This window comes from Lasioglossum baleicum, chromosome 9 (genome assembly GCF_051020765.1).
Source record: "Lasioglossum baleicum chromosome 9, iyLasBale1, whole genome shotgun sequence".
NCBI lineage: Eukaryota > Metazoa > Arthropoda > Insecta > Hymenoptera > Halictidae > Lasioglossum > Lasioglossum baleicum.
Window position 1 is genome coordinate 1544788 of NC_134937.1, and position 969666 is coordinate 2514453.

Genomic DNA, 969666 nt, shown 5'->3' on the forward strand with positions numbered 1-969666 from the left:
ACATCCTGGAGAAAGCAATATACATGTCACGCATAAATACTTCTGTAAATAATAAATATATGTAATCTTGATATACTCTCCAACGCGTGTTTTTATTTATGGCGGCCATATTAAAAAAAGAATACAAATATTAGATAAAGTATGCGCCTCACTTGTTATATATTATACGTATGAAACATAGACATATAGGTTTTTACGTGGTTTTTACATGAACTGCACGAAAATCGCGCCGTCTCAAATTCAATCTTACCAACCATAAAATTGATCGCACTAGCAAAGACTACTACCTCTCTGCTGATTATATTTATATGGAGTAAATATATGATACATTTATAAATTGTTTAAATGTTTATGCAATTCCACATACGTTATTTCACTTACACAAGCTTAAACTATTTTTCTTTCATGGCTTTTCCCTCTTTTTCGCAAATTTTCCAGCCAGAAATACCCTACGTAAATCTGCACATTATTGGTGAATTGCAGGAAAATCGTTTTCTTGACACTGTGTTGACGTTGACACTCTTTACAGATATTTGAATTAAATCTGTCCGTATTAGTTACATATATTTTTTAATTAAGTTATTTGATATAATATCGATGTTAATAATATTTCCATGAAACTAAGTAGAAATATTTCATTATATTTTATTAAATTATTGTTATATAAATACATAATGTGTTACACTTATCCCATGTGCGTGATTATAAGTATATGTATGTACATATTGTACATATATTAAAATCTTGAAATGCTTGAAATAAAATTGCTATTAATTGAATCATACTGTCAACGTGGCAGTTACTAAGAAGCTTTAGTTCCATCGACTTAACTGATAACAATCTTTTTCATCAAAGTCAATAAACTACAGATTAACTGCAAGATAAGGTCTTAATAAATAGTCCTCTGTCTCAGAAATAAGTTAGTTCACGTTAACTGTTACATCAAATCAGAACTAGGCTTATGAACGTCGCAAAATTTAATATAATAATCGTTTGAATTAAGTGAGTTAAACATTTTACAAACATGGTGAAGAATTACGAAAAATTAAAGTATGTAAGCAAAAATTTCACAGAGGAGAAGTTACAAGAAATCCTGCTTAATGTACACAAAGGGCAAAAAGCAGAAGTTATAGATTGGTATTTTGACGAAGCAAATGCAAAGGGTGATAGCTATTTGTCAACTGTTGATAGAGTTAAAGTTATCGGCAATGTTGATGGCAAAGAAGTAGAAGTTAAACTAGTGGTCAAATCTTTGCCACAAAATATAGGCAGAAGGACCACGTACAGAAGCACAGACTTTTTCCGAAATGAAATTCTCATGTATACAAAGGTAATTACTGCATCACCTTTTTAAAAAATAAAATTGCACAGCAATTTTCTTGTTTAAGGTACTAAAAGAATTTGAAGAATTTCTTAATGTTAAAGAGCATAATGAATTATTATGCGTTCCACGTCACTTAGCTTCTACTTTGGATGGTAGTACTGATTACATAGTTTTGGAAGATGTTAGTCCTTTGGGATATAAACCTGTATGTAGACAGAATTGTATAAATCTAGATCAGTGTATAATGATTTTAATAGCTATAGCAAGATTTCATGCAATTTCTTTTGCATATAAAGATCAGAAAAAGGAAAAATTCAATGAGCTTGTGGATAACTTGAAGGAAACATATGTCAGTGATGAGCAATGGAATTGGTATAAACGATTTCACGTAAGATAAATGTTACTACTACATTGTAATGATTTGCAACACTAATTATGGTACACAAGATTCGGTTATTCACAATTATATTGTTATCCATTTGTTTTATAGAAAAGAATAGTAAACATTGCTAGAAATGCATTGGAAATGGAATATCCTGGTAGCGAGGCAGAAAAACGATTTAAGTCTTATGAAATCGGTGCTCTGTATAAAATAGCTTCTGAATTTTGCAATCGTACAAATGTGCCAACATCTGTAATAAGCCATGGTGACTGTTGGGTTCCAAACTTTTTAACTCAAGACACAGAAGAAAACAAAGCATTGATGCTTGACTTTCAATTGGCAAGATGTAGTAGTCCAGTCTTGGACATATCAATGTGTATTTATGGTTGTACAGATAAAAGCCTTTGGGATGTACAATTTGATAATTTGTTGAAGATCTATTACAATGAACTTTCAAACAGCATTAGCTTACTTGGATCAGATCCTGAAAAACTGTATTCGTGGGATACATTTATGAAAGAAGTAGAGTATAATTATATTTTTTATGAATTTTGATACAGTACTTGTCAGAAACCAATTAAAATGATAAATAAAATTCTTACAGGTAAAAGAACAGTTTATGTTTGGTGCAATGTTTGCATTGGAAATGATTCCATTCTCTCTATTAGATGAATCTGAAGCATTTGACCTAGATGCAATCATAAAAGATGATTCTGCAGTAGACATTGACGATGTATGGACATTATCGAACATCAAAACAAAAGAAGGCAGGCTTAGGCTAGCCAACATCTTTGTCCATGCAGTTAAAAATAATTTCTTGTAACCATTTGCACAATTAATAATTATGTACATCATAAAAAAAGTATTTAGACAGATGTGTTTTTTACATAATGTTTATTAAATGTGTAGCGTTAAATAAAATAGAGACAATCTGTATTTGTATAATTTCAATTATAACAACATAGTCTAATCAAAATACAATATTTATATAAGAATTATAGACCGCCATCATTTATTTATTTATAAACAACGGTTGCTTCAAGTTTTCCTTTATCACTTACTTATATTAAGGAATTTGAGATATTTCATAAAAAAATATCTCAGTTTTTCTCTGACAAGTACACCTATTGCTGGAAAGCATAATTCGTAAAGATAAGTGCACTGTTCAATGCATCTTTTATATTAGAATTTGTATTATGCAAGCAAGCAATTTTATATGAAAAAATATTATAAAATGTTTCTCTGTGCCAAATCTTTACGATACACAATTTGAACTTCTGTGTTACACCATATTCACAAGAAAACGTATTTCATTTAAATAAGAATTTATACTGTAGTATACCCAACATACTTTATGTTGATTACTTTTATAAATTCTGATGTTGAATGTTATTCGAGTGAATATTACTGGCATCAAAGACAGTAGTATCCTCGTCATCCTCCTCGTCCAATGGTAATGGTCGCATTTCTACATCTTGTCTGTTTGCAAGGACTCCATACTTTCTGACCATTTGGGCACGTGTTTTACTTAACCTATTAAATAATTATAGTTTGTACATGAAGATTTACAGTAGTCATTCTTTGTTTGTCTACTATAGTATTCGATATATTCATATTTCATAAGCAATTCGTTTATTAAAAATTTAAAGCTTTTAACGGATGTTATGTACCTAAAATTACGGAACATGATATAGGCCATGACAAGAACACTTAGGCCAATAAACACATAAAGACCACGCTTCAAAGCTCCAGTATTTAAAGTTGTCAAATGTCCTATTTCGTCATGCTGTTAACAAAAATGTCATTATTAATAATCAGTAGAGCAATTGTAAACAATATGATTTTGTGTAAATTCTAGATAGATTAAGAAAGCATGTTTTATTGGGGATACTCGATTCCTCAAACAAGATTACAATCAAATGAAGCAGTTACTTCGTAAAATGAATCAAGTTCAAGTTCAGGTACTAACCTCTTTTCCTGGCTCTGTTGCGTTAACAGTTTTGTTATCTGTCGACGATTTTGAGGTTATACTATTCAGCGTTTTATTATTCTCGAGATTTGTCGTTGTGTCGCCAAGTGATACTGAATTTTGGTGCTCCTTTTTTTGTCCGTTCAACGGAGTGTGCGTGTTAACATTCTTGGCAGTACTATAAACACTTTTTTCTTTTGACGGTTCAGGTACATCCCTGTTTATCCTAAGTCTTCCATCGCATACTGTGCTCTGTGGGGCTAAGAAGATCGATAGAAATACAAAAAATTTTATCATCTGGATCTTCGAGCGCGTCATTCTCTTGTGACATTTGTGAAACAAAATTCGAAGGAGGAAAACAGCACGGCACTATGCTACGTTGACATTTTATCGCGGCTCCATGTTGACCCGGCTTATGCCACTAACGCATATTTTAAATCGTTTTGACTTTAACAGCTGTTTCGCGGTATCCTCGCGAGCACCAAACGAACGTACGGACGAAAAGATTTTTGCATGACGGTTAAAAATAGATCGCAGAACATCAACAATGTGGAATTATATATATGTATATATAATCTCTATATATGTATATATGCGTTTAAATTTATTTCGTGCTCCACTTGAAAGATACGCCTCGGTATTTGCAGCGTTTTCGATCGTAGCGAACAAGCGCGTCAATATTTTTTAGAACACTAACACAATACACTAATAAAACGAATGTCGTATCTGTCCTGTAACAATTCACGTATTAGTGTCATTTAAGGACGTTACAAACGAAACCGCTTATCAGAAACATGACTCATTATTGTACATTTATGAATAATAAACTCATGGTGTCAACTATATATATATATATATATATTTTTTTTTTTTGAACTCGCTAGCGTTAATTATCATCTATAAATGACGTTGATATATAATGCTGTAGGACCTATTATTCTGTCCTCAGATCATAACAATAAGCAATCTCTCAGTTTTGGTTATGTCAGAGAGGAAGTTGAGTACCTATACAGTCGAGGGCAAAATTAAATGGACAGCCCAAACAACTCGAGTGTTCTGTACCTATGTTTGATGGGTGTAAACATATTGTTTTGAAATTGCTATTGCTCGGAATTTCGAAGAAAAAAGGGGAGGTCACAATTATTAACTTTTATTATCTGTTCTTATAACGAACGTGTTTAAAATATACCTTTTGTTCATCTATATAAGTTGTATAGATATTGAAAGATATATATAATTAAGAAGCAATTTTTTTTTCTCACCATTTTTGCCACTTTTAATTATTTATAGCTCATAGCGACCTTAATCGATTTTGATGAAACTTATTTGTGCATGAATTATGAATAAAAGGCATGTTTAAAATTTTTCTTTACTCACGATTTTTTTAAATACTTTGTCGGGTAAACTAATCCTTCTAACATCTAAAACAAAGCTCGTTTGGTCGAATTTTAAACAATTTTAAGTTATTAGTTTTTGGAGGGTGTTCGCTTAATTTTCTCACCGACTGTATATCGATCAATTTATTCTCTTTGTTCAGAGTTTATTTTCTTGCTGAATTGAATAAAGATTTATTTGAATAAAAATATAGTTTTGCGCCGCTGAACGTGTATTCCAGTGTATTCTCACTGTGGCGTAGATCTTTGTGTCTCTGTGTGTACATTGGTGTACATTGTCGGGAAACGTTGCTGCGAGATACACACAGAGAACCAACATACATGCATATATGGACGTAGGCATGTAACCAATGGGAGAGAAGCGTTTGACACGTACCATGCGTATAAGCGTACGCGAACGACAGTTGGAGTGGTTGGACGTTACGAGTTGGGCGCAATACACAGTCGAGGCTCTTATTTTGATTCGCAGAGGAGGCTCGCCTCGAAGAAAACGGGTGGCCGAGGCTCGAAGGATTTGCGGGGAAAGTTCAAGATATAGGTCACCAGACACTGGTAAAAACCATGCTACGCGTTATAAATGGGGGTGTTATATATCTGGAAGAGTTAAAAAATTCGGTGGAGAGTGATGCGACAGAGAAGGCAACGTCAAGAAAGTGCGAGGGGCAGCTGTCTTCGACGAAGGCAAACAGCTGTTCGTCCTACAAAGGTGCAAATCGTACGACAGAAATGGCGCAAGAGGACAATAATCCGTGCTGGAATAACCTGCCCAGTATCATCCTGCAGGAGATATTCTCATATTTACCACACAGCAGCCGGTTAAGAGCCTCTCAGGTATTCTGATAATTTTTTTTTCGTCTCCGTCAAGGCCGTTTATACTTCGACCTGACACAGTGGGTAATCAAACTGCCATGTCCAGATTCCGTTCTACGCTTTTCAAATACTTATTTCCTTTACCGTTTACTCGAATCGTTGTTATTTTACACGCGATATCTTGTATTTGTTCTTTGTTTACCTCTCGAATGTCTATTTTAATCAGTGTCATGCTTAATGCGATTTTCGAGACGAAGCAGGGTTAACGGATAAAAATAATTCGTTCTAATGTAATTTGCGCAGGTTTGTAAAAATTGGAGGTATGCTTTGTTTCATCCTAGTTTCTGGAAAAAAATCACATTTGCCCTTGGACACGAGGACAGTATTTTATGGGCTCGGTATGTAAAGTTGCTTTTTTGCTCAGTATTGTGACTACTGGAAAATTCTACAAGCTTCTATCTTCTATCTGCTTTTTGTTTTCGATAGATTTCTGGCAGACAGTTTTGGGTTCAGCGTACACGAAGCTACGATTCGTTGCGACACACCAAATCATTGTGCCGACGAGACTGTAGCCATTCTGAAGAAATTAAGTTGTAACAGACAGCTCCGTAAATTATTTCTGGAATCTAGCAGTAGCTCCTTCGAATATGAAGATGACGATGACATTAACGGATATGTTACCCCACTGATAAAGCCCATTATAAAAATTATCGAAACAGCCAATCATTTGGAAGCTTTGAGTTTAGGATGCATAGAGGAATTAATAGCCAGTGCTGGAGTACTTCTACAACCGCTTCGTATAAACCATGGCAAGCATTTGACAACGCTCAGTCTGGCATCAGTTAGAGACGATCCTGATTATAATTTCTGTGAACTTGGGTTTGATTACGAACTCTGTTTTAACTCATTCGTCAGATTATCTATTTTGACATTGGATTATGAGTTTGTAAGTGATCAACTGCTGAAGGCATTAGATAACGGGGTCATGGAGAGGCTTGTAATTCATGTGCATGGTTGGAACGACAGTTACGCAGGGACAAGCGAAGTTGCGTGGCAAACCTTCGTGCAGAAAAAGTAAGTAGTAATACATTTCCATTATTACTGTTTTCTAAGTATGCATTTAAAAAGTAATCGAAAATTTGTTTCAGTCCAAAATGTGAATTACGCCTAAACCTTATACACTCTTACGAGGGCATCGACGTTTTGCATTCTGATATACTTCGTCATTCTATGCCTCTCACGCATCTGAAAGTTCTGTTCTGTGAAAGCGTCAACTCCAGAGCATTGCTGGTGCTATCCAGCTGGTATCATCTTACTTTAAAATCTTTAATATGGATCGATTCCATGGACCCTCAAAGAATTAAACCCGCAACTTGTGATCCAAGCGAGCCCGACAGGTAAATCAAGTTGTTTTTATCATGTTGTTATCTTTAATCTATTTGATTAATCAATGTACTTATTATCTTGCTGTAGCCCCGATCCGTTAGTATTTATTGCATGGAAATGTACCAAACTTGTGGAGATTGTGTTCATCGGTCACAAATATGATCAAGAAAACTTGCTAGCTATCGCACGCCTACGAGGAAGTTCCCTTAAATCATTAGTATTTGCACAAAGAGACATTGCATCCTACAATGAGTCTTGGCACAAGGCTGAAAGCATCACACATGTAAGCTTTCTAGTTTTATATTGAGATTTACGAATGGTGATTTATTTAAAGGAATCCGTTTTATTCTGTATAATATTTTTGACTGTTTCACGTGTACATAGGAAATACAAGAAATCATAGGTCAACCTTGGGAACAATTAAGTGATGCCGATTTACCAGCAGTTGTTAAAAATCCATTTCATGGCGATAGCAGAGACGTGATCATGCCATTGGTCCTCCGTGACCAAAAGTAATACTGAACACAAATTAAGGAAAGATTACTCCCCAGTACCAATCATCGACATCTCCACCTATTTCTGGGCGAGCCACAATCTCAGAAGTAAAGTTACAATGTTATATTCGTTATTTTTCTATACGATTTGTTTTTTTTTATGGGAACTACAGATGAAACATCATACAGCGAACGTGTGTAGATTTGTAACACAAATTCGTGAACTAAATGGTTAGAATATCTGGAAGGATCACACAGTTCCAGTGTGTAAATAGCGAGGCTATAAAACGCACACAAGTTCTCCTGTTTTACAAAGATGTTACCAATTCATTTATGAATATGATAAGCCATAGTTGACTATGTCTTTCTTGAGTCTGTGAGGGAGTACCTAAATTAAGTATGAAACACCCTTATGAATGAGAAGATCTCCCCGTTTATCAAATTGGAGAACAAAATGATGTATGATGATTTTTCTTGCGGGAAACCTTTTGTAACGGAGTGTATTGCTGATAGTGGTGGTCTCAAAGTGGTCAAGAGCAAAGTATATTTGTTAACGATTGTTCCTCTCGCCAATGAATACTAAAGGAAAGAACATATATATATTATATAAAGATATAACAGTATTCTTGGTAGATACACTAAGAATCAAGCATTACGAGACGATCGAGGTCTTCCTATACAGACCTTTTGTGTGACGTTATCCTGTTAATATCACAGGAAAAGTGAATATGTACGAGAGAAATGAAGGGAACACACACCACAATGAGAGGTTATCATCGTGCACGAAGCAAATGAAGAGTGAAACTACAAATATGAACAAAAAACAGGAAGAGCAGGAAACGGGCCGATTTCATGATGTTCCACTGGGAAGCGTAACGAAATTCCACATGTATGTAAGTAGAAACTTGTTTAACAAATATTTTTCCAAGTCTATGGGAATTTAGATCAAGCGAGCGCCAAGAGCATGCAGTGAGAATGAATAACTAAAAAAAAAAGAAAGAAATAAACGACTTCGAAAGAAAGAACTTGATATAGAGTTGCGCAGATGTTAAACGAACGATGGCACTCGGCAAGAAGTCGTGAACAGCGATCCGAGGTTATTTTTAATACCAAAACCAATCGGACGCTCTTGTACAAATAGAAAAATGAATGTGTGCCGAGAAGAGTGCGGTTGATTTGGTGGTACGATGAAAAACATATAGTTTGCACAATAGAGAATTAGTTATTTTGCGTTAGGGGAGGCAAACGAAGTGTGATACATCGAGAATTCTAAAACCTCCGCAAAGTATGTACCGTCTCTTCACCGTGCTCTTAGCGACTGCTAATACGAACACAAAAGTATAGTTATCTATTCAAGAAGAAAAAAAAAATGAGTCGGAGGAATTAGCTGCTAATCGTGTATGTGTATATGTATGTATATCTGTATTATCTGTCGAACTATAAACGTTAAATATTCGGATGCCGCGTGCATCTATTTCTGTCGTGCGATTAATAATGACGATTTTCGAACATTTAAAAAAAAACAAAAGGATGATCCACAAACACAAAGAAAAAATACCAAAACAACAACAAGAACACAAGCGTATACAGTTTATTATTCTGAGAAGTTATTTACTTTTTTTCGAGCCCTTGTATAATTATTATATTACATCGTCGTGTATCGTACATGTAGTCACACGTATACCATTGTTTTTTATATGTGGTTCTGTACATACATTCATGCGTTTAATGAGAGAGCGAGCGAGCGAGCGAGCGAGAGAGAGAGAGAGAGAGAGAGAGAGGGAGAGAGAGAGAGAGAGAGAGAGAGAGAGAGAGAGAGAGAGAGAGAGAGAGAGAGAGAGAATGCAAGTGAGAAAGAATGAGGAAAAGCGTAAGATGAGATGAGAAAAAGATATTGGACATGCGCAAAAAAATCGCGAAGTTGCACCCGAATTTAATGATGAGCAAAAGAAAAGAGAAAGATATAAGGAATAGATGAAAGATGAAGAGCGAAGTAATATATAGCTGTTTAATTTGAACGAAAAAGAGGGAAACAGATGTAATAGGGAGATTCGATTGAGAGCTAGGCACAAATACGAGGATAACTATTTCTTTTTAAACAATTTATGCTGTTATACAAGATGAACGGGCCTTAATATGTACCTGAGTCGCGGTAAGAATAAATTTATCGAGAGCGAGCGAGAGAGAAAGAGCGAGCGCGAGATAGGAAGAACGAGAGCGAGAGAGTTAGAGAAAAGAAATGGAAATCTGACACGCGACAGCCACCGTTAAACAAATATAATCGTAGACACCTTAATAACCATTTTTTCGGCGATTCGCTAGAAACACCTGCCGGTTTCTCGCCAAAAAATGACTGACGGGTTAAGGTATTCTCGGCGCCCTTTCATTTCGTATTCCGTGCACGCGTATTGTTTCAGGGTCAGGAAATTCTGTAACGAAGGAGACCGTCGTTCATTGTTCCTTGTTATCACGAACAGATTTTTTTCGCGAACAAACTGAAGCAGAACGATACCACAGTTATTGTTGTTCGTTGACCATATTGACGTTGCGTGGACGGGCCAGATTTTATTTACTAAGAATCTTTTATATTATTATTATTATTATTAATATTATTATTATTTTTCTTCGTGCGTTTTTTTTGTTTTTTTATTTTTTATCGAACGAAGGTCCCGCATAAACAGATTACTCGCGGGCGCGGTGCCCGGCGTGAGTCTGAGGAGAGAGAGAGCGAGAGAGAGAGAGAAAGAATTAGCAAAAAATAGAGTAAAAGAGAACAGTGTGAAAGAACATATGTACGTGACGTTGCGAAACGATAGCGTACAAGAGAGACAGAGAGAGAGAGAGAGAGAGAGAGAACGGATTATTACAGAAAAAAAACGAGAAAAACGATATGCGATTGGGATATACAATATATATAGATATCCAGCGGGTAATAGAAGCAGAACAAAACGAGTTTAAGAAAAAAAAAAGTAATGATGAATCGTTAAATGTTAATCAGGTGATACGTAGTACCATCTCTGCGAATCCTCTGTACAAAATCGTAGAATGGAGCGAGAATAAAACATAAAAGAGAGAATGAAAGGCAAGCCGTGCAGCCGCCGCCTAAACCGTACGGGCACAAGCCAACACTACTACACGTATAATATCGAATTAAACGCGATGACAAACCAAGCATAAGACTGAACCTGCCGAGAAAGGTATATACACCAGGTTGGGGCGGTTTGCTGCACGCGCCCCTGTCCGACCGTCATATTCATAAAGCACAGGACGATCCCGACTAAACGGAAAGCATCAATCGTTCGCGATAATCGTGGCAAATCAAGGTTCCAATCGTTGTCTTGCGTCGACGTGACAGACACACACACACACACGTACAAACACACACGACGCAACCGTCGTCGATTTGAGAAAACAAAGGAAAAAGAACAACAACAACAACAACAACAAAAAACTGGAAGAAATGTATAAAGTAGCGCTTCGTTTCGTCAGTCGGACCTCGTGTCGCCGACGGTGTCTCTCCTTCTCTTCAACCATTGTTTTCCAGCTTTCCGTGTTAGCTCGGCGGCCCTCGTCGATTCGCCGCCCGATTATGCGCCACGCGAATACCCAATTTATGAATATGCGTGTCGTTCACTTCAAACTAAACAAACGAAAATAATAAGATTAAATAAGGAAGGGATGGTGCACACCAACTAGTGTTTTTAGATTGGACTCAACGCCCCCGTTTCACGGAGAAACAAAAAACAATAAAAGAAAAAAAATACTACAAAGTAAAAAAGAACGCTCGCTCGACGGCGATTCTCGTAGCCGATTAATAACTAACCTGTAAGCCAGCCTGCCAAGAATCAAAATACTGTATAATATCAAACGAACGCTAGCCAGTACAGAATGCTAAGATCTATTTTTTAAGAAGCGAATGTATATTTTTGTACTAAGGCAGGCCTTAGTGTGAGTCGTGTTGTAATTGTGCGTGCGCGCGCGCGCTCGCGATGGCAAGAGACCGAGAAAGAAGATCGTGCTGTGAAGATCCGTGATATCGCGTCGGCGTTCAACGAGAAATCGAGAAATATCTGCGAGACGAGGTGAAAGAGAGACAGAGAGAGAGAGAGAGAGAGAGAGAGAGAAAAGGAAGAATACAAGCATCTTCGCTAAAGTAATCGACAGAAAAAAACAGCGTCGTGTGACGCACGCGTGCGTGCGTGCGTTCGTTCGTTCGTTCGCGCGGGAAACAACAGGGAGAAAAACATTATTTAAGAGCGTCCCTGCTTGAATCTAGAACGGGTGGGCTGTATTAGGTACAACGGGCGACGATAAATCGAGAACAAAACATCTGTGATAAAATGTGAAATCTTAGAATGGGTGCTCGAGGAAAGGTGGCCGAAACAGAGGGGGATGAACAAAAAGGGAACAAGCGTGCGTTTATAGAGAGAACAAAATAAAATCTAAAGAACGGGTGGGGGTTAAGATACGGAGAAGACGGAAAATCCTGCGTACGCATTAGGGGGAAACGATATAAGGCGAGACACGTAATTCCTACGAAAAAAAAGATAAATCGTTTAGAGGCGCTTTTAGAAGATCTATCATGCGAAAATATTCGTCATGCATGTTGACTAATTGACGACGGATGGAGACTGTCTTTCGACGAGATAGCCCGGTCTAACTATCGTAGTGGATGCCTGTCCCGACGTCCTTCTTCCGATAACCGTGTTTCCGTGCTCGTGGGTCCCGATGAGAACGATTCGATCCGTAACGATAAGCATGCACGAACGAGAATGATCCGCGAAAAATCGTTTCGAACGACGAGCACGTCACACACACACACACACACACACTTGGAACGATCGAGGAATATGGGTGAAACTCGAAAAACGTTGCTGAAGTGAATTTCTGACATTCCACTCGAAACCACGCGAAACACAGGGGGTTGCGTGCATGATCTCGCCGGCGTCGTAAACGCCAACACGTTCTAAACCAGTACCTCGACGGAATAGTTTCGAGCGAAGAATAGTCGCGCTCGCCAGTTGGCCCTCCGGCCCGCAGAAAAGAGCTCTTGCGGGGCGCCCGGCGATTTATTCGACCCATATTCCTTTTGATCGATTTTGAGGATCGCGCGCGAATAGCCGGGAATCCCCTGATCGGACCCACGTGTCACCGCTCGGGACAGAGTCAGGACCCGGGCACGCCACGAGTAGTATTTATAAGTTCCTAAAGAAACGAGGAAAGAAAAATATTTTACACGGTTTTAAGTACGAAATAGAACGAAGAACCGACATTACGAATAAGCAAACCACTCACGAGGGATGTCGTTTAAGTGACAACTATTCTGTGCGAGCCGACGACGCGAGAGGTGAAAAACTGTTTTTTCGACGCATGCTTCTTTAACATCCACGCTTTGGGGGAAAGAAGGTTCGACGCTCCTCGGTGCCCGAGCTGTACGAGCACGTTGATCCTGATAACTCGGAAGCTTGTTCGATGTAGAGACGGGAAAGAAACTGTTCTCGACAACAACCACGCGTTTAACAGATAAATTCGGGGTTCGTGTGTTACTTCGTTGTGTATTGATTCGTTGGGACAGCGTATTAAAAATGAATCACTTTTTGTGCTGTTATTTTCGTTCGTAGGATGGATTGCCGATAAAGGATAAATGTCGAATGTTTCTCGAATAACACGAGACAGAAATGAGAAATAAGATTTCATCGAAATCAACACGTGTCATTTAAAGTGCATGGCCCTCGTTAGACGAACCAGAGAGTGTTCGGTTTAGTGTGTAGTTCGTTGATTCGTCTTGTTTGCGGGATTGTACATTCATGCAGAGACACGACAGCACCAGCAACGTTCTTCTTCATTTTGTTTCTTTGTTCTTTTTTTATATACACATCTCTCTCTCTATATATATATATATACATCTATATATCTATATCTATATATACATATATAATTTACAAATACGCGTATAATCCATTCCAATCGAAAGGGGCGGGCGTAAAAAACGTGGCGGGAAATAAGCGCGAATTACAAACCGTCGGTTGCGCGAAGCTTAATATCAGAAACCGGATGATCTTTCACGAATGGGAACAAGTTTCTGAATACGTTTCGACGGTTAGAGGGTTTCAAATATTGAACAACAACGCGCAGACTCGATGAAATCGCTATAAGTAAAAACACGGGTGATAGTTGTGACGTTCGTATGTTCTCGATTATTCTTATTACACCGCCGTGTAACGATTGTACAGGGTGTTCCATCGACGAACCGATCGAGGGTACGGGTTGTTTCACGGCTCGAACATTGTATGCATTCCAGGTCTGTTTTCGTTTGTTCGTCGGACACGCGTTTTGCGTGTTGAACATGGCGGAAACTTGTTCCTGTACAAACTCTATCGAAAATTTCCAGCCAGTTTAACGCGCTTAGAATTTTACCCATCCGCGTATGTGTACCGATCGACGCGAATAGACTCGTGGTACAATGGTGTGCGGGTTCATCACCTTGTCAGTGACCTTCAGCAGTTCATTGATTTCCAACCTGCTATAGTTGCTGATGGAAATACCGAGCCTCTGTACCATTTATTTATCTCACGAGTTTTGGCAGCTAACTTTTATCCTTACAACGACAACTAGGATCATGTTTCGTAAGCGGAGAACAAAGTGGGGAAAACAAGAAAAAACTGGTTGATTTATCGTGCGACAATGTACGTGCTACACATTCGCGTATGCCGCGTAAAACCATCGAACTCGCAGCCTACGAGACGTGCAACGATGAAAATAAACCTGAAATGCATGAACCCGGTACCGAAATAAAAATGGTGGGAAGGTTAATCGATCGCGCGATACCGCCCTGTATGTCTCGAAGTTCTCGTTTGAAACCGCATTGTCCACGCCGCCGGGGATACATGGGCAGAGAACGATATTCCGATAGTCCGCGAACTCCTCGATCGATACGTAACAATATACTGTAATGATATATCACCGAAACGGCGTTTAGATGTATATAAGCTTAGGGGTCGAGAGGTATAGCCAACACGCGAGCAAGCTACTATTTAATTGTTGAATCGCCGGATAAGACGGAACGAAATCCACCGAGGCACTTTTTCCAACGCGAGAAGAAAAGAGGAACCTATCACGAACGAGCAAACAAAGAGGGGAAATTCGTCGAGGTCGATGTGACAAAAACCGGGCCCAAAAAGAAACAGATAGATCTTGTTGTCAATCATTCCGTTTATGGTTTTAACACGAGACGTACGTTCCATCTCTGCGAATGGGATTGTCAAACGAGTCGCGATCGGTTGAAAGCGGGAATACGACGCGCCGGATGACTATCAACGGCAGAAACTGGATCGTTCGGATCGACGGGAAAAATCGTGATATAAACCGGCGATCGAGCCTCCGCTTCTTCGTTGGTCCGCGTTAGCGAAAAAGGGAAGGTATAATGCAAATATATCGGATCGTTCCATAAGACTGCGTGTGTTTTGGCGAGGATGATCTTTCTAGCCTTCCGACGACCGAGGTCGCGTTAGGAAAGCTTTATTGTACCAGACGGCGGACAAGATGTTTATCCAACTAAAAGATTTCCAGCTTGTCGACTGTCGGAGCAAAATGTCTCGAACGTTGCGAGGACCAACCGCCATCTTTCGTTCGGATAGAATTGCCCGTTTCTGCGCGGACTACGGACACCGCTTCGACGATTCACAAGTTTCGGTTCACCAGGTGAACCATTTCGTTGATAGTACAATAATAATTGTCGTTGCGAACTACTGCTTCGAGCCGTCTTATAGATCGCTTCTCCACATTCGCGGTTAAAACCATAACCGGCGCCGCGATCGTCGATGTGCTCCGTACTGTTGAAATCGTCGTTGAACGCCGCGGCTATCGGCGTTCGAACGATCACGGTCGGTGAGCGTAAACCAAAGCACTCCCGCGCACAACAACATTTGCTAGTCTGACTGTTCGAAACCCGAAGGGTGAATAGTGCAACGATCAACCTCGCGGCACGCGTTCAAGCGTTAAATGTCAACGTTCTCTCGTTCGTTCAGAGAAAGAAAAAGAAAGAGAGGGAGGCGTGAACGCGATGTTACCACGAATCAATGGTTATGCACGTGGTTTCGCGTTTTGCACACCAACACATACATACACACACGCGCAAACAAACATACACACACGGCACACAAGTACAGACACCTGTAGGCATAGTGACGCAACGTGTTTCAACCCATTTAGAGCACTCCGAGAACTTTTCCTCTCCTAGGATTCAACACTTGCGATAACGCACGTGTTCTCAATTTTAATCGAATGAATGGGGAAAATAACAAGTAATTTACGTGTTCTATTCAACGGCCGGTGGATCGTTGCTCGAAGCACGAGCGATCCTCTCGGCGATCGATAGTCGTAGCACGAGGAACCGCGTAACCGTGTAGGTGTATTACAGTGGGTTAAACGTTGTTAAACGAGATTATAACGATGTTGCAATGCGTCCGCCGCACAAAACACCGCGTCTCGAGCTTGTTGCGCCGTTCACAGACGAAACGCGCGCGCCCGCGTGATTTCTAAGCGCATCAAACGAGTTGCTGCACCCGGGCTCGTCGACTTTCACGCGCGGTAGTTTGATGCATTCGACGGGCAACCCGTTGTCATCGGTTTTGTCCCTCCGCTGCGTTGCTTCCTCGATATTCCGTTCTTTTTTTACATCGATTTCTCCGTTGCATCCGGCCGTTCCGCCGGTAAAACCTCTTACAGTATTATTAGCTTCGAAACAATTACTTGCCGAATTAAATTCAAGCTAACTCGTTCATTCAGCGCAATTCACATTTTCAAAAGCTTCCAGTCTCGATCTTCATATTTCACACCGTAACAATTCCTTTACAACAACCGCATTGTGCATTTTGCATTTGAACTCGATGAATGAGAGTTACCTACAGCTTCGTGCATTACGTATTTCCGGTATTCGATGCAACTACGACAGTGTCGAGAACTTCAGATATTCGAAATGCCTCGCCGCTGAATGTAATTAACGCAGAATAATAATGCGTCAGCATACAATCAGGAGAAACAATAATCCGTCATCGATTAACTGTCGCTCCGCGTTTTACTTTGCAATGTCCCCAGGCTGTTCATTAAAAAAAAAGAAAAGACACCAGCGTTACTCACGGAACGATTAAATATTCCAAGCGAGTATTTAAATCCGCCGTCTGACTTCGCTTACAGCGCGCCGGTTGCTTTCTTTTCTGCAGCCGCGGGTTTTTCTCGCGAGACAGATTTAGAAACGGAATTGGGTAATCTCTCTCAGGTAGCGAAGATTCGACGGAACCGGCACGGCTGCTGAAGAAGCGTTGTCGGCGTCGAGCGATTCGCTCGGCAAACAGAAATCGAGGACGGAAACGCAGTGCGGGGGTTAAAGGGAGAAAAAAATGAGATGCAAGGGAGAAAGAGAGTGAGTGAGAGAGCGTGAGACAGAGAGCGAGAGAGAGAGAGAAATGAATGGAAAATCTTGTTTGTTAATCTCGTCTGGAACAAACGGAGCCAGTCTCCGCCAGTATCTCTTCGTATTGTGCGTGTAATATACATACATCTATATCGCGTTGTTTTCCATGTTGTTTTACTTAACGATGGCAAGACTAACTGAATGAATATACATATTATATATACGGTGTGTATATATATATATATATATATATATATAATATTATACGTATGCGTGCGTGTGTGAACGACGCTTAAGGGACGCTTTTTCCGGGTCCCCTCGGGGTCGTTGCTCGGATTTGTTTGCCGAATCGATCGTAGAAACACCATTTTGCAACTACGTTCGCTGGACTCGCGATGTTCCCGTTGCGTCGGAGCCGCTTCGTTGCAAATCTCGATGCCAATGGACACCTGTTCGAAATTCGCGAATGAGACAACATGAGTGAGTGAGTAAGAGAGAGAGAGAGAGAGAGAGAGACAGGTCGCCTTGCCTCCGCTAGGAGATACTTTTTTTTCGTGGCCTATCGAAACGGAGTTCCATCTGGTTCTTTCCCGGACATCGAGTCGCAGATCAGTCGCGAAAACGTAGCGAGCTGCCGAAACTAAATGGAACACCGTGAAAATTGTATCGATTTTGCCAACGAACGATTGACGAAGCGAGCGTCATTCGAAACGGACCTCGATCCGGTCAAGATGGGATGGATAGTGGGTTGAACTTATTAGCTAACAAGATCAGCATAAATTAGATCATCGGTGTAATATAATCGTAGTCGATAGGACACCAATTGATCATATTGAGAGCAAGATTTCCCAAATATTTCACGAGAATTGGAGATTGAGGATTCCAGAATCTCGAATCCCAAAACTCATAGCTATTTCGCCGTATCGACTTCTCAAGGTTAGTGGGCGGGGTAGCTTCCACCAGTGCCGTCGATATCGACGTTCCGCCCCCGTCGCTTTGCTCCTTGCATTATGCTCCAGAGTCAAGGCCGAATAGGCGACCACCAGCGTTAATAATTTTTCCTGTCCATAATCAATAGACAGCGGATCTTTATGCAAAATAAAAAATGTTTGCATTGTTTGCAGGACACAGGAGCCAAACAGAAATTTCTTTCTTCTTTTAATTGTCTTATTCAGCTGAAATTAACACACTGATGTCCTTAAATCTTCTTAATTCGTCCACTGTTTTAAATTGTACGTGCCCATTTTTGTCATAAATGCATAAAATCCGCAGTCTAATAATCAATGTCGTGCAAGCCTTTGCCGATGCGAGAAAAATTCCCGTTGAAATTGGTGAAACCTTAATGCGACGGTGTCCTAAGCTTTTTCTCGTTATATAGACGAGGTATGTTCAACGCACTATTCATCTACGAAAATCGTTTTGAACACCTGCAGATGGACAACCGAGGCAATCGCTAGCTTGCGCTTGAGAACATATTTAAAGAAAAATTTCGCTCTCGAGTCGGTTGTCCATGTATCGGCCGATTCAGTGCTGTCTACGACGGAGAGTCTCTTGTGCACCCCCATTCGCTACTTCCGCGAGAAGATGACCCCATTAATACGAGGCTGTACAGAAGTCCACGCTCGGTAAATGCAGATTTCAAGTTGTTTCCTTTGGCTCAGTGAGACACATTCGAGTAAAACGACACCGTGAGAATCAAGAAAAATGGCGTCTACCTGGCGAGAACTATTGTACCATCAAGATTTTCTCGCGGACAGAAATAGACCTCGAATAAAGAGTGGATAGCACCGAGTCCAGCGATGCAGAGTGGGCCGAGTATGTCCAAGCGGCGTAGTATGTTACGTTCCTTTTAAAAGTACGATTTTTCTACTCAGCCTGCAGTCTCTTACAACGATTGCGTATTTTCAAAGTCTCTCGTGTTCTGCGCCAGCTGTCCTTCCGGGCAGTGGCGCGGGATTTTCCTATCGTTCGTGGCAGAAACTTTCGTTCGAACGTTCGGAACATTCTCGTCAGAGTATGGAAACACTTCCGATAAATGCTTATCGTACCGATGATAAAAATTATAATGAGGTTCGCCCGCGGACTCGATCTTCGCCTTTGTCCGAGACTCACGAAAACACGAATTAGGTCGTTTTGACCGATTCACGAAAATCTGAACTGGTTCGAACATCCGAAAATTTGTTACGTCGCGACGGCTACACCGCAATAAAAAATTGTTGTGACGTTTTTACGGCGCGTTTACGAAACGACGCAATAGCGAAGATCAGTCCGTAGCGTCGACAGAGTACAGCGGAGCTTACGTCGCAGAAATCAAGCATACGAATTACGGGACTCGATGAAAGAATTCTCTCGAGTTATGTTGATCGTGGAGTCGCACCGACATTGCGAAATTGTTTCACGCATTTCGATAGTGTTAAAACCGTTCGGAGGACGCCGTGCCAACTCACGAGGTTGATCGTGTGTAGCCCGGAGTCAACAATCATTGCCAACTTGTCACGAACGATAGAGATCGGTTTAATCGTGTAACCTGTAACGCGACTATCGTAATTGTCCAAGAATTGTTTTCCAACGATCGTCCACCTGCTTCCGCGTGGACACGGACAAGCATTTTTACGTGCGAAATCGTTGATACTGTCGAGCAAATCAGTATTCTTTCGAACTCCAACATCCCGTAGAATTGTACGCCGGTCTATGATTTTTACGTCACTTCCTTGATTATAGAAGTCAAATGTTTTCGCAAGTATCAGTCGATTTTTAAAGATGTATCAATGGATTAATAAATCGTACATGGCATAACGTTTTCGTCTCTATCGTTGCACCTGTCCTTATCTGCTGCTTATCGAAAGGTAAGGATGATCTATTTCATTAAGTATTTACTTCGTTCATTCGTTTATTTATCGAACAGTTTTCGCTGGAATGTTTCAAGCACTATGATAAGGGTACTTATTAATAACATGGTTTACAAGAAGAGCGGTGTTCAAGTATAAGAAAAGATTAAGTACAGGAAAGTAGTGTTTATTGTATAGAAAAAAATATATGGTACAATAATCCAATCTGTAATCGTAGCCATAGAGTTACCAGAACTCTATAGAACTGCCTATAAAAATATTCCCCTACTATCAGTGTTAAGTAAACTCGTCTGTTCTCAGGAATGCAAAGAAATGTTTATTTACGTTTGTCTTTGATGAATATCACGCATATTTACGTTCCGTTTATTTTTATAACTCGTGTGCAATATCACATGGAATAGAAACTCATTCGATTGAGATTATGCGAATTCCATGTGCGTGGAGAGATACTTTTGTAAGCAACTGTAGGTTATTTTTGACCGAAGAGATGGTTTCGTGGAAGAGGTCAATTGAACGTCTGAAATCATTGGGAGCACGATGAATTCAACTTATTGGACTGGAATCGGCGAAGGTAGATCAATTCGATAAAAGAATAGTCCAAGAGCCCTTCCGAGAACACCGTTCCCAAGAGATTGATCACCAAGCAACAAAGCATTTAAATTTAGCTGTCGAATGTTATCTCTTAATCTGCTCGCCCGTCAACATTCATTCGATTATCACATAAGTGATCGGTAAAAAATTAGAAGTTCGTCACGTGTTTGGACTCGAGTCACGAATCGGGCGACATTCCCTATCGAGTTCAAAGTATTCACCTATGTATTGCAATACCAGATATTCATGATAATGAAGCGTATCTCCTATTTGCGGACAAGATAAGAAGTAACCACGATTGCCCAGATGCTTGTGCCTACTATCGGAAAATACAAATTGTGATAGTATCATTGAAAACCAACAGAGATATTCCGAGTCGAATTCGTGGATATATTATGTATTTATAAAAAGCTGATAAGAAAAATCGTGAATCACGATATTTCTTCATATAAGAGAGAGGGAGAGGGAGAGAGAGATCATTGTACCCTTACAATTTCGTTTTCGAACTGATCTCATTTCAAACGAAATGATCAAACATTTTTTGCGGTAAAGTCAAGTTCACATTCGAAAAGTACTACAACATTCATAATTGATCTGTTGCTAATTCAGAGTTAAATTCAACGAACCATAATACCAAGACCTTAAAATGGAACTCGTGAAAATAATAAATCTATTCAAGGTCATAATGTGAAATCATTCGAAGCACGATTACTTTGAACTTTAATTCTATAACACTGTCCAACAAATTTCATATTTTTTTATGTTCCCTAATTACTGTTGGGTCCTTCTTATAGAGTTTTTCGCGCTGATTCCGAATCTGTACTTAGACGTACAGTTTTTGAGAAAATTGAGCTTTAAAAAAGACATATTTTTCAACTTTGAACAAATATTGTGATGTTATTATAAAAGATATTGGATTGTTCTTTGCAGCAAAAGATTCTGTAGACTTTCCGGAATAGAGTGATATCCAATATTAATACATTATGAATGTTTAAAGGTGTTTAAACAATCGTTAAAGATGGAGAGACACCACTTTTGCACCAATTGTTGAGGATATTTTTCAATTTATCTCAAAAATAAGGGTCCAGCGGAAAATTGAACTACACCACTCGGTAGAGCAGACTTTTATCTTGAGAAGCCACCCTGTGAAGTTTGGATCGTCGACGTTTTTTTCGAACTAGAAAGCAAAATATCTTCGCCCGACATGTGTTGCCGCCAGTGCAATGGCGCTCGGGCGATCTCGGGAATGTCGGGCGAAGATATTTTGCTTCCTGCTTCGAAAAAAACGTCGACGTTTCAAACTTCAAAGGGGGGTTTCTCAAGATAAAGGTCTGCTCTATCGCGTGGTACAGTTCGATTTTCCGCTGGACCCTTATTTTTTCAGATAAATTCAAAAATATCCTGAAAAATTGGTGCAAAAGCGGTGTCTCTCCGCCTTTAGTGATTGTTTAAACATGTTTAAACAATCATAATGTATTAATATTGGATATCGCTGTACTCGGAAAAGTCTACAGAATCTTTTGCTATAAAGAACAATTCAATATCTTTTATAACAACACCATAATATTTGTTTAAAGTTGAAAAATGTGTTTTTTTTCAAAGTCATGTTTCTCAAAAGCTGTGCGCATAGGAAAAAAATTAAAAACAGATTCGGAATCAGCGTGATAAACTCTATAAGAACCACCCAACAGTAGTTGTGGAATAAATTTGGTGTTGGACAGTGTAATCGAAAGTGTCTGTTAGAAAGAATTTCGGTCGAATTAAAACTTTCTCATTGAAAACGAAATTTCGCAGTCGGGAAGAATGAAGATCTACGGGAACCGTTACGACGAATACATGTAAGTATACAATACTGTTTACTTGAATATGTAAAAGAATTTATAGAAAATATAGATAGTAAAATTCGTGTGTTGAATGTTCTGAAAAATTTAAATACGCACGTATTGCACGAACTTCGGAAACTTTCAAAAATCCAAGCAAGTATTTTAAATCGATAAGAACTGTTTCGATAGTTCCTGATAAGGCCAAAATAGGAATAGATAACATGCGCATAGATCATATGGCACAATTCGGAGAGCAAATTTTGCAAACGACAAATTCGTATTTATGTACTATGTAATTCGAACATTTATCGCTTATGTCAATAATCAATAATTCTCAGAACGTCATTAATAACAGACATTTCATTGACAAACAGCAAAGTTATCATAGATTTGCATGTTCTTCGATGATCTCAAATTAATTTACATATTTGAGACATAGAAATATAAAGTGCAACATCATTGAATATCGTGGAAAATTTTAGTTATCGACATACGGATTAACCCTTCTCGGACGAGGAATTTTTTGATAACATTAAGTACACTTTTCTTGGAGAACTAGATCGTGTGCATCAAAGTCCTTAAATTCTGGGACAGTGATCGATATGAACTGATATTTTGTTACGCACGCAATTAAGTGATTTTGTGGCAAATTCGGAAGTTGGATGTTTGCCACTGGCGTCGTCGACATTCGTCTTCGAATGGTTAAATTTGCGTATGACTAATGAGAACGTTCGCGGAGCCACCGCACCGCACCGTGCCGAATACTGATCCGATTTGAAATGCCCTCCAATACGCGGTGGCCGTTGCCCGATTGGCGGTTACCGGTGCAGGTTCGAAAGAGAAGGGAATGCGCAGAAGCACGTGGATTTGTTTAGACGACTGTCAAGCCCCTTTCGTAGCGCATTTACAAAGTCCGTGGGGTGCTTCCGGTAAGCCCCGTAGCTGGCGGCGGCGCGGCGCTTTCCCGACAAACGATACCGGGGGCCAACGGGGGCGACAAGATCCACTGTCTACCTCCCCCCTCCCTCTCTCCCTTTTTCCCGCCTCGTTCCCCTCCTACCATCGAATCCCTGCCCCTCCCTCCAGCCCTTCTGTACCACACGGCATTACACCTCCGATGCGGAGACAGAGACAGGGACAGAAACAGAGACAGAGACAGCGACAGAGTCTGGGACAGGGGCAGGGGAGGAGTGACGACGGCGACGATGCCCGGCGAAACGAGCGATGGAGGAGGGGAAGACATCAACGGCGGACAAGGCCGCCATATTGAATCACTCTCGTTAATTTTTGCGCAGAGGCGGCGTGAATTTTTTCTCCTTGCGCGGAAGGTAGCGGCTCAAGGTTGTGTCTGGGTCTCGGGATCGTGACGATCGTTTCGCGGTTACCGCTGCCACGCGTCACCCCGCGGGAATACCGTGTGTGTTTGTTGTTCCCTGTGGAGACGTTTGTGTCTGTTTGTCTTTTCCCCAGCAAAAAAAGTCAATGGTCAACGCGATGAACGGATACAAGGCACGGGAATGGTTCGCGGAAACATGCGGAAATCGTGGCTCCAGAATCGCCAGGCGGTGAAGTGTGCTCGCGATAGGGAGGGACACTCGAGGGAAGCGAAGTGTACGCGTACACTGACTGCGGTATGTCGTGTGCGCCATGTCATTGTACGTAAGCGATAGTATAGAGTGTAATATATATCGTGGAGTGGAGTGAAGTGGAGTGGAAAGCGACCGGCTACCTTGCCTGCCTAACTGTCTGCCTAACTGCGTGTCTCTGCCTGCCTGCCTGCCTGCTTGCCCGATTCTGCCTGACCGCCCATCTGCCCGTTTCGCTCGACCGCCTTTGTGTAATTGATTCGTATGACCGAACGATTTACACAAATTCGGACCAACCTTTTCCATTGACCGAAAACCCGCTGCACGGCTGGCTCAGGTACGTGTACTTTTTCGCGTGAACGCGGCTGTGGCAGACGTTGGCGTGTGGGGGTCAAAACACTCGGTCGCGTTCGTTCCAGAGAACGCGGGATTATCAATGTACATAGTAGGAAATACGTTGTGCACGCGGAAACATAAAGAGAGTCGCGTGTCGCTGTCGCGCGAGCTGGCGTCGCACGTCACCAGCGGAGCCGAGCCGAGGCGAACGTTCGCGTGTGCTCACTCGACACCGAGCCACAATATTTTGAATTGCTCGACCGATTAATTGCAACCGAACTCGATCTCGATTCTTTTTATTGACATAACCGAGCCACCGGCCTGCGACCGAACGATTCGCAGCGATTGACGGCGTTTTGTTCGCGCCCGCGGCTCTTCCTTCGATAACCGCGAGAAAACGAGAAAGAGATGAGAAGCCCGAATTGATACGAATTGATGTTACGCGATTTCGGCACACTCGGTAGCTTTTCTTTCGTTCTTTTTTCCCCTTCTTCTGCCTCTTCTTTCCGCGATGATAACGCGTTGTTCTACACACGCTCGTTTTTCGTAATCCGTAAACCGATGAAATATTACTTTTTATATAAACTTATTATAAACTATTTACTTGGCGATAAGATTAGCTCGACGTGCCGTTGTAATGGTCGTATACGTTTATTAGGTTAGGAAGAAAGTACGAGATTACCGTAGGTCGCTTTAGGGATCATTTACCGGTTTGGGGACTTTAGGCTGTTTGCTTGCCGTGCAATTTCATGTTGACTTCATGGAGTAGTGAAAATTTCGTGGTGCAAAGAACTTTAGGTTTGGAAGAAGTTTTTCTCGTCGTATAAACATTATTACATATTTATTATATTTCTTTTTTGTTAGAGAAACGTACAATTAAATACACATATACGGAGAAGCTGTTTCGTACAGGACGCGAGCCATTGAACGTAACGAGCGTCGCTTATGTTTATTCGTCGTTTTCCGCGGAGTCGTGAATTAAAGTAACGAAACTGGTATGAAAAAGTCTGTGACATCAATTCTAGAGTTTACAGACCCTACTCTGTCACGTGATCTGGAAAGTGTGCAAGGCGGGAGATCCGAGAGAAACTCCGTGAACTAGTTAATTCTTACGCGGGAGATCGTAATAAGTAAATGACGATGGGGAAAAAACGGAAAACGTTTACTACGAAACTGCTGTAGTTACAGGTCACCTTCTGCATAGTAAATACACTATGAACAGTTTTTTGAAAGAAGAAGTACGAAGTACACGACGGTCATAATTACCGTCCGCCCCACTCCGATAATTCCCGGTCCATAACATATGAGCAACAAGAGTGGGGTGGACGGCTATTACGACCATCGGTGTACCTCAGGTCTACCGTTTCGAGGAGCATGCTATAATATGTTATCTCTCGGTTTTCTTTATCTGTTACACTTTGTATATCCAGCGAGCGTAATAAAGCCATTATTTAGCGGCAACGATGTTTACAGTAATATGCTCGGATATCGCCAGCTACATCGGCACAATGTTCTCGGGCACGAGAAAAAGAGTAGCAAATAGTGTCGTATTACCTAGAGGTCTCTCTCGCGCTCGGTTTCCCCGATACAATAGTAATTACGAGATGCGTGTGGACGATATCAAATACGTTGCGAAAACATTGTAACTCCTTGGTCCCTGCGGCCGGGGATGCCGGCAGTGGGGACTCCGTCGAAAAATCGATTTCCCGTAGGGCATAAGGGCGCGGGAGGAGCGAGGGCAAGGGAGAAGTTAACGGAGACGAAATTCGGGAAAATCCGCAGAGAGAGAGAGGGAGAGAGAGAGAGAGTGATAGTCAGTGAGAGAGAAAGAGAGCGAGCGAGCAAGCGAATGAGAGATAGAGAAACAGGGACAGAGATGGGAGGGAAAGAGAAAGAGATTGGTTTCTAGCCCGTTTCGATGCCGCTCGTGTGGGTGAGTGGCTGACGGTTTGTGGTAGGGGGTAGACCGACGACGGGGTGAGGGGAGAAATAATTAATGTGCGACCGTACCTCTCCCCTCGCGGTACAGGGCACCCTCTCTCCCCCCTTCCCTCCCCCGTCCCCCCCCCTGCAACAGTCTTGTACCGCTACGCTTAGCTGCCATTGTGCCGAGACGCCACTTCCGAAGCATCAAATTCAATTCTTCGATTTCGTGCCGCCACTTCTTCGCGGAAAATTCAGCCGCTGGAGAGGAAAACGAAAACGGGCACGCGGCGTGTGTCCGTGGTGCCGGCGGGCCAGCAAAGCGCGCCAATATCCTCGCGCGCGATCTCGGGAATACTGTGTATTCTTCCTGCTGAACGTCTTTCGAATCTCGCGGAGGTTAGGTTAGGACATTGCTTCCGTGGATATCGGCCGATCGCCCGCCTCGCGGAGCCAGCATACCGAATCTTTTTTATCGCGTGTTGTAGTACTCTCTCGCGCGACTCTTGATCGCGTTCTTGCCGGCGGTGTGTCTAGACGTGGTGTGTGTTGTGATCATAGCGTTTGCGGTCGGGACTCCGGGACGTTTGCTCTATCAGAGTGAGAAAGAGTGTGAGAGAGAGAGAGAGAGAGAGAGAGAGAGAGATCGCGACGGAGAGAACGAGAAAGAGTGAGAGAGGAGGAGAGACAGAAAAAAAGAGGGAACTACGATGCCCCGGTGCATGTGAACCACGGGATGATTGGACGGAGATTTTGGTAACCCAGTTAATTTTATTCCGGTGTATCTTTTCTATCGCTTTCGAATTACGGTGTTGCGAAACGTCGCACGTTCCCTACCGTTGGCTTCTTTGTAGTGTTTTTTTCTTTATTCTTTTTTCGTCTCGCCGCTTCCCCTCTTGCGATCGTCTCCACCGTATCGTTATTATTATTATTGAAATCAATCGAATCGAATCCCGCATCAGATGAATCGTGGTTATCAATAAATACTTGTGTTTTTATTATTGTAGAATCGCCGCGTTTGAGAGAATGGAAGCCATGGATTTAGACGGGGATGCAGTGGTGGACCTGAGTGTTAGGTAAGTTCAAAAAGAACTCGATTATTTGGTCGTTTTCTTTGAGCTTCAGGCCGATCTTCTACAATGTTGAATGAAAACAGGCTGTTCCATAGCTTGTCAATTTGCAACTGCCATTGTTTACTTACATCGCTCTGATTATGAAATGGGGCTATTGTTACATGTTATGGTTATCAAGAATGAAAGCGCATAATGCATTATACTACCCTATGATAATTTAGCTTTTAAAATACTGGCCTGTTATCAGTGATATTAAATGGAAGGTCTTCTACATACACAAGGATTATATTCTGTTTGTACTAAATCATATTGATATATGCTTTACTTATATTATTATGTACTGTGTGGATTTCAGCAGCAGTGGCAGAAGGAATTCTCCATCGATCGCTGTTAACTCTGATGTAGGAGTTCCATTAGATTTAGGTCTTCATTTTTCTTCAAGCCCTAATCTGGACAACAGTATGCCAGAACCACGTAACATTCAAAATGCAGCGAGGGGCATTCTGGCCCCAAAATCTGCAGACGATAGAAAAACACGCCGTAATCTTAGACCTAGAATTGAAATAAGTTATGCGGAGACTCCGGATGAACGTAGAATAAATGGCTATGTGAATGGAAATGCAGATAGCGACGAAGGTTAATTCAGAAATGATATATTTATTTATAATTTCGATATTACAATGTATTGTTACATTTAGAGGTATTTTATAGCATTGTAACTAATATTGTTGGAATATCCATTTACTAGGTGATATGCCACCTTTGCCTCCGATCAAGGAACTATCGTCGGATGAGCTAGCTGAACGTGAAAGAACACTTAGGAAATTAAGGGAGGAACTTAGATCTGAAGAAATGAAATTGGTGCTGCTGAAAAAGTTACGGCAGTCGCAACAATTGAAAGAAAACATTGCTGCCGTACCGAAAGTACCCAGCAAGTTACCGCCACCGGTTCCAGTACAACAGGCTCCCCTTAGGTAAACAAATTTTATTTTTTAAACGCATAAAGCGACATACAATTAGTGAAACAAGATTGTGTCTTTTAGTCATAGAACTGGGAAAGCACCTCCATCTCTACTTAGGGGGCAACCCGCACCAAGCAGGAGTAGTATACATGTTCCTCCACCTGGAATGTTACTACCGCCTACAGCTGCCCGAAGTTCTACTTCTAGTACTGGAATACCACCAAACATGATTATACCACAACCACCACACCCTAGGAGCAGGCCACCTAGTGCAACACCAAATGTATCGAATTATCATGCACCGGCAGACCGGACAGAGAGATCCACGAAAGATCCAACTCCCACTCCGGCACATCAAGTAAGTAAGGTATAACGTCAGATATTTTTCAATACATATTTGTATAATTGGTAACAGTTCTATTTGTTACAATTTTGAGAGAATATTTACACCACTTGTCATTTGTAAATTATGTAAATAACCGTAATTGTGTTTTTGTAAACACAAAGCTGCTTGTTGGATCTCAAGAAAATAAAACCACCGCATCCTTAAGCACACCTGTGATTTCAGAACAGGTATATCCACTAAGTCAGAATATATTTAGTCTTTTACCGCACTAACTTTGAATTAAATTTTATACCAATCTTCTGACCCCCCCTAATAATCATATAATTTCTTTTGCTATGTTTAACTCTGTTGTTCTTCCACCTTCTTCTTCCTGCCACTTTTCATGTTTATGATCATTTTATTTTAGCGCTTTATTTTATAGAGAATATAAAAACAAAACCACGATATACTTTTATGTGCGTATCTAACGTCTGTTTTTGAAACAGGAGAGACAGCCAAGGGATGATAATCAGACACCTGCGCAACGTCAAGCGGCTGCTAAACTGGCTCTGAGAAAACAACTTGAGAAGACGTTGTTACAAATACCGCCTCCGAAACCACCGCCACCGGAGATGCATTTTGTACCCAATCCTTCGAATACAGAGTTCATTTATCTGGTAGGACTCGAACACGTAGTCGATTTTATTACTAAGGAGCCTGCTATACCACCACCACCAGAGCCATTCGAGTGTACACAATGCAAAACGGACTTTACGCCTGTGTGGAAGTGGGAGAAGCCGATCACTGGTGGTAAGAAGGAAGGTCCGAGAGGACAACACGCAACTTTCCAGAGACCTCCGGCAGGTCGTGATCCTAGGGTTATATGTGAACATTGTGTAACGACAAATGTTAAAAAAGCTCTAAAAGCTGAGCACACTAATCGGTGAGTAGAAATAATTCATATAATACCTGGCAAATCTTCTTCCTCGGTGTTTACAACGTTTCTCACATATACTGTAATGAATATGTAAATGTGTACAGGTTAAAGACAGCGTTTGTAAAAGCACTGCAGCAGGAACAAGAAATAGAACAAAGGTTGGCACAGGCAGCATGTCCGAGTCCTGATCCACCAGCTCCAAAACCAGTTCCTAAAGCAGCTACTCCCACGAGAAGAGTAGCAACGCCACCAGCCCCTCCGCCACAGGTACCTCCAGCACCTACGTTGGCACCAACTCCTCCTGCACCCAAGCTGCAAGAACATCCTCTGGTTAAATTGGCTGAAAGTGGGAAATTCAATCCGCACCATGCTGCTGCTGCAGCCGCTTTACAGCAACAGTTGCTCAGAGGTAATGTCCAAAAGCATTAGGGGTCATTCCATACCAAATCGATCACTTTTTGCAGGCACCATCGTCGATTTTGTTCTAAATGAAATATGTTGTAGTCCATGCGAAATCAAGGGGGGTTTAAGTCATCATTTTGCCGGTTTCGAATTTTTTTAGAAACGGCAGGCCTTTAAAGTTTTCAATTTTAGCCCATTTCGGCGAAAACGGGCCTCGCTTACGAATTTTTATCTCGGGAACTGTTTGTCCGATTGAGCTACATTTTTTTTGTTTTATTCGGAAAGGATTGGGCTATTACAAAATAATTTTTTCAACCTCGAAAATAAACTTTACAATGTCGAAAAATTTAAACAAATTCCTTTTTTCACGTTTTTTTTCGATGAGGGGCCGGAGTGATTTAAATTTTGAAAAAATATAGTTATATTCCTTGAAGTTTTCCCTTTAAAATGAGCCCTCGAAAAAGATGGTATCATTAAAATTGGCGTCACAATGAGCTAGTAAAGTACGCCGTGTACCCCGTTGTCTATTCCGCTGGTCTTGAGAAAATACCAGCAGACTGCATTCGAGTAAATAACCCTATTTATACCTCGAGAACAATACTAGTAACCTTTTTAATCATGACTTCATTTATAGATATTAGTTTTTATACGAATTGCATATGTCTACAAAGAAGGACGTTGCTCAATGGAAACCACGAGAAGGTGGTGGTGCTCTTCCATCGGGAAGGGATAAGGTGGGTTAATGGTAAGAAGTATGGATAGGATCATTGTGTAGGATGGACTTAAGGATTATGAAGAAAAATATAAGAAAAACTATTTCATTACACTAAAAACAGAGCCATCATTATCGCATGAGCAAGTTCTGCATAGCAGTTCTTTATTCGATAATGCGGTAAAGCTATGAAAGCTTCTAGTGCCTGTAATTGGTAATGCTGTTGCAAAGCAAGCTTGTAAACAATCAGCATATTTGTTATTGTAACCAGGAGTGGTTCCTAATATTGTTCTCGAGGTATAAATAGGGTTATTTAGTCGAATACAGTCTGCTGATATTTTCTCAAGACCAGCGGAATAGACAACGGATCATTGGCGGTGCGCTCGACTCGCCTCTACGTGAAACGGGGTATACGGCGTACTTTACCAACTCATTGTGACGCCAATTTTAATGATACCATCTTCTTCAAGGGCTCATTTTAAAGTGGAAACTTCAGGAATATAACAATGTTTTTTTCAAAATTTAAATCACTCCGGCCCCTCACCGAAAAAAACGTAAAAAAAGAATTCGTTTCCATTTTTCGACATTATAAAGTTGATTTTCGAGGTTGCAAAAATTATTTTATTATTATTCCCGAGATAAAAATTCGTAAGCGAGGCCCGTTTTCGCCGAAATGGGCAAAAATTGAAAACTTTGAAGGCCTGTCATTTCTAAAAAATTCGAAACCGGCAAAATGATGACATAAACCCCCTCCCCCTAATTTCGCAAGGACTATAACATATTTCACTCAGAACAAAATCGACGATGGTGCCTGCAGAAAATGATCGATTTGGCATGGAATGACCCTTAGACAAGCTCTCGATAAAGAAACGCATAATATAATTTGTTTAACTGTTTGCTGTTTGTTCAGAGTTGGCGAAGAATCCTGTACCAGGTCTGCCACCCCATCAACCTCTTCCTGCTCATATGATGCCACCGTTTACCTCGTTATTGTACCCGTACCAGATAGCAATGGCGCAGGCTGGTGGCAAGGGTCTCGCCGAGTTACAACGACAAGCGGCCGATCTGCAACGCCAATACTTGCTTGATATGATTCCGTCGCAAGCGTCTCAAGCACAAGGCAATCAGGCTCCGCCACGGGCCCATCCACACAATTGGAAGACGTAACCAGACGCATTTAAAGATCAGACAGTAATTGCGAATAAATGAAACTGCAGAGCTGTGTTAGAGAATATCGAGGAGCAAGAGACTCGTATTCTTTTTTTCCACGACATCGTACTAAAGGGATCTACATAAGGGAGTGTGACCTGTCGCATTTTCATGCACTTAGGATAATATACCGATCGCTGGAACGGTATCTTTATTACAAAGTGAAGCTCAAACCGGATTAATGGACGACAAATACTTCTTATATTATTGTGAACAAAAGGAAAACTATCGACCATCGTTTGTGAATATTGCATTATCGTGTGAGTGTGAGTTTATTGTTACCCGGAAGGTTCGAGGTTTTAATTGCTGCAACAAAAAAAAAAAGGAACGAAAAAATGAAACGAAGAATTTTTGGTTGTCCCGAACAAGAGATCACCATGAAAAGAAAAAAGAGAGCTGTGGTAGAAAAATCTTTTTTTATTCTCAAAGATCGGTAGACAGAAAGAAAGGAGTTGATTGAATTTTCAAAGAGCAATATCTGTTTCTTTTCTGATTGTCTTGTGTTGGTATCAATAGTACCAAAAGAGAAGGTAGAAAAACCATATAGGTGAATATGTCAATCAATCAGGTTCGAGTAAGTGCATAATAACTTGGACGCACATGAATGAATATAATTGCTTCAATTATTACATTATATATATATATAAAGAACCAAATGGACATTTGTATGGCACTAAGGACAGTAGTAAGTGTTAACGTGATTAATACGAATTGGTTGATCTAATGATAGTAGTGATAATCGAAGAGAAACACGTGGAGAACGAAGCAAAACAAGGTTTCAAACAAAGTAAAAGAAACGGAAGGGTAGAATCTTTTTTAAGACCCTTATAATTAAGCCGACCTTTGTCGGTGGTTCGAATAATTTTTTCCAACCATCGGCGGTACCTGTACTCTGTGTATATCTCTTTATTTTCTTCAAACTGTGAGTATTTTTAAGACGATTATAAAATGTGAGAGAGTGAGACAGACAGAGAGCGAGAGAGAGAGAGAGAAAGAGAGCAAACGAGAGTGAGAGAGGAGAGAGAAAGAGTAGTAGTTACGCAAAAATTGATCACTGTAAGAGAAACTGTGTGTGTCGGTGATAGTCAGCAAAAATGAATGTGGGAGTGATAGTAATTTTTCTCTTTTTTTTTTCTTCGTCGAGATACAAGACAGAGAATGAGCATTCAGCATGTTTTTAAATTAGAGTGACACGAGGTGTCATTCGCGCACAAATCGTTGTTAGGGAAATTCGTAATAATAATGGTGTAAGACTTTGGTTCACATGGATGGCAGGATGCGTCAGGACATGGAAACAAAAATAAATCTTCGACGATCGAACGGTTCAAATATCTCTCTCTCTATATATATATATATATATATATATATATATATATATATATATATATATATATATATATTATATATATATTATATATATAAATAACGAACGAACGAAGAAAAAAAGAAATATTATGGATATAATAAATTAATGGCTAGCGCGATTGATTTCATGTGTCACGTCGATGTAAAAGTATTTAAAGAAAAAAAAAAAGAAATCTTAACTGGACATACATATGTATCCAAAAAGTTTTACCGAACCGCTTCTAAGTGGCAAGATGGCCGAATTTTTACAAAAAGAATATTCCTCTCTAACCAAAATGATAAAAAGGAAAAAAAGATACGAACGAAAATTTGCACTTGAAAGAGTTACAAATCTCCGGCACACAATCCAAACAAATATTTATCACATACACACACACACACACACCACTATCCACCACTAATAATCCGATGATTTTACATTGATTCCGGCTAACTGATCTTGGTCCACAACAATCTTTCCGAATCACTAAATAATATAGCTAACTGTAGTCTTGATATTTCTCTCGGTATATGATACAAGTTAATAAACTAAAAATAGCATAATCATCTCTCTTTGTACTACGTGATAGATTTTCAACTCAATACTTGATATAAACGAATGTACACCGTAAACGTAAACGTCTTACGATCGCATAATAGATCAAGATCTGTGTTTTTTGTGTAAGGGGAAAAATGGAAATCGAAGTAATATCATTGTCTACACGTTTATCATCGTTGCCAGGGCGCTACCGCTGTAATTATCCTCCCGTCGTATTCAAGAGAAATTGATAAGAAGAAAACGATTATTTTATTAATATTTATTTGCGTGGACGCACGAGGACGAGGGGGAAACCGTGCGCGGATCAACGAAATGTAAAACTCTCTGCGTTCAGCGTTTTAGTTTGTATTATAAAATTTATTATCTACGGTTCGAAATCAAGTACCACAGAACCTTTATTAAATATTTTGTACAGTGTGTCTCATACATCGATAGGTTGGCCACTTTTATAAAATATTGATAAGGAAACAAGTTTCAGCAAATAACACGTTGTTATTTTTATTTTTAGAAGTGCTTTTAGAGTTACGTATATTTTTAAGTGACTCCTTTTAAGTATATCATTTCAAAGAGTCAAGGTAACGCGAGAAGTTACAGTAACGACTTGAACCGATTTCCAAAAAGGCTCTGAGAGCTTATTGGTTCGATGTTCGTTCATACACGATGTTGACTATTAATGTTTCCTACATCCTAATATTTATATACTCATTTTCCAAAAAAGGTTGACCTCGACATCACCTTCGATAAAGGATAAAAAATGTTTATTTCTTTTTTTTTAACTTTGATGAGAGTGCACGTAAGCATCTGTACTCTAAAAAGTTGATTGTGTTGTACTGCATCTAGGAATACATGTGTGATACTCTATATGAGGGTGAATCGTGAGAAACAAAACTCCCAGACACCTCTACTGAAATTGGAATACTTAGAAAGTTGTCTAAGGGAAAAATGTGGCGATATCAGCAATTTTGTTTTTGATTGATGTTATTTTTAAGGTTGTGCGAAGGTCATGTCAATAAAATGTTTCATCTTTGTAAGGTCGTCAGCATCCTTTGTTCAATATATTGCTGTGGTAGAAAACAAGCAAATTATGTACTCTAATGTTTTTGTCGACCGACCACAGATATTTCCGAAACCGATGTCACCTCAAGGTCGTGGTGGACTAGTTTGTTGAATTTGTCTTGAGATTTAACCCTTACGAGCCGAATACTTTTAACAATTTCATGGCAGCCACGGCTAGATCGATTCAAATTCTTATGCAACAACTTTTTTTTTACATATCTTTAATCTATTTTCTTAGAGATCAAGACTGATCCTTTTACTGGACCTAGTATAAATAATCATTTAAATCGGCTGTCATAAAATTAGAAGTTAAATGGAACGTTTGTAACGGTGATCAAAATGGATCCAAACTCTCCATCTGAGGCTCGAGTATGTTATGGGTGACCTTTAAATGACCTTTCGAATAGAGTCAAACGAAAACTTCATTTATATATCATTGCACTAGTTCTCCGAGCAGTATATTAATTAAGAAAGCCTATTAGTAGACTTGTTAATGACTGCTATGCTTAAAAGGGACTTATTATTCTTTCGAAATAATAATCTCGAAGGAGATAACTAATGTTTATGAATGAAAATACTGTCGGTATTGAACGATTTGATAAAAAAATCGTTTATCGTTGATTTTTCAAAGGACCGTTAAGTATAACTACCGATAGGTAAATCATCAATGGAGATATCTGATTGTCTTGTTCCTCCTGCGATTCACTCGTGTTTGTTGACCTATTACGATGTAGACACATGCGTAGATGACATTTAGTGGGTTGTTTTTCGCGTTCGTTGAACGGTCTCCCTCGCCTCGTGTTGTATACGGCGTTCATCAATGTAACAAGATGGTGTGTCACGCACCACCCTCACGACTGCCGAATAACGTTTCGCTTAAGTTCTTTCGCGTGATCCGTTCGCGACCGTGGCGAATCGTCGATTTTGTTTTCGCGCGCGCACGATCTCTCGTGACGGTTCAAACTGCATTTTCTCGTGGACGAACGGAAACTACTGGAAAAAAAATATAACGGATAAAAGAAACCGAAAAAACCGAACAGGTGAACACAAATAAGTTTCTTCCTATCTTCCTTTCTAGTCTTGTCTTTCACCTCTGCGTGGTGCTATTTAAGAGCTAAAGCACTTTTTGAGTGCGAACGTAATTTTATATTCTAAAAATAGAGAGAAAGAGAGAGAGAGAGAGAGTATGCATGCGAGAAAGAGAGAGAGAGAGAGAGAGAGAGAGAAAAACGTACGAAAAGAAAAGAAACAGTGTTTTTTCGCTAAACGAGAGGAGTGAAACTTTTTGGTGAAATTTTCGCGCGGGGCGGTAGTGTGTGTGGAGAAAAGAGAACAAAAGATAAGGGGGTTAATAAATGGGGATTGAAGTTTGAAGACACGATAGCTAAAGCAATACAGAACTTCGAACATGGCGGATTAGTATTCTTAAGGTACTTGGGAAGCTGTGTGAACGAACCACGTGGTCCGATATATCGTGGGGACACGAGATAAGAATGAAAAAAAAAGAAAGAAGCAAAAACGAATTAATAAAAATACGCACGCAATATTGTCCGCAGGAAAGGGGAAAACAGTGTTTATAGGCGTCGTGGAAATAATTGAACGTCCAAGAAATTCATACCGTTGTATCTTAAGTCTGACTACCTGACCCGAGAATCTCTCTGCCCCACAATTTATAGGATTAGTAGTTAAACAAACAAAAAAAAAGTACAGTTTACCGAATACTCTGGAGACTACACGAATAAAGCTTATCAATGATTGTATTTCGAGTGATGTTTATTGTCATTATTTGTATTCCGAAGTGTCGGCAGTCGGTGGCGAAACGCTTTCGAGCGAGCGAAACGCCTTTCTCGAGTGAGAGAGGACGCGCAACGTACGATCAGCGAACGTTAATGTGAAAACTGTGTTTAAATAGAATGCTCGATCGTAGGATCGTCGATGAATATTGTAAATTATTGAAATCGGAAATGCGTGTGTTTCAAGCGGCTGTCGCGGTTGTACAGTTCGTTTAGAAAATTTTCCTTAGGTAATCCGATATGATATAAGGTGTGAGCGGGGTAAGTCTAGGTGTCTGCGACTGTTAGCCTGTAGGAGGTATTAATTTTTTACTAATTTTGTAAAACTGCCTGAGAACGCTCAAGAATTCGTGATTATAAAATCTATGACTTTCTTTTGTTCTTATTCTTGTTTCTTTTTCTTTTTTTATCTAATTTTATGCATCCGCATATAAGGAGGATATACATATTAATGAATCGACGAAGGTTTTCTTTCATATTGCGGATTATTAGGTAGACTCGCGACAAAACCAGGGGTAACTCTTACAGGGACGTCACGCCGTGTTCGCTAAAGAAAAATGCCTGACCATTTTGTACCTGAAATTATCCTCATCCAAATTAGCCTGATCGTTAAATTACTGGTTGGACAAGAATTAACCAAGTGTCTAGAGATAGCAGGAGTTGGTATATGTCTGGATAGAAAATTAATTATTGTAACTGGAGACGTCCCTGTCCAGTTCAAAATGGACCAATATGTCGTTAAGTCATTGACCACTAAAAATCGATATCGAGCCTTATTTCGAGTAGGATAGTAGGCATTCACAGGTTGTGACACAAACTAAAATAAGTTGTCCGGGTTTACGGAAACCTGATGCACAAACGCATGTGCGGTGACAAAGTTTTATTTACACAACAATCGTTTCGTTCAAGGATTTCTCACTGTTAATTTTTGCGGATTTGACTGTGTATCACACGAGAAAATAAACAATTAGACGTAGAAGTAGCCTGGACCGTACAGTGGGAGTATGTATATGTATATAGTTTCCTCGGTGACCTTCGGCGGTCAGTCAATCTTCTTCCGATTACAAGTACTTCGAAACGGAAAAGAACTTCGACCAATTCTGTTACCGTCGCAGGACACCTCACACGACTTCTCGAACAAAAGAGCACCTGTACGCCGAATAGTCCAGTCAACGAAAAGTTGTAGAGGGAAATGGAAGGAACACTATTTTTAACTTTGGGTCTTCGTTTGGACTAGTTAGGAGGTAAACATATTAAAAGTCCCCACTTCTGGGAGGTGAGCGGGATGCAGGAGAGGACGTAGAAGGTCCCCCTTTTCGGTTTTCCGCTTATATCTCGGAAACTATATGTCCTAGCGATAAGACCATTCTATACAAAAAATTAAAGCTGACAAAATGTGCCACAAGATTGATTCGATTCAGTTTCTCGCTATCTCGCATAGTTTCCGAGATATCCGCGCTCAAAGTTCACTAATTGTGCTGAAGAGTTACCTAGTCAAATAAGGCAAAAATTTTTTTCTTTTTCACAATTCGTGATCTTTGAGCGCAGATATCTCGGAAACTATGCGTCCTAGCGATAAGACCATTCCATACAAAATTAAAGCTGACGATATATGCCACAAGATTGATTCGATTCAGTTTTTCGCTATCTCGCATAGTTTCTGAAATATCCGCGCTCAAAGTTCACTAATTGTGCTAAAGAGTTAGCTAGTCAAATAAGGCAAAAATTTCTTTTTCACAATTAGTGAACTTTGAGCGCGGATATCTCGGAAACTATGCGTCCTAGCGATAAGACCATTCCATACAAAATTAAAGCTGACAAAATGTGCCACAAGATTGATTCGGTTCAGTTTTTCGCTATCTCGCATAGTTTCCGAGATATCTGCGCTCAAAGTTCACTAATTGTGCTGAAGAGTTAGCTAGTCAAATAAGGCAAAACACGCGCGCGTGAGGCAAAAATTTATTTTTCACAATTAGTGAAGTTTGAGCGTGGATATCTCGGAAACTATGCGAGATGGCGAAAAACTGAATAGAATCAATCTTATGGAACGTTTTGTCAGCTTTAATTTTGTATAGAATGGTCTTATCGCTAGGACACATAGTTTCCGAGATATAAGCGGAAAACCGAAAAAAGGGACCTTCTACGTGCCCCCCTGTACACCGCTCACCTAATAGAAGTAGGGACTTTTAGTATGTTTACTTCCTAACTAGTCTAAACAAAGGCTCAAAGTTAAAAATTTTGTTCCTTCCATTTCCCTCTACGCCCCCCTTATGAGCATTCATTGACCGGACTAGAAGACAGAAGCAAGGAACAATTGTTTCCGTTAAACATTTTTACGGGCCGGTTTACCATTTATCCCGCTACATCTCAGTTCCTGCCCCGCGCAACGTCCACGGCAAAAAGTCACATGGAGACCAGTTGAACGAGTCGAATGATAAACACTATATTTAGAAACCCGACGTAAAACTTTCAACTTATGCAAGGCACCGATCGACTCCGGGGTATTTCAAGTAAATCGTGCCTGTTCACCGTGTGTACCTCAAACAGTTTTTCGTGTTTATCGTAAAAAACAACACAGAAAAACAGTAGCATCGTCGTCGTCGGGAATCCGCGAAATTCGTCGGTCGTAGAGCGCCGTCCTCGTCGGTTCGCGTATCGAATGGCGCCGCCATTTTGTTTCGATCTCGTTAACCCCTTAACCGCGAAGAGTTTCATACAAAACTGACGGTTATTTTATAAAATCACAATTTTCTGTCTTTCGGACGTATTCCGTACGCTTTCGATGAATCACCAAAAGAATGTAGAAATTAGTTCATTGACGTTCATTTCGTCCTTTTTGACCCACGCGGTTACAAACGCGCCCCAACTAAATTCTGAGTTTATAGCAGCCAGCGTAAACTGTTAGTTGTTTATAGATAGATCTAATAAGAGAGTCAACGATGATCTCGAAGCTGTAGAGCCAAATTATGTGAAACAAAATGAAGTTGAGGAAGCGTTTGTCTCCCAACGCGGAGTACTTCGGATACTTGTTCATCCGAGATGTTCATTGGAGATCCGGTCTCCAAGGATCTATGACGTTCCATGAAAATCTAACGAAAGGAAATAAAAATTGTTGCTGGTGTGACTCACGCCAGACATCGTCAGACGATCGTTCTGTTTCCTTTTCATGGTCAGTCAAGCGTGAAAACAACCGAGATCCATCTATGACGTCCGCGGGCGCTGATAAGGGCCCGTTCAAACACGGCGGAATCCGCGCGATTTGAATCGCGTCAAAATTGACAGTCGTTTAGGATGAGGCGGTAACCGCGCGGACATGCAGGAGAGGGGCAAAGTTTTAGCTCAGTACGAAGATGAAAATCGCTCGGAAACAGCGCGGATTTGATTTCCTGCGGGTCAGAGGTGGCAGCCGCGCGGATCTTTACGTGTGAACGCATCCATTTACGCCAATGTAAATAAGGTCCGCGCGGTTTCCGTCGTGTTTGAACGGGCTCTTAATCTCCGCAGTTAAGGGGTTAAATGGCATTTTTTCGAATTAAAGGGACGATGATCGACGCAGATATCAGTCCTGTTTCTTCTCGTCGTACTCGGCGAGGCATTTCTTGAAGTGTTTCGAACAAAACGGGTACAACGTCGGGTGGTCGCAGGTCCGACAGGCGGCCGCGAGATGTGAACAGCACCGCAGGCTTTCGCGGCAACAAGAGGCCCACAATTCGGGGCCTGCTGCGGCGCAATTGTAGCAGTAGCAGTCGCCTGGAAAAGAAGAGTTACGAGCAGGTGAAACGTGAGCGCTTGTACATCGCGATCGATCTTTCGTCATGCCAGCTATTTGGTACCTGGAACGTACCGCATCGTTCGCGAGTTTCGCGCGTTATCCAAGCGCAAGGCGGGTCACGCGTGGATTGCAGAAAAATGAGAAAGTACTTTAAACGGAGGAGTTCGTAGACATAGGGAATTCTAGAAAAAAGGTATTGACCAGTATATCAGGGTCTCTCATGATAGCAACACAATTTCTGTACTCTAACTTCCGCTACTGTATTGTACGATGCTTACAAATTAGTCCAGTCGACGAAAAGTTGTAGAGCGAAATGGAAGAAACACAATTTTTAACTTTGGGTCTTTGTTTGGACTAGTTAGGAGGTAAACATTCTAAAAGTGAGGGCTCCTAGGAAGTAAGCGGGCTACAGAGGGGCACGTAGAAGTCACCTTTTTCGGTTTTCCTCTTATATCTCGGAAACTAGGCGAGATAGCGATAAGATCATTCCATATAAAATTAAAGATGACGAAATGTGCCACAAGATTGATTGGATTCAGTTTTTCGCTATCACGTATAGTTTCCGAGATATCCGCGCTCAAAGTTCACTATCTCTTCAGCACAATTAGTGAACTTTGAGCGCGGATATCTCGGAAACTATGCGAGATAGCGAAAAACTAAATCGAATCAATCTTGTGGCACATTTTGTCAGCTTGAATTTTGTATGGAATGGTCTTATCGCTAGGACGCATAGTTTCAGAGATATCCGCGCTCAAAGTTCACTAATTGTGCTGAAGAGTTAGAGAACATTGAGCGTGGATATTTCGGAAACTATGCGGGATAGCGATAAGATCATTCTATACAAAATTGAAGCTGACAAAATGTGCCACAAGATTGATTGGATTCAGTTTTTCGCTATCTCGCATAGTTTCCGAGATATTCGCGCTTAAACTTCACTAACTGTGCTGAAGAGTTAGTGAACTTTGAGCGTGGATATCTCGGAAACTATGCGAGATAGCGAAAAACTGAATGGAATCAATCTTACGGCACATTTTGTCAGCTTTAATTTAGTATGGAATGGTCTTATCGCTAGGACAAATAGTTTCCAAGATATAAGCGGAAAACCGAAAAAGAGGACCTTCTACGTGCGCCTCTGTATCCCGCTCACCACCAAGGAGTAGGGTAGACTTTTAGTATGTTTACCTCCTAACTAGTCCAAACAAAGTCCCAAAGTTAAAAATTGTGTTCCTTCCATTTCCCTCTACGTCCCCCTTATGAGCATTCATTGACTGGACTAAAATATGGAGTTTCAAATTAGTTTTACATTATACAGGGTGAGGCAAAACTATGTCCACTTTAAATATTGCTGTTATTTGTAATAATATGAAAAAATGTTATATACAAAACTTACACGGTATGGAGGGGGGCATATTGTGACATAAACATTTTCTGCGTGGATGGAGGCATAGAGGAGATTTCAAGGTGACCTTGATTTTTTTGAAAGGAAAGACCTACTTTCTGTATCATCAATCGATAGACTATCGAATTCTGGGTAAATATGTATTGACCTCCATATGTCCTAAATGTAATAGTTAACGAGATATTATCGAAATCATTTTCTTTCTACTTTGGATAATATCTCGTTAACTATTAGGTTTAGGATATATGAAGGTCAACACTTTTATACTCGGAATTTGATACTCTATCGATGGTATAAAAAATAGGACGTTCCATTTCAAAAAATCAAGCTAACCTTGGAATGTCCTCTATGCCTCCATCCACGCAGAAAATGTTTATGTCACAATATGTCCCTCTCTATACCGCGTAAGTTTTGTATACAATATTTTTTCATATTACATATTACAAATAACGGCAATATTCAAAGCGGTCATAGTTATTGCCCCACCCTGTATAGGGCGAGTCTGTGATCTGGGACAAGTTACTGCTCTTTCGTAAGTAAAAATAGAAAATACGGCCTAAGTTTCTAAATACGATCTTATTTTTATGTGGATGCACCGATGCACCCGCTAGGTGCAATTGCACTTTATTCTTTAATGCAACCCAATTTTCTTGTTAAACCAATCGATCCCTTTTATTACCCTACGTATAAAAGTATTAACCCAAGGTCATCGAAATGTCAATACTTCGCGAGATATTTGTGTCAGAAACGTACTTTTACTACAAGAAGTATCCAACTTACTCTGACGTAACTCTGAAGTATTGACATTTCGATGACCTTGGGTTAGTATACTCTTATACGTAGGGTAATAAAAGGGATCGATTTGTTTAACAAAAAAAGCGGGTTGCATTGAAGAATAAAGTGCAATTGCATCTGACGGTGCATCAGTGCATCCACATAAAAAATAACTTCTTTGTCGTTCTTCACGAAAAAGAAAATTTGTATTTGTGTGCAATGGCTATTATACAATCGACAACGACAACATTTTATTTCGGTTCACAGGGAAATAATAACTAGACTGTGGATCTTTATGCATTTATGGCTTGTGAAAATGTTCAAGAGAGGCCCGAATATAAAACTCGATAGAATTTTGTACAATTTTTAATTGTTTTAGATCTGCAAAGGCTGTTTCCATCAAAAATAGGATTTCATTTCATTCCACTTTCTTAAAATTTGTCTACAAAAATGGGAAAATGCATAGAGATCCGCAGTCTATTAATAACACATATGTATATTTAGTGGCTTGATGAACGACCTTCGACGCGGCCGCCATTACACTTGATGGAACGATCCAAGTACTCCATAACAGATGTAAAAAGATCATGTTTCTTTCTGTGTTACTAATATTCTTTTTCTGTATTTTTGCAGTTTGATCATAACATCTCCGACCGTTCTACACCCTGAACAGATCTTTCTCCTCGAATGTTAATCGCGACTCCGTTACTCGCGCACGCTTGCATCACTGACGAGACACTTGACTCCTTCACGTTAAACAAGCGTAATGCGAATGGAGAAGAGAAAGAACAGCACCGTATCGCGTGTCACGTACGCCGCACGTGCGGATTTTTCAGCGGAGAACTGGTCTAGAATCGAGTTGATATTTTCAAAGCGAAGGTGGAACGATTTTCTCCGGTAACGGTAGTTTACTATCAGATGCAAGTTTGCATTGGAACTGCATCGCTCTGCTGCGTCATTCTCTCGTGAAGGACATGCTCCTTGGTCGGAAATTGAAAAACGTATCCAGCTTTATCTAACAGAATTTTCATATTCAAGAAATCTTACTCGTAATAAATATAGATCAAATCGTATAAGTCCGCGAGGTGTAGGAGAATCGGAAAAATGAAAACTGTGACAAATGTTATTAGTTATTGGACTGCGGATTTTATGCATTTATGGCAGAAACCAGTTGGCGCAATTTCACACAGCAAAGAAATTGAAATATTTTATTTTCAATGTATTATGATGATCATTAAGGGAAAAGATTTATATTTTGCTTCTTGCAATTGATCCAAACAGTCTTTATTTTACATGAAGATCCGCAGTCTATTAATTATTTATATGGCTATTGTTTCAAAGAGAAGCTCAGGGATCGAAGGATGTATAATAAACATTGACATAGTTCAAGCACGTCAATATGTTATTTTCAATGTATTAAAATCATTAAGGGAGAAAAAGAAATTTTAATTTACTTTTTGCTTATTGCAATTGATCCAAACGGTTTTTATTTTGCATAAAGATCTGCAGTCTATTAATTATACCGCCTTCCTATCAAAGAGAAGGTCAAGGATCGAAGGGAGTATGACCAAAAATTGAAACAGTTTAAGCACATCAATATTTTACTTTCAATGTATTAGGATCATTAATGGAAAAAAATAAATTTTAATTTATCTTTTGCTTCTTGCAATTGATCCAAACAGTTTTTATTTTGCATAAAGATCCGCGGTCTATTAATTATGTAGCTTTTCGAAGGATGTATAATAAAAATCGAACTGAAAGTTAGAACCTTGTATTTAGCTATCGAGGAGACCTCGCCGGGTCATCCAAGATGCCTGAAGAAAGCGGCGGATGCGTTGTCATCTATTGTAGTTCGCAACCATCACCGGATGAATAAAAAATTAGGAAGAACGTGCCGTAAAATCCAGTAATCTGGTCATGACTTTCACAGTTACGTTTCCGACGAGATAAGTGCCATGTTTCTGCAAGATTGCAGGCATCTCGGCTGCGTTATGACAACCGAGACGGTGAATCTTTCCTGGCTGCCTTGAATGGTGAAAGCAGGGACTAGACTGATACAAATTCTCACATGCCTAGGCATTAATCGTAACTGGCTGTAAATTTGGAAATTTTCGGTATTGAGGATACATTTCCTCAAGGTTGTTCCAGTTTCGAAGCAGCTCAAATTACACCAGTCGTCGGACAGCCGCGTATTTTAGCAACTTTCTGTGGAAAGCATGATTTAAACCCGCTTTAACACTAAGCGCAGCACGACCGGTCAAATGACCCGTTTCATATTTTTTATTTTTCAATTACACTTTCCAACAAATTTCAACTTTTTAAAAGTATTTCGATTCCCACTATGCGATTCTTATAGTTTTCCGCGCTGATTCCGAATCTGGTTTTAATTTTTTTCCTATACGTCCAGTTTTAACAAATATTTTTAACAACTTTAAACAAATATGGCGATGTTATTATAAGAGATATTGAATTGTTCTTTACAGCAAAAGATTCTGTAGACTTTCCCGAATAGAGTGATATCCAATATTAATACATTATGAATATTTAAAGCTGTTTAAACAATCGTTAAAGATGGAGAGACACCACTTTTGCACCAATTGTTGAGGATATTTTTCAATTTATCTCAAAAATAAGGGTCCAGCGAAAAATTGAACTATACCACGCGAAAGAGCAGACTTTTATCTTGAGAAACCCCCCTGTGAAGTTTGCATGGTCGACGTTTTCTTCGAACCAGAAAGCAAAATATCTTCGCCCGAAATGAGTTGTCACCAGTGGCGCTCACCACCAGAACGGTCGTTCGCCGCTCCGTATCCCGTCCGAGCGCCACTGGCGGAAACTCATGTCGGGCGAAGATATTTTGCTTTCTGGTTCGAAAAAAACGTCGACCATGCCAACTTCACAGGGGGGTTTCTCAAGATAAAAGTCTGCTTTATCGCGTGGTATAGTTCGATTTTCCGCTGGGCCCTAATTTTTTGAGATAAATTGAAAAATATCCTCAAAAATTGGTGCGAAAGTGGCGTCTCTCCGTCTTTAATCATTGTTTAAACATGTTTAAACAATCATAATGTATTAATATTGGATATCACTGTATTCGGGAAGTCTACAGAATCTTTTGCTGCAAAGAACAATCCGATATCTTTTATAATAACATCACAATATTTGTTTCAAGTTGAAAAATATGTTTTTTTTTTTTAAATCAAGTTTCTCAAAAACTGTGCGTCTAGGGAAAAATTAAGGGCAGCTTCGGAATCAGTGCAAAAAAACTCTATAAGAATCATCCAACAGTAATCGTTGAACAATTTTGGTGTTGGACCGTGTAAATCGAATCGGAAACTTTTTTCCGTGTAATATTTTGTTTATTTTCTCGTTTCTTTGTTATAATAAACGGAAGCTTATGTTATTTTGTTGTTTTTCATTCTTCAATAAGCCCCTTTTCATTTCCCATCAGTTTTAACTCCATAAAGTAATATTTTACACTTCTAAATTGTGAATGTTTTCTCTAAAATCCGTATCAATGCCTCCGATCGGAAACATTCTGCCACGGGGTGTATTATTTTCAAGCCATTGAACATATTACGAGGGAAAATGAATTGCTATGTCACTCCGGTTTGTTGCAATACAGGCGGAAAATTTATATTTTGCATACAGATCCGCAGTCTATTCATAAGATAATGAAATAGAATGCTCGGAAGATTATGCTCTAGATTATGCTTGACAAAGAAGTGCATGTCATAACCAGAGGCTGTAATTGATATCAATAAGAGAAGGCTAACAACATCCGCGTTCTTGATGATAGTTATTAAATAATGATCGGTCTATATCGCAATTTAAATATGTTAAACATCGTGTCCATGATACTTGTAACAATTTCAGTGATTGTAGCGACTTTGGTAATCATGGTAATCGCGATAATTACAACGATTACGGCGACTGTAATGATTACAGCGGCCACTGCGATCCTTTGACAGGTGTAATGAGTATAATAGCCGTAATAATTTCGAATAAACAAATGAAAAATTTTAGCGGCACTCCGTAGAAGGTTCAAACTCGCCGGAATACAGTCACGTCTCTGTGCGCATATGATTACATCTCCGTAACGCGGCATTAGCACTCCGATTCCTGTTGTTATGGAAAAGCAACACTTTCCGCGGCGAACAATAGGAGATCTAACCTTGACATAGCCACTCCCAGACATTGTTTGCCCACGTTAAATGCGCGGCTCGCACTGCGGCGCGCGAGAGTGTCGATCTATGAATTAGATGCGCCGACCGGTCGCGTTAGATCCCGGACGGAACGATCGATGGATCGCGTCGAGCAATTCAGCGCGACGTGATAAATCACTTTTCCCGGAACACGGTGCTCCGACGACACGGAGAAACGTGTCCGCTTTCGCTTCGAGAGCACACGCTCGTTGTATCGCTTGGGATCCACGATTCGTGGATTGTCAGGCATCATATGATATTCGGAGCAACTAAAATATCGTATAATTAATGGTCAGTTCTGAAAGCGTATTCCACATTTAAAACGTGGAAAAGAAAGTTCCAGCGAGCATGGTCGTTGAAATTTCGAAGTGGCGATCGCTTGCGGTCGTACCACGAGTTTTTCAAATACTATGCGAAAGTTGACTCAAAATTAAATTTATTTGGTTGAGAAACATCGAAGAAAATTTGGTTTCACATTATTGTATTATAATCGTATAAGTTCGTTTCCGATTTGAAAATAACATTCAATGGTTGAATGTTAAAGAATACAGCTGTATGAATGAATTATATAGTCACCATTCTTTTCAACAATTAGAAGAGAATTCTACAATTACAAAAGAATGGTGACTATATAATTTTTCGTTTTTTACACTCACTTTTACATTACACACACGTATATGAAAATAGGGTACGATCTTATACAATCATCTGATATTTTCAATCATTCCCGAATACGGAGAAGCGTTTAGGCCAGCATTTCACAGAGACTGATCGCATACGAGAATTTAACTAAAATGCTTTTTACCTTCTGGACAGTCGACGGACCGTCGTGCTTCGGCTCTCCTGCACTCGAGGCCCTCCTCACCTTTCGGACAAGACGTGTAAGACTCCTCGATCGAATTTTCACCAAGTATTGCGTTAATCTGAAAGTAAGACGCGCAGGGTAGTTTCATAGCAGCCATCGACCGTGCAGGATCTACACAACAGATCCCGCACGCAATTAAACGCTCTTAATTGGCCAAACGTCATAATCGATTTTGTTAACGATTCTTTCGTATTTCCTCGATTTTCTTTTTCGTCCTAAAGAGTACCGTGAGTCTTTAAAACTTCTATGAAATTCTACAATTTTATCAGAAACGTCTGGTCGGTGGATTAGTCCTTATTTGCGAGTCTCGGTAGACCGGTAATTACGACAGTCTCGTGATCATTACACTCCTGGAACGACTACGCGTTCTAGAATCGTGCGTGCACGGACGTTCTTCGGTTACAATTTTTGTTACGCAATGACCACCGGTGCTTTTAGCGGGAGAACGATTCATAGTCCTTTGCAAATCGATCCTGCGCCTGTACCCGTTTCAACGCGAAACCGGAAATCTCGGATAACAATACGAACAATAGACTTGCAGTCGGTGAAACGATTAATAAATTTCAATTCTCTATTATATTGGGTTGGAACGAAAGTTATTCGTTGCGTTTTTAAATTAAAACTCAAAGATAAAATTAAGATATTTATACATAGATTTGTTCAATAATATATTTTCCATTCTCTTCACTTTTTGCCATTTTTTAGCTGACTGTTATTCAGTAATGTTATTCAATAATTGCAAGAATTTGGATTTAAAAATGCTACGAACTTTCGTTCCAAATAGAAATTGTCAAAGTCGAGTGTACGAAACAGCATTTTAACTAAGATGCATTTTTTAATAACTTTAATAAGTCAAAAGAAATAGAATTTTACTAATCCATTTTTGTCATAAATGCACAAAATCTGCATCTGGATCTTTATGCAAAATAAAAATGTTTTGCATTGATTGTGGGAAGCAGAAGTAACATAAGAATTGATTTCATCCCTTAACGACTTTGTTACATTAAATGCAACATTACAACATTCTTGAAATTTTTCAATCTTTTACTGTTTTATATTTCGTGCAGCTAATTTCTTCGTAAATGCATAAAGATCCGCAGTCTATTAATAATTATACGTAAATTACAATCATATATTGTTTGATATTCGTATTGTCTGCTTCAAAAAGAAACCCAGAATTTCTACAGAATAATTTGATTCGAATCATTCTTCGCATTTTGCTGCTGCAGTACTAACAGTGGCAAGCAAAAGTCGGTCCATGAATGCAGTTTTCTCTCGATGCATTTCATTATGACTGACTCATGAGAGGATACTGTGTACGGCGTATCATTTCCATTGGAAAAGTTATACAACCATTAATTGCCTTTGTGTCCATCACAAAATCTGATCTCGCTGTGCATCGAATATAATCGTTGCACATTGTTTAAACTTACGTATTAGCAACTCCGTAATAATATTTATATTATATACGTAATAAGTAATAATACATTCTCCGAACATTTATATTTTCCATCCTAAAGGTAAAAAGACATATCACCGAGCAGGATCAATTTTACAGAGGTTATTTAAACTTTCCCAGACGAAACGGACTTTTGCATTTGCTTTTTGCCTTTGTTGTTATAAAAGATATGCACGAGTTCTCTTTCATAGAATACTAGAAAGTTTTTATATAAAATTTAAAATTGAGGGAAATTTTAAGTTTAACGCTAAACCTACCACGAGGGGTCAAACGACCCATTTTAGATTTTTTATTCGACAATTATTGAGATTCTAAGGGTGTTTTCATGGGAATTGATTGAATACAGTACATAAGTAAAAATCGCACAAAATATAAGTAAATTGAATCTTGTTATTTTTATAATACCATACACATATAAGTCACTTTTGATGGTCGGTTTAGTATTAAATTTTGAAAAATTCAGTGAAATTCTTATAAAAATTTGCCCAATTTTGTTAATAAACCCGTTTCGGCTTTTCCTTTTAAATTTTAAGTGACAAGAACGTAGCGCGAAGGCCAAACGATCTGAAATTTTGTGGGAAAAATCTTGAACGAGGTCACGATTTCTTATGGGAACATATTAGCGCTCAAATTCTCACTCGTTTGAAAGCTCCCGGTTTCGAAAACATTTTCACCAATCTCGCCAGCGCGTTTTCCTCCGTGGTGACAGTAGTGGTGGTGTTTTCTTCGCACCGATGACCGGCGAACACCAAGAACGAGCAAAGTAGCAGCAACGCATCACGGGAACACATCACCATGCGTCCTGGACAACACGCGACGATAAGGAGAGTAAAAAGCTCGCGACACCTCGTCCCGGATAATTTGAAATCGCGACTGGTGGTCAGGTGGAGGCGAACCTCGCCGACAGTTTGACTCCTCCGACGTTTTACTTTCTGGTGGGGATATCCTACATTGCGACACCGACACACGGGACACGCTTGTTTGAATCGGAGAGCGCGATACATCGAATCTTTCCCAGTGAAATTTAGTCATCGGTGGAGCAAAGCCGGGCAAACTTTTCTAATGCTTTGAATATCATTTAGCCATTGTTATTCTTGTTTTATTACTACACTGCGGATCTTTATGCATTTATGAAGAAATTGGTTGGTTGAAATGTAAAACAGTAAGAAATTTAAAAAATTCAAGAATGTGTTGTAATGTTGCTTTTAATATAAGAAAGTCGTTAAAAGATGAAATTAATGTTTATGTTGTCCCTGCTTCCCACAATCAATGCGAAACATTTTTATTTTGCATAAAGGTCCGCAGTCTATTTATTACAAACACACTCGTTCTTGTAACTTGCAATGTGGAAGCGCTGTATGAAACTAGATTTTTCAAGAAAAACCTCTTATAGGCCTGCATACACTTTGTAAATTGAGATAAATAAGAAACAATAGAAAGTGAATTGTATATGGGTCAACAACTGTGCATTCACAACTGAAAAGAGCTGCTGAAGATGGGCCAAGGTAAATGAAGGAAGCATTTTAAAGGACCATTGGCATACCCCGAGCTGTCTCAAGGATCATCTATGGGGGTAGTCTCGTTCAGGATTACCATATTCTGGACTCGCCAGGCCCCAACCGTACGCCGTACGCGTATCGTACGCGTCAGCGTTAGTGGGAAGAGTGGGGGAAGCAAAGGTGGGTTCGCTGCGCAGCTGTGCGAGGGGCGGAAGGGTAAGGGGCCTGGCGAGACTCGCATATGGCAACCCTAGGCTCTTTTCCAAGATTGCAAGGGTGCGGGGATGCGCCTTCTCATTTTTCGATAATACAAAGATGAGATTTTTCAGCAGTCAAAAGCGCTAGAGAAATAAAAATCAATCTAGGCCGCAATCGCCCTCAAAAGTCCTATTTTTATGTTTACGAGGCGTAATTTGCATTACTCAGAAGCATAAAGCTGCGACAGCTACATGCCACATGATTTTAGGGTTTAGGGCGACTGCGGCCTAGATTGGTCTTTTATCCAGCGCATTTGACTACTGAAAAACTCCATCTTAGCATTATCGAAAAATGAGAAGGCACAGGCACATTCCGCACCCTTGCAATCCTAGAAACGAGTCTACCCCCTAAGCTAGCTAAAGGTAGCTCTGGAGGACCCCTGGTCAACTCCAAGATCGTCTAAAGTAGCTCGATATCATCATGCTCCCGCAACCCATTCATTGTACCCGGAGTGTCCCGGAGTCCTTGACTCGACCGACTGATAGAGTACGCCCGCCGAGCGCATCAAGCGCTTCCCCAACTAATTTCTGCAGATCTCGATCGCCGCGACATTGTAATTAATGATTGATAGATTTATTATTTTTGTCAACGATATTGACAAACACTCCCTTGGCTACCTTACTGTCTATTTTTTCAAGAAATATATCTTAAAGCATGAATGTTTTGGTTATGTTTTAATCTTTATATCAATCGCTTGAGTATGCACGTCATTTATTGTCTCCAAATCTCATTAAACGCCCATAGTAGAAATGAAGTATACAGAATACTGACTAACAAATCTGAATGTATTTAAGTTTAGGTATATACGAAAACGGCAATTGAGCAATGGGTCTCTATAAAATACATTGGATGAAGTCTACTCCACGACACTTGTATTATAGTCTTCTGCTATACCTCTCGTTAGTACTCGAAGCAAGCACGTTTTCTAGTCCATGCTAACATGGGTTCTAGTTCATGCTATGGAGGAACCGAACATGAGCAATGAGCACGCTGTTTCTCTCTCATTATAAGAGAGAATATCCTCTGTTATTATACTGTTATACAGAATCACAGATCAGTACAATAGTACCAGATACAGTGGGTAACGAAAGTATTCGAACGCCCTTTAAAACAAAATAACTTTTTTATAATTGTACCAAACAACCTGATTTTTTATAATCAATTAGGAGCATTGGTTTATGAAATGATATACAAAAAACATTTTCCAAAAAATTATAATTTACAAGGTTACATGCAAAAATAAAAAGACATTTTTTAAACTTTTTTATTAGGGCCCTTAATGAAAATTTAAAATATATGTTTTGTAGATCTATGTTAGTTATACACATGCTTAAAATTTCATCGAAATCGATTAACATACACACGAGCTACAAGCGATTAAAAATGTTGAAAATCGTAGTTTTACACGACTTTTGATCAGTTTCTGCATAAAATCCACAAAATCGTACATCTTTCGACGCGTGTCGTTTTTTCTTGCGTCAACCGATTTAGATGACATTTTCAGCATGTGTATAACCAACAGGTGTAGATCTACAAAACATATATTTTAAATTTTCATTAAGGGCCCTAATAAAAAAGTTTTAAAAACGCCTTTTTTATTTTTGCATGTAATCTTGTAAATTTATAATTTTTTGGAAAATCTTTTTTGCATATTATTGCATAAACCAATGCTTCTAATTGATTATAAAAAATCAGGTCGTTTGGTACAATTGTAAAAAAGTTATTTTGTTTTAAAGGGCGTTCGAATACTTTCGTTACCTACTGTATATCTTTACTTGTTTCAGCGTTTTGCCACGGACATTCTTGCCGTTCTTTGCATTGCACATTCAGCCAATACAAGAATATAAAGTAGTGAAATACATTTTAAATTACTTTATTACATCGATTGTACAAAGTATGTCACATTTCATTCTCAAAGAGAATAAAATTACCATTTTTCGGGTGTGGCACCTCCCCAGCTCTGGGTTGTCGCAGTCGGTGCAGCAGTCCATTCTTCAGACGGCTATATAAATAAAAGAATAATAAGTAATTCTATCTGCTGGAAATTTATTGCTAATTAGGTGAAGAGCTTTTTGTTTACCTGAGCAGCCCAATCTCCACTGGCCGGGAGAGCTTGTGCAGCACCTGCAGTTGGAAGTGCAGCTGCAGTTGGTGCTGCAACATCGTCGGCCCAGTTCTCTGTTGGGACTGTACCTGTCGTTTCAATGTCATTTACCCAACCAGGTTCAGTGGTGGGTGGAACTTCAACAGGCCCTGTAAATTCTTTAGGCGGAGCAATCTCCTTAGCTGCTTGTTCTTCCTTCTCAGCCTAAAGTGACATTATAAGAAGTTCTATTATTAATCAGATTTTGATCTGCTAAAGAAGATAAGATTGAGAAATCTATGCAGGAAAGAATGAGGGGGTAGACTCTCTCGTTAGGAGTCTAAAGATAGGATTTTTCAGCAGTCAAAACAGAGTTGGGCAAAATGTAATTTCAATTACAGTTACAATTACTTGCCAATTACTGTAATTTGGAATTGCAGAAATACAATTACAATTACATGTAATTGTAATTGGAATTGCAATTACTTGACGAATCACTGTAATTGTAATTGTGGTCCGCAATTACAATTACTGGTTGAGCGAAAGTAATTGCAATTCCAATTCCAATTACATGTAATTGTAACTGTAATTGTTAGTAGCAGTTACAAGACTTACAAGTAATTGTAGCTGGTACGTGAACATTCACACGCGACGCGCGAGCGTCGTCTGTTTGGAGTTTGGAAAGGAATTGCAGCTACCAGCCACAATTGCTTGTAACTGCTACTAACAATTACAGTTACAATTACATGTCATTGGAATTGGAATTGCAGAAATACAATTACAATTACGTGTAATTGTAATTGGAATTGCAATTACTTTCGCTGAACCAGTAATTGTAATTGTGGTCCGCAATTACAATTACTGGTTGAGCACAATTAATTGCAATTACAATTACAGTTACATGTAATTGTAATTGAAGATGTAATTAATTACGCATGTAATTAATTCCTGCCCAACTCTGAGTCAAAAGCGCTAAATAAAAATCAATCTAGGCCGCAGTCGTCCTCAAAAGTTCAGTTTTACGTTTACGAGGCGTAATTTGCATTATTCGGAAGTATAAAGCTGCGCATGTAGCTATAATATAATACTTTCATAAAGCTGTGACAGCTACATGCTGACAAATAATGCAAATTACGTCTCGTAAACGTAAAAGTAGGACTTTGAGGACGATTGCGGCCTAGATTGATTTTTATCTAGCTTTTGACTACTGAAAAACCCCATCTTTGCATTATCTAGAAATTATAAGGCGCATCCCGCACCCTTGCAAACCTAGAAACGAGTCTACCTTCTTAAGTCATAATTAATCGATATCAACAACTATTCTCCTGGCAACTAGTGTCTCATCGGCTTGAATAAAGAATGACTTAAGAATGGAAAATGATGCTTCACAACTATCGAACCAACCTCTTCCGGATCTCTGTAGAAGAACAGATCGACGACTACATCCCATTTACTTTCGCGTGCGATAGAGCCCCTCAGTCTAAGAACTTCTCTAGCCAGTAACCACCACATAAGACCAACACAGTGCAAACTCTTCGTGTTACAAGGAATGGCGATATCGACGAAACGAAGAGGGGAATCTGTGTTGCAGAAAGCAATGACCGGAATGTTCACGTAACTGGCTTCTGTGATGGGCTGATGGTCGGTGGATGGATCGGTAACAATCAGCAAACGTGGCTCGCGGAAGGCGGACTGTAAACAAATATTATAAGTTATATATATGGCGAATTTATATAGTAATTAGGTTTGTTGGGTTTATTGATTGCAGTCAGAAAAGATTAAGCCAATATAAACCAACATGTAAAAACTATGGATATGTTGTTCATCATTTAGGTGAATATCAAATGTAATAATTAGACAGCGGATTTGATGCATTTATGACAAAAATGCTCATTAGCAGGTGCAATTTAAAGCGGTAAAAACATTACGTATGTTTCAATTCAGGTAGGAAATTTTTATTTTGCATAAACATCCGCTGTCTAGTAATAATATTGGGTTGGAAAGAAAGTTCGTGGCGTCTTCAAATTAAGAATCAAAGATAAAATTAAGGTATTTATTCAATAACACGAGAAGTTACCTCGAAAATAGCAAAAAGTAATAGAACAGAATGGAAAATATGTTATTGAATAAATTTATGAATAAATATTGGAACTTTAGCTTTCAATTTTAATTTACAAATGCTACGAACGTTCGTTCCAACTCAACATCTCGTAGAAATAACTGAAATGAAAAGATAAATAACCTGAATCTGATTGGTGAAAGCACCAGGAGTGAAACGACCGGCAATAGGTGTAGCTCCAGTATGTTGGGCAAACTTCAGAACTGCTCTTTGACCAGTTTGTCTGCAACTGATGACGAACACTTCGCTGGGATGTTCGATGGCAACAATGGCGCGTGCAGCCAACAGCAATTTCTCCCAAGTATGACAGAGATTGATAATACTAACTCCTAAAGTAAAAGTAAATATTAGCATGTATACTTTCAAGCAGGAATTTATTAATCTTATTTGATATAGAATTTACCGTCGTTCTTCTTCTTGTAGACGTATTGTTCCATCTGGAAGTTGACATTTTCTGCACCTAGATGGGTGAATGCAGCTAGCATTTTAGTAACATCATCCTCTTTGAGAGACAATACATCTAAACCTCCTGACATCTTAACGTTGTGGTTAACTTACGATTAACCTAAACAAAAGAGAAATATACAGATGATTGCGATGTAGATTGAATTATTAAATTATTACAGTACACTCTGTATAGCAACAGCTTTGAATCAACTTTCACAGGAAGATAACCTCACTTTCTAACCTCAACTAAATAGCGTGCTCCATTTAAAACATAATTAGTATATGAAAAAATAAATATAGCGAAGTTTAAATTATCAATCACATAATATAAAGTCTCGTGGTATTATGTTATAAAATTATTACTCTTAAAATGTAAGGCAACAATGCCACGTGCACTAACCTACACTTGAATATTTATTTACGTATATACTGTAACTACTCGGTATTCGTACTTATATTTATATAAATATTTATCCTCGTACTTCTACTACTCAGTAAATAACATCTTTGTGCTGTTTAAATGAATATGATTGTTATAAATAGTTATAATATTACGGAATACTTACGTTATCAATGCCACTAGGAGACTTCCAATCGGAAAGGAAGTTGTGAAGCTTACACAAAGTACAACTCGATCAAAACATGAACAGTAAATTACAAAATACTAAGTAAAATAATCGGTGGGCACAATGAGAATATAATAATAATTTTAAAAATAATACATCTAAAATTATAAAAACGAATTGATCGTAAATGATAAAACATATAAATAACTTTGAATTAGCAAAATCACGGAAGTACACTCGGATTATACTGGGAAATTTGAACCGTTCACAGACGTGTATAAATACATAAATTGTATGAGATATGAATTTATGATTCTAGTTCAGTATATATGATGTCTCATTGCAAATAAAAATTGTATTTTTCTTTTAATTAATAGATTTACAATAATGTACCTGGAATGGACATTTTATACACATTTCGAATATCTAAAGAGCAGAAAAATAATAATCTTTAGAGACATATATTATAAAAATATACCATTTTTATTTGTGGCTTTCAGAAATAAAAATTAAATTGTATTTAATATTACCTTTATACACTATTACATTACATAAATGAAATGTACGTGTCTACTTCTGCAATCCTGTCTTTTATTAGATTAAATAATTATTTTTTGCAGTTATTTTAATACACGATATTTCCTTCACTTCGTGAAAGAATCTTAATTACATATTTTATATAAAACGATATAAACTGTTCGTTCTGATCAAGGCCACCGACGAGATTCATGGCCAAAGATGATGTAGGTTATTGTCCGGACTAAGTGTCGAGACGGATTCTTGTCCGGACTAAGTCTCGAGACGGAGTCTTGTCCGGACTAAGTGTCGAGACGGGTTCTTGTCCGGACTAAAAGAGATGATGGCAGCCAAAAGCACCGACGAGATACTATTAAAGACTGCCAGCCCCTGTGCTATTCAGCGAGCCCGGTAACCGGGCGCAACGGGCGCGGGGATAACGCGAAAGTTACAGTGATCTGATATACCACGTCGCTAAAAATTCGAAATAGTGCCACAATAATGCCAAAACATCGTCTGAAATATGGCGGAGAATGTAACATTTAATAATAATCGATATAGTTTCGTGATAATTCGCATTCTCGCCGATGCATCGCGACGAGAATCTCCTCAGTGGTCTTCTTCACCGACAAAATGCCGTCGTTGGCCTTCTGTTTCTCTGGATGGAGCCAGAATATATCCTAGAGGGCGTAAGAAACACCGAAAAATTCGGGCTCGCCAACTCCCATAAGGCTGGCAGTCTTTAATAGTATCTCGTTGGTTTATACTTTTATATCATACAATATAACACGAATATAAAAATGAAATGAAAAAATTTGTACAAAATATATTTTGGTAGAAATAAATTATTTGTCACGAGTAAATTAAAATTTTCTCTTTGAATATTATATTAATTAACACATTGATGTCCTTAAATTTTTCCTTGCTACTGCTTTAAATTGTACGTAAATACCCATTTTTATCATAAATGCATAAAATCTGACTATATACTATATAGGGCGTTTTCTACAGAGTCGGTAATTCAGTTCCGTACACGGAAAATTGCATTGCATACAATTTCTATGACAGAATTAAGGCGAGTGCACAACTGTCTATAAAACTAAAGCACAGCTCACAAAATACATTCTGAAGCGAAACCTCGCAAGTGAAATAATAATAATTGCAGTTTCATCATATGCGCATAAATGTGCGACAAGTAGTTTATTTAAAACAGTTGATATGGCAATGTCTAGCATTTTATTAATGCGGAAGAGGTTGTCGATAAATGGTAAGCGAAATTTTTAATTGATATACATATACCAATCCCGATTCATGCACACATCAACTTTGGTCCTGACGTTTGTATCATTGTAATTTTGCAAAATAAATTATCGTGTCGTATAAATGATTCAATTTCTTTATACGCATCTTGTCAACTATAATTGTGAATAGTATACCACGTATAGATGTGAGATGATGAAATATGTTGTCAAAAATTTTGGCAATACCGTAACATGCTTTAATTTATCGTTACTTTTTCTTAATTTAATACCGCGGTTTTCTATGTTTGTTAATCTGCAACCAATTCAAGAGCGCAAATCGTGACAGTTGATAATGTCACTGTGAAGTCTATTTAATGCGAAATCTATTCAATTTGAAGGTTATATCTTTGTTACATTGAATGATAATTATAAAAGAGAACCTGCACCGAGAGAATTGATAACGATTATTTAATTAAAAACCACTGACTCATTGAGGAGTATAAAGAAAGTGAACAAGAAGAAAATCAACGATGTTCAATCGCAATTTGAAAGATTACCTGAAGGAAAACAAAGCTAAAGAAGCATTAGATTTATTTAAAAACACTAGTGATGACATTATTCGAGATTCTTCATGGCCAACTATACACACTGTATCATCCTATATTACTGATGAAAATGCAGAACATAATAGAGAAATGTTCGACTGTTGTAAAATGATATTATATGATATAGCAGAGAGATTTGATCCATCGGATACATTGCATTCTTTCTTAGAAGAAATGGAAGATGATATAAGGTTTTGTACGATTCTAGAAATAATTAGTAAAAATGTTTTGAAAGTGAAAGATAAATTGAAAATCTGGTGTATTAATACAATAAAATCTTATATCGAGGAACTATCGGCAGTTTGGGAAGAAACCGAACAAGTCACAACTGCAACAAATAGGATTTTAAAAGTTCACAATTCGATGATACTGTTTCTTGAAATAATAGTACAGGAAGCAGCATTGCAGAATGCAAAATCGGAAAGTTATGCTGAATTAAGGGATCAACTTCTAAGCGCTCTCATTTGTTTAATGGGAGAACCACTGTGTTATTTGCCAGATCATATATTAGAATCTCGATCGGAACAACCGTTACCAGAAAAGATTGTAATACTCATGAATCATATTACGGGGGATCTGCTTCAGTTCCTAAATATTATGAGCATAAGAAGTAAAAAACATTGCCCTAAGAAGAAAACTATGGACGAAGAAAGTTATAACATTAAAAAGATCCTCTTCGAATCGGATGAAAATGTATCGGACTTGGCGTACGCTAATTTGTATTTTTATATTTTAACAAAACCGCATTTATGGGAGAAAGTACCGCAAATCTACAATTGGCAATATATTTTTGAAGCATGTATATATCTCATTATTAAATTGCTTCAAGAAAAGGAAAAAGTTACCGTTGAGAAAGGATTAAATCTTATGGATCACCTGTTAAATAGATTAACAAAGCACTGTCTAATATCAGAGTTGTTGGAACTTAATATTTATTCGAACCTGTTTGACGCTATTGTGAACGTGATGATTTATTATGACAGCGACAAAGAACGTAGAAAAGCTTTAGAATTATTTCAGAAATATGTTGAGATGTTTGATGTCCAAGCTAGGTATCACGTTGTTCTGCGTTTATACCAAACTAGTGAACATTCAGGTTTACTTAGTTTGACATCTAGCATACTCAAAGATTCCATTATCGAATGTCTTCAAACAACACCTCCTATACCTTATTTTCTTGGGGATAACTTGAAAACTTTGTTGAAGTTGATTTGCAAATTATCACATGGCAGCGGGACAGATCTGGTAGAAATATCTGATGAAATAATCAGTAGTTTAAATCTTTTAAGATTTCTAGTTATCAGAGACAGGCACAATCAAACTGGAATTTGGAACGTGATAGATGATCTTAGAAATGACTTTCTAAAACCTTTGAGAGAAGCAATAAATTTATGTAAAGCACATTGGAAAGTAAAAATAAAGGATTTGGAAGAACAGAAGAAAATTATTGGAACAAGTGATATGGGATTTGAGAAAAGCGATGCTGAAATAGCATTGATCGTGGGCGGAGAAAAGTTGCCTCCATTGCCATTATCAGAAAAAATTTTATTTTGTCATAAGGCAGTGAATGGTCTTGATGTAATGGAGAGCATTTTGATCAGGGTCAATGAATGTATTTCTGAAACATCATTCACCAAAACTAACGATAATGCTGTAACATCAAAATAACAATGTACATTTATTGTGAAATAAAATGACTTCTTAATTTCGTTTATATCTAATAGTTTATTGTTTTGTACAAGTCCTAATGATTGTCATCGATTAATATATAATTAGCTTTTTGAAGTAAAGAAGGAGTAAATTTATATCGAGTTTTCGTTTTAATAGGTTTTAGAAGTATATGGACTTGTAGGGTATTACTCGCAGAACAAACCAACAATGCTACTACAAATGCACAACATTCGAGTCAAGACCATAACAAGGAAAGCGACGAGGACTATGAGAAAAATATCAAGTCAAAGATTCTTTATGCATCTTTAAAGTTTGTACATGATCTGGGGTGGAGCCAGCAAGCCATCAGTGCTGGTAATTTGTACAATATTAATTTTTCAGTTAAGTAGACGAGTTTTGGAAAGAATTCCTAACAATTATGAATGGTTGCGAATTCAAGAATTAAAAAGATTTAATTCACATTTTAACATATTTAATAATATTTATTATAGACTTTTAGTTTTGATTTCATGCACTTAGCACCTAACTGATTAATAAATAAGTATATTTAATGAAAAGTCATATATCAAAGGTGCTGAATCTATCGGATATCCTGGTGTAATTCATGGATTATTTCCGAATCATGGAGCAGATTTAGTTCAGTATTTTTACTTGACATGTAACAACCAGTTGAATAAAATGCTTAAGGAACAAGCTCTTGCTATTCAAGAAAATTCCACTAAAGAGAAAAAAACATTGGAGTCTCAAGTACAGGATGCTGTCCAGACAAGACTTAGAATGGTGATTCCGTACAAGAAAACTTGGCCTCAAGCTTTAGCTCTTATGACACTTCCCCCCAATGTTCCAATGTCGTTGGCTAATTTACTTACTTTAGTTGATGATATTTGTTATTATGCTGGTGACAGATCAGTTGATGTAAGAGTACTTTCATACAATTTTAATTGTCTTTTATATTTCAAATAACTCACAGAACAAATCTGCCCGATTAGATTAATTGGTATACTAGAAGAATAGTACTGGCAGGTATTTATAAGACTACCGAGTTGTATATGCTACAAGATAATAGCGAAGACCATAAACAAACTTGGAATTTCTTGGATAGGCGAATAAAAGAGGCAACACAAATTCATTCTATTCTTACAACAACTTCTGATATGGCTTTGCCAGAACAAGCTCTAAATCGTGCTACCGAAGCAGCCAGTGCTGCTTTTATTACAGTAAGTGGTTCCACAAGTATTTCAGTTTCATAATATATTTAATTTGTAGATTTTATGCATTTATAATTTTAGTATAATATTTACTCTAGAGCTTTTATTTTCTTCGAACTACAGAACTTGGAACTTTTGTAACAGAGTAAACAAATTTTTATCAACTTTAAACTAGTCCACAAAATTGTATTTGCATAAACATCCACAATCTAATTATTATAGTATAATAATATCTCAACTTAATACCTTTTTTATTTGTCAGGCACGTAATATACTTGGATTGAATTGGAATAGGTAAACCAATGTTAAGATAGAAAAAAATAAATTTTAGAAAAAAAGTCAATTGCAGTGTTTTTCCTGATTGTATTTATCGAAAGTAGATAAGTAATTCAAGAGCTACATGCACGTATTTTGACTTTATATGGTGAAATAAATGTTCAAGAGACACACAATTTAAGGCTGAATGAGCCATTACTGCTAATTTATTTCAGTAATATAGATTAACAAGATCTGTACATTTGAAGTCGAATTCAATAAATCTGAACTATTTTCCATGCAAGATATAAAGATAAAAATTGTTAGAAATATAAATTTAACAGTATATAACTTTTACCCTGCAATATTGTCGCGATTAAGTAAGGCAACATAGTTCCGTCTTTATATAAAATTATTTGATCTCTCTATAGAATGAGATCAATTTCCTTCCTTAACATTCAATTGAGCAGAAGATTAGTTCGTAATAAAAAGTATGTTTACACAGCCAGTGCCTAACGAGTTAACATTACGTTCCAAAATATAACGTATTTTACAATGAAATAATTCAGACAATACTACAAAATTATCTATTGTTATCATTTATAGGAGCCTCATTACCAATATCAATAACTCTGATATGATTCTATCCATTTTTATAATATCAATAATTCTGATACTGTTCTATCAATTTTTATAAAAAGAACAATAATATGTCGCAGACCTAACAATGAGCATTACAGTCTTTCTAAAAAATACTTGTATTAAATCTTTCATTACTTCTATGAATGAAACTTTTCTGCAAGAAACATTCGAACACCTTTCTATTTATATCGCTAATTTTACAGTAAGATTTGCACTGTATGCGTTTCATAAGAAATCAGGTTTAATTTTTGCCCTTTATTATTAATAATGAGCTTCTTCTATGTAGCCTTTGATAGTTTTTGGTAAAGGTAATTTGTGGATATTATCCAGTCTAGTATTCTGACGTATAACAAACCGACAGAGGTACTGTAAACTTCGAACTTGCGTAAATCTGCTTACTGGTTTTGTTAATCTAACTGGAAATGCTGGCTGACCCGGATACCTAGGTCGTGAATAACAAAATGGAGCCGACTGGCTAGAATTCATTGAATATGCAATTAAATCAGCTACAGAGCTGAATCCTGCACTTGCACTTTGGTTACAGAAAGAAAATAAACCACCGCTATGTTCCATACGAGCATGGAGTAACTTACCAGAGGATTTAAAACTAAGTGTCAAGACGTATCTAGAAAAACAAAATTGGTGTCAGCAATACTAACTACATTACATAGGTTACTATTACCAATGCATTTGGAAAACAAACCTGACATCTGATGAGTCTCTAACTAAAAATGCACCGTCTGGTTCAGATATTAGTTTGGCGTCAGCTTCATTGCCCGATATAGGTCCCCAATACCATCCGTAGTTACTTAATTTAAGCAATTCCTCTGTGAGACTTGCTTTCACTTTATTATCATGATTTAATGTCTCGTCAATGTTCACGGGATCTAAAATATTTTCAATCGGATGATCTGTTACTTTATTTTCTACTGCAAGGGGATATCCCAATCGTTCCTGGTTAACAGAACAAGACTGAAAAGGACTAGGAACGTTTTCATATCTATTGTCTGCTTGGAGTTCAAAAATGGCTTCTAAATCAAGCAAATCCAGTTTTCTGTCGACGTCAAAGTAGTTTTCTAAGGTTTCATTGAAACTTTTTGAAACTTCTTCATCTTGGAGAGATGAATCATAAATGATCGGAGTTTCGTTACTATTCAGGTCATCGGAAGATTCAATGATACTTTCCGATTGTATTTCCGATACGTTACTCTCGTTACTCTCCTCTGTACAAAACCTGGATTTGTCATCTTGAACTGTCAACAAATCTGGATTTGTTTTATCTTCCGATACCGAGCTGGATACTTGAATCTCATTCCCCTGTAAAAATATCTCTTACAATTAGATCAAAAACACAGCTGTCATTGTTGTGTACTTACTTTTTGCTTCGACTTGCACTCTGACAGCTTCTTGGTTTGCATATGATCTTTAATGTTTTTGAAGAAACTAAACGACGTTTTTCTTGGAACAGTATTGTTAATATTGCACTCGACAATTCTAATGTCTACATCCTCCCGTTTTATTACGCTAGCACGTCGTGACTTACGTCTCCAAAGAAAATCGAACGTTCTCGTAATTAGTTTCCGTGGTTTCAAAACTTGCTTTGGTGTTTTCTCTGCACCAGGAGGAGCAGCAACGATCTGTTCCTCCGACGTCTGATTCAACATATTCAAATGTTGAGTGACCTTTCAAACTGGCTCCGAATCGGGGAAAGGATATGATTCCACTATCTTATCGGGAATTATTTCACACGCCATCTATTTCTTATCCAGTCTTCTTCCCGCAAATACAATTTTTTTTCTGGTATTCGAGAATTTTCATTGCAGTACACTGCTTCACGAACGTCCATCCGAATTACTCTCGCACTGACTAAACACAACGATGTTTTTGTGGACAATGTCTCTCAATGCTGCGGCTGCGTATCTTCGTATTCTTCATATCTAACTAACAAGCTGTGTATAGTATAGTTGACAATAGTTGAGTATAGTCAAGTATAGTCCGTGAGTATAGTTGTGTCTTGTGTGATTGTGTCCATTTATATACAAGTTTGCCGAGTCTGCGCTCTGCGCTTGCGGATCACCGATCAGCGTTGCCAATTGTTATATATAAATTATAAATAATTATATATCATTATATATATTTAGACTTAGACCCGGCTTCCAGTGGATAACATGCCATGTTCTAAGATTACTTCATCTATCAGATAACGGATATGGGCAAAGGGTTATAGCCTGTTGAGGATAATTACAACTTTATTCAAAGTAATGAATAAAGATGTATAAAAATAATGAATAAATTATCAATGAACACAGACATTTGACGAATTATATATGATTTCTAATGTCACTATTGTTGCATTAGAAACACTAGATTTTTGCAAATTTTGCTTACTGGAAAATTTCCGTACACAAAATTCAATTCTACTCGTTTCATGTAAACACTGCAACTTGGAACCATACATATACATATATGTACAATGTACATTCCAGTACATTCTACTCTACGTAAATACGTGGTAAATACAGTGTCACCAAACATAAACTATCGAAATGTGCAGCTTGTCAAAACTAGATTCCATATCTATAGTACGATAAAATGTGGGAATGATTATTTGCCACTTGTAATGAAAATAACATTTCCAATTACAAGTTTAATTATTTTAAATGCAATTTAATGGGTTAAATCAGAATGGCCCCACTTACGGATTTACTTTCCTGTAGTATAATCGGTAATCTCTTATTTTAAATATCTCTATGCATAATTAAGTCATTTAAATATTTATTACCTTTTTATTGTATTTCAGAAAAGGATTCCAATGGAGATGTGTTATGGACATGGTCCTATCCATTCATTTCAGAATTACAGAAAGCAGTTGTTTATAGGAAATGTAACTTAGAATCGGAATATAATTCTTCACAAGTATTTGTATTTTCAAGACATAAGCACGATTGGTTTTATATACATTCCAGCGAAGTATTTGATTCTGATAAATTACCAAAAGTAAGTTAAAATAGTTTTCACAAATAAAATAGATATGGAACGATATTCATGTTCTCTTCTATTAATAGGTAAAACAATTCGCTTTAGTTCTATTTGCAAAAGATTTTAATCCACGAAAATATGAAGTTCTTTCACGAGTCCTTAGCAAAATGTACTGTAAAACTGGGAAACCAACAGAAATCTTACAGCTATACCTTTCTGTATTTACAAAAGGATCTTGTTCTACCCAAGAAAATGGAACATTTGTATCGGATGATTTCAATAGTCATCGTTTTACAGTGAATACCAACATCAGAGAATTAATTAAAGCTTTTGAGTTGGAAACTATATTAATATATACAGCTTTATTATTGAAAAAAAGGATAGTGGTTTATCATCACAGTTTAGAACAACTTTTGAAATGGACTGGCTTATTTCCAGCATTGATGAAACATCGAAAAGTTAGCGATTACTTATTTCCTTGGGTTGATTTAGTTGACGACGAACTGGCAGAATTAAAGGTACAATATATTAATATATTGCACTGTTTATAATTACAATAAGTCCTAAGTTAACAAACTTTTTGTAGAGACATTCCCATTATGTTGCTGGTTGTAGAAACAGCTCGATATCATCCAGAACAGATTTGTTTGATCTACTTGTGAACATTCCAGCTAGAGAAATTACAGTAGCTTCGCATGCAAAAGGTAAAAAGAAAATTTGAAAAATTTTCCTCTGGTGAATACACTGTCTTTGCAACACATCTTTTCGTTCTAGAGAGCCTGACAATGACAAAAACACATAAGGAAATAGCTCTCTTTATGGTTCAGTTATGCGAAAATCAAACCTACACCGAAGCCCAAATAATATCTGAGATTAATGATAAAACTCAGGATCTACTGAATCAACTAACATCTTTGGCTGTAGTTCAAGGACCTGATGGTAGAAAGATGGTGTCTGCACAAACACTAAAGGAAAAGAATTTACCAGCGGCAGTGGAGAATTTCTTAATCAATTTGGCTGTTGTAGAAAATTTATTCCTATTATAACACATTATATATTTTTGTAAATAAATGCATTTACTCGAGATGTTTCAGTATTGTATATTGTAAGACAAAGACGATACAGTGAAAATTTAATAAATGAAATGATAGGTATAAATAGATGCATTTTTATGTACACCCAATACAATTTCTTAAATAAATATAATTCATATACATGGAATATACTTATTCAATATTATTTTTACCATATCATAATGAAAGAAATCTTGCGTAACGGACCTTACAATTAGACCAAATATATGTACTTAAATACAGACCCGGTTTTGGATAACATGCCATGTTCTGAGATTACTTGGATTACTTCATTTATCAGATGACGGATGTAGGCAAAGTGCTTGAAAGTGTTGAAAGTCCCAGTACCCGAAGCTAAAATGTACCTACATATTAGAGATCCCCGTTTCACGTGTATGTAAATACACGTGGTACGTGAACCGTGTAGTGCGAATTTAAGGATCCGTGAATACGGATCCGTGAATGCGGATCCGTGTAGCACGGGTCCGTGTTACACGGGGCTGCGAACACGGATCCGTATATTACACGGATCCGTATTCACGGATCCGTTCGTCGGCACGTTCGAGTCCGACAACTGAGGCGTTATTGTTTTTAGATCGAATTCTTTTCTACTGTTGACGTTAGAAGTGAGACAATAATAAAGTTGCGGTAAATTGTTCGACGTTAAATGACCGTATATTAAAATGCATATGTAAAATAAAAATACGAACATTTGTGAAATTAAAATACACGGGTACCCGTGTACTTAGTATTATATTACGTGCATTAAAATTCGGATTCGTTTATTGCACGTGAAATAGGGACCTCAATTAGATGTGATTCTGGAAGCGGGTAGCGCAGATGGAAAGAGATACTGAATAAATTAGCGGAAATAGCGCACGAAATAAAACAGGTGTTAGAAGAGCGATGCGTTCATTACGAAATAGAGAGCGATACTGACGTGAAAGAGAACAATACAAAGAAAAAGAAAGGATTACATAGACAGACATAAGTATGGATTTAAAGACGGCAGCATTGGTGACGCGTAAATATAAACAGAAAACGTATTTGTGTAACGCCCGCGTTACTTGAGGCGTGAGCGTGAACAACGACTGTCCAGAGCTAACACACATTTTGAAAAACAAATTTTTGGATTACAGGTAACAAAAAATAATTAACAAAAGTTTACGCAATAAAATTTAATGAATTATTTTTTTATTTTGATATAAAAAAACCAAAATGTTTACATTTTCAGGTAAAACGCGTTTTTTTCGCGTTACAATATTTCCCACAGTTGAAAACAACGTTCGGAACTATATCCGACAAATACTTAATTGCAAGTCTTGCAATTGTCGGATATTTTCTCATACGGACATAAATCAAACCGTAACTGTGGTTTCGCAATATATTTTTCGTATTCTCCGTGTATGTCGGACATGTCAACAATGTCGTCATTATATAAAAATTGTAAGGTAATTGTGCATAAAAGGTCCCACCCCACCGACTTCGATGATTTTTTAATATGTTGTCAGGGTGAAGATTCTATGTGTGTGGACAACTTTTTCCTATACATGTAACCGCCGCTCAGTCTTAATTTTTGAGATATTTGCGAAAAACTGCAGCTATTACTATACATTTAATTTTGTCTATACATGCACGCCCGTGCTGTGCGTATGCGTCAGCATGATGCGACCGCTCGTCAACTGTTTCTACAGATATACAATGTATATCACTACGATCGTTGAACGATATTCTACATATATACGGTGATACATATGTATGTATATAAGGTGAGCTTTTAATTTTGAAAAACTGCCTGAGAATGTAAACATTTTGGTTTTTTTGTACCAAAATAGAAAATTAATTGAATAAATTGTATTTCGTAAAATTGTGTTAATTATTTTTTGTTACCTGTAGCTCAAAAATTTGTTTTTCAAAATGTGTGTTAGCTCTGGACAGTCGTTGTTCACGCTCACGCCTCAAGTAACGCGGGCGTTACACAAATACGTTTTCTGTTTATATTTACGCGTCACCAATGCTGCCGTCTTTAAATCCATACTTATGTCGGTCTATGTAATCCTTTCTTTTTCTTTGTATTGTTCTCTTTCACGTCAGTATCGCTCTCTATTTCGTAATAAACGCATCGCTCTTCTAACACCTGTTTTATTTCGTGCGCTATTTCCGCTAATTTATTCAGTATCTCTTTCCATCTGCGCTACCCGCTTCCAGAATCACATCTAATTGAGGTCCCTATTTCACGTGCAATAAACGAATCCGAATTTTAATGCACGTAATATAATACTAAGTACACGGGTACCCGTGTATTTTAATTTCACAAATGTTCGTATTTTTATTTTACATATGCATTTTAATATACGGTCATTTAACGTCGAACAATTTACCGCAACTTTATTATTGTCTCACTTCTAACGTCAACAGTAGAAAAGAATTCGATCTAAAAACAATAACGCCTCAGTTGTCGGCCTCGAACGTGCCGACGAACGGATCCGTGAATACGGATCCGTGTAATATACGGATCCGTGTTCGCAGCCCCGTGTAACACGGACCCGTGCTACACGGATCCGTATTCACGTGTTCGTGGATCCGTGTACACGGATCCGCATTCACGGATCCGTATGCACGGATCCTTAAATTCGTACTACACGGTTCACGTACCACGTGTACACCAGTGTACACGTGTATTTTAGTACACGTCCAAAACCGCGATCTCTACTACATATATAGAAGGGAAAGGGGAAATGTCGCCAAATCACATTCTGTATAAATATTTATAAAAACTGTAACTGTAATAAGTAATATATATATACATATATATATATATATATATATACAGGGTGTCCCAAAATTCGTGAAAATCCCGAAAGGGGGTGGTTCCTGAGACCATTCTAAGAGACATTTTCCTTTGCACCAATGTCAACTGCGGCTTTGTTTAGGAGTTATTAACGAAAAACACGGACCAATCAGAGCGCGCCCTGGCCCGGCGCGCCACGCCGCGCCGGCAAGCGAGTGTCGGTGGTACGCCGCGACATCGCAACGAACAAGAGTTTCTCGATAATGTGAACTCTCTCCGATTTTGATGAGCTTTGGATATGTTGTCAAGACCATAATTCTGAACAACATTTCTCTTTAGACTTTTTGGCGATCGGCTTTAGTTTACGAGATAAGTAACTTGTAATTGTAAATCGATCGATGTACTATCTGAACTATCTCCTCTCCGATTTCGATGCGCTTTGGATACGTTGTCAAGACCATGATTCTGAACAACATTTCTCTTTAGACTTTTTGGCAATCGGCTTTAGTTTACGAGATAATCGTAAAAAAAGAGAAGAAGCAGAAACTGATTGAATTAAAAACTCACGTATTCAGCCGTAAATCCATTTGCTGCTTCGAAATGTATGTCACTGGGTCACTCGGTGACGAACTGCACAGATGTCTTCAGGTACACGGCAGTACCGAAAGCCAAGGGACGTACGGCCAGGTCGACGAGCTGCACAGCCGGTGGTAGAAGGCCTAAGGGATGCGCGGTCAAGTCGACGATCCAGAATTTAACTTTCACTTTCGAATCGATAAATAATTCGTATGTTTATTTTACACAGATGCCTTGAAATTTTTCCACACTCACAATCACTGTTCACATTTGTCAACACATAGTTATGCACTAATAATAATTGCCATATCCCTTGTACTGCTGCACAAATCACAACAATCAGGTAATGCAATCACTAGACTGCGGATTTCATGCATTTGTAGCAAATATGAGTAGGTGCATTTTAATACAGTAGAGAGATTAAAATAATTTCAAAGCACCATAGTATTATTTTCAACTTCTTAAAATGATCACAGTAAGAATCAAATATCTATCTGGCTCCCCTGTCCCTTGTAATAGCGGCAGCCAACATTCATTTTGCATAAAGATTCGCAGTCTAGTGATTAGTTTAAATATCACTATCAAAAACACAGCTAATAGCAACCGTTAGCTTTGAATTGACAAGTCTTTGGAGATGTTCTCTCTACCGCGGCTCGAACGACACTAATTTTCCTCAAGATTTTTCTAAAGAATTTAGGAAGGGCATTTAGAGTGTCGAAATTCGAAATGCACGCTGTAGCACGAGAACGACGGGACGGTTAGACGAAAAACAGAATGCGAGAAGGACCGCTGTAAGCTTTGTGGCAAACACATGTTTAGTTTTTCCTGCAGGTTGGTACGTAGAGTCGATGGGTAACTGTTCGAAAACGTCATCCGTCCTTTTACCCAGCAGGGGGTAAAAATGTCAGGTCAGCGTAGCATCCCTATTGTCCTATACCTTCCTTAAGAAACTTTCTAAAAGAAGGACAGACGACGTTTTCGAACGGTTACCCATCGACTCTGCGTACCAATCTACAGGAAAACCTAAACATGTGATTGCCATAAGTCTTAAAGGGGTCCTTCTCGTATCCTGTTTTTCGTCCAACCGTCCCGTCGTTCTCGTGCTACAGCGTGCATTTCGAATTTCGACACTCTAAATGCCCTTCCTAAATTCTTTAGAAAAATCTTGCGGAAAATCAGTGTCGTTCGAGCCGCGGTAGAGAGAACATCTCCAAAGACTTGTAAATTCAAAGCTAACGGTTGCTATGTATTAGCTGTTTTTTTGACTGTGATATTTAAACTAATCACTAGACTGCGAATCTTTATGCAAAATGAATGTTGGCTGCCGCTATTACAAGGGGCAGGAGCCAGACAGATATTTGATTCTTACTGTGATCATTTTAAGAATTTGAAAATAATACATTGGTGTTTTGAAATTATTTTAATCTCTCTACTGTATTAAAATGCACCTACTCATGTTTGCTACTAGTGCATGAAATCCGCAGTTTAGTGATTGCATTACCTGATTGTTGTGATTTGTGCAGCAGTACAAGGGATATGGCAATTATTATTAGTGCATAACTATGTGTTGACAAATGTGAACAGTGATTGTGAGTGTGGAAAAATTTCAAGGCATCTGTGTAAAATAAACATACGAATTATTTATCGATTCGAAAGTGAAAGTTAAATTCTGGATCGTCGACTTGACCGCGCATCCCTTAGGCCTTCTACCACCGGCTGTGCAGTTCGTCGACCTGGCCGTACGTCCCTTGGCTTTCGGTACTGCCGTGTACCTGAAGACATCTGTGCAGTTCGTCACCGAGTGACCCAGTGACACACATTTCGAAGCAGCAAATGGATTTACGGCTGAATACGTGAGTTTTTAATTCAATCAGTTTCTGCTTCTTCTCTTTTTTTACGATTATCTCGTAAACTACAGCCGATCGCCAAAAAGTCTAAAGAGAAATGTTGTTCAGAATCATGGTCTGGACAACGTATCCAAAGCTCATCGAAATCGGAGAGGATTCACATTATCGAGAAACTCTTGTTCGTTGCGATGTCACGGCGTACCACCGACACTCGCTTGCCGGCGCGGCGCGGCGCGGCGGGCCAGGACGCGCTCTGATTGGTCCGTGTTTTTCGTTAATAACTCCTAAACAAAGCCGCAGTTGACATTGGTGCAAAGGAAAATGTCTCTTAGAATGGTCTCAGGGACCACCCCCTTTCGGGATTTTCACGAATTTTGGGACACCATATATATATATATATATATATATATATATATATATATATATATATATATATATTATATTTTTATTTTATTAAAAGTTAAATTTTAATGTGAATGTTGGTAATATGAAATCTGTATTTATTTCCTTATCCTTATAAGTTACTTTATTTGAAAAAAGAATAGTAATATATTTGTGTTGAGGATTATTGAGGATAATGCATTACTATTGCGGATTCGCCTTTAGGCATGTGTAAGCGCCAGGATAGGATCAAAGAGGATAGGATAGCGTCACTTCGGCAAGTGTAGCATGGTGAAAGGTTGTTCTAATGTTATTGTTATACAGACAGTTCAGTGTAAAGTAAGAGTGAGACTGATTATATTAAATATAGCCTACACGTTAATCGCTATAATAAATACTATTACATAGAAAGTATAACCACAGTTATTTTCCACTTCATCCAGTCTTCCACAAATAACAATTTGTATCACGGTTGTGTTGTTCAAATAACATCGATAGTAAACTAAAACTAAATCATATTTTTTCTTGGATAATTCGATGAATATATGACAATATATGTGAACTTTATGTTATATATTACGAAATCAGGTTGTTTAAATTGACTCCATGAATTACTTCATGATTGACTCACATATTACGGAAAGCCATTTTTCACTCAAGCCAGTGCTTGAGTGCTGCGATAATTGCAATTGCAATATAGTGCAAATTTCCACGCGCATGCGCGGCCAAACAGTGACGTATCTATGTATATTGTATATGTATTAGCGGTTAGGTTAGGTTATATTGGCGGGAATGTACCGAAACCATCTGTTCCGGACAAAAAGACTTCCTACGAGTTACAAAATATACACAAATACACATGTTATACATTCATTTTTCACAATCAAATCATAACAATTCTTAAAAATTTTACGAGGTGATCAAGGTACCCAATGTTATCGAGAATTTTACCTTACTGAGGCTAAAATAGTCGCGTATGCGCGAGAAATCCTGCACAATATCTCACTGTCTCAGCACTCAGCACTCAGCACTCAGCACTCGAGCCAATCTCATTGCCTCACTCAGTACTTATTGTTAGTACTGGTCGGAGTCGGAATCCGTCGTGACAAAACGTCGCGTCGTTAGAAAACGGACATTCTAGATTATCTACGCAGGTTTACTGGATATATTTGTGGGAGAAAATGCCGCGATACGGAAACAGACGTGAAAATGCTCTCAATCGAGCGGATGGTATGTATGAGTAGCCACACAGAAGAATGTGGCCGATGGATATTTTATCTAGAGTAGCGGTTTCCAACCTTCATCCTACTACGCCTCATCTCTAAAAAAATTTTTTATAGACAAGTTTTAAATGATAATAACTTTATTACAAGAAAATACCGGCGCAAAAAATATTTTGGCGTCTCCCCTGGCAATAGTCTGCGCCTCCCCTGGGAACCGCTCCTCCCAGGTTGGAAACCGTTGATCTAGAGTCCAAAAATTTTTACGCCCCATCAATACCGATTTTCGATTACCCATATTGCCCAACTTGACCGTGTGTCTTCCCAGTAATGGTTAATTATTGCAAACATTAATCTTACTTGTCACATAACATTCGAACTGCCTATAGTCACGTTTGTCCAATTCTTTTTCCGAAAAATATTACTTTTGGACAACCATATGCACCTGCGATAGAAATTCTGCAAGCGGTCAAGAAACAGTACGATGCTATTAATTGCAATCGCAACATTCGCGATTCTGTTCTTTATGTATATCTTTTCTCGAATGAGAAGATTTATACCCAATCAGCCAGACCGGCCTCGAGTAGATATCGAGCACAGCCTGCAAGCGTACGATGCCAGCAGATGGCGAGCATTACGCGGGCAGAACGCTGCTCGAAGCTGAGAATGTTCGGAATCTGCTCGATTTTGGACAGCGCACCCGACGATACTTATTGTTGCGCCGATGTCTAGCATTCTGCTGGTAGGGTCTGCCCGGTAAAAGCTGCGGGCAGTACGCAGGCAACTCGGTCCTGGATTCTGCCCGCTTTTAAGAGGGCAGCACGGTTGCACTAATTTTTTTGTTTGATTGTTTTACGTCGCTTCTTCAACTGCTATGGTTATTAAGCGACGGAATCTACGGGTGGGTTCCGAACCACGATGGACACCACACTATTTAATGTGGCGAATGCCGTTATACAGGGCAGGACGCACTAATATTAGTGCCACCGATGAGAATACCTTGTCTGTGTAATGCGACGGAGGCAGAATTCAGGACCGAGCTGCTTTCGTTTTGCTCGAGCACTTATGCCGGGCAGACGCCAGCTCTTTCTGCCAGCAGAAAGCGATACTCCTGCTGACGCAGATGCCTGTCCAAAATCGAGCATTCTACTTTCTGGCTATATGGAAATTGTCTCTAAATAATTGACTATGAATAAAAATTGCACAGAATCTAAATAAACAGAACCTTATCGTTTTTATAAGCAAGAACATATGAATCGCTTTTAGTGCTCGGTAGGTTTAGTATTAAGAAAGAAAAGAAATGTCTAATTGTAAGTAACTCCAGATTGTTGCACTTCAGGTACAAAATTTTTATTTTGCATAAAGATCCGCTGTATAATTATATGCATTAAATATAAATCTTGGTAATACATGAGTGTTTATTCTTTTTAACAGTATTCATTGATGCAGGGGAACCTGCTCGGGCATTAGATACTTTGCAAGAAATCTTCCGGAATAAAAATTGGATGTTCCAATGGTCAGAGTCTGTTTTGGAACCCATAATGTTCAAATATTTGTACCTATGCGTGGAACTAAAACAGTCGTACATAGCGAAGGAGGGTCTATTTCAGTATCGAAAAAGGTTCCAACCAGTCGATGGTGGAAGTTTAGAAAACGTCATACGTGGGTATCTCGGCACGGCGGAGGAAAAAACGAATCAAGCGAGGAAACAAAGTCAGCAAGCTGTTATAGATATAGATGATCTCGAGAACTTAGCTACGCCGGAAAGTATTCTGTTGTCTGCGGTAAGCGGTGACGATGCTCAAGATAGAAGTGACCGTACAATCCTAACACCTTGGGTAAAATTTTTATGGGAATCCTATAGTCAATGTTTGGAAATGTTAAGAACTAATGTACATGTAGAAACACTGTATCATGACATTGCACGTATGGCCTTCCAATTTTGTCTTGAATATAATCGTAAGACTGAATTTCGTAAGTTATGTGAAAAGTTGAGAAAACATCTAAATGAAATTTGTAAATTACCAGCACTGGTATCGAATGTTTCTATGAATAGAGCCGAAACTCAACAACTGAACTTGGAAACACGATTGAATCAGCTTGATTCTGCAATTCAAATGGAGTTATGGCAAGAGGCTTTAAAGTCTTCTGAAGATGTACACGGAATGATGAACTTGTCTAAAAAGCTTCCAGTACCAAAAACTATGGCCAATTATTATCAGAAGTTGGCCATGATGTTTTGGAAAGCCAGAAATTATCTTTTCCATGCTGCCGTGTTATTCGAATTGCTGCAACTATCTCGTGAAATGAAGAAGGACATGTCGTTGGAAGAACAACAGAGAATGGCCAATCGTGTCTTATTAGCTACATTATCTATTCCACTGCCATCGGCTCATCCGGAATTTGATCATCTTATCGAAACAGATAAGAGTCCATTGGAGAAAGCTCAGAAGCTTGCAACACTTTTAGGTCTCACTCAACCACCAACTAGAGTCTCTCTGCTTAAAGATATCGTTCGTTTGAATATTGTGAATTTAGCATCTCCGCAATTACAAGATTTGTATTCATGGCTAGAAGTTGAATTTCATCCTTTGGAGCTATGTACTCGAGTAGATTCTGTTATTCAAACTCTGCAAACTGACGAGAATAGTCCTTTGATTCAGTATATTCCAGCCTTACAGGACATAACGCTTGTTCGTTTTATTCATCAAATATCACAAGAGTATCAAACTATACAGTTTGCCAGGCTTCTGGAGCTTGCTAAATTTACAACGGAATTTCATTTAGAGCGTCTCTTAGTTGACTGTGTAAGATACAATGATATGCAAATAAGAATTAACCATGGCAAGAAATGCGTGAACTTCGGAGTCGATTTGTCCGAGGCTCAGAGGGAAGATCATCCTGACGGTCCGGTTCTGCAAGCTATGCCTTCTGAACAAATCCGTTGTCAACTTGTAAATATGGCTACTGTGTTGCATAGAGCAATCCATATTATCAATCCAAATAAAAAGAAAATGGAACGCGAGAAGTTGCGCAACGCTATGGTAGGTCATTACCATGAAACTAAATTGAAGGAGCATCAAAGAATTCTAGGAAGACATAAGATTATCGAAGAAAGGAAAGAGTACATTGAACACATTAACACGGTTCGCGAAGAAGAGGAAATGCGTAGACAAGAAGAATTGCAGAGACAGCAAATGTTGGCTGAACAGAAGAGATTGGAGCAAGAAAGAGAGGAGCGTGAAAGAAAGCGGCAGCAGAGCGAGATTCAACAAATTAAGGACCGTCATCTCAAAGAGAAAATGCAACAAATTTCTCAGACTAGTCACGGCCAGAAAGTACTGAAGAAACTGGACGAGGACGAGATTGAGAAGTTAGATGCGAAACGAATTGCAGCTCGGGAAGGTGAAGAGTTGCAGGAAGAACGCAGAGAAATGCAACAGAAGTTGAAGTCTCAGGAGAAGAAGATCGATTACTTGGAGCGTGCCAAACGGATAGAGGAAATACCATTGTTAGAGAAAGCAGTCGAGGAGAAGATGGAGCAAGCCAAGTTACAATGGGAGCAAGCCAAGTTACGATGGGAGCAGCAAGAGACAGAATGGATTGCTGCAGCCAAAGAAGAAAGACAGCAAGCTGTCGCAACGAGAGAACGCATGGCTAGAATGAAGGAGGACCATGATAGTTTCTTGTCGAAGATACTGGCCGAACGTAAGAGCATTTATCTCAAGAAGCTCAAAGAGTTTGAAACAGTACTAAACGAGGAGAGAGCTAGTAGATTATTGAAGCGTAAGGTAGAGCGTAAAGCTGAACGCAAAGCGAGATGGGAACATGAACGTGCCGAGGCTCTGGAAAGAAGACGACAAGGGGAAGTGCATGTCAAACAGAAAGAGGAGAAACGACGAACGAAGGAGGAGAAAGCAAGGAGAGAAAGAAGAGAGATTAATACGTGCCTAAGAACAAGTAAGCGTTTGGCTAAGATTGAGGAAGCTAAAATTGAACGGGAATTGGAAGAGGAGAGACAAAAGGAAAAAGAAATGGGCGACACATGCAGACGTCATTGCACAGCAGAAAATCCAGGTATGCTATTTCATATATACAAAGAAGAATAGATACAATTTTGAACCCCGATTAGAATAACACATTTCTATGATTACAGTGGAAACAATGTCTTCGCGTCGCAATACTGATGCGAAAGTGGACGGTAACAAGGAAGAGTTCAATCGTCGGAAGAGACGCAAGACAACAGACAACAAGTGGCGAAAAGACGAATTGGAAAGACCGAAAAAACAGAATTCTTCAGATACATGGCGACGAGGCGATTACGAGAAGGATGATGCTCGAGATAGAGATAGGGAGAGGGACCGGGATAGAATAGTAGATAGAGACCGTGGGAGGGATGTGCGTCCCGTAAGTACATAACGAAAAATAAAAGACAAATTTTCATGGTAACGCATAATGTATATTCGCTTTTACAGCCGCGAGATATTCCTACACGTGAGCCCATAACGGATGGTTTTCGTGGCCGTGGTAGAATCATGGGTAGAATGCCCGAACGTCGTGGACCTCCCCCTGTTGGCGGTACCGGCCCTCATCGTGATGACACAATGCGTAGCACCAATCAGAATTGGCGCGATAAACTCGACTCCTAAACCCGAGGAAAAGTCAGAGTTGGGCAAAATGTAATTTCAATTACATTTACAATTACAATTACAACATTGATTAGACACCTACTCAATGGAAATGTCTAAATAGAACAAACAAAAAGCATATGTTAGGAAACATTTATTATTTATTAAATATTTATTTGTAGCTAATTATTTGATATTACACAAAAACGATTACCATTACTTTTCAAAATGACCCTCATTTCAAAGTTGGAGTCAGATAATATATAACATATGCTTTTTTGTTTGTTCTTTTTAGACATTTCCATTGAATAGGTATCTTATTTAGTGCCATTTTGACGTTAAGTAATTGCAGACCACAATTACAATTACAGTAATTCAGAAAGGAGTGATTGCAATTGAGTCTAACAATTACTTCAGTGTAATTGTTCTTTTAAAGCACTAATTTTTATGTTTTAGACCATTTAACCGTTTTTTTATTGTAATTATAGTCCACTTTTGCACATTTAATTGACGATGTAATTAAATACACATGTAATTAGTTACTGCCTAACTCTGGGAAAAGTAAACTTGCTCTCTTTTTTGTAATCATTATGAAAATTACCATTTCTGTTTTTCACACTTGTTTTTTTGGAAATAAAAATAAATTCCTTGTAACAAAAATATAAATGCGTTCAACAAAAAAAAACTATAATAGAATTCTATTTTTTCCCGTAATTACTCTTCCGATCAACAATCGTAATGTTACTCGATTACCCTTCCGATCTACGTATATAGATTCTACCGCTGACTCTACCGTGATTCTACCGTGAGAGTCTACCGCTATTACTGTCCTCTCTCTTTTCTCGGGAAAAACTCTTGCGAGAGAGAGAGAGAGGTGCCTGTTCGGGCGCCAATTTGTCACGTCGCGTCGTCTAGGTGTCGCGCAAAGGATGGTTTGAGGAATTACGTATCGCGAACGAGAACTTCGAATCTACGAAAACCGCACAATACACACTGGTCCACGCGTTCGATCTAGTAGTCCAGTCGCCAGGTAATGGCCAATATGGCCTATGGGTCCTACAAACTTCTCCTTTTCATTTTTGAAAACAGCATTAAATTTCCTTCAAATTTCACTGTTCCAACGTATTGTTTGACCCAATAGGTACCGAGAGACGGGTGTTCAAAATTAGGAAATGTTTCTCAAAATGACATTTTGAGCCTTACAATGTAAGGGGTATACATAGTATGTAGATGTGTTGAAAAACTAAAATTATGAGCCAAAAACTTGCAATTTCCTGCTAAATGTCACAATGTGTGTGCTAAAAGTCACAACGTTAGACCAGTGAAATTTGAAGGAAATTTAATGCTCTTTTCAAAAATATAAAGAAAAAGTTCGTAGGATTCATAGTTTTTGAGTTATAGACGAAATACCAAAAACAGGTAACAAAAATCGTGGTTTTTTCCCCCTCCCCAAGTTAGTATGTACAGGGTCCTCGAGGTCGAAAACTCAGATTCGACTCCCCAGTACTCCCGAAATGACGTGCCACGTTAAGTTCGGAATACTTTCCAGGTAGACGCCCTTTTTTCGACCTGGCGACTGGACTATAGCTGTTCATTTGGTAAAAAAGTAACTTGCCCAAATAGATGTTTATTGAATGTATGTATATTGCTTCCTAAATGTCCATGACATTCGAAAACGACGAAATTAATGAGATTTATTAAAAATTGTGATCAGAACAAGCATTTAAAAATCTACATTTTATGAATCCTATTTGCCAGTGAAAATTACCTCTTTTCTTATCGATACCCTGGAGAATCTATTTAATATTATGTGTCCATTTTTTTTGCAAATGAATAGTATTTGTCTGTATTTAGAGTATACTCTTGTACTAAGATTTAATATTTATAATTTATTGAAATAACAATGCTCAATAAACTAAAGAGAATCTTCGAAGTTTCCAATCTTTGGTGAAGGATATCTTTCGAGTCCCCCATGGGCCCTAATTGTATCGAAGTGCATTACTATCAGCGTTCATTTCTCTATGAAATCGTGCAAGAATCACATCCTGTTCGGTCCCGGTACACAAGTTATTATTGTTTAAAGCGTATGTGTCGCCTGAATTGCGGCCGAACCTCTGGCATTTTTATGATGCAGTCGAACAATTAATATTGAAAGGTGTTGAAGAAAAAAGTGATGACAATAATGATTTGTCAATATAATATAGTATAATGTCAATTGTCATTGTTGTTTATACAATAAAAATTATATTTTTATTTTTTATAATTAATATTATGCTTTCCCACAGTTTTAAATAAAATATTTTTAATTATGTTTATAAAATCCATTACTTCAAAAATGATTGATTATTGTGTTTATTTAAAACCTGAACCTGATTTATCAGACACTTCCGATAATCTGAGAAAAAAATGTTTTAAACAAAACTTGATCAACATTCAGCAGTCTACAAATTTCAATCCAAAAAATTGAAAAAGAAATTTTTAATGCATAAATAATTAAAGTCACCTCGAATTTTTAAATACCAATATGTATTTTTGACTTCATAATATTGTAGCTGATATCAAAACGAATCCAACGACCTAAATTACTATACCTTTAAACTTTCAAATAGTGCTAAAATATTAATGAACAGCTAGATCGAGCGCGTGAAACAGTGTGCGATATTCTGAACAGCTCGCGAACAGGTACAGGGTTCTACGTGGGGAAAAGCACGAGGCAAATGATACAAGAGAGATTAGCTTTACGTCGTTTATTTAACGAATGGTCATCTAATAGCTGTCAGTGGAAACTGACAGCGGTCAAATACAAGCCGGCGCGATTACAATTTTGTAGCGACGAATGTACGGTCGCTCGCGCTTATTTCTCTCTTCTTCTCGCGTCGAACACGACAGTTACAAGATCTTACAATTAGACGGGATTCCACGTACCAGGGTTTCGGAGCCGGTAGACAAAATTCTTAACTCCAACTCTGACTCCAATTCCTCTTTTTTTCCTCCTCTGACTCCGAATCCGACTCCGATTCCGAGTCCGACTCTCCAAATTGAAAAAATATGTACTCCAAATAATTAAGAGTTGTCATAAAACTGAATAAATACTTGAAATATTGTATTAAAGTCTAAGAATATGGAACAGATAACTCTAATACAACACAACACGACTGTTACTTTCTCACTTTCAGGAAATAGTTAGAAAATACTACTACCATAACTCTAACTGTTTCTCCTCTACATAGTGCCGAGGTATATACATTATACATACATATACAATACGTCTATACCGTAGATCGAATATTAGCAAGTTATTTATGTATACATAAATCTATTAATGATTTATAAACAAAAGAGCCAGAGTTGAAGTCGGAGTCGATATATTTTTTTCGCGACTCTGACTCCGACTCCGGGTGTCGATATATAAATAGCTTTTTCTTACTCCGGCTCCGACTCCAGTGATCAGCATGCTATTACTCCCAAACTCCGACTGCGACTCCACGACTCCGACTCCGACTCCGAAGCCCTGCCACGTACTATATTTACGATACCGATGTGCCGCGCTCAGGTGGAATACGCGACACTATTCTGTCTTGCCTGTAGCACCGACCAGATACTATTAAAAACTGCTAGCCTTATGGAAGATCGTGTCACTCGAATACTACGGTGTTTTCTTACACCCTCTAAAAAACAGAAGGCCATCGACATGATCTCGTCGGAGCAGAAGGCTACTGAGAAGATTATCGTCGGTGAGAAGGCAAATCGTCACGGAACCATATTGATCATCATGAATTGTCACATTCTGTACCGAGCAGATGTTTCAGACGATGTTGGTTTCAATATTAAAAGTAAAACTCATGGACAAAAAATTCCTAGAAATATTGAAGCTGTAGGATGCGACATAATAGTAGGAACGGGTTCTCTCTCTCATATCGCAAGGAATAGGAATTGGGATTTCTCTCTGAACAAAGAATATATTTTCCAATTAGTTTCATACATCGAAAGTTTTCGTAAATTTTACAATAAACCTTTGAAGAAGGTTAGCAACGAAAGATTAAAATAATTTTACTAATAAAAGGTTTTCCCATCAGGCGTCCGGTTTATCTCAACCGTACTCTCCTATTGGGAAAACGACGACGACTCGGATTCACCCGGTGTAATCTATAACCTCGGCGGCCGGCCTTCATGGCCGTCCTCTCCAAGACGTACAGAGAAACCTGGTGAACCTACTTTCAGGCGGCCAGGAAGCTACCCTGTTCTTTCCTCTCGGCGGGCGGCCGGCCTTCATGGCCGTCCTCTCCCATTTATCCAGAGAGGCGTCCAGGTGCAACCCCTGTCCTCTCCTGAGCTGCCGGGCGTCCGATAGCATTGCTTCGTACTCTCCCTAACCTATGGGCGGTCGTGGTCTTACCTCGTCCTCTCCCACAGGCTCAGCAAAAGTGATTTCTCCGCGATCGTCTAAGTACCGGTATTTATACTAGTCGTTGCTAACCCTTGTTAGGGCGTTGTTAGGGATTTTAGAAGTTTCTCGAACATGCGGCCTTCTAGAACATTCGGTGGCGGCGCGATTCTTTTCTTCATCTCAGGGTAGTGCCGGGGCGGATTGGCGCCCCTGGGGTTGTTTCGTTCCTCGTCGCGTTACAAAGCATAATTTTAGGAAAATCAACAATTCCTATTTCAAATTTTATATGAGATACCCCAATTTGTAATTTCAAAATATTTCATAAACGGGAATTATTACTTTACACTTTTTTATACACAAATGTTCCAAGAATTGATCTATGAGAACAGAAATATGTTGAAAAGACTTTACTGTAAAAAATTAGATGGCAAGGTGGTCAAGGGAGTGCTTGTCCACATCGTTGGCAAAAGGAATTATTATAAACATTAAACAGCTAGAATTCATAAATGTCTCATAGTATTATGTTGAATAAATTAATGCGTGCAAATGTTCATGGTTTAAAAGTTATTCTATATCTCGAGTTTTATTGTCTATTTTTACGAAAAATTTAGATGGCAAGGTGGTCAAGGGAGTGCTCGTCATTAGCAAAAGGAATTGTTATAAACATTAAACAGCCAGAAATAATAAATTTATCTGTGAATTGTATTGAATAAATTAATGCGTGCGAATGTTCATGCTTTAAAATTTATTCCGTATCTCGAATACTATTGTGGTGTCGGATGTCGGGCGTCGGGACCGTGTCGAAACGTCGAGACGAAAACGACACCCCGTCGAGTGATTTCGGCGCCGTCGAGGACCGATACTCTTCGGCTGTTTAGGTTAAGATACAGCATTGGACTGTTTAGCTTTAAGGAACTGTATGTGTGTGTGTGTGTTTGTGTGTATGTGCGTGTATGCGTAGAGTGCGAGCTTGACGCGTTTTCTTAAAACGACGAGGCAGTCGAGAGAAAAGCGCACGTGAGACAACGTCGGCCTGCTAGTTGCGGTCAGAGTTAAGAGTAACGAGTATTACGTTGAGTTTTGACCTGCGAGGTGCGGTCAATCGCGTTGTGTGTGACTGTTTTGTCTTTTCTTTAGTTTTAAATATATATATATACTGTTTTATTTATTTCCCTGCACGTAGTCAGTTATTTTTATCCCACACTATTAGCCACTTTTACTAAAAAATTAGGTGGTCAGATAGCCAAGGAATTGCTTGTGGACATCGCTGTAAAATGGAATTGTTATAAACATTAACCAGCTAGAAATAATAAATTTATCAATAATTGTCAGGGCGATCGACATCGATCGATATTCGGTGGGGTGGGGGGTGCCGCTCGAGCGCGGCGTGAGCTCTCCGTCAGTCAGTCAGTCGGGCCGGGGGGAGCAGTCCGGCTACTCCGACTCCGGGACCAGGAGGACCAGAATTCACCAGAAGGATCAGAAGGACCAGGGACTTACCAGAGCTGGACCAGAGGTGGACAAGGGGTCATCCACAGCTACCCTGGCCTACCTTCAACTGTTCATTCAACGAACAACGGTAAGTTTTATTACTAATATTATTCAATGCTTCCTTTGTCTACCCTTGGCCCAATTTCAACAAACCTGTCCTTCAACTATTCAATTATTATCTCTAATATACTAATTGAAATTTTCATCGAGACATTCGGTATTGTGTGTGTGTGTGTGTGTGTGTATGTGACTCTTCTTCAAATTTATATTTCTTTATTAAAATTGTATTCCTCCGATCGGAGGTCCCTCAGGGGCTCACTCACGGATGGGGCCGTGAGTACGGGGTGTAGCGTCCCCGGGGCTACACGAAGCACATATAGGCTACATTCGTGTGAGCAGTTAGCATAACTCTCGTGAGTTGGTCGTATTCGCACTCTTGTGTAGAAGGTAATTACCTGTGTAATAGGTAATAAGGTAATAAATGTAATAAGGTAATTACTTATGTGCTGGTCGTATTTGCGTTCGTGTGCGGGGCTATAATTGCTCTTGTGAGCTGCTTCGCTGGTTGTTCTCGCACTCGTGTGCGGGGTTATAATTATTCTCACGAGCTGGATCGCTGGTTGTATTCGCACTTATATGCAGGATTATAATTGCTCTTGTGACTTGCTTCGCTGGTTGTTTTCGCACTCACAGGGCCGCCGCGTGCGGTTGTGCGCCGCACACGGGCGCTTCGTCGAAGGGGCGCCAAAACATGAACGGGAAGAGCGCCCGTCGCTGTCAGTGCAACGACATTCTAGAAGCTAGCAACCCGGTTGTTGATTAAAAAAAAAGGTCATTCATTGTATTTTATTATGTAACAGACCTGCACCGGGCAGGCCTGTCACTAGTAGAACCGAGTATCAAGGCGCGCCGAATAGAACCGAACCGAGCTGAACTAAACCGAACCGAACCGTCGCGCACCACCGATACGCACCCCGCGCCGCGCGATCACCGCGCCACGAATCGAACACCGACGGGAACAAGTCAACGGTTTTTCCCACGAGGGTGGGAAACACCGTGAGAACATTCGCGAGGTTCCGCACCGCACCGTCGCCCGAACCACCGACTGAACAGCTATAAAAGCCGCTACGCAACCGCGGGCTTCCTTCTTAGCTGAGACGAGACTCTGATCGGATCGTTCCTGTTAGTATCCCTGTACGTATCCCTTCCGGTGAAGAACTACGTTCCACCGCAGTAGAGTAAGGCGTACCGCCATTTTGTTAACCAGTATTCCTGTTCCATGGGAGCATTCCACCGGTGACGAACTACGTTCCACCGCAGTAGAGTAAGGCGTACCGCCACTCTGAAAGGCCAAGGTGTACCACTAGCCTTCTCGTCAAGGCGTACCGTCCACGAGAACGACCGACGAGCACGATGAACCATCACTCGTCGCCGTAGAACCACCTGAGAGGATTTAGACGCACGGTGAACCACCACGTTGAAATCCGACCGACACGACTCAGGCAGGGAACCCTCCTTCCTTCCTGAAAACGTCCCATTCCTGCACTACACCCAGAGCACGACGTACCGTCACTCTCTTTCGCCAAGGTGTACCACCAGCGATCTTGTTAAGGCGTACCGTCGACAAGAACGAACGACGAGCACGATGAACCATCACTCGTCGCCGTAGAACCGCCCGAGAGGATTATGGCGTATGGCGAACCGCCACGTTGAATATCCGACCGACCTGACTCGGGCAGGGATTTCCCTACCGTCCTAGTTATCCGTTTACCTGTCTCGAAATACGTTCGTGCCGCGTTCGCGAAAGTTACACGTATCCGTACCTGAAGACTGCGATCTCCGCGTCCGAGAAAGTTACGCGTCACCATACCTGAAAGTCGCGATCACCGAGTGAACATTCGCGAAGACCGAAGCCCGAAAACCGCGTTCGCGAACTCGCCGGCAGCGAGCATGTCAGTGAAACCGCCTGTGTCGTTATTTCGAAACCCGCGTATCACGTCCAGTTCCCCATCGACATTCTTCCTCTCGTTGAACGTCGAACTCTGGATCGGCGAGCTATAAGAACGAAGAGGGAGTCGCCGACAAGACAAGGACGATGCCGGAGGAAACCAGGTTGTTACAATTATCATGCTCGGAAAAGGGCGCTTTTCTTTCGCACACAGGCGCCTCTTACCCACGCGGCGGCCCTGCGCACTCATGTGCAGGATTATAATTGTTCTTGTGAACTGGTTCGCTGGTCGTATTCGCACTTCTGTGCGGGGTTACAATTGCTCTCATGAGCTGGTTCTCTCTGGTTGTATTCGCACTCATGTGCATGGTTAGGTTTGCGCTTACGTGCGGGTTTATACATATTTGCTCCCGTGAGTTGGTTACATTCGCACTCGTGTGCGTGATTTAATTCTGTATTCAACTGTATTGTTTCTAAATACGATTAGTCTGTTTCAGCTAGATTACAACAGCCGGCTGCTAACGAAGACGACACACCAAATGAAGAGGACACACCAACGAAGAGGAAGAAGACTACAGTGTAATTTTAAGTTAGTTATTATATTTCGTCTACATATTAAGATTGTAGCATGTATAGAATATTCTAGAAGAAATTTAGAATCGACAAGCTTCTAAAAGCTTCTAGAAGCATAGTTTGTAGACGCCCGACGTGAGGTAGCGACGTAAGGGGAGCGCGCGAAAAAGACGTATCGCGCTTAACGACCGCTGTTGATTTCACGTACGCGGATAGTAACGGATTTATATAAATAGAGGGTTCACGGAGGGACTCGGCCTATTTTGCTATTCCGAGAGAGAGGACGAGGTAAGGACCACGGCCGCTCTTGGTTAGCAGTAGCGCCCCGGCAGGAGAGTACGGCGATAATACCTGGACGCCTGCCGGGAGAACGGGACGCCTGTCGAAAGAAAGAGAACGGGTCAACTCCTGGCCGCCCAGGCCTCGGCAGGAGAGTACGGCGACAATACCTGGACGCCTGCCGAGAGGGAACGAGAGAGTATTCCTGGCCGCTCGTCTCGACAATGAGAGTACGGCGATAATACCTGGACGCCTTGTCGAGCGAGAGAGGACAGAGTACCTTTTAGGCGTTTGAGCGAGAGAGGTTGAGAGAGTGTTCCTGGCCGCTCGTCTCGACAAGGAGAGTACGGCGATAATACCTGGACGCCTTGTCGAGCGAGAGACAGAGCACCTTATAGTCGTTTGAGAGAGAGAGAGTTTACATATTCTGTAATTCGAGCAATTGAATTATTTTATATACTGCACCTTCCTGTATCTATATTCCTAATCCAAAATAAATTCATTTGTCCAGCATATCCTGTTATTCCCTACCGTAATGGCTACAAGATTGTATACCATCGTTGTAAATATGTCGAGTAGTTATTTGCCGTAACTTCACTTTGTTCGTTTTCTTGCTCGTATGTAGTTTGTACCAGACCGGTTGGTACGGGAGTTCGCGGTAGATAATATTAATGGGGGGGGGGGGGGGAGGCTTTGAGAGATGTGGTTCGCTCATGTAAAACCTCTCTACTGTAAATTCCACCCATGTCCGTCTCTGGCAGCAGGTGGTTGGGCGTGTTGTGAGAAATGGGTATTGCAGCTTGAACTCCTCTTGGCCATTCGCGTCACCCTTGCACCAGGGCCTTCTGCCCTGGTTCACTTTAGTTTGTCTCTTTGAAAGAATCAGAGCCTTCTGTCTGATTCGCCTTTGATCCCCCGTGGACCGGAGAATTCTTCTCCGATTCACACCTTTTGCTCCGCGATAATTACTCGACATATCTGCGTAATTTAGTATAAGTCCGTCGTTGTAAGAAAGGGAGCCAGAAGGAATATTGCATTCGTTCTGACTGCCTTTTGGGTCTCTTGTGCAGCAACCTCCTAGTGGTGACACCTGGACGATCGGTATTATCTTCTATTTGTAAGAACTTCTAGTCTCTTATGAATAAAGGATAATATCGAGCTAATAGCTGCACATTTAATAAATATGTTGATTTTCAATAAATTCTATTCCTATATCTATTGTGTGTGTGTGTCTTCCATAACATTTTGCAATTTCACCTTCCTTCAGAACAAAATATATGTATTATTCAAGCTGGTTCGCCCCGGGCGTGAACAATATCATATATCGTCTGTTTCTATTTAGGTAAAGAGACGAGATAGCATCTCGTCGGTCATAGTATTATAAGGCAATTACAGAATGGGTAATGTGAGCATTCTATACTATATCATTCTTCTTCTACTTGACGAGTATCTCGTCGGTGGTATTACTAATTACTAGATTGCGAATGTTTATGCATTTATGAAGAAATTGGTTGAATAAAATATAGAACAGTAAAAGATCAGAAACATTTCAGAATATTGTAATGTTGTTTTCAATGTGACAAAGTAATTAAGGGATGAAATAAATTTTGATTTTATTCCTGAATCCCACAATCAATGCAGAACATTTTTATTTTGCATAAAGATCTGCAGTCTACTAATTACTATTCCCGGTCCCCGGCAACGCTACGAATTCGTCGTTACGCGACACGATCGCGGTCTCACCAAATGCTCCCCGAGCCGATACGAATTTATCACAAATGTAGGAAAGCCTCAGATTCAACAAATTAAGTACCGTCATCTTAAAATGAAAATGCAACAAATCTCCCAGATTAGTCACGGCCAGAAAGTACTGAAGAGACTGGACGAGGACGAGATTAAGAAGTTAGATGCCGGATTTACTTTCCTGTAGTATAATCGATAATCTCTTATTTTAAATATTTCTATGCATAATTAAGTCATTTAAATATTTATTACCTTTTTATTGTATTTCAGAAAAGGATTCCAATGGAGATGTGTTATGGACATGGTCCTATCCATTCATTTCAGAATTACAGAAAGCAGTTATTTATAGGAAATGTAACTTAGAATCGGAATATAATTCTTCACAAGTATTTGTATTTTCAAGACATATAAGCACGATTGGTTTTGTATACATTCCAGCGAAGTATTTGATTCTGATAAATTACCAAAAGTAAGTTAAAATAGTTTTTACAAATAAAATAGATATGGAACAATATTCATGTTCTCTTCTATTAATAGGTAAAATAATTCGCTTTAGTTCTATTCGCAAAAGATTTTAATCCACGAAAATATGAAGTTCTTTCACGAGTCCTTAGCAAAATGTACTGTAAAACTGGGAAACCAACAGAAACCTTACAGCTATACCTTTCTGTATATTTACAAAAGGAATATAAATATAAATACTCTATAAATATAATTCATATACATAGAATACTTATTCAATATTATTTTTACCATATCATATAATGAAAGACTGTGGATCTTTATGCAAAACAAAAATTGTCTATGTCGATTGCAAGAAATAGAAACCAAATAGAATACTATTTCCTCTCTTAATAATTTTGATAGATGAGAAATCATATATTGATATCTTTAATTTTCAAAATTTTCCTACAATTTCGAATTTCATGTACTCAATTTTCCTATAAATAAATGCATAAAGATCCGCAGTCTTTAGTTATGACACTTACCAAATTCGTCTTGAAATCCTCTAACAGTTATAGGTGTATTTGCAAAAAATTGAAGGTGACCTTGAAAAATCATGAAAAACAAAAGAGTTGACAAAAAATTTGCTATAATCACGCGAAAGCTTTCTTGAAACCATGCTATATCTGATAAACAGAGTAATCTCTACTGGTCACGATTTGTGGTTCAACCAGAGAGTATACCCAAGTAGCCACGTACGTCCCTAAACCGTACGGTTCACGTCCAAACGTCCTACGTCCATTCTGCGTACGTTTTAGGGACGTACGTGGCTACTTGTGGCTACTTGGGTATGAGAGTGCTCACGCCCGGGTTATGGCCGTGCCACTTTTGGCTGCCATCATCTCTTTTAGTCCGGACAAGAACCCGTCTCGACACTTACAATTAGTCCGGACAAGACTCCGTCTCGACACTTAGTCCGGACAAGAATCCGTCTCGACACTTAGTCCGGACAATAACCTACATCATCTTTGGCCATGAATCTCGTCGGTGGCCTTGATCAGAACGAACAGTTTATATCGTTTTATATAAAATATGTAACTAAGATTCTTTCACGAAGTGAAGGAAATATCGTGTATTAAAATAACTGCAAAAAATAATTATTTAATCTAATAAAAGACAGGATTGCAGAAGTAGACACGTTGTACGGAATAACTAATTTAATTTTTTATTTAAACAAAAAAGATCGAACAACATTTAAGCTCTACTTCCAACAAACTAGAAAATGTATGTACAAGGTACTATTTACTTAGGACTTTTAGAAATTATATTTAGTTTGAAAGTCGGAATTTAACTATGGACTGGAAAATAAAAGAAAGGCGAAACAAAACAATTAATCGAAAATCAAAAAATCATTTATTATCACAAATTAATATCATTTATTACACACACACTCAAAAAACACAAATATTATAATACATAGACAAATATAATCCAAATAATATAAAACAAATAAATAATTATTATAATACATAACAACTATATATTGATAGGGATGCAATAACAATTAACTAGGTGAAAGCCGATGGTGGAAGTATTGACCTTTTGGCAGGCAGCGATGACCGCGATGATTCTGCATATAGGAAAATGCAATTATTCAAATCTGAAGGTTTTTTTTTACTCTATTTAAATATGTATTATAATCTACTTAAACCTATTTAAAAAATAATACAGATTGTTTACGTGTTCAAAAAATTATATTTCTTGAAACAATTTAATTTACCTAGACAATTCTGTTTATAAAAGGATGTTTATACGAAAACTTTTATCTGAGCAAAAGTATACTTTGTTTAGACAATTTTTCTTGCAAGATTCTGTTACAAAAAGATGTTAACTAATAAAAAAATATTTGTTTCAAACTTGATTTGTTTCAAAACGATTCTTGCAAAATTTAACATATTTAAAAACTGTACTTGCTTAAATAGATTGTATAGTTAGAAAAATTGAATTTATGAAATATTTGATTATCTAATACATTTAAATAAAAAACATATTTGATTGAATTGTAAATGATTAATTAAACTTACATTAGCGGATCTTGATCATTTCCATCGTTGACTCAGCTTCTCCCGACTCGCGTTTCAGCTACTCGGTCCACCGAAACGCGAGCTCGGAGAAGCGTGGAAAAATTAGCGACGATGGTCTGTATCTAATTCAAAGATCCTTTCGGATCCTTCAAGATCCTTTTGACAAGCTCGAGGCTTGAATGAACACGTTCCGAGGCCCGAGGGTCGGGCCCCCTAGACCTGAGCCCAGAACACAATAGCAGTACAATAAACACGGCCGGGGGATTGCCCGGCCGTGTTTGTAGCACCACTCGGCCAAGGCGCCCGAGGCACCAATGATGGGCAAAAATATTGAATTAGATACTTTTTCTAAGATATCTTCACGAGTAAAAGCAGTAAGTACTGGCCGAATTCTAACGAGTTTAGACTTTTCTTAATCGGAAGAACGCCACGAACTGGCTCGTGGCACTTCCGTGAGGGCATCACGGAAAGATAAACAAGTTCAGGATTCACTTGTCAGGGGTTTCATGCCGAGCTACCTGGCTGGCCGGGGGATCGCCCGGCCGTGTTTATTGCACCACTCGGCCTAGGCGACCGAGGCACCGATGATGGGCAAAAATATTGAATTAGATACTTTTTCCATGATATCTTCACGACTCGTGAAGCCAGGTAGCTCGGCATGAAACCCCTGACAAGTGAATCCTGAACATGTTTATTTTTCCGTGATGCCCTCACGAAAGTGCCACGAGACAGTTCGTAGCGTTCTTCCGATTAAGAAAAGTCTAAACTCGTTAGAATTCGGCCAGTACTTACTGATTTTACTCGTGAAGATATCTTGGAAAAAGTATCCAATTAAATATTTTTGCCCATCATCGGTGCCTCGATCGCCTAGGCCAAGTGGTGCAATGAACACGGCCGAGCAATCCCCCGGCCCTCGGGCCACGGAACGTGTTCATTCAAGCCTCGACCTGATCAAAAGGATCTTGAAGGATCCGAAAGGATCTTTGAATTAGATACAGAAACTAGTTACAAATGTATCCGTAGCTTCGGATCCTTCTGCTTCGGATACAAGTTACTTTTGTATCTATATCTTCGAGAGTAACTAATTACAAATTTTGTATCTATTATTCGTGATCCGAAATTTGTATCTAATTTCATATTTTGCCCAATTCTGTTTAGAAGGCTTATCTTAAATTTTCATTATAGGCACAGATAAAAAAGTTAAAAACCGTAACCTGTACATTTATCTTCGAAATTCCAAGCAATAGTAATTTTAAAAAAATTTCTTATACATTATCTAGTAAAGTGACTTTTGTAACATCTTAAAAAAAATCCATTTTTCGTAAATCCATTCCAATATGTCCACCATGGAGATAGAAGAAAGGTCAAAGAGTCACTGCACACGGTGTGCGAGTTGATGGGAAAACCCGAAGATGAATTGCTGCAGCTCTCAACTGACCGTGGAGGTCTGCAAAGTATACAATAACACATCATTGCTATTGCGGCATAGAAAGATGTCCGAGTCATTCTTGGTGGCACCGACAATAAAGTAATAAAGAACCATTCTTGACACAGTGCGCTGGTAAAGAACGATTTCATTCCATTCAAACCGATGCACAGTGGGCCCAAACGCCAATCTAGCTGATAAAAAGTCGTATTTTCAATCACATAATACTATTACTTACTTTTTTATTTGTTTCCATTCTTAAATCCCTGTAGATCTTTAAATTATATTCTGTTTTGTTCTGAAAACTTTTTATATGTATAGGGTAATATTTAGGCAAAAGTCTATAGTCGCTGCGGCCTTTAAGAGTCCCCAGTGCTTCTGCTACTGGTAAACGTTAATATTAAATGCGAATATTTTGCCTTTCATGGGTTTTGTAGAAGAAAGTACGTACTTTCATTCTGCAATTACAGAATTTGCAAAAGTTAATGAATTTTCCAAATACCCGTGTTCAAAGGTAGACAATTTTTTACTTCATGCATTTCAGTTTTTCGAATGTAAGTAACCAAATTTACGCGTATTCGTCGAATTCCCTGTTTGATTTCGTAATGTAGACTCTGTTCTTTAATTCTTGTAAAAATCAGCTGCCAGAATTTGCCAGAAATTGTTTAATGTAACTTTAAAGTTTGTGAACAGTTTGCGATCACTCATAAAGAGGGTTTAAGATTTTTGTGGCTCATAGTACTGACTGAGAGGAGTAAAAAGTGTTTAATCAATGTAGGTCATAAAATTAATACTTCTAGTGTACAACGGAATTTTATGTTTTCTTGTGACAGCACATAAACGAATAGGATAGCTGTATAAGATTTAAAAGACTGATACCTTATAGTACTTATTTAATTGTATCTGATATAAAGAATGTTTTGTGAAAGATTTTTTTTAATATTCTGAAAATTGACTGGATTAGAGTAAAAATTGCACGAGTAAATATGACAAGCATTGATAACTGTGTGTCCACGCGGCGATAGACGAACACTCAGTAATCGATGAAAACTCTGAACAGGATTCTGGTTATTATAAATGTTTTTAGAATCGAAGACTTTCGGTTTTCTGTGCAAGTCAAGTAACTGGTGATTACCTGTCTATCATAAAATAAGGACCGCGACCGGGCGCGACCGGGCGCGACCGCGGGGCCTCGGCTGCGGCCGGGAAGTCTCAATCATGGTTGGGAGGAATAGGCCTCGGTCGTAAGGTTTTTCCCGTAACAAACACGAATTTTTGGGAAAAATGGCTATATTTCCCTGTCCAGAGATCGTCAGTATCTCTCCTATAGTGTAGGTGTGTATTCAGTGCATGGATGTGTGTACAAAACTAATCAAGTGTGTATGTTTGTAAATATATATGAGGTTTTTATTTTAGTGTCCGTTTCAGTTCATTTTGTGACTAAAAACGCTAGTAACTTTAATTTCCGCGGAAATGCTCCTTCTCTCTAAAATTACATTAATGTAAATGACTATAAAATGTTAAAAAAAATTTTTTGTGGTCCAAATTACCATAAATTTAAAGATTGAAGTGTCCCGGTTACAACGACTCCATACAAGTTGCAATAGGAAGCTGCGTTTGATCACTATGATTTTTTATCAGCTAGATTGGCATTTGGGCCCACTGTGCGATGAGGGTTTCGGGGTTTTTACCTCTTCATTAAAAAGGTATCGATGGCCAAGAGTGGTTACTAATATTGTTCTCGAGGTATAAATAGGGTCATTTAGTCGTATACAGTCTGCTGGTAAAAATACCAATTCGAGACCAGCGGTATAGACAACGGCTCATAATAGCGGTCCGCTCGACTCGTCTCTACCTGAAACGGGGGGTACGTAATATATTTATCGATATAAGTCCTCAACACGGGTCTGCCGAGGGTCATTTATACGCCAGGGATACTATTCTTTGAGTTGTTCCGAACGCCGAGAAGTGTAAACATATTTTTATGGAACTTTCACCAACATATCATGGCATTTTTCTTGAGATTTACATAATGGTAGTTTGAATATTGAATATTGAATATTGAATATTGAATATTGAATATTGAATATTGAATACACTTTGAATATTGAATATCGATTTTCTTGGCTTGTTTCATGTTTAGCGAGCTAAAAAAAATAAGACGTTTTTTTTCTATCATATAATTCTGGTTCAGAGACGATATCGGCACATCCACTGAAGGTGTACGTCAAATTTGAAGTCAATCAATCGACTAGACTCTAGTCACTAGAGTTTGAGATATCATGTCAGCCATGTAAAAAAACTTTGTTTCGAGAAAAACGCGTGTTTAAAGTTTCTCATACCCGTTATATGAGAATGGCATACTTACGACTAGTCTGCTAACCCAGGTCCACACAATGATCCTTCCTCGTGTTCAAAAAGTCCTGTTTACTTTCAGAAAATGCAAAAAATAAAAAATCAATTTTTTTAGTGATGTAGACTAGAATACCTACTTAATAATAACTGTGCAGCTAAAAATATGAAAAAATCGGAGGGAGTGTTGATGACAATACCTCATTATTAAATTAATAATGTTCAAGATGGTCGCATTTACGCCTCGATATGAAATCTGTATTTCTTCGAATTCTTCCGGGTTTTTTATTTTTTACAACTAGAGTTTGCAACTAAAAGATTGGAAAAAATTAAAATACTTCTATCATTATAATTAATGTTATATTTAATTTATATTGATTAGAGATTTGTATATTAGATCTATATCTTAGTTACATACACTGACTCCCATTAATATTCGAACGCTCTAAAAAACGCGATAATCTTTTTAATATTGGACTATACGATTCTAACTTTTTTCGAAAGCTAGAGCACTTAGTTCACTACAGGATGTGAAAAGAAATTTTTGTCGAAAATTGCAATTGGTCGGAATTGTAGAGAAAATACTAAAAGATCCATTTTACAACTTTTTTATGTGGGCCTATATTTAAAATTTAGAAAATACGTTTTGTAGATCTGTGTCAATTAAACATATCCTGAAAATTTCGTCAAAATCGGTCGATGTTGCAATGAGCTACAAGCGTTTAAAGATGGTAAAAAATTGCAGATTTTCACGATTTTCGGCCTATAACAGCAGTAAATCTAAGAATTCTTACATCTTTCGATGACTGTCATTTTTCCCCGCATCAACCGATTTCGATGAAACTTTCACAATGCATATAACCCGCACAGATCTACAAAACATATTTTTCAAAACTTCAATATAGGCCCGCATAAAAAAGTTGTAAAATGCAACATTTAGTATTTCCTCTACAATTCCGGTTAAATGCAATTTTTGAAAAAATTTCTTTTCACATCCGGTAGTAAACTAATTGCTCTAGCGTCCGAGTGTCCGAATATTAGTGGGAGTCACTGTATTTTATATAAAACGATATAAACTTTTCGTTCTGATCAAGGCCAAAGATGATGTAGGTTATTGTCCGGACTAAGTGTCGAGACGGATTCTTGTCCGGACTAACAAGGAGAGCGCAAGGCCTTCGGGTCACCGATTTAGTTGAGGTTTCGTATACTTATAGATTACGATCTCCCTTTCACGAATATATACCATTATAGGGGCAAACACTCAATAATTGTTGAGATATTTATAAACAAAGTTTTTTCATAACCAGTAGTAGAAATATGCTATTGTAGAGAAAGTGTATAACAAGTAATATCCTGGTGTAGTGGCACAGACTTAAGATTTGTACAGACTGTGCATGCTATTGTTCAGTCGCGCCGGGATCCTGAATTAGGGTGCGTTTATAGTTCCTGACTCGCGAGACGTTGTCTCACGAGCTTTTGGTCTCGCGAGACAGCAGGTCAAAAATTTCGAGCGGGGTCGACGGGCCCACTGTGCGAGGCACGAAAGAAGGTCTCTACGGCTTCACGGTTCGTTTAGGTAAACTACCGATAGCTTTCCTTTAAGGCGGTAGGATATCTTCGGAGACCCTTTTTTGTGCCACGCACAGCGGGGGGCACAGTGGGCCCGTCGACCCGCTCGAAATTTATGACCCGCTTGTCTCGCGAGACCAAAAGCTCGTGAGACAGGAACTATAAACGCACCCTTAGGCTGCGTTTATAGTTCCTGACTCGCGTGCTTTTCGTCTCGCGTGCTTTTGGTCTCGCGAGACAAGCGGGTCATAAATTTCGAGCGGGTCGACGGGCCCACTGTGCGAGGCACGAAAAAAGGTCTCTACGGCTTCACGGTTCGTTTAGGTAAACTACCGATAGCTTTCCTTTAAGGCGGTAGGATATCTTCGGAGACCTTTTTTTGTGCCACGCACAGCGGGGGGCACAGTGGGCCCGTCGACCCCGCTCGAAATTTCTGACCCGCTGTCTCGCGAGACCAAAAGCACGCGAGACGAAAAGCACGCGAGTCAGGAACTATAAACGCAGCCTTACCGACCCTGTAGAAAATGCCCTAGCACGACAGCGGACTCTATCGAAATGGAACGGTCAGCTAGTGAACTACATGACTTTACAACGCGAAAGGTGTTTGGCTCAGAACGCTAGATTTTACAGCGTTGTCAGCTTTAAAAGTGCAATGTTGCCGGAATATATTCGTACAGTAACCGTCGACCGTCGCGCGTCGATGCCCGCCTGCCCGCATCGAAAGCGTTTGAGCGGCTTCTTGTCTGCTTTCCGGAGCTGTCGAAATTCAGAGTCATATTGCTCCTGAATTTAAAGTACAGAATTTTCATTCGTTAATAATTTTATTAAACGATTATCTAAATATTCGTTGACTTGTTAAAAAATCTTTTTAATGTTTTTAATTGTTTATGTAAATATAAAATTTTTTAATTTTTTGATTGTTTTAATTCGTAGATTGTTTAATGCATTCACGTAAACCTAATTATATATATACGACGTTCACTTAAGTAATCTACAGAATAAAAGTATAGTTTTAAAAATTATGTTTTGTTCATATTGGTAACAAATGTTAACGTATCAAACTAATTAATTTAAATTTGCATACGAAAGGTATTATTTTCCGATACGGAAGTATTAAGAAAAGTGTAATCAATCATGCACGGCATGTGTAGGCTGATATTTGTATATTAAAAATGACGCGCTTTCCTTTCTGAACGGATGCAATTTTAGGTGTATACAAGCTATTTAAGAGGAAAAGTTAGAGGAAAGAAGCTGGTTGCGAGGAAAAGCGCCGCATGTCACAATTTCAAAAATTTGAGTTTATGCATTCATTGAGCTTCGTAGGATTGACGTATTTACCAGAGAAAAGTCATGAAAAGCAAATTCGAATGGCTCGAAAAAATAATACAATTAAACGGCTATATCTCGAAAGTGAAAGTTTGTGTCATGCGGCGTTCTTCCTGACAACCACAGATATTACACACACACACTTAAGAAGTCCTTATTGAACATTATTGTATTTCATATTTAAACATTATAAGATGAAGAAAAATGTGAAAACTTGGTATAATAATAAACACTCTTTATATAACGAAATAATAATTAAATAACAACTTTTTTTTGTTAGAAAATTCACATGTTTGACAACATATCGTGGCGCCCGTTCTCAATGTGCTCAGTGTGAGTAAACTAAATGTTAACGCTTATTATTCCATTCGGATCTGCATAGTTCATTGTTACAACATTGCTTCTTCTAAGTATTTGTATAACTTTAATAGTTTTACAAAAAAACGATTCGATGTTCACAATCCTTAGTGACTAAACTGATGTATGTAACAAATATTCGAATTAGCAGTGCTAACAGGGTAGGCCACGTGAAGGCATGAAAGAGGACTTTTCTACCCCGGAGTTTTTTCAATATAAACCCATACCCTAGAAGTTGATATTGAATAAACTCACAAGCATAAAATATATATAAAATAATATATAATATATAAAATATAACATATAATATATACAGGGTGTCCCACGCAACTGGAACAGGCTGTACCTCCTAAACGGTCGGGGATAGAGGGAAATGTATTAAGAAAAAGTTGGATGGCATCAGACGGTGCATACTACGCAACTAATTTTATGCACTTTTGTGCATCGGTGCATCAAAAAAATGCAAGTGCACTTTTTTTTTAATGGAAACCTACATTTTTGACTGAACTAATCGATGCAGGTTGTTGTGCTCCACATAAAAATACGAACATACTTATGCCCTAAACTTCTTCGTTAAGAAGTTATCGAAGCTAAAAGTTCACTGAATTATTTCTCGTCTCGGCAAGTGTTCCAGAGTACATACATACCTACGTTATATGTATAAATCAGAGAACTTCCTAACGAATAAGTTTAGGGCATAAGTATGTAGGATGGGTTATCACAAAAGTGCATAAAATTAGTCGCGTAGTATGCACCGTCTGATGCCATTCAACTTTTTCTTATAACATTTCCCTTTATCCCCGACCGTTTAGAAGGTACAGCCTGTTCCAGTTGCGTGGGACACCCTCTCTGTATATAATATAAAATAAAATAATACATACATAAAAATAATTTTTTTTAATTTTTTTGATACGTATTTTTTTTATGCATATATAAAAATAATTTAATTTAGTAACTCACACAAATAAAATACGGAAATAAAAAATATTTACGCGAGTAAATGCCAGATATACTGTTATGCGGTATCATCCTTCCCGATAAGATTCCAAACTAACATTATCTTCGCCCTTTTTGCCCAAAGCTGACTCAAATGTTTGGCTGGACTAAGAACGGCGGAGTTACATGTCCGGTGACACATTTGAGTGCAGACCAAAGGTCCTAATAGAGAATCTACAGGGTGTCCCAAAACTCGTGAAAATCCCGAAAGGGGGTGGTTCCTGAGACCATTCTAAGAGACATTTTCCTTTGCACCAATGTCAACTGCGGCTTTGTTTAGGAGTTATTAACGAAAAACACGGACCAATCAGAGCGCGCCCTGGCCCGGCGCGCCACGCCGCGCCGGCAAGCGAGTGTCAGTGGTACGCCGCGACATCGCAACGAACAAGAGTTTCTCGATAATGTGAACCCTCTCCGATTTCGATGAGCTTTGGATATGTTGTCAAGACCATGATTCTGAACAACATTTCTCTTTAGACTTTTTGGCGATCGGCTTTAGTTTACGAGATAAGTAACTTGTAATTGTAAATCGATCGATGTACTATCTGAACTATCTCCTCTACGATTTCGATGAGCTTTGGATACGTTGTCAAGACCATGATTCTGAACAACATTTCTCTTTAGACTTTTTGGCGATCGGCTTTAGTTTACGAGATAATCGTAAAAAAAGAGAAGAAGCAGAAACTGATTGAATTAAAAACTCACGTATTCAGCTGTAAATCCATTTGCTGCTTCGAAATGTGTGTCACTGGGTCACTCGGTGACGAACTGCACAGATGTCTTCAGGTATACGGCAGTACCAAAAGTCAAGGGACGTACGGCCAGGTCGACGAACTGCACAGCCGGTAGTAGAAGGCCTAAGGGATGCGCGGTCAAGTCGACGATCCAGAATTTCACTTTCACTTTCGAATCGATAAATAATTCGTATGTTTATTTCAAACAGATGCCTTGAAATTTTTCCACACTCACAATCACTGTTCACATTTGTCAACACATAGTTATGCACTAATAATAATTGCCATATCCCTTGTACTGCTGCACAAATCACAACAATCAGGTAATGCAATCACTAGACTGCGGATTTCATGCGTTTGTAGCAAACATGAGTATAGGTGCATTTTAAGACAGTAGAGAGATTAAAATAATTTCAAAGCACCAATGTATTATTTTCAAATTCTTAAAATGATCACAGTAAGAATCAAATATCTGTCTGGCTCCCCTGTCCCTTGTAATAGCGGCAGTCAACATTCATTTTGCATAAAGATTCGCAGTCTAGTGATTAGTTTAAATATCACTATCAAAAACACAGCTAATAGCAACCGTTAGCTTTGAATTGACAAGTCTTTGGAGATGTTCTCTCTACCGCGGCTCGAACGACACTGATTTTCCGCAAGATTTTTCTAAAGAATTTAGGAAGGGCATTTAGAGTGTCGAAATTCGAAATGCACGCTGTAGCACGAGAACGACGGGACGGTTGGACGAAAAACAGAATGCGAGAAGGACCGCTTTAAGACGCTTCTCGCATTCTGTTTTTCGTCCAAGCTGCATTACGTGTAGAAGAAATTACTGCTTTGGATGTATATATACAAAATCTTAATGATACGCTTACTAAAGACGTTCAGTACATGAAACCAGATTCACTACGTGAAGCCCAACAGATAGCATATGAACAACAACGCCGTAACGAGTTAAGAAATATATCACAAAGACAAACAGTTACCGATACTTCATATCGCCGTAATCCAGATTTTGCGCGTCAACCTACCACTGCAGGAACCCCTTTTCGCCAATTCATTCCAGCGAGAGGCCTAAATTATTCAGAATCTGGAATCCCTACTCGCCAATTATCTTCAGCGAAACGTTTAGACAACTCAGAAATCGGAATCCCTACGTGTTTTAAATGTAATAAACCTGGACACATATCCAGAGATTGTACGCGAAATTTTCAGTCAAGACCACAAAATTCGAGACCCCCAGACGTCAAATTTTTAACCTCAACGGAACCAGTAATTCAGGAGGACGATCAACAACCGGAAATAGCGTCTTTCAACAAAGAGTTAGAAATAGAGGAAAACTTACAATCAGTATCAGAATGGGAAACAGCTCTTCAAACGGAATATTCCTACTCGACACGGGAGCCGGACTTAGTTTAATAAAACAATCAGCATCTGTAGTTTTACCGACGCGAGCTAAAGCCAACGCATTCTACGGAATAAATAACGAAGAAATACGTACCGAAAGAGAAGCTGAGTTAACAATAGGAGGCAGAACACATGTATTAGCAATAGTACCGGATAGTTTTCCTATAGAAGAAGACGGTTTATTAGGCATGCCGTTCCTTGAGGGGGAGGAAGCCAAGATAGACACCAAACATAGGACGATAGAACTTACAGGTACTTTGCATAGGATCCTACATTTTAATAATAAATCAGTTGAGGATCGAGAGAAACGTCTAAAATTACACTGTCCAACAAATTTCAACTTTTTTTGTGATTTCAATATACTGTTGGGTCCTTCTTATAGAGTTTTTTGCGCTGATTCCGAATCTGGTTTTAATTTTTTTCCTATACGTCCAGTTTTTGAAAATCATGGCTTTGAAAAAAAAACATATTTTTCAACTTTAAACAAATATTGTGATGTTATTATAAAAGATATTGAATTGTTGTTTACAGCAAACGATTCTGTAGACTTTCCCGAATACAGTGATATCCAATATTAATACATTATGATTGTTTAAACATGTTTAAACAATGATTAAAGACGGAGATGCACCACTTTTGCACCAATTTTTGCGGATATTTTCGAATTTATCTCAAAAAATAAGGGTCCAGCGAAAAATTGAACTATACCACGCGAAAGAGCAGACTTTTATCTTGAGAAACCCCCCTGTGAAGTTTGCATGGTCGACGTTTTTACCGAACCAGAAAGCAAAATATCTTCGCCCGACATGCGTTGACGCCAGTGGTGCTCTTCCACTAGCGCGGTCGTTCGTCGGGATACGGCGCGGCGCGCAGCGGTGAAACGGCGCGTGGCTATAAGCGCGCAATTATGTCAGCTTACTTAAATGTAATATTTTATTAAATGTTATACTATTGTTATTTATTATTTATTAGTATATTTATTCTGTATAAATTATTTTATGTATTTTTTAATGTTAGTCTCCCGTTTATAGTATATTTAATACAAAAAATACCTTTTGTAACAAAAAAATAATTTATTCACACACTACACTATTACCCCATTTACAATGCTAATATATATGTGTACACTATTCAGATATAATACACTATATCGATTTAATATGGAGCAAACTATTTTAATTATGTATTTAAGCCAATAAAAATAGTCCCGTTTATATTGTGTTTGGACTTATTTTACTCGGAAGAATCTCGAGTGTTCATTGGCACTATAATTACAATACATAGATAAGACGACAATTACTGAAAATAAAATTTTTCACTCACCGCATTGCAGACTTTCCTTACATTGTATGTATTCCGTTGTCCGTAGACTGTCATTTATTTCAAAATATCGTGTTGGTTCTTAAGAAAACTGATGCCAGAGTTCAGTTTCGGCTTTGTGTTTGTTGAAATCAGTCGTGTCAAGCATTTCAAATCTACATTGCTACGTATAAAACTTCATAAAAAACATTTATAGTTATTTATAGTATTTTAGTTGGTGTAGTTATTTTAGTAGTGTATTATATCTGAATAGTGTATACATATATATTAGCATTGTAAATGGGGTAATAGTGTAGTGTGTGAATAAATTATTTTTTTGTTACAAAAGGTATTTTTTGTATTAAATATACTATAAACGGGAGACTAACATTAAAAAATACATAAAATAATTTATACAGAATAAATATACTAATAAATAATAAATAACAATAGTATAACATTTAATAAAATATTACATTTAAGTAAGCTGACATAATTGCGCGCTTATAGCCACGCGCCGTTTCACCGCTGCGCGCCGCGCCGTATCCCGACGAACGACCGCGCTAGTGGAAGAGCACCACTGGCGTCAACGCATGTCGGGCGAAGATATTTTGCTTTCTGGTTCGGTAAAAACGTCGACCATGCAAACTTCACAGGGGGGTTTCTCAAGATAAAAGTCTGCTCTTTCGCGTGGTATAGTTCAATTTTTCGCTGGACCCTTATTTTTTGAGATAAATTCGAAAATATCCGCAAAAATTGGTGCAAAAGTGGTGCATCTCCGTCTTTAATCATTGTTTAAACATGTTTAAACAATCATAATGTATTAATATTGGATATCACTGTATTCGGGAAAGTCTACAGAAGCTTTTGCTGTAAACAACAATTCAATATCTTTTATAATAACATCGCAATATTTGTTTAAAGTTGAAAAATATGTCTTTTTTTAAAACTCCATTTTCTCAAAAACTGGACGTATAGGGAAAAAATTAAAACCAGATTCGGAATCAGCGCAAAAAACTCTATAAGAAGGACCCAACAGTATATTGAAATCAAATTTGGTGTTGGACAGTGTAATCAAAGTAAACACCATAAACTTGTGGAAGTTTGTTAAAAAAATTAACAATGCAAGAAACAAATTTGCATAACTATATTGAATAACTGCGTAGAATTATCAGATATTATTGCATATATCAAATTTTATTGTAATTTTGTAATTAACAGAAACGGGATCACATTCTTAACAATCATATAAATGTACGCAAAGATATTAATGCTCATGAATCTATTACTTTACATTACTTGTATGTAGTACTTCATAATTATCCTACTACATAATTTTTACCATTCAAATACACGCGCCATATACATTTGTAATCTTCAAATCATATTAAGTATCCGTAGTAGAAATTGGGTATACAGAATATCCGGTACTTGCTAATACGTTGCTATCGGTAACATTGGGCGCGACACCGAAGTGGTATTGGGGCCGCTTTGGCCCCAGTAAATCCGGCGTGACAGAACAATAGCATGAGACATCTGTACAAATCTTAAGTCTGTGGTAGTGGCAACGTACTAGACTTACTACCCGGTGGGCTAGGGTTCGATTCCCGCCCGGGAAAAATATTTCTTTTGCTTATTTATTTATATTATCTATTAGCTGTGTAACATTGACTTGTTCATATGAGATTACACATTTATTACAAATCAAAGAACAAAAGTTTTAATAAATTATAAACAAATTAACCGCGAAATGAACAAAATAGTGAATTACCCTCTCGTGCCTGGAAAGAGAAGAAATAAAGTAAATATAGGAAGAGAAAATATGGTACACGATACATTTAATAATATTGTACTTACAATTATATATATTTTTAATTATAATAGTAGTGCATGTCGTAAAAGCATACGAAACATAATACGCAGAAACAGCTTGCACATCGAATAAGTGCAGTATTATTGCATTGGCACCTGCTTCTTTGTACATTTATGGGAAAACAGATTTGATTGATGTTTTTAAAAATTTATCTTTCTGCTGTAAATCCGGCTACATACCATGCATGTTCCAGCACAGATTGAAAAATTAGTGCACATAATTGTTTGTATTTTATTAATTTCGGTTAATTTATTTATAATGTATTAAAACTTTTGCCAATGCAATGATATTGCACTTATTTTATGTGCAAGCTGTTTCTGCGTATTATGTTTCGTATTTTCTTACGGCATGCACCACTATTATAATTAAAAATATGTAATTGTAGGTACAATATTATTAAATGTATCATGTACCATATTTTCTCTTCCTATATTTACTTTATTTCTTCTCTTTCCAGGCACGAGAGGGTAATTCACTATTTTGTTCATTTCACGGTTAATTTGTTTATAATTTATTAAAACTTTTGTTCTTTGATTTGTAATAAATGTGTAATCTCATATGAACAAGTCAATGTTACACAGCTAATAGATAATATAAATAAATAAGCAAAAGAAATATTTTTCCCGGGCGGGTATCGAACCCTAGCCCACCGGGTAGTAAGTCTAGTACGTTGCCACTACACTAGGATATTACTTGTTATACACTTTTTTTACAATAGCATATTTCTACTACAGGTTATGAAAAAACTTTGTTTATAAATATCTCAACAATTATTGAGTGTTTGCCCCTATAATGGTATATATTCGTGAAAGGGAGATCGTAATCTATAAGTATACGAAATCTCAACTAAATGGGTGACCCAAAGGCCTTGCACTCTCCTTGTAAGTGTCGAGACGGAGTCTTGTCCGGACTAAGTGTCGAGACGGGAGCTGATCCAGGCTAAGCACTATAGTAGGGGGCAGCACTATAATGGGCACGGCCAAAACCCGGGCGTGAGCACTCTCATATACTCTCTGGTAACGGACAGTAGAATTGAAAATAGACCTGTACGACATCTAGTGCCAAGCCCATTTCCTATCCCCATTCAGTTACAATTTACAATCAACACAATTATAATAATAACAGCTACAAGAAATTTTCATGGGTACACCTTCAATAGTAAATTAAATCGTAATTTTTCTTGGATAATTCTATGAATATATGTGAACTTTATGTTATATATTACGAAATTAGGTTGTTTAATTTGACTCGCATATTACGGGAAGCCATTTTTCTGTAGCGGCCGCCTTTCATCCGGTACACGCGGTCGGAGTCCGTCGTGACAAACGTCGTGTCGTTAGAAAACGGAAATTCTAGATTTTCTACGCAAGTTTACCGGATTCTGCGATATCTTGTATGGTGTGAAATTAACTATATTTGTGGGAGAAAATGGCGCGATACGGACAGAGACCTGAGAATGCTCTCAAACGAGCGAATGGTATGTATGCCTAGCCACACAGAAGAATGTGACATGGCCGATGGATATTTTATCTAGAGTCCAAAAATTTTTACGCCCCATCAATACCGATTTTCGGTCACCCATATTGCCCAACTTGACCGTGTGTCTTCCAAGTAATGGTTAATTATTGCAAACGTTAATTTTACTTGTCACATAACATTCGAACTGCCTATAGTCACGTCTGTCCAATTCTTTTTCCGAAAAATATTACTTTTGCACAACCATATGCACCTGCGATAGAAATTATGCAAGCGGTCAAGAAACTGTACGATGCTAGTAATTACAATCGCAACATTCGCGATTCTGTTCTTTATGTATAACTTTTCTCGAATGAGAAGATTATATGTTCGTATCGAATAAATTCGTATGGTAAATATGTATCTTTTTCTTACATCAATCAAAATGAATTTTGATCATCCCAATGCGTTGCTCTGTAGGATATTCTCCGAGTATTTTTTGTTAAAACTGTTTCACATTGTTATCATTGAACTGACTTTGACACTACAGATGTCCATTTGTTTACTGTGTTACATAAACTGTAGGTACCATTTCGGAATATAACCATTCTTAAGACATGTAACGAATTTACAGTATATCGAAATCATTAAATGGATTCAATTATACGTACACAGCAGATCTTTATGCATTTATGACAAAAATGATTAGGTGTAATTTAAAACAGTGAAAACATTAGAAGAATTTCTAAAAATACTGTTATATTATTTTCAACTTATTAAACATATTAACAATAAACCTACCACTGCCAGTCAAATGACTGGTTTTATATTTTTCATCTTACAATTATTGAAATTATGAAGTTGCTTACATGGAAATTGACTCGATAAATTTCTGCGCAAATTGCACGGACTCCAAATAAACAGAGCCTTATCATTTTTATGAGCTAAAACATATTAATCGCTTTTAGTGCTCGGTATGTTTAGTGTTAAGAAAGAAAAGAAACGTCTACGTCACTCCAGATTGTTGCAATTCAGATAGAAAATCTTTATTTTGCATAAAGATCCGCTGTCTAATTATATGCTTTAAATATAAATCTTAACAATACATGAGTTTTTATTCTTTTTAACAGAATTCATCGAAGTAGGGAAACCTGCTCGGGCATTAGATACTTTGCAAGAAGTCTTCCGGAATAAAAAATGGACGTACAACTGGTCAGAGTCTGTTTTGGAACCGATAATGTTCAAATATTTGGACCTGTGTGTGGAACTAAAAAAGTCGCACATAGCGAAGGAGGGTCTATTTCAGTATCGAAACATGTTCCAATCAGTCAACGTTGGAAGTTTAGAAAACGTCATACGTGGGTATCTGCGCATGGCGGAGGAAAAAACGAATCAAGCGAGGAAACAAAGTCAGCAAGCTGTTATAGACATAGATGATCTCGACAACTTAGCTACGCCGGAAAGTATTCTGTTGTCTGCGGTAAGCGGTGAAGATGCTCAAGATAGAAGTGACCGTACAATCCTAACACCTTGGGTAAAATTTTTATGGGAATCCTATTGTCAATGTTTGGAACTGTTAAGAACTAATGCGCATGTAGAAACACTGTATCATGACATTGCACGTATGGCCTTCCAATTTTGTCTTGAATATAACCGTAAGACTGAATTTCGTAAGTTATGTGAAAAGTTGAGAAAACATCTAGAAGAAATTTGTAAATTACCAGCACTGGTATCGAATGTTTCTATGAATAGAGCCGAAACTCAACAACTGAACTTGGAAACACGATTGAATCAGCTTGATTCTGCAATTCAAATGGAGTTATGGCAAGAGGCTTTCAAGTCTTCTGAAGATGTACACGGAATGATGAACTTGTCTAAAAAGCTTCCAGTACCAAAAACTATGGCCAATTATTATCAGAAGTTGGCCATGGTATTTTGGAAAGCAGGAAATTATCTTTTCCATGCTGCCGCGTTATTCAAATTGCTGCAACTATCTCGTGAAATGAAGAAGAACATGTCGTTGGAAGAACAACAGAGAATGGCCAATCGTGTCTTATTAGCTACATTATCTATTCCACTGCCATCGGCTCATCCGGAATTTGATCGTTTTATCGAAACAGATAAGAGTCCATTGGAGAAAGCTCAGAAGCTTGCAACACTTTTAGGTCTCACTCAACCACCAACGAGAGTCTCTCTGCTTAAAGATATCGTTCGTTTGAATATTGTGAATTTAGCATCTCCGCAATTACAAGATTTGTATTCATGGCTAGAAGTTGAATTTCATCCTTTGGAGCTATGTACTCGAGTAGATTCTGTTATTCAAACTCTGCAAACTGACGAGAATAGTCCTTTGATTCAGTATATTCCAGCCTTACAAGACGTAACGCTTGTTCGTTTGATTCATCAAATATCACAAGTGTATCAAACTATACAGTTTGCCAGGCTTCTGGAGCTTGCTAAATTTACAACAGATTTTCATTTAGAGCGTCTCTTAGTTGACTGTGTAAGATACAATGATATGCAAATAAGAATTAACCATGGCAAGAAATGCGTGAACTTCGGAGTCGATTTGTCCGAGGCTCAGAGGGAAGATCATCCTGACGGTCCGGTTCTGCAAGCTATGCCTTCTGAACAAATCCGTTGTCAACTTGTAAATATGGCTACTGTGTTGCATAGAGCAATCCATATTATCAATCCAAATAAAAAGAAAATGGAACGCGAGAAGTTGCGCAACGCTATGGTAGGTCATTACCATGAAACTAAATTGAAGGAGCATCAAAGAATTCTAGGAAGACATAAGATTATCGAAGAAAGGAAAGAGTACATTGAACACATTAACACGGTTCGCGAAGAAGAGGAAATGCGTAGACAAGAAGAATTGCAGAGACAGCAAATGTTGGCTGAACAGAAGAGATTGGAGCAAGAAAGAGAGGAGCGTGAAAGAAAGCGGCAGCAGAGCGAGATTCAACAAATTAAGGACCGTCATCTCAAAGAGAAAATGCAACAAATCTCTCAGACTAGTCACGGCCAGAAAGTACTGAAGAAACTGGACGAGGACGAGATTAAGAAGTTAGATGCAGAACAAATTGCAGCTCGGGAAGCGGAAGAGTTGCAGAAAGAACGCAGAGAAATGCAACAGAAGTTGAAGTCTCAGGAGAAGAAGATCGATTACTTGGAGCGTGCCAAACGGATAGAGGAAATACCATTGTTAGAGAAAGCAGTCGAGGAGAAGATGGAGCAAGCCAAGTTACGATGGGAGCAGCAAGAGGCAGAAAGGATTGCTGCTGCCAAAGAAGAAAGACAGCAAGCTGTCGCAACGAGAGAACGCATGGCTAGAATGAAGGAGGACCATGATAGTTTCTTGTCGAAGATACTGGCCGAACGTAAGAGCATTTATCTCGAGAAGCTGAAAGAATTTGAAACGGTACTAAACGAGGAGAGAGCCAGTAGATTATTGAAGCGCAAGGTAGAGCGTAAAGCTGAACGCAAAGCGAGATGGGAACATGAACGTGCCGAGGCTCTGGAAAGAAGACGGCAAGAGGAATTACGTGTCAAACAGGAAGAGGAGAAACGACGAGTGGAGGAGGAGAAAGCAAAGAGGGAGGAAGAAGAGAGGTTAAAACGTGCCGAAGAAGAAGCGAAGGAAGCCGAGCGTTTGGCTAAGATTGAGAAACAAGCTGAAATCACTAGAGCTAGGGAAGCTGAAATTGAACGGAAATTGGAAGAGGAGAGACAAAAGGAAAAAGAAATGGGCGATACATGGAGACGTCAACGCGCAGCAGAAAAACCAGGTATGCAATTTCATATATACAGAGAAGAATAGATACAATTTTGAACTCCAATTATAATAACACATTTCTATGATTACAGTGGAAACAATGTCTTGGCGTCGCAATACTGATGCGAAAGAGGACGGTAACAAGGAAGAGTTCAATCGTTGGAAGAGACGCGAGACAACAGACAACAAGTGGCGAAAAGACGAATTGGAAAGACCGAAAAAACAGAATTCTTCAGATACATGGCGACGAGACGATTACGAGAAGGATGATGCTCGAGATAGAGATAGGGAGAGGGACCGGGATAGAATAGTAGATAGAGACCGTGGGAGGGATGTGCGTCCCGTAAGTACATAACGAAAAATAAAAGACAAATTTTCATGGTAACGCATAATGTATATTCGCTTTTACAGCCGCGTGATATTCCTACACGTGAGTCCATAACGGATGGTTTTCGTGCCCGTGGTAGAATGCCGGAACGTCGTGGACCTCCTCCTGTTGGCGGTACCGGCCCTCGTCGTGATGACACAATGCGTAGCACCAACCAGAATTGGCGCGATAAAGTTACGCCCGACTCGATACAGAATTCTCCTCGAGATCCACCTAGGCGCGAGGAAAAGTAAGCTTGCTCTTTTTTTTGTAATCATTATGGAAATTAGCATTTATGCAAATGTTTTTCATACTAGAATTCTTTCTTTTCCCGTAATTACCCTTCCGATCAAGATAAAGAGTTGAAATTTGTTATATTATCTATGTGGTTAAAGTTTGATGTACTCTATGTATTAAAAATACGATGTTAATGATTAGGCGAGATGATCCGAAAGAAGGACTCCCACCAAAAAACGAGGAGAGAAGACGACCACCAGAGGACGACGGATGGTCGCAGGTTGGCAGCCGACGTTAAAATACATTTTGTCAAAAACCAAGACATCTTAAATAGAACACACAAATTTTTAATTTTCGTCAAAATTTATTTTATCGCCTTCAATTAGACCCCTTCCGAGGCAATACACTTCTGACAGCGTAAAATCCAATCATCGAAGCACTTCTTCTAAGCGTTTTCTGGTATGGCCTTCAGTTCCTTCAGAAAATTTTGTGTCCGAAAATTTGGCCTCCGCGAACTCGAAACGGCGACCTGGAAGGGGGTAATTTGAGTTTGGGGAATAAGAAAAAGTCACAGGGGGCCATATCTGGCGAATACGGTGCTTGGTCGATGACAGTTGTCGAATGTTTGGCCAAAAATTCGGTTATAACGGTCGCTTTGTGAGATGGCGCGTTGTCGTGGTGCAAAATCCACGATTTGAACGCATTGTACCACTCACATGCTCGTGCTGCCGATATAACCGAATCACCGAAGGCCTTATTCAACATTTTCAACGAACCGGTACAAGAAATTTAGTTGGGAACACAAAATTTCAAACTCTTTGTTCAATTTTTTCGTGGGGTAGGGACATTCTTGGGGTAGATTGATAAACTCGGCAGCTGTAAACAAACTGGGACAGATCGAGCTCAAAACCTGCGTCGTAATAGTTTACAGTCCTGCTAACTTCTAGAAACAACAAACTTTTTAATACTTCTTACGCGAGCAGTTAAAATGAGGATGTCTCGGTACTTTTTTGACACAATGTAGGACTTCGGAGCTACCTATAGAAGCAACGTTTACTATTCTTCAAGAACAGTGCATAATACGCAGTTAGACTTTTTGCAAGAAACTACACGGCTGTTTTGTGCACCGTTGCGTTCCTTCTCCGACATACTTGTTGTAATTTAAAGAAAGCACAAAGGCGACCGTTTGTAGGCTAATTTGTCGCTTCGGACAAAAAGGGAAACCGATGGAAAAAGCAAAATGTAAACTAACACTGACAAACAGCGATAGGTTCGAGATTTTTTTTATGGTTTTTCTAAAAGGAAGAATCCACAACTGAGTTTTTTAAAAATGTCGACAACATACTGCGTTACGTGCATTAGGCTTGTTAAGAAACAAGAACACTCGGGCAGTATACATAATTACGCGCATCACGACTGTATGTGAAATATGAATTATTGTACAGAGCAGAAGAGATGATGGTGGACTGTATGCGTGCGGAAGAATTGAATCGGCTATATAAGACTCGTCGCAGAGTGGTGGAAAGTCTCAAAACATCAATAAAGTTCTCTTGTATCCTAACACTAATGCTAATATTTTTTTTATGAACTCGAATACGCCGTATCATACCTCTGTCCCCAGAAAGAAAGAAGAAATATATTCCTCTTCCGTGCATATTCGTGGCAACGATGTTTTTAACTTTTATAATACAGTCAGGTTTTGAGACCAACGTAAGAGCCGCCCTCGATATTATATATGGTATAAATATAGTAAATGAAGATCGATGCATCTTGTCCGTATATTGTCTTTTTAATTGTTTTATTACATTTATGATATCGTTAAGAATTTACGATGCTACGTAATAAATAAATCACTGCAGAGTATCAAACCCCGTTTCTATTTACATATACCTACTCGATTAAATAACTGGATTAATCTATACAAAAGATTTCAGAGAGAAAGACATCAGAGCAGCCGACACGTAAGAAGATAAACACGAGCCAACTGTTCCGCGAAACGTATATGTATGAAAAATGTAAAATTGATCAGGGTATTGAATGTTGCAGTAGACATGAAAATTGTACAAACGTCCATGATTAGGTACTAACTGATTTTATTATTCGAAATTGTGATGCAATTCGGCGACACGTAATGTACATTTGGTTTTAATCGCACAGTGTTACGACGTTTGTAATAGAAGCATTTATAAATTACACGGCGGTCAGATTTTTCACTTGTACTAAAAAGTTCTTCCGGTATTCGCAGTCGATTTCATAAACTGCACGAAACCTTATAAAGAGTACTATTAAATCTTAACAGAATCATGTTTTTAGACGAATGCGTGGCTAGGGGGTCACAAATATTAAGTACATTGTCAGAAGCGATTCCGGTTAACGAATGATTTAAACATTATGCTAAACAAAAACGCCAGAGAATTCATACACGCGTGCTTGCACATGCTTTGCTTTATCATGGGCCCCGCAGAGATCGATATCGTTCGTTCGCGTCCCCGCGTTACAGAAAGATCCTCGAGATTTCACGTGAAGAATTCTTCACAATTCTGCGTTGCTTTCGCCGTCGTGTTTGTTTGAAATGGAACGATCTAACAAACATCTAGGAACTTTACGAAATTCGTTCTCGGACAACGGAAACGCACTGCTCTCTGTATAATCGACTCCCACGTTGGCTCGACACACGAGCGCTGTTTAATTTCTGTAATGGATCTCTTCTATTTGAGTCTTCGCCCGGAGAATCCTCGGATTCAATACAGCATTATTGCCGCGGCGGTCTTCTCTTCCAATGCCGGAATTGCTTCCAGACGTTCAATTTTGTCTCGTCCGGAGCCCCAGCCGACCAATGCTATGCTGATTAAATGCACCACACCGGCGCACACGACCAGCCTGCAACAGCAACAACAAAACTTAACATAGACGTCGCCCGAACTTCTGCGGTTGACACCAGGCCTGCCGCATGGTCGACAAGATTAATAAAAGAGACTACAGAAATTTGAAAGTGAAGGTATTTTACGTTCCTGTATTGTTATGGAGAACGGAAGTGGTGTTAGATACAAGAGGGGCTAGAATCTGTATGAATGTAATGTTGACTTGGGGGTGTGCTGGAAAAAATACAAAAGTATTTAGGTTCTACTAGACTGCAACTCTTTTGCATTTATGGTATACGTACACTTTTAGAATACAAGAAAACGTATAGAAACAAACATTAACGACATCTCTACTTCTTACGCTTATCACAAGGAATTTTCTAATTAATACATTCAACTTGTTACTGGTTTTCATAAAATCAGCCATGGAATTTAATATTTGTATAAAGATTAGAAGACCAGTTATTACGATATTGCAGATCTGAAACGTTTAATTGCAGTTTCGTCAATGACAGTGGATAAACGGGGACGATTTCTCAGTTGGAATAGTACAAACTGGAAATATACAAGGTTTGTCCGGAAAGTAATGCAACCACATTTTTAAAAAAATCTATTAAACATATGGGTACAAACCTTTAAATTTCTTCAAAGTAGGATCCTTGGGCGTCGACACATTTTTTCCAGCGCGATTTCCATGCTTCGTATGCTCCCTGGAAGGCGTTTTTTGGAACCTCTCGTAGTACCCTCGTCACTGCCTCTTTGACGCGTTCCACGCTTTCAAAGTGGCATCCTTTTAGGAGATTTTTAGTTTTTGGAAACAAGAAGACGTCGGCGGGTGACAAGTCAGGACTGTACGGGGGTTGAGGAAGTGTCGTGATCCAACTAAGAAGTACCGTTTACCGTTTTCCCCGTAATCTACGGAAAAGTTTTGGTTGAAAGTGCTTGACGAGGCTGCGACGAGGGTACTACGAGAGGCTCCAGATAACGCCTTCCAGGGAGCATACGAAGCATGGAAATCGCGCTGGAAAAAATGTGTCGACGCCCAAGGGTCCTACTTTGAAGAATTTTAAAGGTTTGTACTCATATGTTAATAGATCTAAAAAAAAAATGTGGTCGCATTACTTTCCGGACAGACCCTGTAGATAGAGCTGGAGTAATAGTTCAAAAATGATGGAGAAGAGAAGGAATCGCGTATTCTTTGGTATCGGCGAGGCATAAACGACGCCCTTTTCTCACGCCGACTGTGCCAGATCGTTCTGAAGAGCGTCGTGTCTCGCGGAGACTCGAGAAACATTTATCGTATTGAACTGCGGAGCTTTAGAATCCGCGAACGATGAGGCATGGAGTCGTGGAGCGCAGTTTGTCCGAGGCTTCGTGCCCGCGATACTACATCGCCATTGAGCGGAGAATAAAAGGTCTCTTACCAAAATGAATAACCGAGCTCAGCAGAACCCTCGCTGGTCCACATATTGTCGATGTCCTCCTTCGGAAGCACGTTGAAGTACAGCTTTGTGTAGTACTGTGCCAGCCAGGTGCTCGTGCTAGCGAGGCACATTAACACTGAAACGGGACCCAATTAAACCAATATTGAATACGTGTTCTCACGTTCGCCTTCTTCGACACCGAACCACCGCACAGTGGGATATTTCGCTGTAAAACGGGAATAAAATATTGTAGCGTTATTTATGGGCTCAGGCTCATAAATAAGTAGGTCGTTGTATTCGTCTTGACTCCAGCTATAAGATTATGAAATAAAAATTGTACTTTGACATTTATAAAATCAAAATAATTCTTATTTTTGTCGAAAAAAATCTTTTTTCGAAATTTTAAATATTCAATTTTGTACATGTCTAAATACAGTTCAACTTTTATTTCAAACATTTTGCCGTCAGATTATCCGAACTCTTGAAAAGTAGTGATAATTGAATGCTTTGATTACGATGTACTGAGTTGATATAGGTCTACAAACTCTTCACAGATTTCATTCTGTTATCATCTAAATTAGTATTGTTCTTAATATTCCAACATTACCAATCATTCTGTAAGTTTTTATTCGATTTCAAAACTTTTTGGTAAAACATTCCGCTGTATTCCGCATTCTTTCTTGTACCATTACGTTCGATAAAGGTTTACGATCATAGTCCAAACAGAATTGGTTCCGGATCGTTCTGAATGGGAGAGTTATAACTAATTTAAGTAGAAATGAGCGTCGAAAGTGGCGACTTTCGTTTCGAAATCGAAAAAAAACTTACAAAATGATCGGTAATGTTCAAATATGAATAACAATATTAATTTAGATGATAACAGAATAAAATCTGTGAGTGCCCTGTAGTACATCTACCTGAATTCTGTACATCGTACTCAAAGCATTTCATTATCACTACTTTTCAAGAGTTTCGGATAATCTGACGACAAAATGTTTCGAATAAAAGTTGAACAGTACTTAAACATGTACAAAATTCTATATTTAAAATTCCGAAAAAAAATTTTTTCTACAAAAAATAAAAAATATTTTGATTTTTTAAACGTTAAAATACATTTTTATTTCATAATGTTATAGCTGGCGTCAAGGCGAATCCAACGACCTACTTATTTATGAGCCTGAGCCCATAAATAACGCTACAATATTTTATTCCCGTTTTTCAGCGAAATACCCCACTGTGCACCGTTGCGTGGCTACTCATTTTTTTAATGAAACATGCGAACTGGGTGCGTGTCGGTGATACGCCAATACTTCGATATAATTAACCCCCTCGTGCACCTCAGCCTAGCATAGTTGCACAATTTAGGCGAACTCGCTCTCACGTTAATTTGGTAGATCTGGTTGAATGAAAAGTTCATTTTGTAATACTCTGAAAAATGATTCCGAGCAAAAATAGTTGCAATTATTCCAATGTAAATGATCTACCAGGATTTCGAAAATAGAAAGAAATTTTTCATCAAACATTCAACAATATCTAGAAACAATAAATGCGTTTTTTCATACGAGGTGAGCATAAGGGTTAATTATGCCAGTGAAGTATAACTCCGTATTTTTAATCGTTACTTAACATATTACCGACCGGTGATTATTGCATAATTTTGAAAAATCTATGATACATGACTGAACGCTTTTTAATATAACCGTCAACAGCAACAGCAATTTTCTTTGTGAACTAACAAGTCATCCTCAATAACTTCATCTAATGGTTTCATTTAAGATTGCAATGTAAAAAAATGTTTCTATGCTTTCTTTTGGTACAGTACAATTATTGAAAATCCTATTAATAGGCTTCCGGTAGGTAAAGTGTTAAGAAATATGTTGTGCTCATTGTTGTATATCTTATTTTCATTGGATCTAATTTTTGTATACATATACAAAGAACAACTTCGAGATTTAAATGGATGTTGGTAGCCTCGTGTCAGTTTCAGATGAAAAGTTGGAAGAGGAGAGACAAAAGGAAAAAGAAATGGGCGATACATGGAGACGTCAACGCGCAGCAGAAAAACCAGGTATGCAATTTGAAATTCCTATGCAATTGAAAATCCTATTAATAGGCTTCCGGTAGGTAAAGTGTTAAGAAATATGTTGTGCTCATTGTTGTATATCTTATTTTCATTGGATCTAATTTTTGTATACATATACAAAGAACAACTTCGAGATTTAAATGGATGTTGGTAGCCTCGTGTCAGTTTCAGATGAAAAGCGCACACGGGGTGTGAAACAGTACAGAGTCCGGAAGTTTAACGAGTTATTTTCTGGATTTGCGAGCACGAGTGATCCGTTGAACAAAGCGAGCTCCCGGGACAGCGCGACGGAAGTTTATATGGGCAATTTGGAAGACTCACGCGTTAAAATATTTATGAAGTACACGCCGGGATCGGAGAGGATTTTGGATCTCGGCGAAGTGGCAGTGTTCAAAACGGCGAGCAGCGCGGCCAATCCTGCGGTGACGAGGGCCGCCGAGGTCGTCGTCAAGGTGCTGATCCACAGACCCCATGACATCACCGTTGGATCTTGTCGGATCATCTGAGGCACTGGAACAGTCGGAACAGACAACGATCAACTTCTTTCCACAAAAGAAATCTGATCTTCTTAAAAATCTTGTTGAGAACACTGTGTACACCTAGGTTGGCTCTATCGACACAAAAGATAGGGAGGAAACTAATTCGCGTGTAATTCGGTCAATAGCAGAAATGCCAGGGAAGGTATTCAGGTGGCCGGTTCTCCATCGGTCAACCCTCTGCGCTGCACATCGGAAGGATTGAAAATTCTATTTGAAATTAGCGGAGGATCATCTGAGGCACTGGAACAGTCGCAGACAACGATCAACTTCTGTCCATAAAAGAAAAATCTGATCTTTTTAAAAAACTTGTAAAGAGCACTGTGTACACCCAGGTTGGCTCTATCGTCGCAAAATAGGGAAGAATATATGATAATATCAGAAATGCCACGGAAGATATTCAGGTGGTTGGTTCTCCATCGGACAACCCTCTGTGCTGCGCATCGGAAGGATTGAAATCAGCGGAGCGAGATCGTTTCTGTTTTCCCAGGACCGTGTTTAAAATTCTACGACACGCTCTCGCAGCAGAATGCAACATTTTTGTTGAGCTCAAAGGACACTTCGTCCCCGTAGTCGTTACTAATCTAGACTGCTATCGGTACGGTGGAACTTCGCCCCTTTGAAGTCCACCGTTTTTCCAGTCACCGGGGAGAGCGCCGAATCGCAGCGGACAGCCACGCAAATGGAAATTATCGTGGCGCGTAATGAATAATTAAACGAGCGGTAAATAGTCCTGCTTTGACCGGACCAAGTTATATTGCTCCGCAAATAACGGACTATTTAATTAGGCCCGAGGGCGAGGTTCTCAGCCGGTCGCAAAGTTGGCAGCGCCCGTCTACCCGAGGACATCCCTGGAATTTCTCGAGTGAAACTTTTCTTTGGTATCGACTTCACGTGCCCTCGCGTCGTCACACGTGAACTATTCGTCTTCGTCGCTGAAACGAACCGGCGATCCTCCAGAGCTACACACACATCGACCCCTTTCGCTGCTTCAGTTTGTAATTACGAAAATTATGAAGTAACTTCGCTGAGAAATTAATCAATTCTATGGACAATTCTGTGCAAACTACTTTGACCGCTTCACAGTTTCAACGCGAACACAATGAATTTGTTACACCCACGACCTGATCTTTGTACAATATAAAAATATTCTGCAAAAATAGTCTGCGATGTAAATTCTCTTCTCTCAACGTCAATGGGCGTGGACACGAAATTTAGAATACGAGATGTGTAAGAAAGTTGTTCCACTTCGAGACTTGGACGAGATGGCCTCTGCTGAAGTTTATCATTAGCCTGCCACCGGATGTTTATGCAAATTCGCGATTTTAGACACTAATCTATGGAAAAGCGAACTAGTTAGCATTTTATTTCTTGCACGAGGGGTTCCATTGTGTTCTTCGTAATGTATTCATAATGTTACTCTTTATTAAAATCTTAATTTCGGAATGATATAGGAGCTGTATTTCCTCACGACATTGCTTTTGCATAAATGCAACGGTTCACTTAAAAATACAGAAGTACCTTTTTTTAAAGATAGAACTGCACGTGTTGTTTTTCAAGTGGGCCGATTTTGTGACACACGACGTTAAAAAGAATCGAGAACTTCCTTTATTAAAGTGTGCCTTTTTAAAGAAGATGTACGAGCAAAATCTCGTAGACATTTCATAAATCGTTTTGTTATATTTTTCAACAATGGTTAAATATTAAGAAATCTCGTCATTCGTCGAGCCGATTGTATTAACGTTTCCGTTTTACGGAAAATGTTTACCGCGGTTCTTGCCTCGGTATCTAGCCTGTTCCACAAGATTTTAATGGGAGTAAAACCCGGCAACTGAAATTTAGATTACGTATAACTGCGACCATTCTAAAAACACTGTTCGTTGTTCTCGCTGTCCATTATAAAGAGTCATTTACGCCGACAATATCTCGGTACATTGTTGCTTACCTCGGTAAGCGGAGTACGGTAGAAAATTTGCGTCGTTCGAATAATTATGAGAGGTGCCTGTATGTGTTCAATGACTTCCGACCGGGCGCTCTATAAACTCGGAAGCGCTGTAATGAGATTGCTGCTAATGTCTCCTTGGAATTTCATGGGGAAAAATCGGATAGTGTTGGCCGACTCCCACGCAGTGCTCGGTCATGTATAGCGGGATAAAGCGAGGCTGCTCGAGGGAGAGATTCCGTCTGCGAGAGCAGCCGGCTGTTGTAACAATAGGAACAGAAACTGGTTTCCGAGCGCGCAAAAATCAGCAGCCGTGCCTCGTGGTCGACTTTCACGTGCGCTACTCGCCGCGCCGCGCCGGCTACTCGTATCATCGATATGCCGCTGATGCTGACCACGGGGAACGTTTCAGTTCCTTTTTCATGAAAAGTTCTTGTCGCCAAGGAAAGTCGAGCACTGCGGCTCCCTTTGTCTCCCGTCCCAACGTACCCATTCGACGACTACTCTGCTCCAGAAGTTCGAAAACATGCTTCCAGCGTTCTGAATGTCGAATGCGGATGAATACTTTCTATTTGTTTATTAATACTAGAACTACCGGACGAGTCAAAATGACTTGCTTCTGATTTGTTCTTCTAGAAATATCAAAATTATAAATATTAAGTCATCCCATAAGTTCGTGCCGTTTTTCGAGCGCTTGGGTATGTTCATTTTGTAAACATACCTTCAAGTTTGTCTCAGGTATTTTCAGAACATCTGACATCTCCTCAACCGATAAACTTCGCGATTTCTGTAGAAGGTCTCGAATTTTATCTTCGTCTGTCTGAGGAGGACGCCCGGAACGTTCCTCGTCTTCTAACCAAAAATGCCCACTTTTAAAACGTCGCAACCACTTCCTACTTGTGCGAGATGAAAGCGCACTTTCTCCGTAAACAGCACATACGTTGTTTGTGGCGATTGCTACTGAACTTGCTTTCCGAAATTCATATAACATGAGATGTCGGAAATGGATACGCATTTCGCTCATGAATTTTCACTGCTAGGAATCGCTGTGTTCACTATTTCACGATCTTATACCCACGAAAACCTTCTCTGGACCGTTCCCGAACAGCTACGTTTAAGTGCATTGGCCCCTTATTGCCCAAAATTTTATAAATCGACGCATGAAATGTATACAGTTGGGAGCATAACTGATCACACGCACTTTAAATCAGAATAACTTTTTTTGTGAATGGACCAAACGACTTCAATTTCTCTATAAGGCTAGAAGAATTAGTTTAGTAAATGACTTCTAAAAATAACGAAAATTTAAAAGATGTGTTTGGTCAACTTGTATAAATTATATACGCTCCGAAAATTTCATTGAAATTGGTTAATTGGTTTATGAGATATAAACGATCAAAAGCGGTGAAAGTCCGAAAATTTTGAAAAATTACAATTTTACCACTTTTGATCGTTTATAGCTCGTAAACCAATTAATCAATTTCAATGAAACTTTCAGAACGTATATAATTCATACGTGTTTACAAAACAAATTTTTTAAATTATCGTTATTTTCCCAGCTAAAAAATAATAAATAAAAATTAATTTTTACTATTGTTTTTCACAATTCCGACCAAATGCATTTTTTCAACATATTTTTAGACGTCATTTACTAAACTAATTCTTCTAGCCTTACAGAGAAATTGAAGTCGTGTAGTCCAGTCATAAAAAAGTTATACTGATTTACAGTGTGCGTGATCAATTATGCTCCCAACTGTATTGTACAGTCCTCGACAAAATAATAAGACACCTAGCATATTTTTAAATTTCTTGTATTTAAAGGTGGAAAGTGTACACTCTGTTATATCCTGAATACTACATACTATCTCCAAAGTAAACAAGCAAAATCTTAGGATTGTATCGCATACCATACCAAAATTAGAGAGAGATATGTAAACACGGACTGACATTGCTTCGACAAAAGTACATATAAGACACTAACACGAAAATGTATGATTAAGCAAATAAAAATACAAAATTAATACTTTGTGATACCTCTCTTGAATTGTACTACGTCTAGTAATCGCTTTCAAATAGTTTTATGTAACTTTTTGATTCGTTTTTGTTCTAAATGTGTCCACAATTGTGATTTATACTTTCTTTTAATTCATTTACGTTATTATATTGTCTCCCATTCGCGTAGACTCGCCTTGACAAATCTCCCCACACATTTTCTATAATATTTAAGTCGGGAGAACGAGCGGGCCATTCCAAAATATTAATATTTATTGAAGAAAATAATTGTTTCACAGATTTTGCAGTATGGATTGCTGCATTATCCTGTTGAAAAATATAGAGTCAAAGCGCGTGATACGACCTGCAGGCTTGTTTAACTGATCTGTTATTAGTTCAATTCATCCGATTAGTATTCATCCGATCTGATAAAAAGTTTATTTCTGTTTTTCCATAGTAACCTATAGTGGCCCATATCATAACACTGCCACCACCCATTTGACGGCAACGTAAATGGAGTTCTTCCTTTCTGCAATCATGAAAGTAGTAGGCCCAGCCGTCAGGGCCATCTGGATTGAATTTTTTCTCGACACTAAAAATGACTTTTTTCCAGTTTTTCATCCAGTGGACGTGTTCACAAGTGAACTTTAGTCGTGCTGCTTCGTGTTTATCCATTAAGGGTGGCCGTTGTTTTAATTTCTTCCGTTTAATGTGTTTGCTTCCTTGTAAAATGCGATGTACATTTCATAACTTTGTTTTCACACCTGCTTCTTCGGCTATTTGTCTTGTTGTGTCATTAAAATTCGACGCAACACGCAAAATTGCATGTTTATCGAGTTCGGAAGTAACACTAGGTCTTCCACTTCCTTTCATTTTTCTATAAGCATTTGGGGTTTTTAACACATTACATATCGCGCACCTACTTCTGTTTAATAATTTCGCAATTTTATTAATGCTGTACTTTTCCGAGCGCAACAGAACGATTCGATCGACCTCACTTTTATCTAACTGCTTTCCTCGACCCATTATTTATTTTTCATTGTAATAAATATACTTATACTGTAAGAAAATCACAAGATTCAACGTCTGAATACGTTCGCAGTAGAACATTTAATGGTAGAAGTCACATGAGTGGAAAATAAGCCAAATGTCTTAGGACTTTTGTTGGACGTCCGTGTTCACATATCTTTCTCTAATATTGCTATAGTATGCGATACAATTCTAAGATTTTGCGTGTTTACTTTGGAGATAGTATGTAGTATTCAGGATATAACGGAGTGTACACTTTCCACCTTCAAATACAAGAAATTTAAAAATATGCTAGGTGTCTTATTATTTTGTCGAGGACTGTATGTAGACAATTTTGTCATTATTATAAGGCAGTGTATGCTAATTGCGTTTATTGTAAAACTAAAGAAATTAGAAATTAGAACACATAGTTTACCGCATGACGTGTTAAAATAAATTTTGAGAGAATTGCAATTGGTCGGAGTTGTATTTTACAACTTTTTTGAAAATTTTGGTCCCGAAGGATCTTCATTTGAGCCTTCCCGTGATAAGTTATCAGGAAAGTTACAAATTTTGAAGGGTAAACGTTCCTCGGAACTATTGCTCAGTTCTGTTCGAGCCCCGGCAACGTACGGAGGAAACGTACGCGCGCTTCTACGGCCCTTCCACCACCGTCTGAAATTTCGATTCTTTTTTGCAAAAGTTTCGCGCTCGATATTCAATCTACAAAACCAATTTCCTTGTGGCGTTTCCCTGTACCGAGATATTCGCTTCTTCTACCGAGTCCTCTGTATTAGACCGCTCGTACAGCAAGACAATTTTTCTTTCCAAAGCGAAGAGGAAAGGAAGTGATCATTCTTATTCCCTTCGGAATCTTCGTTTTTAATAGGGATTTCGTATTACGATCTCGGTTGATTTAAAAACGCCAGACATCCCGCTCGCAGGATGATAACAATCGTTATTCTGAACCGCACTCGCTGAACGTCTTCCTCAGTGCGGGTTACATTTGATACAACGTAAACGTTTGCCTAACAGCTGCTCGTTCATCTGAACAATGGGACCTGCTTGAAATCGTCTAGCTTCGATTGATTTGCCATAATCGTGGGAAATATTCTATGATCTTTTATGTTGCCATTTTTGCTGCCAAAAAACAGGTTTACGTTTATCAAAAAAGAATTAAATTTTTTAAAAGTTAAAAATCATGAACATTTTTTTAAATTCATTTATCTTATAAATGATCTAGTATATTAATCCTTCTATCATCTGAAGAAAACTCAAGCTGTTTCAGCCAATTTGATAAAAGTTATTCGTTTTTAAAGGCTGGACTCTCTTACGAAAATATGTATAAATCAATCGAAAAGATTAAGGAGGTATTTTTCGCGATCGTACTTTTTTGAAAATGGTAATTAATTTTCGATCAATTTCTACATTAAATAAATATACCTGAGTGCGGCATGAAACGTTATGATTCGGGTTTGAAACAAATAACGTTTCCGATTCGGATTTGAATCTGTAAAATGCCAAGTGCTATTTTATTGGAGGAAAACAAAGGTGGAGTGTTTCGTCCTAGACCCGCTAGAGGACTCATCAGTAAGGCTATTCTAGCGGGTCCTGCCTTAGACACAAATGTCATGAGGAAAGTTCTTAATATACTAATGGGTGGGGTATTTCAGTAACTTGTAATTTCAGTAACGTGTAAACAAATTTTAAAAAAAATTTTTTTTTGTACCTTACGATGATGTTTCCGCTTACAATAATCGAAAATTATCCCAATGCAAGAGTGAGTCAATCATCTCTACTCCCGAGAATACATTTTCAAAGAATATCGATGAAAGTACAAAAAAAAATTTATATTACAATTTAAAAAAAAACAATCAGTTCAAAACGAATTATTAACTGAGATTAAATTGAAAATTAATATAAACTATATGATAATATTATTAATAACATTGATGTTGAAAACGGATTGGTTAATGGAGCACACACACATGCGGAATATTAAAATTTATTACTTTTCAAGAAAATACTAAAATTCCGTCTATATTGTGGTTAGATTTTCAATTGGCCAGAGTAGGAGTGAAAGTAAGAACTCGTTATCGTGATTATATGAAAAATGCAAATATTCATCAAAATTTTACACCAATAATAAAAATATCGAATCAAGTAAATATGTCGAGAGAGGAAAAATATCAAATCACACGTAGTCAATTTCCAGTGGTTCCTGCTGAAGCGATTACGATTCATAAAAGTCAGGGACAAACATACGAGAAAGTATGTTTGGATTTTAAAAAATCAGAAAGGCGAACTTTACAAATGTTGTATGTAGCACTGAGCAGAGTTTCAAAATTGAGCGCGATTTATATATTTTGGGACAATTTAAATTAACAGTATCGAAGAAAACCAAGATCAATACTGCAAACCCGGATAATGAGGAGTTGTATCGTTTGCGAAAAACTAATTAAGACGATTTATTTTGCAACATTAGTATGCTATAACAAGGAACCAAGCGAGCAACGAGCATGCGGTGTTGGTTTAATGCGACGCCATATAGCAAACATTTTGATAAGTAGAAAACTATTATGTTGTATTGTAATCATCTTAAAACATACACTTAATAATGATAATAATATACTGCAACTAACGAATCAGGAAGTTCTTTGTGTGGCTCGTGGAGAGTCACACACCAAATAAAAAAAAACATTAATAGCTATAGGTACTACTAGCCATGCGTACCACTAACCCTTTCGCGAGCTCGCAAAGCGAGCGAGCAAAAACAACCCTACTCGCGAGCGAGCGAAGCGAGCGAGCAACATTAACCGTCTAGTTAACTTCCCGATTTTATAGGGAAGTTATTGTAATGACCCCGAAAATCTAAAATCGATTTTTTAGCAGATCTACACGTTTCAAGGTCATTGCAGACATATTAAACTATTTTCAGTAAAATGTTCGTATGTGTGTGTGTGTGTGCGTATGGCCGTTTCTATGTAATCAAATTTTTCGTTAACGTTTTCAGAAAAAGTAACAACGCGATCAGGATGATGAATGATGCAATCGATGTGCCCCGCTGTAACTTAGAGCTGATTAGATTTTGTAGTAAAACTATTGAATTTCCCTGAAAACGTATAATCTTCTTAAAACGTACACTTAATAATGATAATAATATACTGCAACTAACGAATCGGGAAGTTCTTTGTGTGGCTCGTGGAGAGTCACACACCAAATAACATCCGTACCACTAACCCTCTCGCGAGCTCGCAAAGCGAGCGAGCTACGACAACCCTACTTGCGAAGCTCGCGAAGCGAGCGAGCAACAACACCCCTCTTGTTTAATGTAGAAATTGATCGAAACTGTGCGCCGCGAAAAATTAATTACCATAATCGAAAAGATTGTTCTGTAAAAAATGTTGATGTTTTTCTTTGCGAAAGACATAGGAATGCGCGCCGTGTTCTCAGTGGAATGCTCCGTTAAAAATGATTGTTCGATCGGGGTCCCGTATAACGGAGAGCGGCAGCATGGATATCGAATAACAGAAATTAGAGAATCTGTTCGTGAAGATAATGAGGCTGTCGGTGGGCCGAGGAGGATTGACCTAGTCCCGAGCGGCGTGTTAGGTATCCGGCCGCATTAAGATTCCAATTGCGAACGATTTGCATCGCGAATCCGAGCACAAAGAATCCGTTCGGCTTCCCAAGGCGCTATCCGCGTGTGAAAGCATCGGGTCCCTCTCGATAAGAACAATGGGATTGTTGGCACGCGTCATGAGAAACGTTTCTCTTTCGATGAGCCGGCCAATGGCACCAAACATTAAGGACACGTACCGATGATCACGTATGTAACGACGGTCGCGTGCACACACGGCTGACAATACACGCCGCATCGCCAGACGTGAGGTCAACAACGACCTCGTTGTACAACGTGTTCCGATATTTCGTATCTGTTAGGCAACGTACCGTTCGCTTATCCGCGGCAACAATTGTTCCGTTCCATAGCAGGCTCGAATGATTCTTGCCGCTCGCGGCTGCGCATAGTGAGCGAAAATTCCAATCTAGCGGCTCAAAACTACAGTGACCGAAATAATGATAGGTTCATAGCCCGAACTAGCGTGTTTACTGTTGTCATTCTCATCTGTATCGCGGAGAAGTCTTGTTCTTACCACTGTAGATGCATTTAGTTTAGTTTCGACAGCGCAAGTGTATGGACGTAATTGATTGTGAAATTTGCTAAAAATTATTCTGGTAATAGAGCGAAATAATCTTGGGTTCACAATAACACTGTCCAACACCAAATTTGTTCCCTAATTACTGTTGGGTCCTCCTTATAGAGTTTTTTGCGCCGATTCCGAATCTGTCCTTCATTTTTCTCCTATACGGACAGTTTTTGAGGAACATGGCTTTGAAAAAAAACATATTTTTCAACGTTAAACAAATATTCTGATGTTATTATAAATGATATTGAATTGTTCTTTGCAGCAAAAGATTCTGTAGACTTTCCCGAATACAGTGATATCCAATATTAATACATTATGAATGTTTAAACATGTTTAAACAATGATTAAAGACGGAGAGACACCACTTTGCACCAATTTTTGAGAATATTTTTGAATTTATCTCAAAATATATAAGGGTCCAGCGGAAAATTGAACTACATCACCCGATAGAGCAGACTTTTATGTTGAGAAATCACTCTTTGAAATTTGCAACTATGACGTTTTTTTCGAACCACAAAACAACATATCTTCGTTCGGCATAAGTTGCCGCCAGTGGCGCTCACCACTAGCGCGGTGTCAACATAAATTGACCAACTCATGTCGGGCGAAAATATTTTGCTTTGTGGTTCGAAAAAAACCTTATAGTAGTCCAGTCAACGAAAAGTTGTAGAGGGAAATGGAAGGAACACAATTTTTAACTTTGGATCTTTGTTTGGACTGGTGAGGAGGTAAACATACTAAAAGTCCCCACTCCTAGAAGGTATATGTCGGAAACTATGCGTCCTAGCGAGTAGACCATTCCATACAAAATTAAAGCTGACAAAATGTGCCACAAGATTGATTCAAATCAGTTTTTTGCTATCTCGCATAGTTTCCGAGATATCCGCGCTCAAAGTTCACTAATTGTGCTGAAAAGTTAGTGAACTTTGAGCGCGGATATCTCGGAAAATATGCGAGACAGCTAAAAACTGAATGGAATCAATCTTATAGCACATTTTGTCAGCTTTAATTTTGTATGGAATGGTATTATCGCTAGGACATATAGTTTCCGAGATATAAGCGGAAAACCGAAAAAGGGGACCTTCTATATGCCGCATGCACCCCGCTCACCTCCTGGGAGTGGGGACTTTTAGTATGTTTACCTCCTAACTAGTCCAAACAAAGTCCCAAAGTTAAAAATTGTGTTCCTTTCATTTCCCTCTAAGCCCCCCTTATGAGCATTCATTGACCGGACTAATACATAGATGCAAACTTCAAAGGGTGGTTTCTCAACATAAAAGTCTGCTCTATCGGGTGATATATGATAGTTCGATTTTCCGCTGGACCCTTATTTTTTGTGATAAATTGAAAAATATGTATCTTCGATAGTGGAAGGTAACAATACATTTGTTTTAAATAACATTGTTAAATACGGTACTACGCAATTAAAGAGAATTTGGAAGCCACAATACAGGACCACAAGATATCATTATTATACTGCGGATCTTTATGCAAGATAAAAATTGTCTGCATCGATTGCAAGACATAGACACCAAACTGAATGTTATTTCTTCCCTTAACGATTTTAATAGAGGAGAAATCATACATTGACATCTTCAATTTTGAAAATTTTCCAACAATTTTGACTTTCATCTACTCAATTTTCCTATAAATGCATCAAGATCCGCAGTCTAATCATTATAGATTATATTTTGCAATAATTTGTATAGTTCCTGGCTAAACGGACATTCTACTATCGAATTCTAATGGAAATAGCCCACTGTGCGGTGCGCGGCGCCACGTACGAACCGAACGGCAAGGAATCATCTGGGCAACGGATACCGGCATTCAACACATTCGTATGCGTGTCGCAATCGAATCGATGTAATTGCTTATTAATCCTCTCCCTCTCGACATCGTTGACCGATAAACACCGGGAAAAAGTTAATCGCGCCGATACACGCGAGTGTTGCTCATTCCAATCGTTCCTCGCGTATCGATCCCTCTCATCGCGCTGCTCCGAGAATGTTTAATTGCACCGATGAAACGGAATCGAATCGAAGATACGCGTTGCCTCTCGACGAGACTCTGCAAGTTCGCACACATTCGCTGAAGTCCCGACGCGACGATTCGTTTATTATTCATTCCGTTTGCTTTTGACATTGAACCCGCCGATAGCTTGACGTGAACGGTAAATTTTATTAGACCTCAGACTGGAAGGACGGTACAAAAATAACGAATAACATTTTTCGATTGACGCTTCGTTTTCGAGAAAATCGTATCCCAGCATTCGTACGAAGTAGTATTGGTTGGTCACGACCAGACGCGTCAGACGATTCCTGTTCGACAGAATTAATTCGAGGGTTAACCACCAAGTACCTAGTTACCAATGATCGATATACATAGAAAATGCCTGGTGTCTCGGGGTTCGTGTCGTGGAAGGTGTTAAATCGTCCGAGACCGCAGGCGCCAGCACGGTGAATGATTCAGAAGAAAGTCTGGGGCGTCTCGGGGCCGGTAAATAATTAATATTTCGTTCGTCCACGGTCAAAGGAGTCGGAATAAATAACGACGACTGCACCGTCGTAACTCGGGTGGACGAGCACGGTGTTGCTCGCGATTATTATCAACATGTGTTCGCTACTGGCCTCGCAAACCGGCGCAGTGTTCCAGAACGATTTCCTTATTCGCGTGGGCCTGGCCGGCCGTTGTGTTTTTCTTTTCTTTTCTTTTCTTTTAGCGCAACAAGGACCCGTTACAATGTGCGTCCGTAAAATGTTATTCAAATGTTCGCGTGGCGGCAAGCCCGCGCGGATTAACAGAGCAGCCTCTAGGGTAAGATGATGCTACGGGGAGCGGATGTTTTCGCTCGAGTGCCCTGACCGCCATTGTACCAGCGGTTATGGCACGATAACAGTTTCCTACGGCGGTAACGATTCCAGTATCAACCTGACGGGACACGCGAGCATTATAAACGGTCTTGTTACCGCTCCGACGAAGCTTCGAAAAATTCGTTACCGGATCAACAGAATCCCGATGATAGCCACTCCATCTTCAGCGTCGCGGATTTCCACTCGTTACCGATGCAACACGCGGCTTCTAGCCCACAAGATATTCCGATTGTATAATTTAGTTGCTATTTAATAGCGTCGCACAACGGGCTCAGGGTCTCTTCGACCCAAATGTGGATGCAGCCTATCTATTTAGGTCACCGTTTCTCAATGAGGACCATGAGCGAGCAAGATCCCAGTTTCTGCTCGTTTTATTTTGCTTTCATTCCAATTTTTTCATAGAGATGCATATGTAATATATGTTGTTGAAAAATTATTCATCGAATTTTATGCTCCATTTCTTATCGAATCCTTCGTGCGATAGAAATTCTACTTTGCGTCTAAATGGCTCTGCGTGTGTCTCGGATCATTCACCAGCCAAGGATTCAACAACAAAACATATTTTTCATTACAAAAATTACGTGCAAGATAAAAGAGTGACACAATTTATTAATGGTAAGTAGGTTTCATAAAATCCTTCATAAATCCTTGATTGTTAAAATATTATATTAAGTAGTCGATATTGTTAATATTTTGTAATATCACTGATAATTGCAGTCTTAGAAGCTGTACTAAAAGAAAAATAGTACGTGGAGATATTCGCTCAAGGTTTCATCCTCGCATGCAAATATAGGAGGGCAGGAATAAAGTGGAACTCCTTTCTCCAGTGTTAGCTGTTCGAGCAGGTTGAGACGGTCTTCGTTGAGATTCTACTAAAGCTTCAGTCTCATTGTTTTTTGGCAAGTTTTATAAGCTACAAACGCATAAAGATCCGGAGTCTGCTTATCAAGAATACGGTAGAATCTTGATCCCGGGGAGACGTAACTTAACAACTCGTAAAATCTGTTTGTGCGGCACAAAAACTTTCGCAGACTGCGATGTCTTTCTTTATAGAAATTCTCTGGAATCTTTTTATCTGAAGCGTGTTGACAATTCCGATAATCCGGTGATCATCATTTGCCTCGAACTGGCTGAGCCTAATTTTATTGTGAATTAATAAAATTCAAAATACTACAAAAACAATTCATAAAATGATTAAAAACAAGATTTAACTAAAACGCAATTTAGGAATTATATTGACATGTAACGTAAATCTTCAATATACATATTCTTTAATTCATAAACAAAGTACACTCACTCATTACATTCACTCAGTTCTATATTTTCTGACTAACAATCACTCAATAAGTCCCCGGTCTGACACATATATGGCAACATTGTTGACAGACCTACGTGATTTCCGGGTAGTACTAATCTTCAAACAGTACGTGTCAAAATTTCATGGCATTCTGACCGTTAGTTTAGAGGTTACAGTGGTTTTAGTGACCCCAGTTTTGTAATTTTCAAGACAATGGATAGAAAGGAATTTCGTGTGTTGATTAAACACTGTTTTTTGATGGGGAAAAATACTGTTGAAGCCAAACAGTGGCTTGATAAACATTATGGGGATTCTGCACCAGGGAAATCAACTATTATTGACTGGTATTCTGAATTTAAACGCGATCGTACAAGCACCGATGATGCTGAACGCTCTGGTCGCCCAAAATCGGCAGTTGTTCCGGAAAACATAAAAAATGTCCACAAAATAGTTTTGAAAGACCGTGAAATGAAGTTGCGTGAGATAGATTACAATTTTACATGAAAATTTGGGCATGCGCAAGTTGCTTTCGAAGTGGGTGCCGCGTTTGCTCACACCGGACCAGAAACAACAACGCGTCGACGATTCAGAGCGCTGTTTGGAGCTGTTCAAGCGAAATAAAAAGGATTTCTTGTGTCGGTATGTGACAATGGATGAAACATGGATCCACCACTACACGCCTGAATCAAAAAGATCGTCAGCTGAGTGGACAGCAGCCGGTGAAAGTCGTCCAAAGCGACCAAAAACTCAAAAGTCGGCTGGCAAGATTATGGCATCCGTATTTTGGGACGCGCATTGAATTTTGTTCATCGACTATCTTAAGAAAGGCAAAACTATCAATAGTGAATATTACATGGCATTATTGGATCGATTGAGTGCAGAAATCAAGAAAAAACGGCCCCACATGCAAAAGTAAAAAGTGCTGTTTCACCAGGAGAATGCCCCGTGTCACAGTCACAAGTCGATGAAAACTGGTTAAATTGGACGAATTACGCTTTCAATTGCTTCCCCATCCACCGTACTCTCCAAACTTGGCCCCCAGCGACTACTGGCTTTTTGCAGACATGAAAAAGATGCTCCAGGGAAAGATATTTTGCTCAAATGAAGAAGTGATTGCCGAAACTGAAGCTTATTTTGAAAGCAAAGACAAATCGTTTTACATAAAGGGCATCGAAAAGTTAGAGGAGCGTTGGAATGAATGCATCACTTTTGAAGGAGAGTATGTTGATGAATAAAGTGGAATTTCTAAAAAAAATTTGTTTTTCTTAGTTAGACCGGAGACTTTATGAGTGATGTGTGATGTTACAATTGGCTGCTTGCTGCTTGATCACAATTAAAATCCTGTTATTTGTTACGATATTTACACTGCGGAATTTATGCATTTATGACAAAAATGAGTAGGTACAATCTAAAATAGTGAAAAGAAGAGAATTCAGCAACATCGATGTATTACATATTCTCAAGTTATTAAAATTATTAAAGGAAGAAAGAACTTCGTACTTGGCTCCTGCCTCTTACAATGCACAGAATTTTTAGTCTGCATAAACAATGTACAGCAACAATATAAAATTGATCTGCAAATGTTTCAGATGTCTAGGATTGTAGAAAATAAATGTTCGATTCAGATCGCGTAGGTCGAATAGAGGCGGCGCGAATGCTCCAATTAATTTGATCGTCGATTATGCTAACATTCTCACTTTCAATGTCATTACGTAAAGGATATTGACTCGAGTTCCAGAGCGATAACGGGTTCTCGTTTAGACTTCCAGTTCAAGGTAGACTCGCGAGTTTCAAGATACGTCGAATGCGGGCGTCTATCTCACGGAGCCACGGTGCTTTGCTAACCCGCGAAGATTCTCAAAAACTGCTGGTATTGCTAAACTCGGATCGAGTCGTGATCCAATCTCGTAAGTTAGAACACTGTTCACGTACATTTTCACTGCGGTTGTGTAACACGGCACGGCGGAGCTGCGATTTGTTCTGCCTGTTCCATCCCTATCGTGCTCGAACTTCCTGCGAGAGAGTCCTCATCGATGTAATTTTGCACAAGTGTCTCGTACGGGAACAACGACGCCGTACGCGCGAATCGCCACCTTTTAGAAAATACGCTCCGCCGAATAACGAAACAGGAAAACAAAGAGAATCCTCTGATCTAATCGGTGAAGCTGTGTCCACACTGAAGCAACGTCGAGCAACTTTCCGTCGCCCTCCTCTTCTTCTTTTATTCGGCAACGAGAGGCGACAAAAATGTTGCTCAGTGTGTACGTAGGTTAACGTTTCCTCCAACAAAGAAATAGGAGGTCGATTTCTTCGAGAAGAATCGCCCCCTCCACTCTCCCAACATTCGCACCTGCGAGAATTCGCTTCGGTAATGTTTCTTTCTCCCATCAGTGAAAGTTTTTATGTCACGAAAGTGAAAATTGATGTCGTGTTCTTGAACCCAACGCTGCGGCACAGCGATTAACAAATTTCTACGTCGAAATGAACGTAATCAATCTTACTTTCGACATGAATAAAATGCTCCATAAAAAGTAAAAACTACCAATTTTAATTTGCGTAAAGAGTTGATGACGAGTAATAGAGAAGCTAGAGAAAGACTTTTCGAGCTCGATAAATTCGAGATATCGACGTCGATTCGATCACATACGAAACCGAGAATTAATTGGAGGCTATAAATGATAAATGAATGGAGAAAACGATTTAACCTTCGCCTAATCGATCGACCCTGGTCATACGCCGCTGTGCCCGTTCTGATCAAGGCGTAAAGCGTGGAAACGTCTATGAACTGCTCGAAGTTAAAAGATTAATATACATACACCATCGCTCAAAAGTATCCTGACACTTGCGAAATGTGTAATAGCAACGCATAAAAGTTACTTAACCCCTTGCCCTGTGTCAGACTCGTGTTGAAAATTTTGGACACAGTTTAATAAATATGTATGTTATTAGTAGACTGTGGATTTGATGCATTCATGACAAAAATGAGTATTTGTAATTTAATGTAATGGACATTTTTTAAATATTTAAAGACACCAATGTATTAGTTTCAGCTTAATAGGATAATTAAAAGAAGAATACAATTTTTATTTGGCTCCTGTGTCAGTGCAAACATTTTATATTTCGCATAAAGATCCGCGGTCTAGTTATTAATCTCCTTTAAACCGAGATGATATTCTATTTTGGTTTTGTTAATGTATAGTTATTGAAGAACATGTAGGCGTACACTAAATATCAATTCTCTTCTTTTTTAGGAAATCACGAACTATGAAGAAAGTTCTAATCATTGGAAACGTAAAATAAATCGTGGGAGAACTAGGTCAAGGAGTTAAGCATCTAAAATAGTGATTAAAATCGATCTTTATCACTTCCTCATGGAGCATCTAACGTTTTAAGTTAAAAACTACCTATGTGTGGAAACTTACCAATATTAGACTAATTATGTTTCTTCTATCGATCGTATTTGCTGTTAATAAATTTTTTAATGTTTTCGGCGCAACGGTTCGATCGTTTATTAACGATTAATAACGATTAATAAACGATCGAACCGTTGCGCCGAAAACATTTAAAAATTTATTATTAGACTAATTGTAAGATTAAATACGAGATTCGTCGACGTATTCACCGCGATTAGATATTACAGCTTGCACTAATCGCGGCAATCTTTGATTCGTATCGAAAAATTCCTTGAATTCGCTCTGCACCTTGGAAATGAAACAAAGTGAAACTTGAAATCCTTTCAAGCACCGAGACCGTTCCACTAGATTTTGTATTTGTGGATAAAAACTATATTATTGCATTTTCATTACATAATTTGTACATAAAAATTATATATAATTCTATTGTGCTATGATATCACAATATACATAATAATAGTAATTACAAGAGAAAAATCTTTTTTGTTCTAAATATTTTTCCTACCAACTTAAACTTTTACTCTTGAGAATGATCCACATCGGGATCGAAACGTTGAGTTTTTGAATTAATTTGCAAAATTGCTTGTGTTTATATCACTGATCGAACCTGTGCGCCGATACCATCACACATTTGTTATCAAAACTACGATCGAAAAACATATTGAATTTACAACTTAAACTACGTTCTGTAGAGAAAAAGGAAATGTCCGGATACTTTGGAACTCGGAAAAAATGACAAAGGAAGACGAAACGAGTCCTCGTGGACATAGTTGTCCGCGGAGTTGTTAGAGTTCAGAGAAGGAATAAGGTGTCGGAGCTTGCTGATCGACTTAATGCTTTAATTAAGGGCGGACTTACCGGAAATTTGATATGTCCTCCAACCGTAGGCGACGTTCAGCTCCTTCTTGCCGTGCAGGAGTCCAAAGTGAACCCTGCCGGCGCTGTCCTGCGGATTCGGTGTCCTGAGGGGTCGCGCCTCGACCCAATGTTGCGTTACGAGGGCAGCGCAGACGAGTCCTCCGCCGAGCAACGACAGGAAGAAGGTGGCGAAGATTGTGCCTCTGCGGAACATGGACGTCATTCTTGGGTCACGCGATGTCGGCCCAACCTTCGGATAGTTCGCGATCACTAGAGAGAGAGAAGAGAAAGATGATCGTACCGGATACCTTCGAGCTCCGCATTCCTTTCGTTCGGAGAATATATATCTTTTGCGATCAAGCGTGTATTTCCCAAGAGGGAACCCGTTTGTCTCACACATGTTTCTTTAGTTATTCAGCGAGCTATGCGCTACTCTCCAGCGGAAATACATTTCAAAATAATATGACAATGTTGGCTATAGGATTCTGGGCCACAGCACCCTCAAGGTTTTCTTTGGAAAGGATCAATGTTGGAAATACACTAGATATCTTTCAGCCTCCAAAGACTGTCGAACGTGGTTAGAGGATCCTGGACCACAGGATCTTTCGATTTTTTCGACTTTCTGTAGGAAAGATCACTGTTGGAAATACTAGATTGCTAAAGACTGTTGAACTCTAAACACTCTGAGCTCAGGGTCTCCAAAAGGACTAGGCTAACAGGTACCTATGAAACTCTTGGACCCTGGGGATCGCAAAGTACTAGAGACCTCTGGGACTGTGCAGCATATTAGAGGAGTTCGAGAACTCTGGGATCCCTGAAATCTTAATGGTAATTGGAATCCTACAGGTTCTAAATCGTCGAGACCGCCTCGACTTTACACCCTCGGGACTCCACGTCACCCAAATCCTCCGGGACTCCGAAATACGGACGTTAAAACCCTGAATCCTGGCGATTCCTGCGGAATCGATTAACCTTACATGACTAAGCTATGACGCGTCGAAACTACGACGTCAAATAACACGAATGCGATTCAATCCCTTCTATTTAACAACAAAAATATATGTATAATAGGTTGTTACGAAGGTATCCGATGAATGTTAACGTCCGTAATAAATTACATTCTATAAAATCCTACAGTTCGTTTACCTTACAAAGGTACAAACTGAATCTATTAATTGGAAAATTTCTAAGACCATTTGCCATGATACTTATCCAGAGTTAAATAATAGTTGTTTACCGATGGAGTTTGCGTGAAGCGTGAAGTATCATTTTGTCTGACCGGAGCGCGAACCGATAGCTATTAAAGGGATCGGAATTGTTCGGCATACGTGTAGAAATGTTGTTACACTTCTGTTTGCCTCGCAACATGCGCGCTCGTTACAGCTCCCAAGAATCCCGTTTCTTTTCGCGTTAAAGTTAAAACACGCGACCCGGTCGATGCATGCACACGCGTTATCTAAACGATCGATGTTTTTCTTCGTCAAGCCTTCGAAATGACACCTCATATTTGGAGAATGTTCCTTTCTCCAGATGTGGTTTCTCTTTTCAGCAATCCGGTGGGCACGTTGTGCACGCGGTTCGCTTCTATACACGGGGAACAGGACGCTCTCCGGCGTAGGCATCGGTAGTCTACTTGACGACAGCAACTATTTAAATTATGCCACAGAAACTATGCCGCTTTCGCAACAATTATCCGGTCTGCTAGAAAAATCCACGGGCGTGAAAGCGCCTCGAAAGCGAACTGCTCGACATTTCGACAATCGTTTTCCTTTGTATTTTCCAAATCCCCTTTTTCCTAATCTAAAAATCAACGACCGTGGCGCTGAATTGCTTCCATTGTTCCGACCACACAGACTTTCGTTCGGTAAATATTGATTTTCTCAAGCTCCACATATGTAAATACGTATAATAAAAATGTTAACAATGCGATTTTACGAAGCTGAAAATTTTCAAAATGTATTCAGCGTGAAGCGTTTCTATGAAGCTTAATATTTTATGTAATCTTGTAGTTCAACAATTGACCCACTATTATATAAAATGCTTTCTTCAAATATAATTTTCTTTCATCAGTCTTCGTGTAAACGTGCCTTATTTCAGCCCTTACCCAATAGTCACACTTTTAATGAGCACAATCAATTTATTCCTTACTTCCGATACCTCCATGTGCTCGTAAAAAAATGGAGAAAATACCATATTACTAATAACGAGGCTTATGATGGGCGACTACTGTGAGATATAAAGAATTTCATAGGAATGGCCGGTGTATGCACCCTGAATCATTCGCGATAAAGGATGGAAATGAAGGAATGTAGGGAATAAAAAGATGAAATAGCTGATCACATACCTTGCCCCTGGCTCTCGACGAAGTGCACCTGGCTGAGACTCCTCGAGAACTCGCCCTGCTTGACCTTCTGCGAGAAGTCGGCGTTGCCGAGCCTCTTGGAGAACTTGACGCGGCAGTTGCTGCTGCGAGGAGGTTTGCCCGGCCTCAGCAACGACGACGGCCTGGGTCTCCTCGCGAACGTGTACGGGATAGTATAGGGCTGGGCTACGTAAAAGTAAATCGGCCGGTAGTCCTCATGGAGATGATGTTGGACGAACCCGCCGTTCGCCGGATAGCTGCTGTACACGCTCGGCGCCCCGTTGCTGTACGCGTACGAGCCCGTATAGTGGACACCGTAGTGGTTCGCCGTTTTTCGTGACTTGCTTTCCACCGTTTTGAAAGATAAAAAGAGAGGACTCGTTCCTCCCGACAGCTTGTTTTCACTCAAACGAACGTCTCCCACCTCGCGACGACGCGCGTCCTCTCTTCCTCCGAATCCTCGGATCGACTTGCTCCGATTTTATCGGGGATCGTTTTCCGATCGCGGAACTTTCCGAGTTTCGGGCACGTGTGTGTCTGTTTGTAAAATTGTTAAACTTTCGACTCCACGCGAATCCGTTCGATTGACAAGTATCTCTCGATTGTGTGAACGCGTGCGCCGGTACGCTATATCCCCCGATTCTCGAGTAGAATTCAATTTTCCGACGAGCTCTCAAATTCTTCGGTCGACTTTGAGCTTCCGTAACACCGGATTACCGCCGATTAACATAATCTATGCGCCCTGTTCCCGACAAAGTGACGTAACGGATGTGCGAACGGTCCACCGGTTCTTTCTGAAAATTTAAGCTCTACTTCCCATTAGCTATGCGCGCTCGTCGGGCCAACGTCGACGATTTACCGCGGCGAGTTTCCTTTCACCGATCTTTTTCGCGAAAATACGCAAAAACTCCGCACCGATGATTTACCGGGTTTCTTGCACGCGATCCTTTCGGGAATCAATTCTCTCTGCGAGATTATTAATCGAAACAGTTGCTCCGATATGATCGAGGGCTTGCTCGCTGCCCCGCGTGTGCCGGCGAACAAAGACGATCGTATCGTTTTCTGCACAGTGTTTATTTATCCCCGTCACCGAATCGTTCATCCGTCGATTTCCGGCTTCAAAGAGAATGAACGTGTGTACTGTGTACGTACGCGCGCGAGTTTCTCTCGGACAAGAGAAAAGTCCCCTTTCCCGCGGCACCAACGTCTAATGGTTAATTAGTCGTGGCTCGCGCACGTGTCGAAAAGTTTTCCAGGCTTTCTCGAGAACGCCGGCCTTAGCTTAGCTCGAGAGACAACGTATTTTGCATGTAGGAGAGCGAGGCGACAGTAGCGCGCCGCTCGTTCCCTCAGCGTTTCTTTCGCGCTGTTTTGAATGAGAAAGGCGATCCTTTAGGGCGCAAGCTTTCCACTGTTTTTTTCATGAATATTCTTAACGCCACCGCCTCCTCCACCTCCTCTACGTCATGCCAGGATACGTCCTCCTCGATCTCTTCGTTCCCCTTCGTTTTTCTTCCGTTTAATTACCGGTATCTCGGGGGCCGGCTGCTGTTCAACTGCTCGCGATAAAAGGGGGCTCCTCTCTTTTATCGAATGAAAATTTGAATACAGCGCGTCGTGCTCCACCCCCCGGCGGCGCGTAATAGACGCGGCCAATTAAACCGCGTTTAGCCGTAACGAAATTTCTATATACCGCGATCGCGATTACGATCCTTTCGGAAGCTAATTCGAGTGGGCAACCGTGTTCCAGCGGGTGAGGGACAAGTATATTGGCTCAGCGGAGCTGAAAAGGGGGCCAGGACTGCCAGTAAATGGGAGAGGGAGCACTGGTCGCCCTCTTCGTTCTTCGATTTGTAATAAACTGCAGAATCTGCGGCTAGCGAACAGCACACGTACGCGCCGGAAATTGTGTCACGACATGTATCCTCCTCCTCCTCCTCCTCCTCCTCCTCCTCCACCGCTGTCTCTTTTTCCTCCGCCACGACCACCTTCTCCTTCTCGTCCTTCGCCTCTTCCTCTTCCTCTTCCTTTTCTTCCGTCTCTGTCTTCGTCACGACACCGGTCTCCCTCAACCGGGCGTCGCTGGAAGTTATTGTGTCGGACGTCCCGAGATTTTGTATCTACGATGCTTCGGGATTCTCCTCGAGTACCGCTCGGAGTCCAGATTTCGCGGTAGCGGCGTCGCAGCGTACTCTTTTCGTCCTCTCGCCGTTTCACGTTTTGTCAACTGTGAACAATGCGGCGCACGTAAGTCGCGCGGCCCTCGAAAATGAGATCTAAGGACAATAGGAGCGCGACCGATACGCCCGGGAAAAAGGCGCGGAATCGGTCTTCGGTTTCTCACGTTTTCGGGACGCGTCGCTCGGAAATTGGCAACGCCGCGGATTTTCAGTTTGATACGTCCGGTCGTATCGTTGACAAATAATGACTGCAAGTCATCACACATAAGGGAAACAATCTAAAGCTAATTATAGCAAGCACTTAGCTATGCAGGTATAAAATTTTTGATTTTGGACGTGTGCTGAAGGGACAACGTGTACACGGAATCCGTGATAGTGTATTCGCAAATTAAGTAAATCTTTAATACACCCGTGATTATGAATTTTCCTGTCTGTGTATACGAATATCCGGGTATTTTGTACATCCGTTCGGCACGTTCGAGTCCGGGTTACATATAGCAACGGCAACTAATGCGTTTGTGTTCTCCGATCAGATCTTTTTCGATTGCCGATGCTAGAAGTAAGACCCAAGCGAGACATCAATAAATTCACGCTGAAAGGTCGATTTATACTATCCGCGCAGACAAGGAACAGTTCCGTTCAGTGGCGAGCAAACATTCTTTAATGTATCCGAATATGGGAGGTTATACCATTCGATCGTACCAGCACAGACACGTATCGGAACCTAAACAAAAAAAGTACTATTATAAAATACACACTCGTGTATCTAGGCGCACGGTAGTGCACCAGCCAAGTTCTCGCACTACCTCCTTTTACACGAAACAACTTAGCCGTTTTTTAGAGGCTTATAACTCGCCACTGGAGGCAGATGGAGAGATGTAATTTCGTACACTTGTTAAATGCTATCATGTCTCAATATTGACAAAACATTAATCTTCCAACATTAGTAGGTTCCGAAATATAGGACCTCAAAAATTGCTAAATTTGTCACTGTCTGACTTACAGATCATCAAAACCTTTTGGGTACTTCCCATTGACCTACAAGTATGAAATTTGGTACATAGGTCCACCATAACAAACACTCAAAGGAATAATTTTCAAAGTTTGAAATTTTACACCTTAAAGGGGTTGTATTGAAAGAAAACATTACGAAATAGGTGAGTAGGATAGAACATAGCAGCATAACATTATAGGTACATAAGTATACTAGTCCAGTCAACGAAAAGTTATAGAGGGAAATGAAAGGAACACAATTTTTAACTTTGGGTCTTTGTTTGGACTAGTGAGAAGGTAAACATACTAAAAGTGCCCACTCCTAGAAGGTGAGCGGGGTGCAGGGGGAGGGCACGTAGAAGGTCCCTTTTTTCGGTTTTCCGCGTATATCTCGGGAACTATGCGTCCTAGCGATAAGACCATTCCATACAAAATTAAAGCTGACAAAATGTGCCACAAGATTGATCGAATTCAGTTATTCGCTATCCCGCATAGTTTCCGAGATATCCGCGCTCAAAGTTCACTACTTGTGCTGAAGCTAGTCAAGTAAGGTAAAAAACGTGAGGCAAAAATTTGTTTTTCACAATCAGTGAACTATTGGTCGTATTTTGTTTGATCCCACAACTTTTTACGGCCATAGGAACTTGGCTCCTGTTTACAGGATGTTTTTGTTGGGTTCAATATTACACGAATTAACACATTACCGACCGGTGATTATTGCATAATTTTGAAAAATCTATGGTGCATGGCTGAACACTTTTTGCTGGAATGTTCAATAGCAATAGCCATTTTCATTGTGAACTAACAAGTCACCCTCAATAAAGTCATCTAATAGTTTCATTCAAGATTGCAATGTAGAAGAAAATTTCTCTGCTTTCTTTCGGTACAGCACAATTATTGAAAATCCTATTAATAGGTGTGCGGTAGGTAAAATGTTAAGATACCGATCGATTAATTACACTGCAGTGTAGTGTAGAATACTGTAGAATAATAATAAAAAATATAAAGTGTGGAACGATAAAAAACTAATTTTTTAACATATTGTTTTAGCATAACTTCGTGCAATTGACCCCTCAATTATTCCCCGATAATTAGAGAGTATCGAAGAGCCTCGGTCGAATCCCGGAGATCGGGAACCCCACGTTTTCGTTGAAAGAGCCACCGGAGTTGAAGAGGCGGCTTTGCCAACGCGTCCCTCTGTATTACGAGATTTCTAAAGATCGTTCTCTCCCTCTCCCTCTCCCCCCCCCCCTCTTCTCTCTCACAAAAGTGCACAAGCAAAAATAACAGATTTCTCGAAGAACGCGGCGCATATAAATAAAGCCGCTGCGGAGCTCGGCTCGGAAGATGAAGATATTTCGCGACAAAGGGAACAGTCTCGTTTAATGACGCTTAACAGCGATGAAGAAGAAAGGAATTTACCGTGAATTATTCAACGTTAATGAATAATACATTCGAACAATTATTCATTCTTTTGGTAAACGTGTTTTTTACGGTAACAAAAGCGAGATCGCGCCTTTCTACTCCGTTCCGCGGCCTCATCCAGCGTTCTGTACACGTCGGTGACAACCGCATTTAAAGTATAATGTTTTCGCTAAAATTGCGGACTACTTATCGGCGCACTTAATTTACTTTCAGAAACGAACGGCGCACAGTGGTGTATTTATACGAAAAAGCTGGCCAAAAGTCGATTTAAAAAATTTTGCGCAAGCTGTACAAATTTTGTTGTTCGAGATAGTTGAGATCGAGAATGTCTGAGGAACAATGTATCAGCATTCTTTTTTAATTTAAAAATTCATGCAGCAGCATATTTCTTCGAGAGTTAAGAGATTTTATAGCAGAATTTTCGCTCTTAACCATTCTCTGAAACATCGTTCGCTTATTACTACTGATTATCAGGTGTTTTAGGGAAGTCGTGTAAATGTTTTCGTTGTAGAAATATTTCTGCTGGGTATGTACAGCATTTTCGAACAGCTTGTAGTTTTTCATTATCTAAATTAGTATAGTTACTAATATTTGAAAATAACCAATAATTTGGAAACATTATTTTCACCTATAATACTTCGTTAACGGTTTTGTTATTCTCCCGGATGAGCCCCGATGTTTTTCCTCGTCTCGTTACATTTGGGAAAGGTTTGTGATCACAGTGCAAAAAGAATTGATTCCGGATTCGTCCGGTTTGAAATTTTATAGCTGATTTAAGTAAAAATGATACTCCAGAGATGCTGCGTCCTATTGTGTCTGCGCGGCCCACAGTGGAGTATGTATTTGGCCGGAAAATTACAATAAAATAATATAAACAAAAATATATTTATACAATATAAATTTGTTTGCGAAGTTTTCATCTTACGCATTTTTTTGATTTGCAGAATATAATGGCATTATCTCATTCGCAAGTTCTTTTAACCTAATATATATAATAAATAAAGCAATTTTGTTTAAAAAAATTTTTGAAACAAAAGTTAAACAGTGTTCAGACATCTACACGCTGCGATACATAAAATTTCGACAATATGTTTTTTACGACAAATAATCAAGATCATTTTGATTTTTTAAATGTTAAAATGTATTTTTTATATTATGACCTTGAGACCATAAATAACGTTGGAATAGTTTTGGCCAGCTTTCCGCGCCAAATACTCCACTGTGCGGCGGTGTGTTCCAAGAATGCGAATTTGTAAAACGTTTAGAGTACGTGCGATACAAATTTAATAATATATTGTACTTTAAAACACTTGCTTTAATTCCGGAATAAAGTGTCCTATGCAAATGGGAATTTGCATCTCCCCAGTTTAATTGTAAATTACCATCCCACGCTAACTTTGTGAAAATATATGAGACATCAGTTTCACGAAGACGTTATCCCTGTTGATGGTTCGAATACTCAGAAAGCATCAGCTGCATCTTTTAATATTGAAATGAGATTTCAGCTAATCCTTCAAGGGTGAATAAATTATTAAATACGCGCTCTTTCCTTGGGAAAGTGGAAAGTACTAATGCCAATGTTAATCAATCCTCTTATTTCTCCCCTCCCGGAGGTATTCGTCAATGTTTCCGAAATGAGCTCGCGTTGGTATTCATGAATAACGCGGTCGAGTAGCATTCTTGACGTAACTGGAACGGCAATTGCACCGCCGTAATATATTGCATTCACGCGTCCGCGTGTTACGCGGCCGCCGAGCTTTTTATAAATCGTTTAAATTATTCCTCGGTTACCGTCCATTTCCATTTCCCCGTGGGATTACATCGGCCGGAAAGCGATTTCTACCAAAGGAGCCCATGCACGTTGCGATTTATACGGCGAGTTCTTGCAGAGGATCACATCCCTCTCCATCGCCCTGGAACCAGATCAGGGGAGGGAATACGAATTTGTATGAATTCTCCGGTACTCTGGCGGTCACGTGACATCGTGACACATGCACGGCGGAAACGAAACGCGTCACGTGACCGATAGCGTTGTAGAAGAGGAAAGTAGAGTGGGGACACAAGTCTCAATCTGGCGACTTTTCCTGGAACTGATAATCCGATCAACAACGAACCTAATTCTGTAATTAAAACTCTGAAATTCTCTGCGCGAAACAACAGGAAATTTATTATTTACAATGTACCGATTAACCATTAAGTGTTAACATAGTGTTTACTCAGATTACAAAGCATCATATTGGCAACTAAGTTCAAAACAAAGTCATTTATGCAGGGTGTCCCGAATTTAAATGGCAAAACTTCAGGAGCGTGTAGGGGACCGAAAAACTAAGACAAACAGTCTTTTAGAGATTTGCTCGTTTTTGCTTCGTTTTTGGAGAAAACCGCAAAAAAAGAAACAAAACAAGTTTTCATTTTTGTACTTATTTATTTACATTTTATTTACGTTATCATCTACTTAATGTAGATATTGTTCAAAATGTTTCCCTCTTGCTAATGATATTTGGTGCACTGCACCAGAACAATGTTTAGCTGCAATTTATCAAGTCAGTGCTAGATGTAATGCTTGCATTGCTGCAAGAGGGCAACATTTTGAACAATATCTACATTAAATAGATGATAACGTAAATAAAATGTAAATAAATAAGTACAAGAATGAAAACTTGTTTTGTTTTTTCTTTTGCGATTCTCTCCAAAACGAAGCAAAAACGAGCAAATCTCTAAAAGATTGTTTGTCTTAGTTTTTCGGTCCCCTACACGCTCCTGAAGTTTTGCCATTTAAATTCGGGACACCCTGTATACATATATTTTTTAAGCACGAGTATTTTATATCAAATTAATCGAGAAATTCATACGAAAAATATACAGTTCAAAAGGAATGGTCACTGAATGAGGTTACAATGATACAATAAAAGAATTACGAAACAAAAGTTCGCGAATTTAGTTGCCAACCCAATATGTACCAGGATCTCTCTAAAATTTTGAATAAATTATCTCTGATACTTTTAAATATATCATTTAGAGAATAATCGAAAAGTTCTAAAGAAGTTAAAGAAATATTTGTAATTGTGTCTGGGTCGAGACAGACCCCAGTACACCAGTTAAGGGTTGATTCGTTTGACTCGTTGCAGATCAATTTCTGCTACGTCTCCCGGCTGTGAAAATGTAATTCCTGACTCGGGAGTGTTTCCTTGCAGCCTGAGATACGTGTAAATGTTAGCAGCTAGTGATGTCGAAAGAATTAACCACTTCACTGCACTCTGTGCTTCCAGAGGCTTTCCGAGGCTTTCAGACTCTTTTGTCTCGCAGAAAGGGTGGTTCCAGTCTTGGATTATTTTAATTTCTTTAAAATAGCGACAGGTTTTAGCAGTTCGAAATCAACACTCGTAAAAACTGTACAATTGAAAAAGATAAAGAGCAAGATTTATTATAGAACTAACTGGACTGCGATGTTTCATGCAAATTCCTTGGCTTCGTATACTATTTTGTAAAAATCAAGGCAAGGGAAACATTAATTCCACCGACTGCAAAGCCCTTGTGACGAGAATAAAGTGGAAATCTGATTATAACAATATTTTTTTGCAGTTGGAGATAAATGCAAAAATAGTTGCGATCCTTTCAATTTCTCGTATCTTGCAGAATCTAATTCGAGCTGTATAAAAATTAATCTTCTTTTATTATTTGTTAAATGTTGCTTTCCTGAAACTAATCGCACATCTTTTTCGCGATTGAATCGAACATAGCCGAAAAAGGCAGAGACAGCACCGAATTCTGGAAATGTTCCAAGTAATAGCTAAATCATTTCCCGTATTAAAAAAGGGGGAAGACATTTTCCCGAAAGTTGTAAAGCCTCTATATTGTAGTATGACAAGTAGTTCCGCGACCGTGCACGTTCCATTTCGTCGTAAATTCAACCTGCAGACCTAACGCAAACCTACAGTACAACAGATTTTATGACAGAGACGTACTGCGGTGAAACACGATCGTGTCACACAACAAGCCCACACACGTTGCGATGATCGTTCAAACAGTCGTATCATGGCTGTACAACTCGTCGTACGATAAATCGTAACGCGTGCCGACCCCTTAACAAGCGGCGAAAAAATTCGGTCAGCCGCACGGAGCTCACCGAAAAACTGTTGACGAGTAACCGACGCGTAGTGGTCGATACCGCGAAGCTGGATTTACGGAAAAGTAAATCCAGCCATGTTTGTCATTTGCTTTATGGTCGTCCGCAAACAATTAAACACTCGTATACCAAAATTTCATATTAACTCTTGATCCTGCGCAAAATTCATTCGAAGTGGTGCTCTCTCTCTCTTTCTGTCTGCCACTTTTGCTAATTTTGTGTTTGTATTATACACGGTGAATCCAAAAAGTATATCAACATCCCCGATTCGCGAGAAACTGTCAATGTCGATAATTTTGTTAAAAACAGATAGTACAATAATAACAAATTTGGACTCGTCGTTTACGGGTCACTTTTTTAGTCGAAAATACTACAAATTACATCATAAGTAAAAGCATTGAAAAATTCTTTTTCTGAAGGAATCTATTACAGATTTGAAGATAAGATCTTCCACTTTACAATGACTGCTTAAAACCAGGGACCATAACTGTTATAACCAAAAAGAAAAAAAGTCATGGAATAACAAGTATTTTAACGACTAAAATCGTGTTGGTTACAAAATTTTTTCTCTTGTTGGTAAATATTATCATTGAGAGAAATTCATTTCGATCACTTATAACTAGACTGCGGATCTTTATGCAAAATAAAAATTTTTTAAATCTACCCCAATGATGTGCCAGAACCTCTCGTGGTCCTTCAACATGTTCACCCTTCACAATCTTGCTTATTTTTAATAATACATTAAAGTGTACATTTCGTTTTAATACAGATTCCGTTTTATGTGTAACCTTTTCTCCATAATCACCGAGTATAATTTTTAAATTTTCTATAACTGTAGTTACCAAATCTATAGATTCCGTTAGAGGTAATCCTATTGTTTCAAATTTCTTCATGGTCTCAGGTAACATTTGGAAATGGCTCTGAATAAATGTTAAATTTTGTTGTAAACACTTACATCGTAATGCTTCTTTCGCCGATTTAATTGACCAAGCCTCCTTTTCATCGAACGATTCTATTATGACGTCTTTTATTCCTTCTAAATGCGTTGCATAAAAAAACGCTGCTTCCAACCAGGTTCCCCATCTCGTTATTACAGATTCTGATGGCAATGGCATATTTTGTAATTTATTTTTATAAATATCGACGCGTAGTGGAGCTTTTAAAAATAATTTTTTAACAGTAGATATTAATTTATTAACAGAAGGGACATCTTGTAGGGGCACATCTATCTTATTTATTCTGGCGTAGCATTAAATAGTCGAATATTTATGCAAAATTTATGCATTTATAGCAAAATTTATGCAAGAAATATATGTACACTTATGCAAAACATATGCAATATGCAAAATAAAATGTATATTTTTAAAATCCTCTATTGACAAAACAAATTTCTGTTTAGGTCCCAGTTTTTTTTATCTATTTTCGATAAAAATATGCATTTGCATAAACATCCGCAGTCTAGTCATGAGTGATCGAAATTAACTTCTTTCATCTGTAACTGCTTTGAGCAATCGATACCGTTTTTCTTCATCGATAACAGTTATCGAGGAGGATCCATTTTTTGGACACTAATAACTGTTATTTGTAACCAAAAAGTATAAAAATCGATATTTCTTAATCATTTTGTTCTTCCAATTTTTTTCTTTATATCTTGTGTACAATTTAAGAAAATTTCAATAATAATCAACTTTTTATTAATGATTTTTATCGTAGAAAATGTTAGAATGACTGTTATACAATTTGGTCCCTGCTTAAAACTTAATATAGGTACGAGTCTTTTGGCTGTTTTATATTTATTATTAATTTGTATTTACTTTTTTCAGGATCAATTCCTGGATACCTTCGTGCATGTAATTGAACAGGTACCGAATGAAATGACTACAAGTTGAGTATACATATTGTGTAGTTGGATTGCGAAAGGAAAGCACTTTTTTACTGTTCGATTCGTTCTGGTGGAAGGGTTGACCTTTCCGGGGGAACCTTGATACGGGAAAATTCGGTAACTGAATTTCGTTCACCCAGATTCGCAAAATCGATCGCTTTACGACAGACAGCGCCTAGCCAACCGAAACAACGTTGTTTCGTCGCGAAATGGTTCAGCGAGTTACGCGATGATGGAAAGCAACCGGTCACGACGATCGTCGCATCGATTTTCGTAATCGAAACCTTGGCGGCGCGGCGTGGTGCGGTGCGGCGTCGCATTAATACCAGTTATGTTAATGGCGATTGATAACGGTCGCCAAAAGGATTTATCTCGGAACGGTGTAATACGTGATACGGACTCGGATGAATTAATTGCCGGCGTAGCCGTTTCCCTTTTCATTCATAGGAAAAAAAGAGGAAAGGACGTCTACTTCGGAACGAGTCACCGGAGAAACTAGAAATAGTCGATTCGTGTAATGCATAATATACTTATCTCGATTAGTGTATCCTTGATTGCGTGTCGGTAATCGTAAAGTTATCGAGTTTCTCCGCGAGGAAATGCCAGGTGACGTATACGAAAACACTATTCGTTATGCAATCGTGTATCTTTCTTAAATTTTAAAAGTTTAGTCACAAGCTGAACAACTTTGAAACGTCTGAGGAATGTTAGTTAAACAAATTCAGAGAATTCAAGTGATATAGAAAGTATGCAGCTCATTCCAAAAGGCGGCGATTTCAGACTGTAATCGACTTACTAGAATAGATGGGGGAAATTAAATTACATACGGTCCAAGAAATTCAAATTTGCCTACACGTCACCGAGGAGGACAAATTAGCTCGAAGCAATCAGTAGGATCTCTTGATCTAAATTGAACTAATCTAGGCTTCTCATAAGATTCGAATTGGTCCAATCTTGGGCCAAATCATTGTAATCGGATCAAGCCAGGTTCGCGAGAGACTTAAAATAGACACAGCCTGATGATCTTAAGACGTATGAACTTGTTAAATCGAAATACTATGCTTTCTGAAGCTAAATTTAAGATTTAACAAGTTGAACTCAAGAGTCTCTTCGTTCTTACACAATTTTTTATGTACCACGATACAGTTAATGCTTGATCATTTTTAAGCTAACATTATTTTGTGCTCTCTTTTTCATACTTTTACAGATTTACGTACGCTTTACATACACCGCGGACTCTCTTAAACTCTATTTAATAGCAAATGCAATTTTTTAGACAAACAAATGCCATCATAGCGAGTATACTCGACAGAAGGATTTAACAGATTAACATGGATCGAAACAGGGTGTTTACTGCAGAACTGTGAAACTTACTATTTCAAGAAATGAACTTGATGCGGATAGGTTAGTAAAGTGCTGTAATTACGAAGCAGAATCCACGCTGGGTACTTTTTTCAGAGGCGGCGCGCGAGATCATGGGCAGAGCATCATAGAAAAACGAAACCGAGCGAGACGAATGGACGGAAGGGTAAAGAGCGAGGAAGCATGAGAACGGGGAACAGAACGATAAGAGAAAACAGTGGAAGGTAAGAGCAAGGAGCAGACAGGAATGTGCGTAACCGTGGGGGAAACGGGATGACGAGGTCGAGCGAATGCCGTTATACCGTGTCACGATGCGACTGTGCACATAACCGATGTTCGCGAGAAGCGTGGTCGAATCCCAGCAGAGAAAGAGCGAGCGAACGGATGCCAGAAAAATGGAGAAACAGGGCCGCGGATTGACAAAGAGAGAGTCGTCGCTGATCCAAATCTGCCTGCTCATCGCGGTTCTTGCATGGGACGGAACGTATCCGAGGGTAATTCTATTGTCACGTTGCCCGCGTGCCCTCCATCAAAGCGAGGATCGTTCGCTTTGATCGTACCGCTCGAAACAAAGCGCGAACAGACAAAAAAACTGCAATTTCTAAAAAAGCATTATGCTCGGAGTTCCGCGCGATTTTCATCTGCACGGCTGCAGCTTTTTGACGGCCGTGTTAATCGCAGTGACAAGACGAGCGGATTTTCGAGGGAAGTGAACGGGATAACTCGATCTCTCGCGACCAGCTCGCGCGTGCTTGCGAAATAACTGGAGCAGGGGCGAAAGTGCGGAGGATGCGATTTTTGAGAAAAAAAGGACACCGGTGCTCGTCAGCTGTGAACTGCGTTCGACCTTTCGCCCTGAAAATAGGACTGTCAAAGATACGCAACGCACCGACCCTGTTTCGGCATACTTCGGAGTTAAAAAGTCAGCGCGTTCGCTGTCCAGAGTAGTCCAGACTCCAGACTCCAGACGCGTAAACTTGCAGCCACAGAGGGACAATGAGTGTTTTGTGGCCGAGAAAAATTGTGTCCTTTTAGAGGCTCCATAATGCTTCCACTGTTCCCAAAATAGCTTCTAGGTTAATTGCACGTATGCACAGTATGCGTACTGGTGTATTCAGTTACCTGGATCCAATTTAATGTACTCGATACAATAAACTAAAAATTTACGGAATTCCTTCTAGCGGACGGAATGCGAATGCTATAGAAAAAGTTCAAGCACCGTGGAAAAGTATTCAACGGCTGTAAAATAAACGAACACTTTCCAAGATATCATGCGTTTTCCTTACACCGTACTCTGCAGTAGAGCCAAGGATATTACATTCTTATATTACTTCACCGTTAATTAAAGATTTTCTACGTTCAACGCGTAAATAATGTTTATAGCAGGTGCTTAGATTATACGATCTTTGTAATTCCCGTAATTCTCAAGGTAGCTCAGGAATTCTTCCGCATAATTTCTCGAAAAATATGCTTCGAGTCATAACGCTACTACCTCGAATACTTTTAAACGTGACTAGTATTATAGCTGCGTGTGACCCTGCGTTCACGGTGGATGGATACCATAAATGAGGTAACAGTGGTATGCTAGGCTGTTACCTCCTATCAGAAATTTCGATTTGAAGCTCTTGCTGTTGTGTCAACAAATTTCGAAGAAATAAGAAGATACACCAAAACCTTCACCAGGGTATTTACAAGGTTCCCTTAGCTCTAACTTAATGAACACTGTAGAAAGTTCCAACCATTTCTATGGGAAAAAAGATAGAAAGTGACCAGTTCATGTTTCTCAATGATCAACAGTAGATACTTTAGATGCCTCGTTGTGAATCTCAAGTTGATCCCAAGGAAGTAGATTAGAAAATACCAGGGACTAACTGTGTGGTAGCCATAAAATCATTAAAGATACATATATGTATTTCAAAAGATCTAAAGAATGTCCCAGAATGACTAGGAATGACCCACAATTTCAGAGGTTCTATGTAAGTTCCGATTGCCTGGAAGCCAATTAAAATTGCTATCTTCTAAATCCAGTGAGACGATCACGGTTGGCCTGAACGAAGTAGGTTCACAGATATGTAAAAGAGAAATGATGCGCAAAAGGGGATTGAACCGGATCCAGCGACGGGTGCCACGAAATGGTCAAAGATCTTTCCCAAGCAGATCTTCAATATAATCTTGGACCGACTCGTTGGAGGGATCGTGGTCCTCTTTCGATCGGAGAATTTCTCCTCTCGCCGAGGTTGTTCGAGGTCTTACGTGTGACTGTGAGGTAACGCGATGCCATCTCGCGCACGATATCTCGGCGATTTTTTCTCGTCGTTCGACGGATTGACTCGTCGTTACAACCGGTTCGGTACGCGGATTTTTCTGCTGGTCGGCGGCCACGGCGACTGACGCAATTCTTTCGACACAGATACGTATACAGTATACAGAGACGGGGCTGAGTACATATAGCGTTGTCGGTTGAGCACGCATACAAGGCGACGCGACGCGACGCGAAGCGCTGAGGCTGGGCCAACCGCTTCAGGGCATCGGAACAAAGATGCATCGTGGTCCACCGTGGCGAGCGAAACTAGGCCACGTAACCGTCCCCCACCGACCACGGAACCGGCCTCTGTTCGCTTGTTCCTGTCCACTAGACTCGCGTAACCACGACTTCGGAGGTAACGAAGTTGCGGGCGTCGGCTGATTCACGCCTCCGAATTCACGTCTCGCACCGATTTCCACGTTACGCCCCGGATTAGGGACGATTGTGCCGACCCAGCCCCTGTTCTGGGTCGCGATCACGCAAGCACGTACATGCCTTGCAAGAACGTGCGACCACCGCCGGGCCATACATTTTCTTATCTTCCACCCGCCGCGCTGAGATACAGGGCTTCTTTTGATCATGCTCCGGTTTTCCAAAGAAAAGATCCAAGATACACGGATAGTCGCAATAGCTAGCCATATGTCGTCATTACGCAGGATTGTTCCTTCAACCTTACCCACCCTTACACAGTTTCAGAAAACTCTGCTCGCTCCCTTTTGTGTAGGATTCTACAAAATATATCTATGGTCAATGATTTTGCTTTGTACGATTCCATTACTCTTGCTTTTCTCAATTAAAAATTATTGGGGTGCTACATTTCTACCCAGAATATTTGCAATCTGCAACTGTACCGATGGACTTCCGTGAAAGGTCGGATTACAGAATGATACAGCTTGTTAAACCGTGCGGAACTTTCCCCTATAATTTTTTGTCATCTTCAACAAAAACAGAATTATGATTCTGCCCAATCATTCGACACATCCTGTATTTTCGATCTGTTAAACATATTCAGCACGAATTGTTGCAATTCGCGATCGATAGTGATCAAGAAAGTTCGTGCTGCTTTAATCAAATGATACGCAAAGTGGATAAAGCAATACCTTGTTTAGAAAGGTAGTCACCTTCGGCTCCTATTATCTTTTCTCAACGCGCTAACAACTTCTCTGCTCCTTTTTCGTAAAAGTTTTCGCTTCTGGTAGCAAGAAAGTGTTTTAACTCCCTTTCAATGGCTTAATCTTTTCAGAATAGTTGCTAGTCGAGTTCTTTGTTAAATAAGATTTCGTTGTACATAAATACATTCGCATTGTGTGTATATGTGTATACAGTTTCATAATGGCGAGACCTGGAAGTGGCATGAGCATAATTGGACCTGCTCATTGCAATATTGTGTTGAAAATGAGGAATTTCTTGTGAAAGTGATGGAAACTCTCAGAAATCGTAGCGGACCTCAAGAAACATGAAACGTTACATTGAATTATTATTAATTTATTCGAAGCAAAGACTAGACTTGAAAGGAAATGAAAAAAACGCTAATAAACAAGGCTGTAAACGGGTCCCGAGTGCTGTGGAATGATTATTTCTCAATAAGGTCCGTTATCCAGGTGTTAAGTGGCAATTACAATCGTTATTAAACTTTATTAATGTCCCCGTTGCGAGTTTGACGAGCATTTAGAAAGCAATACGAGTTCAATGGGTTTCGATAAGGGAAGTTTGACTGTATTGGCAAAATGTCACTAAATTCTTCGATCCGGGCTGGTCTGTGTGCCCGTTTCGTTCTTATCGCGGCCGGATGAGATCGATTTGTCGGAGGACAACCATCTTGAGAGGATGAAAATAAAGGATGGAGGGGGTACCGTGAGGTAAGAGAAAGGTAGGAAGAGCCTTGCACGCGGCAAGAAATGTATTATTTTCTTGCCGCTCGTTCAGGAGTAATTGGATTATAAAATTTTTTCTCACGAGACGCTTCCGCGCCCGTGTGAAACCCGCTACGGTATATTATTAACGCGGGCTACCAGGAGCGTTTTTCGCTAGACGGGGAATATTCAATTAGCGAGAGCGCAACACGGTGATCGCTCGCTATTTCGATCAAGCCCTGCGGAGAATCAAACGTTCAGCGGTTTCATCACACCTCGAACTGCTGGACGCTTGAATCCGCGCCACGGTGCAACAATGACCTCATGAATAATTTAACGCGCGCCATTGTCTCATCGGTATGTACTAATAACATCACGTCAGTTGTAGCGTATCTGACACTGATTCACTTCATGCATGCACTTCTTTATTTTCTATTCGGTCATCCGTGGCCGGCCGCCTTTTTTCCTTTCGCGAAACCGCTCAACCCGGATGCGGCGCGATTTTTATCGATCCCGCGATACCCGTGAAACAATATGCACCCGTTCCTATGCTTTAACGACACCCCAATCATTCCAGATCGAAAGGGGACTATAGTCACGGTTGCTTTGTCGCGTTGCATTCGGAGAAATTTGCAACGAATTCTGCAAAGTTGAACGCGACGTTGTATTTGCACCGTGTGACGAGATCGATGGACGGAGACAGGCTAAAAAGATACAGAGAACTTATCTTAGATCGGTACGATTAAGTAATTTAACGTACTTCCGTTTCGTTCCGAGAAATTAGCACCGGATCGAGCTTGTGTAATCTACGATTATAGATCTTGCGCCTCAAGAAAGAACGTTCCTCATCTCCTGACTCGCGTGACTCGCGGAATAATTTATTGACCGTTAAGACGATATCTCTAATTGACGAAATATATTGCCAATGGAGAAAAAGAACGATTAAGTGGTAATAATATATATTGCCTGCATTGCTTTGGCATCGTTTGCGTCCCGTTCCGCTTCTCTCCCACGCCGCAGAGGTCCCCTTGTTTCTCGATTCAAACTTGAACCCAATGACCTTCAGCATCCACGGTCGAAGAACCGATTCTCGATGCCCGCGATTTGATCTCAGGCACAACACTTTTATCGTCACCGTTTTACACCACCAATGTACCAACAATGTCCGCGGATAATCGCGTCGAGACGTATCTGCGCGTTCTAGAGCGTCTCTTGAACTGAATTTCTGACTAAGGCCCTGACTCTTTATGCCCACCTGGCTCCGGCAGGTGTTGCAGGTGGCAGCACCTCTCGGCAATCCGCAGGTCTTTCTCTTTTTTAGCGGTCCCTTCCATACACCCCAATCTAGGACGTATTTGCCGGGAAGTACCAGCGATGTGACAATTCGAATCTTCGAAACATTTTAAATACGAATTTATTGTCCGAATTACTCGATATTATTTGACACAATTTAACCCATCGTATACTGGGGTTACCATGGGTTCGTCGACAACTCATTTGACCGACACTATGTTTTCATAGACACGGTCAAATTGTCGACGTCTGCTGCTTTCATCGATAGTCCGTGTTTAGCGACAGGTTTGATTCGTATTTGCTAATGTTGACTAATCGTCATTATCACTGTTATGTTCTAGACGCATTTAGAGGCTTGTATAATAAAAAATAAAGAGAAGTACTTCTTCAGCATTTCTTCAAATAAACAAACTTTATTAATAGGTACACATAAATGAACAATTTGACAAATACGATTTTACCGTGTCTATGAAAACATAGTGTCGGTCAAATCATTTGTCGACGAAAACATAGTGTCGGTCAAATTATTTGTCGACGAACCCATGATAACCCCGTATACTGTGCCGGAGTCTATTTTAAGGATGTTCTGGAGGTATACAAAAACGCAACAAAATTTTTGAAAATTTGACAAGATATAATTCTTACTAAATTAATGCAATTACCAAAGTTTGGGTTCGATTCACTGCACCGTTTAAGAATTATAGCAACTTAAAGTTTGCACATTTTAACACGTCTTCTTATGGAGAATTCATAAAATTCCACTTGAAACCCTATTTAAACCTTGAAAAAAGGCAACTAGAAACTCCAGTTTTTTTTATATGTAGTAAAAATTATGTAATTAATTATGTTCAAAATCTATTAGGATTCACTAAACAGTTACAAAGCAAAAAAATTATAAACTGTTACAAAACGTGGACTAGCAAACGTGCTAAACGTGTCTAGCATGGAAACGCGACAAGTGTAGACCACTGAATATAGCTACAGAGGGTAAAAATGAATGGCTTTCATTGCCATGTATTGATGGATTTCGAATTTCTTGTACTTTTGTCTCCCATTGTACCTCCAGAACATCCTTAACCGGGAACATCAAAATTGGCATTCGAGTATTCAATTTGTGGCAATTAAACTAACTGAATAGCTGTTTCATTGAGGATATCGAAAAGACTAATGTGTCCACACGAGATATCGTCAAAAGTAAATTTAAAAAAAATTAATTAGAGCTGTGAACGGTCCTAAGCATTGCCAATTATACATATAGCTATAAAAATCGTCCGTTGTCTGGTTTCAGTTTTATTTACAGAACCAATCCAAGCTCATGATAAAAAATTAGTAATGTTTTCTTTTTCCTGATTTTATATTTTGAGTATGCGAGGTATGTCAAAACGTCGTTCTGTTCAAGCCATAACAACCATAAAAGAGTGACAAACAGAAAATTGATTAGGAATTTATTTAAAAGTTATGTACATATACACACATTTAGTAATTGGCTACAAATCTTTTCTCAGCTTCACTGGACCTGACAAGTATTAGGAATGCTGGAGTTCCTCCACGTACAATAAATCTGAAAATTATTTTTTCAACACAGATAATAATAACAATCATTCATGATTTTCTTTTAATGTTTCAAAATTTACACGTACCTTTCATTCTGTAATATTTTTCTTAGAGGATGATTAATGTTTACTTTATGCAAAGTACATTTATTTTTCCCCTCAAAATATACATTTATGTTCTGAAGGTTGTAACGCTTCTCTCTATCCCACTCTAGTGGTTCGCTAAACAGTTGTTCCAGTTGTTCTATTAGCCTAAAGAAAACAATTAATTTATGAATATGTTCCTTTAAATTTCGTGTTTTTAAAGACTATACCAAGCAATAAAATCATACAATGTATCTTCGTGGAAATTTTGTATAAAATCTGTTTGGTGTGTTTCCGGATACAAGATCATTACTGGCCAAACAAGTTTCTTATCTGTGCCCAAATGAACTCTGCTCTGAGCAATTTGTGGAATTTGAGGCTCTAAATCTTTTAAATCTGGTTTCTTCTTCTGATCAACCAACTCCAAGTTAACACCTTTACTCTTGATTATATTGATTAACTCCTCTTCTTCTTTCTCTAATTTCTTTTCCAATTTCTCTTGTTTTCTTTTATCTCTTTTTAAATGTTTCTACAGACACAAAGTGCAATTTCTCTTAACATTATGATGTGTTGAACATTTTCATATAGTTGTATAAACGTATTCATACCCCTGCCATAACTGCGTCTGTTTTCAAACTCAAAATTGCCTTGTCAGTTGGAGAATGATCAAGAAGTTTATCACATAGTTCAATACATTGATCGTAATCTTTAACATGAAAGCAACATGTAGCAGCCCTATGCAATGCCTTCGGATAATTTGGTTTCAACTTTAAAGCATGTTTCGAGTCGTTCAGGCTTGACCTATAATTTTGATCGTATTACAATAAGTTTAACGTAGTATAGAGTTTAATAATATGATATATATCCAATTGTATGCATGTACCGATAATTCTTTAATATAAAATGCGATGCAGCTCTATTATTATAAAGGTGAGCCATTAAATCATTATCCTTACATTTAGTCCTTATACCCTCTGTGAAACTTAATATAGCTAATCGGTAGTTCTTATATTTATAATTGAAGTTGCCATCGTCTTTATAATTCTTTGCTAATTCTATGAAAGAAGTATGATTCTAAAAATACAACTGTTTAAACAGATTACAATGTGACAAAGAAGTAAACGATAATCAATTAATTCGAACCCTCTGGTGTGTTTTCATCTTCGCTGTACTTCAATTGCTGTAATCCTTCCATTAGAGGTGAAAGCTCCTCGCCAGGTTTTGGTGGTTCTTTCATGAAAAAAGGATGTTTCGCCATTTCTTCTTCCCACCGATCTTCTGGCCATCCTTCTGTGTATCTTTTCTTCTCCAAACTGTTTATATATTCATCTAATTCGACATCCAATTTCGATGCGAGCTCTAACCTTTCCTTGTCGGTCCAAGTTTTCCGTTCTTTTTCGCTCTTTTCTTCCATTGTCAAGCAATTCTCGAGAAACTTAAAGACGATTAAAAACTAATTCAATTCGATCACCGATGCAAGACTACTTTGGAGTGTCTATAATATTTAAAGGAACAGTGTTAAAAGTAACTCGAGCTACAGATCATAACCTCAAAAGTTTCGCGTGAAACAACGCGCCTTGTCAGTTCTTACTTTTCTTTACCGGCGGAGTGCATTTCTGTCAGCGTCCAAACGATGGCGTTATTTGTATTATCATAAAGAATTTCGAATGATCATTGCATTTTTTAAATAAATAATCAGCAATTCGTTTCTAGTAGTAGTATTCTCCAAATACAATGCGAAGAAGTGTGTGACTACATAGTGTGGTGACAAAGATTCATACAAAATAATAAATATAATATTTGTGACATGTTCTCTAACAACAAATCATAAAATTTGTATAAAACTAAACTAATTCTATAAAAATACAATATGTATGTGGTCGGTAACTACTACTTTCGAGAATAATTTTGAATTTCGACGAATATATTAAATTAATTTAAAACGGCATAACTATTGCGAATTTCGATTTGGGATATCGAAGGAATCATTAACAATTTATATCCCCTATTATTCCTTTATTAAAAGTATTAAATACTATTGGCATATAGTATAAATTTACTGTTGAGAATGTAATTTGTAGTTTCGAATTAGTCTCTGTATGGGTTAGGAAAAAATAGGGTACGGGGGTAATCCCACAATAAAATCTGTATTGAAACTTAGGGATGAGAAAAGCCAGAGGAGGATACGTCGATCGGGTAGGGGTGGCTAAGGTTCGGACGTTTACGCAAACATTCGGGTTTTGGCCCCTTTGTGCGTCGGCTAGGCAAGATGGCGCTCGGTGAAAGCTGGTCCACGATTGGTCGATGAGACCGCACCGCGAATCTCCCGAGAACAGTCGCTTCCACGGCCTCGTAGCGGGCGAGTTGCTGGTCCCCTTGGAAAAAAGGAAAACACGCTCTCTCGTCGCGGCGACGAGTGTAATGGCCACCGTGGGCCTAGGATAGCGGTGGAGGCGGTTTCGGGTTGTTTGATCGAGACGCTTGAGGATCACGGGACGATTTATCGGCCGGCTACGACTCAGTGAAAATTTGATTCGCGCGTGTTGAACTGCCGCTCCGCCGTCGAGTAATCGTGGCTTCTATCCCTCGCAGTGAGGAAGAGTGCGTGTACATCAACTAGTGCATCAGTGTACTTGAATGTGTGCCACAACAGCCATTGTCGAGCGTGTATCGTAGTGTGCCGGTCATCGGATTGTCGTCTACTCTGGATATATCGGTTGTTCGTCTTACCTTTTTGGATTCTACCCTGCTGATTAACGAACTTGGCAATCGGTGAGTACGCTACAATCCGTATCGCATTCGGTGATGACCACTGTACGTACAGCTGTGCTTAACGTCTCTGCTGTCCGTGTATGTGTGTGTACATTGTGGTCCTTCCCCTAACCGATTATCTATCGCTAGACGCACCCTATACGCGTAGAAAAACAAAACGAGCGATGTCATCTCGTGCGCCGAACACGCGACCACTTTTCTTTTTGAAATTCTTACAACCTGCACGATAGGTGTCAGTGATGGGCTTTTGCTCTCTCGCTCGCTCGCTCGCTCTCTCGGCGACCTTTCCGCACATGTACAACTATCCCATGAGGGAAAAGTCCATTTATTGTCATATGCAGGTAGTAATGAGAGTATGCGCGTTGCGAAGCACGATCAATTTCGGAAGATCTACCACCACGCTGCAAAAGATGTCGCACCACCCTTTCCCAGCTAGTTTATTGTTGCTAAATGTTCTCGAGTGCTGCTCTGCGCCCCGCATTCGCACAATCCACTCCCCTATTTTTTTCGCCGCCGGTGCATTTCCAGCGTCACGCGGCGTTACCCAGCGAATGATAAATTACAGTTTCTATGGAGACCGAAGCGCGTTCCTCGACCGAAGCCCGACTATATTCCTCTTCTTATACGCATTGTTGCCTTCGTTTCCTTATTATCCCCCGATTCTACGACGAACCTGGCAGCCCATCGAACGCTTGTCAGCTCACGACCGTCGAATCGGCCAAGTTTTTCAACAAGGGTTGCATAGCTTATCTTTACCGTGCATGGGCGTATTCTTTGCAACCCGTCGACGATTTCTGATAAAATAAATATAAACTTTTCTGTTAAGTCTAAGCCGATAGCGATGTTAATACGTGAAAAAATACGTCGCGATAGGCTAACAGGTGTCACTTCAATTTCCCCACTTTTATTCGAAATACATAATTTTTGTTCTGTTGTATAATACTTGAAAGTTTAATATTCTTGAATTTATACGTAGAACTTTGCAAAGAGGTTTCCTCGGATAGCACACAGTTTTTCCATTACGAACAGAGATAGATTTATTGTCGGTTTCGAGCGTTATGAATGCGTACCGATTGGAGGGTTAATCGCGTTGTAAACATCTGTTGTTTAAACGCCCGGCATTGGCCGCCAGCCACTGACTAAATGTTTATTACTAGAGCACTGTTCCGAATGGGGAAAATATAACGGGATAATCATTCCGCCCGCCGCGATCTGATTCCGCGTGGATATTTTGCTGTAATGTGCTACACTCATAACGGTCCGAAAGTAGAGCGTTTGCACGTGTTGCTGACAAAACGTGCATCTTCGCAACCCCGCCATTAACGTTTTAACGTGCAGCTTTATGGCGTCCATTATCGTGTTTGATAAACACGGTATGTATATTTCATTTTCAGTTACAGATAATTTACAGTTCCCGTGAATGTCATTCTTATGATTTTGTGTACTTATGCACTATGTGCCTGATAATATTATCGAAGACTGAAAGAAATTGTAAAGTGGTTCCCATTTGTTCTGTATAGAATTTTGCAGTCCAACAACAATAATTACAGGACAGCGGATTTTATGCATTTATGGCAAAAACGAGTAGGCGTAATTTAAAACGGTAAAACCATTAGACGAATTTCAAAATACTGTTACAACAGGGTGAGTCCGAAGAAACAGAACACCTAAATATCTCTGTTACTTTTCGTTGTACAAGAAAACTTCTTAGGACAAAGTTACACTGTTTGAAGGGCCACATGTAACGGTGTAGGGGAAAAAATTTTCAAGGTCATTTTTTTTACAAGATTTCAAGGTCGTCGATATTATTTTTAATGGAATGAGGTATTTTTTAATACATGAATCGACGCAGCTGGACATTTGTTATAAAAGAGTACTAACCTATGTATGTATGTCGAAAAGTTAGTATTTCACGAGATATTTCGGTTTAAATAACTCTAAAACACCATTTACTTGTGTAACGTTTTAGTACGACATGGTGTTTTAGAGTTATTTAAACCGAAATATCTCGTGAACTACTAACTTTTCGACATACATAGGTTAGTACTTTTTTCAGAACGAATGTGCAGCTGCATCGATTCATGTATTAAAAAATACCTCATTCCGTTAAAAAAATATCGATGACCTTGAAATCTTGTAAAAAAAAATGACATTGAAAATTTTTTCCCTTACACCGGTACATGTGGCCCTTCAAACAGTGTAACTTTGTCCTAAGAAGTTTTTTTGTACAACGAAAAGTAACGCAGATATGTACATATTTAGGTGTTCTGTTTCTTCGGACTCACCCTGTATTATTTTCAACCTATTAAACATGTTATGAAAGGAAATAAATTTCTGTTTCCCTCCAGTTTGTTGTAGTACACGTAGAACTTTTTTATTTTGCATAAAGATTAGTTTAATAATTATATAAATTGCTATTTAGCGTGTCTTGCAATTGGTTCAGTCTTGAGTCTAATAATAATGGATATTATCACGTCGCCATCGAAAGTGTACTAATTTGCTGTAATAAATAATATGTACAAAGAAGTACGATATAATTGTACGTATTGCGAGTAGTGATACAGTAATTATCGTATCTATTGTTAGATACAGGATAGTCGGGTAAATTGGTGTATCCTTTTTCTTCTTCCGGCGAAGTCGTAAAGTTTGCAATTCGATTACGTAGCAATTAACCGGGCGCATGCAACAATCGTTAACTGAAATTCCGGTTGCGTGCCGCGAGCTCGAGGCCCGTTTTGTCAGAAACCGAGGATAATTCCCACTTTGTGCAGAGCACCTCTGTCAATTCACACTACTCAACTTACTGTGGGAGAATTTTTTTGTCTGCCCGCAATCCCAGCAGCCTCGAATTGAAAAGGTTCAGCGTTAGTCGAATTACACGAGTGTTCCCAGCAAATGGTCCAGGTTAAAATCCCATTTAGAGCGGAAACTGCTGAATATACATACAGTAGGATCCCGTTAAATGCTCGAGAGTCGTTCAAGGTCACCTAGAAAAATACATTTCTTCAAATTCACCTCCGTTAATTCACGCGTATACAAATATGTATGTCCGCATAGTTTCGGCGTATTCATCCCGTTGGCAAGGATGTTGGACTCGTGTACTGAAAGATCGTCCATGACCTATACGAAAGTTTTATTTGTTAGCATCTTTTTTGCAAATATATATATATATATATATATATATAACTGTGCATTTCTTGTTGTACGTTAGTCCTTTGAAAAATTCTTGGTTCGTGCGTCGTTTATGAACATCTGAACGGAATTCATTGGTTAAAAATCGATTTTATTATAGCAATATCGTTTTTAGTGTCTTGTTCTTGCTCGTTACCTTGAAAATAATGTAGACGATAAATGCTCCAGCGGTTCTTGGAGGAGTGGATTCGCCAGTGCATTATTTTCCGATCGCGGTAGGGCGAGTCTAAAATAAATATTGGCCGAAAAGCTGCTAATGAAAAGACCAGCGGTTATCGATCGGTGTAGACGAAGCACTTTGTTCGGGGTGACGAAACGAGCTGGAGATGACGGTCCAACTATATTTGACGATCCTCTCGTAAAATTCTTCTGACGTTGATTGCATGTACTCTCGCCGCGCTGCGCCGCGCCGACGTGAATCGTTCCGGGGCAGCTAGGGCTCTTTTCAAAAAACCTCCTGTATCCGCGTGCTTTTCGGTACTCTTTATTAATCCGGCGCGATTCGTGTACCACACGCCCCCGATTAAAAGGCAGACGCGCTTAGCGGATACGTGGAAATAAGTCGCGCGATGATTGTTCGACCGTTAAGTTGTGGATTGCGTTTCCCCCTCGTGAACTTTTTAATCTAAAATACTGATTAGCCGAGTACGCCGTTCCACCATCCCGACCTTTATCCGGTATACCATAAATATCATTAAGAGGCTACATGAATTTTTCATCCGCCACCGATATTATTCATTGGGTGCACCGGCGGCAGCTTCCGTAGAAAATTTTTACTCTCTGAAACTCTCTTTCCTCGCCGTTGACAAAATAAATATGTTGTACACGTGTGTGGTGAATCTTCCCGACGATATCGAGAATTTTAGGCTAATTGTATTTTAGTGTGGCAAAGGGGGGAATGGGAAAATCGGTATGCGAACGACGACGCAACATCATGCAGCAATGGGGACGTGAATATTAACGATCTTTTTTCTACGCGGAGGCACAGCCAATAATAACAGTAATGGAGCCGGTGGCCACCCGTTCGTTATAGTGTCGTAAATGTCACGCGGGGCGATAAAAATTTCTAACGAGACACATCGTGCCTTCGCTCGAAGGAGTCATTGGCATCGTTTCGATCGTTTGTTTATAGTTCCCGCGGTAAATAAACACTTCGACTGTGTATAAAGCGGGGACGATGAATAGACAATGGCGTTCTTTCAGTGATCGCATGAAGCAATAATGCGCGCTACTGGAAATATGAATATTAACGAACAAAGGAAGGTCACCGGGTGAGTCGCTGCATTTCGATACTCGGGGGCTGATATTTATAACTAGACTGTAGAACATTTATCGTGTTCGATCATCTCCAAATCGTCGGATGAGTTTGAACTTTCACTAATAGATAAAGAGAAACCATTAAAAAAATCGAAAGTGCGGAGTAATTCTTATGAGACCAAATCAATCTATTAAAAACTTTGAAACACGCCATTTCCGTTCAGTTACGTGCACAAATTATTCAACTGTTCTCCAGATCGTAATGCATTACTGTACAATCTTTGTTTTTTTCTGTTTATGATAAGCGGCGCGTTCAAGGAATCGTAGTTCCTCGAAGTTGTATAAAGGTGTAACTGTAATGAATGCGTCGCAGCCCACGCTTGTGGGATCAGCGATGCACCTGCCACGGATACGTGACACGGTGGCTTGTGAAGAATTCACGAGCATCGAATGCGTTACGGGGTTATTCTGGTCTGGACCGTCATTTTGTAGATGACTTGTTTGATGATTCATTCATGATGAAAGGTGCAAAGATTCTTCAGGCATGAAAAGGTGGTACATATTGTTTGTATAACGACGAGTATACTCGTCACGTAGGAAAAAATTGCGTTTGCTATTAAATAAAATTTAAGAGTAATGACAACTTTGATGTTCCGGGTGAAACAGACCCACGCTCCTCCGTCGAAGGTTCAAACGTCCGGATCGCGCGACAAATCGGTGCGACGTTATCCACGAATTACAGAAATGGGTTTCGCCCGTCGAAACGATGCTAGTCCCGGCTGGTATCGCCGGGGGCTGATGGGGGTGGTGGAGCAGCCCGCCGTTTAACTCGTTGAAACCCGACGATGTTTAATGAGACGTCAAGAATTTGATGCGAGTTTTCGAGGCGGGTTGCATAGGCACCGGCGGTCTGTATAAAGACGGCCTTTATATTTGACCGGTCGGAAATTCAGTGAGCATGTGGCAACGCCGGATCCTTCTGTTTCTTTCTCCCTCGAGGGCTCGCTCGATTCGTCGGCCGCATCTTTTTCCAACGGCCGCGCCGCTCCGGCCATCGGGGCCCCATCGTGTTCCCGTAGCAGAAAGTTTCTTCTACCTTTGCCACGCCACCACCTTACACCCCGTCCACCGTACTCTTTTATTTTATTATTCGACCCGACCTCGGCGAGTTAGGCTCCCTCGGCTTCGCCGTATACACTACCTTTTCTCCGTCTCTATCCCCCTTCTGTCCCTTCTCGCCCTTTTTCCCCTCTCACGGCTTCTAACGTCTCACCGTCTTGCTCTTTCTCTTCTTCTTCTTCTTCTTCTTCTCTCTCGCCCCCCCTGCTCCGAACCATACAGCCAGCCGAACAGACTGAAATATTCGTGCGGTAAGAATGTGGAGGCCCAAGGAACCATCGGTTTCTGTGTTAACAATCGTATTTAACCTTTAGCGCTCGAGTGGTGACGCGGAGTCTTACCACTAAAAATTGCTGTACCATTATTCAAAATATTGCTCACATTATTAAATATGTTGGTGTCTAATCAACTTCTAAACATTTATATCGTGTATGCGGTATTATATCATAATGCACAAACATTTTACTTACCCGCAGTCACTCAATACATAGTCCTGAAAAATCAGAGATAAATGATTTCCTTTTCAAGAAGCAGAAAATAAAATTGTCTTTAGTAATATAATCTAATAACTTAAAATAATAATGGTAAATTCAAGATTCTATTAACACTGAACTACCACACACTGCCGGTTAAATAACCGGTCTTAGATTTTTAATTTTATAATTATAAATAAAAATTGGACAATATCTAAATAAACAGAGCTTAGTCATTTTTATCAGGTGAAACACACACATTTTAAGCGCTTTCAGTGCTCGGTAGGTTTAGTGTAAATAGAGCATTCGCAGTTAGATTGTTAGAGAACAGGTGTGGTAAACGTACACGTGGATTTCCGTAGCCGGCCGCAGTTATCAAAAATCAATACGCTCGAAGACTTCCACGATATGGAATGAAATTGGTTTGATAAGGGTTCACGCCATACGTCTCTTTTTCTTTCATTTTTTCTTCTTATAATTTATCGGCACACTTCGCATTACGGCTTCCCTCGTTTAACGCTAGAACTACCGACTGGTTCATGACTTCTTTTATGAATATCACCAGAATTTAAGACTGTGCATTTTCTTCTGCGGTCTTTTCATCGCTTTTATGGCCGCCGCGCCGTGCAGGTGAATAGACCCGCAAGTTTAAATTATCTTTTTCTGTTCGCTGGTCGGAAACAAATCTGAGAAATTAGTAAAGCGACGCTTTTCGAAGAGAATCGTGGGAACGTGTGCTTGCTCTGCACTCGTCAGCGGTCCCAAGCGGCCAGCAATTATCGAGGCAGTGTTCTGTTAATGTCTCCGTACTGCTTCGAAGTCGTGCTCGTAATATCAATTATTTTGTTTAAACAAATTGTGATAGTACAGCGAATATAATGAAACACATTCTCACGTGGAGATTTTTTACTTGTACTGGAACATTCAACAAAATGTGTTTCGTTCAACGTTTCCACAATTGTTTGTTCGCCTTTCAACGGCGGCGCCTATTCTGACCCAGAGTATTAAAGTCATCGTTCAATTACACAACTTCGGTAATCTCTTCTTTTTCCAAAAAACTTTCAAAAAAGAAAAAGAAAAAAACGAAAATAAAAGAATCCCGGGTTCACACATTGATTTCGAGGTGAGCAAACAGCTAACGCGTTCAAACGGTAAAATAAACACGGGCATACGCTTTATCGTTCAGCTGATAACGCACGGATGCGTGACTCACGCGTGCACGCGTGGGAACGGTCGTTCAAAGACTGAAAAATAAACCAGAAAAAAAGCAGCCACAATGCGCTGTCACCAGATACGAATGTCACCGAACGTGCAGGTGTATTTTGATCATCGGGAACAATAACCGATCCCGAACCGTACAAAAATCAATTCATTTCCACGATGAACCGTGTCGAGTCTTTACTTCCGCAGTGAAGCACATCCAATATGGCCGTTCGCGGCGTTAACCACGCGCGCAGTGTCTATAAAACTCTAAATTTTCATAAACGCCGCCGTCTGGGGGATAATAATACGACTTTTATCGCGCGTACATAATCATAGAAAATGCAAAGCTTAAAGGAAACCATCGCGGTATCTATAAAAATCCATGGCGGGTTACGGCCAAGAAGGGCGCGCGTTTCCCGACGCTGAAGCTGCGTTCTCGCTGGAGCAAGAAACTGTTTGCCATCCTGCTACACTTTCCGAAACATTTTTAACATAATTCATAGAAAGAATTCGAAGAATTTTTCAGTTTTGTTTCGGTCGTATGGCTGCACTTGTTGCTAGCAAGAACGTGGACCAAACACGTTTTTACTGAAGAAGAATTACTTCTTGCAGCTACAGCATTTATATCCTCATCGACTGCGGATTTCTATGCAAAATAAACATTGTTTGTATTAATTGCCAGGTACAGGGGCTGCATATAGACATCTATTACTCTTCTTGATCATTTTATAGAGTTTAAAATCGGTACACCAGTACTTTTAAATCATTTCAATGTCGTCATTGGTGTAAGTTTTTGCAGTCGGAGCTATTTTAACTTGAAAATGAAACATTTCTTCTGACCTAGATTAATTTCATTGTTTACGTATGTCTTTTTTCATTTTATGAATATGAAATAGGTACGCCACCTCATATTCAATACTTAATGAATAATGGTGCAGCAATTTTTAGCGGTGAGTCTGTCAAGGGAAGGACTTCAAGTGTGTCCGACTTCGATTTTGATAATCTTTTGTGAGACGTAGGTATGTATATGAATCCCTAATGATGTCTGCAAAATATTAGGTGTAGTTACTCAATAGTTTTAAATATATAAACAATTAAACTTCGAACGCTTGAGCCGCAAATCATGGTATACCATGATCATATACCAAATCATATACCAACAAGGTATGAAAGTTTAATTGTTTATATCTTTAAAACTATTGAGTAACTGCACCTAATATTTTGCAGACATCATTAGGGATCCATATACCATCGTCTCACAAAAAATTATCAAAATCGAAGTAGTCGGACACCTGGGGTCCTTCCCTTGTGAGTCACCCCTCGACTGCTAAGGGTTAAATATGTTTTCGGCTTTTAGCATGATGGAAGAGTGAGAAAAACAATTACGGGTTTTAGGAATTTTGGTTTGTGCGATAACACAGGGTATGTGCTAAAGGTTCTCCCAACATTCCAAGTCATTCCAAGTCAGAAGTGGTTTCGACCGAGAAGAAGAGAGTTGCATTCTTTAAACGCCTACAACTGCGTTGATTTTACGAATCCAAAGAGATTTGCTTAAAGAAAATGAAATGTCGAAGATGGAGAAATGAAATACCTCGTTAACGCCGTTTCGAAACCGAATCCCGTAGAATTGGTGTGCGCGCCGTGGTGTCCGTAGGAATCCGGCGGGATTTAATAGGGGAAATAGCTCGATAAAAATGCGACAGTGCGCAAAGGGTTAACCGGGGCTGAGAGTTTCGGTATTATTCCGCGTGATGCGAGTACGTGGAATAACCGGTGGAGGACGCGTGGAATGCAAAGTTCACGATACCGTCGGTGCGGGAGGGAGGGGGTGGAGGTTTGCTGGCATGATTGAAAAATTTCTAAACGGAGCCAGCATATCCCCTACATTATGAAAAGTTTCCACACGGTTCCCCGTGTGTAGGTACGTGTGCGCGCCGCCGTACGATTGCCCGGTTTCCCTCCTCGCCTCCTTCCCGGATTCCTGGCAAGCCTCGTGAACTTTTAATATGCGCAAGCCCCCGGCCTCCCGAGCATCGATAACGCGTCCAAGATAAATAGAAAATGGCGGGGAAATGCTCGTCGGCCCCGGCCCAAGTCCGGACAAACTAATTGTACACGTTAGGAGGACCCTGACCGAGAAGCGAACCCGAGAGAGACCCGAACCGGGGAAACCGTACCACAGAACGAGATAGAACGCGACCCGGAACGTCGAGGAGCAGAGGGGAAGATTCTCCTCCTCGTATCCACGCAACGAGATTCCAGTTTCTCCGTTAGTTGTGAACCGAAGCTTCGTAGGGAAAGAGAAAGGCGCAGGCTGCTGGCCTCCTCGCGAGTATTCCCCAGGAATATACCCGTGGAAATAAAGATGCTTCGGCTTTTTCTCCAGCCACGGTTTCACGTTCTTCGGGCTTCAAAATGTGCCCGCAAACGTCTAGATGATTTCTACGAAATGACGATATTTTTGAAATTTATTGTTAAACGTGTATGATGCAAGCGAAAGTCTATACTGATCCCAGTGAACAGCTTCTTTTTACTTGAAGGAATCTTCCAGTAGACGAAAGAAATTCTGTCTTCTATAAAAACAGACCATGAAATAGGAATTTACCTAGTCACAAGAAATTTAGTATACTTCAACATACCCCTTGGTATCTATGTACTACACTTCTGTACTACAATTCTCTCTCTAATTTCTTTCGAATTCGTTTAAAATGTATCTAGTGTATGCAAACTTCCGCGCCTGGGTGTACAATTAACGCTCTTAGCGACCTGGGAAATGCGGTATTTTGTAGGCAAATTAGAAACTCAATTAACTCCAACAGCTTCAACATTATCCTCGAAAACGGTAAAAATTTCGAGGCCGAAATGAAAATTGCGTTCACGCAAAACACTAAAACGGAACATACTGTTAATCAAAAGTTCAAGTAAACTCATCAACGGGAATTGAAAAATTTTTAGAAGCAGTCGCCACAGAACTTTCGATTCTCCGGTGTCGCATCGTTGAAATCTTAATCAGGTTAATTATAATATTTTCCGCATCGGAACACGAGATAACCGTACCAGAAATATTCATGACTATGCCGACTATAATTTGTAATGTGTATTAATAATCACATGATTCGCGCCATTGGCCCATGAAACACGGACTACGAACGCGGTTAATTAAACCGTTTAACTTAACAGCGCAAAGCTGGGTTTCATTACGGCTGGGCGTTGTTTAAAATTTAAGAAGCTCGCTCGTAATCCCGGAATTCTTCTGCGAACTCCCTTTAAAAGTTCCCGGAGCGTAACGTTTAACCCCGCGTTGAATTTTTCACGGCGTCTCGTATCCGTTTTTCGCCGGCCTGTTCCTTAATATCGAACAACCGGTAATACACCGGACCTCCGGTGATTTTTATTAAAAAACGCGGCCGGAGAAAAGCCTCTTGGGCAACGAAAAGGTACTTTGCGTGAGGTGGTGTTCTGGTTTTCATCTTCAAAAAATCGACTTCTTGCATTTTATTTAAGCACAAGTGTTGCAGAGTGTGTGTGCAAAAGGATTTTCTTGAATTCGTAAAATTGACGCGGATAAACTAATTTTTTTAGTCGTTTTCAAGTCGGACTAATTTTTAAAAATCAGTAGTTTGATTTCCGAATGCCATAATTTTATAAATAATCAAGATTTCAAATTTATTCTCAACAACTTGAGAAAAATAGCTTATGTGCTTCAAGTACGTATGCCAACACAAAAAGTTTGATAGTTCTTCCAAAAAAATGTCCTAAAAATTGTTTTGAAACCCAGAACACCCTTTTGAAAGAAATGCGGACGTTCTTAAAATGTGTTTGAGAACAATATTCGGCGAAAATTCAGCTCTATGCACCCGTTAAAATAATGTCGCTTTGTTCGAACCCATTTGTCTATAAAGTCGAAAACAATGGAGACAATTGACACGTCCAGTTGTTGTCCTAACACGTTCCGCTGTGCCGAGATGACACGGCCCGGAACGAAAAGTTCTTTTAACGTTGTTCGGCGTGTATAAATCGCGAATTGCAATAAGCCGGGCCCCCGGTAATTGAATACGTGTGCACCGTGGCAATTACGAATGATAACAGAAGTTGCAAATATTTTTATGGACAGCGGCCGGAGGCGAGGCTATTTTCAAAATCAATCACGTCCACGCTAGCGGAGAGAATCGCTTTACCAATACAACGAGAAGGCGCGACGTGACTCGCGGACCTGGCCCGATGCCACGTTTTCCTCCGGAATTCCCGCGATCAGTTAAATGTTAATTGATACTCCGAAATGAACCATACCGATCATTCTTGAATATTATTTTCCGATAATCGTTAATTCCTACCCGACGAGCCCCGGTAATCGTTAATATTTCAAAACTCCGCCCAATGATATTACATATGTGACACGTTGCTCGCTCTCCTTTTGTCTCCGTTCCCTCATTTCGTCCATTTTTCGTTCGCTTCGTATTGTATGTACTGCTTCTCCCGTTTAACATATTCTCACCGGATGGGAATCTCACTTAAAGGGAGAATCGATGAAAAATTGAAGACGAGTTCAGTTACCAAAATAAGAATTTTCGATTTTCTTGAATTCTTCTGATATTTTCATTGTTCTGTCTCTCGCAATCAGATTAGAATTTGCTCGGAATGGCACGTAATTTCTTTTGCGAATGCAGAATTTAAAACGATGCATTTCCTGCGGTTTTTAAATGACATTTATCCGTCCCGGCAATGTCACCGGACACGTATATTAATTTTCCTCTATCCCTCTATCTCTCCGTATTCGTTTTTCGAAAATAAATTTCAGATATTAGTGGAACGATGCTTTTAAAAAATGAACCATGACAGCGTGTTCTCTGAACTGTCGCGGCTCGTCGCCGCGCCGCGCCGCGCCGGTCCCAAGCGGCGAGCAATTATCGAGGCAACGTTGCTGCGGATGTCACCGTGTAACTTCGGAGTCACGTATTTTCAGATCTGTTATTTAAACAAATACAATTGTTTCTTCTGTCTATGCAACGTTTGCGGTTCCAATTCTATTTTCTAATTGACGGCAGCGTGCGATACCAGAGGTAGATGAAATCGGGCTGCACCGGTTTAACCAGCAGTGAAACAAAGTTATAAAAATTTACAACCCGCGCAAGGAACGTTGTTCTCGCTATCGCAGACACGCTCGCGTCCTGTCCATAAAAGTTTCGCCTATCCATACCGTGCTCAAATGTTTGCACAATAGGTCGGGCTCTGCTCCAATTAAAAAGAGATTAGAGGAGCGGGCTGATCCGCGGCTGTGTTTTCTTACGTTCGATTCACGTTCTGGAAAAGACAATGCGGCTCTATGGACTCTGGTTTATGAGACTGTCGTCCTGCCCCATTTCCTTGGATACATATTATTCATCGATTTTAGTATTACGCTGAAACATTTGTTCCCAATTATTTTTACTAGGAAAAGCCGAATACAGTGCCCGAAATTTCCATAAAGCCACCACGTTTTTTGGTAATGTCTTATAATTATTCTGTACTTATGATAAATTTGAGTATGATTTCATTTTAGGCATATTAAAAACACATACATGTATCGATTGAAATAATAGACATAATATTTATTTAAAAAAATATACGTAAATATATAATTTTATATAAAATAAACTGCGAAATTTTTTAAATAAGTATGTTCAAAATTAACAATAGGTTCTTTTGCCATTTCTTCGAATAACTTCGAAAATACGATGGGGCATTGACGAAATCGAACTTTGAAGTGTGTCTTCTTGAATAGATGCCCGTGCTTCGTTCACCGCTTTCCATAATTCATTAACAGTACTCTATTGCTTGCAATTGCCATAAACTTTCCTTGCGAATATCCCCCAACGATTTTCTATTGGGTTTAAATCTGGAGAATGAGCTGGCCATGTCAAAACCCTGATATTTTTTTGACCTAACCACTGCTTCGTGTAATTTGATATATGGATCGCAGCGTTATCGTGTTGATAAATGAAGCTATCGTGTCCAATATCTTCAATAAGTGGTATTAAAATTGTGTCGAATAATTCTGTATATTTTTCTGAATTCATTTTAGGAGTAATGCGACAGATTGGTGTCTTGGCGTCAGCTCTAAATGCAGCCCAGATCATTAATGTACCACCAAAGTTGCGACTCATTGTTATGTCTTTTTCTTTCCTTAAATCGTGCCAGTAATATTTAAAACCATCTGGCCCGTCTAAATTGAATTTCTTTTCATCAGAACAAATAACAAATTCCCATTCTTTGGACCACGACATGTGTATTTTTGCAAAATCAAGACGAGCCTGTTTATGTTCTGCTTTGAATGCTGGTTTCTGCGCCATTTTTGTCCAGTGAAATCGGTTGCACGCGTCTCGTAGTTACTGACAAATCTAATTCAACGCGAACTTGTGCTGCACTTCTAAATTCTTTTAATGCAGATCTCGTGAACAATGAATGCTGTCTCTTGCTCAGCTTTTGATTTCCTCCTTTGGGGTGGTTTTTGCCATAATCTTTTCCCAAATTGACGTAATTATTTACAACGGTACGTGATCGATTAATTTTTTTTGCAATTCTGCGATTAGAGCATTCCATATCCCCCTATAAGCATCAATGGATGCCTTTTCTCACTGGTCAACAATTGTCCTCGTGACATTTACTGATGAGAAATTAAAATATATAACATATTATGCAAATCCTTACTTTTCAATTGCAGTTACACTTCTTTTATTGTACCTAGCTGGACTTATTCACTCAGAGTCTAACAATAAGCACAAACTAAGCGGCTTTATAGAAATTTCGCACTTATATTTGGCTTCGTGCAGCAAAGAATGTAAACACACCCAAGAGGTGAACATTTCCGAGCAGATACTCGTAGATTTATGATTAGTTTCAACTAAATATAATTGTAGATGAGAAAAAGTAGTAAACTTGACAATATTATTTTTAAAATAATACGTCAAAATATAGGTGACTTTATGGAAATTTCGAGCGCTGTATTATATTGAAATAAAAAAAAAGTTTAAAAAGATAAACTAATAAAAATCATCGAAAATTGATATCAATGCAAAAGTATCAGATGCGTCCGAAGCCTGTTTTAAATACCGCGAAATATCCCACGATTACATTACAATCGAATATAATTCAATCAAATGTACAACAAAAATGCATCGCTCGAGGGCGAACGAAATTACTACGAGCTTTCCCCAAGTGTTTGGAAGCGTGTACGGCCTAAAAGAAGATGAAGTCTTTATTAAAATCGTAATACCCCTTTCGTGTCTAATCGAGCCGAACAAAGTAGGAGGATTAGGAGAGCACAAAGGGGCGAGAAAGGGGTGAACACACGTTTCGATGATCCCGAGCGTTTTCAGCAATTCCCGCGTAATGGTGCCCGGGGTCTCGATCGAATAGTTTGGTTACTCATCGCGAATGAATAGTCCGAATGGAAATTCGCGCGGCACGTAAAAATCGGTTCTCGGAGGGCTAGAGATTGCGGAGGTTTCTCCCGGCCGGTGATCGTTTCCCGATTCTCACGATGCGCTTGTATCGGCTCCATTCAGCTTCCTTCTGCCGGCAATTAGAAAACACGTAAACAAGTTTTCGGTACGTTAATCCCGAAGAGCGTAATTCCAGCGCGGCGTATCCTCCTGGCCTCGGTCTCCCCACTGGTTGGATGACCCCGTGGACTTTCAGCCGCGCTCGCACACGCACACACCTGCTGCACACGCATTCGCGCGACCATACCTGCACCGGTCCACCTGTACAGGATTGTATATGCGTCCGTGTGCATACTGGCCTCGTCCGATAGAAAGAGAGAGAGAGAGAGAGAGAGAGAGAGAGAGAAAGAGAGAGAGAGAGAGAGAGAGAGAGAGAGAGAGAGCAGAGCGGTCGTTAGAAGTTTGAAACGTTGTCGGAGGGGAAGCGTCGATCGTTGTTTCAGCGTTGCTCTTCGCGTTTTTTCGTTTTCCTCCCCCTCGGCGTTTGTGTCGGATCACGAATTCGGCGCATCGACGGGAATGCGGAATCATTGTGCAAGCATGTTGTTTATGAGCGTCATGCGTCAGATTTTATCGACCATTTTTGCGACGATTTCGGGTTTATCGCTCTTGTTCACGGTACCATACGATTTGGGCGTTTAATTGCCGCTACGCGTGGCGGACTTTGGGCGAACATCTTTTTGATGGGCTTGTAAAAGAATTAAATTATTTAACACATTGTCTACCGGTGATCAATTTAGCTACCGGATTTTTTAATAGCAATGGCAGTTTCAATCGTCAACGTACAAGTTCCCGATGGATAAAGCGTTATGATCTAATAAAGCCATTTTCATTTCAGCATTATCGTTCATCTCTTCGCAACGGAGATTGAAGGTTTCCCATTAAAGTCAGACTTTTGCGTGAAATTTATATTTTATATTGAGGAGATTTTAGTAGAATGTGGTTGTGTGAAATGTATAATATGAACGTTGATATCTCGCTACTCCTACCTTTGCTAATGGATTAATGCGAGATAATCTCGCTGCGAAATGGACGTATTTCGTTTTTGGGGTTTTGCGATGATAAAGCGCGGACTATTCGACCTGTCGATTATTAACCAATGGCTAATTATTGGTTGAGCGTATGATGAGAGATTAATCACCTGCCTTGTTACTGTGTGTAATAGTGTTCGAGGCGGATGATATTAGCTCGTCCTCCATTAATATACTGAATCGTGTAACACTGGCACGCATAAACGTTGCGACCCGAGGAGAATATGAATTCACGAAGTCCAAGCACAGTGAGTCGTAACTGGGTATTAACCTTTAGAGGACCGATAAATGGAATAGCATAAGTGAGCAGATTTGTTCCACGAACTGATGTGGTGCCACCTTCAACAGAAATGATTCGATCGGACAAATCAAGCCATTGCAATCATTCATATTTTCAATGTGGGAACTATGTTTTTTTATAATGCACAGGATGAGCAAATTGGACACTGATTTTAGGAGGGGTTTATTAACCGCTTGCCTCACAATATCGTGTCGGACTCGTGATAAAGATTTTGAACAGAGTCTAATAAATATGTATATGTTATTAATCTCCTTTAAACCGAGATGAAATTCTATTTTGGTTTTGTTAATGTATAGTTATCGAAGAACATGCAGGCATACAATAAATATAAATTTTCTCCTTTTTTAAGGAAATTACGAACTACATACAAAGAAAGTTCTAATCACTGAAACCGTAAAATAAATCGTAGGGCAAGGGATTAAACTGTTCTAATGCTTTGCCATGCTACATACTTAATTTCATTATAATTTTGACATAGAAGGAGACAGTTCATTATTTTATATTCATTAAAAAGGCAAAAAACCCCGTCGTTTCATTAATATTTTTCTTTGACCACATTTGTAAAATATATGTGCAGCATTATTTTTTGTATTTAATATACGCACACATAATTCGCTCAACAATTACATTCACGTTCATTTGTATATATTTATACAAATTTGTAAGAACTTAAAGAGAAGTCAATACGTGTTGCCTGAAGCCAATTATAATAGATGTCGTCCCGGCCCTCTAAACGTTAAACGTCTGCGAAAGGACTGGCTCGGAAGATCCACCTTTTGTGATCGCGGTCCTTTCATCGTACACGCGTGCACGCCGGGAGAAATTCATAGCAGTTTTTATCCGGAGCGATGTAATTATAAATCAGCGTTTGCCGCGAAGGCGTTCCGCCACGGTCTCGTGCGGATATCTCGGGGGCCGCAATTTGAAATTCGAGACGAGACCTCAGAAATATCGGAGTTTGTTAAATATTGAACGTACCTTCTTCTGGACGGATAGCTCCGTAGAACCGGGGGTTCGAATAACCTGGTATTAAGCACCGTGTTCCTGTACTAATATGTTGGTATATTCCCAGAACGTTTCCCGGATAATTTGCAATTCCGTGTATTATAATTTATGAATTAATATCCGAGGTCATCCGTGCAAGTTCGCAGACATCGCTTTGCCGACAATTTGATGGGGCGGTAATTCCCCCTGCATACTCACTGTCCCGAGAAAATACCACAATTTTGCCATAAACTGCTCGCCTTTAATTTAAAATTAAGATTTCCAGACAAGCTGAACACTAAACCTACCACCACCGGTCGAAATGACCGGTTACAGATTTATTATTTTACAATTATTGAAATAATAAAAATGATTTCGTAAGAAATGATTGTATAGATATCTTCAGTAGAGCATGCATTAAAATAGAAGCCGCGCAAAGTCTAAATAAAATCAATCTTGTCGTTGTTATAAGGGAACATGTGTGTGTGTTCCAGTAGAAGCGAAGTAAAACTTTCTTGGAATATTGTTCAGATGTTCTAAACATTCCGCGTTTCACAAATTGGGCAATTCGATCAAGATTCTCCAGCGAAATCGTTTTCGTTTCGTCCCTGTACATTCAATTTCGCGAACTCGCGGAGACAATATCCGTCCACCAAGAAACGATTCTTACCGAGAAACTAGACTAGTTCCTCAAACGAGATAATTCGACGGAAACCTATCGAGCCCGAAACCAGTGTCCTCGTTCCTGATGCATCCTGTATGCACCTGATTCGGAGTACTTGGGCACACAATTGCAACAGTACACCAAGAAACAATTCCCTTCCTGGAACATTGATTAGGTGCCTCCACAAACATTTCAGTTAGCTCTTGTCTCACCGCCGAGACAATCTCGAATTAACATTTTCCACTGGTAGCGACGAGAGGTTGTTACCGTTCAATCTCGGCTCTCGCCTATGGAGCTCCGCGTGCATCAATTGCGCGTGCTATGAGATAAGTGAAATCGCTCGGGAGCCATCTATAGCGGTTGGCAGAAATATCGAGCGAGAAATACACAGTCCGTTACAATGCATCCCGCCAAATGTATCAAGAAATTCCTAACACTTGTGCAACGGTGCATTCACCCTCGGAACAGTTCAATCGCCGGATACTGCAACGCCGAGCATCGTTTTTATTTTATCGATCACTGCTCTGCCTTCGAATTATTTTATTACGCAATTATCGAAAGGATCGTTCGCCAGCTCGATATGAAATAGACTCGTACTGCCGTTCGTGGGTCAAGACTGCCAATCTTTTTACAGTTAGGATCCGAGCACATTTTTCAAATATTGGGTCAGTGCACACAGTCGAGTTTAGTGTGCAGAGAAGGTTTTAGCATTTTGGTTACTGGAAACATTTGTTAGATCGTTCTACAAGTTCGAGTATAATTCTAATACTTTTAATGCATCTATGAGCATTTATTCAAAAACATACGCGTGGAAAACCACGCGCGGCAGAAGTGAAATTCCTTGCAGTCTAGTAATGTTTACAAGTAAATTAAGATTGGGAGTGGTAAATATCTCGTGGGTAAATATCTTATAAATCTTTCAGTCGGAACAACATCCGATGAGAAACTGCATGTGAAAGTAGCTGGAGGTTGATTCTATGTTATCCAATTGCACATGTTCACAAATTAACTCTGGTTAATTAGTTATTAACAGTTGTTGCGCGGGCTGATTTGTTTCGGAAGTTTCCGTAATGCGTAAAGGTGGATTTATAGTGGAGCTGCGAGCATCGATGATAGCGGCGCGGTGAAAAGAAACCAACATTCGTGACAACATTTCGACACATACTAATGAAAAAGTACATATGCATTTTCTTTGTTTTTCTTTTTTTTCACCGCACAGCTCACCTCGCTGCTCCAGTATAAATCCACAAGAAGGGTCGAACTGTGCGACAAGGGCAGACATACATAACATACCACTTCTCCAAAAGTTACAACAATTTACTTTACTAACAACACTATATTAACTAACAATTTAAGCATCAAACCTGAATAAAACTGAAATGGGAATGTTGTCAAGGCTTCATTTTACATTCTACAATCTTAAAAGTTCACCAATGAAGTCTTTAAAGTTAGTAAATTAATTATGAAAATGCTACTTGTCAAACTATTCGAGGTTATTCGCGAAATTTCGTCACTTCCGTAACACTAGAAAATTGTAGCCCCCTCAGCAAAGAAGTTTCACTTGAAAAAATTTCTTTGGACGTGTAAAAAAAATTGCTAGAAATTTGGTTACACGTATTCTCGTCAGTTTCATAAAGTTATGTAAAATGGCCAGTCTTAGTGTTCCGTAAACCAAATGTTAAAAACGGCATTGGAGAGTATCGCGAAGGAATTCAGCAAGTAACTGCGAGCAATATTCATTATTTAAATGAGTTAACAATTGAAGTATCGGCTCACAAAGAACGTAGTTGTTTTGCAACGAAGAATACAAACAGGTTTACACGAATTCGGTTGGGAAACGTCAGCGCGGGATCCGTAGAACGAGAAGCGGGAAAGTGCAGCAATGAAAATCTCGCCAAGTTTTATAGCGACTGCATAATGCCGGGAAGGTGGGAAAGAGGAGGTTGAACGGTATAGGAGGATTTCTCACGAAAATATTTTTCTAATTTCGAGTCGTCCGAGAGAGTAGTCGTCGGTGTTCCGGTTCTCGGTAAGTGATCTACGAAAATTGGAGTTTGCATAAAGATCCACGGTCTAGCTATTACGCATTGAAATTCCTTTCACGCGATCCACTGTTGCAGAAGGTCTTTCGGTCGCGGGCCGGTGGTTTTGCGCGGGACTGTACGGTATTCATGCATTCACCTTTTCCCAGCAATTCCAATCCCGAGCCTCTCCGACGAATCGTAAAAGAGTCGCACGGAGTTCGAAGGAAAGCCGCGAGAAATCGCGGGGCCAACGTCTCTCATCGCTGACGTGTCGTTGGAAGCGAAACGATCGATACACGACGAAGCGATCCAGAAGGGGTGGGGAGTGTAGGAGGGATCGAGAGGGGGTTTTCGCGTGCTGAAAAATCCATCGGATCTAGCGGAGTTCCACGACTGTCGGTCGCTCTTTCGCTCGCTCGCCTAGCGCCGCGCCGCGGTTGTATTATGGAAATCAGTGGAATCGGAGTGCCGAGTATGCAAGACACGTGAATTAAACACGTAATACACCGACTCCGCAGTGCACCTGTCGCGCATGCAAATCACTTAAGCCGCTGAGCCTGCTCCTGGCCGGTTTCCGAGCTTTTTCGGCCGCGCGCGATGCATATCGGCTCGAGCGTGCTCGAGCGAGTGCGTTGCACGCAATGCGCCTCCGTGAGCGGGGCGAGGCATCTCTCTCTCTCTCTCTTTCTCTCTCCCTCTCACTCTCTGTTACACTCTCGCGTTCGCACGCGTGCCGACGGTTTCCGGTGTCTTTTTTGCCGGTCGGTCGCGCGTGTCCCTTTGAACGCGAAAATTATGTGCGGGGTGACCCACTGCCGGGTCAGGCTTCTGACACCGATTCCGAGACGCTTTGCTCGGTGACCCAGTGGTCGACCGTGCCCTGGTTTCCCTATCTCTATTAATCGCGAGAGGAGCTGCGAATTTTCTTCTTGTTTTTTCTTTATTTAACGCCCCTCGTGTGGTGCTCGGTTCCTCAAAATTCTAGCATTTTCCTTCCTAGACTACAGGGTACCCAAACATTATTTAAAAAGTGTACGTGCATCTTCTGTGGCGGGAAGTGTATTTCGTAAATAATTGTTTGTACATTTACAGTAGATCCAGAGAGCTAGAACTCAGATTTTTACAACATTTACAACATCGTGTTGTAAGGGTGACTACTGCATTAACCTTTAACAATTCACTTAATTGCGATTTCACAATTGCTGAAATTATTAGAAATCATTTCATCAGGAATTTTTACGTACATATTACATACATATTCTTTCAAAGATCCACAGTCTATTCACTACACAGGTTACGCGCCTTTCAAATCCATGCAGGTGCAACAAAAGTGAGCCGCGAGCCACTATCTAAATGCGCATCGAAGGGTCTAAATGGCGAACATAACGGCGCGATAACTGGCACAATGAAGGCTGGAGGATTCGGTAGAACCGTGAATTTCGCTGTATCATCTTACCGAGTGCGGCTTTGAACGAGAGAGAAAGAGAGAGACCGAGTAGTCCCGGAGGAAAATAATTTCCGGTAAACACGGGGACGACCCACGCGGGCGCAGAAGTCGTTAAAATGCATCCGGAGCCGGTAGCCTGCTATCGGAATTAAGCAACCGATGATTCACGTTCCACTATGAAATACAAACAATGGGTATCAGGATAACGACGCGTCCCACCTCCTGGACGGGTATCTTGACCAAGCCTATTTGCATACCCGACCCGACGGGTCTGTTTGGAAACGAGGGGTTGGCGAGGACGGGTCGCGGAGGAATTTACACTTGAAAAGCCGGTCAAATGATCGTTCGACAAATTTCTTAGAAAATTCTCTCGCGGATATCGGGTCAGCAGGCTCGGTTTAGCTCGGCTCGGCTCGGGAATTGTTAATTTATACAGAACGGAAGCATCGTTGCAGGACGCGCGTACCAACCACCCGCATATCTATGGGCGCGTGTGGCAACCGGACCGTGCCGAGGCTTGACGTATTTACAAAAGACGGGGATTAGGCGGGTTTAGGGACGTAATTCACTGGCAAACACAATCGCTATTCACGGGAATGCTGGTTTTTAAAGTTTCATAGCCATGGAATTCGGAATTCAACGCGTATACCGATTCGCATTTGATGAGGCAACCGGAATTAGCCGATGCTAATTGCGCGTTGCTCGTGCCATTACTAAAACCGATTCATAAGTTGGATACGCGGGATTAACTGGATAAATTTTTTATTTGCAATTGGTGGGATTGTAATGATGCGTTTATAGGAAATCTACTCGGTACGTTTATTCCTTGGAACAAATATCATAGAAGAACAATTTCTTTTGTCCGGTTATATTTTTTCATAGTTCTTTCAAGGTTATCGTTATTTTCTTAGGGTTACCCCATGGGTTTGTCCGACTCATTTGACCGACAATAACTTTCGTCGACACTATGTTTTCCTCGACATTGTGAAATGGTCGACGAATAATTTGACCGACACTATGTTTTCATAGACACGGTCAAATTGTCGACGTCTGCTGCTTTCATCGACAGTCCGTGTTTAGCGACAGGTTTGATTCGTATTTGCTAATGTTGACTAATCGTTATTATCACTGTTATGTTCTAGACGCATTTAGTTGCTTGTATAATAAAAAATAAAGAGAAGTACTTCTTCAGCATTTCTTCAAATAAACAAACTTTATTAATAGGTACACACAAATGAACAAAAATCATAATATTTCATTTAATTTCGAACATAATTGTGTAAATACATATACATAATTTGAATGAAAAGAACGAATGCTACGCATATACATGTATACAGATTACAAAACATAACAAAATTGAACAATAATTACATGAACGTCAAGTAATGAAATCAAAGCGATATACTTATTTTGTGCTAAAGCCTTTAAAAGATCCATGTCACTGTACATTTCTCGGCTCTCTAGTATTTCTTTCTAATACGTCGACGAAAACATAGTAGTGTCGGTCAAATTATTTGTCGACCATTTCACAATGTCGAGGAAAACATGGTCTCGACAGAAGTTATTGTCGGTCAAATGAGTTGTCGACGAACCCATGGTAACCCATTTTCTTATCGGGAAAACTTATTTTGTTTTATTCCATCTTATAGCGGCTGAAAAAATACATTTGAATATGCTTAAGTCATTAACAAGATGGAATAAAAAAGAAATGATAAATCCCGATAAAAAATAACGATGACCTCGAAAAAACTTTGAAAAAGTAACCGGACAAAAAGAAATTGTTCTTCTATGATATTCCTCCTTCTATACCATTTAAATTGTGCCATGACTATTTTTTCGTGCCATTAAAAATAAAGGAGATATTTAGGTGGCCTCCTTCAACTGAGACACCCTGTATTATGGTGAAAGCTGCTAAAAATTTGACTAAATATATTTTTGTTATTTTTGTAAAACTTCAGAATACATTTGTTCCAATGATATTTATCATTTTTTAAAAATTGGGAACTAAATTAAAAATTGATGGCACTACAGGCACCTATGCATAATCGCTAAAACAATACAATCAAGAAAATTGGAACGAGTTCGACAGTAAATGATGGCACTTTGAATTTACATTGTCGATTTTTCAAGAAACCATCGGTAGTTGCGAAGAGGTTGATCCTCCTTAAATCGACGAGGCACATAAAAAATGTCAACATAAAAGTCAGACCTTCTGAACGTTATGGTTCCTGCGACGAAATTTATTTCACAAATTGAGCTAACCCGAACCTCAATATTTCCTCCGGTTTGTCCACTTTTGAACGTTTTTTTACGTCTGGCCAGCGCTGTTGGAACTCTTCACGTGGGATCTAGCGTTCATCCTGTGTTTAAGAATTCATCGAGGTTAGAAACGGTTCGAATTAGGTTAAACCGATTCACCCCCGGGCTAGAATATACACACTCAACTAACTACCTAGCAACTGGAAGAGCAGATGACAGACGAAAGTAAACGGAGCTCGACGCATTATTTATCAACCGGGAAGATCTCCTGGGTTCCCTTCGCACCCCATTACGCTAACGATCGTATTGTACAGAAAAATTCAGCTTCGGGGTTACCCACAAAAAAGCCTACCGGTGGTGTCATAATGTTAGCGATTGGGGTTATTCACGACATTCCATAGAACGTTGGAGGTTCCGAAAACATTAACAAATGATGGTATTTTAAGCTGATTAACCATAGAATCGTAGCTTTTGTATTCACAAAGGAATGTGCGCTCTTATTGTTAGAAAATTCGAAGCAGAATTATCGAAGCTATAACCGGGTATGAGTTGGGTATAGAATATTTAATAGCGGAATAAATATAATTTGCATTGATAAGAGAAGTTGATAAATAATCAAGGTAAAGGAACATCTATTAAACTCGGCGCTGTAAACCATCGCGACCCCACGCACGGGTCACGCAACAATAAAACATCATTATCGTTGATCTAGAAAAATCTTTGCATTACATCTGCGCATAAACTTTCTAATGAACGTGGGACCATGTACCGATGCTTGTCATCGCCCGTAAAACTTTCTATCTTCCATAGGAATATTTTATTCACAATTCCACCGTGTATTTATAGGACATGTAAGCTTGTAGCAAAATATTGTTCCAAGCAGAAAGTCTTTGGAAGCTTAAAAATAAAATATCTGGTTCGCCGCGGTGAGCTTTTAAACCTCCATTGAAAAATTATTTTCGTTCGAAGGATATCGAAAGTATCCAGAGTTTATATTGAAATAATTTTGTTTAGCTTCGCTGGCTCAATTTTATCCTCCCCGGAAAATACACTTTGTCACAGGGGGAATAGTACTCGGATCCAAAATATATTCCGGTTTCGCTACGAAGTTTCGCTTCACAGCCAAGAAATATTTAAAATACACATTCGAAATTTCTCCATTTAATACCTGCGAATCCTTTGTAGATGGTTCGGGCGATTGTTACATTTACATTTTCTGAATGACCCGTACCGAGGTTGGCATTTAATTAACGGAGAAATTTTAACTTTGATGTTGGCGGATCGGTGGACTTCGGAAATGAAAGAAACGAGAAAGTCTTGATACACAAGAGAACAAAGTTTATTCAATTTAATTATACCTGTCCTTTGATTAAAGTAAAATTCTTAATTATCTAATTGAGACTAAGAATTTTCATGAAGTGTGATCACGTTGCGCAGAAATGCCGTTGAAAAATTAGTGGAATAAAATTTTTAATACTTCTCCCGACAAGGAGTCTACGATTTATATATTTATTGGAACCTGTTTGTTCATAATTTACACATACAAAATATCGCTTTCCATTTCGATAATATTATCTCCGAACGGTGCAGCATCCGCAGATATTTCAAATTGCATTTGGACGTTTCTTATCGAGCGGATCTCCTAAAAAGACCGCGGCAAACCGCGAATCTCGGGGCTCGCATTTTATGAACGTCGCTGGAACAGGGGGTTGGCGATCTTGTTGAACATCAGTATGGGTCGAGAGAAGGTAGAAAGGTAGAGATACACGGCGAATCGTTGCCAGCCGCATTAAGGCTCGCAGTCCGTGCGCAACCCTCTTTTACGGGAGCGACCTCTCCACCGCGTATTTATTATGGGCGAAATTGTATAGCACGCGCTACTTCTCACGCGGAATTTATAACGACTCCTGCGGCCAGCCGCGGCGGCCTTCGAATAATTAAAGCGGCCCCGGCACGCTGAAAATTCCCGAAATACGAAATCATCGTGTCGCCCCTCTTTCCCGGCGGAACAGCCGCCCGTGGAAAAGAAGGGAAAATCGCCGAGCGTTCCAGGAATTTATATTAATCAATAATCGCGCTTCGTCTCCGCTGCGAACTGTATCATAGCTACCCTTACAATATCGATTTTTGAATATGTTGTTTCCATGGATATTTTCGACAATTTATTGAAGAAGAAAAATCTACCACAACTGTATATGCGGAACTGCAAGACATGTTTGTTATAACTCAATTAAAAGTGACTGTATTGGTCTGGGCTAAATCTTTTAATCCGGCCTCCGCAAGGCAGCTGGCAATGCTTGCCTGAAATAATTATAATTGGACTGCGGACTCGTATGCTTTTATGTGAAAATTGGCTGAGTGAAATATAAAGCAGGATTAGAAAAACCTCGGAGTTGCGTTTTCAATGTATCAAAATCATTGAGGGATGAAATCAATCGATTTCGAACTCCTGCTTCTCACTATCGACGCAGTACATTTTTGATTGTAATTATAACAGACAGTTCTTGCAGCTCTTACTTCAACGCGTGCACAGACACACGAGTATAGAACACGCAAAGGGAAAAGTTGGTTAACGTGTTGAAGATTGATAACATGGCTAAAAATCATCGGAGGGTGTCCTGCAGTTTCAGCGTAGAGGAAATATCGCGGAGCGTTCCTCGAATTTCAATTAATCGATAATCGGAGCTCCGCCTCGGCGAGCGATTCCACGGTACAATTAATTTCCCCCGGAGCGGGAGGGCGGCTCAGGAAAACAGGGGGCCAACCGAGGAACGCAACTGTGCAGTTTCGAGATTTCTTTTATGTCCCCGACGATCCTTTAATTCCAAGGCGAGAAGAGAGCCGCGGCTCCCTCTCCGAGCTTGTCGAGCGTTTAATTAATGAACCCCCTCCTCTCGCCCGCGACTCGGGTACCGACGTTATTCTTGCGCCGCTTAATTTCGTCGGCACCGCGCGCTTTTTCTTTTTAATTGAACCCGCGTCTTTTTGTCGCACGGTTTCCACGGTCCCTCTGCACGAGCGCGTTCCGACACCGGCGAAGTGCACTCCTCGTTGCCGAGTGCAGTTGAATGTTCAGCGAAACTGTCGCCGGGATCGCTCCTGCATTTTTCTCTGCATGTGTGTGTTTCTCGAAAACCGTCCACCAGTCGCGTCTGAGAAACTCGAGTACAAGGGCCGATGGTTTTCTACGAAAATCGCTTCTAACGCACTGAACGCGCCGCGCCGGGAAGCCCTGAGAACTAAGTCGCGCTTCTGCTTTAATGTTCTCTCACGGTGTTGTGTAGATGCAACCGTGTAAAATGCTGGAAATGGAAATGGAGATTCGAAACTTTCAGTAGACGGTAATTTAACAGCATATTTTTCCGGTGTTTCATTCTACGCGTACTTTCACCCCAATTTAATATTCGTCTATCTAATCCGCAAGATAAATAGAACGCATAACTAGTAATTAGGATCCTTGTGCGAAATAAAAACTTTCCAAGTCGATTCTATGGAACCGTAGTTAATTGGAGATGTACTTCTTCTGTTGATCGTTGTAATAAGTCTGAAATAATGTACCTAATGAGACTAGACGGCGGATCTTTATGCATTTGTGGCTTCTGAAAATGTTCCAAAGATGCTAGAGTCTCAAATTTGACCTGCAAAGGCTACTGCTACTGAAAATAAGATTCTATTGGATTCCACTTTCTTAAAATTCGTCCACAAAAATCGCAAATCGCATAAACATCCGCAGTCTAGTAATAGACACAGTTTTCTATTTCTATTCTTAATTTTTGTCGTAAATGCTTATAGGAGGAGCCGTGTAAAAACAGAATGTACAAATCTCCCGGAGGCTAATGCCATTGAGCAAGATAATTTAGACGAGATCCTCCCAAATCCATTTTGGAGCACACTCAAGGTGGCTTAGCGCCGAGCAAACGGGCCCCTGGCTGCGTTTGTCCCACGATTAGCCACACTCAAGGTGGCGTCGATATTCTTTCTTCCCGCGGATTTCGAGGCTCTCGCAATGGTCCCCTTCGGCGTGCGAAGGGACGACTGGTTTGATGTATCATTCCGTTTCGACACGTTCGAAACGTTGCCGGAATACTGGAACGGGTCCTCCGGTTCTCGTCCGGCCGTCGAAAAATCCACAATGTGCGGGCCGGTGTGCACGTGTACGCGTCGAGGAGACGACCGTTTCGTCTTCACCTGCCGGCCATTTGTCACGTCCGAAATTGCATTACGCGACACGTCGAATTTCTGTATAAAACGGCCCCTAAGTTGCCCCATTGACTGCGCTGTCGTCGTTCCGCACAGCTTGTCCCTTTCTCTCTCTTTTCCGCCTCGTTCCTCCGGGTAATCTCGCCTCGACCTTCTCTCCATCTCTCTTTCTCTCTTCGGCAACCTAACTCTGGGCACCTTCGCCGACCATATGGTTAACACGGACGTAACTCTCTCTTTTTCTCGCTTGCCCGTTCATTCATAATACATACGCACGTCCCTAAAAGTTGAGTGCGTTAGATCGTGTGCACGAAACTCGGACAGCCGGCCTCGAAAGTCCGACTCGTGAAAATTTCAAAAATGCTTCGCCGACCGTTTTACGCCCTCGCTTCGGGGACTAATTTGCGGACGCGCCAGTAAAAGCCCACGGATGACTTATCTCGTGAAACATGCACGCGGAACGATATGAGAAATCGCGAACGCGCTAGTCTCCCGACACCTCGAGAGTAATGGCCGCTTCGAAATGAATTTTTGGCCGACCTCTGATCAATGGACTGTGGACGTCCGCGCGTACGTGTCCCCTCGACTTCGCCGCTCTTCAATTTGCCAGGCTCCAATTTCATTTTCCTGATTCTTCCGCCTTGTAAATCTGCAAACTACAGTCGAACGGCAATTTCTTCCTTCCTCCCATTAATTAGGCAATTTCGTCAATTAATGCTAGGATTAACAATTAGTAAACGGTTGAACGAAGATTACTGTTTATTGTTCTAGGCTTTTGGAAGATCTAATAAAATTTTGGAACGCGTATCGATGTCCCTATTTCAATATAAAATTGTTGGAACCGTCAAATGTCTAAAGCGTTAATGAGCAGATATTAATATTGGCAAGAGAGAAATTCAAGATATCTCGATCTGGATATAAACGACCCAGTTGCTCACGGAGGGTTATTATCAGACTGCGGATCTTTATGCAAAATGAAGCTTCTGTATGTCAATTATAAATAAGAGACGGGTGAAAAGTTCTTTATTTCTTTAATAATTTTAGCAAGTTGAGAATAGTGCATTGACATTTCTTTAACTTTTCTCTATTTTAAATTGTACCAATTTCTCTGCATAAAGAAGTTTATTAAAAGAACTTCGGAAGAATATTTTTAATTTGCTGTTTTATATACATTTCACACACACAATCGAATAATATAAGTAAAATTTACTATGTTTCTGCGGCGTGTTCAGAATGGTTTAACTCGATTTAACTTCATTCGGTCTAATTGTTCGAATGAAATTGTGGTTTAGTTTAACGTGTTCGTATCATTTCGGTACGAGTTCCCAGTGAGAGCCACGAATTTAATTTTCTACACGGAAATAAACATTTTATAGATCTTGTCCGTCATACGACTCGCGACCGAAGAATGAAATTTAATTAGACTTTGTGCTATATTTTGTCGAGATTCGTTATAAATTGGTATATATTTACGTTCCCGTCGCCCGGAAAACGGACCAATTAGGCGTCCATTGTTGTCACCCGTTCCGTTCTAGTGTTAAACGGACAATAGATTGTTATGAACTAATTTACGGAAACCGGAGTCAACAGGACATTTCCATTTCCCGTTAAGGATTCCATTAGCGTCCGGGTCAAACGAAAATATGACTCCAGTTTAATCGAGTTTAATTGCACGACATTTTAGAACATGTTTCCTCTCACGATTGTTCACTGCGGATTTGTCTGCAAAATAAAAGTTGCCCTTACTTCGTTTCTTCATTTAAAACAATATTTATACATTGTTTAAATGTTTTTATCGCTTTCCTTTGGACCCACTCGTTTTCGTCATAAACGATACCAGATAGTTTCATTAATTTCTCCGAGGGTGGATTAACTTTTTTGTTTGACCCTAGTTTTCCGAAAATGGCCCGTGAAATTCGGAACTTGTACAAACATCCGGTGCTCATTCACCGGGCTCCATAATTAGGATAATTTTCCGATCCCTTCGTCTGGAAGTTATTAGTTCTGGTTTTTTTCTAACATGGGGTGGTCGTGAAACTGGACGAGCGGCTTTGGGGTGAGTCTTCCACACGTGTAGGGGTTGCTGTGGCAAAGCAAACCCTGGAATATTAGCCGCCGACGCGCAGCTGCTTCTATGAAACAATTATTATTAGACTGCGGATCTTTATGTGTTTGTAGTGTTTACTTATTTTTAAAATACAAGAACGCATGTTTGGTTACAAATATGAATGACATCTTTACTCTATGCTTACCATAAGAAAAATTTGTTAGTTTCGATAATCTCAATAGATTGTTCGTTAACCTGATTTTTGTACAATAATCCATGAAAGTTGGAATACGCACAAAGATCCGCAGTCTAATTATTATACATCGGCTTTATAATTGTCGTTTTTATAACAATTTTTATCTCTCGATGGAAGAGGAATAAAACTGTACGAAATATATAAAATGTTCATCCAAATATAAAAATATTCAGAGTCAATCGCTCGCTTCACAATATGGAGCTGGCCACGCGACACAAACTGAATATTAAAAATACACGAAAAATGAACACGAACGCCGATCACAGGCATCACAGCTGCGAAATAAATCATAAAACAAAGGGTTAACAACGAGGCACAAAAAGTCCGGCACCCGTTCGCAACGACTAACAGGCGGTCCATTTTTGTCCTATTCATCTCGTCCCTGTGGCAAACATGGTTACGAATGAAATTGAGTTTCCATTAAAAAGAGGCGAAATTGTATAAACTTACAGGCGACGCGTGCGTATGTTATAGGCAAACAATAATGACGTAAATCATCCAATATTGCCCCATAAACTTTTGTTCGTTTTCGAGCCGTTTCGAAGATACACAGCGGGCCCTTTTCCCCTCGAATCCCTTCGTCCTGGTCCCGTGGAGAAGCCAGTACACGCCGAACGTTGCCGTTTGTTTGGATCGTAACGCTGTTACCGGGTCCCCGCTGCCCATTGTATTCGCAAAGTAGAGAAATAGTAACGTTCCCACGACTCCATTGTACTCGCTCAAACAAGCGTATTAAAATTCACTAGGAATTTACGTTAAACAAGCAAGATGGTACGGTCTCGCGTGGTGCCATTTTCACCTCCCCCGCACATCCCTCGGCGAGTTCCGACAAGCGAGCTCTCCCGAGAGAAACATTTCGAATATTGTTTTAAACAGCGGCGGCTGTGCACGAAATTCGTATAAAATGACGGTTTAAACGGGTCCACGGCAAGCCAAATATTTTCGTTTTAATAACCCGAACAGTCGGGGACGATATTTTATGTTTTCGGTTTAAAGAAGCCCTTTGAACATGTCGCGGTCCAGCTAGAATTTGCTGAAGAAACATTTGTCGCAGTGCCTGATCCTCGGATGGTGTACACCGGACTCGATGAAATAATATTTTTAAGAGGAAATCGCAGCCACAAGCAAAGGGTTTCCGTTTAAGTCGCGCGAAACGCGAAGTATGTAAAATGTTCCATGGGCTTTATCTTGAACGCGCAGTTTCGCTTCGAGTGCGCCTCTCTGCGCAGATCCAGTCTTTGATACGAGAACCATAAAGGTTGCTGGGACGTTCCAACCCCCCGTATACCTGAAATTTTCACACCGGTTGCCGCCGTTGTCTGTCTTGGAAATGATTTTCACAGCTACTGCAGATTTCAAAATGCTGTGCGTTCTCTTCACAGAGCGTTAACGCTAAAGCTGTGTTCACACTGATGCGACGTAGTTTTTTCGTCGCCTCTTCTTGCCTTCGTCTTCTTTTGGTGAAATTGTGATATGTTTCCGTGAGGAGTGATTAAATAGATTACTCGACCGAGTATTACAGTAAAATCTGTAGAATTTATAATTAAATTATTATAAGGCAACTAATTTTTCTTACCGATTTAAACATGTAGTGTTAATACACGTATTAACGTTTGAATGATAATTTCGAAGAACTGAGGGAAATTCGTTTTTTAAAAATGCTTCGCTCTCCGAAAGGTGGGACGTAAATACAGTTCCAGGTTTTCTGTGCGTCCATTCGTTCGCAGAACTTATTCAAACCGAATTCGGTCGGTTGCTTAATACTTTCGCAGCTGGTAATTTCTTCGCTAACTCAAAACTAAAAGCGGCTTGAAGGGGAGAACTCCAAAGCCGGCTTGCGTCGCGAATAGAAAGACACGAAACATAAAATTTCTTTGCGAACATCGAATTTAGAGCTGCTTTTTATGTTAAGTGGCAAGAGGATACGTCCGAGTAGTGTTTTTAAATTCTCTACAATTTCAAAGTCTTTCACTCTCTTCTTACATTACAAGACCTTTCATGTCGGTGGGGAAGGGAGGGAACTAAAAATTTTACGAAATTAAATCAGGGTTGTGAACATTTCATCTAAATTGTAGCTTTTTAGCTTGAATTATTCTACACTGCGGATTTTATGCATTCATGGCAAAAACGTGTAGTAGATCGAATATAAAACAGTGAAAACATTTAGAGAATTTAAAAACGCTATTCTATTACTGTCAACTCTTTAAGAAAGTTAGAAAAAGAAATTAAGTTTATGCAGCCCTTGTATCCTACAATTATAACAATTATAGACAATTTTCATTTTTCATAAAAATCCGCAGACCAATTTGTATTACGTCCAACAATAGAATCAGTATTGATTTGCAAAAGTGCAGAAGTTGATATAAGAAGTGTCCAGGGCCGTCCAAGTTACTTGAAGCTTAGCTGAGACGACATCGTCGCGCGATTTTGGCAGAGCGGTATACGGGGAGGGCATAATTTCCGCTGAACGTCTGCGAGCGTGTTAAGTGTTAAAGATCGCGTCTATGGGCGGGGATGTAACAGTAGAAGAAAGAGAAAGGGGGTGGGCGTTGGATACATTAAACATCAGCCTTCCATTACCAGGGACACGGTAGCGCGAGCTATCCTCCGACTATGTAAATGTTATCTGGGTGTTGTGTTGAGAGGCGGCGGGGGCGGGTCGCGAGTCGAGGTAGCCAGGAAGCGGTGCGGCAGTAAGTCATAAATTTGCTGGGAACTCGCTCGAAAATCTGTGTCACGAGTTAAGAACTAATCCCGGCCGCCTTGAGAGCGAAGTAACACGGGATATACGGGAGCCAGAAGCGTTTCACACCGGAGCGGGGGAGAGGGGTTGGGAACGGTGAACAGGATGGAAAGAGAGATAGACAGGGTCCCCGTAGATGGTGGAAGCCAGGCCTGGTCACAGATTATGTCGTCACGCGGGTGTCTGTTGCCGACGGCTCACAAAAGTGAAAATACCCTCTCGCCCCGTAGACCGGGACCGTCAAAAACGGAAAATTCTTCGGGAGACGCTTACCTGCCGAAGGAAATTGTGAACGGGGGCCTCTGCGAGCCGAGTAAACACTCCGGAACGCCGTGCGCTGGCGAAAGGAAGCACGTTCCATTGTGATTAGCTCCGAGCCCTCGTCCATCTGCGGCATCTGGTCTGTTCGAATGACCAGAAGCGGATCCGGCCCCGGCATACCTACCGACCGACCTCGATGGGAATCGGAAAAGCTGATCTTCCAAGGTAAATCATCGCTACAGGCTTGCATTATTAACCTTCTGAATTGAGACTTTTACGAGACGACCCAATGCTCTCGGGATCCTTCCGGGTCCCGTCACGTGCTCGAGGGTGCCACCTCTCTGTTTGCACACGGAGACGAATTTGTTGCGATATACTACTGCTAATTCCGCTTTAGGCTGTTCAGCGGTCACCCGCGTGGGTGGGAACCGAGGCTAGGCAGCGATTAACGCTTTGGCAGCACATTTATTTTATGAATCGTCGCCTGTCACTGCCGGTTTCTGAGAAGCCTTGTACCCTGGTCTGCTGAAGCAGGAATATGTACTTAGAAGCTGGTATTTAGTAGGTGTTAATCTTTCTCCGAATTTTATTAGCAGTCAGAATGTGACAGGATTGAATTTTCTAGTTGACGTTGATTAGTTTAATTTGATATTGTGGATTGTGTATGCTGGATTCATGTAAGAAAGCGAAGGGAAGTATGCTAATGCAGCGACCATTTTGTAAGCAATCCACAAGTGAATAACAAAAGAATCAACTGACAATAGAGTGCATGGAAAAGAGCGAAAAGATCAACAAAAATGTTGAGAATAACGCGAAAATGGAACAGGGAAATATGAACAATCGAGCCGATTGGAAAAGAAGCTGAAATGAAAGGAATGTAAACGCAACAGAAACAATAGTTGCTGATGCACGCCCGCCGACAATAGCTACGAAACAATTAAGCTCGTGTAAGGAATAATACAAATAAAATTCAATGTAACTTTTCGTCGTTCGAGTATGGAAACAGATATGCAAAATTGTCCATGAATTATGTATATAGATCTTCTTGTATTTCTTAAGTTTCGCGGGTTACAATGGTAGATGAACAGATAAGAGAGCCAAGAGAAAGTTATTTAGGAACATGAATAAAATCTAAGAGCCAAGATAGAGATGGATATACATACATTAAGTATAATCCCATTTGAATGCAACTGAAAGCACGGCAGACTGTGGATTTAAACGATGCCAAATATCCGCAGGAAAAGTCAATGTTATCTTCGTAGGAACCCGCCATATTGCAAATTCCGTGACTCGGGTCTGAATTGCTAAATCTGCGGATGTAGAAGTGGAGAACGGTGGGAACATCTGTGCTGTGTGTGTGTCTGGCGGGGATGCTGAACTTAACATGGCGAAAGAATGTCAGACTTGCTCTTATAACCGCTTTCGATTGCGTAAAAAGTTTTCGAGCCGGCGGCAACCCCTGCAACATCCTCGCGAGATCATTTATTCTCTAACAGTTTAGAAATGGGTCGAACAAATTTATTCTAAATTCATCAGTTTGCAATACCTGAAAGCCTCGAGATGTTTAAATTCTTTTTAAGCATTTCAGAAAAAGATCGTTTGAAACTGTTGAATCTATGTATTCGTTAAATCTTAACGGAAGCATCCTTGCAATGTTTATATGAAATACAAGAGCAACCCACACATGAGAGATGATAAAAAAAATTGAACAGAGAGATTAAATAATAACGTGCGCCAAATATTTACTTTCAATCAGTCTTAAAAATTTCTTGTGCGTTAGCAGATGTAAAGGAAACTATGAACGACTATATAACGTAGAAAATTTCGGACATCGACATGAGGGTTGAGTGGAATATCGTTAGCGTAACGTCAACAGTCGGCCGAGAGCCGCGGAAAATAGTTTCCCGTGGGAAAAACGAAGCTTCGAGTCGATTTAATTGCAGGATCATTAAGCAACGGGGCTGAATAACGACGCGAGAGCGAAAAATACGTCGTCCGACGATCAGTTGTCTCCGCGGACAGCGGGAAATCACCCCTGCGAGCCCTTCGTGAGTTATTCAGAGCCGCTAATCTATCCCCGGCGAATTATTAATCGCGGAGCGTGGAAAAGTCACGGTGTCATGCGCGTTTTAAAGACACGTGGGCAGTCGTCGACGCGGGGGTGGTGCTCGCCGTCGTTTCCGGCTTCATTAACTCGTAAATTCACCGGGTGAAGTTCCGCGGCGTTCATAGACCGTGGATAGATGCTTCAATATTAATACCGTAATTGGCTCGGAACACCGGGGTAGTTACAGTTCTCGGGGGGTGTCTCTGCAGCCCGGCCGTCGATAGCCATTACACATTTACACAGCAATTGAAAAGTCCGGGAAAGTTACTTTTGCGCGCGCGTACGCACGGTCGACGACCAGGGCGGTCTCTCTTCCTCTCTCTTCCTCTTGTCTTCATCGACGAGACAATCGCCGGCGATAGATTCCCAACGTGACCGGCCGTCCTTCTTTTTCTCTCCGTTTGCCCCCCAATCCGGCGACTTGTATTCGACGAAATAGGAGCTCTGGCAGCGCACCAAGAACGTAGCAATGGAGAACGAGATATTAAGTACGAGCAACGCGAGTGCATTGAAATCTGAATGCGAATCTGAAAAGAGGACGGGCGGGGGGGGGGCTCCGATTCCGAATCTCGCGAAAATATCCCAGTCGATAAACAGCAGACCGAAACTCTCCCCACCTCCTGCTAGATTTCCCGCCATCCACCCTCGCGAACAGTCCAGACCTCCTCTCCCACGGCCGTGTTGCTCGTAATCGATTTCTTACATGTTCCGCCGGTTTTTCTGTAATGGCAATTGCGGGACGGTTTAGATTCCTTTTACGTGATCGTTGCCCGGCCGCCCGTGTTACGACTCCGCGTTAATGTTAGGCCTTTACACCGACCGAGCGTAGCATTATTCGACGACCAGAGGCCTGGGATACCAGTAAGAATTAAAGAGGCCGCGGGAAGCAATTAAGATTGTGCAGTTCGCCGAACTGTTTTTCTTTATCGATCGCGTTTCTTCGACCGCACAGCAGCGACGCGGGCCGTTGATGTTTTACTTTTCAGCCGCCACGGCAGCCCGGGGAAATTCGATCTCGGCGAGGATTCGACGCGCGACTCTTCCTTGCGTTTACGGTATCCGCGAATTCGTAAAATCCGAGGAATTCGCGTAAAGATCTGTTATTAGGAAGTTAATGCTTCTCGAGAAAACGGAACTGATTCCACTGGAGATTCTATGCTGGAACATCGACTGCGTTTCTTTAACACGAGTTCTACGGAGCACTAAGTGTCTATCCAGATTTTTTTCAAACATTTTTTAAAAATAATATATGTATACCCGAATAAATGTGCCGAATAAAAATATTGACGCGTCCCTAACCGTAGTGTAAGCGCAGTAGATTACACAGTTTCTTTTCTCGGAATTACTGAAGAAAAACGATCAGCATTAACATAAGGCCAAAGTAAAAATAACGAAACGGGTTTCAAGTCCCTGGTTCTAGGTGGCCCGCTGTACCGAACTGTCCGCGTCTCTCGGAGACAATCGAATGACGAACGTCATCATGCATCACCGTCCGTCGTGACTCCACGGAATACACTCGGAGGCTCACGAAACGAGGAACGGCCGGGTCGGGCCGGGCGAGCGCGATTCAGAGCCGCCGCCGCCGCCGCAGCCGCCGGCCCGACATTTATCAAGACGTGATTTCGGCCGGCATTCCTAATGAATCCGAGGCATGCCTACCTGGATCGCGCGTAACAGTGATGGATGGGTTATCCGATCGATTCACTGGATTAGATGGAAATAATGTAACGTAATCCAAGAGGCCGAGCCGGCAGTCGTCGGTGCGTACGAGGGGGTGAAGAGCCAAGGGCAGGGGGTCGAGGGAGGGCATCAGCAACTGGTTACTATGCATAAGGGATGTCGAATTCTATTCGACCCCTCCGGCTACGGAACACGCTAATGAGCATATAATGCGCGTAGAATTGTGATCGCTGTGGCCGTTGACGATCCACACGCACCGATCAATCTTTCAGGTTCGTGACCCCCGAGCAACAAATCATCGAGAACAAGTTGTACGACCGAGGCAGGTATTCCACGACTTTTGGATACAGTCGAATTTTAGTTGCTGCAAACTGCAACGCGGTTTCCTTTGATAATTTTATAGCAGACATTCTGTTAATGTTAATGGACTCTCCGCGGCAGCTGTGGCACAGTTGAAAAGTGTCCTAAATATATGATATGAACATCAAAGGGTTAACCCAAATTTGTTAAACCTGCGTAATCGCATTGAGCGCATTTCCCGCACGTTAATGAAAGTAGAGTAAATTAAACATGAACAACATTCTACCCGTGTCATCTAGCAGGTCAAAGGTGTCACCACTGTAACTCTCTTTATACACTTTCTTTATATTGTAGACACTTTCTAGCACGGTCGTTCCATTTTCGAATAGCATTCGCGATCGACGAGCTAAATAAGAGGCAATTCCGAGCGTGGCGGGCCACGAGAGTGGAGGAGATTTCGTTCGCCGTGGAAAAAGAGAAACGCAATCAGCGAGAGCCATTCGTCGAGAGTCGAAATCGCGGCGAAGAAAAAGAACAATGAAACGGGTGCATTTCGTCGATCGTGCCCGGACAAAGGTACCGGGAGTAGCTCCGAACTTCAGTGGTCTGGATCTGGATGCGAGGACGACAGACAGGGCGACTCATTGAGAGACACTGGCTGCTACTCCCTCCAACACTCATATCAGTGATTGCACCTAGCGCAGTCTACGATCGAATGCTAGCCTCGCAGACGTCCGTGGAAAATACGTGCCGACGTTCACCGTCGGCCGAGTCCATTTAGGGTATACTGTCGCTGCTAAGGATGAAGTAATGCCTCCATGCTCTTTCTTTCGACGTGTTTCTCTCTCTCGGCGTATTCGTAGTTCACCTTTCCTTTTCTCTGCCTTTCACCCTCTCCCTTCCACTCTCTCACGGCGCGCGGCGCACAGATCCAGTCCCCCTCGAGCACAGGTCTTCTTCCTTGGCTGCGCTTTGATCCTCCCCGGGTATCTCGCATGCATCGGAATCTTTTCTCTGCACATCAGACGCATTCTGCTTAGCGTCTGTGAATTTCAAAGCGCAGCATTGTGCCCGGCTAATGGTGTTTCATCTCCGTATTACGGATACTAGTCGTCGTTTCCACTGTGTTCGATTCACGGGGACACGAGGCGGGGAAGGGTGCGCGGGGGTGGACCGAACGACGAGGATCGACGGAACGCAGGAAAACGCGCGATTCCGAGCGACCTGTGGACGGAGGGATCATCCCGTACCTTTTATGGCTCGTGGAAAAGAGACCGGGGAAGATAGATGGTTGAAATGGATCGTCGTAAACAAATATTTGGATCTGCTCGGACGAGGATCTCGTAGATAAAATGGTTTCGACATGGCAGCCAATCAAGGCGGCCGGGCCTCTAGTACAAATACAGTCTGCTGGGAAAACATTCGGACGATACTGCCTAGCTCTTCGGACGAACACTATGGGCTATTTAAATGCTTCTGTTGCTCGGAAATGTTTGGGTTCGCAGAAAAATAATAACAATACAGATCATTTGCAAGACTGCGGGTAACTGTGCAACATCGGGAACGAGTTTAATAGTCTCGATGGAAGTCATTAGATTACCAGTAACAATTTGTCGGTGTACAATAGCAATAATTGTTACCACTAACAAATTTATCACGAGATTCCTGAGCCGATGGTCACAAATTTTGCGGAATTGCTGAACAACCGCAGGACTAAAAAGTGCATGCACTATCTTGAGGGTATCGCGTAGTGTCCGCAGAGGTGGAAATCCGGAAAAAATTTGAGGAAGGTGGAGTGCGGCGCACGGAGATAAATACTTCCCGGGGAAACATGAGATACGAGCGTCGGCAAAGCGCAGGAAAAAAGCATGATCGGTTGCACTTTAGAAGAGCGGTGCGCGCGATGCATTCGGCGGCGTCGGCTGCAGAGGGGCTGAACGGGTCGAGTGTAGGCGAAGTAGGGGGTTGCGCGGCAAAGAAAGAGAACTCGGCTCGCGGTGGAATGTATTTCGATTGCATTCACAGGCATTTTTTCTTCTAGCCGTTAACCATCCGGGAATTTAATGATAAATGATAAGCCGCGCGCGCACACGCCGCGCCGAAAGAAACCCTCGGGTTCGAGTTGCCGAGAAATATTACGGCGTTGAGTCACGTCTTGGGATCTTCGTCGGGCTTGAAAGCCCCCTCCGGATTAGGTCGGGCAATGTATGCGCGCCTACGTGTTTTACGCGTGTTTCTCCGTGTGCGAGTGTGGCGTCGAGTGGCCGAGAGGTTCGCTCTGGTCGCTTCACCGAGCCGGAGCCGAGCGCAAATGTCGAAGAGTCGAGGGTAATGAGTGAAAAAAGATGAACCGTACGTGTACAGATACCTGTGTCTGCCGTTTCTGTATACAGTGTGTCCCGAAAATGTTGTACTCCTTTGCATGGGGTGATCCCTGAGGTTATTTGAAGTAACCTTCTCCTTCGCGAGCATGTTCTCCGCGGTTTTGTTACGGAGTTATTAACACGTTCCGTGCCACGTGTACCACTGATGGTACACGTTAAACTTCAGACCGCGTATGCACACTGACATATTTATTTAATGCGCTAAAAAAATATATTTTATAACAAGTTTAACACTGTAAAATACATTCCCACCAAAAAGAATGAGGCATTATAAAAACTTTAGTATAAAACAAAGCAAATGGCATGTATGCAAAATCGGGGCAAAACGGCTTGGCACGGAACGTGTCCACGAAAAACATGGAACAATCACAGCGCGGCTACAGCCGACGGATTTCAGCTTGGCCAATGCCAGTGCCAGACACGCTCTGATTGGTCCGTGTTTTTCGGTAATAACTTTTTCAAACAAGTAAAACATTTTTGGGTAATTATTTACTTTCAGGGCTTCCTCACCGATTTTGATGAAATTTAAATATGTTGTCAAATTCATCATTCTGAACAACTTTTTCCTATACATGTTAGCGCCGCTTGAATTTAGTTTTCGAGATATTTGCGAAAAACTATCGCTAATACTGTATTGAATTTCCCGTATTTCTGCACGCTCTGCGGCAACGTAAGCTTGTCCCGGCCCACCATTTGTTTACATTTTGCTTGTAAACGCGCTGCGGAGATGGGAGAAAAAAACAGGGTCTCACTCTGACCATACATATATATAGGGTGAGTTTTCAGTTTTGAAAGACTACTCCTACATTTTCGTATGCGTGGTCGCTCTCCGCCCCCCACCATCTAACCCTAACTAATTCTGATCGCATAATCTTTTCACTTTATATAGCCGTCATACAGAATTTGAACCAGTAATGGAAAAATCATGAGATCAGAATTAGTTAGGGTTAGGTGGTGGGGGGCGGAGAGCGACCAGGCATACGAAAATGTGGGAGTAGTCTTTCAAAACTGAAAGTTCACCCTATACATTATGTATGGTCAGAGTGAGACCCTGCTTTTTCTCTCATCTCCGCAGCGTGTTTACAAGCAAAATGTAAACAAATGGTGGGCCGGGACAGGCTTACGTTGCCGTAGAGCGCGTGCGCGTACAGGAATACAGAAAATTCAATAGATTATTGGCGATAGTTTTTCGCAAATATCTTGAAAACTAAAATCGAGCGACGTTAACATGTATAGGAAAAAGTTGTTCAAAATGTAGAAATCTATAACATATTTAAATTTCATCAAAATCGGTGAGGAAGACCTGAAAGTAAATAATTACCCATTTTTGGGACACTCCGTATGTATATGAATATTTCTATGTGTATTGTGTATATGTATGTATACACAATCTACGCGACGGCCAAGGGAGCGCGTTCACTCCCCATTGTGCAACGCGAAGCCGACACGGCGCGGCGGGAATCGTGAAAGAATCGTGAAAGATCCTCGAAAATCGACTCTCTCTCGCCGTCTCTCCTCTCTCTCCACGGTCTTCGAGGTACGAGAAGTGCCCGGCAAGTGCTCCGCGACGATTTCAATCGGAGGCGCGACGTCGATACGGTTACAGTAGCGAACCGGCCTTTCAGCCCGAAATATCATTTATGAGACCCTCCATTGAAATCCGGCCGTTTTTCGTCGCCCGTAACGCCCCGTTTCGGGAGGACTCATTCCGTTCGACGGACGAGGACGAGTTAACCCTTTCGAGACTGACGGGACAATGGGCCCTGTCTCCGCGGTGCATATTTTAAGCCTTTTTTCCTGTCGACGAGCTGACGGCCCGGGCTCGATTGTCCGACTATCATTTCGACGAGCTTTCGCGAGGTGCTTGTACACTGTACACGGGCTCTTAATGATTGGGCCGAGCGTTTCGATTCAACGATATTTCCTTTCGGCTTGAAGAATGTTTGTCGAGGCGGTCAGCTTCCAATTACTGTTTTTGAAATCTTGATTCGCAGAGCTCGCTGTCTACTAATCATTGCGTAACGTTAACTCCTTACACTGTAATTTATTTTATGGTTGCTGTGGTTATACCTTGTCTCTCATAGTTTCTTAAAAGAATATGGATGGAATTCAGTTCTATTTTGTTAAATTATGAAGCAACCAAATTAAATATTTCGTATGCAGCGTTGGACATCCGGATATTATCATCTCGCAAAAACTCATTAAAATCGGAGTAGGATAATCGAGGTTCTTCCTCGTGAGACTTGTTGGATCGTGTAATCTCATTGTGAGGGACACATGGGTATTTTGAAATTACAATTTTATTCCATTTAAAGTGCTGCGTGTTTTAATGCAGAGGAACGATGATAGAATTATGTCATATTTTATGTTCCCTTAATTTCCAACGATTGTATTGCACATTGTCGTTAATTGGGAGAGTTTCTGTACGTCTTTGAGGTGTGTAGAAATTGTTTGTGAAGTAGAAAGTCCATTCGTGGAAAAAAAACTAGAGGTGCATAGCGCTGCTGGCGAAGCTGCAGCCTGGTCAAATAGGTCCGAGGCCGTGGAGGGGTTGAACTAACAAAACGACAGCCAAAAGACAAATATTAGTTGTACCAACAAGTAATGTGCCATTTTTTCCTTCACTTCAATATTTGTTTTCGAGTTTAATCGAGAGGTTACCCTGCTCCAATAATATTCATTTCCATTTCCAAACATCGTCCTGTATCGTGTTTCCAAGGGCAAACAATTGGAAGATATATACTTCAAATTTAAACCGTACTACAGACTCGCTCATAAAAAAAGTGTAATCGATCACTATAGAATTAAACACAAATTAACTCGGTGGAAATAAGACACCTCAAGGGTTGAAACAATCCCTAAAATTTAATTTCCTATTTCCAACAGTAATAGCACAGAATACAAATTGATTGAGTGGAAGAAACACGAAAAATCACAGTTCGGGGGATGGAGGCTCCCCCGAAATTTCGCTCCCTTTCTCGAACAGACTTTCCACTAATGGAATATAACACAGTATAGACCGCGAGCGATGTAGAATATACAATTCGAGAACAATATTCTGTGTTTTTCCGTTCAACGCCATCGAATTCGGTTTGTTAATTAAAAAGAATAATTGTGTGCGCCGGCGAGCCCCGGTTCATCCTTCTCTGTCGAAGTTGGCAGTTATCCTGTTCGTCGAACCTTCTGTTCCAGTCTTTTTTATCTCATCAGCGTTGTGCCGTGTAAACAAAACTGACACTGGAAATGGTTCCGATGAATTCCTCCTCCGCGCGTGCGAATCCGTTGAAAGCACCTTGTCGGCAGAGAATATATATGTACTCTCTCTCTCTTTCTCTCTCTGTGTGTATCGGCGCCGGCGCGTTCGTCGCACGAGTAAAAACGGGGGCGAGACTGAACGGAATAAAATAAACGATACGGTTAGGCGGGCTGCTCGGGTGCAACGAAATTTTACAAACAAAAATTTATGTCGCAGCAACTGCGCCTCGCGGAGAAATAAAACTCGCTTCGGAGCAGTTTGTTCGTGGTCCCGGCTGCAGGCTAAATTAGATCCGATCTGCGGGAACAATTAATTGGCCCGCGAGCTATTAGATTGGCTGTATCGATTCCATCGGCCACCGCAACTGCTTGTTCTCCGGCTGCTCCACCACCGAAAAATGCGAATTGTTCGGCCGGCCGTTAATACGAATCCCACTGAATGAATAATGAAAGGCCGCATTGTCTACGACGGTGATCGAATATCGAAAATATTCAGCCCCTCTGAAGGCTCCGCTCGTTACTACCCCCGCCCCCCCCCCCCCACCCGCAACAAAAAAGTCGGCCGAAAGCTGGACTCTGTGTGTGCTCCTCGTGACGCCATGTTCGTTTCGCACTTTTCCGCGCTTTGTTCGGACCGTGTTCGAGTTAAACGAGTTTCTCGCTCTCTTTCACTCTCTGTCTGTGTCCCTCTCCTCCTCTCCCCCTTTTTCTATCGCGCGCGAATCACAATCGGGAATTGTCAGGGACGCTTGAATTTTCAAACGATTTCGAGTATGCGAATCGAACGCGCTTTTTCAGTATTTAACTGTTTCGACTTTTTCCGATCTTGATACTTTTCGAGTTTTTTGCTGGCTCGTCGAGGATTTGATTGCTTCTTGCTAATTCGATACTGTTTCGCCGCCTTTCAGGACCTCGGTGTCTTTTTCGGAATTTGCGAGCAGTGTATTCGTCTCGTTGAACGTTCGACTGAACCGAGTTGCCGTAAACATTTTAAAACTTCGATAGGTTAAGTAATTCAGTTGCGAACACTAATTCAGATATTTATTATTTCGTCAGAGTTCATTAATTCAAACGTTCGAGATTTCATATTTTTACGCCGTTGTTCGTTGTCGTGCGAATAATTGATGGCGTAACTTACGAAAAAATGGAGACTTTAATGAAGTTTCGTACTATTTATGCGCGATCATTAGCCTGCAGAGGCCGATGCATTTATAGTAGCTCGTAACCCGCGAATGATTTTAATAAAGCTCAACTCTCGGCATGCATTACCGCCAGATTACGGATCTTAATGAATATTTACGACACGTGTGGAAATTTGTAAAACACGAGAAGAGACGTGTGCATCGATAAGAATCGACAACAAAACCGTTTTATGTTTAAACAACGGATTCGCGTAAAACCGCGCGGTTCGATAATCGGGAACGGAATAAAACTGCCGTTACTGCAAATGGAACGACATCTAATTTCTCTTCGCGCGAATTATAGTTTCTACGATTGCGAGTTTGCGCGTGCAGTCCACTGATTATCGACGTAATTAAATTTCCCGGTGAACGAAGTAAATTCCCGTTGAAGTTTGTCGACGGTAAACTGACAATGGCGGCGCGATGTTGTATAAATTCGTAATGTAACGGTTTCGCGGCGGAATATAATGGATTAAATGGATCGACTGGAATCGGACGGTTTTTCAGCGGGACGCGACGACGTGCTCGCTGGAACTTATGACCGATCGAACCTGTAAAGCGGCCGAACAGTTCAATTCTCGTAAAAGGTGGCAAACTGTTTACCGCTCCGATCCATCATAACTTCCACCGGACACATTATGTATTGAAAAATTGCCCGAATGGACGCGTCGGATGGCTCGCTATCTTCCACGCCCCTTGCAAATCCGTGTCGCCAGCGAAATCGCTCGAGACGCCTCGTTGCTCCGAGACTTAATCCTGCAACGGTGCTCTCGGATTTTCTCTGCTAACAAATAAATGGATTATTTGATAAGCTCGCGCTTTAACTACTTCCACATTTATAAAAAACAAATTAATGTGATTGCCGTAGCTGAGACATCCAATTTGTTACTTTTAAATTATATTTAGAGGATTTTATGCATTTACGTAACAGCATTCTTAATTAATATCTCCATTATTTAGTATTTCAGCTAGTCATTTTTATCATAAATGCATTAAATCGTTAAATGTAATTTAACAAGTAACAAGTAGCCGAAGAAACGTTTTAGTTTAATTTGTTTCATACAATCGATGTGGATCATCATGTGGCTTGGCAAATTTTTGCAGAATTTTGTGTACATTGCGAACACATGGAAATTACGTCTAACAAATTCCGCGTCATGTTTCGTAGAGTGAAAAACCCTGTGCCATTCAGGGGCTAATATTTCGCCGAGGCCCGACGACTGACCCGAATTAAGTAAAAGCCGCGATTCATCTTGTAATCTTAGCAATCGGACCGCCGCGGCTAAAAGGTTCGTGAATCAGCAACAAAGGCGTTCCGCGACAACAAAAAAGAACAGAACTGAAAGGAAGAACAGTTTACTGATTTTGCTTTTGTCCTCGGGAATTATTCGTTCTGTCCAAGATATTTGGAATAATCAAGATAAGTGAAACAGCCTGTACGACGAAGCCCAACTATGTCGGTTGTTAAAGTTTGTCGCTGTTAAATTAGAAGAAAAAGGTTTACAAAACCGCCACGTGTTTCTCGCACACAACTATCTTCTAACGACTCGTTTCTTTTTGTTTAAGAAACAATCGCTTACGATAACAGGTTGATCGTAATAGCACCTACAAGTAGGAACTGGCAAGTTGGAGGAACTATGATATATTTAAGAAAGTACGCGAAGAACCACGTGAAACCGAGTCGTTGTACTGTTGGCTGACGTGGCAGTGCTAAATAAGCGTTCCATTGGAAGTTCCCGAGGGGATAAGTTCTCTTTTCGATCGTCTAATCGAATTGTACAATATTAATCTGATCGCACAACTAGGTTCGCCGGTGTATCTTTGAATACGTTAAATATTTCACGCGTTTTCCCTGCTATCAATCACAGTCAGGAGTCTCGGCCGTATAAACGGTTGATACATTATACATGTTCCTCTCCAAGTTAGCGGTGTCAGTCACCGACGTGACCGACGGCGGCCCGCGAATGTATTAATACCGCGCCAGGGCTCGCTCGCGCAACCACCAATCAAATATACGATTCCAGCATTCTTACGCGTACACGTATCGCCTCGGCAATTCCCATCTACGCCACGAAAGTCGCCAATTATACGGGCCCGGCGTAATGAACGCCGAGTGATTGACGTCCGTTGCATGAAAACGCAATTGTCCTCGGCCAAGGACGCGCGCGCGTCCACCATTAATGGGTTAAGGGTTACTAACGAGCTCGTGAAATTGGGGACGACGCCGGAATCCAAGAAACATCGGACACTGAAATCCCGAAACTTCGAACAAAACCGATTACACCGGATCGGAGCAATCATTTTGCTCCGGTAATATCGAACTGGGAATCTAGCAACCTTTCAAAATCAGATTTGTCATTTTAACACCCCATTCTCTGCTATGTATTTATGTTGCTGTGCAATTTAATCTCATCGCTTCGGTTTAACATACAAATTGTATGAATTAATATTATAATATTCGCTTTTAGAATTCAATGTGCAATGATTGGGTTGCGATGAAATATGTTAGTTTACGACGGAAAGTTCAGAATAACAATTTAATTCCACGACCCCTTTCTCTGTTACTTGCTAAACAAGAAATCATTATACTAATATCTTTTTGATTTCGTCAATAAATCACATATATGTACCTTATTATTTCATTTGTATAAATTGTATGAATTAATCGTGCAATGGTTGGCTTGCGTTTAAATATGTTAGTTTACGACGGAAAGTTCAGAATAACGATTTAATTCCACGACCCCTTTCTCTGTTACTTGCTAAACAAGAAATCATTGTACTAATATCTTTTTGACTTCATCAATAAATCACATATTTGTTTACGATCATCGACTGGTGCTCTGAATTAAACATCCAGTAGTCGTTTTATCGATCTGCAATCGCCTTTTTGCAAGGTTTCCTGTATAGATCGTAAAAATAATTATAGTCGTTGAATGGTGCTCACTTATACATTCTTATAGTGGAGAACACCTACTAAAACTTTCAATACAGCTCATCTCAGAGTCTCGAGCAGAGTTCATTAGCTTCAATAAAGTTCCCCTCAAAGTGGCGAAAAGAGTTCACTTTTAGATAATTAATTGATTTAAGCGGCACAGTAGGAGACTGTCTTATAGCTCTGTACAGAACTACGTACTTCTTAATTGAAGATCTGTAATGTACTCTTTCAAAGCTGTACTTTTTGTATAACCGACCACTTACCATATTAGAACGTTAATTCTATCGTTTAATCTGCTTTAGAAAATTTAATGGAACCAGCAATGCTGCCAAGATTTTATTATTTACGATTTACGGAGTGCCAGAGTCATTATCTTGGGCTTTCTCATGATCTCAGTACAAATATGAAATTTCTTTAACTTCGTTTGAACATTTCGGTTTTGTAATCTTAAACTATATATCTTACGAAGATCCCAGTGGCACTTCTTAGCTGGAGGAAAGAGTTCAACCACTTGAGGGTTGATACAGCAGGACACTTAATTTTTACTAGGCTTCCGTGAACAAACTGTTGTATTTCATTTTTCGTACGCTTTGATTTGGAAGAAAGCTTGATTTGGTCGGTTTAGAACATACATTTCCCGATATGTAACCACCTGTAGCTTCCCGACAGAGCTCGAAGGCCCTAAATAGCGTTTCAAGTATCGGGCTGCATCGACTCGCAGCACTCGAAAAACAAGTCGATGCCAACATCCGTGCAGAAAGACGAGCAAAGTCGACACGGGACTTACAAAGCGGCTAAAGGCAATCTAATTTCTCCGTGCGATGTTTCGTTCGGGTTGGAGCAACAGTCTTGAGGATACACAAAGTACAATGGGGCTGCGATTCCCTCGATTAATCCGATTTTCACACGACGAGCAAGAGCTCGCATGATTCGTGCCGATCGAGAGAGAATCATCCGATAGAGAGGAGAGGAGAGGAGAGGAGAGGAGAGCGACAGAACGGCGAGGTAAATTCGATTTCATCGAATCACGGGGCTGAGTCACGCCGGCTGCCATTCCTCCTGGTACAAAAGGCGCGGCACAAGTGCGCGCCTTCTTCGTCGAGAGTCGAGTGCAAATGTCGAGGAGTCGAAGGTAACGAGGGTGAGAAAAAAAGGTTCGAGCAGAGGCAACACTGAGAGAGAGAGAGGGAGAGGCCTTCCCGCAAAGAACACAGTTCTCTCGATGATGCGCTCTCCTCCGCGTCATCAGCTGCATACTTGCCCCAAGGAACAGTGAAAGCGCCGCCGCTGCAACCAGCATTGCACTTTGCGGCCCCGCGAATCATTATTATTCAAATTTCCCGCGCCTACGAACGCTGCGAGGGCCGCGAACTTTGTTCACTAGATACATAGGGCCGCTCGGTAATGATTAGACTGCGGGTTTTATGCACTTATAACTAGATTGCGGATCTTCATGCAAATTTTCTCTTGTTATATAAAAACCAGGATGAGGAGTTAGCTCGACCATTCGAAAATGATCGTTGACCAACAATTTTTACATCGTTCAACTTATTCATACAGTAGATTCCTGTATATTTTTTGATCGTGCTACGCGAGAGTCTACTGTATCCAATAAATTGCTTAAGATACAGGATGTTCCTGGAATCGTAGTACAAGCGACCGTGTCGCGAATCTATAATACATGCAAAGGCAAGTCGAAAAAGAGGAATAACATTTTTCTGTTTGGCGTACCGGATTCTCGAGTAAATCGAGTGTGAAAATTCAAAAAATATCTGCGGATTTTCGAACTTATTCTTGTACTATAATAATTTTTTAAACACATCAAAACATGTGTGCCATTTATTGTCTGATGATGAGTGTAAATACCTTTGGTGAAGGGAAAAAATGTGCATTTGCTATGAAATTAAATTTAAGAAAGCACAAAAATAATGCTAACTTGAAAATCACAGAGCACACAAGTGCACGTTCTTGAAATGAAGCAATTATGAAACAGACTGACCCTTTGACGGGAAATGTCGACATGTTAATGACATTAGGATAAATTCCTACACACGTGTAATTTAGTAACGTAATTAATTAACGTAAGTAATTATTTAAGACTTCGATAGTCTCCGAGGAAGATATTCCAAGTGCATATTTCAAACAATCGTCCTTGACGCGATCAAGAACGAAGGGGTTAATGCAGTGATAGAAGCGCGGGAATATAGTCGCGATTTAACGAATCCGGCGGAGCAAAAAAGGGGGAAAATGGGTTTTTGATGATTTTCGAGGATGAATGGTAAATAGTCGGCGAGATCGTCTCCGGCAGTGGCAATCAGTCAGAGAGAACGGTCGGGGAATGCAAGGAGAAAACGGTGTAGCGAAAAGGAACGGGCGATCTCGTCGATCTTTTATTCTTTTTTTTCGCCTGCGACCTCGCGCGTGCGTCCTTCTCCACGCCTCGGTTAATTCACGACTTTATTACAGTCTCAGTCATCAGGTCTCGCGACACGGGTGGCGTCCATAAAAAAGTCAGGCGTGGGTCACGCGTCACGAGTAATCGTCGCCGCGAATCACCGCCGGCGATATTATTGCGTGTGTCGTCTCGTTGCGCAACCGAAAGGTCACCGATGGGTCGGCCCTGAGGACCAAACGATGCTGCAATAAGCAGACACCGTCCGAGTCGTTTTGTGTATTCATTTATTAGCCCCCTGCCTTACGGCCCCTTTCGCAACTCGCGCCCATCGAAGCCCGCTCGAGTCCTCGATGATCGCTGGGAATTTTAATGCATTTACGGTGTCTGCCATTGCCCAACGCCCGGCGATGTTGAACATTCAAGAAGCTTTTGTTATGGTTTACCTTTTCCCTTCGAAACAGGAATCTTTGCAAGAAAAATCAAGGATCACAAAGAAGTTCTTACAGCAATGCATTTAGAGCATTTGTTCTGGAAAATAATTTCTACTGGCAACCGCCTATTGCAGTCGGACCTGTTCTAACTTGAAAATTAAACATTTCTTTCGACCTAGAATAATTCCATTGTATATAATCTTTTTCATTTTGTGGGTATGAAATTGATATAATATGTACCTCGTATTATCTTAACTATCTTAAGTATTAATACAATACTTAAATGTGTAGTAATTGATTAGATCCGAACATATTTAATAATGTAAACAATATTGTGAATAATAGTAATGCAATTTTTAGTGGCGACTCTTAGCCTCGACTGGTTAGGGTTAAAATTTCAAGGGTTACATTTAATAGGAACTGTCTTTTTTTTACCACACTTATATTAGCTTATCGTGTCGATGTAGTCGTTGTTGTATGCGTCAAATCTTGTCATCGAATTTTAAACCACTTCCCGATGGATTATCGACTTGAAACTTTAAATATAGCTCAGAACTGGATGACGATGCAATATTAAAAAACAAATTTTAAAAAAAACTGTGCGTCTAGGAGAAAAAACTTTTTTAAATATTAACCGTCACACCTCGGAGTACGTCATCGCGTTCAGCGATCCCCACTCCGCGCGCCAGCGCTCCCTATTCCACTACGCGTTCCCACTCCACTGACCCAGTTCGGACCGAATGAGCGCATTGTGGTGTTCCGTTCATTCAATTCCATTTCGTACCATTTTGGACTCATTCTATCTTGCGTATTTCCTTATCTTGCGTTTCTATGTATATCTTACTATTTGATACCAGTCTTACTATACCTTGCGTTCCATTAAAAAAAAAGAAAAGTAGAAAGTAAAAAAGTATATAAAAAAAACTTTCTAAAAACTTTTTAACTTTTGGTTCTCCCCAAAAATGTAATATAAGTTTGAATAAAATCATGACATTAGTGACTATAAAAATAAAAGCGTGGAGCACTGAACTATATTGACGTAATCTTCATGGGCGCGCCACGCTTTTATTTTTATAGTCACTAATGCCATGACTGTATTTAAATTAATATTAAATTTTCGGGGAGAACCAGGAAAAAAATTTTCTCCTTTCTAAGCGTGGTTTTAGAAAAATATTTGTTTTATATTTTTTTCAAATAGTTTACGCAACGTCCACGTCTACGTTGATTAGAACAAGAGTGAGTTAGAATTGACATTGATATTGATGTCTTCTGTCAATAATTTTACTAGTAAACAATGCGGAACATTAATTAGCCGAGCCAATCAGAGAAACACAGGATCCTGTGTCCTCATAATAGAACAATTATTACTTGTTCGCAGTACTGTACATTAACAACTTATTAATTCGTGTAATAACTTGTACTATGAAACATTTTCGAACAATAGATAATTCATAGGGGGCTCGAATGATCGATATATCCCACAGTAATATCAAATTCTTCCGTTGTTACCACAATTCCCGCCGACCACAAAAATAATATTTAACATAAAATTGCTCCCTCGATTGATCATCCACCGCGTCAAAAAGGAATTTCACATGCACCGTACGACTCCATATCTGCCCCGAAGATTAAATATTGATAAGAAAAGTTCTAAAATCGTTTCCACGAGCTCGACGCAATAACTTTTATTGTTCTTCGGATATCGAAGTCAAAGTTCCGCCGCGGTATCGACAGACACGGGCATATTGAAACTGGCGCGCGAACGTATATGGAACGGCGAGGATCCAATAAAAATCGCGAATATGAATATTAATGAATCCGCGAGCCGGCCGGTAATCTACGAGAGCTTCTGCCGGAAATTAGTAAATTTTAATTCCGATGTATACCGGCCGGTCGGGAATAGTAACTCTGATATTTCGCAAAGCGCCGAATAATGGAATGACAACGTTGATGGAGAGCATTAACCGAAGTACTGGTTTCATTTACCGAACACGCCGCAACGCGCGGCGGTTTCTCGATAAAACGATGCGGATTCGTTCGAGTGTCGTTATCATTTATTCCGGTCGGACGGCTCGGTAATTCGATCGAGAGCCTTCGTTATCGTATATGTATACGTTTGCGCGTGGAGGCACACACGGGGTTTCGAACTACCGAGTTTCGACAACAGGTATTTTCTTCGGCCCCGCAGGGGTGGGGAAACTTGTTAAGTAAGTCCTAGGCATCCCTATGCCTGGAATTTCATTGTATTTACACGGATATCGAATCGACTCGACGCTGGAACTCTCGGATTATGTGGAAAACTTAGAGAAACTTAGCGAAAAGAGAACGTTGATCCATTTAAAATAAATTTGAAACCAGTAAATATGATATTTGGAACCACAGTCGCGAGGGGAGGGAGCACGAATCGAGGGGAAAAAGAAAAACACGGAAATAGTATCGTAAAAGGGGAAGGTAGAGTGGGGACACAAGTCTTGGCGACTCTGAAGCTCGTGCAAATTAGTCATAATTATTGTACCAAGGTTTTCATTATATGTTGGCAATATCATAAGAAAATTATTCAGACCTTAGAATTCGTTGTTTATCCCACTGTTTTGTTATTGCAATTAGGGATGGGATCAAGTACCTCGCAAACAGGTTCGAACTTTGATTGATTGCATTCGAACTCTCTATGTATAAGTACTTCGAAAAACAGAAATGGGACTCCTAAGTATACTCGAACGTATGCCAGACAGTTTCGAACCTTTTCCAAGTACTTTGGTAAACGGAAATAATACTTGCAAGTATATTTGAATCTTGGTTGAACAGATTCGAAACTTTTATGTGAATATCGTACCGGAAATTCTCTGATCTTTCTAATCATTATCTTTTTTACCTTTAAAATCAATTATGTTGTCCCTGGATAAAGAAGAAATAGGACAAAACCAAGTATTGTAAATGAAATATTATTCTTAAATAGTTACGAACTTAATAAAGAAAGTGCTTAAAACCCCTACTATGTATGCAGTTCTGATTTCCAAGATTCGTGTACTACTTGTGAAAGATTCGATTACTTTCAACATCGAATTACTTACAAGTATCTTTTCGAAACTTGTAAGTACTCATTCCGAGGTTCGATATCAGTTTGTATAAAATGAATACATTTCATTATTATTTTAAGTAGTAATCGAAACCCATGAAATGAAACTTGATTATTGAAATTGACTCGGATATATTGAACTTGATCCCATCCCTAATTGCAATCGAAGAAAAGTACCTTGACAACGATGAATGACGTTTCGATTACAATTTTGATCAAATTAGAAGGGAAATGGAGAAAGAGAGAGTCATTTGAATTCCGATTGATTTTGATGAAACATGAAAATTGGAAGGAAGATGGAGGAAGTCCACTTGCTGTCCGACCCACCCAACGCACTATGAAAACCAGTTATAAGCAAACGATGCCCGCAAGACATTCAATTACCACCCAGATTGGAATAAATTCGTAAAATCGAGCCGGCTCCCGGTTGAAAGAACTGCTTCCGTTGGCAGCTCGTCGTGGCTCGACACGGAAAAGTCGTTTCGGGCGAACGTTCGTCCCGTTCTCATCAAAATTTCCCGATGTCACGGCTCCTTGGTTCCCGGTGTCCGCCATGCTTGTCGGCATCGAACTCATTCCCGGCGCGTTTTCCTCGATATTCGCCGGGCGAGCGAACGGGTTCTCGTGCCCGGCCGATTTATTATTAAAAACGAACCCCGAGGGGAAAAAATTGTATGCGTACGCGGGCGCACAATAGGAGGTTCTAATTGGAGACGCAAAATATATTCGGGCTCGGAAGTAGAAAAAAATCTGGCTGCGCGCTCGTTTGTAGTTTTAGCGACGAAAAATGGCGACGGGAACGGTGACGTCGGGCGTCGTCGTTGGTGAAACGCGGGGGTGGAGGACGCGAGGGGGGGATGAATCGGCCGCGGTTCGGTCTTGAAAATAGCGTAGCACGCTTCAACTGATGCGCAAACAACGCAGAAAGAAAAGCAAGACAAAAGGGATCCCGTTGATAAAAAGAACAAGCCGGAGCCCGATAGCCAGCCACTCGCGAGGAACATTCGATCGTTGATGGTATCTCTCTTTCTCTGCCTCTGTCTCTCTGTTTTTTCTGTATGCTCGGCCGGGGGAGAACCACGCAGTGGACGGTTTGCGTGAGAGAACGGCGTGGTTTCTCTCTCTCTCTCTCTCTCTCTCTCTCTCTCTCTCTCTCTCTCTCTCTCTCTCTCTCTGTTTCTTCTTCTCTCTTTCTCCCTCGCTTCGCTCTCCAAACGAAAAACGAAATACGATTCTAGCAGTGACGGTGGTGATGCATTGTCGGGAGAGCCTCGTCAAGGTAACACGAACTCCGCGAGCTCTCTGCCGCTCTCCACGTGAAATCCATAGACCTCGAGCTAATGCTCCGAAAGCCTTCGCGGTAGTAATGGCGCCGAGCCGCGGTCGTTTCAGGCTCGAGGGCTCTGCCATAAGCGGTGCTGCCCGAGCCGATGGAAATTATCATCCCCCTTCGAAGGACAATGGTAGAACTGGGCCAATTTTCAACCGGACTGGACGTGAAAATTTCTTGACATGATCCTGCAGGTCTTACAAAACTCGAAATGCGTATTTATTTACCCTGGAAACAATGGGAAGAATTTAAAAAATAAGCTTAAAACGCATCTTACTAATCGTCATTGTCTTCTTCTGATTAAGCAGATTCGGAATGATCGTTAAAAATCATTGTTCTTTATACTTTATGTATAAAGTAAAGCTAATAATTATCCAACGAAGCATTTTTATGCAAAAAAGTAAAAAATATTTGAGGTACATAAATAGTCAGATGCTGACGTAAGGGTTAACCTTTGGCATACTAAGGTGAAGGTCAATCTTACACTGAGATTTGTTTATTCTCTTCCAAAAGAGCCCAAGTTGATTTTGCATACATAGCACGTTATGAAAACTGCTAGAATAGTGGCAGCAATTTTAATTTATCGTGTGCATAAAATCAGTGAGAATTATTAATATTTTTATAAGCGTTTCACGGTGAAAATTGACCCGGATTAAAACATTGCACCGCAATCGAAAATATCCGGTTTATGTTCTACGTGCTTTCTGTGTCCCGATAAATGAAATTATTTTTATAATGCTCGATGCAAATATATCCCGAATAAAAAAGAACGAAACGGTCGGATATCCAATGAAGCTAAAATTACCCGCGTTAAATATAATAAGACTGACGTCAATAAACGAGTATTCCCCGAACAAAAAAATTCTCCCGTTCCGGTGAAATGAATATTATAAAATATACAGTCGCTCCTTTGCGCGATGCGAACAAAAAACATTAAATCGTACGCAAACGACCTAAATGAAATACTGCGAAATAAATGTGACATGCGAGGGCGAGGCTCGGCGAATAAACGCTGTTATTAAACGTAACCCAGAAGTCCTACGATTCCGTAGCAACAACGAACGTCCGTTTGTTGCCGCGTGCACGGTGAAACAGAAAAAAAGTTTTATTGGAGCAAATTCAGCGAAGGACGTGTCATTATTTGTAACTTTTACGGACACAATACATACATTGTGCCCTGCGAAAAGGTAGTTCCTTCATCGATCACTATATTTACGTCTTTAGCTCACTTTGTTTTAGTGCACTTTGTGCTCTTTCTACGACGGACGGTTTATTAGAAACGAGGTAAACTCCAACAGACTATGTATTAGCATACACGCTCACTATTTCAACACGACATATACCTCGATTATATTTTCCATGATTCACCTACTTTACTTAGTACAATTTAACCTTCGCCGACCAATACCGATACTCATATTATTCTCAAATAATATCGCACAAATTTTGATCAAAAACTTGCTACATATACCGTTTAATCCTTGAGAACATTTGAAGTAACTTTTTCCCTAGCGAAGATGTTCTCCGCTCTTTGTTAAGGAGTTTTTAACGGAAAAAGACGGACCAATCACAGCGTGGCTATAGCGGACGGACCTCGGCTTCGATTGGTCCGTGTTTTTCGTTAATAACTCTTCGACAAAGCCTCGGAGAACATTATTATAAGGAAAAAGTTAAGGTGGAGTGGGGTAAGTGCGCACTAGTTTTTGCAAAAGTTGGACTTTAAACTGATGTATTTCCAGTCTGGTACATATGTAAAAACTTAACGCTCTTGGTGTCAAACTCTTGCCATAGTTATTACTGATGAATTAGTATTATGTAGGATTCTAATTTTGCTTGAAAATTATCATTTAGATAGGATATTGTACAAAGAGTCAACTACTACGCACTTGCCCCGAAAATGGGGCAAGAGCGTCTCTGAGAGTTAAAAATGCTTTTGAATCTTGTTTCAAGTGGTACGGGGCAAGAAAAGAATGATTAACAAGCCTGCTATAAAATGCTTCTTAGTGCATTAAATTATATTGTTTAGTGTTATAGTTATTCATACAGTATGGACTTACCCCACCGTGATAGTACGCACTTGCCCCGTGTAGTAATATTTACGGGGCAAGATCATCTTAGTGTTTTTCTCAATAAATTTTAAAAAATACAATAAAAACGGTTTATTTAATGTAAACCTACATCGATATTTGTTGTACTTGCCTAAAATAACAACACAGAATATATTAATAACTTGTACAGTATTGCACGTTCAGGGTAACCTCAAAGTTGTACGTGTATTCTTCTTGGGGCGATATCTATGTAGAATAGTTCATACTAACTTATACTACATTAATAAATACAAGCTAGCGAAATTTCGTTCATATTATAATAAAAATAACCAATTAACGCACTTACCCCACTCCACCTTACTTGAAATAACCTGAGGAATCGCCCCCTTCGAGGTAGTACATTTTTGAGACACCCTGTACAGTAGCACAAGGCGTCCCGAAGGTCTCTGGGAACCCAGAGAATTCCGCGGTCTCTCTGAAATATTTTCTCCAGATAATTCCCGATCAAAGCAATAGAATCCGACGGGCTTTTTACGCGCGATCAACCACGAGGGACGCGCGTAGACATACAGAGCTCAGTGCGCCGACGAGAACGAAAAACGAGGAATAATAATCGATTAGTAACGGCAAGTTAATTTCCACTTAATCCGCACGCCTCTCGCTCGATTAAAATACATCGTGTATATTAACTTTGTACAAGAAGGCAGCCGCCTGGTTGCGTTTCATTAAATCAGGGGCTCGTTAGCGTAATAAGAACAAGCGAGACGGTTGGCGGCGTCGACTCTCGTGCACGAAAGAGCAGCGGATCGGGAATGAAATTGATGCCGATCTTTCGGTTCACTTAACTCTCGCAAAAGTTCCAAGTTACACGTTCGTACATATACACGGGAAGTGGTGGGGGGGGGGGGTGGAAAGGGTATGGTCGCGTTCATCAAGCGGTGCAACTGGCAGGTCGCAATCGTCGTGTTTTCTCTTTGCCGAGGAACATATTGGTTCCACGCGCGTGTTCTTATGCTGCCATTTTGCGCGGCCTTCCTAGGACTTACGCAATTGTCCCCAGAAAAGCTGCTCAGCTTATTATCTTCCGGGGTGGATTGTTTTATTCACCCTTTAAGCCGATGCTGGGTTCCAATTTTCGTGTTTTATCAAAATCCATAAATGTATTCCTCCGTTTCCCTTCCAATTTGCATGTTTGATCGAAATCGCGACAGAAATGCTATTCATCTTTGTCAAGGTACTTTTCTAGAGGTACTTTTTGGTACTTTCTTTAAAACATAAATCATAACACATAAGACATAAACAATCAAAAACATTTCTGTGGAACTTGAAAGGCGTTATAGTACTAAACATAGCTTGTAAAAATTAAATTAATCGAGCAAACATTCCGCAAGTAACTTTCAGGAAAAGTATCGAGTGTTATATTCGATATCACGCTTCACTTTTAACAATAAATTCATATATTTAGCGCAAATTGTGGGCAGTGTTGAACAAACTACATTATATAAATTTTACGATCAAAATTTGTTCAAACATCATACTTCAAAAATAAGTGTATAATAAACGAAATATTCTCAGTATACACTGGACAAACGTGGTCCCCGAAGGGTTAACATAAAAGGTAGTGGTGTGAAAATTGCATAAAAATGCGGGGTCTGTAACAGGATAAGCAGACCGGAAGCTATTAGGGGGTGGTGTATCTAATGGATTGCTCCATAGAAAATCCACGGCAACAAGCGGGTCTGAACGGTGGATCTGTGAAATAAAGCCGACAGCCGGAAGGTTGCCGTTGAGAGCGACAATTCGCGAAGAGATCCGTCGGGTATTTAACGTGTCGCGGTTTTCTTTCCGTCGCAGCGACGATTGATTTACCTGAGATAAGGACAGTGTCGCTTGATATACAGAATCCGCTCTGCTTCGCTCTGCTTCGCTCTGCTCGGCTCGGCACGGAAACACGCAGCGCCGCGTTCTAATTGAAGCCACCCGTCTAATTGAGCGCGCGAGACCGAGGGGAAAACTGGATCTGCGATCTTGTCTGTTTATTTATCGTTGCGACTACGGAGCATCGATTACGCTGTATCATTAGCGACCCGCAAAAAACGCGCTGATGTAACATTGATTTAACGTAATCTGTTCGCTCGGGTTGCGTACAAAGTGATCGAACCCGCTGATTGATACATCGCATAAAACATTCGGTTTACGCTTCTCGCTGTATACCTACCACATGTCTTAGATGACGAGCCCTCTCGCGGTTTTTGCACCTCGGATCGCGAATTAAATTCGCAGGAATTCTTTTGATCTCCCACTCGAGCACCGGAGGAGCTTGTTTAACCCTCGCACGATCCCCAGGCATACTTGCATAAAGCATTCTAAGAAATGCTTCACCTGTTTTTGCTGTACAGTTTATATTCGACGAATTGTTTCATTTATATTATCAGGAAACTTCATCGTAAAGACTGAAAGAAATGTTTGACTCTATGTAGAAATGAAAATTAGTGGATTTTCATCCCGAGGTTCGTGTGTGAATTGAAGACATTTATATAAGACGTCATCGTTTTGGTAATTGTCTAGTTTCGTCGGTTTCCTTGCTCACCTGTTTCGTGATTTTTCAAACAATTTGTCAGAATAAAGTCATAGATGCTCTGAATATCTTCGGAGGACAAAGTATACGAAATTAATTTAACTATCTTCAATCAAACCTCGAGATTGTGAACGTCGAAGATCATCTAAAATTGTCTGTATCATTTAAAAAAAAAAACCCCTAACAAGCTACGAGAATTATTAACAATCATCTGGAAGAATCCAGTTCGCTCGTGCAAATCCAGACAGTACGGTTTCTCCCGGTGTTGCCAGGCGGCGGTTTGCGAAGGCGTCTAAAAGGCTGGCCAAAGAACAACCACGTACCGTGGCGAACTTCAATCATGCTTCAACGGGTGGCTTCCTTTGTTTAAAATCATCCCGTTTGCCCGCTCGTGAGATTATATCTGCTTGAGCGATCAAGCATCTGGGAATCATCTTGGAACAAATGCCTGGCCGTCGATGTGAATCTCTTGCCTTTCTCCTAAGTCCCCCCGTCCGCCCTCGCCTGCCCCCTCGGAGAGCCCCAAGGTGTAGCATGGTATATCTCCTACCATGGTGGATATTCTACCGTAGGTACCCACCTAGCCATCTAGAACCGACTTCCCCACCATCGATCCCCCGACGGACTAAACACACGTGGAAAATGCTTTATCTCGAAGCGCATCCCGTGGAATTCCACGCGGTCGGATGATCTGTGATCCGTGACCACCCCCTTCGCAACCCCTCACCGCCCCACGCCGTATCCCGCAGGAAATCGTCGTCGATTACTTTTAATTTCTTCCTTCGCCGGGAATGAGAGCCGTCGGACTCATCGCCCTCGGGATATAAATAAACTATTTAGCTCGCCACGGTCGAATTTCTATTTTGCAATTATTGAATCTATCAAAACGCTTCCCTGGGAAATGTACGGGATCAATATGTTGAATCTTCTCGCTTTTATAAGACTTTTACTAAATGTAATTGTCACGTTACTGTCAAATGAGCACACTTTATTTGCTGTCTGAATCGTGCACTGTAAAATACACACTGCGCGGATTAACGAGGTTATACTGTGCTTGTTGCGCGTGAGGTTCCGGCAGCCCAGTCAAATGGGCTGTCGCCACGGCGGTTTCCCCCCATAAGAGCGCGTGCTGTTCTACGAGCTACATATAGCTCGGCGGAGTAAACGACGATAAACTGTGAACGACAAAGAAGTTCTAATTATTGTAATTGTAAAGTACAAGTAAGTGTACAAGTACAAATGAATCGTTGCCGCTGGTAGATATTTTTATGAATTCATGGATGGTTCGTTTCATTAATATTTTCTTCCTGGTCAATTTGTTTCTATGAATCATAGTGCCGGTCAAATGACCGATTTTATATTTTTCATTTTACAATTATTAAAATTACGAAGCTGCTTACATGGAAATTGATTCGATAAATGAATTTGTCCAAGCACATATTGTAATAAAAACCGCACAAAATATAAATAAACAGGGCCTTGTCATTTTTATAAGCTAAAACATGTTTCAGTAAATCCTCGATAAACGCTTAAACGCTGTGGCAGATAAACGCAGAAAAAATATCCCCTCCACTGTAGTAATCTGATCTCGGCTCGGGTATGTCGGTGTGAACCACTACTAAAGGTCTAGTTAGTTTGGGACAGCCTCCGTCCGGCACCAATGCTTAATGACAAGAAAGATAGTGACAAAATTGTAACGTTGGTATTTGATGAATAATTTCTTTTCATATATTCCGCCCGCCTTTCTTAAGGATAGGGCGCCCGGCATCTCCGGCGCAGCCGTTCGCAGTGCGTCCTCTCTTAATGTAACACCAATATTTAATCTTTTATATTATTACTTATTTTTTTATGAAACTTTCGTCAATATATTCGTGACATTTTTCTGATTAAAAAAAGACAAAACACGATATAATTTCAACTGTATTTAGTGGTTTAATTGACGATGAAAGTTTCGGGCGCAAGGAAGGATAGCGTAATGGCGATAAATTATGAACGACAAAGAGAAGTTCTAATTGTTCTAGTAAGAAGTTCTTGTAATTGTACAGTACAAGTAAATGTATAAGTACAAATGAATCATAGTGCAGGGGGTAGATACAAGCTCGTCGTTTGAATTGAGCGTTTATAGGGCCGCTTGTAAATATTTTTAGGAATTCATAGATGGTTCGTTTCATTAATATTTTCTGCCTGATCGATTTGTTTCTATGAATCAGATAGTGAAGAAACGAAACCTCCCGCGAAACAAGAGTTGAATGTAAATACATAATACATACGTACAATACAAATAAAGCATGTCATACTACAACAGTTCAATAAATTCAAGCACCGGATGACTCCCCGTTGAACCTGACTCACATAGTCTCACCGAGCCCGTGTCCCCAAACATTAGTCAGCAGTGTAAGTAACGACGACTCGAAAATATCTCGGTTCGAGTCACGAATTCCTTGAACATTAGTCCGAGGCTGTTACGACCACCATTCGATTGTTCTATAAATAAAGAAAAGTATAGAGACGGTTACACAGCCTGTTTATTCCAACTGTCCACCTATTCAGAGGTATAAATTCGCCGCGCTGGTGAAAGCGGCGACCACAACCTTTGTTACTCTCTGTACCCTTTATCCGAGAGAACGAGAGAAGCGTGGAAACCAAATTTGAACTACACATTCCCCGTGGTTGGAGGAAACAATAGACGCCGCCGGGTTTTCCGTGCGCCTCCGTTCGCGGCTGACAAAATGTTTCCTCATTCTAAACGAAAGAAGAAAAAAAGCGAAATTTGCACACTTTCGAAACGAGTTACACGAGGACGAATCCGAATTCCTGCAACTAGAATCAACACAGGCGCGTACGCATTTGAATGGATTACATCGTCGAGCGAGCCACATACACGCCTGGTAGATAAAGCGAATGAATCGAAATTAGTTGTTCCAGCGACGGGATGTTCAGAGTTATGAAAAGTTAACCATAATATTAGCTCCCTCTAGTCCTTGGAAAATCTCTCTCCCCCGGCGACTAAACGTAACGCATACACTGGGAGCGGTCTGGTTAATCGGGCCACCTTGTAGAACAGACTCTCGAATCCTAATCAGAATTAGGTTATAGAATTATAATCCCTGCTTTGATACATAATCCGATTAGCGAGAGAACCGTGATTTACAATTCCCGGGTTACAAGAGAGAAATAATGCCAAGTGCTACTCGATAGGTACACATACATGGTGAGCGAGTAAGTAACCGTATACTGCATGAAATTAGATTGTACCAAAAACTTTTTAATTATGTAGCAATTTAAGGGATGCTTATTATAGATAATTTTTCTATATCTTATTTTTTCTGACATATCAAGGTGACCTTGAGTTTGTTACTGATAGAAGGACCTTTAGAAAACCTTTGGAAATACTCAAGGTCGAATTGACATCTCGGAAAAAATTAAATTGTACTGATCCAAATTAAAAAAGTTTTTTCATGCAACCAATAGAGTTATCTGAGATAGTAATACTGACCGACTCACCCAGTATATACGGCTGTTACGCTAACCAGAGTTAGCGACTCGCAACGGGTAATCTGTTCAGACGAAAGGAAAGAAAATAAAAGAGTATCCGCGCGTGTGTCGCTCCCGGTCGTGCTGTGTCATGTATGTCCCGGATGTAAAAAATGGAGACGCGATAATCTATCGAAGGCTGGCAACCATTAGCGATTCCGACGCGCATCGGTATGGGGCACGAGCGTAAACACGCGGGATACGCGAGGATTCGAAAGCGGCGATCGTAAGATGAATATTGGCCGGTCGCGCGGATTCCTAGCCTGTTTGCTTTCAAAACCGACGAGCCCGCATTATCATCGTTGAACGTGTACAACCGATATGTTACATGCACGCCGTGAAACACGATATATTTGCGTATCTCGTTCAAAAGGCATTCGCGGATACTGTTTGCTTATTCAGCGGTGAAAACGAGTCGAAGTAGCTGTCTCGTTCGTTTCAGAGACACGGGTGTTTGTTGCCGCCGCTTATGGAGAGGGACCTCGACCGCCTTTAACATCCCGTTTTTCCTCTTTTTTTCTCTTTCTCTCTCTCTCGCTCTCTGCACCGATCCGATTCGCACGTGCGGTCGATCTCTCCACCCCCGCGCGGTCTTTTTTCCTCCCCCGGTTTTCAGTCGTTTGTTACGCCGTTTCGTTTACCACCGATGGCGGTTTAATTTTCAGCGCGGGCACCGGTGCCCCGATAAACGCTCGCTTTCGGGGATCGAAATTTATTCGCCGTTGTCCCCATCGATTCTGCTAATTGCTTCCCCCGATAGAAATAAAACGGACGCGAAAAATGAAATAGAATTGGTTTCTCAGGGACTCGTTCGACGAAATTTCGTGTATGGGTACATTCGCGACACTTTTCTGATCGAAACGACTTCAAACACGACGCCGCGCCGTACGGATCTTTTTTACTACGCTTCAGCTTGCTGAGTTGTTGTTGTATGCGTCAAATCTTGTAATCGAATTTTAAACCACTTCCCAATGAGCTATAGACTTTAAACTTTAAACATAGCTCACGGAACTGGATGACAATGCAATATTAAAAACCAAATTTAAAAATAAAACTGCGTTCAGGACAAAAATTTTAATATTAACCGTCACACCTCGTCGCGCGGCGCTCGGTAGTACGTGATCGCGTTCAGCGACCCCCACTCCGCGCGCCAGCACTCCCTACTTCACTACGCGTTCCCACTCCGACTCATCCCCACTCCACTGACCCATTTCGCACCGCAAGAGATCAGTCAGTGTGGTGTTCCGTTCATTCTGTTCCATTTCGGACAATTTCGGACTCCATCAAAAGACATCGTCTCTCGGAGTCATCCCCTCATTCTATCTCGCATTTTCATACCCAGTATTACTATATCTTGCGTTCCATTTAAAACAGACTAAAAAGTAGAAAATAAATAAATATATAAAAAAAACTTTTAGAAACCACGCTTATGTTAAAATGCACTAAAAAGGATAAAATAACTTTCACTATGAATGAACGCGTGGAGCGCCCACGAAGATTACGTCAATATATAATAGTTTAGCGCTCCACGCTTTTATTTATAGTCACTAATGTTTAAAAAAAATTAGTTTCTCCATTTTAGTGCATTTTAATATAAGCGTGGTTTTCAAAAAGTGTTTTTACTGGTTTGATTCGTGGCACGATGGAACCTCGATTATCCGAACTAATCTGTGGAACGTGTTTGATCAGATAATGGGAAAGTTACCTAGCAATCTTGTACAATTAATTCAGATTAAACTGTTTTGTAAATTCAGGTATCATCGGTTTGGATAATAGAGGTTCTACAAAATTGTGTCACGTTTGGTCTCATTTTAATCAGAAAAGTGTCACAAATACGTTGCTAAAAGTATCATAAAAATAATTATAGATAAAAATGTCTTGCCATAAATTTTCCACATCTATCGAGACATAAACTGTGCCTCAATAAACTGTGTTCGAGTTAGAAATCCCGATAATTTTAATAATCTCCTCTTTCGATGCAAGTACAGTGTCAGTATTATCGTCAGCAATTTTGAGATATTGCTCACAACTCCATCGATCTCCAGTTTCACCGGTTGTAAGAGAAATGTAATAGGGCGAGATAGTTTGGCAAACAATCACATAGTTTCGAGATCGATTGCGCAATAACTGTCAAATTATAATACATACCAACCATGCTTCGATAAATTCTCTCGCTTCTAGGAACCGAAATTAGTTCATCCTCTCATCGATTTAGCGACCTCTCGATTGGAAATAAAATTGCAACATCAAAAATAAAATCGAGAGCTCCTTTGAAAAACGCTGCAACCTAAATCATTGAAAACAATTTCAAAGTATTTCCTACAATTCATAATTTCTCGCTTAGACAGCTCAGTGTGAAACAGTTTGCCAACCAAACACGTGGTATCGATATCGATTCTGCAAATACAGTCAAGCTATGTATATGCAAACGGTGCTGCAGTAAATGCATCTGGGAATCGAAACTAATTCATCGTTACTCTGATCGAGTCTAACGAACTACGTTCGTTGCACGAAACCGGACTGGAAATGCGATCGTAGTGTCGATCCTCTTTTTTATTTCTACCTAGCCAGTACAATCCCCACCACGTGATCGGGCGCCAGCGTGGGGGAGAATAGCGTCGTGGAAGGGGAACGTGGAGCCACTTCGCTCGTGGAGGGGATCGCTGGGTGTGCAATAAACAAGGCTGCAACGAGCGAGGTTCTTCTGTACTCATTTACTCGAAAGAAATAAAACAGCAATAATAATAAATAAAACTACTTTTCGACCAATATACGACGAAAAACATCGCGAGAAACACTGTAATTCGAGGTATCTCTGTAACGACATCGTTTCCGCAATTTTAAGCGGGATCTAGTTTTCCTGCAGTATCTCGCCGCGTCCTCGGACTAGTTTGGTAAACAAACACTTAGTTTTGCGATCGATTATGCAAATGATTGTCAAGTTATATAGGAGCCGTGCTCCGGCGGAGCCACCGGCGCGTTGGATTTAATTAAGTCGGGACAAATATATTTGTTTGCAATCACACCGGCAGTTAATACGCGCACGGAGGGCTAGTAACGCGATCCGCAGGACTGTGGTCAGGGTGTGTTCCACTAACCGGGGCAACATTTATGCGTTCGCCGCACAGCATGCCAACTGCCCTGCAACCTTAATTCTCTTAATCGAATAAGACTGGTCGGTATAATCACGGCACTCTATCCAATCTTCAGCCTCACGGTCGATAGAATTACGTCGACGTGTCGTCGACCTGTCGCGAAACGTTATAGACGTTGCAGTTACTCACGTTTCTTCGGTTTCTAACGTTGATTAGACCACTTTTTTATCTCTGTTTATGATGTTCTCTGAAAGATGTCGATTTGTTCTCTGGAAAATGTCTTCATTGTAAACAGTATCGTTGATTGTAGTTGTCACATAAGATTGAGACCTTAAAAATTGCATAATGGCAATTGCATCGTGGGAAGTTGACGATTTTGTAGAAATTATTTATTTCAGACCGATTTTTACCTCTGTTTGTGAACTGATATTCCCTGAAAAAATGTCGATTTTAACCCTCATTCGTCCCTCGTGTCAATTTGACACAGTTTTCCCGGAATAAGTTATACTGTTCATTTATTTATAGGAAAATTTTCACGAAACTTCGCGTCGTTTATTTTTTTAATGCGAAACGCATACCGAGAATGTTCACACATCAATTTGAATTAAAAAACACCGAAAAATAACTGTTTACCTTGTTATTTCAACGATCTTTTATCACCGTGTCAATTTGACACCGAGGGACAGATTTAGTTCGTGAAACGAGGGACGGATGAGGGTTGAAAACTCACGCGAAAAGGAAAATAGCCTTTATTAATTGTGAACAATATCGTCGATGGTAGCTGTCACAAAAGATCAAGATCTTAACAATTGAATCGGGGGAAAAGTCGTTCGGTAATTGCATCGTGGTAAGTTTTCCCAATTATTTGGAGCAACCGGTGTTAAGCTGTTTATCCACCGCAATATTTTCGATACAGTCTGTCATTATTTTTCCCGACCCCATTTAGCCGAGCTCTCGCACGCGCCGCGCCGCTATCGTTGTCATACTAATTACTTAATTACACCGAGTTGGCCCGTTCTCTCTGTCTCCCTTTCGCCCACTTCATCACACAAACGAGATGGCCGTGTGCGAGCTCGTCGCCGCTCGCTCTCCCGACCGTTTTTCCACCAGCTAGATGATGAACAAGAGTCGAAAACATTTTCGATAACGATACCAGCTAATTTTCCTGATAGAGATAATAATTTTCCTGCAGGGACTCGTTAAGTGCTCCCGAGTTGTTCGTATCGCTTTATGGCACGCTGCGGATGTTTCGCGTATAAACCAATTTACGTGGAATGGAATCGAACGGAAATTGATTTACCCCTTTAATTATTGAATTTCCCAGAATTTTTAACCGCGCGTCGCGTTTTAGATAATAGCGCAAGCGCGTTATAAATGTATAGGGGCTGCAACGTAGTTACGCGAGAATTTATCAAAATGTGTTTCACCCCATCGAATATTCCGGTCGCGTTCGGTCAACGATTCGCTTAGGATCCGGAAATTTCATGCTTAGCGAAGTTGAACATTTTAAATTCAACATTAAAAATGTAATCCCCGGGTGTTTTGACATTTTCGAAGAATTCCCTCGAAACGGAGAGTTCTTCGCACACTTTAAAACGACACCTGAAATTTTAAACACGTTCCCCGTCGGTACGGGGTTTTCGAAACTCGACGGCAAAAACAATTTCGTTAATCTTCGAGCAGCCAACTTCTTTCCGAAGGTTGCCAATCGGATTAGTTTTAGTGTGGAATTTCCGGTTGAATATTCTTTTTATTACGTGGAGCACATCGATTTTTCCCGAGAGTTTGCCGCAAACCTTTTCAACCTGCGCGTACTGAATTTCCTTTGGCAATTTCTATCATCATATCCATCGATCGAAGGATTTTTTGAAATATTCTTTTGAATTTTGATTGAAGTTTGTTAGGGAACGAATGTAAATTGAAGAAATTAAATAAACTCCATGCTCCTATGAGAATACTTTTTCTTTTTTCACCGCATGCATGCACATTTATTCGATTTTCATTTTCCACGTTTAATAGACATACATATATCGGAACAGTTCTTCATCACTCACGTTCACAGATACGATTAAATATATTCTGTCTCGTCACAGTTCCAATTCTGATTTCTCTGGCTAGTACGACCGATCATGCTTCCCACAGAGTCCCGTATGAAGGAAATGCCGCTTCGATCGTTGAATCACGAGATCTCTCATTAACGGTGGGTCGGTGGCCACCGTGAGCACACAATTGCCGTTGCAAGCTTGTCAAGAGGGCGCGGGCACGAGACGCCACGTCGATTATAATTATTTTGATTCGGAATTATGCGCTTAGCGGACCGGTTCTGGCCGGGCCCGGTCGGGCCGAGCGAGCGGGTTACTATTCCTGCGCGCTCATTCGCCGTTAATTGAATTTAAATCAACCCACACACGACAAACAACGTTTCGGCCGCTCAGTTCGGCTGGACAGCGCGTATCATGGTTCGAAGCGTGTCGATTACGCGTGTATGCTCCAACGCGGTCGCGATCGCTCGCGGGTTCCGGTTGTTCGTTCGCCACTCCTCGCCTATTTCTCCCCGAAGAGGCTTCCCTATATTTTCCCCGGGATTTATACACGCCACTTTACCGGGAATAAATTATGCAGAAGTCGAACGTACGTGCCCAGATTCCGGAATCGAATATCAGGAAATAATCAAGAATGAATTATTTATTGGGTCGCGATCGCGCGCTCGCTCCGCCCGTCTCGAATCCACGGGCACAGTCGGCCAGGTATAGCTCTGTCTCTCTTTCTCACTCTTTCTCTCTCTCTCTCAGCTGGAGGAAATAAAGACGAAACGGGTGACGCATGGCCAGGATCGGTAACGAGGAGAAAATCCGATGAAAAGAGTCGGGGGGAGAGCACGAGAATTGGAACGGGCTCTCGGGCTCGATCGTACACGGCCGTACTACGCGACGAAACTGACAACGAAGCCCCGCGAAACCGAGAACTCTGGTTTGATGAGACTCTGCGGGCTTGCGCCGTTGCCAAATGTAATAGATACGTATTTTTATTAGCCTCGGTAACTAAGATTTAGGGGAACCGGTCTCCCGCGAACTTCCGCCCCTCCCAGAAGGCTTACCGGGATACGCTAGGAAACATAAGGAAATGTTTTTTCTTTACCCTCCCGCGGTCCTCCATTCAGCTACACATCTAAAATGGTATTTGGGAAGGGGACAAGTTAGCTAAGAATTTTATAAAATTCTCTGAAACGTACTTCGACTAAATATGGACTTGACTAGATCAATAAAGTACTATTATGACTGGACTGTGGCTCTTTATGCAAAATAAAAATCGTGTTCATTAATTGCAAGACGTAAGCCAAACAGAAATTTGTTTTTCTCTTTAGCGGCTTTATTAAGTTCTTCGTTAAGAAACTACGCCCATCCACCTTTGCCATAAACCCGCTGTCCAATCACGACGGTGGTGTAAAAATAAAAATGCGGAACAGTGAAAAAAGACCCCAAGAATACAGCAATCTAAAAATTCCATTTAGAAGTTAAAATGCATAGCACCGACAACGAGTACGATTTCATTTTTTTCGCATTGTACAGATCCAAACCAGATTCTTCAAAAATTCATTTCTAAATCTGGGAAAATACATACACGTATGTATGTCATTTATACATACAGATTACACGTCACTCGCAACCTGTTCAACGTACAGTGTACATAAAAGTGTGTAAGCGAATATGGATTAGAACGCATTAGTAATTGAAGAGAGTCTATGAGAGAATATGTACATAGTTTATGACATATAAATCCTGTGGCACTTTATCATAGAAAAAAGTATAAGATTTTGTTTAATGTTTAAATTAACGCCCGAAGCCTGCTACAACGTCGAATAAAATTGAGTCCCTTGTATTCATCAAGAATATACAAGTACATTTAAATAATTGTAATAAATTGAACGTATGTGTGCTTAGGTGTAGACATAAGGGTTATAAAGGGTGCAGTTGCATTTTTTAACGAATCGATGCATAAGGTTACATTCAAATTGACTCTCTATTGTGTTTCCATTGTGCCTGACACCATTCTTCGTCATGTGACTTTTCAAAAAGAATTGACACCTCGCCAGAACATTAACTAAAGCCACGCATAGTTCCGTCACGGAACACAGACGCGTTTCCCCTGACACCGTGTCATCCTTCGAACCTTTTTCTCCGAACGAAGGATCCAGTGGCCCGGGGCGTCGGCCATAGAAAAGTCGAGGGATCTAATTCCGTCTATCCAGGAAATTAGAAAGGGTAGTTCGTTCGTCTCTGGTTAGGCGTGTTACCCTGACCCCGGTTAGTCTGTTCCCGCGTCATCTTTTCCTAGCCTTTCTTTTACCGTGTCACGTCCAACTGTGTGAAGCGTGACCGTGGAAAAGCGGAGGCGAGCTAATTCTCTCTATCCGGAAAATTAGAACGGATAGCCACGCTTCTCCCCGGTTATGTGTCACTCTAACTCCGGTTGGCGTTCTGCTCGACCATACCGGATTCCTTCTTTTTCGGTGGTATGGACTCTCTCTCGGTGCTGGCTAGCGCCGTCACGCCGATGTAGAGCGACCCAATTCTTTTTTTCGCCAGAGCTTTCCCGAAAAGCTACGAGTAGCTAACAATAATTCTCTAAGAAGCTTATCCCACTCGGGCCATATGTATTAGCCTGGCGGTGTTTAATCCTTCGGCGTGCGAAAAACGATTTTCAAACAATTTTTGTTTCGCTTTTCGGGTATTATTCTTTTCATTGATTCTAGTAGATGAGATACGACTTTTATTATTTCTGACCAAGACGTCGAAGAACACGTTCAAACTTTTATACATATAATAATTGATCGAGACTGAAAGGGAAATTATTCATTATTCCATTCTCATGCATTGTAAAAATATGTAACCTGCATTTCCTTTTTATTGCCTCCGATCGCCAATCAATTTCTTAGGATAAATTATAATTAAACATCGAGTTCTTGTGTAGGCAATCAAACTGTATAAACGAGCTTAAAACTTCATAAATAATAAACGTAGCAGAGCAAGAGGAATAAGAATTATGTGCAACTTTTTCCACATAAAAATTAACACGAGAACAGGACTATAACAGGACTGAATTTATCCAAATTTCGTAGAATTTTTATACTAACGTGTACTCGAGTGAAGAGGCACTTATGCTAAAAAATTTCTCAAGAAAATATTCTCACAACTTCACGAGCTGTGAAAGAAAAGATCCCTTTGACGTATGGTCGTGGAAATGGACACTCGGATATCCCGTACAAGGGTTAAAGTAGTTCACATAAAAATCTGCGAAAGCGCATGGCCCAGTGAGCCACATTAAAAAGCTCGTTCCAGGTGTAGACCTCGAGTGATCCAATTAACACGACGAGCGAGGGGGGCAAGAGTGAACGTCATTCCAGTCGTCGCTCAAACAGAAATTCCGCAAAGGGTTCGCAGTGGTTCGTTCGCCGTGACTCGAGTGTTTATAATTTAACGCGGCCAGGACCTTAAACTCGGCAGCAGCGAAAAGAGAACGCGTCGTTTCGACAGTAGATTTTCCGTGGAACGTGTCGAATGAAAACGCGCGCGATCGACTCCCTCTCCGCAGAGCACAATTCAGGATATCTCGAGGAATCCTCGAGTTCCGCTCCAAGCCCTGCAATCGATAAGTTCGTCAAGTGTCGGTGGCCGCCGTTGCCTCGTTATACTCTGCTCGGTGTTAGAGTGGATGTTAACGAATACTCCTTGCCGGTGGACCGTTTAATCCTGCGACGACAGATTTCGCGGTCGTCGATCTTTCTCGCCGCACAATCGACCGAATCTACCGCGAAACTGCCGTTTTCGCTCCCTCGGAAAGCGTTTCGTCGATTATGCACTTGGTTGCGCACCTTTAGCGACGACAATAACCGGCCAGAAACACCATGATGTGTCTGAAAATAAAAATCGTGGAATGTATAAAGTGAATTGTCGGACGTGGGCGATTCAAATTAATTTTTGTCGGCGAATCGGTAAGAAACTTTATGCACTTGTGAATTGACTTTATGCGTTTATGATCACGATGACTTGATGAAATATAAAAAATTACTACATCATATTTCTTTGGATATATTGAAGTTCTTAAGAGAAAAAATCAATTTTTTTCTGTTTGCAGTCTAGTGATGCAAAATTATTTTATGAAAGTTTCGAAAGGTCTCAATTAAGTGGATGAGGGAGTGGGATGATTTTTGAAAGTTTAAGGGTTGATTTGAAATATTCAAAAAGCGAGTTAAAAGGAAATGGTTACCAATGAATTATTTAGACTTTTACAAACCTAATCTTTATAGTTTTCCTCAATATTTCAAACATGTACACCTGTCTCTTATACTGTTTTAAAAAAGTATATGTTGCTCCACATTAATGGAATATCGAACATAAACGACTGCAGTCTACATGAACTGCCCAGGCTTCTTTGGTAACCCCAATCTTCAGCTAGATTGAAACCTACAGGTTTAGTTCTGAGAATAGGGGTAGGTTCCTCTAGCTGATCAATACAACATATTAAAAATCTGGACTTCTCTTGAATATCTAAAAACAGACATTGTATATCGCTTCGTTCAGTTTGGTGAGGCTATAAATTTTCAAAGGGAGCATTGCAAATAAATAATATACAGAAATGAATGACAAAATAAATTTTCCCCCGGTGACGGACAAACAAAATCTCATCAATTGTGTACCCTGTTAAAATTGTAACGTATTAGCCCTGTACAACTAAATTCTTTTGAAAAACGTGGGTTATAAAACTCAATTTCTATTTGATTTCAGAGTGTGCAGAAATTGAAATATTTACAGCACTGTGATAAATTTTAAGTTTTGGTAAAATATAAGTTATCGTTTTTATCTTCACATATATTTACATAACCGACAAATTGTTTCGCAGCATTTAGATGTTTTCCTGCACACTTCGAGGAATGTTAAAAACACGTGTACGTAAAAATCGAGTTATCGTGTGGAACATGAGGGGTTTTTTTTCTGGAGGTCAGTGCTGCGGTGTGAAGTCAGCCGGTGCGACGTCAGTCAGGTGGTGAAAAAGGTCTGAACAAACGGTGGCAACGAATTTCCTCCGTCTGGATTTCGAGCGGTCACCGGGGAAAATCGCCGAGACGTTTCCGCTTATACTCGCCGGGTCCGATAGGAGACTTATGTAACTCGATATCGACGGGGATATTACTTTCAGGCGGAGTCGTTCCCGATGATTAAACGGAAGCGAGGCAGAGCGATGCCCGGTTGGTCGGTCTCGGGGGTAAGGGAAAATGCCGAGGAGACAACCGACCGAGAGAGGAAGCGAAACGAAGCCTTGGCTTGTCTTGTCTTGGGAAAGGTAAAGACAGGGACAGACCGTTGTCGTCGACGTTGCCGCGGAGCAATTGGAAATAATGGGATTCACGGAATGAGAATGAAATATCTGCGAAACCCGGCGGCGGGAATGTTGCGATTTAAAGGAAGAGATTGCTGCGTAATAAGCACCGAACGCCGGCCTGATCCTCGCCTTCTTTCCGCGTAGATTTCCTCGTCTCGGACCGACCGAATGATAACACAACCGAGCAATTTTCACGGATGACTATTTTACCACCGCACTTTGACACTTCACCGTCGCGTCAATGGTTTATCGGTGACACAACTTTCACAACACTTGTTAGGATCTCGTACCTCAGAAACCTCGTACAAATATTAACCCTTTGCAGTCGGAGCTAATTTAACACGAAAATTAAACATTTCTTCCAGTCTAGAGTAATTATTAGCTTGGCAACTAACACAGTCCGCGACCTCCACATTTTCTCAAACAAAATAATTTATATATATTTTTTAAGCACGAGTATTTTCCAATGATATATACAGTTGAAAAGGAATGGTCACTGAATGCGATTATAATGATTCAATAAAAGAATTATGAAACAAAAGGTCGCGAATTTAGTTGCCAAACTAATATGTACGTTGCATATAATCTTTTTCATTTTTCGGATATGAAGTTGATGCAATACCTCATACAATACTTAAATGTGTAGTCGTTGATTAGTACGAATGTATTTAATAACGTAAACAATATTGTGCATAATGATACAGCAATTTTTATCGGTGACTCTGAGTCAGACACAAAACAAGGATCAATTACAGGTACAGAAAGTGTAATAAACTATGAGAAAAATGAGTTTAATGCTTCAGAACATCCTCGTCCGGTTGATGAAGAATCGACCCGCGCATATCGCAGAAAATTCCATCTGGTCAAAATAACACATTTAAAAACGGTAATCTTGTGTACAAAGTATGCGAAACTTCTTTCATACCAACAGTCTCAAGTTTGTACGACGTTGAAGAGCAGCGAAATTGGTGGAAAAAGTCTGAAGATAATCTCTCGGTCGAAGAAAACGTAGCTCGGGGGTCTGTAAATCATTCATTGCGAGGCGGCTCGTAAATAGAAGATCGAACGGCTGTATAATGCAAATGACGAGAAAACTCGTGTACCTCGATTACCAGGACCTAAAGATAATCTCGGGCTGTTTGGTGCTCGTCAAGGACAAGAAATGAGCGACCGTAGAGTAGGAAGAAATTTCGAGCTCGCGTCTTCGTTGTTCTCGAGTATATTACCTTTATAAGATAATTATAGTAGCATCAATCTTCGAGCCTGCTTTAAACGCGAAAAACTTGTATATTCGTTCTTGCTTGTAGAATCGTTTCGTTTCTACGAATAACCGAGGCGCCCCGCCATTGCCTCCCCCGCTTAGTTCGCATCAGTACCATCAATTACCCCCGCTAAAGTTCGATCTTCCGTCGCGTTTCCTTCCGGCGTTCTCGGCTCATACAGTTCCATTACCATTACTCGACTCAGTCGAATGAAAAATGTAAAAAGGGGAAATAAAGCGGCAGAAGGGAGAGAGAGTAAACTGCTCGCTTGTTTCATCATCGTCCTCCGCGATGCTTTGTAATTACGGCCGGTGGTATCCGACAATCGGAACCGGGATCATCGCGAGCCAATCTCCGAGAAAAGGAACTTTCATCGGCTCATTAAAACGATGGTATTTCGCGTTCCGCGGTTCAAGGCGGCCGCGCATTAAGGCGATAAGAATGCGCTCCCGTTACGCCGATTCCCCCGGCCCGTTACAGTTTTTGCGCGGCTCTTGTAAATCGAAAACGGCCGAGACGCGCGGAACGTTAAGGCCGATTCCCATTAACGCTCGCTGGACGCAACACTCGTGAAACGATTACGCCCGATAAAAAAGGAATTTAAGAGAACCCGCGATGCCTTCCAGCCCGCGGCCCTCCGGAAACCGGAATTTCGTGGCTGGAACCGGATTTTTTCACTCCCGATCCCGGCTGCCTACAAATTTTTCACTAACTTTCCGCTCGGAGATTTTGAACTTCAAAAATTATAGACATTCCTTACTCGTTCAGGATTTTATCCAATTACCGTAACAAAATTAATAATCTTCAAACCGCAGTATCCTTGCTTTTAACGCGCAAATGCTTTTAACGCGGCTGCTACCAAACGTTGATTTTACTCCATTGTAAAAGTTTGAATAAATACATTTTTGTCCATTTTGTAAGTCGCTTTTAATGTTTTATAGATCTAATTCTAATTCTTCTTGCCGAAATACGTAAATTAACCCTTCGAGGACCAATGGGACCCTTGAGAGCTAACGTGTCTACTCATAAAAGATTTCAATATCCCAGCCTATATCTTTATTTTAATTCACCATACAGAACTCGTTTTTTAATGTTTTAGGAAATCTTCGTTCCCAAAGGGTGAAGTGAACATTGCGTACAAGTTCACAATTAAATGCTTTCCAGAATCGAGTGTTTTTCGTTGACCCACTTCAATTCCTCAAGTATAAATGTCCAAATTCCCTCAACATCGCAAAAAACATGTTTAATGCATTAAATGCAACGTTAATTTCTATAAAAAATATAAATGAACCTTCTAATTTATGCTATCGAGTCAGGTCCGCGGGTTTGAAATAAGGTAAACACGAAGCTCGTTAACCTTTGGCAAATCGAAACAAAATATTTCCTTTTTATCGGTGTTAACATCAACAGCAAATATCATTAATGCAAAGCTGCGCATCACTGACTAAACGTACGTGAACATTGCGCACCGCTCTGTTTAATTACCGACGTATTTACACCGTACAAAATGAGCTTCGCACATTTCTTTAGCACACTGACAAAATAAATCTGTTACAGCAATATATTAACACATTACCGATCGGTGATTATTGCATAATTTTGAAAAATCTATGATTCATGGCTAAACACTTTTCTGTGGAACCTTCAATAGCCACAGCAATTTTCATTGTGAACTATCAAGTCACCCTGTATAATGGTGATCAATAATATGCTTCCTTTTGGTACAGCACAATTATTGAAAATTCTATTAATAGGCTTCCGGCAGGTGACGTGTTGAAATGATACATGCGATATATTAAAATGATTTGTTACGGCAATATTTAAAAGGAGTACGCTCACGACCGTTTCCGAAGCAGTCCGGTTGTTCGGCTGATTCGTTTGGATAAATCCAGCGTGTAACGGAGCCGGTGGCTTAATTACACATCGCGTCTACATTTAATTTGAAATTCGAACGTCTTCTTTTCTCGGCTGCTGCCCGAAGCGATCGATTGAACGCGGGACAATCCATCTTCTGCGCGAGAGCGAGCGTCGAGCCATCACGGCGGAATAAAGGGAACGAGTTTCTGTAATTACAAGAAACAGCTTCGCGACTCTCGCGCCCGGCTGCTTCTGTATTTCCGGAATTTCTCTCTGGTTTGATATGCCGCCGGAAGAGAGGCCGAGAAGCACGAAAAGCGGGAGGAGTGGGCAATCGATAATTTCAGCAGAGTTTCTTTTAATGGAGGAAAAGGAGCAAGAGAGATATATATATATATATATATATATATATATATATACATATAGAGGGGCCGAGAAAGATGAAAAAACTTTCTCGCCCGGGTGGTCTTTCGAGCATCGGAATAAAAAGGAACGACCAGAAAAAAACACTCGGCAGCTAACGACGCGAGCGTGAGTGGAATTTTAATATTCGGACACGGGGCGAAAACCGGAAGCTGAGGAACGGCGTCGCGCGCCGCACTTTCTTCCCGCGGGATTCTGACCGACGCTCCCGAAAAACCAGAAATCAGCTGTGTTCTACAAGTACGGTAGTGCTCGGTTACATGTACATACATCGGTTGCGAAGCCGACAGTGAAATTCTCGCGAGTAGTGCATACATCTTTTTTATTGAATCATTTATAGTTTATTTTCTGTTTCATTGGCGGCCACATGAAAATAAAAATTGTCCAGGTCAATTGTAAGAAACTGAAGTTAAATGAAAATGTATGTTCTTTTTAAATCATAGTAAAAAGTCGGGAATAAAATAAAATTATTCGTTTTTACCGTAAGTGAATAAAATCCGCAGTCTACCGATGATTGACTACAATATAATTAAATTAACATATAATTTCTTCCTTTACATTGTATTCGCATACAATATGGCGTGTGGGTAGAACCAGGCTGACGCTACAGGAAATCCTAGGGGATGAGATGTCAGAAATCTTGATTGATTAGCTAAGATGGATAAGAAGATGGAGAAAGGAAGAAATTAAGAAGGACATCAAAGAAAGTCACAAGTCGTCAGATCGGGGGAATTGACTCGAGAGATGCAACACGAATTAATGCGATATTTCATAAGCTAGCTCAAGGGACTAACTAGTGAATGGTGAGGAGGGGAGTGGAGATGACTCGTGTAAATTTAACCGTGCACTACTGTATGACGAGGCAGTACGCGATGACCAGAGCAATTATTCGCCTCGCGGGCCATTTTCTTGTTCGATCCAGCGGGTTAAATAATATTGACAGACGTTTCCGGTACGCGCAACGGTAAAGAGACCGCTGCGAAATGGAACGCAATTGTCGCCTGACAGAACAAAGCCCTCGAAATCATTAGTGTGAAATGATTCAAGCGGTTTCTTCGCTGGTTTCGCGGGAAAGTGCTGTCGCAGCCCGAGAAGTTGATTAACCGACTGAAAGATTCCGTCAGGAGTAAGTTTCCGCGCTGGAACTTTCCAGCGCGGCGCCGCTTATGGATTTATCAATATCCATAATCGTAAAGTGCCCCGGAGGAAACGGTTTTGTAACCAGGAGTGACAAGATGCTCTTCTTTCCTAGCACGCTCGCCATCATCTAGTAATACATATACTGGGTTCCACGTTGTCGTAAATTTTCTTTCGAGGAGAAGGTGGCCGATCAATCTCTTTTAATCTTCCGCTCGCGGTATTTAGTAAGAAAGAATGCTGCTCACCCCCTCGTCTTGCCCACGTTACATTACACGATTGCAATGCCGATTATTATGGTAATGTGGAGAATGTTTATAGAAAATCAAAGAGATTATTTTTTAGTTATTTATGTTGGCTTTGGTCGACACCAACAGATCGCGGATTTTGCGGTTTCGTGTGAAAATGATTAATTTAAAACAGTAGAAAAATTCAAACACCGTAGATCTCCATTTATTTGAACCTGTCGGGAGATAAATTGGTTCGTACAATTGTGTGATTCATATGTATAATACGAGTCCACTGATAATAATTTCTCTCTGCTCGAATTCAGTGCGCATAGTATCAACTTCAAATCGTGAAAGGAGGAATGAAAATTTTTGCGCAAACATCCGGAGCCCAGATAGGACAATAGGAGTACGTGTTCTAGTCTGGCTAGCCTATAGTTTCGAAAGTTTGTATTGAGTGCACGTTTTATATGGACGCGGGTAAATACAGGCGTGCGATCAATGTCCCTAAATCCGGCGTTAATGCCGCTGTCAATGAACACAGGTGTCGGTCGCAGCTGGTTTCGGTGAATCCCTGTCGACGACAACGGTGTTTGCGAAGCCAGCGGTGTATCGGCGATTTCAATGTAATCCGCACGGACGTTTTTTCCCCCATTGGTTTTCTCGGCCGGTGTTGTTCTTCCGGTTCGCGGCGGCGTCGATGCGTGCTCCAGTTACGCGTTTCCGGCCTGCCGGCGCGGCGCGGCGCGGCGGAGAAGAGTATCAAACGCACCACAGCCAAGAATAGCTGGCGTAATCACGTGCCACGGCGCGCCGCTTCTGCTACGGAACAGTTTTAACTCGGCCTGGGCTGAATGGCGAGGAGACGATGGGAGGCGTCGCCCCTCTGTACACGTCGTCCCGCACGTGCACCGCCGTCTGCTCATTGAACGCCGTATTTCAGCCGTGTAATGATTCACGTGAACGCGGTGTCGCGTCGTCCCGGTATTTCGAGACGCGACGAGACGCGACGCGCGTCGGGAATCGAGCGGGGAATCTGCTCTCGAAACGGCAGGATCTTCCCCTTTGAGGAAATCATGCATCATGCCGACGTCGACAGCCAGATTAACACGCGCCGCAACTAAACCGGGGAGAAATTTTAACAGCGAGGGAGATGTCCCCACAGGTTCTTCCTTTTCTATGGGAAAAGGATCAAATAGAACACTGCTACATAACATATAGCGTCACCAGTTTATTAACTGATCTGTCGGCCCCCAGTTCTTATGCGAAAACTGCCACGGGCCGATTTGATCCCTTCGTGAAAACGATAGGCAACAATTCCCAGGTTTTGCGTGCCCTGAGCCCTCTATCAAACTCCATTTTCTGGTAATTCATCATCGATGCAATCCGAATCTACTCTATCTAATCCAGACTACGGAACCACAGAACTCGGCCACGAGACGTACACTCTAGAATACTCTGGCCTCTAGGTGGTTCAGACCCAAATACCATGTTTTATAGGATCCTTCAGAATTAATACCCTCCGAAACCTGGATTTCCAAGCTGAAGATTCGGAAGACAAGTCGCATCCAACAAGTCCATGGTACCCTGATGCGAGGCTCTAAGCCTAAGATCCTCTAAACTTGCAGGCCCAAGGCAAAGCCCTCCTCAACTCGTAACTTCAAGACCTCCTAAATTCAAGGACACAAACTGATGACCCATTTGGACCCGGTAATGCGAGTCCAAGGGTCTCTTGCGTTCAGCAATTATGCACGAGGTTCCCGGAATCTGTACATATAAATTCCGACAAGACAATATATGTATGTATGTATATGGTTGATGCCTATATGCATTTTCGCGTGTGGCTTCGTACCTCCAAGGGACCTCTAAGTAGCTGGAGTTAGGCTAGACAAGCTCAATATGTGTCTTATTATGTACTGGATTGCGGATTGCATGCATTTACAACAGTAAAAACATTTAAAGAATTTAGATATGCTGTTGCACGATTTCCAGCTTACTATAATTATTAAGAAAAGCAATATAGCTACTGTAGTTTGAAATGAATGCAGACAATTTTTATTTTGCACAAGAGTCCGCAGTCTACTTATTAGTTATCAGTAGACTGTTGCGAGTAGATGATATTCAAAATTGTAGGAAAATTTTAAAAATTGAAGATGTATATTATTATAACATTAAGGGAAGAAATAGCATTCAACTTGGTTTCGATTTCTTGCAACCGACACAGACAATTTTTATTTTGCATGAAGATCCGCAGTCTAGTTGTCACAGATTCTAGTTATCTAATCACAAACAAATTATTTTTTACAAAAAGCAATTGGTAAGCATTCTACAGTCAGCGGCAATACATAATAAGTGGACACCCTTAAAAATCGCATAACTTTTTAGAAATTGTTCCAAAGGACTTGAATTTTTTTAAGATGTTAGACCGGCTAGTTCGCTGGAGAATAGGTAAACAAAAATTTATTACGATTGCAATTGGTAGAAATTATAAAAAATTTTAAAAAATGGTGTATGGTCAACTTTTTTATCTGGGCTTGTAACGATAATTTAAAGATGAGAGCTTAAGGGTGAAAGTCACAGATTTTCGTTTGTAGCTCATTGCAATGTTGACCGATTTCGATGAAATTTTCAGTGTGCATATAAGTTACCGTAATCTATAAAACGCATTTTTTAAATTATCGTTACCGGCCCAGATAAAAAAGTTGTGAAACCATCAATTTTAAAAATTTTGTATAATTACCACCAATTGCAATCGTAATAAATTTGTTTACTTATTCTCTAATGAACTAGCCGGTCTAACATCTTAAAAAAATTCAAGTCCTTTGGACCAATTTCTAAAAAGTTATGCGATTTTTAAGAGTGTCCACTTATTATTGCCGCTGACTGTATACATTTGCTTACATATTTCAGTCTATATTCCAACAGGACCATTTTCCTTCCGATCATTATCCCCGAAATCCTCCACTCTCGCCCGTCCACTTTCTCCCGAATGAATTTGCGCCTTCCCGAATAAAGAGCCCGTAAACTGGAAGTTCGAATCCTGTAATCGCGTTAGGAGACGCGCTGCGAAGCCACAAGTATCCATTAAATTTCTCCCCCGAAACGTTTCGTTGCTTGAAGAGATATCATTTCCTGTGCTTCAATTATTTCCGTAATTCCTCCCGCCATCAATCCTCGGACAATTCACACGGCCCCGGAGCCGTACACCTAACCACCCACTTTACGATACCCATAGCTCACAGTTACCGTAGTTCAAACATCTTACGAAGTTTGCCGGTTGTAAACTGGATGGCCCGTGACGACCGCAGTTCGCCAGAGTTCGCCGCTCCAGAGATTATGATTTCAGATACGAATGACCTATGGCACCTTAGCATGTAGCGCCGGTCTCGGCCTCGCACTGTGTCTAATGTTTGCCGGTACAGTTCAACGTAATCTGCAGAACTCCTGCGCCATTACCATCATAATCCGATATCGAGCTTGCCGGCCATTCAGCGTCCTACGGCTCCCTCCAATCGGATCGATCGGAATTGGAGGACTCTATTCCGCCAATGTTAACAAGATATTCTCCAGTCGCAAACTATAGGGTCTCGGAAACGAGTGCCTACAAGCGTGTCTTCAAATTGACAAGGTCTCGCTTTAAATAGGTGTGCAGCTCGTGGCTCTCAATTCCACCCTCGGTCTCAGTTCAAACGTCTCGGCGAGCACTTCGGGGCTGCCAACCCTCGGGATGAAGAGAGCGTCATCAGTAGACTGCGGATCTTTATGAGAAATAAACATTGTCTGCATCGATTGCAAGAAATAGAAACCAAACAAAATGTCATTTCTTCCCTTATAGGTTGGCAACTAAATTCGCGGCCTTTTGTTTCGTAATTCTTTTATTGCATCGTTATAACCTCATTCAATGACCATTCCTTTTGAACTGTATATCATTGGAAAGTTCTGAATTTTGCAATTAATTTGATATAAAATACTCGTGCTTAAAAAATATATAAGTTTCCGCCCTTTTAACAGATGTCGTTGTACGTAAGTACCGATCGTGTATTTGACGGAACGTATGTACATGTTTTTGAAAGGTGTGTGTCTAATTGTAAGCTTCGAAACGCAGTTAGTGGCAATTGTTTGAAGCATGAACAGCAGTCAATTTTTCGCGTGAAAAATGTCGACTTTTGTTCCAAGCAAGCAGCATTTGCGGGAAGTCATGTTGCATTATTTTGTTTTAGAGAAAGGTGTTATATATTTACTTTATTATATTCATTATACATATATTTACGGGGACGATGCTCCTTTGAAAACCATGATCTCGACCTAAGGGCAAAGATTGCGATGGTGTGCCAAAAAATTCGAAGATACAGATTTGCCAGCATTATGTCCTTGGTGGAAATCCACGTCAAACATTTAAAGAACTGTCAAATGAATTAAACGTCGATCGATCTACTGTTGGAAAACGTTTACACGTTATGGGTATGGTTTATACGCTTCTTTTCAACAAGAAAGGGCGGAAACTTATTCCCATACCCAATATTTATAAATGACTTTGTTTGAGACAATGTGGAGGTCGCGAACTTACAAGGTCTGACTTCGATTTGGATAATTTTTTGTGAGACGATGGTATATGGATCCCTAATTATGTGTGCAAAATATTAGGTGTAGTTACTCAATAGTTTTAAAGATATAAACAATTAAAGTTTCATACCTTGGTGATATACGTTGCGTGATTCACAGGTATGAAAGTTTAATTGTTTATATATTTAAAACTATTGAGTATAACTGCACGTAATATTTTGCACACATAATTAGGGATCCATATACCATCGTCTCACAGAAAAATTATCAAAATCGAAGTCGGACATTTGGGGTCCTTCCATTGTTATTTGACAACCTATTTTAATAGATGAGAAATCATAAATACGCATCTTCAATTTGTAAAATTTTCCTACAATTCTGAATTTCATCTACTCAATTTTACTTTAAATGCGTAAAGATCCGCAGTCTAATCATCAGTGAATATTAGCAGACAGTAATGTATTTTGTAAAAAGCACTCGATCAATTTTGACATGATAAATCACGAACAAAAGTGTCCATGGCAACAAAGGCTTCAGTAGTTCTCCAGGAAAAAATCGTAAAGCTAGACCGGATACGCTATAGTATAGGACCTATAGCGCAGGTTCGAGTCATGACCCGTGGTCGAAATCGGCAGCGTAGGATCAGGAATCCTTTCCTGATGATAGGATAGCCCCGCGGCGCTGTTATAAAGGGTACGGCACTATTTTCAGTTCAGAGACATAATAGCACTGATCGCGTAAACGTTTCGCAGAGATATCCGGGAGCGGCATTAAAATCGTTCAGGATGGATCCGAGCGGTGCTACACACCGTTTCTTTGCGGTTTAAGCGAAATTAGGATAATGGACGTTTTCGATACCGGTCCGTAGCCGTCTTTCTCCCTTTCCGCGATTCACAGGCTAGAAGAGAGAGAGAGAGGAGCCTCGGCCGTATAATTACTAGCGTCGAGGCAATTTCCAATGTTTCCCTCAAGAAGCGAGACGCGCAGCCTCGGGGGCTGATTCCTCGAAATTGATTCCCCGGCTCGAACCTACCATCTGTTCGCGGCATCCCCAAACGAAATAGTCGAGAAGATTAAGGCTTTGCGAAGACGGGTGGCCGACAAACGATTCGCTGCCCCCTTTCGCCTCTACTCGATACTATTCCCTCCTTCGTCTTATTATTATCCGATTCCACTTTGTTCCTGTTGGGAATTTAAGTTTGCGTTATTCGCGAGACCATTTGTACCCGATTGTTACGGTATCGGGCACCCGGTGATTAACAATCAAGCTGCTCAACATCTACTTTACATCTGTCAGCCTAAAGCTGTGTCCGCGCTGAAACAATATTGAACTTTCTGTTGCCAGGTATGTATTGCCTTCTTCTGCTTTTATCCGGTACCAGAAGGAGAAGGGTACTTCAAGGAGCGACTAAAAGTTGATGTTGCTTCAGCGTGGACATAGTCTACATTGTCTCCATAATGCAAGGTGATTTTCATTCTTAGTCTCTTGGGAACTTGGGAACTAATCATTAATCGAGTAAAACAGCCTCAGGTTGGTTCCCATTTATGCAACTTATTTCTGTGTACTTTATTAATACGATCTTATGAAGTACACACTCCGACAATACATTCGATGAGGACGTAGATCATATGTGAAATTGAAACTCAACATCCTTTTCGACAAGTATATCGAGTGTCTTGCTCGACACCCTTGGAGAAATGATAAAAGTCTGAGACAATGGAATTAAAAACATAAAAACTGTGAAAATGTGCAAACCGAACGAAGCTGTCGATTGTTAAGAATCGATCGCACCACGTACGACTTGATATTAGATGATCGAGACGTATTGGTGCGAGTGCGCCATTGGTGGCACCCTTGGGTGCAGCGGATCGCCGAGGCCGCTATTGGCGATAAAGTGGCATTCTGTACCGGAAGTAGCGATCCTTGGATCTCGGTTACGAAGGAGACCTCGCGCGCCGTCCATCTATCACGCGATGTACAAAGCAGATCGTGGAAAACCGTCGGGACGGATATGGGAACGCTCGGTTCCGATGATTTGTCCGCATTATTCATTCCGTGGTGCACGCGCGCACGATCCTCCCGGACGGTCGTTGATAAACGAGGCCACTCGAATATCATATCCGATCGGCGCCCCGGTGAAATTTGAAAAATACACGACACCGGCCAAATTGGATTTCCCGGAGGGAGCTGATTAACGGCGCGATCCGGAAGTGTCTCTCTCCCCGACCGATACCGGTATCGTTTGCGTTCCGTCCTTTGTGTGTGCTCTGTGTGCACGGAACCTATGCGCCAGGCGCCGTGTGTATTAATCCGTATTGATCACCGGAAGAACATTAATTAGCCGGGGAAACGGTCGAACGGTTGCGCGCGGGTGGGTCAAATCGTCGTCGTTAAAAGTGGAGAAGACCGGTGTTTGTTTGTCTTTTTATCAGAGCGAGCTCGCCGGACGACTCCGCTCGGCAGATCAGTGTTTGTCAAAAGTGTAATCCAATGCGTGTTTACCGGTCGGAAATTTAACGATCGGCCGTAGGTAAATAACGCGGACGATACATTTTGCGCGAACGAAACACCAGAAACTGTAATCGCGAGGAGCGTAATTCGAAACAATACCGCGCTTATAATCATAAATTACTTAAGATGGGAACATTCGCGTATTAATCGTCGGCGAACGCAATTAACGCCGATTCGGACCAGAAACATGAACGTTCTGCGAGAATTCGTTACGCGGTTCTCCGTGTTTTCCAATCAAAGTTGTCTGTTTCAATTTCACTCGTAAAGTACAACACCTTCGTGCACTTATAGCAAAATGAATGCGTTATTATTACATATCGAACGAGATTTTACAGAAAGACCCAGGCCGTAGTGATTACAGAATTACAAGCATACAGAAATGTTTACATTTTCGCATTTTATTTCAATATAAAACGAATTGTGTTTCATTTTATAACTCGCCCGTTACACGGAGCCCAGCCGCACTCAAATAACAACGAAATCAGAGAGGAATCAAACATTTGGCAGACCGTAGAAACGGGAAATAAATGAATTTTCCTTGGGGGTGAACATGTGTAAACCCCGAGCAACATTTCCATTAATACCGAGTAAAAATTTACAGTTCGAGTAAACCGAGAGCGCCCAAGGCCATCGAGTAACTGGCCACCACCAGAGGGTCCGGTGTATCCGAGCATACTATTTCCATTATTTACAGGATGCATAAAGGATCGATCGAGCGCGTGTCCGTTTGAATATTGCACGGTATAATGTACTGATATCGAACGTCATTATACTTGCATACGATTAGCTTTAACGCCGTACACCGGACGGTTATGAATAAAAATCGGCTCTGTCCTGAATGCGTTGCCGAATGGAGCCACATTATACATTCATCCGACAAAGAGTGGAACTAATGCGTGGACAGACGATGGCCGAAACGTGACTCGCGGCTGCAGATTCGCTCGCGCGAGTTGCAATAATTGATTAAATTTGCGAGATCCGTTTCCTCCGGCTCCCTAGCCGGGTCTTGCCCGTCCGCGCCGCCTGCCGGAAGAACAATGGCTGTCAGCGCGGCTCGAATAAAGCGATTTACCCCTCGTGTCAATACCAACGATCCTCCGCAAGGTTCGGTAACATCTAGACTCGGTAATATCAGCGCACATATTTTCCCCAAACTGTAAAGTAATGTACAATTATTCAAATTAAAAGCACATTGTAGCGCCAGTATCGGAGTGCGCACGTGGCATTCAGACGAAACGCGTCACGTGGCCGGGCGTCGTAGAAGGGAAAGGTCTGGAGACACGTATCTTTTTTACTACAGGATTTTTTAACGGCGAAACCATAGAATCTTCTACTATTCGACTTCCCTGTACGCTTTTGTACACGTTCGAACGATATCCATACATTTTCGAACAAAGCATACACTCAGTAAAATAAGTCTCCGTACAGCCTTTAAAACAGAATAACTTTTTTATAATTATACCAAATGTGTGGCCTGTGATGTTTTGTAAGCAATTAGAAGCTGTTTACTGAATGATGTGCAAAAAATATTTTCTAAAAATAACAGTTTACTAGGTTGCATGCAAAAATAAAAAAAGGCACTTTTTAAAACCTTTTTATTTGGGCCTTCAATATAAAAATTTAAAATATATGTTTTGTAGATCTGTAGTAGTTACACACCTGCTGAAAATTTCAATCGAAGTCGAGTGACATACACACGAGCTACAAGCGGTTAAAAATGATGAAAATACGACTTTTGATCCGTTTCTGCTTAAAATCCACAGAATCGTACATCTTTCGATGCGTGTCGTTTTATTCCTGCGTCAACTGATTTCGATGAAATTTTCAGCATGTGTGTATAACTAACACAGATCTACGAAACATATATTTTAAATTTTCATTAGGGACCCAAATAAGAAAGTTTTAAAAAATGCTTCGTTTATTTTTGCATGTAACCTGATCAATTGTAATTTTTGGAAAATCTTCTTGGACACCATCTAGTAAACCAATGCTTCTAATTGCTTACAAATAATTAGATCGTTTAGTATAATTATGAAAAAGTTATTCTGTTTTAAAGGGTATACGGAGACTTATTTTACTGAGTGTAGATCAACATTGAGCTTGCTGTGCTTAACCCTTTGCACTCCGAATTATTTTTCAATTTTTGTTGCCGGCAAGTCCCTACTATTTAAAGTGTTTTAAACAATTTTGTTTACTAATTATATTAAATATAGCTCTCAAACTTTGTTGTAATTTATAATAAGACGATTAAATAAATAAAGGAAGAACAAAACACATATAAGAACTCGTTTTATTAGGTCAATCGGAAAGTTCCGTCCGTTTAGCGTCCAGTAGCCGTAGCTCGAACTGTCGTTAACTATAACGTCTAAAGTAAGGTTAACTTTTTAGTTTGGACATCTTTCAATAAAATTCAGTACATAACAATATACGCTTGCATGAATAACATCGTTTTTTTCTACATTGAAAATGTCGGAATTTGAGCCGCGAATAAGCGTCATTTGCGCGAAGTGTTAATCTTTTTCTTCAATTGGAAGAAAACTGCAGCTGAAGCTCATCGAATGATTGTAGACGTTTATGGCGATAAAGGTTTCGACGCTTTAAAAATGGTGATTTTACCGTGAAGGACAAAGAGCGTTCTTGACGGCCTCGAGTATTCGAAGACGAAGAATTGCAGGCATTGGTGGATGAAGATCCATGTCAAACGCAAAAACAAATTGAAGAAGCGTTAAATTGTGCTCAATCTGTCATTTCCGATCGTTTAAAAGCCTTGGGGAAGGTCTACGAGGAAGGAAAGAGGGTCCCATATAAACTCAAGCCAAGAGACATTGAAAAGCGAAAAACCATCTGCGAAATTCTGCTTGCGAAACGTCACAAAAGTTGTCAAAGAAACGTTAGAAGCACTTCGCTGGGAAATGCTACCCCATGCGGCTTATTCGCCAGACTGTGCCCCTTCTGACTGTATCACTTGTTTCGGTCGATGGTACACGCACTTGCTGAGGAACGATTTAATTCTTACGAAGGTGTCGAAAAATGGATCCCTGACTGGATAACCTCCAAAGATGACTAATTCTTTCGTCGCGGAATTCGCTTGCTGCCCGAAAGATGGGAAAAAGTAATTGCCAACGATGGACAATATTTTGATTCATGTACTCTTTCATTTTGTTTCTTAAATAAAGCTCTACTTTTTGTGAAAAAACTGACGGAACTTTCCGATTGACCTAATATTTACATTTTTCTTCCTCTGATGTTGAATCACGCTCGACAAATGAGTGCAAAGGATTAAAAGTAAAAAGTTCCGCAATGCCCGAGGCGATCATTCAGGATGTATCCGATCGATTGACTTCAAACTTCGCCTTCAGCACAGTGTGCCTGTAGTTCGCGCCATACTCGAGAAAGAACAGTGAAAAATTGGCAGACCAGTGACGCTTTGAATTATCGATTTCCTCGAGCCTGTTTTCAAACTGTCGCGAGCGATAAAGCTGTTAGGAAACACTGTTTTGACTTCACTATTCCCGAAAAAAATCGATTTTCCTGGAACCCACGCGACTCGACTGACAAATCACGCGAGAGTGCGTTAGCCTAATCTTCCCTGCAGGATGGACGACTCACCTCGCACAGTGTCCCCTTTGTTCCCGGCGCGCGGCGCCGCCTGTTGAAGATTCGCGTGACGCAAACGGGACTGGCGAATATATAAATATCCACGGGCCGAAACGTCGTTTCCGAAACTAATTTCGTCGGGGCGGCTCTCGGCGAAGAAATATGGCCACGGCACGCGGCACATAAAGTCTCCACGCAGGAATGTATCGTGACAAAAACTTATCTCTCTTGTTTTCTGACAAAAAATAGGGTTAGCTAACCCGTAATAACACTCCCTTTACGCATAATTCTTTCGGGTGTTATCCGGCCCCGATCTTCCAGAAGCTTGTCCGAGGGGTTACGAACTATTTTTTCGTCTTTCCTGACGCGTGACCGACGCGCGAGTTCATTATGGTGGGGATAATCAGTGGATGTTCTTAAAAGTATGTTATCATCCTCCGGTATAATACAGTCTTGCTCCCTAATGCGTTTGCCACCTGAATTTACAACGACAGCGGCCCTCGTTAGATTCTCTGTGTTAACGTGTCGTTCATTCATATATTTCTAAAAAAATATTATAATAAATATATAAATTGTGGCGTAATTTATAACTAGACTGCGGATGCTTATGCAATTTGCGATTTTTGTAGACGAATTTTCAGAGAGAGAAACCCGAATCAAATAGAATCTTATTTTCCCTGGTACATAGCAGCCTTTTCAGATCTGAATTAAATTAAAGTCGTTCTAAATTCTGTCGTGTTTTGTGTCCTAGCATTTTTTGAAAATTTCTGAAAGCCATAATTGCATAAAGATCCGCAGGCTATTTATAACTAACGTACATAACAATTAACCCAATATCGAAATTACAACAAATTATTTTACATTTCTGAGTTGGTGATCCATATACGATAAAAAAGATTGACAATTTCAAGTAATTTTCAAATGGCTCTGCTGTAAAATTTCCTCTGAACGATGTATGTTATACGTAGACTGCGGATCTTTATGCAGAATAAAAAATATTTGCATTGATTGCACGACACAGGAGCGAAATTTCTTTCTTTTTTTAATTATCTAATTAAGCTGAAGGCGATCCGTTGATGTCTTCAAATCTTTTTAATATGACCACTGCTCTAAATTGCGCTTACCCATTTTTATGATAAATTTGATTTTTATTATATAGATGCATAAAATTCGCAGTCTAGTTATAAGATACGACAAAATATATTGCCAATGAATTCTTAATTTAATTATAACCAATTTTACGAACACCCGGTAAGTAGATGTTTCGTGACACGAAAAATTCAGGCTATCCACAAGCATCCTGCGTGATTATAAATGAGTATAAGTTCGTAACGGCGGGCATTGCGCACTTCATTCTGGTGTCACGAAAACAAGCGGCTCATGGAATTGCTATTGTGGCTATCATAGCATGTTTCATTGCGGTAAAATGGCGGTGGTCCCGCAACAGCCTAGCTGGTGCGTTGTGGAATTTCCGAAACCCGATGGTATCGCGAGGGTGTTGCAAAAACAAATGGCATTACAAGTTTCGTTGTCAGCGGTTCCATATCTGTCCATTATCACGTAGGATATTATTACGCAACTGTTCATTCCAGCTCGAAGAAATTCGGGGCCATTCAATTTTCTCCTTCCGAGTTAATACATTACTGCTGAGACTACAATAGCTAAGAATATTGTTATCCCAAATGAAGTCGTTTATTGCCAGAACAATAAAACATATCAGATTCTTCTGTAATAAACTAGAGGGTTAGTTGATCACATTTTTTTAACGGAAGCGGTTTTCAAATTGATTTTTGTATCTATTATATGTATACACATATTTTGCTTTCGAAAGTTAGTACATAACTGTATTATAAAAAAACGTATTTAAAAGAACTTTTTAAAAACCACGCTTATATTAAAATGCACTAAAAAGGAGAAAATAATTTTTTCCTGGTCCTCCCAAAAATTTAATATCAATTTAAATGAAACCATGACATTAGTGACTATAAAAATAAAAGCGTGGAGCGCCCACGAAGATTACGTCAATATACACTCCTCAAAAGAATTAAGAAAAATCCATTTTTGTGAGCTATGTTTAAAGTTTCAACTCTCTAGCTCTAGTTCATCGGGAAGTGGTTTAAAATTCGATTACAAGATTTGACGCATATAACAATGTTAGGCAAGCTAATATAAGCGTGGTAATGAATGCGAATTAATCCTGCGAGTGCTGTGCCGCAGTCATTTTTGACCGGGAACATTCAAATTGTCATTCAAGTACTCAATTTCTGGCAGTTAAACTAACTGAATATCTGTTTCATTGAGGATATCGAAAAGACTAAGGTGTCTACTCGAGAAATCATCAAAACTAAACTTTTAAAAATTCTTAATTAGAGCTGTGAACGGTCCTAAGCATTGTCAATTATATAGCTATAAAAATCTTCTGTTGTCCGAGGGTTAAAATGCGGATATGTTAATACACGTGTACCCGTGTACTTAAAATGGCATGTCCTTGAAGGAATCGGTAATTTTGGAGGTTCCTTTTCATGCGGCACAATTATTGAAAAACTGATAGGCTTCCGGTAGATAAAATGTTAAAATAAGACTCGAGGATACCGAACAGGTCGCAGTACTTGCGTAGGAACGGTGAAGTGTTGGGTGCGCATAAGGTCGGATAAGGATTAAAGAGGGGCAGCGAGCCAAGAGAGGTTTGGAGACCATGCTGTGCGGCAAGTTCGAAGAAAGTGGAGGTCTGTTCGAGGGCGACACGGACGATGTACATATTACCTACAGGGCGTTTCATTTCTCGCGGAGTACCGTAGAGTCGGCAGACGGTGAGGATCTCGGTTTCCCCGAAAAGGCGATCGCTCGCCATACGGTCACGGGCTACAGACGCCTGTCGCGGAAGCTTGTTCTTTTTTCTATCTTTTTTTTCTCCATTGCTCGACTACTGGGTTGGCGGTAATTGGAGGCAGCGAATTGCTACGTTCGACTTTTCTCGGTTTCCGGGAGCTCTAACCGCCCGTTCGGCCACGAGTGGCGGAGGCCTAGCACTTAACCGTCTGCTTCGTTTCACCGATTCACTCGAGCGATGCACTCGACCGATGCGGCACGTTCACTCTTTCTCCCTTCCTCTCGTTCTCTCTCCCTCTCTTTCTCTCCCGTCCTGCTATTTCCCGGTGACTTTTATTTTTTTCCAATTGGGTCGACGACTCTCCTAGCTCTCGATTGCTGTTCAGTTTTATATTGATCACACGCGGGACAGAGCTCGAAAAAAATATGCGAATTCGCGGTAGCAGAGATTGTATGTATTCAGTAACGAGTGAAAGAGGTGTCGGTGCAAGCGCAAGCCCGTTCGCAAGGATTCTTCGCTTTGATTGGAATGGAGATTTCGTGTTGCGATTTTTTCTTTCCTTTTTGTGTTCTCCCCTTTTGTTTTGTTTTTGCTTCTCGCCTCTTTTTTCGTCGCGGACGACGATGATTCTCTGTTTAGTGGCGTGTCCTTTGAAAGGCAGTCGCGAGAACCGGTGTCCAGGATTCATAACCGGTGAATAGGCTGTCATTAAAACGTACAGCCGCGTGCAAGCATCCTTTAGTATGATAATAAACGTAACGGTAAAAAACTCTTCTGAAAATTCCATTTCTCTATGAGCACGACGACCGTACTTTGCGAACGTAGTTTCATTCCGTGCTTTTCGGGTTGTATTGTGTACACGGTTTTCGATCAGCGACGAACTTGGTCGAGTTATGTGCCCCGTCTCCGATAGCGACGCATTTACTCGTCGTAACCGACTGGTGTCTTGTTCACGGCGAGTCGTAAACGTAGTCGTACCTCCCGATCGAGCACCGAAATACAAACAAGATGTACGGCGCTGAAATTGTCCGTGGAAATTGTTTAAAACTCGTTACGGAACGAGTCTATAGAACATGGATTATCAATGAACGTGTAGGTCCGAGGACTTTCGTGATACTATTGATAGAAAGGTCTGTCTAAATTATGGTTATTCTAACGCTAAATTATCACCTATCAATGAAATTTAAATAGACTGAATATATTTATCAGATGCTTGATGAAGATGCTTGATTGAAATAAAATTCAATGGTCAAATTTTAAAGAATATGTACAGCTTTATTAATCAATTGTATAGTCACCATTCTTTTCTAATTATAGAAAAATTATTAATCAATTATGTAGTAACCATTCTTTTTCAACTGTAGGAAAGAATCGTGACTATATAATTAATTAATGCAGCTGTATTCTTTAAAGTTTAACCATTGAATTTTATTTTCAAATCGGGCACGAACTTACGCAATCATTTGATACTTCGGTCGTTATAATTATATCAATGTGGTCACGAGCCGTGCGTCCTGGCTGATCTATTTTATTTACAAGTTCACGTGTTGTTAACAACGGTATTTATTTAGACACCACAGTCCCCGTGCGAATATCCACTTTTCCCTTTTTTTTCAATTTGGAAGCTTTTTCATTAACCTTCTCTCTAATAGTTAATGGGCTGCACATGCACCTCGGGCTGGCAAAACGGAAGTTGACGAATGGAAAATTTCCGAAGATATTTTGCAAAAAGTGTAGCATACTTTTTAAAATCAATAAAACTTCACAGACTTTTTGCTCCAAAAATGTGCGGGGTAAAATGTATTTGATCGTGCTGCATCCGAGCAAACGAATAAATCAGCCACGAAGGGGTTAACCTTGAAAATGTCGAGGACCATGACCATGAAAAAGATCGTTCGCCCTCCGAAAAACGAAATTGATCTCGGACATTCCTCCGCACGATGAAAAACGGGATGTCTAAAGCGTTGAGGGTAGGAATACACCGTGTGGACACGAAGGTGGCGACCGAACCGAGCGATACAAAGAGAAAGAGTTCTTTTGAAGCCGCGACGGCTGAAGGTGGCAGGCAGAACGGCACCGTGTAAACATAATATTTATTTACCGTCGATATCGTTGGCCGTAGGGCGATTCTTTCGCAGAATGAAGTTGCAGGCGGCACGAGAACAGCAACGGGAAAGAAAACGAAAAAGGGTGCGCCTCGGCGCGCGGCGTGCCGCGCCAGCATCGAAACGAAATCGAATCGACCGTGTGCGGAGCACGGGGCCCGGCTGATTGACACGCGCGTTATGAAAGGAGAAGATTACACAACTCGCTCGCCGCGAACAAAGAGGTCGATTCAACTGGAAAAGTAACGTGTCCATTTGAATGACGCGCCATCGAAAAATCTGTCAGTCAAGGCGTGCCCCCCGCGCTCTCCCGGCCCGCGCGATCCCGTAGGCATTTAAAAGCCCGGCAACACGTCCATCGCGGAGGAGCGCGCGCGCGAAAATAGCGAACGAGGTGCGGGAGCGAGGAAAAGAAACAATCGTGCGAGCGGAATTTAATTAAACATCATACGCGCGTCCGTCCGCGGAATAGACACTGAAAAACGAATCGCTCCCTTCCCCCTTCCCTCCACGTGTACCCCCGTCACGAAATAACGGATCGTTAGCGTTGCGACCGCACCGAGAACAATCCATTTTCTTCCTGCCGACGATACACGAGTCCGAATGATTGGGCGCGAACGTTTTCCAGAGATTTTCCATTTGCCGCACCAATTTCGTCATGGCCCGGTCCGGCCCCCCACGATCACTCGACGAATATTCGCCGGTGACGAACAAAAGAACGGCATAGCGGTCGAAAAAAAACAAAATAGATCGGCGAAAAAGGAATTTCGTTTGCGCGATACCGAGCCCCATAGTTTATCGCGAAACTAGTTTTCACCCACGGCAGATTTTATAACTAACTACCGCAACACCATCTGCCGGTGAAATTGAGCCCGGCTTTCTAGCGGCCGGGCCAACCTGCCCGCGGAAATTCGTTGTTTCGAGTATGGCCGGCTCCCCTTTCAATTTATTTGTCGCTCGACTCCGGCTCCCTGCTAATGGTACTATCGCGACAACGATTTCCGATTTTTTCCCAAATTAACTCGCAGCTGTTTTTCGCGCGAATCTTAAACGAAGTTGCGTTTTTTTTCTCACCAACGAGGAAAGTTCAAACAAATTTCAAACTTTCCACTGAAAAATGTAGTTCGCGCGGTGCTGGCAACTATTTTTTTCCTGCTGATATACTGCTCGGGGGATGAGAAACACTCCCTGAAGAAACCTTAACTTTTCGTATTACCGTAAGCATTTAGGAAACGGAACAACGGTGAGAAAGTTGAATCTTGATTTTCTTCCTTTTATCGTCGCTTTGTGCGTTTATGAGAGGGAATAGATGAAATACAGAACTGTAAAGGCGTTCAAGAAATAAGATCAGAATCATTCGAACTTTATGTGGTTGTTTATTTAATCATTTACTAATCTGTTGTATGAAATAAAAAATCTGGCACCGGTCATTTGACCGGTGGTGGAAGGTTTAGCGTTACAAATTGTACAGTAAAGATACGCGATCACTGTCATGCTGTCCTTCTCTACGTTCCTTTTTTTTATCGATCGTATAATTGTTAATAAAACTCTTTTTCTACTTGAAATTCGTATACCTAAAATTTTTGAAAATTTTCGTTTGTACAATTTTCAGTCGAATATTGTCATTGCATTATTTTCTAAGTTTTTTTTTACCTGCAATGCCATAATGATATTATCACACATATATATATATATATATATATTTATATATATATGTATTGATTTGGCGTGGCACTTTTATAGCACATTTATATTTAAGGATAAGACTTTTTCGTTAAATCTCGAGTCGCTTCGTACTGCTTCGTACGTTCGTAACTTCGGTTCCGGACCGTTCGGTTTGATGATCCAACAACACTCGATAAGAGTATATTTGAAATTCTGCTTTTTTAATCAAGATGTATATATAAAAATGGCAGATATTATGGTCTCGGAACACATACAGTCGCGGTCGACACAGTCATAAAAGAATGATGTCGTTATGCGATCACTGTCCGTGCAGAACACAGGCTGTTGGACAGTAAACGCGACCTCACTGTGATTTTAATTTTTCCAGAAATTTCTTACGAACTCGAATCCACCGCGACTCTTTTCAACTAATGATTAATGCAACGTTATTTTGATGGTTTTCACAAACCGTTGAAACTCGACCGAAATGCGAGAGCGCACCACGAATGTCCCGCAGCCATCGAAAAAGAATTCAAAACGCGTTCCATCCGCCACGGTTAAACATTTCCGGGCAGGGCGGAAGTTCGATGCAGTTCCGTTTATCGCTCGAGTATTGTTTATTCAGTCAATCTTACGGAAGAAGCGAGCCAGACGCACCACCTTTTTTCCGGCGTCTCCATGAATGATTCATGGCCGCGAGGAAACCGGCCACGAGTTTCTCGGTAATTTTCCCGTCGTTTTTCTCCTCGGGCCGGAAAACTGCGAAAAAGTTTGCCGCCGCGCCCGTGCTGGTCGCAGCGTTGTATGTATTTCCATAATAAAATCGGCGTCGCGCAACGATTTCGCGGGACGAGGACGGTCTCTGCGGCCGCGCGCGATAACCGGACAAGAACTTCGCTCTTTAGAGTGAGCTCCGCGCGTGTACCTGCAATTTATTTACTGGCAACAATCCTCGGACACGCTGTTGCATTCTTCTGTGTCCCGTCGAGCACTGGTTCCCGGAAAAATTCGCTCGAAATAAAAATTGTTTGCACCGGTTGCGAGAAACCACTCGGGAATTTCTTCCTTTCTTGATTTTAGAAGGGTAAACAGACTTTGATCCTTTTAATCTTCTCTCACTGTTCATCTTCATACTGTTATTGTTTCTAATAATGTCTACAAATCATTCACACAGCAAAATTTAAAGACATCGCATTAGAACGCAAGATTAGATATGATATTCGATAAAAGAATTAACATTTTTCATGGACGTTTCACCCAGATCATTATCTGCTTCTTCTAATCTATTCTCCAAACTGCGGAAAATGATTTCCACACATTTCCGCATTTTTCAAAATATAAAAAGAAAGCTGAAACTCTGCTCTGATGCTCGTAAGAAAATATGTTTCTCTTTTTGTAACCCAGATAATAAAAATAATTGATGGAATTAATTAAAGCACCGAGTATCTTCGCCGTCAGATCCCATCATAAAAAATCGGGTCTTTATGTCCAATAATTCTTTTAAATTCTGCATAAGCGAGCCAGGTTGCTCACTCGGGGTTAAGATATAAAAAAGTAAATACAACACTTATTTCAATAATATGGGTTGGTATACATTTCAAATGGGTCCCATGGAAATCATCGACATAGATTTCTCCGACACGGTTTTCACCGACAACATTTCATTAATTTTTTATTTATTAATTGATTAATTCAAGAACACTCGGTTTCATATTTCGTTTTCCCACTGATTTACATTCAATCCGCATTAATTGCGATGTCGATGATTTCCATGGGACCCTTTCAAATAAGCTTGCAAGATCTGCGTTAAAGAATTTAACAAAATGTTGATTTAAATTGGACTTCATACGATGAGCATCTACTTCTTACGAAATTAATTGACGAGTTCTGACCGGCTGGAAATGGTTCAGACGCTGTAAGAGGAACGTACACAGTGGCAAATTTGTACCTATAATAAAGGCATTAGGCGAGGGAAGAAATAACCGGACGAGATCCATCGAGGAACCGATTATCGCGCTCGAATAGCTCGCGGTCCGGAAAAACCGAGCCCTCTCTCTTGTTCCTCTCTCGTTTTTCCGCGCGTAGCCCGTTCCTTTCCATTTTCACGCGTTGCCGGGAGTTGGCCGGGGGTTAAATGGGTCGTCGGGGTGCGAAGGGGTGTCGGAGATCGTTGCACGAGCAATGGGTTTTCGCGCAGACGAAGCCGGGAATTTACGATATCGAACGTAATGGCGCTTGCTGCGACCAGAAGGGGCGAGATACACCTTCTCTCGTGTTTCCCGCTGACCTACCTGTCAGCCACCGGCGACCCGAGAACACCTGTTGTATCATTTTTCCTCGATTGGCCTGGAACTGTCATTCGCGTAATGATATCAGAGAGCCGGGGAACAACGGCTGCTGTTCCCTTATTCGGTGCGCGCCACTGCCGCGCCGCGCCGCGAACGTGACTGCGCCTCTCTTTTCTCTTCAACGTTCAGCCTTCACCCTTGGTTCGCCTCTCGCGCTATATTGCGTTTCAGCGACGTTAGCAGGGGTATTAACCAGCCCGGCGATCCGGTGCTTTCTTATAAGCCGGCCGTCGAAAATGCTTGTCGTCCCCTCGCGAAGCTACATCGCCATTTTTATGTCCTGCCGGCGGGATACCGCTCAAAGATCTAATCTGGTACCCGGGTATATGTATAGAACGAATGTGGGATGAATGGAGGAGTTTATGCGTTTATGGGAATCAGCGGTGTGCGGTAGAAAATATTTCGAAAGAATTCAACGCTGGACCTACCGGTCTGAAATTCGTATTTTACAATTCTCCCATCAAATCCTGTTCTCCTGCGAAATGTGCGCTGTGTTTCACCCAAACTTGTTCGTTATTGTTCATTTATTTATTGAATTGTTGGCTGCAACAACTTTGGATGATACAAAGTGTGAATTCTGCAGGATTTGATGGGAGAACAATAAAAGCTAATTGAATTATAAAGATGCTCTTGCAATCGTTTCACTTTTGTAAGCTACTGCAAGTTTAATTACAATGATTGATTTGCTTTCATACGGTTGTTGGGAATGATTGTTCGCCAGTCGACGCGTTAACGGAATGCTATACACAAAAGATTATCCAGGGAATACATTGCGCATCTAATTGGCGTATAATAGTCGCACCGTTCCCATCCCTGTCCAGTCTAATGGCGGCCCTATCTCTCTATTTCTGTTATGGGTCGAAACAGTCGCCTCTGCGAATTGAATTGCGCGACAGAGGAAGCAATCGTGGCTGTAAAAATGCCAAAGGCAGGTCTTTGTGTAATACCGGCTGCGTGAAAAAATACTTCAAACAAAAGTTACGACCCAGTGCAGGTAGTCAAGAGTCACAATGGTTATCGGTACCTCAGGCCCGCTCAAGCGTGGTCAAACAGCTGTAAACTGGGGTTCCCGGGCATCTGCGCATCACGTGCAAGCGAATTTCACTCTTATTATTCAAGCTGTCCATGTCCAGGAATTCGAGAACAATGCCGGCCAGTGTATTATTGGAACATCCTTTCTTCTGTACGTGTCGTACTCCCGCACCTCCGCCGACATCAGCATACAATATATAGCTTTGATTAATTTATATTCTTGAAATGATTCAGAGTAATATTCGGACACCTTCTGGGTTTATTTCGTTTTACAGGAATAATATAAGTGAATACAATAATATAGAATACAGTAACAATACAATAAGAATGCAATAATACAATAATAATACAGGTGAATGTCCGTTAACTCTAAATATGTAAAAGATCAAAATTTATCAAGCAATTACAGAAACTACATCTATTTCTTCCGCTCTCATGTCATGTCCTACTCTCCAAATCTACGGTGGAAATAGTTAAGGATTTAAGAAAACACAGTACATCAATTAATTAATTAATTATTTATTTATTGATTGATGCCATAAACCTTATTTGGTTTATATAGCATACATTACTATAACACTTTACAAAAAAATAGAGAAGTATATAATGAATATGTATAAAGTGGAATTATGTACATAGTATAAACGGTAGGCGCTAAATCCTAATCTTACATTTTTTGATAAAGATATAAATAAACATTAACGCTGTAATGTCTCGTACGCTTAGAAAAAATTAATAGTGTAGGGAGGATAGTGTTTACGATTGAGGAGCAGTTCAAACAGGTGTTCTCGTTCTGAATCATATTCTGGACATTGCCAGATGATATGATTGAGATCCTGAGCCTCCGCTCCGCATTCGCAGGAACCATCCGAAATGAAGCGTACTCTCGCCAGGGAGGCATTTAAATTATAGTGATTCGAACGGCTTCTATTGACAAATGTAACAAAATCTCTCGGTAAATTGAGATCCGAAAACCAAGGTATTCTTGAATCGCTAAAGATATGTTGACAAAAATATATACCTTTGTGTAAGGCTTCAGTCTTAATTTTATCATTCGATGACATTCTCATTTGATATTTAAAATCGCTAAAGAAATCGATAAACGGTATTTTGACGTTTGATACGGTTCCCGATTCTGTAGCTTCTTTGGCTAACGAGTCAGCCTTTTCATTTCCTACTAAGCCAATGTGCGCTGGGATCCAGATAAATTTGACAAATTTTGTATTACTAGTGCAGGATATAAAATTAAAATATTTGTCCTTAATTTCTAAGAGCAGTTTGTTACATCGGAAATTGAATAAAGGTTTTTGTAAAGCTTTCGCTACAACTTTGCGAATCTGTGAGAACGAGAAGGTTTGAATCGGTGTGGGAGCTAACCACATCTAAAGCTTGATTAATCGCAAAACATTCTGCTGTAAATATGGACGCTTGTCAAAACAGTACATCTTTAAAACTGCTTGTGTAGTGGCCTACAGTTGTTTATAATCTACATATATTGTATTATATGTATAAAGTAGCATAACGTATCGAAACGTCTGTACAGTACTGCAAAATAATCTCTACCTTGAGATTCAAATTGCATTAAATAAAAAAAAAGACTGTCTTTGAAAAGAGTTGAAATAGTAAATAGCAAAATAGTTCGACTACGTGAACTCAACAATGTCGGACAGCTACCGAACCTCTAGTATTTTGATTTGTGGATCATTATGAAAAATTACATTTTCGTCAGCTTGGATCCAAGACAAAATAGAACTTCATTTCCCGCATTAATTGCTTAGATTGGCGAAAAACGAAACAACGAGTACAGCGAATCTGATCAAAGGACTATGTACATAGTGTTTCCGGATGCACAAAGACGCAAATCAGAAACATAAATTAGCTCCCCGAGGTATCTAGAGAGAGAAATCAAAAGAAACATTCCCGGGCCGCTAAATTCAATCTCAAGTTTCTCAGGCCTGTCCGGTGCAGCATCACAACTCAAGCCGAGAAAGAGACCGTTGTTTCCCGCGGCGATAATTCCGATAAACGAAAGGAACCCCGGGAGCCCGCCTAAATCCCCGGGAACCTTGTATTTCACCGTGATTCGATAACTCGTAGGAGTCCGGGACGCATAAACGTCCGTGGTCGAGGCATTCACGATATAATTCAATTTTCACGAGGCCGTTACACGACACGTTCGCCCTGTAAAGCGTTCAATTCGTGGTGGAGATATATCCGGTGCGTCGCGTCGGTTGGCGGCGCCTTGGCCGTTATCAGTGTCGGACTGACGTGTGGACGATTATCCTGAGCGAAAGGATGGTCGTGGCCGGTGGCCGGCCACACAGCCGTCTTCTTTCATATTGAAAAAAATTGCGTCCACGTTAGCGGTCGTAACGCGGCTCGTAAAAAGGCCAGAGGCCGGAGGAGACGATAAGATTCCTTCGGTCCCGGGGACAGACGATTCGTTATTCCGGGTCCGGACGAAACGCGAGTAGAGTTTACGGTTTTGTGCGACGATAGCGGCCGATAAAACCACTGCCGGCGATGCAGCTCGGCTTGCCGAGCAGCGGAGAGGAGAGGAGAGGAGAGGAGACGGGAGAGGCCGGAGGACTGTTGAGTAGGCTCCTTTTTCGGAGAACCGTTTAACTTGAAACAGGAGGGAAGCCTGTGTACGGCGATGCGCCAGCATGCGAAGCTCGTACGGGCTTCGAACGCGACTGTGTAGGTGCCCTTCTGTGTACAGACGTACACCTGTGTACGTGCATAGGTGTGCGCACGTTTGCGTGGAGACCCGTAGAACACGCGCGCACCAACGACGCTGACCATCGAGCCACTCGTATGCACCACTGACCTTTCGAGCCCGCTACAGCCCTTTCATTGGCCGGGTTGCATTCTTGGTTGCGAGCAACACGTGTGGGAGACCACGGCGACTCGATCTAGTGATTTTTGTCGTTTCGACGTCACTCGTGCGTCGAAATGATAGGAAAACCACTCGACGAGCAAGCTTCCATGAAACTCTTTGAACGGGACGCCCGCGCCGCCGCCGGCCAGACTCACGCTGAATAGTCACTCCATGCGCGACCCGCTCGGTTTTGATGTTGTTAAAAAATGGAAGACTTGCTACACACTTTGATCGACCACTCGCCACTCGCACTCTCCTGCCCGTGCACCCTCCTGTCTTTCGCAGGTGGCGCGTCCGCTGGCGAACGCGAAATTGCGTCCGCGATGTCGTAAAGGAAAAACGACTTTATTAACCCTTCCGCGGGACGACATCTGTGCAATGTGCTGGCTCTAAGAAACGCTTTAACGTTGATTACTCGACTGCGGATTTTATGCATTCGCGATGAAAATGAGTAAGGTGCGATTTAAAATTAATTAAGATTCACTGTCTATTAATTGCACGAGATAATTTGTTTTCTAAAATTTCGGGATACATATAACATTTATAACACGTCGTACCCCAGAAGGGAGACCTCAAAATTTGACTTTGTGATTTTTTAAAGAGAAACTAAGGAATGATTCTATCTGAACTTTTTAGGATACTTCCTCCCACGTTCTGTTCAAGCAGAGGATGGATTTGTCAATGTTTATAAACGAAGCATCATCACATGTAACACAAACGATGTTCAATCAACGACTGACAAATTTTCCAAACAACGCTCTCTCATTTTTCTTTGTCTCGTTCCACCAAATTCTCTTCATACATTTTGCCTCTCACTCATTACGTTTCTTCTTCATTCTCCACACATACTCACACATATTTGAGGGACACGTGCGAATTCTGTCATCAAAGAATAATTTTGTCGAAACGGGTACTCAAAAATTTACTTCTTTCATCAATGTTTCAGTTTCACCGTCGACAGTTAGTTACCGTTTAGTTGTCAATTGGTTGAATAGCTTTTCCTCTATCTACTCCGACACTTTCAAATGAACGGTTTCGACAAAACCACGTTTGAAGTTTACAGCTGGTGTGTATCTATCTGTACGGTGCGCTACCGTTTCATGAGTTGTATCTGCATGACTACTTTGAATCCGTGATTGGAACTTCGGGAGATACAATCTCTCTACGCGTTACCATCGATGAAACCAATAAAATCGACGTTTTTGAAGTAAAAACCAGTACAAACCAGGCCCTCTCTTCTCTAAAATAACCTATCCAGACGTGATTTATAGATGTCGATTTTGTGCATTTATTACAGAACGAGTTTTCAAACGTGAATTGTTACGAACATGTCGTGGAGGCAAGTAGAATTAGGATGACGATATTTTTACCAATTTGAATACTATGATACATTTATGTGTAAATATACATTCAGCAAGAATATATTCAATCAAATTTTTAGCCATTTTTTAAATAGTATACACACAAAGAAACAAATTTGAATAATTCCTCATGAATGCATGTTTAAAGATAAAAGTTTATCAAGGATAATAGTGACCTACTAAAATGAAGAAAGAAATTCCTAAGTGACGCCTGTTTCTTGGTCAGACAGCTTTTACTTCGCATAAAGATCCGCAGTGATTTAGTTACAATAAAAGGAAAATGGACGACGATTAAAATGTAAAAAAGTTGTCCGGAGATCTTGAACCGCACAATGGGCTATTGTGACAGGAATAACGAAATGATTAAGCCGTCGAGCCTCGGTCTTCACAGTCAACAATACCGGAACCCTTCTGGAAACGTTAGCATTCTTACCGTTTACAAGAAAGAGGTCCTATTAATTTTTATTCATTACGTGTCGCGCGTCAGCATGCGAAGAAGTCGAGGGGTCCGCAACAGAAATTTAAATATTTTCCTATTCGTCCGGTTACTCTCGATTTCCCTCTTAAACATTTAGATGTGTAAACATACTGTGTGCGGTAACACAGGCGTTCTCCATTCCCCACACGTGTTGCTATTAACTAAACCAACAAAATTTCCTCTGAAATAACCTATCAAAATTAGTTGCAACGAAATAGACCACGATTAAAATGTAAAAAAGCTGTCAGGAGATCTCGAAGAGCACAATGGGCCATTGTGACGGGAATAATGAAATGATTAAGACGCTAGCGTTTTCATGGTTAACAATACCCCTGGAAGACCCCTGGAAATGTTACCATTCTTATCGTTTACATGAAAGGGATCCCATTAATTTTTATTCATTAAGCGTTGCGCGTTTGCATGCGGTGAAATTTAAATTTTTCTATTCGTCTGGTTACTCTCGATTTCTTTTAAACATTTCGATATGTAAACATACTGTGTGCCGTAACACAGGCGTTATCTAATACCTACACGTGTTGCTATTTATTAAACCAACAAAATCTGCTCTGTAATGACTAGACTGTGGATCTCTATGCAAAATAAAAATCGCCTCCATCGATTGCAAGAGATGGAAACCAAATTGGATGCTATTTCTTCCCTTAATGATTTTAATAGAGGAGAAATCATGCATTGACATCTTCGATTTTTAAAATTTTCCAACAATTTTGAATTTCATCCACATAATTCTCATTTAAATGCATGAAGATCCGCAGTCTAGTAATGACCTATCCAAATTAATTGCAACAAAATAGACGACGATTGAAATGTAAAAAAAGAAGAGCAGAATGGGCCATTGTGACGGGAACAATGAATTGATTAAGACGCTGGCGTTTTCATGGTTAACAATACCCCTGGAAGACCCCTGGAAACGTTACCATTCCTATCGTTTACACGAAAGGGATCCCATTGATTTTTATTCATTAAGCGTTGCGCGCTAGCGTGCGGTGGAAGAAGTCGAAGGGCCCGCAACAGAAGTTTAAATATTTTCCTGTTCGTCTGGTTGCTCTCGATTTCTCTTAAACATTTAGATGTGTGAACATACTGTGTGCGGTAACACAGGCGTTCTCCATTCCCCATACGTGTTGCTATTAACTAAACCAACAAAATTTCCTCTGAAATAACCTATCAAAATTAGTTGCAACGAAATAGACGACGATTAAAATGTAAAAAAGCTGTCAGGAGATCTCGAAGAGCAGAATGGGCCATTGTGACGGGAATAATGAAATGATTAAGACGCTAGCATTTTCATGGTTAACAATACCCCTGGAAGGCCCCTGGAAACGTTACCATTTCTATCGTTTACACGAAAGGGGTCCCCATTAATTTTTATTCATTAAGCGTTGCGCGATAGCGTGCGGTGGAAGAATTCGAAGGGCCCGCAACAGAAGTTTCAATTTTCTCATTCGTCTGGGTCACTCTCGATTTCTTTTAATCATCTCGAGCGCATCTAGATATGTAAATACACCTGTGTGCTCGCCGTAACACGGGCTACCGGGTGGAGGCCGTGTGCGTCGCTCGGCTGAATTATACAACGGGCCGGAGGTGTAACATGTTCATCGGGGCAAGTGTTCGTTCACGTAGCTCGTTTATATTTAAATGAACCGCGTTGATTCGATATTGTATAAGGACACGCTCGTCTTTTCTTGTGCTAACCGGGACGTGCGGCGGCCGTTGCGACGACGCGGTGAATACGAATCGGGGATATACGACGTTTTTGGAACCACCTACGCGATGGGAAACTTACCGTACACCCTCCCACCACTGTCGAATGCACGGTGTACTTGAAAATTCCACTGCGCCCTCTTCTACAACGAAACAGTCTCCGGTAGATTTTCGGAGTGGATCCCAACGAGCGGTAAAAAAAATTGTTTCCACACGCGGCTCGGAATGTCAATCCTTCAGAGGTGAGAAAATAGGAACGGGTCTACTAGTATACATACACACAGCTTCTCTCGAAAGCATTCTTCTCTCCAGGAGAGAATAGAAACGGTTCTGGGATAGGTTTACCTAAAACGCGGGTTAAGCGAGTGAAAATCGAATCATTTATTGGAAGCGGGAGTTTTGGAGATTTTTGAAATTGTATCGGCACAGTAATCGCGCGTTTATTGTCAGGGGTCGTCTGTGCGATCACTCGTCAGCTCGGGTATATCGGTGTGAACACCACATCATTGACTCGAATGAATCGAATGTTCAAACTTCTTAATTTTCATTATTTTTTTATGGGACTTTCACTAACTTATTTCTGGAATTTTTCTGATTAAAATGACACCAAACACGATATCATTTCGATTGTATTTAGTGGATTAATCGAGGGTGAAAGTTTCGTTGTGAACTGTGCCGACAACGGCGATTGTCCGCGTCTCTTTCTTTCCCATACGCTATTCTTCGTTGCGTTCGAAATTTTCATCGTCGATTAAACCACTAAATACAGTTGAAATGATATCGTGTTTGGTGTCATTTTAATCAGAAAAATGCCAGAAATAAGTTTGCGAAAGTCCCATAAAAAATATGTAATGAAAAAAAAGTATTTTTAACTGGCGTTACATTGTAAGAACACGCGGGCCTTTAAACTGTGCCGGCGACATTAAGAAATACTTCAAAAAATTTCCATATATTATACTTGCTAACTAAATTATGTTTTCACACGTTGACTGGCATATTACCCATATTTGGGTGACTATTTGAGTGACTTAACATGTCTGCCGAGCCCGCGTTAATGCGGGACTCCGCATACATTAAATGTTGGTAGGTAAATGTTATCGCATTTCACGCTTCTATTACATGTACATAATAAATGCATAAAAATGTGTTACAAAATGTACGATATAAACGCACAACGCTGCTGAGCGGGCGATCAGCATGCTAATCTTTATCTACTAACTCACTAAAGTGTCCTTCACGACATTATTGCGGATATTTATGCAAAATAAAAATTGTCTGTATAAAATGTACATACTGCATAAATTCTTTGACGATTTTAGTCAAACCAGCGGAGCAATATTTTGAAATTCCCTTAACCTGTCCACTGCATTAAACTGCACATACCCATTTTCGACGTAAATGGATCAAATCCCGCGGTCTATAAAAAATGAGGATGGAAGAAGTAAAAGTCTGCCTAACACTCTACCCGGTAAATTATGGTCCGAAATTGTGAATTTGCGTGAACACCAGCAATCCAATTAGTCTTTCAGAGCACGGAAGACCCTTCATTCTTTCGTTATTGCTCGAGACCATGCCTTCTTGTCCCTTCGTGTCTACACACTTACGAGCCGCTATTAGCCCTCGATTAATCCATTACTAATCGAGTCAAAATAACTTAATATCTCTGACAAAATTTCGCGTATAATGTTGTACAAATAATCGACTAGGTTGCGGTAACATGAACTGCCGTCGACATTAACACCGGTTTAACAGCGGGATTTAGCGGCTTTTAATGTATATGTTCCAAGGAGTAAATGTAAATTAAAAAATTTAGACTCCGTCATTTTGACGGGTCCCGTCAATCTACTGTTAAATCAGCTACCATAAATGTAGAATGAAACAAGATTATCCCTTAACGCTGCTCAGAAGCAGTAGTACGAAATATACTATGGGGTTGTCGGAAAAGTCACGACATATTTTTGGTATCCATAAAAAATGCGTCATGACTTTTCCGACTGCCCAATACAGTAGAACCTCGATTAACCGGCTTGATCGGGGGACAAACAGCCCGATTAATTAAAATTAAAATTAAGGCCCGATGGATAATCGAGACCCGAGGGACATAATTAAAAAATGTACATTATATTCCAAAATAAATCTTTTATTTTACCACGCTTATATTAGCTTGCCGAGTTGTCGATGTTGTCGTTGTATGCGTCAAATCTTGTAATCGAATTTTAAATCACTTCCCGATGAGCTAGAGACTTTAAACTTTAAACATAGCTCAGAACGGGATGACAATGCAATATTAAAAAACAAATTTAAAAGAAAAACTGTGCGTCTAGGAGAAAAAGAAAATTTTAATATTAACCGTCACACCTCGCCGCGCGGCGCTCGGTTGTACGTGATCGCGTTCAGCGACCCCCACTCCGCGCGCCGGCGCGCCCTACTCCACTACGCGGTCCCACTCCGACTCCTCACCACTCCACTGACCCATTTCGCACCGAAGGAGCTCAGTCAGTGTAGTGTTCCGTTCACTTAGTTCCATTTGGACAATTTCGGACTCCATCAAGAGACGTCGTCTCTCGGAATCATCCCCTCATTCTATCTCGCGTATTTCCATATCTTACGTTTCTATATATATCTTACTATTTCATACCAGTACTAGTATATCTTGCGTTCCATTAAAAAAGACTAAAAAGTAAAAAAAAAGACATGTTAAAAACCACGCCTATATCAAAGTGCACTAAAAAGGAGAAAATCATTTTTGTTAGGCATTAGTGACTATAAATAAAAGCGTAGATCGTTAAGCTATATAGACGTAATCTTCGTGAGCGCTCCACGCTTTTATTTGTAGTGACTAATGCCTAAAAAATTATTTTCTCCTTTTTAGTGCATTTTAATATCAGCGTGGTTTTTAAAAAGTTTTTCACATATTTTTTTGAAAATTTAATTTTCTTCATAATATAATCATTAGACTGCGGATCTTTATGCAAAATATAATTTTTATACATCAATTGCAAACTATAGGAGCTAACTAAAAATTTATTTTCCTCATTAAAAATAGTATATCGGCATTGTTAAACTCTTTTAATCTTTATCCTGTTTTGAATGACGTCTACTCATTTTTGTCATAAATGCATAAAATCCGCAGTCTAATATAATCATACTTAAACGCATATTTGTTTATAATCGGAATCCGATTAATCGAGGTCCTACTGTATTTATAGTTTTGTTTATGATTTCGCAAATGTTACAGCACGGCCGGGAAGAGATTAAACATTTTACGGCGTCTGAAAGCCGAAGGTGAACTTTCACTTGTGCGAGCGTGCGAGGGTTGAAATTTATGTTTTCCTCGATCGAAGTGTTTGAAGTCTTCATTTTTCCGCGGGCCGGGTGTAATTCGCCGTACAATTACAGTGAAACACGAGTCGGGGAGTCGCCGGCGTCCAGTGATAAAAACGTGGAAGATACTAATCCCGTCGCGATCATTTCGTGCGGATGCGCCCGTCGCATACGGAAGGATCGCTCGTCTGTCGTTAGCATCGCGTAAAGCCGCGTTTACAAGAATCCGCGTGTCCGGTGTCGTCGGGAGCCGATCCGTACGACGCCGTAAACCCGCGGCACCGGTTGTTTTTTGCGCCGGGAATTACGCGAACGTCGGGAATGATATACTAACAATAATCAAGCGGACGTAAAATTCAGCGATCGTTAATTTGCATAAACGTCCGCCGTACCCTGCGACAGTCGTACGCACACGTATCTATACACGTACACTACCGCTCAAAAGTATATGTAATGTGGACACTTCCTTTTTTTCCTACAAAACGTAGTTTCAGTTAGTAGAAAAAATATTTAGAACATTTTTGTCACTTGTAACTATCGTCCCTTTGCACTCGGAGCTGTTTTAACTCGAAACATTTCTTCTGACCTAAAATATTTCCATTTTTTATGAGTTTTTAAACTTGGTGGATATGAAATCGATATAAAACCTCGGACAATCCTTAAATGTTTAGTAATTGATGAGATGCCAACACATATCTAATAATAAAATAAAATATTTTCAATAATGGTACAGCAATTTTCAATGGCGCCTCAGAGTCGCCACTCGAGAGTGCCAAGGGTTTATTATTATTATGTATATTGCGGTACCATAGCACACAATAGAAAGTATTTTTATGTACAAATTTCTATCCACAAATACGAAATCTAGTGGAACGGTCTCGGTGCTTGAAAGGATTTCAAGTTTCACTTTGTTTCATTTCTAAGAGGCAGAGCGAATTCAGAGAATTTTTCGATACAAATACTAATAATAAAATACTGATACTGTAGAATAAAAAAAACTAATAGGAAGATTGCCGCGAGTAGTGCAAGCGGTAATATAGTAATATCTAATCGCGGTGGATACGTCGACCAATCTCGTATTTAATCTTAGTCAAATATTGGAAAGTTTCCACATACACAGATAGTTTTTAACTTAAAACGTTAGATATTCCATAAGAAAGTAATATAATAATAATAATTTGCTTTATTTCAGCCTTACAGCTAAGGAATGTGACTTGGTTTACATATTAACCTATCTGTACAATACCTGTACATACTTTCTCTCATCCATTTCTATGTCTCACACATTCCTACCCTGTCCTACTCTTTTATTATCCTAATTAGCACTAACCAACGTAATTCCTTACTTATTGCTTCTCTCCCCATTCTCTAACTTTTGCATTTTTGGTTTGGTATTCTCTTTGGCTTATTTATGTTCTCTCTTTTCTCTTTTTTTCCTCAATTTCCCCAACCACTCTTCAACCTTTCTATCTTTTTTCCCGCTCACTAGCTTGATCATTTGCCCCATTACATATTCTGCAATCCCTTGTCAAATGCTCTAGGTTACCATACTTGTCCCCACAAAGGTCGCATCCTCTTGCCTCTTCCTCCAGCCAGTATCTGTTCCAATTCTCTGCATTTCCGCATCTTACCCGCGCTATGAGCTTATGACTGTCCCCTCTACCCTCCTTGCTCAGATAATCTGGTAACATTCCTATTCTTATGTGTTTGTATCTCTTTCATTGTATTTAGACTGCTCTATCCTCGTATGCTGTCATAAGAAAGTAATATACATAGATCGATTTTACTCACACTATTGTAGATGCCTAAGTAACTTTTAGGCGTTGCTATTACACATTTCGCAAGTGTCCACATACTTTTGAGCAGTAGTGTATGTACCTACATATGTACACATATGTATACAGTGAGCCATGAAGGATTCGAACGTCCATTAAAACCGAATAACTTTTTTATAATTGTACGAACTGACCTGATTGTTTACAATCAATTAGAAGCATTGGTTTACGAAATGATATGCAAAACAGATTTTCGAAAAATTATAATTTACAAGGTTACATGCAAAAATAAAATGGGCATTTTTTAAAACTATTTTATTTGGGCCCTTAATGAAAATTTAAAATATATGTTTTGTAGATCTATGTTAGTTATACACATGCTGAAAATTTCATCGAAATCGTTTAAGCAAAAACTGATCAAAAGTCGTACAAAACTGCGATTTTCACCATTTTGAACCACTACTTGGTCGTGTGTATGTTAATCGATATCGATGAAATTTTCAGCATGTGTGTAACTACTATACTACAAAACATATATTTTAAATTTCCATTAAGGGCCCAAATAAAGAAGTTGTAAAAAATGCCTTTTTTTAAAAAATCTTTCTTGTATATCATTTTGTAAGTCATTGCTGCTATAATTATAAAAAAGTTATTCTATTTAAAGGCCGTTCGAATACTTTCGTGGCTCACTGTACACGTTCACGCACACGCGTCAGCCTTTTCGAACGCGACCACAGTTTAAATATTTTACGTTTCCAACGAGCCAAGCCCCGCGACGAGGATAATTACACCTGTTATTTACGGCGCATCTGTCGACGGGCCCGCATCATTCGGCAAACGCATCCAAATATGCATCTAACGTCGCGGAGGTCACTCCAGCCGACCGTTTCATTTATTTTCCAAGTCACGGTACTTCTCTGTAATTACGGCCCGTCCACCTGCCCTATCTCTCGCTCATCGATGCGTTTATACATATCAGCCAGTCCGTAGAAACAGGATTCGGCACGTTTTTCCAAAATAACAAGACTGCCGGGGACGCGAACGCATCCTCAATAAAATGTGTAACCGAGGTTTATGACACGAACCACCGAAACACGCCGCTTTTTACGGACTTTAGTACACATATTTTCAACCTTCTCTTTAACCGGAGGCTCCTATTTCACGTGCAATAAACGAATCCGGATTCTAATCCGTGAATGTTAAATACACGGGTAGCAACTTTAACAAATATTAATCCCTTGCCGTACCTTTCTCTTTACACAGTTACAGTGATTAAAACGTGCCCAGTTACAAAAATGTCGTAGAAGGGAAAAGAAAATTTATATCTTTTGTACGGCTACATTTATTTTAATGCTTAAATATTGGTTACAAACGAATCACATTTTATTTAATCTAAAAGTAACATTCATATCATATTTGTTAGACTTTGTTAAAAACCTTCGTCACGAGTCTGGCTCGTCAAAATGCGGCGAGGGGTAGACAACAATAGTGACACAACTCAAAAAAAATAGATTTTCCAGGACAGCCATTTAAAAATTTCTCGTTTCCTGCAAGGCTTGTCATGATCTTGGATTTGGGAAGAACGACACAACCGCATTCCAGCGGTCATTGTCGGAAGCAGCGATATGTCGTTCTTTCACATAAAAATATGAGGATTTTGCTATACATTTTTACAATAAACTCGAAATTGGAAATTTTTGAGCTGTGTCACTCTTCACGATATGAAAGAGTGTGTGAATTCATATACGACACAATGCTCTTCAACCTCACTCAAAGGTCACAACTGAAAATCTGCATTTTGCATAGAAATCCATACTCTAGTAAGTTACCACATGTAACTCGTTTGTTCTTTGTTAATTAAATTACCAGTTACCATCGTGTCCAGCTATCCGTTATTCATTCACCTCGCAGAAAGTTTACAGCGTGTTGCGGAGTGTGTACTTAACATTTTGGTTCGTAAACGAGGCGAAAGTTGAAATTGCTGATTAAAATTTCTTCCGTGGAATTTATGAAGACCGGCATTAAACAGAATAATATTTCCAACAATATTGAAGTTTCGTTTCACGTTTTACCGTGTCCGCTGCATTCGAACGCGTAAAATCCACGGTTTGATAATTACGCGGGTGAAAATAACGAATAAGTTTACTGGAAAATACAAGACTGCGATATCAAAGTAACAGTGGTAGTTGTATTTACGTTCTATATTTTCCTGACGCGATAATTATTTGTCAAAATGCCTCTCGTGATTTTCTGCGCAAATTACATTTTTAACGTGACTTTTATCGTACATAGAAAATTGTATGCGTCTGGTAATTTCGCTGCACAGTTTATTTATCGTGAAATTGAATATGATAAAATATGATTAATGATGTCATCAATTGCTGCGCAGATATCTGTGTGAATTCGGAGTGTAATTTCATGATGTCAGTTCAATTTCATTATTATTAATGAAAGCATTTATTGTTACAGGTGGAATGGTTTAAAACTTTATGGGACGACCTATAAGCGCGCCATCGAGAAACAGTGAGTAGGTTTCACTTTTTATTCTGCTTTATGGTTCATTCCGTCGCTATACTAACGGGACTTCCGCAAATTGCTCGTAACGTTCGACACACGATGCGCGACATAAAACTAAAATTGTCGAACAGTCAAGGTGACTCAATTCTAACCTTCCATCGAAATAATAAATTTATTAAGGCCCGTTACTATAATCAGTGTTGGGCAAATTTTATTTTGAATAATAAATAGACGTGTGATTTTGCAAATAATATTTGCAAATAATAACTAATTGTTTTGGGTATGGGAATAAGTTTGCGCCCCTTTTTGTTGAAAAGAAGCGTATAAACAATTCCCATAGCGTGAAAACGTTTTCCAACAGTAGATCGATCGACGTTTAATTCAATTGATAGTTCTGCAAGTTTGACGTGGATTTCCATCAAGTTTATTGCTGGGAAATCTGTATCTTCGAATTATTTGGCACACCATCGCAATCTTTGCCCTTACGTCGAAATCATGGTTTTTAAAGGAGCATCGTCCCCGTAAATATATAATGAATATAATAAAGTAAATATATAACACCTTTCTTTAAAACAAAATAATGCAACATGACTTCCCGCAAATGCTGCTTACTTGCAACAAAAGTCGCCATTTTTCACGCGACAAATTGACTGCTGTTCTTGCTCGAAACAATTGCCGCTAACTGCGTTTCGAAGCTTACAATTAGACACATACCTTTCAAAAACATGTAACTACTACGTTCCATCAAATACGCGATCGGTACTCAAGTACATGCAACGACATCTCCAAAAGGGCGGAAACTTATTCCCATACCTAATATTTGTAAATAACAATTAACTGTATTATTTTAAATAATTCATTTAGACTTGCTCAAATAATAAATAATTTATTTAAATAAATTTATTTATTGCCCAACACACTGACTATAATCCTCATGCACTACAACAAGAAGACCAAAATCTTCGTTCGTGCCGGTTCGTTAAAATAAAATCGGCATTGCTGTGGAATAATTTTTTAAAGAAATTCTGTTTCTCTGACTTTGCATCGTAAACTAAAAAGCTGAAGTGGGTCATATTTACTTGGACGGTTTGTAGCGTTAAATGGAGCAATGTGTCTGAAAAACGTGCGTGCACGAGTCGTTAATATATTGCAATATTTCCCGGATTATTTAGTTAGATTACGTTCCTGACGAAACGGTAGTCGGACGCTTTGTTACCGTTCGCGAAAGTGAACAGGCTGTTTATATGCTCTTTACCGTTCCCGGCCGACTGTTTATCAATCACGCATAAAAGCACGACCCGTCGAAATTAGTCGTTCCCCCGGAAAGAGGTGAACAAACGCTTGTATCGTTAAAACCGATCGGTTGACGTTCGTAATTGCCGCCTTTCAGCGCCGGGATCGCTAATTTATTACCGCCGGTTACGGAGTTCAAATCACAATGAAGATTTGTCCTCCCGCTACTGCCATTATCCGTTCGATTTACGAGGGTGTAACCTTTCGCCCTCTCCCTCCATGGTGCACCTTGCCCTCGCCATCCCTTTGGCCGACCTCTAACGTTTTACGTTCCCGTCAAGTCCTATTCCGTACAATAAAATCACGAGGAACGCGATAGCCCGAGTGCGAACGGATCATCGATGCGATTAACGATCGCGAGGATCGATACCGGGCCACTTTTGTAACCCATATTCCGTTTCATCCCTTTCAACCAGCGCTGCCAACGTTTCTCCCTTAATTGCGCACTAAAATCGATCATATCCTCGCGGCTTTTATATTTTCCTAACACGTACCAAACCGGTACACACAGTGAATCACAGTAATATTCCCACACTTTTAAGGGGACTATAACTTTTTCCGAATTCGACCATACGACTTGGATTTTTTTTAGAAGGTAAAATTAATTTACAAAAAATCCCAATTGGTCGGAATTACAGAGAAAATATTTTTTGTTTTATCAATTATACATATTCTGAAAATGTTCCGAAAGAAACGACAAGCAGTAAAAGATGTAAGAAGCCTTAGATTTATTTTATAAATTATTTAGATCATTTTATATAGATTATTACACCTTAGATTTATAGTCTCGACCGAATTCGATGAGATTTTCAGAATATGTATACTCGACAGATCTACAAAACGTATTTTTAAAATTTTCATTATGATTAACACATTACCGACCGGTGATTATTGCATAATTTTGAAAAATCTATGGCAACAGCAATTTTCATTGTGAACTAACCAGTCACCCTCAATAACGTCATCAGATACTTTCATTGAAGATTGCAATGTAAAAGAACATTTCTATGCTTTCTTTTGGTACAGCACAATTATTGAAAATCCTGTTAATAGGCTTCCGGTAGGTAAAGTGTTGAAATACAACTTTTAGTATTTTTTCACGTCATTTAGTAAACTAATTCCAACTTCCCAGAACAATCCAAGCCGTATATGCCTCGCTATTTAAAAAATTATCCTTTCAAAAGTGTCCGAATATTACTGTGATTCGCTGTACAAGAATGCTACAAAATAGAAGTACAGTAGAACCCCGCTCGTTGCACGAAACGGGAAAATGCGTGCAGGATTGGAGTTCTGCACGAAAGAGATAACCAACCACGCGATCTGTAGCGTCAATCTTCTTTCATTTCTGCGAAGCCACAACAATTCCCACGAGTTGCAGAACTTGAAGCAACTTGTGGTGAGAGTTGCTAGTATACATTGAACAAGGATTTCGTACAACACGCCAGATTGCGCAAACAGTGAGGTTATACTGTAACTGATTGGACGAAATAGAAATCAATTATGGTCTGTCGCAGACTGGGAAACTATACCAAAATTGTCAGAAGATTTTAAGATACAGAATTCAAAAACAATGTGATATTTTATCGTTAACACATTATTGAAAGCCTATGTAGTACAATTCCCGATTGTGACGACAATTTGAGATTAATAATGTCGACGAAAATTGACATTGTCGTCGAATAATTTTTCCAAAAATTCAATTCCAGTAAGTAATATGTTAATTTATGTGAAGAGATAAATCTCCTTAAATTACTCTTCCAACAAAATCGCCCAACTCAATATGTCACCATAGAAAATTAATGATTAAAACCGGACAAAAAGATTTTCCGTTGCCCTTGCATGTCTGCCACCGCAATCATCCCGTTAATTAAATTTTAAACGCGCGCCCATCGCGGGGCTCGAATACCTGTGAAATTTTCAACAAATTTTCGAAATCTCTCCCGTACATTCGTGTTGATAAACAGCGATAATGTTTCGCTTTACCTTCGTTATGTCAACATAGACGTCACTTTCGACAATCCGCCGAATAACGTAACTGTGGAATAACACTTTTATTTTGCGTATTATTAATATTTATCGGGCAGTTGCTATCGCTTATTGGTACAAACATGAAGGTAATTAGCTGCTTGCGTGCTCGACACAGAACGCGAAGTTGAATGAAATAGTGCAGTCGTCTCGGTTTTAAAATTCTGCCCCAATTTTGCTTCCCGAACAGAGGCTCGATTTTTTAGCGAGCGCCGAACTTCTCCCGCTGGTGTTCGACGATTCTAATATTCAGACGCGAAATTAACTTTTCTGATTTCTTGGTTGAAATTATTTTCTATGGTTCTCGTCGCAATCAACCATCCGGGCACAATTAACTATCCTCGTGAGGACCTCGTTTTTATTTTCATAATTTCCCAACAGTTGCCTTACCGTGTCTTGGGTATCTAAAACGTTTAGAATGTCTTTCACGTTTACAGTTTCTCATAAATTACCATCAGCAACAGAAAGTACAATTTTATTTGGAAACAAAATGAGCGGCATCCACATTTACTGGATTTTCTTCGAAGTCGGGGAACTTTTCTGATATCTTGGTAGAAATTATTTTCTATCATTCTCATCACTAGACTGCAGATTTTATGCATTTATGACAAAAATGGAAAAGCACTATTTAAAGCAGTAGACATATTAAAAAGATTTAAAGACATCAGCGTATTGGTTTCAGTTTAATTAGATAAATAAACGAAGAAAGAAATGTTTATTTCGCTCTTGTGTCTTGCAATCAATGGAAACAATTTTTATTTTGCATGATGATCCGCAGTCTACTCGTCACAATTAACCATCTGGGCACAATTAACTATCCTCGTGAGGACCTCGTTTTTATTTTCATAATTTCCCAACTCTTGCCTTACGATGTCTTGGGTGTCGAGAACGTTTAGAACGTCTTTGTCGTCAACAGTTTCTCATAAATTACTATCAGCAACAGAAAGTACAATTTTATTTGGAAACAAAATGAGTGACATCCACATTTAGTGGATTTTCTTCGAAGTCGGGGAACTTTCCTGATTTCTTGGTAGAAATTATGTTATTTTCTACCATTTTCATCACAACCAATAATTAACTATCCTCGTGAGGACTTCGCTTTTATTTTCATAATTTCCCAACTCTTGCCTTACGATGTCTTGGGTGTCGAGAACGTTTAGAACGTCTTTGTCGTTGACAGTTTCTCATAAATTACCATCAGCAACGGGAAGTACAATTTTATTTGGAAACAAAATCAGTGGCATCCACATTTAGTGGATTTTCTTTGAAATCGGTTGGTGCCTCCACTAAGAACCTCCACTGGAAAGTGTCACCACTAAAAATTTCTATACAATAATTCAAAATACTGTTTAGATTATTAAATATGTTGGTATCTAATCAATTACTAGACATCTAGGTCAAAGGGTTAATTATACATTGTTCGTTGCATGTTTTCATAGGTGAAGGTCCATCCCCAAGCTTTTCGTAGGTTCTAAGAAGCACGATGAACTGTCCCGGCGATTTCTATTTATTCGAATTAGTTCTGTTGATATTATGTCTTGATCCCAAGCTTCGATCTTCGTATAGTAGACACGGTGGTTAAACCGCTTATGGGGTAGAAGATCGTATAAAACGACCCTTCTCGCGATCAGTCGTGCCCAACGCATGGTCGCACGATGAATTTTGATCCGCCCCGTGTCCACGGTCGGTTCGGTAATCCAAACACGTCTATATTATTTCTTCCCGGAGCACGGTGACTCTTTATTGGCCAAACATTCCTCGGCGAAACCACAGTATCGCCCATTAGCCCCCATAATGCCGGGCGAATGGTACCGGGAACCCATTGTAGCCGCGGGAATCGAACGAGCACACCTTGGTACGTCCGAGTTTCTTCTCCAAACACGGTTCCACGTCTAACCGCGAGCGAGGAGTCTCCTGTGGGGGCGGAATGTCGTTCGAAAAATCGAAATGTCATCCCGTAGTCGGGATAAAAATCGATCCGAAACCCGCGGTCGAACGTCGCGTCGAATCAGTGAGCCATTCGCCAGCGACCCGCACGAAGACCCGCTCGCTCCGGTACCCGCTCCTTTGTAAACGGTGCGTCATCCTTCACCGATTCCTTCTGTATTTTTTCCGATTATCATTCCGCTCTGCCCTCCCTCTCGCTCCCTTCTCCACCTTTAATCTTCAGGCTGCATGGTGAATATCAAACGGAGAGGGCACACAGGTGAAAGTATAGGCGGTCGTTGCGCCTTAGTCATCCTAGACGTATTGTCGGCTCCGTCGAGTAGGAAGAACAATGCGGCGATGCGTCACGACGGCTAGCGTCTGCCTCGGACGCCGGTTAGGAGAATAATTATCGTTGTTTGCACTTCGTTTTCCACGTCCGTTCGCTCGCCGGCACGCTCACATTTTTCGGTCCTAATTGACACGCCGATAATGGCCGCTGCGCACCCGACGCAACTCCTGACGCACGCTGCGCGTTTCCTCGGGCTGCCACTTCTCGAAAAGACATGGTCCTACGAATGCAGTCTTCTTCCAGCCATTCGTCTTCCTTCTTTGACAGTTTTCTGAAACTGTACTTGGAACGGAGGCGTAATAATTTGTGTGCATGATGGACCGCCATTGTTAGTTTCGTTATTAGTGGACAGATCAACTTTCTTTCTGGCGTGCCGTTTCGAAGGACCTTCGAGGAGATGACTAGATTAGGGATTTTATGCGTTAACCCCTTGCCGTGTTTTAACGAGTTACGGTCTTCATGGAGAATTTAAACGAAGTCTACCAAATATGAGTTTCTTTTTTTTCAGATATGAAGCCTTTCTTGTTAAATGAAATAAGATTTGACTCGTTTATAATCAATAGACAGCGGATTTTATGCATCTGTGACTAAAATGAGTAGGTGTAATACAAAATAATAAAAAGATTAAAAGAGTTTAACAATGGCGATATACTATTTTGACCATATTAAAATTATTAATGAGGAAAATAAATGTTTACTCAGCTTCTATAGATTGTGATTGATGTGTAAAAATTTTATTTTGCATGAAGATCCGCTGTCTAATAATCAATATTTAAGCATTAAAATAAATGTAACCATACAATGAATATATACATTTTCTTTTCTCTTCTACAACATTTTTTATGATAAAGACGTTTTAATAACTGTAACTGTAGAGGAAATGGTACGGCATGGGGTTAGTGACGACAACGATTTAATGCAACTTGAAATCGTGCAAAGATCGAATAAAATTAATAACGTCTATGTACTATTTATCTTCAACTCGTTAAAGCTATTAAAAGAAATTTCTAGCAATCCTTGCAGACAGTTACTTTTATTCCTGTATCTCTGCATTCAATTTTTAACACGTTCCGTGCCGAACCGTTTGTGCTCGACAATTAAACAAACTTATGTGCTTCGTTCTATACTGCATTTTTTATAATGCCTCAATCTGTTGGTGGAAATGCATTCTACAGTGTTCAGCTTGTTATAAAATATATGCTTCTAGCGTATTAAATAAATATGTCAGTGTGTGCCACCAGTGATACACGCGGCTTGAATGAATAGTTAACGTATATCATCGGTGATACACGTGGCGCGGAACGTGTTAAAAAATGATTGTGCTTGAGCTCGTTGAATTCACCTTGATGCGTGCCAACCGATAGACTAAAAAGAATTAAAGAGTTTTAGAAAAGACACACAGGGGGTATGTATATTAAATGTTAACTGGATTATTTCCGAGCCTATATAAATTGAATTTAAAAAAAAAAACGTATTGATCCTGAACGGGTAAATTCTGGTTTGAGATGATCGTGCGCCAAGTAGCTCGAAGCTGGAGCCCCGCACTCGACGCGGCCAGAGATGAGCCGCACAATAGAAATTATAATATAAATTTGATTGCTTCGCATACGCTGCCGGTCATAAGTCGCCGCGCACCTGGCCGCTCGCAGGAAATTGCGAATCGTAAATAGACTGGCGCGCGGTGAGTTTATGAAGCTATCTCCGCAGATTGTTTTACGATCGAACCATCGCCTAGCCGAATTAATTGGAAAACGGAGAGGGCGCAAGAATTTTCTGGTAATGGAACGCTCAGCCGTTTTGATATTGGTAGGGAAACTGCAAGGGCTATGGAACATCGGAAAATCTGGTTGATGTAACGAACCCCGGACGTAATCGGGTATATCAGGTGCCCAGGCATCGCGAATAGTCGCATTCAACGAGATTGAGCGTTGGAAAGAAGGAAGAAAGAAGCAAAAAGTCAAATATTGTGTCCACTCCAAAATAAATGGAAGATCAATTATTTTCTCGGTAAAATTTCAATGGCACCATTGTTAGTTATTTCGAAATAGGTGACAGAATGCACATAGAAAAAATACAGGAGGAAATGAATAAAAGAGTTTCAGCATTTATTGATTCTAGAGAGAAAAAGCTTGACAAAGTTGCAATTGTTTAGCGCCATCGTAATTTTTCCGCAGTGCGAATCGCTGAAACAAGTTAAGGAACTTTCACTTCCCTATTGTTTCCAAGACAAAGGTTTATTAAAATATCTACGCTTTCACGAACGCCCATACAGCCAAAACGTGTTACGTTCGCGCCGACAAAGAGAGATTCGGTTGAAATGTCAAAATTAGCGGAAACCCGTTTGCGAATCTCGCGTCGCAAATATTGTTCCATGCATACTTTCTAACGAACCTCGACGAAGGTATATGTATTTTCAAACGAGTCTATTTTTGCGGCAGTATAAAAAAACAGTCCGCAAATATAGTTTCAAATATTTCCCCATGGTACGTATATTGGAACTCTGATAACAATTGAATTATTCTGTCGTTTGTGTTGAAACGTTTTTAGTTTGATCCACATTAGGATTGATCCATCCATTTGAGTGACTGTTTTAGTTGAATGGAGGAATTAATACCTCGGTTATAATTATCGAAATTTCGTTTTATCCTGGAGACAATTGTGAAGAAAGGAAACGTATTTTTATCGCACTTAAAAAATAGAACACGTCCGCCGCGGGCGTAATTAAATTGGTAACAGCCAATTTTTTTAGAGTCTAGCTCGCACGATGCAGGATGTTTCATAATTATCGGAAATACATTTCATCCGAGAGACAAGCGTGAAGAAAGAAACGTATTTTTTATAGCACTTAAAAAATAGAACGGCACGCTCGCTGCGACGCCAATGCTCAGATATAATCGACGATAATGCATTCTCTAGACAGGCTCGCTTCTTTTGTCGCGAATGCAAGACGAATGAATTTTAAACGAGGATCGGCATGTGTTATCTTCTTTTCTTTTTATCCGCTTTGTTATTGGTACCATTAGGCCTTGGAGCTCGGATCAAACTTTTCGCCGGTCATTCGATAGGCAGGATACATTGACAGTGTGGTAGATGTTATCTGCCGTGACGTCTCCGAACGATGAAAAAGGATTCGGGACTTAAAAATACACGATAAACATTTCTAATTAATAGCGACACATTTCAAAACGCTTAATCCCCTGTCGGTGTTGCGTGATATAATATATTTCTTCATAAAATGTGAAACTCCGAATGGAACGTAATTTATTCGAGAAGAGAGAATGGATGGCATATTATCCGATAAACTTGGTCGTCACCCTGTATACGACTAACTAATTAAACCCCGTTCCTGCGAGCTAACGTTGTGTATCTAGAATGTGCTGAAGTCCAAAATTAGGGGACAGTAATGGGATCAGGTGAGGTGTGCTCGAGTTCCTCTGCTTGATAAAGGAGATTGGCTGGCGCATGGTCTGTTGGGCATGATCCAGCGATATCTGCTTTTTCGTAGAAAAATCGAAACACCATAGTGGAACCAACAGTAGATGGAAAGTCGAAGGAATTACCGCAGAACATATAACAATGTGAACGGTAACAATTAAACCACTGGACTCTTCTCGCAAAGTAGCCTCTCACTGACCGACCGAAATTATACAAAATTATATTTCATTCGCGAGCTCGATAAATTCGCAATAACACGAAACGTTATTCGCGAACCATTCAATAAGGTTTCAAAGCCACGTACTAAAATTCTACAATCTGATAAGAATAAAGGTGCGATCGTTTCTATTGGGCGCAACGAACTAGGGTAAGGAAAGCAAAAAGATAAATCAATCAAGAGATAGGGGAAGAATAGGGAGTCCGAGCACCAAGGTGCAAAACAAGAGAAAACTTTCGAACAAAGTAAACAGAGATACGGCGAGCGAATAAAGCATCAAGAAAATAAGTATGGCGCGGCCCGGAGAATCGGTTTAAAAGGCGCATTTACCGAAACTGCATAGTTCCAAAGCGTAATCCAGTTTCATTCCCGCTCATTTCTGTGCCGGCGCATTGCTGTGCTCACGCGTTACACCGTTAAAATACAAATTCTCCCAGTTCCACCGAGAAAATGATTAATCGCCGAGACGGGTCATCAGCCACGGTTGCCTAGTACAAATGGAGAAAGCAACGGGAACCGAAAGAAGAGCGGCGACGAGAAGGGGCCACCGGGGGGAGAAAAAAAAGAGAAACGTCGAGGAATATCGTACCGCCGCCGTAAATAAATCGTTCCCGGACAAGAACCGCTTTTCGAGGGACGGCTTAGTTAAGGGACCGAACTCTCGTGTTGGGCTGGACACTAACCCAACCGTGTATTTACATCGGAGATTTACGGTACGCTGCTACTAGTGATGGAGCCAAGTACATCACAAGCACGGCCCTGGCTTAGCTACTTTTCACAGTCTCAACCCGTTCCCCGGCGTTCGATCTTCATGAGAACCGCTGTCCGCTCGGACTTTTACAAATCGAATCAATAATTTCCGAGACATTCCGGCTAACCCGTTTGTCACCCCCGAGTTCGGCGCTGGGGGCAGACAAGTTAGCTGTACTTTATTTTGGCCGAGGTCGACCTGGAAGACTCCTCCTTGTATGAAGTTCGCGAAAATGATTCGAGCGCTGTAGAGCTTCGTATTTTACATAAACCCCAGGAATTTCGGCTCTACCTGCACTTTGCGAGTGTCCAATTTCTAAGTCCAGCGAAAATTGTTTACGAACATGGCCCCAGTGGGAGAGTGCGAACGAGTACGAACGAATTATAATTGTGACTGGACTGTGAGCCTTTTTGGGAAATAGAAATGGTCCAAGTTCATTGTACGAAGCAGAAGTTAAATGAAATTTTTCTGTCTTTACATTGTTGTATTTGACCATTCCATTTTACAATCTAGGATACGTACGTACGAAAAGTTCATTTTACACACCGTAAAATTTGTTCCTCCGGTGACGACTGAAACACGATCGCTGGAATCGATGTGAAAATAGACGAAGTTGCCCAAGGATCTTGTGTCCAGTTAAATTTTCCAGTACGATCGCATTGGTTCTACATATAATTCAAGATTTGCAAGCCCGCGAAGGTGCAGCGATTAAAGTCAATTTATTGGAACGATCGAGATCGATCACCATCGATCGAGCGTCCGATCGAATCTCCTCTGGTAAGACGTAGAAACAAAGATGTCAGCGGAACTGAGCAAAGCACACTGGCGAGTACCGTGGCATTTACAGTTTAACGAGTCCCTTGGCAGACGGAATAAATTCTCGCTTGATTCCACAGTTTCATCCGAAACGGATGACGACAGTCGGGATTCGCATAAAGATCCGCGGCCCGGTAGTAACTGTAAATCCATCGGGTTGTGGTGCATATACGTGTTGCACTTGGTCCCATCGCTAGCGGCTACCGAACCCTACTGCTATATCCAGTATTCTCGGTGCATTAACGCTGCAGCGGCTGGAGAACGTCGCCCAGCAGAAGCGACTAGCTTGACCTTTGGTCCCCCGTTCCTTTCCCTGGGAGCTATCCGCCCCCTCTTCGCTTCTCCAGCCCCCGAGGGGCCCCTCGTGATTACGTTTTCTTTCGTTTTTCATCAATCCGACGAACATGGCGACCTCCCGTTCGCGATCCCAGTCCGACGCGATCCTTCGTCGCACGGTTTGCCGTTTCTGTAAAATAGGTGGAATTCACTCAAAATTGTAAGTCGATTCCTTGGTATTTTGAGGTGGTTCAATTATCCCACGATAAGTTTTTTTTTGATAATTACCATTCACTGCGGTACATCTTTTTATTCGATAGAAATTGATGTTCATTGGTCATTTGCCAGGTTTCTTAAATTTTATAGGAGCGCGATTTTCAACTCAAACGTGAATTGCAATAACAAACACCAGCTGAAAATGACGTAGGACTTTCTTCCATTGAAAAGAGACCGCAAACTGAAAGACTTTTCTCACGGTTTGTTTTATTAAATGTTAAAGAGCAAAATAAGTTCATAGATTCTGAATTACAACCATGAGGTATTGTTAGAATTGTGTTCTGGACACAGCTAAAGTGTCCATTCATTGAACAGGTCACCCTACCAGTTTTCTTCGGGATATTTTCTTGTCAAATTTTTATAGTCCAGCCATTTATCTGTTGCCTTTCGATTTGTTTTGTCTAAAATTGCCACTCAAGACCAATGACGCGGTGAATCGCAAGACTCCCTTAACCGGTAAATGCATTTCCGGTGTACGCTTCGGTCTCGAACACTCCGATCCAGATGTTATCCTTCTAATAAAATGAGTCGTCTGGCTGTCCATTATTTCATTAGCTCGATAAACCGGTTCCGCGCCTAAACGGGGATTTAATTTAATAAGGGGAATATCGCACTTGCGGTACGAAATTAATATTATTAGGGCTGGTATTACCCGTAGCTGTATTTTCAGATTACCTGGCCGGATGTGTAGGATTACTATACATATACAGTTAAAATGCAGTTACGTGTAGTTCATTTTATATAAGGAAATTTCACCGTGCTTGAATCTCGCGTGATTCGGGATGTACTAATTAGATTACCGATCCTTATAGGTTCGTAGCTAATTAAACAATTTTGAGAAACGACGTGGCACGAAATTCAATAGAATATTGTCTCTGGTTGCTTTCTGTTCGTTGAATTATCATTGCAATACCTAACTCGTATCGGTCTCACACATGATCTGATAATAATCAGAATATTGTATTGCTATCGTACGATTTAGACTGCGGATCTTTATGCATTTCAAGGAAAGTTGAGTGGATGAAATTCAAAATTGTAGGAAAATTTTGAAAATTGAAGATGCCAATACATGATATGTCATCTATTAAAATAATTAGGAAATAGCATTCTGTTTGGTTTCTATTTCTTGGAATCGTCACAGACAAGTTTTATTTTGCATAAAGATCTAATAATTATGCTTAGTTCACAGTACTAATTAATAATTTAAAAAGATTCGCGCTTTTCATGATATTTCGTGTAGACATATTAGTCTTTCCGATATCCTCAATGCAACTGCTATTTGTTTAGTTTTGTTGTCACAAATTAAGTACTTAAATGTCAATTTCGATATTCCGAGACAAAATAAAGCCAGACGTTTATTACATATTAATATGCATTATTCACATTACGGTCGCGCAAGTCTAAAAGTGTTACTGTAATTATTGATTTCGTATTCGGTTGTTTTATTCATTATACCTTACAGAGAAATGTCGCCGCATATCAAGTATAATATGAAATACCTTTCTCACATTGGTAGAGGAAACCGAACGAAAATGGCGAGACCTTGTTAATTTGATTTAATTATATCATCTCGTGTCGCGCACGGGTGCCAGAACTTCGAATAATTAAAATTGAAAATACTTGATTATGGAAGACGATCGGTTAACCCGTTCAACGTATGCTGAAAAAGATACAACGTACGTTTCCATCGAACATTACTGGCGGCATTAAATCGTATTCCCCCTCGAAGCCATTAACTGTATTCGAAATATTCCGTCATTAAAAGCTTCGAAGGTAATTGTAGCCAGACTGTGGCTCTTTATGCAGATTCAGATTCTCGGGCACTTAAACTTTATTTAAAGGTTCCTGACCGTCGGGATTTATACTGAAACTTGTTGTTTGGATATTATGTACCACGTATTTTTTGGCAAAGTAAAATTTTTATTCGTATTCGTAGAGGATAATTGGACTAAACAGGGTACCTACAATTTTTAATGACTTGAGAAAATTAAAAACATAAATATTATTAGTTTCTTTAGCTTCACTGTTCTCTCTTTACAAGATTTAGTCACAGTAAAAAAGCCAGGCTGGACGCATCACGTTCACTCTGCTTTATCAGACTTTATGCTACCCCTCAAGATAAGGTCATAAAACGTCGCTCTATCCATTCAGCGAATTGTACATACATATATGATTACGACTGACTACATTTTAACATTTCACTGACAGTAATTCTTCACTTATTCGAAAGATAACAGCTCCTGATCAACTTAAACAATTAGGTACTGCAGCTTGCCGATTCCCTGCACCCACTAAATTGGAGTCGGACAGTTCCCAGTCTTCTTCGAATATTTTCTAGATTATTATCGCGCGAGCTCGCCGGACGCTGGAAACCCTAACCGGTAAATGGGAATAATTTCGCTTAATAGCGCGGAAGAAAAACCGGCGCACCGTTAATTACGAGAACGCGCGATTACGTGGACACGCGCGATACGTTTTCAAAGGGACCAATTTCCCACAGATTCCGGCCCCCTTTGGACCCTTCCGTTCATTAGTCACGGGGCAGTCTTTTTTCCTTTTCCCATCGAGTAGCTATGATTTTTAATGCGGAACGCTCGATGACTGACCGGTACGGTTTCCGCATGGCATGGCGCGCCGTTGCCCTGAATGCAAAGGATCTATCAACACTAATAACGATACGGGGCCATCAAAGCAGTCAGATCGCCGGACCCGAGCCGTCGAATAGCAAAAAGGAAATAAAGTAAAAGCGAGCAATTAAAAGCCGGCGGCGGTTCGGTCCTCTTCTAGTTTCTCACGTGTCCCTACATCGTACCCTCCTTTCTCCCTCTTCTCTCTCTCTCTCTCCCTCTCTCTTTCTCTCCTCCTTTCAAACCCTTTTGCATCATCGTCCAATCAAGGTAGCCGCGTTTTCTCTACGTTCGACGTGTGTGACAAGTGCGTGATCCCCCGTACACACATCGACGGCAGAACCTCTTTCATGTGTGCGAGCTCGATCAGCGACGGGTCGCCGTTTGTGTACACAAACCGTCCGGATCCTTCCCTTGTTAGGAATCATTTCAAACATTTGCCATATCACGATCGTTCCAGGCATTTCTTACCGGCCATACCGTTAAGGAACTAGTTCTTGCACTAATTTTTCATCAATCCTTGAGATAAATCGTCCTTGCAAGCTTACGCCAACAGAGAGTGATTCGAAATCATTTTAGAAATACAGACTAACCATTGAAGGGGTGGATGGATAAAGGTGTCAAGTAACAAATTCTTTGTTTTCTGTAAAAGAGTTTTTAGCGAGATATGTTTTCTTCTTTTGATGAATGAAGATAATAACACAAATCAATTATCTTCATTTATCAAAAAAGGACAACATATTTTGTCAAAAACTCTACTACAGAAAACAAACTTGACACTTTCATCCATCCACCGCTTCAATTCACAAATTACGTGACAGTAGTTGATATTGTTGAGTTTTCACAATTTTATCTGAACCATCAATTTTATTATTATACGTATAATTTAGTTCCAATTTTTCCTTGTGTAACTTACTTTTTGATCACCTGCATAAGAAATCGATGTGGATATCTCGTAAAAGAATAAAATTTATACTATAATATTAAAAATTATTAAAAATGAATTAACTGTTACAATGAAAAGATGAAGACTCAGGCTGACAGCGAACAAATAAACCTTTCCTCTTGCACAAAACGTATATTTGCAATAGAAGTATATACGGATTTGTTGTACATCATTGCCGAGCACAATCATAGATTTAATCATTACAATTAAAATGAAGGCCAGGCTGTCGGTGAACAAATAAATCTTGCTTCCTACACTTTACGTATATTTGCGGTAGAAGTGTACGGATTTATTCGTACAACATTGCAAGTACAATAATAGAAGAATAGAATCCTTTCTCTCTCACTAGTATGGCACAGGGTTGAGAAATAATTAGAAAATCGTATAAGATCATAAAAAGTATGATCGCTAGAGACACACAACGGTCTGAAAAATATATTTTGAAAATGTCGGGATGTTAACCCCTTGCCGTACCTTTTCTTTTACAGTTACGGTGATTAGAACGTCTTTATGCACAAAAATGTCGTAAAAGAGAAACGAACATGTATATTTTTTTGTATGGCTACATTTATTTTAATGCTTAAATACAGTTACTCGAATTAATATTCGGACGCCCAAAAAAAACGATAACTTTTTAAATATTGTACTATACTATTGAGAAGCTAGAGCAATTTGTTTACTACAGCATGTGAAAAGAAATATTTTCAAAAATCGCAATTGGTCCGAATTGTATAGAAAATACTAAAAGTTGCATTTCACAACTTTTTTATGTGGGCCTATATCGAAAATTTAAAATATACGTTTTGTAGATATGTGTCAATTAAACATATGTATTCTGAAAATTTCGTCAAACTCGGTCGACGTTGCAAATGAGCTGCAAACGTGTAAAGATGGTGAAAATTGCAAATTTTCACGATTTTCGGCCTATATCTAAGAATTCTCAAAATACATCTTTCAATGCCTGTCGTTTTCTCCCGCACCAATCGATTTGGCTGAAACTTTCACAGTTCATATAATTGACACAGACCTACAAAACATACTTTTTAAATTTTCAATATAGGCCCACATAAAAAAAGTTGTAAAATGCAACCTTTTGTATTTTTTCTACAATTCCGTTCAATTGCCATTTTTTAAAAAAAAAATTCACATCCTGTAGTAAACTAATTGCTCTAGCTTCCCAAAAAAGTTCAAATCGCACAGTACAATATTAAAAAAGTTATCGTCTTTTTTAGAGCGTCCGAATATTAATTCAAATAACTCTGTATTGATTACAAAGCTATCAAATTTTATTTCATCTAAAATGAAACGCGTGACATTCATTTTCGTTAGACTTCGTTAATAACCTTCATCACGAGTCTGGCTCGTCAAAGTACGGCAAGGTGTCACATAAAAGATACGGATAAATTCTAAATTACGTAAAAACCAGTTGAGACGTTTTGGATTCGCATGTTGTTCTCCTTTAGATCGAAGACGATACGGGTGCCACACAGTGGGACCTTTCGTCCAAATCGGAGACAAAATCAAAGAACTTCCGATAGAAATGAGATAGAGCGCTGAAATTTTGTTTAATTACAGCTGAAACTTGACAGGATATGTGTGTGGGAAAAATAGGGAGATTATGGTACGAACGTTTTTTAACATTGAAAAAATTCGTCAAACTTGCACAATGTCAAGAAAATTGCGGTTTTTTCAATACCCCGTGCGGGAAAGATTTTTTTTTAACATACTACACATCATTTCCTGTAGATTTTTTTCACGCTGATTTCAAATCTGGTCTCAAAATTTGTCGACGACTTCAGGATTTTTCAAAAACTCGATTTTGTGACAAAAAACTTTGATAACTCACTAGTTTGAACGTGTATCGTATTCTCATATATGGATCACAATAAAAATAATAATGATGAAGTATTTAAACGTTTTGTGTTGCTTACGAAGCATCAAGCACTTCACAGCGCTGTCATTGCTACTGGCACTTTCTGCAGACTCTGTGCCGCTGTAATGTAATATAAATTAGATATCTATTGTCCATAATTATAATTTCATTTACAGAGAGAGTAAGGTAAGTATTTAAGCATTTTAACTTACGTATTAACGTATTACGTATTAGGTATATTAGATTAAATACTTACTTTACTCCCTGTGTAAATGAAATTATAATTATGGACAATAGATATCTAATTTATATTACATTACAGCGGCACAGAGTCTGCAGAAAGTGCCAGTAGCAATGACAGCGCTGTGAAGTGCTTGATGCTTCGTAAGCAACACAAAACGTTTAAATACTTCATCATTATTATTTTTATTGTGATCCATACAATGTGAATACGATACACGTTCAAACTAGTGAGTTATCAAATCATTTCAACGAAGAAACGATTTCATTAGTTTTTTGTCACAAAATCGAGTTCTTGAAAAATCCTGAAGTCGTCGACAAATTTTGGGACCAGATTTGAAATCAGCGTGAAAAAATCTACAGGAAATGATGTGTAGCATGTTAAAAAAAACAAGACAAGGTTAAAAAACGTTCGTGCCATAATCTCCTTATTTTTCCCATATCCTGTCAAGTTTCAGTTGTAATTAAAAAAAATTTCAGCGCTCTATCTCATTTCTATCGGAAGTTTTTTGATTTTGTCTCCGATTTGGACGAAAGGTCCCACTGTGCGCCATAGGCGGCGGAAGTGTAAATATTCGCCAGGCTCACATGGCAAACAGTAGTAAACACCGTTCTGTCAAGATTCCATGCGAACGGTGGCAGAGCGTCGGACGAATTACATTGTCGAATCGCGTACGGGACGGGTCCGGGGGCCGAGTTAAGAAAATTTAGTGGCTGCCAACTTTATTAGGCGCGATTATATTAGGCCCGTTCGCCGTGGCCGTGATTTATATACACAGCCGGCCGAGCAAGAATCAGCGTTGTGTGTTCGTGCGTCGCCATATGGCAGCCGGCGTGGTAAATCATTCCTCGTTAACCGCGCGTGGTCTTAAGCTCGTTATAAAGCGAAGTTTAAACTTTTTAACGGTGGCGGGATCCACGCACTCGGATCGCGATGGGAACGAAAAACAACGAAGAGAAAAATACGCTGCAGGAGCAGACGGCTACCGATGCGCGTGCATGTGTATCTTTGTTTATGGGCCACGTGTCGTTTGTTTGTCCCCGAATTAAATCGATGCAAATCCACCCGATGAAAATTAACATCGGCGACCAGGCCCGCAGAGACCCGTGTTTGCCGCGAGTCAAGAAACTGTTTTGTTTGCAATCGTTTTCATTCAAACTTGTCAAAATAGAAATTTTCAAAAATTATATTTGTCTCTATACATCGAGATAAGGAGAATAATTATGCAGTTCGCGGCCGAGATTTAGCGTGAGCGCTGCCTTTAAATCTAACCTTGAACAAATAACACGTTGATAGAATCTGGACTTGTTTAGCACACGATTATGCAAGGGAATGATTTATTCGTTCGCAGATTAGCTGGAGATTTCGCGGTCCGAATGTATTCGCTCTCTGCGGAATAGTAATTGTTAGGTTGTGGATTTTTCGCGAAGAATGTGATCTCGAAAATGTTACAAACAAATGTCTAGCACGTGAGAAAACAGTATTTGCTTCCTGGAATGTATTCTTTCTGAACGATTTCATTAGATAGAAGTGTCCGTGGCAGGTGAGACGGCCAGCGCACGTTCGCAGTCAAAGGATCAAGAAACAGGGTGTATAAACGAGTTAACATCCGTACACTTCTCGGGGACACAAAGGGGAGAGAGCGTTCGAGTTTGTCGAGACAATTGCTCCTCGATAAGTAATAATGAAAAGGAAGGAGAGAACAAAAAAAGAAGAAGTAAGACGACGATCAAACGGGGAGAGAATGACTTTTGAGCTCCCTCCGCGCGTTTCAAGTGCCGTTCACAGAGCTCTCGCGAACGCTGAAGCGACAATTAATGACGAAAACGAGTACGGCAATTGAAACCGAACGGGTGGAGCGTTATTGAAGTATCGATATTCGACCGATTCGAACGAGAGAGGCAAAAAGAGAGAGAGCGAGAGGGACTGCTACTCGGGAGGGGTCGCGCGGACTTCTGATAAAGGGAAATTAATTTGCCGGGCTCGTTCGAGCGTTCCGGATGGGAATGTCTCATCTCGTTTTGTAAGTAATAAGGGGCGATAGGCGAGAGGGGAATAAAGATACTCGTGCGACGGCTAATCGATCATTTCGATAAACATTAAGCATCCTGGGAACTGAAAGGCCATTCTCGCAACCCCTGTATTCATAAATTACTCACATCGGTAAATCGCCAACGCCTCCGGTTAAAAATAATTAATGTACGAAATCCTTTCGACGAGGGAAATTATCAATTTGCGAATTTGTCGGTGAATTCGAGGGGTTTCGACAAGTGAGGTAATTCAGTATGCTTTCATCTCGATTCACGCTGATTCACGCTGATAGCTTCATTTTCTTGTTTGACCATCATTGAAATTGTGAGGGTACTCTCGGTTTATTGAAATTTCATTCGTCCATGATTTTTGTAGGATTGCTGTTAAAGTCTCGTTTATGTTTCTGTTTGAAAGTTGTTGAAGGCAATGTTTGCCTCGGATTAATTGAATATCGTACCGAATGTTGATTGTTGCTATTAAAGCCAACTTTCAGGTGCTTTCCGGCCGATTTGAGCCAAACGAGTCGTAAATTTCAATCGTATTTCACTATATAATCTGTGTTTAAGTCCGAAATTTAAGTTAATTAAATACTATCCATCATTCCCGTCACTACCGCAACACAATTGTGCATTGCAGTCACGCTTGAAACCAACTGCAGCAGATCCGTGTGCAACGTTTATTTTCGAAACATCATTAATACTTCTGTTAACAAATATTAAAATTAGTGTGAACTTTTATGTTCTTGGACGATCGCAGATTAATTTACATGTATGTAAATCGTAAAAATATGCGATGCAATTATAAAATGCAACTTTGTGCGATGTCGTAACCAAAGAAAACTTTGGTTATTGATATAAGCGTTGAAGAGACTATACAATGCACCTATCTTATGCAACAGTGAAAGTATAATACATACACATAAAATTACTGCAACACAAAAGGCATCTATACACACATATGTAAATCTGCTGCGTTCTTGGCAGAGCTGGGGAAATATAATAGTATTTTATAAATAGTACATAATAAATAATCCTATTTATCTTCAAGTATGTGTACAACTTTGAAAATAAAATATTTTATTTGATGTAGTAATTTTTGAAAATAAAATAGGTAATTTATTTGAGGCAGTCATTTTTGAAAATAGTATTTTATTTGAAGAATATATTGTGGAAATATTTGTATTTTGTCTTTATTTTTAATTTTAATTTTAAATATTATCGCTGAAAATAATGGCTCGGATTCAGTACATTTACGAGTGTAATCGTTAACATTAACGAGTAAATCTTAACGAGTAAAACATGCTTATGCGGTTTCTCAGAGTATTATAACAATGCAAAAAGTTCTTATCAAAATCTTATTTTGTGTTTCAGATTGTTAAAATAGGAATATTTCATTTTCTGGATCAAATTGTTGAAATAGAAATATCTTATTTTGAGGTTCAGATTGTTAAAATAGAAATATTTTATTTTCGAAATTGTATATCTTACTTAAAATTCTTTGGGTAAAATAAAATCTAAAATATTAAATAGCATTTGAAATATTTGTTTCGCCAAATAACGTCCACCTCTGGTTCATGGCTCGATTGATCGGCGCGTCGCGCAATTTCTCCGCGTCAACCGTGATATAATAAATAAAATCCGATGGCGTCGTGTCGCGATGAATCGGTCGAAGGCGAACGGTCAGAGAACATTTTGCGAGCAAGAACCTAATAAAAACCGTTTCGGCCTTTGAAATCAAAGGAGGAAAAGCGGCTCTTTCGTAGGAGGCGACGTTACTACAAAACCTAACGACCATTCACCCAGTCCGGTCGCCACCCGAACAACCCCTTCTACTCGACTTCTCCTCATCTTTCTTTCCTTCCCTTTGTTTAATACCAATTACACGGATTTGTCTCGAGCCCGCGGAGTCCCGCGTTTGCAGACTATACAATCCCGGAGTCTCTCTCTCCCGGAGTCCACCTTGCTTTCAGCGGTTCGCGACGCGCTGGTAGGAGAAGGATGGTTAATTGGTGGCGGTGGTCGGGTCCCGGAGATGCGCCCTCGACTTTACTTGCCCCCCCTGTGTCCCGTCCACCCCCGCTTCACGCGTTCTCTCTTCCTCTCGTTCTCACCACCTCTCGTTTTCCCCCTTTCGGAGAAGCGACCGGGGATCCAAAGAGAATAAGAGACGCGGAGAGAAAGAGAGAGAAACAGACAGAGAGAGAGAGAGAGAGAGAGAGCCAGTGAGTGAGGGAGAGGGGAAGGGGGAAGAAGACGAAGAGAGCCATGTGGATGGAGCTGCAGAAATAATGAGCGGCGAAAGGAAGAGAATGTCGATTGCAAATGTCGTCGATGCTGAATAATCGGGATCCACGATTCACCTTTCCCGTCCTTCTTCCACCCGCGCGAGAATTTCTCGTTCTTCGGGTTTGCCTTCTCTTGTTCTCTCCCTCTCCGTCTCCCTCCTCTCTCTTTCTCTTTTACGCTCTCCCGGTGTCTAGGCTCTCCGCTCTTTGTCTTGCTGTCGAGGTCTACCATCGCCGGTCCGTGCTAACTTGCTTTCTGCGGATCCGCTCAGTGAGGGATTGGAGCATTTGCAGGAACAGGCAAATTTTTCGGCGTCGCCGCTGTTCGACTACCATTGTCAGTCGCTCCCATTGACCGCCGAAAACACCGAACAAATTATCAGGGAGAACGCGCCGTGGAAAAATGGCCGGGTCCCCTAACCCTGCTCAACAATAAAATTCTCGATGCGTGGTTTCGACTGGTGCTGCCGGTGCGAATGGTTCGATAAAGAATATTCGATTGTCAAGTTAACACCGGTGGCCCAGTTCTTTGCTCTGGCTGGGAAATTCTACCGCTGCGAAATGCACGTTCGAAATAATGATACGAACAAAGAACTTGCTTGCTGACAATTTTCTTGTTCTCTCAAAAATAAGCGTGCCAACGCAATGCACTAAGTCATCCTGTTTGTATTTTTCTCCGACTAGCTGTATTACTTTGTGGTATATTGTATTTTTTTACTGATTACTAGACTGCGGATTTTATGCATTTATGACAAAAATGGATACATATCATTTAAAACAGTGGACATAAAAACATTTACGGACATCGATGTAATAGTTTCAGATTAATTGCATAATTAAAAGAAGAATGCAGTTTTCATTTCGCTCCTGTGTCCTGCAATCAATGCGAAACATTTTTTATTTTGCATAATGATCCGCAGTCTACTGATCACCATCTCTTTATTTAACGACTTACAAGTTAGCTTTTAACACGTGTCGTTACGCCACAACCAGAGTTGGGCAATAATTTTTATTCGCATAAAATGTTTGCCCAACTCTGGCCACAACCAACTTTACACACACACGTGAGGCTCTCACACACATAGCCCGTAATTATCACACCAACGACAAGTATAAAATAATAGATATTCGACGAAAAATCGCAAAAAAAATGTAAACTCCTGCGATATTAGTTTAAGTGTCCCCCGATATTCCATGTGCCATTTAAACTGTGGTGCCCAAGGTGGTTCGGAACCCACCTTATAAAAACTGTAGGTCCCGTCGCGAAAAAACCCTGGCAGTTAAGAGCGACGTAAAATAACCAATTTTTAAAAAAAGTGTCCCCCGCAACCCCCCGCTTCTCTAAAACCCGAGAGAGGTGTCCAGAATTCTCTTCCGGAAAAATCTCTGCACCTCGCATTTCCGGTGGAGATAGTACTCGTTAATAGTTCTCGATGAAGCGAGGTCACCAATGACAAGCACGTCGGATCGGCGCGGCGCGGCGCGGCGCCAGGGTGGTGACCGACAACTGTCGGGTCGGTTGAACGGCACCGGCCCGCGAACTTTTCCGCGTCGCTAATGGCTGGGCGTGCAGTATCAATTTCCTGATACGTCGTCCGGCGGACATCTTGCGGCGTCGACGCAGGGGCATTTTAATTAGCGTGCGAGTAAAAGGGGCGGAGAGAGGGCTAATCCGTGGGCCAATAAGGGGAGGTGCACACGGCGCGTAACGCCGGTTTTTACGAGTGACTGGGCCGGTAAATTGTGTATTTTAAACAGCGGGGAACAGAGGGGTTCGCTCCGAAAACCGTTGAAAAGATGTCGGTAAATATAGAAGGGAAAGCCTCTCGGGCCCGTAAAATCATAAGGTTTGTACGGTGGGGACGGTGATGCTTCTGGCATTAAAAACGAGCCGCCTACGGGCGATAGGCCAAGGTATGCAACCGACCGGTCGCGGCCGGCAGGTGAATATCGACGGGAATCCAGCGAGAGAGAGAGAGGAGGAGAGTGAAGCGCGGGTGAGGTTACCCATTCACCGATAGAGATGCACAGATATGGGAGAGGATAAAAGCGACTCGGGACAGAGAGCGAGCCGACCGATGATGGGAAGACAGGGACGGTGCACAGCAGAGTGCACATCGATGGACGAAAGTGATCGTGCAATGGCGCAACAAGGGGATCGATTTGAAAAGGTCGAAATTGTTCGACAGTCCGCAATTTGCTCGGCTCACGGTGCCCGGGAAACGTATCCGCACTGCATCTTCGAGCATGATGCGCTTTGCTAGCTCCAAATGGCACGCGCTCGTTACCGGCTCTCCGTATTTTTTTACTCGTGCTGCCTAATCCGAATGCACTTACCGGGCTCGATTACCCTGGCCTGTTGGATGCGCATCGCGTTGTCCGACATTTTTACCCTGGGCGTTACAGAAACGATTGTCACGGAGAGGTTCTTCAGCCTGACAGATATCTGAATCACGTTCTACCTGGCTCCTGTTCATTGTACTCGATCCAAAAAATTTTTATTCTGTGCAACAATCCGCAGGCAATCATCAGGCATCAGCTGCTAGACGTCGAGACGAACTTGACGAGCTCAAAAAAGAGCGAGATACATTTAGGATTATCGAAGAAAATGCTTCGGACGACAGAGCTAAATCTTCCCAATCCAATGTTCGTCTCCCGGATGAAATTCTTACGATTCTGAGTCGCGTTCTGGACGTTCATTTTGGATCGTTCGATCGTCGTCGTCGGAGACTCGGGACTGATAATATAACCGCGACCGAACGCAGAAATGAATTTTGACCGGGTCCGGCCCTTTACGTGTTTGAACAAATTACCCGCGTTACTTGCCGACGGAGCGGAACGGGTTTTCACTTTGCCCAGGCCGGATATCCCGGTCTTTTTCCAGCCGAGCCCCACGGCATCGTTAATTCCACGGTCGTCAAAGCAGCCCGCCATCCTGTTCGCGGTGATAATTAATTTTGCAGCGCGGGCGGGCACGCGCGGAAAAAGCGAATTCTTGTAATTGAATTTTAGACGGAGAATTGCGGCCGTGACTGCGCCAGTAACATGCAGTCTTTGATAATCAGGGGGTCCACCGTGTTCCTCCGGTTGTCCGCGTTAACGCGAACGAACGTGCAGTCGGTGACGTGGAGTCGTTAGCCTCTGTGCTAGTCACCGCCTCGGAAATCTCTTTGGGAATCCCGGTTCCGAAGGTGACAGATTTTTCAGGCGAACCTTCTTTGTTCCGGGCTCGAACAATCCCCCGGTCTCTTTTGTCATCGAGAACGTTAGCAATTAAATTCCTAATCTCGTTTCTTCCGACGGTACAGCACGAGGACGGTGAACTTGAGCGAGGAGACGATATCAGCTGGAGGGTCCCGGTTTTACGCTGGCCCACATCCCCCGTAGGATCCTAGGATCTAGTTACTTTCTGGAAAGTAATTATGCAAAATTTCGCCCAGATCCCTTCGAGCCATAACTTTTCAAGTATGCAGATAAGAGAAAACTCGGGGTTCCATTGCAAAATATGGCGAGATAGCTACCTCGGAACCCCGGAACCCTAAATCTCGACTAGATCCCCGTACGACATAACTCCTCGAGCGTGCTGATCATACTATACACTCGAATTAAACGTTATTCATACTAGAACTACCGGATGAGTCGAAATGACTTGCTCCTGATTTCTTCTATTAGAAATATTAACGTTATAAATATGTTTTTCTGAGAAATTTTTTTAGTCAACTTCTCTATTGAAGTACATATTTAAAGCAAACTGGTAGAAAATCTAAACAAATGCAATCTTGTCATTATTATAAGGCAATGTATGCCAATTGCGTTTCAATTACACCAATAATATCAAATCAATGGAGAACCAAGATTTGCTATAAAAAAGGGTTTCCCATTGAAGATTTTGAAATAATTCCCACACCCACCCTCAGGAGGTGGGGGTGGGGGGTCAATTATGGTGTTATTGAATAGCATTTTTAAAAATATCAAATACGAATACTTTTATTTTTCTGATCTGGTATTTATTTCTCGAGTTATCCCCAATTTTCAATGATTTTTTACCCATTTTGATTTTTGTCCATTACAGCGCCATGTGTGAACCAAAATGCAAAAACTCCTAGGTCAAATTCGTGTATTTATTCTGGAGAATCCAAATCTGCAACGAAAAATGGGGGTTCCCATTTAAGTTTTTTATCTTCCCGAGGTCGAATTTGGTACCATTGGATGTCCCCCTTCGCGACGAACAACTTTCATTACCCACTTGTCTTGATCCGATGCATATAGTTCTCGAGATATTTCAATGTCTTCAGATAAGTCGTCCACCCTGTATATTTCACGATATAATTTGAAGCAGAATATCACTGAGAAGATTCTCGTCGTGACGCATTGGTGATAATGCGAATCATCACGAAACCATATCGATTATTATACATAAATGTTTTCGCAAACGCGACACATTCACATAACTTGAAGTAAGCAGTTAGCGTTGTAGCCGCTGGAAAAAGTCGTCAAAACTCTTGAACGAATGGACTTTTTCGCATGCTGAGTTCGCATAAACCTTCTCGAAGAAACGCTGCGTCTAATGGCTCAAACCCCAGCTTTCTACGTTCAGCCGTTACAGAGATGTTCGATTACAAACAAACGGACATTTACATTTTTATTTATACATATAGATAGATAGATAAAGATCCGCAGTCTACTGATAAACCACAGTCGTAGAGAGATGAAGACTTGCGAGATGAGGAGGGCAGGGGTGTTAGAGCCGCCATTTTGAGGACCGCTTTGGAGATCGAGTTCTCGAAGGGAACGCAAAAAATCGCTGTTTCCCGTAGTTTTCGACTAGAATATCCGAAAGGGGTGGATTTACAGCGTGTACGCCTTTAGGAGCGAGCAGATCAAGTTTCCTATTCGGAATGGCAACGACTATAGTCATCCTCGGCCGCAACAGCCACGGGCTCTGTCTCTCTGTCTCTCTCCGACACAGAGAGACACTCGCAGATGCAAGGCGGTGAGTGTAGCGCCAATCCGTGGAAGAGGGTTAACAAGTTGCCCCCGAAAACAAATGAATTCGAAGCACCAAACACCGTTCCGATTTCCACGGTGGAAGAATGGTCCGACCTCGACACGGAACCTGGCTTACCCGTTTCTCTGCCCCTCGTACGCCCCCGCCTTATTACAAGAACGCATCGAGAGGATTCAGGCAACGTAGCTGTACTCCCCGGCTTTGTACGTCCAGCTAATTATCATTCGTGCATGGCTCCAGTGTGCGCGCGCTAACGAGTCGCGTTCCTCCGTAAATGGGATCGCGCGGTATACACAATTATTTCACAATTAACGTGATCACACATTTCGCCAAACGCGCGCGCACACACACACACACACGCACACATAACACACACCGCGCCATAAATATTCAATTGTTTAGTTTCGGACGCATCGCCTCTGATCCGCTATCCGTTTATATGTACATAATATCTATCCGATCGCTGGGGAAATGAATGATCGATCAGCGTTTTTCTGTTTAACGTGTTACGATTAGCATATCATTTGCGGGGGAAAAGTTGCGAAATAGGCGGATTTACAAGTAAATGTGTCTACGATACAACTACATATATTTATTGCCACGGTTGAGGTTGTCATTTGGAACAAGCACATTACACTTTGTTGACCTGCTTTGTGACTAACGCCAGGACTACACATTTAATTCCAGAAATTGCAAACACATAATTTCACAACAAACGCCCAGTAGAGGTTGTTCATTCTCCCCACGATTTAAGCCAGAGAACGCTGCGTCGCAAGGTTAATGTCTGTTAGTCAAAGTGCTTGCGACAATAGCGCCGACGATGTCGCTCATGCGTTGTGCTGTTAGGTACACGACCACATAAACGGTTCCAGCAAATTTTGATTCTCTGTACTGTCGCAACCAGGGAGAAAGTGAATGAAGTTCTTAGGAGTACTTAGTACATAGCAGAATGTAGAGGTAGTGACGATAGACATCGTGACAATGCTATTGTCATAGTACAAGTTATTGCTACTGCATTTAGAGTATGTATGCCAAACGGATCGTCACTTGTTACAGCTGTATGTCGATTCTAGATAACAGCAGAAGGGGCGAAGAATTTATTTTAAATAACAGTTTCAAAAGAAGCAGCTACAATATCATAATTCGAAAAATTTGTTGAACCGCGAATTTAATTTCTGCGGCTCAGAATAATTTATTGGAAAATTCTCACCCGGTGATCTACACTACCGTTCAAAAGTATCCGGACACTTGCGAAATGTGTAATAGCAACGCATAAAATCGATCTTTATTACTTTCTTATGGAATATCTAACGTTTTAAGGTAAAAACTACCTACAGTTACTCGAATTAATATTCGGACGCTCTAAAAAAGACGATAACTTTTTAAATATTGTACTACATATACGATTTGAACTTTTTTGGGAAGCTAGAGCAGTTAGTTTACTACAGGATGTGAAACATTTTTTTTTTCTAAAATAGCAATTGAACGGAATTGTAGAAAAAATACTAAAAGTTGCATTTTACAACTTTTTTTTGTGGGCCTATATTAAAAATTTAAAAAGTACGTTTTGTAGGTCTGTGTCAATTATGTTGTATATGCACTGTGAAAGTCTCATCGAAATCGGTTGATTAGGGAAAAAACTAGAGGCATTGAAACATATAAGAATTCTTAGATATAGGTTGAAAATCGTGAAAATCTGCCATTTTTACTACCATCTTTAAACGTTTGTAGCTCATTGCAACGTCGACCGATTTTGACGAAATTTTCAGAATATTTTTAATTGACACAGATGTACAAAACGTATTTTTAAAATTTTCAATATAGGCCCACACAAAAAAAGTTCAAATCTTATAGTGCAATTGTACAATATTTAAAAAGTTATCGTCTGTTTTAGAGCGTCCCAATATTAATTCGAGCAACTGTACGTGGAAACTTACCAATATTTGACTAAGATTAAATAGGAGATTCGTCGACGTATCCACCGCGATTAGATATTACCGCTTGCACTTCTCGCGGCAATCTTTCTATTTGTTTTTTATTCTATTATTATTTTTTTATTAGTCCTATCGGAAAATTCTCTGAATTCGCTCCGCACCTTTGAAATGAAACAAAGTGAAACTTGAAAAATCCTTTCAAGCACCAAGACCGTTCCACTAGATTTCGTATTTGTGGATAGAAATTATATTATTGCATTTTAGTACATAATTTGTGCACAACAATTAATTATATCGTGCTATGGTATCTTTATATGCTATGTATATTTATACATAGTAATAATAAGTCTTAGCACTAGAGTGGCGACTCTGAGGCGCCATTGAAAATTGCTGTACCATTATTTAAAATATTGTTTACATTATTAGATATGTTGGCATCTAATCAATTACTAAACATTTAAGGATTCTCTGAGGTATTATATCAGTTTCATGTCCACCAAGTTTAAAAATTCATAAAAAATGGAAATATTTTAGGTCAGAAGAAATGTTTCGAGTTAAAATAGCTCCGAGTGCAAAGGAATAATAATTACAAGTGATAAAATTGTTCGAAATATTTTTCCTACTAACTTAAACTGCGTTTTGTAGAGAAAAAGGAAGTGTCCGGATATGTACTTCCGAGCGGTAGCGTAGGTGTTGAAAGGACTTAGAAAATAGCCGGCAACGTGTTAAAATTAAATTTCCAAAAATCAGGGTTTAGCATGTAGTCGTGTAGACAATAGGAATACCTAGTTGGACGTGTATCTCGTATCACAGCGGTAACCGCTAGCGAAATTGGTCTCACACGCTCGTCGTTTTGCAGCGTAATTATCCAGGATCATCTGTCGGCCGGCCGGAGAAACGATCTGCGTCGTGGCAACGTGGGAATTGGAAAAATAATCCGTCGTGCGAAATCAACATTTGATTCGGTCGCGTCGAGCGCAGCTCTCGGGACTCGCCGCGAAGCGACGCGGATGCCTATAATATTACGTAACGGTACCCTAGGAGCCGACTATTATTACGCGTCCTTGTTTATGCATGCGGAAGAAAATTGCATGAAAGATTCATAGTGAAGCGTGTGTATCGGCGAACTTTTTTCCGCCGATATTTTTATCTGCCGCTTTTCATCTGTATTTTCAATTTCAAGTTTCCGCGACGCGACGCGACGCGACGGGGAAAACAGCGAGACCACGACAAGCGTCCCGCGGCGTCGCGTCGGCCGTCTTTGCCGCGAGGTCAGCTTTGTCTTTTCCCTCTTCAGAACCTGCCCAGCCATGCAACCTGCTCATACTGAATTCAGATTCAGTATAAACCCGGCGAAGGGTATTTCTCTTCCTCTCTCCCTTTTTTCTCTCCCCCTCTTCCTCCATCTGGAAAGTAAACGAGGAGCAAGGATATTCCGACTGAAAAATGCAGTTTTTTAATTAAATTGCATTAAAGGCCGGACGAGGGGTTGGGGAAAACGGGCGGCAACGGTGGCGGTTGGGCGGCAGGCGGCGCGAACTTGATTATTCCCGAGCTGGGTTTGTTTGCCAAACACTTTGTGCGCGCCGAAAGCGGGGAATAAAACGCGAACGGCCGGATATTCGAAGCCATAGATCAAATAATGTTTGATACGCCGCTCGAGATTGACTTTGCCATCGTTCCATTCCGGAACGGCTATGGAAAAAAAGCCTGCCGAAAATGTCGAATCGCATAATTCCCCGGCGTTCTTCCATCCCGTTGTTGCACGGAATCCCGTCGTTATCGATACCCGATGGGGACACGCGTTACGCTCCTGTGGGGGTGTACGGGATTTAACGGAACCCGATCTCGGGATCTCCAACCGAGAAATCAGCTTTCTGTAGCGAGCACCCCCGTAAGCAATGTCACCTGGACGTTCCCTCTGACGGCACAGTGTCTTTGAAAACATTGTAACAGCGACGTTTCGGGACAATTTCAAACATTCAGAACAATTTCAGGACATTTTAAAACAATCAGAACAATTTTAGGGTACTCTAAAACATTCAGAGTAATGTTAAGACATTCTAAACCATTCGGAGCAATTTTGGGAAATACTAAAACATTCAGAACAAGTTTATGATATTCTAAAACATTCAGAACAATTTTAGGATACTCTAAAACATTCAGAGCAATGTTAAGACATTCTAAACCATTCAGAGCAATTTTCAGAAATTCTAAAACAATCAGAACAATTTTAGGGTACTCTAAAACATTCAGAGCAATATTAAGACATTCTAAATCATTCAGAGCAATTTTGGGAAACTCTAAAACATTCAGAACAATTTTATGATATTCTAAAACGTTCAGAGAAATTTTAGGACACTCTAAAATATGAAACATCCAGAGTCATTTTAGGATATTCTAGAACATTCAGAAGAATTTCCGGTTGCTCCGAGACATTCAGTACACTTTTAGAGTATCCCAAAGCATTTAAGTTTACTCACTCTAAAATTCCGTAGCAATTTTATTCAAGTCACTGTATAATTCAGGAGCGACTCGATTCAGGGAACTCCAATTTTCAGGAAAATTTCATTTTGAACACCCTGCATTCACAGTGATGCCATTCAGGCTGCTCTCGCAGTCAATAACGTCGAACTGGACATTCTCAATTTAGCCAGTGGATCAGTGTCAATCAAAGCACTCCAGTTCCATTAGTTAGTTACGGGAATGTGTACAGCCTTTGATGCACAACGCGGCTCTAATTTGCTAAGCACGCTAACAATAATAATCACAACGACACATTTGTATGAAACCGTACCCTTTGGAAAGTGTCTGGTCTCTTATCGCACCCTATAAACAAAACAAGGGTGTTCAATAGAAATTAATCACCAGAAGCCGGGTAGCTGGACAATGTCCTTTGAAATACTGCGTCAAATTGTATTGGGTGATCTACTGCGTTCAATTTATTTATCTTTTATTTTAAAAAGTTGGAAACTTTCATTTACTTAATAAATGCGATGGACGCACGAGGACTTTCGTGATTATCTATACATGTTTCTACAATGAAAAAGACATCTGAGGTTCAGCGACGACCATGATCGCTGTCCCACTTCAGGAATATGTACAATGGGTACTTATTTGAAGAAGAACAGATTACAGTTACAAACAACCGGTTCTCCAAACCACGAGACTTATTTGATACTCCAATTTGGCGACCCGACGAGTTAGAGCAGATCCCTGTAGCAGTCCCCGAAGTCTGAGAGAGGCGCGGAGCGTCCGTCGAAGCTAAACAATACCGATGCGTCCGCGATGGCACGTCGGCTCCCTCGGGGAGCAAATTTCCCGGGCAGAAATGAGAGAAAACTGTTGGATACGCGTTGTTTACGAGAAACGTGGGAATCCTCGGTCCGCCATCTTGGTGGAACGCGTGACACTTTGATGCGGAGGCACATTATCGTATTCGGTAAACATTCGCGCGTGTTTACAGCACGCGCGCCGGATATATTCATGGGAGGCTGTGATGGGACGGGATGGGTAAAAAGGAAAAAGGAGAGCAGAGAGGGGGGGGGGAGAAAGGGAGGAAAAAGAGAAGCATCGTTGAAACCGGGCTCTCTCTCCGCTGCTGGTGTGTCTCGTGCTCGGAGTCCCTGTCATCGGGCGTGACGTAACGGCTCGCAACAAAAATCCTCTTCGGCGAGCACAGTCGGCTCCGTCGATCCGCTCAGAACCGCAGGAGAAACTTTGCGTATGCATGCGGCCGACGCACTCGGTATGCGACTGCCACAGGTTATACTGTCCGAATGGAAAAAATATTGACTGCGCCGAGCGGATTTATCTGAATACACTATCCCTTCGGCGTGTTCAATGGCACGAACGCAGGTGCTCTCCTCCTCGGTCTACACGCGAACCTAAGCGCCCCCTGAATGGCTCGACGCATGGGGAATCATCATACTCCCGGGACGGAACGAGTCGGAGACCACAATTCTCGACTCGTCTCTACAGTACTCTACACCAAAGAGACACGCGTACCAAGGCATTCGTGTAGCGTGCGCCGCCGAATTAAAACCCGTGGTCCCGACATGTGCAATCTGCATTTTTTCGCCCTTTTATCCAGCATCTGGAACCGCGGATTTGTTCCTCCAGTGTACCACGGTTACGTTGACGAGAGGCGCGCTTTGATTTGCGGCAATTTTTTTGGACACGGATAAATGAGAGCCTGTCTACATGCGGAAGCTTGTAGAACTGCATCGACACAATGGCTGTGTGTATCGATTGATAGTTACTTGCCATTCTACCTCCTCGCGCTAAAAGACTCTCGAAACGTTCATTTTTAATGCCTGGCTGAAACGTTTCATCAAAATTTTACGCGGTGTAACGCACTCTCGGGATAGCTGAAGGATTTTTGGAAAATTCGGAGGAGCTTCAAGATTTTGATGCTCCCAGCAAAAATTGTGTCTCGTTAATGAAATTGTTCGCACAGTTCGTGTTTGTCCAAAGTATTATACATCATTGATAGACTGCGGACTTTAGGCATTTATCACAAACACTTGTGTAATGTAAGCTACATATAACAATAAACTACTGTTAATTTTTACTTGTTAAAAATGAAAATTATTAACAGCAAAGATACAGATTTATTTGAACTCTGTAGTTCATGCAAACAATTTCTATTTTCCATAAAAGTCCACAGTCCACTCTTGGATAATACAGATAATGAAGAAGAACTTTACAGACGTTTACGCAAGTATCTATTTTCTTGGTTAATTTGCCAAATGATAGTGGAAGACCTCTCCATTGCAAATCCTTCAAACTGTGAACGGTTCATCCGGCAGTGTACATAGCTTCGTCATTACGTGACTTACAAGTTGTTCGGCCCGTACCCCGATGGGTGGTTCGTCCTCCGATGTTTTTTCTTCTGTCAACCGCCCCTGCCTCGAAAAAAGCGGAAACATGCGCACCGATCCTCCTACAAGCATAATGTACACCGTAAAAGGCAAATACGATGACGAAGGATTTTCTCGTGTCTCGCGTAGCAGGAAATATATTTCGCTTTGCTTAGTTAAAACCGCTCCATCGAATTAGAGAATCACCGGGACAGAGGGTAACAGGCGAGACGATTCGAAACGCTGTTTGCCTCTAGACGACGCGACAACTTCCTAAATTGGACTTTATCGAAAACGACGCCGCGTGTGATAAATTGCGCCACTAATTTCTGTATAAAACGCTACCCGTATTTCTAATCCACTTTCACGCTTCGGTTTGCGATACATACTTGGTACAATCTACGGAATTCTACGGGGATCTACTAGTATGTACTAATATAGCAATGATATAGTAATGTGTATCATTAAGAATAATCAATTATTCTTAACCTACGCTTGACTCATCAGCCACAATATTTTATTGGGTCTCTCTTCAAACCTTTGCACTAGAACATCGAGTCAGACAATGCAAATAAAATTCTATTATGTTGTGGTGAAAACCAGATTACGCAGACATATAATAAATATAAATTTTCCGTTTCATCTATAAAGCACACCTTTGGAAAAAACGAATTTCGACAACTTCCTGAATTGTATTTTATCGAAAGCAACAACGCGTGTGATAAATTGTGCCACTAATTTCCGTATAAAATGCTACCCTTCTGCTACAATCTAAGGAATTCTTCGGTGATCTACTAGTACATACTACAGAAATTTATGTATTTCAGATATTCATAAATCATTAAAAATTATCAATTATTCTTGACCTACGCTTGGCTCATCAGCCACAATATTTTATTGGGTCTCTCTTCAAACCTTTGCACTAGAACATCGAGTCAGACAATACAAATAAAATTCTATCATGTTGTGGTGAAAACCAGATTACGCAGACATATAATAAATATAAATTTTCTGCTTTCATCTATAAAGCACACCTTTGGAAAAAACGAGTTTCAACAACTTCCTAAATTGGACTTTTAATTATAAATTGTGCCATTAATTTCCGTATAAAATGCTACCCTTCTGCTACAATCTAAGGAATTCTTCGGTGATCTACTAGTACATACTACAGAAATTTATGTATTTCAGATATTCATAAATCATTAAAAATTATCAATTATTCTTGACCTACGCTTGGCTCATCAGCCACAATATTTTATTGGGTCTCTCTTCAAACCTTCGCACTAGAACATCGAGTCAGACAATACAAATAAAATTCTATTATGTTGTGGTGAAAACCAGATTACGCAGACATATAATAAATATAAATTTTCTGCTTTCATCTATAAAGCACACCTTTGGAAAAAACGAGTTTCAACAACTTCCTAAATTGGACTTTTAATTATAAATTGTGCCATTAATTTCCGTATAAAATGCTATCCTTCTGCTACAATCTAAGGAATTCTACGGTGATCTACTAGTACTACTAGGGTTGCCAGAAATGTTTTATCCAAATATAGAAGAAGTAATGAAAACTGCAATTGTGTATATACGAGATAGGCTCAAAATATAGGAGTTCAAGTAAAAGAGGTACACAGCACATTTTAAACTTTTTTATTCAAACAAAGATTTTTGAAAATTCCTATAGGTACGTAAAGATCAAGTTCAAATATGGAAGACTCAAATATAGAAGATCTGGCAACCCTAAGTACTACAGAAACTTAAATATGTCAGATATTCAAATGTTATTAACAAATATCAATTATCCTTAATCTACGCTTAGCTGATCGGCCACAATATTTTATTGGGTCTCTTCAACCCCTTGCACTGGAACATCGAGTCAGACTCGTGATAATTATTTCATTCTCTTCGCACCGAAATAAAATTCTATTTTGTGTTGTTGTGGAAACCACTGCAAAAGACGCGGACATCTAATAAATATAAATTTTCTGTTTCATCTACAAAGCACACCTTCGGAAAAAACGAATTTCAACGGAATTTGCAAACAGTCCAGCCGTTGAGCCACTGCCAACTGCAAAGTTGAAATTAAAGGCCAGGTGTTTCAATACAAAAATCAAACCGCAGTTTCCGCCAGCACTTTCGCGCTACCCAATCCGTATCGATCTTATTTCCCGACCAAATAACCGCGACAGGGTCGACATTCATCGGCGGCGAGCTAGCCGACGCGTCGCGCAATGGTATTACGACAGTGCTCGGTAACGGATTCTCTTTCCGACCGGCAAAAATAATTTATCGCCGGATCGGGATTCGAGATTGCGTCCTGGCGCAGCTTGTCGCCATGTATCCTGCGTAACTTTTCCATCATCGGCGTCCCCTCCGCTTTTACACGACGTTCCGAATCACGGAGTCGCAGATGGGGATAGAGCGAACCTGGTCCCCTGAAGAAATTAAAACTCTCCCCGTTCCAACCCTGTTTGCTATCCGTCTTCTGCGCAGACATGGTAGCCAAAATAAGCTTCCTGGCTGGACGGAACCTGCAATTGAAAGTACTACAAGAATATTATCAGCTCGGTACTATAAACGAAAGGTAGAGGTCAAGGAAAGCCAACTGTTACTAAACGAAATCCACAAGAAAAATATGTTCCTTATCACAATCTTTTACGTATCCTATTTTCGTCCACGAACGAAATGGAATTGAATGAAGGGAACACCACACTGACAATGAGCTCCTTCTGTGCGAAGTGGGTCAATGGAGTGGGAACGCGTAGTGGAGTAGGGAGCGCTGGCGCGCGGAGTGGGGATCGCTGAACGCGATGACGTGTGACGGTTAATATTAAAACTTTTTTCTCCGAGACGCACAGTTTTTTGTTTTAATTTGTTTTTTAAGATTGCACTGTCATCCAGTTCTGAGCTATGCTTAAAGTTTCAGTCTCTAGCTCATCGGGAAGTGGTTTAAAATTCGATTACAAGATTTGACGCATACAACAACGACAACAACGACAACTCGGCAAGCAAATATAAGCGTGGTAATAAAAGGAAATAAAATAATCCCCATATTTAACACTAAATCTATTATCACCGGTCAAAATGACCGGCCCCACATTTTTTATTTTACGATTATTGATATAATAAAAATAATTTCATAAGAAATAATTGTTAGATATATCTTTAGTGGAGCACATAGTACAATAGGAGCTGCACAAAATCTAAATAAAATGAATCTTGTCATTTTTATAAGGGAACATGTAGCAGTTACTTTTAAGGCTCGGTAGGTTTAGTGTTAAAATTCAAATAGAAGCGTAAAAAGCATCAATAAAATTATTCCTTTTGCCACGCAACCAGAGATACAACAGATCAATGTCCAGGTGAAGTAGAAGTGTAAAATGTTGAAACTGGAACACCATTTTACCAAGTCTCTAAGGTCCAAGCTGACGACTGCGAGAGGAGTAAAAAATGCTCTTCGACGCAGTCGCATAGCCATCAAGCGCCCTCGATCTTCGTTTATGGTTCTTTAAGGGTTCTGTTTTCCTTCCCTGTAGACTGACATAGACCACCACACTTTCAACTCTCCAATGTTCGAGTCATCTTGCAAGATACGCGTCCATTCTTGGTACTCTATAGAGGCCGTCACCCAGGTACCCTAACGAGTCACTGTAGCCTGAGCTTGCCTCCTTCGCTAACTATCTGAGAAATGTAACTTGGACTCTGTCGCGCTCAAGTGACTCCTACATGCGTTAATTTAACTTCGCTCGACTGGTTGGACATGGAGAGGGGCGACGGGAAGCATTTTTGACGGTCTAATTTCCGAGTGATCTCGTAAGGTCCGCCGTAGTTTCGAAAATAGTTTTGTCCAGTTAGCGAGCTGATTTGAACCAGTGCGTCGGGAATATCCGAGAAGCGGTTGCCCCCATCAAGCTCGGTTGCGCTAGAAGCAAGCAGGCAAGAAGGAGTAGAACGCTGTGAGAAGGACAGGCGGACACCTTGCCCGAGGAGGCGGCAGGCGGTAGTGGTCTGTTCTTGCGAGTTCAGCGAACACAAGACGAGCAGCACCGCGGGTGCGGGGGTGTAGGGGATCGAAGGGAAGTCACGGGAACCAGGGTAAAGGAGAGGGATGGGAAGAAGGAAGAATCCCCCGGAGGAATTTAACGCATGGATGAAGCCATACCAGCGCGAAACGGATACGTACTGGTGCGTGTACGCGGACGTATGTATACCTGTCTCTCTCTATATAACACAAAGTAAATAAGCTTTCCCTTTTTTCCTCGTCTTTCTTTCTTTCCTTCTTTCTCGTCTGTCGGTGTCCCATCTCGCTCTCTTTCTTCCTGTCTCTCTGTTCTTCGAGTATCACGAGTCTTCCTCCCTCCTCTCCTCCACCTCCTCCTCCTCCTCCGCTTCTTCTTCTTCTTCTTCTCTTCCCCGAGTCGGTCGGTCGGTTCCGGTCTGTCCGCCCCAGGCAGCTTTTGAAACTTTTAAGCGGATTTCGTCTCGCCTGTACAAGGACGCGTGCACCGCCCGTCAATCTTTGCCTCGTGTAAAATTGGGCATTATTCCCGGGCGCGGATCAGCGCCGGGGACGCCATCGGATACGTGGCGGCACGCGAGTCCATCCAGGTGCGACTCACGTCGCAACCGACTGCATGGGAATGCTAGGATTGGTGAGCGATGCAACCGATGCAACCTATGCACGTTCGATTCCAGGATTTCTAACCCGGCCGCGATCCTCAATCGTCAAAGTGTCAGATGTCTGTCAATCATGACGATCGGACTCGATACTTTTCACAGGAATGAACTTTTTTAAAAGAAATCGTGCTTTAAACATTCCTGAACGGTATACAGTTCATGTTGAACGCTGCACTTCGTAGAAATGCATAGTTTTTCAATGGACCACATATTGTTCATTGAGGAGAATATTGGTTCAGCGGAGACATTCGATCCAGATAGACATAAGCAAAATTTGTATGTCTTTAATAAATGGTGCGTTTTTACATGCGGAGTATTTAGACATTTCTCCATTTTGTCGCCGTTCTTCGATCTTTCCATTTACGACGTGGCTTTTCGACAATTGTGTTGTACTAAAAGGAAGGTTAAACATCTTGCATAATAAGTAAGGTTGATCAAGTCGTACCCCTTAAGAAGAAAACCGTATGAAACTTAGGATTTATGAAATAAATTGAAATTAAATGTGTTATTCGAAACTTGTGTTAATATTGTTGTTATTTATTACAACGAAATTAGAAAATTTATATGCTTTCACGTAAAATAAACTAAATAAAAGATAAAAGGGATCGGTTTCCTAAGTCGTACCTAAGAATTCAATTAAGCAACAATAATAATTAAAACGTACTTTTCATTAATCTGTCTACATGACACATAGGTATTCAGTTAGTACAAACATCACATACAAATTATTTTGTTCTTTTGTCAACTCCAGCGCATACATCGTGCACCCATCATTTGCATTTCAAGCATTGAATCATGTTTTCCTCCCGATCTTCTCCACGAATAAAACAAAACCAATCGCTTTTCTTCTTTTTAATTTTTAATGCCAATTCCGTTTTATTAATTACCGCGTTTCTTTCATTTGTATTGGTTTTCTGGGAAGCAGGATCTTAAATGAAAAACGCGTTAGTGAAATTCACTCTTGCAAGTGTTCTCTCTGCCTTCTCAAAATCGACTAACTAAACGACTGCAGAGTCAAATCAAAAATATCCTGAAAAGTTGCTGCAAAAGCGGTGTCTCTCCGTCTTTAATGATTGTTTAAACATGTTTAAACATTCATAATCTATTAGTATCAGATATCACTGTATTCGGGAAAGTCTACAGAATCTTTTGCTGTAAATAATAACATAACAATATTTGTTCAAAGTTGAAAAATATTTTTTTTGTCGAAGTCTTGTTCCTCAAGAACTGTTCGTCTAGGAGAAAAATTAAGGGCAGATTCGCAATCAGCGCATAAAAGTCTATGAGTACCACCATCACAATGGAATTGTGAAACAAATTTGGTGTTGGTATATTGTATAGTATAGAAAGATCAATATCTTGATAATTACCATTAAATTGATGATTACCATTAAATATGTAATCAACTTGTTTATTTGTATAAGTGAATAAATATTACTGTTATCGTGATTCCATTATTGAAAATATGAGTATTAACTTACTTTTGTTATCCATTGTAATGAAGCACTGGCACGACTTGAGCAATCTTACCCTATTCTCAACGGTATAATTTTCGCTATTGGAACCGACAAGTTCCCCGTTGATTTGAGATGAGCGAGCCGTTGGTAGCGCAGTGGGCATTTGGTCCGATCAGCGTTCGGACTTTCCACGGTGTTGGAGAACGTTGAACCTGCTGTTTGGTTAATCCATCGGCAGCCTGGGCTCGGACTAGCATCAGAACGACTCGACTCGCTGTCGAGCATTCGCTCTCGGTCGCGCTGCCGAGCCTCGACGAAATGCAGTTCACGCGGAAGAATGCACGGCATTATTTCGTTATTGCAGGATAAGCTATCGGCAGGGGCCGACTGAATAATGGATCGCGGCTGCTTGAAAACGCGCTGAAATATGTACCGCGCGCGTTGCTCGCTCCCGGTGCATAGCGACGGATTAGGGCCGACAGCTGGTGCATCCGCGTTCACTGCGATGTAAGCCACGTGTCGATGCTTATTACCAGGGAACGGGGGAGAGGCTCGGCCGAATTTGTTATCCAGATAAAACGGTTCGAATAAATTTGTTATTCGCCCCGGTAACCGGGCCACGGTGTATCCTTACCTATAAACACGCTTCGCCGAGTTTGTAATCGCCTCTCCCGCCATCCCCAGCATGTCGTTAGCCTAGCTTCGGCGCAATCCAAGTTTTACTCGCGAGTAAATTGGGCTTCCTCTGCACGACCCGCGACAGCCCCGCCTCTGTTGTTAAGGAAACCAAGACTTGTTAAGCTAAGCATGACGCTATCTAATGTCACCTGCCTTGGAACGCGATCATTTCGCCCCTCTGCCTCTTATTAATCCTGGAACGGCACGCCGCTCTTTCGGACCACCACCCAAGGCATTCCACGGCATTTCCGCTAGCTCAGAACCGGTAAAAAATTCTGCAAAATTCCACCAAAATACTCGCGAGCATCTGGTTGAAGGCTATACACAAGTCAAATGTTCAAAAAAGCAACTGGAGGTGTCTTGTACATGTATATTTCACATACTGCGTATTCGAGATGTTCTTCAGGAATGAAATATACTAGTGACAATTTTAATTTTTCTGGAATATAACATAATATCTTCAATGAAATGAGAACTTGTTCAAATGTTAAATCAATTACCTAGAACGCGTTGATTTAGCTTCTTTTTCTCCTACTGATCCTGAAAAGGTACTCCACTTTTTCAGACCCCCACCTGAAGTGTTCAACGTAATTTTCGCACGTTCTGAATAGGTAAGAAATTCTGCAGAAATTTATTATACCAACATACTCTCAAATATCTAGTTTAATTCAACGCGAGTCAACAGTTTGAAAGATACTAGGTACAATCAATTACACGTGACAATGGTCCTTTAACCCCTTGCCCTACCATTTATTTTATGGTTTCAGTGATTAGAACTTTCTTTGCAGTTCTTTGCAAAAAAGGAGAAATTTTATATCTATTGTATGCGTACATGTTCTCCAATATACATTAACAAAACCAAAATAGAATTTAATCTAGGTTTAAAGGAAATTAATAACATACATATATGTACATTGTATACATATTAGATGATTGCACAAGATCGTGCCTGATTTGAAAATAAAGTTCAATGGCTAAATTTTAAAGAGTACAGAAAATAATGCTTGACTAAATAAAAAAAATGTTATAGACGTAGCAATATTATTAAAAATACCAGAACAGAGCAGTTGAACGATACAAAACGATTTTGAAAATGTTCACCTTGCAGTGATGATACATGGAGGATGCAAACTGTACTACGGTCCTCATGTTTAGACCTAATTCGCCAATCGGTGAGCGAAGCACCTACAATTTATAGTGAGCGATCACGCCGCGGCCAGAATCCTCGATGACGCAGGTAATCGCGGAAAAAGGGGGATGAATAGGGTGTTCATGAATCGCAACAGTCGAACCGATAGATTCCCAAAGGTTTCTTTCAGCCTTGTGATCACGCCGATCGAGCGTTCATTGGGCGGCTTTCCCATCTTCGCCACGAATCAGATCCACGGAAAATCAAGGCAGCTCTAACAGTTGGACGGTCGATTGGACTTTCGGTTTGCCGTAGATTCCGATCATTTTCAAGCGTAAATCCCGCTTTTCCGTGACGCCCACACTGACGAACACCTCCGCAGCTATTCGCACCCATACCGTCGCGAATCTGTATGGTTGGTCACACTAGAGACGAACGAGACAAAGGGATGAGGAACACAAAGAGACGTTAATGGCAGGCGGGTATATATTCGGTTAACATATATCAAGTGATGTTCTTATTATCGTACTTTAAATTGACCTTTGCTGATTCCTTTTTTCAACAATTGCACCAGAGTACATATTCGGACCTTTTCGCCCAGGATTTTGGGCATGAGCATATTTTTTGAAGGCTCTATACCAGGCCTGGCCAACCCAAATGGTTTCACGGGCCACTTTGACGACGCGTAACGATACAGCAGCCCGCACTTTAGGTAAACATGCCTTTAAAAAATGCAATACAAACACAAAATGAATAAAACTTTATCTCTTAAATCTGTCGAACTCTTGTAAATCTGTTTTTATCTTCGACGTTGCACATCTTAGCTGGTCCTCTAAATTAGCAGCAATTAATGAAGCACGTAATGAACTCTTTGTAAATTTCATCTTCGAAAAAAATGTTTCACAAACATACCGTGGATCCAACAGCACCTATAACTTGTTGTGTAAAATATTGTTGTGTAATATACAGTCCTCGACAAAATAATAAGACACCTAGCATATTTTTAAATTTCTGATATTTAAAGGTAGAGAACGTACACTCCGTTGTGTATCCTGTATATTACATACTATTTCCAAAGTAAACATGTAAAATCTTAGGATTGTATCGCGTACCACACCAAAATTAGAGAAAGATATGTGAACACGGACTGACATTGCTTCGACAAAAGTATAAGACACTAACAGCAAAATGTTTGATTAAGCAAATAAAACTACAAAATTACTACTTTGTGATACCTCCGTTGAATTGAATTAAGTCTAGTAATCGTTTTCGGATAGTTTTATATAACTTTTTGATTCGTTTTTGTTCTAAATGTGTCCAATTGTGATTTATACTTTCTTTTAGTTCATTTACGTTATTATATTGTCTCCCATTCGCGTAGAATCGTCTTGACAAATCTCCCCACACATTTTCTATAATATTTAAATCGGGAGAACGAGCGGGCCATTCCAAAATATTAATATTTTCTGAAGTAAAGAATTGTTTCACAGATTTTGCAGTATGGATTGCTGCATTATCCTGTTGAAAAATATAGTGACAGTGCGTGATACGAGCTGTGTGTGCAGACTTGTTTAACTGATCTGCTATTACTTCAATATATTTATTACTATTCATCCGACCTGATAAAAAGTTTATTTCTGTTTTTCCGTAGTAACCAATAGCGGCCCATATCATAACACTGCCACCACCCATTTGACGGCAACATAAATGGAGTTCTTGCTTTCTGCAATCATGAAAGTAGTAGGCTCAGCCGTCAGGGCCATCTAGATTGAATTTTTTCTCGACACTACTAATGACTTTTTTCCAGTTTTTCATTCAGTGAACTTGTTCACAAGCGAACTTTAGTCGTGCTGCTTTGTGTTTCTCCATTAAGGGTGGCCGTTGTTTTAATTTCTTCCGTTTAATGTGTTTGCTTCCTCGTAAACTGCGATGTACATTTCTTAAATTTGTTTTCACACCTGCTTCTTCGGCTATTTGTCTTGTTGTGTCCTTAAAATTCGACGCAACACGCAAAATTGCACGTTTATCACGTTCGGAAGTAACGCTATGTCTTCCACTTCCTTCCGTTTCTCCATAAGCACTTGAATTTTTTAACACATTATATATCGCGCACCTACTTCTGTTTAATAATTTCGCAATTTTATTAATACTGTACTTTTCCGTGCGCGCCAGAACGAATCGATCGACCTCACTTTTATCTAACTACTTTCCTCGACCTATTATTTATTTTTCATTGTAATAAATGTACTTATAATGTAAGAAAATCACAAGATTCAATGTCTGAATACGTTCGCAGTAGAACACTTAATGGTAGAAGTCACATGATTGGAAAATAAGCCAAATGTCTTATACTTTTGTTGAAGCAATGTCAGTCCGAGTCCACATATCTTTTTCTAATTTTGCTATGGTATGCGATAGAATCCTAAGATTTTGCGTGTTTACTTTGGAGATAGTACATATGTAGTATTCAGGATATAACGGAGTGTACACTTTCCACCTTTAAGTATAAGAAATTTAAAAATATGCTAGGTGTCTTATTATTTTGTCGAGGACTATAAGTTTCATGAAATTTCATTTCATTGTTGCACTGTAACTCAATTAATTGCATTTGCAGATTTTATAAAATCGCCCAGCGGCCTGCACAATTTAAGGTGGTGGGCCACGTGTTGGTCAGGCCTTCTCTATACGCTACTGTGCAAAAGAAAGAAGCACCCGGCCATATTTATCATAATAGAAAAGCATAGAAAATCCAATAAGAACACAGTAAGTTTGGAAAAGGGATTCCGCTGTTTAATTGACTAGTTCTGAGAATATATGTGTTATTGCGGATTATCTCATACTTTAAATGCAACAAATCAATCATTGTGCAATACAATTTCTACATAAAGATATTGTTTGTCATTATATATCTTGTAATTATACTGGGTGCTTCTTTCTTTTGCACAGTAGTGTACGTGGGAGCTGTTGGATTGGTGCCTCGAGACTTATGTTTTCAATCATGTCCTCTGTAATAAAGATATTACATAGTTTCTGCTAAAAATTCTTTGATAACATTGATGTATTATAATTATAATAGTCAATTTTTTAAATTATTATTATTGTTTACTCAAAAGACTGCTTTAAAGTCACAGTGTGTACTATAGTCGAGGACCAATCGAATTTTCTGGACATCCTACTATACAAGGTAACCTAGAAATGTCGGAGAACCTTCAAATGAGCTAAAGAATGTTCCCTTTCAAGATTCTCCGACAGTTTTGGAACACCCAGCATAAATCACTTTAATTGTAGCATGATTGTATTACTGTCTTCAACGGTGCACAAGAACTAACTGCATTTCAACCACTATTCCATTTTAATTTCAATTCCACAATGCTGTCGTATACCGAACGAACAAAAATCTGTAATTTAATTCGTCGGATTCGTAGAAGGCTGCGGTTACAATGGATTTTCGGGCGAATCCACCGAATGTCGTTACGACACGTTGAAACCAGTGAACGATTAATCAAATCCGATCGACAACAAAAGCTGAACGAAAAGGGGAACAAAACGCCGCGCGTAATTATAAATTATCCGAGCCGGCGACCGTTAACATTAATCGAAGCCCGCATTTATTTTGCCAACGCGATGGAAGAAGGCATATAGCCGAGACGAAGAGCCGAAAACACGGTGATCGCGAGTCAAGGGGCCAGGGGCGAGTTAACAACGGGTCGAAACCGAAAGCTGATGGAACGGAGAGATTAAGATAAAGGTTCGACGAAACGGCAGAAAGGTAGAAAGGATCGGCTGGCGAGAGCGAGAAAGAATATCAAGTAGCGTAATTTCACGGAGGGGAAAGATGGGTATCGCTGATGGGGCGGTTAGGGGGGTAAGTACACCCCCGATCAAAAGTATGCGGACACTTGCTTAATTCTCTTCCTGGAAGAGAAAGAATCCTCAAGGGATGTAATCAAATTTCATGCGAGATCTGCTTTATACAGTAGTGGAGAATTTGTCTGAACAAAAATTATTATTTACTGCATTTCTTCAGACATTTCTTTATACTCATCTTTTCAGCAATAGTATTTGAAATTGAAATTGAATAACAAAGAGTCGAAATCCAAATATTTTCAATATTCTTGAAATAAAATACTATGTATCTTCAAAAATGACTGCAGCAACTAACAATAAGACATTTTATTTTTAAAGTTGTACGCATACTTTAAGATGAATGGAATTATTCATTATTTCAAGTACTATTTTACCCAGCTCTGTGAACAATAAGTATCGTCTAATAACAATCAAATGGTGCGCAAATTTCAACGATTAGTTTTAGTGATTTTAGTGTCAACGTACTTTTGAGCGGGGGTGTAAATCGGTAGTCGGAGTGACAGAGCGGATAAAGAAGAAGGTCTGGGAGAGGGGAGGAATATAGAGAAGAAGAAGACTGCGTTTCGAGCAGCGGCAACGACGGCACCGGTACCTTGAATGCCTCGGCGCGTATCCCACAACAGTTTGCGAAAATTACTGCTGTCATTTGCCGTCGGCTTTGTTCTTAGCCCGTCGGTGTCGGTGTGTCGGTGGCTGGATGCTCGCGCACGCTCGCACACGCTCGCACCTGGCGCGCACGCGGGGACGCGTAGTCCTCGGGATTGCACAGGTACACGTACAGGTACACTTACGCGGAGAGAGGAGCAGGCGTGGTATTATTGTGAGCGAGCATGCTCGAAGCAATTTCCGATCCGCCTTCCTCGCTCCGTCCTCTCTCTCTCCCTGCCGTCTCTCTTTCTCTCTCTTTCTCTCTCTCTCTCTCTCTCTCCTCCCCAGCTCTCTTCTCCTTGATTCTCTCTCTCTCTTCCCTATCTCTCGGTCTCTCCACCACTTCCTCCGTGTCCATCCTATCTCCTCGGCTGAATGCATCCGCCGGCGCACGTTCATCCCAATCGGTTGTATTTGCACTTAATTGCTTCTCGTAAGGTATTATTACGGCACGTTTAAAAGTATGCGCCAGTCCTTTGCATAGGAAATGAACGGGGGCCTTTCGTCGCCGCGACAACCATGCCTTTCCAGCCTTTCCGCGAAACGGGAACGAACAGACTCGCGCTGACAGCCTCGCCGGGATATCACGGGAACCGGCCGGGTTTGCTGATGGTCGTATAGCGAGCTGCTGCCGAGGATCCTGCGAATAATGCACGTTGTTAACCCCGGCGAGGTCAAGGCTGATCAGCCTGACACATGCAAAATATTTTTAGACTTGTCTTACTCGGCTGAAACGTACAAGCTGTTCGACTATGTACGCGCGTCAGGTATTCGAACACGCTCGCTACCAGCTGCCACGTACACTGGCCTCGGAAACCACCGGCGCAAAAGAAAATTCTTTTACCTGAATTGTGCAACAAACAGCAGTAATATGCAACTTTATCTTCTTTTTTAACACTAGGTTCACGGGACCCGTCCAAATGACGGGTTCTAATATTTTTAATTTGCGATTATTAAGATTGTCGCGTTTTTAGGATTCAACTACCGCGCATAAAACGCACAGACGTCTCGCGACAACGAACGAGCGTTGCCGTGACGACGCACGGACGAAAAACGAAAAACGAAGACGAAAACGACTGAACAAGCGACGGGACAAACGCGCGGAGAGTTTTGTTTTAATAAAGGAGGCTTGCATTAGCCATCACGGAACAAAGATTGTAAAGATGCTACTCAGAGGAGTTATTTAGCAAATGTATTTCTTTGGGTACATATTATTGGAAGAATGGCCAAAAATTTGGATAGACACGTACGTGTTGTGTTTATAAAATAATGTGAAATAGTTATTTCTAGAGAGCTCCGGAAACCTAGTGTTAATATGTAGACTGAAAATAATGTACCAGCATTTTTCAATTCTTCTAATGTCTTGCCTGTTTTAAATGGATAAGCACGATTTAAAGCAGTGGACATACCGACCGGTGATTATTGCATAATATTGAAAAATCTATGCTACATGGCTAAACACTTTTTAATGGAACCTTCAATAGCAACAGCAATTTTCATTGTAAACTAACAGGTCACCCTCAATAACGTCATCTAATAGTTTCATTTGAGATTGCAATGTAAAAGAAAATTTCTTCCGGTAGGTACAGTGTTAAAAAGATTTAAAGACATCAGCGTATTGGTTTCAGCTTAATCGAATAATTGAAAGAAGAAAGAGATTTTTATTTCGCTCCTGTGTCTTGCAATCGATGCAAACATTTTTTATTTTGCATAAAGATCCGCAGTCTAGTTATAAGAATGGTTCGGGTTTGAAGATACATTGGATATGCGTGTCTGATCGTGACTCGCTTATTCTACTTTCTGTGAACATTAATGCACGAGAACCAGGCGAATTTTCGAAGCCAATTTTCTCAAAACTCCCAAATGTCCCGTTTGAAGAAATCTATTTCTTCGTAGAATCATTCTCTTTCTGGTTGAACCTGCAGGTGGGAAATCCTATCACCTCAAAGAAGTAAATTCAAAAATAAGTCATGTATGTATGGCGAGAATGAGACAGAAACATAACGAGTGAGAGGCAAAATTCTGAGTGGTCCACGCAACTTGCACATCTATAATACAGAAGTTGCATAGTCTGAAGGGGTACATTCTGTAGTGTATTTATATCTTTTACAGGAGGAATCGTTTCGGAGATTTGAAGGTCGACTTTGTCTTTTTAAATGGAATACTATATTTTTTATACCAAAATATGGGAGAATGTCGAATTCTGAGTAAAAAAGTAATGACCTTCATTAGCCCTGAACCTAACAATTAACGAGTAAAATTTTCAGGAAATAAAGTGAAATTACTCGTTAATTATTAGGTTTAGGGCTAATGAAGGTCAATACTTTTTTACTTAGAATTCGACATTCTTTCACATTTTGGTATAGAAAATATAGTATTCCATTAAGAAAAACAAAGTCGACCTTCAAATCTCCGAAACGCGTCCACCTGTAAAAAAAATAAATACACTACATAATGTACCCCTTCAAACCATGCAACTTCTGTATACAAAACTTTTTCGTGCAACGCATACTTTGGAAGTTATTATAGGTGTGCAAGTTGCGTGGACCACCCTGTATATGAAGTGAGTTTAGTTGAACAAAATAAAGAACAGAGTGTGCATGGGGGAGCGTTTTTTGTTTGTAAGAATTGTCAGTCGTTGATAGAACATCGTTTGTGTTTACACGTAACATGTTTTGTTAATATTTTCTTTTTTAACAAAATGAGAAAGATGCGTAAAGATTTGGATGGTTGAACAACCCCCATTACTGTTAATTTTCGTTTGGTCAGTCCTCACGCTACCGAAGCCTCTGAAACGAGTGTGAATAATAAAAAGGAGTATTCACAGGATACGGGTCCGAGTGTACCCCTCGTCTGACCGAGGGTTAAACCCTAAATCCGCGTGGCCCGAGGGTGTGGGTGGTGTTCGCTGAGCGATTTCATCAGTGGAAATTATCAATTCTGTTTTCGTTCCTATGAAAATCAATCAGCGTTCGCGGGGACCTCCCATTGGTCGTGGCCTCGTCACCGTTCATCCGAAACGGCCACGTGACCGTCGGGCACAAAGGATGCCACCACGGGAGACCGTTATTATTCGAACGAATTATAACGTTACAGGTTTGCCGGCCTATAGATAACGGCGAAATAATAATAACCCGCTTTGTCGATCTCTCGCAAGCGTTAGATTTTCGGTTGCCGGTTAAATGCGAGGGGAGGGCGAGGTGAATTCGGTGGTTTCTGTGACGTGTTACGCGACTGTAATTTGACGCCGTTATACCCCCTCCTCTCTCCACTCTTCTGGTTCCCCTGTCCGTCAGTAGGAGCCCTATGAGCGGGAATTTTCAAAGTTTAATCGAGAACCCGTCGCGCTTCCGTCCTCCCTTGATTAAACATTTTCCGACGGGTTCTCTCGCGTCTCGGGCTCGTAAATATTTTATTCAGCCCGGGCGGCCGGTCTGCGGGGGACAGCGCGCTCGCGAGAGAACGAATTATTCTTGGCGTTGCAGAGCAAATCACGCGCGATACATTAATTATAAAATGTTTCGGCTACGGACCGAACCGAGCCCGGACCGTGGGGCGGCGACGCGTCGGATAAATAAAGTCGGTAAATCTGTTAATTGTAATGCCGAATGATTTCGCGCTTTAATTAATGGCTCGAACCATTTCTGTCTACCCCGCTCTCTCTCTCTCTCTCTCTCTCTCTCTCTCTCTCTCTCTCTCTCTCTCTCTCTCTCTCTCTCTCTCTCTTGGCTGACTCCATCGGCGAATTCGAAGCTTTGGTCGACCGGCCGGGTTCACGTGTCGGAATCGTTACAAGCGTTAACGGATCCAGTTACGGCGCGGCGCTGCGGCCTGAACGCGACCGACCGACGGCGGTTTTCGCGAATCCGAGCACGAACTGTTCGCGGCATCGGATCGCACAAGGCTCGCACACATAAAGGCTCTCGATCGCGTCGATGGGAATCAGACTGCCTCAATTCCGCGAAAGGAACGCTCGCGAAACATACGGCGAGTGAAAAGTCGCCTTTAAAGGGAGTCACTTCTTTAAACGAAGAATTTTTATAATAATCTTTGGAAGAATTTTTATGTCAATCAAATTGAGAATAATTTTTATAATAATCTTTGGAAGAATTTTTATGATAATCAAATTTGGAATAATTTTTATAATAATCTTTGGAAGAATTTTTTTAATAATCAAATTTGGAATAATCTTTATGATAATCCAAGGAATAATTTTTATGATAACCGAAGGAAGAATTTTTATGATAATCAAATTTGGAAGAATTTTTACCAATTAACTTAAATGATGATTGACATTGACCTACTACATGACTTAAATAATTTTAAGAAAATTGTATGTTCTTGTTGACAAGTAGCAAGATCGTTATAGATCGTGATTTAAAATATAGAAGTTGGAAAGTCCGAAGAGCAGGGACTGTGGATTTTATACTCTTATAATAGATATGAGTAAGTAAAATTTAAAAATGCAGGTCATTAAAAACTATTATTTTCGACTTGTTAAAATGATTGAGAAAGGAAATAAAAGTCTATATGTAAATCCTATTTTTGAAAGTTCTTTTCAACATAATTTTTCCATCAATCTTGATCGAAACAAACAGATCGAGGCATTCTGAAACGAGCATCGCCTGTGAAGAATTTAAAAAATAAACCGAAGGAGGAGGAATAATATTTTTCGGATCGGAAGATAAATAAATGCGGATCGCCTGCGAGCGTACGGTCTTGAATCCCCTGCACTCCCGGGTCCGAACGGACCCGAGGGTGAATTTCGACGAAACGAGGGGAACGAAAACGAAACGGCCGGGAAGAACGTGGACCATAGGCGAACGGAAGAGCTTGCAGGCAGGCGCATTGTATCGATTCTTCCATTATTCGTTGACCGATCTAACTCGATGGCTCTCGCCGTTCGTTAGCCGACGCAGGACTCGCGATTAATTCCAATATTTCACTTCGTATCCTGGCCTCAATTAAAAGCTGTCGTCGGTGTTTTAACTGTGCCGTACGCTCCACTGGAAATCCGTTTCAAGTATTCCCATTACAGACTCGCGATGCGCGTTGCTGTAGGCGTGTGCACCAGCTTTTAAGATCGTCCGCGAATGTGCTGGCGCGAACAAGAATGGGAAATAAAACGTACGTGCTTCCATCGGTAGCGACGATGTCCCCTTAACACTCTGTGGCGCAAATTTTTTAATGAGCACTGCGAAATGTGTGTAACTTCAACTTAGCAGATGAAAATCGACGGACTTTACAATTCTTTAAAAAATTGAATCTGCTTGAATATGTACATTGAAAAATATCACAACTAGCTTCTAATTACACTGTCCAACACTAAATTTGTTCCACAATTACTGTTGGGTGGATCTTACGGAGTTTTCCGCGCTGATTCCGAATCTGCCCTTAATTATTCTCCTACACGCACTGTTTTTGAGAAACATGGCTTTGAAAAAAAAAAACATATTTCTCAACTTTAAACAAATATTGTGATGTTATTACAAAAGATATTGAATTGTTCTTTACAGCAAGAGATTCTACAGACTTTCCCGAATCCAGTGATACCTAATACGAATACATTATGATTGTTTAAACATGTTTAAACAAACACTAAAGACGGAGAGACGCCACTTTTGCACCAATTTTTGAGGATATTTTTCAATTTATCTAAAGAAATAAGGGTCCAGCGGAAAATCGAACTATACCACGCGATAGAGCAGATTTTTATCTTCCGGAACCATCGTTTAAAGTTTGCAACGTCTACGTTTTTTTCGAACCAGAAAGCAAAATATCTTCGCCCGACATGAGTTGCCGCCAGTGGCAAAAGTGGTGTCTCTCCGCCTTTAGTGATTGTTTAAACATGTTTAAGCAATCATAATGTATTAGTATTGGGTATCGCTGGATTCGGGAAAGTCTGTAGAATCTTCTGCTGTAAAGAACAATTCAATATCTTTTATAATAACACAACAATATTTGTTTACAGTTGAAAAATACGGTTTTTTTCAAAGTCATGTTTCTCAGAAATTGTGCATGTTGGAGAAAAATTAAAGGCATAAAAAAGTTGAAATTTGTTGGAGCAGGTGTAATCTTGAACAGTAAAAGATTCAAAGAATTGAAGAATATCCACATGTTTCTTACAATTTAACAAAATCACAGACATAAATAAATTCCCATTTGCTTCCTATGTCTTGCAATTGATACAAACAATTCTCATTTTGCATTTAATTATTCTTTCCAGCTGAGCAACATTACTAAGAAAAGAAATAAATTCGCGGTCAAATTATGACTTTACGCGGAGTTGCAGGGGGTTGACTAAAAAGCTAAATCATTGGAAGATCATTGTATCGCTCCATACCGTTTGGGTGATCGAACCCAAAAAACGCAACTGCATCGCGGAAATGGATAAACCACGAACGTACGTCGTTATGATCGATACACGCAAATTATCATGCACTATCATAGCGACTTTCACAATAGGCTGGAATCGTTGAAATTGCCCGAATGTTTGGAGCCGTTAGAGCTCTTGGAATAGCCGGGATTGTTGAAAGTTCTGGTGCTGTTCGTGCTGTACGAATCACCGGATTTGTCCGAACCATTTGAAATCGTTGGAATTTTTTAAGTTTTCGTTACCGTCGAAGCTGCGCTGGTTATCGGGATCGTTGGAATTGTTGTTCTTGAAATGCCTCGATTATGAATGTGATCGCTTCTTCCCTCAGACTTTTCTGACGGGAGCATGCACCCGAAATAGACATAAACCAAAGAAAATGTCTCGAGACATCAATTTAAAATTCTACGAAAATTCTACATAGAAAAATGTTTTCCTAGAAAACGTTTATTGCTCGTCTGCTTATTTGTAAAAAAACGTTCTGTGAGGTACCTCCATGTATAGCTGACCATCTTTGCATCAATAATATTTTAGATTCACGAAATATGGATAGCATTAGTTAAATGGACAACTGTTATGGCTAGATTTTCATGCAGGCTAAAAATTTTCCGAGTCGACTGTAGAAAATTTTACGAACAAGGGAAGGACCCCAAGTGTCCGACTTCGATTTTGATAATTTTTTCTGTGATGATGGTATATAGATCCCTAATCGTGTATACAAAATATTAGATGTAGTTACTCAATAGTTTGAAAGATATAAACAATTAAAGTTTCATACCTTGTTGATATACCATAATTTGAACTGTGTGAAACTTTAATTGTTTATATCTTTAACACTATTGAGTAACTACAGCTAATATTTTGTATACATAATTAGGGATCCGTATACCATCATCTCACAAAAAATTATCAAAATCGAAGTCCGACACTTGGGGTCCTTCCCTTGTAAGATGGGAACGAAGCGTTCTAGAATTGACTTAATGTTTTTGAGAGTGTATTTCTTCTATTAGAAATTTTACTGAGATGGGAACGGAGCGTTATAGAATTTGTCTATTGTTTTTACATAGAATCCACAGTCTGATAACGACTGTTATTCCATGAAACAGACTATAACAATGGGAATAACTGATGCCGAATAAAATTCTTGTAACGTCAGTTGGTTGGGACGCGTCTCAGAAATAGAACGAGAGGCATGAATGAGAGCGAAAATAGAAGCGAAGGGAAAGAAAGATCTTGGAACTTGAAAGGGCGGTTTGAACAATTTGAAGTCTCGATAACAGGGTGAGAGAGAGATAGGAGGCAGCTCGGCTGGCACGTCATCGAAACTTTTGTCTACGAGGCTTTCGGAAGTAGACGGGGCTCATTTCGCAACGAGTCCCGCTTAATGAGCAAAGCGAATAAAGATAGCGGCGCGGAACTGCGAGGACAGTTTGCTGAAAGTGGTGACGACTCGGTTTTAACAATCGGTAAACACGATCGGGTCAAGTGTGTACGACTGCCGCGAACTTTCGTCGAGCGGGTTCCCGTTCAAGCTCGCTCGAAGCCGACGTTAGTTTCTCCCCGTTTTATTCTTCCTCGGGCCCGGCCGCTTCTGTTTCTTTGCGCTTCGTTCGTCACCTTTTCAACGCTCGTCCGGAGAGCTTATTCCGCGCGCAGTTAAGCGGAGAACGCCAACTAGTTAGAAGTTTAAACCACCGTGGCGTAATAACAACTTCAGATTTTACGCTTCTGGTGGACCCCGTTGTTATTCCACGTGTCGCGTGTACACGATCGACAAGGATCGCCGTATTATCGCACACACACACAGTCCTCTCTCTCCGTTTAAAGCTCGCATTCTGTATTACTCTCTTAACGCTCCGCGTTCGCGGCTTCAAACAATCGAATTCTACCCGCGCGCGGTTTTTCCCCCCAGGGTTTTATTCCCTGAAAATATAACCTCGAGTCGCGACACGCTTTTGTCACGAACCCGCTTGATCGCTCGTAACAAGCGCGACATTTTTTCGTTTGTTTGTTTACAAATTCGCGGGCTGTTGGCAAACCGACGAAGTGCACTCGAAAGTTCGATGTTAAATGGTTCCGCAGTTTCGTCGCGCAAAAAATCTCCCGAGTTGGTCTGAAATTTCGCGCTCTCCGCTAACGCACCCCCCTCGAACAGGTTTCTTGAAGTTGTTGCCATGATATCTCGACAGCCGAGCATCCGATGTACTTGAAACTTGGCAGACATCTTAAGTAGGTGTCTCATTCTCGTCGGAGATAGAAATAAGTTGGTGTTTTCCGAAAGTCGAGTCACCGAGAGGAACCATCGCCGTCACGCGTGCAAATTTAAAGTTTGTCCGTTTCATTTTCTTACGATCCAAATTTCTTTGAAGAACTGAAAGAAACGATAAAGCTTCGTCACGCGAGAAGTGTCAACAACAATTTCTTAGTTCAAGGTTAACTCAAGGTCGTAGAAATCGTCTACAAAACTTTGGAGAAGTCAAAGTCACCTTGAAACTTTATCGAAGTGAAACTTTTTTTCAATTCTGGACCATTGAACGTTGACTATTTGATCGAAATATTTTTTTGTCAGACTATTGGAAGTGCAGAGCACTCCGTGTGACAAACTGAAAGTGGCATAGTGTCTCGTCCTGCGTTGTGACGCGTATGCAAACATCAAGTGGGACAGTAGGTACATACTGCATATAAGGGTTGACTGGAGGGAAATGGCGTACGGGGTCATGCCAGAGTCCCGTTGGAAACTAAACAAATCTGTCGAACTGGTTTAGCAAATCGGACTTAACCCAATTCCACCTCCTCAGCCACCCCCGTTCCCACCCCGTTCCTTCCGGAAATTGCGTCCAGAGTTGCGTGTTATTACTATGCGAGCGGGGTTTTATAGAAATTGAAAAATTGAATTTCCGTTGGCGGGAAAGCGGATTTCTTGCCCCGTCGTTCGCCAACGGACAAATTAAGGTCAACGCCGCGCCGGCCGAGGATATTTTCAGTGAAATATTCTGTCGGCACGTATCGCGAATCGACGATAATATCGTTGAAATTTAAACATTAAAAGTTAAACGGAATATCGACAGATTTCCTGTTGAAACGAACACGAACCTTCGAGTCCGAGCGTTGAACGCCGTTTAATATTCAGATGGCATTCTAAGACACTATCGATCGCGTTTATTATCATCGGGCTGCGGATCTTTATGCAAATTAAAAATTGTCCAATCGTACGAGAGACGGAAGTTAAATAAAAACGCAATGTTTTTACAGTTTTGAATTTGGCCAATTAATTCCTGTCATTCACAGTCTAATTATCAAAGAAAAATGAATTTTTGCCGTGTATATCTATAGCACGAACCGAAAGTATTGATCTTCCCGACGTACCATTAATTTCCGCCGTGATATAAAATTAGGACTTGTACTTTATGAACCGGAAGAGAAAAACTTCCGAACCAGAGATATTTGAAATTTTCACAAAATCTACCTGTCCTGTCTCATGTCAAATATTACTCATTTTAGAAACAGCGAACGTAAAACGACGGTAATTAACCGATTAATAGCGCAATGCGCCGTAAACAGTGTACTTTCATATTATCGTGAAAAATTTCGATGAAACTCGATCTCGATGGAAACACGATTAAAGAACTAGAAATAAAACGTTCGACGATCGGAGCTGCCATCAGAGAAAAATTGATGTCCCCGTTATTTTAATACGCGGACTGCCGTGTCATACATATACATATAGGTGGCGCAATCATCCGGCCAGATTCGGCAATTAATTTTTTCGCTGATATATTGGTACCAAATTCGGCAGGCATTGAAATCTTATGAACACAAATACCACGTTTTTAAAACTGACTAAAAAGTATAAAATAAAATTTTAAAAAACACCACATTTAAAAAACGGACTAAAAAGTATAAAATAATTTTTTCTAGCCCCATACAGATTCCTAACCCCGTACAGATAGTCCTGAAAATTTGCGATTGTGAATTTTGAATAGCTATGAAAATACTTGTAAGATTTAAAACGAAAAACGTGGGGCGCAAGATAATACATAGGAGTGTAGAGAGTAGAGAGTAGCTGCCATTTTGAGAAAACTCTCGCACAACAGTTCATATCATTTGCAGTGCAATCAAATTGTTAGTGATTTACGTGAACTATTCATGCATCAATTATCTATTGCATGCGCCCCACGTTTTTCGTTTTAAATCTTACAAGTATTTTCATAGCTCTATTCAAAATTCACAATCACAAATTTCTGTATTGGGCTAGGAAAACTTATTTTATACTATTTAATCCGTTTTAAAAACGTGGTATTTTTGGAAAATTTATTTTTATTTAAATAATTATTTTCTGTTTTTTAGCAGGAGGTGTAACGGTTAAATTTATTCATCATTTATATTTCCTAAACGTAAAGGCTTTTTTAAAATTTTTTTTTAAATATTGCATTGTCATCCAGTTCTGAGCTATGTTTAAAATTTCAAGTCTCCAGCTCATTGCGAAGTTAGCTTAAAATCAATTGCAAAATTTGTACCGAACAAACAAACAAACAAACAAACAGATAGACAAGAAAGCGAACTAATAAAAACGTGGTAAAATTGTATGAATCTTTCGGCAAAATTCAATAAATTAAAATGCTATCGACATACTTCGCTCGTAACAAATAAATGCTGGATAAAATCGATTGCTACTCCCGCGTGATTGGAATTCGATGTCGCAGTTCCACTTCGACTTTCGATCGAGGAAAGACTTCGAGACAAATATGTATATGTGTATTTCAAGAAAAATTACGTCGAGCCTGTCGATACGTTTCGACCGTATAAACAAACGAAAATGAGAGGGGGGAAAACAAGAAACGGGGAAAATGTGTCAAACACAAACACGGCTGTCGTGTCGCTGCATTCGTAACGCTATTGAACGAAGGATTACAATGGCGAACAGGCGAGTGGCTAATAACCACGGCACAAGCGGCACAGCGACGTGAAAACTCAGCGTTTCCTTTTTGCGCCCCCTGCGCCCCGCCCCAGCGCCGGCACTGTCGATATGACACAATAACGCGGACAGTTAAATCGTCGAATGTATCCTCCGCGAAATACATCGAGACGTCCCTCAATTCGCGTCGCAACGTCCGACAAGCAAATTTGTTCTACATCCATAAAGCAGATAGAAAATCCCAGCCATAGGTCAGCTTCGATTAAACCACCTCCGCGTCGCCACCCCCGACCAACCCTCCCCTCGACCCCCTTTCCGCAGCCCCGGTATGGATTTATAGATTTCATTAAAACGATTGTAGTAGCAGTTCCATTTGAAATTTTCATTAGCGCCCGAGGAAAATGGCGCGGAACCCGGGAACCGGGGCCATTTAGTCGACTCTCATTTTTATCGGATTCGTGGGCGGGGGCGGACGAACTCAAAAGTATCTGCGAGCTCTAGCGACGTTGCAAATGATTCAAATTTTTTATTACCGCTATCGGAAATTTCGATTTATCATGCACGATTACTTTTGAAGCGACGTTCAAGCGAATTTGACTAGAAACTGTAGAGAAAATATTTTTTAGAAATTTCCTTTCTTCCTTCCAAACGATTAAACGATTAAAAATCTATTATAACCTTTATCGCAGCTTTGTTGGAAAACGTTTAAATAATTTCCGTGAAAAGTTTTCGGGATCGGAACATACGATATTGAAAACCTGCTACGCTTGCTTCTATCCCATAACGGCTCTTCGATGGCGCGTTCCATTACGCGAACAGTCCTGACTGCGCGGTTTTTCCAAACTTCCGCATTTTTCAAAATTGGCTGATCATCGCAGGTTGTTGAACTTTGATGCACAGCTCCGAACGAATTGTTACTTCGATAAGTTTATGCAGTATACCGTTCCAACCTTCGTGTGTTGCCGGCCGTGTATGTATTTGGTATTATTCTATTCACAATTACGTACTGCAAGTCCATTTTTCTCATTTTTTCAATGACCAAAGCTTTCCGATTATTTATTGGGCGTGCACGGGTGCTCGAAATTTAAAATTCAGGTCGCAAAATTTTAGAAGCTGCAGTCGGACGGAGTCAAGTTTGAGGATCCCTAAAATTTGAGCACGACTTTGTCATGATCTTCCAATCTAATTTTGCAATTTAGCTTTCCGGATAGTCGAACGTTGCGAACTTTGACCCGACTACAACTTCGGGTACTCTCACGTTATAAACTTTCGGAAGCCCGACCGGCCCGAGACTCGGGTATCCACGCAGTACCGACCGTCAACGTGTTAAAACGTATCCAAACATTTTCAAGGACAACTTTAAGTTTTCCTAGAGGCGGTTAGCTCCATTTTTGTTTACACGTTAACAATTTCGACCGCGAACCGCAGCCTTCCAGCGCAGCAGCCAGTGGGATGCATCGGTGCACCACTGCATCGTAGCCTGTTCCCACCCCCGTTGACCGGTAATATCGTGGTCTCTGTTCCGCATCGACCGGTATCCACTCCTTTAATCCTCTGCGAACCTTATCTCGTTGACGAGATATCTGCTATAGCCGGGGCCGAGGATCGCGCCGAATCCTCTCCGGCCGGCCCAGCAAAACCGTTTTAATCGGAGCCGTCGATCGATGCGGATAGGCGCGCCGATCGAACCCTTGTCTCTCTTCCCCTCTCTCTCTCTCTCTCTCTCTCTCTCTCATTCTCTCTCCTTCAGGTAGTGCGGTTTTGTAGACGAGGATTTAATCGAGGGGTTCTGTGCCACGGGGTTCCGTAGATGGGGAGCCCGGCCCTGTCGGCGTCTCTAGTAAGTGGATAGTTTATGGAGGTCTGCGGCTGCCTCGACGGACGGGAATATCAATTTCGGCGACGATTAAAATTCGATGGCGTTAACGGATACCATTATCGAGGCTCTTTCATTCCTGTTTTTCTTTTCTCTAATCGATGCATCGCCCCGCCTCCTCCTGCCACCCTCCACCCAGTCTAGGCATTAAGCCTTTGACTGCGACTCGCATGACGATCCTCGTGGATGATGATTCACCGGCAGATTATGGCTTCTGCGAAAGTTCGACTGACAGGGGCTGCGACCGATCCGATATGAATCCGATTTCAATGGAGCTCGGCGGCCGGCATAAAAATGTAGTCAAAGTAGACGGTATTACCACTTACAAAGAGACTTCACAGTGGTGGGATCATCGATTTTAATGAAACTTTTTCTGGTGAATCTAAAGCAAAAATAAGCAGACCCGTGTCCGAGCGTTTTTTACAATACCCATTGTTTATGAAGATAATTAACATTTAATTTTATGGTATGTATCCAGAAAATATCTTGATACACTTAATTTTTAACCGACTTCGAAAAAGGAGGAGGTTACTCAATTCGATCTGTATGTGCCTTTTCTTTCTATGTATGTTCACCGATTACGCCGAGATGGATGGACCAATCGGAACGAAACATTTTGCATCATGTAGAGCATGTTCCCGGAGTGGTCCCGTGAAAAAATTTGCATTTTTTTGTTCCTTGCGATTTTATTTGCGGAAGTGTAGGATGGTGATGCCGTTGTGAACTCCGCTGAATGTTATATATTAGAAACAGTATTGTTGATCGAGGCTTTCAGATATTTATAAATCACGATTTGGAATTTGACGGTTGACAGAGAAAGATGTTTTTGTAAATCTCAGACGGAGATTTGTGAATATTCAGACGAAAGATATTTTTCATCATACATTTCATGTATATTCACCGATTACTCCGAGATGAATGGACCAATCAGTGGAGGGTATATCTCCCGATTGGTCCCTTGATAAAAAGTTTGAAATAAAAAAAATTTTACAAAAAGAAATTAAACCGACTTCGAAAAAACGCACTAAAAAATATAAAATAATTTCCATTTAATTTATGTGAATACACACGAACTTAAATACAATACAATCTTTTCGGAAAAATCCTTAAATTCTTCTACATGCTTTCACATATTAATGTATCTTCTCTTCCCACCTACTGATTTCCAAGTCCACCATATTCCAATGAAATCGTAATCAGCAACATTTGTCATTTGGAAAATGTTCAATTTTACGCCGCCTCCGAATGATTGTATTGTATTTAAGTTCGTGTGTATTCACATAAATAAAATGGAAATTATTTTATACTCTTTAGTGCGTTTTCTCGAAGTCGGTTTAATTTTTTTTTTATAACATTTTTTAATTAATTTAAACTTACTATTGAAAGATTGTAATTTATTAAAGTTTTTCAATTTTGGATGAAAATGGACCCAAGTTCCACTACCCAAAGAATGAACTTTTAGTGCATACAAACGATTAAAAGTGCTATAATAAATCTATGTACACTAACGAGCATAACTGATTCAACACACTTTAAATCAGAATAACTTTTTTATGAATGGACCAAACGACTTCAATTTCTCTGTAAGGCTAGAAGAATTAGTTTAGTAAATGACGTCTAAAAATATTTTGAAAAAATGCATTTGGAATTGCGAAAAAAAATAGCAAAAATTGATTTTTAGTACTTTTTTAGCTGGGCCAATAACGAAAATTTAAAAGATGTGTTTGGTCAACTCGTATAAATGATGTACGCTCTGAAAATTTCATTGAAATTGGTTAATTGGTTTACGAGCTACGTATAAACGATCAAAAGTGGTAAAAATTGCAATCTTTTCGGCCTTTTCACCACTTTTGATCGATTTGACCGATTAACCAATATATCAATGAAGTTTTCAGAGCGTATATCATTTATACGAGTTGACCAAACACATCCTTTAAATTTTCGTTATCGGCCCAGCTAAAAAATAATAAATAAAAATCAATTTTTACTATTGTTTTTCACAATTTCGACCAAATGCATTTTTTCAACATATTTTTTAGACGTCATTAACTAAACTAATTCTTCTAGCCTTACAGAGAAATTGAAGTCGTTTGGTACATTCATGAAAAAGTTAATCTAATTTAAAGTGTGTGGAATCAGTTATGCTCCCAACTGTACATTCCATGCGTCGATTTAAGTTTTCGTTATTGGCCCAGCTAAAAAAGTAGTAAAATTCAATTTTTACTATTGTTTTTCTCAATTCCGACTGAATGCATTTTTTCAACATATTTTTTAGACGTCATTTACTAAACTAATTCTTCTAGCCTTACAGAGAAATTGAAGTCGCGTTTGGTCCATTCATAAAAAAGTTATTCTGATTTAAAGTGTGTTGAATCAGTTATGCTCGTTGGTGTATATCCGACACTCGAGATTTAAAATCCAGGTTGGCCTGTAAAATTAAAATTTTCTGCACGAATTGCACAAAACAGGAAGTTAACAAATGTGGATGAATTTTGAAAAAAATTGCCATTGGTAGAAATTTTGAGGAAAACAGCGAGTGTTGGTTTTCATAGCATTTCAATCTGGCGTGTGTTGCCTATAAAAACAGCAAAATTGAATTTACCTCGATTTCGCGAGATTTTCGTTACGGTGTAATAGCATCTGTGTAATCTGAATAATCGTAAAAAATTCGTAAACCGATCGTTTGATGGACGGCGGATGGTTTTATATATGAAAATTGGAAAATCGGATATTGGCCGGGAGAAGCAGCTTTCCAGAGAGCAGCGTGCGTGGATATATGCCATCGATGTACGGTTTATCTCGATCCATCGAGGTCGCGTCAGATGGTGGTCGCTAGCGGAACGTTTCATCAACGTCCTTCCTTCTTGCTGTTCTCATCCTCGAAGGATTTCGTTGTGTTCCCTTTTTTCTCTGTCCCTAAACTCTCGCACGAACCTGAGGATCGACGACTGGTCAAGGTTGCTTTCCCCATCAGATATCGTGACTGTCAGAAAAACCGTAGTGGATCGTTTCTAGGTTTTCTATGGGGAATTCCAGAAAATAGACTGCGTGGTGTGCGTTCGAGCTGATGATTGACGAGGCACCGGCTAGCTGTGGATAATGATTTTTCTACCCTGCTCTCTCGACACCATATCGTTGGCTGTGCTATCCCATAAACTGCCGATTTAATCCATTTATGGCACGGATGAGCAGGTACTATTTAAAAGATTAAAACATTAGAAATATTAAGAACATTCACATAGAAACAATGACAAGAATAACAAACAATTCAGTTGTTTTACATTTCTATTATAAATATTTGGCCACTCGCATGTTCCTCGTAAAATATAAAACGTGTAGATATTCTAATTTAATCGTTCCAATTAAATGATGTCTTAGGAACAAGTTTTACATTGACATGTATAGAATTCTATACATTTGCTTTGTGTATTTTGTTCTGAATTCTATCGCTGTAAACATACTCTGTTTTTTCTAAACAAATTCATTCCTCATTCTCGTTAACAGTCCCCGAGATATTCTATCAAAAAATGTAACAAACGATTCTAACACGAACTACTCGAATATAAAAAAACAGCCATTAATCAGCGGATTAAAAAGGAGAACTTTCCAACCCCGTTTATTTATGTGTACTGAAATGAAGTGGCTAGAACTGGTCCGCAAAAAAAGAGACATTTGCCTTAAACCATCCTGCGAAGATGTGTATCAGTTAAAGGATTAGTAACCATCCTGGCTAGCTCGGGTCCGGCAATTTTTCAGGATCTCGAGGGATGAGGGTAAGATTGAGGCGAACGAAAAAACGAGAAACAGGAGCATAATTTCCAGCGCAGCGGTTGGAAAGACGTTAGCGGTCGTAGATGAGATTTTATCTATCGTTTCCCAGTGAATGCATAATGCGGATGTTGCGTGTTCGGTCCGATGATTGTTCCCGATCCGTTTTCGAGGGATCCGCCGGCGCGCGGCGCCTGGGAGATTCACCTTCCGCGAATTCCGGATAAAAGTTTAATAGAGGGAATAATTATCTGAATTCCTGGAGGTGGACGCCGCTTCCGTTCTCCGGGGACTTGTCGCGGCAATAATGGCCCCCGATGTAATGTAATTGGATACGGTACGCGCCGGATATAATTCATTCCTGTAGCTACGCCCGCGCTGTTTACGACTAATTTCATTAATCGTTACATGCCCCGGCTAATGCCATGCACGAAACTTTCAATTTTACTCTCGCCTGGCTAAGGTCACGGATTCACGGCTCGCCGGGTTCCTGTTCTCCGGTTTCGATCGATTCGACGATTGTCTCCCAGCGGGGGCCATTCATAAACGTCACGCGAAAATTCGCTGGGACCGACCTCCGAATAGTTAAGGAAATGGAAATAGTTGGGAATCACGGATTCGTTGCTTTTCGATTCCTTTACCGTGCTGTTACTCCAGGAATTTATCTGTATTCTTAATTGCTTACTCAACTGTTTGCCTTCCCCTGCGAGTCCTCCAGCGATGTTGCGAAATCTGCTCGACCAATTGGCTTAAAACTTTATTTGCGTCTACGGTTCTGCGCCGCGCCGTTTGTAGTTCTTTTAAGGTTAAGAAGTTTTTAAACATCACTGCCTTTTTCATTAACGACGTTCTTTTGTTTCTAGTTTCTGCTATGCACAAACTCATTAAAATCTTCTTGATCCTTTCATTTCAAATGTACTACGAATTTCTATTTTGTTTCAGTAAAAAAATTTATTAATGTTTACTGTAACGTGTGTGTGTGTGTGTGTGTGTGTGTATTTATTCAGAAATTTTTCTCGAGAAAAAGTGTTACAATTCTGTAGAAAAAAATTTCCCGAAGGACGCAACAATGCGCAATTCACACCAGAACACTCCCTTAAGAGGGCGTGAATGTAATTTGATCACTGGACTGCGAATTTTTGCAGGAAACATGAATAAGTGAAACACAGCAGATATAGTGTACAAGTTTACGAATGTTAGTTTGGACTCATTAAGATTATTAAACAAAAAAATGTTTATCTGTGTAAATATAAGGGTGGAAGTGTGCGTGGAAGTATATGAATTTGGTTGTGGAACGCAAGATAAAGAGAAGGGTGCGATATGAATAGGACGATATCGATTTCACCATCACGTATTATTGATTAATGTAACAAACTGGGTACGACCAGAGACACACACACATATTGTATAATTAAAAATTATTATTAATCCGTAGACTGCGGATTTGATGCATTTATGACAAAAATGAGTACAATGTTTTATTTGATGCATTTATGACAAAAACGAGCACAATGTTTTATTTGATGCATTTGTGACAAAAACGAGCACAATGTTTTATTTGATGCATTTGTGACAAAAACGAGCATAATGTTTTATTTGATGCATTTGTGACAAAAACGAGCATAATGTTTTATTTGATGCATTTGTGACAAAAACGAGCATAATGTTTTATTTGATGCATTTGTGACAAAAATGAAAATAATGTTTTATTTGATGCATTTGTGACAAAAATGAATATAATGTCTTATTTAATGCATTTGTGACGAAAATTCCTATTTCCAGTGTGTTGCGATTCAGGTAGAACATTTTTATTTCGCTGAAACTGCATTTCTCCGGAGTGATCACACTTGTCGCCGATATTCCAGCACGATATCACCGGAGGAAAGTTCGTATCGTAGACATCGAGTGTCTAAGTTTCCGACAATGCTTACGATGAAACGTTGTGTAAGTTCGCGTTGACGAATTTGTAGAATTTCACGGGGTGCAGAGCGGCAGCCGGATTGGCTGTGGGCGAATCGCGAGAAATTGATATTGATATTATTTTTATACATTTGCTTCGTATCTACATATAGCTTTGTAGTGAAGAATGAAACATAATAATACAAGAAAGATGGATCGCGTAATGACGATAAACGGACACTTGTCTTCCAAACAAATTCATTCCACTTTCTCGTCAAGAGTCCCTAAATGTTCCATTAAAAAATGTTAATAAACAATTCTAATATGAATTACTCGAATATAAGAAACAGCCATTAATCGGTGGATCGCGAGAAATTGATAATAGGCGAGAGAGGCGATGATTGTTTTTATACATTTGCTTTGTAGTGAGGAATAAAACAAAATGATACAAGAAAGATGGATCAAGTAACGACGATAAACGTACACTTGTTTTCCAAACAAATTCATTCCTCTTTCTCTCTTTCTCTCTCTCATTAAGAGACCCCAGATATTCCATTAAAAAAATGTAATAAACAATTCTAATATGAATTACTCGAATATAAGAAACAGCCATTAATCAGTGGATCGCTAGAAATTGATATTTTCGCGGGAAAGGCGATGAGATTCGGTGTTCCGCAGAGGATGGTCGAAAGGCGCGTGGGTGGCGGCTGGCAATATCGTAGTGATTAGTTGCCGTGTAGAACAATTATTGCAGAATGAAACTGGCCTCGGTGGTGAAGAAGGCCGGCTTAGCGAATTACGCTACGCTCGAAACGATTATTGCCGCATTAATTTCGTTTTATGCCCCTTGTTGCAGGTCTGGGGCGCGGAATAATTCGGAGCAACGACTTCCCTCGCTTCCTTCCACGAAAACGGCCTCCTATTATTAGGCTGCCGTTGAATACCAGACGACCGCAATAAGCAAGACCGTCGGCCCTGTTTTTTCTTCTTTCTTTCTTCCCTTTTTTTCTCAAAGAAAACAAGTAAGTCCACATACGTGTATAGCACCTGCATGTTGTACCCGCCGCGCGCGCGCGTTCACGTAGACAAGCGCAGTGTTCCTTTCATTTCTCCTCGTTCCGTGTTTTCGTTATTTCCACCTTGACAGGAAGCTTTTCCTCTGTCCCGTGTGCTCACAGTCGGCGCAGATTCGCTACAGGCTCGTTCAAAATTAACTCATTCTCGTACAGTAACGACCGAGCAGTACAAATGTGATTCGTCTACATATTTTAACACATTACCGACCGGTGATTATTGCTTAATTTTGAAAAATCTATGGTTCATGGCTAAACACTTTTTAATGGAACCATCAACAGTAACAGCAATTTTCATTATGAACTAACAAGACACCCTCAGTAACGTCATCTAATAGTTCCGTTTAAGATTGCAATGTAAAAGAAAATTTCTATGCTTTCTTTTGGTACAGCAAAATTATTGAAAATCCTATTAATAGGCTTCCGGTAGGTAAAGTGTTAAGTGGAAATTCAATTGAAATCGTCTTTTATCAATAGTTAACCCGTTGCACTCGGAGCTATTGTCACTGGAAAACGTTTCTTCCGATCTAGAATATTTGCATTCTCTATGATTTTTTAAATCTTATGAATATGAATTTGGTATAATACCTCATACGGGGGTAGTCCCAGAAGTACCCGACCTAACAAAAAAAAAAAAACACAAAAAATTTGGGAAGAAATAACTTTATTTCTCAACGTAGTCTCCTTTTAGCTCGATACACTTTTCTCAGCGATGTTCAATAGCTTCGATACCCTGTTTATAGTGAGATCCGTCGAGCTCCTCTCAAAATAGCCAACAACCGCAGACTCCACCTCTTCATTGTTGGCAAATGTTTTACCACCGAGCCATTTTTTCAAGTTTGGAAAGAGAAAATAGTTTGAGGGGGCTAAATCTGACGAATAGGGTGCGTGAGGAAGCAATTCGAACTTTAACTCATTGATTTTGGCCATCGCGATATCGGATGTATGAACTGGTGCATTGTCCTGATGGAACAACACTTTCTTTCTCGCGTAAAGTCAAATTGACCTTGTTTGCACGTACCACAAGGTCGCCACACGATGACGTTGGCAGCGAAAGTGTTTAGGTATGACGGCAGTGAACTCGCGTGACCATTATAATTACTTATTCATTCAATTTGCGGGACAACATTGATAATAGTATCCAGCATATGATAGGAATGTTTGAATAAATAGTCTGATATTGTTTATTCACGATCAGCATTCATTTCAGAGCAGAATCGATAATCCGTGCTTCTCTAGTCCTCCACATCTGAATTATTAATCACTCTTGTTTCGTACTGCTAACCGTACGTGTCCCGGGACGCTTTGAATAATATATTGGCTCGAGAAAAATTGATAACGGTTAGGAGAGAGGATGTGCAAATCACTCTGATATGGAGCAATTACTTTGCTTAATAAATTATATCACGTCTACTGTCTTCTATAATTTGACTTCACTATTCCGTAATCTGATTCGGTCTTCGTTAATAATTCATATAAAGTAATTTTATTTCGACCAGATGACAAACCGACATGACTTCTTCCTTCATACAATATGTCTGTCAAATAATAATAATTCTATTAACTCTCATAAATCCATAAAGCTCCGCATTAATAATGAAAAAGAAAGATCCGGGGATGCTGGCCCGGCCAATTTGTTTCCACTTTAATCCAACAAATCGCGTTCTGTTTACAATTTCATATCTCAAACGAATATATCGAATTAGAACTCGGTAAAAGAGAAATACAAATTTCTCTGCAAGTAGAAAGTGGGCGAATTTTCACGGTGAACCGGAAAATGTAATTTTTAACTTTTCTCTTTACGACCAACTAAGAAAAATAGAAAGTTAAGGACATCCTGGAATTTATTAAAGATTGCACCATGGCATTCATGTCTTTCTTACTGTTACCTTCATAAAAATGTGTTAGAAACCACAGCAATCATTGCAAAACATATGTCGCGTGATCAGAAGTTTAAATTTCTGATATCATGTCAGTTGTTTAAATATAAATGCATAATATCGATATTAAAAGTTAATTATGTCCCAAAATTAATTCTCCAGCTACAAATTTCTTGAACAGCGCACAAGGATTAATAACCTCCTGTGCAAATAAAAATGAGCATCCCCTAGCAAAGGGCTCCGAGCTCATCCACGGAAAAATTTCGAAGTTGGCAGAAAATATCGCATCCTAGACAAGACAAAGAGTGAAAATATACCGTCCAAATTTCCCGAAGGGCGTGCGCAAGGGTTAATAAACCCTTGGAGCGCAAATAAAAATGAACACAAAGGTTCCCCGGCAAAGGGATCCGAATTGTTCCGCAGGAAATCGCGGAGTCCGTTGAAAATATAGCGTTCTGGACTAGATAGAGAGCCAGCCCCTTTAAAGTCAGAGGCCGATCTCGCCGGGAAACGGTAGCCGGGCGCGCGTTATTCGACAGTGAAATATTCTTGACGAATTCCACTATTTCTGCGCTGGCCCGGAATAATGAGCGCGAGAAAAATATTCGAGCTACCTACCCGAGAATTATTAACACCGGGCTGGCTACCGTCGTGCACACGCTCTCCCTCGGCCACCGTAAATTGTTTGGACGGATATTAATACCGTTAAACGCGGCGCGAGCACCTAAAAAATATTCTCTCCGTCTTCCGGAACGTCGCACGCTGCGGAACGAAACGTCTATTTTCTTCAACGGGAAGATACATATTCCGTGTGAAAAAAACATCGATAGTCTTCGAATATATCGCGCGGAATTCCAACAAAATTCGATAATCATTCAGAAAAGAGTCCTCACCGATCTTGATGACCTTGAAATGGTCACAAATTTGTTTTTAGATATTTGCAACCTATTAAACCTAACTCAATCTTAAAAATATTGCGAATGTGGAGAAATTATACGATGTTTGGTCACAATGCATTGTTTAAAACGTTCGGTACCAGCGTTTGTTTCGTTGCTTACCTTCCTTGTTCGAAAGTTTTATTAAATGCACAACGTACCCAATTATAAATTATTAAAACAATTTAGCAGAAGAAAGTCACAGATTCTCTGAAAATTATGCATTCTAATATAACTTTAAACATGAAGTGCATAAAATTAATTTGACTTTTTTTAAGTGAACCGTCAGATTATGGATGTCGCATATTTGTGACAGTGGTAGCGAACATGTTAATTATGATATGATCGTTCCCCTGTTAAAAATCCAACGTCTGCGACAGTTTAATAATTATTTTTCTTATCCGTTCCACTCTGCGTCTTCTTGATTTTTTAATCAACGACCAGGAGGATTGATACGCTCTCAGGACTGCTAACGTTCACCTTCCCCTCCCTCCGATACTGTTTCCACCCCTTTTCGCCCCTCCGGAAGCCCTCTTTGATCATCTCCTCCCGAATCCCTCGATATCCCTGTTTTCAATAAGCCTGTACAGCGTGGCCGTGTCCTTTTCATTAGAGGGACACTTCATTGTCCCGTTTTCAACCCCTCTTTCTCTTTCAGCCCTCTTCCCACCCCGTGGCCCTACGATCCTCCGCGCACCTTTGCCGGCATCCCTGAAAGCGTTGAAATTCGCGAGAGCATGCAAACTACGTTACGACGATAATGGCCGTAGTAAATAAGCAAGTGCAGGATAAATTATAGCCGCCGCTCTTCCCCTCCCTGCACCCTTTGCATCCCCGGCTCGCGTCACCCCGGCTCTTCCGGTTTGCAACGAGAGAGGGAGGCAGCTGCTGAAACACTTAACTTAACGAATCCTGCGGATAAAGGGTTACGCTCCGTTGCACAAAGGAGAACACTCGAAAAAATATAATTAAATGCTTTATTCATAACTCTTGTCCGACCCAGCCCTTCGTTCCTCCCTCTCTTTCTCTTTTTCTCTGGCAACCCCCGTCAAGGTCTTCTTTCTCTTTGAATGCCCGCAGAGGGTGGGGAGAATGCGAGCACGCGGTTGCAAACGAACGCACGAAATTCTCGAGAGCCTCCGAACAAACGAGAAGTCGTATTTATCGAGAGGACGAGGTTAGGGGAACCGCGGTGGGCCGGGGGTCGTTGGCAGCCAATAATCGAGTTTCTAAAATAATAATCTAAATTCATTTGGTTTGGTCGCTGTTTTTTGTCCAAGCTTTATATCAGTTAAATGGGAACGTATTTATGGAAAGGTTGCAGAGGGGGAAACTGGAGACTTCTATGTATTACCAAATCATGCTTCTCGCGTCGGTTTTCTTGAAGTCGGCAATTTTGAAAAGTGAAGTGCGCCACACGCATGTCAGAAGCTCGCGCGAGGATTAAATTATTAAATCGATATTTCCCGCGAAGGTTTTCCCGATGTTCGAAATTTTGAGCAGCGACGCGCAGCAGATTCTTCATAATATACTGGGCGAGAGTTAAATTATTAAATGGATCATCTCGCAATGGAACTTCCGCCACGAGCTTGTATCATAATCGGATTAGAAATTTCGAAAATTCGGCGGATTCTCCGCCGCATACCATTCACGCGAGAATGAGATTGTTAAATCAATATTTATCGTGTCAGTTTCCCTGAAGCATCCTCGATATTTTCAGCATCCGCGCCGGAAGCGAAATGAAATTATAAAAGACGTGTGTAATTTGATTAACCGTTGGCCGAAATGACTGATTAAAAAACGAATTTTTATTTAGCCCAGTTCCGCGAGGCGAATCGAATTCGTAAGATTCGGTCGTCGAACCGGGAGAGAGTGGAACAAATAGTGCCACGTAAAAAAGTTTATTATGGATCGCTAATTGGAAACCAATCAGGCTTTATAGGCGCGTTTCAACGTACAAGTCATCCGATCCGAAAATCGAGTGGACGTTACAAAGAATCGAAAATGGATTAAACGCTGTCAATCGACTTTTTTATTCAGTAATTAACGCGTGACAGGAAACAGGGAACTATCGATATCGGGCGAAAGGGCTGCGTCGAAAAAATGGGCGATTTTTTTCAAACGAACTTTCACAGCAGGGTCATGCACGATTCAAAGAACAAAAAAGATCAGCTATTCTCATTATCCTTTGTTTTTAGTAAGCACTTGCGTACTGTATTCCTCTGCAAATAATATTTCATCATAGGAAAACAAAAGTTCAGTGACATTGAACACTTTATTTTATTCCTATTGTTATGCTTTTTCCTTAAAGAAGCCAACTATTTTAACACTGAAGCTACCGGAGCTCTAAAAGAAGCCGATACGTGATCCTCATAAAAATAAAACGATTAAATTTATTTGAGCTTTGTGCGGTTAAATGTATTTATTTAATAATTTACCAGGAAAGCATCTTCATCATTTCAATAATGATGAAATAAAAAATCTGGAGCCGGTCATATGACCGGTGGTGGTAGATAAAGCGAGACCTCTCCATTTGTGTCTTCAAATAATGACTGCGTTTCGAACTGGTACGAGAAATTAATTGCATTCTTCATATCTGCCCGCCATTTCTCGGACAAATGACAAAAATAATTAATTCCGAACATTGTCGTTCGCCAGAGCGACTGCGATTTTCGCCGACACAATCGATTGCACAGCGATTGTGTTCGATTTTAAATTCACCTGACGACGACGGGGGTGGAACGAGTAGGCAGCCAATAACGACACGAGGTTAGGAGAAGTAAGAGAGTGGGAGAGAGAGAGAGAGAGAGAGAGAGATCCCGGTGAATATCAGGGTTAACTATTCCGGCTCGTTTCAGCGCCACTCCTCTTTCAGCTCCGCCATCGAAATTACGTTTTCGAGTCACTTCACCCAACGAGATTTGCCTATGCACCGTGAGACACGGTGGCGGAGGGTGGAGGGTGGCTGCAGCGAGGGAAGTTCACCCTCTATTGGCCGAATTTTTGCAATACACTTTTGAATAGCCGCCGGTTGCTTGTGCTGGTCCGAGTCGAGCTTTTCATCGGGACACACGGAAAGATAGGACAAACGGGGACCGTCAGCGGGGTGAGACATTGTATCGTGCGGGGGTGGGGAACAGGGGGTTCAACACATATACAGTCGGGTACACAAGTGATAACTGCTCCCTCCTGAAAGTGCTCGTCGCCGCCGCCTTGTTGCCCAAGGGATGAAAGGACCCGTTATCCCTCGTTGCGGACAGAACGCCGTCCGCAGAAATATAATTTGATTCCTAATTAATTTGTTATTGTCCAGTGGCGAATATTCGAGTGGCGATTTCCACCGGCTGTGGACGGACGTGACATTATTTGACGCTTTGCTCGGGCCACAGAGGTCCTGAATTTACTGACACTTCTCGGAAATTCAACTTCCTCAAATCGGTAGCCAACCCGATCTACGTTACCTTCCTGTGGACTTCGAACATGAAGAAATTAACCCCTACGATTTATTTTACCATGTGTCATGAACGTTTACATTCATTTTACACCCGCGTATTCTCCAATGGCTGAATTATAAATTAAAACTTCGTTTCAATTCAAAGGGAATTAACTCGCTTTTACAGCGAGTCTGACCCGATTATTGAACTACAAGCGGTTAATGAAATTGCATATTTTAGTTATTATGAACGTTTACATTTAATTGGTTTGGAAATAGCACGTTTCATGCGAGAGATCTGCTTACGGTCTTCAAGATGTCTTTATCAGTCTATGTTCGTTCGCGAATGTCACTCGCCAAATTAATATTAAGTGACTAGTTTTTACAATTGAAAAAGCCGCGTTTCGTCCCGAGGCTGTCAGGAGGACTCGTCGGCAAGGCTGCTCTGGCAAACTCTGCCTTGGATGCGTGGGAAGGCGCAACGATTCCCAAAATTTTGTCCGACCACGAAAAAAGTGACAAGAGCGATAACAAGAACGTTCGTTACGTGCAAGATTACGATTGCGAATGCTCTTGTTCTCGATGTTGGTCGTAATTGTTTTTTAGGGGGAACATTTGTTTCGAGGGACCTTTGTTTTTAATTTGTGGGGGAACCTTCTTCGTCGTGAAGAAGGCTCCGAATCAGTCAATGGGCTGATTTCAATGACGTTTCATTGTTTGGTAAATCTCTAGGGAATTTATATTAGAGATTCCAATAAATAAATTAGGCTGAAGTTTATTAACAAAATTTTAATAGAATTAAATTCTTTGATCACAATATTTTAAATCCTACTTCTTCGATGGCAGACTATTGATTAAACAAATTGTATTTTGTCAAAGACAAGAAAATAACGTTTTTAAAACATTTAAATATAACGCCAACTTCACAACGCCAACTTCACATTGGTGAGTGCCGCTACAGTCGCCACATTCACTAAACAATAGTCTGCCATCGAAGAAGTAGGATTTAAAATATTGTGATCAAAGAATTTAATTCTATTAAAATTTTGTTAATAAACTTCAGCCTAATTTATTTATTGGAATTTCTAATATAAATTTCCTGGAGATTTACCAAATTGTATTTTGTCAAAGACAAGAAAATAACGTTTTTAAAACATTTAAATATAACGCCAACATTGGTGAGTGTTGCTACAGTCGCCACAATTGATATACGCAAGGCGATGTGTTGATTGGGTATTGCCGAACGCTGCATATTTCCCGTTCAACACACCATTGATGATTCGTCATCCTCCACGGCCGACTTTAGCAGCCTTCGGGTGAAAGGAGAGAGTCAGAAAGAGAGAGTACGATATTCTAGTGGACGGTCCCTTGCGATCGAACAGTCTATTTATTATTAATAAATGATTAAACTGCGGAGTTTTATGCAAAACATTAGGTGTACAAACGAAGCAACCACCAAACTTCACAGAAAGTATTTAGAATTATTTTACAGGGTAGAATGTCATTTTATCGTTGGTAAATAATTAGTTCATGATCAAAGAGCCACGAATTAATTTGTACATCTAACAATATACTATCAAGAGAATAGACTGATAGATGAAAATATCTGTCCATCCAACAAAGTTATAAATTCAGTTTTCTTTTTCATTTTTCGACGAGTTTCATTTTAGGGGTTGCAGTCGGTACGTGTATAGGGTGGGCTAAAAGAACTGACACGTTACCTCTTTTTCGTGCACGGACGAAATCGCTGGGAGTGAAATTGATGAACACGCGAATTGATTTTTGGCTTAGCCCGTGGTGCGAAGCCAATTTGAGCGTGATTGAACGCGTAATCTGTTAACAAGATGGCACCTCGCTCGTAAATACCTATTAAATTACAATGAAAAGGATTTGATATATAATTTGCCTTGCGATAAACACGAATATGATGTACTTCACACCGGCACAAATATCTCCGAGCGTGTAAATCTAATTATCTATGGGCACGTGAACGGGGCGGTGGAAAATGGTCGCAGGGTGTAGTCTAATGCAAATGATGCGGTGTCTCGACTCACTCGATTAACGGGCCCTAAACGACGATATTCACGTGAAACATATTTCTTCCCAGTTCTTCTACAAGTTAATTATAATTCAACTTGAATGTACAAAATTGATAAAACACAGAGTTAATTAAAATTAGATAGTTTCATTCTTAAGTTTAATTTCCATTTCACTTCTTACAATTAGTCGCATAGACCATCCTCTGTATTATGTTCTTCATAGCTACAATAATTCGAATTTCTTTGTCCTGAACAATGGAAACCAGAGTCGTCGGATTAAGACTTGTGTCCCCACTCTACCTTCCTCTTCTACGATGCTATTCTCGTTTTTTGTGGCATAATATTTATTTCCTTCTGAAAAATAATGTTTGTATTGTGAAAAATCAGTTCCCCACGCTTTCGTCACGTGACATGTTTCTAATCCGGTACTGGCAAAGAGGGGGTAACTTTTCTCCTCAATTCGACACCAGAACATTAATCACGGACGAACAAAATTTCATTTTGGCTTACTTCACCCACGTAATGGAAAAAAATGGAACGTATGTGAAACACGTTGCCTTCTACCATCCCTACATTTGCCTCGAATATCCTACCTCCTCGTTACTTGCTCGCTTTAGAAGATTACGCGAAACCACCTCGGAACGCCATTTTTCACCGAAAATCCCCCGACTCGTTTATTTATTCACGTATACTTCAGAGACGGGGTAAAATTAATACATAAATGCGACAAGGAATTAACAACGGATATAGCATTTATTCCTATCTTAAAATGGTGATTTAATATATTCTCCATTTCCAACAATTTTTATCTTAAAAATAAAAAAATATGCAGAAATTCTTTCTAAAATAGCGGTCTTTTAATAATGAACCTGCCAAGCACTGAAAGCTGAAAAAAAATGCTTCATCTTATAAAGATGACAAGGTGCATTTATTTAGATTTTGTGCGGAAATAAAATTGAATCACTTTCCATGGAAGGATTTTTGAAACTTCAATTATAATTATGAAATACAAAATATGAAACCTACTCCTCGTTCTTGATAAATTTTAAAAAATGGTTACTTGACTATTATTATTTTGGTTATCACCGAACCAGATTTACGAAACGTCATATGAAGATTGATTTATGAGAAATTGAACGAATAACACGTGCGCTCCATCTCCTCTTTCGTGACTACATAGTTACACACGAGACGCGGAAATGCGACGCGGCGACGACGTCAAGAATCTGAAAAATTCGAATATTCGAGGGTCATTTAGCTTTCGTCACCGCGGGATATATCGCATGGGAAGGGAAAGCAGTGGACGTTTAAAGACGTCGTAAATTAAGTCTTTCTCGGCGCTGCGTCGCGTCGTCGAGCGGCCTATGAAGGCCCTGTCTAAACACCTGTCTTTATCATTCATACCGTGAACGATCCTTCGTTTTGTAAACCCTGCAGAGCTATCCCGTTTCACAGACCGTGGAATGTCACTGTAGGTTCGTTCATAATGATGCATCGTTGAGAGGAATGCAAAATTCAACTGTGCAAAAGAAATTTTAGAAATGCAATACATCAGATCATTTTTTGATACTCTAACGAACCAACACCGAAGCTAAACATCTTTGTAATAATAACTCTTGGTACAACTTGGTAATCGGGATGTAAAAACTGTAATTACTTTAAAACAGTAAACAAATTTAAAACTGCCGACTTATTATTTTCACCTGATAAAAATTCGTGTACGCAGTTACAGCCCTACTGAATACGTGAGTTTTGTCAAGCGCCAAGCCTGTCTTGCCTTTCTTTTCATTTAGTCCGCGATATCCGATTTCGCCGAATTTAATAAAACTCATTAAAATTTTGTTTGCAAAGTATTATTTTTTAAGTACATTCGTAATATGATCCCCAAATTTATTAATAGAATGCAATCTTTTAAATTTAATTTAATTACGAAAAGTCCAAACGGAAAGTTCAGTGTCAGTCACCGGTGACTGAAAGTTAATATTTTTATTTATCAAAAATCGTGACATGGTATGAAACTCATTAAGTTACAACTTCATACGTTTCGAAGACTTCGAAGTTCCCTTCGTTCCTTCGAATCCTTCGAAGCTTCGGAAAAGTTACAGCTCTAGTTTCTGCAGCTCGCAACTGTGGTGGACAATTTTTATTTTGCATAAAAATCTGTAGTCCAATAGTCGGGTAGAGTCGTGTTAGAGTCACGATTTTCACAAGATTGCAAAATGCACACAGCGCTGAATATGCATGGCATGCTAGATGCTGTAGGTCACATTGAAGGGTGATACGCATAGCTTCATGCGTATAAAAAATTTGGAGAATAGTCTATCAATAATAACAGCGCTTAACCCCTTGCTTTATAATATCGTGTTTGACTCGTGATGAATTTTCCGAACACAGATTCTGATAAAAACGTATGTTAATCATTTCTATTATGGTTTTGTTAATTTGCAGCTATTGGAGAACACGTAGGCATACACTCAGTAAAATAAGTCTCGGTACACCATTTACAACAGAATAACTTTTTTATAATTATACCAAATGACCTGATGTTTTGTAAGCAATGATGTGCAAAAACTATTTTCTAAAAATTACAATTTACAAGGTCGCATGCAAAAATAAAAACGGCACTTTTTAAAACTTTTATTTGGGCCCTTAATAAAAATTTAAAATATATATTTTGTAGATCTATAGCAGTTACACACCTGGTGAAGATTTCATCAAAATCGATTAACATACACACGAGCTACAAGCGGTTAAAAATTGTGAAAATACGACTTTTGATCAGTTTCTGCTTAAAATCCACAAAATCGTACAATACATCTTTCGATGCGTGTCGTCTTTTCCTGCGTCAACCGATTTCGATAAAATTTTCAGCATGTATATACCTAACATAGATCTACAAAACATATATTTTAAATTTTCATTAGGGATCCAAATAAAAAAGTTTTAAAAAGTGCTTCTTTTATTTTTGCATGTAACCTGATCAATTGTAATGTTTGGAAAATCTTCTTGGACACCATCTAGTAAACCAATGCTTCTAATTGCTAACAAATAATCAGATCGTTCGGTACAATTATAAAAAAGTTATTCCGTTTTAAAGGGTGTACGTAGACTTATTTTACCGAGTGTACATACAACAGATATAAATTTTCTGCTTTTTTAGGAAATTCCGATCTACAGAAAAGATTTAATCACTGAAACCGTAAAATAAATCGTAGGGCAAGGGGTTAAAATCGCTGAGCCTTAACGCTTCGGACAGCCGTGCTTATAATGTGGAATTGACAGAAAGAATTCATATATCAAGGTTGCGAGTATAATCGAGTCGCTAATAACCATTCGTGCGGCTCTAGGCTCGCGGTAGAAAAACCCGCGAATCCTCAATTTCCCTACAACGGAACACAGAGTTATTTCCAGCAGTAATAATTATTACCGAGCTCCGTTGCTCGGGCCGTGGAGCGAAAAACGACACAGCGCGCGGCGCGGGAAAAAAGGAGACTGTGCCAAAAGGAAGAGCGAATGAGACGAACTAGATAGTGGAGGTAGAAAGAAGAAGAAGAAGGAGAAGAACTAGAAGAGGAAGAGGAAGAGGATGAGGAGGAGAGGCGGTTAGAGGGATGAACATACCGTGGACTCTCGGTGTGTAGTCGCACGCGCCCCAGTATCGAACGAAAATGTCGCCCGCGAGGAGAGAGAAAGAGGGATGGCCAAGGAAAAAGGGGGGTTCGAGGGGGTGGTTGGTAGGAGAACACGCGGCCGTGAGCAAGAGCGAGGAGGACAGGACGATACGTTGGGCGAGTCTCTCGGTGCTGTCGGCGAAACTGGCGTGATTCCAATGAACGGAGAAAGAAGAGCATAGTTGGGGCACCGTTGGTACGAGTGGGTAGGGGTAGGGGGTGCAGCGGGAGGGGAGGTACATGTCGCGACACAAAACGGGTCCAGTCATTCTCGAAATAGGCGGCTGGAATGTCAGTTCTTGGTAGCGAGAGACACAGCGCGGCGTGTCTCCTCTCTCTGTCGCTACCTTTCTTTCTATCTTTCTGTCCTCTCCTCTTTATCCGGCCCTCCCCCCTCTCTCTCTCTCTCTCTCTCTTCTCTGTTCGTCTCGTCCCGCTGCTGGGTTTCGGTCCATCTCTTGATTCTTTATAACGGGCGGGGAGAAGAGGAGAGAGGAGAACGACGGAAGGAAAAGAGAAGAGACAAGATGAGACGAGAAGAGAGGAGAGAGGAAAGGAGAAGAGAAGAGAGGGCCACCCATGTCTAGGGCCGCGATCGTGGAAGGCGCTGAGCAGCCATTCGGCACAAAGGACGGGAACGACAAGCACGACAAGACCGGGCCACCGAGAAAGATACCGATGGCATTTAATAGCTTACCTCGGAACGTTTTAGATAATGACTGCGGCCGGACCTCGAAGTGCCTTCTTTCGTTTGATTCCGACCGGTGAACCGCCCGCTCCTCTTTTCCCTCTCGCTCTCGCAGCGACAGGAACGATGGCGGGGGGTGGGAAGGGGGTGAAAAAGCGAGCGGCCAGATAGATGAAAAGGAAGAGCACTCGACGGACGGAGCGCGGAGACGGAAGAGGCGGCGCCGGAGCGGAATGATTGATACAGTTCTTTTTTACGAGCGACCATAAAGAAAAAGGAAAGGACGGAGAAAGGAGAGAAAAAATATACACGCCAGGGGAAATTAATTGCGCTCCGGGTTATCGTTAAATAGCCGATGAAAACACCGACCTATACTGCTTCCTTCCCTCTTCTGGTGCTCGGTTTGCACCTACGCAGCCATTTTAGCGAACGTCTTTGCACCCGATTGATTTCTCGAGGAAAACTCCGCGGGGATTCTGCTTCAGCTGCAGAAATATTGGGGGCACTGATATAAGTAATATCGTTTTTCGATGTGTGTACGAAATTTTTTATTTTCGTCGTCATTTTGTAGAATGTGGGGGGATCTTTGTGCCTAACCATCGCCTCTTCTTTAACACTAAATCTACCACGAGGGGTCGCTTGACACATTTTAGATTTTTTATTTGACAATTATTGAGATTGTAAAGGTGTTTTCATGGGAATTGATTGAATACATTTCTTACAAAATATAAATAAATTTAATCTTGTTATTTTTATAGAGTACCATACACATTAGTCACATTTGATGGTCGGTAGATTTAGTGTTAACAATGTTAATCAGTTCAAAACAATACGTTGGGACTACGAATGGGATCAAGTACTTCGCAAACAGGTTCGAACTTTGATTGATTGAATTCGAACTCTCTGTAAGTACTCCGAAAAACAGTAATACATAGTATGTACTCCTAAGTATACTCGAACCTATGCCAGACAGTTTCGAACCTTTTACAAGTACTTTGGTAAACGGAAATAATACTTGCAAGTATAATATATACGAATCTTGGCCGAACAGATTCGAAACTTTTCTGAATATCGTACCGGAAATTCTCTGATTTTTCTAATCATTATCTTTTTTACCTTTAAAATCAATTATGTTGTCCCTGGATAAAAGAAGAAATAGAATAAAACCAAGTATCGTAAATGAAATATTATTCTTAAATAGTTACGAATTTAATCAAGAAAATGCTTAAAACCTACCACATACATATGCAGTTCTGATTTCCAAGATTCGAGTACTACTTGTGAAAGATTCGTTTCCTTTCAACATCGAAGTACTTACAAGTATCTTTTCGAAACTTGTAAGTACTCATTCCGAGGTTCGATATCAGTTTGTATTGTATAAAATGTGAATACTTTTCAAATATAATCATTGAAACATTATTGCTTTTAAAGTAGTAATCGAAAGCCATGAAATGAAACTTTGTTATTGAAATTGACTCGGATTCGTGAGTACATCTTGAACTTGATCCCATCCCTAGTGGATGACATTATAAAGATGCTTCCATTTTCACAAGAACCGCACAAAGTCTAAATAAATTGAATCGTGTAATTTTTTCAAGGCCACAAGCCATTTAAATGGGAATTGAAACAAAATTAAATAAATCTTAGACCTCTCAGGGACAACATCAGTACACCATCCTCACTCCGAAGAACATTTAAAAGCTGCTCATACGTGGTCAAATGATTAGATACGATACGATTCAGTATTTTAGTATTTTCTTTTTAATATTTGGACATGGTTATGAGCACAGTAACATAACGTCATAACAATCACACAAAAATAATCGCTCAGCCGTCTCGTCGGGTTAATAAACATTACAATTTACTATTACATGAGGGATTTTTATCGATCGCAATTTTTGTTTAAACAAACTTTAGTAACGTTTTTCGGCGCTCAGGTTCGATCAAATTCTTACATTAAAATATAGCTATGTTGTAGGGCATATAACGTTCCGATTCGAGATTTAGTTTCGTAATTTACTATTACATACGTTTAAAATTTTTTCACCCGTCACTGTTTCTCGGAAAACACACAAGATTGTGGAGCAAGTGTACGTCGAATGGTCATCGGTGTTTCTCATTTCCGAATAGTTTCCGGGCGTTTGCGAGCCCACCAGGCGAGCCGGAAAACCCGGCGAAGTGAGAAACATGACGTTTAAACAACAAAAAGAGTGAAGGGTGGGTACCGAGGGGGGGGGGAGAGAGAGAGAGAGAGAGAAAAATAGAAAAGCTACGCGGAGGAAATGTTTTTATCATTCGTTTAAATTGAAACGCGGCAAAGCGGTCGTCCGCTACTGAATGGCAAAAGCGGCCGCGAATGTTTGTATTCACAATGGCGGCTGGCGAATTTGTTCCGCTCGGCTGATTTTCCTTTTTCCCCCCACCCGAGTCAAAGATTCACCGTGCGCGCCACTTTTGTCCGGAAGAGATTCCCCGTCGATGCTTTTGTTTCGATTCGGCCGCCGGTTCTATGATTGAATAGACGACGCCGGGCAAATACTCGCTTATTGTTCTTAATAAAATGATTGTTCGTTTCTGGCAAAAGAATTGTGTTATTGGTGGCAACGTTGCCCCTATCACCGGCGGCCATGTTGGACGCTTCTATTAAATCGTCTCCCGGAATCGACGGAAATGATACAAAAACAATTTTACTAAGCTTCACTGCTTCGAACTTTTTTTATTACCCAAATATATCAATTTTTAGACTAGTATTTTTTAACACACAATTCTTTTTACAGCGAAATTTGGTTTGGACATAACTAGACTGGAATTATGTAGACATCAGTATTTTGGTATGTAAAAAAATTTTCAGATATTAGAATTTATTAATACTGGGTATCTTTAAACAAATTTTCATTAATTATTTTATACAAATTTGGAGGAGGTAAAAGTGTTTTGCATCAACTAGACGGTTTTGTATGGTAAACATAAAATGAGAAAACAGTTAATTTTTATTAATATGCTCGTCTTCTTGCATTTTACAAATTTGCACCTATCTTATTGTTATGCATTTGGTGTCGCAATTAGACTGTATTTGTGTCGGTTCGACGTGCTCGTGTTCTCGATCGATGTCGCGGTAATCGGATTAAAAAGCTTAAATATTGAATCACGATGCTCATTGCCCAACCAACTACGTCGAATATCGAATAACGCAACCGATCAAACGGGCTCGCCATATTTTGCGTAACTTTCCCTTAACAGACAAAAACGGATTGCTACGTGATTTACAGTTTCCCTCGAGCGAGCGAAAAACATGGTGGTGCGTGATCCGCCGCTGACCACGATGCAAATCGTCTGCATTACAATAATCGACGGCTTGCCTTGAATCGAATAAAACGCAGCGTAACGTGACTCGAAATTTCACAAAAAAGCCAGCGAAATTGTAAAAGGACTGCTGCAATTGTTACCGAAGCCATTCGCTTGTCGCAAACGCTTCGCGCGCGGAAAACCATTCTTATTTGCAATCGAGCTCTTGGAATTGGATCAAATTCGAAAAGTTGCATTTTTTCTCGGGTTTTGTTTAATAGTTAAAAGTAACCTCTCACTTTATAATATTAAATTCTTGGTGAAAATTTCAAATTAAAAATGAACTGAATATTAAAATTCAAATTCAAATATTAACCCCTTATTTTATAATACTGAATTTATGGTGGGAAGTTCAAATTAAAAACAAATATGGATGAAACACTGCCTATGTATGAAATACAAAATTAAAAATTGTACTGTGGTAGTATTAAATTGAGGAATGTCCGCACTGTCACAAAGAGAGATTGCGAACGATAGGTGAACGCGGAGAAGAGCCTCGGTTAACAGGTTTTCGAAAAATCAGAATTTTGATTTTGCATGATAGGTCTCGAAACAACGAAATCACATTTGCGTGACACCGACCGACCGCTGCCAAACGCGTGATGTCACACGTACGTGACACGTTACCTGTCGCCGGGTTAACATTTTAAAAACCGAGCTTACTACGCGTGAATACGGCTCGTTACCGGTGCATTTTTATGCCATGGAAAAATCAGTTTTCTTCTTCAAACCACTTCAGTTGATCGACGCATTGATATAAACCAGCGAAACGTGAACGCGTGAAAGGGATGATAAAAGTAAAAAACATTATTTTACGCAGTTACAGTTTCATCATTTACGCTAGACTAACAAACATGAAAAAAAACTGAATTTCGCAGCTTTTATTAAACATTTCCGTTTCATACACACAACTATTTATATTACAAATATTGGCAGAATCGTGTCTACAGGCTATAAATTAATAGTTCCGTGATTTTATTAAAAACAATTTGATTATACGTACACTTCTTCGTTCCACCCACATTTATAAATATATCCGAATTTTCATTCTATAAAATGCACGTTTGGATTCGATTTCCGCGATATTCCATTACAATTCTAAAATACAAGGCCCTCCATTAAAAAGCGTTATTTTAAATGATTAAAAAACGCTGTTTTTTGCAATTCACAAAATTTTTTACAATTCTACTATGTACCACGTGTCGAAGAGTGACACCTCAAATCTTCACAAATAAAAAATCACGAAATTTAAAATGACACCTTTTGATAGAACCTCACCCTCTAAAAAACCATGATCATATTTCGGGTTTTGTATAGTAAAAATGGGGTTTCTATCGATCAGTAACATTTACAATACATAGACTGCGGATCTTTATGCAAAATAAAAGATGTTCGCATTGATTGCAGCCAAATAAAAAATACATAGATGTCCTTACACATATATTTTTAACATGTCCACTGCTTTAAACTGTTCGTGAAAATTTTGTCATGAATGCATAAAATCCGTAGTCCAATAATAAATGTATAAATATCGAAAATATTTCTAAAATCGTTCAAAGTGCAAAGTGCAAACACTGTTTGCAACAACTGTGGACCCGGCGACCGTGCTAAACAGCTAATTATCTGCGTTAGCAGAGTTGCACAATGCCCGAGCAAGATTGCGCATTGTGCCCAGAAAATAATGGCGATCTATTAGGAAACCATCAGAAGTTTTGCGCCTAGCCAATACTTGGTACAAGGGTGTCGTCAGCCATAGTTTCTCGCGGAACAAAGGAACGTCGTACGCGTCACGCGGCGTAATAACAGCGCGCGAGTTACAACTGTTTACGACCGAGGCTCGCGGAAGTTAACATACCCATTCAGGTCCACGGCGACGACGGTACAGCCCACGGAGATCGTTAACGTGATGCGCAAACATCGGTTGACAGTGGAAGACACAGGTTGTATTATTACAGAAGCCGGCAATTTCCTCCGGGGTTTTTCTACCGTTTCCCACGCGGCCACGTCGAGACACACTTATATCACCGGCCGCGTCTCTTATTACGCGAACCACTTATCCGTTTATCCATCGCCACGCGACACCGTTACAGTACATGCTGATACACTGATTGCGATTCTCGATCGCACGCGATACATCCTGGCCACTTGTCTCGAGATGCGATCCGGACGCGTGCGTTCGGTTAACCCCGCATTTCAACGAGCAAACTGGGGCTAACAAGTACGAATGACGAAATCAAATGTTATTATAATGAACATTCAAATGAACCAAATTTTTCAACTTTTGCGACATCTTTTGGAGAATGACGCGTTCTCATCGCTCTGGCTGTAATGAAAATGGTACTGCAGGGGGTTAAAGCGAATTTATACCTTTTCATTTTGGATACACCTCGCGAACGTGGACCATCGAGAGTGAATTTATCCTTTTTCGCTTTGGATGAATGATGAAATCAAATTGTCATTATAATGAACATTTAAATGAACCAAATTTTTCATCTTTTGCGACATTTTTTGGAGAATGACGTTCCCATCGATGTAGCTGTAATGAAAATGGTACTGCAGGGGGTTAAAGCGAATTTATACCTTTTCACTTTGGATACACCTCGCGAACATGGATCGTCGACAGTGAGTTTATCCTTTTTTACATTGGATGAATGACGAAATCAAATGTTGTTATAATGAACATTTAACCCCTTGCCGTACCATTTTCTTTACAGTTATTAAAACGTCTTTATCCCAAAAAATGTCGTAGAAGGGAAAAGAAACTTTAGATTTTTTGTATGGCTACATTTATTTTAATGGTTAAATATTAATTAGAAAGGAATCGAATTTTATTTCATCTAAAAAGAAACGCGTCACATTCCTATTTGTTAGACTTTGTTAAAATCTTCATGCCGAGTTTGACTCGTTAAAGTACGGCACACAAGAAGTTAAATAAATCAAATTTTTCATCTTTTGCGACATTTTTTGGCGAATGACGTTCTCATCGCTGTAGCTTTAATGAAAATGGTACTGCAGGGGGTTAAAGCGAACGTATACCTTTTCATTTTGGATGCACCTCGCGAACATGGACTACCGACCGTGAATTTATCCTTTTTAACTTTGGGTGAACATCGTGTGGGTACATTGATCATTCGCAGTGAATGTGAACGATGGAAAAAAACTGCAGTATTTATATTTATTCAATGATTGAATTCGATTCACTAGTTCTCAAAATATGGGCGGATAAAGCAGCGAGTGTTGGGGTTGAATTAGCCGTAGGACTACTCAGCACTAAATGCAATATGTATTGCTTTTATATGTACATAGTAATGTTAAGATTGAATCCATCAGCCTACGGTTTTCATTATACATAGTACGCTCTCGAATAAATAAATTTATTGAAAAATGAATCTTATCGAGAGGCTAGAATTAGTTCACCGCATGACGTTTAAAAGAAATTTCGAAAAAATTGAATAATACAAAAGACTCAGAGTCACCCCTTAAAAATTGCTGTACCATTATTCACAACATTGCTTCCATTATCGAATATGTTGGGAGTTACGAGGTACTATACGTACGAGTATAGTACGAGGTATTATATCAATTTCATATCCATAAAAGGAAAAAAATCATGCACAATGGAATTATTCTAGCTCGGAAGAAATGTTTGATTTTCTAGTTAAAATAGCTCCGACTGCAAGGGGTTAAGAAGTATTTTTGCGTGCGAGTATCCTAATTGACAATCGGAAGCCCCGGCTGCTTAGACGAGAGATAGCGACGCGAAATTGAACTGACTACAATTACATACCGGTTAGCCACGAGCCGAAGGAAAGAAGAGACTACGTGACGAAGAGAGCGGAATAGCTGCGGAGCGAGTTGGTCGGTTCGAGCGGGAAAAATTTTTCCCGTTCCGCCGCAATTTTCCAGCGTAATGGCTAAGAATGCTCGCGGTTTAACCTAATGGGTAAGAGGCGATTTCTCTTCATTAACATGTCCGTGGTTCGGATTAGAACTGGCGAACCTTATCGTCCGCGACGATTACACGTGTCCTCCGCAGTATGCCGGATGCGATTTTCGATTCCACGCGACTCGTGCTGATAATGTCTTATCAGTAGATTGCCGATTGTATGCATTGATATGCATGATAACTAGACAGCGGATTTTTATGCAAAATCAAAATTTTCGACCCGAATTGCAACAATCTACAGTGAAATACACATTTATTTTCTTTCTCGATATGTTTAATAAGTTGAAAATATTATAACAGAGTATTTTAAAATTCTTCTAATGTGTTTAACGTTTTAAATTACAACTACTCATTTTTGTCTCTGACTTTAAAAAGATTAAAGAAGTCATTTCTTAACCGTTTGCACGAGTCTATTGTCGGTAGTGGAAAATTATTTTCGATATATCTTTAGTTTAATTATGGTTAAGAGATAAGCGTAAAAAATTGCAGGTTTACTTATAAAAAAAAACTAAAGGTCACCTTGATAACTCTGTAAAAAAAGGATTAGCAACTTTGGTACGATCATGCTAAAGATCTCCTTGAAACAGTGTTATTTTCGATAAAAAAATTTCCGATCGAACCGCAGAATAGTCTAACCTAATTGTGATCCACCCTGTATACCATCTTTATTTTTCCGAGTTGAAAAGAAACCTACTGCAGACATACCTTCGAAAACGTACACTTCAAGATAAATGGAATTGGAAACATCGTTTCGCAGTGTTCCAGAGCAGGAATGCCGTCTTAAGAAGGCACGATACCATTGCATAGGAAAAATCAATGGTTTCTTCATGCCTGGATTACCTCGATACGGTTTAGTGAACATACTAATTACTTTTGACAGGCATTTACAAGTAATTTGAAACAAAATAATTGCTAGGATGTTGAAAATTCTCCAAGTTATTGAACATTAAAGATAGCAGCACGCGAAGGAGCGCGCAGCTGTAGTCGGTGTACATAGTTTCAACAGATCCAATCGAGTTTCAGGAAAACCAATAGACAGAGAGAGTGGAACTCGTTGAATGAGTTCGGACAAAAATTGTGAAAGTTACACACAGAACAATCTTCTTCGCATTTTCATACAGAAAGACGGTCTTTCATAATTTACAAATGGTTTTGTGAGGATTCAATTTTCATGCTCGAGCTGAACTCCGTCGAAAAATGGAATTTGTACAGCTTCGGGTAGAAGCCAAATTATTGAACCGTTTAGTAATTATAATTACTGGATTGAACTGATGAAATGCGAAACGAAGTTAAAAGAATTTAAAAATATTACGATGTCACATCCTGCTTATTACAATTGTTGGACGAAGAGACACGAGCAAAGAGAGAAATTCAAAGCTTTCAAAATCAATAAAAAAAATCTGTACCCTCTTAAATTCAGCTAGCAATTTATTACAGCTAACAAGCTAAATCTTGTTTAAATTATTCACAAACAACGAGGCTTTAAATAAAGAAGATCTGCATCCCCTTACATTAAGCTACCAATTTCTCACAACTAACAAACAAAATTATTTTTTTAAATGCTCGTAAAGAGAGAAACGAGGATTTCAAAATCAATAAAAAAAATCTGTACCCTCTTAAATTCAGCTAGCAATTTTCTACAACTAACGAGCTAAATATTGTTTGAATTATTCACAAACAACGAGGCTATAAATATCAATATACATAAAGAAGATCTGCTCCCTCTTAAATTAAGCTATCAATTTCCCACAACTAACAAACAAAATTATTTTTTAACCCTTTCGATCATGGCGTCCTCATATAAGGACATACTAAATAAATTTAGTAACACACTAAACATTTATATTTTCAAAGAACTGCTTAACAAAGCCATGATTTTTTTTTCCAGGAATAAAATAATTCCTGACCGAAAGGGTTAAAATGCTCGTAAAGAAACGTAAAGAGGATTTCAAATGAAATAAAGAGAAATCTGTAGTTCAGCTAGAAATTTTCTATGGCAAGCTAAATCTTTTTTAAAATGTCCAGGTAAACGATCGAGACTTTAAAAATCGATATAAAAACGATTCGTAGCCTTTTGAAATTTTTGGAAAATGGAAGATGAGGGGGATGGCTTGGGGATGAAAGTCGGGTTGATATTCCGTGCATGAAAATCTATAAGACTCGTCTATCGGCTGCTGGGACACAAAGTGTGTGGCGGACAGTGTAATTTACGGACAAGCGAAGTTGCGGGCCGCGTTTCGATGGTATCTTCCCCAGGTAGATACGATCAACCTGTGGCGGTATTCCGCGCGCAGTATCGCCGCGACTTGCATGCATAAACTTTCTATCTCGTAAGGGGCGGCCATGTTTTGGCGCGCCGTGTCACGAGCTGCCCTTCTGCCACGGAGAGGGTTTTCCTGTGCAACTGTGTGCACACGTGCCCCGCGTACCTGCGGCCACAAGTCGATAATAATAAGAGCAAAATGGACGCGAGTGAGCTGCGACCTTGCCGCGCGAAACTTGTTCTCTCATTGGGTCCGGGGACGCTCTTAGTCGGGTTACCCAACTTGCAATGGGTCGAGCACGGGACTGTGAGGATGGCATGATTTTTTGGATGGAATGTTAATTACACCGGAGGAGACGAATTAACTCGGCCCTCTTGTTCTTTTCCTTTGTAAGTCAACTAATAATTCATTCGTTTCATAAAAGAACTGCAGTCTGCATGCGTTGTTAGTAGAATTGGTAGTATGTAGTCCAGTCAATGAATGCTCATAAGGAGGGTGTATAGGGAAATGGAAGGAACACAATTTTTAACTTTGGGACTTTGTTTGGACTAGTCAGGAAGTAAACATACTAAAAGTCCCTACTCCTAGGAGGTGAGCGGAGTACAGGGGGGCACGTAGAGGGTCTCCTTTTTCGGTTTTCCGCTTATATCTCGGAAACTATGTGTCCTAGCGATAATACCATTCCATACAAAATGAAAGCTGACAAAATGTGCTATAAAATTGATTCCATTCAGTTTTTCGCTATCTCACATAGTTTCCGAGATATCCGCGCTCAAACTTCACCAATTGTGAAAAAGAAATTTTTGCCTCACTTGACGAGCTAACTCTTCAGCACAATTAGTGAACTTTGAGCGCGGATATCTCGGAAACTATGCGAGATAGCGAAAAACTGAATCGAATCAATCCTGTGGCACATTTTGTCAGCTTTAATTTTGTATAGAATGGTCTTATCGCTAGTACGCATAGTTTCCGAGATATACGCGGAGAACCGAAAAAGGGGACCTTCTGCGTGCCCCCTGCACCCCGCTCACCTTCTAGGAGTGGGAACTTTTAGTGTGTTTACCTCCTCACTAGTCCAAACAAAGTCCCAAAGTTAAAAATTGTGTTCCTTCCATTTCCCTCTACAACTTTTCGTTGACTGGACTATAGATATATTCTGAAATAGTTGAACGAGAATTAAAGAATTTTAAGTATATGATGAAAACAATTTTAGTACGTCAATTTTACTTGTCTCTTGTCACTTCCTTGTAAATATTTAAAATGAAAAAGATCATTCAACAAGGTTAAAACTATAGTCGATTCAATTATTCATCTCTTAAACTGTAAACGATTCAAATTAGAATAATTGTTGCTCCACAAAACTATGTGTTGGCTTGCATCTCATTTGTTTCGTAAAATAATTCAAAGATTTAAAAAATTTTGAGTATTTACTATTTTTAGCATGTCCAAAATATTAAATAAAGCAATTTTTCTACGTCGATTTCATTTTCACGTTTCTGTAAATTTTCAAACTCTAAGAATCGTCCAACAAGCTAAAATAGTAGATTTAATATTATTCACGATTTAAAATATTCAAATAGAATTATTGTTGCTCCTCAAAACTATGTGCCGACTCGTATTTAATTCAAGCGACAAGTGTCATTTCAGAAAATCTAGATCGCACGTGCCGATCTCCTGCAAAAAATTATTACAGGAAAAAAAACAGAATGTACCTTTTTGATCCAGAGCGTTTGATGGAGTTTGTGTGTACTTGGTGAATTCGTTCACGCCACACTATGTCACAATGGAAGGTACGGGGGACCTATAAATACAACGCCAGAATTTGTTGTATTTAGTCTCGCATGCGTACATGCATTCTATTTTTTTCCCCACTCCAATTTACGAGTATCCACGGTGATTTTCAGTTAGGGAATTGGGATCGGTCATGGGATTTAAGGTCGGTGTATCGAACGCGACGCGCCAACTTTGACGTATGAGTGGTAACCTACATTTTCCCATTGTTAACGTTTTACGCGATGTTTTACTGTTACCCGAGCCCATATTAACGCCGTACCTTCATTACACATTATTCGCGCGGACAATCTATCACTCGCGTCGAGCATTACATTAACGTTTCGAGATTACATAATACGAAAAGCCGCTTCCATACGAATGAAGACACGTGGTTCCTCGCTGATTCCTCGAAAAAATTCAAATTTCAATTCAGAAGATGTAATTTTCAGCTATATTATTCGAAACATTTCTACCGCCCTTTAAGCACGTTTAATTTCTCATATTTATCCTTGCGTGACTGCGAGTGGTAGTTCTTTCAATCGAATTTCAATTAACTTCGGAAAATTTAATTTTTGTTTCACTCCGTACAATGGCACTTCACAAGGGCAGACCTTTTATGTATTGTATTCGAAAAATTCCTACCATCGTTTAATTTGCTTTACAGTATCTCGTTTTGCGATAACTGCGAATTGAATTTCTTTTAATCGATCCCAATCGAGGCTTCAAAATTTAAACATTTTTATTTCACTTCGTAAAATAGTTCTTCACACAGTAGAGCTTTGAATGTACTTATTTCTTTTATAGCATGTATTCTTGTCTTACAGTTTGTAAATTTTGTCGTCTTTTATTATATCCACTTTCTTTATAATAATTATTAGACGAGTACAATTGATATGGCTAAAATTTTACCTTAATGAACATGGATAGAAGTACAAGGTTGTCCCAAAAATCCAAGTCCAGCTTGTGTGGCAGGTTCAATTGAGTGTAGCGATGGCACCCCGCCGCGGTGAAGCAGTGAACAAAAGAAGCACGATCATTGTTCGATCATTGTTGTTGGTAAATACCAACACACATGCACTATCACTTGAAGCACAAGTCTTTAGAGATTCGATTCGAACGACACTGATTTTACACAAGGTTTTCCTGAAGAGAGGGAGGGCATTATGCAGGGAGAACAACGGGGTGAAGATAAACAGGACACGAGAGGGACCGCTGTAGGACTAGAATTTATGGCAACCACGTGTTTCGGTTTTTTTTCCTGGAAATTGGTACGCAGAGTCGATGGGTAATTGTTCGAAATAAAGTCTGTTCTTTTCCTAGGCGTTAAGAGTCTGTATTGTCCTCTGTACATCCCTTAAGAAACTTTCTAAAGGAAGGACAGACATTTTTTCAAACAGTTACCCATCGATTCTGCCGAAAAAACTGAAACATGTGAATTTTATAGCGGTCATAACGGATACATCGTGTCCCTCCCTCTAGATCCCCTCCATAAATCCTTCAGAAAAATTTTGCTCAAAGTCAGTGTTGTTCGTACCGCGGTAGAGAGAACACCTCTAAAGACTTGTGCCGTGAGTGTGAACTTTCATGGCACCTGTTCTTCCCTTGTTCATTGCATCACCGCGACGAGACACCAACGCTACGCTCAGTGGAACCTGCTGCCGTGCCGAGCTGGACTTGAAGGTAGGACGACATTTTTGGATCAACTCTGTATATTTACGTTCATTAAGGTAAAATTTTAACCATCTCACTTCTACTTGTCTTTCGTTACGTCTTCGTAACTGTTCATAATTAATAGACTGCGGATGTTTATGCAATTTCAATTTTTGTAGACGAATTTTAAGAAAGTGGAATAAAATACAATCTTAATTTCCGTGGTAGTAGCCTTTTTAGATCTGAAATAAATTGAAATCTTACTAAATTCTGTCATATTTTATATCCTAGCATTTTTTAAAAATTTTCAAAGGCCATAATTGCATAAAGATCCGCAGTCTAATAATTAAGAAGTCACTCGGTTAAAAGGTTAATAATTAGATGCTTGCGTTATGTCTAAATACTCGCATTATCTGGCAATGTTACACAAAGTTACGGTTGCTTAAATTTGAGAAATTTGCAGCGTTTTTGACAGGTAAGTGCGCCTATATACTGGTTTGTAGTGACGGTCGCGCGCTGCGACTAAACCACCGCAAATTGCTCAACTTTGAGCAACCATAACTTTTGAACCATTGATCGTACAGGATCGAAACTTAGATTCCTAGGCTCTCCTCGTTGAAATCTACTGGATTACATACCAAATAGATAATAATTTATAGGAAAAAGGCAAGAATTTTTGGTCCCGTAAAGTAAAGATAATTACTTTTGAGCACCGCGGACGGAATATATTTTACGTAGCTTTTATTGCGAATGGGATTTGCGATATTTTAATATTGAATTCGCGATACACGCGTTCCCACTTTCCAGCGGCGACGTCGCGTCGACGGAATACCGGGATTGTCCTTTGTCCTGAAAAACAGTGTGAACGCAAACGAGTAAATTTCCCAGGCGCGCGTTGCATGTGCGAAATTGTCAACTAGCTAGGATAAGTGGTATTCCGAAGTTGCAGCTCATTGCTAGGCTCTGGCATTGAGCACCCCTTCAATGTGCTTATGCTCTCGAGTATAAGCATATTATACGTACAATGCGTCGCTGTAATTACCGTCATATATGAATTTCCATCGCAAATAGCGCTTCGTTTATTTAATCAGCTTCAACACTGTTTGTTCGCTGCAAACGGGAAAGATCGTTTTCCTTTCACCGGCGCTCTCCCCGGCCTGTTACGCGGAATTATTTATGCAATACGGACGGATTGTTTTTCTGGTGATTTATGCGGAAAAAGAGGATTCGCCACACATTAATCGCGAGGAGCAAAGGTTTTTTCGAAATGACGTTAATGTTTGTTGTACAAACGTTCTTTATTCGAGCACCTGTACACAACTTTTGATTATAAACTGGCAATAATATTTATATTACGATGTTCAAATTTGAAAATTACTGTTCTTCTGTTAGAAAGTGAACGAACAACAAAAGTGTGTCTGAAAGTGCGTTTTAATATATTTCGAAATAATTAATTTGATGTTTCAAGTCGAATCTTTTGAATCATTTTCATTCCCGTTACATAAATAAATATGTTTACACATTTCTTTGTGTTGTATATTTTTACAAAATCCATTGACCACGCACGTTTTGCTTGGGTCGAATTTGTTATACTTAGTACGTTATAATTAACGCGTATATCACGTGGATTAGGGAAATATGGGTTCAATATTTTTAAAAAATCCGTCGATCATTTCCTGTTTTGGTAAAATTTGTTATACGAGATAAACATCTTGTGCACGGTGTTGCAAACATTTTCTACCTGAATTACAACAAACTGGAGTGAACTAGAAATTTATTTTCTCTCTTGATATGGTTAATAGGTTGAAAATAATATAACAGCATATCTAAATTCTTCTAATATTTTTACTGCTTTAAATTACACCTACCTATTTTTGTTATAAATGCATAGAATCCGCTGTCCAGTTATGATTAACGGGTGCATCATGTGTATTAACAAAATTTGAAGTATTTTATTGAAATATTTTGGGTGGAACAAAAAGAAGTCGCAGCGCAAGGAAACGTTCTTCGTCAGTTCCGAATTAACTTTTGCAGATTTCCATATACCGACTCACAATCGTCAGGAGGTTGTTTCAGTCGATGTAAGCCGAATCAGTGAGTGTTGCAACGCGAAAGTAAAATATTCGTTATCCGCGCGAGCGTTGCGAACGCACGCCTACTGCGGCGAGATTGGCACGTTGCGTAATATTTTCGGCACACGTTTCACCCCTGTGTCGCGATAACCTGCATTTTCTACGATATCCAATTATTCTGAATCATGTTTGAAACTTTTGACGCATGATATAACGTTCTACCGCGAATGTCGACCAGTATACGAAGTTATTTGAAAAAAAAGAAATAGAGGAAAATATACGATGGATATAAAAAGGGAGCGGAGAAGTGTAAAGAAATTTTCAAACGCAAGCCGGAAGTGGGTACTCGTCATTACTAGCACGCGGTTTCTATATGCAAATTTACATTTTTCACCGCGAAACATTGCAAGGCGAAGTAGGATTTCATTTCCAACGTTAATATCGCGGTTGAAGAATGTTATTTGAAAATGGAGCTGCATTCACGCTGGAATTACCGGACCCGTCAAAATGATGGATTTCAGATTCTTTGTTTTACCGTAAAAGTGCTTTTGTAAACTCCTGCTGCTATTTGTTAATTTTGAAAGGTACATAATATGAATTAATCGGTTTTATAAATTCCTCGAAGACTGTCATCGACCGGTACTATAAATGCACGGTCCATTTATTATAGATAGCGAGAGACGTAATAAATATCGGTTCAATTTTCGGCACGAAGGCGTCGACGCTGATTAAAAGAGGACAATGGCGCTCAACCATTTTAAACGCGATTTTCTCATGTATTAATCACCCGACGTGCACGACACTCCCGTCTTGACGTGCTGAGTAATTCGAGAGGGAACAGAACGATTTTTTCGTACGGCGAATCGTGACGAGGCTAACGAAAATAGCACCGTACAAAGACAATAGCGCGTGACGACCTTAAGGTTAATGTACGGAATTTTACTACCTCCGCGTCGATAGACTCTACACACTTCCTCTCTGTCTCTTGCTTATCGTTCATCAAACAACTATCAGTTTTTGTCTCGCCGTGAAACTGAGGTTCGCTTCAAAACTGCTAATATTACCTTTACGCTCGAACTACTATTTTACATCACCTCGTGGAAAGGTCGCATTTATTATATGCAATTTCTATAATATTACATGTCCGGAAATATTAATCTATTGAATAATTCTCTCAAAATGACGGGTTCTAATATATTTTTAATTTACAATTATTCGATTGTAAATGAGAAATTATTTAACAGATTTATTTCCTTGGGTACATATCACAAAAGAGTTCTTATTTTGATAAAAGTAATGTAAAATACTTCATTTTTAAGCAATTACTCCTAATTGTTCAATTTATGAGTGGATTTTAAATTTATCAAAGACTTTTATACAAACGTATACAGGGTGAATCTCACGATCGTGACCAGTAGAGATTACTCTGTTATTAGCAGTCCGATCGAAAATGTTTTTGTCTGACTTATATTTATTTCATTTGATTATAGCAAATTTTTCGTCAACTCTTTTTTTATGATTCTTTAAGGTCACCTTCAATTTCTGCGAATATACCTATAATTTTTTTACGCCTATTTCTTAGAGGATTTCAAGGCGAATTCAAAAAAGATTGCAAAAAATTTGCTGTAAGTAGTCACGTGAAAGTTCTTTTGAAACCATGTATGTATATGTGATAAAAACATTTTCTGTATGTATCTGTATACATATATCTGTATACATATATACATCTGTATATATATATGTAACATTTGAGTAATCTCGACTGATCACGGTTCGCGATTCGCCCTGTATAATCAAAATTAACCGACCGCCGACAATAAATACGGCTTTTCACCAAAATTTTTATTATTCCGGCTATAAAAAAATGTGAAAAAATTCCGAGACGCGTATCGAAGTCTCTAATTTAATGTCCAAGTGTTAGTTAAACGAAATGATTTAAAAAAAAAATAGAAATTCCACTTGTAAGCCAGCGGAGGGTAACTCGCAACGAAGGGGAGATAATTTATAATGATACGCTCTTGTAAAACGTCACTGTACCATCCCACCTATTCTGATTCGCCGATGAGATGGCGGCTGGCGTCGATTCGTAAATGAAAAATGCGGCGGATTAAAAAATATGTCGGGCCTCTGACGGAATGAAGATTATCGGTTCGCGCGGCGGATTGAAGTGAGAAAAAATGAGAGTAGGCACGCATCGACACAGACAGGCGGCGTGGCTCCTCGGGGAGGAGCTGAAAAGCTGAAAAGCGTGTTTGAAGTGCGTGCGGGTGTGCGTGCGGCCCTCGGACACAGAAAAGTATCCGCTCCCATGGGCGTCTGCGTTCGGAGGGTGCGAAACTCTGTACGCAAGATGAAGCCGGTGCCGCGTCGCGTCGCTTTGTGCGTATATACCTCTCGGTATACCTTTCGCCGTTCACTCCTACAATTAGACCAGCCCTCGGACTCATTTCGGTGCTCCCCGGGCCGTTTTTATGAGAACGAAACTCGGGAGAAGAGCGGCCCGTGAGACCGGAGGAAACGATGAGAAACGATTCCGAGAAAAAACCACCGGCCGTTCGCCCCGAGACGTTTCGACAGAATCACGACGTGTCGTACATAGCCACGTTCTCTGCTCCTAACCGCTCCGAACTGTTGCCAACCTGCATGACTATTTCTTAACCTCTCTTGCGCATTCCTCTTTCGCGCGACTCCTTATTAAGAGGCATTAAGTAAACGCGACACGGATAATGACTACGACGAAATTGTACTACAAACAGTACAAACGCTCAGGAAGCCCTGTATCAATTAACCTCTCGAGAGCTCTTCGCGATTATTTCACTGCTCGAGTAATCGGAATTTCTTTGTCGGCAATAATTGCTTTGAAGATCATCGGTACACATTGTATTTACATCTAACACGTTCGCGTATTGTCAGGTTGCCATATTCCAAAAAGACACTGTAATTTTTATGCTATTATCTTTAAACATATGTACAAGGTCCTCCAATAAGAAGTGTTAATTCAAATGATAAAAAGACGCTGTTGTTTACAATTTTACTAGCCAAGTATCGGAAAGTGACAACTCTCATCTCTTCACAAATAAAAAATAAATTCACGATTTAGAATTCTTGCAGTTCTCGCACTACCTCCTTTACTACCTCGGCACTGGAGGCAGATGGAGAAATGTAATATCGTACACTTGTTAAATGCTATCATGTTTCAATATTGACAAAACATTAATCTTCCAACATTAGTAGGTTCCGAGATATAGGACCTCAAAAATCGTTGAATTTGTCACTGACTGACTGACTGACATATCATCAAAATCTTTTGGGTACTTCCCATTGACCTACAAGCTTGAAATTTGGTACATAGGTCCACCATAACTAGGTCCACCATGCAGATTAGAAAAGGACTTTTTTTCTTGTATACCTACTTGATAATTGATGAAATTTCAACAAAAATTGATGAAATCCCAACAAAAACATCCTGTAAATAGGAGCCAAGTAACTATGGCCGTAAAACGTTGTGAGATCAAACAAAATACGGCCAAGTTCGTTAGCTTAGAAATACCTCTTGCAATACTGGAAAAAGCGTTTGTAAAAATTAGTTTAAAAGAACGCTATTTAATCTTTAAAGAGTTAGATGGACGGCTAAATTACTCAAACTTAGCCGCTACCTAACACCTTTTATGGCCATTGGTTTAAAAAGTAACGGCCAAGTTTGAATACTTTAGCCCTCCATGTAACTCTTTAAATATGAAATAACGTTCTTTTAAACTAATTTTTACAAAGGCTTTTTTCAGTATTGCAAGAGGTATTTCTAAGCTAACGAATTTGGCCGTATTTTCTTTGATCTCACAACTTTACATGGCCATAGGAACTTGGCTCCTGTTTGCAGGATGTTTTTGTTAGGATTGTATTTACATCTATGTAACACGTTCGCGTATTGTCAGGTTGCTGTTGATCAAACAACTGTCTTGCGTACGTTGGCCATATTCCAAAAAGACATTGTAATTTTTATGCTATTATCTTTAAACATATGTACAAGGTCCTCCAATAAGAAGTGTTAATTCAAATGATAAAAAGACGCTGTTGTTTACAATTTTACTAGCCAAGTATCGGAGAGTGACAACTCTCATCTCTTCACAAATAAAAAATAAATTCACGATTTGGATTGTCATGTTCATGTCATGCTCAAAAAATGGAGCACAAGAGACATTTTTTTTTTTAATGCTAGAAAGTCGATCAGTAGCATATAAAAATGAACGCAGTTGTTCGCCGAGTCGCGTTCAACTGCGTTCGCAGAATTGTCAGCAACATGGTTAAGTCGAAACCTTTTGTGTGCAAATGGCGTGCCATTTCGAATTCAGCGTTACTTTAATTAGCATGGCAGAATGCCGGATTTCAGACTTTCTGCTCCTCAGAAATCAGAATGACGCTTTCGCTGGGAATTATTAAATCAATTAAAAGTCATTAGAGAGCGCTAGTTGGAATTGCTCGGCAGTTTCCAGCGGTGAATCCAACTAATTATGATCTTAAGTTCGTGATTTAGCCGATTCGGTTTCATTCGCCACTGGAGGTTACTCCCGGACTCCCTAGTTTTTGATTCGTGTAATCCAGAGGCATGCTAGAGTTTCCTTAATCGCTGAGGTCTTGTAGCTTTTCTCGAGGGCAGGCTCTTCGGTGCGTGTCTTCCGTTGGACACGCGTGTCGTTTTATCGGTGGAACGTAAACATTTGCTGAAGAGCCGTGTGTTGGCTTGCCTGATTTCGAGACCAAGAGGTGCCGCACGCCGCCATGTGAGAAACATGACCGACAAGAGGGACAGTATCTATGACCCATTTCTCAAAACCTCAAACTTTAATATTAAAGTTCCCCTAAGGATTCTAAGAGAAATCTTTGAGATCATTTCCATCCCTTCGTTAACCCTTTGCACTCCGAATTATTTTCCAGTTTTGTTGCCAACAATTCGCTACTATTTGAAGCGACGGTTTGTTTGAAATTTACTTCGAAGGACAGTTCCTTGATTGTTACTTATTTTAAACAATTTTGTTTACTAATCACATTAGATATAGCTCTCAAACTTTGTTGTAATTTATATTTGTGGAGCTTATATTTGTTTTTAACTAAAAGATAAATATAAAGGAAGAACCATATTGTACATATAAAAGCTCGTGTTATTTACATTTTTCTTTCCCCGATGTCGAGCCACACTCGACAAAGGAGTGCAAAAGGGTTAACACATTACCGACCGGTGATTATTGTATAATTTTGAAAAATCTATGGTACATGGCTAAACACTTTTTAATGGAACCTTCAATAGCAACAGCAATTTTCATTGTGAACTAACAAATCAACCTCAATAACGTCATCTAATAGTTTCATTTAAGATTGCAATGTAAAAGAAAATTTCTATGCTTTCTTTTGGTACAGCAGAATTATTGAAAATCCTATTAATATTGGGTTGGCAAATAAATATTGGGTTCGTTCGGTTTTTAACTTCATCTCCAATGTGTAGGATTACATCAACGGAAGTTAAAATGGCTGACACGGCACGCTGCGAATCTTTATCTATCTATCTACATATATCTATCTATACATTATATAAAAACGAAGTCCTGACTCACTCACCTATCAACGCCCAGGCTAAACCCTTGGACCTAGAAAGCTGAAATTTTGCACAGAGGTTTCCTTCATGATCTATACAAGGGATAAGAAACGATATTTCGAAATTCAACCCTCAAGGGAGTGAAAAGGGGTTGCAACGTTTGTATGAGGAATATTTTGTTCGTGGTCGGATTGACTTCATATTTGGTCTTAATGCTCTTTGATATAATTAATCAAATACCTGTTTCGGCATTTCAAAAAATACAACCCCCGAGGGGGTGAAAAGGGGTTGCAACGTTTGTATGAGGAATATTTTGTTCGTGGTCGGATTTGCTTGACACTTGGTCTTAATGCTCTTTGATATAATTAATCAAATACCTGTTTGGGCATTTTAAAAAATTGATCCCCTAAGGGGGTGAAAGGGGGTTTTGAAATCTAAGATGGCGGCATGACATAAAATTAAAACTCTATAGGGGTGAATGAGGGGTTAAAAGGTTTTATGGAGAAACAATATCAATTTCCGAGGGCATTAAACGGTTTTCTGTGCGAGCGAAGCCGCGGGCAAAAGCTAGTGTATAAATAAAAATGTAATGTTCGTTTGTTCAAAATCTAACAACTCCGAAACAGCTGAACGTAGAAAGCCCGGGTACAGCTAGTTAAAAACAAAAATTGTCTACATCGATTGCAAGAAATAGAAACTAGACTGCTGTTATCTCTTCCCGTAATGATTGTAATAGAGGACGAAACTCCTGAACGAAACCGCGGAGGACATTTTCGTAAAGGAAAAAGTTGTCGCAAATGACCTCGGGACTCCCGAGTCGGGAGTCGCCCTTTTCGAGGAAATACATTTTTGGAACACCCTGTACATGGCGGTCCAATCATTCCTATATTTCTAACTTCATTTCGAATGTGTAGGGTTACATCAAAGAAAATTAAATTAATGCGAAACTATAAAACGTGACGATTCTCGTATTGAACACATAATTTCGTTCACAAGAAAAGAACAGCCTTCCTTTCGGGATCGTTTCAGCCAACTACTATTGTAGATACGGTTAGTAACTCGCGAGTCTCAGGTCGTTGTTCAATCAAATTGTGATAACAATCGATTCTACAGGGACGAAACTGGCTGCAGTCTCGGATAAAAACACAATACGGGGCCATTTACAGAAATCAGTTGTGAACTTTCGCGCGATCGGCGGCTCTAATAAGAGCACAATTGGGCCAATCAGAAGCGAAATACTTGAATCGGCAGCTATCGGGCGAAATTATTTCCAACGGACGTCCGTGAGTCTCTTGTCCGCTTGTGAATCGTGTCCTCGCGAAAATGATCGCGCGACATTACCCTCGGCAGAGCGATGTTCGTGTCCGTCCGGTCTATTACGAAATGCGTTCAATCAACGCAGTTTGTCCACGACATTGTAAACAGCGCGCCGGTCCGGTCAACGGTCACTACGACCCCTCGAATGCGTTTGCACGATGATCGTGCTTAATTTGCCGTCCGATTTCGGTGAAAAACCGTTCACCGTGCCACCGTTCGCGGACTTATTGTCAGCGTCGCGTCACACGAAAGAATTAATTGAACCTCTGCTGTTCTGATTTTCTATTTTACCTTTTTCAACAAATTTTTATTTCCTACGATATCATCGCAGGGACTGTATCAGTCCACTGGAATTGTCGTCCTGATTAAAACGAGTCCACGCATGCCCTGTATCCTGTAATTTTTACGAGCGGAATACGAAATATTCCCTCCCCGGTTAAGAGTGAAACTTTTTAATCTGTTTTAAGAATATCGCTGTATACGTGTTATCAGTCTACCGGAAATGTCCTCCCGATTAAAACGAGTCCAAACACGCCCCATAACCTCTCATTTTTACAAGAACCCTGGGAAACGAAGCCCTCCCCGGTTAAGCGCAAAAAAATTCTCAGTTTTAACGCATTCTGCGGCGCTATTCGATGTACGCCGTGTTTGGGCTCGTTTCACCACGGAAAACGTCAGTCGATTGGCGGCATTTTCATAATGACACGATAATGTCCGTTGTTTTATGCGCCAGCTGAGAACTCCCGCGGAAGAGGGCACCTTATTGTTATGGAGATTTGATCCGCTCTCGCTAAAAAACTGGTTTTGTTCTATTTTTTTGCGCATATTTATCGTACATTGTACCGTCACGACTGGATCGTAAATTCTCATGCAAATTTAGATTTCCTAGATTACGTCGCAAGAAACCGGAACTAAAATGAAAAATCCGCGTCTTCGTTTTTTCCTATTCCTGGTCCGCGGGTGAGGTGGTTTTAAAAGGGCTGCGAACAAAAGTCCCGGCAAGACGCGCGTTTTGTCGCATTCCGCGGCCCCTTGTACGCTGTAAACGCACAAAATCCGCAGTCTGGTAAGACAATTCTTCCGCCACCCTCGCTGCCAGAGCCCATTACCAGGCGTTACCAAGTTTTTCTCGCCGGTTTGCTGCTCGCGCGCTCCACCCCCGTACGTGCATGCACGGAGAGCTGCGAAAACAAAAGTGCTACGACTCGGGGTTGCGTGTTACCGAGTAGCAGTAGCGATGTTTACGCGAGCCTGACCCAAATGCTGTTGATACATGCTCCGAATTTTCGCCGGGGGCGACACAAAAGCGCCCTTCGACCACCCGCAGCGGATAATTAAAAACACGACGCTCATTGTCCGCTCCGCTGGCAAATATAGGATTATACAAATTAAGCGTCGCATCTTCAGATTCTAATTAAACACTAACTATTCGAGACACGTCTGGCCGCGTTATTTTATCACGCTCGTTACCCGCGTTTATTTTCGCAGCGGCCTCCTTCGTGCGTTCTGCTAGTCATGTCGCCGGAGCAATTGGTTGTAATCAGACGTTGTTTTGTTAATCAAAGGACCAAAAGCCCTTTTGGTCAATAGTAAGACGTATCTATGGAATATATTGCTACGTGACACGTGACACGTGACTAAACAAAATAGTCCCTAGCAAAAGTGAAGTTCCAAATCATTTTTATTTTATTCCAATCTGATGGTGTGACACTCAATTTGAATAATTCTATGCAATCTGGACGGCAACCATGACGGAAGACCAAACAAAAAAGTCCCTATTCAGAGGAAGGTTTCAAATAATTAGTATTTTATTCCAATCTAACGTTGTGACACTCGATTTGAACAACTTCGCGTAATCTCAACGGGTTCTAGGTTAGGTGACCAAACAAAAAAGTCCCTAGCAAAAGGCAAGTCTCAAATAATTTGTATTTTATATCAACTTGGCGTTGTGACATTCAATTTGAACAACCCTGCGCACTTATGACGAATCACGTGATAGGTGATCAAACAGAAAAAGTCCCTAGTAAGAGACAAGTCTCAAATAATGTGTATTTTACAGCAAAAAAATCCCTGGCAGCAAATTTCAACCAATTTGACGATACTCAAATAATCCCACATAATCTGAATAAAAGTCCCTAGATAAAAGAGAAAAAGCAGAAAGCTGTTATACGCGTCGACAGTGAAGATACGGCGAAACGAATGAAGGATCCTCTGGCCAGTATCGTTTTAGTCCGTTGGAATTTCATAAGAAAATGTTTTATGCCTCGAAGAGGACGATCGCGTCCCGAGGCGGCGCGGCGGCGCGCCGCCACGAAAAACGGAAGTATTTGCGCGCGTGTCACGATACTCACGATCCCACCGGTTGCCGACCTAAAGGGAATTGAAATCTTTTTTATCGGGCCCTCCGCGAAATTTCATGGATTTCCAATGACTCGACGGGGCGGATCTCGTAAGTGTATCTACACAGACTTCGGCTCCGCGTATCCAAAGTCTCTGTATTTCACCTAATTCCCCGGAGAAGAATTTGGTTCGTTTACCGACAGCCGCCCCGGCCCGTCTATCTCTCTCTCTCTCTTTCTCTTTCCATCCTTTTCCCCCGTCGTGTTTGCTTTAAAACCGCCCCAACGATTTCTTTTATTGGTCCGTTACGATCGTCGACGATCGGTTTCCTCGTAACTGTCGCTGAACCTGAAATACTGCTTGTTTCGTACTGGTTCCCCTTTTCTCCTCGGAGTTAATGACGATGTTTTTTACCACTCGAGCTACCGGTATCTCGAATGTCTTTTTCATGGACAATGATTTTAGGAAATGTACTCTAAACCAGCCATTTTCCCCTTCCCCATTGCGATTTTCCTTGGTTTTAATTTTCCGAAAGTTGAACAATCGGATTCTCTTACATTTTAAATCAAATTCGTAGATAATGTTTTGCAAGGCGATGCTCTTCAAAATTTCAAGATCTTCAATGTTATCGGATTTATTTTAGCGAAGGACCTTTCGACGTCCTTCTAAATATTTTTCTCACTATGAGACACAAGTGTTCTCGTTAGATCGTGAATTTTTGTGGAAATGTAAATTTGCTAAACCGAGGCAGGAGAGAATATTGTTTATCGCGTATCAAAGTTCCGGTACGTCAAAATTAATATAGAGCAGACCGAAATTCTTGGAGAAGTTCCTATCTAGCCCGCTCCTCGAAATCCGTGTAAGCTATACGTCTCTTTATTATAGTTTCAAGTAATTTTCTTCCACTACAGTCCGACATTAGTTTTAGTTTCTGGGTCAGCTTTTAAACAGCCCCGAGCTACGCCTCGCGCTTGTGCAAGATTCTATGTATGTGCTCTATATTCGATGTACTTTTATCTAACTATCGCAGTAAAAAGACAGCGTAATTATACTAAAAAATTATACTAAAAGTGACAATGATATGCGACGTGTGCGTTAGTGTAATTGCCCAAGCTATCTTTCCAAATCGAGCGAAATGTCAGAACATTAATTAGAAGTAGATTACGCGCAGCGAATATTGTATATTCCTTTGTTTCTTTGTTCTATCGCGATCTCTCTTTTCTCGACTTGATATTAATTTCTCATCACTAGAGAGCGGATCTTTATGCAAAATAAGAATTGTTTGCATTTATTGCAGGGTATAAGAAGCAAATGTAATTTCCCTCTTTCGTGGTTTTATTAAATTGATATTCTCCAATTCCTTCAACTTTTTTACAACTTCACTTCGTCTATTTCTGCCATAAATGCGTACGCAAAAATGGACAGATCAATTGCAAATCAAAAAATTCAAGGGACATATTAGGTCAATCGGAAAATTCCGTCCGTTTTTTCACAAAAAGTAGAGCTTTATTTAAGAAACAAAATGAAAAAGTACATTAATCAAAATATTGTCCATCGTTAACTATGACTTTTTCCCATCTTTCGCGCAGCAAGCGAATTCCGCGACGAAAGAATGAGTCATCTTTGGAGGTTATCAAGTCAGAGATCCATTTTTCGACATCTTCGTAACAATTAAATCGTTCCTCAGCAAGTGCGTGTGCCATCGACCAAAACAAGTGATAGTCAGAAGGGGCACAGTCTGGTTAATAAGCCGCATGGGGTAGCACTTCCCAGCGAAGTGCTCTAACGTTTCTTTGACAACTTTTGTGACGTTTCGCAAGCAGAATTTCGCAGATGGTTTTTCGCTTTTCAATGTCTCTTGGCTTGAGTTCATATGGAACCCACTTTCCTTCCTTGTAGACCTTCCCCAAGGCTTTTAAACGATCGGAAATGACAGATTGAGCACAGTTTAACGCTTCTACAGTTTATTTTTGCGTTTGACGTGAATCTTCATCCACCAATGCCTGCAATTCTTCGTCTTCGAATACTCTTGGCCGTCCAGAACGCTCTTTGTCCTCTACAATAAAATTACCATTTTTAAAGCGTCGAAACCATTCTCTACATGTTTTATCGGAAACAGCATTATCGCCATAAACGTCTACAATCATTCGATGAGCTTCAGCTGCAGTTTTCTTCCAATTGAAGCAAAAGTTCCGACATTTTCAATGTAGAAAAAAACGATGTTATTGTTGCAAGCGTATATTGTTGTATATTGAATTTTATTGAAACATGTCCAAACTAAAAAGTTAACCTTACTTTAGACGTTATAGTTAACGACGGTTCGAGCTACGGATACTCGACGCTAAACAGACGGAACTTTCCGATTGGCCTAATAGAAATAATATTTCCAATCCATTCAAATTATTAGAACCCTCTTTATGTACAAAAATGTCGTAGAAGGGAAAAGAAAATGTATATTTTTTGTATGGCTACATTTGAAATGAAACTAAAACTAAAATGAAACATTCATATTTGCTAGTTTGTTAAAAACCTCCATCACGAGTCTGGCTCGTCAAAGTACGACAAGGGGTTAACAAGGGATATAAATATCTGATACAAGCTTGCAACAAATGCGGGTAATTTTCTATTTCGCATAAAAATCCGCAGTCTACTCGCCACTCTTCTGCGGTGGCAGTTAGCCTTGAAGAAACGGAGCCGTGTGCATGATCGATACTCGCAAAAAGGACCGACGAAACAGCCGTGTTTCGGGTCGAATCGTTATCGAGTGAACGCGGGGGGATCCATTAACAATTATATAATGATTCGATGAACCTGACGAAACTACCGTGCTCGATACCATCGGAGCCCGCATATAGTACGTAAATCCTAGAATCGTATTAATAACTCGCAACACAAGTCAATTATCCCTAATGCAGAACACGCAATCCATTTGCTGATCGTTATCGGCTGGCAGTTTATCTGCACACTGGACGCCGCGCCGCGCCGCGCCGGCGGAATACAGTACACAATGGATCCTACAAAGTAGCCTTACCTGTGTAACAACGTGTCAGTAGTTTCGCAAATTAGCCAAGACAAAAATCTGCGAGAATCAGAGAACTCGTTTACTGCAGTCTGATTTACATTCGTAATCGTGTAGAATCACGATCGACCGGCAACAACTCTTTCTATTAATCTTCAGAAAGCATCGCGAACAGGTTAACGGAATGAAGATGTCATGAGGTGCAAAGAAATATTTGAAATCAAATGTTACACGCAGTAAAGGAAGGATTTTCATGTGATGGAAAAATTTTCTTTCTCTTTGAGTCGCTCTTGGAAATTGCAAACTGCACAAGAGAAATTTCTCGTGTCGTTGTAATTGAGGGAAGACAATTAGGTGGCTCTTTTTACATAAAACATGCTGTCTGAAAATTGCTATTAGAGAAAACTATTCGTTCTAGTAGGGGTTGTACTATATTCCAAAGGTGATAAAACACATGTGGAACATTCTGTGTGAAAATTGCAATTTAAGGAAAATGTATTCGCTCTAATAGGGATTTTTTTAAATTTATTTATTTAATGTTGCTTCAACATCAAAGGTCATTAGCAATACGGTGCATTTTCTTGTTTATAGTTTAAAGCAATATTATGTAAATAATAAAAGTACCATAAAAAATGTATATAAGTATAAATATATGTATACATATGTATATAAGAAATACAAACACTTAATTTCGAATTCAGTATTTAAGAATTTCTAAGATAATTTTTATTTTTTGACAATGTCATGGTGTTTTGAAGCTATAAATCCACATTTATTACAAACTTTAAAACGAATAGAATCGTCAAAATAAAAACAGTAAATAATTGTCCAATGATTGAACAAGAGACCATTAATTTCACAAGGAACAAATATTAAGCAGCTATTTATCTAAATCGGCTACCTGTCCGGAGTCTCGCGTCCAACCCCGTGGATCTCGCGGCCATTTTTCATTCACGTCTCTCTCATCCGGTCCGCGGAGAGAGTGGTACAGCAGATTGTAATTTCACACACTGTTGTGGGCTCTTACTTAAACCTGTGCAGTTACGGAGTTAAACCGGTCCTTCGGGAACATTTCGCTCACTTCAGTTGGAAAACGTTTCGAGCGCTCGGCGCGGCGTGCTCGGGCCCTCACAATCACTACCCCTAACTTTCGCGGCGGAAGTTCAAGCGGAACAGAATATAATCGTTTTCCCCGGGAAGACGGGAAACTTCAGCCAGGGAACGAGTGTCGATACGCCTGCAGAAAAAAAAGAAAAGAATCAGTTAGCGAGAAACAGGAAGTTGGACAATCTCGCGAGGACGCTGGGGAAAGAGGAGAGGATAGCTTCTGAACCGTCATCCGCGCGGATTATGAAGGTCGGATCGCGGGGAATCGTCGAGTTCGCGTGGTCGTCAGCTTAATAAAGAAAGTTTGTGAATTTTCGGCGTTTTGTCGCGCGGTTAAGGAAGCATTGTGTTTGTTTGTCCGCGAGGCGGACCGTTTTTCGCGCGTATCCTTCCGAAAAAGGAAATACGCGAGTTAGAATAAAGGGCGGTCTCGCATTAACTCCGTTGAACTCCGAGGCGCGTATCGCCGCCGACGCTTAATGAAATTCTCCGTCTGGTCGGGGAAGACTCCGGGAACAAGTTCGCGTCTTTATCGTGAAAACGGCGAAGGAAAGCTGCCAACTCCATTTAGGGGTTGCTATCATTGCGCCGGGCCAGATACGCCGGCAGGTCGTTACGCTCCGAGCAGCAGGCATTACGGCACAAGCAAAGAGCCGCGTTCGCAATGTTCACCGATCCACCCGCTATACCACCCCCACCCCCACATCCGCATCCGCACATCCCCGTACTCGAACTCTAACTCGAACTCGACCGCGCCCGCGCGAACGTATACACGATCTGTCTTGCCCCGGGGCGTTTGTATAAAGGTAATTTCACCATAAATATGTACGGACGAGAGGCGGATGAAGGGAGGCGAGAAATACACGGATAGGGTTGGATGAAAGTGCTATGCCTGCTGCCGCGAAACTGGAGGACACCGCACACCAGTCGAGTGCGCCGCGTTTAACGCTGCACAACCCGGCTCCGGTCCTCTAACGCCAAAATATTGTTATCGCTTGTACCAGAATCTTGTTCGCTGAGTAATTAAGTGGTTTCGAATGATGGATGCACTTGCAGCTACTTTTGCACGATGCTTCGTACAAAGAAAACACAAAACATACGTTAACCCCTTGCTGTATTTTAACGAGTCAGACTCGTCGTGAAGATTTGAATAAAGTCTAACAAATATGAATATTACGCGTTTCTTCCAAGATAAAATAAAATTTGATTCATCATTTTATTTAATGTTGAAGTGTATCCTTTTATTTAATGTTGAAGTACATCATTCTATTTAATGTTGAAGTACACCATTTTTTTTAATGTTGAAGTACATCATTCTATTTAATGTTGAAGTACATCATTTTATTTAATGTTGAAGTACACCATTTTATTTAATGTTGAAGTACACCATTTTATTTAATGTTGAAGTACATCATTTTATTCAATGTTGAAGTACATGCTTTTATTAATGTTGAAGTACGTCATTCTATTTAATGTTGAAATATATCCTTTTATTTAATGATGAAGTACACCATTTTATTATATTTAATGTTGAAGTACATCATTTTATTCAATGTTCAAGTACATCCATTTATTAATGTTGAAGTACGTCATTTTATTTAATGTTAAAGTACATAATTTCATTTAATGTTGAGGTACATCATTTTATTTAATGGTTTATATTGCGGATCGTATCATGTGATGGTTACGTAGAGGAAATATGGAGTGCGAACAACCTCGATTACTGCATGCCTGTTCGGTCCTGTGTCGTGCAACCAGCGAGACGTTACTGGAATTTTCTCGGAGTCCTCCTGCGTTTGAAATGTACTACACATTTCGGACTGCAGTGCACCGTCTCGCGATATGTGTAGCGATGATCAAAGCGTGAATTAATTTCGTTTTTCGCGAGAGAACAACGCACCACAATTTCACTGCCGTCATTCAAAACCAATTAAAATCTGTGCAGCTACTCCGCCGATTTTAGATTGTCGTTATTCGGGAAATCACGTAGCGTGGAAACGTACGTCTATTTGACTTCTGGGATTGCAACGGGAAAATATTTTTACTCGGCGAAAGATATTTAAATTTCCATGTAATTGTTCCCGCGTGTTTGACGATTTTACTGGAGGCATTCAAATCCGATTAAAGCCTGTCTAGACAGCCAACTGATGTTGAATCGTAATTTCCAGGGAATTGTGAATTTCGAAACACCACGTTCGTTTAACTTTTTCCATTATTACGTCGAGAACGTCGATTCGATATATGTATTCCGAAAGTTTGATATTATTATATGTCTGTCATTATTTGTCGCGAGAAACAACTCCACTGGCGACCAATTAAAATCCGCGTACCCACTCTACTGATTTTAGATTATAATTTGATCTAGATCCGTGTTATGTGTATTTTTATATCATTATTACTTTTCGCCGAGAGGTCGCCGTCATGTACGCTCGGTCGACAATTTCGCCATTAACATTAAATGCCAATTAAAATGCTCGCAGAGCGAGATACACGCTGATTTCGTATAATTATTTTTGGCAAATTCGGGACTTTAGAGCCAACGTGAATTCGACATTTATGGTAGGATTAAAAATCACAGTCAAATTGTTTTTGCGTTTTGATCGTCGGATGGCGGACGCTCTTGGTGATTCCATGGAAGCATAGCTAAACCCTTTCAAATCCTTCTATTCAAATTCCTATTGACATATTTTTGAGCCAGGTTCTGTCGGGATATGATCTCTTTTAAGGGTAGATAGAAATGACTAATGATTTTAATTGGCAGATTAACTAGACCCAATTCTTGCTACATATTCAGGAATAAGCTAACTGTGTAGTCGCACATTCAATTTCTCCTTTTCAACTGTCATTGACAGGACCGTTTCCCACCACCTCCGACCAAAAACCGTGTGTACCACGATTTTCCGCCGAAAAACTCGCATGATATACTTTTTATTCAGGCAGGGATCAGATCATTCTCTCCGCCCACGGCCGGTTTACTTTAAAAACGCGCTCGATGCGTGATCCCCGCCCTCTGGGGTCCATGGACGGTGGCCACGCGATATTCTGAAAAAATATTCCGAAAAAGTTTCGAGCGCCAGTTCGGCGGCAGGGGGTGAAAAAAGTGTTTTTCTCATTTTTCGGTAATTTGGTACAGGGGCCGATAGCCCGGCTGCCAATTGGAACCTCGATTTCGGAGTCGTTTCACGCGAGAGCAGCGATGACGATGCGCGACGGTCCCGCGCGCGATGACCGCTATTAACCGGGGATGAAGGATTACAAACGATCGAACCGGAAATATGGAAAGTACGGTGGTCGACATTTATCGAATCCTCATTGCCATTTGTACGGGGTGGTGGTGGTGGGGGGGGGGGGCAGGAGGGGCCGCGTTATAGGCGGTTTTCACGGGTTAATCCATCCGCTTCCATTTTCGCGCTCGTCCGCGCGCGAACAACGAGATCAGCGCGGCCGGCGCCGATTTCGAACATTCCCAACAGTAACGTTGCGAGAAAACAAATCGCGCGTCATGTCGGTGGGAAATTCAACAGGTTGAGAAATAGAAGACCTTAGATTCGACTGGTTCTAAAGTTCAAGCCACTCGACGGGGGAGAAAGAGCCAGCCACGGGCTTCCCCCCCTTTCTCCCCCTCCGCGCTGTCTATCTCCGTCTCGTTTCTCTCATTTCCTCTTTCTCTGTCCGTTTCTCATTCGCTCCTCCGGTTTTGCTTTCTTTTCAACCCCTTTCAACCTAGACTCCAATTCCCTTCCGACGAAGAGAAGCTTTTATCTTATTCATTTTCTTCGTACGGTTGTTGCCGCTGCTTTCTTATCCATCACTGCTCGCCCCGTTTCTTTCCTACATCATTTTCTCCTTCCACCTCCGCCCACCGTGTTGCTCCTCATATAACAGCCACGTTTACACCCCTTTCCGCGGGAATTGTAACTGGATTAAGGAGGAGGCGGAGGAACAGTTCCCAACCACGATAGAAAAATTCTCCTCGTATTTTATTCATCTCGCCACAAAACGGATGATTGCCCGCCGCGCCGCGCCGGTCGCGAACGCTCGTCTCGTATTTATCGAGTGTCCGGCCATGTTTTCGGAATGCCTTCGATTCACAGCAATTTGTTCGACGGAAAGCTCACACGTGCCAGGACGGTAACTTTGTCTACCTCGACCTCTCGCACTGCGACTTATTTTATCGTTACAGCGAATAGACGTTCTTTGTCGTTCAGAATTTCCTAGAATAAGAAAGGTTGTATCTACGCCTATGTATTTCTCAATGACTATACGGGGTGGTTCGCGTAATTACGAAAAGTCATAGGAAAAAGATGAATGTTTTCGGGAGGGCTACAAGATGGTGTCGATCATATGTCCGGGAAATTGACAGTGAACAACATTTTGTCGAGAACGGTAACAAAGTTGAGTTGCTACACTTTCAAAATTCGCTTCGAAAGTCCACTCAAGGGATAAGATCATCTGGCACCACCCCTAAACCAGCATGGAACTTAAAAAACACTGGATCACAGAATCTCCCAACGACCGTCTCTCACCGCCAAACTGGAATACCAAAAGCAAATCGCCTTGCAACGAATAGAATACACTTAAAATATCCGCGAATTGTACGATTCCAACGAAATCGAAGATCGATTCTCACGATCGGCCGGTCCCAGGACTTCGACCCTCCGTGAAGTTATGTTTATCCATTTCCGGGGAAGTGCTGCGGGTAGGATGAAGGGCTTTCAGAGGAGATCTTTCATCCCGTTGCGTTGGTTCGATACAATCCCACCGTCTGGTCCTTCAGCTTTTTTTTCTCTCGGTCCTCTTTTCAGGCTATCTACTTCTGCATGATCTCTTCGGGGCAACCCCCCGCGAGTCCGAACAGTTGGCCGACCCCCAGGGAAGGGGGCTGGAAAGAGAAAGAAAAAGCAAGAGAGCGAGAGGACGGGGATTGCTACCGGGTATTCGCAACCCCTTCGAGTAGCTCTCGTAACATCGCTAATGCCTATTATATTAAACTCTCGTACCGAAGGGAGTATCGCGAGGGTTTTGTCAAGTGCAAACGCACAAAGCCAATTTGGGACGGCGTTTTAATCAAAAGTCGTCATAGTAACGGACGCGCGTCCCTGCGATTTTAAAGCGGACCGATCGGTAGAGAAATGTTTATGCGTGCACAGGCGGCGCGGCGCGGCGGCCCGACAACGGCCCGGCTCCCGTCGCCGCCGGCCCCGTCGCTGATTTACACTACTGCCGGGGCCAATTAAGCCGGATACGCGTTTAAGAGCACTCCGGGACAATGGCTCCTTCGGCCGCGCGCGTTTGAATAATTTTTAAACGCAGTTCAAAGCGACGCGCTCGCGTGCGCTCTTTCGCGCCGGTTAAATATTTATTCTCTTCATCCATTTGCTACCACCCGTCGACCCTTCCCTCCTCTGTCCTCCTCTATGCCCAGCGGCAACGGGTTTTTGTTAACGCAAAAGCATTTGTTCGACGCTGTGTTTCGCGACAACAGTCGCTGTAGTCGTGAATGGCGATCGAAATCGACGCGACTGCCGGGTGAAACGGGGCTAATGTCGCGCTTAAGGGATTAATACCTGTACAAAGTATACCTCATTCTATCCGCGAGAACAGAGTATGCTTTTACGAACGTTTCTCTATGGTTAATTACGTGTCTGCGTGTGGATTCTGTTTCGCTTCATTGAGAACCGCGTGTCTTTGTGGGACTGGTTTTGATCATTAATTACTCGGACACTGGGTATACGATTTCTAAGCTTTCGGTTAGAATGCCGAGGTATTCGCCTGTGTTAAAGTATTTACTTCGGGCCGACATAGTCGTCGCCTTTTATAAGAAGTTTACGGAATTGTAAAAAGTCATTCTCTGCCTTTGGTCATATTGTGTCAATTATTGACTGTTACCGACTAGGCTGCAGATCTACATGGGAAATAAACATTGTCTGCATCAATTGCACGAAACACAAAGGCCATTTATTAGAAGCATCCCTTCATTTTTAATCATTTAAATTTTTTGAATATCTTAACTATCTCAAATTGCATTGATGTTTCTATAACTGCATAAAATCCGATCTAACGATTACGCAAGACAGTTATATCAAAAATATACAATACATTCACCATTTATTATACAGAGTGGGGCACCTAAAACAGGTCACCTGAATAACTCGCTTGCATTTGAAGATAGAAAAAAATGCATCAGACCAAACTTACTTGATATCGAGGCGCTCGTAATCTGATGTCATTAATTTTTTTATAGGTGAAGACGTCAAGGAGATATGAAGGTCAACTCTGTTTTTTTTTAATGGAATGAGGTATTTTTCAATACATGAATCGATGCAGCTGGACATTCGTTATAAAAAGGTACTAACCTGTGTATGTCGAAAAGTTAGTAGTTCAGGAGATATTTCAATTTAAATAACTCTAAAAAAACCATTACTGTCGTAGCAAGACGTTACACTAGTAAATAAACTATTAAATAAGCTAATGTCTTAGTACATACTTAGTACAACATACATACATAGGTTAGTACTTTTTTATAACGAATGTCCAGCTGCATCGATTGATGTATTAAAAAATACCTCGTTCCATTTAAACAAATGAAGGTGACCCTTCAGACATTTGACGTACATATATGTATTTAAAAACAACAAAGATATTTAAGGTGGTCAAGTTAACTGGGACGCACTGTATACATTTATTAACTTGAAGACGACGAGACATAAAAATGATATCGTTACAATTTGTTTCAAAATTATATTTCATCATTTGTCGAGATTAGGATGGAATTCGAGGTTCGGGTGATCTGCGTCATTTGCAGCCACAGAATTCTAATCTCTGCAAATGGGATTTTCGATTCGACGTTAGCTCTGCTTCGACGAAATGTCCTGAGAGTCGTCGATTAGCTATGGCGGCTGGATAATCCAGAATATCGAGCGTAATTAGCTGATTGACAGTCGACGAGATCCAGTCAGTGGTTCCATTATCCCCCGAATCCTCTCACAAAGAGAGCACACGGTCTATTTGTGTATAACATATACAATATACAATTTTCAAACAATAATTGTTGCGCAATATGCTTGATCGTGAATCGATCGTCGAAGAACTATTTAAACGATCAAATTACAAATATGTAATTTGAAATCCGACATGTTAGACGATATTGTAGCTGTAGATTTTCGTGGATGTTGTAGGCATGTTTAGCAGATACGGATCGTTTTTACTAATTCATCATTCCTAATGATTAACCCTCGGACAATCGACGTTCTCAAGATCATTCTCAGCTTTATTGTCAATCTTTTTAACACACAGCTTTTAAGGTACTTCTTGGAGATACATTAATCTTTCTTGTACTCAATTTCAACTTTACATAAAAATCCATAGTCTGGTGGCGAGTTTAGCCTGGTATCAGAGTCAGCTATGTGTCTTGAAGAAAGGAAGCATATGCAGTGTCAATTGGCAAGGGGCTCTATCCGAATGGCATCTAATCTAGGGCGTAACCGAGTGAAATTCCATCAACTCCCCCCGAAATCCGTAACCACGCGTTTCAATCGCGTACGTTTACGACCAGCCTCGAAGGCCGTGGCCGACTCGTCCTCCTAAATTCCTCGTTAAAATTCAGTTTTCGAGGCCGGTATCGTGAACGGTTACCATAATGCCCGGCTGTTCCCCGCGAACGATCCTAGATTTTTATCGGGAGCGTGCAGGCGACGCTAGAACAATATCATCGAAAGCAAATTCATAGCTCGTGGGAAAGGAATGCGTGGAGATCCCGCGACGAACGGAAAGAAGAGAGGAGAAGAAGGATGGGTCTAGGAGGAGAGAAAAGAGGGGACGGGAGAACACGATAGGAAAGGATGGGAGAAGACGCTCGAGAGAAAAAGAGAGAGAGAGAGAGAAGAGAGGGAGAGAATGAGCGGAGAAGAAGGAGAAGAAACATCGGTGGCATCGTGCCAAGGATCGATCGCCGCGAGTATACCCAGCTTTCGCTTGAACATCGAGGAAGCAACTCGTAGGGAAAGCGCATATATCCGGGGTACACGTCCGCGGAGTGGTCGAGGGGGTTAATAAAACCTGTCTGCGCTCTGTATGCACTGCGGATCTAAAGTAAACCCGGTGTACGTCTGTAGTACGAGAAGACGAGTCGCGGCCGTATCGGCAGCCGCCGTATCTCTTCTGTCCGTTCTCCCTTGTTCTTCTTATTTTGCCCTTCCGATAGTCCAGCACCCCGACCACCGAATCCTCGTCACTCCGAACCCTGCTGTTTGCTGCCCGACAACTTTCCTCTGCACGTAACCACCGATTTTTATGCGAATTCTCGTTGCCCTTCGCCTGGAAACCTACGAGGGCACCGCTCCTTCGACTGGGGATGCGAGGATACTACAATATTAATGTTCACCGAGATTGTCGGAGTCGTACAATTCAGGATAGAGGTGTGCCAGGTCACCGACACCTGAGAAATAGTAGGTCCAACATGGCGACTTTGGTCGAAAGGTGTTAAACTCTCTGAACGAAAGACTTTAATAATTATTTAGATGGCAATACTTGGGTCCATTTAGGAAGCGGTCTTATTTATTACTATTGACACGATTTGCATAAACAAAAACATATCAGAATGAGCTGCAATTGTGGAGGAGGTAGCGTTGTGGTTTGAGTAGTGTTTGTCTACAGGATATCCCGAAATTCCTGAACGTCCCGGAAATGGGAGGTTCCTGAGACCTTTTCCTTTGCTAAAATGTTATCCGCGGCTTTGTGTAGGAGTTATTAACGAAAAACACGGCCAAGACCTCAAAAATGAACTTTCTCCTAGGTGTTTGTAATTCTAAGGTTGGGTAAAGTGATGTTATGACCTCTGAATGTGTGTGCCACCAAGGAAAAAGGTAAAAAGTTTATGGTACGGTTCTGCAGTCAGTTCAAAGTTAGCCTTCGTTTGATGAGCATTTGTCGCGTGCATTAGTAGGAAATTGAACGCCCCCTTCTAAAGTGCATAACTTTCAAAATAGCGCATCAATTTCAATTCTGCAAAATGGATGCTGTTCCTGGAAGTAAGTAGAATGTTTACCTGTTTTTGTATCTCAAAAATTGTTAGTCATTACGTTACACGATGGCTATATATTCTTTGGAGAACGTAGAAGGTAAAACTTGATGCGCGTATTGTAGAAACGTAGACATAAGTTAAAAGTCCCACGTTGTCGCACCAAAATTCTTTTTCCGACGTGTTGGTAATACGTTTATCTTTCAAAATTTATAAAAACCAACCTCCAATAGTCTCCTGTTTGCTCATACGAGGGTAAACTTTGTTTCATTTCTATGGATTTTAAAATGCGATTTTACAACTTTTAGTAATGAAAAACGATTCGGATGATTAAATCTTACGCACATAATTAACAATTATACTAATTCTTGATATACAAAGTGCAATTTTGTTTGTCATTTATACATTTTTACCTTTTATCTCAAAACACATTTAGTGCGAATTGTTGTCTAAATTTTAATCGGCCATTCTGTTTTTCAAATTTTCGAGTTCATATTCGTAATCAGTGACCCCAAAGACCCCAAAAACATCAGTTTCCAAGCAGCTCTAACCATTTTTTAATGTATATGTCCGCTACATTGGATCCGCCATTTTGTTTTTTGGAATTTAAACTTCATATTCGTAATCAGCGACCCCGAAAACCCCCGAGTACGAATTTTTGGGTGCATTCAAGTACGTTTAGAGGTTTTGGCCGGTTTTTCGCGATTTGGGACCACTGTGAGTCGGCCCGGCCCGGCGCAGCGCGGCGCGCCAACTGCCGATTGGCCCACTGTGCCAACTCGCTCCAATTTATCTTGTAGAATTAATTACAAAATACTGTGAAGCAGCAAAAGTGGAGGTCTTGCCTGGCCATCAACATGTCCAGACCTTAATTGAATACAATTGAAAACCTTTGAGGCATTTTAGCTCGCACAGTTTACACTAACAGGAAACAACACTCTAGTGTAAATCACTTAAAAAATGGGATCGGAGAAGCCTGGTCTGAAATCGGAACAGAAACGCTTTAAAAATTAATACATTAAACGCACAGAATAATTGAAACCATCAGAAACAAATGAGAATCGATTACCTACAATATTAATTTCGCACATAAATTCACAATTTTATAATTGTTTGTTAACCATATTAATAATTAGTATATTATGTAAACAAATTATGTGTGTTACTAATTGCAGTATAAATAATAACTTGCTGATAACTAAAATTCGGAATATTAAGACACAAAACACATTTATTCTCGTATAAAAATAAAGTAAACCTGACATTATTTTGGTCACTGTATTTCTACGGACACATATCACAGTGAAAGTCGCTAAAGGCCTGGATAAATACATTTTCTTCATACTTATAACATTCCTACTAAATCGAACAATAAATAATGCACCGGAATAAATGAACTTCCAATAAGTAAGCGTTTATTTAGCAAATTGACTTCTCTCTGTCGCAATAGGCACAGCGTGTTCCGCCCTTTTGCGAGGACCTAATTGCTTCAAAAAGGTACGGCTTAAAGCGTGAGCTCGTAAAAAATTACAAGTTTAAAATTGGCACTAGGCCGACGTTCCAGTCAAATAATCAAGATTATAATGTCGCGAATTTAAAATGTTAATGATCCCAATTTGGAAGCTTGTCAAGCAGTAAAAAATTACCAGCTCCACTCCTGGCGTCGGAAAATTCGAAAAATGCATGAACAAGACCTGATAACAAAATTCATCAAAAGAACGTGATATGCTCGAATCAGCGAATGCCAGTCTTTTGCGAGGATAATTAGCGAAAGTAGAAATTGAACACACACGTTTCAGGTAACTGAGACAGTCGGACGAAAATGCGCGTTCGTCGTTATTAAAATCTTTATTTCGCTGCACTTTATTCAGTTGCAGTTTCTATAAACGCAGGGAAATCCGAGGGTCTACAGCTGAGCTTTTCTTACATTTACCAGTCAATCGCGTTGTACGTACATTTACAGTGGATCTGTTCCGAAGAAAATCTTTGAGTTCAAATCTTCTACTTTCCCGGTTCTTTGCGGGCGAGAATTCCGTTACATATCGGAGGATATCTCCGTGTAGTAAAAGCATGAATACTGGGAAAAACATTTCCACCGTCTCCATTAAAACTGAAGCCAAAGCTAAGGCTGACATTCAAGTTGGAACTACTTTCCTTTGGCATCAGTATGCCGTCCTATCTCAACCTTGTTGTTAATACTTCCACCCTAGATTTATCCTGCTGTTAGTCTTTGCTCTTCGGTTTACTTTTCCTCTTTTCTCTCTCCCCTCTTTCAGCTTTGTTTCAACACCCTCGGCCACTCTAACTCGCCCCCTGACCTTCTTTCTTCTGGTATTTCCTTTATCGTATTCGGATGCGAAGTGTCAGACTGTTCCTCAGCTTCATCCTCTGGAGACATGTGTGATCACTAGCTTTATTAATCCATGTTGCATACATTTACATGTTTTCTTACCTCTTCTGTATTTTTTATTACCACGCTTATATTATCTTGCCGAGTTGTCGTCGTTGTATGCGTCAAATCTTGTAATCGAATTTTAAACCACTTCCCGATGAGCTAGAGACTTGAAACTTTAAACATAGCTCCGAACTGGGTGACAATGCAATGTTAAAAAACAAATTTAAAAAAAAAACTGTGCGTCTAGGAGAAAAGGAAAATTTTAATATTAACCGTCACACCTCGCCGCACGACGCTCGATAGTACGTCATCGCGGCCAGCGCTCCCTACTCCACTACGTGTTCCCCCTCCGACTCATCCCCACTCCACTGGCCCACTTCGCATCGAAGGAGCTCAGTTTACTTACCGAGTTGGTTAGGATTAGGTCGGGGTGGAGGGCGACAAGGACCGGCGATTCTGCTCGGTAAGCGGCCCGCGGTCATCACTACAAACCAATATGGCGGCGCCCTTACCTGTCAAAAACACTGCAATAGCTCCTGATTAGATCTTGATCCTACAGAATGGAAACTTCGATTTGCAGCCGCCACATGACACAATATTTTTCCTTTTACGAAAGATGGTTGAATTTACAGATTGATGTGGTAATTAAAATAGATTACAAGATATGTAGACTACTCTCTAAAAAGTAGAAAATAAAAAGATATATAAAAAAACTTTTTAAAAACCACGCTTATATTAACGTGCACTGAAAAGGAGAAAATAATTTTTTTAGACATTGGCGACAATAAATAAAAGCGTGGAGCGCACCCACGAAGATTGCATCAATATATGTAGTTTAACGTTCCACGCTTTTATTTATTGTCGCTAATGTCTAAAAAAATTATTTTCTCCCTTTTAGTGCACTTTAATATAAGCGTGGTTTTTAAAAAGTTTTTTTATACATTTTTCTTTCATCTTGTTCTTGCCACATCAAACTTTAATATAAAGGTGAATATAAATCAATCGTAGATTTATTCGCAGACGAAATTCTTTTGATACGGCTGACACAAATCTACAAAACTTGTATTTTTTCAATTTGGAATACAATTTTTGTTATTTCAATTCTCTACTTGTTATTCCTTACGTGTTCGCACGAGTTTCGTCTTTTCATTTTGCATTGAAATTCACAGTCAACTCTTTCAACCAGTACGCAGAACACATTGTTACAAAAACATCCATTCTTCAATATGTATATGTATTGCGGATTTTATGCACTTGTGGACAAAAATGGATACGAACCATTTAAAGCAGTGGACATATTAAAAGGATCGAAGACATATGTGTGAAATGAACAATGTTCAAAACGAAAATGTCTTTCTTCTTTTAATTATCTTGGTAAGCTGAAACTGATACACTGATGTCTTCAATCCTTTTAATATGTCCACCGCTTTAAATGGTACGCATCCATTTTTGTCATAAGTGCACAAGATCTTGCAATGACTAGCACGCAGTCTATTAATTAAAAGTGAGAGCCCACCGACCCATAGAAACAGAAACGCGTTCAAATTTCCACGGCAGGTCTGCTCTCGCTTGTTTGTCTCGTTCACGGTCTCGCCCCTTTTCCTGGCCCTGCTGCCCAATAACTCGCTTTCGTTTGACCCTTATTCGTATCCCGAGCTCACCTGCGCATCCGCCTTCGCTCTCGTCCTTTTCTTTCTTGTTTCTGGTCGTCTCACCTTCTGCCCTCTCTCTCTCTCTCCCGTCCTCCTCTCCTTCTGAACTCTTTGGCTCTCTGTTGCTCTCCACCGCAGCACCGACTCGGTTCCTGTTTCCTCGGCCTCTTCCTCTCCTCCTCAGCTTACCTGGTCTACCGTGTCCCGTTTTCTTTCTTTTTTTCGTACCTGAATGCTCGTCCCTCTCGTCGGCCTCCATTCTATACAGTCTCCTTATGCTAGCCTACTCGCACGATATCCGGAGCTTTCTGGAAAGATAGGCTCTCCCGCGCGTTAGAATATTAAGGCCAGCCAGCGGAGAAAGAGGATCGGGGGCGTAGCTTCCTGGCCCCTCGACCCGGGGAAGGGTTGCTCGCGTTTAGGGTTCGATAAGAAATATATCGGGTTACATTAGGCGGCCATAAATTACCGTCGATCAGGCTCCGGGCACGGGTTATCGTCGATTACAGGTCGACGCTGATGCCAGCCACGCCGATAGGTGTAATTAATAATTTCTTACGGACGCGGTCCGCCAAGCCGCAGTCTTCGTCTCGTTCGACGGGAAAACGACGTTCTAGGGCTCGCTCGCGGCGAACGGACTTTAATTAACATTTTTATGAACGCCGGCACGTGGGCTCGGATGGTATATCAACGGACCAGTCACGGGAAGTCCGTTCGTTGCTCGTCGCTCGGAACAGCGGAACCATGCAAAACTTCCATTTGCGAAAAATCGGACGTATTATGTTTGTATCGAATCCTCCGACAAAGCCGTAAATTGTTAGACAGTTTCGGAACACGGATTTTATGCATCCGGTTGGGAAAGGATTGTATGAAATTATTCGTATCCTTTGTTCTACATTGACGTTTCTGTGATGACATACTGCTTCATTTCACAGTAAAACAAAGCTAATTGACCAAGGTAATTGAAAATACTCGGTGACTGAATTCTTCCGCTTTTGGTTTTATGTACAAATTATTTTTCCAATGCCCGACGAGCATCCAGGTCAGTTTGGATAATTATTCCTGAAATCTAAAACGAATTATTTTTACGCGGTCGTAATAAATTGATAAATTTTTCGGGTCCAGAAGAAAGTTTCTGGTTTCGAAAAATTCCATTCAAACATAAAAGTGCTCTTAGCGTTAACAGGTTCCCTTGATTGAATGAAATTTGATTTGATTTTCACTATGATAGATTTATTATCTCACAGAAACTAACGAACTAATTTTTATATTCCAGGTCCGATTTGATTGGAGGAATTACGTTGATTTTGTTGGATACTTTCGGGCGGTACTTCGGCGACCAACGCATTGAAAAGGTAATTGAGAAACTGTTTAACAATAAGACTATATACTTACTAGACTGCAGATGTTTCTGCGATGTCTCGTTTTCATCGGAATAAGTGAAACCTTTGGTGTGCTAACTGCTAGATTTTATCGGGTAAACAGAAACTGCAAGTTGCAGCAACGTTTGTTGATATTCAAATTATACACGTACCATAAGTTGGAATATTATGAAAACAACATCGTGCATCAAAACCGGTAACTGTGGTGTACCAGACTATTATCTTTAGACCGCGGATATTCGTGCAATTTCCAGCTTCCGCACTTTCATCTGGACTGATAAAACGTATTTACAGTAATATAAAAATGTTGGTTATTCTCTTTAGCCGTTTTACTATTCTGCACATTCGAACATTGCTGCGATCGCAGAAACATCCGCAACTTAATTACTTCTCCTATCGCGAACTTGTGCAACCCTTAAGTAAATTCACGGAGCTTCATCAAATTTACACATACAAGGGGTGTACAAAGTATTCGTACACCTTTTAAAAACTAATAACTTTTTTATAATTGTACGAAACGACCTGTTTTCTTTATAATCAATTAGAAGCATTGGTTTACGAAATGATATGCAAAAAAGATTTTCCAAAAATTATAATGTAGAAGGTTACATGCAAAAATAGAAAAGGCATTTTTTAAAACTTTTTTATTTGGGTCCTTAATGAAAACTTAAAATATATGTTTTGTAGATCTATGTTAGTTGTACATATGCTGAAAATTTCCTTGAGATTAACATGCATACGAGCTACAAGCGGTTAAAAATGGTGAAAATCGTAGTTTTACACGAGTTTTTGATCAGTGTCTGCTTAAAATCCACAGAATCGTCCATCTTTCGACTAGTGTCGTTGTTTCCTGCGTCAATGGATTTCGGTGAAATTTTCAACATTTGTATAAATATAACATAGATCTACAAAACATATATATTTTAAATTTTCATTAAGGACCCAAATAAAAAGCTTTAAAAAATGCCTTTTTTATTTTCTCATGTAACCTCGTAAATTATAATCTTTGGAAAATCTCTTTTGCATATCATTTCGTAAACCAATGCTTCTAATTGATTATAAAAAATCAGGTCGCTTGATACAATTATAAAAAAGTTATTGGTTTTTACAAGGTGTACGCGAATACTTTGTACACTCACTGTATGTGAGTAACACTAACTTTGACTGCACTATATCAGGATTAAGGAAATAATCGCTACGAGAAATGTCGTATTTCCAGTTTCGGCCTCGTTAATTAAATCACTTTGGCTTTGTTGGGCTTTCCCGAGGTTGTAACTGGCAGTCAACGTGTTAACAATATTAATTAACTGCAAGAAAAATTTGTGGCGCGTCCCCGAATCGATGCTCCAATTTCCGAAATCCTTTGAAGCGATTCCTCCCCTAAAAATGTAGTCGATTTCAGTTCGCCGATACGTTCCACGTCGGATATCCAATATGGACGATGAAGAAGACCCACGCGAAAATTTCTTTCGTTCGATATTCGCCGTACGATTTCCGTCATACGATCCACGGCCGATAATTAAGTAATTATAGTTAATTAATCAGCGCACGACGAAAAGGTTCGGTCGTAGACGATTAACCGTCGAATTTCTTGGTACACGCGTACCCATCAATTTCCGAGCTGCTGATAAAATCGGTCGCGCATCGTATATCGATGGGGCATGCCTTGATCTCATTAGCGACGGCGACGTGGCCGGTTAACGTTTATCAACGGACAGCGCAACAATAACCGAACCGGAGAGTCTGTGCGCGCATCGCGGATTCCGAACGGGGCTAAGTCCAATTTACAATGGCCCCGACGCCGTCAGCTATCTTTAATTTAAAGCGTCATAAATTAGGCTCAACTTGATTTAAATTTTCATGATTAAAGTCAACGTAAAACCGCTATTATGCTCGCGGCGTGCGTGCGCGCTGTACACTACCACGGGGATTGCTCTCGCCATAATTCTTCGACAATTGAAGATATCGACGGTTTCCAACCTCTAATCTTGACGCTCGCTCTTTATTGTTCCATTTTAAAACGCGACAATCCGATTTCACACAGGATCGTGTGAAATAAAAAACGGAAATGGAATAAAAATATCTTGTTTAAAGTCGGTCTAAAGGATTTGAGATCTTTTTAGATGCTGGAACGATTAGTTGACGATTTTCTTCAGAGAATTGCAATTGGTCAGAGTTGCGAAGAATAAATAGCAAACTTTAATCAATTTTGTGTCGTGGAATAAGATAAAGAAAACACATTTTCACAAGCAGAATATTTAAAAATTTTCCCTCACTATATTATTTTAGAAAATTGCAATTGGCCAGAGTTGCGAGGAATAAATAGCAAAATTCGCTAAAATTTTGTATCCGAGCCTCTAGAAATAACATAAAGAAAATTGACATTTTCCATAAAATTTTTAGCTGCATAACTGACATAAGTATTGTATTTTTAAATTTTCCTTCACTATTATTTTACGATTCTCACTCATTTGGTTCAATGTTAAAAATTCCTCCTCGAACGGTACTGTGAACTTTGTTTTATTCCTCTCTCTCTTTCTTGATCGAATTAATTCTTTTATCGGTTTCACAAATGAACGTGTTTCAGTAACGAAAAAGGTATTCGACGTCTTTTATGCTCGCTGTCGTCCGACGACCCCCGTCTCGTTTATTAGACCGATAAAAACAATAAATCATCTTTATTCCGCACTCGTCGTTCAAATAAATATAAAAATAACAGATATATAAGACAACGGGAGTAATGACGGTGTGATTTACGAGCTCGATTCGGCGCGTTTAATCATCGCCGCTTTTAAATCTAACACTGGGCACTTTTACGGAAATTATGAACTATGGATGTTTATATATACGAAGCCGAAGCAATTTTGAAGTTCGACACGGATGAAATATCGCGAATGTAAAAACCAAGTCAGCGGGTCTAAATGAAATACGGAATTCTGCTGTTTTATGAGATCAGAGCAGTCGAATGAATTTTATATACGTTGTTATTTAAAGTCGTAACACATAACATGATATTCGGGGAATCTATGGGTTTGTCAAAAACTTCTCTTATTTCATAAATGGTATTCCATTTTCATAAATATTTCAAAAACATCGAATTTAACGAACCGCTGCCTTTTGGGAAAACACTTACTTAATGGCTAATCAACATTTCCTTTAATTTCGACGATTTCAAGCCGACAGTTTAATTGCAGGATTACAAACCATTTCGTCATCTGTTTTTCGTCGAAAATTAAATACAATTGGAGTGACTGGTCCCGTTAATAACAAAGCTATTTACTGTCCCGCAATTGCACCATTAAGAACTGGAATTAGTTTAAAATCTCCGAATCACCGTTCCCAAGAGTACAATGAAATCCATTCGATTTTATTCCCTCAAACTCCTTTTTCAATTTCGATGGTTTTCGCGATGATTGATCCAATTAATAACGCTGTTGTTTATTTCGCTGAAGTCCACTGATGTTGCATTAACAATGAAATCCATTCAATTTTATTCCCTCAAACTTCTTTTTTAATTCCGATGGTTTCCGCGATGATTGATCCAATTAATAACGCTGTTGTTTATTTTGCTCAAGTCCCCTGATGTTACATTAAAAAAGGACATTAGATTAAAATCCTTGGTACAGCGCTCGCGAGAGGACATGTAAAACCGTACGATTTTATTTCATCGAACTCTTATTTTAATTATCGATGGTTTTTGAGATGATTGGGCCAATTATAACAATGAAGCTGTATAATATTCTTTCATTGTCGTAGCGTTACATGCAAAAATACAAACGAGATAAAATATTACAAATCGCGCTTTCAATTTCGACGATTTCGAATTTATAGCTTGACCCTATTAATAATACAACAATTTTGTTTTCAATTTTACTAAAGAAATTTTTTTATTAGGAAAATGATTTTTCGAAACTTTTTTAACTTTCAGATCAAACTATTTTCGTTCTGCCAATGGTTTTAATTTTTGAATCTGATTGCGAATTAATATTTTAATGTAGATATTCTGTTCTCTTAAAGTTAAGATACAGACACGTTGAAATTTCTAAAAGTGGAGAAATCCATTCAATTTTATATTGCTACAATTTCTTTTCTATCTCGATGCTTTTAAGATGATAGGTTGACCCAGTTAATATCGAAGCTGTCTACCATAATAGCTTTTAATTGCTGTAAAGTGACATTAAGGAACGATATGAGGATTAATTACAATTATACGCTGTCGAACTTGTCTTTTAATCTCGATCATTTAGAAACGACAATTTCGTTCAATGAATTCGATCCAACGAATTCGATCATTGTGAAACCATGCAATTTCATGTCAAACTCTTCTTTTAATCCTAATGATGCCGAGATGGTACATTAATTTAGTTAACGAAAGAGCTACTCGATTCTTCTAGAGCGACATTGGAAAACATCAGAATCAATTCTGGAGTACCCGAATCCTTGGAACATTGTGAAACCATGCGATTCCATGTCAAATTCTTGTTGTTTGTCTCCATGATGCCAAGATGGTACATTAATTTAGTTAACGAGAGAGCTCCTCGATTCTTCTGGAGCGACATTGGAAAACATTAGAATCAATTCGGGAGCCCCTGAATTCTTCGAACATTGTGAAACCATGCGATTCCATGTCAAAGTCTTTTTTGTCTCGATGGCTTCGCGACGACAGTTTGACCGAGTTACATGGGCGCCGCGGTACAGGGCGGAAAGTTTGCGGGAAATTATGGCAAAGAGGGGGTGGTCGCGGTGAAAATTTCGTGTCGTCGCGGCGCGGTGTCGCGCGTCCTCGAGAATGTCTCGGAGCGTAATTTTATAATGGCGGGGACAGAAGAGCGGAGAGAAGAGTCCCGTTTCTAGCCCGTCTGCGCCTCGTCTCTGGCAGGTTTCTGACCCGAACCTGATCCGAAGTTGGCCCGAACTCGGCTCCTCTCTCTCTCTATGTTCCTCTCTTTCTCTCTCATCCTCTGGAAGCCGGCTTCGTCCAGGCTTCGGCTTACCTTCTCGCCGCCTGCACGCCTTCCTGGCCAGTTAACTCAATTACCCGATGCACCGTAACGAAATATTTCCTGAAAATTATATCCTTTTCCCCCCTGAAGCATTCCGCGATCGGGTTACGGCCGGCTCATTGTTCCGAACATTTTTAAACAATAGTCATTAGCCCGCTCGCCGCGCTGGGGAAGACCGTCCGCAGACGTCGGAACGATCGCCGCCATTTTCACGGCCGACCGATTCTCAAACAAAGACACGGCAATCCTCGTTTTTCACCAGGCATCTTCTCCTGATCAATACTTTCGATAATCCCGGCTGTTCTGGAACGTTTTAATACTTCTCGCGATACATTGGCTCTCGAGAGCCGAGCGAGACCGTGATTTTAACAGGCAACTAGCAGAATCAAACGTTTCCGAGTAGTATCGGTTTCACAGTCTTTACAGATCGGTTTTTACTGGAATTGTTAAGATCTTTTCAAGCAGAATTAACTCGTTTTTAAAATGGAAAAGCGTAAAACAGAACTGTAGATATGATACATTAGAAGAATTTTAAAATGTTATATAATATTTAGACTCTGCGGATCTTTATGCGAAATAAAATTGTTCTGCATTTTTCTTTTTTATTATATATATTTTACATCACTTTTTTTAACTGCTGTGGTTATTTTGAGGCGGGACCTACAGTTTTTTTATAAGGTGGGTTCCGAACCACCTTGGGCACCACAGTTTAAAAAATGTTCTGCATTGATTGTAGGGATCGAATAAAAATTTATTTTCTCCCTTAATGACTTTGTTACATTAAGAACAACATTACGATGTTCTTAAATTTTTCTAGTCCCTTACTATTTTCTATTTCACTCAACCAATTTCTTCATAAATGCATCCGCAGTCTAGTTATTCTCATCTGGATCTAGAATTCTCATCTGGCTCCCAAATCTTACAATCGACTTAGACAATTCTTATCTTCAACAAAAGTCCTAAGGATAAACAAACTGAAATGAATTATTTCATTTCTGTTAGACATTAAAGTGTTTTTGTTTATTCAACAGATTGGTTAATTTGTGCGTACATTGCAACAAAGATCAACTAAAATGTCGACGTTTCATAGTTTTAACAATAAATTCATTCATTCATTTTGCATAATCGTATCTCTCATGAAATATTTGTCTAAATACTGAAACAATTTTCTGCTCCTAAATGTTAGCTAATTGAATAGACAAATTTCGTTTCGCGTCACAGAAATTATGGTCCATAGAAGTTTTAACGATAGCAACTGTGATAGGTCCGTGAACCACTTGAACGAATCCCGCCAGAATAGCTCCCAACCGTTTTTATAAAAGCGAATTGAGATATGAATTGGTCAAAAAGCTGTCGCATCGAAAGAGTCAAAACATTTTTGTTTTGAAAAATTAATCACATTGTGCGCGCCGCGCCGCGGCACTTGCATAACAATCGCCGCAGCTGATCCTCGCAGATTATGATAACCGTTCATTGTCGAAACACTGAATTGCATTGTTACAAACAGAAAGAGATTGAAACGGTTGTTTGTTTCTGCCGTATCAGACCAATAAAATGCTAAATACATACGTTTCATTCAGCGAAATTTGCTGGTCATATGCTCGGTGGCTTATCGTTTAACTATGTAATATTAAACGACGATTAAAAGTAAAACAGTTATGCGATATCTGTGTATTTATTTCCATAGTCTTTTGTGTTACGGTCCTGTGACGGATTTTTTCCATTTTCATAGAAAATTTTCAATGTAAAAATGTTTTTAATTTCTTTATTCGTGTTTGTACTGTTGCATAACAAATTTCATTTGCGTAATTTTAATAGAAAACTTGAAATGCAGCTAGACTTTGCATTAATCGATTAAAATTTTAATCGTGATTGATTGATTAATGTGTACGATTAAAAAAAGAAATCATCGAAAAAAAACATAAAAGCACGTAAACAGAGTTTGTATACATATACATATAGACCAAATGACAATACACCTAAATTCAGTTTACAATTTTTCCATATTAATACAGTTTTGATTCCGTATTTCATTCGAAATTTCAGCAGTTAATCATTAACCAATCATCAGATTGACGATTAATAATCGTTAACCGCAATTAACGACTAAAGTATTGGGTTGGCAAATAAGTTCGTTCGGTTTTTTACAGTGGAATAAATCACAATAGAAATTTAATCGTTAACCGCAATTAACGACTAAACTAGGAGATTAATTGTTAATTGCGATTAACGATTGAAGTAGAAATTTAGTCGTCAATCGTTGATTAAATTTTTGCCCAACTGTGAATGTAGCAGCTAGGCAAGCTAGAACTAGACGGGTAGATTTATAAGCCGTAATATCTCCTTTGTGCATAATTCTTTTTTAGTGAAAAAATTCGGTTAGTTAATTCAATAGTATAGTAAAGAAACCCTAAAATTTAAGAAAGCATGCTTCCATCGATTACTTGCAATAAATTCCCAAAAATTGAGTAATTTTCGTCGATTTACATCCGAGACTCTCTTTTATCCTTATCCTTCTCTTGTATCAAATTGGTACATTTTTTACTGATTTGGAGTGGATATATGCGTGTCGTTATATTAGCTGTAAACAACACAACTTCCTTTATTCTTCCATTTTCAAATAAGGGATTTATAAAACTTATCTTTTGACCAAATTGGCGTGGTACCATATCTCTATCCATCGATTCTAAAGGACGAAGTAAATTAGAAAAATAAGAACGAATCATTAAGCATCTTTAAATGTAGAATTTTCGAGGATTCGCCGGTTTACGAATTTCCCTAGTTGACCTTCAATTTCCCACGAATTTTCCCGTCTCTTGTAAATGATACCGCCCGGAACCAATTAGGCAAGCATCGTCCTCCTTGCATCGTCCCCCAAGAAAGAGTACGTTTCCCATAGCGGAAGATTAATTGGCGTCGGAAAAAATAAAATTTCGTTGAACGGCGATTGTCAGTGCCGTCATGCCACGAAATACATTTATTCCGCAGCATCGAAAGGATTTGAAAGGAACTTTCCGAATTTTCACGGTGAAATAGCCGAGCGGGGTGAAGGGGCGGTCGAGGAGAGAGCTGACAAGCTGCGCGCGGGTCGCTGAAAGTTTTTCATTCCGTTTAAACATTTCGCCCGGTGTTTTATTCCCGGCAGGCCTTAGAAATCGTGGAGCACGGGGCCGGGCCGAGCCGACGTGGTGGTATGAATGCTACCTAAGCCAATAAGAAGAAGGTAATTCCCAAGTAAGGAGCTTTGAGTTTGGTCGGCGACTGCAGCGCCAACATAATATGCGCGCCGACCGCGCCGCGTATAGCCGAGGGACGTTGATTCTCGTTCAAGTTTCCACTGGACCTCACTACACGGTGTCTTCGAAATTGTGGCACCGCCCGACGATTCTACGTGGACGAATACGGTATAAAAAACGAACAATGTATTCTTGCTCGACGCCCCGTTCTCGAGAAAATCGAGACCGATCGTGCCATTGAAGCAGGAGTTAGGTTAGTTTAATCTATTCGGTTGGCAAGATGGTTTCGAGAGCCCAAGAGAGCCCAATTTTTTTATTGCAGCAATTAACTTTAATGAATAAGATATTTTCCCTTTTGTTCGATGATCTTTAGTCAAAAGAAATAAATAAGAAAATATTTGGCTGCTCTTTACTTTACCGGACTCAAAATTTGTGCCTTTCTCCTACGAATTATGATGTATTTGGTATGTAATCCAGTAGATTTGTACCCGGGACGACTGCAGATCGAAGTTTCGATCCTATAGGATCAATGGTTCAGGAGTTATGCTTGCTTAAAGTTGAGCAATCTGCAGTGCTTTTGACAGGTCAGGGCGCCGCCATATTTGTTTGTAGTGACGGTCGCGCGCCGCTTACCGAGTTGGTTAGAATTAGGTCGAGAGATAGGGCGGCAAGGTAAATGGCTCGCGGTCGTCACTACAAACCAATATGGCGGCGCCCTTACCTGTCAAATTGCTCAACTTTGAGCGACCATAGCTCCTCAACTATTGATCCTAGAGGATCGAATCTTTGATCTGCATCCGCGCCGGGTACAAATCTACTAGATTACATACCAAATACGTCATAATTCGTAGGAGAAAGGTACTAATTTTGAGTCCGGTAAAGTAAAGTTTACCCAAATATTTTATTGATTAAAGTTCATCGTTTGAATAAAGAAATTCGGTTATTATCTCATCTTAAAATACCGAGATTACTTTCTTGCCACTTCAATAAAAGTAGGGCTATGCTGGGAACATACTGATAAAGTAAAGGAATACGGTTTTTGGGGATAACATCGTTAACACAATGATGGTTGGTTAACACAACTGATAACACAACAGGTGCTACATCGCAGGGCGCGAAATAAGCTACAGTAGGATTAGGATTAAGACTCCTGTCCCCACTGTACCTTCCCCTTCCGCGACGCTATTCCCCACGCATCCACGGCCCGGTCACGTGACGCGTTCTAACATTTCCCCTCAATTCGGCTACCTCTCCTCATCTGACGATTCTTAGCTACAGACGGGCACATAAGCTGTTATAACTTCAGTATGCATAGCTTTTTTGGCTGAGAAAATTCTCTTGGTTAGCTCAATAGTGTGGTAAAATAGCCCTACAATTTCAGAAAGATTGCTTCAATCGATTACTTGCAATAAATTCCCAAAAGTTGACTACTTACGTCAAGCTACCCCCGTAACCCCCATCCTGTTTCTGCATTAATTTGGTATATTTCTCACTGATTCGATCTGCATATCGAGTTCTGCATACTAGTTTTAATATACAATTGTAAGTTCATGATTCATCTTTCGATCATATAAGTTCTGTTACCATTTTGCTATCTTTCAATGTCAAGGGATAAATTGAATTATAAAAATAAGGGAAAGGTGAGGATCAAACAAAAATCATGTCTGATTATTCTCGACTGATTTTACTTGTAATTGGGCATGTACGATTTTCTCCAAAACAATTTGGTACATTTCTCACTGATTTGATCTGCACATCGTTTTACTAGTTCTAATATGCACTTGTAAATTCATGATATTCATCTTTCGATCATATAAATCTGTTACCATTTTTCTGTCTTTCAATGTCAAGCGATAAATTGAATTATAAAAATAAGGAAAAGACGTGGATCAAACAAAAATCATGTCCTTTATTCTCGACTGGTTTTATTTGTAATTGTGGACATGTGCGATTTTCTCAAAAGCAAAGCGTCAGACTAAAAAATTTGATTCCTTCTCTTCGACTTACTTTTGGATGCAGAATCGACCCCCGATCACTTGTAGCATGTCGAAGGTTGATATTTTGGGTACACCCTATAAAACCCCTCGGAGGGTTGACGGTAAGGAGGGAAAGAGGGCTCAGAGGGAGACAGGCAAGGTTCCGAGAGGAAGGGCACCTGGTAAATCGAGGCGGAAACGCATAATGCCACGCGAAAAGGGTTATTCGTTGCCGTGCCGTTTTCTCCGTATAAACGGCGAACGACGGTTTAATAAAAGCAGACCGAGTCCATTCTGGAAACGCGAAGTAAAACGCGACGACGGGCTTTTATGCGCCACGGAAGGTTGGCAATATCGACAGTACCCGCGCTGCTCGGGTTTTTGCAGCTTTAGAAACCGCCAACTTTAAACGTCCTTGTAAACGGAGGTCCGTATTAATCATGGACAATCGCCTAACCACTGTGTGTCACCTTCGGAATCGTCCCATTGTGATATGGCCATTCGCGGACCGCTCCACAAATTTTACTAGCCTCAGTATCCCTTTTTACGCTACTTAGGAGCTTCTTACGCTATGGACCTATCAGAGTCCGATGTTCAATTAGCGAAATTCGTATTTGTTTGTCTGTTCCCAGTTATTAGCACGGATTCTACCCTTTACAATTTATTTTACGGTTATAATGATCGTCCTTTGTCCTGCAGTGATGCGTTATCCCGTTTTTGTACCGACATAATAAGAATTTATGGAATCCCGGTTCCCGCGCCCATAAATTAATATCTACTAATTAAAATGAGGATGTAATAATACAAGGCAGCTGATGCGTTTTTGTTTTATCGATCGGATTCTTTTCGACTGCTCATGTTCGAAGCGAGACGCTAGCGAGACAGCAATAAATTCACGCTCGACTGTTCGACGCTACATCACCGTGTCAATACACGAATATTCATGAAATTAGCGGGTACCCGTGTATGTAATATTACACGGACTAAAATCCGGATTCTGGAGTGTGCACACGTCTTTACGTGGAATAGGGATCTGTACTCAGAGTCCCTACCTTGCACTGCTCCGACATTGTTCCCCCACGCTTCCGCCACGTGACGCGTTCCGTCTCTGTCGTGCGTGTGTCACAATGTCCGTGACTAATCCAGGACTGACAGAAAGAGAGGAGATAACTTCTTCCCCTCATCTGGCGACTCTACTTCTTTTCGGATCATGTCAAATCATGTTTGCCGTGGGAACCTTGCGTGCTTCCGGGTGGCCCTCGCGAATGATTATCGAGCAGATCGTAAATCTTTGGCGGGTAAAACGCGAGGAGCATTTCACCCGCGACACATTTCACCGGGAGACACGGAATCCCTGCGGAAAGGCGCGACAAACCATTTGCGGGTCGTTCCGCATCGATTCGGCCGGTGTTTCCCGGCGCTACTTCACCGCTGGATCAAGCGAGCGCGGGCAAACATTTGCCTGCAGTCGTTTATGTTGGCCCGTGTTCCTGTTGTTTGGACAGGAACGACCTCCCACGCTGTTTTTTTCCGCGAGGAAAGACAAAACGGTCCCGGGACCGATCGAGCAAAAAAATATGTTTCGACGTAGCCGGCAACATCGATTCGCCGGCGCGTGCACACACACACGGCCATTTTCTTAATTGAGAACAATATTTTTTGAGTCGCATCGAAACGAATAAAAAAAAAAAAGCGGAACGTTACCCGCGTGTCGTCCACGTCCACTAAACGCAAAGATAGCCTACTTAATTGGACGAACGACCTTGACCGATGCGGGTCACGATCCTCGAGGCTACAGAGTCGCGTAAAACGAGCCTTTACACGCGGATCCATTTGTCGTAAAAAAAAATAACGGCGCCCTTAAAAGATCGTGATACCCGGACCCATAAAAAAATTATGCGCGCGCTTGAGAGCCATTTAAATTCTTTATCTAAAACACTAACCCGATATCGCCGGTAATACTTGCATTTACGTTAATCGATCCACCCGAGACGCACGCTCCGCAGCATTAAAGCTACCAGAAGATAGCGAACGTTTTGAGTAAACCTTGTGTCAATTTCGTTCTCATTGATTTTTTTATATATTTTATTCTACGTTTATCTTGTTCCTTATTTACGGAGAACTCGCACATTTAAGCATCGGTCGTTACGTTATATTGCTCTTTTAATCTCGCTTCGATCCGTCATAGTTTTCATTGCTTTCTAATTTACAGTAGTTTATCTTAATTTCATCCCTTTTCATTTTCGATAAGAGAATTTGCGAAAGTATTCACCAATCTTTTTGTACTTTTCGTTTTTAACATTGATTCTCAATTCGACATAGTTTTCATTGCTCTTGAACATACAATATTTTAGTTTAGTTTTCGATAAGGGAATTTACGAAATTCACATTGCCAATCTTCTTGTACTATTAGTTTTTTAATCTTGTTTTAATTCGACATAATTTCCATTGCTCTCCAACATACAATATTTTATTTTGGTTTTCGATAAGAGAATTTACGAAATTCATTACCAATCTTTTTGTACTAATAGTTTTTTAATCTTATTCTAATTCGACATAGTTTCCATTGCTTCTCGATATACAGTATTTTATTTAAATTATTAATAAAAGAATTTATACAAAATTTATTATCAATCATTCTGTTGCGTTAGATTTTTCAGCTAGTTTGAATTCGATATGGTTTCCGTTGCTTTACAATATTCGATATGCACGATAAGAGAAATCTGTAAATTTAAATACCAATCCTCCTATTATATTGATTTTTGACATTTTTCACTGCTTCTTAAAACATGCATTTCATTTCGGTGTTATCAAACTAACAAGATAAACGAAGAAAAAGAGAACTGGTTCGCGATTTACAGTAGTTCTCCCAGACAGCAATTTTCGAAATTCGACTTCACAATTTCCAAAAAAAAAAGTTCAATTTTCACAATCGAGCAATTCGTGGCCGCTGCGAAAAAATATAAAATAAATTCGTCGCGATGGGTATTTTCGATATTTTTCCGATTGTTCAAGATGCAATACACAATTGACGAATTAGAGAGGGCTCACATGTAACAAGAGCAATGCTGCGTGTTCGAACGCCGGTTCAGCCAATTTCATTCGTCCCTGTCTACACAGTGTAGCTACAGTAATAATTCTAGCACGTTTCATTTACCTCAAAACTGCGGAAAAAGAGAGGGGAGAAAAAAATCGTTCGCCACAACGTGGTTATAAAATTCTCGCCAGCCCTTATGCTTGCTCGGTCGGTGGTTCGCTCACGTTCGATGGGAATGCGTCATAACGTCTCGAGCACGTACACTGTACTTGTTGGAATGATTTAGGATTTAGGCTTCCTCTAACCCTTGAAACAGCAGCGACGTTGCGCACGGATGCCGGGTCGTTTTGGCCCGCCGCGCGCCGTAAAAGCTTATCTTCGGATTCTTCCGAAAGGTGCAGGTGCTAAATATATTTTACAATAGTAAAAGGGAACACGTACGTAACAGACATACATAACGTACATAACACGTACGTATAACAGATATTTTATGGCAAAATAACTGTAGTACATACTACGGTATATTATAAAAGAAAACGTGTGAAATACAAAAGAGTAAGAAGAATTTAGAGTGTTAACACGTCCGCTACCAGCATTTCTTTCGTTGCTTACCTTCCTTGTTCGAAAGTTCAGATTCTCTGAAAATTATGCATTCTACTATGACTTTAAACAACGAACTGCCTAAAATGAATTTGACTGTTTCTAAGTGAACTGTCAGATTATGGATGTCGCATATTTGTGACGATGGTAGCCAACATGTTAAGCTATGTCCACACTGAGAGAACCTCGATCGACTTTTCGCCGCCCCTTGTTGCCCTCTTTTTCTCAAAAGCAGCGACTTTTCCAAGGTACGTGCCACATCAATTAAAAGTTGCTCGTTGTTGCTTCAGCATGGACACTGCTCTACATTATCTCAAATGAGTTGTTCATGGAACTCTTGTATCTCGCAATCGACGCGGAAAATTGTTATTCGCGTAAAAATCCCCGATCTAATAATAAATACGCATGTAGAAACGTTCACACGACATTGATTAGGATTTATCGGATTGTTGCGTCGGAATATTAGCATTTGTCGATCGCTTTTCATGACACGTTTGCCTCAGCATTGTTGCAAAATTCCGATGAAAAAACACGAGCACCTTGGTTCTATCGGCGGAGTACAGAGTGCAAAGCAGTTTGTTTCTCCAGTGACGTATGACTCTATCCAGATAGCGGAATTATTACGCAAACGCGTAGAGACCGAGAACCTGTTCGGCCGTTGAAATTAAATTTACGCTGTTCCCTTTGCAACGTTATTTAGACGACGCTGTTACAGACAAGAAAACGTGTATAATACTTTATTGGCGCGTGCTACGGCTGGAAACCGGTTAAACCGTATCAGCTTCCCGGCCATCAATGAAATACACCGACTTCCTGCCGGCCGATGTAGGTCACCAAATGACAGCCGTTTCCCAGGAACTTCTTGTCACTCGTAATTTCCCTTTCCAATTAAATCCCTCCGCTTAAATGCTGACTCTTAATCGCGCATTTATTCCCGATGATCTCGGAAATGCCACGGAGCTTGATACAGATGGAAACGATAATTATGACGCTTTCAGGGACTCGAGGTTTTCATCCGAGAGCCGGCGAGAGCTGAAATGAAATTCCATTTACTTGCGTCATCGGCAAATTAAAAATGAAAGAAGATCGACATTTTCAGACAAAAACGTGGTTCAGTTGTTTCTTCTGTGTACGCAGATACGGATTAAAAGCAATCTAGAAGCCGATAAAATTTTATGAAAAAAACGCTTGTACGCTCGAAAAAAAATTGCATGACAAATCCTTCTGCAATTTTTATGCATTTTCGCTTTAAGCTTTCGTTTCTGTCTGTTTAATCGCCTCCTTCGTAATCCAGTATTTCAAGCAAACATATGAGACAATCGTACAGCAACGTTGTTTATCTAAAACGCTATCAAAAACAGAGACTGAGCGAATTCTCATCAAAGAGAAACGTACGGGAATTAAAGTATTTATAAGCAGACTGCTGGATTTTGAACTTTCATACGCTTCGCAAAAATTATTTGTGTACCTTTGTTGAACCTATTGTGCTCTTCACAATCCAATATTTTAAACGAACACGATCGACAGAAGATTGCAGAAATGATCGCGAAAACAGAATTTTCATCAGAGGAAAGCGCGTGAAATACATTAAGAATAGTATATAAAAGCAGCGAAGACTTCAAGAAAGCTCTGTACACGCTCCATTTAAAATACAGTATGGGCTGACTGGGGGGAAAAGACTCGGCAATTAAAGACGTCACAGCCAAGCATTATGTGCTGCTTTAAAAGAAACATAACTCGATTATTCGATTCAGTCGGAAAGTTATTCAATTATAGTGGAATTTCGTATAACATCTTGCGCAGTTCCCTAATTCGTTTCGGAGCCAGTCTACCCCCGACTAATGTTTGCGTATCCGTAACTTCGGCTCGAGTTCCATAGGCGAGGCACGGTTGAAGGTGTCAATTATTCGTTTCGCGATAATAAGCAGCCGAAGTTGCCGGAATCGAATCCAGAACTCGGGGGTGGTGTTCGCCCGATCCCTGGCAAGTTCCCGCGATAAAACTCGACGAAACTGTTCGCGCGCGCTGTGTTCGCAAGTGTGCCGACTTATCCCCTAATCGTTTCCACCCCTCGCTACGGGTGCCGGGATCGTGAAAAATAGCGATATCGACATCCCCTGGCATGGAGCAGGACCGAAATCCCTCGCGAAACATCGTGTTCCAGCCGGAATGGCGGCCAAATGGCGGATCGTTGCTATCGGGCCGTCACCATCTCATTAGCTGACGCGTGGCTGTAATGTACACTTACGGGATAAAAACAAGCTGGGAACAACCATAGGAGTAAACTGCGGATTTCTTTACGAAATAACAATCGTCTTTATTGTTAGCAAGACGCAGAACCTGGTTCAAACTTGTTAGAATTGTAAATATGTTTCTTCTATCGATCGTATTAGCTGTTAATAAATTTTTAAATGCTTTCGGCGCAACGGTTGGATCGTTTATTACGAATTATAAAGCAATTTTGCTAATTGTCAAACAAAATCAACGTTTCGATCCTAGTCTGGATCTTTTTCAAGATTTATTTGAATCGCGTCTGTAAAGTAAATGTTATAATAATTTCAGAAAAACAGAACTATTGAATGATTGAATATAAGAAATATTGTTCATAAAGACACACTCACTTGCTTTGGGGAAAATAAATTTATGATAAATGTGTGATACGTGTGTTGCGTGCGTCGGACATGCTTGTTGTCGAGATACTGATGTACGAACGTATTCGAAACCGATCTAGGTTATATCAATCGACATAAGGCGGTAAATTTGAAAAGTCATAATATGTTCTTAAATCCACTCTTACGAATACACTTTGATGGTAAATCGTTATTAACATTCCACTTTTATTGGAATCAGTTACATACAGTTAATTGTATGTGAGAAACAGCTGGTTCAAAATTTTTTTTATATAAATTAAGATCATGACAAAAGTAAAATTTATTGGAAAATTCATCATAGAACATTACTGATTTAGTAATGTTGCGTAATATTCATGTATCTTAAGTGCCTCATACCTAAGGTTTACGCTGCGATGTTTAATCATATGAATAGTTTCCAATAGTAACCTTTGATGTAAATTTTGTTCTTTGTCAATAATTTTGACGTTCTCAAAATCAAATCTATGATCCATTTCAAGTGAATGTTTTGTCAAAGCCGTATGTTCTGGTGGAGATAAGAAAATATTATGCTTGTGTTCTGTGATACGAGTTTTTAAATTTCTGGACGTTTGTCCAATATACATATATTTGACTACAACCCAAGCAAGGTATTGAGTATACAATATTGCAACTTTCTCTAAATGTGGTAGCTTGTCTTTAACAGGTGGAAATAAGGTTTTAAGATCATTTGGAATTCTCTCTGAAGATTGTATGAATTCCTACTCTTCGAAAGATCCTTTTCATGTCATTCGAGATGTTCTCAACATAAGGTATAACAACGATATTTTTCCAATTGATTGGACCAGTTCTTTTAAATCTATCTTCTTTTCGTTTTTCAACCAAAAGAGGATGATATAATTCAAACATACGTTCTTTGATGATGTTTGACGTAAAATTTTCTGGGTAACCGTTGCGCTTTAATACATTTTTTATCAACAGCAAATTGTTGGGTCGAAATTCAGGATTAGAGAGTAAGATAACTCTATCTATTAAACCTTTAATGAAGCCAACTTTATGTTGCAAAGGGTGAAATGAGTAGAAATTTACATATCTACCCGACCAACTAGTTTTATGAAACCAATTCGTTTTTAACCTATTTTCTGTTCTAATGACACTCACGTCGAGAAAGCTTAGACTTGAATTGCTTTCCATTTCATATGTAAACTGTAATCTTTCATGAAAGCTGTTAAATGTATCTAACAAAATTTGTAATTGTTCAGGTTTTCAACATACCTTTTATACAAAACCAATTCAAAGGGCAGTTTTAAAATAGAATTCTCTTCTAATCTTTCCATTACAAGATTTGCAACAACCGGGGAAATTGGAGATCCCGTGGCTGTCCCAAATACTTGTTTGTAGTACACACCATTAAAAATGAATACATTGGCTTCCAATACAAACTTAACAGCATGACGAAACTCGTCTAATACCTGTAAAGCTAACTCAATTGGTACATTTGTAAATAAAGATGTTACATCAAGGGATACTAATCAAGGGTTCCGTTTTTTAAAATTATTATAACATATTTACTTTACAGACGCGATTCAAATAAATCTTGAATGTAACCGATTTCAAGTCTCTAGCTCATCAGGAAGTTAGTTTAAAATCAATTGCAAAATTTGCCACCGAACAGACAGACAGACAAACAAACAAGAAAGCGAGCTAATAAAAACGTGGTAAAAAGATCCAAACTAGGATCGAAACGTTGATTTTGTTTGACAATTAACAAAATTGCTTTATAATAGCAAATACGATCGATAGAAGAAACATATATATTAACCGTCTTTATTGTTAGCAAGACGCAGAACCTGGTTCAAACTTGTTAAAATTGTGTTCTGAAATGTGAGATCTTAACAATAACGAAGGCTGCGGTAATGTACACTTTTCCGGAATGAAAACCAGCTTAGTACTACCATAATGAATGGACTGCGGATTTTTGTACAAAATTAAAATCGTCGGTATTATTCGCAACGCAGAACATGAATACAAATATGTTAACGAAGCCTGTTGAAATAAATAAAAATAAAAATCGTCTATATTGTTTGCAAGATACAGAACCTGATTTAAACTTGAGGGGTGGTTTTAACAAGTATTCATTTGCTGTTTTGCATAAATGCATAAAATTTGAAGTTCAATGATGAAGTTCAGAAATGATGTGAGCTAGGCTCTGGCTAGATAAAGCCGGACTTCCATTTAAAAATTGATTGTTGTAAATTGCATGTTTAAGCTGAGGATTTTCTGTATTTACCAGAAGAATGAGTATGTCACTTAAAGCAGTAGAATACCATGTCATGTCTTGAACTTATTAAAATTACTGGAGAAAGACAGACATTTCTAAGGGGCACTTGTTTCTTGCAACTGACGTAGAACATTTCTATTTTACATGAAAATCCGCAGTCTACTCATCACCAAGACCAACGCGGACATTTTTACGGGCGGAAAAATTCGAAAATGAGAGCTGGGCTCCGGCTAGAGAAGGCCACAGACACTCGCTTAAAAATCGATTGTTTTAAAATCGCCAACTCATCGAGTGCCTCTAACATTTCATCCACCTCCTTGACGCAGCCCCTGCAACGAAAACGACGCGGATACGTTTACGACCGGAATAAGACGAAAATATTTGTACTAATAAGTCCCTTGGAGGGTAATTTAGCATTAGGCTAGCAACTGTTGGGGTGACGTAGTTGATCCCAAGGTGTCCGGTGGCCGAACAGAAATCGAGAAGATCGGATCGATCGGACTGGCGATCAATTTTCCGTTCTTCCCGGTTTTTCGTCAGCGCTATAAATAAACGCAATAATCCGTGGTACGATGACCCCCTTAAAGACTATCCCGGTGCGTAACGAGCCGCTCGAACGGCCAGCCTTCCAATCAGTGGCGAGTTTTCTCGTCGAGGGGAAGGCCGATTACGACACCCGTGACCCCGGAGCCAGCGCCGAGTAACGCAACACACGGCTCGATAACCCGCCACGTTAAAGATACGTGTACGCACACGATCGGCGGGCGCATGTGCATTTCTCTGCCTCGACTTTCTTACGACTGGATGTCCCGGAACGCCAGGTGGCGTTCATCCTCGAGGAGGAATCCCGGAAAACCCACGGGAACGACATTTGCTCTGACATCGTTGCCCCCGACCCCTACAGGCTTCCTTCTTTGAGTCTGTCTAGCTCCCTAGGCTGCAAAACCCCTTTTCTCCGAATTTTCTTGCGGACTTCTTAACGGGACATTACACTTTCTCGGTCGAAAATTTGAATAATTTTCATGCGACTGATAAAGTAATGAAAAAACAGTTTTTGAGTCCGTAATTTTTTCGACATACATCTAATGTCTTCAAATACAAGAAAAAATTTTTATATAATTTTGTAAATGATCTTTTATAGCGGCTTTTTGCAGCCTCATAGAAGTCCTTTTAAAAATTTTGATCTGCCGGCGTGCACGAATTATCCTTAGAAAGAATATGACTATTATGGCCCCAGTATAGACTACGATAATTTTGTTCGAACAAAAATTCACAAAATGTGGACCTCCAAAGTTGATGGACTCGATAATAGCATTTTCTTTGTAAAAATCGTTCAAAATTGAGGAAACCATTAACCGATCTATGCTGGGGCTATTGTTGAGTTGAAGAACATATTAAAATTTCAGACCGTTCGGTTAAACGGTTTTTAAGTTATGCACAATAAAAATTGTCTGCATCAACTGCAAGGAATAGAAATCAAATCGAATGTTATTTCTTCCTTTAATGATTTTAAGGAGAAATCATATGACATCTTCAATTTTAAAAATTTTTCAACAATTTTCAATTTCATTTATTCAATCTTGCTATAAATTGTTTCGAGAAAAACGCGTTTAAAGTTTTGACAAACGAATTTTCACATATAAAATCTACTTACGTTCAGTCACCTATGCCTGCTATAATCGTCTATAATCTATAACTTCGAAAGTATTTCGAATTTTCCTCTGAAATTGTCAGAGATTATTATTGAAATATTCGAGAAAGTGTAATGTCCCCTTAAAGACTTCTTGAAAATTGAAGTCGAATTTGAAAATTTAGCCACTCTGGAACTGCTTGGTGAGGTGTGCTAATACATTCGCTGAAGTTACAGATCCATTCTTGTTGAAACAGCCAAGTGAATGATCTTAAGCATCATCAATTATGTAATTATAAGAGTCGTTCGCCTTGGAAGAACATCAACGAGTTTGTAGACGCGATTCTACGAATTTTCCGAACAGAATTACGGACGTGAGAATTTAATTTCGGACATTTATTTAATGGCGAGCCTCTCGTTTTCAGCCGTCTCTCGGGAATAGGTTTATAGGTTCAGCGAGAGCTTAGTTGCATTACATATGGCTGGTCCACGGATCATTATGCAAATGCCCATTTCCATAAAAATTAAAAAAAAACCAAGGGATTCCTTCCGACTGGAAGATCCGCCGCGCTGAAAATAAAATAAAAGTGCTGCTAATTTTTGTTAATATGTTTTACAAATTTGCATAGAACGCGGGGGTTGGTGCAACTGCGCGCCGTCTACTTTATTATTTGTGCGGTTTATTCTACTTCTTTATTTTCGATGTAATTATTCTAACGTAATTAGAAGGCGCGATTCTGTTTTCGTCCGGGAGTGTAAAGCTGGAAGTGTCATTAGTAGACCGGGAATATTTACGCGGGTGTAACGTATTCAAATATGCAGAAAATGTCCAAGAGATATGCACTTGGATGCATTTATATGCAAAATATGATTGGATTTCCGGTTATATTCGCAGTCCTTCCATCCTCTGTTATCAGTGTTCAATTACAAAGATGGAAACAGTGCGGGCACGCATCGAAAGCACTTGGGTGACAACCGAATTACGACTTTTATGCATGATGGCTCAAAATTAAATACGTATATTTATGCGCGGATAGTACATAAGCAGATGCACATACACAATTAAAGTGGAAAAATGGGAAGCGTACGCGAGAAACTATAATGTGTTTTCCATGTTCTAATTTATCCGGCATATTTATTCTGATTTGTTTGACGCACCGCGATGCATTCTGCTTACGGTAAGAAATTTTGCAACTCGTTGTACTCCAAGATTTCATAAACTTTCGCGAAAAAAAAGTGTGAAAAACGATCGCCTATTTATGAATTGGATTCAATTAGTAAGGCGTACACGCTCGCTTATATGTTTGACCATAATCGGGTATGTAAATCATATTTAATTGCACGCAGTACGTTCGCATTTCTACAACGTTTGCAGAAAAAACATCATTAAGATTCTCAAGAGATGAAAGTAGTTTCTGTTAGTGACCCGTTTTTGCGAGATTTATGCAATGAAAATCCGCATTTGCATAAACGTCTGCAAGCTGATTGCCGAGCGTGCAACTCGTTTTATCACGTCGTGGATGCAGATGATCTGACACTGGGGTTACGGTCCATCTGAACAGGTTGTCGTATGATATTTGCAATCACGAGCATCATTATCTCGTTAATTAACCTAAGCGTTCCTTAGCGTTTTGCATAGTTTACAGGCTATTCGCTCGTGGAACTGTGTCTGTTTATAGATGAGACTACGAACGATGTTTCCCGATCAGCCATTTCGCCGCAGCTGTGCCAAGATGGCAGTAAAAAAATCATTCTTCGAACTTTTCGAACGGCCGATAAAAATGACGCGTTTAATTAAGAAATCCATAAAGGGGGGAGTGACGGGTGAAACGAACGAGGGAAAAAGAAGCGAATCTTCGAATTGTTTATCGAGTGAACGTCGCTCGCGATCTCCGGCGGAATTTTACGAGGCTAATTTAGAATGGTCCCGCGCAACAAAACGCTCGTTATTCCCGGTGTCAGAGTTTCCAGCGGCGCGTCATTTTTCAGCTTTTGCTCTTGTTCGAACCGGTACACAGTAGAAAATGTTTTTATCCATTGTTTTCGTCGGGAACGATTTACGGAAGCGGATAGAAAATTACGAAGGCCGGCGCGCGGCGTGGCGCGGGCGGGGAGAAAAAGAGAGCGCAAGCTTTGTTTTCCAAGGTGCGATTACAATAATTCTTGCGGCGATTTAAAATCATTCCGCGAAACTTTACAGGAGGAGAGTTTAAATTGAAGTGAGTTTAATTTTATTGCTCGGACGACGACGCTTCGCGCGATTGTGCGTCGCGACGCCTTTGTTTTTCAAAAGAAGCAACGACAACGCCTTCTTCGCCGTTTCAACCCCTTTCGCGCCGCCCTTCTTCTTCCTCTTCTTTCGCACTACTCCCTCGTGCTCTCTCCGTCGACTCTAGACGGAGAAATAATTCGTTGCGAAGGTAAATGTACCGTGAATTCATTAGAGTACATTTGCAATGGGGCAGTTAATTATTTCCAGGTGCAATTAATTATCTCCGCCAGCCGCGTTGGCTCACGCACAAACTTATTAACGCCTTTGCTTATATCACCGGGAGCTTTCGAGAGCTGTTGCTCGCTTCTTGGCTTCTGTAGTCTCAGCAAATCGGAAAGGGTGACACACTTTTCTAGATAATATTTAACGTGAATTTCATCGATATTTACGTTGAAAAAATTTATTTGCATCTATTTAACCCTTCGTCGGCGTGGGTCGCCGAGTTCCAGAAGAACTCTCACTGCTTCGTAACTTTCCTTCGAATTTATATTCTTACTGCTAACAGGTTTAAATATCTAGCTAAAGTAACAGTTGGATGTTAAATTAGAGACTATAATAAGCGCCTCAGATTCTTCATTTTTTTTAAATACTGTAAAAATAAGATATTAAACCCGGGAATGAAAGACCCAGTATAGAACATTGCCAGCGGAGGATTAATTATTCTATTAATCATAGCTTTAGAAAAAATGAAATTGTCTAATCAGTGATTAGTAACTGCGGATCTTTATGCAAAATAAAAATTGTCTGCATGGATTGCAAGAAATAGAAACCAAATTGAATGTTATTTCTTCCCTTAATGATTTTAATAGAGGAGAAATCATCTGTTGGCATCTTCAATGTTCAAAAATTTTCCAACAATATTGAATTTCATCTACTCGATTTTGCTATAAATGCATAAAGATCCGCAGTCTAGTGATTAGTATTCACGAAATTTTTTAATTTCGGTAGTAAACTTGTAAGCAACGTATACAAGCACAAAAAGCTGAAAATTTATTCTCACCTCCAAATTATGAATGAAATTAGAGTTTTAATGATTACATCTCGAATGTCGTTGATCCAGAGAGATTGCAATTGGGTTGACAGTATTGCATATGTAGATTAAAAAGTCGATGAAAATGAAATAATTTCATTCATGTGTTTTCTCATTCACCGTCGTATGCACGTAGATATTGTCAAGCGTAGAGCTTTATCGGAATTTTGATTAGCAGAAGGGACCTGTTATCAGAACGCGTGTAGAATGAGTGACGCGACTGTGTTGCCGCGGATTGGTGTAGAGTAATAATGTTTACGTTTTCGAACACGTGTACTTTGTGCCTGAAATATTCGAGTTCGTTGGCTTGGCTACGTGTAGATTTCATTTCTGTCGTGACTAGACTGCGGATCCTTATGCAAATATATATTTTCGTGAGCTATTTTCGAGGAAATTGAATTTGAACAAAATTTCTGCAGGTGTTTCGTATAAAAAATTGTCAAATGAAATCTAATTACATATGAACAAACTATGCATCTGTATGAAAAAGTTTAGATTTTTCTTGTTCTGTTAAGAGGTTGTGATATTTCTTAAAAATCTGCGACTCACAGGGCTTCCAGGTAAATTTTTCCAATCGCTTGTTTCTTACGCAGCTCAACCATTCAGAAACCTATTAATAAGTTCCCAGTAGATAGACGTTCAGAGTGGAACATTTTTATTCTTTTACATCGCACGCAGGTGCCATAAAAGCGCATAAAATCCACAGTTGAATAATACAATAAAGGCTGTAGCAAACTGCAGCAAAGTCTTCGCTTTATTTAGAGTGGACCGGAAAGCGGGGTAAAAAATTTGCTAGTTCTTCCGTGGCTGGAATATTTGCTCAGTGATCTTGTTAGGCCAAAAACGTTAAAATTTAACTCTGCATACGAACAAATTCAGCATACAAATTTTCAACGTCGCCTCCCAGATATTTCATTTGTAAAGAACACAAAATTACGTTACTATTGTTATCGATGCTATATCGGGTTTGCTGATATGAGGTACTAATTCTAATGAGTAGACTGCGGATCATTATGCAAAATAAAAATGCTCTACATTTATTGTTGGAAGCAGGAATAAAATAAAAATTTATTTCATCCCTTAATGACTTTGTTACATTAAAAACAACATTACAATATTCTTGAATGTTTCTAATCCTTTACTGTTTTATATTTCACTCAAACAATTCCTTCATAAATGCATACATTTTCGGTTCCGTTTCCTGCCAGCCTGGCGCCGATCGGAGTCAGCTAAAATCTGTACAAGTATTCCGAAGAAAATATTATATTTTTAGTGGAAAAATGCCGGCAGTCCAAGGGTTAATAATCCAACCCAGTCGAGTGGGCCTGTCGAGGAATTTTCGAGTTTGCAATAACCCGCGTATTTTTTCGTCGTCGTTCCTTTCCTCGGTCGACGAGGTCCGATCGTTGCCCGTTACAATTTCGTCGATACGATCCGGTCGAAATGCACTTTTACAGTCCTATAGACCCCGGAAGCTTCCCTAATCCGTCTTACCTAATTAATGGTGGACGGTAGATGGCTCCGGCGACCTGTCGAACCCCGTTCGATACATCGTTACCGATCGGAGTCCGCCCTCTGCGCGATTTCTACCCTAATTCGGTTACTGTCACAGGATAGAGGGTAACGCGTCGCAGCGTGTCACACGTTTCCTCCCTCCTCGTTCTCAATTTTTTTTTATCTCCGACACCCCCGCAGGTTCTCTCACCCCTGCCCGGTATTTTCGCGCGAAGCGTAGCTGGCTTTTCCTTCTCCGTGATCTTTTTTCCGGCCGGTTCGCCCCGTAAAACTGGGCGTGGCACACTCAGGATAGCATAAAGTTCAAGCGCGGACCACGTCGACGTTATCTCTCCGTTCTTTTCTAGTTACGCTTTAACCCGCCGCCCCGTGCAAAACGCGTTTGCCTACAGCGCAGCGGTGAGACTGCATCGCGTAATTGCACCGGCGCGTTCTCTGTTTGTCCCTGACCCCCGGCATAATTGGAATTTTTATTGTCGTCTTCGAAACCACCCCGAGCTTCCTGTTCCTCAGGGCCGAAAAATTTCACACTGTCTCGGGGCCAGAGTACCCCGATCATTCTTTAACCCTTCTGTTAACTCCTTGCCGTATATCATTTTCTTTACAGTTACAATGATTGAAACGTCTTCATCCCCAAGAATGTCGTAGAAGAGACAAGAAAATTTATAGTTTTTATATGGCTACATTTATTTTAATGCTTAAATATTGATTACAAACGAATCAAATTTGATTTCATTTAAAAAGAAAGGCATAACATTCGTATTTGTTAGACGTTGCTTAAAATCTTCATCTCGAGTGTGACTCGTTAAAATACGGTTAATAATAGGATACCAATTTGGGAAATATATCTTTTAACTTTTAAATCGCTTCCGATCGACGTATTTATTTGAACGAACTGTATGTCAATTTAAAAAAAGTCGACTTGAATGAGTATAACAGTGAAAGTGAATGGTAACTGCACTATACAATTTCACAATAAAGCTATAATAAAGGCTCGCTATTTATTTAATGAATAGAAGGAAAAAGTAACAGTACAAAAATTGTGTGAAAACTGTATCTACTATTGTTCAATGCATTCTATGTATACATACCCACACACAGAAAAGTGATCAGTAGACTTTTTCTTTATGGATAATAAAAATTGTCTGCATCTGTTCCAAGAAACTAGAGCTACTTTTAGGGATGTTTTTCTTCCCTTAATAATTTATTTCTGTGCATACCTGTACTGTACACAGAGAAGTTCAGAGAAGATCAGTGTGTACTGATCCACAGTGTTGTGGATCTTTATGCAAAATGATAATTGTCTGCATCTGTTCCAAGAAACAAGAACCACTCTTAGGGATGTTTTACTTCCCTTAATAATTTGTTTCTATACATAATTGTACACAGAGAAATGATCAGTACACTGTGGATCTTTATGCAAAATGATAATCGTCTGCATGTGTTCCATGAAACAGAAGCTACTTAGGGATGTTTTTCTTCCCTTAATAATTTGTTTTTATACATAACTGTATACAGAGAAACATCAGTACACTGTGGATCTTTGTGCAAAATAAAAATTGTCTGTATCTGTTCCAAGAAACAAGAACCACTCTTAGGGATGTTTTTCTTCCCTTAATAATTTGTTTCTACATATATACATAACTGTACACAGAGAAGTGTACACTGTGGATCTTTATGCAAAATGATAATTGTCTGCATGTGTTCCATGAAACAGAAGCTACGTAGGGATGTTTTTCTTCCCTTAATAATTGGATACTTTTTTAATCAGAAAAGCCGTCAAACTTTCTATGTTGTAATGTTCCTATTTGCCAACATTTTCGATTGAAATTCCTATCCGAGCAAAACACAACAATAGGTGTGGTGTTGGTCAGGTGACCGACTTCTCATTGGTCCGTTTTCCGTTAGGCAGGATTATCTCTGCTCGCAATAAGTCTCGGCGAAAGCCCTTCATGTCCGTTTCGCTCCTGCAAGCTAAACGGGCGCGATTAGTGCTAGCACTTTGAAACGGCAACGCTGAAAGCGCACACACATTCTTTTAGTTGCTCTGCCCTTAACTGGCCAGCAGTTTGCGATGTACACAAATTTCTTTCTCCCGGTTCTAACATTTGGATATTTCTGTGGAAATGGAATGTTCAAGCTGACTTTGAGATTTTTTGTTGACCCGAGCACACCTCTAAAGTTCTAGTTAAAAAATTACGCGGAATACAGTGGCCCACAGAAGTGTTCGTACACCCTTTAAAACAGAAGAACTTTTTTATAATTTTACCAAATGTCCTGATGTTTCGCAAGCAGTTAGAAGCATTGGTTTAATAAATGATGTGCAAAAAAAATTTCCAAAACTTACCATTTTTAAGCGCTTGTAGCTCGTGTGTATCTCGATTGTTTTCGATGAAATTTTACAAAACATACATATTTGAAAGTTTGATTAAGGACCCAAATAAAAAAGTTTTAAAAAATGCCTTTTCTATTTTTACATGTAACTTTGTAAATTATAATCTTTGGAAAATTGTTTTGCATATCACTTAGTAAACCAACGCTTCCAATTGCCTACAAAACATCAGGTCGTTTGGTACAATTATAAAAAAGTCATTCTGTTTTAAAGGGCGTACGAACACTTTTGTGGGCCACTGTAGATCAATTTATCGAGGATTAGTTAGTTGTCCTTCTAGAAAAATATATAATACAATACACAGCTCAATTAAGCCCCCAATTATCCGTAATCCGTCGGCGTACGAATTAAATGAATTACGATGTGACCAAAGGTACCATTTTTTCATTTATTACTTGGGTTATCTTAACAATGGATTTCCGTCCAAATTCAAAACACATGTGTTCTTTAATGTTGAGCAATATTTTACTTGAGTATTTGCAATGTCGTAAGAACCGCATGACGTATTTATACGTCAAAGAGTCGAGACAACAAATGTCTACACAGAATATACTTCAAACAAAATAAGATTCTGAACCTTTATAAGGACGCGAGAAATGGCGATCCTTGAACTAACCTTAAACCTTTAGAAACCTCCAGCGTGCTACTATTAAAAGAAGAATATTAAAAGCGTGGAAGGTTCGAAAAACTTTGTGCGGAAGATGGATGAGTATTCAAACATTTGGCACAAGACTACAGAAAACTAAGGTACACGTATAAAATACCAAGGTTAAAGGATAAAGTATCGACGGAGGACATAATGCATGACACAGAAGACGCGGAAAGATGGATGAGAATGATTCTTGAGGCGAGGGGGCACAGAGAGGTGGCGCGAGGGTAATCAATAAGGGCAATTTATCTTAATCCAGTGCTGTTAAGTTTCTTCTATGTTTCGCTTGCATTTCAAATCATATAATATGTTGCGTGCATGATATATGAACGTGCAAGAAGCTTCCATTAAATAATGATTATAGCGTATTTTACAAAACACGGTCAATTAAGGCGCGGCGAAGCAATTAGCGGGAAGCCTTTCACAGAGATGATCATTGTCACGTCGTCGACTCTCGTTGATTCGTGTGAACTAGCAGCGAGGTTTTACAATTCTGCGATCGTTGCGCGAACATGAAATTTGATAAACATACATTTCGCGATCGATTTACGTCGGCGTGACGCGGCATTTTCGTTCTACTTCACCACATCATCAAAATCGGTTGATATTATTGGTCGTTTTACAACTCGCGCGCCCCGGCCGCCGTGTCGGTATTGGAAACGGGTACCATAAATAACGCGAAATTGGAAAACATTTTTAATCTCTTCGATAACAGTCGACGCCGAACGCGGATAAAAATTATTCGTCCGAGGACAACTGGAGCACCGTGCACGCGGAGGGGATGTAAAAACTGTGTTCGCGACCGGCTCGTGATCATGACGGGTATCCACCCCTGGATGCAATATTTATGAAACGCATATATGTAGAAAAAACGTCACGAACAATTGACCGGATGTCAATACCAAAATCGACAGGACACTGTGTCGCACGCATCCGGAACGGCACTTGATCCCCAGGAATGTCGGGCAATTAATTTAATAGCGTGTCGAATCTATTCTCGCGCCGTAATTGGGACCTGGAAAATCCATTGGAATTAACGATACCTCCAAATAAGACTGACTTTTGATCTCAAACGCACGAGAGCACGCAGATATGGCTAAAGAAGGATCTAAATACAGTAAATTTTCTATAGATGCGAATACACACACACATTTTTGTACAATAGATGCGACAAAATATCCCCCCAACTTATAGTAACCTGATCGCGACGCGGACAGTCGCAGTCGTCGGCACAGTTCAAAGGCCCGTGCGTCCTCACAATGTAACACCAATATTTAATCTTTTTTATTATTACTTATCTTTTTATGAAACTTTCATCAATATATTCGTGGTATTCTTCTGATTAAAACAGGACCAAACACGATATAATTTCAAGGAAGGACAGCGGATCGAAAAGAAAGAAAGTCTCGCTTTACACGCGCTGTCCTCCTCTATGTTCGGCTCGGCCTTTGAAGCTTCAAAAAATAGCTACCCGTCTACGCACGACGCAACCGAATCCCCCCGAGGCTTTTGCGTTGCAAAAGACATTACTGTACAATCCTTATTGTCCTATCGTAAAATATGACTCCAGCAGCAGGGTCCAAAATGGTGGAATTTTTCACGTAACGCGCTACGTTACTGTCGCGCATGTGTCGCAATGTCACGTGACAAATCCAGTATGTACTGGCAGAAAGAGAGGATAACTTTTTTCCCCTCGTCTGGCCCGACTCTGATCCTTTCTTCCTCCTGGAACGTTCAAAGAACTTTTCTCGGGGAGCCGCGGTCAAGGCGAATTAGCCTGATCAGCCGCGCGAGCCTGATCAAACAAGACGTAATTTCATATTTCCCGCGAAAGTAATTCTCCGATCCACCTGAGCCTCCTCGATTAAATTCTCGCTCTCTCTCTCTCTCTCGCTCTCCCTCCCCGCATTAATTCGCTATTGAATTTACGAACCTTGCAACTCTCTCCTCTCACGAGGAAAAATATGCGAGGCGCGAGATAGCGCGGGCATAGGGTGAACAGAGACCCGGGTTAGAGTATACTTACAGCGTTCGACCTAATTATCCGAGGTAAGATAATAGAGTGAGTTCCATTACGAAGGAAATTTTGTCCGGTAGCATCTGGAAGAGGAAATTTTTAATATACCCCGGGGATAATCCCCCGCGGGCAGCGATACCGCGCCGAGGACAAAGATATGGCGTCCCGGTGAAAAAATAAGGAAACACTAAACCGGGGACAACCGGACAGGAATATTGACTGTAAAATATACGACGACGAGTACGACGCGACGACGACGACGTAGACGGAGGTACGGATAAAATGATAATGAAAATGAAAACGGTTATATCTCTATAAACATCCGCGGAGGTCCGCAGAAAGGCTCCCGGGGGGGGGGGGAAGAACCGGAATTGCCAATTAACGAGCCCCGGTGTTTGTTTCATGGCACGGCAATCCGTTCTAACGCCCGGGAATTTCAATTTGAAACGCGATACCCGAGCGCGAAGACAGAATTTCGCGTTCCGCGCCGCCATTGCTGTGTCGAAGTCCACTGACGAGAACGAATCTTCCTTTCCGTTCACCATTCCGCACTATTCGAGAAGTTGGACCTGTATATTTTGGGAATTCGGTTGGTTCAGAGCAGAGTTGGGCAATAATCAACTAATATTTAGTTTACTTTTTGACTAGTTAGTCATAACTAATGAATAAGGTTAATGTACGTTAATCGCACAATAGTGACTGATGACTAAAGATTGATGACTGATCATCAACTACTAATTCACTAATAAGCAATAGCTAACGATTACTTAGAGCTGTGACTAACTATTTGCCATTTAGTTATCACTAACTAATCAAAAAGTTTTGATCATTCATTCGGTCATTCTTGTAACTAGACTGCGGATTTTGTGCGTTTATAACATAAACGGGTTGGTGTAATTTAAATCGGAGAAAACGGAAGTCTTTACAAATATTTTGTACTAAACATATTAAGAAAGAATTCAGGTAGATTTTAAAACATATTTTTTACGGTACTTCTTGTACTAATGCAATTCAGTTAATTAATCCGCCAGACACTAGATAATTAAATGTCGGAAGCATAAGTTGACCATTTCAATGAGGATATATTTAATTACCGCTCGACGATCATTTTGAGAGAGAAAAAAATGGTAATATTTTAAGTCTTTATACAAAATTTTATTCGTTTTGTCCATTCTTCACATTGTGGAGTTAATCGATTAGGCAAATGCGAGAATTCGTCGAGAGTTAAGCTGCAAGGTGCTGCAAAAAATTCGATTTATCTAACCAATAATAAGAGAAAGAAGTCGCCGCCTTAAGTTTAGTAATAAATAAATAGATAAAAAGGAATAAAGCCGAAGATCCTCCGCGCAGATACAAACCGACAGAGATAATTTAAAGTCAATAATACCGCTCTCCCCGGGACTGCCGCGTTGGCGAATCCTGCTGCTCTTCAAGGTCGTGATGCAAGTTCCACTCTCGGAACCATCGCGACGGTCGTTGCGCGTTTCGAATTTTGTTTGGGAACTCAAGCGCCAGTCGGGGAACACTGGTTCTTTGTTAATTAGCCGCTATTCTGTTTTGAAAAGTTGTTCAGAATTTTAAACAGATGGTAATCTGCTCGAGGGCGGTCTGGTAAATATGGTGGACAAGGGCGGGAGGGAACTTCGCGGGATATAATTGGTGTCCCTTTTTCAGAGATTCCAACGCGAAGTACACTCTCTGTTTTTTAGTTGTGCTAGGACGAAGTCGACTTCTTCGGTAATTTTTTTACGATTTTAATGTCGCCGCTTGTTCGAGCGGTGTTGGCGAACATCCTATGAAACAGAACTTTTTTGCAAGTGGACTGGCAAAATTTTCTTGGGAAGTTAAAAGGATTAAGTTACTGAATGACGAATAAACAAGAAATGTGAAGATGTTGCGGAGGAAATGCTGAACTTTGAGCAATGACTTTTTCACAATTTTTGTAAAATTAATTGGTGGTTATAGTATAATATACATACAGGGTGTCCCGTTTAAGAGAGAACAACAGGATATCTCGGACGGCGTTATCGTTATCAGAAAAAGGTTCGTACAGAAGTTGTTTCAGAATAATATTATATAGCACCTTTTTGGTTTTGTCTCGGTACCAGCTATTATTTTCTGAAGAAAAAAATATAGTATTCCATTAAAGAAAAATAGATTGATCTTCAGATCTCCTCCACCACTCCACCCACAAGAAAACAATTAATACTACGCAATGTAGCCCGTCATATCAAACAAATTTTTGTACGAACACTTTTTTGATAACGACAACGCGCGCGCCTTTCGCGATATTCTGCTGTACTCACTTAAACGGGACATCCTGTATATATGAATACTTTTCATCGTTTAAAATTTCATAGAAAAAGACATCTGTTTATATTTATTGTACGCGCCTATATGTTTTCTGCGAAGGCTTGTTCGGAATCTTCGAGTTGTTAAGAGGAGAAAGACATTTGTAAATGACGCCTGTTTATTGTAAACAATTTCTATCCTGGTAAAGAAATGTTTTCAACTTCTCCAGAAAGCTCACATGCCGTTTGACCCAATTGTAACCAAGTAATTCCCCGTGGAAAATAGTCCGAATGTTAATGAAAAACACAGTGCAGAAATGCGAACGGTTAATACCACCGCGTCGCGCCGTCGCGTGCAGAATTCTGTACCAGACTCGCAAGCATAAACAGTTTTCTGTTACAAAAGAGAATGTTCTTGTTCCCGAGCGGGAGGAATGTATTATTCTGGAGAAAGGATCGTGCGCGCATCGACATACGTGTTTCACGGCACCGCGACGCTCGGCGTCGTCGTCGCCGGTTCAAACGAAATTCCCAAGACGTTCGTGTCGTGCGCGCGTAAAGCAGCGATCGCGTGTAAACGCTTCGATATCACGAGAGAACAACCTGTTACGACTAACAAAGTAGAATTGGAAAATTTCTCTCGCTCGGTGCGCTCTGTGTGCTGCGGTTCGTCTCCCGGCCTGTGCTCGGGGAACAGAGGCCGAAGGAGAGGACCCTGTGCCTCCCCACGCGATAATGCTTCCCGGGAGACAAGCTCGTAAAAGCAGATAATTGCACGTGAAAGTGAACGCTGCTAATCCCAGCGGCGCATCGAGCGGGACGCTCGCCTCGCCTCACTTTGCCCCGCCATTGCGAAGCTGAATTCCTCGCGTGACTCGATTGCTCGTCCGGCTCACTTGCTCGCGTCGCGTCGGCCTGATCCAGCCAGCTGGATCCGCGAATGTTCCACGGCACGTGCTTTTTAGGCCGAGTCCTCACGTACGCGACTATTTGTCCTGCGAGCCCGAACTGCAGGTACAGTATTATCTCCGTAAATGTCGCGGAGGTCTCCACCGTAACTGTCAACGTCCCCAGTAATGCCTCGACGTTTGTGAAAGAGGATCTATGAACAACAGGAATTAATTTATTTCAATTTCATTCTAATGCAGCAGTTTAAAAATTTAACCGTTCATCTTGCTGTTATATCGACTTTTCATCATTGTAGCAATTAAACACCAGAGGGTTAATGAATCTGAGGAAATAGGGGATTGGGGTGAGGGTTAAACTTAATGTAAAAAATTGTCAAGATATACAGAGTGGTCCAATAAGATTTAGCACCTAAATATTTCGGTTGTTTTTGGAGATAAAGAAGAACTTTGTTAGCAACAATTGTTCAGTGTGAACAGTATTATAATATGGCGGTAAAGCTTTTCTTATGGGTGATGTAGTTTCGGAGACTTTAAGCTCACTTCCCCCTTTTCAATTTAGAAGCATATTTTTTTAGGCACTAGCTGATACATCTCAACGTTTTCTGTCAAATATAATAGATGTATGCCGAGAAATGATTAGGAGATATTTTAACTTGAATTTTGTAGAACATACTACATCCCCTATTTTTGTGTATCATAATGAACTATAGTAAATGGGCAGCTGGGTACCCTCTTCCCGGCACAAGAATGGAAAGTATTGTACATCGTGTACGTCTCATCTTTTGAATTCGCTTATAAAAGGCAGTAATTGTCGAAAAAAATACAATTGCCATCGACGCCATTGAATCGTCGCCAATTACGGAAAGTGCGGGGGCGAAAGGGACTCGTGTTCTCTCGAGTCGCGCAAAGACCGATAACGGGGGTGCAAAATTTGTTTAAGAGATATCATTCTCCCTGGCTCAAATCCATTCCCCGGTATCTGGCCACACGTCGTGCCAAAACGTGTTCCTTCCAGGCCATTATTTTCGACCATATCGGCCGTTTTTAACGGGAATCCGTCTTCTCGTGCATCTGCTGCCCTCGCGTGTGTGCTTGTTTCCTTTTTTCTGTTTTTTTTTTCTACACCGTCCCTCGTTTTTTTGTTGTCCAACGGATAGACGGATGGACGGCCGGTAGTTTTTCATGCGAACCGGAATTAGTCTTCTATGAGGGATTGCAGGGTATACGTCGGGGAAGAACTATCGACCGTCTTTGAAATTACGTTTCTATGCACTGTTATATCGATTGCCCTTATCGAGCCAGGGTATATGTACGAGCGACCACAGATTATAATTCAGTAAAAGTATGTGAAATACGTCATACTAGATTCAGATCTCTTACAAAGTGGAGGCCACCGTGGGACTTGTAGGTCCTCGACAATTTTCCAATGACTCTATTCTAAGCAGACTGTGGATTTTATGCATTTGGAACGAAAATGAGTGGGTGCAATTTGAAGCAGTAAACAGATTAGAAAAATTAGGAACATCTGTATACTAGTTTCGGCTTATTAAAATGATTAAAGGTGAGAGCCATACTGTTAGACTACCCTCTGATCATGTTCAACACTGACCGTCTCGATTTTTTTATGACAGTTTTATTAGCAACAGTAGCCTGTATTATTTAAAAAATTGACGATTAATAATCGTTAATCGCAATTAACGATTAATAAGTATGTAATCGTTAACCACAATTTTTTAACGACTAAACGAGTAGATTAATTGTTAATTGCGATTAACGATTGAAGTAGAAAAGTCGTCAACTGTTGATTAAATTTTCGTCCAACTCTGCTCGAGACTGGCAGTTTTAACATTTTGTGAAGATCGTGATTAAATGAAAATTTTGCAGGTTCTTCTAAACATGCAGAAAAGGGTATTCATGAAAGACATATTCAAAATCCTAATATCTTGGCTGCGGATTTTCATGCAAATTAAAAATTGCAGGAGACAGGAACTGCATAAACATTTGTTCTATTCCTTACTCGTTTAAAAAAAGTTGGATATAATCCACATTTAAAAGTTTGTTGTATTAGGTTGTTGCATATGAAATGTCCGATTCTAGAATGCAACTCTTGTAAAATGTTTCAATCAAGAGATGCTATTATAATCTATAGGTCTATTGTTACTAAACGTACCACGACTGGTTCTAAATTTTTTTATTTCACAATTAATATTATAAAATTATAAAGATGCTTTCATAAGAAATGATTTGATAAATATCTTTATTAGAGCTCATGTTATAATAAGAACCGCGCAAAGTCTAAATAAATTAATTCTTGACACTTTTATTGGCAACCACGTGCCTGTTACTTTTATAGCTCGGTACGTTTAGTGTTAACATTCTATGTTCAATTTTAATTTAGATGTATAATTTTACTTTTAAAAAAGTTTATTTCAACGTCAACCAACGCGACTGTCGTGTATTCCCTTTATATCTATGTCTGAAAAATGAACGACGATAGCATTAAGTGATTTTTTAATTAACTTACTAGTCGTTGATGGTCAGTCTTGACAAAATCAAGATAACAATCTTTGTAAATGAGAAACGTGAATGACCATAATATCTTATTATTACCGTAATACAATCAAGAAACTTGAAATTCGTAGATAGAATACATTGGGTATACAAAAAATTGTGTTTGTTTAACCCTTATCCATCCCTCGTGTCAATTTGACACAGTTCTCCTGAAATAAATTATACTATTCTGTTATTTGTGGGTTTTGCCCAAAACTTCGTGACTTTTATTTCATCAATGCGACACAAATAAACGAAAAACCTAAGACGTAAATGTTAACTCATCAATTTGAATAAAAGACATCGAAAAATAACTGTTTACCTTGTTATTTCATCGATCTTTTACCACTGTATCAATTTGACACCGAGGGACAGATTCACTTTGTGAAATGAGGGACGGATGAGGGTTAATGTCATTGCTAAAAATCGGACATTTCATATGCAACAACCTAATATATCTCCATTGTCTTCAGTTTGATTCGTTTTCGTCATAAATGCATGAAATCCGCGCTATCGTTTTATTCCGCCGTACAAAAAGTATATTACATATTAACCTTCTGACATATTAACCTTCTCTAATCAGGCTCGTCATCTTTCATAAATCTTTTGTCCGGAGACGCGGGGAAAATTCGTGTATAATCCGTGCGATGTGGCGTCGCGGCGCGGCGCGCCGGTCTACCGTGTAAGCATTCATACTTTTAAAATGGGTCACCTAATACGTGTCACGGAGGAGGACACAGAGAAATCTTTTTTGTTCGTCGCAGAAATCTAGCTGTCTGGTGCGGTTCCCTTGGCAGCATTGTCGTTTTTATCCGGTGGAACATGCTCGGTGCGCTAAACAGCCGCCGGGTGTAAAAGCTCTCGTATTCGGTTACACGAATTAGCCGGTTCGTTACGCGCCGGTCGCGCCGGGCTGGGTTTTTCCTTTGTTTGATCGCGGGGCGCGATCTCCGTGAAACGGGACAAAACATTCGGAATGAATATTTACTCGCGCATCATATATTCAGTTTTGCCGTGGCACCGGAACAATCTGGATTTCGGAATCAATTGAAACGGATACCTATTTCGTTTGCAGTTCCGCCGATTTGGCTCGTTTAAAATTTCATGAATACACTGCGAACCTTCGCACGCCCCCACCGCCGTCCAATTCCCCGGAACGCACAAAACAACCGTAACACCTTATCGGACCTACAAAATCATGCTGTATTTACGGCGAGCGAGCCTCGCTTGCTACGGAACGAAACTGCTCCACCGCTAACCGCACTCGAAACCACCCTAATCGCAATTGGCGACGCGTCCAGCCTCTCGGTCCTCCCTCCTGTCAATTTTCCACGCTTTTCATCGCTTCTTGGTGAGTACGCTTTACACGTCACTGCTTGTTTATGAGCGAATTATTTTATTTCAATCTCCGTTCTCTGTTGTTTCATTTTTATCGTTGTATCGATTCAATACCTCAAGGCAATTTAAACTTTTAAACTGACGAAGCAAGCAATGGGGAAGACTTGATAAACTCCACAGATTGTGCACGATTACTGGGCAAATGTGTATCAAAGACTTTTTTAAACATTTTTCTCGTACGGTACAATTTCGAATTAAATTGAATGAAATTTTATATTATTATAGCATTAATCTCAGTTTAAAAAATTATTCTATATCAACTCTCCCAAATTTTTTGAATTTTCCCCATTTCAATTTTCGTTCTTTTAAAACTCGGAAGATTAAAAAAGAAAAACGAACTACTTCAAAAGAACCTGTCCAATATACATTCTCTCGAGTACTGCTTTGTACGATTTTTAATTAACTTCATCAAAAATTGCTGTCGATAGTCTCCGCTACGCTTCGACGAAATTACCCTGTTCGTTACATTGTTCGTTTATTATTGCATCCTTCAACCCCGTTGACGTTGCGTAACATTTTTTATCTATTCTAAAGAACCAAAAAGGAACTACTTCATAAGCACCTGTACAAAGGAGGTTTTAGTACTCCGTAGTAGTATGATTTTTAATTAAACGCATCAAAAATTGATCTCTAAAACATTTATGCAGTGCCTTTGAACATCCTAAATTGATACTATCACAATCATCTTGACTGATAATTCGTTGAAATATTTTATGTCGTGATATAAGTAACTGTGAATTTTATAAACTGTTGAAATCGCCTGAACGGGAACGAGCCCCTTTACAGTAATTAATTAACTACATCAGAAATTGTTCGTAAAGAAACTCTGAAAAAATTCATACAGTGCTTCGAACATTCTAAAATGATTTTGACAGATAATTCGCTGAAATATTTTATATCGTAATAATTACCTGTGATTTTTTGATAAACTGTTGAAATCGCCCGGACATGAACGAGCCCCTTTACAGCAATTAATTAACTACATCAAAAATTGTTCGTTAAGAAAATCTGGAAAAATTCATACAGTGCTTCGAACATTCTAAAATGATTTTGACAGATAATTCGCTGAAATATTTTATATCGTAATAATTACCTGTGATTTTTTGATAAACTGTTGAAATCGCCCGTACATGAACGAGCCCCTTTACAGCAATTAATTAACTACATCAAAAATTGTTCGTTAAGAAAATCTGAAAAAATTCATACAGTGCTTCGAACATTCTAATATGATTTTGACAGATAATTCGTTGAAATATTTTATATCGTAATAATTAACTTTGAATTTTATAAACTGTTGAAATCGCCCGGACGGGAACAAGCCCCTTTACAGTGATTAATTAACTACATCAGAAATTGCTGTCGGAAGCCTTCGCCGTGCTCGGACACGATGGAAAAAAATTGATTATTGACATTCGGGGCAAAGAAAGCATTTATCCGGGGTAAACTAGGGTGTGGATGCCGAGAACCCTCTGTCAGAGGAAGCATCCTCCCCAGCAAACAATTAACAGGCTCTCGTTTCGTTTCGAAGAACTGTTGAATCGCAGCTCGCCTCGCCAGACCACTCTTCGCTCCGGGGCGAGAGTCGTTTCCAAAGCCGAAACACGCTTGCGAATCGAAGCGTGACCAATCGTGGCCGCTATCATTCGCGCTATTATTATGTATGGATCCCTGGCTGTGAATTAATTCGGGTTTGATACCTTCCCGGTTTCCTCTCGCAGTTTTCATAGACACGTGTGTGTGTGTGTGTGTCTACGTGTGTGTTTTAGCAGAACCAACAATTTTGGTCACGCGAACCGAAACGATCGACACCGTTCTGTCGAGACAAAGAGGGACGAAGACGGATCAAAGAAGGGAGAGGCAGCAGGCGCGCAGATGCGCAAACTAACGAACGCCGCATGTGTTTGCCTAGCTAAACCAACTAACTGCTAAATCGCGACCGATAAGCTTGCGACCGGCTAACGAAGCCAGACGCTTATCCACGCGCGTCTCTAAAGAATCAACCGCTGTTCACGGTGATAAGACAAACAATTACTTCTGCATTTGTTGGACGAAGCTGTGACACGCTGCGCACGTAGCCTACCGGCTGCCTTGTTTGCCAATTATTCACCCTCTCTGCACCAACCAGTAAAACGCGGATTTTTCTCCGGGACAGTCCGAAACTTTTGCGAACAATAGAACCTGTTTGGTTTTTATTCGAACGGAAGAAGAGGGCAATCGCGCACGATTTTAGAACACATTTCTCTGTCAGATCTAACATTGAGAACGTTCACATCTTTTTCGCATTCTACTGAATGGTTGGGATAATCGAGATTCTATGAGATCAGAGGTTAACACTAAACCTACCACCACCGGTCAAAATGACCGTTTCCGGATTTATTATTTTATAATTACTGAAATAGTAAAAATGATTTTATAAGAATTAATTGTGTAAATATCTTTAGTAGATCACGCATTAAATAAAATCAATCTTGTCATTTTTACCACGCTGATATTAGCTTTGCCGAGTTGTCGTTGTCGTTGTATGCGTCACATCTTGTAATCGAATCTTAAACCACTTTCCGATGAGCTAGAGACTTTGAACTTTAAATATAGCTCAGAACTGGATGACAATGCAATATTAAAAAAGAAATTTTAAAAAAAGCTGTGCGTTCAGGAGAAAAAAAATTTTAATATTAACCGTCACACCTCGTCGCGCGAATCTCGGTAGTACGTGATCGCGTTCAGCGATCCCCACTCCGCGCGCCAGCGCTCCCTACTCCACTACGCGCTCCCACTCCACTGACCCATTTCGCATCGAAGGAGCTCAGTCAAGTGTAGTGTTCCGTTCATTCAGTTCCATTTCGGACAATTTCGGACACCATCAAGAGACGTCGTCTCTCGGAGTCATCCCCTCATTCTATCTCGCGCATTTCCATATCTTGCGTTTCTATATCTTACTATTTCATAGCAGTATTACTGTATACAGGTGAATTCTTCTCGATCGAAAATTAAATATATAACAAATTTTATGATTTCGGCGCAGGGTTCGATCATTTATATTGTTACTTATCTTAGCCAAAGACAGATTTGTGTGCGACCAGTCCTTAAGAATTTTAACGATTTCTTAAATGATCGAACCCTGCGCCGAAATTATATTAAAATGCACTAAAAAGGAGAAAATAATTTTTTTAGACATTAGTGACTATAAATAAAAGCGTGGAGCGATCCACGAAGATTACGTCAATATAGTTTAGCGCTCCACGCTATTATTTATAGTCACTATAATGTCTAAAAAAATTATTTTCTCCTTTTTAGTGCATTTCATTGGGCATGGGAATAAGTTTCCGCCCTTTTTTGTTGAAAACACGCGTATAAACCGTATCCATAACGTGTAAACGTTTTCGAACAGTAGATCGATCGACGTTTAATTCAATTGACAGTTCTTTAAATGTTTGACGTGGATTTCCACCAAGTAATGCTGGCAAATCTGTATCTTCGAATTTTTTGGCACACCATCGCAATCTTTGCCCTTACGTCGAAATCATGGTTTTTAAAGGAGCATTGTCCCCGTAAATATATAATAAATATATAACACTTTTCTTTAAAGCAAAATAATGCTGCTTGCTTGGAACAAAAGCCGACATTTTTCACGCGAAAAATTGCGTGTTTGACTGCTGTTCACGCTCCAAACAATTGCCACTAACTGTGTTTCGAAGCTTAGACACACACCTTTCAAAAACATGTACTACGTTCCATCAAATACGCGATCGGTACTTAAGTACAACGACATCTGTCAAAAGGCCGGAAACTTATTCCCATACCCAATAATATAAGCGTGGTTTTTAAAAAGCTTTTCTTATATATTTTTTTACAAGGGAACATGTACCAGTTACTTTTAAGGTTCAATAGGTTTAGTGTTAAACAAGTAATTTTGTCGCCAGACTTCGCTCCCACTTTTCCCTTTCCCCTTCTACGACGCTGTTCCCCCACGTTTCCGCCACCGCCCGGTTACATGACGAGAGTTTTGTCTCTGTTGCGTCACAATGTCACGTGGCTAATCCGGTACTGGCAGAGAACTTTTCCCTTCAATTCTCTGGTTCTTCGTGCAACATTTTTTTATTTGATTTGCAACAAACTGTGGGGTGAGTTATCTTCTTTCTTATTATGTTTGATAGGTTGGAAATAATGTTATGGGGTCTGTTTAAATTCTTCTAATGTTTGACTATTTTAAAAATTGCACTTACCCATTTTGGGCATAAATAGACTACGGATCTTTATACATTCATGAAGAAATTGGTTGTTTGAAATATAAATTACAATATTGTGTAATGTTGTTTCTAATGTAACAGTCATTTTATTTTGCTATTGAACTCGTTTCAATCAGTAAAGTGTCACGAATACGTTGGCAAAGGTCCATAAAGGAATCGTGGGAAATTAACAAAATACACATCAAGTAATCGAGTCTGTCTACGGTAGAGTCGACATTTTGATCTCGAATATACGTCGACATATTGCTATATAGTTAAATTTTAGTAACAGATCGTTCAACGTAATCGCGCATTGTGAAACCGGCTCCGGCAAAATACAAATTTTCGCCCAGTATAAGGGAAAAAGGGAACGGCGAATTGTAATTAAAGTTCCCGGAGAATCATCGAGGTGATCGTTATTATGCTTGTTCATGACGTTTGTTGTATTCGAGCTTACGGGAGAGGAGTGGGGAGAGGGCGGCGGAGGCGACGGCGGCGGCTACAGGTCGTTAAGCTATTAATTTCTCACATTCACGAGAACTAATAGTCAGTCGGTGCTACAATGCTTCGTCGGAACGGCATTCGAATCGCGCGGAAAGTTCAATTTTATTCTCGCGTTAAACTAAGGGGGATGATGGGGGAGGGAGGGCGGGGGGGGTCCGGCTTGAGTGAAATCGTTTAACTTTATTTCCACCTCCGGTAAATTTTAATTAAATTTTTTGCGCTTCCGCGAATTCACCGGTGTACACGGTGAATTCGAAATTTACTCTCTCCAGCCACCCGAACGGGTTACTCGACGCGGGGCGGGAAAAGTAATGGGTAAAAGTTTAACGAATTTCGCGTTACAACGGGACTGACGTCAGCCCGGTTCTTCCATAACGTAAGACGAGGTGTAATACATGGATTCCGTGTGGCCTTCGGTCACGTGTAGCTCTGATTGAAACGTTTACGTTCGCAGGGACCGCGCCATCGCTCGGTATAGTTCGGTTCGCGCCGGACTAGCACGCTGCACAAGACAAAATTACATCGAATTCCAATATCTGAATATTCTCGAGTTTCCTGTTCGGAATTGAACGAAGTTTTTGAATAACTGTTGAACCGATAAGATTAAATTACAGCCCCGTTTACCGAGTGCTGCGCTTCCGAACACTCTTCCGGTTATTTGTAAACAAATACTCGCGCGGTAGAGCCTCGTTTACGCGAACCAATTACATAATGGCTGACCCTCGTACGTACCAAATAAGAAGCTGTCTTTCATTGACTAACAGTTCCGTGTAGTAAAAATGGAATTAAATAAATTACTAATTCATCAATATACACAGTTTCTCGTATTTAAAAAATTTGGGTATGCATACCAGTATTTGCTATCGCCAGAGTTGGGCAAAAATTTAATCATCGATTGACGACTAAATTTCTGCTTTAGTCGATAATCGCTATTAACGATTATTGATTGATGATTAACTGCTGAAATTTCGAAATGAAATACGGAATTGAAACTGTATGAATACTGAAAAAAATGTAAACTGAATTTAGGTGTATCGTCATTTGGTCTATATATAATACAAACTCTGTTTACGTGCTTTTATGTTTTTCTTCGACGATTTCTTTTTTTAATCAACGATTGACGATTAACTTCATCAATCGATTGAATCGATCGTCGATTTTTCGATGCTTTCTTTTCTTAATCATACAGATTAATCAATCAGTCATGATTAAAATTTTAATCGATTAATGCCCAACTCTGGCTATCGCTATATTACTAACAGATCGAAATATAAACACACCACTTTTTGATCGATCTGTAGGAGAGGACCGTATTTTGTATCGAAATTTATTTTGATTTTTTGGGCACCCAGGAGTTCACAATTTAATCTTGCCGGGCTTCGGTTTAACTTCTCATATTATTTTTAGAGAAAAAAAAGAAATTTTTGAGAATAATTTATACTAGGAATTGGATTTTGACAATTAAGGGACCCAGGCACGAAATCTAACTGCACGATCGAGAGGATCTTTCTCCCTGCGGAGCGGCGGTCGGGCAAAGTGATAACGCAGATTTTGTTGAAAAAAAGGTTACAATTTGTTGGCCGATGTAACCGATACAAATTCGATTAAAAAGAATCCCCGTGGGCCCGTGAGATTTTAATTTTGGGCTAATTGGCCCACCGGTCACGATGCTTTTTATTATCAATGGCCCAACGGTGGACATTAATGGTTTTAATAACAGCACAGCATTCCTGATCCACGTATATACGAGCCGTAACGATTTTTAGCCAAGAATCAATGAGCTAATTACGAGCCAATTACGTTGCTATAAAAAGCTTATATAAGCTTCGTGCGATTAATTCATTAGTCCGCTTTCTTCTTGATTTACGTCCTAAAAAAAAAAACGAGAAACGGATCGCTCGCTTCATCAGCGAAACAGAAAACTATCAAACGGCACCGTTCAGCGACTTGCTAATTCTGTTTTTCGTTACGAAAACGAAAATCTGTCGCACAGTGACAAAGTCTAACAAAGCTTCGAAAACACAATTGCACCTGCTCGTTTTTCTGCGTCCTCTCCGATGGATCGTGAATTTTTATTGTTTTAATAGAACTGTGCGCAGCGTTCCCTTCTCGCCACGCGCACTCACGGTATTAAAAAAAAAATAGCGTTCGCGAAATCGACTGTCATTTTGCGAGTCTGAACGACGCGAGCAACGACAGGTCGAAAGACACCGATCCGATCTCCAAATTCGATGATCGCACCTGTCGCACGGAAAAATATTTTCGCAAATATTTGCCGGGTGTCTTGCTGCATCGTCCCGCGTATATTTTTCATTTATATCGCGAAATAAATCGCAGGGAGTCGCACGAACCGTTCGGCGTTTACAAATAATCGTGTCCTTACCCTCTCGACTTCTTTTTTGTCACTATTTGCCATATAAATGGAAATATAATGGAAATTTAGACAACGTAGACACTAATAAAGTCGGGCTACACGGCCAGACGGCAAATGTCAGAAAAATATTAATTAAACAGGGCAATAATTAAAATGTACGTTTATATGATCGCGGTTCCATGTATAATTGCGAACGGGGCCGGTATAATGGCCGCAGCGCATTTCTCTCATTTATTTTACTTTCCTTAGAATCGTGGGAATGACAAATAACTATAGCATTGCTCAATTATCATAGATTCTGTCAAAAAAGTACCGGGAATTGGTCAATGAAACACAAAATATGTATTATTCATCCAAATTTATTGTATCGCCTTCAAGGTAGGCCCCTTTCGAAATAATACACTTATGCCAACGAATAACCCAATCATCAAAACATTTTTTAAACGCATTTTTTGGAATCAACTTCAGTACTCGCCGCGAATTCTCTTTTATGTCATCTGTCGACTGAAAACGGGTGCCTCGAAGTGGTAATTTGAGTTTTGGAAAAAGAAAAAAGTCGGCCGGAGCCATATCAGCGGAATGCAGTGGCTGCTCGATAAGATTTGTTGAGTTTTTGGCCAGAAATTCGTTCACTATGATAGCCTTGTGAGATGGTGCATTATCGTGGTTTTCTTTCCAAAAATCTGCTATTTTTCGACGAATTTGCTCCCTCAAACTCCGCATAACGCTCAGATAATATTCTTTATTTACTGTCTCACCTTGTGGCAAGAATTCCGAGTGCACAACACCGCGGTAATAAAAAAAAACTGTCAACATCACTAGGGTTTATACAAAAACCGACTTTTTTAAAAAACAGGTTCTTGAATTTTAACTTTTCCATATGAAACCGGTTTAAACCGGTTTCGAATTTTTACAGATAGAAAACAAGACATATTTACAACTTACAATAGAAGTTCTTAATTTTTTTTATTTATAATAATAAAAAATACAAAAAAGGAAAACATATGCGTACATACATAAAATTATTAGAATAAAAAGTTAATAAAATAATACTCTTAAAAAATCACAGACACTAACAAATGTTTTACATTTATATAAATTATCATTTTACTTCCTTCTTTGTTTAATAAAGTATGACTTCAAAAAGCAAAGAACGTCAATGGATTTATTGCTTACTCGTGTCCTTACTTACTTTGAACACAAAATTACCAGAAATAGAAAAAACTCGCTCACTTGCTACTAAACTGGGCTTAATTATCTTGAAAGCATTAAATAATAAATCTAAATTTTTTGTTCTTCTATTTGTAGCCTCCGAGACCAAAAACTCCTTCTTTAATGATTGAGGACTAGAGAAAGTCACTTCTTCAGGTTCTTGCAGATATTTATTTATTGCTATTTCCATAGCATTTTTCATCATGGATACGTCTTGATTTTCTTCTTCGCTTACATTAAATTCATTATAGCAGATTAATATAATTATATAAGTGTTATGTACAAAAAAACCGGGTTGTTTTACTGAAAACACCGGTTTTGAAAACCGACAAACCCTAAACATCACCTTCACTTTTGATCGACTTTGACGTGCTTTTTCGGTTTCGGCTCAATTGGAAGGCGCCACTCCGAACCTTGTTGATTGGTTTGCATGTGAAACTCGTAAACCCATGTCTCATCACCGGTTACAATGCGATTTATGAATGTGGGATCGGAATTGACTCGTTCTAACATGTCTTCAGCGACCTTAACGCGATTGAGCTTTTGCAGAAAGTTCGCAAAAATCGCAAAACACACTTGAGATGAACTGACAAAAATGGCGCACTGTAAACAAACTAAATGACAAGTGACGCTCAAACTCCGCGTGAGTATAGAGGACAGTTGTGCCAACTTAGCGACAAAAAGAATTTCAACAATCCGTTTCAGCGGGCATTTTAAATGATCGATTCCCGGTACTTTCTTGACAGAATGTATCTCGATCGATGAAAATATTCGTTTTTCTGTCGGTTGTAACAGCGATGGCTTCGAGATGCTCGATTTGGGAGGAACAGCTGTTTTAGGGGTGGGTTCTTGTCGCCCCTTGGCCCTGTCAAAACATAATCAACAGGTGACGATACGAATCTGGTATTTAAACTGATCTGGAAAACTTTTCCTCCCCTCGAGCTTCGTCCTCGAGAAATGGCCGACAAGAATCTCCATAAACTTCGCAGAATATGGAGGCGAAGAGTGTGTGTGAATCGTTCTGGGAACAGTTTATTTCGTTGACATCGGTTTGAGATTCGTTTCCACGAAACACGGCAGTTCTCGTGTGCCTATTTTCATCCGGCTCCGCTGTGCACGAATCAGCGGTTAGATTGTAAATGCATCAGAAACTGAACTAAATATACCGCCGCGTTCATTTTCAACAGAGAATTACTTTTTGTTTCACAAAACAACAAAACAAAAGAATTCTAATATAATTATTTCCGGATACGAATTAGTCGCACACAGTAAACTGAAGACTCTAATAAACAATTGCACAGACTTTGTTCAAGATCTCTTCAGGGATACCGATACACGTGTTTATTTTCTTTTTAGATTAAAATTATCCTGCGCGAAACAAAATAGAAATTTGTTGGAGAACGACAACATCCCACATGTTTAGTTACTTTTAAAATTAATATTATCCTAAGTGGAACAAAATAAAGATTTGACGGAGAACAACACAACCAAATCGCAAATTATTCTAATTGCAGTAAATCCTCTATAAACGCAAAAGCCTCGGGGGATTCGTTTGCGTTTATCGTAGACGGGACACTATTTGTTTTGAGCTTCAAAGGCCGTGCCGAACGGTAGAGAAGGACTGCGACTCTCCGCGTATTTTTCTTTTCCATACGCTGTCCTTCCTTGCGCCCGAAACGTTCATCGGCAATTAAACCACTAAATACGGTTGAAATTATATCGTGTTTGGTCTTATTTTAATTAGAAAAATACCACAAATATACATATAGGTGAAAGTTTCATTAAAAAATAAGTAATAATAAAAAAGATTAAATATTGGTGTTACATTGTGAGAACGCACGGACCTTTGAACTGTGCCGACGACTGCGATTCTCCGCGTCACATTAGTAGTGGTTCACACCGATATACACATACTCGAGCCGAGATCAGATTACTACAGTGGAGGGGATATTTATTTTGTGTTTATCGTGTACGGCCTTTTTGCGTTTATAGAGGATTTACTGTGGTATCCAAGTAATGTACAGGGTGAAATTGTTAAAGCCACAGCGTGGAAAAAACATTTACTATCTACCTGAAGGATAATGGTACCTACAGCGTTGTTAAATGTATATTTGCAATTTAATTCTTCACATAGAACATTTCAGCAAAATAGTAAGAATTCCGTATAGCTCCACTTTCATATAAAAATCGATTGTTTTAGTGTAAACTCGTCAACAACTCGTTAACAAATTGAAAAAACAGTCTATAAATCAAGCAATACTTCTTTTCATACATAAAGAATAAATAAACGATGTAAATCGACTCGATAATTTATGACTTACAATCACGCGCATGCAATTTCCACTCTTCAAAAGCAAGATTCCAAAAAAGGTCAAGTAAAAATTCATTTGTTGTTCTTTTACCGTTTGCACACAGTTGAATAATTACAGAACCCCGCAGTGTAATAATCGCTATAATAAATCTGAATTTTTTTTAGTATTCGTTCTGATTTCGTGGAATTTTTACGACCGCCGGTCGTATGATAATAATAGCGTTCCTATTCGGGGCAGCTTTCGAAGGATAATTATGCATAAAATATTTATCGGTACTGGTTAATGAACTGCGTACATAATCGTGTAAATAAACGAGTAAATAAATAAATACGACGGTAGCCGGGCTGGATCGAAATGACCCACATTCTTTACACGAGAGCTGATATACTGCAACCTAAATGTTTTTACGATGCCATCGTGTTTGCGTTAAATATTGTATATCGGGAAAAGCTCGTAAACACGCGTTTATTCTTGTCATCTTACGCTCCGCGTTTATTCTTCTGTCGAAAATAAATTTCTCCTATCCCTCGCACTTAGGTGTGCTGAAGTCATAAATTTTCTGTTTTGGATACTGGAAAATTATTTTATTTCTCCACGATTGCGTCATTGTTCATAGCATTTTACTAAAATATTCAAGTGTGAAACGAAACGTGCAATCTTGCAAACGTGCAATCTGACAAACCATTGACGAAGACAGCAAATTCTCCTTCGAATACCATCCTGTTTGTAGCTGCTCTTTACTTTACCGGATTCAAAATTCACACAGATCTACAAAACGTAAACAAAATTAGTGAACTTTGAGCGCGAATATCTCGGAAACTATGCGAGATAGCGAAAAACTGAATGCAGCCAATCTTATGGCACATTTTGTCAGCTTTAATTTTGTATAGAATGGTCTTATCGCTAGTACGCATAGTTTTCGAGATATAAGCGGAAAACCGAAAAAGGAGACCTTCTACGTGCCCCCCTGTACTCCGCTCACCTCCTAGGAGTAGGGACTTTTAGAATGTTTACCTCCTAACTAGTCCAAACAAAGTCCCAAAGTTAAAAATTGTGTTCCTTCCATTTCCCTATACAACTTTTCTTTGACTGGACTACTAATCTTTTTGCCACGACCCATTATGAAAATAGCAATACGACAAAGCTCTAAACACAAATTGAATACTGTAACTCCGTAGAAGCTCACAAAACACTGAAGAATATGTAAAAATAGTTCTAGTGTGCTATCATTTTGTTTGTGTCGCGAATTATTGTGTTTCCCTTCCAATTAAGAGAACTCATTGAACTAAAGTCAATCTATGTTCTGTTTACATATTCGCAGAAGGTATGTTTTACATACTACACAGAGTTTCCACGCTAGCATAATCTTAACACGAGAAATCTTTTTCTTTGGGAGTGTACATCATAATTTGTAGGAGAAAGACACCAATTTTGAGTCCGGTAAAGTAAAGTTTACCCTTTATTTCTTTCCTTAATAACATTGCTGGGTTGACAACAACTCGACAGAACTTTAACACTTTACCTACCGGAAGCCTACATTAATAGGATTTTCAATAATTGTGCTGTACCAAAAGAAAGCATAGAAATCTTCTTTTACATTGCAATCTTAAATGAAACTATTAGATGACGTTATTGAGGGTGACTTGTTAGTTCACAATGAAAATTGCTGTTGCTATTGAAAGTTCCATGAAAAAGTGTTTAGCCATGTAACATAGATTTTTCAAATATATACAATAATCCCCGGTTGGTAATGTGTTACAATTTGTTTAATGTCTTCACTGTATTGCTTTGATCCTACCATTTTTGTCAGAAATGCATAAAATCAGTTGGATACTGTAAAATCTTTTATTCTCCCGCGATTCCGTCATAATCTCCGGATGTGTATTTACGAAAGATTTCCTGCGCAATCACTCGTGAAGATCGTGCGAGGATTAAACATGCATAATTCTTCGTTGTCGCAAATAAATGAGCACACTTTTACACGGTTGAAACGGCGGGAACAAGAGCACGTTGGGATCTGTTGTCGCGGCAGAGAGCCCTCTAGTCGCATTGTTTATTGCGATACTGATTTTCCGTGCTTACACGTGATCGTGTATAATCCGTGCGCCACGCTAATCATCGATTACCAGCTTAAATCCCACATTATGCACTTGTATTGTTCACATCTCTCCGCGATTTTCTCGTTGACCACGGGGTAATATCGCGGCCGATGATAATTCCGGGAAATGAAAATCGCATTTGTATTAAATCCGTCTGGTGAAACGCGACTTGGTATAATTGAAGATCGATGATTACTGGCAATCATCGTACCCAGGTACCCGACTCGTCCTCGCATTATGCTCTTTTACACGGTCCGACAATTTCCTGTTGTACGCTAGCTGCTCTGCCCGCTCTTCGAACGGCTTCCGTGTAACTCGAATCCCCGAAATTTAATACAACCATCGCGCGGTCGACCCGGTGTGTCTCAATTTACGATCGATTGTTCACGTTAAATTACATTTTTTTCAATATCCACCACCCGCGCCGGATGTCGTGACACCACGCAACCCGCTCCCGAGAGGACTGCTTCCGCCAGACAGTCGGACAATGCTCTGCCATAATATTAAATCGTTCAGAAAGCATCAGATAATTGCGTAAGTTCGTGCCCGATTTGAAAATAAAATTCAATGGTTAAATTTTAAAGAATACAGCTTCATTAATCACAGTCACCATTCGTTTCTACAATTAGAAAAGAATTCTTTTCTACAATAACAAAAGAATGATGACTGAATGTATCAGGCCATTACGTATGAAACTTGACAGATGAAACACAAATGTCAAACACATTTGTTTCAAGGGGTTAATTATATTTATATTGTCATTTCCAAACATTTCAAACATTCCAAACAATTAAAAGAATGAAAAGGGATTGGACTGAAAGAAATTTAATTGAAAGGATTTATTTAAAGAGAAGATATGAAAGATTTCTAAAAGATGTAATGAAAAGAAATATAAATCCCTTTATTTTCAAAGGAGAAAAGTCCTTCTTTGTGAAAATATATAAGAAAGTTGCGATAACGCAAGAATAAGATTGTTGCTACACCCCGGAAGAACAAAGGCGAGATAAAGGAATATTTAAGCGTGGAAAAATTGAAGCAAATATGGCGATGTTATAAGGGCCTGGCTTATCCCGGCTTAGCCCGTCTCTAGACAATGGTTTTTCGGGCCGTTCAATAATTTGCAAATTTCATGTCGGGTGTGATCTAGGTTTTAAACGAAGTCGTATAATAGCGGCGCAACTGCGCGGCGATAATACGGGACGCTCTAGAAAGCTGGTGGAAAATCGAGCGCGCGATTGAGAGTATTAAAATTTTATGGATTTTATAATATTCAGGGAAATATCTACAGTGGACTATTTTCAATAAGGTACTGGAGGTGTCGTATCTTAGACCCGGTGGCTGGCGCGACGCTAACCCCTTAAGTGGGACTTCCCCGGCTTCTTATTTCGTATTGGCTTTACGTGTCTTATCTTATTATGTCCCTTATACTCGGTGGAAGCGTCGGTTCAATGGGACCTACATTTCCCGCGGCCCCATTCTAAAAGCTGCTTTCCGATCTTTAATTTCTGCGCTGTATGACCCGTTTATTCACTGCCCTCGATAATCCTCTATTCGCCGATGAAATCCTTTGTTATCGTCCGATCACTCGAAAATGAACACGTTTCTACATTTCAAACCGATTTTTCCTGTCCTCCTTATTTCAGATTCATCGAACAGCGGCGAATTTAATTACCGTCACTGCGAACCGGGCTTAATCATTTAACAAATTCGACGTTTTTGTCAGTGTTCGAGTGCACCATGCGCGAACAATATGTTCTATTAATAATTAATTGATGGAAGGCGTGCGCGCACCCTCATAGTAATTCTTCGTCCTTCTTTTCCAAGATGGCAGATATTGGAGAACGCCATTGCAGATGTACACTTTCGATTTTTGTCAAAGTTGACATTTCATCTAACGTATCCTGTGTTAAATAATATTATTTAACAAATGACTAACAAACGTACATCATTCTAAAAGAAATCTGTTTCGTTCTTCTCTACTCTTCTTCTCCAAAATGGCGGATACTGGAGAACGAAATGAAACGCGTAATCTTCCGATTCCCATAAAAGTGAATACTGCACTAGTGAATACTAAAAGATGGTGGATTACTGGTTACTATACCCCTAAAAACGCCTGAATAAAAGTTATGATACAGGTACCGCCATATTTCCGCTTGTTAGCTCTTTGAGGTTGAAGGATGGAGTCATTCCGCGACATACATACATAACGTACATAAAACACATGTTCATGACGGGTGTTTAAACATTTTGCTGGCGTAATTAATCTCGCCAGGTGTTGCATTTTATTACTGTTAAAAATGCCGCTTTCGCGTTCAACGTCTATTAAAGTCTTTGCACTATAGCTGGATTTGTTAGGCCATTATATAATATTTTCGATACGCAACGGGGTCTATATTTCCCAACGAATTCGATGCACATTTTAAGGAAATCGATAGTTCGACCAACTTAGATACTCGCTCCTTCCATTTAGAACTCCCCGGTTATTTCTCCCAACAGTTATCTTGCACATATTCATTTCCGATGGCAGTGACTCGCCGTACAGGAACATGCATCTTTAGAATATTCTACATAATAACATTTTTATACTCCACCAACGCAGAGAAAATGGAATTTATATCGCGAACGGAAAGAACTGGTTCTTGTACTTTGAGCTTCATCTGAAAGGAAGAAAACGATTATTATATTCTTGTTGAAAATGGTGATACGAATCAGATTAATCTCGCGGCATCAACGGTATTAGCTGCTGCGGCTTTGAAATACTTGGAGAAAAAGGGGACGTGTGTTTCAACTACTACCTTGTTATCCTTCGGTGATTAGTAGACTGCGGATCTTTATGCATTTATGAAGAAATTGGTTGGGTAAAAGATTATAAAAATTCAAGAATATCAACAGAATATTAACGACAAAGTCGTTAAGGGATGAAATCAATTTTTATGTTATTCCTGCTTCCCACAATCAATGCAATCCATATTTATTTTGCATAAAGATCCGCAGTCTAGTGATTAGAATGGGTCAGAAAGATCCCAACATAATTTCTGTAACACGATGATTCTTTAAACATTGACTTTTGTGATAAATATACATAATTAAGCATTGTTAGTAGTCTGCGGATTGTTATGCAAAATAAAAATGTAGTGTATCAGTTGTAGGAAACTGGAGCCAAGCAAAAGGTTGTAGTAATTTTAGAAGGTTGATTAAACTCTCATATAGCCTCCATTTTATATTGTACTTGGCCATTTGTGCGACATATGTAAAATGCGAACGGGTTGAAGAAGATCCCAATACACTCTCTTCAAAACAAGAATATTTCAAACTAAGTAAGATTGCGTTCGGTCATTTGAGAAGATCGACTTGTGCGATAAACTGATTGGGAAAATGTCTAGAAATTAAGCGTCGTCTCCTTTCGCGTCACGTTTGCACGTTGGAAGACTCGTGTGTGGCCAGGTTGATGCGATAAATTCCCTTCGTCATGAAAAAAGAGCGTTTCGCGCGTGTTCATTATTCGCGGCGATCGGGACAACAATCCCGGCAATCTCTGACGGCTCAATCGGCGTAGCAGTCGGACTGTCAACCGAGGGATCAGTCTTGGAGTCCCGATTCATCAATCGCTGGTGTCCCGCGCTTGTCCCCCTTCCTGCGCACAATTTCCTCGATCGTTCGCGTCGTTGTTCTTCGACCAATCACCTGGCAGGACAACCAAGGAATTAACAAGAAACATTTTTCACAGGTGTTCCGGTAACCGTGTTACGGGGCGTTGGACGAGGAGGGCTGTGAGAAGAGGAGGCGGGAGCGAAGCGGGAGAAGAAGGATAGAAGGAAGAAAAAGACGACGAAGAAGAAAGGAAGAGAAGGGTGCAGCGAGAGAGGAGAGGAGAGGAGAGGAGAGAGGCTGTGAAGTGGGAGCCGCGCACACGTTCTCCGGGTGAAATGAATGGACGCGGTGTAACCACGGAGGCATCCCATCCAGAAGGAACTACTTCAGACTGATTCCAGACATTAAATGTACCCTCAGGAATTCAGGTTTCGCCCGAGGCTCCCGCGAATCTGGGATGGCTTCGAGCAATGATGATATCGGATTAAGCTCGGCCAGCAACAAGCACCACGCCGATGTTTCGTCGTCCGTGAAAGTAGATAGGTTTTAAATCGAGTCTGCCAGGGATAAGGTAGCCGGTAACACCGTTACGCCGGCGAAGTAATCCTCGGTTTATTGAATCCCGATGATATAATGGACGTACGCCAGCCGAGCCGGAAATAGTTCTTTCGTGTCCGAGGGAAACAGAACCCAATCGCCGTGTGTACCGCGCACCGTGTCCTGGATCACCACCGAGAGCAGCGAAGAGAATCGGGTAGATCGGACGTCTACATCGGCGGACTTGTTCGCTGCTACCCGGAGATACTCCGGAAAATGTAGATAGACATCGGCTGCGGTTAAAGTCGGGATAGACAGACGCCGGAATCCGGATCGTTCGACGGGAATTCGAGCGGGTCGAAGACCCGAAGGGAATCGACCAAAGATATCAGGCCAGTGATAACGCGGTTCCGTTGCCGAAGGGAAATGCAACAGATGCCGATGATAAGCGGAACCGGCCCGCAACAGGGATTCAAGAGGAACAACGTAGACTAAACTGTTACATTTAGGAATGTAATATCTGACTCCTCCGATATCTACGGTGAAGAGACTCGAGTGACGACGAAGAAGAAGAGGCTTAATCCCCGGGATTTGTTCGCGAAAGGTATTCGACAGGTCCCCACAAGTGTCCTTACGTCAATTAGAATACTCTTCACCGCGATAGTTCGCGAACTAGCCGAGGTGCTCGCTTTCTCCGCCATCGGTTATGGAATGAACCGATGCTCGGCTGAGTCGAACGATTCTCCGTCGTGGTCCAGCTTCTACTGCCGAGCGTCATCATGACCCCGACGATGCGTTCGATCGTCACCCTGGCCACGGTGCTGCTGATGACGGCGTGCCGCTCGACCGTTTGCATAGGGAGTGGCGACGGCGGGCCTAACAGTCCCATCTTCAATCTGGACAACACCGCGCTGGAGAAGAAGCTAGCAGCGATATTCAGCAAGGTGGCGCACAGCTCGGCGACAACGAAGCGCAGCGTGCCCGCCTACGATGCCCAGGTGTCGGCCAGCACCACCTTGTCAACGGTGCCGTCGTCACTGACCACCACGACCACCACCACAACGGCCAGCCCGTCGATGCCGCCTATAAGGTATCCTGTTCCTAGAGCGACGGTGTCCCCAGTGTTCCGCGAGCTACCCTCTTATGCGCCCCCGTCCCGCGCCCTTTTCACCCCGCCCCTACCGCCAGATTATCTGCACCCGTTCGCAGACAAGCCTACTTTAAGAGGAACGAACCACGATGGTCATTCGGGTCCGAAGAGGCCGGTGCCACCGCCAAGCGGCACGCCGGCTCACGAGCGGATACCCATCAGGCCCCCGGATCTTCAAGGTCCCACACAGATCCCAGAACGACACTCTCACTCCAGAAATAAACCTCTGAACACGCCCAGCAAGGAGCAGAATCTGGCGGAGTCCAGCGAGCTGGACAGGAGGAACAACACCAACGAGTTCGTGCCTACGCTTCACTATCCTAGTATATCCAGGATACTGTCGGGTAGCAATGGCCGGAAGCAGGACATCCCGGACATCCTGCTGAAGCCGTTGCCCACGAAGATCCCGGCGCAGAACGCGCCGGTGATGCCCACCACCGAGAAGATGACCACCGCGGCCAGTACAACCACCAGGCCGTCTAGCACGCTCGACTCTTCGAGGTCCGTGACCCAGCCGACGATCTTCAACCTGCCGAACACGAGGCGGCACGACGACGACGGCTATCACGGGCTCAGGAACGAAAACGGCTACAAGACGGAGAACATTGAGATCATCGACACCGAAAGGCTACCGTACCCTCAGCCGCAACCGCCCGCCCCCGCCCCGAAGAGGCCCAACGAGGACAACGACCGCAACGTGCCCCAGGTCAATCCGCATCCGTTGGAGTCCACGTGGCGGATAGCCTGGTCCCTGCACGTTTACGTCGCAGCGATCATGTTCACCCTGATGGCCCTCTACTCGATCTACAAGATCGTCCGCTTCAACGAGGCGACCAACCTACTCACCCAATCCTACTTCCTCACGGTCCACCTGCTGCTCACCACCGTTTGCACCCTGAGGTGCTTCCATCTTTTCTACGACGCGTACAACCTAGGCCACTCACTGCCAGAGCCTCTGTCCCGGGTGTTGATGTATCTGCCCGCGCCTCTGCTGTCCACCGCGTTTGCCACCCTGGTGCTCTACCTGGCCCGTTGCTCGGAGGCGCCGCCATTGAACAATAAGTTCCTCTCGCCACCTGCACTGGTACTATCCTCCACGGTGCACATCGTCCTCTGCGTCTCCCTGCACGTGTCCACCCACGTGCTAGGCTACCAGGACGAGGCGAAGATCCTGCCGCTGATCTGCCAGTGCATCTACATCATCGTCTGCGTCACCCTAGGCCTAGGCTACATGTATGTCTACCGGGTGGTGCGCTCGCAGATCCACGTGGCCAGCAACAAAGCTGCCGGTGCCAATCACATTGTTGGCGCTGATCCCACCACCGTGGCCTTGAGCACTGCCATCACCACCAGCATCGCCACCGCATTATTCTTCATACTGATGGGCTTCGTGCAACTGTACGGCATCTTCGGCAACGTTCAAGAACGACCGCAGTCCTACCCCTGGCTCTGGTGGGGCTGGCAGTTCTCTGTCAGACTCCTTGAGCTAGCTGTTTGCGGACTTCTAGCCTGGGTCGCCAGCCTGTCGCAGTATCCCCTCAGGGAGAAGCAGCTGCAACAGCACACCGTCCACTCCGGGTTCGCACTGTTCCCGTGCGGCAGCTCCACGTCCACGGAGAACATGGACGACGTGCTCTATCCGGCTATCTGCAGCACCAACCAGGCGATCCAGAATTACACGATGAGAACGGGGAAACAGGTTTACGACGATAGCTTCCCGCTGAACACGCTACCCGAGCATTTGAACATATCAGGTATCGACCCAACCGACCTAAATCAACCTCTTCTCCTAGACGGCTCGCTATAGTCCTTGCGGTATCGCGATATGAAATTCTTCGGCGGACTGTGTGCATACACCCCGCTGATCGAAGGGTGGCTCTTGCGAAAAAGAATCGGAAATAGAAAATATAGAGCTTCTCTGATAGTCCAGTCAAAGAAAAGTTGTAGACGGAAATGGAAGGAACACAATTTTTAACTTTGGGACTTTGTTTGGACTAGTTCGGAAGTAAACATACTAAAAGTCCCTACTCCTAGGAGGTGAGCGGAGTCAGGGGGGCACGTAGAAGGTCCCCTTTTTCGGGTTTCCGCTTATATCACGAAAACTATGCGTACTAGCCATAAGACCATTTTATACAAAATTAAAGCTGACAAAATGTGCCATAAGATTGACTCCATTCAGTTTTTCGCTATCTCCCATAGTTTCCGAGATATCCGCGCTCAAAGTTGACTAATTCTTCAGCACAATTAGTGAACTTTGAGCGCGGATATCTCGGAAACTATGGGAGATAGCGAAAAACTGAATGCAGTCAATCTTATGGCACATTTTGTCAGCTTTAATTTTGTATAGAATGGTGTTATCGCTAGGACACATAGTTTCCGAAATATAAGCGGAAAACCGAAAAAGGGGACCTTCTACGTGCTCCCTGTACTCCGCTCACCTCCTAGGAGTAGGGACTTTTAGTATGTTTACTTCCTGACTAGTCCAAACAAAGTCCCAAAGTTAAAAATTGTGTTCCTTCCATTTCCCTCTACACCCCCTTTACGAGCATTCATTGACTGGAGTATGATGCTTCATCACTGATTAAAGATCAGCACTAAAACCGATAGAGTCTAACCTTTTGAGTACAACGATTTTTTAAATCGTTAACAATTGTATTTTTCTCTCTTTGGCAATCAGATTTAGATACTCGTACAACTATATGCATTACGAATTGCAATATGATTAAACAATGAAGTTCGAAAGATGGTTGAAAAATCGAACCACCGATAAAATCTAGCATGTCTCGTACGAGACAGTTCTAACGTTGCAAAGTCTAGTCGAATATAGACACCTTATCGAGTCCGCATCGAATCGATAGCTTCTATGAACATAAGGGAAGCACACTCCATTATGTGTTTTTGCATGAGTCGGGGCAGAATTGCGCGGACAAGATGTTTGCACAGAGATATTCAAATACTTGAATCGTTTGATCGCAGAACGTAAAGCATCAAATTAGGTCGCATGGAACAATGTGTCGTTCTACTTTCTCGTGTTTTGAGAGGTGCTTGAAATGCTGGCTACCTGGCTAACAATATTGAAAACCGTGACATAAGCGTTTCTCGTCGTCTTCGAACCTGCAGATCGGCCTGTCATTGCTCCAAGACGTTTGACAGTAATTAGATCGTTACGAAAGGAAATTACAGAGAAATTGATTTCTTTTCTTAGTGATTGTACTCGGTTATAAATAATGTACCGGTAGTCTTAATTTAAAAAAGCATAAGATCCGCAGTTTAGTCGTCTGGGGTTGCCTTCTTTATCATACGGGAAATAGTCTGTTGTAGTCAATATTGTTAACCTGGACCAGTCGTCGGCAAACTCGTTAGTCAAAAGAGCCCCAAATATCAGCTGTCTTTACGAGAACCGTTTTTAGGAGTCGGTTGAAACTGGTGCACTGAATAAAACTAGAATCAAATTGAAATTTAGATACTTTTAGATTAAAATAAAATAGATTAATTTTAAACACGTCATTCGTGGAAGACCCACACTCAAGTAGCCAAAGAGTCGCGCACGTGGCTCGCGAGCCACAGTTTGCCGAACACTGGCCGAGACTGTAGGCTAATAGGACTCTGACTCTAGGTCCCGTAGACTCTAACAATTATTCCGCAGTAATTGAGATTACCCTGAAAACGAGAAAGTGAGCCGTCTAGGAGAACGAGGCAAAACGACAGAAGAAAGATCGTCCAGTTGTTTCGCGAGGCACAAAGGTGGAACGGTATGCTAAGCATTGTCATTGTCGCAGGTACTTTCGAGAGACATTCCATTCGCAAGTCAGGCACCATGGGCCATTTCCCGCACGAAGGTCGCGGCTCGTTAAACCGACACGGCAATGGGATACAGACGTTGAGGAGTTCCGAGAGCAGGGGCCGGCATACACCTGTGCAGGGGATGCACGAGCAGACGCCGACCACGGGATCGACGATGCTGGTCGCCGAGGACGGGTTCGTCAGGTTCCGAAGCCTCGGAGCCGAAGACGACGAGCTGTCCGATACGCCCAGCGTAGTTGGCACCCATGGCAGAGGAAGCTCGCTGGCTGGCAGCGTGAGATTCAACGCGAGACATCCGGCCCTGCAGCATCAACACTCCCATCCCCACCCCCATCAACACCAGCATCAACACTCACTGCAACACCCACATCCGAGTCAGCATCAACACTCGCTGCAACATCCACACCCGAGTCAGCATCCGACTCACCATCAGCTGTACAACAACACGTAAAGTCTGGCCGATCCCGTCGCCAGATAGCGATATTGTTCCATCGTTGACTCGGTGAGTTCGCACACCTAAGTACTCACGCTACCGCTCAAGGGACAGAATCGAGCGACACTGCTCAAATAAGCGAAATTCATTCGAAACGAGAAACACGTTTTTCACAGACCAAGATCTAGGTGCACGGCAGTGCCTTCTACACGAAACAACTTAGCCGTTTTTTAGAGGGTTATAACTCTGCACTGGAGGCAGATGGAGAGATGTAATTTCGTACACTTGTTAAGTGTACACATGTCTCAATATTGACAAAACATTATTCTTCCAACATTAGTAGGTTCCGAGATATGGGACATCAAAAATCGCTAAATTTGTCACTGACTGACTGACTGACTGACTGTCAGATCATCAAAACCTTTTGGCTACTTCCCATTGACATACAAGCTTGAAATTTGGTACATACAGAGTGACTCCCACTAATATTCGGACACTCTCAAAAACAACATAACTTTTTTAATATGGGAGTATACGACCTGAAATTTTTGGAGAAGTTGGAACAATTAGTTTGCTACACAACGTGACAAAAATTTTTGGAGAAAACTGCAAGTTGTCGGAATTGCTGAGAAAATACTAAAAGTTGTATCTTTCAACGTTTTTATGTGTTAAACATATTCTGAAAATTTCATCAAAATCGGTCGACGTTGTAATGAGCTATAAACGTTTAGAGATGGTAAAAATTGCAGATTTTCACGTTTCTTGGCGTCTAACTGCAATAAATTTAAGGATTCTTACATCTTTCAATGCCTGTCGTTTTTTCCCGCATCAACCGATTTCTATGAAACTTTCACAGTGCATATAATTGACACAGATCTATAAAACATATTTTTTAAAATTTCAATATAGGCCCGCATAAAAAAGTTGTAAATGTAACTTTTAGTATTTTCTCTACAATTCCTACCAAATGAAATTTTTGAAAAAATTTCTTTTTACATCTTGTAGTAAACTAATTGCTCTAGCTTCCCAAAGAAGCTCAAATCGCATAGTCCAATATTAACAAAGTTATCGTTTTTTTTACAGCGTCCGAATATTAATGATAGTCACTGTAAGTAAGATATGTAATCTGTATAAAATTTTAGATGAATTTGTTCATGTTCCTTTATGACACTCTCGGTATCGTTTTTTTTTTAAGAACACCGTTCGCGTAACAGTTGCAGAACATTTCTAACCCGTATAATTTTTTATAATTCCCATGACTTTTTTTCGAAAAAGGATATTGCCATTCAGACGATCCTCTAATTGATGGAACGGCGACGTTAAAAAAGTTACGCGTTCCATTTCTTTACGACCCCTGTAGAAGTTCCCGCAACCGTTTTATCTTACCATGGAAGTTGATAAAAAAGAAAATTGACTTAAAACCGAGGGATCTAAAGTTCCCCGAAGCGGCGAATATAATTTAATAGAAACAATGAATTAGTGAGCGCGGCTCCCGCTCCTACGAGAAGACCGGGGACTATAGTTTCGAGGATTTTGTAGCTTAATGATGATGGGAGATAATGCGGTTTCTTCCGATTTAGAGTAGCAGTTCTGAAAGCGGTGATTATGAGCTGAGAAATAAAAAGAAGTTGAAGTGTTAATTGGTCTTTGAAAAGTTACGCCATTTTTACGGTAACGGAGAGAAGATTATTTTCATTTTACCTCGAACAGCCGTAGAACTTTTTTGTTGGAGAAAAGAATCGAAAAACGGTCGTCAGATAAAGTATAATAGAATAGTAGTATTCTAATAGAAATCCTACACTGCCCGAACCACAAGTTACGCTGCCATTTAAACAATTAATATATCTTGTTCATTTGCTATTTATATTTATTTTTATCCGAGACATAATTTCATTCATAACTGGAAGAAAAAAAACCAGTTTTGAAAATGGTAGCGCAATTTGTAGAGGGTTATTCCATGCCAACTCGATCACTTTTTGCAGGCACCATCGTCTATTTTGTTCTAAATGAAATATGTTGTAGTCTGTATGAAATTGGGGGTTTAAGTCATCATTTAGCCGGTTTCGAAATTTTTTAGAAATGGCAGGCCGTTAAAGTTTTCACTTTTTGCCCGTTTTGGCGAAAACGTGCCTCACTTACGAATTTTTATCTCAGGAACTATTTATCCGATCGAGTTACATTTTCTTTTGTTTTATTCGGAAAGGATTGGGCTACTACAAAATAAAATCTGGTCTCGAGAACATACCAGCAGACTGTATACGACTAAATAACTCTATTTGTACCTGGAGAACAATATTAGTAACCACTCTTGGACAACAACACCTTTTTTATCATGACTTCTTTTATAGATATTAGTTTTTATAGGAATCATATATGTTCTACAAAAAAGCTATCTTTACGACAAATAGTTCCTGAGATAAAAATTCGTAAGCGAGGCAAATGGACAAAAATTGAAAACTTTGACGGCCTGCCATTTCTAAAAATTTTCGAAACCGGCAAAATGATGATTTAAACCCCCCCTAATTTTACATGGACTACAACATATTTCATTTAGAACAAAATCGACGATGGTGCCTGCAAAAAGTGATCGATTTGGCACGGAATGACTCGGAACATTTTGCGAGAGATCAAAATCACTGAATGCCTGTTGTTTCAGTTTGTTGCAGATGCTTGTGCCACTCTCGTCAACGAAACAAATAGGATGTTCCAGGCTGTCGCGACTACGGTCTAAACCCTTGAACTAATTTTATCTTATTCTATGTAAGATATGTCCTGTGTATAGATACCTACTTGCCATTCGCATTCTCCTGCTTCGCATCCACGTCCGAGCCGACGAATCCTTGGCCGTATGGCATCGATATTTATTTGACGTTCTCAATTAAGCGAGGAAGAAGAAGAAGACGAAGAAGGAGAGGGAGGAGACGATGACGATGACGATGATGAAGAAGAAAACGAGAAAAAAAAGTATACGGCGAACTCGCGTCAGAGTTCCTCTACCTGTTACGTGGGTAGTTCAGGGTATCTCGAATTCTTGACCTTATATTAGGCACTTGGTACTTATTAAGGTTCATGTGATTAATGAACGCTGTATCTCTCGCGAGAGTGAGACCTATAGGAGACATGCTTTCTTTCGTTTTTCCTTCCTTCGAGTAGTAAGAAACTCGGCTGTGGAACGTATCGGTGCGCCAATGTGATTTGTGAAAATGCACGGTGCTATTCTCAGACCCGATGGGATTCTATTTGTCCGCACGACCGTTCTACAATTAATCGAAATCGTATGTAAATGAAAACCAAATCTGCGCGCTCGATAAAAGCACGCAGAAGTTCTACGAATACCGGAAATTCCGAAATCGTGTACTCTGTTGAAGGCAGAACGTCACGCGATGAGCGATGTGGCCGAAGAGCAGGTGATTCTACGCCTTAAAGTGAATGGAAACTGTAGAACACCATTTTTTATATTGGATTATTATTTACGATAACGTCTCCTGAAACACTCCATGGAATTAGATTCCTTCTGCATGGAATATTCGGTTGGTGATCAATAGATTGCGTATTTACTTTACGAATGTACTTCTCTTAATAAGTTTATAATAAGTAACAGAACAAAATATTGTTAGATTGTGTGGATTGTTGTTATGAAGGCATCGAAACCGCACTCCAGCGATTAAAATTAATAAAAATTGATGTATTACCTATGCACATAAGAGTGGATGTAATCTACGAGCATAAATTATAGACTGCAAAGTTTTATGCATTTATATTGCTTATAAAAATTTTAAGAAAATACTAAAACGCAAAGTTCGATAGAATTCAATACTGTTTTTATTTGTTTTGCATCCACAAAGACCATTAGCACTGAAAGAATTGTTTATTTGATCGCACTTTCTTAAAATATCGGTCTAATCCGCAATCTTAAATAATTATTTAGACGCGAAATCCGTCTACTTCCGGTTGCATCGCTCATTCCTCCTCTACAGAAAAATCCGAACGGCTTGAAATGTTTGTAAGACGATCATGTGCCGAACGAATAGAGTTCTATCTCGTCTAATTTCTTGCCAGTAATTTCCTACTTGTTCTCCTGGCAAAGGCTGCGGCCCGGTCGGACTTAGAATGATTTGATGACACGGACACTTCGTGGATAGTGTCCCGGTGTACCCCTATCCTGTTCGTTGAGTTGTTCCGAATGATGAAAAACCGTGCAGAAGCGCTTGCACACCGATACATATGTCATCTTCCTCGAGATCCCACTAGACCGCTGATCGCGATCGACAGGAGGAAGTATATTTTGTAATGAACAGAGAATAAAAGAAAAAATAACGAGGTGGAAACACACATTCACGTGGTCCAAAAGAGAAAACGAAGCAGACGCGTACTACGGAGAGTCGTCGTCTGTTCTGCGATTCGGACGCTGCGAAATCCCGGAAACGGCAAGAAACGACGAAATGGGAAGAGTGAACTAGCAAAAACAAACAAAAAGAAAACAATGGAGGAGAAGAAGAAAAAGACTATGGCGTTGTACAGTCGATAATAATTTATCACTCAGTCCAATTGTAAGATTTATTTAGCGGTTAAGGCTCGATTAAGGATTCCCTGTTAAATATATACATATATATATACATATATATATATATTAAGTTACGTCGGTGTAGCCACTTAGGAGCTACTACTCGCGTTCGCTCGTAGGGACGGATATCAACGATTTCTGTTAAACGAGTTCAATATGTCGAGCGACCAACCACGTAACGATGTTTCCTCTCCGCGTCGGAGACCACGAAGGATTGATCTTCGCACACAGGCCAGCATTAGTTTGTTTTAAACCCCTTCCCCGTTCCCCTAGATCCTACTTTTTCATTTCTCTTTTTACAGTTTACTTTTAACTCCGACCTTTCGTTGCCAGGACCGTTGACGTCGACGTTCCCCTCAAAATCGAAACCCGATTACGTACATGTATGTGAGCAAGCTTATAAAGCTCACACGCTCAGCTCATTTCGAAATTATCATGGTAACCTGCATGCGAATGGTTTTGAAATCGATGAGTTCGTTGACCGAGAACGATCAGGATTATTGCGAAATGTATATTTGATTTTAGCAGAAGCCTACAGAGAGGTACATATATGTAGAGGCTGCTACGTGAACGTTTACGTCGACGGGGTCCGGTCAGAATCGTTCTGTACACGTCTAATCGTTCTATTTTTTTTTTATCCCTCAGAACCTAAGGTACAAAATAGTACTTTCTACCTTCTTCAACTTCGTATATCGATAATAGGTTTAAGCGGTAAAGCGCAGTGTATATGTTTATATGGACATTGTAAATAAGGTATACGGGCTCGTCGTGAGTAGATATTATTAAATATCGTTGCGATAGAATTCGTGCAGGTTCTATCCAATACGCACCCACCCCATGGGATTGACACGTACAAAAACACACGTTTACCGATGTACGAAGCGTGCATGTACACGGCGTCGTGCATAGAATTGGCGGAACGAACGCAGTGACTCTGCGAGGACGTGTAAGATTGCGACTGGTGTCGATAAGAATTTATCATTCTTAATAAACGGGCTGCGTTCCTGAGCATTAGTAGTTTCGGCAATAGCTTTTACATGTATCCGAAAAAAAAGTATTGTACATGTGTTATATGAAGAAACGAAAGTACACGAGAAACGGAATCAAACTGAATCGAACACGAAGTCACTGATCACTGCGGGTAATAACAGAGACGAGCGAAACCGGTATTAGGTTGTGAGATGACCGATTTTTATTGTTGCGAGTCTCGTAGGAAAATTTCAATCCTTCGGATCTGAAAGTTCGCTATTTTCTTACTGCTGCACCGAATACGTGTGAGATCCAATAGTGGCGCTCATCAAAGAGTCACCGCGTTCGTTCTCTCGACAATATATATACACACACACACACACTTGTAACATCGTTCTCAGTTGTAAATGCAAGACTCGTTTTTAATTTATGTGAAGAAATGGAAAAAAAGCTGTATTTATTATGTGAAAGGAAAAACATTCCACACGGCAGACGTGATCAGTGTGAATGCGATCGACTTTTTTTCGTGGGATTTCAATTGCAATTTTAGATTAACTAATAGCGCTAACGAACGAGGAACAAGAAATGTAAATAAAAGCTTTTTTTGCGAAACACCTTACATGTTTAATCCCAATCACACGATCGTAATCGAGAAACGCGGCGGGTTAAAACAACTTTTTGTCGCCTACGGTTGCACGGTTTTTTAGTCGATTTTCAGACATTTCTGTTAATCCGTTTACTAGGACCGACTCGATTGGCTCCCGGAGTAAAACGAACGAGAAGGTCATAGGGAATTAATGTCCTGGATAATTTAACGGTGAAGAACGATTGGTAAAAGGCGGTGGAAGTGCTCTGTGATCATTTTAATCGATTTTCCCGCGGCAAAGCATTACGTATTACAATCGCGTACCGAGAGTTCCGGTACTAGCGAAGCGTAAACTCCTAATTTCTTTAATTCCGGCAGAAATTAACTTGGCCGTTTGCGACCTGATTATAAAACAAACTGGGGCTGCCCTCGTTACGGAGGAGAATACGCGTTTTTTATTTACTTGATCTCTTTGTTTAACTTGCTTCGTCTATCGGGGGAAACGACAGAAAGGAATTCGTTGAATTCATGTTTCTCGGTATGGTTGGTCTCTGTTAGCCGACGTCGAGATGTAAACGAAGCAACCTTGTATAGGGAAGACTGTTATGTCGGGAGTAATGTAAATAAAAACTAATACAATAGAATCTGGATCGTCGGACCGAAATATTCGAGTGACAGGACGTTCAAGTATCCGAACAATTTTGCCTAACAAGCAACACAGAATTGTGTTTTTAAATTATTACATAGCGTTTACAGATTCAATTATGTCACCGAAATGCTGAACAAACAAGGACGCGTTGTCTTACGATTGCAAATGAAGGATAGAATGATAAAAAGAATAGTAAAGAAAGATAAAGACTGAAAAAGTTGCTTAATTTTTGTTAAAGTGATTCTATTTTTTTATTATAATAAAGTTTATAGTAAAGTTTATATATATATATATATATACATATATATATATACATATATAGTAAAGTCGCGATCTAGCTCTCTAAGGATCTCCACGATCACTGTCCCTTCGCGTACCCCTTCCACTGGGGGGCATCCCCGCGAGGGGTCCAGAAGCTCAAGCTGCCTCGGTCGCCGAGCAGTACCGCCAAACGCAGTGAGCGGTCCGTGTTTACTTGCTTTCCTTTTCTACGTTCGGCATCCTTTGGGTTGGGACGAAAGTTCGTAGCGTTTTTAAATTAAAACTTAAAGATAAAATTAGGATATTTATACATAGATTTGTTGAGTAACGTATCTTCTATTCTCTGCTGTATTACTTTTTGCCAGTTTTTAGGTGACTTATTATGTTATTCAGTAAACCTATGAATAAATATTTTAATTTTATCTTCGAAGTTTGATTTAAAAACGCTACGAACTTTCGTTCCAACCTAATACTTTCGGAGCGGTCGACGCGGTCGACGCGTTCGACACAGTCATATAAAAATAGTTTCCCTACACGATCTATGTCCCTACTCGGAACAGGCGATGTGAGCTAGAGATGACAACTTTACTGTATTGCACAATATACTTCTTAGTTCCTACGCGAAAGGAAAATCAGTTTGTGCACGCGCTGCCTGAGCTCGGTGCTCAGTCAGTCAGACGGGCGTCGGGACGCGGATTCCGGCAGGAGCGGACGAACTCCGGGACCAGGAGGGCCATGGACTCACCAAAGGCTGACCAGAGATGACCAAGGGTCATCCATCTAGCTCACTTTCAATAATCATAAGTTTCACCTTTTTTTGTGAGGTTAATTCGCTTTATAACACGGGGTGGGCCAGGGGTTCTTCAATGCTGTTTATTGTAGTATAATTTATTTTTCCCCTTAAGGTTACAAATCCCTTTTACAAAACCTTCCTCAACCTAAAACTTATCTCTACTCCCCCTCTCCCTGTCCCTGCCTGCGTCCTCCGCCCTAAACTCTCATCGCCGTTTGCTCGCCCCACCCTATCTCTCATTCGCACGCTTGCCGTCGCTCGCTCACTCGCACGCTCGCACAATTCCCTTTCCCCCCATCCTACACACACACACACGCCCCCCCCTCTTCCCTAACCTCTTGGACCCCCTCTTCCGGTCGATCCTTACTCCCTCCTATCATATCTTTTCGTTCATTCATACTTACATACTACATACCTTTCACGCACTTCTTCCGCTCACACACACACACACATTTTCTCTCTCCAATCATCCACTTTCCTCAGCCACTCTCCCCCTTCCCCCTCGTCCCCTAACACTTCCCCCACCATCCCCTGCCATCCTCCTCCTTCACCTCCTCCCTTACACACCTCCCACAATGCTTTTTATTGTTTACCTTCAACTGTTAATTCAACGAACACTTCTGTCGAAACTTTCAATCTTCTAAAATTTATATTTCTGATCTAAGATTGGTATTCCTGCGATCGGTGGTCCCCCAGGGGCTCACACACGGATGGGGCCGTATATTTCAATTACCGTTCAGTGACAGCTTGTACGAGAATACACCAGTGGCGCACCCAGGGGGGGAGCCAGGGGGCAAAGTCCCCCACCAAGAAAAAAATGTTCAGCTTCCAAAATTAAAATCGCGGAATAGCCCTGGGTACCGATGATAGATATTTTGGCTTAAAAAAAGGTCATCACGCAAAACCTAGGGCTGGGTTCAAGTCGCCCCCCCCCCCCCAAGATTACATCCTGGGTGCGCCACTGGAATACACACTGCACTCATGTAATTTTTTTGTGAAAAATAAAGAATATTAGTTACAACAGTTAATGTGTTTGTTTTTCCCCAGTCTGTACTGTCCAGAGGACGAGAGAAAAATAGCGGAAGGGGAACGGGGCAAGAGGAACGCGAAGGCAATCTGAATGGTCAGGCTTCTTTCCCCGTTCCCTTCCCGCTAGTTTTCTCTCGTGCTCTGCACAATAGATATGCGATAGTAGAATTAGATTATCTTCGAAAATTTTGCATTAAGAGACGATCATATTCTCCGAATACAGAAGATTCACTTTTCTGGTTTTTCGAAAGATTTCATGCCACCTCTTTTACTATCATGTTCTCCAATAGATACTCAAAAATTTACGAAAACCACGAAAATTGAATTTTGAAAATTTTCACCAATTTCCGACCGTCTGATTTGTCGTTGAGTTGCACTACTGAATTTCGTGCCACCTCCTTCGATATCATGTTCTCCTAATACAAAACTCAATTTCCGAGATTTTCGAAAATTTTCGCCAATTTTCGACCGTCTGACTTGCCGTTGAGTTGCACTACTGAATTTCGTGCCATCTACTTCAATATCATGTCTCCTAATACAAAACTCAATTTTCGAGATTTTCAAATATTTTCGGCAAAAAAGGAGGTGACACGAAATTCAGTAGTGCCACTCAACGACAAGTCAGACGGTCGAAAATTGGTGAAAATTTTCGAAAATCTCGAAAATTGGATTTGTATTAGGAGAACATGCTATTGAAGTAAGTGGCACGAAAATCAGTAGTGCAATGCAGTGCCGCACCCAGGGGGGAGCCAGGGGGCCAAGTCCCCCACCAAGAAAAAAATGTTCAGCTTCCAAAATTAAAATCGCGGAATAGCCCTGGGTCAGTGATGGTAGGTAAGGCGCTTTTTTCGCGCATGCGCGACTATTCTAACCTCAGATGGCCTCAGTCATGTACAAAGATCGGGTACCTTGGCCACCTCGCTAATTTCGCATAATTTCATTATGTTATAGCTGGCGTCAAGACGAATCCAACGACCTACTTTTTTATGACCCTAAGCCCATAAATAACGCTGCAATATTTTATTCCCGTTTTTCGGCCCACTGTGACAGCGGCGCGGCGCGGCGTAGCCGGCGTAGGGCGCCGCCGATGCTGCCACAGTTCCCCACAAACTTCGGACGTAGATACGGTCCTGACGAAACTCGCGCATGCGCGAAAAAAGCGCCTTACCTACCATCACCGCCCTGGGTACCGTTGATAGATATTTTGGCTTAAAAAAAAGGTCATCACGCAAAACCTAGGGCTGGGTTCAACTCGGCCCCCCCCCCCCAAGATTACATCCTGGGTGCGCCACTGGTGCAATGAACGGTAAGTCAGACGTTCGGGAGAAACTGGTGGTTAAATAAATATGTACGCAAATACGTTTCTTTATTACATTGTCTTTATTTATTTATTTATTGTCGATTTATACATAAAATATTTGTATTTTACATGTACATTGCTTATACTCTAAATAATTATAACAAGAATGGCTCCAAAAGACTCTGCACACAGAATTCTACTGCAATACTGCAGATCAGAGTATCGGAATCGCTAAATGAGGTGAGGTAGCACGAATTGGAGTCAGTGTTGTTAGATGGTACGGGAAAACTCGCGCATGCGCGGCGAATCCAGGAACGTATCTGCGTTCTACAGTCCGTAGCTTGTGGGGCAAGTTTTCTTTAGAGCGGTCTAAAACTTTTGTCCGCTACTGTATATATACAATTAGAATATATTTATATATTACATGTACATACACATCAAATTTTAATATAACATATGCATGTTAAACGTTATGTTTGAAAATCGAGAAGAAAAGATTGTGCGAAGCTATGCGGGGCAACCAAGGTGCCCGGTTTCGTACTTCAGTGACGCTGAAATCGACGCGCATGCGCGAGTTTTCCCGACCATCTAACAACACTGGCTGTACCTCGCTTGTGCTGCGGCAGCCGATGGATAAACCTGCTGGCACCTCTATGTTACCGAACTGTCGGTAACATAGAGAGCCTCCCGAGGCCTAGACAGAAAAGCCCATAAGATGTAATGTCTATACTAACTTTGTCTGTGTCTAAGATTTAAATCCTATAATGTCCTATATAAATAGTCATGTGGCAATTTGTGAGGTTATAGTGAATAGAACGATGGAGTATTTCTTAAGAGGAATACTTAATTAAACCAGTTTATAGTACAAATTATGTGTAGTAATATCAATTAACATGAAATTCTTTACCAACTCTACAAATGTTTGTGCCGCTCGTGTTGGCACGTTGACAGATTTCGCAAGGAATCCTACGCTTTGCTTTGAAACTCCACTTCCTCTGATTTATACGAAAGTAATTATCAAATCATATTAAATTGGAAATAAATAATACTTTCCTAATAATATTAATTTTCATACAGGGAGGCGTTGTGCCGCACTTAACCAATGATGTTTTCGAAATGGTCACCACGGAACCACAATTTCTGTCTGTTTCATTACCTTCAACCATGCTAATGTGTGAAGCATTGGAAGAGATTGGTATTAGTTTCGCAGATTTTGTTAGTATGCAGGTTTGTTAATTATTCCAAATTTTCTACAACACATTCTTGTGTCCTGATTAGACTACAGATCTTCATGCAATTTATGTTATTTCTTCCCGGAGAAATCATATATTGACATCTTTAATTTTTAAAATTTTCCAATAATTTTGAATTTCAACCACTCAGTTTTGCGATAATCTTTATGCAAAATAAAAACTTTGTACCTAGATCGCAACAAACTGAAGTGAAGCGGAAGTTCATTTTCTTTCTTAATATGTTCAATAGATTGAAAATAATGTAACGGTATATCTAAATTTTTCTAATGGTTTTACTTTATCAAATTACACCTACTCATTTTTGTCATAAACGCATAAAATCCGCTGTCTACTTATCAAGTTGAAACAAACTTTTCTTACTTGGATGAAATTTTTATTCTGTAATTAATTGACGATTAATGATTTTCTTTCAGAAACACATAAATATGCTTTCAATTACCGATCCAGCTGTCTTAACACGTTCAGGCTTTCAGAAGCTTGATACCGTTGCTGTGTGGTCGAGAGGCGGAAGACACATAATGTCAGCAGATGCTTATATGGATATGGTCGAAATATTTAAACCAGATTGCTATGTTGCTTTATGCGACGGAGACACTAACATCAATAGTACCAGAAAAAGAGCTAAGAAAGCTGTGTATCGTAGTAATACAATGTTTGAACAATGTTTATCTAGGCATAGCGAGTCTGAAAGTTTGAAATCAATAGGATTATTAGCTGCTGTTGAAGGTGGCTATGATGTAGATGCTAGATTAGAATCAATTGATTATTTAAAAGACAAACCTGTGATAGGATATGTAATAGATGGATTACATAACAATGGACCAGATGTGCAAAATATTTTACCAGAGACAATTGTGGAGATAGTAAAACAAACAATTGTAAGTGAGAGATTTTCTTATATAAATGATCAAATGATAACAGTAATTATTTCAGAGCCTCTTACCAAATGAAAAAATGAAGGTGTCAATGGGATGCTGGAATCCACTAACAGTATTAAACCTTATCGAGTTAGGTGTAGATATATTTGATACATCGTATCCTTATGTAACTGCACAGAATGCGGAAGCTGTAACGTTTTTGTGTGATCACAATATCTGTAATAACATATCACATATAATATCGTTCAAAGAGAAAAGGTAATGCCAGTAAACGAATATATTAATTGAATTTATAATCTATTTCAATTTTGTACTAATTATCATTTTGCGGTAGGTATATGGATGACTTTTCTCCGATATGCTCTCACTGTGAATGTCTTACATGCAAAAATCACACTAGAGCTTACATACACCATTTACAAAACACCAAAGAATTGCTTCTGGGAGTATTATTAATGATGTGAGTACTTCTCCATGTATTTACGTGTTCTCTTATGGTGTGTCTGCTATACAAAATTTCATTTCCAGACACAACGTTCATCAGCATCTCGAATTCTTTAAACTGATTCGAGAAAATATAAAGAACGGCACGCTTGACAAATACAAAGAAAAAATTGCTTTAAAATTTGAAAACAACAAAATCGTCGAATCGAACAGAGTACAAATGGAACAATCAAGGATTGTACACGCGTGATTACGGACATATTTGTCATCACTTTATTACTGTATTATTTACAGCGCTGCCTTCGTAAAAACAATAAGAAAATTAGAAAACTGACAAAATAATTGCTATTCGGGTAAAAAATTCGGATCTAAGTAATTGTACGAGGAATTGCTAAAACTTTGCGGAAAGTAATCTAAGTCATAACTTCTACTATACTGTGGCGGTTTTAAGGAGATCAGTCTGTGTAACGGGTCGTGTAATGGTTTTTCAGCTTCCAGCTGTGCTACCGCACAATCACTGCATAAATCCATTCCATCTTGGCATTCGGTGCAATGCCACCTTGTACCTGTTAAAGGCTCTTCCCCGCACAATGCACACTGTAAACAAATGTAATTGTCCATAAAATAAATCTGTAATTATTAACAAATTAATCATTTATTTACCTTGTATCCAACGTGTTTGTATGCTGCAGATGAACTCTCCTCTTTCTCGATTTTCACTTGTCTCAACAAATCTATGTGCCTCAGCTCAGGATTATCTTCAATAATACTGTTCCCAGCATCATCCTCCTGTAGACATTGATTATAGTCCCATAATTATTGCGATTTACTTTACCATTACAGTATACGATTGAATGAATACATACAGATTCCTCCGTAACTGTTTGTTCTTTACTCTCGTCAGGCATTGTGAAAGACATATCTTGATGCGGGAAAAATGTAGATCTTCTGAACAGGGAATAGTTAGCACGTTGATGCCTGTGACCTATTCCTTTCTTAGCATCCAATTTCATTTTAGGACCACGACCAGGAATAGGCAGGCCAGCTCTCAACAGTTTAATAAAGTACTTTTGAACTCTACTAGAAACTTGTTTCGGTGTTCTATTGCCTATCGAACAAAAAAGAATTGAAACAACACAATGAAAAAAGGAATCTTCATAGAGAATATACCTAAAGCATTAGCTATTTTGGTCCACCGTCTCATTTCTACTTCTTCCGGTGGATATTCTATCAGCAATTCTTCTAATCTTTTCTGTTCCTCCACCGTCCACAATTGATTAAACGTTTCGGGTTTGCTCTCGTCGAAAGCGCGTCCTCGTACTAGAATCTAAACGTTACGAACAGAAGATTTTATTAGACAGATTACCAGAAGTGTAGCTTATATTCAGTATATAAAAAGACGATGTACCTTTCCATTTTCCTGTTCGGTCTTTGTTTGCACGTTGGGCAAGACGTGTCCATGCCTGGTCTGTGGCCTCATACGCATATCGGGTACAGCTATGTTATATTGTGACCAGTCGATGTAAGGAATTTCTGCGATTTTCTGCGGTCCTGGTAATTCCGGAAGTTCGCCATTCTGAATCTGTGCTACAAATGATATCGGATCCTTTAGTGCTTTCGAACGGATAGACAGCAGTTTGTCCAGATCTTCTATAGCCTGTGCACGTTGAGCTTCCAGAATAACAATCGTTTTCAAAAGGGTAGTGTAATCCTTGTTCCCCTTCAACGCTAGATGATCCGATTCGAAATAAAATTCACCGGGCTCCTCGTCCTCACATTTCTTTTCCTTTTCATCTTCCATCGCTAATCAAACGGTTAGCGCTGGCCGATAGGCTACACGCGTGTCCAGTGTATAACACCTTAACCTAAATTATTTGTCAAAGTAAATCAACACCGACATGCAAAACGGTCTATCAAATAGAAATGACAGAAATACGTCGGTCCATTCTCATTAACAGCAAATGTTCCATTCGATGAGCAATCAGCATACGAAAAACGATGAAAAATTTTCGAGATAAACACAGGAACAAATGTATTTACCGGAACATGCCAAAATACATATATATATTCTTGGATTGGGGAGGCACGTGTGCTATTATATAGGTGCTCCGTTAACTTATTATCTTCAGTCGAGATAACAGATATTACATCGCGCATTTTACAATCTTTATTTGCGATCGTAATCCTAATTTAATTTCAACAATCTTAATCGATAGTTGACTATCGCGATAGATATACGCGTCTTAGCTTTTTAGATTATAAGACATAAATAGTAATGCAAGAAAGTACACCCGAATATCGTACCTGTACGATAATGGGTATACTTTTTGTTTGATTGACTTACTTTTGGAATGTATACTTCAACCGAGATTAAAATCGTAAATGGTGTTCATTAAAAAATGTGTATATATTATTGATTGATATGATATTATATTGAGACAAGTATACTTTGTCTATATAGTTTGCACTCTTTTGTCGAGCGTGACTCGACATCAGAGAAAGAAAAACGTAAATGAAACGGGTTTTTATATGTTTTTGGTTCTTATCCTTTATTTATTTAGTTTCTTATTTTTTAGTTGACACTATATAAACCGGTCAAAATGATCGGTTCCAGATTTTTTATTTTAAAATTATTGAAATTATAAAAGTGATTTCATACGAAATGGTTGTATTATACATACAGGGTGTTTACCTACAGGTGGGAGAAAATTTAAGGGGTGGTTCTCGACGATAATATAAGACGAAAATGAAGAATAAAAAAATTGCGATTTCGGCTTCGTTATTTAGTTATTAACAATTAAAAATCCGCCTAAAATGCTGCAACACTTCTAACAAAAGTATACGTTGCATACGTCAGACAGGCGCGCGACAGTCTCGTATCAAGTGACAAACGCATGCATACCTTGGTTCTCATTTGGGGCCCCAGCGAGGTGAAAATGTTTAAAAAATCGGTGGACGACATTGAACCTACCTACTCGTTAAAATCCACAAGGGCATTTCTAATATCCGCCCTATGGAATTATCGAGTAGAAGGGGTCAATGCCCTTTCACTTTTAAATTCTTCTCACACATATTCATAAATCCTTATCCTGCACTATAATAGTTCATAACACCGTACCTAATATACTGGAATAAACGCTCTAGCACTATTTACAATATCATACACACGCACTACGAGTTTACAGAGTCATGCGATTTCTGCGAACGGAAATCTTCGACGCGTGCGAGAAGAATTGTTTCTTCTGAGAAGCATCTGAGAAGCATCTGTATGCACACTGATTCAAGACAGCTGATGAGGTCGATGCCAGATCGATAAAACAAATGAAGGTCTACAGCAAACTACCGTCCAAACATCGCGCGTTGCTATACCAATACATTGTCTATCCTGTTTTCACGAATTTCGTGATTCTTTCTCATTCTGTCTGTGACCGCGAAATATCTCATGTGTGTGCATTGACCACATTAGCTGTCTTGAATCAGTGTGCATACGGATATTAGCTTGTACGGACGATTCTTCTCGCACGCGTCGAAGATTTCCGTTCGCAGAAATCGCATGACTCTGTAAACTCGTAGTGCGTGTGTATGATATTGTAAATAGTGCTAGAGCATTTATTCCAGTATATTAGGTACGGTGTTATGAACAATTATAGTGCAGGATAAGGATTTATGAATATGTGTGAGAAGAATTTAAAAGTGAAAGGGCATTGACCCCTTCTACTCGATAATTTCATAGGGCGGATATTAGAAATGCCCTTGTGGATTTTAACGAGTAGGTAGGTTCAATGTCGTCCACCGATTTTTTAAACATTTTCACCTCGCTGGGGCCCCAAATGAGAACCAAGGTATGCATGCGTTTGTCACTTGATACGAGACTGTCGCGCGCCTGTCTGACGTACGCAACGTACACTTTTGTTAGAAGTGTTGCAGCATTTTAGGCGGATTTTTAATTGTTAATAACTAAATAACGAAGCCGAAATCGCAATTTTTTTATTCTTCATTTTCGTCTTATATTATCGTCGAGAACCACCCCTTAAATTTTCTCCCACCTGTAGGTAAACATATAGATATATCTTTAGTAGAGCACGTATTACAATAGGAGCCGCGCAAAGTCTAAATAAAATCAAACTTGTTATTTTTATAAGGGAAAATACTTTTAGGCTCGGTAGGTTTAGTGTTAAAAACAAATATAAGTTGCGCAAATATAAATTACAACAATTAAAGTTTGAGAGTTATATTTAATATCATTAGTAAACAAAGTTTTTCGAAATAAGTAGCAGTCGAGGAACTGTCCTTTGAAGTAATATAACACTTATAAAATAGTAGGGATGAGTTGTTGGCAATAAAATTGAAAAATAATTCGGAGTGCAAAGGGTTAATTCAATGTTGTGGAAGCATATGATAATTAAAATCAAAGTTCAGTGTATAAATATCTTTCTTGTTTGCGATGTGACATAATAATTTTCCTGTAAGTTTTAAGCAAAAGCAGCATTCAGGGGAATAAGACGAACAGAAGAGCGTGTAGCAGCGAATGAGAAATTTTCATGTTCGAAATATCATAAATTCAAAAATAAAATATTACGAACAATACGCTCACGCGAAACTGCAGGAAACATCATTGTATTCGGTTTTAAACCTTGCCCTACCGTTCAGCCATGCGAAACTGCGAGTTTGATAAGCCAGAGTGACGCACACCATTACCACGAATAATATATAATTTTCCGGTTAAACCATTGGGGATACAGGACAGAAACAACAGAGATATTGTCCATTGCTTCAACTGTGTTATCTTATCGAATTTACCCATTTTTGACAAAACCTCAGAACCGCATTCCCAAATATTCGACCAATTCCCGGATGATGACGCACTCTACAACTCCGCCATGTTGATGGCCCTTAAACGCACTTTCACAACTCCCATAAATCATTATTTGAACCAATAGTTCGAGGATGGAGAGTGTGACTCATTGTTGATGAATAACTGAGTAGCTGAAATGACGCTTGATAATTACTCTTTATGAAATGACTGTAAGGTAAAGTATGAGGTCATTAAGTATGAAACTTGACAAATAAAACACAAATTTCAAACACATTTGTCAAGTTTCATACTAAACGACCTGATATTTACATAAGAATATGCGTTGCGAATTGTTTCAAACAAGAAAGAATTGACCAGTTGATTAGTTTTCTGGTAACTAATCAATTTTATTATATATATTTATTTATGAATTATATCTAAAATTTTTAAAGCTCTTACACTAAACTTCACCCTTAAACGTATTAAAGCCAGATAATTAAGCCATTGATACTAACACTAATCTATATAATTATCAAAAATCCATAAGTCCACTTTATTTTGAATCTTGGAAAATAGTAAAAACGCGTTTAAATGATATGTATTAATTTTTCGGATTAAAGATATGTTAAAAATGAATCGATTCTGCCAATCATTAGGGTTTCCTCGAGAAACCTTTTAAATACACGTTTAAACTCCAAAAAATATTTCATATCAGATCGTTCAAATGAAAACATTTTAATTGTAAACACATCAGATTACTGAATGGCAACATTTCATTTTCCGAGATTTCGCTTTACTTTTAAAAGACAGTTCCATCCGAACCGTGCATCCTCTGCTGTTCTAATTAGTATACTAAACACTCTCGGTCAAAATCTCGCCGATCTCAGCTCGCTATAAGATTTCGCCTTGATCCGCAATTTTCGACGTAAACAGATCTTTTGGCGCTCGTTAAAAACTATTCGGTCAGCTGTGTACCATCGTGACTGTACCATCCGCCTAGTATACAAGAAGCACTATCTTAGGCTCTTTTCGAATCGGTTCCGCAGGCTGTCCCCCCTTCAGAATTAGTGGACGACGTCTCGGCTACCGATCGTGACAGATATTGGCAACGACTGTCGTTGCACGGGGTACGGGGTACCCTTATCAGGGGAATCATTGTGAGCCCGTAAAAATAAGCGGCCAGCTGACCCGTTAACACTTCAGTCTCGGTCTGGACATCTTCCGATAACGTCACACGCGGTCTTCGATCTGGCTCGAGGAAGCCAGCCGATTCGTCGTGTCTCCGTCGCGCGGAATTAGCGCCGGTCGAACTCGGCCTAGAAAATCGGCTTGCTGGTCCAAAAGATGGACTTTTGAATCGCGGAATCGTGCCCGTTCGATCGAAAACATCGGTTCACCCTGTTCCTCGTGATTTACACCCGTGAACGCAGCCCGGAAAATGGCACAGGACCAGGAAAACGGAGCCGGGAAGATCGCGCTGAAACGGGAGCTGGGCCTCTTCAGCGCGGTCAGCATCATTTTAGCTGTCATGATCGGTAAGAAACGAGCTAGGTTCGAGCAATCTTTTCGATTGTAACATCAGAAGCGCTAGATGAACAGCAACGAATCACTTCCGATTTCTTAAATTACAATCGCCGTGAACGCGAGCATGCTTTTGTCAGAAGCTGCAGGCCTTCGCGCGTTCCTCCGGGCAAAAAAAATCATTTTCAACTTCTAGACGCTGTGAAATATTTGACTTCTTCGTGTTGTAGGGTGTATTTTTCCATAATGCGAAACAGAATTCGTTGATTTCAAGTGGTATTATCATAGAAAGTTGCGTACAACGGTTGGTTCGTGAAAGACAAAGTCGTTTTAGGGCAGAGTTCTTTCTTTCTCGCGAATTCTTTCTTTTTTGAAACGGTAATTATCGAACAGATTAGGCGCCGGAATGCTGATACAGCAAATTGAAATTCGACCATCCGCGGCGCGTGTCGTAAGGTCTTCCTACTCCCAGCGTCTTCCTCCGGTTGTCTCGATCTCGTTTTTCAAACTGTGCAAACGATTACGAAGTTTCAGCGGAGCGATTACTAACACGCTTAATACAGCTACCGAAGGTTTCGAGCTCCGCACCGTGTTATCGATGATGTGAACTTACATAACGGAGGCTCTTCGGGTATTTCACTGGAGAGCTTTCGAACGGCGAGCTCTCGGTAAAAATGTACTCGTTGCATAAACATGGGTAAAACAACCTTCTGCTGCAAACACATGAAATAAGAAACGAACGCAAAAAGAGTTCAAGGCTTCTGGCATTGCAGAAACAAAAACAATAGCTCCAGAAATTTTTAACACGTTCCGTGCCGTTTTTGCTCGACAATTAACCCCTTATCTTACAATATCGTGTCCGACTATGAAGATTCTGAACAGATTCTAATAAAAACGTATGTCAATGATTTCCTATAAGCGAAATCAAATTCTATTTTGGTTTTGTTAATGCACAGCTATTCCTTTTTTAGGAAATTACCCTCTACAAATAAGTTCTAATCGTTGAAACCGTAAAATAAATCGTAGGGCAACGGGTTAATCAAACTTATGTGCTCCGTTCTATATTTCATTTTTTCGAATGCCTCATTCTTTTGGAGGAAATATATATTCTACAGTCTTAAACTTGCTATAAAATATATGTTTCTAGCGCATCAAATAAATATGTCAGCGTGCACCACCAGTGGTACGCGCGGCCTATATAAGTGGATAGTGTAACGTGTACCATTGGCGCTACACGTGGCACTGAACGTGTTAAAACAGTGATACAGACTGAATATTTAACTCCACCGATTAAATAAACGAATTTTCTTCGAAATTATCTAATTCGACGAATGTGCTGAAAACGGATCTCTTAAAAATGTTCGAACTGTGAAGAAATCGAAAGAAACGATTAGACCATGTGCGGACGCATTTCATGAGAAAAGTTCTAGTAAAAAACACCGGTGTGTTGTACGTACGTTGACCGATGTTTGACGCGCGTTCGAGTCACGCGGCGCATCCGACACCGAATTACGTGGTAGCGCGTGCGAAAGCAATTATTTGGATTGGAGCACGTGTTGCCGAACCGATTCAAATGTGAGCGATCGGGAATCGACACAAGTTCTTGCTAAAGCTATAGGATTCCCTAAACGCCGCTGCGTTCTGCGAATTACGACGAATGAAGTATAAATCGCGACGCGTTTAGGAAACCCGCAGCTTTATAGGTCCAGACAATTTAAATTGAATGATCCGCTAATGAAATCGCGAATCTTTTCGCCGGCCTTGCACAGCGGATAGTTCATCTGTCTTTCTGTCCTATGTTCCATGCGATTTTATTATTGACCGCGACGGAATATTGTAAACATTCTTTTATGTATCGACGAGAGCTACATATTGGATGTAGATAACCGCTCGATAGGGTCCGAGAGCCATTGATCTTGCCAGTTCACATGGTTCAATGCACTAATTAGCGAGAATATTGTGATATTTGAAGGTCTGCGGCGCGATGCGTTCAACAGCAGTTAACAGTAATTGCATAATTGTGTGGATCTGAATAAGGTTCGGCTTTTACACTAATAACGATTACGGTCTTGTTAATAGGGAGTCAAAGAACGTCGACAGATTCTCACGGCGGCGAAGGGTTGCGTTTAGCCTGATGAATGCTATACGGTGTATACCGAGTATAAGTCGTAGGATTTTCGTCACGAGATAAATGCTCTCAATAAATATATTATCTCTTCTAGGAAGAGTTACAGTTCGTTTTATTAGCCGATTTGTCCTGTGGCAAAAGATATAAATAGATATTCTAATTTATTTTCGTCACCGATCGAAATCATCCCGAAATAATTCGTACCAACGGTGTCATATCATACATATTGTACACTTGTTCCTTATAGGAGACACTCGTTGCATTTCTCATATCCATTAAGCTTGGCATAAGCTCGATTTAAACATTAAGTAGTATTAAAGTCGTTTTCTAATGTCACGTGTTACACCTTCCGGTGCACGTGGGCTATAATACCTTGAGCGTTTAGCACTTAACACTAAACCTACCGTGCACTAAAAGCGATTAACATGTGTGTCTGTGTGTGTGTTTTAGTTTGCAAAAATGACGAGGTTCTATTTATTTAGATTTTCTGCAATCTTTACAACAATATGTAGTGCTTGGATACAGAATTTTATCTAATCAATTTCCACGTAAGCAGCTTCATAATTTCATAATTATGAAATGAAAAATATAAAACCGGTCATTTGACCGGCAGTGGTAGGCTCAGTGTTAAAAGATGTTTACAGTAAAAAATTTGTTCAGAGAGGGTGAAATCTAGACAACATCATTTATCCTAACGAAATTAGCGTCGTTATACACAACTTTTAGGGCAGCATAGTTTGTACTCACGCGTAAAAATAAAAACTGGCTCGATCGTTTACCACATTTTTGGAATGTACAGGTGCTTAAAAAGAGTTATCGTGTTGAATTATCCCGTGGAGCACTGTGACGATCAAAATCGATTTGGTAACCCTATATATTCACCGAGTCCACGAGTACAAAGTCCCGATTCTTTATCTGTGACATTATACGATACGATCAGATGAAGTTCTCGTAGATTAGCCGGTGTAATCCGGTGAATCTGGTTCGATCAAGATTATTGGGGCCAAAAAAGAAAAATACGATGAAGGCGATGGTCTTTCGTCGATAATTTATTTCTCGGTTCGAGAGAATCAGTTCGGACACCGTGTTTGCGCCCATATAAGTGAGTAATTATGAAAACTGACGTAACATTTCAGTAATTATGCGTACTAGTTTGACACGATTAGGAATCAAGAGGGTTAATCAAGGTTAATTGCTGACCCACACGCATGAGTATTACGAGGCATCCTTCTCAAGTACATCTCGCTGATTTTAATCAACTTTTCCAGACTGACAAATCTGTCATCCTTTCATTTTGTCCGCAAACGCCGCGATCTCTAAAGCATTTAAAGTCGTAATTTGTACGAATAAGTTCGCTATTATATTCATCAGAGTTAAGAATTGCTAATAATTTCGAGCAGAAAAACGCTTGAAAATAAATAAATGAATTTTTTATAATCTTGGAACATTAATGTAAATTTAAATTTTAAAGTATTAGTACACGGTTATTCGATGATTTTTGTTCCATAATTTTTCTGTGTAACGAAACACATATTTAGAGCGTACTACGTAAAGTTAATGCAAACAGTTTCGAAACATGATTTTTCTCCCAAGAAAATAAAATTATCAACGATCTGCTGCATACCTTCGATATCGGTGAAACTTGCGGTTGGGCAACACGTACAATACTGATTATGCTGCTGAATAAGCTAGACGCGACAGTTTCTTAACTCCACGGTATATAATTTCCTTTGTCTCTGTTGATTCGGCAACAATTTTTTATGACTTAATTGTTGACGACAGCGACCGTTGATAATTTACAAAAGAAACAGGAAAAAATTGTCTTGTTAATTACAACTAATTGCATTATAACTACGTTGCAATAATAATTCTTTTGATTACTGAAATCATCATACCACTTGCTAATTAGGAAGATCGTCCAATATATCAATTCTACGGCTTTGAGATAAGCGATTATATAATAAAACAAGTTCTTTTCAAGTCACTGCATCATTATTTTATCACACAACTTTATCTCCTCTGACTCTGATAATCGTATCGCAACAAAAACATCCTGTAAACAGGAGCCAATCAAACAAAGATCAAACAAAATACGGCCAAGTTTGTTAGCTTAGAAATACCTCTTGCAATACTGAAAAAAGCGTTTGCAAAAATTAGTTTAAAAGAATGCTATTTAATTTTTAAAGAGTTACATGGAGGGTTAAATTATTCAAACTTGGCCGCTGCCTAACACCTTTTATGGTCATTGGTTTCAAAAGTAACGGCCAAGTTTGAATAATTTAGCCCTCCATGTAATTCTTTACAAATTAAATAGCGTTCTTTTAAACTAATTTTTGCAAACGCTTTTCTCAGTATTGCAAGAGGTATTTCTAAGCTAACGAACTTGGCCGTATTTTGTTTGATCTCACAACTTCTTACGGCCATAAGAACTTGGCTTCTGTTTACAGGATGTTTTTGTTGGGATTTCATCAATTTTTGTTGAATCGAAGATTAATACTCTACCGGCGACGCCCGGATCCGTTTGCCCCCGCCGCTATAGACGATACACGGTGCAGTTTCTTTTGTTTACGTTAGAGCGATTGTTTTTTTCATCAGTATTTGTTGCGACATCGAAGCAAATAAAACCAGGGCTTCGGAGTCGGTAGAAAAAATTCTTAACTCCAACTCCGACTCCAACTCCTCTTTTTTTTTACATCCGACTCCGAATCCGACTCCGAAGCCCCGAATAAAACGTACACTTATGTATATGTTATGCTGCTATGTTCTATTCTACGTACCTATTTCGTAATGTTTTTTTTTCAATACAACCCCTTTAAGGTGTAAAATTTCAAACTTTGATAATTATTCCTTTGAGTGTTTGTTATGATGGACCTATGTACCAAATTTCAAACTTGTAGGTCAATGGGAAGTACCTAAAAGGTTTTGATGATCTGTCAGTCAGTTAGTCAGTGACAAATTTAACGATTTTTGAGGTCCTATATCTCGGAACCTACTAATGTTGGAAGATTAATGTTTTGTCAATATTGAGACATGATAGCATTTAACAAGTGTACGAAATTACATCTCCCCATCTACCTCCCGTGCCGAGTTATAAGGGTTATAAGCCTCTAAAAAACGGCTAAGTTGTTTCGTGTGAAAGGAGGTAGTGCGAGAACTTGGCTGGTGCACTACCGTGCACCTAGATAAGTACACGCACTTCTTTAAACAGAGATTTACATTATACATGAACAGAGATTATGTTTCACATACAGTGAAATGACTCTCTGATTGCTAATCAATTTTTAAACTTAACACTTTTTCGAAGCATTTTTGTATACTCCTATCACCCTCTAATGCAATTGTTTAATCTTTTTATTTCAAGGTTCGGGAATCTTCGTGTCGCCCACCAATGCCCTTGAAAGATCAGGATCAGTGGGTTTCTGTCTCTTCGTTTGGGTCAGTTGCGGTATGCTATCTCTACTCGGAGCTTTGGCCTTTGCCGAATTAAGCACAGTGGTTCCACGATCAGGCGCCGAGTATGCCTATTTCCTGGAAGCCTATTCTCCCTTGCACGAATATGCTGGTCAGATACCAGCGTTCATATGCTCCTGGGTTTATGTAGTTCTGCTGAGGCCAGCTGAAGTGGCAGTGATCATGTTGACATTCGCTGAGTACAGTGTGCAACCCTTTTCCCATTATCTAAGTGATCTGCCCGAAGAATCGATGCGTCATTTGAAGAAACTGATAGCTATGTTAGCTCTCGGACTGATCACGTACATCAATTTGACAAGTGTGAAGCTGTATGTGAAAATGCAGAACATATTCACAGTTTGCAAAGTTGTCGCCTGCATAGTAGTAATTGCTGGCGGAGCGTGGTGGCTTTGGACTGGTCACACAGAGCTTCTGGAAAAGCCATTCCATGGTACCACCACTTCTATCGGTGATATAGCCCTGGCCTTCTACAGTGGATTATGGGCTTACGATGGATGGACGTCTGCTGCCATTGTTACAGAAGAGATAAAGAAGCCAGAAGTGAATATACTCAGGAGTATTTTAATCGCTGTGCCTCTGATCACTGTGCTCTATGTTTCCATGAACTTAATGTACATGGCTGCATTAACAATATCAGAAATGGCTGGTGCACCAGCTGTTGCTGTAGTCTGGGCTGACAAAGTGTTACCGCCTTGGTTGGGCTTTGCGATTCCTCTTGGCGTTGCCTTATCTACGTTCGGCTGCAGTCTAAGCATCCAATTTGGAGTATCAAGACTTTGTTATGTGGCTGGAGGAGAGGGCCACGTACCGAGAGTGTTCAGCTTCGTTCACATGGAAAAGATGACTCCAGCCGCGGCTGTAGCATTCCAGGGCATCCTGGCATTGGTTTTCATGCTTGTAGGAAACATAATCGCGCTGATCGAGTTTGCCAGCTTCTTGACCTGGGTATTTTATGGATTTGCTATGGTGTCTTTGCTAATCATGAGGAAGACAAAGCCAGATGCACCCAGGCCGTACAAGGTGCCGATTGTGATACCTTGGTTGGTATTGGGCATTGCTATTTTCTTAGCTGTAACGCCGATTGTGGCCGAGCCAACACCTAAATACCTCTTTGCATTAATATTTATTTTATTTGGTCTTGTAATTTATCACACGTACGTGTACAAGAAGATCAGAAGTAGTTTAGCAGGTGAGTACAATCGAGTACAACATAATACAACGTAACGAGTACAGTTGTCTTACTTAGAATTGGTTTTTTTTCTTTTTCAGCCAAGCTCACATACCTGATCCAAGCCTTATGTTTAGTTGTTGCTCCTGACAAAGAAGACTGATGTGATGTAACTTTGTAGTTTAACATTTAACGTATGTACATAGCGAAATATGATTCACTTACGTAATATTCAGGTTGGGTTTCGACGATCTAAGAAAACGAGATTGCTGTGCTTATCATTTTCATTATTCAAATCATATCAGAAATTCAGTCTTTATACGATACGAACAGTAGAATCAATAGATATACTGTATTATATAATATCAAATAACATTTTTACTCAGTTTTATATTTTTAACAGAAAAATTCTGCAACTCCGTAAGACTTAATTGTAAAGTTACCTCAGAAATATAACAATTTTTTAAAATATTGTGCAGTATTGTAAATGTTTTATAAAATAATTCGCTAAGATATAATAAATATTAATTATATCACAAAGTTCAACATGTAAAAATGGAAGATATAATTTACAGAAATATTCAATATTTATTATATCTGTACATAAATATACTCTGTAATTCAAAATATTGTAATAGCAACATTTTTATACCATACAAAAGATGTTATTACAATATTGTGATAATAATAAATATTATAAATATTAATCGTAATTGTAAAAATGCAATCAACCTCATGATGTAAAAAAATACTACAAAGTTTAGAGAATTGTATAAACGTTACCAAAGATGAACATACTTTGACATATGTCCTCCATTTTGTTAATGTAGTATTTTACTCACTCTATCCTTTCTTTTTATAGTCAAAGTATTGCATCTATGAAATATACAACAAAAATAGAGATTCATGTATTATTACTTTAAGGCACCTGTTCAAGGCTTTTATGTAACTGAATTGAGAAAGTTACATTCCATGCTAGGAAAGCTCAATGTACTTATTTCTTTAAGGAACGTTTCTTAATGTAGATGTCGATTTGTTTTGTGTGAATGATAATTATGCCATGCAATCAAAAGCATAAAATATACCATTAATATATAAAATCTTCTCTTTGAATATCTTTAGAGTAACAATTCGAAACAAAACTTATGCAGTAAATTGAAGTTACCTAATTATACTAATTAGTGTCGTATTGGTAATATCTGTTATTGAGGTGCACCACATTTTAAGCAGGTTTGTCTTTCACTGAAATATATTCCCATTATATTATTCCTATTTTATTTTATAACAGTAATTACTCACCTTAATAACTGATGCAATTTTTTCCCAAGTTCATTACATAAAGCTGTTTCAGCTGCGAGTGCAGTATCTCTTTCTCGTAATTGTTGACGCAAATGGTAAATAGTATCCTCTAGTGCTTCAAAAATTGCCTGTAAAGAAATATTATGCGATCAAATTTAATGCATTGAATGATAAATGCATTGAACACTTAATGGTGTAAAGGAATTTCATTCCCAATACTAACTCTAGATTCCTCTGCAGTATCTGATAAAGCAGGTGGTTCATCCAAACAAAAAAATTCTCTGACACAGGCAGTGCCTATCAGGATAGGACTGCTTAAGACTCCATTAACAAAGGCTTGAAGACGATGTATTCTTTCTTCCAAAAAACTTGGAGCAAAATTATCGCCGAGCCATTTTTTTCTTGGCAGACTTAAATGTGAAATCGGTACTTTTTGCCTTCTTAGTTGCGACAATAAACGAACAAAGTCTGTGTACCGTCTAAACACAAACCAACAGTCTCCATTTTTTAATTCTACACGTAACTTATAAACCTAAGAAAGAAATATATTATAATACTTCAAATACTCATGTGTACTTATCAAACAATAAATTGGGAACTTTATCAACCGTAAATCTAGCTCTTTCTTCCATAACTTCATATCCAACGATTGGTATTCTTAGGTCCTCACTGGTCAACGGTGGTTGCAAAATATTTGGATTTGCATTGTCATTGCTAGGATAATTGAATCGTTGTACTGTGAATGAATTGGAATGGCTGGATCCATCAGAATCAGGACTATCGAGTGCTCTCACCGTTCCTGATTGAGAACCCCTTGCTTTACTAATTGCAAGCGTTACCTCACTAATACATCCCACACCAGACTCTGACGTGGACATTTTTTTACCACCAACAAACTAAATGAAATCATGCATACTTAAAAAAAATTGAAATTAAATTACTGCAGGAGCATAAAACACTACATTAATTGATATCATTAAAGCTTCTGTTATGCTTGCTTCAGATGATCTCACAGAGTATGTTACTGTGAATATCATTAAACCTTCCACTACATTCATAAAACTATTAGAATAGTGTAAAGAAAAATACATATGTACGACCAAACAATCAAATAAAACATAAAACACTTGAAAACTACAGTATATGTACAGATACAAATGATTGCGAAAAAGAAGCAAAGAATAACAATCGAGAAAACGTAAAGAATGACTTTGTCTGTATTTTATTGCGATACAACAATTCAACAGATTGTCAAATGTATATGTCAAATCTATACCACTTATTAAATAACACAAAACACTAACCTCGATATGAAAGATTTTTACAGAATCACTTTACAGCTGTTTTTTCTACTACAGACTATTTGAAATGTTATGCCATACTTCGTGAAAAAGTTTATCTTCTAATCTAAAATCGCTTTCTCAAAGAAAGAATGTATATAAAGTTGACATGGCGTATTTACCAGTATTTACCTAAGTACTCACGAGTTTGGAAATATAAAACCATTTCCGTGAAACAGAAACAACTTAGATCACAAACTAACCAGTGCAGAGATGACCCTGATGCTGATTAGTCAAGATTTCTCGCACATGCGCGTCCAAAACAGTGACGTATCTATTATGGTGAAGAAGGTGTAGGTGTAGGACTACACGACGTGCGGAGGCCGAACTTCAGACATGCGCCACAAGAGGGACAGGCACTCGACTAGGCCTTTCCCGCAAGTACTCGTTCCTCAACGATTAGCATATATACCGTCCTCAAATAGCCTTCCGACATCCCCACGTCTAAGGCAAGGTCCGCCAGTCAGCCTTACTGATGAGTCCTCTGGCGGGCCTGGGACGAGAAACGCCTCCTTCCTTTTTCCTCCTCTCCTTCCCAAGTAGTCGAGCTATGTATCATAGTTGCCCATGGCTATGCTAGTTCCTACAAAGGTATTTAGTGGAGTAGTGATTGGTAGTGATATTGGCCGGAAAGCACCGGAAAGTATCGAAATACATAATCTGTTCCGGACAAAGGAGACTCCAAGACGATTGATACACATGTACAATCATCATCAACATTTTTCACAATCAAATCATAACAATTTTTAAAAGTTTTAAAGGGTGACCAAGGTACCCTATTTTATCGAAAATTTTGCTTTACTGATGCTAAAATCGCCACGCATGCGCGAGAAAACTTGGCCAATATCTCAGCCTTAGACCATAAAGTACATAGATAAGAAAACTCAGTGATTTTCTTGGCAGAAGAGTGACATCTATGATAAAACAGTTACATATCCATTGACAATAAGCAACAATAAGTGAGAACAGAGAATATCCTCCCTGGTGACAATGATATTCAATGATATTCTAAATTCTAAATATAAATATATTGTCGCTTCACAATATCATCTCAAGGCGGGACAGGCTCATGGGTTTTGTAAATTAAAAATCGACACACAACATTCAACGAGTGTTGAGTTATAACGTTTGTAACTATTCTCGACAATGAATATGCATTTCATTTTTCATAATATTATAGTTATATATATTTAGACTTTCTGGTTATATATATATAATATAGTACTCGAAGGTATTGTAAAGTAGGCTTTATACTTATACACAGCTATATATACCACTCTATATACATACCACTATATAGCTTGGTGCACATTTGTGCATATACACAGTTGCGTTAAATGTCTGCATTGACATACGCGGCACTGTGGAAAAACACGAATCCAAAATATGGCAAGTTCTTCGAGGTAAATTTTGTAGGAGTTTTACCTCATAGATTTGAACTAACATTGATATCATTCGTAATAGTGTTTTCTTCTATCAACTGCTGTTACTCGATATCAGGTCGAGTTTGGTTGAAAATAGAATAATGTCATGGACTTTGGTTATGAAATCTGACAGTGTTTGTTTGTTTTTAATGTGCTCTTGACCGATTGGTCCACGAAGAGGATTATGTTGCTTTGTTGTATTCAGATTTATATTCTTTTCTCTCTATTGGTTTCTTTTTAACACGAAACTTATTTTTTGTAGCTTTATCGGTATTATAGAAAAACACGCCACTTCAAGATTACACTCGACAATGAGTTAAAAACGAGTATAAGTGTATACGATCTTACGATCGTAACTTCATAGTTATCGTGATGCAAAAATGCTTGTTTATATTGTTATGATGTAGATTAATATTTGGTATACATCTCCTTATTATTTTTCTTGCAGACACGAAACAAACAAGGTTTGTTGTTACGCACATCCAGACGCACCACTGATAGAAGATTATCGAGCAGGTGATCAAATTTGTTCAGAGTGTGGCTTAGTGGTAGGAGATAGGTAAATATAATATACAGAATAATGTATTTGTTGGTATTGTTAATCGCTATCTGGAAATTTCATTTCATACTCACAATAGAGTAATAGATGTTGGTTCAGAGTGGAGAACATTTAGCAATGAGAAAGCAGGAGTTGATCCATCTCGTGTGGGTGGTCCAGAAAATCCACTTCTTAATGGTTCAGATTTATCCACCATGATTGGCCCAGGAACTGGAGCAGCATCTTTCGACGCTTTTGGTGCTTCAAAATATCAAAACAGACGTACAGTGAGTATGTTTTTTCTTTTTCTGCGTGTGTGTTATGTAACCGATCTTCCTCTCTGTTAATTAATTACATTCCTTTCAGATGAGCAGTTCTGATAGAGCACTGATTAATGCTTTTCGTGAAATTAATGGAATGGCTGATCGCATTAATTTGCCCAAAACTATTGTCGATAGAGCTAATAATTTATTTAAACAAGTGCACGATGGTAAAAATCTGAAAGGTCGTGCCAATGACGCAATTGCTTCGGCTTGTTTGTACATTGCCTGTAGACAAGAAGGTGTACCACGTACTTTCAAAGAAATTTGTGCAGTCAGTAAAATCAGTAAAAAAGAAATCGGAAGATGTTTCAAATTGATCCTGAAAGCACTTGAAACTAGCGTGGACCTTATCACTACAGGAGACTTTATGTCTAGGTTTTGTTCTAATCTTGGCCTTCCGAATATGGTGCAACGAGCTGCTACACATATTGCAAGGAAAGCAGTGGAAATTGATATTGTACCTGGAAGGTCACCTATTTCTGTTGCAGCTGCTGCAATATACATGGCATCACAGGTATTTAATGCAATAATAAAAATGCTTTTCTTTATGTTCTATTTTCGCAGCATTTATACATATACATATATGTATATTGCATCGTCGTTTTTCAGGCTTCAGAAGATAAAAGATCTCAGAAAGAAATTGGCGATATTGCTGGTGTAGCCGATGTTACAATTAGACAGTCTTATAAGCTAATGTATCCCCACGCTGGGAAATTATTCCCAGAAGATTTCAGATTTGCGACACCTATCGATCAGTTGCCGCAAATGTAAAGTTAACATATGGCCTTATATCTGAATGTATATTTTATCACGTTGAAGCAATAGTTAATGTGTTTACAGTAATCATCAATAAGTAATCCAACCTTTCTCTACAGCATACATTCCTAAGTAATCAATGAAACATTGGTATTATTTAATTTATTATGTATTAAGTACACATTTTGTTTCCTTTATTTTCTGCTGTATTTTGTTCCTACGATATAGGTATTTGCAACAGCTTGATAATTTATTTGGTGTGGATAATTATAATTAATAACGATTAAGTTCACTTCTAACGAATGTTTTGTGTAGTACAATATCATTGAAAAAAATATAGAATAAATAAGAAAGCATTAACAAGAATATTAGAATATTTCAAATACAAAGTTAAAAGATTTGTAGTACATGCATATTTTCATAGGTATGTTTAGATATGTTTGAGATGAGACTATAATTGTCAATGTAATGTTCCTTACTCTGTACGAGAGTATATTAAGTTTCGAGCATTACTTCAAATTAATAACATTATGTAGCACACTATTTTTCTTTGTATTTGATCTTTGGGAAAGTATTTTGAGGATTGCATGTAAAGTAAAACACAATAGGCCTTAACGTGAAAGTACCACATGATACGATTATATAATAAATTCTGTGATACTTTTATTAAACATATTATGTCATATATTTTCAATTGCCAAGTTCAACTATAAATTATAAAACAATCTTTTTGATAATAACAAAGCGATTTATGTGAACATTTAAATTGAAACAAGATAATGATTTTCTTATTTAGTTTTATGTTCATACAAAGACAAATAATTCTCTTGAAAGGAAATAAAAGTCAGTACAAAAGTACCTACAAATTATTTTTAATTATAGCAACTTGAAAAGTGCTATGTATAAATTTATATGAAATTTTATATACCCTAAGCTTACAAACGTACATATCTTAAGTATCTGAAGTTATATGTCAATAAAATGAATTGTTACAATAATTTGAAGAAATTTGATTTGTTATTTGTTAACCCCTCCACAGTGTAAATTATAGAATCTGATTCAAAAACATGTGTACTTATTTGTCACCTGTCACATTGACTAATGTCATTCTGTAGCTCAGTGAATGTATCAACAAAGATAAAAACAATAAAAATTTCTATAACATTCGCAACAATTATCTAGCATACACACTGAAATTCTTTAATCATTGTTTTATCAAATACTCACGAAATATTTTCAGTTTGAAACTGTAAACGGCAGAATATAACCTGTTAGCGAGTGTTTGACAGCAAAATTTGAAATGTTCGTTTTGCTGTGTAAAATATAAATGATTTAAACGAAAGTGTAAGCCTTGTTCTTGCCTCTTTTTCTGTGTATAATACAAAATGAATTCAGTACCTCCCACCAAACCTCCAAGAGGTATCAAACCAACGAAGGAAACAGTAAGGTCTTCAGCAATTTTTATGTCAATTAATTTGATTATTACAGTTTGTGCTTTTATCGGAAATATTTTTTAGAGCGGTTTGCTGATTTCTGTAATTCGTGCGTTATCAGCAAGTGAAACTAACGAACAACGAGAAATAGAGAAAGCTAAACTTGAGAAGGAGTATAAGAAAAGTGATCAACGACTTGACGAGCTGGTCTCGCTACATGATCAAGACCTGACACAAGTTATGCAAGTAAGTTTACCTACTAAACAATATAATTTAACGAATTTTGGTATATTCTTTAATACGCGTAATACCTTGTATTTTAGATTTTTAGTGCTCTGTCAGAGAAAGTGACAGCTTCGAGAGAAAAAATTCATGCGGTCAAAGAGAACTTGAACGCCTGTAAACAGTTATTGAGATGCAAACGTGAAGAATTATTAAACTTATGGTTAGAAGGAATTGAACACAAGCATGTGTTACACCTTTTAAAAGATGTGTAAGTATTATTCTCTTTCTTGAGTTCAATGTGGATATTAATATTACTTAACAATAATTGAACAATTTTTTTATCATTGTAGGACACCTGACTCTTGTACTCGAATGTTACCTCTAACTGATACAGATGCATTATCAGTTTCTACAACGTATAATGCAACATCAGACTAATAATGACTATATTAATAGATAGATAGAAATAAATTGTAATTTTATTTTGTATTTACACGTAATAATAAATTGACTGTAAACTGTAGTAACCTACTTTGTCTCGATATAACATGCTATTTTTGTTTTTAATGAGGAAATACATATTTACGGTACGGTACGAGTTTGTAATTTCCCGCCGATAAGACATTATACATAGGGTCCATTCCGATTCACGCATGATGCGCATACACTGTATAGTGTAGTATAGGAGTCTCTATGCATACACTATACAGTGTATGCGCATCATGCGTGAATCGGAATGCACCCATATAAATATGTATATATTTTGTTTGTCATGATAAGTTGCAATATCGGCCTGTTTACTTCATCAATAAAAGAAAAATTTGTACGAAACCGGATAGTTATGTAACAATTATGCGTTAGGATATAATTTCATTGCAATACTCTCAATTTCCTCCCCACTTTCAATGTTAGGGTGGTTCATGGTTATATGTATATGGCGCACGTGATATTTCAGGAACAGTACATTTTCTTATCACTCGTGTGTATATTTTATATGATAATTGATTCCAAAGTACATGCAGACGAATCAATTTAGAAAAACTTCATTTTTGCGTAGCCTGATAAATAAAGACCATCAAAACGATTATCGTAAGTGTTTCATTAAATATTATATATGGGTTATTTTGCAACGTCCAGTGTGTCTTAAATAATCAATTTAATGTATCGTTATCGTATCTTTAAATAATAATTGTCTAAATAATAAACCCCTGTTTAGAGATAATTTCGTGAAAATATTCCATAGGTAAATATAAGTATTTCATATTTAGCACTGACAATTCATATAATTAATTATTATGTTATGATATTGCTTAGCGATTTAATTATTTAACGATAATGCTCAAACATTTCACACCAATGTTTCCTCATTAGTGTCAATAATATTTGCGTTTCATATATTAAATTACTTACTGCACATGTATAAGCTTCTTATATCAAATCTAAAGTGTCGTTATATTGTTGCAGGTAGAGATGGGTACATTGGAATTAAAACACACTTTGAGCGGTCATAGAGGAAGGGTGTGGAATGTTTGTTGGCATCCAACGGGTACATGTTTCGCGTCTTGCGGCGAAGACAAAACTATAATAATTTGGGGTCAACAAGAATCGAAGTGGGTTATGAAAACTATCCTTACCGAAGGGCATACAAGAACCATCAGAGAAATAGCATGGTCCCCTTGTGGGAATCACATAGCATCAGCTAGTTTCGATTCTACTATTGCTATATGGGATAAAAATTCAGTTCAATCCGAATGCACTACAACCTTAGAAGGTCACGAGAACGAAGTGAAAAGTGTTAGTTGGTCTTGTAATGGGCAATTGTTGGCTACTTGTAGCAGGGATAAATCCGTTTGGATATGGGAAGTGAATGATGGTGAATATGAATGTGCTGCTGTCATTAATGCTCATACTCAAGATGTGAAAAAGGTAGGTGGATGTTATGTATTGGGTTGGCAAGAAAGTAATTTCAATATTTTAACCCTTTGCGGTCTGCGCGACATTTGCAGGTTTGTAACAGCCGGTCCGTGCTGCATTTTCAGAACGAAATGCGATGTCGAGTCACACTCGACATAGGACCGCAAAGGGTTAAGGTGAAATAGAGAGCCCAATTTTTTTATACAAGCAATGAACTTTAAGGAATAAGATATTTTTCCTTTTGTTCGATGATCTTTTACCAAACAGAATAAATAAGAAAATATTTTATTGATTAAAGTTCATTGCTTGAATAAAGAAATTCAGTTTTTTATTTCACGAGTCTACCCTCTTAAACAAAGAATATATTGTAATGCGCAACTTCCATTGCTAGGTAAGGTGGCATCCTACTGAAGAGATCGTGGCATCAGCCAGCTACGACAACACAGTAAAGTTATTCAAAGAATGTATAGCAGATAACGATTGGGCATGCATGGCAACACTGTCGTCTCATACCTCAACGGTTTGGAGTCTTGCTTGGGACAAAACTGGAAACAGGATAGCAACCTGCAGCGATGATCAGACAGTGAAAATATGGCAAGAATATAAACCTGGTAATGACCCAGGTATCGTTACAATAAACAATGAACCGGTTTGGAAGTGTGTGTGTACATTATCCGGTTATCATACGAGGACAATTTATGATATCGATTGGTGCAGAACAACTGGCTTATTAGTGACTGCATGTGGTGATGACATTATTAGAATATTTAAGGAGGACAGTGATTCTGATCCTAATCAACCATCTTTTACAATGGTTTGCTCAATGGATACCGCTCATACACAGGATGTGAATTGTGTGCAGTGGGATCCTTCTGTTCCTGGACAACTTGTTTCAGCTAGTGACGATGGCTTAGTAAAAATTTGGTTTTACAATGAATAGCATAACTATTATTTTCTGTACATATATTTTTTAATAATAAATATATTTAACAAATGAAATGCGACTACAATAATTCGTTACCCGTTACTTTAAGCTCGAGTATTTAGAACTATGTTTTATGCCTGACTCTGTTATTTATTTCTAGGTATATCTAGATGTATAGGAATCTCATTGGACTGAGGCAAGGGTGTAAAACATTAATTTCTCATTATAAATTGCTGCATACAATGGGTGACTTGAAACCTAGCACAACCGGTGTTCCATTGACGCAAGTTGTAGATGCACTAAAAGAATATGCTGACTTACCGCTTGCAGCATCGTGGGATAATGTAGGATTGCTCATTGAACCTACAGAACCGAAATTAGTATCTCATATTCTCTTAACAAACGATCTAACCGAAGATGTTATGCAAGAAGCCTTACACCTACACAGTGATATGATAATTACTTATCATCCGCTAATATTTGCGCCTATGAAGTCTGTAACAACTCGTTCGTGGAAGGTATCAATTCAGTATGGATTTCGCAATGAAGTTGTTTTCAATCAACAACTTTTTATTAAGTTCCTTTTTTCTTTAGGAAAGAATCGTGGCCAAATGTTTGGAGAACAAAATTGCTGTATACTCACCGCACACCACTTTCGATTCAGTAAAAGGTGGCGTAAACGATTGGTTGGCCTCAGCATTTCAGAGTGGTAGGTCTAAATCCATAATTATCCAAGATTCTTTAGTTTACCCCATAAGTAACGTCGTTGTGTTTTCAGTGCTCGATAGCAGTAAACCGATAGATGTAAATAAGACTAATGACGAGTACGGTTTTGGAAGATTATGCATCCTAAAAAGACAAATTTCCATTGATGAAGCTGTGCAATTTGTAAAAGAACGTACTGGCTTAAGTCACGTTAGATTGGCCCGTGCTCGTCAAACAAGTAGGAAATACTTAATTTATAATTCACCTTTTGATTTTAGGTAAATGAAAATAGACTGAAATTTTACTTCCACATTCCAGATGGCTTTATCAACACTATCGCGCTTTGTGCTGGATCTGGGGCGTCCGTATTAAAAGATGTTTCCGCGGATCTGTATCTTACAGGGGAAATGTTGCACCACGATCTTCTCGACGCTATCCATAAGGGAACCAGCGTGATACTAACAAATCATTCCGACTCCGAACGCGGCTTTTTGAAATCATTTTCAAGCACTTTGCAGGACCGGTTAAACAAATCTGTGACAGTGAGCGTGGCTAAAGCCGACGCGGATCCGCTAACAACTGTCTAACGTCTGTACTAAAAAGGAAACAAAGAAGCTGGTATAAAAATGGGATGGAATTTTTTCTGCCATACGTGATAAAATTTTATTAATAATATTATAAATCATTCCTTCCTGTGTATGGATTGACAATTTTTATTTCAATCTGGTAAAGTTGATCAGAGAAATAGAGGGAAGTAGTTTACACAAAACAATCATTTTACACTGCGTGTGTCGTTTAACAGAAATCATCCTTCAGCTACAACGGAAACAGCGTTTAGGTTTCTTTCTCATTCATTTTATGTAACGAGCTTAAATTACTACGCAATTAATCTCTGAACATGTGTAACCGTTAGAATTCATCTCCCTTATTTTGATTACTGAAATATTCATCGCTTGGTTCCTCGTTCGTCCCATCGACATGTTCGCATTCATTCAATATTCACGCACGGCGGTTACAAACGAAAGAAACTTCGACTTGAACAACGCACGCAAACGGTCGACGTTTTTATTCGTTGAAAACTTATCTAAAGTAAATACAACAGTCGTAATTCTGGTCCGATTGGAACGTTCATAATTTAGGTCCACGCATACAATTTTCCATTACCCGACGGGCCTCCTCCGACCCACTTGTTTCGTTTTCAACAATAGATGAAAAATTATTCGCCCGTAACAGTCCTGTAAATACAACATGGCTTACCCGATACGTAGGTATAGAGTTACATCCCTAACAACCGATTCCTCGCGTTAGTACGATACTGTGTGTGTGTTTCTGTGTGTGTCTGTGTGCGTGTATATGTACACTGACGACGAAATGCGTAATACACGATGAACACTTTATAAATTGCGATTCTACATCACCGGATTCACGGTGCTGGAAGTGGGTTGCATTGAAATCACCGATACAAGCGTCACGGACACTGTTACGACCGACAAGAACACACCGGAACTAGATTTCGCCGACACCAATATCCATCGATAGCAGCGTTAACCGATTTGGAGGGCGCACTTCGTCATTGTTAAGTCAACGCTAGAATTAGTACACACCGTGGTTCGCCCTAAATAGATCTTCACTTTTTCCAATATTTTTTAATGAATAGTTTTCAAAAGAATAAATCATATGACTTTCTCCCCCAAGGTTGTAACACAATAAGCAAAATTCTACTTAAAACCGTTGTAAAACAAAGGTATATTGTTACCGATTAACCCTTTGCACTCCGAATTATTTTCCAATTTACTTCAAAGGACAGTTTCTTGACTGCTACTTATTTTAAACAATTTTGTTTACTAATTTATATTAAATATAGCTCTCTCAAACTTTGTTGTAATTTATATTTGTGGAACGTATATTTGTTTTTAACTAAAAAATAAGAAATTAACCTTTAACTACCCGCGCCCTGAATTTTCACGTAACTACCCGCGCGGTGTATTCAGTACACCACATGTATTACTGTGTGACTGAGTACTGTGCGGAGCACGAGAGAAAACTAGCGGGCAGGGAAGGGGTTAAGAAGATTGCCTTTACGTTCCTCTTGCTCTGTTCCCCTCCCGCTAGTTTTCTCTCGTGTTCTGAATAGTACATATATTATTGTATTGGTGTACTTTTTACACCAGCGCGGGTAGTTAAAGGTTAAATAAATAAAGGAAGAAGCAAATTACATTTTTCTTTCTCTGATGTCGAGTTACACTCGACAAAAGAGTGCAGAATTGGCGTCACTGAAACCGCGGTCTCGTTGAACTCTTGTCGATTAAAACATATTGTCGATCCAACCCGTGTCAGTAATTTCAATGCAACTCGATGGAAGTATACCCTGAGCTCAGATGCCCAATACATACTGTGAATTGTGTGCTGCCAGCCTCTTATCGCAGAGCGGACAACGTGAAACTGAAAACCCGTGGAACAGTAGACGAGCCGATGTCGAATAGTTATCTGCCATACTCTAATCGGTTAAATTTCATTTTAACGTTTCGAAGTTAACGTTCTCCTATAGCTAGGTCGGGACTATGTTCTTGTTAGAACAGAGTTTCTAACACGTTCACTATCCCATAGAAAATGGGTCAACCAGTTTTATCCTAGGAGTCTATGAGCCAAACCCAGGATCAGGTCGATTTTCATGTCCCGCGACCCATCCCGTGGGTCAAGTCGGGGTTTCGTCGGAGAATTCATGAATTCGCATGTGGGTCACGTCGGTTTTGATTCCGGTTTTAACGACCCGCACGTTAATCAACCCGGGTACTATACAGGGACCCGTGACCCCTACACGGGATCAGGCTCGCGTTGAAAGGAACACATGCGGTTCATGTGATCTAACTATCGGGTCCACCGGGAAGTCCTGTCCAACTTCAGACGCTCTATTTATATACCAGAGAACACGCTCGTTATTTACAATGTAGTTTTCCCTGTTATCTACAATCATCCTTTTGGTAGCTTGACCTTTCGGGAATTCCTCGTTTTTGTAGATTTATCCTCGGAAGTTCGAATCTCCGTTTTAAAATTGTTCGGACATGTGGTCGTAGAAATGGTTGTGTTCTGCTCGTCTCCGTCGCCTTTACCGTTAACTAGTGAACTAATTACTGCATTTGTTACATCGTCCTACAGCAGACACGGTAGAAAAGAATGGAACAGTGTAACAAAATCGTTTACTTTCTACTTTTTGTTAGCTTTAGATATGGAAGTCCGTAAGCGTTACAAACTGGATAGCACTTTCCGGTAGACTTACTTAGTATTTAACAAATTCGGATGACGCTCCGTTGGACACTCCGTTCATTACAGAGACGGTGAACGTGTTAATCGAGCTGTCCTCGGAAACTCCTCGCGACCGACATTCTTATCACCCAGAGACATACTCGGACGAGTATAACAAGCGGTCTACAGAGTTTAGCTTATCAAATCGCTTTTTTTTTCATTCGCATTCCCTACGTCGGCAAGTTCCCTAAGTTACCATCTGCGAATTCGCGCGTTCCTCCGGCGCGGTGCATAACTGTCGCACCATATTCAATTCCGAATGTATGTCTGACCTTTCAGTAAAAATGTAGAAACGTGCGTTCAAAGAATACGACAGACAATGAACTTGAAACAGCTTCTTGACAGTGGAAATAAAATAAAATAGTGGACTGCGGATGTTGTGCACATTCATGAATAAAAATGTTTATTAAAGACTTATTTATCTGGCTCCTGTTTGTTGCGATCGATGGAGAAAATTTTCAATTTTCATGAAGAACTACAGTCTAGTAATAAGTAGACTGTAGGTCTCCATTTGTAGGGCGCGCAATAAATGATTAACTAAAAATAGTAATCTGTATACAGGTCCGCAGTCCAGTATCAAAACTGTGATCGCGAGATGCAACAAAGACATTTGAGTAAGGTAGGTAATCCCAGTAATACAAATGTTTTTACGATTCTATTTTAAGTGCGTCCTAGTTCACGGGTACCAATCGCAAGTCAGAAATCCGATCGCAATTCGCTTATATCGACCGACGCTCCAGTTACGGAGGATTTTCGCATCGGCGTTTGCGGACGCGTTATGCAGATTTTCCTCGAGAGCATTGTTAATCGCACTCTCCTTTTTGTGTGTTCCACTCTAAAGTCCAAGAGATTTGGGGACTGCGGTCGGTGCTAAAGTTATGCGCCGGTTGCCGGGTACAAACATAGCCCGGTGTACGGTTTTAATCCTTGGTCGTGGAGCAGCCTGTTCGGTTTCGCGTGTTTCCGCGACGCCGAGCGAACAGAAACGATCGAAAAATCGAAAGAAACAGAACGATCGCTATGCGTCCCCGCCCTCCCCCCAAACCGTCGGATCACGACGCTTTTGTCCCATCTTCGCCGTTTCACCACTCCGCAGGGGTATAATACCGTTCGCTTCCGTTCAAAAATTGCGGCTCGCTGCGCATCCAGCTCGAATTCCGAGATAATCCAGATTTATTTCGGAACGCCTAATCCGGACTCTCAATTTACGCGGTGGAAGACGATTTTCACGCTCGCGGCGCATGCCTCTTCGTGGCCGACCAAATACCAGCGACGACCCCTTCCGCTTCGGAGGTCCAACGTAGCTTGTATCCGTGGCTGCTCGGCGAAACGATATAAGTCACATTCTTCAAAAATCCCTCTTCACCCTTTAATCATCGCCCGAGATACACGGAACTTATGCTCTTTCGCACGAGGAAAATATATTAGCTCTTAGACCACCGGGTTCAGAAAGTACTGCTTCTTCAGGATTTATTTCGAACGGTAGCGGAACTCGGAGAATCGTGAAACTTTGTGCACAAGCAAACCAACTCATCTGTAACATATTTTTGTTTATACAGAATATTCTTGCAAGAACAATTTCAATTTGTGAAACTGGTTCAGGTGGTCTATAATCCCTTATAACTCTCATACGCTCCTCGAGTAGAAATTTATAGAAAATCATTTTTAAAATATATATATTTCCAACAACCATTTTACTTTTATTAATAACTTTTATTTCCTCGATGGGAGCAGGCGGACAACGAAATTGAATAAAATCTACAACAAAAAAATGGTTGAAACCGAGAATTCCTTCCATTCCGAGGAGCGTGCGAGGGTGGAAAAAATTCGTTTCTGAAACACGAGCACGAGAACACGTCGCTCGAAACTAGGAAACGTGTGACTGGTGGTGTTTCGCTTTGTGTCCTCGGACACGTCGCGCGTCGACGCAAAGAAACAATTAAATGTCTTATTCGCGCGTTTCCTTTGGCAAGTGCGATGTATTGTCTGTTGACCGCAACACAGCAAACAAAATGGCGCCGCCTCTTTCCCTCTCACTGGTTCCGGCCTCGAACGATTCGTCTCGGAGAACCATTAATTTATCTTTAACGTTTCTTAACATCGATTGCAGCCTGTATATAGAGTGTCCCAGAATTAAGAATCGAACCGAGGAGAATAAGGATCGAATTTCGCGCCTATCCGTTTTTACAGCACTAGGTCGTTCGGATAGAAAAGAAATAGACGTTTCTCAATTCTGCAACACTTGACGCCGCCGGTATCTCTTATTTTATTCGTTACAACGGACTACAATTTCTTATAATACATTCAGCACTCGGTCGTGCCGCAGTCTGGTCCAATTCCACCGTTCCTTTCTCATTCCGTTTTGCGGTCCCGCAACGGATCCCGTTCCCTACATCATTTTTACCCTTTCGCTTCTTCAACCGTAACGCAGCGAGGATCACTTTAACGTTTCATTTTTCACCGGTACCATCCTGCGCCGCGGCGAACATCGTCGTCCCCGTTGCAAATTCACGATGGCAGTCGCGCGGTTAGCCGTTGGACGAGCTTTTTCGGATCGGTTTTTTCCGACGCGTCGCGTCGGCCACGAGGCAACGGGATTGTTTCGACTCGTAGAAACAACGGCGCTACAGCAGCGTCCGAAAAAATCTCGTTTTCACGATTACGAGAGACCGTTCCTCCACTCTCCTTGATCCCTGGATCCCGGCGCGTTCGGCGGGTGCTAAAGTTAGCTTCGACGAATGGATTTCAGCGACTCCAGCGGCTCGTTTCTTCTCTCGTCTCCGATGGAAATTACCGGACGAACGTCGCTAAAAAAAAAACAGAAAGAAACGAACGTACTCCTCCTCCCGTGATCCCGCGGGTCCGTTCGTTCAATAGCGATGATTCAGGAAAGCCAGCAGGGTCGTCGAGATCATCACGAACGGTAGATTCGCCAGCCTGAGTTGACCGCCGTGCTGCATGGCCGCCGGATGCTCCCCTGCGGATCAATGATTAAAATTCAAATTGAATTCCGGTAGCAGAAGCGCATTCGCCGTCTTATTGGAATTGTTTCTGTGGCATCTAACCGGTGTACGGGATAGTCACGGGGTAAACACGAGGAACGCTAACGTTCCCGGGAATTATGGCCGACACGGGGAAAAAACTGATTCAGCGGGAATTATGGAGCGACGGGTTTCTGTTGCAGGTGAACAACGACCCCGGTGGTACCCGGATACGCAGGTTCGGTTTAATGCTTTCTGGGGGGCTGGCGTCTTCGTTTTTTTGCAGCGAACTTCTTTAGAGTAGCTCCGCGGATACGTACAGACAGAGGAAGAGGCAGGCACAGAGAGGCTGGTATAATTTGTGGTGCAACTTAGAATGGGTGGGCTCCTTGCACGGAAGCTGGAAAGTTCCCGTATAATACAGGGTTTGTCAAAATAACGGTAACAACGATGTCGAGGGAACACGGTTTTGTTGTTAAAAGATCGCGGATTTCCAGCATTTGCAGCGCGCCGCATTGTTCAACGCGCTCGCTGCTGAATCAGTGTAAAAGTTTCGTGAAATTCGTGTAATTTGTTTCACAATATCGAGACTATTATCGTAGTTCCGAATATTCCAAATATTTTCCTAAAATAATTGTGATTTCGAACCATAAGTCGTTTTAAATGGCTCGGCCGCTAATTGGTCGGTTTCCAGCGATTCATCTGAAACGACGATTATTCGATTAGGTGAAATAAGAAGGATAAAGTCCGGACATTATACGATAAGAAAAAGGCGGTTTTAAATCTCCACAATTTCCAGGGAGGTTTGAATCACGCTCTTGGAAAGAGCATCTGAAAACTTTCCTTACAACTTCATTACATCGTTTCATAAATTTCAATTCGTTAATGCGGAATGTTAGTTCGACCGGGGCACATTCATCTAAAGTTTAATACGCTGTCAAGGGTTCCAAGAACTCGGTTCGGTATACAACGGCGTAATAGCGAAGCCGGGTAGTAGCCTCGGACGGTCTGCATTAATGGAAACAAAGTGGAAGCTCGTATGGGATCGCGAAGAAACTCGAAAGTAGAGTTGCAAGAAATTCTGTCGGAGATGGAGTGTAGACCGTGGGTAGACTAGCGATACAACCGACAAGTGGCCGATTTCTCATCGTCGGTTCAAGTCAAAAATTGCTGACCCGACGTGTTCCATAGCTTCAAAATTCCGCCGGATAACGGGGTTAAAACATTCATGGAATTTAAACGGCGGATCAGGGACGCCGACGAAGAGCCGGCGCTCTCTCTCTCTCTCTCTCTCCCTCTCTCTCTCTCTCTCTCTCTCTCTCTCTCTCTCTCTCTCTCTCTCTCTCTCTCTCTCCCTACTTGTCACTTCCACTCGCGTAAAAAGTTACTTACAAAAATCGTTCCCGGGCTCCGTTATTCTCGTTACATAATTTATTCATCGCCGCGGAACGAGTTGGACATTCTTCCGGCGCGGTAACCGGTCCCCGAAGTCGTACAAAGAATCTCATTCGAATATCGCTTCATTCCGTTGTCCGCGTTAGAACTTCATAGACAGACTCCGGGTAACTCGATTTCGCGTTTATGAAACGCGCGTCCCCAGGCTGTCGATACTTGGGAACACCGGTATACGTACGAACACCGTGTAATGGTCAGCCAGCCTTCAAAATATCGTGGAAGCACCGGCGAGATGATATAACAAGTCGAAAGTTTTTCCGCGCGCGATTGTTTGCAACGGAGAGACTCGAAAACACTAGGAATCCCGAGGCAAGATATCGTTATCTGTTGGAGTACGTTGCGATAACTTCGTAACGGACCTGCCGGGTAAATCAATTTCCCGTGAAACGAGTGTTATAGCTGTCGATAACTTGGAGGAACAGTGATTTAAGTAGAAATATCAAGCCACGGTCAGGCGCGCGAACGAGCGGAACGACAGGTGTAAGTAGAAACACCGAATAATAATCAGACGAGCAAACACAGGCAATACCCGCACTCTATCGGAAACTCGAACGCAAGTAGAAGCCACGCATGATGATCAAACACGCCACCGGGATTCTACCTGCAAGTGGAAACAGCAAATATTCGGCAGACATGCTTCGGAATACCTCCACGAGGAGAAATATCGAGCATCAGCCAGACACGTTTCGAAACTCTCAAGCAAGTAGAAATGACGATCAATAGTCGGACAGACTGCCGCGAACCCGAAGTATCGGGTAATAAGCAGCCGCGTGTTTCCACGGTGTAACGCAAGTAGAAGAAAACTGTGATGATCAGACGGGCATTAATAGACAGCGGGACCTTTATGCTAAATAAAAAATGTTTGCATTGATTGCAAGACACGGGAGCCAAGTAACAAATTTTTTCTTCTTTTAACCATCTTGGGAAACTGAAACTAATATACCTATCCATCAATTGGGCTTTAAATTGTGCGTACCCAGTTTTATCATTAAATTAAGTACAGAATTGACTAATTGGTAAGATGCAGTACTATTGGGCTGGCAAAAAGTCATTTCGGTATTTTAAGGTGAAATAAAATCGATTTTCATTATTTAAGCGATGAACTTTAATCAATAAAATATTTTCTTATCTATTCTTTTTGGCAAAAGATCATCGAACAGAAGGGAAAATATTTTATTCATTAAAGTTCATTGCTTGGATAAAAAGATTAGGCTCTATTTCACCTTAAAAAACATGATCATCTTGTTAAACTGAAAGTAATACATGTCCTTATATCTTTCTAACATGTCGACTGCTTCGATAACTCGAAACTCGAAATACTTGAGTACAGAATGGACTAATTGGTAAGATGCAGTACTAGATTGAACATGATGAGTACAGAATTGACTAATTGGTAAGATGCAGTACTAGATTGAACCTGGTGAGTACAGAATTGACTAATTGGTAAGATGCAGTACTAGATTGAACATGATGAGTACAGAATGGACTAATTGGTAAGATGCAGTACACTACATAGATTGAACATGATCATCTGGTTAAACTGAAACTAATACAAGTCTTTAAATCTTTCTAACATGTCCACTGCTTCAAATTGTGCATACCCATTGTTAACATTAAACAAACTCGAAATACTTGAGTATTTCTCAACTAATTGGTACTTCTATATACTACTATATACAAATTGGTAATACTAATTGGTAAGATGCAGTACTAGATTGAACATTTTCATGAATAATTCACTTTTTACGGTCGAGCATCGTGATACTGAGGTGAAAGAAAATGTTGTTTTTGTACGAACAACTTCGCTACGTTAAAAGCAATATCGAACTAATTAAGTGAAGTCCTTTAGAACTTTCTATCTTGCACCTTTCGAGGAATCTTCATAAACCATAAATACATAAAATTGGCGTCGGTCTGGTAATTGCCAAGATAAAGCACAGCAACTCTTCATTTCCCGTTTCAATAAATAAATTAATTAATTTCCTGCAGAGTTTTCTGTTTAAACTACCATGACCGTGGATATAATCATTACTCCTGAATGCAAAAAATATTTCGATATGAATAGGTCGGTTAATTGATAAAATATAAAAATACGGTAAATCGGGGAATTCTTTAATTTCGAATGGCATCAAGTGGCCGAGAAAAAAATCGCGGATTTACGTAAATATTGGGTTCATACTAATCTTGTTAGCGATTTTCAGAGCTATTTTGGCAGACGGTGGAGTGCAGCAATTTGTTCGCGAACAATTTAATAAAACTGTAAGTATCGAGAAACAGTAAGACTGGCAATTTTGTTCTGCCCTGAAGTAGGATATCTCGAACGTGAGCTGCGTGTAATGGAGGTGCTCCAAAAAATATATATACATCGAGTATATTTCGTCTCGGTAAACCGCGGCCGATTGGATGGGATCAGAACGATCGTTCTTTTAAAGCGCGGCCGTTTCTGATTGGTCATAGCAATCAACCGCTGGGAACTTTGTGTACGTAGCTTTAAGTTCGTCGTCGAGGTTCGAGTGAAGTTTGAAGAAGTTGAATTGCCACTGAACGCCAAGTTAACTGTATTGTTTATTGACATCCTCCTCGCTGCAGCTCGCTCCCCGACATTTCAGAAGCACTAGTTCAAGTGGAATTGCATAAACCGTTATTTAAAGTATATTCAGCCCGTTTCGACGGAAATTAAATTGATTTCAGTTAACCATATATAAACGAGCGCGGCTCTTCCAGCCCGAAATTATGACGTTATCTCGTGCATCAGAAATATCGAAAATCAGGTTTTAAATAGCACGCGAAGAAAATAGAATACGCGGTTCGAGATTCCGCGAGCTGCATTAGTTTAGAAACTGAAAAGGAAAGGCAGATGAAAGTTTTCTCGAAGCTTCCCACGGATTAGTGTCCCCAAGCTGGCACCTTGACAAATTCTCATGAATTACAAATTTTTCGGGTATAGATCTGCTTTTATGTAGCGGCGGTAAAAATAATAATAAATTCGAAACTCCGTATTCAATATTCCTGAAACAGTTTGGAAACTAAAACCAGGGCGACGAAGTCATTTTTTATCAACATTTTCCTCGGATTATCGTCTCCAAACTATTTCTCACGTATTCTAAATATTGAACAAGAATCTGGTTTTGACTGGCGAAATTCAAGATAATAAAAGTTCAAACTGAATTTCGAGACTGGAAAGGATACAGCAGAGCAAATTTTTCTTAAAGCCTAGTCGGATTAGTGTCGCGGAGCTGGCGGAGCTCGAGACGTGCACTAATTCGTCGAACGAGGAATCCTTCCTCCAGACACTGAATCAACTCACGTCGATATCTCTTTCGCAAACAGTGTCAGTTTGGCACGCGTAAATCCGAGGAAGACAAAGTAGCTTCGTGATCGAACTTATTTTAATTCGTGATTTAGTTTATTTATTAACTCCTTGCCGTATTTTGACGAGCCAGACTCGTGACGAAGGTTTTTAACAAAGTCTAACAAATATGAATGTTACGCGGTTCATTTTAGTTGAAATAAAATTTGATTCGTTTGTAACTATTTTCTCTTCTCTTCTACGACACTTTTCGGGATAAAGACTGTAACTGTAATAGAGAAGGTACGGCAAGGGGTTGGTTAATGATGTATCCGACCTGAAATTATATTACTTGAGTGTGCTGACCTAATTCAAAGCAATCTTAGCTAGCTATCGGTGTATTACGAGTAATCTATCTCTAACATTCAGACAAATGAAGTGGTCCGTAATAAAACTCGTAAAAAATGAACGACATTGTTATGCGACTCCAATTTCTGCAGATTAATCCAGAAAAATACTCGTGCAATCCGCAGTGTAATAATTACATTGTAAACGTTCTTTCTACAAGACGTGAAAACATGTTCAGACTTTTTTAAGAGAATAATTAAAACTTTCAAGACTTTCAAGACTTTCAAGGCACAAAAGGTCTGCAGGCACCTAAGGCTCCCATTTTTTTTTCTAAAGTACCCAAGACGCTCGAACTATTCAAGCCGTTAGAGTACTTTGAAGCCTTTCAAAGTACCGAGTCTTTTTATAATTAAACTGTTGACCTCTATGCAAATTTTCCATTTTATCAATTATTTTACATGATGATGAAAAGAATTAAAATACAATCGCGGGCAACTGACGTTGATGTACAGGTTCCAAAGTGCATAAATCTATAAGTAAAATCTATTAATAATGGTTAGTCAGACGAATTTAGGTTATCCATTTCCAACAAGAGGTTCTGTATCCGTTTATAAATTGACAAAATAGGGTAAGAACTCGCACGGGTTTATATATAGTCTCGGATAATCTCGACTCATCAATTATATTATCAAGAGACGAATGAAGCTTCCTATTTACCGGAATCTCAATGTATAATTGATTGTTTCTTCTCATCTGTGTCGGTCGATGCACTAAACCGGGAATTAATAACAAGAAGGGCTGTGAACAACCAATCGCAAGGTAGCGTCGCTTCACTGTTATCGATACAGGGCGTGACAAAAGTGGTGATCACCATTTCCAATAAAAATTATTTATACTTTTTCTCAGAGTTGGGCAAAAATTTAATCAACGATTGACGACTAAATTTCTACTTCAGTCGTTAATCGCAATTAACAATTAATCTTCTAATTGAGTCGTTAATGGCGGTTAACGATTAAATACTTGCAACTTACGTGCCTAAGGGTCTTCTTTTCCTTTTTTGTTCTTTTCTTTTCACAATGTTACTCTAATTTAACATTAAACAAAGTTACTGTAATGTACTATATGTTGTAATAAATCTCATAAGAGATTTCCCAAAACAAAACTATTGAAAATAAACATGTTTTTGTTGAATTATATTATTATTTCTGTCAATTCTCCATCCGCTCTCTGCTCCCTCTCTCTCCTTATTACAATTTATGGATAGACCGTGAGACGATTAACTTCAAGAATTGATTAAATCATCCGTATTTTCGATAATTCCTTTTTTTAACCAACGATTGACGATTGAATCAATCGTCGATTTTTCGACGATTCCTTTTTTTAATCGTACACATTAATCAATCAATCATGATTAAAATTTTAATCGATTAATGCTCAACTCTGCTTTTTCTACTAATAATACAGTAGAATCTCGATCAACCGGATCCCGATTATAAGCAAATATACGTTTAAATATGATTATATTATATTATGAAGGGAAATAAATTTTCAAAAATAAAAAATTTATTTTGAGATGTAATGTACATTTTAATGATTTCCCTCGGGTCTCGATTATTTTAATTTATCCGGGCTGCTTGTCTCCCGATCAAGCCGGTTAATCGAGGTCCTACTGTATATCACAAAATTTTTGTAATCTTTTAATGAAAATGTATTTCCTGTCTAACTTGAAATTTTGGCTTTTACATGATTAAACATTTTATTATACAAGCCGTTGAACAGCGCCCCAGAGAAAATGTGACCCTGATCCGTCTCCTATGTCAATTTGACACATTTCCCACTAGTCCTACGAAAGTAGTTCCGCGCTCCATTTTATTTGAACGATGCGAAAAATTATATTTTAACTCCTTGCCCTCCCGGTGATTTTTCTCAAGTCGTCTACCTGCAACTTGAGCACATTTTATTAATCCATTATTACTTTATCTAAATTCGATTCGACATGAAACATTACTGAAAGAGATATTGTAAAACTAAAATTCTAAGCCCCATAATTGCCAGCAATCTATTCATGTCCTCTCGAAATGGACGTCCAAGTTGCTGACTGGATTTACGATATCCCATTGGAGGGAATAGACGAGCGCAACGGGTTAATTCTATTTCGTTCTCCCAGGTTTTCATTTTGAAAAGAGAAATGTGTTCGAATTGAACTTTACATTTTATTGATTTCTTGGTGGTAAGTCAATTTGCCATCGAGGAACAAATTAAGTTCAGAAGGGATGATTCAGCCCGACAGTATAGGATAAAAATGAATATCGGTTAAATCAATTTTAAGCAATTAGCGACTCGAGTGTACTAGCATAAAAGAATTACCGAGATACAAAATACAATTTAGCAGAGTTTCGTCAAAACCGACAATTGGCACTTCGATACTTGCGTTTGCCAGAGCCACAATGGCGCGCAATTAGACCGACTAACTAAGTGTCGAGCAGTGAGCCGGCAGCGTCGGCATTCAATTTCTTTCTGCTGTTGCCGTTCACGACGCTATTCATCGTTGTCGAAGTCAAGCTCGTTCAGCGTATCCCGAAATTCCCTCCGTTACAGCGTCCGATGTTCCGGGATTATTTGGTCAAGACGAATTAGCGAACGGCCGTCCCCACGGAGCCGGAACGAAGGGACGACGAAGCAGCAGCGTAGGAGATGAAGAAAGTTAGCTGGGGCGAAGAGAGAGAGAGAGAGAGAGAGATAGAATCCGAGGGGACAAGAGAAAGAGGTAAAAAGGGAAAGAGGGAGAAGAGAGATTTCACGAGTTTCAATTAACAGGCCCGTTAATGAATTCTCGTTAAAAACTGCTTCGTTGTCGTAATCGTGTTCCACTGCAAAACTAGCCGGGGACCCTGCCTGCCGCGGCGCGTTCCGGCTCCTCGCCCACCGCCCACCCCCCTTTTATTCTCAAGCGGAGCGAAACAAGAAAAAAGCTCGCCACTATTTCATAACGAGGCGGGCTCGTACGTTTCCGCGGGCTTTGGCTTGGGCCGTTCGCCGTTCGCGGAACGAATGGACCCGATCGGTCTCTTGGCAGAAGATAACAGGTCTTAGCAAAAACCATTCAGCCGAGCCGGGAAGAGTAATTAAAGAGATTTCTCTCAGGAGCGCGGTTCGTCGAGCTCAGCCATTGTTGCGTCCTCTGTCCGTGGCAAAACCATGCTCTGCCCTCCCGGAAAGTAGAATTCGGGATTAAGGGTGCCAGTGGGGCTGAGAAGGTTGGACTCGAGCCTGACAGAGACGGATAAACGTCTATCGGCGTCTGGCGCGACGGGGTTTATCATAAAATCGATAGACGGGGTGTGCTCCGGCCCCGGCGATCGGCATTACCGTAACATTTGCTTAACAAACAGATGCTGCGTGTCGATGCTGTGCTGCTTCCCGCTTGTCCTCCCTTTGGCTCTCTTATTCTCATCTTTCGCGATATATTTTCTCAGCTTGTCGACAGTGAACGCATGGCGGAAGGCTCTCCGCACAGGACCGACGCGAACTGTCGACCGTAAGGCGTCAAGACACCTGCTGTGCGCCAGGAGAACACCGCTATTTTATAACAGCCACGCACTTTGAGTACACCTGTTGCTCTTTATGCTATTATAAATAAAGTTTATTCGGCTTTGATGATCTCCAGTACTAGTCTGACCCGCGAACGGCACACTTTATCCATTTTATATCACGGCTGTTTTCATTCTTATTAACACGTTTATCACCGAATCGACCGCCGCAACTATCCCCCAAAATCCAGCTGCTTTATTCACCTCTTATCGCCGGGCGATAACTTCTTCTGGACCGAACGTCCCAGCTAATTTCGATTGTTCAGTCAAATATAAACAGCGCAGTTAACATTTTATCGGTAATAAACGCGAGGAGACTCTGCCGTTGTATTCCAACAGCTCGGACTCGCCGAAACGTGGAATGAGAAATTGTCTGAATATGTTCGAGATATGACTTATTCGATCTAACCGAAGGTGGAGCGGACAAAATGGCTGCCGAAAGGGTCTGGCGAAGTGTGCCGAGTGTGAAGCTTCCTTGTAAAATTACAGTAAAATTCATTTCATCATAAAACTGGTCTTGTAAGAAATTATTAACACGTTGATTGCTTACTAAACGAAACGAATCCTTCTGAAATGAACGAAATTGTAGTAGAAGGTGCAAACTTCATCATCAAGTAACTTGATAATATCTACAAAACTTGTGAGAAACAGACTCGAAACAGTGTCAAATAACGCGAACAAAATAATTGTTTAACCGGAAATGTTTAGCAGGCAAAGTGCATCACACAATGGGCGCAAATTGACTTGAATCTTTAAAGTGATAGAGTTTCCGCATCTAATATTTCGCACATGTCAGCACAGCAACCGTGCTAGCAAGCCGTCAAAGTACACTAAAATCAAAGTCGAGCAATCGAGGTCCTTCCCCTGTGAGGTCGCATACTCTGCGCCGTAAGAAAATAAAATGAGACACTTCGTACATGCCCGATCGATCACAGAGTATAACCGTGTTGAAAGTAAGGGCTGCAGTTATCTTAGCTGATCAATCCACTGGCGAACCTCGCCCCGCCTTATTACGAGTCCGCCCACACTTTTCAGCCGTCATACAATATTCATTCGAGATCTTCGAGAACTTAATAATTTCATGTCAAGCATACTTCGCACTCGATAAGTGTCCTTCTACTTGGCAGGCGGGAGTGTCGTCCGATGGAAATTAAGTGGCTTCTTGGAGTCGTTAGAGAGATCCAGCTATAGGGGATAATGAAAGACGCTGGGGTTGAAGTTTAGGAACACTTGCTATTCATTGGAAGAAAGCAGGTAATTATTAGGGGCTATGAAATGCTTGAAACGTCGTGCGCCCGACCACGAGCCACTCCGAAACTATTATTATCATCGGTGCCCAAACATATTTTACTTAATTACCCTCTTGGTGTAATGTTACTTTACCGTGTCGAGGGGTAGTTCAATTTCCGCTTTGAGCCCTTATTTTTCATGAGAAGTTGCAAAACGCCCGGGAAAATTGCCCGACGATGAACCGCCCGCTTTGAACGTTGTTCAAACAGGCTCAAATGTTAATACAATATGATAAAAAGTAGACCGGTGTATTCAGGAAAGTCTGTAGATTCGTGTAATCTTTCGTACAGTTTTCAGGGTGCAAGCAAAAGAAACTTTTACCGAGTTACTTTTTACCTGATCATTGAAATTAAATTTTTGAGATATTCATTTCACTCCTTCTTCAAAATTGAATTTTAAAAAACTCGATTACAATTAATTTCTTATAATATTTTATTATTAATTCGATCTGCTCGATTAAAGCGACGATAAAAAGATATTTAATGAAAATATTTGTCGAGAGAATTGTTTGAGCGTTCATTGAAAACGAAAAAATATTGCATGCATATCAAAAAACAATAAAACAATTAATATCCGTTCTTTCTCGAAACAAAACAGTGCACCTATCCATCTGTCTACCGTTGCATGAAAATTATGAAAAACTTTTAACAGTATGACGAAGTCGTATAGTAACATTTTTTACCACGTTATTTTCATACTGATATTTAGCGAAATTATAACAGTAGAAAGATGGATGGCAGCATACAATGTTCCAGGAAATGAGATTTTTCAACAAACAACTAACTTGTAACTTTATATTTTAATATCTTGTAACTTTTGCGACGTACAAAAAAGTTGCAACATAAAACTGCAGGTTGCATCGTTACACCACAGAAAAAGTTATAATTCGCACAATTAGCAATTACGACTGAGAAAAACATCGGCAACTTGTATTTATATCCTCGATCTCCCTCTTATTATCCCTTCAGCGTTGAACGAGTGTCATTAACATAATCCTCCGTTGCTACGAAAATATTCCGCATCGGATCCATGAATAATCATAACGATAGACGGTCGCGATTCGGTTTTGAAATCTCCGTGAAGAGTTCGACTCGATAACCCGATCCGACGCAGGACAAGGGGCTAATCTCCTTGAATAATAATTTAAAGTACCGGGATTCGCCGGAGCTTACCATAATGTATCAAGGGGATGAAATCGGGGATGAGTGTGGTCGGTGTGGGGCGGGGATGGGGACCGATACGTAGACGGTAATAATAAAGCACTAAATTTCAATTTTCGCAAAGTGTCGAAAGGACGAGAGGCAGAGAACTAGTGACGGGTGGTGGGAGGGCAAAGTGGGTCGCCGAATATACATGGATAGAAATAATAATGCACTAAACCTAATTACCACAAAGGATCGAGGTGGGATGAAACCTGGCGGGATGAGCCGTCCAGATTTCACACGGCGGCCGAGGTAATATCGGCAGGGGTTTCGACGAGTAGCTGAAATTTCGTCCAGACTGGTCAAAGAGTTTACGAGTTAATAGGGAGCATACGGACCTGCCGACGTATTCCGTGTTACGCGACGTGTACATACATACATACATACCGAGCGTATATGTTACATCAAATATGCTCGTACGGACGTCCTGTAGTTGCGATGCTCCCCCGGTTATTGTTGTCCGTCGGCACGGTTTTTTATTTTCATACACGACGGATTCGATTTACGAGGTTTTCTATCGCGTAAAACAAAACGACCCGGAACGTACCCAACGTACATACCCAACGTAACCGCCGTACCCGCCGTACCCGCGTAATTCGAGGATCGGGTGCATTCTGTTATTGACTATTAGACGAGCATGTTGCACGGACACAAAAGAACGTTACGCGAGCGCGGATTCGTGAAAGGATTCGTTTCGAAGCTAGAATAAAACTGTAATAACGTTTGAAATACGGCGGAATCTCTCCTTATCGCGCCAACACCTTGACGGCCGTATTTCTCGCTGTAAAATTTTCTCGATTACCGCCGCTATTCTACGAACAGCTTCGCACGAGAAATTTAAGGGGACAGATGTACTTGTTGCTAATGCCACTACTTCAAATATATGTGTGTCCGGTGGCGAAAGTGTCCGCTACGAATTTTCGTCGAAACATCACAGATTAAAAAAAATGGCTGAAAATTTGGAAAGATAAGTTCTTGTTATATTTATAAATGTAAAGTCACTTTTAATTCATCTTCGAAATAAAAATTGTCTTCGTCAATTGCTAGACACAGAAGCCATATAAAACTTTCTTTCTATTTTCAACAATTTTAATAAATCGGGAATGACATATCAATCACTCAATAAGTCCCCGGTCTGACACATATATGGCAACATTGTTGACAGACCCACTTGATTTCCGGGTAGTACTAATCTTAAAACAGTACGTGTCAAAATTTAATGGCATTCTGACCGTTAGTTTAGAGGTTACAGTCGTTTTAGTGACCCCAGTTTTGTAATTTTAAAGACAATGGATAGAAAAGAATTTCGTGTGTTGATTAAACACTGTTTTTTGATGGGGAAAAATACTGTTGAAACCAAACAGTGGCTTGATAAGCATTATGAGGATTCTGCACCAGGAAAATCAAATATTATTGACTGGTATGCTGAATCTAAACGCGGTCGTACAAGCACCGATGATGCTGAACGCTCTGGTCGCCCAAAATCGGCAGTTGTTCCGGAAAACATAAAAAATGTCCACAAAATAGTTTTAAAAGACCGTAAAATGAGGTTGCGTGAGATAGCTGATACCTTGAAGATATCAGAAGGCAGTGTCTTTACAATTTTGCATGAAAATTTGGGCATGCGCAAGTTGCTTTCGAAGTGGGTGCCGCGTTTGCTCACACCGGACCAGAAACAACAACGCGTCGACGATTCAGGGCGCTGTTTGGAGCTGTTCAAGCGAAGTAAAAAGGATTTCTTGCGCCGGTATGTGACAATGAATGAAACATGGATCCACCACTACACGACTGAATCAAAAAGATCATCAGCTGAGTGGACAGCAGCCGGTGAAAGTCGTCCAAAGCGACCAAGAACTCAAAAGTCGGCTGGCAAGATTATGGCATCCGTATTTTGGGACGCGCATTGAATTTTGTTCATCGACTATCTTAAGAAAGGCAAAACTATCAATAGTGTATATTACATGGCATTATTGGATCGATTGAGTGCAGAAATCAAGAAAAAACGGCCCCACATGCAAAAGAAAAAAGTGCTGTTTCACCAGGAGAATGTCCTGTGTCACAAGTCGATGAAAACAATGGTTAAATTGAGCGAATTGCGCTTTGAATTGCTTCCCCACCCACCGTACTCTCCAGATTTGGCACCCAGCGACTAGTGTTTTTTTTTGTAGACATGGAAGAGATGCTCCAGGAAAAGAAATTAGGTTCAAATGAAGAAGTGATTGCCGAAACTGAAGCTTATTTTGAGAGCAAAGACAAATCGTTTTACATAAAGGGCATCGAAAAGTTAGAGGAGCGTTGGAATGAATGCATCACTTTTGAAGGAGAGTATGTTGACGAATAAAGTGGAATTTCTAAAAAAAAATTTGTTTTTCTTAGTTAGACCGGAGGCTTTATGAGTGATGTAGTATAGGCGTTGTTAAATTGTCTTAATGTTTTACTGTTTGAAATTACATCCACTGCTTTTTATCATGAATGCATAAAATCCGCAGTCTAGTTATCACAAATCAAGAAGATATTTAAGTGGCTACATTTACGGATCATCCTGTAAAAAGAATTGCTAAAAATTCGGATAAACGCGTTCCTATTTTTACAAAGTAATGTAAGTCACTTTTAGTGCTCCCTGTTGAAAAAGGAGAATGTTTCCGAATAGAACGTGATCTGTATTTTAGAAGCTTAATGGAGCGGAACAATATGTTATCAACTTTCGTAAATGTGCTTTTCTGCGCGACCAATAATTCTGCTTTATACTCTTCCGCTCGGCCGTCAGAGATTTAAAGATTTTCGAAAATAATAAAACAGGAATTTTAACGATATTTCAACGTTGGCTCATCTTATTTTCAATTTACCGGAACCGTTCGCGAAGAAAATGGGATTTTATTTAATTATGTAGGCACTAGACTGCGGATCTTTACGCGAAATAAAAATTGTCTACGTCGGTAATTAAAATTACTGAAGTTATTCTATACAGAATTATAGAACCAACTTGGACGAAGAGCATGTTAAATATTGAAAATAGAAAATAATAGTAGTCTTTACTATTCTCGATTGATTAAAATTCTTGAAAGGAGAAGTTTTATTTGTTTCTTACAATTGATTTAGCAAATTTTCATTTTGCAGAAAGATCTGCGGTCTAATTAATTCGATATACTAAGGGCAAAAATATTTTCAATGAAATACCCGTTCTAAATACGACCGTTTTAATTTCCAGCGTTTCTACAAACTGAAATTTCAGGGATATGTTCGGCCGGGAAAACAACGCTTTTAGGTTTCAAAGGGTGCGGACAAACTTTATCGATTCTTCGGAGTGCACAGGTTGAATTCGGCACGGGGCAGGATCGGAGAACAACTAAATCACGTTTACGTGACACCGGCCGATAACCGTCAGCTGGGCGAAGTCACGTATACGTGATACCAACTGTCAAAGTGTAAAGTTTCTTGCAAGTGGGCCGATGACCTTGAACGATCAATTGATTTTCAGTCGACTGCGTCTCACTTTATCTTGACTCTGTCGATAGAGGCCCGCCGGATGTGCGAAAACATCGAACACACTGTTTATTGGCGGCTCGACCCCGCCCTTACGGTTACACAATCGGTACCGTAATATTACAGGCGTGTTTGCATTGTTAGAATCGATGGCTAATTATCAGACTGCGGATCTTTATGCAAAATAAAAAATCGTCTGCATCGATTGCAAGAGAAATACAAACTAAATCGAATGTTATTTATTCCCTTAATGATTTTAATAGAGGCGAAATCATATCGCCGCCTGAATGTAATAACTAGGTAACTTGAAGGACATTTTGAGTTATCTACTTCGTATCAAAGAAGAAATAAGTAGAATTTAATGTAAAAACTGGGTAACCTATCAAAGTAATCTACGACATCTAGTGAGCAGTGTTCAAAGTAGATAAAAAAATAAATACAGATTTCTATTTATGTTATAAATGGGCAACTCGCCTTTTTTTTAATTTTTTTAAATCCAAAATGATGTTTTTTCATGTATTGTTCCACTTAAAATAAAGAAATATAAGCAGATATTGGCATTATGTCTCAAATAACGGTCCCCTTACCATAATCTGAAAACCTTAAAATACTGTTTCATCAATTTCTCTAAAATAAGAAGTTGCAAGTTACCTAGTTCTTACATTCAGGCGGCGATATATATCGACGTCTTCAGTTTTAACACTAAACCTACCAACACCGGTCAAGATGACCGGTTCCAGATTTTTCATTTTACACAATTAGATAAATAATAAAACTGATTTCATAAGAAACGATTATACATATACAGTGAGTGTAAAAAATATTCGTACGCCCTTTAAAATAGAATATCTCTTTTATAATTGTATCAAACGACCTGATTTTTTATAGTCAATTAGAAGCGTTGATTTACGAAATGATATGAAAAAAAGATTTTCCAAAAATTATTATTTACAAGGTTACATGCAAACATAAAAAAGGGATTTTTTAAATACTTTTTTATTTAAGCCCCCTCAATGAAAATTTAAAATATATGTTTTGTAGATCTATGTTGGTTATACACATGCTGAAAATTTCATCGAAATCGATTAACATACACACGAGCTACAAGCGTTTAAAAATGGTGAAAACCGTAGTTTTGCACTATTTTGATCAATTTCATAGATCTATAAAACTTATATTTTAGATTTTTATTAAGGGCCCAAATAAAAGAGTTTTCAAAAATGTCTTTTTTATTTTTGCATGTAACCTTGTGAATTATAATTTTTGGAAAATTTTTTTCCTATCATTTCGTAAAACAATCTTTCTAATTGATTATAAAAAATCAGATCGTTTGGTACAATTATGAAAAAGTTATTAGTTTCCAAAAGGGGTACGAATACTTTGTACACCCACTGTAGATATCTTTAGTAGTCTAAATAAAATCAATCTTGTCATTTTTATAAGGGAACATGTGCCAGTTACTTTTAAGGCTCGGTAGGTTTAGTGTTAAAAGTTTTCCAACAATTTCGAACTTCATCTACTCATTTCTACAGTCTACCAATTACATTTCAGTTTGTTCATGAGTTTTCCAGCTGTTTTGATATTGGTTATTCGACGGTGTTGTGTTGTTAAATTAGGTTAGTTCCACTTCGCCAGAAAATTGCAGAACTTGTAACAAGATCTGCAAACTGCGAATGCATAACTAGAAGAGTATCCAAATGGTTGTTATAAAATAATTACTTCGATTTCCCGGAGTTTTCATCCATGAAGATTTTTTTCGTATATTTTCAAACGAGATACATGCTCCTGCCTCTTTTTAATTAGTCGATGACGGTGTTGTTTTTTGAGTTTGTTTTGCAGTTTCTCCGGGCGAATGACCTCGAAAGTTACCAAGCAAAATTTAATACTTCCGTTTGGCGTGTTGCTTCCAGATTAAGTTGCAAACGAGCTGTTCGAGCGCAGAAAGATGACAAAAGTGGATGAACACGACCCTCGTTAAAGTTCTCATTTCCACCGCATATTATATTTTGCCGAGGTTCAAATTGCGAGTTCGAAACTTCGTATCACGGTATTCTTCTCTTTGAAATCGTCCGTGTAAATGAAGTATTATTCAACAGGGCGTTATTAGTGGAAAACATACAGATTTGCAGAGCGCACGCGAATAACTTTTCTGCTTTATTTGCACCAGAGAGATTATTTAAATCAGCGATAGAAATATTTCTTTTTCGTTACGGCTTTTACGAAATAATCCATTGAAAACAGAATTTTCCATCAAGATCTTCCCGGTCTAATTACTACTTTCTTGTCCGGCGTATAATTCTCGGATTGTTTAACTGATTGTAATTGCGAACGGTCGATTTAAGCGAAAGATATTTTTATTCGATTCTCCGCTATTGTTCTTCCGCGTAATGTATCGTGCAATGTTTGTAATTTCACTTTTGTTCATCGCTGCGTTTAACACCGTTAATTGAATGAAAACATGGCTGGGAAGAATTCCATTCATGGGGCACGAAATGAGTACTTCTGGAATCCATTATTCACGTACGCGTAACGAAGTACAGTCCCTCGCGAAAGTGTTCGCGGCATGCAGCAAAGTTTATTTTACGTCGCATAAAACTTCGGTGATCACGCGACCAAGCATCGCATTAAAAGACGCTCCACATCGTCAAAATAATTCTCAGAGATCGTCAAAATAATTCCCATAGATCGCCGCGCCAGTTTTTCAAACAAGAGATTACAGAATCTACCAAATTTCTGCGAACAGAATTTTATCTGTAGGTTTAGATGAAATTGTTACACAAAGAAGACAGTTTCTATGATTTGAAAAATTGAAAAAATTAATGTTCTCCCCAATTATTTAACTTTAGTGCACACCTTCCTGTATGCAAATACGTCAGATTCATGACGAAGATTTTAAACGAAGTTTACTAGATATATGAATAAATTTCTTTTCACCCTTTGACTGCGACGCTTCTAGCTTAAAGTCATAAGCGTTTTGCTGCGCGATATTTGTATGGCAAACGTTCCGGCTAGCCGAAATAATTGAGGCGTTTAATGTAAAAGCGGTGTAAGTCAATATTTGTCTGTTTCGTTTAGCACCACGCGTGTCTTCAGGGTTTAATTATCGTTAAATAAATAAATTCTAACAATATTTTATTATTGTTGTTTTAAAGAACTCGACTGGCGACTAAATTATTGCTGCAGTGAAAAAAGAATTGCATCGTTAATAACAAAAAACCATGAAAGCCGGGACCATAACTGTTATAACCAAAAAGAAAAAGTCATAGAATAACAAGTATGTTATCGAATAAAATCGTATTGGTTACAGATAAGGATTATGAGTAACCGAAAATTTTTTCTCTTGTTGGTAAATGTTATCGTTGAGAGAAATTCGTTTCGATCACTTATAACAGTTACCAATGAGAGAAATTTATTTCGATTGCTCATAACAGTTATCGATGGGAGAAGTTTATTTCGGTCGCTCATAACAGTTGTCGATGAGAGAAATTTATTTCAATCGTTTATAACAGTTATCGACGAGATAAATTTATTTTGATCGTTCATAACAGTTATCGATGAGATACATTTATTTCGATCGCTCATAACAGTGATTGATTTGTAATAGTTATTATTAAATACTACAACTTTCAAATGGTAGGCAATCAATTATTTCATAAACTCTTCATTCGTACAATTAATTGTTACAATCAAAATTTAATGTGACAAACTAACAGATTTAGTGTTGTTCTTATGGTCTGTTGATTCGTTTTGTTGTATGAAACGTTCGCAATGAATTTCACAGGCTTGCTCCACCCGAAAAAGAGTAGACAACTCAATAATTAAATAAGCAACCAAAATGAATTTTCTCATCAATAATTGTTTTGAACAAGTGAAAAAAAATTCGATCATCGATAACTGTTATGAGCGATCGAAATAAATTTCTCCCATCGATAACTGTTATGAGCGATAGAAATAAATCTCTCACATTAATAACTGTTATGAGTGATCGAAACGAATTTCTCTCAACGATAACATTTACCAACAAGAGAAAAAATTTTCGGTTACTCATAATCCTTATCTGTAACCAATACTTCTCTCATCGATAACTTCCTTGAGCAGTCGAAACAGTTTTTCTTCATCGATAACAGTTATCGAGGAGAATCCAATTTTCTTAACACTGATAACTGTTATTTGTAACCAAAAAGTATAAAAATCGATATTTTTTAATGATTTTGTTCTTCGAATTTTTTTCTTTATATTTTTTGTACATTACATTACATAATAATCAAAAAATTTTAGAATAACTGTTATTTTTGGTTCCTGCATGAAACTGTTTCTAAAACTCAATTAATTTAGTTTAATAAACAGGTGAAATTGATCAAAATTTATATGATACTATAATGCATCACAGATCAAAGTGTATGTCACCGGATGGGGTACAAGGAGATGAATCCATATTAAAAAATAAGTCTAAGAAAAGGACAATTCTTTTCCCGTTTAAGGTTTTGTTTTCGAGAAAATCGAGTTTGGACATTCACGGAATACGCGCGCTATTGGATTGGAATCGGCTGGTGCGTCTGTTCATGGTCGACCGAATCTACTTCGTAAAGCACGCGACCCAACGAACCTTCAAACTCATTTTTCTGGAAACGAAGCCTTGAACGAGAAAATATTATTCTTTCTTTTCGACTTATTTTTTCGTGTAGACACTGTGACACTGTGAATAGAGCGTATTCTATCACAAAAGGACACTTTTGTTATTCGTAGACTACGGATTTCTGTGCAAAATAAAAATTGTCTGTATTAATTGCAAGATGTAGAAACTACGTAGACAAGTATTCCTTTATTAATAATTCTAATAAGTTGAAAAAAGTATTTTTAAATTCTCATTTTTGTCATAAATGCATAAAAGTCTAGTTATTAGAATTAACCCTTTCGGTTATGGCGTCCTCGTATAAGGACATACTAAATAAATGCAAACATTTATATTTTCAAAGAATTGCTTAGTATAGCCATGATTTTTCTTTCCAGGAATAAATAATTCGTGACCGAAAGGGTTAAAGCAGTGAAATAATTGACTTTTGAAAGTGGTGTAACTCCATTTTCTCTTGTTTCGAGAAAATTAAAGGTTAGCACATTAGTCAATTTAAAAATATGTATAAATCAATTATGTCAAGTCTGGCAATATTTCTACTTATTTATCAATATCTAATCTGATCATATACATTTTTTTCAGGCTAACTAAAATAATATATATTTACGGGCTGCAAATAGACTTACACCACTTTCAAAATAAACGGTCCATTTAATAATACAAACGTGAAAGGACCATTAGAAAAATTTGTGAATACTTATGGGACAGAATTTGAAAACATATTTTCACTTAACTTCGGTTTCTTACTGACTTGGACGATTTTTACTTTGCATGAAGAGATCCCAGATCTTATTAGATCTATTAATTATTATTAATTATTATTAAGAACGAAGAAAAGGATCTCTTGATAATCTTGACGAGGGGATTCGAAGCTTCGCCTCGTCGACAGATTCGCGAATTTCGCCGCGGCAATTTTGGAACCCAGGGAGAGGGTTATAAGGAACAGCCGTATATTTTTCGAGTAGTCTCGAGCGGAAAATCCGTTTAAGGTCAGAGCTGAAATTTCACTGGGAACACGGCTCGCGTAATTTTCCCAGCGGCCGCGTGTTTAATGAAACAAGATCACTGGATCTAATAATGGCCCTCCCCATCCCCGCGGCTCTCCTCCAAGTACTTTCCTCGCTGACTGCATAAAAAATGTCTTATTATCCATTACACCACTCTTTCGCTTTACATTTCAGCCGGCAACGTATATGCCCGGCGCTGATTTGCAGTATCACTCGAGGCTACGTCTCGTCGTTGCGCTGATTCGTTACGTGTTAAACGGAGGTGGAGCTCAGAGAGGGGCTGCGTGTTTGAATAGCTTCCGAATTAACAAAAAATCAAGGAGCCCGGGAGGTAAGAACAGGAAAAAATATATACCGGGCATTTCACCTAACTTGACCACCTTGACTATCTTTGTTGTTTTTAAAGATACGTCAAATGACTGAAGGACAAAGATGAATGGTAAAATGGGGGGCTCATACGATACCAACAAAATTTTTGTTTTTGTGTAATTTTTTTTAGAGATTTCGAAGGTTACCTTCATTTTTTAAATGGAATGAGGTGTTTTTTAATACATCAATCGATGCAGCTGGACATTCGTTATAAAAAAGTACTAACCTATATATGTCGAAAAGTTAGTAGTTCAGGAGATATTTCAATTTAACCCGGCGTTGGTAAGGTGGTGAAATGTATCGTAAGTGGGGTAAGGTGGGGTCTCAAAGACCCACCGAAATAATATATTGTATTATAGAAATAAATACCTTTTTCACATAATTATAAGATTAGGTATTGCTTAAGAGGCTTGCAATTTACCAGAGTAAAAACGCAGATCCACGAAATTAGATTTTTATTATTCAAAAATACTTAAAAATGAAACATCTTTACAATGTTACAATCAATCTAAAATCTCTGGGGTCTGTGAGACCCCACCTAACTAACGTCGGGTTAAATAACTCTAAGACACCATTACTGTCGTATTAAGACGTTATCGTTTACTTACTAGTGACCTCTTAGTTAGTACGACAGTAATAGTGTTTCAGAGTTATTTAAATTGAAATATCTCCTGAACTATACTAACTTTTCGACATACATAGGTTAGTACTTTTTTATAACGAATGTTCAGCTGCATCGATTGATGTATTAAAAAATACCTCATTCCATTTAAAAAATGAAGGTGACTTTCAGATCTCTAAAAAAATGACATAAAAACAAAAATTTTTTTGGTACCGTATGAGCCCCATTTTACCATTCAACTTTGTCCTTCAGACATTTGACGTATCTTTGAAAACAACAAAGATATTCAAGGTGGTCAAGTTAGGCGAAATACCCGGTATACAGGGTGAACATTATAAAGCGTTACAGACGAATATCTCCATAAATATTGATCATATGCAAAAATATCACCATATCAAATATCATGTGGTTGGATTTTTATTTTTCCCGGTGGACACTCCAAGATGAGGTGAAGGTCACCTTGACTTTTTTAAAATGAAAATACCTACTTCCTGTATCATGAATCGATTGACTATCGAATTCTGAGTAAAAATGTATTGACCTACATATAGAGTAAGTCTAATAGTTAACGAGATATTATCGAAACAATTTTCTTTCTTCTTTGGATAGTATCTCGTTAACTATTAGGTTTAGGACATATGAATGTCAACACTTTTATACTCGGAATTTGATAGTCAATCGATCTATGGTATAAAAAGTAGGTCATTCCATCTAGAAAAAGAAAGTTGACCTTCACCTCACCTTGGAGTGTCCACCGGGAAAAATAGAAATCCCACCACATGATATCCCCCTCGGTACTGAACGGAGAGTTTCATCTGAAACATTTTTGCGTATAATCAATATTTTTGGAGATATTCGTCTGTAACGCTTTATAATGTTCACCCTGTACAGGGTGTCCCAAAATTCCTTCAATAGCCGGAAATGGGAGCTATCTCAGATCATTTGAAGCAACATTTTCCTTTGCGAAAATGTTATCCGCGGCTTTTTTTAGGGAGTTATTAACGAAAAATACTCTCTGATTGGTCTGTATTGTTCGTTAATAACACCTAAACAAAGCTGCGGATAACATTTATGCAAAGGAAAATGTTGCTTCAAATGATCGGAGGAAGCTCCCATTTCCGGCTGTTGAAGGAATTTTGGGACACCCTGTATACTATGTATAGGGTGGGAAGAGCGAAGAGGGTGGAAATAAAAAAGCCGAGTCAAAATCAACGGAACAGGATCCCCGTAACAAGAAACCGAAAGGCAGACGGGACCACGGTGTATCGGGCAGATTTAAACTTTCAGCGAAGTTACATACATACCGTTAAGTACGTGCACCAAGACAGTCTTTGTATTAGCATTACTAGGATGGCAGGTATAGTGGCCGCTATCTGCAGGCTGAGCACGCTGCACCAGGAGATACGAGGTTGTAACTTCACCCTTCTCCGTGATCACCGACACACCGCCCCGGGGACTGTCGTAGTTGATCACCTGTATCAGAACAGAAGAAACAGGTGAGCTCCGGGAAAATAAGAGAAGTAATGCGAACAGAAAATCGGGCCGACGAACAAATCACGATAAATGGTGCACGCCTTTCGAAATTTGATAGAGCGAGCTTCTTCGCCTTTCTAATCGAACGATCACACGGTCCATAAAATTTCAACTTTTTTTTGGCATTTCAATTTGTGTTTTAACTTTCAAATAGTGTTTTTCGAGCTGATTGCGAATCTGTCCTTAATTTTTTTCCTAGACGTACAGTTTTTGCGAAAATTGAGTTTATAAAATGACATATTTTTCAACTTCGAACGAATATTCTGATGTTATTATAAAAGATATTAAATTGTTCTTTACAGCAAAAGATTCTGTAGACTTTCCCGAACACAGTGATATCCAATATTAATACATTATCACTGTTTAAACATGTTTAAACACGCGCCGTATCCCGTGGAACGCCTGTTCTAGCGGTAAGCGCCACTGACGGCAACTCATGTCGGGCGAAGATATTTTGCTTTCTGGTTCGGTAAAAACGTCGACGTTTCAAACTTCAAAAGGGGGGTTTCTCAAGATAAAAGTCTGCTCTATCGCGTGGTATAATTCGATTTTCTGCTGGACCCTTATTTTTTCAGATAAATTCAAAAATATCGTCAAAAATTGGTGTCTCTCCGTCTTTAATGATCGTTTAAACATGTTTAAACAGTCATAATGTATTAATATTGGGTATCACTGTATTCGGGAATGTCTATAGAATCTTTTGCTGTAAAGAACAATTCAATATCTTTTATAATAACATCAGAATATTCGTTCAAAGTTGAAAAATATGTCTTTTTCTAAAACTCAATTTTCTCAAAAACTGTCTAGGAAAAATTTAGGACAGATTTAAAATTAGCGCGAAAAACTCTATAAGAATCGTATAGTGGGAATCGAAATACTTTTTCGCTGTTGGACAGTGTTATAGGAAAAGTTTCACTTGCAGTGCTCAAGGGGATACAACACCACCAGTTTAAAATTTTATTCGTGAAATTAAACATTTTTAATCAATATTACATAAAATCGGATGTTTTTACACCATTCATATTTTTTTTATTGTTTAAAAGTACGAAATGGCGATCTTATACAATATTTTCTATCATGTTTAACGGGTCCTTCTTAGGTGACGCCCGGGAACAAAAATTAAAAAAAAAATTCTTGTGTGAACTTTTAAAAAATAAATACTATAAATATAAAAGAGATTGCATTCTTTACGCAGCCGCCATTTTCTTACCTTTGTGAATCACTAAAAAATCGTACGCTACATTGAGAAATATTTATTATTGATTATGCTTTTTATGTTTCAGTAACTTTTGGTACTTGGTGCCATCTAGAAAGGATCCTCCAAACATAATGATAGACAATATTATATAACATTGCCATTTTGTAATTTTGAATAATAAAGGATATGACAAATATCCCCTAAAATGATTTTAAAAATTTTATTTAACAAATCTGAAAAAACGTTTAATGTTACCAATAATTTTGAACTGATTTGGTGGTGTACCCTCTTAATCATGAAAACCATTCTGAATTTGCACTGAACGCATTAATCGAAATAATTTGATTACCCACTGTACTCGCACTAAATCACCCTTTCGCACAGCTGTAATTAATATATACTCCTTGTTCGAGTGAATATTTACTTAATTTTTCAGTGACAACTCTATGGAAGAGACAGAGTCATTTGTTTTGACCGATCTGCGGTGTTCGTAATTAAGTGTGATTTATCACTCTGTTAAATTGCAATTTGTAAAATTACTCAACTTCCAGCGACTCTCATGACAGTTTCACTTATTTGCAACCGAATCACTCGCAAACAGAGTTGTAATTAATGTAGACCCTTTATTGGACAGAATATTTACTTAATTTTTCAGCGACAGCTCTATGAGGGCGACAGAGTCATTTGTTTTCACTGATCTGTCCTGTTTATAATTAAGGGTGATGTATCACTCTGTTAAACAGCTATGTGCGAGTTACCCGACTTCGAGTGACTCTCGTGAAAGTTTCATTTACGTGCACTAAATCGCGGTTTAATAGAGTTGTAATTAATATAGGCTCCTTATTAGCCTTTAACTACCCGCGCCTTGAATTTTCACTTAAGTACTCGCGCGGTGTATTTTGTACTCAATATGTATCACTGTGTGATTAAGTACATATATCATTGTATTAGTACAAGAAAATACATTGTCTTGATGAATTATGATATTTATTGAGAAAATAACGATAAATGAATATAATAATTGTTAATAAAAAAGAAAATCTGGTGACATTCTTTTCACATTCGCTTTATTCGCTGTTCTGTTCGCCGATCTTGCACGAATCGCATGTAATAACGGTGGTCATATGTTGTTTACATACTGATCTCTTGCAACTGCCGCAGATGATAGTGTTTACTCGATTCTTCTTCCTACCGCAGATAAAACATCTCGCTCGTATCAAAATACCTGCCAAAGCTGGTGGCGACTCCTCTTCATTTCCTTCTTCTGTACGAATAAATACACGAAAACAGCAGTTCAACGTGCCGCCACCAAAACAATACTTCGTGTGTATTTTGTGTATACATTGGGCGTAGGTTACATGAAGCGGCAGTGCTGGGCGAAGTCGCACTGTGATGGGACAGCATTTTTTGAAATAATGGTGTACTTTTTACACCAGCGCGGGTAGTTAAAGGTTAGAGTGAATATTTATGTATTCAGTATTCCTGTTGCAACTAGGTGAGAATGATGTAAACTATATCCAACGATAGAACAGTACCGTTGCGCGCAGCTTGGAAGATGGTGGGGGCGCAGCGAGCCTATCATCTCTCACTCCACTATCCCCTCCCCACTTTCTTGAACCAATTAGGGCGAAGATGCGCAGCGACAAACGAAAACTGGTCTTTACGCGGTAGTGCTCTCTCGTTGGATAGAGATAGTCACCTGCTATGAATAATTTATAGATTCTTGGTTTATAACGATTATTTACAGCTCCTTTAAATATTGGTTTGGGAATGTGCTAGAAGTACCATTATATTTTATACATGTAAGGGGTGATTCCCCTTAAAAAAAAAATAAGAAAAAGTTCCGTTACATAATTTTTTCTTTTGAAACTTCGTTTTCGAGAAAATAGAGTTTCGTCTGACGCGTCTGATCACGACCAACCAATTCTACTCCCTACAAATGCGACGAATGATAATAGTAGATTGTGGATCTTTATGCAAAACAAAAATGTTCTGCATTGATTGTGGGAAGCAGAGGTACAATAAAAATTGATTTCATCCCTTAATGATTTTGTTTCACAATGTGACAATATTCTTAAATTTTTTCTCAAAACATCAAATGTCCTGGATGAAAAGTAGAAATGGCCTGTAATGATCAGACACGTGAGTAGACTGCGGATCTTTACGCATTTATGGCATCTGAAAATTTTCAAAAGATGCTAGAATATAAAAAATTCAATAAAATTTAGTACTATTTTCATTTGTTTACGTTACACAGGCTACTACCACTGAAAATAAGAGTTTATTTGATTCCATTTTCTCTTAAAACTTATCTGCAAAAATTGAAAATTGCATGAACATCCGCAGTATACACATAAGTAGACATGTATGTTAAATAAAAATTAATGTTCACCCCTTAGTAGTCTTTTTACAGTGAGAACAACGTAAAAATATTCTTGGATTTTTATATTCTTCACTGTTTCATATTTCATCCAGTTAATTTCTTCATAAATGCATAAAGATCCGCAGTCTACACATGAGATTTCTTAGCAAGGAAGCAATGAAAGATAATCTTTGGACTGCAGATCTTTAGTCGGAACTTTAATGAACAGTAGCGCAAAGGAACGTTTTCTCCGCAGTCTAATAATACTATATTTCAGTTAAAACATCAAACGTCCTGAGCGAAAAGTCGATGAGAAGGGAATCTCGCTATAGTGAACGCGTTAAACCGTGTTTTCCTGGTTGTTAGTGAGAGTAATCAATGTTCTATATTGTAGTTAGGGATTGCAATACCGGTATTTCGTGCTATTTTGCAATTTCGTGAAACCGGTATTTGCTGAGATAAAATACCGGTATTTTCGGTATTAGCTATAAATAATAAATATTTTTTGGGGCATTTACTCTTATTTGAAATACGTTCGCCGCTGAAATCTGGATTTAGAAACTTCTGATTCGGATTTCGAAGAGAGTGACAATGAAGAAAATAATAATACAATTGTTGAAAGTACCTCATTTGAATATGACGAAGATAATAATAACGAGGACAAAATATTATTATAACTTACCAAGGATTGCTTCCTATAATTAAGAAAATTCGAAAAGTTGTTAAAATATTTAAACGTTCCCCTACTAAAAATGCCGTTTTACAAAAAGATACACTTACTGAAATAAAAAAAGAACTCGTGCTAATATTAGATTCTAAAACACGCTGGAACAGTTCGTTATTAATGCTGGAACGATTTTTGAAATTAAAAAATCCAATTCAGAAAGCATTAATTGACTTAAATTTACAAATTAATTTTTCCGATAGTGAATTCGAGATTTAATATCAAAAACTGTATCAGCTCTGCTTCCAATAAAGCTGGCTGTGGAAGCATTATGTCGGAAGGATTCCAGCTTATTAACAACGAATGCAGCAATAAATATTATGTTGCAATCACTTAAAGATCAGGACACGCCACTGTCTGAGGAATTATACAGTGCATTGAAAATTCGTATACAGGAAAGGCATAGTGAACTAGAAAATATTTTAAGGTATTTACATAATTATATATAACGACTTTAAAAAAGAAAACGGAAAGGAAGAAAAGAAGCTAACAAGGTCAAATTTAATTAAGTTCGTCGTCAATTTCCACAAAAACATTTATGAAAACCAAACACAAACCTATCCAGAAGAATTCGTTGAAGATGATGTTGATGTTAATATCGAAAAAGAATTGTCTCCCGAGAAGAAATTACAAAAAATAGATTTATCCAAAACCGTCAGAGACGAGAGACCGAGTTGTTAGAAGATGAAGGACATCGAGGCAAATATATATTTAGAGAAAGTATATCGCTCATTATTATTAACAGTACCACCACCCAGCGTGGATGCGAAAAGAACATTTTCAACTGCAGGTAATTTCTGCAGAAAAATACGTTCAAGGCTTAATCACAGTTCAATAGATGCATATGTTTTTTACAATCACATTTCAAAAGTATGAAGTCAATAAATTAGTTGATGTTTGTTTTTCTATTAAACAACTGTGTTTTTGTACCTTCATGAAAATTCCTAATACCGGTATTAATACCGGTATACCGGTACAACGTTTAAAAATATACCGAATACCGGTATTGTATTTATAATCCGGTATTGCAATCCCTAATTGTAGTTTCTTCAAGAATTCATGAAGATCAGTTGCTTTTAGACGGGTTAGACGAGAATGCCCCCTTAATGCGCTGTAACTCCGCATTTGCTATCCGTCCGGACACTTATGCGGAGGGAAAGACAGGTTTGGATCGTGTGAAGCCGGCCGCGCGACGACCGGGCCGAGCAAATTTTCGGCTGGCCGCTCGTTAGGCGTAAAACAGAGAGAACAGGGTGCAGGAGAAAGGGAGAGAGGCGGGATCTCATTTTAGACCCGGCCAAAACGAATTTATTTCGTCGGGGTCCAGAAACCGAATTGCCCGGAAATTCGCTTATCCGCGGTTAAATGGAATCTCCGTTTCCCTCTCGGCCGCGATCCTCGCGGCTTGGTTCGGCGCGGAGCAGAGCGGTGCAGAGCAGAACGGAGCGGAGCGGAACGGGAAATTTGTCAAGGGACCCACGGTAAATATTCGAACCCCGAAAAAGGAGGAATAGAAGAAGAAAAACGAACGCGAGACCGTGGATCCCAACGGGCGAGAAAGCGAACCAAAAAAAGTTGCGGAGTTCGTGGACGATCCCGGGTTTCGAGCTTTGGAAAAGGAAAACTCGAAGAATTCGCGTTTGACGAGCGCGTGCGCGCAATCTTTCCCCTCGGAAAATTGCATTTTGTTCGGGAGGAGGAATGATTATATTTCGTCCTATTTGTCTTCGGCTCGCCCCGGGAATGTTGTTCTCGCGCGAAATAAAATTAAAGGTCGTGCCCCGCCCCCTTTCGGTCGCAGATCCGCGCCCCATCCTCTTTCGCACACCCCCGATACTGAACGGCCGCCGCGCCGCGCCGGTGAAATTGAAGCGTTTTAATGAAACTTTAGCTACCGGCGTGTGTCCGCGGCATTCGAATGGAATTGTTAACAGGCCTCATTAGCATAAACTTTACAAACGGAATTATTCCCGGCGGACCGATTACAAATTACCCGGTCGTTGATGCATGTCGTAGCCGTCGATCAGATATAAATTCCCTCGATTTCGGAATGATTTAATGAATCCGGTCAGAAGAGCCGACCCGGCTAAATAATAAAAGACAGAAACACCGCGACGCTCTAGAGTGTCTCTGCCGTCGTTAGGAAATGATGAAAAAACCTCGTTACGACTAGTGAATACACAATTTTAATAAATACGATGCGAGGCCACCGCGCGCATTATTGTTCCTGCGTTCTATTCTCGTGCGCGCGTGCCTCGTTGCCCAAAATAATATTATAGTTTAATGATCCCCTTGTATATACTTCGCGTCAATATTATACTCCCCGACAAACATGTACCCACGTAAATTTGTTAAACTCAAACACAGAAAAGTGTTATTATAATAACGCGTGGTTTGCTGGAAGTTGATGTGAGAAAGGTGCCGCGGAATTAACACTTTGACCTTGAATTTCAAGATAAAAAATGTCAACGATTTCTTTTATTGCGTCTTGTTCAACTAGTCACAAGGATGGAAAGTGAAAAAGTTGTGTCATCATCAAACTGATTTTATTTATATTATGTCGTCACTCCTCGTCAGTTCTTTTAAATCGAGATTCGATTCTATTTTTCTATTGTCAATGTTAAATCAGTAAATTAACTGCAGACGTACAATATAGATAATCCACTGGAAAATTATTGAGGACAAAGAAGATTAAATGATTGGAGCAATGAAGAAAATAATCGAGTAGCTAAAGTTTCTCAATCTGTCGGGGATGAATTCATGACAGCTTCTTTCGCACAAATTTCACAATTAAAACTTTGTCAAACCTCCGCAATCCTCGGATCTTCCTAATTTTCCTATACAAGCGTTTAACGATCATATTGAAATTGAAGAAAGGCAAATTAGACAGCTCCAAAATGACTAATTTTCGTACTATTGGGTTGGCAAGAAAGTAATTTCGGTATTTTAAGGTGAAATAGAGCCCAATTTTTTTATCCAAGCAACGAATTGCAATGAATAAGATATTCTCCCTTTTGTTCGATGATCTTTTGCCAAAAAGAATAAATAAGAAAATATTTTATTGATTAAAGTTCTTGAATAAAGAAATTCGGTTTTATTTCACCTTAAAATACCTAAATTACTTTCTTGCCAACCCAATATTATATCAAGTATATAAAAATGAAACCAAAAAGGATAAAAGAATTTTGTGGCAAGCATGTAAAATCAACACTCGTCGATATCTGTAGTTTCTCCAGTTCAACTTCAAAAAATTGTACCGGCACTGATTTAAACCGTCTGACAACGGTTCAAGCGTTGCGGCAATTTCGCTGCGGGATTTTTATGCACCCACCCCACAGCCCTGACCTCGTATCTCGTGATCACCAGCTTCCTTTGCATTTCAAACAATGGCTCACATCGCGTAGCTTTCAATGTGACGAACAATTGAAAAACAGCATTATTAGATCATTTAAGTCACGGCCAGGAACTCTCTTTATCGCTTTATCTACTGGAAGTCCATTAATAAACCGTTTAAAAACTAGATTGTGGATTTTATGAGTTTATGACGAAAGTGAACGGGTGAAATATGGAACGTAAAAACGATTAAACGAATTAACAAATATTGATACACGAATATTAAAAATAAAAAGTGGAATCAAATAAAATATCATTTTCAGTAATAGCAGCCTTTGGAGATTTGGAATTAATAAAAATTTTATATTCCAGCATTTTTGTAAAATTTCTGAAGCCAAAAATTATTTAATTATAATTATTAATTATTTAATTATAATATTAATTCGAGTAACTGTACGTGCTGCCGAATAATGCAAATTACGCCTCGTAAACGTAAAAATGGGGCTTTCGAGGGCGATCGCGGCCTAGAATGATCTTTGATCTAGCGCTTTTGACTATTGAAAACCCCCGTCTTTGCATTATCGAGAAATGAGAAGGCGCATCCCACACCCTTGCAATCCTAGAAACAAGTCTACACCCTTAACACGTTCATAACACAATTAACTGATTCATTATCAAAATGTGTTACAAAATGGAACGTACCTGCTTCGTGAAACATCAAAGCAATTAGCCGAAGAAAACAATGGGAGCAGCGGAACAAAGTCATGGAACGTCTGAATATCATGCCAAGAGTAGTATGCCGTTATATGTACAACAAAGCGTGCAACGTGAATTCGACTATCTCCGAGTAAACAGCGAGATTGTAAACGTCCGTACGATCGTATAAATCTTTGATTTTTAAAACGGCATTAAATCATCGGCGGCAGATAAAATGTCGGAGGTTATTGAACCGACAATGCGGAAAAACAATGAAAAACGGGGTCCGATTTTATTTGGCAATAACAGTCTCTTTTCCGTTTTTAATTTCGCTTATATTCGAAACCGGGCGTTTGTTTGAAAAACGTGGGGCCGTAAAAAAGAGTTTCAAATTACAGCTGTCGAAATGCGTGTGTCGTCCCCGACGCGGACGGACTTATTGCGCAGACTAATAGCTGGGTGACTAAAACGAATTACGTGTGTCCTGGGAAATATTAAAGAGAAGATTACCAATTTATCGAAACGGATTACCGTTTCCGTAGGTAAAATGAAATAGAGAAAGAGAGAGAGAGAGAGAGAGAGGGGGGGTGAGAGGGATGGAGAGAGGAGAGAAACCGCGGCCAACGACCGATTGTTCGCGAGGCCACTCGAGAACGCGTAAACAGCGTCGGCACGCCGTGAATTTACGCGCGACGGTTAAAAGTGCGCCACTGAATTATTGGTTTCGGCCTCGCGGGATGTTATCGTTCAATTGGAGATCAAATAGCCGGCAATGTGTTTCTGAATTCTTGTTAAACAGGGTGATTTAGGTGAAACGCGGCGTGATCGAGGGCCCCGCCCCGACCAAAAAGATCTCGATCCGCGCATCCGGTCGCGCACGGCGATTTTCAACGTTGCCCTTCTTTTTTTGCACACGGTCATCCACGCTCAAATCGAGCAGCGGAACACGCGCGATCGAGCGCTCTGTTTACCAGAAAATATGCGAGACACGCGAAACTACGGTCCCGCCTTTTTTTATAATGCTCGCGGAAAAATTCCAATTTATCTGTTCCCGGAGAATGCATCGCCGCCGCTTCGTTGGGAACATTAACCGAATGGCCTGCCGTTTAAATGTATTATTTAAACGAATGGCCTTTAAACTCTGCCGACTCGGGGAACCTTGGAATTGTAAATCTCTCTATCAGAAAAAAATTGCTGAGGAATCGTCATCCCCCTGTTTCGCGAAACACGGGCCATTTAAATGGAGCTTTCTAAGTTATCGCGGTCGGACTGCTTAATTAAAGGACACAGTTTTAGTATTTACAATCGTTTCCTGGTGTATTTCATCGAATCTCCGAACTCTTACTCTGAATTTTAACACTTTACCCACCGGAATTAATACTATCTTCAGTAGTTGTACTGTACCGAAAGTTAACTTATAGAATTTTTTTGTTACTAGTAATGTGTTACGTGTGTTGGAAGTTGTTTGAACATCATTAAAATCGGCGGATGTGAATCTCGCACAAGTGAGTGTACAAACTATTCGCACACCTTTTAAAAACCAATAGCTTTTTTATAATTGCACCGAACGACCTGATTTTTTATAATCAATTAGAAACATTGGTTTACGAAATGATATGAAAAAAAGATTTTCTAAAAGTTATAATTTACAGGTTGCATGCAAAAATAAAAAAGGGATTTTTTCAAACTTTTTAATCTGGGCCCTTAATGAAAATTTAAAATAATTGTTTTGTACATAGATCTATGTTAGTTATATTGGGTTAGTTCGGTTTTTTAGAGTGGAATAAATCACAAAAACCGAACGAACTTGTTTGCCAACCCAATAGATATGTTGAAAATTTTATCGAAATTTGTTGATGCAGGAAAAAACGACACGCATCGAGAGATGTACGATTCTGTGGATTTTAAGCAGAAACTGATCAAAAGTTGCGTGAAACTACGATTTTTACCATTTTTAACCGCTTGTAGCTCGTGCGTATGTTAATCGACTTCGATGAAATTTCCAGCATTTGTGTAAATACTATAAATCTACAAAACATATTTTCAATTTCCTTTTAATTTCTTCTTCAAATAAAAAGTTTAAAAAATGCCTTTTCTATTTTTGCATGTAACCTTGTAAATTATAATTCTTGGAAAATCTTTTTACACATCATTTCGTGAACCAATGCTTCTGATCGATTATAAAAAATCAGATCGTTTGGTAGATACAATTAGAAAACAGTTATTCTATTTTAAAGGGCGTACGAAATACATTGTACACTCACTGTATGTCGGACGTTATCTCATATGTCGGATCGTTTATAGTTATTTCTACTTGGTATAGTGGTTACAGTAGCGTTTTAGTATGATTTAATGTGAATTAGAAGTTACGAAGAGACAGTAATTTAACGGATGTGCAGAGTTAGCAATGTAGAAATGTACCTGTGACAAGTAGAAATGGTCAGTAATAGTCAGCCACATTGAGGTTTAATTGCAAGGAGGCGATGAATGACAGTTACGCTAGTGTTTGCTGTGGGTACAAATAGTCTGCAGTGGGAAAACACGTCGTGGTTTCCTGCAAGTGGAAATAGTCGATGATAGACGCAGCAGAGTTTCCTGAACGTAGAAATTAACGTTTATCACTATTTCTACCAAGATGTGACAAAAGACACTTTTCACAAATTTTAACATAAAATTGTTCTCCAAGTTTAATCATTTCTCCACAATTAATTCTTCGACTTTTCGCACAATAGCTGTTAAATTAATTCAGCGATATCATTTTTCTCCAGCTCATCCTGGATCTAAAAATGTGCATATGCTATTTCTACCATGAGGTGTCTTTTGACACCTTAACGATTTCAACACCATTTTGCAGCATTATATCAATTATAATCTATAACAGTGGAAAAAAACAATAAACGTCTTGCAGAAACCATTTATCCCAACAAAAACATCCTGTAAACAGGTGCCAAGTACCTACGGCCGTAAAAAATTGTGAGATCAAACAAAATACGGCCAAGTTCGTTAGCTTAGAAATACCTCTTGCAATACTGAAAAAAGCGTTTGCAAAAATTAGTTTAAAAGAACGCTATTTAATTTGTAAAGAGTTACATGGAGGGCTAAATTATTCAAACTTGGCCGTTACTTTTTAAACCAATGGCCATAAAAGGTGTTAGACAGCAGCCAAGTTTGAATAATTTAACCCTCCATGTAACTCTTTAAAAATTAAATAGCATTCTTTTAAACTAATTTTTGCAAACGCTTTTTTCAGTATTGCAAGAGGTATTTCTAAGCTAACAAACTTGGCCGTATTTTGTTTGGCTCCTGTTTACAGGATGTTTTTGTTGGGATTTCATCAATTTTTGTTGAAATTTCATCAATTATCAAGCAGGTATCAAAGAAAAAAAATCCTTTTCTAATCTGCAAGACAAAATCCAAATTCAATGTATCGAAGATTAATACTTTGCCGGCGCGGCGACGCTCGGATCCATTTGCCCCCCGCCGCTATAGACGATGCTCGGTGCAGTTTCTTTTGTTTACGTGAGAGCGATTGTTTTTTTCATCAGTATTTGTTGCGAATTCGAAGCTAATAAAACGTATACTTATGTATGTTATGCTGCTATGTTCTATCCTGCGAACCTATTTCATAATGTTTTTTTTCAATACAACCCCTTCAGGGTGTAAAATTTCAACTTTGATAATTATTCCTTTAAGTGTTTGTTATTATTATAGTGTTTGTTATTACTTTAAGCGTTTGCCCAACTCTGGTCAAAAGACAGCTTTTGGTCGAAATAGTGTTAAAGGAAAGTAGTAACGAATAATATAATCAGACGTTTAAGGGAAGTAATAACGAATAATCAGACGTCTTAATTGTTGCGTACATAATCTCTCGACAAACATCGGCTTATAGAAAGAAAGATCGATGGCAAGTTAAAGGAATTCAGAACTGCTTTTTCGTAGTCATGCTAATAGTCTATTTATCTTATTAACGTGGAAATTCATGTCGATGCCAGATATCATTAATAATTTAAGGGACGTTAATTATAGAAACTTTATGAAATATGATTATATTTAATTATCGACACGATAATTGGCATTTAATCGCGAACGCCGAACGTTTGTAAGAAGAAAATGAAGCGCTTTTGTGCTGCATTTGTGCGATGATTATGCGAATCAGTTCGGAAATCCGTTGCTTATTCACAATGCAAGTGACAGTACAGTTGAATAATTAAACAAATTTGAGTGACAGAAATACTTGATTATGAATATTGATATTTTTTAAAAATTAATGGAATTTTGTGAGTGGAATTTGCGTGTTGAAGAAAATGGTGGGCTTTCAAGAAAATGGTGTTCAGTTTAATTTGATTTCTAGTAAGAATAGTTGTTTTTCTTCACACGAAACCTACCATAAACAAATGATCTATATCTTGGTGTGTTTCGATAACCTGTTTTGTTACAATACCATAGATGCCTGCAACACAAAAATGAAACGAATCACCCATTATACCAGACTAAACGATCTTAAAAACCACCTGAATGAAGTTTATAGGAAACAGGTATTTGACAAAATTAAAAGGAATTACATATAAAAATATCATAATGAAGGAGCGGATCTTGAGTGACAAAAGTTTCCAAGTCCAGTAGATCGTCAGATTCAAACTTCAATTTTTAGAATCAGAATTGGGCACTCGGAAATAACTCATTCAATTTTGTTAAATAAGAAAGAAAACACGATCTGCGATATATGTAAAGGACCAGTTAGCATGAATCAACTAATAACAGAATGCAAAAAATATAAGAATGAATGGAAACATGCTAAGTTGCCTGGATCCTTACCCATTCTGATAGGTTCTGAGGAGTATATCATCGGTCTTGCCCAGTATATCAAGGATACAAATATGTACAAAATATTGTAAGAAAATGTACCGTGTTGCTAATGACCTTTGATGTTGAAACAACATTAAATAAATAAATAAAAAAGATACCATAGAAGTGCTCGGAGAAACGTAGGCATGTTATGAGAATGTTTAGAATTCAACGACAAATGGCTTCGATTAATTTTCACTGGATGCGATACTCGATCGATGAAACAAATTTTTTCCCCTAATCCCGGATGATCCAAAATAATCAATGAAAAGGGGGGCGCGGTGAAATTTCCATAAGCATCCGCAGAGCTATTCAGAAGATTTGTCATCGTTGCGATCCGGTTTTATTCAAATATACCAAACGCAATGAAAGCGATCTTTAATATGCTTCCAACTGTGCTCCGCAGCAAACAATATTGAAAATTCAATATTCGCTCATAACTGAGAACTGCCTCAGTGCTTTGAAACTGCGAACAATGAAATCTAAAACGAGCTCAGTGTGCAGTAATATAAAATCATAAAAATCGCCGAGCTTTTAATTAAAACGAACTCGTAGAATAACTTCGCAATAAGAATGCAAATATCGTAAATAAAGTGTCTGCGGGAAACGGAGCCGCGGGACGTTCAAGTAATAAAGACGGAGATCCATCTTACAAATTAACGAAACCACGTTACTGTCTTTATCCTCCTTCCCTTGTCCTCATTTGCGTGCCTTTGTCCCCTGCTTATCAGCACAATGTCTCATGTAACTACCGCGAACGAGAAATCTTACGTGACAAGCATGCCAAAAACACGGAATATCATTTCCCGTAGGAAGCTTCGTTTCTAGATTCATTGATGTTAATAGCGAATTCAACAAAATTACAGAATCGATTCATTTAGAAATTTCGTAAAATTAATGCTGAACCTACCGAGCCTTAAAAGTAACTGGAACATGTTCCCTTATAAAAATGACAAGATTTATTTCACAGTGGCCGAAATAATGATAGGTTCATAGCCCGAACTAGCGTGTTTGCTGTTGTCATTCTTATCTGCATCGCCGAACACCTCCTATGGTGTTTGTTTATATTTAGAAAAGTCGTGGTCTTACCACTGTGTAGATGCATTTAGTTTAGTTTCGACAGCGCAAGTGTTTGGACATAATTGATTGTGAAATCTGCTAAAAATTATTCTGGTAATAGAGCGAAATAATCTTAGGTTCACAATAACACTGTCCAACACCAAATTTGTTACCTAATTACTGTTGCTTACCAACTCATTTAAACATGTTTAAACAATCATAATGTATCAATATTGGATATTACTGTATTCGGAAAAGTCTACAGAATCTTTTGCTGCAAAGAACAATTCCATATCATTTATAATAACATCACAATATTTGTTTAAAGTTGAAAAATATGTTTTCTTTTCAAAGTCATGTTCCTCAAGAACTGTGCGCATAGGAGAAAAATGAAGGACAGATTCGGAATCCGCGCAAAAAACTCTATAGGAAGGATACAGTAATTAGGGAACACATTTGGTGTTGGACAGTGTTATTGTGAACCTAAGATTATTTCGCTCTATTACCAGAATAATTTTTAGCGAATTTCACAATCAATTATGTCCAAACACTAGCGCTGTCGAAACTAAACTAAATGCATCTACACAGTGGTAAGAACACGACTTTTCTAAATATAAACAAACACCATAGGAGATGTTCCGCGATGTAGATAAGAATGACAACAGTAAACACGCTAGTTCGGGCTGTGAACCTATCATTATTTCGGCCACTGTATTTAGACTTCGTGAGGCTTCTATTGTAATGTATGCTCTACTAAAAATATCTATACATTCATTTCTTATGAAATCATTTTTATTATATCAATAATTGTAAAATAAAAAATCTGGAATCGGTCATCTCGACCGGTGCAGTGGTGGTAGGCTTATTGTTAGTTTTAATTACCTGTTTACAATCACGTTGTACTACATATTAAGCATTGCGTTTAATTGTTACTATACATGTTGCTCTTAATTTGATGTGATTGTTTGCAGTGCAGAGTTCACTGCCCTCTCATAAATTGACATTAATGATAATTATGATAATGTTAGGCGTCACAGAATTAATTACACAAGATTGAATTTCATATGTTATTCGGAAACTTGACAATATTATAAGAACACGCGTTGCAAAAACAAAAAGATATCCAGATTTTTTGTCATTGTAATTCGTGCGCGAACTGTGTTGATTGCACCCGCAGATTAGTGATCTAACGAGTGGCGGGAATTTTCGAATAAATTGTTATTTCAACATGATCGCGTGTCGTGCCATCGTAAAGCACACAGTTAAATCTGTTAATTAGTGCAGATGATTTGCTTTCACTTTCGATTTTGTCGAGTGTACTCCAAATCGAATATGAAATCACAAAAATTGCTTTCGACGTTAATTGAAACATTTGCACGGGTTCCTATAAATACATATTTTACCCAAAACACATGATTTCGTAAATTTCTGTGTCAATATAATAGATTTATTTCACGTTTTAATGGATACACCTAATGGTTAAATTTTTATATTGACGTATTGTGGTTCAAACCCCCAATTATTTTTGCGTAACCTAATATTATCGAATCAAATGACTGCAGATAGTACGTATATCGCTGGACGTTGTATACAAATTGCACACCGACTGGTTGCATACAATAAATAACAAAGGGACTGCGATTTCACGCATTCATGGCAAACGTGAATAAGTGAAATACAAAATAGTAGAAGCATTAAAAGAACTTCGGAATAGTATTGTATCAACCAATTAAAATCATTGGGAAAGGGAAGTTTAGATTACCTGGTTGTTGCAAATGAAGATCCGCAGTGAAATAAGAGACGAGAATACGATTCCGTAGAGGAGCGTGCGTTTTGCAATTTTCGTCGAATTCAAGATTTCGCGCGTTGAACAATCTTTTTTTTGTTGGAATTTTTCGCAAAGCCCGACGCCATTCCTTTGTTGGAGTGCTCGGGCTCGCGCCGCTACACATCGAGCTGTATATTCGCCGGACTTTCCAGGCCTTTGGAAAACAGTGTTTCCTTGTTTTATTAATTACGAGGCCCCGACCCGGTACTTTCGGTTCGCTGCGTGCGAAGCCAGATAATGAACGGTCGCAAATGGCGGCGTGCTTTCCGAAAACAATGAGACCGGACGATAAAGCGATCCGCTTGAATCGTACCGTTCTAGTGGCACGAAACTGCATTCGGATCCGCGATTATGTGCTCGTGAAATCAGTCACGTATCGGCTCGCGGCCGAAACGATCCCTGACGTGCGTCTCCGTGATATTCCTAGTGAATTTTCTCCTCCCTCTCCCTCTCTCTCTCTCTTTCTCTACTCCCCGCGGCAAATATAATACCGCCAATTAATAAATTAATCAATATGGACGGGCACAAGTCACCCGCGACCCAATTCCCTCTACTATTTTCCCCTGTATTGATTTCGCAAAACTGCGCGAGGAGGGGCTGCCCAAGAAAAAAGAAAAGGAAATGCTGGTAAAAGGAGGTAACTTATCGCGATTACGAGTAACGCTTAATTACTTCTCGCTGATAAGATTTAATACGGTTTATATGGTATGTTTGAATTGAGGAAGCGCGCGAATGTTTCACAAGTTTGATGCTGATTTATTCATTGGCATGATTTGGAATTCGTTCTCGCGCGATGTTTTTTCATTCTGTTTTCGGAGCGTTAATTACGGCGAACCGTGAATGTCCAAAGAAACGAATAATTAGATCGCGTCGCGGTGACACGAACGGGCCCCGAGATATTCGTTAATTACCCGTTTGTCGCCTTGAACTCTGATCAACTGTGCATAACGCCTCGTTCGGTCGGTAATTAAACGCAACCTGTTTGATGTCGAAGGAAAAGGAAATATTTGACATTACCGCGACGTGACACGGACGCGTTTGCAATTTTAATGGGATCGTCGTTTTTAATTTATCGCTTAGTCGAGGAAAATTACGCGAAGATCGATTAGCGACTTCCGACTATTGACGAGGCTTGATTAACATTTTAATACTTCGAAGCGTTATCAAGGTGTAATATCGAACTGTTTAAGATTACTTACAGAAATAATTACGGTAATAATAATAATAATAATCATAATAATAATAATAATCATTTCATTTGGTAGTCGCGCACTTAATAATTGGCAACAACGTCATATTTGTATAATAATTGGAACCATTATAGCAATAATTGGGACTAGTGTAACCGGGACGATGTTTGCTCGTGCGCCCTGAATACAGCAACATTCTGAATAATATATTAGGATGGTACAAAACTAATTATTGCGGATTTCATCAGTTTAAACATTCTCATTACATTCTTATGAAATCCATGAAAAATTAACAAAAGGTTTATTTATTCTCACACTTGTGATACAGTGTGGGTTAAACAGTATTAATATGGGACAAAATTTCTTTCGTGGTTGACACTTCATTAGTTGACAATTCACATTAGTCACCATAATTTTTTCAAACCTATAAACATAACTTGATCTTTTATCCCCGTATAAGTTCTGTGGCAGAAATAGAATACAAGTTATTATTTCTGCATCGCAGTAATTAAAAAATTCTCATATTGTAGCAATAATTGTCAGTTAACACGTTCAATGCAGGTCAGTTCTGGAACTGACTTAAATTTTGAATGCGTTTTTGACGACCTAAAACTCTCCCCAACGCGAATTTTTAAAATTTTTATTTTTTTTTGTGAAATCTAAATATTACCTCTCTGGAAATCACTTTTTTATTAAATAAATACATTTTTTTAGGTCCGTTAAATATGTAAATGTGTTAAATATGTTTCATTATTGTTAATGGAGAATTTTGTAAAATAAGCTAGACACAGAGGGAATAATTTAATTTTTATTCTGTTATTATCGAAGCAGTTACTTATTTCATCCAGATTTACAAGTGAAGCAATGAACGCAATTATATTTTTACAATTCAATATTACGTACACACAGAGTTGGGCAGAAATCTTTATTTATATAAAAATTTATATAAAAAATTTTTATTTATATAAAATTTTTGCCCAACTTTGCATATACATTTGTGTGAATATTAAAATAGAAACTACAATAGGCAAATTGTCTTTATTGAATTATTTTTTGAATTTTGTGTGTCCTAAACTAACGTCTTGAATATTTTACAAACCGGAAACAAACAATAGGTATTCCCTGAACGTATCGATTTTATTCTGTTTTAAAAGATGTTTAAATCCCAGTGATTTCTCTTATGTTGCGCATGCAAATCACGTTTTGCAGAACTCGTCTGTGGTACAGGTCGACGCATAATCACTGGCAGCAGCTGAAGTGTGCTTCTTTCACGTGAAAAAATTGGTCGGAAAAGCAGCATAAAATATTTACGTAGCTCGGTTCGTTTTCAAAAAAAATTCTGTTTGAACCCCGGCCGGAGCGCTGCCGGATAATACTCGACTAATTGTTCATTACTGGGCCGCGGATACCTATGCAAATTCGCATTTTCGTAGACGAATTCAGCTGAATCAAGAGATAAACAAAGAGAATTTTCAACATGGTCGGTAGTAAATCCGGTCAATCTGAAAGAAATTCCATGTTCCTCTGATTTTCCAAGATTTTTATGGGTCGAGTTCTAAGGAAATAGAAATCACATTAAAAATTAATTTCACTCGCTAACGAAAACGAAACCGTGTTACCTTCCAATTAACTTTATAGTTTGTGAACTATTTAAGATTCCTCTTCCCCCTTGGATGCGGTAGTTAAAGACACAGATTTATGTTTTCACTCTTTGAAGTAATGTTTACGCAGCGAATGTCAGGTGATTTGCGTTTCCTACAAAAATATTTACGAATTTAATTTCATGCGATCTGTTTAGTTGTGCGGCGGAAAATCGAGTTATCAGAAAAATTTATAAATCGCATTCCAACTTTGACCCAGTTTCTGCAGTAAAATATTAATAAAACGCCGTCAAACGGTATGCATCAATTAAATCCGAAGCTTCAACTTTTTGTTGCTCTTCTGGGAAATTATTAAGGACGAGGAATGATGCTTATATTTGTTTATAATGTTCAGATAGCGGTGGAACTATACACACACATTACTATATTTGGCGAGAGGACGAGATAGTTATTCATATTTTCAATGTTTTTTGAGGTATCATTAGTTCATGAAAAGACTACTTTTGAAAATAAAGGTCGAGCCGGCTTCCGAGTTTTTATAAAATAATTAATAAATATAATTAAAACAGAACAAAACAAAATGTACCGCGTACAAAGTCAAATAATTAAGAAAAGTTCAAATGAACTACATCCGTTCCAGTTTCGCCAATATTTATAAAACCAGGAAAATATAAATAAAAAATATATAAAAAGAACTTCTTAAAAACCACGCTTATATTGAAATGCTCTAGAAAAGAGAAATTAATTCTTTTAGACATTAGTCACTATAAATAAAAGCGTGTATAATCTTCGTGGGCGCTCCACGCTTTTATTTATAGTCACTTATGCCTAAAAAAATTGTTTTCTCCTTTTTAGTGCATTTCAATATAAGCGTGGTTTTTAAAAAGTTTTTTTTATACATATATTTTTTTATTTTCTACTTTTTACTCTTTTTTAAATGGAACGCAAGATATAGTAATACTGGTATGATATAGTAAGATACAGAAACGCAAGATATATGGAAATACGGGAGATAGAATGAGGGGATAACTCCGAGAGACGACGTCTCTTGATGAAGTCCGAAATTTTCCGAAATGGAACTGAGTGAACGGAACACCACGCTGACTGACCTCCTTCGGTGCGAAATGGGCCAGTGGAGTGGGGATGAGTCGGAGTGGGAACGCGTAGTGGAGTAGGGAGCGCTGGCGCTCGAAGTGGGGATCGCTGAATGCGATGACGTACTGTCGAGCGTCGCGCGACGATGTAATTTGCTTTTTACCACGTTTTTATTAGCTCGCTTTCTTTAACACTTTACCTACCGGATGCCTATTAATAGGATTTTCAATAATTGTGCTGTGCCAAAGGAAAATATATAGAAATTTTCTTTTACATTGCAATCTTAAATGAAACTATTAGATCACGTTATTGAGGGTGACTTGTTAGTTCACAATGAAAATTACTGTTGCTATTGAAGGTTCCATTAAAAAGTGTTTAGCCATGTACCATAGATTTTTCAAAATTATGCAATAATCACCGGTCGGTAATATGTTAATATTGCATTGTCATCCAGTTCTGAGCTATGTTTAAAGTATCAAGTCTCTAGCTCAGGCCTGCCAGGCGATTTCACATTTCTATTGGAACTTTTGTTTCTCGTTGTATGTGTACAAAAAATATTTAATGAATGAAAATTTGCATGTATCATTGTTATAATGCGCAAGTGCGATTACGAACTCCACTTCTATATTTGATATGTTTGATATAAGTGAGTTACAGTGCAATAATGAAATGAAACAAATTTTTGCATCCACATCAAAAACTAATTTTTACAATGCTTATATTACATCCGAGAGATATTCCACACAACTTAAAAATATTTTGCGTAACGAGTTGTGCAATGAAATGTGTTTTTTAATATTGCATTGTCATCCAGTTCTGAGCTACGTTTAAAGTATCAAGTCTCTAGCTCATCGGGAAGTGGTTTAAAATTCGATTACAAGATTTGACGCATACAACTATAACAAAAAGTCGGCAAGCTAATATTAGCGTGGTAAAAAATAAATCGCAGTCAGTACAACATTCTTTAAAGACTTACAATATTTATAGAAATGTTTCTTGCACTATTCCATGAATACTCTCGAATCTAAAACCGGTATTTGAACGGAACATACAAACGCGGATTAAACCGGCTTTCGATCTCAATTTTTACAAACCAACAAATCCTGCGCAATACTATCTGTCATTCTCAATGTGCGCTAAAATAATTCTCGGACGATTTCTGGTATTGATCACGCATTTTCTGTCAGCGACAGTACTATGAGCTCTATTTACAGCGTATAAAAATCCTAGAAACGTCGGAAGCCGAAAGTTGATTGAAATTTTACACGGTAAGTACGATGGTCTGGTCGATCGTAGCCATTAACGAACAAGATAAAACTCTACTCGATTTTTCGTTTTTCCGAAATCGTTTAAGAAAACTCGAGTTCTTCGAAAGTCCCGTTATCTAATCTCGCGTATAAATCTTGGTTCTCCGGCTATTTCCTGCATATACACCCATGTTCAAAAGTATGTGGACTCTTCCATGAAATTTGTGAAGGGTAATTTATTTTATCATTGTTAAACGATATTTATTGTTGCAAAGTATTGTCTCAAAAATTTTGTACTCAGATCCCTTAACCCTTTGCACTCCTTTGCCGAGTACGACTCGATATCAGAGAAAGAAAAATGTAAATAAAACGGCTTCTTATATGTATTTGGTTCTTCTTTTATTACCACGTTTATATTAACTTGCCGTGTTGTTGTTGTATGCGTAAAATTTTGTGTACATACACACTTACTTCCGATGACAATAAAAGTAGAAAATAAAATATATAAAAAAACTTTTTAAAAACCATGCTTAAATACCGAATCCAATTATATGATTAATAATATTTTTACCCCAAAATTTTAAGCAGTTAGTTCAAAATTTCTTCTGTCATAAAATTAGTGTCGGAATAGATAGATATAAATTTAATATAAATTTAAATCAAATCATGACATTAGTGACTATAAAAATAAAAGCGTGTAGCGCTAAACTATATTGTCGTAATCTACGTGGGAGCTCCACGCTGTTATTTATAGTTACTGTCATGATTTTACTTAAAGTTATATTAAATTTTTCTATCTATTCCGACACTAATTTTATAACAGAAGAAATTTTGGACTAATTGCTTAAAATTTCGGCGAAAAATATTATTAATTATTTAACTGGATTCGGTATTTTATGGAGAACCAGGAAAAAAATTATTTTCTTCTTTTTAGTGCATTTTAATATAAGCGTGGTTCTTTAAAAAGTTTTCTTTTATATATTTTTATTAATATAAGTTCCACAAATATATAAATTACAACAAAGTTTGAGAGCTATATTTAATATAATTTACTAATTATGATTATGAATAAAATTGTTTAAAATAAGTAGCAGTCGACGAACTGTCCTTTCGAGTAAATTTTAAATAAAACTCTTCAAATAGTAGGGAGTTGTTGGCAACAAAATTGAAAAATAATTCTCTCAGAGTGCAAAGTTTGTTTCTCAAGTTTGATATAAACACGTAGAGTGAAGTAGTGAAAAGATTAATAGTTATCAGGACGATTATGAAAATTATAAATGAGGAAGTAAATTAATCAGTACGAACGCGTGATTACGGTCCGAACAAAAATAAATGAAAAATCTTGATTATTTATATATATACAGAATGGTGACATTCTTCAAACGCCAATAACGACGTTAATTTTAACAAAAATGCAAAAGACAATTTATGTTTTGGAAATGAATATCTAGAGAGTACCGTTTTAAACAGGCGTTCGCGTACTTTTGAGCGGGGGTGTACATGTAACCACCGTTCATCTCGTCGCCATCTATCACGACCCAGCCGGTACACTCGGCAAAACCAATTCCAATAGAACATTCAGATATTTAGCGGCGACTACAGGCGTCCGTGCGAGCACAAAGGGTTAAATTCTGCGGCGTCTGGGAGAAGAAGAGGAAGCAAGATGAAGACGAAGAGGATCCACACCCTCGCACGGTCGGCCCAGAAACTCATATAATATCCAAAAGACCGCGCGGTCCCGAACTCGACGCCGCTAACGTGGATCATACATATTTAACGGCTCGCTTTCCATTATTTTTAAGTGCTCGGCAGATCCCGTCAAGGCTCAGCGAGCTATCCAGAAACAAGAGAGAGAGAGAGAGAGAGAGAGAGAGAGAGAGAGAGAGAGAAAGACAGAGAGAGGGAGTAAGAGCGAGGAGAAAAGGTGTTTTCGCCAAGTGTTCGAAAGATGATCCGGTTGCGGACGCGGATTCCGCGTGCAGCACAGCTAACGGAGATAGAGAGTATCCATTACCATTAGAGCAACTTCGAAGTTGTTTCAAGCTTCATGGTTTCGTATGACTGCGCCCGTGTTTCTCGGCTACTTCCCCCCTTGTCGAGGTGCTCTCCACTCCCGCGCCAGGCCCCTCGCCGCAACTTGTTTGTCAATTTTCCGGTGTAGCAGCGCCCCCGAGTGCACATCCACCGGTGGCATTACGCAAATGTTATTATTCGACAGCCCTGGTTCGGCTGTTAACGCCCTCGCGGTTCCTCGCAGATAGCCCGAGCCCCAAAATTCGCTGGGGATTCTCCGGATACTGCGCACTCTCCCTCTCCCTCGCTCTCTCTCTCTCTCTCTTGCGCACGCGCGCGCTTGTGCGTGCCACTAATATCCGGAAGTTCCTTTCAGGAAATATTAAAACCGGTAGACCGGGACCGGCAAGCTTCTGCGGCGGAGAGAAACGGCCCTGAGCAGTGTTATTCCGTAATTAGGTGCGTTTTATGCAAATGAGGCTGTAACGCCGGGGAGTCTTTGCCGTCGACCGACGACGGCCCTGCGTCCCTTGCATCTCCGGCCACCGCGCCGCGCCGGTATACCCGCAGTCTTGTGAAATATTCCCGCGCGAAGGAACGCTAGATAATATCTCTAATGGGTTTTCGACTCACTGATACCCAAGGAAATTCCCCTATCTTTCTACTCCCGGCTTTTCTTTCTCGATGGGACACCGCCTCCGCGCGCAAGAGAATCATAACGTTTTTCCGATCCGCGCCAGCCCAGCCGGAGGATCAGTTCTTACGGTTCTACCCGTTACGGGGACAGTCTCGTGTAAACGAAAATTTTCATGAATTTGTTTTCGAACCGATGCACAGTGGTCCCAAATCCCGAAAACACGACCAAAACCTCAAAAATGAACTTCCTCCTAGGAGTTTGTAATTCTAGGGTTGGGTAAAGTGATGTTATGACCACCGAATGTGTGTGCCACCAAGGAAAAAGGTAAAAAGTTTATGGTACGGTTCTGTAGTCAGTTCAAAGTTAGCCTTCGTTTGATGAGCATTTGTCGCGCGCATTAGTAGGAAATTGAACGCCCCCTTCTAAAGTGCATAACTTTCAAAATAGTGCATCAATTTCAATTCTGTAAAATGGATGCTGATCCTGGAAGTAAGTAGAATTGTTACCTGTTTCTGTATCTCAAAAATTGTTAGTCATTACGTTACACGATGGCAATATTCTTTGGAGAACGTAGAAGGTAAAACTTGATGCGCGCATTGTAGAAACGTAGACATACAAAAAAAGTTCTACGTTGTGCCACCAAAATTCCTTTTCTGACGTGTTGCCAATACATTTATATTTCAAAATTTATAAAAACCAATCTCCAATAGTCTCCCATTTGCTCATACGAGGGTAAACTTTGTTTCTTTTCTATGGATTTTAAAATGCGATTTTACAACTTTTAGTAATGAAAAACGATTCGGATGATTAAATCTTATGTACGCAATTTACAATTATACTAATTCTTGATATACAAACTGCAATTTTGTTTGTCAATTATACATTTATACCTATCAATCTCTCAAAACACATTTAATGCGAATTGTTGTCTAAATTTTAATCGGCCATTATGTTTCTCAAATTTTCGGGTTCATATTCGTAATCAGTGACCCCAAACACCCCGAAAAGATTATTTTCCAAGCAGACCTAACCATTTTTTAATGTATATGTCGATACGTATAATGTATATGTATTTACGAAAAAAACCGGTCCAATCAGATGCCGGGTCTGCTTGACGCGTTGGCATTGGCTCAGCCGGAATCAGTCTGCTGCAGCCGCGGTCTGATTGGTCTGCGTTTTTCGTTGATAACTCCTTAAACAAGCCGCGGACAACATCTTCGTAAAGAGAAAAGTTATTTGATATGATCTTCGCAATCACCTTTTTTAAATATAACATTTTGGGGCACTGTATACTAGATACCGGAAATCGTTTGCGCGGTTTTCCTAGAAATGGATTGAAGCCGAATTTAAGCCGATAATTCGCGCGTATAATGCATAAAGTTAGCAGACAGAAAGTTACATTCAGTTGGTGATATACATGACGTGCAACTTTCAATTGCTTCAACATTCCGTTATTTATACGGGGTTGTTAAAACGGGTAGCGAAAAGTTAAAAACTCGTGCTTTCTCGCTTTGCGAGGTTCAAATTGGAAATGCGTCAGCGAAGAAAGTTTTATCTGACTCGTTACCTTATGATTACATTCTATTTTTATTCGTATCGAGCTTCATCGCAAATAGCAATTTCATGAATCGTGCCAACCTCAAAATTGCAATTAACTCATTTCTTGTGAGTAGAATTTAATATTGTTGCAATAAAGGACGTAACGTATAACCGTGTAGTACGTTGGAAATGGGTCATCAATGTCAACGGCAACAACATCGTTAAATAAAACCACATTAAAAAAAAGTTTCCTCGTTGCAACATCGTTTACTGCACGGAATCCACGTTCGTTGCATACTGGCGATTCTCACCGCGAGTTGTTAGAATTTCTGGAATTTGTGCTAGAGTTCGCATGGCTACGCAGAAACAAATGATGAACTCTTATTGGTTGACTCTCTCGTTGTACAACCTCGAGTTTTGCACGCGTTTTGGTCCCGTTCCGTGCAACGAACGAGGCTGTACTCTACTTGTTTCTTGCTTCTACCTCGTAAGCATTAAATACGGTGGCGCGTAGATTGTATTTAGATGATCAATGCGGGTTTTTATGCAAAATAAAAATTGTGTGTACTAATTGCAAAACGCAGGAGCTACACAGACATTTGTATCTTTTTATAATAATTGTATTGAGCTGAAAACAATAGAACATGCAGTATTTATAAATTCCTTAAATATTTTTATTGTTTTGTATTTGACTACCCATTTTTGTCAAAAATTCATAAAATTTGCAGTCTAATGATTAAACATCTCAAAGTGGACTATGTTTATCGTTATCGCAAATGTCGATTCAATTGTGTATTCCGAAATTTTATACAGTCAGCGGCAATAATAAGTGGACACCCTTGAAAATCGCATAACTTTTTAGAAATTGGTCCAAAGGACTTGAATTTTGTTAAGATGTTATTCAGCAACTGTATTTTATGGAGAAACAGGAGAAATATTATTTTTTCTTTTTTAGCGCATTTTAATATAAGCGTGGTTTTTAAAAAGCTTTTTTTTATACATTTTATTTTCTACTTTTATTGTCATCGGAATAAGTGTGTATACAGAATTTCAGCAAGATTGGACTATATGGGAAGAGGTTTAAAATTCGATTACAAGATTTGACGCATACAACAACACGGCAAGTTAATATAAGCGTGGTAAAAAGAATAAAAGATTTTCGGCTAGTTAAAACAAGAGAACTCTGAAGCTTTATAGATTCGACAATTTTACGAATCTCATCGTCATAGTTGGTAGAAGAGCCCACATAATACCGAAATATTACGTTTCAGGCGAAATACTTTTTCCACGGGGCGCGAGGATGTTTACATTATCGTATCCATATCTTCTCGCGGGGGAGGGATGCGAAACGCGAAGTTTGCGTTCGCGTTTAAGTTTGGAATAGATAAGATACACAGAATTGAGGAGGATAAAACCGAACGTTCTCGAGTGGAACGCGAAGTCTTCTAAAGCAAAGTCGCGTCTTCCTCGTCTGCGCGAGCTTTATTGTTAATCGCTGAAAGCATGGGATAACATTACCCGATGCGAGACCCATTGAAAAACAAAAATCATGATTCACGTCTAAGAAACGCGTCCATTAAAATTTCAGATCTTTTTTCACGATGTAGCGGGCGAGAAACTGGAGACACGTCTTTTCCTTGAAAATGCTACACATTCAAAAGTCTGTGAAAACTTTGAAAAACTTTTTCGTGACCGAAACTACCATGGATTGAAATATTGAAGCTTTCTCTTTGCAATGACTTAAAAATTGATGTACGATTTTTTTCAATTGCTTTATCGAGATTTCAATAAGAGGTTTTAGTTCCATAAAATAGTGAAAAAAATCGCATATCAATTTTAGAATAGTTGTTGCAAAGAGGAGGCTTCAATCATCAAATCCATGGAAGTTTCATTTACGAAAAAAATGTTTCACAGTTTTTGGAGACGTTTAAAGCAGCATTCTTGAGAAGAAACGGGTCTTCGTGTAAAATGGATTGTGTTTAATGTACATACAATTTAATTTGTCGTTTTCAACATTTACAATTTCGGTCAAATACTTTCTTTTATAGTATGAAAGTAAACACTTGTTAGGTAATTTGATCTCATCTTTGTTGTCGAGAGATCGCGAAGCAGTTGGAGAACTAGGTTGAACAGCGGCAAATCCACGGAAATAGATGAAACGTTCGACAACTGACGAGCTTCAGTGTTTTCCGATCGAATACATATTTTAAGCCGGGAGTCGTTTATTAGATATTAATGAAATAACAGATCAACTTTACTAGGTCACGATAAATAGACGGACAGAGAAAATATGAAATTCCGTGGCCGGCAAATGGCGAGTGAAACGGGGAACGAGAGCGTCGGGAATATTCCGGCAAGACCCGGACAAGGTATCCCAATATACATAGATGGGGAAAAAAATCTATTTCCTGACGTATAACCGGTTTTTAAAATACGAAACTGCCGGGCACGGGCGCGCCTGTCGCTCAAACTTCAAATGATTACTGTCGCGCTTCGAATATTCAGCTCCTATTAAATTCAACGCCTCCCCGATTAATTGGTAGCGAGTTAAATGCAAGTCCGCGCGTTTTTTTATTTAATAACAATGACAATTCGGCCGGCGATCTTGCTGCGAAATTATGTTTTCGTTGCGGAGCATCCGGGAGGGCGAGGTGGAATATTAACGTTCACTATTGAAGCTTTTCATCGAGGATAATATAAAACGGAGCGCGCCGCGTATCTGGTCGAAATGAAAGAGAGCTCGACTCTTCATTAATGATTTTTGAAATTCATACAGACGAATGATAATAGTTTAACGCACGGTAAATAATTATCGCTAGGATATAAATTCGAAGTCAAACAAAGCTGTGTTATGTATTATATTATCGCCGATTGTGTCTTATCATTTTTGGAAGCTTTTTGCAACCGAGCAACGAGTGCACAAAGCAGTCTAGCGGTAATAATTATCATTATTGCTCTGCATAATTGAATTGCACATTGAATTAGCCGCACCCGCGAGAAATCAACAGGAATTGAGATAAACGAATTATACAGGGCAGCCAATTATTCGCGATCACGTGAAAGGAGTTCGGAATATACGATTTTCGGAGTAAATAAAAAGCCCGCGTGATAAACAGACATGTACGTCCGAGGATCATTTGAAAAACATTTCATTCGATAGGTTTTTCGTGTGTGAACAAATTACTCGTATAGTACCAATATCCATAATGGAATACAGCGAAAACATTCTGACAAATTGAAACGAGGAGATCTGGTGAAGCGCGCATCCATAGGGTTTCTGTTGAACAAAGGAACGCGCAAAAAATGAGTACTGAAATTAAATACTTTTAACATTATTCAAGTGAAGATTCTCTGTTTATAATGCGAACAGAGGTACGCTTGTACGCGTGTATTTTTTTCTCGTTGCCTTTCATTTTCAATTTTTTTGCCATTCCGCCGTCGTTATTCGTGTCCGTGCTTTTTTATTTTCCAGTTTGATCTTCGTATGCTCTGTAAAAACAGTTGCACGGAGGGTCCTCGCGTAATTTTCCCCTATTTTCGTTTTCCTTATTCAAAATGTCATACTTCAAACAAGTACATTGTTTATTTCCCAATCTGATCCCCCGTATGCTTTACAACACTTGCGCCAAATAACGTCACGCAATTTTCGTCTATTTTCGCGTTTCCTTTGTTCGTAATTTTATGCTTTGAACAAATACATCAGATTACAAGACAATCATAATGAAACAAAGAGTTCTGTAATATATAAAACACAAAGCGAATTTCCATTCGATGGACGTACGAGGATTAAACTTATTGCGACACGCTCTTGTGAAAAATGTTTGGAATACATTTATTTATTGGTGTGCGTATTATATAATAACAACCGTTCGAAATCATTGTAGTCTTGTTGCATCCGTGGGGGCTGGGCAACGGGTTATTTCATGAAAAGCTGTTACTCGTTTAATAAATACATTACATTACGTTATACCACCTTCCCCCGGATGAAATTTATGGTGAATAAATAAGAGCATTACGAATAATCCATCGAAATTAACCGAGAACAGATTAAAATGAAATCCTAAAAATACTTTATTAGATCACGACGTATATTAAACAGCACCGGATGAAATGCTATTCAAATCAGTGGAAAGTAAATATTTCATTTGGCTCGAAATAGAACAACAACTGCGAGAATTGAATATTTTATTGGTCAATGTAAATTCTACAAATAGTCGGTTTTTAAAAGCAGTGATTGGTGAAATTATTTTATTTACGTTTCTCACGTTATTATACGTCAATTTGTTAAACGTTTATACATATTTTGTTTTACAAAAGATACCGATCCAAAGATTTCTTTGGCATTCGTATTCTGTCTTGTACACTGCTTTGAAAATGATGAATCGGACAAAGTGTCCACTGAATTGTTTTTTGGTAAGCACAGTAAAAAACACGATTGTCGTGTTTCACTCATTGACCAATTTTTCCACAATTCAGAAATACGGAATGAAGAGAAAATGCACATGAATCAGTTTCATGAGCACGACTGTCCGTGTTTGCGGAGACGATTATCAAAATTCTGACTAATACTCTTAAAAAGCACATTTTTCAGAGTTGTGTCACATTTACACAGCGAGGGTGTAATGTGTACAAGCGAAAATCTCTGTTTTAGGCAGTGAAATAGCATGATGAAATCATTCGCATTATATCCGTGTAGTCGAAGGTCAGTAAATCATGCTATTTGGAAACCGCATTACAAGAATATCGCATTGCGGAAGCACTGTTGCAATTTTCGGACCGTGTTACATCTGAACCATGCATCCAGAATAACGTGTGTAATAATAGGGTTGGCTGTAGGCTAAATTGACCGATTGTTCTGTTTTAACAAACGATTCTGCACACTATTAGCTCTCACTGCTACCAAAATTGAATCTTCACGCTGAACATTCCTTTTTTATTACTGAAAAATTACCGAAGGAAATACAGTCAGCGGCAATAATAAGTGGACACCCTTAAAAATCGCATAACTTTTTAGAAATTAGTCCAAAGGACTTGAATTCTTTTAAGATGTTAGACCGACTAGTTCGCTAGAGAATAAGTAAACAAAAATTTATTACGATTGCGATTGGTAGAAATTATACAAAATTTTTAAAAATGATGTTTTGTCAACTTTTTTTATCTGGGCCTGTAACGATAATTTAAAAAATGCGTTTTCTAGATTTCGGTAACTTATATGCATACTGAAAATTTCATCGAAATCGGTCAACATTGCAATAAGCTGCATACGTTTAACCCTTAGCACTCGAGTGGCAACTCTGAGGCGCCATTAAAAATTGCTGTACCATTATTGAAAATATTGTTTACATTATTAAATATGTATTTATCTAATCAATTACTGAACATTTAAGTATTTCATAAGGTATGATATCAATTTCATATCCACCAAATTTAAAATCTCATAAAAAATGGCAATAGTTTAAGTTGCAGCATGTGTATAACTAACATAGATCTACAAAATATATATTTTAAATTTTCTTTAAGGGCCCTAATAAAAAAGGTTAAAAAAATGACTTTTTTATTTTTGCATGTAACTTTGTAAATTATAATTTTTTGGAAAATCTTTTTCGTATATCATTTCATAAACCAATGCTTCTAATCGATTATAAAAAATCAGGTCGTTTGTAACAATTGTAAAAAAGTTATTCTGTTTTAAAGGGCGTTCGAATACTTTCGTGAGCCACTGTACACCTGAAAATCTTCAAAAGAGTTGGCTCTTTAAATTTTACGGTAAGATGATATCGAAATTTCAAATGAACAGGATAGGAAGTGTGAAAGTTATAATACCGTGAAAAAAGGCTGAGGAGACATTCGGCTACGGAGCTGCAGCATCTCCATTTTAAAAAGTGAGAAAAAGTGGAAAATATTTTGAAACTCTTTGAGGTCCACATAATGAAGCTCTATGGAAAAGTTTCTGTCCCATTCTTTTACTGTCGTGAAAAAATATTCCAAACATCTAACTCCTTAATCGGCCACCCTGCAGGGAAGGTTATAAGAGAACGGGTAGTTCTCAAGAATTTTTCCGAGGTGTCCATTCCAAAATCTTCAGTAATAAATCCTTTTAAAATGTAATGCATTTTTCCTGAACGGAAAAAAATCTAAAGTGAAATTAAATAGGAAGTACGAAAATCGCAAAGCTCGGATTTTGGAGAGATCAATGCGATTTAAATTCGTCCGTGGATGGGACACCTACTGAACATGTCCGCAGAATTTCACGTGAGCCGGATAATAGGTTTTCGAGACGTGACGTCGGCCAATTAGAAAGACGTCAGCTCGCGGAAACGCGTTTAAAGTTTCGCGAACTGTTATAAAGCACGTAAGGGCCGCTCGATTTCAGGAGCCGGGACGTTGCCAATTTTTCGCAGTTCCGGGTCATATTTTTCGAATAGCAAGCTGCAAGAAAACCGGAGGAAAAGGGATCGATTTTTTGAAGTCGTCGCAGCGGGGAGCTCCCATAGGCAGCGGCTGTAACACGGTTTGGGAATTGAACGAACCCCCGGTATAACACGTCATTTCCACGGAAAGAAGGGCAAAACAGCGAAACAAAACTTCAGAAACGCATCGTCCTGTGGCGAAAAGGTAAACAAAGAGAAGTAATAGCTTTCTGCGAAAAACTGGAGCATGGGAATCAAGACGTTGCGCAGGGAAATTCCGCTTTTGTGCGACGAATGCGAAGAGACATATAGGAATCGAAGAAGATAATGTTGTATTCGATGAAAACGCAGAGGGCTGGTTGCTGCATACGAAATTTCCGATTTTAGAATGCAAATCCAATAATGCTTTCTGATCTAGAAATAATATTACAACTTACAAGTTTATCATATGCAATTTCAAGTTATAGAGCTGACCTTTAAGGTCCTGTCTGTAGTTTTTATGTAGATGTTTAATTAGAACTAAATTTATTTTAATGTTACTCAATGTTACTCAATATGATACGTTGATCACAGGGTGTTTCCCAAAAATTTATTTCCTTGAAAAGGGCAATTCCTAAAAAGGGCAATTCCTAAAAAACGCGGACCAATTAGAGCGCGGCTGCAGCAGACAGATTCCAGCTCGGCCAATGCCAACGCCTCGCTCAGCGGGACCAATCGTCGAGTCCGTTTGCTGTAGTCATGCTCTGATTGGTCCGCATTTTTCGTTAATAACTGCTGAACGAAGCCGCGGAGAACATTTTCGTAAAGGAAAAAGTTATTTCAGATGACCTTAAGAATCACGTACGTAAATCAAAAACGTACGAAAATCATCTAGCGTATTATTTAGATGCAATTACCGATACTTTCTTATGAATACTTTTGTCGCAGCGAATGCGCGCGTTTCATTTTTAGAATCTGTTATTTTTCAGATCGCATTTTCGTACGGCGAGGAAATTTTTCGAAACACGACTGGCGCGTTACGAGCACTTCCCTTTTCACGGTATTCCGAGCTTTTACATTGCAAATGCAACCATAAAAATACTCGTACGGAGCACAATGAGCCGGCATCTTTTTGTTTCCGGTGAACAAAATATAAAACATAAAGGAGTTGGGGAATCACGCGTTTCTTTCTCATAGAAAGTTTTATCATTAAACCGTTCATATTGCCCCCGCGGAAAAAAGTCGCTTGCTGTCCTCAAATATGTATAAACTAATGTATAATTCAAAGCGAAGGTTCGAGCATTTCGTAGAAAGGAAATCACATAACGTCGGACCGTTTAAAGCAGAACTTTTGGAACGCAGCCTTAAATTAGTTATGAATCGCGGACGGATCGTTTAAACGTTGAAGCGAATAACATTTAATGGAGCCTGCTATTCCGACTGCCCGACATTACTGAATTCATACCATTCGCAGCGTAGTAATATTGGCCCTCCATTGAGCTGGAAGTAATTAAATCATTAAAGACGATATCAAAGACTATAACGAGACAAATTAAATTCTGGGAAGTAGTATTAAGGTTCCCCGCCAAGTAATGTCGTTTTTCTAGATTGAATATACATTACCACCTTGGTCGTCGATGTTGGTTTATTATTACACGACTTGTACGCTAAACCATGAATAAAATAACATTTTCTGCAAGCGTCAGAGAACGATATTATTTACACGAACTGATAGTGTGCTGCCTATCATAGAATTCGGAAATCATTGAATTGTTTGACATTTTTAACACAAGATCTACCACGCCAATCTCAAAATGACTGGTTTTACAATTTCATTCTGAAATTTTTTCCTGCTTCATGTTACATTTCTTTTCGCAATGATGTGATGACTAGACTGCGGATCTTTATGCAAAATAAAAATTGTCTTCATCAATTGCAAAAAAGACACAGAAGCCATATAAAACTTACTTTCTATTTTCAACAATTTTAATGAATCGAGAATAACATATGGGCGTTGTTAAATTGTTTTAATGTATTTACTATTTTAAATCACATCCGCCGATTTTTCTCATAAATGCATAAAATCATCGCCATTACAACATTAACAATAAGTTGCCGCCAGTGGCGCTCACCACCAGCGCGATCTCAACATAAATTGGCCAACTCATGCCGGGTGAAGATATTTTGCTTACTGGTTCGGGAATAAACGTCGACGTAGCAAACTTCAAAGGGTGATTTCTCAAGATAAAAGTCTGCTCTATCGCGTGGTATGGTTCGATTTTCCGCTGAACCCTTATTTTTTTAGATAAATTCAAAAATATCCTGAAAAGTTGCTGCCAAAGTGGTGTCTCTTCGTCTTTAATGATTGTTTAAACATGTTTAAACATCCATAATGTATTAGTATTACATATCACAGTATTCGGGAAAGTCTACAGAATCTTTTGCTGTAAAGAACAATTCAATATCTTTTATAATACCATCACAATATTGGTTTAAAGTTGAAAAATATTCTTTTTGCGGAGTCTTGTTCCTCAAGAACTGTTCGTCTAGGAGAAAAATTAAGGGCAGATTTGGAATCGGCGCATAAAACCCTATAAGTATTTACCACCATCACAATATAATTCACAATCATCACAATGAAACAAATTTGGTGCTGGACAGGGTTATTAAACGATACTTTAACTTACTTTTGGCACACCAAATTTTGTATATTTAGTATAGAAAGATCAATATGTTGATAAATCTTCAGATCACTGTGATTATCCTGATAAATTTTGTTTTCAACATTATCATTAAATACGTAATCAACTTGTTTATTTTTATAAGTGAATAAATATTACTGTTATCGTGATTTCATTATTGAAAATACGAGTATTAACTTACTTTTGTTATCCACTGTAGATTTATCGATTTTTTGTTAGGAAATTTTATCGCGGGCACCCTACGTCTTATCTGGCGCCAAAACATAAACATAGACAAACAGTAACATAGACATCGATGCCGTTTCACGCGGTCATTCTGTATACCATAGCGTTTGACTGAGAATTAAAATAAAATTTCGAATTACTACTTATGTTATTTGTTAACTGTACTCTTTATCATACTATAATAATATTAAAATTGCACTGTATGAAATTATAATTGAGTAGATATTCATTCAAAACATAACTAAGCATTTTTTCCAAAGACCATTTTGACTGGTTTCGGTAGAAATAAGTATAGTGACCCGAATTAATATTCGGACTCTCTAAAGAAGACAATAACCTTTTCAATATTGTACTATACGATTTGAACTTTTTTGGGAAGCAAGAGCAAGTAGTTTAGTACAGGATGTTGAATGAAATTTTGGGTAAACTTTACTTTACCGGACTCAAAATTTGTGCCTTTTTCCTATAAATTATAATGTATTTGGTATGTAATCCAGCAGATTTGTACCCGGGGCGGAACCGCCGGTTGTTGCCCCCCCCCCGACATAATTACCAACTAATTAATTATTCTGTTCGGTAAGCGGCGCGCGACCGTCACTACAATCCCATATGACGGCGCCCTTACCTGCCAAAAACACTGCAGATTGCTCAACTTTAAGCAAGCATAACTCCTGAACCATTGATCCTATAGGATCGAAATTTCGATCTGCAGTCGTCCCCGGTACAAATCTACTGAACTACATACAGTCCTCGACAAAGTAATAAGACACCTAGCATATTTTTAAATTTCTTATATTTAAAGGTGGAAAGTGTACACTCCGTTATATATCCTGAATACTAAATACTATCTCCAAAGTAAACACGCAAAATCTTAGGATTGTATCGCATACCATAGCAAAATTAGAGGAAGATATGTGAATTCGGACTGACATTGCTTCGACAAAAGTATAAGACATTTGGCTTATTTTCCAATCATGTGACTTCTACCATTAAGTGTTCTACTGCGAACGTATTCAGACGTTGAATCTTGTGATTTTCTTACATTACAAGTACATTTATTACAATGAGAAATAAATAATAGGTCGAGGAAAGTAGTTAGATAAAAGTGAGGTCGATCGATTCGTTCTGTTGCGCACGGAAAATTACAGTATTAATAAAATTGCGAAATTATTAAACAGAAGTAGGTGCGCGATATATAATGTGTTAAAAAATCCAAGTGCTTATGGAGAAACGGAAGGAAGTGGAAGACATAGCGTTACTTCCGAACGTGATAAACGTGCAATTTTGCGTGTTGCCTCGAATTTTAAGGACACAACAAGACAAATAGCGGAAGAAGCAGGTGTGAAAACAAATTTAAGAAATGTACATCGCAGTTTACGAGGAAGCAAACACATTAAACGGAAGAAATTAAAACAACGGCCACCCTTAATGGAGAAACGCAAAGCAGCACGACTAAAGTTCGCTTGTGAACAAGTTCACTGAATGAAAAACTGGAAAAAAGTCATTAGTAGTGTCGAGAAAAAATTCAATCTAGATGGCCCTGACGGCTGGGCCTACTACTTTCATGATTGCAGAAAGCAAGAACTCCATTTATGTTGCCGTCAAATGGGTAGTGGCAGTGTTATGATATGGGTCGCTATTGGTTACTATGGAAAAACAGAAATAAACTTTTTATCAGGTCGGATGAATACTAATAAATATACTGAACTAATAGCAGATCAGTTAAACAAGCCTGCAGCTCGTATCACGCGGTGTCACTATATTTTTCAACAGGATGATGCAGCAATCCATAGTGCAAAATCTGTGAAACAATTCTTTTCTTCAAAAAATATTAATATTTTGGAATGGCCCGCTCGTTCTCCCGATTGAAATATTATAGAAAATGTGTGGAGAGATTTGTCAAGACGATTCTACGCGAATGGGAGACAATATAACAACGTAAATGAACTAAAAGAAATTATAAATCACAATTGGACACATTTAGAACAAAAACGAATCAAAAAGTTATATTAAACTATCCGAAAACGATTACTAGACGTAATTCAATTCCAAGGAGGTATCACAAAGTAGTAATTTTGTAGTTTCATTTGTGCTTAATCAAACATTTTTCTGTTAGTGTCTTATACTTTTGTCGAAGCAATGTCAGTCCGTGTTCACATATCTTTCTCTAATTTTGCTGTGGTACGCGATACAATCCTAAGATTTTACATGTTTACTTTGGAAATAGTATGTAATATACAGGATACACAACGGAGTGTACATTTTCTACCTTTAAATATAAGAAATTTAAAAATATGCTAGGTGTCTTATTATTTTGTCGAGGACTGTACCAAATACATCATAATTTGTAGGAGAAAGGCACACATTTTGAGTCCGGTAAAATAAAAAGAGCAGCAGAAATTTTTTCAAAACTTGTTTAATATTGTTTAATGTAATGTTAATTTAATAAAAATGTTTTATGTGGGCCTGTATTGAAAATTTTGAAAATACGTTTTGTAGATCTGTGTGAATTAAACATATTCTGAAAATTTCGTCAAAACCGGTCGACGTTGCAATGAGCTACAAACGTGTAAAGATGGTAAAAATTGCAGGTTTTCACGATTTTCGGCCTCTAACTGCAATAAATCTAAGGATTCTTACATCTTTCAATGTCTGTCGTTTTCTCCCGCATCAACCGATTTCGATGAAACTGTCACACAGTGCATATAATTGACACAGATTTACGAAACGTATTTTTTGAATTTTCAATATAGGCCCACATAAAAAAGTTGTAAAATGCAACTTTTAGTGTTTTTCCTACAATTCCGAAGAATTGCATTTTTCGAAATAATTTTTTTTCAGAACTTTTCAAAACAGTTCAAATCGTATAGTATATTATTTAAAAAGTTATCGTCTTTCTTAGAGCATCCGAATATTAATTCGGGTCACTGTATATTTTAACCGCCGGTAAATCTAGTGTTAACCCGACGTTGGTAAAGTGGGAAAATGTATCGTAAGTGGTAAGGTGGGGGTCTCACAGACCCCCCGAAATAATATATTGTATTGTAGAAATAAATACCTTTTTCATATTTATAAGATTAGGTATTGCTTAATTAGAGGCTTGCAATTTATCAGTGTAAAAACGCAGATCCACGAAATTAAATTTTTATAATTCAAAAATACTTAACTAATGAAACATCTTTCCAATGTTACAATCAATCTAAAATCTCTGGGGTCTGTGAGACCCCACCCAACTAACGCCGGGTTAAACAGACAATTATATTTATATTACGATTACATTTACTAGCAATCGCAAGACGAAAAATTGCGAACGAGTTAGCCCGTCTCATCTGGCGGTTCTAGCGTTCAATAAAACAATAACGCAACGGTAAATTGATTTACTCGTGCACCCGCAAGATCGATATTATTCTCCCTCCAGCCCAATATTTCATCAATGGAAATTCATATGAATGAAGTGTTTCCGAAATCGCGTAACAGCCGAAAAAAAACCCGGTGATTTATTACGCGAGAGAAATACATAAAAAATGAAGGGCGGAATATTTGTGTGTAACGCATCGTTCCCAAGAAAATCGAATATGAATGCGCTTGTGGTGCTCGCGTGATATTGAATAGAGCTCGCTGACGTGTCTGATCATCGCTCACCCTTTCTACTAGCTGTAAGCACAGTCGTGCGCGTACCAGACAAGTTTTCCAAGTCAATTTTCTCGAAACCGGTGCCTTACACGAACGGATTTCATTCTGTACTTCTGATTTACTTTCCCCCCCTCCCGAAGAATAATATCCTTTGTGGGTGGATCGAACTTTTAGTTAGTTTTACAGACTTAGTTTTTTACTGGAGATTCAGGCACAAATTACCCTGCACGAAGCTTCGCTTCAAATTGAAATTTGCTTATTAAACGTCTTCCAGGCGATTTAATTCTTACTTTCTATCTCGTAAAATTGCTTTTGGACGTGTGAACCTTGAATTTAAAAATCCTGGGGCGAGATTGAATGGAATTTAATGCTCTTTCGTTATATTTTAGAGTATTTCTAGATGTAAGATATACAAAGTTTTACTATAGATTAGTAGAGTGGTTTTAATTCTGACTAACACAATGACTGAAAGAATAATTAATATTGTGTTTCATTTTTAATTCAGGAAAGGAGAATATTTTCGTATTTTGGGAGTGAAAACAATGCAGGGTTAATTAAACAAGTACTAAGGGGAAGTACTTCGAAGATGACGGTATAAATTTTGTGGAATATTTAAACAAATTCCTGACGATCTCCGCGAGCTGTCACGATTGTGCTCGCACATCGAATTGACCTGTTCGACTACACACATCACGGACGTAGACAATACAGAAAATATTGCTCGGTGGAAGACAAAGAAACCGGCGATACGTGGCGACGCGGAATGCACATCGGGTAATAAATAAACCGCATCATCCGTATCTCCGAAACCGTTTTGAAAGTAGACCGGTCCTCGGCTCGCTGGAATAAAACCGTGTTACCAGGACGCGGAATCTCGACGTTCCTGGAAGAGAAATTGTCCAGATGTAAGGGAAAAAACGGGGTAGTGGGTGGTCTCGCGGTACGTATGAATTATACATAAAGCCGGGCGCATCTATCACCCGAGTCAAACCGCGGAATCAGAGAAATGATATTTTCCGCGGGATAAGAAGCTCCGCAACGTCCGAGCGTGTGACGTATACTCGCCGTTGCTTAAGGTTTTTGCTCCGAGACACACGTTCCAACGATTTTTAGTCACTCTTCAAGAATATCAATAACGCTTATCGCTGAAACCAGCACAAATTATCATAGTACAAATTGCAGTCCCGACAAATATTCTTTTAATTAACTCTACTTCTAGAAGTCTGACAACATTGCGCTGAATACGACTTCCACTCTATACCGGACAAAGTTTCAGGGTAAAGTTTAATAGCCTTGCGGGTTACCCCTTGCACACCATTTTGTTTCAGTCTGTCAATTTTCGTGTAGCTATGAATATCGTTACGGGTGCTGTAAGTAATGAAATGGGAGCATGATCGTCCTGAAAAATAGAAGATGGACGTGTTAAATTGCTTTGTGTTAAATCGAAAAGTCTGGTACAGAGATATGTATATTTCAATTCAGAGAAATTCTCCAAAAGGACATGATTTCCCAAAAACATTTAAATCGTTATATTTACCTAGAAGGAATCAATAGTTTGTAACAATGAATGAAACATTTAGGTGGTCATCCTGATAAAAATTTTATAAATCTAGTCGGATTTGCATTATTAGGTCCATTGTCAAATCATGCTTCTACAAAATTGCTAATAGCGTTCACAGCTCGATGAAATTCGGCGGACAGATGCGCATATGGGTATAGAAAACTATCCCGCAAAGCCATTAAACTTTATCTGACACGGTCGTGGAGAAACTGATGGAGTCCGGTCTCTTTTGATAGCACCACGTAGTTTTCGTATCAAGCCCCGGATATTGAATTTAAACGACGTCTTTAGTGCTGTGACCCTCCTAAAAAAATACTAAAAATCGTCCGAATAAAAGAGGGTTATACGTAGAGCCGCACGTTTTCCGAAACCCACGTCCAAACCTTCAAGGCGATCGCGTCGTTACGTCCTGAATCGCGACGGGCATCTTCGATCGTTTATGGCGTGGACAATTTTCCAGATGTTGTTGCAGCTTTGCAGAACTAGATGATCTCATCTTATTTTATAAATAAATAATAGTCAAGTTAACACCACATTCTCTGTTGCTCAGCGAATATTTTCTTGTCAATTAAGAATGGATTTTTATTGTGAAAGCATTTATGTTTCTATTAAAAAGCTTTTATATTTTTACTTCCTACTAAACTCGTAATCCACTGTCATATTATTAATACTATATGAGTATAAGTGATACTAATAAATAACTAATATAATTATATTAAATTTTAATAATTATAACCAATATAAGTGATACTATCACATAAAGTAACATTCGATATTTTTTATATTGGATTAAGGTAGGAGTGATGTAATTTTTTACATGGAAAATATTTCGTGAATTGAGATGAATTCCAACTTTAACTGTAGCAACCGCGTGAGACAATTTTTTGTTTTAGTATAACTAACGTTTCTTCATATTACGTTTTTATTCGTAAGCCTCTATTTATTTAAAATTCGGTTGGGTGTGTCAAACTGACAATCAGTAAAAATTGTAACTTCTGCTAACATTAACTCTTTAACTATTTACTTCCAAAGGTATATCCTATATAAGACGTTAGTTGCTCAAAATCACAATTCGAAATCAATTAGCAAAGTTTTAAAGTCTTAGATTGACACAGCCCCTATAAGGGTAGTTTTATCAGCCATTCTACGACGCTGACGAAAACTTGTAAAACTGTTCTGTGTGCAATTGATAAAACGTAATCAACAGAGACACGAATATTGTCTTGCATTTCGTAGAAAAATACAAAAGAGACGAACCGGTCAAGTCGGACAGCTGGGAGAGGACGGCCTTAAATCGGCCTCGGACCGATTCCACGGCGAAATCCGACGTTCCGGGTGGAATTCCGTAAAGTAAATGTTATCGGAGCGACTATAAATTCCATCCGGAATCGATACAATCCCGCGGCTGTTCCCGTCGCTCGTTACGCTACATCATATTCCCGGACCGCTTTGAAATTCTTTGTTACGCCCGCGATCCGTTCGACGCCCACACGCACCCGGCTTTTTACGAGATCACGCGTGTAATTTTTTCGCGGAACGAGAAGCTTAGGGGCGCCGAGATAGACCTCGGCAACGACCGTGAACGATACCATTGATCCGTAAATTCCCTCCCAGAAACAACCGGGGAACCGTATGTATAGACCTCGCAACGAGGACGAAGGGATTCGAAGCGATCGAGAAAGAGAGAGAGAAACAGAACAACCAGAAACGCTCCCAGAAGCATGGCGAGAAGAACATTACGCGACATTACGAAAAGTTTGCGACGGTTTTTGGGTTCCTTTTGCTCCGGAGTTGCGACCCCTTCTGTAACTCGACGCGACCCATGCCGTCCCCAAAGTAGTTCTTTATGTCGCGAGCTACAAGTGCACCGCGGGAATTTGTAATACCTTAATGTCCTGACCCACGGCTATTCACCGTGGTTCAAGGGGCGCTTGATGGCTCCTTGTTACTGTTTAATCCTTTACCCGCGCGGACGCGACATTCAATTTTCTCCCGACAACGGATTTTTGACCATTTACACCTGACAAACAGAAAGCCTGCATGCAGACGGGCTAACTGATTAATGTTCAACAAACTCTAGAAATAAACCACACGAATTGTGTTGACTTGCTGCGTACCACAGGTTTGGTACAGTAATTGTTTCAGTAGTCAGACATCTTAAGCGCTGTTATTTGTAAAATAGCATATTAATAATGCTTTATACGAGGACATGAAATTAGTATACATACAGTGGTTGTACAAAGTATTCGCGTACACCTTTTAAAAACTAATAACTTTTTTATAATTGTACCAAACGCGACCTGATTTTTCATAATCTGTTACGTACGGAGGCTTTTGCTCTCTTCTCAGTGTGGCCAGATGAGGTTGTCGGCAACCTCATTTCCCCCTCCACTTGATCCCCTTCCACTAGCCTATTCCACCGTTCAGTCCCTATTGCGCACGCGCAACGTGTCTTCCATTCGCCTCACTCTATTCTTGTCGCGCAACGTGTCACATATTACTCTGGTCATCAGAGAGGGGGTACTTGTATTCCCCCCGATTCCTTTTCGATTACCCCTGTCTGGACACACTGTCTCTTCTTAAAACCACGTGTTCATGCAGGAGGTCCAGCTCGCATACCCAAATAAACAGCTTTTCCCCTTATGGGAAAGTGCATACATCTGGGAAACATAGACAATCTTTCAGATTTCCGTTTACCCCCACTACCATTTTCTCAACGATTTCACTACTATATGTATAAAGGGCTCGAGCTTGGCCACCACGGGCTTAGTTAACTAACCAGATGTTGTAGCTACTACTATAGCTCAAAAAATCTCAACAAGTTGTTTGAAAATTTTCTTGTTCATTAAAAATACTATGCGAGTTATATCTAAAACTCACTCTCATGATGAAAAAATGCAACTCTTATGTTTAAAAGTGTAGAGAGCGCTGTAGCTCTAGGAAACTTTTGAAAATCACCATGATAGAGAAACAGGTTCCGCCCTGGTTAAAAAAAAGCCACCACGGGCTTAGTTAACGACTGAACACGAATCTGTACGCGTCTAGTGAGATTGGGCCTGATTCCCAAATTTCGATTGTATTTAACTTGAAAGAAGTTTCGAAACGCGGTTCTTAAGTCAAGTCAATTAATTTATTCCCGCATTTCTCAGTGCGTCAAAACCGAGAGCTCGGGGAGGGAATTAGCTTTCGCGAATAATACAAGACACTACAAGTGTATTCCATTTTACTAAAGAATATATTGTACTCTCTTTATATTAGATAATTGAGAGTCTTCAACATCTTTCCTACATCATCTAAACTCCAGTAGCTAGCATTTCACCCATATCGATAAACCTTTACCGCTCGAGGTTTATCAACAATTCTATGTAGAGTTACGAGAGCTGAACTTCCTAATATCTTACCTCTTTCCGAAATCCTGTGACACTCGGTGGTGAAACAGACATCGGCTAGTCCACGACTACCCCTTTCTCTTAACCTAGTGGCAACCCGGTGATGAAACAGGCATCGGCTAGTCCACGAAAACCTATCCTGTGACACTCGGTGATGAAACAGGCACCGGCTAGTTCACGACAATCCTGTTCAGACGAACAAACCTCGGCCACGTCTATCCGCCAGCCCTCGGCTCGTAACAAATCAATTAGAAGCAATAGATTACGAACTGATATGCAAAAAAGATTTTCCAAAAATTACAATTTACAAGGTTTCATGCAAAAATAAAAAAGGCATTTTTCGAAACGTTTTTATTTGGGCACTTAATGAAAATTTAAAATATATGTTTTCTAGATCTACAAAACATATATTTTAAAGTTAAGGGCCCAAATAAAAAAGTTTTAAAGAATGCCTTTTTTATTTTTGCATTTAACCTTGTAAATATTTTGTACACCCACTGTACATAGAAATTAGACAGTGAGAATGAAGAACAGACTGGCCATTGTGCTCTTTCAAATGTGCAGAGTGCCACAAAATTATATGTCGCGGACACCATAGCGCGATTCTACACCCCCGATTTAGTCGAAAACGACATAAGGAAACCCCCGCAAAATTGACCTTGAACAAGAAAAAGAAGATAAAAGAAACAAATTTTTTTTTAGATTAAAAATCTTAAATCTTGAAAGAAAACCTTGGCATAAAAATTTAAAAAATTTTAATTCTTAATAGTATCTGTGATCCTTGGGGTAGGGTATAGATTAGGGCTGTAACTTTTCGAAAGCTTCGAAGAATCCGAAGGAACGAAGGGAACTTCAAAGTTTCGAAGTCTTCCAAGTGTTCGAAATTTCAAAGTCTTCGAAACGTATGAAGTTGTAACTTATGAGTTTCATACCATGTCACGATTTTTGATAAATAAAAATATTAACTTTCAGTCACCGGTGACTGACACTGAACTTTCCGTTTGGACTTTTCGTAATTAAATTAAATTTAAAAGATGGCATTCTATTAATAAATTTCGGGATCATATCACGAATGTACTTAAAAAATAATGCTTTGCAAACAAAATTTTAATGAGTTTTATTAAATTCGGTGAAATCGGATATCGCGGACTAAATAAAAAGAAAGGCAAGACAGAGGCTTGGCGCTTGACAAAACTCACGTATTTAGTAGGGCTGTAACTTTCCTTCGAAGGTCGAAACTTCGAAATTCGAACTCTTCGACCTTCGAAGGAAAGTTACGGCCCTAGTATAGATCAATCAGGGATCCTTAAATATTGGTTTGGTAATTATTTACAAAAGCACCACCCTCTCCGATTTTGATAAAATTTATATATGATATAGATATGGACATTTTGAACAACTTTTTCCTTTTCCAATATAGGGGGGTCGCTTTTAGTTTTCGAGATATTTGCAAAAAACTATCGCGAATACTGTATTGAATTTTTCGCATTCCTGGACACTCTGCTGCCACGTAGACCTGTTTAGGTGCGGCGTTTGTTTACATTTTGACGCTGTAGAGATAAGAGAGAAAACAGGGGGGGCCGGAAAGGGCCGGCCTGACACCACACACACCCACCCAGTGCTTAACACGCACCCACTGTTTCTAAATTATACTCTAGATTCTTACGTATTTTCACGTGCTGATTACGAATATGATAGTGAAAATTGGTGCAAATGTTAATTTCTTAACGGAAACCTTCTTCTTAAAAACACTGGGTGCGTGTTAAGCACTGGGTGGGTGTGTGTGGTGTCAGGCTGGCCCTTTCCGCCGCCCCTGTTTTCTCTCTTATCTCTACAGCGTCAAAATGTAAACAAACGCCGCACCGAAACAGGTCTACGTTGCAGCGGAGCGTTCAGGAATACGAAAAATTCAATACAGTATTCGCGATAGTTTTTTGCAAATATCTCGAAAACTAAAAGCGACCCCCCTATATTGGAAAAGGAAAAAATTGTTTAGAATGTGTTGCTGCATAACATATATAAATTTCATCAAAATCGGAGAGGGTGGTGCTTTTGTAAATAATTACCATTGGTTTTTTTACCTTGTTCTTCAGTTCAAGCTCAATTTTGCGGGGGGCTTCTTACGTCATTTTCGACTAAATCGGGGATGTAAATCGCGCTATGATGTCCACGACATAAATATAATTTTTTGACACCCTGTATAAGAGTTTGTTGGTACATATTTCTTATTTTCAAACAATTTTTTTAAAGAGGCTGACTATTGGTTAGGAATCAAAGTAAAGCAGATACGATTAAGGATTTGTTAACAAATTGCTTTCAGTAGACTAACAATAAATATGATAAAAATTATTTACGAGTTTTCGTTAATATTGTCGTTTTTGTAAAGCATACATCAACACGTGTTTCATTAAAGTTTATATTATGAAAAATGATTCTCTATTTCACTAAGCAAGTAAGTAACATTTGTCTTCTTGTTTTAAATTCACACAATTTGAAATATAGCATTTATTACTAATTTACAGATGCAATTCTTAAAAAGTTTCTTGAGAATGATCTAAAAGAAGATCGAAACGTTGAAACAAAGATATTGTGAAAATTTGCAAATAGTGTTATGTATAACAATTGATCGAACCAGTGCGCTGAAATCATCAAAAAAACGTTCTTAGCATACATCGACTGTTTTACATTAAAAGAATTAATTTGTATACGAAAGACTAGCCACACTGTATTCATCTCCTTATTCTTAAGAAGTTTTCAACCACCTTGCTGTACTTTTCTTAATCATTTTTCTATGACGTAAAAATAATGTGTCTTTTAAAAAGCAAAAGAATTCATAAGAATTGTTAACGATTTTATCATGAAATATTTGGTTTCCGTAAGGTCATTATTTCGAATGCTCTAACCCGAAATCTTAGGAGTTGTCTACTATTCTACACTGCTGACGTCGCGTTTCCGTAACACTGATCCAATTGCGAGAATTTGCAATCATGCAAATAGCCTTTATACGTTGCTTCGTTTTCTCCGTGGCTCTCCGTGTATCCTTGTTTAATTCTAAAGTATTCGAACTCTGTTCTGTATTCCACCTTTTAGCATTGTTTTGTAAATGATTGGTATGAGAAAGGATTTTCCTAACATTTGATTGTACAAATAAATTGATTATACAAAATTCAAGTTTAGTTCACCATGTTCAATTTGAGCACTGATGGAAAATTGTCAGGAATAATTGTTCTATGCTTCTCTGAATTTTAGAATGAAAGATCAGCCTTAATATTTGTTAATAAAAGCTTGTGGTGTTAATTAAAATTTTCTAATCAGAATAACTTTTTTACGAATGGACCATACGACTTCAATTTCTCTGTAAGGCTAGATGAATTAGTTTAGTAAATGACGTCTAAAAAATATATTGAAAAAATGCATTGATTTTTACGACTTTTTTAGCTGGGCCAATAACGTAAATATGAAAGATGTGTTTGGTCAACTTGTATAAATTATATACGCTTCGAAAATTTCACTGAAATTGGTAAATTGGTTTACGAGTTATAAACGATCGAAAGTGATAAAAATGGCAATTTTTCAAGATTTTCGGCCTTTTTACCACTTTTGATAGTTTATAACTCGTAAACCAATTAGCTAATTTCAATGAAATTTTCGGAGCGCATATAATTTATACAAGTTGACCAAACACATCTTTTAAATTTACGTTATTGGCCCAGCTAATAAGTAAGTTTTTACTATTGTTTTTCTCAATTCCGACTAAATGCATTTTTTCAACATATTTTTTAAACGTCGACGTTTTATTAGACGATAAGAAAGTTATTCTGATCTAAAGTGTGTGTAATCAGTTTTGCTCTCCCAACTGTATATTAATATTTTATAACAGGAATCGGGTCAAAGTTGAATTTCAATTAAAAAGCTTGTCGATAGTTTCAAAGCTGCTTGTAGGTAGTAAATAATTTCATAAATATTTTTACAAAGGTAGTGAACGATATTTTCTTTAAAATTAGTTGTTAATTTCAAACTAATCCCAATTACCAGCTGATTGCAATTAAAGGCCAGGGTCTTCGCGCATTAATACAGTACAAAAACCTTCAAAAATTCGTGAAATACAAAGTTAATTGGAACTTAATACAGTTTCGTGTTACTTTTCCTACCTTGAATTCGTTAGCGAGGAAAATGAAATTTCACCATGACGTTCGTTTTCACAAATTCGTCTACGCGAATGTAAATTTGCATAAAGTTTCGCGGTCCACTAATTACTAGACTGCGGATGTTTATACACTTACAACTCGTAAAGGTGTGAACAAAGAGGACAGCAACAAATTCTATAAAATTTCACGAGCTCGAGGTTACTCTGGTTGCACGGATCCTTTGTGGACGAGTGTGGATGAGACGCGATTAATATAACGTTATTTAACTATAGGAAACGTCTACGTACATTTTGTCTTCATTATTTCACACATAAATATGTACATTACGATGCAAAATAAAAAATGTTTGCATTGATTGCAAGATACAGGAGCCAAATGAAAATTTCTGACTTCTTTTAATTATCTTATTAAGGTCAAACAAATTCACTGGTGGCCTTAAATTTTTTTAATATGTCCACTGTTTTAAATTGCACGTACCCTTTCTCGTCATAAATGCATAAAATCCCCAGTCTGCTGATCAAAGGCAGAATAAAATATATGGCACACGTAAAATCATTATTTACGGTATTAGAAAATTTGCAAAATGCAAGGTAACATTGACCAGTGCTAAACAATAACGATACTTTTATTTTAGAGGAATCAATTGTTTGCAAACATGATTTTTAGATAGTAAATTAAATAATTCAGTACATATTTGCATACACAGATTCGCAACCTGGTCATTATTTCGCTGGCTCCAAATGTAATTATAATATACGTTCCACTGAATTCCGATTTTGTTGTTTTTCGTGGACGCTGTAATTATACATTTTTATTTCGTCAACCATATTCGTCGGATCCACTGTGATCTGTTTTCTTTTCACCAACAATGTTTTGTTTATTATAATAATTAAGCGGAGGAACACCACCCCTAAGCGTTCAAAAGTAACCAAACCTTCCGAACTTTTTCGTTACATATAATTTCTACATGAATAATCCTCATTTCAGATATAAAAATGTAACAGCTTTATGCTTCAATTCGTTTCCAATTAAAATGTTACAAAATTGCGAGGTTTGTTACAGAACCCTACTTCCTAGAACATCGATTGCTGGCTGCCATTACTGCAAAGGACTGGAGCATCTGGAGTGAAAATTTCCGGTTGATTTCACAAGAGAAATCTATTATTAAAGCCAATTTTTACTGAAAAAATAATCAACCTTAAATGTTCGTGAAACATTGAATAATTGAAGTAACGGAAGAATTCTGCGCTACATTATAAAATATGTGTTCTAATTTCTTCAAATTAAATGCTAATGAAACTGTGATTGAAATCTAGCCGTAGCCATTAATGGTGAACGATGTAATAATTGATTGAATGCAATTTTCTATTGTTACGTGGTTATTTGTTGCACAAAAAATAACCACTATTAATATAAATTAACTGTCTCTTGTTTTTAAACTCTTTGTGGTAGTATATCGGGAACTCTGTTACTTTATTAATAAATGAAGGAAGATATTGAAGATTACAGAAAAAGAAGATTATGTATGTTAACAAATTAATACATAAATACTTCATGCAGAACAGTTTTATTTAATAGTAGCTTATTTACTACCCTCTCTACTACGATATAATGCATCCCTACAAATTAGTATGATTTCGGGGAACGTCGGAACTTTGAAAAATCTCTGTGATATATCATTCTATGTACTTTGGCAAATTAAATAAAAAAAAAAGATTCAATGCATTCGAACCATCAGGACGACTTACTCCCTTAACGGGATATACCCGCCAAGTTCGAGAACCTTAAGAAATCTCTTTGACACAACATTTTACGTACTCCGAGAAGATGAAATGAATAAAAAAGATTCAATTCATTTGAACCATCAGGACACATCACCCCTGATGACAGCTTCTCGTCTCAAAGCGCCCCAATTTGATTTATCTCGTTCCTCGAAATCCGACTAGAAAAACGCTCTTACGCAACGATCCTTAGCTGTCAACACATTAAGAATCCGGCCATCACTGATACAGTTTTCACCAGACTCGAATGTCAGCTCTGATTCAATTTAATTATAAATGTTGAATATCCGTGTATAGATGTTAATTTGGCTGCAGGGCAGGCGCTGGATTTTACATTGCAACTGTTGTTTCGTAATTGCATCGTGTGCGGGTCGCGTTGATACGCGATTCCGTGATGTGTATTTAAATAATTACTTTTGCTAATGGTCAGTTAATACATACAGTGACTCCCATTAATATTCGGACACTCTTTAAAACACCATAACTTTTTAAATATTGGAATATACGACTAGATATTTTTGGAGAAGTTAGAACAATTAATTTGCTACACAACGTGACAAAAATTTTCCGAAAAAACTGCAAAATACTAAAAGTTGTATTTTTCCACTTTTTTATGTGGGCTTATATGGAAAATTTAGAAAACATGTTTCGTAGATCTGTATCAATTGAACATATTTTGAAAATTTCATCAAAATCGGTCGACGTTGTAATGAGCTACAAACGTTTAAAGATAGTAAAAATTGCAGTTTTTCACGATTTTCGGCCTCCAACTGCAGTAGTTCTAAGGATTCTTACATCTTTCAATGCCTGTCGTTTTTTCCCGCACCAACCAATTTCTATAAAACTTTCGCAGTACATATAATTGACAGAGATCTACAAAACGTATTTTTTTAAATTTCAATATAGGCCCGCATAAAAGAGTAGTAAAATGCAATTTTTAGTATTTTCTCTACAATTCTGACCAAATGCAATTTTTGAAAAAATTTCTTTTCACATCCTGTAGTAGACTAATTGCTCTAGCTTCCCAAAAGAGTTCGAATCGCATAGTCCAATATTTAAGAAGTTATGGTGTTTTTAAGAGTGTCCGAATATTAATGGGAGTCACTGTATCTCTCTTATTTAAATAAATCCGACAGTGAAAATGTAAATGTTTCAATTTCCACAGTTCGCAAAGGTTTTAAAAATATGCTGCAGATTTTTGGATATTCTCAAAATTCTATTTCTCGAAAATTGCAAATTGGTGATACAAAAAAGTGTTTATACAAAAAAGTGTTTCACACGAAAGTTGTACGATATAGAAGAGAGTACATGGTGATTGTATTTGTTGGACTGACAATAATATTCGGACATTTTTGGAAGGACAACTTTTTACATATTGCACCATAGGGCAGGGATTTTTTGAGAAGTTAGAAAATTTAAAGAATGCATTTAGGAGGTCTGTATCAATTATATATATATTTTGAAAGTTATAAAAAACGTTTCAAAACCGAAGATGGATTTATTCGAAATAATTCGTCGCTGACATAAGAAAAAATGGTGAAAAATAGCGGGACAGGTAGAGGTAGATCTTGCATAATATAATATTATATATTTGCAACGTACATCTACGTACATTTCCGCCAAAAGCACGAATGAATTTTGGAGGGTATTTTTTGAAGCCTCAGTTGAAATCGTCAGAAGCGTTTAAATTTTCATCCCAGGGAAAAACAAACTAATAAAAACTAACAAGTGCATACCTCCAGTAACACACTCCGCGTGGAGATAATGGAAAGTTACCACTTTTTAAAAACGAGTAGACCAGCACAATTGGAAAAATGGATTTTAATAGAAACTTTCCACTGGCAGGTGAAGTATCCAGGCATAGTGCTTGTTTGTTGGTTTTAACATCGTTACTTACTTCGTTAACAGATATCTAGGGACTTCTACGAAGGTGTTAAATAATAACACGGAAATCTCGTCCCCAGCAATCTCATAGCTGACAGAGGGTTAAGGGTATAGACTCGTTTTTCCAGGATTGCCAGGGTGCGGGATGCGCGTTCTCATTTCTCGATATTACAAAAATGGGGGTTTTCAGTAGTCAAAAAATCGATTTAGGCCGCTATCGCCATCAAAAGTCCTATTGTTTCGTTTACGAGGCGTAATTTGCATTATTCAGCAGCATGTAGCTGTTGCAGCCAAGGTTGTCGGCAACCATTTTATTTAACCTTCCGTCGGGCGCAACCGATCTGAGAGGCACAGCGCAAACATTTAGGTACCTCCCCCCCCCCCCCCCCTCAGGCGAACTTGGCACTTGGCTCTCCCAGTAGCTGCCTGTTTTGACGTGCTCTAAGAATCCTTCCCACTTAGATTGTCTTTGACCGTCAATACGGGAAATTATTCAAGTTTTGTTCAGATAAGCTATATATTTCTTAGCATCGACCCATTGCAATTTCTTTAGTAGACCGGTCTGCAGCCAACATGTGGCACACTTTAGCACAATTAGAAGGTTGCTCAACCAATGCATTCAACTTAGCCTCCCAGGTCCAACAGATCGTATCAACAGATCGTATCGTGTCGCAGTGCCGAAGGTTCGGGTAGCATGTAAGTATATGGAAAACACAAGAGATTCATTCACCCCCACCCTTATGAGCCAAGAACAGGTGTGGAGGAGAGCCCAAGCCGAAGCCGAGAGAAATGCGAGAAGCGGGGCCTCGGACTTCAACGGCTTGGGCAATAGACGAGTAGAGGGGCGCCTCATGAGTCGTCCCGGGAGTGGACTGGTTTTTTTAGCGGGTATGGGTCGCCGAACATTACGCACTACGTGCGTAAGGCATTTTTTTGACCACTCCCTTATAAAAAAAAAGAAAAAAAAAGTCATTTCATGATTTAAATTTTCAATACAGGCCACCATAAAAAAGTTGTAAAATGCAACTTTTAGTATTTTCTCTACAATTCCGACCAACTGTAATTATTGAAAAAATATCTCTTCACATCATATGTAGGAAAATAATTGTTCTACCTTCTCAAAAAAGTTCAAATCGAATATTCCAATATTAAAAATGTTATCCTTCGTTTTAGAGCGTCCGAATATTAATGGGAGTCACTGTATATACAAAGGAAAAAGATATTTAACATATCGATTTCTACATTATATGCAAAAGTCATCGAAATTGGAGATAGCTATGCTGCAAATTATAATTCATAATTTTGCCATGGCAATATAATTAATCGATTTCAAATGGTTTTATGACGAAAAGAAGCTTAAACACGCCACGGGGGAACGAAGTTGTTAAACAAAAATTTCGAATAAACTGGGTTTACAACCCACTTGGAAAAAACCCACTTATTTATTCGAAGTTTTAATTTAAATAAAATGTTTACCCAACTCTGGTCGCAGCTTTATGAAAATAGCTACATCACAGCTTTATGCTTCCGAATACTGCAAATTACGCTGCCGAATAATGCAAATTAAGCTGCCGAATAATTCAAATTACGCCTCGTAATCGTAAAAAAATAAGACTTTTCGCGATCCAGATTGATTTTGTGTCTAGCGTTTTTGACTACTGAAAAACCCCATTTTTTACTCCTGAAAACCCCCATTTTTAACAGACTTCGAAAAAGGAGGAGGTTACTCAATTCGATCTGTATTTAACCGACTTCGAAAAAGGAGGAGGTTAATCAATTCGATCTGTATGTGCCTTTTTTCGCTTTTTTCTATGTATGTTCACCGATTACGCCGAGATGGATGGACCAATCGGAACGAAACTTTTTACATCTTGTAGGGTATGTCTTCCGATTGGTCCCTCGGAAACAAATTTTGCATTTTTACATTCTTTGCGGTTTTTATTGCAAACCACCAATAAGACCGAAAAACCATCCTACAAATTCTGCTCGTTCCACTAAAAAGTGAGAAATAAAAAAATGTTATAAAAAAATATTAAACCGACTCCGAAAAAACGCACTAAAAAAATTCACTAGAAAGTAGGAAATAATTTCCATTTAATTGATGTGAATACACACGAACTTAAATACAATACAATCTTTTCGGAGGCGGCGCAAAATTGAAAATTTTCGACACTAGAAATTACGAAAATCCTTAAATTCTTCTACATGCTTTCACATATTAATGTATCTTCTCTTCCCACCGACTGATTTCCAAGTCCACCATATTCCAATGAAATCATGATCAGCAACATCTGTTATTTGGAAAATTTTCAATTTTGCGCCGCCTCCGAAAAGATTGTATTGTATTCAAGTTCGTGTGTATTCACATAAATTAAATGGAAATTATTTCATACTTTTCAGTGCGTTTTTTCGAAGTAGGTTTAATTTTTTTGTATTACCAAGGAATGAGAACGCGAATCCCGCACCCTTGCAATCCTGGAAACGAGTCTACCGCCTTAAGATTTCGCGGTAGCGAGAGTCCATCAGCGATACAGTTTCGCGAAGTCGTGTAGGGATAGCATTTTCACCCGCTCAACCTGAAATATCTCCAGTCAGAATGGCTGTGCTTGAGGATAAAAAGTGCGGTGCCGTACGTCCTCGTCCCTTTGCTCAGTTTATCCATATAATAAGTCTGTCCATCTCGGTATTACCCGGACACAACTCTCGAGAAGTAACTCGCCTTATTTCCGAGCGGGTAGAGCCATCGTCCATCATTCCGGCCGCGAGGAGCGCGGTGATCCAGCAGCGTCTGGATCCGTCTCGGGACAACAAAGTTAGGCGGAAAATTTCGCCCGGGACAGCGTTATCGGCAAAAGGAAACACCGCGTGCTCGGGGAAACGGGTGGCTCGTGGCTCGCGGGGGTTCGCGGGGATTTGCGGGCTTTTCCAAGGGGTTGGCGAGGGGAGTTGAGGGGGTTGGGGGTTGTGAAGGGCGTGCCGTCTTCGAGAGCATCCTCCTCCTCGGAGCACTGGAGGACATAATGAAAAGTTTCGCGTTCGCCTTGAGCTTCTTTTCGTCGCGGAACAAACGGATCCCGAGGTCGGTCTCCTCGCAGCGGATCCGATGGGAGCCGCGGACCTTTTTCAAGAGAGTTTAACGACCGGCTGTTACGTTCGGGGTACGCGTCTAATGAACTGGATTGAGAGTCTACAACGAGCCGTGAACTTACCCGGCAAGATCTGTCCCCGGGCTTAGAAAGACTCTGGCTACCTCACAGTAATTACACACCGGCCCGGACGACTCCATTTCCCATTTCTTGCCATACGGAAACCATCCCCGGACCGCCGCGCCGACCCCCCAGGCCCGAACGTGGACGTGCTCGTGCCATTTCTTTCGAGATCCCGAACATTTATGAAAAACAATGCTTTCTTAGAAATCTCTTCCTTTCGGAACTGTCGGATTGTTACGACCGTCGAACGTCTCAGGTTTCACTTCCGTGTGCAGGAGGTGGAGAAATTATTATGTTTTTTAAAAAGACTTTTCCTCAAAATAGATTTTGATTATTTGTTATAACATTTTTGTTAACACGGAAATTTCATTCTTTTTGTGGCGGGAATACTCGGGTTAAGTTTAATTCCATAAATATGCTGAATTTTTGTTTAGGATTGTTTAAATACTTGATTAATGGAATCCAAACCGTCATAGAAGCTGAATTCGGAATGACGAAATTCACTCATTCGTTCATTTCAGTATAATCGGCCACCCTCTGTGACAACCAAAACATACTATTAATATTTTTGGAAATTAAGCTTTTTTAAAACCACGAACTTGTAATATAAATAGTTGTGCAGTATACGAACATCAGTAGAATATACAGAGTCTAATGGAAACTTAATTGTCTTTTGTATTCTTTATGTCTACCTTCATCACAGCCGCGTTGTGTCCGATTTTGTACCACGGATTGTTTTAGGACTTCGTATTTAATGCAAAGGCCTTTTAGTGCAGCCTGTATTCGTTCGTAAATTTTTCACAGTAGATCGATTTTTCTCGTTTTTCCTAAATTCTGATCCAAAGATTAATCAATTAATAATGGAAATATTGTAAATTCATTTTTAGATGTGTCGACAAATTTTGTATAATATAACTTCAGTATGTTCCTTTGTTAGTGTTGTTCGTAAAGGTCGGAGTTTGGTAAGGTTTATGCCATGGCATCAGGGCTGTTTACTTAGATAAATAAAAGCTATTTATCGAATTTTCAACTTTTAAATAATTTCTTTCCTGCTTTAAGTTAACTTTATATATTACAGTTTAACTTTGTTGCAAGAGTTCGGTTTTAACATTTCTTTTATGTTCGTTTAATAAAAGTTGTGGAACTTTTGAACAGATATTATTTATGAGAGTAAAATACGAAAGAAATATTATTTTAATTAGTGTTGTGTGAAGAATTGATAACAAAGTAAATACAGAACTAAAACTAAAAATTGTTTGGTTTATTTAGTATTTATGGAACTATAAAAACGTGAAAAAGTGAAATATGGTCTATGCAGAAACCAATCAATAAAAATGCAACTAAAATTCCAACCATTTTTCAGTTTATCTGATATTTATTGGTCTGCATGAAAGCATAACTGAATAAAATATATACTGTACACAAAACAAGATAATTCACACCTGGACAAAATGTAAGTTGCACATTTTTATTCCGTGTAGAATTTCTCGTTAGCAAATAGGATTTCAAGAAAACGTCAAATGTCTCGAATTTGTAACGAAATTCGGAAAATTGGATGTAGTTATAGCAATTTGAAGTTCAAGTAGCGGCACCGGAAACTTCAATCACGTTTAAGGTTTGATTGGTTGATATCTCAAGACCCGCTTGCCGGTCGACGGTCTTCAAACTTCGTGTGTATCTTCGTTACAGTTGTTGACACAGTCGACACCACAATTAGGTCAAAAAATTTTTGATCAAATTTTACAGACCACGAGGAATAAAAGAAAAAGCGAAAGATCGATATTTAATTATCAATATACGCGATTCCATTACGGTTTCGTATAGTTCTTTCGTTGTCTGGATTCCTTTTTGGTATTAAAAGAATAATCTTTTCATATATTTAATGAAACGTTTAATTACTACGTCATCGTACAGGGAACAACACGTAACGAGACTTACTGTTTCTCGATGCTAAAAACAATTCCAAAAATTCTTTATTTATTGTCGCATATGAAATGTTCGATTCCAGAATTCAAATTGGCTTACTTTAATTGATAAGGTCTGTTTAGAGAAAATATTATGACTCGGACATTTCGTATGCAACAACGTGATAGCACCGTATGTTTTGCTTCACGAGATTGCAGGGAATTTCACTGTTCTTTTATGTACGTGCGAAGTACAGTGGTCGAAATTTCCATAGTTCCACTAAAAATTTTCCTGTTTTTGATCGTCGTCGACTGTGTTTTTCATTGTTACTGGCTGAGCGTGATTACTTCTTATTTCGATTGTTGCGTATAGTTCCGATTATTACAATTATATTTGATATTTTATTGAAAATTCCAGCGAAATTGCCATAGTTCCAGCTGATATATTCCTTCATCTTTAACAGTGTGAGTACTGTGTACAAAACTGTGTACTGAGAACTGTGTGCTGGGTACTATCTATAAAAATATACTTACTTACTTGATTTACTTTCATTTTTATAAAATAGGATATATTTTTAGGTTATATCGATTTTTCTTAACATGCCGCGGGGTAAATTATTAAATGTGGAGGATTTTCAGGACTTTCTAACAGGAAAATTGCCTTAAAAATAAACAAATCCCATCATGTCATAGATAATTTTGTTAAGTTAGGTGATTTATACGGTACAGATCATCCGAAGGGTGGAAATGAAAAGTTGAGTCGGAGGCAAATTTGGTTAATTTTACGTGCTGCATCAAATCAAAATGCAACAGCACGCCATATGAAAACGGATTTCGATCTCCCAGTATCTCAGACGTGTTCAAGAAATTCTAAAGAAAAGTAAGCGCTTCGTATGGACTAAAAAGGCTTGAAAACCGCTTTTAACGCAGTATCTTAAAGAAGCAAGACTCGCTTTTGCTAAAACTCGTATGTCGTGGAATGAAGAATGGGGAAAAAGTAATTTTTTCGGATGAGAAAAAGTTTAATTTAAACGGGCCAGATGGTTTTATGTACTATTGGCACGATTTGAGTAGACCACATGACATTGCCATGAATCGAAATTTTGGTGGTGAAAGTGTCATGGTTTGAGCTGCATTTAGCTTTTCCGCAAAGACCCCGATGTGTTGGATATCAACGAAAATGAATTCTGAAAAGTACACAGAACTTTTGGAAGACGCTCTAATTCCGTTCATGGAAGAAATGGGTTCGGATGACTATGTATTCCAACAAGATAATGCAGCCGTCCCCACTTCAAAAGTCAGCAAGGAATGGTTTGAAACGAAAAATATTCAATTAATGCAGTGGCCCGCCCGATCTCTGGACCTTAACCCCATAGAGAACCTTTGGGAAATACTATCTCGCAAAGATGTACGCAAATGGAAAACAATTTGCTATTGTTGCAGAACTTAAAGGTAGTATAAGACAAGCGTGGACTAGTATAGATATATCGACGTTACAAACCTTAATTAGAAGCATGACAAACCGAGTTTTTCAAGTTATACTTTGAAAAATGGTAAGAATATACAATATTAACATACAATTATTAAATAAAACACGTCGATTTTGTAAAATAAATAAAGTATTATATTGAGTGGAACCATAGAAATTTCGCACAAACCTTCATCAAAAATACATACTTTTTAACTTTATCACTTGAATGAGAAGACATTCTATTTTGAAACCATTCAGATGTTTTTGTAATCATCTTAATATGAAATAAATACTTAGAGCCTATGTATCTTTTTATAAATGAACCAAAATTGCCAACAAATAAGTATGGAACTATGGAAATTTCGACCACTGTACACAAACTATCAATACTACATTGATATACACGATGTTTCCGAAATCATATATGGTACAAGTGATCGGGTAGTGATTCTACATGCACGAACAACTCTAAAAAAAAGTACATTTTTTTATTCGACGCTTCGTTACCGAGAAAAATGATTTTGAATATCCGTCGAATTCGCATGGTTCACTGCAATATTTTCAGGAAGTAGTACGGCTCGGTCATGATCGGGCGCATCAGCATTAGAATAAAATTGTTTCACATGAGGCTTTGTTTTAAAATGCAGTTTGTAAATTTTCAATACTAGCTCGGATGGAAAAGTTGTAAAAAGCAGCGTTTAAAATTCTCTTCGGTCCACAAGAAATTAAAAAAAAAATCTTTCTGAATTCTCGAAAATAAAATCCAGTCGTATTGAAATAAAATGGTCATACACTCAAATGAAATACTGTTGCGATCTGTCACATTATAATCTTCCTAAAAATTCTACAAATATTACTGAGGACAATTCAAAAAACCAAAGTAGGTTTTTAATTAAAAATTCAAAGATATAAAGTTAAAACATTTAACCATAGATTTAGTCAGAACTTTTCATTCTGATGTGTTTCTTTTTGCCATTTTTCAGGTAACTTATGTTACTGAATAGATCTATAAATATTAATTGTATCTCTTTGAATTTTAATTTGACCAATCCAATATTATTATACAGTAAGGAGCAAAGCTGAACCAATAACCACAAGTTTTGTATAAATCATTATTTATTGCTAGGAATATAGAAGAATAACAAAAAATCGACATTATAATTATTTGTATCATAGTTAGAAGTAATTTAAGAAATATTTTGTCTCCCCGTTTAACAATGACAATACAAATAGATTGACTCGGTTTTGCATCGGTCCCTACAAGAAACGTTTACTTGGAATGTTCTAGTAGTATGTTTAACTAAACTATTAGTCTACGTCTTGACACTCAGTTCTTCGCAATCAGTCGAACGAAATATCAAGTCAATTGCTCCAAATTGTGTAAAAAAAGTCATTTCTCTTTCGAATGACGGCTTGTCAACGCGTAAGACGGCGGGAACTTGCAGGGTTAGTCAATCGACAGTGCAGAGAATAAGAAAAAAATACTGTAAAAGTATATTATTAAATGTTGGAGGAAGACCAAAAGTATTATCACCGCAGAATAAACAAAGGATTATACGGTTTGTCACATCTGGTGAAGCTTCGAGTTCCATTATGGCTGCAAAATTATTAAATGAAGATACGAATATACAAATAAGTCAGTGGACAGCACGAAGAACCCTCAAAGGAGCTGAGTTTACAAGCATTAAGAAAATAAAGAAGCCAATGTTATCGAACAAAAAATATTAAACGTTGTATGAAATTTGCTACAAAATATCAAAACTGGACAACTACTGACTGGGAACGGGTTATTTGGTCAGACGAGACCAAAATTAACAGAATTTGTTCAGATGGCATATCTTGGTGCTGGATTCGTAAAAATGATAGGCTTAAACCACGACATGTGAAACAAACTGTAAAGCATGGAGGCGGATCCCTGATGTTCTGGGGGTGCCTAACAGCATTTGGTGTTGGATCACTGCACCGAATTAATGGCGTCATGAATCAGTACATGTACAAGGACATTTTACAAGATCATCTCATAGATGCTGTTGAAAATATGCCTTTTGAAGATAAAAATGTGATTTTCATGCATGACCGAAACCCTATGCTCACTGCTAAAAGTGTAAAAAGTTGGCTCTGTACTAAAAAATTTTCTGTTCTGGATTGGCCTGCACAGAGCCACGACCTCAACCCCATTCGAGAATCTATGGGGTTTACTAAAAAGACGACATCGGCATTCATATGACTCCCAACCAACTTTAATCACAGATTTGTATGATAGAATTCAAGAACAGTGGGAACAAATATCTCCGGATTATTGCAAAGAATTAGTAGAAAGTATGCCAAAGCGAATTAGTGCAGTTTTACAAGCACAAGGGTTGTGGAGGAAATATTAAAAATAAATAATATATTAAATATTGCCAAGTATTGGAAAAAATTAAATTAAATTATTGAAAAAAATTTCTCAAGTTACTTCAAACTATGATAAAAATAATTATAAGGTCGATTTTTTGTTATTCTTCTATATTCCTAGCAATAAATAATGATTTATACAAAACTTGTGGTTATTGGTTCAGCTTTGCTCCTTACTGTATAATAATATTGGATTGGTCAAATTAAAATTCAAAGATACAATTAATATTTACAGATCTATTCAGTAACATAAGTTACCTCAAAAGTGGCGAAAAGAAAAACATCAGAATGAAAAGTTCTGAGTAAATCTATGGTTAAATGTTTTAACTTTATATCTTTGAATTTTTAATTAAAAACCTACTTTGGTCTAACCCAATTTTTTGAATTATCCTCAGTAATATTTGTAGAATTTTTAGGAAGATTATAATGTGACAGATCGCAACAGTATTTCATTTGAGTGTATGACCATTTTATTTCAATACGACTGGATTTTATTTTCGAGCTCAAGGGTTGTGGACGAAATATCAAAAATAAATAATATATTAAATATTGCCAAGTATTGGAAAAAATTAAATTAAATTATATTATTGAAAAAAAATTCTCGTTACTTCAAACTATGATAAAAATAATTATAATGTCGATTTTTTGTTATTCTTCTATATTCCTAGCAATAAATAATGATTTATACAAAACTTGTGGTTATTGGTTCAGTTTTGCTCCTCACTGTATAATCTGGGACTACAAATCCAAACGTTCAGAGGAATTTCATATTTGCATTTATTGGGCAATGCACCAGCGAAAATCAGTGCACGGATAAATTTGCTGTGGTCACGGAAAAGTGTTCGGAAGCATTCGACAGTTAAAAAAGTGATCTGTTTAGAAGTGTCGAAATATTACTGCGAGCGGCAGTGTCCAGCAATAACAATAACAATTAAAAGCAGTGGTCCGTTTTCGGGTGAAATCGTCCCAGGGAGACGTACGAGGGCTAAACTACTATTAGAGCATCGACAAACAGAGTGTTAACAGGGAGACAAAATCGCTGGCACAGCGAATATCGTGTCGGATCGCGCGCGAATCGACGGTACAAGAGAGACAACGAGGCCCGATGCGTAAGCGAGAGCAAGATTGACGAGTCTTTCTGGTAACCGGAGGGCTGGGCATCGTTATTTGATCGACGACAGGCCGCTGTCCGCAATTACAAAACAATCCCGCGTCGGACAAAGACCGTTTCACCGTTCACCTGCGCTCTGCGTCGGGTCGCGTTTATTATCGTGCGGAATTTATATTCCCGACTATCGCGGATTCCCTCTCGAGGTTAAACGTCGCGGTGGCGTCTGTTTTCCGCGCGTTCCATCCCCACAATAATTGACTCGCGGAGCAGAGAGGCAGCGGGCCGGGAACGGGCCGTGCGAGCTGCGCGTGTACGGGCGTGCAGAAAAAATGTGCAATAAAAGCTTTGTGTCCGGTGATCGATCGGTCGGAACGGCTCACCGTGCCAGTGCAGTGTTCGGCTTGCGTTCCTGCTATGATTGAATTCAGAAACAATCGTTGCGGATCGCTTCGCGAGCGTGTGCCGCGCCGGTGGAACTTGTTAAACGCGCGCGGCGCCGCGCCGAGCGGAACGAGGAGGGTTCGGAGCGGGTTACGGAGAGAGGGTTTGAGGGTGGAAGTGTTTGCCAGAACGCCGCGCGAGTACACAAGCGAGATGGAGAGAGAGGGAGAGAAGAGCGATCGAAGCCGCGAGCGACGGTAAGTTCGTTTTATGGCAGCAGGAGTGCATCGATAACGCGACGGCCCTACACACGCCCGATTGCTTGTCATCGAGATCGAAACCTGCCTACCTTTAGGGGTGGGGGGTAGAAAAATAACCGAGGAATATCGTGCCCGGGCTTAAATTAATTATCGCCGACGCGGCAGATGTTAATGACAAAGAACGCCCGGCACCGACCGCCGTTAATGCTCAATTACCAGACTGCGACCGACAAAACTCGGATCGCGGAACGAATCAGCGGAACCAGCTTCGTCGAGGAAACGGCTCAGCTCGGGCTTCCGGGCAAGAGGAAACAATTACGACCGGCTGGAAGAAAATGAAAAAACATTCGTTTAAAGCGAACAAGAATGTCACACGGCCCGGCGAAGTTGACCGCGCACAAAGGAGCCGACAAACACAATGCGGATCGCTGACAAATGGCGGGCGGTATACTGGGTGTGAAGACGCGTTGTGTCGCGCACCGGTTTACATATTTTGTACAGGGTGACCCGGTATTGATGTGGAGGGGGTGATATATGAACAAATTAGCCAAGTATACGGACATATAATTTTTCCGGTTGTTCTCGAGAAAATCTACTTTGACCGTCCGGCAAGTTGTAGAAGACGTTTCTCTTGTTCATATTAAATCGTTCAATTGCGAAAGATAAAGTTTTGTTTTATTTGGATCCGATCCTATTAGAAAATCGTCATAAAATCGAAACATGAATAGGTCAATTCTATACTGAAAGAACACAGTCTACAGAGAGAAATCTTCCGAGTCAATTGTAAAAAACTGAAGTTCAATAAAAATGTATTCGCTCTTGTGATAATCCTATTTAAAAAATAATAATAATGCAACAACAACATCTTCACATCATGTTTGATGTCTCAATTTTTTAAACAGTGCACAAAAGAGTTAAAGTAATTTGATGAGTCGGGAATGTGTCTTCTTCGATTTTTTCCGAATAAATCGACTATTCTATTTGTTGAAGAAGCAAGATGAGAAGGTAGCACGGAACATCGTGTTAAACTAGAAAATCATAGGAACGTTTTAGTATGTCCACTACTGGAACAACACAGAGGGAGAAGATTAAAGAGACATTGGCCGGCAGACCTAATGGATGGTTACAGAGGACTTCTCGTTGGAGGAGCTCTCATTACGCCTAAATTGGTACCGTCGATAGTACTTAAGTTAGCTAATTGGCTCATAGAATATGTAGGTAACTCTGATTGCTAATTATCTAAAAATGATCAGAGATTAACAACCGTTCTTGTCGAGTTCTAAATTGTTTCGTAGTTGCAATCGTTCTATTCTTAAAACAACAAGCTATCTGGGACAATGAACGCGATAACTTTTAACAATTACTTATTAAGAAATAAATTGACAAGAGTCCTGATAAATGGAAAAATTAAAATGCACCCAATAAAACGAAATTGGTGAAATTGGAAATAAACACGAAGTCACTTTGTTAGCTGCTTGTTGAAATTGTACAGATTTTTAACGAATAACGAGATTGTTTGTATTTGTTTATCCGAAAACGTAAATGCATCAGAGAAAAGAAATCGTGAAATTAACTGCACATGACGAATCTGTCAACATTCAAAAATTTGTTCTCATTAAATATCATCATTTTCATAAAAGATTTTATCCATTCGGATATTTGTAGCTGTTTATTGATTTTCATACATTTTTGATCGTGGTTCATTCATATATAATATTTTGTGTACGTTTTCATTACTTTCAGTATTTAAGCTGGATTTGCTGACAGTCCACAGAATCTCTGTGTAAATGTACAGAAGCAATCGATGTGAATATCAACCTGTTTAGAAACAGCATTTTAATGAAACGTTCAGTTTGGCTTACAAATATACAGAAATATTTGTTTATTGACTTTTCCGGGTAACACCAAAGTCATTTTAAAATGCTTCCGTTTGGAAATTTCTTAACTTTTGAAAGCTCGAGTGATAGATGGAAGATCACACTTTTCAACAAATCCATTTAGGGTTTTAGGAAAGTGCGAGATCGTGTCGAAAAATAGATAAATCTCTGACGGTAGCTCGAAGAAAAATGACTGGATTTTTAGATGATTCTTCGAGGCGAGTTTACAATGTATTCCCGCAGGAACTTCCGAACTTTTGAGGTCTTAAATTAAAGGCGGGAGATTGCACTTTATGACCGGGGTAGTTAGGTTTAAAAAGAAATACGAGATCACGTTGAAAAATCAATAAAACACAACCGTTAGTTCGGACAAAATTAAATCGATATTCAGTCAGAATTTTTAAATGCTTGAGGGCTTAAATTAAAGAGAACAATCCGAGATCAAGAGATTTAAAAATAATTTCCTGTTCAAATTTTTCATCTATCGAGGGCTCAAATGAAAGCTGAAAGATCACAGTTAACGATAGATCCATTTAAATGCCGACCGATAGGTCAGATGAAAATGGCTGGATTTTAAAGGGTCGTTAACATTGATTTTGGAGTTCTTCCCCGTGAAAACTTTTTTATTCGGAGACTCCAATGAACGCAGAACGACTGGTCTTGCGGTAGTCCAATTTTCGAATGTCGGAAATCCGGGATCATGTCGAAAAAGCCACGAAATTCCGCAGGATCGGAGTAAATGTTTTAGCATCAATTTTGAAGGTGCCGGTACAATTGGTGCAAAGGGTATCGGGGATTGTAGATCCAATTTTCTAAACGCCCAGTTTACCGAGCAGCGCTGAACCACACGAGTGGTCTGAGTGACGGAGGTTAGATGTTGATTCCACACCACCGATGAAAAAGAAATGAAAGGGGAAGGAAAAGGATTGGCATGGCGATGGCGTCGAAGGACAGAGCACGAAGGTTGGAGGGGTTGCAACATGGGTAGCGGCGCAACACGTTGAAGAACAGCCTCGGCGCGGCGCGAGGAAATGTAACTGTCAATATACGGAACACTCAGCCACTTGCGAAATCAGAGAGCCCTCGACGTCGACGGATCGTCGTCCTTTTAGAGATCAGAGATCCTGTCGTTGCCCGTAACTACGTCGATTTCCTGCGGGCCCGTCTCTCTTTTCTTGAGCTCGCATAAAGAGCCCGCGCGCGTTCTTTCTTCGCTACCTCGAGAGATCTCCCCCGGCTTCCACGGTGATTATTTTTCCTTCAATTTGTTCGTCTCAAGGCGAAAGAGACGTTGCCGTAAATAAGGGACTCCTTCAAACCCCCCACCCCCATCTCCCTCCTGCTCCACGCCCCTTTTCCGGCCGCTCCTTGAGTTACTTTCGAGCACCCTTGCGGAGCAGCGCGGTTATGCGCGCCGCTTCATGGCCGATTCCTTCAGAATTTTACCGTCTATCATAATACCTGGTACGATACCACTCGACAAAAGTTCGCGATCACTTACCCCGGGCCGGGCTGTAAAGTTGGATTTTTTAATGGAAAAGAAAACGTCAGAACGACGCGCAGCGGCCGCACGAAATTTGCCGCGCGCGCGCGCGCGTGGAACAAAGACGTTCCCGAGCTCGATGGCCGCGGAGTAAGTGACGACAATTTTATGCGACCTTAAACGAAAAGACGACCACCGGAAGATCTATCTTTTCGAGGATGCCAGGGACATCGGTGCTACGGTCGAGAAAATTGAGGGCTCCTCGGCTATGATAACACTTCGAATGAATTTGAATTGCAGAAAAACAGTTATTGCAGTTCCACCGCAATTGCTTTCGTTAGAAGACCCTTGATATTTTATGGATTCTTACTAAATATTTTTATATTTTCCTAATCATTTTCGCGAAAGTTTGTACGGCTCGAGGATCGAAGTGGCCATTTTTTGGCGCATTTGTTGAATAAATAAGATGCTCAGCGTATTCGTTCTCGAAATTCGATAAGATATTGTAGACGTTTATAGAAGAGCGTTAACCGGAAATTCATCTCTCGATCTCATCGAGTTTAATGTCGTGGGATTGTAAATTCTTATGGCTTCACAATTAATAGAAGTGTCGACTGACCGGCCATTTCATGGTTCCATAAAGTGCTAAGCAGCTTATGAGCACTAACCGAAGTTTGATGTTGTAGCGCTTATTGGCACGTTCCGAAAGGACGTTAAAGTCTTTTAAGGTCGCCGCCAACAGTTCCGCTCCAAGATTGACCATCCAAATTGTGTTAGTGTCGTTGAGAAGCAATTATCGATGTCTAGATATACATATTGTGTAGAATTCGATCCTGTTCCCTTACCGATAACTGTGGAGCGCATGGAAATCAATGCGAAGCCACAATTTTTAATAAAATACGATTCTATACATACATATATTATCTGCCTTAATTAAATCAGTATTTCACTGTAACGCTGTGTACAATATGTGTGCCTGAAATCAATACACTCGTTCTACAGTCATGATTAAAATAATATTCGGTACTGGAAATATTTTATTTTCGGGGCTTATTGTGATTGATCAAAATTAATTAATTATCTTCGAGTGCGTTCAAGTTACAATAATAATATATCCTAGTAATTTTTACATCATTTACCGCGTCCATTTTACTTACGTAGGACACAGGATCCTAAATTGGGATAGCCAACATTTAACAAGCCTGACGCTATTATTCTTATTATTTGACTGTCACTCGGCTTATTGCCAATTTTCGACTCGCGACTTCCTATGTATTCATTCGGTACAATAGTCCTTGCCAAAAGGCGAATCACCGTACCTACCCTCGGTCTACCCGTGGAAAATAATTCAACAAATGTAGCCCAATTTCGACGATATAGTCACTGAAGATCATTAAAGGTCATGTTACTGTAATGCGATTTGCATTCGTGTTTTTCTGATTTTTTGTTTCCATCCACTGTGTGCCAAATTCATTGGTTTATTTCTCAATAAATTAAAAACTACTTTTAAAAAATGATTATACTTTTCTCGAGATATCCCCAATTTTCAACGATTTTCACCCATTTTGATTTTTGTCAATTACAGCGTCATCTGTGAACCAAAATGCAAAAACTCCTAGGTCAAATTCGTGTATTTTTTTCTGGAGAATCCAAATTTGCAATGAAAAATGAGGGTTCCCATTTAAGTTTGTTATCTTTCCCCACTCCCACCCCCTGGGGGTGGCGGTGGGGGGTCGAGTTTGGTATCATTGGATGACCCCCTTCGCGATGAACAACTTTCATTACCCACTTGTTTTGATCCGATGCATAGTTCTCGAGATATTTCAATGTCTTCAGATAAAATGACCACCCTGTACATACATACATATACATACAAGGTGTCTCAGCTGAAGGAGGCCACCTAATTATCTCCTTTATTTTTAATGGCACAAAAAAAATTTTTATGGCATAATTTTAATGGTATCGAAGGAGGAATATCATAGAAGAACAATTTCTTTCTTCCGGCTATTTTTTAACAGTTTTTTCAAGGCTATCGTTATTTTTTTACCGGGAAAACTCAGTTTTTTCCATTTTATGGCGGCTGAAAAAATACATTTCAATATGCTTAAGTCTTTAACAAGATGGAATAAAAAAAGATAAGTTTCTCGATGACCTTGAAAAAACTGTGACAAAAAATAACCGGACAAAAAAAAATTGTTCTTCCATCATATTCCTCCTTCGATACCATTTAAATTATGCCATAAATATTCTTTTTGTGCCATTAAAAATAAAGGAGGTACATATTTAGGTGGCCTCTCCTTCAGATGAGACACCCTGTATAATCACCACTGGTGATTATGCATAACAACCGGTTATAATACATAATCATCAATTTATTACATTTACCGTAACATATACACTACTGCGCAGAAGAAAGAAGCACCTAGTATAATTATAAGATATAATGACAAACGATATCTTTATCTAGAAATTGTATTGTACAACGATTGATTTATTGCATTTAAATATTCTCAGAACTATATGTAGTATTCAATTAAACAGCGGAATCCTTTTTCAAAACTTACTGTGTTCTTATTTGATTTTTTACGCTATTCTATTAAATATGGTCGGGTGCTTCTTTCTTTTGCACAGTATGTAGTGTGTGTGTGTAACGTGAAATTTTCTCATTGGTTGTGCGCGTGTCTACGAGAATTCTGACCGGTAATTTGTGGGCGAACATCTTATTTTATCGTCTCGCGTTATCGGTGTCGCGATTTGTATCTGGCTAGATGGATATCCTTTCGACGTGTCTGTCGCACGGCGTCCGTATGTCTGGGTCAAAGTCGTCAGACCACCGTGGTCATAAAGAAATTAAACGTTTTGAATCCGCTCCGTATGTTTCCCTCGTCACGATCCCTGGAATAGTTCACGCAGAATCCAGAATGAGTACACCGAAATCCCAGATCTCGTTGAATCAACATGTAAAATTAGGCTGCTGCAAACTTAATAAGAGGATTATATAAGCTCAGTTGGTCTAACCTGATGGACGAACGCGTTCGAACGGTAGGTTTCACTTCGGCTGTGCACAGGAAAGGTCTTCCAAAAGGGAGCAACAGTAATTCTCAGGAAAACAATTATGCTCCCAGAGGGATCAAAGAAAGAAGAACCGCGGGGTCTCGGACCTTTGTTATCGGCAATGGTCGGAGAGGATCGTGTCTCCTCCGTCGAATCAAGAAGCTCGACCATTGTGCGATTACAGCTTTGAACGCGTCATTGATCAAGTCGGCGCGGCGCCCGGCGATGGTAGTTCCGGCGCGAAGAAATGGCGACCATTCATTTATAAGACGTATATACATTGTTTCTCTGTTACCTTATAGCCGGTCCGTCGGAATCAAGATTTACCTTTACGCGATTTGTCTACCCGCACGCGACACCTACAGCAAATTGGACATTCAGAAAACTGTACCCAGAATCTCCACGGGGAAAGAGAGGCTGCGAGCGGAACGAAGCTTATAGCAGAAGCGTAGGAGAAACGGGGCATCGGCCAACGTATCACTCCTATAGCTCATGTTGTCCACTTTATCTTCACGCGGGCCATCAGCGAACAGTGAAAGACTTTTACGGCGCGAAAAGCTGCTCCTATTGGCCCCGAAGTATCCCGGCGAATGTCCGACCCGTTAAAACCAGCCGGCATCCGCGTACTCTTCCGACGCAAAAGGGTTCGCTTCCGTTCTAATTGTTGATCGCTATCCTTGCCGTTTAGAGTCAACAGTTAATCCCTCGCGCCCCATTCGCTTTTATGCGACTCCCGCGAACGAACCGGACGCCTCTAGCGTAACTGCGACCTGCACTTCCGGCTCCTGAACGCGCCGAGCCGCGCCGCGGATATTACGCTTGTCTCGCTGTTGCCGAGGAACCGAAGATTATCGTCAGACATTATCGTTCTTGCGCGAAACACGGGCATGCCGTTCCGCGAGAATTTCGCGGGTAACGCTGCCGCCGCGCCGGTGAGATTTGGATCTCTTCACTCGGCTCAAACATGATCCCCCCGACTTTTTCGCCGTGATTAGATACCGCATCGCTCGGATCCTGAGCCAACTATTAACTCGTTTCGAATTTCTTGCAACCAGATCGTGGATTTTATACATTTATGGCTAGACTGCGGGTTATATGCGTTTATGACAAATTGCGTGACCTCTCCAGTTAATAAACATTATTCTTATTCAACGAAAAATTAACATCATGACTTCATATTGAAATTTATGCATTAATTATACTGTAAATTCACAGATGTCTCGCTAGAGAATTTTTATGTTTTTGAAGTGAAACTTCTTTACTGAGGGGGCTACAATTTTCTAGCGTTACGGAAGTAACGAAATTTCGCGAATAACCTCGAATAGTTTGACAAGTAACATTTTTATAATTAATTTACTAACTTTAAAGACTTCATTGGTGAACTCCTAAGATTGTAGAATGTAAAATGAAGACTTGGCTACATTCCCATTTCAGTTTTATGCAGGTTTGATGCTTAAATTGTTAGTTATTAAAAAATTTTGAAGAAGTGGTATGTTATGTATGTCTGCCCTTGTCGCACAGTTCGACCCTCCTTGTCTTACGCATTATGGGAACTTCCGTAACAATCAGCCCGCGCAACAATCTATATAATAAAAATCAAATGCTGTTCGTTGGTCACGATATCACGGGAGAACGGCTGGAACGATTTGGCGAATTTTTTTTTTAAATGTTCGTTGTAGTCCGAATCAGGCTTTTAGATTTAAAAAAATTGGAAAAGTTGCCCGGAAACATGAAAATTCGGGAAAACTAAAAGTGCTTTTAGAATCATATTTCAATACAACAAAAAAACGAACGCCGTAGCTTTTAATCAATATTTCAATAGAACGTCGCAGCTTTTAATCAATATTTCAATAGAAATTTACATTATAGACGTCTGTTTGCATTATCGACATTATAAACATTCGCCAGTTAGTTAATTTCGATTACAATTTATTTCGTTACGTACACAAAAATAAAATGCGTACCACTAACCCTACTCGCGAAGCTCGCGAGCAACAAGTCCCCTCTAGTTATTAATAATTCAGAGTTAATTTGTGAACATTTGCAATTGGATAACATAGAATCAACCTCCAGCTACTTTTACATGCAAGTTTCTCATCGGATTTTGTTCCGACTGAAAGATTTATGAACAATTATCCAAACCCTTGTTCTAAACTAACCCGACAAATTTTGACAGGAGTCAGGTAAGTAAAAAAACATACGCGTGGAAAACCACGCGCGGCAGAAGTAAAACTTCTTGCAGTCTAGTAATGTTTAGAAGTAAATTAAGATTAGAAATGGTAAATAATCCTAATTAGTCCAGTCAACGAAAAGTTGTAGAGGGAAATGGAAGGAACACAATTTTTAACTTTGGGTCTTTGTTTAGACTAGTGAGGAGGTAAATACATATACTAAAAGTCCTCACTCCTAGAAGGTGAGCGGGGTGCACGTAAAAGGTCCCCTTTTTCGGTTTTCTGCGTATATCTCGGAAACTATGCGTCCTAGCGATAAGACCATTCCATACAAAATTAAAGCTGACAAAATATGCCACAGGATTGATTGGATTCAGTTTTTCACTATCTCGCATAGTTTCCGAGATATCCGCGCTTAAAGTTCACTAATTGTATAAAGTCTACGACTGGACTAAATGGAGCGACAACAAGATCAGGAACAACTCTCGATGCAGTATTTGCAAGACATTTCGACAAAAGTGAATCAAGAATATTTATATCATATTTTAGCTATCACAAGCCAATTGTTTCAATGATAGAATCATAGAAAATCATAGGAAAAGTAATGAACGATCAAAATTTGCGACGCAAAGAAGGAGCGAATGGGAAATGCTATGAACTATGTCTCTCTTTCTTTCCCATACGCTCTCCTTTTTTGCGTCTGATCGTGCATTACTTTTTCTATGATTTTCTATGATTCTATCATTGAAACAATTGGCTTGTGATAGCTAAAATATGATATAAATATTCTTGATTCAATTTTGCCGAAATGTCTTGCAAATACTGCATCTAGAGTTGTTCCTGATCTTGTCGTCGCTTCATTAGGATTATTTACCATTTCTAATCTTAATTTACTTCTAAACATTACTAGACTGCAAGAAGTTTTACTTGTGCCGCGCGTGGTTTTCCACACGCGTATGGTTTTATTATTTATTCGCCACTACATTTGTAAGTTATGTTGTGCTTGGAAACTTATTCATACCCATATCTTGCAGATACAATGAATTTTTATTTTGCATTACGGTCCGCAGTTTGTTTATGACGGAATTGGTGTAATTTAATGCTAGATCTACAGAGTACTAAATTCATTATTATGCATTGCTTTATGAAAATGATAAGAATGAATTTATTCAAGTCTATAGAGATTTGTATTAGAATATATGTCCACCAAAATATTATTCAATAATTACTTATGAATGCATCTTTACGATCTGAACGAACATAAAATGAATATTCAAATTATAACGTAAAATAGATATTCAATTATGATAAATAACAAAATTTGTGTTATTTTGACGAGTCTAGCAGCTCTAGTGTCAAAACCGTGGAAAAATTAAAAGAATTGAACACGGGTGAAATTCCCACGAATTAATTTGATTAATCAAACCGAAACTGGAAAGTTACAATTTCTCACAGTCGATAAAACTACTTGAACATTTAAGAAAGGGTGATCTACTCAAAATATATCGGAGTTCGAATAAGAACCATTGGCTTTCAACGAGAATCAGATCCATTTATTCCGGTAGTGTCGAATGTGCCAAATAAAATCTTCGAAAGTTCTTGGTTATTTAAAATTTTCATTCGTAAGAACTTATCAAAGTGCTTTTATACTTATCCCGTTTCGAGCACCTACCATAAAATCGCTCGAACTTTCTTTCTTCGAAATAAGGAAAGCGAAAACCATTTGCATAAATCGATACAGCAAACTCTGAGTTTTACAACGGTTTAACAGACGAACATGTTTACATAGGATTCTATCCTAACTATCACTGTATCCGTGATTGCTTCGCGGTAATCTGATATTGGATTGGTTCACACTGTTTTTCATTGGATTCGCTATTTCACCGAAAATATTTGTGGTAAGCGAAATTGAAAAAAATTCGAATTTGTAAGAAAAAACTGGTTTGTAATATCTTCTTAAAATACAAATTCGCCTTACACGATCATTCCGTGGAAGAGATCACTATTAAAAATGAAAAAGTTGTTAACGATCGAATAAAAATTGTTAAACTAGAAAAATCCAAATGGTCTTTTTAAACTATTCTTAAAACCAGTTTTAAAGGGATTCTGTTGGAACATCATTGGGAAACTGCACACAAACTTGTCAAGGTACATTTGAGGAATCCGCGGGACTTTTTTGTTAGTAAAATTTGAATACAATACGAAGTTATAGCAATTTCACGGGAGTACGGCGAACAAATCGTTTCGCATGGCTGGCGCGGCCACGATGGAAACTGTAATTGAATGAAACCAGAAAACCAAAAAGAGTTTTAATTCACACGAGCGTAGTCGGAGTATCAAATGGAATGAACGAAATATTAGGTAGTAAAAAAATCACATTAACTGGAAAATAGATTTCAATTTCTGCGGAGAGAGAGAGAGAGAGAGAGAGAGAGCTTGTTTTTAGAGTTACAGAGATTGAATTTGACGAATTTCGACTTGGTTCTAGTTTGAAGGATAAAGGGATTTCTCTCCTGTAATATGCATGGCTTCCGCCGAATCGCATGATTGGCTTTTGAGATATCACGTCAGCCAATCACGGGAATGTCGATTCGAGAGAAATGCGTTTAAAGTTTCACGTACTGTTATGAAGTAATGAGGAGCGCTCCATTTCAAAGTCCATGGAGTTTGTCAGTTTTTCGAATTCCTCTGTCAAACGTTGTATTTTTAAAATGCAGGTCTGTTGAAAAAATACAAAAATATCCTTTTCGACCGACATGAATAAATTATAATGGTATCCTCATTTCAGAACCCGCTGTAGGTGACCTCTTTCCGTCGGCACATGTTTTAATGTGTCATCCAGTCAATTTTTATATATTCACACGGGCTCTGTAAAGTCGAGCAATTCCTGTTTAAAACATTTTTCAAAATTTTACCAGCGGTCCATAAACATGCGAACATTCTAAAAATATATCACGCAGAATTTATTTCGTTTCGTGAAAAGTATGTGAACCGTTAATCCGGAGTGAATTATGTAAAACAAAAAAAATTAAACCAGCCCTGACCGTGTAATTTTAAATATAAAAAATGTGACTGTTTTATGTACGCCTCCGTATCAATTTTCATGCCAACAGTTTTTTATATGATTTCTTTTTTCGAAATATTTTTGTTTAATCCGCGGTATGCCAGAGCCTAATCGGATGGACATAGATGTAGATGTAATTAGTAGACTGCGGATCTTTATGCAAAATAAAAATAAAAATTGTCTGCATCGATTGCAAGAAGTAGAAACCAAATTGAATGTTATTTCTTCGCTTAGTGATTTTAATAGAGAAGAAATCATATATTGGCATTTTCAATTTTTCCAATTTTCCAAACAATTTTTAATTTCATCTACTCAATTTTGCTATAAATGCATAACGATCCGCAGTCTAGTAATTAGTTACAGTGTTAAATGAAATCTTTACTGATTTGTACAATAAATCGCGTTGCATACAGGTGGCTGTGAATTGTGTGAGTTTTAATCAGAAAACTGTCACAAGTACGTTGTTGAAAATTTCATGAAAAATATAATGTAATACAAACGAGTTTTGTCATTGTCATACCGATAGTCGAGCACTTCACAAATACACATCGTGTAGCGAGAAATTAAAGAACCAAAACAGTTCCATGATTCTTTCGATGACACGAGTATTCTGCACAGGATCGCGGAATAAGAGCAGCTAAATTCCAGATCTCTGGTTGGTTGAATCGGCCTGTAAATGCTGAAATTATTCCCGGCGCTCGGTCGTGACATGGCCCGCCTAAAATGATTCGTCGGGGAACGGGGGACGCGTGTTCTGATAGGCGGGAAAAGGCATTTCCATTCTATCGGGACATGGGCTAGAATGCCTAACAAGGCGAGGCGAACTCGGTTGGGTATTTTCACTGGGCAAAGGGTTTACTTCCGGCTGCTTGTAGGGCGTAAGGGTGTTAGGTGAACGCCGTTGCCGGCGCGGCGAGCGGCGACCGGCGATTCATGACTATTCAGATATCCGCGAGCTGGCATTATGCTATCCCCCCGAGTCTTTTCTCGTTTGTAAGTTAATTGACCGACGACTGCTCGAGAGTCGCCGCGAGAAACAGGCGGAGACCGACGGCCGGAGAAATCGCAAAAATACACGAGATGAACCTGGAATTTCTTCGATCAGTCTAACAAATAAGATGTGGGTAAGGCAAACACAAAATTGTTCACAAGACAACTCACTATGTAAAGCTATGTCCACACTGAAGCAACTTTCTGCCTTCTTTTTTAACCGAATAAAACGGAATTTAGAAACGGTGTTAGACACGTTCAACGTTTGCTGCACCAAATGTGTGGTACCGCGAACACCCCCCTCGTCAGCTCGACAGTAACGCGGCGATTAGACACCTCGAAGCCAGCTCCCGTATATGTCTATGGTGGGGGCATCCATCGATGTCTGTAAATAGGACCCCCTGCTAGTTCAAGATTCGATTCCGTTGTAATCTCCTCTGCGAGCACACGCGAATTATACACGTCTTAGCGAACCTTTGAAACCGATCGGTATCGTCTCCCCTGTGAGAAATATCCTCTCTCCTGTGAGAAACTGCGCTTTTATAACAATCTCTCCTCTGCGAGAATAATTAGAGACGTGATCGTACGTGCCACGCGCACGTTGTATACATATAAAATAAAGACAAGTGGTGAAACCGTCACATATAACGTTACAAGACTCAGTTCGGTGATTTGTAGTGTTCTACACCTGATTCCCGAGCGTTCCCGTGATCCATTTTCCGCACTCGATCCTGCGCATTGTTCGCGGACTCTCGGTTAAGACAAGGTTCGGTGCAACAAACGGAAATTTTCAGAATATACAGGGTGAATGAATCACCTAACGTTGCCACCTCAAATATCTTTGTTGTTTTTGAAGCCTAAGTATGAAGTGTACGAATAAGGGGCTTCGAAAATTAGTGAGTGATTAACGAGTAGACTGCGAATTTTTAATGGTTAATGCAAAATAATAATGTTCTGTGTCTGTTATATGGACTAGGAGCTATTTAGAATGTTTACACGTGCATGGGTAATTATAGTCACTGAATTCCTAATGAAAGGCACTATCATTGTAGGTGTTTAAAAAAGGGTGGTTCCATTTAAAAAAATGAAGGTGACCTTGATATCTCTAAAAAAAATCACACAAGAACAAAAATATTTTTGTCCTTCAGACATTTGACGTATCTTTAAAAACAACCAAGATATTTGAGGTGGCAACGTTAGGTGATTCACCCTGTATAATAGATACGGACCTACAAAATGTATTTTTAAAATTTTTGATATACAGCAAGGAGCATAACTGATCCCACACACTTTAAATCAGAACAACTTTTTTATGAATGGATCAAACGACTTCAATTTCTCTGTAAGGCTAGAAGGATTAGCTTAGTAAATGATGTGTGAAAAATATGTTAAAAAAATGCGTTTCGACGGAATTGTGAAAAACCACAGTAAAAATTGATTTTTACAACTTTTTTAGCTGGGCAAATAACGAAAATTCTCAAAATATATGTCTGGTCAACTGGTATAAATTATATGTATACGCTCTGAAAATTTCATTGAAATTAGTTGATTCGTTTGCGAATTATTAACGATCAAAAGTGGTAAAAATTGCAATTTTTCAAGATTTTCGGCCTTTCTACCGCTTTTGATCGTTTATAATTCGTAAACCAAGCAACCAATTTCAATGAAATTTTCAGAGCGTATATAATTTATACCAGTTGACAAAACACATTTTTTAAATTTTTGTTATTGGGACAGCTAAAAAAGTTGTAAAAATCAATTTTTACTATTGTTTTTCACAATTCCGACCAAATTCATTTTTCCAACTTATTTATTAGACGTCATTTACTAAACCAATTCTTCTAGCCTTACAGAGAAATTGAGGTCCATTCATATAAAAGTTATTCTGATTTAAAGTGTGTGGAATCAGCTACGCTCCTTACTGTATGTCCACATAAAAAAGTTCAGTATTATCTTTGTAATTCCTGTTACGAGTGGCCGGCGAAGCGTTGTTACCCTAGAAATATGGTATCAATTTGTTAGTTAAGGTATGTGGACGAACCCAATGCGAAATCGGGGAGCCGCTAGGATTATAGACAGCGAGGACGAACCTGACGCGAAGTCAGGGAGCCTCTAGGAATGGAGTCAAACGCAGACGAACCTGATGCGAAATCAGGAAGCTGCTAGGAAGGTGAAACTTCGTGAACGAACCCAATGCGAAATTCGTTGGGAAACACTGTAACTCATAGACAGCGGATTTCTATGAAAAATAAAAATGTTCTACCTGAATTGCAGCAAACTGGAGTGAAATAGAAATTGATTTACTTTCTCAATACGTTTGATAGATTGAAAATAATATAACAATAATTTGTTTTACATGGCACCTACTCATTTTTGTCATAAACACGTAAAATCCGATGTCTAGTCAATTTAACGCGCGGTAAATGGTCGAGAAAATTTTATCTCGAGTTGACGAGTTGATTGAAAAGAATTTTCGTCGTATAGAGGTTCTCGAGTTATCGAGATTCCACGGTAGTTGGTTGATGAAAGATTTGGTTGAAATTGTAACCGCTAGTCCAATAAATGGAGACCAAAGTTAGAGAGCGTGTCTCGGAGGATGGCTGTATTTCCGCGGATTTTTTATGCGATAAACTGCGGCAATTATCTCGCGAGTACAATCAGCGGGCGGGACAAGGTTGCAGGAGAAATGACACGCGGATCCACACAAAGAACGACACCGTCGCGGCACAAAAGCACCAGCAACAGAAATACCCGTGGAAAAAGTGGTTGGAAGCACTGCGTTGAAAATTCAATTTTCCTGCTCGTCGGCACGCTGACAGGCGACGCGACGCAACGCCGCGCGCGCGCGCTGGACAAATTTCAATTGCTTCGAATATTAGACGAAATGAAAGGGATCCTCGAGAATGAGCGTTCTTCGTTTCAGTCTCGTTAAAGCATTCCTGCGTGACGCGGGGCCTCTCGGCGCGTCGCGGCGCGGACTCGCTATTAACGGGAGTTGAATATGTCCGGGAACTGGGGGAACGTCTCAAAACGGAGAACAGAAAGAAAGAAAGAAAAAAAAAGAAGTGTTTACCGGGCTGGGCATTATCGTAAATAAGAACGACATCGTAAAGAAAACCTCCGTGTCGCAAGCCTCAGGTATAAAGGGGAGAGACCTTGAAGAGCTTCATCTCAAGTCGCCTTTTCATTTTTAATATTACAGGACGGAACTGCCGGAGAATGACACTCGAATGATACCGGTCGGCTTTGATGAAAGTTTCCGCGGGTTTGTTTGGCTCCCCGTGTCGGCGGCAACTGCTATTAACATGAAATTGCTTCTCAAGGTTCCCAAGGTTGGAGGATTGTTAAATCGAATAGCGGAATAACAACGGGGCACAAAGGGGATGTCGAAGCCGATGGCCGGCGAACTTTTTAATGAAATGAAACCGCGCGGGACCATAATCGAAGGCTACGAGTTAGGAAGCGGGTACGGAACCGGCGGGACTCGATGTAGCTCCAGCTGCGATCAAAATGTTGAAATTAGTTCAATCCGAGCCTACAGAAACCGGATTATTACAACCTGTGCTCCTGAAGTATGAATTAACGCCATCCAGGTCTAAAAGCTTCCAATGGTTCCGTGAAACTTTAACTGATCCGACCCAGGTCCGTTGGAACAGAATGATTTCATCGTACGGCCATGAATCTGCAGCCAGTCTCGTCTGGGTAAAAACGAATTGAATTGGCCCCAACCTGTGTAGGAAGTGAGACTCGAATCGAATGAACTCGTGTCCATGAGAATCTACTTAATCCACCTAGTCGACGAACTTGAAGTAGTTCGTACGAAGATCAACGAACTTCGGTCACAATTGACCCAGAATCGATGAAGTTCCATGACCTGCGAATCTAGAAATTCACGTTCAAGGACTTCTACACGCAATGACCTAAATCCAAGCACCCCTAACTCGAGGAGTATAGTTTCAGGACTCCCGAGAATAGCTGAACACTCGCCTCATCTATGATCCAACAATTCCTAAACAAAGAGAATCTACATTTGCAGTCCATTTTGAAAGTATGAATCTATAAATTCCTGAAAAAATTGGATAATTCAGTGACGGGTGGGGATATTTTCTGTAGAGTATCGGGTTTGGATCTCTACGTGGCCTTCAGATGTGTTTGGGTCTAGGAATCGTTGCACCTGGACCGCCGCGCCGAAAGCTCTTAAGCTTGGTTCCGAACCTGAGAGATTAGATGCAAGAGTCTCTAAGATGAATTTACCGGGTTGAAATTCAGGACTCGTGAATCCTGAGCTTAAATCTATCGACTTTCGAGACTTTAAACTTAAATCTATGGATCCAGGAGCTCCTGACCTCAGAGTTCTCAGGCGGCGGGTCTTCGATCCCGAATCACCGGATGCGAAAGTTTTTATATACATATGTAGTATAGATATATCTCAGTCTAGAAGCTCCGGATTTGAGAGTCTTCAGACTTCTACGCTCGAAGCTAAAAGTCCTCAGGCTCGAGTTTCTGGATCAAATTTCCAGGTTGTGGCCTCGGCGGTTGGAGGTTCTCTAGTTTGAATCTCTCGCAGAATGATTTGAGTTCTTCGTTCCTGGATCGCATCTTATTACATTTATTTATCCAAATCTTGTTTATAAAAACTATTATAAATTATTGCTGTTCCAAAAATGTAGCACTTCATTGATGGGGGTGATTCCCGAAGTGATTTGAAGTAACTTTTCCCTTTGCGAAAATGTTCTCCGCGGCTTCGTTGAGGAGTTATTAACGAAAAACACGAACCAATCAGACCGCAGCCACAGCGGACGAATTCCCACTCGGTGATTGGTCCCGCTGAATGTGACGTTCTTTTTAGCCGCGCTCCGATTGTTCCGTGTTTTTCATTGATAACTCCTTAACGAAGCCAAGGAGAACATTTTCGCAAAGGACAAAGCGTCTTCGAATAACCTCAAGAATCCCCCTTCAAGGTAGTACTACATTTTTCGGACACACTGTATACGAACTCTTGACCGAGCCTCTATTATACGAACTGTAGCTCTGCGTACAGTTATATGAACGCGTATTCTGGAGTGCATAGAACATGCATGACTGACCTACATGCACCGATCCTAACAAAGCAGAAAACGCGGACTGTTGCGGAGAGTCGCGCAACCTTTATGTGGCAAAACAACAAACTTCCATTATCTTGTCGACCTCTACTATCGGAAGAAATAAGATCCGGAGATGGGTTCTGTTATTCGAACCGCCATGTACCCGAACGTGTTCGGATAAACGATATTCTACTATAATTTCAATCGAATCAATTCGTACCTTATCGTATCTCTGATCCCGGCTCAACAGTATCGCCCCGACTGCAATTTTCGCGCGTCGACAATAAAACAGCATCGAACGTAGACTGTTTCCCGGAGCTACCGCCTCCACATAAATTAGCCAAGGGAGCTAATTAATACCGGTGTACGCGGCGAAGCCGAAAACTTTTTCCGACGACGATAATGGCGGGAACGTTCGCGAAAAAATTCACGGACGCTAATTGAAGCGAGCACAAATCAGCCCGTTAACGAGCCCGCGGAACCGAAGTTGAAAAAAACTCGCCGACCAGATCGACCGGCTTGTCCCCGAAGGAAGCGAACGTCCGGAATATTGATACTGAGCGTGACGTCGCGCGACGTCCCCCTTTCTCCTCAGCCTGGCCGGACTCGGCCACTTTCGAAGGACTATCCTTGTCGAATAAGTCCGAAAAATTGATTTTTTAAAAATATGTCGGAAGTACAGAATTATACAAGTGTGTTCCTAATATTGTATAATGGTTTTCCAGAGAATAACAGAGTTGTATTTCGTTTAGGCACAGGACTCAGGATCTCAACAAACATTTTAGTACACTTTGTACATACCCTGCGCGAATCAAGTCTGTTATAACTAGACTGCGGATCATCATGCTAAATAAAAATCTTCTTCGTCAATTGTCAGTCTCACAGAAGCTAAATAACAATTTATATTCTTACCACGCTTATATTACCATGCCGAGTTGTCGTTGTTACTGTTGTATGTATCAAGTCTTATTGTAATCGAATTTTAAACCGCTTCTCGATGAGCTAGAGACTTGAAACTTTAAACATAGCTCAGAACTGGATGACAATGCAATATTAAAAAAGAAATTTACAGAAAAACTGTGCGTGCAGGAGAAAAAAATTTTAATTACGGTAGTACGTGATCGCGTTCAGCGATCCCCACTTCTCACGCCAGCGCTTTCTACTCCACTACGCGTTCCCACTCCGACCCATCCCTACTCCACTGACCCATTTCGCACCGAAGGAGCTCAGTGTGGTGTTCCGTTCATTCAGTTCCATTTCGTACAATTTCGGACTGCATCAAGAGACGTCGCACAGTGTGCAATATCGCCCAAAACGCGGACAAAATGCAAGCGAATGCTATTTTTCAAAGTAACAGATATTGTTTATATGAGTTGTAACATGGTTAGTTAATAGTTCAAAGTATAAGAAATCATAAAAGTTAATGACAAAAACCGATTATGACATTATGGAATCATAGTTGTATGTCGATTTTTATTAGTTCAAATGATTTGAAAGATAATGAGAACATATTGTACCTGTCTCGAATGTGTACGCTTGGATGAGTTCTCTGTATTGAAAATGGTACCTCTCTGTGATTAAATAATGAGATTATAACGTTAGTATGACATTCGTATAAGTATAAAGTTTAAACATTACGATTTTGCGTAGAAAAGTCACATTGACCAACTCTTAGTGTCATTTAATAAGTGAGAAACACGAGATAACACGGCGGTTTTGCATGGAAATTGTTACTGCATATGTCTATAATAATATGCAAAAAGAAAATTTTGCTGAAGTTTGCCCAAATAAAAGATACTCGTGTTTTAAGTGTGAGAGACTTGTCCTGGATTTATTACACTAACGTTTGTATATGGCATAGATGCAATAAATCCAGTCAATAAGTATACTTAAAGTATTATTTAAAAATTTCTACTAACAAGAGAGTATTCTTAATCTGATCAGCAATGAGAGAGAGAGAAATGTATATGCTATTAATAAATTATTCATGTTTGTAATGTAAACGTAATGTTATTAGATACATCCTGTTACTGATTCGTGTTACCGTTCTAGAGAATTCAAAGTTTTAAACTTCGATTTATAAATAACGTTTGTATGAGCAATAGAAACCTATGTTTTTCTAACGATAAGATAAGATCCGCTAGTCGATCGTAGATCCGTGTATCGTGCGTTACTTCAGGCAGAATTTTGCTGTTATAATTATATATTTTATATACGATGTATGTATACTGTATTTTTGTAAAAGATACTTATACACATAAAGGTGTTTCTTCGATATCTCTTATATCAAATGATATTAATTCTACATAGTTCTGCTTCAAACAAACAAACTATGAATATTACTGTTTGAATTTATTAATATCCTATCACTTGTTCTTCAATTGTCTTGTATTATGTGATAATAACATATGTTAAAATTTTCATACAGAATCCAAAACTTCATTATTTCATTAATGAAAATTAATAAACGGTTAAGTTAAACATTAATCCGGTATTAGATTCTTAATCAGCAGCACGAAAAACCTTAGTATACCAAGTTACGTGATAATCAAACAACAATTTTATATTTTGTCCGCGTTTCGGGCGATATTGCACACTGTGCGTCGTCTCTCGGACTCATCGCCTCATTCTATCTCGCGTATTTCCATATCTTCCGGGCTCGCTCGGGGGGGGGGGGGGAGCAACCCGGACATTTGTCCGGGGCGCGAAAAGTTAGGGGCGCCATTTTGGCTGTAACTGTGAGAAAAATATTGATGTGTTAAATACCCAATAATAGAAAATTTGCTTTTATGAAAAATGTTTTTATTCAAATTTAAATAAAATGATTCGATTCTTATTGAAGATAAAATATATGTACCTTTATTTAAAATATATATATATTCTTAAGGGGCGGCAATTTGTCTTTTTGTCCGGGGCAACGTAACCGCTAAAGCGGGCGTATGATATCTTGCGTTTCTATACATCTTACTATTTCATACCAGTATTACTACAGTATGTTGCGTTCCATTTAAAAAAGACTAAAAAGTTGAAAATAAAAAAAATATATACATAAAAAGTTTTTATAAACCACGCTTATATTAAAATGCACTAAGAAGGAGAAAATAATTTTTTTAGACATTAGTGACTGATAAATAAAAGCGTGGAGCGCTAAACTATATCAACGTAGTTTTCGTGGGCGCTCCACATTTTTATTTATAGTCACTAATGTCTAAAACAATTATTTTCTCCTTTTTAGTTCATTTTAATGTAAGCGTGGTTTTTGAAAAGTTTTTTTCCATATAGTTTTTTCTTTGTAAACTTTATAAAGCAGAAAATAGTATATCGACATCCGTAAGTTGGTTTATTCTATAGATTGTTCTAAATTGCACCTATCCATTTGTTCCAAAATGCAAAAAAATCCGCAGTCTACTTATAACCAATAAGTTATTTATTAATCTTTAGCAAGCCGGCATGTTTTCGGGCCTCTCTAAGATCGCCGCCCGGGAATGGAGTCGTGGAAGGGGCAAGCTGGAGTGGGAGACAAGTTTGCATCTGGCGACACTGGTCCAACGTTCCATTTTTGGAATTGGAGGATCGTGGGACGTTTAAGTGTGCTCAGAATAATTCTGAATAGCCAAGGTTTTCCAGTATCGATTTTCTACCATCGTGTAAATTTGGAACCAAAGAGTAAATTAAGTTGTAGAACCGAGGGGAGGATTAGCGTTGACATTTCAAAGGTCCGTTGAATTTATTCGCGGGCACTCTACGGAAAATGCCCGATCCGAGACCGTTTTGGGCACGGCGCTTTGCTATTCCCGCAGCGAAGAAAAGAATAGCACAAAGGGGTACGTGCAACAAAACAGGCGGCAGTCGTTAACTTAAACATTCGCGCAAAACGGGACGGCGGAACGCGACGTGACAGTGACTAGATAAATCAAAAGAGCGGGTGGAGAGGAGGCGCGGGGTGTGGGAATAGCGGCGAAGCCAGGGAAAATGCGCGCGGAATGGGGCCGAGGGCGTTGAAAGACACACAGATATCCAGGCGGGTATGAAAATACGGCGAAAGGTGTGCCACTGTATAATTATGTTTGAAAAAGTCTCAGCCCTTCGCACCTGAGATCCGTGTTTCCGGGCGCGATAGTCGGTCGATTCGTAGCCAGACACCTGGAAACTGTGCCGGATGCACGGGAAAACCGGCACCGGCTGTGCGTACACCCCGCGACAAAAGCGTAGGACGCGTTTTTCGGGATTTTTCCGTGTCTCCCGCGATGTACATTCGAAAACTTCCCCGGACCAAATTGAATTTTGTTATTCAGTGTTCAACACGTATCCTTTCGAGATGCGCGCCCGGCGCCGCTCGTACGGTCTTTCGAGGACGTGAGAATACGACCTTTTTTCGGAATCCAGTTTAGTATCGCTGTCACATTGTACTCTATCGATTCCACGTCGCGTGCATTCTTCCAACTTGTTCGTTTGAGAATGCGCAACATTTTACGTCACGTAATATGAACAAACGAGTTTATGAACATTGATGCAAAAAGGTGAATTCTTCTCGATCGAAAATTAAATATATAATAATTATTATGATTTCGGCGCTGGGTGCGATCATTTATAGAAAACCAGCAAATGTGCAATTAATTAAACATGTTTCTCGACGTTTCGATCCTTATGTGGATCATTCTCAAAGAGATGGGAAAGCTATTACATTTAAGCACTTTTTTAATAAGAGATAAATTATCAGATCTGAATTCAGGGTTTGCGAGCAAAATGGCACGATCTATTAAGCCTTTTATGAGACCCACTTTGTGTTGTAATGGGTGGGCCGAATAAAAATTAATATATCTGCCGGACCATGTGGATTTATGGTACCAGTTTGTTTTTAATTCTGATCCTGCTCTAATTATCCTCTTTGAGAATGATCCACATGAGGATCGAAACGTCGAGAAGCATGTTTAATTAATTGCACATTTGCTGGTTTTCTATAAATGATCGAACCCTGCGCCGAAATCATAAAATGTATTATATGTTGATGCAAAAAGTTCACGCTAAATAGTCTGTCCAACGAAATGAAGATAACGTTACCGGTCGGGAAAAGTTCCGAGGCTTTTTCAATGCACTGTGCAGGTGCATTTTTTCTGCAGCGGTATGCGAAGAATGACGATCAAGATCTCTTTATTTAAATATGATAGAATGTGCTTGGGGGGGGGGAAGTCGTCACGCGTGGAACGAAGACAATTTAATTCAACGAATCAACTAAACGCGGCGACAGAGAATGAAGAATTATGGTATAGTGATAAGATCTGTGAAAGGAAAGGAAGTACATTATTCTTTATGGAACAATGTATGACATCGTCTAACTGTGTTAAAGTCCTTTGGAGCAGCGATTCTGTCTTATACAGGGTGAGTCACCAAACGTTACCACCTCAAATATCTTTGTTGTTTCTAAAGATACGTAAAATATGGTAAGGACAAAGTTGAATGGTACAATGGGGCTGACACGATGCAAAAAAAAAATTTTGTTTTTATGTCATTTTTTCAGAGATATGAAGGTGACCTTCATTTTTTTAAATGGAATGAGGTATTTTTTAATACATCAATCGATGCAGCTGGACATTCGTTATAATAAAGTACTAACCTATGTATGTCGAAAAGTTATTAGTTCAGGAGATATTTCAATTTAAATAACTCTAAAATACCATTACTGTCGTACTACGACGTCAGTGTTTACTTACTTATGTAACGTCTTATCACGACAGTAATGGTGTTTTAGAGTTATTTAAATTGAAATATCTCCTGAACTAATAACTTTTCGACATACATAGGTTAGTACTTTATTATAACGAATGTCCAGCTGCATCGATTGATGTATTAAAAAATACCTCATTCCATTTAAAAAAATGAAGGTCACCTTCATATCTCTGAAAAAATGACATAAAAACAAAATTTTTTTTTTTGCATCGTGTCAGCCCCATTGTACCATTCAACTTTGTCCTTACCATATTTTACGTATCTTTAGAAACAACAAAGATATTTGAGGTGGTAACGTTTGGTGACTCACCCTGTATGTATATCTGTGGTTACAAGGAAAAACGCCGCATGTCACAATTTCTAAAAATTTGAGTTTATGCATTCATTGAGCTTTGTAGTATAGGATTGATGTATTTACCAGAAAAAAGTCATGAAAACAAATTGGAAAGGCTCACGCAACCGCTGTACGTGGCGCGCTAATTTTGCGAAGCACTAACTTCAAACACAGCTGCCATAGGTAAAAAATTGTCGCAGCGAGTTCATGGGGTACTCAATCGAATCGGCAAAATCTCTGCTTCAATCTGACGTTCGGATCATGGTATTACGATCATTTCTCGCCGAGATATAGCGAGTTAAAGGAAAAATGGAAATTGTGCATTTTTCAAGTACATTTTCAGAAACACCTGGTATATCGAAATGTTAATGAAATTGAAAAAACAAAAGGAGCGCCTCGAAGAGAAAGAAACGCTCTTTCTATTGCTTTTTTGCACAAGATTCTACGATAATTTTTTCGCTTTCTGGAGCCAGTTAAAGTTAAAAAGCCTATATTTACTTCAATATTGAATAACTCGAATAAATAAAATCGCACAATATTCAACAACCACACAATTTACACAGGAAAGATAGCCCTTCCAAATGATGTTAACGCGATTTATCAACAAAAATGTGTTGCTCCCCGTGTGATGTTCCAAAGTTGCACAAAATTTATGTTAACCGTCAATGTTGTCTTCATCTCGCTATAACTTTGTAAAAAACCAACATGGCAACAATTTGAAACAGAGAATCTGAAACTAGAGGTTTCAGGCTTTTAAACCATTGTTTAACGATATCGATACGGCAGTTTTCGACGGAGTTATGATCCCGTAAAGTGGGACCAATTTTTCGGGTTCGCACAAGTGATCCTTTAATTCTTTGGAGGAGTCTATTTCTATTGAAACTTTTGTTTTTCGTCGAAGTGTCATTGTTATAGTGCGCAAGTGCGACTGCGAACTCCAGTTCTATATTTCATATCTTTGATATAATTGAGTTACAGTGCAACAATGAAATGAAACAAATTTTTGCGTCTACATCAAAAATTAATTTTTACGATACCTATATAATATTACATCCGAGAGATATTCCAAATTAAGATATTTTGCACAACAAGTTGTAAATGCTTTTGGATTCACATATGTTTGCGAAACATTTTTTTCGAAGATGAAATTTACAGAGTTCATCACTTCATTAACTGATGCCAATTTAGAAAACCAGCTAACAAAGGATGTGCAACGTCGAACATAAATGTAGATTTACAAAAATTAAGTGAAAGAAAGGATAAACAAGTATCTCATTAATTAAGACTCGAGAGCTAATTATATTGAATCATGGTATAACAATAAAGTTTTATTCATTTTGTGTTTGTATTAGATTTTTTAAAAGCACGTATACCTAAAGTGCGGCCCGCAGTAACGTTACACGTCATCAAAGTGGCCCGTGGAACCATTTGGTTTGGCCGGGCCTGTTAACAAAGTATTATGTGAAGCAAAGGATCTATTTGATATTGTTGAAGGAGAAAATGTTATAAAATTAATGTAGCATTAATGTCGACAACGAACCAAGCATTAAGCGTGTTCTATCGGGAATAATACTGTCCTCGCGTATTATTGAAGGAAAGATCGATTTTATGTTATTAAAGAAGGAATAAATTTCGCGTCGAGAGTTACGAACGCTCTGTATTTACGTAGGGAATCAGCAGAATAACATCCAGGATGTTCGTTTGTCGGGAAGCGTATACTGCGACGCGACGTCTCGTTTTTAATCGAGCCGCGGGAAATATCGTGGAAATTATCGGCGATATCGAAAAATGTTCCGGCTTTTAGCCGGTGCTTTATCGCCGGCGGCGTTGTTTTCGCGTGTCTGATCGTTGACATTGTTTATTTTTATCGGTGTCCGGCCCGTGAACGATTTCGGCTTCGTGAACATGGGGAAACGAGAGTTTGAGCACGGGCGCTAATCGACGGCCGACATTGACGCGATTACCGATGCGTCACAATTCTGCTATTTGAGCCGAAACTATTTTAGCAAGGGATGGGAGAGTGTGGGGTGTTAACCCTTTTCAGCGGAATGACGTCCGCGAAAGCGGGCCGTTTGAAGTTGTGCAAATTGGACCGCCGTCATCGCGGCGCTGCGACGAGCTTCGTTTTCAGCTTAATAAAATTTAGCTTAATAAATTAATTTAATACATTCAGAACTGGCAGCTCGAACTCGGTCACGAGATAACCGAGGTCGTAAATAAAACTTTAAGAGGCGGCGCCGATTAATGTCGCGGCACTCCTGGTATACCGAGTCCCGCTTTCACAAATAAAGCACCATGTGCGGAACGCCTTTGAAATCGCCCGCGCCCGATTTTCTTAAAGTTTTCACAAATTAGAGGCTTGCGGGTACCACATTGATTTACGCGACCGCCTAAAATTTTTATTAACCGACCGCAAATTAGAGGAATATGCAAGAACAAACAGGGACCATAACTGTTATAACTAAAAAGAAAAAAAGTCATAGAATAACAAGCATTTCATCGACTAAAATTATATTGGTTACAAAAATATATGAAAAAAACTTTTTAAAAACCACGCGTATATTAAAATGCACTAAAAAGGAGAAAATAATTTTTTTTAGACATTAATGACTATAAATAAAAGCGTGGAGCGCTATACTATGTTGACGTAATCTTGGTGGGCGCTCCACGCTTTTATTTATAGTCACTAATGCCTAAAAAATTATTTTCTCCTTTTTAGTGCATTTTTTGCGGAAATGGGAGGTTCCTGAGACCATTTGAAGCGACATTTTCCTTTGCAAAAATGTTATCCGCGGCTTTGTTTAGGAGTTATTAACGAAAAACACGGACTAATCACAGCGCGACCTATTAATCAACCTTTTATTAATGATTTTAATCGTAGAAAATGTTAGAATAACTGTTATTTTTGGTCCCTGAGAACAAAATTCAGATGGTATGTGTTGTTATTATTATTACTTAGTATTAGGGTGGATTTATAGTGGAGCAGCGAGGTGAGCTGTGCGGTGAAAAAAAAAGAAAAACAATGAAAATACATATGTACTTTTTCATTAGTATGTGTCGAAATGTTGTCACGAATGTTGGTTTGTTTTCACCGCGCCGCACAGTGGTCTGAGAGAGGCAGAAAACGGCAAAAACCCTAGGAAAGCTTTATTCCGGGGAAAATCTCGACAGAACATGTTTGTAACCGTTCTTGGTCACGAAAAATAATAAATACATTAAAAAATAAGTAATAAATTAATAATAAATAATAAATTTTACACTTAAATTGTGAATATAAAACAAATTTAAAATGAAATATAATTCAATTTAAATTAAAGATAATAAAAAATGATTCCTCTCCATATAAAATAACTACTTAATTTAAAAAACAATAATTTCATGTCAATTAAAATAAAATGAAATAATTTCATGGAAATTTATTATGTACAGTATACAGGTAAGGTTTATTTACATTTTGGTCACGAAAAATAGTAAATAAATTAAAAAATAATTAATAAAATAATAATAAATAATACATTTTACACTTGTTTTTACATACAGTGGGTAACGGGTTCGCACAGGTTCTTTCAATAGTATGCATTGTGAGAATTGTTAACACGATTTTTCAAATATTTCCGATGATCTGACAAAAAATTTTTCAAACGAAAGATTATCAGTGTTCACTTTTCTACAAACTTCAATACAAAAGATTAAAGAAAAATCTCTTTTTGTATGAAAAATGAAGGTCATCTCAATTTTTTAAATATTAACATATATTTTTTACTTCATAATATTTTAACTGGTATCAAGACGAATCCAACGACCTATAATAATATAACATTAAACTTTCAAATAACGCTACAATAGTTTTGTCAACGTTCGGAACGTCAAGTGTTCCAGAAAGCGGAGCGTTCTTTGACGCGTTCTCACCGACATTTCATGAGATAAAACCCAAAGCCGCAGGTTACCGCAGATGAACTTTGCATTTATTGTTTACTTAGATATCTACAAACGTTATTTTTCCATTGGCACCTTGGCGCAGTTTGGCGCAAGAGAGATATCGTCTTTCAAACTTCATTAACGTTGCTCTTTTCCCCGTTTAATAGCATTATCTGCAAAACTACTCGAAAAAATACAAAATAAACATTTTTTGCGATTTACTCCGGGTCTTCGTACTTGAAGGAAGTCAGAAAAGAAAACATTATTTACATTACTATTTTTACAGGCTCATACGGTTTCTTCAAACATGTGCTTGAATTTATGCTGAAAACTAGGTATGCTTAGCATGGCCAACTTTAAGACGTTCTACAACAAAGTGAATTTGGATTTTGAACTGATTCATCCTAGAAATGTTTGAATTTACTCTCCTACTAGTCAAAAATATAAAAAATTTGGTTTTTTAAGAAACTTGAAAATATGGGGTTTTTGCCGCTTTCAGACCACTGTGCGCCGCTATCATCGATGCTCGCAGCTCCACTATAAATCCACACTTAGACTGCTCGTCTGAAAATAAAAATTCAGTTGCTTCTTAACAGGTTAAATAATAGAAACGTTTAAGTGTTCGTCGAATGTTTCAACTGTTTTGTGTTTCTCCTACTATAACATTTTCAATTAAAAAAATGTTCGACACCATTTCAGTTTGAAAAATAAAAGTGAACTGAATACGATAAAAATCGCCCTGCGTGTCTTCACGATTGTATAATTACTTTTTCGTAACATCAGGTTATTCATGTTAACAATTGATCATTTCTGGAATAGTTAGCCCCCGATTCTTGTTGGCCGAAACAGAGTTAGTGAAACGTCGTAGATCCAATGTAACCCAGCATATCATGGCTATCCCCTAGACGGCGGATCGTCTTGACGACTGAAAATTGGACTCTAGCTCCGTGGAGAACCAAATTTGAATTTCAGTGCGAAATTACCATTTTGATAGTCTGGTTGACTAGAAGATTGCTTGTGGTAAAAATAAGATCGGAATACCATTAATTCTCGTTAATACACGTTCCCTTGCACTCTGTGAAATATGTATTTCTGTGATCTCTGGTCATTCAGTGATCCAATATTATCGTTTGAAAATTATTTACTTGCAAATACGAGAATCCAGAGTTTAATAACATTCGTCGTCGTTCGTCGCCGTTTTACACATGTTCTAGATACGGTGGTTTATTTTTCAACGTGTTTCCAATTTTTTCATTAACTCTACGCGAACTAGGTCAAGATTTGTTAACCCCAGCAGTTTCAAAACTGCTACTTCGAAATACATTAATCAGATGTTTATACAAACGAATCTTTGTTTTATTTGGATCTCATACGAAAAGGGGTAAAGTGTAAAGATAATCGTTGGGTAAAATTAATCCTACATGGTTCGGGGTGTGACTTTTATTCGCCTAGTTAAAATTATTTTCATGCCATTTCAACAACATTGTGGATATTTTGAAATCGTGTCACCAATTTCGTTAGGCAAGTCGATCGTCAACAGCTCTAATAAGTCCTGCAGTTGTTAGTACGCGTTCAGTTCCGCGAGATCGCCCTTTATTACTGTTGCATCGAACACGCAAGCGGACAGAATGGATCCGAAAAGCATTGGGCGTGAATCCGACACTGGAAATTCGCGCGGGGCTCGAAAAAATCCGATAAGGCTGGAAAAATCTGCACTCCGATGGTATTCCTAGCTCGCAGTTTTCGTTTCGTTGAACAAAGGACTTCGAGTGTCGGACAATAAAACTACGGAAAAATTGAATATTCGATCGCCAACGCCCGGTGTCGTTAGATCCGCGTAAAACCTGTGCAACGACCCGTCGACTTTCATTCGATCTCCGAATCACCCGGCCGGATCCTTTCCCTTATTTTTTCGCGCGAGCACCCCCGAAAAAAGGTACCGTAAAGGGGGAAAAAAACGAGAATGGGTTAAAAATAAAAAGGGGGAACATGGAGAGGCGTTTCCTTCCTTTTTTTCCCCCAACCGAATTAAATTATTTCCGCTTACGTTCGCGCCGGTCCGCCGGCCAGCCGCCAACGTTTATTTCGCATGCGAGTTACAAACGACCGCGGAGAGTTCATTTGTGAAACGCGGTGAAATATCATGCGCGCGAGAAACGAGTAAGAGTAATTGGAAATTTGCAGGCGTGGATGATTGTAGTTCGTTAACGAATACGAACGATCGAGCCGCGATCGCCGGCTGGTCGTATCGCTGCGCGCGGATTTGCCACGGTAAACAGGCCCCTTTTGCGCCATTCCCGTAATAAATTGTTTACACTGAAAAAGAGCTACGGCCAGACGTGAAAGTATCCGAAAGCTTTCAAACAGAACGTTTCACGCTCAAAAATACCGTGTTGCAGTTCGACATGATTTTATCCCACTAATAACTGACGCGGATTTTCATCGATTTCCGCAGGGAGCACCGACCGTTCCTTTTTTTAAACTGACACTGTGCAACATCTATTTTCAGGTTCTTTTGTGGATTTTCATACGCTCACCAAACATCCGAAACTCGACTTTTTTCTCAGTCTTTGACGGATTCAATCTCGTAAACGGCTGTATGTATTTTATTAACGTGGCCTGCCCAACGGGTCTTTCAACATGCGTGAAAAATGTTCAGAGTTCGTTTATATGCAGTATTCACTGTTCATTCGTATTAATTAGATGTTGCTTAAAATGTACACTGTTTATTCGTATTTAGTAGTGGTTGTGTGAAGTACTATAAAATGTGTTTAATCTCCGAAGAACATACAGAAATGTTCAGAGTTCGTTTATGTACAGGATGCGGCCGAGTAACATGTACAAGCACGAGGTGATTCCTTATGAAAATATAAGCTTCGAAGCTACGTTTTCGAGGAAATCAAGTTTGAAAATGCACCGAATACGCATCCTATTCGATAAAACGTATTCTATGTCCTGCGTATACTAAATTTCTTCGAAAATGAACCGTCAAATGAAAAAAAAACATACCCGTAGAAAAACACGCGCGGCAGAAGTGAAACTTCTTGCAGTCTAGTAATGTTTAGAAGTAAATTAAGATTGGAAATGGTAAATAATCCTAATGAACCGACAACAAGGTCAGGAACAACTCTCGATGCAGTATTTGCAAGACATTTAGACAAAATTAAATCAAGAATATTTATATCATATTTTAGCTATCACAAGCCAATTGTCTCAATGATAGAATCATAGAAAATCATAGAAAAGGTAATGAATGATCAAAATTTGCGACACAAAGAAGGAGAGCGAATGGGAAATGCTATGAACTATGTCTCTTTCTTTCCCATATGCTCTCCTTCTTTGCGTCGAAAATTTTGATCGTTCATTATATTTTTCTATGTTCTATGATTTTTTATGATTCTATCATTGAAACAATTGGCTTGTGATAGCTAAAATATGATACAAATATTTTTGATTCAATTTTGTCGAAATGTCTTGCAAATACTGCATCGAGAGTTGTTCCTGATCGTGTCGTCGCTTCATCAGGATTATTTACCATTTCCAATCTTAATTTACTTCTAAACATTACTAGATTGCAAGAAGTTTCACTTCTGCCGCGCGTGATTTTCCACGCGTATGTTCTTTTATTTATCTGACAGCTGTCAAAATTTTCAGGTTAGCTTAGAACAAGGGTTTGGATAATTGTTTATAAATCTTTCAGTCGTAACAAAATGAGATGAGAAACTGCATGTGAAAGGATGTGAAGGTTGATTCTATGTTATCCAATTGCAAATGTTCACAAATTAACTCTGGTTAATTAGTTATTAATAATTGTTGCGCGGGCTGATTGTTTCGGAAGTTCCCACAATGCGTGAGACAAGGAGGGTCGAACTGTGCGAGAAAGACAGACATACATAACATACCACTTCTCCAAAATTCGTTAATAACTAATAATTTAAGCAATAACCTGCATAAAACTGAAAAGGGGAATGTAGCCAAGGCTTCATTTTACATTCTACAATCTTAGGAGAGTTCACCAATGAAGTCTTTAAAGTAAGTCAATTAATTATGAAAATGTTACTTGTCAAACTATTCGAGGTGATTCGCGAAATTTCGTCACTTCCGTAACACTAGAAAATTGTAGCCCTCTCAGCAAAGAAGTTTCACTTCAAAAATAGAATGACCGCTACTGCACTCTGTATAATAAGTAGATTATGTTCCAGGTGTTCACAGTTCTAATTTAGCGTTCATTTTCATTTAGTAGTGTTTATATGTCTTTTCTACTTGGTTGTGCTTCCGCGGGTCCGTTTAAAATATAAAATGGTAGACACAACGAACACTATTGAACGAAAATCAAATACGAAAATGGATGAAGTATCACGCACGGGTCTTCCATAGGGGCACGCGGAGTTTCGAATCGCAGGCACGTTGTTCGCGTTGACATCGCTGCTCATTTCGTTTCTCTACCGCGCGATGAGCCGGTGACGCGTTTACGCGCGACGTCGGCGTTAGTATTTTTAATTACTTGGAATAAAGAAACGGCTCCGGCCAGTGTACATTTGCGCGGCCGCAACGGGACCGTTTCTGATTCAGCGCGCCGGCAAACGAACGCGGCTGGTTAACTATAACGCACGATATTAACGGCGAGGCCACGGGAATGTCGGCTACATTTTCATTCAACGAGCTCTCCGCAAATATTAACCCTCGCCCCCACCTCCCGGTGCCGGGTCACGAGCGACCCGTATCGCCAACATACACCGAATAAAAAGAATATTGCTGCACGGATAAAAAAATATAGGTACACATAGAAAAATATAGGCGCTCGGCTTTTTCGACTGATAATTTAAATGAAAAAAAAAAGGAACATGTTGCCGCGATCTGGATTTTCTGCGCTTTGTCATGCATGGGAATAATACCGGAATAATATTACACTCTACCGGTACGGTTTCCTGCGAGTTTATTGATTTATGCAGATCTAGTTTCACATACCCCAACTGTTCTCTTTATTTATTCTTATCTCAATGAATAGTTCGAAATGTTTCCGACTCAGCCGATTTTCCGTTCTATTTTAACGAGGAATCTTAAGCTCCGTAAAAATTCGGGCAGCCGAGTTTCGATAATACGTTGGTTTTGTGGGATATGTAAATAGTATTCGTCTCGAATTTACATAAGAGATCTTCGTTCTCTCGTGTTTTTAACACTAAACCTACCGAGCACTAAAAGCGATTGATATGTTTTAGCTCATAAAAATGATAAGGCTCTGTTTATTTAGATTCCGTGCAATTTTTATCGCAATATGTGCTTGGATAAAGAAATGTTATCGTGTCAATTTCCATGTAAGCAACTTCATAATTCCAATAATTGTAAGATGAAAAATATAAAACCGGTAATTCGACCGGCAGTGGTAGGTTTAGTGTTAATTTCTCACGGTTAGGATTTACTGTCGTGTCTCGGTAGTTGCAATGTGTCAGATTTTTTTCTGAACTTTAACATGCAATTAAACGGAGAAAATAGACTAACGAAACTGATAATCCGATTTTTTCCCGTAACTAGCTTTTCGATTAAGGTGGAGGATTGAAACTTTGCACAGAACGTTTTCCTGATAGGCTATCGTACGGTGAAGCTATGCACTTCTAATAATATTGAGAAAGGGGGCAATGTGTGCATTACAGATTGTTTCCTCACATTTTCATGAAATTAACAAAGGAACCTGATGTTCATTCGAAAATATCTTTAGAAAATCCTCTTAGTGAAATCAATAGCCTCCATAATAGTAATTTAATGCTAATTAAAAATTGATAAATATCAAAAATCAAATTCATGAAATAAGAGAGTATAGACTAACACAGAGAATATGGAATCAATGCCGCACATGTAAATGATGGGCACATAACGTGTGCATATCGCGCGAGAATATAAACAAAAGAATTTGTTCGTTTATTTCCTGCGTGGTCAAAATGTTACCAAAAATAATTTTTTACGATTTTTGTTAGGGATCTTGTTATTTTTCTTTTATTTCCACCTTTTATCATATGTAACTAGAGTTGCCAGATCTTCTATTATATATTTGATACGAGTCTTCTATATTTGAACTTGATCTTTACGTACCTATAGGAATTTTCAAAAATTCTTTGAATAAAAAAATGTTAAATGTGCTGTGCACCTCTTTTACTTGAACTCCTATATGTATTTTGAACCTATATTTGACTCTTATATTTTGAGCCTATATTTTGACTCCTATATTTTCAGTTTTCACTACTTGTTCTATATTTAGATAAAACATTTCTGGCAACCGAATATGTAACCTAATAAGGTTCGCCTACATTCTCAGCAAGTATTCAACCGAGCTTTTATGAATCAGAATATAGGAAAAATGAAATCGGAGAACCACACCTTTCACTATCCGATGCTATCTTTTTCAGAGAAATTTTCGCACATGGCAAACGCACGAAAATTGAGGATTAAGCGGAAATGAAATTTTTGATGATATGGTGAATGTGTTAGGGGACAGTGCTCCTTCATATGCAATGGTAAAAAAATAGGTTACTCTATCTAAACAGGGTCGTGCATACATTAATTATGATCCACGTTCAGGTCGTCCAAGAACTGCAACCACTTCAGAAATTATTGATCATGTCCATGAATTGGTTTTGGAAGATCGCCGATTAACAGTGGTTGATTTAGCTGAGGCCACAGGCAACTCAACTGCATCAGTTCATGAGATCTAACTAATGAAGTAGGCATGAGAAAGCTATTGACAAGATGGGTGCCACACTCGTTAAATTCGGATGAAAAACGCATTCCCGTGAAATGTTCTCAACAACATTTGGATCGTTTGCAAAAAAATAAAACTGACTTTGTGCGTCGATTTCTAACCATGGATCAGACTTGGGTTTACCACTATGAATCTGCATGGCGACAACAAACCGCAGAGTTGACTGAGCCCGGTTGTTCAGCTCCGAAGCAGCCAAAGTGGTCAAAACGAGTGCATATCGCGCGAGAATATAAAATAAAAGAATTTGTTCGTTTATTTTCTGCGTGGTCAAAATGTTACCAAAAATAATTTTGTACGATTTTTGTTAAGGATCTTGTTATTTTTCTTTTATTTCCACCTTTTATCATATGTAACCTTATACGGTTCGCCTGCACTTTCAGCAAAAATTCAACCGAACTTTTATGAATCAGAATATAGGAAAAATGAAACCGGAGAACCACCTCTTTCGCTATCCGATGCTATCTTTTTCAGAGAAATTTTCGCACATGGCAAACGCACGAAAATTGCGCTGAATCCGAGGCAGCCGGTAGACTAAAAGACAATGCGCCTTTTGCGGGGTTAATAGAACGGCCGTTTGTCGCGACGTTGAACGCAACCGGTGAATGTTTAATGCGTCGCGACCCGAGCCGTTCCGTTTCAGATTTTCCCCGGGACAACGGTGCTTCCCCCTTACCGTCTCCGTTTCTGTTTTTGCGCGGCGGTGTTTTCGCGCGTTCGACCGCGACGTTGAATTATTCGACGTCTTTCTCCCTTTCGCGGAATCGTGGCGCGCGTGTCGGAACGACGACAATTATGACAGGATGTTCCGTAGACGAAACCAGACGAAATACAAGCGGAATTGCAGCCGGTCCCCGACCGGGTAGAGGTAGGCGCACACTAGACCGCACCGCGGCGGCACGCCGCACAGCAGAGTTGGGCAAAATGTAATTTCAATTACAGTTACAATTACTTGCCAATTACTGTAATTTGGAATTGCAGAAATACAATTACAATTACATGTAATTGTAATTGGAATTGCAATTACTTGACGAATCACTGTAATTGTAATTGTGGTCCGCAATTACAATTACTGGTTGAGCGAAAGTAATTGCAATTCCAATTCCAATTACATGTAATTGTAACTGTAATTGTTAGTAGCAGTTACAAGACTTACAAGGAATTGCAGCTACCAGCCACAATTACTTGTAACTGCTACTAACAATTACAGTTACAATTACATGTCATTGGAATTGGAATTGCAGAAATACAATTACAATTACATGTAATTGTAATTGCAATTACAATTACAGTTACATGTAATTGTAATTGAAGATGTAATTAATTACTCATGTAATTAATTCCTGCCCAACTCTGCCGCACAGTGGGCTGGATCGAGAAATTTAGTGACATTTCACGAAAGAGTCGACTTCCTCATATCAATTTCTAATAAATTTGTATTGCTTCCTAAATGTCCATCAACATCGAAGCTGAAAAAATTAATGTTCGTTCACAAAAACTGTAGTTAATATAAATTCACAATGATAGACATTTGGTATGCACTATTTTTCAGCCAAAAATTGCTTCTTTTCATCGAGGTGTCCTGATTGATTACCCTATCTAATATTTCTTCTGGGTTTTTTGTGTAAATGAAACTTTGCGGTAACAATTAACGCTGTTACTTGAGGATGGTTGCTCGCAATGTATTAAAAATTAATATTTAATGAAATGAATAAAATCTATATACTTTCTTAGAATTTGTGCAAGGTGTATCTTTTAGAGCAGTGGTCCCCAACCCCCGGTCCGTGGATCAAATGGTACCGATCCGCCCAAGGAACATTAAATACAATTATTTAAATACAATTAATTAAAATTATTAAATCAGAACAATCTGAAATATAAACAATCAACGTCACTCTCCCCCCCCCCTTCAGCGGGCCGCGGTAAAATTATCAAACGTTGACCGGTCCGCGACGATAAAAAGGTTGGGGAGCACTGTTTTAGAGGACCTAACTGGACCTAATCGGATAAATCAGATCATTTTCATTAGACCTTCTTCTACATATCCCCACAAAAATCATATCCGAACCGATCCGATCTTGGAAATTATGATTGTTTAAAGTTATCGGGACGTGTAACTCCTGACGCATAGCAACTCACATATGTATAGTACTTAAATACCATCCAAATATGAATATTTTTGTAATTGCATTAACAGTTCTCATACCTACCTAAAACAAGTATGTAATTTTTAACAATAATATAAGTAATCTATTAATTTTATTGTTAAAAATATAATGAACGGTAATAATATAACTGAACTAAGAGTTTCTTTGTTTTTCTTAGTGAGTATCACTGTTTTTGGGTAAGTATATCTCTCATTGAATCATAGTTAACAATTGAGAGACTCTTCTAGCGAACTGTTTAGATTATCGAGACGCGAAATGTTTATGCTATGCTGCAGATAAGGTTTCGACTAAGGTCCACCGTTCTGTCTGCATTTAGTTGAAACAAAATCTTTTTTAAAATCTTTTTTAACGGTATCTGACAATATTTGCTAAATGTAACAATTTTAATCTCAGTTTTTATGCCTGTAGATATCCAGAAGCTGCAGATTTAATAATCAATTAAACTAAACAAATTGACCAAAAGTTTACCTGTTAACATCAATTTAAAAACGTTTTGGTAAGATTAATTGTCTAATCTTTTATATTTGTTATATTTTTGGTTGATATTTTTATCTTTTATAAACACATTACACATACATGAAATAATTCGAAATAACAAAGGTCGTAATATGTAGAATAGACATGATTTTAAAACAATTAAATTGATAAATTATTTATAATTATTATAAATTATTATAACAAATATCTTTTGACACGCTTGTGAGGCGTTTTTACTTCCTCGGTACATTTTCTATGCGTTGATTATAAAAAGATTTTTCGAATTTATATTTTACGTATTCTATAAAACATTATATATATATAAAATGTAAATATAAAATACATATTTAGTAAGAGTGAAAAATAGTTTGGAAGATTATACTTAAACAATCTTATTTTAATACAAGAAATAAATGAAAATTAATTAACAATTATTGTTTAACATAATAGAAAAAATTGTATATGTTTACAGTTAAAATTGACTGCTTTTTATTGAATTTTAGTGCAAATTTCATCCCGATATCTCTTATGGTTCAAGAGTTATAACAAAATGTCACTAAATTTCTCGATCCAGCCCACTGTGCGCCGACCACCCGCTTCCGCTGTTTTGACTTTCTTCTATGTAGTTCATAGTTCTATGTTTTACATCACGCATGGGCAAATTTTTGCTCGATCGGAGGCATTTTCAAGGGATACGGCAGTATGGCCGCCACGGGGAGCGAGACGGGCGGCCGGGAGAAGTGGGAGTATCCCTTGAAAATGCCTTCGATCGAGCAAAAATTTGCCCATGCGTGATGTAAAACATAGAACTATGAACTACATAGAAGAAAGTCAAAACAGCGGAAGTGTGCGCCAACCTTTAAACTATATAGAAGAAATCCAAAACAGCGTAGGCGCGCAGTGCAGGTCAGGAGGGCCGGGCGTTCTAATGAGCGACGACCTTAACTCGATCGCTAACAACTCGCACAATTTTACGTAATTTTAATGAGAACGATCCTCGCGATGCTCACTTTTGTGGAACCGGTTCGTGCATTCCAGTTACGCAACCGTACGTCCCACAGTGTTTCCAGTCGCCAGATCCTGGCTAAAATTTCAAGGATAAATTTTTCATTGGGGTAAGTACAGTAAGATATGGCTTGCAATATGGTAAGAGCTCGAAATTTTCCTTCGTTGGATTCGTCATTTTGTTTTCAAACATTTTAAGTTCAGATTCGTAATCAGTGCCCATCAAAATCGAACAAATCAAGTTTCGAGCAGAACGAATAATTTTTTAATATACATGTCCGCCGCGCGCGCGCGTAGTGGATCCGTCATTTTGTTTTCAAACATTTTAAGTTCAGTTTCGTAATCAATACTGTGGAAACGAGTCGCTTCGGTTTCGATTTTTCGCACCACTAGTACGGGCGAAAATAGTCGACAAGTTTGAGCGATGAAAACTGAAGTGCGAAGGGATGAAACCTTGAAAATTGATACCGTCGAGTTATCTCGACGATTGGCAAAAATAAAAATGTAACTTGCCTAGCGAAGTTTTATAGGTTTTCGCTCTTGCAAACCGTGCAATAACGAATAAAAAGAGTAGTTCGTTTTTTAGAACTACAATCCACTAATGACATTTTTGAAAATAATATATCGAGATCTGTTTTTCAACAGAAGCTTTGGACTCTTTGAATCGCGTTAACCGCGTTAACCCCTTCTGTTATTTTCTTTTTGTTAGTTTTACAGAAAGTTCTGTTTGTTATATTGTCAGATGTAACAAGCCATGGAACTTTCCCATTCAAATTAGATTTATAATAGCTTCCGGAGAGGCTACGAGGGCGCTAATTCGTAGAGAGTGGTTTTATGTTTGAACTTGAAGTTGTACCAGCAGAAGTTTAGGTGTATTATTTTCTCGCTGTTCTATGTATAAATCTGTATGTTTCATTCAAATCGGAAAATTAAACATTGAAGTTTAAGATAATATCATTTACCATTTTCGTACTGCATTCCCAAAGATAGCACATGCGTGCTATCTTTAATTTCTCGTGTTATTAAATGAGCTACAAGCGTTTAAAGATGGTAAAAATTGCAGATTTTCACGATTTTCGGCCTACACATATAACAGCAGTAAATCTAAGAATTCTTACATCTTTCAATGACTGTCATTTTTCCCCGCATCAACCGATTTCGATGAAACTTTTCACAATCCATATGTATAACCCACACAGATCTACAAAACATATTTTTCAAAATTTCAATATAGGCCCGCATAAAAAAGTTGTAAAATGCAACATTTAGTATTACCTCTACAATTCTGGTCAAATGCAATTTTTGAAAAAATTTCTTTTCACATCCTGTAGTCAACTAATTGCTCTAGCTTTCCAAAAAGTTCAAATCGCATAGTCCAATATTTGAAAAGTTACGGTGTTTTTAAGAGTGTCCGAATATTAGTGGGAGTCACTGTAAATGAATTAAAAACGTGCATTACAACTGAATGGGAAATTTAATTTAGACAAAAATTAAAGAACTATATAATTCTTTACCTAAAAGGATGGTGGAAATCATAGAAAACAAAGGAGGTTCCTCACATTATAAGAAAAGTATAGTTTGGTGTAGACAGGGTGTCCCAGCTAACTTGACCACCTTGAATATCTGAATTGTTGTTGTTTTTAAAGATACGTCAAATGTCTGAAGGACAAAGTTGAATGGTAAAATGGGGCTCATAAGATACCAACAACATTTTTTTTCATGTAATTTTTTTTATGAGATTTCAAGGTCACCTTCATTTTTAAAAATGGAATGAGGTATTTTTTAATACATCAATCGATGCAGCTGGACATTCGTTATAAAAAAGTACTAACCTATGTATGTCGAAAAGTTAATAATTCAGGAGATATTTCAATTTAAAAAACTCTAAAATACCATTACTGTCGTACTAAGACGTTACATAAGTAAGTAAACACTAATACATAGGTTAGTACTTTTTTTATAACGAATGTCCAGCTGCATCGGTTGATGTATTAAAAAATACCTCATTCCATTTAAAAAAATGAAGGCGACCTTGAAATCTCATACAAAAATTACATGAAAAAAAAAATCGTGTTGGTATCTTATGAGCCCCATTTTACCATTCAACTTTGTCCTTCAGACATTTGACGTATCTTTAAAAACAACAAAGATATTCAAGGTGGTCAAGTTAGCTGGGACACCCTGTATATGTATTGTTATAGGAAATATGTATGCTTTCGTTTCATGAAACATACAGTTGTGTTGTAGGAAATACATATATATCTTTATTTTTCAAGTGTGCTATCATTTTGTTTGTGTCGCGAATTATGTGCTTCCCTTCCAATTAAGAGAACTCGTTGAACTAAAGTAAATCTACGTTCCGTTTACATATTCGCAGAAGGTATGTTTTACACACTACACAGAGTTCTCACGCTAGCATAATCGTGACTCGAGAAATTAAAGATAGTTCGCGTGTACTATCTTTTTCTTTGGGAGTGTATACATACATGTTCCTGGCTCCATGTTGAGATTACTTCAAGTACAGCATAATTACGACTATAGCTGTCTTTAATAGACAGAAGGTTAACCAAAAATGCTTGGAATATATCGTTTCGTTTCCGGTTAGTGCGACGCAATAGTTAAACAGACTCGTCAAAATAATTTATGAGCAATTTGGCGCGTCAGGTTAGTCACGTCCCACGGTGTCTCTGTTAAAGTAGTACGGCCTATAATAGATCAGGCAACGAAGCAAAATCAACCTGTTGCTGATCGACGGTGGAAATCGCTATGAATATTTTAGAAGGTAATATTTGAAACTTTGCCGAGAGAGATCACATTGTCGAGTATTATGATTCATGCTAATCCAATAGGGATCTATCCCATTGTAATGCTGATTTGTAATTGCAAATCGTATACCGATTAGAATCGTAGTAACATTCTACTGCAGCTTGTGAAGGGTTATAGGATTTCCCGTAGCAAAATGTAGTGCTAATATTATTGACATTACTTTGTGCCAATTAATTATCGTGATTTAATGCCGCAAGTTATCAGTGATCCTCGATAAAGCATTCATGGAAACTCGACAAAAGTTCGGTAACATCCGATGCATCTTCAAAAGATTATTTGCAAACTAATTACATATATTTAATTTCGATCCAATGCTTCTAAGAATTTTATCTGTTTCAGTCGTTAATTAATTTTATTCTGGCATTCAATAAAATATTCTGTCAAATCTACGCTATAACATACAGAAGTAACATGACATTATTTCAATGTTATGTTGATTGAAGTTTGAACATTTTAAAATAATGCACGAAATAATTACGCCTCCCTCATGCAAAATGCAGAGCAAATGTAATTATTCAACTCTGGTTTGAATTCATCTTCTGCATTAAATACTTCGTTCCGAGTCAGTTTGTGTATTCCAACCTAAAACGGAACATACTATTATACTTTACCTACGAGCGTCAATATTATGTAGCAGTTAAAATTAAAACAAAGTTACGCGTTAAGATTTCAATAATAATCGGATATACTTATTTCGCATGTATGCGTTTCCCTTCGCACATATTCATATATTCATGTATTTGCCGTGTAACATGATAATTATTTCATTAATTTAAATTGATATAATCCAGTATTAACGCAAAAATTCATTCAAAATTTATTTCAGATCTAGAAAAAATCGTAGCCCAGGTTTTAAGCAGCCAGTATAAAGGGGAAGCTTTATTTCGGTAACGAGAAAAATTTTTCAGTGTTTCCACAGACGTTTCAATCCGTAACATTTTCGACCGAAACAAGTATTTTCAGTATCCCAGTCGCTGTGGTATACAAAAACATGTTCAATAAAAATGAACGGGAAAAGTGGAGGCTTCGAGCTCAAAAATGAGTCCAGGCTTATTGTGCTATTTTTTTTAACGATGTCATCGCTGTTCGGATATGGACAATTTTTCGAGAATGGGAAATTTAGTGTCGAAATACTTTTTAGATTCACAGTGATTTCGGTGATCGCTAAAAGAGTTGAAACCCGGGGGGGCAACAGTTTATTTCGCCGGGCGATTGCGAGCGTAAAAGTACTCGTTTCGAAAGTAACAACAACGATAATTCTCGGCGGAACAAAAGCTCGCGTAAAAAAGCTTCCGCTTCTTGAATTAATCGTGGCCGTGGCAAAATCAGCCTTCGCCCGTTAAATCAGCCTTATCCCGTTGTTACGCGAAGACAAGAACCACGAAACAATAACTCACTATCGCGATCTATTCGGGCGCGGTGCGCCGGCGGACAAACTGGGCTATAAACCGTAGAATAAAACAGCGTGTCCGGCGTATTTGTCTACCACCACATCGTCGCGTCGCCGTCGATTATTTACCGCGTGGCTCCCGTCGACGTATTAGCTTCGGCTAACCGAGGAACCGCTCCATCTTGCGCAGATCCGTATCATGATCTATGGCCGTTCACCGTCGAGCCCGTACCAGTCAAGTATCGCCCGGCCGTCTGGCCCTTTTACAATGCCTGGCTCCACCTTTGCCACGTACACCGCTCCCCGACGCGCGACGCGACGTCCAGAAACTACCCGGACACTTACGGCCCACCCATAAACTATCAAATATATCGCTATTCTAATCAGACTCTTTGAACCGAACAATAGCGCTTCCGTCTCGCGACGATAAAAGCCTCGATGGAACACGAAACTACCGCAACAGGCTTAATATTCGGAATCAACCCTCCCAGCACCGGAATTATTCAGTCGTAACGTAAATAACCTCCGTTTACTATCTTCTTTTCATCCATTAACACAGGCTACTATCACGTCGACTGTATATCACTGTAAAAATGTTCTGAATAAACATTCGTTTCTTTCATTAGCCCCTTGCACTGGGATGCATTGTACAGAGTGCAAATAAATTATATCGCGAGCGCAGAAAGTGCAAAGGTATTAAAACATTATGGTAAAGTTTTCTCAGAGTTTATACAGCGTGTCATTGATGAATCCGTTGCAAATTATTTCTTGGCACGTGAGATATATCAAAAATATGTATAATGTATGGTACGCAGGTGCATGTCAACATGTCTTAAAAAATGGCGGTACCGTAAAAATATAAATAACGTCAAGTTTTGATAAATACCTTTATTCTAGAGAATTCTAGAAGTAATCCTCGTTCTTTCGAGTTGTTAATTTTTCACGAATTTCGACGGACCATTTTTCGAGATAAAAATTCAGGAGCTCAGCGTGCTGAAAGGCGAGCAGAAATTGCAAAATTTGATCCGAAGGTCCGTATTTCCTGACCAGTTTCAAAACCAGCTAATTGATGACTTAAAGCCACCCTCTCTCCCTCGCGGTGTACGTGCACCACATATTTCATTTTCAACGAAATCCCCGACATTGTAAAAATTGTTTGGCCGAGCGTGGATTCATTCAATCACGTTGTTCTTTTATACTTTTTGCGTGGTCAACAGAGAGATTTTTCTGTAACTTAGGTACGTGGGAATGGTTGAGAATATTAAAGGGTCTGATTTCGGTGAAATAAACAGACGTTTAAGAGTGTATCATCTAGAAAATATCTGCTGAAGGTTTTAAGATAATCCGATCAGAACCCGCAAAGTTGCCTTAGGGTCAACCACTGCCTCGACGTTAAACTCACGGGAAACATAAAACGCATATGTAGAACACGTAAAAAGCCACTGACATCATTTACCTCCAACTTTCTCAGTTTATTTCAAAGATAAAACTCTGTCTCTTTAAACGAACCTCTTTGAATTCTTGAATATAAGTAATTCTGTTACGAGTTTCGGTGGTCATCGTATGAAACGTTTCTCTTGCTTCTACGAGATCAGCTAAATCTTTACCAATCCTGAATATTTTATGAAAAAATTATAGTCGTTCGCACACAAGAAATCCATTGTAGGAAGCTTAAAAGTTCACGGAAGATCTCAATCTTTTCCACTTTTCCACCTGTTGAAAAAGATTCTTTAGCGTATTATCTACTGGAAACCTATTAATAAGACTCTTAGTGATTAACAAGAGAGAACTTAAGATCATATTTTAATTTTTAAGATCTATTCTCCCCGTTGAACTATATTGGTCATAGTGGTATACAGTATTGTCCGTCAAGTAGTTATCCCCACTACTGCGGCGTGTACCCCTCGAAGAGCCAAGAAGTTTGCCATATTACCGTGTTTATCAATCAACGTGATATACGATTTACAGAATGAAGCAAGATTAAAATTGAAATATCTCCTAAATTAATAATTTTTCGACTTATGTACAGTGGCCGAAATAATGATAGGTTCATAGCCCGAACTAGCGTGTTTACTGTTGTCATTCTTATCTGCATCGCGGAACACCTCCTATGGTGTTTGTTTATATTTAGGAAAGTCGTGTTCTTACTACTGTAGATGCATTTAGTTTAGTTTCGACAGCGCAAGTGTTTGGACGTAATTGATTGTGAAATTTGCTAAAAATTATTCTGGTAATAGAGCGAAATAATCTTAGGTTCACAATAACATTGTCCAACACCAAATTTGTTCCCTAATTACTGTTGGGTCCTTCTTATAGAGTTTTTCCCATTTCCGGCTGTTGAAGGAATTTTGGGGCACCCTGTATATAAAAAGACAGTACTGATTCACTCACTCACTGATCAACGCCCAGACTAAACCCTTGGCCCTAGAAAGCTGAAATTTTGCACAGAGGTTTCCTTTATGATCTATACCAGGGATAAGAAAGGATATTTCGAAATTCAACCTCTAGAGGGGTGAAAAGGGGTTGCACCGTTGGTATGAGGAATATTTTCCTAATGCTCTTTGGTATAATTAATCAAACACCTATTTCGGCATTTCAAAAAATTCAACCCCTGAGGGGGTGAAAAGCAGTTTTGAAATCTAAGATGGCGTACATGAGATAAAGTAAAACTCTATAGGGGTGAATGGGGAGTTAAAAGGTTTTACGGAGAAACAATATCAATTTCCGAGGGCATTAAACGGTTTCCTGTGCGAACAAAGCCGCGGGCAAAAGTATTGTATTGTATAAAGTTGTATAAGAGTGAGGAGGTGAGTCCTCATGAAAGCCGAGAGGCAAGGCGATATGATGAATGGTAAAAAATAATAATAATGGAGAACTTCTGGGTAGAACACACGAAAATATCGGTTTCTGCTCGATGGAGGCTCGCGTAGCAGTTTCCAGTGATGGAGGGTCAAGATGGTGGAGTTCGGCGAGACACCGAGTGTATGACCCCGCGGGAGAGCTCGGTATATCGTGACCCAGATCGGTGACCCATGTCGGATCGGAACGCGTTCATCTCTTTGCCGCGGCGAAACTTTGAACGGCCGAGAGCAGCGTAGCCGGTCGCAAACAGGGGCCACTTTCGATCGCAGCGCATTGATCAAATTCCTGGGGCGCCCGGCCGCGCTTCCACTAGCGCGCTGAACAGATTCCCGGAACGTTTATAAGCGCCAATGGCGGCAAAGTATTCGATACTACCGCGTCAACAATTTCAGTCAATTTATTTACCAGCGATGTTGATGAGTTTCGGCTCCGGCCAGAACCGAACGATTGCCCCGACGAACGGCCACGCGCCGAACAACGGCAAAATCGGAAGAACTGTTGTCAAGGGCGTGCCACCCTTCCACCAGAGAAATTGTGTTGTTAGGCGAAACCAGACGCGCAAGAAAGTTAATTTTCCAAATGTGTTTCCACTCGATAACGCTGGCTTTGAACCGTGTTCACCGATATTTAAAGTCAAATTAATTCTACGTCCGCTGATGCTCAACATATTATATATCGACTGGCACGTTGCTCAAAAAGGAAACCGATGATATGAATTATACAAAATACAAGTTTTTGAATAATGCGAATTACTTAGATAATTGAGTGAAACAACGACTTTATTATTCTACAGTCAATAACTAATAAATGAAGTAATCGGAACGTATGTGGAATACAGCAGCGTTGCAATTGACGAGGCAAAATCAATAATGCAGAATAATGTAATAACATGTTAAAGTGAATATATGACTTCTCTTCATTAAATTATTCCGACTTCTGTATTGCGGATATGTTACTTTAAATGAACTAGTATCGCGTAAAGGAGAAATAATCCTTCGGAATGAGTTTTTAATAACTCGGCTCTCTTTTTACAAATGTGAATACCATTAGCAATAATGGTCCTTTAAAAATTTGGCTCTCTTGTTCCCGATATGAGCATTATTTTCATGAATGATACTTCAGAATGGTTCTCTCATTGTTTTAGCCGGTTTGTCCGAACGAGGTCCTCATTTTTTCATATCAGCTGTACTCTACATCAAATATTTTTTAAACCGTAATGCGGAAACGATCCTTCACCTTTTTATCCGTTTCATTCAAAACAGAAAAATCTCCTGTCACGTCACCCGTCCACTGCATCAAACATTTCCAAAACCATAAAGCAAAAATAATCCTGCAGCACGACTCTTTAACACTAGATTTACGTGACCAAATTATTCTACTTTATTTCTTTGGGTGTATATTATTCAAAAAATAGCTAAAAATTCGGATAGGCTCGTTCTTGTTATTTTTATAAAGTAATGCAATATAGTCATTTTTAGTGTTCCTCAAAACCCAGTGTAAGTAAACGGAAGTTCGTATTAAATTGTTAATCTAAAAAGTGTTAGATTAAAACTCGAAGATAAAATTGAGATATATTCATAGATTTATTAAATAACATATTTTCTTGTGCTACATACTTTCTGCCATTTTTAAGGTAACTTAACACGTTGTTGAATAAACCTATGAATAAATATCTTAATTTTATTTTCGACTTTTTTTTTTAAAACGCAACGAACTTTCTAAGGCTCTTTTCGTGCCAACGTGAACACTGCTAGCAAGAGCGTTCCCTTAGAACGGTCCCCCAATTCTTTTTCATTTTATTCAGAATAGAAGAATGTCCCTCTCGCGTCACCTGTCCTCTACATTGAATATTTCCCAAACGGTGTAAGCTGGAAGAAAAATCATGGGATAAGGGTTGCGCCGTACAGGGAGGGTTATCGCCGGGTGATAACAATTTTTCATTCGGTGCAGAGGCGAGGATGTCAGGGCGGGGTGATCGGTCGAGAAGAAAGGAGCAGACACCGGCGGCAAAGTTACGGTCATTCGATGGAGAATAATCGACGGGGATCGCAAACGAGACGCGGAAAATAAGAATAACACTGGCCAGAGTTCGACCAGAAGTTTAACGAAGTGACGATGGTCGTAATGGGCTCGGTGGGGTCGTCGGTATCGGAGGATTGACGGCCAGACGAGACGGAGTAATTGTGTGATTAAAAAATTGATTCACGAGGTGGATCGGTGGGGCCAACGATTCGATCATTCCGCACGGATGCGCCGTCGCCATCGTGCTAGCAGACTGGATTAACCCTGCGAAGGTCGCCGCCCTTAAAATTCCTTAACGCCTCTGCATTCTGCTCGGCTCTATTTCACCCGGAATAAACACTTAGCTCTCGAAGCTATTTTAACTCGAGAATACGGACATCTCTTTTAACCGGAACATGTTCATTTTGAGAATGTAGCTGTGCAGTTGTATGCTACGTATATAAATGAATAAGAGATGAATAAGTATATCACGATAAAATTCAGTGATCGATAACGAGTCAGATTGTCACTATTAGACTGCGGATCTTTATACAAAATAGAAGTTTTCTGTATTTGCTGTAAGGTACCAGGTTATTCAGAAGGTTGGTAGCAGCAAAAACATATCGTTGTTGAAAACATCTGTCCTTGATGTGAACATATCATACATTCTACATAAATCGATCTGTCGAACAGCTTACTTCAGGCAGCTGATTAAAGTAGACGTGCTTGCTTTGGAAAAATGGAAAACCTGAAAAATCGTGCAGCCATTGGAATAGTTATATAAAAAAGGATTAAGCGGAAATGAAATTTTTGACGATATGGTGAATGTGTTAGGGGACAGTGCTCCTTCATATGCAATGGTAAAAAAATAGGTTGCTCTATTTAAACATGGTCGTGCATACATTAATGATGATCCACGTTCAGGACGTCCAAAAACTGCAACCACTTCAGAAATTATTGACCATGTCCATGATTTGGTTTTGGAAGATAACAGTGGTTGATTTAGCTGAGGCCACAGGCATCCCAACTGGATCAGTTCATGAGATCTTAACTCATGAATTAGGTATGAGAAAGCTGTTGACAAGATGGGTGCCACACTCGTTAAATTCGGATGAAAAACGCATTCCCGTGAAATGTTCTCAACAACATTTGGATCGTTTGCAAACAAATAAAACTGACTTTGTGTGTCGATTTCTAACCATGGATCAGACTTGGGTTTACCACTATGATTCTGCATGGCGACAACAAACCGCAGAGTTGACTGAGCCCGGTTGTTCAGCTCCGAAGCAGCCAAAGTGGTCAAAATCGACAAAGAATGTCATGCATCCGTTTTTTGGGATGCAAAAGGAATTTTGTCAATTGATTACCTTCAAACCAGGAAAACGATAACAGGAGAGTACTACTCAAACTTTTTGGATCAACAGGATGCACAAATTCGAGAGAAATGACCTGGTTTAGCGAAGAAAAAAGTCATTTTTTCACCAGGACAATGCATCGGCTCACAAAGTTGTTCTTGCAATAGCCAAATTGAAGGAGTTACGCTATGAATTGTTGTAGCATCCACCATATTCGCCAGACCTGCCCCCCTCTGACTTCCATTTGTTCCCAGACCTCAAAACATTCCTACTTGACAGGCGTTTTTCATCAAATGAAGAAGTTATAGCAGCCGGAGTTGAGTATTTTAGAGGTCTCGAGAAAAATCATTTCAGAGATGGGGCAAATGAATTAGAGAATCGCTGGAAAAAATGTATTGAGCTTAAAGGAGAATATACTGAAGAATAACAGTATTTTAACTATTTTAGTTATTTCATGTCATTTCATTGTTAGGCTACGAACTTTCTGAATGACCCCTAGTATATACATTATATTATATGTATAATATAATTCTCTTAGTAGGTTGAAAGTAATACAGCACTATATGTATATCCAATTTTTTTATCTTCATAGTGTTTCAAATTACAGCTACTCATCCGCAGTCTGTTGATAGTGCATCGATTATTCATTAACCACTTTGTAGATAATCAATATTTTCAATTGCTTTGCCTAGGATTATTAGGACTATACTGATTAATAAACCACTTTATTTCTTCCATTTCATGGCAACCGTCGAGGCATGTTTGCGAAACGTGCTCTATAAGAAAATATGCAATTCGTGTAATTTTGATTATTTCTTGTTTAAATAAAATCGCGCATGTGCTTCAAATGCCAATGAACGCATGAGAACGCAAAAAAAGAACGCAAAAATTCCAATATTCGAAGATTCGATAGTTTCCTTGAAGAGACTTCCAAAAAATTTTTAAATGAACAAGTCCCAACACTGAACATCTTCGTCATTCTGTCATAAGCCATATTGCAATGTGGTTAAATTATTTAAAACTGCTGTTATAATTGTCAATTCGTCCTTAAACCATTTCATCTGTTTTATTTTGCATATATGAAATTGAACGCATTCGGCCGTAGCTCGCTTAATAAGGTTCAGCGATTTATTCGGTAAGAACAAATTTGGTAAACATTGTCCGGAATTACGGTATGGTAATTTTTAGTGGCGCCTCAAAGCGCAAAAAGCGCTGGACAAATTCATCGTGTAATAATTGTGATCGCATTGTCGCAGCAACAATATTTGCAAACACATTTCAATGCATTTACAGATTATATACCTCGTTACTTTAATTCTCTCCAATAGGATTGTATAAAAAGATGCACGAATGGATTTATAGGACAGCATGCGAGGATCGATATTAGATTTGCGAAATCCACGGATAAGGCGACTTTCGAATTTTATGTATCAAGTTCAGGGGTCGTAAATATTATGTTTCAACTAGCCATGTTGATAGATGACGAATCTTGATTTATGTCTTACTTACAATCGCGGTTTATGTAAGCTAGAAAGGAAATTCAGCGGATGGGCTTGTAAAACGAATTTAACATCCGTCAGAAATGATATTACCTCGCCGACGACATAAAATCGATCTGCAACATTTGCAGAAATATTTTAAAAGGCGAGTCGCTTCAGCTGCATACTAAGCGGACCGTCCTTTTTATTTTCTTGCTTGCTACGCCGATGTATCTTCGCATACGGCGCTGTTAGCAATTCCTTCGTTGTGCTTCCGAAGATCGTGAAGGCTTTAAGTGCAAAGCCTTGTATATACAACTTGTCGCAACGTTTGATACGTTTTTATCTTTGTCTTCCCGCAATTGCTCCGCGAAGTTGCTAATAAATATCCACTTCGTATTCTCGCGTTTCAGAATACGTAGAACAACAAGAAAATATTTTTCAAGAGACGTTGATTCAAATGTTTCACTGCAAGTTTTTGCGAGTGAATGTTCTTAAAATTGTAACATTGAAAAAGTATGCCGAGTTCCTCTCTCTGATTTCATTTCTCGCATTTTCCTTTCAAACGTCTATCATTTTGTGAAAAATAAATGCTTGTTGACGTCTGTACTCTGGACTGTCATGAAAAATGTCCCAATTTTACTTTTATTAAATGTTCTATCCAAAAGCACGAGATGTTAATAACGACTCTCTGTAGAATGTTACATTTTGTAACAGTAAATGCTGTGGAAATGATGAAAGTGCCTTCCCATAAAAATATATAAAACATTCTCCTCTCTTTCAACAAGTATCTAAGAATAACATAGACCATAGACCCAATAAATACACCAGAATATAAATATCGATTTCAAAAAATACCCATAAAAATATATAAAACATTCTACTCTCTTTCAACAAGTATCTAAGAATAACATAGACCATAGACCCAATAAATACACCAGAATATAAATATCGATTTCAAAAAATTTGTAGGCATAGACACAATGCACAAAAATATGAAAGAAAGTATGTAAGGTGGATTGGGGTAAGTTCTCCGTAGTCCGTAGTTTTTGCAAAGTTGGACTTTCAATTGTGACGGATGACGAACAGACGTTTAATATCATCTCTGGCAGGAACCGTCCTAGATAAACGAACAGAGCTACCCTAGATAAATCTACATAGCTGTTTAGTTTAGTTTAGAGCCCAAACATACGCTCGACCAACTGATCGTTGACAAAATACGAATGTTCACTTGAAGGGTACTGACAAGTACCACCCGTCATTGCAGGGCTATATAAGCCCTTGCATTTCTACTCTCGTGGGCTAGTACTGTCGTAATCACGAATCGTGTCGCGTCGTGCTGCATCTCGGAAGTCAACTACCAGTGAGATCGGGCTAAAGTTCCCCTTCGAATAAAAGTATAACCGTATAGATTCCGCGAGTTCGGTGTAAAATCTATTAGGCAGTGATAAGGTTGCTCCGAGACCCCCGCATTGCCAGTGCAAGTCGACACCGTGCATCTTAGTTTAGGTAATATCATCTTTCAATTCTTTCTATTCTAAATTCAATCCATTCGCGACAATTACACAATTGTAACACGAAGTCTTATAGTAAGAATATATTTGTGTTCTTTGATAATTAACGCAAATTCATTAAACCCATAATTATTGTCCAATATCCTAATCAAGTAATTGAACGTCCCCACACGTACAATCTTACCTCTCGGATTGTATCAATTAAATTATACAAGTTACGAGGCTTACTAAGTATCCTAGCGACTCCCTGATTACGCATCAGGTTTGTTCGCGACATTCCAATTGTCCAAACAGAGATTTATCCACCCTAGTGGCTCCCCAATTTCGCATTGGGTTCGTCCTCGAAAACTATACTATCCTAGCAGCTCCCCAGTTTCGCATTGGGTTCATCCGCGTCCTAACAGCTCCCTGATTTCGCATCAGGTTCGTCTGTGCTCTTATCCAACCTCCCAGCAGCTCCACAATTTCGCATTGGGTTCGTCCGCGTCGTTATACAACTTCCTAGTAGCTTCCCGGTTTCGCATCGGGTTCGTCTGCGCGTCGTTCCTAGTGACTCCCCAATTTCGCATTGGGTTCGTTCACGAAGTTTCATCTTCCTGGCAGCTCCCTGATTTCGCGTCAGGTTCGCCTGCGTTTGACTCTATTCCTAGAGGCTCCCTGACTTCGCGTCAGGTTCGTCCTCGCTGTCTATAATCCTAGCAGCTCCACAATTTCGCATTGGGTTCGTCCGCGTACCTTAACTAACAAATTGATACCATATTCCTAGGGTAACAACCCTCCGCCGGCCACTCGTGCTGCTCGCGGCCCTGGCTCGTAACAAAATTGATGTATTTTCAGTCTGGTATGTAAAAACTTAATGCTCTTGGTACCAAACTCTTGCCACAGTTATTACTGATGAATCAGTATTATGTAGGATTCTAATTTTGCGTGAAAATTATCATTTTGATAGGATATTGTACAAAGTGTCAACTAGGACGCACTTGCCCCGAAAATGGGGCAAGTCCGTATCTGAGAGATAAAAATGCTTTCGAACCTTGTTTCAAGTGCTACGGGGCAAGAAAAGAATGATTATCAAGCCTGCTACAAAATGCTTTTTATTGCATTAAATATATTGTTTAGTTTTATAGTTACCCATACAGAGTACGGACTTACCCCACCGTGATAGTACGGACTTGCCCCGTGTAGCAATATTTACGTGGCAAGATCATCTTAGTGTTTTTCTCAATAAATTAAAAAAAATACAATAAAAACGGTTTATTTAATGTAAACCTACATCAATATTTGTTGTACTTACCTAAAAGAACACAACACAGAATATATTAATAACTTGTAAACTATTGCACGTTCAGAGTAACCTCAAAGTTGTACGTGTATCTCGCACGTGACTGTTTGGCATTGGTTGATTTAAGCGAGGAAATCACCTTTATTCTTGGGCGACATCTATGTCGAATAGTTTACACTAGCTTATACTACATTAAATAAATACAAGCCAGAGAAATGTCGTTCATATTATAATAAAAATTACCAATTAACGGACTTACCCCACTCCACCTTATTATTAATCCTTGGAAAATTTAGTTTATCAACAAGTTTTTAAATTAGTGCTGTTCGTACCACTCTGGAGTAGATTCTTCATCATTTAAGTTCAAGCAATAAAGATTAAAACCGAGTACGCTGGTTTTCGCTACAGTTATCTTTAACCAGAACGAGGATGGGTAAAAGCAACCTAGATACGCACGTGTAGAACTACTTATTTTTCTGTCAACGATTCCTCATATTAGAATATGCATTATCCCTACCACTCTACGGAAAGATACTTCGTTGTTTACGTTCAAGCAGTAAAAATTGAAACAGATTACTCTGGTTTCCGCTACGGTTGAAAGAGAACAAGGGTGATAAAATAAGAGTTGTTTTCCAGTTAGTAATTTCTGAAATTAGGATATTTATTATCCCTACCACTGGAATGGACACTTAATCATTTAAGTTCGAGCAATAAACATTGAAATTGAGTACTCTGGTTTTCGCCACAGTTGAGAGAGACCAAAGATGGTAAGATAGAGGTGGGTAGTATACACACGTGTAGATTCTGTTATTTTCCAATTGGCAATTTCCGAAATTAGGATATGTATTACCCCTACTCTGTAGTAGACACTGAATCATTTCAGTTCGGGCAATAAAAATTGAGACCGAGTGCGCTAGTAATTGCGCGCCAGTTATAAAGAGAGAGGGTTGGTAAGAGCGGATCGCAGGTAATAAAGAAAACAAAGTTATCCAGAAATAATGAGCGTAATTCCAGTACGAAACACAGTTACGTGAACTGGGCGAAACTTGCTAGACTTAATATTTCGCACGTGTCTATTAAATCAGTGGCGACCGGAGCGGGCTGGGTATCGAAAGAGAGAACGGGGGTTGGGGTGTTGGTCAGAACTCTAAGAAACAGTGTAGTAAGAAAAGGAGGATCGAGCGGCTGCGTTGCGCGAGAACGAGCGAAGAAAAACAAGAGGTTCGGAGTAGGGGAAAAAGACAGGCCCGAGAAACAAGAGAGCAACGGCGCGGCGCGGCGCGGCGTGCCGAGTTTTTTCCCCAGCTAATTGATTCATTGCCTTATTGAATAGCGGCGAGGGATATATCGGGGCGCGCGCCGGTAAGGGAAAATAACGAGGCCGCGCGTCCGAGCAAGTGAAAACGAAGCGTCGACGAGGACGGTGCACATATATCAGGCTCACGAAACAGAGGGAATCGTTGGTGGAACGGGGTGAGAGCTTCGACCGCGGTAAACGAACGTTTATTTTCCAATCGAACGCTATTATTGCCCGCGGCGAGGAACGAGCCTGGGGATCGTTGAACGGTTCGGAAGCGAGGGTTGCGGCGAATCCGCGCGTTTCCTGGAAACAGACCGAAAAAAAGTCGCGCCGTGCCGGTTTCATCCAACGGAAGAGGCGAAATAGGAAGGACAAGGTAGCGGGCGAGGGGATGGGAAAAGGGAATAATCGGAAGACAAAAAATGACGACGAAAAGAGGAGGAGAATGGCTGGAGAAGGGTCGAAAAATAGTAGTCCCTCGAGGGGGTGAAAAAAAACATAGATACTGACACGAGCGTACAGGAGGAATATATACGCGCGCGCACGCAGATGGAAATAAAGGTGAAGGTGGTAGATAGGAGGCAGCGTCGTGGGAAGGGGTTGCAGAAGAGGCAGAGTTGTAGCGCAGGTGTTGACTGTCTGCTGAGAGGTAGTATGGGGGGCACGACGGAAAGAGACACGCTGATACACTGCGGGACGACTAGGGCTCCGGGGTTGGGGAGAGAGGGCTGAAGAAGGTGGATAGGCGAGATAAATAACGGGGGTCGAAGAGGAGCAGAGGCGATGGTGTGACAAAGAGGAGATAGATAGAGAGAGACAGAGAGAGTCTCTGGGAGTCGATAGACGCGAGGAGCGTTGGTTGGGGCCGTGGGGCGGATAGAAAAGATGAAAACGAGAGGGCGGAAAGGGGAACAGGGGTGAGGACTTGTAGAGGACGAAGGGTGTAGGGTGTGTGTAGGGCGGAGGCGTAGGCGCGCGACGCGGTGCGGTGCGGCGCGGCACGGCACGGTGGAACGACGACGCTGGAAAATTGTGTGTGCGATGTTGAAGGATAGCGGAAAAGTGAGGGTGTTGTAAGGAAGGTGACGGAGATAATGGGCGCGAGATAGAACGGGAGTAAAAATGTGAAAGACAGTGGACGCCCGGCGAATTGTAAAGACAGACGCGGTGGTACACAAAGCGGGAGCTGCCAGAGAGGACTGACACTCTTAAGGAGGACGGAGGGCAAGACAATGGCAGCCTGGATAGGGAAAGTGGAGAGAATGAGAGAAAATCAGCGGAGGAACGGCCGGAGAAGGCAAGGGACGCTGAGGAGGAAGTTAAAGAGAGAAGGGGGCCGCGGGACAGAATGTTGAGAAGACGGGGCCGGGGGAACAAAAGGGGGGCACGCGCGAGAAATTGAAAGGAAAAAGTAACAGGGAGAATCGGGATGGAGGAGGCGCGCACACAATGGGGACGAATGGGGAAGGGGGCCGGCCGAATAGTGGGAATAGATAGTTTTATTCATTGCCCCGGGCGTACAGAGTCCTCGGAAATGCCGAGTTGTCGAGGGTGCGGTGAAATTCGTGGTACCCGCGACGACCAGCCGACTCTTCCCCCGCGAAAATATGTGTGTGGGAATACTCGAATAATGGCCTCTCGACGGAATTTCGTCAAGTACACTTTCCTTCGTGCACCGCCGCCGGTGCGGCCGGATAGAATATTTGAAACGGAGGGGTTGGACAATTTTCAAATCTCCCCGATTAAGCCGCAGCTTTTTAATTTCTCTCCCTCGTTCTCTCTCTTCCTCTCATCGCGCGAGCAATGTACAGTCTGTAACACGAGAACGTGGCCGCGATATCTTCCACTGTTGATACGGAATCAGGCGCGGGACTGTGATATAATCTAAACATGAAAACCTCTTACAGTATCCCCCGGTTTTTACACGAGTCAGACCCAATCCGAGAAAGGATATCATTGCCAGTCCACCATAACAAATCCCATAGAAATTTTTTGCGCTGTTGTGAAACAGAAATTTCGAGGAACACGCAGTTTGACGATGAAGTGATTAGTGCGTCGAATTAAAAGATATGGAGGTCGCTTTTTGTCTCGCAATCTGAAAAATAGGTTGAAAGCATGCCGGACGTTGCGAAGATATAATCGCTCATGGGGGAGACTGGACCGTGTGCATAAAGTTTTTTACGAAAAGAAATAATGTTTACAGAAATACCGCGTCCACGCTCTTGTGTTACAGACTGTACAATGGACGTCGCGTGACTCGTTCCGCGATAATCTTGTAGCGAGCCTTCGCCACATTTTCTGACCTCGTTCGGCTCGTAACCGGACAGACGATGTTCGAGCGCGTGAACACGGCCTAATTTAATATTAATAATTACCAACGTATTTATCGGAATACGCGAGCGCTACAATAAATATTGTAACGTTTTCGATCGGTTGCATAACATCGGTCACCTGCCTATATACATCGCATTGTTATCGGAGACCGGTAGCATTGTTTTTCCCTTTGTTCTCGCGGTCGGTGAATAATTTCGATTTATATTCAAAGAGCTCTGTCACTCTTTCATGATTAATGCACGGTAAAACGTCAATATCTGCGGTTTTAACATGCCTCCATAGCAGCAGATGAATTGTCCCGGGCTTTATTTATTCAAATTCCATTTTCACAATCGCTATTTTACCAATTTCACAAAGTAAATTAATTGCCGGCCAGCTGCGGGAAAGAATCAGTCGGAATAAAACCCTCAAACAATCGCGTAAACGTAGCGAACACTGCTCTTCATGTTGATAAAGTCAATGGCTGACCATGAACAAAGAAACAGCATTACACATTCAATTTACGTGTACGATGCTAATCAAAAATATTTAATCGCTTGTTCGACGAACAATGACTCTCACCTTTTTCACCAGGGCAAACGAGAATATAATGAAATTATAATCCTTTTTACCTTTTCTTCAGCAATTTAATTCTGTTTTTATAAATCAAACTTTGTACAACTTACATATTGTGCCTTAGATATTAATCGAATAAGGCAGCGTCGGTTTAAAAATTACTTTCTAGCTATTTTGATAGCAATGTAGTAAAATTGATTCGAATAGAAGAAAAATATAAGATTAATTGAAAAGGAATTTGTCAAATTGGACAGCCTTGATTCAAAGATTAATTGTTAATTACTTCATCAAATAGCAGAACAATTGTCTCGAAAGAGTAGACCAAAACTGTAATTGATTACATTACAAAAATTGCTTAGAATAGAAGGGAGATTGACTGAACAGAAAGTAAAATTAGCAAAGCTTGTTCCAAAGCTTGTATGACTAAGGTCAGAAGAGCTGCTCAACATCGGACCGCTGCTTCATCAACCAATTGTGCGACTTCCAATGAAGCTTGCTACACCGTAAGCAAAATGTCGAACTGACTGTTTCGAGAGAACAAGGCTTACGAGGGAAAGCTTGAACAGTGGTAAGTGTAAGATGCCTGTCTGGAGAGCTCGGGCTCTCGCTTTGGTAGTCTGTGTTGACCACGTTCCCGTGTAAGGACATCCTGGAGCCGCAAAGAGCTGTGTACAATGGCTGGTTAGCAGAAGGAACTTCGGTAATGAATTCAATAACGAAGCAGCGGCGCTAATCGGCGTATCGATGCTGCAAAACACGGCGGAAACAGGGACCGGGGTAAATTGAATAGGACGCTGGCGAGCACTCTCCGGAGAAAGTTGGAAAAGCGGCCGGCACGGCCCGGTAAGTTTTCTGAAATTCGAACGCAATCAACATTCAGCGAGGACGTAAATTTGTAAAGACACGGCCGACGGGGCCGCCCGGGGAGAGTGGGAGAACGGTTTGCGCGGTGCGCTGAAAGCATACTAACAACTTCTTTGGGGAAATAATTGAATAATGCATTTCCTAAGCTGCGGCTCGAATAATTTCCGCCCGCGAATTTATTCGTTCCCGGGCGCGTTCGCCGATACCAAGTTGATATTCGTCGTTAACGCGCCGCACCAATTTTACGTGGTTTATTGTCCAAGCTACGTCGATCATCCCGTTTCTGTTACATCCTTCGAATAAATCGTATTTCATACATAATTATATACAGAGTGGCCTGGAAATCGTAGTACAAACGGACAGGGGGTGATTCCACTTGAGAAAATAAGTCGAAAATATACAGTCAGCGGCAATAATAAGTCGACATCCTTAAAAATCGCATAACTTTTTATAAATTGGTCCAAAGGACTTGAATTTTTTTAAGATTTTAAACCGGCTAGTTCGCTAGAGAATAAGTAAACAAAAATTTATTACGATTGCAATTGGTAGGAATCATACAAAATTTAAAAAAATGTTTGTCACGTCTGCCGACGTGTTGCCATAGGTTATAAGCATAGCCAATAAGAGTAGGATATTGTAACCGTAATTATTAAGAATATTGATTAGTTATAAGTGGTCATACTTCGCTCCGTTCATCAGATCCGATTCTCACCTCATACCATATACCCATTCTTATATTAACCCTTGTATAATAATCATATCTTAATGTATTCCCCGTAGCAGTATCACGTAGCATTCACCGTAATCATTAATCGCGCGCTTCTCATAACATCCATAGCGTTATGTCTAACGAGACATCCGGTAGAAAATAAGACACCTATGTATTCGACCTCACGATCCTAAAAAGAGTTCAGTCAGTTCAGTTCAATTCGGACAGCCAGTCTGTCACGTTCGTTCAAGACTCCAGCGAGGCTCGTCGCCTCCTGGATGTCCCGGTCCGGACTCCGACGAGTCCTCGCTCTCATCCGCCTTTTAGCGGTCCTGCTATATCACGCGCTTCTAGTTCATTATAATTTCATTTCATACGTTACAAATATATTCTCAGTTATTAATTTAATAAGTGAGTCTCGCTTAGTTCTTCTCCCTACATCCTCGCGCTTGCAATACTTTCCTATCCAATTCGCGTTCGTCGCTATCAATTACGAAAGCTCATGCGCGTCAACGAACGCGGGACGGAGGACAACAGCGGAGTATCTCCCGCCAACCGAGGATCACCGACGACGTGATCTTCCCAGGACGAGTGAGGATCATCGTCCTTCCTACGACGATCCAGCCTGATTCGACTGCAGCCGTCAGCGAGCAACGGAAGCAGTTCGCATAAAGGAAGCCTGCCTGTCTTCATCGATCGCTATACTCAACTGTCCGATAAGTTGCTAGATATTTCCCTGCGAAGATTCGCGCCGTCTCAGTTATCTCTGTTCTCGTCCGCCGCTTTGGGGCGAATCTACTGTAAGCGTTAAGCAGAATACGCATGTTCGCGAAAGTCGTGGTTCCCAGTCAGACGTCGGACGTAACGTGCCGCGTGGACAAAAGGTTGTATCGCATTTGAGAGCGTCCAGTAAGGGGAATGGGTCGCGGAACGATAGTTTTCGCGAAAGTCAGACTCCGGGACGTAACAGTTTCGTCAACTTTTTTATCTGGGCCTGTAACGATAATTTAAAAAATGCGTTTTATAGATTTCGGTAGCTTATATACATACCGAAAATTTCATCGAAATCGGTCAACATTGCAATGAGCTACTTACATACGTTTAAAGATGAGAGCTTAAGGGTGAAAGTCGCAGATTTTCAGCCTTGCCAGGGCATTTCGCCCTTATGTGATCATCTTTAAACGTTTGTAGCTCATTGCAATGCTGACCGATTTCGATGAAATTTTTAGTATGCATATAAGCTACCGAAATCTATAAAATGCATTTTTAAATTATCGTTACAGGCCCAGATAAAAAAGTTGACAAAACATCATTTTTAAAAATTTTTTATAATTCCTACCAATTGCAATCGTAATAAATTTTTGTTTACTTATTCTCTAGCGAACTAGCCGGTCTAACATCTGAAAAAAATTCAAGTCCTTTGGACCAATTTCTAAAAAGTTATGTGATTTTTAAGGGTGTCCACTTATTATTGCCGCTGACTGTATAATTTGAATAACATTTTCTCATCTGAAGCTTCGTTTTCGAGAAAATCGAGTTTGAAAATGCAACGAACACGCGTGCTATTAGATAGGCATCGTCTGACATATCTGAATATACTAAAGTAGCTGACTGATCTTTAAACTTGTGATTTTTTCGAAAACGATGCATCAAACGAAAAAATTTTATACCTTTTTCCCCGATTTACTTTTACATCACCCCCTTCCCGGCTGTACTAAGATTCCCAGCCCACCATGTATAATAGATACTGTTACTCAAATCGTTGCTCAACTTTCAGTGCATCATGCTTGATTTGACAGGAATTATTTACTAATTTGGGAATTCAGGGAATTTTTAGTAAAAGTAGTACTCTCTATAACGTTCAACATGAACTTGTTTGTTGTAATTTCTAACAAATTTACTAAGAGACGCCGCAGAACCGATCTCTCATCGAAAGAAGATAACCGGATGTATCACTGAAAGATGCCTTAGCATGCGATACGATTTTTACTGTATCAAAGGCGCCTGGAGATTCGAGGTGGGTCGCCGACGAAACTTTGCTGGAAAGTAGATCTCAGAAAAATATTTGACACGTATTCTTTTTATCGACTATCGTCATATCGAAAGGATGAAAACAGCCCACAAAGTTGGAGGTGAGAAAAATATTTGAACGAATATCTTGGAAACTGCTAGAACCAGAACAGTATCACGTATGGCAAAATGCAACATTTCTTTGGTAAAAAAATTCAGCAATCTGACGAAACTACTGGGAACTTCGTCTACTTAAATAATACATGCAGTGCTGTTTTGTGCATTTTTCCGATAGAGACATGGACAAATTGGAAACTTTTTGAAGATATCTCAAGAGTTGAATAGTACCATTGACACAATCACGAATTCTCATCAACTAAATGGATGTTTGGATGAAGGACCGATGTCAGGCTTTCTAAATTTTATAGGGGCGTAATTTTGAACTCAAACGTGAATTTAAATAATGAAAACCAGCTGAAAATGACGTAGGCCCTCCTTCCAGACCCACTCAATTTGTCTACAGATGTTCAAAGAGTGAGCTGTGCACTTTAGAAAACAGCATCTCAACAAAAACATCCTGTAAATAGGAGCCAAGTTCCTATGGCCGTAAAAAGTTGTGAGATCAAACAAAATACAGCCAAGTTCGATAGCTTAGAAATACCTCTTGCAACACTGAAAAAAGCGTTTGTAAAAATTAGTTTAAAAGAACGCTATTTAATTTTTAAAGAGTTACATGGAGAGCTAAATTATATTCAAACTTGGCCGCTACCTAACACCTTTTATGCCGGTTTATGTTGGTTTAAAAAGTAATGGCCAAGTTTGAATGATTTAGCCCTCCATGTAACTCTTTAAAAATTGAATAGCGTTCTTTTAAACTAATTTGTACAAAGACTTTTTCAGTATTGCAAGAGGTATTTCTAAGCTAACGAACTTGGCCGTACTTTGTTTGATCTCACAACTTTTTACGGCCATAGGAACTTGGCTCCTATTTACAGAATGTTTTTGTTGTGATTTCATCAATTTTTGTTGAATTTTCATCAATTATCAAGTAGATATCAAAGAAAAAAGATCCTTTTCTAATCTGCAAGACAAAATCCATATCCTCTGACGGCGACGCTCGGATCCGTTTGTCCCCCGCCGCTATAGATGATGCTCGGTACAGTTTCTTTTGTTTACGTTAGAGCGATTGTTTTTCTCATCAGTATTTGTTGCGACTTCGAAGCTAATAAAACGTATACTTATGTATGTTATGCTACTATGTTCTATCCTACGTACCTATTTCGTAGTTTTTTTTCAATACAACCCCTTTAAGGTGTAAAATTTCAAACTTTGATCAATTATTCCTTTGAGTGTTTGTTATGGTGGGCCTACGTACCAAATTTCAAGCTTGTACATCAATGGGAAGTACCCAAAAGGTTTTGATGATCTGTCAGTCAGTCAGTCAGTGACAAATTCAGCGATTTTTGAGGTCCTATATCTCGGAACCTACTAATGTTGGAAGATCAATGTTTTGTCAATATTGAGACATGATGGCATTTAACAAGTGTATGAAATTACATCTCTCCATCTGCCTCCAGTGGCGAGTTATAAGCCTCTAAAAAACGGCTAAGTTGTTTCGTGTAAAAGGAGGTACATAGTGCGAGAACTTGGCTGTGTTGCACTACCGTGCACCTAGACAAGACTCGCGCGGCGGCAACCGCGATAATCTTGGCGGAGTTTTTCCGAAACAGCCGGCTAACAGAGTTTGCTGAAATTCTATTTATAATCAAGTGGCCGATACCAGCTACTTGAACCGGCGAACAATGTTCATAACTCACGTACACAGCAATGCGGAAAATTTCATTCCCCCGCCCTCGTTAGCGTCCCCCGTCAGAGACGCGCGGCGACGTGGGCGGGGCAGATCGCGTGAAACTTTTCCCGTTACAAATTCAATTCGTCCGAGTTATCGGCGAAACGTCATTACCGTCGTGTCATTAATAGGTCGTTTTCCCGGTGACACGCGTTACCGCCGGACGAAATTCTGCGCCCCGGCCAGGGCGCGGACCGGAATGGCGCGACGACGCAAAAATCCTGATGATTCCCCCGATTTCGAGTCCCGCATTAACGTCACCCGCTCGTCCACGCTAATGGTGATCGATAACCGTACCGGCGACCATGCACGCCCCCGTTCCACTTTACCCCGGCCTTTCTTTAACTGCGATCCGCGTGCAATCGTCACCGGTTGCACGCGTGTTGCCGCCGCTGCCCCACGTCCTTCCCGTCCAGATTATTGCGCTGTTTCTATGGAAAAGACGTGGTTTCCCTAACCCCCATTCATTACCCATTTTGCTAACCAACCAAATTACCTACCCAGAGCCAAGTAACAGTCTGCCGACCCCCATACTGCTCCCCATCACGGTTATTATACTGTTTCTATGGAAAATACGTGGGTTTACTAACCCCCATTCATTCCACATTTTCCTAACTTTGCAAATCATCTGGTGGGAACTAGGTAACACGTTAACTGCCACCCCTGCTGCCCGGTCCTAATACCATTTATTACACCCTTTCAAAAGATTTTTTTAGCCCCACTCATCCCCATCTTTCTAACTCGAAACATCACCTGCTGAAAGCTAAGTAACACTGCCACACCAATGCTCACATAGAGGTCACACAAAATTAGAATAAATCTACAAGTTATCAATACAAATGGGCGTGAGGCAATAATAAGTAAGAAAAAACTTGTAACATTTTTACGGTTGACGCGCGTCGTATTCGAGGAAATTGAGTTTGAAGTTCGACGAACTCGCGTGTTCCAGCATTCGCAAGAAGTAGAATTGGTTGGTCATGACCAGACGCGTCAGCTGATTTCTATTCAGCAGCACGCGTAACCGCCGAATTTTCAAACTCAATTTCCTCGAAAGCGACGGGTCAACCGAAATGTTATTCGCTTCTTTTTATTTATTTTTCACATAGAATCATGCCCGCCTGGGCAACATTAAAAATGTAAAGCTTACAGCTTGTAGATTCTAGCAATGTTTGGTTCATTTAGTGTGAGCAATATTGATTTTCATATATTTTGAGAGGAGGGTTCAATGTACCGTTGAACTCCATACGGAACAATTAAAGTCAATGTAATCACAGCAGGTGTTTATATAAGGCAGCAGCTGGTTACTAGGTAAGTCGATATAGTCATGACGTGTGCTTACGTAAGTCAGCTTCTAGCAACAATTAATAACTCTTTTACGTCATTTCACTAATATAGTAATTAGACAACGGATTTTATGCATTTATGGGAAAAATGAATGAGTGTAATTTAAAACAGTAAAATCATATAAAGAATTTAAAAATATTGTTATATTATTTTCAATCTATTATATTATATTAATAAATTTCTATTTCACTCCAGTTTGTTGCAATTCCGGTAGAAAATTTTTATTTTGTATAAAGATCCGCTGTTTAATGATTTAACACTATACCCACCAAATATTACAAGTATCTAGCAAATGTTGCCTTATAAAAATGGCAACACTTAATAGAGATTGACCACAATTTTCAATGTAATGCATGCTTGGACAAGGAGATTTATTCGATTATTTTCCGTAAATGAATTTTTATAGTTTCGATAATTGTAAAATATAAAATACTGTTCCTCTTATGGGCCCGAATATAAGCAGATAATGATTTAACACTAAACCTACTAAGCATTAAAAGTATCTAGCAAATGTTGCCTTTTAAAAATAGCTTTATAGAGACTGTCCATAATTTTCAATGTGATAGATGCTTGGACAAGGAGATTTATTCGATTATTTTCCATAAATGAATGTTTATAGTTCCGATAATTGTAAAATATAAAATGTTGTTCCTCTTATTGGCCCTAATATAAGCAGATAATGATTTAACACTAAACCTACTAAGCATTAAAAGTATCTAGCAAATGTTGCCTTTTAAAAATGGCTTTATAGAGACTGTCCATAATTTTCAATGTGATAGATGCTTGGACAAGGAGATTTATTCGATTATTTTCCATAAATGAATGTTTATAGTTTCGATAATTGTAAAATATAAAATGTTGTTCCTCTTATTGGCCCTAATATAAGCAGATAATGATTTAACACTAAACCTACTAAGCATTAAAAGTATCTAGCAAATGTTGCCTTTTAAAAATGGCTTTATAGAGACTGTCCATAATTTTCAATGTGATAGATGCTTGGACAAGGAGATTTATTCGATTATTTTCCATAAATGAATTTTTATAGTTTCAATAATTGTAAAATATAAGATGATGTTCATTTGGCAATATCCAAAATATGAAGATGAACGCCATACACTCCTATCAGTTCTTCTCCGTTGCAAGTACTGCCTCCCGACTTGTATAAAATGCTTCTTATGGGGCCCATATTATAATGCCCGTCAATTATCTTCGATTTTATTAAGCGATGTGCAATTAAAATCTAATCTCATTAAATTAACCAAGTAGAAGCTATATAAACTAGTTGTAAGTTAAGTTAAATTGAAAGATGCCATTATGTATTGTTAAGAGAACTAATATGTAATATGTCAATATGTTCATGTGTATTGTATATCCTACATAAACCATACTTGGTTTACAGCATTAGATAAATAATAATAATATAAAATGCTGTTCCTCTTATTGGCCCTAATATTAGGTTGGGGAAAAAGAAATCCATCATTTCTCTGCTTGAGATAACGTAAAAATAATGGATTTCTTTTTCCCCAATCTAATATAAGCAGCTAATGATTCAATACTAAACCTACTAAGCATTAAAAGTATCTAGCAAATGTTGCCTTTTAAAAATGGCTTTATAGAGACTGTCCATAATTTTCAATGTGATAGATGCTTGGACAAGGAGATTTATTCGATTATTTTCCATAAATGAACTTTTATAGTCCCGATAATTGTGTAATATAAAGCCGGCCATATGACCGTGGTATGTTCGGCGCTAAAGTGGCTGCAAGGAAATTAGAACTCGCTGTAACTAGTTACACTAAAATGTGTGACTAACTAGGTCAAGTTCCGGGGAACAGATAATGGGCGCTTAAATTAAACGGTCTTGCGCAGGTAGCATACAACTATCGAAAGACTGTAAACTATGCCGAATACAATACCTCGCGATCGTGGGTCCAGAAGATCGCCGTCGGCGGTTCCGGGCTGTGACGCACCACGCAGGTGAGATTCATCGTGCTGCCCCTGTTTATAAACATCTCTGGTTCACCGACGATCGACGTCACCGGTTCTGTGGAAAATAAGAGAATAAATGAGCCGTTTAATGCGAACATTGTGCATGAGATTTCAGTCAATCAAAATGAAATTAAACAAAATATCTCGGACCCGATAATTTATCGGATCTGACAATCCTATAGTTAATATGGTTTTATTTAACGTTATTGTTGCGAGTACTAATGCTGTAGAAAAGGTTTCATTTAATTTCGAATGAACTCTCTTCGTATGTACGCTCCGTTATTTGTAATGTTTTTATAAATTTTCTCATTTAACTGTCCATCTGTCCAGTTTAATTTGTTTTAATCGTTTTAATTATTTCAATTGGTTTTGTACACATTTTATTGGTTTTGTATTTGCCTTCCAGTGATAAGTTTCAAAAGAATATTTTTAATCGAAAACTGAATGTTTTTGTTAACAAATTACTAATGTTTGAATTTCGACACGACAATTTATTTTCGTAAAGTGATATAAAATAGTCACTTCTTACATCTCACTGTAGAAAAACAGTTTCTATTCGTTCGAACTCGATCAATCCTGTTTCTGAAATTGCAAGCAGATTTATTCTTGCTGTTTCCTTCATTTCAAAACCAATTACGTCTGATTAAATAATTTATAATTTGTTGAAACTAATTGCGTTTGCTAACCAACGCTATCTACTATCGGTTCGTTCGTAATTTATATCCCTGTAGCAAAGGGGAATTTTATCCAGTTCGTTGAATAAACGTGTACCCAAGCGATTTAAATAAATTTGAGTATTTTTACAATTTTTATCGGAAGAAATAAATTCTGCGGTCTTTGTTCATGTTATTCAATTATTTTTCATAATTACGTCTATTACCACGTGATTGCCGTCTTTCGCTAAAAAAAAATAAAAACGCACGTAATATAAAAGAGGAATTAATTATCGATCGAATCGTTACCGATATTTATGTTTCTTATGTATTCAGTGAAGAGCTGATTGTATCTCAGAATCAATTCCAGCATGTTGGCAGCATCGATGCTTACCAAATGAAAAAGGAAAATTCGCGTCAGATACGCCGGGGTTATCAGATGGAAAATTTGTACCGAAAGCATTGCCGAGATTCAATAAAATGATGTGAACCAGCAAATAATTTCAAACCGTTTCAAGTATTTATGTAACGCAAACATTCACAATCGCACACAATCGGGCTTAAACGCCACCATTGACTTCCGAGTTTTCAAACGATGGAACAATGAAAACCGTAATTCTGCCGACACCGCCCACTATAAATCTGCAATTTCATTACACTACGGTTCTCCCGGATAACCTTACGTCGCGCGCGTGTTCGTTCGACACGGTTTGACAACCGCGTATACGAAGAGTGTTCTCGTGACAACTCGATCACGAACGATCAGAAAACAAATCGAAAACACACCGGTAGAAACGTTTTTTGCTTTTCGAGTCGAAGCCCTTCTTCGGTAAAATCCTACTCGAAAATTTTCGGGTTACGGGTCCTATTGTACGCCGCGATATCGCGTCTGTCCATCACTCGCTTGTTCTACTTGCAGTAAACAATACCCGTGATGCGCTGTATTTTTTATATTCCTTCTCTTTTGTTGATTGCCAGTTCGTGGCAAATTATTATCGAGGCCAGGCAGTATCGTATCGCCGTCATTGTTTACAATCCTGTTTCCGGAATAAATTGTTGTGCGAGGAAAAACACGGACACATCGTAAACAAAAACTTCATCCCACCTTACATCAAAAGTTCGATCTCCATTTTTCGCGGGAAATTCATCCGCAGCCATCGCACGGTTGCAGCATCGTTGCCACCATGGTTTGTGTACTTTCTAATTTTCCGCAAACTCGGGAAAATCGAAAGCCAAACGACCATTTTTCGATTCTGGCTCGATCCAACCGCCGCGAGCAAAATCTGCACCAGTTGAACGGTTTTTTTTTAGAAGATACCTTGATTTTGTATTCACCGCTGTAATTCTTTAGCATGTTCAGCTTCGTGCTTTTAATAACCATCGTTGGTTACTTGAATAAAACGGTGCTATTATACAGTATAATCCAGTTAATTATGATACTGAAGGATTATCATATTAAATTCATGGCGGGTTTACGTAATTTGATAACGTCGGTGACTTCCGTGATAACCGGTTAATAACGCAAACTAAAGAAATACTACTCTGTTAGAGAAAATTAATTCAACTACGGATTACAATTTAATAACAATGTCCAACACCAAGTTTGTTCCCTAATTACTGTTGGGTCCTTTTTATACAGGGTGTCCCAAAATTCCTTCAACAGCCGGAAATGGGAGGTTCCTGAGATTATTTGAAGCAACATTTTCCTTTGCAAAAATGTTATCCGCGGCTTTGTTTAGGAGTTATTAACGAAAAATACGGACCAATCACAGCGTGACTAGACGCGACATGGCACAGTCGGCCAATAGACAGTTGGCGCGCCGCGCCGCGCCGACTGTGCCAACTCGCGTCTAGGTCGCGCTCTGATTGGTCCGTGTTTTTCGTTAATAACTCCTAAACAATGTCGCGGATAACATTTATGCAAAGGAAAATGTTGCTTCAAATGATCTCAGGAACCTCCCATTTCCGGCTGTTGAAGGAATTTTAAGACACCCTGTAGAGTTTTTTGCGCTGATTCCGAATCTGTCCTTAATTTTTCTCATGTACGCACAGTTTTTGAGGAACATGGCTTTGAAAGAAAAAGATATTTTTCAACTTTAAACAAATATTGTGATGTTATTATAAAAGATATTGAATTGTTGTTTGCAGTAGAAGATTCTGTAGACTTTCCCGAATACAGTGATATCCAATATTAATGCATTATGATTGTTTAAAGATGTTTAAACGATCATTAAAGACGGAGAGACACCACTTTTGCACCAATTTTTGACGATATTTTTGAATTTATCTCAAAAAATAAGGGTCCAGCAGAAAATCGAACTATACCACGCGATAGAGCAGACTTTTATCTTGAAGAACCACCTTATTCTTATTTTTATCACCAGAAGTTAAAGAATTCGTTGATGAGAAGTAAGTTAAAAAGATTAAATACTTACCTTACTTACTGTGCAAATGAAAATACAATCATGGAAAATAGATATCTAATTTAAATTACATTACGTTCATCAAGTGATATAATTTTATTGTGTTTTATATGTGGGAATACAATATACCTTCAAACTAGTGGGTTATCAAGTCATTTTAACGAAAAATGATTACATCAGTTCTGTTCACAAAAATCGATTTCTTGCAAAATCTTGAGGTCGTAGACAAATTTTGAGACCAGATTTGAAATAAGCGTGAAAAAATCTACTGGAAATTATATATAGCAAAAATTTTAAAAATTTTTTCCGCCCGTGGTAACGGAGAAACCACATTTTCTTGAAATTGTGCAAGTTTAACGAATTTTCTCAAGGTTAAAAACCGTTCGTACCGTAATCTCCCTATTTTTCCCATATTCTGCAAAATTTCAGCTTTAATTTTTTAAAAAATTCATCGCTCTACCTCATTTCTATCGAAAGTTCTTCGATTTTGAATCGAGTTAGGTCAAATAAACCCACTGTGCGCCGCGCCGTATCCCGTCCCGAGTGTCACTGGCGGCAACTCATGACGGGCGAAGATATTTTGCTTTCTGGTTCGAAAAAAACGTGGTTGTCGCAAACTTCAAAGGGGGGTTTCTCAAGATAAAAGTCTGCTCTATCGGGTGGCATAGTTCGATTTTCAGCTGGACCATTATTTTTTGAGATAAATTGAAAAATATCCTCAAAAATTCGTGCAAAAGTGGTGTCTCTCCGTCTTTAATCATTGTTTAAACATGTTTAAACAATCATAATGTATTAATATTGGATATCACTGTATTCGGGAAAGTCTACAGAATCTTTTACTGCAAAGAACAATTCAATATCATTTATAATAACATCACAATATTTGTTTAAAGTTGAAAAATATGTTTTTGTTTCAAAGCCATATTCCTCAAAAACTGTGCGTGTAGGAGAAAAATTAAGGACAGATTCGGAATCAGCGCAAAAAACTCCATAAGAAGGATCCAACAGTAATTATTAGGGAACATAAGAAAAGTTGAGAAACTTGTTGGACAATGTAATCATACAATATAAAACAGAAAGAATGCTATCGAATTTTTGATTTCACTACTATTGAAATTATACAGCTTCATACATACATGGGAAATCAATTAAATCACTATAGAAGGACCGCTAGTATTTCAATCCAATTAGTCTTGCTTCATGATTCTACACATCAAAATAAGTCAGAAAAGAGACGTAACATTTTTCGTTTTCGAAAAAATGGAGATTGAAAATTCAGCGAATATGCGTGCGCTATTAGATACGGATCGTCTGACGCGTCCGACCACGGCCGACCCATTCTACTTCCTGCATACGGCACGCGAACCAGACGGATTTTTAATCTCGATTTTCTCGAAAATAATTTCTCTTTTTCGATTTATTTTTATATGTAGACTCATCGTGTGCCCGGTTGTACCACCCACCCCGCCACACTCTGTATACTACAGCAACAAACAATTTATAGAGAAACAATAATTTTATGCCAATCAGCTATTATTTTCAAAGGAAATTATGAATGTATGGATTAATGTCTGGTAGATTTAATAATGATAAATATTGAAATAGCCTCGAGCTCAAAGGGTTAACACGTTCCGTGCCGAGCTGTTTTTGCTCGATTTTTCATTCAGGCCATTTGTTTTATTCTGTGCTGCATTTTTTATAATAGCTCATTCTTTTGGTCGGAATATTCTACAGTCTTAAGATGCCTCTACTTGACTTTACAATAAATTTTTAGAAAATTCTTCGTTTTTTAATGAGAATTCCAATCGGCCTGAATGGAAAGTTCAGCGTGGGGTGCATACGCCCCACGCGAGGCACGGAACGTGTTAATACACTCCATCTATTAATAAACGACGCGTTCACTGTTCTACATTAGCGCATAAAAAGATTAAGCAGGTGCCTAGATACCTTTGAACTACAATGTACAGGTAGCAGACAGATTTTCGCCGTAAACAAAACATCTCGTGTAGAGAAAAACCGTCTGCAGTCCTGATTGACTCAATCCCAACAAAAACATTCTGTAAACAGGAGCCAAGTTCTTATGGCCGTAAAAAGTTGTGAGATCAAACAAAGTACGGCCAAGTTCGTTAGCTTAGGAATACCTCTTGCAATACTGAAAAATCCTTTGTAAAAATTAGTTTAAAAGAACGCTATTTAGTTTTTAATGAATTACATGGAGTGCTAAATTATTTGAACTTGGCCGTTACTTTTTAAACCAATGGCCATAAAAGGTGTTAGGTAGCGGCCAAGTTTGAATAATTTAGCCCTCCATGTAACTCTTTAAAAATTGAATAGCGTTCTTTTAAACTAATTTGTACAACGGCTTTTTTCAGTATTGCAAGAGGTATTTCTAAGCTAACGAACTTGGCCGTACTTTGTTTGATCTCACAACTTTTTACCGCTACAAAAACTTGGCTCCTGTTTACAGAATGTTTTTGTTGGCGGGGGGGGGGGGGGGATTCATCAATTTTTGTTGAAATCTGTATCTACACCCAATAAGTAAGAAGTTTCACTTCTGTCGCGCATGGTTTTCCACGCGTATGTTGTTTTTTTCTTTTTTTTTTTGAATAAATCAAAAGACTACATACGTCATGTGGTTCGGCATACCCTATATGCTTTTGCGTTGGGCCTTTTGAAAATTTCGTTATTTTTGCGGTAGGACGCACTGTTCTCGAGATACAACCATTTTGTATATGTTATATCCTACGTACCTATTTCGTAATGTTTTTTTTCAATACAACCCCTTTAAGGTGTAAAATTTCAAACTTTGGTAATTATTCCTTCGAGTGTTTGTTATGGTGGACCTATGTACCAAATTTCAAGCTTGTAGGTCAATGGGAAGTACCCAAAAGGTTTTGATGATCTGTCAGTCAGTCAGTCAGTGAGAAATTTAGCGATTTTTGAGGTCCTATATCTCGGAACCTACTAATGTTGGAAGATTAATGTTTTGTCAATATTGAGACATGATTGCATTTGACAAGTGTACGAAATTACATATCTCCATCTGCCTTCAGTGGCGAGTTATAAGCCTCTAAAAAACGGCTAAGTTGTTTCGTGTAGAAGGAGGTAGTGCGAGAACTTGGCTGGTGCACTACCGTGCACATAGATACTTAACAGGTTGCAGAGTTCTCTCGCTCGCACCGGGCGCGTTCCCGTTCCCCGGATAAAGATTCCGCGGGCAACAAAGACCTCTCGAGAACAAGCGGAATATTAGACTCGATAAAAGGAATTTAATTGATCGATACCGGGGACGGAGTCGAAGCCTCAAAAACTCACCAGGGTAGTTCTCGTTCGAGGGAATAAAACCGATCTGTGGAGAGCCCGAGGAACACCCCCGTCGAAGCCGGCGTGTCCGAATTCAATACTCTTCGAACGGCGGGGACGAAAGGTGGGCGAGCAAAACAAAAGGAGGGAAACGTGCGGCGCAGTCGGGGCTTTGTGTTTCTGATTATTTTTGCCGGATTCATTCCGCCAGGGCAAACACAAATTGGCTGGAGACAGCGGTCGACGTCGGCTAGGGAAGAAGAGAGGGGTGGAGGAAGTGGCAAAAAGGAAAAAGACGTTTTAATTGAAATTCAAAGCAGATTTCGAATTGGAAAACTGGTTGTAACGTAAGCTCGGTCCGGGACGGGACAAACGAAGAGTCGGGGGCGGTGGCGATCCTGATAGACGTTTCGGAGAAAATAAAATTAACGAGCGCACCCCGGGGGTCGAGAGGGAGAGGTAGAATGACAGAACGATTCCGACGGGAAGATTGCGCAGGCTGCTGGGACTGCCGCGCCGTAGGAAAATAGACGACTAGAAAAGAAAGTATCGGGAACTAACCGACAACCGAGAGATGCATGGAATGACCGATCGGTGGTGTTGTTGACACTTGACACTCGTAGGTGCCGGTGTCGCGGCGCTGCGGGTATTTCACTTGAAGCGTCCAATCCTCGGTCTGGGGGAAATGCGTCGCCACGAATCTCTGGTCGGAGGTGTACGTCTCGACGCCCGTCGTCAGCAGGTGGATGTCCCTGTGCCTCACCCAGGATACCTGTCGCAAACAGATAGCACCAGTACAGTTATGGCTCAAGAATGATACGGCTGTTACCCGCCCCGGCTTAACGCCCCCATCGCGCATCACAGTCAATACGACCCTGTAAGGGACATTGAAAGCTTCCCTTTCTCTTTGTCTACCGGCAGTTTTTAATCCCTCTCGTCAGAATCTATTGTGAAAATTCATCGGTTTCGTGTAGTTGACGGCGGAAATACCCGATGGATCGAATCTCTGCTTTCTGATCTCCTTTTATCTTTGTTGACATAATATATAATATGTGAATACTTTTATCAGAGTTTTTGCATGATCTTTTCTTTACTTAACCCTCATACATACGTTTATCAGGATGAAAATTCATCAATTTACTATTCTTACATAGTGCAAAATAATTCATCTCTTTCTGTTTGTGTTGCGAGATGTACTTCTTTAAAGTGTGACGCTATAAACGAAACATAATTTGTTGTTTTAGAGTGTAAAATAAAAACAGGTGAAATACAGGGTGACAAGAAATAACGGAGTTAAACATTTCTTATTATAATTCTGTCAAATCGACGAATTTTGAAAAACCAAATAATAACAACGATAACATAGCCGTTAGTATTCATATATTTAAGAGGTTTCGAAGTGTGGCCACCCTTTGTGAGCCGATGCAGAGGCTCAAACGTGTTTTGAAATTTTCGGCAATGGGCCGCAGCTATTTTGGCGTCATTCGGTACCACACCCGGCGCGGCGCAGAGATTTTTTCAGGGACTCGAAATTTATGAGGACGAGCACAGGCCCTGACCTTCAAAATCGACCAAACGCTGGAGTTCATAGGGTTGAGGTCCGGCGAGTACGGCGGCTACTCCGCAGATGTGATGAAACCTGGAAAACGGGATTTGCTACGGTTTTCGTGGATCAAGGGGTCAAAATCAATCAAGTAGTGTATCGACGGGACATTCTCGCAGCCGTCGTACTTCCGTGGGCCCAACAGCACTTCGGCTATCCGGAATGGACGTGACTGCAGTATTCCGCGCCGGCCCACAGGGCGAAAACGACTCAGGAGTGGTGCAAAGCCCATTTTCCAGGTTTCATCACATCTGCGGAATGACCGCCGTACTCACCGAATCTCAAATGGACTACAGCGTGTGGTCTATTTTGGAGGCCAGGGCCTGTGCTCGGCCCCATAAAAATTTGGAGTCATTGAAAAAATCTCTGCACCGGGAGTGGGACCGCATGACGCCAGAAGAGCTGCGGCCCATTGCCGAAAATTTCAAAACACGTTTGAGCCTCTGCCTCGGCGCAAAGGGTGGCCATTTCGAAACTTCTTAAATATATGAATACTAAAGGTCTGTGTATGTGTGTGTGTGTTATGGTTGTTATTATTTGGTTTTTCAAAATTCGTTAATATGACAGAATTATATAATAATAAGAAATGATTAACCCCGTTATTTCTTGTCACCCTGTATTATTCTAGACTTTTACATGCAACTATTTTTGAGGAACGTATTAGGGTTAAATGCACTGAAACGGTATTTGCTTCCATATCCATCGGCGATGGATTTCGATCATAATCGTAAATTTTTATAGTGGTAATTCATTTACTTGACAGTGGGAGTAGCAAATGAGTCAAATCGTTAAGCTCCTTTTTACCACATTTTTATTAGCTCGCTTTCTTGTCTTTTGTCTGTCTGTTTGTTTGTTTGTTCAATTGATTTTAAACTAACTTCCCGATGAGTTAGAAACTTGAAATTTTAAATTCTTGTTTTATGTTGCAATAAACATTGTGCGAAACAAATATAAATCAATCTTTTCGTTATTGTAATTAATACAATGACAGTCACACCAGTGTTCGTCGAGTTAGTTGACGAGGGGCAAAAAATTTTATACAATCCTTTCTCACATATCATATTGTAATTACAGATTGATAAATGTTTCGCTCGTCACGTATTTTAAGCACACTGTAATAAAAATGATGAACATTTTATCCAGAGGATCCTTGTTTAAGAAACCTTCGCCTAATCGAATAAAAATTGGGTAAAGTTTGAAATTTGATTGAACACTACTTGTGCCGCATGCCCAAAAATGTATGATTTCTTGTCATATATTTTGCTTTTTCAAAAAACCAGAATTGAAATGTAATAAATTGCTTGAAAAACTTCGCACCCTGCGGGCGAACAAAATTCTGGTCTATAAACTCATCGGGGGCAAAAAGTTTCAAAAAGATTCATGTTCCGTTTGAAAGCCGTTATTGCAGGCAGCAAAAACAAAGCAAAATTTCATGAAATGGTACACGCTTGACGTTTAAATACCGAAAGTTATATACGATTTCATTACAGTTTTTGTCTGTACAAAAACAGTATGATATTTTCGACGAAGAATCTTGTATCTTGAAATAACCGATAATGGAATAATATCAAAGAGATCCGACATCAAACACGGATTTGAAAGAAGCGATACGTGAAATATCGAGTTTCTCAAAACAGTGTCTCCGAGCGTGACTATCGCTTTTCGAAAACCAGTGGATCGATTCAGTTACAATATACTGTAAAAGTTCTTGTAAAGACAATCCAGTGTTTATTGCGGTATTTGTTTCGAACCCGATGGTCGATCTCTTCTTTATCTCTCTGTTTGAGATCGTAAATCAGTATCAACGAAGAGAAGAGATGAAATTGTTACAGACTGAAAAACCTTGTTGTTTTCCACGGGGTTGAATGAGGCAGGTTTTGAAAAATAGAAGAACGGTGCTTGTACATATAATATAACGGAATCCCGGCGGTATATGTTCGGATTCTCGACAAGAGAAAGCTCGGAAAAGAGAAAAATAAGTGCTAGGCATTATTGAATGAGCACCTCATTAACCGGGCTGGGTTTCGATAACCGGCAGCAGCAGACAACCCCACTAAAGTCTTTGTTTACCTGCCCGATACCAGCGACTCCTCCAAATAGGTCAACTCTGATTGGTATAGCTGTATAGACTCCGTGAGTCTCAGAAGTCATAAACACGCTTTACAGATCATATCTCCCCTCGAGATAGGCAATTTTTCGAACAATTCTGTAGCTGCTCGGAATTCAGAACGGCCCTTGATCAATTCGGATCGAGCACATTCAGCTCGCGGCAAGATATCGGTTTTCGACTCTGCTAAGATTGGATTGTTCCCTGTTAATTATTAATAGACCGCAGACCGTTGCGCGAAATTAAATCTTCAGGAACCGATCAATGAAAACGGGGATTAAACGGCTTTTAATAGGATCTCGCGAGCTCGGCTTTGAAATGCGCATAAGAACTCGTAGATTATTGGTTAATAATTAGAAATCTAGCGGGGAACGATGAAATGAAATGATGAATAGTCGCTCTCAAATACTGTGGTGACTGGATTAGCATTGGCGTACATAAAACCGAAATTGATTGCCCGCGAAGATGCTTCATTATTCATTCATTCATTCGTCGAGTGATTCAACATTGCGGGATATTAACATTTGTGTTGATAATTTCGTGTGTACCATCACGAAATACCGTCTAAACTTTCGTGCTGGATATTCGAAACAGGTCATTTGGATAACTCCTCCGGCTCTTCAGAGATAGGACGGAATCAGTCGAACAAAAATTGCATTGAAAGAGAGTATCTAGTAAGTAGTATCTACTATAGTATATTATTATCGCTCCAATTGTAGACCGAGAGGTCGAGGGGTTCCAAAGTCGACGATTTCTTTCTCGGATAAAATGGTAAAGGGATATTTAGGTCATCCACGGGGAAGACAACGGTAATTTAATTTTTTATTTTATTGCTTCGTTATAATACGCAAACCGCTGGGGCGAGCGCTCGAAACGTCGACTTTGAGCGTCGCCGCTTTTTCTGAAACTGCTCTACGCGCTAACGGATAATAAATCGAATCGATAGCAACACCAGTATAAAACAAGGACTGCGGGGTAAGATGTCATCAACCAGAAACGATGTGAAAAAAGAAAAATAGCAATCTGGTAAAAAAATGTCTGTTGGTAAATACACCCCGATAAAATCAATAATTGACCATGACTGACCCTGAAACAATTACTTACCGCGCGCCACGGCATCATACCTTTCCAGCTCTATACGAGGCAATATTTTCTCGAGGATTTTTCCTGCAAAAAGCTAACTTTTCATTTGAAATTTTCTGCCCGGCCGAGTCGACGGACACAAGCCAGTGGCTTTAGGATTAACCCGCCAGGATTAATTAACAACCAAACCCCGCTCCGATTGATCATCGTCTGTCCAAAGGCTCGGGTTTCAACTTTTTTTAGGGATACCCCTATCAATTCCATACGAATATATTCATTTACTCTTCGAGACGTAGAATTTGATAAAAATTGAAATATTAGTTCAATATACGTTTTAGAAAGGTGTCAAATAAATTGTATAATTTTATTGGTTACTGGAGTCTCTCACAACCCCAACAGAATTTTTATGCACCAACGTCTGCTACTGTTCGATAATGCAAATATCAAATTTTTTAACTTCTTCAGAACATATATGGATTATTCAATCTCAAATTCTTTGCATGAAAATATCCGAGTAAATTTGTACAAAATTTTGGATTATGAATTAAAACTTTAGAAATCGTAATATTTAATAATATTGAATAATGTCATTAATAATGAATAGACTGCGGATCTTTATACAAAATAAAGATTGTCTGTATCGATTGCAAGGGATAAAAACTAAATTGAATGTTATTCCTTCTCTTAATTATTTGAATAGGGGAGAAATCATATATTGACAACTTCAATTTGAAAAATTTTCCAACGATTTTGACTTTCATCTACTCAATTTTGCTATAAGTGCATAAAGATTCGCAGTCTAATAACGAATAATGAAAAACAAAGAATGAGTCTATAAAGAATTTTCGATTATGAATTAAAAATTCAGAAATCGGAATATTTAATAACATTGAATACTTTCTTACGGAAGTTGTCGAATCTAGACTTAAATCGAACATAATTTAAACCTTATTAGTCAATGAATTTCGCCAATAACATTGCAAATATTTCTCTTTCTCAAAGCACGCAAGCCCCAAAGTATAATTCCCGTTGAATTAATATCACCAATAACACACCAAATGTTTCTCTTTCTCGAAATGTGCACGTCGGGAGAGCCGAGAATACGACCTACATTCTGCAGCTCTGCTATTAGTCTTAATTTGCTCGAAGCATTGCCGAAGAAAAGATCATTTCATTCAACCCGGGCACCTTTAACTTCCGGTGTGAATTTACATGAACAGCTCCGCAGTCTATATAAAGTACGCGAGACAGTCGAAGCGCTCCATTCTAAACTGCCTGCCGAGCAATTTCGTGAAATTTCCTGTAAGATGCGGCGACTTTGTGCAATATTTTCAAGAAACAAGGAAGAATATTTACGAAGTTCGGTTGCGCAACGGCCTCGTGTAGTATCTTACTGCTGCAAACTTGATCCGTACACCTTCCACGCAATGCCTAATAAAACGATAAAAAAAATCGTACGTCAAGATAAAAATCTATGGCCGATTCAGTCGGGAAAAAATTCTCCAATATTTTCAGAGACGTTTCAATGTGCAGCATTTTTGCGAAAACTTCTATTTTCAGCATTGCCTTCAGTATTCTATCAGCTAGATCATGCAAAAACATCTTCTCTCCTGCAAAAACGCCGAGACAACGCAAATCCATCGACCAATCAACTAGATTTCAGCTGTGACTCATGAATTCGACGTCAGAGGAAGAGTCAACCAAGTTGAGATGAGAAAAAGTTCCGACAAGCACGTCGGAGCTCTCAACAATGTTTCTAAAATCGTGAATTTCTGTTGTAACCGCCGGGCAACGTTGTAAAATATGAAACCGCGCGAAGATGCGGAGAAACATAAAAATTCGAGTTCCCGAAGCGGAAAGAGGCTTCGGAGCTCGCAGCTAGCGTGGAGAGCCGGAACAAGCCGTATACGCGTCGTCGCTGAAATTTGCGCGCGGATCTACTTAAACTTTAAATTGAACGCGCGCTCGATTACCCTTTGAATGAATAACGATCGGGATTGATTTCATATCTGATACCGGGAGGGGGCCGGCGGCGTAACTTTTAAATAATAGGCCACGCAGAGGCCGGAGGCTCCGTGCCCCCGCCCCGGGTCGATTACACGCTCCTTGCGCTCACGGGTGCCACCCGCGAGCCCCTCCGCCACCTGGCCCTCGACCTGCACAGCCCCGCTTTTCCATTTTTCGACGTCGGATAATTTCCAGCTTCTCGGCGCGGCGCTCGTAATATTTCCCGGCGTTAATTCAAACAATAACCCCCGCGGCCGTCGCCGCCGAGCGAAGACGGAGCATCGGCGTAAATTCCGGCGCGGCGTGTTCCCAGCTATGTGCATACCCTGCAAAGCGAAAAACTGTAGCGTATTATTCCCGGGACGGCATTATACCACGCGTGAAAAACGCCCGATGCAGATCCGCGTCGATGACGCGTGCGTACACCGTTTGTGGAAAACGTCGACGCACTAAATTCACGATTTTCCGAGCATTGTCGATATTAATGCTAGGTTTATGGGACCCGTTGAAACGAGTTCTGATATTTTTCATTTATGATCATTAGACAGCGGATTTTATGCATTTATGACAAACATGAGTAGGGTAAACTGTATTAGTGCTGGCGCTGCAGTAGTTATTGGCACTTTTGATTTAAACGGCAAATATTAAGAATTCCTGGTATAGAAAATCATTTTATATTGCTTCTTATTTATATTTCAAAGCAACGTTGTAACTTTTTATGACAGAGTTCCACATAGGACTGTTAACAACGCTGGTACATCCAGTAAGGCCGGCGCATAGTGGTCCCGGAGCCCGCTTTTTGTGGCCAAAACTATTGTAGCGTTATTTCAAGGTTTAATGTCATATTATTATAGGTCGTTGGATTCGTCTTGATACCAGTTAGAATATTATGATGTAAAAAATATATGTTAATACTTACAAAATTGAGGTAAGCTTCATTTTTTTATTAAAAAAAAATTTTTTCTTTAATTTTTTATATTGAAGTTTGTAGAAAAGTGAATACTGATCAACTTTCGTTCTAAACATTTTTTTCATATCATCAGAAATATTTGAGAAATTGTGTTAACAATGCTCACAGTGTATATTACGGTTTCCGACTCGGCGAGCTGTTTTTTCCGCCTTTGTCAACTTTGGTCCCCACTCCTGAATTTTTCGTGCTACATATTCGCAAGCGTGGGACCTTGAAAGGCGATTCCTAATTTTCCACCAATGTGGAAAACTGACCAACCCCGTGTCTGCTCAAGAAAGAATAATAGCTCGATGCTACAACGAAACAGACAGTATCTACACTGATAAATAATAACTGTATAAATGATATAATTCTATAAACTATAATATAAACTGTAAACCATACGTGTGTAAGTTTAAAATACGTGACGCGTTCAGAACGTAGCATTAGAGCGCGTACTTATTTCGAACGTCTGCTTGTTAAAATACACGTAGAATTATAAACGGCATAAACCGGCAGCTAAAATTTATATGTGTATATGTTGAAGGTCTAAGCTTTCAGAAAAATCAAGTCTGAATGCTAACGTTTTTAAACGTTTTTTTAAAACTCTACCTAAAGTTTACATTGCACTTAAATTTATATCCTTCGTATATTGATTGAAACATGCTTATATTGTCATTGAATAACTGAAATATACCTGCTCACACATACGAAAATATAGTACAAATTTTCATTTCAGCATTGTGTAAGGAATAATTAACTATTTAGTTGTATCTCCAATTTCATAATTTTGAACTTCAAACGCTATATCTGCTCGGAAAGTTATCCGAAAGACCTAATATTTTGAACTTTGAGGATTCAAAGTGTTCATGTTCGAAAGAAAAAAAAATTTTGGCCACAAAAAGCGGGCTCCGGGTCCACTGTGCGACGGGATGACCACAGTGCAGTGTAAATAGTGTTTTATGAAAATTTTCGTTGCGAGTAAGTATATTTTATAAAACAAATAGTCTGTTTAACGTTTACTTTTTACTGTGTCACTGACTGTACTATTTGTCTTACGATTGCTATACACTGAATATATTTTACAATAAAAGATTTATGACTCGTAAAACTGTTTGATTTTGCTGGAAAGTCTCTATTAGCTTATAATAATAGCAAGTTAAGCTCGTTTAAACATTTCAAAGAAAGATAAAAAGATTTTCATTGTGATTTTGGCTTAGGGTGCCAATCATTGTACAGTTTACCCTAGGTGCAATTTAAAACAGTAATATATTAGAAGAATTTAATAATAACATAACTATGGAAAAGAGAATAGAAGAGTTAGAAGATAGGAACACAGAGGTAGGAATGATGATAATACAAGACAGAAGAGACAGAAGGAATAATGTGGTAATGAGGGGATTATTGATGAAGAAGGAAAAAGCAAAAGAAGAAGTCGGGAACTTTTTTAGAGACAAATTATTAGAAGAATTTAAAAATACTGTTATATTATTTTCAACCCATTAAGCATATTACGAAAGAAAATAAATTTCAATTTCAACCCAGTTTGTTGCAATTCGGGTAGAAAATTTGTATTTTGCATAAAGATCCGTTGTCTAATGATTATTGAGATCGTAGGTCACGTCTTTATTAAAAATGTCTCCGAGTTATTATTTATTCGTACACGTGTCAATCTGTAAGTACAGTAGAGCCTCGTTTGTTGCACGGAACGGGATTGAAAATGCGTGCCTGAATTAAGGGAAGCGTTATGAGAATAGTTTCGTGAAACAGTCAAAAAATATCGGATATCAAGTTTCTAAGGGTGGTTCTAATAGGGACTTCCAGCTCCATTCTTTTGCAAAGATTACAATAAATAATGAGCTCGCGTGTTCTCTGTGACAGGTACAAAGTATTCGTCGCTCCATAAAAATTGAAATATCTTGATCTTGAATCATCCACCACAATGGTACACGAAAAAAACATCAACGACGATCTACGTATTTCCCGGATCGACGATTCATAACGTCGTGGGTCGACGACACCGACAAATGTCGCGAATAAAAGTCGAACAATTCCGAGGGACGCACGTGTTGATTTTGATGGAACTTATGCGAGAGATAACGCATGGAAAAATATTGGACGCGTATTTTTTATCGGGCATTGTTCGCATTGATAACGGTCCACAAAAGTCGAGGGTTGAAAACACATTTTTTGAGATATCTTGAATGGAGGTTGCAGGATAAACTTTTCTCTTTGGATTAACGAGCTTCGAATGGAGAATTTAATCGTGCAAAAAGCGGAGGGAAGATCACTTGTTTAAACGATATCCGAATTAACTAAATATAAATGTGTAATAATGGATATTATATTTGGTTCGACTATTCGAATGTAATAAAATACATCGTTAAAAATTTGTATCGTTCGAGAATATTTCAAAGTATTCCGAATATACACCTCAACTATTTCCAATATCGTTCAAATTAAATTGGAACGCCAGCTTTTTTACGCGAAATAAAATATTTTACTTTGAGAGTTGTACGTACTGTTGAAAACAAACTATATTACTGTTTAAAATAGTATTTCACCTATCCTTCCATTCAAATAAATTGAAATTACAATTTCGTTCAATCAAAAATCCGACATTTCTCTTTCTGTGGACATTATAACTACAAAGTCAACTTCATTATATGCTGCACGTGTGTTATATACCATTTTGAAGCGTGGTGTGTAATTTTTCACGTTCAAATTTCAGTTTTCATCAATCAATCAACGTCTATTCATGAACATACATCATGCAAAACATGGTAAATGCACACATCACTTTATTTGTGCCAAAAGATTCTTCAAAGAACGTACACAATCAACAAATTTAATTTCTACTATGACAAATAGACAGTGGAGCTGCAAAATAAAAATTGTCCAAATAAGTTATAAGAAACCGAAGTAAAAGAGAGAAGATTCTTCTAATGTTTCACCAGTTTTGTATTTCACTTATTCACGTTTATCAAAGTCCGCAGTCTAATAACAAAATTGAAAACACCGTACCTCGTTGACAGTTGACAAAATTAAAGAAATAATAAATATAAATGATCGAACCCTGCGCCGAAATCATAAAATTTATTATATGATGTATTCAATTTTCGATCGAGAAGAATTCACCTTTACAGAAATAATGTTCGAAGTCGCCTAAAAATTGGTCATGTCGTACATAACGATCGTCCAGCGACATTGTTCGGTATCGTCGACAGGTTCGTCGATATTTCGGAGAGTATCACTGAAAATGGAACACCCCGTGTGCATATTTACGTACAGGTATAACTCGGTCCGGGAACGGGAACGCGTACGTAGCGGGGCGCGCAAGAAATTTGCTGTTACCAGGACAACAACGATAGAGACCGGTTGGATAACTGCAATTAATGGTCCTGTAACGGGTACTGATATTTTCGCAAACATCAATTCCCGTCGGGTGGACACCGATTGTTGTCCGTTAAATAATTATTAACGTTATCCGTGACAAACTTTTTGCGCCCGGTCGCTGCGCGCCGGCTCCAGCGAAACGAGAATTCTCATGCGAGCGTGTGCGCGCGAGTGGTGTTGGCGATCGTTGAATATGCATTATACGATGTACCGTGGTCATAGAGTTCGACCGAAACGGTCATACTTCACGCCTTCGACGGGTGTCATTGATTGCGCGCTGATGGTTTAATGTCATTTGCTGGACCGACCCCTTAAGTGGGGAGCTTAATATTGCTGGTCGCAGAAATCGATTTTTCTTTGGAGGGTGGTACTGATATAGAAAATCGATAATCCACTAAAAATATTCTAAAAGCGTCTATTGAAAGAAAACATGGGGCGTCTTTCGTCATTTTTCCTACCAAGCTGACATAGGTTTAAGATGATCAACACTTTTTAACCCTCGGAGGTTCTTAAGACCATTTCCAACTTTATAATCAATTTTTTTTCTTGTCAATACCACAGTGTTGCGAGATGGTGCGTTATGATCACCACAAGACTTGCGGACTTTTCGAACGGTCTCTGCAAAATTTTTACCATTTTTACCACGTTTATACCTTTTTACCAAGCTAATAAGCTTGCCGTGTCGTTGTTGTATGCGTCAAATCTTGTAATCGAATTTTAAACCACTTCCCGATTAGCTAGAGACTTGAAACTTTAAACATAGCTCAGAACTGGATGACAATGCAGTATTAAAAACCAAATTTTTGTAAAAAAACTGTGCATCTAGGAGAAAAAAATTTTAATATTAACCGTCACACCTCGCCGCGCGACGCTCGGTAGTACGTGATCTCGTTCAGCGATCCCCACTCCGCGCGCCAATGCTCCCTACTCCACTACGCGTTCCCACTCCGACTCATCCCCACTCCACTGACCCATTTCGCACCGAAGGAGCTGAGTCAGTATCAGTTTTTTTTTATATATTATTTTTGTAATGATTTTTCACAATTTCTATGCATTTCTCGATCTTGTAAAATTCTCCATGCCTAAACCTCAATACTTCCTGATGCCAGTTGTCAAAGATTAGTACTCTATGTCCGTCACAAAAAAATGGCGCACAATTTAAAATGCCAGCTATTCATTCGAAAGTGAATCACAAGAAATTGAATAATTAAATTACAATTTTAATACTCTGGATCAAAATAGACTCGGGCACCGTCGTCGAAGGGTTAAAAAAAGAATTCTCTATAAAAGTAAGCAATAAAGTGCATAATCCACTAAAAATATTATTCTAAAAGCGTTTATTGAAAGAATAAATGGGGTGTTCTTGGCCATTTTTACTATCTACCGAACAGCTGGCGCAGATTTAAGATCAATGCACTCTTTAAGAGAGGACCTGATGCAGCAGCTAAACAAATCCATTCTTCTTTGAATACATCGATAACACAACCTTTCGAAAATATTCTTCTAAAAGCATTTAATGAAATTCAATATCTTCTACCATTTTTGCTACGGTGTAGCTGACGCGGGTTCGAGGTAAGAGCGCTTGTCGAAAAAATCGATTTTTCTTTGAATTATTCAATAGTATAAACTTCCTAAAATATTCTCCCGAAAGCGTTTAATGAAATTTGAAAAAGTGGGGCGTGTTTTACCGTTCTCGCTACCGAGTGGCTGTAGCAGGTTCATGGAGGTAAGGAACATTAAAGGGCGAGCCTAATGTAGTGGATTGAAATCGGTTTTCGAATAAACCGATGGCGTAACACTTCGAAAATATTCTCCCAAAAGCATTTGATACAAATGAAAAAGATTGGTCATTTTTTACTATGTTTGTTACCGAGCATCAGACACAGGGAAACAATGCATCTCAAAATCTACTCAATCAATTGGTTTGATTTTTTGCACGCATCTAAATAATTCATTTTTTATCCTACGACGCCTTTTTCGGCGAATTTCGGTAAATTTGTATCCCTTCATATAAATCCAGTAGACGCAACAAATTATTGGCAACATCTAAAGTTACAAGGGTGTCGTATAACCACCTCTCCTCTAGCGAAATGGCCCCAAAATGTCGGAACCATTGGATCGATCCATTAGTTACAATAAATTCCCAAAGGTTTTGACGGTTTGCATCAGGCTCTCGCTTAAATAGCGGACCGAACGCCCAGCCATCCTCTTCGAGCTGCTCAGCGTGTTTCTCCGTGAAGGGTGTAAATTAGTATTTAGAATGTGCCGATAATCGACGGGAGCGCCGCACAAAGGAATATTAATGAGTCGCGGATAACCGTGCACACGCTCGGAAACCACCGGCACCGCGGCCGCGCGGCGCTATCCGCTCGAAACTCCGCTCTCGGAGGACGAGCGAGATGAGAGGTGATAGAGAGTGGCAAAGAGACGAGAGAGAACGAGCGAGAGGGAGAGAGAGAGAGAGAGACGGGCTGGGGGACTGGCCAGTCACTCGTTTAAAATTCAAGTGGAGCTTAAAGTGTTTCTTGTAATTGAAGCTGAATCGAGATCTGCTCGTCGAGTTCAATGAAAACTTAACGGTCCCTTGAAAGTTTCAACGCTTGGGAACCGCGCGTTCGAGCTGACACGCGCTGATGAATTATGCGTGCGCGCCCCGCTCGTTGCACCGAGTAAGACGCTTTGCCTGAGTTAAATGCGTGCATTTACCAACTGCGGAATGAATATATCGCTTCCGTGAACGTGAACGCGACCGAGTGGCAAAGGCGCAGGCTCGTTTTGTCCTTGGATACAGTGCTCGGGACCTACAAGTAATTTAACTGGCATAATATATTCCGAAAATGATTACTATAGTTGCACAGCCTGCTCCGCGAATCGGCCACCGCCGCGTCTAAGCTGTTTTTAATGGCATGACAAAATAATTCCCCGAACAACGGCGTACTAATATCGGATGAAAGATTTATACATATAAGAAGCACGGTGAGAAGTATATTTCGTAACTAGACAGCCGATCTTTATGCAAAATAAGAATTCTCTACCGGAATTGCAACGAACTGGAGTGAAATGGAAAAGTTTCTTTCTTAATATGCTTAACCCTTAGCAATCGAGTGGCGACTTTGAGGCACCACTAAAAATTGCTGTACCATTATTCAAAATATTGTTTACATTGTCATGAGCCAGGGCCGCGAGCAGCACGAGTGGCCGGCGAAGGGTTGTTACCCTAGGAATATGATATCAATTTGTTAGGGAGCCTCTAGGAATGGAGTCAAGCGCAGGCGAACCTGATGTGAAATCAGGGAGCTGCTAGGAAGGTGAAACTTCGTGGACGAACCCAATGCGAAATTGGGGAGTCACTAGGAAGGACGCGCAGACGAACCCGATGCGAAACCGGGAAGCTGCTAGGAAGTTGTATAACGACGCGGCCGAACCCAATGCGAAATTGGGGAGCTGCTGAGAGGTTGGATAAGAGCACAGACGAACCTGATGCGAAATCAGGGAGCTGTTAGGATGCGGACGAACGCAATGCGAAACTGGGGAGCCGCTAGGATAGTATAGTTTTCGTGGACGAACCCAATGCGAAATTGGGGAGCCACTAGGTTGGATAAATCTCTGTTTGGACAATTGGAATGTCGCGAACAAACCTGATGCGTAATCAGGGAGTCGCTAGGATACTTAGTAAGCCTCGTAACTTGTATAATTTAATTGATACAATCCGAGCGGTAAGATTGTACGTGTGGGGACGTTCAATTACTTGATTAGGATATTGGACAATAATTATGGGTTTAATGAATTTGCGTTAATTATCAAAGAACACAAATATATTCTTACTATAAGACTTCGTGTTACAATTGTGTAATTGTCGCGAATGGATTGAATTTAGAATAGAAAGAATTGAAAGATGATATTACCTAAACTAACAATAAGATGCACGGTGTCGACTAGCAACACTGGCAATGCGGGGGTCTCGGAGCAACCTTATCACTGCCTAATAGATTTTACACCGAACTCGCGGAATCTATACGGTTACACTTTGATTCGAAGGGAACTTTAGCCCGATCTCATTGGTAGTTGACTTCCGAGATGCAGCACGACGCGACACGATTCGTGATTACGACAGTACTAGCCCACGAGAGTAGAAATGCAAGGGCTTATATAGCCCTGCAATGACGGGTGGTACTTGTCAGTACCCTTCAAGTGAACATTCGTATTTTGTCAACGACCAGTTGATCGAGCGTATGTTTGGGCCCTAAACTAAACTAAACAGCTATGTAGATTTATCTATAGGGTAGCTCTGTTCGTTTATCTAGGACGGTTCCTGGCAGAGATGATATTGAACACCTGTTCGTCATCCGTAACAACATTACTAAATATGTTAGTGTCTATTCAATTACTAAACATTTAAGTATTGCGTGAAGTATTATGTCAATTTCATATTCATACAAAGGAAAGAATTAATATAGAATGGAATTATTCTAGGTCGAAAGAAATGTTCAATTTTCCCGTTAAAATAGGTCCGAGTGCAAAGGGTTAATAGGTTGAAGATAATATAACAGTATTTTTAAATTCTTCTAATATTTTTATTGTTTCAAATTGCACCTACTCATTGTTGTCATAAATGCATAAAATCTTTTAATTCTGAATATGTTTAATAGGCTAAAAATAATATAATCTGCTCTGTGTTCATAACAAACAAGTATCATTTTGTATTTTTTAAATAGAGACATAGAGTTCCTTTATTCCTTTTTTAATGCGTTCAGCCTGTTAAGTTTTTAGTAATTCTGTTGTTTAACCTTCCGTCGGGCGCAACCGATCTGAGAGGCACAGCGCGATCATTTAGGTACCCCTTAGGTACCTTGAAAACAGGTCACCCCCACCCTTGGGGAGGGCCCAAAAGGGCGGCCTTACGAGTATAGACCTCACCAAGTGCACTATTTCTGTAACAGCAGTTGTATAAATGAACTTAATTAAGTGTTCATCATGTTTTTTGAATGTGGGCCCGTCAACCACATTGCGCCCGAACTCGGCTGTCCAGATATTGCGGCCGAAGGAAGGTTAATCCTACTTTGAGATAGTGGCTTTACTATGTTGATAATCTGATACTACAATTGTATAACTCATGTTTTGCGTTCTTATTCACAACGTTTCCCACGCGTAATGTTTTCGAAACGAATGAAACTGTTTCCTGCTTGTGTGTACCACAAAAGACCATTATGAACGAATAATACCTGCATGTTTCAATGTACAAAAATGCTCTATGGTTCAAGCTACACAAAAGAAAGAAGCTTGTTCGCTTACTTTGATTACATTACACAATCCTGGAAATTCAAAAAACAACTTGGAGTAAAGTCGCATTACTACAGGCTCAAATGAACAAAAGGGAACACACTATTATTTCGATTTGCGTTTCTTTCCCGTTGAAGAATATGATTTCTTATTTTGTAAAAATACAATTTTCAAGATTTGTTTATATGTGTGAATTCATTTAATATCAATGCACTTTCGTTTGAAACATGGTTTTGATGAACCGATAATAGTTAAACCAATAACTGGATATGAAAACAATTGTGCTTAATTAAGGAAGCAGATTACTACGTTATTTGCCTAGCAAGGGGAATAGTAATTTCATTTGTTTCCTATGCGAGTAAATGTTTCCAGAAATAATTTCGCAAATATTTTCATCAGAAATTATTTGCGGAACGTCTCTCCGACTAAATGAGAAGCCCACAGGGAAATTTTGCAATCTAGAAAAGGTTAATCGACCTGCGAAAATTGGAAATCGATGAACATTGTTCACCGAAATATACGCACATTATTATTAGATATTAATTGAAGGGAGTCTGCCAGTTCAGCCAGATTGCAAATATGAAAGGCACTTTTATAACGAGCTTGTAGTAAATCTAATATTCGGACGATGACAGCGAAGCACTATCTCTTTTCTTTAATGGTACATAATTGTATGGCCCACAATGGTTTTGAAATAGATAACTTCGCAAATGCTCGATCTTCATCCTAACCAGTTTAATATGAATTATCAAATTAATTAAAGATTAATATACTTGAACTGTTGAATTCAAGAATTTAATTGCCCCAAGCTGCATATAATATTCAGGCGTGGTAATTGATAATTAGACTGCAGATCTTTATGCATTTAAGGCTTTGAAAATTTTCAAAAAATGCTCGAGTATAAAATTTCACAGAATTTAGTACGATTTTTATCTATTTCAGACCGATAAAGACTACTACTAAAATTCTACAAAAATTAAGAATTACATGAACATAAGCAGTCTATTGATAACATGATTGTCCGTGGATATACATTTTCAGCATTTCATCAAACCAGCGAGATTGTCTAGAGACTTGATCTCGCAATAGACCATAACAAATCGTTAAATTACGACTATGATACAACGGCAAGAGAAAATCGATATATTTGATATATCGGCTGTCAAGCGAGTAGTTAATGAAAGTTTTCCGCAAACAAGTTCACGATTGCTTTCACGGAGGTGTTAAATATATCAAATAAAGAACTAAACATAGTTATTTCTGTCTTGCTCGACACGATATATCTTTCTTTATGTGGTTAGAGGAAAACATTAAGGGAAGCCATCATTTCCCAAGTGTCCCGTTTTGTCCGATTCTCTCCTGCGGCTCCATATCATTCTGTCCGCAAAATTACATAAATTTTTCAACGCGCGTTACACCGCATACCACCATACTAGATCTTTGCAATTAGAATTCATCCGGTCAAACATGGGAGAATGTGCATTGTAAACAACCGGCAGGTATAGAACCGACTCATGTTCTCTGGAAACACTGTTTACACAGCAGGACGTTGTTGCATAATTGAAGATTTAGATATTAAGAGCTTCTCCACACGTACCGGCAATGTCATGTAATCGTCTTAAGTGCATGGTGTTCTATTAATTCCCCTGCTCTCAAATGAATGAGACGTTACATACGATTCTATTAGGTTGTTGCATATAAAATGTCCGATTTTAGAATGCGACTCTTATGAAACGTTTCGATCAAGAAATGCTGTTAAAGTCTGTAGGTTTGTTATACAGGGTGTCCCAAAATTCCTTCAACAGCCGGAAATGGGAGGTTCCTGAGATCATTTGAAGCAATATTTTCCTTTGCAAAAATGTTATACGCGGCTTTGTTTAAGAGTTATTAACGAAAAACACGGACCAATCACAGCGCGACCTAGACGCGAGTTCGCACAGTCAGCCAATAGACAGTTGGCGAGCCATGACTACTGTCGCAACTCGCGTCTAGGTCGCGCTCTGATTGGTCCGTGTTTTTCGTTAATAACTCCTAAACAAAGCCGCGGATAACATTTTTGCAAAGGAAAATATTACTTCAAATGATCTCAGGAACCTCCCATTTCCGGCTGTTGGAGGAATTTTGGGACACCCTGTATAAAACTTTGAGATATAAAGCCAATCCTTAACACTAAACGTACCACGACGGTTCTAGATTATTTTATTTCACAATTAATGAAATTATAAAGATGCTTTCATAAGAAATGATTTAATAAATATCTTTATTAGAGCACGTATTATAATAAGAACCGCGCAAGGTCTAAATAAATTAATTCTTGTCATCTTTGTACGGCAACCACGTGTCTGTTACTTTTATAGTTTTATATTTATTGTATAATTTAACTTTTAAATAAAGTTTATTTCAGCGTCAACCAGCGCGACTGTCGTGTATTCCTTTCATAGGGTAAACTGCACTAGTGCTGGCAATGCAGTAGTTATTGGCACTTTTGATTTAAACGGCAAACATTAAGAATTCCTGGTATAGAAAATCACGTATATTGCTTCTTATATATATTTCAAAGCAACGTTGTACGTTTTCATAACAGAGTTGCACATATGACTGTAGCAACGCTGGTACATCCAGTAAGACCGAAGGATGACCACAGTAGTTGTCAGGATAAACGCCGCATGTCACATACTTTCACTTTCGAGATATTGCCGTTCAAAGTTTTGATCACTAATGCTTTGACATAGGACGTTGGTTAAATTGCATTGTTTTCTGAGCATTTCGAATGTGTTTTCATGATTTTTTCTCTAGTAAATACGTAAATCCTATACTCTAAAGCTCAATTAATGCGAAAACTCAAATTTTTTGAAATTGTGACATGCGGCGTTTTTCCTTACAACCACAGAAATAGTGTTTTATAAAAATTTTCGTTACGAGTAAGTTTACTTGATCGCTTCATAACTTCATTTCGGACTGTACTATACATATGTAATAAGTGCGTACATGTTTAATTATAAAACAAATAGCCTGTTTAACGTTTACTTATTACTGCGCCAATGACTGTACTATTTGTCTTACGATTATTATTCACTGAATATATATTTTATAATAAAAGATTTATGACTTGTAAAACTGTTTGATTTTGCTGGAAAATCTCTATTAGCTTATAATAATAGCAAGTTAAGCTCGTTTAAACATTTCAGAAAAAGATAAAAAGATTTTTACTACAATTTTGGCTTAGCGTGCCGATCATTGTACAGTTTACCCTATGCCTAAAAAAATAACTTTTATGTGATTTTTCGTGAAAATGTGATTAATTAACTTCCTAGTCGTTGATAGTATAAAAGGGAACTACAAAATCAAGATACGTAACAATGTTGTAAATGAAAAACGTGAATGACCATTATATCTTATTCTTACCGTAATACAATCAAGAAACTTCGTAGATTGAATACATTCGATACAAAATAGCGTTTGTTTAATGTCATTGCTGAAAATCGGACATTTCATATACAACAACTTAATAGCTTCTTCGAAAAGCGGAGAGAACTAATTTTTTTAATGTACTATACAAGTTTCATCTGAAAAGAGGTCAACGAACTTCGCAGATTCCTAGGACAGAAAGATGGTAAGGGACGCGCATGTTTCCCGGGCCACGGGGACCCAAGTTTAAGGGATGTAACCGCCCTTCTGGATATTACCACCCCGCAGCTATCTAGAACACTATTAGAGATAAAAGTATACTTTAAATTGCAAAGTTGCGTGGTTTATTATGTACAGCGCCACGGCAGAGATAGCTTTTTGTCGGAGGCAAAAATGGAAAAAGAACGGGGATGACAACCCTTATATTAAAGCCAAATTAGGTGAGCGTCACTGGCCACTGACAAAGCGCACTTCTCCACCGCACGCATTACGTCAAACTATCCGCCCCGGCCAACCTACTACCGTCTCCGTTTTGTTATCGTCGAAAGAGCAAACTTTAATACAACGCTCGCAAGCCCGCGCTATTTTTTTCTGTTTTTTTTTCTTTTTTTAATTTCTCCGTCCGCCAAGAAGTTATCTCCGTTGCATTGCCGTACATAAAAAACCATACAACTTCGCAAGTTAAAGTGTATTTTTATCTGTAACGGTATCCGAGATAGCTTCGGAGGCGGTAGTTTCCAGGATGGCGACTCCACCCCCTAAACTTCAGTTTCCACGACTACGAAAAAATTATGTGTCTCTTATTTCGACCGCCTCGGAAATCCACGAAGTTTCGTCAAAATCGGACACGATTGGGAAGTTCGTGTAAAGCTTCGTTCTTACTGGAGCGTCGACGAGCAATATTGTACCAAACAATTGTGAACTGACACTAAATTAGAGAAACAGTTTGCTCACACCGGAGATTCATCCACAAGTGTTCGTGTCTTTTGTACTCTCCAATTATCTCACTACAGAAAAAGAAATGTTTATGTTCTCCTTAAAAATAGTCTAAAATTGCTACATCGTTTTATAGTTTCGAAACAAAAGTTTGTGCAAAAGACCTTCAGTGCGTATATCTTTAAAATGGATTATTCGTCTTGACTGGTTACAGAAAATCGACATATTGTTCCATTTTACCATTGTGAATTATTTATGTTTGTGAGCCAGCAACAAAGTGTACAGACTGGAGCATTTCTCTGTGTTCCACGCGTTTCTTTGGTTTTTACTTTTCAAGGAACACGAAACGTCACCAAGAGCTTGCTCCTCGTCGCTTCGGAGTAAAGATAACTTAACACCGGTCGTTCCCGAGACATTCGACTTTGGTCATCCGATTACTTTCATTATGGAATATGCTGGCAGTGTCGGCTATAGTTCGGGCGCTCGGGGACCAGTTGAGAGGTGCCCCAGATAGTCGGTATATTGTTGCATCGACAGTATACTTGTAGATTTAGTCAGGCAAGGCGGAGTACAGGGTTTTAAGGGAGCGGTTGGTGGAAAGGGGGTAGAGAAGCTAAGACGATCAATGTGAGTGGGAGTTGAAGAGTATGGGTCAGAGGTAAAGTTGTAGGGTGGAGTACCGAAAGAAGGGTACATGATTGGGCGGAGATAAGTAGACGAATGGAAAGAGAAGATGGTATATAATAAAAGGGACAAGGGTAGCCATTCTGTTCTAATAACTCATCCCTAAGACCATCCTCTCTCCTCTGCCAGGCTATAACGATACAGGGAGATAGGAAACCCTGCGTACCCATAAACACAGGTCTGAATCAACACCATGAAAGAGAACGATGTCGGGGATAGGTTGCGTAAAGTAACCCCCTTCTAAATTGATTTCCCTTACGGACCGCTTCTGAACTTTTCCCCGAAATTTACGATACTGAAATATACAGCAGAGTTTTCGTATTCAATACGTGGGTCCATCGTACGATCGACTGAAGCCTAACGTCTTGGAGATGGTATCGGAATCCATGGAGGCAGAGTTCAACAAGTTAATTTGTCGTTTCAAGCTGTTGGTACACACGCGTGCTTCTAGCGTCCTCGCTTGCGACACAATAGCGATTGACGTGTCATAAACCTCTAGATAGGAGACGATAGTCGATGGATCTAAGTGCGCGACCTCCTTCAGCCACTCGGTACCTTTGCGAGCCACTTTCAGGGTCAGTGTCGGTGTCAAAGTACTCGAAACAGTAAGTAGCCATAGTTAACCGCCTACAACACTGTATAACCTCGAAGTAGCACGTTTATTACTGGCATTCCTCGAGACTCGTTGCATTTCATCGCTAGAATTTCACGTAGTATTTCATTATTTCACCGGCTCGTTGTATCCAAAGAATTTCTTTATTGCGATTTTGCAATTCTTCCAAGTAGGGTCTGGCTGGACAAGTAGAATGGGAACGCATTCTATCAGACAGGTATAATGACACTTCGCCCGGACAAATAAGAGAAGGCAACATCGGACCAGGTTAGTAGAGTACGACGTTACTGACAAGTAGAACAAGACCGTTGCTGGTCGAACCGGTAGAACAAGTCGTCGCACAGTGGGGTATTTGCCCGAAAAACGGGAATAAAATATTGTAGCATTATTTATGGGCTCAGGGTCATAAAAAAGTAGATCGTTGGATTCGTCTTGACGTCAGCTATGAGATTATGGAATAAAACATGTACTTTAACGTTAAAAAATCAAAATAATTTTTATTTTTTGTCGAAAAAAAAGTTCTTTTGAAATTTTAAATATATAATTTTGTACATGTGCCAATACTGTTCAACTTCTGTTGGAACCATTTTGTCGTCAGATTATCCGAGCTCTTGAAAAGTAGTGATAATGATTACGACGATGCTTTGATGACGATGATGTACAGAGTTGAGATAGGTGTACAAACTCTTCACAGATTTCATTCTGTTATCATCTAAATTAGTATTGTTATTAATATTTCGACATTACCAATCATTCTATAAGTTTTTTTTCGATTTCAACACTTTACTGACGATTTTGGTATACTATTGAACTGAATTGAGCACTCCTTCTTGCACCATTGCATTCTATAAAGCTTTGCGATCATAGTCCAACAAAAATTTCTTCCGGATTTTTCCGGATTGGAGAGTTATAACTAATTTAAGTAGAATAACAATATTAATTTAGATGATAACAGAATAAAATCTGTGAGTGCCCTGTACACCTACCTGAACTCTGTACATCGTATCCAAAGCATTTCATTATCACTACTTTTCAAGAGTTTCGGATAATCTGGCGACCAAATGTTTCGAATAAAATTTGAACAGTACTTAAACATGTACAAAATTCTATATTTAAGATTCCGAAAAAAAAAAATTTTTCTACGAAAAATAAATAATATTTTGATTTTTTAGTGTTAAAATACATTTTTTATTTTATAATGTTATAGCTGGCGCCAAGACGAATCCAACGACCTACTTATTTATGACCCTGAGCCCATAAATAACGCTACAATATTTTATTCTCGTTTTTCAGCGAAACACCCCACTCAGAGTTGGGCAGGAATTAATTACATGAGTAATTAATTACATCTTCAATTACAATTACATGTAATTGTAATTGTATTTCTGCAATTCCAATTCCAATTACATGTAATTGTAACTGTAATTGTTAGTAGCAGTTACAAGTAATTGTAGCCGGTAGCTACAATTCCTTTCCAAACTCCAAACAGACGACGCTCGCGCGTCGCGTGTGAATGTTCACGTTCACACGCGACGCGCGAGCGTCGTCTGTTTGGAGTTTGGAAAGGAATTGCAGCTACAATTACTTGTAAGTCTTGTAACTGCTACTAACAATTACAGTTACAGTTACATGTAATTGGAATTGGAATTGCAATTACTTTCGCTCAACCAGTAATTGTAATTGCGGACCACAATTACAATTACAGTGATTCGTCAAGTAATTGCAATTACCAATTACAATTACATGTAATTGTAATTGTATTTCTGCAATTCCAAATTACAGTAATTGGCAAGTAATTGTAATTGTAATTGAAATTACATTTTGCCCAACTCTGACCCCACTGTGCGTCGCTAACCAACCAAGTAGAATAAGTAAGGCATTGCTATCCGGACAAATGGGATGACGAAATGATTGATTAGACAGGCAGTACATCGCCGGCAAGTGGAAAAGTGAAATGAAAGTTTCCTAGTCGGACAAGTGAGATGGGACACTGCGCTCGGGTCGGTGGAATAAGACCTCACTAGCCGAACAGCTGTAATGGAGACATCGTTGATTGCTCAAATAGAATAGCGCCATTAGGCAAACACGTGAAATAGGATTGTTTCTTGCCGGGCAAATGAAATAGGACAGGCTTTGGGCAGCCAAGTAGGGTGAGACTCCACTGTCCAGGCAAATGTAATGAAGTCGTTGTTAATTAGTTATGGAGAATACCGCTATTTGACAAACACGTAAAATAAGATAGTTTCTTGCGGGAAAAGTGGAATAGGACAGTCTTTGACCAGACAAGTAGAATAGGATTCAACCGGACAAAGTAAGTCAAACAGGATGTATTCTTAATTGAGTAAGTGAAACGCAGCTGGTTCAAATCGGACAAGCAAGATGGGACTGTGTTTGATCAAACAAGTAGAAGAGAATCGAGGCTGATCAAGCAAGTGGAATAAGTCGTCCTCTCGGACAGAAGAATAAAGTGAAGATGTTTCAGGTCAGAGTCAAGTCAGACGAGAGAATCGAGGCTGGTTAAACAAGTTGAATAAGTCGTGCAAAGTTAGACAAGTAGAACGTGATTGATCGTGATCAAGAAGGTGTTCTTGGTCGGACAAATAAACTAGAGCTGTTTCAAACGAGATAAGCTGAACAGGACGACCCTGGATCATGCAAGATCAATGAGATTGAGCTTGATCAAGAAAGTGGAACAAGGCTCGTTTCAGACAAATAGAATACACCCAATGAAATGAGAGATATTATTAGACAAACAAGTAAACTAGAATTGTAACATTAGAGAAGTTCAATAGCGCAGTTCTTGGTCAGACAAGAAGGATCGGGCTAGCTCGAGTAAGTGGAATATGGCGTGGTCTCGGTCGAGCAAGTAAAATGGAGTTGATTCAATCCAGACAAGCGGGCTGGGACGATCCTTGGTCAGAGAATTGGAATAGGGTTACCCTTGATCGGAACCTCTAGATATGATACAACAATCATTGGATCCGTATCTCAGTGGGCGATTTCAAGGACCAGGTACACTGCTATCTAAATGTGGGGTGCAGACTCTTCAAGGCGGACGGATTTAATTAAAAACATAGTTCCCCATTTATCAACTATGTCGCCGGCACATTCCGGCAGTTTTACATACTAAAGTGGCTCGTAACAAAAACGTCGGTCGGCAAGCGTCATAGTAATTCAGGTAAACGTGCGCGTACATCCGTTATCTGTTTAATTACTCGGCGAAGTGTCTCCTTATTCACTTAAAATGCCGTATTCCGAAGAGCTGCCCGCGTAATGTCTACAAAAGGTGCGTGAGCTGACTGGCGCAACGACTCTCTGAAAATAGCGAAGAAAAGTGAAGCATAGCCAGGACAGGGTGGACGAGTCGCTCTGCATTCTTGGGTCCGAGGAATTTAGCTGGCCCGAGGCCGCTGAAGGAGTTTCTATTTTATGGTCCCGTTGGGTTTTACTACCTCGGCCGTATCGTTACCTTCAAGTATACTATCTCGCGCGATCCCTCATTCTATTCACGCCGTTATACGCGGCCCGAGCCGTGCCGCTTTCCCTCGATAACGTGATTCGTTTTCACCGGGGAAACTTCTAGCCGGGCCGTGTTCCTGAAAACAGCGCGCGTCGAGCGTTATCAACGTCGCGCCGAGACGAGAGAAGACGAAATACCGTGGAGCGCCCCGGAAAGAAGCGGAGAGAGAAGCGGAGCGAAGCTGTGAGAAGCGGCGGCGAGTCGGTAGAGGCGGATGGTTCAGCCGCGCGAGAAATAAAAACTGCTCGCGCGTATTGTGTAAAAAAGAATAGAGTGCACGAAGCCCTCCGTTTTACTTAAATTTCCCCACCGGTAAATGTACGGGTTCGAGGTACGAACAATGCCCCGGATAAAAATGAAACTCTCTTCACCGGTTCGGTCTCTATCGTACCGAGAAACTAGTTCTGCCTTATTATACGGTTACTATCCTAATGGGCCAACTTATATTACGCCACTCGCATTATCCGCGGCATTGTTGTTCCGCGCAGCCTCTCTCACGCCTCGTCGAATCACGCCTCGCTATTAAATCGCGACGCGGGAATCGCGACGATCCTCCGCAGAGACTACGGTTCAGAGTTTATTCACTGAACGGTTTTTACGCGGTGTTGATTAACCCCTAGCCTGTCTAGACCGTCTACGAGACCGCTCGCTATTTTCACTCGCTCCTATTTCAATTTTGGTGATCGTTGATTATCATGCAGTGACTTAATCTTAATAAAGCATCTACCGACGATTACTCCATCATTTCTGGAAGTCTATGGCTGATAATCTTTTCAACAACTCAATGTAATTTACTAATTGGGATTATTGTGTACAACTAGATTTTACATCTTCAATGTTTCAATGTTTGTAGTCTTTAAGAATTAAATTATTCTGAGTCGCAATTGACGCAACGTAGAACACGTTTATACAGAGTTCTCACGCAACCACTAACCACTGTTATTCTTGTAAATATTGAATGTACAGAGAAAATGGAAGAAGAAACAGTGGTGCGGTCTTTTTGTAAACAACATGATAGCACCTGTGTACTTCTGCGGTATGTTTTCAGAAATGAAAGTGAGATTCCATTTATTAAATGGAAAGGTATTCTCTTCGTATCACGAAAATTTCACTGTATTTATGGATAAGTGAAATGAAAAATGATACAAGGCCGCGCGCAAACGAAGTTTCCACCCTAACGCAATAATGTGCGTCGTTTCAATGTTGAATTATTCATAATCGAGGGATCATATTGAGTTATTACTTTCCTGTAATTATATTGATAAAATATCGAGAGGAAACGTTCAGAAATTGGATTATTATTTAATTTCCTTGCATCGATCCGCTGCTGTCTACAATTACGTTTTTGATGAGGAAATCGACAACAATAAATCGTTTAATAGGAACAAAGGACCGATCATCGGAACAATAACTCGTTAATTAGCACATCACCGCAAAGCTTATTCCAGCTGACTTTGCGTTCACGCCGACCATTTTAACAAATTTCACCGTAATAGATCCAGTAATTCGTCGTGATTTACCGACAAGTATTATTTGCCGATGTAATTTTTCCGCTCGACTAGTGTATAATATTATCCTTCATTATTCTCAGTCTAAAGGAATGTCAGTAGTAGAAGACACCGGAAACAAAAAGAAAAATCCTAGGAATTTATCTGCATTCTCTTGCTACGATTCAAGATTAAATTTTCGACGATTTTTCTTCCACATTGTCGGCTTTCGGGCTATACAATATTGCATAAATACCGAGACATTGCAAATACGCAGACCGCCTAAGGAAACACGTAAACTCGTGTAGACAATGGTAAACATAAACACTCATTAGTTTTATGCGTTTGCGACGTTTATAATCATAATAGAATGCAAGGAAATATGCAAATTACCGAACGTTACCAGCGTTTCAGCTGTATTTTTATGGCAAGGAATCTTTTACTCGGCGAGACAAACTTCATCCTTACTTCAGTTTGCATAAAATAATCTAAAAAGAAAAAAGAATTGCGAATTTGCTTAAAGGCCCGCAGTCAGTCGATGATTAAATAGAACCGCCTTGCCTGTTTTACCTTCGGGAAGGTTTGTAGAGTAGTGCTGGCAACGATAAAGTACGCTACTTTGAAATTTAAAGTAGTTTGGCCGGGACCGTGTTTGGGCTCATTTTCAACGTGAAAATTCGCGGAGACTTCGGAAACGCTTTCGGCGAGCGTGAAAAACGGATACGCAGATTTTGTTGTTCGAGGAACGACTGCGTCTCCAGCGTTTTATTGGCGTCTTCGGCTTGTTGATCGTAACTAGCCGATCGTTTGCTCAAAGGATTATCTCGGGACTAGGAGCTAAATCCTTCGAACGGGCTAGAAGATAGACATTACCGTGCAGTGTCTCCCAAGTACTCGTTAAAGCGTCCCCAAGCTGTTAACACCATAAAATATTATCGGAAACAAAATACTTTCCACCTCGATCACCAAACCACTGAACACATGTGATTCCCCATGTGTCTCTTAACTCCAGATCTGCATTTGTACTGTCACTTAACATCGCAACTAGATTGTTGATCCTTGTGCAGAATAAACAATGTCTCTGTCACATCTGCCGACGTGTTGCTATAGGTTCTAAGCATAGTTAATAAGAGTAGAGGATATTGTAACCTTAATTATTAATAATATTCGTTAGATATAAGTAGTCATACTTCGCTCCGATCATCGCTTGTATAATATAATCATATCTTAATGTATTCCCCGTAGCAGCCTCACGTAGCATTCCCCGTAATCATTAATCGCGTATCTCATAACATCCGTAGCGTTATGTCTAACGACACATCGCGTAGAAGATAAGACACCTATATATTCGACCTCGCGATCCCAAAAACAGTTCAGTTAGTTCAGTTCAATTCGGACAATCAGACTGTCACTTTCATTCAAGACTCCAGCGAGGCTCGTCGCCTCCTCGATGTCCCGGTCCGGACTCCGACGAGTCCTCGCTCTCATCCGCCTTCGAGCGGTCTTGCTATACATAATTCCATTTCGTATGTTACAAATATATTCCCAGTTATTAATTTAATAAGCGAGTCTCGCTTAGTTCTTCTCCCTACATCCTCGCGCTTGTGATACTCTCCTTTTCAATTCGCGTTCTACCTGCTTCTGCATTTCCAACTCGCACGTCTGAGCCTACCCAGTTGCTCGGAGCATTCCTCTGGTTGCAACGGGAAAAACAGAACCCTCTCTTTACTTCAATATATATCAATTCAACACATTCTCTAATACGAATATCACCTGCCGCGCCGCGCCGGTCGTCGCTATCAATTACGAAAGCTCGTGCGCGTCAACGAACGCGAAACGGAGGACAACAGCGGGGTATCTCCCGTCAATCGAGGATCACCAACGGACGTGATCTCCCCAGGACGACCGAGGATCACCGTTCTCCCTACGACGATCCAGCCTGATTCGACTGCAGCCGTCAAAGAGCAACGAAAGCAGTTCGCATGAAGGAAGCCTGCCTGTATTCACCGATCGCCATAATCAACTGTCCGATAAGTCGCTAAACATTTCCCTGCGAAGATTCGCGCTGTCTCAATTATCTCCGTTCTCGTCCGCCGCTTCGGGCGAATATACTACCTGTAAGCGTTAAGTAGTATACGCATGTTCGCGACAGTCGTGGTTCCCAGTCAGACGTCGGACGTACGTGCCGCGTGGACAAAACGTTGTAGCGCATTTGAGCGTCCAGTAAGGGGAATGGGTCGCGGAACGATAATTTCGCGCAAGTCAGACTCCGGGACGTAACAGTCTCCATCGCCACACGTAGAAGAAATGTCCATCTTTCTCTAATAATTTTGAGAAGTTGAAAATTCCACATCACTATCCCCTGATTCTTCCGATTCCTCCACTGCTTTGAGCTCCTAGTCATTTTACCAAGTTTTTATTAGCTCGCATTCTTGTATGTCTGTTCGGTACAAATTTTGCAATTGATTTTAAACTAACTAACGACGCTCGGTAGTACGTGATCGCGTTCAGTGATCCCCACTCCGCGCGACAGCGCTCTCTACTCCATTACGCATTGCCACTCTGACTTATCCCCACTCCACTGACCCGCTTCGCACTGAAGGAGCTCAGTGTGCGTTCGAGCTCCATGCGGGGTTTACAAAGTTACTACGTATTATTATACTATAATGTCTGTTTGCCAAGCGAAAGAACAGTTACACCGAGATTCTCCGTCGAACCTTTATCTTTGACATTTTACCACGGCGTTTGTTTTCGATATGACGCGATCGCAATACCGTCTGAAATTTACTACATGTCTCTGTTATATTCTCATCAATATGTTAGAAATCGATTGAAAAATTTCACACACACAAGACTAAAAAGCAGAAAATAATTATTTAAATAAAAACAAATTTTCAAAAAATATACCACGTTTTTAAAACGGACTAAAAAGTATACAATAATTTCTCCTAGCCCCATACAGATAGTCCTGAAAATTTGTGATTGTGAATTTTGAATAGCTATGAAAATACTTGTAAGATTTAAAACGAAAAACGTGGAGCGCATGCAATGGATAATTGATGCATGAATAGTTCACCTAAATCACTAACAATTTTATTACACTGAAAATTATATGAACTGTTGTACGAGTTTTCTCAACGGCAACTACCATAGCAATTAAAAATTCACAATCACAAATTTTCAGGACTATCTGTACGGGGCGGGTTTAGGAATCTGTATGGGGCTAGGAAAAATTATTTTATACTTTTCAGTCCGTTTTAAAAACGTGGTATTTTTTGAAAATTTATTTTTCTCACAAATAATATTAGTATTAGAAAAGTATTTAAAAAGTAGTATTAAAAAAGCAGTACATGTTTGGTAAAATAGTTCTATCAACATGTCTAGTGCTTCATAATCTGCGCGAATGACATTAAAATAAAAATTTGGTGGCCCTTCTTTCTTCAACAATTTGAAGATGTTGAAAAATACACATCTCCCCTAATTCTTCTACTTTCTCTACTGTTTTACAATTACAATTTAAAAAATTGATCAGATTTTTTGTTGCACTCTTTTGGTATTTCATAAAAGCAGTACATTTCTCCAAAAATACTTTCGCCAACATGTGCAGCAGTTCGTAATTTACAAAAGGCATTAAGCTGGAAATTTGGTGGTGCAGCGTGGCAGAACATGAAATTATGCTTATTTCCTTCGTTAATGATACATGTTTAACAATCTGGTGTATGTTAAAATTCTTGACAACAGTGGCGATGATGCAGGAGCTGCCGACACGAGTGTAATATCCTCGTGTTATGAATTTAGTTTTATACAAGCGTTGATCCTCTTATGAAAGTAGTATTCATCGAGTGGAAGTTGTTCGAATAAACACGTAATAGGAATAAAGAATAATTATTATATTCCGGGAATCGTGTCGGTCGCTGTATTAACACGGATCGCCGAGCAACGTTATATAACGATCGATAAGAAACTGGGAGAAGATCTTGCGAGAAACGCAGCAATGGCTGTTCGAGTCGGTGAACGAGTAAAATAACTTTATCCCCGGCAGTATGACACGCGACACTGTGGCGCTGAATTGTCACTGGTACACGATACGCGATGTTATATGAATTTTTCTTCCTTTTACGGTTTAACAAGCAAACCGCAGACCGCTGTCCTCTCCGCGGCAAAATAAATCGTCGTTTAAATAACATTTGAAGAACGCATGCAGCTTTTTCGCTTGAAACAGGTCGGTCGCGAATAACATTTATTTTTGAGGTTTTGCACAGAAACTACTCAGAAACGCAACTTCGCCGACCAACCTTGGCGTTTTCCTCGCGAAACTGCAAAACCTTAATCCACACATTTTTACACAAACGTAAAATTATAGTGAAACCTGTCGCAAGAGATTATGTGCTTATGATTATCGTGTGTACAACACGTTTCCTTCTCTGATATAAAAGAGGAATTTAAGGCTTTGTTTAATACGGTGTTATAAAATTGTTTAATTGAAGGTGCACGGTAAATTGCGCGCAAGATTCAGCCAGATTAAAAAGAACTTTTAAGTTCGCCATGCCACGACGGAATAGAATAAAATAATAATTAGAAGTAATTTTCCTGAGGTATAGGCGAGGTCGAATTGGCTATTTCTGCGGTTCCACCAATGGGACGATAGAGATTAGCAAAAGTTCGACATTTCGGCGACTATTGGCACGGCTACAGGGAACATTAAAATTTGTCAGGGGTACTGGTGACCTCGTAGTGTCATTCCAGGGTTAATGGTGCTCAGGCAGCTCACAGACCGCGAAATTCGTATTCCGTCGACTTCTACAGTGACTATCAAACTCTGACCCCGAGTCTCGTGAAAAATGAGGTTCCTATAAAGCCAGCATATTAACCGTAATCTACAGGATGTCTCGCGATGATTAATACAACCCAGAAAAGGGCGGGCACCGTTGCCCCGCGATAAATCGAAAATTTTCCGTATACGCTTTTTATTTTCCGCAACAAAGTCGAACAGTTGGGTCAGTCGGTCGCTTCGCTCCGTTTAAATCCCACATAAACATGTTCACCCCCCCCCCGACCACACTGTTGTTTTCATTCATCGAAAGGAACAAAAACGCATCGAGATTTTGGAATAACAACAGGACAAACCTTGTATCCGGAACAAGCTCTCAGTTAGGCGCATTTAGAAAAAAAAAGACGTGATACGCCAAAGGGGTGGAAAATTTTCCGCCCAGCAAAAAAAAGGTACGAGCCGAGAATGTGTCGAATAAAATTTTGATCACACGGAACAAGTTTTCGGAGAAAATCCGATTTGAAAAACTGGTTTCCAGAAAGCGAGTTTCGAATACGACTGACCAACGGCCGCCTGACCATTGCCGGATTTTTCTCTTAACAGAAAAAATCGTCGATTACATTACACCCCGTTATCTACCTCCCAGTCGATATTTCGATTCCCTGGGAATCAATTCGAAGCGAATTACTCTGTAGAACAAACAATACATCGCTGTGTAGATTGCACCCCATAAAATTAAATTAATTTGTAATGGACAGCGCACCGATATGATTGATTATCGGTCATTTACACTAGTAGAATTATTTATCGCCTTGCTCTCGCATTCGCCGAACGCGCGCACTCTTCATGGCGACGCCATTAATAAAATATGACCGTACGATACTGTTGCTACCCGGAATAATGGGCACTAAACTATCCGGGAAAAAAATCGAAAGCCAGATTATATCGATAATTGATTTTATTATTAATTATACAGAACCGGCAGATTCAAAACTATGTCGCACCATTCTTTCGCAATTACTGAAATAATCAAGATACTCAAGCGCAGAATCTCAATGAAAGCACTTCCACAGTCTTTAATAAAACATTAGCTACTTTTGGTGCCGCGTACCTTCGGTACTAAAATGTTCATGAAACACTGTACGTTTTACGGGGACGACGTTAGAACAATCGTCACGAAAAATCACTCTTCCGAAGAACTAAAAGAATTATCATTGAAAGCTTTATCGCGTCCTTTGTATTCCCCCGATGGTGCTTCTGCTCATTACTTGTTTAAAAGTTCAGACAATTTCCTCCGCCAGGAGGTTCGACAAAATGGAGATAATGAAAATTGCGAACGATGTACATATTCTTTAACGTAAAGCTTCATTTGTGCACGAGGAATTAGTCATTTCGCGAAGGAATAGCAATTTTTCTTTGTTGTAGTCGACTGTAAAATTATAATAGATACACACACACACACACAAGAGAATTTTTCAAAATAAGAAAATATATTTTTTTGTTATTTTTCCTGAGTCTGCACATTTTCCGATCCATCGATTTTCCGCATCCTCGTGGCATGCAAATTCTGATTCGTCTTGTATAAAGTTATGCATCACGTATAAACTTATTCCTGTGGACGTTTCTTGAGCAATATACATATTTCATACAAGAATACACAAGAACTTGGAAAGTAACCGGGTAGTAAGAGAAATATAAGTGATAACGTGTTTAATATTCGAGCAATGCGATAAATATTTCGAGCAGCATATTTCCCACCGACCCAACGCTACATCGAACCTTTTTCTTCCTCGCATCGTGGAACGCGAAACTGAGTGTAAATAAATTCTTTCCGTAACAACAAGAAAAAGAACTATACCCGTTCCCTTCGTGCGTAATAACGACGGTGCGGATCTTTATGCAAATATGAAGCTCCAAAAATTAATTCACAAAAACAGAAACGATCCAACGTTCCAATGAATCATTTTGCTTGGTAACAAAAAACATTACCTGCGCGTTCCAATTAGTCCGAATTGTTATTTTGCTGAACGTTACAAGCAGCGTCAGCTATATAAATATGTATAATTGTACAGTTTCACGGAAATCAACAATATTCTCGATTAGCTTGAGACCTGGTTAGACTAGAATTAATTTTTTTAAAAACTGCATGACTCGTATCCTATTGTAGTTTATTCATTAAATTGTTGATTTCATCATCGTCGGTGAAATATGAAACTACGGAGATATTTGGAGAATCCAATCATATTTTTGCACTGTATTTTTCGAATTAAACTCGGTAACAGAGAACCTATATTTTGACTAAACTTCTGCTTTTTAAAATCGACTTGTGTGGTACGATCTGTTCATTTGTGTTATATTCTACACTACTTTTCTATATTTGTTTGAACCGAAAGTCAGACATCTTACTAGTTCCCAGTGACTCAACATCATCTGCAAAGTCTTCCGATAAAGGTATTCAATTAAGAACGAGGGTTGTTTTCGGGTCAAATAGACCCGAAGGTGCCAGGAGGTCAACAAAACAAACTTCTATTCGACCCACGTTCAGCAAACTAAAACCCTCAGTTTGAACGCTACATTCCATAGTACGACGCGATATCTCTGCAATCTCCTCCACCTACGATTTTACTTCATACTACACGATTTTCAGTTGTGAAATCGAGTTAGATCTGAAACCTGACCTAAATCTTCATGTTATCGTGAATTACTGATCCTGGGTTAGTCTGTGTGTAATCGATTCGATCGATATCTACGTGAATTTATTTTTAGGAAGACATTTTCACGAAAAACACCATGCTTTCCGCAAAATAATGGCAGATATGCCCCACCACTGTAAATTATTTCAGAGAAATATGTTTATTGGTATCTGTGGCGGAAACAAGAACGTTTCTGTTCAACGTGGCGCCAGAATGATAGAAACGAATTTACTGGGACGAAATAAAAATTTTCTGCATCGATTACAAGAGGTACCAGATAAAAATTGTCTGAACCGATTGCAACGAGCGAGTTTATCGGAAAGATGTAGCGTCTCGACAGAAGCTTTGTATAAAAACTGTGCACGCAGCAATAAACAATCGGCGCAGAAACGACTAGGCGTTCGATCGTTCAACGAGGCATTGAAATCAGGGCTGGGCTCGCGGAACGTAACGAAACGGAACGGAACGAAACGAAACACGGGTCATGCATCGTTGCTGACGGCCGATAACCGTTTACCGTTTCGCCGCTGCTCCGGCCGTAATTCGTTTCTTCGCGCTGGCGTTACCTACCGTACGATCCCCGAGATTCCGGACCCGGCAGTTCAGGGTGGCCGTTTTGCCCACCAGCGCGGTGACATTGTGAGAGGCCGTCACGTCGAAGTATGGTCCACGGTCGAGCGGCTCCAGCGCGTGGTTCTCGTACATTCCGTGATCGGTGGTGCCCCGTGCCAGTCCTTGCACTTCGACCGCCAAACAGAAACCACCCCCGGAACAAAAAGAACCAGACGATTTGGACCACAGAAATAGGAAACAGCGCGCGCCGACGCTGCGCTGCCGAGCACGAGGGAACGCCGAGAAAGACCAAAGAACCACAAGAAAGACGCTCTACAGTAGTCCCTTTCATCCTCCTCGCGTTACCTCGCCGTGCACATTGCCGAGACATTCGGGACACCGGTACGGTCATCCCTCGCGAACTTTGATTACACGCGAACTTCGACTTTGAAATTTTGGTGTCCAGCCCCCGGTGCATCGTGCGAATTTTTGTTGTGCCTGTTCGGTTCTCGGAGCAAAATTATGCGTATTTCACGAATTCTGAACGCTTATAATCCACAGCATTTGTTAACCCTCGGACCGTTCTTATAATTATACAGCGTGCCACCAATCTGGTAGTATAAGCGGCAAGGTGAATCTACTTGGAAAAACAAGTTGAAAAGAAAGAATAATGTTTTTTCGTTTAAAGCTTCGTTTCCAAGACAAATGAGTTTGATAATTCAGCGAATTCGCGTGCTATTCGATGAGAATTGGCTGGAACGTCTGACCATGATTAGACGATTCTACTTCTTGAGAATATTGAAGGAGAACCTGACGAATTTTTAACGCTTCAGAGACCACGTCTGTGTATCTTACCGACTCTGAATATTGATTACATGTGATCAGATTAATTGTTTGCCTCAGACTTCAAATCACTTGTAAACTTTCTTGCAATTAATGAAAACATCTACAATGCTGATCATTTAAAAAAATCCACAACTGGATCCCTGGAGGGTTAAAGTCGATTTTCAGAAAACCGAAGCCTTGTGTGAACATTTATAACTCTCTGTAAAATCATCCCCTCCGGCCGTACCACCAAATTGGAAATGTTCTATACATTGTCAGATTGTAGCGTAAGTTACAATTCCACGAGTTTGATTGTGGACTCATTGAACAATTGTAATCAACCAGAAACAATTTCAGTCTTTTCAATAACAGAACCACTTTATTTGGCAAAGATCTCGTGTTTTAATAATGGAATATATCGAACACAGCGAAACCTATTTACGTTACGAGCCAATTCTGCATTGTTTTATGTTGTATTATACTATATACTGTGCGTTTTATGCGTATGCAATGTTTTCCACATACATCTTTTTCGTTCAAAAGGCGGAATAATAATAAAATTGAAATGTTCCGAGTATGTATAAGGTTAATCCTGCTGTGCCTGCTATGCGTGATATTTATTTATGAAAGGACATTTCGAGATTATCTGGAGAGAGAGAGATGGCCGTAAAAGTATCTTTTTAAAGCTACATGCTTTAAATAACTTGTACGGTTAGTCAATAAATTGCAAGCAAATAGAATCGCTGCTTAAAACGCTGTTACAGGTTGAATTTTCGTTTCGGATTTAATTGATACGGACGATGCACAAAGGTTGGAAAAGCATTTTTTGTAATCATTCGACTGTGTACAGAGTAGGTTCGTTTATCCTATCCGCCATGATATTTTTATTATTTTTTGCGCGAAAACAAAAATGCATCGGAACGAGATTGTATCAGCAGAACAATGAAAATTGAAATCGAGTTTTGAGCGGGATCGAAGAAGTAACATAAAATGGAAGAAAATAACAGAAAACAAAAAGAGATCAGTGATATAAAGTTATATGTATCATACGCCGTCAAAAAGCTATATAATCCAGAGCTGTACAAGTCAGATATTGAAATAAATAGTTATCTTTTATATTTAGGAAGATTCTGTTCGACCTGTTTCGTTGGAGAAAATATCAGGTGATGTGGAATTTTTATAGAGGAACTTCTTCGAAAACGTTCCCGTGGATGAAGTATTTTATGGCTACGTAATAAAAGTTCCACGAAAACAAGGTATTTTAGACTACTTATTAAAAGTGGTTCGATGAGAGAGACACACAGGCAAGCTTTTCTACAGTGACTTTAGTAATTATTGAATATTGTTGCAGTTGGAATGGTTATGTATAATCTATGGTTGTAACCGAAGCATGTTGAACAGGATGTTAAACAACGTACACACGTTGCTTGCATCAGCCCTTTAACAATAAATTATATTTTAAAAAGCCCTGTATAATGTTACTGAACAACGTTACCGGATTTAATCGGATGCCTCGTTTACAACCATAGATGACACACAACTATTACACAATACGAAAATACAAAACATGTTTAACATTGATCAACAAAGTATCTGGTCTAGTAAACCTTTCGCTCTCAAAAGCTTTTCTTTATCCGTTCTCATCGGAACACGACTCGAGGAAGTTCTTCGAAAATTGTCTACGGTCCATATTTTAAACAGAACCTATTGAAAAATTCTGTAGCTTTCCAGATCCTCGGTACAAGTAAACAGAATTGCAAAGTAAAGGAACCTCCGATAGAAGTAAAGTAAAATGGTGGTTCTGAGACGAAGCTGTTGAACCACAAGTGATCAGAGCAGAGGCAGGATGAACGAAACCAGCCTGTGCGAATATTTCTTGCTGCTCATCAACTGGTAGGATTTGGTGCAACGCCACGGTCGAAAATCATTGAGCCTCGACTTTCCTTTTGGCTGTCGGATTGCGGCGCGGATTGTTCTTTGACCCGAGAAGCTATTTCCCGTCGCCCAGGCGGACGCGGCGCGCTGTTTGGAGGAACGGGAAGAGAAATGTTCACCACGTTGTGCCGTTCGTTATCGGAATTTCGTTAACTCCTCGTGTTTACCGGCAGGGAACGAGAGAGAGAGAGAGAAAGAGAGATAGGGGTTGGTGTGGCAAGAGAGAAAGTCTTGCCGTGGGGTTCGCGATGTACGGCCGGAACCGGGGCGAGAAATCATTTTAACGTGTCCCGACGCGCCGTGCCGGGGGTAAAAGCCACGATATATCTCCCTTTCGCTCGGACATGGACCTTCTTACCGCCGCGTGCTCCCTCATGAAGTATTAAAGTAGGTGGTGAAGTTTCTCCGGACGCAGTTTCAGAAACTACTTTATCTCGTAATACGTGACAGAGCGTCGCGGGAAACGCGCGAGGGTGGCCGGTATATCGCGCCGCCGGCCCGTCGACGCTTTCTCCGCTCTCTCGTTCCTTTGTGCAACGCCGCGGAACGAAACGCGCGCGCGTTGTTATAATAAATGTCCGCGGAATTTTTATCGTCCCCGACACCGCGTGCCAGCCCGTACCGACTCCAGAGGAGGAGACCTTTGTATTCGTTCCGGGGCGAATCATTGAATAAGGGCGGACTGGAAGTCGCGTCTCGTCGCGTCGCGTTCACGTCGCCGCGGCTCTTGATCTTATCATTACGATGGTTCACCGTTTGTTTCGCGGCAGAAGAATCTCTCCGTCTCGCGAGCTGGCGTTTTCTTCCGTTATTGCGCTCGCTGTGCGACGCGAAAGGAGAAGCTTCCTGTGTGTGTGATCATCCCGCGATTAAGCCCGCATTCTTGCCGAGACTCCGTGAAATTTTTAAACGAACGACGACGACACCGTTCACTCAGTGAAGTTCTCTTTCGTTGCTCCGTGCGAACGACAAAGGACCGAGACGCGTCGATGTAAGTACGTCACCGGTCGGATTTCAATAGGGGATCGGCGGGCGATTCGAGTGGATCTTGTGAACGACATCCCTTCGATTTTCCACGAGCATCGGTTGAAAAACGCGTAACAATGTAATCAATTTCTTCGGTTCCGGTTAACTCCGACAAAGAACAATCACGGGCTCGCGGATCGGATATCGCGACACATGTGGCAGTAATTTCCACTTACCCGAAAACAATAGGCACAGGGTAAAGAGTACACCCTTCATTTTTTGTTTCTCTTTCTCATAGTCGATCCACGATGTCGTTTCGATATATATGTTTACACGTAGAGGCGTGTACGTATGCCGTATATCCTGTTTGAATTTCTTATTTTGTGCGTGTGTAGGGTCGCGGGTTTTCGAAGAACGCACAACACCGTCTCACCCTCCCGCACCGGTGGCTTTCCCACGACAATGAGGATTTTCGCGTCGTCGGTCCTTCGCACGACTTTCACTCGTCGGTTGTTTGCGAATTATCCCTTCCCCGCGGTTTGTTAATCTTCTCCTGGCATGGCGCAATAATCCAGAAGCCGGGCAGAGGGACAGAGAGAGAGAGAGAGAGCGAGAACGCCAGAGAGAAAAAGGCGGAAAAGAGGAGGGTGGGAGAAAGAGATGGTTTTTCTATATCGGGTCCCGGCACAGAGGCGCGGAATTAAAATCGCAGGGCGAAACTATCGGGCGAATCGATAGCATCCGATTTTCCTTGGGTTTTTCGCTCGATGTCGCCATTATGTTCCGTTGGTTTCGGGGTTGATTTACGTGCTGGTATGCATAGAAATCGTCCACGATTCTTCTCCGCCTCGGTGATCCGTCCCACAACACGCTCTTCTCATCTTCCCGCTGGAAACGCGCGTTTGCAACCCCGTCTTTCTTACTGGTTAATTCACCAGACGACACGAACGCGTTCCCATTCGATCGGATCTCCTCTTACGAAACAAAGCGCGAGAAAAAGAAAAGCACGAGATGGCAAACCGACCAGCCAGAGAGAAAAAAAGGACGAGAAACCGAGGAACAAAGTATCGTCGGAGAAACAGAGAGAAAGAAAAAGGGTAGAGAGAGAGAACGAGAGAAAATCGTGGAAAAATCCGAACTCGTCTATCCTCTCCTCTTCTTCTTCTTCTTCTTCTTCTTCTTCTTCTTAACCGTTCTATTATGCAAATCGAACGATCAGCGATCTCATCGTTCGAAGCCCCCGACGGCGATCCTTTGCTCGCCTAACCAATTCGAGACGGCGAAACGTTCATTCGTTCGTTGGTTCGACGGTGATCTAATTTCCGCGATTCGAGGGACGTGCACGACAACGAGAAACGACGGAGGCGACGGAGCCCGCTGGCCTATCCTCGAGTCTGCCTTTGACGAGCGCGACCGTCGTCGAGCAGCGCGATAAAACTCGTGTTACGAACATCCGAGCGAAACTGATAGTGCATGCGACACGGCCCGGGAGAGACGCCCTGCCATCTGTCCTTGCACACGCCCCGCTTTTCCCTCTCCCGAAGTCAACGGGAAGATGGGGTAGACACCGTCCGGCGCAAGCGTGTATCCCTTTTGCTTCTATATTACTTGCACGCACACTCGTGTCGCGCGGCCGTGCAGCATCCCCTAGTCCAGAATCGAATTCCACGCTGGCCCGATCCTTCTCGTCGTCATCCTCCTCGTCATCCTCCTCGTCCTCGTCGTCGTCGTCGTTGCCTTCGCCGTCGACGTCGACGTTGTTGTCTACGTCATTGTTGCACACACGTGCCACGCACCAACACGTAACGCCGTTACAAATATCAATGCAGCCCGAAGCCGCTCTTTCGCGTCGTTCGCCTTGTAACCGCTAAATCGGGCTTATCGCCACGATCGCGGTCTATGCGCGCGAAACAGAGACGGAGAACCCGTTCTCACCCAGATCAGGGAGAGAGAGGGACAGCCCGCGAAAGAAAAATAGATACTTTTACCACGAGTGTTTTGACCGCTGAATTTCTTCAGAGTCTGTTTACCAGCCCAAATGCCTGGTTTAAAACGGATTTAATGGTCAACGATGCCCACTTTTCCCGGCCACCGAAAGACTTAAAACCCTTGTGCCGGGTCGGCGAGCGACAGAATTTTACCGGAAGCGATTTAGCCAATCGTCTTTTTGGTACGATTCTCGACTCCCTTTTTCCCGACGTCCGCCGACTTAATATAACATTCAATTATACCGCTTGAGCCTTTTTTTATCAGACGCGGATAAGGGATCACGCGAACCGAGTAATTGTTTTTGGGAAACTAATGGTTCACGAATGACAACGTAATATTCAGGGGATGATGATTTTGGTCGGGGCGTCTAAATTGGACCACAATGGCATTTCCTCGCGGTCGATATCAATTAATTATATATTAAGGTCAATCTAGGTCGAAATTAAGCTAGTTTCCGATATTCGCAGCCATAAGGCTCATTTTCTAGCCCAATTCTTTTCTGGGATTCGTCGGATCCATCCTCTGGCATCATTCGCTTCTCGGAATTCATAAAATTCGTTTACTGACACAGTGCATTTTCCAGATCTCGTATATTTCATGTTCCAGCAAACTTTGCTTTTATGAATTCGTAGGGTTCAGCCATCAACACAATTGGCTTGCTAGCATTCGTGAAAGACTCATTTAACACCAGCTTTCATGAACCTCATCTCCTTTGCCGTGATCCCCTGAATCATTTGGTTTTCAGGATTCATAAAATTCGTTTACTAGCACAGTAAATTTTCCGAAAATCATATAGTGTGTTTTCTAACGAAATTTATGTTTATAATTCGTAGGTTCTAGTCATCAACGCAACTAGATTGCTAGCACTCGTGAAAGGTTTATTTAATACCGGCCATCATGGTTCTCCCGCATCATTTGCTTCTCAGAATTTGTAAAATTCATTTACTAGCACAGCTCATTTCCCAGATCTCGTACGTTTCACTTTCCAGCAACACATTTGCTTTTATAAATTCCCTTCATAATTTTCATTTCAACGGTCACGTTTTTTTGGGATCGTTTGCTTTCCAGAATTCGTAAAATTCATTTTCCAAGTCTCATACATTTCATATTCAACCAACATATATTTCTGCGAGTCCGTGTGTTTCAGTTACGAACACAACTGACTGTAGCATTCGCAAAAGGTTCATTTGACGCCGCCCTTCATTTCCAGAGTTCACAGAGTTCGTTTTCCAATGTAGTTCGCTTCCAGCCACATAATTATGAGCAACGAGGAATGGGAGAAGCAGAAAATCCTCGAATTTCGGTCGGGAAAATGGCATGGCATTTCTTTTGGAAAAGATTGTTTAAACCGCTAAAGCACTCAGGCTTTTCGGCCACGGGCCGGGTCGTTCAAATGAAATTCGAGACCGGCTCGGATACGGTGTATTTAAATTTGTAGAGAATCGCGGGGATCAACGGAGAGACGGTATTCTCGGGGGCGAGCTCCCCATGGATGGAGGAAAACACCGTAATAAGATGTTCACTTTAGGAAATCTCTTACGGTACAAGATTCCGGCTAATCTCGGAAATTCGGTATGGCTCGACGTGGCGGCGGGGGTGTACGGCCGAGCTTAGGGTGCCTTCCTTTGCTCAAGGAAAGGTCGTCGCGCATTTTTCACAGAGCTCTCGTGCCGGTCTTACGGTGACGGGTTGAATAACGGGTGTCCGTGGGCATCGCGACGCGGCAAGAAAACAGGGACGCAGTCTTGCGAGCCGCCAAAGCATACCGTGGCCCTTTGTTCTTTCGGCCGTAATGAACATGCATTGTGTGTCTCTTTCTTGCCGGCTTCTTTCTCCCCTCTCCACCCGTTCTTTTTCTTTTTATGTATAATCCACGCGATGGATTTGAAAGGGAAGATCGATGCCCTAAATCGTTGAAGGTGAAACGCGTGACAGACGTGTACTAGTCTGTCTCTCTCCGTCTCTCACAAACGCGCGCGTTTTCCACATTTCTCTCTTTCTCTCACTATCCTTTCTCTCCAGAGAGTTCCGTACGCGGGCTCCTTTTCACCGGGACTCTCATCTTCCTTTCAGCCCGCTTTCCCGCCTCGATAATCACGTAACGACGCGCGATGATCGTAACATTAAAATAAAAAAGAAAAGAAAGGAGAAACTGAAATGCGGAAAAAGACGCGGATTCCCAACGGTAAACATGCGGCTCACGTACTCCGAACGAGTTTATCTTTTAATGCGTTTACGTGTCCGCGTGGCGGACGTTAAAAGCGAGAAATAAAAGCAAAGTGCGGGCCGCGCGGATTCCGCAATAATTCCGGATACGAATATGAAATTTGAATAACTAATGCGATTTTTATTGTTCGAACGAGAATCCGTTCTCCCTTCGTTAACCGCGCGCCGCGCCGGTCGTTCGTTTATCGATAATCTTACGTTACGATCAACCCCGGCCGTGACAAAGTGCCGGCCAGCGTCGGTGGCAATTGTCGCCAATTATTGGCGGGAAGTTTAATCTGCGCAAATATTATCGTATATCGTGTGTCCCGCAGATATCGCTGTTTATATCGCGGTCGTAAACAATCGCGATGTTATCGATACACGGTATCGATCGCGTTCGAGATTCGGTTCAGATTCAGGTGACTCGGTGATGGCGTGAGATTCGTCATTGGAGGTTATGTCGACGCACGGCGATATTATTGAAAGTTTTCGTGCGTGAACAGAACGGGATGCTTGAGCTGCTCTGTGGCTATTCGATATTGTGGGATTGTTTCGTTAATTAGAACTCGCTTTGAGATCGTGTCACGTGTCGTGATGTGAGCTTTCTCGATCTGTCAACCGGTCAGTCGGTCTGCGAAAGAGAGCACTGAATTGTTCTATTCGGAATTGTTTTCGATTATCTTACGAAAATGGACGACCAAGCTTGTCCACGATGCAAAACCACCAAATACAGGAACCCATCCCTGAAGATGATGGTGAACGTATGCGGACACACGTTATGTGAAAGTTGCGTTGATTTGTTGTTCCTTAAAGGTTAGTATATTGATTCTATGTAGTAAAATGTATGATATCGATTTAGCAGCCTAACATGTATTGTTAATTCTCCCAAGGTTCCGGATCGTGTCCAGATTGCAAAATTCCTTTGCGGAGAGCAAACTTCCGTGTGCAGTTGTTCGAAGATGCAATGGTTGAGAAAGAGGTGAACATAAGGAAGAGGGTACTACGGGATTTCAACAAGAGAGAAGATGACTTTGCGACGTTACGCGAATACAATGACTACTTGGAGGATGTTGAAACCATAATATATAATTTAGCGAATAATATTGATGTCCTGGAAACGCATAAAAAGATAGAACAGTATAAGAAGGACAATAAAGACCAGATCACAAAGAGCAAGACCAAAATTGGTAGGCACGAGTATGAATTGGAAGAGATGATAGAGCTAGAGAGGCAGAAGGAAGAGGAGAAACGGATGGAATTGGTGAAACAAGAAATGGAAGCTAAGAAGAAAAAGATTCGTGAGAAGGAAGCATTGATAGATGAGCTCACGTTCTCTGAAGGAAATGCGAAGAATATTGTGGAAACGTTTGCTTCTGCTATTCAAGCGACCAAGAAAGAATCGAAAACAACAGCTCCTAAGGTTACTCAGTTTAGTACAGGAATCAAATTTAGCAACCAAGGAAGTCAGAATTATATGTCTGTGCCAAAGATCGATGAAGGACCGTTATATTCTTATACTCCCATTCGGCAACCTACAGAGGGCCCTACTCCACCTGGCTGGAGAGAACTACAGGCACGTGGCTATGTCGCTCATGTTCGAGTAGAATCCTCTGCTGAAAGGGCAGGAGGATTCAAGGCACATGTCGCGTGTTTAAGGGCCTTACAGGAAGCTATGGCTGGCTTATATCACAATCCCTCGCAACGCCAAACAGAATACACAAGTGTATGACCTTGTAGATTGTTTAATTCCCACCAAAACTGTGTCTCTAATTTGGTACATATGCTAATGCCTACAGATCAGGAGTTGTAATTGTTATGTACAATTCAGAACCCCTGGCCAATTGTCATACATGCTAAACATACCAAGTTAATTAAGCCCATGTGATGTAATCACACGTAACAGGTGCATGTGCCTTGTATATTTATCTAATTTTAGTATCGAATATTTTATATTACAATTCTATTACCATGCAAATTGAGCGACTGCAGTACCTGGCAAACTCAATGAATACGCGTAAGAAAAATAGTTCTCCTTGTTTCAACAGAAAATAAAATTCAATTTGTTAAACATAGCGAGATATATATGTTTATAATCCTTATCCTGTATGCGTTCTTTTGTCTTTTAAATGATTGTAATACTAAATATTTATAAGTTACAGGATACAACTTTTGTTACAATGAAATCGTATTACTCTTAATAAATTTAACCTTGACAACTCTAACATAGTTTTTAATGCCATTTTATCATTTTACTTCGTGAAATCGATAATATGATTTGTGTGATACATACCAACTTCTGCTGTAGCACAGACGAACCCGTAATACAAATGAATAATACATATTCGGTTCTTGCTAATATGCTTAAATCCGCGATTTAAATTTTCGTGGATCTAGTTCCAATATTTATCGTTCGTCAGCATAGAGGGCATAAGAAATCGAGTTATTCTTAACGATGTCGGTATTTCAGATCGTGAGACACGAAACCCCATATGGCGAATTGATCTACTCTACTCCTATATCTCGTCTGTGATACTGTGTCTGTACTGACTTAACTTAAGTTTGTGACTTAAGTCCGTGGTTGTATACGCTGTGATCTAGTTTATCATTCGGCTGCTCTATGTGGATAGAGGACGCTAGAAAATCACTGATTTTCGCGATGTCGGTATTTCAGATCGTGCGACACGAAATCCCATAAGGTGACTGGTCTACTCCTATATCATGTCTGTGGTCGACAATTATAAAAATAAACATAAATTTACATTGACAACAAATGATCAATAACTAACTGAACATTTTTGTTGGAATGTCATCATTTGTTAAAATTCTTAATTTTTTGTTATGATGTAAGTCTTATAACATAAAATTGTTCTCAGCGGTAAAAAAATTACAAAAAATATGAAATATTAAAAGATTCCAAATTATTAACCAATAGAGTAAACGTTCCACTATGGATGATAGTATAATGATTCTCCGCTAGAGGGAACATCGTTCTCTAACGTTTCCTGAATTTTTCAAACCGAAGACGAACAAATACAGAAAAAACTTGAAACAAATTTTGATTTCAGAAAAATTCTAATTATATTTCAAAGCATGCTATTGTATATATTTACATATTCATAACTTTGTATTTATGCGAGCTAAAATAAACTGTTTAATTATGACCAACGAGCAGATGTTCAACGAAATGCAAGAAAATTATTGATATAAAATATTTTGAATAACTCACGGCGCCCAATGAAAAGTTGTTGGATTGAAAATGAAATCAAGAAATCCCAATGAAATCAAGATTTCATTTTTGTTATAGTTAGAACCACATTTCATCGGTTCGATTGCATAATAACATTTATCATCTGTGAATTGTTTTTTTGTAGAGCAATAAATATCTTACCTCCTATGGTGAACACGATTTTTCCATTTTGCTGCATTCCAGGGGAAACCGCAATAAACGCGTTTCGCAAATTACACATTTCTCCGTCGATCGAGTGACTACACACTCCACTTAAAACTCCACGTATTATAAGAGCACTCTTCGGGAACAGTATATCGTATATGTATATACAATACATACCGATTTAAGAGGACACTTTAACGTATTTATTCTTACGATGCTTACTGAAACAATTTACGATACTATAGAACCGTATACGACCAGGAAGAAAATGTACCGTTCGAACGGGAATACATCTTGAACGTAAAACGTAATTTGAATTTACATACGATCTTGAAATAACCTTAAAAATCAATGAATCTGTTCAAGAAAATATTATTTCGCTAGACGAATATACAGCGAGAAGAAAGGTTAAGGACGTGTCATGTAACAAAAACGTTAGTTTAGTCAACGCTCTCCATTACAAGCTATGATGTGGCTACTAACAATAGACAGACGACACAAGATACCGCAATAGCGATCTCGATTTCAGTCGATTGTTTTGCGGATGTCTTTCCCGTTCGAAAACGATCGTGTTACAGAGAAACAAATCGGCACATCCGACCGTTGTCCGACATTGTCCACTTCTAACATGGCGGGGTACGGCGGGATGGTAGGGGGGTTGTGCTTCGATAATCGCAATAAAAGAAATCGATTTTCGAGGATCGAATCTCCGTCGAGTTTCTTGCTGGAGGGTTAGTCTCCCCTGAACGTGAAAAATCGGTTGGCCGATGGTCCCACGATTAAACTTTCGTATTGGGAGGTCGGTTGGCCGTTCTCTCTTTCCGGAGTTTCTCGCGAAACTCGCGGAAACAAATGTGGTTGGCGAACGAATCGCGAGCGAGCGAGGAGACGCGCGAATGTCGGCAACGGGACGGTGTGCCGAAATGCTTAATTAACGCGAGTGGAGCCTCGGTGGCTGTTGGACGACACCACCAATCGCGTGCACGCGAGTGACCGAAAGCTCCGCCCACCGAGAGAGCCCCGTTGCCCTTTTCCTCGTGACTACCGGCCACAGTACGTACGCGAGCGTTCACGGAGTGTCATCTCGTTCGTGTCGGCTTCGCCTCTATCGAGACGAAAGTTTTCTTCCATTCCTGCGGGTTACAATCTCTCCTATCGAGAACAACAACGTATTCACAAGCGATCCTTTCCGTGTTCTTCGGTGATCACGATCGGATCGTTTCCATTTCTTGCTCGATCGCGTCGCGTACCTCGCTTTCGTTCGAAAAGCGCGGTTCACGTCCCAGCTACGCTTTCGTGTAGCGAATCAAGTGCTTCGCATCCGGGACACAAGACCGAACTGATTCTCTCGTTTCGTGTGCCGCCTCACGAGGCCCAGTGATACAAGCCCGCCGCGGTAAAACATGTAAACAATCTCTGCACAGGTTGAAAGTCGAAACAGAAAACGGAACAAGGGTAGAACGTCCGCGGTGACTGGGTGCGAGAAGTAACAGCGATCGGTTCGACATCACGAACGACGTTCGATTCTCGATCTGTCAGCCTCGGGATCAACCGCCGATGCGAATCCTCGATCGATATCGACTATCGTAAGAATGCGTGGCTGAAGCCGGGGACACAAACCATCCTTTCGTCCTTTAGTTTGTTTTCGTGATTCGAGCAGAAGAAAGATCCACGAAAAAGCTCAGCCAGCCATCAAGAATTCGACAGGAAGATGCGGCCCGTACTGACAACCTTCTTCCTCGTACCGTTGCTGTTCGTCGCGTGGCAAAACGGCGCGCAGGCCAACTGGTGGTGAGTCCGTACAACACGATTGTTTATGCCCACCGCGTTCGGGTTCGGATAAGATCTCCGCTCTGACCGTGTGCGCCTTTCAGAGGCTGAATCCTTTCCCCACGGCTCCTGCGATTTTTCCACGGTACGGCCGCCCCCCTTCTTTCGCGAATTATTTAAATGGGCCGCAGAGTATCACCGTTTCCACCGTTCCTCTCTACCTCCACGGTATGTTCCCCGCACTGAATACCGGCGTTTATGCCATTGAACGTCCTTTTAGTCCCGAGACGTTCCAGAATGCGCGACATCTTTTGTTATGCATACCGTTCTTTAACCTATAACACACCTTTTATATGCCACCAGACAAGTATCCTCCACTTGAACCGATTGTGACCGTCTTATTGTATGAACTACGCCATTTTCCCCCCTGCTCTATTGTCCACGTAGTTTTAGGTTAATCGAAAGTTTTGTTGGCTTTTCTCGTAGACGATCTACTTTCAGGCTCGAGATCTTCGTTAAATGATTTTCGCGCAACACTAAACCTACCATCGCCGGTCAAATGGCAGGTTTCTGGTTTTCTAGGTTATTATTATTGAAATTATAATGATGCTTTCACTGGAAACGATTAGACACATTTTTGTATCGAAGCATATATTATAATAAAAATCACAGAAAATTTATATAAATTCTGCGATGTCATTTTTATAAGGCAACACATGCCAGCCATTTTTAGAGCACGGTAGGTTTAGTGTTAAATATGGGTCAGTTTTTAATCTGTCATGAATAACGACGTTCTCGGCCATGATCCTTGGCTACGTACTCCAAAGTAATCCATTTTGGAAGTACTTATAAAATATATGGGAGAGTTTATTAAAACTGATGAGAAAAGTAATTTTCGGAAGAGTATATTTATCGCACATTTGTTTGCTATCTGTTACCAATCATGTTGCAAGAATGAAGGCAACTATGAATGTAGGGGTTGAGAACCATATTTCGTGAAATAGCTTAGAAACAGCCGAAATTACGAAAAAATTGTGTATTTTACGTAACGTATCTGACTGTGTTTTAATACAGTATGTAATACCGGCATTTCTTCGCCAATTTCTTTTACGTAATTTTGAATCGATTTTTCTATACATACATATACTTTTGTGTCAAAAAGGGAGTTCAACTAACTAAATAGGTAGAAAAATAATTTAAACGGTTGCAAAAAGGAAGATTACCATCCCAATATTGGAATTATACCCATAAATACTGACTTACAATTATCAAGGTATGAATGCACATAGTGGTACTTTAAATAGAATCAAGTTTGCCAAGGTTTAAGCATATTTGATTTCCGCAGCGTTTGAATAGAAACGGTACCTTCGAGTCCTTGATGAGCTGAAGGGTGAAGGCACAATTCACCACGGAACACCTTCGCCGTTCAAATTTTGCATATCTCGCCTCCGATCAAGACATATTACGCTTTCGGGGCGCCGGAGTTAAAATTTCCCGAGAATTATGCAAATCTCGTGCGCGCGAATGTTAATCCGCGGGATAAATGATTTCTTCGGGTGCCGGCGAACGGGAATATCAAAAGATGGAGGGAAACTAGTTAATAATATCGGAGACATGCCGCACAAAGTGGGCCGCCCGATAAACCCACGTCCAGCTGTGCGAAAAGGAGTGAGACATTAATTCGCGGTAGCCGACGATCGAGAACACAGGCTCGCGCCGGCTGGCAATCTCGCGATCTACATTTGTCCGATCAGAATGTCCGCTCGCAGGGAACTCGACTTTCAGTCCGCTGATAATTTCCTCCGGGAGACGCGTGGCGAAATTGTCGGCCTCTTGGATCTGGCCGCGCGCCATGCCATTTCTGACGGGCCGACGAAATTGCGATCGCGGTAAACCGGTCGAAAGGGCCACGAACGGCCAATTATTGGATCGCCTGGAAAATCTGGAGTAGCCTTTTAAGGATGGAACCACCGATCAATCTCGGTTGATTCGCAATTACACATTCATAAACCTGCCGATTTTTACGACTTCGATCATTCTGCGTTAATCCTGGACGACGGTTGCTTCTGAAGACTTTATGGCAACCATAACTAGATCCACTAAAATCTTTACATACTTTCCAATCCACTTCTTTGAAATCAATGATGATCTTCTTCTTGGACTGAATATTCACAGCTAATAAATGTTTGCATTAATTGCAAGACACAATTAAAAATTAAAATTAAAAAATTATTAAGTTGAAACTAACATACTGATGTCCTTAAATCTTTTTAATATGTCCATTGCTTCAAGTTGTACATAGCTATTTTTGTTATAAATGCATCAAATCAGGGGTCTACTCATAAGCTTGCTGAAAAATTGGAATTTTTCATTTTAACCCTGCAGGGTGGAGTCTGTGAGACTCTCGAATGGAATTTCTAGTGTTGCACTGTTCCATAAATTATCATGGAATTCCTCGGTGAATATTTGCTCGACTTGCAACAATTTTGCAGAATACAGTATAACAATACTTGTATAACCACGATCGCATTACATGCGTATGAAAAGCCACGAATTCTTCAAAGAAATGTACACGAGAAAACGGATACATCTGAACCGTTCACTAGAGAGTTAATTGACACGATTTAAATGTTTCCGCGAACCGATGATTATCTCCTGGGAATCGTTTTTCCCGCCGCGAGCCATAAATTGAAAAATGCCGTTCTACTTAGCGCATTCGTCAACTTTTCCCGGGGACCGATTGCGCCACATAGATTAGCTTCAATTGTAAGAAGGGTGTAACGTTCTGGAGCGCGGTTGGCTCGCGATTTCGTATTCGCGCAATATCGCCAATTAATTCTCGCCAATGTAGCATGACGGGCAGCGCGGGTTCTCCCGTGAAAAACGTATTTCCCCGCTAATGAAAGATTCGGTTCACCTGGGCGGTCCAGTTTCGTATGATTAACGGCGCCGCGCGCCGACTCGAATTCATATCGGCGCCCCGTGATTTTGTAAGATCCCGGGAGAGATGCAAAAACGCGTAGACCGCGAAAGTCCCGTGTAACTCCCGTGTCTGATACGCCTTATAAGATTACCCGCGGTCCGTTTTTACAGGGCCGACGACGGGTTCCCGCGGCGTAAGCGTTTATTTTAGCATTTGAAATGCACCATTGCGAACCGCTCTCGTGAATATCAGCGCGGGCGCGCGCACGCAGAGCCTCGATCACGTTTCCGTACATAGAAAGGCACGTACGTACGGAGGATGATGACGAAACGTTCGCTCCGAAGGACAATTTCCTACAGACCGTTCCACCTATTGTTCACCGACACCGTGCTGCGACGCGTTTTACTCACACGATTTACTTACTCCCGCGCGTCCTCTCGATACGCATCCGAGCGGATCGTCGCCGGTCGCGAAGGCGTCGATGCTAGGAACAACGAGCAGCTAAAACGACATTCTTATACTCGCTCACACGCAAATTATTATCTCTTTCTCGGTGTCTTCCTTAATATTGTTCCCATTGTATAATCTTTTGCTAATATTTCAGTATTTCCTGAGCATCCTCTCACTTAGCCACGTCATTTATTTTCTTAACCCTTTAAACTCGGAGCTATTTTTAACCGACTTCGAAAAAGGAGGAGGTTACTCAATTCGATCTGTATGTGCCTTGTTTTCGCTTTTTCTCTATGTATGTTCACTGATTACACCGAGATGGATGGACCAATCGGAACGAAATCTTTCGCATCTTGTAGATTGTAGAGTATGTCTCCCGATTGGTCCCTTAAAAACAAATTTTGCATATTTCATTCTTTGCGGTTTTTATCGAAAATAACCAATAAGACCGAAAAACCATCCTACGGTGTTCTACAAATTCTGCTCGTTCCACCAAAAAGTGTGAAATAAAAAATTTATAAAACAGAATTAAACCGACTCCGAGAAAACGCACTAAAAGGTATGAAATAATCTCCATTTAAATTATGTGAATACACACGAACTTAAATACCATACAATCTTTTCGGAGGCGGCGCAAAAATTGAAAATTTTCGACATTGGAAATTGCGAAAATCCTTAAATTCTTCTACATGCTTTCACATATTAATGTATCTTCTCTTCCCACCTACTGATTTCCAAGTTCATCGTATTCCAATGAAATCATAATCAGCAACATCTGTCATTTGGAAAATTTTTAATTTTTCCGCCGCCTCCGAAAGGATTGTATTGTATTTAAGTTCGTATGTATTCACATAAATTAAATGGAAATTATATCATACTTTTTAGTGGATTTTTTCGAAGTCGGTTTAATTTTTTTTTATAAAATTTTAACTCACAAAATTAAACATTTCTTTCGACCTAGAATAATTCCATTCTGTATCATATTTTTCATTTTATCATACAATACTTAAATGTTTAGTAATTGATTGGATACTGGTTATAGCAGTGACTCTGAGTAGGAGTCGAACAACTCCTCAAACGCATCTTCGCAATCTCGATGATCTTTCAAAATGTACTTTAAAAATATTAGAACCCGTCATTTCATCAGAAATGCACGAAATCCGCAGTCTAATGGTGTATTTTAACATGCCAATTTCGATTTGAGTAACTAAATTACTCGGTTCGTGCGGAACTATGTAGGGTCGGTATTCGGAAGTAAAAGTGTTAACTGACTCCCGTTGTAATTCACACATGAATAAATCTGTCGGGGGCAATAACGTTCGGCGTTAAGTAATTCATTCGACACGTGTACATTTAACCCATGGAAGAAAGTTAATAACAGCCAAGAATTCAATCAAATGAATGGGTCGCAAAGAATGGTGGAAAGCGATAAAGCACGGAGGCCCTAAAAGCTATTTATAAGTGAACCATTTCACCTGGTGTTGCCGCTAAAGAAACTGTAGGTGTAGGTTTGCTTAGAGTGTAATGGTTAAGATTGGTTCCTGTGCTCGACTTGCCAAGAATGGGCTGGTGAAGTACAAGTATTCCAGAATGTTTGCATAATTGTACATGTACCACTTGCGTCTTTTCTCGAAACCCGCTGGCCTTAGTTGTCACTATTCGTTTCTTTAAAGTCGTAGATCAAAGCTCGGAGATTAGTGTTAATTACGATCGTGTCTTTTAACAAACGAGAACAAGTGATTTTTGAGAAACGTTTTCAAGCAACTGTGCAGGTTCAATACGAAATTGTAACAATTCGACGGGAGCGCCTTGAATTACGAGACACCTTTCACGAAAAATTATTCTCGAAAATTAACTTTAAATATAGAGACGTCGATGGGTTATGGAAGTTAGCTATCTTCGCTAATAATAGCAATCAAATGGCAATTTAGCAAACATCCGCACGAAGCTGCGGGTCAACCAAATATTTCTCAGAAGCGGTTCTTTCTAGGAGAGCCGATATAATGACGGTTATTTTCTGATGCTGATAATATTGTTACAGTTACGATCAACCATGAATTCCGATGCATTATGTTTGGATATTTAATACCGGAAATTAATTTTCGTGGAAGAGATAGCTTTCGAAAGATTAAATTTGAAATGAACTTCTCCAAGATTTTTAATTGCAGTAGGTAACAGTCGCCCTTTCTCGAACAGTCGAAGCGTATTTTTTCAATTGCAAAATTATTGCTCAGCCATTCGACTCGCTCGATCATTCGTGTTCAATGAGGTCGATAAACCGGAACGGTAATTCGGTTTCCCTATCGTTAACTTATCGGGCAAAACGACATCGAGGAGCCATTTCCATCGGAACATCTTCCTCTTTGTAAAAATGTAACATGTAATGGGGAGGGATTAAAAAAAAATGAAGAGCTCCGCGATTGTATGCTGCTAATTAATGCGTTCAGGCAACGATTACACCCTCCACTTTTTGCTCAATTCTTTTCGAAAGCTTGCTAATTGATCGTTAAACTACCACGAACCATCATTATGTGAAACGATCGCTTTATTGCCGAGGAAATGTATGCTTTCGAACAATTCTTTTTATCAAGCCTGCTACGTTCCTGACCTCTTTATCGACAAATTTAAACCTATATTTACGTAATACAAATATTCATTTTGTTATTCACAAGCGAGGATCGACACAAAGTTAAAAACATTTTGCAAGCATTTAAAGATGGCTGCATAGATTCCCACTTGTCACAAATCCTCTTCAGCAGCCTGCAATCAAAATTAAATTTGCACAATGAAGTTGACGATATACATATAACATTGCGCGGTCTGTAGAAGGCTTGCGTAAAATTGTCTGATTCAAAGTTGCACCGATAGACGAAGAATCCCCTTCGATCGAACTCGTGAACAGCGTGGACGATCAGGGAAGCCCCAATGATTGCTGCGAGGTACGCCGCGGCGCATAGTGGTCGATGTTTCGATTTTTCGAGATAAAAGGAAGCAGCCTGTATTCAGGAATTCTTCAGAATAAAATTGACGTTTAGTCACACTCGGCATAACACGTGTACACGTTTATTATCTGCACGTGTTACGTTCACCTTTATGAATACAATTCACCTGTGCATTGATATATCCTTATTTTAATTCGTGCAATTTTTAAAACATTTATAACGATGTATTAATGCACGTGTGACTAAATGCACGTGTACGCGTGCATTTAAAATGACACGTTCGAAACAATGACCTCTGGTTTGAAGCAGTAAGTAGCGTATCTCGGCCGATTTTCGAGCAGAATCGGTGACGGTGTGCGCTTGCACTTACAATTAGAGAGAGCGGTCTCTCTCGGCCGGTGTCGACGCGCCCCTGCAGGGCACGACTTTTAAAACGAGAAGGCCGGGCACGTTGACGTTCTACGGTCAAGCACGATTCCACTGGCAGATTTTATTTCCGACAAACTGGTTCCGCGGCCGATTAATCGGCCCCCGCTGACGGGCCGCAGCCTTCCGGTGTACACGTACATACGCTCGCCTCCTCGGCTGTCGCTTTATCTTGCTCGCGGAGATGAACACGCGACGCGCGAACTCGAAACGCTTAATAATTCACGCCTGGTCACGCCAGTTTTCACGCGGCTTTCGGCCTCCGAACGATACGTCGTGCCCGGGTTCGTTTCGACCCACTTCTTTCACCCCGCGAACGATCGCCAATGATCGTTCGCGATTTCTCGTTTCGCGCGCGGCTTGACCGTAAAACTGTCCCCGATTGTCCAGCGTGAATCAAGCACGATTCAATCGAATCGTACGCGACTAGTCCGGACGCTGATCGCTGTTAATTTATTCGAGAGATCTAATCTCGTGCCATCGTAGACCTTAATCCCTCTAACATCCTGAATGATCCCTAAGACGATTGATTCAGTGTGAAAGTCGATTTGGAGCGGTTTTATTGAGGTTTAGTATGGTGTTAGTAGGATGTTCCGATTGTCAGTTAAATAGAAGAAGTTTTATGTAGGATACAAAAGTATAGAAGAGTCAATGTTGAACCATTACTTCCATTTACGACCTCAATTAGCATTTAATACGTCGATTTGTTATGTATGATCACTTATAATTCAGATAGCGGCCGAATTTTAATTATACCATACCAGTGCAAAAATTTGTACTTGGTAGCATTTTGGAATACCTAAAGAAAGTGTACACATCGGTATGAAAACACAAATATAACATTCATTTATAAAAAAAAAAACATAATTGACTCTATACAAACTTCGCACTTGCAAAAAATCAAAACAAACACACAAAGTGAGTATAGATACGATGAAGCAACGAAAATGGTGATACATATTTTTTAAATATCTATGAAAATGAACATGTTATTATTAAAACAATATAAAATCGTGATGTTGAACTAGCTGTATTATTTAACTGATAGGCGACACGATCGAACGGCTTTCCGTAATGTTTAATTATTAAAATTCATCGGTACTCATAAAAAGAATATAGGATACCTAATGAAGAAAATAACTTCTCGTTTTAACCCATTATATTTTCAGATAAGTTGTATATCGCGAGAACGCCGGTATACTTTATGTGCGGTCAGGGTAATCTCGCGTTGAAGATCGCGCAGCCTCGACTGGCTGTAGGCGAAGCGTTATGAATTTAATAGAACACGGTAGGTTATTATTTATTATTTCCGACTTTTCGAGGGTACACGCGCAGAAAGGAATCTAATGAAGCCGAGCGCGCGCGCGGTTCCACGCGATCGGCCGATAACGGTTCTATCGGTGAAATATCTGCGCGCGTCACGTCGACGGTCGGCAGAGTGTAAAGCTTTCTAGCCGGGCTGTCGGGATGAAGCAATATTTCGACGAAGCGATAAGCGGACAGCCGCGGAGCCGAGACACACGTTTTACAATACACGGTGTTACAGTTGGCCGGTGCCGGAGAACGCACCGCGTGTAACGGTCTTCGGCGAAAAGAAGCGCGAGCGCAGCCAGCCAGGGTCATTAAACAAAACCAGTTTGATATTAAAGAGTCCTCCTCGCGTCTAAATCCGCCGCACGAGCACCGCTCGCGTCCGAACCGATATCGGGCCAGTCCTTTCAGTCCCGATCACTATAAACAGCTGTGACGAGAGCTGTCGACTAGAGTGGCGCCGGAGGATCCGGATTCGACGATCTACAGCTCGACGAAATCCACTATGCACTCATCCATCGATTTATGCGGATTATTCGCTACATCCGCTTTTCTTTATCGAGAAGGAAACGCGTAGAAATAATTGTCTCCCCAATGTACCTTCCCCTTCTAGGACGCTATACCCCTGTCGTGCATGGAGAGAGGGCAACTTTTTCCCCTTCATTCGAATCAACTCCTCTGAACTGATCACTCTGCTGCAGATTCCAAGCTCGTCACAAGCATTAATTCTTGAGGTCTTGAACAAATCCCATCGAAGTTCGGTTCAAGCAACAAAATTAATTTTTGGAGATAGAGACACATATTGTTTGGGAAACGCTTTTTTGTAACAAAATTTTGTACAGGAAAAATAAAGGTGTGCCATGAGCAAACAAGTTTCGCTATAAAGAGGGCGTGGAAGACTTCTTCTTCAACATCGCTGACTTTCCGACGAGTCGAAACAAAGTTTGCATTTACTGTTAACAAGCGAAGTAAACCTATCTATTTTCTGGATACCTATCGAATGAAGTCGTATTTCCGCATTGGAATAGTTCAGCAGTGAATATTTATTCTGAGAAGTTTACGACATCGACGTGTAGGTGCGAGAACGATAACGCAGCAAGTCAATACCGGATCGGTTTCGATTGCATATCAGAAGTTTCGCGATATTAGATCATAAAACTAATATTTGCAGTTTTCCCTATACTTTCTGTTGCGAACACGAATATATAGGGGAAAGCAGAACAATTTGGCTCGGATTCTAGATTGGACCTAATTTATGATTCGCAGTCAACTATTTCTAATGTGCAAGTATTTATCGCGGTTCTATCCTCTATCGCATCTAGCGGAGATACTTTTAGAATCGATAAATTAGGATCGTAAACGCAACAATTTAATTTACGGTCTAATGTACGCTTTTTTTGAACTTATCTATCTCGTTCAAAATATGATTTCTTTGCTGAAGCAGAATCCGGTTTTTCCTAACGTATTCCTGAAAAACCACTCGATGCAGCTTGGGTATAATGAAGAATTTGAGAGCAAATTCGATGCGTATGTTTTTAGCGATCTCGATTGCACGGTGGACGTATTTGAAAATTTTATGGCAGCCATAGGTGGATCCATTCAAATCGTATCAATTTCCGTTTACGTATTGTTGAAGCCATTTCTTTGAGATCTTTGAAGTTCCTGAAAGGAAACTGACCTTAAATGGCTGACTGGAACAATTAGCCTAACACGGTAGCGTTTCTTTCAGTAAGAAATTGAGATAGACGAAATGAAAGAGAGCTATCGGAGCGGGATCGTGAATATTGTACCGTACAAATTTTAGTACAGTAGTGTCTCTCTCGTTGTGCGCGAGGTTCTACTATACAATTTAAGTAATCTTCACCGTATTTTCTGCGTGATCGTGGCAAAAATTGAAGAGGGTGGCTGAACGCAACATCCCTGTTCGTCATCAAGCCGAGTTTCGGCGAGCTATCGCCAGTCCGCGTCTAAATCCGCCTCGCTATCGGGCCGGACGGATATATCGGGCCAGTCCTTTGAGTCGTCACGATCACCATAAAGAGAGCCGAGTGGAACGATGCGTATCGTAAACCATCGTGGTCGGTTTTTAGTGCGCGGCTCTGGAACAAAGGCGGGGGAGCCGAGAGGATGATCCGCGATAAGACGCGCGGCCGGTGACGTATCGCAGCCCCGACGAGATTTAATAAAAGCATCTTTATTGCCGAACCATGCGAATCGGTCTCTCTCGGGTCTCTTGCACGCGCGCGCGTGTGCAACCATGCGGCCGATCTGTCTTTACGACCGAGCGATTAAAATTCGTATTAACGGCAAGCCACGGCGACCTTTACGCCGTTAAAAGACACGCGAACGACTCGAGGAAGAGAGATCTCGCCCCGCGAGGGTCGCCGATGCTTTATTTCGCGAGCTTTTATCCCGTTCCCCGTGCCTTGACCGTCGTAAGTCCGCCCATGGACAGCGGAGAAGCTTCCACCGGTTTAACGCGCGGTCGTAACTCGAGCAAACGGGCTACCTCCCCATAGATCCGATCGAGGGATCGTTGGAACGAGCGTCGAAGGAGGAAAGACGAGGGCTCCCACGGAACTTACGCCGACGAATTGCCTTGCGTGGCCCGTCGGGCCTTCGAACTGCGAGTTTCTCCGAGATTCTACGCCGGGATAAGCTCGCAGGACGACCTTCGCGCCAGACGCGGGATCACTTCGCAATAAAAGCCTCTATTTCGCGGGTATCTTCCGTCTGTCTGGCAAGGTCGCGACCGACACAGTTCCGATCAAGTGCACGAATTGATTCGTGACCATTCCGAATATTTTTGTTCATTTGCAAACCACCAAAAGACATTTACAGCTAACGAATCTATCCCGAAATAAAATTGTTAGTTCAAACAAGTAGAACTTGTTATATGTATGCACAAAGAGAATATTAATATAAGAATGAGTATTTGCCGCAGCCTTGAAACGTTCAATTTGTGCTTGTTTACGAATCGTTTTCGCCTCCCCGGTATAAAAAACCACCGAGCTATACATGAGTTTGCCGACTCATAAAAATAGAGAGTATTGCCGATAACAGGTTCCCTTGTGCAACGCTCCCTGTCCTTGGACCGAGAGCAATAGAACTGGAAGTCGCGATGGCCGTCTAAAGGTTATAGCAACTGCGTGGCGCGATCTGATAAAGGATGGAATGTCCTTTTTTTATTAATACGTCGAAGGATGAAACTGTTATTGTTGATACGGTCGTTCGACGGCTGGAAGACTTTCGTTAACCTTGCGGAGATCGCGATTCTAAAATCCACATTCGCGTACGACTGTTTCGCAGCGAAATATGTATGTTTTTTAACCCTGAACTGCCGGGATGATTTAAACTTTTTATGTCTAGTAACAATTCACTATTAAATTATCCTCGAGAACACAAGACTGTTTAAGTATCCTAATAACGATTTACCGCACTGTGTATCAATTTCAATATATAGATAATTTTGATATACGCTTCAGTCAATAGTCGAATACTTATAGGAACCGCCACGTAATTACCTAATTTGTAATTTAAATATTACTTAACAGACGTTCCTCTCTTCGATTTCCGGCATATGGATAGAAACGTTTCTCACGTGTTTCTCGGATCAGCAGGTACCTCCCCAGGGTTAATTAGAAAAGCAACTTGATTTATGTCCTCACGATAAAATGGCTGCCGCGCTGATGATCAGCGTGCCGACATCTTGGATTACGGTATTTCCGACGAAATATGTATCGCATTAAAGAAAAGTCCCCTAGCAAAATCGTGAATCGGAATACGCGTAGTCCAACTGTCGACTAGTCCAACCATTAACGCCAGATTTACGAACATTGATTTCTTATCTGCGTTTACTGAAACATGCATAAAAAGCGATATTACACACGGCCGTTCGAAACGAGAGTGTCCGTGGAGAAATGAATCAGGATACGAAATTCGCGTCGTTACATCGATCAAAGTCAGCATAACACGACTGAAAAATAACATTTATGATTTCTGCGAGCCGTGAAATCGACGGGTTCCGTAAATCTTGCGTATGTTCGAGACCGGCGCCTGGATTTATCGCGGCAATGTGCTGATTGATACAAACGTAGGGTGAGCTCTGAATGAACACTTACGATTACAAACATTTATGATGTTCTCTTCATGTTGACATCTACGCACGTGGTCAATTGAATGTTCACAGATGTCTAAAGAGATCTTCTGTTTCTTCGTAACTGACCCAGCATTTTAGGGATTTGTGTGTGTGAAATGAAATTTAACGCACTGTTAAGATTAAATGATTTTAGAATATGAATATATGTATTACTTTCGACTGTTCAATATTATTGAAGAAGCAAAGACATTTTTATCTGGAAACCTATTCGACACTACTACTAATTAACTTAGAAATTGTTCGAGCTACATCCGACATATTCAAAATATTGTTATCGCAAGATCGACAATTTGTATTTTGCCGTGGCTCAACGGTCCTACATATAATTTGTTTGTTTCTATAATTATTAGACAGCGGGTTTTAAGCGTTTATGACAAAAATTGAGTAAGTGCAATTTATATAGTAGTAAAAATATTAGAAGAATTTAAAAATAGTGTATATTATTTTCAACCTATTGAACAACAGTTTCTTGCAATTCAGATAGAAAATCTTAATTTTGCGTAAAGATCTGCTGTCTAATAATTATCGTTCACTGTGGTATCTCTGTTCATTCATTGGACATTTGGCCTACTTGTCGTTGACTTCTACGCCAGATTTTTAATACAAAAGTACAAGCGTCGAACAGCCTACTGCGCGTCGAAAGGTCGAGATGCGATCCAGAAACAAATTCGTTGCGAAACCCGGTGGAATCAATAACCCCAGTTTTTCGTGAGCGACAAGAGAGCTCGTTCGCAGAAGTCTCATTATCAGGGAGTACAATTTCCCGGCGGCAAAACAATTTCTTCCCCGAAGAACACCGCGATAGCAACCGCGGAGCGTTACGGAGCGGTGCGGAGGCTGTGCAGGCTCTCTCGTGCCGGCGAAAAACAGCGATAAATCACGGCCTCGTAAATACCGGCGGCCAGCGAACGCATTAACGAAGTCAATTTCCCCCCTTGGTCGACGGGGCCGATCTCAGGATTAGATCGCAGCCGTTGCCGACGAGCCCCGGGAACTCGTAGAAAGCAAACGCGAACCGCGGATTCGCGAACACACCTGAAAAAAGTTGCACACGCGCGAGCGCCCGCTTCTCGCCGCTTTCTCCTCGTGACCGTACCTATAACGCCGCCTTGCCTGCGAAAACAAAAATTCGCGGACCGTTTAAGGCAACGCTCCGAGGAGGTAATATATGGTAGGACCTCTGACCCCCTTACACGGCCACCAGCCTACGAAATAATAGTAATAATGGTAATATCTTAAGTGCACGAACGTCCGCAGTCTAGTTGCAACCGAGGGCTCTCTACCTGTTAGGAAAATAACGTTGAATAACTGACCGGAGCGCTTACGATGAACTCGAATAATGTATGGCTGGTTTTATTCTGCAACTGTACTATCGATTCCGGTTATGGTTCGAACATCGGTTCCATAGAAAAATGAAACTAATCGGTCGCCTTTGTTTTAGAACATTTCATTTATCTGAGTGTAATTCAATCGTTCTCTTTAGACAATGCAGTCGGAGACAATAATATCCGTTCCATTCATTAACGCTTTGGATGCTTGCCTGACAGCCTCAAAAATTCTATAAGAAAAATTAGAGTTAGATCAGTTTCTCTATCTCCCATCTCGGAATAAATGAAATGTGAAAATCATACTTGACATTGAATTTAGTAATTAAAACATTTGACGTCGTGCAGAGACAGTGGCTATTCTAAATGCCTAATTCTAAATTCAATCTATCGCTGGTGTCCTAGCAAAACAGAGTGTTACGCGACGCTAACATATTCAAACAGAGGGGAGCGAGAATGTCAGAAAAAAGCGATACAAAAGCGGCGGGTTTTTCGCAGCATTTCCATTTCGTCCGGATCGTGGATCCTTCTCGTTGGGATCGATACCGATCTCACGGAGGAGACCCCGAGAAAGCAGAATCGAGATCGCGATCGTCGATTCCGCGAGCGTTCAGGCTCTCGGCGCCTAGACAGTTGATAAAGCCGTCTGAAAAGCTGCTGGCTATCGTAACATTGTGACACGCGGTGCCCGATATCGAGCGAGGAAAGCTGGATTATCGAGCCGGCTCGCTACCGGCCAATCGCCACGGCTCCTGGTGGTACGTGGAACGCGACAAAAACCTAATAGCATCCTGTTTTGTTTAGTATGTATAGTTCTCGTTTTACGTGGCGGAGGGAAGAGGCTCTCTGGCCTCTTCTACGCGCGGCTTCTTCCTCTCGCTCGAAGAATCCCCGACAAAGGAGGCCGCCGCAAGCTTTCGGAGCATGCCTTCAGGACTTCTCGGGGCAATGTTTCCTTCGGGGCCCAGATATATTGTCATAACGAAGAGGTTGGGTCGGGCTACGACATACTCTCTCATTTTCTTTTTTCCTCCCTCCCTTCTTTCCCTCTTTCTTCGCTTTCTCGCTCCATCTCCCCTGACTCTCCGTCTCGGAATCTCTTCTGGCTCTCGTTCGCCACGGTCTCCATCTTCCTCTCTCTCCCTCTCTCTCCCGTTATATATTTCTCTTTCTTTCTGTCGCTTTCTTCCACCTTCTCTTCCTCGGCATCGCCCACTCTCTGTCCCGTCACAAACTCGCTCCTCTCATTATGTGCGAACCATTATTCCTTCCTCTCTTCGCTTTTTTTTCTCCGGCTCATCCTCCTCGGGATGCGACAGACCTCGGGTGCATAGTTTTGTACTTCGGTTATGTTTACAATGGCGATCTCTCGCTCTCCTAGTTTTCCTGGTTATCCCCGTCTCCGCGAGCCGTTCCTCCTGCTTTTGTTCGCCGCGTCTCGGATCGATCAACCCGGCCTTCGATCCTTCACTTGCGTGCTCTCCGATCGACAGACTGTACCGTAGTAGCTCCTAATTGACCGGGTAGGTTAGCCTGACTCGAAACGCGGGGACGTCGCTTCATTAGCCGTCGGAGCCTGCGACCGTCTCGCAAAGAAGAAGACTCTAGGTTCGGTAAATGAAGTCGTTTCACCATGCACCAGTTTGCTGTGCGATCTCTTTCTTTTTGTTTTAATTAATTTTGTTTGGTGAACTTTAAAAGACCACTTCAGTGTGACACATCTCGAAGAGCGTGTCGCTGGTGAAGCAAGTTATTACACAACTTGATGTAGACACTGTTTCAGGATAGATGAAAGTAGCTTAATTGGTTCGGTTACTAGATTAGACAATTTTTGTAATAGACCTACCAATTATGCAACTGTTTCACAAACAAAGTTTCCAGAACAAGCATCAGTAATTCTCTATTTTTCTATAGCCAGTCTGTACGTTCAACTTCTCAACACTTCATCTACTAAAAGTTTATTGAGCTGTGTCCGAGACAAGTTCGATCATTTTAAATAATAATTTCAGAAGAAGTTGTTACACTGTACCCATTGCATAATTTTCTGGATTATGAACGAAATTGCTGTGACAAGAATTCACTCAAAGAATTCTCGGCTATCGATCATCGATTTCAAAATACCTATCGGAAGATTGCGAATGGATAAAACTGTAAGTTCAACTATTCTATTCGTGAAGAAATTCTCAACTGTTGATCAATTTTGTAATACCTCGTATCGCTGCTCCGGAAGTATAATAACGCAACTGTAAAATTTTGTGAAATTGACTTTATTGTGTTGGCAGGCTCAAAAATGCATGCAAAAATTTGTGATGCATTTTCAAAAGAACAATGACGTATTTACATGGTACTGGTTACTATGAGGCTGGTATTTATTATTTTATAAATTGAAATAACTTGAAAGTTGCAATAATAACCCACAATGTCTATAAACTACTCTCATAGAAGAATTAAACCGAATCTATAGGCCATTCTATTAAGACAAACTGGAATTATTTTTCTTTTGCTTGTCCTGTAAAATTTCAATATTTGCAGTCGTGTCATTATTAGCCTGCGGATTTTATGCATTTATGACAAAAATGGGTACGTACAATTTAAAACAGTGGAGGTATTACAAAGATTTAAGGCCACCAGTGTATTAGTTTCACCCAAATAAGATAATTAAAAGAAGAATGAATTTGTTATTTGACTCCTGTGTCTTGCAATCAATGCAAACATTGTTTATTTTGCATAGAGATCCGCAGTCTAGTCATTATACTTCCGGAGCAGCGATATTACAACGTGCACAGCGGTCCAATCTCGAGCTTGCTCTCTTTTCCATGCACCGGACCCGTTAAATTAGTCGGTGTCGGTGGTTAAATGATGGGCTCATAAATAAGTATGGGGTCGCCGCTGATCCTGGGCGGCTAATTGTGTAATTTCGATTGTTTTCCTAGTCGAGGGTTAATCATGTTCATGTACCCTTCGTTGCTAACACGAATCGATGGCGCTACCGTTGGTTGGCGCCTGTAGCACGCGGCGACAAACATGGCGGATCGTCGAACCCGGAAACCAGCAGAGCAAGAACACTCCCAGGTCGATCATCGTACAATGTGCAGATGCTGGTCATTATCAGCCACGCGTGTCTGAAATTAAACGATGCTTAACCTCTGTTGCGGTGGCATTTCTTTGCGAACGCGTCAGGCGACCCCTTATTGCCGTTAATTGCTTGTCATTAAGAAAAGGAACAGGTTCGACGCGCGTATTCTGCTGGGTGGAGTGTTGTTACACAATCGGACTAGTCGCAATGTTTACTTCCACTGAACCATTCTTTCGCAGTTGGACCTTCATGCTAATCACTGTGATTACTGCGAAATCTTAATTTATTGTTCGTCAAACTAGACTTTTGACTAGTCCGATAAGAAATACTTTTACTTAGCAAGGAAGAGTATTAGATCCACAATCAGTTTTGTTGTTCGGTGTTTAATAGCGAGGCTCCAAGGTAATGTCGTAACTCCAGCTCCATGTAACGAACACACCGAAGCATGGCGGAGAATGTTCCACTAAAATCGTCGATATTTCTCGGCGAGTTTAATCGAAGAAAATAGCGGCACTCGTTTCGGAATCGCAGGCCCATGGTATCGCGTTCGCGAGTGCGCTTTCCGCGGAGCGGTTTTCCGGTATTGGTTAATCTCTGAGGCGTCGATTAGGCTAAGTGGGTACATTATAATTAACGCAGTAAATATGTGATAATAAGACACGGAGCGATAACATTATCATAAACGACGGTGGTATCTCAGCCGGGCCGCGGGCTACGAACGGAGATGATGGTGGTGGATACCGGTCGTCACCGGGCGAAGGCAACAAGAACAATCTACCCCCGCGGTGAACCGGGACGTTTTACGCGGGCGCGACGGAACCGGGGGAACGACGACGTTAACTGTCGGATTTCGATGAAGACCATAAAACTTGTTCTGCGTCGAACCCGTTTCGCACACCCTCGGCCCGAGAATCCATTAAGGCGTACGCGGCGGCACGTCACGTCACGCGACGCCACACGTCGTCTCGCCGATTTGTAATTCTCTTTGGCCGGAGCCTTTACCGACAGGATCCATTCTCCTGAGAACGCCGCGGGACTCGTTCCACGCGCGCAACAAAAAATCCGCGAAAATTGCACCGGCCAACGCGGCCCGGCTACTTCGGATTTTTCTGCGCGCGGCGCGGCGCGGCGGCCCGGCTTTCAGAGTGCCGCGAGCGGAAATCGCATGAACGTGATTATCAATGGCCACCGGCGTCTTTCACCGGACTTTTTCAACGTTGATGCAACAATGGCCGACGTTCCACGATAATTTGCCCAGTTGCTTCTTAACCTCTCTCGACCCACCGCGCAGGGATGAATAATTAACGAAACTGAATAAGCCGCAAAAACCAGCAGGGCCTGCTCTAGGTGGGGGGGGGGGGGGGCAACCCGGACATTTGTCCGGGGCGCCATTTTGACTGTATATATAACTGTGAGAAAAATATTGATGTGTTAAATATCCAATTAATAGAAAATTTGCTTTTATTAAAATTTAAATAAAATGATTAGGTTTTTATTGACGATGAAAAATATGTACCTTTATTTAGAAAAAATATATATATTCTTAGGGGGCGACAATTTGTCTTTTTGTCCGGGGCGACGTAACCGCTGGAGCGGGCGCTGAAATCAGTAATTCTTATGTTGGTTGAAATAATAATCAGCAACATATTTGACGATTGCAAATCTGCGAATTTTTATGGAAATACAGATTTGCGTTACTAACTTATAGGAATTGGAGAAGAGGAAGACGCTGATACTCCTCTCGGGGGTTCTATTGTGCTCGCAAGACGATTACAGCTGGTTGAAAGACGGTAAGATAGTCAGTTTCAGAAGACGAAGAATGCGTAAGATCGTGAGTCTATTTATGATCGATAGGAAGGAAGGAGTCTGATCCGCCTTTATTAGAAATTTCTGTGGCAAATGGATTCAATCCGATGCCAACATTCTTCCCCTCCACCCACGCACGGTCTCACCGCAATATCACGTTCTACCCCGTGTTCGTTTCCATCCCCCCTTTCCCCTCCTCATCCCTCGCTCTCCCTTCTCCGATGGTTGCTCGCTGCTCCGCCGTTTCTGTTTGCGCGTGTGTACATATATACGCCACCGCTAATTATTTCGGTAAGAACGCACTTTTCACCGCGTAATTAACCGGCTCGCGGGCCGTATTGCGGGAGTAATGCAGGTTCCCACCGTTACCCCGGCATCGCCGCGTGTATATTGACTTAGGAACAATGAGTTTATCGAGGGTAGTGGCACACCAAACTTTTAATTATGTTGTTTGGACTCGAGCGGCCCGCGAGCTGATTCAGCGAAACCCTGCTCTGCGGTTTGCGAGTTTCCGAATTTCCGAATTTCGGAGCTGTTTCGGGCTTGTTCGGGCTCCGCTGATACGTGCGGCCTGCGAAACTCGCCCCCTCGCGATTCTCGTGCCCTTGATACTTCCCCGGAAATTTTTCCGTTTTCTGCATTCGCTCGTAATTTTTCACCTCAACCCCCAAAAATCACTGCCCCGATTTCGAAATACGTGAATTGCGGATTTTATGCATTTATGACAAAAAATGAGTGAATGTAATTTGAGACAGTAAAAATATGTAGTTAAAATATGGAGTTAAAAATATGTAGTTTTTGCACAAATCTCAGTCACTCTAGTTTTGTAGAGGGTTGAACCGACGTCGATGATGACACAGTTGCAATGGCCTTTTTGCGGCACAGGATCGCATCTCGATCAAGTTTTTAATAAAGTGATCGCATCCGCTTATTATTGAAAAAAGAACTTACCCCGATGTTGATATTTGCAATTATGCTTCGATTATTATGTTCATGTATTACCGGTCTCATTTTCGTATAAGATATTCCGCTTGAATTGGTGCAACGATGTCGAGCTACCGGTGAATAATGTAGTCGTATTAATAGATCGGAGTAACTTCATTCGGAACGTCTATAATAACCTCTCGTAATATTTTAATTTTCCGTAACATCTCCATACCGGTCGTATTAAATTAGAAATACACGAATCTAACTATGTAGATCGGGACGCGCCTATATGTAAATGAATTGTGTCACAGAGCAGGTAAAAAGAAAACGACGCATTTGTACGAAGATCGTTGGCGAATCCGTTGCATAAATATTTGCAAATACACACATCTTGAGGCTGGTAAAATTATTTCTTATATATTCTCCGATGGTTATAGGTTCCATTTATTGTAACAAGTACAGTTTGACGGATCCTTGAGAACGTGGAAAATCTTACTTATTAAGGATGATACGTGAATTTGAAAAATTGTGATGCAGAACTGACGACTATTTTATTACATCAATGTTCATATTTTATTCGATATAAAATCCCTAATTAATCGTTACTTTAAAAATACTATCACTTACATTTTAAATTGTTTAGATTTGAAAAAATTGTGACGCAGAACTGATGACTATTTTATTACATTGATGTTCATATTTTATTCAATATAAAGTCCCTAATTAATCCCTACTTCCGCGTATCACTTTAAAAATACTCATATGTAGAGAACAATATTTCTTCAGCCGTTTTTAGACACGGCGACTGGTTCTACGAAGTATTAGATGCATCTGTGTATGAAGAGCATCGATATGCCCATGAATTTCATCGGCCCCATAAAAAGGGGCGCCCGTATCGTTCGAATGTAAGCCCGCCACCCTAAAAATCGCCGTCCCATTCGATCGGATCTCTGCAATGCTGGAAAAGCTCCCTAAAAATTCGCGCACACGGTTCACAGCGTCGAGTCGCAGACTATCGGCGACACACACTTGTTGAACGCGTGGTTTATCTTCGGCCATAGATCACTCAGGGCCCGACGTGTCTTCCTCCTCTCCTTTCGTTGCTCATCTTGTTGCACCTTGTTGCACCAGCACCCTCCTGTTCCGTTAGCCTGGCGTGCAGTTCGCGCGAACACGCTTCCGGAAAATCCCAACGCCAATAACTCGACCAGTTTACGGTGAATCTCTCCGTTCCACGATACACACCGTAGCGAATACGCTTGTACAATTCAGCCATCGATTCTTTGCGGCACCACGAGCCGTCTGTTGTCCCGCTGGATCCTTTTTCTTCTGCCGAGGTCGCTCAGACACCGAATACGCCTAAACAAAAGCACCGGAGTTCCTTGAAATACAAAACGGCACGATTATTGATACGCTTTCCTGCGAATCTTTAACAACTTTCAAGATTTATTATTCACACACAGCTGAGAACTTCTTAAAAAATTATTTTAAAGCAAGAACAATTTTTGTCTTAAACTACGACGTCGCCATCAGGAACGGTATCCAGTTTTTCAGGGATTTTAAATTCTTCTCTAATTCCAAAACCAAATATTTCATTTTAATAATTTTTTGTTCATAAACAGCGGATGCATTCATGACAAAAATGAGTAGCTGCAATAAAATACTGTTATATTGTTTTCAATCCACGAGATATTTTGGAGGAAATAAAATTTGAACAGAGTTCGAACGTTTCTTCTTGTTATTGAAATTCTTATAGGTTTGAAGATTAAAGTCTCCCTTTCTGAGAGAAGTCATAAAATTTGACGCACGATTTTTAGCCGCCGTTTTATGATACTTTGAATAGAAAGTATACCGCCTCCATTAGAATAATCCAAGATATACCACGAAGAGATCGCCGGGTACCTGTGCCTCGCGTGCGTATGTTTAATGCATGGTATATTTACACGAGACGATGTCGTATGTAAAAATACGGCGGATTTCGCCAAAAATACCATGATACAAATGTGGATCCATCGCGTGGTGTCTTTGCCCGACTTCAAGTTACATATTCTAGTGGCAGCGGCGAACGTTTCGTTCGTAGTGCAATAAAGCTGAGACAAAACGTAAGTACGTGAAATTGTTTGTGGTCGTTGCTGAAGAGAAGAGTTCAATCTACGAATTCATAGTAATTTTTAAAATGTAAAATCTAAGATAAAGAAGCCTGTTTCCTAACAGAGGAGTTTAAAAAAAAACAACAATTCTTACTGTACCTCTTAGAAGACGAACTCTTCATAATCGGAAGTATGGTTCTAAATGATTTTTCGAAAAATGACATCGAGGTCCTCTTCGTCTCCGCGAGCATCCCAATGCTTGCAGCCGAAGATTTTCGCAAAATAAGCAATGTCGCGGGAAACGGGACCCAACGCAATCGGTTCCACCATTCAGGAGGATCCCATCGATGCGAATTTCTCGTATTCTCCTGATTCCTCCGATTCTTCTTCTTCATGCTCTCTCCGTTCGCTCCTGTTTCGCGTATCTCTTTCCGAGAGCTGTTTCATTTTTATTCCATCCTCTCACCCCTTCATCCAGTCGGCCCTCCCTGTCTCCGTGTGTCCCGGTATCTCCGGTGGCCATAAATTACCGGCTCTCCTTTTATTTGCAGGAGCGCCGAACTTAAGTAACTAGATCCGAACTCGGGTCTGTCGAGGGGTTAAACGGCCGCGCGCTTCCTTATACGGAAGGCTGCGATACTGTGCGCGGAGTTGGGCGAGTTGGGGATGTTCGATTTACCTCGAAGACTCGATTCTCTTAACACATCACCTGTTGGATCATGATAAATCCTTGAGCAGCGATTTCAACTAGTAACATCATCTAATCATTTCGTTTGGGATTGTAATGTAAAAATTGAATATCCTAGTAATATCGGTCTTGGTATGACCCTGTCGTTCTTCGTCATCGTCTTCGGCCAATAGCGATCGTGCGTGCGATGGCACGGGAGACGCAGTACACACGTGACACAAAGAAACAGTTGGCGCGCAGCTCGCGCCACTTCCACGAAATTAGAATTTCCACTGAGCTACATTCCCCACGTGAATAAAATGCAAGAAACAAGGTTCGCGTGAAGAACGGGCATTTGATCGGGAGTGCAACGAGCGAGAAACTGGTCTGTTTCTCTCTCATCCGGGAGAGGACGTTGAAGGAGGCCCGAGATCCTAAGTGGGGGCACGGGGACGTTAATTAGTGGGGACGCTGATCAACTAGGAGTAGGATCGAAAAGAAGAAGCGGGGAAGAAGTAGGACAGCCCTGTTCCACAGAATCGAATCGGAATCGAACACCCCCAAGAGCTGAGGCGAGCCGAGGCAAGCTGAGGCAAGCTGAGGCAAGCCGCCCACCCCATCGGGCCACACTCTCATTCCGAGCAGATGCAATTGCGTTGTCCCGCGGGGGCGAGCGTGTCGCACAGCCGGACCAAGGGGTCCAATAATGGCGGACTGAATAATACAGGGGTAGGGCCAACGGGTGGGGAACGAGTCAAGTCGTTGTCGCCGCCATCTTCCTTCTCTATTCATGCTAAATTTCATGCTCGATCCGGACCGTTCCCGGAAACCCTCGCAATGGAAACGGGATCGACGGAACCGGCGCGGATTAACGGACCGTCGCGAATCCGATTCTTCAGGCTTTCACCTGAAGACACACCTGAGGGGGTGTCTTCGGCCGAGCGCCCCTTTTCGGCGAGGCGCGAGCTTCGCTACCTTTATCCAGCTACAAGTCATTTAACCCTCGTATGCTCCTCAAGAATAGTTGCATAAAAGAGACTAGGACAATAATTCACCCATGTTTGCTCTAAAAATGAAATCAACAAATTATATTATGTTCCGTTTGTAACGTCACATTTTAAAGAAACAAATCTCACAACATAGACATAAAGGGATCCATGATTTTACAGTATGCGAAAATGGTAAATGGGCGAATTTTTACCCTGTGGATCGTATAAGGGTTAAAAATTACTAGGTTGGTTTATGTCGAACTGTTAAACAAAAAGAAAAACGGTTCCTTAAATACATCTGATTATTTAACAGCAAGCTAGATCTAAAATTTGAACTCTATTTTCAAAAGCATCGTTCTTATTGTTAATCTGCATCCTGAAATGACAAGAATGATCACGAGACTGCGGATCTTCATGCATCTTCAGGCTTCTGAAAGTTTTCAAAACAGGGTGGAATATAAAATTCGACAGAATTCATTAAAATTTTTATTTTGTTGAGACCTGCAGAAGCTACTACCACTGAAAATAACGTTGTATTTTATTCGACTTTCTTAAAATTCGTCTGTAAAAATTGAAAATTCCGTGAACATCCGCAGTCTAACAATCACAAATGATGCAATACGTGGTTTGAATAAATTGATACGTACTCGAGCAACAAATAATTTAAATTGAATGAAGCACTCGAGCATGGTCCACGTTCGGCATTCACAGATTAATCTCGGTCCCTTTCGCAAAGTTACGAAAAATGTCTGTAGGGTATGCAGATCCGAGTTCCCGCGCGCAAATTTTCTGCCATTCTATCGAATCATCTGTGTCGGTTCGCTGGCCACAAGGCATTAATTGATCTACCGTTTTCCGATCGCTGCTCCTTGCGATCATTAATCATGGCTTCTGGGTGCGTGTGCTGTCCACACGAATATCATTCGAACGATTCTCCGGCCAGCGTCGGGATGCAAAGACGCACTGATACTGACGCGTGTGTACCCAGGTAGTACCTTGTTCACCTGTCACGGTTCGCCGATCGCCAATCAAACTTTTAACCGGTCAGCTGACCGGAATAACAGCCTCGAAACACGTTTCGGTATCAATGCATCGTTGAATGCTGATCGTACCAACTATATTAGCAGATCATTCACTGAACGCCTCGACTCGGCCTGTTCCCTTTGATTAGCCGCGGTTGATAACGAAATGGCCGCATTCCGTGGGCGTTTCTTCTCCCTGCAGCGTTTTCTTGCACGATTTTACTGCAATTTCCATGGCAAATTTCAGTTTTTGACCATTTTTCTTTTCAGGACTGGAACTTGATGTTAACTTAATCCATTGCCTTACAATATCGTGTCTGACTTGTGATAAAGATTCTGAACAGATTCTAATAAAAATGTATGTTAATCGTTTCCTTTGAATCGAAATAAAATTTTATTTTGGCTTTGTTAATGTACAGCTATTGTGGAGTACGTATAGGCATACAATAGATATCAATTTTCTCCATTTTTAGGAAATTATGATCTACAAAAAAGTTCTAATAACTGGAACCGTAAAATCGTAGAGCAAGGGGTTAATAAGAAAATTAAAATTAGCTTCTATAGAATCCTGATTGAACTGTCTTTGATAAACCTTGCTTTTGTATATGTCATAAGAGAGTAAATTGTCGAACAATTGCTATACCAGGAATATTCCAATAAAAAGAAAACTAGATTTCGTATAAAATACATTAAAAATTTCGACCTATTTGGATTATTTAACGGCATTCAAGCTGTTACAGCTGTATCAATTTTTCAGAACTTTTTCATCCCCTTCAAACAAGGTTTGCAATATTTTGAAACGCCAGTTCACGGAATCGGACGAAAGCAAATCGATGTTTCGAATGTTCAGGCGACGCTTGGCTTTACCAGAACGTGTTTCCACGAGATTCTGAAAGACCGTGGAAGATTTCTGGCGTCGCGTCGCGGAGATTAGAAAATCGGAGAGAATCCTAGCTTAGATATTCCACGGTGGTGAGTTTGCTCTCGGTGTATCACGGGGAGGGCGGAGAAAATCGTTGAGAGTCGACAATCCCGTGGCCTGACATAAATTAGTCGTGGGTTAAATCCCGGCCTAATCCATCATAAATAACTCCGCGCAGATGCGCGCGTGTATGTGCGCGCGCGCGTACAGGGGCATCCCGTCCCCTAAATTATTTCGAAAAGATCGCGACCCACGTGCTGCATCACCCCGTTCACGTGTATCTCTCTCTCCCTTCCTCTCTCTCTCTCTCTCTCTCTCTCTCTCTCTCTCTCTCTCTCTCTCTCTCTCTCTTGGTTCTCTGCGTGTATGGCCGAGTGCTTAACCACCTGCCAAACGTACGAGGATTCTTTAATCCCCATTGACAATTTGTCTGTCTCTTGCTGCTTAAAACGCGCAGACACTTTGAAAAATTCCGGTCCGGTGCTCGTAAATCGTTTAGCCGCTTGGAACCTGCGCGTCCTTTATTTTTAACCCTTTCGTCACGTATTCCCTACAGTTTTCAACAATTGAGAAATATAGCTTTTCAATTTTAACCGCTAGTAGCGTGATTTTATTCTGATCAGAAAAATTCCTTTCGATATGTACATTGATGCCCGTGTTTTGTACATTTATGATAAAAATCAATGGGTGAAATATACATGTACCAAAATGTAAGCAACATTACCGAAGTCATTGCACTTTATAACGTACTTAGTTATCAAGGTTGTTGAGGTCATGTCTCGTTAACACTAAACCTACCGAGCCTTAAAAGCAACTGGTCATGTTCGCTTATAAAAATGACAAGATTGATTTTATTTAGACCTTGTGCGGCCCCTATTGTAATACGTGCTCTACTAAAGATTCCTTAGGAAATCATTTTTATTATTTCAATAATTTTAAAATAAAAAATCTGGAACCGCTGGTGGTAGGTTTAGTGTTGAGGCAGAGTGGTTCATGATATGCTCTATCTCCCTGCTCATAGATTTTTCCGCAACATTTAGAGGTATGTTTTCAATGTGTGTGTGTGTGTGTGTTATGTACAGACTGCGGATCTTTATGCAAAATTATAAATGTTCGCGTCGATTGCAGGACACAGGAGTCAGATAAAAATTGTATTCTTCTCAGAATTTATCTGATTAAGCTGAAACAAATACATATATTGATGTCCTTAAATATTTTAGACATGTCCACTGCTTTAAATTGTACGTGCCCATTTTTGTCATAAATGCATACAATCCACAGTCTAGTTATGTACAATGAATCAGGCCAATAGACAACGGAAATTTTTTGGACGACATGTATAACAGGTCCCTGATCTACATAATTTCTCTGGACCGTTTTATATAACATTTAAGGGTACGTTCAGAATTAAACTTTTTGGGCGACCTGTACATATAACAGGTCCTTGATCTATATAATTTCTCTGGACCTTTTAAAATCATTTAAGGATGTGCTAGAATAAAACTTTTTAAGAGACCTGTATAACAGTAAGGTCCCTGATCTATATAATTTGTTTGGACCTTTTAAAACCATTTAGGGGTGTGTTTAGAATAATAATTTTTAAGAGACCTGTATAACAGTTAGGTCCCTGATCTATATAATTTGTTTGGACCTTTTAAAAGATTTAGGAGTACGTTTTAAATAAAACATTGGGAGGGGTGGCATGTTTCGAGTACCGATGCACCAGACCGACGAACGGGAGTAACTTTTTGGTCGAGCTGTATAACAGTTAGGTTTCTCGGTTGGTTGATCGGCCACGTGAACGGGTCACCGTTCAATTTCAATTCTTGGTCCGGAACTATGGCCGGTTTTTAGTGCACGGTTATTCGACAGATATTGCCGGGCCGCATAGCGGCGTTCTATCCTCTCGGTTAGACGCGACGTAAACTTCATCGATATCGTCGCTCGCGCTGTACCACCGCGATAAACCACATCGTCATCCTCGTTATTAACGACGGAGAATGTTCACGGCGTAGGCATATCCCGCCGCCCCGACATCCCGAAGGAATACGATTCATAAAACGAGTGCGTGCGCCGCGCGTAAAATCAACCCCGATAGTAACTTTCCGAAAACGCCGCTCCTTTATTTACGATTTAAACGGGGACGCGAGTATATTTGACCCGCCTACCATGTACCGGGTGTACCGCAGTATTCTGCTCGATTCGTCCCAAAAAAGTAAAAAAATCCAATCGTTCATGGCAGTGCGGTTAAACGTTCGCGTAAAAACATTTTTCCTTCAACTGAAATTGAAGTTTTATAAAATGTAAGCTTTTGAATCATTTATTTCTATCAGTTGATAAAGTCTAAACCTACCGACCATCAAAAGTGTCATTTATTACATAATGGGTAAGCACAATTTAAAGCAATGGACATATTAAAAAGATTTGAAGACATCGCGGCGCATTGGCTTCAGCTGAATCAGATAATTAAAAGAAGAAAGAAATTTTTATTTCGCTCCTGTGTCTTGCAATCAATGCAAACATTTTTTATTTTGCATAAAGATCCGCAGTCCACTGATGTGTATGTAGTATTATAAAAGTAACAAGATTAAATTTATTTATATTTTGTAATAGAATTTTACTATAATATAATATACACTGAAGTAAAAAAATATATTCAATAATTTACCATGAAAACACCTTTACAATTTCAGTAATTGTCAAACAAAAAATCGAAAATGGGCCATTCGACCCCTCGTGGTAGGTTTAGCGCTAATAGAAGAAGAGCATGACAAAAGTGAAGTTGTTTCAATTTTGCACAATTTGTGGCATGTGCTTAAATCACGAAATTCGTTTAACAATTGAATGCATCTTACGCGAAACAAACAATTTGAGACCGGTCTTTCGACCGACAGTGGTAGACACTGTTAATCAGGCTGTACTTTGAATCGCTCTCACATACCGGGTGTACTCCGGACATGATGCACGGAGAAAGTATCTTTCAGACAATTCTTAAGATCCGACGAAATTTCACAAATTTCGAGGAACACCCGGTGTAGACGAGGCGCATCATGCATAATCGAAACGGAGAGCGACACTAGAACCACGAAGACGCAATGAAACACTAGATCGAGTGTCCGTATGAAATTCCGAATCGTTGTTTCTGGCCGATAAATCGTGCCCCACTCGGTCGAGGGATCCACCCTGTATATTCTCGCACGCAGGCGCGTTTACGCGCGTTTCGCGATGCTAAATCTATCCTCCGCATTCTGCTCGCGTCCTGTAACTCACCCCGGTCGCGCGGCGGCTGCACCTCGGTTCTTTAATATTAATGGACAAGTTAGTAGACACCCTCCTTCCCTGGGTGTAATGATACCACCGACAAACCGCTCTCTCTCTCCCCCTCTCTTTCTCTCTACGTGTCGTTGCGAATGTGACGCGCGATTCCGCGTACACATTTATTTCGTCGGATCCGAAGAGAGAGAGCTCGAGGAAGGCCCTCGACGCCCGGCGTCGCTGTGCCTCCTTCTACCTTTTCTTTTATTAGCTTCTTCGCGAAACACTCGAGGGATATCTCGACCACCAGAAGCCCGCGAATTGAATTATTAACGGAAGTCGACTCGCTGGAACTCGCTACGTTGGAACGCCTTTTTCAGAAAATTTACGTCGCGTCACTTGTCGCAATTGTTCCAGCTCGGGACAGCTGGAACGAGTTGTAGAGATGCTTTCGAAATTAGCTCATTTCAGAGCAAATTTTGGTGCAATTGCTTCTACAGCATTCTCAACAGAATTTACATGTTTCAGATAATTTACGGCGTGTCACTTGTCGCAATCGCGCCTTCGTCCTAGCTCGAGGCAATGCGTTGCGGAGATGCTTCGGAAACTAGCGAACTCCAGAGCAAATTTTAGTGCAATCGTGTTTTTCCTCAACATAATTTGCTTTACAACCGCTGAGGCTGCTGTAAACTGTTGAGCAAGCTACAGTTGCTAGTTTTATGCATTTATTGCAGGTCTAGAGATCATTGTAATAAAAGATTTAGCGCTGATTATATTGGCCGTTGTATTTCGTTTGTAGAGTCGTGTGGATTTTATTTAACACTTTGTTTAATGTACTAGCGAGACCAACTCAAAATTGAGTCTTAAATTAATTAAAATTCCCAGCTAGTTCCAATGGCAAAATCACACCCACCTAGAGAGTCGTAGATCAATCTGGAGACAAGATACTTAGATCCAAGGCACACGATTTTATATAGTACTCGATCCTTGATCCATCACTTTAAGAATTCTCTGATCCACCACGTGTAGATTAGACTTTTGGATCCAGAAATTTATTAATGTTATAATCCTGAACTTTCGCATTCAGAGATCGTATTCACAATCAGACTCTGTAGATGGCGGTCCTTGTATCAAGAAGTACCCTAACTTTCCATTGTCTTGGAGTGGATTAGTTCGAATTTTTCAGAGAGTCTGCATCGAGTTCCCACTTTTAATGAATGGGATTCGAAATTGAATTCAAATGTAACTTTCGGCGTCGAATATTTTTGTTTCTTTATCGACGATTCTCTCTCGTGGTTGGAGAAATAATTACAACACGCTGCATCGAACAATTACGCATCGATATTTACCTTGACAGCCGATAGATCGTTAATATTCGTTTACCTAATTGCATAATGCATCAAGGTAGACGGCACTCGTCTTAAACGGCCCCACGTCGCGAGCGAAATCACCCGTATTTATTATCGCCGTCACGATACGGCGTTCATGAAAGAAAAGGGAAGCAAATAAGTAAATAGGGTCGAGCAGAATAATTGTGTGTCATACGTGAAAGATTATCGTTTATCCCTAAAGCGCGGGGAAAATAAATCTGCCGGTGAATATTTATGGACACGTGCACACAGTGCAACTCCGTCGCTTTTGCGAACGCTTCCCAACATTTTCTGTTCTTCTCTTCTTTTTTTTTATTCCTCTCGCGAACACTGTTGCTAATATCGCTTGAGTACCGTAAATGACCAGCAAGGTAGATCTGAAAGCGTAATCGTGTCATAACGCGCGCGCAAGATTTATTATCGCGAGTATATAAATTAACGCAGGAAAGTTTAAAAGATCGTTGAAAAAAAAAACGAATGAATCTACAGATTTCACGGCTCGATACGTGCAATTATGCGAGGAGGATATCCTGTAGCGAAAGCCATATTAAGCCCCCGACTTCATTCTTTAACACCTCTTAAATTATTAATCTCCCGTTGAAACTGTCGAGGTCCGATGAAATAATTCGCGAGATATTTTTCGTGATCCCTGTGGTCTTCGGAAGCGACTGGGGGAAGAGCGGTCGCAGCGTCCTGTTTGTACCGTCACGTTGCGTTTGATAAAATTAGAGACGCGGAAGACCAAATGGACATTCTTGAAATCGACCATTTTAATCATTAATTCTTCTTGTCCTATGATCCATTTAGTCTTTCTTTCATTCAATCGCCTTGCTATCTAAATTGTACCTACTCGATTTTGTCATGAGTACATCGAATCCGTAGTTTAGTTATAAACAGACTCCGGATGTTTATGCAAAATAAAAAGTTTGGGGTAAACTTTACTTTACCCAACTGAGAATTAGTACCTTTCTCCTACGAATTGTGATGTATTTGGTATGTGTAGTCCAGTAGATTTATACCCGGCGCGGATGCAGATCGAAGTTTCGATCATGTAAGATCAATGGTTCAGGAGTTATGCTTGCTTAAAGTTGGGCAATCTGCAGTGTTTTTGACAGGTAAGGGCGCTGCCATATTGGTTTGTAGTGACGACCGCGAGCCGCTTACCTTGCCCCCCCCACCCCCTCGACCTAATCCTAACCAAATCAGTAAGCGGCGACCGTCACTATAAATGCTCAACCTGTCAAAAATGATCAACTTTAAGCGACCATAGCTCCTCAACTATTAATCCTAGAGGTTAGAAACTTCGATCTGCATCCGTGCCGGATTCAAATCTACTGGATTGCATAACAAATACATCATAATTCGTAGGAGAAAGGCACAAATTTTGAGTCCGGTGAAGGAGCAGCCAGAGTTTGTACATCAATTGCAAGACGCAGGAGCTAAGTATAAATTTATATTCTTCATTAATAATTTTAATGTGGTGAAAATAATAAAACGGGTTATCCAAAAAGAGACTATAGGAAGTTTTTTTTAAGTAAAAAAATACTGTTTTTAATTTTATTGGTTTTTTTTATTTAATTATCAGGTATCATCTATGACAATTATGTGTGAAAAACGATATCTGTCAAATGACCACCAAGACGACGTTTACAGTTACTGTTTTTGGTCTGCCAGACTTTGGTTTATCATTTTTAACCAAATTTCAAATTGTTTGCTCTGTTGGACGATTATGTATGCCGAAAAAATCACGTAACTTGGGTATTTGGCTCACGATGGGTATTTTTAATTGAACACTGATTTGCAAAATAAATTTCAATAACTTTAACACGCTCTACAATCGTATACGACTCCATTTTTAAAATTGTCTATCATTGTAGGTTAGAAATACAAGAAAGTCACGAGAAACAAACATGGCGTTTGACAGATATTCTCATTCAACATCCTAAAGGTACTTTTGGATAACCCTTTATTAATACTCTCAGACCCCGTTCAGACACAGCGGAATCCGCGCGATTTGAACCGCGTGGACCTTATTTACATTGGATCCCATGGAAATCACCGACACAGATTTCTCCGACACGGTTTTCGCCGACAACATTTCTCCGACTCCAGATTTGTCCGACAAAGCTTTGGCCGACAACGAATTTGATCGACAACGATTTTGACCGACAACGAATTTGATCCACAACGACTTGAGACACAGTATGACAATATTGTATGATAATAGTATGATAATACATACTGTGGTCGTCTTAAGTTGTGGATTAAATTCGTTGTCGGTCAAAATCGCTGTCGATCAAAGTCGTTGTCGGTTAAAGGCGTTGTCGACCAAACCTATTGTCGGACAAATCTGGAGTCGGAGAAATGTTGTCGGCGAAAACCGTGTCGGTGATTTCCATGGGACCCATTTACATTAGCGTATATGGATTCGTTCACACGCATCCGCGCGGTCGAACAATCAAAAACAAAAATCGCGCGGTTTCCGCCGTGTCTGAACGGGCTCTTAAAGTCTTTTAATATTTTCACTGTTTTAAATTGCACTCGCTAATTTTCGTTATAAATGCATCAGATCCGCAGTCTAGTTATAAACATGTCATTGAATCCTATCGAATTTTCCAGCAGCCAGTTTAAATCATTGGCTGTTCGTATTCCAACAAGAAAATCAACATTGATCTCAAACATGTGTGCAGAACAATCAAATATAGCCATGACCACCATAAAATCGTTAGACGTATCCGTCTCGCGAGGGTTAAAGTATTCGGATTCTGGTCTTATCGAGCTGCAGATCGAAATCTTTGGATCGCAGTGTCTATTACCAGCGTGGATCCTGTATCATCGTTGGGAAAGGATCTTCGTCCGAAAACGGGCAGCCCGTATCATCGTACTGACGTGTTTTGCTGCGAAGAATCATCTTGCTCAGATCCTATCGCGATCGCCTCTTCTCGATTTTCCAGGCACATTCGACTGACCGAGGATGATCCTCACGATCCAAACGAACCGAGCCGAACCGATACCGACCGAGAGAGCGCAATGAATCAGATTTTCATAGGTGAATGAGTCGAAGGTATTCAGCTTGAACCGTCTATCCTACTCGAGTTTTTTCCCCGGGCCCGGTCTGACCTGACTCGATTGCGATAGTCGAAAACGGACCAACAGGATGTTCCCTCCTTTTTCTCGAACGAGAAGGGCCCACGGTGGGACAGCCAGGTAAAAAGCTAGTCCCTTTTTCTTACCGGAGCCTACTGCCACCCTTTGAGGACTGCTAGCTCGCGCGATAAGTAAATACAAATTCTTTTCCAATGATAGGAGCTGGTACAATATTTTCCTTCCATCGTGACAGGGAATGAACAAGCAGACAAGGCCGTTAGAGACGCTATTGCCATCTAATATCAGCGTACCATCCGATGATAATTTATCACTAGACTGCGGATGTTTATACAATGTTCAATTTTGGCAGGCAAATTTTAAGAAAGTGGAATTAAATACAATCTTATTTTCTGTGGCAGTAGCCGTTGTAGATCGGAGATAAATAAAAATCATACCAAATTCTATCGAATTTTATATTCCGGTATTTTTTGAAAATTTTCAGATACCATAAATGGACGTTTGTAACTCTGGGTTAAAATGGACGCGAGTTCCGCCATTAGAGGGTTACAGAACGAAAGAGTAGAATATTTTGCTTCGGGGAATGACTGCTCGCCACATTAGCATATTTTTAATTAATGCTTTTCAACGATCCTCTTCCCCCTTCCCTTATTTCGATAATATTTTCGATAATATTTAAATTAACGCGTTTTAATAATCAGCCGATGCACATTGTTCTCGACGCTTTGTTTAGATTTCTGAAGGTCTCGATTGAACATGCAAATGATCCAATTCTCATCTATTCGGTAAAATATCAAATATATTGAAATGAATGGTTCCATGTTAGAGTTGAACCTTGTATTAATGTATGAGTTAATTGAACCGTGTTTCATTGTTCGGCTTATATTAGAGTCGAGTGATTAAATTTAACGTTTGAATAAAGACATGGTACGAAAATTGAGAACGACAATTTTGTTGCGCGTTCGTTGGTCAAAGGGGAGAATACTATAAATGCGAACTAGTATTGACTAGCAATAAAATAAATTAATTAAACACGCATCTGCGCGAAGCCCTTATGCACGATTCCCAATCATCGTTCTGAGGGGCATAACCGTTTGAACCCTCGGAAAGTGTAACCCTCTAAACCTCGCATCGTCCGCCTAATTGCAACATTTATATCGCTTCTATGAAACTGTGTTCGAAACAACGAAAAGTAATTGGAAAATAAATAACTTCATCGTACTGTATAAAAAAGTAATTGTATTATTAAAAACTTACATTATGGACAATATTACAATTATGGACAATGTTACATTATCATACAAGGAACAGAAGATGCAAAAGGGTTGAAAGAACAATTGCTAGAATAAATCTTAACTTTTCATTTTAATGGTTAAGTTTCGTTAGGTGTGCAAATAAGTTCCTTCCCCTTTTTTTCTTCGATCATAACTTCTGACTCGATTCGAATTGCTTCCCGATTTTGGTATCATCTAAAAGAGCGTTCTTCTAGTTTTAAGAAGAGTCGTGATGAGCGCTCTAAGAGTTTCCAGTCCTTTGCAACAATTTCAAGCAATATGTCGTGCGAGAAGCCTCATTTGCGCCACTGCTTACTCTTTGCATTCCAGCTTAGGAAATCAGCTGTTGAAGCTACTGAAATGGTTTGTGCGGCACTGGCAGAGAACGCTGTATCTTACAAAACATGGAAAAAGTGAAATGTTAATTTGGAAGTCGACGATCGTTCAGGCGCACCGAGAAAGTGCGATGACGGTGAATTAGAGGAATTGCTCAACGAAAATCTGACGCGGACGCAAGAAGAATTGGCAGAAAGATTGGGAATCACCAGACAAGACTTTACACTACATTTTATGTAATAAAATCTTGAATTTGGAAAATAGGGGAAAGAACTTGTTTGTACACCTAATAAATGTTTCAAAGTGTGAAGAAAAGAATTAAAACAACTTCAGAAACGTGATGGTGAATTCAATTGTGAAATGAACTTATCATCGCCAGCTAAAAGATTAAAACTAAATGAGTGGAGTTGGCAGAGAACATCATTTGAAAGAAGTGACTCGATTATAAACAACGAGAATCCGTGATGATGCGAGTGTAATAGTATGATTGTGTCCATGATCATTAGTTTCGAAATGGCGGGTTACGCAGTGATGAAGCAGAGCGTAAGTTTCGCCGGCCTTGCGACTGCGATCGACCGATTTATCGCGAAAGGCGGATGAGAAATAGCGAGGAACAAATCGGGGGCCCACATTCGTCAGACAAATTGACCATTTCCATGTCGGGCTGACCCTATAGGCGGCTAGTCGAGCATGCATGTAGGTATATAGGTAGGCTGCCTGCGGCTGCCGGAGAAGCCCATTACGCGGTGCGTATACGCGTGTATATGGGGTGGCGCGGCTCGGCTCTCCCTTCTCCTTTCTCTCTCTCTCTCTTCCTTTTTTTCATGGCAAGGTGATTTCCGTTCGGTTCGTTCCCGTGACTCACGGTCGAACGGAGGGAACTCGAGGAAAAGGAGGCTTCGATCGAATGCACTGTGTGCGCGGGCGATAGCTGTCCTCTTTGTTAGCGTTCGTTTCTCTGCCGTTCGTCGGAGTTCGACGAGGATGCGGGGGAGGAGAGATCGCAGGGGGCAGCACGCACTCGTCGAGCATGACCGAAGAAACGTAAAGAAAACGAAAGCGAAGGAGAGAGAGGTCGTTGGAAAGAAAACCGGAGAACGAAAGAGAAGGAGAAGGAAGAAATAATCACTCCACCCTGGGTTATACCGTCCTCTCTCCCCTGATCCTCTAACCTCTTTCTCTCTCTTTCTGCTGGTTCTGCACCCTGTAGCCTCGACCGCTCTTCATTCTCCACGCATTGTGGTCGGCCGAGTGCCGATCGCGGCACGAAATTAACGAGAAGCGCTGCAAATCGCAGTAACTGGGGCGTACCCGATGAGAGGAACAACGCGGAGAGAGGGAGAGAGAAAGAGAGAGAGAGAGGCGAAGCCAGAAGAAATTTGCGTACGGTTGAAGAATCGGTGAAGATTGATATATACACACGTCTATACATATAGAGGAGGGAGAGAGGGAGAGGAGAGAGAAAACAAAAATGGAGAGCACTCTTGATTTGCCCCGCGGTGGCTCGATTTTTTTCGTGGTCGACCTTTTGTCGAGCAGCCCCGATCCTCTCGGCGAGCAAGAAAAAAGAAAGGGGGCCACGGTGCACGAGGAGGCGGTGTACAAGAGGTGTACGTGCGGACAAGTTAGGGGAGAAGGAGAACCAGAAGCACAGCAGGGTGAGAGCGCAAGTAGAGCGGCCTGACGGGGGGTGGGGTGGGGGTGTATGGTCGGAAAAAATGGCGAATCGCACTAACAAGCTTTCGAGCGAGCTTGTGGGAAACAAGCTCGAGGCTGCTGCCACCGTAGCTGCTGCTTGCTGCTGCCTGGCCGTTCTGATGCTGCTGTTGCTGCCACCGGCATGGCAGCTCCAGGTCTCGTCCTCGAGAAGTACACTCGAGCGGAGAAAAGCCGAGCGTGGCGGCCGCACCGGCGTGTGCTCTCTCCTCTCTCTTCTCTCTCACTTTTTCTCTGTCGTTGCTCTCCCCTCCCCGGGATTCTCCGCCACTCCAGATCGGGTAGCACATACGCCGTATAACGCGGCACGCTCGAGCGCTCTCGAGTATCCTCGAGCGCTCCACCCTTTCGCTCTCTCGAAAATCCAACCCTTTTTTGGTCCGCCGACCAATCGCCGGCAGCTAGCTAGCTAGCTAGTATCGCTCGGTCTACTCCGGGTTCACCTTTTTCTCCGACTTCTTTTTTTTCTCTTCGCCTCCACTCGTCTTTTTTCGCGTTTTCGTTGCACCGTATGTCGCCACGCTGCTGCTGACTCCCTCTCTCTCTCTCTCTCTCTCTCTCTCTCCCCCCCTCTTTCTCTCTTGCTCCCTCTACTTTTAACTCTCTCCAACCCGGTGGCCGCCGAAAGTGCGTGTGCACCAGGAACGAGAGAGCACGGCCACGCGAAATTCTATTTTCTCTACCCCCTCGGGCGTCCGCGTCCCGCGAGAGCCTTCTTCGTTTGCCACTCGGCCACCGACAAGCACTCCGTGCACGATTGCATCTCGACTCGATGCACTTCCGCCTACCTGCGACCACCCTACTCCACTCAGACCCGTTCCCCGGGCGGAAGTGGTGCCCGGTTTTTGCCTCCATTTTCCTTTAAATCGTTTCATTGTTGCTCGAGAAGCTCGCCCTCTGTGCCCTCTGCTCTCTTCACTCCTCTTCCGGGTGTATCCCGAGAGGGTGAATCGTTCTTTAACATCGCGTGAGGACCTCGCGCTGGTCCTCTCGCCGGATCCCGAGCTTTGCCTCTCCGTTCAGTCCTTCTTCCGGATCACGCGTCTCAATTCCAGCTTTTCGAGAATGGCTGGCTCCCGCGTGTCGGCAACTATAGCTACGGTGACAGTCCTCCGTTTATTTTTCTCTGAAATGGCCGTTTTGCCCTTTGTTTTGCGGATTGAAATAAAATTGAACACCGGTACACTGCACACGGCCCATAGTGTGCGAATCTGTTTGCGAAGATCAAAGAAAGCATTTCCTTCATTTCCTGTCACTATCAGTCAAAATGATGAATATTACCAACATAGTTAGGTTGAAGATTTTAAATACTTCGCATATGAAAAGGTACCTTTCAAAAACATCTGAAAAATCGTTGAATTTTCCTGATATTTACCTGGATAAATAATAGGAAGAATTGAACTAAAAAAAATGACACATGTACTACAGTATGTATATCCAATAGTCATTCGAAAAAAATTGTGAAACATCACTTGTTTTCATCCCCTTAAAGGGTTACGCCACCCTGAGGCGGCCGAAATGACATCTAGTTTACGAATTTTTTTCTCCAGAAGTATGAACATGACAATTATTTTATTAGGATACATGGTTAGGGCATACATTGAAGGATATACAGTGTAAATTGTATATAAAAATATTAAAAAGTGGCGGAGTTATCCGTTGTGCCGCAACACTCCCTCGTCAGGACGCGCGCAGACGGTATAAGTTATTCCGCAGTCCACGATTATCACAAACAAAAAGAGCAATGATTTTATTGCTCCTTGATAAATTTCCTATCGTGTAGCGTAGGAGTTTTAAGAAAAAATCATTTTGTAGAAATGCGAGGAAAGTGAAAATGAACATCCAATTTTTACGAAAAATTCAAACTTTACACGATTGTTATGAACAATTGGGATATCGTATCAAACAAATCCTACGCTACCCGATAGAGAATGTTATTAAAATTATGTGTGTCAAATTTGAAGTAAATCCGACGTATAGTTTCCGACATTCTACTTGCACCAGTTGCAAAAACGCAAAAGAAGGAAAAGTGCGACTGCCGCACGAACTTCTAAGCACTGTGACTACGCTATTTTTGGAAGCTGTTGCATCTACCATGGCTTAAATTATTCCCTGAACTCTAAATTAAAGGAAAATTAATCTGGGTGGCGTAACCCCTTATGGGGTTAAAGCGTTAAATGACCGTATCAGTGTAACAACGCCGGTTCCATGGCACGGTAACTCTCAAGAATCGGAGCGCAAGCATTGTATAAGAGTACAAGCCTCGCTTTCCAACGGAAAGAAAGCTACACGAAAAAACTCTCGACTCAGCGTACACCTTTCGTTCCCGCAGTATCGGCGCAACGGATCGATGTCGATTTTGTTGCTCGGACGGAAACCTCGTGATCGATAAATGGGGGATAATTTCGCAATACGCCGCACCGCGCCGCGCCGGAGCGAAAAAGATCGCGACCGCGTAGAAGTGATACCAGGCGGATCTCGACGAAAGCCGTCTCGACCGATTGGACAAGAGTACGCGTACTGTCGCCGGGTATCGGTGCTCCGAACGCAACAGACAGCGAAAGTGTTGCTTCGTCATTTTACGGTCCGCTAGAGATAAGGTAATGTACCCCGATTTGATCCAATTCGAGACTTGCTGGATATTTATCCGCGTTACGGGCCGCCTTAACGGCCCCGGAAATCGCGATCGCCTGGAAAAACACGATCCCGTCCCGTAAACCGATCGCGCTCGATAAACCGCGGTCGACTACGACCGACAGCGTTATCTAAACTGTTCGGAGACTGTAAAATCGATAGCGTCCACTACGCTGCATCGGCGCTCGATCCGAGACGCGAATTTAACCCTCTCGTCATTCTTCTTTTTCTCTCTCTCTCTCTCTCTCTCTCTCTCTCTCTCTCTCTCTCTCTCTCTCTCTCAGATGTCGTGTGTCTGAAAAATAAATAACGATTTTTACAGCGTCGAACGACGCGTATCCTCGTTGTGCCTTACGATTCTTTCGGGATTTATATGGCCGGTTCGGTGAGCTTATCGAAATAAGTGTTTTGTTGCTGGTACGTACTAATCGCTAGACAGGATCTCTGCCGAGTGGAATTGTAGTTTATCCGATGTTAGTTGAAACGAGCTGAAAATGAAATGAAGATGTATTGACCTCGTGAACGTGTAGCCCGACAGTTTCTGTGAAACATTTTATCCGCGAAGTTGTACTATGTATCAGCGAGCTTGGCACTTCGCAAGTTATCGAGTAATTTTGATCGAAGGACGAGTTTGTGGTCTGACGCGATAAACACTTCTTCTTCATTATCGCATTACGGACGCGAAACATGTTATTCATTGGCGTCGGTGTAATCGCATTCGTCCACTCCTGAAATCAAGTCGTCGCAACATCCAATATAACAGGCATTTCATTAACGTCCTCGTCGTGCCAATTTATGGAGCAGCGCGTGCATAATTGAGCTCGAATTTCCTAGTTCGTCGGCACTGTTAAAAGCACCTTCGCTGTACGCACGCGCGCGTGGATCGCCCATTTCGGGAAAACTTTTCCCTGCGAGGATATTAAACTCGCATCCCCTAATAACGTCCCTTAATTCGCGTTAATACGTTCGCGCAGTGTCAAGGCTGTCGGCGTGCGAAAGGGCTGACACAGCTGCGTATTATTCAGCGGGATAAAAGTTTAATCGGAGAGCTGCACGAATGAAATCTCAATTACCTGGCGCCGCGCCGCCGCGTTAACGAAGCGCAGTAACAATAACAACTACCGGTAATAGTGTCGGCGCGTTTTTGGTCGTGATGAATGATTAAAAAAGAAAGTAAAATGGTGGAGATATACGGGTTCGCCGCGCAACACAAGTTCCCCTAAGAACTCCAAGCTCCCCTTTCCCTACGTCACGAATTCTTTCCTACGATTTGTTTCTTTGCCTTCGTGTCGCGGTCTTCTCCCCTTTCGGTCCCTCCTCCTCCTCCTCCTCCTCCTCCTCCCCCCGTTCTCGTTGTCATTGAGATCCACCGAGTGGAGAATGCTGGAAATGTCGGAGCGATGGCCCCGGCCTCTTCAGCGCCTCGCTTTTTTGTCCCGGGTATTACTGGTTCTCTTCCGATTCGTTTGCTCGTGGAAAATCAGGTAACCGACGAACAGGTCCTCCTCTCGGCTCGTTCGGTTTCTCGTCTTTCGTCGATTCGTCTCGCGTCAGTCGGCCGACCGTCCGTCCTGCCAATCTTCCGTCGTTCTTTCCTCGATACTGCCACGCGATTCTTTGCTCGCCCCCCCCCCTTTGTTTATTGCTTCGCGTTGCCCCGGACACGTGCGAGGGATGCGCGCCGCTGAGAATTCGCAGACGGTTTCAACTTCACGCGATAATGGTGCGTAGCAAGATCGGGAAGATTATCAGAGACTTCTTCGAGGTGGGAGCTTACCTTGGAGGAGGAGCCGGGACTGGATAGTTGTGATTCTTGAACTTGCGGTCATATACTCTACTTTTAATGGACATACTCTGCATACTCCTCTCCCTTCTTCAATAGCAACATAGTATATTCAAATTCTTCCACAGATCCTCGATCATCTCCAACATTCCTCAGCTTTCTGCTGAGGAAGCATCCATGTGTTAACTTTTTCTGATCTTGCTGTAATGATCTTCCAAGTGTGTTTCCTCGGATCAAATTTTAAAGTTTACTGAAGTTTCAAACATCTCTTATTCGTAGAATTACAGAATTAGACGTTTCTAACGAGTACTAGGAAGACTTGCTCTTGTTCATGATATCTGGAGGTTCGACCTAGACGCTGGACCAAATTAAGCTGATCTCTCGATCTCTATTCGTATATTTTTCTTTCCCCACTCGTGTATTCATTTCTTTACCCGCCCCTCTACTATGGAGTGCTCCCTAAAACCATCTCGCTTAAGCAGACAATAGCAGTTAATCACGTTCCGCTTGTTTCGGTCGCCTTGACCACAGAGTTAGACTAGGTGAAGCCGAGTCCGTGTACTAACGAGTCATGGTTGGACAGCATTGCGTTCAGTCACGGAAACGCGATCGACCGGAGTCGGTTTTTGTGTTCCGCGCTAGAAAAACCGAGTGGCACGCTCGAGATACCTCGGCGAACAACATCGTTGCTCTCCTTTCTCCGGGATCATTATCTTCGCGGGTAAAAAATGTTGCAACAATGACTCCGGCCGGTCTTCCTTGTATTGTCCGGTCGGGTTCTCGGTTCTAGGATCAGCGTATACGGCACCGTGGGCTTACTTCATCGAATTTCGTCGAAATATCACCAGCGACGAACAGGAAACGCATGCTTCACGAACCGAACTTGTCGGGACAAGCGACAACGTGCTCGTGTTGTCCGTGACAAATTGTTTCCCGGATCCAAGAGAAATTTCGTCGACACGCGAAATCGAATCAGGGTCGCGCCATCTCGGTCAAGATAGCATTTTTTCAAAGTTAAATTCTTCGAAGATTGCCGCATCCCCGGCCCTTTGACGCGTCTTCGCTGTTTACTCGAGACGAGTGTAAGGCAAAGTGGAAACGCAGGGACAAAGGATTTCGTTTATCTCGGCATCTAGCGCGTTACCGCTTTGTGCGGCATCGAATCACGGATGCAAGCGACACTTGCTCCATTCTTCCTTCGATGTCCCCCTCCTCTCTGTCCCCATCGTTGCTTCCCTTCCCCTCCGCTGTGTATTGCCGACTTTCGTGGCTGAAGCAAGGTAGAGAAATCCGAGCCGAGCTAAGTGAATTATTACAAGTAGACTGCGGAAGTTTATGCACGATAAATATGCAAATATGCTCGAAGCATATGCAAATTTTTCCGATATTAATTATACATATATTACATTAAGTGTTGGGTACAATATTGAGTATTAACAGACATTTCACAGTTATACTGAAGTATCGTAATTCGAATTACAATAAATTACAATCATTTTTTCTAAATTTAATGGCGTCGATTGATGGCGTTTGTCGGTCAAAATTAATTTATACGCCGAAAATGACCGCTCCACATCGCACAACATTATCGGTGCATATTTAAATTTACTTATACCGTGTTGTGGCGTACATATTGGATCTTGTACAAATTCCCCGCATAAAATTCGTACAATTTTTCTTAACTCTTTGAGTCCTGCATTTTTTTCCAAGATAGCACCCATTTTCTTTTTAATCTTTTCCCCACAATCACCGGGGATATTTTGTAATTGATTTATACAGCTCATATGTATTCCTATTGATTCATTTAATGATAAACCTATAGATTCTAATTTTTTAATCGTGACCGGCAAGTTGTTTAAATGAGCATTTATAAACATCAAATTTTGCAAGATTTCAGTCTGTTGGAGCACTTCTTGGGCGGTCTCAACGGCAGCAGCATCTTCCCTTTTTAAACTCAGAACTGCCTATTAACATAACAAATAGAATAAATGTTGATGTAGCTTTATTCAAATCTATACAAGTTTACTTTACGATTTATGATTATTTAAAAAGAAACCTCCACCAACTTGTTTAATTTTCTCAAAATTTTGGGCATAGAACAATGCTGCCTCAATCCATGTGCCCCATCTGGTTAAAATTGGTTCTGGTGGCAGAGGAGTATTTCCCAGTACCTTGCGATATGCCTCTATAAGAAGTGGTGCCTTTAGAAATAGTTTTTTTACGGATGATATTAATTTATTGACTGATGAAAAATGAAGTCGCACTTCCTCAACAATTCTGTGCAGACCATGCACCAAACATGTTACATGCACCATATTTTCATAAAATAATTTTAATTTCTTTCCGGCTTTTATATACCATGTACGGTGCTGCGTCTGTCACGAGCAACAAAAATTTTTCTTCGCAACCATGCGGGAATAAAATTCTTAGAGCCGAGTTCACAAATCGGGCTATGGTTGCATGATTGGTTTCCTCTAATTCTTTACAACATAGCAAATGCGGCTTGGTTACCTCGTTCGCACACAACTATCCTATTATTAAATTTGCAATATATCGACCTACAGCATTAGTGGTTTCATCTACGGAAATCCATATGTAGTGATTTGCTGTCTTCCTTGATGTTTTCAAGTGCAGAATTGTAGCAATCGTCTAAATAATGTTTATGCAGCGTCGATTCATCCGGAATGGATTGGTCTATACATATGTACATTTTGTCAGAAAATTCCTCCATATAATATCATTATTTAAAGCACGCCACGGAATATTAACAGCAACCATCGCTTTCGTTAAGTCTGTATAAAATTCACTTTTTTTTAACTTGTTGCTCGGTTCTCGGAATTTTCCGCGGTGGTCGTAATATTTGCTTGATAACTATTTTTCCTGTGCATGGAAGTATTAATATGTTGAATTAATTGCGATTTTCTATCGCACTTTACACTTTTATTGCACATTTCACAGTAAATACTATGATACTTTCATTATTTTCGGCAATAATGGAATTGGGATCTCCCTCGATCCAGCTTTTCATCAGTGAAACCCTACTTTTCCGAACTTTCGGCATTTTAATAATGATCGCACGCACTCTCACAAAATTCGGCGTATCACCATTATAGACGCTATTCTAGAAATTTAACAAGATAAATGATTCATATGAGCATGCGATATGCATATACACGGAAAATAATATGTTTTGCAAAAAGTGCAAAATAAAAAACATATTTTTCGAATCCTCTAATCGCAAAACATATTTCTGTTTAAGTCCCATTGCTTTATCAGATTTCTATTGTATACAGTAGCGGACAAAAGTTTAAGACCGCTCTAAAGAAGACGATAACTTTTTTAATATTGTACTATACGATTTGAACTTTTTTGGGAAACTAGATCAATTAGTTTACTAAAGGAAGTGAAAAGAAATTTTTTCAAAAATTGCAATTGATCGGAATTGTTGAAAAAATACTAAAAGTTGAATGAAAGTTGAAAATTTGAAAAATACGTTTTGTAGATCTGTGGCAATTAAACATATTCTGAAAATTTCGTCAAAATCGGTCGACGTTGCAATGAGCTACAAACATTTATAGATGGTAAAAATTGCAGATTTTCACGATTTATTGCCGAAAATATTGAAAAAATGCAATTTTTACCATCTTTAAACGTTTGTAGCTCATTGCAACGTCGACCGATTTTGACGAAATTTTCAGAATATGTTTAATTGCCACAGATCTACAAAACGTATTTTTCAAATTTTCAATATAGGCCCACATAAAAAAGTAAAAAATTCAACTTTTAGTATTTATTCAACAATTCCGATCAATTGCAATTTTTGAAAAATTTCTTTTCACATCCTTTAGTAAACTAATTGGTCTAGCTTCCCAAAAAGTTCAAATCGTATAGTACAATATTAAAAAAGTTATCGTCTTCTTTAGAGCGGTCTTAAACTTTTGTCCGCTACTGATGCATTTGCATAAACATCCGCAGTCTAATTATAAGATATTATAAAGGAAGAATTTATTAGCAAAATTTAAATTTGAGTGAATCATAACTTAGTACAATAAAAAAATAACTAATACAGAAATGAGTAAGCTTTTTAGAATAAAAATATTCACTAAAAATATTTAGCGATTCGATAAAACGTTAGAGGGGTTTCAATTAAATTATTATGATATACATAGTAAGTTTTATAGTAATAGTAAGGCTGGAGCCGAGTCGGGGCTCACAAAGGAGGCAAACGTGTCCCTTCCTTTGACCACGCGATCTCGTTTATTCTTATCGGTTCATCTCGCATGTTCGAATGGCTGAATCGCGCGGTTCACCGTGTAATACACGTGTACGTCTTGTTCCACGGGACCAGGACACAAGTCTCGGCTCTCTCGCTCGACTTATGACTCGCGAGCACTGGGATCAGGAACGTCCTTTGTTCCGTTTCGCGGTATCGCTTGCGGCAACCGACGAACAAATCGACCGAAGAATCGGACACACGAAACTCCTCGCCGTGATGATACCTTGCCGATCTTCTTTTTCCTATTTCTCTAGAGGCTCGAGGTAGCGGTGATGCTAGAAAAAGGTCGCGTCTTTCGCGGTCTGTTTCTAAAAGCTTCGGAAAATATTTTAGAATGTTTAACTCTTGGTACTTTTAAGTATACGTTTATGCCATCGCAACTGTACATACAAAGAGATGACATATTTGTGAATTTATTCACCCTAACTTCTTTTATTAAGAGTTAATTATGATTTCTTCCAACTCGTCCTTTTCATAGGTTTCAGATTGAGTAGTAGTTTGAGTAAGAGTCTCATTGAGAGATTGAGTAATCTGGTACACGATAGAACAAGCACAATATTCCTGATCTCAATTCCACTAAATTGCGACTACTTCGAGAACTCACGATTTTCGCCGTTTGCGAAAATTGTTGGAAACTGTAAGAACATTTTCCTCGGAGAACTTTTGATATGTATACAATGAAATTATACGGTTGCAGCTTCAGGAATTAGATATATAATTCAGATATCGTTAGGCTGTCGCCATCCAGTGTGATATGCATATGAACCGCGAAGATATAGCAGCAGAGTTTCATTAAAACGTTTCGAGAAGCTGCGGTCCGGAGCAAAAATAAAAATCGAATTAATCGAAGACACGGGTGAACGTACGAGAACCTGGTCCCATAGATTAGAGAGCAAGGACACTCTGGAGTCCTCGGAGGGGTCCAGTTCCCGGGGTTCGCCACTTTCATGGTTGTCAAGTTCCCGGTCGCGTCCCGATAAAGTACCGGAAGTAATTTCACGGGGTACATCCGATAGATAAAATTTCGTGGACACGGCGCGGCGGCGGCGGCGATCCCCTCGAAAAAAAATTGTAGAGTAGGCAAAGCTGTGAGGCGAGAGCTGCTCTCTCGGAACTTTTCCGCCGAGAAGGATCGATCGATCGGCTCCGTCCGGTCGCTCGCTTTCTTCCTCCCCCGTCCCCCCTGTCTTCTTCGAGGTCCCCTTTCTCTTTCCAGGAGCGGTCCTCCTGCTCTCTTTTATCTTGCACGCTTTATTCCAACTTTCCGCTACCTTTCGCGTCTCCGATAGGATGGAATCGTTTCGTTCTTTGGCCCTGATGCCCGGCAACGAGAGAAGAGAGAGAGAGAGGCGAAGAGAGGGTGGGAGAAGAAAAGGAACATGGCACAGAGAGGGGGAGAGAGAAAACGTGGAGAAGTTGGAAGAAGCCAATCTCAGAAATGAATATGACTCCTGCAAAATTCACAGAACAATTCGCGGGCCGCTGAATGCGGCTTGTTTGTCTGTTTGTTTGCGCGCCTATTCCCGCTCTCATTTCTATGCACGCACATCGCCGGCCACCGCGTGCATCACCTATACACAGTGCCCGCTTCCGGCGATCCACGGATCCCGATGCAGCCTCGCAGCTTTTCGGCAAAACGGATCCAGATCGATCGCCGCGAAACTCGATTGTTCATTCAACGGCTCTCTGAACGCTTCAGGCGCGGATACCTAGCCGCAAGCACTCTGCTGAACTACCTACTCGCGGTTCCTAAAACTTGATAGAAGTTTTCTGAAGTACCAGTGTACCTGTAGTGTACTTGTACTACTGTAAACTGCACGTTTTTGTCACTGCAGCGTTCCATTGGTAACTCGAATATTTATTAAGCCTGTGGAACTTGTTTTTCTTTGAACATACACGCTTCAACTCTTGATTTGCGGAGACGTCTCAGATATGTCGTGTGTGTCTTATGGCATTGTACACATTGAACTAATAGAACATTGTTTAATTTCGGGATAGATGCACCACATTTTGCTTTCTGTTTATACAAATTTTATTAAAAAGAATTGAAAGTGCAGACAGGCATAGTTGAATTGTTTATTTAATTCTCTTTAATAAAATGTAACGTTAAATGAGTAAAACTTTTATATTAGTATATTAATATACTGTTTAAAGAAGATCGAAAAAGTGCATCTCTCTCTAGGGCCTGGGGTTAGATGCACTCCTTTATTTATAGCCTATTCTCCCTACGTCTATTCTTTTTTTCTCTACCACACATGTTACATGAATTAGTATACATCTCACCCAATGGCGCATGTATCCCAAAATTACCCTAATATCAACAGCAAATATTACCAGTAACGTGTCTGTCATCATCACAGGGACACATTTGTTTTGAGCGTACACGAATAGGTTGTACCTTCGATCACATTTAATTTAATTCGTACGTCAAGGGGTTAATGAAAATTCGTTGGAATGAGACTCGATGAAAAATGGCGTTTCGTAAATAATATACCTCTGCAAGAGAAGATCGTTATAAAGACGTTTTTCGGCATGAACTGTCTCGCAGGAAGAAGTCACGCGTACGTGACAACGGTCGTGGACGACGCGGTCGATCGTTCGTCGATCAATCATCGGGTTCCCCAGGGTCTCTCACGGAGTTCCCCGTAGCAATTAAACGGCAATAGTTATTGTCTGAGCGTGTATGCGCGCAAGAAGACCGTGGAATCTTGCGAATCTTATGATCCGGCATCTGCCCTCGACTGCTGCGACTCGGCCGCGCCGGAGAAAAGTCAAGGAGAGACTCTCGGAGCCGGAGCACAATTCCAAGGAAGACCACTCGGCGCAATCTACCTCGGAAACTCCTCTCCTGGGACGGAACGAGACCGCCTTTCTTTTATCTTATTACATCGGGCATCAGCGTCGTCGATTCACGTCGCGCGATCGCTTTCCGTCCCGATCCGATCTGATCCGCGTTCGTGGAAACCGCGCTATCAGGATATGCTCGCAATAAGATCCAGGTTCACCAAATTGGACGTGTCTTCTTCGGCATTCCACTTCTTCAGCTGTTCTATGAATCACTATGGGTCTCGTCGGGACAATCTTGCGGGACGTGGAGAAGTTTCTCCAGAAACCGTGTCGATGCAATATCATCTGATTGTCGAAGTTCCGGGGAATCGATCCTCACGATGCTGGACGAAGTGCAACAGTTTCAATTTTATTTACAACCCTCATTCAGCTTTTGCGAGAATAGAAAATATTGTTTTGTATTCATCGTGTGGAACTACTGGTGTTATGCTCGCAATTGTCGAAGTTACGGGGAATCGATCCTCACGATGCTGGACGAAGTGCGACAGTTTCAATTTTGAACCGACTTCGAAAAAGGAGGAGGTTATACTCAATTCGATCTTTATGTGCCTTTTTTTTAATGTATGTTCACCGATTACACCGAGATGAATGGACCAAGCGGAGCGAAACCTTTTGCATCTTGTAGAGTATACCACCGGGGTGGTCCCGTGAAAAGAAAATTTTGCATTTTTTTATTCCTTACGATTTTATTTGCGAAGGTGTAGGGTGGTGATGCCGTTGTGAACTCCGGTGAATGTTAGATATTAGGAACAGTAACCACGCGACGCGACGCGCGACGTCGCGTTACCGTATCCTCAGTAGTTCCGAAGAATCGATCGTCACGATGGTGGACGCAGTGCAACAGTTTAAATTTTCATCAATTATCCTCATTCAGCTTTTGCGTGGATAGTATTGTTTTGTATCCATCTTGTGGAATTACTGGTTCTATGCTCGCAATTGTCGAAGTTACAGGGAATCGATCCTCACGATGTTGGACGAAGTGCGATTATTCAAATTCTATTAGTAATCCCCATTCAGATTTTGCGTGAATAGTATTGTTTTGTATCAATCTTGTGGAACTACTGGTGCTATGCTCGCAATTGTTGAAGTTACGGGGAATCGATCCTCACGATGCTGGACGGAGTGGAATTGTTTCAATTTTATTTATAATCCTCATTCAGCTTTTGCGTGAATAGTATTGTTTTGTATCAATCTTGTGGAACTACTGGTGCTATGCTCGCAATTGAATGTGTCTTCCTCAGCATTCCACTTCTTAAGCTGTCCTATGAATCACTGTGGGTCTCGTCGGGGCAATCTTGCGGGACGTGGAGAAGTTTCTCCAGAAACCGCGTCGATGCAATATCATGTGATTGTCGAAGTTCCGGGGAATCGATCGTCACGAAGGTGGCAAATTGCGACAGTTTAAATGTGCTGGTGATCCTCAGCGAAGTGATCCAGCTTCTGCAAGAATAGTAAGATAATTGTTCCAGGTTCTGTCATCTTAAGCGTTGTTATTATTATGTAATACGATTTTCGAAATGTTTTACAAACTAGGGAATGCTCGTTTAAACGTATAACAATTTGTCAGAAGATAGAGCCAACAAGCCAGACGATGAGACTCGATGAACATCTTTATCAAATCTCAATGTTTCATGCTTTGCATTATTTGCACACAGGTAGAAGCAAAAAGCGTACACTTCCAATAAAAACAGAGAGACTTTTATAAACTCGCGTATGCCATGAATGTAGAAGGACCTCGCGTACTCTAGAGATTGCATTATCAATTCAAAAATTTCCCCGGACGAAATCATTTTCATCAGCTCCGCACGAGCGAAACCAAAATGGCGGCCTAGCGATACGGTTCGGAACGTCGCGTCGGCATGTATGCGAGCCGAATATTTGCAGAGTCGCATGGAGGAGGAAGAGGATCGGGATTCGATCCTCTTCGAGGAGGAGGAAGAACGGGAATCTCGATTCTGCCGGGATTGCCTCTCGAACAAGGCGGCGCGGCGCGTTTAGAGAGAACGGTCTCGCGGGATGGAATGCAGAAAAATGTTTCCGAAGCGTCCGCGGATATCTCTCCGGCTGAAATTGTTCCAAAACGCGTCGCGCCGGATCGGCGAAAAGCATCGACCTCGAGGCGGGCTCCCGTCATCCTCGAAGCGCAGATAAACGATTTTACGAGCGTTCGTGGAATTTCGATCGGCAAAGGTGACACGGCCTTTCCGCTCCCTTTTACGCGCGTCGCTTCTTAACATCGTCCATTTCGTCGGCTTCTTCGTTCCTTTTTCCCCTTCGACTCGTACCCCGAGGGAATTCGGCGGGATGCACCTCTTCTTGCGCCCCCCCTATAGCTTTTGTATCGGTGCCTCTCCTCTTGGCGATCGTGCTCTTAATTATGATATATTTTCTCTTTACGGGGATTCCCGAAGCGAAATTATTTATTAATTGTTAGCATTCGCGCGCGTAGAATAAATTAGACGAATTGGAGTTGCACAAAGTATTTCACGTAAACTAGACTGCAGATTTTTACGGGTTCGATTCTTCTCGAAACCTGGCGAATATTCAAGTGCACCAGAAACGTATGAAAATCGGGAAAGAGTCCTTAATTATGATATATTTTTCTTCCACGAGGATTCCCGAAGAGCGAGCGAAATTATTTATTAATTATTAGAATACGCGCGTAGTTTGAACTAGACGAATTCGGGTTCCACGAAGCGTTTCACGTAAACCAGACTGCAGATTTGTACGAGTACGATTCTTCATGGAACGGTTCGCTACGATCGTTGCTAACAAGTGAAAATGTGGTATTCCCTGGTGAATATTCAAGTGCACCAGAAACATATAAAAATCGGGGACCACTGTTGGATTCGGCGGAGAGAACGGGCCATTAATCAGCGGGAGAGCCGCGGCGAGTCCGGCGAATTCCAGCGATGCTAAAAACCTCGTCGACTCCCATTACACCTCTCCGCGCCGCGAGAGAAAAGGAAAGAAACGGCTCTCACGGTAACGCATTACACGATACGGCCTTTTACCGGGTCCGGGAGTTTCGTGTTATGAAAGTTATTCGACGTGGACCCGATAACAATTTGTTCCGATAGCTCCCGCGGCCGGAATTAAAAACCGATAAAATTCTCGGTATATCCGGCCGCGCCGTATATCACTCTCCGCCGCGGAATGGCAGAGGAATATTCGTTAGGGTGGATTTAAATATCCCTCTTCCACTTGATCCTCCTGGTTCCCTCTGTCCCCCCTCTCTAGCCCCCCTCGAGGTCCCCTCTGGCCGCCATTCCGATAATTCTCGTCATACGAGGCACCCCTACCACGGCAGAATAGCTTCGCTCGCGCGCGATCGAGTAATCGCTAATGGAAGGGATGAGGCGGTCGCGAAATTCACTAAGCTAATGCCTGCCTGCCTGCCGACCAGTTCTGAACCTATTTCCGATATCGGACGGCCCCGGCTTATAAAGTTCACCCGCCAAAACGACGTGCTTGACTGACGCACGCTCCGACCGCTCTCGTTCACAAGTATCCCTTATTTCTGAATGCCTACGAGACAGAAAGCCCCGATTCCTCCGGCGAGCCTCATCCAGCCGCCCCATAAGCGGTTCACCTTTGCCGTCTTCTAATAGCCTAGCGCGCTGCTGTCGGGAAAGTTTTAAACCCTTCCCTGGCTTACAGCGTCCTCCCACTTGGGTCGTCCAAAAGCTATACAATTTTTCCGAATTTCCTAAAGCCGGGCCAATGAACAATCTCAAGCCTTGAGGTTGCCGATCTATAGGAAGCGTCAGACATTTTCTGAATGGGAGCACTGATGACCAAAATGAAGTTAATCCTTGTGTAATCGACCGGGTACCCATTTACTGTATCTCTTTCAACAATTTATTAATGATCCTCTAAAAAATATTACAAAATTTCTCCGAGTGTCTATTCTTTACTCGCTAATATATTAATTTATAGTCTTATAATGAGAATTTGCGCAAAGAAAGGTTTTAAATAATCCATACATTTTAGTTGACAGTGAAAAGATTAAAATTGAATAATGGGGACATATTACTTTTGACCTGTTAAAATGATTAACTCATTGCCTTGCAATATCGTGTCTGACTCGTGTTGAAGATTCTGAACAGATTCTAACAAAAACGCATGTCAATAATTTCCTATAACCGAGATAACATTATATTTTGGTTTTGTTAATGTAAAGCTGTTGGAGAACATATAGGCATACAATAGATACAAGTTTTCTCCTTTTTTAACAAATTACGATCTACAAAAAAGTTGCAATCCCCGAAACTGTAAAATCGATCGTAGGGCAAGGGGTTAAAAAAAGACAGCGACGTCAAAGTGGCTCCTGTTTCTCACGATTGATGCAGACAATTCTTATTTTGCATAAAGATCTGGAGTCTACTCGTGACACAATCCGTTTCCCCGTGTACCTACCGCAGAGCCTGGCATCAACTGGACGAACTGAAGGGAGCATATCGCCGATTTTGTACCGCTTTGTGTCCAATGAAATACCAATGGCTCTCGAGGTCACTAGCCTTGGTCTCGGAGAATCGTGCACACAACTGGACGCATTTGTCAGCCGAATAACTGCCACGTGACAAATTACACCGTCTGCGATCTCCGTTTCTGCGTAATTCACACCGCGCAACACCTTGGTTACATCTGGGTGCCGTCGGCTTGATCTCGTCTACGTGAAAGCTCTATTTGCTCTCGGGATCGTCTGTTCGGTACAGCCGAGTAGAGCCACCTATGCGTGTATAGCAACTCGCGTTCCAGGACGCGCATTAAAGCACCGGGGCTAAATCGCGTCTATTCTCGGAAGGTGGAAGTCCTCTTTCTTGTAACCGCAGCGCCGCGCTGCGCCGGAGCGAGGAGAGATCGTGCCAAGGTATCCGCGACATTTCATAAACACGAAATCAATTTTAATCCTCGGCCTGTCTGTGGCTCCCCTCGCGGCCGAATGGAGCTTATTTATAAGCACCAGCCACTTCCTGCACGGGAACGCGGCGCGGGTCCTTCTTGTCTCTTTGAGACTCGCGAGACCGCCGCTAATAGACGCGATGCGTCTCTTCGCCGACTCCGCTCGCGATTTCCTTATCGCGATACTTGGAAAATATCGGGGTAACTAGGTGACTGTGACGTGGAAGAGAATAGGGCAATCGCGGGGAGCAGGGTTAGTATTATTATTACAAAATGACGCGAATGAAATTTTTTATTTTTCTTGTTCACGTCTTACGGTAATTTTACAGATCTTACAGTATCTCAAATAAAATTTGTTCGTGCTGCCATTGCTTTCCTAATGGAAGCACATATATTACATAATAATAATTATCCTACATAACATCGTTACGCATCCGATGCACCCGGTTTTATGGACTCGCAATCCATACATAAAATGTTCTACCTGAATTAAAACAGACTGGAATAAAATAGAAATTGATTTTATTTCTTAATATATTTAATAGGTTGAAAATAAGTGAAATAAAATAACTAAAAATAAGTTTTTAAACTCTTCTAATGTTCTCACTGTTTTATATTTCACCTACCCATTTCTCTCATAAATGCATAAAATCCGCTGTCTAGGAATCAGCGAATCTTGAGAATCGTCGGCCTTTGAACTCCCATGACACTTCGAATACGGGCCCTTTGCATTCCTAAGACTCTCGGAAATCTGGTCTTCGTCGTTCCTAAGACCTTGAGGATGTATAGCTGAAAGACCTTGAAATGGTGGCCCTTTGCATTCCGACAGGATTTGTATCTTTTGCATTCCGAACAGCTTTGGACTCGCAGCTCTCTTTCTGCTCCTAATGACTTCAGATTACTGTTCCTGAAAACATGTTCTCTATGAGTATTTTCTTTTTATGCGGGGTCATTCCGCGGATCTGACAGATTGCATCGGCTCCTATGCACTCGGTAACACCTGTGCCATGTTTCACGGGCTCTGTTGTCGTTCCGACAGAATCTGTGGACTCAATAGTCTCTGCCACATGTTCTACGATCTTGATATTCCTTATTGCGGGATGAATGAACCCAGTAGCTTCTGCGACGTGCTGACACTAATTTGTTCTACGGTTCTGCCAATCTTCATGCCAGACTTTACGAATTTCCCCATTCTAATTAATGTATCAATTAATCGAGCATTGAATACGAAAGACACTGATCTTGCTCTAAAACAACCAGTCAATCTTCGTGTCAAACTCTGTTGCTTTCATAGGCTACCTCATTCTAAATAACCTATTGGTGCATAAATCAAACATTGAATATGTAAAGCAACTGATCTTGCTCTAGAATAATCAGTCAATCTTCGTGTCAAACTCTGTTAGTCCCATAGGCTACCTCATTCTAAATAACCTGTTGGTGCATAAATCAAACATTGAATACGAAACGCAACTGATCTTGCTCTAGAATAACCGTCACCAGTCAAGGTATAATGTCGTTTCACAGGCTCTGTTCTCTTTCCGACAGAATCTGTGGACCCAATAGTATCTGCCACATGTTCTACGATCTTTATTTTCTTATTGTGGGATGAATGAACCAGTAGCTTCTGTGACATGCTGACACTAATTTGTTCAACAATTCTGCCAATCTTCATGCCAGACTTTACGAATTTCCCCATTCTAATTAATGTATCAATTAATCGAGCATTGAATATGAAAGACACTGATCTTGCTCTAAAACAACCAGTCAATCTTCGTGTCAAACTCTGTTAGTTCCATAAGCTACCTCATTCTAAATAACCAGTTGGTGCATAAATCAAACATTGAATATGAAAAACAACTGATCTTGCTCTAAAATAACCAGGCAATCTTCGTGTCAAACTCTGTCGGTTCCATAGACTACCTCATTCTAAATAACCTATTGGTGCATAAACCGAACATTAAATAAGAAAAGCAACTAATCTTACTCTAAAATAATCAGTCATACTGTCACCAGTCAACGTATGATGTCGTTTCACAGGCTCTGTTCTCTTTCCGACAGAATCTGTGGACCCAATAATCTCTGCCACATGTTCTACGATCTTGATTTCCTTATTGTGGGATGAATGAACCAGTAGCTTCTGTGACATGCTGACACTAATTTATTCTACGGTTCTGCCAATCTTCATGCCAGACTTTACGATTTCCCACATTGTAATTAATGTATCAACGTATCAACTTATCGAGTATTGATTACGAAAGAAACTGATCTTGCTTTAAAATAACCAGTTAATCTTCATGTCAAACTCTGTTAGTTCCATAGGCTACCTCATTCTAAATAACCTATTGGTGCATAAATCAAACATTGAATACGAAAAGCAACTGATCTTACTCTAGAATAACCAGTCTATACTGTCACCAGTCAACGTATGATATCGGTGTGGTATAATTGTATGAATTGCACCGATCAGCGTGCAAGTCTCGACGCCGGTGCCCGTTCTCACAATTGCCCCAATAACTTATCCGAGCGTTCAGAGGCGGCTCAGAAACTTTCAGAAACACTCGTATCGTCAGCTTCCCCGTTTCCCGGAACAAATTCTCCCTATACACTGATTAATGGCGACGTAGCTCTCACGATGCTCCCCGGAATCCGCAGAGACTCGTGCAGACCACCGTGTATCCCCTGTATCACGGTGTCCCCTTCTAGGTCGCATACGTCTTCGTTCGCCGACCGATTGTCCCCTTACCGTGGCGAGTCGAGTTTCGTGGTTTCCGTCATTCACCTGGCGTGGTGGTAGTTGTGCCCGGTGGCCGGTGCCGGTAGAAAATTTAATTAAAGCCACGCGTGGCCGTAAATTATCGGTCCTATCGACAGAATGGATGTATACGTGTATAGACGGTACACATATAAATATATATTGAATATATATATATGAATATGTACATGTGTGTATATAACGGGTGGCAGCCGGGTGGCGAAGAAACGAGCAGAGCGAACCGAACGGAACCCGGAGGAGGGAGGGCGAGAAAAAGAGGCGAAGGAAGGCGGGCAAACGGGCGAAACACACCGGGGCAGAGGAAAGTGGAGGGATATACATCCACCGTGTGTATAGTAATACATTCGGCGTGTTGCGGTCGCTGTTAGCACCGTTAAACTAGCCTTTACTGTTCCGGCTGGGCCTTTGAGCCTCGCCGACTACGTGGCCGCATACGCTGCCGAGGGCAATAAAACGCGTTCACCATAAAACGGCCTCTCGTCTCTTCTAGGCTGCCACGCACGGCCTCGACCATGCCCAGCCGCGCCGAGCCGCGTGTTCTACGTACGTATGCGTACGCCCTGACACGCATCGTCTGCGTAAGCACAACCACGTCGCACGCTCTGCACACGATGCACACCGGGCACCGATGCACATCCGGCTGCACCCGTTTCTCCCGATCTGGCTGCGCTCCGATGCCACGCGAAAATCGAATCCGCGCGCGGCGACGCGACGCGACGTCGAATCAAGACTCTCTTCATTGTCGGTACAAGTTAGGAGAGAATGGGCCAATGACAGTCACTTAGCCGATAATTATGATAAAATAATAATGTGTTCAATTTCAATCTCTTTTTAGAACTTCTTTAAGGTTACTGTTGAACGATAGCAAGATTATTGATCACGCTGCGTTGAAACTGTAAAATGCAACATCATCGAATCTCGTAGAAAATGTCGGTTATTTAGGAATTAAACTATCGCGTTACGAATGAAAACGACGAACGTACATAAGTGTCTAATTTTTTACCATGCTTATATTAGCTTGCCGAGTTGTAATCTTGAAACTTTAAACATAGCTCAGCACTAGATGACAACGCAATATTAAAATACAAATTTTAAAAAAAACTGTGCGTCTAGGGCGAAAAAAAATGTTGATATTAACCGTCACACCTCGCCGCGCGACGCTCGGTAGTACGTGATCGCGTTCAGCAATCCCCACTCCGCGCGCCAGCGCTCCCTACTCCACTACGCGTTCCCACTCCGACTTATCCCCACTCCACTGACCCATTTCGCACCGAAGGAGCTCAGTCAAGTGTAGTGTTCCGTTCGTTCAGTTCCATTTCGGACACTTTCGGACACCATCAAGAGACGTCATCTCTCGGAGTCATCCCCCCATTCTATCTCGCGTATTTCCATATCTTGCGTTTCTATATATCTTACTATTTCATACCAATATTACCATATCTTGCGTACCATTTAAATAAGACTAAAAAGTAGAAGTGAAATGCACTAAAAAGGAGAAAATAATTTTTTTAGGCATTAGCGACTGTAAATAAAAGCGTGGAGCGTCCACGACTATTACAACAATATAGTTTAGCGCTCCACGCTTTTATTTATAGTCAGTGTAATGCCTAAAAAATTATTTTCTCCTTTCTAGTGCATTTTAATATTATATAAGCTTGGTTTTAAAAAAGTTTTTTTTAATATATTTTTTTTAGAACTTCTTTAAGATTACTGTTGAACAATAGCGAGATTATTGATCACGCTGCGTTGAAACTGTAAAATGCAACATCATCGAATCTCGTAGAAAATGTCGGTTATTTAGGAATTAAACTATCGCGTTACGAATGAAAACGACGAACGTACATAAATGTCTAATTTTTAACGGCGACGTTAAACAAACACAGTATTTTCCTAAATAAACCTAGTGGCCATGTTCTGTCAATGAATATCAAGTTTCTTGATTGTGTTATGATAGAAATTTAATTTCCTGGCCATTCACGTTCTTCATTTAGAAGATTGTCATCTACATTTTCGAGATTTTTTGCCATCAACGAATAGTACGTTGATTGATCACCAGATTTTGATCCTGTACGAGTGGGCCTATTAGATCGGTATTGCCTAACAATGTAACGCAGAACGAAGTAAGATTGAAGGACATAATGGACTACTCCATTCGCAGTAACGAAGGAGAGTGAACGGTCCGGCAGGTTCTTTGGTGTAGAAGAATCCTGGGGGCAAGGACGAGGCTCCCGAAATCCCCAGACGACGGTTTCCCGGCGCCGTTTATCCTTCTTTACGAAAATCCAGTTCGGTTCAGCGGAGCGTGGTCGTGCGTGGCGTTTCTCCCCCGGTCGAAATCATAGTGTGTCGTCGCGGGCGAAACGATATCCTCCTTCGCGGAGGACTCAGGCTCTGACGGTGACCTCGAGGGCGGCGTAGACGTAGGTGTGCACGGACCATTGAGCCCTTGCCCCCAGGAAAGCATCCGGGAAACTCTGATTAGCTTCCTCGTTTTCTTATTGGAAAACTTTCATTGCGGCTACATGGCCGTGCGCCGGAACGGCCAGAAATTCCATCTCGCCACCGTGGGTGGAGGACGGGTCAATCTACCAGAAAATTTCTTTATACTTTCGCCCAATTACCCCGCTGTTTACCCTCTAAACTAGTACCCCGAAGTCATGGCCAAACATCCGAGAAAAAATGTTCAATTCTCTGGATCCGCTTGTTTGCGAGACATCCATCCACGGTATTTTCAAGTTTTTCAAATTCGGAATACTATTATATTATCACTTGAACATCCACCGATACCGATAATTTGCAGGGTGTCTTAACCCTTTGCTATTTTAACTTGAAAATTAAACATTTCTTCCGACCTAAAATAATTGGATATGTTAAATGTGTATTAATTGATTAGATACCAACATATTTAATAATGTAAGCAATATTGTGAATATTGACACAGCAATTTTGAGTGGTGACTCTGAATTATCCCTAGACTGCTAAGGGTTAATATTGCATTAACACTGGTTTCAGTTAAATAAGTAATTTGTTAATATTGCTACTCTGTCTCTCCTTTTTAATTACACGCGATTGCTAAATGCACTGTCCATATTATTGCGAAATAATGCAACAAAAATATACGCTGAACCTCTCGTCCAAAGGATCAGGCAAAGGACACGAAGAATTAAAAATGGAACTGTACAGATTCAATTAAGCCTTGCCATATCCGATCGAATATATCCATAAAGATAAGTATCAATTTGTGGGGCTCGCCTTACAAGGGAAGGACCCCAAGTGTCCGACTTCGATTATGATCATCTTTTGTGTGACGATGGTATATGGATCCCTAATGATGTCTGCAAAATATTAGGTGTAGTTACTCAATAGTTTTAAAGATATAAACAATGGAACTTGGAAAACGTGAGCTACGAATCATGGTATATCACATTAATTGTTTATATCTTTAACCTTCCGTTGGGCGCAACTGAACTGAGAGGCACAGCGCGATCATTTAGGTACCTCTTAGGTACCTCGAAAACAGTCACCCTCACCCTTGGGGAGGACCCAAAAGGGCGACCCTACGAGTATAGACCTCACCAATTGCACTATTTCCCTAATAGCAGTTGTATAAATGAACTTAATTTGGTATTTATCATGTTTTTTGAATGTGGGCCCGTCAAGCACATTGCGCCCGATTTCGGCGGTACAGATCTTGCGCCCGACGGAAGGTTAAAACTATTGAGTAACTACAGCTAATATTTTGCAGACATCATTAGGGATCCATATACCATCGTCTCACAAAAGATTATCAAAATCGAAATCGAACACTTCGGGTCCTTCCCTAGTTAGATTCCAGAAAGTGGAAATAATTTTTCTGGGACTCTGGAACTCTTTGATACTTTTAGTGGACAGGCGATGGACCTAATTCGAGGACGATGATCGAGCCGCCTACGAATCCCGGATGCGACCCAAAAAACAGCAACGATTATAGCGAAGGGTCCACGTGACCGTGTGTAAACCGGCGTCATTTCGAGCCACACCTGACGCAGAACGGAAACGGAGAGGTTAATGTCTACGGGTCTCGCACACAACCGAGCCGAGAAGACCGTACTTTCAATTTCCGTTCGCGCCGCTCAAAAATGACCAGCCTGTCGGACTAGAATCTCAAGGCTAGCGAGTCGGCCTGATAAATTAGGGGCAGATAACACATTCTTCTTCCCTTCTTTCACGCTTATTCTTGTGTATATACACGTCTGGTCCCTCGGGCCCGTTTTTTTTCCGAACCGGAAATCCCGCGGTGTCCGGAGCGACGGAAAATTTCAGAGCTGTTCGTGGCAACGGGAGGTGTCGCAATGACCGGTGCGACCGGAAACATTAGGCAGGTAGTACCAACCTGAAAAAGTACACGGAAAACGAAAAACACGGCGTTCTAATGCGATGGTTCGCTTTCAACGCGGCCACCGTCGCAGGAAACGCGTGATGATTCATTGCTCGATATTATAATGGTTATGTCGTTAATTTTGTCAGTATTGTACGTCTGTGTTTAACCTTGCTCCTCGAATCTGTTATTTACTATTTTTGACGCCGAGTCGCGTCGCGGAAACTGGAAAGTAATTGCAATTCAACGAGATGATAGAAGATCTACCACTGGACCGGTGCACGTTTAACTCGATCGTAAAAGATGCATCAACGGGAGGTGCTGAATTTGCTTCTCAACAAAACGATGAGGAATTGCCGTGCTCAAGAGCACTTTTATTATTACTACGAAGAGACGCGTATGAAATACTAAGCTGAAATAAGGTCTTGGTCATCGAGTCGTATTAATTTTACGTAACAAACGCTGTCGAACCAAAGAAAAAGTTGCCAGTTTCGATGTGTACAGAAAATTAAGGTTTTACTATAATAATCTTGTTGAGTATAATCAACACCACCTATATAATAAAGCCAAACAGCTCCGAAAAATCAGCCTGTGACGTCATACACAAGAGGCCTAGCATCAGCACCACCTGGTGGTGTCCAGCTTCGTGCTGTCACTTTTGATTTGTTATACATACGTATACATATTTTACGGCTAATTGCGTATTACGTGTGGTTGGAACGACATTTTGTGATATTTATAGTCGTTTCAATCGTACATAGTTATTATTAGCTAAAAATGGTTAATAAGTGTTGTGTATCTAATTGTAAGTGTAATGGAAAATTATCTGCCGGTGACAATTCAAAATTATATGATTTTAAATTTACGCGCGACGAAAAGGTTAAGCAGAAATGGGTAAACGCTATTCATCGGAAAGATTTCTGTGTCTAAGAACATTCAACATTTCTTTCTTTTTTTAATCAATGCGTGTTTAGATATAAATTATGTTAACACAGCATAGGCCATGAATACTCGTATTATATTCCGTTCTTCATATTCTACGGTTTGTTTTTGTCGTTGTTCAGATCGTTTTGACGTATGGTCCTGTTATGTTGTATAATTACATTTGGTTTGTATTCTCCAATTAATTCGTAATTAAATCTGACAGGTTATGGGTCCAGGTTAAAAGTAATATAAACTGCGCGAGTGATCAAAATAATAGAAAGTTTAAAATAAAAGGAATATTACTTCGATTGGAAATGTAAATCATATTGAGAAATTAAACGAGTCGAATTATGAGTCGTGGAAAGTACAGATGCGAAGCGTGCTAGTCCGCAACGAATTGTAGGGATACACGAGTGGGCAAATTAAAAAAAGCACGGAAAATGCAGTGGAATGGGCAACCAAAGACGGAAAAGCGTTGGCTTTAATATTTTTGTGCGTGATAAGTCAGCTAAATCATATAAAAAAGGGAGAAACATCTAAATCGGCATGGGAACAATTACAGAAGTTATACGAGTCGAAAGGGCCGATGAGGAAATCGACGTTGTTCAAGCAGCTGTATCGCACGAAGAAGGAAACGAATAAATCGATGATAGAATATGTTCATTTGTTTCAACGAAAACTCTAACAGCTCAATGAGGCTGGGACGAAAATTCCAGAAGATTTGCAATCGATGATGTTATTAAATTCCTTACCGGCGGAACGCGAAGGTTTTTGTGTGGCAATCGAATCACGTGATGACTTGCCAACCGTGGAGTCATTGAAAGCAACACTGATAGAGCAAGAAGAGAGACTTGGTGAACAGGTCAGTCACCCCGAAAATATTAATAATAATAATGCGTTATCCGCGAAAGAAAAGGGTAAGGTGTATTTACCGTGATTATCGAAAAACGAATACAGGTAATTTTAAAAGCAACAATTTTTAAAATACGACAATAGATAATTATAAAAAAACGCAAAAATTTGACGGGAAATGTTACAATTGTGGAAAAGTTGGTCATGTAGCAGCAAATTGCAGATCAATAGGTAGAAATACAAATGCTGCAGCGAAACGTGTGGCGGAAGATGCTGAAAATTCGAAGAGATTCGAATTCAATGATGTATACATATAAAATATTAGGTAGGAAAGAAAATTCTTGCGGTTTTTATTATAAAATCAAAATAACAAAAACCGTAAGAACTTTCTTTCCGACCTAAAATAATATACATTAAATATAATATAATTGTTTTCTGAATCGAACCGCAGAGAAATATTTCCCACGAGTTACAGAAGAAATTCGAGGACGGTTTTCAAATCCGATTTCCCTCGAGAAGCAGAGGTTCAACGCGCGTTTCTTGTCCAGTTTATATGAAGGACCACCAAATATTGTGCGTGAAGTTTACGATCGGGATCACGAGAGTTTCTTTGAGACCGTCCGCGGGTTGTAAGATTTAAAATGTCGCGCGGAAGCGGCTCGGTCCTCTGCTCGAATTCATAAATACTCCCCGGGAACGCGCACTTCTTTCGATTTATACGTGAGGAAGGATCAAAGCGGCGTGGCACGTACGCTGAGAATAATCATCAGCCGGCGAAAAGATGTTTTACAGCCGTGGCCGATAAATTTCGGTCGAGTTGCTGCTCCGCTCTCTCGGCCGTCCCTCCGGGGATCGAAGAGAAAAATAGACGCGCGTCTTCCTGTAAGAACGATCCATTATATCGGTGGTAAATATTCATCTGTTCGTTGCAACGCTTCCTGACAGGGTCCGTGAAAAAATTTCTGCGCCGAAGAAGCGTGCTCGAAGGAACATTATCGTCTGAAAATCTTTAAATAATTGCACATACTTTATGCAGTTTGTTTATTTTGAAACACTAGAATCTGGTGTAAATTCACATTTTTATGTTTCGCGTGAAGTGTAATGCATTTATATTCTTCAAAAACATTTTAATGGATAGGGACCACAGTCTACTAAAACGCGTTTCAGATTTTTTGATCGGAAAACCCTTGAATTATTATGTTTAACGCTAAACCTACCACTGCCGGTCAAATTACCGGTTTCATATTTTTCATTTCACAATTATTCAAACTACATATTGTAATAAAAATTGCACAGAATCTAAATGAATCGAGCCATGTAACAATTTTTAGTAAAGCCAAGACATTTTAGTCGCTTTTAGTGCTCGGTAGGTTTAGTATTAAATATGAGAAAGCCTCTCAATTCGTATTTCTATTTTTTGTGTAGCGTTTAAAGCACATATACGTACATTTTGAAAACGTTTTAAATCATTGCGACCACGGTCTACGTAAATGTGGATCAGATTTCATGATCGGAAAACATATTTCTGGCAAAATTGTATTTTGAAAAAAATTTTTAATGATCCCGACCCTAGTATGTTGAACTGTGTACCTTAAAATGAAAGTGATATGATGTGAAAGGCCCTTAATTCCGATTTTTGCGAAGAGTACATTGTCCGCGCAGGTTGATCGCGTGTTTGCAAGTACGACGATATTGAGCCTGTAAATCGGCGATTAAAAGGAACGACGCTGCAAAACGTTCCAGATCGAATATCATTTTTCACGATCGAGTGGCAGGCTGCGTATCGCCGGGGGAGAAACGGAACGGATCGGATCCCCCTAACAATCCCGCGGAGATAATTCGTGTTTGTGCGCGAGCCACGATGCACCGTGGCGCATAATAGCGCGCTGCATCAACAACGGTGTTTACGTTCTGCCGTAATACACAAACAGATGTATCCCGACGCGGAGAGCTTCATACGCCGGATCATTTTGCACGGACGATATTTCCGCAAATTAACCCACGGCCCCGCGCGAATTATCCGGCCCGCGGTGCACGGGAATCATTTCTGCGACTGCTCATTAAACGGTAATGGAAAATTTAGGCTGATCCGTTTGACTTTCATGAAGTCACTTAAACCCAGCCGATCAGAAAATTATCCATTAGTCCTACGGAATTAATTGATCTGTTTGCTTTGAATACGTTCCGAGCGGAATTTTCCCGGCATTAGTCGATAAGCTGTTTCACCCACAAATGAGAAACGGGAAAAGCAGACCGAAAGATGGTCCTTTTGATTTTCTAAAAATCAAATGTAAGTACTAAATCAAAAATATTACATCGATATTTTCAAATCTTTCCAATGTTTCATATTTTATCTAAGGTGGAGTGGGGTGAGTCCGCCCTATTTTTGCAAAGTTGGACTTTCAACTGATGTATTTTCAGTCTGGTATGTAAAAACTTAACGTTCTTGGTACATTAAACTCTTGCCACAGTTATTACTGCTGAATTAGTATTATGTAGAATTCTAATTTTGCTTGAAAATTATCATTTTGATAGGATATTGTACAAAGTGTCAACTTGGACGCACTTGGCCCGAAAATGGGGCAGGTCCGTTTCTGAGAGTTAAAAATGCTTTCGAACCTTGTTTCAAATGCTATGGGGCAAGAGAAGAATGATTAACAAGCCTGCTATAAAATGCTTCTTATTGCATTAAATATATGTATTGTTTAGTTTTATAGTTATCCATTTTTAAACAAACATGTACTTTTATGCTGAAATATGAAAGGGGATGCAGTGATATTAAAACAAAGTTTAAACATCCTTTCGAACCTTGTTTCAAGTGCTACGGGTCAAGAAAAGAATGATTATCAAGCCTGCTACAAAATGCTTTTTATTGCATTAAATATATTGTTTAGTTTTATAGTTACCCATACAGTACGCACTTACCCCACCGTGATAGTACGGACTTGCTCCGTGTAGTAATATTTACGGGGCAAAATCATCTTAGTGTTTTTCTGAATAAATTTTAAAAAATATAATAAAAACGGTTTATTTAATATATAAACCTACATCAATATTTGTTGTACTTACCTAGAATAACAACACCGAATATATTAATAACTTGTAAACTATTGTACGTTCAGGGTAACCTCAAAGTTGTACGTGTACCTCGCACGTGACTGTTTGGCATTGGTTGATTTAAGCGAGGAAAACACCTTTATTCTTGGGCGACATCTATGTAGAATAGTTTATACTAACTTGTACTACATTAACAAATACAAGCTAGAGAAATTTCGTTCATATTATAATAAAAATCACCAATTAACGGACTTACCCCACTCCACCTTACTGGTTTTCGTCATGAATGCATAAAAGCCGCAATCTAGTAGTTTTACTTTCTGATATTTTTAGTTTATTATTCATTTTAAGCATTTTTCACTCCTAAATGATAATTATAAAGTGTATACCATCTGGTAAATACAAACGGGACTTTGTTTAAAATATGTTCAAAGTATTTGACATTTCAAATATATTTACACACATCAACAAAAGCGGTCGAATTGGAACTACGTCGGATAAAACAGGTTCTCCGAGCGATCGTTTAGATAAATAATTACAACTGTCGTTTCCCTTAATCAGTACCGCTAATTCCTGCGACAACGTTTTTAATCCCCATTAAATTTCTCACAAATTCAAAACAAGAAAAAATACAGATACAAGTAATAGAGAAGCGAGTTCGGTTAATTACAGAGATTATGACCCACCTCGCTCACTTTAACAACTCTAAAATATGTAGTAACTCTTTATGTACAAGGTGTACTAGAATTCGTGTGTAATATTTTAAGATAATACATATACATGTATTTTCGAAACGAACATCTGACAATGTATTACTAGAGTGCGGATTTTATGCACTTATGACAAAAACAGGTACGTACAATTTAAAGCAGTGAACATATTAAAAAGATTTAAGGACATTAGTGTATTAGTTTCAACCGTATAAGATAATTGGAAGAAGAACAAAGTTTCTAGGTGGCCTCTGATTTTTGCAATCGATGTAGCAATTTTTTATTTTGCATAAAGACCCGCTGTCTACTTATTAAAGATCATCGAGATCTCAAGTCGGTTTTCGAAGTGTTCGGGTACCAGCAAGTACCGTTTTCTATAAGCAATCATGCAAAATCAAGAGCGGAGAACCTGTTCACGAGGGCAATATTTTTGTCGGCCGGCTATAAGGTATCATCTCCGAAGGAGCGTTTCGTGAATTCAAGAAACGGTTGGAAGAAGCGGCGCTGCTTTACAAAGGGAGCCGCCAAGCCGGGTCCGTTTGCCCCGCGGAGGTAATTGTCTTCTTAGCCGCGCGAGAGGGCACGTATTCCGCGTGCAAACACGCCGAAGCCGCGTACGATCGTCCCACGGGACAGAGCAAACACCCGCGGCCAGGCTTGCCAACTTTTCGTCTCCTTGGACACTTGTTCGACGGGGCCAGACACCGTTCGCGATCGTGCCCGACTCGCGAAACTCGCGAATCCCGATACACTTCACCGACTTCGAGTGTCCTCGCCGCCATGCAGATAGTCAAATATTTGCGTACTAGCTCGTAGCTACCACCTAGACACCGATATGTGTAAGGCCTACGTGTCTCGTTGGTAACTATTCGGCAAGACATTAAACCGGCAAGGCCATAAACCAATGCATTCTTCGAAGCTTACTTAGCCTAGGCCTTCAGGATCTCGTCCTGGTCGAGGTTTGCGAAATCTGTCGGCTCGGTGATCTCAAAAATCAGCGTGTCCTTTGCTGGATCTCTAAAAATCTAATTTTAAAAAGTTGAGACATTAAAAGAATTTGATATTGTAATATTATTTTAGATTTTTTAAGGTGGTTAAAAAAGAAAATAATTTTTCAGAAGAAATGAAAATTTATCTCTCAATCCTCTTGAATTTGGATGTGCAAACCAGGACAAATAATTCTGTCTCCCATTTCTGAGAGACGTGGCATTCCAAATGTGAAAACCGATTAATAGGATTTTCAGTAATTGTGTTGTACCAAAAGAAAGCATAGAACTGTTCTTTTACATTACAATCTGGAATGAAAGTATTAGATGACGTTATTGAGAGTAACTTGTTAGTTCACAATGAAAATTGCCGTTGCTATTGAAGGTTCCATTAAAAAGTGTTTAGCCATGGACCACAGATATTTCAAACTAATCACCGGCCGGTAATGTGTTAATCAAGATTTTCTACGAAAGAGGATATGTACACAGCTTCATCCCCTAAAATCGCATGGTTACTGGAATAAAAAATTGATTTTCGTCCCGAACGACACGCTTTCCCAAGTTCTTCAGGCTTGTTCTTTCAGAGCCGAAAATCGTGGAAGGGGCGCGTTTTCGCATGGTGTACTCGGCGTCTCGGCGCTTGGTATTCGCGCATGTGCCAACACGGCGGTTGAGAGCGGCAAAAGCCCATCCACTCGAGCAAGTCAAAGCCTCTGTTCCTCCTGTTTGTCGTGTCTTCGCGATCCTCTCTCCTTCGGCGGCACGGTTTGCCTCGTCCCGGTTCGCGCTCTTCTTTCCGTTCGCGCTCCTCGGCCCGCTCCGGCCCGCGCTCCGGCCTGCCTCATCCCGCTGCTCCGTGAGCCCGATCTTCCGCGGCGAGTGGGCGGCGGACGGCAATTAGCATACTCGCGTGATCAAAGCGGCGGGACACGTGCGACAAGAATTAACGACCACCAGCGGGACGACTCTTTCCTCGCAGCGCACAGCTAGCGCGCGCGCGCGATAAATCGCGCTTCCGATCCCTCGTCGTCACCAGCTAGCAAACCGCTAGCAGACCGCCCACGCGTCCATCTACTCGGTTCTAGATGAGCACCGATCTGTTCTTTTCCTTCCTCCATCCCGCCAGCAAATTCGCCATGATGTCCTCTGTGCTTGCGTTCTCCATTCTACTATGTATTTGCTATCTACCATTAGAGGGATGCATTAATTCATTCATTCCCGTCGTCTTTTGATTTATGATTATTCTTATGATATGGTTCCTCAATCGTTCGAACAAGTCGAGGCACAAGGCCGTTCGAATAACAGAGGATCAGCAACTGCATCTACCTCCGAGTGCTATTTGTTTCGATAAAAGAGGCTTATTCGCATAATTGCTTATCTAAGAATTCGAAAAACAACATCTACTTTGGAAATAGAGAATATTCATTTTCTTCTGAACGTCTCGTCAGATACGTCATGTATCTGAAAGGGAAATATATTTTTGATGGCACGCGCAGGTTCAATTTTTACAGAGAACAGCAGCACACCTCTCGCAGTTCCCTAGTTACGAGGTGACATTTAAAGTTAGTATAAAAATAGCGGTATATACTTTTAAAGTGCAAAAATTCACCCCTTATTTACAGCCTACCCAATGTGAATATAATGGTTGTATGTGGACACAGCATGTACCTAGTCGTTTCTCGAAAATTCTCGTTGAAACGAAAGAAGCCACTTTAGGGTTGGTACATTTATCCGTGTGTAACCCCTTAAACCATCCAGACCCCACTAAATAAGAATTACGCCACCGGCGTCGGCAGCCCCATAGAAATTAGCTCGAAACACTCCATAAGATCTCGGGCTGCCCCCTTGGTGGACCATAAATTCGAGATTCAGCCTTACCCCCGGCAGTCCGCGTCGACCCCCATGAAAACCGACGGGGATATCAGTCTGGCGGTCGCGATGGCGATGGTCGGAGAGGAGAGGTTTCGTGTACGGGGTCGTGGGCGAAAACAGTCGGTGTTGGTTCAGGCGTTGGTTTTGCAGCGGTTTAAGCGTCGTTCACGCGTGAAACAAGGAGTCGTCGGCGACCGTGGCGGGATCTTAACGCTCGGTTAGACAAACGTTGTCGGCGGTTGCATTAGCATATTGCGATTTGCATTTCGGTATATTATCGGAGGGTCACCCCTCCCTCTCTTCCTCCTCCGCCAACTATACCGTTGTGCTGCCCCCTGCCCCCCCAACTATACCCCCTCAACCCGCCGGCGTGTTTTCGGAGCGTGTGCCCGTATTGCCCTAAAGCGTACAACCCGATGCGATGGGGCACGCGACGAGCAACGATACGCGTCGATCGATCGATTCGAATATCAGATTTACGTATCCATAACGTGATTAAATTCCGAGCTGCCGGTTTATAGTTAATTTATACTCGGGGGCTGTTCGATAAGGAAGGGCAGGCTGCCGATAGGGGACACCCCTTGTTTCCCGTGTTTATTGTCGTAACCCGCGGTTAATTCGTACGGATACTTGCCGAACCTCGATCCTCGATCGAAATCTTCCCTTCTCTTACCCTTTCGGGCCATCCTCTCCGCTCCCTGTGGTAGAAATCTGCATGGTGGAGTTCTTCAAGCACCATAAGATTCCTTCAAGACTTACAATATTCCGACAGTTTTAAAATGACGATAATTTTGTTAATATAGGATTATTCGAGTCTGGATTTTTTTACGAAGTTAGAATAATTAATTTTCTGCATGACCCGAGAAAAAATTGACAAAATCCAGCTGGTCGGAATTCCAGAGATAGTATTGAATGTGGGTATACAGTATATCCAATATAAGAATGCAAAAGTGCAAATGTTATACAGATATTGGTTTTAAAGATTTGAATGTTTGTAAAGGGAGAAGGACAAGTGTTTGTGTAATGATTAATAAGACAATGCCGATTGCGGATTCTATGCATTTGAAGCCTGACAACACATTATTTTCGAACTATTAAAATTATTAACGCCAAACCTTAAAAGTAACTGGTACACACACACATGTTCCTTTATAAAAATGACAAGATTGATTTTATTTAGACTTTGTGCGGCTCCTATTGTAATACGAGCAAAAGATATCTATCGAATCGTTTCTTATGAAATCAGTTTTATTATTATCCTAATTGTAAAAATAAACCTGGAACCGGTCATTTTGACCGGTCTGGGTAGGTTTAGTGTTAAAGAGAACAGAAATTTTCTATTTGGTTTCCACTCCTTGCAATTATTGAAGAACATTTTGCACAAATATCCACAGTATCAACGATTAAACCGTCTAGAGGTTCTTAACGTATGAAACTGTTCATAGAAGTTCCATTATCTTGCTCGCTGTTTCCTAGCACCGACAGAACGGTTCGCGCAAGCGGTGTGCGCGAAAAATTATATTATTCGCCGCAACATCGCAAAGTGTGGTTCTCGATTGAACGATCGAGAGGCTATCAAAAGGTTAAAGCACCGTTTTCCCAGTAAATAAATGTTTTCCTGTGTACATGTGTACCGAAGCGAGGTCGGAAGAAATCCAGTGGAAAAATGATGGCGCAGCGAACGCGCGAGAGAACCCGGAAGCTATTGGGATGCAAACACCCCCTGACTGATCATCATACAATGTCGAATCTGGTTACTGACAACCACGCAGGCCTAGCGCCAAATTGCACTTCCCAGCAGTAATATTACACTAGCAAATGGGACTTTTCGCGTGAGTAGGTGGTTACGGGAGATTCTCTGGATTACTATACAGCCGGCGAACGTGGCTCGTTTCCTCCTCGACTGGTGAAGTTGTTAGCAAAAATTCTGCTTGTTACTGTCGCCGATTACCATTCAACTTTGTAGACAATCCTAACACGTTTTGTAGCAAGCTCCTTTTATTTTATTCTTGGCGATTGGAATACAACGTAAGCTGATTTCACAGATCATATTCTGCGTTAAACCGATTTCGAAAAACGCACCAAAAAAAATGCACTAAAAAGCATGAAATAATTTCCATTTAATTTATGCGAATACACAGGAACATAAATACAATACAATCTTTTCGGAGGCGGCGCGGCGCAAAATTGAAAATTTTCGACACTGGAAATTACGAAAATCCTTAAATTCTTCTACATGCTTTCACATATTAATCTATCTTCTCTTCTCACCTACTGTGAATACACCTACAATGAAATCATAATTAGCAACATCTGTCATTTGGAAAATTTTCAATTTGCGCCGCCTCCGAAAAGATTGTATTGTATTTAAGTTTGTGTGTATTCACATAAATTAAATGGAATTTATTTCATACTTTTTAGTGCGTTTTTTGAAGTCGGTTTAATATTTTTTTATAAAATTTTTTTGTCGCACTTTTTAGTAGAACGAGCAGAATTTGTAGAACACCATAGGATGGTTTCTCGGTCTTATTAGTTACTAGCTTTTTCCCGCGGCTTCGCTCGCACAGAAAACTGTTTAATGCCCTCGGAAATTGATATTGTTTTTCCATAAAACCTTTTAACCCCCCAATTCACCCCCATAGAGTTTTAATTTTATGTCATGCCGCCATTTTAGATTTCAAAACCCTTTTCACCCCCTTAGGGGTTGAATTTTTTAAAATGCCGAAACAGGTCTTTGATTAATTATATCAAAGAGCAATAAGACCTAGTTTCAAGCAAATCCGACCACGAACAAAATATTCCTCACACAAACGTTGCAACCCCTTTCACCTCCTTGGGGGTTGAATTTCGAAATATCCTTTCTTAACCCTTGTATAGATCATAAAGGAAACCTCCGTGCAAAATTTCAGCTTTCTAGGTCCAAGAGTTTAGCCTGGGCGTTGATCAGTGAGTGAGTGAATGAGTCAGGACTGCATTTTTATATATAGAGATTGGCAATAAAAACCGCAAAGAATGAGAAAATGCAAAATTTGTTTTCAAGGGACCAATCGGGAGACATACTCTACAAGATGCAAAAGGTTTCGTTCCGATTGGTCTATCCACCTCGGAGTAATCGGTGAACATAAATGAAATAATTAATTTTTCGCAAATAAAATCGTAAGGAATAAAAAAATGCAAAATTTTTCACGGGACCACCCCGGGGACATACTCTACAAGATGCAGAAGGTTTCGTTCCGATTGGTCCATCCACCTCGGCGTAATCGGTGAACATACATAGAAAAAAAAGCGAAAAACGAGGAGGCACATTAACAAGATCGAATTGAGTAACCTCCTCCTTTTTCGAAGTCGGTTAAAAATACAAATCGTCTACGTTGATTGCAACAGACAGAAATGAAATGAAAATATAGTTTCCCGTTTAATGATTGCAATAAGCAGAATACAATCTAAATGCAGAAAATGCTTTGTATTCTGAGTCACCGATGAATATTTTATCGTGAATTAATAATGTACAAGTAAAAGAAACGGTGGAATAAAGTTCCCGCGAGAATTAAATATGAAAGTGAGTCACACGTGCGTGCTATCGAATCAAGCAGGTTAATACGTCCGTCTACGACTGACTCATTCTACTTTCAAGAAACACTGACGAATATCTACGTTCGCCATTGATTTCATTGTTATCTGTAAGCTTTCTCGTTCCATGTCTCTTACGTATATTCACAGACAGAACAATTACGTGCTCGTTTATTCGTATCGTTAATAAATAGACAAGAGTAATTTCAAACAATAAAAAAAGTATCAATACATTTCTTACAGCTTCGTACAACCACTACACAGAGAAATAAATTCCAATGTATTGTAATTAATACAATTCGAATTTGGCGTAAAGATGCGCAGTCTGTTAATAAATAATTTTGATGTTCTGTACAATATGTGATGAATGACAATAATCGTGAAACGAAGAGCGGATCGCGAGAGACTTGACTCACTGCTAATACGAGGCGAATGCTTTTAATAACTGGAAAGAAATTAACTTCAATCGCTTCGCGCTACGCTCCAGATACTTTCAATACACTCGGAAGGGTTGGGGACAAATTCTACTGGCGAGGGAATTCTTTGCACTTTTTTAGAGTAGAAAGAATTAGAAGGCTTTTAAGAAATGAAAAAGCGCAGACGATAGGGAGATTAAGTCTTTGAAGCACCTGGGACGGCCGGGCACAATGAGGAAAATGAACCGTCTGCCTTCTACAAGGAACTTCGGCCGCGTAATAGTATCGCTGGACCGTGAATTATTTTCCACAGTGGTCCTTTCGAACATAATAAATCGTGAAAACCGTTGCTCCAGATTTCGACTCCGTTTTCATTGTTCCGCGTCGTGTAAATGATTTACTGTATCAATTTACAGGCTGTACAAAAATGGCATCCAACCAAGGGGCTGTTCCTGAGGTCATTTGAAGTGGCATTATCATTAGCAAAAATGTTCGTCTTTGTTAAGGAGGTATTAACGAAAAACACTGACCAATCAGAGCACGGCCGCGTGCGATTGTGGGGAGAGTCCGGCTCGGTGGCAGATTTTGCTGAGCGTAGCGTTGGTGTCGCGCCGTGGTGAAGTAGTGAACAAGAGAAGGAGCAGAAATTGATTCAATTAAAGCTCACGTGGTGCGGTTAGCGTTAATTACAGAGAAGAGTGAACTTTTCAACTGTGTTCAATTTATTGATAAAGTTAGATAACATAATAGAACTTCTTATTTGTTTCTCTTGGCATTTGGGATTCACAGAATAATTTAGATTTTCCCTTTTCCCTGTGTCAACTTTGTTCTTCGCTTTACAGCGACATTTTTCTCGGTTAGTCGGAACGACAACGATATTATTATTCACTCCGTTGTTGTTATTATTATCCTTTCGTGACGAATCAGCCTGTGCACGAGCGCCGCTGAAACTAGAGCCATTATTCGCGACTCCGGTGCCACAGGCAGCACGACACCGTTCAAACAAATGTAATATCGAGACTGGCAAGTATTTCTAATTGTTTTAGCCGGTTTGCACATCGTTCCCAGCGGAGTATCGTGTTACACGCGGCACGGCATCGTGCGCGCGCGCGGATATATTTAATTTAGCCGAGTCGGGCCGGGTCGGGCCACCGACGATTCGTCGCGGACAAATACCTCGCTAATTACATTATGCCGTTGTTTATTGTTCCGTCGTTGCCAGTGAAAATAAATCCGCACGCGCTTTTTAATGGCCGCGAACGAGGCGGACGACTGCCGCGCGTGGGCGTGCGGATTCGCAAGGGTGGCTGGTCGACTTGACATTTCGTGCAAGGAAATTTGCTTTCATCTACGAAAAATTTTATATGCAACGCTATCAGTTATAATGATCTTTAATTAAATTACGAGCTCATGCGCATTGGACGTGCGTTATCAGTTGTATAAAACATTTCCCGATTGCCGCGAGCATCGAGTCGATTTTATCCGTGTTGTCGTAAGCCGGTCGACGCGTATTCATTATAGTTCGTCGAGAGGCGGACGCGAACGCTATAGCAATCACGCGAAAACACGGCGCAGTGGTTGTTGGTTCAGGCCGTGGATCGCGGCGGGTTAAGCGCCGTTCACGCGTGAAACAAGGAGTCACCGAATCAACAAGAGATCACGCTCGGTGATTTTTGCTGAGCCGGCCGCGATACGCTTAGCGGCCTCCGCGGTCAATAACGCGGTCTTCTGGCCGCCTGCTGCGATATTGAGTCGAATCGATCATCGATGTACGAGGTAAATGACCCCCATTACCGGACACATGTTCACTGACGGTGTCGCTCTTTCGTCTTAGGGGGATTTCCCGATTTAACGGCGGAAAAAGTCGATTGCTTTCTCCCCTATTTTGAGCCCTCGCTGCCCCTACGATATCCTTGTCAAATGATTCATGACGAAAATCAGGATTACCCCTTTAGGGACGGTGTCTCTGCACTGTACCGACTCTGACTATTTCAAAATTAATTACGCAAGCTCAGATTATTATAATTAGACTGCGGAAATTGGTTGCGTGAAATATAAACAATAAAAGATTAGAAAAATTTAAGAATATTCTTATGTTGTTTTTAATGACACCGAGCCATTAAAGTAAGGTATGAAATGAATTTTTATTTTATTCCTGCTTCCCACAATAAATACAGAACATTTTTATTTTACATAGAGATCCGCAGTCTAATTGTAATATTCTTTCGTGCATTATCGGTTGCTTTCTAGAATTTCAACATGGCTGTGGAAAACAGACAAATTATACACATTTCTTTCGCGCGAAAAGACATTTTTCGGAAATGAAAAACGAAATAAAACTTTTAAGATTCTTTAACGATAACTTTGTTTCCGGTTTCGCTGTCAAACTGAGCGCAACAGGAAACGTTGAAATGCCAAAGCCTGTCATTTATGTGAAAATTCATACGCCGCAGATTTTACGCTTCCCCGCGGGTACAAATGTGTAGAATGTGCAACAAGACAGAACTTCGGCGAAGAGTAATAGCGCTTTTACTTGACTTTTAATTGAACTCGCCCCGTAAGCAGTATCGTAAACGTTTCCTTGACTGTGGCTTCTGTAAGACGATTTACATAATTGCCCACGGTTTACTCGCGAACGACATTGCACGTTGAAGTATTGCGTGAGCACGTCCGAAATCGGTGTAACCCGCATGCAGTTTGTCGTGTCGCCGATCGAGACGGTCACAGAACAGCATTAACTTTTGCTGGTCGAGCTATACTTGAGAGGGGAAATAAGTATACGGTCTAAAACATACACTATTTTCAAGGCCCCTTCCGTGCGAATTCTAAAGTACTTTTCAAACGACTTTACTAACACGTGACAACGACTTGACTTGAAGGATTTCCATGAGAATTTTACTAAAACGTATTAATATTTACAGATTAATGCACCAAAATTCTCCATACATTCTATGAAATTCAAGTGGGTTAGAAGGGGATGTTTTGTGTCTGATTAAATAAATTATTTTGATTCCACAAGATTTGTGAGGTTCCTGTCTGTTTGGTTAATGTGTTCACGCATGAATTATGAAATTATGTACATTAGTTTTTAACAGTTTTTCAATTTTGGCCAGTCCACGCTATTAATGGTGCGTTCCGTTTCACGCTTCGAGCGCATACACTGTATAGTGTATGCATAGAGACTCTTATACTACACTATACGGTGTATGCGCAGTATGCGTGAAACGGAACGCACCCTTAGTTATTACTAGACTGCGAAAGTTTATGCACGATATACAGGGTGAGTCACCAAACGTTACCACCTCAAATATCTTTGTTGTTTCTAAAGATACGTATAATATGGTAAGGACAAAGTTGAATGGTACAATGGGGCTGACACGATGCAAAAAAAAAAATTTTGTTTTTATGTCATTTTTTCAGAGATATGAAGGTGACCTTCATTTTTTTAAATGGAATGAGGTATTTTTTAATACATCAATCGATGCAGCTGGACATTCGTTATAATAAAGTACTAACCTATGTATGTCGAAAAGTTATTAGTTCAGGAGATATTTCAATTTAAATAACTCTAAAACACCATTACTGTCGTGATAAGACGTTACATAAGTAAGTAAACACTGACGTCGTAGTACGACAGTAATGGTATTTTAGAGTTATTTAAATTGAAATATCTCCTGAACTAATAACTTTTCGACATACATAGGTTAGTACTTTATTATAACGAATGTCCAGCTGCATCGATTGATGTATTAAAAAATACCTCATTCCATTTAAAAAAATGAAGGTCACCTTCATATCTCTGAAAAAATGACATAAAAACAAAATTTTTTTTTTGCATCGTGTCAGCCCCATTGTACCATTCAACTTTGTCCTTACCATATTTTACGTATCTTTAGAAACAACAAAGATATTTGAGGTGGTAACGTTTGGTGACTCACCCTGTATATGCAAAATGCATATGACATTTATGCACGAAAAACATGCAAATATGCACGAAAAATATGCAAATTTTTCCGATATTAATTATATATTACATTAAGTGTTAGGTACAATATTGAGTATTAACAGACATTTCACAGTTATACTGGAGTATCGTAATTCGGATTGCAATAAATTACAATCATTTTTTTCTCAATTTAATGGCGTCGATTGATGGCGTTCGTCGGTCAAAATTAATTTATACGCCGAAAATGACCGCTCCTCATCACACAACATTATCGGTGCATATTTAAATTTACTTATACCGTGTTGTGGCGTACATATTGGATCTTGTACAAATTCCCCGCATAAAATTCGTACAATTTTTCTTAACTCTTTGAGTCCTGCTTTTTTTCCAAGATAGCACTCATTTTCTTTTTAATCTTTTCCCCACAATCACCGGGGATATTTTTTAATTGATTTATACAGCTCATATATATTCCTATTGATTCATTTAATGATAAACCGATAGATTCTAATTTTTTAATCGTGACCGGCAAGTTGTTTAAATGAGCATTTATAAACATCAAATTTTGCAAGATTTCAGTCTGTTGGAGCCCTTCTTGGGCGGTCTCAATGGCAGCAGCATCTTCCTTTTTTAAACTCAGAACTGCCTATTAACGTAACAAATAGAATAAATGTTGATGTAGCTTTATTCAAATCTATACAAGCCTACTTTACGATTTATGATTATTTAAAAAGAAACCTCCACCAACTTGTTTAATTTTCTCAAAATTTTGGTCATAGAACAATGCTGCCTCAATCCATGTGCCCCATCTGGTCAAAATTGGTTCTGGTGGCAGAGGAGTATTTCCCAGTACATACCTTGCGATATGCCTCTATACGAAGTGGCGCCTTCAGAAATATTTTTTTTACGGATGATATCAATTTATTGACTGATGAAAAATGAAGTCGCACTTCCTCAGCAATTCTGTGCAGACATTGCACCAAACATGTTACATGCACCATATTTTCATAAAATAATTTTAATTTCTTTCCGGCTTTTATATACCATGTACGGTGCTGCGTCTGTCACGAGCAACAAAAATTTTTCTTCGCAACCATGCGGGAATAAAATTCTTAGAGCCGAGTTCACAAATCGGGATATGGATGCATGATTGGTTTCCTCTAATTCTTTACAACATAGCAAATGCGGCTTGGTTACCTCGTTTTCACACAACTTTCCTATTATTAAATTTGCAATATATCGACCTACGGCATTAATGGTTTCATCTACGGAAATTCATATGTAGTGATTTGCTACGTCTTCCTTGATGTTTTCAAGTGCAGAATTGTAGCAATCGTCTAAATAATTTTTACGCAGCGTCGATTCATCCGGAATGGGTTCGGTCTATATATTTTGTCAGAAAATTGCTCCATATATCATTATTTAAAGCACGCCACGGAATATTAACAGCAACCATCGCTTTTGTTAAGTCTGTATAAAATTCACTTTTTTTTTAACTTGTTGCTCGGTCCTCGGAATTTTCCGCGGCGGTCGTAATATTTGCTTGATCACTATTTTTTTTCTGTGCATGGAAGTATTAATATGTTGAACTAATTGCGATGTTCTATCGCACTTAATATTCTATTACTATTACTATTTCTGTTTAAGTCCCATTGCTTTATCTGATTTCTATATAAATATGCATTTGCATAAACGCAGTCTAGTTATTACCGACCGGTGATTATTGCATAATTTTGAAGAATCTACGGTACGTGGCTAAACACTTTCTAATGGAATTTTTAATAGCAACATCAATTTTCATTGTAAACTAATAAGTCACCCTCAATAACGTCATCTAATGGTTTCATTTAAGCTTGCAATGTAAAAGAAAATTTCTATGCTTTCTTTTGGTGCAGCACAATTATTGAAAGTCCTATTAACAGGCTTCCTGTTAATAGATAAAGTGTTAAGAAAGTTTACTTGACATGGAAAACAGGTTGTGCCTCTGGACGTGCAGAGCCGTGAGGGAGCGGAAAGATAAAAATTTCGATTTTTTTCAAACCATCAGCCTGGTTTCCCCCCTTAATCTTGTACGCGCTGCTGTTGCGCGTGTTCAGTCTGAAATCTTTAATCTCGTTAGCGCTAATTCCTCGGACTATCTTGTTAGATTCTCTGGGCGCAAGCCATCAAGCTGGCCTTTTTTCGCGTAAGGAAATTAGCGAACCCGGTTCGGCCGACGTGGCTGTTGGCTGCGGGGGTGGATATGAAAGGGTGGCGACCGCGTGATCTACGCGTTTCTGCCGGCCGAGCCACGTTGAAATCACTGGCCGAATTCCGCGTTCCCCTCATCCCCCGCGTTTCTCCTCCCATCCGCACACGGTTCTCGATCGGGAAACGATGAAACGACATTTTCCGAGAACCACCGCAGAGACCAAGGAAAACAAACGCGGCCGATAAGACGGTCATATCCATCCACGAGGGAAAGATAAGTTTTATGACATCCCCATTACCCCCGGAACCCTTTCGTGCAATCTGTAGACGCGAGACAACGAGACCACAGGCCTCTCGGGACTTCTATTGATAATTTTTATTGTCCTCGAATGATTTATGTGCGGACCATTAGGCCCACCTCACCCATGATTGAATTCCTTCCACTTCGGGGTGAACGTTTCGCTTCTTCGTATCTTCCGAGACTCTTGAAGAGTCGAAATTGGTCTGCATTAGCTCCTGACGAAGCTGACCCGGATTACTGTTAACGGAGAAATTTCTTCCTCGTTTGAATAAACGCTTAAAGTGAACCTAATTTTGTTAGAATATACAGTGACTCCCATTAATATTCGGACGCTCTAAAAAACGCGATAATCTTTTTAATATTGGACTATACGATTCAAACTTTTTTCGGAAGATAGAGCACTTAGTTCACTACAGGATGTGTAAAAAAAATTTTTTCGGAAATTGCAATTGGTCGGAATTGTAGAGAAAATACTAAAAGATCCATTTTACAACTTTTTTATGTGGGCCTATATTGAAAATTTAGAAAATACGTTTTGTAGATCTGTTTCAATTAAACATATCCTGAAAATTCGTCAAAATCGGTCGACGTTGCAATGAGCTACAAGCGTTTAAAGATTGTAAAAATTGCAGATTTTCACGATTTTCGGCCTACACATACACATAACAGCAGTAAATCTAAGAATTCTTACATCTTTCAATGACTGTCATTTTTCACCGCATCAACCGATTTCGATGAAACTTTCACAATGCATATAACCCACACAGATCTACAAAACATATTTTTCAAATTTTCAATATAGCCCCGCATAAAAAAGTTGTAAAATGCAACATTTAGTATTTCCTCTACAATTCCGGTCAAATGCAATTTTTGAAAAAATTTCTTTTCACATCCTGTAGTAAACTAATTGTTCTAGCTTTCCAAAAAAGTTCAAATCGCATAGTCCAATATTTGAAAAGTTACGGTGTTTTTAAGAGTGTCCGAATATTAGCGGGAGTCACTGTATATTCTCTCAGGAGGTGCAAAATGGTTGTTACGGCGATTGTTATAATTAGACTGTGGATTGTATGCTTATGACAAAAATGAGTAGCTGTAATGTAACACTAAACCTACCACCACCGGTCAAAATAACCGGTGCCAGATTTTTTTTATTTTGCAATTATCGAAATAATAAAAATGATTTCATAAGGAATGGTTGTATAGATGTCTTTAGTAGAGTACGAATTACAATAGCGGCCGCACAAAGTCTAAATAAAATCAATCTTGTCATTTTTATAAGGAAACATGTATGTGTACCAGTCACTTTTAAGGCTCGGTAGGTTTAGTGTTAGAACTAAAAGGTTGGAGTAGAAAATCGAAGATTATCGATACATCGTCCTCGTCGTAGTGAAATGATTAAGGGAAGACATTCCTAAATGGTCCCAGTTTCTTGGAACACACGCAAAAAATTTGTAAAAAATTGAAAACAAGAGTTTGCTGTTGTCGGTAAGTGGGATTTCCCCCTGACAAAGCAAGAAGAAAGCGGAGCTCTCGATGGAATTCGTCGAATTCGCGAGTCGGATCGAGGATAGCGTACCGAAGACAGGGTCGAGAGGTAGAAAAATGGGGTGGGGGGTGAAAAGGTAAAGGGTTAGGTAGAGCGGGGCAAGTGGATGGCAACGAAGCCGAGAGGTACGGGTATTCTCGTAAACGCGGAGACCAGTGGTACTCTATTTGATATCCCAGGGGCACGGGGGTTCGTGGAGGGGTGCGTTACGGCGTGAGGGGGTGTATGGGGGCAGGGGATGATGCGGTGGCCGCACTTTTAGACACGTTGCTGGCAAGCATAGACGCGTACGCGCGCGCATCAAGAGCGAAAGGGAAACAATGATGGTCTCGTGGGAGGAGCCGGTGCATCCCCTAATTAAGATTGGCCTTGTTTTAAGCAGCCCGCTGAATGATTCGCCCCGGCTCGATCCCTCGAGGAGACCCGATAGATCGGTCGCGTTACGATCGACGTGCTCCGTGATGCAATCTTCCGGTTCCCTTTTGTACCGAACCCCTGTTCCACCCCCTCGGTCCCCGTCACCCCCCGTACCCTCTTCTACAATCGCGTTCGCCGCTACCCTCTGCGGCTTTGTTGCGCAATTTTTCTGGGACGTTAAATTCTTGAAAAAAGGAGGAAGGAGCACCTTTCGTTTGAATGGCAGACTGAACGGATCCGCCGCCACCGCCGGTCGGTTACGCAATCCGCGTTGCGAGAACGTTGTCCCTATCGTTCCCGACGAGAGTCGAGATTCGGAGCGGGCCCGCGCGTGTCATCGCGAGGAAAACGGAGCCTGCACGGGGCAGGGAAACCGGATAATGTCTCCGGGCGAGGAAACAACGGGCTGATATCGATTATCGTGCAACTTACGACTCGTTAGGCTCGATGGCTCGCCGCTTCGCTGCGGGAGCCACTCGCGTTTGGGGTGCGCGATCATACCACGGACGATTTTTTCATACGATCTACAGTTTTGTTTTCGAAACGAACCCTCTACGGACGATCCCTCATGCACTGAAGAAGATTTAAAAAATTTTCTCAACACAATGTACTTCCTCCCTAAGAAAAGTTACGCGAAGATACGTTAATGTTTTAAATTAATTTCATTACAGTTTTACCAAAGAATGGATATACAGTGCAAAAGAGTACGAAGAAAATATTTGATGAATATACAATACGCCACTTCATGATCATTTATTATTTCACTTATATGAATTAACTTCAACAAATACAAACATACAAGTTATAGAAAATATTTCAATGGAATTCCGACATGTTTCCAACATCTTTTAACAGACGCCATACTCTAACGACGATGTGATGGAAATTTAGTATTATATTTTTACCTTCCGGGAACGCTTAGAGTAGTAAAAACGTGTTTCTGTTTAATACTCGGTGTAAAAACGGCTCTGGAAAAATCGAGGAGGCGTGACGGTAAACATTTTCTCGCGCGATTTAACAACCCGACGCTATTTGGGAAACGATAAGAGGGTTTTTGAAAGAACGCAGATCGAAATTGTCGTTCGTCGAAGAAGACCAAGCGCGAGCGGCGGGTTAACGGTGCTCGTAAAACCGCCCGCTATTTATCCACGTTCCTTTCGAAGGTCGGTATTCGTAAACGAACTTGTAGACGCTTCCGGACGAGCCTTCGCCAGACAACCTGACGACCGATCGCTCTTTCGTCGCGTATCGTCTACGTTTACGGTGGCACTCGATGACGGACGTTGTCTGATCCTCTTCATCGGCTGTCGTCGTTGCCATTGCTCTTCGTCACTGATACCGAACGATGAGTGAAATGGTGGCTTAAACTCCGTGAAACTTTTGAATTACGGGAGCTAACTCTCAGTCTGGTTAACAAACATTTAAAACAGCTAGTCCTGCGAATATTATATGTTAGAAAATTAGAGGACAAAAATCCCGGATCTTCAAGGAATCAAGATTTAAAGCACAACTTGAATCCTGCAAAAGTTAAGATGTTTACTAAAAAGATTAGCAAACGTCAAAGATTAGCAATTCAGTCTCAGCGTCCACACCTTAGGTTAATCCAAGGTAAAGAAAGCCCTAAAACTTAAAATGTCTATGATACTTGTAAGAATGTTAATGTGAAAGTCAATCTCAATCTTATATAGGTTCTAATCCTCATCCTATTCTAATACTATAAAGCTCCAAAGTATTAAGAAATATATTTAAAGATCGCCTCTGCGAATATGTAAAAGTTAAGAAGTTAACTAAAATATTTAATCCTGATCTAGCCCAAGAAAGGTAGAAGATGTCAAAGATTAGCAATTCAGTCTCAGCGTCCACATTTTAAGTCAATCCAAGGTAAAGAAGGCTCTAAAACTTAAAGAGTCTATGATACTTATGAAAATGTTAATGTGAAAATCAAGTTCTCAATCTTATATAGGTTCTAATCCTCATTCCAATCCTAATACTATAAAGCTCCAAAGTATTAAGATATAATTAAAGATCGCTTCTGAAAAGACACTTGATGCTCAGACTAGATTATACAAAGATGCGAGGAGATCGAATCTGTGAAATCTAATCCAGATTATGTAAATCCAAAATCTCAAGAATCCTGGAATCCGTTTCTGAAAGTGTCTTCTTATCAACCTGCGTCCAGTTACCCGGTCACAAAAACCCGGTCGGCACTGCTAGCGACGATTGTTGCTCGGTGTGGACTCAGCCTCGGATAGACATCGGTGTTCTTTGACGCAGCAGCTCGAGTGATATCCTATTACAGTTTTTCCGAGACCGTGATCGAAGAACGAGGTTGTTGTTCCCGAAGGTTGGATGGTAGTCGTCGAATGAAGTGGCCTGAGTGCTCCGAAGAAAATTCTTCTACTCCGTGAGCTTAATTCGTCGGCTTAATTGTGCACATTACATTTCAGTTTCGTATTTTCTTCCGACAAAGAAATCTAGATGCACAGTATCGAGACTGTTGGGTAATCGTAGCACAATCTTCTTTGTGGATGGTAGCAAAAGCAAACTGCAATGGGACTGCTGTTGAAGTCAGTGACGCCTATAATTCCAATATGGCCGCCATATTTCTATGATACAGCTTCCACTACACTATTTCAACTGGCGCAACTTATATATGAATTACTAAATTTGTACAAATTCATTAAGTAGATTTCTAATGTTCAGAATAAAAAATAATTGCTACCAGGTTCTGTCGAATTAACACGGTTAAATCTTTATACTAATTTTTCTCAACTAGAATTTGTTGTATATCCAAGGACAACAGGAAATCAGTCCTGCGAATTAAAGACGAGTTGCATAGTCCTCGTTAAAAAAAATTCCGGCGAGGGGTTGAAGGAAGGGTAAATTTTCTTACATTCAAGGGTTGAAAAGTGGGATTTAACTAGGGTTGCCAGATCTTCCATATTTGATATGACTCCTATAGCATATTTTAATAAAAAATCATTTTTGTTTGAATAAAAAAGTTTAAAATGTGCTGTGTACCTCTTTTACTTGAACTCCTATATTTTGAGCCTATCTCATATATGTATGTATACACAATTGCAGTTTTCACTACTTCTATATTTGGATAAAACACTTCCGGCAACCCTAGATTTAACCACAGAACATAGCTCTCCAGACGGAAGACAGTGCTTCGATCAGTGAAATTGATCTGTAACTGTTATTCCGGGACACTTGAAACGGCAATCTGGTGTGGTCCCTGTTGCGCGGCAATAACGAGCGTGGCATCGTCACCGCCGGTGAATTAATTAGCCGGAAGGAACAGTGGATAAACGTGGCAGAGACGTGTTCCTTCCTTCTCGGTCGAAATTGGCGGACAGAGCCCACGAAACAGCGTCGCGTTCCGCGCAATCTATCCCCCGAAGGCACCCTCTCGTCGAAGTCACCGACGAAAGAGAGAGAGAGAGAGAGGGAGAGGGTTCGGGTGGAAGTGAACAACGGCCGAGGTATCGAGGAATGGCCGAGCAAAGTACAAGGGGTGGTTGTTGGTTCGGTAATCGATACTAATTAGAACGAGGCGAAGTTTCGGTCGGTGGCAGCCCACGCCTCGACTCTCTCGTAACGCACCCACACAGAACAAGCCTAACCCCCGACTAACAACCGACAGTGTGCACACGCACGGATCCCGGTATTGTGCCCTGGGTAGCGTGTTGGAACGTTGAACCGGTATATCTGCCTACTTACCGGGTTAATACTACGATGCACGACGTATTGTGGGCTTTCGGGGATTTATCCCCTATTATAATGTCGGCGGTGAGTGTTCTCGACGTAAATGGGCCCTATCGCTGTCACGTGGACAAAGCGGCGGGCCGACGTGGTTATGACGGCAACGCGATACCTCGTCGAATAATAATAATAAAAATCATAATAATCATAATCGTCGCCGCGCCGGTACCACGCCGGTACAGGCTGAGACCGGCGATGATAAAGGCGCAGGAAGGCAGGAGGCTGGCAGCAGGCTGCCAGGCGGACCGTGCACACGCTTCTCGTCTCTCCTTCTTTCTCTTTCTCTCTCCTCGGCTTTTTCCACTTCTCTTTTCCTCCCCTTTTTGAATGGAGAGGCAGCCGAACCCTCCCGCGGCCCCGGATACATCATCGGATCTGAATATGGATTTCTTTCTTTCCGACCGGCGCTTTGTCAAATTATTATTCCCCTCGTTGCCTCCCAACCCTACCCTGTGTTCCTTCGTCCCCCCTCTCTTTCCTTCCTTCTCTGTCTCTAGTTCGTTTTTTCTCTATTTCTCTCCTCTTCCGACTCTCTTCTTCTGGTTTTCTTTCTCAACCCGTATGCTCCGTCTCCTGGTCTCTCTTTCGTTCTGTCTTTCCGTCTCGTTTCATCTTGCCAAGCCACCGACACCGGTCCGCCTTATTCCCTAACCGTCTCTCGACTTACCCTTACCACCGCGGCCTCGCCACCCCACGCACAAGTGCACTCGAGTGTCGCATCCTTTTCTTGCATCCCCTTATCTATCGCGACGTCGACTTCCTGCCCCGGACGCGCGGGACCATCCCCTCATTTGTCGAACCTTCGATTCCGGCCGTGTCGGGGGCGATCTCCGCTCTTGTTGCGCCACGGATGGATTGTCCGCCCGACGATCAGCCGAATTAATTATGGTAATACTGTAATGCCTGCTTAACGAGAGCCCCTCGTTACTTTCACGGCTTCGGGAAACGGGCTTTTTCTTGCGCTTTCTTCTCATGGCCGGTTCGTTCGACTATATTCGTTATTCTTTGATTAATTGTTTCTCACTAATGCGTACTTTATCAGCCTCTACGATTTCTTTCTTGTTCGTTACTTCCAGTTCCTTCTTATATGTAGATTATTTATTAATTTTGGTGCCAGCATGATAGGTAAACCAATCAAATGAGGAACATCTTTTTGCTGAAGCATTCACGTTAAGATTCTCCCAAAACACAACGTCAGCCACACAAGTAGAGTCCTGCCTTGAACCACACGAACGTACCTTTCAACTTCATTAACACCTATCATGTCACCACCTCTTCCTTCACATTTCATCGAGAATGTTCTTAACCCACTCTCTTGAAACAACCTCTATCACCAACCTCCATCTTCCATCTATCTAAAACCAAGCTACCCAGATCAAACCGAAAGCGTCGAGGATCTGAACGAATTCATTAGCACCTGTCACATCACCACCTCGTCTTTCACATTTTATCTCTGAAATGTGCTCAACACTTTACCTACCGGAAGCCTATTACATAATAGGATTTTCAATAATTCTGCTGTACAGAAAGGAAGCATAGAAATTTTTATTTACATTGGTTAAATGAAACTATTGAATGACGTTATTGAGGGTGACTTGTTAATTCACAATGAAAATTGCTGTTGCCATTGAAGGTTTCATTTAAAAGTGTCCAGCCGTGTACCATAGATTTTTCAAAATTATGCGGTAATCACCGGTCGGTAATGTGTTAACCGAAACTTGTGGGAAAACTACCCTTGAAATCACCATTCCTCTCCCATTCATCTAAAGTCGTTCAATTCGTGTAACTAAAGTGTTGAGAATTTGAGTGACCCTTTCGACTTGAATAACATCTCTTCTAGAATGTTCTCGTGTGAAGCCTGGGCAGAGGCTACCCCTAAAATCATCATCATTAGACTGTGGATCTTTATGCGAAATAAAAATGTTTTGCATTGATTGTGGAGAATAGAAATAACATAAAAATTGATTTCATCCCTTAACGCCTTTGTTGCATCAAACGCAACATTACAAGATTCTTGAATTTTTTAAATCTTTTAATGTTTTATATTCCACCCAACCAATTTCTTCATAATATTCTTCTTCAATTCATTCAGAACTTTCTACTGAGATCACTTGAAAACCTCAAAGAACTGAACGAATAAATTTTTAAACGCTTTCGACGCAACGCACAGTGGTCCCAAATCGCGAAAAACCGGCCAGAACCTCTAAACGTACTTGAATGCACCCAAAAATTCGTACTTCGTACTACTTAAATTCCAAAAAACAAAATGGCGGATCCAATATGGCAGACATATACATTAAAAAAAGGTTAGGTCTGCTTGGAAAATGATCTTTTTGGGGTCTTTGGGGTCACTGATTACGAATATGAACTCGAAAATTTGAAAAACAAAATGGCCAATTAAAATTTAGACAACAATTCGCATTAAATGTGTTTTGAGAGGTTGATAGGTAAAAATGTATAAATGACAAACAAAATTGCACTTTGTATATCAAGAATTAGTATAATTGTTAATTATGTACATAAGATTTAATCATCCGAATCGTTTTTCATTACTAAAAGTTGTAAAATCGCATTTTAAAATCCATAGAAATGAAAGTTTACCCTCGTATGAGCAAACAGGAGACTATTGGAGGTTGGTTTTTATAAATTTTGAAAGACAAATGTATTAGCAACACGTCAGAAAAGGAATTTTGGTGGCACGACGTGGAACTTTTAACTTATGTCTACGTTTCTACAATACGCGCATCAAGTTTTACCTTTTACGTTCTCCAAAGAATATTGCCATCGTGTAACGTAATGACTAACAATTTTTGAGATACAATAACAGGTAAACATTCTACTTACTTCCAGGAACAGCATCCATTTTGCAGAATTGAAATTGATGCACTATTTTGAAAGTTATGCACTTTAGAAGGAGACGTTCAATTTCCTACTAATGCACGCGACAAATGCTCATCAAACGAAGGCTAACTTTGAACTGACTGCAGAACCGTACCATAAACTTTTTACCTTTTTCCTTGGTGGCACACACATTCGGTGGTCATAACATCACTTTACCCAACCCTAGAATTACAAACTCCTAGGAGGAAATTCATTTTTGAGGTTTTGGCCGTGTTTCCGGGATTTGGGACCACTGTGCAACGGTTCGATCGTTTATTACGAATTATGCAGCAATTTTGCTAATTGTCAAACAAAATCAACGTTTCGATCCTAGTTTGGATCTTTTTCAAGATTTATTTGAATCGCGTCTGTAAAGTAAATATGTTATGATAATTTTAAAAAACAGAACTATTGAGTGATTGAATATAAGAAATATTGTTCATAAAGACACACTCACTTGCTTTAGAGAAAATAAATATATGATAAATGTGTGACGCGTGTGTTACGTGCGTCGGACATGCTTGTTGTCAAGATACTGATGTACGAACATATTTGAAACCGATCGAGGTTATATCAATCGATATAAGGCGGTATATCGATACTATACCTTGTTGGTAACATAAATCGTTATTAACATTCCACTTTTATTGGAATCAGTTAGTTACAGTTAATTGTATGTGAGAAACAGTTGGTTCAAATTGGTTCAATTGCTTTATAATTCGTAATAAACGATCGAACCGTTGCGCCGAAAGCATTTAAAAATTTATTAACAGCAAATACGATCGATAGAAGAAACATATTTAACTAATCTTCTAACGAATCTTTCGAAATTGTTAGCACTTCTCACATCACTACATACCACGTCTTTCACACTTCACGTTCACCGTCCTCAATTGAAGCCTGTGAAAAGAGTACCTCTAAACTCTAAAATCATCCAAGAATCCTTGCCACCCGAGCCGACCTAAAAGCGTCGAAAATTCTAGCGACTCTCCCAAATTGATCAACGCTCATCAACTAACCTTGTCCTCTGTAACACTTCATCTAATCCTCAACGGAGAGACTCGAGAGAGTCAATCGAAACCGTGGTTGCTCGCTCATTCATCAGAGACCGGGCAGCCCGTATCAAACCCGGTGGATCTGAATGAATCTTCCGAATTCATTAACACCTATCGTTTCGCCGGGAACGTTTACGGCGCCTGCTCTTCTTTCCTCGTCCCAGACCCGAACTGTCCTTGACCGCGTTAACCGGTGGACCTTGTTGGCAAGCTTTTTCCCCCAAGGGGTAAAAGTTGTGCGGCGGTGTTCGCGCGTCGCTGGTAACCGCGTATTGATTGCAATATTGCGCGACTATCAGCACACGTTTAGGGGTAGCGCGAAGCCGCTGTTTGACCAATGGATGATCCGGACGGTAAACACCGATGTTGAGAATGATTGTTGACGGCTGGAACGTAGACGTTTCGAAGTGACGGACGCTGTTCGATTCGCTGCTAATCCTCCAGGAGGTCGGCCCGCTTTCGGGTCCACGACGGATTCGAACTGTGGATTCGAGTACACAAGATAACGCCGGGTACCCGGTACCGGAGGATCGCTGTCGGGGGTACGCCAATAAAACCGTGTCCTCTCTCTCTCTCCCTCCCTCTCGGAAGAGAGAGCGCTGTAAACCGTGGCCAAACAAACTCGAAATAGCTGGCCGAAGTCGGACCTGGCCGCTCGCAGCTCTGAGCACGGAGTATTCTACAACCGCAAACAAATAATAAACGCTCCTACGCCGTTGCCGTGATAGCCGGTCGGCCTCGTTAGATGACTCATGTGATTTCCTCGCGGGACAGGACCCGATACTCGGAAACCATTCGCGAGCCGAGCCGAGCCAAGCCGCTCCTTGCGGGGACGGTTTAGAGGCCGTATACACCTACCGACCGGGAACTCGATAACCTCTCTTCAGAGATCTCTGACGGTTCGATCGATCCACGGCGAGACGATCTCGTTCGATTATATTATTTCTGGTGTTTAATCCTGACTCCGGATTCGATGCATTTAGGACAAAATTGAGTAGATGAAACAATAGGAGGATATAAGGAACTGAAGAGTACGTGTAGTATCATTAGGCTGCGGATCTTTGTGCAAAATGATAACTTTCTGCATCAATTGCGAGAAAGGAACCGAATGAAAATGTTGTTTCCCCTTTAATCAGTTCAGAATTTTGTAATTAATAAACTAGTCATTTTTAGTGTCCAGTGATTCTGCTGTTCAATTTTTATATGATTTCACATGCTCGTTTTTTGTATGAACGCGCAAAATCTGCGGTCTGCATACAACAATGCTAAAAATTTTTATGTTTAACATGTGATAATATAAATAAATCGTCGCGCCATTTTCAACGCTCTCAAGGATTGATGATTTAGCTTCGAGGAGTCCTTGGAGCATTGTATGAAAAAGCTTCTGCCCCAATTGACGCTTTTGACTCATCGATATCAAACGCCATTGGTTGACCTGACCTTGTTTCATCGCACAGGTGAAAAATTCAGTTTCTATATTTACAAGACCGCCTTGGACAGTCTCTGTCACTTAAAATGTATTTTCAACGACATATTTTTCTACACTGTCCCTTTTTCACGCGTGCTTGACTTTTCAAATAGAAAATATCGTTCTAAATGTTTGAATGGATATTTTAAATTCAAGAGAGGGTATATTTTAGTAATCCTGTCATTAATCGATATGTTAGAAGTTTCGAAGAACATGTAATGCGAAAAAAAAATTTGTTATAATCATAGCTTATAAATAAAGTCTTGTTTAAATCTATGTTCAAATATACAATTCCCGTTTCCGTTGATTTCAAAGACTTTCAAATAATTATTACTGAAATAAATATAAATGTTTTGGAACAGAGTGAAATATTTATTAAATGTATTCGAAATTTGTTGAGTTTCCGAGACAAGATTATGAGGAGAACGCGTTTTCTTTATACAGCACCGTGTCGTCCACGTAAACTAATGGCCGACCATCGTTCCAAACGGTGCCCACGGGGTTGCAATCATCGTTTTCGAGACAGCCAAGGCCACACCCTTGATTCTCATTAAGATTTACCGCCTAAACGAGCGCTACCTATGTCCGGGCGGGACGGGGCTACCATCCGGACCCCTCATCGAAAATAATATAAAATGATGCGGCCACTTTTTAGAACGACGACGCCGATTAGGCACGACCGGCCAAGCAACGGTGTGCGCCACTCGACTCCTTTAGAATCTCCTCTTACAGCTGATTCTTCTGAAATCCTGACGGCTCTCCTTCACAAAGAAAGAAAACGTAAATCACTTTCACCACGTTATCCTTTAAATCCAAACTTATTATAATTCTTTAAATACATCTTCATTTCAAAATGTTCCATTTGCCATTTTTTATCTATACTGTGTTTTAAATACATTATTCATCGTTCTTTCACATTCATAGACATTCCTTACTCGATTTATTGCCTCGTGATTCATTTCATGGTCGGGCTCGTAGAGTTATCTTGTTGCTGGGTATACTTTTACCGCAAAAGTGTAATATTCATAAGAACAATATAATATTTTTGTTCATATCTTGAATTTTATTTTATTTTAACAACAGTACTAAAACTAATTAAATTTACAAGAGTTTCACAAATCCAGTGAATCTATAAGACGAATATAAATTGTATAAATAAATATAAATTCAAAATACTGACTACATAAATACAAATAGATATCAGTAAATACAAATTAAGAAGACTGCATATAATAATTTTGGTTACAACAAACTGATACAGCTAATTTAATCATTTCGGTTACAACAACCCTCTACATAATTTTACGTTCGATCTACGAAGCCGCTTCGGATGATTGAAAGAAGTCCCGACGTTAAACGAACGCGGAAAACATAAATCTGTCTCGCGTTAGGCGCACAAAATATTCGACAGTCGCAAAAGGAGACTGAATGCGAGGAGTCGCCGTGATTCACGTTTTACAATGAAATATTCCGAGAACGATACAGAGCCAGCCCTACGGAGGAGCTACGTAAGGCTACCGAGGATCACGGCAGGAGGAACTTTCGGCGTGACGAACCACCTATAATTAGAGCAGGTATTCGAGTGAAAATTATAGAGGGGAAAAGGACGAAGGGCAAGCTAGGGTAAGCGATGGCGGTGGGGAAGAAACCGGGTGAGGATTCTAGAGGGGAAGCCGTAGCCGCGAACTGGTATCGTGGACTAGCGACAAGGGAAAAGCCAAGGAAGCGAGTTTAAAGGGTCTTCTTTCCTCAAAGGGTTGTACGACGTCGAAATTTTTCCGATTTCTTCAGAATATGGAACACGTTCTCTTATCGTTATTCCCAACCATTGCAAAAAATATCATATTCTGTCAACAAATAACGAGTTTTTCTATCATTGTTCATTTACTACCCCTAGACAGCGGGTTTTATGCTTTTATGACAAGAATGAATAAGTGTAATGTTAGACCTCGAACAAACATTTCGACGAACAGCTCCGCGCGAACCGCGCATTTCAACGAACATTTCGACGAACGGCGATCGGAACGGATTTATGCTATTTCCAGATTTTCTTGCGAACAACTATGGGAGCTGCAGCGGCGTATACTACACAAAGAAATACAGAAAATGTTGGCAGTTTATCGAGTGAATTAAAGTTTCAAAGTGAAATGTTCAGGTCTGTACGAAGCATTAGATATCAGATTCGAGATTAAATGACTTTAATTTTTGGAGATGTTGCAACATGATGAATTTTCAACTTTATATGATTCTACGATACATATTCTGAATAAAAACGGAAGGGTTATGTTCCGGGAGCGCGTTCCGTAAACAACAAGGTTGGTCGCACATCGAGCCCTTTTCGGTTTGACTGAGCTTTCTAAGTTGTGAAAATCGCACACGTCTTGATATGTAAATACTAGAGGTTTGCCAGACGGTACGGGAATTCCCGAAAATATTCGGGTATTGCCGAAAATATTCAGGAATCCCGAATATATATGGGATTCCCGAACATTTTCGGGAAATTTACGTTGTTAAAACTTAACCAAACTCTATATGCATCCACTACTGAAGGACCAAACGAAATTAATGCAAGATATTGGAAAAAATACACATATGCACCAATTACGTCCTGTGATCTTGAAAGGACAATTCCAGTGTACAAATTAATCCTCAGCGAGAAAAGACATCAACTTACCGTTGACAATATGGAAAAAATTATAGTTACATATTGTAATGCAAATTACAGCAAACAATAAATGAAAATACAGTATACATTGTATAATTAAAACAGGCGTGGGCACGGGTGGAGCCCCTCAAACGCCTGCTTCCCCCACCAAGCTTCCTTTCGGTCGCGCTCCTCGTGGCTCCGATGCACGAGGCCTGCGCACTGCTTGCGACAAGCGAAACGCGTCCTTCCTACATAGTACCGACGGATACTGGTGGGGGACTGTGGGCGCTACGGTGGGGACAGTTTTGCCTCCATTGAGGCAAAATTGCCCACGCCTGAATTAAAAACTAAGATATATACAGGGTGTCCCAAAATTCGTGAAAATCCCGAAAGGGGGTGATTCCTGGGACCACTTCAAGCGACATTTTCCTTTGCAAAAATGTTATCCGCGGCTTTGTTTAGGAGTTATTAACGAAAAACACTGACCAATCAGAGCGCGACCTAGACGCGAGTTGCCACAGTCGGCTCGGCGCGCAAACTGTCTATTGGCCGACTGTGGCAACTCGCATCTAGGTCGCGCTCTGATTGGTCCGTGTTTTTCGTTAATAACTCCTAAACAAAGCCGCGGATAACATTTTTGCAAAGGAAAATGTCGCTTGAAATGGTCTCAGGAACCACCCCCTTTCGGGATTTTCACGAATTTTGGGACACCCTGTATAGTATAGACATACATAGTTTTATTTTAAATTCTCGTGTAAAAAAAATTAATTTTTCTACATTTGTTGCCAATAGCTTGGTTCTTTAGATGGTAACAATATTTCCAGTTGTTGAAAACAGCCTTTCGCTAGTTGTTTGTGTACTTGGTATAGCAATGTAACGTTTTGCAGCAACTGATAATATAGGATATCTTTCTGAATTTTCCTTCCACCATTATAATATTCTCAGAGATCCCGAACACATTCACGGGATTCCCGAAGATGTTCGGGAATATTTTCGGGAATACCCGAACATTTTCGAGATTCCCGGACATTTTCAGGAATTCCCGTACCGTCTCGCACATCTCTAGTAAATACTAGAGATGGATTCCCGGTGGTGTTCGGGTTTCCCGTGAATTTTTTCGGGATTTCTGCAGGGGTGTGCGAGATTCCCGAAAATGTTCTGAATTCCCGTAAAATATCCGGGATTCCCTAGAATTTTCGGGATTCTGAAATTCTCGGGATATCGTCCCGATCCCAAGAAAAATTCCCGTCCCGACCGGAATCTCGCACACCCCTGGATTTCTGATACTCTACGGAATCTTTTAATATTGTTTTTTAGTCTTTATCTATGCTACAAGAGTCTTCGTTATAATCTCGGGCTAAACAAAACAAACAGATTTGTAAGTGCCTCCCGTTCGCGTTCGTGCGCGCCGAAATGCGCGCGGCGGCGCGGCGCGGCGCACAGTGGGCTCGATTGAAGAAGCACGCGACATGTTTGAATAACTCTTAAACCACTGAAGATATTGCAATGAAATTTGAACAGAATATATAAAAAGATAATTACTTCTCAATGATTTTTAGCTTAATATATTTCACATTTGTTTAACCGTTTTTTATTGATTTAATTGTCAATCGTTGATTAAAAAAAAAGAGGAATCATCGAAAAATCGGATGATTTAATCAAATGTTGAAGTTAATCGCCTGACGGTCTATCCATAAATTGTAATAAGGAGAGAGAGGGAGCAGAGAGCGGATGGAGAATTGACCGCAATAATAGTATATTTCAACAAAAACATGGTCGTAGCTTTCCAGGAATAATAACTTCAAACATAAAAGCACATAAACAGAGCTTGTATTATAGACCAAATGACAATACACCTATAAACTCAGTTTACATTCTTTTTCAGTATTCATACAGTTCTGATTACGTATTTCATTTCGAAATTTCAGCAGTGTTAATCATTAATCAATTTGACGATTGACGATCAATAATCGTTAATCGCAATTAACGACTAAAGTAGAAATTTAATCGTTAACCGCAATTAACGACTAAACGAGGAGATTAATTGTAAATTGAGATTAACGATTGAAGTAGAAATTTAGTCGTGAATCGTTGATTAAATTTTTGTCCAACTCTGCTAGATACGAACCTTCCATTACGAAGATCGGAGTATGTACCATCCATGTAGTGTGTGGAAACTCAGCTTAAGCTTGGCGATCGAGCGCAAATATTTCCACGCAACAATTGTCGATACGCTGGAGAGGGAGGGAGGGAGAGCAGCAGGTGCTTATTACGCGGCTGGCATTAAATAAATTCGATAATTGTGCCGGCAGTTGCCTTTCTATCGGAGCTATCGGCCACCCGTGAGCGGATCGAACATCCCGGTGAATTGAATTTGACACGCTTTCTCTGTGTAGAACGGGGGAAACTTTCACCCGTTCGTATGGACTATTGGTACTAAAACATTGTCCCTTGTCCCTTCGAGGCTTTACACGGATTCCATTGAATCCCGTATTGACCTTCGGCTGGCAAGGCGAGCAGTGTACTTGTTAAGGGAACTGGCCGGTTGGTTGCGGTCAGCGCGAGTTGTTTCGTAACAACCGTATCACGGCTAAAAGAACCACTGAAATTAAACAGTATTCTTTCCGCCGGTTGTATTGTTGCGCTCGAGCTCTGACGGAACAATGGAGCTGTAAATACTACGAGGAAAGTGAGGATATCATTTCGACGGGGCTATTTTTGTTTTAGACAACCTATCCCTTAATAAGCATCCGTGTACACAGATAAATGGCCTGGAAATTATCGTCTGCAGGTCGGAAACGTTTCTCGGTGATTCGCAGGCCTTGTTCGCTCTTACCACTCCTTACCTAACCTCTGACCTAACTCATTCACTGTCTTCGGTGTCTCTTCTCCTAGCGTGAAAGGTTCGTGCCCGAGTTAAGAAAGAAAAAGCGCCATTCCCTGTTCCATGTCTTAATATTAATAATTGTCTGCAAATAGAAATTTCATACTTTTTTAAATTACTAAGCTGAAACTGATGTTCTTAAATCTTTTTAATATGTCCACTGTTTAAATTGTACGTACCCATTTTTGTCATAAATGCATAGTGTTATTATTAGACTGCGGATCTTTAATAAAAATTGTTTGCATGAATTGCTGGACACAGCTACCAGATAACTTATTTCACTGTCTTGTAGCTTTGTTAAGCTGTAAAAAGTATATTGATATTCTCAAATTCTTTTAATCTTGCACCTGGCAATTTTGTTATATGTATATGCATAAAATCCACAGTCTATTAATAATAATCCATACTATTGTTACAACTAGACTGCGGATCTTTATGCAAAATAAAAACGATTTCATCCCTTAACAACTTTGTTACATTAACCCCTTGCCGTACCTTTTCTTTTACAGTTACAGTGACTAGAACGTCTTTATTCCGAAAAATGTCGTTGAAGGGAAGAGATAATTTATATTTCTTGTATGGCTACATTTATTTTAATGCTTAAATATTGATGGCAAACGAATCAAATTTTATTTCATTTAAAATGAAACGCGTAACATTCAGATTTGCTAGGCTTTGTTAAAAACCTTCATCGCGAGTCAGGTTCGGCAAAGTACGGCAAGGGGTTAAAAGCAACATTACAACATTCTTCAATTTTTTAAATCTTTTACTGTTTTATATTTCAGCCAACCAATTTCTTCATAAATGCGTAAAGATGCGCAGTCTAGTTATACCAGACAGGATGAGATTTTCGTTGGGAAAACTCATCGTGATCGATGACGTTAAGTCATTACGTGACAAGAATTTATCTACGAAAATGAAATGGTATTCGATTCTATTAAATTTTCAAGTGATACCGATTTCTGTCCCCCATTTTCGTAAACTCGACGACTGTTCTTCGTTCGGGACCGTAGATAATAACGCATCGAACGCTTCCGGGATTGTTTCAGGTACCTGGGAGTGGAGCCCCGGCTGAATAGCGGATCGGCCCAGGGAAGCAGTGCCGACGGACAAGCCCAGATCGTCGGCGCGGGTGTGATCGGTCCGGCGAGCGCCGAAAAGAACTGCAAGAGCGTGCACCTGACCGCCAAGCAGCAGGCGATATGCTCCCGCTCGCCACCCGTCCTGCAGGTATTTACCTCGCGGCAGGGGCCGAAGAACCTCTCGGATTAATGCCCGGGGAAGCACGCGGCTAATTCGATTCACGAGACCCGCGCGCGAGCGAGATAGAGGAAACCGAGAAAGAGAGAACGGCGGAGGAGAGCGGAAAAAATCAGTGTGAAAGAGAAAGAGAGAGAGACAGAGAGAGAAGGATATAGGAGGAATATAATGCGGGGCAAAGGGAACGAGAGAAAGAGAGAAACGAGGAGCCGGAGTATAAACTTTGTCGGTGTAATTTTTCGTGGCGGCGAGACCGCTTTAACGCTCGAACCCGCTCCATCGACGAAGACGACGACGACGAATCGTTTCCATTTTTCTTCCCCTTTATGCGCGCGACGAGCTTTTCACGCGCATACCTTTGTGATACCCGGTGAATCGCGGGATAGAGATAGGTTGCGAGCAGGACCGGAGAGAGGCCTTAGGCCGCGTCTCCACCGGGGAGCAAGTGTGGGGGTAGCTCTTCAGCTTCGGTTCGGAATAGGGTTTACTGTCGGTAAATGTACAATGTCAATGTACAATTAACTAAAAAAATTATTTAATTATCACAGGCTTTGAAATGCACCAAAGATCCTGGATGAGAGACGTTAGTTAGGCGGCGCAGAGTGGTCTGGATCGAAGAAGTTGGTGTCATTTAGCTAAAAACTCAACTTTCTCATATCGATTTGAAACAAATTTGTATTGCTTCCTAAATGTCAATCAACCTCGAAAATGAAAAAATTAATGCAGTTTACCAAGAATTGTAATTAGGACGAATACTTAAAGGTAGACATTTAGAGATACATAATACTTTTCCCCAAAAAAGTTGCTTCTCTTCTTCGAGGTGCCCTGATCACACCACTTAATATTTCTTATTTTTTTTTTTTGTTTACGAGGAACCGCAGTCTTTTGTGTTACAAAATTAACACATTACCGACCGATGATTATTGCATGAACCTTCAATAGCAACAGCAATTTTCATTGTGAACTAACAAGTCATCCTCAATAACGTCATCTAATACTTTCATTGAAGATTGCAATGTAAAAGAAAATTTCTATGCTTTCTTTTGGTACAGCACAATTATTGAAAATCCTATTAATAGGCTTCCGGTAGGTAAAGTGTTAATATCGACACTAAAAGTTATTGTTTAAAATATGTTAAAAATTAATATTCAAAGAAACAAAAAAATTGGCCAAATTTTTTACATTTGACAAGGAATATTGAAAAGTCTTGTTTTATAACAAATTGGATCATTTTCAGCACTCTTTCCCGTATACATATAATTATGCAAGAATATTGTCCTACCTCGTCCTACTTTGCAACTTATCATTGTTCAAAGCTGTCAATGTTACTACGCGGCGAGTTTCGCTTGCGCAAAGCAGGCTCGTATGACTGATCAAATGTCTTCCAAATACGAACGTTTTTGCAATAACATTATAAGAGATAAACAGAGTAAAGATATATATGTAAATTAACTTCGATAAGGTAAGAATTACTATTTTTTTAATATTTTTGGTGAAAATTTCATTGCGATATCTCTAATAGTTCAAAAGTTATAACAAAATGACACCAACTTCTTCGATCCGGACATTCCGGACCACTGTGCTGCGTACTATGAGCCAAACCGACGAAATCTGTTTCAAAATCAAAGAACTTTCAATAGAAATGAGATTGAGCGATGAAATTTTTTTTAATGAAAGCTGAAACTTGGCAGAATATGGGAAAAATAGGGAGATTATGGTAAGAACGTTTTTTAACGTTGAGAAAATTTGTTAAACTTGCACAATTTTAAGAAAATTGTGGTTTTTCCAATACCACGCGCGGAAAAAAATTTGTTTTAACATGCGTCACATCATTTCCCGTAGATTTTTTCACGCTGATTTTAAGTAGACGTTCAAATACTTTAGTATGATTATTTTTAATGTGTTTTATATTTGAGAATACAATATTCCTTCAAACTAGTGGGTTACCAAATCATTTCAACGAAAAAATGATTTTATAAGTTGTGTTCACAAAAATCGATTTCTTGCAAAGTCCTAAGGTCGTAGACAAATTTTGAAATCAGCGTGAAAAAATCTACGGGAAATGATGTGTCGCACGTTAAAAAAAAAGTTTTTCCGCGCGTGGTATTGGAAAAACCACAATTTTCTTGAAATTGTGCAAGTTTAACGAATTCTTTCAAGGTTAAAAAACGTTCGTACCATAATCTCCATAATTATCCCATATTCTGCAAAGTTTCAGCTTTCATTTTTAAAAAATGTTATCGCTCTATCTCATTTCTATCGATAGTTCTTTGATTTTGACACAGATTTCGTCGGTTTGGCCCACTGTGCGGCGTCTCCGCCGGAGAGCAAGTTTAGGGGTATACTCCTTAAAGTATTGCGTGAATTAAAATAACGAGTGTCGAATACCCTTTAACACAATGACTTTACAAAGTATAATGTCCGAGTATCGTAAAATATTTTGAATATCGACGCAAGGGTTAAAACAATAAAGTGGGGTAAAAATTATACACTACATTGTAGATAATTTTACAAAAAATTACGTGTAAAAAGAAATCTACCAGGCGGTAGGTCGAAGAACGTAGTTCCAGGAACAGTCCTGCAAATTTCATAATATTATTTGAATTTCGAAAATCCTCTTATGAAAGTGCTGTAAAGAAAATGCAGACGAAATTTTCTCAATTTTGTGAAAGTAACAATACAATGTACTTCTTAAATGTAATGCTACGTTTCTACGAAAGTTTCCATGAAATACACTTCAGGGATGGTTTTACTAATTACACAAATATAACTTTGTACTTCAGAATTAATAGAAGCAATAGAAAAATGAAGACTTGAAACCTTGAAACAATAATTACCATGATATTTTCTGAACGTGTTAATCTTGAATGTAGGCTCGATAGTACCGCTAGGAAACAGCATAAATGTTTACCTGATTCGAGAACGAACTTGCAGTAGATAATACTCGATGGTAGAAAGCGGCAGATAGCGGAGCCAGTAAAAACATTATATCGTTTTACGCCGTGTTCGCCTAAGCGTCGACACCCGCGAATTACATAGGCGGCAGAAGGAGCATCATAAGGTTCTACTCGCTAAACTAATGACACGTATCTACATGGGAGTTACTCTCGAAAGCAGTCATTACACTTCTACCTATTTAAAAGCGAACACCTGTGCATTACACTTTCGAGAGTAGAAACTACATCGCTTTTCGGCGTAATAGCTGTTGCAGAGCGTTGCTTCCAGGCCTGCGTTCATTAGTGTAGTTCTACTCTTGAGAGTTGTTCTCGCGTGAAGATGTATCATTACTCTCGAGTGTAGAACTCTCTAGTGAACACACACCTGAGATTCAATCTCCGACAGTTTACTCTTCAACAGCGTGACGCTTCTACTGCCGAGTGCACAAGCTGGATTCTACAAGCGTTGATACGTACGTGGCATGAGCCTCGTTTGGTCGAGAACGAAAAAAAAAGACGGTCGGAACAGACTGTAGAATAACAAAGAGAATCTTAGCAGATCAAATGAACAAGGTCTTTGTGAAATAACGCGTCATCTTACGGAACTATTTCGGAAACTTTCGAATACAAAACGTTGAACAAGACATTTCAAAACAATTTTATAAAAAGAAATTGAACCGACTTCGAAAAAACGCACTAGAAAAATGCACTAAAAAGTATGAAATAATTTCCATTTAATGTATGTGAATACACACGAACTTAAATACGATACAATCTTTTCGGAGGCGGTGCAAAATTAAACATTTTCGACACTGGAAATCACGAAAATCCTTAAATTCTTCTACATGCTTTCACATATTAATGTATCTTCTATTCCCACCTACTGATTTCCAAGTCCACCATATCCCAATGAAATCATAATCAGCAACATCTGTCATTTGGAAAATTTTCAATTTTTCCGCCGCCTCCGAAAAGATTGTATTGTATTTAAGTTCCGTGTGTATTCACATAAATTAAATGGAAATTATTTCATATTTTTTAGTGCGTATTTTCGAAGTCGGTTTAATTTTATTTTATGAAATTTTTTTACTTCACACTTTTTAGTGGAACGAGCAGAATTTGTAGAACACCGTAGGATGGTTTTTCGGTCTTATTGGTTATTTGCAATAAAACGGCAAAGAATGAAAAAATACAAATACAAAATGCAGAAGGTTTCGTTCCGATTAGTCCATCCATCTCGGCGTAATCGGTGAACATATTATACATAGAAAAAAAAAAGCGAAAAAAAGGCACATACAGATCGAATTGAGTGACCTCCTCCTTTCTCGAAGTCGGATAAAAAAGTAAAACATACAAATAGTAAAGCTATCATATTCATAGAAATAAATTTTTTCGAAGGTAGCAAAGATAGGTACGACAAGATATTAATTAGACAGGAAAAATGAGTAGGTAAAATATTATGGGAAAATGAGTAGGTAAAATATTATGGGAAAATGAGGAGGTAAAATGTTATGGGAAAATGAGGAGGTGCAATTTTCATTATTTTCAACCTGTTAAACGTATTAAGAAAGAAAGTAAATGTCTATTTCGCTCCAGTTTGTTGCAATTCAGGTAGAAAATGGTTATTTTGCATAGAGATCCGCTGTCTAATAAATTTGAAGGAAAGGATAAATACGAGAAGTTAGTTCAACTGTTCTCGATCTTTCACGTGACTAGACGTTTGAGTTCAAATCTGAAGTGCTAGTTTCACCGGTACAAAATGGACGATTGTCGATGACATAAATACGTATTAAATATTTCTACGTGGACTATCTTGCACATGAAATTCACTACAAATCTACACTTTTTGAGGTTTGATTAGGATATAGAAAATAATGCGCAGTGTAGATAAATATTTCTTGGACTCGTTGATGGGTCCAAAGATTTCGCACGGACTTCGCCGAGGTTCTACACACGGATCCACATTGCCGATCCGTGAGATCGCTGAATTCACGACTTCATTTCCCGACAGCGAGTGGTCTCGGAAGGAGGTCGTCTCGTAGGGTTCACTGAAGACCCTGACTGTTGCAGAGCTGGACTATTAAATATTGCACGCGCGGCAAACGAAAGCTACAACTCGAGCCTGGCATTCCGGGAGTTCTTTAGAATCGTGCGAATCCAACCAGTGCCCTCGCGCCAACCTGCCTTAAAGGGACGTTCAATTTTCCGTCGCGATTCCGGATCGCTTTAACGACGAAAACCGAGACGAAAAACCGGATTGCAAAACATACTTCGTCGAGCCCCTAATGTTTGCTTCCTTTTGTCCACGTAATTTTCCGCGGAAAAACCACTGCAGCTATTTTAATACCTTTCTTCTCCATTTTCTCCGAAATTAACGTGTTCGTTAGCATGTTGCACATAGAGCCCTCATATTTTGCCTAAAGATAATTAACCTCGGTACACTAGCCAGGTAATTGCTGCATCAATATTCGCTGAATTAAGGTGGATCAAAACTGACACTCTATTATGAACGGAGACTTAGAGAAGACTGTAATCTTAGATATAAATTGCTGAATTAATTTTTCTATAATATCATTATTTTTTTTATTAATCTTTACGTGAAGAGCCCTAGTGCAACCAAGTAATTGCTGCATCAATATTCTTTGAATTAAATTGGATCAAAGCTGACATTCAATTATGGACAGAGACGTACAGAAGATTGCTATCTTGCATACAAATTACTGAATTAATTTTACTATAATATAAGGATTTTATTAAACTCTTGAAATTTTGGCGTTAGCATGTGTCACGTATAACCCTTACAGTTTACGTAAAGGACCCCCTAGTGTACCCAGATAATTGCTGCATCAATATTCCCTGAATTAGTGGGGATCAATGCTGACATTCAATTATGAACAGATATTTAGGAGAGATCGTACTACTAAATTAATTTTACTATAGCACAACAGTTTCATTAAACTTGAAATATAGTATAACAGGAAACATTATTAAAAGGAGAGGCTTACTTTCCAGTTGAATTAATTCTGCTGATCAAAGTTGAATTACTCAAAGGGTAGGATACGTTGATGAGTTTCATTTTTTGTTTGTGTTTTATCTATAATCTTATATTATATAATTTAAATTGTGTATTAAATAGTATACAATCAATTTTTTCTGACAAATTGAATTTATTTAACCCTTAACTGATACATTAAACTGGTACAAACTTTCACTACTGTATTATACGATAATCGCAAGTATCAAGTTTCTTAAATCACATACTTCAGGGTATCTGGTTTAATTTATACAGAATTTTAGAAAGGTCCTAGTATGATATTTCGTAATCTGAGTACACACTTGTCAGACTCGTGATGCAAGTTTCGTACAAGGTCTGCCAAATATTGTTGCTAATTCATTTAAACCGGAATAAAATTCTATTTTCTTGTCAATACACAGCCATTAGAAAATACACACAGTAGATATCAATATTCATTTTCTTCCAGAAAACGACAGAGATATTCCAATGGTCGTACCCATAGAATAAACCGTAGCAGTTAAGGGTTAATTTAATTATACGAACAGTATGGTTGCTCCAAGACAAAAATCCGAGAGCGTCTTCCGAGAGAGCGATTCGTTCCCTGCCTACGATTCGTCGTGGGCTGTTTCGTCTCGGCGAAGGAAACGCACGGGTTTAACGTTCCCGAAAATCGCGTTTACCTTTCCCTAATGCACAAATCTTGTCTTGGGGATGGGGGGATGGGGGCACGTCTAGAAACCGGTGCCTAGGTAAACTCGAGGCCTCGGGCCTCGATATCTCTTTGAACGAAGCCGACCGGCATCGCTTTTCCGAGTCCCGGTTACCGACAAAAGACCGGCTATGAATATTCATAATAAGCCCGAGAGATCCCAGCCCACCGCGAGCTTTAATTCCGAACGATCAAACCGGATACGTCGAACATCCTCGAACGGGATGAGGGCCGAAGAGGGGAACCGAGTCGCGCCGATTTATTGTCGCGTTTGCATTAAAATTTCAAGATGACCCGATTGACGTGCCACACACTTCGTGCCGCCATTCAACGGGCATCGGCATCTTATTGGCCCCGTTCCTTCTTTCGTTCATTCAAGTATTCGATTTCTCTGTGCAAGATGTTTCTGCAATTAGGGAACAAGCTTTTCTCGAGTGCGCCAGATGAAACGTAACATAAATTACAGTTTGCCGAAACGAAAGACGCTCGTTGCCGTCGCAAAAAACTGGAAAAAATTCACGTCTTTGTTAACACATTACCGACCGGTGATTATTGCATAATTTTGAAAAATCTATGGACATGGCTAAACACTTTTTAATGAAACCTTCAATAGCTACAGCAATTGTTCATTGTGAACTAACAATTCACCCTTAATAACGTCATCTAATAGTTTCATTTGAGATTGCAATGTAAAAGAACATTTCTATGCTTTCTTTTGGTACAGCACAATTATTGAAAGTCCTATTAACAGGCTTCCCGTAGGTAAAGTGTTAATTATACATTATTAAACCTTTGCACTCGAATGCTAACTCTGGGGCGTCAGTCAGAATTGCCATATCATTATTTGAAACAGTTTCTAAATTATTTAATTCTTCTGTATTCTAGAAATTGCTGAAAATCAAATTGTGTGAGAAAACAGGATCAATGTCATGTGAACAGTGTAAAAGAACCACGCGCGGCAGAAGTGAAACTTCATTGCAGTCTAGTAACGTTTAGGAGTAAATTAAGATTGGAAATGGTAAATAATCCTAATGAAGCGACGACAAGATCAGGAACAACTCTCGATGCAGTATTTGCAAAACTTTGGGACTTTGTTTGGACTAGTTAGGAGGTAAGCATACTAAAGTCCCTACTCCTAGCAGATGAGCGGGGTACAGGGGGCACGTAAAAGTCTCCTTTTTCGGATTTACCCCTTATATCTCGGAAACTATGTGTCCTAGCGATAAGACGATTCTATACAAAATTAAAGCTGACAAAATGTACCATAAGATTGATTCCATTCAGTTTTTCGCTATCTCGCATAGTTTCCGAGATATCCGCGCTCAATGTTCACTAATTGTGCTAAAGAGTTAGTGAACTTTGAGCGCGGATATCTCGGAAACTATGAGAGATAGCGAAAAACTGAATGAAGTCAATCTTGTGGTACATTTTGTCAGCTATGATTTTGTATAGAATGGTCTTATCGCTAGGACACATAGTTTCCGAGATATAAGGGGTAAATCCGAAAAAGGAGACTTTTACGTGCCCCCTGTACCCCGCTCACGTCCTAGGAGTGGGGCCTTTTAGTATGTTTACCTCCTAACTAGTCCAAACAAAGACACAAAGATAAAAATTCTGTTCCTTCCATTTTCCTCTACAACTTTTCGTTGATTGGACTAGATATAAATATTCATGATTCAATTTTGTCTAAATGTCTTGCAAATACTCCATCGAGAGTTGTTCCTGATCTTGTCGTCGCTTCATTAGGATTATTTACCATTTCTAATCTGAATTTACTCCTAAACATTACTAGACTGCAAGAAGTTGCACTTCTGCCGTGCGTGGTTTTCCACGCGTATGTTTTTTTTAGGCATGATGTTAGATCACCAGCTGAATAAATAAGGTTGAGGGGGTAATATTAAATAAATACCAAAATGGGTAGTAAATGTTACATTTTTTCTGAATATAAAGGAATGCATGGAGAAATTAGTGTTTCCGACACTAAATCCAATAGTGGTAGATTTGCTGGCATTTCCGGATATTTGAATCCATTGAATTTCGCGAGATTAGGGATGTGATTGCGACTGAGAGATTTGTTACAACACTTGCATATCACAATACTAGTAAGATCCACGTCCGAATCGACGCTTCGCAGTAATTCTTCGTAATTTTGGTTGCGACATTTCAAGCCACTTTGAAACCACAAACAATCACAAAGATAACACACAAAACCAAACGTATTGTCTATGAATTTTTTTTAAATTCTTTATGAATGATTCGATGAGCATTGAAATCCGTATATGGCGTATCGATCGAATCAAAAGTGTCCATAGTTAAACATGGCGCAGTGACTGAATGTGAAAAACAGACATCAGCGCTCGCTTTTGTATTTCTGTATTTGACAAACTGTGTGTTTAAAAACGTACGGTTTAACATAATAAACGTTGCATTGACATTGTATATGTCCCTGCTAGCGGGGTTGCCTCCAACTTTTTCTATAAGAACCCTACATCTCTCGATATTTAAGAAACTGTATGCCTCTTGACAGTTCTCGCGGCTCCGCTCGAAAGCGGATCAGCTAACCATCCACATCACTTCCGTTACGCATTTTCCTGTCGCGAATTCCATGACGCGAAATTAGCCACTTAACGCTTAGACTCTGCCAAAAGAAGTTTCACTTCAGAAAGATTACATAGAATAAAAAAGTTTTAGGTTGAAAATTGCTTCGAGTCCAAATGGTTAATTAGAAATTATACATTATTAGTTTTAGGGGAATTTGGGATCGTAGCAATCGAAACTGTCTTTGTAAAACAACGCTAAGAAATTAAAATTTTGGTATTTGATCTTAGCATTCATTTGTTGTGCTTTACATTTGTTTTAAGCAAACTTTATTTAAAGAGCTTCTTTCTCTTCGACGAATACGAATTAAGCACAAAAGCAATTAAGAGTGCCTGACGATCTGCTACGGAGACTGCCGAGTGGAAGTATTGAAGTGGAATTTGAGCAGTCTCGTGGAATCTCGGTTGTCTCTTGTTTGAAAAATACAGCTTCCAGATCTCCGAGATAGAAAATGACACGTTATACATATACAAGGTGGCCGGCCGAGTTTGTCACCTGGAAACATTCTCCTTTCTTCCGAGATCGGAACTAATCCCATAAAACTCTTACACAGCGGGAATCATGCAAAATGACACCTATTCGAGATCATTCTTCACGTTCTTTGAAACCGAAAAGAGCCCATAATCTCGGTCTCGAAAGATTCTGAAATACCAGCCTTAAACAAAATGATTATCTTCACTGACAGAATTGGTAAACATTTTTCCTCGAAGAGGAATATATTTGCAAGTTTAATCTCATGCGGAATTGTATATCATCGAATTAAATAATGATACGCAGGTGTCTCGCTTCTCACAAGTCACGATTTAGAAGAGATGTCATTATAAATGCCACGGCTATTAACTGAATGGACACAGGCACACGGGCCGTGATTAATATTAATGGCCGAGATAACATTGATTCCAAATACCTATTAGCATAATTGTTCCGTTAGAGGAAACTGATTACACATTATAGTTACTCCCTGACACCGATCTAATTAACCGGAGCTCAATATTAGGCGCACGAACTCAATAATTGAAGACGCATCTAACGCGTGCTGAATCCCTGGCATTGATAAAGTCGCGTTCACACTTACAAGGGAAGGATCCCAAGTGTACGAATTCAATTTTGATGATCATTCGTGAGACGATGGTATATGGATCCCTAATGACGTCTGCAAAATATTAGGTATAGTTACTCAATAGTTTTAAAAATATAAACAATTGAAACTTCGAAAATATCAACAAGGTATGAAAGTTTAAGTATTTATATCTTTAAAACTATTGAGTAACTACACCTAATATTTTGCAGACATCATTAAGGATCCATATACATCGTCTCACAAAAAATTATCAAAATCGAAGTCGGGCACTTGGGGTCCTTCCCTTGTTAGACTGCCATGTTAAATCAATCTTTAAACTGAACGACAAAAGAACTTTTACTAATGTCCGGTAGATTCGGGAAAACAAAAGTTCTGGGACGAGTAAACCACAAATTTTTGCGAGGGACAATAAAACATGATAAAGCTCTTACAATTTAATCCAGTCAACGAAAAGTTGTAAAGGGAAATGGAAGGAACACAATTTTCAACTTTGGGTCTTTGTTTGGACTAGTTAGGAGGTAAATATACAAAAAGTCCCCACTCCTAGGAGGTATATCTCGGAAACTATGCGTCCTAGCGATAAGACCATTCCATACAAAATTAAAACTGACAAAATGTGCCACAAGATTGATTCGATTCAGTTTTTCGCTATCGCGCATAGTTTCCGAGATATCCGCGCTCAAAGTTTTTTTTTTGTGCTGAAGAGTTAGCTAGTTAACTTTAACTAGTCCAAACAAAGTCCCAAAGTTAAAAATTGTGTTCCTTCCATTTCCCTCTACACCCCCCTTATGAGCATTCATTGACTGGACTAATTAGCTAGTTTCTAAAAACGAAGACTGTTGGCGTGGGAAATAAAATACCACTTGATTCCATTTCTTTAAAATTCGTCTATGACAATAGAAAATTACACCGACACTTATAGTCTAGTAATAAGTAGACAGCGGATCTACGAATATGCAAAATAAAAATTTTCAATTAATATGTTTAATGGGTCAATAATAATATGACAGCAGTTTTAAATTCTTCTAACGTTTTACTGTTTTAAATTACACCTACTCGTTTTTGCCAGAAATGCATAAAATCCGCTGTCTAGTGATGTTAACTCTTCGATTCGCCACGTTGCCCACATATTACAGTAAGCGATAAAATTGTTAGAGTGTTGCATTACATTTGCATAGATTGATCGATCCATATTAAAACAATAAATTGTTCAATGAAAACTTGCTATTCTGAATTCTTATTTCATGGAGTTAATGCTTGTGAGTTGTAAATGTACGCTACTGTGCTGAAGAAAGAAGCACCCAGTATAATTATAAGATAAATATAATGACAAACAATATCTTTATATAAAAATCGTATTGTACAATGATGAATTTATTGCATTTAAACGATAATCCGCAATAACATATACATATGTACATATATTCTCAGAACTATTCAATTAAACAGCGGAATTCTTTCTCAAAACTGACTGTGTTCTTATTTGATTTTTTACGCTTTTCTATGAAATGTGGCCGGGTGCTTCTTTCTTTTGCACAGTAGTGTACATTTAGTAATACTGCTGTGGCTCTAATCATTTGAGTACTGTGTATACGTACGAAATTAATCTCGAAGAGAATTCTCGCGATGGTCCGGAAGACGGCGAGGACCTCGAGGAGATAAGCAGAGTGATTTGTCTAACCGCGGGTTTGTTTTAAAAACAACGGGGTCTGGCGGTCGACGAGCTAACAGAACACCGGTAAACCGTTCCCAAGTGAACCCGCCACTCAATTTTCCTTTCCATTCACGGCTTTCACGGTCTTTACTTTCAGGCAGTCAGCGCGGGCGCGAGATTGGCCATAGAGGAGTGTCAGCACCAGTTTAGATCAGCCAGATGGAATTGTTCCATCAGCCCGGAAAATCCGGAGAACGTTTACGGCGGCGTGATGCTAGTCAGTAAGTAGACACGCGGCTTCTACCAATCTTCGACGAGCCACCAACCAAATCCTTGATAACGTCGGAAGTTCCCACGACTGTTGAAGATGCGCGCGATCGACCACGAGCGTCTTTGATTGAACAGTAGCGTTCCACAATATGTACAAGGTTGCTTCGCTAGCATATTTTTGCGATCGGAGAAAAATAAATTAAAAAAATAAATCAATCTCTACAGAATAACAAAACGATGAATATTCAAGAAATTAGTTGCTTCAACATCGCACGTTGTGCTCTAAAAATGAGTTAATATTGGAACTCGATACAGAAAACTGGAAAAGACAGACTAAACAGAAGGCAGACGTTTTTGTAAATAATCAGAATAATTCTTGGATCTTTTAAGAAACTACAATTTCCGGTTTTATGTTACTTGACATTTTATTCGATGCACCATTGACTATTCAAAAAATTTTGTTTTATAAAAGTACTTACTATTCAGAAGCTGCAAATATAATGAAGTAAAAATATAAAACAATAAATTGTTCTTAACGATAAACCTGCCGAGCACTGAAAACGACTGAAAGAGATCGACACGTGTTGCTTTACCAGAATAACGAGATTGAGTCCATCCTGATTCTTAAACAATTTGTTTGCGACTGACGCTGTTATTATATTGTAAAGAAAGAAATTACAGGATTTTTGTCCCTTTGTTTCCATTGCACTTTTATACCAATAAATATTTACCTTAATTTAATGAGTTATATGTCATTTTAAAGCTTGTTTTACGCTCTATTCAATTATGCTTTTGATATTTAATTTTATTCAAATTTTTATTAAATTATATTTTATTTCAGGATGTCAACACGCGAGTTTCGCATTATTTTCCTCTATGAGTTCAAACTATTACCTTCGCCCCATAATTTATATTAACATCCTGAAATAATAAAGCCAAATAATTTGATAAAAATTTGAATAAAATTAAACATCAAAAGCATAATTGAATAAAGCGTAAAACAACCTTTAAAACGACATAAACTCATTAAATTAAGGTAAGTATTTATTGGTATAAAATTGCAATTAAAACAAAGGAACAAAAATCCTGTAATTTCTGTCTTTACAACCTAATACATTTGGAGTTAAAACGTTGTAAACTATTTGCCCAGATACAGTTCACCAGACTCTCACAGATAGACAGAACATCCGTTGCAATTACGTATTAATAAACATTCCACTTAATTTCCTCCGCGAATGCGGCTCGGTCGAAGCACGTTGTCAAGGATTGGTTTAAAAAACGGGATCCTTCTCGCGGCGAGTCTGAAATAATTTTAATTAAAACTAATTCCCCGAAAGAGTAAGGGAAGTGTAGAAAGAGGGAGAGAGGGGGGAGAGGAAAAACGAGAGAGAACGCGGAGTCTGCGTTCTGTTTCGTAATCACGGTCCGCGCCGTTAAGGTCGGCGGCGGGTCGAAGAAAATGGAAAAACTTCTCGGCAGCGACAAAATTCTGGTGCATGTTCGCAGACAGTCGCGAGGCAGCGTTCGTGTATGCAATATCAGCGGCGGGGGTGGCTTACAGCGTCACCAGGGCCTGTTCCAGGGGCGAGCTCACCGATTGCTCCTGCGACAACCGGGTCAGGACACGCCGGCCGAATTATTGGCAATGGGGCGGTTGCAGCGAGGTAATTTCACTTCCCCGGCGCCGCCTATTTGTATTTTCGTTGTTCTTTGAAGAATAAGGACGCAACTAACTGCCCCCCGTAAATTAGGATTACTTCGCTCTTTGGCCAGGCTTACTCCGCCTCCGTCTACGTCTCCGTTCTCCCTTCTGTGCCGTCCCCTGTTCTATTCAATTGTGTGATCGCGTTCCTCTTTCTTTCCTCTCCTTTCCTTCTCGCTTGATCGAAATAAATCCACGGCCAAATCTTATTTCCCGCCATAACAAGCTTAATCTTCTTAAACGGCGGATATTCGCTCCGTAAACAATTACTACGATTTTTTGCGCGCATGTACAGAAAGCACGTTTTCATCCGTTAAGTTCTAAAAGCGGCGTAGCTCTTCTAATTGCCAACATTTAACCATTTGACAAATGAGACTTGCTCTTCTAATAGAAGATGAGAGAACGTTTCAGAGTTAGCGCAATACGTTCCTTGACATTTGTTTGTTTGTACCGCGTGAAATGTATGCAGATTTATCGTATTCTTTGCTTAGACACTAATTTTACATATCAACATAATGATATGTATTAAAGTCCACAATATACTAGCAACTATTTAAACTGCATCTCGCCGTGATGCGAGATCTTCTGATATTAGAAATCAACAGACAAAGTTCTTTCGTTGCCCAGAAAATTTATCACAGCAGGAATAACATAAATTATATTAATGTTTCTTGACGCGAACATTTACTCACATTTTTAAATTTGTAGATGGCAAGATCGCGCGAAGCTCCGCAGCTGGTAAATTGTATCCAAAAGCCGACGCGCGACAGAGAATTCTTCGAGTTGTTGCACAACATTCGCTAATTAAACGCGAAGTCGTAGACGGGTCAATTACCGGCAGAACTGCCAACGTCGAGCGTCGCGTAACAGGGGCCCGCGAATTCTCAATCAGCGGTCTTTCTCGCATCAATTGTAAATCAATCCGACCTCCATCGCGATCCTCTCGCCGCGTCTCGTCTAATCGTATCGGCGAGAGAGTTGCCAGAGTTAATGAAATTCCGTTCCGCCGACAAACGACGATTATTTTGCACCCTTTTCCGGCCGAGCGAGGTAGGAGAAACGTAACAGTATCCTCTCGTTTGTGCGTGGGCGCGCACGCCACGCGAGTTAAGGGGGACCAACCCCTACGCCCGATACAGAGAACAAAACTGGTACCTCTTTCTCAGAAGCTGTTCATACTAGCCTCTGCAAGCCTTTGCTTGTTATTTGATCTCCATATACGCCTCTGCATTTCAACGAGCTCGTTCCTTCGACTCTCGACTGCTATTCTTCCCCGTGTTAACCCCACAACAGTAAGTCTAAACAATTTCCTTCGATCAAATTCTCCTCACTACATCAAATTATGCCCACCGCAGTCAAATTGCTTCCCAAAAGAAGAGAAGAAGATGCTACGTTCTTTTCGCGATTTTCCAAATTTTTTTATCAATCGTCCAGCGATTTAACACTTAGAAAAATAACAGGAACGTGCCCTGCAATTTCTGCGCGCAATTTTATATGAAATCGTGTTTGGGATTCTTGGTTCGAGCAAACCTGGATAGAGAAGGTGGGGGGAGAAAGCGGTTCTGAAGATGCTGTACGTTTTCCCGTGTCTACGCGACCCTCTTAAGCACTGGCGGGGGAAGCACTGCCCTGCACGGGCATCCCCAATTTGTCGTCTCGATCTCTCCACGGTCGGTCGACGTAAACCTTAACCCTGGACGAAGACAAAGCTCGTCCTGTAAACGGATGCATTTCATGCGTACGGCTGACCCCTTGTAGACATTGCTAGCTTACAAGGGGATTTACGGGGGCTAAGCTTGTTAAGTTGCAACAACCTCCCGCCCACCACCTGCCCCCGACCCCTCCCAGCCGCCCCGCGCATATCGGCCACGTAACTTGCACGTTAGCGATGCACACGGACGTAAATACGTGGCCAGTTTCTCTGGACGAACCAGAAGATCTATAATGGAGGGTGAACGGCGCGGCGCACAGTGTTATTTCTGGTTTTCTTTTTGTGTTTAAAACGAAAATATTTTTTACATTGTTAATTTTTTTGTCTAATTATACTGGTTATTTCGATCAATCTGATTATACGATTTGAAAATAAAATGCAACGGTTCAATTTTAAAGAATACACCTTTATTAATCAATTATAATATCCAGTGGCGCACCCAGGATGTAATCTTGGGGGGGCCGAGTTGAACCCAGACCTAGGTTTTGCGTGATGACCTTTTTTTTAAACCAAAATATCTATCAACGGTACCCAGGGCTATTCCGCGATTTTAATTTTGGAAGCTGAATATTTTTTTCTTGGTGGGGGACTTGGCCCCCTGGCTCCCCCCCTGGGTGCGCCACTGATAATATCATCACCATTCTTTTCTACAATTAGAAAAGAGTGGTGACTATATAATATTTTTTTTTACACTCCGCCGTGCAGCACACTTTGTTTATTGTCCCAAAACGTGATTGATCCACAAACAGTTCTAGGCCAGAAGCGAGCGTGTTTCCCGCAATCTTGCTGGCAGGAACGGTCGTTTATAATTTCTAAAGTAGAGCTAAACGGAAGCGAATTAAACCCACCCATAAACCGTCCACTAACCGATAAAATCTGATTTGAAATTCCTTAAAATCCACTCTACAACACCTAAGAGTGCCAGGCGACCAAGCGGGCGTGTTTCCTAAATTCTTCCCGAGATTGTCGGGACCCAAGGGTTCGTTCATCCCGTCACCCAATCAGTCTTATTGTCAGTTCCAATCGGTCACGGGCGTGTAAACGATTTCCAAGGTAGACGCGGTGTATGCAGACTTATCGACGAGCGTTACGGGACTTCCATTCGTTAAACCTGGTCCGGGTCGGCTGGGAGAGACGAGAGAGTCGGTAAACATCATTATCTCTAGAATCTGTCAGCGGGCCCCGTCCGAGACATTTGTCCCAGGGGATCACCCTTGTTAAGGAGTCACACGGTGGCTGTCGACGCCACAGAGAAACTGGATACACGAGCCGAACCGCAAAAATGGCGGGTCCGCGACTCGCACCGTAATCCCGAACGCGATACCCGCCACTTTCCCCGGCGCTTTTCCACGTGACTTCCACGAGCACGTGTCCCGGCTATCTTTTCCTCTCTTTTCCCTGCTTTTCCCTCTTTTTCTGCCCCCCCCCCCTCCCTCCTCCTACGCCGAGGAGCTATACGCGCACCTCTGTTGTCTTTTCTCACGCTGGCTTCTCTTGTTCCTCCGTACCACTTTTTTTCCTACTTTTTCCTTGCAGCTTGGTTTTCTCTTCGTCCTCTTGAATTACGGTGTTCGATGCATTGGATGATCGCAAAAGATCGTGCCTTTATAAATCGCTCATTTTGAAATATCGCACCGTTTTCGTTCTATTTTCATATGAGGCACGAACACCTCTGCGATCGTCCGATTTCTTTTTTGTGATTAATAATTACAGGACTCCCTTGGAATGCGTCCGAGTTCGATCACGATGTGGCGACTTTGTTCGTTTTCTGCGAGCAAAATGTGGATTCGAATCGCGAAATTGATTCTTCGGGAATTTGATATTGAATAGATAGAAATTTATTTTCAGGTTCTTTCGTGATTGAATGTTCGTTTCTAGTTTGTGCTGTGGAATGACGAGTTTTAGATGTTGTATTGACATACAGCGTATACGTCTTGTCAAGTAAGAGCATGATTAATAGACTACGGATTGTACGCATTTCCGAATATGCTGAGTAGTTCGATTGCAAAACAGTAAAAGCGGTTAACGAAATCAAAAATACTATTGTACTATCAAGGAAGGAAACAAATGCCTGTGTACATCGTGTACCGTGCAATTCATCCAGACAATTTTTCTTTCACAAAAAAATCCGTAGTCTAGTAATAGTGCGAAATATGTTTCTAATTTTTATTGCGATTGGTTGCGAGATTAGGGCGGCGGCTTCGCGGGACAGCCTGTGGCAGAAAGAAGAGGCCGCCTTCATTTGTTTCCCGTCGGGATCGTGGGAACCGTTCGGCCGTGTGCCGGGGATGCATTTTTTCCTGCGGTTCGTTCGGTATCACGATAGTCCTCGTTTTCTGCGCAGGACATACACTTCGGCGAGAAGTTTTCGCGAGAGTGGTCCGACGGCGGCGAGGAGCCCGTGAAAGACGGTGTCCTGCACGGGCCGAAAGGGCTGGCTGGCCAGCTGATGAGGAAGCACGATAGCGAAGCTGGCAGGCGCGCCGTCCGCTCGAGAATGCAACGCGTGTGCAAGTGTCACGGTGAGCCATTAATGCATCCCGCAGATAAGAACCTACCCGCTATCTGCTCTCTTATTTTTCACTCTGCCCGCTTAACGACTTAGGACCTCACCTATCCCCTGTCACCCTTTCTCGAAGCGCGCACGCTGGATCCGAGAGGATAGATAGATGTCCTCCAAGGATCACCCCGTGCGACTCGAAAACAAAAGAGTTCGTGACCAATGAGTAAACAGATAACACGCTTTTATTCCTCCGGTCGACGACTTAAGCGAGTAGACTCGTTTCTCCAGGATTGCAAGGATGCGCGTTCTCACTTCTCGATAATAAATACAAGAATGGAGTTTTCCAGTAGTGAAAAACGCTAGTCGAAAGTCCTATTTTTTCGTTTACGAGGCGTAATTTGCATTATATGAAGGGTGCGCATCCCGCACTCTTGCAATTCTGAAAACGAGTCTAAAGACAGACCAGCCCTTAGACACGATTGCTCACAGACCCATTGGACATGACACTCTGATGATTTTACACCAAACAAAGTGCATCTTCAGAGCGCAGAGTACGATTACAGACACGTAGGAGCTGACACTCGAGCTTCGAATACAGAACACGAGGCGAGGCCATAAGATCCTGTGGAAACATATCGTGCACTATCAGCTGCGTCTCATAATATCTGCTCGTAGAACGTAAACACCTGGACATCCATTGTAAGTCGAAGGATTTCTGAACATAGGATTAACAGCAACACTCTTGAGACGTTCCAGTTGTCCAGATTTCTAGTAGCACTGAAAGATACTGAACGATTTGCTTGGGAGTCACAAGATGTGTAATTACCTTGGGGTTTCTAGCCAGCTGAACCTTTGACATCCAGCCACACTCCTCTGAAATTCTTGAGGACCTCTCTGTGTGTGTCCTTGTTCTGGCATCTTCTCGAGTCGCTTAGTGTAGCAGCAATACATATACCGTTCCTAGAACATCGAAAGGGTCTTTCAGTAAGAGCGATAGAACTTTAAATTGAAATAAAACGAAAAATACGGAAGATGATCTAGTACTCACTGCTTTATTTTAAAGTACATTCGAGATGGCATAGTACATGAAATACATCGTTGAATTTCGATATCAATAGAGCGATAAATTTTAATCATTTCAAGGCGTTGAGCAACTGAGTATCTATCCATGATGACTTGCCGAGCATTGCTGAATACAAATAACATGTGACACTAACAATTGAATAACGAACACGGCGGCTGTGACAATTGAAAGATCTATCGCTCTTGTCGGAGGACCCTTTACAAGTAAAATCAACGTTGCTCGTCTCTAGCAAGCCTCCAGTCAGTTTTCGCGAGCAACTATGTCGATCTTCATAGACGCACCTCGTCCGTAACCGTATCCCGGCAAGGTTAATCTCCATGGGACTAGAAGTTTCTGTTCTAGCTGGTTGCACATATTGACCGGGCCGGAATTTTCTACTGCCACAGGTATGTCGGGCTCGTGCAGCGTACGCGTCTGCTGGAGAAGACTGCCAGCGTTCAGGGTGGCCGGTGCAGCTCTTGCAGCGTTGCACGAAGGTGCAGCCCTGGTACGACTGGCGCAACGCGGCGGAAGAAGACCAGCGAGGCTGAGGCCAGCTCGTCCGGATCTGAAGCGACCGAACAAGACCGACCTTGTGTACCTCGAGGACAGTCCGGACTATTGCGAGAAAAATATCACGTGAGACATCCGCTGATTTTCTACACTCTATCCTCCCGCAAAATCACGTTCTACCTAGTCCACGTTCGAAACAGAGAAAATATTTATTTAAAATGAACTACCATCTCCAAAGTTTTAACCGCAGAGAAATAAATTTATTGACTCTTTACAATCTCGATAATCGTAAATTAAAAATATTAGAACCCGTCATTGTGACGGGTCCCGTAAACCTAGTGTAAGGTAACAGCGCCAGTCACTGGCGACCACCAGGACAGTTAACGTGTTAAATTTGAAGCCTGTTGGGATATTGGAGGCTTTAGACAATCGAGGTCCTACTGTATTCTATTTTGGAGACGTTTTTGGCTATACGTAGCCTGTTAAGGAGGTAAACTCTAGAGTCCAGGATTGTAAGGGTGCGGGATGCCTCGTTTCTCGATAATGCAAAGATGGGGTTTTTCAGTAGTCCAAAGCACTAGATAAAAGATTAACACTGAACCTACCGAGTACTAAAAACGATCAAAATGTTTCATCTTAGAAAAATGACCAGGTTCTATTTATTTAGATTTTGTGCGATTTTGATTACGATATGTGCTTGGATAAAGAGATCTATCGAATCTGTTTCCATGTAAGCAACTGCATAATTTCAATAATTGTAAGATGAAAAATATAAAACCGGTCATTTGACCGGCAGTGCCAAGTTTAGTGCCGCGATCGCCCTCAAAAGTCCTATAGTTTTGGGAAAAATAAATTATTCGGAAGCATAAAGCTGCGACAGCTACTCTCGGCGCCTCGCAAGAAGTCCCCTGGCAGGAATTCGAAAGGAATGCGGCGGCAAGCCGTCTGATTGGGTCATTCCACTGGCACTTTTGGTTCTAGCCGAATTATTGGCTAAAGCGTGTGACGTCACGGCCTAACCATTGGCTGCGAGCGAGGCCCATCTTTGCCCCTGTGTCGTCTCGAGGGACTTCTTGTGAGGCACGGAGAGTACATGCTGCCGAATAACGCAAATTGCGCCTCGTAAACGTAATATTGTAATAATAGATTGATCTTCTATCTAGCGCGTTTGACTACTGAAAAACCCCATCTTTGCATTATCGAGAAATGAGAAGAGGCATATCCCGCACCCTTGCAATCCTAGAAACGAGTCTACCTCCTTAAAGAAAGTTGCTAAAGACGGTCCGACGATGGGTTTGCAGGCTCGGTATTCCCGGTACGAGAGGAAGGATATGCAACCGGACGTCTCCCGGGTTGGACGGATGTCGTCTTCTGTGCTGCGGCCGAGGGTACCAGACGCGAGTTCGCGACGTGACCGAGAAGTGCGGCTGCCGGTTCGTCTGGTGTTGCAACGTCGAGTGCGAGCTCTGCCGACACACGCGCGAGGAGCACGTCTGCAATTAGATGGTGCAATTGCATTCCGGTCGGCCTACCGAAAGGTGCTTCACGACCCTCTGCGTCCAGGCAGAGATATCTTTCCGCGACGATGATTTCTCGGGTTGTTCGGCCCCGGCGCGAAACCGACGCGACGACAAGACGCGACGGTCGCCGCAAGAATCACCGGGTAGACTAACGCTTCTACCAACGCTGTTTTAAGTTAAAGTTAAAACCATAAGCCCGGCCTGACCGGCCGGCCCTCTCTATCTCACGGGGGGTCGGCCACGGGGGCCGTAAAACCGCCGCGAGAGGCTACAAAGTGTGACACGTTACGTTAGAACATTCTGTACCTGACAGTCAGAGTGTCGTAAGTCCACTCTTCGGCAACGGTGACTTTACGCGTAGTTTTCAAACGGTTAGAGAAACATATCTGGCGTACAGCCGTGTTCTGCAGGGCGGTCCCCCCACACGACAACGATCGTCTTCCTTGTTTCCGTTTACCACGGAACGATCTTCGAGGTCGTCCTGGGTCGTACACCCTCACAGCACGCAACAGCTGTACGGTGTTTCCATCCGCTCGCCTAACTTTTCAATCGCGGAAGCGAAGCTTTTATCGATTTTCTGCTTCTTTGAAATTTTATTCGTGATTTTATAGACGTGGAAATGAATTCGGTGCCTTTCTCCGAAGAAACGATATTCGCAGACTTTGAATGTACATCAGCCTAAAACTAATTTTCACAGGAATCAAAAATATGTGACGTTCATTCTCTTATCAGCAGACTGCGGATCTGTACGCAAATTAAATTCGGTGTCCCTTTAATAATGTTAATGGATTGAAAGTAACATACTGACACTCTTAAATTCTTTGAATTCTTTGAAGTCATAAATGTGTACGATGAATGTGATGAGCGAACATTATTGCATTATTACATACACATGCATCATTCATGCATGACACATGTTATCATCGTTAATCGTTGATTGTTTTGTTAAGTTGTACAGCACCCGTAAGCATTGAAATAAAGGCACCGAATTAGCTCCTAAATCTAATAGAAGAAAAAGATTGAAACAGATCAAGTGAAAATGAAATTATTCGTATCCTGCGAGGACGTTTGAAATTATGTAGAAGAAATCGCTTATATCTAGATCAGGCATGAGCAAAAAGTCCTTCGGGGCAACGTATGGCGGGTGTGATCGTAGCCAGGAGGTCTCGAAATTCTATGTTGCTCCTTCGTAGATTGCCCTGAGTAGCAATCTCTGTCCATGTCTGATCTAACCGAGCCGCGCTAAAATTTTCAAAAATGCGTCTTCGTGCACGATCAAGACCTGTCAGACCGTCAAATTTTAGCAAACCTCGACTCCTTGGCGCACGACGTTCCCGTCGGAAGGAACAACGAAGACGAAACCCTGGCAGACGCGTCCAAAGTGAAATTCGCTACCCCAGCAAAACTGTGTCGACTCGTTTCAGTATTAATATCGTAATAGCAAGGTACGATTGTGTCTGTGAAGTTGCAGTTACGTGGCTTATTATGCTAGTCTGGCTCTCAGGTGCACCATTATTTACGCGAATGTTGGCATATTGAGGAGCAGTTAAGAGACCGCCACGGATCGGTGTGTCCGGTTTGATCGTTGGCGCCGACCGAAGCCACGCGTTATCCAAAATGGCGGTCGGTGTTCTGTTACCGATGGCGACTAAACATTCTCATAAGGGATACTAATTCCCGCACGATCGTGCCCCCGTTCACGACGAATTTGTACGGCGCTCGGTATCTCGCGCGTACCTCTTTCTTTTTGCCCCCGGTCGTCCCCTCGGTGAAACTCAATATGTTAATAATTTGCGGTTTTCTGCTGACGCGAGAGAAAGATAGAGGAGGCGGGCGTGTGCGTGTGAGTGTTATATATGTGTGTGCGCGCGTATTCTGTGTGGACGCGATCGAGTGTCCGGATAAGCGAGCGACTGAGAAGCGGAGAGCATGGGATAGAGTAATACATATAGGCGTGAATATTAGGCCACTCGACGACCATTCTTCGTTCGTTTCTGTTACGCGCTCGCGACATTTGCGTACGACTGCGAGAGTCTTATTTATATCGGAGTTAAAAGACCTGAACGATGTGTAGGTATCTCATTGTAATGCCGACGCTCTCTAGCGCGTAGAAACCACCTTGTCTTCACCTGAATATGGAGCACCTACAGTGGCTCGCAAAAGTGCTCGCGCGACTACGCTCTCGGAAAAGCTCCGACGAGCCCCGCGTCAGCTCCACCGGTGATTCAGAACGAGGATTCTATCGCTTCTGTTCTTTCTTTGAATATACACATATGTTCGGCTTGAACGAAGTGTCAAACGGTAGAGAATCTTCTGCTATAGACTGTGAATTTTTCTACGAATTTCGATATTTATACATACAGTGATTTATAACGACGAGATTTCCTCAAGCGCTTAATTCCAGCCTAGTTGCAAATAGACCATTTCCTTACGGAACATCGTTGACTTCTTTCTCGAATCTGACCCGTTTAGCCAACTGAATGTCTTTTCCTTGGATCGTTTTTACTCGGAATTCAATTCGTACCGCCTCATCGACCGCTGATGGTAGACGCTGTTGAATCGTCTCAAACAGCATTTAGCTTCTAATTTGTAAATACCTGCGTTTTACGTAAATTATCTTAACATGTGTAAATTGACGTGCAAGTATGTTTACCTTTCACAGTAAAGCCGAGAGTATATTATCGAATTTTTCTGCGGAACAGCAGAAAAGAGGGGAGATTGGTGAAACCGTGAACAATCGTCCATAAGAGAAGAGAAGGTACTGTGTACGTTCGATTTCTTCGAAATTCTCTAGCCCTTCGTCGAATACAGTACACGAAGACGAAAAGTATCGAACATCGACGCCCGGTTCGGACGAGTTCCGTCTCGAAACCGGGAACGAACGGATTTCGTCGCACAACGAAATGTTGTAGGAGGCCTCGAATCAGTTTATTAACAAATTTCGCCCCGAAGCGTTAGAATACTTTCGCGATCCACTGTACACGACTCGCTTATATCGGCCGTGTTCCGGCGAACAATGCGAGTTACGAGGAGCGAGACGGACTACGAGAGCGAGAGTCAGTCCACGTCGAGGCGAGGTGAAAAGGAGATGAAAAAATAACCGGAGAAGAAAGCAAAGAAAAGGGAGAAAGAGGGAGAGGCGGGAGGAAAGGAGGCCGTGCAAGCGATACGGCGCGTGTATTCGCTGTCGGCAGTTCGCCTCGAGTCGCTCGGATCGGGAACAATTCTGCCAATGACTGTACATACTGTCTTCTTACTGTTTTCCTTTTTTATTTGATGTTTTTGTAGATTTTGCGTGCACACGACTGTCGCGCTGTATATAGATAAGCCGGTTACGCGGACGTCGCCGACACAGGTTTCGCCGACACTGTTTTACCCTTCTAGGGCTCGCCAAAAGGACCATACAGGAGAATCGACCCTTTCGCTTCTACATCCTTAACCCTTGTGTAGTCAACCGGGTATCCGTTTACTGTATTTCTTTCAACAATTTGTTAATGTTTCTCTAAAAAATATTACAAAATTATCCATTCTTTACTCGCTAATACAGTAATTTGTAGTCTTATAATGAGAATTCGTGCAAACATGTTAAATACAGAAAGGTTTTAAATAATCTATACATTTTGGATGACTACATAACGGTTACTCGTAAACTACGGAACAATATTTTTTAAGATACATAGTTACATATCTCGTTTTCATAAGAAATTTTTCTTCTCCATTGATTTCAGTAAACTGTTTCAACAAGCATTTAAATAATTGCTACACATGTAATTGTCACTATTTATATGTATATGTATTAGTTCTTTTATAATTTATGAAATACGAGCGCACCAGTAGACGGCTCGATTCTGATGGAAAAGCTACATTTTCCCTTTTCAAAATATTCCCAAGTCGGTCACTTTAATTTCTCGCACGAAGTAACAAGTGACGTCACCATAGATTATCGCTGACTTATTTGTCTGGCCACGACACGCCGTTACTACTTGCAAATACAAATGACACGGCATGACCTTTTCCCCATCGATCTCGATAGGATTACCGCGCCATGGAATCATTTCGATGAATACCAGTTGGTTGAAAGAGTGCCGATAAAATCCGTGTCGGTGATTTCAATGGAACCCATAGATAAGCATGTACACGGATCGATCGATGTTTCTTTACGTTTATCGAAGGCTGGAGAGAGAGAGAGAGAGAGAGAGAGAGAGAGAGAGAGAGAGAGAGAGAGAGAGAATGAGAGAATGAGAGAACCCAGAGTGATCACTCCTGCGATTTCCAGGTCTCGATCTTTTCCATCGCCACATCCGACTGATCTTTTTTCGCCGAGTTTCCATTCGCGACTCTGACGGACTCTACAGGGTCTTTCACCGAGACGCGATACATACACCGATTTCTTTGTTCACCTCCGATCACCGCGAAACAGTGCGATTGTAGCCTTTTTCGAAGGTAATAGCTGTCCAACAACTCAATACTTATAACGCATAAACAGACTACGTCACTGCATCATTACGTAAATGGCTATTTCCATAAAGCATTTTATAAAAGTCAGGATAAGCAGATGGTTCGCAATACACTCCAATCGAAGTCAATTTAAAATTCCGGCTAATTTATTGTAGTATGTCTGGCGAAACGGGTGAAGCTACTTTTTTCTATGTAACAAGTATAACATACAAAGATTCGTGGTATGTCAAAAACGCCATAAGTCAATTTACGATCGAGACAACAGGTGTATTGAGTAGCGAATGGGTACTATAGTTAATCTGCGATGCGCAGGGTGTGTCACGATGAACGGAATTTTCGAACATCTCTATCAGACTCGAAGGCACACGAACCTTGTGAAGGGAAAGAGCCGGACTGTTCGAGGGTGTAAATACGATAGCATAAGTAGAATTTTATTTAATGTAATTCCCGAGGTCGTATGAGGTCGTATTGCGTTTGTATATCCCTAGACGTATGTATTCGACACCCATTAATAATTATCTAATGGTTGGTTTGGAAATTGTAATACTATCGTCTTCAAACGACCTCGAGGAAGTATTAACGACATCGATATCATTTCGGTGTTAAGTCCCAGCACTTATTACGTTTCGTCGCAGAAGCCAAGCCGATTGAAGCCACTGTCTAGTCAATTACGAAGTCCGAATTCATCGTAGATCGGATATTTCATATGTACGATCATGCTTTTCGTTTCAATTTAGAACACAAATTTCTTCTTTGTTCTACGTTTCTTTCCTGTTTGCCGTTTATTTCGTAAATAATGTATACTATCGACCGTCTTTTTGATACAGGACACACGTTTTTTGGTGTGCTCCCTCTATAAGCGAAAAATCAATTTCTTACGCGGAGATCGATTTATTTTATGACCACATCTATTGTCGTAGATCGCTTCGATCGATAACGATTTTTCTACGATGGAGTAACCGTATGGATCGCGCGGATCACGCGAAGATCGACGAACCACGATACACACAAACGAATTGTATACCAAGCGCCAATTGTCATCGCTCGAATGACCATAAACGGCTGATTTGATCAAAGAACATGGCCTTAGAAAGGAAAACAAAAAAAGAAAACGAAAAAAATTGGGAGAGAAGGAGGATTATTAACCATAGATACAGATTCGTCCGTACGTTGTAAGGATCTAGCGATAAACGCACACGAGCGAGCACTCGTGCGACGACGACAACATACAGAGCGCAGTATTGTGAAAATTTTGTAATTTATTTTTCCTCACGTCGCTACATTGTACTTTCTAGCTTTTCTTCGGATCAATCAACTTAACGATCAAGTATTCTCGTAATAGTTACGTCTCTTCATTAGCAATGCGATAACACCCTAGCTCGTAACATTTGTATTTGTATGTACCTGTACTCTACGTGCATTTATATAAATACATATGCGAAAAGTGTCCGTATTTAACCACTTCCGTTCTAGCCGGAACCACGGGCGAGCTGTAGGTTGTGCCACATAGCTTGGAGAACAAAAATATTACGGCGCTATCCCAGTAATAAAAACAGAGATTAGATATAGCTGATATTAAACATTTAAGAAAACTTTCGGGCATCTTCGGTCGGTGGTTGAAGAGGGTATTCTGGTTTTCGAGATCAGAAAATTTACCTTTCCCTGGTATTAGTGTCAATCTTTATAGCCTGAAGAATACACCTGCCAAACGTTTCTCCGAAATCAGATCTCTTTTTATAAAATATTAGTCGAACCATCAAAGAATGTAAAAGGAAAAATGGTAGGGCCAATAGAAAAGCTTATCAAGATTAAAAAAAAAACACTTGATTCAATTTTTTATTCAAACGTTGGTTCGAACGTTGTAAGCGTTAAAAAAGTTTTTAAATCAAAGATGAAGAACAGTGTGTACAAAAAGCATTGTAACTTTTTCGTTGCCTAGAGAAAGAATTGAACCAGAATATCCCCTTAAGCGTATATAGAGTTCCCTTCTTATAGCCAGTATGGGATTGACAATGATCGTAGAGAGTAATTTGCTTATTGAAAAGAGATACCTGAAATACGCTCGTAGTCTTGTTACCTGTCCACCTCACACTATTACTTTAGACTTGCAAGATAGGAGTGGAGTGGACAGCTGTTATGACTTTGCGCATTCGGAACTGTTTACGATCATTATATTCGTTTCATGCTGCTATAAGGTCTCGTATAGACTAGATCATTCCGACGAACATTTCGACGAACGGCGATCGGAACAGGTTTGTGCTATTTCCAGATTTTCTTTAGAACAACTATGGGAGCTGCAGCGGCGTATACTACACAAAGAAATACAGAAAATGTTGACAGTTTATTGAGTGAATTGAAGTTTTAAAGTGAAATGTTCAGGTCTGTACGAAGCATGAAAGACATCAGATTCGAGATTAAATGACTTGAATTGTTGGAGATGTTGCAACATGATGAATTTTCGTCTTTATATGATTCTATGATACATAGTCGGAATAAAAACGGAATGGTTACGTTCCGAGAGCGCGTTCCGTGAACAACAAGGTTGGTCACACATCGAGCCCTTTTCGGTTTGGCTGAGCTTTCTAAGTTGTGAAAATCGCACACGTCTTGATATGTAAATACTAGAGGTGTGCGGGAACCCGGGAATTCCCGAATCCCGATGCCGGGAACGGGATGGGAAGTCTCGTATCATGTCGGGACAGGATCCCAAAAATCCTGAGTTTTTCTCGAGAATATTCGGGATTCCCGGTGGTGTTCGGGTTTCCCGTGAATTTTTTCGGGATTTCTGCAGGGGTGTGCGAGAGTCCCGAAAATGTTCGGAATTCTCGTAAAATATCCGGGATTCCCGAGAATTTTCGGGATTCCGTCCCGATCCCAAAAAAAATTCCTGTCCCGACCGGAATCTCGCACATCCCTGGATTTCTGACACTCTACGGAATCTTTTAATATTGTTTTTTAGTCTTTATCTATGCCAGTGGCGCATCCAGGGGGAGGGCAGGGGGCCAAGTCCCCCCCTCCAAGAAAAAATGTTTAGCTTCCAAAATTAAAATCGCGGAATAGCCCTTGACAGATATAATAAAGGTCATCACGCAGAACCTAGGGCTGGGTTCAACTCCCCCCCCCCCCCCCTCCCCAAGATTGCATCATGGATGCGCCACTGATCTATGCTACAAGAGTCTTCGTTATAATCTCGGGCTAAATTTCCGATTACGTCCTTGCAATGTGTTCATAGCAAGGGCCTCTTTAATAATTTGAGACAAATTATGAAGTAGAAATGTAATTTTTCAGATAATTGAAATCACCGATGTCTTTGTTTATAAATTTCTGTCTATTTCTTGACATTTATTCTTTATACTATGAATATTTAGGATATGCTATCTATCCTGCACACAGATTTGTAAGTGCCACCCGTTCGCGTTCGTGCGCGTCGAAATGCTCGCGGCGGCGTTCGTGGCACCGTTCGCCGAAATGTTCGTCGAAATGTCATAACATCTCCAAAAATTCATGTCATTCAATCTCGGATCTGATGTCCTTAAAATGCTTCGTACCGACCTGAACGTTTCAACGCAATAAACTGCCAACATTTTCTGTATTTCTTTGTATAGTATACGCCGCTGCAGCTCCCATAGTTGTTCGCAAGAAAATCTGGAAATAGCACAAATCCGTTCCGATCGTCGTTCGTCGAAATGTTCGTCGGAATGTTCGTCAGAATGTTCGTCGGAATGTTCGTCGAAATGCGCGGTTCGTCGAAATGTTTTAGTCCGTACGAGGCCTAAAGGGAAAATTCTGTAATCCGCAGTGTCAATGAACTTACATAAATGCAGGTGGTCCAAAAATGTGATACGTCGGGGGTGTTAAAAAGATTCCCATTAGGAGTTTAGTGTATCGTACACCTGATGTGTGTATAATATTACAAACTCCTATCGGTGAACGGAATCATTTTTACTGGGCGTACCTTCCCTTAGACAGTTGCGCCCTCTTCGATATAAAGAGATACCATGCCAACATGCAACCGACGGTCACGCAAATCCCCACTATACAGCCCACGAATGAACCGAGTAAAAATTCCAGGTCTTCGTTAGGCGTTCTTGCCGGGCTGATCGCCGTCAAGAACTCCAAGTTTCTATCCTTGGCCCGTGCCATATAACGGAGCCAGTGAGTCAGTCTGTCTACAGCAGGATTTATCCTGTCGCGGATGGCCACGGAAACTCTCCGCGCGTTCTCCCGATAATTCATGATCTGGTGCATCTGCACCACCATGTTTGTCAGCTCCGAACCAGAGATGGCGCGAATATCCTCTACAGAACGCGCGAAGCCTAATTGTACCGCGCGAGCAGCATTCTTCGATTCGTGGGCATTCCTGGGGAAACATATCACCGGTGTCCCATGAAAGCCGCATTCTAAAAGTTCGGTGTCGGCGCAATGACTCAACACCACTTTCGCGCGCGCGTTACCTGTAATATAATGGTAATGTTAACCAACCACCGACGCCCATTTAGACAGATAATGTTAAATCCAATTGAGAAGCGAGATTCAATGAATTTTGCTTTCCCGTGGATTCTCCATTGGGAATGTCCTTACGTATCGAAATAGTTTAGTAAGCTTAATAATATGAAATACGATTGTATCCTGTAAGGCTCGATTGAAGCTCCTGAATCGGTGCATTACCAAATCTGGTCTTGGATAACTTACGATCATTGAGAACGGTTCAAATAATTCAACTAGAAACGTAAACTGTATCCATCATATCTACAGATATCTACTTGTACTACGTTTAGCTTTACCGTCTGCATGTGACATTGAATGAAATTACTTGTAACGTGAACCTGAGGAATCATTTCCAATACCATCTTCCTGCATCCAAGAGGCTCGAAATAAGATTAAAGTGAATTTACAGAAACGGCGATGTGTGCATGTGAACACCGTCATCATCCGAATAAGGATATCGAGTTTCTAGTGAAAGTATTATATTATCAGTAGCTCCGTCAAGAACCTAACAGGATTCTATCCAGAAATTATAAGGTTTCGATCTGCTCTACCTATCAGGTCTTGCCGATCAGCCGTAACAGGAATAAAAAGATTCTCTGGTTTATTTGAGCTTTGCCACCCTTTGGTCTTGTAAACCACCGCTAAGCCGTCCCTGCCTTGTGGTAATGTTCGTGCCATCTCCTCAATCATCGTCTCATGACCATCATCCAAGAAAATCGGAATTATACCCAACTTGAAGCTCACCACTAATTCGTGCAGTTTTTCTGGAAGCAGGTATGCTGCCCTACAGTGATGACAGCCAACCTGAAACATTCGCAGCTTGTTAATGTTGTGGTCATATTTTTAAAATCGAGATAGATCAATGTCGGTAGTAAAACATTATTAATTATTTTAGAATTAACACATTCTAAAATGTAAGTCATTAGTAGACTGCGGATCTTCATGCAAAATAAAAATTGTCTGTTATCTTTTCTTTTATCTGTTATCTTGATCTTATTGTATGTTATTTCTTCCCTTAATGATTTTAATAGAGGATAAATCATCATTGACATCTTCAATTTTTTAAATTTGACAACGATTTTGAATTTCATCTACTCAATTTTGCTATAAATGCATAAAACCCCGCAGTCTAGTCATTAGCAAAGTGAATTTAGAAATACAGAAGACACTTGCTGGGGACAGCTGAAAGTTCTAACTTTTTGCAAGTAAGGATTAAAAAGAAAGTTTAATATAATATGGCTCGCAAAATTGAAAACGAAACATTCCGTGTAGACGTTACACGTACTGTAGATAAAAATAGGATACAAGCAAGGTAAAAGTGTTCTGTCTGCGATCGAACAAATCGAACGTCGTGGAACGTTATACCAGGAAAACATAATACGGGGACAGTATGATCGTTTTTTTGTCTCGCTTACTTCGACTATCAGCGGCGTGAGCGAAGCGAAATCCGAGCGCAGGACGACATCGCTGCCCCAGAGTATGAGGCGAACATCCGTGTAAAGATTGTCTAAATTGAGACCGGTCTCTGGCAAGTATTTTCCCCCTATCCGGAGAGCATACACAGCGTACTCGTCCCTAGCCACCGAGAATATTGACTTCCGTGAAAGACTTGTCCGCAACCTCGTCCAAAATCCTGTACTCTGAACCGGCAAAGCAGCGCCGGTGTATTCGAACACGTAGACCTCTTCGTCCCGGTTTCGCGTCCATATCACTGGTATCGACTGAATCACCCTCGACCATGGTAACAAGCAACCGTCGTGCCTATAAACAATTGATCAATATTATTTATAATAAATACCATATCGATAAAAAATATCCTAATATTTATTTATTACTTCGAGTAACAAATCACAATTTTTTGTTAATATCTTCACTGCCAAATTAGTTCCAATTGTTCAGAGACGCGAGAAAATTTTGTTTTCCGTTAAACATTGCCAATTAGCAGCTGAGAAAAATTCATTTCTCACTTTCTATTTTGAAAATTGCGTACAGCAATTTTTTTACTTTACCATACATACAATTCATACTTCATAATTAGCGGACAATGTTTGAATTATGAAAACAATGTTCCAGATCACTACACCGGAAGTGCATATCTTTGTAAGAGTAGTAAAGGTCTATTTATATTACCCGCACAGCACGCAACGGTTCCGTTTAGTGTATTAATATCTTTTTTTCGTTTCATTTCCGATACGGTCTGTCCTGATACGATACCTATATAAACATTTAGGAGAAATGTTTGATAAAGAATGCTTGTCTGAACAGAACCGTTCCGTGCCTACATATGTTAAATCTAACAGAAGCAATTTGCATTAAATATATGCTCAAAGAGGTTTTCGTCGATTACCAAGATACCTACCTAAGGCCAGGAAATACGACGAACGTGGGTTGAATTTCCGATATTTTCTTGGCGATCTGCTCATCCTTCAAAAAAGCCTCGCAAATCTTGATTGCTTTGTTTTCGGGATACGCGGAGTGATCTATTTCGACCGTCAACAACACCAGTTCCACTGCGATCAAATTCTCGTAGAGATCGGACTGATACTGTTCCGGTATGATCAGAGTCGCATCGATTCCTTCATCCGATAAAGTATTGGCTAGCAATGACAAATCGTAGACATCCTCGAATGCAACAACCACTGCCGATTGCGGCGGTTCGGTCAAGGTCGAACCGACAACGATGTGAATGAAGCAAAGGCACGCGCAGAATTTGACCAGCGCGAACATTATGTGCGAACGCTGCTAACAAATCGGTAAAAATAAAACTTCTGTTTATCATTCATACGAATCACCCGTGTTTAACGACGTTTTAAACGTCGAAATGAAAAACTGAGTAATCTGATATAAGTTCTTCTTGTTAATTCCTAGTTTTTTTCTGTTGGATATCAACGCGTTAATCGGAATTTCGAAACGGGTCACTCACAGAGGATAAAAAAGGAACACGTCTCGGAACGATGCGATGTAGCGATAAACCAGCATTAAATAGTTCTCGTATATTTCCTAATTCTTCTTGATTTAAACACAAAAATCGATCTGCCTTCTTCATACGTCAACTATTTAACACACATAAGTCTGATGTAAGAGTTGATATGGTGCGCGACTTATCTTTTCATTCAAATAATTTGTCAACTCCGAATTCGAATTTGTAGAAATTTCAAATATCTGCAAATGGTATAGTTTTCCTGCCTTGACGTACTCGGGAGCAGGATGAGTAAACAGCACACTATTTTCCACTGAAAAGATGCGAGATTCACACACGGAATATTATAGTCGTGCCGGTCGAAGAACTATGAGTTTTAAGCGAACGAGCGACTCGCCTCACTCGCCTCTGACGCAGCACCGCCACGAAGCGTAAACGATCGCGTGGGTCGTAACATTTGACTTTCGTAAGCAAAGTCTGCCTTGGTCCAGAGAGCGACACTCCGGACTCCGATTGTCAAGCCGGCTGCCGGCTAAATGTTCTAAAAAACGTGCGGTGGTATTCTGGATGCACGCACGTACACTCTGCTACTACTTACTGTGTTCAACAGTGACTATTTAGTTCTCATCGTGCGATTAACGTTTTCACGCGTGGAACTTTACGAAACTATTACATACAACGTTTAAGTAGATTATTAGAGTTATATAGTATTTACACTGCTCAGTTAATAAATAGCTATTGAACATTTGAATCGCATAGATTCATTACTAGACTGCGGATTTTATGCATTTATGAGAAGAATGGGTACAATTTAAAGCAGTGGACATGTTAAAAATATTTAAGAACATCAATGTATCAGTTTCAGCTTAATAGGATAATTAAAAGAAGAATGCAATTTCTATTTGGCTCCTGCCACCTACAATCAATGCGAACATTTTTTATTTTGCATAAAGATCCGCAGTTTATTCATTACTTATATGAAGGTTGGATTTTCTGAAATTTAACTTTGTTTCGGGCAACTCTGATTGCTTTACATATATACACACTCTGTTCTGCACACATATTGATATATTACAAAAGATTAATGTTATTTATTCACGAGTTAAAATTGTATACTTCATAACCTCTCGATCACATTGTAAATAGCTACTGTACCATAAACTGTCTGTCAGTAATATATACGTCATTGTAAGGATAACCCGATAACGTGACTTCTATATCAAGGAATAATGTTACCGAATCCGCCTTTTTAATGTTACTTTTCAGATCCAAACCGAAGTTCCGAGAAACCGGTAGAATACATGCAGCACACATGTATCTGTATATGGACATGGTTTAGTTTCGAAAAGTAGGGGTTTGTTATCAGCAAACGGTTTTATTGCAACGCCACCTGTCTAGTGATGAGATATTGTGCGCCTTTTTCGCGCTTGCGCGACAATTTTAGCGTCAGTAACGTACAAAGTTGAGCTAAAATGGAGTACCTTGGTCACCCGCCAATTTCGCAAAATTTGTTATGATTTGATTTTGAAGTATGACTGTACAACATGTGTGTATTGTATTAAAATTTAATATGTATGTACATATAATATATAAACTTCTGAACTCCTCCGGTACTTTCCTACCAGTAATAGTTCCCCACAAACTTAGCACGTACATATATATCAATATATATGTACATACATTCCTGACGAAACTCGCGCACAATACCTCACCAGTGGTCTGTTCAAATGATTGAATTCGTTTGTTCCTAGTTACTATCAGCATCAGTCCTTGACAAAGTCCTTGTTGGAAAAGCAGAACGGTATGTATATTTTGGTTATGTTTCCCAGGTGAATTTCAAAATAAACGAAAAGGGTACATAAAGACTCAAAAGACTGTCCAGTATACCTTTAATTATAGATGCTAACCTTCGTGAAATCTTTATTTCTTGTTCTGTGGCTTTTGAGGTTAACAAGTTACTGATTTTATATACTCATTTACAGAACCTGAAGAGTAGAAAAAGAAAAGAGAACAAAGAGTAAAAGTGTTAGTTAATGACAGCTAACACCAGTGGACGACGAACAAACACATTAAAAGAATTTTTTAATTTATCAACTGTTCATCGAAATATCAAACACAGTCGTCTATAACTAAGATATACATAAAAAATAAAGATGAGCTTCACGTTTGATCCTTCAAAAACACAAGCAGCCCCTACAACAACAACTAATGCTCCAGCAACAAGTAAAACCCAAGAAACATTCGATATCATGATATAAAGAATAGAAGAATAGTTTTATTGTATCTAAATATTTTATAGGTTTTACATTTGGCTCCATGGGTGCTGGAGATGCAGGGAAATCGTTAGGATTTTCACTGGCGCAAACGCAAAGTAAACCTGCAGCTGCACCTGTATTTGCAACTGGACTAAACACTATGCCTGCTCAGGGTACTACTACTGGGTTTAGTTTTGGCACACCTGCAGCAGCACCTGTAGCAGCTCCTGCTAATACGTCAACACAGCAAACACCTGGATTAACGTTTGGTACAGGTGCGGTTGCAAGTACTGGCATTACTCCTACCGCAACTAGTACCACATCGCCTAAACTTTTCTGTGGACCAACTACAATTGGAAGTACTCCCAGCTTTACTTTAGGAGGCACTACTACGGCTACTACAGCAGCAACGCCTGTATCTGGTTTTGGAGCTAAACCTCTTACGGGCGGATTAACCTTGGGAGGTAGTCAAGCTACGTCGTCCGCTCCAACAACTGGTTTGACATTTGGTACACCAAATACAAAGGCAGCAGGCACTACTTTTGCTGTTGGTACTACGGCAGCAGGTACCGATATTAGTCTATAGAATACTTACAAATTGGACATCTAAACATATAATGAATTTTATAGTTTCTACAGGCTTCCCCACAACTGCAAAACCTGGCTCTACTGCTACAGGATTCACTTTTGGCACAGGAACAACTGCAGCAGCTAGCACAACTGGGTTTTCATTAAATAAAACGTCTGTTGCGCCAAGTCTTACAACTCCCAGCACTCAACTATCATTAGGCACACCTACTACGTAAATAAATTTTACTTTAGATTAAATATGCACATTCTGACTTGCATACTAGTCAATGAAATATTACAGTGTCACTTCATCTGCAAATGCAAACCAACCAGCTTCCATAAGCTCGTTCGAAGAATCTATCAACAAGTGGACTTTAGAATTAGAAGAACAGGAGAAAGTATTTGTTAATCAAGCCGCACAAGTGAATGCTTGGGATAAATTGCTAATAACGAATGGAGAGAAAATAGTAACTCTTAACGAAGAAGTTGAACGGGTGAAAATTGAGCAACAACAATTAGAACAAGAATTGGATTATGTTGTAAGTTTTTGTTGGTCATTTATTGAAATGTATACAATTTGTGAATTACTGTTGGCACAGTATGCGTTGATTATTTACAGGTCGGTCAACAAAAGGAATTGCAAGATTGTCTAGAACCACTAGAGAAAGAATTAGCATCACTTTCAGTTTCGGATCCAGAAAGAGAATATGCTTATCGTTTAGCGGAAGATCTGGATACGCAACTAAAAAGAATGTCGGAAGATCTGAAAGAAATTATAGAACATTTGAATCAAGCTAATCGTACTCAAGATTCTAGTGATCCAATCGTTCAGATCGGCAAAATACTGAACGCGCACATGAATAGTTTGCAGTGGTTGGACCAACAGACATCCTTGCTTAATCACAAAATACAACAGATCGACCAGATGCATCAAAACTTCAGACAAGAGAATGAACGAAGTTTTAATCTAGCATATAATTAATCTTAATTGCCACAAGTAATTCTATAATACAACGTTTGTACATATTTTTGCGATAAGGATACTCTATACCAGTTACTTCTATGCATTGAAAAGAGAAAAATAAAACATGGAATGATTGGTTGTTTAAAAAAATAAGTTTATTTACATTGTATCCAGACAAAGTCATACAAACATTCTTAAACTATAAAGAAGAAATAAAATAATGTACTAATAAGCACTGATATTTTACAGGGTGTTCAAGGTACCTCATTTTATTGATAATTTTACTTTACCGAGGCTAAAAGCGCCGCGCATGCGTGAGAAATCTTGCACAATATCTCACCACTGATCACCATATGAGATTTCGTATTCATGGCAATAAATATTGTAATAAAAGGGGTACCTAAACATTCTGTACAATATCGGTATTTTGCCGCCAATACAATTGCTCCACGGTTCCACTACCTCGATATCATAATATAGATACGTTACTGTTGGATGCGTATACGCGAGAGATCTTACACAATATCTCACCAGATCTCACTCACCCTTGCTCACTGTTGCTCACCCTCACCACTGATCCATGGACTGAAACAGACTGAAATACCATCATCGCTAAAAATTGGTGGTTTTGTTGCGCATACTCTATGTTTAAAAACGAGGAATTTTAGATCTATGTCGACTAAAGAAAAGTTGATCAGGTACAAAAAAAAAAGTAGTAAATATGAAAACTGAATACCTAACAACATTGTCTGCGATGTTATTACATTACGGTGTTGACAATATATGTCTTTCAATAGGTTATATGTACTTCGTTTCACAAAACTACGAAAATATGCTGTCTATTCTGTGTTCCGTTTGAAATACTATATAATCTATGTAAAAATGAAGTATTTATGAAAAGTGCGTGTCATAGTATTTAGTATATTATCACCGACGAGATATTATATATATTATATTATATTATCTCGTCTGTGATATTATATATTTACATAGTTCCTCCGCAGTGACAGAATCATCTGACAAATGCCGGCAAAAATTGTATCACTAGTTCCCGCCAAAAATGTGTTTTTGCCGCGCACGCTTCCGCTTCCAGATTATTGTTAATGCAAAACATTTGTATCATATAATTAAATATGAAATTCCGATGTAGAATGGTAGATGTGATCGCTATGAGAGACTTCACGAGTGAGTTCAATATTTATAATGTGTTCTTAACCTTTTCTGAAGCTTTATCATAAAAATATGATAGACGAAAAATAATTACGAATGATTACGTTGCCATTGTAACTCTCTTTCTTTCTAAATATTATATCTTATATACTTCAATAATGTTATTAATTATTGAGAAAAGATTAACTCTATTTTCTGTTTTAGATATTATTAATGTTCTTTCTCGATTAACGAAACAATGCACTTTGAAATTAACCCCGAGCGAATTGTGCTTTAGCGTCGGTGACGATCGCGTATCGATGGTTTGGGCAGAATTAAGCCAAGATCATTTCTTTTCCGAGTATGTTATGACCGGTGTCACTGAGGAACAAAACGAAATTTATTTAGAATTCGATGCAACCATGCTCGCTAGATCACTGGGTTCTTTACGAATGACTGCAAAGAGCGTAAAAATGAAACTAACAAATAAACGTCAGCCTTGCCTTTCACTGGAAATCGAACTGCCGTCGTTGAGCATAGAATCGAGACAATGTTTGCACGATGTTCCAGTGAGAGTTGTACCGCGTCGAGAATGGCAGGAACATCAAGCACCGAATATTCCAGAATTTGATGTAAATATTCATATATCATGCGTGTCCTATTGCTGAATTAATTACATTTTTATAATTTCTAGATATCGGTAGATATGCCGCAACTTAAACACGTAAGGAACATCGTGGAGAGAATGAAAAACATGAGTCCACGGTTAACATTAAGCGCTGATAAATCTGGCATATTTGTTCTAAAAGTTGATACGGACAGCGCCACGGTTTCTACACATTTCCAGGATCTGCAGGTGTGGAGTTGCAGTCAAAAAGATCATGATGACAAAATATCCGCAACCATTGATATTAAAAAATTCTTTACGTTCTTGGCCTGGGATGTTGTACATCCCGACAATGTGAAATGTAACATACTTCAAGATAGAATGGTGAACTTATATCTACACTTATCGGATCATTTAAAAATACATTACTTTATTCCTTCGATGACTACCTGAGTCATCATTTTATAGTTTAAGAATGTTTGTATGACTTTGTCTGGATACAATGTAAATAAACTTATTTTTTTAAACAACCAATCATTCCATGTTTTATTTTTCTCTTTTCAATGCATAGAAGTAACTGGTATAGAGTATCCTTATCGCAAAAATATGTACAAACGTTGTATTATAGAATTACTTGTGGCAATTAAGATTAATTATATGCTAGATTAAAACTTCGTTCATTCTCTTGTCTGAAGTTTTGATGCATCTGGTCGATCTGTTGTATTTTGTGATTAAGCAAGGATGTCTGTTGGTCCAACCACTGCAAACTATTCATGTGCGCGTTCAGTATTTTGCCGATCTGAACGATTGGATCACTAGAATCTTGAGTACGATTAGCTTGATTCAAATGTTCTATAATTTCTTTCAGATCTTCCGACATTCTTTTTAGTTGCGTATCCAGATCTTCCGCTAAACGATAAGCATATTCTCTTTCTGGATCCGAAACTGAAAGTGATGCTAATTCTTTCTCTAGTGGTTCTAGACAATCTTGCAATTCCTTTTGTTGACCGACCTGTAAATAATCAACGCATACTGTGCCAACAGTAATTCACAAATTGTATACATTTCAATAAATGACCAACAAAAACTTACAACATAATCCAATTCTTGTTCTAATTGTTGTTGCTCAATTTTCACCCGTTCAACTTCTTCGTTAAGAGTTACTATTTTCTCTCCATTCGTTATTAGCAATTTATCCCAAGCATTCACTTGTGCGGCTTGATTAACAAATACTTTCTCCTGTTCTTCTAATTCTAAAGTCCACTTGTTGATAGATTCTTCGAACGAGCTTATGGAAGCTGGTTGGTTTGCATTTGCAGATGAAGTGACACTGTAATATTTCATTGACTAGTATGCAAGTCAGAATGTGCATATTTAATCTAAAGTAAAATTTATTTACGTAGTAGGTGTGCCTAATGATAGTTGAGTGCTGGGAGTTGTAAGACTTGGCGCAACAGACGTTTTATTTAATGAAAACCCAGTTGTGCTAGCTGCTGCAGTTGTTCCTGTGCCAAAAGTGAATCCTGTAGCAGTAGAGCCAGGTTTTGCAGTTGTGGGGAAGCCTGTAGAAACTATAAAATTCATTATATGTTTAGATGTCCAATTTGTAAGTATTCTATAGACTAATATCGGTACCTGCTGCCGTAGTACCAACAGCAAAAGTAGTGCCTGCTGCCTTTGTATTTGGTGTACCAAATGTCAAACCAGTTGTTGGAGCGGACGACGTAGCTTGACTACCTCCCAAGGTTAATCCGCCCGTAAGAGGTTTAGCTCCAAAACCAGATACAGGCGTTGCTGCTGTAGTAGCCGTAGTAGTGCCTCCTAAAGTAAAGCTGGGAGTACTTCCAATTGTAGTTGGTCCACAGAAAAGTTTAGGCGATGTGGTACTAGTTGCGGTAGGAGTAATGCCAGTACTTGCAACCGCACCTGTACCAAACGTTAATCCAGGTGTTTGCTGTGTTGACGTATTAGCAGGAGCTGCTACAGGTGCTGCTGCAGGTGTGCCAAAACTAAACCCAGTAGTAGTACCCTGAGCAGGCATAGTGTTTAGTCCAGTTGCAAATACAGGTGCAGCTGCAGGTTTACTTTGCGTTTGCGCCAGTGAAAATCCTAACGATTTCCCTGCATCTCCAGCACCCATGGAGCCAAATGTAAAACCTATAAAATATTTAGATACAATAAAACTATTCTTCTATTCTTTATATCATGATATCGAATGTTTCTTGGGTTTTACTTGTTGCTGGAGCATTAGTTGTTGTTGTAGGGGCTGCTTGTGTTTTTGAAGGATCAAACGTGAAGCTCATCTTTATTTTTTATGTATATCTTAGTTATAGACGACTGTGTTTGATATTTCGATGAACAGTTGATAAATTAAAAAATTCTTTTAATGTGTTTGTTCGTCGTCCACTGGTGTTAGCTGTCATTAACTAACACTTTTACTCTTTGTTCTCTTTTCTTTTTCTACTCTTCAGGTTCTGTAAATGAGTATATAAAATCAGTAACTTGTTAACCTCAAAAGCCACAGAACAAGAAATAAAGATTTCACGAAGGTTAGCATCTATAATTAAAGGTATACTGGACAGTCTTTTGAGTCTTTATGTACCCTTTTCGTTTATTTTGAAATTCACCTGGGAAACATAACCAAAATATACATACCGCTCTGCTTTTTCACTGTTTTTCGCCAAGGGCACCAATCAGCACCAATGCAGTGTCGCCAGATGAGGGGAGTCACGGTGAAATGATGTACCCCCTCTCTGATGACCAGGGTAATATGTGACACGTTGCGCGTGCGCGACGGGGATTTAGTGGGGCGAATCGAAGACACGTTGCGCATGCGCGATGGGGACGCAACAATGACATGACATTTCGCAGGTTTTAGGTTATTGCCGCGTAAAATTCACCCATTTACTTATTTCACATACTATGTAATTATTGATCCCTTTATGTCTATGTTGTGAGTTGTATTTCTTTAAAATGTAACGTTACAAATAAAACATAATTTGTCAATTTATCGTGTAGAAGAAAAATGAGTGAATTTATTATCCCAGTCTCTTTTATGCAACTATTTTTGAGGAGCGTATGAGGGTTAACAGTGTTAAAATATATTATGCTTTATTGATTTTACTGAAATGTAACTCAGTACTACATACATACAGATTTCAAGATTTTTTCAATTGTACATATAGTAAGCATTCATACTTCGCTTCACGACTGAAACTCCCACATGTTACAATTAATTTTATTTATAATAAAGAATATTTACAGTCTCTATTTAGAACGACCCACATGATTCATATGTACATAATAGGTACGATACGATACGCGGCAATAACATAACCTAAAACCTGCGAAATGTCAGTCGTTGTTGCTTCTCCATCGCGCACGCGCAACGTATCACATATTACTCTGGTCATCAGAGAGGGGGTACCTTGTATTCCCCTCGAGTGACGGTTCGGTCACTTTCTGACGACACTGCACCAATGTACCAAGGACAGATTGACTGATGACCACTGACGACTGATGTGAACATTGGGAACTGGGAACTAACAATTCAATCTTTTGAACAGACCACTGGTGAGATATTGTGTGCGAGTTTCGCCAGGAACCACCAGGAACGTTCCCTGACAACCAGGCCTGCCACGAGCAGACCCCGCCTAGGGCGGAGAACGGGCAGAATACGATCAAAGCTACGCTTCGAGCTGCTCGAAGCAAGATTAGCTCGATTTCTGACTAGCGTCTGTGCGCGCATTAGTGACTTGTTCTGCTGTCCGTTGGCGCAGGGCTTTTGGCCATGGGCAGAACGAAGGCAGAATGCTGGCGGCTGGACCCTGAATCTGCCTTTGTTTAAGAGGACAGCACGATCGCACTGATGTGGCGGATGCTGTTTCCCATGCACACAAAATATAATTCTGCATTCAAAAATCGGTATTTCGAATTGTCAGTAAAAAGGACGAATGTTGTATATTTGGTACAATAGAAATTTACTTCGCTGACATCTGCCACATTAGTGCGACCGTGCTGCCCTCTTAAACAAAGGTATATAGATTTACTGTCCAGCCGCCAGCATTCTGCCTTCATTCTGCCCATGACCAAAAGCCCTGCGCCAACGGACGGCAGACAAATCACTAATTCGCGCGCAGACGCTCGTCAAAAATGAAATTTTTGGTTGTCAGGGAAGTTTGTGGGGTAATCCAGGTAAGTCGGCCAATAGACAGTTGGCGCGCCGGGCTGCTGTGCCAACCAGTGCTTCGATTGAGCCCAACCTTTTTGATACGATGGATGGCCGCTAGAGGCGCTGCGTGGAAAAACAGTAACGTATCTACTATTGGGTAGCAGAGCGGCCAGATCCCTGAGGCAGTTATATTGGCGGGAATGTATCGAAATAATCTTACCGGACAAAAAGACTCCAGGACGTGTCCTACGAGTTATAAAATATACACAAATACACTTGTTATACATTCATTTTTCAGAATCAAATCATATAAATTTTTTAAAATTCTGCGGGGTGCTCAAGGAACCCCATTTCATCTACCCAATAGTAGATACGTTACTGTTTTTCCGCGCAGCGCCTCTAGCGGCCATCCATCGTATCAAAAAAGTTGGGCTCAATCGAAGCACTGGTGCCAACTCGCGTCTAGGTTGCGCTCTGATTAGTCCGTGTTTTTCGTTAATAACTCCTAAACAAAGCCGCGGATAACATTTTTGCAAAGGTAAATGTCGCTTCAAATGGTCTCAGGAACCTCCCATTTCCAGGACGTGCAGGAATTTTGGGACACCCTGTAGAGATAAACTGCGCGGCCTGTATGAAGCGCTAAAGCCTACAATGGCGGCGCGGGGTATAAAGAGTGAGAGAGAGAGAGCAATAGCCAGTGGGATCGCGCTCTCTTTCTAATTGACGAGTTGGTGGGGAGAGATTCACCCAACGAAAGTGGGAAGTAGTGATGGGCACTATCGACTAAATTCAACTATCGACTAGTTACTATTTAGTAACTACATACTATCGACTATTTAGTCGATAGTTTTCAGTCGACTGAATTGGCTTATTTGACTGAATTGCGTTATTGGTTCATGTTCATTGCTCTCCATATTCGATGGTTTTCATGACGCTCAGCTTTATTAGAGAGAGAGAGAGGTTCCTAAAATTAAAAATATTTAATGTTATTTTATATTTTACATTTGTCGTAGTAGAAATTAGTAATAAAATTAAATTAAGGTAAAAATTCCAAAATTATAATTAATCTAACCTTAAATGATTATGGTCTCCACTATGAAGTTGACCCAAATTTATATATATATATACATATATTTTAAATGTTGACATTTAAAAAGATCAATTGGTCTAAGTTTTTCGCTGAAAGTCTGTTTCTTCTTTCAGACATAATCTGTCCAGCCTTTGAAAATATTCTCTCCGAGGGTACAGAGGTTGCAGGAATACAAAGATATTTATCTGCTATCTCGAAAAGCTGTGGCATTGTGCAATTATATTTGTTCCAAAATGCGACTGGACAACTCTTAATGTTTTCATATGGTAAATCTATGTATTGACGGATGATGGTTGTTACATTTTCAATATGCGTAGATTGGTTATTTAACTGTGACACTTTTGATACAAAAAAGTTCCAAAATTCATTGTTTTGAGATGGTTCTTCTGCTATGGCTCTATTTGCATTCGTTTCATGACTACTGGCTGTTCTTGCCAAGGAACTTATTTCTTCTTTTAATATATTCTGTGCTGTCTGTGCAATCCTATTGTCTTCAAATACAGCTATTTTAAACCTTGGATCTAATAGTGTGGCTATTAAAGTAATATTATTCTGTTCGATGTAGTTAAATCTTATTTCAATATTATTTAAAATATTATTTTTTAAACGTAGTCCTGCTGTGGTTTCTGGTGTAATCATGTTTATAGCATTTTGAATTCCTCTTATTAAAGGAACAATTTTGGATGCTGTGGGATATTTTTCTGCTGATAAATCAGTTGTAACATATTCTAGTGGTTTCAATAACGGTATGATATCTTCTATGATTTCCCAGTGTTCAGCTGTAAGTGATGTGGGACTTCTGCTTAATGAAACTATGACAGCAGACAAAGGCACTTTTATTGCAAACAGTCTCTCCAGCATCACGAGGCAAGAATTCCAGCGTGTTGCTACATCTTTTTTTATCTTCAGTTCTGGTAAGCCCATTTGCTTTTGCATACTTCTTAATTTCTCTGCTGCTACAACACTTGTTTTAAAGTGCCCAACTAATGAACGGCAGATTTTTAATAAATTTATTATTTCAGTCACACCACTTATGGAATCGTTTACCACTAAATTTAACGTGTGTGCTGTACATGGCAAATGCATATAGCCTAAGTTACGTACAGCTCCTTTAATATTTGCACCATTATCTGTCACGACAGCACAAATTTTATTTGAGATTTGCCATTCCGATAAAATATCTTGAATACAGTGCGCAATATATTGACTTGTGTGGCTATTTGTTAAAAGATTAGTGGCTAATACGTTTGAGCGTAATTTATTTTCAATAAAATAATGTGCAGTGATCGTTAAAAAGGATTGCATATTTAAATTGGTCCAGATATCTGTCGTAATAGAAACATGACTTGTTTTTTTCAAGTTTTCTAAAATTATATTTTTAGTGTCAATGTATAATTGTGGTAAGATGGTCCGTCCCAGTGTTCTTCGACTGGGAAGTTTATATCGTGGTTCAAGCTCCTTAATTAACTCATTAAAGCCTTCGTCTTCTACAATAGTTAGCGGTTGCAAATCTTTACAAATCATGGCTGCCACCAGATTATTTAATTTTGTAATTTTTGTTTGTGATAGATCATTTGAAGTTGTCCTCAATGTTAGCTGCCTTAAATGAACCCGAGACCTCTGCACCATACCTGGTAAGTCTTCATTTTGGATTGCCAAATTTGCATTTGAAGTGAAAGCCACCGATGTAATTCCTTGTGCTTGCGTTGATGTTCCAGGTGTAGCACTTGCAAGTTGATCATCCACGTCTATCGACTCTGCTTCTTCGTGCACGCGACGATCGGCTTCCAGCACTGTGAAATGTTTGCGCTTCAAATGGTCACTTAAATTGGATGTGTTTTTTGCACTTTTGTATTCTCTTTTACATAAGCGACACACGGCACTCGTTGGTGTCTTTTGTTCAAAATATTGCCACACTATTGAGCGCTTTTGTTTATACATATTGTATTATATATACACTATGAAAACTTATGTATACTACTAAACACTATTTTAGAACTCAGAATGTTTCCTCAACACGAGTTTATTTAAGAGAAAACTTGGTGTACGACGCGAGACCAGAGACCAACGACTTGTGACTAAGTGACTCGTCAACGTATAGAAACTCCCGAGGAAAAGGAAAAAATGGAAGAGAGGTGGAAACCCGAATAGTGGGAGGAAAGTAAGGAGAAGAAATTAAGGATAGGAAAGTAAGGAAAATCTAGGAGAAGAGGAAAGACAGGTAAAGACACGTGGAAAGAAGCAATCGCGGAAGGATGCTATAAAAAACGGAAAGAGCAGAGGAAGGCAAGCAGGAGAGGATGTCGTAAAGAAAGGAAACGTTCGCCAGGGCCTGACCGTAAATCTCGAATAGGTTCGAGAGATACCTGGAAGAGACACAGGAGAGGCCGTGGATCTGGTCGCCACATGTATATCAGGACTGACCAGACCCGCGCAGAATGGACAACAATAGGAAAGGAATATGGCAAGGAAATAAGAAGTTTTCTAAAACAGCAGCGTAGGGCAGCGCCAAAAAAGCAGCCACAGTTCATTAAAATTATTCAGGGAGCAGTTTTAAAATTAAAAATGGTTTAAACTATTTGATTTCATAGAAAACCAAGCGTTCGCTTCCTTGCTTGCAAAAGTGTTCGCTGTTGCAGACGCGTTCAAATCTATTTCGTTACTGAACTCGAGTGGTTGAGAAAAATCTCAATCCTTAGCTAGAAAGCCGGTTTATATTGTCAAAGTTATAAGTATATTCACAGTGGTTTCACATCCAAGAAAAGTCGCACGTGAAGATTCTTTCGTTCCACAATATCATATTTCATACCATATAAGTTTTCCTATTTATTATAATTTGGAGAGACTATCTAAAAATATAGTACTTTACAATTTTATATTATTTATAAGTTTATAATTAAACATTAGTGAAACTAATGACTTGGTCGTCTGTGTTACACCTACATTAAATTTCTCAAAGCACTGTAATAATATTGTAAACGCTGGTCTAAAAATATTAGGTTTTATTAAATTTATTGATATGATTGATTTCTTCAATGGATCTATTGATTACTTTAAGAAATTCTTATGTAGGGCACTAAGAAATGTTTAATTTTAAGTTAATGTTTATCTATAATTTCCTCTATTGCGATTAATTTGTTAATACATGCTATGTTACTGTAATTTTTTTATATTTTTATTTGATTTAAGTCTATATATACATATTGGGTTTGTAGCGGCCACCGGCACGTACAATAAAACATTTGGCGTGCAAATGGTCGGGTCGGTTTACGAAGCAAGCGACAATGAAGCTATTTTTAGCGCGTGCAATTTAGATGTTTTATGATATGCATGTCTCGTTACTTAGAATCTTTCGTTGCCGGCCTAAAGGCCTCAATAGCACATAATAAACCCCCGAGTTTCCGAAGGGTCGCGCCGACCAAGATCCGATGGGCCCACACAAGGCCACGGTAAGTATGTATCTCGCGGGCCTGGAAGAAAAATCCGCTATACCTGATCTGTCGAATAAAGTTCCATTCCCACGAACTTGTACTATCATTATTTAGAATACAACAATCCTAGCTTCTTCAGATTTATACATGTATAATAAATAAATAAATAAATAATCCTTTTGGTGTTATCGATATTACATATAATATATAGGATAGGATAAATATAATAATAAAATATCAATTTTGTATTGAATGTAATAAATATTTTATTAACATAAATGAAATGCATAAATCATTCATATTTTCGGAGAATATTTGTAATAATTAATATTTAGTAGTACATACAACAATTGAATTCCGTCAATCTGGCAGTTTTCTCGAAATATCGAATTGTTTATAGGTATAAATTTGCCCGAGACTTCGTGACTTTTATCTTTTTCATGCGAAACACATAACCGAAATTTTAACTCATCAATTTGACTAAAAATCATCGAAAAATAACTAATCACCTGCTTGTTATTTTATCGGTTTTTTACCACTGTGTCAATTTGACACCGAGGGACGGATGGGGTTAATGAATTAATTAATTAATTTGATAATTCAATCAGAGAGGTAACCTCTGGTTTAGTTGGGTTTAGTAAAGCAGTATATATATATATATATATATCAGTGAAAGCAGTCGACTGAAAATAGTAACCTCTACCACTGCGAAATTCAGTCGTTCAGTAAAACAGTCGACTGAAAATAGTAACCCCTACCACTGCGAAATTACTAAAACTAGTCGACTGAAAATAGTAACCCCCACCACTGCGAAATTACTAAAACTAGTCGACTGAAAATAGTAACCCCCACCACTGCGAAATTCAGTCGATAGTTCAGTAAAACTAGTCGACTGAAAATAGTAACAGCTACTATCGACTAAATCGATAGTTTTTAGTCGATTGCGCCCATCACTAGTGGGAAGTGCGTAGGAAGTGATAGTTGTGACTTGTGACTGGCTCGCTGCGACCCCACCAACTATCGGTGTGTGAGTGAGATAGAGATCCCACCGACCGCCATTGTAGGCTTTAGCGCTTCGTACAGCTGGGCAGTCTATCTCTACAGGGTGTTCCAAAATTCGTGAAAATCCTGAAAGGGGGTGGTTCCTGAGACCATTTCAAGCGACATTTTCCTTTGCAAAAATGTTATCTGCGGCTTTGTTTAGGAGTTATTAACGAAAAACACGGACCAATCAGAGCGCGATCTAGACGCGAGTTGCCACAGTCGGCCTGGCGCGCCAACTGTCTATTGGTCTCAGGAACCACCCCCTTTCGGGATTTTCACGAATTTTGGGACACCCTGTATAAGTCTACGGTTTCAGAAATCGACTCCCCTTCCGTCTTTCGCTTCAACCTCCTACCGTAGGTATAAACAGAGAGGATATCCTCTCTGATATAAATACCCAGACAGCACACCGGCTCGATTTTAGCCGGGCCCCTGTGCACGAAATGGCGCGAATTTCACCTGCAGGGGGCTCGAGCCCAGGGCCTGCCGGGCCGGTGTTTGGCCGATTTGCAAGATTGCAAGGGTGGGGGATTCGCGTTCTCATTTCGTGATAATACAAACACGGGTTTTTTCAGTAGTCAAAAACGCCAGATAAAAGCTCAATCTAGGCAGCAATCGCCCTCAAAGGTCTTATTTATTAACTTATTATACTTTTGTCGGTAAAAAGGGAGACTGTTACGCATTTGCACAGTACTGCTACATTGATGCGACCCGCCCTGTGTCGTGCATGCGCGAGAAAAGTTGGGCTCAATCGAAGCACTGATTGGCCACATTAGTGTACCTTGCTGCCATCTCAAAAACAGGCTGAATTCCGGCTCGGCCGGCAGGCCCTGGGCTCAAGCCCCCTGCAGGTGATATTCGCGCCATTTTGTGCACAGGGGCCCGGCTGAATCGGCCTGTCTGGGTCTCGACGCAGCTCCAACCGTTGTGTTTGCCCGTAACCTGTAGGTCAGGGGCTCTGCTGGCTGGGTTCGGTAGTAGGCTCTGTCAGACTGTGTTATCTGGGTACCTACATACATGCACCATCCTTTATATAGATAGATCCATGATATGGTGATTGGATATGTATTTACTTACTCCTGTCAACTCCTGTACACCCCCTGCTCCTGTACATCGTCTGTGGTATTGCTATATGACTAACGTTACAACTAACATTTTTTATGACAGTATATTGCAGTATATTGACCGAAGATGATTCTGGTAATAGTATAAAAAATTTCTAAATACAAGTTTCTGATTTCCTTACATTTTTTATAATGTTTCATATACCATTGAGTATCCATAACATAAGAGAGAGAGATCTCACGTCGGATTCGTCGGGTAGTGTCAGGTAGTGTCAAATTGGGATGGTCAACTATTTCGATAATCGGTGTGCCTTCACATTGACACAGACTCAGTTATTACATTTGTTGTGCTTACATTTGCTTGCGTACGACTGAAAGTTCAAAGAGGTTATTTGGGAAAGAAGACTGGCTTTATAAATATAAAACTAATAAAACAATGCATCTGAAAAGTGTTAAATATAGTCAAGTTTGATGACACTAATTTAATTTTTAATCTGATAGTACACATCATTGAATGTGCACTTGAAAGGAGACCTGTCAGGTTAACAAAACAATGATCGATTAACGATGACCGATTATGACTGAATGATTCATTGGTCGTACGTTTTACATGAAACATAATGGAATATCTTCCAGCACCAGAAAGATAATGTGTAAATGTAAAATATTTAAACGTTTATATGTCATCTGAACGACCATACTTTAAGCATACTTGTATATAAACATGGCGCAAATACTAACGTCGGCCGCTGATGGTTTGCCGAAACATTTTGTCACTGCCATGCGTACACTTTTTGATATAATGGATGATCAAAATACAGGTTTTGTTAAATTTTCTGATATTGAAGATAGATGGCAAGACGATGGAACACAGGGTCTTCCGAAAGGTGTTTTAGATAGTCTTAAAAAAGTTACACCGTCGAATGGTTTGTTATCTTTCGAAAGGTTCTGCACTGGACTAAAAATTTGTCTATTGCAAATTCAAGTGGAATCTGATCCTAAAAAACACAGTGGTCAACCAAACAGGCCACCATCTGCTCCGATTCTTATTCCCGACAGTCAAACTAAAACAACATGTACATCTCAGAATACAGCAACTATAAGACCAAATAATGCCATATCTCAGCAACGAACTTTAAGTATGCCACAGTTATTAGCAGGTCGTAAGGATGTCAATACACAATTAGAATTAATGGATGCTAGAAGCGGAGCCGAATCAAAGTTAAATAAAGCATATGGACCCCCAAAACCTCCTAGAACAGGTGCTGCATTAGAAGTTAGAACTATTAACACCGATAGAAACTTTGACAAGTCTGAAATTCGAACAGTATTACAAAACTGGCAAATGGGTTTATTAATGAATGATGATAAAGCTATAGAAAAACGGCAACTACCAGCAGCCAACTATAAGCCAGATACAAGAATGTTATTGAGACCAACACGTGTATTGGGAGATGGTAAAGCAGTTGAATTACAGAATAATCAAGTTGGTCTTCAACTTAAAAAATCTCTAAATCGACGTAGAGAACCTAGACGTCATACGTTGCAGAATGGTATTGATTATAATATGGTAAAGATGTTCTTCTCTAGGATTCCCAACTAACGATTGGTGATTGGTTTTGGGTATGCATGATATTTACTGAGTATTAACATGCTGTACAACCATATAGCTTGTACAAAACTTTAATTAGCTTCTAATGCACACAATGTTATGCAACATTTTTCTAGATTGGATAGTTGGGAAACCTGTGTTTCGGTCTTTATTGAAAAAGAGTATTTAATTTTGTTTTCTGTTTACTTTTAGATGAAGAGAATGAAACAAATCGAGCAAGAGAAAGATGTATTGCTTCAAGGTCTAGCAGCAGTTGATAAAGCTAGAGAATGGTATTTGAAGCAAATCTCTGCCACACAAGAAAAGATCAAACATCTTGGACGCATGGGATCTCACGTGGTATCGAAAATTCTGTTAATAATTTGTTAGATTATTTTAAATGTAATGGACACATAATTTATCTCCTCTTCTAGGAGCAATGGACCGAAGCGCAACAAGAACGCTTAGAATTGCAACGTGCCCGAGTGCTGGAAGTTAATAAACACTTGGCTGCACTGATTACTAGCTGGGAACGCGGGGGTCTTCCTCTTCATATGAATCTTGCTTTTCTAAGTACTCCAACGTCTACGCAACTTCAACAAGATATGCTTTCTGGGCTGAAACAACAAAATCACAGACTAACAGAGGTGAGCTAAAAAATGGATTTCTGACTGTTAAATCCCCATGACACTAATAAAGAGATAAATACTAATTTGCGAAAAAATATAAAACAGGAAGTTAACAAGAAGAGTCAACGAATAGCAATCCTTGAACAGGAAAAAGATAACTTGGTGCGAGAATTATATAATAGGCAAGGTGGCATGGTCCAATCTCGACGAGCGACAATGATCCACGAGCAACATGACCAAACATTTATGTAAGGTACTAACAATAATAACATAAACGTCCTAGTGTTTGACAGAAAATTATATTCTAAACAAATATTGTTTTTTTAGAATATAACAGACGATTATAATGAAGATTTACCACCGAAGACGCAAATGAAAAGTGTTGATGTATAATTATACATTTATGTGAAACTAAATAAATACTAGTAATAATTCAAACTTTAGATTAAGTTTGTAAAAATTTGTTAAATATCAAGGTACTGATATTCAAATTAAGATATACAATGTAAACGAAGTGCCTTAAAACTTTCATAATCCGTCCAAGAATCTGAAAGATTATTACAGTTTCGTCAATAAATTATTCTAATTAACAAACGGTCTTGATCCAATTATTCATTCTGTTGCGGAACCGTAATCTAAATTCGTATATAAAATGCAGCGGTCAATATAACGCACTTAACGCTGATTTCTCTTATCTTATAAAAACATCTTTTATAAAATATTGCGGAAGCAAGTTCTGCAACTTTTGCGATGCGCGTTACATTTAGTCCCGGAAGCAAGTCCGCGATATTAAATGTTATCGAGCTTAAAAACATGATAGTATACTTCTCTAATTATCTGACACTGCTATTTATATCAAATCTACTACAAAATCTTTGGGAAGCGTGCATGTAATTTAACGTTTCTGGAAATATACTTAATATCGTTGAAAAACGTTATAAAATATAATTAACAGTAAGAAAATATGTTTTCATATAAAATGTTGTAAAAAAATGGAAATTTTGAATATACTACTTCAAACCTCTAAAACTATGATTCCGACCGTGTGGTCGGTTTGAAAAAATATGTGACGGATCATATGACAAATGAGAATTATAAGTGACCCGAAAAAAATGTATTGAAGATGAATGTAAATAAAATTTACTGTACTTTAAATGCTCCAGTACCTTAGGCAATTTCATTCGCAAATACGAGTAACTATTTTTAATTTCCGATATATTAAATATATTTCTTCATAATTATATATAGTATCCAGTATGTTTGTTAGAGCTTTTTTTTAAAAGGATAATTCCTTTCATTTTTTAATAGAAAAAAAAGATATATAAGTAACCGGACAGTTGTAATTATTTATGTTATCGAATCGTCTTGTAAGTGGTAGAAGAGATTAACGATTTTAAGGAAGTTGTTGAAAAGGATTGATGTGGGTAATAGAGTAGACGTCGAGCGATTCACAACCCCACGCATGGTTTCTTGGTGTCTGGTGACACATCTTAGCTAAACTAAACGCGTTAGTCTGTATTTATGTAGTTAGCAGTTGTTGAGGGGCAGTTGCCTCCAGCCGTGCAGAGACAACAGTTCAGTTCGTTCAGCGCGCTCAGCGAGTATCGTTGCTCGCTTACGTAGCGTGGGCATCAAGAATTTTCTGTTTGCGATAGTGCATGCGTGAGACGAACCCCTTCGTACGGCTGACCTTTGACCCAACCGAGGTCAGGAAAAGCCTATCCGCAGGCGCGGATCGCCGGTCGTCGATCTCCGTTTTCGGACTGCACGATCCACTGGCTGGATTATCGTTATCGGGACTCCTCGTCCGGATCTCGTGTGAGCTTTCTGTAGGCCCATCATGCTACCAAGATTGGTACTGCCAATAATTTTGCTACTCGTGGTTGTAGGTACGAAATATTTTATACGTTTCAGAATATCGATTGAAGTTCGACCACTTCTCGAACATCTTTCTTGAACTTGATAAATTTTCCAAATTATTCCGAAACATAAATAATTGTCAAATATTTTCAGAAAATATATATATATATACATATATATATAAATATTTCGTAAATAAACGTTGAACCAGTCGAAAGACGAACTTATATACATATTATTCAAATAGTTTGAACAGCTTGAATAACTTTTTGTATTGTTCCAAATCTTATTCTTGACTATTCGAATATTATTCTTATCAAGGAATATCGTACGGACATTTTTTACTTATCAGTTTAAGATACTTGCTTTAATCTTTTTTTCATTCTTTTCTACTACGACGAGAGTCTGTCACTGTAACTTCTTATCAAATCACTTTTATAGTTATACCGAAAATGAAAATTTTTGAAGTTTTTTAGTAATAAGAGCTGAAGACGATTAAATGGATTAAAAACGACTTCTCAAAAATCTTAATAAACATTTAAAACCGCTACGTCAAAAGTGACGACTTCATAACTCTCCATCAGCATAATATTTGAACTGTTGGAGATATATTCGATACAAGAAGTTTTAAAGCACTAGACTAAATTGAAAGTAATAATATAAATTGTTATATTTTTTTATATGTAGTACTCGTTGACTACTATCTTTTTTCGTTCGGTAAATAATTCGTTTAATGTAAAATTAGGCTTGAACGTTCTTCCGAAAGAAAGATCTCGGTTCATTCACCGAGGACACAGATAATGCAGTGCGATAATAAAGTGTAGTTTCAATGATGCACATTCCACGTTCCATTCTACTGCTTTTATTATGTAGGAATATAGATGATGACAATGATAAAATTTAATATTCGAAAAATCAATTAACTCACACAGCCGTGCTTTATCTCCTTTAGCGTTTATCAATTTAGACAAGTGAGAAGTGCACTGGATACATCCGGTACAAATAGTTGCAGAGGCAGCATATTTTCTTCGTAGCATTATCTCTATAGGGTAAATAAACTGCAGATACGTTCACTGCGTATGAAACGTTCGTTAGAAAAGTTTTACAGGGAACTTGCGTCCGTAATTTGTCGCCGAGATATCCTTGGCACGTGTAATATTACTTTAGCGTCGTCGTAGAGACGATGTACTATTATTTGATACGTATAAATAATGAACGTAATGAAGTGAAGGTAATCTTTTTGCGGCAAATATATGTCGGAAATTATTCAGTATATTTTAATTATCAATTAAAATAAATCATTATTTATAGTAAAAAATGATAATTAAAAAAATATATTTTTTCGATCATTTAACTCTACAGAAAACTGATTATAATAACTATATTAGTTATCAAAGTTTGTAAACTGCGGATCTTTTATGTAAAATAAAAAATGTTCGCATTGATATTATTGTAGGTCACAGGAGCCAAATAGAAATTGAATTCTTCTTTTAATTATTCTATTAAGCTGAAACTGATATGGTCTTAAATATTTTTAACATGTCCACTGCTTTAAATTGTACGTGTCCATTTTTCTCATAAATGCATAAAATCCGCAGTCTAATAATAACCATAATGGTTAAATTACAATTGAATATTTCATAAATTTTCAGGCAAACAAAATTGAATATTTGAAAATTTAAGTTTTAGCGCACCAAAAAGATTTTAACTTTATATAATTATGTTTTTTTATTGTAGCCATAAGCACACGATCGCGCGCTTGCGATTTGGATCAAATGCAGTATGGATGTCGAATTTATAACGCACAATGCAGATGCGGTTATGGCTGCTCTTCCGAATACAGATATAATAATAATGAGGATTGTAAAGAAGCATTAAGAGGTAATGAAATACTTGCTGGTTCCATCAACATTAACAGGAAATTTGTAGTCTATTTTGTTGTACTCTCACATCAATGTCAAGAATGTATAGTTACAGTTATTATTGTATAATTATTTTTTTCAGGCAAGCGTAGTGATACGTGCTACAGATTAAAACCTTGCCTGAACGAGGGATCTTGCATACAAATATCGTCGGACCCTGGATTTAAATGTCGCTGCGAAGGAACCGGTTATTATGGGCCACTCTGTGACAAACGTTAGTATATTTTACTATCCGTTACTGATTAAAGATGATTATATTTATAAATTGCAGCCTTATATTCGATTACATTCAATTCCCGACGTAATCGTAAATACAACAGTTTCAACTATTTAACTAATAGTATGAATGATGTATTACCTAATATTAAATATCAAAATAAAAATTTACTGTGTATAATATAATTATAAATGTTACTTGAAAAAGTTCTATTTAATGAGGTGATTATGTTTTGTTTCAGCTTGTCCGGGACTGAATTATTTACGTCTCCGAGGACCATTTCCCTACGAATGTGTTGTAATCTGATCTACAATGTTTCTTATACTTATCTATTAAAAATCAAATACATGTGCTATTAAATACAAAAAAATGAACACGTTTTGTAACAATTTCCACATCTTTGTACATACATAATAAATACATATTGTATATATCATAATAGTTTTGCACATTATTTATATATATAAACTTTTATTACAAATTGTCAATGTAGAAATATGACAAAAGTTAAAAACACTTATTCGCTACAGTGAATATTAATTGTTTTAAAAAAACACAAAGTTGCTAAGCTATTTTGTATTTTAAGACAAAAAAGAGAGGTTTGACATTTTCACTGTTTATTCATCAATAATTTTACAATATGTATGCACATGATGTGTTGGATCCATGAGTTGTCAGACAAACGCTTAGTTTGTATCGTGCTTATGTTTATGCACTTTGTTCTTATTTTTATTTCCTTTCATCTATTTCTACATAATGCCACGTGTACCTCACTTGCTGTTTCTGATGGCAAAACTTGTAAAAATCGATTCTTCTCCTTCGTATAAGTACTGTTTTGTAGTTTTGTTCTTTTTTTTTTGCAGTATGAATCGATTGAATTCGTAATACTAGTTTGATTTTACAACACGAGACTGCATCAGGAACTTAACTGCATGTACATATATTTATATATTATATATTATCTAGGACAAACAATTGGCCAGTTATTAACTTCTTTTACAAATTCATTGATATTCTCTTTTTTCAACAGAGTTACACGTTACGATGATTCGTATAATAAAACATAAGTCTGCTCCTTCCACTATAAAATTATTTGAATTCGCAAGTTTCAGCAAGTGATACGGATACATTTTCTTCTTTCTTTTTGATTATATAGCCAATCAGTATTTTATATAATATGATGAATTTGCATGTGACTTCAGTTTCGTCTATTGTACATTTTAAACTGATTGTAGTGTACATTATAGGTAAAACAAATACTCTAAAGAAAATTATATAAATAAATGTCGTATCAACATGTACGTATATTCTTATAAAAGCAGACGGGACATTATCTTCGAATATTATAAACGGGCAGGTTGTCAACAGTTCAATATTAAATTATTTTCCAATTTATGCTTTTATGTACTTATAATAAACCAATGGAAGAAAATGTCTATAAAATTTTTTACAGGGAGTGACAATTTAAAATATTCAAGAATATCTCACAACGCTAGTTTAGAATCCTTCGGGGAGAACTATTACATATGCTGTGTTGCAAATAAAACAAGATATCCGACAGATTTTTAGTCAAATTAAGTAATTCAGACAAATCGCCTCCCTAATGATTTTCATATTTTATAAGATGATAAAATGACTCGTTGTTTTTTTTATTTTATATTCTGTTTCTTTTTTCAACAAGTTCATAATCCAATTGATTATTATCAATATTATTATTGTTGTCACATTAGTCTCAATTTGGCAAATGTTTACGATCATGCTTATGATAATAATAATCTCGGTACCGAAGTGTATGGACTAAAAACAAGTAATGTAGATTACAATTTGAATAAGCAGTAACCGTTTCGATACAACATTACTCTTGAATGGCACCAGGGGTATGCTGGGATCTTTCTTGACTAAATCCACGCGTGCCGTCTGGCCCCCTTGGTTGTCTAACTACCGTTAATTTAGGACCTGTATCTTCCATAGATGTAGTACGCAATCGGCTGATCAAACGTTCGGGTCGTTGTTGGACTGAATCGCTGTACAATAAATATAGAAGATAAATTCGTAGATCAATGTATGATACTGTTGTCAAACAAAGAAAGAATCTTTTGTAAAAATTGATATTTTACCTTATTCGTGTTACATTGCATGCAGACGATTTACCAGTACGTTGATTCGTAATTAAAACAAATTCAACCGGGTCTCCTGGTTGAAGTATCGCATGATCTCGAACTTCGCTCATGTGAAAGAATAATTTCTTACCCTCGTCAATCTCATAGGCAAGAAAACCGAAAGGACCTTTCACTGCATCCACTGTTGCTCTTCTCTTTTTTCTAACCGCTACAACATTACAAGCATGGCCTGCTGAATCAACCTGCAATTGTACAGGGTCACCAGCCTGTAATAGCTCGCGTTTATTAACGAGTCCCATAATTCTAAACTCATATTCTGGGATGTCTTCGTCTTCATTAGTAGCGTTTATCTTTATCAAACCAGCATACTCTGCCTGGTCAGGATTTGCACTTCGTAATGGTCTCACGACCGTTCCATCGAGCACTTCGCTAACTGGTATTGGCCTAGGAATGCTTCCACGAGGTACTAATTTAACGTAATCCGCGGCAACACAACCACCGTTTCCTCTACCATTTCCAGAACTGATTATACACTCGATATCAGCTCCTACTTCCAATGTACTAGCGTCTCCTTCAAAATTGCTAAAAATAATTGTGGGCATAAATATCCACGATCTTATATAGTGGCCGAAATAATGATAGGTTCGTAGCCCGAACTAGCATGTTTACTGTTGTCATTCTTATCTGCATCGTGGAACACCTCCTGTGGTGTTTGTTTATACTTAGAGAAGTCGCGTTCTTACTACTGTAGATGCATTTAGTTTAATTTCGACAGCACAAGTGTTTGGACTTAATTGATTGTGAAATTTGTTAAAAATTATTCTGGTAATAGAGCGAAATAATCTTAGGTTCACAATAACACTGTTCAACACCACATTTGTTCCCTAATTACTGTTGGGTCCTTCTTATAGAATTTTTTGCGCTGATTCCGAATCTGTCCTTCATTTTTCTCCTATACGCACAGTTTTTGAGGAACATAGCTTTGAAAAAAAAACATATTTTTCAACTTTAAACAAATATTGTGATGTCATTATAAATGATATCAAATTGTTCTTTGCAGCAAAAGATTCTGTACACTTCCCCGAATACAGTGATATCCAATATTAATACATTATGAATGTTTAAACATGTTTAACACATTCACACCGGCGTGTATGTACCACCAGTGGCTCACGCGAGAAACCCAAATAGCAGCGTCGGCGTGAACGATGGAGAGACACCACTTTGCACCAATTTTTGAGGATATTTTTGAATTTATCTCAAAAAATAAGAGTCCAGCGGAAAATTGAACTATATCACCCGATAGAGCAGACTTTTATGTTGAGAAATCACTCTTTGAAGTTTGCAACTATGACGTTTTTTTAGAACCACAAAGCAAAATATTTTCGCCCGACATGAGTTGGCCAATTTATGTTGAGACCGCGCTAGTGGTGAGCGCCACTGGCGGCAACTTGTGCCGGGCGAAGATATTTTGTTTTGTGGTTCGAAAAAAACGTCATAGTTGCAAACTGCAAAGAGTGATTTCTCAACATAAAAGTCTGCTCTATCGGGTGATATAGTTCAATTTTCTGCTGGACTCTTATTTTTTGAGATAAATTCAAAAATATCCTCAAAAATTGGCGCAAAGTGGTGTCTCTCCATCGTTCACGCCGACGCTGCTATTTGTGTTTCTCGCGTGAGCCACCGGTGGTACATACACGCCGGCGTGAATGTGTTAAACATGTTTAAGCATTCATAATGTATTAATATTGGATATCGCTGTATTCGGGGAAGTGTACAGAATCTTTTGCTGCAAAGAACAATTCGATATCATTTATAATAACATCACAATATTTGTTTAAAGTTGAGAAATGTTTTTTTTTTCAAAGCCATGTTCCTCAAAAACTGTGCGTATAGGAGAAAAATGAAGGACAGATTCGGAATCAGCGCAAAAAATTCTATAAGAAGGACCCAACAGTAATTAGGGAACAAATTTGGTGTTGAACAGTGTTATTGTGAACCTAAGATTATTTCGCTCTATTACCAGAATAATTTTTAGCAAATTTCACAATCAATTACATCCAAACACTTGTGCTGTCGAAACTAAACTAAATGCATCTACAGTAGTAAGAACAAGACTTCTCTAAGTATAAACAAACACCATAGGAGGTGTTCCGCTATGCAGATAAGAATGACGACAATAAACATGCTAGTTCGGGCTATGAACCTATCATTATTTCGGCCACTGTAGTAACAGAAGATTGATTTATATATTAAAAATTCTTTACCTGAAGTGAAAAAATATTTCTTTATCGTGATTCACAGTCTCAATAAAACCAAATCCATCTTTGAGAGCAGCAATAAAGCCCTGACAAACTTGACCATTCAACTTTTTATTACCATTTGAAGTTTTCTCACCAGAAGAATTCACTAGAGATATGTCAACAGCAACAAGTTCTTTATTTCGTTTTACTTGACAGATACTAAATTGAACCTAAAAAAATAATCGCATTTAAGCAATGAATTAATCAAGAATGTTTTCATACCCTAGAAAAAAGAAAATAATAATATACCTTGTCATCTAATTTTGGAATATTTTTTGCATCACAATCTTTAATAAAGAAAATAACACTCTTTTGTTGATTTTCTTTTACGTATCCGATGAGACCAGGTACCAAATGTGACCAGGTACCACTTACACCTTGAATTATAGTACCCATCAAATCTTTTTCTATGATTGTTTCAAATTGAACTGTACCCGCTGGTAAAAGTTTCAACCTAATTGCACTTTGTCGATTACTCGAAAATGATGAAGAAGGATCCTATTATAACAATTAACAATAATAAATATTAACATACAGAAAACTAACATACGAATACGATTAACACATACTATTTTTTTTTTTTAAATATACTCACTTGAAGAACTGTAAACTCAACTTCATCTCCTATAGTAATGTCTCTATCAACATCAAGAACTTCATTAAAATGAAAGAATAAACGAGCTAAATCTCGATCTGCACAACGAATGAAACCAAATCCATCTTTGAGAACAGCAATAATGCCTTGTTCTCGTCTTTCACCGGATACAGTAAAAGATTCAGGTAACAACAATATTTCAGTAGCTCTTTTAAGTTGATCTCTAGTATCTGTTGCAATACGAAATTGGACCCAGTCCCCATGTCTAAGAAAAAAGAGTTAGCGTCTAGCTGTGTTGATAAACAGTAATACAACTTCAAAATATCTATACCTAAGAGTAAAATCTCCTTTTTGATCTTTATCACCAAACGGAATTTCGACTTCAGAATGATCGGTATCTCTATAACGAATTCTTCCAGGCAATGGGTCATTTTGATGACGAGCTGCAGTGCCCCTTTCCAAAGGCTTTAAAACCTGCCCTTTCACTACTTCGTTGCAGACTTCTTCAAATACTATAGAACCAGGTGGTAACTTAGTAATGTTACAAGCTACTTCTTTCCCCTGAAATATAGTAACAATATATAATTGGTATAAAATAATAATCGATAGCTACTTATATAAATAAAATATGCGCCCTTACATTTCGAGTTTGTATTATAAATTCAACATCATCTCCTAATCTAAGTTCTTCTTTCATAGATTTAGCTTCGCTAAAGTGGAAGAAAATCTCTTTAACTACGTCAGCACGTTCAATAAAGCCAAAGTTTTCTTTCATCGAGCATACTACTCCACGATAGCGAACTGGATGTACTGGATTTTCCAATCTTACATGACATGCACCCAAATTTCCACTGTAATTTATTTCAAAGATTTGTAATAATTCTGCACAATTATGTATTACCAAACGTGATAAAACATATAGATGATGTACCGTTGATTAGTAGCAATTTGAAATGACACTTTATCACCGATAACTAAGGTAACATTTCCTTCTACATCATCTTTTGTATATGGCAAAAAAAAACATTCTCCTCTGTTTTCATAACTAATACGGCCTTGTAAGTCACCACTCGCGTGTGATACTATGGTTACATTTCCAGTAACTCGTTCTTCGCTTAGCACCTAGATTATACAAGATTTTACAAATTTATGCATTTGTTTATAGTTCTTCATCCAAAATATGTAAATTATACCCAGTCAGCACAGCCTACCACCTGACCCAGCCTGCAGAGCCCTGACCTGCAGATTACGGGCAAACACAACGTTTGGAGCTGCTCGAGGCCCAGGCAGCTCGATTTTGGACGGGCCCCTGTGCGCAACAATGTGCCGCATATCACCTGCAGAAACTCGAGCCCAGGGCCTGCAGGCCGGGCCGGGATTCAGCCTGTTTTTAAGAGGGCAGCACGGTCACGCTAATGTGGCCAATCAGGCCGATGCCAGTATAGATCTTTTTATCTGGCGTTTTTTACTACTGACGAAACCCTGTGTTTGTATTATCACGAATCCCGCATCCTTGCAATTTTGCAAATGGGCCGAATACCGACCCGGCCTGCAGGCCCTGGGCTCGAGCCCCTGCAGGTGGCATGCGCGCCTAGGGACCCGCCCAAAATCGAGTCGGCGCATGTGGGCGAGAAACCGATCTTTTTGGACAAAAATCTGCCGACAACTCAGTTTTTCATCGATTCAATTGGAAATTTTTTAAAAATGTTCGTGAAGGACTATACTTTGATGACTTGCTGCGCGAAAATCGTTAACTGTCACAAGAAATCAAGAATCCTTACCCTAAACCGCAAAATTTTAAACTGTAAAAAAGATAAAAAAAACAAAAAAATTTTATTAAAATTTATCCATGGTATAAATTATCTCCATCAGTTCATAAGGTACTGCAACATGGAAGTGAGGTACTTGCTACATTTGAACCGCCAATTGGTTTGTATTCAGAAGAGCCACAAGAGGTAAATAATGAAGTCTTCAGGAAATCACGAGCTGAAAACTCCCGAATGTGTGTTGCCGCAAAAAGACAAATATAGATATTATACGGCATATGTTATTACCGTCTGTTACCATCCGATCCACTTATAAGCTCTCTAAGAATAAAGGATGGCAAGCAGAAGGAAGTTCTTTCTCAAGAAGCGAAAACGCTGCTGTTTGATCAATAAAGTAATGGTGAGTCTCGTAAGTGCCGAATGTAATTCTATTCAATTGGTAATTCTCAGGGCCAGATTTACAGTTTAAAATTTTGCGGTTTAGGGTTTAGGGTTAAGAAGTGTCGGCAACTCAGCTGGGACATGCAAATTTATGGTATAGGCGGATGAAGTATCGGAGATATTGGGTTTTGTAGATAAGGATTCTCGATTTCTTGTGACAGTTAACAATTTTCGCGCAGTACGTCATCAAAGTATAATCCTTCACGAATATTTTTAAAAAAATTCCAATTGAATCGATGAAAAACTGAGTTGTCGGCAGTTTTTTGTCCAGAAAGATCGGTTTCTCGCCCACTGTGCGGCATGCTATCTGGGTATATATATATGCCATACTAACCACCTCCGGAGATATTTTGCTGACTGTACTAGCAATAGGTTTTCCTGTTCGTCGGTCATAAGTCATTTCAAATTCAACTGGATCTCCAATTCTTACATGATCTATGTTACCGCTAAATTGGCTAAAATGAAAGAACAATCTTGCTTGTCTTTCACAGCACTGTATAAATCCATATGAATGCTGTAAACAAAAAAAAAAATAGAAACGTTACGTTTACTATAAAAAAGCATACCAATGTGAAACTGATCATTAGACTGCGGATGTTTATGCAATTTGCAATTTTCGTAGAGGAATTTTAAGAAAATCAAATCAAATGAGATCTTATTTTCTGCGATAGTAGTCTTTTTAGATGAGAAATAAGTTAACATTCTATTAAATTCCGTCGAATTTTATACCGTAGCATTTTTTGAAAATTTTCAGAACCCATAAATGCATAAAAATCCACAGTCTACCGATCATAGTAATAAAACAAAAAAAATATTCTCACTAATAATTTTTCGATTATTCCTGTTTCTCGTGTTCCTTGGTTAGCAGATTGATCTTGATCGGTGGAATTATTTGTTGATGTCTCTTCTGTGTAACCAGCGTTTCCTTCCATTCCAGTAAATGTTCCGAAAGGAAATCTGTTAACTTCTTTACGTGACTTTTGTGTATTGGTATAACCTGCATAGTTAATATTATTTTTTCCATTCCCAGGAGGTGAATCGGCCATATAATGGTCGCTACCGTAGTTGGTACCATTTCTGTAGATATTAGTTGCTGATTGATGCGATCCCATTATAACTTTGGGATTAGGTATAGCCACGGACTTATAATCAAGTATTGCAGGGTCAGAGTTCATGATTGGCGGCTGGAACGTTTTCCACTGAGGATTGTTGGACATTGTTTCGAATTCGCACAACTTTAAATGTAATCTTGACGTATAAGTATTCCTCTTTTCTTGAAACAATTACTTAATTTCTTTTTTATGTTCACTTCCGTTTCACCACAATATATATATATATATACTTATATTTAGAAATTTTTTTTTAGTCTTTTCAATTATTTAAGTGTTAACATAGATATCACAGAACGGTTCTTGGTACCTTATATCTTTGTTCACTATTATAATGTTACAAGAACTTAATACAGAGGAAGAGAGGCTCTTTAAAATGCTGCAGAAATGCAGGCTCCTTTGTGACCAAGAAGTGGAAGGAAGGATTTGAACGTATTTTCACGTATATTACAAATTATTTATCTGCGAGTACCTCGACAACTCTGTGCGATATTGGCACTCCTTTTAAATATAAATACAAGTGTTTTCTTATTAACCAAAAGCAGCACAATCTCAGCCGCAATCACAATTACGGTCACTTTATGGCTCACCTAACTCTTTCTCACAAAGCTTGTGTACACAATATATAAATGAACAATGTGGTTAATGTTGATTTACGAATTAATACAAGTACAAAATTCTTAGCACATCATAGACCATTGATACTTTCCACATATGTATGAACAAGTGTTATTAACAACTGTTTGATATTTACTCAATTTAGTGTACGTTAGAATAACCACGTTTCCTCTTAAACAGCAGTCATCCTTAATAAAAGGAGTAAATCAAAAAACATAGGAGATTTAAAGGATAAATGTTGACTTGAAAATCCTCAGATGTCTTCAATGCGTGCTGAGTGTGATTGTGTTGTTCCGATATTTCTATATTAGCGTTTCTTTCTTCAGCATTTAATTGTGAAATTTACAGTGAGCCTTGGTTTCAAAAATGTCCTAAACTAACAATTACACAAGCTGAAAATTAAAGAAATACATTTATTTTAGTATAACTCGAAGAACATTCTTTGTAAATAAATAATAATATTTAAATGTAAATCTAATGATCACGAGCTTTTCAATAGAAGGTTCTGACAGATGCAAATATATTCTTCTGAAAAAGTAATGTTTATTTTTCAATAGAAAAAACATCTGCAATAACTATATTGTATAATATTATATTTTCTGATTAATTCATCTAATCATATGGCAAGTGTAACTAGTTGTTTCTCGAACAATTATACTATTTAAAAAGTATATGTATTATATATGTATATTATATATATATATATATATATATATGTATAAAAAGAATGTATACACTCGTAATTTTTTATATCTTATAGATACATACACATGTAATGAGCATTTTTGCCATATATAGTGTAGTTGGGCCAAGTAAAAAATAAATTTTCACTAATGAGTACGATATTGTCTCAGGTATACTTATAGGTTATTAGATATTTTACACTTTACATTGATATGAATGATTTAAGTATATAAGATAATTCACAGCATATTTTTATTATATTCTATTTGTGGTTTCACACGAGATAAACAAGATATTCGTAATAATTGAGTGCCAGTTTGACATTGACTTTTTATGATCCAACTGGTGGTGTTTTCTCAATGTTTTTTAGCTAATTCTCTATATTTTAGTCGCGTTTTAAATTTTGTTTACCGACATTGAATAACCAATCAAGACATTCTTGTCGTCGGTTCATGGTTTAAATCATAATAGTCGAACTTTACTACAAGTCAGGATAGATTACTTGAACACCCACATGAAAATGTTTGAAATATATGTAACGGTATAGGTATCGTAAGTATATCCGGAATATAACTAAATAAATACGTGTCGTTGTATTAATTTTATAATCGTCTATCTGAAATTCGAGTCGATAAAACACATTTCCAAAAAGAGAAGAAAACAAAACTCCGAAATATTATACGTGCTTGCCAGTTATGAGATTCTGATTTTTTTATGAAGTCGCTCATTTCTATGGGTATCGTAAAAATGTATCAGACCTCGACGGGCTTATAAAATATGAATATTCTTGATGGAGAACGAATAATCCAGCGAAATCTAATTGTTTCGTTATAAAGCTCGTAATCGAACGACTTTAGAAAGTTTTATAAAACTCACCACGACACAGCACAGCACTGACGACATGCCGCCATGTTGAATGTCAACATTCAGCATTCACATACAAAACAGGAGCAACCACAGAGCAACTGCAATTGAAATCTTGATTCATAACTTTCTTGTAATATTGCAACGAAAAGATTTATATTGTTCGTTTGTCATGTTACACGTAGAAAAGACCAATAAAAACGCAACGTATTTTGGCAATTCAAATTAAAATACGCATGAAAATAAAGGGGAAGTGTGTTTTCAACAGTGTTCTCGAATACGTAAAATTTTTAACCGATAACATCGTGTACATTTGAAAAGTTAATATTTACAAATGTATTTTAAAGTAATTAATAACGGAGATAATTTCAGAACAAGTGTTATTAAAAATGAAGGTAATTAGTGATAGCAAAGTGATGGACATATATTATTAAAATGTAATAATAAACATGAAGTTTAGTAGTTTCAACATATACATATTTATGTTCTTTATTTTTACATTCATTTTCCAGATCTTTATTTGTTGGTAGTATACAAAGTAATTTTAGTCAGTTATAATTTACAAATAAAGTTTGCTTTAATAATAATGATAGTGGTAGTAATAGAATAATAATAACAATAATAATAATGATAATATTAAACGAAATTTGCACATATTATTAAGTGTTTAGTTTTTGGGATGTTTCTGCACTCGATGACCTCGAATGGACACCAAAATAATTTAATCGACGCCAACGCAAATCCTCAGGATCTGGTGTTGGTGGAGCAGTGACACATTCTAAGCTTAATTGAAGAGCTCTTCGTAAATCATCGTCTTCATCTGTTTCACCAGTTATGTTTGCTGTATGAGTTACTTTATTATCATTATGTAGGTCTAATCTTAATTTAACAGATTCGTCGATATCGTCTTCCTTATTATTTTCTAGACTTAACTGCAGCGCCCTTTGCAACTCTGCATTTTCATCGTCATTTTCTTCTCTGCCTTCAACTTTTATAGGAATTATCCTTTCTCGTGGCTTGTTCTCTGTTGTTTCTTCCTTAGATGTCGACGGTTTGTTATATATACTTGAATCTGTAGTACTAGTCATTCTTAACGAACTAGAAGTACTTGGTACTTTTACTTCTCCTAGTGCAAGTGCAGCTTTTAATAGTTCATCCTCTTCTCTAACACCCAAACGATAACCTTTTGACTCTGTTTTCGAAGGTGCTTTTATTTTTGGTGCAATTATTACTGGATTTTTCATAAGAACATCATCTGCAGCACATTGAGGAAGTGTACCAATAACGATAAAGATAGAATAACCTATTAAAAAGTACATTATAATTGAACGTAATTTTATTATTACAAGATATAATATATATATATATATATATATATATATATATATATATTCAATATAATTGTGCTTACCATCTTGTATTAACTGAGTTAAATACATTGCAAGATAAGTATCTGATATGAGTTGTGGTCCACTCAACATAGAATTCAGATTAAACCATTGTTTTCCAATTTTTCTTATGGTAAACCAATGGCCTTTATAGTTACAAATGTATGCCTTCATCAATCTGAAAAAGCATGTCTTATTATTACATACTCATGGAAAATATAAATTAATATATGAAAAATGATAATGAAAATGAAAAGTAAAAGTCTCTACATATATGAATTTCTCATATTACTTCATTTTTGTTAAAAAATACATGAAAAATGAAGGTATGAAGAAATGAATAATAACCTACGAAGGATCTTTCCGTGCCATTAACGCTGCCGATTCAGTACTATTATATGGGACTAGCTCTAACTCCAAAACTTTCAATGCTCTGCTAATAACTTGAACTGAAAAGTATCCGCTATCATCCATATTCCCCGATGGTTGCTAAACAAAACAATTAATATAATTTTTTATATATAATATTATTATATAAAATTTGTTTTGCTAATATTTTATGGAAATTTTAACAAACAATTAATATTTAGTTGAGATAATACACGTAATCCATTTCTCGTACGAACACTGCTTGTTTAATTAAACACAGATCGTCTGCTTTTAAACAAATGTATGTATGTTGTTATCATTGTTATATTGTATACTTTGAAGCCAAATTGAGTGTTTCTGTTTCTATAGATTTATGCGAATTCATTATGAATCAAATGAGTCAGGTATACATATAACTATTTCTAAAAACTATGATGCAATAGAAATATATACCTCTAAGAAGAGTCTATAATCTTCACTGTCAACACCTGACTCTGCCATTCTCATTCGTTCCTCTTTATCCAATTCGTGACCAAAACTGGCAAGATCCACTGCATTAAAATATGGTCCTTGCAAAAGTGCATTTAAACAATGTTGTGCGCACAAATAACCTTCTTGCTGTAAAACATTTTCCTTATTAATACGGTATAGATACGAAAAAGACCGTCAATCTTTTTACTGCGCATATCATTATTTACCTTTTCATGGAATATTGTTTCCATTGTATCGGTATTTGTTGAATGTAGTACGTGAAATATACAGACATTAAATAAGGGATAATTAAGTTGTTATGCGTCGAACAAGCTTAAAACATTGCTATGACTAAACGTCACCCACAAAAATATTTTTTGGTTATAACCAGAAATACATAAAGTATAGTGAAGCGTCTCGGTAGGTTTTACCGTGTACATCTACGGTACTACCATCTTACAACAGATTTTATAATTACAAAATAAATTATAAATTATATATACATTATCACATAAGTGTGTGTGTGTGTGTGTATATATATATATATATATGTATATATATATATATACAATATACACATATTTTTTGTAAAATCTTTAAATCATAAAAACATTTTAACATTTGTCCGTATGCAAAAAAATACACTCAAAATGTAAACGATTAATCGCATGTTTCCATTAAAATAGTTTTCATTAGACATATAGATGCGTTGCGTTACATAATTTTATCATCTTTACCAGGTTCTATCGCATCTCTATAAAATTCGTTACATGTAATATAAAAACATTTTTCCTTCGCGGTGGAATATTGAAATAAATCAAATATAATTTCATCGAACAGGAAACTTTAAGCTAAGTACAAAATACTCGACAAAATTATGTGCATCGGAGAGCACAAATGTATATATAGTCTCTAATCGGGTGAGAAGAATTGGAAACTATAAAATTATTATCCGAATTTGAGCTTTGTCTACTACCACGGCATAGAAAAGGATATACCGAGTATTGAGTACCGAGTGCGTGCGAACGAAGGGTATCCGTAGAAAAATTGGAAATCGCGAGTGTGCCGGAAAGGAAGGCGCTTGTATCTGCAAGTGTATCGCCGGTATAAGGGCGATCTCGAGAGAAGGTTGTGGTGTGATAGACATTAGAGGACAGCGTCGACGACCTGTAGAAGACGACACCTGCTTTGCTCGAAAACGGAGGCCGAAGAGACACGGTGACGGCGGGGGCGGCCATACTCAAACAACCGCCGAGCGAAGTGCGCGGCACAGAGCAGAAATGAGACGATAATAAAACCATATTACATCGTTCGTAGACGACTCGGAGACAAGGTGTAACGGATGTAAGTGCCTCAATTCGAACGTGAAAGAACAAATTTATAGAGGGAAGTGAAAACGGAAGTGTGAGAAGTGCGAAAAAAAAGTATAGCGGCCCGACGAATCGAGGCGCAGAGGACGGTATGAGTGCGAAGACGGACGTGAACAGGCGGGTCCTAGCGATTCAAGCCAAGAAAAAGAGGCACAAGCCGAGCAAACGGAAAGGGAAAGGAAATTCTCAGGGTGAATCAGAAACACCAGGAGCACAATGCTCAAAGGCGCCAGCAACTCCACAAGAAAAACCGATTTCAGATTTCTACCTCGGAAAGAGGTACCAGATTATCTTTTATTAACGTATTATTTCATTTTTCGTTGTCTTTTCTTATTGACAGTTTCTAATTTCAATGAATTCTACTTGTTTGTCAATCTATTATTTCATTATTTCTTCACTTTTCTTGCTGACAGTTTATAATTTAAGTAAATTTCGGTTTAATAAACATAGCTGGACAGCTGAGGGAAAGGGAAATTCTCAGGGTGAATCAGAGACATCAGGAGCTCAATGCTCCAAGGCATCAGGCATTCAAGAACAATTCAGAGTGAATTCAGATTTCTACCTCTGCAAGAGGTACTTGGTTATCTTTTATTAATGAGTTATTTCATTTTTTGTTGATTTCCTTGCTAACAACTTGTGATTTAAGTGAACTTTTATTGAACAAACATAGCTGTGATGTTGTTTATTAATATTTATTTGCCGTTTACACATTGATCGAATATTGTCAGTGAACTATTTAGGGTATCACACGAAACATGCAAACATGTCCTCGATATCAATTAAAAGATGACACGTTCGATATTAATTCTTCTTTAAAAGAAAAAACAGGAGCTGAAGTTCTAGAAGCAAGAAGTATAAACAAAGTACATTACGTTAAGGGTGTTGAAGTAGTCTTGCCGCTAAAAATGAAGTTGTTCGTTCTTCTTATAATTTCAAAAAATATGAGTTTGGTTAATAATTCTGATCTCTAATTCTCAAAGATATCTGAGAAAAAGAAATTATATTGAAATTTTATATAGGTTCTCCAGTTTTTATGTCATCTATCAGTAATGTATTTTACAGTTTGTTTATGTCTAAAGATTTGTATAATTTAAAACCTTATACTTGTTCGTGTCATTATTGATTTATATTATTCATTAAAGAGCATAGTTTTGTTTTGCATTTTCTGATTCGCATTTCTTTCTTTTCTGTTTTTCTAATAAAATTTATAGACTGGACCCACGCCATAGCTCCAGTAATGAAACAATAGAGGATGACGATGAGCTTTACAGTAGCGACGACGAAGAACAAGAGGATAGCAGTGATTACTGTAAAGGAGGATATCATCCAGTTAAAATAGGGGATTTATTCTTAAATCGTTATCATGTAACTCGTAAGCTTGGTTGGGGCCATTTTTCAACGGTTTGGCTTTGCTGGGATTTACAAGTACGTATATTCACATTGAAATAACATATTTTTTTATGGTTACTAAGTGTACATAAGGGGAATGTCTTGAAATATGTTCTGCAGGATAAACGATTTGTGGCACTTAAAGTGGTGAAATCTGCATCGCATTTTACTGAAACTGCATTGGATGAAATAAAATTATTGAAAGACGTGCGTGATATAGATCCCAGTGATCCTAAACGCAATAAAACCGTCCAGTTGCTCAATGATTTCAAGATCAGTGGCATTAATGGTCTGCATGTTTGCATGGTATTTGAAGTGCTTGGACATAATCTCCTAAAACTGATTATTAAATCCAACTATAGAGGAATTCCAAGGAATAATGTTAAACGTATCATCAGACAGGTCCTTGAAGGACTTGACTATCTCCATAATAAATGTAAGACAGACTTTAGAGAAATTTATTCAATATTTATCATTTTTAACTTTCGTACACTGAAACGTTATGAAAAACATTGTAAATTGAAACTTACTTTCACGTAATGCAAATTTGAAGCGTTTCAAATTTTTTTTAGAAAATTTCTTTCTAACGTCAAAATAATATTAAAACGAACTGATATTTCAAAAGATCTGTTTCTTTTTTTTTCAGGTAAAATTATTCATACAGATATTAAACCCGAAAATGTTCTTATTTGCGTTGATGAAGCTTACATACGAAAGTTGGCTTGCGAAGCTACTGAACTACATTCTTTAGGAATGAGATTACCAGTATCATTAATTTCAACTGCACCGAAAGAATTTCAAGAACCTACTCCGAATTCTAAAATGTCGAAAAATAAAAAGAAGAAACTTAAAAAGAAAGCTAAACGTCAGAATGAATTATTGAAAAAACAAATGGAACAAATCGAAGAGATCGAGGAACAAAATAAGATGGCAAACAACACAAGAGAAAATGGAGAATTAGAAACAAATAGTCCGGATCAAGATATAAATACAGAAAGTATAGAAGATAATACCGAAAGCAAAGGTTCGCCTGACATATCAGAACCGTCAGCGCCTTCATTACACCTTAACGGTGTGGATAGTCTAGGTGGGGGAGAGAAAGTAGAAAATCAGTTACCTCAACAACCTGAAAAGATGGATAATGCGAATTTATGTGATGTAGAAAAAAGTTGTGGAGAAGGAATGTTACCACCAGATCATGAAGATACAGACGAGTGTAGCGAAGGTAAAATGTTTAGGAAATAGTTGTTAACTGCTTTTAATTAATTGCATTTCAATTATATTCTCTTACAGGACGTAATTTACAACCACCAGACAGTAAACAATTAAAACGAGCATCTGTGGCGCCCTTAGATCCTGCCATAGTGGAATGTGATGTTGAAGTGAAAATAGCAGATCTCGGAAATGCATGTTGGGTCTACAAAAAATTCACAGACGACATCCAAACTCGTCAATACAGATCATTAGAAGTGTTATTAGGATCTGGTTATGATACTTCCGCGGATATATGGTCTACCGCTTGTATGGCATTTGAATTAGCGACTGGTGACTATCTTTTCGAACCGCATAGTGGTAAAGATTATTGCAGGTAAAAAAACAACATTGTTATTTCTTTACTACTTGAATCATTACAAATCTGTTGTAATTTCCTCCCAACTTAAAACAATGTATTATCATAGAGACGAAGATCACTTAGCTCATATTATCGAATTACTTGGAGAAATACCAAAACGTATTGCTCTGTCTGGCAAAAACTCAAAAATGTACTTCAATAAGAAGGGCGAGTTGAAGCATATTACTGGATTGAAACCTTGGGGATTGTACGAGGTGCTTACAGAAAAATATGATTGGTTACCGAGAGAAGCGCGCGAGTTTGAAGAGTTCCTAACTCCGATGCTTGAGTTTGACCCGAGTATGCGAGCTACAGCAGCAGAGTGCCTGAAGCATCCGTGGCTGCAAATCAAAAAGTGATCAAGTTTTTTATCGTTTGACCTTTAAAATTCTTCAACTTCTACCATCCTGATATAATCATAAGTCGAGAGTGTGACAAGAAGCAATGACCTGTAAGTGTCAGATTCTTTCATAATTATATACAGTGTTTTATTTCTATATAACGAGTGCATTGTTATTGAAAACGTACACGATAAAATTATTTAATATATAATATACATGAACGAATTGTAATATATATACATATATATACAAACATATATATATTGTTATAGTATGCAAAATTATTAGGAACATATCTTATAAAATTGTTATCATTCGGAAATATTTTTGTTTACTTTTTTTTTATAATTGCTGCTAATTTGATACAATTTATTATTTGAGTCTAAGACAATAGTATGGGTAATTTAAAATAACGAGAGGGACAAGAGAAAAAATTGGAATCATAGATGAAGTAAGAGCTTGTTACATTTTGCCAAATTACGTATGTAGTTAAAGTACGCTTCTGGTTGTAACACTCTCGACAGTGGCTGCCTGTTTGTATATTTATAAATTTGTTAATCACGTTTTTCATTTAGTAATGATAAATTAAAATTTCGTAATATTTTATTATTTTACACGATCATCGTTTGATTATCCTTCGTACTTGTCACTTAATTTATCATGTATCCCAAGAGTCATGGGACCTACTCATAATGTACTTGCAAGAGCAGACGCAATGTTACTGCTATGTCGAAATTAAATTTTAGTAACACATTAATCTGTGTATATTACATTGATCGATTGGGATCCGTTGACGGCAGTTTCTTTCATTGTGATCTCTCCTTGTGCTTAATTATCGTTCAAGAAGATTTAATAGTACTATTAATATGTTAATAATAATTAAAAGAGAAAGAAATACTCATTGCACATGCGTCGCAGCGTGTGTCTAAGGAACTGAACCTTTGTACAAATTTAATGTGTGCAGGCATATGTATATCGTTTTAAGAGTTGGTCGCCAGATTCTTGGTAAAACGGCTGATACAAAATATTCATTACAATTCGGAATGAGACAGTGCATACTTCATTTCTACCAATTCGAGTCATCGTAATTTAGTCTAATGAAATACAATTATAAATACATCATGAAATTTCAAGCATTGTAAACACAAAAACTTGCGTTTCAAAGGAAACAGAATATTTGTAATAAAATTATTATAATAATCGTATGTCTGCGGTAACACAATATATATATACACTGTCTAATTTCGAAGAATGATCGAGGTACTGATTGTGGCACACATTTTCGTTCAAGTTATTATAAGTTTCATTCTACGGATAAGGCATAACGTATAAATAATGTAAAATTAGGAGAAAGGAGGCGAGTTTCTAGATCATGAATGATAATGATGAACATAAAAGTAATATCGTCATACGAGAATACAAGGAAATATGTGATGTTAAATTCCGTGCGTCTTTTCCTTCGAGCTGTTGACTGATCATTGAGCTCTCTGCCGATAACTTGTCTTCTATTTTATAACGAAAGCGAAACAGTACGCTCACTGGATATTCGACGTTGCAAATGTGTTTTGTATCGTTGAATTCTGATTTTATGCTTCCAAACGAATGTTCTGTTTCGCTTTGCCTGCCAGTTTAAGATTGTTTTCGATGAAGGAAAAAGGTATTACTAACTGATAAAACATTTCATATGAAACCAAGATGGAAATGCATACACGAAGAATAAATAGTAAATTTCTTCCGGGTAAAAGAGGATAATCATTTCAGAAATTTAGATTCAGCATAATTTCTGTTGAAGGGTTCCAAAATCAATGTATATTTAACACAATTGTTGAAACAGAGTAACAAGTAAGATAACAGTAAAATTTCACTCTGTTCTTGTATATATCTTCATAAATAGTGCTGTCTACGAACAGGTCCCCTTAACTTAGTTGCGTTTTCTTTTCTACACATTGTGCTAACAGAGGGGAAAATTTTTCAGAGTTTGCAACGGACAGCACTATCCTAAGCGGAAAGTGCCTCTTCTACCCATGTGCTATGATGCATGAAATTGTAATCTGAGAAATATGCAAGAAATGGTATTCTAGTAACTTAAATGGTTCTCTCTCTCTGTCTCTCTCTCTTTGTTTCGAATTATGTACTCTTCTAACTTTTTCCTTATGATGATGCGACCCCACCGTAATTACAATTTTCGGACTGATGATGGCAATCGTGTTGAATTTGTACAGTACATAAAGGAAGTTATACATATAGTAGATATATATATATATATATATATATATATATATATATACCGGTATCATTTTATGAAACGCGGCCAGTGAAATCTTTAGAGGAGCGGATGACAGTACTAGAGCACAGAATGATCGCAGAAATTGCAAAAGAAAGGAAAGGAAACAAGAACGCCTTCGAACATGTCTCGAGCTTTTCGCCTGACCGTCCTTATTGCTAAATCCATTGACGATCATTGCACGATTATACGTCAACAATAATTTTACACTTTTGACGTGAATGTATAATAGAATGTTAATTGTTATCGACGAACGAAGAGACATCGTGTTAATACTGGCGAATTGTGATTGCCGATTATTGCAACAACGCGATTCTGGTTGTACGACACAAACGATCGATCGATCTCTTTCACCGGTATATTAACGGATTTCGAGGAGGCGCGATTTCATCGCGTAGCCGAACATTAACGATCAGTGGCGCACCCAGGGGGGAGCCAGGGGGCCAAGTCCCCCACCAAGAAAAAAATAGCCCTGGGTACCGTTGATAGATATTTTGGCTAAAAAAAAGGTCATCATGCAAAATCTAGGGCTGGGTTCAACTCGGCCCCCCCCCCCCCCAAGATTACATCCTGGGTGCGCCACTGTTAACGATTATACATACCGACGACATATAATATATATATATATATACATATATATATATATATATGTGTGTGTGTGTGTATGTGTATGCATATATGTATATACAGGGTGTCATCGATTTGGTGGTACAACTCTAAAAGATTGCGAAGCTGTATGAAAAAAAGTCGAAAAACAAACAGTAACATTTTTTCATTGAAGCTTCCCTTTCGAATAAATTGATGTTGAAAATTTGTCTGTTGCACTTACAGTATGTAGAAACGCCAAACAGTGAGTATACCAACAGATCAACATTTAAATTTGATTTTGTTTAATAGAAAGAAAGTTATCAAAAATAAATAATGAACTATAAATACTTTTATATATATGTACGGGGTGTATGCTAGCAGGTGGGAGAAAATTTAAGGTGGTTTCATTTATTATTGTGGAGAATTAAATACCTTAAAATTTCTATCACATATTATTAGACATTCTGTGTATGTACATACATACATATATACATATCTATATATGATATATATATATATATAAATTAAATCGAACGACAATTTATGTAGGTGTGATTCACTGCTTGGCGCTAGGATAGTTAGGATGAAATTAACAGTAAAAATGTGTATAGCTTGATGTATGAGAGACTCCTTACTTCTGCTTATCTCCACCTACCCTCTATCATCTCTGGCGTACGAGCAAATTCATATACAGTAAAATTCGAAAGGTTCGACGAGCGACGATGTTTCTGATGGCGCGTAGAATAAGGACATCAGATGCAGAATAATTCGATTTCAAGAGAGAGGATGGTTTATTATAGAGACCTAAAATTCGAAAACCCGTTAAGAGATTATAAGTTTTTAATTTATGTGACTGCTTTTGTACGCTGTATAAGCGTTATAATTTCGACGAAATCTGTAAATTGTACGAAACTACTAATCGATGCTCGAAGGCGTATAAGGTGTGCGTCGTTTTCAAATTAGGTTGATCCAAATCATTAAAAAGTCTGTTGCTTTTTGTTTTCTCTCTAACTGAATCTCACTGTCATGGAAGTAACAATAATTAACAAAAGATATTGTCTCCTGAATTAGATGTAATGACTGTTAAGATACTCGTGACAGTGGCAATACTCAAGAGAGCACGCGTGTAAAAGTGACAGACGAATTTTACTAATTGCGGGATATATGACGATTTTCTTTTGGTAATATTAACGAAATTTCAAGAGAATAGTAGGACGGTGTATAAGCCAGTTCATAGAAGGAATCTTCTGAACATTTGCTAAAAGTTAATAAAAAAAAAAAACAAAAGGGGCAGGAAACAATTTCAAAACGAACACCAAATTAACGTAAGTTCTGGCGTGTGTAACACGCGTCCATGAGGTAATGTACATATTGAAAAGTATATTGGGGGGTTTTACACATTTTTAGACCGGAGCGTCTGCATTAAAAATCGGCAATTCAGACGAATGTCGAGAAAGAAATTTGGCTCCAATAGATTATATACACCGCGTAACGATGAAGAGTCTATAATCCTTTGGAGCTATATCCTGTAATAAATCAATGAGATCGGAGTATAGTATTCTAATCTTATTGATTGGTACATAGTCATATTGGTCGTAGCGTTATAGCGATCATTTAACTTTGCATGCTTAGCCGATTGCTCGATGTTGTACATATACACACACCATGTACTGTACTGAGCATTAATAACAATAATATAAACTATCGACGAGAGCGCGTGTAGGCGCTCCTAATACGTGATGATCATTTTTAGAACTTTATTGGACGGTAATCCAATGCGCAAACGACCATTCGCGCAGAGGATAATATGTAACTTAAATTGACTGGAGCATCGATGAACGGGAGGCAAGTGTGTTCTAATGTGCTTATAGACAATACTTCCATAGTAGTAAAAAGGGTAAATAACGTTCTTCGATATATTAGCGTTTGACTATAAAAAGTAGAATTTAAATTGCAATTGTCAGTAAAAAGAAAACATATGCTTTTACTTAAAAGTTACAGATACAAAGGATATAAGTGCCCCTCCGACTCTTGTAAAGAGAAAGTCTTTCTTTCTTCTTCGGTGAGCTCGAATTTCGGTTTTGTAAGTTTCGAATTAGAGAACTTACAAGACATTGTAATTTATAAAAAAAGCGTGCCTCGTGCTCCAGTCACTCGATGTACGATCAAACGAGGCATAAGAGATCGTAGGACATAATAAAAGTAGCGATAACGAGTCGAACAAATAAACGGATTTGATGTTTTAGACGCTGCCTCTCCGTTATGTGCTCTGCCGCAGAAAAATAAGATAACAGACCCATTTACCCACCTCCCGAGATCGGTATATATCAAAAATAAATTCACACTAAAATAATATAACGTGTATTCTCTTTTTCCCTTTTCGCGTTTATCGTTGTTTTTAGATTCGGCAAAGAAAAGAAAATCTTTTTGTTCTGGAATCAATCATTTATTATACAAACTATATATATATATTATTCTTATTGTCTATGTATATGTATATATCACTGATATTACTGTACATCAAATAAAAATGTGTCGAATATTTTTAAAGGAGCATGAACAGAAGTATTCCATTTTGTGTACTTATCATTTAAACAACAACATAAAAATGACAAGGACTCAAATTATCTTCATTTATCTTTTGTAATGTTTTGTAATAAATTATTTTTAACGAAAAAGGAACAAAATTGTTTTCGATGTATCAAGAAAAACAATACTGAATGAAAAAACACTTCGTGTTGTAAAGTACTAATGCCGTGCATCAACTGTATTGTACGTACAATATATATATACAGGGTGTTCAAAACCACCCGTCCAGGGGTGTTAACTTCTCAGATATAAGCATATTCGGTAAAAATGTTTGCAATAAAAGTTGCAGGGATTAATGGAGGACATATGTCCATGACCTTGTATTTGACCTTCGGATCCATTTTCAAGGTTATTTGGAGGTCAGTACGTATTTTTTATGGCCTCTAGCAGTCATTTTAATCTAGGACATAAATATACATATCTGAACGTGAAATTTCGAGCTCTTTCAGAATTCGTAGTCAAAAGTAGGGGTTCCCATTTTAAAAATACGTACTGACCTCCAAATAACCTTGAAAATGGATCCGAAGGTCAAATACAAGGTCACGGACGTATGTCCTCCATTAATCTCTGCAACTTTCATTGCAAACATTTTTACCAAATATGCGCTTATCTGAGAAGTTAACACCCCTGGACGGGTGGTTTGGACACCCTGTATATTCAGTATGCCGGGTGGTTCACGACAAACAGGCCACCTAAATAGCTCCGTTAGGATTAAAGATAGAAGAAAATGTTAGAGAGGAAAGTTGTACTGTTGAAGGGGGCGAATATGGTGATATAAAAAAATGTTCCGATTGTAGTCGTTTTCAAGGTCTTTTGAAGGTCATCGATGATTTTTACATAGCACCATATATTTTTAACTTCACAGTGTTGTAGCCTTATATATGGTCTAAGGTTGTAGCGGATGTCAAGACGAGTCCAATGATGTGGTACACTATGACCTTCAAATGACTTTGGACTCATTAATAGATATAGTTTGACTACTCTGTTTGATCAACAGAAATTTAATTTCTTCAGCCGTTAGATCTCTTAACGGAAGGTGATCACTAAGCGTACACAAACAAGATTATCAACAAACTACTGGTATGTATGCCGAGTCAGTTATGGTCATCGAATTATTGCGAGTGTATCAGTTTATCGATAACCGTTTAACGATGCGTTACTCAAACGAGCATAAGACCGATCTTATTTCCATTTATCACGAAAGTCGTCAATGTCTTCGAGAAGTTGTTCGTCTTCACAAAGACCGATTTCCTGATCGCAGATGTCCATCTCGTTCTACCTATTCAAATTTAGTTAAAAAGTTCTGTGAATCAGGCAGTGTAGGACGGAATATGCGTTACGAGACCTAATGGCTGAAGAAATTAAATTTCCGTTGATCAAACAGAGTAGTCAAACTATATCTATTAATGAGTCCAAGGTCATTTGAAGGTCATAGTGTACCACATCATTGAACTCGTCTTGACATCAGCTACAACACTGTGAAGTTAAAAATATATGGTGTTATGTAAAAATCATCTGACCTTCAAAAGACCTTAAAAACGACTACAATCGGAACATTTTTTTATATCACCATATTTGCCCCCTTAACAGCATAACTTTTCTCTCTAACATTTTCTTCTATCTCTAATCCTAACAGAGCTATTTAGGTGGCTTGTTTGTCGTGAACCACCCGGTATAATAAGATATTTGCGTGTCCTATGTAGGGAATAGTAAAACAGTACGATCAAATTTACAAGAATACAATCTAATTCCGCAGTTATGAAATAAAAATTTGTTTAAAAACAAAAGTTTTGTACGAGAGTTATTCAAATATGAAACTATATCAATCATAAATTTATTCAATATACCAAAATTGTTAAAAGTGATCTCAGCAAATATCCTATTGTACACTTTTGTGTGTAATATTCGTACTTAAAAATAAATTGAATTTTATAATACACAGAAATCTAGAATCATTTTTACCAATTTAAAGATCAAATATTACTTCTATGAAACTATCAAACTTATTACTCATTGTAACGCTTTTAGTGCCATACGAGTTCTACATTTTATACAAATATTTATTTCGCATGATATGCAGTGTAACTAGCATATATAAAAATTAATAAATATGTATAAGTAATATATATTATACCTTATTTTTGTGCAGAAGTTAGAATTTCTCTTTGAGAATATCACATGTTTCTCCACTTCCGTGAGTTACATAACTAGTTCTAATAAATTAAGAAGGAACTTAAATTTATAATAGCATGTAGGGACTTGTTTATCATTCATGAATGCCAGATTAATAATGTTGTGCTAACTTCTATATGTAATATAGCCGTTTTATGCAACACTTACGTAACGATATAATTATACATTGTCTACGGATTCAATTATTAATCAGACCAATCTTCATCCCCTCTGTAAATTAATTACAAATTCATTAATTATTCAAAATTTTAATGTACTCCAAATACAGCCCCTCACCAATTATAAGCCCTGAGAGCAAAGCAAATATTTTAAACGCCAAAGAAGTTTGGCCGAAAAAGTTTTACGATCATACAACTACTTTAAGCAATTTGCCGAAGTCAACAGATTCTTTTCAGATAGTTTAATGTTTCTTCAAAGTGATGTCTTATTATATACTGTATCGAATACTGATTCAGTTGAATACAAATTAGGAAAGTTGAACAAACCCTGCTTGCGATTATAGAAAATACTCTTTTTAAATTAAAGTGGACATAAATTACATTACGAATACACGCTTATGTACATTCACAGATAAGCACAGCAGTGGTAGCACATTTAGCATACCGCACAGTTATATATTATATACTTAATATAGACCCATGGCTTGGACGTCCTTTGCTTTGTTTTCCATGAATTTGAGTTCTACTTTCACCAGATAAATTTATATTTAATTGTGCCGTTGATGCAGTAGTTACATCCTCATCTGATTCCATAGGACTTATTCGGATAGCTTGATACCACTGATTTGTTAGATCTGTCATCTGTGATTTACAATCTTTCAGTTCTTGTTGGGTAAACCTTCTCGTAAAGAAAGGAATAAAGAACTTTAAATCCCATCTTGCAAAACCACGAATTCGTGATTGAAGGAATGATACTTCAATCTCTTCTTCTGTGAGCTCTGATAGATGTTCAGAATCTATAGTTTGGCCCTGTAACAAAAACGTATTACATATTATCCATCTAAATGCACATATATTTACGAATCCACAAACTTACCCATTCTCTAGTTTTACTCAAAGATACTTCTTTATCCTTCCTCTTTCTTCTACTGCTATTCTTTTGCTTTTTCTCAGCTCTCAAGAATTTTAACAATGGCATAGTTGAACCACCAAATATTAATGTCGTGAATAACACGATAATTAATGTAGTTGTGATAATCACATGTCGGGTTTCATCACTGAAATCTAAGTGAAGCGACAAAGCATAAGAAATTGCACCTCGTAAGCCGCTAAACCACATTATAAACATCATTTTCCTAGTGATTTGATGTTCCCGAAAACGATTAACAAGAAGGGCTAAAGGAAAGATGTTTGCAGCTCTACCGATAAGACAGAGGATTATGGACCATACAACTAATGCAGGTTCAACCTAAGATCGGAATAAAATCATTGTGTTAATACACGATATATAATAAATAATAAAAGTTATATTAAGTAGAAAATATTTTACTCGATGTCTAAAGCTGAACAAAGCTAGACCCAAGTAGGCGAACACGCAAGTTTCAGCAATGAATGCCAAAGTTCTCATAGTCTGTTGCATTGTAATTTGAGTAACAGTTGATAAGTTAAAGTGAGTATAATGCGACATCACAATCCCATTAAATAAAATTGCCATAATACCTGAAACAAAAATGAACGATGATACTTATGTCTTTACAATGGGGTAATATTAGTTTAGAATACTGGGGAAATCTTACCAGATAATTGGATGCCTTCTGCCAATACATACGGTGCATAAGTAAACACCAACATAAGTCCAAACTCGAGAGAAGGATTTTTTCTAAGATCCACATGTTTAAGTAACAACGCGCTTATAAGAGCAAACACAACTCCAATGCCCGCAGAAGCAAAGAACATGAGACAAAATCTATTCAAGCCAAGTATGATGGCTTCGCTAGTAGTCGACGCATTATTAGATTCTAATACGGAAGTGGTTAATACAATAGAAATTGCGTCGTTTAAGATAGATTCTCCAAAAACTAACATATTCAATACTGGATCTACATCTAAGGCATGAAATATAGCTACGGTAGCAACAGGATCTACTGCGGATATTAAAGATCCAAATGCAAAACTTTCAACAAAACTAAGTTTATACGCTACTTGAGCTAATCCTAATAAATATATTCCAGCACCGATAACGAATGCTGATATCGCTGTCCCAAAAATAGCAAACACTAAGATACTGCCGATATTTTGAAAAAAATTTCCTTTATGCAAATTATATCCCGATTCAAATATAATAGGTGGTAGAAGTACTAGGAAGAAAGCAGTCGGAGAGAACGCTTCTTCCTTTCTCCAATTAGCTATATTCTGATTTGACATAAGATTTATGATCATACCAATGGCTCCTCCTAAGAAAACGATTACTACAGATTCGGGTAGATATTGAAAATTTGTTTGCAGCATCAGGTGTATAAGTAGAATGCCCAAGGCTAATACACAAAGAACGAAAAATATGGACATAGAACTGTTGTGTTCTTCTTCTGCAGACCCCTTATCGGGCAATACCGGTTCTGCTGGAGTAATAGTTGTTGTACTCGCATTCGTCGCATTATTAATATCCGGATTTTGCGACGAAAGAGTAAAATCTGGTACGGTACTTCCATTTTTGTCGGCGATATTATTTGTTGTAACGGTGTTAACTTTCTCGGTGGTTTCATTATTAATGTCATGATCCAATCTGGCTGTGCTTGTAGATATATTTTGGAATTTAGTATCTGTCACATTTGGTTCAGTGATGCTTTTATTCAAACTGTTATTAGCGAATTTTTCTGATGTATGTGGTTCTACCGATGTACTGGTATTCGTGTGTGTCCGCGTAATAATTGGCAACGTAATATTCGTACTGCCCAACGTGACATTTTCATGTTTAAGGTTAGAAGATTCTTCAGCATTTAACGTTGTGATACACGCATCAAATATCAAAATTATTGTACAAACGGTCAAACTTTTACGTAGAATTTTATTTTCTATATATAAATTCATTTTTTAAAATATTTTTACATTATCCACGAGACTTAGACGCACATTGCTCCTGAACGTACTAAATACCACGTACTGCGATTTGACTGGATTTGACAGAGCACAGCTGATCGTATTATCGTATCGTAATATCGTATATGTATTTCGATATCTCGCTTCTCACTTACGTCAGCAATGCGACACGTGTTCGGCTAAAAAAATACGCTAAATCATCTATATTGTGGAAATCTATAAAATTCGGTTAGGTTTTGAAATTTACAGTAATATACTGCAAGGAATAAAAATTAAATTATTATACAATATATATTTATGGAAGTGTAAAACTATATATATATAGTTATGTTATTTATACATATATTGTACTCGAAACTATTTTTTCATGAGAATAAAATTACATTACATTAAGATTATTTGATTTATTATGTTCAACTATTATTTGATTCTATAGAGGGTTCACTATCATAACTGGTTGGTAAGCCAGCTCGACCAATTTCCGCTGAATGCACTGCATCTTTTCCCAATTTTTGTTCAAGTCCTTTCCAGGATCTATTTTGTAAAAATTCTGCTCCTGCTTTCCCAATTGCAACAACACCTAATTCACATCAAAATAACATTATTTGAGAAATATTTACCGGTGTTGTTTTTACAACATTTAAATACCTGAATCTTTAATTGCCAATGCATTCATCATATCTGAACACGGAACATTTTCATTGTAATTTCTAAGTTCACCGGTAATTAAAGAAGTGTCTGCACTCGTTGATATTTTAAGATCAAGATAATTAATTCCACCCGGTAGTATTTGCCGAAAATCCATACAATACTCGGTACCCAATTCTCTTGAGCTATTAAAAGCTAATTCTACCTCGTAAGGTGTAAGTATTGGTTTCAAAAACTCTCTAGAATCGAATACTTCGTTTTCAGGACATGTTATCATGACAAAAGCATCAATCTGTAAATATGCATATTTAAATAAATATCAGTGTTGTTCTGAATTAAAATTCACATAACATAATCGACGTACCTCTGGAAAGTTTGCAAGTTTCATTGGATTAATTTTACCTACACTTAGAATATAACATTTTTTATTTTTCTGTTTAAGAATATTTTTAACTAATGTTAATATCTCCAAATAATCTTTAATCCCTAATGTAGCTACAATTATCCCAACGACTTTAGCATCTTTTAATTTTTCAACTAAAAACCTTCTTCTTTTCAACCATGGAGTATTTAAAGCTTGGGACTCGATAACATTGTCATTTTCAAAATAGAACCATTTCTTAGCAGGAATTGTCACTGCTAATGTTGTAAACGTTTTTTCACCGGTTCCAAGGTAAAATGCCTCGTACTCCTTTATATCGCAATCCTTTTCCAAATTAAAACTTCTACCTAAGACTACTATAGACGAATTATCTTTAATATCTGTAAATTCTACATTGGAAGTACAGTTTAACAAAGAGAAAACTAAATTTTCGTAGAGAGGACTTAATGTTCCTTGTATGCTTTCTGTAATTGAAATACATTCACAATATAAAAAGAACAATTTAAATAAATTCAATCATGCTAATGCTTTTACAATATTATGAAACTTACCAATTTTATGCGCGTAAGAAACATCATAAAAGAACAAAATTTTTTTAGATTTATCTTCAAAATTAGATTTGAATTTGTTAATGATGTTCGTCGCATCAATTTCTTTTTTTGGTAAAACATGAAATACTGGTAATCTAGCCGTCGGATTTAAACAAGCATGACCAAAATGTATAATACCATCTGCATTGATATGCTGAGCTGTTATTTCATCAACGCAACAACTACCACAAGTTGTATCGCCCAAAATGTATACTTTCTTATTGATACAATTCTCCAAATTTAGTGCAATTTTTACAGAATCAGGTAAAAAGCTATCAGGAAATTGTAAACACACCTAAAAATATTTCATATTCATTGAATCAACTTCGTATAGATATGCAGTAGTAAATGAAAATATTATGGTAATAGACACATTTTAACCTTCATAATAAGTTTTTTTTTTTAATATTATTTAGGAAGTAGAATAGATGTGGAAATAAAATGTTCCATTACAATTCGATCTTACAATTCTAAATGATAAAATATTCATCTCATAGATAAATCATTCGAACCTTATTTAAATTACACGCATCAATCCATTTACCGCATTTTTCCACTTCGTAAGGGTCATCTTCAGTATCATCATTTATTTCATGTTGGGTAATTTTTACAGTTTCTGGAATCATTTTGCTTCATGCACTAAATTTTACACATAACAAAAATTATTTACAAACAGGTACATTTATACGTGTGACGAATACGCCAGTATATATACTATACACACATGCAATTACAAGAGGTCACTAGAAATCACGCAGCATGTCGCAGTCGCAGAGATGCCGAGATATCTACATATTCACATAAACACTATTTATATATGACACACACATGCTGTTCTCGTTTTATTACAGTATCCCAAAAAATAATTGAAATTCTGAAACATTATCAACTTTGGTAATTTTTTGCATGAATATTTGTTTTTTCTTTTTAAATTTCTCAATAATTGTCCTTGGAATATGCACTTTTTATTTACAATTTTTTTTTCACCGCATTCATTTACAATATGCAACACTTTTATTTCAACTTACCTTTAAAATATTCTTTTTCTTATTATAATATTGAAAATTTGAATTGTGTGTATATATATATATATATATATATATATATACACCACACTTAATTGTTTTTAATCTACATGCACCAATTTTTCATATCATTAATAATGGTATTTCAATCCTATCATGTAAATTTCTTATCATGTATATAATTACATATTTTTGAAGCAATTTAATAGTCAATGTCATATAGTGTACCTACACAAGGAAAATATTATTAATTTAAAACATTACTAATTTCGTGCTACAAATACCATATCATTAGTATTGTGGTTCGATTTCAGTTAATTTTGTATTCTTTGGTATAAATTGATATGTAGGTACACATAAAAAACATGCAATTTCATATAAGGCAGACATATAAAGCACGTTATTCAAGCATTTTGATAAAAAAAGTCTTACTATACTAATATTCAGAGTACAATATAGTTAATGAAAATTATACAGTTTGAAAGGATAATGCAACTAATATAATATACTTTGTTATATTAAAAATGCACACAGTTATGTCAGAAATATGATAAATCATTTTGGACTATATATGTAATACTCAATTATTTTGTGTGTTTTATATGTATAGTATTAAAATAATGCATAGCTGATGGGGTAAAAAAGTTCACTGAACATTGTATCATAAGGCACCTAATATCTTGCATGTATACATACAATGGAATGTTACTAATTCCATAATATCGTGATAGGAGAGGAATATGTTCATTATAAGATATTCATGAATCATGATATCTATAATCATGTAATTGGTAATAATAATTACATTTCATCGTATTAATCACTTCACTCTCGTTAGGCATTGCTACACTGTTACGGAGAATTATCTCACAGTACTGAAAATCAAATTTCATGCTGCAAATTAAAATCTTAACACAGGCAAGGATAAAAATATTTTCGTACACGAACTCGTGAAATATCGGCAATTTATTAGGATCAAAAGAACTTTAGCATATCCAAATTTTAAAATCTTTGAAGAATTCATTAAGTCACGATTGCCGTCGAGAGTGTAATTGAATATTATGTACAAATGATTATTTCTTATTGTAATACATTACATAGTTTTGCTTGATTCTCTGTATATACGTCAGTCTTGGATTGCTTTTGCCAAAAACATTTCATTGCCTCTGTGTATAGAGAGCTATCATGAATTTATGTGGGAAAAGGATGCAAAAATACAGTTACATAACTAAATTCTTCTTGCAAAAGCACTGTCGGTGATGAACAATTATTTTTGTAATTAGTGAGATACCTAGAAAACGATTAACCCAGACCATCATTCTGTATGTTTAATTTACTGATTGAAAAATCTGCATTCATTGCTTGACATATTTAGCATTGCGCGAATCAAAGTCATGAGTCAGGTGTACATATATGATATTATTAGTCATCAACTACGTAAAAAATAAAAAAGGCACATATAGAAAGATTTGCTTTCTAAATCTTACTCACCGGTTATCTATCATTTGCTTAAAATGTTACCAATGTGGGTTTACCCTTTTTCCACACATGTGCTCTCTACACATGTACTCATCGTTTACCCAGATCTATTGTGATTTCATGTGATGACAAAAAAGTTGTAAAACGCTATTATCTACTTAAAAAATGTTTGCCTGTTTGATTTTGCATTTCAACATTTAAGACTGCATATACATTAAATAGAAATGAGTTCAAATTAATATAGAGGTTTTGTGTTCCCTTTTCACCTTATATATCATTTGCCTTCTATGCTTTTTTCATTGTCTTCCATTTCAGTCTCTTAAACCACTACTTTCTCTTTATACCATACATTCCTCATTATTTGAGACAATGGTATCGTTGACAATAATAGTAATAATAATTATAATAATATAATAATAATATTAATAATAATAATACAATAATAATTCTGAGAGCGAATCTCAATAACAATAATACAAATAATAGCAATAATAATATTAATAATACACGTTAAAAACGTATGTACAATTTACCGACCCAGTTTTAAGTATTCGCAAGATTTCTCTACAAGTACTACAGACAAAGTGGAATAAGTTGGTTTTAAATAATTACTTTTTACAAAATTACATTATAAAGTGGCAGATTGAAAAATCTGAGCGAGTTATCTATTTATTTAACTAACTATCTATCTATCTATCTATCGATCTATCTCTCTATCTATCCACATGTACAGCTGCTAGAATTAGGTAAACGCGATGGCTTTATTACAGCTAGACTACTGGAAAGTATACATGGTTTTATATTATGAATAGTTATTGCCATTGCAGAACAAAACTTTGGAGAAAAATGTTAAATTGCATAATCCAGTTAGTCTGTTTTAATTTATATATATATGTACAGCTTGTCAAATCTAGCTGTGCGGTTGACCAAAACTTAGGAATGCGCAGAAAAAAACAAAGACCGCACTCGACGAGAGAAGGATGCAACATTTGAACGGTAAGGTACACACCTCGTCAAAAGTGCGTACTGTCCATTATTTCTTACAGCAGTAAACATACAAAACAACTGTTTATATGTTTGTGTGAATACACTTGTGTCACTTTACTTTTTAACTGAACTGTCATCACGTGCTTCGTTTGACAGGTGACGATCGGTTCTCTATCGTTGTGAAGTTCCGCCTAATTACCACTGCGCAGCGGGGTCATTTCCCCTTACGGGGGACATTCAGCTGCACAGCTAGATTTGACAAGCTGTATATGCATACATATAAATGAAATTAAGGCTGCACGATTCTTTTTGTACAAATAATTTAGCAACAATTTGCGTGATTTTAGATATGCATTATCAAAAAAAACAATGTTGCATATTCTTAATGTCAAACATAATTCATATATTATTCACAATAACCACAAAAATCACCAAAATGAATGTATAGTCCTTTGAAAATTTGTCAAAATGAACAATTAGCTTGATGTTCACCATTAACTTCACTTGTTTAACATACTTTATTAAAGGAGGGTCACGAGCCTAAAATGCTGCGGACTGCTTGGTCAAGCACTGTGTCCTTTGATTCACTAGACTGTGATGCACTGTTACCACTACTGCCAGGTAATGTGTTTGTAGGACGTTTTTTAAGATTAAGAATGCTATCGATAGCAGATTGTACCTGTGCGGTAATATCATCGTGTTCATTACCATTCCCACTTTCATTAGTTATGTGAAGAGAGCCTGGACATTGTGTTTGAGAATGTAAAGCCAGTCCATCTAAGCTGTCAGTGTCTTCTAGTAGATCTCGTTCAAGGTCTGTAGCGCTACTCCAACGTCTCTCAAAAACCGGTGCATTATCTTGTTCACAACTGTCTTTTACAACTGTGTTTTGAACTCCAGAAACACTCGCACTTGGTACATTCGCACGACATTCACCGTTCGCTCGTGTTCTTTCAGCTTTCGACGATTTTGTTACAGCCACAGCACATGCACTATTACTACTACTATTATTACTATTTTTACATTTGGACGAGTCCGTGGTAGATGGATATACACCGAGTTCCTTTTGAATTTCTACCCACTCGTCGTAATCACCACTAGTACAACTTGATGATTTAATCACTGGTTTACATTCGATTTCGTCACTTGGAAAGTCATCTTCTAATTCACGTTTTACGGAAACGTTAGTTAATGGTGGTGATAATTTGTCTTCGTCTCTAAGACCAGGTTCAACCTTTGGCACCAATGGCTTTTCTTCCTTTCTAAATTCATCTGAAAACCATGTTGAAACAATTGTTACTACGAAAGTATTACCGAGTATGTAGATATCATTTTCTCGACACATCAAATTATAGAGAAACTATACCATTAACTTTAGCCTCTTGTTCTCGTAACCTATTTAATATACTCTGCTCTTCGGCAACAAAAGTTCTATCGATCATCATTAGTTCCGATGTCCTCACTTCTCGCTGTAATATCATTTCAATTTCAGTACACAGTTTGCATAATCAAATTTGTAAATATTATTAAGTTGTGTAATAATGCAATGCTTCGTAACTAAATCTCTTTGAAATAAGAAATCTTTAACTTACCATGCTTTCCATTAAAAGAAGGTACGTGTACTTGTTCATCATAGAGTTGAATTTTGTCAAGAGATGTTTCGCCGTTTCTTCAAATATCTCATCAGCTTTTGCTAAATCTTTCGGACTAAGTACTTGTTCGTTTAAACAATGATACCTTACAAGACGTTTACAAGCATCCCGCTTGCTTAAAAATGGTGTGTTTACATCCGGCTTAATCGCATCGTTTTGATCCGTTTTCAGTTGTTGTTCCAACCTGTAAACATAGTTACAAAAACATGTCTTTAAGTATAACACAAATGCATGAAATTATTATTTATGAAAATGAGTATGATAAAAAGTCTACGCTTACATGTCACTGCGATTAATCTGCCTACAAATTGGGCTAGACGCAGGTCTTTTTACACCTTGTCTAGGACTTACTAAAGGGCTAGTGTTACTATTAGGACTGACAATCTGTTTATTCGAACTGTTATTCGTGTTTACTGGACTTTGAATCCTTTGTGGTCCTTTGCCAATCATTCTAGGCGAGGCTACCTGTCCGGCAGGGGAGCCACTTTGAACTTGTACTTGAATAGGTGAAGATAGTTCTTGTTTAATAGGACTCGATATTTGTATGTTGGGTTTAATATCTAATGGGTCAGTTTGACATTGCGTTGATTGTTGCATTCCTGTCGATTGTGTTTGGACCGGAGCTAACTGTTGTGCGTTGCCCTGCACAGTAGCTACAGAAGCAATCGGTGGTGAGAAAATTTGCATATTGGCAGAGGACGGACTCAATATCTGGTTTCCATGATTTTGATAATTTTTGTGCTGCTTTGTGTGCGCTTGATGCACGTTCTGACTGTTGTGTATACAGTGTTGTCCTTGCACAGATGGTGGTACCTGAAAGTATTCAAATTGTTATACAACAACATAAACTATGAATAAATATATACATGTTGGAAATATCAAATTGGAATATTTCGTTACTCACAGTAAGATTATTCATATAACTATTACTTGTGTTACTTTGCACAGTCGTTGGTATGCTTGGATTTAAATTTTGCGATGTTACTACAGCAGTAGCTGTGTGTGTTTGAGTTTGTACTGCTGATGTCTGATTTTTATAAGAATTTTGCGGAGTTATGGTAGACGCTAGTGTTGAAACTACATTTACATTGAAACTTGCTTCTGCACCCTATATCGAGTACAATATTAAGATCCTTATTACATACATCATTAAGTTATAGCAAAATGTATAGTACATATATATTTTATAGAGAAACTTACACTGCTAACGGAATGTGTCGTAGTACTAACAACTTTTCCACTCGCTAAAATTTTTGCTTGTTCTTGATATAATTTAGTTAAAACGGTTTGATCCGGTTGCGTACCCGATTTACGAGCTAAAATAGCTTGTATTTGAGAATTTATATTTTTCAATAATTGCTGTTTTTGAGCAGGAAGCTGAATGGTCTGCACTTTTTGAACCACTTGGCCATTCGAGGGAACTGATAAGTGACTTCCAGGAGACGGTGGAAGTACAGGACCATTTGTGATAATTTGAGTAGACTCGCTCTTAATCAGATTTGTACTTTGAGATACCACAGCATTTGTTTTACTAGAATTATCCACCTTATGAAGGTTTGTTGTATTCGTTGATACCATTGTTGGACGAGAAACCGTAACAGTTTTTGTCACCTGATTGTTACAAGTATCAAATTTAAAAACAAATCATTATGTAATCAACAAGTAGAAATGCATTAGAAAAATATGAAAATAAAATTTGTTGAACATACCTGGGCATTTCCAGTGTTTTGAGTAGTAACAACAGTCTTTGTTCTTTTAACAATTTTCGCCTTCTTTGGTTGACTCGTTTGTCCTATATTCCTTATCTGTTGCTGATTTAGATTGTCAATGAATTGACTTGGAAAGCCGGAATTTTGGATCTGTATATGTTGCGGCATTTGTGAAGGCGCAGCTTGTACTACAATATTTTGTATGTTATTTTGAATAGTAGGAGCTCCACCAGAACTATTTACAATTATTTGACTTGTTGGTGTATTGATTTGTACACCTTGTAAATTCTGATTGTTTGCATCTGGTTCACCAATTACTATTTTTTGGGTTTGGTTTTGATTTTGTACTTGGCTGGTTGCATTTAATTGTCCAGCCAAGAATTGTTGCAACAGTTGTTGACTGATTACCTGCATTTGTCCATTCGCGTTAGCAATTAATAATTGGTCGTTGGGATTCAAATTGCTTAATGCGTTCAAAATTTCGGGTGTAATTTTTGGCGCGTTGTTTAGTATATTGTTCGCCGCTGAATTAAGCATTGTTGCACTTTGAGTTTCTACTTTTTGAGATTCATTTTGTGGAATAGTATTAGAAGAAGCTGGAGCGTTCGTTATAACAATATTTTGATGGTGACTATTTTGTTGTGTATTTAGTCCTTGCTGCTGTTGCTGTTGCTGCTGTATGGTGTTAGCTGTATTTTGACTTTCAAAATGTTGTGCATTCACAGAAGAAAACGTATTAGCTTGAGCAACAACTTTCTGTTGTTGCACATTCATATTCTGTTGTACACTCGTGTTGTGCAAAATAGCGGATGTATTTTGTTGTTGCATACTGGCGATAACGTTTTGTTGTGCTTGAGCTATATCACTAATTCCAGATTGTAAATTTTGTTCGATATTTTGTACATTACCGGCTGGGTTTTGCTGTAGCATGTTAATCGTATTTTGTTGGATACTAGAATGTTGTTGTAATACATTCATGGCATCGTGTTGCATGGTATTACAAGAGCTTTGTTGCTGCAACATATTTACAGAATTATGTTGAACATTTGATCCAGGAGTTTGAAGATTTTGTTCGAAAACATGTTGAACGTTTTGCGTTTGCACAGCCTGCGCCGTTATCTGCTGATGCTGATTATGCTGAAACATTGGTGTTTCTTGTTGCAATGCAATACTATCCTGTTGGTTCCCTTGCTGAAGATTCTGATTATTTTTCGCAATGTTGTGTTCGTTTTGTACAATTAAACTATTTGGCAATGACTTTTGAACATGCGCACCACTTTGCGATATTTTATTTAGATTTTGTCGCACGTTAGTAGTTACGCAAGCATTCGTGAGCCGCACTTGACTAGATTTTTGTGTAGAAACATTAGAATTTTGTTGATTAGTAGTTGCTTGGTTCGGATTAGTTAATCGAGAACTTTGCACACTGAATGTAGCACACGACGGTTTCGGCACAAGAACATCAGAAGTCGTCAAAACATTACTGTTCGGTTGCACGAGGCTAGAGTTAGGCGATGGAGTAGTTTTTGATGGTGGTATAAGATTTTGTACGGTAATGTTTTTCGATGGTTGTATATCCAATGCTTGCAAAGACCCAAGGTTACTTTGGACACAAACGTTTAACACAGGATTAGATTCTTGAGGAACATTTACACTTTTCTGCTGATTACTTGGTTTCGAGCATACTTGCACGTGTTGCGGACTAGTAGCACAAGTAACACTTTGAGGGCCTGCGGGACTTACAGTAGTAGTAACTGTTGTAACACTGGATGAAAGAGGTGACCTAACAAATTTCTGTCTCTGTAATACAGTACTTTGCGTAGTCTGCGTTGTAGTTTGTGCCTGTCCAAGAAGCTGCGAAATAATGGGCGAATTTTGTCCACCACCTTGCGTTAACGATCGTATTAATGCTTGAGCGGTCGCCTGATCCATTTCTGGTTGATTTGGTTCCGGTGTTCGATGTAAAACAACTCTTCCATCCTCCCCGAGAGCAAATCGTAATTGACCCTGCATTGTGCTCTGTACAGGCATCTGAAGTTGGGCAACAAGTTGACTATTAAGTGTCTGGGACACAGAAGTTTGTGTATTCGTTGTATTTGGTACAGGTACTTGTATCAGATTCTGAGCAGAACTAGTAGGTGTAGTCACTTGAGGTGGAAGTTGTCCTAGATTTTGTCCTGAACTTGATTCAACTTGAACTTGACAAGAAACCTCAGATTCAGTTGTAAGATCAGTATCAAAAATATCATCGTCGTCTCCTATCCCGGATATTTTCATTATACTAGCAAGATCTAATTTCGGTGGTTCGTCGTCCTTTCGTTTCGCCTTTTTCTTTTTTTTCGCTTTCTTTTTCGGAGGTGGTAGCAAACTCTGTTCAACGACAGTTTGCGTACACGGAGTACTACCGGTGTTAGTACCCGATCCGACTTGCGAGATCTGTGGTTGAGGACTTTGTACCATTGCGTTTTGAATCACTATAGAGTTGCCTGTTCCAGAATTCGCAGCTAAATAAGAAAAAAAAACGAAAAAAAGATTTCAGTATTCCAGTTAGTTCTCGCAGGATAACATTTAAATAAATTACTAATTGTAAGACTTACCGGGTGCGGGACTTGATGGAGTATGTCTAATTACTGGAGAAGCAGCTGGAGGAAATCCATTAGGCACAGCGAAAAACGTAGGAGTAATGCCTTGTAATTGCATTCCCTGTGCCGTGACAACTCTTACTAACTGCTGTTGCGTTAACTGTAAAAGAATAAATTTTATATAATGAATAAATATATCTTACAAGATCAAATTATTTTCCTAATTTTCCTGATTGAATTTGTTGCAGTTGCATATTTATTTACTTTGAACATAACTGATCGAAGGATTAAATAATCGAAAATCGATATGATGATTGGATATCATGTGAAAAAGAACGGTTGATGATCTTAAGTAACATTTAAAGTGATATATAAAGAAAATTTTATGTAAGTATTAAGTAAGCAATGATAGAATATGATGAAATTGTTTGACTGCATGGATGAAACCATCACCTGTGCAGTATGTGTTTGTTGCTGGGCACTTGCTGGCGTTCTTAGTATAAGTTGAACACCACCCGGTTGCTGTTGTACAATAACGGGCCCGGTTGACGGCAAAACCTATGTATGAAATGTGATAAACATATGAAGCACAAAGCAGATATTTGTGACACTAAAAATGCAAATAAGCCGTTATAATAGAAATCAAGCATATTAAAAGTACAGTAAAAGCTCCTTCGTTGTCCTGAATCGTGGGCACGATCATTGTCCAGTGCCTACCCACTCCACTGACTGTCAACGCCGAGTCGCTCCGCAGAGCGGCAACAATTGATGTTGGCTCGGGTGTATCGGTGTGAACACCACAACATTGACTCGAGTGAATCGAATATTCAAACTTCTTAATTTTCATTATTCCTTTATGGGATTTTCACTAGCTTATTTCTGGCAATTTTCTGACTAAAATGACACCAAACACGATATAATTTAAACTGTATTTAGTGGTTTAATCGACGACGAAAGTTTCGAACGCAACGAAGAACAGCGTATGGGACATTCTTTGAATTGTGCCGGCGACGGCGACACGCTTCGGTCACGCGATCCGTATTTCATTCTGTCCTTCTCTATGTTCGGCTCTCTACTGAAGTCTCGCTCGGCGCGATATCTAGACGCAGTCATAAATCAAAAATAGTGTCCGGGCCCGATCGTTGTCCGCTCAAACCCCCGGCCTTTGGACAACGAAGGAGCTTTTACTGTATCTTATATTGGTAAGTGGTAGAAACAGGCACGAATGTATACTTTCAAATGATCTCATAATGAATAAGCATGCAAATGAGATAGGAACCTTAAACATAAATATACATATACAATTACATACTTGATTTAAAAGGAGGCCTTGTGCTGTAGGTATCATCGTAGCTGTTGTAGGATTTGGCTGAGGTCCAGCAAGAACTAACTGTGGTTGAGTTTGTTGAGTGACCTTACAATAATCATTTAATAATTCGATTAAAACGGATTACTTAAAACAGTTGAAATAGTTATAATTAAATTAGATACGTTACTTGATTTGTAATCGTGGTAGTAACACGTTGTTGTTTTTGTTGTGATCCAGCGGTTTGTTGATTAGGAGGTTTTGGTAAAATTTGTGGAGGCTGCTTGGCAGGTTTAGTTGTTGCTATTTGAATTTGTTGATTTCCAAATAGATGTGTTCTAGTTACTAGCTGTGTTGGTGTTGATTGATACCCCTGTGGTGTGCCATGAATTATTTGCAATACTTGCATACCTTGTTGCAGAATAGGTGTATTAGATCTAACCTGGAAGTTTAAACAAAAATATTACAAAATTTGTAAAAGTATAGGAAATTTCTATAGCATAAAAAAAGAAAAGGATTTCTTACCACAGGTGGACCAGGACTACCGCCAGGTGCTGGACTTCTGTTGTTTAGAGAGTTATTTCCACTTAATAGATGAGGACTTTTTGCAGGAGGATATGGACTAAGTACAGGACTTTGAATTTGGCTAACACTCATTGGACTCTGCATCGGACTTTGCATTTGTATATTAAAATTATTATTTGAAGTTGATGTCCCAACAGGACTCGGGCTATTCCGGTTCGATTGTATCGAATTCGAAGCTGGACTTCTAAGTAATAGCCTGTTAGGACTAGGGCTTGGTGTAGGTGGTGCGATATTGGACGCCGGACTTTTCAATGGTATCGAGAACGGACTACTTGGAGAACTAATATTTTGACTTTGAATGTTTTGCATAGATTTTACAGTATTTATTGTACTGACCACATTTGATGGCTGAGACGAGCCCGTTAATGTTACTGACGAACTTAAGCCAGGGTTAATTCCCTGCGAATACTGTCGCTGAGGTTGAAATCCAGTTGATTGAGAGGAACTTAAGGAAGATGTATGACTCAGTGACATATTCGGCTCGTTTGATGCGGATATATGCTGTACATTAGACGTTGATACATTAGATATATTTGAGTGCATTGTACCAAGATGTGGAATATTAGTAGTGAGATTCACATTTGAAGCGTGATTCACATTCGCTGTGGTTGAATGATTTGGTTCGTTCGAAGTGCTCGTAAATATACTGGAGCTTGTTAAAGTACCAGTATTCGATATTTGTGAAATAGTAGAAACGTTTGAATTTGGGTGTTGCGATATGGCAGAACTTGGTACATGTGCAATATTCGATCCAACAATGTGTGGTGCAATACTTTGTATACTTTGTATGGTTTGGAATGGAAATTGCGTATTGTTAGAATTCAGACTAGTTTGAGTCAATCCAGTTGTTAAAGCATTAACAGGTCGATTCAGACCCTGATTTACACCAGAATTTATACTGGTAGTCGTCAAATTTGCATTTATGTTTGGATTAATAGCTGTTAAACCAGACACACCAGAACTTGGAGAAGTGAAGTTTGTGCTTAAACTGGTAAGATTCTGGTTTACGTTCGAGTTTAAACTTGTCAAATTTGGATTTACATTCGTAATTCCAGTATTAACATTCGACAATCCAGAGTTTAAACTCGTCGAATTTAACGTATTAAGTCTATTAATTCCAGTATTTATATTATTTAAATCCTGTCCCAAACCAGATAAACCATTACTAATACTGTTTGAACCAATATTCGAAGTTAAATTGGAGTTTATAGCATTCAAGTGATTCAGGCTAGGATTTATCGTAGGTAGTCCTGTATTTATGCTTGGCAGGCCCAAATTGAGCAGAGGATTTGACGTAGTGATAACATTAGATGTGAGGGATGTAAGACTGGTATTTAGAAGTGATAGTGGCAATCCCATATTAAGGCCCACCCCAAAAGAGGGGGTGGCCGGGGGTAGGCCCATACCAGTCCCCGAGGGATTTATGGTACCCTGATTTAAATGATTTAGTTGGTTTACATATACTATGTGATTTCCAGTCGTAGATCCATTTCCTTGGTCTTGTGGCTGCAATACAAAACATTCACGATAGAATCACATAATTACATGGTTTCTTCCATTCGACTGCGGATCTTTATGCAAAATGAAAATGTTCTGTATCAATTGCAAGGTATTCGAAACAGATAAATATTCATTTCTACCACTAATAATTTTAGTATATTGATATATCGCGATAGTATATCGATAGTCTTAAATTCTTTTAATTTTGTTAGTGTTTTATATTTTACCTAACGCATTTTTGTCATAAATGCATAAAATTCCAAGTCTAATGATAAATAACTCTACAAGATCCTTTTCTTATGATTTTTCATTAAAAAATACTTACATTATTTGATGTTTGTTGCAAAGCAAATGTCAGAGACTGACCACTCGAGTTTTGGGCCTGTAATTGTTGCAATTGTTGCAACTGAAAAATTACAATTTATAATATAACAAAACAGCAGTAATAATATATGATTAATTTTTCTACGATGCTTTTATGTTTGAAGAAAATATGTAGAAAACAAACATACTTGTTGATGCGTTAAAACAGCAACAGGATTGTTACGCCGAGCAGTCGGGGAAGTTGTAGAGGATACTGAGTCCCCGAGAAGAGGGCGTGACTGAGGCTGCTGCATGCCCACGCAGCCCCTCTTTACTCTGGGCAGCGTCTAGCCACCTTTTCAGTTTACCTAGGCTTGCTTCTAGGTACTCCTATATACATTTGTAATACACATTGAAAATTACCAACTGAAATAGAAGATGTGATAAATATAGATCAATTTTAATACATGAAAATACAGATTGTAAACTCGCAAACAAAAATTGTCTTTTTACCAAGCATGAAATTCTGAATTCTTCATCTCAAATACTAGATAATTTTTACTTTCAAATTGTTGTATTACTAATATTTGGCTATATCAGAATTACTTACCAATGATTACTAAAGCTCAGTGACAGGGAAAGATTAGATTTGCGCTACGGCGCCACTCAACGCGTCTGCGACCTACGTCTCCTATTCCTGTCATCCATGTAACTTCGTATTTCACCCGTTATTTAGGCAGCACTTTCTTTGTGTTTATATATGTTGTTGATGTTTGTGTTCAATATCATGCTGCGGTGCTAACCATAGTTGAATATGAATTTGTTTAGTATAATAGGTAGTTCTTTTCCGAACTACATTATCCATTAAAGAATAACTGCACAATTGCATTTTGAAAGTACTCTGACTTATCTTTAAAGAACATTTGTTGCAGGATCACATCCATGTATAAACACAATTGAACTACATTTTTCCATGACATTACATTAGAAATTGTGCGTATATAAAACAATTCTGGATGTCACTTTCTAAATATATGTCCTTTGTATTATCCCAATTCTAAATAATATTCAGTAGACATTATTTAGTAGTTTGTAAACATTTAGGACATTTGATACCAAGACAATTCGTGTTCAAACCACTAAGTATGATTTAAGGTTGTTTCACATTTCAGTTTTGTTTAAAAGTGTCACATACACTATACACTTATGGCTTCTTAGGATCAGCACTCAATTTGTGTTCTGCAACAATGTAAACAATATTCGATTACTTATTGATAATAAAAGAACGCATGGCAAATGTATCACTAAAAATTGACAGGATTTTCAGAAATTCGTTTAATTTACAGGAAACCATTGATGTGTGGATTTAATGAAACTGTTACTATCGAACAGAGTAGATGTTATTATTGAGAAATTGTGTTACGTGTAATAGAATGGAAATCAACGCACTGTTATGGGACACTCACACTTATAGGTAGAAATAATCATTTTATAGCGGGAAAAAAGTTCTGAATAAAAATTCGACAGCTGGAAACACTTTTTGAGGTTATAACTTGCACGCTTGTGTGCAAGCATACGTGCCACACAAGCCACTTACACGCATACAAGAATCGCATACATCTCACTCTCACTTATGGGTACCAGCGGCGCGCGGATGCACACAACAAAAGCCCAACTGACAAGGCGTAAACAAAAGAAAAAGCAACCATCTGTAAAAAAATTTTCGGTTCGTATAGCTCAGAAACTCGAAGGAGGTATCCTGGATGCGTGTATTTCATATTGACGCGGAAAAATGAGAGTAGCGTCGTGATGAAAAATTGTCAATATTACCTCCGCGAACGCGGTTTTGCCACCCGTGTTTTCTTCTTACAATTTTTCGTTTTTTCACATTTCTTTCGGCATGATTTTAGTTCTGTACACAACCTTTTATTCCTTCGCGAACAAAAACAACATATATGAACAACACGAGAGGAAAAATTCTACTTAAAATAATAAACTTTTCTGGCACACGACAGTTCCATGTACGCGTTACACTATTCGGTGGCAACGGCCATCATGTATTTGTCAAGGCTGCCATTAGCACAAGTCTATAAAATCCCAGTGCTTTTACCATTGGCGACACCTCGGTTATGGCACTGTAACTTTTTGCAGCACCCATTTAGCAAACTCTTCATCCTGATTGGTCAATGCTTTACTTATAACCAATCAGTATACAGAAATTGTTAGTAATCTAGCATTTCAAGATTTTAAGCAAAACGCGTGTTTGCATGAAATTTTTATTCAATCGTATCATTCATGTCGAACGCAATTTGGTGATACATATTTTTAAATGTTCATTTTATCGAGTTGTAATTGTATAAATCGTTATTTTTAGAACATTTATAGAAATATCAAAATTGTACATTCCAGTGGTTGTTTATTGCTGTCGCGTATATTTGAATGTATGCGCTTATGACACGTCAAATTATGCACAAATTATACACACATATATGACTAATAAATTAAATATACAATTATAATTAAATAAGTCTCGTCGTATACAGAATAAGCACATGTGTTTTTTATTTTAAATAACAAAATGATATAAACAACTTAATTGTATAATACTTAAAACAATACTTTTTCTACTCAACATATCCAGAAATATCTTATATAAAAACATTGTAACATATTACTTCTCGTACAAATAAAAACTGCAACTTTATTACCATTGTTATTTATAAACCATACTCTGAATCGAATGATCCAACTACATATGCGACAACTGTTGCATGATCTAATTTTCCAGGTATCATGGAAACCTTGTCCAATGTCTTTATTCGCCGAGTTCTCTGTTCTTGTTTGGATAGTTGAACTAATTGACCATCTTTACTTTGTGCATAATATAAATCGGTATCTTCCAATATTCGTCTTTTGGCAGCAGTTATACGGACCTTATTATAAAAAAAAATTAAATTCATGTTAATATTTAAAATCAGTATTGCATTTTATCTGGTATCTTCTAATATTTTAGTATTTCAATGTTGAAACTTGAAACAAGCGTGCACACTATTGCCAAATTCCAGGTACACTTTTGCAAACTTACAGCAAAATCCAAAAGAAGTTCGCAAAGATGTTTGGCACTGTTACATGGTGGACCTTCGCCAGATACACCTCTTCGTAACAAATCCTCCATCCTAAGAAGTGTTAGCTCGTGTCTTTGATAAGCCTCGACTATGGGTAAATTAGATTTATTTCTATTACTATTGCCGGATTCTGCGTGTCTTAAAGTCTCTACGGATTTTCGACGGGTTTTTGATCTTCCTTCAGCATGATTTTTCACAGTCGAATCAGGTACACTATTATGGCATGGTAAGACAGCAAATTTTCCAACTACAGGATCAAAATTATCTGAAATTCCGTCACTGGTTAAGAATACGATATCTCCATTTTCAACTTCTGTCATTGCGAGCGTCAAATTATTTAATTCAGGGTTGCATCCGTCTACAGGACCTAAAGCTCCAAGAGCGTCGCGCATGTCACGCATACAATGAATATCGTGAGATCCTCTTGTTATTTCTCTCACTCCAGTTTTCCTATTAATATTGTTAATATTACTTTTCCAGAAAGAATAATTTTGAACAAATTATTTCTGTTACCTTGAATATACATAAGCTAAACTGTCCCCAACATTACAGGTACAAGCCACGTATTTCTTCTGATTTGTATTAGATTCAGAATTTGGCAGTGGAAGAATTGCGCATACAGTTAATGTTGTGAGCATCCCTTGCTCTTGTAAAATTAATGAATGCGCAGCATGGAATGAACGAAGTAAGGCTATAAAAACATCTTTCGTTGTTGTTATTTCATTGTTAACCGAAGGACAGAAGAGTGCTTTATTTAAATATTCCATACTTCCGTGTACAGCAGATCTAGCTGCAATACTTGCTTTAGTACCTAATAAATTTGTATGTTTATAGATTGGTGATGTTCTTTGCGATTATAATATGTGTAACAAGATATTCTTAAATTCTTGAAAACTAAACATACCCCAATTAACACCATCTGCAAGTGCTAAAATAGCTGAATTTGATCTGGCTACAATTCCAAAACTGTCTGCGATAGGTTCCCCATTGTTTGTGTTATTTGTAGGATTTTTCTCGTATAACGTGGTAGCAATTCCATATGCTGTTTCGTGAGGATTAAACCAGTCAGAAATACCAGCAATTGTGGGAGGAGTAGTTGTAGATGCTGTAAGAAACAATTTTATTACTTTTGTACTGTTTTTATAGAATTCAATCATTTCAATACTTACTGCTTCTATATTGTTCACCTTGATCTAACATATCAATGTAATCTATATCGATATCATTAATACTTAAATGCTTTTGTTGTACATTAACTGCTATGAGTCCATTATCAGGACCAGTGTGGGCAGCACATGTTTCTCTATCTTCTTGAAAGTTTCCAAGCTGTCTAATTGGCAATTCTTCTGGATTTCTACCATGGACGATTGCTGGTCCTTCTTGCTTTGTCTCTAGACTAAAAATATAATATAGATGCTATATACTTTACTTACAATATTTAACGTAGAATTTTTGTGAAAATTGATTACCCATCTAAGTATCTTGTAATAAAGCAACCACTTGCAAAATCTTGTGTCATTGATCTAGGGCTACGCAAGGTTTGTTCTCCTTGACCTATATTTTCTACAGCTCCTGCCAAATTACTGATCGACAATTGCCGCATAAAGCCAGCAACTTTTTTTCGTAAGCTTGGCATTCTTTGTAGGAAATTAAATACAAATACAGGTAGAACGTTGCTCAATGTCAGTTATCATGAAATGTCATTATAGATTGGTTGATACTTATTAATGATTCGAACCATGACCTTAATTTGGAAAATTCATTCTTCTTTGAACCTTAATAAAAAGAAAGAAAATGTATAAGCAAATATATTTTGTATCTTTACTAGTTTGTATTTTAGTTAGTTTCTATATTGTCAGAGATAAGTTTAAGAAATATTAAATATCAGAATTTTCATCTGTATCCTTTTTCATATACATATTTGTGAACAAAATAACGGGAAAAAATTCATAACGACAAATTAAACTTATACAAAAGTGTCTAACTTTTTGAATTTGAGTTTCATATCCAACAATCCCTTAATTTTAGGATCAAACGTAATTACAATTCTGTAATACGAAATAATGGTTAAGTTTATAAAATAAACGCATTCATATGATCTTGACATATCAATTTTATAGACTTACCTACAAAAAATTCTTACAGTACAGTGATGACATCGTAATACACATTGAAAAGCACATCGTTTTCCACTTTACCGCCATATTGATAATATGTTAATAACTGATGAATTCCCGTACAAATAGAATTTCAATTTCAATTTGTTACTATGAACAAAGAGAAGTGTCACTAATTTCTTACGTAAATATAATATCAATGGTAAACCCTTTTGATCAGAACAATAAAAATTTGTAATTTTCTGAATCATTGAGGTAAATACGTGTCACTAATGAAAACTATCATACATGTACAACGCAATACAATTAGCACTGTTATCCCCACAATTAAGTTACGATTAACATTGTTATTATTTTCTAATACGTTACTTATGTACAGTAAGAGACGTGATTCTATTTACAGTAGACGTATCCTACAATATGCATCCAAGTAGACTTTTTGGTCTGTTTATTTAGACATTTGGCAAGTCAATATGGCGTTCTCTCCACAGGTGAGAGACTACGATTTTCTGCGGTTGTATTTACAATTGTGAATCAGTGTTGTTCGTACAAGAATTTCTACAAGAATTGAATTGTTTTATGAAAATTACCGTGATCGGATTATAAATATTAATGTGTTATAATACAGTTTACAGTTTTATAAATTTGTTTCAATATGTGTCAATATTGTACTTTACAATCAGATACATAGTGACACAAATATTTATTCCATTTTGTGTGCTTGTCATTATGTAATCGTTCGACAATGAATGTTTATGTAAACTGATACTTTTATAAACTAATTTACGGGAAAATAGAATTCGCTAGAATTTCATTTTTCTGTTATTAGGTTACAAAATAAAAGAAACAAGATTTTCTCGCATATTACTGAAATTCTAGCTTTATTATGTTCGGAAGATTCGTATATTTTTTCATGAAACGTATTATAAGTTATTCCCAAAGCGCAATAGTTTGTTTCGAGTAATAAGTGGAAGAGTTATTATATACAAATTATGTAGATTAGTTGATCTCATAACATATGTCTAAATACATTGTATCAACTTTAATGATATGTGTACGTTGTGACAGATACATTGAAACAAATGAAAACAATGAAATGCTAGATCGGTGGAAGCAATTAAGTATTTAATAGGCAATAAAAGGAAGACAAGAAAGACTTGCATGCAAACAGAGGTAGAAGATGTTTGAATCTCCTAGAAGTCTACGCGAGGTGTGCATTGATTTTATTTGTGACAATATTCTGAACTTGTGCGTACTATGTCCTGGTTCGGTGGAGCCACCTTCTTACAGTAAGTACCGTCAACTAATGATTCATTATATATTGGTATAATTAAATGTAATTATAGACTATATAATCCTTAGATCAGCAAGCCAAATCCTCGGTGAATAGTAGTAATACAGATGTTTTGGCTAACGGTGCAAATGGTGCATTATTTCGTAGAAAATCCAATGATGCATCGTCAAGCTCAGCAACAAGACTTAGTTTTAAGCGTCCAAATATTTTTATACCCGCTGAAATCTCAGAACTATTATTATCTAACCTTTGCGAAAAGAAAGCTTTATCCGACTTGACCATAACGCTCTTTGATTCGAAGTCCACCAGATTAAGGTAAATTATGCAGAATCTTATTACATATATTGAAAACAGTAATTTTTATCATAAGAGAAAGTGTGGATAGATAAAATATTAATTAATTCTGATTAATTCTTGTAGATGCGTGCAGTTAAAAGATGCATCTGTGTTATCGGCGAAAGGCTTAAAAGTTTTAAAGCAACACAAAGTTCAAGAGTTAGTAGTAAATGGATTAAAGATATCAGTTAATGATCTGATAAGTTGTTTAGGTGATTGGAGTTTAAAGAATCTTAGGTCATTGAGTATAGCAAAAGGAAGTTTTCAGGAATTTTCACGGTATTTAATATTGATTATTTTCAAATTATTACTAACAAGAGAACATAGTGAAGTAATATTCGTATATTTTGATATAACATTTCAATTCATCTATATTCTGTGTCTAAATATGTATTTTACGTAGACAAATACAGGGTGGTCCACGCAACTTGCACACCTATAACTTCTAATGTATGCGTTGCACGAAAAAGTTTTGTACACAGAAGTTGCATGGTCTGAAGAGGTACATTATGTAGTGTATTTATTTTTTTTACAGATGGACGCGTGAAGGACATATGAAGGTCAACTTCAATTTTTTAAATGGAATGAGGTATTTTTTAATACATCAATCAATGCAGCTGGACATTCGTTATAAAAAAGTACTAACCTATGTATGTCGAAAAGTTAGTAGTTCAGGAGATATTTCAATTTAAATAACTCTAAAATACCATTACTGTCGTGTACAAAGACGTTAGTGTTTACTTACTTGTGTAACGTCTTAGTACGACAGTAATGGTATTTTAGAGTTATTCAAATTGAAATATCTCCTGAACTACTAACTTTTCGACATACATAAGTTTGTACTTTTTTATAACGAATGTCCAGCTGTATCGATTGATGTATTAAAAAATACCTCATTCCATTTAAAAAAATGAAGTTGACCTCCATATGTCCTTTACGCGTTCATCTGTAAAAAAAATAAATACACTACATAATATACCCCTCCAGACCATGCAACTTCTGTATACAAAACTTATTATAGGTGTGCAAGTTGCGTGGACTACCCTGTATATTAGGTCAGTTCAAACTTCATAACGGGTATATTAATATTCAATCAGAAAATTTAACAAACAAGTGCTGTCTTTTAAATGTATTTGGATAACTAAAAAGTTTAATATATCTAATTCAGTTCTAGTATTTTGCAAGATATTTGATCAAAAATTCGTAAAAATTGGTAGATGTCACTTCAATATATTTTCTTGTAGATGAAATATTGTTTTTTATGTACAATAATATTGACAGTTGTGTGTGTGTATAATATTGCAGGTATTGTGTGGTAGTAACAAGAAAATTAAAAGCATTGAATTCGTTGAATGTATCTGGAACAGAGTTTAATAAATATGATTTGGAAATAGTGGTTAACGACCTTCCTCTTTTAGAAAATCTAGATATCTCTTGTACAAAAGTTGACGATATAACACCATTAAGAAATTGTAAAAATCGGTTGAAAACACTTTATATGTATGACTTGAAGATAAATGAAAATGCAAAATTGTTCTCAGTATTATTGGAGTTAGATGAATTAAGGCATTTAGACATTTCTGAATTAAGGGACACGCATGGTGTTAACTCTGTGCTTAATGTCTGTTATGGAAAACCAACTCTAACAGACTTCTTAAAAGCTGTAGATTGTATGCCATATTTAATTAGTCTAGATTTATCTGGTAGGTATTAAGTGGACTTTGTTCTATTTCTTCTATTCACTCTATTTATTCTGAATAAATATAAATTTTTGTTTTATATTCGCTATAGGTAAAGTCGATATCAACCTGAAATACTTGAAAAAATTTATCAAAGCCCATCCAGATTTAAGGTTTTTAGGACTTGTTTATACACTTGCTTGTTACGAGGATAGTTTAACGGACTCAACAAACAAAGACTATAGACCTAACCTTGTTGTAAGATATATTGATATTATTATTATTAGTATTACACACTGATATATTCCCAAATAATACTTGTGTATTTATATTGTGTTCGCGCATTGCAGAAACATTTCTGTTGCTAGTAATAATAATAATTATTTATCTCTTATTGTAGGTTAGTGGTATAGCATCGGAAGCTCAAACTTTGGAAGCTCTTAGGAGGTATACATCTAGGCCAGTTTATCTTGAGAAATGTTTACTTAATTTATTCCGTTTAACGCATAACTTTTTTGAAACACGGGTCGATGTCATAAAATTGGTATTAGCTATTATGAGAGAACATCAACACGAATGTGGTGTGCAACTACCTTCAACCGCGTGTCTTTATAATCTTACCAAAGGTGAACTTGCCATTATGGTTCACCCGTCTATACTTAAGCAAGTTGTTGAATTAACAATGGTAGCGATGGAGTCTTATCCAGCCAATTATCGACTTCATATGAATGCGCTACTCACTTTATGTAGTGATCAAATTCTACAAATTAATTTTGATAAATTCAGGTAATAACTTTATAAAACTTTCTTAATTAAATCCTTCAGTTCCAATGAAAAATATTATAAACATAAAAGAAGATTAATTGCGAGTGATTTTACTACGAGTCTCTCATTTGACAATATATGAATATTTATATTGGAAGTTTTCATGTAAATTGTACTTGTAACAATACTTTGTAATCTAATTGTTTCTTGTTTTTATAGGTGTGCAAAATTAGTGATGAATTCCATGTTAACTTTTAATGAGCCATCGATGACTCGCATGTCTGTTGCTATTGCCTCAATTGCGGTAGCAAAGATAACACCAGTAGAAACGTCTATGCTTGCAGCACATCCTCAGTACATGTCTAAATTACTTGCAATAGTTAGGTCTAAGGTTGAGATTAAATTAGTAGATACAACAATGAAATTTACATTAAGTGTACTATGGAATTTAACTGATGAAAGTGCTAGAACATGTTCACTTTTTATGGCAGAAGGTGGAATGGATTTGTTTCTTGAAATGCTTGAAACTTTTCAAGGGGCGTCTAGCGTTGAGACTAAAGTATTAGGCTTGATAAATAATATAGCAGAGGTTCGTACCCGAAAATTTACTATAATTTATTCGTTGCAATGTCGAAATGAAAGAAAGCAACATCTGATATAATTTTATTATAGGTTAGTTCTTTGAGACCCAGACTAATGGAACGTAAATTCCTCTCTATGCTTTCTACATTACTGGTCTCTACACACATCGACATATCTTATTTCGCGGCAGGCATCACTGCACATCTGCTTAGCGATGGCCACCGTGTATGGTGGTCGAAAAATTTGCATCAAAGCAGGGCACTATTGTTGCAACAATTGGCTCACACTGTGAAACACTGGCAAACACCTCAAGGAGAAATGGTTGCGTATAGAAGTTTTCAACCATTCTTCCCACTTTTACATTGTCCAGATGCTCCAGTTCGACTTTGGGCAGTTTGGGCAATACAACATGTAATTACGAAAAATCGTAAGTATCTCCGATACTTTGATCATTGTCAATTGCTGCTAATGTGGCCCATAATGTAAATCTTTTACTAGCCTAAGATAAACTACAATTGTTCCGTTACTTTCACATTCTTATTATTTCTAGCAAAACATTACTGCAGCATGTTAATCAGAGAAGAAGGTGTAGAAATATTAAAAACCCTGGAAACCTCAAATACGCAAATACAAAATTTACGGCGATCAATCCTTGAAATGATTGAATTAAATTCTTAATGATAACTATTGCCTTCCAAAACAAAATTTGCATACCATAGAGTTGGTATACTAGTCAATGTTTATATCTATGCACTCTTTATGTCCTGTTTTTCTTTTAGACCAAATAATTGAAACCATTATATGATCACGGAAAATTATCAAAAGTGGACTAAAGTGAAATAAGAAGTCCAGAATATTACTATTAAATTTTGTAGATTTAAATTGAGGACCTGAATTATATTGTAATAGTTGTATGTATTATGAAACTTAACGAAGCATAGTGTATATAGATCTTATATTCACAAGAGGAGGATCAGACTACTTGATAATTTTAAAGATATAAATAATTAACATTACGTATCTATGAAATGTATTGTATGTAAATGTAAATTGAAGTTGTGTTGTCAAAGTGAGATACTCGTATTACTGATGAAACGGAGTTAAACTAAATATTTTTTTTATTTTACAATTTTATTGCGGTTATCGCGTTCACTTTTCAAATCAGATACTATGATATTTTATGTCATCCAAACAGTCAATTTGATTTACATTTACAATGTGTCTTCACAGGATTAATTATCTATATTTTTAAGACTATTTAACATCTATACTTAATATCCTTACGTTCCTATTAATATGCGAAGGTGAACTAACGATACAATTTTAAAAAATTTTTCTTGAGGTCACGGTTAAATTTCGAAGTGTTATGGTTTCTACAGTAATCTACATGCAAAATTTCAAGTTGATCTGACAACTAACGTTTGATCGAGTAACAAACGCAACGACAGGAATAACATAGAGGGTGTCCAATTTGAAGTTTCGCACTCAATTATTTCCCAAACTATCGCTTGTTGTACAAAATATTTTATATAAAACTTACTCTGTTTCGTGGAAGACGAATCTTCTCTAGGTGGACGTGCTTCCAAAATTTCAAGGTGACCTCTGTTTCTGTTATACGGAACTGTACATTTTAATTTGATAAGTGTGTAGCATATCCCGAGACGAATTCACTGACTTATAATACTTTCGTCTTCCAAGGTCATTCAAGGTCATTCAGTGCCGTTCAAAATTTAGCTTAACTATACGGAAGTACGCCCACCTAGAGAAGATTTCTGACCACTGTAAGATGCGCCCAACAAAGTAAAGTTGTATTATAAAGATTTTTTACAGCGAGCCACGATTTGGGAAGTAATTGCGTGTGAAACTTCAAACAGGACACCATGTATATTTAAAAATATACATGGTCTTATAATCTTCCATCTCACCTTCGTTAACAGTACAATACACACATACGACACAACTAATTTGTTGAAATCAGAATCATATAATTGGGATCCTTCTCTTGTCAGAAGTATGCATGAGTGTATGTTATAATAAGTTACATTTAAAGAATTTGTTTACCTAGAAACGAAGGTAAATAATCGTTTCGAAAATGTACGTTGAGCTTAGAAGAGATAAATGTTTAACGTTTTATTATCATATGCTATATTTTTTACTTGTTGAATACTATAGGAACAGGCTTTGCTAAACAAATTGAAGCCTTTTAGACTCCCGCATCTTGAGCCTTCTGCAGTGTAAATCCCTCGACGTCGTTAATATTTTTCAGGCTGCTCTTTTAATGTAAGTTTATGCAGGGGTGCTCCACTTCTTGGTTGTTTGGTTCATAAAAGCTTAGTAAATCCTTAGAAAATTTATTCGGGATCTCCATGTTCTAAATGTTACATCCATACAGTGCCCGAAATTTCCATAAAGCGACCTATGTTTTGACGTATTCTTTTTAAAATATTGTCAAGTTTACTGCTTTTTCTCATCTACAATTATATTTAGTTGGAACTAATCATAAATCTACGAGAATCTGCTCGGAAATGTTCACCTCTTGGGTGTGTTTACATTCTTTGCTGCACGAAGCGAAATGTATAAGTGCGATATTTCTATAAAGCCACTTAAATAGTTTGTGCTTATTGTTAGACTCTGAGTGAATAAGTCCAGCTAGCAGCTAGGTACAATAAAAGAAGTGTAACTGCAATTGAAAAGTAAGGATTTGCGTAAAATGCCACGAGGACAATTGTTGACCAGTGAGAAAAGGCATCCATTGATGCTTATAGGGATATGGGATGTTCTAATCGCAGAATTGCAAAAAGAATTAATCGATCACGTACCGTTGTAAATAATTACGTCAATTTGAGAAAAGATTATGGCAAAAACCACCCCAAAGGAGGAAATCAAAAGCTGAGCAAGAGACAGCATTCATTGTTAATGAGATCTGCATCAAAAGAATTTAGAAGTGCAGCACAACTTTGCGTTGAATTAGATTTGTCAGTAACTACGAGACGCGTGCAACAAATTTTAAAAAGTTCCAATCGATTTCACTGGACAAAAATGGTGCAGAAACCAGCACTCAAAGCAGAACATAAACAGGCTTGTCTTGATTTTGCAAAAATACACATGTCCTGGTCCACAGAATGGGAATTTGTTATTTTTTCTGATGAAAAGAAATTCAATTTAGACGGGCCAGATGGTTTTAAATATTACTGGCACGATTAATGAATTATGGAAAGCGGTGAACGAAACATGGGCATTTATTCAAGAAGACACACTTCAAAGTTTGATTTCGTCAATGCCCCATCGTATTTTCGAAGTTATTCGAAGAAATGGCAGTTCTAGTAATTATTAATATAGAAATAGAAAAGAACTTATTGTTAATTTTGAACCTACTTATTTAAAAAACATGTGGCTTTATAGAAATTTCGCAGTTTGTTTTATATAAAATTATATATTTACGTTTATTTTTTTAAATAAATATTATTTCAATCGATATATATATATGTGTGTGTGTGTTTTTAGTATGCCTAAAATGAAATCATACTCAAATTTATCATAAGTACAGAATAATTATAAGATATTACCAAAAAACGCGCGCGTGGTGGCTTTATGGAAATTTCGGGCACTGTACGTGATTTCAGGTGAGAGCTTCTGTATGATAGGTTTACATTATTTGTTGTGTCTAAGTACTATTATATTCAGTTCGAGTTGTATGACACTTTGGGCTGTAGCTGACACGATAGGCTCGAATAATAGACCTTGCTATTCAACATACTGAATGTGATAGCCAGATATCAAGATAATCAACAAATTTTTCCACCGGAATCACACAGCCACCTAAATAGTCAGAGACACCAATGTTGTGAGCAAGTGAGACAAAAATCAGCTGATCGTTCTTCGGTGACTAATCCTGACTAATCCCCTGGTAAATACACCATCTATACATTTGTTGATGACCTCAAGGAGTAAGGATCCAACTTCATCTATTTATATACTGGAGATGGATGGATTCTCATCAGATATCTCAGAGTATTTCTTGCTTGAACCCTATTAGCTACAGTTGTTTTTTTCAACGAGTTCACCAGAGGCATGTGCTGTAATACCCTCCTGATCTGTTACATTTTCAGCAACTCCTTACCGATTAGCTAATGCAGCAGCAACAAGGAGTTTGGTATACCTTCGTGATGCAATTCAGGTGTCAGCAGATCTTCTAATGCAACAAGAAGAATGGGGAGTATCTCATCCTTATATAGATGTTGATACTGTTTCACGGAATATGGATAATACTAATGATATTTGCATGTGGTGTGCCATGATAACCAAATTAACGATTACAACGCAACTCAAACAAACAAGTAATTCAGTTTTTAAAAAACTAAGTTATTGCTTGATAGATGTATGTGTGAGAACCCGAAAATGTCGGATACCTGATGGACGGGACGGGTTGGGAAGGCATCAAATCGAGACGAGACTGGTTCTCAAATATATTCTTGGGAATCCCAAAATTGTCGGGATCTCGCACACCTCTAATGATTGGGTCTATCATTTTTGTGTGACTAGTCTGCATACGAATTGTTACATGTTTATATGTAATCCAAATCAATTTAGGTATAACGTGACAAAGTAACAGGATATGTAGACGCTAACGGTAAGTGACCTGCCATATTAAATGCAATATAAGCTGGTGTTAATGCCATGAGTTGACCTTTATTGGTGTTTATGTTCTCTATTTTTTGGCTCAGTTGTTAGAGCTCTACGATCATTGAGTCTATTTTCGTTACCAGTTGTGATACTATACTCGAGAAGAAACAATATGCGAAAGCCTTAACTTAAATGTTAGTCAAGTATCAAGTGGTAAAAACTGTTTTAAGAATTTAATTATTTGTTATCGATTACGTCACTTTGCGTTATATGTATAGTTATCAACTATAGTATAACTAATGTTTAAGATTCTAGTCTAATAAATTCGGTAGTTATGTTACTAACAATACTTCCATATTTTTTGTGGTCAGAGATTTGAGACTTTCATGGCTAGGCGTCACAATTGTTACTGTTGATCCTTATGGATGTGATGCTTTTTGAAAAACTATCCCAATATTTCACTGGCATTTAAGTTATACAGCTTCGTCACTAGTTAAATGACACAATGATTATTAGACTGCGGATGTTTATGCATTTATGGCTTATGAAAATTTTCAAAAAATGCCATAGTATAAAGTTCGATAGAATTTAGTACGATTTTGATCTGTTTTAGATCTACAAAGACTGTTTCCATGAAAAATAGGATTTTATTCCATTACACTTCCTTAAAATTTGTTTAGAAAAATTGGAAATTGCATAAACATCCGCAGTCTAATGATTATAATGCACAATGTTCATATTTTGGATCATTAGTGTGCAGAGATTCGCAGAAAGTATAAGGAAATGTTGGGATTATTGAGACGCCTGAATAAACGTCAGCAGAGACACAAATTACCAATATGAACCCTATGTGGAGCTCCCCCTTTGCAACTTTTAAAGTTGCAATTGCTATATGTATACATGGCATGCATGTTATTTATGTTAACACTGCAAACAAAAATAGTACGATTTTAGTCTAGAATCTTATCAATATACTTTGAAACTATAATATTATGTTTGTATTCTTATATGAATCATTATGAAATACGTTAGCTACTTATTTTGTTATAGTATAGTATTTTGAATTCAGGTCTTCAGTTTTTTCTGTTATTACTAATATTTACGAAATTTTGCATTAGCTGACAAACTTTTAGAAATGAATTGTGCATTTATATGCCTTCAGAGATATAACAAAATACAAAGTTTTAATAAAATAAATATAACAATATTCTGATTATATCTGTTATAAAAATATATATGTATATTATTGATTTGCATGAACAAAATTTATCCTTCTAAACACATAAACTGTTGATCTGAAATGTAAAAACAAATGTCGATTTAACTGCCACTGATTGTTAATAAACGTAAACCACTATTCTATTTGAATTAGTTTTATCTTACCTACTCTTATAACGATATGAGCTTCATGCAGTGAAACTACGAAGAAATTTGCGAATTTAAGCCAAGAAAATCTTTATTTACCATCCAATCATATTACATTTATATGTTACATTTATATCTTAATTATTCTTTCCTCTTTCTTTTTTTTCTAAATGGAACGTAAAAATTGTTCATGAAATTTGTATGATTATCACTCAATTGATGCTGATGCTGCACTGCACCTGCAAAATACTTAGCGACATGGAAGTAACGTCACGAAATGTAGCTCGATCATTAATACGTGGAAACTTGGTTCTCCCCCTAACATCATAGCACAGTGGATTAATGGTTCAAAAACATTTTACACGCATCTTACAAATTAGTAGCAATGTGTTTCAGATAAAATTGAGGATATATAGTTAGTAATAAATAAATGAAAGTCGCACACATTAATATCAACACATATGGCATACACTATAGAAAAACTATAACAACTTATAATTTTAGCAACTTTCACTTACTATGCATACAAAATTTACTATATATATTATAGTAATATGATATTACTCTAGATATTCACATTGCAGTTCAATTGCTGTTTATATTTAAAATTAACATTCAAGACCATGAAACAAATTAATTAATTAATTAATCCAGTTAATAAATTGGAAATATGTTAACATCAATTTTATCTAGATTACTACGCCGACAGTGTCATTCCTTTTTCTCATTGTTATATCAGCCTTTATAATATGTCAAAATATTTCTAAAATTAATATAGCTACGCTACAGATTCCTAAAACCAGTTTTTCAGATGGTAATATAGTTTTGTGTACAATTTAGTATTGCCTTAATCCCAGTACCATCTCGACTGAGAACCATAATCATTTTTACGTGGTACAAAAGTTTCTCTTACTTCATGTAAGTTTTATCACATTATAGGAGATGTCTCATTTTAAATGCATAATTGTTTTACCAATATGGTTCGAATAAACCATGTGTTTATATTGCAAAATTATTTAGGGTTGTAGTCGCGAGTTATAAAAATGTCAGTTGGAAAAATGTGAAGAGGTTTTCATTTAAAGAAAAACTATAATTGTTAAAAAAACAAATATACTTAAGTGCCCTAAGACAAACGAAACTATTTTAAAATTAATTACAGGCCATCACACCTTACAATTATATATATATATATATATATATATATATATATATAAAAGGAATGATGTGCTTTTTATTGATTATAACTGAAAGTACAAACGTATAATTTTTTTATAGTATATATATATAACTCTATAACAATCGAATGATTACGCCGTCTTTTAGTTAAAATAATATTTAGTGTTATTCACATGTATGTATATGTACATAAAAATGTATATATACACATATATAGGAAAATTTTTATATATTAATAGTATTTTATTAACATTTCAATATTTTGTGTATTTTTGTAATCTAAACGGATATTGAGGTACTCGTAAACAGATAAAGGCTGATGCTGTAGTACCAGTTGAATTGCAACTGTTTTTAGAGTATAAAAAAGTGTAATTGAACTGCAATAGCGAATCTCGCTGATCTACATTTGTAATGTTCATTATGATGATTCATTAAATCAAATATGATTAATTGTGCCCATCTTTGTCCAATCTTTTTTTTTCTTTTGACATGAGGTTTTTTCTTTCTCTTTTTTTTTCCCATCGTATCAGTTTTTTTTTCTGTGGACATATCATAAGAATTTACTTAAACACTTTAGCAGCATTATACTGTAATGCATGTTGGTGTATATATACATATATATATATATGTAAGTTTTGTGTAACCTATAAGATATGCACAAAAACTTACAATATCTTGTATTACAGTTCACAAGGCCATATTTCAGTGTGTAGATTGAAATACCTGTTATTTATAAACATATAAAATATACTAAATAAAAATAGAAGACTTTCTATAGTTTTCGGGAAAGAATTATTCCAAGTTGTTCAAATTTTCAGTAAATTAAATGCAATTGGACTATTGAATCATTTTCTTGTCAAGATAATGTATCAATATAGGCATTCTGTTATCAATACGTAAAATATGGCCAGGTGATAAGCCTGAGTATAAATCTAGAGCACTGTACAGTATCCCTAATAAAGCCAATGTATCTAATTATAATTTTCATAATATTCACTGTAGAAAATTGACAGATTCTTTTACGATAGTTTTAATTTTAAATGGTTATAGTAAATTTATATCATTTAAATTGAATAGATACATCAGAATATTAAAACAGTAATCGAAAATATGTATAGATCAATCACTACTAAGCAAATAATAAATGTACATTTATTCAGGAATGGCTAGTAAAATTTTTCGTAATATCTTTTACTTTATCGTTTGTCATTAATTATTAATATCTACACTAATTTTACAATAATGATACCTAAAATCAGTAGTTGCTTCACCAGCCTTTCCTACAAATGTATTGCTTCATTGTTTGTAATTTTATTGTTCAAACAAAATAATTTTTCTATATCCATTTTATATTGCAAATGTATTGCCTATAATTTATTAAAAATATAATATTTATCTTTAACACATAAATATTTTTAAGTATAAAATATCTTTAGTTATATCTTTAGTATTGGACGTTTTATGTTTGAACAATCGTAAGAAGTTGATAAATTAAATTATAATGTAAATCATATTGTAAAAACTTACCTTAATTTGTAAAATAGTAGTAAGATCTTTTAAAACGGTCAATACGGCATGTAGTAACCCCTTCTGTAACTCCTGCGTAAGAGAGCATATATGAGGTATACATATATGAAATATATGAGCATATACACCAGGCATGCACAGCTCTTTGCTCTCAGAGCAGCTCCCGTGCTCCCAAGTTGCTCCCGTGTGCTCTCAGAGCAGTGACCTAGCTCGGACGTATGGAAGGGGAACCCACTAAGCGTGACTTGTAAATAGAGCACGAGAGAAGACGAGAGGGAGGGGCGTGGGGAAGTGGAGAGCGCGCCAGAGTGGTCAGACTACAATAACGTAGGCACCGCCCCCACTCTCACACGCTTTCGTGGGCCCAAAGCTCTATTTGACTAGTTTGAGAGCGACAGAGCAATACAAAACGGGCGAGACAGAGCGAGCGATCAATCAATTGCCATGGTCGGCGTAGTCGGCGTAAAAGTACATACATAGTATGTTTGTAGCAATACCTGTTCCTACTCCTATAAACAGCGGGAGCCACGCGTGAGTCGAAAAGTGTGTGAGGTGTCATCCGCGAGACTAGGGAGCGTAGACTCGTATTCACAGGAGAGTCCACGGTAGACGGGAACCAGATTTTCCCGAAACTTGCAATATTTGGAGATGACGTATCCAAATGTATTTCAGCAAAGCAGTAGCGCGCACTTCTTCATATTTTCCGAGAAAATTGCATTGAAAATCGGTTTAGACGCGCGTTTTTTAAGGAGTTCGCGTTAAAAGGTTAACAAGAAAATGAGTAGCCGAGGGGGTAGCGAGAAATACTAGTAATCGGTAGGTTGCTGGTTCGAGTCCCGTTTCCGATATTTTTTTTTTCTTGAAATTGATAGCTACCACAATTTTAAGTTTTAAAATCTATTATGTATAAGTTATTTTTATTTTTTAACTAGAATATTTTTTATTTGTAGACGTTGTGAGAAATAAATCGAACATAAAAATAATACAGAACCGTTAAATAATACATACACCGTTTTGTATACATCGGACTCGCTCTGTCGCTCTCAAAATAGTCAAATAGCGCTTTGGGCCGACGAAAGCGTGTGAGAGTGGGGGCGTCGTCTACGTCAGACCTGGGCGACGGTGGCTCGAAGAACACATGTTGCTGTTTCTCTCCTTCTCTAGCTCGGAAAGTTCTCCTTCTCTTGCTCGGTAAGACAGTCCCAGAGTAGCAGCAACATGTGTTTTTTGGGCCACCATCGCCCAGGTCTGGTCTACTCCACTTCCCCACGCCCCTCCCACTCGTCTTCTCTCGTGCTCCGTTTGCAAGTCACGCTTACAATTGGTGGGTTCCCCTTCAATACGTCCGAGCAAGGTCACTGCTCCGACCCTGCTCATGAGCAGGGTCGAGTGCTCTTGCTCCCAAATCGTCCACCTGTGCATGCCTGATATACAGAGTGTGGGTGTACAAAGTATACGTACACCATTTAACAACTAATAACTTTTTTATAATGGTACCAAACGACCTGATTGTTTAGAATCAATTAGAAGCATTGGTTTACGAAATGATATGCAAAAAAGATTTTCCAAAAATTATAATTTACAAGCTTACATGCAAAAATAAAAAAGGCATATTTTAAAACTTTTTTATTTGGGTCCTTAATGAAAATTTAAAATATATGTTTTGTAGATATATGTTAGTTATACACATGCTGAAAATTTCATCGAAATCGATTAACATACACACGAGGTACAAGCAGTTAAACGTGGTGGAAATCGTAGTTTTACACGACTTTTGATCAGATTCTGCTTAAAATCCACAGAATCGTACCTCTTTCGATACGTGTCGCTCTTTCCTGCGTCGATCGATTTCGATGAAATTTTCAGTACGTGTATAACTAATATAGATCTACAAAACATGTATTTTAAATTTTCTTTAAGCGGCCAAATAAAATAGTTTTAAAAAATGCCTTTTTTTATTTTTGCATGTAACCTTGTAAATGATAATTTTCGCCAAATTCTTTTTTGCATATCATTTCGTAAACCAATGCTTCTAACTGATTATAAAAAATCAGGTCGTTCAGTACAATTATAAAAAAGTTATTCTGTTTTAAAGAGCGTACGGATACTTTCTACAATCACTGTATGAAAGTTTTTAAATCATTGGAATTGAAGATACATCAAATTTGAAACACACCTGGGTCGTCTTGTGGGTCTATATCCAAAGTATGCACTGCCACGTACAATTCCCCTGGCCATACCTCGATAACCTCGCGTTCCCCGTGGTCCCCTGAAAATGTAAATTATAAATATTAATATGTATACAGGGTGTCCCACCCGATTTCGACATCTTGATTTTCTCGCTATTGTTACTCGTAGCAAAAAATGTTTCAGCAGAGGCTTGAATCGTATCGAGTGGAGCATATTTTGATGTTATTAGTTTTTGTGTGAGTGGATGCTTAAAGGTCATATAAAGGTCAACTTTGTTTTTTTAAATGGAATGAGGTACTTTTTAATACATCAATCGATACAGCTGGATATTCGTTGTAAAAAGTACTAACCTATGTATGTCGAAAAGTTAATAGTTCAGGAAATATTTCAATTTAAATAACTCTAAAATACCATTACTGTTGTGTGTACTAATTGTAAGACGTTACACTAGTAAGTAAACACTAACGTCTTGGTACGACAGTAATGGTATTTTAGAGTTATTTAAATTGAAATATCTCCCGAATTACTAACTTTTCGACATACATAGGTTAGTACTTTTTTATAACGAATGTCCAGCTGCATCGATTGATGTATTAAAAAATACCTCATTCCATTTAAAAAAACAAAGTTGACCTTTATGCGTCCACTCACGGAAACCTAATAACATAAAAATATGCTCCACTCGATACCATTCAAGTCTCTGCTGAAACATTTCTTGCTACGAGTAACAATAGCGAGAAAATCAAGATGTCGAAATCGGGTGGGACATCCTGTATATACATATATGTATACTGTTTCCGTGCTATGCATAAATGAGCATACACAAATGAGATTTATTCTGTATTTCGTTTGAATACCTATTAGTTACAGAGAATCCTGGTCTATTCGTTCTTTTAGGCATTACTTTAATTTGTCGTCCTCTAAACATAGATTCATCCATTGCCATAGCTGTTTGTACAGCATCACGTTCTGCAAATTCAATGTAAGCAAATCCCTTGGGGTGTCCATCAAACTTATTGCACAGTATAGTCACTCTATTGACACTACCGCAACCATGAAAATGTTGCTCTAATTCTTCTGCTGTTGCGCCATAGTCAACCTTCAGCAATATATAAATAATATTTTAGTGACATTGAATTTGAAAAATAATGAAATTTAATAAAATATCAACTTACATTACCAACATAAATGGATCTATTGTCTACTTCCTTTTTATCTTCTAAAGACATATTTAATGGACTTGCTACAAATTAAGAAATATTATTCGATCTACTCTAATACCTTATAATGTGTTATATATTTAAATTGAACAAGTTAAATAACTCACTTATACCGGGTGGACTACCCATGTTCATTTGCTTGTCCACTTCAGATTGTAATTGCTTTAATTTCTCTGCTTCTTCTTCCATTTCCCTAACACGTGCTTTAATGGCCTCCAATTCCTAAAATAATAAAGATAAATTAGTAACATACGATATATATGTATAAATGTGTAATATTGTTTATTGTGTACAACATTTGTTTCTAGTTGACAAAAGACAGGTACCGGATCGTCAATGTTTGCTTCATTTAATTCTCGCTTCACACCATCGCACTGCATAATGGCATCTCCATCTTGACCATTTTCAAGTCCGTCTAGACCATCGATGTGATCTGTGGCTAAGAGATCTGATTCAGACATTTCTGTAATATAATATAAAATGTTTATATACGTGGAAATCTTATCTACAAAAAACTCATAAATTTCTTGCTAATTACTGGACTCCGGATTTTATGCATTTATAACAAAAATGAGTAAGTGCAATTTAAAACAGTGAAAATGTTAAAAGACTTTAGGAGTATTATTATATTATTTTTACCACATTAAAATTATTAACGAAGAATATAAATTTATATTTAGTTCCTGCGTCTTGCAATTGATGCACAAACTTTTTATTTTGCATAAACATCTGGAGTCTACTAATTACATATGCTATATAATTACACACCGATAGACTGTAGATTTTATGCGTACATCGAAATATATATAACCAACATTTATTATTACATATAACTACAATATATATTATTGTACAAAGCTTTAATTTATTATCGATTTAATAGAATATTTAAAGTAAACAATTTTTATTAACATTCATAAAAACTCGTAATCTAAATATTTATATGTATATCCTTTGCAAATAGAAACTTATAATTAACACAACAATATTAAATAAAATATTAAAATGCAATAGTTAAAGAAGTTAATAAAAATGAGAAATATGTTAAGAAATATAAACAGACAAAAAATTCCGTACGTGTATTTCTAACGAAAATATACTTTTAACAAAATAATGCTTCGGTAAATATAACGCTAATAACGTGCAATATACGGGTTCATAGTTTGTACGTCTGTAGCTAGTAAGGTCTACAGAGAATATTAGTAACTATCGTTTATAACTATTTAAAAAAAACATAACATACGTGTATACCTTCAAATGCTTCTATTATTTAAAATAATAATATAATAAATTGAATAACTATTTCCAATCGACACTCCAAAATGCTCTACAAACTCAATAAGCGAGATTGACGCTACCACCGAACAAGATGAACAGTATCTCGTCATGAACTGTTTCGTTACTATAGTCGCTAAAGTTACTGGTGCGCAAAATCGCAATTATCGAATGCGTGAAAAAGATGAAATTCAGTCGAACACAGTTTCATTTTACACAAAAGAATTTTAAAAAACCTTATTTTACATTAATTTATTTATGTTTACGTACATTCTTATCTGTGAACGTTATTTTTTGTGCAAATAAAAGCATACAGTGTGAGCAGCTCTGTAGGAAACACGTGGTAACTCCCTAGTTACTCCTGCAGATGGCGCAGTTGGCGCTGCTGCCAACTCCCTGACAACCAAAAATCTCATTTCTGCCTGAGATTCTCCTGGATTCTCCGCGCGTATTAGTGACTTGTTCTACCGTCCGTGAGCGCAGGGCTTTAGCCATGGGCAGACTGAAGGTAGAATACCGGCTGCTAGACCCTGAATCTGTCCTTGTTTAAGACGGCAGCACGGTCGCACTGATGTGCAAATGCTGCTTTACAGGGCATTTACAGGGCAGCACCGTCGTGTCGTACTGATGTGATTGGCGAATGTCGTTTTACAGGGCTTTGGCCTTTGGCCATGGGCAAAGCCCTGTGCTCACGGATGGTAAAACAAGTCACTAATACGCGCGGAGAATCTCAGGCAGAAATCGAGCTAATCTTACCTTGAGCAGCTCGAAGCTCGAAGCGTAGCTTCGACCGTATTCTGCCCGTTCTCAGCCCTAGGCGGGATCTACTCATGGTAGGCCTGGTTGTCAGGGTAGTGTTTCAATTTTTCATATAACTCTTTCACCCGCAGTAGCTCAGAAAAATTTATAGAAATATCTATCTAAAGAAATATGACATCGCAGCCTGTAAGTGGTCATATCAAGGTTACTCGATTTGTGATTACGGGTATCACCGATTTCGACAGAAGTTTCGTTTCTGTAAAAATACTCTATGACAAAAGTTTCGTGCTGTAGACTCTGTGCTGTATGCTGTAACGACATCAATGCGCACCAATCTGCTGGTCTACAGTATATCCAGTATATCTACGATGGTATACCATTCGCCATAGAACTTGCGGAGATTCGTCGAAGTACTCGATGAACTTTGGGTAAGTTAATTTGTTAATTTCAACTGATGTATTTATAGCTAAACTTAGCGTTTGACATTCCATTTAGAAACTGAAATCATATTCATCGGAAGTCTTTCGCGAATATCGTACTGAATGACCTTTTTACGAATACCACAGAGCCGTACCGACAATTTTTTTTTATACATTTAGAGTAAAATATTCAGTGTCAATTTAGCAATATTTTACATAAAATTTGCATTTCTATAGCCTTAGAGTTCTATCGTTTAACGGTGCTTCGTATAGATTTATAATATCGAAATTCATATGCCGATTTGTACGAATTGACAGTTCTTAGAGCATGAAATTTATAAAAAAAAATGTACTTCTTTCAAATGTCACTTCTGCTGAATTTCCTGTTACGTTCCAGGTGTTCCAAGGATCCCTGTGCTTCTTATGAAGTCTGCACTACATAACAAATGACAAATGGATGAGGCTAAGCCTTATAAATTCACTTCTACTTCCATTTTATGATCGAATGATCAAGCTAAGTTTCATTCGTCTATGCTGGAACACTCATTGTCGTCAAGATGAACATCAATACAATAAGCAGTACCGATCTCTTTTGCCTATTGGAATCTAATAAACTAGGGGAGGTAGAAGAAATAAAAAAAGTATTTCACGAACTTTTCCTGAGTAGTAAGTAAAATTATAGATTTAATGTTTTCATTGAAATCTGAAGCCTTTTTTTATATCTTGTGTGAATACATTTTTTTTTAGCAAAAGACAATTGGTTGGTGAATGGACTCTTTGACTATTATTTGTCCACAAATTCCTTAAGGGCTGTCGAGGTATTAGCCAGTGTTCGAGACCCACACGACAAACATCTTCTAGATCGTTTATCAGAAGCTCTTTCTAGACAAGGAAATAGCAGCCAAAGAATTCAGACTCTTACTTTGTTGGGTCATATTGCTCGTCGACAACCTACATGGTTGTATAAGCTTGCCAGTCATGCTTTATTTCGAGATTTACTTAAGTTACTTAAAGTAAGTCGCATTATTAGTGAAATATCTGCTACAGACAAAACTACCAAATATTTCTGATTTTTATTAAAAAATCATTAATATACTTTCAGCTGGAAGCAGATACACTGTCTCTTATGAGCGCGCTTCTTCTCTTGGTAATGTTGTTACCAATGTTGCCAGCTGCTTTAGGGCCGTATCTTTCAGAAATTTTTGAGGTGTTTGGCCGGCTAGCATCTTACTATCATCATCAGTCATTGTCGTTGTTCTCATCTCCTATGCATTTTACCTCCACAGCAGCAGGAACTATTGATAAAAATCATTTATATTTATTACACCTACAAGTGAGTTGCGCTGTTCAAGTAAACAAATAATAAACAAATCATTAATGTCATTTTCTTGTTATAGGTGGGCCTATATAGTTTGTTTCACAGGCTGTATGCTATGTATCCGTGCAACTTTATTTCATATTTAAAACAACAATACATTCAACGAGATCAACTCACTACTTTTACTCACACAATTAGACCAATGCTGGATTCGGTGCGCATGCATCCGTTACTTGTTACAGCGTCCAAAGATGCAGAGATCTCTGCTGCAAGGTAGTGTTTGCACACTGTGCAAACTAACATTCATTTATATTGTGTATAGCGTATTCTTAGAAACTAAATGCACAGGAACATGTCGTAAATCGTTAGATGATATACGCTGTTGTGTAGAAGAAAGAAGCACCCGGCCATATTTAATAGAAAAGCATAAAAAATTAAATAAGAACACAGTAAGTTTTGGAAAAGGATTCCGCTGTTTAATTGAATAGTTCTGAGAATATATGTGTTATTGCGGATTATCTAATACTTGAAATGCAATAAATCAATCATTGGTACAATACAATTTCTACATAAAGATATTTTTTGTCATTATATCTTATAACTATACTGGGTGCTACTTTTTTCTTGCACAGTAGTGTACGATAATTGTAGCGGTACTCTGATTATTTGCTTAATTGTGTTTCAGATGGAAAAAAATGGAACATCACGATATTATGGCAGAATGTGGTCGTTTCACGTTAGACAAGTGTCGAGAAGAAGTATTCAACACTGTAAATTCGCGCTCCACGCCACCTCCAGGTACGTTTATAGTTTTGAAACAAATTTTTGAAAACCCATGGTCGCGGGTTCGAATCCCGCCGGCACCTCTGGAAATATTTCCAATACATACAGTCTTCTCATTGGAAAAAGATTTCCATGTGATATCTAAAACTGTGGTGTCCAAAATAGTTCGGAACCCACCTTAATAAACTGAAGGTCCCGTCGCTAATGACCATAGCAGTTGATGCGACATAAAAAACAAATAATAAATAAATACAACTATAAATAAATGTCGTTATTAGATCTGTGCGAGAATTCGAAATGTTGGGTCAGGGCGGGTTGAGAATTTTATTCGGGATCGGGACGGATTCTTGAAAATTTCGGGATTACCCGAGCACATTCGGGTTCTCGAATATATCAGCATTTTCGACAATTTTAGGAAATCCCGAAGTATTAACCAAATCGATCACTTTTTGCAGGCAACATCGTCGATTTTGTTCTAAATGAAATATGTTGTAGTCCATGTGAAAAAGGGGGGGGGGGGTTAAGTCATTATTTTGCTGGTTTCGAGTTTTTTTTAGAAATGGCAGGCCTTCAAAGTAGTCAATTTTTGCCCATTTTGGCGAAAACGGGCCTCACTTACGAATTTTTATCTCGGGGAACTGTTTGTCCGATTGAGCTACATTTTTTTTCGTTTTATTCGGAAAGGATTGGGCTATTACAAAATAATTTTTTCAACCTCGAAAATCAACTTTATAATGTCGAAAAATTTAAACAAATTCTCGATGAGGGGCCAGAATGATTGAAATTTTGAAAAAAATATGGTTATATTCCTTGAAGTTTCCCCTTTAAAATGAGCCCTTGAAAAAGATGGAGCCACAAAAATTAGCGTCGCAATGAGTTGGTAAAGAACGCCGTGTACCCCCGTTCCAGGTAGAGACGAGAAGAGCGCACAACTATTATGGTCCATCGTCTATATCGCTGGTCTCAAGAAAATGCCAGCAGACTGTATACGACTAAATAACCCTATTTATAACTGGAGAACAATATCAGTAACCACTCTTGGCCAACAACACATTTTTTAATCATGACTTCATTTATAGATATTAGTTTTTATACGAATATTATGTTCTACAAAAAAGGTGTCGTTGCTCAATGGAAGCCACGAGAAGGTGGTGGTTTTCTTCTATTGGGGAGGGGTAAGGAGAGTTTATGGTAAGAAATATGGATAGGATCATTGTGTGGGGTAGACTTAAGGATTATGGAAAAAATATAAGAAAAACTATTTCGTTACACTAAAAACAGAGCCATCATTAACGCACGAGTAAGTTTTGCATAGCAGTTCTTTATTCGATAATGGGGTGAAGCTATGAAAGCTTCTAGTGCCTCTAATTGGTAATGCTGTTGCCAAGCGAGCTTGTAAACAATCAGCATGTTTGTTATTGTAACCAAGAGTGGTTACTAATATTGTTCTCCAGGTATAAATAGGGTTATTTAGTCGTATACAGTCTGCTGGTATTTTCTTGAGACCAGCGATATAGACGACGGACCATAATAGTATAGGGGGTACACGGCGTCCTTTACCAGCTCATTGTGACGCTAATTTTTGCGGCTCCATCTTTTTCAAGGGCTCATTTTAAAGGGGAAACTCTTGAAGTTATATTCCTTGGGAATATATAACCATATTTTTTTTCAAAATTTCAATCACTCTGGCCCCTCATCGAGAATTTGTTTAAATTTTTCGACATTATAAAGTCGATTTTCGAGGTTGAAAAAATTATTTTGTAATAGTCCAATCATTTCCGAATAAAACAAAAAAAAATGTAGCTCAATCGGACAAACAGTTCCCGAGATAAAAATTCGTAAGCGAGGCCCGTTTTCGCAGAAATGAGCAAAAATTGAAAATTTTGAAGGCCTGCCATTTCCAAAAAAATTTGAAACCGGCAAAATGAAGACTTAAACCCCACCTAATTTCACATGGGCTACAACATATTTCATTTAGAACAAAATCGACGATGTTGCCTGCAAAAAGTGATCGATTTGGCATGGAATGACCCATTAGTAAATCCCGAAATGTTCCAACCATCGCGCATCGGTTTCACGGAAACCTCTGGTCACTATAGTATGTTTTCCAGATCACTCTTCTACATGTACTCCAATAAATACTAGTAGCGGAGGATTACCACCATTGGAAGTTACCAATGGTGAAGATGAGACTTTCTGGTCACCAAGTATGACAGTACCACCTCAAAGCCCTCCGTTTCCAGCTACGTCTCACGAACAGCGATCCGCTCCTTCAACGCCCAATAATAATAGAAGTGGTACATCTCCACCAGAAGCTGCGGTCGAAGCCACACCTGAGACAACTCCAGTGAAGGTATCTTTTACAAGCATTAAAGGAGTATAATCATTTCCAAGATTGCAAGGGTGCGGGATGCGCCATCTCATTTCTTGATATTGCAAAAATGGGGTTTTTCAGTAGTAAAAAACGCTAGATAAAAGATCAATCTATTCGGCAGCATGTAACTGTCGCAGTTTTATGAAAATAGAGCTACATGCGCAGTTGTATGCTTCTGAATAATACAAATTACGCCTCGTAAACGTAGAAATTAGAAATACTTTTGAGGGCCACTGCGGCCTAGATTGATCTTTTATCTAGCGCTTTTGACTACTGAAAAACCTCATCGTGTTCATTATCGAGAAATGAGAAGGCGCCATCCCGCATCCTTGCAATCCTAGAAACAAGTCTACTCCCTTAAGAGCGAAGATCAGAATTATATTTTGAAATTTTCCGCAGGATGTACGGAAATTATCAACGAGGCAAGTACCTGTCTCGTCCGCTGCAGTTCGTGCTTTAACCACGTTTGGCAATGGCACGGTGGGATTAAATTCTCGACCATCAACACCAACTTCTAGTTCTACGATTGGGACTGGAGATGGTAACAATGCACATGGATTCATTTCGCACAAGATAAGTAAAATCATCGCGGATAGACAGGCCGTGAAGGAACAGCAAAAACCATCTGTTAACGCGGAAGAGGATGGAAGATTCGCGGAAATAGATACAAACCAGAACGGGAAAAACGATTCGTGGCAAGAAGATCAAGAGGTTTTGTATTTTCTGTATATCTGTATTATAAGATTGTTGCATATTAACAACGGTAGATATGGTGCAGGTTTTAGAGATTGTAAGTTCTCAGGCTGCTGGAAAGCTAGAATGTCCGAAGTACGTTGACCGGCAACAGCATCATAATGAAAAAATTCAAAATACTTTAGTAGTCGACTTAACAGAGAGGATTTACCAACTGCGTCTATATTCTCAGTATCAAATTCCGGCCCAATATTCGAGCACTAATTCTATTTGCAAGGTAAAATATTTTTAATAGACTTCTATAGAAAAATTGGGTGTTGACAAAATAAATTTCGCACAGGTTCGGAAAAGTAAATCTTGTCCAAACATAGAAGTCGAAAAGCAAATTAATAACGATAAAGCGGATAAACTGAAACCGATTAGGGCAAAAAGAATGGAGGAGACTGGAACCCAGACCCAGTTCGATGTACTTCCATATGAATACTTGTTACTAGGAATTTTGGATGAAAAGAATCAAATGAATATACAAAAACGTAATCAACAAAATACTGAAAATAGATTATCGCCAACGGCGATGCTTGATCGATACGTCGAAGCGTGCACACGAGCTAATAATATTTCTGGTGATAAAATAAGTCAGTATAGGAATGCAACAAACCACAATAGATTCCGATTATTAATAGACTTTTTATGAAACAATTTTTTAAAGGGACTGTCGCCATTAAGCAAAGACAAAGAAAGGAAAACGACGGAGAAGATGAAGTTGGGGATGAAGATGGCTTGGATGCTGAATGTACAAGTCAATTGCTGCAGCTAATGCAAATTCAATTGCAGTTCGAACGGCAGCGTAGAGAGGTCCATGCTGAACGTAATAGAAGACTTCTTGGTAAATTGAGAGATTCGCGCGCATTGGAAGAGCACAATTATGCTTTGGTTAGTTGGTATCTTGTTAGAAATAAATTGGGTCTAGCGGACTAAGATTGGTCCAGCGGCCCCACCCACAATTTTTGTTGATATTGTGTGGAAAACAATGGTTTTATGCTGAAGGATAACCCCCTAAAATTTGAAGTCTCTAACCCTTCGTATAAGGATGATATGAGGGTAAATACCCTTAACTGTATCATTTTTTTCTCGGTTGTTAATTAAGATATTCGGATTAAAAAAAAACGAAAATACTCGAACTTACTTCCTTCATATCATACATTTTTTCACCATTGTGATCAAATTATTAAGGGTAGAAAAAATCATTTAATTTTTTAGGGGTGGGAATTGCAAGCAACCCTTCGAGTGACCACTTCCAAAAAATTCAAGAACAATGTTCTGTTGCTTATCTAACATATAAAAAATTTTCAAGACGGTCGGATTGGTGGAACATAGTTAAATATTGAAAAACAAATGAAATTACGTCATTATAATGGTATAATATACAGTGCAGTATTTCTTACGACATATTCAATGTAGCATTGATAACATTTGCGATTAATATGCCTCGAGTGAACTTTCACCCCTATAATATTTAAAATATTTAAAATGTTATCATCCCTCATTAATTCCGCGAGATAGCATACTGCCTAAAAAGAAATAATTGATCAAGAAGGGACTTAATATCCTGATAAGAATTATTAATTAGAGTGTAAGAGAAACACTGCACTGTACATTATACCATTATAATGACGTAATTTCATTTGTTTTTCAATATTTAACTATGTTCCACCAATCCGACCGTCTTGAAACTTTTTTATATGTTAGATAAGCAACAGAACATTGTTCTTGAATTTTTTGGAAGTGGTCACTCGAAGGGTTGCTTGCAATTCCCACCCCTAAAAAATTAAATGATTTTTTCTACCCTTAATAATTTGATCACAATAGTGAAAAAATGTATGATATGAAGGAAGTAAGTTCGAGTATTTTAGTTTTTTTTTAATCCGAATATCTTAATTAACAACCGAGAAAAAAATGATACAGTTAAGGGTATTTACCCTTGTATCATCCTTATACGAAGGGTTAGAGACTACAAATTTTAGGGGGTTATCTTTCAGCCTAAAACCATTGTTTTCCACACAATATCAACAAAAATTGTGGGTGGGGCCGCTGGACCAATCTTTGTTTGTTATTTCGATTATCGGTAAATATAAACTGTTTGTTACGTAGACCGATCGATTGAAATTAATGGAAAAAGAAGTGGAAGGGTTAAAAGGAGAATTAGAGAGTAACAAACAGGAAGCTTTACAAGCTGAGGAACGGTATAAAGAAGCATTGCATCACTGGCAAACAAAGGTGACACAAATAAAAATTCTGATAACACTGTTTAACACATATTTTTTTGTGTTTCAATAACCAATACGTGATGCTTATAGATATTCATGCGCTGATAACGAAGTTAACAAATATTGTACTCCATCATCCTCATTTTTTGAGAGATTGATTTTAAAGTTTCCAATTATAAAGATTTTTTTCTGTTTTAGTTGTAAAAGGTATAGAAATGTTTCTCGGGGAAAATCATATGAAATTATATACTTGAATAATGTCAGAAACATTTGAACATATTTAAACACTGTTTAAGGCTACCGAGGTATCTGCCGTCCATTATTTTTTTGGGGGGTATTTTTCAATTTAATTTAACGAATAGGATTCTAAAATAAAATTTGACAACGTCGCACGACGAAACAGACTTTCATTATTTGAAAATAATCAAAGAAAGCGCTGTAACACGAACAAAAGGTATCGTCACAGATCATCAACGTTAACACAACAGTTTTTTGAGAAAACTGAGTGTGATGGAGGATAACTATTCAGCAAATAAAAGTCTACAAGAATGACCTATTGAATGTTGGAACAAATAAAGAAAGTTTAAACTGTTGGTCGGTGCAATTAGTGACAATTAAAAAGCAAACAACTAATGTAATTAACAATGATGTAGTGTGTGGAGGAAGAACGACAAAATCAAACTTTGAAGGATCGTCTTGAATCCATAGAAGTTGAACTAAAGGATGAGCAGAAAAAGATACTGGCATGTGAACAACGAATTCGTTCCACGGATGCATCTCTTTTTGATGCGGGGCATCGGCTACGAGTCGCTTTAAAAGCTGCAGACCGCAGCAATGAATTAGAACGTACTCTTGACACTGTGCAAAAGAAATACCTTTTGCTTGGAGAGGTAATATACGATTTAAAATTTTTTATCAGCTTGAATTTATAAAATTTTATTCGGCATACAGGCGCAAGCGAAACTGCAAGAAACCACGGGAGGTTTGTCACCATTGAGCAAACAAGAAGCAACACAAATACAACGGTCATATACGGAAGAATTAACTAGTGAGTGTATTGGATGTATTAGGTCATCCCATAAGTTCGTGCCGATTTTTGTGTATACATTTCACGCGTCGATTTATAAACATACGGCGATAAGAGACCAATGTACTTAACTTAAGCGTAGCTGTTACAGGAACAGTCTAGAGAAGGTTTTCGTGGGTACAAAATTGTGAAATGGTAAACGCAATGATATTCCAAGCATTGAAAAATCATGAGCGAATTGCGTATCCATTTCCGACATCTCATGTTATATGAATTTTGGAAAGGAAGTTCTGTAACAATCGCCACGAATAACATACGTGTTGTTTACGGAGAAAATGCGCTTTCATCATGTACCTGTAGGAAGTGGTAAAATTCGAGACCTTGTACAAAAATCACGAAGTTTATCAGTTGAGGAGATGTCAGATGTTCTGAAAATACCTAAAACAACAGTTCATAGGTATTTTAAAAAGAAATGGATATGCAACCGCTCGAAAAACGGCACGAACCTATGGGATGACCTAATATTTATTAGGTCTAGATGAAAATTAGAGTGTGAAAAGTGAACGTTTTAATATTTAAAGGTTTACGGCGACAATTGGAAACACGAACATCCCTTGGAGAAGCCTTGAAAGTACGCCTGAGCGAAATGGAAAGTAAGGATGCACGAAAGGAAGCACACCTTGTAGAGCTACAACGACTTTTACAAGAAACAAAGGATCAACACGAAGCCGAGCTGGAAGCTGTTGAATCGAAGTATAAAGCACAAGCTGAAATCAATCTTCTTCTTGAAAGTCGTATACTTGAACTTCATGGTACATTAGAACCGGCAACATCTAGTACCACTACTATGAACAATCTAGCTTCATCAGCATCGCCTAAAGAAAGATCACCTCCACTCTCAGCTAGTTTAGCTTCCTCCAGCGAAGGAAGTCTTGCCTTTATTCATTCAGGTACTGGAATTATAATGAATGACTGCTGTGATACCGCAGGCGAAATTCCTAATCTCCAGGCTATCGTCGAGCCTGTACCGAACCAGGCTATGTCACCATCACGACAAAGCTAACAGAAGCGAAATCCTATGGATGACTGATGCTACACAAAAACGACCATTGAGTCTTTTCGCATGCAGCTATTCTGTTTTGCACGTGAGCAACTGGTTATCCACTGCCCCGTGGTATTAAATCAGAAGAAAGTTATTTGTAGCTTTTTATCGACATATTATGCGGAATACATAAAAGAATATTATTATCGCGTGATTTCGATAAATAATTTAAACTACACGCTGGTAATTAATGAAATTACTAGCATAACATAATTTCACTCTTAAAAAAAGAAAAGAAAACAATGAATTCACGATGAATAAATGGTTGAGATATTTTGTGAGCAATTTTCTAAGTTTCGACTGAAATCACATCCTCGCACTGCTTCCCTTCGACTTATCTGTAATTATGTTTTATTTGTCGGTATTTAGAATATCGTTTTACATGGTGTAGGAGTTAATTGTTAAATGATAGACAAAACACAATGATTTTATTGTAAAAAAGATGAATACATTAACGAACACGACGACAACGAGAATACATAATACTGAACAATTAATACTTTATTTACAATATGACAAAAAACATAAATCACAAATATATGAAGAATTGATCTATAATCGTAGGAAATGCTGCTATGTACTGCTAAAACAGCCATTGCAAAGTAAACGAGCTAAGTATATGTGTATAAAGTTTCTAGGAAAAATTTATTGTCTTTTACTAATAAGTTTGCAGTTCGCGACTCATTGTCATAAGAATTGCATCATCCGGATTAGCATAATTTGCCAAATCTGGAAAAGATCAACAAATAAAAGAATATTTTGCTTCAACTGAAATATGTCCTTTTTAAGTACACTATAATACGCTTATGGTTACGTCAGTAATCTCATAATCGTTACTCACGATTATGTCCCATGTAATTGGACGACGGTTTAAGTTTTCGAAGATACCATTGATGCAGGCCAAAAATAGCTAACCATACTAATGCACCTAATGAAAAAGCTCTGAACGTTGTAACACCACCATACGTGTCTATTAACCATCCACATAGTAAACTACCACTTGATACACCTGAAAGTATAAATATTGTATATGTTAACAGATGATTGAAGTAAGTCAAAATTATGCTACTAATTTATTTCGTCCAACCTAGTCCTTCAAATATAGCACCGATAAACCCTTGTATGGTGGCTTTAGTACCAGGTGGTGTTACTTTATCGCCATACGATACCATAGTGGGCCAACAAAGACCAAAAGATGGTCCATGAAGCATTTCAATAATTAAGAACCACCAAAGGTTTGTTACTGTACTGTATGCCATAAATCTGTAAAAAAACAAACAAAATATAGGGTAAGTAATAATAGGTAAAACAATTATGATATTTTTACATAACGCTATAATATAAACTACTCGCCTAATTGCATAGGTTAATAAAACTAAACTCATAACATTTATATGACCCAGTTTTCGTAATACATTTCCCGAGATGAAATTAAAAGGTAGCTCTCCTAAGAAACACTGTATACCAGTAAAAAGGCCTTGCAAGGTTTTCAGCCATGGTTTTTGAGAGCTTGTTGCTATCTCCTCGGTGTACCAAAATAAGAAATTCCATACAACCCCTGTACACATTCCAGCACCTATGCACCACCATCCAAATGATAATATATGACCCTCTTTACAGAGGGTAAATAGTTCCCCTATTATTGATGCTTCCTCCTCGGAGCAATCTTGATTTTTCTGTAATGATACTGCTTTCTCCCATTACCTGGCAATTTTTTCATTCTCTTGATAAGTAAGAAGTATCCTACTTCTGTACTATCTACAGTAATTCTTCAATCGAAGTCCTGGGTCGCTTATCTAATCGAAGTCCAGTACCTACTCACTCCACTGCCGGTCAACGCTGCGCCGCGCCGCAAGTAGTCTGGACTAGTCTGGAGTCTGGAGACCCTGTTTTCGTGGCCAAAATTCAATTTTTCAACTTTAATACATTGAAAACATTTTTTTCCTATAAAGTAACAACCCTTCAAAGCTCCCAAATCCAAAATATTATTCATTTTAGATAATTCTGTGATGAGATACAGCGTTCTAAAGACAAAGTCAGAAAATTCAAAGTAAAATAAAACGTTTTAGATTTCAATCATCGAATAATAGGAAATAGATTTTAATTATGGTTTTATATATGTTAGTAAGCTCATTTCTCTCAAATATTTAATCCATTTTTAAGCATTGTTTAGTCCATACACGAATAGCATAAATTAATAGCATTTCAAACTTTGAAAAGAATTATACAAAAACGCTTAAGACCGCTAAGTATCGGACTTGATTTATTAGTCCAGTCAATGAATGCTCATAAGGGGGTCGTAGAGGGAAATGGAAGGAACACAATTTTTAACTTTGGGACTTTGTTTGGACTAGTTAGGAGATAAACATACTAAAAGTCCCTACTCCTGGGTGGTGAGCGGGCTACAGGGGAGCACGTAGAAGTCACCTTTTTCGGTTTTCCGCTTATATCTCAGAAACTATGTGTCCTAGCGATACGACCATTCCATACAAAATTAAAGCTGACAAAATGTGCTATACGATTGATTTCATTCAGTTTTTCGCTATCTCGCATAGTTTCCGAGATATCCGAGCTCAAAGTTCACGAATTGTGAAAAATAAATTTTTGCCTTATTCGACTAGCTAACTCTTCAGCACAATTAGTGAACTTTGAGCGCGGATATCTCGGAAACCATGCGAGATAGCGAAAAACTGAATCGAATCAATCTTGTGGCACATTTTGTCAGCTTTAATTTTGTATAGAATGGTCTTATTGCTAGGACGCATAGTTTCCGAGATATAAGCGGAAAACTGAGAAAGGGGACCTTCTACGTGCCCCCCTGCACCCCGCTCACCACCAAGGAGTTGGGACTTTTAGTATGTTTATCTCCTAACTAGTCCAAACACAGACCCAAAGTTAAAAATTGTGTTCCTTCCATTTCCCTCTACAACTTTTCATTGACTGGACTATAGTGAAAGACAACACGATAAATTTGACGTTTTGTAACAGTTTATAATTTTTTTGCTCTGTAACTGTTTAGTGAATCCTAATAAATTTTGAACACAATTAATTATATAATTTTTGCTACATATAAAAAAAACTGGAGTTTCTAGTTGCGTTTTTTCAAGGTTTAAATAGGGTTTGAAGTGGAATTTTATAAATTCTCCATGAGAAGACGTGTTAAAATGTGCAAACTTTAAGTTGCTATAATTCTTAAACGGTGCAGTGAATCGAACCCAAACTTTGGTAATTGCATTCTTTTAGTAAGGATTATATCTTGTCAAATTTTCAAAAATTTTATTGCGTTTTTATATACCTCCAGAACATCCTTAAACTGTGCCAGCGACGGCGACACGCTTCGGCAACACGATCCTATTTCATTCTGTCCTTCTCTATGTTCGGCTCGTCGATTGAAGTCTCGGCGCGGTCGGCGCGGTAGACGCAGTCATAAAAAAATAGCCTCTCTACGCTACCGAAGTCCGTTCAAAACACGGGCGTTGGGACTTCGATTGAACAATTACTGTATTTTGATTTATCGAATACAACAAAGTGTGCTAAAAAAAAAGAAGAAAATGTACCTTCTTAATAGTTGTCGATACTATAATATCCAGAATCATAATGACCAGCATAATATAAAATATACAAGTATAGTCTTTGTAAATCTTTCCTTCACTAAATGTATCTACTAAATACCCTGCGCTAATTCCAAAAATACCAAATCCGATACTGCCCCACATTTTTTGTTTTCCATACTCTTTTCTCTTTTCAGTTCCTGTAATGGGGGAAAACGTAAGAATTATAAAATATTTCAATAGCCAACTGAAAATATACTAACCAAGGAGATTGAAACAAATAGCATCTGCTACACTGACTACAACTGCCATTCCAATCCAACTAACTATGGTTGCCCATAGAAATGAATGAAATTGATACCCTGTGGTTTGAGTAGTATTGCGAGGCATATCAGCCTTTTCTAAAAGCTGTCTAAAATCTGGATTATCATGACATGTAATTATGCATGAAGTTCTGACGTACCTCTGACAACCTGATCTATGTACAATACCGTCTGAAAATGTAGCAGTACGAACATTGATGTCTATACATGTCTTCACCTGTGAAAATCAAAAGTATTCTTTTAAATTCTTCTATTATACATTAATCAGATACACAATTGATAAAATTAATGCATAAGAGACTTACCTGAAGATCAAAATATTCATCGAATCCTATAGTAAAACTCACTGTTTCAGTATCTGCAATACTTGAGTTAACTTTATTGCAAAATTGTATCGCATTCCAGCTATTACATATTTCAGTATAAAGATCTGATGTGGCATGACAGGATAGCTGAAAGGATAAGAAACTATAATTAGTCAAGATGTAATTACTAGACTGCGGATCTTTATGCGTTTATGAAGAAATTGGTTGGGTGAAATATAAAACAGTAAAAGATTTCGAAAATTCAAGAATGTTATAATGTTGCTTTTAACATAACAAAGTCATTAAGGGATCAAATCAATTTTTTATGTTATTCCTGCTTCCCACAATCAATGCATAAAGATCAGCTCTCTAGTAATTACCTATTACAATTTATAGCATATCATGAAACACACACCTGACATGATGCATTCTTATGATTCATGTTTAATACACTTTGTACAACATCATCTGAAAATCCATTCTTTGAACAGATTTGTACAGATGCCACATTTTTACAATTGAACGTAACATTTGCACCTTTGTCTATTTCAGGAATGAAGTGAATTGTAAACATAGCTATAGCGACTACTACTTGAAATATTAAAAACAATGTTTTATGAATCTTATATTTGTCAGCCAAACCGCCAAACAATGGTTTAGCTATTAAACCCGAAATCGGTAATATTGTGTATATTGTGCCTACTAAAAAGCCAGAAAATCCTAATTGTTTCGCAATTGTTGGTAGAAATGGCACTATTGGTCCAGTGGCTGAAACAAAATAACATCAGTTTGCTAACAGCTCGTTACATGTTTCTTCAAATTCAAATTTCAAAGTATGTATATAGTTTATTTACTTACCAGCATTGAATAAAAAATAATGGGCTTTTATCGGTAATAAATCCGTGTTTATATTTTCAAACATTCTGCGATCGTGTAGAAATTGCACGCTAGGTTAAAGGCACAAACTGTTATCTGCAAATGAAACGCATTGCTGAATAAGTGCAATTGAGAGTGCATGTCATTAACACATGACACATTCGTTTATATATGTCATAACGTGATCAAATACAAAAATGATTTGTCTCGAACTTAAGTAAAATGAAACAAAAAAACATACCGTTGATAGACTGGAAAGATCTTATCAATCGCATTTATCCGTAAAATGATACAATTGAGTTCGATGTATTGCGATAAATAGAATAATATTGTTTATAAACACACATTTCTCGTGGAAGTTGCCAATTTTGTAATTCGTTCGTGAAATAAAATAAGGATGTCAAACCATATTTCACAGATGGCCTATGTACATACGGTTTAGTTTCGCACGTGTACTATCCTCGAAACCATAGAATTCACTTGTTTGCTGCATCTGCAATTTTCATTGCCCTAGCTGAAACTTAGAAATGATACGGAACTCGTAGTTATCGTGTTCACATTCCACGCGTACTATCATGTTACACGTTTTATCATGCACACCTCCTCGAAAGGATTGAGTGTGTAATAAAATCGAAATTTATATTAGAATACTTTCTTAAATTGTTGAGAACAAAATGAATTTTCTTATAAATCTTACCGCACGTATATATATATATAATAACGAAATGAAACGGTCCTTAATACTTGTACTGGACTGCGTTCACCGTTCTGTTTGAATAAAAATCAATTGGTTCAATAAAATCTATAAAAGCATTTCTCCACGATCAATTGATTAATGTCATAAATTGAGCATTACCAGATCGAGGGATTTCTGGGATAAATAGTGGGGGAAATGCTACAGTAAGAATCTGAGTGACGTCACAAAGCTATAATGTAGTCTAACAGTCTAACTCATTCTTATTGTTAGACCATATTGGTCTAAGAACTCATTCGTCAGATATAGGGATGTGCAGTGTCGCCAGATGAGGGGAATCACGGTGAGATGATGTACTCAGATGTACCCCCTCGAGTGCTAGTTTCAACACTTTCTGGCGACACTGGGGATGTGATCCAATTGGATCCAATCCAGTGTAGCCAGATGAGGGGAATCACGGTGAGATGATGTACAATGTACCCCCTCTCTGATGACCAGACGGGTCTCACCAGGTCTCACCACAGCCACAGCCTACTCTAGTCAGTGATGCCGAAATCGTGGTACTGTGGTACTAAGCCGTGGTACGAGACCCCCCCACTATGACCTACCGTTGCCCCTACTGGCCTTCTCCAACTCGCTCGCGCGCTACACTCACCAACGTACCTCTCCTAGGATATGAGAGGTACGTTGGTGAGTGTAGCGCGCGAGCGAGTTGGAGAAGGCCAGTAGGGGCAACGGTAGGTCATAGTGGGGGGGTCTCGTACCACGGCTTAGTACCACAGTACCACGATTTCGGCATCACTGACTCTAGTACTAGCCGTGCTGAACAACGTGGCAACACCGCTTTGTTTACAGATCGGGAGTCCGATTTTCAATACTGGGAGTCTTGTGCTTGGGATTATAATTAACGCTTTTTTCATAGAAAATTATGTTAAAATACATAGTTCGTTGTTGATTATGTTTAAACAATGTGTAAATATTATAACTATGGTAAGTAGAAGTGATATTAAAGCATATTAGTATTTATAAATGCGGTATACATTTTGTGGACTCTCGGAATAGTTTGGTGTTGTGATACATAATATGTGAAATATTTCCAGTGGTTTTAGGAAAATAGAAGCATGAAGCAATGGGAAATCATCTTTGATCTAAAATGCAACATTTAAAAATGAATGAAGGGATATGTAAGTCAATAGAAGCCTGAAATAGACGAAATTATTGTGACGAAGTCGAAGAGGTTAAGTGACTGCGTGTATACGTCAAAGAGGTTGGGTAATCAGTTACCGAAGAGAAAAGTTGTGCAGGTATTATATTATAATATTGTCTTATAAAGGATAATTTTATAATTGTTGTCAATTTTTGGAAATGATATGTGCATTCATTTCTAATTGACTATTGTTTATAGTTATAACATAATCATTTAGTAAAATATTAGAAAAAATTCATAATAATTTACACAAAATACTGTGATAACCTTTACCACAAATGCATCTATCTAAAAATGCTAAATGATGTATATCTGATTGTATGCTAATATGTTAATTTACATAAAATGTGTTTATGATTTTCAGATTTCAGAAAATCTGATTCCAAATTAGGAACATTTATTATGGCTTCGATTATTGCATACATGTGAGTAAATACAATTGTTATATCTTCTGTAGTAGTGGAAAGACTACCCCTTTGTAAATGATCAAAATATACATTATTTACAATTGTACCTTTATCCCCTCCACAATTAATAATTTACATATATTAAAATCTAATTTTTTTGTAACAGAATGGAACCCATAACTGGATATATAAATCTTAATGGAATCATCAACAATACAATTGGTGGATAAATAATCACTGAAAAACTGCTGACATCAACAGAAAGATTATGAAGATCATTACTATCATCATCGGAATTCATGAAATAATACGTCATTACCTTGTTGAAAAACTTGTAATTTCGTGTCATCACTAATCACAATCTACGTATAAGCTACATATGTATTACTACATATAAGCATGCAAAAATAAATTTTTGAATTTGTTGTTTTAATACTCCAATGGTTCGAAATTACAAGCTTTTCTTTATAATTGTTTATTAAATTTCAAAAACCATTAATTATTTAGATCAAAATCAATAAACTCTATAACTAAATTTTCATGCTTTTCAATTATTCTTTCCCTGCGCTCTACAGGATCTTTTCTTTATGGTACCACACATTTTGATGGTGAATTGGAAAAAAATGGAAGGTATTGCATTTTCCATAATAAGTCTTGGACATCTGAACAAAACATTCTCCAGTACACCGTTAGGAGATGGAATATTCTGATACCTTTGGATATCAGTTTCTGCAAAATGCCGACTACAAACTGCAGAATATTATGTTGGTGCCCAATTTTTATGGGGAATAGCAGCCATCCATATTTTTCCGCAATTGCTCATTTTTGGGGAATTTAAATATAGAAATATAATTATTTTCTTTCAGCGTACTATTATACTTTCCCTTACAATTGGGAACATAACAACGCCGTGGCATTATTAACTAATAAATATAGTATAAAACTTGTGAAAAGTACTATGTAAAACATATTTTCTAAAAACTCTGTATGTATATGTATAATACATATGGTTTTGTAAAAATTTAGATGTGATATTATTAAAATGTTATTAATACTAAATTGAAATGTATTGAAAAAACAATAGATTTTATTAAGTAAATGTGCTACACACAAAGATAAAGACCTAAAAAGTTAATAAATAATACTTATCTCCATTATTGCACTTTTTTATTTTCGAAAATTAGCTATACTACATAATAATAAGTACACAATGTGTACTACACATTGATGAGAACATTTGAAAACTACGCGGGAAACAGAGAGGCCGGTAGGGGAGATTGAGAGTCTGATTCAGTGGGTTGGGTTAGGTATGTTGGTATATATATATCAATCGGACTCCCGCGGTGTTGCCATTTTTACCTTCAGCACGGCTAGTACTAGAGTAGGCTGTGGTCTCACCTTTTCTCGTGCATGCGCGTGTCCAAAACAGTAACGTATCTATGATGAGGCAATGATGTAGCAGAGCCCTGAGGCAGCTATATCGGCGGGAATGTACTGAAACAATCTGTTCCGGACAAAAAGGCTCCATGACGTGTCCTACGAGTTACAAAATATACAGAAGTACACTTGTCATACATTCGTCTTTCATAATGAAATCACATCAATTTCTTAATTCTGCGAGGCGCTCAAGGTGCCACATTTCTCGAGAATACTGAGAATAGTACTTTACTGAGACTAAAATCGCCGCGCATGCGCGAGAAAAGGTGATCCGTCTGGCATCACGGTAAAAACGTCAACCATGCAAACTTGAAGGGGCGGTTTCTCAAGATAAAAGTCTGCTCTATCGCGTGGTATAGTTCGATTTTCCGCTAGACCCTTATTTTTTTAAATAAATTCAAAAATATCCGCAAATAATTGGTGCAAAAGTGGTGTCTCTCCGTCTTTAATGATTGTTTAAACATGTTTAAACAATCATAATGTATTAATATTGGATATCACTGTATTCGGGAAACTCTATATAAGGAATCTTTTGCTGTAAAGAACAGTTCAATATCTTTTATAATAACATCACAATACTTGTTGAAAGTTGAAAAATATGTCTTTTTTTAAAGCTCAATTTTCTCAAAAACTGTACGTCTAGAAGAAAAATTAAGTACAGATTCGGAATCAGCGCGAAAAACACTGTAAGAATCGTATAGTGGGAATCGAAATACAAAAAAAAAGTTGAAATTTGTTGGACCGTGTTATATGTATACGTGTATAGTTGTAACTAGACTGCGGATCGTTATGGAAAATAAAAATGTTCTGCATTGATTGTGGGAAGCAGGGATAAATTAAAATTGATTACACCCCTTAATGATTTTGTTGCATTAAAAACATTACGATAATTCTTAAATTTTTCTAATGCTTTGCTGTTTTATATTTCACCTAACGCAATTTCTTCGTAAATGCAAAATAAGAAGTTTGTACATCAATTGCAAGACGCGGGAGCTATCATAAATATAAATGTATATTCTCCTTTAATAATTTTGTAATGTGGTGAAAATAATAATATATTAATATTCTTTTAATATTTTCACTGTTTTAAATTGCACTTGCTCATTTTTGTTATAATATAAATGCATAAAATCCGCAGTCTAGTTAGAAACTATATGTACAACATTAAACGTGTCATTATAATCAGACAATGGATCAATAATGAATTACAAAGGATTTTGTAACAAACTGTGCTTTAATCTGTCATCGATACATTTACAATATACATTTACAATATATATGTATATATTTATAAGTTTTAATATACCGCTTCCATCTGTTTCTTTTAGCAATAAGGTGGGTTAATGTATGATTGCGGCGTATTACAATTTCGTTCATATCCACACACACAGGCACACAAATACGTATACACACACATACCGGTTTCTCGCATTTTACTTACGTGTACACTCAACACGCACTCACGCATACACATATTCATCCTCCATACACATCTAGTTCCCTACATATCTCCATTCGTAAACTACCGCGGACGATTCTACAAGGTCTTTGACTTTGCAAATCTTTCTTTACATCGAGCACATCGTCTATGAAGGATATGTATTTTATATACAAAGAAACGAATTCTAGCTTACACACTATCGAGAATCTATATACTCTACATAAGATACACCGGCAACAGTGCGCTCGATATCATACAGAAATTCTTCGAACTTAGAAATCACGTATACCCCTACGTTCTGTCATTCTCTTTTCATTTTATTTTGTTTGTTCGAACATAAATTCGGGAAAAGGCGAAATATTCACGACAGGCTCGATTTGTTGCGAGCGCTGTCGTGATAAATTTGCTTCTTTCGCTAGAAAATCGAATATTGCATAATTCAATATCCCCGATACATCGAGAGAGAGAGAGAGAGAGAGAGAGAGAGAGAGAGAGAGAGAGAGAGAGAGAGAGAGAGAGAGGGAGAGAGAGAGAGAAATAGATAGTAGCGCTGTAAGAGCGTTAGTAGATAGAGGAACTTTTGATAGAAGGTTACTTCCGGTCACTAGCGACTGAACTTCACGCGTCTAAGTTGTCGACTAGTTCATTAGAAAAAGAACTATCAAAAATTCCCACGTGATGTAGGCTTACTCTTTATGTACATATGACTACATAAGTAGATTATCCGATAAAAGCTAAACATCTTTTCCTTTTCTGTTTTCCTGATAAATCGTGTAAAAATGTCAAAGTTTGTATCGCTTTCGGTAAAAAACGGGAAACAAATGCGAAAAATGGGTGGAGGACAGCCCGGTGGAAAATCCGGCACCCGAATTCGGGAGAGCTTGAAATATCCGTTATTCTCTAGTCAATCAGTAAAAAATACACATATATATACGTACATACATATATATATAAATAAAAAAAAGAAAAGAAATGAAATGAGCGATCACGATTGCGAGATTCTTTTACTGTTTGACATTCACGAGTTCACGGTGTTTCTTTCGACGTTGTCGAGGAACATACTGATTAGAATTTTTTTCTGTCTTTCAGTGTCTGTACCGGAGTTCTTCTTACAGAAATTATCAAATTGTTTGACGACACAACGATAGTGAAAAAACAATCGGAAATCGACAAAATAAATAAATTGTTCGCTTCCTCTCCCCCAAAACTGACAAGATTTGAGTTGATGTTAATAAAACTGAACCAGGAAAACTCTGGTACTACTGCGATGCGAGAGAAAAAAGTTCTGACAGCGAATATGGTGACAAACAATATTTAAAGAAACAGCGTTTATAAAAAGAATTTGAACATAACATTAATGTAAAATTTTCATTTTCATCATGTTCAGCGATAAGTTTTAGCATAGGCAGGGTATAGGATAGATTCGATGTTTTATAAAGATTTATGTTGCTATTTTGGAAATACTGATCTCGTAATAGACCCATTATCTCAAGAACTGAATCGAACTTCAGCACTAAAATTAGCAGATAAACACTTAAATCATCTATATATAATTATTTTTCGAATAGATATATCATATATTAAACTAAAAATGATAAAAATATAATTGCACTTTACTTTGACAAAATTAGCACGTTATTTCTCTACATAAAATAGAGATTCTTACACCATTAATATTGCTATTATCTTCGTTTGTTTCAAGCCAACGAGAATTAGGAAATTAAAGAATTTTTTGACAGTGAAGCACAAAAATATATCGGAGACTATCTATCCTATACCATCCATGTCTGCCACCTCTATTATCAAAAGCGAAAGGTATACATTAAAAAGAAAAAATTCCTTATATAAAGCAATACAACTGCTAAAAAATATTCAATTGAAAAATAACGTGATTACAGTGAAGTAATGTATATCTGCAAAATATATCAATTTGTTTCTCTGAATGCTTTTTGTCAGAGGTATGTGTCCGTTTCAAACGCTGTTCCTTCTGCTCAACGAGGGACGGCATATCCACCGAAGTGTCGTACAAGTTAGGGCTGTAAATAAAGTTTGAACTATTCGAACGTCTCAACTAGAGCACCTTTACTCGAATATACGAGACACCCGGATAGTTCATGAGACAGCCGAGTACTTGGGTACCGAGTAATTTTTGTTTACTCGAATATCTCATGGATTACCCGGGTATTTCATAAGTAGACTGCGGATCTTTATGCAAAATAAACAATGTTTGCATTGATTGCAAGACACAAAAGTCAAATAGAAATTCCTTTCTTCTTTTAATTGTCTTATTTAGCTCAAATTAATACACTAATGTCTTCAAATCTTCTCAATTCGTCCACTGCATTAAATTGTACGTGTCTATTTTCGTCATAAATGCATAAAATCCGCAGTCTACTCATAAGTCACAGCTCTAGCTTCAACTATAAATTGTTTCAAGTATTTCTAACCATTTGAATATCATTTCTATCAAGTAGTCATTTCGGATGGATTAGTTTAAAATACATACTTGTTTGAATTTGAATTCTCGTGAAATTTATCAAATCTTTTACTTAGAAAAACTTGATGTTTTGAAAGTTCTTCAGCGTTGTATTAAAAAGGGATTAGACCCTTGTGAGTATATAATCGCTTAATATATCTTGGCCGAGTGAATACACTATTAAGTGAAGATAATAAGTAATTGATAACGACTGATATTTCAATAGTTAGAAATATTTACTATAATCCGAAGTTTGAATAGTTCGAACTTGAAGTAGTTCTTCCTTCGAAGCGTCGCATCTGTACACCTGTCGTTTCGTAACTCAACTATCCGACAATAAATGGTCAGCCAATTAGGGTGAAGAGAAAATTTGACTGTTCCGAAATGTATCGGTATCTTCTAAGCCGCGCGACGTTATGGAGGAAAAACTGTAGTCCGAATAATTCGAACGTCTCGATTTTTACAGCGCTAGTCGAAATATTTAGATGCCCGTTACACAGATTTTAACAGCTAAAGCCAGGACGGTCGATGATGATGTGGCGGCGGCGGTTGAAGTGCATAAAGGGAATGAATGTACTGTTGGTATGCAGTTGGGTCCACTGTTAAGTTTGGCCCATGAGGCGTGACATAAGCCGAGACTGGTGGTCCATACGCTGCTGATCTCTGCGCGGAATGAAGAAAAGGATGAGGCGGATAATTTCTCGGCGGTTGATTGCTGAGTTTGTTGCAGGCCTGCTGGGTAGCGTCCGTAACTGGCGGCACCTGTGGCTGTTGTTGTTGCTGCTGTTGCCTGAGCGCCATACTGTAATAACTGTTTGGATTTCGAAACTCGTCCAAAAAGGCGAACGCTGCCGCTGCAGCCGATGGGTCTTTATCGTAGAAAGGTGAACTGGTAGTGGTGCTGGACGACGCGGCGAAATTGAAGGCACTGCCAGCTGGCGGAACCATACCGCTGTTTTTCAGACCGATAGAATCTGCTGGTGTGCCGGTGTACTGCGAGAAGCCGGGTATACCAGGCGCTGATTGCGGCTCTGTGCTTACCGCAGACGACACGTTCACGAGGTTTTGTTGTTCTTGCTGCTGCTGCTGTTGTTGCTGTTTGCTCTTTCGACTCTTTTTCGTTTTTGTTGGCGCAGACGTGGTGCCCGTCACCGACCCTTCTCCACCTCTACGCGACATAGACAGTATGCCCTGGGTATTCTTCGCGGTTTGCAGACTCTGAAGAAGATTCAGTTCCAATTCCGCGGCTCCAGTGGCTGGACTACGCGCGTATGCAAGGTGTTCGGGTTTCGTCGGTGGTGGCCGAGGGATTGTTAACAATTGTTGCTGTTCCTTACTTGCACGGCCCACTAAACCTAGACCTAGGCGAGCGTATGCTGGATTCGTGGTGACAGGATCGGCCAGGTTCCCAACGAACGAGGCATCGAATTGACTAGCTGAAATTGCTTCCGGTTGCGGCAACGCCATTATTGGATCGAACGCGAACTGTTCCTGGCCAGATCTCGCTGCAGCCTCCTGTGTTAGGCTGCGAGTTGCATCGCTCGACGATTCACTGTATATACGTTTCTTTACGGGCGGAAGGTTGCTGGCTGAACTATTTACAGGTCCACCGGTGGCAGTCTTCGAGCTAGCATCAAAATAGTGTGGACTTGGGTAAACCGGTCTCGAATTTGGCATCGCATATCCGGATGATTGAAAACCACTCGGGTAAAGAGATTCGTGCGTCGTCAGGTTCTGTTGGAACGCTAATAGTTGAGATTGCTGTTCCTGCGTCGATAGCTGATCGCTGGCGGCCGACGTTTTACCAAGGAACGAACGCTGTTGAACGTACTTCTGCGCATTCAAAGATTCGCTGAGATCGGTGAAGCTGGGCCGTTCTTGGGATGCTTGTTGCTGTTGCTGCGATTGTTCCCGACTCGGTCTCTGTAGGTCTAGGTTCGGATAGTTGTTCCCGAACGTTGGTGGATATTGATTCGGCGACTGATAGATCTGATGGTTTGCATTCAGACTCAGCGACGCCTCCGTCGGGACAGTAAAATTCCTCTGTTGTTCGCTACTCGAAGACTTTTCGACGTTGCTGGAGGACTTGAGATACTCTGAACGGTGCTCCGTTTCGCTGATCGATGATGGCGCAGGTGATTGTATATAACCATGATTGTGTTTGAATCCTTGAGAATAAGTTGACGGTGTTGCTGCTGTACTCGGTGAACATTCCTCTGAACTTTTAGAGGTCTGTGGTTGGGACGTGTAGCTTGTATTCTGTTGGGGCGACGGCTGTGAGTAACTGGGAGCTTGTTGCGAGGGTTGTGGCGTGCAAGCTGACTTCTGTTGCGGTGACGGCTGGGAATAATTGCGGGACTGCTGAGGCGACGGTGACGGTTGCATATAGTTCCGGGACTGTTGAGGTGACGGTGATGGTTGCGAGTAGCTGCGAGATTGCTGAGGTGATGGCGACGGTTGCGAGTAGTTGCGGGACTGCTGAGGCGACGGTGATGGTTGGGAGTAATTGTTAGGTGGCGCTTGTTGAGGCGACAGCTGTGAATAATTCTGTGGAGTCTGTGGCGAGTGTATAGGGTGTGAATAATTTGCGGGCTGTTGAGGAGAGGGTTGAGAATATTTAACCGTTTGTTGCGGGGACGGCTGAGAATAGGACGCGCTCTGCGGGGAAGTCTGAGAATACGTGGGTGCCGCTTGCGGCGACGGTTGCTGGAAGGTTTGAATTTGCTGTGGCGAGGGCTGGGAATAATTTCGTGGTTGCGGAGATGGTTGCGAATATCCTGTAAGAGGCTGTGGCGATGGCTGCGAGTAACCAGCAGGGCGAGTTTGAGGACACGGATGAGGAAAATTTGAAGATTCTGATTGTTGCGGATAAACGGGAGGAGGTTGAGGAGACGGTTGAGAGTAGTTTGATGGCGGTTGAGGCGAAAGTTGAGAATATCCGGACGACTGTTGTGGGGACTGCGCATAAGGGGAATGCTGCTGCTGAGGAGACGGCTGTGAATAATTAGGCGGTGGTGGTTGAGGTGAAGGCTGAGAGTAGGGAGAACGGGGTTGCTGAGGCGAAGCTTGAGAATACTTGGTTGCTTGAGGTGAAGGCTGAGAGTAATTTGTGGTGGTCTGTTGTGGAGACGGTTGTTGGTATTTAGGGGTAGGCGATTGTTGAGGAGATGGTTGAGAGTAATTCGATGGTAGTGGTTGAGGGGAAGGTTGTGAAAACACCTGCTGTATTGGTTGAGGGGAGTGTTGCGAGTAGACTGGAGACGGATTTTGATTAGCTGGTGGGATTTGCTGTTGATTAAATGATTCGCTCTGTGCGGAACTTTGAGGAAAATTAGCTTGCGGAGAACGCTGTGGAAACGTAGGCGACAATTGATGATACACCTCCCCGGAATTTTCCTGGGGTGACTTCTGAAATGGTTGTTGAGATTGTGGAGGAGGTACCTGAGGCGGTACCTGAGAGTAAAGAGGTGCTTGCTCATAAGACGACGATGGGTAAGCTGGAGAAAGAGGATGATTTTGAGGTGACGGAGTGGGTGGTAATTGAGCGCTGTACCTCGGTGGAGTAGCGTAATAAGGGCTGTTGTAAGGACTACTTCCCGTAGACAGAGCATCCTGATAGAACCCTGCTCCCCTTATTTGTGGTTCCACAGAAGCTATAATGGGTTGCGCTTGCGGAGAGCGACCCGATCGTCCTGGCGGTGATTCTTGAGAAAAACTGGAAACTGATTCACTCACACTACTACCGCCAGTACTCATTCTTCTCTGCCTCCCACAGAACACTTCCTGCAGCTCGCCATCTTTCTTTGTTGCACCATCTTCCGATTCATCGTCCTTCTTCTTTGATTTAGGTGCACCGAACGCCTTAAACCAGGCACTCAAATTTGGCGTTGCTGCTTTGGGTTTCTGCACCTCTTTCGCGTTAGATTGACTATCTTTTGATTCTTGAACCTCTACGGGTGTTTGCGCAACAGGTTTCCCGGTAGAGGACTTCTCCTCATTAGATGTAGGTACTGGGGCTATCGGAGTAACACTATGATCTTCTTCCTCGTCGTCGTTCGACAAATTAGGATTGGGCGAGGATACTAAACTTTTACAAATTAACTGAATGGAGTCCACGTTCTTCAGGACTGTTCCTAAACTAAGTTTTGGTTCCTCGTCGGCGTTCTTGTTCGCCTGATCGTTGTCGCTGGCCAACGGACGGTCTGCCGTTTCGTTGACGCTCGCGCTAGGTAAATTAAGCGGTTTCTTTAACAGTAAATTTCCCTTACTTTTCCCAGGCTGCAAACGGTCTATCGTGCGTTGTATCTTTTTTGGTCTACTGGGCCCGTGAGGACCAAAGATCTTAATCGAACTTGGTCGTTTTTTCGGCGCTTCTACCTTTGGTCCAGATCGAGCAGATTCAACAGAGGAATGAAATATCGGAGAATCGCTCCCGGAGGAAAATTCGGAGAGCCTTGGTGCGTCGTCTAACCATTTGTTGATGTCCTATTCAGAGGCAGAAAGAAAAAAACAATAAAAGAATATGTCGCAATATTATCGAACAAATTATCTAAACGTGAAATAAAATATATTCTTACATGGAGTGTTTGCTCCGTTGCCTGATTCAATGCTTGCATCGAGCTTTCCTCCTTTCCGAATCCTTTGGTATGCTTGCTTGTCGATTTCGCTTTTTTAATTTCGCTTGTCTCTTGGTCTTGTGTTTTTACAGGATCCTCCGTGGTAGGAACTTTTTCTTCTTTCATTCCCTTTTTTAACTTTGGTCGTTTGACGCCGGCTTTATCGCTGTCGTTAAAGGTACTACCGTTTGAAGGCACTTTTTTTGAATACACGTTGTGAAAGTCGCTTTTCCCTGTTTTCTTCTGTTTCTCTTTCTCGCCCTTCAACTTCTCCTCCCGCCGTCGCTCGTTTAGCTTATCCTTTAAACCGTCCAACGATTCTATGTCCTTATCACCTATAAATGCAGTAATCTTCTTAGACGTAGGGGTCTCCTTTGAATCTACATCGCTTTCTAGATCTAAATCTTTGGAATCTATTTCGCTGGATACTTCTCCGTTTTTCACGTCATCGTTTTTTTGTTTTGATTTCTTTTCTTTGTCCTTCCCGCGAGTCTTCTCAGATTTTTCCTCGGGCTTCAACACTTTCAACGCTGTCTTTTCTTTCTTCCGATTTTTCTTCGTTTTGATATGCTGCGTCTTGTCCTTGTTCTCAGATACCTCTTCATCTACTGGAGGAGGCTCTACTTTCTTTGCCTTGCTCTTTTTTGCATTCTCTGCAAGTATTTCGGTCTCCTCGATTTCCTGTTTCTCGATCTTTCCGCTTTTACTTTTCGCAATGACTAGGGATTCGTAATCCTCCTCAAAGTCCTCCTTCCGTTTCTTATTTTCTTTTGCTTCTTTCATCGGACGTACACTTTCCGCTTCCTTTTTCTGCTGGTGGCGTTCCTTACTAATTTTCTTATTCATTTTCTTCACCTCTTCCGACTCTTTGGACGACAGCTTTTTGGTTTTCAACAATAAATTGTTCGCTTCTATGTGTTTCCTTCTTTTCGACGTTACAATACTCGACTCGGACATAGCATCCTCGCTCTCCTGATCTTCTTGTTCCTCCTCATTCACGGATTCCTCATCCTTTGCTTTTTTACTCTTTTTCTTCCCTCTCTTCTTCTTTGGAAGCTTATAATTTTTACCCCGCTTCTCCTCCTCGTCATTCTTCTCGTTTACTTTTGACTTTCCTTTGCCTTCAGATTTGTATGATTTCGATTTTTTCGTCGACTTTTTCGATCGTTTGCGGTTTTGATGCGGAGAGGAAACTCGAGAAGGACACGACGGTGATGCTGGCGTTGTGAGAAACGCCTTTGGCGACGACAGGTCTTCGTCGCTGGATGTTTCAGATTCTAAATACCGATTTACAGCCTTATCGAACGCATCTTTAAGATTGAATGCCATTTCAGTATACTCTGTAAAGAAGTTAAATAACGTTTAAGGTTCAAGTATGATTACATAAGAATACTATGCTATGTAAGTAAATTTCTATTGATGTACAGGGTGTATAAAAAGTAATGGTCATCCGTCCTAGGGGTGAATCTACACCTCTGGATCGGTGGACATTTGTAAGAGAAACTTGCCGCAAAATTGTTTATAACAAAGAAAATTGTTGTTAAAGTTTTTTTTACATCAACGCCTTCTACTCATCGAAAAGAGAAAATGTTTGAAAGGAGCCATATGTCGCAAACAAATAGTTATTGATATATTAGCTGTTAAAGTTTTTGCAAAATTTGATTGTGTGGAATTATACGTATTGACAAAAGCCTACTACTATAGTCCACACTCCGTGTCGATGAGACAGAACAAGATCGTGTGCGTGCCTCGAGCAAACAAAATTTAAAGGGACATTCGTCGCTAGACCCGTACCAAGCTCGAGGCACGCACACGATCTTGTTCTGTCTCATCGACACGGAGTGTGAACTGTAGTAGTAGGCTTTTGTCTATACGTATAATTCCACACAATCAAATTTTGCAAAAACTTTAACAGCTAATATATCAATAACTATTTGTTTGCGACATATGGCTCCTTTCAAACATTTTCTTTTTTCGATGAGTAGAAGGCGTTGATGTAAAAAAAAAGTTTAACGACAATTTTCTTTGTTGTAAACAATTTTGCGGCAAGTTTCTCTTACAAATGTCCACCGATCCAGAGGTGCAGATTCACCCCTAAGACGGATGACCATTACTTTTTATACACCCTGTACATGTAAAAAATACAATAATGAGAAGATATGTAATATGGTTTTCCTTAATTCTACCTATTAATTACTGGCATATAATTTAGATGTTAATAACTGAACCCCCGGTACTTGAAAACAGGTCACCTTAAACTAACTACACAAAAGAATACAATGTTATATGTAATTGTAAATATTGATAGAAACTAAGATGGTATACGTATAAGATGAATCATGAGAAATTGAGCACTGTACGAGTCCGAGATCATTTCAAGGTCATTATTTCGGCATTAGCTGCAATGTAATGAATTTAAAAAAGGAAAATATATATATTGTGACGTCCGTCACACACCAGACTCCCTCCTTACTTTTGAATCAAGAACATTTAGAGGGAAGGAAGACTGCTTCCATCAATACATCTCATCACTTTGGAATTTAATCCCGTCAAGCTCCATTGATTTTGGGAATAACAGTTTCAAGGCCTGCTCCTTCAAGCGTGCGATCCTATTGTTTCCCCCCGAAGGATCCACCGCGCGACAACCCCCACCAAGATCCAGATCGACAAGCGAAGCGATCGAAATCAATCAGAAACGATCGACGCCTCGAGCAAGTAGCATCTCTCTTCGGGAATTAATTCAAGAAATTCGATAATGGACTTCGCCGCAGAAGGGAATTATTTCGAGATCAATCTCCACCACTAGAGTTGACATGAACCAATCATCAACGATCCAGGATCCCTTCTACTGGAAGAATTTGATATCTGATGGGAACTACCCCCACCAGCGACTACGGACTATAAGGGAAGCCACCGGACACCAGCAAGAGGAGTTCTCATAAAATCTTCGGACAGTTCTCAGCTAGTCTTCAACAAGTTCTCAACGAGTCCTCAAAAGAACACTTCGAGTCGTCAAGCGGATCACGTCGAGCCTTCGAGAAACCTCATCAAACCTCATCAATTGAATCATCAGGACGCAAGATTTCGATTACAGACACCTGTACAACAATTCCAGCCATTCTAAATCCACTATCACCGTTCTCTATAACGAAACAGAAGCGGGCGCTATAAATCATTTATAGTTGGTACCTGTTATCTGAGAGAACACCATTTTCTCCCAAATACTCCTTTCCACTCGAGCGTGGGTCAAACGGAAACCAACTCATCGGCTGACGTGTGCGTGTGTGACGGAAAATAGTGTCACGAGTGAGAGTGAGAATCACGTACCGGACCCGACATCGTCTCTCCCTCGAACTAGGCGGACTTGGCCTAGCCGTTCGGGCACCCTTCTCATTCACGGTCAGGCGAACTTGGTCTAGCCGTCCGAGAATTCCCGAATCCTCACTCAAACCCTCGACAATCGAACCGTCATATTTTATTCGATCTCTCCCTCGGACCGGATCTGCGTGGCACGCCCCCACGTCGCCGCGAATCGCGAACGAAAAGTCGAGTGATACATCGAATCTTTCCCGAGCCTCATCCTCCGACGTAGCATTCGCGTATTATAATCTCATATAATTTTCGAACGAAAATTCTTAAATTGAATCCTTCGCTATATCTTTTCTAACGTCCAACCTCGGACGTAACAATATATATATATATATAAACATTTTTGTTAGTTTCTTGTGACTCATCCTTCAATAAAAAAAAAAGAAAAAATTAAATAATACTAACCGTTATCAGAACCATTATATTGCCTACAGTTGTCCACTATGAGACGAAAGTCCCGTTTAAATTCATTTAAATTCTTGTACAAACCACCATCAAGTTTTTCCTCCATTGTACTGAGATCCATAGGTTTCCGTACAACACTATAGTATCTATATGGGAAAAATAATGTCAGTGTCATATTAATACCAAGCTTAAAAATATATTTGACTGTACAGTAATGTGTCTCTAGTAGCTCGCTACTCGGAACCATTAACGAACTTCGGCGGTTTCGTTTTTCATGTATAGATAGATATCACTTATTCTGTGTCCCTTTATTCCTCTCAATCGTAATCGCCTCTTTTGAAGGTGTGTCCAGAAAAAGTGAGAAAATTGATAATCTAGTAGAGGGAAGACCCCGACAGACATACTAACAGGGAAACATTACTGTAAACTCCGCAATTATATTATACCGTGGCGCGTATTCTTCGTCCACCGGATCAATGAACGGCCACGCATCCTTATGATCCTTGAGACTCTCAAGAACCTTATGCATCCCAACTCGGCGTTCTTCTTCCTCGATTCCAAAAGAATATCCATATTTATACCCATAGTTGGAAGATACATAATTTCCATCGCTCTTACTTCCAACCCCTTTCTTTTTCTCTAATCCTTCCACTTCGTCTCTGGTATGGATCACAATTTGACCGACAGCCGACGCTAAAGAGTTATTAGTTTGCCGTCCCTTTTTCTGAACGGGCGGCGAAGATAACGGCGGCGGTGTCTCTTCTTTAACGTAAACATTCTTCGAGTTCTGCGTCCCTTTTTTGCTCCCTTTGTTTGTTTTAGTTTTGATCTTCGATCTGACCATGACTGTTTCCATCTGTGTTGCAGGCTCGTGGCTACGAAGAACTCGCGAACTATTGCGTTGCAATAATTTGCGTCTTTGTTGCTTCTCCTTTAAGTCAAAAAGCTTGGGGATTTCGGGCATGAAATCCTTGGACAGAGTACGGTAGAGTTTACGTTCGGTATCGTACTCCTAAGTAGTATAATAACATTATTAAACAGATCTAAAGGAGAAAGCTATTAACACTCGTTCAATGAAACAATTACCGAATCGCGAAATTTCTCAACTAAGCGACTCCAATCCTGCTGAGTAAAGCAGACAACTTGCCAGACACTTTCTTTCCCTTCCTCGTGTATTAAACAGTCCTCCTTCTTCTCCTCCTCTTCCTCTTCCTCCTTCGCCACTCTGCTTCGTCGTCTTTTACGCTTTTTATCCCTAGGTTTACTTTTCTGTTTGTATGAGACGCTGTTAGAAGTGTCAATGTAGTCCTCCCTATATAATCGAGTGCCGTAAAAGTACCAATAGGCAGAATTCTTACGATCATGTCCTAAAGGTTCGACTCGCAGACTATCCGAGTCCAAATTACTTAATGAATTCTCCTGCGAACAAATATAAAAAAAATAAAATAAAACAACAATTAAATGTGCATAGAGTTAAAATGAAAAATAAACAAACTTAGTTTAGTTAGAAGAATACATACCACGTCTTCAGCGTCAAGCCTGAAGTCGCAGAGGGCTCTAAGTATTTCTACTTTTTGACGAAGAGGCAATAATTCAAAATCTACATCTGTATTAAAAGGATTCTCGCATTTGTATTCCTTCGAACAGAAAGTGAACATATTGATTATTTTTCATGATAATGTGAACGTTATGCATTTCTTTTTAACAGCAAATTATATAAGAATTTATTTTACCTGACATTTCTTACGAAACAGTCTGCGAAGAAACATCTGGTAATTAAAGGTGGAGATGTCATTGCGAGTGTCATTGGGTAAACAACCTTCAAGTAATCTGACTATTAGTTCTTGCACTAAATGTCCCTCCGTTCCACCATCCGTTAACAAAGCTTCCTCTAAATCCTAGAATAATATAGAAAATTAGTACACAAGTACACGCATAGGCACGCACGTTGGTCGAAACATTAATCAACGCAGTAACCAAATCATAATGCATAAGCGAATAGTAACATAATAAAGCCAAAGCATGATCTAGACTAGATCATCTAGTTAATATCCGGGAAGCTGAAAGCAGTACTAACAAATCTCTTGTACAATGCCTACTCATACGAGAGACAGCATTCAGGTATGTACCTCAATATCAAAGTCCAGAAGATTGAAGGCAGCCCTAAATAATGAGCAGAAGTGTGCTATACTTGGCACCTCCCACCACGATTGAATATCTAAAAAAAATAAAGGAACAATTGAAAGTTCCTTGATGTTATGTTTCTTTCATCTCTGGAACGTCCCTCTTCGAATAAGGTTTAAAAAACTTAGTGATCATGGCTTTAGAAGGAGAGTCTACATCCCTGAGTCAGCTTACTTTCGTGAAAAAAGCTTTGCCACAAAATTATTTCTAAGTTATTGGGTATGGGAATAAGTTTCTGCCCCTTTTTGTGTATGAACAATTCCCATAGCGTGAAAACGTTTTCCAACAGTAGATCGATCGACGTTTAATTCAATTGACAGTTCTGCAAGTATTTGACGTGGATTTCCATCAAGTAATGCCGGCAAATCTGTATCTTTGAATTTTTTGGCACACCATTGCAATCTTTGTCCCTTACATCGAAATCATGGTTATTAAACCGCCGAAACCATTCTTTACAACTTGTGTTCTTTAAAACAAAATAATGCAACATGACTTCCCGCAAATGCTGCTTACTTGGAACAAAAGTTGACATTTTTCACGTGAAAAATTGACTGCTGTTCACGTTTCAAACAATTGCCACCAACTGTGTTTCGAAGCTTAGACACACACCCTAGACAAAAACATGTACTACATTCCATCAAATACGTGATCGGTACTTAAGTACAACGACATCTGTCAAAAGGGTGGAAATTTATTCCCATACCCAATATTTGTAATTATTTATAAAGTTCAAAGAGAACAAATAGTGTAAAAGCAATGGAAATATGATCGAATAAACAATACTCTGAAAAACATGGCATAATATTCATAAAAAAAATTAAGAGAGTGTCAATAGTAATTCTATTAACATTGCCCAATACATATGTTCATCTTATTAGTATCATTCTATGTGATTGTATTGTTAATGTGCTATTGTTAGTGTTATTTTATATTGATGTACATTTGTGAATTGTATAAGGTTGTACAACAGAATATAATGACATTCTCTAAAACTCTTACAATAAATAATACCATGTAAATAGCAGAGAGCCATATACGAATTGTGTACATTATTTCTTAGATTCTTGTAAATTTTGCAGCAAGTACTTTTCCACAAAACTGTCCACTGAATGAAGATCTGCATCCCTTTCTTATGATAACCATCCATTTTTCTTACACAAAATAATATTAACTTTCAAGTGACACATATACTATTTGTAATAATGATCTCTTAATAATTCCAAGAAAACACTTATTGTATGTTATTGTATTATTTTATATTTGTACAATGTTGTTACAAAATATGGCTTTTTATGTTCACTTTTCTTTTTATGTTTGCAAATAATGTTTAATATAGTTAATAGAATTATAGAGAAACAAACAAGTACTATATGTATAATAGTCTACTATTGTTTCAACTATACAATATGACTTTTAAGAATATATACACGTGAAATTATTTGTATTAATTATATAGTTACCAATAAAATAGAACGAATGTAAAATATAATTTATACAACAGGTTAATTCTTTTTGAAGTTACAATTCAAAAAGTATTTTTTCTAAAAAGTCTACACCCTATTTTTCAGATTTATCGTGATCTGAATAACTTCTAGTACATATAACTCGGAGAATGAACTTTGAGTTCTGAATATTCTTCATAATGAATATCAGAAATTTTTATTTACAACTTCATTTACATAAATACCAAAAACATATAAAACAGCTGCTTGACTTGATAATTTGTCTCATTAATAATTTTACTGTTTACCCAACAATACTAATTACGGGTGTCTACTGTCCAATAAAACAAAAAATATTTTATATATCATTCACTACGAAGTATCGAACCTACCGTATACTCAAAACGAAGAAAAAAGGAACAATCGAAATGAACGTAATATTCATATAAGAAGCTATGTACGTGTTCAAATAATCAAGCGAAAACACATTCGGTAAATAAATATCAATCACAGATACGAATATAATGCGATCGTGCATCGATATACTCTTGCGTAGTATGTAACGCAATAGTAAAACAAAAGAGAAACAAAACATAGAACGAGGGAAAGAGAAAGAGCGCGCGAGAAAGAGAGAGAGAGAGAGAGAGAGAGAGAGAGAGAAGAAGAAGAAGAAAAAAGACAATGAAAATAATTCTGTTGCTAAACTTGGGGTCATTGACAAGGCCTCTCAATTGTGGGCATCGATTTTCTTCGGGAGATAATCAACATGATATAACTTCGGTAAAGGCGGAAAAAAACTAGAATGGAAATGAAAATAAATGATCCATCGCGACTGATCGGCGATCGTATCGCGAGGAATGCAAAGCTTACCTAGGATCCCGATGAAAGTGGGAAACATAACCCGTCCTGTGGCGGGCAAACCGGGCGAATCACGTCAGGGCGGATAAGCTTGTTGGAAAACACGAAGTTCGAATTGCGTGTTGCCAGCCCCCTTTTTCAGGTGTGTAACTCAGTCAGGCCAGGAAATCGAAATCCACAGTGAGGCAGGTAAAATGGTGATGGCCAAGCGAAAAACACTTCCGCTTGGCGAGGCCGATCGCTTTTAAAATACCGGAACGCACATCAGCGGGTGGCTGTGACACCCATCGTAGTCCTCGAAACAAAAGAGCGGGTAATCGCGACTCCGCATAGCTCGGCCCGCCGTTTCGAAACGGATCCAAACGGTGAGGCACATTCGTCCACTAGCAGTTCCCAGCGAGGAACAAACTAACTCTGATTTATTTTGGCACAACACTACGGCCTGGCAGCGATGTGCGCGCGACACTTGCAACCATTCTAATCGGGTAACACTCCAGCCTCAAAACAACCACCAGCTTCGTCACCGATAAACTGTTCCGTTGTTTCATACGTTGGCCACATTAACGCTAATTCGACACCGATACCTTTCCCCGTCGAAAGTACGTCGTTCACCACCGCCGAACCCTTTTTCCAACGCTTTTGAAATTCGATTTCGTGTACGCGTGTACGTGTGTGTATATACGTCGGTATCTCGATAAAGAGAGTTTTCTGAAACGCACTAATTACACGAACGCACGGGTGCGGACCTGGGACCGTGCGGACTGTTCAGCAGCGGACTGCAACTGCGGGCGTAAACCTATGAACACGCGGCACCTAGATACATACATGCTTATAAACCCGGCTTCAGATAACATGCCGTGTTCCAAGATTACTTCATCTACCAAATGACGGATGTGGGCAAAATGCTATAGTCTGTTGAGAAGTCGCAGTACCGCGAAGCTAAAGTGCACCTAGAGGGGAAAGGGGAATCGTCGCCGTATCTCGATCATTCTCTATAAATATTTATTCAAATGGCTACTTCACTCTTATTATTTTCAATATGACTAACTCATTTTTATGAAAAAGTATTTATATAGTATAGTATTTATTTTTCCTGTCAACATATACTTTATTTAAAAAAAGAATAGTAAGAATGATATATATGCGATAATATTTACTTGTGAACTGATATATTTATACCGCGGTTTTGTCATTCCTTATATTTCTTATATTTCTCAAATGTTTACAAAATAATGCATAAATATGTATATACTTGTATAATACCTTGCTTTCATATCGCTATTCACCATTTTGAATTATCTTGTAACGTGTTGTAACGTGACTTGTAGGCACCAGACACTCCGTTATCTTGGAACACTCCCTGACAACCAAAAATCTCATTTCTGCCTGAGATTCTCAGCGCGTATTAGTGACTTGTTCTACCGTCCGTGAGCGCAGGGCTTTAGCCATGGGCAGATTGAAGGTCGCACTGATGTGCAAATGCCGCGCTTTACAGGGCATTTACAGGGCAGCACCGTCGCGTCGTCCTGATGTGATTGGCGAATGTCGTCTTAAGCGGACCCTACACGGTCAATCGGAATGACAGTCACGTCGAAGATTGACATTCGGATTGATCGTAAAAGGCGGATTGATGAAATGGACTGACGGATTTTCAGATATTTGGAAATTCGAAATCCGAGCTTCAATCACAGGAAGTGGAGGAGAAACTATTTAACAGTCTTCAATAGGTTTTCGTCCATTCGAAAATAATTTTTATAATCATCAGAATTTGTTACCGACATCTCACGGAGCAAATTTACATGAATTTATTTTGATTGACCGTGTAGAGGCCGCTTTACAGGGCTTTGGCACAGCCTGTAGGCTGCGGCTTTGGCCATGGGCAAAGCCCTGCGCTCACGGACGGTAGAACAAGTCACTAATACGCGCGGAGAATCTCAGGCAGAAATCGAGCTAATCATACCTTGAGCAGCTCGAAACGTAGCTTCGACCGTATTCTGCCCATTCTCAGCCCTAGGCGGGATCTACTCATGGTAGGCCTGGTCATCAGGGTAGTTTACCAGTATACTATAGTTTACGAACTGATGGAATTTCAAAATGCGCCATCTATCGGTTGAGAATAGCGGGGCTGGTGACGGTTCATGATTTGCTGATCTATAAGTTTCGCTTACTCGGAAAGTGTGCAGACATGATTTCTCAGCGCGTCGGTCTTTTCCGGTTATTCCGTAGCGTGTGCGAGGTAAACGATTTATCCGAGAGAAGGGATACTTTGTGAAATCCGAAACAATCCAGCAATGCAATAAACGCTATCGCATACTAATTCTATTATTTTGCGTAATATAACATATTTTTGCAAGACTGAGTATTATTTTCGAGAAAAGTGTTCATTTTGAAGATAGTGAAAGATAACCTCGCTTTTTCCGTTTCTGTCAACATTCTATTTTCGGGAAAAATTCATGTCTCTCTTACTAATAGCTGCACATAAACATATGTTATTCAACTAGAAAACTGTACAGATTACATTGGCTTTTCTCTGTGTCGCTTCGAAAAATTTGATAACCCCTCGCCTTGGTGTTACGAATTGCCTAATACGCATAACCTAGAAAAACATATTCAGTTGAAAATCGAAAATAAAGATACTTGTGTTCTGTATAGAAAGTAGTTTCAGTTGTAATATTCCTGTTGGATTCCGTTTCGGATTTATATTTCGGATACATTAACTATTTTAGATTAGATGTTTGTCGATTTGATTGCATATTAATGGTTTGTTATTTGATTTTAGGATGAAGCAAATTGTGACAAGTCAGACCGTGAAAATACCTAAGGACTTGACCGTGACGGTCAAGTCCCGTTTGGTAACTGTCAAAGGACCAAGGGGTGTCCTTAAACGCTCTTTCAAGCACCTCGCGCTTGACATTCGTGTAAGTAATTCTATTATTCCCACAAATCATTCTATTATATAAAATAGTTCTGTAGTTCTGTCACGGAAAAACTCCGAGCGGCGAAGCCTTCTGATGGGAACCAAAAATTGAGCGACGTGACAGTGTGTATTTTTCAGAGAGAGAGAGAGAGAGAAAGAGAGAGTGAGAGTGAGAGCGCGCGAGGCGCCGCGGGGGTTGGTCAGCAAAGCGAACAGGGGTTGGAGCCCCCTAGTAGTTGATAATTATATTTATGGGTATTTATGGATCGGTACATTAATGGTATATGATGATAATGTGGATTCCCCTTCATTTCTTATAAATGATAATTCCTTTTCTGATCGATTCTAAGTTAAGCTTACACTCTACAATAGTTTATCACCGTTTTGCTAATGTTACCGTTATTTCTGTTTAGATGATCAGTCAAAGGTTACTGAAAGTAGAAAAATGGTTTGGCACCAAGAAAGAATTAGCAGCTGTACGTACAGTTTGCTCGCACATAGAAAACATGCTTAAAGGTGTGACTAAGGGTTATCAGTACAAAATGAGAGCGGTATACGCTCACTTCCCCATCAATTGTGTCACAACGGAAAACAACACTGTCATCGAAATCCGTAACTTCTTGGGAGAGAAGTATATTCGTCGCGTAAAGATGGCACCAGGTGTGACCGTTACAAATTCAGCTAAACAAAAGGACGAACTGATCATCGAGGGAAATTCGTTAGAAGATGTCTCCCGTTCCGGTAAATATTCGATCGGAATAATTTGTGCTTGAAACTTTCTTTTGAGTACCAAAGCTAACGAACCCTTTGCTGTCTGTGTTTCAGCTGCCCTAATACAGCAGTCTACAACCGTAAAGAACAAGGATATCAGAAAGTTCTTGGATGGTTTATATGTATCTGAGAAAACAACAGTTGTACAAGAAGAATAAATGTTATATACAATTTGACCACGATGGTTACTCATTCGTACTCGGTTATTGTCCTATATATTAATTGCGCGATTGCATTTAGCGAGTACATATAGTTAAACGCACATGGGTAAATCCGATAAACTGTAAGAGGCTGTGTGGAAGGTTCATTTGCTTTTACTTGGATCTTTGTTTTGATTTTACTTTTGTAGTTGCAACTGTTGCAAGAGCTAATCGTCGATACAATGATTTCGTTTTTATTTCTTTCTTCATAGCTCTGAGTAGTGTAGCTTCCAGAAACGTTGGAAAATGTACTACACGCAGGTACTCGCCGAGATTGCAGCGAGTATTGATTTAAAGTAAATTACACCAATTTTCTTGCGAGAAACTGAGAAAGAAACAAATTATATTTATCAATTATAGATTTCACGTGCGTATAATTGCAGTCTGAAGTCGTTGATTGGACTATTATTTGCACGCAACCTGTAGTAATGTATATATGTATATAATTAATACAGTTTATTAAAACAAAATGCATTTATCCGCGGATTATCTGATAATGAAATATGATAACCATTTAGTATATACAATAGTATATATGTATTGTATATACATATTTTACATACATATGTATAGGGGTAATAGGTACATACGTATATCTACAACAAGTAGCCGTAGGCAACCGGTTACGCGAGCACGCATTCTCCGTTTCCTTTATCCATCTTTTACATTCCTTTGAAAATATCACAAGATTGCTTCCAATTTTCAGAACTGAAATTTTTTTAACAAAAAAATTTGCAATATTAACAACAATTTGATTAACAATTAGTTTATAAAAATACCAAGGCTGTGTTTATTTAGATCTTAAACGATCTCTATTCCAATAAAATTGTGCGTCTAAAGAGAAAAATTCATGAATATCACACATTTTCTATAAATATATCTTCGCAATCTCAATAGATTTGCAAACCCGCCATTTTAACGGGCCCCGTAGTTTTAGTTTCAAACTCGCTCGTGCACTTTGGTTGCCTACTCAAGGGTCACTGCATACGGAATAAGTATATGTATTATGTATACTGTGTACTGTGGATCTTTATGTAAACTGGTATAAGTCCAGACATTTCATAATACAATTTAAGGTATAATTGAATATGTGATAGACTATCGGGACGAAACTGTACTGGCATAAATGTTTTTTTTTCGTTTGATACGAATTACGTTAATTTTCTGGGAAGTGTTCATTCAGGGGCCGGACAGAGAGCGCCGCACTATGGGCCAAACCGACGAAATCTGTGTCACAATCAAGGAATTTTCGATAGAAATGAGATAGAGCGATGAAATTTTTTTGAAATGAAAGCTGAAACTTTGCTGAATATGGGATATTTATGGAGATTCTGGTACGAACGTTTTTTAACCTTGAAAGAATTCGTTAAACTTGCACAGTTTCAAGAAAATTGTGATTCTTCCAATACCACGCGCGGAAAAAAATTTTTTTTAACATGCGACACATCATTTTCCGTAGATTTTTTCACGCTGATTTCAAATCTGGTTTCAAAATACGTTCAAATACTTCATTATGATTATTTTTAATGTGTTTTATATATGAGAATACAATATTCCTTCAAACTAGTGGGTTACCAATTCATTTCAACGAAAAAATAATTTCATAAGTTGTGTTCACGAAAATCGATTTCTTGCCAAATCCTGAGGTCGCGTAGACAAATTTTGAAACCAGATTTGAAATCAGCGTGAAAAAATCTACGGGAAATGATGTGTCGCATGTTAAAAAAAAATTTTATCCGCGCGTGGTATTGAAAAAACCACAATTTTCTTGAAATTGTGCAAGTTTAACGAATTTTCTGAAGGTTAAAAAACGTTCGTACCACAATCTCCATAATTATTTCATATTCTGCGAAGTTTCAGCTTTTATTTAAAAAAAATTTCATCGCTCTATCTCATTTCTATCGAAAGTGCTTTGATTTTGACACAGATTTCGTCGGTTTGGCCCATAGTGCGCCGCCGCGCCGGGCCGCGCGCCGCGCCGATTTTCTGCGAACATTGCGAATTTTCACCGGTTGCGAAAAAGCGCGAGCATTCGAACGAGGGTCTAGATAGATAGATACATAGATAGATAGATAGATAGATCGATCGGGAGCTGTCGGTGTCGCGTAATAGAAAAAGAGAGAGGGGCCCGAAAGAGAAAGAGAAAGAGGAGGGGGAGAGATGTTCCCTGATCGGTGGGTGAGCAGTGTGGGGGATAAAGCAGCGCGAGCGATAGAGGAACGTAGAAAAGGGAGAACACGCGTGTTCTCGAGTACACAGTGTGTTCGATCGCCGGCAGGCAGCGGCTCGTTTTGTGTGGCCGCTCACTAACAAGTACCGTTCTGTTCACGTTAGCATTCCCGTTCCCGCCGTTGTTGTCGTAAATTTCATCTGACAGAGAGTGCCCGGTGGTCATGTACGCGACGATTCCGTCAGCGAGCTCGCGTTCGAATTGTCCCGGACTGGTTTGAATGAACGCGGACCGATTCGCTCGACGCGACGTATTCCAACCGTCAGCTGAAACGACGAAATAAAACAAGAGTTTGGTGCAATCGTATCCGGAGATCCGGCCACCGAAACCGGAGATTTACTCAACGATTATTCGACGGCCTTGAGGTAAACGATTCCTAGACTCCGGACGCGATTTCTCACGGAAGTATACTTCCTCTGCTATCGCGACACTTTCACGATCATTCTCACGTTATTTTTACGACCGAAAGACTGATTTAATGAACCGTCAAGTCTTGGGGCATTTTATCGGTTTTACGATTTAATTGTTGTCTCGCGTGAAAAAGAAAGAAAAACAATGAAAATATTACAGTTGGTCTCTGTGGCAGCCGTGTGTCTGCAATGTCATTTCCGTGCACAATAATCACCGACGATGGACTGACGGACTATTTACGACTCTAAGTTTTTCAAAGAGAGCTCTCTTCTGTTCGACCGATGAAAGAACTAGCGTAGTCTCGATCTCGATCTCGATCGGTTCGTTTATTTTCAGGGAATAATCGGTAGAAGTTATCGGCACACATCTGTTCAAGATATTTGCACATTCTTCGAATATATCGATAGTGACAGAAAAATTCACATCCGAAGAAAACTGCTGGCTGATCGTTCTATTCGCAAATACCGTTTTCAAGCTTCGATTACATCCCGGGGAATAAACGCGTCTCGCGAGATCGCAGGGCGATCGACCCCAGTGAAATAGATCGAACGTTCGGGATCGTGGATCGAGATCGGATTCTCGCGTGAAACGACCGATTGAACTTTACGCGTGCACTCTGTATGTGTTTAATTAATCGTTCCGTTATCGGGGTTGGGTTTAAAGGGGATGCATTCTAAACGGTTGTTGGAAAATCTATTGGGACGCGCGACAATCTGTTTTTCGTAACCGGCAGAACACGATTTCGGTGTTTTTCTTCTTCTTAAGAGTATACGAGATAATGGAGCGAGAAATTAGATGTTCCCCGAGCGATACTATCGTTTTTCTAGCTAGGGCACCGAAGTAGCCCAACGAGATTAGTTGATCGATCGCCGTGAACGATTATTTTAATTACAATGTCTAGAAACACGCGGCCGGCATCTCTCTCTCTCTCTCTCTCTCTCTCTCTCTCTCTCTCTCTCTCTCTCTCTCTTTTTTTGAAAGTACTATGCTACTCGTATATTATTGTTGACGAAATAATACATACCGGTACAACGCAAACATAATGACTATTTGTTTATGTTCAATATATTAAATCAATTATAATTAATAGCTCATCTTTTTACCGTGAATTTAGAGGAAATTTAATGATGATTTACTAAAGAAGAGTCGATTGAATATGATAGTCGCTAGGTAGTTTGTATGTGCACGCGGTAATTAGATCAGGTTCTATGTTCACGAATTCAACTTATTGTTAATCAAGTTGCTTGCTATCGACGCTGCTTCTTTTTCTCTCCTCGCGGAAGAGAATTTTTTAATCGATCTTGGAATTTCTCGCGTTAAGTAGAACACGATTTGAGAAACACCGCCGTGAACTACTTTCTGTTTAACGATTTCATGCATGTAAACCTTTCTGTTATTGCATCGCGAATAATTGTATCTATGCGACAACGGTATATGTATATGGGATAATTACTGGAAAAATCACAACGCGGTAAAGAATCGAAATGTTTTAGAACGCAACTTATTAAAATTGTAAAAGATAAGAGGAAATTGATTCTAATCGATGCGAATGCCGTCAGGTTGAAACAATTAGATTAGATTAGATCGGCTCTCGAATGTCTTCGAAGAGAAGCGAGGCAGTTAATAGATAATTTATTTAACCTGCTACTAACCAAACTAAAATGATTGCAGTTTTGTGCATTCGTGATATTAGCAAAGTTTTTTTTTCATATTTGGCACGCGAAATATCTGAATTCGCCAAGTATAGTTTCACGTTAGCTAATGCTTTACAAAAGTATCCATACATACAGGGCCCGCTCTAGGGGGGGGGGGGGGGGGGACAACCCGGGCATCTGCCCGGGGCGCAAAAATTTAGGGGCGCCATTTTTGCTTTGGCTGTAAGTGTGAGAAAAATAATGATGTTTTAAATATTCAATTAATAGAAAATTTCAGACTACCCTTGCCAGACAATTCTGCTAAAAAAAAAGAAAAGGTCATTTTGTTCAGCGCGGTGCTTAGTGCTTAAGAAGGTACGGCAATTTGTTTTTTTGCCCGGGACGTCGTAACCGCTAGAGCGGGCCCTGCATACATATCAATATAAACAGCAACTTACGCGAAGTTTCGCAATTCAATATAGTAATACTGGATGACAAAAAATGGCGGAAGTCGTTTGAGACTTAACCGTTGAGATTAAATGCGTTATATCTGTGTTTAAAGTTAATCGACAAAGTTTTTTGGTCCTTGGTAAAATAAGAACAACTTATCAAATTGATTTCTTGCGGTCGAACTCGATAATTTCAAGAACCATCATCGGATACCTAAAAACATTGACTTACACCACTTGGCTCTGCACATAACTCAGATTCGCTGGACATTAATCCAATGTTGTTTTTGATAACGTATCGCCCATGAAATATTCAACGTATACCGGGAACAAAACTCCTATTCTATTTTCAGTCGCTATTCACGTTTACAATTAGCGATGGTGCTACATTGTCGATTTATGCTAGCTCATCGGAGAAACCTGTTGACGCTTCGTATTAGTATTTGCTTGCGAGCGGTTATCTACATACGCCTCCCCTGCCCCCCACCGGAATCATATACTTATTTACTAATTGGTATTAATATTTCGAAGTATGTACTAACGATGTCTCGAAAAATTTCAACAGCTTATATCTGAATAACTATTTGTTTGCCATATATTAGCTTCTTCTCTTCTCCTCTCGATGACTAGAAGATGTTCATGTGAGAACAAACTTTAACAACAGTTTTCTTTGGTATAAACAATTTTGCGACAAGTTTCTTTTACTTTTTATACACCTGTACGTAATGCCAATTGCAAAATTAATGCGATGCATGAACAGTCGGAAGACAAACGAGTGGCTCGTCAGAAATCGGAATATAATATAAGTTCCACCAGGAGCGTACGATGACTAGTCAAGAAATAGCATTGCCAAATTCTAAAATACATGATCGCTAGAAAAACCAGCAGAATAACTTTCAGCTTGTCGTTATCCCGTAACGTAAAATATTAGCTTCTGATAGATGTTGCTTTTGTATAGTATAGTAATGGTGTATAGTGTATAGCGAAACTACATACATATAAATCTGTTTTACGCAGAAACTATGGGAATGTTGCCTTTCATGGCTTCTCCATTCCCTTTTTAGGATTGATGCTGTCGGGGAGTTAAGGATGAGACTTTATTTCACTTATTAAGAGTCTTCTGCGATCAGATTCAAAATTTATACAACATACACGTAACGCTGTGACTATAACTTCTCCAGCCAAGGTTATCTTCTTCTTGGAACATACGTATAAATAAGCTTGCCTATATCGTATATTAGTCCAGGTAACAATTCGGTAGGAAAATGATGCGACGTTTATTTTCTTCTTTTGTTACTTACCTAATGACACTCGTTTTTCAAGCGCTTATGCACGCTCACCGATAATTACAATATCGACTGACTCAATGTAGCTACATTTTTTTCAGTTGCATCGTCTCTTTTGGTCCATTGCGTCGGCTCGCTCTTCCGCCGATAACTTGTTACACGTATCTGACATGTTTATGTAAACATGCACCTAACTAATTGAAGCGGTAGGCTCCGAGAAATGACGCGCCGCGCCGCGCCGATTAGCATGTGCGCGCTCGATCCGCGTACACTACACACGATTACCCGGAATCGGACAAATTGTTCGATGCACGGGAACCTGGAGAATGATTTGCAACTGTAATCGAGTCCTTTAATTGCCGAATTGGATCGCGGAGGCGAACGAGAGTGAGCCGGAATAATGGCAAATTTTTAGCGTCGACGTGGATCGATGGGAAGGAAAACGTAATCGTTAAAACAGAACAGAAATACATAGATGCTTCCACTGGAGATTATTTTATAATTTTAATGAAAAAAAGAAGCAATTTTTGAATAGATCTTCAAAGATTTCAAAGAAGGATATAACGAACTACGATATATATTATATATAATTACATTTACCGCGTTCAACTTGATTGACAGAACGAATTTGGAAGTTTGAGCCAGGCGTGTATTTTACAGTTATTCCAGTGTTAATCTCGTTCGCGACTGGAATGACGGGAATGATTTGTGAACTTTGTACATACGGAAACCGGATTGTACGCATCGGAATGACGAATCGTTCTCGTTGGAATGGAATTATAATTATGATAATCAGACGGGGAAATAAATTGGAATTAACAGAGTTTTAAATACATATTTACAATTAGATGATAATGCGAAGAATCGCTGTAATTTGCGCATCAATTGAATATGAAGCGGCGAATCAATTGAATATCGCAACTTACCATAAGTATTTATGTACATGTTGATTCACCGACGACAGAACCAATTATATTTTTATCGTTCGAGCTTATACACGAGCGTTTTATCGCTGTGTGTGTTCTCTGATCAAGTAATTTTTTTCTTTTTGGAAGACAATTAGTTCTCATTTGCATTTCTACGTATGATATTTATATTTGTGCATCTCGCGATCAGTTATAAGCGCTTCTTGGACAGCGTTGGGTATTCAACAAGGACACTTTCACCGAGAGGATAAATAACCGAGTGGACCGAGTGCATCGACGATTGTGGGTTCAAAGTGAAACGAACGCAGCTGGATTGTTCCTCGGGTCGGTCTTACGCAGTTGCATTATTCTTGCGAACAATAGGCGAGCGGCATTCACCGGCGCGACGCGGCCTCAGCGAACACCGCGTGCCGCGTGTCAAGAGAACGAAGCTAACCAACAATTGGACAGCTTTTACACCGTTAGTTACATTAATAACAGAGAGATACGCTTCGTTATATAAGAGGCATGCGAGAGTTACGTTTGAGAAGAGAAAAGCTTGAAAGGAACCATATGTCGCAAACAAATAGTTATTCGGATATAAGCTGTTGAAATTTTTGGAAAATTTAATTGTGCATTATGAGACAGAACGTAATCGTGTGCGTGCCATCAAAAGAAAACGAAATTTAAAGGGACATTCGTCGCTATGCTCATTTGGCATTTGGGCGTAGAAATAGAAGTTGCAGAATATGAAAGAAAACGTCGTACATATCTACATATTTGTTCTATTGTACAAGGTGTCGCAAAATTATATGTCGTGGAAACCATAGCGCGATTCTCCCGACGACACCTTCGCTTTAGTCGAAAATGGCATAAAGAACCTCCCGCAAAATTGACCTTGAACAAGAAAAACAAGGTGAAAGAACAAATTTTTTTAAGATTAAAAATCTTAAATCTTAAAAGAAAATTTTGATATAAAATTAAAAAAAATCTTAATCCTCAAAGAAATGTTTCATTTTTTTACCTTATTTTTCCCGTTCAAGGTCAATTTTGCGGGGGATTTCGTACGTCATTTTCGACTAAATCGCGGGTGTAAAATTGGTCCCATGGAAATCATCGACACAGATTTCTCCGACACGGTTTTCACCGACAATCATTGTACAATACAATTTCTACATGAAGATATTGTTTGTCATTATGTCTTATCTTATACATATAATGTATAATTATACTGGGTGCTTCTTCCTTTTCACACAGTAGTGTACTATACATATGTAATATATGTATATAAACTTTGGTATATGTATACAATTTATCGGCAATAAGTTTCTTTTACGAATGTCCACGTCCACCGATCGAGACCGCGACCGTACGCGATCCAGGAGTGTAGATTCACCCCTAGGACTAGGATGACGGATCACCATTACTTTTTATACACCGTGTACCTGTACAATTAGTTCTACGAGCTACCTGTAGTTTAAATGCGTCTGTAAACAAAGCAATTGATTGCACATCATATTTGACATTTACACGGAACGATTAGTGTAATTCCGCTATTATTAATCTCCGTGGCAAATGAATGAGCAGATTAGTAAGTTTTTCTGCCAATGAGTGACTGTGACTATTACATGATACAATAGGTAATTTTCTTACATAATTCTCTCTAGTTTTTATTAATGTGGAATTACTTGCATTCTTGTATACGTATACAGTATACAATATATGTACCAGAAAAAATGAGTGTTACTTAGCAAGCCTACAGTCTTCGAGATTTACTACGAGGTTTACTAATTGTAAGTTCTAGGCGCCAAAATTTTTAATAAAAAATTAATGTTCATACCGTAATATCTACAAACAAATAAACTTCATATCGTACCGTAACAGTACAAATTCAGTGAAGTAATGTTTATTTTTATTTTTCTTACATTTTTATACATTCATTTAAGCCCTATTAAAAAATTATCCGGAGCTGAAGATTTTAAAAATAACGCCTTTGCAAACGCTCCGTTTCTGTTCGGCGAATCGTATGCAAAACAGTTGTGACAAATTCCGCTTGCTGATAATACAGTCGAAAGAAGAATCGATGATATATCTGAAGATATTTGCGATCAATTAGTTTCTCGGCTGCGTACTTCGACATTCTCCATTCAAGTAGATGAGGCAACTGATATACATACATACATAGCTAAAGATGCCCATTTAATTGCATACGTTCGATATGTTGCGGAAAATAATATATTAGAAGATATATTATTTTGCAAACCCATTCCTGGAAAGACTACATCCATTGAGATGTTTAATATAATAGACAGTTTTTTTTTTACGAAAACGACATAACGTGAAATAATTGCATTGGACTCTGCACGGACGGAGCTCACTCAATGTCCGGACACAAAGCAGGTCTTCAAGCATTGGTTAAAAAGAAAGCACCACATGTGCTATCTGGACGCACTATATGCTTCACAGAGCAGCTTTAGTGTCAAAACATATGAGTGAGGAACTGAACAACATTTTTACGAAAGTTATAAAAATTATAAACAACATTAAGAACAGTCCTTTTAGAGCTAGGCTGTTTGCAAAGCTGTGTGTTGATATGGGAGCTAATTATACCTCACTTCTGTATTATTGCGAAGTTCGCTGGCTATCTCGTGCAAAAGTGATTCAAAGGGTGTTTCAGCTCGAAGAAGAAATAGCAACCTTTCTCGAAGAAAACCACCATGAAGAGGCATATTTGTGGACGAACGATAATTTTATTGTTAAACTTGCCTATTTGGTTGAAATTTTTGGAAAATTGAGCGGTTTAAATAAATCAATGCAGGGATCACAAATGCATCCCCTCGTTCAAAAAGATAATGTAAAAGCTTTCATTAAAAAGTTGGAGTTATGGAAATCAAATTTACAAAAGAATGAGTTGGATATGTTTTCACTTTCAAAAGATTTCTGGGACACAGCCAATATTGAAGCGAGCAAAAATCTTTATCGAACACTTGGATCAGTGCTGCATTTTTCAAATTATTTCAAAGACCTTGATTTCTCAAAGGTTCTGTGGATACAAGATCCATTTATCGACAATCAAGAAGATAAATTTGAGCTGACAACCAAAAATTGATAGAATTACCATGCGACAGCTCACTGAAACAAAAGTTTCAAACTGAAACCATAATTCAATTTTGGGTGAATCTTAGTGGAGAGTATGAATCTTTGTATTGCAAAGCAATGCATGTGCTTCTACCGTTTGTAACGTCTTATTTATGCGAAACGAGCTTTTCGGCACTGGCTGCAATGAAAACGAAATATCGAACCAGGTTAATAGTCGAAAAAGAGTTACGAGTGGCACTCTCCACTCCACATTGCTCCCAAGATTTGATAAACTTTGTGCCAATAAACAACAACACTCGCATTAAATTTTGATGCATTAGATGTAGTTTAATTAGTAATTTAATATAAAAATAAATATGCATGTTCGTATTGTTATAGCAAAACCTTGTTATTATTCTGTTAATTGTAGTTTTCAGTATTTTAAAACGTGTCTATATTATTATTTCGATTAAAAGATAGGGAGGCGCGGAAAAAAAATTTCTTTTAGGGAGGCATAGTAGCATAAAGGTTGGAAACCGCTACAGTCTACGTCTACGACATCATGGTAAAGTAAACGAGAGAAGATCAATTTGAATCGTAACAGATTGGAACCTAATATATGTACATACAGAGAACAACGAGTTCTGTAATCTCTGTACGACTATACAATAGAAGAAGATTCTGGTCGGACGCAAAGAAAACGTTTTTCTGTACTTCACCGATTATTCTTGAGATTGACTGTTCGTCAGAACAGTTAGCTCGCACGGCGGAAACAGCGAACGTTGAACTTGAATTCACCGCGTTCCGTTGAAATCGAAGCGCGCGAATCGGATCTGCGATCATCTCCGTTGGACTTTCATTGTTGATTCATTGCGAGCGATAAGATTCGCGGGTGTACTTCGACCAGCGTTATTATGAATCACAACTATCAACATACGAACGGCAACGCCAACGGCAACGGCAATGAGGAATTAATAAAAACATTGTTTACCGCTCGGTGCAGAATATCTTAATTTGTCACGTAGCAGATAATGTCGTAAAATAATGGTACAAATTAGTTGGTACAATTTAATTGCGTACGTTGATATTGCGGTTACTTGCAGCTGTAACCCGTCGCGTCGGTCGCAAATACAGTAATTTTAGTCGTAGGCACATACAGATTTTGTCGATACGTATTAATTTTCATAGAAATGATAGTAAGTATATCTATTTAACTCGAGTATACCGACGGTCACCGGTGTCCGACAGTGTTCTCTTCGGTTTCGGTCGAACGATATTCTATGTACTGGAAATTTATGCGTAACTCGGATGAACTAGAAGTCCGATTGCTTTCTGAAACAATGATCGCCGCTTAATTCTATAAACAAGATTACGGTTATCGGCAGCGGAGATAGAGCACTTTGTTCTCTTTGAGGAAGTTTGCTCAACGATCGAGCGTTTCAATGTCGTCGATGCCCTCTTAGCATCGCAGCACGCGCGTTGCTCCTCCCGGTCTTTCTCCCTATCTTTCTCTCTCGCTCTCGCTCTCGCTCTCGCTCTCGCTCTCGCTCTCTGTATAGAGAACGATTGTAAGTATGTACATACAAAGTTTCGAGTTATTTATGATCCGATGATCGTTGTAGCAACGAACAAAACCGCCGCTGATAATGAACCTCCACGGAGCGGAAAGTGCACGCGAATAGCGGAGCGTCATTGTCCTGTATCTTCCTGTTCGATACTTTGACTGGCAATCCAGCATATAAAATCCGCAGTCTTTTCTCCTCTTCGTTGC

At 39.5% G+C, this 969666-nt stretch overlaps 44 protein-coding genes, 1 long non-coding RNA gene and 2 pseudogenes across 103 annotated transcripts; 26 read left to right on the plus strand and 21 right to left on the minus strand.

Annotated features, from left to right (window-relative positions):
- The first annotated feature begins 477 nt into the window (after positions 1–477).
- On the plus strand, positions 478–3242 carry LOC143211853 (uncharacterized). Its single transcript, XM_076429907.1, has 4 exons — positions 478–1330; positions 1389–1712; positions 1815–2228; positions 2311–3242. The coding sequence occupies exons 1-4, from the start codon at positions 1025–1027 to the stop codon at positions 2527–2529; spliced, it is 1263 nt and encodes a 420-aa protein (XP_076286022.1). The 5' UTR covers positions 478–1024; the 3' UTR covers positions 2530–3242.
- On the minus strand, positions 2639–3993 carry LOC143211858 (uncharacterized). Of its 2 annotated transcripts, XM_076429914.1 has the most exons (4): positions 3676–3993; positions 3377–3492; positions 3058–3239; positions 2639–2836 (listed from the first exon to the last, which is right to left on the minus strand). In XM_076429914.1, exons 1-3 carry the CDS (start codon positions 3991–3993, stop codon positions 3074–3076), a joined length of 600 nt encoding a protein of 199 aa, XP_076286029.1. In that variant the 3' UTR covers positions 2639–2836; positions 3058–3073. The 2 variants fall into 2 exon arrangements, with proteins under 2 accessions (XP_076286029.1, XP_076286028.1); XM_076429913.1 differs by having other exon boundaries at positions 2639–3239.
- A 1479-nt stretch (positions 3994–5472) lies between these two features.
- LOC143211850 (F-box only protein 33) lies at positions 5473–9285 on the plus strand. Its single transcript, XM_076429905.1, has 6 exons — positions 5473–5900; positions 6183–6277; positions 6366–6953; positions 7028–7276; positions 7353–7548; positions 7650–9285. Exons 1-6 carry the CDS (start codon positions 5631–5633, stop codon positions 7779–7781), a joined length of 1530 nt encoding a protein of 509 aa, XP_076286020.1. The 5' UTR covers positions 5473–5630; the 3' UTR covers positions 7782–9285.
- A 14129-nt stretch (positions 9286–23414) lies between these two features.
- Simj (transcriptional repressor p66-beta simjang) lies at positions 23415–36618 on the plus strand. Of its 9 annotated transcripts, none has more exons than XM_076429901.1 (9): positions 23415–24065; positions 27287–27355; positions 27711–27988; positions 28101–28326; positions 28396–28681; positions 28822–28887; positions 29146–29582; positions 29681–29985; positions 31601–36618. In XM_076429901.1, exons 2-9 carry the CDS (start codon positions 27306–27308, stop codon positions 31855–31857), a joined length of 1905 nt encoding a protein of 634 aa, XP_076286016.1. In that variant the 5' UTR covers positions 23415–24065; positions 27287–27305; the 3' UTR covers positions 31858–36618. The 9 variants fall into 9 exon arrangements, with proteins under 9 accessions (XP_076286016.1, XP_076286014.1, XP_076286008.1 ...); XM_076429899.1 differs by having other exon boundaries at positions 23416–24357; XM_076429893.1 differs by lacking the exon at positions 23415–24065 and adding an exon at positions 26339–26678 and having other exon boundaries at positions 27708–27988.
- A 63-nt stretch (positions 36619–36681) lies between these two features.
- On the minus strand, positions 36682–50035 carry LOC143211857 (uncharacterized). The gene is made up of 3 exons (XM_076429912.1): positions 49761–50035; positions 47604–47721; positions 36682–40401 (listed from the first exon to the last, which is right to left on the minus strand). The coding sequence occupies exons 1-3, from the start codon at positions 49917–49919 to the stop codon at positions 40211–40213; spliced, it is 468 nt and encodes a 155-aa protein (XP_076286027.1). The 5' UTR covers positions 49920–50035; the 3' UTR covers positions 36682–40210.
- A 2701-nt stretch (positions 50036–52736) lies between these two features.
- Positions 52737–56252, minus strand: LOC143211856 (small ribosomal subunit protein uS2-like). The gene is made up of 6 exons (XM_076429911.1): positions 56095–56252; positions 55485–55646; positions 55205–55410; positions 54367–54654; positions 52960–53187; positions 52737–52881 (listed from the first exon to the last, which is right to left on the minus strand). The coding sequence occupies exons 2-6, from the start codon at positions 55615–55617 to the stop codon at positions 52807–52809; spliced, it is 930 nt and encodes a 309-aa protein (XP_076286026.1). The 5' UTR covers positions 55618–55646; positions 56095–56252; the 3' UTR covers positions 52737–52806.
- A 1451-nt stretch (positions 56253–57703) lies between these two features.
- Coq9 (ubiquinone biosynthesis protein COQ9, mitochondrial) lies at positions 57704–61678 on the plus strand. 2 transcript variants are annotated; one of them, XM_076429904.1, is made up of 5 exons: positions 57704–57877; positions 60284–60481; positions 60699–61042; positions 61117–61344; positions 61598–61678. In XM_076429904.1, the coding sequence occupies exons 1-5, from the start codon at positions 57829–57831 to the stop codon at positions 61631–61633; spliced, it is 855 nt and encodes a 284-aa protein (XP_076286019.1). In that variant the 5' UTR covers positions 57704–57828; the 3' UTR covers positions 61634–61678. The 2 variants fall into 2 exon arrangements, with proteins under 2 accessions (XP_076286019.1, XP_076286018.1); XM_076429903.1 differs by lacking the exons at positions 60284–60481; positions 60699–61042; positions 61117–61344; positions 61598–61678 and adding an exon at positions 58250–60172 and having other exon boundaries at positions 57730–57877.
- Positions 61679–62382: 704 nt separating this feature from the next.
- On the minus strand, positions 62383–64267 carry LOC143211851 (uncharacterized). The gene is made up of 3 exons (XM_076429906.1): positions 63609–64267; positions 62936–63549; positions 62383–62857 (listed from the first exon to the last, which is right to left on the minus strand). Exons 1-3 carry the CDS (start codon positions 63894–63896, stop codon positions 62494–62496), a joined length of 1266 nt encoding a protein of 421 aa, XP_076286021.1. The 5' UTR covers positions 63897–64267; the 3' UTR covers positions 62383–62493.
- Positions 64254–66361, plus strand: LOC143211855 (DENN domain-containing protein 10). Its single transcript, XM_076429909.1, has 5 exons — positions 64254–64957; positions 65033–65229; positions 65298–65729; positions 65798–65915; positions 65986–66361. The coding sequence occupies exons 1-5, from the start codon at positions 64918–64920 to the stop codon at positions 66255–66257; spliced, it is 1059 nt and encodes a 352-aa protein (XP_076286024.1). The 5' UTR covers positions 64254–64917; the 3' UTR covers positions 66258–66361.
- Positions 66362–72171: 5810 nt separating this feature from the next.
- LOC143211861 (eukaryotic translation initiation factor 3 subunit A-like) lies at positions 72172–78374 on the plus strand. Its single transcript, XM_076429917.1, has 4 exons — positions 72172–73109; positions 74534–77176; positions 77256–77506; positions 77575–78374. The coding sequence occupies exons 1-4, from the start codon at positions 73061–73063 to the stop codon at positions 77746–77748; spliced, it is 3117 nt and encodes a 1038-aa protein (XP_076286032.1). The 5' UTR covers positions 72172–73060; the 3' UTR covers positions 77749–78374.
- A 26910-nt stretch (positions 78375–105284) lies between these two features.
- Positions 105285–111419, plus strand: LOC143211927 (eukaryotic translation initiation factor 3 subunit A-like). The gene is made up of 5 exons (XM_076430063.1): positions 105285–105492; positions 106601–109261; positions 109341–109591; positions 109660–109865; positions 110054–111419. Exons 1-5 carry the CDS (start codon positions 105444–105446, stop codon positions 110148–110150), a joined length of 3264 nt encoding a protein of 1087 aa, XP_076286178.1. The 5' UTR covers positions 105285–105443; the 3' UTR covers positions 110151–111419.
- A 509-nt stretch (positions 111420–111928) lies between these two features.
- Positions 111929–154156, minus strand: LOC143211931 (uncharacterized). Of its 2 annotated transcripts, XM_076430073.1 has the most exons (6): positions 153799–154103; positions 136689–138933; positions 134345–134614; positions 116542–116730; positions 114138–114273; positions 111929–112732 (listed from the first exon to the last, which is right to left on the minus strand). In XM_076430073.1, exons 3-6 carry the CDS (start codon positions 134565–134567, stop codon positions 112594–112596), a joined length of 687 nt encoding a protein of 228 aa, XP_076286188.1. In that variant the 5' UTR covers positions 134568–134614; positions 136689–138933; positions 153799–154103; the 3' UTR covers positions 111929–112593. The 2 variants fall into 2 exon arrangements, with proteins under 2 accessions (XP_076286188.1, XP_076286186.1); XM_076430071.1 differs by lacking the exon at positions 136689–138933 and having other exon boundaries at positions 153799–154156.
- On the plus strand, positions 130332–131815 carry LOC143212398 (histone-lysine N-methyltransferase SETMAR-like; annotated as a pseudogene).
- Positions 154157–155557: 1401 nt separating the features above from the next.
- Dpit47 (DNA polymerase interacting tpr containing protein of 47kD) lies at positions 155558–157371 on the minus strand. Its single transcript, XM_076430070.1, has 6 exons — positions 156906–157371; positions 156646–156817; positions 156371–156563; positions 156011–156291; positions 155766–155930; positions 155558–155686 (listed from the first exon to the last, which is right to left on the minus strand). The coding sequence occupies exons 1-6, from the start codon at positions 157174–157176 to the stop codon at positions 155602–155604; spliced, it is 1167 nt and encodes a 388-aa protein (XP_076286185.1). The 5' UTR covers positions 157177–157371; the 3' UTR covers positions 155558–155601.
- Positions 157372–158043: 672 nt separating this feature from the next.
- On the plus strand, positions 158044–455810 carry LOC143211928 (uncharacterized). Of its 6 annotated transcripts, none has more exons than XM_076430066.1 (8): positions 158044–158534; positions 270757–270814; positions 336124–336289; positions 351764–351817; positions 391749–391827; positions 445703–449007; positions 451033–451559; positions 454147–455810. In XM_076430066.1, exons 6-7 carry the CDS (start codon positions 446883–446885, stop codon positions 451506–451508), a joined length of 2601 nt encoding a protein of 866 aa, XP_076286181.1. In that variant the 5' UTR covers positions 158044–158534; positions 270757–270814; positions 336124–336289; positions 351764–351817; positions 391749–391827; positions 445703–446882; the 3' UTR covers positions 451509–451559; positions 454147–455810. The 6 variants fall into 6 exon arrangements, with proteins under 6 accessions (XP_076286181.1, XP_076286183.1, XP_076286182.1 ...); XM_076430064.1 differs by having other exon boundaries at positions 158046–158534; positions 270757–270810; XM_076430068.1 differs by lacking the exon at positions 336124–336289.
- Positions 455811–462366: 6556 nt separating this feature from the next.
- Positions 462367–464863, plus strand: LOC143211820 (queuine tRNA-ribosyltransferase accessory subunit 2). Of its 2 annotated transcripts, none has more exons than XM_076429821.1 (6): positions 462367–462651; positions 462719–462856; positions 463308–463772; positions 463828–464030; positions 464107–464232; positions 464301–464863. In XM_076429821.1, the coding sequence occupies exons 1-6, from the start codon at positions 462535–462537 to the stop codon at positions 464464–464466; spliced, it is 1215 nt and encodes a 404-aa protein (XP_076285936.1). In that variant the 5' UTR covers positions 462367–462534; the 3' UTR covers positions 464467–464863. The 2 variants fall into 2 exon arrangements, with proteins under 2 accessions (XP_076285936.1, XP_076285935.1); XM_076429820.1 differs by having other exon boundaries at positions 462368–462651; positions 462719–462868.
- Positions 463371–466979, minus strand: LOC143211821 (ZZ-type zinc finger-containing protein 3-like). Its single transcript, XM_076429822.1, has 5 exons — positions 465625–466979; positions 465387–465543; positions 465083–465324; positions 464880–465005; positions 463371–464813 (listed from the first exon to the last, which is right to left on the minus strand). The coding sequence occupies exons 1-5, from the start codon at positions 466015–466017 to the stop codon at positions 464562–464564; spliced, it is 1170 nt and encodes a 389-aa protein (XP_076285937.1). The 5' UTR covers positions 466018–466979; the 3' UTR covers positions 463371–464561.
- Positions 466980–470407: 3428 nt separating this feature from the next.
- On the plus strand, positions 470408–477598 carry LOC143211758 (b(0,+)-type amino acid transporter 1). Its single transcript, XM_076429705.1, has 3 exons — positions 470408–470546; positions 476022–477320; positions 477401–477598. Exons 1-3 carry the CDS (start codon positions 470450–470452, stop codon positions 477460–477462), a joined length of 1458 nt encoding a protein of 485 aa, XP_076285820.1. The 5' UTR covers positions 470408–470449; the 3' UTR covers positions 477463–477598.
- Positions 477599–478401: 803 nt separating this feature from the next.
- Snx16 (sorting nexin 16) lies at positions 478402–482010 on the minus strand. Of its 4 annotated transcripts, none has more exons than XM_076429710.1 (5): positions 480142–482010; positions 479207–479494; positions 478822–479130; positions 478599–478726; positions 478402–478541 (listed from the first exon to the last, which is right to left on the minus strand). In XM_076429710.1, exons 2-5 carry the CDS (start codon positions 479474–479476, stop codon positions 478502–478504), a joined length of 747 nt encoding a protein of 248 aa, XP_076285825.1. In that variant the 5' UTR covers positions 479477–479494; positions 480142–482010; the 3' UTR covers positions 478402–478501. The 4 variants fall into 4 exon arrangements, with proteins under 4 accessions (XP_076285825.1, XP_076285824.1, XP_076285826.1 ...); XM_076429709.1 differs by having other exon boundaries at positions 480071–482010; XM_076429711.1 differs by lacking the exon at positions 480142–482010 and adding an exon at positions 480071–480140 and having other exon boundaries at positions 479207–479397.
- Positions 481183–483345, plus strand: Tfiib (transcription factor IIB). The gene is made up of 5 exons (XM_076429706.1): positions 481183–481341; positions 481811–481921; positions 482001–482187; positions 482267–482737; positions 482833–483345. Exons 1-5 carry the CDS (start codon positions 481325–481327, stop codon positions 482992–482994), a joined length of 948 nt encoding a protein of 315 aa, XP_076285821.1. The 5' UTR covers positions 481183–481324; the 3' UTR covers positions 482995–483345.
- A 688-nt stretch (positions 483346–484033) lies between these two features.
- Sec8 (exocyst complex component secretory 8) lies at positions 484034–485160 on the plus strand. Its single transcript, XM_076429712.1, has 4 exons — positions 484034–484421; positions 484497–484658; positions 484736–484905; positions 484988–485160. Exons 1-4 carry the CDS (start codon positions 484365–484367, stop codon positions 485073–485075), a joined length of 477 nt encoding a protein of 158 aa, XP_076285827.1. The 5' UTR covers positions 484034–484364; the 3' UTR covers positions 485076–485160.
- Positions 485161–485354: 194 nt separating this feature from the next.
- Positions 485355–488808, plus strand: Ciao1 (cytosolic iron-sulfur assembly component 1). Of its 3 annotated transcripts, none has more exons than XM_076429782.1 (5): positions 485356–485726; positions 487637–487994; positions 488071–488185; positions 488255–488419; positions 488500–488808. In XM_076429782.1, exons 2-5 carry the CDS (start codon positions 487647–487649, stop codon positions 488766–488768), a joined length of 897 nt encoding a protein of 298 aa, XP_076285897.1. In that variant the 5' UTR covers positions 485356–485726; positions 487637–487646; the 3' UTR covers positions 488769–488808. The 3 variants fall into 3 exon arrangements, with proteins under 3 accessions (XP_076285896.1, XP_076285897.1, XP_076285898.1); XM_076429783.1 differs by lacking the exon at positions 485356–485726 and adding an exon at positions 485750–485880; XM_076429781.1 differs by lacking the exons at positions 487637–487994; positions 488071–488185; positions 488255–488419; positions 488500–488808 and adding exons at positions 486102–486563; positions 486943–487600 and having other exon boundaries at positions 485355–485726.
- A 3648-nt stretch (positions 488809–492456) lies between these two features.
- On the minus strand, positions 492457–691731 carry LOC143211797 (neurotrimin). Its single transcript, XM_076429785.1, has 6 exons — positions 690291–691731; positions 686347–686516; positions 651801–652011; positions 644788–644915; positions 517058–517226; positions 492457–494461 (listed from the first exon to the last, which is right to left on the minus strand). Exons 1-6 carry the CDS (start codon positions 690328–690330, stop codon positions 494355–494357), a joined length of 825 nt encoding a protein of 274 aa, XP_076285900.1. The 5' UTR covers positions 690331–691731; the 3' UTR covers positions 492457–494354.
- A 2841-nt stretch (positions 691732–694572) lies between these two features.
- Mat1 (CDK-activating kinase assembly factor) lies at positions 694573–696473 on the plus strand. Its single transcript, XM_076429784.1, has 2 exons — positions 694573–695064; positions 695142–696473. Exons 1-2 carry the CDS (start codon positions 694941–694943, stop codon positions 695978–695980), a joined length of 963 nt encoding a protein of 320 aa, XP_076285899.1. The 5' UTR covers positions 694573–694940; the 3' UTR covers positions 695981–696473.
- A 2206-nt stretch (positions 696474–698679) lies between these two features.
- Positions 698680–822158, plus strand: LOC143211794 (protein Wnt-4). The gene is made up of 7 exons (XM_076429780.1): positions 698680–699433; positions 795614–795794; positions 807976–808099; positions 809595–809752; positions 813846–814023; positions 815475–815706; positions 816882–822158. Exons 1-7 carry the CDS (start codon positions 699354–699356, stop codon positions 817081–817083), a joined length of 1155 nt encoding a protein of 384 aa, XP_076285895.1. The 5' UTR covers positions 698680–699353; the 3' UTR covers positions 817084–822158.
- A 1498-nt stretch (positions 822159–823656) lies between these two features.
- Positions 823657–831028, minus strand: LOC143211787 (UDP-glucuronosyltransferase 2B31). Of its 9 annotated transcripts, none has more exons than XM_076429761.1 (6): positions 830122–830259; positions 828970–829632; positions 828406–828788; positions 827462–827807; positions 826598–826850; positions 823657–826012 (listed from the first exon to the last, which is right to left on the minus strand). In XM_076429761.1, the coding sequence occupies exons 2-6, from the start codon at positions 829090–829092 to the stop codon at positions 825501–825503; spliced, it is 1617 nt and encodes a 538-aa protein (XP_076285876.1). In that variant the 5' UTR covers positions 829093–829632; positions 830122–830259; the 3' UTR covers positions 823657–825500. The 9 variants fall into 9 exon arrangements, with proteins under 9 accessions (XP_076285876.1, XP_076285879.1, XP_076285878.1 ...); XM_076429764.1 differs by having other exon boundaries at positions 828970–829279; positions 830226–830242; XM_076429763.1 differs by having other exon boundaries at positions 828970–829279; positions 830122–830234.
- On the plus strand, positions 830453–832908 carry LOC143211790 (nuclear pore glycoprotein p62-like). Of its 2 annotated transcripts, none has more exons than XM_076429775.1 (6): positions 830453–830767; positions 830949–831189; positions 831266–831787; positions 831861–832023; positions 832093–832330; positions 832411–832908. In XM_076429775.1, the coding sequence occupies exons 2-6, from the start codon at positions 831120–831122 to the stop codon at positions 832771–832773; spliced, it is 1356 nt and encodes a 451-aa protein (XP_076285890.1). In that variant the 5' UTR covers positions 830453–830767; positions 830949–831119; the 3' UTR covers positions 832774–832908. The 2 variants fall into 2 exon arrangements, with proteins under 2 accessions (XP_076285890.1, XP_076285889.1); XM_076429774.1 differs by having other exon boundaries at positions 830464–830767; positions 831852–832023.
- Positions 832909–833050: 142 nt separating this feature from the next.
- On the plus strand, positions 833051–834742 carry LOC143211799 (checkpoint protein HUS1-like). Its single transcript, XM_076429791.1, has 2 exons — positions 833051–833940; positions 834130–834742. The coding sequence occupies exons 1-2, from the start codon at positions 833889–833891 to the stop codon at positions 834570–834572; spliced, it is 495 nt and encodes a 164-aa protein (XP_076285906.1). The 5' UTR covers positions 833051–833888; the 3' UTR covers positions 834573–834742.
- Positions 834611–834964, plus strand: LOC143211722 (checkpoint protein HUS1-like). The gene has a single exon (XM_076429634.1). It carries the CDS (start codon positions 834611–834613, stop codon positions 834962–834964), a length of 354 nt encoding a protein of 117 aa, XP_076285749.1.
- Positions 834965–835025: 61 nt separating this feature from the next.
- Positions 835026–838169, minus strand: LOC143211792 (nuclear pore glycoprotein p62-like). Of its 2 annotated transcripts, none has more exons than XM_076429777.1 (6): positions 837167–838169; positions 836745–836985; positions 836147–836668; positions 835911–836073; positions 835604–835841; positions 835026–835523 (listed from the first exon to the last, which is right to left on the minus strand). In XM_076429777.1, exons 2-6 carry the CDS (start codon positions 836812–836814, stop codon positions 835161–835163), a joined length of 1356 nt encoding a protein of 451 aa, XP_076285892.1. In that variant the 5' UTR covers positions 836815–836985; positions 837167–838169; the 3' UTR covers positions 835026–835160. The 2 variants fall into 2 exon arrangements, with proteins under 2 accessions (XP_076285892.1, XP_076285891.1); XM_076429776.1 differs by having other exon boundaries at positions 835911–836082; positions 837167–838163.
- A 1313-nt stretch (positions 838170–839482) lies between these two features.
- LOC143211802 (uncharacterized) lies at positions 839483–843379 on the plus strand. 4 transcript variants are annotated; one of them, XR_013009541.1, is made up of 5 exons: positions 839490–839723; positions 839886–840038; positions 840545–840686; positions 840795–841406; positions 841491–843379. It is a non-coding gene; the product is annotated as an uncharacterized LOC143211802 (long non-coding RNA). The 4 variants fall into 4 exon arrangements; XR_013009540.1 differs by having other exon boundaries at positions 839541–839723; positions 841342–841406; XR_013009539.1 differs by having other exon boundaries at positions 839483–839642; positions 839886–840686; positions 841342–841406.
- Positions 843380–845904: 2525 nt separating this feature from the next.
- LOC143211793 (suppressor APC domain-containing protein 2) lies at positions 845905–848125 on the plus strand. Of its 2 annotated transcripts, none has more exons than XM_076429779.1 (5): positions 845905–846881; positions 847116–847262; positions 847337–847549; positions 847637–847784; positions 847859–848125. In XM_076429779.1, exons 1-4 carry the CDS (start codon positions 846036–846038, stop codon positions 847781–847783), a joined length of 1353 nt encoding a protein of 450 aa, XP_076285894.1. In that variant the 5' UTR covers positions 845905–846035; the 3' UTR covers position 847784; positions 847859–848125. The 2 variants fall into 2 exon arrangements, with proteins under 2 accessions (XP_076285894.1, XP_076285893.1); XM_076429778.1 differs by having other exon boundaries at positions 847637–847779.
- A 935-nt stretch (positions 848126–849060) lies between these two features.
- On the plus strand, positions 849061–851969 carry LOC143211800 (uncharacterized). The gene is made up of 4 exons (XM_076429792.1): positions 849061–849420; positions 851129–851272; positions 851396–851527; positions 851772–851969. The coding sequence occupies exons 1-4, from the start codon at positions 849372–849374 to the stop codon at positions 851834–851836; spliced, it is 390 nt and encodes a 129-aa protein (XP_076285907.1). The 5' UTR covers positions 849061–849371; the 3' UTR covers positions 851837–851969.
- A 161-nt stretch (positions 851970–852130) lies between these two features.
- On the minus strand, positions 852131–862199 carry Unr (cold shock domain-containing Unr). The gene is made up of 11 exons (XM_076429745.1): positions 862043–862199; positions 859577–860874; positions 859090–859269; positions 857480–857670; positions 857189–857399; positions 856880–857109; positions 856549–856813; positions 856203–856451; positions 855918–856123; positions 853648–854232; positions 852131–853554 (listed from the first exon to the last, which is right to left on the minus strand). The coding sequence occupies exons 2-11, from the start codon at positions 859970–859972 to the stop codon at positions 853386–853388; spliced, it is 2682 nt and encodes an 893-aa protein (XP_076285860.1). The 5' UTR covers positions 859973–860874; positions 862043–862199; the 3' UTR covers positions 852131–853385.
- A 945-nt stretch (positions 862200–863144) lies between these two features.
- LOC143211801 (ataxin-3) lies at positions 863145–864678 on the minus strand. 2 transcript variants are annotated; one of them, XR_013009537.1, is made up of 4 exons: positions 864486–864678; positions 864241–864405; positions 863442–863596; positions 863145–863285 (listed from the first exon to the last, which is right to left on the minus strand). XR_013009537.1 is itself a non-coding variant. In XM_076429793.1 (4 exons), exons 1-3 carry the CDS (start codon positions 864507–864509, stop codon positions 863767–863769), a joined length of 330 nt encoding a protein of 109 aa, XP_076285908.1. In that variant the 5' UTR covers positions 864510–864665; the 3' UTR covers positions 863457–863596. The 2 variants fall into 2 exon arrangements, 1 of the variants encoding a protein (XP_076285908.1); XM_076429793.1 differs by lacking the exon at positions 863145–863285 and adding an exon at positions 863767–863907 and having other exon boundaries at positions 863457–863596; positions 864486–864665.
- Positions 864679–864988: 310 nt separating this feature from the next.
- Srpk (SR splicing factor protein kinase) lies at positions 864989–874576 on the plus strand. Of its 3 annotated transcripts, XR_013009532.1 has the most exons (8): positions 864996–865907; positions 866079–866201; positions 866840–867053; positions 867138–867453; positions 867664–868242; positions 868311–868605; positions 868697–873739; positions 873838–874576. XR_013009532.1 is itself a non-coding variant. In XM_076429752.1 (7 exons), the coding sequence occupies exons 1-7, from the start codon at positions 865720–865722 to the stop codon at positions 868986–868988; spliced, it is 1986 nt and encodes a 661-aa protein (XP_076285867.1). In that variant the 5' UTR covers positions 864989–865719; the 3' UTR covers positions 868989–874576. The 3 variants fall into 3 exon arrangements, 2 of the variants coding, with proteins under 2 accessions (XP_076285867.1, XP_076285866.1); XM_076429752.1 differs by having other exon boundaries at positions 864989–865907; positions 868332–868605; positions 868697–874576; XM_076429751.1 differs by having other exon boundaries at positions 868697–874576.
- Positions 873852–879837, minus strand: Nhe1 (Na[+]/H[+] hydrogen exchanger 1). Its single transcript, XM_076429750.1, has 4 exons — positions 878360–879837; positions 878113–878282; positions 877660–878031; positions 873852–877592 (listed from the first exon to the last, which is right to left on the minus strand). Exons 1-4 carry the CDS (start codon positions 879648–879650, stop codon positions 877242–877244), a joined length of 2184 nt encoding a protein of 727 aa, XP_076285865.1. The 5' UTR covers positions 879651–879837; the 3' UTR covers positions 873852–877241.
- Positions 879838–879936: 99 nt separating this feature from the next.
- On the minus strand, positions 879937–883633 carry Dph2 (Diphthamide biosynthesis 2). Of its 3 annotated transcripts, XM_076429772.1 has the most exons (6): positions 882004–883633; positions 881792–881918; positions 881241–881574; positions 880672–881153; positions 880308–880599; positions 879937–880239 (listed from the first exon to the last, which is right to left on the minus strand). In XM_076429772.1, exons 2-6 carry the CDS (start codon positions 881903–881905, stop codon positions 880073–880075), a joined length of 1389 nt encoding a protein of 462 aa, XP_076285887.1. In that variant the 5' UTR covers positions 881906–881918; positions 882004–883633; the 3' UTR covers positions 879937–880072. The 3 variants fall into 3 exon arrangements, with proteins under 3 accessions (XP_076285887.1, XP_076285888.1, XP_076285886.1); XM_076429773.1 differs by having other exon boundaries at positions 881824–883633; XM_076429771.1 differs by having other exon boundaries at positions 881792–883633.
- A 139-nt stretch (positions 883634–883772) lies between these two features.
- On the minus strand, positions 883773–896475 carry LOC143211779 (uncharacterized). 4 transcript variants are annotated; one of them, XM_076429741.1, is made up of 17 exons: positions 896238–896475; positions 895874–896116; positions 895018–895646; positions 894617–894797; positions 894430–894510; positions 892545–894110; positions 892210–892461; positions 892026–892127; positions 891167–891271; positions 890729–890873; positions 888132–890635; positions 887623–888033; positions 887327–887530; positions 886703–887235; positions 886363–886606; positions 886137–886239; positions 883773–886042 (listed from the first exon to the last, which is right to left on the minus strand). In XM_076429741.1, the coding sequence occupies exons 4-17, from the start codon at positions 894719–894721 to the stop codon at positions 885303–885305; spliced, it is 7095 nt and encodes a 2364-aa protein (XP_076285856.1). In that variant the 5' UTR covers positions 894722–894797; positions 895018–895646; positions 895874–896116; positions 896238–896475; the 3' UTR covers positions 883773–885302. The 4 variants fall into 4 exon arrangements, with proteins under 4 accessions (XP_076285856.1, XP_076285854.1, XP_076285855.1 ...); XM_076429739.1 differs by lacking the exon at positions 895874–896116; XM_076429740.1 differs by lacking the exon at positions 895874–896116 and having other exon boundaries at positions 894617–894833.
- A 470-nt stretch (positions 896476–896945) lies between these two features.
- LOC143211788 (PP2C-like domain-containing protein CG9801) lies at positions 896946–900068 on the minus strand. Of its 2 annotated transcripts, none has more exons than XM_076429769.1 (8): positions 900051–900068; positions 899659–899799; positions 899002–899307; positions 898702–898928; positions 898437–898637; positions 898046–898343; positions 897493–897982; positions 896946–897340 (listed from the first exon to the last, which is right to left on the minus strand). In XM_076429769.1, the coding sequence occupies exons 3-8, from the start codon at positions 899166–899168 to the stop codon at positions 897125–897127; spliced, it is 1599 nt and encodes a 532-aa protein (XP_076285884.1). In that variant the 5' UTR covers positions 899169–899307; positions 899659–899799; positions 900051–900068; the 3' UTR covers positions 896946–897124. The 2 variants fall into 2 exon arrangements, with proteins under 2 accessions (XP_076285884.1, XP_076285885.1); XM_076429770.1 differs by lacking the exon at positions 900051–900068 and adding an exon at positions 899518–899580 and having other exon boundaries at positions 899659–899798.
- Positions 899954–912262, plus strand: LOC143211783 (protein zyg-11 homolog B). 3 transcript variants are annotated; one of them, XM_076429747.1, is made up of 10 exons: positions 899954–900140; positions 900718–900938; positions 901012–901258; positions 901364–901558; positions 902585–902982; positions 903071–903216; positions 903359–903744; positions 903943–904312; positions 904396–904732; positions 904856–912262. In XM_076429747.1, the coding sequence occupies exons 2-10, from the start codon at positions 900830–900832 to the stop codon at positions 904981–904983; spliced, it is 2316 nt and encodes a 771-aa protein (XP_076285862.1). In that variant the 5' UTR covers positions 899954–900140; positions 900718–900829; the 3' UTR covers positions 904984–912262. The 3 variants fall into 3 exon arrangements, with proteins under 3 accessions (XP_076285862.1, XP_076285864.1, XP_076285863.1); XM_076429749.1 differs by lacking the exon at positions 899954–900140 and adding an exon at positions 900170–900191; XM_076429748.1 differs by lacking the exon at positions 899954–900140 and adding an exon at positions 900208–900406.
- Positions 912263–912996: 734 nt separating this feature from the next.
- On the minus strand, positions 912997–918057 carry Pabp2 (poly(A) binding protein nuclear 1). 5 transcript variants are annotated; one of them, XM_076429788.1, is made up of 7 exons: positions 917952–918057; positions 916703–916869; positions 916514–916628; positions 916362–916429; positions 916044–916285; positions 915173–915265; positions 912997–913068 (listed from the first exon to the last, which is right to left on the minus strand). In XM_076429788.1, exons 2-7 carry the CDS (start codon positions 916865–916867, stop codon positions 913035–913037), a joined length of 717 nt encoding a protein of 238 aa, XP_076285903.1. In that variant the 5' UTR covers positions 916868–916869; positions 917952–918057; the 3' UTR covers positions 912997–913034. The 5 variants fall into 5 exon arrangements, with proteins under 5 accessions (XP_076285903.1, XP_076285905.1, XP_076285904.1 ...); XM_076429790.1 differs by lacking the exon at positions 917952–918057 and adding an exon at positions 917658–917816 and having other exon boundaries at positions 916733–916869; XM_076429789.1 differs by lacking the exon at positions 917952–918057 and adding an exon at positions 917658–917816 and having other exon boundaries at positions 912997–913059.
- A 313-nt stretch (positions 918058–918370) lies between these two features.
- Positions 918371–928708, plus strand: Tsc1 (tuberous sclerosis 1 protein hamartin). Of its 2 annotated transcripts, none has more exons than XM_076429744.1 (15): positions 918371–918868; positions 919257–919525; positions 919607–919872; positions 919962–920192; positions 920257–920450; positions 920863–920975; positions 923072–923313; positions 923734–924045; positions 924113–924304; positions 924368–924650; positions 924737–924960; positions 926179–926304; positions 926948–927184; positions 927246–927342; positions 927903–928708. In XM_076429744.1, the coding sequence occupies exons 2-15, from the start codon at positions 919417–919419 to the stop codon at positions 928382–928384; spliced, it is 3108 nt and encodes a 1035-aa protein (XP_076285859.1). In that variant the 5' UTR covers positions 918371–918868; positions 919257–919416; the 3' UTR covers positions 928385–928708. The 2 variants fall into 2 exon arrangements, with proteins under 2 accessions (XP_076285859.1, XP_076285858.1); XM_076429743.1 differs by having other exon boundaries at positions 918375–918868; positions 924368–924662.
- A 198-nt stretch (positions 928709–928906) lies between these two features.
- On the minus strand, positions 928907–934485 carry Sugb (Sugar baby transporter). 5 transcript variants are annotated; one of them, XM_076429755.1, is made up of 12 exons: positions 934335–934485; positions 934176–934246; positions 933720–933992; positions 933461–933574; positions 933018–933370; positions 932603–932749; positions 932238–932514; positions 931981–932174; positions 929777–930099; positions 929511–929686; positions 929265–929432; positions 928907–929152 (listed from the first exon to the last, which is right to left on the minus strand). In XM_076429755.1, exons 4-12 carry the CDS (start codon positions 933522–933524, stop codon positions 929082–929084), a joined length of 1773 nt encoding a protein of 590 aa, XP_076285870.1. In that variant the 5' UTR covers positions 933525–933574; positions 933720–933992; positions 934176–934246; positions 934335–934485; the 3' UTR covers positions 928907–929081. The 5 variants fall into 5 exon arrangements, with proteins under 5 accessions (XP_076285870.1, XP_076285868.1, XP_076285872.1 ...); XM_076429753.1 differs by having other exon boundaries at positions 933720–933998; XM_076429757.1 differs by lacking the exons at positions 934176–934246; positions 934335–934485 and having other exon boundaries at positions 933914–934144.
- Positions 934486–935613: 1128 nt separating this feature from the next.
- Positions 935614–937030, minus strand: LOC143212323 (THAP domain-containing protein 1 B-like; annotated as a pseudogene).
- Positions 937031–938438: 1408 nt separating this feature from the next.
- On the minus strand, positions 938439–954781 carry LOC143212316 (uncharacterized). Of its 3 annotated transcripts, XM_076430970.1 has the most exons (9): positions 954027–954781; positions 951660–951748; positions 951264–951428; positions 951051–951167; positions 950617–950949; positions 949977–950542; positions 949531–949676; positions 945718–947096; positions 938439–945625 (listed from the first exon to the last, which is right to left on the minus strand). In XM_076430970.1, exons 1-9 carry the CDS (start codon positions 954052–954054, stop codon positions 941651–941653), a joined length of 6798 nt encoding a protein of 2265 aa, XP_076287085.1. In that variant the 5' UTR covers positions 954055–954781; the 3' UTR covers positions 938439–941650. The 3 variants fall into 3 exon arrangements, with proteins under 3 accessions (XP_076287085.1, XP_076287086.1, XP_076287087.1); XM_076430971.1 differs by lacking the exon at positions 951051–951167; XM_076430972.1 differs by lacking the exon at positions 951660–951748 and having other exon boundaries at positions 954027–954780.
- A 1321-nt stretch (positions 954782–956102) lies between these two features.
- On the plus strand, positions 956103–957878 carry Rpl9 (ribosomal protein L9). Its single transcript, XM_076430991.1, has 4 exons — positions 956103–956250; positions 956794–956932; positions 957345–957672; positions 957757–957878. The coding sequence occupies exons 2-4, from the start codon at positions 956795–956797 to the stop codon at positions 957858–957860; spliced, it is 570 nt and encodes a 189-aa protein (XP_076287106.1). The 5' UTR covers positions 956103–956250; position 956794; the 3' UTR covers positions 957861–957878.
- The last annotated feature ends 11788 nt before the right edge of the window (positions 957879–969666 follow it).

Excerpts from the sequence above, each read along its gene's own strand:
- LOC143211853 (XM_076429907.1), top strand. The coding sequence starts at position 1,025 with ATGGTGAAGAATTACGAAAAATTAAAGTATGTAAGCAAAAATTTCACA. Across the intron at positions 1,713-1,814 it reads ATTGGTATAAACGATTTCAC|AAAAGAATAGTAAACATTGC; the intron begins GTAAGATAAATG and ends TTTGTTTTATAG. Across the intron at positions 2,229-2,310 it reads GGGATACATTTATGAAAGAA|GTAAAAGAACAGTTTATGTT; the intron begins GTAGAGTATAAT and ends AAATTCTTACAG.
- LOC143211858 (XM_076429914.1), bottom strand. The coding sequence starts at position 3,993 with ATGACGCGCTCGAAGATCCAGATGATAAAATTTTTTGTATTTCTATCG. Across the intron at positions 3,493-3,675 it reads CAACAGAGCCAGGAAAAGAG|CATGACGAAATAGGACATTT; the intron begins GTTAGTACCTGA and ends TTTTGTTAACAG. Across the intron at positions 3,240-3,376 it reads ATCATGTTCCGTAATTTTAG|GTTAAGTAAAACACGTGCCC; the intron begins GTACATAACATC and ends ATTATTTAATAG.
- LOC143211850 (XM_076429905.1), top strand. The coding sequence starts at position 5,631 with ATGCTACGCGTTATAAATGGGGGTGTTATATATCTGGAAGAGTTAAAA. Across the intron at positions 6,278-6,365 it reads GACAGTATTTTATGGGCTCG|ATTTCTGGCAGACAGTTTTG; the intron begins GTATGTAAAGTT and ends TGTTTTCGATAG. Across the intron at positions 7,277-7,352 it reads GATCCAAGCGAGCCCGACAG|CCCCGATCCGTTAGTATTTA; the intron begins GTAAATCAAGTT and ends ATCTTGCTGTAG.
- Simj (XM_076429893.1), top strand. The coding sequence starts at position 26,353 with ATGTGCGACCGTACCTCTCCCCTCGCGGTACAGGGCACCCTCTCTCCC. Across the intron at positions 28,682-28,821 it reads CGGCACATCAAGTAAGTAAG|CTGCTTGTTGGATCTCAAGA; the intron begins GTATAACGTCAG and ends GTAAACACAAAG. Across the intron at positions 29,986-31,600 it reads ACAGCAACAGTTGCTCAGAG|AGTTGGCGAAGAATCCTGTA; the intron begins GTAATGTCCAAA and ends CTGTTTGTTCAG.
- LOC143211857 (XM_076429912.1), bottom strand. The coding sequence starts at position 49,919 with ATGGTGATGTGTTCCCGTGATGCGTTGCTGCTACTTTGCTCGTTCTTG. Across the intron at positions 47,722-49,760 it reads AACCGGGAGCTTTCAAACGA|ATTAACGCAATACTTGGTGA; the intron begins GTGAGAATTTGA and ends TCTTACTTTCAG. Across the intron at positions 40,402-47,603 it reads GTCCGTCGACTGTCCAGAAG|GCGACTGCTACTGCTACAAT; the intron begins GTAAAAAGCATT and ends CTTCTTTTCCAG.
- LOC143211856 (XM_076429911.1), bottom strand. The coding sequence starts at position 55,617 with ATGTCAGGAGGTTTAGATGTATTGTCTCTCAAAGAGGATGATGTTACT. Across the intron at positions 55,411-55,484 it reads CTACAAGAAGAAGAACGACG|GAGTTAGTATTATCAATCTC; the intron begins GTAAATTCTATA and ends CTTTTACTTTAG. Across the intron at positions 54,655-55,204 it reads CTTTCACCAATCAGATTCAG|TCCGCCTTCCGCGAGCCACG; the intron begins GTTATTTATCTT and ends ATTTGTTTACAG.
- Coq9 (XM_076429903.1), top strand. The coding sequence starts at position 58,382 with ATGTTCAATCGCAATTTGAAAGATTACCTGAAGGAAAACAAAGCTAAA.
- LOC143211851 (XM_076429906.1), bottom strand. The coding sequence starts at position 63,896 with ATGTTGAATCAGACGTCGGAGGAACAGATCGTTGCTGCTCCTCCTGGT. Across the intron at positions 63,550-63,608 it reads AGTGCAAGTCGAAGCAAAAA|GGGAATGAGATTCAAGTATC; the intron begins GTAAGTACACAA and ends ATATTTTTACAG. Across the intron at positions 62,858-62,935 it reads AGAGACTCATCAGATGTCAG|ATACGTCTTGACACTTAGTT; the intron begins GTTTGTTTTCCA and ends TTGTTTTTCTAG.
- LOC143211855 (XM_076429909.1), top strand. The coding sequence starts at position 64,918 with ATGGCCCCACTTACGGATTTACTTTCCTGTAGTATAATCG. Across the intron at positions 65,230-65,297 it reads ATTCTGATAAATTACCAAAA|GTAAAACAATTCGCTTTAGT; the intron begins GTAAGTTAAAAT and ends TTCTATTAATAG. Across the intron at positions 65,730-65,797 it reads ACGAACTGGCAGAATTAAAG|AGACATTCCCATTATGTTGC; the intron begins GTACAATATATT and ends AACTTTTTGTAG.
- LOC143211861 (XM_076429917.1), top strand. The coding sequence starts at position 73,061 with ATGCCGCGATACGGAAACAGACGTGAAAATGCTCTCAATCGAGCGGAT. Across the intron at positions 73,110-74,533 it reads TGCTCTCAATCGAGCGGATG|TATTCATTGATGCAGGGGAA; the intron begins GTATGTATGAGT and ends TCTTTTTAACAG. Across the intron at positions 77,507-77,574 it reads GTGGGAGGGATGTGCGTCCC|CCGCGAGATATTCCTACACG; the intron begins GTAAGTACATAA and ends TCGCTTTTACAG.
- LOC143211927 (XM_076430063.1), top strand. The coding sequence starts at position 105,444 with ATGGCGCGATACGGACAGAGACCTGAGAATGCTCTCAAACGAGCGAAT. Across the intron at positions 109,592-109,659 it reads GTGGGAGGGATGTGCGTCCC|CCGCGTGATATTCCTACACG; the intron begins GTAAGTACATAA and ends TCGCTTTTACAG. Across the intron at positions 109,866-110,053 it reads CCACCTAGGCGCGAGGAAAA|GCGAGATGATCCGAAAGAAG; the intron begins GTAAGCTTGCTC and ends GTTAATGATTAG.
- LOC143211931 (XM_076430071.1), bottom strand. The coding sequence starts at position 153,901 with ATGCTGAAGGTCATTGGGTTCAAGTTTGAATCGAGAAACAAGGGGACC. Across the intron at positions 134,615-153,798 it reads ACGATGCCAAAGCAATGCAG|TGATCGCGAACTATCCGAAG; the intron begins GCAATATATATT and ends CTCTCTCTCTAG. Across the intron at positions 116,731-134,344 it reads GAGGACATATCAAATTTCCG|TGCCTCAGATGATCCGACAA; the intron begins GTAAGTCCGCCC and ends CGACTGTTCCAG.
- Dpit47 (XM_076430070.1), bottom strand. The coding sequence starts at position 157,176 with ATGGAAGAAAAGAGCGAAAAAGAACGGAAAACTTGGACCGACAAGGAA. Across the intron at positions 156,564-156,645 it reads TTTATATTAAAGAATTATCG|GTCAAGCCTGAACGACTCGA; the intron begins GTACATGCATAC and ends TCAAAATTATAG. Across the intron at positions 155,931-156,010 it reads AATTTCCACGAAGATACATT|GCTAATAGAACAACTGGAAC; the intron begins GTATGATTTTAT and ends TGTTTTCTTTAG.
- LOC143211928 (XM_076430066.1), top strand. The coding sequence starts at position 446,883 with ATGACCCCGACGATGCGTTCGATCGTCACCCTGGCCACGGTGCTGCTG. Across the intron at positions 449,008-451,032 it reads CGAGCATTTGAACATATCAG|GTACTTTCGAGAGACATTCC; the intron begins GTATCGACCCAA and ends TCATTGTCGCAG.
- LOC143211820 (XM_076429820.1), top strand. The coding sequence starts at position 462,535 with ATGAAATTCTTTACCAACTCTACAAATGTTTGTGCCGCTCGTGTTGGC. Across the intron at positions 462,652-462,718 it reads TTCCTCTGATTTATACGAAA|GGAGGCGTTGTGCCGCACTT; the intron begins GTAATTATCAAA and ends ATTTTCATACAG. Across the intron at positions 464,031-464,106 it reads ATATCGTTCAAAGAGAAAAG|GTATATGGATGACTTTTCTC; the intron begins GTAATGCCAGTA and ends ATTTTGCGGTAG.
- LOC143211821 (XM_076429822.1), bottom strand. The coding sequence starts at position 466,017 with ATGGAAGATGAAAAGGAAAAGAAATGTGAGGACGAGGAGCCCGGTGAA. Across the intron at positions 465,006-465,082 it reads AAACAGTTACGGAGGAATCT|GAGGATGATGCTGGGAACAG; the intron begins GTATGTATTCAT and ends CAATGTCTACAG. Across the intron at positions 464,814-464,879 it reads ACAAACACGTTGGATACAAG|TGTGCATTGTGCGGGGAAGA; the intron begins GTAAATAAATGA and ends ATTTGTTTACAG.
- LOC143211758 (XM_076429705.1), top strand. The coding sequence starts at position 470,450 with ATGGCACAGGACCAGGAAAACGGAGCCGGGAAGATCGCGCTGAAACGG. Across the intron at positions 470,547-476,021 it reads CATTTTAGCTGTCATGATCG|GTTCGGGAATCTTCGTGTCG; the intron begins GTAAGAAACGAG and ends TTTTATTTCAAG. Across the intron at positions 477,321-477,400 it reads GATCAGAAGTAGTTTAGCAG|CCAAGCTCACATACCTGATC; the intron begins GTGAGTACAATC and ends TTTCTTTTTCAG.
- Snx16 (XM_076429710.1), bottom strand. The coding sequence starts at position 479,476 with ATGTCCACGTCAGAGTCTGGTGTGGGATGTATTAGTGAGGTAACGCTT. Across the intron at positions 479,131-479,206 it reads AAGAAAGAGCTAGATTTACG|GTTTATAAGTTACGTGTAGA; the intron begins GTTGATAAAGTT and ends TTTCTTTCTTAG. Across the intron at positions 478,727-478,821 it reads ATACTGCAGAGGAATCTAGA|GCAATTTTTGAAGCACTAGA; the intron begins GTTAGTATTGGG and ends ATTTCTTTACAG.
- Tfiib (XM_076429706.1), top strand. Across the intron at positions 481,922-482,000 it reads GGCTTAGTGGTAGGAGATAG|AGTAATAGATGTTGGTTCAG; the intron begins GTAAATATAATA and ends TACTCACAATAG. Across the intron at positions 482,738-482,832 it reads CAATATACATGGCATCACAG|GCTTCAGAAGATAAAAGATC; the intron begins GTATTTAATGCA and ends GTCGTTTTTCAG.
- Sec8 (XM_076429712.1), top strand. The coding sequence starts at position 484,365 with ATGAATTCAGTACCTCCCACCAAACCTCCAAGAGGTATCAAACCAACG. Across the intron at positions 484,659-484,735 it reads ACCTGACACAAGTTATGCAA|ATTTTTAGTGCTCTGTCAGA; the intron begins GTAAGTTTACCT and ends CTTGTATTTTAG. Across the intron at positions 484,906-484,987 it reads TTACACCTTTTAAAAGATGT|GACACCTGACTCTTGTACTC; the intron begins GTAAGTATTATT and ends TTATCATTGTAG.
- Ciao1 (XM_076429781.1), top strand. The coding sequence starts at position 486,108 with ATGGGTACATTGGAATTAAAACACACTTTGAGCGGTCATAGAGGAAGG. Across the intron at positions 486,564-486,942 it reads ATACTCAAGATGTGAAAAAG|GTAAGGTGGCATCCTACTGA; the intron begins GTAGGTGGATGT and ends TTCCATTGCTAG.
- LOC143211797 (XM_076429785.1), bottom strand. The coding sequence starts at position 690,330 with ATGAAGGGTGTACTCTTTACCCTGTGCCTATTGTTTTCGG. Across the intron at positions 686,517-690,290 it reads CCTGTGCCTATTGTTTTCGG|TGCAAGGACTGGCACGGGGC; the intron begins GTAAGTGGAAAT and ends TGGCGGTCGAAG. Across the intron at positions 652,012-686,346 it reads GGAATCTCGGGGATCGTACG|GTATCCTGGGTGAGGCACAG; the intron begins GTAGGTAACGCC and ends TGTTTGCGACAG.
- Mat1 (XM_076429784.1), top strand. The coding sequence starts at position 694,941 with ATGGACGACCAAGCTTGTCCACGATGCAAAACCACCAAATACAGGAAC. Across the intron at positions 695,065-695,141 it reads TGATTTGTTGTTCCTTAAAG|GTTCCGGATCGTGTCCAGAT; the intron begins GTTAGTATATTG and ends AATTCTCCCAAG.
- LOC143211794 (XM_076429780.1), top strand. The coding sequence starts at position 699,354 with ATGCGGCCCGTACTGACAACCTTCTTCCTCGTACCGTTGCTGTTCGTC. Across the intron at positions 795,795-807,975 it reads GCTCGCCACCCGTCCTGCAG|GCAGTCAGCGCGGGCGCGAG; the intron begins GTATTTACCTCG and ends CTTTACTTTCAG. Across the intron at positions 808,100-809,594 it reads CGGCGGCGTGATGCTAGTCA|ACAGTCGCGAGGCAGCGTTC; the intron begins GTAAGTAGACAC and ends GCATGTTCGCAG.
- LOC143211787 (XM_076429759.1), bottom strand. The coding sequence starts at position 830,298 with ATGTCCATATACAGATACATGTGTGCTGCATGTATTCTACCGGTTTCT. Across the intron at positions 828,786-830,121 it reads TTACTGACAGACAGTTTATG|CGTTCGCACATAATGTTCGC; the intron begins GTACAGTAGCTA and ends ATTTGTTAGCAG. Across the intron at positions 826,013-826,597 it reads TGATCGGCAAGACCTGATAG|GTAACGCGCGCGCGAAAGTG; the intron begins GTAGAGCAGATC and ends ATTATATTACAG.
- LOC143211790 (XM_076429774.1), top strand. The coding sequence starts at position 831,120 with ATGAGCTTCACGTTTGATCCTTCAAAAACACAAGCAGCCCCTACAACA. Across the intron at positions 831,190-831,265 it reads AACTAATGCTCCAGCAACAA|GTTTTACATTTGGCTCCATG; the intron begins GTAAAACCCAAG and ends AATATTTTATAG. Across the intron at positions 831,788-831,851 it reads TGTTGGTACTACGGCAGCAG|TTTCTACAGGCTTCCCCACA; the intron begins GTACCGATATTA and ends TGAATTTTATAG.
- LOC143211799 (XM_076429791.1), top strand. The coding sequence starts at position 833,889 with ATGAAATTCCGATGTAGAATGGTAGATGTGATCGCTATGAGAGACTTC. Across the intron at positions 833,941-834,129 it reads CGCTATGAGAGACTTCACGA|ATATTATTAATGTTCTTTCT; the intron begins GTGAGTTCAATA and ends TTTCTGTTTTAG.
- LOC143211722 (XM_076429634.1), top strand. The coding sequence starts at position 834,611 with ATGCCGCAACTTAAACACGTAAGGAACATCGTGGAGAGAATGAAAAAC.
- LOC143211792 (XM_076429776.1), bottom strand. The coding sequence starts at position 836,814 with ATGAGCTTCACGTTTGATCCTTCAAAAACACAAGCAGCCCCTACAACA. Across the intron at positions 836,669-836,744 it reads AACTAATGCTCCAGCAACAA|GTTTTACATTTGGCTCCATG; the intron begins GTAAAACCCAAG and ends AATATTTTATAG. Across the intron at positions 835,842-835,910 it reads TCATTAGGCACACCTACTAC|TGTCACTTCATCTGCAAATG; the intron begins GTAAATAAATTT and ends GAAATATTACAG.
- LOC143211793 (XM_076429778.1), top strand. The coding sequence starts at position 846,036 with ATGGCGCAAATACTAACGTCGGCCGCTGATGGTTTGCCGAAACATTTT. Across the intron at positions 846,882-847,115 it reads ATGGTATTGATTATAATATG|ATGAAGAGAATGAAACAAAT; the intron begins GTAAAGATGTTC and ends GTTTACTTTTAG. Across the intron at positions 847,550-847,636 it reads AAAATCACAGACTAACAGAG|GAAGTTAACAAGAAGAGTCA; the intron begins GTGAGCTAAAAA and ends AATATAAAACAG.
- LOC143211800 (XM_076429792.1), top strand. The coding sequence starts at position 849,372 with ATGCTACCAAGATTGGTACTGCCAATAATTTTGCTACTCGTGGTTGTA. Across the intron at positions 849,421-851,128 it reads TTTGCTACTCGTGGTTGTAG|CCATAAGCACACGATCGCGC; the intron begins GTACGAAATATT and ends TTTTTATTGTAG. Across the intron at positions 851,273-851,395 it reads TTGTAAAGAAGCATTAAGAG|GCAAGCGTAGTGATACGTGC; the intron begins GTAATGAAATAC and ends TATTTTTTTCAG.
- Unr (XM_076429745.1), bottom strand. The coding sequence starts at position 859,972 with ATGTCCAACAATCCTCAGTGGAAAACGTTCCAGCCGCCAATCATGAAC. Across the intron at positions 856,814-856,879 it reads AAAGGAGATTTTACTCTTAG|ACATGGGGACTGGGTCCAAT; the intron begins GTATAGATATTT and ends CTTTTTTCTTAG. Across the intron at positions 856,452-856,548 it reads TTGAGTTTACAGTTCTTCAA|GATCCTTCTTCATCATTTTC; the intron begins GTGAGTATATTT and ends TTGTTATAATAG.
- LOC143211801 (XM_076429793.1), bottom strand. The coding sequence starts at position 864,509 with ATGGAAACAATATTCCATGAAAAG. Across the intron at positions 864,406-864,485 it reads AAACAATATTCCATGAAAAG|CAAGAAGGTTATTTGTGCGC; the intron begins GTAAATAATGAT and ends AATGTTTTACAG. Across the intron at positions 863,908-864,240 it reads ATTATAGACTCTTCTTAGAG|CAACCATCGGGGAATATGGA; the intron begins GTATATATTTCT and ends TGTTTTGTTTAG.
- Srpk (XM_076429751.1), top strand. The coding sequence starts at position 865,720 with ATGAGTGCGAAGACGGACGTGAACAGGCGGGTCCTAGCGATTCAAGCC. Across the intron at positions 866,202-866,839 it reads GATTTCTACCTCTGCAAGAG|ACTGGACCCACGCCATAGCT; the intron begins GTACTTGGTTAT and ends TAAAATTTATAG. Across the intron at positions 867,054-867,137 it reads GGCTTTGCTGGGATTTACAA|GATAAACGATTTGTGGCACT; the intron begins GTACGTATATTC and ends TATGTTCTGCAG.
- Nhe1 (XM_076429750.1), bottom strand. The coding sequence starts at position 879,650 with ATGAATTTATATATAGAAAATAAAATTCTACGTAAAAGTTTGACCGTT. Across the intron at positions 878,283-878,359 it reads AGAAGGCATCCAATTATCTG|GTATTATGGCAATTTTATTT; the intron begins GTAAGATTTCCC and ends TTTTTGTTTCAG. Across the intron at positions 877,593-877,659 it reads TGAGTAAAACTAGAGAATGG|GGCCAAACTATAGATTCTGA; the intron begins GTAAGTTTGTGG and ends TTTTTGTTACAG.
- Dph2 (XM_076429772.1), bottom strand. The coding sequence starts at position 881,905 with ATGATTCCAGAAACTGTAAAAATTACCCAACATGAAATAAATGATGAT. Across the intron at positions 881,575-881,791 it reads ATGCGTGTAATTTAAATAAG|GTGTGTTTACAATTTCCTGA; the intron begins GTTCGAATGATT and ends AAATATTTTTAG. Across the intron at positions 880,600-880,671 it reads AACTTGCAAACTTTCCAGAG|ATTGATGCTTTTGTCATGAT; the intron begins GTACGTCGATTA and ends GCATATTTACAG.
- LOC143211779 (XM_076429739.1), bottom strand. The coding sequence starts at position 894,721 with ATGCAGCAGCCTCAGTCACGCCCTCTTCTCGGGGACTCAGTATCCTCT. Across the intron at positions 892,128-892,209 it reads CTACCACGATTACAAATCAA|GTCACTCAACAAACTCAACC; the intron begins GTAACGTATCTA and ends GATTATTGTAAG. Across the intron at positions 890,636-890,728 it reads TCCATCAAGTCCCGCACCCG|CTGCGAATTCTGGAACAGGC; the intron begins GTAAGTCTTACA and ends TTTCTTATTTAG.
- LOC143211788 (XM_076429769.1), bottom strand. The coding sequence starts at position 899,168 with ATGCCAAGCTTACGAAAAAAAGTTGCTGGCTTTATGCGGCAATTGTCG. Across the intron at positions 897,983-898,045 it reads TTAGCTTATGTATATTCAAG|GAAAACTGGAGTGAGAGAAA; the intron begins GTAACAGAAATA and ends CAATATTAATAG. Across the intron at positions 897,341-897,492 it reads AACTTCTTTTGGATTTTGCT|GTCCGTATAACTGCTGCCAA; the intron begins GTAAGTTTGCAA and ends TTTTATAATAAG.
- LOC143211783 (XM_076429747.1), top strand. The coding sequence starts at position 900,830 with ATGTTTGAATCTCCTAGAAGTCTACGCGAGGTGTGCATTGATTTTATT. Across the intron at positions 904,313-904,395 it reads TGATAAATAATATAGCAGAG|GTTAGTTCTTTGAGACCCAG; the intron begins GTTCGTACCCGA and ends ATTTTATTATAG. Across the intron at positions 904,733-904,855 it reads ACATGTAATTACGAAAAATC|CAAAACATTACTGCAGCATG; the intron begins GTAAGTATCTCC and ends TATTATTTCTAG.
- Pabp2 (XM_076429788.1), bottom strand. The coding sequence starts at position 916,867 with ATGTCTGAATCAGATCTCTTAGCCACAGATCACATCGATGGTCTAGAC. Across the intron at positions 916,430-916,513 it reads GGGTAGTCCACCCGGTATAA|CAAGTCCATTAAATATGTCT; the intron begins GTGAGTTATTTA and ends CTTAATTTGTAG. Across the intron at positions 916,286-916,361 it reads GATCCATTTATGTTGGTAAT|GTTGACTATGGCGCAACAGC; the intron begins GTAAGTTGATAT and ends ATATTGCTGAAG.
- Tsc1 (XM_076429743.1), top strand. The coding sequence starts at position 919,417 with ATGAACATCAATACAATAAGCAGTACCGATCTCTTTTGCCTATTGGAA. Across the intron at positions 923,314-923,733 it reads CTGAGACAACTCCAGTGAAG|GATGTACGGAAATTATCAAC; the intron begins GTATCTTTTACA and ends AATTTTCCGCAG. Across the intron at positions 924,663-924,736 it reads TATTTCTGGTGATAAAATAA|GGACTGTCGCCATTAAGCAA; the intron begins GTCAGTATAGGA and ends AATTTTTTAAAG.
- Sugb (XM_076429755.1), bottom strand. The coding sequence starts at position 933,524 with ATGTTTGAAAATATAAACACGGATTTATTACCGATAAAAGCCCATTAT. Across the intron at positions 932,750-933,017 it reads ATAAGAATGCATCATGTCAG|CTATCCTGTCATGCCACATC; the intron begins GTGTGTGTTTCA and ends TTATCCTTTCAG. Across the intron at positions 932,515-932,602 it reads ATGAATATTTTGATCTTCAG|GTGAAGACATGTATAGACAT; the intron begins GTAAGTCTCTTA and ends TGATTTTCACAG.
- LOC143212316 (XM_076430970.1), bottom strand. The coding sequence starts at position 954,054 with ATGTTTCCCACTTTCATCGGGATCCTAG. Across the intron at positions 951,749-954,026 it reads CACTTTCATCGGGATCCTAG|ATATTCAATCGTGGTGGGAG; the intron begins GTAAGCTTTGCA and ends TATTTTTTTTAG. Across the intron at positions 951,429-951,659 it reads TTCTGGACTTTGATATTGAG|GATTTAGAGGAAGCTTTGTT; the intron begins GTACATACCTGA and ends ATATTATTCTAG.
- Rpl9 (XM_076430991.1), top strand. The coding sequence starts at position 956,795 with ATGAAGCAAATTGTGACAAGTCAGACCGTGAAAATACCTAAGGACTTG. Across the intron at positions 956,933-957,344 it reads ACCTCGCGCTTGACATTCGT|ATGATCAGTCAAAGGTTACT; the intron begins GTAAGTAATTCT and ends ATTTCTGTTTAG. Across the intron at positions 957,673-957,756 it reads AGAAGATGTCTCCCGTTCCG|CTGCCCTAATACAGCAGTCT; the intron begins GTAAATATTCGA and ends TCTGTGTTTCAG.